This window comes from Typopeltis vanoorti, chromosome 1, assembly GCF_054136105.1.
Source record: "Typopeltis vanoorti isolate ZY-2024b chromosome 1, IOZ_Tvanoo_1.0, whole genome shotgun sequence".
Taxonomy (NCBI): domain Eukaryota; kingdom Metazoa; phylum Arthropoda; class Arachnida; order Uropygi; family Thelyphonidae; genus Typopeltis; species Typopeltis vanoorti.
Window position 1 is genome coordinate 64,823,975 of NC_143549.1, and position 957,467 is coordinate 65,781,441.

General features: G+C 35.7%; 2 protein-coding genes across 3 annotated transcripts; both read right to left on the reverse strand.

The window, feature by feature from the left end:
• Positions 1 to 23,108: 23,108 nt before the first annotated feature.
• LOC150110050 (ninjurin-2-like) lies at positions 23,109 to 94,725 on the reverse strand. Of its 2 annotated transcripts, XM_090390922.1 has the most exons (4): positions 94,495 to 94,725; positions 53,751 to 53,951; positions 31,304 to 31,381; positions 23,109 to 24,358 (listed from the first exon to the last, which is right to left on the reverse strand). In XM_090390922.1, exons 1-4 carry the CDS (start codon positions 94,624 to 94,626, stop codon positions 24,317 to 24,319), a joined length of 453 nt encoding a protein of 150 aa, XP_090247048.1. In that variant the 5' UTR covers positions 94,627 to 94,725; the 3' UTR covers positions 23,109 to 24,316. The 2 variants fall into 2 exon arrangements, with proteins under 2 accessions (XP_090247048.1, XP_090247040.1); XM_090390914.1 differs by lacking the exon at positions 23,109 to 24,358 and having other exon boundaries at positions 28,650 to 31,381.
• A 60,612-nt stretch (positions 94,726 to 155,337) lies between these two features.
• Positions 155,338 to 904,872, reverse strand: mon2 (Mon2 homolog, regulator of endosome-to-Golgi trafficking). The gene is made up of 36 exons (XM_090397718.1): positions 904,456 to 904,872; positions 892,649 to 892,776; positions 852,479 to 852,542; positions 817,694 to 817,821; positions 796,725 to 796,856; positions 784,610 to 784,742; positions 730,787 to 730,887; positions 697,557 to 697,682; positions 678,938 to 679,135; positions 650,771 to 650,895; positions 638,323 to 638,619; positions 601,165 to 601,476; positions 562,252 to 562,433; positions 511,684 to 511,880; positions 491,450 to 491,554; positions 472,879 to 473,033; positions 464,875 to 464,962; positions 458,739 to 458,840; positions 437,967 to 438,077; positions 434,977 to 435,152; positions 425,821 to 425,983; positions 419,345 to 419,629; positions 395,998 to 396,132; positions 361,992 to 362,126; positions 353,934 to 354,061; positions 332,349 to 332,561; positions 320,375 to 320,537; positions 315,881 to 316,024; positions 303,559 to 303,687; positions 269,866 to 269,983; positions 250,718 to 250,784; positions 232,733 to 232,793; positions 209,813 to 209,939; positions 189,968 to 190,202; positions 160,472 to 160,554; positions 155,338 to 156,401 (listed from the first exon to the last, which is right to left on the reverse strand). The coding sequence occupies exons 2-36, from the start codon at positions 892,757 to 892,759 to the stop codon at positions 156,235 to 156,237; spliced, it is 5,196 nt and encodes a 1,731-aa protein (XP_090253844.1). The 5' UTR covers positions 892,760 to 892,776; positions 904,456 to 904,872; the 3' UTR covers positions 155,338 to 156,234.
• Between the last annotated feature and the right edge of the window lie 52,595 nt (positions 904,873 to 957,467).

Genomic DNA, 957,467 nt, shown 5'->3' on the forward strand with positions numbered 1-957,467 from the left:
CCCTTGTTCTACTTCCCTCTCCCACTCTATGAAAAATTTCTTCCATGTCGACCCAATAACAACCCCCGACTAGCTTATATGTCTTAATCATATCCCTCCTATTCACGAGGCTCTGCAACTTACATTTCTCTCAATATGTCCTCATACTCCACATTCCAAAGACCACTGACTACCTTTGTGAATCTTCTCTGGACCCTTTCCAACATATCCTCATCACAATGAAAACCAGATGACCAAATCTGAGCACAATAATAAATATGAGGCCTGATCAAGATCTTATACAGTGGCATCATAACCTCTCTATTTCTGCATGTCAGGGTGCTTTGCATCATTGCCATTATCCGATGTGATGTCTTCACAACTTGTGCAATGTGGCCCCTGAATGTCATGTCCTTGTCCACCATCACTGCTGGATCTCTCATCTCCTCTACTTCCATTAAAGTTTCCCCACCAAGTGCATACTTTGTAACACGGAACTGACAGTTCCACTTTACCTGCCCACTTATCACACATGAAAATGTGCAAGCAAATTCTACTATGATTGACAGTACGAGGTATCAATCATAGTAGAATCTAACTTTAACCTTCCATAATAAATTATGTAGTCAAATAATAAAGAAAAGTGTGACTCACATTTCCAAAAGCAATTAAGAAGTGGATATATTACACAAGCTGAGAAACTAATATTACTAGCTACTTCTTAACTCATGTTGTTTAATTTTGATGGTATATATCAGAACACAGAATTGTAAGTAAATAATTATTTATTGACTTATTGCTGATATTTCGCTAGTGTTATAACCAGCATCTTCAGAACACAAAAAACACAGTTTGTCACAGTATGCAAGACTACAACAACATGGTGTAACAAAGGGACTAGTTTAACAAAATTGTAGCAACAACACAAAGACTAAAGTCCTAATTAGACACCTTCTATGTAAATAAAAAAAAAACAGAGAGAGAAAGCAGATACTAGTCATGTATTAAGATGACTGTTTCCCAAATCTTAGGCAAATTTATACAGCCATGTTTGTTGAGATTCGGAGTATGTTTCAAGGCTCCTGTTATTTCCAAGCATAATCTCTCCCGTACTTTTCTTTTCTTCCAGTTGATCCTGTGTGCAGGGGTATCCAAAGCATGATCTACTAGGACCGACTTGCCATAGTGATAGTGCCAGATGTATCTTTTATGGTCGCTGATGCGGATGTCCACAGTTCTTCCTGTTTGACCGTAATAAGCTTGATCACATGAGCAGGGTACTTCATAGACTCCTGGATGTGATAAAAGAGGGATGCTGTCCTTGGGTGAATGGATGAGAGACCCTAGTGAGAAATAATGGTCACAAGGAGACAGAAGTAGATAAAATAGTCGAGCTACTGAGTAACCACTTTGCAAGGATATATCATCCTGCTTTAATCTATGTGACAGCCACTAATCTGGAAACAGAGGTGGATGAATTGGAGGTTCTTGGGATATTGCAAAATCTCAATGTAAATGCAGTTGTTGGATTAGATACTAGGGTTTTGCAAGAATGTGCGAAGGAACTGGCGATACCTTTAACTAGGCTCTTTAATTTAAGTCTCAGCTGTAGTAGAGTTCCAAGGGAGTGGAAAGCGGGTAAAATCTCTCCTGCATAAGGGAGGTTCTAAGATTGCAGTAGCAAATTATAGACCAATCCGTATCTCAGGTGTGGTGGTAAAATTACTAAAAAAATTGGTAAAAAGAGAATCCAAGAATCGGTAGATAAAAATATGATACTGTATGAGAGTCAACATGGCTTTGTGAAGCATCAGTCAGGCCTTAGTAATTTTACCACCACACCTGAGATACGAACTGGTATATAATTTGCTACTGAAGTTGGATAAAGGAAATGGCTACATGATGATTTTGCAAAAATATCTGACAGAATACCACATGGAGCTCTGTTATGCAAATTAGAACTAATCGGGATGGATATGACACTGTTAAGCAGATAAGAGTGTGGCTGTGGGCAGATATCTTTTTTGATATCTGCATTTTAAATATCATTTGATATCTGCCTCGATTCTGCCCCTATATGGAGGGGAATCGAGACAGAAACAGGTGGCTAGTGGTGCCGCAAGGTTCAGTGTTGAGATCATTGCTGTTTAATTTGTACATAAATGATATAGGAAATAACCTGAAAGGAAATATTCAGTTGTTTGCTGATGATGCAAAAGTAGGTAGAGTAATAGTTAATCAAGGCAATGCGGAGAGCCTGCAGGATGATTTAAATATACAATCGGTATGGGCAGAAGCTAATTGGTGTCAGTTTAATGTCGAGAAATGTGGAGGTATGCATTTTGGAATATATAGATTACAAGGCATGTACCATATTGATTACTCCAGGAAACAGATGAAGCTAGAGATTTAGGAGTGGTGGAAGACAGAGAGTTAAAATTTAGAGAACATATCAGCCCATAAGATTACTTAGCTATTGAAGAACACATTAACAAGTAGAGTAAATTCACAGAGAATAATTAACCAATAGGATTTGAAAAGAAAGAGAACATATAGATCAATTTATAATAATATAAGGCACTTAATAATTATATAATGGAATGCTTTATACTATAATATATACTGAAAACAGTGAAATGCCCATATTTTTTTTTTTTTTTTTTTTTGTATAATGAAAATCACATGATAGTGGAGGTTGGTTTTTTTTTTATGTGATAACAGGCTTTAACACATTTATTTACTCTGCATCAGAATTTTAAAAAATAAAAAAATCTTTAACCACCATTCTTATTTGGTTACTAGAATTTGCCTTTTTATCATTGCAATCATTACACATATCACAGTTATGTTTACATTATTAATAAATATAAAAATAATATGTATGGCTGAAGTCTAAAACCAAAGCACAAACACTATTTCTGAAGATACAACTGCAAATTCAGACGAATCAACTTGTGGCAATTTGTAAAACTGACAATTTCAAGTGGAAAGCAGGTACGCACTCCAATTTTTTAAACATGTGCAAAGGGATCGTGTGGTAGCACTCAACAGGATAAAAGGGAAAAAAAAGCTGTGCTAAGTGAATTTTTTTGGAACGAAGCTCTTTTTGTGAAGAAATAAAGTTGCAAACTTGGATGTCATGTAATGTCTCAAAGACATCATCTACATGATTTCACACACGAAAGAATTATTGAAAAGCTTGAAGGCCACATAATTACTGATATTGCCAGGGAGTATGAAATCTCACATAGCATTGTATCCAGGCTCTGGGCAGCGTTTCGTGTAGAATATGTTCCAGAGACATTTGCTAAGTTCCATGGGTGGGCTTCCCCAACGAGCTCCGAAGATGACGCACAGTAGACACGCTCACACCCTGTTACTCCCACCCCGATCTCATCCCACCATATCTTTCCCCTTCCCCAGAAAATAGTTTCTATTCTCACCTTCTCCCCCCCCCCCTCCACTCTCAAAGTATTCTCTGTCAACCCTTAATAATATAATATATATATATATATATATAAAAAAAAAACGGGTTTTTCAAAAAGTTCACATACTCCTTGCTCACCAATAATTCTCCCGCATTGCGCTATCCCTACTTTTTCCAAACCGTCTTTCTTTAACAGCAGATGAATATATATCGCCACATGCCAGGATGTCGCTGAATAAGAAGACAGCCAGCAACATCCTACAAAGGTATGTCCGATATTTCCCTCTTATATTCCTCATATATCTTTCTATGTAAAACTTCAGTAATGCCCTAAAATTGAGTAAAAAGCCAATTATAAAATATGACATTATAAAAAAAAAGGGGGCACTCCTAAGCAAAACTAGGCTAAATAGCAATAAAATTAATATTTACTTATAGGAGTAACATGGGAATTTTCCCAGAAATAATACCTATAACTCCTGAATCACTTGGTGCTAAGCATAGCACGATGTTGTGAGAGCTGCATCACAATTCGAGGTTGACATATTCCATACTGCAATGTCTCTCCACATAGTTTTCTGTAAGTTTTGATCTCCTCTGGTTCAAGGCTTCCTTGCCCCATTTAGTAACATTCATCTGTTACATTCACTGGCCTCCAAACTCTCAAAAAGATCCTGACCTTGTCACCTTCCTCTTCATGAAGCAATCCAGCTATCCAAATAGCGAGGTCATCTTCCTAGGTAGCCTTAACATGCACATCTCAAATCGGCTCACCTTTTCCAAAATTACTGACCAACCTGGACAAGGTGCAGAAGTCTTTGTTATAAGCAATGACCCATTGCAAATCATACATCTGCCTACCCTGATAATCCTCTTCACTTTCCTAATACTCTTGATCACTTTTTAGCCAGTTCTCCTTCCAGATAAACCATTGAGATAAGATTACCTCTCCTCTTGATAACCGAGATCACAATGACAAATTTGCATATTCTCTCTCTACCACAGAATGCCCTTTCTCCAATCACTCTCAACATGTGTCCTTTGGCAATACTAAAGTACCAAGTGGGATGACCTCCAGAATTTGTACTCTTCCTTTATATGGTCTGACTATTGCTCCCACTCCTCTGGCACAAACACCTGCTCTAAACTAGTCACAGAAATTATTGTCACTGGCATGAAGACCTTTATTCTTCATTCTACCCAAAATTCTCTTCCACTTTCCAAACCTTGATTCAACAGAAAGTGTACTAAATTAAAAAACTCAGCTTATCGCAGATGGCTAGCATCGGGATAGTTTCATACTCAGCTTGGCCTATGCTAAAGCATGCAGTACTACTTATCTAAATGCATCAGCAAATCTAAATCTAACTCCATAAAGTCCAACAGCAGGAAAAATTGTCTCCTGGTCTCTAGATGACCATTGAACTATAAGAGACTACAATTTCTGTTCACCTGCACTTCAATCTCTCTCTCACACACACACACATCCTGATGGTGCCACAGCTATAATTAGTGATAGACATGGGCCAGCTATCTCTGATTGGCTACCGGTGGAGATTGAACTGCCCACTCAGTCTCCAAAAGCTAGATAGGATATATAAGGAATAAAAGGCGTTAGCTGATTTTTTTTTATATAGTAGAGCTATGGGAGAAAAATAACATCTTAAGCAGAAGAGTGGCTATTTTTTAAATGCTTGTCCCCCCCCCCCCTCAGTAACAGGCTCACTCTGCCACTGAGAAGAACTCTCAGAATCGATTGGCTCTACACTATGGCAGGCTCACCCCACCACTGAGCAGAGCCACTCATTTGCTCATATCTGAAGGGTAATAGCAACAGCTGTGCCTCAGTTAACTTCATGGGCTACAGCACTGCCATTCATTTCCCCTCCGACAGAGAAGCTGGGTAAGAGCAAAAAGCTGAGCCTCAGTTAAAACGTCATGGGCTACAGCATTGCCATTCATCACCCAAGCTTCCAACCAATTTCGATTTATTGAGGTCTCGTCAGTGACAGCCAGACCCAGTAAGTGATGATGCTAAGGCAGAAGCAATATAGAAGTCATATTTACCTATACGAGTTGGCAAAAGTTGTACCACCTTATTATTAAATTACTCTGGTTTAGAGAAAGATGTCGCAAGTTTTTTCCAACTTGGTTAGACTATAATAAGTTTAGTTTAATCCTTTATCCAAGTGTAAGCAAACAAGATTTGCACCTGAAGTATCTTCAGGACTGAGGCAAATCGTGGTAAAGGTGGACCAAGCACTCATCGCTCCTTGTCTCAGTATCTCCCATAATGCAAAACACATCTCCTTGTGGACATGTGTAATGCTATGCATTAAGGGAAGGGCCACTACCCAGTGCATAGCATTATACATGTCCCAAAGGAGATGTGCTTTGCATTATGGGAGATACTGAGACAAGGAGCAATGAGAGCTTGGTCCACCTTTACCATGAGTTGCCTCAGGATACTTTGCTTACACTTGGATAAAGGATTAAACCAAATTTATTATACTCCCTCTCTTCAGGCTTTGACACAATGTAGTAATGCCTAATGATTCTGTTCTACTACTTACCTCTTTCTTCTCTTTAGAAATTACCTACTCTCAATCATCACTATCCTATTCTCAGCTTTGTTGATGATAGTTTTCTCTTCATCTTAATCATTTGATAAACCACATAGTGTTCAGATATTCCTAAGCTTCACAATTATCTTCGAACAGTACCTTAAACATTAATCTCTATACCAGAGGTCAGGAATCTTTTTTAACCAAAGAGCCATTCCACCAAAAAAGTTAATTAAAACAAAATTTTGGGAGCCACAACTTCAATTCGATTTTTCCTGGTGACTCAAAGTTACAGTTAGTTCAAACTTAGGTAAATTTGTTTTTAATTCAGTACTTCTAGATATCAAATACCACTTTTATGTTTGCATATAAATTTTTTATATGTTCAATAAATCTTAATGTTCATATATGTTCAATAAATAAAACAACATTAATCACAAAACATGTTTAAGTATAATATTGCAAAAAAGTCTGAATTTATATTGCAAAAAGAATTATTCCGAACAAAAATACAACAGTATGTATTTCAATAGAAATTTGATTATTTTAATTTAAAATTCAGTAATGAAACTTTTGATTTTGCATCTTCTCAGCCAATTTACTTAAATCTGGATGGTATGTCGTGCACTTTAATAGTAATTCGGCTTTCAAGCTTTCATCAGTCAATTTGTTCCTATACTTATTTTTAATGTAATTCATTGAAGAGAAAAATTGTTTGCAATTGTACGTTGAAACGAAAAGAGTCAAACCCCAAAAACAAGTCGCCTGGCATTTGAATTTGGGAAAGAATTCCAACATTTAAATATAATTTCCTGTGGTGTTTCTTCCATAGTTTCTTGATTTTCTTCAATTTGTGCTACGATTTCCTAAAGTTTTTGTACCCAGATGCTTTTATTCTGAATTTCCAGAAGCTCCAATTTGTAGCTTCTGGAAATTCAGAATTTGTAGTTCTGCAATTGATATTCCGGGAAAAGCTTCAATATCTATTAATTTTAAATTGCAATTAACGGGTAATATAAATTAAATTAATATAAATATTAATGAAATATAAATTTCATCATCTCCTGATGTTTTTTAAAATCCTGAAATCTGCTTGTAAATGAATCTAAAATTACAGTAATCATTCCAGCGAATATTTTGCAATCAACTTTTTATTGATTTTAAATTCAATCTATAATTTTTTAGATTTTCAAAATATATAAATTTTTCTTCAGTAACATCTTCGTGAAAACACTCATAGTTTCTGTTCAAAGGTAAGGACTTCCTCTAGTAATTGTAAGGCTGTGTTTCAACTTCAAATTTAGCTTATTAAAATGTTCTGTCATATCAAAAAACAAATTTTGTATCCATTTGGAATTATTGAGAAGTTCAACATGATTTACGTTATAATTTTTAGTGGCTAAGAAAACTATTACTTCTTTTAAACACTGAAAAAAAAAAAAATGTTTCAAAAAGTCTGTGATTCAATGCCTGAAATCGGATGAAATTGATCATTGGCACAACAACATCCATCACTCTTTTTAGTTGTGGTAATTATCCCAAAGAATTTGTAACTAAAGCTTCTTGATGGAAAATGCAACGAAATGAAATAACTCAATGTGGAATACGAGTGGAGAATAATTTTAAAAAAACCAAAAAAAAAAACTTATTTTTTGCAATTGCAGAAGGCGTGCCATCGGTTGCAGTGCAAACTATATTATTAAAATTATATTTTTATTCTGTAAACTTGTTAGGTTTTCTGAAATATCTTGACCTGTAGTGTGTCCTTTAAGTGTTAGCAGATCAAGACGTTCTCGAATACTGGAAGAAGTGATATCTTTAACCATCACACAGCATTGTGCCATATCAGAAATATCATTTGATTCATCAACCACATTAGATATAAAATCGGCAGAATTAATATCCATAATTTGCATATTTGAAACTTCTGCAGAAATTGTTACAATCCGTTCCTTGACAGTTCTAGCCAAAAGAGGTAAATCTTTAATTTTTTTACATATCTCAACCTTATTTTTCATACCCTTAAATAGAATTTCAGAGACATTACTATTATTATTATTATGTGACACCTTCAGGGAGTTCAAAGACTCATCGAGGGAGAATGTGCCAACAGCATCGAACGATTGAACACCTTCCAACTACTAACCGCGCTCAAACTTGCTTAACCTTTGCAAGCCATTAGTAGCAGAGGCTCTACCAATCGACTAACCTTTGCTGGCTATATGCAATTTTTTTAGAGATTCACCATCGATAAAAGATTTTCCCGCTTTTGCTATTTCAAAGGATAACAAAAAACTTGCTTCAGTAGTATTCAACGAAGATTTCGTCCAAGTTGAATTCTTCAATAGTTTTTTTTTTTTCTATTATTATCACCCTCAGGATATTTTTTACTGGTCTTAATGTTTTCCTTGAAAATGTCGTTCGACATTACTTGTTATTTTGAAGTCGTAGATGGCAAATTAAACATTGTGGATTTCCATTTAATTCTATAAATGCAAATTTCTCTATCCACATTTTATTGAATCCTTTGTTTTCTTCGATTATTTTTTTTTCTTGAACTCATATTAGGAGGGTTATTATCACAAATTTACCTGCAAGTAAAAACACAAATTCAACATAATAACATAATAAAAATTAATTTGTGCATAACATTATCTGACACTAAATTAAACACCAGTTGAGTACCACAATAAATAAGTTAACTAACAGAATATTTATTTTGACAGTTAAAATCCCTACGTATCTAAAAACCGTGGTGTTTGACAGGACAGCTGATCAATTAGTTCAAATTTTTGCCATGGCACTAGTTACCTTAGACAGGGTTAACATTTAGCAGTATTTCAAATATAACGTAGTTGTCAGTTATTCATGTCATAAAATTTCATACGTCACACACATCACATGCATAGTATCTAGCGCCATGAACAGGCCGTATCAAAAAACAATATTTAGTTGTTCTTATTAATTATGTATCTTTTAATTCAATATGAAAGCGCTGCACTTTGTTCAGCCAAGAGCCCCGTGCGGCTCTGGAGTTGTCGGCTCCCGACCCCTGCTCTATACCATCCTTCAATGGAAAAAAAAAAGGACATGGCCACCTTCAATGCTACCAAAAGGTAGTGTTGCCTTTTCTCTTGCATAGGGATCTCTGTTCAACTATCCTTATCCTCAATAATACTCAAATCACTAGACAGGATCATATCTCTCTCTCTCGCTGCTTGGACTAACATTTACCTCTAGCTTCTCCTGACATAAACACATCAGTTGCATCCTTAGCATTAAAAAACTAGCCACTCTTCTGTTTAAGATGTTATTTTTCTCCCATAGCTCTACTATATAAAGAAAAAAAATTCAGCTAACGCCTTTTATTCCTTATAGGCGAGGCCTTTATACCCTATCTAGCTTTTGGAGACTGAGTGGGCAGTTCAATCTCCACCGGTAGCCAATCGGAGATAGCTGACCCATGTCTATCACTAATTATAGCAGCCACCGATGAAGAGACTGGCAAACAAGTGCTGCCATTTCTTGGCACCTAACCCTAACAAGATATGTTACTGTCTGAAATAATGTGGGTACTATGGTCGATTTTCTTGAGTTTACGGGATAAAAAACCTGAGTTTCCAGGAGGAAAAACCCGCTTGTCCGTGCCAGAGATCGACTAACTTGGGGAATCGATCAAAGAAAGGCTTAGAAAAGGTTCCTCCAGTCAGCGACTAGACTTGAACTTAAGTCTGACTTCGAGCAACCAAGCGGCTCTTCCACTGAGCTACACTGGCGCTCTACTATATATAAATCCCAAATCTACTCATCTTCAGAATACTGCTCAGACATTTAGGGTTGTGCAACTAAAGCCTATTCAAAAATTCTCATTGATGTCCTGTGGAACATTTCTCAGAGCTGAGAAATGCAAAAGGTTAAAAGAAAAGGAAAAATATTCGCTGCAGCAAAGAAATTTGCTGGCTAAATTTTTAACTGAGGGAACTGAAAAGGAAATCGAAATACATACAGAAAGATCAACAACTTGCACTATACATATTACTGATGAAGAACAAAATAACTGAAGAGGAATTGTAAAGAACCGAAGAGTGAATTGAAAAGGAAGAGAAGATCAAAAAACAATCTGAAGAATTAAAACCTTGTACTTTAGATGTTCCTAATGAAGAACAAAACAGCGAAAGCAATCTAAACAACAAAACAAATTTTGCAAAGTTTCAACAGACTGTAGTAAAAATGAAAACCATTGTGATTTTCCCAATGATATTGCATTGTGGCCAGTGAATTTATCTGATAAAATGATAGAATACTATTTAATCAATAAACCATGTAACACTAGAGATATTACAACTCTTAAAGTACAATATACAGATAGGAACTGATCTTACTATAGAAATATTTCCGAATCGAATTTTTATTGTGTGAAAGCAAATGGCACCAAAGAATTTCGTCAATGGTTATGATTTCCAGGAACAAGTAAATGTGTCTACTGTTATGTGTGCAGACTGTTTTCCAAATTACAAACAAAATTTTCAACAGAGTTCAACAACAAAAAAAAATATAGCCCGAAGCTTGAAAGAACACGAATCTTCCTCCATGTCATTTCAAATCCAGTGGCACACCTATGAAAGCAAATGGCACCAAAGAATTTCGTCAATGGTTATTATTTCCAGGAACAAGTAAATGTGTCTATTGTTATGTGTGCACCGTTTTCCAAATTACAAACAAAATTTTCAACAGGGTTCAACGACAAAAAAAAAATATAGCCTGAAGCTTGAAAGAACACGAATCTTCCCCCATGTCATTTCAAATCCAGTGGTGCACCCAGGGGGGGGGGGGACTTAACTAATTGTCCAGTGTTCATAGTCCAGTAACACAGAACGATCCTTTGTTATGGATAATGTACACTCAAATTCTGCATAAAGAACCAGTGATATTTTCAGGAAGAGGATGAGCAAATTTAACTTCGAGGCACACACTTCCTCTTCTTAAGAGACTGACATGGGAGCAATGGCATTTTGATCTGGCGATAAGTCAAATCCATAGAGAACGTTTCCCTTTACGTATTACTCATAAGAAATGTCATTACCACAGTCTGTTCCATTTGCCGAGCAATGTGAATAATGACATGTAAATCTCCTATAATGCCTTTCTTTGAAGTTCGAAGTCAAAGGTTGAGAGGGATACTGAATACCGTCAGCTGTCACCACAAGAAAATTCAGATTGAAATGTTGAAAATGAAATGGATTTCTGTTGAAAGTGCCATTAAATCCATCACTAGCGACCAGTCCAATAATTAATCTAGATGGTATTTCACCTAGATACAGGTTGTATCGTGTGGCAACTGACATACCCTTTGGAATCGAAAAATAAGACACTTGCACTCAGTTGATGGGATATACCATGTTTGAGTTGTCTAACACAGACAGGTGAGCCAGTTGAATCTTTGGGTTTATTTTGACTTTGCAAACAAAAACTGTAGCCTCTTCGATTTGCACTTTAGCCTTAGCATCTGCACTTGCTGTCAATAAACAAAATTCTGGAGAACTGCAAACCAAACGAACACGAACAGAAACGTTGTTGATCAAGTACCAGTATTGATGCATGATGTCAGTGTGTATTTGTCCAAGCATCTCAACACTTTTCGATTGGTTAATTCGAGCTTGTCGTCTACGCATCCCACATTCACTTTTGGTAAACATATCACTAACATTAGCCACATCATCTTTAACAAAAAGCTCATTTGTCAGTTCACTGCTTTTAGCATCTGTCATAATTTAGCAGGTTTTCAGTTCTTGCATCACAATATCTGATTGTAACAGATGTAAATCTTGTCCCCGATTGGTGAGAGTAATCATGCAGTCTTGACTTGGAGACTGAATAGCAGTGCAGAAGAAGCAAAGAAAATAGGACTAAGTGGAATTATAAGGAAAGGGGAGATATAAAAATCTCAGAAATCAGCTTGGTGCAGTTCCACAAATGGAAGAATTGCAAGGGAGAGATATCGGCAGGAAAATATTTATCAACAGCATTGGAAAATTGCATTCTTCAAATTAAAAAATGAAACATTCTTTTAAGGTTACACGGTGGTGCATTCATTGTGAAGAATTTATGGAGACAAAAACACAGAGTAATTAGTTTATTGTCATAATTACAAATACCGTGTTTGCCAGCATATAAGATGCACCCCCTTTTTTGTACACATTTTTTATGAAAAAAACTTTATCACTGAATATTATAATGAATTTACAATATTTCAAATATAAAGTAATAAGTTGGTCTATTTTCCATGTTCTTTAGCATACCCAATCGTAGCTTGTATGCAATGCCGACGTTTTTCAGCCATAATTTGCCAAGAAATTTAGAGAAAATTTAATGGCAGAAATTTATCACCATTCACAACAACCACGACAACAATTGGAAAGTTGAAACCAACAGGAACACAGCTGGGATCGTCAATGACAGCGCATGTGCTTCCACTGAACTCCAAGAAAGAAATCACGTAACTCAGAACAGATAAAATTTCCAGAAATGAAAGTAATAAAAAACTAAGTATCAGCGTATAAGACGCACCATGTTTTTCAGACCTATTTTCAAAGAAAAAAAGTGCGTCTTATACGCTGGCAAATACGGTAATTACTCCAACACGTGTTTTTGCCTCCATAAATTCTTCACAACAAAAAAGGAAACATGATTTGGTGTAAACTGAATGACTAATGGAATCAGACAGGAACTGCAAATGAGAGAGGTTATGGAAAAAATATAAAAAGAGCAGTTGCATGAGAATTATAATGCTCGAGTCAGGAAGTGACCAGCACAGTAAGGAAGAAAAAAATAGAATTCAAGAAGAGATCAGCACTACAGTCCAAGGAAAAATCATAAGGAGGAGAAACAATTATGGACAAATGACCCTGTTATATGGAAAAGGCAGTCAAGTGATCAATGCAGGCGACATAAGAGATATTCAATGATCACTTCAAGGCATTCCATTCCAGAAAAGTAGGTTTTATTAAGGCTGGGGAGGGTTCAAGATTTAGAAATGCATGAGGAGAACAGTTTTGAATACTATGCCACTTGGATGTCAATAAGGTAGTGGGACTGGGTGGGATTTCACGTGTTTTAAGAGAATGAGATAAGGGACTGACATTGACCTGATTGCTCAGAGTAAAATTCTGGCTACTGGAATGGCCTGGTGAGTGAAAGGAGGGTGTAAGATAGTGCCATCCCCCCATTGGAGGGGGGGATGCAGATGACAAATTATAGAACAGTTATTTCTTCTGTAACTAAGATTTTACAGAAATTAGTGAGAGATCATATACAAAATTGGAAAAATTAGGGTAATATTATCTGCAAAGGTTGACATGGATTTATTAAAGGGTACTTTTGTTTCAGTAATTTGGTTGCCTTTTATAATAAAGTGACAAGCATTTGATGAGGGATAGCTGTATACTGCCATTATTTTGGATTTTGCAAAAGGCATCTTATTAGATGCCTTTGCAAAAATGCCGCATAAGTTGATACAGTATTTAAGTTGCAACACATGGAGTTAGATATCAGAGTTGTGTATGGGGTTGGGGGAGTATCAAGGAAAAGGATGGTCACAAATGGAGTTCCATAGGGATCAATACTGGGAGCTGTATTGTTTAACCTGTGTATAAGTGACATTGTCAGTGGAGTGCAAGGAGATATTCAGTTATTTGCAGATGATGTGAAGCTTGAAAAGGTTATTAGTAATAGAGCTGATGTCGTAGCCCTTCTGGATTTAAATAAGCTGGACACAGGCAAAATGAATGGAGATGCCAGCTTGATGCAACTAAATGTTTTGAAGTTTAGTTGCAACGTCCTTTAGTATCAGTGAAGGAAGTGAAGGAGGCAAGGGATCCTGGGGTGATAAAAATTTGAAGTGTAGGGAACATATTGCAAAGATAGTGAGGATAACCCAGGGAATTACCTTCACCCAAGGAGATAAAAGAGTAATTCCATTGTATAGAGCCGTGGTCACAGATCTAGATTGTACTCAGATCTGATCACTAGATTTTGAAAAGGATAAATTAACCTTGGAGAGTGTACATACATGAAAAAAAAAAAATGATATCAGGACTCTACATTGGTGGAGAGTAAACAAAGGGGTGACATAAATGAGAGGTATTTTACAGTATTAACAGTTGTGAGATTTTTCATATAGTAAAACAAGGAGATGGAACAAAGACAAGAGACTATCCCTGGAAGTTACGAAAGGAGGCCATGAGTAGAAAGAGAAAAATTGGCTTTTTTTTCAATGGAGGGTGGTTGGGCCATGGAATTCATTGACTGATAGGGTGGTTAATGGGTTTAAGCATAGTATGATAGATTATGTTGTCTTAGATGGGTCTACTGCAATGAGTCTTGTGATTCACTCCATGGAACTTCAGAATAGTAATAATATCTACTAACTGTATTCTCCAACTAGTTTTTTTTTATCTTATTTTAGTCTTTTTTTTTTTTTTTTCAATTCTTTGCAATCCAAAACTCAAGTTTGCAGGAGGAAGCACCCTGCTATTTCTCTATGAAATCCATTTACTCATTTAGGTCCTCACAAACAGTTCTTTGCCTCCAATACATAATTTGAACCCAGATCCTTCCAAACCAAAGGGAATTGTCAATGCCAACTAAGCTACAAAGACTTACAAGAAAAGTAACTGGCATGTTATGTGAAGAAATATGTTATGGCATGCAATGGAATTACACATCTAAAAGCTTTAAAATAACTAATACAATAGGCATGATTAATGACTTGATCCTGGAAGTCAATTTTGTGTTACTGGACACATGCTGGCCAAATTGACATCATTTCATCACAAACAGTGCTGTTTATATGATGAAATGAATCAGTGGAAGTTTCTAAAATGCATCAAGTCAATAACTCTTTTATGAGCATTGGCTTCACTTATGAACTTCCATTCTGTGTTCATTTTGTGATAAGAGTTTATCTCCTATATAGACCAATATTTTAGTATCATTAGACTTCCCTCAGTCACTTTCTCACAGAAGCTGTTTCTACATCATATTTCTGTATTTCCATTGGCACAACTGCATTAAGCTGCCCTGTATTCCTCTGCTTCTATCTAGTATACATGAACATGGACAACTGCCACACACACACAAACATACACAGTTTAGCTCCAAACTTATCAAACTAACTTCTCATTCTCTTCCTTCATTTCTTCCTCTTCTTTAGAATGATCTTGCTCATACCATTTCTCCAATTAATCCAATCAACAGCTCTTCAAAAAACGCAGTAACAGATTCTTTTTTTTTATATATATATATTTTTTTAACCACCTGTCTATACATGGCACCATCACGTTATGGATCTTGAGACTGCTTATGTGTAGGTAGGGTGCAGTTTTTTTTTTTTTTTTTTTAAATGGCTAGTCTGCCTATACACCTGCTACTCAATCTTATAAGTTTAAGGTTAAAAGTATTCAATGGAAACTTCCATATACAAAAAAAGTAGCCAAATAAAGTCCGAAGTAGCAGTGATTTAAAATGTGATTTGCATGAAACAGAAATTCTTGATCCACATGCTATACACATTAGAAATTACTCTGCTAACCAAAGCCAAAGTTAGAACAAAATTCTTTATTTATAAGCAAAATGAAAAATTCAAATCACTTAAGGCACCTATTAAATGCATATATATATATATATATATATAAGTATGTGTTCCTGAGCTTCTACTCGGTTGTTATGGTACATTTTAAAAAAATAAATATTAAACCGAGATAAAATATTAACTTTTAATGAAAATGATACAACTAGTTTCAGCCTTTTACAGCCTTCATCAGGAATCCACTAAAGGTAGAACACAATAATAAAAATTGAAGTTACAAAAAACTGAGAATTATAGGCAAAAAATGCAACACATAATTGACACAGAAAACGTTATATTTTTCAAGTTGTTCTATCTAACACGCTATCGTTTGCTGCATGCATGCTTGCAAGTTCTTGTGAACATCAGTATTGAACAACTGCAGCATGGCTATCAGGGATGTTGTACCTCAAATTGCTGTTCAAATGTTCAGGATTAAGGAGGATTTCCCTGGACTCCATGATTGTCCTTGCAAACTCTGCAGCGAAAAATGTTTTTGGATTTATCCCAGCAAACTGAGTGACTCTGTAGATCATCATGAGGATTGTTTGAGAAAATAACATGACTGGATAGCGCAGATGCATGTGATCTTTTATAGGAGATGTCTCTCTCTCTCTCTTATGCTCCTCTATACGTAGTTCAATAGATTTGTTAGTCTATCCAAAATAAGAAATATTACAATCGCACCATAACTTGTATACACCTATTTCAGGTTGTGATGAATAGGCTTATAAGAGAACGGACTTTAGGGAGTGTAGTGATAAACGTCCTGATGTTGTATGTTTTAAGGACTTTAACCAATTTATTGGAGACTGAACTAATGTAAGGGATTGAGATGCTACCTTTAATATCAGTAGTTTCCATAGTACACTGCCTAGGAGGATCCAGAAGAAATTTCTTAATCGTTTTTTCAGAATATCCATTTTGTTTAAAGATAAGAGAAAGGTGATTAATTTCTTTTTTGGAGCTCATCTGGTTCATTTAAAAGAGAGTGTACTCTGTGTCCTAAGGAAGAAATAGTTCTGAGCTTTTGTGGTGGAAAGTGATGAGATTGACAGTGCAGATATTTGTTAGTATGAGTGGGTTTTCTGTATATAGAGATTTTAAATCTATCAGAGCATCATGTAAGAATTATATTCAGGAATGGAAGGCAGTTATTTCGTTCTAGTTCGGCAGTGAATTTTATATTAAAATGCTAGTTGTTAAGATGAAGAAAATCCATGAGAGATGTGTGTCTGTGACTCCATATAATGAAAATGCCATCAACATAACGTCTCCAAAGTTTCGGCTTAAGTGAGAAGGACAGTATGGCTTTCGTTTCAAAATCTTCCAGGAAAATGTTTGCTAGAACCAGGGATAAAGGGTTGCCCATTGCTAAGCCTTGGTTTTGTTTGTAAATGGAGTCCCTATATCTGAAGTAGCCAGATTGAATACAATGCTTTAATAAAGCAAATATCTTTTTAGACAATTTGTCCTTTAGTAATGTTAATACCTCCTCAGTAGGGATGTTAGTAAATAATGAGATAATGTCAAAACTTGCTATGATATAATTTTTGCTGATTGAAATATTTTTTGATATGAGAAACGAAGTCTGTGGTGTTTTTGATGAATGATGAAGATTTATTGGAGAAACACTTGAGGTTTCGAAACATCTTGCAGATGTTTCGAAAGCTTATAAGTAGGACCATCAATTCCTTCCACAATTGGGCGAAGAGGAGTGTTTTCCTTGTGGATCTTCGGAACTCCATAAATGCATGGTATAAGAGGGTGTAGAGAGCGTAAAGAAAGGCGAATATTGTGAGGAAGTTCAATTGTAGTCTTTAACAGATTGTTTGTGTGGTTTTGTAGTTCCCTTGTTGGATCATCCTGAAGAATTGAATATGGATCATCCTGAAGATTACCAATAAAATTGAAGCATTTTATTGGTAATCTTCAGAGTTGAGGAAGACTGTGGCATTGCCTTTATCTGCAGGTAAAATAATGATGTTTTTGTTCTTTTTAAGATTCTTTAAGGCTTGTCTTTTGGCAGGAGAAAGATTATCTCTTGCAGGTTTAGCATTATTGATAATGAAGATGGATTCAATACGGAGTAGTTAGTAGTTTTGCCAAATGATTAGGAATAAGTGAACTGGCTTTTTCTATTTTAGTAAGTAGAGATTCTTTTGGAATAAATTTAGGTGAGGGAATGAAATTTAGACCTTTGCTTAGAATATCTTTTTCTGCAACTGTTAAAACATGTGACGAAGTGTTTACTACAACTTTGTCAGAATTAATACAGGCTTTAGTAGGAACAGATGTGTTTTGTACTCTCTTAAGAATCTCAAACTTCTTGATAAGGTTAAGCTTATTATTATTTTATATCCATGTTGCATGCACTTCACTGTTAAAGATAAAATCATGAAAATTATCATTATCCATAACCGCTCCAAGTTTTTGAGTTAAAGACCTTTTTACGTTGAACAAAAATGCAAGACAGCGTTTTGTATCCGAGATTCTTTTGCTGAGAAGATCTAACTTTGCTTTACGATAAATTATTTTAGTGCGTTCTGTTGTTATTTTTTCCTGAAACGATATGAAATTAGGAAAAACTTGATTGAATTTACACCGTTTGAGGAAAACTAACCTGTTGATTCTCAGTCCTATTTTCTTCAATGTTTTTTTATAATTTCTTTTGATGTCAGTAAGAGATGCCTCATCATTTAGGTTATAGATGTATTCCTGAGCTTCTACTCGGTTGTTATGGTACATTTTAAAAAAATAAATATTTAATGACTTTAAACCGTGATAAAATCTATCGAGATATTAAGTTTTAATGAAAATGATACAACTAGTTTCAGCCTTTTCCAGCTTTGAAATAAGGATATAATATAACTACATATCTTACTAACCACATGGGGAGGGGGAGATTCTACATATATATTCTACACATCTATATATATATATATAAAGCTGTGGAATCCCCCCAAGTGGTTAGTAAGATATGTAGTTATATTATATCCTTATTTCCATTGAAATAAGGATATAATATAAAGCATGTCTGTCTTAAGTATTAAGAGAGATACGCTTAAACATTTGAACCTTTAATGAAGTCTCAAAGCATATGAGTCAACTGACCCATGAGTAAAATCACAAAAGGCTTATTCAACAATAATGTCAACTGCTTTCAAATAAAAGGCACTGTCATTAGTATAATTACCTTCACAAATTTTTGTTTGGGAATAATACAGATTAAAAATAATAAAAAAAGGCATATAACTCAACTGCGTATTTTTATTCTCCTGCTACACACACACAATATATTCTGGCTTCAAAAATAAGTAATGATGCAATATCCACTTAAAAACAGACCAAGCACAAACAAGTACAGCTATCTGAAATACTTCAAACCAGTTAAAGGAATCTAGTTATTGCAATATCTAGATTCCTTTAACTAATGCATATTAATTCCTTTAGCATAAAATAACTAATGCATTTTTAAAAATTCAAATAACATAAAAGATAAGCTTTAACAATAAATAGATACAATAATAATTAACATTGTATGATTATAATTGCAATACGGTGTGTCATAATATATGATAACATACTTTATTGCAGTTTTATACAATTTATACCAGTTTTTCTTCTTCCTTACACATATGCAGTATATACTATTTTCAAAAATAAAGCAATTATGTCATCTCCACCTAGTAAACTAAACTCAAATTACATCAACTTGGTAAACCAAAGTCTGGATGTTTTTTTTAATGCACAAATGGATTAATGCACAAGCAATTCTGAAATTATTAAACAGATATTTGTAATCTTATACAACAATGTGTAAAGGGACATATTTTATATATACTATTCTAAAAATCAAGATGTAAGAGGAAGAATTCACCATAACATTAATAAAGGGATCACTTAAGTTAATTTAAATGTCTTTATTTGTAAAATTTTCAGCCAAGTTTCATAGCCATTGTCAATAAAACTTTGCTGAAAATTTTACAAATAAAGACATTTAAATTAGCGTAAGTGATTCAGTTATTAATATGTTATGATGAATATATATATAGACACATATATACATAAATAAAAAAAAAATATATATATATACACACACACATATATAATTTTATTATTATTAAGAGAGAAAACCGCCAGGGAATCAGACTCCATTGAGGAACACCATGTACCAGCTGTCATAGTTGTTCATGAATACACTACTTGAACACACAACATCCAATAGCAATCTATTCCAATCATGCACCACTCTATGAGAGAAAAATCTAGATCTTGCCCCTTTCTTGATGACATTCATTCCCAGCTTCCAAGAATACCCTCTTGTCCTTTCCCAACCCCTCCTTAAAATGAAAAATTCCATCTAATGAAATCCTGTATGACCGTTCAGAAGTTTGAAGTCTCAATCATATCACCCCCTATTTCCCCAGTTTGCTAATGTATGCAATCTACAAATTCTCCATCTATCTCCATAATCAGTATTCCACAATCCTGATATCATTTATAACCCTCTCTCTCTCCACTGTATAAGAATCACCAAGAAAACATGGAGACCAGACCACATAATAGTCCAAGCAAGGTCTTATTGAGGCTGTAAAGAGACAAAATGACATGTGAAAAGTGGATGTCATTTGACACGTAAAAATGTCCTCATTTTTACACGTCAAAGTTCATTTCAGCATTGGAATTATCCTCTGAGTTGTATTTGCAATCTGTGCTAATGACACTGGATGCCTAATCTGAACAAAGTGCATTTACCAACATTGAAATGACAGCTATTTTCCCATGCCCACAATCTCAGCCTATTCAAATCGTTCTGTAAAGTCTAGCATATCAGCCACTTTCCTAATTACCTGCCTATCTTTGCATCATCATCAGTGAATAGCTCTATGTCACCTGACAAATTCTGACTAAGGATTGATCTCTGTGGCACACCATGGGTTACCTTAAATCTTGCAGACTCGCATCTCTTTATATGTCAGTCAGCCATCCTCTTATCCACACACTAATATTTTATAATCCAAACCCATTTTTTCCAATTTATGCAGCAGCAGTCTTCCATACTGTATTCTATTAAAAGCCTTAGTAAAATCCAAAAGTATCATGGTATATCCATTCCCCTCAATGGGAACATTACTATAGAATGTAAGCAAGTTGCTAAACATGATCTTCCCTTAGTAAATCCATGTATAGTTCATTGCATACATTCTTTCTGCTCCTGTGGAATCTTCCTTGTTCTGAGGCTCAAATTATATAGGTTGGTCAAAGGAATAGCCAGTTCAGTTGAACACTCTTTTAGCATCTGTGCTAATATCATATCAGTCTCTATTGCTGAATTCTTATTCAGTTTGTGCCACAGCTCTAATATGGCCTCCTCAATACACCAGAGTTTCTTCCTACAGTGAAGATGTAGTAGTGAGTACAATGTTGCATACACCAGGTTGATAGCTTTTAGCAAAATGGCACTCATTTGTTGAACACACTCTACTGCATCTGTCACCCTTGCACTATCTGCATTCAGTAGAGTTCTTCTTTCATGTTCATTCTTTCTTTTACTTTCAGCATGACAATAGAATTCTTTGATGTTGTCTTTAGCATGCAGAGCCAGTTTCTTTTCATACTCAGTATGAGAAGTTGTGCCTCTTCTGGCTGCTGCTTATAATTTTCATGACATACATCATCCTTATGAATGGTATTCCTTTCACATCATTCTTTTCTTACAAATCTCTTGCTTGATAAGATTACAAATCCATTTAAGTATTTTTTTAAACACTGCCCACACACTGTCAGCATCATTCCCATCCAACAACTGATACCATAGCACAGTATCCGGCATACTCCTCAGTTGGTCATAATTTCCTGCTTTGTAGTTCAGAATGGAATATAAACTTAGTCACTTCCCAAGTGAGTACTGCATGATCACTGTTACCAACAGTGATCATGAATCAGAATAGTTACGTCTTTAACTGAAATCCCCTCTTACACTGTCATCAAATCTAACACTCTTTCACCTCAATAAATTCAGTTTCATTCTTCTCATGAGATTTTATTGCTACCCAATCAATGTTTGGATAATTACAGTAAATACATTATGATTATTCTTTTCGCAACCATCATCTTTATTTGGTGATGCACGTTTTTTCAAATGAATCTACTAGGTCAGTAACAACACTCCACAATGTTTTTGATCCTGTTAACCTCCGCCTCACATTAGATGACTTCAAACCCGCTACCATATGAAAATCTGTTTCTAGTATTAGTCATAGGTCTTAACAATCTGTTTCTAGTATTAGTCATAGGTCTTAACAATCTGTTTCTAGTATTAGTCATAGGTCTTAACAATCTGTTTCTAGTATTAGTCATAGGTCTTAACAATCTGTTTCTAGTATTAGTCATAGGTCTTAACCTATGACTAATACTAGAAATCTAAGGATTCAAGTTATCCAATATCATTAACAGCACTTCCTACATTTTCTGCTTTATATTTTAGGAAGAGAAAATCTAAATTCTTAAGTTGGGTATGCATCATCTGATGTTACATATAATTCAGTATAAAAAAAAATTTGGAAACCCACTTCACTAAGAGCTTCTGCATGTCCATATGTTGGTGGATAATCACCCCACCTTGTTCCTTGGTTATCCCTCAGAGTCTTTGCAATGTTTTTGCTGGTATTCATCTATCATCAAGGACCATGGCATGCACTGCAATCAATGGTTCTAGGTGTGATCAATGTGATATGCTTAGGTCTTCTTGACCTAACAGTATCTGTTGTCTCAGAATGCCCATTTAAATTTGGCCACCCATCTGGCAACTGTTAGATATGCTGGGGCAGTCCCCCAAAATCTCACACAAGATTTGGTGAATCTCGGTTGTGGATTGCAGCACAAAAAACTTGATGATGGCCCACATATCTCTGTCTTCGAATTTCTTCAAAACCTGTGACATGTCTTTTTATATTTGAAAAGAAAAAGAACAAATTATTACAATCTGATGAAAAATGGAGTTAAAGAGTTTTAAAAAATGTTCTTTCTTGTAGTTATATCAGTTGCTTTAATGTCATTTTTGTTGTGGGAGTTCATGAGAACTATTCAGCCCCCCCCCCGACAGTTATTTCTAGATAATGCAAAACTGGCAAGAACTATAAGGAATCGAATGGATGTTGTAGTCTTGCAAGTGAACTTCTAAATAGTGAATGAATGGGGTCACCAGTTGAATGTAACAAAGAGTAAATATTAAAGTTTGGGAAGCACAGGTAAGATGCAGAGTATAAGATTGGTTTGGATATTTTCAAGGAGGTGTAGTAAATAAGGGATCTGGCAGCATTGATGGATAAAGACCTAAATTTTTGGAGACATTCTGCTAAAATTGGGAGGACACCACAATGCAAAGAACTTATGATGTTATGATTCTGTTGTATGAGGATTTGATCAGATGTACATAGTATTCCATATGCCATCCGATCAAATCCTCATACAACAGAATCATAACATCATAAGATCTTTGCATTGTGGTGTCCTCCCAATTTTAGCAGAATGTCTCCAAAATTTTAGGTCTTTATCCACCAATGCTGCCAAGTCCCTTATTCAGTATATAAAAACACCAGGTAACCAGGATTTCAAAAGAATGAAGAGATGTTGCTAAGGGTACAGAGACAACTCACTGTGATTTCTGGTCTCTGGAATGCAGATTATGAAGGTAGAGTGAAGAATGGGTGGAGTCATGTGTAGAACAAGAGGCCATCCCTGGAAGCTGTTATTAAGGAGTGTGAACAAAAGGGTGAGAAGTAGGATTTTTGCACAGAGAGTTGTTGATGGTTGGAATGCACTGCCTGGATGGAAGCAGTGAATGCATTCAACTTATGGTGTGATGAGCTGAGTTCTCTCTCTCTCTCTCTCTGTGTGAGAGAGAGAGAGAGAGAGATGGAGGACCTCCTGCAACGAGTCACTGAGTCCATAGAGATCTGATAATAAGTTACAGTGATGGTTGGTTGTTATGGTTTATTGGCACATGAACAGCAAGATCATACTGCACCATAGTCAAAGCTACAGTAATGAGGATATATGGAGATAACACTACTGAGAATGTGAAGATACTTTTTTTTGTTGTTGTTGTTTGTTTGTTTAAAAATAATGTCTCCATTCCTAAAATGTCATAAGCTTATAAAGCACAGTACCTCAATGTAGGCCAAGAGCTAAATAAACCAGGAGACCTACTGTAGAAACCAATTCAGACTTTCAATAAGCAAGGTTACCACCACCTGATATGTTAATCTCCTACAATTTACTACCTTACAATTTGTCAACATAATAATTCCAAGCTGAACAGGATGTACTGTACCTTTTAATCAGTAGAATTTTGTGGATTTACATATGCTAAATATTTTGTGATTCAATAAAATAAAACAATACTCATTACTGTGGATACTAATAACACAGTAATATACAACTCCAAGATGCATATTTTAGCTAATACAATAATTTTACTCTTAATAGGTTTCATTAAATACATTTTTATGAATTGTGTATAAATTTCTTTTAGAAATAAAAATGAACGAACAATTCATTTTTACATGACTCAATGTAACTAGAGCTCCAACTTATCCTGACAATAACTTGAATGCTTTGGCAATGATTTATCACAATATCTTATTATTCTGACAAATAACTTTGGCAACAATGTTAATGTCTGTCACTTCTCAGACACTGCATAATAGTTTCAGTTTATAAAGTAATGCTTCTCATAAAAGTCACAAAAATATTTACCTGAAAAGTATAAATATTTCTTAAAATATATTTATATCTAATCTCAAGCATATGTCCAAACTGCAATTTAATTTTTAAGAGAAAAAATACATTCATATTATTAGTCACTGAAGACATTATCTGCATATAAAGACTTCTAACAGCAGACTTAATGGCTTCAAAATAGATTCTCAAAGTACATTTTTTTTTTAAAACTACAATACATTATTTCATTTCATTTCCAGAAAAAGTGTTATTACAAAAACTTTATATTTTCTTCACAGGAAAAGCATTCCAATTGTATATTAACAGAATGCTAACATACTACAAAAAGGAAGATTTTTGCCTACTTGATAATACCATTACAGAGGTATTTCCCTACTGAGTGTTCCTGGCAAGATCTATGCAAGTATACAGGGTGTTTGGGATAAATTTGACATATTTATAATTAATTATATTTTTCCGTAAGTTACATGTATTAACACACACTTCTCTTCATTTAAAAGTTTGGACCCTTCTTCATTCATATACAAGATGTCAGAAAGGATGGATAGCTGGAACCCACCTGAATCATGGAAGAGAATAACTTGTATCATGATGATTCGTGCCCGCCATCAAAATAAGGATATTACGACTGCTGCCCAATGCTCCCTGAATACAGTAAAAACAATCAGGCATGAACTAGAGACTTGCAATGGTGACTACGAGGATGTAGCAAGAAGAAAGATCCCTAGCACACGATCTGATTGCGTTCGTACAGCAGAATTCCTCGCAAATCTGCAGGAACAGGTGTTGAAGAACCCTGGCATTGGAATTCGGGCTTTGTTCGTGGAGTTGCTAACTGTAGTCAAGCCCTGGATAACAAGGGTAGCCAATGGTAGGCCGTATGTATGGCAGCAGGATTCGGCCCCTTGCCACACCTCTGGGAAAAGTCAAAAATGGTTGTCTGAAAATTTCTACGACTTCACCAGTCCAAATGTTTGGCCTCCAAACTCCCCAGACCTTAACCCCATGGATTATTTTGTATGGGGCGCAGTTGAGAAAGACACCAATCGCACTTCCAGTAATACAAAAGCCCAGTTAATGGATAAAATTAAAACAGTTTTTGCGGCCCTTCCCAGGGAGACTGTAGCATCAGCTTGTTCGAGGTTCCGAAGCAGAATTGAAGCTGTGATCGATGCTAATGGTGGTTATTTTGAGTAAATCTTGTTGATAGTATTGTAATTAACTCTGCCTGTAATGTTTTTTTGTCAATTCATTAAATTTAATAGATACAAAGAAGATTTTCTTTTTCCTTACGAAACTGTCAAATTTATCCCGAACACCCTGTACTTGAGAAACGGTTGAGAAGAATTGTGGAAGAAAAGCTTGGTGAAGAACAAGCTGGATTCAGGCCAAATAGAGGCTGTCAGGATCAGATCTTCACTTTACAACAAATAGTTGAGAAAGCATGGGAATATAACAAATCTGTATTTGAGTTTTGTCGATCTGGAAAAGGCATATGACAAGGTGCCAAGAGAGAAGCTATTCAATACACTACAGTTATATGGTGTCAATGGGGCATTATATCAAGCAATACTTAGTCTTTATTTGAGTTGTAAGTCAGCAGTTAGAATTGAAGGAAGTACAGGAAGATGGTTTAATGTTAAATCTGGTGTGAGACAAGGATGTACATTATCCCCTCTGTTATTCATTATCTATATGGATCACATTATGAAGGAAAGTGGTATTAAACATAATATCAAAATTGGAGATGTTAATGTCACCTCTTTGCTTTATGCAGACAATGTTATACTTCTAAATAAATCTACTTCAAGTTTGCAAGATTCCCTGACTAAATTGAATAACTGTTGTAATAATGGTATGAAGGTCAGCAATAAAAAGACAAAGACAATGAAAATAGGTAGAATTGTTGAAAATGTCAACTGTGTTGTGAACAGGGAACCTGTGGAAGAAGTAAAACATTTCAGCTACTTAGGCACGATTTTTAGTGAAGATGGTAAATTCAATATAGAAATAGACAACAGAATCAGCAAAGCTGGTATGGTGGAAGTTAATTGAATAAATTCATATGGAGTAAGAGAGAAATTAGTCAGAACACTAAATTAGCACTGGTTTGAACACTTTCTTGTATAAATTAGCTGTATACAAGAAAGTGTTCAAACCAGTTTTAACTTATGGATCTGAGAGCTGGGTCAGAAGTAAAACACTTGACTAAAGACTAGAGACCACAGATATGAGACTCCTGAAAAAGATTAGAGGCGTGAACAGATGGCATCAATGGCAATATCATATTAAAAACAAAGATATTAGGAAAGAACTTGACATTGTCAGCATCCAGGAATGCGTTAGCAGAGCTAATCTCAGGTGGTATGGTCACTTAAATAGAATGGGAGAGGAAAGATTAGCAAAACAAGTGTTCTCTGACAGGTTGGCAGGAAAATGACCCAGAGGAAGACCAAGATATAGGTGGATTGATATGGTACAAAGTGTCTTAGACGATAGAAATATAAGATCTGATAATGTTGGTGTCTTGACAAGTAACAGACTGATTTGGAGGGAAATTGTAGTTAATAATGATGTAAAATTTTCATGTAGTACTATCATATCCTGTACATCCCTTGAGGGTACATGGCAGGAATTTGATGACGATGATGATGATAATATCATAAGCAGTGAGCACTTGGAATCTTATCTCAAGCAAATATATACACACACCGGCTACTCAATTAGAAACCTTTATGGAGATGTATGTAAACGTCACTTACGCAACACATATGCAAAATACTTGGTCACGGACAACTATTTAAGAATGCTGCTGGTCAGAAAATCATCAATAGTGTTGATGACAATGGAAAAACAAAGGATCTTTTGGAGTTTTATTGTATGTGCTCATCTGGCTGTAGCCACACTTTTGAAAACAGCAGAGCTAACTGGTTATTCAAAAGGCAAGATATCCCAGGCATTTAATCAGTGGAAAAATAATCCACATTGTGTCTAAGAGATGTCACTGGTCCTAAGACAGACGAGATCACTATCAGAGAAGGCATGTATGGACAAAGAGAACTTACTGTGTGCAGCCATTGACTGAAGCATTTAATGAAGGCTGTTCATGACCCATATCTCACAGAACTATGCACAAGGAATTGCAGAGAATCAGTATTGGGAGTTGCATGCCTATAGAGAAACCACTAATTTCTGCAAAGAACTGGAAAGTTCATCTACAGTGGTGTCAGGAACACCACAACTGGAAGACTGAAAAAAAAAAAATACATGTGGTGCAACAAGCCAAAGTATACCTTGTTCTGTACTGACAGTAGGCAGAGAGTTTGGTGGGAGCCCCATGAAGCAATGAACCCAGCTTGCCTTGTAAACACAACTCAAGGTTCTGGAGGTGGCATCATCATGGTGTGGGGTAGGTTCTGTTGGTACATAACAGGTGCTCTCATATATTGCTGACAACCTCCATCATCTTCCCTGGTCACCACAAAACCTGGATCTGAACTCCATTGAGAATGTATGGGGTTAGATAAACAGATCCAGTAGCAAAGTCCTCTTCCATCAAATCAGAGTCAGGTAAAGGACTGTCTGGTGAATGCCTGATATACTGTAGACATAGATACAATTCAACTCCTTGTGAAATCTATGTCAAACCCACATATGTGCTGTAATTTGGGCTAGAGAAGGTCCAACTTCTTAAGCTTTCATGAACCATTGAGGTTCTTAGCTGTGAGCTTCACAACCGCAACCATCTTAAGGATAAGGTGGTTGGCCCTATGCCTCCCGATGTGTCATATGTCTGTAGATGGGAGTCTTTACTGGAGGGATGAAAAACCTGAGTTTCTTGGTGAAAAAAAGACTCCCTACCTCCATATGACAGTAGCTAACTCACCTTTAGTCAAAAGAGACCAGGTAAATGTAAATATTTCTAAAAATATATTTATATCTAATCTCAAGCATAATATGAGGTTCCAGTTAAAGGTTCCTCATGTCTTGGATGGGAATCGAACCCAGATCTTTCCACCCAAAAGGCTTCATATACCAACTGAGCTACAGAGGCTCAAAGAGGGTCCAACAAATTATTAAATAAAAGTTTCTAATTCAGTGGTTAGTATATGTAGTTACTCACTAGCCCATTTCAGGATTAAAATAGTCACTAATTTTTAAGTAACTGTAATTAGTTAAATCAGTCAAAGAATGTTTTAGTTCAGGTTATACACAGATTTTTTTTTTTTTTTAATTTAAATCATATTAATATTAAAATATATTAATATATTTACATTCAGAAATTCTGATTCCAGTATATCTCAGTACTGGTATTAGATAATATAAACATTGAAATAAAAGCAGATAAAGAGATTATAGTTTATAAATCACATTTCACATTTTCATATAGATTTTTGGATAATTTGCATAATGAAGAGAATAGTACTTCATTCTTCTAGAGAATTAGATATATATACAAACATTCATGATGCAAAAATAAATTACTGATAATCCAGTATTCAAGAAATGTGATATAGATAAATGTGAAATCTAGAATTAGAAATAATATGATTTTGTATGTAACAAATGCTTTGCAATAAATAAAAAATACATAAAGCCTTAGCAAATAAAAAAAAAAAAAAAAGTGGTTATAGACAACATAAGCAATTTGCAAAGAAAGAATGTCTACAATTTGCCAAATCAAGTTTGAAGTGACTGAAGAGAGATGTAAAGAACTTCAAAAAATTTGCCTTATATATCATGAAATAACATATGAATAAAGAGAAATGGTGTTTAGTGAAATTTAGTATTTGAAAGTTTACAAAAATTTGTCAAGATATCTCAATTTAATTTCAATTTAGATCATTTACAGGGATGCAAATTGCAAAACATGCTGAAATTGCTTGTATATATATATACTGAAATAACACTTTTCTAGCTAGGCAGACTGCCATAAAATTTGATTACCATCACATTATTTTTAACATGCTGAATGGATTTGAATAAAAACCGGAATTTGTGAAATTACGAATCAATGAAATTTGTCAATTCATTTCGATTTTAATTAGACCATTTGTGTTTGAAAAAATTAGGCAAAACCAAAATTACATTTCCAGTACAGATTATAGACAGAAGGCATATTTTGTAATTGAATTATTGTATTGCGACTTATTTACTATCATAACAATTATACGAAGACATAATTTAATTTGTCTAATTTCAGCACTGCAAATGACACCAAAACTAAAACGACTTGATAAACAGATGACTGATAAGGACTTGAGTGACAACTTGATAAAGATTCTAAATATCAAATTTCATTAAATTCCTTTCAATGACAGAGAAATTATCATTTCGAATCATTCTACCAATCAAAATGGTGCAATTATGTGAGATGGGGAAAATCATTAATCAATCTTGAACCTCACACTAAAAATCACTGCATTGTTGTGTGTGTGTGGGGGGGGGGGTGCTTAAGAGTCAAAGCTGTGTAACTGAGAGACCTCCATATAGCCTTTAAAGGAATGAGAACCGACCAGGGCTTCTGACCTAATGTCCAATCCTCACATTCTTGTGGTGCACCCTGTTAGGTATCTGCCTGGATACTGAACAAATGAGGATGGGCTGGCAATTTGGGATTTAGCCGATCAAATTGTATTCTTATTGGCTTAAACCACAATATAAAATGACGGTACAACGTGACAGACTTTCATGCCGACTGGGGGTGTTGCTGGGTTAAAAAAGGCCCCAGTTGTTTTCGCTAGGGAACCAGGGCGAACAGTGAAAATTCAACTACTGGAACAAATCCTCACACACCCCAACTCGACATCAGAGTTTAACATTGGTACTATCAACATAAAAAGCCTGAATGGATCTATCTGAGAAATTGGATAAGTACCATATCAACATAAAAGGGTAGACTGCAACAAAAAAGACAAAAACTGGTGAGATCTTTCAGAGCAATAAATACAAAATGTTATATTCAGCAATGATAATCAAAGAAAAGAAAGAGTAGCCATAGTATTCAACACTAAATACGAGGCTAATCTTCTTGAATGGCAGGCAATTTCAAGTAGAGTGATGTGGGCAAATATGAATGGAGAATGTGGATCTAAATAGCAGAGTAGGATATGGTTTGTCAGACATACAAAAATATTTTAGGAAAATTTGGAGAAAAGAGCAAAGCTAAAAGCAATGGCAAATACCTGTTGGATTTCTGCTCAGGACATGGACTGGTTATTACTAACACAATGTTCCAACATAAAAATGTGCACAAATTCATATGGAGAGAAGAGGCAAAGAATAAGAAATGTTTCACTGACTATGTTATTGTTGATACTGATGTTTTCTCCCTGGTGCAGGACACTAGAGTGTACACAGGATTTGAAATTGGAAGTGCTCGCCATTTAGTCTAGAGCAGGATAAAATTGAATTTCATATTGAAAAAAAAAAAAAAAAAAAAATGTAAGAAAGTTTTAAAGCAAATAAAAGTTGAGCAGCTCTCAGATGTGAACTGTAGACCAAAATACACAAACATTATTGAAGAAAAAATGAAAGAGTGAGAACAGGAACCAAACTTTGGAGATTGAGTGTCAAGCCCTAGAGAAAACATTGATTCAGCCTTAGTAATGGACCTTAATAATGCACCTTAGTAATGGGTAATATAAATACATTCACTGGTAATATACACACATTCACTTTAGTAACTAATAATATATCAAAATGCTTCTGATTAAAACAAATTCGAAAAAAACAGATTTTTAAAATATAAATATTTAAATAAAAAGCATAAATAATATTTCTGTATTGCTAACAAAACAAAATTTAATTCTCCTTCTTTAACAATTACTGAGATGTAAGTTATGGCATCTTGCTTCTAGTAGAGTCTTGTTCTCCATGTGAATCAGGAAGGCCAAAAGCTGATACAAACACATTTGCTACAGTTATAAGAAAAATACCAATAATAATGAGGTTATTTACCAGCTCGGCACTTGACTGCTGCTTTATGACATTAATATTGTAACGAATATTCAGTATGAGCAAGATCCCAATAATTACCTGTAAAAATGGAAAATAAAAATCAATAATAATCTTATTATATTATGCTTAAAGAGAGAAATATAATCTACAAAAAAATAAATATAAATATATATATATATATATATATATATATATCCATCAAGAATGTACAACTATATAAAATTAACATTATGTACAAAGTAGAAGTAAGTTATATATTACAATTGACTATAACTTACTTTATTTTGTTATACATTACATATACCGTATTTGCCGGCATATAAGATGCACTTTTTTCTTTGAAAATTGGTCTGAAAAACAGGGTGCGTCTTATACGCCGATACTCAGTTTTTTATTACTGTACTTTCATTTCTGGAAATTTTCTCTGTTATGAGTTACGTGATTTCTTTCTTGCTTACTTGCGGTGTGTGAGAGCATTCCAGTTATGTAGAGTTCAGTGGATGTGCATGCGCTGTCATTAACGATCACAGCTGTTAAATCACAGATATGCCGTTAAATTTTCTCTAAATTTCTTGGCAAATTATGGCTGAAAAACGTCGGCATTGCTACAATATTGCATACAAGCTATGTTACATATGCTAAAGAACATGGAAACAGGGCTGCAGAGAGGCATTTCGGGCCACCCCCAACTGAGAAAATGATAAGAACTTGGCAGAATCAGGAAGAGGATCTAAAAAAAGCAACTCACAGTAAACATAACCTACAAAGTGGAACTGCAAAATGGCCAGAACTTGAGGCAGAACTGAATACTTGGATTTTAGACCACAGAAAAGCAGGACTTTCAGTGTCTACAAAAATGATTATTCATCAAGCGAAAGAAAGCTTGATGAATAATCAAGCTTTCTTTCACTAACAGAGGGATCGCCAACTTTACTGGATCAACATCATGGTGTTCAAGATTCGTGAAGAGAAACCAGCTACGTATGCAGACTAAAACAAAAATATCACAAAAGATGCCAGCTGAATATGAAGAAAAATTATTAAATTTCATTATGTAAATTCATTATAATATTCAGTGATAAAGTTTTTTTCCTAAAAAATGTGTACAAAAAAGGGAGTTCGTCTTATATGCCGACAAATACGGTATATCATCTATGATAATATATATTACATGTATATTATCAACTACAAGGTTCTTAAAGATCAAAGCTGAATAATTGGTAGGAGACTTCCACATAGCTTTTAAGGAATGCAAAGAACCAAATGGGGCTTCTAGCCTGATGTCCAACCCGCACCCTGATAGGTATCTTCCTGGATACCGAACAAACACGAATGTGCTGGCAATTTGGGATTTAGCCAACCTAAACTGTATTCTTTCATAGGGAAGAATTTATGGAGACACAACACATGTGTTAGAATAATTACTTTACTTAACATTAAGCAAGTAATAATTGACGTTTCAAACACAGAGCCCTAACAATTTGCTCCAATATACAAGCTCTGAACCAAGAATTTGAAATTATTAACCAAACATTTGTAAAAAATGGCTACAATAAAAAAACAGGTTCACACGATCCATCATAAAAATGCCACTAAAAGCAAAAAAGATTACAAAAATGCCACAGTCATACCTCATTAGGGGCATTTCAGAAAAAAATAGATAGAACACTACTTAAATACAACGTTAAGACAGCCTTCAAACCCCCGTCAAAATTAAGAAATTTACTTAGCTATTCTGAAGATCCTCTTCCATTCCAGAATTTTGGAAACCCACCTACGGTTTCCAAAATTCAATGTGCCTGTAACCTAACTTACATAGGGGAAACAGGATGCATCATTTAATCAGAAAAGATGAACACACATGCCACATTAAATATCTCCACTATGGTAAAACAGGCCTATCAGACCATGCACTCCAAACATGCCATAGAATTCACTGGAAAGGCACCAAGTCCTTGCACTGCACCAAAACCTGGTTTGAAAGAAAATTCAAAGAAGCTTGTGAAATTCTGAAACATCATCGAAATATGAACAAAAATGATGGATTAATTATTCCAAGAATGTGGAGGAACCATCTTCAACATATATAGCAACCAGAACAATCTCAGATAGAAGAAAATCTCAATATGAAAGGACTTCAGAAATTGTTTAATGCAGTCTCATTTTTTTTCCTTCACCAGAGGTCAGGCTAGGATAAATAATTAGCAAACATTTAGATTCATCTTACTTTTGTATAGTGCAGCGTCATGTAGCTTGTAATCTTGTACATATGTATGTTTTCCTGATGATGACCTCAATACAAAGGTTGAAACGTTGAATGTTACTTGCTTAATGTTAAGTAAAGTAATTATTATAATGTGTATTGTCTCCATAAATTCTTCACTATGAATGCTGACCACCATGTAACCTTAAAAGCAAAAACTGTATTCTTATTGGCTTAAACCACAATGTAAATGATGGTACAACATGACAGAATTTCATGATGACTAGGGAATCGCCAGGTTAAACAAAGTCACATTGTTTTCATCGGGGTAAGGGGGGGGGGGGGAGTCAGCTACCAGAACATGTCCCAAACATCATCCTTTCTTTTAGTCTTGCACAGTGATCAGCATTCATTTTAGAAATTACGGACTTTACGACCATGTTATAAATAACTCTTTTAATTTTCCGACGTTCCGATTCTTCATATTAAGATCATCATCTGGAGTATATACAAATATACAAGGACAAGCTGAGTTACATTACACACAGTAAGCTAGAGAAACAATGATTTGATCACCGGTTATTCTACTGACATGACCTCTAGTGAAAAAAAAAAAAAAAAAATTACAAATTAATTAATTATTTAGAAACTACATCAAAGCTAAATTCTATTTAAGATAACATGAGAAAAACATTCTTTCTTATAGATAATCTTCTTCAAGTAACAGTGATGTTCCATTTTTAACATTACAATTATTATTTTAGATTTAGGATTCTGGATTATCTACAGTCCTGTTTATAGTCAGATACATCAGAGTTCAAGATTAGTACCGACAATGCAAAAGGCATCAATGGAAAAGAAATGGAACTAGCACAACAAATGGATAAGTACCAGATTGAAATAATAGGTGTAACTGAAACCAATAAAGACAAAAATAGGCAAGATCCTTCTAAGCGACTAATACAAAATGTTATGATTATGGAAAAAAACTAATCAGGGAAAAAAGGTGTAGCTATAGTACACAATAATAAATATGATAATAATCTTCATGAATGGCAGGCAATAATAAGTAGAGTGACGTGGGCAAATGTCAGAATGGCAAACTCAATAATCAGACTTATTTGTGCTTATGGTTCCACAGAAGGTTCTACTAAAGAAGAAATGGATGAATTTTTCAAGGCATTATAGAAGACAGTTGACACAATGAAAAAGGAAAAGTTGGTCCCAGTTGAAGATCTAACCAGCAGAATAAGAAATGATTACAAGACATATAGAAATGTTTTGGGAAAGTCTGGAGAAAACAGCAGGGCTAAGAATAATGGTAAATACTTGCTGGATTTTCAGAACATGGATTAGTTATACTAACACTACTTTTCAACATAAAAATGTGCACACATTCACATGGAGAAAAGATGCAAAAATAAGAACAGGCTAACAGACTATATTACAGTGAATAGCAATATTTTTTCCCAGTGATTCAGGACATGAGTATAATATAGAGCATTTGAAATAAGAAGTGATCACTATTTAGTTTTGATCAGAATAAAATCGAATTTCATACTGAAAACGGGAGCATATAAGAAAGTTTTAAAATGAATCAAAGTTGAGCAGCTTTCAGAGGTGAACTGTAGAATCAAACAAACTTCATTCAAAAAAAAAAAAAAAAGAGAGAGAGAAAGAAAGAGTTGGAAAATAATAACTAAAACTTGGAGATTCAATGGCAAATCCAGAAGAAAATATTGATTCACCCAGAGAGGCATTTGGTAAGGTTACCTGTAAGCATAGAAAAATCAGAACTTCATCGCAGACTCAGGAAGTTAAAGATAGTCAAGGAAAAGAGCAAAGCATATTGAGAGTTCCTGGCAAGTAAGTCAGTTTGTGCTCTTAGAGAATAGAGACAATTGTAAGAAAGCTAAACACTGTGTAAAACTAGCTAAACAAAAGGCATGGGAAGACTTTGGTAAGAACATAGAAAATAAATATCAAAAAATAAAAAAATAAAAAAGAGTGCTGTAAAAGGATTAAAAGGTGACATGAAAACTGGAGAAAGATATATCCTTGAAGTATGGAGTAATTACTTTGAAAAATTGCTAAATGAAACGAGCAGTGATGACAGCACAGTGGTAAAAAACACTCAACAGACATGAGGTCAGGAATGCATATCCATACTTGACCAGACTTGATGGTACATATCAGGAATTTGATGATGACTCAACTACAGAAGCACCATTATAACAAATTCACTTACTATAACAAACTTCCTTTAGAATAACATTATCTCACAGCCACAATGCTATTCTAAAGAAAATTCACAACAGCAAACTATTCATTATAACAAACTATTCCTGCAAGTTTGCAAGAAGCTACTATCAGTATAGATGTTTCAAAACTTGTGCAGAAAAATATAAACTGCTTAATGAGGTTTACACAAGCATCTTTCCTTTATGCATAAAACTTTTACAACATATTATGAAAAAATAATACATAATAAACAAAACTGTAAGAGTAAAAGTCTAATACCATTTAAAATTAAGTCAAGATTACATTTTTTGTATGGAATAAAACAGGAAGTTACACAATGAATGTCATGTTTCAAAATATTAGACTGATTATCAAAATTAAAATGATAATAACAGAGCTACTGTAGCTCGCTCAGTGATGATGCTGTCATTTGGTTTGAATTCAATCTGGGATATGAAAATCCTTATAAGGATTTTTAATCATAGGTGAGTTAGGCCAGTCTCATATGTGGCCAAAGAATACATGTAGTTAGAATTCACCACCCAATCATAGCATTGATAGTATGAACTGAAAAGACAGTGGTGGTGTTGGGGAGGGGACATCGTTAAATGAGGAAAATTTTAAATTTTATTCACCAATATCCCCCTTTCTGACACTACTCCCCCCCCCTGCCACCAGACATCACTAATCTCTATGATTTTGGCACTCATACCGTTACTTCACCTGGAAGGATACCACATACTGAGGACCCATCTCCAAATCACAGGAGAGGAGACTTACTGCAACTTACCAGATCATTTGGCAAGCCCACTAGCCAAATGATCTGGGCTGGGTCAATCAGGACTGCCCATCTTGCTGAAGTAGAGTCCAAAATAATGCACGATTACCAGGATCTCCCTCCCTTTTTGGATGTCCATGGGTAATACTGAACAGCAAACTTGGTGGTAGGGAAACAAATCCCAGTGATGGTTGTCTAGAAGACAGAATAGTAAAAAAAAAACTCAGGAAGAAAAGTATAGAAAAAAGAAGAGGAATGAAAAGGGGCAGTACCATAACTGGGAGTTCCCACCACCATCACAAACAGACACCACATATGGAGGGGTCATTTTGTTAGTATATCTTACACAGAGGCTTTTTATTGTGTACATTTAATTGTGAATTATTAGTACACTAGTATAAATTAATATACTGTGTTCAACATAATATCACTAAGATTTCTGGACATCAATGCATAAAGTGCTTAATTTAATTGATAATAAATTAATATAATGTGACTAACAAATCACTCCTAAAGTGCAGAAAATAATAACATTATTGGCAGTGTTGCCAAAACAGCCTGAAAAATCCATGCCATGGATATGAACCCCAGATGTGATAATATTATTATTATAATTATTATTTGATACCTCCAGGGAGTCCAAGGACTCATCGAGGGATGACACCTGCTCTACAACTTTAATAATGGGCTATGAAAACATTGGTTAACCACCACAATTAAACATCAGGATCAATAAGTGGGGGTGGGGGAGTGAGAACTCATTGTGTAGGCTTCTGTGGAGAAAGGATGTATTAGAATCACTATTTTTCTGGTATTAAACTGCTCACAAAGAAGTCAGAAATATATGTTTTAATTCAACTTCATGAAAAAATCTTGTTTCGCTTCATTAGGAAATACACAAATAAATTAAAAACTACAAGCAAAGAAACAGTTAAATTTTCTAGCGAAGAATATTTGAAAATGATTTAAATAATGGAAAGTGTGCATTCGCGGTCACATTGGCTGCTGGTTCATGGGTTGCTGTATACTGCTAGTAGACACAAGTGTGTCATGATGGATTAAGGAAGACCAGATTTGGTGTACAATTATCTCTTGTTTTTTTTTGTTAAAATGTAAAGGATATTTCATCATTTCAGCTGATTCTTTGAATGCTCTTGAGTAAAAGCAGTAATCAATGTAGAGCATGTCAGCTTATTGCCATTCTACTAGATGTTTTGTATCTGTTATATGGGCTGCCACTCCTGATTTGTGCTTTCTTTCATTCTCAATGTCCTTGATGTGTTCAAATCAGTGTATCTCTCTCTGAAATGCTCCACACTGATTACCACCTTTACTCAAGAGCATTCAAAGAATCAGCTGAAATGATAAAGTATTCTCTACAGTGTAACAAAAAACAAGGGATGATTTCACATCAAATCTAGTCTTCCTTAATCTATCATGACACACTTGTATCCACCAGCAGTATACAGCAACCCACAAACCAGCAGCAAAAGTAACAGCGAATGCATGCTTTCCATTGTTTAAAAGTTTTCAAATATTCTTCACTACAAATGCTGTTATTACTTTGCTTGTAGTTTTTCATTTATTCATGCTATTTCCATCCTTTATATTATGTAGGTTAATTTCACCTACATAATATAAAGGATGGAAAAGTTACTGACAATGTGGCTGCATCACTAGAACACACAAAACGATCTGATTGACTTCTTTAGGTTAGTGTTAGCAAAAGCTGAAAGCCTCTATCAAAATTTAAAATAATACAGTGAAGTAAGAGAATTTACTAAGGGTTCTGGACAGTTTATCAAGTTCAGGGTTTGATATAGTAGTAGTAGTAGCGGCTGCTGTATACGTATTGCTCAGTATAATACAACCAATTATATTGTTAAATATAACTGGTCATATTTTCTTTCTTTCTGACTGTGTTGTTAAGTGTGTGCTGTCGTGACTGCAATTACACTATATTATTTCAAAAGCATTCTCATTATGGCACCAATGCATTCAAAAAACAATAGCAACCATGACATTGATGTTGAGTGATATTAATATGCGGGATTTAGTGCAATGTAACATGTGTTTCATGTATTCGTTACCGAGAGAGAGTGAATGTTTTGTGATACAAGGGCGAGAATGCATGAAAGGTGATCCTGTTAGGAACAGAAGAATGAAGTGGTAGATATTAAGGATATAAGTCAGGAATGTGGAAGTGTTATGGAGAATGTAGCAGAAGCAGCGAATGATAGTGCACAAAATACAAATGAGAGTTTGAAGGAAGTGGCTGGAAATAACAATGTGGAAGATGAAATGCCAGTGCAGAAAGAAATTGCATGCTTATGTGAACTCCTTCAACAGGACAAAACATGAACTCAAGAGACTGAAGAAATGATTGGTATGTGGTACAGTAGGAGGGAGAATGTAAGAAAGAGTGAATGGGAAAAGCATACTTTTCCTATGCACTAAAAAAGTGAATGGGAAATTGGGAGAAAAGAGATAGTATTGTATGGAGATTTGATGATACCATACTTAATGAAAAAGTGACAAAATCATGTTTCCCAGGTGCAAAGATAAAGAATATTAGCAAAGCTGTAAGTTTGCAGAAGAAAGAAGTGAGCAAGTCACTTGACTTGGCAGACACAAATGATTCGAAAGGTGAGAAAAATACCATGATTGAAGATAAAAAAGAGTTGTTAGAAGCAAACATGAAGAGTAAGAAAGTAAAGATTGTGAGTCTGTTGCCTTGGTATGATTGGAAGGAACTGAGAAGAAGGGTCATGATTGCTAATAAGTGTCAATGAAAAAATTGTGCAGGAATGGTATACAGTTTACAGATGTGTAGAGTGAATTTGATGGAGGTAACAACTTGTATATGCCTAATGGACTGCAATTGAATAGTTTGGGAGTGAGATACTTGGAAAAAGTATGAGGATTGGAAGGGCAAAAGTAGGGAAACTAGAGATATCAGGGAGGAAGCAATTAAGCATATGTCCAGCCACCCCTGGGACAAATGAACATGAGTACAGAAATACCCACCCAGGGAAGAGATAAGTATGTATGTATATAGGAATGATTGTGAAGATCTAGGTGCAATTTCCCAGGTTTTGAATGTAAATGGGCAGGTAATGAAATTATGTAAGGGTAATTGTGGGTCCAAGGGGATATGAAGAAGCATGTACATGAATGTCTGAAATATCAGAAATAAAGAAGAGGAGTTGTTGGTATTGGTCAACTCAACTTGGCCCAAAATGAATGGCATCAGCAAGAACTAGTTGTCAGAAAATGATGTAGTAACAGGGATAGAATGTAATGGATATTGTACTCTCATAGAAGACAGATGAAATAGGGTAGGAGGAGAGGTATTATTATAGCTGAATAACTTCAGCTATCAATAATAATACCTAATTACTGATAGAGGAGACAATGGGTTTGAGAGTGTTGGATCTGGTAATAGCATCAGAAGATCTATCTATAACTACAGCAGCAACCCTACCTCCAATCAGGGAAAGTGATTATGCAGCCTTGTCCTGGAGATGGCTCAACATGTGGAAATTTCAGTCAAAAAAGAGTATATATGGAACTACAAAGCTGGCAATTATAACAAACGTAGGAGGCAACTTGAAGCAGCACCATGATAAATTACATGGAATCAATATTATTAGTGCATGGTAAGCAATCAAGGATTGTTTGAGTGAGACAGTATCTGAGTTCATAACTAGGGTCAAGAGGATAAACTGAGCAGGGATTAAGTGGATCAGTGGCAATATAAAGCAGGAGCAGGAAAAAAAAAAAAAAAAAAGCACTGTGGAAGAAATATAAACAATCAGAATGCTCATGAACAACATAAAGCATGGGCAAGAAGAGTGACTAGTATATATAAAGAAGACTAAATCAGATTGAGAGAAAATTACTAAGCAGACCAAAGCAAAGCCAAAACAGTTTTTTCTCTATGTAGGAAGTAAGAAAAAGAATGATTATGGAAAGATTACTTTACTCAGTACTGATGGTAGGAAAGTGACAGAAGTAGAAGAAATAGTTCAGTGATCACTTTGCAAGGATATATCATCCAAGTGATCACTTTGCAGTTACTAATGTGCCAGAAACTGATGTGAAAATTGAGGTAGATGAACTGGAGGTTATCAGTATATTGAAAAATATCAATGTGAATACAGCAATGGGCTTGGACGGTATATCAGCTTGTGTACTACAGGAATGTGCAAAACAGCTCAGAGGATTACTTGGATGTTAAGCACATTGGTTAAACATTATGATTTGGCCACACACATTAACTACTGTGCACAGATTTAATCATATGCATTTCTTAGGGATTGGAAGGTGGTGGAGAGGATTCCGAGACAAGTGACCAAGCTGGTGATGTTCTGTGGAATGTTCTCTATGATAAATTGAAGACATGTTGGTTGCAGAGTTTAGCTGACAGGTGGAGGAGCGGGGTATATGATAGAAACTTATAAGTCACTAAAGAGATTCTATAAGATTGACACAAAAGAAATTTTTTAATACATGTGGAGTCAGAGGAAAACAAGGGATCACACTTGGAAATTGTCTAAGAGTGTGGTTAGTCTGCAGACTAGGTTCTTTATTTGGAGAGTGGTGAATGAGTGGAATGTGCCAGAGGTGGCTGAAGATGTAAGTGCCCTGAACAGTAAATAAGTTTAAGAATAAGGATGGGTCTCCATGAAGTCTTTTGACTCCATAGAGTACCTGTATAAATAATAATAATAATATGCCTTCAAGAACATTAAGTTTTCAAGAGAGGTTGCATCTGTAGACAGAGAAGCTGCAAATAAATATTCAGAACTAAAAGCAATCATCAAAGAAGGCAGCTAAATAATCTTCATTTGGATGTGACTGGTTTCTTCTGTAAATGAATCAGAAACTGCATTGCACCACACAAGAAGAAATGAGCACAACATGTTTCAAAGCCCCGTAAAAGATTGCCTCATTGCTTTTGGATGACATTGATGCCTCTGGATGCACCACAGAAAAAATCCACTAGTTAACAAGCTTCTTGTCCATCTATTGGTATGCCAATATGGAAGAGTAAATAAGTAATTCAAAAATTATTTAGTAATAAAGAGCTGCATGCAGAACTAAATTCCTACTGCATGTAGGAAAGAATTTCTTTCCAAATTCTCCTTCTTATGGACAATGCTCTAAGTAATCTGCAGTAGAAATAACAAAGCTGTTTACATCTCAAACAACTTCCCTCCTGTAGCCATTGGATCAAGAAGTAATTAAAACATTCAAGTCATATTATGTGCATTCTATAATGACTAAGATTGTTTGCCAGATAGAAATGGGTTGGGAGGTGGAGAACATTTGGGAAAGTATTCATGCAGTCTTGATTAATGAAATCAAGAATCACCCATCATCTGTGAACTTCCTTGATGGGTGATTTCTGGGAGAATCCCATCTAAAATTTTGTCTAGGGCTTTATGGTCTCCTCAAATGGAATTTGAGAAGAAATGGAAGTTCAAGAAATCTTTACTGCAAAGTATGTTTATGTATTATATTGTTTTTTTTACATTTAACATGAATAATGTAATATCAATTTAAAATGTTTATTATTATACAGTCCAAGCATCATTTGTAGATCTTTCTCTGGTGGTGAAATGCATTCACCACATTACCACCCTATTTTGCATAATTTTCATTACATGAGGTCTCAGAAAAGTATATACAGGCATATCCCAAGTCATATATGTTAGGTTCCAGACCACTGTCATATAGCAAATCGCCCCCTTTTTTTCGCTAATAAAATAATAGCCATGAACAGTTTATAATTCACAGCAAAACATCAAAACAGAGAGAACACACAATAACAACATAAACTGAATTCATGAATACTGCACATCAGTTGATTCACAGTGGTATCGTGTCACTAAAACCATCATATGAGTGAACACTGTGTCGTATAAATGGCCATTGGTAATAACTGAAAAGCATCATATGAGTGAATGCAGCATCGTAGAAATAGGCATTGGTCATAATTGAAAAGCATCATATGAGCAGATCATCATACAGCAAAGCATCATAAGGCAGGGTATTACTGTACTACGTGAACAGAGGAGACCTATTCTCTCTCTATCTGTGTGTGTGCGCGCGTGTTGTAAAAATGTTTAAGATCAAACTTAGAAACAGCTTCAAAAATTCTGAATTAAAAACTAAAGCTTCTAGGAAAAAAATCCCTGTCATTATACATATGAGACTAATTAACTCGCTTTACTGAAGTCCTCTTCAAGAATATCTGAATAAGCTAATCATGAAATAAGTGAAGATATTAGCCTAATGTTGCCAAGTGTAAAGTTATGCACTTTGGCCAAAGAAAATGGAAAGCAACGAACTATATCTGCATTACTGTACTTGAGAAAGGAATTAAGTTTAAGGGACATGTATCAGCAGCTGAAGGTCCATCAAAGAACTGCTGCCATTGAGATAAGATGGTGATCATACCTTTGTGTCAGGAAGCAATGGTTAAAATTACGAAGTACCCATTGAGAAAAGACATACTTCTGTATAACTACTATATTCCTACAGGGTTTTTAAATTATTATTGTTATGAAAATTATTGTGGCTTGCTAATGATTAATTTATGTGGATGTGTTATAAGAATAAACTTTTTTTCCTTATGAAAATAAAAATGCTAAAATTTTTAATCTTCCTCTCTTAAACTCATCCAGTCAACATCTATAAGAACAAAGGAAAGGTAGTATGCAAATACAAGCATATGTAACTCTACACAGATCTGGCATCCTACATTTCTAGGAGATAGGAAAATCAGACAGACAGACAGAGACAAGTTACTAGGAAAATATCAAGTGCAAAAAATGAGTATAAGAATAAGCTTAGGATGTGGTTTGCAGAATTTGGCAATCCTCTGCCATTTAATTTGTGCATCAATGATATAGGAAATGGTTTAAGGCAAAATACTTAGTTGTTTGATGATGATGCAAAGCCAGGAAAAGCAATATTTGAAGATGCTGCAGAGATACTGCAGTCACCCTTTCAAGGATGACTTAATAGATTGACTGTATGGACAAAGATAAATGACCACCCATTTAACAAGGACAAGTGTAAGATCATGAACTTCGAGATGAAGATATCACAAGTTATGCACTACATTGATGGAAATAAACTGCACAAAACTGATGGAGCTCAGAATATGGAGGTGATTGTGGACAGGGAGTTAAAGTTTAGAAGGCATTTTGCAAAGGTGGTCAAAACAATGCAATCAGCTACATGGTTGATGAACACACAGACAAGCAGGAATACAAAGGTTATTATTTCCCTTTGTAGGGCTTTAATAAGACCACATCTGGACTACTACATGCTAATCCGGTTGCCTAGATTTCATGGTGATGAAGGAAGTGGTGAAGAGGATCCAGAGGCAAGTGACTGAGTACTGTGTTGATGAAAGAGTTCAATGAAAAGAGTTCAACCATTGTGTGAATAATGGTTACAGAGGATCTCCTGCAATGATTCTCTGATTCCATGGAGATGCTTGATAAATAATAATGATTAGAATAGGTGATATGAATAAGGCAAATTGGTAAAAGAAGGTGCTATTACTAACAGAAGAAGCAGAAATACTGAATCGAATAGCAGGTGAAGTAGGTAATACAAGAGCACAGGATCCCCAAAAACTGTATAGGGGTGGTGATCTGAATCTCAGTAGCTCATTTGATATCAACAATGCTGAACAGTTGAAGAGACCTGGGTGCCAGTCCTGTCCAAGAAGCAAAGAATCTTTATAAGAGCTTTCAAGGTGAATCAGCCAGGATCATACAGAAATGGCAGGGTTTTCCTCCAGGAAAGGCTGAATTTTCATTGCTTAAGCTTTAATGGAATATTGACAGCACTTGGAAATTATTAAAATTTAATTTTAACGGTTCCAATAATACGTCTCAGTCATTGAGACATCTTCAGGGAGTACAAATAACACTTATAACACAGACAAAAACACAACACAATACTTAATGAAACACGTGGGTAACTCTACAGTCCTATCTAGGTGGTGCATCCTTTCTGGTCGATTAAGGATTAAACTGGGACCTTTGACAATTATTGTTTCACAAATTTTGGGAAGTTTTATGCATCCATATTTGTTTAAATGAGGTTGATTTTTGAGTGATTCTGCAGATTCCTAAAACAGTCTTTCCTTTTTTAATTTACTATGGTGGAGCATGGTGTTTTCTTTCAAAAGATCTTGTGAGATGTATACAATACATGGTCTGCAAGACCAGATTAATCATAGTCATGAATGCAGATATAAGATTTGTGCTTATCATCTTCTGGGTCTCTTTCTTGACATCTTGGTATCAAACAGTGTACCACTGTTTTGCTAACCTTTCTTCACCCATTCTATTTAAGTGGCCATACACCTTAGATTACCTCTGCTTACACATTCTTGAATGCTAATAGTGTCAAAGTTCCTTTCTAATATCTTCATTTTTAATATGATTCTGCCACTGATGCCTTCAGTTCACTCCCCTAATTTTTCTCAGAACCCTCATAATCTGTGTTCTCTAGTCTTTGATCAAAGTATGGAGGTATAAAAGTTTTGCAGTGGTTACACTGCATAATTCAGAGGGCCTGATTAGAAGGTCAAATTCCCAATGATTGGAGTAGAGCTCTCATAGTATCCATCTATTAAAAAAAGGGAACTAAACTAAATGTGAAAGAGGTTGAGAAAGATTGTGGAAGAGACTTGGAGAAGAACAAGCTGGGTTTAGGCCAAATACGGGTTGGCAAGATCAGATTTTCACTTGAAGACAACTAGTTGAGAAATCATGGGAATATGACAAGGATCCATACTTTCTAGTACAGTTCTGTCACTACTTGATTAGTTTAAGCAGTCTTTCAAAATAATTACTCCAGACATCTAGGATACGCTTATTTTCAGTTTTCATGTCACTTTTATCATCTCTGATTCCTTTTACAGTACTCTTTTCTCCTTTCTAAGCTTCTTCAATAGCCTCCAGATCAGATTTTCACTTGAAGACAACTAGTTGAGAAATCATGGGAATATGACAAGGATCCATACTTTCTAGTACAGTTATGTCACTACTTGATTAGTTTAAGCAGTCTTTCAAAATAATTACTCCAGACATCTAGGATATGCTTATTTTCTGTTTTCATGTCACTTTTATCATCTCTGATTCCTTTTACAGTACTCTTTTCTCCTTTCTAAGCTTCTTCAATAGCCTCCAGAACATTTTGCCACCTTCCTAATATTTATTTTCTGTATTCTTACCAGTCTTCCCATGATTTTTCTCTGTATTCTTTTAGGGCATCTGTCGACTTATTTGCTAGGAACTTTTGATATGCTTTCTTCTTTTCCAGGGCTGCTTCACTAACTTCTTGTGTCCACCATAGTGTTCTCATTTTTCTATCCTTGCAGGCAACTTCACCACATATGTCCCTAGCTGAATCAATCAATCTTCAGAGTGTGCCACCAAAGCTCAAAGGTTTAGTTCTTGTTTTCAAACTGCTTCAATAATGTTTGCATAGTTGAGTCTATAATTTACCTGTAAAAGCTTTTTAAAACTTTTTACATACTGTTCTTTTCAATGTGATATCCATTTTTATCCTACTTAATACTAGGTAATGGTCACTTCCAATTTCAAATACTCTGTACACTCTTGCATCCTGACCAGCATTATATCACTATCAACAATGATGTAGTCAATGAGGATTTTCTTATTTCTTGTGTCTCTCCTTGTGAATTTGTGCACATCTTTATGTTGAAACATGGTGTTTATAATGACTAGTCAATGTCATGAGCAGAAGTCCAGTAAATACTTATCATTATTATTAGATCTGACCTTTTCTCCAAATTTTCCCAAAATGTTTCTATATATTTATTTCCTACTCTGCTATTAGAGTTTCCAAAAAAAAAACACTTTTTTCTGTTTTCTCATGTCAGCTGCCTGTTTTAATGACTCAAAAAATTTCTCCACTTCTCGCTTAGAGGAACCTTCTGTGGGACCATAAGCACAAATAAGCTTTATTGTCCATTTCCCCATTTTGAAGTTTGCCAACATAGCTCTACTTGAAACTGTCTTTCAATCAAGAAGTTTATCTTCATGTTCAGTGTTGAATCCTATCACTAATCTGTCCTTTCCTCAATGATTGTTGGCATTCTACACTTATTTAGTAATATCTTACCTGTTTTGTTTTCTTTTTTCAGTAATGCCAATTATGTCCATGTGGTACTTTTCCAATTCATTCTTCTGCAAGTTCGATTTCCTTTCCATCAATACTCCTTATATTGATGGTTTCTATATTCAGTTCTTCCGATGTTGGGTTTATTCTTCTTCTTCTTCTAGATGATAAGCTGAAGCTTGTTCCAGTAGATGACTCTTCACTGTTCATCCTGGTTCCCTGATGAAAACAGCACTGAGCCTTGTTTAACCGGCAACATCCCAGGCCATCATGAAATTTCATCATGTTGTACCATGATATGCATTTGCGGTTTAAGCCAATAAAAGGAACAATTTGGTTGGCTAAGCCATAATTGCTAGCCCACCCTCATTCGTTCAGTATCTGGTAAACACTAATGGAGGGGGGTACCACATGAAGGTATGGATCGGACATTAGATCAGAAGCCCAAGTAGGTTCTCTGCATTCCTGAAAGGCAATGTGGAGGTCTCCTCCAAGTTATTTGGTTTTGATCTTTAAGTGACCCCAAGAAATCTAAGTTATCAGAATGAAAAGTATTTTTTAAGAGTGTTAAGGGAATATTGGTAAACAGTGAGGTGATGTCAAAGCTTACCAATATATCTATATTATTTAAAGTTAGATTTTCAATCAAGGTTTTAAAATAGGTAGAGTTTTTTATATATTATTATTATTATTATTATTATTGTTCCGGGAAACTCCAAGGAGTCGACAGACTCATCGAGGGAGGCCCTAACATCATGTCAAGAACAGCTATTCAACATTCACACAGTATCTATCATACCTTGCCTTGAACTCATTCACGGTCGTAGCACCCACAACAGACTCTGGAAGCTTATTCCACTCATTTACCACTCTCCAAGTAAAGAACCTAGCTCTAACACCCTTGTCAACCACGCTCTTGCCCAACTTCCATGCATGGCCCCTAGTCCTCCCACCACCAGTCATATTTTCAAAAATATCTTCTGGATCAATCTTATAAAAACCCTTCAGTAATTTGAATGTCTCAATCATATCACACGTCCTTCGCGTATCGTCCAATTTCTGCAACCCACAAATCTTCAACCTATTCTCATAAGGTTCATTCCACAGACCTGCTATCATCTTGGTCACTCGTCTCTGGACCCTCTCCACTTCCTCCCCATCACGAAGAAACCCTGGTGCCCATAGCTGGGCAAAGAAGTCCAGATGGGGTCTTATTAAGGCTCGATACAGAGGAACAACAACTTGTTCGTCTCTGCATGTTAAAGTATTTTTCAGAAGCCAAGTGATTTGGTGAGCTGTTTTAGTTACTTTTGCAATGTGCCCCCTAAACTTCAACTCCCTATCCACCAACACTCCCAAATCCCTGGCCTCATCAATCTCCTGGAGTATGATTCCACCAATGCGATATACTGCTGCTATTCTTTTCACCCCAAAGTGCATAACCTTACACTTTGCCACATTAAATTGACATCCATTTTTCCTAGCCCAGTCCTCCAAACTATCCAAATCATCCTGTAAAATTTTGACATCTTGTGCACTCACAATTGCTCTACCCAACTTTGCATCATCAGCAAACAAGTGAACACTTCCTCTCAGATCCTTTCCAATATCATTGATGAACAAATTGAAAAGCAGTGGTCCAAGAACTGAGCCCTGTGGAACTCCACTAGTCACAAGACGTCTTTTAGACTCCACTCCTGAATAAACCACTCTTTGATATCTCTCCTTCAACCACCCTCTTATCCATCTCACCAACCCTATATCTATACCCATCTGCTCCAGTTTACTGATTAGGGTTCCATGTGGTATCCTATCAAAGGCCTTGGCAAGGTCCAGTAGTATCACTGTAAACCCATTACCCCTATCCAGTTCAGCCGTCACTGTGTTATAAAACGTGAGCAAGTTACTGAGGCATGATCTACCCTTCACAAAACCATGTTGTCCCCCATACAATATCCCATTTTCATCTATCCAATCCTGTATTCTTTTCTTGACTAATTTCTCTAAGACCTTGACAATGATTCCTGATATGCTAATCGGTCGGTAATTTACAACAGCAGTCTTGGAACCACCTTTATGCAGTGGAACTATTTTCCCCTCTTTCCACCCACTCGGGACTAACCCAGACACGAGACTCAAATTAAACAAAATGGTCAAGGGTACTGACAATTCTTTAGCTGCTTCTCATACAACACGAGCTAGTATACCATCCAATCCCACAGATGTATTGACATTGAGGTTATGCAATAGACTACTCACCTCCACTTCATTAACCACAATTCCCGTATAATCTACTGGTTTATTCGTTTCTGCAATGTCACCACCTGGATGATCTACTTTTGCAAAGTGCTCACTCTGCATGGCCAATGTTCTTTCGTAATCCTTTTTTGCTTTTCTTACCACACTCATCACCCTTCTGGCCTGCGCTTTATACCGTTCATGTGCCTGCCGGTCACCCTTCTCCTTAAATTCCCTCCATAGTTGTTTCTTTTTTTGCAACTCAAGCTTAATGGTGTTATTCATCCATTTAACCCCTACTTGATTTATTATTCGGACTCTAGGTATACAGTTAGCCATTGCTTCATGCAAGCACTTCTTAACTACCTCCCATGCACTATCAACTTCTAGTCATTGCAGTTGTACATGCCATGGCACTGAACCAATCAAACTCCTAAGCATGTCATACTTTCCAGCCCGATAATTCTACATGTACCCTGTCTTAATTGAAAATTCTACACCTTTAGCCACCTCCCAAGTTAAGACCCTATGATCACTCTCACCGATTGGTGGCAATGTGGTCATATTTGTTACAGCCAAATCCTCAGATGTAATTACTAGGTCAAGCACTCTCTGACCCCTAGTATTTTCCATTACATGCTGTCGCAGATAGTTATCCCTTAATAACCGCATAAAATCCTGTTCCTTCCTCCCGTGTGTCCTCTCCTCACTCCAATCAATGCGACCATAGTTAAAATCTCCCATAATAATCACCCTCCTTCCACCCATTTCTTCTATTTGCTTGTGCATACTGTCACCACCATCTTTTCCATCACCTGGTCTATAGCAGCACCCAATTGTATATTTAGTTCTGCTAGCCACAATCTCACACCAAATGGCCTCAAATGTGCTCTTTTCTCTATCCTGCAATTCAACTTCTATTCTCCTTGGCTGGAGCTCATCAGCTATCATCAACAATACTCCTCCCCCCATTTTATTCTCTCTGTCATTCCTGAACACACTATACCCATCACATTCAATCCCACTAGTTATATCATCTACAGTCAGCCATGTTTCACTAATACCTATAACCTGTGGTCTGGAAGTGCCAACCAAGGCCAAAAACTCTTCCTTCTTGTTCCTAATACTCCTAGTATTAGTGTACATGAATTTATGACCCCCATTAGCCCCAACCCTACCTTGATGCCTTATATTAACTATCCCACTCAGATTTGTTGTCCTTATTTGCTCTGGCATATTATATTCATTCTTACATTCAACTGCCTCCATAAGGACTGTATCTCTACTCCCCCCCCCTAACAAATCTAGTTTCCCTGAATTTGCACATCCACTACATTCAGCAACACTTTCTCAAGTCTTCTTACACCGTAACCATTCAAATGCAAGCCATCCATCTTATATAGATCTTTTCGCTCATCAAACTCACTCCACACATCCACAAATTCCACACCACTCGTCATACATAACCCACGCATAAAGTCATTTGCAATTATGGCCCTCCTTTTAAACATTTCACTGTCATACCGTGGCAAAAGACTAATCATTCTAACTCTCTCACTCTTTTCTTTTGCTACCTCAAACAATTCATTCAGGTCTTCTATCATTTCCATTTTATCTCCTTTAAAATCATTCGTACCTGCCACAACAATCATTTCTTTCACCCTTTCCTTTTGCTCTCTAATAGACGCAGTTACGTCCTTTATGGTCGCACCAGGTTGGTACAATTTTGTCAAATCCTCTACTAACACACCTCGTACTAACGAGTCTCCATACAGCACTCTATCCTTCATTTTGTTCATGTTCACATTCATACGTCTATTTTTCCTGTCATACCTTTTATTATTGGTTGGTTCATTCAGTCTACTTTTGTTCATGCACTCTAGCTGCTGTTTTGCTCTTTCTATCGCACTATTCAACAACGCGATCTCACTCAATGCATCTATCTCATCTTTTTTGTTCTCTGAGAAACCATTTATACTATCATTCACACTTTCTACATTCACACTCTCACAATTTTCATGTACAACCTTGCTGTTTCTTGTCATATCCCTATTTCCTTCATTCTGAAGGTTGACAAAAATATCACACTCACGATCCGAAATACACTTCAATTCCTCATTCTCCCTACATTTTCTACACACATTCAATCCTTTATCATCATCTAACCACACTCCGACCGCACTCCGCAAAGCGTACATTTCACAGCTAGCACACTGACTCATTTCTTTTATGCTACCGTTCTTTGATAACGATGGCGAACCTTCATTACTGGCCGCCATTTTCCTTCGCACAGGTGCCATCCTTATTTGCGACGTGTTTTGTCAAATTATACGTTATAACACACCAAAAATAGACGCACTAAAATACGCAAGGCAAACAAAACAAAACTACACAATATTAAGTAATTTGTATCGATAACTGAAAATGATACTTATCTTATCTGGAGCTTGCATGAACACTACACATTACGAATTCATCTAGCGGCGACTTCCCGACATAGATTATGTTATAAAACACTTTAGTACACTAACCACGCTAATAAAGCTCCAATAATATACCAAAATTACACACTTAAGTCCATTAAATTGAATCCAAAACACCAATAAATCAACAAAAAACACCAATAAATCAACAAAAAACACAAATCTCTCAGGAGCTCTCCGATATAGGATGTAGTAAGTCCAGTGAAGGACAGGAAGAGAGTTTAGCAGCTGTTTTGACAATTTGTATCAAGGAGCATCAGTAGCATCTACCATAAGTCTTAGGAGAGGAATTGGGTTTGTGGATTTTAGGCAAATCATATATCAAGTTGTTCCAGTAGATGACTCTTCACTGTTCATCCTGGTTCCCTGATGAAAACAGCACTGAGCCTTGTTTAACCGGGCAACATCCCAGGCCATCATGAAATTTCATCATGTTGTACTATGATATGCATTTGCGGTTTAAGCCAATAAAAGGAACAATTTGGTTGGCTAAGCCATAAGGGGGGGGGGAGGGATGAGCACCAAACAGTTGGAGTTTTTTTGCAATATCTGGCTGCCAGCTAGACACTTTTTTTAAGTAGGCTTTTTAATTTTTTAACCAGTGGTTTAGTGGGATCGTGATTTAGCGGAATGTAGGTACTGTGATCTAGGAGAATAATATCCATTTTTTGATTATATTCCGTGGCATTACCCTTATCCACTCTGGTGATGATACTTTTTTAACTTTTTGTAACTTTCTGAGAACAGCAAGTCAATCAGAAGATTGATTACTTTTAGCAAGCAATGAATGAGAGAGGATACTGGCAACGTCAAGTCTGATGTTGTTGGCTATTTCTGGAGCTAGGTGACAGATTCCGGGTTTTACATTGTACAATAGATCTAGCAACGGTACTTTTTTTTCAGTGGCAAAATTATTGTGACCAAGACTTAGGGGCGCTGACGGCATCTTCACTGACACTTTTTGAAGACAGATTCACTATAGTATGAAAAGGTTGAATTTGCAGTTGTGATTTAGATTTCCACAGAATGTTATACTATTTGATATGCTTATACTTTATTTTCATGAATTCTTTTTGTGTGATGCTTCTGAGATGTCCTAGAGAATGGAAATGGCACATCAGAAAAAATCATGAGGGCTTAACAAAAAAAAAAAAATGCATACAACCTCTCCACAGCTTTTAAGCCCCACCAAAAACTTGATACCTTATCCATTCTATCAAAGATCAGCTCCCTCCTCTCTCAGTGCCTGGAGTATATAAAGAACTCTGTTCCTGCAAGTTGGCTTACTTCAGACAGGCAGGTAGATCATCCACTATCTGTTTAGATGAGCACAAATCTTGCATCTGCAATCACAACTATGGTCAATCTGGCCTTACAGACAATTGGATACAACTCACAGGATCTTCTGGAAGAAAACCACCATGCTTCACTATAGTAAATTTAAAAAAAGGAAAGATTTTTTGGAATCTGCAAAGACACTCAGAAATCAACCTAATTTAAACAAATAAGTGGCAGATTCCGTGTTCTACATTGTACATTAGGTCTGGCGACAGTACTTCTTTCGTGTGACGGCAAAATTGTGGGCAAGACTTAAGGTGCTGACAGCATCTTCATTCAGACATTTCAAAGACAGATTCACTATGGTATGGAGAGGTTGAATTTGCATCAAAATCTGGGAAACAATAATTGTCAGAGGTCCCAGTTTACATCCTAGGCCACCTACAAAGGCCCAGAGAGGGTGCATCACCTAGATAGGACTGTAGAATCACTGTGTTTCATTAAGTATTAAGTATATTAAGTTGTGTGTGCTACAAGTGTTACTTTGTACTCCCTGAAGATGTCTCAGTGACAGAGATGAAATATTGGAACCATTAAAATTAGTTTTTAATCCTTTCCTAGTGTTGTCAATACTACATTAAACCTCCAACATCATGTCCTCCCAGCACTTAAGCCTTAGCACAATGATTTTTCATCCTATAATCAGGCAAACTGGCGCTACACAATATACATACAAAAATATGTTCACAGGCATAAGACCAACCATCTTATCCTATTTAAATTATGATTACCAAAGCCAAGAGTATCTGGCAACTCGAGGATCTTAAGATCCTGTAATACCACTAATGAATGAATGAATAAATGTGAAAGCAGTGAATGTATGTGGAATGAGTTATTACCTGAGTTGGTAGCAGATGAGTGAATACTTCAAACTAAGTTACAGTGATGAGTGAAATGAAAGCAATGAAATCAGTGACACCATGAAGATCTGAAATAATATTAATACTACAGGATAATGATAGTAACTTTTCACCAGAATATTATAATTACCTGTAGTAAAAGTGAAGCTCCCATGCAAATAACATTTAATAAATAAAAAGGATTTTCTTCTTCTTTTAAAATATATTTTAACTGAGTGGCATTAGCTGTCAATAGTGCAATGTCCATCATTCCTTGGGCAATGCTTTTCTTGGTTGCATAAAAATTCACATCTAATCCTGGCCTTTGCCATTTTGTATCATATTCCACATCCTAAAGGAGTAATCACTACTTAATATCAGTTTCAACCACAGTAATTAAAATTTCTGTTAGCAGCATGTTGAAAAAAAAAAACAAAGTCATAACAGGCTATTCAAAATACAATTCTTACTTTTATGTTAGATATATCAATATAAAAACAAAATCCATTATCTTGAAATACTGTGCATGATAGCCTATGTATTATTCTTACAAAAATAACCTGCTTTAATTTTTAATATACACAATTATACATAGGGTGCTTAAGGGTCAAAGCTGTATAACTGAGAGGAGACCTCCACATAGCCTTTAAAGGAATGCGGAGAACCGACCAGGGCTTCTGACCTAATGTCCAATCCTCACCTTCTCGTGATGCACCCTGTTGGGTATATACTTGGATACTGAACGAACAAGAATGGGCTGGCAATTTGAGATTTAGCCGACCAAATTGAATTCTTATTGGTTAAACCAAAATAAAAAATGATTGAACAACATGACAAAATTTCATGCAGGCTGGGGCGTCGGTTAAACAAGGCCCCCTCCCCCGTTGTTTTTGCCAGGGAACCAGGGCGAGCAGCAAAAAGTCAGCTACTGGAACAAATCTGAAAACACACCCCAACTCAACATCACCAGAGTTAAAGATCGGTACTATCAACATAAGAAGCCTGAATGGCAAAGAAATGGAGCTTGCTGAGGAATTAGATAAGTACCAGATCGACATAATAGAGGTGACTGAAAAAAAAAAGGCAAAAACTGGTGAGATCTTTCTGAGCAATAAATACAAAATGTTATATTCAGGCAATGACAATCAAGGAAAAGAAGGAGTAGTCATAGTAATCAACATAAAATACGAGGCTAATCTTCTTGAATGGCAGGCAGTCTCGAGTAGAATAATGTGGGAAAATATGAGAAGGGGAACTGGACAATGAGACTTATTTGTGCCTATAGTCCCACAGAAGGTTCTACTAAGCTAGAAGTGGAGGAATTTTTTGATGCTTTAGAAAAAGCAACAGACACAATGAAAAAGGAAAAGTTGGTCCTCGTTGGGGATCTAAATAGCAGAGTAGGAAATGATTGTCAGACATACAAAAATATTTTGAGAAAATTTGGAGAAAAGAGCAAAGCTAATAATAATGGCAAATATATGTTGGATTTCTGCTCAGGACATGGACTGGTTATTACTAACACCATGTTCCAACATAAAAATGTGCACAAATTCACATGGAGAGAAGAGGCAAGGAATAAGAAAAGTCTCACTGACTATGTTATTGTTGATAGTGATGTTTTCTCCCTGGTGCAGGACACCAGGGTGTACAGAGGATTTGAAATTGGAAGTGATCACTATTTAGTCTTGAGCAGGATAAAATTGAATTTCATATTGAAAAAAATGATATGTAAGAAAGTTTTAAAGCGAATAAAAGTTGAGCAGCTCTCAGATGTGAACTGTAGACTAAAATAAACAAAGATTATTGAAGAAAAAATGAAAGAGTTTGAGAACAGGAATCAAACCTTGGAGATTCAGTGGCAAGCCTTGAAGAAAGCCCTAATTGATTCAGCTAGAGAGGCATGTGGTGAAGTTGTCTGCAAGGATAGAAAAATTAGAACTCCATGGTGGACACAGTAAGTTAAAGAGGCAGTGAAGGAAAAGAAGAAAGCATATCAAAAGTTCCTGGCAAAAAAGTCAGCCTGTGCTCTTAAAGAATACAGAAACAAATGCAAGAATGATAAACACTGTGTAAAACTAGCTAAACAAAAGTCATGGGAGGACTTTGACAAGAATATAGAAAATAAATATCAAGAGGTGGAAAAATATTCTGGAGGTTGTTGAAGAAGCTTACGAATGGAGGAAAGAATGCTGAGATGATAAAGGTGACATGAAAATGGAAGAAAAAGATATCCTTGAAGTATTGAGTAATTACTTTGAAAAACTGCTAAATGAAACAAGCAGTGATGACAGCACAGTGGTAAAAACCACTGACCAGGCATGCAGTTAGGAATACATATCCATACTTGAAGTAGAAAAAGCCATCAAAGGCTTAAAATGTGGAAAGGCAGCAGGAGTAGATGATATTTGACCAGAAATGCTAAAGTATGGTGGTATAAAAGTCTTACAGTGGCTGCACTGCATAGTTTAGAAAGCCTGGACAGAGGGACGAATTCCCAATGATTGGAGTAGAGCTCTCATAGTACTGATGAATAAAAAGGGAAATAAAACTGAATGTGAGAATTACAGAGATATTTCCCTACTAAGTGTCCCTGGCAAGATCGATGTAAGTATACTTTAGAAACGATTGAGAAGAATTGTGGAAGAAAAGCTGGGTGAAGAACAAGCTGGGTGAAGAACAAGCTGGGTGAAGCTGGATTCAGGCCAAATAGAGGCTATCAGGTTCAGATTTTCACTTTACGACAAATAGTCGCGAAAGCATGGGAATATAACAAAGATCTGTATTTAAGTTTTGTCGATTTGGAAAAGGCATATGACAAGGTGCCAAGAGAGAAGCTATTCAATATGATACAGTTATATGGTGTAGATGGGGCATTATATCAAGCAATACTTAGTCTTTATTTGAGTTGTAAGTCAGCAGTTAGAATTGAAGGAATTACAGGAAGATGGTTTAATGTTAAATCTGGTGTGAGACAAGAATGTACATTATCCCCTCTGTTATTCATTATCTATATGGATCACATTATGAAGGAATGTGGTATTAAACCTGATATCAAAATTGGAGATGTTAATGTCAGCTCTTTGCTTTATGTGGATGATGTTATACTTCTAAATAAATCCGCTACAAGTCTGCAAGATTCTCTGACTAAATTGAATAACTGTTGTAATAGATATGGTATGAAGGTCAGCAATAAAAAGACAAACACAATGAAAATAGGCAGAATCATTGAAAATGTCAACTGTGTTGTGAATGGAGAACCTGTGGAACAAGTAAAACATTTCAGCTACTTAGGTATGATTTTTAGTGAAGATGGTAAATTCAATATAGAAATAGACAACAGAATCAGCAAAGCTGGTATGGTGGAAAGTCAACTGAATAAATTCATATGGAATAAGAGAGAAATTAGTCGGAACACTAAATTAGCTGAATACAAGACAGTGTTCAAACCAGTTTTAACTTATGAATCTGAGAGCTGGGTCAGAAGTAAAACATTTGACCAAAGATTAGAGGCCGCAGATATGAGAGTCCTGAGAAAGATTATAGGTGTGAACAGACGGCATCAATGGCAATATCATATTAAAAATGAGGATATTAAGAAAGAACTTGACATTGTCAGCATCCAGGAATGCGTTAGCAGAGCTAATCTCAGGTGGTATTGTTAATAATTGGTGGATTTTTATATAGATAGATTATTCATAGATATTATATCTTAATATTTTTAATCCTACCATAGAGATGATCTCTGTTTCTAACAATTATTTTTTTATTCTGAGTGTACCTATATGTTATTATATGCACAAGGGTTCACTCCAATTGCTGCAATGATCTTAACTGTTTCTTTCAGAATCCAAATAATCACTGACTCAAGACCAAAATACAAAATAAACACATTTAATAAAACAAAAACAATATATATATATACACTTCAAACAACTTTACATAACTAACTACAAATTAATTGGATCCAAAGCCTTTTAAAAATAAACTTACACTTTAGACTAGACCAAACACTTTGTTTGCACAATCACAAAATGTTCATAGCCAGTTTCTTTCTCTGTCAAGGCCCTTTTCAATAGATATATGACTCTATTCTTCATTTTTACAGGATCCTTTCTCATCACTTATGTAACACACATTAATTCTTCCTGACTTAATTCTGTTTCTTTTCTTCAGTAGAAATAATAGTCAGATCTGGCGTCCTCAATACAGATGAAACTTCCTAATCAGAGTTTTCTCGAACATTCATTTAGAACGTAAATAGCAAATTCTTCTTTTATTCACTAAATGCTTATTGACAGTCTTAACTCTTCCAATAAAAAAACTTACAGTTCTACGATTCCCTTTTTGGAATCTACTATTAATCTTTCAATTAGTGTTTCCTCCAATATTCCGTTTAAAACAAATATAGCAATATTTTCCTTTTATTCATCAACGCTTATTCCACTTTGAAACTTAATAGTTCCACGATTCCTTTTTCGGAACATACTATTAATTTTCTTCCGACTGTCATTTAAAAAACTTAAGTTCCTCCGAACCTAAATATCAGCCGGCCTGTGTTCTAAATTCCTTCCGAACGCTCTCTTGTTTACAGCTGTAATCAGATACCGAACACTTTCTTGTCAGCTGTCAATCACTCATCAAACTTCTCGGAGAGCATGCACACTCCGTGGCCAGCAAGAAACCGTTAGCGACAAGAGAATGTCCTCATAAAACACACAACTTAATATTTCAAACCATAATAAATTTGTTTAAAGTAACACAACTATTCAAATCTGGTAAGTACATTAAAATTTTAACTGCCTTTACATATCACTTTTAACAAAACAATTTCCATAACGGGCACATCACAAGTGCCGACAATGCGTGTTATGAAAACAAAACTAATAAACATACTAACATAAACAATACGTAAAAATATTCAGAATTTTAATTATGATTATTTTTACATCAGTTTCATCTTTCTCTGAAAATTTTTTTAAAAAAAATTTTAAATAAATGTTTAACTTATATCTAAACAAAACTTTTAATGCTTATTCCTAGATCTTAAAAAATAACGTGATTCTTGTTCATCATTATTTACACAATCGGAATCACTAGTTTCAGAATCATCTGATGCTAGAGATGATTCAGAATTTACATCTTCTAATTTACTATACTTTCAAATTTCATTTCTGTACTTTTCAAATATCTCAATCTTAAGTTATTTGAATTATGCCCTAAATCTACAGAATCATCACTATCAGAATCAAATTCTACAAGTTTATGAGATTCTTTATCCTTACTAACTAAATTAGAGGTATTTTCACATTCCTCTGTCTTATTTAACCTCTATATTAACTAACCTATGATATTCTGCTATAATTTCATCAATGTTAGAGTCAATTTGATTATCATCACTCTTACATTGTACGTTATCTGAATTATGTACCCTGAGAGTTCTAAAATTTCCTGCATTAGATTTTGTTTTACCCAAATTAAATTTTCTCCTTTGCTGTGTATTTGAATTATGAGCTTTAAAACTATTCCCTTTCCCATTATTTGATTGTGAATGAGATGCACAATTAGTACTAGGAAAACAACGCTCATCTTTCAATATTTTATTCATATTGTCTCCTAATGTAACTAAATTTCTACTCCCTAAAAAGTACCCTTTTAACCTATCAGAGTGTATATTTAAAACTTTACTAGGATTTTTGACATCTTGAATCCTAAAATTCACAGGAGAAAATTTGTCTAATATTCTAGGAGGACCTAAAGCTTTCCTTCCTAATTCCCCAATCCTTTTTATACTAGATTTATCATCTAACAATACTAAATCACCTGGTACAAATGACTTATACTTTCTAAAACGATTTATATACTGCCTAGTTTTCTGATAACTTAATCTACTTATTTCACCTACTAATCTGTGAGTAGTGGAAAATTTATCTACAACTGTCTCTAGATACTCATTTATGTTATTATATCCTGTATTAGGAATGACTGAAACAAGTTCATTAGGAAAGATTGGATCAAAACCATATAAAGCAAAAGATGGTTTTTCTTTGATAGCAGAATGAAAGGCAGATCTGCATGCAAATAATGCTCGAGAAATATATGTGTCCCAATCATTCATTTTAGTGCTTGCCAGATTGGAAAGTATTTGCTTTATATTTTTATTCAGCCTTTCACACATACCATTACACTGTGGGTGGTAAGGTGTTGTAAAAATCTTCCTAACGTTGAGTAATTTACACAATTGTAATAACAGTTCAATTGTGAAATTTGCTCCCTGATCTGAAAGTAAGGTCTGAGGAGTTTCATATCTACAAATAATCATATTCAAAAACTTTCTTGCAATAGTCTTTGCAGTTTGATCCTTCATTGAGACTGCTTCAGGAAATCTAGTTAGCATGTCTATGACTACTAGAATATACCTATTGCCTTTTTTAGTAATTGGCAGTGGACCTACTACATCAATAGCAACAGCCTGAAAAGGTCTAGTTGGAATTGGAAATAGTTGTAATAGAGCTTTTCCTCTAAAAGGGGATCTTATTTGGCACTTATGGCATGATTTGACATATGTGAGTATATCACTCTTCATACCTTTCCAGATGTAACGATCCTTTATTCTTTCCCAAGTCCTAGAAAATCACTGGTGTCCTGCCAAGTCTGAATCATGGAAAGTGATTCAGACTTGGCAGGTCTGAATCACTTTCCATGGTATATAATCCAAGAAATCATTTCAGTTGGTGCCAATATTTTCACTTTCAACCTTCCATTTGTCTAGATAAGAGTAACCCATCTTTATCTAAATATAAGTTTTCCAGGTTTAAAATTGTATCTAGCTGAGTTTCAACCTTCAATACTGCTTCATAAATAGTTTTAAGTACAGGATCATCTTTCTGAGCTTGGACAATCTTATCCTTTTCCCAAATTTGTGAACTAGGTTCCTTATTCTTTAGAGTCTCAATACTGAACACTTGATCATTATCATTAGTATCTTGAAAAACTTCAGGAGACTGCTCTAATTTTCCTTTGTCACCTGATTTCCTGTCTAAACGGCATTCTAGTCCACACAATGACACTGTATTATCAACAAAATTACATGCAAAACCATGACAGTTCAGAAAATCAATTCCAAATATTACTTGTACATTTGGATTTGAGGATTCTGGAAGAACTATTAATGGATGACAAACTTTCAATAGAAAACAAGGAATTGAAATAAAAACATTTATTTGCTTATCAGCTGAAATTTCTGATTCAAATATTCCTTTTAATTTAATTGGATAACTTAAAACTGAAATGTCATTTGGAATTAGAGATTTAATTCTGTTAAACAAATTATAAGAAATGAGTGAAATATGTGCACCTGTGTCAAATAAGATTTCACAAGGCACATCTTCAATAAATCCTTGCAAAACTGTCAAAGGATTACCTCCATTAGCATAAGGAGCTAATGCTACATCAAACTCTCTTTTAGGGTTGGAGCTGTCTTTAGCTTTACCCATGTCCAATGAGTAGTTTCACATTTCTGTCCTTGCCAGTATGATATTGGAATAATAACTATTCCCAGATTTTTCTTTATTCTCTGATTTCTTATGTTGAAAACAAGATTTATCCCTAACATAACAGTTTTTAGCAAAATGACCAGGTTTATTGCATCTAAAGCATTTTGGAATATATCTCTTTTGAGATGTTTTATTCCTGTCGATACCATTAGATTTACAAGAGAAAGATTGATTATCTGTAAGATTCTCGGATATTGTCAAGTCAGATATCATTTTAAACAGAAGTTCCTGTCCTTGTACTATTGGTCTCTGTTGTCTTTCTATTTCTTCACTAAGAAATGTTTTCAGTTCCTCCAATTTTCCCAAATCATGTAATTGTACTTTGGAATCAGATTCTGGTACATTTTCTGTTAGATTTACAGAAATTTCCTTAGACTGTTTCTTTTTATTTGCACCTTTTAATTTATGAAACTTTTCTTCTCTCACTTTATCTGCAGCCACAATGCTAGGAGAATGAGTTTCATTATACTGAGAAAAGTTCACCTGATTATTGTTTGAGGAATGAAATATATCTCTAAATATCTCTTCTTTTTCTTTAACAAGTTCAAAACACTGTTCAAGATTTTTAACTCTTTTCTTGTATGCTGTTTCTTTTAAATTATCTCTAAGGCCATGCCTAAATTGATTAAACAGCAACCATTCCAAAGAGGATTTCTCTTCAGATAAAACATTAAATTCATGAGCAATGCTCCAAATTCTATGATAGTATTCTGAAATAGACTCCCTATTACCTTGAATGCACTGTTGAATTTTCCAAATGTTAGGCCCTAATTCTCTTACACTTGAAAATTCTGATATTAGCAAACTTTTAAAAGTTGCATAATTGTCAGTGTCCCTTAGTAAAGGAGATGTGTTTAAGAATGTTTTGGCTTTGCCCAATAATTTACTACGAAGTATAATTAATAAATGAAAATCTGACCATTTTCCTCAATCTCTAATTTTTTCTGCATATCTGAAAAATGTTTCTACACTTTCACTACTATCACCTGAGAAAGAAGGTATTACTAAAGTTGGATTAATTAACCTAAAAAATTCCTCATCTTTAACTAAAGAAACTAAAATTGCTATCTCCTGTAGCCATTTTTACTTGAGTCAAGTTTACTTTCTGGATTCTAAAAATAAGTTACGTCATAACCAATCCTGTCGGCTGCGCCATTGTTAATAATTGGAGGATTTTTATATAGATAGAGTATTCATAGATATTATATCTTAATATTTTTAATCCTACCATAGAGATGATCTCTGTTTCTAACAATTATTTTTTTATTCCGAGTGTACATATATGTTATTATGTGCACAAAGGTTCACTCCAATTGCTGCAATGATCTTAACTCTTCCTTTCAGAATCCAAATAATCACTGACTCAAGACCAAAATAACAAAATAAACACATTTAAAACAAAAACAATATATATACACTTCAAACAACTTTGCATAACTAACTACAAATTAATTGGATCCAAAGCCTTTTAAAAATAAACTTACACTTTAGACTAGACCAAACACTTTGTTTGCACAATCACAAAATGTTCATAGCCAGTTTCTTTCTCTGTCAAGGCCCTTTTCAATAGATATATGACTCTATTCTTCATTTTTACAGGATCCTTTCTCATCACTTATGTAACACACATTAATTCTTCCTGACTTAATTCTGTCTCTTTTCTTCAGTAGAAATAAGTCAGATCTGGCTTCCTTAATACAGATGAAACTTCCTAATCAGAGTTTTCTCGAACATTCCTTTAGAACGTAAATAGCAAATTCTTCTTTTATTCACTAAATGCTTATTGACAGTCTTAACTCTTCCAATAAAAAAAACTTGCAGTTCTACGATTCCCTTTTTGGAATCTACTATTAATCTTTCAATTAGTGTTTCCTCCAATATTCCGTTTAAAACACATATAGCAATATTTTCCTTTTATTCATCAATACTTATTCCACTTTGAAAGTTAATAGTTCCACGATTATTTTTTCGGAATATACTATTAATTTTCTTCCAACTGTCACTTAAAAAACTTAAGTTCCTTCGAACCTAAATATCAGCCAGCCTGTGTTCTAAATTCCTTCCGAACGCTCTCTTGTTTACAGCTGTTACTCAGATACCGAACACTTTCTTGTCAGCTGTCAATCACTCATCAAACTTCTCGGAGAGCACGCGCACTCCATGGCAAGCAAGAAACTAAGTACTCTATAATGGCTGACACCTTGTCTCTGTTAGCGACAAGAGAAGGTCCTCATAAAACATAAAACTTAATATTTAACTTAATATTTAATATTTAATAAACTTAATAATATCCGAACGCTCTCTTGTTTACAGCTGTTACTCAGATACCGAACACTTTCTTGTCAGCTGTCAATCACTCATCAAACTCCTCGGAGAGCACGCGCACTCCATGGCAAGCGAGAAACTAAGTACTCTATAATGGCTGACACCTTGTCTCTGTTAGCGACAAGAGGTCCTCATAAAACATAAAACTTAATATTTCAAACCATAATAAATTTGTTTAAAGTAACACAACTATTCAAATCCAGTAAGTACATTAAAATTTTAACTGCTTTACATATCACTTTTAACAAAACAATTTCCATAACGGGCACATCGCAAGTGCCGACAATGCGTGTTATGAAAACAAAACTAATAAACATACTAACATAAACAATACGTAAAAATATTCAGAATTTTAATTATGATTATTTTTACAGTATCGTCACTTAAATAGAATGGGAGAGGAAAGATTAGCAAAACAAGTGTTCTCTGCCAGGTTGGCAGGAAAATGACCCAAAGGAAGACCAAAATATAGGTGGATTGATATGGTACAAAGTGCCTTAGACGACAGAAATATAAGATTATAAGATCTGATAATGTTGGAGTCTTGACAAGTAACAGACTGATTTGGAGGAAAATTGTAGATAGAAAGTTAGTAATGATGTAATTTTTTCATGTAGTACTATCATATCCTGTACACCCCTTGAGGGTACATGGCAGGAATTTGATGATGATGACAATTATACACACAAGCTTCAACTATCTGCAATTATATGAGAAATGCAATTTACTCATGCATAAGATTACCATATGCTTGTTATCTGGCAAGAAAAATTGCCAAATAATAGACAAGTTTTTGTGGAACACTAGAATATCCTTAGGATTTTGAAAACCTTTATCAGAAGACCAAAATAAAATGTAGAAAAACTGTAAATAAGCTGTAGAAATCGCTATAGATCATTTTTCACTTGGATAAAAGTAAAGTATACTTGACAAGAAATTATATTCTTGTTTTAGTCCTTTACCCAAGGGCAAGCAAACAGTTTGAGCATGAAGTATCTTCCCAAATAAGCCACTTCTACATGAAGACAAATGACATCATATCAAAATGCCCTAGTATCCCATATGCATCATACACAACACACTTCCTTTTAGACATATGCTATGCATTGTGAGAAGGGTCACTATCCATATTTTGACCTTTAGTGAAGTCGAGGCAGAAGCTACAATAGTCGGGTAATGAGAACAAAATCAATACAGAAGTCATACAAAAAGATACTTCATGTATGACTTCAAGAGCAAATTTTATTTGTTTATACTTGAGTAAAGAATTAAAAAATATAATGTTGTGTCTAGTATAACTGATGTCGAGGCTATCAGATGAAAATATGTCAGAGAGCTCCAGAAAGATTTGTGATTTTTGTTGATTTAATAAGTGTTTTTTTTTTTAGATTTAATTGTGCATTTTTAGCATATTATTGTAGTTTTTTAGTACGACATTTTATTTATTTTAACATAATTTCAGAAATATTAGTTTTTACTACTCTTAAAAATCATGCCAAAAACTCGTCGTACAAGGCAGTGACTAAAGCAAAAGTTGTTGCTACTGAGGAGAGCATTTGTCCTGCTGAACAAAAGTACTGCTGCAGTGATGAGGATACGTTGACATTAGAAATAACTCAATTAAAAGAAATTATTAGAAAATCGACAAGTGAATTGGAAAATGTGGAAAAACTTTTGACTAAACTTAGACAGGATAAGAAAACGGATCAGAACTAGAACAGGCAGGAAAATACCAATTTTTTTTTTTCTTCACATTTGACATCCGTAGACACTGTATGGTGACTGCCGTACCTCACATGGTTTTGGCAATGATGTCTTCTGCTAGAATAAGTGGTAGGGTCGCAGATTCCCATTCCACACAAAGTTTGGAGGACAATCACAAACATCCATGCCCATAGCAAAATTCGAACCCACGGCCTTTTGGCTGGAGAGTGAACATGCTAACCCCTCGGCCAACCAGGCTGGATAAAGAAAACCACTGTGCCTACCAGGGCTCGAATCTACCACCTTCCGCGTGCTAGGCTGATGTGATAACCACTACACTATAGGAACTTACCCCGAACTTGGTAATCAAAATATTAATAACAACAAGGTAAGTCAGTTAATATCTATGAAAAATGAGGTAATATTGTGTGGTGACTCAATTTTAAAATTTGCGCATGCTGAGCAAATTTTTAGATTCTAGTTTCCCAGGAGCGAAAATTAATAATATATATTGAAATTATTATTATAATTATTATTGAATATAATATTATTTCTGTTGATTTAATAAGTGGTTAATTTAATTTAATAAGATTTAATAGAGTGGGTGATAATATGGCACCTCAAGGTGCCATATTATCACCCACTCTATTCAACATATACATTAACGATGTTCATAACATATCCATAAGAAGTCAAATATTTCAATACGCAGATGACACTGCACTACTAGCAATCCACACAGACATTAACACAGTTCTCTGCAAAGCACAAAAAGACCTAAACGAAATCATAACATACTTCCACTAAAAAGCAATTCTAATCAATGTCACCAAAACACAGATGTTGATAATACACAACCCAAGAATCATATGCCCTGCATCGATGTAAAAATCATCATAATTAAAATTCTGAATATTTTTACGTATTGTTTATATTAGTATGTTTATTAGTTTTGTTTTCATAACACGCATTGTCGGCACTTGCAATGTGCCCATTATGGAAATTGTTTTGTTAAAAGTGATATGTAAAGCAGTTGAAAATTTATGTACTTACCGGATTTGAATAGTTGTGTTACTTTAAACAAATTTATTATGGTTTGAAATATTAAGTTTTGTGTTTTATGAAGACATTCTCTCTTGTCGCTAACGGAGACAAAGTGTCAGCCATTATACAGTACTTAGTTTCTCGCTTGCCACGGAGTGCGCATGCTCGCCGAGAAGTTTGATGAGTGATTGACAGCTGACAAGAAAGCGTTCGGTATCTGAGTAACACCTGTAAACAAGAGAGAGTTCGGAAGGAATTTAGAACACAGGCAGGCAGATATTTAGGTTCGGAGGAACTTAAGTTTTTATGTGACAGTCGGAGGAAAATTAATAGTATATTCCGAAAAAGGAATCGTGTAACTATTATTAAGTTTTAATGTGGAATAAGTATGTGGATAAATAAAAGAAAATATTGCTATATGCATTTTAAACGGAATATTGGAGGAAACACTAATTGAAAGATTTATAGTAGATTCTGAAAAGGGAATTGTAGAACTGTAAGTTTTTTTTTTTATTGGAAGAGTTAAGACTGTCAATAAGCATTTAGTGAATAAAAGAAGAATTTGCTATTTACGTTCTAAAGGAATGTTCAAGAAAACTCTGATTAGGAAGTTTCATCTATATTAAGGACGCCAGATCTGACTATTATTTCTACTGAAGAAAAGAGAAAGAATTAAGTCAGGAAGAATTAATGTGTGTTACATAAGTGATGAGAAAGGATCCTGTAAAAATGAAGAATAGAATCATATATCTTCGGAAAAGGGCCTTGACAGAGAAAGAAACTGGCTATGAACATTTTGTAATTGTGCAAACAAAGTGCTCAGTCTAGTCTTAAGTGTAAGTTTATTTTTAAAAGGCCTTGGATCCAATTAATTTGTTGTTAGTTATGTAATATTTGTTTGAAGTGTATATATTGTTTTTGTTTTATTAAATGTGTTTATTTTGTATTTTGGTCTTGAGTCAGTGATTATTTGGATTCTGAAAGAAACAGTTAAGATCATTGCAGCAATTGGAGTGAACCCTTGTGCATATAATAACATATAGGTACACTCAGAATAAAAAAATAATTGTTAGAAACAGAGATCATCTCTATGGTAGGATAAATATTAAGATAATATATATTAATATCTCCTCTATATAAAAATCCACCAATTATTAACACTTCCACCAAAAAGCAATTCTAATCAATGTCACCAAAACACAGATGTTGATAATACACAACCCAAGAATCATACGCCCCGCATCACTATCGATACATTATCACACATACTGCTGCATTAACAACGAAAATACCTGCCAATGTTCTGAAATCAAACCTGTAATACACGCAAAATACCTCGGTCTCTATATAAATTCCCACCTTAAATGGATAAAACATATAGAATACCTACACACCAAACTCCGGATCATCGCAGCAAAACTCTTCCAAGTTAAAGACATTATTCCGCCCAACATAAAAAAACTCCTATATCACAGTATCTGCGAATCCCTACTCAGATATGGAATAACAGTCTATGCAAATACATCAAACAGCCACCTAACAAAATTAGAAACACTACACAGGAAAATCATGTCAACAGTGATCTGGGCACCTTACACGCAACAACCAATATCCGACAAGCACATGGCGATACACAGAATTCTGAGCATTAAAAACCTGAAACACTGCATGACATTAACAAGGAATTACTTCAACATCACCTATCGAAATAACAGAGACACATATCGTATAACACAACCTACAACAACTCTCTACATCCCTACACCCTTCAACAACTTATATGGTTCTTTTGTGAGATCACATCAGATACCCACACGATTCAACAACCTACCAAGAAAGTTAAAACACGTAGACAACTACAGAACATTAAAAAACGAACTCTGGAAAATATACCAGCAAAGTTAAGAACCCATTAACACTAATATACATATCACTAGCATCCAATGCCTACATCCCATACATAAGCAGTAGCAACAACACAAATAGTGAAGGCTAAATCCCACTCTCATCATAAAAGCTAACCCAAGCTTTGAAGTAGGTGGGATTAACTTGACTCACTCATCTACAAGTAATCCTTATAAGCAAATGCAGAAATTTATATGTATAATCACTCTTTCTCAAACTTTAAAAAAATAAATAAAAATAAAATAAAAAATAAAAAATTATACAAAAAATTCTGTATAATCCTCATTGTTAATATTAGAACATGTGTTGTAAATACATAAAGGCAAAAAAGTATTATTAAAAATTTTAACTGAAATCCAATGTTGCAATTGCAGCACTTAATGTTGAACTCTGTAAAATTATAAGGTGCAATGTCACACAAGATATGTATAAATATTTTAGCAATCAATAAAATAAAAAATAAAAATACATAATATATAATATAATACAAAATTATTATCAAATATAATATATACTGAAATTAATACTGAACTTGGTAATCAAACTATTAATAACAACAAGGTAAGTCAGTTAATATCTAAGAAAAATGAGGTAATATGGTATGGTGACTCAATTTTAAAATTTGTGCATGCCGAGCGAGTCACCACTTCTAGTTACCCGGGAGCGAAAATTAATAATATGACAAACGTACTTGAAAACCAAAAAAGAAAAGTAAAAGAAATGGCAGTTTCGGTAGGTGTTAATAATTTAAGTGGTGACAAATATAGTATGAGAGAAGATATGAAAGGTATGTTGGAAGGATCGAGAAAGAAATACGAGAGAGTAAAAATTGTAACATTACTACCCAGATATGATAGTACTCGGTTAAGGATGGCGATGATAGCAAATGATTTCATGCACAGGCTGTGTAGAAGATGTTTTTAGATGTGTAGGGTGTGTTTGATGGCAGAAAAGACTTGTATAAGAAGGATGGTCTGCACTTGAATTCATTTGGCATCAGGAGTCTGGAAGAATTACTTTTTGATATGAGACCTAATGCAGTCAGGGAAACTAGATTATCAAAGGAGGAATTGGAAAAATGTGTGTGAAAGTTCAGCTATGGTATGCAAACGTGATAAGGATAGGAATGGCTTTGAAGATGGTTATGGATGTGGCGAAGGAGTGGAAAAATATGCTTTGGGTTCAGACCTTTTAAGTACATCTGGGGAGGAAAAAGAGAAAATTCTAGAACAACACCAAATAGATTGCATATCTAATTATAAGAATAGGCTAGGTAGTAATTTATTATGTCTATACACAAATGCCAGGAGCATTAGAAACAAAGGGATTGAGTTCGTTGCTTTATTGAATACGATGTGGCCTAAGATTGTTGGCATTAGTGAAACCTGGCTATTATGATAAGTGGGATCAAGTGTAATAGGTATACTATTTTTAGGAATAACAGAAGAGATAGGAGAGGAAGAGGAGTGCTACTAACGATATCAGATGACTTAAGTCCAGTTAGGATAGAAACACAAGAAAACAATCATGGTAACAATGTCCCATGTAGCGGTGAGTTTGAGTCTATCTGGTGTGAAGTGGAGGTTAACAGAATGAAATATATGGTGAGGTGTTGCTACAGACCTGGCAGGGGATCTGTTGGATTTGCTCATAGTGTCAGAAGGGGTCTCTGTCAAGAATATAACTATTTTATTACCAATTGGTGACAGTGATCATGCTGTACTTTCTTGGGAAGTATCTAATTGTATTGAAGCTCTGATAAAAACAGGTTACATGCTGGACTACAAAGCTGGAAATTATGATCAACTTAGGAGAATACTATCTTTGGTCCCATGGTATCAGTTGCTGAATGGGAAAAATGTCAGCAATGCATGGGAATCTTTGAAAAAGTGCTTGAATGAGGCAGTATCCGATTGTAACCCTAGTGTTCAAAGAATAAATAGGTTGGGAGTGAAATGGATGTGCAACCTTATTAAGAAAGAGATCCACAAGAAGAAGATGATGTGGAAAGAATATTGTGAGAATAAGAGTGAGGGGAGTTATGAAATATATAAAGCTCAGGCCAGAAAAGTAACGAGTATTGTGAGAAAAGCTGGCCTGAGCTTTATATATTTCATAACTCCCCTCACTCTTATTCTCACAATATTCTAAAAGATAAGCTGAATATGAAAAGAAATTGTCATGAGCAGTGAGAGTGGAATAATTTTCCCTTAGGGGTAGTCAGTGCAGCATCTAGTGTGAATGAATTTAAGGGAAGGTATGATAGCTGGCTCGGGTGATTTATAGTCTCCCTTGATGAGTCCTTGACTCCCTGGAGGTCTCAGATAATAATAATTCACTTTGTAAATAAATTGTAAGACATTCATAGTGAAGAATTTATGGAGACATAACACATGTTTGAATAATTACTTTACTTAACATAAAGAAAGTAACATTCACCATTTCGACCTCTGTTTTGAGGTCATCATCAAGAAAACATACATATGTGCAGGATACAAGCTATATGACATGGCACTATACAAAAGTAAGATGCATCTAAATGTTTGTTAATTATTTATTATTATTATTACCCCAAGACCTCATGGAGTCAAAGACTCATCTGGGATTTACCCTAGCCTGAACTTTGGTAGAAAAAAAAAAGAAAGAAAGAAAGAAAAACAGAACTACATTAAACAATTTTTAAAGTTCTGTCATAGTCCTCTGATTTTCTTCTGTTTTGTGTTGTTCTGGTTGCTATATGGGTTGAAGATGAGTCCTCCACATTCTTGGAATAATTAATCCATTTTTGTTCAGATTTGGATGATGTTTCAGCATTTCACAAGCTTCTTTGAATTTTCTTTCAAACCAGGTTTTGGTGTGGTGTAGGGACTTGGTGCCTTTCCAATCAATTCTATGGTACAGTTGGAGTGCATAGTCTGATAGGTCTGTTTTACCATAGTGGAGGTATTTCATGTGCCATTTGTGTTTTTCTTTTCTGACTGGGATGGTGCATCCTGTTTAGGTTACAAGTAAAATGAATTTTGTAAAACCCTAGGTGGGCCAGGAATGGAAAAGGATCTTCGGAAGAGCTAAGTGATGGATGGTGGTATGAATTTTTATGTATGTATTGGCCTGTATGCACAGGTTTACAGTAGAACTGTGAAGGAGAGGCAGTCTGGGGGAAGACCTCTGCCAAGTGTGAGAGTTGTTTTCAATTTAGATGGTGAATTGGATAACGTTTGTGTTGTTTGTTCAGGTGGCTTATGAATGTATTTAATGTTTCGCACCCATTGGGTCAAATGGTGAAAATATCATCAACATATCTAAGCCAGATTTTGGGCTTTAAGCTGCCCGAATTTAGAGCTTTTTGCTAAAAGTCTTCCATTTAAAGGTTAGCTATCAGGGGGAAAGTGGTGAGCTCATGTCCATACTTTTTGTAGGTAAAAATTATTTTGCCACACAAAATACCCGGAGCAGAGTATGTGGGTAAAGAGGGCCTGTAATGTCAGGCAGAAACATGTTCTGTAAGACAAGAATAGTATCATTGATCGGAACATTATGGAAAGGGCAGTTATGTCAAAGCTGACTAATCAATCTTCGTCAGTGAGTGTGATGTTTTTAATTTTGTTTATGAAGTGTTGTATATTTTTTTATGTAGGAGGGGGAATGACCTACCAATTCCTTGAGTGTGGCTGCTAGTTTCATGGCTAAGTGATAATTAGGGCTGTTGATTACTTCAACTATCAGTCATAGTGGTATGTTTGTATTGTGTATTTTGGGCAGGCCATAAATTCTGAGAGCACAGACATAATGCAGTATTAGTTTTTTTTTGGTTGTCTCCTCTGCCCAGGTGATCCACCAGAGGTCAGGCTAGGGTAAAGGATTAACAAACGTTTAGATTCATCTTACTTTCATATAGTGTCGTGTAACTTGTATCCCGTACATATGCATGGTTTCCTGATGATGATCGCAATACAGAGGTCGAAACGTTGAATGTTACTTTTTCAATGTTAAGTAAAGTAATTATTCTAACACATGTGTTGTGTCTCCATAAATTCTTCACTATGAATGCTAACCACCACGTAACCTTAAAGGAAAGAAAAACCTTTCTTTTAAGGTTACATGGTTCGATTCTTAAATGTGATTTTTTTTTCATATTTAACGATTTGTTCTCATTTTATATTTTAAAAATCATATTTAAAAAATCTTGTTTTCAAAATCATTTTAAAAATTTATATAAAATAGATTACATGCATAAAATAAATACACGGCTATGTTGCTACTTACACAGATATTTATTTTACATAACCATATATAAGAATTACTGTGGTACAAATATTCCTGTTGTAATTTGTGGTGTATGAAGCAGAGCACAAAGAATATAACGTGAAAAGGCAAAAAAAGTGAGGTATTCAAAGCCAGTAAAGCTTGTTCCCCCCCCACCACCGCCATTTTTTTCTTCTTCTAGCATTTATGCTGTGTCATGTCAGTTGTTTTGATTAAACTGCAGTCAAACTGGATAAAAATTGGATTCTCTATCAGTTCTGTGTGTCCCATTACTGAGATTGAAAATATGGTTGCTGTTGACCATGACCCAAAACTCATAGTTATCATATTCAGGAAGTTAAAAGCACTAATAAGTCTATTTGAAATCTGTATTTTGTTTTTTAATAATAATTTAAACTTGTAACAAAACTAGTCTGCTTTTTTTTTTTTTTGAAATGATAACGATATCAATATTTACCTTGATATCTCAACTATACAGTTCTGTCATGCAAACTGTTAAACAATTTCTGGATAAAAAGTATCAATCAGTGTCTTTGCTGTGTTTCTTGTTGTACTGATCCATGGTCGGAGTTTATATTTACCTTATTTCATGGATCATTATAGAGTACTGCTCAGTTTTCTTCTACATCACAATTTACGTCATCTTTTTCTACATGAAAAAATAACGACTCAGCAGTTACTTACTTTCCAGTATCTTCAGTGGAAAAAAAAAAACATAAAAACATCATCATCATCAAATTCCTGCCATGTACCCACAAGGGGTGTACAGGATATGATAGTACTACATGAAAAAATTATATCATTACTAACTTCCTATCTACAATTTTCCTCCAAATCAGTCTGTTACTTGTCAAGACTCCAACATTATCAGATCTTATTTTTCTATCGTCTAAGGCACTTTGTACCGTATCAATTCACCTACATCTTGGTCTTCCTCTGGGTCGTTTTGCTGCCAACCTGGCAGAGAACACTTGTTTTGCTAATCTTTCCTAGCCCATTCTGTTTAGGTGACTATACCACCTGAGATTAGCTCTGCTAATGCATTCCTGGATGCAGACAATGTCAAGTTCTTTCCTAATATCCTCGTTTTTAATATGATATTGCCATTGATGCCATCTGTTCACGCCTATAATCTTTCTCAGGACTCTCATATCTGTGGTCTCTAGTCTTTGATCAAGTGTTTTACTTCTGACCCAGCTCTCAGATCCATAAGTTAAAACTGGCTTTGAACACTGTCTTATATACAGCTAATTTAGTGTTCCGACTAATTTCTCTCTTATTCCATATGAATTTATTCAATTGACTTCCCACCATACCGGCTTTGCTGATTCTGTTGTTTATTTCTATATTTAATTTACCATCTTCACTAAAAATCGTGCCTAAGTAGCTGAAATGTTTTACTTGTTCCACAGGTTCTCCATTCACAACACAGTTGACATTTTCAATGATTCTGCCTATTTTCATTGTCTTTGTCTTTTTATTGTTGACCATCATACCATATCTATTACAACAACTATTCAATTTAGTCAGAGAATCTTGCAGACTTGTAGCAGATTTATTTAGAAGTATAACATCATCCACATAAAGCAAAGAGCTGACATTAACATCTCCAATTTTGATATCATGTTTAATACCACTTTCCTTCATAATGTTATCCATATAGATAATGAATAACAGAGGGGATAATGTACATCCTTGTCTCACACCAGATTTAACATTAAACCATCTTCCTGTACTTCCTTCAATTCTAACTGCTGACTTACAACTCAAATAAAGACTAAGTATTGCTTGATATAATGCCCCATTGACACCATATAACTGCAGCGTATTGAATAGCTTCTCTCTTGGCACCTTATCATATGCCTTTTCCAAATCGACAAAACTTAAGCCTCTATTTGGCCTGAATCCAGCTTGTTCTTCACCAAGCTTATCTTCCACAATTCTTCTCAACCGTTTCTCAAGTATACTTGCATAGATTTTGCCAGGAACACTCAGTAGGGAAATACCTCTGCAATTCTCACATTCAGTTTTATTTCCCTTTTTATATATGGGTACTATGAGAGCTCTACTCCAATCATCGGGAATTCGTCCCTCTGTCCAGGCTGTCTGAACTATGAAGTGCAGCCACTGTAAGACTCTTATACCACCATACTTCAGCATTTCTGGTCGAATATCATCTACTCCAGCTGCCTTTCCACATTTCAAGCCTTTGATGGCTTTTTCTTCTTCAAGTATGGATATGTATTCCTGCTTGCATGCCTGGTCAGTGTTTTTTACCACTGTGCTGTCATCACTGCTTGTTTCATTTAGCAGTTTTTCAAAGTAATTACTCCATACTTCAAGGATATCTTTTTCTCCAGTTTTCATGTCACCTTTATCATCTCTAACTCCTTTTACAGCACTCTTTCCTCCATTCCTAAGCTTCTTCAACAACCTCCAGAATATTTTGCCACCTTCTTGATATTTATTTTCTATATTCTTGCCAAAGTCCTCCCATGACTTTTGTTTAGCTAATTTTACACAGTGTTTAGCATTCTTGCATTTGTCTCTATATTCTCTAAGAGCACAAACTGACTTATTTGCCAGGAACTTTTGATATGCTTTCTTCTTTTCCTTCACTGCCTCTTTAACTTCCTGTGTCCACCAGGGAGTTCTGATTTTTTTTATCCTTGCAGACAACCTCACCACATGCCTCTCTGGCAGAATCAATCAATGTATTCTTTAGAGTTTGCCACTGAATCTCCAAGGTTCGATTCCTGTTCTCAAACTCTTTCATTTTTTCTTCAATAATCTTTGTGTATTTTAGTCTACAGTTCACATCTGAGAGCTGCTCAACTTTTATTCGCTTTAAAACTTTCTTACATGTTATTCTTTTCGATATGAAATTCAATTTTATCCTGCTCAAGACTAAATAGTGATCACTTCCAATTTCAAATCCTCTGTACACTCTGGTGTCCTGCACCAGGGAGAAAACATCACTATCAACAATAACATAGTCAATGAGACTTTTCTTATTCCTAGCCTCTTCTCTCCATGTGAATTTGTGCACATTTTTATGTTGGAACATGGTGTTAGTAATAACTAGTCCATGTCCATAAAAACAGTGTTTACTAAATACAGGTTGGTTTTTCTTTCTTTCTTTTTCTTTTTTGTGCATTTTCCTTATAACCCTACCAGGAGGTAATTTATTCCTACATGCTCCATTGCATATGTTACATGTAGCTTACATGTAATATAAATACTGATTATCATTTATATTTTTCGATCAATATTCATATTTACATTTATATTTTTACATCTATATGTACATATTATGACGTCTACATCCATATTTATATTTTTATATATACAAATATTTACATTATATAATGTAAATATTTGTATGTGCCCAGCCTGGTTGGTCAAGTGGTTAGCATATCCGCTCTCCAGCCAGAAGGATGTGGGTTCGAATCGTGCCAAGGCATGGATGTTTGCGATTGTCTGTGAAAATACTAGTGGTTGCGGTCGGCAGTAGATGGTGTTGGTGTCGATGATGAAGGTATTTGTGGTTGGTGGAGTAGCTGAGCTGGAGAGTTGTAGAGTAGGTACCCTCCCTCGATGAGTCTTGGACTCCCTGGAGGTGTTATGTAATAATAATAATAATTCACACAACATCGGTAATTAATGTTACATTACAATGACTGGAAATAGATCTGATTGGCAAATTTAATTAATTCTGAGTAATATGTTTGGATAAGTCTCTGTTTTGACACTGGCCACTTGTCTCCAGAAGTGATGATGTGTTGTATTAAGGTTATCCGGATGGAGTCCGTTAGCTGACAGTCGTAAAGTATGTGATCAACAGTTTGTTGAAGGTGCAGAGAACAAATGCATGACAGGGATTCTAGAATATGGAATCTGTGTAGGCAGTGCCTTAGTTTTCCATGTCCTGTTAGTAGCGTGGTTAAACCTGGAGAAATGGGCATGATTTTTCAGCTGGAGTCTGCTACTGATACTTGGCAAGAATTCTTTTGATGTTTTCCATTCCTTTTCCTGTAAGTTTAGGCGTCTTCTTCTGCAAGTGTTTTTATGGAAGACTTCAAGTTCTTTTGATAACTTGTTTCTAGCCATTCGTTTTCAGTCAATTCTTTAGCCAGCTGATCTGCTCTCGCTCGTTTCCTGCTACCCCAGTATGCACGTTCACTCAAAAGAACTTGATTTCCCATCCCTCTAGAGTGAGATTCCAGCCAGATTTCTTGTCTGTTCTATTAATGCTATATGGTTGTTCTGGTTTTTTATGCCATCTATACTGTAAATTGTTGCTGTCTTTTGATAAGAGGTGTTGAGTTCTAATTCCCGGAGATATGTAAGTGAATGATCTATAGCAAACAATTCTGCATGGTTGTTGGAACAGAGAGGTTGCAGTCTGGAGCAGCGTTCTTGTATAATGGACTGTGTTATATGCAATGAAAGAACAACCAACGTTCCCTTCGGTTTTGCTTCTGTTAGTGAATATATGGAAATCGGCACTTTCAAAGCTTTCCTTCTACTTAATATGTTCTTTGCTGGGTGAGGCCACCTACTGTAGTGAAGTGGATATTCATAGCAATTTGGATCGATGTTGGAATTTTTGTTACATCTTCCGGAAGTGACTTCATATATAAGAGAGAATTCTTGCATTTTCAGGCAGATCGGTGTTAGACCAACAATAACGTAAGCTGTATCGAAAGATATTGTCCTGTATCCTTTAATTATACGTATGGTTATAAGGCGTTGAACTCTGTTTAGCTTTTGTCGGTTTTTCTTTGATTTTAATGCTTGTTTCCGGGCAAGTGCAGCATAAGATATCAGTGGTAGTATAGCTCCGGTGTTATGAATATTGGTACCTTACCTTGATTTATTATTTATTATGATGGCATTATTTAGGTAGGGGATATTACTCTCTGATTCCCCTTTATATGCCCTATCGATACTCAAACTACCTATTCAATTCTGCGGCCGTCACTTAGATTGCTCATGTGTGCAAATTCGATAAACAAAGAAACTGCCCCTGGATAGAGCCAATTCCTTTATTGAAAATCTGGAGCTGTCTCCTTGTTGGGTTCTGGAGAATTTGTTTGTTAATGCTGCGCCATCCAGAACCCTTAGATCAGAAAAAGCTTCTTAATCAAGGAGTGATCTCTCAGAGTGACACACGGTTATACAATTTATATAATAACAGTTTCCAAGATAGCTAAATCCCTTATTTTAAACTCTCATTGCAGTCGTGATCTTCCCCAATTAATTAGTTCCGCTCAGGTTCTATTTGATGAGTGGTACATTGGATTCATACATCAGGCAATTTGTTAGGTAAAAGATAAAAGGGTTTATTCATCAAACTATCACAATACAAATTTACAAGACTTGTCATATGACTAAAGTAAATCTTTCGTCCAGTTAACAGACTTAACTATACAATACTTCAGTATTCCTAGTTGAATTCTACCAAGAGACAATATTAATTATGAATCAATTCACTGATTTCTAACAATCAGATCTACAATTTTTCTCAATGTTTAACTTATCATTCTTCAAGCATTACTAAATTATAACATACTATATACAAATTATCACCACTATATCAGAATTCAATCTCAGAGATAAAACATTCTGGTATCAGGCTAAGCCCTAAAGTCCTGTTTCATATCTTAAATAGGTCCCACTAATATTTCTTGCACATTAATACACACAAAGTTCTTTTACACACACAAAGGAAACTAAAAGATTCGTACGTTACCGGGACCTTCGGACTTCGTCGGGTCTATCTCTGGATCCTTACAATTCTTTCCACAGCTCATTCCTTCTTCTTCCTCACAGTTGTCTTTCCGATGGGCCAGCCTGGAACTCACAATCATGAATTATCCTCTCCTATATAGACGAGAACAGCTCTGCTTAAGTTGGTCCAAGTGGTCTAACATGACAGTCAGCTTGCATTGATTCTTCCAGCTTTACTGACGAAATACCCACACTTGGCTCGAAACTCGGCTGCATCTAGACATTGTTCTGTTGACCGCTCTCAAGTATTCATCTCGGGGAATAACTTGAGCTGGGCCCTTAGAGTGACCTGTGCCAAAGTTCAGAGAGAAGCAACCAAAATGAAGAACGCTGAGAGTAAGAGTCTACGAGAGAGAGAGATAAGCTAGTAGTGTCAAGCTTTTTATATCGTACCTTGAACGGTGCTCCTGCAGCGCCATACCTTTCCGCTCAGCACTACTCCTTTGCATGCGGTTCCGGTCTTTCTCCTCACGTCTCCTGGGAAACTCCTACGTGCAACTTTCTGCCATGGGGCATGTTACTAATCCAAATGTCTCGTTTGCAACCTTTGAACTCACATTTACATACTAACATAATTCTCATCAATTTTTCTTCCATTGTTAAATTTACAAGAACAGGTAATGTTATCTTACATAGAACAGTCCAATATTAAAAGTGTTTATTTAAAATTTTTTCAAGCAATTAACATTACTTATATACAAGTGTTTCTCTCAGTATTTTGATGCTTGTAAAATCCTAAATGAGATATTTCACAACGAAATCACTTCATTCAAGATTTAACACCGGTATATATTGTTTTCAGCACTCGTTGGCCTAATCCCCACGTAATCCTTGCCAACTCAGCTAGAAGGTTTACTATTTGTAAGCTTTTTTTTTTGCAACATATGAGATGTGCTTGTTGAAGGTAAATTTTTCATCTATTGTTACTCCTAGGTATTTTAGCTCACTGGCTACCTTGAGAACTTCCCCATTTAGGAAGACCTTTAAAAGTTGTTTTGATTTTTTTACATGAGATGTGGAGCACTTTAGACTGGTGCTATTGAAGGCAACTTTCTTTTCATGTGTCCACTCTGCATTTTAAAGAGTTCTTCATTGGCCCTTACTTCTAACTATAAGCCATTGTGTTCCTGAATCATTATCACATCGCATCACCAGTGAAAGCTATGACTTTTGTTTCAGTACTGAAAATTAGTTTTAATAGTAAGTCGTACTTGATGTTCCAGAAATCTGGTCCACAGCAGGAACCTTGTGGACAGTCTTGTTTGATTTCTTTCATTAGAGCTGTGGTTTTTAATGTCTTGGTAGCTCTTCTGTCTGTAAAATAATTTTTTGTAAGGTAGAGTAGGTTTTTTTTGGACATTTAAAATCTCTTAATTGATTGATTATGGCTGGCCACCATGCGGCATCGAAGGCTCCTTGTACATCGAGTGAGATTAGTAGTACATCTTTTTTTTTTTGCTTTAGACTGTCCTGTGAACTCTTTATTCTCCATAATTGTGTCTACTGTGCTTGATTGAGGTCTAAATACATACTGATTGCTGCTTAGTAGAAAAATTACATTATTCGGTTTATCAGAAGCTTTTCTAGTACCTTACCAGCAACGTTTATGAGCCTGATTGGCCTGTATTTGCTAATTTCGTTGTATGTTTCGTTTTTCCTGGTTTGATTATGGGTATAAATTTAGAGCATTTCCATACTAAAGGAAATCGCCCTCTTTTTAGGCATTTGTTGTGAACTGTTGTTATGAATTCGGGGAATTTGACAAAGGAGTATATCGCTGGTTATTCCATTCGCTCCAGGAGTTTTTCTTGGATCCACTGATCTTAAAACTAACTCGATTTCATTAGTTGTAAATGTCATTGTTAGGAGTGTCTATGTCTGTTTTCGTTGTGCGTGTCATTTTTTTAAAAATGTGACTGGCTTCTGAGATCTCCAACAACTTTCCCTTAATACATTTAGAAAACAGTGATGTCAGAAGTCAACCTCTTCTCAAGATCATTTACAACTCATAAAAAGCATTGAAAATGATTTCAAAAAAAAAAAAAAATCCTCATATTTAAGATCAGTAAATGCAATATCATCCTAACAAACAATTCCAACCATTGAATAAATTATTTTTTTACAAATAATTCTTGACGGGAAAAGACATGCATAGCCAAGTTTCAAAACTAAATTGTTGCAAAACAATTAACACTGTTTTTCCCAATTAATGTTGGGAAAATAATTAATATTGTTAATTGTTTAACTGACAATTTTTTGAAAAATCATGATGCTCCTAAATTGTTTAAAATTGGATTGAAAAAAAAAAAAAAAGAAGAAGCAAGCAAGCTATTTTGGCAATAGAGCAGTCCCTTTTTGCAACAAATATGCTAAAAAAAATTAAATTAAATGAGGTTTTAATTAATGGATATTAATTACATACTGTATGAATATTTTTGAAGATAAGGATGATAAAAAAAATTGGCATAAGACTTGAACAGAACCAAAACAGCATACAACTAAAAGTGGTAAGCACAAGAGAAATTTGGTTTAACATTCAGATAAACCAAAAAATGAATTACACAAATTATGGATTTAAAAGAACCGAGAATAAAAGAAGGGAAGGGGATTTCAAACTTGATTTCTTAGAAATCAAGATTGACATTACTATATTTTCATAAAGAATAAATATTTACATTATTTCTTGTGAATCAACACATGTAATCAATGTTAATCCTAAGATATCTCATGTTTGTTCTCAGATTGTCTGCTGCACTATTTCAAACATTGGAATGGGAATTATTTATTATGATTACTAATCATGAAGACAGATTGAGAATTTGTAGAGTGATGACCCTAACAAACATGCAAAAGTGGGGTGATATGATTGACACCAATAAATTTCTGCAAGGTTCATCCAGGATTGCAGATGGAATTTTTCATTTTTTCATTTTATGGAGGGTGGGGAAGGGAGCGAGGGCATCGTTGGAAGCCGAGAATGAATGCTGTGAAAAAGGGAATGAGGACTAACTTTTTCTGTTGTAGAGCAGTGCATTAATATAATAGATTTTCATTGGATTTGATGTATGAAAGAATAACCATGATAGCTGTTCTCCGTTTGATGAAATGAGTCCCTAACCATCTTAATATTATTATTATTACTATTATAATATGTACTATAATAATATCCATATGAGCAGACAAGCATATCCTATACATTAATAAATGTATATATAATCACAGGATAATAGTACACACAAATATTGACAATATATTTAGAGAGAGAGAGAGTGTGTGTACTAACATGTACCTGTAGAATAAGACCAAATGCAGTTCAGTAATTACTTGAACATTTTGTATTAGTTAATTTCTCTTGGTATAATTTGTTAATTACTTTTTACACAATTATTCTAAATAAATTTTCACTATTCTTATAAAAATTTAAGTACTGTCTAATCAGATTTCTGTATGTGTTCATGTTGTTCTCCTTTTGTATTAGAAGTGGTAAGCCATTGAAGATTTTTGGAGTGAAATAGATATAGTGTTTGTGTATTATTTCTTTTTGCACTTCAGTGATAAAATATTTTAAGCCCACTTTGCTGCTGAAATAAGTATTTTCTAATACTTACGTTCTGGATAACAGTCTTTAGGAAAAATAGCATCCTCTAAATACAGTATATAGTTGTCAATGTGGAAAGATATTTAATACGGTATATTTAGCACTCGCTATAGTGTCTCTATATTTAACGTTGGTTAAAATGCATATTAATTTATTTGCAAATTATGTGGAGTCAGTGCAGTATGATATGTTTCTCCCCGGCTTAGCATACCATACTGTATAATAGTTTGTTTCCAGGTGAATTATACTGAATGTACGAGCCAAATAATAATCATTATTATTAAGTGCCTCCACAGTACAATTGGAAGAAAGACAGTACGTTGTGCCATTTGATTGGAAAAGGCCTAAGTTTGATTTTTGTCATAACAGGAGGAATCTTTATATGGACTTTTTCAATCGAAGGTGAGTTAGCCGATCTCATACAGAGGTAGCAGGGTTTTTTCTCCTGGAAACTCGGGTTTTTCATCCTACATACAGACAAATCGGCCCTTTAGAACACACGCAATTTACAGACAAAAAATACTAGCTATGGTGGTGGTGATGGGCAGTGGATGGCGCTGATGTAGATGATTGGTAGGGAAGGATCATTGTAGTAGTGGAGACGGAGAGTTGTACAATAGATGTTCTCCCACGATGAATCTTCAGACTCCTTGAAGGCATCACGAATAATAATAATAATTATTATTTGACTCGTACATTCAATATATTTCGCACCTAATCTTACTCTATTGCATACTTCTGTAATATGTGGTTTCTAGTTTAAGTTGCTGCCCATTTTTAATCCTAAGTAGGTTATCGTATCCACGTTTTCTATCTCCATACAGTTATAATTTTGGTTACTTTTACAATTCCAGTTATGTAGGAATACATGGATGAAAAAATTGGTTTTAGTATTAGGTGTATTTTTGAGTTTAAAAATTATATATTTTGTTTTTCGCTATTTGCAAATCTGTGTTGATCATATTTTGCATTTCATTTACAGAATTTGCAGTAAATATCAAGGTGTATCATCTTCAAAGGTGTTTACTTGATAACTGTAGGTCACAGTCATTGATGTAAATTATAAATAGTACTAGCCTAAGCACAACCTTAGGGACCATCATATTTTACCTGAAAGAAACTGCTATAAATTTTGGTTGATTTTTACTGCTCATGATCTAGACATTAAATAACTCTTAAGTTTTGTTGTTCATATAAATCTGATTATAATGCATATACAGTACACTATATTCTTGTATGCAGATAGAGCATAAAGAACATAAAGCATTTATGTTATTTAAAATTTATTATCTTTTTTTCTTTTTATTCTTTTCTTGTCTTAGTTTTTGTATACATTTTTCTTCTTTCACCAATCCCTAGTCAATTTTCAAATGATTTCTTTTAATAATGAAATTTAATATGTTGTTTTCTTTCTTCTTAAGGGCTCACTTTAGCGAGTATGGGCTTGGCAAACCTGAGGTACCTGATACTGGGCCATGCCTTACTTCATGTAATATACATCTGTTATATTATCTGTAGACTGGTCCCTCCCCTTTTTTCTTTCCTTCTTTCTTCCCCCCCCCCCAATGCTATTAGAGTATTCGAGGGCTAGGGGTGAATCTTTCCTATTTTGCCATTCCATCTCATGTGGAAAGGGCCTCTGCAACCCCACCACTTTCTTCTTGCAGTGACTTCTCCAAAATGTTAATATGGATGTGGCTTATAATGCATCTCATGCTGTATCGGTTGTCATGCAGAATAATCAGAGCCACATTCAGGGCTTAGGCAGAGGGTCCTATTTGAAAAGTATATTACAGACTCCAACAAAAGTCAGTGATATTGCGAATGAGCAGCACAGAAGGTACAGGATTAATCTTAGAAGGGAATTTTACAAAGACACATGGAATGTGCCTATGTAAAATTCCCTTCTAAGATTAATGATGATGATGATGAGAAAAAAAAAAGGAATACAAATCTGTTATATACAAGATAAGCCAGCAAAATACATTATCAGCACTGGCTGTTTGTTTAAAATGTCATCAGATGTAGATAAAAGAAAATTGTGAGTTACACTTTTTTTTTTGTGAAACTTGTATTAGGAGTTTGGTCGGTTAAAGAGTATTCAAGAGATAGCCAGTTCGAGAGTATAGGGAAGTGATTTATTTTATTTGATTGCTACGAGGGAGGCAGTAAATAGAATCTTTTTGTGCTTATAACATAATGGCAGGCTCTTATTGCTAGAAATTCAGAACAAAATAATTTAGTTTGATTTTCTTGGAAATTGATAATGGTAACCTTCTTGACTGCAGAACTACTAATAGTGAGGAAGACAGGTGTGTACATGAAAGCACGCTTGAGATTATTATTGTGACATCTGCAAGGAGTCACTGTTGGAGGGCATTCTACTCTGTTACACACATCTCACTATCTTCCCTACTACTTCATTCTCCAACTACAAACAATGACACTACACCTACCATCAATGTTTTCTCTTGTCCATCACCCGAGTTTTTGTGGGAAAAAACTCTGCCACCTCCATATGAGATCGGCTAACCCTCCCTCAACCAGAAAAGCCCATATAAAGATTCCTCTCATGATGACAAAAATAAAACACAGGGTTGGGGGGGAGGGGGGACAGGGTATTGCAATTCATATATACCAGTGTTTCTCGACCTGTGGTCTGCGATGATGGGACAGGTGGTCTGCAGGCAGACTTAAATTAATTAAATATTTTTTTAATAAGTAAAAATTATTGAAATCAAATGGAGCCTTAAAAAAACCAACAAATAGCGTCAGAATGTTCAAAGGTGGAAGCAATAAAATTATATTGTTTTTCACTTCACCCTTCTTTTATTATTCGTCATTCTGCCGCTAAATTTGTAGCTGCAGAATGATGAATAATAAGAGGGATAAAGTGAAAAACAATACAGTTTTATTGCTTCTACCTCCCCTTGCTGTTTTGTCAGATTTGAAGTGAACATGTGTTATTCGCATTTCAACCAACTGCTTGTTATGTATTGATTTTTATTATTGAAGGTTTCCTTCAACTAAGGCTCAGTATATCTTCAGAAGTGCTAAGTGATACTTAAACAAAGTGTGTCGTGAGTTAACCCCAGTATTTATATATTTTTCGGAAACGTCTTTTTAATAATGGAAAAGTGGCTTAGAACTAGGACTTTGAAAAGAGCAAATGAAACAGGCAGGTAATACTAACCCTAATTGTAATACACGTATTGTAATGGCCAGTAAATCTGATACTATTAAAGCAGAAGAAACAAGCAGTTCAAAGAAAAAATACAGCAGGAAATATAACAGTTCATATTTGGAATTCGGGTTTACTTGGTGTGGAGATGAAAGTGAACAGAAACCTCAATGTGTTTTGTGTTTTGAAGTGTTGTCAAACAAGTGCATGAAACCTGCGAAACTCCGACGACATTTAGAAACTAAACATTGTGATGTGAAAAATAAGCCAATTGAATTTTTTCAGTGATGCTTAGGGACATTAAATCATGGGAAAGATATAATTTCAGCCATGAGTTCCATTAATAGCACTGGAAGCATCCTATCTCTTAAGTTTGCGCATGGCGAAAACAAGGAAACCTCAATCTATCGGGGAAAATTTATTACTTCCAGCTATAAAAGATGTGGTAAAAACTATGTTTAGCAAAAAGTTACTAGAAGATGTTGATTTGATTCCTCTTTCAAATGACACTGTAGGTCGCAGAATTAATGATATGGCAGGTGACATAGAATCTCAGTTAATCGAAAGAGTTAAGAAGAGCCCTTATTATGCGTTACAAATAGAGGAGATTACTGGCTACAAATGATGCGCAGTTAATATGCTACATAAGATATGCGCATGATAACAACATTCATGATGATATTCTGTTTTGTAGAACTTTGTCATCCCGAACAACTGGAGAAGAAATATTTCACACTCTCAATAATTACATAATATACAAAGGGATCCAGTGGGAAAAATGTATGCGCTTCTGTTCGGATGGAGCTCTCGCCCTTACAGGCAAGCATAGTGGGGTTGTTTCTATAGTCAAGGAAGTAGCTCCGTATATGAATTGGGGGCATTGTTTCATACATAGGAAAGCGTTAGCCTCTAAAGGAATGGCACCAGAATTCAAAACTGTGCTATACAACACTGTAAAGCCAGTTAATTTTATTAAAGCTCAACCGTTAAATAACAGGTTATTTTCAGTATGCGATGAAATGGGCAGTGAATATATACAACTTTTGCTTCATTCTGAAATTCGCTGGCTTTCCAGGGTCAAAGTATTAACAGTGTTATTTCAATTAAGGCATGAAGATTTATTATTTGTAAATGAAAGTAATTCAGATTTTGCATCACTCCTTGTTGATGAAGCATGTTTATCAACACTATCCTATCATTCAGACATTTTTTCGAAATTAAATGAACTACAATAAATCTCTCCCTTCAGGGAAATTCTTTAACTGTTCTAGATGCCTACGACAAAATAAAGGCATTCGAGAAAAAACTGGTTTTATGGATTAATTATGTGAAAGACATACAGTTTGCACCTTTTCAAACATTGGAATCCTCTTTAGTGGAAAATAATATTTTTCTTGATTTTGAGTTTCTGGAATGGGTTTGTGACCACCTCAAAAATCTGAAACGGAATTTGGAAACATATTTTCCAAATAACTTTTATAAGAAATTTCTGTGGGTTCGCGATTCCATTTCAGGCTTGCAGTCACAAGAACGGTCTTTCGTTATCGAAAAAAGAACAGTTAATTGAGCTTAAAAGTGACAGTGGGCTTAAAATGCAATTCCATAATCTTGGTTTGGCTCAATTCTGGATCTCGCCTTCAGTGAGAAAATCATCATGCAGTTTTCTACAACCTATCTTTGTGAGAAAGGATTTTCATCGCTCCTGCAAATAAAACAAAAATACAGAAATCATCTTCGTGTGTGTGCTGATCTTCGACTGAAGTTGACTAATATTGAGCCAGATATCCAGCAACTCTGCAAGGGCAGAGAAGCTCAACCATCTCATTAAAAGTAAGTAGTAACATAATTATATCATCCTATTTATTTGTTTAATAAAAATTAAAACTTTGTTCAATGATGATACACTTATCGTTTACTTCCAATTTAATTATGTTGCCATATCTTTCAAAACATCCTTTTAGATTTATCATGTTATAAATGGCACAGTTTTTCCAAAATGTTGGTAATTTCTACATAGGTTTTTTAAAAAAATTACAAAAAAGTCAAAACGTCGTATAGGGAAATAAATGAAAAACACTGTTTCATTTGAGGTAAAACTTTAATTCCAACATTCTAAAATGTTATTTTTCTTGCTTTTCTGTTCGCAAAATCGTCGATTACATTGTCAAAGTCTATTTCATCACTCAGTTGCTGTTTTATAGACAGTAAGGCAAGATTTCATAAATGCCAAAAAAGGTGCCGATAGGAACGGATCTCCCCCCCCCCCCCCAGTTATGCCTCTGTAACTTAGTGGTCTGCAGAATTGTTTTAGGCATTTTACTGGTCCTTGGGCTTAGAAAGGTTTAGAAACGCTGATATATACTAATGTCAGAAGCATCAAATTTAAGGAACAGAGAAGTTTCTGGTATTGGATGCTTAACTAGGTCAAAAATTATAAACAAGACTTGGTTAATGAAGAAAATATAATATAATTACAGGGGAAAAGAATCAATTTCGGGGGGGGGGGGGACGAACAGAGAGAGAGAGAGTCGGAGAGATGGTGATAGTATAAGAATTTCAACCAATAACAGCAGAAGTTCAACAGAAAGATAGGTTCAGAGGAATATGAGGCTATCTGAATGAAACAGTTTCTTCTATAGCAGTGTTCCTCAAACTACAGATATCCATGTACCCCCCCCCTGAGGAATCAGATAAGTACCAGATCGACATAATAGGGGTGACTGAAACAAAAAAGACAAAAACTGGTGAGATCGTTCTGGGCAATAAATACAAAATGTTATATTCAGGCAATAACAATCAAGGAAAAGAAGAATAGTCATGGTATTCAACACTAAATACGAGGCTAGTCTTCTTAAATGGCAGGCAGTCTCAAGTAGAGTGATGTGGGCAAATATCAGAATGGAGAACTCGACAATGAGACTTATTTGTGCCTATAGTCCCACAGAAGGTTCTACTAAGCTAGAAGTGAAAGAATTCTTTGAGGCTTTAGAGAAAGCAATTGACACAATGAAAAGAAGGAAAAGTTGGTCCTTGCTGAGGATCTAAATAGCACAGTAGGAAATGATTGTCAGACATACAAAAATATTTTGGGAAAATTTGGAGAAAAGAGCAAAACTAATAATAATGGCAAATACCTGTTGGATTTCTGCTCAGGACATGAACTAGTTATTACTAACACCATGTTCCACATAAAAATGTGCACAGATCATATGGAGAGAAGAGGCAAGGAATAAGAAAAGGCTCATTAACTATGTTATTGTTGATAGTGATGTTTTCTCTCTGGTGCAGGACACTAGAGTGTAGAGAGCATTTGAAATTGGAAGTGATCACTATTTAGTCTTGAGCAGGATAAAACTGAATTTCATATTGAAAAGAATAACATGTAAGAAAGTTTTAAAGCGAATAAAAGTTGAGCAGCTCTCAGATGCGAACTGTAGACAAAAATACACAAACATTATAGAAGAAAAAAATGAAAGAATGAGAACAGGAACCAAACTTTGGAGATTGAGTTGCAAGCCCTGAAGAAAACATTTGATTCAGCCAGAGAGGCATGTGGTGAGATAGCCTGCAAGGATAGAAAAATTAGAACTCCATGATGGACACAGAAAGTTAAAGAGGCAGTGAAGGAAAAGAAGAAAGCATATCAAAAGTTCCTGGCAAATAAGTCAGCTTGTGCTCTCAGAGAATACAGAGACAAATGTAAGAAAGCTAAACTCTGTGTAAAACTAGCTAAACAAAATCATGGGAGGACTTTGGAAAGAACATAAAAAATAAATATCAAGAAGGTGGCAAAATATTCTGGAGGTTGTTGAAGAAGCTTAGAAATGGATGAAAGAGTGCTGTAAAAGAAGTTAGAGATGATATAGGTGACATGAAACTGGGAGAAAAAGATATCCTTGAAGTATGGAGTAATTACTTTGAAAAATTGCTAAAAAACACTCAACAGGCATACAGTCAGGAATACATATCCATACTTGAAGTAGAAAAAGCCATCAAAGGCTTGAAATGTGGAAAGGCGGCAGGAGTAAATGATATTCAACCAGAAATGCTGAAGTATGGTGGTAAAAGTCTTAAAGTGGGTGCACTGCATAGTTCGGAAGGCCTGGACAGAGGAACGAATTCCCGATGATTGGAGTAGAGCTCTCATAGTACTGATATATAAAAAAAGAGAAATAAAACTGAATGTAAGAATTACAGAGGTATTTCCTTACTAAGCATTCCTGGTAAGATTTATGCAAGTATACTTGAGAAATGGTTGAGAAGAATTGTGGAAGAAAAGCTTGGTGAAGAACAAGTTGGATTCAGGCCAAATAGAGGCTGTCAGGATCAGATCTTCACTTTACAACAAACAGTTGAGAAATCATGGGAATATAACAAAGATCTATATTTAAGTTTTGTCGATCTGGAAAAGGCATATGACAAGGTGCCAAGAGAGAAGCTATTCAATACGCTACAGTTATATGGTGTCAATGGGGCATTATATTAAGCAATACTTTATCTTTATTTGAGTTGTAAGTCAGCAGTTAGAATTGAAGGAAGTACAGGAAGATGGTTTAATGTTAAATCTGGTGTGAGACAAGGATGTACATTATCCCCTCTGTTATTCATTATCTATATGGATCACATTATGAAGGAAAGTGGTATTAAACATGATATCAAAATTGGAGATGTTAATGTCAGCTCTTTGCTTTATGTGAACAATGCTATACTTCTAAATAAATCTGCTAGAAGCTGCAAGATTCCCTGACTAAATTGAATAACTCTTGTAATAGATACGGTGTGAAGGTCAGCAATAAAAAGACGAAGACAATAAAAATAGGCAGAATCATTGAAAATGTCAACTGTGTTATGAATGGAGAACCTGTGGAACAAGTAAAACATTTCAGCTACTTAGGCACAATTTTTAATGACGATGAGAAATGAAATATGGAAATAGACAACAGAATCAACAAAGATGGTACGGTAGGAAGTCAATTGAATAAATTCATATGGAATAAGAGAGAAATTAGTCGGAACACTAAATTAACTGTATAGAAAACAGTGTTCAAACCAGTTTTAACTTACAGATCTGAGAACTGGGTCAGAAGTAAAACACTTGACCAAAGACTAGAGACTGCAGATATGAGAGTCCTGGGAAAGATTAGGGGAGTGAACAGATGGCATCAATGGCAATATCATATTAAAAATGAGGATATTAGGAAAGAACTTGACATTGTCAGCATGCAGGAATGCATTAGCAGAATTAATCTCAGGTGGTAAGGTCACTTAAACAGAATGGGCAAGGAAAGATTAACAAAACATTTTCTCTGCCATGTTGGCAGGAAAATGACCCAGAGGACGACCAAGATATAGGTGGATTGATACAGAAAAAAGTGTCTTAGAATATATAGAAATATAAGATCTCATAATGTTGGAGTCCTGAAAGGTAATAGACTGATTTGGAGGAAAATTGTAGATAGGAAGTTAGTAATGATGTAAATTTTTCATGTAGTTCTGTCATATCCTATACACCCCTTGAGGGTACATGGCAGGAATTTGATGATGATGATGTACCCCCTTCTTAAATTTTCCTTATTTCTGCCTATTTTCATTGTATTTTTCTTGTTATTGCTGACCTTCATACCATATCTATTACAATAGTTATTCAATTTAGTGGGAATCTTGCAGACTTAGCAGATTTATTTAGAAGTATAACATCGTCTGCATAAAACAAAGAGCTGAGATTAACATATCCAATTTTAATATCAGGTTTAATATCACTTTCCTTCATAATGTGATCCATATAGATAATGAATAACAGACGGGTATAATGTACATCCTTGTCTGACACCAGATTTAATATCAAACCATCTTCCTGCACTTCCTTCAACTGCTAAATTACAACTCAAGTAAAGACTAAGTATTGCTTGATATAATGCTCCATTGACACCATATGACTGTAGCATTTTGAATAGCTTTCCTCTTGGTACCTTGTCATATGCCTTTTGCAGTTTGCAAAACTTAAATACAGATCTTTGTTATATTACCATGATTTTTCAACTATTTGTCGTAAAGTGAAAATTTGATCATGACAACCTCTATTTGGTCTGAATCCTGCTTATTCTTCACCAAGCTTTTCTTCCACAATCCTTCTGAACTGTTTCGCCAAATATACATAACATCAATATATCTCAACCAAATAGAAGGTTCAAAAATGGAAGTATAAAGACCATGTTTTTTAATATTCTCCATATAGAAATTGGCCAGAGGAGGCAAGGATAGGAGTAATCCCATGGTTGTACCTTCCATCTGTTTGTTATTATTATTACATGACAAATCCAATGGCTCATTGTGGAAGGGCACGATGTCTCCCTTACTTTTAATCCTCCAGCTACCCAACCACCACCAGTTAGAGTCTATAAATTATGTGTGTTCTCATAGCCAATTTGCCTGTATGCAGGATGAAAAACCCTGCTACCTCCATATGACATTGGCTAACTAGCCTTTAACTGAAAAAGCCCATTCTACTTGTCACAAATTCCTTGTGTGACAAATTCCACAAAAAACTTAGTTCAAAATAAAATTTGAACTAAGTTCTTTTCCAATCGAAGGGCACAATGTACTATCATTTTTCCAATTGCATTTTGGCATTTAAGGTGTTCTCCCAAGATAAAAACTAACCAATATAAGGATGTTAAAATGAAAGAGATCAATAATCATGAGAGGGGGGAGGGGATGACATTTTGCAGTAAATTGAAAATGTCAGAAAGGGAAACACGGGTGCTTCAGAAAAGTGACGCATTTAAAATGCTATAATAAGGGGAAGGAGACCTCCACATAGCCTTTTAAGGAATCTGGAGAACTGACTAGGACTTCTGAACTAATGTCTAATCCTCACCTTCTACACCCTGTTAGATATCTACCCAAAGACTGAACGAATGAGGATGGGCTGGCAATTGAGGATTTAGCCAACCAAATTGTATTTTTATCGACTTAAACCACAATGTAAAATGATGGTACAACATGACAGATTTTTCACACTGGCAGAGGCATTGCCTAGTTAAACAAGTCCAACATTGTTTTTGTCAGGGAACACCAAAGGACGAACAGTGTAAAGTCAGCTACTGGAACACATCTCAACACAACTTCTAGTTTGATATCTCCATTCTACCACTACCTTTATGCAATGGTACTATCTTATCCTCCTTCCACTCTCTAGGAACCTGCCCCATTTCAAGAATCATTAAACATCTAAATTAATGGCACAGTCAGCTCCATAGCAAATTCTCTTAAAACATGTGGTGAAATTCCATCTAATCCCCTTTTTATTGACATTTAGTGTACTCAGTATTTGGAATACATCCTGTTTATTCACTTCTCTAACACTGCACCATCTAGGAATAAAGCCTGTAGTACCAGGATGGAACACTAATGTGATCATTAAATAGCTCAACTATGTCACCACCTGCTTTCATCACCCGATTCCCACCTTCACCCAGCAAGATAATCCGTCCACTATCATTCTTCCTCCTACTTGCCACATAGTGAAAAAACTCCTTGGGATTCTCCTCAGATTGCAGTGCTGGTCTCCTCTCATATTTTAATTTTGCTTTCCTTGCAACACTAGTCACTTTCCTTGCCTGAGCCTTTTATTCTTCATGCAACTTCTCTCTCTCATTCTATACACACCTTCCATAATCTCTTTATCTTCTGCAATTCTCCTTTTATTCCTTTTGTTATCCATCTAACTCCAAATTGCTTAATCTTCTTCACCAAAGGCATACAATCTGTCATTGCTCTCAACAATTTTTTCTTAAGTATCTCCCATACACTAATGACATCTCAGAAATACATATTACTATTCTTATTAATAATAACATTACTACTAATAATAAACAACATATAGAGTGGTGTAGTTAGACAATGGCTTGTATTCTGAATGTTTATATCATGCAAAAATGCAAGCCGCCACTATTGCCTGTGTTGATCCAGGAAAGGTAATAGATAGGGGTAGTTACCCTTCTGAAGAAATAAGAGCAAAATAATATTCCAGATTTTCAATTAATAATTAAAAAAATAATAATAAGAGTATATATTTGTTTAAGGGAAACTGTCGAAAATTATTGAATGATGTTTTAATCAAATTATGATTCACCAATCAATAGGCTATGGATCTGTGAGCATATATGTTTGTAAATGTCTTTAATTAAGAGCTAAATACCACTGTCTGCATAATGTAAGAATACTACCTTACTTACTGGTTAAATGTTTGTTCATGAGTATTATCTTCATGACTTTGTATAATGATTGCACTTGATTCTCTACAAATGCTATAGGTATCCCATAATATAACACACACACACATGAATATACTATTCTATACTATAGAGTCACAACCCAGACCAATAGTAACCATTACAGAAGTCTGATTATTAGGATGCAACAATCAGGTAAACACTGGAGCTAACTTGATAGGTCATATTTCTCACATGGAAGTATCAAAAATAACATACTATCATTGGGATCTTATTATGCAAGTAACTAGCAATAAAAATACTTCATGCATTAAATTCTTGTGCACTCCAAAGTAAAATGTGGTTAAAATTATAATAACTGCTTGCCAAGTATAATAATAACATTATTATTATACAGGCACCTCCAGGGAGTCCAAAGACTCATTGAGGGAGAGTGTGGAATATTCCTTTAGGGAATATTCCACAGTGATGAAGATGGTGAGTGGCATGTGGAATATTCCTTTAGGGAATATTCCACAGGCCACTCACCATCTTCATCACTCACCTCTGAATCCTCTCCACTGTTTCCTCATCCCCAAGAAACCCAGGGAACTGGACTTGAGCACAGTAATCTAAATGTGGGAGTATTCAAGCCCTATAAAGAGAAATAACTTATTTGTACATATTAATATGTTCTTCAATAGCCAAGTAATCTTATGCGCTACCTTAGCAATACGTCCTCTAAACTTAAACTCTGTCCACCACCACTTCTCTAGCTTCATCTATTTCCTAAAGCAGTCTGACCTAGTGGGGGGGAAACCATCTAACATCCAAAGATTAGTAAACGCGTAGCATTAACTATACTTACTTATGGAAAAACATGACTTCTGCTATTAGTGAGTATTTTCAGGAGTCCAGCTAATGAGACCTAAACGAAAAGTGAAAGAGGTCTTGGGAACTATTCTTTCTGGAAAAACTGGGCAGTATATACATAGGATGTTGTGGAATAACGGTAGTCGAGATTAAACTAAAGGTACAAACTTTTGATTAAAGTAGAGTCAAATATGGATGAAAACAAAAATTTAATTTGTTCTCGATTATCATATTAAATGTTATTCTGCTTTCTAGCGACATCAGCTCAATGAACGAAAGACACAACTCAGCAGAAGAAAAGCTTCTGTTCAAGCCTCGCACTTCGCTCTCTGAAAGACAGTCCAAAGACAGAACGAATCCTTCAGAACAAAAATGACGAAATGCATTCAACTAATGAAATGTGTGGAAAATACTAACTCAAATCTCAAACATCTTACCTCCTCTTCTCTTTCTCCATCCAAAATCGGTTTATCAGATTTTTCATCTTTCTTGGTTAGTGAACCAGTTGGATCTTCAGCGTTTTCTTCGATAATTGGCATAATAAAGCTTGCATGTAAACAGTCAGTCATTAACTAACCAACATTTAAATAAACACATAACAGCAATACCCTAACACAGTTAACACCGAACACGAACATCATGTAAAACAAAACAGACGACACCCATGCTCATGGGTATCATCAACTGAGTAAAAAAATAAATAATAATAATAATACATAAATAAAATCGACTCTTACAATCGAGTCAAATCTCAAACCTTCGACAACAGCTATAACATTCTGAAATAACTACAACAGCGCGAAAACTTTCGAAGAATCAGATAAAAAATGAAACAAATATAAATAAATGATTTTTAACATTAATAATTTTCTAATCATGATCCTTCAACAACTTCGGTTTTCCTCTCATACTTAGTTAAGTAAAAATAAAATTTCTCTCTATATATAAGAAATTATATATATATATATATATATATATATTAGGAGAATTCATTTTTACTCGGTTGGAATATTATAAAATAAGTTTAATGACTATTACCGAGAGAAAAAAGATGGCAAGATATATTTAACAAGATACTACTAGTTTACTAGTTTCGTTACAAGAATATCGTCAGGTATCATACTCAAAGAAGTATATAAAAAATTACAGAGACTTAAAATTGTACTAACAGAACAAGTGAAAAACAGTAGCATGTTTGAAAAAATGCAAGTATAAGTTCCATACAAACGAATACTACGCGCTGTCGCGAGTGCGCCAGTACTGAACAGAAGCAACGTGTGCGTCCGAGAGATTGTAACTCAGGCTGTTGTTGATATGAGAGGAATCTAGAGAAATTTCTCTTGATTCAACAATCTTTCTTTCGAGTTCATCGTAGCACACATGGATATTAGCAGTTTGAGTCCAGTTTACAATGTGCTGGCGGCCTTCGTCTGAGTTAGCAGAAAAGAGAACGTGGCTAGAGAGAGCGCTAGCTCTAGTCCTGTTATAGGAGATATCTCTACGGTGTTCATCCAAACGTAGAAGGATGGATTTGGCAGTCTGTCCATAATAAGGCTTTCCGCAATCACACAAAATCTTGTAGACTCCTGGAAACTGAGTAGGAAGATGTTTCTGTTTATGTTTGCAAAGTAATGAACGAAGTTTTGGAAGCGTAGTGTAGCACGTTTTGAAGTTAAATTTCTTGAGAATCTTTGCCAGTTTTGGTGAAAGAGAGCTGATGTAAGGCAAGGAGATGAAGGCTCTTGGGGGAGGGGGATCTTCAGCAGTAGTTGAGTGCCTGGGGGAAAGAAATTTGTCAATCTTCTTTGGAGAGAAGCCATTGTTAATAAACGTTTTTTTAAGAAAACTGAGTTCATTTATAATTTCTGTTTCTTCGGTAAGTAATGATTTGGCTCGGTGGGCTAAAGTGGAAATAATACCACATTTTTGTGGAGGATAATGATGGGAGGAAGCATGAAGGTATCTGTCAGTATGAGTAGGCTTTCTAAAAATTGAGATTTTAATGTTCTCAGCACATCTGGTAAGTTTGAGGTCTAAAAAGGGAAGACAGTCATCCAATTCCAGTTCGAGGGTGAAAGAGATTTTTTCGTGGCACTTGTTTAGGTGGTCTAAAAATAATTATAATGTACATATTATTTCCTGATTATTATAAATCAGGAAATTATGTGATATTCAGTAATAGGCGAAATTAATATTTAAAATCACTGTCATCCTTCAAATGCAATATTAGAATAAAGAAAGTGGAAAAGCAAACAAGAAATTTCTGCCTGTAAAATATTCAGATATTGCTTGAGACTCTTTAGTGTTCTACATGTTCTATTGTTCTGTTTCTCAGTGGGGGTTAGTAATCTCCGTTAGCTTAGAGCTGGACAGAAAGGAATTACTGTGCAGAAAGGAATAATCAGTAAGTATACCCAAGACACAATTCATTTACGAGATGGCAACAGCAGTAGCAGTGACACTCAGGGTAAGAAAAGAAAACTTCGTGGGATGCAGAAAAGTTGGAGCCTTCGCCTTTCGAGCAGCTCATGTTCTACCGATGAGGAGAGAAATCTTTTTCTAGCTCTGAAGATAGCGATTTTGCCTGTACTTTAGATATGTCTTCGTGCAGAAAATGGGGGATCGCCACTGAACGTACACCAGCTTGTCCACGGTTTCCCTTCATAGGTAAGCCAGGAATTTTCTGAAGACTTTGACTCCAGCAAACATTTTAAGCTCTTTCCATCTATTTTTAGACAATGATATTCTTTCCTTCATAGTGGAAAAGACTAACCTTTATGCTTGCCAACAACATCAGCAAGTTCAGTACAGTCTGCATACTTGCAGTAAACTTTGGAGTCCAATAGATATCAACATGTGCCTTGCATTTATAGCGCTCTTGATTGTGCAAGGTATCGTGAAAAAGCCCGCTCTCGAAATGTATTGGTCTACAGACTGGATTCTGAACATGCCAATGTTTCGTGATGTTATGACTGAAAAACAATTGAGTCTCATCATGAAGTATTTGCATTTTCAGAATAACGAGGAATGCGATCAGCCAACACATCCTTGCCCAGTCCTCAACAAAATTTATGATTTTCTGAAGAAAATTCTTCAGAAATGTAGATCACTCTACATTCCTGAGAGAGAGTTGAGTATCATGAAAGCCTTATGCCATTCGAAGGTATACTGAAATGTAAGCAGTATATTCCCAAAAAGAAAGCGAAGTATGGAGTAAATTTTTTTATGCTTTGCGAATCGGAAAGTGGGATCTTTGGAATTTCAAACCTTATACGGGAAAGCAAACTGTAATCGAGCATGATAAATATTCGGATCTCCCCTTGTCGATGCATGCAGTAATACAGTTACTACACCCTTTACTGGGGAAAGGTTACTGCATTACAATGGATAATTACTATATGTCTCCTGTATTCGCTGATTTGCTTTTACAGCATCGTACAGATAGTTATGGTACTGTAAATGCAAAAAGGCGAGATATGCCTCCAGATCTGGCTTCAGGAAAGCTATCGAATGGGGAAATCCGAGCTTATCAGCGAGGGAAAGTCTTTGCACTACGTTGGAAAGACAAAAAAGATGTTTTTCTGCTGTCTTCCCTGCACAATCCATCAATGGAATCCGTGGAGAAGCATGGTTTGAAGAAAAAAAAACCCATTGCTGTGTGTGTGCATACAACGACACTATGGATGGAGTCGACAGGTGCGCTATCATCAGCATATCATTACAGAGTAGAATGATCAGCAGCTATCATTCTACTCTGTAATGAGGAAACAGCATAAAAAATATTACAAAAAAGGTGTTTGGACATTTATTTGATTTTGTTATTTGGAACAGTTTCCTCCTGCACAAGAAAAAATATTTGTCTACCATAACATATCTACAATACAGAATAGAAATTGCGAAAGCATTGCTGCATGCACATGCGCCTTCTTCAGCAAACAGAAAAACAGGCAATCCTGCCAGACATCTGAGGTTAAACGCTGCTAACTCTAACCATTATCCCGAAAATCTACCAACAACGGCTAATAAAAAAAAAGCCTGCATGCAAATGTTATGTATGTAATAAAAAAATATCAGAAAGGAAACAAAAATCTGGTGCCCTGAGTGTAAAACTGCTTTGTATGTTTACCCTTGCTTTTGGGTGTTCCACACTGTTCAAGAATTTTAAATTCTGAACAGTATGAAATAAAAAATGTTTCTATTCAGGGCCATCAAAACAGTCCTTTTCAGGACTACAAATATTGATAGAGGGATACCTGAATGTACTATTTCCTTTTCATCTTGAAGGCTAATTTTAAAGTTCTTTTTATAACACAGAATGATATTTTCGAAGAAATAAAATATAAGAGGAACTGGAATACTCTTTCTAGTTCCTCTGGAGCAGGAATGAGTATTCCAGTAAAGTATTTCACCAGAACAATAAAAAATAATATAATAAAATCTACCCTATATATATATATATATATATATATATATATAGTGATAAGCCTTTTTATGTCACGTTTTTTGAAACATTTTGAAACTCAGGGGCTACCCTGAGTGTCGAGTCTTCAAAATTCAAGGAGAACCGGCCTACCAGTCCGGAACTCTGGGGGTTGGGCACCGGGGGGGGGGGGGGGAACCCCCTTCGAGTCTTCAAAGTTCGAGTCATCAGAATTCAAGAACTGGCCTACCAGTCCAGAACACAGGAATTGGGCATAGCCCCCCCCCTAGTTAATAAATGAAATATATAAATAATAACGTGAACATTTTCACCTTGCCAACACTCAACATTGATGTGATATGGGTTCCAAATTTCCTGTTTCGGAGATATATATATATATATATAGAAATTTTTTTTACCTTGCGTATAATATATGTAAAAGGTACCAAGTTATTTTAAATATAAACCTGGTTTTATTTACTCCATTTCCCAAGTAAGCAAACAGACAAGTCAGTCAAGTTTGCGCCTGCAAGTGTTGCAAGTCTAGCTGATCCTGTACGTAGTGCAAGACCAAAGCAACTCGTGGTAAAGGTAGAATAAGCTCTGATCACTATTCTTAATATTTATCCTTAATGCAAAGCATATCGCCTGAAGGAGATGTATGATGCTATGTATTAAAGGCAAGGGGCCACTACCCAGACCGGTTTCGACCTTTATTGAGGTCTCATCAGTGGGAGCCAGGGTAGAAATACTAAGTTTTAAGTAATACAGAGCTTATAAACACTTGCAGGCACAAACTTGACTGACTTGTCTGTTTGCTTACTTGGGAAATGGAGTAAATAAAACCAGGTTTATATTTAAAATAACTTGGTATCTTTTACACACACACACATATATATATATATATTACAAAGTTTTGTAATAATAATTTCTGCTTCAATGAAGTTTGGCAGAATCAACAATATTATTACTACCTTATTTCTGTTTCTCATGTGGGAGAAAAACGGTAAAATGTCCCTCTTATAATTATATCAGATGTTATAATGGCAAAAATGGTAAGAAAAAAGTCATTTGCACTTTCTCTTCAAAACACAAAGAAAGAACATTGTAAATTCAGCCAGTGGAAAAGAAAATACTACATATTTTTCTTCTGTTATCTGATTTTTTTTCTTATAGTACAAAGAAGAAATCGCTGCATATATCATGGTCTGCAGGACGGGAAAAAATCTGGAAATTGGTTACATTATAACTAATAGAGAAATCATGTCAGAAAAATTATTCACCTAAGATTCTAATATCAGCAGGCATTACATTTTCTTCTAGATTAGATATCTAAAGTAACTGAACCTTTGCTACTATTTTACACTAAAATGAATGGGTATGTAACACAAGTGATTTACGTTTGTAACAGTTGTCTTGCGAACGATTTATGAAATAAATTCTCGGAAATATCCGCAGATTGATTAGGTCTATACCCCCCCCCCCCGCGCCTAAAAAAAAAGAAGATTATGAAACATATAGCACCTTTTCTTTGAAAATAATTCAAATCCTCTTTTTCAAGATAATTGTATGAAATAATTTCTAATTTTTCGATAATAAAAGTGAAACTGATCATGATAAATTAAGAAATTATTTTGGCATAAATAATGTATAAGCATGTAAACGAAATGTCAGTATTTCTTTTAGGATATCGGTAATTAACAATCGAAAAGGAAACAAGACATTTTTGATGTATTCTGCACTACAGCCTGAGGCACTTTAGTGCGACTTGAGTGTTCTCCCCTTTCTTTCTCAATAGCACTGAAAGTAATAAGCCTCCAGCTTTTCTTCCAGCTAAGATGATATTACCAAGTATTTATAAGACGTAGATTATTTCAGAAATAGCTTCCAGCAGCAAAAGAAGTAATATTTAGATTTTTTTTAAAAAAAAACAAACAAATAATACTACCGAACTTTCTTTTGTGTGGTGTGCATATAAACAATTTTACATGGTGAAAATATAGCATATTATTTCTAAAATATCGCGTAATTTCTGCACACAGTTGAACTGGCTTTAGGTTGCAAATAAATAGTACAGAATTAGAAGCTTCACGGTACAATCTGATTGCCGTATATCTTTTGTCAAAATGATAAAATGAAGTAATAAGAAATTTAGAGTAGTTAAGCAATTGAGTTCCAGGAGAGGATAAGGAGGAGCGAGGGGGTATTAGAAAATCTTCAAAATGAGCAAAAATTTTGAATGATTCCGTATATGATATTTTTTAAATTATATTTTCAACATATCTACGAGGATATGCACTGGATATTATCGTAATATGCATAATACAAATAAATAAATAAATAAAAGACGAAGGCGAAGATTCTGTTAAAATATCATTGGATATAAATTTTTGATACCAAAAAGACTCACAATCGGAAACCGAGTAATGCAATTTAGCATTTTAACATTTTTTTTTTATTTTGTCTTTATGAATAACACAAAATCGTTTCTAAATCTGAAATGTGATAATCCATATAATGCTATTTGGCTAGAAACGAAAGCAAAAGGACATATTTATTTCAATAAATATTATTTAAAAATATAAATATTCAGCCTGTGTAGCTGAGTGGATGTGGCGTTTGCATACCACGGCGCTTGGCCGCACGAAGGAAGACTTGGTTTCGAGTCTAGTCAGCGACTAGAGGAAATTTTTCTAAGCCTTTTTTCGACCGGTTCCCGAGTTAGTCGATCTCTGGTACGGGCAAGCGGGTTTTTCGTCCTGTAAACTCAAGAAAATCGACAGTAGAACTCACATTATTTCAGACATTAAATATATTGTGTTGGGGTTAGGGACCACGAGATGGCGGCACATTTGAGCCGTCTCTCGTCACTGTACCGCTTAATTAGTGATAGCCTTGGGCCATCTATCTCTGATTGGTACCAGCGGAGATTGAACTGCCCACTCAGTCTCCAAAAGTTAGATAGGGCTAAATGGTCTCGCCTACTCCCCGTATACGGGAATAAAAAGGCGTTAGCTGATTTTTTTTTTTAAATATAAATATTTGACATAATATTTTCAAAGTAAACATTTGAAAATTCTGAAATTCAAAAAAAATTGTTTGCATATCATAAGTACAGTGAAAGAACAATCAGTGCAGGTCTTCCGGTGCATTGATTTGTAGAATACAATACATCAAATTTACTATCACTAAATAGATTCATTGCAAAGGCTGACCGGTGGTCATTTCAGGATTGATTTTTTTTTCGCATATGTGAAATTCGTTTCAATTTTTGGGAAGAGACACAATAAATCATTTTAGAGGCAAAAAGGTCAAATAACTTAGGACAGTAAATGAAATGCTAAGCAAAACAATAGAGAGTAAAGACAGGGGGACACAAAGATCACTCAGCAACAGTTAATCCACTAATGGCTTGATATGATAAGATAAAAATGAGAAGAGCCATGATTGCCAGTAAGAAGATTCTGCAGGAGGAATGGTGTACAGTTTACAGATGTGTGAGTGAATTTGATGGAGATGACCCATATCCTTAATGGACTGCACTTAAATTGATTTGAAATTATATGCTTGGAGAAAATACTGTTCACTGAAAGTTTGGAAGTGCAAAATCAGAAAAATTAGAGATATTAGTGCGGGGAGGAGACAATCAAGCATATGTCTATTCACCCCTGGTATAGATAAGTATAAGTGCAAGAATGATTATGAAGAGCTGGGTGCAGTTTCCCAGGTTTCGAATCTGAATGGACATGTAGGCCCAAGGGGGTGTTAAAATGTATGTTCCCGAATATCCGAAGTATGAGAAATAAAGGAAAGGAGTTTGGAGCATTTTCAGCTCGACTTGGTCAAAATTTATTCGCATCAGCCAGACCTAGTTGTCAGGCTGATGCGAATGGTTGATTGGTTAGTTGTTTAAAGTTATTGGCTCAAGAACAGCAAATGTTACAGCAATATACAAGGTTAAAGGTTAAAGTTTACAGCAATACATAAACAGTCAAAGAAAAATCGTAATATGCATACACTAAAAACTAGACAAGCAATGCAGTATATACATATAGATAAAATTTGACAATTTATGAACAGCAGTACTTAAATAGTCTAATAGAAATTAGTAAACAATATGAATGCGCAAAAATTAAGTTTCAGAATGCAGAATTTACATATCAATAAAATAACTGCAAAGATTACAGGAGTACATAAAGGGTCAGAGACAAACTAGTAAACAAAATGAATGTACAAAAACCAAGCAATGGAATGCAGTATCTACATATAATAAAATTGCAGCAAGGTTGCACCAACAGAAAAGCTACTGCAACGCATAAATAGTCAAAAATAAACTAGTAAATAATATGTATTTACAAACGTTAATTAAGCAATGCAGTATCTATATAGAAACAAAATTACATTTAAATGTGTTTGTACAAATTACTGCTTTTTAGAAAGTTAAAAACATTATACAATCGGACTCAGTCAGATAACACCTTCCTGAGTGTACATGGCTTGGCTAGATAGGTAAACGTTTCATTCTTTTCTCGTGTAAAGTGCTGCCACTCCACCAGAATATGACATCGGAGTGACCCACTCATGGTCACTCCGATGCTCGGTGATGTGCCACACCAGGCCTCGCATTTACACACATGGGAGGGTCATCAGCGCTCAGTACATAAGAACGTGTAAAATGACGCTGACCTATGCAGAGCTTAGCAAGAACAACTTCCTCTCTTCTCTCTCTACGTTGACTATAATCTCTCTCTCTCTATGTTCACGGGGTATCTACAGATGCCGTATGGTCACTCCGATGCTCGGTGATGTGCCACACCAGGCCTCGCCATGTAGTCCTGTTGTTTGCTTTTCTGGCGACCTCAACTCTCTGAAGATCAGTCACTCCACACACACACAATCCATCCATCTCACTGATGGTCTACCCCTTCCTCTTTTTCCAGGAACGTTAACTTCTATTACTGTTCTGAGAAGTCCCCCTTCCATCCTTTCTATGTGTCCAAAACTTTCTTCTGTCAATATTCTTAAGGAGCCTTAAAGTTCTACTGATCTTTTCTAACATTTGCACGCCTTCCAGTATATGATATCCTTAACAGCCTCATGTAACACCACATCTCAAAAGCAATCCGTTTCTAATTTGACTTCTTTAGGTTCCAAGTCTCACATCCATAAGTTGCTGTTGGAAAAACAACTACATTCAAAATCCTAAACTTTGTTCCCATGGAGATAGATCCATCCTTCCAGATTTTAGACAGGTCTCTGACTGTTGTTTTAGCCATTCCTAACCTTTTTCTGACATTTTTCTGAACAGCAGTTCTTCACATTAATAATGGATCCCAGATACTCAAACTTGCTGACTTCCTCAGTTCTTTCTCCATTAAGGTACACTTGTTTCTCAAGAGCATCTCTGTTTGTATTTCCTTTGAGAACCATAATCTTTGTCTTGCTAGGATTGAGTTGAAGACCTCTGTTATTACTGATTTTGTTAACTTTTTCAAGAATTTGTCCTAGTTCTTCCATGTCATTATAAAGGAGTACTGTATCATCAGCATACCTCAGATTACTGATCAATCTACCTCCTATTCTAATTGCTGTCCAGAGCTCATCCAATTCACTAGATCTCCAATGCTTAATTTCAGGCTTAATGTCATATAATTTGTTTGTCAATGCTTCCTGCCATGATGACTTGCATGGAGCAATTAGCTTTTTTCTTATAAAGTGTCTGTAGTCTGTATATGGTACTGTCAAACAGTACTTAAAGAAAGTACGAGCTGATTTAGCAACTGCATCTGCAGTCTCATTTCTCTTAATTCCGATGTAGCTGCGAATCCAGCACAATTGAACATCAAAATTAATGGTTTTCAATTTTTACAAGTGCAGCAACTCATGCAGCACTGAATGTGGATTGCACATAAGAGAGGCGATAGCCTGTAAAGAACTCAATGAGTCTGTAAAAATTATACACTTTTTGGCAGCGGTTTTCATTTCAATGCACAAGTGCAAGCTGAATGGCCATGCAACTCTGTTGTATAATTACTGCAATCAGGTGGGGTCCGGTTGGAGATTGTCATCTCAGGAAACACAGCAGCACAGCCAACACAGGTATCAGTTCTTGAGCCATTAGTAGAGATATACAAAACGTAAGAGTGGGATGCTCAGTGTGTATTAAAATTACAGGTGGACAGATTATGAGGTATGAAACATATGTAGCTGCCAAAGTGAGAGGCTGCAGGATAGAGTGCAAACCTGCCTTGGAGGGATGCTGTTATGTTTAGTACAGGCAATGTTGTCAACATTTATGCCAACAGCTTACATAGTCTCTGTAGCATGCACATCAAAAGACGAATGGCAATCTGATGCGTGTGTGTCATACGTTGAGCTTCCCAACGTAGAGAAATGAGACTAGTCCATATAAAATGATATGGAAGAGACTTTCTTTTTAGGGCATAATTGAGAGACAATTGTTTCCATCTAATTGATAGAGCTGGTTCATTTGCATCAACATAAAGACTTGAGTGAGTGGTGTGCGAAAGGCACAAGTATCTGTTCATACACCCTAATGATGGATCCAATCATTGCAAAACCATTGACTTCAGACCCATAATCTAGCTTTGATTACATAAGTGCATGATAAAGGCGAAGCAATGATCTCTCTCTCTCTCTCTCTCTCTCTCTCTCTCTCTCTCTCTCTCTCTCTCTCTCTCTCTCTCTCTCTCTCTCTCTCTCTCTCTCTCTCTTGCACTTTTCTTTTAGTTGACAAATGTGTGCAAGGAATGTAAGTTTTCTATCAAAGATGAGTCCAAGAACTTGACTTCTGTAGCTACTGGAAGAGGAGTTTGTCGCGTTTTTAATTCGGGATCTGGGAGAAGAGAGGATTTTCGATAAAAGTGTATACAGATTTTTTCTGTCGAAAACCTGAACCAGTTACTAATAGTCCACAGAGAAACACGATCAATTTCTGAAGTTGTCTCTCAATTGCCCTCATTTTATGACAGTGGCAGTAAATTGTGAAGTCATGAACAAATAGATCATTGTCTATAGTGGGAATAAGTTGTTCAATGATTGAATTGACTTTTATAGCAAAAAATGTCATACTTAAGACAGCCTTGGAAAACACCCTGTTCTTGATGATATGGTCGAGATAGCGTATTTCTCAATCTGACTTGGAAATTTCGCCGGAACAGAAAGTTTTTAATAAATCCAGGAACTTATCCTCTGAGAACCAGATTATAGAGGCCTATTAATATGCTATATCTCCAGGCTGTGTCATGACTTTTTTCCATATCAAAGAAAACTGACACCAGATGTCCTTGCTTCAGAATCGCATCTCTTATACAAGTTTCTAAACGGACCAAATAGTCTCAAGTTGAACGATGTCTATGGAAGTCGCATTGTGTATTAAAGATGGGTATTGCGTATCGGAGATCGTTGCTTCCTCTATAACAGAGAAGTCTGGCATTAAACTTTTCTATAATATAAAAGCAACTGGTCTGAGCAATATGTCGATAATTATTTGGTTGTGTTTGTTCTTCCCTGGTTTTAGGATGCAAGATATTTTACCATTTCAAAATGGATGTCATCAGGCTCTACTGCACTAAGGTGAGACAGTAAAAGTCCTGTTTTAAGTTCTTCCTTAACAAATGACTTTTTTATATGGCTGAAACCCATTACATTTGTTTCTCTTGCTGCTCTTTCAATATTAAAAATTCAGGAGAAAATAAAGCTGTTGTTGAGATACTGGCAGAGGTTTCTCCCAAAGTATCTTGAATAGTTTTTGGGATCAAGAATAGGACATTATGGTCTGTGGTGGACAAATGGTGTATTCTTTATCTACCTTTCATTTTCCGGATTTTACCCCATACAATTTTTGCACTGGTCATTTGATTAATGAATGAGGTAAATTGAATCCATGATTGTTTTTGACACTGACGTCTCACATAACGTGATTTAGCCCAAGCACGCTTAAAAGCTATAACTTGATGTGGTGGGGTATCTATGAAATATACCACATGCTCTGTGTTGATCTTTTTTGGCTCTCTGGCATTCTGGGTTCCACTAAGGCTTTGGATAGACTGGAAAACGAGGGAATGTTCTATGTTATCGAGACGGATCTGATGTTTAATTTCTGTTATTTCGTAACCCTGCTTCGTCTGTGTTCTTTACCTAAAACTTCGTGAACTGTCATGAATGATCGACTGCCACAACTATCGACTGCCGCCATTTGTTTATTTCTACGAGATCTTGTGTTCTCACGCTCTATAGTTTAACAAACTTATTTGTTTTACGACTGTGCTAGTTACACTATGTATTGAGTGCGAGAATATAAAATTTTTAACTAAAGACAAAGCAGATATTGTTAGCATTCCACGCTTATGTTATTTTTTACCTTTAATTATTTGTGTATTGATTATTGATCAGTTAAACTTTATCTTATGGAGGTTCGAAATTTTCGGGATGATGCACTAGTAGAATCAGTCCAATATGTTGTCCAGAAACCATTTAATTAAATCAAAAAGGAATATTTATACAGCATTTACACACACACACACACACACACACACACACACACACACACACACACACACACACACACACACACACACACACACACACACACACACACACACACACACACACACACACACACACACACACACAAAATTGCATCACAAGTCTTTGTCAATTTCAATTCTTCCTGATTCAGGCTTAGTTGTATGCTTCTTCCCTTAAAGTTAAATCTAGAATATCCTGCCTAACACAAACTGAAAATATTGCATGCCTAGAGTAAGCTTAAATCAATATTAATTTACATTATCTAGTACAGTACTTTTCTTACTCTTACAATAATTACCTATACACAATTGAGATTAAGACACAACTCGAGTGAGCTTATTTCGACACTACTTACACAATCTTATTTTACGTGTACACAGATACACTTAATGTACTTTATTGCTCGGAAATATCACATATATATATATATATATATATATATATATATATATATATATATATATATATATATATGTACTTAAAATTCTTGTTCAACACTGAATTTTACACGAATCTTTTGACCACACGAAAGTGCCCCTTTTGTTCTCTTTGTTTCTGCCCGCTCGCTCTTAATCCACTGCCAAGTTTCTTCTTTTTCCGAGTCGTCGATTATTCTATGCCGTTTAGGACCCTTAACATGGCGTCAATGTGCAGCTCCTTCCTAACGAGACGTCCCTACGATCGACACTATACATTTCATAGCGTCAGACCAGGTAAGTGAATACTGAGAATCCTAAGACTTGCGACGCTCCTCTTTCGATTACCGACAACGGACTTTACGTGCAGCAGACCCAGGTAGAAGATTCAGAACCCAATGACCTATGACGCTTCTCTTTCCATTAACTACAACAGACCTCACGTGGCAACAGACCCAGATAAGAGAAGATTGAAAAACCTAAGATAAAGTCCTTCTCAACGTTTCGCCTTATAAAGGCACCGACTTCCAATTCACGCGGGGTCTCTCGAAACTTCAATATATGGCAATGTATGGACATCCGAACATTATTATTATTATTATTATTATTATTATTATTATTATTATTATTATTATTATTATTATTATTATCACGTGCAACTCCAAGGAGTCCCTAGACTCATCGAGGGAGGCACTAACCATCATGTCAAGAACAACTATTCAACATCCACACAGTATCTATCATACTTTGCCTTGAACTCTTTCAGAGTCATGGCACCCACAACAGACTCTGGCAACTTATTTCACTCATTCAAACAAACCTTCAACCTGTTATCATAAGGTTCATTCCATAGACCTGCTATCATCTTGGTCACTCGCCTCTGGATCCTCTCCACATCCTCCCTATCAAGAAGAAACCCTGGCGCCCAGATCTGGGCACAGTAGTCAAGATGGGGTCTTATCAAGGCTCGATACATAGGAACAATAACTTACTTGTCTCTGCTCGTCAAAGTATTCTTCAGCAACCAAGTGATTTGATGAGCTGATTTAGCCACTTTTGCGATGTGCCCCTAAACTTCAACTCCCTATCCACCAACATTCCCAAATCCCTGAACTCGTCAATCTCCTGGAGTACAGTTCCACCAATGTGTTATACTGCTAATCTTTTCACCCCAAAATGCATAACCGTACACTTTTCCACATTAAATTGACATCCATTCTCCTTAGCCCAGTCCTCCCATCTATTCAAATCATCCTGCAAAATTTTGACATCATGTGCATTCACTATTGCTCTACCCAACTTTGCAACATCAGCAAACGTTTCTCTCAGATCCTTTCCTATATCGTTAATGTACAAATTAAATAGTTCTGGTCCAAGAACAGAACCCTGCGGCACACCACTAGTCACAGGTCGGGTTTTGGACTCTACCCCCTGAATAAGCTACTCTCTGATATCTCCTATCCATCTCACCAACCCTATATCCATCCCGACATGCTGCAGTTTACATTAGAATTGCATGTGGTATCCTGTCAAAGGCCTTAGCAAAGTCCAGCAGTATCACTGTATACCCATTACCCTTATCCAGTGCAGCCTTTACTGTGTTATAAAACGTGAGCAAGTTAGTGAGGCATGATCTACCCTTCACAAAACCCCATATATCGAAATTAATTAACAGTGTTACATAATGACGTTATGCGCTACATTATTTCAACAAAGACTCATCTTTAAGTTATTACACATACAATATTATTACAGACAATCTGACATTTCTTTAAGCGCAATCTCCATAGAAAAACATGTAAAAACGAACATGATAAGTTAGTAACATTGTTTCTGCCTGGACAGTGCACACTGTTATATACTTTACTGCTTCATTCACAGGTGTTTGACTGACACTATCAGCTGTAAAAAAAAGTGTTCCAATCCGCTTGGTCCATTTTTCATATAAGCATCCTTGTAGTGAACAAGGGTCCTGTGAAGACGTGCAAAGAACAGGAAAATTATCGCTTCCATATGTGTTCTATTTGACGTTCCACTTGAGCAGTGGAAGTATGGGAGGGGGAGAGATTGTAAGATCAATTGCAGAATATGAGCAGGTAGGTATACGGAAGAAAGTATTTAGTCTATTATTCAAAAGAGAGGTTATTATTGTCAAGTATTCTTTCAATAATTCGACCTAGTCCATTTGTGTTGACGCTACCCCCACAGAGTATTGTAACAGTTAAAGTTATCTATCAGGAGTATGGGTTCAGGTAGTTGTAGGGCAAGGATATCAAGATGGACTTCATTTAACTCAGCTCTTTGTAGTATAAAATTTGAAGATACTATAAAATGAAATCACATGGATAAGTTAATCATTACTGTTTCCAGAGCAGTATTAAGTTGGATATGATGGAAAGTAATTATGACTGCCCACTAGGATAGCTATTCCTTCATGAGCAGGACCATATCCAGTTTTGTCTTTGTGTAAAACAGTGGAATAACTTAAATTAGAGTCCTTAATGAACTTTAAGTGTTTCCTGCAGACAAAAACAGAAAAGTTTGTATTTCTTCAACAAATCTTGATGTCATCGGTATTCTGACGAAACCCACGACAGTTTTACTGTAAAAAATGTCCTATTGTTTTGGCTTTATAAACTCCGATATAGTTAGAAATATGCATTCCAACAACACATCTTTTGCCAGAATCTCAGTAACATCTTCATATCGTCCTGAATTTTAATATTGGAAGAGCAATAACAGACACAATGGATAAAATTTTCTACCAAAGGTCTTGAGCTGTACAATCGGCATTTGTTAAGCACGAACTAAAAAGAGCACTTTTATTGTCTAGTCACAGCAGAATATGTTCTGATTTCCTCTAGTATGAAATGATAAAACATCTTCCATCGTTTTATATGGATCTCACCTACATAAAAGAGCATAATTGCAGCAGAGATTTCAGCTTCAATCAGTTATCACTGCTATCCCAATACCAGGGAAGAATTCAACACAAGCAAACAATTATCAACCTATTGCTCTGACCAGATGTCTTTGTAAGATATTGGAGAAAATGGTTAATTTCCAAACTTCTCTGGAATTTCGAAATCAGCAAGCTTCTCTCTGATACACAATATGGCTTTCGTAGAGAACGTGCAACTTTGGATATTTTGGTATGTTTAGAAACTTGCATCAACAGTGCATTCCTGTTACAAAAACATTTGATTTCGGTGTTCTTTGACATGGAAAAGGCTTATTACACAGCCTGGAGATATGGCATATTAAAAGAGCTCTATAACCTACATCTCTGATGACACCTTCCGATATTTATTAAAAATCTTTCTATCTAGTCGAGTCTTCCAAGTCAGAGTGAGAATGCACTCGCTTTCATAACATAAAGAACAACGTGTTACCTCAACTCTCTATCTCAAGTGTGACACGTTTTACTATCAAAGTTAACTCAATCACTGAATAGCTTCCTTACACTGTTGGCAATGCTTTATTTGTTGTGATTTCACAATTTACTCTGACTCTCGTAACATAAGAGTAATTGAAAGAGTTTCAGAAAGCAACAGATTGTGTCTCCCCATAAGCTCTTATTAATGTCTTCCTTTTCAGCAGAAGTGTTTATGTACTATTATTTATGTACTGAGTTAAGAAAGGAACCAAACTGCCATTCCAGTAGTAACACAAGCCAAATTCTTGGGACTCATCTTTATCAGAAACTTACATTGCTTGCACATATTCGTTAACCAAGAGAAAGTGCAAAAGAGCATTGAATCTACCTCGCATTCTATCCTTGACTGAACTGGGAGCAGACTGATCTTTTGCTTTATCACTATTGTTACGTCCTTACTTTTCCTTTTATTTCTTGTCTATATCTTACGCTGCTAGTCTTTATCTTTAATTTCGTCTAATATATTACTTTATTGGTACTTATCTCTATTCGTCTAAGTCACTTGATATAACGTTCGTTCTCCCCTTTTTTCTACTATATACCCTTAATAAAATATTTACTTATTAATATTTTCACAGCTATCTTAATTCTCTCACACATGCAAATAAAACGTTTATTTCCTACAAAGTATTCTTTCCATTAGTTCTTTGCAGTCTCATTGGCCTCTTTATATCTTATGTTTTATCCAATCACACAACAATCTGATAGAGTTCACCCGATAAGTATTAACAAAATTTATTTTTTTCACTGCGCCAGCTAATACCTTGGATAGACGGGATTCTTACCAGGGCGACCCTCTCAGAGTGATACATGAAAATTAGGTCGAAATTAATCTTGTCCCTCCGTTTTCTTATTTCTTCCTCACAGTCGTGGCTCGCTTTAGGAGTTTATATACAAGGGTTTAACCCGCTTAGTTCGTTAGAATTTTATGAGCGGTTGTTTTGAATTCATAAAACAAAAGCAGATCAGGCAGGTACTTGAATAAAACATTTTAATAAGCTTGAGGAATTATGCAAATATACATTATAGACATATTATTAGGAATGCTCTCAAGGTAAATCAAAGGCTCAAATTTTAATACACTAGACACACATACAAACTTGCATTGACCACTATTACAAGCATCTTCAGCATAAATTCATAAATATCATACCATCCTAATACACACGTGGTCATAAATTAACACAATAACACACTCCATACATTAAGTTTAGCTCGTTCAGAGATATTCTCGGCCTCGTAGGGCAAACAAATCTTCACACAATCTTGGCCCGTACCAAGTCATAGGCTATTCTTACAGTTCCTTAATTTTAGTCCATCACAAAATACTCTCTTAGGGGATCACACTCTTCTATAGCTGGAAATAGGAATTCAAAAGTCTACCTTACTGTCTCTGATCTTAATTTCTTTGACCTTCTTCCTGCCTTGTCTGGTCATCAAGGCCTTCTGTTTTAGTTTCCTATGAGGATATCTCCAGTCGGACTGTACGAGTGGAATCTCAGCAGGAAAGATTGGAGGTGGCACGGCAACGTCGCCTTGACCGGACGGCTTCCATTTGGTTCCTCCATCGCATGACAACGCACAGCTATCCTAGTCCAAGGATATAGCTTGGCCCATTCCTAACGCTGCGACAGATGAACCAAATGCCTTCCGGTCAAGGCGACGTTACCGTGCCACTGTTAAAAAGAAGTACTGGAAAGAAAAACCAAAGCACCATTCCAGGCTTTTTTTCTTGGATTCCTGGTTCCAGGAACTTCTCCAACGGCGAACTCGACCACTCTCCGCAAGATCTGGAACCAGGAATCCAAGAAAAAAAGCCTGGAATGGTGCTTTGGTTTTTCTTTCCAGTACTTCTTTCCCTCCCTTCTTATGCATAATACAGGACAGCAAAGGTGACCCTTGAAACCTGACTCAGAGGCTTAGCTATTTTAGTACAAGAGACAGGGTTCTTAAGTGGATATGCCAGCTTACATTGATCTCTACATCTGGCCCTCACTTAATACAGATTATTTTTAACAGCTCTTTATACAATTTTATACTATTCCTAAATTTTAAATTGATTTGCATTTACAAACTGCTTACACTTATTCTGTTGCCAACGTTCCATATTCTCTGCCTAAGTTATTTTAAAGTTGTGACCTGAATATTTTATAATAAACATTTCTTAGCCTTTTCAGGACACAACACTATCGTTCTTCATCACCCCCTCATTTTCATTATCTTGAAACAAATGGTCCAGATCTATCACTTAGGTGGAAACCATTGTCTCTTACTTATGTCCTAAACACAGTCTCTTCTAGAGCATGCTACATGGACTAGTCTCTTTTTGTTAGGAAACCCAAAGTTATGCAGACGACATTTTGATATGCATGGTAAAGAGATTAGCATGTTTCTTAAGAGAGTAACATGCTGTTATTGTGGTGCAGGTAATCTTTTCAACATTAGCTGTACCAAACATAACAGCATTGCACGTAAGACATAAGACCTGTGTATAATCGAGATCCAGTTCTTTGTAAGGTTTTTACAATTGTTGTACAAAATGAAGACCTTTAATTTTGATTTTTCGTTGTGCTGGATTCGCGGTCACATTGGAATTATGGAAAATGAGACTGCAGATGCAGCTACTAGATCAGCTTATACTTTTTCGACCTGCTATTTGACAGTACTATATACAGACTATAGGCAGTTTATAAGATCAAATCTAATTGCCCAATGGCATTCTAGTCAATGTATAAACAGAAAAGAGGAAATTTTCTTGTGAGGCGCTATGATAGATCACATTCATCATGTATTTTGTGCATAGAATTATACAGATATCGCACACAATTATTTACAGAGGGCTAACAACCACTCCATTTTGAAAAAGAATGCAAAGTGCATCTCACGATTTGTCATATTCTGGTAGAGTGCCAGCACTTCATTCGAGAGAGGAATAAATTTTTTACTTATCTGGCCAAGCGATACACACTTAGGCAGACGTATCTAGATGTATGTCGCATGTCAAATCCTTCCTAATGAACAGGTTGAATAACAATGGACCAAGGACTGATCCTTGAGACACACCACTGGTTAACTTGAATCTTGCATGCATGCATCCACTCCCCCCCCCCACACACACACACATCCCGTCGTGGGCATGGATGTTTGTGATTGTCTGTGAAAATATTAGTGGTGGGGGTAGATGGCGTTGGTGTAGTTGCAGTTCGTTGTAGTTGGGGGGAGACAGAGAGTTGTAGAGTAGGTGACCTCCAGTTGCGGCCAGTGAAAATTTTAAGTGAGGGTGCTGCATATACAAAATAAAATAAAAAATATTTTTTCCTAATCAGTAACCAATGTATTAATAATTAAATTTACATATCAAAAAATCGCTTTATTAAAAATATTTCCCCACGAACAAACAGCAATAATAAAAGTTTCGTATCTCATGGAAATAACGCGCGCACGCATATACAATTTATCTGTAAGCGACACTGCCCAAACGACCAGTGTCGGAATCACTTGTAGCATGCAATGACAAGCGCAAACGAATATAGGCGAGTCTAGCTGCAATTGGCCGAAAGTGACAATTCTGCCACTTTTAATTCCGACCTTTTTTTTAAAAATCTAAAGCGTTAATCGAACAATTCCAATCATTAACTATTCAATCAACGTCAAAACATAAGCTGTAACCTTTAATATGTTGTATTGCATTTATATAATCTTGTAAGCATTGTTATTATTTATATAAACACAAACAAAATTTAATTTTTTTTTTCATTTTTTACTTGGGGGTGCTGCAGTGTTGCAGTGCTTATGTACGAGCAGCCACTGGTGGAGATTAAACTGTCCATTCAGTCTCAGTCACAGATAATGCTGGGTGAAAGTGGTTACTTTTTATTTTGTGAGAAATAAAACAGAACTGGATTTTAATAGAATTAAAATCGACGAGTTTATTTTAATAACATTGGAGGATGGTTTGGCAATCAGAATTGAGGGCAGTCGTGGTTGTTGTTCTGTAGGTTGAGGTAATTTTGGTACAGTAAGGTTTATCAAATGAAAGAGAGCAGTGCAGTGTGCTGTCATCTGAAAAATTGTGCATTGGGTTGAAGGTCAACTGAAGTTGGTCATTGATGTAGAGAAGGAAGAGAGCTGGTGAGAGAACAGAATATTGTACAACCGTGGCATTAGTTGAATGTTAGAGGATAAGTAACCACCCACCATCACACATAGTGTTCATCCAGAAAGAAAGCTGGTTATCCAACTGCATAAGTCCTGGGTCAGACGATATGACAGCAGTCTGTTTAGTATGCCTTTGTGCCATACCTGGTCCAAAACTTTGGAGATATTAAGTGCAAGCACTTGAGATTGACCAAACTTCTCCATGACATTTGCCCAGGATGGATGATATATCTCAGTTGGTCACCTGTTGATCGGCAGCAATGGAATCTATACTTGTGGTCGTTTATTAGCTGGGACCTTCGAGGTAGTGTAGGAGTTGGGAGCTGATTCTCTCTATAACTTTAAATAGGACAGTAGTTTGATGGCAGTGATTTGTCATTTTTCTTGGGAAACGATTGAACACACGCCAATTTCCAGGGTTTGGTATAAATATGTGTGGATTAAGAGAGTATTCAAGAGAAATATAATAGGAGTCAGTTCTGGCACACAAACCTTCAGGGCATTTGGAGGAACACTGTCAGTACCAGGAGACGTTTATCTGTCTAATTGGACAATATTTTTCTGATCTCTTTTTTGGTGAAGGGATATAAGGAGAATTGCACACTGCCCTGCCAAATGTATCCAGACACCACTGTGGCAGGCCATGCAAGATGGATGCAGTCAACATGTCGCTGCCTACAAGTTGCTGACACTGTTTTGATGGAATACGTTGCCATTTGACCTTCAAACGCTATAACATTTGATGATGGTTGGGGAGTACATGTCTTGCACAGGTGTATTCCAAGCTCCAGAATATCCCACGTCACTTCATTCAGGTTCACATCAGGACACTCTGGGTTGGCCAAGCAACAGTTTAATACCACCCTCTGTAAACTACCTTTTGTTTTATGCACATTGTCCTGCTGGAAGAAACAGTCCATTGCAATCCCATAAAAATCTGCCATCCCTCCAGGAAGATGGTTTGCCAATTTCTCCTGGTACCTCGAGGCCATTAAGTCTCATGCCCACACCTACAGAAAAGAACATTGCTAATATAATGACCCTACCTCTACAATCATTCACTTTGGACATGAGATAGTCTTGGACATAACTCATGAGGGTGCCTCCAGACCCAATCACGTCTATCCGATTGGAGGAGAGTAAAGCGACACTCATCACTCCATATCACTTTTGCCCACTGGTCATGCCACTGGCCCAGTGATGATGCTCTTGACACCAGTGCAAACGAAGCTGATCATATGCCTTCAAGATGAAAGTCTCCTTTTCAGAGCCTGCCAGAAAAACCCCACTCATCAAGTGCATGCTTCACTCTTCGCGTTGATGAGCCACAGCGGGAAGTGGAGGAGAACCCGCTGTTTTTACTGATACAGCAGCTGTGATGGCCTCAAGAGTGGTTCTACGAGTCTTTGTGACCTTGAGTAATGGCCCATTTGTTGCAGTCCAAAAGGATACGGTCGCACGAGTATCAATGTCTTTCTAATCGTGGTGCGCTTGTTGTAGCAACTTGCTTCTCATATTTCTGTATAATTTCATGTACAGTGGCTCATGGATGCCCAGTCTGAACACTGACATGTCTGACATGTGTTGGGCATGCTGGACAGCTGTGTTATGCTAAACCGTTGCCTTGGATATCTGTTTCCTTCATTTTATAGCAGATCCCATGAAGTGCTTTATGGGAGGTATATCAGTACATATCTTTGGATGCCTGGATACGTTTGGCAGGGCAGTGCATATTTGTTTTCTGGAATGTTTTTTTTTTGGGGGGGGGGAGAATTTATCATGGTCAATTATGCGTGCATTGGAGACAAAGTGTGAAGCCAGAAGATTGATTTTTTCTTCGGGTGTTGATGCACCCAAAGAAATGTTCGCCTGATAGCTGGGAATATTATCAGGCAAAAGTTACGACCAGTTACTTTGGCAAGTGACCAAAATAGTCGATTGCTGTTTAGACATACGCAAATTTCTTGCCTTTTTGCAATTTCAAACCCTAAAATTGTAAATCCTTCGAGAATTCCGGCGTTTGAAGGATAGGAGAAAAAGGTCCAATGACAATAATAAACCTAACAAAAATTACTTTACGATTTGAAAAATAGGGGATCTTTAGCAGTGAGGCCAGGAAGGGGGAGCAAACGAATTATTCCTCAATGATATGGTCCTGATATAGCAACCTTAAAAGACAGAATAACGCAGCATGTGAGACAAATTAATGCAGATCTGTTGTGTTCCACTGTAGAAAATATCATTCACATAATGCAGTTCTTAGAACATCTGAAAGGAGGCAATATTGAACGACATCTGTAAGTTATACGAACATGAAAATTGCTATGTTGTGTCTCTTGTAGCCATCACTGTTTAATTAATCCTAAAATACGCGCTTATAGTTCAGATGTCCCTAGTGGCAGAATTGTGTAGTACTTTTTATCTTATGTAAATAAAACCCAATGTCCCAGAGTGTACTTACACCTAGTTTAGTTGAACTGCATCGAATACATTTTTCTCTACAAGACTCTGAACACCTCCTCTTTAATTATGACCACCCTGTATGTTTCCATGCCAGTAAGTATTACTTAGGTGATACAGTCAGTGTATATGTTTAGGTTGGAAGGTCAAAAACTATAGTCTAACCATGGGGATGAGGTATAGAAATCACGGAGGGTGTCTTACTTGACACTGCTATAATGCCAAAACTACTATTATACGGGAGTGGCTGATTAATTGTCTTTGCATGGGGGATGAGATAAGCACTAGATTGTAGTCGGAATTACCTAGAGGGGGGGGGTACTACATCCACTGTGTATTTGGGTCACTGGTGCGGAAGAAATCTGGGGTGTTAGGTGAGTGGTTAGGGTTACCTGTTATTCTGTTTAGCACGTGAACCATTTCTGTGATGGCAAATGTTTCAATACCTTTGCCTTCTAGATCTGAACAACTGGAACAAGAAAGCCAATTGGTGTTGTGGACATTAAAAACTCATAGGATGATGATTTTGCTATTAGGAAGTGGCACTGGAGGAAAAAAATTTTTGAGAGGAAATTAAACAGTTCCGAGTCGTTGGTGGCATTAAAGAAGCAATAGAGGGGGAAAATGAATTTGACTGAGTGGAGAAAGCAGATTTTTAACCAAAAAAGGTGAAAGTTGGGCCACCATTAAGTCGAAAGGAGTTAAAGAGCGTCTGATTTGGAAAATTGCATTGAATAGTTCTTTGCGGAAGTGAAATTTCAGTTTCTGCCATGGGAGATGAGGTTTGGTAGATGGCAGTGGACACTATTAAGGTCGGAGTTGAGATGACGGATGTTAATGAAGTGGACCTGTGGGGCATATATTTGACTGCAAGGGAGGTGAGGAGAATCAAGTAATGCTACTAGTAACTACCATGGAGACCAGTATGCAGTACCTGCATACTGGTCTCCATGGTAGTTACTAGTAGTTACTAGTATGCAGTACCTGCATACTGGTCTCCATGGTAGTTACTAGTAGCATTATTTGATTTCTGCACTAATTAAGCGGTACACAGTGAAGAGAGACGGCTCAAATGTGCTGCCATCTCGTGGTCCCTAACCCTAACACAATATATATTTAATGTCTGAAATAATGTGGGTTCCACAGTCGATTTTCTTGAGTTTACAGTACGAAAAACCCGAGCTTCCGGGAGGAAAAACCCGCTTGCCCGTGCTAGAGATCGACTAACTCGGGAATCGGTCGAAAAAAGGCTTAGAACAATTTCCTCTAGTCGCCGACTGGACTCGAAACCAAGTCTTCCTTCGTTTGCACACTACATCCATTGAGCTACACAACTTATTAATCGCTGTTATTAATTTAGATGTGTTTTTCAGTGTGTCGGCAGTCAATTTAACGAGGCATGGAATGTTCATTCCGCCCTTACTTATTCTGTGGGTCTGAAACGATGGCACCTGATGATATTTCTGAAACAATTGTGGCTTTTCCTGCTAATTTGCTGATGTTATTTTTTAGTGATTTGCCATTTTCCGTCGTAAAGTTCAGCTTAACGGCATTGAATTTGTTTTCGGCATCAGTTGAGTCGAATACCAATGATACGATTAGATTGAAGAGTTCTTTGGCAAGGAAGCACTTATGTTGAGGTGCTGATTTCGAGTAGTTCAAGCTTATCTTTCAGTGTTTGGATTTTGGAGGAGAAAGCAGTGTTAAGGTGCAGTTCGGATTTTCAACTGATTTACCTAAGATCAGAGGCTGTTTTACATAAGGGAAACATAGTGATCCGAAGGACTGATTGAGGTGTGTGCCGCTTCCTCTATTTTTGTGCAGTAAGCATGTAGCCAGTGGCCACTGTCGGTGCCAGTCTATTTTGCACCCTAGGCAAAGTTTACAAGTGCGCCCCTTATTTCATAAACTAAAATGTTTCTAATTGACATTAAACAAAATAAAATTGTCTTTCAGGTTAAATTAATAGGTAAATTAATATAGCTTTTTTATTTTCTTTTTAATTAATTTGAAAATTCTCTGTTATAATTCATTTACAAAAAAAGTTATAAAATACCGAAATTTAATATTTTAAAATGTTAACGTTTTAAAATATTTATCTTAACTGAATTTTAAATAGCGGTAAGTTCAAATCATTTATTATTATTATTATTATTATTATTATTATTATTATTATTATTATTATTATTATTATTATTTTAACGGTGTCTCCATGGAGTCAAAAGACTCATCGCGGGAGACCCGACATTGACACACTAACCATTATTTACACAATACCTGTCATACCTCTCCTTAAATTCATTCACAGTTGAAGCATTCACAACCAGTTCTGGCAAAGCATTCCACCCATTCACAACCCTCCAAGTAAAAAATCTAGTCCTAACACCCTTGTTAACCACACTCTTACACAATCTCCAGGGATGACCTCTCGTTCTCTCACATCCTGCATTGGTCTTAAGAATATCATCAGTATCAATCCTGTAAAATCCCTTTAACAATTTAAATACCTCTATCATATCTCCTCTCCTACGTCTATCAGCTAGTTTTTGGAGCCCACAGATCATCAATCTATCCTCATAGGGAACATCCCACAGACCTGCAACAATCTTTGTAACCCTCCTCTGAATCCTTTCTACCACTTCCGCATCACCAAGAAATCCTGGCGACCAGATCTGTGCACAATAGTCCAAATGCGGCCTTATTAATGCCTTATAGAGTGGAATAATAACTTCCCTATCCCTGCTTGTTAGTGTGTTCCTCAACAACCATGTAATTTGATGTGATGTTTTGGCAATCTTAGCAATATGCCCTTTAAACTTAAGTTCTCTGTCCACAATAACTCCCAAGTCTCTTATCTCATCAACTTCCTGCAGTTCAGTTCCGTTAATATAGTAAACAGCATGCGATTTCATCCTCCCGAAGTGCATCACCTTACAATTAGCCACGTTGAACTGACAGCCATTTACCTCAGTCCATAGCGTCAGCCTATTTAAGTCATCCTGTAAAATATCCACATCATTTGAATTGATTATCGCTCTTCCCAATTTTGCATCATCAGCAAACAAGTGGATATTTCCATTCAAGGTATTTCCAATATCATTGATGTACAAATTAAACAATAGAGGACCAAGAACTGAGCCCTGAGGTACACCACTAGTCACTTGCCTTTTCCTGGACTCAGCTCCTCCGTAAACCACTCTTTGATATCTGTCCGCCAGCCATCCTTTAATCCAAATCACCATCTTCGGATCCAAACCCATTTGCTCTAATTTATGTAACAGAGTTCCATGTGGAATCCTGTCAAAAGCCTTTGCAAAGTCAAGCAGTATCACTGAGTAAGGATTTCCTTTATCCAACTCCACTGTTACTTTATTATAGAACGTAAGCAAATTACTTAGGCAAGACCTACCTTTCACAAAACCATGTTGCCCCTTATAAAGTATCATATTGCTGTCCACCCAGTCCTGAATTCTAATTTTAACTAATTTCTCCAAAATCTTAACCACCACTCCAGATATATTGATTGGTCTATAATTTGCAACATCAGTCTTAGAGCCTCCCTTGTGCAATGGAACTATTTTCCCCTCTTTCCACTCTATTGGCACTTTACCAGAACTGAGGCTTAAATTAAACATCCTGGTTAGAGGAGTTGCTAATTCTCTTGCACATTCTCGTAACACATGGGCCGATTCTAGGTAAGGAACAAAAAAGAACCAAGAGTTCAAAAAAAAAAAAAAAAATCAGCTAACGCCTTTTTATTCCCGTATACGGGAGTAGGCGGGGCCATTTAGCCCTATCTAACTTTTGGAGACTGAGTGGGCAGTTCAATCTCCACTGGTACCCAATCAGAGACAGATGGCCCAAGGCTATCACTAATTAAGCGGTACGCAGTGAAGAGAGACGGCTCAAATGTGCCGCCATCTCGTGGTCCCTAATCCTACCACAATATATTTAATGTCTGAAATAATGTGGGTTCTACGGTCGATTTTCTTGAGTTTACAGGACGAAAAACCCGAGTTTCCGGGAGGAAAAACCTGCTTGCCCGTGCCAGAGATCGACTAACTCGGGAACCGGTCGAAAAAAGGCTTAGAAAAATTTCCTCTAGTCGCCGACTAGACTCGAAACCAAGCCTTCCTTCGTGCGGCCAAGCGCGATGGTGTGCAAACGCCACATCCACATCTGAACCAAGAGTTAAATAGTAAAATAGTGTGATGTGTGAGGGATAAGGAAAAAGAATCGATACCTAAATCATATATCAATATTTAATTTTATATTTTAGTAAAGTATGAATAAAGCATAGCTTGAGGTTTTGCGCCCTAGGCGGCTGCCTAGTTTGCCGAAATGGTAGCGCTGGCCCTGCCAGTGGCAACAGAAATCGCACAATATACACAATATTTTAGTTAAGTATAAAGAGCCAATAAGCTTCATTTCGGCAATGAAAACATTACTTAAATTAAGGGGATATTAAATCCCATATAGTTTTAAAACCGAATAAGAAACTCAAAGATTACTATATTCGGCAAGAAACTCTCTGATTCCAATCTTTGAGTTTCTTATTCGGTTTTAAAACTATGTGGGATTTAATATCCCCTTAATTTAAGTAAAACAATATTTTAGAGCTGTGATTTGTTGCCACTATCTTTATTAGCATGGTAGGACAGTGGGCGCTTGCATGTGACGGAGTTTTTAATAGAAAAGATAACCGACTTGATGCACTATAAGTAAGCTGACCATATTTCCTTGAGCCAAAGCGGGACACTAGGATGACAAAAACGGGACGGGGGTTATGCAGTATTCTGTATTCATGAAAAAGTAAGACGACAAAAAAAGTTTTATTACATAAACATATTGACCATTATTTTTCAGTGACAAAACCGATACAAAAATTTAGGTAGAGGGGGAACTGTATTTCACCACTATCGTACCATGAATATTTCTCCGATGAAGTGATCTTACGCGGCAAATTTCGGTCTTTCAACATCTTATCATAAAACTGCTGACACTCCATGATACAATTTTGTCTTACAACTAACATAGCCCTCATTGTCTCATCGCTTAATCTAGATTTCTCCTTTGTTTCACACACTGTTCATAACAGAAAATATTCTCTCAACAGGTGCTGTACTTCCTGGAAGACAAAGAATAAACTCTACAATAAAACAAAAGTCTTGAAAGTCTAGGCGTTTTTTGCTCATTTCAGAAAAAATCTGTACTTTTGTTCCATCACTTGTACACAGCTGTGTCCAGTTAAATAAATTTGAATTCTTTCTGGAGATCGTCATTCATTAAAACTGCAGTTTCGCCTTTTTGACATTGATAAGACTTAAAACTTTAAAAGATATGAAATTTAAAACACAAGCATTGAATAACAACGCCACCAGTTAGCATACAGAAAAACAAAAACTAACGCTACAGCAGAACAGACGACGCGCAAGTGTTGCTAGCATGCATATTTTTTATTTTCTCTGAATAAATCACTGCAGATATCGATATTTAGTATCGAACAATGCGACTCCATGGTTATACAAATTACTGGTATCCATGATATTGATATACGATTATAGGTTACGGCCGGGAAATATGAAAAGAAAAAAGCGGTACTGTCCCGTTCAAAACGATACGTATGGTCAGCCTAACTATAAGTAACTGCAGGTTGTGCAGAAGTAATTGGCTCCTTAGTACCAGCTGTTGTGATTTCTGTTTATTGGTTAATTTGAGCATAAAGCACTTATAAGGATAAAGTGTGGGAGCAGAAGTTTAGAGTAACTTATTCACAGGCCAAAAGGAGAGATAGCAGGATGGCACCAGCGGATATTAGTAAAAGATACTAATAGTTTAGTATCATTTACTATGAAGTAAACACATAGCAAAGCCTGCCCACAGCAAAGTTACCTGCATGTTCTTTTGTATACTCTTGTCTCTGGTCTGCACAACACAGTTCGACAAATTGCAGATCACTGTTTTTATCTAGTTCCTTACTTATGCAGACATCTTTACACATGCATGATAGGTTTGAACCGCACCAACACATACGCATTCTCTTCATAATCATTCCCATTATTACCACAGTTACATAACATTGTCGCTCTTAGACATATTCTCACGATTCCTCTCATCAGAATTCAGTTTCCCTGGCGCTGTGATAGGTCTCATATCAATTAATCATTTTTCAAGACCCCTAATGCATTTAAGTGTACTTATACAAATCCAATCGTCCCTCAAACTCACTAAATCACATATCCAAAAACTTGCCTCCATTCCTTCTACGGAGTCTACGCATCGAATCATTTGCCACCATAAGCACTCCGTAATTCGTGTCCACTATACTAGGTAATATACCAACGATTTTTACTTTCTCACTCTTCACTGTCGCTTCTTCCAACAACCTTTTCATATCCTCTCATACTCAATTTATCGCAAGTTAAGTTATTGGTATCTACCAGAATTATGACGGGCCACTTTTTGCTTTTCTTGCATTATATTTTTAATTTTGGCTCCTGGAAAACTTGACATTATAGCCCATTCACAATGTCATGTTTTATGATAGAGTCACCATACCAAATAATATCGTTTTTACCATCAACATTACTTACCAGTTTTCGATATTACGCACTAACTTACCTGACTCCGTGCTTGATGTTTTCGATTTTGCTGTTGAAACATTTTTATTCTTCCTGTGTTCCTCTAAACACCACTCGACATTCTGTAATTCTCTCGTAGTCTGTCTAAAATCTACTTTAACCTAGCAATTTTGGAGGTTAAATTTTTTCAATATCCTCTTCCATATCTGCCAGCTGGTTGGACAAGTGGTTAGCATGAAATCTCTCCAGCCAAAAGGCTGCGGGTTCGAATCCTGCCGTCGGCATGGATGTTTGTGATTGTCTTTGAAAATACTAGTGGTTGTGGTGGACAGTACAGCGCATTGGTGCAGATGATAACGATAGTTGTGTTTCGCTGTAGTTGATGGATTGAGATAGAGTTGTAGAGTAAGTGCCCTCCCTTGATGAGTCTTTGGACTCCTTGGAGGTGTCACGTAATAATAATAAATTGGAGGCATATGATGCTCCCAAGTCAGTACAATTGTGTCCAGGTGTAATGGCTGCAAGAAGAGAGCTGATGGAATTTGAGAACTGTGATAGGATGCCATGTTGCAGGCTTATCTGTTTGGTAAATTGGGCCATCTGAGGTCAACCATAAGTGGTACCCAGAGCTGGCGCTAGGGTCTTTGCCGACCGCATGCAATTTCTATCTAAGCGCCACTGTAACGATCCGGGATTGTGTGGTTCTTTTACGATAATAAAAATTTTAATTATTTGAAATTTCTTAAATAAATATTGACAGAATAGCCACACGTTGGTTCGTTAAATGTAATGAACCGGGGGTGTTGACTAGGCAGGATAATCGTTAAAAACCCAAATATTCAAAAAATTCTCAAAACTTAAAACAAATTTTGATAAAGCCACTTCACTTTAATCGTTTAATATAATGATACAGGGATTACAGCCTTCTCACCGACCCGAATCGCTAACAAATTTAAAATGAATTTTAATTAAAGTTAAAATTTATTTGAACTAAAGTTTAAAAAATTCTTGCATTTTACAAGTTACTAAATTCTTAGTAACTTGTAAAAAGTTTTTAATAATTTTTATAAGTGGAACTATCTTTTAGGAAAATAAAAGAAACTCAAGATAGATGAGAAAATAAGAAAAGAATTCAGAAATAATTAGAACATTTAATATAAGTATTCAAAAAATTACATCTTTACAGAATAACAGAAAATAAATTAATTACATAAATATACTTGAAATTTTTTAAATTAAAATTTAAGGTTTTTGATTTTACTGTATATTCACAAAATTAGAAATAATGGTCTTAACGTCTAATTCCGCACATATATTATTTTCAATAGTATTAGCGCCAAACTAACAAGTTTTTTTGTGACATACTTGTTCTTAAGTAGGTTTTAATCAATTTTCAACTTGGAAAAGGAACGTTCACCGCTCGCTACACTAACAGTTAAGGTTAATAGCATTCTTAAAGCAACTGAAAAGTTATGGAAAGATAAGTTATTGGACACAATAAAATTAAGAATATCGAAAGGGTTTTTGAATATTTAAATTATCCTTCCGAAAAATATCCCGGAAAGCACACATAACTCGTCATACAGTTCTATTGCATTTACGTCTTTATTGTCGCCATCCTTCAAGAGAATCTCTAAATCGTCACAATTTTTTCGTAAACCTTCGTTATTAATTTGTAGTAATCTATACAAGAAATTGAAATTATCATAATATGTTTTTGGCTGTTCAAAACGTTCTATTAACGAACACATTGCAACGTCTAGAAGTGTATAAAACACATTCACTCTAAATTTATCTTCTGGCGATTGTGGCGTTTCGTAATGAAGCTCGTGGTTCAATTGTCATGTCTTCTTTCGTCGTCGAACTTCCGTACCAGTTTTAAATTCTTGTTCTCCATCGACCTCTTCACTCAGTTATTTTGCCGTTTTTAGAACTTCTTTAAAATTTGTATATCTGATCAATACTCTTGTAAGAACATTTTTAAGTTTTCGATAGATTCTAAAGCAAGTGTACTGTTCATATTTTTGTCTTGAAGTATTTTACTCACAGGGTTTATTCTGTTAAGTTATACGAGAGCAAATAAAATCAGGTTTATTCTGTTAAGTTATAAGGGAGCAAATAAATTTGTAGTCCCTTATTTTAGCACATAATGTTTGTGCTTCATGATGAGTTTCTTTATTAAAATTTTCATTATTTAAAATTTCAAAAAGCGCATCATAAATTTCTCCTAACTGATATCGTAGAGGACGGATTGCATTAATTTTACTTTCCCATCGCGTTTCTGATGGCTGTTTCAATGTTAAATTTTTTACGAACTTTAAAAGGATTGCTCAACGTTTGTAAGATAATGAAAATAAATTTTATATTTCTTGAATAATTGCAAAGAAACTAATTGTATCTGCATTCACTTTGACTTAATCATCGTTAATGATTAAATTTAGAGTATGAGCAGCACATGGCACATAAAAAGCTCGAGGATTTTTGTTCGAAAGCAAATTTTGAAGCCCATATGTTTCTTTTCCATTTCATACATGCTTTGAGTCTGGAAATCAATAGTAGTTTTTTTTTTTTTTTTCTTTTTCATATTTGCTCCATTGTCATACCCTTGACCTCACATGTCTTCAATGGGAATGTTCCATTTTTCCAGTTGTTCCATTATTGTTGCACATAAACCACGTCCTGTGGAATCTGATATATCTACCAAACCTAAAACGTTTTTCCTGATCTTGACAATTCCATTGTCACAGGAAACAAAGCGAATAATAATGGTCATTTGTTCTGTTTTACTTGCATCAGGTGTGCAGTCTAAAATTATGGAATAATATTTAGATTTGCGAATTGTATCCCTGATTGCATTACTTAAAGTTTCCAATATTTCATTTTGACTGTCTTTACTCAAATAGTGTACCCTATTGTTTCGTTGTAGGGCACTTTCAACATGATTTTCCATAACGGGATCAAACATAGCAAACAGTTCGACTAATTTTTAAAAATTGCCGTTATTCCTTTCATATAATTTATCAGATGATCCGCGAAAAGTTAATTTCGACTACCAAGGAATTTTATAATTTCAATCAAGCGTTCTAAAACGCTCGACCGTTGTTTCTTTTCCATTTCATACATGCTTTGAGTCTGGAAATCAATAGTAGTTTTTTTTTTTTTTTTTTTTTTAATTTTTATCAAGTTCCTTCCATTTTAAGAAATTCTACATGTGAGTTAAACTAGTCTCATGTCGATGTAAAGTTGTACTTACAGTTCTCCAATCGTTATAACCTTCTACAAGACTCAGTAGATGATTCAGTTGATACAGTAGGTGCGACAAGTTTGCAACAAAAGCAAAAAACAGAATTTAAAGTTTCGGAATAAATGAGCCATGTTCTTGGCAAGAGCTCCCGTTTGCCATTTTTCTATTATAATATGTGTCGCCAAATTTACGACCATATATATCTCTGGGATGTTATATTTTTATTTTGAACAGGCCCCATTTCAATTAAAACAACTCGCAATTTTTCATCAATATTTCTCCATTCACCTGGATCTTCTAAATTTACAGACACTAACAATGTGTTAGTTTCGTGGTCAACTACAACTAAATCTTGTTGTAGTTGACTAAATCCTAACTATTTTTCACTTCAATCATGTTCAATTATCTTATTCAATAGTTGCAATAGTACTTTCATGCAAACTGGATGATGTGCACGGTTCTTCGACTCTGATTTCTGATGTATCGAGTTGGTTACAATATACATCAGGATATTTTAATATTTTAACAAATTTATTAAGAGCCCTAGTTTGTTTCTTAATATCTGTTTCTTTCGCAACATGACGCTTACGATTTTGTGCACCGAATAACTTTTTTTTAAAATTTTTGATTCCATTTCTATTTTATACCCACAAGAAATTATTACACAACACACGACACAGAGACGAAATAATAGTCGGCACTGCGCTACTGTCAGTAGCCTACTGAGATGTGTACCATATGACTGGTTAAATAGTAACAAATGTTTTCGTTTCTGCGCATGAAAACCGTTCACCGTTTCACTTTAGACAGATTGCAGTAGACACAACGTTCTGCAGGCAAGCTTTTTTTTTTTTTTTCAATTTTTATTTGGTGTATCCGTCCTTATTTATTTTAATATTGATCATTCTAAGAATTTTTTGTTTTTATGATAAAAATTTTGTTTCTTAAAAATTAACTTATGAACCGTTCCCTGGCGGCGGCGCCCCCATCGTAGCGACACCCGCATGCCCGCTTCCGCCGGACCCACAGTGGATGATCTACTGTGGGTAGATCATCCACTGTAGGATGATCTATACATAAAAACTGCCATTTGTTCGGCTGACACATTGAATGCACTGTCACACGAATCTTCACAAAAACATTCAGAACCGAGGCTTACATGTGTTTGCATGGTACGGCTGCAAATATGCAAGCCAAAGATTACCCTGAATCAACAAGCAGTGTCATCAGTGATGTAAATAGCATGTACAGTGGAAGATGGAAGCGTGGAAAGTTGTGTTTATGGAGCAATCAATCATGCTATGCTCTCAATCAAGCAGACGGATTAGTGTTGGTGTGGTGGATACTCAGCGAATGTCTCTTACTAGAGTGCATAACTCTAACCATGAAATTCGGAGATGGTGGTGGTGCGATGTATGGTCCTATTTTTCCTGGTTTGAACTGCAGGAAATATTGAACTCTGAAAGATATCTGAACATTCTGCACAATGCAATGCTTCCCACTTTGTGCATTTCTCCAAAAATGACCACTGTCTCTTTCAGCAAAACACACCCTGTCATAAGGATGCTGCTGTAACTGCATGGTTTATTGACATGAATGTCACCTCATTTGAATAGCCTCCAGAGAGCCATGATATCAACCCTATCTGTGAAATGAACTGGAGTGTGTGGTGAGGTCAAAGGACATCAAGGATCTCATTACATGCCTACAGGAAGAATGGCCCAAAATTTCCACAGGTGGAAAGTATGCCCCATAGGGTAGCGGCGGTCATTGCGGTGAAAGGAGGTCCTACATATTATTAAGGTGGGCAGCATGGCTGTTTGTTTCTCACATTGTGGCGTCCATTGACTTCTTTCCAAGAAATGCATATGTAGAAACTTCCGAAGTTTCTACATATGTCTTTGAATTAGTGGTGGATCTTTAATATATTGAAGTACTGTATATTGAAAATATACAGTACTGTAGCAGTGCCCACATTATTATGTGGCAGTGAATATTGGGCAATAAACAAACAAGATAAACAAAGAATAAAAACAAGTGAAATGAGATTTATGAGAACTGCAAAATACACATTATTAGATCAAAAAAGGAATGAAGACATTTTAAAAGAACTAAAAACAAAATCAATAGAAGAAAAACTAAACAATTATAAACAAAAATGAATTGAACATGTAAACCGAATGGCTAACACCCGATATCCCAAACAAATACTAAAATATACAATTAGTGAGAAAAGACAGGGTAGACCTCAAAAAAGGATATTGGATGGATAATGAGAACGGAACAGATCAATATTGTCTATACCTAACTAGTGTTATGATGATGATATGTACTATTTCTATATAATTTACTCTAGAAAAATGAAGCCATATGGTTCATTCTTTGATAATTAATTGTATATCAACATATTTGATTATGTCAACATCATGCCTCAGTAACTTGCTCACGTTTTATAACACAGTGACGGCTGAACTGGATAAGGGTAATGGGTTTACAGTAATTCTACTGGACCTTGCTAAGGCTTTTGACAGGATATCACATGGAACTCTAATCAGTAAACTGCAGCATATGGGGATGGATAAAGGGTTGGTCAGATGGATAGGAGGGTGGCTGATGGAGAGATATCAGAGAGAAGTTTATTCACGAGTAGAGTCCAAAAGATGGCTTGTGACTAGTGGTGTGCCGCAGGGTTCTGTTCTTGGACTACTAGTTTTCAATTTGTTCATTAACGATATAGGAAACGATCTGAGAAGAAGTGTTCACTTGTTTGCTGATGGATGATGCAAAGTTGGGTAGAGCAATAGTGAGTGCACAAGATGTCAAAATTTTGCAATATGATTTGGATAGTTTGGAGGACTGGACTAAGGAAAATGGATGTCAATTTAATGTGGCAAAGTGTCAGGTTATGCATTTTGGGGTGAAAATATTAGCAGCAGTATATCACATTGGTGGAACCATATTCCAGGAGATTAATGAGGCCAGGGTTTTGGGAATGTTGGTGGATAGGGAGTTCAAGTTTAGGGGCCACATCGCAAAAGTGACTAAATCAGCTCATCAAATCACTTGGTTGCTGAAAAATACTTTAACAAGCAGAGACAAACAAGTTATTGTTCCTCTGTATCGTGCCTTGATAAGATCCCAATCTAGACTACTGTGCCCAGATATGGGTGCCAGGGTTTCTTCTTGATTGGGAGGAGGTGGAGACGATCCAGAGACGAGTGACCAAGATGATAGCAGGCCTATGGAATGAACCTTATGAGAACAGGTTGAAGATTTGTGGGTTGCAAAATTGGTTGATAGGCAGAAAAGGGGTGATATGATTGAGACATTCAAATTACTGAAGGGTTTCTATAAGATTAATCCAGAAGATATTTTTGAGAATAGGACTGGTGGTGGGAGGACCAGGGGCCATACATGGAAGCTGGGCAAGAATGTGGTTAGCAAGGGTGTTAGAGCTAGGTTTTTTTACTTGGAGAGTGGTGAATGAGTGGATAAACTACCAGCATCTGTTGTGGGTGCTATGATTGTGAATGAGTTCAAGGCGAGGTATGATAGATTACTGTGTGAATGTCGAATAGTTGTTCTTGACATGATGTTAGGGCCTCCGTCGATGAGTCTGTCGACTCCTTGGAGTTGCCTGGAATAATAATAATATTTTAACATTTCTTGTCAAATATCATTGTAAATTAAGATGGTAAAGTAAATATGATTATAGACAACAGCATAAGCATAGTTATGGAGAGCCAACTGAATACATTTAGATGGAATAAGGAAGAAATTTGTCAAAACACTAAACTAGCTGTATACAAGACAGTGTTTCAAACCAATTTTCACTTAGGAATCTGAGAGTTGGGTTATAAATAAAATGGTTGATCAAATACTAGAGACCACAGATAAAAGAGTAAAAAAAATTACGGAAGTGAACAAATGGTATTAATGGAAGACTTGAATTAAAAATGGTGATATCACAAAGAAACTTGATATTGTTAGAATTCAAGAATGTGTTTAAAGAGGTAATCTAAGGTTCTATACTCACTTAAACAAAATGGGAGAGTTAAGGTCAGCAAAACAGTTGTTTCATTTCATGATAGCAGGAAAAGTACCCAGGGGAAAATCAAGATCTACATGGAATGATGAGAAATGCCCCTAAAAGACAGAAATACAAGTTCTGATAGTATTGGAGTGCTGATAAATGACAGATTAATTTGGAAGAAAATTCCTGATAATAGATTGATAATAATGCACATTTTATCATGTAGTCAGATTATCCTGTACCCTCCCCTTCTGGGAATATATAAGGAATTTGATGATGATGATGATGATGATGAAGTAACTGTTTCTAAACCACTGTCTCCTATCTTCGCAATGCTTTGCTAAATTTTGTTTTTGAAATGAGAAATCGGAACTTTTTTTCATGTGAAACGCAGTCAAGCAGTAACCAAGAGGAAAGCAGATTGAAATTATTATTATTATTATTATATGACACCTCCAAGGAGTCCAAAGACTCATCGAGGGAGAGTGTGCCAACAGCATCGAACGATTAACCTCTTCCAACTACTGACCATGCTCAAACTTGCTTAACTTTTTACGTGAGCCATTAGTAGCATAGACTCTACCAATTGACTAACCTTTGCTGGCTAAATATGCATATATTGGCAGAGGCTGCCCCATTTTACTTACTTCTTCCTCTCTTATAACCTATTCCTCTATTTTAGTCTGAGTAAAAACTGATAGGGATATATAAGAAAGCACTATATCCAAATTTGTTCGAAAATGGTTGAATAGTAGAGTATTTCAAGAAGTGTGCTTGTGGTGAAAGCAGCTACCAACAGTTTCATTTAGTCCTATGAGAGCAAAATTCTCAAGGCATTACAAGGAGCAATGGCATTTCATATTTTGTTGAAATCAAACAGTGAAGTTGTAGGGAATCTATAAGTTAACCCTTTATTTTGAGGAGGCTGAAGCAGTGGAAACAACTATATTCTAAATTGGACATAAATGGTTGAATGTTCCAGTTGTAGAGGTGAGAAACCAATTAAATTCAAAACTCTCATTAATTTCAGTCCAATTTGACCAATATTTCAGATATCTGTAAGCAATATCAGAAACACCAAGACTGATATCATCAAATTTCTGATGAAGGTGACATTATTATTAATTTCCTGACATGTAATTTTGTAAAATTCTACATAAATATCAGTTTTCTAGCGATTTCTTACATTTTCAAAATATAAAAATAAAATAAAATAAAAAAATAAATAAATATATATGTTACGGTTAAAGTGATAAATCCGGTTATTATTAATAATTACTGGTTAAAGTGAATAATTCCTAGAGGAGTCTGGTAAATGTAATAAAAACATGTTTATAGGTTTTATATATAGGTTTTCATTCTCAATAGAAATTATAACAGCTTCGGGTAGGTTAGTTAATAATGAAAAAAAGTAAGGAAAGTACTTCTTTTGCACTCAATGAAATCAGAAATCATTATAAACTAACCTAACCTTTCAGTGGTGCACTCAGGATTTAATTTTAGAGGGGGCCGAGTGCTCATGATTTAATCTTGGGGGGGGGGACGAGCACTCATGATTTAATCTTAGAGGGGGGGGCCCGAGTTGAGTAGACGATTTAAGAATACACACTACGTAGTGCATACGACCTATGACTGAGCATCTGCAGTGATCACCAATACATGATATCCGTGATCTCTGGCCTGGCCTGGCTCGGGCAATTCTTCAAACGAAGCATCACCCGAGCATTACTTCGTGTACCTTGCATTCGCAATGGCCGTGATTCCCGAGTGCCAGAGGGTATTCCCATCTCATGCGACTGCTAATTCATAAGCAGTATAGAAATAGAAGACAAGACACAGCATAAATAAAAATAAAAAAAAGAATTTTAATTAGGAAAAGATTTTTGGAAAATTTTTTAGCCTTTTTTTCCTTTTTCTTTTTTTTTTTTTGGGGGGGGGGAGTCAGGGCCCCTTGGCCCCCTCCCTGGGTGCGCCAATGTAACCTTTATTGGTTAGGTTAGTTTATATTGAAAAAAGTAAGGAAAGTACTTCTTTTGCACTCAATGAACTCAGAAATCATTATAAACTAATCTAACCTAAACTAAACTAACCTGGATGTCGCATGTTTAACCAGAGTGTAGTCGTAGTTTGCAATGGGCAGATTAATGGGGATAAAAGATAAACGTTGTTGGGGGCCAAGGTTAATGATTGTGGACAGATAAATAGGGATAACAAATAACAGTTGCTGTGAGCAGATGAATGGGGATAATTGATAAATGTCGTTGCTGTACCTCTTTCCTCATCAATGGAGAAAAACACTGACCAGTTCCTCTCTGATTTATCTATTATCCCCACATTCATCTGCCACCAACAACTTTTATTTGTTATCCCCATTTATCTGTCTGCAATCATTTAAAGCTCAGCCCACAATAACATTTATCTTTCATTCCCATTAATCTGCCCACGACAAACTACGCCTACACTCTAGTTCGACATGCGACATTCAAGGTTAGTTTAAGTTAGGTTAGTTTATAATGATTTCTGATTTCATTGAGTGCAAAAGAAGTATTTTGCGCTTACTTTCTTCGTTATAAACTAACCTAACCTGTTATAATTGCTATTGAGAATGAAAACCTATAAACATGTTTTTATTACATTTACCAGACTCCTCTAGGAAGTTTAGTGTCAATGAGGTTTAGTAGCAAGTCCAGAATTTTCAGGTTTAAAGTATTCAATATAAGATTATTATTTATTATTATTGTTCCGGGCAACTCCAAGGAGTCGGCAGACTCATCGAGGGAGACCCTAACATCATGTCAAGAACAACTATTCGACATTGACACAGTATCTATCATACCTTGCTTTGAACTCGTTCACGGTCGTAGCACCCACAACAGACTCTGGAAGCTTATTCCACTCATTCACCACTCTCCAAGTAAAAAACCTAGCTCTAACACCACCGCTAACCACATTCTTGTCCAGCTTCCATGCTATGGCCCCTAGTCCTCCCACCACCAGTCCTATTCTTAAAAATATCTTCTGGATTAATCTTATAGAAACCCTTCAGTAATTTGAATGTCTCAATTATATCACCCCTCCTATCATCCAATTTCTGCAACCCACAAATCTTCAACCTATTTTCATAAGGTTCATTCCACAGACCTGCTATCATCATGGTCACTCGTCTCTGGATCCTCTCACTTCGACCCCATCACGAAGAAACCCTGGTGCCCATAACTGAGCACAGTAGTCAAGATGGGGTTTTATCAAGGCTCGATACAGAGGAACAACAACTTGTTTGTCTCTGCATGTTAAAGTATTTTTCAGAGGCCAAGTGATTTGATGAGCTGATTTAGTCACTTTTGCAACAATGTACCCCTAAACTTCAATTCCCTATCTACCAACACTCCCAAATCCCTGGCCTCATCAATCTCCTGGAGTACAGTTCCACCAATGCGATATACTGCTGCTATTCTTTTCATCCCAAAGTGCATAACCTTACACTTTGCCACATTAAACTGACATCCATTTTTCCTAGCCCAGTCCTCCAAACTATCCAAATCATCTTGTAAAATTTTGACATGCTGTGCATTGACAATTGCTCTACCCAACTTTGCATCATCAGCAAACAAGTGAACACTTCCTCTCAAATCCTTTCCTATATCATTGATGAACAAATTGAAAAGCAGTGGTCCAAGAACAGAGCCCTGTGGCACACCACTAATCACAAGCCGTCTTTTAGACTCCACTCCTGAATAAACCACTCTCTGGTATCTCTCCTTCAACCACCCTCCTATCCATCTCACCAACCCTGTATCTATCCCCATCTGCTGTAAACCCATTACCCCTAGTTCAGCCGTCACTGTATTATAAAACGTGAGCAAGTTACTGAGACATGATCTACCCTTCACAAAACCATGTTGTCCCCCATACAATATCCCATTTTCATCTATCCAATCCTGTATTCTTTTCTTGACTAATTTCTCTAAGACCTTGACAATGATTCCTGATATGTTAATCGGTCGGTAATTTACAACAGCAGTCTTGGAACCACCTTTATGCAGTGGAACTATTTTCCCCTCTTTCCACCCCCTCGGAACTAACCCAGACCCGAGACTCAAATTAAACAAAATGGTGAAGGGTACTGACAATTCTTTAGCTGCTTCTCATACAACATGAGCTGGTATACCATCCAATCCCACAGATGTATTGACATTGAGGTTATTCAATAGACTACTCACCTCCACTTCATTCACCACAATTCCCATATAATCTACTGGTTTATTCATTTCTGCAATGTCACCACCTAGATGATATATTCTTGCAAAGTGCTCACTCAGTAACTCAACTATATCAACTGATTCAGTTACCTCCCTAACATCGGCATTTTTTAAAATCATTCTGCCATGTACATTTGTCCTTTTACTTGCTACATATCTAAAAAACTGTTTAGGATTCTCTTTAGCCTGCATGGTCAATGTTCTTTCGTAATCTTTTTTGCTTTTCTTACCACACTCGTTACCCTTCTGGCCTGCGCTTTATACCGTTCATGTGCCTGCCGGTCACCTTTCTCCTTAAATTCCCTCCATAGTTGTTTCTTTTTTTGCAGCTCAAGCTTAACGGTGTTATTCATCCATTTAACCCCTACTTGATTTATTATTCGGACTCTAGGTATACAGTCAGTCATTGCTTCATGCAAACACTTCTTAACTGCCTCCCATGCACTATCAACTTCTAGTCCTTGCAGTTGTACATGCCATGACACTGAACCAATCAAACTCCTAAGCTTGTCATACTTTCCAGCCTGATAATTCCACATGTACCCTGTCTTAATTGAAAATTCCACACCTTTAGCCACCTCCCAAGTCAAGACCCTATGATCACTCTCACCAATTGGTGGCAATGTGGTCATATTTGTTACAGCCAAATCCTCAGATATATATATATATATATATATATATATATATCGAACGACAAATTACCCAAAGGCATATTGAAGAAACAATTAATCGAAAGCCAGTTCATTGAACAAGAGTTAATTGAAACCAATTCCTCGAGAAAGCAATTAATGGAATGTCAATTAACTGAAAATGCAATTTATCGAATGGCAATTCATCGAAAACCAACAATTCATCGAAGAATTACATTTCATCTAAACTACAAATCATCGAATGAACAGTTCGCCGAAAAATAAATTATAAGGCACGTGAAGTGAAGTATATTTATAAAAAAAAAAAAAAAAAAATTGCAGATTTTAACGGATTAACTTATGAATTGAAGCGTGGCATGTTACGTAGACGTAACATATACCGTAATATACCGACTGAACTATCGAGGCCCCAGTTATTATTAGTAGCAATAGTAGTATTAGTATTAGTATGTGACCACACACACACACACACACGCAATTGTTTTTTTTTTGTCGAATGAATTTTACTCCAATTAGGTAGTTGGACCTTTTACAAAAAATTTGTCGAACCGTTTCGGTTTTCCGTTCAACTATATTCAGAGCTGTCTGCGCGCTTCGCATTGAAAGCATGGGAAAGGAGTGTCCTAGGTTTGATTCCCGTCAGAGACGTGAGGAGCTCAAGGATCTTCCTCAGCCATAGGCCAAGTTAGCCGGTTTTGGAGTGCTTGACCTAGTAATTCATCTGAGAATTTACTATTATGAATATGACCATATTGCCACCAATTGGTGAGAGTGATCATAAGGCCTTCACCTGAGAAGTGGCTAAATGTGTGGAATTTTCAATTAAGACAGGGTACCTGTGGAATTACCGGGCTGGCAACTATGACAAGCTTAGGAGATAGCTTGGATCAGTGCTATGGCATGTTAAACTGCAAGGGCTGGATGTTGATAGTGCATGGGAAATGGTTAAGGAGCGTTTGAGGGAGGCAATGGCAGATTGCATACCTAGAGTCTGGAGAGTAAATCAAACTTGAGCTGCAAAAAAAAGAAACAATTGTGGATGAAATTTAAGGAGCAAGGTGACTTGTAGGCACACGAACAGTACAAAGCACAGGCCACAACGGTAACTAGTGTGGTAATAAAAGCAAAAGGATTATGAAAGGAAATTAGCAATGCAAGCTAAAGTGAATCCCAAACAGTTCTTTCAACATGCTGCAAGTAAAAGAAAAAATGTATACAGCAAAATGATTCTAAGGAATGCCGATGGCAGGGATCACTGACTGATCAGCATATCAGGAATCGTTGTCAAGGTTTTGGAGATATTAATCAAGAGCAAAATACAGGAATGGATAGATGAAAATGGGATACTGTATGGAGGACAGCATGGTTTTGTGGAGGGTAGATCATGCCTCAGTAACTTGTTCACGTTTTATAATACAGTGACGAATGAACTGGATAAGGGTAATGGATTTACAGTGATACTGCTGGACTTTGCTAAGGTCTTTGACAGGATATCACATGGAATTCTAATCAGTGAAATGCAGCAGATGGGGAAGCACATCTTCTTGCAGACATGTATAATGCTATGCATTATGGGAAGGCCACTACCCACACCACTTTCGACCTTTATTGAGGCCTCTTCATTGGGAGCCAGACCCAAAGGTGATACTAAGGTTGAAGCAATGCAGAAGTCATGTTTACTTATACGAGTTGCCAAAAGGTGTCATATCTTATTATTAAATTACTCTGGATTAGAGACCTCAATAAAGGTTGAAACTGGTCAGGAGAGTGACCCTTCCCATAATGCATAGTATTATACATGTCTGCAGGGAGATGTACTTTGCATTATGGAATACTAAGGCAAGTGATGTAAAGCTTTGTCCATCCCTTTGCTACGAGTTTCCCAAGTCCTGAAGATACTTCAGGTGCAAACTTTGTTTGCTTACACTTGGATAAAGGATTAAATAACATATAATTTATAGTCTAGCCAAGTGTAAAAAACTTCCAATAAACGTGTTTTGTTTGCTTAAAATTATCGCCTGATCTTTGACCAATGCACTGTCTCATAAAAACATTCAGACCTGTGTGCCTGAAATAGAGAAATTAGGAATTATTTTAGAAGGTGATCTATTCTATAAGTGTTATAACTAATCTTCTCGTGCTATAAAATTAAATGGTGCAGTCGACAAACAAAATAAATTTTTCCTGAGTTATATAGCGTGGGAGATAGTTAACTGTAACTGTGAATTGCCTATTTCAGAGGTCCTTTCACTAACAGCGCTAACACTTGTAAAAGAGACAAAAGAGTAGAAATAATAAGTAGGCGCAACCGACATTGAAGAAAATAATTAACAATAAATAACATAACAAACCAACAGTAACGACATTATTTTACAGGGGTTTAGTACAGTGGACCATATTCAAGTTGTACAGCAGATTATTGAATGGTGTAATGAATATCAATTACCACTATGTCTTGGTTTTATTGACTATGAGAAAGCCTTTGATTCACTTAAAACTTGCAATACTTAAAAAAGCATTACAAAACCAACATGTGGAGGAGCCATACATCAGGACCATCAAATCAGCATACACCAATGCCACAGCAGCAATTCATTTCAGTGGGAACATTTCTACTGTGGAAATACAGAGAGGTATAAGACAGGGTGACACAATATCTCCAAAATTATTCACAGCATGCCTGCCTAGAAGAAATATTCAAACTTCTTGATTGGGAAGGGAAAGGTCTGAAGATAAATGGAAGATATTTAAGCCATTTACACTTTGCAGATGACATAGTTATCTTTACTTCAACTGCGCATGAATTACAGACTCGTATCCATGAACTCCAAATTGCTAGCAAAACAGCTGGCCTAAAGATAAACCTAAAGAAGACCCAAGTTATGTTCAATAGCTATGTCCAACCAGAAATAATAAAAATCAGTAATGAGGAAATTAAACAAATAGATCACTACATATACTTAGGACGACAGATATCAATGGGGCAAAATATCATGGACAAAATTAAAAGGTGCATGAGGCTTGGGTGGAAAGCATTTGGAAAATTACATTCAATATTCAAAAGTCAACTACCATTATGCCTGAAGGGAAAAGTTTTTAACCAGTGTATTCTTCTTATATTAACATATGGCTGTGAAACATGGACACTAAATGCAAAGGAAATTCAAAATTAAGAACAACACAATTTAGTATGGAAAGAAGTATTCTTGGTATCACAAGACTGGATCACAAAAGGAATATGTGGATAAGAAACCAAACCAAAGCCTTTGCCATCATAGGAAGAGTGAAACATCTGAAGTGGCAATGGGCTGGGCATATTGCTCGAAGAAAAGATCAACGATGGACAAAAGAAGTACTGGATTGGATTCCACGAGAGGAAAAATGACACCACTACACCAACCTAAATCACAGTGGATTGATGATATCAACAGATTTGCAGGAGTGACATGGGAAAGGACATGGGACCTCCATCATCCAGCAGTGGATCGACAATGGCTGAGAATGATATATACACACACACACACACATATAGAAAGACGATCAATAAATATGAATAAACCAAAATTTTATGGAAATATAAAATGTCAAAAAACATAAAAAAAAAATTATTCTAAAGGGAACAAAATAATAATATAAATTAGAAACTTAAGAAACAAATTTTTTATTTAGTGTCCTTTTTATTAAAATAAGTGCATAGGAAACATAACTTATCGAATCCAAGATCCTCTAAATGTGACCTAAGTTTTGCACAAATTAGTCAAATCAGTGTGTCTACACGGTTAGCCGAGTGGTTATGTGCTTCGCAACCATATGCCTGGGAAAGGAGTGTCTTGCATTCGATCTCGTCACCGACATGAAGAGCTAAGGATCTTTCTCAGACATAGCCAAGTTAGCCAGTCTTGGGTGTGGACTGCAGGGTTTTTCCTCCTGCAAAGCAGGCAAACCGGTCTTAAGAACATAGCGCTTCACAGACAATTACACATGGTTAAGCATGGGGGTAACAACCCCACCTTGTAGTGATTTATGAACCCTCCCCCACAAAAAAAAAAAAATAAGGGAGGCCAAGGCACATGGGGCTGTAGTGCCAAAGAAGTAGTCAAATCAGTGAAAAAAGCTCTCTCTGATTCAACACTTGTGGGTCAACAGGTCAAAAGCCATTTTACAATATTTCCTCTTATTTTTCTTCATGAAAATGCATCAGTTCTTTTTTTATTGACTTGGGTTAGGTCTTAGTGCTTTTCTTTCTTATTTTTTAGTTCGATCTTCACAAGCTAACTCAGCTGATGTTGAAGGAAATTAATCTGAACTAGCTCCTCAGACATGAAATCAAGACTTCAATTGAATCTTTTGTATTTTTTTTATTATAAAGATACTATGTCCAGGATTATCTTTGTTATTGTGTATTGTATACAAATTTACTAAAGAGTAACCATCTCATCCAGTTATGCATAATACTACAGCAGAAAAGTGTTTCTGTTGTGCTTGGATTTATAGCCGAAGCAATTAAGGCTGTGAGGTCAGTTTATGTCTTTGAACTGCACAGGTTCTTCTGGCTGGTTTGCTTGTTTTGTGGGATGAAAAATCTTCCCACCTTTGTATGAGACTGGATAACTCACCTTCAATTATAAAGCCTTGGTAAAGGTTCTTTGCATCCGAGAAAAGATTTGAACTCAGGTCTTTCCAATCATAAGTCAAGAAAAAGAGTCCTCAATTGTTTTGTTAAAATATGATGTAATTTTTTTTATCAAGAATCCAAATCATTCTTAACATATTCAGTTGAAGGTGCTGGATAATCAGTTTTTTTTTTTTTATTCTTCCTCCTTTTAATTATTTAAGCTGCTAGTGCAAAATTATCTTAAGATGGTCATGCAAGCTCTTACTACTTCCGTCATCTCTTTTTGATTTTTTTGAGCACTGTTTATATATATACATACACACACACACACACCAGACTATTGTTAGAAAGAATATACCCCCCCCCCCCACCAAAAAAAGGAAAAAAAATAAAAATAATGGTATTTTTATGGTTGAGATAAGCTTTTGTTAGTTTTTGCTGTCCTCCAAACTTGCCACACATAGACATTGCCGTGGTCACTTGGTTAACACAAACACACACACACACACATGCATCTCCTGCTTCAATACGTTTGAAATAATACTATGGAGAATTTTTGAGCACGGCTCAAAGAAAAAAAATTCAATACTTTTCAATACTTCCTTTTATCAAATATCACATGAAATATTCAAATTCTAATCTTTCACTTTTCGCTCTTTTACACATGTGAACAAATGATACTGTTTGTTGCTTGTTCAATGATCAGTCAGCACACAGAATCATGGGATATATTTTTGTTGTTAATAAACAGTGTCAAAATACTTGGATACTTTAATTCATAAAAGGCAGGAATAAGTACTTCCATCAAAATCAATATTTAAGGGAAATTCTTTATATGGTTGGAATACTTAAACTAACCAATAATAAAAAAAGTGCCCGTATATACCAGTTGCTTAGTTATCATCATCAAATTCCCGACATGTACCTTCAAGGGAAGTACAGGATATTATGATAATATCACATGAAAAACTTACATCATTACTAATTTCCTACCAACGATTTTCCTCGAAATCAATCTGTTATCTGTTAAGATAACAGACTGATTTGGAGGAAACTCCAACATTATGTTGGAGATCTTATAATGTTGGAGTTTCCTCCAACATTATCAGATCTTATATTTCTGACTTCTAAGGCACTTTTTATGTATCAATTCACTTATATCTTGGTCTTCCTCTGGGTCTTTTTCCTGCCAACCTGGCAGAGAACACTTGTTTTGATAATCTTTCCTCTCGCACTCTGCTTAAGTGACCATACCACCTGAGATTAGCTCTGCTAACACATTCCTGGATGCTAATAATGTCAAGTTCTTTCCTAATATTCTCATTTTTAATATGATATTGCCATTGATACCATCTCTTCATACCCCCTAATCTTTCTCAGGACTCTATCTGTGGTCTAGTCTTTGGTCAAGTGTTTTATTTCTAACCCAGCTCTCAGATCCATATGTTAAAACTAGCTTGAACATTGTCTTGTATACAGCTAATTTAGTGTTTTAATTATGGGTGATTTCAATTATGGCAGTATAGAATGGAATGAAGAGATAGCATTTGGGAATAAGGAAAGTGAATTTCTTGAGTTCTTGAGAGATAACTATCTCAGGCAGCACGTAAAGAAAGGCACGCGAGGATCAAGAGTTCTAGATTTCATCATTTCATCAGAGGATGTAATTGTTAGAAGGGTTTTACATTTTCCTCCAGTTGGTGAAAGTGATCATGAAGTAATCACCTGTGTTGTGGATATATGTGGAATTATAAGGCTGGTGGTTATGACAAGCTTAAGAGACAACTTCGAGCTATAACATGGAACGAGGAGTTGAGTGGTAAGGAAATAAATACTGCATGGGAACTTACAAAGAAATACATAACAGCATCAACGAACGAATATATCCCAAAGGCCAAAAGGCTGAATAAGGTTGGTGTAAAATGGATGAATGTGGAGCTTAAGCATGAAATCTGGAAAAAGAAAGTCCTTTGGAGGAAGTACAAGATGAATAATGGATCAGTCACATGAAGAATATAAAGAACAAGCCAGGAGAGTGACTCAGTAAGGAAAACAAAAATAGAGTATGAGCAGAAATTGGCAAATCAGGCTAAGAAAAACCCTAGAGAGTTTTTTAGATATGTCGCAAGTTGAAGGAAAAATGATCATGGAAAGATGAAGGGATGAAAGTGGTAGAATGGTAACTGCTGCAGATGACATTATTGAGGTATTCAGTGATCAATTTATAAGTGTTTCATCCTGATCGGGGTGGAATCATGAGGAACTTAAGTGTAGAGGCAATAGGAGAGGATAGCTTAATTGTGAGTGAGCAGGAGGTATTTGAGAAAATAAATAACCTTGATGTTAATAAGGCGATAGGATTTGATGAAATATCACCACGTATCTTAAGATAATGTTCCAGGGAACTGGCAGTAGCATTGGCATGCCTGTTTAACAAGAGTTTTGCAACAGCACAGGTTCCAAGGGAATGGAAGGATGGTAAAATTGTTCCACTGCATAAAGGCGGTGATAAGGCTGTAGCTTCAAATTATAGACCGGTCTGTATATCTGGAGTTGTGGTGAAGGTCCTGGAGAGATTGGTGAGAAGTAGGATACAGAAATGGGTTGATAACAGCAGTATTCTCTGTTATCAGCATGAGTTTGTTAAGAGGAGATCATGTTTCACTAACTTACTTATGTACTATAACAAGGTGACAAATACCTTGGACAAGGGAGATGCATATACAGTGATGTACTTGGCTTTTGCAAAGGCCTTTGATAGACTGCCACATGACAAGCTCTTAAATAAATTGAAACAGATGGGATTGGATAATAGACTTCTGTGTTGAATCAGTAACTGGCTGTCAGATAGGTATCAGGAAGTTGTATATGGGAGTGCAGTATTTCGAAAAGAGAAAGGTCACCAGTGGTGTGCCACAGGGGTCAGTTTTGGGGGCCATTGTTGTTCAATTTGTATGTTAATGATATTGGGTTGGATTTATCTAGTGATATGCAGCTGTTTGCAGATGATGCAAAACTGGGGAGAGCAATGCACAGTCAGGCTGATATTAATGCCTTACAAGAGGACTTGAATAGAATGCATGAATGGGCAGGTAAGTGGAACTATCAGTTCAATGTTGCCAAGTGTAAGGTTTTGAGCTTTGGTAAGCAACAATGGGATCAAAGTATACACTTGGTGGGGAAACATTAACAGAAGTAGAGGAGATAAGAGATCTAGGAGTGATGGTGGACAAGGAGCTGAAATTCACAGGCCACATTGCACAAGTTGTGAAGACATCACATCGAATAATGGCAATGATGTGGAGAATCTTGACATGCAGAAATAGAGGTTATGATTCCATTGTATAAGCCCTTGATCAGACCTCATATGGATTATTGTGCTCAGATTTGGTCACCAGGTTTTCATGGTGGTGATGAGGATATGTTGGAAAGGGTACAGAGAAGATTCACAAAGGTAGTCAGTGGTCTTTTGGAATGTGGAGTACGAGGACAGATTGAGAGAATGTAAGTTGCAGAGCCTCGTGAATAGAAGGAAGGGGGGGATATGATTGCATGAATGTATATCTGTATATCTGGAGTTCTGATGAAGGTCAGGGGGGTTGTTATCAGGTAGACATGGAAGAAATTTTTCATAGAATGAGAGAGGGGAGTAGAACAAGAGGCCTTTGTTGGAAACTGTATAAGGAGGGTGTGAGCAAAGGAGTGAGAAGCAGGTTCTTACCATGGAGGGTGGTTGGTGAGTGGAATGCATTGCCTGTTGTGGATACATTGAATCAGTTTAAGACACGGTTGGATGAGCATTGTATGCAATAGTGGGTACCTCCCATGATGAGTCTCTGACTCCATGGAGGTCGGGTGATGATGATGATAATAATAATAATATTAACTAATTTTTCTCTTATTCCATATAAATTTATTCAGTTGACTTCCTACAATACTGGCATTGTTGATTCTGTTGTCTATTTCCATATTTAATTTATCTTCACTGAAAATTGAGCCTAAATAGCTGAAATGTTTTCCTTGTTCTATAGGTTAGTGTGATGTGCCTTTCTAGATCTACGAAACTTAAATACAAATTCTTTTATATTCCGAAGATTTCTAAAGTATTTGTCTTAAAGTGAAAATCTGATCCTGACAGCCTCTATTTGACCTGAATTCAATTTGTTCTTCACCAAGCTTCTCTTCCACAATCCTTCTCGACTGTATCTCAAGTATACATGCATAAATCTTACCAGAAACACTCAGTAGGGAAATACTGTTTATATTTATCATATACTTTATCTGAGTAAAGATTGTTTTTATACTCCGAGTGTTTATTAATTACGACTGGTGCAATGACTTAACTATTTCTTTTAGAATCCAGAAAATCACTGACTCAAGACCAAATACAAAAATATACACATTTAATAAAACTAAAACATTATATACATTTTAAATAAAATGAAATGAATGACTACAAAAATAACTGGATCCAAGGCCCTTAAAATAAGTCTACACTTTAGAGCCGTTTCTTATCCTATAAAATAAGTTTTGACAGTTTGTTCCAAGATTCAATGTTAATCCCTGTTGAGTTAGTTGAAACTCACTCAAATAACATAGAATCAGGACCAAGTAGAGATGGCCAAATATTAGTTCCTTCTTCTGTGCCACCTGCATTATCTACTTCTTGTCAAGTTGCACAAAGTATGATAAAAGATACGGAATCTGGTGTCTCACTCTTATTACCCGGACTGCAGTTACATTATTGGATACTTCCAATATTGATATTCAGGAGAAGAGTGAACATGACTCAAGTAAACAGCCACGTTACTTGCTGAAGATACCAACATGTCAATAAAGTCGTTCACAAGTGAAGGAAGGTCAGAACTGTCAGGAACTGATTATCTATTAAATGAGATTTCTGTTTCTCGTTCAAACATATATCGTAGTTCAACTCAGAACTTATTTCCATCTGTAGAGAGTTCAATGTTGGTAAAAGGATCACAACAAAGTGAAGATACAATAATAGAAATGGAGGAATCACAAGTGGTGACAACATCTTTTGACAGTTTGTTCCAAGATCCAATGTTAATCCCAGTAATGAATATGACACCTATTTTTAATACTGTTGAGTTAGTTGAAACTCATTCAAATAACGTAGAATCAGGGCCAAGTGGAAATGGCCAAATATTAGTTCCTTGTTCTGTGTCACCTGCATTCTACTTCTTGTCAAGTTGCACCAAGTATGATAAAAGATCTGGAACCTGGTGTCTCACTCTTATTACCTGGAGTTGCAATTTCGCCTTTTGCCAATTCTTCACATCAAGATAGTAGTTCCATGATGTCTTGGGATACATCCAGGCCTACTGCTTTTATGCCAAACATTCATAAAACACATGATCAGTAGCTTCCACTACAAGATCAGAATGTCACTTAGGAGGAAAAAAAAAGTGTCAATTAATTATCCTTGGATATCCTTGTCAGAACATAAGTGTGAGGTCTGCTGCAGATGCTGAACAACCAAAAATATCCAAAGACATAATATGAAACTACATGAAAATGTCCGACATGAATATATATTGGAACCGGATTTGAAATGAAATGAAAAGAATTACAGACATACATGGAAGAGTGAAAAAGAGTAGAAGGAAAGATGGCCATGCAAAAGATGTAACGAATGATTCGAGAGTGGCTCTCTATGGAGATTCCATTATTAGAGGTGTGGTGAATGAGAAGGTGCATAAGGTTTGTTTTCCAGGTGGTAGAATGGAGAGAGTGATTGAAGCATTGGATATGAGGAATACGAGAGCACAAGAGTCAGTGGTTGTAGTAGGGACAAATGATTTGGATGGGAACAAGGAAAATGCCAGATTGGATATAAGGAGATTATTAAGGAGAGTAAAAGATAACAGTGTGGCAGGTAAGGTAGTCAGTGTATGATAGTGATGAATTGAGGCGGCGAGCAAGGATTATGAATGATATGATATGTTATCGCAGTTATGTGAGGAGAATGGAGTGCATTTTGTGAATGTGTGGGAGGAATTTGAAGGATGGATGGAATTGCATAAAGAAGATGGGCTGCATTTAAATGATTTTGGTGTGAGTCGGCTGGAGAGATTGCTACTGGCAGGAGGAGTAATGACCATAATAAATAGATCTGAGGTGGTGCAAGGTGATATAAAAGAGCAAAAAAGCAGGGTAGGGAGAGGCATTTGCTCACTTGCAAATGGAGAGGTGAAAATTATGAGCGAAGTAAATGAGAGAGTGGAAGTACAACACAAACAAGGAAACAGGAGGGGGGGGGAGAGTCAGGGTGGACAGGGAGACACTTTATGAAACATGCGGATCTGGATTCAGAGGCGAATATGTAAGTGGGAAAACACATGAGATAACCTGGAATGGGTGAGAAGAGTTTGAGTGTGAGGAAAGTTGCAGAATTGATGGTAATATAGAGGAAGTGACTGGGGAAGGTATTGAAGAGTCACATCGGAGAAGTGATGTTTGTAGGACTGGTAGAAGCAGTAATGATTTCTTATGCTTATATACTAATGCTAGAAGTATTCGAAATAAGGGAAACAAAATTGTTGCTTTGCTTGAACATATTCGCCCCAAAATTGTTGGTATAAGCGAGACATGGTTAGATGACGATGACATCCTGACAGGAATAGAGATGAACAGATATGATATTTTTCGTGAAGATAGACAGGGAAGAAAGGGAGGAGGAGTACTGTTGATGGTAGCAGATGAGTTGTGCCCATGTAAGGTGGATTTGCGAGGTGCAAATAGTAGCCATGGTTTTGAGGCAGTACGATGTGAGGTAGAAGTAAACAGGATGAAATATTTAGTTGGGTGTTGCTATAGACCTGGTAATATGGAGAGTAATGAGAAGGAAATGTATAGGCAAATTGGCCTAGCTAGCAAGAAACAAGTGATCATTATGGGTGACTTTAATAATGGTAATATAGACTGGAATCAAGAGACTGCATCTGGGAGTAAAGAAAACGAATTTTTGGAGTTGTTGAAAGACAATTATCTTAGGCAGTACGTAACAGAGGGTACACAAGGATCAAGAGTATTGGATTTGATCAACTCATCAGATGATGTTATTATAAATAAAGTGTCAAATCTTCCACCAGTTGGTGAGAGTGACCACGAGGTGATCACTTGCAGGGTGACCAGTCATTCGAGGACATCTGTTAGAAAGGGATATATGTGGAATTATAAGACTGGTAATTATGAAAAGCTCAGGAAACAGCTTGCAATAATAAATTGGAAAGAGGACTGGACAGAAAGGATATCAATGCTGCTTGCGCCCTACTCAAGAACTATTTGGTGAAGGCAATATCACAATGTATTCCTAAGGTTAAGAGGATAAATAGAGCAGGTGTGAAATGGATGAATCAAGAGATAAGGTATGCAATCTGGAAAAAGGTGTTATGGAAGAAACACAAGATGAGTAGTTATAACAACCAACTGCATGAGAAGTACAAAGAGCAGGCAAGGAAGGTGACTTGTTTGATAAGAGTAACAAAAGTGTGGTATGAGCAGCAGTTAGCAAAAGCAGCCAAAAAAAATCCTAAGGAGTTTTTTCGATATGTGGCCAGTAGAAGAAAGAATGATTATGGTAGGATGGGAATGATTGGTGAAAACGGAGGAATGATAACTGCTGTGGAAAATATAGTTGAGAAATTTATAAAGGTATTTCATTCTTATATGACATCATGCAGAACTTGAAAGCAGTGGGAAAGAAGGAGGAGGAGGAACTGTTAGTAAGTGAACAGGAGGTATATGAGGAATTGAGTAGACTTGATGTAAATAAAGCTGTGGGACTTGATGCTATTTCACCACATGTTTTGAGGGAGTGTTCCAGAGAGTTAACAACAGCTTTTGCATATATTTTTAACACGAGTCTCTCACTGGGTCAAATTCCAAAAGAGTGGAAAGAAGGTAAAATTGTTCCAATTCATAAGGGATGTGATAAGGGTAGGGCTTTGAATTATAGACCAGTCTGTGTGTCTGGAGTGGTGTTTAAGGTATTAGAGAAGTTAGTTAGGACTAAGATTCAGAACTGGGTTAACAACAGAAAAATATTCTTTGGCAGCCCCAGCATGAATTTACTAAAGGAAGATTTAGCAGTCTGCTTACTTTTTATAATAAAGTGACAAATGCGTTGGATAAGGGTGTTGCTTATACAGTGGTATATTTAGATTTTGCAAAGGCATTTGATAAATTGTCACATGACAAGTTGGTAATTAAATTAGAACAAATGGGGCTGAACAGTAGATTAGTTCGCTGGATTGGAGATTGGCTGTCTGATAGATATCAGCAAGTTGTCTATGGAGGAGCAATATCCAAGAAGAGGAAAGTTACTAGTGGTGTACCCCAAAGGTCTGTTTTGGATCCATTGCTGTTTAATTTGTATATAAATGATATTTGGAGAGATCTGAATGGTGATATGCAGTTGTTTGCAGATGATGCAAAGTTGGGGAGAGCTATCAGGAGTAGAGCAGATGCTGTAGCTATTCAAGTCTTGCAAAGAGGATAACAAAAGTGTGGTATGAGCAGCAGCTAGCTAAAGCAGCCAAAAAAAAAAAAAAAAAAACTGGTTGAAAGGGTAAACGAGTGGGGATGTCAATTCAATGTTGCAAAGTGTAAAGTTTTTTAAAATTTGGGAAGCAGAAATGGGATGTAGAGTACACAATCGGTGGAAATATCTTGGAAGTGGTAGAGATGAGAGATTTGGGAGTGATTGTAGAAAAGGACCTAAACTTTCGGGGACATGTTATTAAAATTGTGATGACAACACAGTGGATAATGGGAATGATGCAGAGGGCTCTGACTTGTAGAAGTAAGGATGTTATGGTTCCCCTTATACAAGGCTTTGATCAGGCCACATATGGATTACTGTGCACAGATTTGGTCACCTGATTTTCAAAAAGATGAAGATGTGCTGGAAAAAGTTCAGAGATGATTGACTAAGGTGGTTTCTGGTCTCTGGAATGTTGAATATGAAGACAGACTGATAAGATGCAATTTGCAGAAATTGGTGGATAGGAGGAGGAGGAGAGTGGATATTATCGAGGCATATAAGCTGTTAAGAGGTTATTATTAGATTAATGTCGGGGAGGTTTTGCACAGGATGGGTGAAAATAGAAAGAGAACAAGAGGTCATCCCAGGAAGCTGTATAAGGAATGTGTGAGCAAGGAGTAGGTTTTTTGCATGGAGAGTGGTGAATGCAGAGACAATAAATATATTTAAGGTGCAGTATGATAAACTGTGTGTATAATAGTGGACTTCCCACGATGAGTCTTTGACTCCATGAAGGTTTTTTATAATAATAATAAAAATAAAATCATTCACTCGTTGATTCATTATGTTACTGGTTTGTTTAACATATACTTAATTATGTCTACCAAACTAAACAGTTTTGTTTTTCACAACAACAAAAATGTTCAGAGTCAGTTTCTTTGTTAGGCCCTTTCCAAAAATATAAAATTTTCTTTTCTCTTTTGTGGGATCCATTTTTATCTCCTTTATGTAGTATACAATATTATTCCAATTGTCTCACTGAAGTACAAATATTCTTACCTCTTACAATTCTTTTTGATGCAAAATTTACTAATTTTTGTACCAGAGAATGAAGTTTCTTCTACTACTTCATAAACAACATATCTAAGTTGAGTGCTTCATGTTAAGCCACTTTACAATTTCAAATTTCACCAATTTCTTTTTCCATAATAATCTGATGTCCTTAAGACATAAATGAAACTTTTCATTCAGCGATTCCTCGAACATTCAATTAGAACGTCGACTTCAATATCTAATTTTATTTACTAAATATTTGTTGACAGTCTCTACTCCTCCACTTTAAATACTCACAGTTCTATGATTCCTTTTCAGAATCTTCTATTAATATTCTCCGGATTGTCACTTAAAATGGAAACTTCATAAAAACAAAATTCTCAGGTTGTCATTCTCACAATTTCCATTAGCTCTCTACTTGTTTTCCTCATTTCTCTCGTTACCGAACACTCTCTCTCTCTCTCTGTCAGCTGTTAATCTCCCATCAATCTCCTCGGCGAGCATGCACACTCCATGTAAATAGCAAGCAAGAAGTTACGTATGATGGCTGATATGTGTCCATTAGCGTAACGAGAATGACAACACGTAATAATTTTTTACAATAAAAAAAATTGGAAGGTACATAAATTTTCAAATGCTTACATTTCACTTCGACATTAATGGGCTCGCAAATGCCGATGCACATGTTACGAAACCAAAATTAATAATATACTAACATAACAATTGCAAAAATATTCATAATTTTAAATTATGATTATTTTTACAATACCTCTGTAATTCTCATATTCAGTATTATTTCCCTTTTTATATATGGGTACTATGAGAGCACTACTCCAATAATCTGGAATTTGTCCCTCTGTCCAGGCCTTCTGAACTATGCAGTGCAGCCAGTGTAAGACTTTTACACCTCCATACTTGAGCATTTCTGGTTAATATCATCTACTCGCACAGCTTTTCCATATCTCAGGCTTTTGATGGCTTTTTCTATTTAATGAATGGATATGTATTCCGAATTGCATGCAATTCAGAATACATATCCATTCATTAAATATTCATTCGGAATACATGTTGAGTGTTTTTTACTACTGTGCTCTCACTGGCTGTTTCATTTAGCAATTTTTCGAAGTAATTACTCCATACATCAAGGATATCTTCTCCAGTTTTCATGTTACATTTATCATCTCTAATTCCTTTTACAAAACTCTTTCCTCCATTTCTGAGCTTTATCAACAGCCTTCAGAATATTTTGTCACATTTCTGATATTTAATTTTTATGTTCTTACCAAAGTCTTCCCATAAATTTTGTTTAGCTAATTTTACACAGTGTTTAGCTTTCTTACATTTGTCTCTTTATTCTCCAAGAGCACAAGCTGACTTGTGCTCTTGGAGAATAATTTATCATCTCTAATATAGAATAATTTATCATCTCTAATTCCTTTTACAAAACTCTTTCCTCCATTTCTGAGCTTTATCAACAGCCTTCAGAATATTTTGTCACATTTCTGATATTTAATTTTTATGTTCTTACCAAAGTCTTCCCATAAATTTTGTTTAGCTAATTTTACACAGTGTTTAGCTTTCTTACATTTGTCTCTTTATTCTCCAAGAGCACAAGCTGACTTGTGCTCTTGGAGAATAATTTATCATCTCTAATATAGAATAATTTATCATCTCTAATTCCTTTTACAAAACTCTTTCCTCCATTTCTGAGCTTTATCAACAGCCTTCAGAATATTTTGTCACATTTCTGATATTTAATTTTTATGTTCTTACCAAAGTCTTCCCATAAATTTTGTTTAGCTAATTTTACACAGTGTTTAGCTTTCTTACATTTGTCTCTTTATTCTCCAAGAGCACAAGCTGACTTGTTCACCAGGAGCTTTCGATCTTTGTTTTCTTCACTGCCTCTAACTTCCTGTGTCTGCCATGGAAATCTGATTTTTCTATCCTTGCAGACCTCATCACATGCCTCTCTGGCTGAATTAATTAATGTTTTCTTCAGGGCTTGACACTGTATCTTCTTGGTTCCTGTTTTCAAACTCTTTCATTTTTTATTGAATAATGTTTGTGTATTTTAGTCTACAGTTCACATCTGAGAACTACTCACTTTTGTTTTAAAACTTTCTTACATGTTCTTCTTTTCAGTATGAGTTTCTGCCTGACAAGCAACTCATGTGCAACACAGCCTTGTGTGATGTGTTAATTTTATGAGTTATTAATGTTACAAAGTTGAATTAATGACAAACTATTTGAGGTAATAATGCAAGTAGTTGACTTGATAATGTAAACACATGGCAATACAGCCATGAGACTCATTAAGGTCTGAGTGATTTATTCAAATAAGGAACTATATTTTACAAAATTAGTCAAGAATAAAATTATTACAACATGCATTAAAAATGTTTTTGATTTACCAAAATACTATTAGAAAAACAGCTTATTTTTAAAGGAATTTTGTTCCATTTAACTGTAAATTAGTTTACCAGTATTTTAATCCCTATTTGCCAGAACTCAAATATTGCCACATCTTATAGTCTTTAAGGGATTATTAACAGCATCAATCCATATAGATAGATCATAATTTTCCTCTGCATCGTTTTTCCACCATCACCTGTTTTTCTAATCTTTCCTTTCCTATACACTTTAACTGACTATACCATTTCAGATTAGCTATGTTCACATTCTTGAATACTAACATCAAACCACTTTCTAATATTTTCATTATTAATATGATTCTGCCATTTAATGCCATCTTTTCACTCACATATTTTATTTTCAGAATTCCAAAAAGAATTTCTTCACTATCTCTAAAAAGTTATGAAATTTATCAATTGCTTATACTATTACCCAAATGGTTAATCCATTACCCAATTGGGTTATGGATTAGCCATTCAAAACAAAACATCTTCACTAAATATTTTGCCTAGATAGTGATTTTACTTGTACTTCTTAATAATGCAGTTGACATTTTCCATATTCTGCTTATCTCCGTAATTTTTTTTTTTATTGCTGATCTTCATGTGAAATGTGTTAAAGCAGTTATTTAATTAAGAAATTTTGCAAATTAAGGCACTAATATTACGAGCTGAGTTTAATATCTCTGATTCTGACATCATGTTTAATGCTATTTTCCTTCATAATATGATCCATACAGATGAGCAGTGGAGATGGCATGCTTTGTCTCCTGATGTCAAATCAGAAGACAAAGCATGAAGATTTCCTTAAATCTTAAGTTATATGACATAGCAATGATTACACAAGATGACAGAAGTGTTCTGAATGAAAGCTAGTTCATAAAGATAGCAGAATTTCTAAGATGCAATTAGTTGAAAAGAGTAATTTGATGCATTTATTGGATAATTCTAGGTAATTCATAAATGTTCAAAGATTGAGCATGCTGATGAATATAAGCTTTTTTTTTTTTTTTTTTTTTTTTTTTTTTTGCAACCACACATTCTGTGATGCCCCACTTTACACCATTACATTACATTTATAGGGCCTTCAAATTTTTCTCATGTGTGTACACAACAAATAGGTTTATAAACTCATGTGATACTGATACTGCAGTCAGGCAGGGACCAAGTACATTTCATGAAATGTACCTATCCACCTTACACCATTATATTACCTTTACTGAGTTTTCAAATTGTTCACACACATGCACATAATGTCCATTGGTTAATGCTGATTCCTTCATAACCTAATCCCTAGTACAACACAACTAATCTGGCTTCATCAGACCAGAAGTTCTCCACCCATCCCGCTACACACACACACACACACACACACACACACACACACACACACCAATCTTCCACTGTAACAACACGATTATCTGCTATAAATTAAAGATACCAAGAAATTATATACTTGGTTTAATCCTTTATCCAAGTGTAAGCAAACAAAGTTTGCACCTCAAGTATTTTCAGGACTGGGGCAACTCGTATATAGAACCTTATGACTTCACATCACTTGCCTTAGTATCCCATAGTGCAAAGCACATATCCTTATGGGTATATATAATGCTATGCATTATGGGAAGGGACACTACCCAGACCGGTTTTGACATTTATCGAGGTCTCGTCAGTGGGAACCAGACCCAGAGGTGATACCAAGGATATGTGCTTTGCATTATGGAATACTAAGGCAAGTGATGTGAAGTCATAAGCTTCTATATACGAGCTACCCCAGTCCTGAAAATAGTTCAGGCACAAACTTGTTTGCTTACACTTGGATAAAGGATTAAACCAAGTATATAATTTCTTTGTATCTGTGATGCCCCAGAGTACAGTATAACCAAATGGAAAAACTTCCAACAACTATCTCTAATCCAGACTATTTGAATAATAACATGTGACACCTTTTGGCAACTCATATGAAAATATGACTTCTGTATTACTTCAACCTTGGTATCAACTCTGGGTCTGGTTCTCCCACTGATGAGACCTCAATAAAGGTCAAAACTGGTCTGGAGAAGTGACCCCTCTCATAATATATAGCAAGTGATTTGAAGTCATAAGCGTCTATATATGAGTTGCTCCAGTCCTGAAAATACTTCAGGCGCAAACTTATTTGCTTACACTTGGATAAAGGATTAAATCAAGTATGTAATATCCTGGTATCTTTAATTTATAGTATAACCAAGGGGAAAACTTCCAACAAGATTGTCTGTTACAGCCCCAAAAAGAGTACAGCACATAGAGCAGCAAGATATGTTGTTGAACACAGCTATATTGAGACTTTAACATTATTTTCTTAGTTTGGTCTGTGCAACTTACAAGCAAAACTTTTTGAATAAAAATCTTATATGTTATTACTAAAACTGCATCAAGTATAATTTAATTTTACATGAATAGTGCTCCAAAACTCTTGGGAAATGAAAACATACAACTAGCAAATTTCCAAAATATGTTATATTTATTTGAATAAGCTTTTTATATCTGATATTTTAAAGTCCAGATTCACTGTACAAGTGATATCAGCAAATGGTAAAAATGATTAGAGTACATTAGGTATGATGATCACTACCACATTATTCCCCTTTTTTTTGTCTTATCAAACAGGAACTGCATTTATAATAACTGCATTTTTTTAATGAACAAGTCAAAAAATAAAAGACTCAGTTTAATTTAAAAAATGGCAAATTTATCTTCTAGATATATCTACAAAGATTATCAATTAGTGAAAAGTTTTTTTCTCACTTTTCAGTGCACAGTTCACCCATCCAATCATAACAGTAATATACATGATTATCACAAAGTACACATGTAATGGCACCTTTTTTGGTACTTTATATATATATATATATATATATATATATATATGCTGAAGCTTTCTATGCTGCATCTCAAGCTATAGGAGGCAGACTTCTGTATACAATAACCAACTAGAAGAATATTTTAAATAATAACAACAGCACTAGAAATATACAACAAAACAAAAAAAAAAAAACACAAAAATAAGATCCTTAATTATTTTAATAACAAAGTATAAAATTAATAAATATCACATTCAAGCTGTAAAATGTGATTTAATAAAGCCATACTATAGGCCATGTGAAGGCACTGATTGGCAAAGATACCAATGCAGTAGAATATTCCAAACAGTGGAATAATAACAATTGTAACCAATGAAGGTACTAAAGATGCATTATACAAAAACATGCCTAATTAGCTATCAAATTTTAAATATAATTACTTCATCACAAAATTCAACATCAATTTGTGAAATGGGAATTTATTGCATATTTTACAAAGTGGAATGATGCCCTAAATAGACACATGTGATTAACTGCTAGCTAGGGCTTCCATTTAGGACATGAAGTACAGGAGGAGAAAGCAAGTCAGCATATTCATGGAGGGCTTCTCGTAGTGATCGGCAAACTTGAGCAGATGTGGATGTTGTGCAGTCTACTAAGTGGGGATACAATGATATCAACTGTTGCCACACGCTCCAATCAACTGAAAAGATAAATCATTGCATATCAGATAAACAGTTCAACTTTCACAAAAAACAAATCACATTTTCTGATTTAATGTGTCATAAACTTTTGGCAATTGCAAAGTGTGTGTGTATTTTGTTTCATTATGCTAGAAGTATAAAAAATTAATGATAACAATATATACCAAATACAAAACTTGACATTTCATTATAATATTACACACACACACAGAGAGAGAGAGAGACCTACAATATATTCAAATGTAGTGGAACTATAGATATAAAAATTCAAAACAATCTGGTATATGTGATCATTGTTAGTTTCTATGGGGATTATGTATCCATAATCCCATAGTAGAGGTGTTTAAAGGTCAAAGCATGTATAACTGAGAGGAGACCTCCACATAGCTTTCAAAGGAATGCGGAGAACCAACCAGGGCTTCTGACCTAATGTCTAATCTTGTGGTGTACCCTGTTATGTATCTATCTGGATACTGAACAAATGAGGATGGACTGACAATTTGAGATTTAGCTGACCAAGATGTATTCTTAGTGACTTAAACCACAATGTAAAATGATGGTAGAACATGAAAGAATTTCATGGCAGATGGAGTGTTGTCCGATTAAATAAGGCTCCAATTGTTTTCACCAGGGAACCAGGGCAAACAGTGAAAAGTCAGCTACTGGAACAAATCCTGAAACACGTCCCAATACAACATCACCAGACTTCAAGAATGGTACTATCAACATAAGAAGCCTGAATGGCAAAGAAATGGAACTAGCAGAAGAACTGGATAAGTACCAGATCAACATAATAGGAGTTACTGAAACAAACAAATACAAAAACTGATAAGATCTTTTTAAGCAATAAATACAAAATACACAATCAGGGAAAAGGAGTAGCTACAGTATTCAACACTAAATATGAGGATAATCTTCTTGAATGGCAGGCAATGTCAAGCAGAGTGATGTGGGCAAATATCCGAATGGGGGGGGGGAATGGACAATTAGACTTATTTATGCCTATGGTCCAATGGAGGGTTCCACCAACATAGAAATGGAGGAATTTTTTTGAGGCTTTAGAGAAAGCAACTGACACAATGGAAAAGAAAAAGTTGGTCCTTGTTGGGAATCTAAAACGCAGAGTAGGAAATGATTGTCAGACACAAATTATTTTGGGAAAATTTGGAGAAAAGAGCAAAAAAAAAAAAAAAGAGAGAAAAGTTAATAATAATGGCAAATACCTGTTGGATTTTGCTCAGGACATGGATTGGTTATTACTAACACAATGTTTCAACATAAGAATGTGCACAAATTCACATAGAGAGAAGATGCAAGGAATAAGAAAGTCTCATTGACTATGTTATTACTAATTATATGAAGAGCCAAAGGCTTCAATTTGGCGACGTGAAAGACTATGTTATTGTTCATAGTGATGTTTTCTCACTGATGGAGGACACTAGAGTGTACAGAGGATTTGAAATTGGAAGTGATCACCATTTAGACTTGAGTAGAATAAAATTGAATTTCATATTGAAAAGAAGAGCAGTTTTCAGATGTAAACTGTAGACTAAAATACACAAACATTATTTAAGAAAAAATGAAAGAGTTTGAGGACAGAACCAAACCTTGCAGATTTAGTGGCAAGCCCTGAATTAAACATTGATTCAGCCAGAGAGGGATGTGGTGAGGTAGCCTGCAAGGATAGAAAAATCAGAACTCCATGGTGGACACAGAAAGTTAAAGAGGCAGTGAAGGAAAAGAAGAAAGCATATTGAAAGTTCTTCATGAATAAGTCAGCTTGTGCTCTTAGAGAATACAGAGACAATTGTAAGAAAGTTAAACACTGTGTAAAACTAGCTAAACAACAGTCATGGGAAGACTTTGGTAAGAACATAGAAAATAAATATCAGGAAGGTGGCAAAATATTCTGGAGGCTGTTAAAAAAAGCTCAGAAATGGAGGAAAGAGTGCTGTAAAAGGAATCAGAGATGACCAGGGCCTTCTTATCCATTAGGCAAAATGGGCTATGGCCCAGGGGCGCCATTGATCCGAATATGATATATTAGAAAGGATAGATCATAGTGAAATTATAAATAGATTTGCAGAAAGTAAATGCCACAAAAAAAAAAATTAATTAGAATTTTTTGAAGTTTTTTTTTTCTATTGTGTGTATTTTTATAAATGCAAATAAACTACCTTTATTATATTATAAATATTACTGAATTAAATAAAAATGTGCAATATCAATATATTTTAAAATAAAATTTTTTGCAATGAAAGTTATTTAATTAATTATATGTATTATTTAATTATTGCTCAATCCAATGTGATTAAGGCACCAAATTTATTTAGCCTGGGGCGTTCAAACTTGTTAAGACGGCCCTGGAGATGATACTAGTGCAGCCACTGCACTGCACTGCATTGCAAGACTTTTATTGAAAATACCTCTGTGAGGAAATATCTCTGTAATTCTCACATTCAGTATTATCATCTCCAATTCGACCCTCTGATTTGGCCTTCTGAATTATGCAGTGTAGCTATTATAAAACTTTTATAATCAAAACATCCACATTTGAGCACTTCTGGTTGAATTTCATCCACTCCAGCTGACTTTCCACATTTCAGGTTTAAGATAACTTTTTTCTTCAAGTATGGATATGTATTCATGAGGAAAGTTTTCTACCACCATGTTAACAGTGCTTGTTTCATTTAGCAATCTTTCAAAGTAATAACTCCAGACATCTGATATATTTTTATCTTCAGTTTTCATGCCACCTTTATCACCTGATTCCTTTTACAGTATTCTTTTCTCCATTTTTAAGCATTTTCAATAGCTTCCAGAATATTTTGACACTTTCCTGATATTTAGTTTCTATGTTCTTACCAAAATTTTCTCATACTTTTGTTTAGCTTTACACACAGCAGTTCGGTTTTTCACATTTTGTCTCTATTCTCTAAGAGCACAAGCTGACTTATTCGCCAGGAACATTTAATATGCTTTCTTCTTTTCCTTCACTGCCTCACCCCTTCCTATGCCCACCATGGAGTTCTGAATTTTCGATCCTTACAGACAATCTCACCACATGCCTTGATGGCTGAATTAATCGATGTTTTCTTCAGGATTTGCCACGAAATCTCCAAGGTTTGGTTCTTGTTTCAAACTCTTTCACTTTTTCTTGAATTATGTTTGTGTAATCTGAGTCTACCATTCACCTATGAAAACTGCTCAATTTTGATTTGTTTTAAAACTTTTTCACATACCCTTTTTTTCAATATGAAATTCAATTTTATCCTGCTCAAAATTAAATAGTGATCACTTTCTATTTCAAATCTGCTGTATGCTCTTGTGTTCTGAACCAGTGGGAAAACATCGCTATCAACTATAACATAGTCAGTGACACTTTTCTTATTTCTTTCATCTTCTGTTCATGTGAATTTGTAGATATTTTTATATTGGAACATGCTTTTAGCAATAACTAATCCATGTCTTGAACAGAAATCCAGGAGGCACTTGCCATTATTATTAGTTTTCTCTTTTCTCCAAATTTTCCCCAAACATTTCTATATGTGTGATTATCATTCTTACTCTGCTGTCTTTAGATTTCCAACAAGGACCAACTTTTTCTTTTTTTTTATCGCCAGCTGCCTTCTCTAATGCCTCAAAAAATTCTTCCATTTCTACCATAGTAGAACCTTCTGTGGGATCTTCCACACAAATAAGTTTCATCGTCCAGTTCCCTATTCTGATATTTTCCCACATCACTCTACTAGATGTCATTCAAGAAGATTGTTCCCTATTCTGATATTTTCCCACATCACTCTACTAAATGTCATTCAAGTAGATTACACTCGTATTTAATGTTGAATACTATAGCTAATTTTCCCTAATTGTCATTGCCTAAATATAATATTTTGTATTTGTTGCTAAGAAAGCATGCATTATGAATATAATTATCACAAACACTCATGTGGCTTCTAATCTTTCATCAACTGTTTCATTTCTAATATAGCTCTTAGATTCAAAGTTCAAACTGGCTCAAATGGGGGAGGCAAAAAATACATTAAAATATTTCAAATAACATACTCACCATTCTGAGGCGGTGCTTTCTTTAATGATGCTATGAGAGTAGCTACAGCTTTTAAGACAAAAGAGATTTCAGCCATCCTATGTCTGTAATGTTGAACATCAATAAAAATACATGGATGTTCTGTTTCAAAATTTCATCCAGTTTAACATATTTCATTAAGATATGCAAAGTTTCTTTAAGATATAGAAAACATACAGGAAGTTCAATAAATTCTTAATGCAACAGCTATTAGCTTGGTGTATTTATAAAAATATAAGCAAACTAATTGTGAAGTCAGCATATTCAATACAGGAGGTCTCAATCAGTAGTAACATACCATAGCAGAACTTTTATTACATTCCTAGCATTCAGCACATTCTGGCAATACATTCCACTCACTCACCACTCTTCATGTAAAAAGTTTACTCCTCACCCCTTCTCCATCACACCTAAGGAAGTATCAAAGTCAATTGTCTTTTTCATGAAATCTAAAAGTTTGAATTTGTGAGAGATCTCCAAACCAATACTTGAACTTTATGATGGTTCACTGAATCGATTGAAAAATATTACATGTTATGCACTGACTTTACTGTCATTACTCTGTACTTATATTATGCTCCTTCTAACTAGCTGAAGTTAACTTTGCTATCTTGGTGCTGATTTGTATGAGATTTAAAAGTCTAGATCACCATTAGTTTCATGCATGGCATGTATGTCAAACTGGAAGGTGGAATTTAATAATAAAATAACAGAACACATAAATACTTTTAATTACCGTGGGTGTAAAATATCACATGAAGAAGAAAAGGATAGAAAATTAAAACCTACAATTTTTTTGCAGTAAATTAAAGATACCAAGAAATTACATAATTGGTTTAACCACCTATATCATCCATTGTGGATCAAATAATAAGCATGCTCATACGCTTCGTATCCATCATATATTTCAATGTGATATCAATGATATTACAATTTTAATATGCACTTCGCATCCATGATAATCTTGACGTCTATAGACATTTGGCCGGTAGTGTGGTTAATCCTTTATCCAAGCGTAAGCAAACAATTTTTGTGCCTGAACTATTTTCAGGACTGGGGAAAGCACATCTCCTTGCAGACATGTATAGTTCTATGAATTATGGGAAGGATCACTACCCAGACCCAGTGGGAGCCAGACTCAGAGGTGATACTAAGTTTGAAGTAATTCAGAAATCATATTTTCATACTAAGGCAAGTGATGTGAAGTCATTAGCCTCTTTATACAAGTTGCCCCAGTGCTGAAAATAGTTCAGGTGAAAATTTGTTTGCTTACACTTGGATAAAGGATTAAATTATATAATTTCTTGGTATCTTTAATTTAATGCATAGCCAAGTGGAAAAACGTGCAACAACTTTCCCTAATCCAGAGTATTTTAATAATAAGGTGTGACACCTTTTGGCTACTCGTATATGAAAATATGACTTCTGCATTACTTCAACCTTAGTATCACTACTGGGTCTGGTTCCTACTGATGAGACCTCTATAAAGGTCAAAACTGGTCTGGGTAGTGATCCTTCCCATAATGTATAGCATTAGACATGTCTGCAAGGAGATGTGCTTTGCATTATGGGATACTAAAGCAAGTGATGTGAAGTCATTAGCCTCTAGTCCTGAAAATAGTTCAGGCACAAACTTGTTTGCTTACACTTGGATAAAAGGATTAAACCAAGTATATAATTTCTTGGTATCTTTAATTTATAGCATAACCAAGTGGAAAAACTTGCAACAAATTTTTTGCAGGTTACAGGACTGATAAATAGAACTTTTAATCCTAATCTTGCACAAAAAAAAATATGCTTAAAAATATACAATACTTTAGCAGTATCTACAAGATAGCAGCAAAATTTGGACAATAAATAAACAAAGAATAAAAACAAGTGAAATGAGAAGAACTGCAAAATACATTATCATATCAAAAATAATGAAGCTATTTTAAAATAAAATCAACAGAAGAAAAACTAAACAAAAAATTGGATAGAACATGTAAACCAAATGGCCAACATTTGATATTATCCAAAATAATTAATAAAATATAAACCAATAGGAAGAAAAGGCCAAGGTAGACCTCAAAAGAGAACATCAGTACATCATAACATTTAATCCCTATCTGGATTAAGTGTTATGATGCTTGACTTAAGAAAATAAAAAACTAGGGTGTAAAAGTAGCTAAACATAATTCTTGAGAAGATTGGTACAAATACAGACAATAAATATCAGAAAGGTGGAAAAAAGTTCTGTTTGCTATTTGAAAAGTTTCGATATGGATAAAAGATATTTTGAAAGACTTAAATAAAACAAGAAGTGAAAAACAGCGGTAATAAATATTCAAGAGAAATGCAATCAGGAGTACATATCTGCAATTAAAATACAAAAACGTGAAATGTGAGAAGGCATTTGAGGTCATTTTGAACCAGAAATGCATGGAGAAAGGTATGGTCAGAAGGTTAAAATCTAGATCATTGGTATAGAGCTTTCATAGTACCCATCTGTTAAAATAAAAATAAAATAAAACTGAAATGTGAGAATAACAGGGGAATTTCCCTGCTGAGTGTCCCTGGTAATTATGAAAGCAAGCTTGAGAAAAGGCTAAGAAAAATTAAGACTAAGGAAAACTTGGAGAAGAACAAACTGGGTTTGAGCAAAATAGAGGTTTTCAGGATCAACTTTTCACTTTAAGACAGACAGCTGAAAAATCATGAGAATATAACAAGAATTTGTCCCTAAGTTTTGTACATCTGGAAAAGACATTAACAAGATGCCAAGAGAAAAGCAGTTTAAACTGCTACAATTATATGGTGTAAATCACATATTATGTTGAACAAGATATAGTCCATATTTGAGTTGTAAGTAAACAAATGGAATTGAAGGAGGTACAGGAAGATGGTTCGTTGTTAAATCAGATGTGAGACAAGGGTACACATTATCCGTAATTGTTATTCATCATCTATTGTATATGGATCATATTAAGAAGGAAATTGACATAGGCTGAGTGGATAGCGTGTCTGTTCTCTAACCCAGAGACTGCATATGGGTTCAAATCCCATCATATGCATGAATGTTTGTGATCGTCTTTAAATGGGAGACCACTATCCCATTTACTGGAGAACCTAAGTGGCTTGAAAAAGTTCCATATTTGGCCTCAGAGCAGGGTTCCCAGACTATGCAAAAAAGAAATAAAAATACAAATATATATAATTAATAAAAATGGTTTTATTGTTGTTGTTTTTTTAATTACAGATATGTATTCCTGATTTTTTTAAGGAGTAGGACATTTATACCATGGGTAAAAAAAAAATGACATCAAAATTGGAGATATTAGTCTCAGCTGTTTACTTTATGCACATGATATACTCCTAAATAAATCCAGTGCAACTCTGCAGGATTCTCTAACAAAATTGAATAACTTTTATAATAAATTTGGTATGAAAATCAACAATAAAACGATCAAAATTGTGACAATAGACAGCACACAGAAAACCGAGTATTAGCTTAATCTAGAGATACTCAATTCAATTACATTCTGAATGGAGAATCTCTAGAACAAGTAAAACATTTCAGCTATTTAAGCAGAAGATTATAAAATGGAAGCTGTCATTATTTGGACACATCTGTAGAATGAGTGAGGACCGGAAGATAAAGACATTTATGTTTGGTATTTTGGATGGTTTAAACAGAAGAGGTAGACCATATAGAGAATGGATAGACGATATAAAGGACTGGTGTGGAATGGGTGTACAGAAACTGCGACACTGTGCACTGGAAATAAAGGTGGAAGAAGATAGTGAAGGAGGCATCAGACACCAATGGGCAGTGAGCCCATGGTTCGCGATGATGATGATGATGAAGACCTAGGTTAGAAGTTAAACTGTTGATCAAAGATTGAAGAGTTCTGAAAAAAAAAAATAGAGAAGTTTACAGATAGCATCATTGATTGAGTCATTAAAAATGCAGATATTAGGAAAACTGACATTGTTAGCATTCAAAAATGTGTGAGACCAGAACTAATCTCAGGTGGTATGGTTACTTAAACAAAATGGGAGAAGAAAGATTAGTAAAGGTGTTTGATGACAAGATGGCAGAAAAAAGACACAGAGGAAGATCAAGGTGAATTGATGTGGTTACAAGTGTCTTAGAACAGCGCTTCCCAAACTGTGGGCCACCCCCACCCCCCTTGGGGGCTGTGAAATAATGAAAACAAATTTAGATATGTTTTAAGACTAAGTAGATTTTTTTTATCTTAAAAGAAATGTATTTAAGTTATATTATTTATTATTTCTTTTTTATTATTTTTTATATTCTAATGGAAAAAATCACACATTGGTGTGGATTCACAAATTTTGCTTCCTGCGTATTTCGGCGCTTAATGAATATATGCTTATTTATATAAGTTTCATCTCAAAACAGAATTCTAAGAATTGCAGTTTCAAATATTTCCCCTGATATTGACTTTTTGTGTAGCAGTATTGAAACACATCCATCACAATAAATTGTTATTAAACTTCTTTTATGTTTTTAATTCTTTCTTTATTACTAATCGCATGTGCTTGTACTACAAATGCATAATAACAATATATCTATCTATATAAAAATATGAGATAATGTGCCATGTCAAATGTGTTGACCTGGCACATTTCATACTGATAATTTTTTCGACGAAAATTATCAGTATGAAGTTGGTAATAATGTAAACTTCTCATGCAGTGCTATCATAGTATTCTGACCCTTTTGATGGTACATATCAGGACTTTGATTACGATGATGGTTTTACTACAGTGAGAGTTGCTTGTAGTTTAACTCAAACTTGTGAAGTATTTGTATCTTTGGACATTATTATTGACTTCATTTTTGGACATTATTGAGTCATTAAAAATGCAGATATTAGGAAAACTGACATTGTTAGCATTCAAAAATCTGTGAGAATAGAACTAATCTCAGGTGGTATGGTTACTTAAACAAAATGGGAGAAGAAAGATTAGCCAAGCAGGTATTTGATGAAAAGATGGCAGAAAAAAAGACATAGAGGAAGATCAAGGTGAACTGATGTGGTTACAAGTGTCTTAGAAGACCAAAATATAAATGCTGACAATAAAAACAATACTGGAGAATTGGCAATCAGACTACTTCGGACGAAAATTATCAGTATGAAGTTGGTAATAATGTAAACTTCTCATGCAGTGCTATCATAGTATTCTGACCCTTTTGATGGTACATATCAGGACTTTGATTACGATGACGATTTTACTATAGTGAGAGTTGACTGTAGTTCAACTTAAACTTGTGAAGTATTTATATCTTTGGACATTATTATTATTGACTTCAAAAATGGTGCATGTGCATTCACTGTGGTTTACAGTCACTGGTGAATGTTGCATATCAAAGATTCCAAATCATTCTCTTTGATGATTCAGACCTTCATGTTTTTAACTTTTCATTTCACAAAAAAATTATAACCACAGAACAAAATGGAAAAATGTTACCAAGTATTCAGATTATTGTGGATGGCAGTGTTGAAAAAACAAATGTGGAGATGAGATGTGGTGGATAGAGTAAAGGCCAAGACTGAGAGTCATAAAGTGATTCATATGTTTTTGATCCAGGAACAAAACAAATGTGTTGTTTGAAGTGCATTTCTTCCAGATTCAAAAAGAATCTTCATTAGATAGGTCCAGGATAAGATCAAAGTAATTTTTGTTTTTCCTGATTAAGAAGACATCAAAGTTTCTTTAAAACTTAAATAACAGTATGGCAGAAAATTGCCTGAAATGTCTAAGAATCACTCTCTGATGGAAAGGAACATAAAATGTTCACCATGAAGCTCATTACTCAGTCCTTGATTGCTCATCGACCGCCATCATGTTAAATAAATGTTATCAATAATAAATTTCTCCATTTGAAAATAATAATTCTTTTACCCTTTATTACTGCTTCTCGATAAGAAATATTTAATTAAAAGAAAATACTTAAAGAAATTTATAAAGAACATTAAAAATTTAAACCTCCTTTTGAACCCCTAGACATTTATTGACCCCTTGGATAGCCACATCGAACCCCCAGGGGTCGATAACCACTTTGCCGACCCCTGATCTAAATAAACACAAATTTAATTGTTTATCTAGCTAAACACAAATTTAATTGTTGGCAACACTCTCCATCTCAAAAGATTCCTTTATTGCAATCTTTTTCACAAAATGAAGTTTCACTCAACAGTTAACAATTATCAGTGAAAGAGATTAAGGTATTTGTATCAGATGCCATTTGAGAATTATAAAGTAGTCAAAAACTGTTTCCAGATTCTCTATCTGATGTTGAGTGATGAAAGAAATATTTTGGACGAATGAACATGTTACTATATATAAGTACTAATTCATATTATAAAAAAAACAAAACAGACCGTTAACTTTTTTTTTTTTATTTTGACAGGCTTTCTTAGAAATTTATTAAACTTTTAAAAATGACAACAAAATTATAAAACGTTATACTTGGAAAATTAAAGCTAATAAGTTTTACCTTGGATGTAAAATGAGGTTTCATCTTATATCATCATAATACAACATAATATGTTGTACATATCAGGAAATTGATATGTACAACATATTATGATAGTACTATATGCAAAGTTTACATTATTACTAACTTTCTATCAATAATTTTGCTCCAAATTAGTCTGTTATCTGTCTCCAATACTGTTAGATCTTATATTTTATAAGATGTTTTAAGACACTTCTCACTGTATCAGTCCACCTAGATCAACAAATACTTCTTTTGATCACCATTCCTTTCCCATTCTATTTAAATGACCCTTAAATTAGCTGTGTTCACATATTCTTGAATTCTAACAATACTAGGTTCCTTCCTAATAGCCTCATTTTTAATATAATTCTGCCACTGATGCCATCTTGTTCACTTTCCTAATTTTTCTCAGAACTTTCACATATGTGGCTTCTAGTCTTTCATGAACTGTTTTATTTCTAACATAGTTCTTAGATTCATAAGTTCAAACTAGCTTGAATACTGTCTTGTACACAGCAGGTTTAGCATTTTGACTAATTTCTCTCTTATTCCATATAAATTTATTCAATTGACTTCCTATCAAACCCAGTTGTGCTAATTCTGATGTGCATAGCTAAAAGGTTTTACTTGTTCTACTGGTTCCCCATTCAGGATACAGTTGATGGTTTCAATGTTCCTTCCTATTTTTATAATATTTGTGTTTTTTTTTTTTTTTTACTGATTTTCATAATAAATTTGTGACAGCAGTGATTCAAATTAGTTAGGAAATGCTGCAGATTTGTACTGGTTTGTTTAGGTGTATAACCTTATCTGCATAAACTAAAGAGCTTAAATTAACATCTTCAATTTTAATATCAGGTTTAATATCCTTCATAATGTGATCCATATTGATGATGAATAATAATGGAGAAAATGTGCACACTTGGGTTGCAAGTGATTTTATATCACACCATATTCCTGTACCTCTCTCAATCTCATTCCAATTGCTGACTCTCAACTCAAATATAGATATATCAAGACCTGACACAAAAAAAAAAATGAGACTAACCCTATAGCTTGGGAATGGAGAGTGGGAGGGGAGAGACAGAGAGATGGTTATAGAGCATGTTCTAACCTGTCACTGTGAACAAGGCTCAACTCCATCGCTTTACTCAGTACAAGTGGACATGTTCAAATACAGATGTTTTCTTACCCTCGGTCAGAAAATGTTCAAGTGCAAGAGTGAACAGCGAGCTAACATCAAGTTTCATGTGAAACTGAAAAAATCCACAATGGAAACTTTTCAATTATTGACTGAGGCTTACAGTGAAGAGTGCATGTCTTATGCATGGGTTTTTGAATGGCACAAACAATTTTCAGAAGGCAGAGAAAGCATGAAAGATGATGATCACCTAGGCTGCCCATGCACAGCAGTTACCGATGACAACATTAAAAAGTGCGAGATGTGATTCGAAAAGACAGAAAGTTGGGTGTTCGAGCTGTAGCTGAGAAAGTTCATTTGGACAGGGAAAGTGTTCGATGCATTTTAATGGAAGAATTGAACATGAAAAAGGTTTGTGCAAAAATGGTTCTAAAATGTCAGATGAACAAAAAGAATGTCACAAGGAACTGTGTTTGGACCTTTTGCAACGCATTAAGGATGAACCAAATTTATTAATTCGGTAATTATTTGTGATGAAACTTGGATATTTACATATGATCCAGAAACCAAGCGACAATCAATGCAGTGGAAGTCAGCAATATCTCAAAGGCTAAAAAAAAAAGCAAGCATGAGTCATTCGAAGTTCAAGGCCATGTTAATTGCTTTCTTAAATATCCGACAGAGTGGGTTCCCAGTGGCCAGATGGTAAATCAGCAGCATTACCTTGAAGTATTGACAAAATTGTGCGAAGCGAATGTGTGAGAAGGAAATGACCAGAATTGTGGAGAAATGGTTGGATTTTGCACTAAGACAATGCACCAGCCCAATAACACTTTGTCTGTGCAGCAGTTTTTAGCTAATCACAACATCACTGTGCTTGAGCACCCAACCTATTCACCAGACCTGGCTCCCTGCAACTTCTGCCTCTTCCCAATGATCAAGTCGGTGTGCTCAAAGAAACCCATTTTTGTCAGTAGAAGATGTGAAAGCAAAAACAATGGAGATTCTCAACAACATTTCAGAAAATGATCTGCAGAATTGCTTTGAACGTTGGCAGCATCATATGCAGCTGTGTGTCAACTCAGAAGGGAACTATTTTGAAGGAGATTGTAGTTGATTTTCTCAATTTGTTAAATAAAAAGAGATACAGACACAGTCTCATTTTTTCTGTGTCAGATCTAGTATATATAAAATCATTTCCATATGTTATATATTGCTGAATATAATATCCCACCATATAATCTAGTGTCTTGAATTTTATTTATTTATTTTTCTTGGAACCTTGTTATATGCTTTTCCAGATCTACAAAACTCAAATACAGCTCATCTAATGAGCCATTTCCCAACTACAATGTCCAACACTTAACTGCATCCCACAATTATAGTACTGATGTGCTCAGTTTTTCATAACTCTTATGTATAGGATATATATATATATATATAGCAATTTGTAGTATTAACTCGGTATTGGGATATGTTCATATTTATATATACTGACTGTAACCTAACCGAGACTAGAATAACAATTAAATTTATTCAAAACGCAACATGTTTCATCAGATTGTCCGACTTTTTCAGGCATGGGAACATAGAAAGCAAATAAACACTATAAGAAACATTGTATCACTATACAAACGACTATTATAAAATTCAATTAGTTTTGAACTGTAGCTACAGTCCATGTTGAAGTTCTATTGTTAAGCAGCTGCGTGCGTCTGATTTCACGAATGTGCCAATATCGGATAGCAGAGCTGAAAGAGTCCGGTAGATTATAGCTAAGGTTATTATTTATGTGATGAGGGTCCATAACAATTTCCTTAGACTTGACTATGCGGCGCTCCACCTTGTCCAGGCATATATGAAGGTTTGAGGTTGTTGTGCAGTTTATCTCGTGTTGACGGCCTTCATCATTTGTGTTTACTGAAAACAGTACATGGCTTGACAGGGCACTTGCTCTAGTTCTTTTGTAGGCAATGTCCCTCTGGTCTTCTTCCAAGATGTAGGAGGATGGATTTTTCTGTTTGGCCATAGTATTGCTTTCCGCAGTCACATGTGATTTTGTACACTCCTGGGAATTGTAGATGGTTGTGAGCTTGTTTGTATTTGCTTAAAATCGATCTTAGTTTAGGAAGAGTAGAGAAACAGGTTTTTATGTTTTACTGCGCCATCAAAACAATGCAGAAACACAAGGCAATCCCAAAGGTTATATTTCCTTACCATATATCAGCTTGCTCTCCACGAAACTAAGAAGAATTTTACGAAAGTTCAACATAAAAACCTGTTTCTCTACTCTTCCTAAACTAAGATCAATTTTAAGCAAATACAAACAAGCTCACAACCATCTACAATTCCCAGGAGTGTACAAAATCACATGTGACTGCGGGAAGTAATACTATGGCCAAACTGAAAAATCCATCCTCCTACGTCTGGAAGAAGACCAGAGGGACATTGCCTACAAAAGAACTAGAGCAAGTGCCCTATCAAGCCATGTACTGTTTTCAGTAAATACAAATGATGAAGGCTGGCAACATGAGATAAAGTGGACAACAATCTCAAACCTTCATATATGCCGTGATGAGGTGGAGCACCGCATAGTCGAGTCTAAGGAAATTGTTATGGACCCTCATCACATAAATAATAACCTTAGCTATAATCTACCGGACTCTTTCAGCTCTGCTATCCGATATCGGTACACTCGTGAAATCAGATGCACACAGCTGCTTAACAATAGAACTTCAACATGGACTGTAGCTATAGTTCAAAACTAATTGAATTTTGAACTGTAGCTACAGTCCGTGTTGAAGTCGTTTGTATAGTGATATGATGTTTCTTATAGTGTTTATTTGCTTTCTATGTTCCCATGCCTGAAAAAGTCGGACAATCCGATGAAACATGTTGCGTTTTGAATAAATTTAATTGTTATTCTAGTCTCGGTTATAGTCAGTATATATAAATATGAATATATATATATATATACACACACACTGTGACAGAAGCTAACTGATACTGGGTTTAATAGGTCATGATGATATAGATAGTTAAACCAACTAGTTTTGCCACATATGCAAGTGCCTTCTTCTGGATTAGGAAGAACAAAAAAAATACAATAACTAACATAACCGAACATGTAGGAACCGTTACACAAGAGTAAAAAAAAAAACAGAAACGTGCTGTAGGGAATCTGGGACAGGTCTGTCACTGTTCAGTAGGTATGCATGATAGCTGTCAGAAAAGCCTAATGTGTGGAAAGATCTAATAAGTGACTTCCAAATATTACATAAAATCATTCCCTGGTTTCTGCTGAATGTACACCAAAGAGTCTACTTTGGTGGATAACCATCAGAGACTCTTTGATGTTGCAGGCAGTGAAGATGTCTTCTATAAGGCATGGATCTCTTGTCCCATTCAATATTGTAGTGAGTGTGGGAGAAGCAGAAAGTTAGACTTGAGCTGGACATCTCTGTTGTTATTAACATCTCTAATATGCTCTCTAATTTCCAAACTTCTAGATGTTTGTCCTATGTTAGCAAGGTCACAAGAACATGGAATACTGTAAACTCCAGGATGTTTATTGAAAGTGTTGTGGTCCTTGTGGTCCTTAGAGCTCATACAGCACAATGGGCTTGAAAGCCACTCTTATGTCATGAGACAACTATACAACTGATTATACGTCCAAGATTTCTCTTTCACTCCATTAGATTATGACCCTAGTTGGAGACAAACCAAGAAGAAACCAATAATCTTTTATGCAACAGGACCACATAGCCTATAGATCTTATAAAAAAGTTGAAATCTATGCATCCCTGAACTCCACAATTATATGGACTGCCCAAGGTATACAAGACTAATATTCCTCTTCAGCCTATTGTAGATGGTATTAGCTTGCCTACTTATTTGTTATCAAAACACCTGGCTAATCTTCTAAAGCAGAGCTTCCCAAACTGTGGGCCGTGGCCCCCTTGGGGGGCCGTGAAATAATGAAAACAAATTTAAAATGTTTTAAGACTAAGTAGATTTTTTTATTTTAAAAGAAACGTATTTAACTTTTATTATTTATTATTTCTTTTTTGTTATTTTTTATATTTTAATGGAAAAATTCACACATTGGTGTTGGTTCACAAACTTTGCTTCCTGCATATTTTGGCGCTTAATGAATATTAGTAAATATTGCTTATTCATATGTTTCATTTCAAAGCAGTGGTTAATTGTATTTACTTCGGATGCCCTCCAGGGAAGTTCCAAATCTTCCTGTCCCTTTCATCACGCGTTCGTAATCAGGGACTGTTGATATTGACTTTATATACATATCAAAACTCGTTTTATATTATCACTATCATCCGAGCTAGTTTTCTGTTACCAATAAAAGTTTCGCATATACTTCACACATGAAAAAAAAGCTTAAACAAGTTCATGTGGGGAGATAGTAACTCGCTTGCAGTGGTAAACAACACCCCTCCTTAACAGCCACTATACTGCAGAGGCAATAAAAACAAGTACTTTTATTATGCCAGTGAATAAGGTATGAGGAGTCTGTGTAATATATTTCTCAACAAATAGTGCAATTAGAGACAACTGGGATAAAAACACACTAATTAATGAATCACATGTCCCCTCATACAGAAACTATGCTATATAGGCTGAAACAAAACCATATGTTGCATAAGCAAACACAGTATCTAACTAAAAACTATTGTTGTTAATTAAATGTGTGTGAGTTCGATTTCCCAAGGCAGCAATAAAATTCAACCGAACATGTTAAAATTCGTAAAAGTGTTAAAACTAAGTAATATATATATATAATGAATGTTATGGCAGTTTCACATATGGAATTTGGTTGAAGAGAGTTAGCATTTCAACTCAATTGTCAGCTATGCTTTTATCTTTCGGTTGCGCGATCTTTTGTTAATACCGCACCAATCATATGCATGTTTTAATAACCTGCCTTTGCTGTCTGTTTCGCGTTAGGCTAAATTACCGTAAAGGGAGTCACAAAAGAGAAAAATGTTCCTGGTCCGGGGCCCTTATTCAGGTAATATTCACTAATTTCATGTTATCAGTCTGTGGTGTGCCAGTATCGGTAAGTGGTGATATTATTTGATCTATTCTACGTTAAAAAATTTAACCCTGAGATGGATAAGTGGCTGATAAAAAATATAAAAAAAATCTCGCGAACAATCAGAAGAAGCAGAAACAGACTCAAAAAAAAAAAGGACAGTATTTCATATTTTACCAGAACAGCCCGCATCATCTTCGTCTTCAGAACCAAACGGTAAGAGGCAAAAAATGTAATATATGCATTTGATTTTTGCAATATTCGCTGTGTATGTTTTGTATTGAATATAAATACAATAAATATAATAATAATATATCTCTCTATTACGATTTTGTTTCGAGGGGGGCCGTGAAATATTTTAATTTTTGCAAAGGGGGCCCTGACATCCAGAAGTTTGGGAAGCACTGTTCTAAAGGACCACATTAGATATATAGAGACTCTTTCATCAAAACTTGCAACATTTTATAGAACTAGGAGAAATTTCTATCTTACCAACAGAAATTCCAGCTAGTCTAGATATTGTATCTTTGTTCACAAATGTTCCTGTAGATGAAGTTATGGTACTTGTAGATGGTCTGTCTGTTCCCTCCTGACATCTATCAACTCAAATTATTTGTGATGGAATTGGAAAATCTATAAACACCTATCTGGCCTTGCAATGGGAAGTCCTCTATCTTTTCCATGTGTTGACTTATTCCTGGAAAACTTTGATAAAGATTTCTTGCTATCTACAAATCCAAACCATCACTTTGGTGGAGATAAGTATATGACATATTTATAATCTGGAAACACAGTGAGTTACATGATTTTCTTTCATCTATTAACTCTTTCTATCATAAAATGAAATTCACTTTGGAGCTTAAAAATGAAGGAAAATTATCTTTCTTAGATTTTTTAATTTTGAAAAAATGCAGAAGGAGGCCTTCATAAGCCCATTCATACAGTTGTTACCTACATTTCTCTTCACTGCATTATATATCGAAAAAATTAGGTATCGTCTTCACCAACTACTTGCAAGCAATGGATATTCTTAAGAAAATGGTACAAAGAATACTATTCTCTACTCCTTCTCCACAGCAAATTCCTGACATTCACTATATGGCCTTGGTTTCCATCACTTATATTGGTAGACTTTCTCTCGAAATCACCAATCTCCTGAAATCTCATGATATAAGAGTGACTTTCAAGCTTTTGTGACTATATGAGCTCTATTTCATTCAGCTAAGGACCACAACCCTTTCAACAAACATCCTGGAGTTTACAATATTCCATGTTCTTGGGACAAACATGTAGAAGTTTGGAAATTAGACAAAAAGAGCATATTGGAGACATTAAGACATGACAACAGAGAAGACAGCTCAGGTCTAACTTTCCACTTCTCCCACACTCACCACAATACTAAATGGGACAAGAGCTCCATCCCTTACATAGAAGACAGCTTCAGTGCCTGCAACATCAAAGAGTCTATGATGATTATCCACTCACAAGGCCCACTCAAGAGAAACCAGAGAATGATTTTATGTGATATTTAGAAATCACTTATTAGATTTTTCCACACGCCAGACTAACTTTTCTACCGACCATTATGTATACCTGCTGAACAATGACCGACTTTGCCAGCCTCCACACAGTATGTTTCTGTCTCTTATTTTTATGTAATGGTTCCTACATGTTCAATTTTAGTTATGTAATTGTTCATGTTTACCCTTATCGTATTTTTTTGTTCTTCCTAACCCAGAAGAAGGCACTAGCATATGTGGCAAATGCAATTGGTTTAACTATCTATATTATCACGACCTATTAAACTCTATGTCAGTTGTCTTTTGTCACATTCATTTTTTTTTTGTAGAAAAATCTACATACTCATCACATATAATTCTTGAGCACAATCTCAAACTTTTTCAGACTGTGGCATACTGAGTAATAAATTTCTGTTGCAGCACACTTGTGTTTTTAATGCTGGAACTCTCATGTACCTAATTAACCATAAATTTATAGTATTTTACAGTTTATATTATAATGACTGTATTCAAATTCCATTACAATGTTTTTTTTTTTTTTTAGTAAGACATATATATATAAGCTTGCAGTACTCGATGGCATAATCATTGTCATATTACTTGTGGTCGGTTGGCATTAGTATATTTTCAAAATAAACTAATGTTACATAAATATTAAGCTGGTGAAAGTTTTTAATTGTATAAATATGCAAAAGTGTATTGTAATTTAAGCAAAAATATTTTTTACTATTAAAATATTTCGGCACACCTCTGAATCTCTCGTAACACACAGTTTGAGATACACTGCTCTAGCAGATAATAAATGCTCATGTCAATCTACAAAGTAATGTTACTTTCCTGAGTCCTGAAAGAGCTCAAAAGTTATCTAATCCTTATCCCTACTATTATGGTAATACATGTACTACAGTTGATCCTTGAAGAAAATGGGCTTGAACAGCAGGGATCAACTTATACGTGGTTTTTTATGAATAAATATATTGGAAAATTTTGTGAAGATTTGTGACAAGTTGAAAAAAGTACTCGCATTCAACCATGTAGCTTAGAAATATCAAAAAAATTAAGAAAAGTTAGGTATGTTATGAATGCATAAAATATATTAGTCTATTTTATAATTTACTACTATAAAGTATACACAAATCTAGTATAAAAACTTAAAATTTACCAAAACTTATGTACATAAACACTTACAGATTGTGCATGGGCATTTACAGTCAAGAGAAATGTAAACAAATGTAAAGATGCAGTGCTAAATCATAACTGTTATTAATTAGTTTAATTAATTAGCATAAAATAATTTTGATAACGATTCATTCATTAGTACATAGGCTCGGCTACTGTGAAGCAATCGTATCGATTGCACTAGTCTACCATAAAGCAATCATATTGATGCATGAATTGTTATAGCTGTAAATAAATATGAATTTTTTTTTGCATTGTCTTTTCATTTTTGATGTCTAGTATTAGTAATACATATAGCATCTACAGTGTTTTGTATCTATTAAGACAATACTGATGTAGGTACTGACAGACATACGATTCATCTTGTAAAGAGACGATGTAAACTTGCGGTATTGATAAATACAGTACATTAATGTAAATATATTTTCACTTCCTTATGATTTTCTTTAATAACATTTTCTTTTCTCTAGCTTACTTTATTGTAAGAATATAGTTCATATACATACATTCCATATAAAATATGTGTTAATCGATTGATAATGTTATCAGTAAGGCTTCTGGTCAACAGTAGGCTATTAGTAGTTAAGTTTTTGGGGAGTCAAAAGTTATACACAGATATTTAACAATACAGGAGGTCAGCATCCCTAACCCCCATGTTGCTCAAGGGTCAACTGTATATGCTTCCAATTTTTTGTGGGTGGAATTACACATTAAAAAAAGAGGGGAAAAGTAGAAGTCCCTGAAGCCATCCTACATGGTACCAGCAAGAAATTGTGTGAAAGTCATTCTATTGGAGAAGAAACTTGTACAAGATTATGGTTTGAGTTACCGAGGGAAGTGACTTCTAGAGTACTCTTTAGGTAAGAAATGGTTAAGAAAAGATCAAAGGTGTTGGGAAAAAAATGTGAGGAGAGTGCTAGTATTTTGGTTGGTGGTTTAATTTGCATATCATTTCATTTCTTACAGCAAATACTTCCACATCTCTTTCAACTTGAAAAGAATTGGAAAGGAGGAAACGACCTCACTGTCTGACTAGTTGTACTATAAACAGCTTCAGAGAAAAAGGCTAAAGCTTCAGAATTGGAAAATGAACAGCGAAGACAACAGATGAATGTAACTGAATGGAGCAAGGAAAATCTTAGTCTAAGATGTTTAAAAACAGGAAATTCTAAATTTGGTTTATTTTTTATTTTATTTTATTTTTTTTGCATGGAATATTAGACTGCACAAACACACAGTACTGTCCTTGTGATGGAAGGAATCATATATAGTGCAGTTTGGAAAGTCTAGATATATATAATGGTTTTGTAATTTACATTTGAGAATCAGTCAGAAACAGGAGGCTAAGTCTGAAATCTGTAAATGATAATGATATCAATTGTGTTTGTGAATGTTGGAAAAAGTAGATGAGGAAATTTTTATTCACAGTGACACTGTTTGATTTTCCATGTTCACTCGTATGAAGAACTGAATATACACTGCTTGGAAAGAAGTCAATAGACACCAATAGTGTGAGGAACAAACAGCCATGGCACGCACCTTAATAAGATGTAGAACTTCCTTTCACGGCGATGACTGCAGAATTCCTACAGGCATATGATAGCAATCAATGGGAATTTTTAACCATTCTTCCTGTACACATGTAATGAGGTCCTGGTAATACAGGTTGTGTGGGAGTGAACATCCCTTTACCTTATCCAACACTCCAGTTCATCCCATATATGTTCAATAGGATTGAGATCAGGTCTTTGTAGAGTCAAGTCAAATGTGATGACATTCATGTCCACGAACCATGAAGTTACAGTAGCAGCCTTATGACAAGGTGCTTAAGGTCTTGCTTAAAGAGATAATGGTCCGTTCCATAGAAATGCTACAAAGTAGGAAGCATTTCATTGTCCAGATGTTCAAATATCTCTTGGAGTTCAATATTCAAGGCACCAAAAACAGAGGTCTGAGGCCAAACCAGGTAAAACAGAACTACAGCATCATGCTGCCATCTCCGAATTTCATAACTGGGGTTATGCACTCTGGTAAAAGATGTTCACCAGGCATCTGCCACATTCATCCATCTGCTTGGTAGAGAATGGAGGTGATTGGTTGCTTCATAACTTAGCTTCCCAAGCTTCTGACTTCCATGTTCACTTGACTGAAGAATTGAATATACACTGCCTGGAGAGAGAGAGTCTACTTGAAGCATTGGCATTATCCAGAATGTTCAGATACCTCTTAGAGTTGAATGTTCATGGCACTACAAATAGAGGCCAAGGCCAAATCAAGAAAAACAGGATCACCATCATATAGCCACCTCTGAATTTAATAGTTGGAGTTACCCATTATGGTAAGAGACATTCACCCAGTCATCCACCACACCCATCCATCTGCTCAGTAGATGGTGTAACATGATTCAAAATTCCATAATGCAGCTTTGCAAGCTTCCATGTCCCACTGTAAATGGTATGTTGTACCAACAAATGTTGGTTTAGGTAATGTGGGGTTTGCATAGTGGTCCTACCATGGAAATCCTGATTGTGAGCCTTAGTTCTGAATATTTTTGTGCAGATTCATGTTTCAGTCGATGCCCAGAACTCCACATTGAATGTGCTGGCTGATGATAGCAGTTTTTACATATTATCCTTCACAGCACCCTATGGTCACTTTCAGTGAGTGTGGTGGGTAGCATTTGCAGATGACTCTCTCCCAGTATGGTATCATTGATTATTGACCCTGGATGAAAGAATTTGTCAACAATCTACTAAAAGATAGGCCTGCAACAACATGGCATCACATAATAATGTCTCTTTCAAACTCCATCAGTTCTCTTTTTGCATCCGTTTCACCTAGACACAGTTGCACTGACTTGGGAGCATCACATTCCACCACTTTATACTGACTATAAACACGTGACTCATTACATGGCACCTTGCCTATTGGGGTGTCCATTAATATCTTTACAAGCAGTGTAGACAGTACTGTCGACAGGGTGTAGCATAGAGGCAGCCTGCCTCATGGTGCGGCGTTCGTTCAGCTATATTGTGGTAGGCAGCGTGTTAGTGTAGCAAGTGCAGAAAGAAGTTTTTCCAAGCTTAAGCTGATTAAAAATTATTTGAGAACAGCAATGACCCAAGAAAGATTGGTTGGTCTAGCAACTATATTGATAGATATAGTTGCTAGACCAACTATAGCTTATAATTTAAGCAACTATAGACCAACATAGCTTATAATTTAAATTTAGAAGAGCTTATAAACAGTTTTATTGTGAGATATCCGTTACAGCAAACATTTAATTAATATTATTATGCAATCATTTTGCATTAAACAAAATAGAAATTTGAGATTTTATTATATTTTTTGTCTTATAATCCATCAGGGGCAATATTTAATTGTTTGCCTCAGGGCATGATCTAATCTGGCGATGGTCCTAAGTGGCATGGCTGTGTATGTGTCAGCAGAATCATGCACCAGCTAATCAGGAAAATTGTGTTGTGTACTATCTGCTGTAATGCAGTCTAATTAAAGATGGTACTGCTTTCAGAATAGAATCAGTGGAATAGAGGGAGTCTGCATGATGCACTACAGATGAGAACATTTAGGAATGGAAGGTTATTGTTATTGTCTGTTTTGTTTCATGAGTAAATTTAATTCTTAGAGGGAATCTAAGATTTTGGAATTGAAATTTTATGAAGAAAAATATGGAGATCAGATCAGACCCATCAGAGCTTGGAGAAGTCATCATCAAATTCCTGCCATGTACCCTCAAGGGGTGTACAGGATATGACAGTACTACATGAAAAAATTACATCATTACTAACTTCCTATCTACAATTTTCCTCCAAATCAGTCTGTTTCTTGTCAAGACTCCAACATTATCAGATCTTATATTTCTATCGTCTAAGGCACTTTGTACCGTATCAATCCACCTATATCTTGGTCTTCCTCTGGGTCGTTTTCCTGCCAACCTGGCAGAGAACACTTGTTTTGCTAATCTTTCCTCTCCCATTCTATTTAAGTGACCATACCACCTGAGATTAGCTCTGCTAATGCATTCCTGGATGCTGACAATGTCAAGTTCTTTCCTAATATCCTCATTTTTAATATGATATTGCCATTGATGCCATCTGTTCACGCCTCTAATCTTTCTCAGGACTCTCATATCTGCGGTCTCTAGTCTTTGGTCAAGTGTTTTACTTCTGACTCAGCTCTCAGATCCATAAGTTAAAACTGGTTTGAACACTGTCTTGTATACAGCTAATTTAATGTTCCAACTAATTTCTCTCTTATTCCATATGAATTTATTCAATTGACTTCCCACCATACCAGCTTTGCTGATTCTGTTGTCTATTTCTATATTTAATTTACCATCTTCAGTAAAAATCGTGCCCAAGTAGCTGAAATGTTTTAAGAGAACTTGTTCCACAGGTTCTCCATTCACAACACAGTTGACATTTTCAATGATTCTGCCTATTTTCATTGTCTTTTTATTGCTGACCTTCATACCATGTCTATTACAACAGCTATTCAATTTAGTCAGAGAATCTTGCAGACTTGTAGCAGATTTATTTAGAAGTATAACATCGTCTGCATAAAGCAAAGAGCTGACATTAACATCTCCAATTTTGATATCATGTTTAATACCACTTTCCTTCATAATGTGATCCATATAGATAATGAATAACAGAGGGGATAATGTACATCCTTGTCTCACACCAGATTTAACATTAAACCATCTTCCTGTACTTCCTTCAATTCTAACTGCTGACTTACAACTCAAATAAAGACTAAGTATTGCTTGATATAATGCTCCATTGACACCATATAACTGCAGTGTATTGAATAGCTTCTCTCTTGGCACTTTGTCATATGCCTTTTCCAAATCGACAAAACTTAAATACAGATCTTTGTTATATTCCCATGCTTTCTCGACTATTTGTCGTAAAGTGAAGATCTGATCCTGACAGCCTCTATTTGGCCTGAATCCAGCTTGTTCTTCACCAAGCTTTTCTTCCACAATTCTTCTCAACCATTTCTCAAGTATACTTGCATAGATCTTGCCAGTAGGGAAAATACCTCTGTAATTCTCACATTCAGTTTTATTTTCCTTTTTATATATGGGTACTATGAGAGCTCTACTCCAAACATCGGGAATTCGTCCCTCTGTCCAGGCTTTCTGAACTATGCAGTGCAGCCACTGTAAGACTTTTATACCACCATACTTCAGCATTTCTGATCGAATATCATCTACTCCTGCTGCCTTTCCACATTTCAAGCCTTTGATGGCGTTTTCTACTTCAAGTATGGATATGTATTCCTGACTGCATGCCTGATCAGTGTTTTTTTATCACTGTGCTGTCATCACTGCTTGTTTCATTTAGCAGTTTTTCAAAGTAATTATTCCATACTTCAAGGATATCTTTTTCTCCAGTTTTCATGTCACCTTTATCATCTCTAACTCCTTTTACAGCACTCTTTCCTCCATTCCTAAGCTTCTTCAACAACCTCCAGAATATTTTGCCACCTTCTTGATATTTATTTTCTATATTCTTGCCAAAGTCCTCCCGTGACTTTTGTTTAGCTAGTTTTACACACTGTTTAGCTTTCTTACATTTGTCTCTGTATTCTGTAAGAGTAAAAGCTGACTTATTTGCCAGGAACTTTTGATGCTTTCTTCTTTTCCTTCACTGCATCTTTAACTTCCTGTGTCCACCAGGGAGTTCTGATTTTTTTATCCTTGCACACAACCTCACCACATGCCTCTCTGGCAGAATCAATCAATGTTTTCTTCAGAGTTTGCCACTGAATCTCCAAGGTTTGATTCCTGTTCTCAAACTCTTTCATTTTCTTTTCATATATACTTTCTAAACATTACATATACAGGCATACCTCGATCACATGACATGTTAGGTTCCATACCACAGTTGCATGGCAAATTTATTGCATAGAGAATTACTACCTCCCCCCCCCCCCCACAATACACACTTGTAGATGTGTGTACAGGTTTAATAAAGTTCTTAAGTGATCGTATATTCAGTAAATGAAGCAAATAAAGCATTAATTTGTCAGTTACACAAATGAAAAATTTAGAATAATTTCACAAAGTGAAGAGTCATAAGGTGGTGTTACTGTAGTAGATGGCTTAAGTGGTAGAAATAGGCAACCCCACTGGAGTTTCTTCAGTTTGTTTGTATAATTTATTTCAGCAAGAAGGGTATCCTGCATGTATAGTGAAGTCTAACAATTTTACAATATCAGGCAAAAAAAAAAAAAATCATTATGTAGTAACTATAATGTATCAATAAAAGGATAACATCCCAGTTGAAGGAAACACCAACAGCCTGCTGATTACAAGTCTGAGGTGGCTATTGCCACATTTGGTTCCTAGAGAAAGGATTCCAGTTTTGCCCCCCCCCCCCTCCACTCAATCTTTCAACATGCAGTATAAGTGATAATCTTGAAGAGCATGCCAAACAAATATAGAGATCCAAATCTCCCCATTTATAACTTATTTTAACAATATTATGATACCAAACCAACTAAATTATAAAAAAAAAAAAAAAGATGTTTATTCACTGGCTTATATTTCTCTGGATTTCAAACCAGCATCATCAGAGCACATTACATGTTATAGTTAACAAGTGACCATGAGTTAAGTGAAATAATTTAAATTATAATAGACAAAAGATCTTAAGTCATAATGTGGTACCCTCTAATGTTGTAAAAAAGAAGTATTATAAGTATTATTTCTGGGAAAACTCCCATGTTGCTCCTCTTAAAAACTATTATTTTTATGGCTATTTTGCCTGCTTTTGTTTAGGAGTGCCCCTGTTTTAATGTCATTGGCTTTTTACTCAACAATTCTTAGGGCATTACAGATGTATTTTAGCATAATAGAAGAAAATTCGCACATACCTTTTCTTGGATGCTGTTGCCTGACTTCTTTCTGCGGTGTGCATACTTCTGCTGTTATGGTGTTGAAAGGGGAGTGGGGGGGTTAGCAATGTGGGAGAATTAATTTTGAAAAAACCTGGGTTTTTTTTCAAATTAATATATATATACATATATCATTTTTAAGAGTGGGCAGAGCGCTTTTTTTGTAGGGTGGGAAAAAGATGAAAAAGAGGACTGAAAATAGCAACTGTTTTTTAGAGGAAGGGTTTATGGGAAAAGGGGGGGGGCTGGGGAGAGGGTTGATGGGGTGCGTAGGTCGTTGTCTGAACTCATGAAGGAAGTGGATGCTATGTCATGTCGGCTTGGTGTTTCTGCCTTTGAAGTGTTTGTGTTATCGCCTATTGGTCAGAGTTGTGACCTAATTTTTATGTTGTGACGCTTCCAACACTCGGAGATTTATGTAGGGTCGGTGATCACTGAGTTCTCGTCACATTTTATGGCTATTATTTTTGGGAAATTAATGCAATCATACTTGTTCAAGTTAGGAAAATGCTTCATAGTCCTGGCTGACTCTAAAAATAATTTTTCTGACCTGTAATGACTTCTATGAAGCACATTCATTTCTTCCATCTAATCCTGTGTAAAGGAGTGTTCAAAGCATGGTCTGGCAAATCCAGACTTGCCATAATAATGGTAGTGAATGTATTTTAAGATAACAGTCTCCTAAATTTTTAGAAGACCATAGCTATGTAGTATTTCTCTTAATCTGAACACGTATGGCTATGTTAATCTGCTAAAAATTTGGGAGACTGTTATCTAAAGATCAACTCCTACATAGCTGTAATACTTTTTTTTTTTTTTTACAATAGAATGTGCCAAATTAGGACTTTAGATTTTTATCATTACAATTTGAATTATTACTTACTGTTAATACATGACACTTACTCATTATCATGTATTAACTGTAACATGCAATGTTCTCTGAGGATGTTGGCTTGAAATCCAGCAAAATAAAAGCCAGTTAATAATTTTTTTTTTTACATATAATTCAGTTGGTTTGGAGTTGTAATACCATTAAAATAAGTTATGAATAATATTCAACACCTAATTGTTTCTATTAGATTGAAATCTCCCCCCATTTTTGGGAGGGGGGGTGTAGAGCAGTAAAACCGTTCTGCAGGCTGGCTACCAGATAGTATGGGACCAAACCAGAAGGAATGCATTTAGAAAGTTTCCCAATCAGCTGGCACATAATATCTCTATGCTGCCAGGTCATACCTGGAATGAGGTTGTGTAATGGTATGTGATAGGAGCTGCTGAGACCATGTTACAGCATGAAGACTGGATCCTCTCTCTCTTTATGGGCAATATCTCTAACAGAGTATCTTACAGTATGTTCCCCCTGCTTTTTTTCCCCCTCTTCACATTTGTAATACTGGAATGAGAATAAAACTATATATGTGTCACTGTGATTAAATTAAATAATAAATCTCCCTCAACTATTCCCCCCCCCCCAAATCAAAAATTCAAAAACTCAAAAATCTCTTCTGCATTCACTTTATCAACATTCATGGTATACACACCAACCTAAATCATACTGCACCACCTGCAGACATCCAAACCCGATCTGTTTTTGACCGAATCCCAAATCTCTACCAAGAAATCATACAGAGTGTAGAAAACTTAACCAAACCTAACCTTCCAAACTACACCATGTATAATAGGGTGGTACTTGGTGGTATTGCCACAGGGTGGTACTTGCGTTTTTGTGCCTGTGCACCTGAGCTTTCATTGCCAGAGGTTGCCTAATCTTTAATCTCACCTTTCTGACTTGGTGTTGCATAAGATTTTCCCTGCCTCATTAGGGCTCATTCATCTGCTGTCTTTACCATTCCCCAAATTCTGAAAATCATTCTGACCTATGAGTTTGATTTCCTACAATCCAGATTCCCTAACAGTCAAGTCATCTTCCTTGGTGACTCCAATTCCAACCATTCTAACTGGTTTCTTTTTTCTAATTCCACTGACGAAATTGAAAGAGAACCACAAGTAGTGTGGCATTAGTATTATTTCCAAGACTCCATGAAGTCTAAAGATTCATTGCAAGAAGTCAAACACTCATAAATCACAATGACTATCATACCTTTTACTGAAGACATTCCCCACCTGCCATGCAAAAAAATCTCCTTTTCACTTCCTTACTCATATGACCTTCATACAATTTCCAGGGATGACCTCTCATTCTCCCATTATTCCGTGCAATGATTCCTCCCTCTATCTACATATACCAGCCACTGAATTAGAAACTTTTATTTAATGTAGGTATTATTTCCATGTTACTCCTCTAAATAAATATTCATTTTTTAATTAATTTTATGGCTATTTTTGTTTAGGAGTACTCCTTTTTATAATGTCATTGGCTTTTTATTCAATTTTTAGGGCATTACTAATGTTTTAAAGACAGAAACATGAAGAATAATTTTGGACATACCTTTGTAGAATGTTCCTGGTTGTCTTCTTATTCAGAGGCAGCTGGCATATGGCGATATACATTTGTACTACTACTGAAGTATGACTGAAAGGAAGGTGTGTGTGGGTGGGTAGGGGTTGGAAATGTGGAGATGGAGAAATGGGGAAAATTGCAGGTGAGGCAAGAGGTATGTGAATTTTACCTGGGTTTTAAAGGGTGGCTGAGAATTCTCTGGGAAGAAGGTGAAAAATAAAAAATGTTTTGGGAAAAGGAGGATAGAATATGATGGAACAAGATTAGGGGTGGGAGTAAGCTCTGAAGATGCCGCACTGTTGAAATGGCTCACACTCCATTACTCCCACCCCTAATCTTGTTCCAATATATTCTATCCTCCTTTCCCCAAAAAATTTTATATTTTTCACCTTCTTCCCAAAGAATTCTCAGCCACCCTTAAAACCTGGATTTTAAAATTTGCATACCTCTTGCCTCACCTGCAATTCTCTCCATCTCCCCCCCCGTGCACACACACATACACCTTCCTTTCAGTCATACTTCAGCAGTAGTACAAATGTATATTGCCACATGCCAGATGTTGCTGAATAAGAAGACAACCAGGAACATTCTACAAAGAAATGTCCAAAATTATTCTTCCCATATATTCTTCATGTATCTTCATTTTAGGACATTACTAAAACATTAGTAATGTCCTAAAAACTGAGTAAAAAGCCAATGACATTATAAAAAGGGGTACTCCTAAACAAAATAGGCAAAAATAGCCATAAAAATTAACTTTTATTTAATACTGCATTGGACCTTTTTTGGCTCAAATTACAGCACATATGCAATCTGGCACAGATTCCACAAGTCATCGATTGCATCTACAGCATACCAAGCATTCAACAGACAGTCCTTTAACTGGTTCAAATTTGATGGAAGAAGACTTTGCTCCCAGATTTTCTAACATGTCATATACATTCTCAATGGGGTTCAGATTTGAGCTTTGTGGTGGCCAGGGAAGATAATGGAAGTCACTGTCATGCTTGCTGAACCAGTGCTCCTGAACAAAGCCATTCCATGCCCCACACTACAACATCACCTCCAGAAACTTGAGTTGTGTTTACAAGACAAGCTGGGCTCATTGCTTCATGGTGCTCCCACCAAACTCTCTGCATACCATGACTCATCAGAACACGACTTTTTTCCAGTCTTGTAGGCTTTAGTTACAGTGTTCCTGAGAACACTGTAGATAAACTTTCCAGTTCTTTGCAGAAATCAGTAGTTTCTGTATAGGTATGCGACTGCCAATACTGATCATCTTCAATTCCCTGTGCATAGTTCAGTGAGATATGGGTTGGGTACAGTCTTCATTAAATGCTTTGGCCAATTGCTGCGCACCATTTATCCATACATGCCTTCTCAAATGATGATCTCATTCCTGACAGACTGTCTTAGGACCACAGTTAAGCCTCTTAGACAAGAAACGGGTTTTTTACCACTGATTAAACACCTGTGATATTTCACTTTTCAAGAAACCAGTCTGTGCTCTGCTGTTTTCAAAATCATGGAGACAGCCAAACAGGCACCACAATAAGCACTTTATCAAACTCCAAAAGATTCTTTAAACAATAAATTACACGATAACCACAGTAATTAACTTTAATGAAACGAAAGTACAGATATTTCGTACTGAAAAATAAGTACACCATCAGTGTGTAGAAACAAGCAAATCAAAGGAACAGGAATACAAGGTACATACAGCAGTCAGTGGTTTACCAATTAAAAACTGTTACCGTGTGCTAGAAATTAATATTAATAAATAATATTATTAAAATTATTATTAAAAACTATTTTTGATGGTTACATAATATAAGAGTCTCCCAAACTTTTGGAAGAGAGAGACAATCGTTCCAATTCAGATTTGGCTGATGTAAAAGGGCTTTGCAACTTACTTTGAAAAGGCATTCATATTTAAACCTGCTTCTTATGGAGAAGACAAGCTTTATCCCACTGGATACTGAGTTTAGTGTCAATACTATGTTGTGCCAGACCAGACTTTTGAGGTTTCATGTATTCGATATAATATTGATGTTCAATAATTCTTTTTTCCACAGAATGGTCTGTCTGCCCAAAGTATGTTAGATTACATTCTCAAGGTATCTGGTAAATGCCACCTAATGATAGAGGTGACAGTTTGCATTTTGTAGATAGCAACAGGTGAGAAATTTTGTTGATAGGAAAATATGTGGGAATGAGATGATGCTTCTTCAGAATTCTACCATATAGTTCAGAGATGCTAGAAATATAAGGGATTTGAACCCTGCAGTCTGTTGAAGAATCCTGAGGTGTTGGAACATAGGAGTCAATTATCTGTTGGATTTGATTAGGGTTGTAATCATTAGATTCCATTAACGTTTTGAGGGAGAGGAGCACACCTTATGTGCTCCATTAATTAAAGACTTGATAACACCAATTTTTTGAGAGGTGTGATTCGCAGACTTTTGATGAATGTATCTGCTAGTAAAGGTAGGTTTTTGATAAAGTTTTTGGTGTTATCAGTCTTTAATTAAAATGTGTGAAGAACATTTTTTTCCTGCAAGCATGGTATCATGTTTTCACATAGCAGTTGCAAATAATGCTGTGCATTTATTGAGTACATCTTCCAGCCCCTTGTTGCACATGGCTCTTCAAAGAAAAAATTCTCTAAGGAGCAGAAACATGGACAATATATAAGGAAAACAGTAGAAGGACTAATGTTTTCAAAATGTAGATGTACAGAAGAGTATCAAAGATTTCAGGGATCCAGAAGAAAGGAAATGAAGTTTTGAGATGGCGTGTACTAAAATGGAACCAATAAAGAATATACAGGTATCCCTTGCTTAACGCAGTTTTGCTTCACGCAGATTTGATTATCACGATGAAATTAATTGCGGCAATCCCTTGATATACGTGGCAAAAGTTTTGATTAACACGCCTTTAAATTTACCATGCATAATCATGCTCATGCCATGAGGCTGCTAGCCTCATGGTCATCCAAATTCTCTTAATGATCTGTGTGAGAATGTGAAAGTTTTATTTTTCCCACCAAATACAACATCATTGTACAACCCATGGACATGGGCGTAATTGCAACTTTCAAAGCTTATTTTCTTAAAAAGCCATTCTCAAAGGCAGTAGAAACAACAATAGAGGAAAATGTGATTACACTCCACGAATTTTGGAAAAAATTTAACATTAAACACGCAATTGAGAACATTCGTGACTTGTGGGAGCAAGTGTCTTCTAGTTTCATGAAAGCTGTATGGAAAAACCTTCTGCCAGAATGCACTAATGACTTAGGTTGTTTTCAAAATCCTGTGAACAACATGGTCAAAGAAATCGTTGCAATTGGTGAAGACCTCAGTTTTGATGGTGTTGATGCACAAGATGTTAAAAAATTATTGGATTCAAATTTAAAAGATTTCAGTGACAACGATCTTCTTGAAATTGAACAACACACATATGAAGACAACGAACAAATAGAATGTGAAGATGAAGTTCCAAAGGAAATAATAAAAGAACTGGATGGAATATTTTGCAGTTTAGAATCGCTTAAGCAGCAAGTAATGGATATGGATCCAAATGTTAATCAAAGAATGCTTGTTTGCCGAGGTCTGGAGAGTCATTTTGCTTGTTATCATAGAATTTATGCTGATAAGAAAAAAACTAAAACTGTTCAAATGACTCTTTATAACTTCTTTTGATTAAAAAAATTGCCATAACTAATGTAGGTATAAATATTTATTAAACATTTACTTTGCATTCATTTTTTATCGCTTTCCTAAAAGAGTACCATATAAAATGAACTATTAGTACAGTAATTGATCAGGGACGAATTGTACTTTTTACCATTCATTATTAGATTTGATTAACGCGATTTTGATATACGCGGTGACATCGAAGGATTAATTAACCACGTTAATCGAGGGATACCTGTACAAAGAAAATATCATATATGGGTTATAGTGTGAGGCATGAAAGTATTTAAAAAAAATTATCAGAGGGAAGAATTTAGAGAAAATAAAAGAAAGAAAAACAACAGCACACATGGTTCAAAAACATAAAGGACTGGTGGAGTCTGAACTATGTAGAAAGCAAGAGGGTAGACAGAAATACATGGAGATCAATAATAGCCAATCTCCTGGATGACAATGGAACAGAATTTTAATTTGTTTCTTTATAAAGCAGTTGTTCAAAGATTAGAAACAGCACATATGAAAGTTTTGAGAAAAACTGGTAGAGCAAACAGAATGCATCAATGGTAGCATCATATTAAAACTGAAAGTATTAGGAAGGAACTTGCTATTGTTAGCATTCAACTATGTGTGAGCAAAGCTAATCTAATATAGTCACTTTGGAGAATTTATAGCAGAATGGAAGAGGAAAGGTCAGCAAAGATGTTTGATGCTAGGATAGTAGAAAACTGACCCAGATGGAGGAAGAGCAAAATCCCTTAAGAGTACACACATCAGGAATTTGATATGTTGACTACTCAACATATCAAATTTAATGACAAACATATCAAGTTTTTTTTTTTATAATGCCTCTGAATCGGGAATAACTGGAATAAAATTTTGAATTAAATTTTAATATGTATTTCAAAGCAATAAAAGAGAAATTTAATTTAAATTCTACATGCATATTTTATATAAATTATCCTCTGTATACACACACACACACACACACCTCGGTAATGGACATTTTCCACTTAGCCTTTCATCTTCTGCATACTTCTTAATAACTTCCTGAAATCTATGAAGTAATGATGTAACAGCTAATTTGTTCACAATTCCACTATCTTGTTCATCTTGAAGTCCACTTTCTCCTAGAGTAACACCTTCTCCAAGAAATGAAAACTTCAGAAGGGTTTCAAAGCATGCCTTTGCAAATTCTTCTCTAAGTTTACGACTAGACTCTGTATCTACCAAAATACATATAAAGTGTGTATCATGAAACTTATACCTTCTATCATCTAATTTTATATTTAGTATCTGTTTTGCATTTTTAAGTCATAAAATCAAATTAAAATTCCTCAAAATTGATAGTTTATCAATTTAAATATGGCCTAAAATTCTTGTTCATCTTTATTTTTTCTTTTAAATGAGAGCAGAATCAGCTATATGCAATTAGTATGAATTATTAATTTATTTCTTAACACTTTCATACAGATGTTAATAAGATTAAAACTTAATACAAGATTAATCAAGGATATTCTATACCTTACACTTTAATCTGATTTCCTACATTTCTGTTAATGTCATATCAGTTTGAAAACACAATCAGTTCACTTCAAGACTTCACCAAGTGAAGACGTGTGATTAAGTGTTAATGGGAGTTCTAATGTTCTTAATCTTTGTGGCTGTTTCCTTGGCTTCCAAGCTAAAGTGTGTGAGGAAGCCCAAAGGCCAATCATAGCTTTTGCTGCTTACTCTGTGAAGGCTGACCAAGAGAGTAACCTAAGTGCCTCATTGTCTGATTTACTACACAGAATATAACAACCAGAATGGCTTGACTAATGTTAACCATATGTAGTGTAACTATAATAGTTGATCACATCCAAGCGAGGAATGGCACCTGTGAAATTAAAAATATGAACTTCATTCAAAAAATAAAATCATTTGATACTACCACACATTTCAAACAACTTGGTGACTTCACTTTGAGAAATAACACAAGAGAGAGAGATTAACTCAACAACTTTGCAACCATCAAAAACAACAATAGGGCATACACAGCAATAAAAAATAAACTGATTTTAGAATTAAATGAAGGAGTTAAAATAGAAGACATTCCTTATACCATCAGAGTTTAAAAGGTAAACAGCTGTGATTCATAGGGTGGCTACCATACTGCTGGCATTTCTGCAAATATTGTGTCAAGCTAAAATGCAAAAGTGCTACCACGGAAAATTGTATGTGAAGCATATATGACTCTATCTGGATGCAAAATGATGAAAGCCACTACATGAAAGAACAGAAATACAAGATACAGAAGTGAAGGAAAAATATGAAGGTGTGAAGAAAGAAGATATACCAGAAGTGGATGCAAAAGAGAACATTTGTGATATCATTGAATACTTTGAAGAGATTGTTTATATAAAAGGAGAAATCTCACAAGAAAAAGAAACTGGCTAGCTACAGGAATGCACTAAGACTTCCTCCAGTGTTAGAATGTAAAAGGGGAAAGCAGTGAGAAACAAAATGGTGAAGCACATACATCAGTAGAAACCAAACCTCAAACATATAAGTGAAATCAGTTATAATGAAAAAAGAAGAGGAAATGTAAATGTGTGTGCAATGTCAAATGGAACTTCTAAGGAAAAGTAGAGAAGAGAAAAAAACTATAATCATCCCAATATCACAAGGGCAAGAGGCAACTTAGATCATCGGTAAACAAAGGATAACAAAACAAAGAAAGCTGAGAACAGTATAAACTACATGCAATGAAACTGATGAGTTTCAACTGTAATTGGTTAAAACAAAGATACTAATAGAGCAAATTTTTAAATCATTCCCAAGCATTACTATGCTACAGGAAACAAAAAATCACATCCTACAGCCTACAGAGAAACTAGGGGAAAAAAAAGATTATTTGAATACTACTCCTAATACATGAAATGGCATTCAAGAACACCAGAAGAGAATTAATGACACCAACAAAATGAAGATCCTACACTTAGCTACTTTCCCACGGAGTTGCCTTCAAGCACAGAACACTTGAGCCGACTTTGTATGGGAAAATAAAGTATGCCTGTTTATTAACATTTATGGACTAACATTTACAGCAAAAAACTGTCACTGTTGCAGGAGACCAACATGATAAAGATTAGGAAAAAATTCATCCAAAGCACCACCAAAAGGACACACTATAGCCTTCTAGGACTATAGGCTTTGCATCTCAGGAAGAAGGAATTTACTAATTTCACTGAAGAAAATGAATCCAACTAACAGAATTTAACTTCTAAACTACAGAGACATCATTGTAAACAGCACAAAGCATGTACCTGCAAATGATATTCAGTAATCACTTTATGATAGTAATTGAACTACAATCCTCCCAGAAACACACACACACACCCACCAAGAAAGTTTCTAAATAGAAACTTTCTGCTCTGAAAATTCAATTGTCAACTAGCTGAAGATGAAGAAAATTAAAATTCATTGATAACTGAGGCATCTTTCAAAGAAAGTTTTAAAAATGCAACAATAAAAGCTAGTAGTAAAAAATGCAACAGAAAAAAGCAGACCTAAACAAACTACCTCGCTTATAATATGTTGAAAAACCAACACAGAGGCCCAACAGGAAACAGCCTAGATAAAAGACAAAATCAAACATTAGCAATATCAGGGAATGAAGGTGCAATGCTACAAGCACATTTAAGAGTAGAAAAACAATGAGAGCAAAACATTAATGGCTTGGCTCTGAAGAGTAGGAGTGAAAATACTCCTACTATACAAAAGTAAAACTCTGTGGAATAATCAAAACTGTTGCATGAGATCTGTGAAACACTGAAAAAATGAACATAACAGATTCTTTTCTCATTCTCATTCATACTTAAGATAATCCAGTGAAAGGCAGAAGAAAATCAACATCCTGATAACAACTGCAAAATGCAAGCAAATAATGAAACAACTACCAGAAAATAAATCTCCCAGAGAATATGGCTTAATGAATAAATTCTACAAGTTTTATTTTCAAACATTTTAAAAATTTATTTATGAAAATAATCAAAGTATGAAATCAAGTAAGGAAGAAGGCCTGAAAAATTTAATGATGAAAAGTAAATATTACCCTAATTCCAAAAATTTCAAACCCAGAAAAATTCAAGCACATAAAAAAAGGAGAGAGAGAGAAAGATACTGTTAAACATAGATTATAAAATTATTTCTAAAATTTGTACAAACAGAATAAAGAGGTACCTACAGAAATAGTATCCCTTACTCTGACCTGTGTTATTAAATGATGAAATATAGCTGTTACAATTACACACTAAGATGTATATATGATTATCATATATATTTACATCTCTGAAGCCTGGTGAATGCAGATAGTGTGAATGAATTCAAGAGAAATTATGATAGGTGGCCGCCTCCATATATATATATATATAATAATAATAATCAGCTGACCAAAACAAGCTATCCCTCCTATGGGCACAGACATGGAGAAAGCATTTGATACCAAGAGCCATTCATTCATCTAAGGAAACAGGATTTGGGCCAAACTTTAAGAACTTTCTGTACACTTTTTTTTTTTTTTTTAATGAAAATGCTGAAAGAGAAATTGGGCATTCAGGAATAAGAAGTCTACATCATTCCAAATGAAGTGCTCTTTCAGCAAGGAAACCTGCCTCTATTGCTTGTCCTAGCTCTAGAACAAGTAATCAGTGCCAATGGAGCAATTAAAGGAATGGATGCTTGTAGCAAAAACAAAGAAAGAATCCAGTTTATACTGATGACATCACCCCAGAGATGTAAAAGTCCTTAGAGGAAATACTACATATTAATGTAGCATTTTAGCACATGGTAATATCACCATGTGCTAATTGGAAACAGAAGAAGAAACCCAGAATACCAGAAGGAATACCAATAGAGAAGTACTTATCAGTACTGGGAATTATAATTAGAGGTCCAAAAATATAAGAACAACAGAAAGAGCTACACAAGGCTATCATTAGAAAGATAAACACCCTGTGCTCTCTAGACAATTTTCCACAAGATGCAGGGAGAAGCAAGCATCTGTAATATTTATCTATCCTCAGATACAAATATATTCTAACTGAGAGCAGAATAAACAACATCCAGTTACACAACAAAGGGTGAACAAAATCCACAGGATGTGCACAGACCAATACTCTACCATGAATTAAAAGCTGGAGGTTAGATCTAGATCCACCAGAAAGCTATTATAAACAGAGAGAAAAGGCACACACTAAGTCACATCACATATGCTATAGTTTCCCTTCAAAAATGCCTACCTTACAGAATCATCAGCTGGCTCCCAGGGATTCAGAAAAGACATGAAATGACCTTGCATTTAAATCTTAATGAGTTATACAGAAGAAAATATTTCCATGTACACATTGCATACATTTGTAAGGCTCTATATATATGTTATAGTTTTAATAAAATAGTACTGATTTGAAAGCACCAGTTAGTACTCAGGAGGGTGATCACCTAGGAATACTGGATGCTGCTGACAAAGCAATTTTTTTTTTTTCCCTATTCATATGACACTGATGTGCACTGGATCTTTGGGTCACCATCCAGTGACCCAAATGCTTCGAAACTTTGCAGGAATACATTATGCATCATGCGGAAGCAATATATGAGAAAAAAAAAAGTAGTTCCAATTCACCACCAGAGGCATTGTAAACACCAAATGCATGGAATTTGCATATTATGCAACTTGGCAGGTGAAAATCTGATCTTGACAACCTCTATTTGGCCTGAACCCAGCTTGTTTCTTCTCTAAGTTTCTCTTCAACAATCATTCTCAACCTCTTTTCAAGTATGCTTGCATAAATCTTAATTGGAACAGTGAATAGAGAAATTCATTTGTATTTCTCACAATCAGCTTTATTCCTTTTTTTTTAAATAATAATAATAAATAGGAACTATGAGAGCTCTTCCCCAACCATCTGGAAATTAACCTTCTGACCAAGCCCTTTGAATTATGCAGTGTAGCCACTGCAAAACTTTTATACCTCCATATTTAACCATTTATGGTTGAATATCATCTACTCCAGCCACTACCTTTCTGCATTTCAAGATTTTAATGGCATTTTCTATCCCAAGTTGATATATATACTCCTTTTTACATTCCTCTTGAAAATTTTCTAGTATGGTTCTCTCAGTGACTAATTCATTTAACAATCTTTCAAAGTAATTACTCCATACATTCAGGATATCCTCATCTTCAGTCACTCCTGCCACCTTTATCATCTTTGATTCCTTTTACAGTATCTTTCCTCCATTTCTAAGCTTCTTCATTAAAAAAATTAAAAGCAATAATTAATAATAAACAATTTCAATTAGTCTTTTTTAAAAACTGACATAAGCAGTGTCATGTTGATTTTTAAATCAATCCAGCCAACTGTTGTTACATAGAAAATCGTCACATCCACTTAAGTTGTCTAGCACATTTTTCCACTTGGGCCTACAAGATTGGACTGGCAATTGAGAATCCAGCACTTCTTTGTGTATTGAACCATTGAAGCAATGTGTCATTGACATTTATAAACTCATACGTTCTTAATTTTTTAATTTTTTTTATTTTGTTTCAGTTATGTTGTTTTCCAGTACCAGTATGTAACCATCTTTATTCTTCAACAATGTCAATACTGTTGAAGAGGACAAAGAAAACTTTTTTACACACTTCAACATTTTCACACCATGTTCTTAACTCATGAATAATTTTGACTTGTTCGCGAACTGAGACATTTTGTTTTAGTACGTGCTTCCAATGGAAGCGTTCGTTTTAACTGATTTTACAGTCATTAGTGTGTTTGGGTAAAGTGAGGATGGAGGGCTAGAAGTTAGATGCTGGAGAGGTAGGTAATGAGGAGTTGGTTCCTAAGGAAAAGATTAGGTTATAAACTGGCCCACAATTTGATGCAGGTGGTTGTAAAAGCTAAGTCACTCCTTTCATTTTTGTCTATTCCAAGAACTGCATAGTTACCAAAATTTGAATGTTATATCTACTTAAGTATGCTTGTTATAAAAGCGAGCAACTGTATGGGAATATGTGTAAATTAAAATCATTAAGGCTTGTTACTCATCACAGCCTTGATGATGATCTTGTTATTTCCATGCTCAATTTAACAAATTATTAAATCACTTAAGGAATTGAACAACATAGATACGAATATAAATTAAATTACACTTTAATAAATATTTCCGATATTTCGGCAATGTCACGTTGCCATCTTCAAAAGGAACTTACAAAAAAAGGGCACATGCACGTAGGCGATGGCAATGTGACATTGCCAAAATATCAGAAATATTTATTAAAGTGTAATTTAATTTATATTCGTATCTACGTTGTTCAATTCCTTAAGTGATTTAATAATGCATAACCAACGTATAAGCCTGTCTACGTCAATTTAACAAAGTTCAATTGTATTTTTATAGTAATATAGTAAGACATGACAAAATCCCAAACAGCCTGCAGCACTTCATGACATAATCATTGTCGTATTACTGGTGATCAGTTGCTAATGATTTAGTTTAGCATTTGCAGAAAAAAGACCCAGAGGAAGTGTAAGGTATAGGTGAATTGATACAGTATGGTGTTCCTTAGAACAGTGTTTCACAAATAGGCAAAAGTGTGCCATCATTTGGATGAAAATATTTTCTATCAAATTTTTGGTGGAACACCTCCGGATCTCTCAGGGAATGCAGTTTGCGAAACACTGTTCTAAGGAACAGTGTTTCAATAGACTGTATCGATCAACCTATACCTTGCACTTCCTCCGGGTCTTTTTCCTTCTATTCTGGCAAAAATCACTTCTTTTGCTAACATTTCCTTGACTATTCAATTTAATTACTTAAACAGAATAGTCAAGGAAATGAAATTAGTTCTGCTAACAGATTCTTAAATGCTAACAAAACATCAAGTTCCTTCTCAACGTCTAATTTTTAAAAGGAATACTGCAATCTGTTTACTCCTCCTAATCTTTCATATCATATCATAAAGCAATTATTCAATTTAGTCAGGGAATCCTGCAAACTTGTAGTGGATTTGTTTAGGTGTATAACATTATCTGCATAAAGTAAAGGCTGAGATTAACATCTTCTGTTTTAATATCAGGTTTAATACCACTTTCCTTCATAATGTGATCCAAACTGAAGATTAATAACAGTAGAGATAATGTGCATCCTTGACTCACACCTGATTTAAGATTTTTACACACTTTACTTAATATTAATTCTAACTGCTGACTTACAATTCAAATACAGACTATGTATTAGCTGATATAAAGTCCCATTTACACTACATAACTGTAGCATTTTGAAAAGCTTTTCTCCAGGTAACTTGTCATATGGCTTTTTCAGATCTACAAAGTTTAATATAATCTTGTTATATTAAACTTTCACAAATTTGTTAGAAACAAGTGTCCTTCAGTGGTATTATTGTTTAGAACTGTGTTGTATATATTGTGTTTTCACTGCCGTTTGTTTCACTATATCAACGTGTAAAGATGGCGTCCAACAAGAAACGTACGTCAGCGGCGCGCAGGACTTCTACTACTACAAGAAAGGCCGGCTCAGCGTTGGATTTTTCGCAATGGATGCGTTGCAGAAACTGCTATATGTATGCACCGAAAAATGTGAAGGATCTGTGGTCGGTCTGGCAAAATGAAAAGAACGAAAATGTCGACGTATGTGAGAAGTGTCGGGATAGGCTGGAGCGTTTAGGAATGGAAGCTGACATCGGGACCGTAGCGGAAGAACTTCGGCGGGAGTTTATGAAAATGAAAAATGACCTTCATCTTCTTCATGAGGAAGTGGAAGTGATCGGTAAGGAGATACTGGAAGTTAAAGCGGAGTTTAATGTGTTAAACAGAGAAATTAGGACTATAGAGATTACTTTAGCTGAAGTAACTAGAACAGGATTACATATGGGTGAGTCTTTGGTGAATGATTCAGTAATAAATAGTATGGGAGTGATTGTGAGTCAATATAATAAAACCACAAGTGGCCTAGAAGAAATGAGATGTAGTGAGAGTGGGGGGGTAAGTAATAGAGAGTTGAGTAATGAAGCTGGGAGAGTCATGCTGAATAGTGTAGAGAATGAGTCCATGAGTGTGGACTTGAATGAAGTTAAGAGTAGTAAAATATATGGTGATTCTATGATTAAGGGTATGGAGAGTGGTATGCATGAGGAGTGCTTGGCTGATGGGACAATAGAAAGAGTGGCTTTAGCAATAAAGAGAGGGCATGAAGCAGACAAGATGATAGTTATGGTGGGTACGAATGACCTGAGAGGTAGTATAAATCGGGTAGGAAAAGATTTAAGAACATTATTAGATATTGTGAAGAGGAAAAGTGTCAATGGGAGAATAGTGTGTGTGCTGCCTCGTTTTGACAATTACGAGTTAAGTAGACGAGCAATGATAATGAATGATATGATTGCAAGAATGTGCAGAAAAAGAGGTCTGGAGTTTGTTGATGTTTGGAGTGTGTTTGAAGGAAAAAGGCAGTTGTATGCTAGAAATGGACTGCATCTTAACATGGAAGGACATAAGCGATTGAAGAAGTTATTGTTTTCTGAACAGGTTGAAGTTATTGGGCAGGGAAACTAATATTGAAAAGGTTGAGTGTAAGAGAGAGAAACTTTAGCACTGATTGTGTATTTATTGATCCTTATAGGCTGAATAAATTGCAGAAGAGAGGGGATAAAAATCGGCATAGGACTACGGTAGTTAATGACTTATATATCAGTTCTAAAGCCGGTACAAGATCTAGAGGGAATCTGCAATTTTTGTATACCAATGCTAGAAGCATTCGAAATAAGAGAGAAGAATTTTTGGCATTAGTCAGTGAAATCTCACCAAAAGTTGTAGGCATTAGTGAAACTTGGCTGTCAGCAGAAGATGTGGTCACTGGAATTGAATGTGATGGGTACACTATTTTCAGGGAGGATAGAGAAGATAGAACAGGGGGAGGAGTACTGTTGATGATAGCTGATGTGTTGCAGCCAAAGAAAGTAGTATATCATGATGATAGACATGTGAATAAGAGTTCATTTGAGGCAGTCTGGTGCGAAATAGCGACCAACGCAACCAAATATACAGTTGGATGCTGCTATAGGCCAGGGAGTACGGGGGGAGATATTGAATTCATGCATCAGCAACTTAGTGCAATGAGTGAAGGCTTGGTGATTATTATGGGGGATTTTAATTACGGTGATATCAATTGGAAGGAGGAAATATCACGTAGCAAAAAGGAAATGGAATTCATACATCTTCTACGAGATAATTACTTGAAACAGCACGTAACTGAAGGGACACGTGGTGTGAGAGTGTTGGACCTGGTTATTGGTTCAGAGGTTATATGCATAAGTAAGGTGTCCTCGTTACCTCCAGTTGGTGAAAGCGATCATGTGGTATTGACTTGGGAGGTTGCAAAATCTGTGGATTTTTCTATTAAGAAGGGGTATGTACGGAACTACAGGTTAGGCAATTATAACAAGCTTCGGAGTGAGCTTGCAGCCATCCCATGGCAGAACATATTGCAAGGGAAAGATGTTAGCAGTGCTTGGGATAAAATCAGCGGGTATCTGAGGAAAGCAATATCAGATTGTGTCCCCATGGTTAGGAGGTCAAACAAGGCAGGCATTAGATGGATGAGCAGTAGTATCAAGCTTGAACTGCAAAAAAAGAAAATGTTATGGAGAATTTACAAGGAGAAAGGCGATCAGGACACCCATGAGCAGTACAAGGCTCAAGCTAGGAAAGTTACCAGCATAGTAAGAAAAGCTAAATCAGATTATGAGAAGACCTTAGCCAAAGAGATCAAGGGTAATCCCAAAGAGTTCTTCCGCTATGTGGCAAGTAAGAGGAAGAATGACTTCGGAAGGATAACCTTAGTGGGTGCTGATGGTATTGAGGTGACAAAATCAGATGTAATAGTCGAGTTACTGAGTGATCACTTTTCAAAAGTCTATCACCCAAGTGAGGATATCTCTATACCTACAGCAATACCTAATGTGAGAATTGAAGCTAAAGAATCAGAGGTATTAAATATATTGCAAAACTTAAATGCAAACACTGCGGTAGGCTTAGATGGAATATCAGCTCGGGTGTTGCGTAAATGTGCAAAGGAATTGTCAACCCCTCTCACCTGGATATTTAACTTAAGTTTGAACTCTGGTATGGTCCCTAGGGAGTGGAAGTTAGGCAAAGTGGTTCCTTTGCATAAGGGTGGCTCTAAAACTGCGGTATTGAATTACAGACCAATCACCATCTCAGGAGTAGTGGTAAAAGTATTGGAAAAGTTGGTTAAAGACAAAATTCAAGAATGGGTGGATCAGGATATGATACTCTATAGAGGCCAACATGGTTTTGTTAAAGGTAGATCCTGCCTTAGCAATCTATTAACTATTCATAATAGAATAACATCTGAGTTGGACAAAGGAACTGGCTACACAGTGGTACTTCTGGATTTTGCTAAGGCTTTTGACAGGATACCCCATAGAACACTGTTACGCAAATTGGAGCAGATGGGAATGGATATTAAATTGGTGATATGGATAGGAGAATGGCTCAGGGAGAGATACCATAAGGTGGTGTATGGAGGAGCCGAGTCCAGAATGAGGCAGGTGACCAGTGGTGTGCCTCAGGGCTCTGTGCTTGGGCCAATGTTGTTTAATTTGTATATAAATGATATAGGAAACGGCTTAAAGGGAGATATTCAGTTGTTTGCTGATGATGCAAAGTTGTGTAGTGCAATAAAAAATCAAGCTGATGTTGAAAGTTTGCAGGAGGATTTAAATAAGCTGGTAAAATGGGCAAAAGAAAATGGATGTCAGTTCAATGTGGAAAAGTGTAAAGTCATGCATTTTGGGATTAAAAGATTACCAGCTGTGTACTACATCGATGGAAAGGTACTCCAAGAGATTGATGAGGCTAGGGACTTAGGGGTATTGGTTGATAGGGAGATGAAGTTCAGAGGACACATTGCTAAGGTGTCCAAGATTGCACATAGGATTACTTGGTTGTTGAGGAACACACTGACATCCAGAGATAAAGAGGTTATTATTCCCCTTTATAAAGCATTGATACTTCCACATTTGGATTACTGTGCTCAGGTCTGGTCACCTGGATTCCTTGGAGATGAGGAGGCTGTGGAGAGGGTTCAGAGAAGAGTGACCAAGTTGGTGAGTGATATAAAAAATGCTCCCTACATTGATAGATTGAGAGCTTGTGGATTGCAGAGATTGGTTGATAGGCGAAGAAGAGGGGATATGATAGAAACATTCAAATTACTAAAAGGTTTTTATAGGATTGATGCAGGGGAAATGTTTCAGCTGTGTGAAAGTGATGGAAGAACAAGAGGTCATCTCTGGAAATTAAAGAAGAGTGTGGTTAACAAAGGTGTCAGAACAAGGTTTTTTGCCTGGAGGGTGGTGAATGAGTGGAATTCATTGCCTGACTTAGTTGTGAGCTCTTCGTCTGTAAATGAATTCAAGAAGAGATATGACAGATATTGTTTTGCTAGTTTGGGTCTCCCGCGATGAGTCTACTGACTCCATGGAGATACCCGTAATAATAATAATAATAATAATAATAATAATAATAATAACATATATTCTCATGATTTTGCGAATTTCTTAAAGTTAAAATGTGATCTTGACAACCTCTATTTGGACTAAACTCGGTTGTTCTCCAAGCTTCCCTTCCACAATTTTTCTTATTTTATCAAGTATACTTACATAAATCTTAACAGGAACACTCAGTAAAGAAATTCCTCTGCAATTCTCACACTGTTCTATTTCTCTTTTTATAGATGGACTTTATGAGAGCTCTATTCTAATCACCTGGAATTCAACCCTTTGACCAGGCTTCTGAATTATTCAGAAGCCTGGTCAAAGGTGTAAAACTTTTATACCTCCATATTTGATTAGACTTTTTCTAATACTCTGCCATCACAAAGTAATCACTTCTGATGTCTAGAATATCTTTACCTTCAGTTATTTTTTGTCACCTTTATTATCTCTGACTCCTTTTACAGTACTCTTTCCTTCACTTTTGAGCTTTTTTCAATAGCCTCAAGAATACTGTTACCACCTTCCTATTATTTATTTTCTGTGTTGTTAACAAAGTCTTTCCATGACTTTTGTTTATCTAGTTTTATACAATGCTATGCTTTCTTTAATTTTTCTCTCTATTTTTTCTTAGAGTACAAATTAACTTACTTGTTAGGAACTGACTTTACAATTTTTTCTTTTCCTTGACTGCCTCTTTAACTTACAAGTCAGTTCCCTTAGAAAGTAACAACAATGCCATTTTTGTTAAGAAGAGAGGAGAGGGAAAAAAACAAACAAACAGTAATTCGACAAATTTCTAGCATTAAGTTCTGAATTTTCTATCTATGTAGACAACCACAATCCTCTCTGGTGGAATCAACATTTTCTTCAGGGTTTGCCACTGAATCTTCAAGGTTTGGTTCTTGTTTTCAAACTTCTTCATATTTTCCTTAATGACATTTGTGTATTTAAAATGTTTTAAAACTTTCTTATACACTCTTCTTTTCAGTATGATATTCAATATTATCCTACTCAAAACTAAATGGTGAATCACTTCCTATTTCAAATCCTCTGTTATAGTCTTGTATCCTGAACAACTGAAAAGATAGCTATCAACAATAACATAGTCAGACATTGGTATTAGTAATAACTAGTCCATGTCCTGAACAGAAATCTAGCAGGTACTTACCATTATTATTAGCTTTGTTCTTTTCTCAAAATTTCCCTAGAATATTTCTGTACGACTGCTAATTATTTCCTACTCTGCTATTTGGATTTTCAGCAAGGACAAACTTTTCCTTTTTCACTATGCGTCAGTTGCCTTCTCTAATGCCTCAAAATCTCACCTTCATTAGCAAAACTTCTGTAAAATCATAAGCATAAACAAGTCTGATTGTCTAGCTCCCAATTCTGATAACTTTTTTTCCACTGATGCTTCTTATACTAATGGTGCCAATCTTGAACTCTGCTGATGATGATTTGGGATTTGATCCAGAAACTGACTTTTTTGCTGTTTTTCCTGGTGACATGAAAAAAAATGGGATCATCTTTAACCAGGCAATGATACAGCTGGCATGCTGTATCATCATATTGGATTTTGATGTTTAATTCAAGAAGAATAGAAGAAGTTGGTCAGCTAAATCCCAAAATGGCAGGTCATCCTCATTTATTCAGTATCTAGGTAGATATATACACTAACAGGATGCACATGAGAAGGTGAGAATTAGACATTAGGTCAGAATCCTTGGTTGGTTCATCAGATTTTCCTCAAAGGGCAACATGGAGGTTGTAGGCATAAGTTTCTGTGGTTTAGCAGTTCATAAGAAAGATTCCGGTAATTGGACCACATGTTTATTAAGATAAATATCAATAAAAATATAAATAAAAAACCCGACAAGTTTCGTAAATCATTTGACTTACATCTTCAGGGGTCAAAGGTAACTAAAAGTTTAAACACAAGAAATGAGAAATTACTCAAAATAGTTCATTCGATGCAGTTGTAGCCGTCTAACTGTTCATTAAATTAAATACCCAAATGCAGATTCAGTGCAGTACTAAGTTTGAACAATGCAGGATGCTGTCACATTCTGTTATTCACATTGTCCGAGGTCTGACTTGGGTATATTTCGTAAGTCAAACAACTTACGAAACTTGTCGGGTTTTTCATTTTTATTTTTATTGATATTTATCTTAATAAATATGTGGTCCAATTAACGGAATCTTTCTTATGAACATGGAGGTTGTCTTCTAGTTATCTAGCTTTGAAAAAAAAAAAATCACTGGGGTACTTAAGGGTCAAAGTAAATATGCAATTATCTGTTAAATGGTTATCACGGCATACTTTAGATCATGAGGTGAGAGTTACCATGGCACCAAACATTCATATGTTAGCAGCATGAAAACGTTCCATATCCAGGAATAATGATTTGTTTATGTAATGATATATTAAATACTCGAAACATAGAAATATTTCATCTTTTCATTGCTTGAAGGAAAAAACAAACCAAAATGCAAATACTTAAGTGTAAGTTTTGTGGCACTTGTGATTATGATATTTCATGCTCTTCTATTTCATTTTGCAACAGAGTGCTCATTAAAATCCATGATAACAATGACTAGTTCTTTAAGAGAACTCATTCTGTTTCTGCGATTCAATGGTAAAATGCTTAAAATGTTTTAACTTAGTGTTCAGTGTTCTTGATTCAAGAAACTGCAACTAACTGTATACCATACATGGGTGCTTTACAACACAAGGAAGGACCTTCTACAATATCTTATGTAATGTGGGAACATGGATACTTTATGTACCATATTTATGTGTGGAAAACATCTTCAAGAACCAGCAAACTGAAATATTCCTGAAGTTAAATTTCTGAAGAGAAAAAACAGTAAATATATTTGAAAAAAAAAAACGACCATTTAATGACCATTCAGAAATGTGTTAGAAAATGTGAAATCTGATCTGGCTTTTGAAACAGAAATATAAGACACAGTCTGTGATTTTTACTTATTATGCAGATAAGCATTATTTAATTAAATGTTATGGTCTGCATTATTCAAGAAAAATTGAGTATATCAAGAATCAAACCTAGGAGACTAAGTGGCAGACTGAAGAAAATACTGATTGATTCTGCCACAGATACATGTTGATATCTGCAAGGAAAGAAAAATCAGAATCCCATGATATACTCAAAGTTAAGAGGGAATCATAAAAAAAAGAAAGCATAGTTCCTAGTAGGTCAGTCACCATGTGCTCTGAAAGATTACAGAGAAAAATGTAAAACAAAGCAATGTGTAAAAGGAGCTAAATGGAAGTCATTGGATGATTTTGGTTGGAATGCACAGTAGATCAATATCATGAAGGTGACAAATGTTTTGGAAGGTATGGAAAAAGTTTACAATGGAGGAAGGAGCACTGTAAAAGAAATCAAGGATGCTAAAGATTACATGAAAATTAAAGCTGAAAATATTCCAGATTTATAGATTAATTATTTTGAAAGATTTTTAAATTAAATAAGAAGTGACAGAATGGTGGTAGAAAATCATGCAGCCAGAAGTACATATCAATACTTGAGGGTAGAAAAGCAATCAAAAAGCTTATATGTGGAAAAGGCAGCTGCAATGGATAACATATGACCAGAAATGCTCATATATGGAGGTATAAAAGGGGACAAGGAACCTTCTGAATGTGCTGTCTGAATTTATATGCAGAGGTTATGCTGTATGATTTGGATGGTGCCTTGTTAGCAAATTGAATTCCGAATTATTGGAATAGAACCATAATGGTATGAAGGTCAGCAATAAAAAGACAAAGACAATGAAAATAGGCAGAATCATTGAAAATGTCAACTGTGTTGTGAATGGAAAACCTGTGGAACAAGTAAAACATTTCAGCTATTTAGGCACGATTTTTACTGAAGATGGTAAATTAAATATAGAAATAGACAACAGAATCAGCAAAGCTGGTATGGTGGGAAGTCAATTGAATAAATTCATATGGAATAAGAGAGAAATTAGTCTGAACACTAAATTAGCTGTATACAAGACAGTGTTCAAACCAGTTTTAACTTATGGAGCTGAGAGCTGGGTCAGAAGTAAAACACTTGACCAAAGACTAGAGACCACAGATATGAGAGTCCTGAGAAAGATTATAGGTGTGAACAGATGGCATCAATGGCAATATCATATTAAAAACGAGGATATTAGGAAAGAACTTGACATTGTCAGCATCCAGGAATGCGTTAGCAGAGGTAATCTCAGGTGGTATGGTCACTTAAACAGAATGGGCGAAGAAAGATTAGCAAAACAAGTGTTCTCTGCCAGGTTGGCAGGAAAATGACCCAGAGGAACCAAGATATAGGTGGATTGATATGGTACAAAGTGCCTTAGATGATAGAAATATAAGATCTGATAATGTTGGAGTCTTGACAAGTAACAGACTGATTTGGAGGAAAATTGTAGATAGGAAATTAATAATGATGTAATTTTTTTTCATGTAGTACTATCATATCCTGTACACCCCTTGAGGGTACATGGCAGGAATTTGATGATGATGATAGTATCCATTTATAAAAAGGGAAATAAAACTGAATGCATGAATTACAGAGTAACTGTTGCAACAAATTTAGACTAAAAACCAGCCAAAAAAAAAAAAAAAAGTAAAGCCTGAAAACAGCTGCATCCTGAACAAGAAATTATAGAACATGTAAAACATTCAGTTATACAGGCAAAATTTTTATATGGAAAATTACATATGAGAAATAGACAACATGGCAAGCAAAACTGGTATGGAAGGGAGTCAAAGGAATAAATTTTTATGGAATAAAGCAGAAACAGTTAAAAACACTAAATCAACTGTATATAAAATGGTGTTCACACCAATTTTAACTTATGGTTCTGAGAGCTGGGTTTTAAATAAAGCACTTGATGAAAAGGATACAACAGATATGAAAGTGCTCTGAAAAATTAAAGGAATGAACAGATGGCATCAATGGCAGAATCATAGTAAAAAAAATTAACATGTTAGCAAGGAACTTGATATTAATAGGTATTCAGATGGTATGCTTACAGAAAAAGGGAGAGGAAAAGATTAGCAAAAATAGGTGTTTGATGCTAAGAAGGTAGAAAAGTGAGCCAGAGGAAGAACAAGATATAGGTGCAGTGAGAAGTGCCTCAGACTTCTAAGGAGGCTGGACAAAAAAAAAAAAAAAAAAAAAAAAAAAAAAGGAGATGCCATAAAATAATAATAAAATCTGAACAACAATGGAATACTAACAGATAAGATTAATCTGGAGGAAAACGTTTGTTAGGGAGTTCATAATGCTGTAAATTTTTTCATGTAGTACCATCCCAATAACTTATATGCTCCTTGACAATATATATTAAAACTATATATATCCTGAAGAGGGGATATCTTGAGACCAAAATTATATATATAATTTTCTTTTAAAATTCTCTTCTTACTAGCTTACCAGATACCCTGTTCTTGTCATCTTTGTTACTTTGGACACTGCCTTTAGAAATATGAGATTTGATAATGGTTGGAATCTTGACAGATAGCAGATTAATTTGGAGAAAAACTGTTGACTGGTAGTTAGTAATGGTGTAACTTTTTCATGTAGTGCTATCATAATATCCTGTAAACCCCCCCCCCCAAAGGGTACACATCAGGAATTTGATGATGATCTTCACAATTAATCTTGTATACAGATGCTGTTGACTTCACATTAATTGCCTAGGTATCCCATAGTGCAAAAGCATTATGAGAATGGTCAATATCCAAACTGATGATGATTTTTATGGAGCTCTCATCAGTGGGAGCCAGATCCAAAACCAACGTTGAATCAATGCAGAAATCATATTTTCTATATATACAAGTAGAAAAACAGTGTTTTACCATATTATTAAATACTGTGGGTAAGAGATAGTTGTAGAAAGTTTTTTTTCACTTGTTTACAAAGTTGATTTGACAAAAAAATTATGTTACTGTCTTCCACTAATAAAACCTCAATAAATGTCGAAACTGGCTGGATAGAGAACCTTCCCATAATGTTTTTGCTTTATAGTATACTAAGGCAATTGATGTGAAGTTAAAAGAGCCTCTTTTAACTTCACATCAGGACAAGATTCTAGGTTTGGCATTCTCTGATGCTGCTGCATAGCATTTCTCCAATTGTTCTGAAATTTTATACTACAAGGATTACTCAATTCTACACTGCCATTTCATTATCTCCTATTCTGCCAGTAGTAAGTAACTAAACTGCAGATTAAAATTAGTCCATATTTAACTGATTTCTAAGAAGGACAAAACATCTTAGAAATCATTGCTTCATCAAAATTGCCATCTAATTTCTTTTACTTCAGTACTTTCTCAAGTAATGGATAAAATATTAAAATTCAACTTCTGCACTAACCAGAAGCCTCTTGTCTAATAAATGATCACCAACATGGATTCTGCCACTGTCAATTAAGAGAGGATCTGCTCATTTATATCACCAACCACTGGACAAAAGATATGGAAGACTTTAGAAATTAAGAGCTCTAAGGTATTTGATTATGTTTTGACACAAAGGTCTATTAAATATGCTCTTATCATATGGTTTGCTTTCTGAACATGGATTGCCTGTTTTCTTTCTAGTTAATTACATGCGATGGTCGATCTTTCTTCTTAAACTGTGATAACCTTCTACAGGTGACTGCAATAATCAGATTCTGCTGAATGAAATATGCTACACTCATCTTTCTCATTTGAAGAATTAGCATGAAATTAACTTTGTTAATTTCAAATGCTAGTAAAATTCAATCCTGTCTTATTTCTTGCAAAAAAAATTTTTTTTTTTTTTTTTTTTTTTACAATCTTACTTTTGACAGTACTCAAATCTCTGGACCAGATGAGATTGCTCTTCTTGGGATAACGAATTTCAAATTTTTCTTAGCATAAACATATCACAATACAAATCATAAATCTGAATAACTATTGGATGGTGATCTATATTTGAGGAGGAATCTCTCCCTAAAACTACTTCATTTTGAACATAAGAGAATAATTAGTTAATTATGAATTTGTGAGATATGACCCATCTCAGAAATTCACTTATTCTCTTTCACACTGCCTGTATTTTCTACAAATATTTTCATGGTCACAGTTATCAGAACTGGTATCAGTAATTCCCAGAAGTATTAAATAGCTGCTGCATTCACGTGCAGCAGCTATTTAATACTTCTTTACAGTACTTTGGAATAACTATTTTTCCTCTCTTAATTTTTCATTCATTCCTTCTACTTCTCTTTTGGAATTATTTCCTGAAGAGTACAAATTTACAGGTTATTAAATTCAACAATAACAAGTCTCTTCTTCTTTCTTTACTTCCTGCTTATCTGTGAACACTAATATATTACAGGTTGAAGAACTTCTCGTGTATGTGGTTACTATATAAAATATTATTTTGGATTATTCTTTGTACAACTCAGAAGTTCCAATCAAATCTATTTAGCAAAATATTAGATATAATGAAAGTTACTATTATAGATTAATTGTCTTATCTTATTGTTTTTAACTCCAAAACTGTGAATTTCTTATGTAGAATTTTTGTCAGTAACTGATGGCATATCATATTGGTAAAGATACTAAACCAAGAAAAAAATGTTTTTTATTTTATTTTATTATTTTATTTTTTTTTGTAAAAAAAAATCGCATACCTTGAACTCTTTTCTACTATTGGAACTTTGGGGAAGAACCGAACCAAAACAAAACAAAACACACACATACACACAACTATTAACTGCATAATGAAGTAACATCATGTCATGTTAGGGGATAACCTTCGAAAAATCACCTTTTATTATTAGTAAAAACAGCTGATGTTGCCTCAAATAATGCAAAACATTTTATTTATTCAAAAAATTAAAGTATTTTAAGTCAATGAAGATATAATCATCAACAACTGAATATTCTCTTTAGGGTTTTGTCTTTGCATTACAATAGAAATTATAATAGAAATTAAGGTAGGTAAGGTTCCCAAATGATTATGCTGCTATTAAATTCTTAAAATTTCTTTAAAAAAAATTATTGGAATATTATTTAAAAATTAATTAATTATAACATAATAAATAAATTATTTGAAAAAAATATTGAAGTCTTCTGGTTTGCAGAGAAGTTTTTTTAATATTCAACTGTTACTGATTAATAGTTCAAAAAAGCATTCATTGAAAGCAAAAATTAAATCAAAATATATTTAATATAAATAAAAATTAAATGAATTTATACAATGCTTTAGTTACCAACAAGGGTACTACTGGTAGCAGAATGGATTGAACCTCTGTTAAGAAGAGATACAATGCGAATTACGAAAGCTTTGGGCAGCTGGCTAGAGTGAGGCAGGATATCTTCTCTGATAAGGTGCACAATCTTAAATGAAATGAATAATTAGGAGATTGTGATTATGAGATTACTGACCATTCACAAAAAAAATATTAGTAATTTTCTAAAATATAGGTAACAAAAGAATAATCAAATGTTTAGAGGCTATTCCATATTGCCCTTTTCACGTAGCCCCAAAAACCAGATGCTACTGGTGTAGCTAATATATAACTGATGGAAATATTTCTGAGCAAGTGTTTTTGTGACCTTCCTCCACAGTCTTATTTTGATCTAGATTTGCAGATATGAAAGACATCATGTTAGGAAAAAAACTTTTAAAAAACACCTTTTATTATTAGTAAAAACAGCTTATGTTGCTCGAATAATGCAAAGCATTTTATTTATTCAAAAAAATTGAAGTATTTTAAGTCAATGATTTTATATAATCAGCAACAACTGGATATTCTCTTTAGGATTGCTTTTGCTAGAACAAACAAGCATGCAACAGTATTATCGTGCAACATTATCATGGATGGATGGATCAATCATCTCCAGTGTGCTATTTGGAGAGAATATTTCTCTTCCTATTAAAGAACACCACATCATACTTCTTAGCACTGACTTATCACAAAGAGCTGACTAATCTACTCTAACCTACTTTAGGCATAGCAATGCTGGATTATTTCCTTGTGTAGACTAATGCTACTTTTATTTAAAACAACCAAGCACAAACTAAATTAGATTTAATCAGTTTCCTGATTTTCAAAATACTCATGATGATGGCTACCAGGATGTCATAAATGAATATAAATAGAATAGGAGAGGAATAATTTATTTATTTTTATTTTAAATGTGGTGTCCATCTGTGAAAAGTTATAAGTAAAACTATAGTACGTTTGTACTGTGAATGGGCTAAGGATTTTTTTTTTCTCCCATTCCTATCAATTTTATATATTTTTTGTAATTTTTATTTATTTTTACAGTCTGGAAACAATGCTCTAGAAACCAAACATGGAACTCTTTCAAGAAACTTCAGGCTTCCAATAAACAGGACAGTGATCTCACACTTCTTCTTCTTCTTCTGCAGCTTTTCCCACTTAAGTAGGGTCGCTGTTTGTAGTGAGTCTCCCCCACAACCTCCTGTCTTGGGCTGTAGCCACATCCAAGTTCTTCATCCTCAAGTCCTCCTCCACCATCTCCCTCCATCTCTTCTTTGACCACATGTGCTTCCTCCTCCCCTGCACATCTATCTGCATGACCTTTCTTCCCACATACCCCCCCCCATCACATGACCAAACCATCTCAACCTTGCTTCCTGTATCTTTGCTCCTAAAGTTCGTAACTTTCACTGTTCCCCTTACATAGTAATTTCTCAGATGATCCTTTCTGGTCACACCGCACATCCACCTAAGCATTCTCATCTCCACTACCTCCCTCCATTCCTCAGGTCTCACAGCAGGTCAATTCCCTCTTAACCCAATGCCTTCCATGCCTCCATTGGGATCCTGTCAGGGCCCACAATGAAATTCAACTCCCATCTCAAGACAATCACAAACATCCATGACCATGGTGGGATTTGAACCAGTGAATTGTTGGTTGGAGAGCAGGCATGCTAATCATTCAGCCAAGGGAACCGGCCTACCAGTCCGGAACATGGGGGAGGGGGCTGATAATTAATGATAACTTAATACAAAATCTGCATAAAAGTTAGCACAAAAGGTGTTCAAGCATCTCTCAAATACTTGAATGCTAATAATGTACCAGATTTTCCAGAATAAACAGCTTATTTCATGTAACATCCTTTTGCATGGAGTTTGTAATCTCACATAGCATTGTATCCAGGCTCTGGGTAGGTGTTTCAAACCAATGGAATGTGTTCCAGATGTTTGCTAAGAGACCCCTGCTCTACCATGGAGCATGAAAACAGATTTTTGGTTATAAGAGCAAAATGTATTAGATGCACCACAGTAGGTCAGCACCATTTCTGCACAGGTATGTGGATATCTCAGCAAACTGTGGCAAGACATCTGCATCTCTTTATCCACAGCTCATTGTAGATCGCATTTCCACTGGTGTTGTATCCATAAAACCTGGACAAGACAACGTTTAATGTACTCGTTACAGATGAGTCATTTGTAATGAGTACATTACTCTGATTTCTTTAAAGAGATATGAATGTTCTTGAAAGGGAAAGAGAATATTCTTGAAAGGGATAGATACAGTGGTGCTGGGGTCATGGTGTGAGGAGGCATTATGCTTAATAGATGCACCAAGCTACAAGTGCTGGAAGGGATCGTGCTGGAGGTTTAATGGAATATTTTTAGCACTGGGAAGGATTAAAACTAATTTTAGTGCTTCTTTTAATGCTTGGGAAGCATTAAAATTAGTTTTAATCCTTCCCAGCCCTGAAAATATTCCATTAAAATGCCAACATGATATCCTCACAACACTTAAGCCTCAACAAATGGGCTGGAGGGGGACTATGACTGGTGAATGATACTGCAACAAAGTTGTTCAATTGTTCCATGGTGCTGTAGGTGAAGGATTTATTTTTATGGATGACAATGCCACACCACATTATTCACAAGCAATGGAGATACTTTTTGGAGACAGAGGATATTAATTGAATTGAGTAGCTAGCACACTCCCAGATCTCAACCCCATAGAACACATTTGGGATGCAAGAGGGAGACATATGGTTGTGTAATAACATGAGGTTTTTGATTCTACCAGCTTATTGTTGTAAAACATTGCTTTCTTTATCCTTGGTTTCTATATTTTTATTCGTTATGGCTTTAACCCTATCTTTTTCCTTTCATGTACTCAGTTAATCTTAGTTCCCTTTCTCTACCTTTAGTATTCTTTCCTTATGCTGGAGATCTCTAGAAATTTATTTATTTATTACTAGCTGTGCCACTAAAGTTCTCCAAATGGCACAAGAAAATATTTATACTTCTAGTAAAGTTCCTCCTCTATAATTATATACAGTCGTGGCTAACTCTTAACTCAAAATTTGTACCAAATTCCAATCTCCCCCGCTCACAGGATCGTTTTTATCGTTTTTTTTTTTTTTTTGAGAACAGTGCAGTTGCAAAAAAGATCAGATGGCACTCCTTTTAAATATAACAAACATGTTTATTTTTACTAAAACAGTAATACAAGGTATGCACTAAAAGGATGCTACTTTCCTCTCCTCTCTAAGCTAAGCACCTTAGAAAAAAACATCATATAGGACAAATTCTTAGGCATGCAACAAAATACCAATGACATAAATTATTAAACAATTAAATTAGATAACTATTAACTATCAGCCCATTTACAGTATAGGAACTTCCATGCTTTGATTAATTATAATTTCCAATTCCAACCTTCACATAAAATATAACACTCTTTAAGCAAACTACTTCTCATAACATTATATTTCTTAATTCTATAATCTTGTCAGTTCTTCTGAACCAGTTCTTTACAATACAATGTAAATCAAAATTTTCATTAATGTTTTTTATAATTACTCTAAAAACAGCTTCTCTCTATGAGAAGACGTTTTCAATCTACTGTATATAGCAGTTCTATAAATTCAGTCTTTCTAAACAGTCCTTCACATCATAAATAATAAAAAAAAAAGATTTGCAACAAAATTCAACTCGCATGACTCCTCCATAGGTACAGTGAACTTAGTTGTATTTCCTTACCAGACTTATTTTGGATCCCCCTCTATGCTAGGTCTTGGTCTATCACTTTAGAGGTTTCATGGATACCATGTTCTCCTCTGGAATGGCTCGCGGGGCCGGAGTGCGATCTTCCAGCGTTGTAGGCACTGGGACGTAAGGTCTGACAGTCAAGGCTTTGTCATCCTGGTCCTGGGCTGCTATTCGCTCTGTAAGGTTTCACCTCCAGTTACCCTCAACGACTTCATCTGGATCCGACACAGTCCATGGATCGACTCTCTCCTTTTTTCCTGGTGTCAACTCTGCCGATAGTCGATTCTTTTATTTGGCTTCTCGTGGGACCCTGCGCAAAAATTTTGGACTCCAGATATTCCCACGCAAACTTTGAATTAAGGTCTGAGACCCCCATACCTTTCACATGCAAACTCTTATTTTCCTTCTAGAAAGCGCAGACTTCTAGATCTCCCTGAAGTGTACGTTTAATCCTTTTTACAGCATAGCGTAACAGCTGCAGATGTATACCGCCCTCTTTTGCGATTGACCTTGAAAGCGGTATCAGACTGCTTTGGTAACAATAGGTTTCTTTTTCACCCAATACTAAGTGATAACATCAAATACATTTCCGAATTCTAAAGTATTGCCCCTGAATTTCTATTTTAAGACATCTGTTTACTCTATTTTAGCATGTTTAATTCTTCTGGGTCTCTATACATGGGCTTTTGGTATTACTTACATAGATAAATTTTAACATATTTCTGATTTCTAGGGCATTTTCCCTTAAACTACACAGTCATATATCTTCTATTTACACAGTATCATGTGTAAATAATTTTTCTGGGCTAATTTATATGGGCTGTTAGTATTATTTACATATAAAATTTACAAGTTTACTTTTTGTGAATTTTAGATGTGACTCCTGTAAAAGTCGATGCAATAAAATTTTGGAAAAATTATGCCGTTGCATCGAATTTTACAGCTGTTTGAAATTCTCCTCCAGAAAAACAAACAAGGCCTTATCCTTCTTCTGAAGGAGGAGGAGTGGGCCAGTTTGCCTCAAGAACTCCTGAATCACTTGGTGCTAAGCATGGTACGATGACATGAGAGCTATATGGTAGTTTGGGGTGGACATATTCCATACTGAAATGTCTCTCCAGATAATTTTCTGTAAGCGCTGAACATTAATTCCTTAACTATATCCTCAGGAAATTTGTAACTGTTGCCAAAAACGTATTGCAATTTATTTTGTATGAATTTTTCAACAAAATGATACATTTTTTATATAATTTATTAGTATGCTGGTAATAAATTTATGTCTACATTAGGGTGTAGTCATGAAAAATTTTCATATACGTGTATATGAAAATTTTATATAAAAATGTAGTGTTTATACACTTTTATATAAAAGTGTATAAAAATGTAGTTCGTCTTTATGCTTTTTGGACACCAGTGTGATATGATTTTGAGAAGGTAATTTCAAGAAAGAACTCTTTTTTTTTTTTTTTTTTAACATCTGATCCACACATGAAAAGCCACAAGTCCCATAAGCACATTAGTGCAAGTGCGGGCAAGAGGAAAAAAGAAAGAATATGTTCATATTTTGTTTGAACAGCTGAAGGTTGTATTCTTTGTGGAAGGCAGAGTGGTAGGATAGAAGTAGATGGAATGAAAGAGGAGGTAGTGAATTCGGTTCAGTGTATTTCAAGATGGACCGTAAAAGGGTATTGGTTAGCAGTGGCTCCTGTTATAATGATTCTGGAGGAAAGTGGAAGAATGACAGCGGCCAATTAAGCAGAGCACTCTCCATGAAAGTATAAGAGGCACAAGGCAGAAACCGGATGTCTGTAAGAGAGGGATCATTAGCCAGACTACCCTCTTCTGGATAGAATAGAGGAATCTTAGAGAGGATTATAGTGCACCACCACAAATATGGGAGCAATATTCCATGGTTGGGCAGATTTGGAATTTTTATAGATTGGAATTTGTTAGCAGCTGTGAAGTAATGTGTAGTGTAAAATGAACACCAAGTTTTTTGGCAGCTGCAGAAGCTATAGTTGAGATGTGTTTGTGCCAGGAAAGATCAATGGGTCAGCCCAAGAAGGGAAATATGATCATGTTTCAATATTATAGTATGATTGAAGGTAAGGGAGAAGGATACGAGCTCTTTCTTGTGAGAGAGACCATGTTATTGTTCATGGTGATATTTTCTCACTGGTGCAGGACAATAGAGTATACAGACGGTTTGAAATTGGAAGTGATTACTATTTAGTCGTCAGCTGGATAAAACTGAATTTCATATTAAAAAGAAGAACACGTAAGAAAGTTTTAAAGTAAATAAAGGTTGAGTCGCTCTCAGATGTGAACTGAAGACTAAAATAAACAAATTTTATTCAAGAAAAAATGAAAGGGTTTGAGAACAGCGACCCAAACTTGGGATTCAGGGGAAAGTCCTGAAGAAAACACCGACTAATTCAGCCAGAGAGACACGTGGTGAGGTTGTCTGCAAGGATAGAAAAATCAGAACTCCATGGTGGACACAAGAAGTTAAAGCGGCAGTGAAGGAAAAGAAGAAAGCATATTAAATGTTCCTGGCAAATAAGTCAGCTTGTGCTCTTAGAGAATACAAAGACAAAATCTAAGAAAGCTAAACACTGTGCAAAACTAGCTAAACAAAAGTCATGGGAAGACTTTGATAAGAACATAGAAAATAAATATCAGGAAAGTGGCAAGATATTCTCAGGAATACATATCCATACTTGAAGTAGAAAAAGTCATCAAAAGCCTGAAATGTGGATAGGCAGCAGGAATAGATGATATTCGACCAGAAATGCTCAAGTATGGAGGTATAAAAGTCTTGCAGTTAGATGCACTGCATAATTCGGAAGGCCCAGAGAGAGAGTGACGAATTCTGGATGATTGGAGTAGAGCTCTCATAGTACCCATATATAAAAAGGGAAATAATACTGAATGTGAGAATTACAGAGGTATTTCTCTACTGAGTGTTCCTGGTGTTATGAACCTATCCTTTCTATCATTTGGATATCCTTTAACTATGTTACCTTTATATCTTTATCTAATCTTGTTAGTTATATGTACCCTACTCACTCATACAAATTTCCCTTTCTTTAAACAAGCTAAATTTTGGCCGCTCTTAAGTTTAGTCACATGTAATTTAATCTTTGATTAGGGCTTTGTCTAAGTATGGGACGCCGCCATTAAACATATCCTCTGAGACAGTTCAACTGGTAAATATTGACAAATTTATATTTTAACTGCGCCAGCCAATACTAAGGATAGACGAGACTCTTATCCAAGGTGGCTCTCTCAGAGTGATACACAGTAATAAACTTCCAACAATAAATAAACTAACTCCTGTTCTCTTTATCTTTGCCTGCAGTCGTGGCTCTAAATATAAAATTATACTCGTGGGTCCCCCCCCCCGCTAGGTTCGATGATATTTTTATGAGTGGCTATTTCAATTCATATAACAAGCTGGACACAGGCAAATGCAATGAAACATATTTATTAAATCAAGAAATTATACATGAGAGAATATAAATGCATGGTTAACTCTATTGTGTTGCTAGCAAGACCCCAATTTCAATATTAACAATAGAATACATGAACAAATTACTTGGACCACTTCTATGTATAATTTAACAAATTTCTAGCTTTTGTAGCTTCTCCTTTATCATTCACGGTCACTTGTTATATTTTACAACATATCGCAATCATCTCTTATAGAAATCCCTTCTAGGGAAACATTTCTCAAACAGGGGCAGGTCAATGCTAAAATTAGGGATAGTTCATAAAGTTCTTTACAATAAGTCCATTACACAAAATATCCTAAAGATTTCGCACATAAATCTTCAACTGGAAATCAGAATATGACAATCTACATGACCGTTCCTAGAATGACTTTCAGTTCTTACTTCAGCCTTGTCTGGACATCGAGGCTCCTTTAAGGTTTATAATTCTCCGGGTCACACACGATAGCTGCACGGCCAGATTCTCCGAATTGGAAAGGCTATGTGCTGCTCAGGACTTTCATTAGTATCGCAGGCACACATCTGGATTACCGTTGCATGATATAGCATAGCTTTCCTGGTCTGAGGAAATAGCTAACCCTAACTTGAATGCTACAGCAGACGACTCATAACTTCTACGGCCAGCCTAGAATCTACTCCGCTGGCAGAGACCAAGAGCCAACGTCCACGAGGTCAGGAAACAGGAACCAAAAAGCCTCATGTGTGTGTGGGGGGAGGGGGGGAGATTGCCGTTTATATTGCCCACTTCAATTTCGGAGATTCATGCACTTCGCCACTTTGTTTACCGCGCTCCGCACACCTCCACGTGAGTGTGGCATATTTTCTTAGAAAGCGTTCTAGCTTCCTTTTCGTATAACTTCACTTTCCCTCCGGCCATACGTAATTCTGGACGGCTAAATTGTGACCCTTGGACTCTAGCTTATACACTTTGCTTTCTTATGATACATGAACAAATTACTTTAAATAAATTAACACCCTAAATAAATTTCTCTATTAGACTTCCTGCAAAACAGGTTAAGTCTCACATATTTTTCATATTAACTATTTCTTCACTTCTATTTTAGTGTTATTTGCACAAATATACACAGCATTCATTGTCAAAACACCACATTCTCTACCTACAATCAAGGTCAGTTGTTCCTGAATAAATTAATGTTTTGTCCCACTTATATTTTGATTATTCAGGACACAACACTGGTAAGATTTCACAAATATATTTGAGAAATGGATGAGAAGGATTGTAGAAGAAAAGCTTGGTGAAGAACAAGCTGCATTCAGGTCAAATAGAGGCTGTCAGGATCTGATTGTCACTTTGCAACAAACAGTTGAAAAATCATGAGAATATAACAAAGATCTGTATTTAAGTTTTGTAGATCTGGAAAACTCATAAGACAAGGTGCCAAGAGAGAAGGTAATTAGAAGAAACACACGTATAAACCACAGTGAAAATTATTTAATTGTAAATATTTCATCCTAAGTATCTTAGGACATCATCAGTACAGTATTTAAACAAAATTAGGAATAACATACAGTTAGGGCGCATGATTACAATAGAATCTCATGAAAACGTGCATAACGTGCTAAAGTAGTACAAAAAAAAAAAAAAAAAAAACCGTTAATTATTTAACACAATTTTGTATGATAATTTCCCATACTTTAGGAATAGTAAGAACGTCGTTGCGGTTTAGGTTTGGTCTGTGTAGTAGGGCTTCAGAACTTTCTTTGTATAAATGTTCATGTTTAAATAAAGATCTATGTAAAAGTTTAGCCTTTTCCCAATGGATCCTATGGTTTGGATTTTCAATTCCGTGTTGAGAGAGGCCAGATTTCTGCGGTTTAAGAAGACGAATGTGGTCTTGATGGATTTGAGAGCTGGGTCAGAAGTAAAACACTTGACCAAAGACTAGAGACTGCAGATATGAGAGTCCTGAGAGCCGTGAACAGATGGCATCAATGGCAATATCATATTAAAAATGAGGATATTAGGAAAGAACTTGACATTGTCAGCATCCAGGCATGAGTTAGCAGAACTAATCTCAGGTGGTATGGTCATTTAAACAGAATGGGTGAGGAAAGATTAGAAAAACAAGTGTTCTCTGCCAGGTTGACAGGAAAACGACCCAGAAGAAGACCAAGATATAGGTGAATTGATACGGTACAAAGTGCCTTAGACGATAGAAATATAAGATCTGATAATGTTGGAGTCTTGACAAGTAACAGACTGATTTGGAGGAAAATTGTAGATAGGAAGTTAGTAATGATGTAATTTTTTTCATGTAGTACTATCATATCCTGTACACCCCTTGAGGGTACATGTCAGGAATTTGATGATGACGAAAATTAAATATGGAAACAGACAACAGAAGCAACAAAGCTGGTATGGTAGGAAGTCAATTGAATAAATTTATACGGAATAGGAGAGAAATCAGTCAAAACAGTAAATTAGCTGTATACAAGACAGTGTTCAATCTGACCCAGCTCTCAGATCCATAAGTCAAGTAAAACACTTGACCAAAGACTAGAGATTGCAGATATGAGAGTCCTGAGAAAGATTATGGGCATGCACAGATGGCATCGGGCAATATCACATTAAAAACGAGGATATTAGGAAAGAACTTGACATTGTCAGCATCCAGGAATGCGTTAGCATAGCTAATCTCAGGTGGTATGGTCACTTAAACAGAATGGGAGAGGAAAGATTACAAAAACATATGGTCTCTGCCAGGTTGGCAGGAAACAGACCTAGAGGGAGACCAAAATATAGGTGGATTGATATTATTATTATTACGGGCAACTCCAAGGAGTCCTTAGACTCATCGAGGAAGGCCCTAAGCATCATGTCAACAACTATTCAGCTTCCACACAGTATCTATCATACCTTGCCTTGAACCCACTTACAGTCATGGCACCCAACAGACTCTGACAACTTGTTCCACTCGTTCACCACTCTCCATCCAAAAAACCTAGTTCTAACACCTTTGCTAACCACATTCTTGCCCAGTTTCCATGGATGGCCCCTAGTCCTCCCATCACCAGACCTGTTCTGAAAAATATCCTCTGAATTAATCTTATAGAAGCTCTTCAGTAATTTTAATGTCTCAATCAATATCACCCCTCTTCTGCCTATCAGCCAATGTCTGCAACCCACAAATCTTCAACCTGTTCTCATAAGGTTCATTCCATAGATCTGCTATCATCTTAGTCACTCGCCTCTGGATCCTCTCTACCTCCTCCTCCTCCCCATCAAGAAGAAGCCCTGGCACCCAGATCTGGGCACAGTAGTCAAGATGCAGTCTTATCAAGGCTCGATACAGAGGAACAATAACTTACTTGTCTCTGCTTGTCAAAGTATTCTTCAGTAACCAAGTGATTTGATGAGTTGATTTAGCCACTTTTGCAATGTGTCCCCCAAACTTCAAGTCCCTCCCCTATCTTGATGCCCTATAGTAATTATCCTATTCTGATTTGTTGTATCCATCTTATATAAGTCCTTTCGTCCATCAAACATCAAGCAAAATATGGTAAAAAATGCCTTAGAAGATAGAAATATAAGATCTGATAATGTTGGAGTCTTGACAGGTAACAGACTGATTTGGAGGAAAATTGTAGATAAGAAATTAATAATGATACAAATTTTTCATGTTATATCCTGTCCATCCCTTGAGGGTACATGGCAGGAATTTATTGTTGATGATGGTAGTATCACCTTTGGGTCTGGCTCCCACTGATGAGACCTCAATAGAGGTCGAAACAGCTCAAATAAAGCATTTTCTGGTGGTGTAGAATTATTTCTGTATCACGGGATTATTTAATTCTCAGTCTTATGACTGGAAGGTCATAAGACCCCCCCCCCACCTCTTACAATCAAATGCAGACGTTATAGTCTTTTTCCCACCCTAGATAATGGTACCAATTCCTCCAAGGGTGCGAACTATAGGGAGTGAAATTTACAGATGTGAAGAAGCAAGACAGGTAACTAAGGTTTTAAAAAAGATAGTCAGTGCAAACAAGATTTATTATCCCCCCCCCCCCCTTATGGCCGAGGAAATATTTATTTGTAGTTAAAGATGTGGAAACAAGGGACAAACAATTACAGGGTTTTACTTTCGAAGGCAGCACAGATTTCTGATGGAATATATAGAGGACAGTAATGAAATTCTTATACAGACATTTTCCAAATTGGATAAGATTAGTAATATACGAAAGGGTTTATCAGGTGAAGATCCAAATTGGTTTTCTGGTGATGTCACCTTCACATTGGATATGAAGATGCCCATACCAAATTTTGTCAATATCGGTACAACTTGAGTTATGGTAAACTATCCCGGGGTACAACGGCAATGCCTGTGTTGTTGTTCATATGATCACTTAGGTGGTAACTGCCCAAAATCTAAATGTTTCAACTGCATGGATATCAGACATATTGTTAATCAGTCAGAAATGTGAAAGTTCTGAACACCACGTTAATACCTGTCCTTTTAGAACTTTCACTGAAAAAGTGAGAGCACCACCGGTAGAGCCAATTAGACAACATATACACTGCTCAAAACAATTAGGAGATATTTTAGTTTCTGTCGGATAATTATAAATTTCTGCAAATAATTATAACTATTGGGTACTTTATATATATGAATAAATATTTCTTACTTATGGATGGATAGGGTGTAATTGATGAGATATTGTTTAAATAATCGATATTTATTACAAATTGTGTTATTTGTAAATTATTTTTATAACTTTATAATTTTAAAGAAAACCAAAATATCCCCTAATTGTTTTGAGAAGTTTATATCAGAGAAGCATCATGAAGAGTTCCCGGATCTTCCAATTCAGTGTGGTGCTGATGATGCTTGTAAACAAACTACACTTGGTAAAATCACAAAAAGTGACCAAATCAGCTAGAAATTAGCCCCAAAATTCCAGATCTGCAGGAGCAACTTTTCCAGTAAAATACTGAAATTACATCAGTTGAAATTACCAATAATGAACCTAGTATAACAACTGAACAGGTACAAAATGAAACACAAAAACATGCAACTGTTCTACAAGGAAAAACTGGAGAAGAAACAGAAAAGCATGTAAGACAACTGAAAGAACTTAATATGCAGAAAGATCATCAAAAAGGAAAGATGAATTAATAAAAAAAATGAAGATAAACAAAAAAAAAAAACTAAAAAAAGGAACTACATCTAAAAGAAAAAGAAGTATTAAAAAATATAAAGATGAAGAAGGCTGTGGATCATTGAATGAAAACTCTTCAGGCTCAGAAGAGTTTATGGATTAACTATAAACTAGTTCTTTATTAGCAAGAACTAGTTTATGAAGAACTAGTTCTTGCTAATAAAGAGAAAGTAAGAGATACAATTAAAGAAAATATAATAAAGTTTACTGATTCAAAGTTTTCTCAGTATAATTATCATCTACATGAAAAGAAAATAACTAGCTTCCAAATCAGGAACAATTCTTATGAAATTGAAATAATGGAGATCAACTGTAAAAAACTGGAAAACAGTTCACAAAAAGCAGGCTACACAATCCTTCACAGATTGAAGACCTCATCGGGTTCATCCAAAATTTAGAAGTTAAAGACTTACCAGTGACATTTCATTAATCATAGCATCTCCTTTCTGCATTGCCTCATTAAATGTGCAAGGATTAAACAGACAAATTAAACAAGAAACTATATGAAAACTTTTGCTATGCCATAATATCAGGTTTTTGTTTCTCCAAAAATACTTCTGCAGATCTAAAGATATAAAAAGTTTAACAGATAGATATCCACTTCTTTCTTATTGGGGCTTTAGAAGATTTAACAGGGCTGGAGTAGGAGTTCTTATTCTTCTCCCCTCCTTGGGTCATTCTATAATATCCAAAGGGATGCAGAAGGGAGAATCTTGACAATAGACTGAAAATACTGTGGATGTGTAATAAGGTTTATAAATGTTTATGCTCCATCCAATGGAACAGATGAAAATTCTTCCAGGAATTTGAGCCATATTTATATGGTGTCCACTACATCATAGCAACTGGAGACTGGAATTGTATTGAAACCCCACATTACAAAAAATAGGAGTACACCCCAGGAGTGGAAAAGTGGGATATGCACAGTTAAAAACATGTCTCGACAATGCACAACTAGTAGACATATGGAGGATTTGCAATATGTACATGAATCAAAGTATTTGTACTTATATCGATCAAATTTATATCTCTTCTTCCCTTATAAATAGGATAATTCAGATAAAACATCTTGACATCAATATGTCAGATCATAATCCAGTTCCACTGCATGGAAAAAGTAGAAATCTGTTCTGGACCATGGAGACTTCCACCAAATTTTTCATTGATCTTTTCAACTAAATTCCAGACCCTCTGTTCAAATTGGCATAATGTTACCTGGAATTAGGATATGTGGTTAAAATTCAAACAAGGAGTAAAGCAGAATATGATAGAATGGGGAAAGGAACAGGCATTCCTCAAAAGGAAAACATTGAAAGACCTGTATAAAGAGAGAAGCTGGTTCGTAACAAACCAACATAATGGTATAGAAAGTAGCAACATTATTAGAAACATTTACATAGAGATTGAAGTGGAAAGGCAGAAAAAGTAGAAGAAAGAAATTTTAAGATAAGAATAGAGCAGCACTTAGCAGATAGCCCTTCAGTTGCATTCTTCAATAGACAATTCACAAAATTTCGCAAAGAAAGAACTATCACTCAAATCTGCATTGATGGAGATGACATCTCTACCACTCAAGACATCCATAACTCCTTTCAAAATTACTATAAAAATTTGAAGACAATAGTACTGTTGGAAATTATAACTCTTGGAACATTAATGGCTTTCCTGTTCATATCTAAGATGGGCTTGACAGACTTCAGATGCATTACAGCATCTGAAGTTACCACAGCCTATAAAGAATGCAAACAAGAAAATCCCTAGGACCTGATGGTCTAGGGATAGAACTTTATCGCGAGGCCTGGGATTTTATTCTTCCCATTCTAGTTACAATATTTAATTCTTTTCTCTCATCAGGACACATACCAAGTGAATTTTTAGCAAGCCATACTGTCCTCATTCCGAAACCTAATAGAGATCCCACCTTAATCAGCAGCTAGAGACCTATTTCTCTGTCTAATACTGACTACAAAATATTTTTCTGCATTATCAATAACAAGCTCAAAGTGGGAAGAGATAACAATTAAAAGCACACAGGTGTATGACGTACCAGATTGAACAGTAGAATGTAATCTATTTCTGCTACATGATCTAATCCGCTTAGTTAACATGAAAAAGCAGTCGATGACAGTGCTATCAGTAGACCTTACTCAAGCATTTGATAATGTCCGGCATCCCTTTCTATTCCATATCCTCCAGCAAATTGGTATAGGTAAAAAGCTGCTATCTGTTATCATAGGAGCCTATGCTAATTCAACTACCTGCCTCCTAGTTAATGGGTTTCTGTCAGACCCGGTAAAAATTCGAAAGGGAGTAAAGCATGGTTGCCCTCTTAGTCCACCGTTCTTTGCATTTGTTCTTGAACCTTTCTTACAGGAAGTCTGACAATACACATGCTGTGTGAGAAATAACAGTTCCTTTAACTATAAAGGAAAATAAGGTATTAGCATATGACGATGATGTAGTGAGAACTTGGAAGGATAATGATTCCATATATATATTTTTTGGTATTTTGGAAAAATTCAGCAAAAGCAGTGGATTAACTATTAATTCAGACAAGATAAAATTAAAAGTTTTTGGAAAGTGGGATCTTGGAGGCATTCCTTTTGGATTAACCCCTAAGAAAGAACCCCTCATCATACTTGGAATTCCCTTCTCCTCTTACAAGTCCAAGAACTTATACACAAGAACTCTGAAATGTTAGAAGACTGGAAAATAAGGGCACTCTCCTTTTCTTCTAAAGCCATAGTACTCAAAACCATAATCTTTCCTGCTCAGTCGTACATAGTAAATATTACAGACATCACAGAAACTGAAGAAAAGCAATTATATAGTAAACTTGTGCAATTTTTTTGATCCAGCCGATACCAAGAAGTTAAAAGGGAATTTCTTCAACTATCAAAGAAGATTTGGACTTCCAGGCTTAAAATTCTGCTATTTAAGCAATACAGCTTCAAAAATCCATAATATATTGCAGACTAATCACGCATGTACAAACCTTCTCCTGCACTACTTGGGTTTTTATCTTCCCCTGTTTACAGTTAATGATTATAAATGTCCAAAAGTTGAGATCCTGAATACAAAACACTCTGTGCTTAACTAAAGGGGTATAAAGAAATCTTTATTTTTAATTTTTTAATCTCTTTTGCCGCAAAGTTCCACAGTTAGGTACTGACAACAATACTTGCTGAAGTTCCAAGGATACCCTAACAGGAGGGATCTTGCTTGGAGAATTGCATATGGCTGCCTTCCAGTCAATACCATCAAATGAACTTGAACATTGGAGATCCAATCTCTGGCATCTGTTACTGATTGGAAACAGTAGAAAAATGCATTCTACAGATCCCCTCTTGCCTTGCATATTTGGAATAGATTATGTAATGTGTTGGGCATTTCATTGCTTACAATGGACAGGTTATTTTTTTTGCAATACCCACCACCTGTCAGTAATGGGAAGAGAATTTATAATCTTTATAATTAGTGAATTAAAATACCATTTATGGAGGGTTAAAAAGAAACATGGATTTGAAAACCAGCAATATGACATCCAAATGCTTTATAATATTGTATTGTGCATTTTATTGTTTCATGAAATTGAAATTTCATTGAAATTTTATTGTTCAGTCAGAAGATTTTTGTATTTAGAAAGAAGCATTCTAGGAGATATCAAATTTATGATTAGATGGTGTAGACCACCCACTTTAGGCAATATTCACCAGGGGGAGATAAAATTCTGTCTATTTTTGCTATGAGAGGTTTTTTAAATAGTTTGATCCTCTTAATTCAATGTGGTCTTATAGTCAATTACAGGGATGACTGGAGAGCAATTCCAGATGGGGCTAACCACTTGGGTATCAGTCATCTTTGCGCTTTAGTTTCCATTGGTCTTTTGACTGTTCATCTATATGAGATTGGTGAAAAACGAAAACTGATAGCCTTCGGCTACATGATGATATAAAAGAGCTGAGGGCTTTTCTCTATCTCTCATGCTATCTATCTGTCTTTTCTTTCTCCTACTACTATTAGGCTCTTTTGCACCCCTATACTAACTACTCTAGGTCAATGATGAGCAATCCTTTACCTTTTCACCTCAATAAAGGTCGAAACTGGTCTGGGTAGTGACCCTTCCCTTAATGCATAGCATTATACATACCTGCAAGAATATGTGCTTTGCATTATGGGATACTAAGGCAAGTGATGAGAAGTCATCATCTTCTGTATACAAGTTGCCCAGTCCTGAAAATACTTCAGGCGCACACTTTATTTGCTTACACTTGGATAAAGGATTAAACTAAGTATATAATTTCTTCAAGTGGAAAAACTTCCAACAACTATCTCTAATCCAGACTATTTTAATAACAAGGTGTGACACCTTTTGGGTACTCGTATAAGAAATTATGATTTCGTCATTACTTCAAATTAGTATAACCTCTGGATCTGGCTCCCACTGATGAGACGTCAATAATGGTCAAAAGTGGTCTGGGTAGTGACCATTCCCATAATGCATAGCATTATATATACCTGTAAGGATATGCACTTTGCATTATGGGATACTAAGGCCAATGATGTGAAGTCATCAGTTTCTATATTATTTCGTGCGAAAATCAGCAAAACTGCTACTGAAATGTTGGAGCTGTTGAAAGTGGCATATGGTGTAGATGCTCTGAAAAAGTCAAGTGTCTTTGAGTGGCATAAGAGATTCAAAGGTGGGCGAGAAGATGTGAACGATGACCCCAGAAGTGGGCAGCCAAAAACAAAAATGAGATGTAAATGTGAACAGAGTGCAATTTGGTATGGTCTGACAGACTATTAACTGTGCGATTAATGGCTGATGAATTGCAAATGAATCTAGAAACAGTCAGGTTAATTTTAACTGAAGAATTGGGTATGCAAAATATTTTGAAAGAAATCACGACAATGCACCAAGCCATAGTGCACTCATCATGAGAGAGTTTCTGGCCAAAAAATTAATTACTGAAATCATCCTGCTTATTCACCTGATTTAGCTCCCTCTGATTTCTAGCTGTTTCAAAAATTAAAGACTATGCTAAAAGGATGAAGATTTTCTGACATTGCTGATATCCAGCATAATGTGATAAAGGAATTCAAGAGTATTCCAGATAAAGAGTTCCAGGCCTGTTTCCAAAAATGGGAATACTGTCTAAACCAGTGTATAAATGCACAAGGGTACTACTTAAAGGGGGACAGTAGCCACTAATGTATAGTTCCAAATGTAGGTTTTTTTACAGGTGTATTCCGGGAATTAAATTGTCACACCTCGTAGACTTATCTTAAGCTCATATGGCATGTATCCTAAACCGAAATATGTCTCTATTTTGACCCATTCCAAGAAGGAAGGAAGAAAGGTAAATAAAAACTAACCATCAAGATCACTGCTCCACTTCCACACAGTCCACTTAGCCAACACCGTTCATCTTTTGGCAAAAGCTATGGAAATAATTGTATGAAATTCATACAGCTCTAGACAGTTCAGGGCATTTGATTGATAAGTAGGCCTTTCTGTCTAAACCAACTTATCATCCTATTGTTTACCCGAGTCTTTGCATCTGGATTGTCAATTTCCTCTCTGGTTGTTCACTACATTTTGTGATATGTGCCATGTCTCCTCTCTCTCCAATTTTTTCCATCAATGAATTAATACCTTAGTACTGTGCTTTCACCCATACTCCTTTCTGTTCATAAATGACCTCTCACTAACCTCAAATTCTATCATTCTATCCTTACTTCTGTGAATGATAAGTATAACTATGTACATTTTTTTTTGACCAACCATGCAGAGCTCAAATATCCCAAGTGCTATGGGTTGTTTCATAAAAAATACTTAAGCACTGATCTCCTCGCCATATTTCAGTGGGCAAGTACAACAAGATAACTTGGCATAAAATATCTCACATCTCCCCATCTGAGCTCTGATGGGGAGGTGTGATCATAATACATAAGATTTCCACCCAAGAAAAAATTTCTTTCTTCCTTATTGGCTGACATCTCTAGCCTTTCATGGTATAAGCATATCATATCCATAACTTCTGCTTAAAAAAAAAGTACTTTAAAACTTTAAAATACTGTTCTCACATTTAGTATGGTACGCAAATAATCTCCCACTATTTCCTACATCTTATACTTTTTATATAGGTATTTTTGCAAGCACTATTCTAGTGAACTCGCTGTCACCATTCCTCCATTTTTTCCCTTAAGCCTGAAAACAAATAAGCAGCACTAATGTTCCACATCTATTCACTAGCCAATTTTAAACAAATACTGAATTAACTTTTCATCCTCCTCTTCCAATGCATTAACCTCTGTTCTTTGGAAGTACTTCCTAATACCATTTTTCTCTAAGGCCTATAACCTTTGGTTGTTACAAAAAAACAGTTTTCATCTTTCTTTTTAACCACTGGACCACACAGAAATGATGTGCTACAGATTGAGATTTATAAGTATGTGTGAATGTGTGGTGTGTGTGTGTGTCCTACTTAGCAGAAAATTTGCTTCTGCTATATAATGAAGAATGAAAAAAAAAAAAAAAGTCATAACTGTTTTTGTCATACTTCATTGACAAGAATCAGTTTCCAATTTTACTGTTAGTAAAAGTCAGTAAAAGATATACTTACTTATTCTCTTCATGCCTTGTGGTGCATAAGGCAGAGAACTGTTTATTAAAGATACCTCTGTCTTGAGACATGAATTCAGTTTCTCACAAGCTCCCCCAGCTAGATATTCTTTTTCCCTTTTCTGTTATTCATTGCCAAGTTAATTTAGGCCTTCCCACTTCTTCTTTCTGGGATATGTATGTCGAAATTACTCTTGGAATCTCTCTGCTGACCATTCTCAGTATATGTCCAATCCATTTCCATCTGTGTTTTTTTATTTCATCAGTAGTAATATTTTTTTTTGCTCAGCCAGTTTATATAAGTCATTGTTCACCATACATTGGGGCCAAAATATTTTTAATATTTTCACAGACATTCTGTTTGAAAACTATTTAATTTAGCTTTTTGTTTTTTGGTCAGTTTCCATGTCTTTGATCCATAAAATAATATAGTGTTAACATTGCTATTGAAGCTCTTTATTTTGGTTTTAGTATGATATTTGGATGATTCATATTTGTCAATCATTGCATTATATTATTGTCAGTAATTACATTTGCTCATATGTAACTTAACTTCTACTACATATTGATTGTTTTTATTTTCCTGTGGCAATTGCTGTTCAATTTAAGAACTTTTGTTTAAGTCATATTTAATTTAAGGCCAACCATTTCAGCTGTTTTACACAAGTAAAAGATATACTATACCTTAATTTATTTTGCATGATGTAATAGAAATGTTATATCCCTACATCTCAGACTACTACTTTTATGAGGGTTGTTTGAAAAGCTTGGTAAACTTCCAATAATCGCAACACAATTCGTTCATTCATACCAGTGTCAGCACGCATAATCTTTTTCATGACCCCTGGCAAAATTTAGCCATGCGATGCATAGTTTTCGTTTGGCAAACATTTAAAATGAGCATGTTTGCATTTTTCACAAAAATGGAGAAAAACGACTTTTGTACAGTAATAAAACACTTTTATTTGAAGAAATGGATGGCCGCGCAGGTCAAAGCTGAGTTAGATGCAGTTCATGGGGACTCTGCACCAGCATTAAAGACTATTTATTTTTGGATAAATGAGTTTAAACATGGTTGTAAGTCCATCGAAGATGAAGCATTCTCTGGATGCCCAACTGAGGTCACTAAGAAGGAAATGATTGACAAAATTCATGGTATCGTTATGGAAGACTGCCAAGTGAAAGTGCACAAAACTGCTGAGATTGTAGGCATCTCAAATGAATGGGTGTATAATATCCTGCACAAAAAATTGAACATGAAAAAGCTGTGTGCACGATGGTTGACTGTCGATCAAAAATGCACGCGAAAAGACATTTCAACGCAGTGTTTGGTGATGTTTAATCACAATTTGCAGGATTTTTTGCATCGATTCATGACTACAGACGAAACTTGGATCCACCACTACACACCTCAGTCCAAGCAGCAGTCAAAACAGTGGACAATGCTCGGCGAAAGAACACTGAAAAAAGCGAAGACCGTTTTGTCAGCTGTGAAGGTGATGGCCACTGTTTTTTTGGGATTCCAAAGGAATTATCATGATAGACTATTTGGAAAAGGGTGAGATAATAACAGGAGTCTATTATACGTCATTGTTGGACTGTTTAAAAGAAGAACTGAAGAAAAAACAGCCAAGGTTGGGGCACAAAAAAATGCTCTTTCATCAAGATAATGCGACTATCGCAAATGCAAAATTGCATGAATTGAGGTTCGAATTGGTTTCACATCCACCGCATTCTCTGGACTTGGCCTTATGTGACTTCTTGTTCCCAAACTTAAAAATTTGGCTCGGTGGGAAAAAATTTTCTTCGAATGAGGATGTCATCAAGGCTGTCTGACTATTTTGCACAATTTGACAAATCCAACTTTTTAGATGGGATGAAAATAATGGAAACTCGCTGGACTGAATGTGTAAATGGAGGCTATGTTGAGAAATGAAGATGATTTTTTTCAAAAAAATGAGTTTAACTTATTTTTTTACCAAACTTTTCAAACAATCCTCATATATATGTAATGCACTTGTTAATACTTATTTATAAAAGCAGTAGTAAAGCTATTTTACTTCAGAGTAATCTGCCAGAACATAAGACTTACTTGGAGAGTTATATGAATAAATGTGTACTCACCAGTGGATTACCACTTCTAGTGGAGTAGAAGGAAACCAACAGCAATATACAGAAAGTTAAAGGAAAGGGAGTACACAATGGAGGTGAAATGGAAATTCTCAATAAAATAGACCATACTTTTTTCATCTATAAAAATGCTTCTTTCAGGATAAAAAGAAAGGGTTATGACAGTTGTAAGATTTTTCATCCAGAAGGAATGCAACTTGGAATTGAAATATAAAGTAATAATTAAATAAAAAAATACAAGGATGATTGCCAATATGCATAGTTACATACATAAACATGTACTCATATATTTTTAAACATAATTACAGTTGATACAACAAAATTACTGATAAATAACATATTTCCAGTGATGGTTTTATGGTTGAGATATTTAGTATATTTCTTTGCATTTTACTTTGAAAGTGACCCGCATGGAGAATATGTAGATGGATAGGTGTTTTCTTTTCCATATGGATGGATAATTCAGTTTTTTTTCTTGGTTTTGGAGATCCTTTTGTTTTTTATTCTACATATTTAGGTGGGAGGCAGTAATCTCTGAAGTGCTCAATGACTTGGAAAAGAAGCATCTTAGAGAGGTTATTCTATGTTGCCTGCTTGATTTGTCAAGTGGATAGCATCTCTACTCTCCAACCTACAGGCTACTAGTTCAAATCCACTGTGACATGGATGTTTGTGAATGTCTTTAGGTGTTAGATGAATTTCATTGCCTGCTGTAAGACCACTACCATCACCCTGCTTATTGGAAATTTGAAGTGGCTTGTAGAAGTATCATGTTTGGTCAGCAGGAGTCCCAGATAATCTAACCTTCAGCCATTTTCAAAGTATTAATGTGCTATAAGCTTACAACTTTTAGCAAATGAAAAATTGGACCAATATATATATAAATATATATATATAAGAGGAGGGGGGGGGTCTGGAAAACACCTAGAACAAAAATGAATTAATTTTATCTCTTCTTATATATCCTAAAATAAAAAGAACAAATTATAACAATTTGATGAAACATGTGGTTAAAGGGTTTTAAGATATGTTCTTTCTTGTAGTTATATCAGTTGCTTTAATATCCTTCTTGTTCTAGGTGTTTACAGAACTTTCTAGACACCTCTCATATTATTTATCTATCTATCTATATATATATATAGGATGATGTTGTAAAGTTGTTTAATGAATGGAAAGCAGATTGTTTTGTTCTGATAGTATGCTTAAATTTTTGGTTGTTCAACAACTGATAGTGTCTTGTATTAAGTGAGGGAATAATTATAAGTTAAAAATGGTTACACAAAGATACAATTTCTAATTGAATGGCTGTGGAATCTGAAATGTAGATATTGAAGAACTGGTTTCAAAGAATCAACTTTCCACCAAAAAATTGGTTTTTCATAATTTTTTGATTTCTGTTATGCCAGACTACTCTGAAATAAAATAGCCCACAATTGAAAAACAATAGTCCTGATTGGCTCCACTTGCATCAATTACTAATTATATACATAATTAGTCAGTGTACTTCAGTTATCAAACCCTCCAATTATCAGAATAGCAAATTGCCTTCTCAAATGGTAGTATACTATAAATGTTATGTTTTCAGAAATTTGGAAAATACATGACACATAAAATGTTGAATTATAGATTACAAAATATATGTTACGTTATTATTTGCATGGTACACTAGCAACTATGTAAAATTATTACCTTACAGTCCAGAGCTTCATCACACTGCTGGTCTTCCAAACTCTGTGTTGGTTGGGGAATACTATGAATATATTATATTGTTATAAAACAAAATATAAAAAGCACAAAACAATACAAGCTTCCAAAAGTATAAGCATTTAATATCAAAAAGTTAAAGGAATTCAGGGGAAAAAAAAAAACATCTGAATTTTAAAAATCAAAATCTGAATCATAGATTAGTTTGATTTCAAATGAGAATCTTCAATGCACAACTACTTGTTACAATACACAAGCCACAATGTTTATAAGAAACAGTTCGAATTAAAATGAATAAAAGACCTAAAGTCCACATTCATTTGATTCACATCCACTAATGTTGTAAAAATTTCACATCCACTAATGTTGTAAAAATAAACTTTTTTTACAGTTGTTGAAGTTGATCTTACAATAACTGTCTTCCATATTTTTGGTTCAATAACAGCCATACTTGTTGAGATCAAGCAAGTGTTTCATAACCATTGCCAAATCTAAAAATAATCACTCCAATTTGTAATGACATCTATGTAGCTGTATATAATGATTTCTTATAATGAGTGAAAAATAGCATAAATTGTAACAATTTTCAAGTATTGTGGGGATATCCAAAGCATGATCTGCCAGTCCTGATGCCATAATAATGGTAGCAAATGTATTTCTATGAACTTTTTTTTGCCTAGTCTTAGTAATCCACAAATTATCAATCCAGTTCATAGGGAATATTCCACAGACCCATCATAAATCTTCATCACCTGCCTTTGGATCCTCTCCATCACTTCATTTCAAGGAATCTAGATGTGTGCAGTAGTCCAGATGTGGCTTTGTTAATATAAAGGAAAATAATAACCTCCCTATCCCAGATTTTCAATGGGTTCTTTAACAACTAAGTAATCTAATGTGTTATTGTAGCCACCTTTGCAATTATTGTATTCCACAGCACAAAGGAATAAAATGATAATACTACATAATTACCAGCTTCCTATTAAAATTTTCATCAAAATAAATGTTATCATATTGTCAATGTTGTTAGATCTTAGATTCAGTCTTCTAAAGCACTTCTAACAGCATTTATTATTATTATTATTATTATATTCAAGACTCAAGAAACAAAGGATAATCTACAATTAGAAGGCCTCACCACAAAAGAATGGACCAGTCACTACATCCAGCTTCTAAACAATAATAATCAGATTGAAACAAAACAAGTAATAAGTCAATAAACAAGTGAAGAACCAATACAGTTAAATGATCTAAAGAAGATATTGGAAAAACTAAAAAATAGAAAAGCTACAGGAGAAGATGGAATAAATTCAGAACTATACAAATACAACTTTAAACCATTTCAATTACGATTAATTAAATTCCTAAACAGAATATGGGAAGAAGGAAACATCCCACAAGAATGGAAGACAGCAATAGTTATAAACATATTCAAAAAAGGAAACAGAATGGATTGCATCCCAAACTACAGAGGAATATCACTATTAAATAACAGATTATTATTATTCATATCATGACATATACAAGATATACATATTATACCAGGGGGGGGGGTGTTCAACCCGTCGATCGCAGAGCGATTTTTGGTTGTTCTCTTGTGCATTCCTCCTTACTTACAAATTTAATTAAAACTGAAAACATAATATTTTATTTATCATTATTTTGTATTATTTTTAATTCGCTTTAAATGTATTGCTATTGTTTATTCATTTTTCATTAAAATTGTCAAATCAGTAATTTTCTTATAAGTCCGGGTAAATGAATTAATTTGGATCAGTGGAAGTCAAACAGCGAGCCAAGTGAATATGATTATAAGCAAAGTGTAAAAACTCGATTGTAGCTTAAATATTAAATATTCCAAAGCACATTGCATCGATTTTTTACTTAGGTTAAGTCCCATGTGAATATTGTAAAAAAAAATAAACTTTGTTTGTCTCGGCACAGTTTGTATTAGATGTTTATGTAAATAACTCTTTTGAAGCTAACTGTATATACTGCTTTAATAAGAATATGTTAGAGTGTTAAAAACAAAGGCAATGTTTTTGTTGCCAAAGGCTCTAAGTGTAAACATCTCTGAAGTCAGTCAGAAAGAGTACAAACAACTTTCCAATGGCTGCCAACTTACAATCAAAAGAAAGCGGAGGAGAACAAAAGGCATGCCAAACTTGAAACTTAAGATGAAAGACTCATACCGATTCTTTGGGGGTTTCCAAACTTCATGCGGGGTCTCACAGGAGGCTAAATAAAAAAGGGACTGAAGAAAGCAGAAGGGGTCCCGGTTCCAGAATTGCTGTCAGAGGAGGCCACCCGGTCCAGAGTCGCCGTCAGAGAGAGACTGCCTGGATCCACGTTGCTTGAGAGAGGAGTTTCCCGCTTCCAGAAAAGAGCTTCTCGGTTCGAGACGTCGCTAGAGAGAGACTACTTCTAGGCCACAGACAAGGTTTCAAACTGCCGAAAGGAAGAGTTCCAATTGCCGGAGAAAAGTTTCCAGGCCAGGTTAATGTCAGCCATTCACCAGTGTGTTGTGTTTTCGTTACAATTTGATGAATCAAACGCTTCACTGATATTGCTCAGTTAATGGTATTTATTCGCATAGTATTTCAAGATTATTCAAGTAAAGAAGAACTTTTGAAAATTATACCATTATTGGGAAGGACTAGGGGAGAAGACATTTTTTCGGCATTTGATGAATTTGTGAAACAACACAAACTTCTGCTTTTTAAACTTGTGTCTATTACTACTGATGGTGCTCCTGCAATGATAGGTAATAAATCAGGCTTCATTTCATTATGTAAAAACGATGACAAATATCCAGATTTTTTAACGTACCACTGCATTATTCACCAAAAGTAAAAGATTAAACACAAAAGATGTTTTGGATATTACATTTAAAATTGTAAATTCTATTAGAGGAAAAGCCCTGCAACAGCAATTATTTAAATTACAGGCAGATGATGATAGGGAACTTCTGTTGTACAATAATGTTCGCTGGCTCAACAGAAGTCAATTTTTAGAAAGATTTCTTGTATTAATTAACGATATAAAAATTTTTCTTGATGAAAAAGGAGATATTTATCCACAATTGAGTGATAAAAGATGGTTGTTACACTTATCATTTTTAGTAGATTTCTGTACGAAATTAAGCAATTTAAATTTAGAGTTACAAGGTATAGATAAAAATTTAATTGACAAGTTAAGTTCAATAAAAACTCCAACAATACTTACTTTTATTAAAAAAAAATATAAATGACCATGAACATCTCCCATATTTATTAAAAAATTTTTGAACAAAATCAAGAAATGCTTCGCTATGATTTAAAAGAATTTATTCGTGAAATAGAATTAGTTGAGGAAGAAATAAATTCAAGATTTAAAGATTTTAGTAAAACTGAAATGATTGTATCTTTTATCAATAATCCATTTCAAGAAAACTTGAACGTTACAGAAATTTCAAATAAAATTAATGGGCTGTTTGATATAAACCAAGCTGAAGTAGAACTTGAGATAATAAATATTCAGAATAGTTTACATTTAAAATCAATAAACAATGAAGTCATTTGGAAGTATGCATATGAAAAATTCCCAATATTAACTGATATTGCGCAGAAAATTGTGTTGTGTTTCGGATCGACATACAGTATTATCTCGCTAATCTGAACCTCTTTAGTCCGAACCCTCCAGTAATCCGAACTGCGGTTTGAAAGAAAAAAAGTTTTTGCAGGCGTAGACTTATCTGGCTAATTGGTTCAAAAGATATATTTCGGTGATTACACCACATTTTTTTATTATTCAGTTATATAAAACACTGAAATAATAGTTCCTGACAGGTTTCGTAAATCGTAGGATTTACATCTTCAGGGGGTAAATAGTATAACTTAAAATTTAAACAAGAGAATTAATAAATACAAATCATAACCGTCTGGCTATTCATAAAACTCAAATAACAGAATGCAGATATATAACGTTATTGGCATTTAACAATACTGGACGATGTCACGTGTTCTTGTTCTCGTTCATACAGTCCGAGCACAGATTGAGGTAGATTTTTTATTAGAGCTGACCACACTTGATGGAGAATTAAATCTTGATTTTTATTGCATTGGGTTGGGTTTTTTTAGCATATTAGCAGCTTCTTTAAATTTTCTTATATAACTGTTGTTTTCTATGTATGACATCGTCGTTTTATGCCAGAGTCCATCGTGTCCAGTGGAAGTGGTATGGAAAGCAAGACCCGTTTTTTTTTTTGTTCTCTTTTGTATTGTATGTCTTTTTGGTGTTCAGCCATGCGTATTTCTCCAGATCTTCCTGTCTGTCCTACGTAGTAAATCCCACAAGAGCAGTGGATTTTGTAGACTCCTGGTTTTTTAAGAGGATGATGAGGTGGTTTTGGTGGATGTAGGAATCTTGAGATTTTTTCCATAGGAAGGAAGGCTACTTTTATGTTGTGTTTGTTCATTAATTTGGCTAGCTTATCTGTAGCATTTTTGATATAAGGAAGCGAGATCGCATTTTTGTAATCCTGTTTTATTGTGTTGTTAGCTGGAGGCATTTTAAGGATTCTCTTGATGGTTTTTGTTTCATATCCATTCTGTTGGAGGATCTGTGTTAAGTATTTTAGTTCTTCATTACATCTTTCTTGTGTGCTGGAGATATTGTATGCTCTGTCTCAAAGAGTTTTAATTAAGCTTAGTTTTTGTGAAGGATGGTGGTGTGAGGTTGCATTTAGAAATCTTCCAGTGTTTGTCGGCTTCCTATATACTGAGAAGGAGAGTTTACTTTCTTCATTAACTTCTAATAGAATATACAGAAAAGGAAGTTTTTTATTTTTTTCTTGTTCTAAAGTGAATTTTATGGTATTGTGCAAATTGTTGAGATAATCTTTGAAATTGATAAGTTCATCTGTTGTTCCACTGAATATGATGAAAATATCGTCCACATAGCGTAGCCATATTTTTGGTTTTTTATGGTAATTCTTAAGAGCATTGTTTTCAAATTTTTCCATAAATAGGTTTGTTAATATCGGTGATAATGATGAACCCATGGCCAAGAAAAAAGTTTTATTTATTATGTATTATTATTTTGTGTACTATTATTTTTATTTAATAATTATTATTTTAACTATTATTATTTATTTTATTATTATTACAGTACAGTATTTTTTTTTTAACTGTCGATTGTACAGTTATACTGGAGGACTATTTTGATTTATTGTGTATTCACTTTTGCTTTTTTATACTGTACAGTATGTACTGTATTGTCGGCATGAATCACAAATATACACAAAAAGAGGAAATTCAAAACGTGCATAATTTGTAACTGGTAATTAATTTACGGAATTGACAACGTATATAAAGTAAATAAATTAAAGATAACTTTAATGAATCACTTCTATATGTCTAACCAACGTATAAGTCTTACTACTAGTGCATAATTTGGTTAAAAATATAAATCCAGATGTCGAAATTTCACAAACAGATGTTACAGAATGGATTACAGGTAGAACTGAAAGTGAATTCAAAATCAAATCAGATGATGAAATATATAAATATGATGCTACAGAATGAATTAGAAGACGATGATGACGATGAAGAACTCAAAGAAAAAAAGTAAAACATGAAGAGGCAGCTGACAGTTTTAATATGTGCATAGAATGGGCTAAGCAGAATGATACGCCATTCTACAAAATTTTGTTGCTAATGCAGCTCCGAAAAGAAGCATTCGAAAAATTTTCTGGTTGATTAAAAAAATTTTCTTTTTTAGATTTCTGATTTTCTTTTTTAGCTTCAAAGAAGCAAAAGAAAATCAGTGACTTTTTTACAAAGAAATAAAAAAACTTTTTTATGTTATTTTGTGAAACTTTTTGTGTTGTGTACAAGAAAGTGATATTTTTTACGTAAATTAAGTTACGTACTGAACTATGCAATTTTATTAAATCAGAATCTAAACTTCAACTAACTAGTACTACTCCTCCTAAATCCATGGCTTCATCAATTTCCTGGAGTTCATTTCCCTCAATGTGGTACACAGCCTGTAGTCTTCGTATCCCAAAATGCATAACTTTACACTTTTCCACATTAAATTGATATCAGTTATATTTTGTACATGCTGTCAGCCTATTTAAATCATCCTGCAAGCTCTCTACATCATCTTGATTAACTATTAGCCAATCCAACTTTGCATCATCAGCAAACTGAATAGCCCCCTTCAAATTATTTCCTGCATCAAATATATATACAAAATAAACAGCAGTGGTCCAAGCACAGAGCCCTGCAGCACATCACTAGTCACCTGCCTTCTCCTCCTGGATTCTCTATTCTATATACCACTTTTTTGATATTTGTCTATCAGCCACCCTTTTATCCATATCACCAGTTTCATATCTATCTACATTGTTGCAGTTTGCGTAACAAAGTTAAATGTTGGATCATGTCAAATGCTTTTGCAAAATCCAGCAGTATTATTTAACTGTACTTGTTTTCCCTCAGGATCTTTTATCTGCCTCATAGCATTAAACACTTGTCTTGTTAAGAATTTCCTTTCCCACTCTATTTAAGCAATTACACCAGCTTACATTAGCTCTGCTCATACATTATTGAATGCTAGCATGTTAAATTCTTATATGATTTTGAATTTATGATATCTGATCATTTCTCTAATTTTTCTTAGAACTCTCATACCTCTAGTCTATGATCAACAGTTTAATTTCCAACCCTACTTTTAACTTAAACACTGCTTTGTATACTACAGTTTGGTGTCTTGGCAATTTCTTTCTCTCTTTCATTTATATACATTTAGTCAGGTAGTTCACTACCATAACAATTGTGTTTATTGTTTCTGTTTCCAAATTTAATTTGCTCTTTACAAAAACTGTGCATAAATAGCAGAAATGCATAAAAGCTTTACTATTTTCAATTTATTATCTAATATCAGGTGCTACACAAAGATTTCATAAAAATCTTAACTACTAGCCAAAATGCTTTGCTTGTTCTATAGGTCAAACAAGTGTATGGAAAGCAACTGTATTCTTATTCTCCATTAAGAATGAAGTTGATGCTTTCTGTGTAGCCTTTGATTTCACAAACAACTTTTTATGGTTCCATTTTCATAAAAAAAAATACTAAGCAGTGAGTTCTGAAGACTTGTAATAGATTTATCTTAAGTATAACGTTACTGGCATAAAATAAAGAACCAAGTTTAACCCTCCTACTGGCCAAGGTGGATGAAAACGTACAATGAAGAAAATGGAATTTTCTTCATTGTACTAGGATATTTGATCGTGTTTTTTTTTTCTGTACAATTTATTTATTGTGTCTCTTTCCAAAAATAGAAGTTTCACATCTGCCAAAATAAATAATCAATCCTGAAATGACCACAGATCAGCCTTTGCAATGAATATATTTTAGTAATAGTAAATTTCCTTCACTTTACTGATAATATAGATTTTTTTTCACGAATTTTCAAATGTTTGTTTACATGTACAATATTTTGTCAGATATTTATATTTTTAAATAACATTTAGTGAAATAAATATGACATTTTGCTTTCTTTCTTTGCAAAATACCTTGATATGGATTGTCACATTTCAATTTTAGGAACGAATTTTTTTTTTCTTTTTTTTTATGAACAACAAATGATTATAAACTGCATTGCTCGGTTTCAGATACTGTGTCTTTTTTTTTAGTATCAAAAATTTATACCTACTGGTATTTTATTGGACTCTTCGCCTTCTTCTTTTGCTTAAAATTGGAACAGATTTTTTTATAGGATGCACATTACTATAATATCCAGTGCTTAATCACTGTAGATATGTCAAAAATATAATAGGAAGGATATTCTATATGGAATGATTCAAAATTTATGCTCATTTATGCTCCCCCCCCCTCCTGTCCTGGAACTGAGTTGCATAACTACTTTAAATTTCTACTGCTTTGAAAGCTTTCAGAGAGTATTCAAAGTCTCTTATTTCAGTTTACCGTTTTGACAAAAGAAATAACGCAATAATATTGTTGTATATTCGAAGCTTCTAATTCTGTACTCTTTCTTTGCATCTGAAATCAGCTGTTCAGCAGTCTGCTGAAATTATTCTAAGATTTAGAAATACTATGCTATATTTTCAATATGTAAAACTGTATATCACACAAAGAAAGTTCAGTTGTATTATTTTTGTTAATTTTTTTTAAAAAAAAATCTAAATATTACTACTTCTATTGCTGCTGGTTTCTATTTCTGAAATACGTCTTAGAAATGCTGGACAATAATCCTTTTACTTGGAGGAAAAGCTAAAAGTGTTAGATTACTCTTATGAGAAACACAAGACAGAAAGTCTCCGAGAAGTCGCGCTAAATTGCCTCAAGCAAGAATGTCTTGTTTCGTTTTCAGTTGTTCAGATATCCTAACACAGAAAAACTGACATTTCTTTTATAGGCTGATGCAGTATTTATGCCAAAAATGATTTCTTTATTTATATTGAGTTTATTTTTCAAAAAAAATTTTTAAAAATTTTTGAAAAATGAAAGTTTATTTTTGAGCAAACAAAGTTTGCTCCCACTGACGAGACCTCAATAAAGGTCGAAACTGGTATGGGTAGTGGCCCTTGCCTTAATGCATAGCATTACACATATCCGCAAGGAGATACTGAGATAGGAGTGATGAGAACTTTCTCCACCTTTGCAACGAGTTGCCCGGTGTTGTACTACCTTACCCCAGTCCTGAAGATACTTTCAGGCACAAACTTTGTGTGCTCACACTTGGATAAAGGATTAAACTAAACTTATTCTTTATTTATAGTGATCAGTTTCACTTTTAATATCGAAAAATTCTAAATTATTTGATACAATTATCTTGAAAAAAATTACTGCTGCTGCTGCTCTTACTTGCCATCTCACAACCGAATCGTATATTGGATATACTTTCTAATATTCCTTTCTGCCCAGTAGCAAGTTGCAGACTAACGGAGATTACTAACACCCCCCCCCCGCACTGGGAACCAGATCAGAAGAACATGCCCAGCAGGCAGCACACTAAAGTGCCTACTGCAATAACTGAATATATTACAAACCGAAATTCCTTATTTTGTTTTGTTTTTCCATCTTTCTGATTGATTAGCAGACATTTGAAACGAATTATTCTGATATTGCATTTGTAGGATGACAGTGTTTTTAAATATTAATTTCCCCTATTACCCAATGTCACATAACTTCCTGATTTATAATAATGAGGAAATAATATGTATATTTCTTATTTATAATAATCAAAACTTAGTTTCTGGGTCGAAAAATTAAACATTATGTGGAACAATTATTATGGAAAAATCATGAATTAAATAAAAACTGTACCTATGTTTCATAAAAGTTTTCAGGTGTGTGGTAGTGTTGCAGTGGGAGGGGGGGGGGGAGTGTAAAACTATCAAAGTCGAAATAAAGTTCAATTCTATTGTGAAAATATGAAATTTCACATTTGATGCATGCATATATACATATTTCGTATCAGAGAATATACGCAAAAGTATCGCTTACTTTAAAATTGGAGAAAAATATACACTGTACATATCAATTTAAATAATAACCGTTTATTTCATTTTATAAAGTCCAATTATACAGGAAAAACCAAAAAGGTGAAAGTGCAAAGAACAGTTGATTACTATATTTTGAAAAAACTTAGTGATATGATATGACAAAATTAGCACAAAAATATTAAACATTGGTTCTCCAAGGTAAAGCAATATTTAAGTGAAGAAAGTATGCAAGATTTATATTTTGTCCTGGAATTATAAACTGCACAATTAAAAGAGAAAATAAAAATAATTTCTATATTTTTAGTCTTTCTAATATAACTAACAGTCGAGTTGCCCAGCAAAAAACAAGGAACTGCGTTTCTTGTTATAGAGAACTGAGACTCAGCTTCGTGAGATAATCTGTTTAAGTGTTCTCTACAGCGTGAAGGATTAACTCACCTTCTAAAGGAGAGAACAGCCAAATTGCACTTCTTATCCATGTTCTTTCAACAGGTGTATTGAATCGTATCCAGATTTAGCTGGACGTATATATATACGTCCTGGCCCGTTGCAGGGTTAATACCACCAATTTGAATTTCAGGTTTAATGCTCCTTCACACTGTAATCCACACAGATGATGAAAGGCAAGAATGCCTTTCATCATTCATTTCAAACCATCTTTCTATACACTTATCAATTCTAACTGTTAATTCAAGTATAGATTTAGATTACTCTATATAATGTCTCATTTACATTGTATTATTGTAATATTTTGAAGAAGTTTCCTTCTTGGCATCGTATCACATACCTTTTTTCTCAGATCTACAAAATGTAAAAACAGATCCTTGTTATATTCTTATGATTTCTTCACTATTTGTTTTAAAGTAAAATCAAGAGTGCCGACAATACAATCCTTATTTGTTTTAACCCAGCCTGCACTTGATCTAAGTTTCTCTTTCACATTTTTTAGAGTCTCAAGTAAGTTTGCATAAATTATTCTTATTACTATTATTATTAAGAGAGACCTCCAGGGAGGCGGATTCAGGAACTCATCGAGGGATGCCATACTATTTGTACCAGCTGTCATACTTGTTTTTGAATTCATTCATGATACTTGCATGCACAACATCCAGTGGCAATCCATTCCAATCATGCACTACTCTGTGAGAGAAAAATCTAGTCAAAACCCCCTAGCTGACAGCATTTATTCCCAACTTTCATGGATGCCGTCAAGTAGGGGGTTAGGACTTGTACAGAATTTTTCTATAAAATGAAAAATTCTGTATAAGCCTTTCAGAAGTTTGTAAGTCTCAATCATATCACCCCCCCCCTTTTTTTCTCCTGTTTACTATTGTCTGCAGCCTGCAAATTCTCAATCTATCTTCCACAATCCTGATATCATTTATCACTCTCCTTTGCCATCGTTCCACTGTATCAGAATCACCATGGAAACCAAACATGCAAGCAATATTCAAACTGAGGTCTTATCAAGGCCTTGTTCATTTCAGCATTGCCATTATTCTCTGAGTTGTATTTATAATTTTTGCTATATGACCATTGAACTTCAACTACCTATCTACTAAAACTCCAAGATCCCTAGTCTCATCACTTTCTTCAAGAATAATCCCACCAATATAATACAAAATAGGATATCTAATCACATCAAAATGCATGATTTTACATTTATCACCATTGAAATGACAACCATTCTCACATGCCCACAATTCTAGCCTATTCAAATCATTCTGCAAGTATTCATATCAGCAGCACTGCTGATTATCCTACTTATATTTGCATCATCAGCAAATACCTGTATGTCACATGTCAAATCCTTCCCAATGTCATTAATGTACTGATTGAGTAACAAAGAACCAAGGACTGATCCTTGAGGCACACCACTAGTTATCTTGAATCATGCAGATTCACATCCCCCATATATCACTTTTTGATATCTGTCAGTCAGCCATCCTCTTATCCATGCCAATAGTTTAAAATACAATCCTATATTCTCCAATTTATGCAACAGTATTCCATGCTGTATTCTCTTAAAAGCCTTAGCAAAAAGCAAAAGCAAAATGCAAAAGTGTATCTATTCCCCTTGTCTAGCTCAATGGTAACATTGTTATAGAATGTGAGCAAGTTGCTAAAACATGACCCTCACTTTGTAAACCCATGCTGTTCATTGCAAAGTAAAGATTTTCTGTCAACCCATTTCTGAATTCGAACCCTTATCAACTATTCAAAAATCTTCACCACCACTCCTGAGATACTGATTGGTTAATAGTTGGATACATCGGTCTTTGCATCACCCTTGTGCATTGGGATTACCATAAATTCTTTCCATTCCTGTGGAATCTTCCCTGTTCTGAGACTCAAATTATATAGCCTGGTCAAGGGAATAGCTAAGTCAGCTGAACACTCTTTTACCATCCATGCTGATATCCCATCAGTTCTTATTGTTGAATTCTTATTCAGTTGAATAAGAATTCATCCAGCAAAGATGTAGCAATGGGCTCAATGTCGCATACACCAGGTCGATAGATTTTAGCAAAATGGCTGCTCATTAGTTGAACAATCACTATTTAAGTTTAACTTCAGAGTAAATCTCAGAAGTAAACTGTCTACCTAAAACGTATCAAATTTCGAGCATTGAAATAGCAAAAGACCAAGTTAATACAGAAGAAAATTTAGGGCAGATTTGTCCAAGAACCATCGAAGTAAACTTTATTGAATTAATTAATAAATCTAGAAGTTTCTATAACAGATCGAGAAGGATTAGGCACAAAAAAAAAAAATTTTGTTCAAACAAGATACGACCTCAGACCAAGGAAGAAGTGAACCCCCCCCCCAGAGAATACACAGGAATGACAAAAAAAAATAATAATAAATATTAAAAAAAAAATTTTTTTTTGATGAGAGAGAGCCTTTGTTAAGTTCTGAATGAAACTAAAATTGGATTAATTTACGTTTCCTTCAGACTTAACATGGGATTACATTTTGAATCAATTATTGATATATCAGAATATACTAAACTCTCGTAAGTAACTCTTGTAAGTTACTAAAATATTACTAAACTGAGAATCTTTCATTTATTTTGTTATAATGTAAAGTATTATGAATTGCTAAATTGCTTAAATCTTACTGCTTAAGTGTAAGTACTTATAAATTGCTGGGAGAAAGAAATAATCCGATTAAATAAAAGGTGGCCAGAATTGAAAACCCGTGCAACAAAGAGTACAGGTGCACCCTTTTCGTAAGCAAGTAGTCCCCTCCCCCCTTCATGCATTCCGAGAATCATGCTAAGGATTCCGTGTGTGGCGCTCAGTACTGGGTGACGTGAAGTGACGCTGAAAAATGGGAGGAGAAATCGATGACATAGTGTTAACATGTGGCATGCAATTTAAAGTTGTGCAGCGCCAGAAAGCTTCTTACTTAGGCTTGTGCTCTCTTACGCTCCGGGTCTCGTACGGTCTTGCTGTGGTGTGTGGAGCCTCCTCGTGGCATCCCCTCATTCCCCGCGGATTCGAGATAATGACTGAGGAATTTTGCCGTGGATTTCCCGAAAATTTACCAATCGGCAAACAGCCAAGCAGAAAATATTCACCAATGCTTACAGAGATTTCGTTATGATGTTGAGCCAGTTCACCAAAGAATAACGTCTACTTATTTTTGGAGGCAGAAGTATGTGCAGATCGAACCCTTGAAGAATGCCTCAGAAAAAGCAGAAGGAACGTGGAGTCTAAAGTATTTGTCCTGACGAGATATGTGAGGTGGCCAAACAGTTTCCCCAGCAATTGGTAACGTACAGTCTCGTTTTTTTTTTTGTAAACGTGTACTAAAAGGATATCTGTAAATTTTGGGAAGGACTCTAGAGATTGTTTCTTTTAATGATTGAATAAGTTATGAGAATTTTGTGAGAGAAATTGCATGAGAGCACGTGGAGCTACATTAGTAATTCAGTTAACAAATGTCTTTAATATTGATGAATAAGTGTGATCTTTCAAATATAAGTCGTAAATCATAACTGAAGTTCTTTGTCATACATGCTAAGATAGATCTCATACGGTCTTGCTGTGGTGTGTGGAGCCTCCTCGTGGCATCCCCTCATTCCCCGCGGATTCGAGATGACTGAAGAATTTTGCCATGGATTTCCCGAAAATTTACCAATCGGCAACCAGCCCAGCAGAAGATATTCACTGATGCTAAGATAGATATAGAGAATCTATGAAATTAGTGCTCATTCATTAGCAATTGCAGATTACTTAATCAGAGTGTATTCATAATGTGTAATATGTATCAATTGAATTAAATGTTTTGTTCTTTTTGTTTAACTGATGACTTGCCTGATTTTCTTCTCTGTTGCACTTGCTCATAAAATACGGACTACAGTGGGAGATTAATTTATGGTGAGGCTACGACTGCAAACATAACCTATAGTAATATAAGATTGTAAGCTAAACTGTTTCTGGTTCCTTGATTCTACATTCTTTGTTAATCTGGGATTCGGGGTTGCGCAGTGAAAAATAAATTTTCCCTGAATCCGAAAAAGGAATTAGAACCAGACAAGGGAGTTGGCATTGACCATTAATATTCCCTTTGTCCCCCAAACCACTAGCATCATTCTTATATGTAAATATCGGCCAAGAGAAATATAGAAGTTAAGAGAATAAAATCTTACTAGAGAAGGATTTTACTAAGGGCACAGATACAAGTGCAATATAAGTGTAATTAAGATTTAAAGAGAACAATACGTAAGATAAATAAAGGAGAAATTAAATTTTACAATGGCGACATAGAAAAAGGACAAGACAATAGAAATAGATACAAAAGGATAATAAAATTTTACACCATGGTGTATTTAATCTTGTTATACTCAACCTAACACCAGATGGCTTCAAACTCACTGCCACATAAAAAATTGTTACTAGTATTGCAGTCCTAGGTCTCAACTCTAACTGGATTCAAGACATTCAATATCATTACCGGGCAACTCACAGCAAAGGTGTTGTACTACCTTACCCTAGTCTTGAAGATATTTTCAGGCGCAAACTTTGTTTGCTCACACTTGGATTAATGATTAAACTAAATTTATTATAGTCTAACCAAGTGAAAAATAAACTTTCAACATCTTTAATTTAATAAAAAGGTGGCACATTGTTTGGCAACTCGTATAGGTAAAGATGACATGCCACTGCTTCTGCCTGGTATCTCCACCTCTGGGCCTGGCTCCCACTGAAGAGACCTCAATAAAGGTCGAAACTAGTCTGGGTAGTGGCCCTTCCCTTAATGCATAACATTATACATATCCGTAAGGAGATGTGTTTTGCGTTATGGGAGATACTGAGATAGGAGTGATGTCAGCTTGCTCCACCTTTGCTGCGAGTTGCCCGGTGTTGTACTACCTTACCCCAGTCCTGAAGATATTTTCAGGTGCACACTTTGTTTGCTCACACTTGGATTAAGGATTAAACTAAATTTATTATAGTCTAACTAAGTGAAAAATAAACTTTCAACTATGATATCCTGTACACCCGTTGAAGATACATGGCAGGAATTTGATGATGATGTTCCAAATTGCTGGCAGATCTTTGTTTATTCTAGTACCTACAGTGCACTCCCATCAGTAGGTATCCACCTACAGTGGATACCTACTAATGGGGTGCGCCATGCAATAGTCAGAAGCTCCAGTCAGTTCTCTGCATTCCTTAAAGATCACATGAACTTTCCAGTTTTGGCTTTGAATCTTAAGTGACTTAAGTGAACATTTTCATTCCAGAAAGAATTATTTTAGTTGTTTGGTGTCAGAGCAGAATGTAATTATCACATGTAATACTGTGTAACATGAAAGGACAAAATTTCAGAGTGGAATGGATATGGATAACAATAGGAAAGAACATTTACAGAATAAGAATGTTTGGACAAAGTTATGGTCTGAGTTACCAAGAGGACAGCTGCCACCCAATGTATATTTCGAAGAACTAGCTAGGAAAAAGTCGAGAATGAGAGAAGAGTTAAAATTATCTGATATTCTGGTGGGTAGGTGGATGATCCATGTTGCATCACTGTAAAGAGCAAATACCTGGGTTTGTTTTTTTCAGCTAATGAAACTGGAAAAGGGAAGCCAATAAAGTATCTACAGAAGTAGATACTTACCATTTGGGTATTTGAAATTGAGAAATCAAGCTTTAAAGATAAACAGTGAAAGAGGTTTAATGATTATAAGAATGAATGGAGAATATATCATTCTACAGCATCAAATGAATGCTACAAAATGCAGTAAGGAAATGTTGAGTAGCAGCAGATCAAGGGATTCCAGGTTTGATATTCTGTGAAATGTTAGATCTCACAAATGTACATGTACCACCCTTGTTGAAGTAATCATGTAGCACATAATTCCGATAGTTGAAATGAAAGCGAGTGTTGAGGCTATTAGTTCAGGTTCTATTAGCAGATGAAGCTTAGATGCTGATAAGCAGTGGGGTACATCAATTGCATGCATGTATGTGTGTGTGTGCACGCATGCACATCACAAGTGCTGAAGTTGAGAACAAAATATTTTTTACATATTTCTGTTGTTTCTTATATTTTTATTATTTTGTGTATATATGTGTTAGTTGTGATTTGCATAGTAAATTTTTCTCTTTTTTTTTAAAATTAATTTGAAGAAAAAAATATGCTAACATTTTTGAAGTAGAAAAAGCTATCAAAGGCTTGAAATGTGGAAAGGCAGCAGGAGTAGATGATATTCGACCAGAAATGCTGAAGTATGGTGGTATAAAAGTCTTACAGTGGCTGCACTACATAGTTCAGAAGGCCTGGACAGAGGGACGAATTCCCGATGATTGGAATAGAGCTCTCATAGTATCCATATATAAAAAGGGAAATAAAACTGCATGTGAGAATTACAGAGGTATTTCCCTACTGAGTGTTCCTGGCAAGATCTATGCAAGTATACTTGAAAAACGGTTGAGAAGAATTGTGGAAGAAAAGCTTGATGAAGAACAAGCTGGATTCAGGCCAAATAGAGGCTGTCAGGATCAGATCTTCACTTTACGACAGATAGTCGAGAAAGCATGGGAATATAACAAAGATCTGTATTTAAGTTTTGTCGATTTGGAAAAGGCATATGACAAGGTGCCAAGAGAGAAGCTATTCAATACACTACAGTTATATGGTGTCAATGGGGCATTATATCAAGCAATACTTAGTCTTTATTTGAGTTGTAAGTCAGCAGTTAGAATTGAAGGAAGTACAGGAAGATGGTTTAATGTTAAGTCTGGTGTGAGACAAGGATGTACATTATCCCCTCTGTTATTCATTATCTATATGGATCACATTATGAAGGAAAGTGGTATTAAACATGATATCAAACTTGGAGATGTTAATGTCAGCTCTTTGCTTTATGCGGATGATGTTATACTTCTAAATAAATCTGCTACAAGTCTGCAAGATTCTCTGACTAAATTGAATAGCTGTTGTAATAGATATGGTATGAAGGTCAGCAATAAAAAGACAAAGACAATGAAAATAGGCAGAATCATTGAAAATGTCAACTGTGTTGTGAATGGAGAACCTGTGGAACAAGTAAAACATTTCAGCTATTTAGGCACGATTTTTACTGAAGATGGTAAATTAAATATAGAAATAGACAACAGAATCAGCAAAGCTGGTATGGTGGGAAGTCAAATGAATAAATTCATATGGAATAAGAGAGAAATTAGTCGGAACACTAAATTAGCTGTATACAAGACAGTGTTCAAACCAGTTTTAACTTATGGATCTGAGAGCTGGGTCAGAAGTAAAACCCTTGACCAAAGACTAGAGACCACAGATATCAGAGTCCTGAGAAAGATTATAGGCATCAATGCCAATATCATATTAAAAACGAGGATATTAGGAAAGAACTTGACATTGTCAGCATCCAGGAATGCGTTAGCAGAGCTAATCTCAGGTGGTATGGTCACTTAAACAGAATGGGCGAGGAAAGATTAGCAAAACAAGTGTTCTCTGCCAGGTTGGCAGCAAAACGACCCAGAGGAAGACCAAGATATAGGTGGATTGATACGGTACAAAGTGCCTTAGATGATAGAAATATAAGATCTGATAATGTTGGAGTCTTGACAAGTAACAGACTGATTTGGAGGAAAATTGTAGATAGGAAATTAATAATGATGTAATTTTTTTTCATGTAGTACTATCATATCCTGTACACCCCTTGAGGGTACATAGCAGGAATTTGATGATGATGATGATGATGATACACTAACATTTTTTTTAAAACTGATAATGATTCAGAATTGGTGATTTGCAGTTTTTTTTAACATTATTTTCTTTCATTACTTACACAAGGATGATAAATGATTACTAATCTTTGAAGGGGTGGACAGCTCTGATCACAGATTTCTATTGTGATTAGTAGTATTGAAATAGTATTCTATAAATTCTCATAAAAATTCCAATAAAAAAAAGTAACTTACCTTGAAGAAAAGAGGAAATCTTCAATTGCTGCAGCTAAATCTGTCCACATGGCTTGGAAATGTATTGCTAAAAATTAAAATATTAAGAATTTAAAAAAAAAAAAAGGCAAATGTGTATTGCAATTTCCATATGAGAAGCAGAGATTCTCAGAAATGTTTATTAGGAAATCATATGAATTATTATTATCATAAACAAAAATGACAAAACTCCATATCTTTAGGAAAAAATATTACAGTATAAATAAACAAAACAAACAAGAGCTTTCAAGTAAACATTAACTCTCTTCATTGAATTATTTGATAATAATCATATATTGGCACCCTTAGATTAGAATAAATGTGTTCATTCCTTTATTTTTCTCAGGATTTTCTGTGGTCTTCAGGTTCTGACAAAGCATTCTATATTTAACCAAATGTTATTTTTCTGTTTCATATTTTTAACAATGTTCTATACTACTAGAGACTGTTTTTCTTGGGAAGGAAGGACTAATTTAACTCTTGTTTCTTCACCATATGGCTTATTCTTATTTATTCTATACTATTTGACACAGTGATCATGCTTTACTATCCTGGTAAGTAGCTGACTATATGGACATTCCAGTTGCTGAACTACAAAACTGGAAATTATGACCAACTCAAGAGAATAGGAGATGTCCCAAAAGAAATGATGAATGCTATCTTTTCTGAGGACCAACTTTTCCTTTTTTTCATTGTCAGCTGCCTTCTTTGCACTGAAAAATTCCTCCACTTCTTCCTTAGTAGAACCTCCTGTGGGGCCCATAGCAGAAATCAATCTCATTGTCCAGTTCCCCATTCTAATATTTGCCAACATCACTATTTGATACTGCATGTCATTCAAGAAGTTTATCCTCATATTTAGTTCTGAATTCTATACTACTCCCAACTTTGCTGATGTTGAGTTGAGATTTGTTCTGGTGGGCTGACTTTCTTATGGTTTGTCAGGCTTCCTGACAAAAACAAAGGAGCCTTGTTTAACCAGAGAATACCTCGGCCAGCATGAAATTCTGTCATGCTGTACCATCATTATGCATTATGGTTTAAGCCATTAAGAATAAAATGTGGTCACCTAAATCCCAAATTGCTAGCCAATCCTTGTTCATTCAGTATCCAGGTGCCTAACAGGATGCACCATGAGAAGATGAGGACTGGTTAGATCAGAAGCCTTAGTCAGTTCTCTGCATTTCTTAAAATGCCATGTGGAGATCCCCTCTCAGTTATCCAGCATCAACTCTTATGTACTCCAAAAGCTGAGATTCAAGTTATATAAACTTGAAAGGGCCTAGCTAATTTCACTGAACATTCCTTTAGCATACATACTGTATCCCATCTGTCCCTACTGACCTAATTCTTATTCAGGTTATGCAACAGATCTTCAATCTCATTCTCTTCATCTAATATAGCAGTAGCACTGCCACTTTACCTACACTTAGTTGACAGATTTTATAAACTGAGCACTCATTATTTCAACAATCTCATCAGTTTTGGCACAAGGATGCCATCTACATTCAGAAAAATTATTCTTCCACATTCATTCTTTCTTTAACTTATGGTATAATGATCAAATTCTTTCACTCTTAATTCTCACGATATTCCTTTCACATCATCTTCTTCTTATGAATCTTTTGCTTGATAAGAGTGCACGTCTATTTTGCTCCTACCCAATTTGTTCTTTACACTCTAATGATACAGATACTGCCACATTTAAGCATCCCATGCACTGCTGATCCTTCCCATTCATTAAGTGATACCATTTGAGATTCAGCCAGAGGCATGGAGTTATATGCAAGGATAGAAAAATCACAATTCCATGGTGGATGCAGGAAGTTAAAAGAGGAAGTCAAGGAAAAGAAGAAAGCATGCCAAAAGTTATTGGTAAGTCAGCTTGTAATCTTAAAGAATACAGAGAAAAATGTGAGGAAACAAAGCAATGTGCAAAACTAGCTAAACAAAACCGATGAGACAACTTTGGAAAGAACACAGAAAATAAGTATAAGAAAGTGGAAAAATATTCTGGAGGCTATTAAAAAAAAAAAAGGCTTAGAAATGGAGAAAAGAGTACTGTAAAAGGAATCAAAGATGATAAAGGTAACATGAAAATTGAAGATAAAGACATTCTAGATGTCTGCAGTAATTACTGTGAAAGACTGCTAAAAGACACAAGCAATGATATGATAACATGATGGTAGAAAACACTCAAAAGGAATGCAAGCAGGAATACATATCAATATTTTGAGAAATGTAGAAGGGCAGCGAGTAGATGATATTTAACCAGAAATACCTAAATGTAAAGGTATAAAAGTTTTTACAGTGGCTACACTACATAATTTACAAAGCCTAGTCAGAGGGTTGAATTCCAGATGATAGAGCACTCGTGGTACATATTCTAAAAAAAAAAAAAAAAACTGAATGTGAGAATTATAGAGGAATTTCCCTTCTAAATGTTACTTAAGTTTATGCAAATATACTTGAGAAACAGCTATGAAAAATAGTGGAACAGAAGCCTAGAGAAGAACAAGATGGATTTAGGCCAAATAGAGGTTGTCAGGATCATGTTTTCATTTTAAGAGAAATAGTTTAAAATCATGGGAATATCATAAAAGATCTATACTCGAGTTTTGTAGATCTGGAAAAAGCATATGATAAGGTGCCTAGGAAAATGCTGTTCAAAATGCTTCGGTTATATGATATAAATGTGACATTACATCAAGCAATTCAATCTATATTTGAGATGTAAAATAAACAGTCAGAAATGAAAGAAGCACAGAAAGATGGTGTTATGTTAAATCAGTGTGAAACAAGGGTGTACGTTATTTCAACAGTTATTCATCCACTATTGTTATGGAAGACATGAAATAAAGTGGTATTAAATCTGATATCAAAAGTGAAGATGTTAATCTCAGTGCTTTCCTTATGCAGATGACATTATACTTCTAAATAAATCCAGTGCAAGTCTGCAGGATTCCTTGACTAAGCTGAATAACTGCTTTGAAAATCAGCACTTAAACAACAAAGACTACTATGAAAACAGTCAGAAATATTCTAAATAGAGAACTTCATTCTAAATAGAGAACAAATAAAATTTCAGCCATTTAGGCATAATTTTTAGTAAAGGTGGCAAATTAAATATATGAAAATAGACAGCAGAATTAGAAAATCTGGTAGGAGGTCAACTGAATAAATTAATATGGAATAAGAGGGGCCTAGTTGGCCAAGTGGTTAGCGTATCCGCTCTCCAGCCAAAAGGCTGCGAGTTCAAATCCCGTCATGGGCATGGATGTTTGTAATTGCCTGTGGAAATATTAGTGGTGATTGGCAGTAGATGGCATTGGTGTAGTTGTGGTTAGTTGTAGTTGGTGGATATGAGTGTGGAGACAGAGAGTTGTAGAGTAGATGCCCTCCCTCAATGAGTCTTTGGACTCCCTGGAGGTGTCATGTAATAATAATAATAATAAGAGAAAAATTAGTCAAAACACTAAACTAGCTGTCAATAGAGTATTCACACCAATTTTAACTTATGGATTTTAAAGCTGGGTTAGAATAAAACACTGGAGACCACAGATATGAAAGTTCTATAAAAGATTAATGGAGTGAATAGATGGCATCATCAATGGTAGTACTATATTCAAAATGAGGATATTAGGAAAGACTTACCACTGTTAGCATTCATTAGCAGAGGTAATCTCAAGTAGTATGGCTACTTAAACAGAATGGAAGAGGAAACAAACAAGTGTTCTTTGCCAGGATGGCAGAAAAAAAGACCCTGAAGAAGACCAGGATCTAGGTGGATTGATAAGAATGAGTAAAAAAGTGCTTTAGAAAAGAGAAATATAAGATCAGATAATATTGGAGCCTTGACAGTTAGCAGATTAAACAGATCAAACTTTGATAGGAAGTTGGTAATGATGTAACTTTTTTCCATGCAATACTATAATCATATCTTGTATACTCCCTAAGGATAGATATCAGGAATTTGAAGATAACGAGTTTCAGCTCAGGATAGATACCACAGGAATGGAAAAAATGTACGAGAGTTGCATTGTACAAGTAGTATGAAAATCAATATGTCTGACTATCGACCTATCAATATCTCTGAAATGGCAGTTAAAAATGTAGAGAAGCTATACTCTGCAAGGAACAGCATAGGTTTACTTAAGGAAGGTTATGTTTTAGCAATTTGCTCATATTTATAACAATCTTGCAGTTGAGTTGTATAAACTAGAGAATATGGGAATGAAATATAAACTCTTGACTATAATAAATTTAGTTTAATCCTTTATCCCAGTGAGAGCAAACAAAGTTTGCACCTGAAAATATCTTCAGGACTGAATATAGTGTTGTACTATCTTACCTGGGAAGTAGTACAACAGCAGGCAACTCGTAGCAAAGGTGGAGCAAGATACCAACACTCCTATCCCAGTATCTCCCAAAATGCAAAACACATCTCCTAACGGATATGTATACTGTTATGCATTAAGGGATTGGCCAATACCCAGACTAGTTTCGACCTTTATTGAGGTCTCTTCAGTGGGAGCCAGGCCCAGAGTTGCCTGGTGTTGTACTACTTACCCAGGTAAGATAGTACAACACTATATTCAATCCTCAAGATATTTTCAGGAGCAAACTTTGTTTGCTCTCACTGGGATAAAGGATTAAACTAAATTTATTATATTCTAACCTAGTGAAAAATAAACTTTCAAACTCTTGACTAATCCAATCGAAGGTGAGTTAGCTGATCTCATAAGGAGGTAGCAGGGGTTTTTCTCCCGGAAACTTGGGTTTTTCCTCCCGCATACAGACAAATCGGCCCTTCAGAACACACGCAATTTACAGACAAAAAAAATCCTAGCTGTGGTGGTGGCCGCTGGATGGCACTGATGTTGATGATTGGTAGTAGAGGTTTGGTGTAGTGGTGGAGACGGAGAGTTGTACAATAGGTGTCCTCCCACGATGAGTCTTCAGACTCCTTGGAGGTGTCACGAATAATAATAATAATAATAATAAAAGGATGGTTGATGGACAAGTATTATCAAAAAGTGGTATACAGTGGTTGTGATACTGCCAGATTTAATCATAACCTATTTTAATGGTATCACAACACCAAACAAACTAAATTATAAAAAGATGTTTATTAACTGGCTTATATACAATGAGTAAGTGAAACAATTCAAATTGTAAGGGACAAAAGATTTAGCTAAAGTCCTAATTTGGTACCCTCTAATGTTGTAGAAAAAGAAGTATTACAATTGTGTAGGAATTGGTGTTAGGATAACTTTCTCAAAAGTCTTTGGCAAATTAATTTCCTATGCAGCCATACCTGCTAAGGTTAAGGGAGTGCTCGAGAGCCATTGTGCATTCTAAAAATAATCTTTCTGACCTGTAATGACTTAAATAGCACATCAGTTTTCTTCCATATAATCCTGTGTGTGCGTGTGTGTGTGTGTGTACAAAGCATGGTCTGCCAGTTAGGACTGTGGTAAATGTATTTCTTATATTCTCCAAGGCAGATGTTAACATACCTTCCTGTCTGTCAATAACAGACTAAGTCACAGGAAACTTCATACACTCCTTAGGAGAGTAGATTAGACTTGATAATTTGACATGTGGTTTGAATGTGGTGTGATGCTTACATTTTATTAGTACTTTGGCTATCTTTTGTGATGTACCTCAAATTTGGTTTCAGGAGGCTGGAAATATGACTTATTGGATGAGACCTAATGCAGAGAGTCAGGGAAACTAGATCATCAAGAGAGAAAATGTCCATTGATGTTAACATAATATTTGAATACTATTGAAATAGCATGGATACAAAGCTTAATTTTATTTTTTTATATGTTTTATCTATATGGCTGTTTGGATGGTTCATGTGCTAGCTATATGAAGTAATATAGCTAGCGATGGAAAGGTACTCCAAGAGATGGAGTTCCTTTCCAAGATGGAAAGGTACTCCAAGAGATTGATGAGGCTAGGGACTTAGGGGTATTGGTAGATAGGGAGATGAAGTTCAGAGGACACATTGCTAAGGTGTCCAAGATTGCACATAGGATTACTTGGTTGTTGAGGAACACACTGACATCTAGAGATAAAGAGGTTATTATTCCCCTTTATAAAGCATTGATACTTCCACATTTGGAATACTGTGCTCAGGTCTGGTCACCTGGATTCCTTGGAGATGAGGAGGCTGTGGAGAGGGTTCAGAGAAGAGTGACCAAGTTGGTGAGTGATATAAAAAATGCTCCCTACATTGATAGATTGAGAGCTTGTGGATTGCAGAGATTGGTTGATAGGCGAAGAAGAGGGGATATGATAGAAACATTCAAATTACTAAAAGGTTTTTATAGGATTGATGTAGGGGAAATGTTTCAGCTGTGTGATAGTGATGGAAGAACAAGAGGTCATCTCTGGAAATTAAAGAAGAGTGTGGTTAACAAAGGTGTCAGAACAAGGTTTTTTGCCTGGAGGGTGGTGAATGAGTGGAATTCATTGCCTGACTTAGTTGTGAGCTCTTCGTCTGTAAATGAATTCAAGAAGAGATATGACAGATATTGTTTTGCTAGTTTGGGTCTCCCGCGATGAGTCTACTGACTCCATGGAGATACCCGAAATAATAATAATAATATATCAAGTATTACTGCTGATGAGAAAAGATCTTGTGCAGGTAGCAAAGTTGTACATTTCAACAAACTTAAAAAAAAAAAAACTTCAAATTCAAAATTTTAATTTTTTCAAAAAACAAACAAACATGGAAACTTTCATCAGGGAGATCCTGAACATAAAAGAATTTAATCTCTCAATAGTGGAAGTTACCGGCAAAAAAAATCATTACAAGAGTAATGGGCATAGCTGAGGAAGCATTAAGATGCCACAGAATTAGGAATATATCAAACAAACCTTTGTAAATGTTTGTCTCAGTGTATCAAATGAATAAACAAGCCAAACAACAATCCCATTCCCCTCTTGAACAACTTGGCTAACTAAATAAACATTTTCTGGAGACTAGCAAGTGAAATGTAATAACATTGTTGAGTTTAAGACTGATATGAGATGATACTTGCATAAGATAAGAATAAAGGAGACTAGCAAGTGAAATGTAATAACATTGTTGAGTTTAAGATTGATATGAGATGATACTTGCATAAGATAAGAATACATTTTTCTTTACAAACCTTAACGCACCTTTAGATGTAAGCCATGAAAATGTCTGGAGAAACTCATACAGTCATGCTTGATATTTCCCAGGCATTTGATTACATCTAGTATCAGGAACTCCATACCAAACCACCATCTTATGACCTCCCTTCTTCCATTTGTTACTAGACTGCCAGCTTCCTCTCTGGATTTCAAATAAAGAATAAGAAACTATGGACCAATGGAATCAATGGGTAATTCACCCATTCTGTGGAAAAGACTTCTGCAACTCTACTATTTTTTTCCGCAGTGACTTCACTATACACGCATAACTACTGTGTCTTATAATGCATGTCATACTGCAGATGTCATCTAGAATAATCTGAGCCACATTCAGAGTTTAGACAGAGGGTCCCGTTCAAGAAGTATATCATAGTCTCAGTACAAGTCAGTATTACTGTAAATGAAAGGTATAAAAGACACTGGATCAATCTCAGAGGTGAACTTTACATAGGCAGATGGAATGTTCAGAGGCTTTACATTATTTGCAAAGAGAGAGAGATGAAGAGGTACAGATTTGACACTAGGCTCATCCAGCCAACGTGTCAACTGTGGTGGTTTATGACCCCCCCCCCCCCCCCCCCCCGTGCAAATAAACTTGATGATGAGGAAAGATTTTCTTCGTTCTTGGAGACTTCAATGCAAAAGTGGGAAAGAGAAACAATTTAGTCTTAGTGTGGCAGGCCTGGTTTGAGAGAAAATAATGCCCATGGTGAAAGACTGTTGGAATTTGCCCATGCTAACAGATTAGTTATTACTAATACCAACTTTCAGAAGCATCCATGGACACACTTATACTTGGACATTAAACACAAATTGGTCAAGGAACCAAACTGATTACATCCTGGTATCGCAACAGTGGAAGATAAGCATCTTTGATGTGCATACTTGTCTAGGGACAGACTATGGCACAGACCATCAACTAGTAAGAGCCAAAGTGAGATAGACTACAAAACTTACCAAGTCAATCATATCCCACTAAGGACTGGATATAAGAGTAATTCCCAGATTTCATAGAAGAAACTTCAAGAAGGTTGGTGTTTGTTGGGAAAATGATGAGAATAACCCTGAAATACTCTGAGAGGGAGTTAAGTTGTAATACATCTAGGCCCAATTGAAAAACAAAGATCCACTGATTTTGATATCAACAGAAGGGGTTGAAGAAACAAAAAACACACAGGAACTGAAGAATAGAATACAAGAGATTAGATAGAGAAGTCAGGAAGTACCGATATATTGATTCTCGTAGACAGGCTTATATGTTGGTTATGCATTTCTAAATCACTTAAAGAATTGAACAACGTAGATCCGAATATAAATTAAATTATACTTTAATAAATATTTCCGATATTTCGGCAAATTCCCGTTGCCATTTTCAAAAGGAACTTACAAAAAAGCACGTGCATGCAGGCACTACAACACAGTAACTGAGAATGAAGAGATGAAGCTATTGTTCTCCTAGAAGTCCTGATGGTGCCCTCTAGCAGGCTAAGTAGGTGTTCTTGGCCGTTGGGCCGAAGGTCTGCTGATGTATGCCTCCCAAATTTGGGGCACTCGCATACAACCAAATTTGTTGAGGTTTGGAGAGTTTCTTAGGGCTGAGGCTGATTCCATAAATAGTCTTTTGAATTTGTATTTGCTACGGTGTATTATAGCTTTCTTCCACCATATTCTGTGGCGTGTATCCACAGGAATATAACATGACCATTTCTATTTCCTATATCAGAGGTACATAGGAAAAGATAGCCAAAGTATTGTTGAAAAATGGCCTTCGCACCACTTTCAAACCTCATGTCAAGCTAGCAACTCTGATCCGCTTGCCTAAGGATAAACTTCACCCTTTAGCACATCCAGGAGTGTATGAAGTTCCGTGTGACTGTGACTTGGCCTATTATGGGCAAACAGGAAGATCAGTGAACATCCGCCTGGAAGAACATGAAAGATACATTTGCTACTATTACTACGGCAAGTCGGGACTGGCAGACCATGCTTTGGACATTCCTTCACACAGGATTAGATGGAGGAAAACGAATGTGCTATTTAGGAGTCGTTATAGATCTGAAAGATTATTTTTTGAGTCAGCAATGGCTCTGAAGAATTCTCCCAACCTTAACAAATATGGTTGCATTAATTTGCCAAAAATTTGGGAGACGGTTATCCTAAGAAAAACTCCTGGATAACTGCTGTTTTTTTTTTTTTTCCCTCGTTAGAGGGCGCCAAAAAATAGGACTTTAGATCTTTTGTCTTTTGCAATTATTTGTCGTTTACATGTGTGTTGTGCTTTTTGATGCTGAGTTGAAAATCAGCAAAATATAAGCGTTAATAAAACATCTTTGTTTATAAAAGTGTTTGTGGTGTTGTTAATACCATGAAAAATAAGTCATGAGCAAATATCAGAATTTCTGAACACAAGGACTACATCCATTTTCACAAGTACAGCCATTCTGGTCTTGCAGACCATGCTCTGGATACATCCCACAGAATACGGTAGAAGAAAGCTACAGTAATACACCGTAGCAAATACAAATTCGAAAGACTATTTATGGAATCAGTCTCAGCCCTAAGAAACTCTCCAAACCTCAACAAATTTGGTTGTATGCGAGTGCCCCAAATTTGGGAGGCATACATCAGCAGACCTTCAGCCCAACGGCCAAGAACACCTACTTAGCCCACTAGAGGGCACCATCAGGACTTCTAGGAGAACAACAATAGCTTCATCTCTTCATTCTCAGTTACTGTGTTGTAGTGCCTGCGTGCACGTGCCTTTTTGTAAGTTCCTTTTGAAAATGGCAATGTGACATTGCCGAAATATCAGAAATATTTATTAAAGTGTAATTTAATTTATATTCGGATCTACGTTGTTCAATTCCTTAAGTGATTTAGAAATACCAATATATTATGAGAAAAAAATGTGAAGGAACAGAGTTCCAGACAAGGAGGCACAATTACAAAAAGATGTTTGGGTTAGCTCGTGACCATAAGAGTGCTTGTGAAGAACTGTACAGCAGAGAGGACAAGGAAAGTTTGAAGAAGACTCCTTTCCAAAAGGAATCTTGAGTTGGAACTGCCTCCATTTAGGTATGAGGTTGAAAGAGTTTAATAACAATAACGTCCCAGGGGATGCAGGGTAGGTGTATTTCATAGATTGATAATGAGGATATAGGAGTATGGGTTGGAAACTGAAAGAAGCTATTATTCATAAGAAGAAAAAATATGAAGGACTAAGAATATAGAGCTATTCCAATCTCTCATGAAAGCATGATTCTACTAAAGATTATTCTAAATAGAATTGAGGAAAAAGTTGAGGCTGCAATGCCTGAAGAATAGGAAGGCTTCAGGAAATGAAAGAGTACAAATATTAGATCCTTTGCCTTAGGCAGATCACTGAAACAGAGAGGGAGTTTATATATCCTTTGGTAATGCATCATAGACTACAAAGATTTTGAATGTGGAAAAACTTTTATTGGGATTATATTGATCAAGTGTATATAATAAACAACTAAGTTATACCAACTAGTTTCACCAACTAAGTCTGTTGGCATCTTCAGGGTACATAACTGATGTAAGGCACTAAAAAGTAAAAAAACTGTTACAAACTAAAATCAACTGATTCCAATTATATTAAACAAAGAACAGAGCGCGTACAATACCTTCATAGAGCGTGGATGATCTCACTTGTTGTTATTTAGGAATGTTCTATAGTTGACACTATAATTCAGTTCTGACGAGTTGAAGGATCTGATAAGGGTCTTCCAGATCACGGGCAAGATTAGTCCTTGGTTCCTGTTAAGGTTTTGTGTACAGGGGGCAGCTGTTGTGGCCTCCTTAATTTTAAGGGGGCCACAACAGTTGCCCGCTGTACACAAAACCTTAATTTTAGAAGACCCTTATCAGATCCTTCAACTCGCCAGAACTGAATTATAGTGCCAACTATAGAACGTTCCTAAATAACAACAAGTGAGATCATCCACGCTCTATGAAGGTATTGTATTCGCTCTGTTCTTTGTTTAATATAATTGGAATCAGTTGATTTTAGTTTGTAACAGTTTTTTACTTTTTAGTGCCTTACATCAGTTATGTACCCTGAAGATGCCAACAGACTTAGTTGGTGAAACTAGTTGGTATAACTTAGTTGTTTATTATATACACTTGATCAATATAATTCCCATAAAAGTTTTTCCAGAGATTTTTGGTCAAGAAAATTAAACGTTTTTTAAGATTTTGAATGTGTTCAGCATGGAAAATTGTGGGAGATAATGAAATTAATAGGTTTCCTAGACACATTATGAGGTTGATAGACCTTATACAGAGTGCAAGACACCATGGTAGTAACATGAGCTGGATTAATTGATGAGGTTCAGATAGGCAAGGCTGCTTACTTTCTCATTTGAACAGTATCTTCTTCTTCTTCTTCTTCTGCAGCTTCTCCCACTTAAGTGGGGTCATTGTTTGTTATGAGTCTCCTCCACACCTTCCTATCTTGGGCTGTCACCACATCCAAGTTCTTCATCTTCAAGTCCTCTTCTACCAGCTCCCTCCATCTCTTCTTTGGCCGCCCACACTTCCGCCTTCCTTGCACATCCATCTGAGTGACCCTTCTTCCCACATATTCGTCCTCCCTCCTCATCACATGACCAAACCATCTCAACCTTGCCTCCTGTATTTTCGCTCCTAAGTTCGTAACTTTCACTGTTCCCCTGACATAGTCATTTCTCAGATGATCCTTTCTGGTCACACCGCACATCCACCTAAGCATTCTCATCTCTGCTACTTCCATCCTGCTAATGTTATTTTTCCTCAGGGCCACAGTTTCTATAGCATATGTCATAACTGGCCTCACTACTGTCCTTTAAATTTTGCCTTTCAGATTGATCGGCACCCTCTTATCGCATAACACTCCAGCCATCTCCCTCCAGTTCCTCCAACCTGCTTGTATCCTGCATCCCACTTCCTTCTCAGCTCCTCCATCTTCTTCCACTGTTGAACCTAAGTATCTAAAGTCTCTCACCTTCCTGATGACATTTCCTTCCAGCTCCAGATCTGTCTCCTGGCCACTGCCCACTGCGCAACACATATACTCTGTCTTACTTCTGCTCAGTCTCATACCTCTCTCTTCCAGTACTTTTCTCCATCTTTCCAGTTTAGTTTCCGTTTCTTCTCTTGAATCTACACACAGCAAGATGTCATCTGCATACAACATTGTCCAAGGTGCATCTTCTCTCACCTCCTCTGTTACCACCTCCATCACAATATTAAACAGAAACGGACTTAATGCTGACCCTTGATGCAAGCCAACTGTTACTTGAAAACTTTCTGTCTGTCCCAAACAGGTCCGAACACTTGTCTTCACATTTCTGTACATTTCCTGCACCAACCTGACATATTTCTCCGGCACCTTCTTCTCCCTCAGACACTTCCAGACTTCTTGCCTTGGCACTTTATCGTATGCTTTCTCCAGATCCATAAATACCAGATGTAGCTCCCTTTGTTTCTCTCGATATTTTTCCATCATCTGTCGTAACCCAAAGATAGCATCTGTTGTTGATCTACCAGGCATGAAGCCAAATTGTTCCTTTGCAATCTCCACCTCCTCCCTCAATCTACCATCAAGAACCCTTTCTAGGATCTTCATTGTGTGGGACATCAACTTTATTCCTCTGTAATTTTTACAGTCTTGTGCATCCCCTTTACCCTTGTAGATGGGAACAAGAGTACTCTCCCTCCATTCCTCGGGTATATTTTCCTGTTGGCAAACTTTCATGAACAGGTCCCACAGCAGGTCAATTCCCTCTTCCCCCAGTGCCTTCCATGCCTCCACTGGAATTCTGTCGGGGCCCACCGCTTTTCCATTCCTCATCCTCTTCATGGCCTCCGTCACTTCCATTCTACTGATGTTCTGCACCATCCCCTCAGAAGGCTGCCCATCTCCTCTGTGAGTCCTTGCATTTTCCTCATTCAAAAGTCCCTCAAAGTATATTTTCCATCTGTTTCTTATGTCCACATCCCTCCATAATACTCTTCCTTCAGCATCTTTGATCTGCCTCACATGTAAGATGTCCTTAGCTGCTTTATTTCTACATTTCGCTAGTTGGTAAATTTTTCCTCTGTCCTTCCTTTGTTTCTAATTGATCATACAGATCTTGATATGCCATGGCCTTCGCCTGTGCCACAACTCTCTTGGCTTCTTGCTTTCTCTCTTTGTACACCTCTCTGTCCTCTTCCACTCTTGACTCATCCCACTTCTGCTTTGCCTTCCTCTTAGCTATCACTGCCACTTGTACATCATTATTACACCACAAAACCCTCCTTCTGCTCTCTAATCTTTCCAGATGTCTCACCAAGCACCTCGATTGCACAGCTCAGGATTACTTTTGAATTATGTTTCCACCAATCTTGTACACTTTCCAGTCCATCCGAAATCCTCTCTAACACTCTCTCCCTAAAACGATTCCTCACACTCTCTTCTTTTAAGCGAAACCACTTAATTGTCTTCATCCCATGGCAACCAGAAGTTCTTATCTTCAATCTTATTTTAAAGTCTGCACACAGCAGGCGGCGTTGTTGTGCTACTTGATCTGTTGGAATTACTTTACAATTTGTCACAACCTTAAGATGTTTTCTTCTAGTCAAAATGTAGTCAATTTGTGAGCTGTTGTTACCACTTCTAAATGTTATCAAATGTTCTTCCCTCTTGAAGAAAAACGAGTTCACAATTGCCAGATCAAACGCTACTGCAAAGTCCACAACCCTCTCTCCTTCCTGGTTCATCATTCCCACTCCGTGGCCACCATGCACCCTTTCACAGTCTCTATTCTGTCTTCCTATATGCCCGTTCAAGTCTCCTCCGACAATCACCATCGGATTTTCTTCCAATTCCCTCATTTCTTCATCTAACACGTTCTAGAACTCATCTTTTTCCTCTGCTGTACAACCAACTTGTGGGGCATATACACATAATACGACCACCCGCTCTTCTCCAAGACCCAATTTCATTCGCATGATCCTGTCGTTCCTTCTACCCACGTCCAGTACTTCACCCTTCATTCTGCCACACACCACAATTCCTACACCATTTCTTCCCTCGTTATTCGCTCCAGAGTAGAACAATTTATATCCATCTCCCAGTTCCTTTGCCTTTCCCCCTTTCCACCTTGTCTCCTGCACACATAAAATGTCCAACTTCCTCTTCCTCATCATGTCTGCCACCTTTCTTCCCCTTCCAGTGTTCCCACTCGCAACATCCTCTCCACCTGCTGGGCTCGCTTCTTTAACCGCACCCGCCCTTGATGCGGTAGCCCTCGTCCACTTCTCACAGCTGTAGGGCGATGTGGCTGTGCGTCACTTAAGGGGTATGCCCTAGCCCTTATATCATTTTCTCTTCGACTCATAATCATAGTTTGAGTTGGCACTGAAGTTTTCCGACCGGATGCCCTTCCTGACATCAACCCTCGCATTTATCCGGGCTTGGGACCGGCACCTATTGAAGCTAGCTTGCCTCCTTCGGTGGCTGCATAAGACGAAATGACTTAGCAAGATAGGAAAGACTCACCCCTAGCCCTCGAATACTCTAATAGCATCAGGGGGAAGGAACAAGGAGAGGAGAAAGAAGCAAAGAAAGAAGAGGAGGGACCAGTCTACAGAATAATATAACAGATATATATTACATGAAGTAAGGCATGGTCCAGCATCAGGTACCTCGGGTTTGATCAGTATCTGCACTTGAGGAAATTATGCATGTTACAGTGGATGAGCTGGAGATAAGAATAAACATATGTAGCAGATGGGTCAGCAATCAGAAATGCTATAATACAGTATTCTTCTATAATGATAATGACATGGAAGAACTAATGGGATTGGCAAGAAGAGACAAACTTAATTTAGCAAGATAAAAATTATGGTTTCTGAAAGAAATACAGGCATGGACTGTCCATGGAAAGGAATGTGAAGAGTGGTTATTAGTGTTTGGAGACTAGTAAATGTAACAAATGCAAGTTACTAAATGGGGAAAGGTCACAAAGGCACAGGTGCCACCTTGTGGTGAAAAGAATTATGTTGGAGGTTTAATGGATTTTTTACAACACTCAAAAAGAATTAAATTAGAATTTAATGCTTCCTATATTTCGTCCTAGTCACTAGGACATCTACGGGGATTACAAAAACAATTAATGTAACATGCACACAAAAACTTACAATACTAAGCCCAACCACGTGGGTGACACTAAAATCCTATCTAGGTGGAGCGTCCTCTAAGGGCGGTAGTAGGTGGCCCGGAATGTAAGGTGGGACCTCTGGTGATGAGTGTTTCCCAAATCTTCGGAAGCTTAATGCAACCGTATTTGTTAAGATTTGATTGGTTTCTGAGAGCTGCTGCTGCTTCTAAGAATATAGAAAGCATTAAATTCTAATTTAATTCTTTTTGAGTGTTGTAAAAAATCCATTAAACCTCCAACATAATGTCCTCACAGCACTTAAGCCTCTACACAAGAAGGGTGAAAAGAATTGTGAAGTGTGTAGTTTGGGCACTGGAGTTGAACTTTCTAGGTTTCTCTCAGAAATAAGATGTATTGTCTGGAAGACTGCAAGTGATGGTGGACACCATTTATGTTTATGTTAATGCCAATGTTAGTAAAGTCAATGTGAAAGTCACTTTTTAGTGAAGAGATTCTGGTATGGTTTGTATGTTGTGGTTGGTTGTAATGGGACTTTTTTGATGGGATTAGTTTATGAGGAAGATTCACTATTGTCAGTATCATGTGAGTCTTCATAGGTTTGATGATAAGAGTGATTAGATGTAAGGATATACGTAAGTGGTCTAAAAAGTTCTCAGCCTCGACCATAGATGGCAACGCTATTGGCACAATTTTTTTTCTTCTTTTTCTAAGTTGATACATCTGTCAGCATCCATGTGAAATTGCAAGTCACTCTATCAAGTAGTTTATTTTATACAGCTGTCTGAAGCAAAAGTGTTGTCTGTATCCCTCGAAATGGATAAAATTGAGTATCGTGTGGTTATAAAATTCTTTGTAAAAGAAGGTTTAATGGCAAGAAATTCATTCGAAGTTCATAAAAGTTATGAACACTCTTTTGGGCACTCTTCTCCTTCGTTTCTGACAATTAAGAAATGGGCTACCAAGTTTAAATGTGGATGTACAAGTCTTGAAATGATCCATGTGAAAGACGTCCAAAAGGTGTAACACCAGAAATCATTAATCAGTGCATGATATGGTACTGGATGACTGGTGAGTCAAAGTGAGTGAAATTGCTGACACTATAGGCATTTCAAAAGAACATGTAGGATATATTTTGCATGAAGAATTGCAAATGAAAAAGCTTTGTGCGAGATGGGTGCTGTGCTTGCTCAGAGCAGATCAAAAATGCACTTGCATGAAAATCTCTGAACAGTGCATGGAGAGTTTTAACAAGAATAAAACTGATTTTTCACATCAATTTATTACTATGGATGAGACTTGGATTCAGATCAGAATCCAAAAAGCAGTCAAAAGTGGACAGAAGCCGGTTGTTCAGTACCAAAGAAGACAAAGTTGGTTTCATCAGCAGGAAAGGTCATGGGATCAGTGTTTTGGGATGCTAAAGGCATTTTGTTTATTAATTATCTTGAAAAGGATAAAACAATAACCGGAGAATATTATTCCGATCTTTTAACCACACTATTCAAAAAAATTTGTGAGAAAAGACCCAGTTTGCAGAAGGAAAAAATCATTTTTCATCAGGACAATGCACCTGCCCACAAAGGTGTTTTGTCAATGGGAAAATTAAGGGATCTTCACTATGAATTGTTGGACCATCCACCGTATTCCCCAGATTTGGCTCCCTCTGACTTCTATCTCTTCCCAAAACTAAAACTCTTCCTTGCTGGTCAGTGTTCTTCTTCGAATCAAGAGGTGATTGCAGCTGTAGAGGGACATTTTGCAGATCTTACTGAGAACTACTAAAGGGATGGGATAATGGTGATGGAGCATCGCTGGAATAAATGTATTAGCTTTAAGGGAGATTATGTTGAAAATAAAAATAATTTTGAAATTATAAATTAGTTTTCTCATTTTTAGGCTGAGAACTTTTCAGATCACCATCGTAGTAGGGACATGCGGTGGGAGAAGACAGACTCTTGGACATGACTTCCATACAGAGAGAAACCAGTCTTCATACCATGATGTAGCCTCAACATTTTCCTCCCCCCCCATACATACTACTCAGACTCCCTCTCCAGGCATGACCTGGCAGAGGATGTGCCAGTGGGATTATGCACCAGTTGATTGATTGGGAAGCCTCCTAACTTGTTACTGACAGGTGTTCAGGTCCATAACCTGCAGCACCACAATTTTAACTACTGTATCCTTGAATGGAGGGATTTCTGGGTGTCTAAGTATGTTAGTTGTGACCATGTAGGTTATATACAAAGAAGAGGTAACTTATGTCTGTAAACAAATGCAAAGAGTATAATAAGGAACAAAGGGGTTGAATTTGTTGTCTTGGTGAATACACTGGGGCTGCAAATCACAGGTGAGATCTGGCTTTCAGAAGAGATGCTGAGTATAAAAAAGTGCAATGTTTTTAAGAAGGAAAGACAGGACAGAGGGGGAGAGGGAATGCTGCTAGTGATACTAGAGGCCTTGAATCCACTCAGGACAAAAAGCTATGATTAAATGTTAGCAAGAAGGTTCCATGAAAGAATGTATGACAATCCTGCAGTGACCCAAGGATGTGTAAAACATAAATCTAGCTATCAACTTGCCAGTAACTAAATGGCAGTGAGGATACTGGAAAAGTTGGTGAGAGCTCATATACAGAAATGGATTGACAGAGAATCTATACTTTCAAAACTGTTATGTCTAGTACAACCATAACATTATGTTAGAGTTGTGTTTGGTTGAATAGTTGTGATGACTGAGTCAGACAATGGAAATAGATATACTATGATGTTACTGAACTTTGATAAGTCCTTTGGCAGGAAAGGGGATGGGATTGGATTATAATAAGAAAATAAGAAAACTTTAATGGAATTCCATGGTAACAACCTTAATCAGATCCAGCGGATAATTGACTCCTATGTTCCAACATCTCAGGATTCTTCAACAGACTGCAGGATTCCAATCTCTTATATTTCTGGTATCTCTGAACCGTTTGGGAGAATTTTGTATAAATATCACCTTACTCCCACATATTTTCCTATCAACAAAATTTCTCATTTGTTGCCATCTACAAAAGACAAACTGTCACCTCTATCATATGCTAGCAAATACCAGATACCTTGTGAAGGTAATCTGACATACTTTGGGCAAACAAGCCATTCTGTGGAAAAAAGAATTACTGAACATCAATATTATATTGAATACATGAAACCTCGAGCCTGGTCTGGCACAACATAGTATTGACACTAAACACAGTATCTGGTGGGATGAAGCTCGTCTTCTCCATAGAAGGAGGTTTAAATATGAATGCCTTTTCAAAGTCCTTTTACATTGGCCAAATCTGAATTAGAACGATTGTCTCTCTCTCTCTCTCTCTCTCTCACACAAAAGTATGGGAGATTCTTCTTTATGTAACCATCAAAAATAGTTTTTAATAATATTATTTATTAATATTAATTTCTAGCAGTGGCAACAGTTTTTAATTGGTAAACCATGAATTGCTGTATGTACCTTGTATTCCCATTTCATTGATTTGCTAGTTTCTACACACTGATAATGCACTGTTATTTTCAGTATGAAGTATCTGTACTTTCATTCCATTAAAGGTAATTATTGTGGCTATCATGTAATTTGTTGTTAAGTTTGAAAATAATGACAATTTATAGTAGTAAGAGAAATTGATAGCTAATGGTGATTGAAAAGTTCAATTAATTTTAAGTTCATCCAATTTAACATATCATTTCTAACAATATGAATCTATAAAATCAAGTATATTTTTTCTGTTATACTCACGGTTCTGTCTAGCAATGGGCAATCCAATATGAAGTACATCCAAAAGTGAATTGACTGCGAGTTTCCAAGTCAGCTGAGATGGACATGAATACTTCATACTCAGTGGAATTTTGAGTGTCTAGTTAAAAAATAAACATCATGAAATAACATAAGTTGTAAAAAATAAATCTTCAGTACAACTGACTCCCTCAGTGTCATTTTCTCTAAACCACTATGCCTATTGCCAGATTGAAGGGGGTAGATGAGAAAGAGTGTGACTATATCTGACAGTGTGAGTAGGTTTTCAGTGTACTATTTAGAAGACTTGTCATTTGGAATGCTGTTAAGGTGTCTAGAAAAGTTAGACTGTTGCTACTCTTTTTCTTGATTTCCAAAAGGGAATGGATTACACACCCCTCCTGGAAATCAACCCCCTACCAGCAGTGCAGTATTATGAAAATTAACAAAGTCCTCACTCTCAGTTCCAATCAGGTTCACAGCTGATTGGAACAGGGAGTGAGGATACCAGCCTGGTTGGCCGAGTGGTTAGTGTAATTGTAAGTGGTTAGTGACAATCACAAGTATGGATGTTTGTGATTGTTTGTGAAAATACTAGTGGTAGTAGATGGCATTGGTGTAGATCAGGGGTTGCCAAACTTCTTGACTTTTTATCGAACCCCCTCTATTTTACTATTACATAATTATAATAGGACAAGCAAAAAAAGATGCTTATGTGAGTTTTCAGATTGTTTATTTTATAGTTACAGTGTTTATTGTATGTATAATATAGTATATATTATTATATTACTATTACTACTACTATCAATAGTAATATCACTGGTATTACTACCAGCCCTGCTCAACTCTTCAACATAGAGAAGTTTAGTTCGTGAAAGAATAATAATTGAATTATAATATGTATGTTGATGAATTTTAGAACATCAACACTCACTTGTATGTTGATGCGCAAAAATGAGACTGGGATAGAATATGTGTAAGTAAATAAGAACTGCGCACATGTTGCAATCTCGCTCCCGCCGCGCAGGAACCACCAACATCCGTTTATCAGTAAATACGTCATTTTGGCCTACTTGATTGGCCTCAGTAACTATTTTTATGACCTTACTCCATCTTACAGGTCCTATTCATATCACTGTTTCCACAATTCACTCTTAAGTGCGTTGTCATTCAGGATGGAGGTAATCCAAGTTAACCGAATTAAATATTACCCGTACAATGATGTCTTATATTTTTCTATCGACCCCTGAGCCAGAATCGGCCCCTAACAACAATGTTATATCGATCCCCAGGGGGGGGGGGTCGATATCAACCACTTTGGCAACCACTGGTGTAGATGAAAGTAGTTGTTGGCAGAGACAGAGAGTTATAGAGTTGGTGCCCTCCCTCGATGAGTCTTTGAACTCCCTGGAGGTGTTATAATAATAATAATAAAAATTAAGTAGCAAAAATTTGGAAAAATACACCACTGCCTTCAAGCTCCACTTGAAACTGGCTGCTTTATCCATTCCCTTAAGGACCAACCTTCCATAATGTTGTTTTTTTTTGCTGATTTTCATGCCAAATTTGTCAGAGCTGTAATTCAATTTAGTTAGAGAATCTTGGAGACTTGTACTGGATGTGTTTAGGAGTACAACATCATTGACATAAAAGAGAGCTAAGTTTGATATCTCCAATTCTAATATCAGGTCTGATGTCACTTTCATAATGCAATCCATATAGATGATGAATAAGAAATAATGTGCACTATCTTACACCGTATATTGGTTAAGTTCACCAGGTGGCGTCTGTGAGTAAGCTACTATAAACTAGTGCTCCAGCATTTTATCACTACTGTAAGAGATTCCCATTCAAATTAAACATCAAATGGAAATCTTAACAACGGGTACTAGGGAGCAGAAAACTCCAGCACAACCTGTAAGTACTTTTAGTGCATTAAACCAGTTATATTTCAATCTAAAAATCGGCCATGTGCAAGCACCCACTATGCCTACCATGCAAAGCAAAGATGGCAGCAACAAAAGCAAACAACGAACAACTATCCTGTGTCTCGCCACCATAGCGCTGTCGATTACTGACAAATCCACAAAGTGCCGCAGTTGCAAAATTGATATCAGCAATAAAAAAAAAGGGTATAATGTGAGAGTTCTGTTGCTACTGGATACACATGCTTCCTGTGCAAAAATGGATGAATCAGAGCACAAGATATATATCGACCTTAACCAGCCCTATTTCTGTTCGATGTGCTTTCTGTCTCTAAAACAGCTCCTGAACTTAGGCAAACAAATTGAAAACCTCGAACAACACATCAGTGCTATGAATGAAACTCTTTCCTCCAAAATACAAGCACTAGAATCCAAGCTCGAATCAACCGTCATCCTGGTTGGCCAAGTGGTCAGCATATCTGCTCTCCAGTCAAACGGCTGCGGGTTCGAATCCCGCTGTAGGCATGAATGTTCATGATTGTCTGTGAAAATACTAGTGGTGATGGGTAGTAGATGGTGTTCGTATAGATGATGGTAGTTGCAGTTCGTTGCAGCTGGTGGATTGAATGGTGGAGACAGAGAGTTGTAGAGTAGGTGCTCTCCCTCAATGAGTCTTTGGACTCCCTGAGGTGTCATGTAATAATAATAAAAACTGACGAGCAGAGCTGCAATGCAAGTTCACCCTTCCCCGCAAATGAACTCCATGAAATAATCACATCAATGGTGCACGGCCTGATTGAGGCCAAAAACAAAAAATTCAACACCGTCATTTTGAACTTTCCACAAGAAAACGGAAAAGCAATGAAAGAATACATCATCAAATTAGCAAAAGAATGTGACATCGATCCTAAAAATATGATCAGGTGCCATTATTTCGGACCAATAAACAAAAGAAAGGATGGAACAAACTTTCCATGCCTTGTAAAAGTGACTTGTGACTCGCCAACAAGCACATCAAAACTAATAACAGTGATCAACAACAAGTTCAAAGACACTTGCCCGCAATCGTGCACACGTGCTCGACCAGAATTATCATTTGCACAAAGGGAACAAGTCGCCAGCTTCTAAAACAACTTGCAGAAAAAAAGTCAAAATGGTGACTACAGCTGGACCATTGACTACAGACAAGCAAAATTGGTGCAAAAACCAAGTGATGCCACTAGAAGCCACCATTGTAACCAGTATACAGGCACTGAATAGGAAATGTGCAAGACCCCTGCGGTCAAATATATGACTCACATAACCCTACAAATCCAGTTCACCAACATTCGTAGCCTAAGCTCTGACCTTAATAGTGTCCACTACCACCTGCAGTCTACCAAACCCACCTACGTTTTCTGGCAGAAACTCAAATATCACTTCCCTCCAGCACTATTCACCTCAACCTTCCAAACTACACACTCTTTAACTCCTTTTGACCCAAGGGTGGTGTCTGTGCATACATCCGCTCTGACATACCTTGCTAGAGAGCACCCAACCTAGAATCACCCAACTTTGACCTTCTTTGGATGAAAATATCTCTATTTCTCCAGTCCCACTTTCCCAACAACAAAATCATTCTCCTAGGAGATTTTAATTTCAACAACACCAACTGACTTTGCTCCTCCAACTGTACAATATAAAGCTAGCTAAATATCATGATCAAACAGATGTTTATTTAAAACTACATCAGAAAATTTAAATGGGACCCAATAGAATAATTCTGGTGTTTTTTTTGTTAGATGTTATTTCATACCCAAGCAACTCAATTGAGCAGCTGTGATCTTGCAGACAGAGATGCTGAAACATTTGCCATCATTAATGACCTTACACAACTAGTTCCAATGCCAACCAGAATACCTGATAACCCAAACCACTTTCCAAATACCCTAGACCTCTTCCTGACCAATGACCCTTCCAAATACACAGTGAATGTAGAGGGCCCGGTAAGCAATTCTGACCACAACCTAATGCTCATCTCCTCCCCCCATGCAATAACATTAACACAAACATCCTATACAAGAGTAGTTTGGCATTATAACAGTGCAAAGTGGGCCAGCCTCTGCAACTTCTATGCCTCATTCCCATGGTTAGACTATTGCTTCCGATCTTCCAACCCAAATGCATGCACCAAACTCATAACCAAAGTAATCCTCACTGGCATGGAATCATACATTCCCCACAGTGCTCTGACCTCCATTCTCTAACTAAACCTTGGTTTTTCCAAAAGATGTGCCAAGGCTGTACAAATGAAAAACCAAACATACCATTACAGGCTCAAATCAAGAACCCCATCCTCCTTTAGAGCTTATATCCAAGCCTGAAATAAATGCAAAAAAAAAAAAAAAAAATCCATGCTTCCAAAACAGAGTTCAAAAGAGCAAAAAGCAGGAAATTAGCAGCTTGTCCAAATGGCAGCCGAGCTTTTTGGTCCCTTACCAAAGGTCGTAACTTCTGCCAACACTATTCCCACCTCTATCATACCCAGATGGCTCCATTGCATCATCACCTACAGAAAAGCCCAATATCCTGTCCTCACACTTTGTTTCCAATGCACGCATAATTGACAACGGCAAATGTCCCCAATCATTCCAGATGCCCAACATACAATGCCCACTATATTCTTTTGACAGAATATAGAAAGAGATCAATAAAATACTTTCCAAATTAGACACAAAAAAGTCTCCTGGCCCTGATGGCATTCCTCCAATTGTCCTGAAGGTTTGCACACCAGAACTGTCTCCTGTGCTATGTGGCTTATATGTACTGTCTTACTGCACTGGTATCTATCCCACGGTCTGGAAACTGGCATATATTCAACCCATTCCCAACAAGGGCAACATCACTGCCATCCAACTACCACCCCATCTTGCTCACCTCTGTCCTGTCTAAAGTAATGGAAAAAATCATCAATTCTCAACTTCTACACTACCTTGAAAGCTACCCGTCTAATAAATGACCCAGTATGGATTCAGTTGCTGCCAATCAACAGGAGATCTGCTCACATATGTCACCCATCTCTGGACAAATGCCATGGAGAAGTTTGGCGAATATCAAGTTGTTGGACTTGATATCTCCAAGGCATCTGACCAGGTCTGGCACAAGGGCTTACTAAGTAAGCTGCCATTGTTTGGTCTATCTCAGGACTCTGTAATTGAATTGCCAGCTTTCTGTCTGGATGCACAAGTAACACAATAATACTTCTAGCCTCTCATGATTTGAGAGGCTAGAAGTATTATATGAGGGAGGATGTAAAGGAGTTGTAAGAAGAGGCAAATCTGAAGAGCCAGAAGGTTAAGATTGTAAGTCTCCTACCATGCTATGATAGAGGTGAACTGAGGAGGAGGGTGTTGATAGCCAATGAGTATATATGTAGATTGTACAAAAGGAATAATGTAGAATTTGTGGTCACTGTTTGATAGAAAGAAGAATTTGTACAATGCTGATGGACTGCATCTAAATGGTTTTGGTGTTAGGTGTCTGGAGAGAGCTTTGTTCACTGAGCATGCTGAAGTGTAAATTCAGGGAAACTTAAGCAATTAGGGTGAAAGCAAGTTTGTGTGAAGGCCCCCCATGAAGCGAGTGTGAGAATGACCAAGTGAGGAATTGACTACTCTCAAGCAAAAATACTGAATAGAGTAGTCAATACAGAAAGTCAAGGTGGGTGGGGGGGACTACAGGGATACTGCAGTTTCTATATACAAATTCCAGAAGTATCAGTAACAAGAGGGAGAAGTTTTTGCCATGTCAGTGGAACCCTCGCCAAAGGTTATAGGCATTAGTGAGACTTGGCTAACAGCAGATGATGTAGTTATAGGGACTGAATGTGAAGGGTTTAGTATTTTCAGGGAAGATAGGATGGAGAGAAGGAGTACTGCTGATGATAGCAGATGAATTGCAGTCAAAATGAATAGGAGACTTGTGGGAGGGTGGCTGTTCATTTGAAGCAATCTGGTGTGAAATTAAGGCCAGTAAGACAAAATATACAGTTATTTGTTGCTAGAGGCCATGGAGTCCCACAGTTGATCTGGGATATGCATCGCCAAAATAGTACAATGAGTACAGGTCGAGTGATTATTATGGGGGACTTCAACTATGGAGATATAGACAAGAAGGAAGAAAGATCACACGGCAGGAAGGAAAGAAAATTTATACACCTGCTGAGACATAATTACTTAAGGCAGCATGGAATGGAGGACTAGGGGGGGGGTTGGAGAGTATTGGACCTGGTCATAAGATCAGAAGACCTATCTCCATAACTAAGGTGAAAACATTGCCTCTAATTGGTGAAAGTGACTATGTGTTCTTGACTTGGGAGATTGTAAAACATGAGGAATATTTTATCGATAAGGAGTATTTGTGGAACTACAGGGCAAGCGATTATGACATGCTTAGGAAGAAGCTTAATCTGTACCATGGCATAAAACACTGCAAGGTAAGGATGTTAGTAGTGCATGGGATATAGTTAAGGATCATCTAGAGCATAGGTTCCCAAAGTGGGCGGTACCCCCCCCCCCCCCCCAGTGGGCGCTGAAGCCTTCTAGGGGAGGCTATAGTGGGATCAGAAGCATTTGGGGGCATTCAGGTGGTCTAGGGGTCGGTGGCTCTTTATAGAAGAAATTAATAATATATATTTAAAAATTAATTCTTTTTGTGATTTTGCAATTAGATAATCATTTAAAATTTAAATATTGCATTTTAATTCATCTTATGCTCGTCTTACACGATCAATTTTTTTATCAATTTTCTATTTCAATTATTTAATCATTTGAAAATTTACCATGTCAGATAGAAATAGATGTCAATTTCTATGTCAATGAGAAAATAGAGCATGTATATATGTGTATATACTAGGTTATGTTTACAGTAGCAAATATATTCGTTATATTTCATTTCGAAATATATATAAAATATATAAAACCACTTTTCTAATTGATTTGTACAAAAACAAACCCAATTTGATATAATTTAATATTACGAGTAAAAATAATAATGGCAAGAAAGAAATAAAATCGTAAATTTTAGTTAGCCTAGTTAGTACTAACTTATATTGCTAACTAGGGGGGAAAAACAAAGCAAATATTATTTGAAACTTATTATACTGTTTTCTGTGGTTATGTTTTGTAGGTTTGTTGTTTATATCTTGTGTAATTATTTATAATTATTATTTATAATTATTCGGACAATGTCATGGTCGGACAAGCAAAAGGTGCTTGCATGCAAAATAAAAAATTAAATGTGTCATACAGGATATTTTAACTTCTATTTTTTATATACTTAAAAAATGTATTCATTTTTTGCTATTGTAAAAATAGATCATGCCATACAGGCTTTAGTCTATCCATGCAGCAGACGAGTTTTAACTAGTAGTATGTCGGTCAACTATTACGTAGGTAATTCACTCAATTCAGCATGTTTTGACAGGAATATGAGTGCTTGCAAAGCACGAGTACGATAGTATCGCAAACAAGTCAATGCATGCAAGTCGATTCAGGCAAGATTTCAAATCTATAAATACCAGTGGTTTAGGAATAAGTTTCATTATTTTTTGTGTGCTTTGCCAACAATCATCAGTTGAAAGTGTGATAGATAAATGGAGTCATACAAAGTGTAAATTAAATCTTTTATTTTGTGAATATTTTTGCAAATTTTATTACTTCATTATGTCTGAATATAAGAAGAAATGTCGACAGTACAGTATTGAGTATTTGAAATATGGTTTTATTCAGTCTCCTACGAACCAATTATTACCCATGTGCTTGATTTGTCAAAAAGTGTTTTCAAATGAAGCAATGAAGCCTTCTAGGCTACAAGAGCATTTGACTAAAATGCATGCTGACAAAAAGGATAAATATTTGTCCTATTTTCAAGTACTAGAAGAAATATATTTTAAACGTCTAACTATATCAAAACTTTTTACGTCGTCCACTAAACAAGATAATGACGGATTACAAGCTTCTTATAATATTTCATTATTAATCGCAAAAGCGGGAAAACCACACACAATTGGTGAGGAATTAATCTTGCCAGCAGTAAAAGAAGTAATAAACACTGTGCTTCATAAGCCAGTGTCAGATATCATCAGGAAAATTTCTTTGAGCAATAATTCAGTGCAAAGAAGAATCGATGAAATGGCTGAAGACGTTGAAAAATCATTGTGCGATTATTTGAAGACATGCCAATTTTCCATTCAACTCAATGAATCAACTCTCCCAAATAATGAACCACTACTCCATATGTACGATTCATAAAAGAAGAAAAAGTTTGTCAAGAATTATTATTTGCTAAAAACTTGGAAGCGGATACAAAGGGAGAATCTATGTTTAATATCATGAATAAGTTTTTTCAAGAGAAAGACATTCCTATTCGTAATATTTTGTCTGCTGCTACTGATGGTGTGCTCCAGCAATGACAGGGTACCACAAGGGTTAGCGCATTTGAAACAAGCAGTACCAAATGTACTCGCTATACATTGTGTTCTTCATCGTCAACATTTGGTTGCGAAAAATTTAAGTGAACGCCTGCACAAGTTGCTCCATTACGTTTGCTGCTTCACACAGAAGTTCGCTGGCTTTCAAAAGGTATTTGTCTGAATTGATTTTGCAATTTGTTTGATTCAGTACAAGAGTTCCTAGAAAACAGAGACAACAGATTGCAGGCCAGTCTGATTACATCCAAAAATGACATCGCTTATTTGACAGACCTCTATAAAATATTTAATGAAGTCAATCTACAACTACAAGGTGATGAATTGAATTTAATTAAAACAAAAAACGTTATTGCCACTTTTGTGAGGAAACTTCTTCTGTTCAAGTGGAATATGGGCCGAGGGGAATATAGCCACTTTTCAAATTTACCAGCAGTGTCTCTCAAAAAGGAAGATTTACTTACATACTGCCAACACTTGGAGGTTCTCCATGCTGATTTCAATGAGCGATTCAAGGATATTCTAAACATGAATATACCAAATTGGGTTCTAGATCCTTTCTCACATGTAAGCACAGCAGGATCATCAAATTTAGAAGTGGAACTCATAGAACTCACAACAAACGAAGAACTAAAAATAAAATTCAAAACTGGATACCAAGAGTTCTGGCTTCAAAAATCAATACGACACTGTACCCTGGATTATGGGAAATAGTGCAGAAATTTTTAATTGCATTTCTATCTTCTTATTTGGCTGAGCGTGGGTTTAGTGCTGTAGTGAATCTAAGAAATTCTATCGTGAATCTAAGTGAATCTATCTAAGAAAAGGAACCGATTGCATTTAACTGAGGTGGCAATTTACGACTGTTTTTAACGAAAGTTGAACCCGATATTAACAAACTTTTAAAAATGCACCAGGCTCATCCTTCACATTAATTTGTTATTTTTACTTTGTAAGTTCGAAATAAACCATCTAATACATTTGATGGTGTTTTAATTATTACAATAAGATTCTTACTAATGTAATGCAATCTCTTAATATGTATTCCAAATTTTCATATTTAAACCATTGTATGAAACTTCACATTAATTTGTTATTTTTGCTTCGTATTTTTACTTTATAAGTTAGAAATAAACAATTTTGTAATATATTTAATGGTGTTTTAATTATTACAATAAGATTCTTACTAATGCAATGCAATCTCTTAATTGTATTTTTCACATTTTCATATTTAAACCATTGTATGAAACTGTGCATAATGTTATTCAAGCATACATTTTACAATCTTTACATATGGGCTACGTTTCACCAAAATCGGTATAGCAATAACTGTGTTCAAGATGAAGCACATATTGGCCACTTCTTTTTAAAAATTTAACGGCATAAGCAGTAATGTATCATTAGTTGCTATTTACGTCAAAAATATCAAATGGCTTGAACACGGAAAACTGTTATAATGGGGGGGGGGGGGCATTACAAAATTTATGTCTTGTAAAGTGGGCGGTTGCCCGAAAAAATTTGGGAACCTATGATCTAGAGGAAGCAGTATTAACTTGTATACCAAGGGTAAGAAGGGGTAATCAATTAGGAGTTAGATGGATGAGTAATATCATTAAGAATTAGCTGCAGAAGAAGAAAATGCTGTGGAAGGTATACAATCAGAAAGGTGAAAAGCAAACTCATGAATAGTACAAGGCTCAGGCAAGAAAGGTGACCAGCATAGCAATGTAGGCAAAATCAGATTATGAGAAGAATCTAGCTGAGCAGGCCAAAGGAAATCACAAAGAGTTCTTTTTAGTAGAAAGTAAGAGGACGAATGACTACAGAAGATTAACCTTAATGACTTAATGATCAGTAGTCATTAAGGTTAATGTTTCATAGTCATTCTTCCTCTTACTTTCCACTAAAAAACTTAATGATGGGGTGTAACGTAGACTGCCTCCTCGTGGTGCATCCTGGATAACGCTAAATAGTCTATGGCTACAGATGGATCCATACTCTCCTAGCAGTACTCACGGACACAGGCTCTCAGATAACCGACACAAACCTACCGAGGATTTGAGAATCAAGAATATGGGCTCACTCTTAAAAATATGCCAATTAAACATAGAAGGCATAAGTAGGGCTAAATGCAAAGTTCTTACTAAGATCCTGAATTACCATCAAATAGATGTAGTTGTAGTACAGGAAACTTGCACTAAGGACGATCTAGATCTACTAACGAGAGGGAAAATATATGGATACAATATGATTAACTGCGTAAACCATCCCAAATATGGTGTGGCAACATATATAAAAAATGACATTTCTAATTATAAGATCTGTGAACCAAGTACCAGCAAGGACATATATAGTGTATCTATTATAATATTTGGTTATACTATAACCAACGTATATAAACTTCCCTTAGCTAAATGGCCTGATCAAGTACTGTCCCAGCAACAACATCTAAGCATAATCCTGGGAGATTTTAATAGTCATCACTCCCTTTGGGGCTATAGAAAGGATGACCTAAATGGTACCCTACTAGTGAACTAGATGGAAAATCAAAACCTCTATCTGAACTTTGATGCCGAAGATAAACCGAGCTTTCTCTCCTCTAGATGGGAAAGAGGATATAACCCTGATTTGTGCTTCTGTACTGCAGACAATTATAGCAGCTAAATTCTCATCTCTAGGAAAGTATTAGACAGTTTTCCAAATAGTCAACAGCGACCTATAATCTATAGAGTAGGCCTAAATATTCCAATCATAAGAACAATATTAAAACCTAGGTGGAACTTTCTCAAAACTGACTGGGATTCTTTTAAGAAACAGGTTGACACTGTAATAAGATTCATAAAGCCCACTGTAAACAATTACAATAGATTTGTTGGCATTGTTATTGGTGCTGCCAAATGAACTATTCCAAGAGGTTTTAGGAGAGAATATATCCCAGGCTGGAATAGTGACAGTGAAAAACTGTATAAAGAATTCTCTACTAATAATAACCCTACAGTAGCCACTGAGCTACTGAAGTCTCTTGACAATGCTAGAAAAGACAAATGAATTAAAACAATGAACAATTTTAATTTTACTCATTCCAGTGGAAAAGCTTGGTCTCTGATTAGGAAGCTTGACCCTTATACAAGTATTTCTGGTAAACTGCCTGCTATAGATCCGAAACACATTGCGAAGCATATAGTCTCAATGGCTAAATATCCCCAAGATAAAGTAGCTACAAGAGAGGTGAAACAAAAACTAAAAAATCTCAAAACAGATCTTCCACCATCATCACTATCTCAGGCTTTCACTTCCCAGGAATTTACCCAGGCAGTTAACTCATTGAGGACTGGGAAGGCGTCTGGACTCGATAACATCTACCCTGAATTCATTAAGAACTGTGGACCAAACACTATTCAATGGCTTACTGCTGTGTACAATAATATCCTGGACTCTGGCATACTTCCATCAATTTTTAAAAGATCTAAAATCATTGCTTAAAACCTGGCAAAGACCCAACAATTGCTTCCAACTACCATCCTATTGCCTTGTTAAGTATCTGCCTGAAACTTCTCAAAAGAATGCTATACAACAGAATTTCTTCAAGTATACATAACAGAACTCCACAGGAACAGGCTGGCTTCAAACCCAACAGAAGTTGTTGCTATCAAGTACTGGCCTTGACAACCTTTATAGAGAACGGTTATGAAAAACAATTGAAAACAATAGCGGTATTCGTGGACCTCTCTGCTGCCTATGACACAGTGTGGAGAGAGAGGGTCTTATCTTAAAATTCCTAGAAACTATCCCATCACCAAAACTAGCCAACCTAATTAATCAAATACTAGCAGACAGATGGATACAAGTATCTCTCAATGAATCCCAAAGTAAATTCTTTAAGATTAAAAATGGCCTACCTCAGGGGTCAGTTCTTGCCCCATTGCTCTTTAACTTATATATTAGTGATATCCCAGCGACAGCATCACGGCGATTCATGTATGCTGACGATATTGCCATTGCAACTCAACATTCAACATTCCAAAAAGCTGAAAACACCTTAACGGAAGATCTGGCTGTACTTGATAAATACTTTAGAATGGTGATTACAACCTAACCTGAACAAAACTGAAGTAGCATCCTTTCATTTAAGTAACATCCAGGCCAACTATATCCCAAAAGTTTACTTCAGAAATAAACAGGTGAAATTTAACAATCATCCAAAATACCTAGGAGTTACCCTAGACAGAAGTTTGACATTTAAATATCATCTAGAAAATATTGCTGGGAAATTAAAAACTTGTAATAATATAATGCATAAACTTGCTGGTACTTCTTGGGATGCTGATGCCAACACACTGCATACTACCGCACTGTCTTTGGTCTATTCCACAGCAGAGTATTGTGCTCCTGTGTGGCTGAACAGCACAACACACACACACTTCTTTAGTCAATGTCCAGCTGAATCAAACTATCTCTGGAGCTTTAAGATCTACTCCTGGCTACTGGTTCCCAACTCTCAGTAATATAGCCCCTCCCCTCACTCCGCAGGACCCAAGCCTTAAGCAAACTATGGACAAAAATAATTGGAAACAGTTCCTTGCCTATCCATCAAGACATTTCCTTCCATACTTCACAAAGACTGAAATCCAGGCACCCTGCCTGGAGGAGTGCAATACAAATAAACGACCAGAACTTTGACTTTTTAGCTCCATATTATGAACTTAATAAAAAATTGCAGCATGTGAAAAAAGCAAGGTCCTATTATTAACTTCTTGATAACTAAACCAGCCGAAGTATGCAATGAGAATTATACAAATGATATCAAAGAGATTTCAAGTGATGACGATGTCCAGTCTCGTAAATAAAGAACATCTACGAAATGTTATTATTGAAGATAGTGATGATGATTAAAATAGCACTTTATTTTATTTTGTCTAAAACATTTATGCATTATGTGCAATGACGTTTATGTAGAATTTGTAACTTTTATTATTTTATACTATGTATTTTTCATAATTTACATGTTTTCTTAATGTAATTCATGTAATTCTTACATGAATAACCTGAATTAAATAAAAATATATTTTTGTTGGATATGATATTGTTGTTTATATAATTTTAAAAAAAAAACAATTTCGGAACATAACCCTACTTTTTCTGTGTAATCTGAGTCTCGCATAACACGATTCATATAACACGTCATTTCTATGGAACCTAAACCCGCGTTATACAAGGGTTACCTGTATATATATCTTCCAGATGGCGACTCTGCAGTTACTGATGTGAGAATTGAGATGGCTGAACTGGAAGTACCTAGCATATTGAAAAATATCAACATGAATATAGCAGTGGGACTGGAATGTATGTCAGCATGTGTGCTACAAGAATGGACAAGAGAAATTGTCACAGCCAGTGCCTATGACAAAATTGTTTAAGAGTCAGCTAGTTCCCTTACATAAAGATGGCTCCAAGATGGAAGTAACAAATTACAGACCGATTAGTATCACTGGAGTGGTGGTTAAAATATTGAAGATATTGGTTAAAAGTGAAATTCAGATACTCTTTGGAAAGGGAGGCACAGAATGGCTTTGTAAAAGGTAAGTCCTTCATAGTAATTTATTCACATTTTATAACAGATGTGACAGCAGAAATGGATAATACTATGATACTAATGGACTTTGCAAATACATCTGACAGAATACTCCCTAGAAAACTATTATATAAGTTGAGGTAAATGGGAATGGATAGGGAGACTGGAGATGAACCACCAAGGTGAATGAGAGTGACTAATGAAGTACCCTAGGGTTCTGTGCTAGGACCTCTGCTTTTCACTTTGTATATTAATGATATAGCAGAAGATTTAATGGAAGAATATTCAATTGTTTGCTAACAATGCAAAACTGGAGAGAGGAATAGTTGATAAAGGTGATGTAGATCTCCTACAGGATTATTTAAATAAATTGGCAACGTGGGCAAGGCACAATGTTGTCAATTTAATATCACAAAATAAGGCAATGCACTTCTGGATAAAAAGATTACATGTTTTGTATCATATTAGTGACACTGGATTACAGGCAATTGATGTGACCTAGGGATCTGGGTGGGGGGATGAGTGCAATGAATAGAGATTTGAAGTTTAAAGGACATATTGCAGAAGTTGGCATAATAGCTCAAAGGTTTACTCGAGTTGAAGAACAAACTCACAAGTAAAGATAGGGATGATAATAATATCATCCCTATTATACCTAGCATAAAGAGGGATAATAATATGAGGAAATGATTCAGCCACATCTTGACAACTATGCATAGATTTTCACATAAGCTTCCTGGAAATCAGATGGGGGAGAGGATTTACAGACAAATGACCAAGCTAGTGACAGGTCTGTGGAATGCTCACAATGAGGAAAGATTGAAGTTGTATGAGTTGCGGTGTTTAGTTGACAGGCAGAGAAGAGAGGACATGAAAAAAATTTATAAATTACTAACAGGATTTTATACGAGGGTGGTCTGAAAAGTTTTCAGCCTAACAATGAAAAAACGAATTTATAATTTCAAAATGATTTTTATTTTTCAACATAATCTCCTTTACAACCAATACATTTATTCCAGTAATGCTCAAGCACCATTATCCCATCCCTGTAGATGTTTTGCAGATCTCACTCAGATCTGCAAAACACCCTTCTAGAGCTGCAATCACCTCTAGATTTGAAGAAAAGTGCTGACCAGCGAGGAAGAGTTTTAGTATTGGAAGAGATAGAAGTCAGACGGAGCTAAATCTGGGAAATAGGGTGGATGTTTCAACAATTCATAGTGCAGATCCCTTAATTTTCCCATTGCCAAAACAGTTTTGTGGGCTGGTGCATTGTCCTGATGAAAGATGATTTTTTCTTCTGCAAACCAAGTCTTTTCTCACGAATATTTTCGTCTAGTCTGGTTAAAAGATCGGAATAATAAATAATATTCAGTTATTATTTTACCCTTTTCAAGATAATTAATAAGCACAATGCCTTTAGCATCCCAAAACACCTTTCCTGTTGATGGAACCGACTTTGTCTTCTTTGGCAATGAACAACTGGTTTCTGTCCACTGTTTTAACTGCTGTTTGGATTCTGGTGTATAATGGTGAATCCAAGTCTCATCCATAGTAATACATCGACACACAAAATCAGTTTTATTTTTGTTAAAATGCTCCATGCACTGTTCAGAGATTTTCTTGAGAGTGTGTTTTTGATCTACCGTGAGCAATTGGGACACCAATCTTGTGCAAAGGTTTTTCATTTGCAATTCTTACTGCAAAATATATCCTATATGTTCTTTTGAAATACCTATAGATTCAGCAATTTCATGCACTTTGACTTGTCAGTCATCCAATACCATATTGTGCACTTGATCAAAGATTTCTGGTGTTGTTACACTTTTTTGGACGTCCTTCATGTGGATCATCTTCAAGACTGATAGGCACATTTAAATTCAGCAGCCCATTTCTTAATTGTCGAAAACGAAGGAGAAGAGTGCCCATAAACTTTTATGAACTTCAAATGAATTTCTTTTGCCAATAAACTTTCTTTTACAAAGAATTTTATAAGCACACGATAAGCGTTCGTGGTGAATACTAGTTTATAGTCTGTGTGTTTGAAAATGTATTTGTAGGCTTTGTATGTGTTTTGGATGTAGGGCAGTTTGATAACCTTTCGTGGTGGGAAGTCTGTTTTTGTTGTAGGGTTGTTTTCACAGATTTTTGCTGTTCTGTTTGCATAATTTATTAGTCGTGTGAAATTCGAATTGGTGTTCGAAATGTGATATTAGAAATTCAAATGAATTTCTTTTGCCAATAAACTTTCTTTTACAAAGAATTTTATAAGCACACGATAAGCGTTCGCGGTGAATACTAGTTTATAGTCTGTGTGTTTGAAAATGTATTTGTAGGCTTTGTATGTGTTTTGGATGTAGGGCAGTTTGATAACCTTTCGTGGTGGGAAGTCTGTTTTTGTTGTAGGGTTGTTTTCACAGATTTTTGCTGTTCTGTTTGCATAATTTATTAGTCGTGTGGGATAGTTGCGATTTTTAAAAATCTGTGTTAAATTTTTTAATTCTGTGTTGAGATAATTTGTTAGCTGAGAATTTGTAAGCATTTATAAATTGTGATAGGATAACTTTTAACTGAATATAGATGGTATGAACTGAAATGGATTTAGTTTTTGATATGCATGGGTTTGTGGTATATTTTCGTGGCTATTTTGTTGTTAGTTCTGATTAACGTCAAGTTTAACAGCAAAAATCCGTCAAAACAACCCTACAACCAAAACAGACTTCCCAACACGAAAGGTTATCAAACTGCCCTACATTCAAAACACATACAAAGCCTACAAATACATTTTCAAACACACGGACTATAAACTAGTATTCACCACGAACCAAAAATTAGCAACTCTCTTAAAACCAACTAAATCTCTCACACACACAAAGAAATATTAGAACACCACAATGTAGTCTACAAATTTCCTTGCCAAAAAGACTGTGATATCACCTACACAGGTTTTACCTTTACCATCAGGTCTTTATGGGCTAGACTACAAGAACGCTTCCGTGACTGTAACATCCTATTCCAGGACATTTAAACACAAAAAAAAACACAAGATCAAAAAGAAAAATAGAATACAGAGTACAGGAAAGACAGAAATAGCAGTTCACACCCTTGAACAGAAACATACCCCGCAAATTGACAAGGCCATAATAATAGACAAACAAGACAACGAAACAATGCTTGGAATATCGGAAACAATTGCCATAAAATGTGACGAAAACTCAATCAACATCCACTGACCCTACCTAATTTCTGAGTATTGGAAGCTCCACGACATAAAAATTAGATTGACTCCGACCAATAAGCGATAACACAAGCTCCCCAAAAGCAGATACACCAAGCCATCATGACATAGCCCTACACTTATCCCGAAATGTTCAGATGACGATAACATGATTGAAACGGCACGCACCCCGTTAACGCCCCCCCCCAGTTACCCATAAAAGCCTTCCCCTTCCCCAAAGAAGCGCCCTTCCTCTATTAGTCTGCACATATTTACCTATAAAATACACTTATAATACCCTAAGAATTCTTGAGTAAAAAGCCAATGTATTTAAAATAAATTTTTTTTTTTTGTTGGATATGCCATTGTTGTTTATATAATTTAAAAAAAAAGCAATTTCGGAACATAACCCTACTTTTTCTAAGTGATCTGAGTCTCGCATAACACGATTTATATAATGCACCATTTCTGTGGAACCTAACATCCGCGTTATATGAGGGTTACCTGTATTTTATTTTAAAAAGCATACATAATTTGTATAATACAGATGTCTCTCACTATGCTAAATTTATAAAAAGTTATTTTTATAAATTTTGTATAAAATCTAGTTTCATATACAAAAGTATAAATTACATACTCTTATTTATATAAGGAAATGCAATTACAGTAAAATTAACAAATTTTCAGGAAGATGCACCATCTTCCAACAAAGCTTTTGGTTTTTTGTTTTGTATTTGGTCACTTAAACATTAAAACTTGAGATTTTTCTTGGTTTTATTCGTTGACTAGATATTAATAAATGATATACACAAATTGTCAACAAGTTACGCAAGCTATTCTGTCTGGCTTCTTCAGGCAAGTATAACGGTACACACTAACATTTGCTAGTAAAAAAGAAGAATGGAGTAACACAGTCAAATAAATTAAAACTGACACATAACATCATAAGCATGGAGTCTAAGTAATTGTTTATTGAGCGCATTATATAGTTTTTAGCAAAATGAAATTCTGGTAAGCTGAGTGAATTTATTAGGCTTTTCCAGATGTTTTTCAGAATCGTTCCTTGATTTCTGTTTAGATTTTCTCCCAAACGGAATACAACCGCGGCTTCTTTGACATTTCTACATCGAAAATCTTCTTCTATATAAAGCATGGAGCTGTTATCCCAATTGATAGTGTGGTTAGAGATCGAGAAGTGATGGGTTAATCCTGAGGTATCTGTTCTGTTGTTGTTCACGTCCCCTATATGTTCTTTTTTTTTTTTTTTTGAATTTCCAGGCTTCTTGATGTTCGGCCTATGTAATTTAATCCGCAGAAACATGGGATGTTATATACACCTGCGTATTTGAAGAAGGCATTAATGTCCTTAGGAGATCTTAAAATGTGGCGTATAGTTTTGACAGGTTTGAGAGCAACTCTGACGTTGAAAGACTTCAGGAGTTTGGCTACTTTTGTTGAAACTGAGCCTGTGTAAAAATATTTATGTAGCTATAACAAGTCTAAATATTTTTACATAAGGTTTACCAAGGTCGAGCCCAGTAAGACCTGTAACTTGTAAATAGTTGTATGTTATATGTAAATAATCCCAATGGGAATTTGTATGTGCTCTATGCCAAATAAGGGAATATTCTAGAAGGTATAGTATTAAGGCAATACCTTGCCAATAGTAAAGCAGTATATTTTTAGATTTTTGTAAAGATGCCAAACTTTGTGTGTTCTACATGGAAAACTCAAGGTCAGTGCTAGGTGGACCAACAAAAGCTTCCAACGAATGTCCGCTGCCAGAACTAATAGGATTTAGGGAGTGTAGGAGAAAAACAAAGGAAGGGGCAGTCAAAGAAAAGAATCAAGGCATCTCGCCGAAATGTTCAGGGTTCACATATCTCCGCACAAGGATTCAGAAGTGACCAAATAAAAGGCGTAGGCGAAAAGATCGCATCATCGGTTCAGAAATTTTTGTCAGGATCCAGGGGTCAGGATCGAGAAGTCGCCAATGGTTGTCTGGCTGATGTAAGCCGTTGAGGACGCGAAATCGGTTCAGAAATTTTCATCAGGATCGAGAAGTCGCCAACGGTTGTCCGGCTGATGTAAGCCGTTGAGGACGCAAAATCGGTTCAAGAAATTTTTGTCAAGGATCCAGAGGTCAGGATTGAGAAGTCGCTAATGGCTGTCCAACTGATGTAAGCCATTGAGGACGCGACATCGGTTCGAGAAATTTTCGTCAGTGATCTGAAAGAAAGGTGACGAGGAGCCAATCTGCCAGGCAAAGCTGATAGTCGATGACGAATTGACGAGTCGTTGCAGGGAGCTGTTGTCAGAGGGAAGAAATTGCTCCGTTGATCCAACGCGAATGCAAGCATTCCACAAGCCGATAATTTTCGCCTGAAGTGCGACAGGACAGAGTATCCTAGGAACATCAGTAGACCTAACGCCGGTGTAAAGAGGGATTGAAAAACCTGACACGGAAGAAAGAGGGAAAAGAAGTCCAGCCAAGTACACAGTGGGTAGCAGTTTATAAAGTGAGTTGACCCGTTTGTTAAATTTCCTTGAGCTTTTAAGAGAACTCTTGTTAGTGGACTGTAAATAGAAGCTGATCTAAATAGGCATATTTAACAGTTAAAGATTATAAAGTAATTAAGTGTCAGAAATTTTTTAGTTTGAAATAAGTCTTAGTGTAACCATATGCTGAAACTTGCGTATAGAATATTCCTTACATAGAAAGGAAGGAGCAATTGTATGTAAAATATATTGTTTATGTGTTCAATGAGTAAGATTTAATAATTTAGTAACAAGTACCATTGCTCAGTATAAATGACTTATGTTGCATTAAGAAAATTAGTTATATGTGTGACATGATTTTGCATGAGAAAATGCAGGAACTTAATTAGTCTATTTATGCAGATTTAAATTGTGATGTTTCCTTTTATTATTGAAAATGCAGTGTAAAAATGTGTCTTATGTGAATTAAATTTTTGTTGTTTAAATATTAATAGAGTGTTGCCTGATAATTTAATTCTTTGATGCACTGTTCTAAAAAAACAACCGAACTTGTGAGTGGGGAGGATAGATAATTAATACGAGAATTAGATAAGGGGATAGCCACGACTGTATATAAGAGTAAGGATTGATATCTACCGAAAGTAGTAATATTTAATGCCATAAAAGGATTTCCAGAGGCGCAGTCACTAATTCAAATAAATATCTAGAGATCCTTGGTATAATAAAATAAGAATACTGGAGGTAAAGATAAGGAATAGGAGGATATAAGTTTAAAGTTAATAGAGGTGTATAAGGAAAGAGACATAAGATTAAAGAAAGAGAAATAACATATAAGAAGTGGGTATTGACGATAAGAAGATAAAGATATACGGTATAAGAGAGAGAGATAGAGAGATATATAAGATATAGAAAATAAATTTATAGAAATAAAATAAACGAGATAAGGATAAAATAAAGGATATCAAAATATAAAGTAAAAACTTCATTAGATATATGAAGAGCCAAAGGCTTCAATTCGGCGACATATGACTTGTTTAAGTTAAGGGATATTACATCCCATATCGTTTCTTAGCCGAATAAGAAACTCAAAGAGTTTCATGCCGAATATAGTAGAAACTATATAAAGTTTGGCGATTCCAAGCGTAAGCAAATACCTGGATACTGCAGCAACTGATCCTTAAGGTAGTGCAAGCTGAGGCAACTCATGAGTTGCCTCAGCTTGCACTACCTTAAGGATCAGTTGCTGCAGTATCCAGGTATTTGCTTACGCTTGGAATCGCCAAACTTTATATAGTTTCTACTATATTCGGCATGAAACTCTTTGAGTTTCTTATTCGGCTAAGAAACGATATGGGATGTAATATCCCTTAACTTAAACAAGTAAAAACTTCAGTTTACAATGTCGCAGGAACGATAGGATATATAAAGAGGGTATTAAAGAATATTAAAAAGAATATAATATATATAAAGAAATATAATAGAGATATAATAAATATAGTTAATAAAAACACACCTCAAGTTTACACCTGCATAAGGGTGACGATTGACGATGTATATTCTGCAACAGGAAGTTGTTCCTGTGGAGGATTTATATGAAGAATCTTCTTGATTATATTTTTTGGGTAACCGTTGTTAACTAGTGTTTGAGATATGAGAGTGAGTTCATCAAGGAGATCTTTTTCTTCTGAGATAATATTGGTCGCTTTATTTTTAAGCATATGTATTATGCTGAGTTTTAGCGCAATATGGTGAAACGATCTGAAGTGCAGGTAGCATTCAGTGTCTGTTGGTTTTCGATAGATTGTGAGTTGGATTTGTCCATTCTCTTGTTTCATTATTAGTGTATCTAGAAAAGGCAATTAATTAGTTATTCTTTTCAAGCTCTAACATGAACTTTATTTTTTGGTGGAAGGAACTTATTTTTGTAAGGATATCAAATAAGGTAGTTTCTGTGCCTTTCCAAATTATGAAAACATCATCTACGTGCTAAGGCATCAAGTTGTTCATAAATCGTGATATTCACTTTGAAATAATTCAATTTGAGGCAATGGCGAAAAACCTGAGCTGTGTCATGTGGATAGAGATTGTCTATGATCTTAATAACTTCTTCAACAGGTACGTTGGTGAATAACGAAACCACGTCTAAGCTTGCAAGGATGTGTGTTTTTAAGATGGAGATGCCTTTTAATTTTTCAGTGAAATGCTTAGAATTCTTTATGAAGGAATCTGATTTTTTTATATTATCTTTCAAAAGGCAGGCTAGATATTTAGCTAGTAGATATGTAGGAGAATTTCTTTCGTTGACGATCAGGCGGAGTGGAACTCCAATTTTGTGCACTTTTGGAGCACCATATAAGGTGGCATCAGTGGGTGTAGAGATTTCAGACTTTGTTGTAAGTGCGAAGACCACCTAGTCATGTTCCGTATTAGGATATTAGTCTCTTTTAGATTTTTTCAAGTTGGATCCACATCTAATATGTGATAGGCTTAGCCCATCACTTCTCAATCTCTAACCACACCATCAATTGGGATAACAGCTCCATGCCTTACATAGAAAAAGATTTTCGATGCAGAAACTTCAAAGAAGCCGTGGTTGTACTCCGTTCGGGAGAAAATCTAAACAGAAATCAAGGAATGATTCTGAAAGACATCTGGAAAAGCCTAATAAATTCACTTAGCTTACCAGAATTTCACTTTGCTAAAAACTATATAATGCACTCAATAAACAATGACTGAGACACCACGCTCACGATGTTACATGTCAGTTTTAATTTATTTGACTGTGTTACTCCATTCTTCTTTTTTACTAGCAAACGTTAGTGTGTTCCATTATACTTGTCCTGAAGAAGCCAGACAGAATAGCTGGTGAAACTTGTTGACAATTGATGTATATCATTTATTAATATCTGGTCAACGAATGAAACCAAGAAAAAGCTGAAGTTTTAATTTTAAGTGACCAAATGCAAAACAAAAATGAACAGACTCATGGCTATACAAAGCATAAGATACATTCCTTTGAAAAACTCAAATGCAAAAAAGTGAGAATGTTAAACCATCTAACCTTTTTAAAAAGATGTAGACAGTTCAACATCATTCCCTTTAATAGTTTTTAACTATTAAAGAGAAATCAATAAGAACGAAACGTATTTACTTTAAGGCATCTTTGTCTTTACTCCATGGAAGAATTCAACACGCTAGATATGTACTTAGTAAAATAGACCTCAAATGCTTAGAACTTTTGAAGACATCTCTAACATCATAGACAGCAATGTTTGGAATAGTCTTGATTGCATGGTTTAAAATAGTTTTGACAAGGTTTTTCTAACTAGTAAAAAATCGCAAATTATTAAAAAATTCGATAGACTTTAAGAAAGAAAATACAACGCAAGAGCGAGTCTCCTGGATAAAAAAAGTTATTTTTAATCTTTCAGACTACACATTATAAAAACCAGAAGCCGACATACTAAAGAAAGGTTTCAACTTCACTATCACTCCAGATCACATTCCAAGGATTGATTTTATTAGCAGCATAGAAAAGGCACTTTCTTCATTCTCAGAAACAGTAGCAAATGATATCCAATTAAAAAGCACTATTATCCTTTCAACTTCAAAACCACAAAAAATTAACATAACTCCTCTTGATAAGCAAGCCCTCTCAAACCTAAAGAAGAACAAAGATATAATCATCCTAAAGGCAAAAGGCAACTCGACGGCTATTTTGAACACCAAAGACTACATAACAAAGATCACTGAGTTAATTTCAGACACGTCAACCTATCGCATATTAGATGTCGATCCAACTTTAAAATATCAAAAAGAGACTAATATCCTAATACAGAACATGACTGGGTGGTCTTCGGACTTACAACGAAGTCTGAAATCTCTACACCCACTGGCACCACACTTATATGGTGCACCAAAAGTGCACAAAATTGGAGTTCCGTTCTGTACGATCATCAACGGAAGAAATTCTACATATATCTACTAGCTAAATATCTAGCCAGTCTTTTGAAAGATAATGTAAAAAAATCAGATTCCTTCATAAAGAATTCTAAGCATTTCACTGAAAAATTAAAAGGCATCTCCATCTTAAAAACCGACATCCTTGCAAGCTTAAACGTAGTTTCATTATTCACCAATGTACCTGTTGAAGAAGTTATCAAGATCATAGACAATCTCTATCCACATGACACAGCTCAGGTTTTTTGCCAATGCCTCAAATCGAATTATTTCAAAGTGAATAACACAATTTATGAACAACTTGATGGCTTAGTCATAGGCAGTCCCATATCACCTCCCTGCGCTGATCTGTTCATGGAAAAACAAGAAGCTGACATCCTTTTCAAAGTAAATCCAAAGCCGTTGGTTTGGTGGAGATACGTAGATGATGTGTTTTCATAATTTGGAAAGGCACAGAAACTACCTTATTTGATTTCCTTACAAAAATAAATTCCTTCCACCAAAAAATAAAGTTCATATTAGAGCTTGAAAGAATAACCAATTAACTGCCTTTCCAGATACACTAATAAAGAAACAAGAGAATGGACAAATCCAACTCACAATCTATCGAAAACCAACAGACTGAACGCTACCTGCACTTCAAATCATCTCACCATATTGAGCTAAAAATCAGCATAATACATATGCTTAAAAATAGAGTGACCAATATTATCTCAGAAGAAAAAGATCTCCTTGATGAACTCATTCTCATATCTCAAACACTAGTAAACAATGGTTACCCAAAAAATATAATCAAAAAAGATTCTTCTTAGAAATCGTCCACAGCAACAACCTCCTGTTAAGCAATATACATTGTCCATCGTCATCCCTTATGCAGGCTCAGTTTCAACAAAAATAGCCAAACTCCTAAAGTCTTTTGACGTCAGAGCTGCTCTCAAACCTGTCAAAACTATACACTACATTTTAAGATCTCCTAAGGACATTAATGCACTCTTCAAATATGCAGGTGTATTTGAAGAGGGCATTATACAACATCCCATGTTCCTGTGGATTAAATTACATAGGCCAAACATCAAGAAGCCTGGAAATTTGAAAAAAAGAACATATAGGGGGCGTGAACAACAACAGAACAGATCTCATATAGAAGAAGGTTTTCGGTGTAGAAATTTCAAAGAAGCCGCAGTTGTACTCCGTTCTGGAGAAAATATAAACAGAAATCAAGGAATGATTCTGAAAGACATCTGGAAAAGCATAATAAACTCACTCAACTCACCAGAATTTCATTTCACTAAAAACTATATAACGTGCTCAATAAACAATGACTGAGAACCACGCTCCATCTCAGACGCATACCATGCTTATGATGGTATGCGTCTGTTTTAATTTATTTGACTGTGTTACTCCATTCTTTTTTACTAGCAAATGTTAGCGTGTACCATTATACTTGTCCTAAAGAAGCCAGACAGAATAGCTGGTGACACTTGTTGACAATTTGTGTATATCATTTATTAATATCTGGTCAATGAATAAAACCAAGAAAAAGTTGAACACCTGTTCAACTTTTCAAGTTTTGAAGCTTTTGGTTAGTAAACAGCAAAAGATGGGCTACTAAAGGGGCTGTCGATGAGCAGCTTGTTTTCACAAAAGTGGCATATCTGTTGAGTATTACTTCTGTAAGGCATACTTTCCCTAGTTGGTAATTAGACATCTAGGTGGTAGAAGCCTTTCACTGCCAAGTGAAACACTATTATCTTGCTTATTGGAGGTTTGAAGTGGCTTAATTCCATGTCTGATCTTCAGAGCAAAAGGTTCCAGTTTCCTTCCCATCTGTCTCTTCTTACATGTAGCATTGGTGATACCTTCAAGGATATGCCAAATACCCCATATGTAACAAGACCCCCATCCCCACTTGCCCAACATACAATGAAAGGCAAATTTATACTACTTATACAAGTACTATCCACATCAACTACCGAAACTGCACTCTGCACAATTCCTTCTGTCATGTTCTTTTTGAAAAATATCCTGGGGTATAACAAGATCCGAGCCTACGTAGCTAAATCAGTATAGAAGAAGCATTTTGATGAGAAAGACCTGGTTCAATTCCCATCCACGATGTGTGAAACCTTTATCTGGTCTCTTTTGACTAAAGGTGAGTTAACCAGTCTCATACAGAGGTGGAGGGTTTTTCTCCCAGTAACTCAGGTTTTTCATCCCTCAAAACAAGCAAACTGATCCCATGAACATACAGCTACAGTCGTAAATATTAGCAAGGAAGGCAATGGGAAACCACCTTGTTTCATAATTATCTCCCCAGTAATTAGCTGCAATCCTCTCAAAGAGAGGAGGCTACAGGATTGGATTCAATTAGATAACAAGATCCATGTACCTGAGGCAAAGCTTACATTAGACATAACTGGAAGAAGTTCTGAGATCTAAGAAAAAGAACATTAGGACCAAATTAAGCATAAAAGGAAAGGTGAAAGTGACCTCACTACACATTTTTTCAGAACATGGAATCTTCCTCTGCCTCAATCCTTATCTGGAAGATAATCTGTTTTCAAAGATATTTAAGGAATACTCAGAGACAATAACATGATCACAGATACTGTACACAAGAACAGGGCCTCATTTTTCATGACATTTAAAAGTCTCTTATACATTTATGTAACCTATCAAACCTCCATTATGCAAATAACTATTATAGATCTTATTAAACAATGTTTAATAAGATCTATAAATCTTATGTCATGCATGACTAATCAATTTTATTATTACTGTTAGCAGTTTCAAAGCAACTGTTGTTAGAAGTGTGTTCACTTATTTATTTTTTTTTTTTTTGTATATTCTCTAGTATGTTTCCTGATGAAGCTGTTAGCTAGTAAACAGTGAAACATTAGTAGTTCATTACTATAACAAATCTATAAGTGAATCTTGCAAATGCAGTTTCTGTTAACTATAGTCTGCATAGTTTGAATATGTAGTACATGTTCAAAATTGATGTTACAGGTCTTCCCTATTATTAGGAAAATGGATAAGATTGAGTTTGATGTCGCTCAGAAGGTAAAAAAAAAAGGTGCAATATAAATTATATTTATATAGCACCTTTTCTGTGTGTGTTAGCTTTCTACAAATGAAAGTGAACCATTTTAAGGATGTGACCAATGCCAGAAAATGTAAGGCAGTTTATTTGATTATTTTTTACTATATCTTCTTCTTCTTCTTTGAGTACCATCTCCTATCGGAAGTTGGCAACCACCTTGGCAAAATTTGAGTGATCCTCAGCCACTCTGAACAGTCCCTCAGAGCTAATGCCAGTCCACTGTCTGATGTCTGCCAGCCAAGATTTTCTTTGTCTTCCTTGTCCTCTTCTTCCATTTATCTTCCCTTTTACAATCAATTGAAATATCTTATATTTTTAAATACGAAGTATGTGACCAAGATATGCAGTTTTTCTTCTTTTTATGGCATCTAAAAGTTCATGTGATTTCCCATTTGTTCCAGTACTTCTTAACTGGGCATTTTTGCTGTCTATCAGATTTTTAACATTCATCTGTATAACCACATCTCTCAAAGGCTTCCATTTTTTTTTAATTTTAAATCAATGTTGTTTTCAAGGTCCAAGTTTGTGCACCTTATAGCAGTACATACCATACATAGCATTTAACGTTTCATCATGAGAAAACATTTTTTCTTGCCATTTCAATTCTTTTATTTCCATTTCTGGATTGCATTCTTCATTTAACCAGCATCCGAGATATTTAAATTTTACCACTCTTTCTATTTGTTTCCCAGTTAAAGAAAGTGCTGAATTAAGAATTAGTTTCTTGCTTATGACCATGAATTTAGTTTTGGTGATATTTATTCTTAATCCCATTTTTTCACTCTCTTCATTCACTAGTTCTTGCGGAAAGGCTTAGACGTTGGTTATGCATTTTTTACTAAATAATTTAAGGAAATTACAACGTCGACTAGGATATACATTAAAATAAAATTTAGTATACTTCAATATTTCGGCAATGTCACATTGCCATTTTCAAGAAACTTAAGAACATGACACATGCATGCAGGCACAACAAACAGTAAGTGAGAAAGAAGCAGGAAGCTATTATTTCTCCTAAAGTCTTGATAGTGCCCCCTAGTGGGCAATGTTGGTATTCTTGGGCGATTGGGCTGAAGGTCTTCTGATGTAGGTTTCCCAAATTTGAGGCAGTCTCACGCAGCCAAATTTGTTGAGGTTTGGATTGTTTCTTAGGGCTGAAGCTGATTCCATGAAAAGCCTTTCATATTTGTATTTACTACGGTGTATTATCGTGGCTTTTTTCCACCGTATTCTATGGCAGGTATCCAGCGCATGGTCAGCAAGACCAGAGTGGCTGTATTGGTGAAACCGGATGTAGTCCTTGTGTTCTGAAATTCTGATATTTGCTGTCCTGCCTGTTTGGCCAAAGTAGGACAGCTTACAGCTGCAAGGGACCTGGTATAAACCAGGTTGGTCTTTAGTAGAGCGGATAAGGGATGCCAATTTTTTATATGGTCTGTAACAAGAAGATAAGTCATGTTTTTTTTAGGATTTTTGTAATTTTTTCTGAGGTGCCTCGGATATAGGGTATGGTGATGGATTTAGAGTAATCCTTGTTGTGAGGGGGGGGGGGGGGTTGTGGTTTACTGGTTTCAATATTTTTTGGATTTTTTTTTTTTGGGGGGGGATAGCCATTGGCTGAGAAAGTGTTGAGAATGTGGTTTAGTTCTGTGGTTAGGGCATTGTCATTTGAACATATAAGTTTAGCCCTGTTGTGTAGTGTCTTAATGACTCCATATTGTTGTGAGGAGGGGGTGGTGGAATTGTTGGTGAATGTATCTGCCTATATGGGTGGATTTTCTACGGACTGAAAAAACCAAGGTTCCATCAGGCTGGCGGGTGACTAGTGTGTCTAAGAAAGGAAGGCAGTTGTTTTTTTCTTCTTCCAGGGTGAATTTGATTCCGGAGTGTTGGTTGTTTAAGTGTGTTAGGAAGGAGAGGAATGCTTCGGAGCCATGTGGCCAAATAGCGAACACATCATCAACATAGTGAAGCCAAATGGTTGGTTTTTGTGGGGCATAGTTTAAGGCTTTCTCTTCAAAAGTCTCCATATAAAAGTTGGCCAAGGGTGGGGAGAGTGGAGAACCCATGGCTGTCCCCTCTATTTGTTTGAAGAATTTTCCTTGCCAAACAAAATAGCCTGAGTTCATTGTGAACTGAAATAGGGCTGTGATATCGGGAGGAAATTTAGCTTGGATTAGCTCTAAGGATTCTTTGAGTGGGACATTTGTGAATAAGGAGAAGACATCAAAACTGACCATTATGTCAGTGTGTTTGAGTGTAAGGTTTTTTATGCTGGCTTTGAAGTGGGCTGAGTTTTTTTATGTGTGAAGGTGTGTTGCCAGTATAGTGTGAGAGAGCTTTGGCTAAATGTTTAGCTAGTTTGTATGCGGGGAAATCAATGCCATCCACTATGGGACGTAATGGCATATTTTCCTTATGTATTTTTGGGAGTCCATAAATACGGGGGGGGGGGGGGGATGGAGTTAAATGGTTTTAATTTGTTAGTGATTTCCACAGGCCAAGAAGTGACCTTCTTAAGGAGCCTGTGGAGTTTTCTAATTTGTGAGCTGGTAAGATTGTACTCGATAGGGAGGTAAGTAGCCCGATCTAACAATAGAGCTTTCAGCTTACCTGCGTAATCCTTTTGGTTAAGCAATACTGTGACGTTCCCTTTATCAGCTTTGGTGATTATTATTTTCTTTTTTTTCTTTCTTTCTTTGTTATTCTCTAGGTAAGCTGTCCTACTTTTGCCAAACAGGCAGGACAGTAAATATCAGAATTTCAGAACACAAGGACTACATCCGGTTTCACCAATACAGCCACTCTGGTCTTGCTGACCATGCACTGGATACCAGATATAGAATAAGGTGGAAGAAAGCCACGATAATACACCGTAGTAAATACAAATATGAAAGGCTTTTCATGGAATCAGCTTCAGCCCTAAGAAACAATCCAAATCTCAACAAATTTGGCTGCATGAGACTGCCTCAAATTTGGGAAACCTACATCAAAAGACCTTCAGCCCAATCGCCCAAGAATACCAACATTGCCCGCTAGGGGGCACCATCAAGACTTTAGGAGAAATAATAGCTTCCTGCTTTTTCCTCACTTACTGTTTGTTGTGCCTGCGTGCACGTGTCATGTTCTTAAGTTTCTTGAAAATGGCAACGTGACGTTGCCGAAATATTGAAGTATACTAAAATTTATTTTAATGTATATCCTAGTTGACATTGTAATTTCCATAAATTACTTAGTAAAAAATTCATTCACTAATTCGAGAAGATTTTGAAGATCCTGAATGTTGTTGGTCAGGAGAGCTGTGTCATCAGCATATCAGATTTATTGATGATTTCACCATTTACATTAATCCCTTCCTCTCTTCCTTTTAAGATTTTTTTTGAATATGGCTTCTGAGTATATGTTAAAAAGGGCAAGAGACAGCACACATCCTTCCTTTTGGATGTTAGTTGTTTAAATGTCTTAAAAACATATCTAATGTTTCTGAGTCATGCAGCCACATACATCATAACATTAACATAGTGCAGCCAGATTATAGGCTTTCTGTGTTGAAAGCTTTGGGTCTTCAGAGTACAAAAAAAATTCCAGGGAGGCATCTAGTTGTTTATTTTTTCATTCCCTGTAAAAGTTTGGAGTAGGAGGAGGGGTGAAATAGCATTTAACAAGATCAAGTTTTTTTTAACAGTACAGCTTTGTTGTTTGCTGTTTGTTTAACAAACAGAAATGGCAAAGCTAATAATGAATACCTGAAATTTTCAGGATCAGCTTTTCTATTATTAAAAGAAAATGAATTTTTTATAGAGGAGGAGAGTGGTTTTGTCAACTATATGGTATATTTATAAGTATGGACTACTCACATCATTAACTACTGGATGAAGAAGGAAATATTTGTGAATTTGTGAATTTTTTGGGTAACATATATCCAGGGTAGTTTAGCATATAAGAGTGCATTTTTATGTTTTATCATTAACCACGCTACCGGCCTAGAGATCAAGGTTATCATGGATGCAAAGTGCATATTAAAATTGTAATACCATTGATATTATACTGAAACAAGGGGCCTCCACCCCCTGACGCCTGCGGTGCAGAGGGTTACAAGTGGGGTCCCACAGGGCTCAGTAATAGGACCTATATTGTTTAACCTTTATATCAATGACATTGCCAGTGGATTGCAAGGGGGATGTTCAGTTGTTTGCAGATGATGCGAAGCTGGGAAGGATTATTAGTAATAGTGCGGATGTGGTAGCTCTGCAAGAGGATTTGAATAAGCTAGATAGATGGGCAAATGAATGGGGATTTCAGTTTAATGCAACAAAATGTAAGGTTTTGAGGTTTGGGAAACATCGATGGGATGCTGCATACTCTATGGAAGGAGTTATACTGGAGGAAGTAGGGGAGACAAGAGATCTAGGGTTGATTGATAGAAACCTGAAATTTAGAGGGACATATTACAAAGGTGGTGAAGGTAACACAGAGGAGTGCTGCAATTATGAGAAGGACACTGACCTGCAGAGATAAAAGGGTTATCATTCCGTTGTATAAGTCAAATCTGATCAGACCACACTTAAACTATTGTTCTCAGATTTGGTCCCCAGGATTTGAAGGGGATAAATTAACTGTGGAAAGGGTACAAAGACAGATGACAAAGATGGTTTCAGGATTGTACAATTTTGGTTATGAGGATTGGCTGAGTGAATGTGGACTGCAGAGTATGGTGGATAGAAGAAGGAGAGGTGATATGATTGAGACTTTTAAACTGTTGAGAGGTGGTTACAGGGTTGACACTGGGGAGTTCTTTCGCTTGGTTGAACAGCGGGAAGAAGTGATGACAAGAGGCCATCCATGGAAGTTACGAAAGGAAACTGTGAGCAAGAGGGTGAGGAGTGGTTTCTTTGCATGGAGGGTGGTTGAACCGTGGGGATTAATGGAGTAGTGAGAGTGAGAACGGTCAATGAGTTTAAGGAGTGGTATGATAGACTTTGTGTTTCTTAGAGGGGACCTCCCCTTGATGAGTCTTGACAGACTATGTTCTTAGGAAGGACCTCCCACGATGAGTCTTTTGACTCCATGGAGGCCTGAATAATAATAATCATAATAATTACAACCAGGTCTAACACTCTTTAACCTTGAGTTCCTTCTGTCACTTACTGCTTGAGCAAGTTGTCTTGCAACAGATCAATAAATTCAGTTTCATTCTTCACATAAGATTTCACTGTTATCCAATCAATGTTTGGATAATTAAAATCCCCCATGTGGTTACTTGTTTTGTGCCTATCATCTTTATTTGTGGTAATGCATTTGTTCATCACTAGCAACCCATCCACTAGGTCTGTAAGAACACCCCACCATGTATTTGATCTTGTCAGACTCCACCTCACACTACATGGCTTTCAAACTCAGTGCTGCATAAAAAAAAATTTTACTAGTATTGCAGTCATTGGTCTCAACTAACTGGATTTAAGTCACCCATTATCATTAGCAGAAACCCCCCATTCTTTTTCAATCCTGTCTTCTTTTTTATCTTCTTAAAAATACTGCACTCTTTCCACTCACTATTAATCAGTATGTCTACCTGTGTTCACCAGGTCTCACTAATGCCTACAATCTGAGGTCCTAATGTATTCACCAAGGCAACAAACTGTATTCCCCCACCCCCGATACTCCTAGCACTCATTTACAGACATAAGTTACCTGCATGCTCTTTTGTATACTCTTGTCTGTGGTCTGTGTGACACAAATGGACAATTTGTAGATATGTTCTTTTTCTTCTGTCTTATTTATGCAGACATTTTTGCACATGCTTGATAAAATCGAACTGGATGCGCACAAAATCATTTTCTTCTCATAATCATTTCTGTGATAATGTCCATTCCCATCATTTATACAGTTACATAACATTGTTACTCTTACACACAGATTCTCACCATTCTTCCCATCATAATTCAGTTTCCCTGACTCTGTTAGGTCTAATACTAATTAATAATTTCTCAAGGCACCTCATACCCAAACTCATTCAAGTGTAGGCCACCCCTCTTATATAAATCCATTCTTTCCTCAAACTCACTCTACACATCCAAAAAATTTAATCCTTTCCTTCTACACAGCTGTAATAAACTGCACAATTTATTTTGTTCTTATACTGTGGCATGATTTAATACTATTAAATAGGTTTACATTATGAATAACTGCTGCCAACACCTAAGCCCAGCTACATAGCTGACTGTTCTACACAGAGAAGATATTAAAAAAAAAAATAAAAGAAAAAAAAGCAATGTTGTAAAAGCAAACTGAAACTAGGCTGTTAGCATAAAGAAGATCAGCCTTTCTTAAATGGTGTCAGGATAGTAGTAGTAGTAGTAGTAGCATACTATTAATGTGTTACCGATTCTCTTTGCTAGAGAATTAGTAATCAGTAAACTGGCAATCAGCATACTGCTTTACGACTACAATTCTGATGGATTTTTTCAGTGCATAATTTTTGGAACTATCTTATACCTTATTAATATAAAATTAATTTCAAGAAAACTAAAAATCTCCACCCTTTGGGGGGAGATTAGAACATATGAATCTCCAACTTTAGGAAAATTCTGTGTACTATGCACAAGAGCAAAGTTTTGTCATGGCTACCAGTACAGTTGCATTTGCATCCAACATTAAGTTTAACCTAAACAGATATCTTCTGAAATAACACACTAATAATATAATGTTGTTTTTTGTTTACCTAAGTTCAAAAAACAACATTATATTAACTAAGTTTAACCTAAACAGATATCTTCTGAAATAACACACTAATAATATAATGTTGTTTTTTGTTTACCTAAGTTCAAAAATCAAACTCCCCCTCATTTATTTAAAATATTTACTGCAACATTAAAATGTCAAATGTTAACAAACTGCTTATTCAGAAAAAAGCAAAAAATTATATGACACAAGCAAAAAAATTATGACACATACTCTGATAATGGAATGAAGGACTTGATTTTGTATCACATTTTGTTTTTTGGCAGTTTGCTGATATAGAATAACCACCATCTCCAGTGCTTTTTCTCCAAAAGGAACAAAATTCATTGTTACCCAATCGGTCTGAAATGTAAGCATAAATTAGATAAGGGGGGAACAAAAAATTATAACTAAAATATTAAAGGAATATATATATATATATATATATAGAGAGAGAGAGAGAGAGAGAGAGAGACAAATATATCTAACAGGTTGCTGTTTACTTAAATGCTCTTGTAATCACAAATGCTCACTTAATACAGAAATGATACAATAGTCTGACATCACTGGGAATGATTCCATTTAGTTTGGCTTGGTTCTTGGTTGGAACTATGGCTGAGACAACTAAGAACATGAGACCAGCATATTATGCATAATAACTGCATTAGAGATAGTTGTTGGATAGTAAGGCAAGTGATGTGAAGTCATAAGCTTCTATATATGAGTTGCCCCAGTCCTGAAAATAGTTCAGGTGCAAACTTGTTTGCTTATACTTGGATAAAGGATTAAACCAAGTATATAATTTCTTGATATCTTTAATTTATAGTATAACCAAGTGGAAAATCTTCCAACAACTATCTCTAATCCAGAGTATTTTAATAATAAGGTGTGACACCTTATCACCAAATCACTTTTGGATTTACTTTAGCCTGCATAGCTAATTTTCCCTCATAATCTGATTTAGCCTTCCTTATGATACTAGTCCCTTCTTGCCAATGCTTTGTATTGTTCATGAGCATGCTGATAACTTTTTTTTGTTTATATTCCTTACACAATGCTTTTTTTTTTTTTTTTTTTTTTTTAGCAACTCCTGCTTTATGTTATTATTCATTCATTTAATCCCTACTTGGTCTATCCTGCTGATCCTGGGTATGCAGTCTGATACTGCCTCTCTCGAACTTAGGAGACACCATATATACTGACCTGCATAACACCCTACTTACACTATAACTGGGCAACAGCTTTTTTTTTACTGTTAGTATCTTATTATATGCCTTATTTGAATCTATAAAACTTCTTGATCTTCTTACATTCCTTTGATCTTTCAAATTTCTTAAATATAGATCCTTGTTATATTTTCAAGATTTCTCAACTTGTATCATAAAGTAAAAAATCTGACCTTGAAATCTCTATTTGGCATGAATCCAAATTGTTCTTTCACAAGATTTTTGGAAGTATTATTGCAAAAATTTTGTCTAGTATGCTAAGTAGGGAAAATACCTCTGTAGCAGACATTAAATTTTATTTTTAGTAGATGGGTACTATTAAGACACTATCCATTTGGAACATGACCTTCTAACCGGGCTTCCTGAATTACACAGTCTGCCAAACTTTTTATATCTTAACATTTATGCATTTTGAGTCAAAATCATCCACTGAAATAAGAGAACAGAAGTAATTACATTAAAGATATTTTAATAAGATTATACTCAGAATATTCATCTTTTGGTCTGTGTATCACATACTATCCTCAATATACAAAAATAAGAAATGGAAATTCAAATACAACAAATTATAACTGCTGTAAACAAGTTAGTTATCTTCTTATGTGCAGCTGTGAGAGTGTCAGGTTGTAAACTTACACTACAAGAATCCTAAGGAAGAGGTGGCTCATACAGTTGACATTCGAGTTTTTGTGGCTTTCTTCTACCTTAAATATCGACATACACTCATGACCACATTCCTATTTTTTTTTATCAACACACAACAGGTCACGCCCATACTCATTTCAAGAGTATTAGCCTACACACACAGCATTTGCTGTGTGTAGGCTAATACTCTTGAAAACTTTCCATCCCTGTTCAGTCAGTACTAATCTCATTTAACAATCTTTCAAAGTAATTACTTCAAACATTAAAACTGAAGTTAGATATTCTGTCACCTTTATCATTTGGTTCTGTTTACAATATAGCACAGAACATTTTTGCCATTTTCTGAGTGTTTTCAACAGCTTTTGAAACATTTTATCACCTTTATGACATTCATCTTCCATGTTCTTATAATCATATAAGTATACACATAAATTAAAACAAGTATGGATGGTAGCCAATAAAAGCTGAAAAATTGCTTAGAGTTCTAAAGTCAGGGTTTGCTAGAAAACTTGAACTAAGTGAGCTGAATGTGTGAAATCCAAATTCTTGGGATTTTTATGCCACCATTATCATTAAGATTAGGTCTGTTAATCAAAATTTCACAGGCTTATTTAAATTTCCGTTCATACCGGGTTTTTGTTCTTTTGATGTAAAGAACAAGTACTTTTCCAATCAATTTGGTGTAGGGTGTTAAGAGCATGATCTGAGAGATCTACTTCACCAAAATTGTTAAATTTAATGTGTCGATTCTGTTCTATTTTACGAATAGGAATTGTATGACCAGTTTCCCCAATATAAGGTAAGTTACAATAGATACAATAAACTTCAGGGTGAGCCAATAGGGGAGAGGATCCTTTAAGGAGTTGAATATGTTTTTTAGTTTTATAGGTGGTTTAAAAGTGGAATTAAGATTATAATGATGCAAAATTCTATTATTTTTTTCTGATAATACTTTAATGTATGGAATAGCTATGGTTTCACTGTAATCTATATTATATTTTGATGAAATTTAATGAAGAAGTTTATTAATAGTATTTCTCCTATAGCCATTATTTATAAATGCATTGCTAATAATTTGTAATTCTTGTTTAACAGCTTGTTCATTAGAGCAAATTGTTATAGCTCTGTTTTTGAGGATGTTAATGACTTCAAGAGAAAGATGTTGAAAGTTTATTTTTCACTTGGTTAGAGTATAATAAAATTAGTTTAATCCTTTATCCAAGTGTGAGCAAACAAAGTTTGCGCCTGAAAGTATCTTCGGGACTGGGGTCAGGTGGTACAACACCAGGACAACTCGTTGCAAGGGTGGAGCAAGCTACCAACACTCCTATCTCAGTATCTCCTATAATGCAAAACACATCTCCTTGCGGATATGTCTAATGTTAGGCATTAAGAGAAGGGCCACTACCCAGACTAGCTTCGACCTTTATTGAGGTCTCTTCAGTGGGAGCCAGGCCCAAGTGGAGATACCAGGCAGAAGCATTAGCAGGTCATCTCTACCTATAGGAGTTGCCAAATGGTGTGCCACCCTTTTTTAATAAATTACTCTGGATTTAGAGAAAGATGTTGAAAGTGAAAAATAAACTTTATGCATGCCCTTAATGCATAACATTAGACATATCCGCAAGGAGATGTGTTTTGCATTATAGGAGATACTGAGATAGGAGTGTTAGTAGCTTGCTCCACCCTTGCAACGAGTTTCCCTGGTGTTGTACCACCTGACCCCAGTCCTGAAGATACTTTCAGGCTCAAACTTTGTTTGCTCACACTTGGAAAAAGGATTAAACTAATTTTATTATTAATGACTTCAAGTTTTTGCAAAGAGTAGTGATATGAGTTAGCATGTATATATTGTCCAGTAACTTGCAGTGGGAAGGGAAATTACCCAGACCAGTTTCAACCTTTACCCTTCAGTGGAAGCCAGACCCATAAGTAATAGCCAGTCCTTATAAGGACTGGCTTAAAGGGCGAAGCAAGAATGCTTTTCATCTTCCCCGTTATCTGTAGAGGACAGTGTAAGGATAAGGTGTTATTGAGCAAGTAAAGCTCTGATCGTGGCAGGAGGGTAACAGCAATAGCTGAGCCTCAGTTAGAACTTCATTGGCTACAGCATTGCCATCCATTACCCTCCAAGGGTATTGGATTGAATGAATCAATCACCGCATCTCACGGTCGATTGAAATTTCGTCCTCCCGAGTAATAGCCAGGTTGAAGTGATGCAGAAGTCATATTTTCATATATGAGTTGCCAAAAGGTGTCACACCTTATTATTAAAATACTTTAAATTAGAAATAGTTGCTGGAAGTTTTTCTACTTGGTTAAACTATAAATTGAAGATACCAAGAAATTATATACTTTGCACACACACACACACTAGTGGCCAAAATTGTGGAAACCTTTTGGAAAAAGTGTATTTCTGAGGTTTGATGGTCATAATGCCACTTTTTTTTTTGAGTAATACCATAAAATTATATATCAGTGGAAAGATAATTTAATCAAGAATGTAATGCAATACCTTTTATGAAGGATTTTTTATTAGAACAGCAGTTATAAAGAAGAAAAGTGAAACACATCTAACAAGTTTCTTTAGTCGGCTCCATAGATTTTCGATTGGGTTAAGGTCTGGGCTATTCCCAAGCCATTCCAGCAGTAGAATATGATTATCTTGAAAGCACTTTTTGCACACAGCAGCAACATGACATGGAGCTGAATCCTGTAGAAATATAAATGTTTCATTATCTTGGAAAAGATCATCTGCGGAAGGCTTCAGTTTGGGCTCAAGTATTTCATTTATGTATTTTGGGGCATTTATATTCCCATTAATCATGCAAATTCTGCCCACACCTTTTGATGTCATACAACCCCAGATCATAACACTAAGTGGGTGTTTTACAGTAGGTGTAATGCGATCAGGATGCAAATCTTCTTCAATTCTTCTCCATATGTATTTTATGCCATCACCACCAAACAGGAAGATTTTGGTCTCATAACTCCAAATAACACTGTCCCATTGTTCCGCTGAACAGTTAACATGGGTTTTAGCCTAGTTTAATCTTTTCAACCTTTGTTTGAGAGATAAAAATGGCTCTTTTCGTGGAATTCTAGCATTCAGACCAAATTCCTGCAGTCTGCACCGAACAGTCGTTGCACTCAACTTCACATTGCATTGTGCCATTTCATCTTGTATACACCCAGATGATTTTCTTCTGTCACATAGGCACAGTCTCTCAATTCTTCTATCATCACTTGCTGTTGTACATCTTTTCCTGCCTTTACCAGTCTGGTTTTGTAGTGACTGAGTCTCCTTATACCTCTTCAAAAATTTAGAAATGCCACCTTTGGTGAAGTTTGGACCAATTGTTCTTCTAATTTCTTCATAACTGTAGCCTTGTTCACTTAATAGTACTATTTTACATCGCTTTCTGGGTGACCAGTCAATTCTTTGTGCCATTTCTTTAATTTTATTATGTTTTACAAGCTCACTAAATGAAAGAATACAAAAAAACCAACCAACTTGATAGCAATCACATAACACACTGACAAATGTCCTCCTCTCAGCTCCAATACATGACATCAATGGCTGAATCCTACTGTGACCTTATTGGCTCATTGCCAAAAAAGACTTTTTTGACAATGATTACTTGACTTAATCCTTTATCCAAGTGTAAGCGAACAAAGTTTGCCTCTGAATTATTTTCAGGACTGGGGCAACTTGTATATAGAGGGTAATGACTTCACATCACCTGCCCTGTATCCCATATCCTTGCAGACATGTATAATGCTCTGCATTATGGGAAGGGTCACTACCTAGACTGGTGAAATATTTTATGGTTGTTGACTGTGACATTGTAATATTTCTCTGGTTTGTCTGTGCCTTCGTTATATCTTTAATTTTGATATTGTCTTGTATCTTAAATTCAACTGTGCTCCCAGCACCTGATGTCATAACTAACTCTATGCTGCTTTACCCATAATTTAACTTTAATCTGCTTAACATATATCTCACTGTTAATCCTACTTAATCTTATTCCCTGTTCCCAATGCTAGTAAACAGACCTTAAGTTATCAGCCTATCTACGATATACAGGTTGCCAATTCTCGCACTAATCAATCAGAAAAATTTATTTTGATTAATGACTGTGTAGTTTGCTCCATTCTAATTGAATTTTGTGTAGTTTGAGAATTAAGGTAAGAAACACAGGCAGGATCATAGTTAATACACATAATTTGCTATAGCAAGTCGTGACGATTCTCATTCTAAAGAGCACGCAGGTTTGCTAGATTTTTAGAGGCAGTGCATTGGCAATTGATCAGGCAAGGTAGTTAAACAAACAAAACATTTTATTTTAAGCTAGTAAGAAAGTACAATATACACATCTAAAGGGAGAGAAAGTCTCTCTCAGCCAATTCAAGTACACAGTAGCTACAACATATATTTTAATAGCTTTACACATAACAATTACATATTCTCATCACAATGCTAACCCATCTATAATAAGAATGTAGTTATTCCCTAGGTTACATCTTAACTTAATTCCTTCCATTATATGTACAAATTTACAATCAATTTACCCTTTTGTAACCATAACTCATTATTTAATATTTCACTAACAAATACCTGTAAGCACCTTCATTATACTTACTAATTCTAATTGTATTATTCAAAAACATTAACAAAATGTGCTTACTTACAGTAACCTTTCACATACACAGTTTAGACAACTGAACGAAACTTCAGATACATCCTCATCATGGGTTACGATTGCTGCTTGGACAATGTGGCGGTTCTTGCGCTGGAAATTGCTGGACAAGGTCAGAGTGATTCTTCCATCGGTACTGCTGCTGCGATTTCCCATCGATAACTGGAAAGGAACTGCTGAAGACTCTGTTATGAATGTGGGTAGTAGCACTCTCCTTGCATGTCCATGCATTCAAACAGGAGCTCCATTCGATAACAGTCTTGCCTCCACACATATGGAACTCCGCCAAAAGTTTCCAAAAGGAAACATGCAAAAGGTTCTAAAAATTGAGTGCCTTGCTAGCCCGTCTCAGTGCTCTTTTATATCTTCACTAATCCTTTGCTACTACGTTATAGTTTCCAGGATTACCTGCCAGCATGATGACATCACTTCAGCTCCCTCTGCTTGTGTGTCTCTATCATGGGTGCATATTTTTATGTTCACAAGACTTTGCGAATGTTTGTTTTTGCTTAGTCATCGTTCTAATCTCTGTTAATCCCCTCTTTTCCATTTTACATACAACTTAATGGAAATTATTTCATGCATTTTACAGAAAATTTATTACAGTTATTTAATTACCACAAAAATTCCATTTTATGTGTGTTTGGAAACCTCTGTAAAATCGAACTCAATGAGTTAATTAATTTAATGAATCGCGAGAAATTTTACACTGGTTTCAACTTTTATGGAAGTCTCATCAGTGGGAGCCAAACCCAGAGGTGATGTTAAGGTTGAAGTAATGCAGAAGTCATATAAAGGTCGAAACTGGTAGAGACCCTTCCCATAATGCATACAATTATACATATCTGCAAGAATATGTGTTTTGAAGTCAATTATAATAACTTCCCTCCTGATATTGTGTAGATTTTTGACTTTGTTATATAATGAGCATATTTCAGATGGAAAAGCAAGATCTATAGACGGTTGAAGGCACTACCATTGGTAGCACTCCGTCTCCACCTTGTTTTCATTCATTAATTCCCAACACCCTCTTTGGTTTCATTACGCTGATGATGTTTCTGCTGTTTGGCCCCATTCTGAAAATGAGCTTACAACTTTCTTACAATGGCTCAATATTCACATATGCATTCAATTCATCACAGAAAGAGAAAATGCTGATAGTTTGCCATTCCTGGACATCCTTCATACTCACACCTCCAGTACTTTGTCAACCAGCCTATCAAAAACCTACCTTTACTGGCAGATACATTCATCAAAATTCTGCTCATCACACCTCTCAAAAAATTGGTATTATCAAGTCTTTAATTGAATTATATATTCTAAATTATTATATTAAATTATATATAACTTAATTATATAACTGGTTGCAACCTTCATCAAATCCAGCAGATAATTGACTCCAATGTTCCAACGCGTAAGGATGCTTCAGCGGACCACAGGGTTTCAATCCCTGATATTTCTAGTATCCTGAATCTATTGACAGATTTGAAGAAGTATCATCTTATTAACACATTTTCTTATCAACAAAAGATTTCATCTCTTTTGGATAGACAGGCTGTTCTGTCTATCCAAAGAATGGACATCAATATTACATTGAATATGTGAAACCTCAAAAGTCTGTCATAGCACTGACACTAAACACAGCATCCAGTGTGTTTAGTGTCATCTCTCTCCTTCTCTGAAAAGTTGGGAGATTCTCGTTTTATGTAAACAAAAATAGTTTTAATATTATTTATTAATATATTAATTTTATTTATTAATATATTAATTTCTGGCTCAAGGCAACTGTTTTTAATTAGTAAACTGATTCTTGCATGTATCTTGTATTCCAGTTCTTTAACACCCACTGTCGGTGCCAGGTTATTTTGCGCCCTAGGCAAAGTTTACAAGTGTGCCCCTTATTTCATAAACTAAAATGTTTCTAATTGACATTAAACAAAATAAAATTGTCTTTCAGGTTAAATTAATACGCAAATTAATAGGGCTTTTTTTATTTTCTCTTTTAATTAATTTGAAAATTCTCTGTTATAATTCATTTACAAGAAAAAAAAAAAGTTATAAAATAACGAAATTTAATATTTTAAAATGTTAACGTTTTAAAATATTTATCTTAACTGAATTTTAAATAGCAGTAAGCGCAAATCATTTAGGTAAGGAACAAAAAAGAACCAAGAGTTAAATAGTAAAATAGTGTGATGTGTGACTGTGTGAGGGATAAGGAAAAAGAATCAATACCTAAATCATATATCACTATTTAATTTTGATATTTTAGTATAGTATGAATAAAGCATAACTTGAAGTTTTGTGCCCCTTCATGGCTTGAAGGCTAGGTTGGTTGCCTAGTTTGCCTAAATGGGAGCACTGGCCCTGTTAACACCCCAACCGGCCATGACGTCTATTAATGTATAGCAAAATCTGGATACGATTCTGTAACACCTATTTATTAACATGGATAAGAAGTGCAACTGGTCTCACTATTTCATCCTCCACAGCCAGTAGAGATGTTAATTTGCTTGTTTCTACACATTGATGATGTACTGTTATTTTCAGTATGAAATATCTGTACTTTCATTAAAGTTAATTACTGTAGTTATCATGTAATTTGTTGTTTATAGTTATGCCACAGGTTTCTTTAAAGAATGATGCTGTTGGACTTTGCTCAGGCATTTGATAGATACCACATGATAGGTTGTTGCATAAACTAGGATTGGAATATAAACTTGGATAAGCAGGTAGCTGATGTGTATCAGAAAGTAGTATATAGGAGAAGGAACAAATCTGCCAGATTTAAGGTGATCAGTGGTGTGGGATTAGTCCTTGGACCATTGTTGTTCAATCTATACATTAATGATGTTGGAAAAAATATGTCAGATGTTCTTCAACTACTCATGATGCAAAGATCAGCATTATAATCAGGAATGCTACTGATACAGAATGATTTGAATACACTGGAAAGGTCATGGATATCGTCTCCTGGGTTGAAGTGGGTGCAAAGAAGAGTTACAAAGATGATACTGGGATAATGGAATGTAGAGTATGAGGAGATACCGATGGTATGTCGATCTACAACCTTCTGGAATGGTGTTCTAGGATATGGGATGATGAAATTTTTTATTAAATGAAAGTTGGTGAGAGGACAAGGGGCATCTGTGGCAGTTAAGTTAATGAAAGTTGGCCTCTTGAAGTGAATGCATCTGGCATCCCTCAATAATGTTAACTTCTGAATAAAACTAAAAGTGGTTAACTTATATCTTCAGAGCTTAACATGCATTTTAAAACCTTGCACATACTGATATGTCAAGCAGGTAAAATGTAAAGGTGCCAGACAAATTAGTAATTTAGAATTCTATTATTTTTCCCTTAATATTATAATGTATTTTGTTGTGATTAAATCCACTGCCTAAGCTTTGCTAAAAATAGCATGAGTGTTTGTGCACTACTGAGTCTGAAGGTCTAACAGATCAAAGATCGATTGCTAGAGGCAATGCACGTTGACCATGAAGGGAAGGCACGTGACTACCCCCCCCCCCACCACCACCAAAGAGATTACTAGGGGAGAATGTGGTGCTAGTGAAGGGAGTTATACTTTGAAGTGAGCAAGGAAGGAAAAGGATATGATGTAGTACGGAAGTGTAGTTTAAAAATGCAACGCAGCGCCGGACCGGGGCCTTTTTCTCTCGTTTGTTGGATCCTCTGCCAGAGTCCCTTGACAGTCACTCGTCTGCTCTTGTGGGAGTCATACTCTCTGTGCCCCGATGTTCGTCCCGGTTTCTTAGATGAAGCATTGAGCTACAAGTAAGGAAAGAATGCCGAGCAGTTCCTTGAGAATCTGCTGATAGACAGTTCGTCCAGCGGAGCTGAGGTCTGGTATTCAGCATAGACAGCCGAGCTTTCTTAAACTTAAACCTGGCGACCAGTGAATGGTGAGCACGTGTCTTCAGTGTCCGAGATTCATCTAGCCTGAATTTGACGAGAAGGAAACAGCAGGTCGAACGGAACCAGGAACAAATCTGAAGGTGAAGCTGTATCGAGATGGGTATGATTTTCCAGCAGTTCCCAACTGGGTGGTAACGTAGAAACCTTTTCTTTGTTCAATGAAAGTGTGCAGAAAGAGTGATTGTAACTTTTAATAGAATGTTTAAGTCTAGAATATTGTGATTTCACGTAAGGACTCTAGAAACCTAGTTTAGGAAGACAGACTAAATTCCAAGACATGAATGTAGAAATTAGAGCATGTCCTAAACGTCTGTGAAGTGCATAACCTTAGTAGAATTGTGTCAGTATTACTTTTGTTTGAGTGTTATGTGGATTTGATACCTGTGCTTGTTAAGGTAGAATTAGAGAAATTGAGTGTGTATATTTTATCTGAAATTGACATTGAAGTTAGTGCATGACAGAGTTAACCTTATTAGAGTTGAGTCATTAGCCTTTGTTTCACCTTTGTTCGAGTGCCATGTGGAACTGATACCTAGGCTTGTTAAGATAGAATTAGAGAGATTGTGTGCTTATGATTTATCTGAAACTGATATTGAAGTAAACGTATGTCTGAGTCATCCGTGACTTGTAATTTGTTTAGTGCATAATTAAATGTTTTCTTTTGATTTAACAACTGCCTTGCCTGAGATCATTTTCTACTGCATTCCCCCCCCCCCCCCCCCAGAAAAATCGAACCACAGCGGAAGGCATTTTGGAAGGGAGGTCACGACTGTAGACTGAGATAGGGATAAATTTGAGACTTGAGTTATTTTATATAAGGTTCAGAAATTAAGGATACAGTTCAGAGCTCGGTACTGGTTCTTTGATTCTTCACTGTTTGAAAATCTAGAACTTAGGGTGGTGCAGCAAAATAGAAATTTTCCCCGAGTCTGAAGAAAGAACCAGCATTAGCTCAGAAACAAAGGAATTGCCATTGTCTGGTGGGAATCTCTTTGCTTTCAACCCAGGATCCATATCCTTATAGTAAAATATGGCCCCAAGTTAAGAGTAAAGATTAGAGCATATAAAAGAAGTGAGATAAGGGAAGGAAGAGACATAATTTGACCATAAAATAGACACAACAATAGAAAAAGGGGGATGTAACAATAAGTCCTTGACTCTTTGAGGTATCTACTAATAACAATTTTATCCTCCTCAAAACTAAATGGGTGATCACTTCCTATTTCAAATCGCCTGTGCATTCTTGTGCTCTGAACCAGCATAAAGATATGGCTATTCAACAATAAGATAGTTAGAGTTTTCTTATTTCTCATGTCTTCTCTCTACCCGCATGTTTGCATATTTTATGCTGAAACATGGCAACAATATCTATTTTTTGGGTGGGACAGTGATGAGTAGAATCATAATGTATGTGTTTGTTTATCAGTGCAGGGGAAGTTTCCAGAAAACAGAGCCAGCCAGCATTACAAGAGAGAAGGTAAATGTGTTGTCTAAGAAAGACAACTATCGATGAAGACCTTTTTGACAATGAAGCCTTATAGGAGTAAGTCATTATTTTGCTGTAAAAAACTGATAATTTCATTTTCTGGATGTACTCAAATAGTGAAATAATGAATGGAAGAAAAAAGAAAAAAATAGCAATTTTAGATAAGAGCAATATGATATTTATTATTTGCAAGTTCTCTCTCTCTTCATTTGAAAAAAAATATAATGATAAAAATATTATTTGTGTAAGCATATCATGTATGATATTTTTGCTGTTAGCATGCTCAATATTTGTGTTCAAAGCCATTCAGTTCTATATATTTAGGAGTTGAACACATAGCAGTTTTTGCACTTATTTTACTTGATCAATAAAAGTTATATTTAATTTTGAAAAGATATAAATATGTCAATTTCATCACTCTTGCGAAATGTCAAGTGTCCATCATGAACATGTTTATAAAATATTAGCATAATTGATAAAAAGAAAAAGAGTAACAAATTGTAACTTAAACAAACAAAAAAGAAAAAAAAAAAATATATATATATATCGATGATGGTACTTACTATGACTTGCTTTATGCTACCCATAGGTCTTATTCTCAACTTGCCATATGGTGGTGCATTACATGCATAACAAGTAAACACTAATAATTGACTAAAAATAGCAGGGATCATAGCCTGTAAATTTTCACTTCCATCCAATGCTTCCTAAAAATGAGTTTATTAATACTACTGTTAAAATCTGAGCGCATTCTATCTCAAAAAACATTAGAACTGGTAGGTTAAACAATTATCAGACATATTCATTTTGCACAGTATAAATTATTTAATGACAAAAAAAAAAAGTAAAGGTATTACTAGTTAGTTCAGTTTTGAATAATGTTTGATACAGTTTGAATTTTTGATTAATACAGAAGATTCCCACTAAAGGTACCTCCTTGTATGTGGATTCATCATACAATCAACTCACTAAAAATGTTGCTATAAGAAACTACTGAAAAGTCCTGACCAAAAGTTTGGACTAAACTATCACTATAACAAACTACACTGGCATCCAAAAACCTAAGGACAAACACTATTTCTGAAGATTACGACCACAAATTCAGATGAATCATCTTGTGGAAATTTGTAAAACTAATGATTTTGAGTAGAAAGCAGGTACACATTCAAAATTTCTTGCAATGTCTCAAAGACATCATCTAGATGATTCCATATGGGAAAGAATTATTGGAAAGCTTGAATAAGGCTGCAGAATTACCGATATTGCCAGAGAGTTTGGAATTTGACATAGCGTCGTATCCAGGCTCTGGGTAGCGTTTCAAACCAATGGAATGTGTTCCAGACATTTGCTAAGAGGTTGCCTTCGCTCTACAATGGAGCATGAAGACAGATTTTTGGATATAACAGCAAAACATAATCGATGCACCATGGCAGATCAACTAGCAAGTCAACTCCATTCAAGCACAGGTATGCAGATATCTTGAGAAACTGTGGCAAGATGTTTGTGACAAGTAGGCCTATATGCCAAAAGGCCTGTAATCTGCATCCCTTTTTTTTAATGAGCTAATGTGCTTTTTACAGATGAGAGTAGTTTTAGTCTTTCCTCCGATTCCAGATGACACTTCATCTGGTGTAAAAGCGGTATTGCTTACCATCACAAAAATGCTTTTGAAAGAGATATGGCTGTGTGTGTGGGGGATCATGGTGTGGGGAGGCATTATACTTAATGGATGCAGCGAGCTACATCCAATAAGTATAAGTATATGACTGGTGAACAATATTGCAATGAAGTTTTTCAATGTCATGTTCAATTGTTCCATGGTGCTGTAAGCAAAGAATTCATTTTTATGGATGACAATGCCACACCACCTCATACACGATCAGTGGAGATATTTCTGGAGACTGAGGATATTAATTGAATCGAGTGGCCAGCACACTCCCCAAATCTCAATCCCATAGAACATGTTTGGGACGCAGTAGGGATATGAATTGCTGCTTGAAATTCCCCTCCAGAAAAGAAACTAGGCCTTATCCTAGATCTGAAGTCAGAGTGGGACAGTTTCCCTCAAGAACTGAATCTCATGGTGCTAAGCATGGTATGACACTGAGAGAGCTGCACTGCAGTTTAGGAGTAGACATATTCCATACTGACATTTCTTTCTATAGTTTTTTGTAAGCATTATACATTAATTCCTTAACTACACCCTTAGGAAATTTGTAACTTGACAAAAAACATATTGCAATTTAATTTGTACAAAATTTATAACAAATTTTTTGTGTAATATAATTTTTTAGTATGCTGACAATAAATTTATGTCAACATTTGGCTGTAGTCATGAAAATTTTTTCGTGTAGTTCATCCTTAGCTTTTGGACACCAGTGTATTCCAATACTCCAACTACAGCAAGAATGAATGAATATGGTAAAATATATTCTTTTCATATTTAAAGCTCACTGGTGAACTAACATGGAAAATTTATTAGCTAAATAACTAATGATTAGATTCAGCATTGCTGTGAGTAGTATCATTATTCATACATAACGAATGCCATATTCCACATCTTAGAAATCACTTTCATTCTTAAGCTACCTGCAAATCAGCAATCAAGATTTGCATAATACTGATCCTCTTCTAAGGGATGTTTAAGGGTCAAAGCTATATAAATGAGAGCAAACCTCCAAACAGCCTTTAAAGGAATGAGGAGAACCGACCAGGGCTTCTGACACCTAATGTCCAATCCTCACCTTCTCGCGGTGCACCCTGTTAGGTATCTACCTGGATACTGAACGAATGATGATGAGCTGGCAATATGTATTTAGCCAACCAAATTCTATTCTTATTGGCTTAAACCACAAATAAAATGATGGCACAACATCAGAGAATTTCATGCTGGCTGTGGCATTCCTCGGTTAAGCAAGACCCCCCCCCCATTGTTTTTGCTAGGGAACCAGGGCAAACAGAGGAAAGTTAGCTACTGGAACAAATCCTGAAACATACCCCAACTCAACATCACCAGAGTTCAAGATCAATAATCTCAACATAAGAAGCCTGAATGGCAAAGAAATGGAGCTGACTGAGGAGATGTTTTGTTTCCGTAACAGGAGTTATGGAAACAGGAGTTACAGAGCTGAGCAATTAGCAACTCAACAAATAATACATTTATTTTGTTCATCTGGAGAGCCTCCATAGCTCAATTGGTATAGACAAAGCTGTTTGGTCAGAAAGACCTGCGTTTGATTCCCGTCAAAGACGTGAGGAACCTTTATCTGGTCTTTTCGACTAAAGGTGAGTTAGCCAGTCTCATATGGAGGTAGAGGGTGTTTTCATCTGGAAATTCAGGTTTTTCGTCCCTCAGAACAGGCAAACCGGCCCTTTGAACACATATATCTACAGACATAAATACATTTCCCCTTAACGTCAGACTCGGAGACAGGCCAGTTGGGGTTGCTTAAAGTCCCATCATGTAAATAGTGGCCCCTGCACCAAGTGAGGTGCAGGGTCCACAAGGAAGAAGAAGAAGATTTTGTTCATCTGGTGTTTTTAATACTGTTAAGCATGATTTAAACCTTTCATTACATTGTATACAATGGAGGCTCATAAATCATCAATCACTAATATAGATTTTACCACACTCTACAGCAGATTTCTTAGTCAACATTACCTACCACTGAGCACAAAATATGAAAGATGTGGAGAAACTCATGTGGTCACTAACAATTCAATGGCATTTGATCAGATATGTTATGCTATATTGAACTGCCATCTCATGGTCCACCTTCCATGCTTTGCGAAATATTTCGCTATTTTCCTCTCTAGTTGCTCACTATGTGTCAGTTTTCCTCTCTCTCTCTCTCTCTTCATTTTCCCACTATTTCCATAGTATTCAGAGTACACCAAGCCTCTAATTTCACTCTATACTCTCCCTCTTCCTCCCATACATATTCATCCTTGGGAAAAGCTATTACTGATTTCAGACCATGCTTAACTGAATAGAAACTTTACTCTAAAATATCCTAGTTAAAGTCTATTTTATTTTGTTGAGTTCAATAAAATAAAACACTGGAATGATCTCCTAACAAGAAAACAGAGACCGAGAATGACAGAGCTAAATATTACAATTTGCATTTCAAGAAAATTCAAATATAATTATAATATGCTGGTCATTTGTGTGTAGAAGACAATCAGGATATACAAATTACAATATTAATCATGAATTATCAAGCTAAAGTTTTGTTCTTGGTAGATTATTTTCATTGCCTAATGTGAGACCACCACCAAGTGACTTCAAAAAAGAGTACTATGTTTGGTCTCTAGAGCAAAGTTCTTAGATTATTTAGCACTTTAACACATATTCTGACAGAAATTCACATTAAAAAAAAAAATTCAGTTCTTTCTTAATGAAGAAAATAATCCTACATCCCAGTAATATGAAAAACAATCACCAATAGAAACATTTACTTATTCATGTACTCATGTATGATAGGGTTTTCATCACATCTTGAATGATATTCATATCACAAAAAATAAATAAATAAAATAATTTTTTTTTTTTCAGTTTTGGAATTGTTCCACTTTGATGTAAATAATGGTAGGTATTAACATACACAGTGTGCCCATTAAGTAAAGAGAACAATTATTATTTATTATATCAAAACAAAGAACTATACGAGAGAGAGAGAGAGAGAGAGAGAGAGAGAGAGAGAGAGAGAGAGAGAGGAGATTTCAGTTTTGGCATTTTCTCACTTGGAACACTAAATTGCATAAAATGCATAAGCACCATTCCTGCAATGACATCAAGAATCAAAGTTTAGTTTAGCACTGAAATGAACAGTAGTTGCTGGAGCTGTAACCTAGGATTTGCCAGATAGAGGGATGGACTTGGATATCTGAAAGTGGTAGCACACATCATTTATGTGCATTTTAATAAACATGTTCAGCTTGTTTAATGCCAGCAAATTGGGTATAATGGTTTTCAATATTGATACATACACAGAATTTTTTTTTTTTTTTTTTTTTTTTTTAATACACAGGAAATGACAGTTAAAGCATTAATTTACCTTATATAAAATTTCCATAGCTTTTAAAACTGCCTCTTGAAGAGGCGTTAATATCACTTCTGTTAATGAAGGAAGTATGAAAGGAGAAACTTCCCCGTGAACAGGAACTGCAACTGCATTCTGAAGAACTGTTGCTAATTTCTGAAGGTCTCCTGCAATAAATCTATATAAAATAGAATTGACTTATTTGTACTAAACAGTAATATACTCACTTTTCTAAATGGTAATCCATTATGCAAATAGTCAATGATCAAAAATACTATGGTGGGATTCTAAATAATTTAAATATCATTGTGCATTTAAAAATTTAATAACTTAAATCCTACAAGATGAAATCACAACAAAAATTATTAAAATACATTCCATTTTTGCCAGTTACCCTTAGACTGCTCTAGCAGACATGCTTTCTACACAAGGCATGGGCACTAGGAAAACATACAAGTGTATACATGTTTTCAGTCTAGCAATAAGAAAGCATTACAAATGGATTTATTCATGTTCTGCTTTAATATTATAAAAATCCATATCCAAAGAAGTGGATTCTAGCATTGCTTACAACGTAATAAAATGGCAGATTTTATTGCTACAATTGAAATTGAGCAGCTAACTCAAATAGCTTTCTCTACTCAGATAAATATCTACAAGCAATGAAAACTAATATTTACTACTAATTTACAGAGATTCATTTCATCATCATCAATTTCCTGATATGTAACCCATAGTAACCTGAATATCCCTTGGGGTATTCAGGTTACTATGACAGCACTACATGATTAAGTTTACATTATTATTAATCTATCAACAATTTTCCTTCAAATTAGTCTATTACTTGTAGGCACTCCAATACTGTCATATCTAACTTTTTTTTCTCCCCCCCCCAAGGCAGTCCTGACTGAATCAACCCACCTGGACCTTGGTCTTCCTCTGGGTCTCTTCTCTGCCCTCTTGGCATCAAACAACTGTTTTGCTAATCTTTCCTCACCCATTCTATTTAAGTGGCAATACCACCTTAGATTAGCTGTGCTTACACATTCTTGAATGCTAATAGTGTCAAGTTCCTTTCTAATATCTTCATTTTTGATATGATTCTGCAATTGATGCCATCTGTTCACTTTCCTAATTTTTCTCAGAACCCTCATATCTGTGGTCTCTGCCTTGTCTAGTCTATGATAAAGTGTTTTATAGGAATAAAGTGTTTTTAGGAATAAAGTGTTTTATTCCTAACCCAATTCTCAGATGCATAACTTAAAAATGGTTTGAACACTGTCTTGTATACTGTTAGTTTGATGTTTTTGCTAAATTCTCTCATTCCATATAAATTAATTCAGCTGGGCTACCCACTGTATCAGCTCTGCTTATTCTGTTGTCTATTTCCAGATTTAATCTGAAATCTTCACTAAAAACTGTGCTTAAATAGCTGAAATATTTTAGTTATTCTATAGGATCCCCATTCAGAATGAAGTTGAAGTTTTGTGAAATAGAGGAAGATGGTTTGATGTAAAACCAAGAGTAAGACAAGGATACACATCATCTCCACTATTCATCATTTATATAGATCACATTATGAAAGAAAGTGACATTATGCCTGAACTATGCTTCACAAAACTTCAGCTTCATTCTGAATGGAGTGAATGGAACATTAAACAGAGCAATACATTCTAATTGTCGACTGACTGCTTAAATACATACTCTGTCTAATGTTCCATTCACTCCATACACAATTGTAGTGTTTTGAAAAGCTTTTCTCTGGGCACTTTGATTCATTTTATCAAGTTATCAATTGTTGCATGATCACAGAGATATTCAAAATTTCTTCTTTTCAAATGAACAGCATAAAAATGGTTGTTCTGCAGACTAGCAGTGATATAATACTGGAGGGAAACTAATGCAATGTTTTAAGATTGCAGGTTAGCAAGTAAATAATTTTGCCATCACTGTTGTATAAGACCCTGATCAGACCACACTTGGACTATTGTTCTCAGATTTGGTCCCCAGGATTTGAAGGGGATAAATTAACTGTGGAAAGGGTACAGAGATGGATGACAAAGATGGTTTCAGGACTGTACAATTTTGATTATGAGGATTGGCTGAGTGAATGTGGACTGCAGAGTTTGGTGGATAGAAGAAGGAGAGGTGATATGATTGAGACTTTTAAACTGTTGAGAGGTGGTTACAGGGTTGACACTGGGGAGTTCTTTCGCTTGGTTGAACAGCGGGAAGGAGTGATGACAAGAGGCCATCCCTGGAAGTTACGAAAGGAAACCGTGAGAAAGAGGGTGAGGAGTGGTTTCTTTGCATGGAGGGTGGTTGAACCATGGAATGCATTGCCTGATGGAGTCGTGAGAGCAAGAACGGTCAATGAGTTCAAGGAATGGTATGATAGACTTTGTGTTTCTTGGGGGGAGGACCTCCCATCAATGAGTCTGTCTTGATAGACTTTGTGTTTCTTAGGAAGGCCCTCCTACGATGAGACTTTTGACTACATGGAGGCCTGAATAATAATAATATTCTGCCAGGTATACATGAAGAGATTCTGAATAGTGGCAATCAAGAAAGTACTACCTGAGGTTATAATCTGCAGTAGAGTTTGATTGAAATTCTCCATGTGTATGAACTCACAAAGAATTCAGTATGGTATATTCCATGTCTCTCTCATCGACTTCATTAGAATAAGCATGAAAAGTCAGATAAAGAGAATAGATAACAAGCAGAAAAATGCTAACCAACCCAAAATTTTTAGATTCACTTTGTAAATACATGGGGTTCTAGTTCCAATGTCAATAATGTTCATTTACAGTCAGCAAAATTAGCACTTACTTTTCCTAAAAGCAATAATTTCTGCATTTTTCTCAAAATTCTGTACTCTGCATCTAAGTGTTCTCAATTTCACATTCTTTGACTCTTCTTTTCAAAAGTAGCATCTATGCATATGATTGCCATGATATGCTATGTAAGTGAGTTTCCCACTTAGAATCTTTTATTTTTTGTTATTTTATGGCTAAAACCCTTTCTACCTCACTCTATTAAATTCATTTGCTGTTTCTATTGCTATCCTAATACCACCAATTATTCTGAACATATCTGATTGCTTTCCTTTAAATGTTGATTTTTCTGCTATCCAACTTTCCTAATAGTAGAATCATTTAAAAGAGATTGTAAAGCTCAATCATGGGATGCTTAAGGGTCAAAGCTCTATAACTGAGAGGAGACCTACACAGGGCATTTAAAGGAATGCAGAGAAATGACCAGAGCTTCTAATCTGTAAAATCCTCACCTTCTTGTGGTGCACCCAGTTAGGTATCTACCTGGATACTGAACATGTGAGGATGAGTTGGCAATTTGGGATTTAGCCTACCAAACTGCATTCTTATCGGCTTAAACCACAATATAAAATGACGATACAACATGACAGAATTTCATGCCAGCTGAGGTGTTGCTTGGTTAAACAAGGCCCCCGTTATTTTCGATAAGGAACCAGGGCAAACAGCAAAAAGTCAACTACTCGAACAAATCCTAACACACATCCCAATTCAACATCAGAATTCAACATTGGTACTATCAACATAAAAAGCCTGAATGGCAAAGAAATGGAGTAGCTGAGGAATGCGATAAGTACCAGATCGACATAATAGGGGAGACTGAAATAAAAAAGACAAAAACTGGCGAGATCTTTCTGAGCAATAAATACAAGATGTTATATTCAGACAATGGCAATCAAGGAAAATAAGGAGTAGCTATAGTATTCAACACTATGTACAAGGTTAATCTTCTTGAATAGCAGGCAATACCAGGTAGAGTGATGTGGGCAAATATCAGAATGGGGAACTGGACAATGAGACTTATGTGTACCTATAGTCCCACAGAAGATTCTACTAAGGTAGAAGGGGAGGAAATTTTTGAGGCTTTAGAGAAAGCAACTGACACAATGACTAAGAAAAAGTTGGTAATTGTTGAGAATCTAAATAGCAGAGTAGGAAATGACTGTCAGACATACAAAAATATTTTGGGAAAATTTGGAGAAAAGAGCAAAGCTAATAATAATGGCAAATACGTGTTGAATTTCTGCTCAGGACACGAAATAGTTATTATTAACACAACGTTCCAATATAAAAATGTGTACAAATTCATGTGAAGAGAAGAGGCAAGGAATAAGAAGTCTCACTGACTATGTTATTGTTCATGGTGATATTTTCTTACTGATGCAGGGCAATAGAGTATACAGACGATTTAAAATTGGAAGTGATTACCATTTAGTCTTCAGCTGGATAAAATTGAATTTCATATTAAAAAGAAGAACATGTAAGAAAGTTTTAAAGTAAATAAAGGTTAAGTCGCTCTCAGATGTGAACTGAAGACTAAACTAAACGAACATTATTCAAGAAAAAATGAAAGGGTTTGAGAACAGTGACCAAACCTTGGGGATTCAGTGGCAAGCCTTGAAAAAAACCAGATTGATTCAGCCAGAGAGGCATGTAGTGAGATTGTCTGCAAGGATAGAAAAATCAGAACTCCATGGTGGACACAAGAGGCAGTGAAGGAAAAGAAGAAAGCATATTAACTGTTCCTGATGAATAAGTCAGCTTGTACTCTTAGAGAATACAGAGACAAAAATCTAAGAAAGCTAAACACTGTGTAAAACTAGCTAAACAAAAGTCATGGGAAGACTTTGGTAAGAATGGAGAAAATAAATATCAGGAAAGTGGCAAAATATTCTGGAGGTTGTTGAAGAAGCTCAGAAATGGAGGAAAGAGTCTGTAAAAGAAATTAGAGATGATAAAGATGGCATGAAAACTGGAGAAAAAGATATCCTTGAAGTTTGGAGTAATTATTGCTAAATTATTGCTTCAAAAAATTGCTAAATGAAACAAGCAGTGATAGCACAGTGGTAAAAAACACTCAACAGGCATGCAGTCAGGAATACATAGCCATACTTGAAGTAGAAAAAGCCATCAAAGGCCTGAAATGTGGAAAGGCAGCAGGAGGAGATGATATTCAACCAGAAATGCTCAAGTATGGAGGTATAAAAGTCTTACAGTGGCTGCACTGCATAGTTCAAAAGGCCTGGGCAAAGGGACGAATTCCAGATGACTAGAGTAGAGTTCTCATAGTAACCATTTATACGAGGGTTACTCGATAAGTCCGTGCAAAAATGAAAACATATTCATCTCTGTGTTGTATTTGGTCACTTCTTAAATATTAAACTGGAACTTTTTTATTGGCTTTATTAGTTGACCAGAGGAACAGAAACAACCTTATTTGAATTCCTTACATAAATTCCTTTTATATATACACCAAAAAATACAGTTCACGTTAGAGCTTGAAAAGAATAGCCAATTGCCTTTTCTAGATACACTAATCAAGAAACAAGAGAATGGACAAATCCAGTTCACAATCTATCGAAAACCAACACACACACACACACACACACACACACACACACTGGACGTTACCTGCACTTCACATCGACTCACCAAATTGCATAGAAACTCAGCATATTACATATGCTTAAGAATAGAGCAACCAACATTATCTCAGAAGAAAAAGATGTCCTTGATGAACTCACTCTCATATCTCAGACCCTAGTAAACAACGGTCACCCAGAAATATAAATCAAAAAGATGCTTGATAGAAACCCTCCACAGAAGCAACCTCCTGTCACGCAATATACATCGTCCATCGTCATCCCTTATGCAGGCTCAGTGTCAACAAAAATTGCCAAACTCCTTAAGCCTTGTCTTTCAACATCAGAGTTGCTCTCAAACCTGGCAAGACAATACGCTTTAAATTCGATGTAGCTTGAAATTTTGCGAGCATTTTACATCAATTTTTACAGAGCTCACATCTAAAAAGTTTGTATAAAAAGAAATAAATGTGTATAAAAGAATATATATACTTCTATGATAAATTTTATCAGGTCGAAAATAGTAAACAAAGAATGGGTAAAATTTGCAAGAAACATAAGATGCTATGTCACTCCAACCCACATGTTATTGTTTAACTAAATGCTTTTGAAACCATTGTTTACAAGCTCTGTAAACAGTGCTTGTAAACAATGCCCACCGTCAAGGTCACTCTTAAAAGGGATGGCACAATTTACAAGTAGTTCCAGTGTCCTTCTAATTAGACTTGTGTAGTATACCAGGAGAAGAAAGAATGGGTTGGTTGAAAGAGAAGATCAAAGAGTCAAGCCGAATTCTTGGGGGGGGGGGGGTCTCAACCCTTCACGCAAGGCCCCGGAGACGGTGGAATAAAAAGGCATTGAAGATCTACAGAATAATTGGCAGTTAGAGGCAGAACTAATGGGAGTAGGATCCAGAGGACTGATGTTACGGCGAGTCCACGCCAGAGGAGAAGAATGGGAATGATGAGAACAGCCGAGGTAAATACCCGAGGCAGTTTTGGTTGGATGTCATTGCAGCGGGAGATCTACCTAAGCCAATAGTCGCAGAGCGAACTTCAAGTGCTGGAGAACTTGCCCATATGCTGATACCTCTTGCCTGAGCTATTCAAGTGCCAGAAATTGCAGTCCAAAGCCTGATACTATCACGACAACACGCCCCTGAAGCAAGACACTCCAGAAGGAAGCCTAAGGCCCAAGATGAAAGGAAAAGCATAGGGACTTTAGTGCAAGACCATGGATGAGGTGCGACATAGAGCCTCTGTAGGTTTGTTAAATCTTTTGTTATGCATTCCCTTATGTAATCTAGGAGATATGTTATAGATGGACTGATACGAATTAAGTTAATAGTAATAAGATGTGTCTATAAGAGAGTCAATTGGCATGTTAGTAATTGGTTGAAAATTTGTGAATTAACTTGCCATGGTTAACTAACCTCTTTGGGAGTGGATTAGAAATTAAATAAGTTGATTTTGTAAGCAGCGAGTAAATAAGTGATTGTGCTATAGAATTTTTATTTAGCATTGAAGTGGAAAAGTTTATTAAATAACATCCTATTACAACACCGTATTTTAAGATCACCAAAGGACATTAATGTCTTCTTCAAATACACCAGTGTATACAACATTCCATGTTCCTGTGGATTAAATTACATAGGGCAAACATCAAGAAGCCTGGAAATTCGAAAAAAAAAAAAAAAGGTAGGGGGAAGTGAACAACAACAGAACAGATACTTCAGCATTAGCCCATTACTTCTCGATCTCTAACTATGCCATCGATTGATAAAAGCTCCATGCCCCATATAGAAGAGGATTTTTGATGTAGAAACTTCAAAGAAGCCGCAGTTGTACTCCACTCTGGAGAAAATCTAAACAGAAATCAAGGAATGATTCTGAAAGACATCTGGAAAAGCCTAATAAGTTCACTCAGCTTACCAGAATTTCATTTTGCTAAAAACTATATAATGCACTCAATAAACAATGACTGATACACCATGTTCCATGCTTATGATGTTACGAGTCAGTTTAATTTATTTGACTGTGTTACTCCATTCTTCTTTTTTACTAGCAAATATTAGTTTCATGTACTGTTACACATGTCATGAAGAAGCCAGACAGAATAGCTGGTGAAACTTGTATACAATTCTTGTATATATTTTACAAAAATCTCTGGTCAACTAATAAAGCCAATAAAAAGTTCTAGTTTAATATGAAGAAAACATATTTTTTTTGGGACAAACATTTTTTTTTTTTCAACACAGTCCCCTTTGAGGTCTATACGCTTAGTCCAACGATGCTTGCAATTTTTGATCCCGTCCATATAGTGTGATTTGTCCAACTTTTCAAAATAGGCATTTGTTTTCGCAATCACCTCGTTGTTTGATGAAAATCTCTTTCCTGCCGGACTTTTTGCATGTTTGGAAACAGATAACCTTTCCTGCTGAAGAAATGGCTTTCACTTTCTTCGGTGCAAATTCCCCACTTGCAACCCATTGTTTTAACTGTTCCTTGGTCTCAGGCTGGTAGTGATGAATCCATGTTTCATCCACTGTTATGAAACAACACAAAAATTCCTCTGGATTCCATTGAAACAGCATCAAGCAATTCTTGATGCATCAAGAATAGCTTTGGTTTCCTGAGCCGTTTTGTCTTTCAAAAAGTAATGTTTAATCACTACACAAAATTCTTTCTCATCCATTTTTCACAAATCACGGTACTGTTTATCAAGCATGGCTTTGGTTTCCTGAGCCGTTTTGTCTTTCAAAAAGTAATGTTTAATCACTACACAAAATTCTTTCTCATCTGTCTACACAAAATTCCATCAACATGTTGACACTTTTGATCCAGTGTGAGCAAACGTGGCACCCGACTTGCAGATAGTTTTCTCAGATGTAAATGTTCATGTAAAATATTATGTACGTGGTCATTTGAGATACCCACAGCCTTAGCAATTTCACGCACCTTCACTCTACTATCATCCATCCCCATATCATGGATTTTTTTAAAAATTTCTGGAGTAGTGACCTCAACAGGGCATCCAGAGTGTTCAGCATCACTTGTGCTCATATAGCCACTTCGAACGTTACTAAACCACTTATAAACCATTATAATTGAAGGTGCAGAGTCACCATTATATTTATCAAGCATAGCTTTGGTTTCCTGAGCCGTTTTGTCTTTCAAAAAGTAATGTTTAATCACTACACAAAATTCTTTCTCATCCATTTTTCACAAATCACGGTACTTATTGATTCAAATGAACACCAACTACAGAGTAATAGATCTACCTGACTGAAACTTAGTGTGTGATCCTCGAACAGTTGCCAGCAACTGAAAATAACCTTGATACATACTGGTGGTGACATCTCTTTGCACAGACCTATCGAACAGCCCTTGTAAAAAGGGAAATAAAATTGAATGTGAGAATTAAAGAGGTATTTCCCTGTTGAGTGTTCCTGGTAAGATTTATGCAAGGATACTTGAGAAACGGTTGAGAATGAAGCTTGGGGAAGAAAAAATTATATTCAGGACAAATAGAGGCTGTGAGGGTCAGATTTTCACTTTACAACAAATAGTTGAGAAAGATTATAGGCGTGAACAGATGGCATCAATGGCAATATCATATTAAAAACGAGGATATTAGGAAAGAACTTGACATTGTCAGCATCCAGAAATGTGTTAGCAGAGCTAATCTCAGGTGGTATGGTCACTTAAACAGAATGGGCGAGGAAAGATTAGCAAAACAAGTGTTCTCTGCCAGGTTGGCAGCAAAACGACCCAGAGGAAGACCAAGATATAGGTAGATTGATACGGTACAAAGTGCTTTAGACGATAGAAATATAAGATCTGATAATGTTGGAGTCTTGACAAGTAACAGACTGATTTGGAAGAAAATTGTAGATAAGAAATTAATAATGATGTAATTTTTTTCATGTAGTACTATCATATCCTGTACACCCCTTGAGGGTACATGGCAGGAATTTGATGATGATGATGATGAACAAATAGTTGAGAAATCATGGGAATATAACAAAGATCTGTATTTAAGTTTTGCAAACCAAAAGGCATATGACAAGGTGCCAAGAGGAAAGCTATTCAAAATGCTACAGTCATATGGTGTCAATGGAGCATTATATCAAGCAATACTTAGTCTTTACTTGAGTTGTAATTTAGCAGTTAGAATTGAAGGAAGTGCAGGAAGATGGTTTGATATTAAATCTGGTGTTAGACAAGGATGTACATTATACCCTTCTGTTATTTATTATCTATATGTATCACATTATGAACAAATGCGGTATTAAACCTGATATCAAAATTGGATATGTTAATCTCAGCTCTTTACTTTATGCAGATGATGTTATACTTATAAATAAATCCGCTACAAGTCTGCAAGATTCCCTGAGTAAATTGAATAATGTTGTAATAGATTTGGCATGAAGAACAGCAATAACAAGGCAAAGACAATGAAAATAAGCAGAAACATTGAAAATATCAACTACATTGTGAATGGAGAACCTATAGACCAAGTAGAACATTTCAGGTACTTAGGCACAATTTTTAGTGAAGATGGTAAATTAAATATGGAAATAGACAACAGAATCAATAAAGTTGATATGGCAGGAAGTCAACTGAATAAATTTATATGAAATAAGAGAGAAATTAGTCAAAACAGTAAATTTGCTGTATACAAGACAGTGTTCAAACCAATTTTAATTTATGGATCTGAGAGCTGAGTTAGAAATAAAACACTTGACCAAAGACTAGAAACCACAGATATGAGAGTTCTGAGAAAGATTAGAGGCATGAACAGATGGCATCAGTGGTATTATCATATTAAAACATATGATATTTATATACACACACACACATATATATATACTGGTATCCCTCGATTAATGCGGTTAATTAATCCCTCGATGTCACCGCATATATCAAAATCGAATTAATCAAATCTAATAATCAATGGAAAAAAAGTACAATTTGTCCCTGATCTATTACTGTACTAATAGTTCGTTTTATATGGTACTCTTTTAGGAAAGATAAAAAATGAATGCAAAGTAATACTTGTACCTACATTAGTTACTGCAATTTTTATTCCATAAAGACACCATCACATTTAAGCACTTTTTCAAATAAAATGTGCACTACTTCAAAGTTAAAATTATGAAAATGGATTACAAATGAAAGCATATCTCATTTAACCAATAGAATGAGAATGAGTTACAGGTATGTAAGTGCACAGTGCATATCATGTTTTGCATGAAGCTCATGACTACTGGATAAGTTGAAATTAAGTACATTATGGGATCATATTAATGACTTCCATTTTCATTTAATATAAATAACTGGTTTTTGTTGAGTGAAAAACTGCAGTGGATTTATTAATAAAATGTGAGAGAAAGGTGTATTCCAGATAAGGCATGGTGTTGGTTTCACAATCAATGCTAGAATAACCATCAGAATTAGTATCAGTTCATCCTGAATGAATGACCCAAAAAAATACTATTCCAGTACAGTGTTGCTTACAATCCCATCCAGGGATTGTAAGCAATGAGAGTCATATACACCCTCTGGCCAAAAAGAAATCGAACTTTTCGAAAATAGAAGAAACTAGTTGTGCCACCTGTTGTAACTTTTTGTCGTTGAAAGCAGCAACCTTCATTAGTGTTGTGTCAACTGTTTATGACATTTGTTTCATTAGAAGTCGAGTTATAGTGTCAAGAATGACACTGTGTTTTGACAAACGGTCGGAAAATGAGTTTCAATGAGAAAAGCTGAGATTGACTTTTGTGTTCCTACCCCTGCAATTGCTTTCTAGCAGATGCATTTTCTCTGCATTATGTCTCTTCTATAGGTATTTCCATTGAACTGGATACCACCATTCTTTCACTTTTCTTAATTCATATACAAACATGAGCAGCTGGTCAGCATCCATATAACAACTCTTCATTCTCATTTTTATATTCCATATACTTCTGTCCTCTGGAACAGTCTTCCCTATACCATTTTCCTCAATAAGTATAACCTCCAACAATTTGAGAAACACATTAGCAGACTCCTGTTTTCTCTCTCTCTCTCTCTCTCTCTCTAATCACCTGGCCACACATGGTACTATCATGTTATAGGTCTTGAGATCTTGCATGTGTGGGGGTTGAGATACATATATAAATTGTTAACCATCCTGCAACTCCCATTCATCTTCATTCGACCTACTTCTGTTCTCTCCTGCAACAGCCTTCCCACCAAAAAAAAGTATTTCATAACAATTACAACCTCCAACTCTTTGAAAAGAATATCAACAGATTACTTTTCTCTTGACTCCTGCCCACACATGCAACTGGTATGCTATAGGTTCTGTTCTCTCTCATGTGTAACTGATAGCAAAAAAAAAAAAAAAAGTAACTGGCCATTAGGCTGAATACATGAAAGAAAAATGCTAAAAAAAATTAAACTGGAAAAGATATTTAATCTAGTTATTAAAATAATTATTAAGCTATTATTTTGCAAATATGTAAGTAGATTACAACATCGTTATTATCTAAAATCAGATTAACATTGTTATCAAGATTTAAGGACTCACCTATATTTTATATGCTGAAACAAAAAAGGAAAAATCTGTACTAGAGCTGTCAAGAAATGCTGAGAAGGAATGTAGAGCATAGAAAAATCATTTTTGGCATTCGATTCTTCAACAAGTTTATCGGGTGGAGGCTTAGTACTTTCAATTCCAATACAATACCATACCTTCCATGCTACTGCCCATAGTGTACCTGTGTTGGTATTTTCATTTTTGCTAAATAGAAAATGCAGCATTATATTAATATTTTTATATTTCTCAAATTATATGTACTGAAATGAGAACTTTTGTGTCAAGCATATTAGAATATTTTTTAGCTACACCCCCCCCCTTTGGAGTTTTCAAAATTCGAGTCATCAGAATTCAAGGAGAACTGGCCTACCAGTCCAGAACTCGGGGGTTGGGCACCGTAGGCATCGGGGGGGGGCAGTCCAAGTATAAGCAAACAAAGTTTGCGTGTGAAGTAACTTCACGATTTTTGCTTACACTTGGATAAAGGATTAAACCAAGAATATAATTTTTTTGGCAAATCTTTAATTTATAGCATAACCAAGTGGAAAAACCTTCAACATCTGTCTCTAATCCAGAGTAATTTAGTAATAAGGTGTGACACATTTTGGCTACTCGTATATGGAAATATCACTTCTGCATTACTTCAACTTTGGTATCACTTCTGGGTCTGGCATCCACTCAATAAAGGTCAAAACAAATCTGGGTGGTGATCCTTCTCATAATGCATAGCATTATACATGTCTGTAAGGATATGTGCTTTGCATTATGGGATAGTAAGGCAATTGATGTGAAGTCATTAGCCGATATATACGAGCTGCCCTTTTGTGAAGTTACTTCACATGCAAACTTTGTTTGCCTACACTCGGATAAAGGGTTAAACCAAGAATATAATTTCTTGGCATCTTTAATTTATGCTATTATATAAATAAGAATATAATTTCTTGTCATCTTTAATTTATGCTATTATATAATAAATATATAAGAAATGCTTCTCATACCATTATTCATGGCTGAAAACCAACCTTTGGTTCTCTATAATGTGTTCTATAATAGATACAAAACTAAAAAAAAATTTTAAATGGATGTAAATTTGTCCTTATTGAGAGCAATACAACTTTCTGACTAAAGGTGTATTCACATTTCATGAAAGATTTCTAGATCTAGAAAAAATTTAAAACTTCTTATGCAAAGAATATGATTTTATATTTTTCATTGAGTGACTATTAGGTCAAGAATTATTACTCATATATATATATATATATATATATATTTAAAAGGATATTTAATGACTAACAAACTGAGAATAAGTGAGAAAACATTAATGATACAACTAGATTCGGCTTATTATGGCCTTCATCAGGTATCTTTGTAGGTAGAAGAAACAATAATAAAAGACTGAAGATATTAAGAAAACTGAGAAGCACAGGTTAATTGTATTAGATAATTAAAAATAAAAAACATTGTACTAAAATTCCAGTTCTGTTTGCATGCCTTTGTTTATTGTATGTGTGGTAGTAGACTCTCGAGAACGCCAGTATTGAACAACAGCAGTATGGCTTTCAGGGATGTTTTAGCTCAAATTACTGTTCAAATGCTCAGGATTAAGGACGATCTCCCTGGATTCCACTACCTTTCTTTCAAATTCATCCTTGCAACGGCAAATGTTTTCAGATCTATCCCAGGAAACTGAGTGACCTTGAAAATTATCATGAGGACTAGAGAAGAGAACATGGCTGGATAAGACACTAGCATTTGATCTTTTATAGGAGATGTCTCTTTTATGCTTTTCCATGTGAAGTTCAACAGATTTATTAGTTTGACCGTAATAAGGAACATTACAGTTGCATCATAGTTTATATACGCCAGGATATTTTAGATTATGATGCTTAGGTTTAGGATGGCTTATAAGAGATCTGATTTTTGGAAGAGTGGTGAATAATGTCCTGATGTACTTTTGAAGGACTTTTGCCAATTTTTGGGAGACCGAACTGATGTATGGAATTGAGATGTTACCTTTAAAATTGGTAGTTTCTGTATTGTGGAGCCTAGGAGGATCTATAAGAAATTTCTTAATTGTTCTTTTATGATATCCATTTTGTTCAAAAATATGTGAGAGGTGATTAATTTCTTTTTAAAGCTCATCTGAATCATTTAAAATAGAGCAAGCTCTCTGTCACAAAGTGGAAATAGTTCCGAGTTTCTGTGGTGGAAAATGATGAGAAAGACTGTGAAGATATCTCTTTGTATGCGTTGGTTTTCTGTACATAGAGATTCTAAATTTTCCAGAACAGCGTGAGAGTTTTATATCCAGGAAAGGAAGGGAGTTATTTTCTAGTTCTGCCGTGAATTTTATATTGATGCTGGTTATTTAGATGATGAAGAAAATTCATGAGAGAGTTTTTACCATGACTCCGTATAATAAAAACATCATCTACATAACGTTTCCAAACTTTAGGTTTAAATGAAGAGGAAGATATAGCTCTTGTTTCAAAGTCTTCTAGGAAAATATTTGCCAGAATGGGGGGATAAAGGGTTCACCATTGCTAAACCCTGGTTCTGTTTATAGATTGTATCTTGATATCGGAAGTAGCCAGATTGAACGCAATGCTTTAATAAAGCAAACACTTTTTGGATAATTTATCCTTTAATAATATTAATACTTCAGTTGGTACATTTGTGAATAATGAAATAATATCTAAACTGGCTATAATATCATCCTCATTGATGGATAAATCTTTAATACTAGATACAAAATCTAAGGTGTTGTTGATGAACAATGAAGACTTATTAGAAAAAGACTTGAGATATTTTGCAAGATATTTTGATAGTTTATAGGTTGGAGAGTCAATACCCTCGACAATAGGGTGAAAGGAGTGTTTTCCTTATGTATTTTTGGAACTCCATAGATACGTGGTATAAGTGGATGAAGGGAGCATAGAGAGAGACATACATCACAAGGAAGTCCACTAGTATTATGTAGTAAGTTGTTCATACAGTTTTGTAGTTCCCATGTTGGATCATCCTGTAATATGGAATATGTGTCACTTTCAAGTAGTAGAAGCATCTTATTATGATATTCTTCAGTATCGAGGATAACTGTGGCATTACCTTTATGTGCCAGTAAAATTGTTATTTTTCTGTTCTTTTTTAGATTTCCAATAGCTTGACCTACTCAGTGAAAGAATTTCTAATACAAAAAGTAGTCTGGCCTTTTTGTTCAATGAAAAAAAGATCTTTAATTGAAAAACTTGAACAGTTTCTGGATAATAATAATAGTTTTAATGAGTTTATTTCTAATAGTGAAACAATAGCAACTCAGATACAGAATAATAATAAAATTACTCTTATCAGGAAATTTGAAAATCTCAAAATAGTACAAAATGCATTTGATTTTACAAAAGACCACATCAATCCAGACAAGATAGTAATAAACAAATCCTCCCATATTCTCACAGATGCCGAAAAAGATATTTTTAGCAAAGGTCTCAATTTCATTCCTTCACCAAGGTTTATTCCAAAAGAATCTCATCTTACTAAAATGGAAAAAGCTACTTCACTTCTGCCTACTCATCTGGCTAAACTTCTCCATATGGAAACTATTTTTATCAATTAACAATGCAAAACCTCCACAAGATAACATTTCTTCAGCTGAACGACAAGCTATTAGAAATCTAAAAAAGAAGAGAAATATAACAATTTTACTGGCAGATAAACGTAATGCCAGAGTTATCTTCAATACTGAAGAATATCATAATAAGATACTTCTACTACTTGAAAGGGACACGTATTCCATATTACAGGATGATCCAACATGGGAACTACAAAAAACCGCACTAACAACTTGCTGCAAAATACTAGTGAACTTCCTCGTGATATACGTCTCTCTCTATGCTCCCTTCATCCACTTATACCACGTATCTATGGAGTTCCAAAAATACATAAGGAAAACACTCCTCTTCACCCTATTGTCGAGGGTATTGATTCTCCAACCTACAAACTATCAAAATATCTTGCAAAATATCTCAAGTCTTTTTCTAACAAGTCTTCATAGTTCATCAACAACACCTCAGATTTTGTATCCAATATTAAAGATTTATCCATCAATGAGGATGATATTATAGCCAGTTTAGATATTATTTCGTTATTCACAAATGCACCAACTGAAGAAGTATTAATATTATTAAAAGATAAATTATCCAAAAAAATGTTTGCTTTATTAAAGCATTGTGCTCAATCTGGTTACTTCCGATATCAAGATACAATCTATAAACAGAACCAGGGCTTGGTGATGGGGAACCCTTTATCCCCCATTCTGGCAAATATTTTTCTAGAAGATTTTGAAACAGGAGCTATATTTTCCTCTTCATTTACTAAAGTTCGGAAACATAGATGATGTTTTTATTATATGGAGTCATGGTAAAAACTCTCTCACGAATTTTCTTCATCATCTAAATAACCAGCATCAATATAAAATTCATGGCAGAACTAGAACATGATAACTCCCTTCCTTTCCTGGATATAAAACTATCATGCTGTTCTGGAAAATTTAGAGTATCTATGTACAGTAAACCAACGCATACAAATAGATATTTTCAGAGTCTTTCTCATCATTTTCCTCACAGAAACTCAAAACTATTTCCACTTTGGGACACAGAGCTTGCTCTATTTTAAACGATCCAGATGAGCTTCAAAAAGAAATTAATCACCTCTCACATATTTTTGAACAAAATGGATATCATAAAAGAACAATTAAGAAATTTCTTATAGATCCTCCTAGGCTCCACAATACAGAAACTACCAATTTTAAAGGTCACATCTCAATTCCATACATCAGTTCGGTCTCCCAAAAATTGGCAAAAGTCCTTCAAAAGTACATCAGGACATTATTCACCACTCTTCCAAAAATCAGATCTCTTATAAGCCATCCTAAACCTAAGCATCATAATCTAAAATATCCTGGCGTATATAAACTATGATGCAACTGTAATGTTCCTTATTACGGTCAAACTAATAAATCTGTTGAACTTCACATGGAAAAGCATAAAAGAGACATCTCCTATAAAAGATCAAATGCTAGTGCCTTATCCAGCCATGTTCGCTTCTCTAATCCTCATGATAATTTTCAAGGTCACTCAGTTTCCTGGGATAGATCTGAAAACATTTGCCATTGCAAGGATGAATTTGAAAGAAAGATAGTGGAATCCAGGGAGATCGTCCTTAATCCTGAGCATTTGAACAGTAATTTGAGCTAAAACATTCCTGAGAGCCATGCTGCTGTTGTTCAATACTGGCGTTCTCGAGAGTCTACTACCACACATACAATAAACAAAGGCATGCAAACAGAACTGGAATTTTAGTACAACGTTTTTTATTTTTAATTATCTAATACAAGTGACCTCTGCTTCTCAGTTTTCTTAATATCTTTAGTCTTTTATTATTGTTTCTTCTACCTACAAAGATACCTGATGAAGGCCATAATAAGCCAAAACTAGTTGTATCATTAACGTTTTCTCACTTATTCTCAGTTTGTTAGTCATTAAATATCCTTTTAAATGTATCACAGTAACCGAGTCAATGCTCATGAATACATATATGTGTGTGTGTGTGTGTGTGTGTGTGTGTAAGAATAGGTATTTAGACATGGATACAGCTGTGTAACATACATGTCATTATGAACATAGCTACATTTTGAGAACTACAAAAGAACTTGGAGTCAATTAATAGCATTGAACAAAGAGGGTTACAGAAGTATAGAGGATATATATATATATATATATATATATATATATATACACACTTAAGAAAAAAATCTGCCCGACCATTGAATACTGCTCTCACATCTGGGTTGGCGCCCATAAAAGTTTTCTAAAAATGTTGTACTTTATTTTCTTTATAGAGTCATCAGTCTCTATAAAGGATCTTTATAGAGACTGATGACTTTCTTTATAGGATCATCAGTCAATTAGATTGATTGACTGATGATCCCTCTCTCACAACGTACTCCACTCACTTTCACAGAAAGTGATTCAGTTCCTGCAGCCTGCATCTTCTACAAATGCTTCTATGGCCAATGTTCATCAGAACTGGCATCAATACTTTTTCCCTCCTCTTGCAAATCCATCCAAACCTGTGAAGCAGCCAACTAACATCCTCTCACAGTTCAACTCTAAATGCACAGAACAAATTTATCTTCCTTTTCATTCCTTCCTTCCACTGCTGCTCTCCAGAATGAATGAATAATGCATGCACGCACACACACACTGTGTGTGTGTGTGTGTGTGTGTGTGTCATAATCTCTCAATTATCCAACTACAGTGGAAAAGCATTTTGCTGGGCAGATCATAAAAAGGTTGCATAACTGAAGATACAATTATATAAGACTGCACCAACCTATTCAAGGGTTGGTTAATTAAAGGTTCATTCATTTGAAAGTTGGATAATTGAAAAAAATCACTGTATATCAATCCTATATTAGAAGTTGAAAAACTAAAACATCAATGCCACATGAATACAAACTGTCAAGAAGAAAGAGGGTATCTTGATATGCTTTTCTGAACAAGTAGAAGTTGTAGTCTATTAGAGAAACTGTCTGAGGGGAAAACTGTTCCAAAGCACAGGGGTAGAAGGAATGAAAAGGTAGGTTGATTCAGTAGGTTTGGAGTAGGGTGAATAGATGGTGACAAGCAGCTCCTCGTGCATTTATGGACTCCAGAGAAAACAGAAAAATGGTGTCAACCAGTTTAGCAGAACAGCATCCATGAAAATGCTTGCAGAAGAGGCATAAGACAAAAAAGAGTATATCTATGGGATAGTGACTGGAGTGAGTTTGTGAGAGAAGGGTCACTAATTAATCAAATTATTCTTTTTTGGACAGCAGAGCATTTTTATAGAGGTTTTTGGTACATCATTCCAAATGCAAGAACAATATTCTAATGTAGAGCAGTTTCAGGATTCATACAATGCTAGAATGCAAAATAAATTCTAAATCTGTAAATTCGATAAAAAATGCATCGCTGTATTGTATTTATTCTAGCAAAATCTCTAATGAATTGAGTGTGGCAAGGTTATTCAAATTCATAAAGGAAGTCTAAAGATGAAATAGTTAATTCTTCTTCTTCTTACCTCTTGTCCTAGGATGTATTCAATTTCTAGTGGATAATGATTCTTAATTTTCTTGCCTTGTGCAAGATCTTGTACCATCTTATGGTTAAAAAGCTAGTAATGTCTGTAACCAGGTTATTACACTTTATTATTATAATAGGTTATTATTACAATTGACTCACAGTAGCAAACACTATTATAACCTATTTAAGTTAAGAGATATTACATCCCATATTGTTTCATAGCTGAATAAGAAACTCAAAGAGTTTCATGCAGAATATAGAAATATAAAGTTTGGCAAGTCCAAGCATAAGCAAATACCTGGATAGTCCATATGGTAGTGCAATATGGGGCAACTCATAGTAAGGGTGGAGCAAGCTTCGATCACTGTTCTTGAAGCCTTTGGCTCTTCATATAATTAGTAAACTATTATAACCAACTCACTCACTAAAATTACTGAAAAATTCAAACTAAAACCTCACAGGCTTGGTTGGAACTTTTCAGTGATATGCACAAGGAAATTCACTCTAGCAAACTATCCACTATAACAAACGATTCCTGTGGTCTCAATGAATTTGCTATGAAAGGTGACTGTATTATCAGCAATTACAGATCTGAAAGTTTAAAATTTGAAGTTGGATAAAGATGTTTCTTTATCCAACTTCAAAGTTGGATACAGAAGACAATTATTCTTCATTATCAAAGAAGAATAATTTAAATTATTTTAAATTCTTAAAATAATTTAAAGAGTATAAGAAAAAGTATACTTGAGTGATAACAATATTATAAAATAATTATAACACAGCTTTGTTAAGAATAAATCCTGTTTAACAAACCTGCTTGCTATGATAATGATATTGTATTAAGTAAATAATTTCAATGTAACACAGTTTCATGCAAATGGTGTGTCCAAGTTGGGACAATGTGATATCAAAAATAAGTAAGTTCACTGCAGTGGGACAAGGAATGTTCAAGGAAGAAATATAGTGATGAGATTTGAGATGGATGTAATTCTCCATATCTAAGGTAAAAGAAGAACAGTAAAGCTAAAGCGCTATCTGATTGTTTTTTAATTAAGGTGCCTGGGAAAAGAAATCTATGTCTGGACATCAACCATAAAAAAGTAGACTAATGCCATTCCAAATCACCACTGAATAAGAAATATATGATATCATGACATTTCCAGATGATAGTAATGAAAATATTTACTGAACGTCCTTTATCCTTTGCTGGTGAGAATATTAAAGAATTTATATTCTTTAATATATTAAAGAATATAAATCTCTAAACTTACCTAGTCATTATCATGATCACTTTTAACATACAGTTACACTCCTGAGTTATACAACACGTGACTTACATAAATTCACAGTTACGTAAAAAATCTACTCGCGCATATGAACATGTTTGCGGATTTGCACAGGTGTGACTTTGACAGCCTTATTGCAGTACAGTAGTAGATGCCTCGTGCAGTTAGCTCAGTCACTTGTTATCACTGCTAGTTTCGTTGTTTTTTTACATTTAAAATGGAATGCAAATATAAAACTGAATGAGCTGGTAATAAATCTAAAAAACAAAGGTCTGCAATTACTTTAGAAGAAAAATTGAAAATAACTCATATGTATGAAGGCAGAAAAATTCTATCAACAATAGCTCAGAAAATAAATCAACCTATTTCGATAGTGAATACAATAGTGAAGGATAAAGTTTGCATTGTTGAAAGCACGAAAGGTGTGGTAGCGTTGAAGGGCACAATTATTATCAAGAAGAGGCTGGGCCCGATATCAGAGATGGAGAAATTGTTGTCTCACTGGATCGATGATCTGACAGAGAAGCGGATACCGTTAAGTTTACTGATTATCCAGGAGAAGGCTATGTCCTTATATAAGGATTTAAAAGAGCAGGCCGGCATCACGGATGTGGAGAGTACATTTAAAGCTAGTGCTGAATGGTTCAAAACATTCAAGAAATGTACAAATCTGCACAGCATCAAAATCACGGGTGAGGCAGCAGGTGCAGATACAGATGTGGCAAGTCGATTTCCTGAACCTCTGGCAGAAATAATTGAGGATGGGGGGGGGGGGGGGCATATTTGCCTGAGCAAATATTTAATGTCAATGAAACGGCTCTGTTTTTGGAAGAGAATGCCAACATGGACATTTATTGCAAAAAAAGAGGAAAAATCTATGCCTGGATTCAAGGTCGCAAAAAGATCAGATCACTGTTATGATTGGCGGCAACATTTCAGGGGACTTAAATTGCTTACAGTGTACCATTCTCAGAGACCAAGTGCACCTTTAAGAACATTGACGCGAGTAAGCTGCTCGTAATCTGGAAATCCAACACCAAGGCTTGGATTACAGGTGCGCTGTTCGGAGACTGGTTCAATAATCACTTCGTTCACCAGGTGAAGGAATGTTGTGCTGAGAAAGGAATCCCGTTTACAGTGCTTCTCCTCCTGGACAATGTCCCCAGTCACCCAGAAGAGTTGGATGACTTTCATTCTGACTTAAAAGTTGTTTACCTTACTCCTAGAACTACCTCACTATTGCAACCACTGGATCAAGGCATTATTGCAACCTTTAAAGCCTACTAATCTGTGGTGTACATTTTCCCAAGCAATCAAGGCCACTGATAGTGGTAAGGGCATTATTCTACGTGATTTCTGGAAGAACTATAATATCCTTAACGCTGTCAAAAACATCGGGGTGGCTTGGGATGAAATCAAGCAGACAACAATGAATGCTGTGTAAAAGAAACTCTGCCCAGAAATGGTCCATAATTTAATATGGATTAATTTATAGTTATAGTTAGACTATAACTATAATTTATAGTCTAACCAAGTGAAAAAAACTTCCAACATCTTTCTCTAATCCAAAGTAATTTAATAATAAAGTGTGACACCCTTTGGCAACTGACATATGGAAATATGACTTCTGTATTGCTTCAACCCTGGTAGCACCTGTGGGTCTGGCTCTAACTGAAGAGACCTCAACAAAGGTCGAAACCAGTCTGGGTAATGACCCTTCCCATAATGCATAGCATTATACATGTCCACAAGCAGGTGTGTTTTGCATTATGGGATACTAAGGAAAGTGATGAGAACTCAGTCCACTTTTGCCACGAGTTGCCCCAGTCTTGAAGATACTTCAGGTGCAAACTTTGTTTGCTTACACTTGGATCAAGGATTAAACTAAATATATAATTTATAGTTTTGTGGAGAAGTACCCATGAAAATCCTTATAAGAAAAGGCATAATGCAGAAAGAGTATACAAGTAACTGATTATAGGGAACATGTAAGGATGAATCATCTACTAAGCAAAATGCCTTCTTCTGGATAGCATCAAGCATTCTTACAGAGATTTTTCGTGTAACACTCCAAATGTGAACAATATTCTAAGGCTGGGTGGATTTGTAGGATTTGTCTGTACAGTGCTGAGGATTATAGAAAAGTAGTGTCTTGAATGAAAGAAGACACCAAGTTTTCTGATTGCTATAAATTTCAAATTTATATGTTGGGAAAGGCTAGAGATGTGAGTCAGCTCAAAAAAAGAAATCTAATCCTAACTGGTGATCTAAAAATTGTGAACAGTAGAGAGGTGAGCTGAGATCTTTCTAATGAGAAATAACATTGAACTATTTTGGTAGCACTGAAGTTCACTAAATTATCCTAACATTTTTCAGTGTAATTTTCAGTAATGATATTGAAAAATGAAGAGAGGAAACTAGCAAAGGACTGAAAGCCATAAGATGTTTGCTCAAATGCCTTGGAAATGCAAGAGCAAATTTTCCATGGTATGTGTACAAAGGTCAGTAAGGATGGCTAGACCTGCTGTGGAATGAGAATGTAGAATCCATATTAGTGATTAGAAATTAATTGATGAGTTCCAGGTAGCCAAGAAATTGGCTGCTAATTACCTTTTCCAGTGTTTTTGAGAGGACTGAGATGAAGGCAATGGGACAATAGTTCGATGGCTTTAAGGCAGCTGGAAAGATAATAGATACGAGGGTTGTTCGATAAGTCTGTGCAAAAATGAAGAAAACGTAATTTTTTTGGGACAAACATTTTTTATTTTTCAACATAGTAGTCTCCTTTGAGATCTATACACTTAGTCCAACGCTGCTCGAGTTTTTTGATCCCATCCATATAATATGATTTGTCCAACTCTTCAAAATAGGCAGTTGTTTCAGGAATCACCTCATCGTTTGATGAAAATCTCTTTCCTGCCAGCCATTTTTTCATGTTTGGAAACAGATAGTAGTGTCTGAGGGAGCCAAATCTGGAGAGTAGGGGGGGGGGAATGCAAAAGGACTTCATAGCATAAATCGAACAATTTTGCAGTCACAATTGCAGAAGAGTGAGCGGGTGCGTTCTCGTGGTGAAAAAGAATCTTCTTTTTCGCCAAGCGTGGTCGTTTTTCCTTTATTTCATTATTTAAATGATCCAGCAAAGATGCATAATACACTCCGGTAATTGTTTTGCCCTTTTCCAAGAAGTCTATGAAGATTATGCCACGAGTGTCCCAGAAGACGGTGACCTTTCCTGCTGAAGGAACAGTTTTTGCTTTCTTTGGTGTAGATTGCCCACTTGCAACCCATTGTTTTGACTGTTCCTTGGTCTCAGGCTGGTAGTGATGAATCCATGTTTCGTCCACTGTTATGAAACAACACAAAAATTCCTCTGGATTCTGTTGAAACAGCATCAAGCTATTCTTGCAACAGTTCACACGTTGACACTTTGGATCTAGTGTGAGCAAACATGGCACCCAACTTGCAGATAGTTTTCTCAGATGTAAATGTTCATGTAAAATATTATGTACGTGGTCATTTGAGATATCCACAGCCTTAGCAATTTCGTGCACCTTCACTCTTCTATCATCCATCCCCATATCATGGATTTTTCAAAAATTTCTGGAGTAGTGACCTCAACAGGGCATCCAGAATGTTCAGCGTCACTTGTGCTCATATGGCCACTTCGAAAATTACTAAACCACTTATAAACTGTTCTAATTGAAGATGCAAGTCACCATAATGTTTATCAAGCTTAGCTTTGGTTTCCTGAGCCGTTTTGCCTTTCAAAAAGTAATGTTTAACCACTACACGAAATTCTTTCTCATCTATATTTCACAAATCACGGTACTTGATCAATTCAAATAAATGCTAAACACAGAGTAATAGATCTATCTGATTGAAACCTAGTGTGTGACCCTCCAACAGTTGCCAGCAACTAAAAATAACCTCGATATGTACTGGTGGCACCATCTTTTCGACTTTGCATGGACTTATCGAACAGCCCTCATATCATAACAGGTGATATAGGATGGATGACAATTCTATACATAAGTTTTGAGCATAACTGTGGGGGGGGGGGGATGTAATCCGGCAGAGTAGACTTACTGGTATGTAGACTAATTCAGGATTCTTATGATGCCTTTCCGGTGAAAGAGCAGGGAAGGTATTATTATTATTATTATTATTATATGGGTATTATCTGCATTATAGAGTCAGAAGACACGTTGAGGGACACCCATTATTCATACATTACCTACTATCATATCTTTTTAAGCTCATTCACTGCTGAAGCACACTCACAACCACTCATTCCACCCATTCACCATCCTCCAAGCAAAAAATCTAGTCCCAACACACACAATTTTCAGGAATGATCCCTCATTCTCCTCCTTCCTGTCATGTACTGAAAAAATCTTCATTAACACACCTATAACAGTCATTTAATATCTTAGATGCTTCTATCATGTCTCATCTTTTTTTGCTTATCAACTAGCTTTTGAAGTCCATATACTTTCAATTTATTCTGATAGGAGCATTCCACAGCCCACCACAATCTTTGTCACTTGCCTCTGGATCCTCTCCACTAAATTCTCCTGCACAGAATCCAGGTGACCAGATCTGTGTGCAGTAGTACAGATGTGGCCTTAAACCTTATAAAGAGAAACAATAATCTCCCTATACCAGCTTGTTAGAATGTTCAACACCCATGTAATCTTATGTCCTGTTTTGACCACCTTTGCAATATGCCCTCTAAACTTCAACTACCTGTTCATAATCAGCCCCTATTTTCCTGCAGTTTTCCATTTCCTCAATATAGTATGTAGCTTGTGATCTCATCCTCCCCAAGTGCATCACCTTACACTTGGCCAAATTAAACTGGTAGCCATTTACCTTTGTCCATATTACTAATCTAATTCAGTCATCTTGCAGGATGACTGAATTAGATTAGCAACATGAGCAATTAGATGACTGAATTACATTATTCTCATTTACAATTGCTCTTCCCAGTTTTGCATCATCACAAAGAACTGAATATTTCCTGTCAAATCATTTCCATTATATCATTGATGTAAAAGTTAAACAGAGACAAGGTGCTGATCCCTGTGGTACACCACTGGTTGCCTGCCTTATGAGAATAAACCACTCTTTGATATCTGTCCATCAGCCACCCTGTAATCCAAAATCACCACACTTATATCCATTCCCATTTGCTCCAATTTATGCAACAGAGTTCTATGTGGAATCCTGTAAAATGCCTTTGAAGAAGTCCAGTAGTATGACAGAGTAATCATTTCCCTTATTCAACTCCATTGTCACTTTATTATAAAAAAAGTAAGCAAATTACTAAGGCAAGACTTACCCTTTATAAAATCATGTTGTCCCTTATAATGTATCATATCCTATCCAGTCAGTCCTTCCTGAATTCTGTCTTTTACCAATTTCTCCAATATCTTAACCATTATGCCTCAGATAATTTGCTACTTCAGGTTTTGAAGTAATTTTATGTAGTGGGACTATTCTGTCCTCTTTCCACTCAATTGTCAATTTCCCAGAATTGAAGCTTAAATTAAACAGCATAACAGAAGAGGTACTAATTCACTTGTGCATTCTTGTTATATACTGGCTGATATGACATGTAATCCCATGGCTGTGCCTGCATTAAGGTTTTGCAATATCCTAAGCATGTCCAATTCTTCAACCTCTATTCTCCCATCAGCCAATGTCTGGCATTGCGATATCACTACCTACATAGTACACACTTGCAAAATGATCACTCAGCAACTCAACTATTTGGTTTAGTTTACTTTTGTTACCATCATCACTTTTTAAAGTCATTCCTTCTTTTTTTTTTAATACTCATACAGTAAAATGAGGATTTAATTTTGGCATCAGCTAGCTTTCTCTTATAACTGCTTTGGCTTTCCTGACCATACAGGTCACTTGCCTGTAGCTTCTACTGCTCATGATCATGCTGATCACCCTTTTCTTTATACTCCCTCCACAAAGTTTTATTTATCTGCAACTCTATCTTAATAATGCTATTCATCTATCTAACTCTTATCTGATTTATCCTCCAGACTTTGAATATACAGTCTGATACTGCTTCCTTCAAACACCCCTTGAACACTTTCCATGCACTGCCAACATCTCTCCCTCCAAATTCTTATGTCATTGCACTGCTGAAAGCTGATCCCCTCAACTTGTCATAATTAGCTGCTTTGTAATTCTATATCCCTTCTTAACAGAAAATTCTGCATGTCTGGCATCTTCTAAGTCAAAACTAAGTCAACATGATGATCAATTCCCTCAAGCAGAGGCATTGTGACTAGACTAGTTATATTAAGTACTCTGATGCTATACCCAGATCCAACACGCTCAAATCTTCTGTCCCATCTATTACATGCTTTCACATGTAATTATCTCTCAGGATCTCTGTTAATTCTATTTCCTTCCCTCTCTGTGACCATTCCTCCACCCAATTTATGTCTCCTTAGTTGAAATCCCCCATAATAATTATTTGACCCTCATCATTCTAATTTGCATGGCAATGACATGCATTGGCAAATCAGAAATGAAGAGCGGTCACTAATGGACCACATCAATAAGAGAAGAAAAAGCCTAATTCGACACCATCTGAGGCACGAGGGACTGATTACAGAAATAATGGAGAGGACTGTAAAAGGCCATGAGGCATACCAAGAATTTCATATATAAATAACATAATAATGCTAACCGGCACTAAGAGTTATGAAGAGATAAAAAGGAGGTCACAAGACAGGATGTTATAATGTGCTGCTATAACTTACCAATCTTCGGATTGATGCACCAAAGAAGCCATTGACATTCTCCCTTATACCCCTGGATTACAGCAGCAAACAATTATATATTTCATCCTATTGGCCTCTATCTCACAGTAGATATCCTCAAATGAGCCATCTTCATCCATATTATTACTGACGTACATCTACTCTATTTGGTTTCAGTTCTTCTGCTATCATTAGCAAAAGTTAATCCTACATTAGTATAAAATGTAATACCTCCTTCATCTCACAACCTCGCTTACATCCTCTAGATTGTCTGAACAATACTTTCTCAAGACATTTGATTTCAAATCCATTCAAGCTATCTACTTTACATAAATCCCTCTTTCCATCAAACTCCACAATATTCCTCCTGCACAATCTGTGCAGTGACTCATTTGCAACCATATCTCTTCACCTCAGCTTGCCTCTAGTATACTGTGGCAAAAGATACTTTTACTTTCTCACTTTCTTATTCATTTGTACGAGCAACTCTTTCATGTCTTCTCACATACCACACATTACCTGCCAGATCATTCGTACCAGACAAAATAAATATCTGTTTCATGCTATTACTAAGATCTGTAATCTTGGTTCCAGGGGAAACATAATTTCTTCACTCTTTCCTCAAGTATTCTTCTTATCATTAAATCACTATACAAAATTCAATCATTATTCTCACTCTTTCATACTCTATCTTCTCTCCCATCACTTCTACCATCTACTGCATTTCTTCTACCATCCCATCTCATATTTTGTTCTGTGGAGGACTCCATGTAAGTGTGCTATCTTTCCCATTACCATCTGGTCATTCTCTTCATAATATCTAGTCATTCACGATATCAACTCGCACATTCACAATTGCCTCTTTTCTTATTCCTTTGTTCAATTCACTGCTATTATTCTTTTTACTCTCACACTACTTGCTCTTGAAACACAACATATCACCTCACCAGTTGTGCACAAAGAAATTGCCTGCCTTTGTTTTGCATATCAGTGCCAAGATGTATAATACAGTACACAGTAAAACAAATATAAAAGCTTTTATGTAGTATTTATATGCAGTGAGCTGTTTGTGTGGTACAGTGAGAGGTAATTTTTCTTGGATGTCTTTAGAAGAATTGGAGGAAAAGACATTAAAATGTGGTCATATTTTTGATGATGTAAGCATGTTGACTGAGGATATAAGTGAGATGGAAGGGCAAAAACATGAAAGGGCAGAATGCTTCGGCAACAATTTAGTCTCAATCATCTCAAAAGCTTCAATGTGCAAGCAAAGCGTACACATTTTTGTCTTGTATGAATCTTTTTTTTCATCTCTCTCTCTCTCTCTCACACACACACATAAGTAGTGAATGCTTCCTATGGTGTTGTAATGAACTGAATATTTCATGCAACCCTGTTCAGAAGCATTTGTGAAATGTTATTGAACACAGCAATATTAGCCACAACAGCTAAACTCTCAAGGCTTTGGCATTTTAAAGATCAAATCAAACATGATCTTCTCATTAATATTTAATAATGCTGTCCTGATCAGTTCCAAGAGTGATCATGTAATAACTTTCATTTGATATACTTGGAAAAGTTAAAGATAATAACAAATATATATATATATATATATATATATTTGTATGTATGTATGTGTGTGTGTGTGTGTGCGTGCGTGCGTGTGTAAACACAGTCTACAGTCATCCCTCGAGTTATGTCCTCTCTAAGATACGTCCGTGATCCCATAAGGGAATAAATAACATTTTCGGCTATGCTTTCGAACAAGACGCAAGTGAGCATGAGGTAAAGCATGCACAGTGGCAACAGCGCTTTCAGTGGCAACCTCCCTTGGCAGTTGGCACGTATCTTCAACAGTTCCTCTGTTGATTTTGTGTTTGAGAAATGGTTTATTTGTGTATTTATCATTAAATATTTTGTGATGTTTTGTGCAACATGGTCCCTACACACAAAATCAAAAAAATCTAGTGAAGAATCACAGATAAAGAGGTGAGCAACTGATCTTGAAACGAAGTTACAAGTTATAAAGCAACATGAAGCTGGTAAGCCCATCACTCTGATTGCATATGACTTCGGATGGTCTCATTCTACAGTGATGACCATTTTGAAAAATAAGGATAAAATCGTAGAGGCTGTGAAAGGATCTGCTTTCATTAAATCGACGATAGTGATGAAGTAACAACAAGGTCCTATAGGTGATATGAAAAAGCTACTTGCATCATGGATAGAGGACCTGAACCAAAACTGCATACCCATTAGCACTGTGACCATAACCGCTAAGGCACTAAGGCTCTTCAACATGTTGAAGGAGAAAGCAGAATTCGATTATGACTACGAATTCAATGCTTCTTCTGGTTGGTTCATGAGATTCAAGTAGCGTTTTTCACTGCATAATGTGAAAACGTATGGGAATCTGCAAGTGCTGAGAAGGTTGCCAAGAAGTTTGTGAAAAACTTGGATAAAATTATTATGGAGGAAAACTATTTGCCACAGAAAATATTTAATATGGATGAGACGTCCTTGTTGCAGAAAAAAATGCCCGAGTGGACATCCATCCACGAAAAGCTAAAATCTATACCTAGTTTCAAAGCTCTTAATGCCCGTATTACGATTCTGTTACAGGTAATGTGGCCAGATATAAACTGAAACCATTTATGATAAGGCACAGTGAGAATCCATGAATCTTAAAAAAACATTAGGAAGCATACTCCCAGTACATTATCGGAGCAATATGAAGTTGTGGAGGACTCAAAAATTGTTTGAGGATGCCTTAATCAACTATTATGCGAGTGAAAATAAAAAGCTATTATGTGAAAGAAAATGTAGAATTTAAAATTTTATTAATTCTAGATAATGTTCCAGGTCATCCGTCTTATATGTCTTATAGCAGTGATCCTCACCAAGTTCAAGGTTATATTTCTCCCTCCAAACACTACTTCATTGATCCAACCGATGGATCAGGGAGTTCTTGTAGTGTTTAAGGCTTATTATCTACGGAGAACTTTTTCACAAGCCATTTCTGCTACTGAAGGAAATGACCAGACTCTCATGCAATTCTGGAAAACATTCAATATTTATCATGCTATTAAAAATATTGCTGTGGCTTAGGACGAAGTGACCTCTCAATTTTTGAGTGGCATATGGAAAAAGGCAAAAAGTTTGTGCATGATTTTGGAAGTTTGTAATAGTGGTCCTAGCAAACAATCTGAATCTCGAAGTGAATGATAATGACATAATTCAACTCATAGAAAGTTCCCCTGAAGAGTTGACCAATGAAGAAGTGATTGTACTGGAGGATCAACTGTTGCAGAAGAGGAAAAACGAGTAACAGGAAGAGGTAGTTAAACAATTTACAGTGAAGGGTCTTGCAGAAATGTTCTTTGCAGTTAGCGATGTTCTCAAAATGGCTGAAGACATGTACCCCCAATGTTGAACACTACTTAATAATAGAAACGAAAGTACATGATGCATTTGCTTGCTATGAACAAATTTATGATGGAAAGAAGAAGAAGAGGAATAAGTAAAGCACGTTAGACATTTTCGTCAAAAAAACAAAGGTTACACCAGAAGAGCCACAGCCTGATCGTTCACAAAGGGAAGGTAATGAAGATGTGATTGTGGAGAAAGATTTGGGTGATTATTCTCTGTTTTACAGTGGCAGTGACACACAGTACAGTTCTACAATAAGGTTTAAAAATGAAAATGACAGTATACTTATTACAGTTAAGTCCCTAACCCCCTATAACTCTGTTGATTTAATGCACATATGGGCAACCCCTGGCACGCAGGCCAGATCCGGCCCTAATCTATTTCAGTGAAGTTTGATTCGTGGTGGGAGAAAATATGGTATGTTCTACTAACTCACATTAAGCTGATGTCATATGACCTGTGCAAAACACACTATGTTTTCTCCAACCAAGGTCTCTTTCTCACTATGACTAGCGGCGTGTGTGAATGTGTTATAACGTGTCAGTTCAGTACTTGCGTTGGGGTTGTGCTTTGTTCAGTGCCTGCATTGATGTTATGTTCTGTTCAGTGCCTGCGTTGATGTTGTGTTCTGTTCAGTGCTTGTAGTGTAGAAGTTGTTTGACAGTTCTGAATATTGTTATAAATTTGGGACAATGTCAGGGGTTATTGCAAAAAAAAAGAAAAGTAGATGCAAAGAATCATCAATTTCAAGACAACTGGACGGAGGATTATTATTTTATTCTGAATAAAGGTTTGCCTGTATGTTTGCTGTGCAATGAATCCGTATTCATCAACAAAGAATACAACTTGAAGAGACAATTTACTTCGAGACATGCGGATCACCAAAAAGTTGTCCAAAAATTGATGGACAACTACAAAAATATGAAATACAGAAGTCGAAGAAGAACTTGGATACCCAGCAGCAAATGTTCAACAAGCAAAGGACGCAGCACCACAGCATTGCAAAGCTAGCTTTGTGGTAAGCGAAAAAATCGCTAAGCATTCTAAGTCATTTGGTGAAGGAGAATTTATCAAAGAATGTCTGCTGGATGGTGCAAGTATAATATGTCCTGAAAAGAAAAAAGACTTCGAGAATATTCGTTTGTCGAGATGTACTGTTGTCCGACAGATAGAAATTATGGCTGATGATATCAAAAAAAGTTTAAAAGAGAAGACTGCTAGATTGGAAGCATTTTCAATTGCTTTTGATGACAGCACCGATGCCTCCGATACAGCACAACTAACAATATTTATTAGAGGAGTTGATACGGATTTCAACATCACAGAAGAATTATTGGTGCTTCGGCCATTAAAAGGAACAACTACCGGTGAAGATATATTTGAAACAGTCAACACAGTCTTCGAGAGATTTGGGCTTAAATGGAGTTCACTATCTGAGCATATGCACTGATGGAGCCCCTGCAATGGTTGGTGCACAGAAGGGATTTATTGGAATAGTTCATGAAAGAGCAATAGAACTACAGATCCATCTGGAAAATTTAACAAATTTGCACTGCATTATCCACCAACAAAATCTGTGTGCAAATCAATTAAATTCACAAATGTTATGGAAGTTGTAGTAGCCAGTATTAACTTCATTAAGTCACGTATACTTAATCACTGTCAATTTAAGGAGTATTTGGCAGACCTATTTTCGGATTATGAAGATGTGTCTTATTATTGTAAAGTGAGGTGGTTGAGTAAAGGTAAAATGTTAAAAAAATTTTATGATCTGAGACAAGACATTGCAGATTTTATGGACATAAAAGGAAACACAATTAACCAAGTAAAAGATGATCAGTGGGTGTGTGATTTAGCATTCCTTGTAGATGTCACCGGATACCTAAACGAACTGAATCTTAAATTGCAAAAACAAGGACAATTGGTTCATGAACTGCATGGACATGTCAAAGCTTTTTGTAATAAACTAAGATTGTTGGAAAGTCAGATAAGAGCTAAAAATTGTTATCATTTTCCAACTGTAGCAACTCATAAAAATATCCCTTATAATTGTTATGGAAATGAACTGAAGGCACTAATAGAGCAATTTCATACAAGGTTTGCCGACTTCAAAAACAATGACTCCACATTCACTATATTTTCTCATCCGATGGATGCTGATGTAAATAATGTGCCAGAAAACTTACAGATGGAACTTATTGAGTTTCAGGAGGATTTAGTGCTAAAATCACAATTTAACAACATTGCTTTGATGGATTTTTATAAATTTTATTTGGTGGAAGAAAAATACACAAATTTATGCGCCTTTTCAAGAAAAATCATTTGTTTTTTCGGCAGTGGATATGTGTGAACAGTTTTTTTTCGAGGATGAAATACAATAAATCAAAAATTCGGACAAGAATAACGGACCAAAACCTCGAAAATTCTATGCGATTATCCTTAAGTAATATTAACATCAATATTGATAGTCTCCTAGTTAAAATACAAGGTCAATCTTCACATTAAATTGTTATGTCGTTCATTATATTATAAAATTTATGTAGAGCTTTATATTATAAATAAATGAAATATGAAGTAGCAACTTGTTTTAATTCATTTAATATTAATTTATTTTATTTAATAATTTGGTCCGGCCCTTGACTCGGAGACAGAATGATAATTTGGCCCCTGAAATAGCAAAGGTTGCCCATGCCTGATTTAACGTATCGACTTATGTCCTGCCGGATGGAACAGAACCTGGACGTAAGTCGAGGGATGACTGTATATATATATATATATATATATATATATATATATATATATATATCAGAGCTGAATGTAAAGCCACTATAGTATAAAAATACACCACTGATAACTTTTAAATGTTTTTGATTATTACTTGAAATGATATACAGAAAACCTGATACTTTAGAAATGAAAAACAGAGCACAAAACTCATGTACATACTTCTTTTTCAGTAGATCATGGTTTAACACATCAACAATGGTAATCTGTTCTGGATAATCTTTTCTTGTTTCTTGGTACTTGCTTATGTTGAGTATCTCTTGAAAACTTTTTAATGCAGAAAATGATACCTACAAAAATTGTAAAAGATTTAACTAATTTTTATTCAATAAATTTATACAGAAAAAAGTGGATTATTTCGATAGGAATGGATATAGATGATGACCACAATGGGTACAATAACACTATTTTTTATATAATTTGACATGAATGTACACCGCGAATTAGTATTTTTGCCATGTGTTTGCTGAAATATGCTCTTAGGTGTAATCCCTACATTTTATTAGCAATGCAAGTTTAAGTTTTCCTCAACGGTTACAGGTAGCTTTGGCAAAATTTACAGAGCAAATTTTGTTACAATTATTTCCAGATAAATATAGTTTTTATACTAAAAAAAACTTAAATTGTCAATCTCAAGACAACCAAAGAACAGCTGAGGTAATTTATCATCTTTGCATGTTGAAGATTATACTATTAACATCTCTTAAAGTCGATTAAGGACCAGTATCATCAGAAATAAGGTACAGCTGTAGAACAAGATTCTTCATGAATATTATTACATCTAAAGCTTTTTTTTTCTTTCAGATTTTCCCCTTGTATCCTTTGTCTTTTCCAATATCTCATTCTTGTTCTTCCTCCTCTAGTCCTTTCTTATGATTCATTTTCATGTTTTCTTTCTTGTTATTTTGATAACACTTGTTTGTGTGTGTGTGTTGTGGGTGGAGAAATAAGAGCTTTTGATTCTTTCTAGTCCAAAATATTTTTTCTTATATCCATATTCCAATTTTTCTTGTTTGCATGCATGCACACATGCATACACACACACACACAGAAAGAGAGAGAGAGAGAGAGAATATACAAAATAACTTAAATTCTTTAAAATTGTACACTTAAATGTAACTTGAGTAAATAATTAAAATCACTGAAGGTATTTTGAATATCTCTTTTTCTATACCTCCTCATTCCTGAAAGCACATTCCTCAGATATGCATTAAAAGTTTCAAGCCATCATTTCCAAGTTTACTACTGCTGATAAAATGTTTTTTTTCTGCTATTTACATTTACCATTATCCTTGCCTACTTTTATCTCAAATGCTTTATTAAAGGGGTATTAAATCTTAATGCTTTTTACAAGGCATCAATTATTAATGTCTTTTGAACATACAAGGAGAAGAAGAGATAAACTTTTTTTCTTTCTTTTCCCCTACACCTTCTTAAAGTTAACATTTTATATATAAGTGCATTCTACCCACAGGAAGTTGTCAATATATGGTACACTAGTACCAGGAGTGTGCCGAATGTTAGATAATCTAAAACCATACTCTAGTCATGAAATTCATCTATCACCTGAGGACATTCTCAAACACCCACGTTTGCATTTCTTATAGTAAAATGGAGACTAATATGATTTAATCTAAAATTAAATCTAATATATATTACATTTAACTACTTAGAGTCATGTTATTTTTAGGTGGGTGGAAAATATTTTTACTCAGGGTATTAAAAATCCAATTATCAAGCAGTGCTAGGTTTCAGTGCTGAGAGCAATTCTAGTGGTAATGGCCAACAGCCCTATTCTAGCAAACACACTGCTTGGAAAGAAGTCAATGGACACCAATGTGTGTGTGCGTGTGCGCGCGCGTGAGAGTGAGAGGACAAATAGCCATGGTACACACATACACACTTTAATAAGATGGAGGACCTCCTTTTGCTGGATGACTGCAGCAATCCTATGGGGAATACTTTCTACAAGTGTATAATTGCAATCAATATGAATTTTGGATCATTCTTCCTGTAGGCATGTCATGAGGCCCTGGACTGTTGTGGGTCAGACATCCGTTGACCTAACCACCTGATACTCCAGTTCATTTCACACATGTCCAATAGGGTTGAGATCAAGACTCTGTGGAGGTCAGTCAAGTTTGGGGATGTTCATGTCCACAAACCACACAGTGATGGCAGCAGCCTTATGACACATTGTCTCTTGCTGAAAGAGACAATAGTCAGGTCTGTAGAAATGCCACAAAGTAGGAAGCAATAGATAAATTATTTCATTTGGAGCCACAATAGACAGAAACAAATTTGCAAAGGTGGTTGTTGAACTCCATTAGGAAGTAGCACTTAAAGAAGAAAAATTCCATTTAGTACCTTGAGTTCTGAAACAGTGTCTTGAAGTCCTAATACTACTTATAATAAAAACTGTCATTTGCTATCTTTAAGCAGTTAATTTATCTTCATTGTTTTCTTGAGATCAATTCTGGATGCCATATATGAGCTGAATTTGGTACAGCATATGAATCAGGTTGGTTTCCTATCAACTCTGCAAAATATATTAAGCATATAATCAGAAACTCTTGATTTTCCATATTTGTTAAGCTCTCACATTAAGTATAATTAAGTCATTTTACACAAATTATGGACTCTACAACCATATCATAAATAATTGTTTTAATTTCCTGACGTATCGACCTTCATATTTAGGTCATCATCTGGAGTATACACGTATATATATACAGCAACAAGCTAAATTACATTTCACATAGTATGCTGAAGAAACAATGATTTCATCAACTGTTATTCTACTGGCCTGACCTCTAGTGAAAATAAAAAAAAACTTACAATAAATAAATGAAATAAAATAAATTAACTACATCACAGCTATATTCTATTTAAGACAGCATCAGAGAAACATTCTTTCATATAGATAGTTTTGTTAGAGTAAAATGATGTTCTAATTTAACATGACAATTGTTATATTAGATTTAGGATAAAACAATTGTTATATTAGATTTAGGATCCTGGATTATCTATGGTCCTATTTATAATCAACTCTTAGGAGAAAGGTTAAGTGGGTAGAACATGTGCTTTCCATATGCTTGGGATTTTTAGACCACCATTATTGTTAAGATTAGGGTGATTGATAAGAATCTCACAGGTCTCCTTAAATTTACGTTCATACCATGTTTTGGTGTGATGTAAACAACAGGTGTTCAGGGAATGATCAGAAAGACCAGCATGACCATACTTATTATATTTAATGTGTTGTTTACGTTCCTTTTTTCTGACAGGAACTGTGTGTCCTGTTTCCCCTATATAGGGCAAATTACAGGTACAATGAATATGGTATACTCCAGGGTGGGCCAGCAGAGGGGGGTGAATCCTTGGATGAGTTGAGTAAGTTTTTTAATTTTGCAGGAGGTTTAAAAGTGGCTTTAAGGTCATATTTTTGTAGTATTCTGTTTATTTTTTCTGATATTCCGTTTTTAAGTGAGATCTTGTACTTTAGTTGATAGTATTTTGGCTGTAACCATTCTTTAGGAAGGTACTGTTGATGTTGTTCATTGGAGCAAATCTTCAAAGCACTGTTTTTTAGTGTATTAATGACCCCTAGTTTTTGTGAGGGTGTTGGTAGGAATATTTAGGTGTATATTAGCCAGTATGTGTTGGTTTCCAGTAAACAGTGAAGGAAAGACTGCCAGAAGAAAAGATGTGTGACAAGTGTATCTAGAAAAGGAAGTATGTTCTGCTTTTCAATCTCAATAATTGTATGCATTTTTTTTTTGTGTTGTTTGTCTTGGTGGCCAAGGAAAGTGTCTAATGTCTGGCGGCCATGAAACCAGATAGCAAAAATATCGTCAAAGTATCCAAGCCAGACTTTGGGTTTTAAATGAGAGGAGTCTAGAGTACGTTGCTCAAAATGTTCCATGTGAAAGTTAGCAAGGGGGGGGGGGGGTAGCGGCAAGCCCATGGTTATGTGTTTTGCCACACAAAATAGCCAGAATGTAGTACATGTGCAAAGAGCTTGTTTACAAAGAGTTGTGTGTTTTTAATATAGGAGGGGGGGGATGATCCCCTCCTATATTAAAACCCTGGTTTTTTCATCATTCAATGAAAAAACCAGGGTTTATAATATTCACTGTTCCTGTGGCATCTGCTGTGTGTGCCAGACAGGGAGATCGGGAGAAATCCACATGAGCGAACATCAAAAGGACGTACAAAATAAGAGAGAACATAAATCGGGATTGGCATTTCACACAACCTCTACCGGTCATGATGTACTCTGGGATAGAACAAACATGTCCTATATAGATAAGAATTGTTTCACAAGAAAATTCAAAGTGGCAGCAAATATGATTAAAATTCCTATGCAATGCAACAAAAACCAAGGTTTGGTTTTAAATCAAGTTTGGTCATCGTTAATTAAAAATTTACCAATTTCAGACCTCGGACAGAGTGAGTATGAACCACAGAACGCGACAACAAATAGCATTTAAGTTAAGGGGATAATAAAGCCCTCATTATTTCAAAGCCGAATAAGAAACTCGAAGATCGAAATCTAAGAGTTTCATGCCGAAGAACTTTCAGCGAGTCTAAGTGTAAGTCAACACTTGATAGTACAACACTAGGGCAACTCGGAGCAAAGGTGAAGCAAGTTTCGATCACTGTCCTTAATATTTTCTCATAATGTAAAACGCAGCTGCTAGGAGATGTATTACTGTTTTACATTATGAGGAGAGGTCACTATCCAGACTGGTTTCGACCTTTATTGAGGTCTCATCAGTGAGTAGGTAGACCTGGATAATACCAAGGTTTAAGTGAACCGAACATACATATATATTACACATATACGAATTGCCAGAAAGTTTTGAAATAATTTGGCTTTGAAATAATGAGGGATTTATTATTCCCTTAACTTAATTTACGTCGCCGAAAAAAATAGTCTCTTGGCTCTTTATTGTAGTAATAATATATGGGTACACCTTTCTGGCAATTTGTATAGTATGTAAGTTCGGTTCACTTAAACCTTGGTATTATTCAGGTCTACCTACTCACTGATGAGACCTCAATAAAGGTCGAAACTGGTCTGGGTAGTGACCTTCCCTCATAATGTAAAACAGTAATACATCTCCCAGGAGTTGCGTTTTACCTTATGAGAAAATATTAAGGACAGTGATTGAAACTTGCTCCACCTTTGCTCCGAGTTTCCCTAGTGTTGTACTACCAGGTGTTGACTTATGCTTGGACTTGTCGAAAGTTTTTCGGCATGAAACTCTTAGATTGTGATCTTCGAGTTTCTTATTCGGCTTTGAAATAATGAGGATTTATTATCCCCTTAACTTAATTTACATCACCGAAAAAAAATAGCCTCTTGGCTCTTTATTGTAACAAATAGCATTGTCTCAGGCTAACACGCATTAACGGTTGTATAGATCTGTTATTCAGTTTTTTAACGAACTGTTTTGATGTTCACAATACCAACAAATGAACTAATTTTCGTCATTTCTAGTAGTTTGTGCATTAAACTTTTAGTTCTCTTTACCACTGAAGATGTTAATCTGACGACTAACGAAACTTGTCGGGTGTTGTTTTGAGTACTTGTTTAGTTTTAAAAACAGTTTTCTTTAATAAACATGTGGTCACAAAACTGTAATAATTATATTGAGTTTCTACCATTATTCTGTGACTTCTTATTTCATTTAACAACCTAAAAGCATTTTCAAAATTATTAAAAAAAAAAAAAAAAAAAATTATGTTGCTCTCACCTACAAAAGATTATCTGCCAATGTATAGTACATTTTGTACCATGTTTGAGCTAAGGTTTTTTTTCTATTTTTTATCAATTTTTATATTTTTTATTTATTTTCTACATAGTCTGGAAATCTTGCTCTAGAGACCAAAACATGGAATTTTTTCAAGCCACTTCAGGCCTCCAATAAGAGGGTGGTGGTCTCACATCATGCAATGAAATTCATCTTCCACCTAAAGACAATCACAAACATCAATACAAATGCAAGAGTCCAACCCACAGCCTGTTGGTTGGGGAGAGGGTACACCAACTCGCCAACCAGGTTGTTACAAAATCTATAGCACACAGCATAAAGTTTCGTATTCCCATTCACCCACTGCTGCATTTTACCTTTAATCAAATTTTTCCAATACTTTAATCACCTCTTCTCAGATATTAAATGGTCTGTAATATGCTACTTCTGTCTTGAAGCCACCTTTGTGTAACAGAACTATCATAGCCTCTTTCCACTCCTTTTGGAACCTTGCTAGAACTGAACTTAGATTGACCAATTTCATTAATGGTACTGTCAATTCTACTGCACATTCACATTTAACATACAGGCTGACATTCCATTCAGCACCACTGTCATATTCACAATGATATTTTTCAATATGTTGAGTACCTCCTGTTCATCTACCTCAATTCTGACACCAGACTCTGTAGTATCGTATCAGCAAATGTATAATATCCACCTGGATGATATACCTTTACACTACGATCACTCAGCAACTCAACTATTTCTTTTGCTTCTGTCACTTTTTCTACATCACCAGTGATTACAGTCATTCTTCCTCTTACTTGCAACATAACAAAAGAATTTTTTTGGATTTACTTCTGCCCGCTTAGCTAATTTTTTCTCACATTCATATTTGGCCTTTCTTATCATACTAGTTACCCTTCTTGCATGCAAGTCTGTCATAATTCCCAGCTTTATAGTTCAACATAAACCCTTTCTTGACAAAGAATTCCACATTGCCGACCTGGTTGGCCTAGTGGTTAGCGTATCTGCTCTCCAGCCAAAAGGCTGCGGGTTCGAATCCCGCCATGGGCATGGATGTTTGTGATTGTCTGTGAATATAATAGTGGTGATGGTGGATAATAGATGGCGTTGGTGTAGATGAGGTGGTTTGTGGATGAGGTTGAGTGGTGGAGATGGAGAGTTGTAGATGCCCTCCCTCGATGAGTCTTAGGACTCCCTGGAGGTGTCAAATAATAATAATAATAATAATAATAATGTTTAGAACCTCTTAGAACAACTCTGCATGATCTCTCTCCCCAAAAGGAGGAAGAGTGTCCTTGGTAACTACATAAGATGTAGTCCTGCACTCTTAGCACTTTGAGCCAGCATTCTCAAACCTCTGGTCCCCTCCATGACATGCTGTTTCAGGTAATTATACCTTAACTTTATGAATTTGACTTTCTTCTTGCTATGCCTTCTTTCCTCTCTCTAATCTATTTACTCAAAGTAATTCTTCCATAATAATTGTTCGGCCTGTTTTCATTGTGCTAATCTACTGATGCATAGCATCCACATCTTACTGCGGACCTTCTGGTCTATAGCAGTAACCAACAATACATTTTGTTGTACTGGCCTCTATCTTGCATCAGATATCATCAAATGAATCATCACCACTAGACCAGAAATCCTCTTTAACTTTTAATTTTGTTGGTAGAAGTTCTTCACGTATCATCAGCAATACCCCATCTCCTGTCCTATTCCCTCTATTCTCCCTAATATTTCTGTAACTATATAATTTTCTGTCAACAAATTCTTCAATTATGCCTATAGTTTTTGGCCATCTCCTTGGACCCAGAATTACCCTTGTGTAACTGAGTAATTATAAATAAATGTATGTCTGTAGAGTAATGGCGAGTTCACTATGGCAGTGAAAAACTGCTCAACTACTTTCAACTTTCTCAGAAAGCACTGCAATTTGTAAATAAACAAGTGAGATGTGAACTTTACTTGCTAGGATAGAAATAAATAACTTGTGAATTCCAGGCAATATTAAATTCCCAAACTGAATACTGCATGTTAGCAGAAGACTTGGTCCACTTAGATCGTGAACCCCCCCCCCCACTAATTTTTTTTTAATCAAAATATAATTTTGATTTTGAATCAAATTTTGATACCATATATACTCTACATTTTTCCTTGGTGGAGGCCATGAAATTTGGCAGTGGAAAATTCATACTGAACTAGCAAACAAATATTGGCGCACACACACACACACACACACACACTTGTCAAAACACAATGTTTTTAGAGTGAAAAATATCTATAGTTGTATATGGCATAACATATTAATATTCAGTGCTTTATTTAAGGATCTTATATTTTTATCCTGTAAGTGAAAGAGATAAAAACATTAAACAATATTGATAACTACAACCAGCAAGTGAAACAATTTCATGCTCACCCCCTTTCTTACCTCATTATTTTTACTTAATGCTGAACTTTCTATGAATTCCAGAAGTAGTGCCCAAGCCCGTGGAAAATCAGACAATGTTTGTAGAACTTCTCGTTTTGTATGGAACATGCGTGCTACCCCAGACAATGTAAGAACCTGAAATTTTAAAGCAAAATTTTACAAAGTTTAATTACTGTTCATAAGCAGGAAAACAAATCACACTAATCAAAGACTTAACAGTACTAAATGAAAGTCCAAATGATAATGGCTTGAAAACAGACATGAATTCTGTGGAAATATAATTTTGTGGGTTTAATTACAAATCTCAATACTTAATTCCATTATCTCTGAAACATGCACATGATAGTTTTTGTTTAAATCAGGGAAGACTGTATGTTTCTCAATTTTCTGCGAGCAACTTGAACTTAACTGGTGTGTTATTAACAAGGATTACTTAAGTTTAACTTACATAACCAGAGCTTTATGTAATCTGTATATTCCTTTCTTCTAATTGCTGATCTTTCCATCTCCAAAGTAAGATAAGTAATATTGCCTGTCCTTAATAAAATCAGAAGATTCTAATTTTAAACTAGTTTAAAGTGGTGAAGAAGTTAAATTTAAAAAAAAAAAAAATTATTCCTGATACAAAGTCAGACAGTTTTTAAATAAGAGAATGAAATTCACAGGAACTGTGAAATATTAATATGAATATTCATGCGAACAATCATGTGATATAGAGTGGATCAGCTGGGTATAGGCTATATATTAACCTATACGAGGGTGGTCTGAAAAGTTCTTGGCCTCGACCATAGATGGCAACATTATTAGCAAGATTTTTTTTTTTTTTTTATAAGTTGGTACATCTGTCATAAGCATCCATGTGAAATTACAAAACATTCTATTAAGTAATTTGTTTTATACAGCTGCCTGAAGCAAAAGTACTGTCTATATCCCTTGAAATGGATAAAATTGAGTATCATGCAGTTATACAATCTTTGTCACCAAGGATCATCCCTTGGTTTCTGTTTAGGCTACCTCTTGAACCGATCACTACTGCAGCTTCTTTTATCGAGTGGGAGTTGTGGTCATCTTCTATGAACAGCATAGTACTTTTATCCCATTTAATTGTGGTTTGTGTTGGAAAAATGGGAGGTTAAACCAGAATTGCCTTCTCTGTTGTTGTTAATGTCTCCGATATGTTCCTTTTTTCTTATTTCTAAAAGTTTGTCCTATGTAATTCAATCCACAAGAACAGAGGATGTTGTAAACTCCAAGTAGTTTAGCATATGCTAAGGCCTCAAGACATCCAAGTTGCTTTCAAACCAATAAAGACTGTTCACAGTTATACAATTCTTTGTAAAAGAAGGTTTAATGCCAAAAGAAATCATTCAAAGTTCATAAAAGTTTATGGGCACTCTTCCCTTTTGTTTTCGACAAGTAAAAAATGGGCTGCCAAGTACCAGCCTAGAAGATGATCCACATGAAGGACGTCCAAAAAGTGTAACAACACCAAAAATCAATGATCAAGTGCACGATATGGTATTGGATGACCAGCGACTCAAAGTGCATGAAATTGCTGAGACTATAGGCATTTCAAAAGAACGTGTAGGATATATTTTGCATGAAGAATTGTAAATGAAAAAGGTTTGCGCAAGATAGGTGCCACGCTTGCTCACAGCAGATCAAAAACGCACTCGCAGGAAAATCTCTGAACAGTACTTGGAGCATTTAACAAGAATAAAACTGATTTTGTGTGTCGATTTATTACTATGGATGAGACTTGGATTCACCATTGCACACCAGAATCCAAACAGCAGTCAAAACAGTGGACAGAAGCCGGTTGTTCAGAGCCAAAGTTGGTTCCATCAGCAGGAAAGGTCATGGCATCGGTGTTTTAGGATGCTAAAAGTATTTTGTTTATTAATTATCTTGAAAAGGGTAAATCAATAACCAGGGAATATTATTCTGATCTTTTAACAAGACTAGACAAAAAAATTCGTAAGAAAAGACCCAGTCTGAAGAAGGAAAAAATCATCTTTCATCAGGACAATGCACCTGCCCACAAAGGTGTTTTGGCAATGGGAAAATTAAACTAAAACTCTTCCTCGGTGATCAGCATTTTTCTTTGAATCAAGAGGTGATTGCAGCTGTAGAGGGGTATTTTGTAGATCTTACTGAGAACCACTATAGGGATGGGATAATGGCACTGAAGCATTGCTGGAATAAATGTATTAGTCTTAAAGGAGATTATGTTGAAAAATAAAAATAATTTTGAAATTATAAATTTGTTTTTTCACTTTAGGCTGAGAACTTTTCAGACCACTCTCGTATACCTTTTTTGATTACATACTTTATATCCTTTTCCAAATATCTTCTGTATGCTGTTAAAGTTATATTGAAGAAGGATATAATAGCATATTTTGCTTGTTATATCAACAAATAATTATATTCTTGTTTTTTCTTTACCCAGGAGGGAACAAACAAATTGCATGCGAAGTATCTTTACAACTAGGCTAAGTTACTAGTATATAGATTACAGTTGGTGTCTGTTACTGCGATTAACTGGAGATAAAAAAAAAAAAAACATTGCAGTAAGTGAATTTCATGATCAGCAAGCAATAGGGACCAGCTTTTTCATCTCCCTATAAAACTATCTAACTGTGCTAAATGACATAGAACACAGATGGTGTTCTAATAAAGAATATGTAAAAAAAAATGTTTTTTGACATTTCATTTTCAAGGAAAATATGTATCTTAAAATAAACATAATTGTAAATTATCTGATTTCAAGAAAAAAAAAATTTTTTTTCTTGAAACCTGCTCAAAAAACTAAATATATTAATAACACACACAAAAAACTACCCATTATCTTTTAATTAGTAAAAAAAAAAGTTTAAAATTATAACAAAAAAGTTTTAAATTATAACTTTAAATACAAATCCCATCCATAAATTTGGTCTGTTTAATTCAATGAGCAGTGCTAGTGCTGCCTTTGGTAATATAGGAAGGGTGCAAGGTTATTTCTTATAAAAGAAAGTCAGTTTTACTGGCTGAAGTTCTACCTCTTCTACCTTTTACGGTGTCAATGTTGTTTTTAGACTTTGTAGCTGCATCCATACTCAAGGATAAGGTGGTTAGCCCTATGCCTCCCTGGTATGTCCTATGTCTGTAGATGAATGTGCTCACGGGGCGAATTTGCCTGTTCTAGGAGATGAAAAATCTGAGTTTCCTGGTGAAAAAAAAACCCCTACCTCTGTATGAGACCAGCTAAAAACCCAGATCTTTCTAACCAAAGGGCTTTGTCTATATCAACTGAGCTAGAAGTAGATTTGCATGAATGATAAATACCAGGTTTTAACTTGTATATGTTCTTTTATTTATACTATATGCATTTTCTCTATGTTTCACTATCTATATGGCTAAGCATCATTTGGTGGTTGCTTAACATAAGTAAAAACTGACAAAACATTAAATTTCTATTCAGTGTCACTTTTGAGCGGATGACCTTGGAAGTCTCGAACAACATGTCGAAGTAATTCTCTTCTAAGTAGGGCATGAAGGATGCTTGCCAATTTGTCATGTGATGGTCTTTATATCTATACAGATGTATTTTCTCTACATGTTTCACTGTCTATATAGCTAACAGCATCATTAGGAGGCTGCTTAATGTAAAAACCAACAAAACATTAAATTTCTATTTAGTGTGCTTTTTGAGCGAATGACCTCAGAGGACTCATTGGACATGTCAAAGTAATTCTCTTCTCAGTAGGGCATGAAGGATTTGCCATTTTATCATGTGATGTTCTTTGAGGATGTGTACAACAAGTCCACTTTCCTCTTTCCTTTTGTTTTTGACATTGCCTATATGTTCTCTGTTGTGGATTTTGAGTTTTTAATTTTTAAGTGTAACAAGCATGGGAATTCAACAGTAATTTTAAATAGTATAGACTACGATATCACAATCACTTCCATGTTATTTGATCATCCACATATTTGGAAATGGACCATGATCCCACTTGGTCATCACACTTAAAAACTAATGATCTGATCTGCAGTACCTTTGAATTTACAGAAGACTGTGAACAACTGGAATCCAGACACCCAATCACTCCAAGATTATATGGCATGCCTGAAGTTCATAAGAGACATCACGCTATGTCCAATAGTTGATGCCAGAAACTCTCCAGCATATCTTTTCTCTAAATGCTTATCAAACCTCCTCAAGCCTCATATCAGGACATACATACATACATACGACGCATTTTGTAGATAAACACTTTCAAACATTCAAATTTCCCCATCAGATATATATGAAAATTTATTTCCGCTGGACATCACACATTTCTTCCAACATTGCGTAAAATCTGCATTCTACAATATAAAAAAAAAATGAAACAGAGCAAGTTATTAAGGATTAATGAAAACTAAAGGTATAAAGAAGAATCATATAATGCCAATCCACGTTTTTTTTTTTTTTTTTTTTTAAATCAAACTGGAAATTCACAGTTGCATTAATTTCAGTCCATTACCATATTCTATATTGTAAAAAAAAAAATATATATACCCATAAGAGTAAAAATTACTTAAACATGCATAAAAATTATTCCCAGAAAATGGCTATAGATGATATTGAAAATGTAAAAAACTGATTCTCAACCTGGGAGAGTATGCATGTAGAAGAGGGAAGGCATAACAGTTTCAGTTTATCTTATTCCCATCAGCATAACAAATCACATATGCATTACTCAGTAAATATCAATAGAATGGAGAGGAATCCATGTTGTTTTGTTTGGATAAGATTGTTTGTATGGTAAGTCTTGTTCAATTTATGACTGCCATTTGAGATAAAAATTTGAATAATAAAATTCTGCATTTTAATCTTTACATTAAGGTCATCTTTGTGAATATATACATCTGTAAACACATGACCATTACAGCAACTAGAATCATACTATAGCAAGCTATATTGCATCTAAAACTACTTAATTCATCTAGCCTGACCTCTTGTGGTAATAAACAAATAAAAAACAGACCTTTCTGACCATGCAGTGGGGACCTTCTATAGAACTGACTAGAAAGGCCACAAAGGTAAAGAAGCATGCGAAACATTCATAAAACCACCAACAAAAATTATGAGATAAAAACCTCCAAGTTTTAGACAATATATATACAGGGTGTTCGGGATAAATTTGACAGTTTCGTAAGGAAAAAGAAAATCTTCTTTGTATCTATTAAATTTAATGAATTGACAAAAAAACATTACAGGCAGAGTTAATTACAATACTATCAACAAGATTTACTCAAAATAACCACCATTAGCATCGATCACAGCTTCAATTCTGCTTCGGAACCTCGAACAAGCTGATGCTACAGTCTCCCTGGGAAGGGCCGCAAAAACTGTTTTAATTTTATCCATTAACTGGGCTTTTGTATTACTGGAAGTGTGATTGGTGTCTTTTTTAACTGCGCCCCATACAAAATAATCCATGGGGTTAAGGTCTGGGGAGTTTGGAGGCCAAACATTTGGACTGGTGAAGTCGTAGAAATTTTCAGACAACCATTTTTGACTTTTCCCAGAGGTGTGGCAAGGGGCCGAATCCTGCTGCCATACATACGGCCTACCATTGGCTACCCTTGTTATCCAGGGCTTGACTACAGTTAGCAACTCCACGAACAAAGCCCGAATTCCAATGCCAGGGTTCTTCAACACCTGTTCCTGCAGATTTGCGAGGAATTCTGCTGTACGAACGCAATCAGATCGTCTGCTAGGGATCTTTCTTCTTGCTACATCCTCGTAGTCACCATTGCAAGTCTCTAGTTCATGCCTGATTGTTTTTACTGTATTCAGGGAGCATTGGGCAGCAGTCGTAATATCCTTATTTTGATGGCGGGCACGAATCATCATGATACAAGTTATTCTCTTCCATGATTCAGGTGGGTTCCAGCTATCCATCCTTTCTGATATCTTGTATATGAATGAAGAAGGGTCCAAACTTTTAAATGAAGAGAAGTGTGTGTTAATACATGTAACTTACGGAAAAATATAATTAATTATAAATATGTCAAATTTATCCCGAACACCCTGTATATATATATTTATTCAGCTTCAAATACAACTACAACTTTTTCATGCTAATTATGTATAGAGATGTCTATGTTGTTCATAGTCTTTTAACCTTCAATATTTAGTGTTTTTTCTTTCTTTTATAATATCACCTGAAGAAGGCTGTTACAGGCCGAAACTAGCAGTGTTTCGGCCTGTAAACCTTTTTACTTAAATCTCAGTTCTAGTCATTCAATTCTTATTAAAACTATGTATGTTAACCGAGTTAATGATCATTCTGTCATATATATATATATATATAAATATAACCATAACAACAATACAAGTCCTAGGATTACCTAGAGTATCTCACTATAGCTAACATTGATCTCCATGACAACAAAAAAAAAAAAATAAATAAAAAAAATCAGGTGAATGGCAACTTTAAAAAAAAATAACTTCAAAAGTGAAATACCATAGGTCCAAGTCAAACCAATCAATGAAATAATATTAAGTATCAGATGTCATAAATAAGAAAATTCTGCTTGGTTGATTTAATTAATTAATAATCTTACTTGCACTTTTTTTGTAAAAATTTTAATTTAATTTATTTATTTAACCATCATACTGGCCTTGACATGTGTGTATATATATATATATCTTCTTCTCTTCTTCTTCTGCAGCTTCTCCCACTTAAGTGGGGTCACTGTTTATTATGAGTCTCCTCCACACCTTCCTGTCTTGGGCTGTCACCACATCCAAGTTCTTCATCTTCATGTCCTCTTCTACCAGCTCCCTCCATCTCTTCTTTGGCCGCCCACGCTTCCGCCTTCCTTGCACATCCATCTGCATGACCCTTCTTCCCACATATTCGTCCTCTCTCCTCATCACATGACCAAACCATCTCAACCTTGCCTCCTGTATTTTCGCTCCTAAGTTCGTAACTTTCACTGTTCCCCTGACATAGTCATTTCTCAGATGATCCTTTCTGGTCACACCGCACATCCACCTAAGCATTCTCATCTCTGCTACTTCCATCCTGCTAATGTTATTTTTCCTCAGGGCCACAGTTTCTATAGCATATGTCATAGCTGGCCTCACTACTGTCCTATAGATTTTGCCTTTCAGATTGATCGGCACCCTCTTATCACATAACACTCCAGCCATCTCCCTCCAGTTCCTCCAACCTGCTTGTATCCTGCATCCCACTTCCTTCTCACCTCCTCCATCTTCTTCCACTGTCGAACCTAAGTATCTAAAGTCTCTCACCTTCCTGATGACATTTCCTTCCAGCTCCAGGTCTGTCTCCTGGCCACCGCCCACTGCGCAACACATATACTCTGTCTTACTTCTGCTCAGTCTCATACCTCTCTCTTCCAGTACTTTTCTCCATCTTTCCAGTTTAGTTTCCGCTTCTTCTCTTGAATCTACACACAGCAAGATGTCATCTGCATACAGCATTGTCCAAGGTGCATCTTCTCTCACCTCCTCTGTTACCACCTCCATCACAATATTAAACAGAAACAGACTTAATGCTGACCCTTGATGCAAGCCAACTGTTACTTGAAAACTTTCTGTCTGTCCCAAACAGGTCCGAACACTTGTCTTCACATTTCTGTACATTTCGTGCACCAACCTGACATATTTCTCCGGCACCTTCTTCTCCCTCAGACACCTCCAGACTTCTTGCCTTGGCACTCTATCGTATGCTTTCTCCAGATCAATAAATACCAGATGTAGCTCCCTTTGTTTCTCTCGATATTTTTCCATCATCTGTCGTAACCCAAAGATAGCATCTGTTGTTGATCTACCAGGCATGAAGCCAAATTGTTCCTTTGCAATCTCCACCTCCTCCCTCAATCTACCATCAAGAACCCTTTCTAGGATCTTCATTGTGTGGGACATCAACTTTATTCCTCTGTAATTTTTACAGTCTTGTGCATCCCCTTTACCCTTGTAGATGGGAACAAGAGTACTCTCCCTCCATTCCTCGGGTATATTTTCCTGTTGGCAAACTTTCATGAACAGGTCCCACAGCAGGTCAATTCCCTCTTCCCCCAGTGCCTTCCATGCCTCCACTGGAATTCTGTCGGGGCCCACCGCTTTTCCATTCCTCATCCTCTTCATGGCCTCCGTCACTTCCATTCTACTGATGTTCTGCACCATCACCTCAGAAGGCTGCCCATCTCCTCTGTGAGTCCTTGCATTTTCCTCATTCAGAAGTCCCTCAAAGTATATTTTCCATCTGTTTCTTATGTCCACATCCCTCCATAATACTCTTCCTTCAGCATCTTTGATCTGCCTCACATGTAAGATGTCCTTAGCTGCTTTATTTCTACATTTCGCTAGTTGGTAAATTTTTCTCTGTCCTTCCTTTGTTTCTAATTGATCATACAGATCTTGATATGCCATGGCCTTCGCCTGTGCCACAACTCTCTTGGCTTCTTGCTATATATATATATATGTATATATATATATGTCCATAATTACATGCATATGAAGTGTCCATTGAAGTCAATAAAACCTTTGGATATTATAGACATAAAATGGAAATGAAGCATATATTTTTGATCGGTGTGGTTGGTTGGGTGGTTAATTTTATTCCTTTCATTTTTACCACAAGAGGTCAGGCTACACAGGTTAATTAAACATTCACATGTGTGTCACAGTAGAAAACAGTATTTATTTTATAAATATTTTACTTTATATATTATTTTTCCTAAATTTTTTCATGTTGCTCCTCGAAGTAGACATCAGTACTTATAGCACATTTGCTTATTTTCTAAAGGGGGCACCCCAGATATTAAACCATTGGCTTTTTACTGTGGTCAAAATTAACACATGAATGGTATACATTTAAACATATATTGAAAAAAAGATTATATTGAGGATCCTTGTGTCTATCTTAGAATTTTTTGACAAAACAACATTGGGAAATATAAAATTAGTAAAAATGTAAATGGAACTCTTAAAACAATAATGACTTATAAAAAGAGTTTATAGGTCATCAATTACATTAAAAATTCATGGAGCTTATTTTTGGAAGGGAACAGAGTAAAGATAAAAAATATAGAAATTAAAAATATGGAAATTAAAAACAGAATAACACATACAGTGGCGATATGGTGGAATCACATGAAAGATGAGTGACTGAAAATTAAAGATAAAAATCTGTGGTTATGATGTGTAAGCCATTTTGATTTTTGAGTTGTCTTCAGAACTCAAGGGAATAAAAGTGGGGTCTATTTCATATCAGCTTTTTTTTAGTTGCATCAAATTTTCTGGATTATTGCTTAGAGGCGGAAATCTCGGATAAGTAAAATTAATAATTTCAGCAAATTTCTTTAAATTCAACAATGATATCTATATCCAAATTTTTGGAATCCCGATGGGCTAAATATTCATGGACAATTAGCTGAAATATTTTTGTTACATCTAGAGTAACTTATTAAACCCTTCCATTCTCTCTGGAATCACATTTTATGGTTGATATATACACAATGTTTTATCATCATCAAATTCCTGATATGTACCCTCAAGGGATGTACAGGATATGATAATACTGCATGAAAAACTTACACCATTACTAACTTCCTATCTACAATCCTTTTGTTTAGGCTTGAACGGTGATCCGAGTACATTTTTGAAAATTATGGTTATATGTCGTCCTTGGCAGGTTAACATACATACTTCAGATGAATCAACTAGTAGCCGATAACAACACCTACAAGCTGGTAAACTATAATCCAAACTCTAGCCTCATTCGGGAATGCATACATCCCACACACATCACAATGGACAAACTCTCTCACATTACAGTTTTTGAACAAAGGCGTCGTATTTTTGGACACCATTATCTTACGTCGCATTGCCGCCATGTGCAAATCTATGAAACGTATCGTTAAAATACTAAATTAAATAAAACGGAATTCACACCAAAATCACACAGACACAACAAGCTACCAAAATTAGACAATATTACGTTATGATTTAAACCTATATTCTAATTTTTACTCAAAATTAAACTTAGCTTTTGGGAGCTCTCTGAAAACACTACAGACTCTGTAGCCCTCTAGCGGACTATTGGTCAAGTATTTCACTGATAACCCAGCTCTCAGATCCATAAATTAAAATTGGTTTGAAAACTGTATTGTATGCAGCTAATTTAGCGTTTTGACTAATTTCTCTCTTATTCCAAATAAATTTATTCAGTTGACTTCCAACCGTTACCGCGTGGTTAGCCTAGTGGCTTTGCGCTTCGCAATCATATGCCTGGGGAAGGAGTGTCCCAGGTTCTATTCCTGTTGTAGACGTGAGGAATTTGAGAATCTTCCTGAGGCATAGCCAAGTTAGCCGGTCTTGGGCGCGGTCAGTAGGGTTTTTTCCGCCAGTTTATCTGGCGTTTTTCATCCTGCAAACAAGCAAAACGGCCCCATGAACATATGCCTCTACAGTCAAAAATATATCCCCCCCAGCGGCAGACCAGGCAACGGGTCGGTTGGGAGTAGTACTAACCAGAAGTCGCATCTAAAGTAACACGCGGACCCTGCATGGGAAGCGGGAATAACGCGTAGCAGAAGAAGAAGTTGACTTCCAACCATACCAGCTTTATTGATTCTGTAGTCTATTTCCCTATTGAATTAACCATCTTGACTAAAAATCGTGTGAGATGGTGTGAGACAAGGATGTACATTATCCCCTCTGTTATTCATTATCTATATGGATCACATTATGAAGGAATGTGGTATTAAACCTGATATCAAAATTGGAGATGTTAATGTCAGCTCTTTGCTTTATGCAGATGATGTTATACTTCTAAATAAATCCGCTACAAGTCTGCAAGATTCTCTGACTAAATTGAATAGCTGTTGTAATAGATATGGTATGAAGGTCAGCAATAAAAAGACAAAGACAATGAAAATAGGCAGAATCATTGAAAATGTCAACTGTGTTGTGAATGGAGAACCTGTGGAACAAGTAAAACATTTCAGCTACTTAGGCACAATTTTTACTAAAGATGGTAAACTAAATATAGAAATAGACAACAGAATCAGCAAAGCTGGTATGGCGGGAAGTCAATTGAATAAATTCATATGGAATAAGAAAGAAATTAGTCGGAACACTAAATTAGCTGTATACAAGACAGTGTTCAAACCAATTTTAACTTATGGATCTGAGAGCTGGGTCAGAAGTAAAACACTTGACCAAAGACTAGAGACTGCAGATATGAGAGTCCTCAGAAAAATTAGAGGCGTGAACAGATGGCATCAATGGCAATATCATATTAAAAATGAGGATATTAGGAAAGAACTTGACATTGTCAGCATCCAGGAATGCGTTAGCAGAGCTAATCTCAGATGGTATGGTCACTTAAATAGAATGGGAGAGGAAAGATTAGCAAAACAAGTGTTCTCTGCCAGGTTGGCAGGAAAACGACCCAGAGGAAGACCAAGATATAGGTGGATTGATACGGTACAAAGTGCCTTAGACGATAGAAATATAAGATCTGATAATGTTGGAGTTTTGACAAGTAACAGACTGATTTGGAGGAAAATTGTAGATAGGAAGTTAGTAATGATGTAATTTTTCATGTAGTACTGTCATATCCTGTACACCCCTTGAGGGTACATGGCAGGAATTTGATGATGATGATGATGATGACTAAAAATCGTGCTTAAGTAACTGAAATGTTTTACTTGTTCGATAGGTTCTCCATACACAATGCAGTTGGTATTTTCAATGCTTCTGCCTATTTTCATTGTCTTTGTCTTGTTATTGCTGACCTTCATACCAAATCTATTACAAGAGTTATTCAATTTAGTCAGGGAAACTTGCAGACTTGTAGCAGATTTATTTAGAAGTATAACATCATCTGCATTGAGTAAAGAGCTGAGATTAACATCTCCAATTTTGATATCAGATTTAATACCATTTTCCTTCATAATGTGATCCATATAGATCAGTGTTTCCCAAACTTATGGATGTAAAGGTCCCCTTTGGAAAAATTAAAATATTTCACGGTCCCGATCGAAAAAAAAAAAATAATATAGACATATATTATTATAATATTTATTGTATTTATATTCAATACAAAACATACACAGAGAATATTGCAAAAATCAAATGCAAATATTACATTTTAAGCATCTTACATACACATTTGACTTCGTCGTAAAACATTTTAAATTTGTTTTCATTATTTCACGGCCCCCCCCTCAACAAAACTAACGGCCCTCAAGGGGGGCCGCTGCCCACAGTTTGGGAAGCTCTGATATAGATAATAACAGAGTGAATAATGTACATGCTTCTCTGACACCAGATTTAACATTAAACCATCTTCCTGTACCTCCATCAATTCTAACTGCTGACTCACAATTCAAATAAAGACTAAGTATTGCTTGATATAATGCCCCATTGACACCATATAACTGTAGCACATTGAAAAGCTTCTCTCTTGGCACCCTGTCATATGCCTTTTCCAGATCTACAAAACTTAAATACAGATCTTTGTTATATTCCCATGATTTCTCAACTATTTGTCATAATGTGAAAATTTGATCCTGACAGTCTCTATTTGGCCCGAATCCAGCTTGTTCTTCACCAATCTTCTCTTCCACAATCCTTCTCAACCGTTTCTCAAGTATACTTGAATAAATCTTACCAGGAACACTCAGTAGGGAAATACCTCTAATTCTCACATTCAGTTTTATTTCTCTTTTTATGAGTAATATGAGAGCTCTATTCCAATCATCTGGAATTCATCCCTCTGACTAGGTCTTAAGAACTATCCAGTGCAGCCACTGCAAGAGTTTTATACCTCCATACTTGAGCATTTCTGGTCGAATATCATCTACTCCCAGTGCCTTTCCACATTTCAAGCCTTTGATGGCTTTTTCTACTTCAAGTATGGATAGGTATTCCTGATTGCATGCCTGGTCAGTGTTTTTTATCACTGTGCTGTCATCACTGCTTGTTTTATTTAGCAATTTTTCCAAGTAATTACTCCATACATCAAGTATATCTTTTTCTCCAGTTTTCATGTCACCTTTATCATCTCTAATTCCTTTTACAGCATTCTTTGCTCCATTTCTGAGCTTTTTCAACAGCCTCCAGAATATTTTGCCACTTCTTGATATTTATTTTGTATGTTCTTACCAGGGGTACTTAAGGGTCAAAGCTGTATAACTGAGAGGAGACCCCCACATAGCCTTTAAAAGAATGCGGAGAACCAACCAGGGCTTCTGACGTAATGTCCAATCCTCACCTTCTCGTGGTGCACCCTGTTGGGTATCTACTTGGATACTGAACGAACGAGGATGGGTTGGCAATTTGGGATTTAGCCAACCAAATTGTATTCTTATTGGTTAAACCAAAATAAAAAAAAATGATGGTAAAACATGACAGAATTTCATGCCGGCTGGGGCGTCGCCCGGTTAAACAAGGCCCCCGTTGTTTTTGCTAGGGAACCAGGGCGAACAGCGAAAAGTCAGCTACTGGAACAAATCTGAAAACAAACCCCAACTCAACATCACCAGAGTTAAAGATCGGTACTATCAACATAAGAAGCCTGAATGGCAAAGAAATGGAGCTAGCTGAGGAATTAGATAAGTACCAGATCGACATAATAGGGTTGACTGAAACAAAAAAGACCAAAACTGGTGAGATCTTTCTGAACAACAAATACAAAATGTTATATTCAGGCAATGACAATCAAGGAAAAGGAGTACCAGCCATAGTATTCAACACAAAATATGAGGTTAATCTTCTTGAATGGCAGTCAGTCTCAAGTAGAGTAATATGGGCAAATATGAAAATGGGGAACTGGACAATGAGACTTATTTGTGCCTATGGTCCCACAGAAGGTTCTACTAAGGTAGAAGTGGAGGAGTTTTTTGAGGCTTTAGAAAAAGCAACTGACACAATGAAAAATGAAAAATTGGTCCTTGTTGGGGATCTAAATAGCAGAGTAGGAAATGATTGTGAGACATAAAAAAATATTTTGGGAAAATTTGGAGAAAAGAGCAAAGCTAATAATAATGGCAAATATCTGTTAGATTTCTGCTCAGGACATGGACTGGTTATTACTAACACCATGTGCCAACATAAAAATGTGCACAAATTCACATGGAGAGAAGAGGCTAGGAATAAGAAAAGTCTCATTGACTACGTTATTGTTGATAGTGATGTTTTCTCCCTGGTGCAGGACACCAGAGTGTATAGAGGATATGAAATTGGAAGTGATCACTATTTAGTCTTGAGCAGGATAAAATTGAATTTAATATTGAAAAGAATAACATGTAAGAAAGTCTTAAAGCGAATAAAAGTTGAGCAGCTCTCAGATGTGAACTGTAGACTAAAATACACAAAGATTATTAAATAAAAAATGAAAGAGTTTGAGAACAGGAATCAAACCTTGGAGATTCAGTGGCAAACTCTGAAGAAAACATTGATTGATTCTGCCAGAGAGGCATGTGGTGAGGTTGTCTGTAAGGATAAAAAAATCAGAACTCCCTGGTGGACACAGGAAGTTAAAGAGGCAGTGAAGGAAAAGAAGAAAGCATATCAAAAATTCCTGTCAAATAAGTCAGCTTGTGCTCTTAGAGAATATAGAGACAAATGCAAGAATGCTAAACACTGTGTAAAACTAGCTAAACAAAAGTCTTGGGAGGACTTTGGCAAGAATATAGAAAATAAATATCAAGAAGGTGGCAAAATATTCTGGAGGTTGTTGAAGAAGCTTAAGAATGGAGGAAAGAGTGCTATAAAAGGAATTAGAGATGATAAAGGTGACATGAAAATGGGAGAAAAAGATATCCTTGAAGTATGGAGTAATTACTTTGAAACACTGCTAAATGAAACAAGCAGTGATAGCACTGTGGTAAAAAACACTCAGGCATTTAGTCAGGAATACATATCCATACTTGAAATAGAAAAAGCCATCAAAGGTTTGAAATGTGGAAAGGCAGCAGGAGTAGATGATATTCGTCCAGAAATGCTGAAGTATGGTGGTATAAGAGACTTACAGTGGCTGCACTGCATAGTTCAGAAAGCCTGGACAGAGGGACGAATTCCCGATGTTTGGAGTAGAGCTCTCATAGTACCCATATATAAAAAGGGAAATAAAACTGCATGTGAGAATTACAGAGGTATTTCCCCTACTGAGTGACCCTGGCAAGATCTATGCAAGTATATTTGAGAAACGGTTGAGAAGAATTGTGGAAGAAAAGCTTGGTGAAGAACAATCTGGATTCAGGCCAAATAGAGGCTGTCAGGATCAGATCTTCACTTTACGACAAATAGTCGAGAAAGCATGGGAATATAACAAAGATCTGTATTTAAGTTTTGTCCATTTGGAAAAGGCATATGACAAAGTGCCAAGAGAGAAGCTATTCAATACGCTGCAGTTATATGGTGTCAATGGAGCATTATATCAAGCAATACTTAGTCTTTATTTGAGTTGTAAGTCAGCAGTTAGAATTGAAGTACAGGAAGATGGTTTAATGTTAAATCTGGTGTGAGACAAGGATGTACATTATCCCCTCTGTTATTCATTATCTATATGGATCACATTATGAAGGAAAGTGGTATTAAACATGATATCAAAATTGGAGATGTTAATGTCAGCTCTTTGCTTTATGCAGACGATGTTATACTTCTAAATAAATCTGCTACAAGTCTGCAAGATTCTCTGACTAAATTGAATAGCTGTTGTAATAGATATGGTATGAAGGTCAGCAATAAAAAGACAAAGACAATGAAAATAGGCAGAATCATTGAAAATGTCAACTGTGTTGTGAATGGAGAACCTGTGGAACAAGTAAAACATTTCAGCTATTTAGGCACGATTTTTACTGAAGATGGTAAATTAAATATAGAAATAGACAACAGAATCAGCAAAGCTGGTATGGTGGGAAGTCAATTGAATAAATTCATATGGAATAAGAGAGAAATTAGTCGGAACACTAAATTAGCTGTATACAAGATAGTGTTCAAACCAGTTTTAACTTATGGATCTGAGAGCTGGGTCAGAAGTAAAACACTTGATCAAAGACTAGAGACCAGAGATATGAGAGTCCTGAGAAAGATTATAGGCATGAACAGATGGCATCAATCTCAATATCATATTAAAAATGAGGATATTAGGAAAAAACTTGATTGTCAGCATCCAGGAATGTGTTTGCAGAGCTAATCTCAGGTGGTATGGTCACTTAAACAGAATGGGCGAGGAAAGATTAGCAAAACAAGTGTTCTCTGCCAGGTTGGCAGCAAAATGACCCAGAGGAAGACCAAGATATAGGTGGATTGATACAGTACAAAGTGCTTTAGACGATAGAAATATAAGATCTGATAATGTTGGAGTCTTGACAAGTAACAGACTGATTTAGAGGAAAATTGTAGATAGGAAATTAATAATGATGTAATTTTTTTCATGTAGTACTATCATATCCTGTACACCCCTTGAGGGTACATGGCAGGAATTTGATGATGATGATGATGTTCTTACCAAAGTCTTCCCATGACTTTTGTTTAGCTAGTTTTACATAGTGTTTAGCTTTCTTACGTTTGTCTCTGTATTCTCTAAGAGCACAAGCTGACTTATTTGCCAGAAACTTTTGATATGCTCTTTTCCTTCGCTGCTTCTTTAACTTCCTGTGCCTACAATGGGGTTCTGATTTTTGTATCCTTGTAGACAACCTCACCACATGCCTCTCTGGCTGAATCAATCAATGTTTTTTTTTTTTTTCAGGATTTGCCACTCACTCTCCAAAGTTTGGTTCCTGTTCTAAACTCTTTCATTTTTTTTTTTGAATAATGTTTGTTTATTTTAGTCTACAGTTTAAATCTGAGAGCTGCTCAACTTTTATTCGCTTTAGAACTTTATTACATGTTCTTCTTTTCAGTATATGAAATTCAATTTTATCCTGCTTAAGACTAAATGGTGATCACTTCCAATTTCAAATCCTCTATACACTCTAGTGTCCTGCACAAATGGCAAAACATCAGTATCAAAAATAACATAGTAAATGAGATTTTTCTTATTCCTTGCCTCTTGTCTCCATGTAAATTTGTGCATTTTTATGTTGAAACATTGTGTTAGTAATAACCAGTCCATGTCCTGAGCAGAAATCCAACAGGTATTTGCCATCATTATTAGCTTTGCTCTTTTCTCCAAATTTTTCCAAAATATTTTTATGTCGGACAACCATTTCCTAGTCTACTATTTAGATCCCCAACAAGCACCAACTTTTCCGTTTTCATTGTGTCAGTTGCTTTTTCTAAAGCCTCAAAATTCCTAAAAATTCCTCCACTTAATAGAACCTTCTGTGGGGCCATAGGCACAAATAAGTCTCATTGTCCAATTCCCCATTCTGATATTTGTTTTGTTTTATATATTGGTGAATCAATATGCATCACTTCCCTACATGCTTCATTCAACAACTTTAATAATAGACTAAAGTTCACCATAGAATTAGAACACAAAAAATCCATAAATTCCCTACATTTAACATTAATTAGGTCAAACAACAAAACAGTCACAAAAATATTCCATAAATCTACACATATAAATAACTACCTGCATTTTAACTCTCATCATCCTTATTCCATTAAAAAAACCCGTTATTCTTTCACAATTTAAAAACATGTATAAATTTTCAACTAGAGATTTTAAAAAAGCAGATTAAAACAAAACTTAACAGAGAGTTTCAAAAACCAAAATTACCCTATGTAATTAATAAAGTATGCTAACCAAACAGCCAAAATTCATTCAACCAGTCTTATAATCAAAGAAAATTTTAAATTTTCAACACATAAAATCATACAACTGCCATCCATCCATCCATATTACAACAAAGCATTTAAGTACATTTTAAACACACTGACTACAAATTAGCTTTCACTACCAATCACAAATTGGCCGCCCTCTTAAAACCCACCAAACTTCATTCACACAAGGAAATATTGGGATGCCACAAATGTGGCATGCAAATTTCCTTGCCATCATGATTGCGAAGTCACCTACACATGCTCAAAGATCAGATCACTACAGTCGAGATCACAAGAACACTTCTGTTAGTGTAACATACCCATTCCAGAATATCTAAGTAACAAGAAGAAGAAAAACCAAAACAAGAATAAAAATTCAAAAACTGGAAAAACTGAAATCACAATCTACACATTCAAACAGAATGACACTCCACAGATTGAAAAAGCTATCATAATTGATATACAAAACAATGAGACAATGTTAAGAATTTCAGAAACCATAGTCAAAGTATGACAGGAATTCCATAAATGTCCACTGCCCACATGTGATTTCAGAAATTTGTCAGCTCCACCATATGCAAATTAATCCAAGATTCTGTTAATAATTAATAACCCAGAAAATTCAATATGACATAGACCTCACTTTTATTCCCTTGAGTTCTGAAAAAAAAACTCGTGTCGAAATGGCTCACACACACCATAAAGGCACATTTTTATTTATATGTTTAATTTTCAGTCTTTCATCTTTCATGTGAATCCACCATATCACCACTGCATGTATTGCTCTGTTTTTAATTTCTATATTTTTATCTTTACTCTATTCTCTTCTGAAAAAAAAAAAACCTCCACACATTTTTAATCTAATTGATGGTCTTTAAACTAATTTTATAGTTCATTATTGTTTTAAGAGTCCCATTTATATTTTTACCAATTTTATATTTCCAAATTAATTAAAACAAATAATAGTTTGTATTATTTGTTTTGTCAAAAATTCTAAGGTAAATATGAGGATCCTCCAAAAGTATGTCAAAAATTACTTTTTTTGTATCATCTCTTTTTCAATATATGCTTGAATGTATGTTCATTATGTCTCAATTTAACTACATTAATATTAGGAGTGCTCCTTTAGAAAATAAGCAAATGTGCCATATGTACTGATATTTTACTTTATTTTATTAAATATTTTATTTTACAAAAAATAGACATTCTAGTCCAAGAATTTCCAGCAGACATAGTGGACCCATTCAAATTCACATTCACATCAGGATACTTTACATGGGCAGAACAGCTATACCAACAAGTGGTTTCACCACTATCAACCTAACAAATTTTTATCTGGAACATCTGAAAGAAAGAATCTTTGTCCTTGATCCAAAACTATCTATTTGGCTACAATACATGGATGACATATTTGCAGTATGGAATCACAAAGAGCCAGAACTTGTGTTAAATAGTTTGTATTATAATAATTAATTTAATTAATTATAATTTCAGCCCAATAGTTTTAACTTATTGTTGGAAGTTTTTCCACTTGTTTATACTATAAATTAAAGATGCCAAGAAATTATATTCTTCATTTTATCCTTTGTCTAAGTGTTAGCAAATAAAGTTTGCACCTGAAGTAATTTCAGAACTGGGCAACTCATATATGGAAGCTAATGACTTCACATCACTTGCCTTAGTATTCCATAATGCAAAGCACATATCCTTACAGACAGTATAATGCTATACATAACGGGAAGGATCACTACCCAGATTTGTTTGCTTACACTTGGACAAAGGATAAAACAAAGAATAGAATTTCTTGGCATCTTTAATTTATAGTATAACCAAATGGGAAAACTTCCAACATCTATCTCTAATCCAGAGTATTTTAATAATAAGGTGTGACACATTTTGGCTACTCATATATGGAAATATGACTTCTACATGACTTCAACCTAGGTATCAATTCTGGGTCTGGTTCCCACTGATGAGACCTCAATAAAGTTCAAACTGGTCTGGGTAGTGACCTTCCCATAATGCATAACATTATACATGTCTGTAATGATATGTGCTTTGCATTATGGGATACTAAGGCAAATGATGTGAAGTCATTAGCTGCTATATGTGAGTTGCCAAGTCCTAAAATTACCTAAGGCGCAAACTTTGTTTGTTTACACTTGGACAAAGGATAAAACCAAGAATATAATTTCTTGGCATCTTTAATTTATAGTTTTAACTAGTTTGGCACGTGCTGTACTGTTCTATTGTTCAAATTCCTTACTGTTGTTCGTCACTCTCACTGATGATGTCTTATGATATGTAAGATAAAAAATTTCCTACTGTGGCACACATGTGAATGTTTAATTATGGAAAATCTACAGGTCTCAGACTAAAAATAGACAGGTTAAGTAGCTTTAAATGTGATGTAGCTTACAATGGCATGTTGCTACTTGCTGTAATATAGTTGTGTGTTCATATATTCTCAAAGATAACCTTAATGTAAAGGCCGAGATGTAGAATTTTTTTATTCAAGTTTTTACCTGAAACAGTAGCTGACTCCATAAATCAAACATAATGAGTGTTCACCACTTAATTTCACTTTATGAATAGCAAGTCACATGTTTTCTATGTGCTTCAAAATTTTTATCTTTATACTTAATTATCATCTGATCAAATTGCAACTGATAGTAAGGGTTAAATAGTAAGGATATTTCAGTATCTCCTACCATCACAAGGTAGGAGATATTTCAATATTATATTGTTTACTGCATTTTTATTTTTGCAATTAAATTTTAAACTGCATTTAATTTGATGCCTTATCTATTTTACAATAAATCCATTTCATTTAATGCGTTTTTTCCAACTCTTCCTGATAGTAATTAATCAAGTGTGTGGGAAGTGGAGAGCATCATGGCAATCCATCTTTTCAGATGTGCATGTTATCTTTCTGCTTGAAAAACCAAAAGTGGAAGCACTCCAAGAAATACAAATGGCTGCTGGTAAATAAACAGTCTTGATGTTATCTCCCTATATGCAAACATACTTGGAACAGAGACAGTACAGTTGCTAGCAAAAATGTTCCCAATACGATGAAGGTTCCATAGAGGTAAACATTCAGGGTGGGCTAGGTGTGTTCTACATCTGGGAAATTCACGAAGAAATAATTTTGGAGCAGTTAATTATTTGAAATTAATTTATTAATTTATTACTTATATTAGTTATTTATTTGAAATAAAGTCATGAGCTGTTGCAAATATCAAGACATTTACAGTGTGTAAATCAGATAAGGATGGTATTGCCATCAAAGCACATAAATATACACACACTAGCCATAAAAGAGAGAGAAAGATTAATGTGGCTCCCTGAGCAGGGGCTGCAACGATGGACTGATGTGCATTTTTAATAGCCAAAGGCAAGCAGAGATTAAGCAGCACATATGTTGGTGCATACAAACTGATCAAAATTTGCACAAGAATTAAAGACATGTGGACTCTCAACAGCACAGGTAGTTTTATCTGTAGTAAGTAGATTAAATGTAGCAGAGAAGCGAAGTTTATTTTTATCATTCTGACATTTATTTTTATCCTTTTCAACAAAGGGAAACCATGTTGAAGATATTTTGTATACACCATTCTCCAACTGAGAATATAAGGTCAACTTAAAAATTGTTGACCTCATATTCTCACCTCATAATGTGAATGGCATGCATTTGCAAATTAGCACAATAAGAGTAGGTCATGTAATTATTATGGGAGAATTCAACTATATGGACATAAAAAATGAAGAGAGCTAATTAGATGATGAGTGAGAATAGTGCACTTACATAGAGTTTTTCAGAGAACAAAACTTGAGATAGAATGGTTGGAGAAATGCTTGGCAGGTGGTATGGAAGCAAAAGAGGGGGGAATGTAAGGGGAGCAAAAGCATAGTATAAAAGAGCAAAAATGGAAGAACAAGGGTCCTATTTTATGTGAGGATTTCATGGTAATAAGAAGAGTGAGAAAGTAAATATGGTATATCTATTGCAATGGTATGAAAGAAAAACATGGTTTGCCAAGAAAGTATTGTTCAGTGAGAGATCAAAAGGGCAGAGTCAGAAGTTTTTTTTTTAGATGCAGCTGAACATTGGGTACATGCAACCAAGATGCAAATAACTGGGAAAGTGATCATATGATACTGAATGTCACTCCTGAGGTTCTTAACATTAGTCAGATAGTCAACACAAGGTGTAAGAGAGAGGTTGAAAATGAAGGGAGTTTTGCAGTTTATGTATACTAATGCTAGAAGTGTTTGGATTTTATAAAGGAGGAAAGTTTTAGGCATTCATTAGTTCAACTTGCCCAAAAGCTATAGGCATTAGTTAGACTTAATTGACACAGACAGTCACAGGGATAGAATGCAAGGGGTATAGTATTTCCAGAGAAGACAGAGGGAACAAATAGGGAAGAGAAATTTGCTAATTATAGCAGAGGAAGTGAGGCCAAAAAGAGTAGATGCACATCAAGAGAACAGAGATGTAGATGGCAGTTTATTTGAGGTTATCTGGTGGGTGGGTGTGCGTGCCTTTTCCTCCCAATAGTAACCCTACCAGGAGGTAATTTATTCCTACATGCTCCATTGCATTAGAACTTATATTACATGTAGCTTACAAGTACTGAATAACATTTCTATTTATAGTTTTGTATCCATTTTCATATTTACATTTATATTTTTATATACATATATTAACACTATACAGTATAATTCACATAATATCAGTGTTTATGTTAGATCACAAGGACTGGAAATTGATTTTATTAGCAAATTTAGTTAATTCTATGTAATACCGTTCGATAAGTCTCTGTTTTGACACTGGCCACTTGTCTCCAGAAGTGATGACGTGTTGTATTAGGGGCATCTGGATGGAGTCCAATAGCTGACAGTCGTAGAGTATGTGGTCAACAGTCTGTTGATGGTGTGGACTGCAGATGCATGATGGTGATTCCAGGATATGGAATCTGTGTAGATAGTGTCTTAGTTTTCCGTGTCCCATTAGTAGTGTGGTTAAACATGGAGAAATGGCGTGTTTTTTCAACTGGAGTCTGCTTCTGATGCTAGGAAAAAATTCTTTTGTCACTGATCCGTTTTTTTATGTCTTCCATTCTTCTTTCCACGTGTCTAGGCTTTTCTCTTCTGCAAGTGTTTTTATAGCAGATTTCGGGAATTTCTGATAACTTGTTTCTAGCCATTCATTTCTAGCTGCTTCTTTAGCCAACTGATCCGCTCTCTCGTTTCCTGCTATTCCAGTACACGCTTTCACCCAGCAGAACTTGATTTCCCATCCCTCTAAAGTGAGATTTCGAACCAAATTTCTTGTCTGTTCTATTAATGCAATATGGTTGTTCTGGTTTTTTGTGCCGTCTATAGTGCTTTTACTATTACTGTAAATTGTTGCTGTCTTTTGATGAGAGGTCTTGAGTTCTAATTCCTGGAGATATGTAAGTGACCGAAGTATAGCAAATTGTTCTGCTTGGTTGCTGGAACAGAGAGGATGTAGTCTAAAGTAGAGTTCTTGTATTATGATTGTCTGTTGTATGCAGTGAAAGAACAACCGACGTTCCTTTCGGTTTTGCTTCTGTCAGTGTATATTTCGAATTTGTCACTTTCAGAGCTTTCCTTCTCCTTAATATTTGTTTTCTTTGGTGAGGCCACTTACTGTAGTGAAGCGGACATTCGTAGCTATTTGGATAGATGTTGTAACTTTCGATAGATCTTCCGGAAGTGACTTCATATATAAGAGATAATTCTTGTATTTTCAGGCAGATCGGTGTTAGAGCTGCAATAACGCAAGCTGCCTCGAAAGATATGGTCCTATATCCTTTGATTATGCATATGGCTATAAGGCGTTGAACTCTGTTTAGTTTTTGTTGGTCTATCCTTGATTTTAGTGTATGTTTCCAGGCAGGTGCAGCATAAGATATCAGTGGTAGGATAGCACCGGTATATATCTTTTTCACTCGTTGGCCTAATTTCCACTTAATCCTTGCTGACTTAGCAAGGAGGTTTACTATTTGTAAGCTTTTTTTGGCAACATATGAGATGTGCTTATTGAAGGTGAATTTTCGTCTATTGTTACTCCTAGGTATTTTAGCTCACTGGCTACCTCGAGAACTTCTCTGTTTAGGAAGACTGTTACAGGTTGTTTTGATTTTTTTCATGAGATGTGGAGCACTTTAGACTTGATGCTATTGAAGGTCACTTTCTTCTCGCATACCCACTCTGCAATTTTAAAGAGTTCTTCGTTGGTCGTTACTTCTAACTGCAAGCCGTCGCATCCCGAATCATAATCATTGCATCATCGGCAAAGGCTATGACTTTTGTTGCAGTAGTGACCAGGAAGTCTTAAAAGTGAGTCGTACTGGATGTTCCAGAAACCTAGCCCACAGCAAGAGAGTTGCGGACAGCCTCTTTGACTTTTTTCGTTACAGTTGTGGTTTTTAGTGTCATAGTTGCTCTTCTGTCTGAAAAATTATTTTTTGTAAGGTAGAGTAAGTTTTTAGGGCATTTTAAATCTATTAATTGATTGATTATGGCTGGCCACTACGCAGTGTCGAAGGCTCCTTGTACATCGAGTGAGATCAGTAGTATGTCTTTTTTTTGTTCAGACTGTGTTCTGCAAACTCTATCACCTCCATAATTACGTGTACTGTGCTGGACTGAGATCTGAATGCATATTAATTACTGCTTAATAAGTTTCTTGAGTAGACGTAGTGCATTATTCGGTTGATTAGAAGTTTTTCTAGTACCTTCCCAGCAACGTTTAAGTCTGATTGTCTGTATTTGTTAATTTCGTCGGATGTTTCTTTTCCTGGTTTGATTATGGGTATAATTTTTGAGTGTTTCCATATTGAAGGAAATCGTCCTCATTTCAGGCATTTGTTGTAAATGTTGTTATGAATTCGGGGAATTCGAGAAACACTGTTAAGAGTATGTCGCTGCTTATTCTGTCTTCTCCAGGAGTTTTTCTTGGATCCATTGATCTTAATATTGACTCGATTTCATTAGTTGCAAACGAGTCGTCATCAGGAAAGTCTGTATCTTTTTCCATTCTTTGTCAGTAAGTTTTGTGGATTTCTTCATCTGTTGATTCATCGTCATCGGGAATAAACTTCACTATCATAATAGCTGCAGTTTCTGCAAAGTTTTTAGTGTAGGTGCCGTCTGTTTTCTTGAAAGTTGATAGTATAGGTGTTGTCTTGTTCTTGCTTGCTGCTAATTTATATATGCAATTCCAAGGATTCGATACGGTTGAAACTGTACAAATTTTTTCCATGATTCTATTTTCGCATTTGTAATTTTGGACTGATAGCTGTATTTGGCTTTATAGTAGTTCTGTCTTCTGCTCTCTCTTAAACCTTGGTTATTGTATGTTCTTTGGTATGTTGAGTGCGTTGACACATTTTCTTAGGACTGTTAGTTCGTTGTTCCACCACAGTACTGATTTTCTTCCATCGATGTTTAGCTTCTTGGTTGTTCTGAGTGTTTGATCGCTGGATTTTTTCAGACCTGATGAAAGTGCAGAAGCAAGGAAATCTATATCGGTTTGTGCTGATGCCCAGATGGCTAGGTTTTTGTCTGAGCTGAGCTGTTTGCATCAAGGTGATGTTCTGAGATCAAGCGTGAAAATTCTCTTTTTAATGCTTTTATAAATTTCTCTAGGTTGATTTTATTGGTGAAGTATTTGATGTTAATGCGGTGGTTTTTGTTGTCTATTCCGTTTAAATTTTTGTTACTAATGATGAAACTTATTATGCGATGGTCAGAACAGCTTTCCTCTTCTTCGTATTTCCATTCAGAAACGGGGGGTAAAATAGTTCGTAAAATTGTTTGCCATTGTTAGGTCGATGAAGCTGCTTCCTCTGCTATTTTCAAATGATGAAGTGTTACAGTCATCGTTTAGTGAGAGAGAGAGAGAGAGAGTGTGTGTTTGTGTGTGAATTCAATAGGATGGGTGCTATTATATGCCAGGAAATGTAAGGTGTGAATGGCAAACATTTGCAAATTAGCACAATGAGAGTAGGTCATGTAATTATTATGGGAGAATTCAACTATATGGACATAAACTGGAAGGAGGAATGGTCACAGGGGGAGGGAAGGAAAAGTTACACAACTATTAAGAAATAACTAATTGCAACAAAATGCAATGAAGAGGACTCAAAATTTGAGAAAGCTGGATCTAATATTAGCATCAAAAAACTTAGAAGTAGCCAAAGTAGCCACACTGTCTCCACTTGAGGAAAGCGATCACATAGTCTACACCTGGAAGATTTCCAGACATGCAGAATTTTCTGTTAAGAAGGTGTGTATGTGAAATTACAAAACAGCTGATTATGACAAACTGAGGAGTCAACTTCAGAGAAGTGCAATGGCATAAGAATTTGGAGGGAAGAGATGTCAGCAGATGGAAGATAGGCAAAAGGTGTTTTTGAAGAAAGCAGTATCAGACTATTATTGATACCAGTAGTAGTCTGAACAGCATCAACAAGTAAGAAGTGAAGAAAAAGTTGTGGAGGACATATATATATTTCCTCCACAACTTTTTCTTTATATATATATATATATATATATAAATGTGATTAGCAAGCAATACAAAGCAAAAGAAAGACCAAAGCTAATCATGAGAAGCTAGCTGATGTAGCAAAAAGAAATTTGCCAGCCTGGCTGGCCGAGTGGTTAGCGTATCTGCTCTCCACCCAAAATGCTGCTGGTTTGAATCCTTCCGTAGGCATGGATGTTTGTGATTGTCTGTGGAAAAACTAGTGGTGGTGGTCAGCAGTAGATGGCGTTGGTGTAGTTGCGGTTAGTTGTAGTTGGTGGACTGAGTGGTGGAGAGAACTGTAGAGCAGGTGCCCTGGAGGTGTCAAATAATAATAATAATATTTCACTATCTTCTTTAGCGTGTTGAACCTCTAAGGTTCCTTGCTACATGTACCAACTTCTTCCATTCTTTTTTGTTTTGAGCTTTTTCATTCCAGTTCTAAATTCCCATCTCAGCTGTCTTTTTGAATATTATCCTCCTAGCACATCTGTGATCTACCTCTAGGTCACTTTCCATCATGCTTCATCTTGAATGCTTATTTAGCTGTTCTCTCCTCACCAATTCTTCCCACATGTCCAAGCCATCTCAATCTGAATGCTATTATTTCATCAACTAGAAGTGGGGGTTCTATAGAGTTCATATAATTCTTGATTATGTCTTCTCCATTCATCTGTTGTGTTATCACTTAGACTTTCCATAGACTTTTCTGAGAATTTTATTTTCAAAGATCTGCCACACTTTTGCATCATGGTCTGTTGTGCTCCAGGTATTGCTCCATACAGAACAATAGGTCTAATGATTGTCTTATATATATTTCTTTTAACTCTGCTTAACAGAATTTCAGACCATAGTAAATGATGTAGTGAATGATGAGATCCATTGGGGGGCATGTATTCTAGCTTTTATCTCTGTACTAATTTTATTATCTCAAGTAATCAATGTTCCAAGATATTTGAAGGAGGTGGCATTTTTTAAATTTCAGGTTATCAATGGTAAACTGGTCATTTTCAGCTGGATTGTGATTGCTGCAGACATTTAAATATTTAGTTTTATCCTGTTGATTTATAATCCTAGTTTTTTCAGCAGCAATTTTGAGTTTTCTAAATGTTGTTTTCAAACAACATAAAAAATATTTCTCCAACCAAGTATATATTATCTGCATTGTCCAATATTACTATTCTGTTTGTGTTATCTTTCAGTTTCTCAAATACATTTTTCTAATGATAAATTAAAAAGGATGGGTGAAAGGGCATCTCCTTGCTTCAGTCCTTTCTGAAGTGTATATCTTATGCAATTTCCAACCCATTCCACCCATTTGTACAGAGAGTGATGAATGGGTGGAATGGATTGGAGGTGGTTGCTGAGTGGACTCACAGAGAGGTATGATAGCTGTTATGTGAACAATGGTCAGAGTGGATCTCCTGTGATAAGTCTGACTCTATGAAGATTCTCAAGAAATAATAATAGTAATGATTCTGAATCCAACTTGAATCAGAGGAGATGAGAATGTAAAAATTGGATTTACATTATTGATTTCTATGTCTCAAAAATGCAGAAAAGAATAGATGCCAATGGTAGGAGACCAAATTCATTCTACCGTTGAGTGTTACAAGAACTAAAATATTTTTTTTTTTCTGCTGTGAGTAGGTTAATATTTATTATTTTTTATTCATATTTCATCTTAAAACAAGGTCCTAACAACAAGAAATATGAGCATAATTCATTCCTTCACAATAAATTATATTACTATAATGCAGATGTCTCCTTTTCAATAAACATCCAGTTTCCAGGACTCATTAAATAAATGCTGTAAAAAATTTAAAATGAAAATCAGTAATATGAAAAGAGACTGTGAACACACAAAGTAACACAGTTTAGTTACTTATGGCAACTCACAATTTTTAGTGAAGAATTAACATTAAACATAAAAAGAAATAATGATTAACATGGAGAGAGTCAGTTTGTTACTATTTGGATAGAAATCAGCCAAAACAAAATTAGTAATACACAAGTCAGTGATCAAACTAATTTTAAAATGTGGATCGGAGACCTGAATTAGAAAGAAAACAACCAGTAAAAAAAAATGAAACTTTTGAAATAAGAGTTTAAGAAAACTGGGGATCTTTAGTAGTGGCTATACTAGAATCACATTAAAAATCACACCATTAGAAAAGAACTTAATCCTCTAATGCCTTTTCATTCTTAAAGAGAGCAAAATGACTCTTTTAATTCTAGCCTTCGGAAATTTGTATGCAGATGGCATCCATTCAAGCCATTACTAATTGTTGAGTTTATGCCAACCAATGGTTCTGAAGGCTTCAAAATGAATGGTGAAAGGTACTTGGCACCATTAATATAAAAAAAAATATATAAATTTCACTAAGGATAGCCAAGTTGGGAACTTACTAGATAAGGGAGCAATATGGAAGAAAATGTTAAAAAAACTTGTGACATAAGACTGAATGATAAATGCACATAAACACAAGAAAGATATTTAAATTAAGGGGATATTAAATCCCACATTGTTTTAAAACCGAATAAGAAACTCAAAGATTGGAATCAGAGTTTCATGCTGAATATAGTATAATAAACTATAAAATAATCGGTGACTACTAGCGTGAGCAAATGCACATAGTCCTATTACATAGTACAAACTCGGGCAGCTCGTAGCAAAGGTGGCAAAGTTCTGATCGCTATTCTTGGTATTTTCCATAATGTAAAAACACATTTCCAAGGAAATGTATGCTGTTATTACATTATGGTGGGAGGTCACTACCAAGACCAGTTTCAGCCTTTATTGAGTCTTCATCATTGAGTAGCTAGACCAATTTAATACCAAAGGGTATAGCGAAAAGAACTTATATACTCTGCTATACGAGTTGTCAAAAAGGTGCACCCATTAAGTTACTTAAATATAAAGAGCCGTTCGGCTTCATATACATTATTTAAATTAAGGGGATATTAAATACCACATTGTTTTCAAACCAAATAAGAAACTCAAAGATTGGAATCAGAGAGTTTCATGCCGATATAGTATAATAAACTATAAAAGTATCGGCGACTACTAGCGTGACCAAATGTACGTAGTACAAACTCGGGCAGCTCGTAGCAAAGTGGGTGCACCTTTTTGACAACTCGTATAGCAGAGTATAAAGTATATAAGTTCTTTTCGCTATACCCTTTGGTATTAATTTGGTCTAGCTACTTACTGATGAAGCTTCAATAAAGGCTGAAACCGGTCTGGGTAGTGACCTCCCACCATAATGTAATAACAGCATACATTTCCTAGGAAATGTGTTTTTACATTATGGAAAATACCAAGAATAGCGATCAGAACTTTGCCACCTTTGCTACGAGCTGCCCGAGTTTGTACTACGTACTAGGACTACGTGCATTTGCTCACGCTAGTAGTTGCCGATACTTTTATAGTTTATTATACTATATTCGGCATGAAACTCTCTGATTCCAATCTTTGATTTTCTTATTCGGTTTTAAGACAACGTGGGATTTAATATCCCCTTAATTTAAATAATATTTATATCGCCGAAATGAAGCCGATTGGTTCTTTATATTTAAGTAACAAGAAAGATATTTAATTAACCAGATATTTCGGTCTGGAAATTTACAAGAATATTAACAATAGATCATTTCAAATAGAATAAGCTGCGTGATGTTATATCACTAAGTATGAAACGGAATATTTTGAAGTAGAGACATGCTTAAAAAAATAAAAAATTAATGAGTAATCTTGATTAGACTTTCCCAGATTTTTGATATAGATATACAGTTGCTAAGATAATAAGCTGAAAGGCTATTTTACCAGTGAACTTGTTAATTGAAAGGGGGATGGTAAATCCCATTCTATTTTATAGACGGGTCCGAAACTCGGATCGAAATCCATCGATATCCATAGAGTTTCATGCCGAAAAAACTATCAACAGGCCCAAGTGTAAATGATCACTTGGGTAGTACAACACCAGGGCAACTCCATGCAAAGGTGGACCGTCACTAACTTTAATATTCTCTCATAATGTAAAACCCAGCTCCTAAGAGATGCATATATATTGTTTTACATTATGAGAAGAGGTCACTACCCAGATCGGTTTCAACCTTTTTTGAGGTCCCATCATTGAGTAGGTAGACAAGGAATATGAAAGTTTTTAAGTGAACACGAACTTGCATATCTCTACTAACGAATTGCCAAAGTGGTGCACTCCTATATTGTTAATTGCTAAGATGATAATAAGCCGAAAGGCTATTTTACCAGTGAACTTGTTAATTGAAAGGAGGATGATAAATCCCGTTCTATTTTATAGCCGTGTCCGAAAAGCGGATCAAAATCCATCGATATCCATAGAGTTTCATGCCGAAAAAAATATCGGCAGGCCCAAGTGTAAATGATCACTTGGGTAATACAACACCAGGGCAACTCCATGCAAAGGTGGAGCAAGCTCCGTCAGTAACTTTAATATTGTCTCTTAATGTAAAACCCAGCTCCTAAGAGATGTATATATATTGTTTTACATTATGAGAAGAGGACACTACCCAGACCGGTTTCAACCTTTTTTGAGGTCTCATCATTGAGTAGGTAGACACGGAATATGAAGGTTTTTAAGTGAACACGAACTTACATACCTCTACCATCGAATTGGTAAAGTGGTGCACTCCTATACTGTTATATAGGAGTGCACCACAATCTTAGGAGCTGGGTTTTACATTATGAGAGAATATTAAAGTTAGTGACAGAGCTTGCTCCACCTTTGCATGGAGTTGCCCTGCTGTTGTACTACCCAAGTGATCATTTACACTTGGGCCTGCCGATAGTTTTTTCGGCATGAAACTCTATGGATATCGATGGATTTCGATCCGAGTTTCGGACCCGTCTATAAAATAGAACGGGATTTACCATCCCCCTTTCGATTAACAAGTTTGCCGGTAAAATAGCCTTTCGGCTCATTATCTTAGTAATTAACAATATAGGAGTGCACCACTTTGGCAATTCGATAGTAGAGGTATGTAAGTTCGTGTTCACTTAAAAACCTTGATATTCCAGATCTACCTACTCACTGATGAGACCTCAAAAAAAAAAAAAAAAAAAAAAAAAAAAGGTCGAAACCGGTCTGGGTAGTGACCTCTTCTCATAATGTAAAACAATATATATACATCTCTTAGGAGTTGGGTTTTACATTATGAGAGAATATTAAAGTTAGTGATGGAGCTTGCTCCACCTTTGCATGGAGTTGCCCTGGTGTTGTACTACCCCAAGTGATCATTTACACTTGGGCCTGCCGATAGTTTTTTTGGCATGAAACTCTATGGATATCGATGGATTTCGATCCGAGTTTCGGACCTGGCTATAAAATAGAATGTGATTTACCCTCCCCCTCCTTTCAAATAGATATACAGTCATTACGATTCGGGTTCTGCCGATGAAGCAAGGCCTCCACGCTTTCCTTGAACAAATGTTCAAACCTCTAACGGGATCTATGTAAGAGGCGAGTCCTGGACCAAAGGATTTTGTAGTCAGTTTCAATCCCGTGCTGAGCCAATCCAGACTTTTCAGGTTTGTTGTGAAGAATGGAGGATTGATGTTCTTGGATTCTTTTTTCAAGAGAACATCCAGTCTGTCCAAAATAGGATAGATCACAGTTGCACGGAATTTGATAAACTCCAGGAAGAGATAAAGTGGAACATTTGTCTTTAGGAGAAGGAAAATAAGAAGACAATTCGTTAATAGGTGAATAAGTAGCTGTTAAATCATATTTCTTTAAAATTCTTGCGATAGGTTCTGAAATACCGGAGATATAAGGAATTGGCACTCAACGTATTGAAACTTTGTTTTTGTGGAGGATTATTAGAATTGAGAAGATGTTGAGTATTTTTTTCAGAAAAGCCATTGAGTTTCATGTGTTGTTGGATAGTAAAAAGTTCTTTCTGTAGATAATCAAAGGTAGAACAATTAGTTTTTGCTCTTCTGATGAGGCATTTTATAATTCCTGTTTTTTGACATAGATGATGGGCTGATTCTTTAAGAATATAACAATCTTATGGTTAGCTTTGATATAGAATCTTTATATACCAATGTACCTCTCAGGGAAACTTTAAAATTACTTACTGACATCTTTCCAGAAGACATTATAAAACTGCTCGATTTCATAATACATTCTGGATATTTCGTATGTCAAAATAAATTTTACAGCCAAGTAGAAGGAATGGCCATGGAAAGTTCTCTTTCTCCTGCTTTAGCCAACTTTTATTTAGAACATTTAGAAAAAGTTCTCTTCTCATCTATTTTCCCTCAACCATCCTTTTGGGTAAGATATATAGATGACATCTTTACTATTTGGCCACATAGCAAAAACTCTTTACCTTCTTTTTTAAACAGCATCAATTCCTTGCATCATCGTATAAAGCTTACTATGGAAATAGAAGAAAACAACCAGTTATCTTTTTTAGATGTTCTTCTCATCCGGTCACCTTCAAATATTCTTACATCTACATTATACAGGAAACCAACGTTCACAGGTCATTATATTCTTAAAGAATCAGCCCATCATCCATGTCAAAAAACAGGATTTATAAAATGCCTCATCAGAAGAGCAAAAACTAATTTGTTCTACCTTTGATTATTTAGAAAGAACTTTTTACTATCCAACAACACATGAAACTCAATGGTTTTTCTGAAAAAAGTACTCAACATCTTCTCAATTCTTATAATCCTCCACAAAAACAAAATTTCAATACGTCGAGTGCCAATTCCTTTTATCGCAAGAATTTTAAAGAAATATGATTTAACAGCTACTTATTCACCTATTAAAGAATTGTCTTCTCATTTTCCTTCTCCTAAAGACAAACACTCAACTTTATCTCTTCCTGGAGTTTATCAAATTCCATGCAACTGTGATCTATCTTATTTTGGACAGACTGGACGTTCTCTTGAAAAAAGAATCCAAGAACATCAATCCTCCATTCTTCACAACAAACCTGAAAAGTCTGGATTGGATCAGCACGGGATTGAAACTGACCACAACATCCTTTGGTCCAGGACTCGCCTCTTACATAGATCCCGTTACAGGTTTGAACGTTTGTTCAAGGAAAGCATGGAGGCCTTGCTCCATTGTCCCAACCTGAATCATAATGACTGTATATCTATATCAAAAATCTGGGAAAGTCTAATCAAGATTACTCATTAATTTTTTTTTTTTTTTAATCATGTCTCTACTTCAAAATATTCCATTTCATACTTAGTGCTATAACATCACGTGGCTTGTTCTATTTTAAACGATCCATTGTTAATATTCTAGCTTGTATTTTTTAGAACTGTTCTTGTAATACCACTGAGGATGGTCTGCTATTTCCAGACTGAAATATCTGGTTAATTAAATATCTTTCTTGTGTTTACATGTATTTATCATTCAAATGTTAAAAAAATTCTATGACAATGTCTCATTAACCTTTATAACCCATGAATGAATATTTCAGGAAATAACAATGATGGATGGATTGAGTAACACTCTGCATTGATGCTCTTACAATATTTTTTCCTACATTTTTTTTAGAATTTTATTCTATAAAATGCACAATTACAAAAACCTTTCCAATCATGTGAAATGATTTGTGTTAAGAGTTCCATATATACACATGTATTCCTTTACCTGTGTTTCAGCCCACTGCTTCTGGGCAGTATTACGAGAATGGTGAATAAGGATATTGCCTCCCATATCATTTATTTTGTCTGTAGATGCTGAACTAGACAGGGACCGAACTCTATCCAGAAGAGGAAACAGCACCTAAAAAAATAATTCAAGAACTTAAATGGTAATTTCAAGTATTTTTATAAAGATAAAAATATAACCAACTAAGTGAATAAAAGATACAACATGCTTCAGGTTTGATAAACTGCAATTTTAAGTCCTGTTTCGGTTTCACCTGCAGAAACAGATAAAACAACACTTAAAATTACAAAAGCTTCATGTAGACATAAGAATATATATCAAGCTTTTAGTTTTATGGATCACCATACTAAACCTACTCTTTTCTACAATTTACGAATAATTAAGGTATATGATGTAGTTTTAAAATAAATTGACCAGATAAAAGTATCTTGGCAAAATAAAATAGTATGGGAGACCTGCCTTCCAAGTTCCAAAATCTGAATATAGTAAAACATAGTTTAAAACTGTCAGTCTGAAACGTTTAAACATAGTTTAGAACCATTTGAGACTGACATCTGAAATATAAACCAAAGCATAAACGATGAAATGAGATATAAATCCAAGCATAAACAATGAAATGAATACTTTAAATTTATAAAATATCAGACATTAGGAAAAATATCTTGAATGAAGATGAGGTGATCATGCGATTGACAAATAAAGAAGAAATACTTGAAACTTCTTTTCTAAAACCTAAATCAAGAACTAAATTGGATAACTGATATTGTTTAAACAGCCATAATGTGAATGTTAACAGTTGTGAATGAACATTTGTATTATGGCTACTAGACAATATTAATCATCCAACTTTTTTTTTTTTTTTTTTTACAATCAAGATAAGCACTATAAACTCAAAGAGCTATCAAGACTGCCTTGAGCAGGCTTTTGCAAACATCCATGCCTAAGGTGGGATTCAAACTCATAACTTGTTGGTTGGAGAGGGGATATGCTATCCACTCATCACAACCAGGCTGGCACTCAGTTCATGATTTATATTTTAGAAGAAAGAATGCCATTTTCTTCCTTCTTTATGCAAACATACTTGAGAAGATTCTAAGAAAAATTGGAAGGACAAAATGGAGAAGAATTAGCTGGGTTTAAGCAAAACTCTCAGATTCTCACTAAGATACAAATACTTGAGAAATTACAGGAATACAAAATGATGTGTATTTTAAGTTTTATAGATCTGAATAAGATACATAATATTCAGAAATACATATTCAAGTGCAAAACAGTCTAAGAGAAGGATGCACACTTTTCACTAGTATTTATCATCTGTATACAGGGTGATTACAATTAAAGTTCACATTTTGAAAGGCTGCAAGATTTAATATTTAACATAATGATGTGTGTGTGTGTGTGGGGCAATGGAATTTTATTTTGCACAAAAACCAACATTAGTTCTAAAAGTTGCCACTAGAGGGATACATGGCACTGCAATACCATAGTGGGTAATTCAAAACATCACAAAATAGGGTACACACAGAGCATCGTGTGGTTACACACAACATGTTCCATATGCTGTCCTCCACTGTCGGCAACATGATGAAATTGCAAAAATTGCATACTCAACCACAGAACGTAGAGTTTCACTCGAAATGTTGTGAATATTGCATGTAATGCAAGTCTTGAGGTCTACTAAGTTGGCTATGTGTCCACAATACACAATACTCAGGCCAAAAGTCACAGGAGTTCAGATTCAGTGAGCAAGCTGGCCACATACAAAAATGGTGGCTGATGAGTCTGTTATGAGCATATATGAAAAGGGGGCACCATCTTGCATAAAAACTGTTGAATCCAGGCACTGATACTCTTGAAGTGTTGGAATCACCTGATTGGCTAAGACAGACGCATATTACTGGTCATTAACAGTGCAGATAACGAGACCAGCAGGACTGAGCTCCTCAAAAAAGAAAAGTCTGATAATGATTTCCACTGTAAAACCACACCAAACAGTAACCTTTGATGAATGATGCATAATTGATCTGTTGCATTGCCTGTGGATTTCTGGTTGCCCAAAAATTCTACAGTTGTGCATAGTCACAGCACCATCCAGATGGAAATGAGCTTCATCAGTCCAGAAAATGTTCAATTGCCAGTCAGTGTCCAGTTCAGTCTAAGCAAGAAACTTCAGGGCAAATGTTTCTCATGCATCCCAGTCAGGATTAAGCAACTGCTGAACGTGGGAAATCTTGTAAAAATAACAGTGCAGAATTTGCCTTACGACTTTGTCTAAAGACTGTGCAATATGCTGGTGCTGCTGCTTCCAACAACATTTGCCATCCTTTCTTCCTCTAAAGCTGTGTTTTCTTCCTCCACTGTGTGCTGTTCAATGGGCTTTTGTCATCTGCCAGGTCTCACATCTAAACCAGGTCGCACATCTAAAGAACCTGTCTCTTCAAATTTCTGGATCATTTTATGTAAATGATTTGCAGTCATAGGATCCGTTTTCAATCCCTTTAGTGTTCTGAACTTTCACAATGCTATCAAGGCTGTTATTTTGGTAAAATAATTTCACGAGAAGTATGCGATACTTCGGAAATGGCATTGCGCTGTAACATTGTTGTCTGCTCGCAGTCAATGAACTGAAGCATTCTACAGCCACCTGCTTTTATAGAATCCTCTTTTGAAGCATTGGAATAAATATCATTCGACTAAGAGAGTAAAAAGCACGCTTCGAGGTCGATGGCCACGTGCCACCACATACAGACAGTACAGAAAACTGGCTGAACTTGGAAAGACCATGTGACGTTCAACATTCAAACAATTTAATGATGCATAATCAAACTACAGAATGAAGGTAAGTAACTGCACAGTACAAAATCAGCTGAATGGTTAAGGATTTCACTTTTGCAAAGTAAAAACGGAACCTTTTTTGACAAAGCAACACAAAAAGCAGTTTTCAATGGTGTAAAAATCATGGAAACTGGGAATTTGATGACTGGGATAAAAGTCAATTTTAGTGACGAATCTCAAATTTGCCTTGGAACCAGTAATAATAACGGTACCTTTGTATGGAGAAGAGTTGGTGAAAAGTTCTTTGATGAGTGCATTAATACCAAGGCTAAATTTTCACCCTCATTTACCGTTTGGGGTTGCATGGATTTCTGGTTGCCCAAAAATTCTACAGTTGTGCAACAGTCAACTCCAAACTCTATGAAGAAATTTTAGAGCATTATTTGGTTCCTAGTATCAAAAAATGGTTCCAGGATTCCAATGACTTCATTTTTCAAGATGATAATGCATCTTATCACCACTGCAGACAAATCAAGAACTACCTGTGAAACAATGGAAACACTCCAATTAAAACTATGACTTGGCCTTCGAATAGCCCAGACCTTAATCCAATTGAAAACGTGTGGAATATTTTAAAGCAAAAAATCAACGTCAAAAGGCCCACAAATGTCATCGAATTATGTCAAGCAATCACAAAAAAGCAGGAGTGATATTCTGCCAAATGACTTTTCAAAGCTTATTGAGTCCATGCCATGAAGGATGAAAGCCATCATTTGTGCTAAAGGAAGAATAACAAAATACTGAGTTCGGTGATCTGACATATATTTCCCAATCAAAGAATGATTGCATACTTTTTTCTTCAGTGTTTGATTTCCATTCATCTAATTTCTCGTTATAAAATATTTTTTGTAATAAATTTTTTCTTTGTGAATCATATTTATGTTCATAACTGTTCAATTTGAACAAAATTTATGTGTTGAGAAAAAATAAATTCTAATACATATACAATGTTAGTGTTACAGTCGTTGATCGGATACTTTTTTGCCAGGGTTGTAATAGTTCTTTTTGAACTACTTTGTTTTGCTGTACTGCTCTTGTACTTATAAATATAATGGCCGTAATTAGTAATCAAAACAACAAATAAGCACTCAAAAAAATTAAAGCAAAATGGAAGCATAAGGCAATTATTAGCAAACATAATTAAGAGATTAATTAACATAAAAAAGGTATTTATATACGAATCATTCAAATAAGACTAACTTTCTGTTTGGATAATTGTATTTTTTTTAAGGAAATTACAACATAGTCTAATTATTTAAATTAAGGGGATATTTAATCCCACATTATTTCAAAGCCGAATAAGAAACTCTAAGATAGAAATCAGAGAGTTTCATGCCGAATATAGCAAGCTATAAAAGTTTGGCAAGTCCAAGCGTAAGCAAATACCTGGGCAGTACAATACCAGGCAACTCGTAGTAAAGGTGGATAAAGCTAGGATCACTCTTCTTAGTATTAACCCTAATGTAAAACTCATCCCCTAGGACAGTGGTTCTTAACCTGGGGTGAGTGCACCCCAGGTTAAGAACCACTGTCCTAGGGGATGAGTGTGCGAGAAAGCATTTCCAGGAGTGCGGGAGAAGTTTCTAAATTTTGACCTAGATTCGATGGATGACAGCTATTTAATAAAAGATGATCTTATTGAAATACGAGCCAATGCATGTATTCCAATGGAATTTGAAAAACTGGACTTAGAACAATTCTGGTGTACACAGTTAGAACCTTATCCACAGCTGGCAAAAGCAGCATTGCAGACACTTTTACCATTTGCCACCACCTACCTGTGTGAAATGGGATTTTCATCACTTTTGCATATAAAAACAAAAGCCAGAAATTGCTTAAATGCAAGTGATGACTTACGCATGGCTCTTTCAAAAAAGGAGTTTCGCTTCAAAAGTATTATTATGAATAAACAACAACAACAAAGTCATTAAAAATTGAGATATTGTTTTGCATGTATATGTAAATGCATGTATTTATTTTTCAATAAATAAATTATCTTGCAATAGGTGTAATTTCCTAAATAAAGAAATAGAAATACATTTTTCAAGGGGGGTGCGAGAACTTATTTTTAGATTCAAGGGGGTGAGCCAATCACTAAAAAGGTTAAGACCCACTGCCCTAGGAGATGTATGTTGTTTTACATTAAGGGAGATAGGTCACTACCCAGACCGGTTTCAGCCTTTATTGAGGTCTCATCAGTGAGTAGGTAGACCAATAAATACCAAGATTGTAGTGATAAAACTTTACCGTATGAGTTGTTAAAGAGGTGCACAAATAAATTAATGAAATAAAGAGCCAAAAGTGTTAAAGTATTAAAGCTATTATCACTACAATCTTGGTATTTATTGGTCTACCTACTCACTGATAAGACCTCAATAAAGGTTGAAACCGGTCTGGGTAGTGACCTATCTCCCTTAATGTAAAACAACATACATCACCTAGGGATGAGTTTTACATTAGGGTTAATGTAAAACTAATTTGCTTACGCTTAGACTTGCTGAACTTTTATAGCTTGCTATATTCGGCATGAAACTCTTTGATTTCTATCTTAGAGTTTCTTATTTGGCTTTGAAATAATGTGGGATTAAATATCCCCTTAATTTAAATAATTTTTATGGCACTTTATTTCATTAACATAGTCTAATATTAACTAAAATACATTTAATTAATATTTCACTATTATGACAAAGTCAAATTGCTATCATGTGCATACAGGCACTACACTGAGTAAGAGGCTGAATCAGCATGACATGTGAAAGTAAACCTGATATCCTAAATAGTACCTAACACCTGCTTAGTGGGACTAAAATGGATGTCCTTGACTTGGGCTGAAGTACAGAAGATAAGAGCTTCCCAAATTTAGGATGGTTTCATGCACAGAAATTCTACAAACAAATAGAGGGGACAGCAATGGGATCCACTTTTCCACTCACCTGCACAGCTACTTACATGGAAACCTTTAGGAGAAAGATTTAAATTCTGCCCACACAGACACAGTGTTTCACTATACTTTGTTGGTGAAGTGTTCTCCATTTGGCTATATGTTTAGATGGGTTAAAGAATCACCATTCCAGGATCGAGGTCACCTTAGAAAAGGAAAATAACAGACTCTGCTTCCTAGACACTTTAATTACATGCCAGCCTGATGGATCCCTGGCATTCTCTATTTACAGAAAACCCACCCACAGACACGCATACACTGGTAGAGAGTTTCAAAGAGTAACTCTCCCTCCCTCCCCCTCCAATACAGTATGGGATTATTAAAACTCTATACATCAACATTATCAACTTCATCATATGTACCCTCAAGGAGTATTGAGGCTGCTATGACAGCACTACATGAGTTGCCAAAAGGTTTATCACCTTTTTTAAAAATTACTCTGGATTTAGAGAAAGATGTTGAAAAAAAGGTGATAAACCTTTTGGCAACTCCCATAGGCACAGATGACTTGCTACTGCTTCTGCCTGGTATCTCCAGCTCTGGGCCTGGCTCCCACTGAAGAGACCTCAATAAAGGTCGAAACTAGTCTGGGTAGATGGCCAATCCCTTTAATGCATAACAGTATACATATCCACATAGGAAATGTGTTTTGCATTATGGGAGATACTGGGTTAGAAGTGCCTGGTAGCTTGCTCCACCTTTGCCACGAGTTGCCTTGGTGTTGCACTACTTACTGGATAAGATAGTACAACACTATATTTAGTCCTGAAGATATTTTCAGGCGCAAACTTTGTTTGCTCTCACTGGGATAAAGGATTAAACTAAATCTATTATAGTCTAACCTAGTGATAAATAAATTTTCAACATCAGTCAAGGAAGAGAATGATTTAAAACTGGTACTTGAACTGTATGTATGTATCAGAAATTTACTGCACAACATTTAAATCATTCATAACTCTGACCTCATTATAATTTTATACATGCTATATATTAAAATAAATTTATATTTTTTTATAACTTGTCCTATAAAGAATTTATTAGATTACATAGATTTGATAATTGTGTACTAGTTATGATCCAAATCTGTTAATTAAGTAAATAGTTCATTGCTCAAATAAGACTATTTAGTCTTGAGCATCATATTATGAAGAAAGTGACATAATATTGGAGATGTCAAACTTACCTCTTTGCTTTATGCAGATTATGTTGTACTCCTAAAAACATCTAATGCAAGTTTCCAGGATTCTCTAACTAAATTGAATAACTGCTAGCTGTTATTCTAGCTATAGTTCTAGTTATAGTGTTATAGCTAGCTGTAACTAATTTGGCATAAAAATCAACAATAAAAAGACCAAAACCATGAAAATCCTGATCACTATTTAGTCTTGAGCAGGATAAAATTGAATTTCATATTGAAAAGAATAACATGTAAGAAAGTTTTAAAGTGAATAAAACTTGAGCAGCTCTCAGATGTGCAGAGTAGACTAAAATACACAAAATTATTGAAGAAAAAATGAAAGAGTTTGAGAACAGGAATCAAACCTTGGAGATTCAGTGGCAAACTCTGAAGAAAACACTGATTGATTCTGCCAGAGAGGTGAGGTTGTCTGCAAGGATAAAAAAATCAGAACTCCCTGGTGGACACAGGAAGTTAAAGAAGCAGTGAAGGAAAAGAAGAAAGCATATCAAAAGTTCCTGTCAAATACGTCAGCTTGTGCTCTTAGAGAATATAGAGACAAATGCAAGAATCCTAAACACTGTGTAAAACTAGCTAAACAAAAGTCGTGGGAGGACTTTGGCAAGAATATAGAAAATAAATATCAAGAAGGTGGCAAAATATTCTAAAGGTTGTTGAAGAAGCTTAAGAATAGAGGAAAGAGTGCTATAAAAGGAATTAGAGATGATAAAGGTGACATGAAAACAGGAGAAAAAGATATTCAAGAAGTATGGAGTAATTACTTTGAAAAACTGCTAAATGAAACAAGCAGTGATGACAGCACAGTGGTAAAAAAACTGACCAGGCATGCAGTCAGGAATACATATCCATACTTGAAGTAGAAAAAGCCATCAAAGGCTTGAAATGTGGAAAGGCAGCAGGAGTAGATGATATTCGACCAGAAATGCTGAAGTATGGTGGTATAAGAGTCTTACAGTGGCTGCACTGCATAGTTCAGAAAGCCTGGACAGAGGGACGAATTCCTGATGATTGGAGTAGAGCTCTCATAGTACCCATATATAAAAAGGGAAATAAAACTGAATGTGAGAATTACAGAGGTATTTCCCTACTGAGTGTTCCTGGCAAGATCTATGCAAGTATACTTGAGAAACGGTTGAGAAGAATTGTGGAAGAAAAGCTAGGTGAAGAACAAGCTGGATTCAGGCCAAATAGAGGCTGTCAGGATCAGATCTTCACTTTACGACAAATAGTCGAGAAAGCATGGGAATATAACAAAGATCTGTATTTAAGTTTTGTCGATTTGGAAAAGGCATATGACAAGGTGCCAAGAGAGAAGCTATTCGATACGCTGCAGTTATATGGTGTCAATGGGGCATTATATCAAGCAATACTTAGTCTTTATTTGAGTTGTAAGTCAGCAGTTAGAATTGAAGGAAGTACAGGAAGATGGTTTAATGTTAAATCTGGTGTGAGACAAGGATGTACATTATCCCCTCTGTTATTCATTATCTATATGGATCACATTATGAAGGAAAGTGGTATTAAACATGATATCAAAATTGGAGATGTTAATGTCAGCTGTTTGCTTTATGCAGATGATGTTATACTTCTAAATAAATCCGCTACAAGTCTGCAAGATTCTCTGACTAAATTGAATAGCTGTTGTAATAGATATGGTATGAAGGTCAGCAATAAAAAGACAAAGACAATGAAAATAGGCAGAATCATTGAAAATGTCAACTGTGTTGTGAATGGAGAACCTGTGGAACAAGTAAAACATTTCAGCTACTTGGGCACGATTTTTACTGAAGATGGTAAATTAAATATAGAAATAGACAACAGAATCAGCAAAGCTGGTATGGTGGGAAGTCAATTGAATAAATTCATATGGAATAAGAGAGAAATTAGTCAGAACACTAAATTAGCTGTATACAAGACAGTTTTCGAACCAGTTTTAACTTATGGATCTGAGAGCTGGGTCAGAAGTAAAACACTTGACCAAAGACTAGAGACCGCAGATATGAGAGTCCTGAGAAAAATTATAGGCATGAACAGATGGCATCAATGGCAATATCATATTAAAAACGAGGATATTAGGAAAAAACTTGACATTGTCAGCATCCAGGAATGCGTTAGCAGAGCTAATCTCAGGTGGTATGGTCACTTAAATAGAATGGGCGAGGAAAGATTAGCAAAACAAGTGTTCTCTGCCAGGTTGGCAGCAAAACGACCCAGAGGAAGACCAAGATATAAGTGGATTAATATGGTACAAAGTGCCTTATATGATAGAAATATAAGATCTGTTAATGTTGGAGTCTTGACAAGTAACAGACTGATTTGGAGGAAAATTGTAGATAGGAAGTTAGTAATGATGTAGTTTTTTTCATGTAGTACTATCTTATCCTGTACACCCCTTGAGGGTACATGGCAGGAATTTGATGATGATGATGATGATGAATAAGACGAATAGGATGAATAGAGAGATGACAAGTCATTACCAATTTCTGTACCTGCCAAACTCTGATTGCAATTTGCAATCAGAGTTTGGCAGGTACAGAAATTGGTCTAAAAGAATAATTCAAGGCATGAAATATAAAATTTTTTTACATTGCCTCTTTTGGTGAATGGATATGCACTGATTAAAACAACTGTATTTAGTTACATATTCTAACATATAATCCAATATCACTTCAGCAAACTAATAATGAATGAAGGAAGTCGGGGTCTGCTGGAGTGAATATTGTGAGAATAGCGCTCAGCTCTGATAATACTATGGGACTTGGTTATGACTCTCCCCACCCTTTTTGTGAAGGAGAGAGGGAAGTTTATTATAGTTAACACATTTGTTCTAAATGTTTGTATATAGTGGGTGAATGTAATGCATATTCAAGTTCATGGATCTAACATCCTAAGATAAAAGCAAAAAAACGTAAAAAAACTCATCTTAAGATATGCAGTCAATGAAATGAATATGCAGAAAATCAGCTTTCACTAAAACTAAATGTAAACTTGCTCTATGAATTCAGATAACTTAGTTGATGTTATTAGAAGGCATAATTATGGTTCTGTTTTCCTACCAGAGTACCTTAGCACTCTATACCTTTATCACCATTCTTCTTCCTTCATTTCACAGTGAAAAATCTAGTTCCATAAACAAGAAGTGTACAATACTTATTACAATACTTACAATACGCCATACACAGAGCTAAACGACAACTGGAGCGTATGGAAAAATGTGTGTTGAACGTACCGACAAATAACCGGCGGAAGTCTGCGACGGCAAATAATAGAATGTTTGCAAACGTCAATAAAATGAAGGAGCGAGTGCTGTATGGGGATTCGCTATTAAGAGGCGTAATAATTGAGAATTTAACGAAGTCGTGCCAGCCGGGTGCGATCATAAAGGACGTCAGCGAATCTATTCGACTGCAAAAACAGAGGGTGAAAGAGATGATAATCGTGGCAGGAACGAATGATTTGAAACAGGACAAAATGGAAATGATAGAGGATGTGAGGGAGTTGTTTGAGGTAGCAAAAGAGAAGAGTGAGAGAGTTAGGATGGTGAGTATCTTACCGCGGTATGACAGTGAAGTGTTTAGAAGGAGGGCCATAATTGCCAATGACTTTATGCGTGGGTTATGCATGGAGAGTGGTGTGGAATTTGTGGATGTGTGGAATGAGTTCGATGGGCGAAAGGACTTATATAAGATGGATGGATTGCATTTGAATGGAGTTGGTGTACGGAGACTTGAAAGAGTGTTGATGAATGAAGTGGAAGTGGATGTACAGACTCAGGGAAACTAGATTTATTAAGAGGGGGGGGAGTAGATATGCTGACTTTAGGGGGGCAGTTAAGTGTATGAATGAGCATATTATGCCCGAGCGAGTACGACGGACAACAAATCAGAATGGGATAGTTAGTATAAGGCATCAAAGTAAGGATGGGACAAATGGGCTTCTGCGATTCATGTACACTAATGCCAGGAGTATTGGGAACAAGAAGGAAGAGTTTTTGGGCATGGTTGGCACTTCCAGGCCAGAGGTTGTCGGTATTAGTGAAACATGGCTGACAGAAGATGATAAAGCTAGTGGGATTGAATGCGACGGGTATAGCGTGTTCAGGAGTGACAGGGTGAATAAAAAGGGGGGAGGAGTGTTATTGATGATTGCTGATGATCTTCAGCCAAGGAGTATAGAAGTTGAACTGCATGATGGGGAAAAAAGCGCATTTGAGGCTGTTTGGTGTGAGATACAATCCAGCAGAACAAAATATACAATTGGGTGCTGCTATAGACCGGGTGATGGAGTGGATGGTGGGGATAGTATGCATAAGCAAATAGAAGAAATGAGTGGAAGAAGGGTAATTATTATGGGTGATTTCAATTATGGTAACATTGACTGGAAAGAGGAGAGGGCACATGGGAGGAAGGAATTGGATTTTATGCAGTTATTAAGGGACAACTATCTACGGCAACATGTATTGGAAAATACCAGGGGGCAGAGAGTGCTGGACCTAGTAATTGCAACCGAGAATGTGGCTGTAATGAACATGACCATGTTGCTACCAATTGGTGAGAGTGACCATAAAGTCATGACTTGGGAGGTGGCTAAAAGAGTCGAATTTACAATTAAGACAGGGTACATGTGGAATTACCGGGCTGGTAAGTATGACAAGCTTAGGTGTGTGCTTGGCTCAATGCCATGGCATGTAAAACTGCAAGGGCTGGATGTTGATAGTGCATGGGAGGTGGTTAAGAACTGTTTGCAGGAGGCAATGGTTGACTGTATACCAAGAGTCCGAATAATAAATCAATTAGGGGTTAAATGGATGAATAACACTATTAAGCTTGAGCTGCAAAAAAAGAAACAATTGTGGAGGAATTTTAAGGAGAAGGGTGACCATCAGGCGCAGGAACAGTATAAAGCTCAGGCCAGGATGGTAACAAGGGTGGTAAGAAAAGCAAAAGCAGATTACGAAAGGAAATTGGCCACGCAGGCTAAAGAGAATTCCAAACAGTTTTTTCAATATGTTGCAAGTAAAAGGAAAAATGCTCATGGTAGAATGATCTTAAAAAATGCTGAGGGTAGGGAGGTAACTGAATCAGTTGATATTGTGGAATTACTGAGCGAGCACTTTGCAAGAGTATATCACCCAGGTGGTGACTTTGCAGGAATGGAAGAACCAACAGCTTATACTGGAATTGTGATGAATGAAGTAGAGGTAACTAGTCTATTACAGAACCTCAATGTCAATACATCTGTGGGATTGGATGGTATACCAGCTATTGTCGTACGTGAAGCGGCCAAAGAATTGTCAGTGCCCTTGACCATTTTGTTTAATTTGAGCCTGAGGACTGGGTCAGTCCCAAGGGGGTGGAAAGAGGGGAAAATAGTTCCACTGCACAAAGGTGGTTCCAAGGCTGCTGTTGAAAATTACCGGCCAATCAGCATAACAGGAATCATTATCAAGGTCTTAGAGAAAATAGTCAAGAGGAAAATACAAGATTGGATAGAAGAAAATGGGATACTGTATCGGGGACAGCATGGTTTTGTGAAGGGTAGGTCATGCCTCAGTAACTTGCTCACATATTATAACACAGTGACGGCTGAACTGGATAAGGGTATTGGGTTTACGGTGATTCTACTGGACCTTGCCAAGGCCTTTGACAGGATACCACATGGAATTCTAATCAGTAAATTGGGGCATATGGGGATGGACATAGGGTTGGTGAGATGGATAGGAGGGTGGTTGACAGAGAGATATCAGAGAGTGGTTTACTCAGGAGTAGAGTCCACAAGACGGCCTGTGACTAGTGGTGTGCCACAAGGATCTGTTCTTGGACCACTGCTGTTTAATTTGTTCATAAATGATATAGGAAAGAATCTGAGAGGAACAGTTCATTTGTTTGCGGATGATGCGAAGTTGGGTAGGGCAATAGTGAATGCAGATGACGTCAAATTTTTGCAGGATGATTTGGATAGATTGGAGGTCTGGGCTAAGGAGAATGGATGTCAGTTTAATGTGGCAAAATGTAAGGTTATGCATTTTGGGGTGAAAAGATTGGCGGCAGTTTACTGCATTGGTGGAACCGTCCTCCAGGAAATTGATGAGGCACGAGATTTAGGAGTGTTGGTAGATAAGGAATTGAAATTTAGGGGACACATTGCAAAAGTGGCCAAATCAGCTCATCAAATCACTTGGTTGCTGAAGAATTCGTTGACAAGCAGAAACAAGCAGGTTATTGTTACTCTGTATCGAGCCTTGATAAGACCCCATCTAGACTACTGTGCTCAGATTTGGTCACCTAGGTTTCTTCTTGATGGGGAGGAGGTGGAGAGGATCCAGAGGCGAGTGACCAAGATGATAGCAGGTCTGTGGAATGAACCGTATGAGAACAGGTTGAGGATTTGTGGGTTGCAAAAATTGGTTGATAGGCAGAGGAGGGGAGATATGATTGAGACATTCAAATTACTGAAGGGTTTCTATAAAATTAATTCAGAAGATATTTTTGAGAACAGGGCTGGTTGTGGGAGGACTAGGGGACATCCATGGAAACTGGGCAAAAGTGTGGTTAGTAAAGGTGTTAGAGCTGGGTTCTTTACTTTTAGAGTAGTGAATGAGTGGAATGCGCTCCCTGAGTCTGTGGTGGATGCTGTGACAGTGAATGAGTTTAAGGCGAGGTATGATAGGTACTGTATGAATGTCAAATAGTTGTGATGAATATGATTTGGGGCCTCCCTCGATGAGTCTAATGACTCCCTGGAATTGCCCGTAATAATAGTAATAGTAATAATAGTAATAATATTTATAACCTAGCAGAATTATCAGGTGTAAGCAAGTAATCAAAGAGAAAGGAGCCCTCCTTTTATCTCTTTAACTACATTCTCTATGATGTGTTTCTAGAAGAACTGGTAGTTGTAATCCTTGATGGAAAAACAGAATAAAAGAGAAAAAGAAGTTCGTTCAGTAAGCTTAAGATGAACTATGTCTGTATGTTAACTCATAAATGTCCACATTTTTACAGGCTGAGAGGAAAGTGGATGAATGAGGGAACAGTTCAGCGGGATACTACTCATGAAAATACCTAAATTAAAAGTAACAAAAAAAACAAATGTCTGTGAGAAAGTGGTCAGGATGAGTCAAAGAGAGAAACATATAAGTGGAGTGCTTACTTCTTAAAACATTTTAGAGAGGATTTTTAAAAAGGTTCTCATATGAAAAGCTCTCAGTGAAGTGAGATGTTTCTTACAAGACAGAAGCCAGGACTGTTTTGGTACCATTCAAGTTTACTAAGTTGTCCTCAACCCATCCACTGATGGCATGGAGATAATGGGAAATCTTGAAGCTTAAAAGGTTTCAACTTCAGAAGGGCCGTCAAATAAATGGCAGAAAGGGGTGGCAAAACCACAGAAATTAACTGAGGTTTGTGACAGAAGGTCATTTATTTATAGGAAGAAGAGCATAGGGAAGAAGTAAGTTCTGAGGTACCTTTGGCAAAATGTAAAGAGTGGAAACTGACAACCCAAATGCAAAATGTGGAAAGCAGACCATTAGATAGAAGCTTGTTAAGTAAGCCATATAATAGTTCCTGGAAATGTCTGTACTGACCACACTTTTCACCAAACCTTACTACAGTTTGCATTCAAAGGCAAGGAATGTTGGCTGAGATATACTATGGAATGAGAGTGGCACAATTTTTATTGATCATTTAACTGGTGGGATTTAGGGATGAAAAGTTAGCGATAATTGTCTCCATTATTTTGAAGTGAAGATAACAAGAATGATAGTATAATGGCTATTTTATCTCCCTTCTTTGCAATGGGCAGAGAAGAGGCATGTTCTCTCAAAAAAATATCAGATGACTTTGCAAGATTTTCTAGTAATTCTGGAGTACAAGTTTTGAGCACTTTATTCTTTTTTGAGGGGGGGGGGGAATACAATCAGGAGCTATAATAAATTTAGTTTAATCCTTTATCCAAGTGTGAGCAAACAAAGTTTGCACCTGGAAATATCTTCAGGACTGGGGTAAGGTACAACACCGGGCAACTCGTAGCAAAGGTGGACCAAACTAACATCACTCCTATCTCATTCTAGTAGTAAGACTTATACGTTGGTTAGACATAACTGGTAATTAATTTACGGAATTAACAACGCATATGAAGTATTTTAATTAAAGATAACTTTAATGAATCACTTCTATATTTCGGCAATATCACATTGCCATCTTCAGGAACATCAAGATATGGTATGCGCACTAAGGAACTAACAAAGCAAATGAGGAAGAAAGTAAGAAACTACTTTTGTTTCTAAAGTCCTAATGGTGCCCTCTTGCGGGCTAATTTGGTAGTCTTGGCAGTTGGGCTGAAGTTCTCATAATGAAAGTCTCCCAAATTTGGGGCAGTTTCATGCACCCAAATTTGTTGAGGTTAGGAACGTTTTTTAGAGCTGCTGAAGATTCTTTGAATAATCTTTCGTATTTAAACTTGCTGCGATGGATTATTTTTGTTTTCTTCCAACGAATTTTATGATGGGTATCTAAGGCATGGTCTGCCAACCCAGAGCGGCTGTACTGGTGAAAACGGATGTAGTCTTGGTGTTCTGAAATCCTGATATTGGTTGTTCTGCCTGTTTGGCCAAAGTAGGACAATTTGCAGCTGCAAGGGACCTGGTATACACCAGGTAGGTCTAGGGGAAGTGGTTGGTCTTTGGTAGAGCGGATAAGGGATGCCAACTTTTTATATGGTCTGTAACAGGAAGTAAGGTCATATTTTTTGAGGATATTAGTTATTTTTTCAGAGGTGCCCTGGATGTAGGGGATAGTGATAGACTTGGTGTAGTCTTTATTGTGGAGGGGGGGGAGGGGGGTTGTGGTTTATAGGTTTTAGTATTTTTTGGATTTTTTTGGGGTTATAGCCATTGGCTAAGAAAGTGTTGAGGATGTGGTTTAGTTCCATAGTCAGGGCCTTGTCATCTGAGCAGATTAATTTTGCCCTGTTATATAGTGTTTTTATCACCCCATATTGTTGTGAGGGGGGGTGGTGGGATTGCTGGTGAATGTATCTGCCAGTGTGGGTGGGTTTTCTGTAAACAGAGAAAACCAAAGATCCATCAAGCTGGCGGGTGATTAAAGTGTCTAGGAAGGGGAGGGTGTTGTTTTCCTCTTTTTCTAAGGTGAACTGGATTCTGGGATGTTGGTTGTTTAAGTGTGTTAGGAAGGAGTGGAGTGTGTCTGAGCCATGTGGCCAAATAGCAAACACATCATCCACATAACGAAGCCAAATAGTGGGTTTTTGTGGGGCGGAGTTTAAGGCTTTCTCTTCAAATGTCTCCATAAAGAAATTGGCCAAGGGTGGGGAAAGTGGTGAACCCATGGCTGTCCCCTCTATCTGTTTGTAGAACTTTCCTTACCAAACGAAATAGCCTGAGTTCATTGTGAACTGAAATAGGGCTGAGATATCGGGAGGAAACTTGGCTTGGATGAGCTCAAGGGTTTCTTTGAGTGGGACATTAGTGAATAGGGAGGAGACGTCAAAACTGACCATTATGTCAGTGTGTTGGAGTGTGAGGTTTTCTATACTGGCTTTAAAGTGGGCTGAGTTTTTTATGTGTGATGGTGTGTTGCCAGTGTAGTGTGTGAGCGTTTTGGCTAAATGTTTGGCTAATTTATATGTGGGGGAATCAATGCCATCCACTATGGGACGCAATGGCACATTTTGTTTATGTATTTTTGGGAGTCCATATAATCGGGGGGGGGTCTAGAGTTATAGGGTTTAAGTTTGTTGGTGACTTCCACAGGCCAAGAAGTGACCTTCTTAAGGAGTCTGTGGATAGTTCTAATCTGAGAGTTGGTCGGATTATATTCAATGGGGAGGTAAGTAGTACGGTCTCGTATTAAAGAATTTAGCTTACCTTTGTAGTCTTTTTGATTGAGTACCACAGTGGCGCTTCCCTTATCAGCTTTGGTGATTACTATTTTTTTGTTGTTTTTTAATTCTTGTAGGGCTGTATATTCGTTTTTGGATAAGTTGGATTTCGGAGGTTTGGCTTTAGTGAGAACACCGACTACATCCAGTCTCACGTTGTTGGCGATGTGGTTAGGCAGGTTGCGAATTCCACGCTCTATTTGGATCATGATTTCTTCAGCAGGTATCCTTTTTGGAGCTAGGGCGAAATTGTGACCACGTGAAAGTGCGGTGAGTGCTTCAGGCTTTAAAACTGCCGACAAGAGGTTGACTACTGTGTTAAGTGGTGGCTGGGGTACAGAAGTAGAAGTCTTTGTCAGGTTTTCGTATTTTTTCACGTGCCGACTACGTATTTTTTCGAATTCCTTTCTTGCCGATGTGCATGAGAAGTCATGAAGTATAGACCAAAGAATAAGACCATATAAAAAGTTGGCATCCTTTATCCGCTCTACCAAAGACCAACCACTTCCCCTAGACCTACCTGGTGTATACCAGGTCCCTTGCAGCTGCAAATTGTCCTACTTTGGCCAAACAGGCAGAACAACCAATATCAGGATTTCAGAACACCAAGACTACATCCGTTTTCACCAGTACAGCCGCTCTGGGTTGGCAGACCATGCCTTAGATACCCATCATAAAATTCGTTGGAAGAAAACAAAAATAATCCATCGCAGCAAGTTTAAATACGAAAGATTATTCAAAGAATCTTCAGCAGCTCTAAAAAACGTTCCTAACCTCAACAAATTTGGGTGCATGAAACTGCCCCAAATTTGGGAGCCTTTCATTATGAGAACTTCAGCCCAACTGCCAAGACTACTAAATTAGCCCGCAAGAGGGCACCATTAGGACTTTAGGAACAAAAGTAGTTTCTTACTTTCTTCCTCATTTGCTTTGTTAGTTCCTTAGTTCACATACCATATCTTGATGTTCCTGAAGATGGCAATGTGACATTGCCGAAATATAGAAGTGATTCATTAAAGTTATCTTTAATTAAAATACTTCATATGCGTTGTTAATTCCGTAAATTAATTACCAGTTACTCCTATCTCAGTAAATCTCATAATGCAAAACGCATCTCCTTGCGAATATGTATAATGTTATACATTAAGGGAAGGGCCACTACCCAGACTAGTTTCAACCTTTATTGAGGTCTCTTCAGTGGGAGCCAGGCACAGAAATGGAGATACCAGACAGAAGCAATGCGGAGGTCATTTTTACCTATAGGAGTTGCCGAAAGGTGTGCCACCTTTTTATTAAATTACTCTAAATTTACAGAAAGACGTTGAAAGTTTATTTTTCACTTGGTTAGACTATAATAAATCTAGTTTAATCCTTTATCCAAGTGTGAGCAAACAAAGTTTGCACCTGAAAATATCTTCAGGACTGGGGTAAGGTAGTACAACACCGGGCAACTCGTGCATATCCACAAGGAGATGTGTTTTGCATTATGGGATTTACTGAGATAGGAGTGATGTTAGCTTGGTCCACCTTTGCTACGAGTTGCCTGGTACTGTACTATCTTACCCCAGTCCTGAAGATATTTTCAGGGCAAACTTTGTATGCTCACACTTGGATAAAGGGTTAAACTAAATTTATTATAGTCTAACCAAGTGAAAAATAAACTTTCAACGTCTTTCTCTAAATCCAGAGTAATTTAATAAAAAGGTAGCACACCTTTTGGCAACTCCTGTAGGTAAAGATTACCTCGCCATTGCTTCTGCCTGGTATCTCCACTTCTGGGCCTGGCTCCCACTGATGAGACCTCAATAAAAGTCGAAACTAGTCTGGGCAGTGGCCCTTCCCTTAATGCATAACATTATACATATCCGCAAGGAGATGTGCTTTGCGTTATGGGATTTACTGAGATAGGAGTGATGTTAGCTTGGTCCACCTTTGCTACGAGTTGCCTGGTGTTGTACTACCTTACCCCAGTCCTGAAGATATTTTCAGGCACAAACTTTGTTTGCTCACACTTGGATAAAGGATTAAACTAAATTTATTATACTCTAACCAAGTGAAAAATAAACTTTCAACACAATCAGGAGCACAAGGGTTGTTACGTTAGTATTCATACTATTAAAGATCTTTCCTTAATTTCTGGCATAATTCCTGGCAAAAAACAGAAAAAAATTGTGACCACGTGAAAGTGCGTGTGAGTGCTTCAGGCTTTAAAACTGCCGACAAGAGGTTGACTACTGTGTTAAGTGGTGGCTGGGGTACAGAAGTAGAAGTCTTTGTCAGGTTTTCGTATTTTTTCACGTGCCGACTACGTATTTTTTCGAATTCCTTTCTTGCCGATGTGCATGAGAAGTCATGAAGTATAGACCAAAGAATAAGACCATATAAAAAGTTGGCATCCTTTATCCGCTCTACCAAAGACCAACCACTTCCCCTAGACCTACCTGGTGTATACCAGGTCCCTTGCAGCTGCAAATTGTCCTACTTTGGCCAAACAGGCAGAACAACCAATATCAGGATTTCAGAACACCAAGACTACATCCGTTTTCACCAGTACAGCCGCTCTGGGTTGGCAGACCATGCCTTAGATACCCATCATAAAATTCGTTGGAAGAAAACAAAAATAATCCATCGCAGCAAGTTTAAATACGAAAGATTATTCAAAGAATCTTCAGCAGCTCTAAAAAACGTTCCTAACCTCAACAAATTTGGGTGCATGAAACTGCCCCAAATTTGGGAGCCTTTCATTATGAGAACTTCAGCCCAACTGCCAAGACTACTAAATTAGCCCGCAAGAGGGCACCATTAGGACTTTAGGAACAAAAGTAGTTTCTTACTTTCTTCCTCATTTGCTTTGTTAGTTCCTTAGTTCACATACCATATCTTGATGTTCCTGAAGATGGCAATGTGACATTGCCGAAATATAGAAGTGATTCATTAAAGTTATCTTTAATTAAAATACTTCATATGCGTTGTTAATTCCGTAAATTAATTACCAGTTACTCCTATCTCAGTAAATCTCATAATGCAAAACGCATCTCCTTGCGAATATGTATAATGTTATACATTAAGGGAAGGGCCACTACCCAGACTAGTTTCAACCTTTATTGAGGTCTCTTCAGTGGGAGCCAGGCACAGAAATGGAGATACCAGACAGAAGCAATGCGGAGGTCATTTTTACCTATAGGAGTTGCCGAAAGGTGTGCCACCTTTTTATTAAATTACTCTAAATTTACAGAAAGACGTTGAAAGTTTATTTTTCACTTGGTTAGACTATAATAAATCTAGTTTAATCCTTTATCCAAGTGTGAGCAAACAAAGTTTGCACCTGAAAATATCTTCAGGACTGGGGTAAGGTAGTACAACACCGGGCAACTCGTGCATATCCACAAGGAGATGTGTTTTGCATTATGGGATTTACTGAGATAGGAGTGATGTTAGCTTGGTCCACCTTTGCTACGAGTTGCCTGGTACTGTACTATCTTACCCCAGTCCTGAAGATATTTTCAGGGCAAACTTTGTATGCTCACACTTGGATAAAGGGTTAAACTAAATTTATTATAGTCTAACCAAGTGAAAAATAAACTTTCAACGTCTTTCTCTAAATCCAGAGTAATTTAATAAAAAGGTAGCACACCTTTTGGCAACTCCTGTAGGTAAAGATTACCTCGCCATTGCTTCTGCCTGGTATCTCCACTTCTGGGCCTGGCTCCCACTGATGAGACCTCAATAAAAGTCGAAACTAGTCTGGGCAGTGGCCCTTCCCTTAATGCATAACATTATACATATCCGCAAGGAGATGTGCTTTGCGTTATGGGATTTACTGAGATAGGAGTGATGTTAGCTTGGTCCACCTTTGCTACGAGTTGCCTGGTGTTGTACTACCTTACCCCAGTCCTGAAGATATTTTCAGGCACAAACTTTGTTTGCTCACACTTGGATAAAGGATTAAACTAAATTTATTATACTCTAACCAAGTGAAAAATAAACTTTCAACACAATCAGGAGCACAAGGGTTGTTACGTTAGTATTCATACTATTAAAGATCTTTCCTTAATTTCTGGCATAATTCCTGGCAAAAAACAGAAAAGGCATGCAGTATGCTACTGGATCATTTTGCATTTTTTTGTAGTACTAACACATTGCTTTCATTGGGCAAGCTATGCTCACCCCCCATTCTGCATAGCTCTTGCTAAAGGAAATTTGTAGAGAATGCTAAAACAGTTGTTATAGCATATAGTTTGTTATAGTGAATTTCATTTAGAATAGCATTGTACCTATGGAATGTTTGGTTGGGAGGTTTTTAGCGTGCATGCTTTCCATAGCGATCCTTTCCATAGCATTATGGAAAAGATCGCTACCCAGACTATTTTTAGTCTGGTTGTGAAGATACTTCACACAAAAACATCATTTGTTACACTTGGATAAAGGATTAAACATGAATATAATTTTTTGTCAAAGTATAATTTATTTTGTAAGTAAGTGAAAAAAACTTTTTACAACGCTCTGATACAGAGTATTTTAATAATAAGGTGATATACCTTTTTATTGCATGTATATGTAAATATAATATATGGCTTCTGCATTAATTCACTCTTTATATCTTCCTGGGTCTGGCTCCTACTCACGAAACCTCAATCAATGTTGAAATCAGTCTGGATGGTGACCCTTCCCATAATGCAAAACAATATCTACATCCAAACTCATAATACGATTTAAATCTCTTCTAAACGCTACAGTTATAAGATATAAATTGGACATTATATACTTTGTCTATGTTTATGTTGTAAGTCAGCTGTTAGAATTGAAGGAAGATGGTTTGATGTTAAATCAGAGGTGTGATAAGGGATTTCCACTGTTATTCATTATCTATATGGATCACATTATGAAGGAAAGTGGTATTACATCTGGTATCAAAATAGGTGATGTTAATCCTAGCTTTATGCAGATGATGATGCAGCTGAATAAAGCCAGTAGAAGTCTGCAAGATTCCCAGACTAAACTGAATAACTGTTATACAATAAATTTGGTATGAAAATCAGTATTGAAAAGACAAAGACAATGAAAACAGGCATGAAAATATAAACATTAAAAACATCACTGTATCCAGATTGAATGCGAATCTATAGAATAAGTAAATTATTTCTGCTATTTAGGCACAATTCACAATTTTTAGTGAAAATTGCAAATTAAATATGGGAATAAACAACAGAATTAGTAAAGCTGGTATGGCAAGAAGTCAGCTGAATAAATTTATATGGAATAAGAGAGAAATTAGTTAAAACACTAAATTAGCTATATACAAGACAGTGTTCAAACTAATTTTAACTTATGTATCTGAGAGCTGGGTTAGAAATAAAACACTTGATCAAAGATTGGAGACCACAGATTTTAGAGCTCTGAGAAAGATTAGTGGAGTGAGCAGATGGCATTGATGGCAGTCATATTAAAATACTGTTAGCATTCAAGAATGTGTTAGCAGAGCTAATCTTAGATGGTATAGTAACTTAAACAGAATGGGAGAGGAAAGATTAGCAAAACAAGTAGTATTCTTTAACACTTTAGTAGGAAAATGTCCACGAGGAAGAGGAAGATGTAAGTGGATTGATAAGTAAAAAAATGCCTTAGAAGACAGAAATATAAGATCTGATAATGTCTTGACTAATAACAGATTAACTTACAGGAAAATTGTTATTGGAAATTAGTAATGGTGTAACTTTTTCATGTAATACTAACATATCCTGCATACATATCCCTTAGGGTACAGGATATGTATATATCAGGATGCATCAGCAAATTGATGATGATGATAATTAATTTTAAATTTAAATAATTAAGTTTATTCACTAATGGTGAATAAATTTCTAGTATTACAATCTTTAAAAAAAATACAGCTAATAAATTTATTTCACATAAGTTTAAGTTTCCTTTTTTTTTTAATTTTTTTAAATAAATGACTCCTAGTGTATGTAATTAATTATCTCAATTCTAAAAGGGATGATCACCGATTCCCATTCTCTTAATATATCATGACTTTCTGGATTTCCTGGAAATCCAAGAAGCCATACATATTTCATGATGTAATCCTTATGCACCTGCATACCCTAGAGAATGTCAGCCTCGTAATCACTACTCAGCTGCTGACTAACTTCAGCCAAGAAATGATGTTTCTTAAGTAAACTGGGTGTTATGGATGATATGTTGTAGACTGTAATTTATCATTTTATATATAAATGTAACCAAAACTAATACAAAACAGCTACTTCACAAGGAATAACAGTTTACTTACAAATTATAATTTTTAGATCTAAAGAAAGTCTTAAAACTTACTTGATATTTTGCAAATGATAAAATGGAAAGAGTGCAATGAAATTGTAGCAAATCATGGTTATGTCATATTTTAAGATTATTATTTAATATTAATTTAAGTTAATTTCTTTGTTACAAATTACCTGCCACAAAACTATTTCCCAAGTTGTTTGTTGAAGAAGAGAACCATGAGCTCCAAGTGTAGAAAAAAGAGTCTGACCTGCACTTTTGCGTACGGCAGGCCGAGAATCAACACATAAATCTCCTAGTCGGCAAAAGAGGCACATCCACAAATTATCAAATGCAGGTACGCTATGTTTATGACTGGACTGATTGTTTATAATTGGAAAGGAATTTGGAGATTTATCTTTATCTAATGCTTGCTGGATCTTTTCGTGATTTTGAAAGAGATAATCTGCTATATTCCACTGAAATGAATAAAATATGTTACCATACATGCAAACATACATATTAATTTTTGAAGTAATAAGTAAATATAAAATTTTGCAGTAAAAAATAAATAAAAATAAAATAAAAACCAAGTTTCTTTTTACTTGTATCTGGTTAAAACCTAGATACAAGGATTTACTTACCTGCTTTTCTCAGTAGGAGGGAAAGAACCAAATGTTAAAAGTTACAAACCAATCCAAAAATCAGTCTAAAATCCCTAAAAGAAGCCTCCATAGCTCACTCAGTACAGACAAAGCCCTTTGGTCAAAAAGAACTGGTTTCAATTACCATCTACATGATGTGAGGAACCTTTATCTGGTCTCTCTCTTTCAACTAAAGGTGAGTTAGCTGGTCTCATACGTTGGTAGAGAGTTTTTTTCACCTGAAAACTCTGGTTTTTCATCCCTCAGAACAGGCAAACCATCCCCGTGAACACACATGGATCTACAGTCATGAATACAACAATGGATATATCATGGTAGCCAACCTCCCGGATGGAGACGACACATGATGATGAAAATCCCTAAAAAATAATAAAATCTTTAAAAAAAAAAACTACCTAAGACAACACCGGCCAAAGTTAAAATCAGCAGAGATTTTGCACTGCAGCTTAAAAAAAAAGAGCAATGAAGCTTATAAAATCCAGTGTTAATGTATACCATCACATCAACAAACACTCACTGGAATGATCTATGGCTATAATGCCCTGTTTAGAAGAAAATTACTTGATATATCATTTCAAAAAATCAAGTGGGGTTATCCATTCATATGAAACTTTAAGAAACCTTAAATAGGAATTAAGGCTTAGCATGATGTATGGAAATCTGCAATATTCATAATTCTCATTCTAATAACACCAATTAACAACACAAGAAATAGTAACAGTTGTCAAGAAATAGTAACAAGTAGTAACAAGAAATAGTAACATTCTTCTACTATTCTGTATTGTATTACTGTATATTAATTTTTCATTGCATTTGTTTCCAATATCGAAACAAATTTCCAATTTCTAATTAAACTAATATATTTCCATTACATTATCGATTAACACATTCACTGCCATGCTCCTTGGGCATAGTTTGTTACCGCACGACAAGCAATTTCACTTCTTCAAGGTCAGTACGAGTAATCTCGTTGCCGGCAGCAAGCGTCATACATGTATATTCATAGTTGGCTTGTGAGGCTCATATACCAACTACGTGTATGCACACTTTTGCTGCTCACTCCGCACGCCAAGCACTTTCACTTCTTCAAGGTCAGTACGAGTAATCTCGTTGCTGGCGGTAAGCGTCACACGAGTATATTCGTAGTTGGCTTGTGAGGCTCATATACCAACTATGAGTATACTCGTAGTTGACAGTGAACGTGTTAAAATATTGGAAATATAATATACAAGATGATAAATAGAAAAGATGAGTGCAAAAAAAGAAATCATGATTACCTTGACGTACCTGTGATTTCAGTCAGGATTTCTCCATGACTGCAGATTGTAAAGAGTCCAGCTATTCCTGTCTTGGGGCTTTCTTCTCCATTTTCTTCCATCATTGGGTGTTCCCACCTTAAGGCCAGTCTTCCAGGTTTCCTTTTGGTATCTCTCAGATACCAATTTGTTACTCTGACTGTCAATCTGTTATCTCTCATTCTGGCAAGATGTCCTGCCCATCTACTTTTGCTGTTTTAGATTGCTTTTATTACTTCTTCAAGGTCAGTACGAGTAATCTCGTACTGACCTTGAAGAAGTGAAAGTGCTTGGCGTGCAGAGTGAGCAGCAAAAGTGTGTATACTCGTAGTTGGTATATGAGCCTCACAAGCCAACTATGAATATACATGTATGACGCTTGCCGCCAGCAACGAGATTACTCATACTTTGAGCCCAGACTTCTTCCTGATTTCTGTGTGTCTTACATGGTCTATTTTATTTATATTGCACATTCTTCTTTCTATTGCACATCGAGTTGTCATTAAGCTTTGTTCTACTTTTAAAGTTGTGTTCCATGTTTCACTGCCATAAGTTAATGCTGGTAGGATGTGACTATTGAAAAGGTGGGTTCTTATTTCTATATCTGTTTTGGTTGGTAATTGTTGATTTTATTTTGCTGAAGGCTATCCAAGCAGCTCTTTTTCTCATTGCTATTTCATTTGATATGTCGTTATTCATTTTTATGAACTGCCGAGGTAGATGTAATCTTCAACTTTTTCGATGGTGTGGGATTCTAGAGTGATTGTATAATCTTTACAATATACATTTTTCATCCATCTTGTTTTGTCCAGATGTATTTCCAATCCAATTTTTTGGAAGTTTTAGCTTATGTCATTCAGCATTGATTCTTAGAGTTTGGGGGGAGTGAGATATCAATACCACATTGTCGGCAAATATAGGATATTTAACATTTCACCATCAATGTTTATTCCACCTTTCATGTCAGTTTTTTGAATGATGCTGTCCAGAGTAGATGTGAAGAGATTAGGTGATAAGACATTAGCCTAATGTATTCCTCTACTTAAGTTAATTTTAATCAGGTGATTGAAAAGAGTGAGATTTGTTGTACCTTCTTTGTAGATATTTTTTGAGCTAGACATATGCTATTTCTACTCCTTGTTCTATTAAAGCTTGGAATACTGTGTTATGTTCAACAGTGTCAAATGCCTTTTTTAAAATCTATAAAAAGAAGACAAAGTAGAATCTGGTGTTCTCTGCATCTTTCTGTTAGTTGAGTAATAGTTTGAATGTGATCTATTGTCGAAAAGACTTTTTTGAAATCGGTCTGTTCTTTGCAGCTATTTTGTCGATGGAGGTTTGTATTCTGTTTAGGATGACTCTGGCGAATATCTTATATGTATGTGTTGTAATGAACAGATGGATCTGTAATTACTTAGGTGCTTGCCTTAATTGTATATATCGAGTAAATCTTTCTGCTAGAGCTTTAAAGAGTACTTATCCACCCACTTTTAATTCATCGGATTTTATACTGTCACTTCCAGATGATCAGTCATTTTTCATATGGTGGATAGCCATTTTCACTTCTTCAGGTAGGACAGATGGTATTTCCAAATTTTCATCTGGTACTGTGACTACTTGTTTAGATGAGTAAAAGGCTATTCCTTCTCATAATAGACAGTAATCACAATAGGAGACTTTAAGTATCCAAATATTGACTCGGTAGCAGTAGAATCTCATGAGAAGAATGAAAATGCATTTATTAAGTTCTTGCAAGACAACTTCACAACTTCCTCAAGCAGCATGTGACAGAAGGAACTCAAGGTCAAAGAGTGTTAGATTTGATTATAGCAAAGGGTATTTCAGTTAAAGATGTAACTATTCTGCCTCCAGTTGGTGGCAGTGATCATGCAGTACTCACTTGGGAAGTGACTAACTTTATAAATGTTCCATTCAGAAAAGGTTACATGCTAAACTACAAAGCAGGAAATTATGACCAAATGAGGAGTATACCAAGTTCGGTGGAATGGGATCGGCTGATGGATGGGAAAAATATTGACAGTGCATGGGAAGTACTTAAACAATACTTAAATGATGTGATATCAGAGTGTGTCCCGAGAATTTGAAGAATAAATAGGATATGAGTCAAATAGACATGTAATCTTATTAAGCCAGAGATTCGTAACAAAAGGATGATGTGGAAGGGATATCATGTGCATAAGGATGATGTCCATTATTACTATTATTATTACTACTATTACTATTATTACGGGCAACTCCAGGGAGTCATTAGACTCATCGAGGGAGGCCCCAAATCATATTCATCACAACTATTTGACATTCATACAGTATCTATCATACCTCGCCTTAAACTCATTCACTGTCACAGCATCCACCACAGACTCAGGGAGCGCATTCCACTCATTCACTACTCTAAAAGTAAAGTACCCAGCTCTAACACCTTTACTAACCACACTTTTGCCCAGTTTCCATGGATGTCCCCTAGTCCTCCCACAACCAGCCCTGTTCTCAAATAAATAAAATATTAATAAAATATTATGAAAAGTATAAGCAACAGGCTAGAATAGTCACAACTGTTGTACATAAAGCAAAGTCTGAGTATGAAAAGAAACTGTTCTCGTAAAGACAATCCACAAGAATTCTATCAATATGTTGCAAGTAAAAGAAAGAATGAATATGACAGAATAACTCTACTGAATGCAGATGGTGTGAGGGTGACAGATGCAGAAGAGGTGGTTCCGCTAATGAGTGCCACTTTTGCTAAAAGCTATCAATCTTAGTGTATAGAACATTGGGCTCACTGCTACCTCTTCACTAGATGAAGAAACTAAGATATATGAGGATGCGTATTAGAGCTGTTGCACAAACTGAATAACAAGTCGGCAATAGAGACTGGTGGGATATCAGCATGGGTGCTAAAAGAGTGTTCAGCTGAATTGGCTACATAATTTTGTAGCCATTATGTAGCCTTTGACAGACTACATAATTGCACCACCACCATTGCATAAGGGTGGTGCAAACACCAACGTATCCAACTATCCACTAATTAGTATCTCAGTACTAGTGGTGAAGATTTTGGAAAAACTGGTTAGGGCTCACATTCAGAAATGGGTTGACAGTGAATCTCTACTTTGCAATGAGCAACATGGGTTTACTAAGGGAAGGTCATGTTTTAGCAACTTGCTCACATTATATAACAATGTTACCACTGAACAAGACAAGGGGGATGGATACACCATGATACTTTTGGATGTTGCTAAGACTTTTGACAGAATACAGCATGGAAGACTATTGCATAAATTGGAGAATATGGGTTAGGATTATAAAATATTAGCATGGATAAGAGGATGGTTGACTGACATATCAATAAGTGGTATATGGGGGGATGTGAGTCTGCAAGATTTAAGGTAACTAGTGGTGTACCACAAAGATCAGTGCTTGATTCACTATTATTCAATCTATACATTAATGATACTGGGAAGGATTTGACAAGTAACATACAGCTATTTGCTGATGATGCAAAGATAGGTAGGGTAATCAGGAATGCTGCTGATATGCAGCATGTACTTGCAGAATGATTTGAAAAGGCTGGAATTGTGGGTATGGGAAAATGGATGTCAGTTCATGAATAGATATCCAATGTTGTATTATATTGGTTAGATTATGCTTGAAGGATCAGGCTAGAGATCTTGAAGTGTTATCAGATAGGAAGTTGAAGTTCAGGGGCCATGTAGAAAAGATTGCAAATACAACTCAAAAAATAACTGCATTGTTGAAATGAACATTCACATGTAAAGATAAGGATGTTGTTTGCCTTTTTACAAGCCTTGATAAGACCTCACGTGGACTATTGTGCACAGGTCTAGTCTCCTGGTTTCCTTTGTAATTCTGATATATTGGAGAGAGTGCAAATGAGAGTGTTAAGAGTGATATCGGGATTATGGAATACTGATTATGAAGACAGATTGAGACAGATGTAGACTGCAGACACTAGCAAACAGGAGAAAGAGGGGGGGGGGAGGTGATATGACTGAGACTTACAAAGTTCTGAAAGGGTCATACAGGATTTCAGTTAATGGAATTTTTCAATTTATGGAGGGTGGGAAAAGGACAAGAGGGCATCCTTGGAAACTGAAAATGAATGTGGCTAAGAAGGGGCGAAGGCTAGATTTTTCTCTCATAGGGTTCTGCGTAATGGGAATGGATTGCCATTGGATGTTGTGAGTGCACGCAGTGTGAATGAATTCAAGAATAAGTATTAGCTGTTGCATGTAATATGTGGCCTCGCTCAATGAGTCCCAGACTCCCTGGATATCTCTCTTAATAATAATAATGTAAATTGGAAATTAAATTTGCATTATATTCCATGATGATAAATTCATTTACCTTAGTATAAAAAGAAACTTACATTTTGTTACACTTGTTCTTCATTGCTTTTGCTTCCATTATTTATTTTAGTCATTTATTTTTTTATGTTGTGATAAGATGTAAAGCTATCACCACATCCCACCCAGCTAAAGATTGCAAATCTATCCTACATTTGATGCCAATGGTGGCTATAAGTTAGAAAATCTAAACCATTCAGTCATTAACAATTTTCCATTTTTTTTTGTTCATTACATTCTATTATAAGTTTTAGAATTCTTTAGTTATAAGTGACAGACTTTACATATTAGTGACTTATATAAGTGATAAAAAAATAAAACTTACCAGCAAACCAACAGCTGCAAGTGATACATTCAACTCTTGAATCTGTGACCCAAATTTTGCAGCAGTATCAACACAAAACTGGAAACATGAACAAGGCATAATAGGTAAAAAATCAGCAATGACAAGCTGAAGGCACTGAAATGCTGAACGAATCAATGATTCTCTAAAAATACAAAAAATAAAAATATTTTAAATTTAACTATTTCAAAATATTGCTGAATAACATTATGAATTCTTATATTAATGAAAAGGAAATTGACAATATTTTTAATCAATTTTGCTTCTTAATACACTGCTTGGAAAGAAATCAACAGACACCACAGCATGGGAAACAAACAGCCATTGCACCCACTTTAATAAGATGTAAGATTTCTTTTTGCTGCAATGACTGCAGCAATCCTACAGGGCATACTTTCCACAAGCATATGATTACAATCAATAGTAATTTGGACCATTCTTCCTACAAACATGTAACGAGATCCTGAACTGTTGTGGGGTGGATGTCCATTGACCTCATCCAATGCACCAGTTCATCCCACAGATGTTCAATAGTTGAGATGAGGGCTTCATGTCCACAAATCATGCAGTTCCAGCAGGAGTCCAATGACACAATGCATTGTCTTGTGTAGAAACGTCAAAGTAGAAAGCATTGCATTGTCCAGAATATTTAGATACTTCTCAGAGTTCAATGGTCATGGCACCACAAGTAGAGGTCCAAGGCCAAATGGAACAACAAGATCATACCCATCACACGCCACCTCTGCATTTATTTCATAGTTGGGATTACACACCTTGGTAAAAGGTGCTCACTGGGCATCTGCCACACCCATTCATCTGCTTTGTAGAGGGGGCATAGCATGATTTGTCATTCCATAAAACAGCTTTCCAAGCTTCCAGGTCCCACTGTGCACGTTCCTTGCACCACTGAAGATGGCTCTTCATGTTGGTTCAGGAAATGTGGGGCTTCCATAATGCAGTTCTACCATAGAAATCCATGTTGGTAGCCTCAATTCTGAATGTTTTTGTGAAGATCTGTGTTCCAATCGATGCCCGGAACTCATTTTATAACATGTCAGCCAACAAATGGCGGTTTTTACATATTATCCTTTGTAGGACCTAAGGTCACATCCAGTGAGTGTGATGTGTTGTCCACTGCAGGTAGCATTCCAGTTGACTCCCAGCACTTACATCTCCATATGGTATTACTGATTGTGGACCTGGGATGGCCCAATTTGTCAACAATTTGCCAAACAAATAGGCCTGCAAACACAGCATCCTATCACAATGCCTCTTTCAAACTTTGTCAGTTCCCTTCTCACAGCCATTTCACCCAGACACAGTTACATTGACTCAGTGGCACACCCAGGATTTAATCTTGAGAGCGGGGACCCCGAGTTGAATGGATAAAAATATTTTTAATACAATGAATTTGCATTAAAAATATTTTTATCTGTTCAACTAAAATTCGTTAAATTTCATTCATTCAATAAAATTCATTAAATAAAATTCATCAGGTGATTATAAAAATTTACCTAAAGAATAAAATCCAGTTTTCTTTTCTTTTTACAAAGCTCTTGAATTATTTCAGTTGTGGTTACCTTAATCTCTCTCTCTCTCTCTGTGTATATATATAGCAAAGCCAGTCCGTTCAATCGTGATTGTGTCATGGTAGATCTTAAATAGGTTTTAAAAAGGCGTAAGTTAGAAAATGACCTTTCACTGATGCATGTTGTTACCAGAAGCGTTGTAAATATTTTTAATAGTTATAGATGTTAGGATATATCATTTTGTCACATTTTGAAACTGCATCAACGGCATTTTTGCATGGAGCTATTGCAAACGGTTTTTCAAATTTCTTATACCACAACTTGAATTCGGCATTCAAAATTGCTGCATTTGTATAAGGCAAATCACCGGCATAAAATTCACACAGTTGATGAAAATCTTCCATTGCACTTGCTGTTGGAGCTTCTTTTCCATTTGGTAGAAGAGAAAAAAATATATTTCAAAATGTTGCGATGGCGAGTGAAACGTTCATGAAGTTGAGTCAATAAATGGAATGAAAATAGTTCTTCTGAAATACTCTTCTACAGAATCGGCTGGAACATTGAACTTAATGTTTGTTTTTGATGAAGTCCTTGGCTTTTTAATGTCAATATTAAAATTATTGGCTTTTATACATGCTTCATCGTGAATATCTTTAAATGAAGAATCTGGTGTTTCACGAACGGTATTTAATTGAGCCACAACATCATCAACAAAATTTAGGGCAATTAAGAGGTCACCGTCAGATTTTTGCATTATTTTAGACAATGGTAAGGTGCACGCAAATATTTTTTGCAAGCTAAATAAAGATATTATAAATCTTAAAAGATATTAATATTATAATATTATAAACAACAAGGACGTCCTGTCTTTTAGTGGTACTGAAGAAATTGTGTACCTTTTCAATTATGTCAATGCAATTTCTTATTTGTCACAGATATAGTATTTCCAAGTGCCAAATTCAAACTATGTGATGCACAATGAACATATAAAGCTTGTCGATATTATTATTACATAATACCGCAGGTAGTCCAAAGACATATCGAGGAAGGGCACCTACTCTACAACTCTCCGTCTTCACCAACCACAACTACAATCATCATCTACACCAATGCTGTCTACCGCCGACCACTACCACTAGTATTTTCACAGACAATCACAAACATCCATGCACATGGCGGGATTCAAACTCCCAGCCTTTTGGCTGGAGAGTCGGCCAACCAGGCGGGATATATAGATAAAAAATTAAATTTTGTGCATCAAGTTTTAATTTTTATTAAACAAATAAATAAAATGATATAATTATGTTACTATTTACTTTTAATGAGATGGATGAGCTTCTCGACCTTGCAGAGTTGTTGGATATCTGGCTCAATATTGGTCAACTTCAGTCAAAGATCGGCGCACGCACACACACACACACACACACACACTAAGACGAATTCTGTATTTTGTTTTTATTTGAAGGAGCGATGAAAATCGTTTCTCGCAAAGACAGGTTGTAGAAAACTGCATGACGATTTTCAACTTCAAATAATTCGGGAAATTCACTTCTCACTGAAGGCGAGATCCAGAATCGAGCCAAACCATGATCGCGGAATTGCATTTTAACCCCACTGTCACTTGAAAGCTCAATTAGCTGCTCTCTTTTCGATAACGAAAGGTCGTTCTCGTGACTGCAAGCCTGAAACGGATTGTGAAATCACAGAAATTTCTTATAAAAAGTTATTCGGAAAATGTTTCCAAATTCTGTTTCAGAGTTTTGAGGTGGACACAAACCCTTTCCCAGTGGTTAAATTCTAAACTAATACGTTTCAGGGCCCTATATACAAAATAACCAATTGTATTTACCTTTTGAATACTATCCGGGGGAAGCTCTAAACGTCCCCGTCCCTTTCATCACACGTTCGTAATTAGGCTACTGTTGATATTGACTTTATATACACATTTAAAACTGTAAACAATTGTTGAATAATAACACAATAATGTAGGCATAATTACCATAAAGGGAGAAAAGTCACAAAACAGAAAAATGTTCCTACAAATTAAACAATTGTATTTACCTTTGAATGTGATTCACTGGTCGAGTTCGTAATCAGGCTACTGTTGATATTGACTTTATATACACATTTAAAACTGTAAACAATTGTTGAATAATAACACAATAATGTAGGCATAATTACCGTAAAGGGAGAAAAGTCACAAAACAGAAAAATGTTCCTACAAATTAAACAACTGTATTTACCTTTGAATGTGATTCACTGGTCGAGTGTCCAGCAAGTCAGCAAATTTTTCCTATCGTTAAGTGTATTAATATTATCGCATTGCAACTGAAGGGAATTATGTTTTTCTGTGGATTCGTTACAGACCTCTTTCTCATCAGAAACTACACACAAACTGTCATTACAAACTCGTTTTGTATTATCACTGTCATCCGAGATATTTTTCCATTTAAAGAAGGTACCAATGTACTTATCCATAGTTGAAATACCGTACTTACTCGCATGTAACTCTCACCCCTGATTTTACTTTTCGAAAAAAGAAATTAAAAAGTTTCGCATATACCTCGCAAATGAAAAAAAGCTGAAACATTCAAAGCAGGGCGTAGTAACTTGCTCCCATGGTAAACAACACGCCCTCCCCCAATAGCCACTATATTGCAGAGGCAAGAAAAACAAGTACTTTTATTATGTCACTGAATAAGGTATAAGCAATCTGTAATATATTTCTCAACAAATCTAATTAATAAATCACATGTCCCCTCATACAGAAACTATGCTGTATATACCGACTCAAGAAAAACCACATGTTGCACCGGCAAACACAGTATCTAACTAAAAACTATGTTATTGATTAAATTGTGCGAGTTCGCTCAGCAGCAATAAAATTCAACCGAAAGTGTTAAAATTCGTAAACGTGTTAAAACTAAGAGATATATATATATACACACATATAGTGAATGCTTTTATGGCAGTTTCACATATTATTGGAATTCGGTTGAAGAGAGTTAGCATTTCAACTCAACTGTCAGTTTGCTTTTCACGTGATTTCTGAAAAATATATAAATACTGGAGTTAACTCACAACACATTTTGTCTAACTGGTAATTAGTTTACGGAATTAACAACGCATATAAAGTATATTAATTAAAGGTAACTTTAATGAATAACTTCTATATTTCGGCAACGTCACATTGCCATCTTCAGGAACATAAAGATATGGTATGTGCACGCAGGCACTAACACAAAGCAAATGAGGAAGAAAGCAAGAAACTAATATTGTTCCTAAAGTCCTAATGGTGCCCTCTTGTGGGCTAATTTGGTAGTCTTGGCAGTTGGGCTGAAGTTCTCATAACCTAAGTCTCCCAAATTTGGGGTAGTTTCATGCACCCAAATTTGTTGAGGTTAGGAACGTTTTTTAGAGCTGCTGAAGATTCTTTGAATATTATTCAAAGAATCTTCTTTAAATCTTTCGTATTTAAACTTGCTGCGATGAATTATTTTTGTTTTCTTCCAACGAATTTTATGGTGGGTATCTAAGGCATGGTCTGCCAGCCCAGAGCGGCTGTACTGGTGAAACCGGATGTAGTCTTAGTGTTCTGAAATCCTGATATTTGTTCTTCTGCCTGTTTGGCCGAAGTAGGACAATTTGCAGCTGCAAGGGACCTGGTATACACCAGGTAGGTCTAGGGGAAGTGGTTGGTCTTTGGTAGAGCGGATAAGGGATGCCAACATTTTATATGGTCTGTAACAGGAAGTAAGGTCATATTTTTTGAGGATATTGGTTATTTTCTCAGAGGTGCCCTGGATGTAGGGGATGGTGATAGACTTGATATAATCATTATTGTGGAGGGGGGTTGTGGTTTACTGGTTTTAGTATTTTTTGGATTTTTTTGGGGTTATAGCCATTGGCTAAGAAAGTGTTGAGGATGTGGTTTAGTTCAGTAGTTAGGGCCTTGTCATCTGAGCAGATTAATTTTGCCCTGTTATATAGTGTTTTTATAACCCCATATTGTTGTGAGGGGGGGGGATTGCTGGTGAATGAATCTGCCAGTATGGGTGGGTTTTCTGTGAACAGAGAAAACCAAAGATCCATCAAGCTGGCGGGTGATTAAAGTGTCTAGGAAGGGGAGGGTGTTGTTCTCCTCTTTTTCTAAGGTGAACTGGACTCTGGGGTGTTGGTTGTTTAAGTGGGTTAGGAAGCAATGAAGTGTGTCTGAGTCATGTGGCCAAATAGCAAATCATCCACATAACGAAGCCAAATAGTGGGTTTTTGTGGGGCAGAGTTTAAGGCTTTCTCTTCAAATGTCTCCATAAAGAAATTGGCCAAGGGTGGGGAAAGCGGTGAACCCATGACTGTCCCCTCTATCTGTTTGTAGAACTTTCCTTACCAAACGAAATAGCCTGAGTTCATTGTGAACTGAAATAGGGCTGAGATATTGGGAGGAAACTTGGCTTGGATGAGCTCTAGGGTTTCTTTGAGTGGGACATTAGTGAATAGGGAGGAGACGTCAAAACTGACCATTATGTCAGTGTGTTGGAGTGTGAGGTTTTCTATACTGGCTTTAAAGTGGGCTGAGTTTTTTTTATGTGTGATGGTGTGTTGCCAGTGTAGTGTGTGAGCGTTTTGGCTAAATGTTTGGCTAATTTATATGTGGGGGAATCAATGCCATCCACTATGGGACACAATGGCACATTTTGTTTATGTATTTTTCGGAGTCCATATAATCGGGGGGGGGGTCTAGAGTTATAAGGTTTTAGTTTGTTGGTGACTTCCACAGGCTAAGAAGTGACCTTCTTAAGGAGTCTGTGGAGAGTTCTAATCTGAGAGCTGGTCGGATTATATTCAATGGGGAGGTAAGTCGTACAGTCTAGTACTAAAGCAGTTAGCTTACCTTAGTAGTCTTTTTGATTGAGCACCACAGTGGCGTTTCCCTTATCTGCCTTGGTGATTACTATTTTTTTTGTTGTTTTTCAATTCTTGTAGGGCTGCATATTCGTTTTTGGATAAGTTGGTTTTTGGAGATTTGGCTTTAGTGAGAACACCGACTACATCCAGTCTAACGTTGTTGGCGATATGGTTAGGCAGGTTGCGAATCCCACGTTCTATCTGGATCATGATTTCTTCGGCAGGTATTCTTTTTGGAGCTAGGGCGAAATTGTGACCACGTGAAAGTGCGGTGAGTGCTTCAGGCTTTAAAACTGCCGACGAGAGGTTGACTACAGTGTTGAGTGGTGGCTGTGGTAAGGAAGTAGAATTCTTTGTCAGGTTTTCGTATTTTTTCAAGTGCCGACTTCGTATTTTTTCGAATTCTTTTTTTGCCGATGCGCATGAGACGTCATAAAGTATCGATCATTTGTCTAAGTATTACTTAGCACTTCTGAAGATATACTGAGCCTTGGTTGAAGGAGGAAAACCTTCAACAATAAAAATCAATAAACAACGAGCAATTGGTTGAAATGTGGTCATGTGGATAACACATGTTCACTTCAAATCTGACAAAACAGCAAGGGAAGGTGGAAGCAATAAAACCATATTGTTTTTCACTTCACCCCTCTTTTATTACTCGTCATTCTGCCGCTACAAATTAGAATAGTGGCAGAATGTTCATGGAATGAACATTCTGCCACTATTTTTTTTTAAGTATTCATTTTATTTTAATAATTTTTACTTACTTATTCAATTTTAATTTGTTTTGTTTGGATAATTAAAATATATAGATTATTTGGTTAATTTAAGCCTGTGGACCCTGTCCCATCGTCACGGACCATAGGTTGAGAAACACTACTATAGGGTTCTCTCACCTTATGTGACCCCTAATTCATAAGCATTTTTGAAAATTTTCTAGTGTTTTTTTAACTTTTTCTTTCTTTTTTTTTTGGGGGGGCCTTGGCCCCCCTCCCTGGGTGCGCCACTGCACTGACTTGGGAGTATCCTATTCCTTCAATTTATACTGGCTACAAACATGTGATGTTACATGGCATGATGCACCTTGCAATGGGGTGTCCATTGACTTCTTTCCAAGCAGTATATATTACAGAAATTTTTTACTCCTCTGTCCCTCAAATAGCCAAATCCTTCTGATTGTTGAATGGGTAATGATAACACATTTAACAAACTGACACCTAAGAATATATACATTCAACTTAACTGCACCAGGCCAGCAAACCAAAATGAATGGATGATTGAGACATTACTGCAGTTAATTGAGTAACATTCAAATAACAAAGAAATATTAAGATCATTAAAATATCAAGAAAGAAATGTCCAGTGATCTATCTGCATTACACCCACCAAAATAAACTGATTGTATTAGACTGAAAACCGCAATCTGTTATTTGTGTGTTAAGGTTTAAGTGCTGGAAGGCATCATTCTGGGAGTTTAATGGAGTATTAGAAGCACCAAGAAATTATTAAAAACTAGTTTACTTCTTCCAATATTTGTCTCCATCACTGAGACATCTTTAGGGAGTACAAACTAACACACACACACACAAACAAAGGCAACACAATACTAAATGAAACACATGGGTATGACACTAAAGTCCTATCTAGGTGGGGCACCCTCCATTAGTGTTTGTAAGAGACCCAGGTTATAAATTGGGATCTCTGACGATAAATGTTTCTCAATTTCCCATATTTATTTAAATTCGGATGATTTCTGAGAGCAGATGCAGATCCCCAAAACAGTCTTTCTTTTTTAAAAAAATTTTCTGTGATGCAGCATGGTGCTTTTTACCAGCAGATCCTATGCACAATGTATAGTCTGCAAGATTGGGGGAAAGGGGGGGGGTGAATTTTTAAATTTTATTTATTTATTTATTTTTACTTCTGTAGGAACTGTAGGTTCTGTTGAAAGGGAGGTTCCACTGGAAGAACAAGACTATAGGCTCTATCGGTTACAATTTTAATGATGCCATATTGTTTGAGATGCGGTGGCAGCAAGAATTTGCAGCCTCTCAGAAATTAACTGAATTTAAATTAATATGGATGCAAGAAACTTCCCAAAATTTGGGAAACATTAATCAGAGATCTCAATTTACAACCTAACACACACACACACACACACACACACACACACACACACACACACACACACACACACACACACACACACACAATACTAAATGAAACATGGATATAACACTAAACTCTCCTACAAATGCCAATAGAAAGTGCCCCATCTAGATAGGATTGTAGTGTTATATCCACATGCTCCATTTAGCATTGTGTGTGTGTGTGTATTACAATTATTAGTTGGTACTAAAGATGTAACTGAGATTAAATACTAAAAGAATTAAAATAGTTTTTAGTAATTTCTTAGTGCTGTTAATACTTCATTAAACCTCTAACATGAAGCAATCTAACAATTCTTTTAGCAAGCAAGTCTTTTAACACAGTAAAAGAGATCAAGATTAATCTCTTTTACTTATTTAATATTTATGAGTATCACTGAAGACATTTTTTACTTAAAAAAAAGGATGTAATTCTGAAAAAAAAAAGAATACGTTAATAATAATAATAATAACATTCACCAATAAACAATACTAAACAAATTGTCTTCAGGAAATGCATTTTCTGATAAATATATGTAGAATTCAGATGTATCTACCCATGTGCTTCTGAAACTGCTCCAATAACATCCAAAATTTGTGGCCAACCTGCTGAAATTGCTTCTCCACTACTGTGCAGGATTTGAAGAGCACAATCAAGCTGCTTTTGTCTTATATCAGGGTGAGGAATAGAAGACAGTTCTTGAAGAGGTGACAGAAGCATCATTTGTAATTTCTGTAAGTAATATGGAAGCGATTAACTAAAACCAAAATATTTTACATACAATGTAGTATATTACAGCATTTTAAACTATTTGGTATATTGCTGCATGCATAAATTTTACATACAGATGGGTGAAATCCCCATGTCTCATTACTCTGAGGCACAAGAAAAAAAAAAGTTATATATTTAGTTTCTGACAGAATAAAACAAACATGTTCCACATAATGAAATAATAGTTAATGTAACAACAATATATGACAAGTGCTGTGTCCTCTTGCAGTAATAAAATCATTAGTGCAGAACATTTATAATTTATCAGTTGCAAAACATTTATCATCAAGGCTTACTATATTCATAATAACATGCTCAACTCTGCTATTCACTACATACAGATTCTTTAGAATCACTAATCTGGTATGGATACTGAGATGTTGATTATCACTCATATTGAAATTTCATGGAGAAAATACATGTCTAGGGATAATAATTACTAACTTTTTTTTTTTTTTAAATCAAGAGAGGCCTTAGTTATAAGGCTCAAAGAGCTGTCATGCTCATCTAGAGCAGGCTTTTACAAACATCCATTGCTCAAGGTGAGATTCGAACCCACAACCTGTTGGCTAGATAGCAGGTATGCTATCCACTTGGCCAACCAGACCAGCTTTTTATTTAGCTATTAAATTATTGTGCCAACATTTTGCCTTAGTAATAACTAAGGTATTTTCATGGGCACAAAGAATAAAACTAAATATGTGGAATGTTGGTACACTAGCAGGAAGGCAAACACAGACAGAGTACGAAAGGCAGAATTCTACAGTCTTAACTGGCACCATCTATGGGTGATGATGGAAACTCAGTGAGACCTTTGTTACCTATTAAGTTTACATCACTTAATATGTAATGATTAGTATTGTCTTTAGATTGCATAGTAGTCGCCTGTTACAGCCACTTGTGGCTTTCACCCATCAGATCGGACAAACATTTTCATAGAATTATTTGCATTCTAGTCATCATATAACCCAGGCTCACTTTCAGAAGCATTATAATCCAGTGTGACCTCAATTCCTGTTTACTACTGTAAACACATACTCAATTCTTGTTTTTGTAAATATTTACCCAAACAAATAATGGCCATTTTCATCCTCCAACTAAATCAAGAATATCGACATTACGTCAATTTTTACTATAGAAACTGCATTTCTAATGTAAATTACAAATGCAGTTAACGTAACAACTTTAAAGTTGTCACAATTTCAATAACTGCAAGCTTTTTGCCTTTGGCTTGGAAATATAGAAAATAATTTTCATCAACCAAACCATTTTGTGATGCACAGGTGCATAAAATTAACAAACTGAATTATTATTATTATTGCACCCTCCATTGAGTCAGCAGACTAATAGTGGATTAGACTAAAGATTTTGACAAAATCATAATCTTTTTCTTAATAACATTAAACCCTAACCTTTCATCACATAAATATAAACACAACTCTTTTATATGGACATTTTAGTAAAGAATTGGTATTCAATTAGTCTGTTTATACTTTGTTTTGAAGTCTCTCTTCAGAAAACAAACTTTGCAACAGGTATTACACATTTCAGAAAACATCTAACTCCTTCATAGATACAATAACAATCTCATCAAAAAAAATGGTTTTACATAACCACAATGAATATCTTAATATGAATTTTAAAAAATACAAAATTCCATATCTTACTTGAATGTTGATGGCTAGTAAAGCCTGGTAAAGTAAATTAGAAACAATTTACTCTATGAACATTATTCTGTAGCACAGTTGATAGCAACAAAATATACAAATCCTGTTATATGAAATTTTCAATAGAAGGTGAGTTAATCAGTCACTTAAGTTAAGCTAGAGACTGGCACAAGACATCTACATAGCACTTCTCTGCATATAAATAAAGCAGAGAAGTGAATATGGCTTCTGATAAAATGTCCAATTTTCACCTCTCTACAGCATGCTCGTTAGTAGGCATCCACTTGGAGGTTGATATAATTTAGACATATAAGATAGATATAGGAGAATTACTGCACAGGGTAATATGTAGTGGGAAAATGAGGAGTTGACCCTAGAAATAGTGATGTGAAAAGGATATTTTTTGCATGGCAAGTGTCAAATAGACTTCACAGGCAAGAGAAGGTGAATGATCTAAAATTTTCATAGCAAGGTAACAGATTTCGTTGTCTCTCAGTTTGGTCTTCCACAATCAGTTTTCTGATGCTATGGAAGTCTGGAAGATAACACTAATAGTATGCCATACTCATGCAATGAATATGAGTTAGATGTAATTTGACTGCAAATCATCCAACATAAAGACTATAAATTAAAGATACCAAGAAATTATATACTTGGTTTAATCCTTTATCCAAGTGTGAGCAAACAAAGTTTGTGCCTAAAATATAATCAGGACTGGGGAAACTTGTATATGGAAGCTACTAAGGCAAGTGATGTGAAGTCATTAGCTTCCATATACAAGTTGCCCCAGTTCTGATTATATTTCAGGCGAAAACTTTGTTTGCTTACACTTGAATAAAGGATTAAACCAAGTATATAATTTCTTGGTATCTTTAATTTATAGTATAACCAAGTGGAAAACTTACAACAACATAAAGACGATTGTCTTCACTGATGAGTCAGCCAATACAAAACTCCAAAACATCAGTTTATAAATTTGCAAAACTTATTGCATACACTAAGCAATTACTTAGTGTAAAGTAACATGACTAAAACTTGATTTAAATATTTCATAATCTATTTGTCATCTATAATGAATTACATTTAAAGTTAAAATTTAAATTACTACCTTGTTTTCATTAAGACAAGGGTCATATTTATGGCTCAAAGCTGCTTTTATCAAATATGTCACTGCCTCAGCACCCCATTCTCTCATCCTAATATGAGGATGTTGACAAACCTGAAAAGAGAGCAACAATATCCCAACAGCTTCAACATACTTACTTTAAAGCAAAATTTTACTCTTTCAAAATATAAAAAGTATAAGCATTCACACTTATGTTAAAAATTCAGACAAAACAGCATAAACACAGATTTAAATATACCAATCCCAATTAAGTTTATATTTTGACATTTTTAAATGAAGAGGTGATTGCAACGATCACTATTTTGTTATTTTCATACCAGAAAGCAGATGGTTTATTAGTACAGTTTGTGAAGTGCAATGATTCTTTTTTAATTTCAAATAGCATTTCTTTGTCAATAAGATTTCTAAAAGCACAGCCTCCAATGACAAAGAAATGCTCTTTGAAGTTAAAGAATGAAGATATCCATCAAGACAAACAAAATAAACTGCATGATCATTCCTAACATAAAGGATCATGAAGAGAAGATAGGATGTTTTTGCAGGCACTTTAGCTATTCCACCAGATACAAACATCGTGAATGAAAAAAAAAGTATAATGAAACAACAGGACTTTAAAAATGCATAAATATGAATTTATTTCCAGAATAATCTTTAGTACAAGTGATTTCAGGAGAAAGATATCAATGATATCTTTCAACTGAAAGATAACATTGATATCTTTCTCAAGACTATGCTCAGTATAGTCTGATGACATTTTTGTCATCTTTGCTGCATGCCAAAGATAGTGACTTAAGATGAATTTTTAACGTTATACCCCCCCCCCCCCCAAAAAAAAAGCACTCCAATCACTTCGGGCTACTAAAGCCTACTTCTATTCTTTAATGACATGTGACAAGTTCTCATTTTTGAATGGACCAGAAACCTAAAAAAAAAAAAAAAAAAAAATTGGACCAACTATTTATACAACTGAAACTAAATGGTAGAGAATGAATATGGTAAGTGTAGTCTTTATACACACAAATTCTGCTGTTAAAATATCAATATTTGTCATAAAAACTTAGCTACTACTACATGACACGGAAAATTTTATTTTCTCTAAAGCAAAGCAGCTATATAAGAAAATATCAGAATATAACACAAATTGTTGGATCATAGTTCATTACTTATTTTAAAAAAGTATATTGATATTATGGGACTCATGCAACAAGTATCTAGGTTGGATAAACAGAGAGTATCTCTCTCTCTCTCTCTCTCTCTCTCTCAAATAGACCAAGTTCAAATCCCACTGTGGCATGGAACTTGGTGCAAGTCTTTAAGTAGTAGTAAATTTCTGTCACCCACTGTGAAATCAGCTCTACTTATTATAGAGTGGAGCATTGAAAATACTATGTTTAATCTTTAGCATAAGGGAACTAGAGTAACTAACCCTTAGCCAAGATCAATTATTAAATATTAATAGAAAAGGATTCCACCAACCTCCTGTACCCTTATTCTCAAATCACTAATGGTATATCCTATATATTACTTTCTGTCCTCTGACATCAGAAAATTCTTAACTTAATTCATCTAGGCTGTCACTAGTATAACATCACTGGACGTGATCTACAACTTGATGTTCTCATGCAGATAATAGTGCTCCATGCCTGATCCAACCTACTATACTCTAATGAGTGATTAATCTCAGAAAAAACTCTGTTTAAATGTTTCTTGCATATATTTTTGTACAATTTTTTCACTTGCTTCTTATATTTTTCTAATCCTTCCAGAACTAAGCCAAGATTTACATACTGCATTCTCAATAATGGTTTCACTGCTTCCCCTGTCATCCACTCTGCCTTACTAGATTCAAATTTCTTTCAGAACTAAGTGCTTCCTTATCTGCTGCACTACATCTTTCATATGATTATCTAACACAGTTAATCTTGAAAAGACTAACAATATATCATGATTAGTCTTCAAGATGACACATTATCAGACCTCCATGGAGGTCTTCCATCTCACACACATACAGCTCATAATGCCATGACTTGAATGCGTTCACTGTCTCCACACTGCTACACTTCCAAGCAATGCAATGCATTCCACTCCTCACAACTCTCCACACAAAAAAAACCTACTCCTCATTCCTTTGCTCACACCCTCCTTATATAGCTTCCAAGGACGGCTTCTTGCAATCCCCACTCCCACATTGTCTCCACCTATTCTATGAAAAATCTGATCCACATTAATCCAGTAATAACCCCTTAGTAATTTTTATGTCTTGATCATGTCACCACCCATCATCCTTTTATCTGCTAGACTCTACAATTTGCATTCCCTCAATTTGTCTTCATACTCAACATTCCAGAGGCCAGAAACCAAATTAGTCAATTGTCTCTGAACCCTTTCCTACATCTTTTCATAATTTTGAAAACCCAGTGACCAAATCTGTGTGTACAATAATCCACATGTGGTCTGATGAAAGCCATATACCATGGAATCATAACATCCTTATTCCTACATGTCAGTGTTCTCTGCATCATTTCCATAATGCAATGTGCTGTCCTCAGAATGTCCCTGAAACTTAAGGTCCGTATCCACCAACACCCTCAGATTCATCTCCACCACTTCCTCTAAGATATCCTACCATTCTTATACTCTGCATCCCATCTATGCCTTCTAAACTTTAAAACTTTACACTTTGCTACATTGAATTGGCAGTCCCATTTATTTGCCCATTCAGAAAGTCTATTCAAGTTCACTTTCAAGGCCGCAACATCCATTCTACCCATCATAGTTCTTCCCAACTTTGCATAATCTACAAACTGTATATAACCATTCAAGCGATTCTCAATATTATTTACATACAAATTAAACAGCAATGGCCTCAAAACAGATCTTTGGGGCACACCAGTAGTGACTCTTCTCATCTGGGATATAGACACCCCCCCCCCATACACAACTTGCTGATATCCATCAGACAGCCAATCTCCAATCCAGTGCACTAATCTACTATCTAATCCTCTAATCCCATCTGTTCCAGTTCAATTACTAGCATGTCATATGGAAATCTATCAAAGGCTTTAGCAAAATTAAAATATATCACCGTGTATGCATCCCCCTTTGTCCAATGAATCAATCACCTTGATATAGTAAGTAGATTGCTACAATCTTCCTTTAGCAAACTCACACTTGCCCATCAAAGAGAATGTTTTTGTCATCAACCAAATTCTAAATACTGATCCTCACTCGCCTCTCTAACACATTTACCACAACTCCAGACAAACAGATTTGCCTGTAATTTGAAGTATTAGTCTTATCACCCCCACTTTATGATGTAATAACAATTCTGCCCTCTATCCACTTCTTTGGAACTTTGGTAGATTTAAGACTCATGTTAGAGAGATAAGTTAAAGCTGTCTTTAACTCCCTGGAACATTTCCTCAAGACCAATATCACAGTTCATTCCTTGGTATCACCATCCTGCTCATTTATCATTTTAGCCCATGTTGTAAGCTTAATGGAATAAAAGAGCACTGCAAAAGGATTAAAAACACTAATTCTTCAAATATTCTATCTCTGTCATAGTGACATCTTCAGGAAATTCAATATGAAACTTGAAACACACACACACAAAAAAAAAAAAAATAGGCAATACAAATCTAACATGTGAAATGTGGATGATAGACTAGAGGATGTGTGGATTCAGATTAGGTTGATTTATGAGGGTAGCTGCACTTAGAATTAGCCAGAATTCTAAAGAAGTGCAACCTCTGCACAGCTTTCAAGTCCCACTTGAAACTAGATACTCTCCCTTATCCATTCTACAAAGGACCAACTCCCTTCTTTCTCAGTTCCCGTCAAAATGACAGCCATGCATTCGTCTCTAGCTAAAGCCATTGGTCACAACTTCTGTCCATCACTGCTCCCATCACTACTGTGTCCTGATTGTTCATCATGCATCATCAATCCACACAAAAAAAGCCAATCTCCTGGCATCCTAAATTCTCTACAATTCTTGCACTTCTGATTTTGATAAACGTCCCGCAACCATCCCAAATACTCAACACTTATTGCCCAGCATGTCCTTTTGCCAGAAAGAGATAGGGAAAATTTTGCTCAAACTGGATAGCAAAAAGTATCTTAGCCCTGATGGCATTCATCTGATTGTCCTAAATAGATTTGTGCTTCAGAGTTGATTCCCATTCCATGTTGTATTTTTACACTCTCTTATTCCACAGGAATCTGGTCTGTAAATTAGCCAACATTCAATCTATTCATAAAAAGGACAACAAATCTATATCTTCAAACTACTATATAATTTCTCTTACTCCAGTTCTTTCCATGAGGAATTTATATGCGGAATTTGATTACCTTTTTTGATTACGACAATCCCTTTATATACGCGGCAAGTGTTTTAATTAACGTGCTTTTAAATTTACCACGAAAAAAAAACATGCAAGTAATGAGGAGTGTTTCCTGACAAAGGAAAGAAAGTCATGAGCATGATGTCATTCCTACCATTAAGCATTAAGAGTGAGTGTACTACAAGCTCCAATTCTTCTGCTGTATTTACAAATTACGTTCTTCGTAAATTTTACAACCAATTAATCATGTTGAAGAATAAAAAAGCAATCCCACAACCGGGTCATTAAGTGGAAAAAAAAAAAAAAGTGGAAAGTAATTACCTTAGATACAAAACTTAATTAAGAGATTTACAAGTGGTGAAAGTAAAAGTAAGATTGCAAATGAATTTGGTTTTAACGAGTCTACAATACAGACTATTTTATCCAAATGATGAGTATTGCGAGCAAAGCTAAATTTGCATCTACATCTGCAAGTATGCAATGCACACATAACCGAAGTGCTATAAGGTTGAAATAGAAGATCTGTTGATTATTTAGCTGGAAAACTGCAATCAAAAGAGAATTCCAATTAGTGCCTATAATATCACAGTCAAAGTACTAAGCCTCTTTTCAAGACTTAAAGAGACTAAATATAAAGAAGACAATTAAAAATTAGCAGCTAGCAAAGGTTGACTTGAAAATTTTAAATCTAGGGCTGGACTAAAGAATATGAAAATAGCAGGTGAAGCTACAAGTGCTGCTGAAGATGCCAAACTTTCAATGTAGATGAAACTGGCCTCTATTGAAAAAAAATGCCATCTAGAACTTTTATATCAAAAGAAGAAGCAGTGCAGCCTGGCTATAAAGTATCAAAAGATCGCTTAACTGTTATGCTTGGAGGGGAATGCTAATGGAGATTTTAAATTGAAGTGCTGCTTGTCTATCGAACTCAGAACCCAAGGGCTTTAAAAGGATGTAACAAGAAATCTTTACCTGTAATTTGTTGGAAGAATCAGAAGACTTGGGTTACCCAAAGCCTATTCAAACATTGGTTTAAGTCTTATTTTCGTCAGGCAGTTGAAGTTTTCAAGAAATAATTTAGCTTTCAAAGCTCTTTTGCTTTTAGATAATGCACCTGGCCATCAAATTCTCTTAATGATCTGTGTGAGAATGTGAAAGTTTTATTTTTTACACCAAATATAACATCATTGCTACAACCCATTGACATGGGCGTCATTGCAACTTTCAAAGCCTATTTTCTTAAAAAAAGACATTCTCAAAGGCAGTAGAACAAAGGGAGAAAATGCGATTATGCTCTAAGAATTTTGGAAAAATTTTAACATTAAACACACAATTGAAAACATTCATGACTCGTGGGAGCAAATGTCTTCTAGCTGCATGAGAGCTGTTTGGAAAAACTTTTTGCCAGAATGAGCTAACAACTTAGGTGGTTTTCAAAATAATGTGAACAATGTGGTTGAAGAAATCGTCGCAATTAGTGAAGACCTTGGTTTTGATGGTGTTGATGCAAAAGATGCTAAAGAATTATTGGATTCAAATTCAAAAGATTTCAGTGACAACGATAAATTGAACAACAACGTGCATATGAAGACAACAAACAACTAAAATGTGAAGACGAGGTTCGAAAGGAGATAACAATCAAAGAACTGGATGGAATATTTCACAGTTTAGAATCGCTTAAGCAGAAAGTAATGGATATGAATCCAGATGTTATTCAAAGAATGATTGTTTGCTGAGGTCTATAGAGTCATTTTGTTTGTTATCATAGAATTTATGCTGATAAGAAAAAAACTAAAAAACTGTTCAAACAACTCTTGATAACTTTTTTTGTTAAAAAACTGCAGTAACTAATGGAGGCACAAGCATTTATTAAACATTTACTTTGCATTAATTTTTTATCTTTCCTAAAAGAGTACCATATGAAACTAATTATTAATACAGTAATCAATCATTCACGAATTTTTTTTTTTTTTTAATTATTATTATCCCATGGTATTATTACACCAGATCATAGAGGTCAAATTAATGTATTTTATACAGCATCTTTTCTGGGTTGTTATAAAGTTCACATTTGGAAATATTCATACAATCTAGTAAATGCATCATCAATGCTTACTCAGTGTTACAGATTTTGCAGATGGGGAAGACTTTTATGCCATTGCTAAACTTGATTGGTCTTGTGCAGCTGGTCTTGAGGCGAGAGATCATGGTAGTGGCAAGCGATTAAACTTGGAGTTGATGGTAGCTCCTGGTTTTCTGCTGAATACAAGTGGCAAGTCATGTCCTGGAGAATTGTTCTTTTTATGTTTTCTTTTTGAGTGGTTTTAAAAAGATCGAAATCTGTGGTATCACTTGATGTTGCAGCCATTTCTGCTACTTCATCTGCAGTTTCATTTCCCTTTAATCCAACATGGGATCGGATCCACTGGAAAATAATTCTGGAATCCTTATATAGTTTGTTTATGTTTTTTGCTATGTCTCAAACTATTTCTTGATGGCTAGTATATCAGTTCTTAATAGCTTGAAGGGCTGTTAAGGAATCTGTGAAAAATATAAATTCCTTTGGGTTATGTTTATCAGAATGTTGCAGTGCTGTATTAATGGCTATTAACACAGCACTGCAATTTTAATTTTTTTGAGAATTGTAATTTTTACCATTGATTATTATATTTGATTAACGTGATTTTTAAATATACATGGTAACATTGAGGGATTAATTAATCATGTTAATCAAGGGATGTGTGTGTGTGTGTGTGTGTGTGTGTGTGTGTGTGTGTGTGTGTGTGTGTGTGTGTGTGTGTGTGTGTGTGTGTGTGTGTGTAAATAAGTTTTTTTACCTTGGGAATAATGTATATTAGGGTTACCAAGTAATTTTATAAACTTGGTTATTTTACTCCTAGTCCCAAGTAAACAAACAGTTAAGTTTGCGCCTGAACGTAGTTCAAGTCTAAAGGTGGTGCAACACCAGGGCAACTCATTGTAAAGGTGGGTAAAGCTCTGATCACTATTCTTAGTATTTTCCATAATGTAAAGCATATCTCACTAAGAGATGTATACTGCAATACATTACCCAGACCGGTTTCAACCTTTTTTGAGGTCTCCTCAGTGAGTAGCTAGACCAGGGGTTCCTAACCTTTTTGTTTCCTAGAGCACATTCTAAAATACCGGTAGGGCGATGGGCACCATCTATTTTTTCAAGCCAATTTTTTGAATTCTTTTGTTAAATGAATAAATACAAAGTTTACATTATAATCAAATGTTTAATTACTTAAAAGTTTACATTAGATAAAAATTTAAATATATATGTGTAAGTTAGTGTGATCTTTGGCATTGCATTTCATTGGCAAGTGCTTCATAATTAGGAGAATATGATGATATTCCAGTTCTTAAACTGAAATGAACAACTTCGAATGTGCGTCTACTTTACATTGTATGCACTTAATACTAGTCATGTGTCATTAACGCATGTGTCATATAGCATGCCATGAATTGTTGCGTGATTATTTCAAACTACACGGCGGGCACACACAAATTGGTCGACGGGCACCATGGTGCCCACGGGCATAGGGTTGGGAACCCCTGAGCTAGACCCTAAATAACAAGGTCTTAGTAATACAGAGCCTTATCAACTTTACCTATACAAGTTGCTACAAGGTGTTTTTATTTTGAATAAGAATCTCTGGAGGAGATAAAGATGTAAATAAGTTTTTTTACCTTGGGAATAATGTATATTAGGGTTACCAAGTAATTTTATAAACTTGGTTATTTTACTCCTAATCCCAAGTAAGCAAACAGTTAAGTTTGCGCCTGAACGTAGTTCAAGTCTAAAGGTGGTGCAACACCAGGGCAACTCATTGTAAAGGTGGGTAAAGCTCTGATCACTATTCTTAGTATTTTCCATAATGTAAAGCACATCTCACTAAGAGATGTATACTGCAATACATTATGGGTGGGGTCACTACCCAGACTGGTTTCAACCTTTTTAGGGTCTAGCTACTCACTGAGGAGACATCAAAAAAGGTTGAAACTGGTCATGTAAATCTCAAGAGCCTTAACCACCACAACTACCTTAAATACAGATCTCCAAAACATTCATCAGTGAGATTTGAATAATCGTGTCAATTTCAATGCAAGCAAAATACAGCTCTACCTTATTTCTCCCCAAAACAGAGCCCTTTTCTTCCAACTTTACTTTTGACAATATCTCAATCTCTATGCAAGATGATATCCATCTTCTTGAATAGCATTAACCTCAAATATTTCTTGTCACAAACATATTACAAATATTGACTCCTCTGCCTCCAAATAATTAGGTTTTCTTTCACTTGAGGCATCACTTTAACTCTAAACAACTATAAGTGCATACAAATCTGTCTGACCACTGAATATTGCTCTCACATCTGGAGTGGTTCCTCTAAGAGCTGCACAGAAAAGGGCAGTGAGACTGATTAATGACCCCCCCCCTCTCTCTCTCTCTCTCTCTCATTAATACTTCACTCACTTTCCACTGCCTTGCATCTTCTACAAATATTTCTATGGCCAATGTTCATCAGAATTATCGTCAATAATGCCTCCATTCTGTGTCAAATCTGTTCAAGTGCATGCAGCAAGTAATCAACACTCCCTCCCAGTGCATCTGCAAACTCACAGAGCAAATTTCTTCTCTTTGTTCATTCCTTTCACTGCTCCCCTCTGGAACAGTCTGTCATCTTAAGTTTCCCAGTGAATACAATCCACAGTTCTTCAAGATAAATATAAACAAGTTCCTTCTTGCCTATTCACAATATAAGTTGACTAACCACTCGTGGATGGGTTCCCCATAATAAAAATAAATAATAATAATAAAAAAGTGCAACTGCCCTCTGAAATGAACAAAATCTGAATAAATATGAATGCATAAAACTTCCCAAAATATAGGAAATGCTAATCATTCAAGATCCCAGTTTACATCTGAGGCCTCCAACAAGTTCTCACAGAGGCACCCCCACCAAAATAGGACTCTATTTTTGCATCCACATGTTTCGCTTAGTTCTGTGTTGCTTTGTGTGTATTACACGTTCCATATTGTACTCCCTAAATATGTCACTGGGACAGATGAAATACCGGAAGAATTAAATAATGTTTTTAATCCATTCCCAGTGCTGTTTTATTCTCTTAAGCATGCAACCTGAGTTCCACCCAGCATTCAAGCCATAACATGGATCGTTTTTTAACCCTTCCAGGAAAAACTATCTTGCATGCAACAAGTTTAACCAATGAGCATTCTTGAACACAAAAAGTAAACACAAACTGAAAGTGAAAATTAACAATTATTAATGTTAATTTTCATTTCAATTTATTTCATTGTCAATATGTTAACACTAACCTTTATAGATAAATCTCCAACATTAGAGAGCAATAAAGTTCCATGTGCCTAAACTTAGTGTATTTTGAATAGATTGACAGATATATTAGCTCATAACTTACTGTAACAGTATCATAATATCAAACAAACTAAATTACAAAAAGAAGTTTATTAACTTATATTTTTGCTGGATTTCAAATCCGCATCTTCAGGAGCTAACATGTTATTGCTTACATGGAACAAGGAGATTGATTCAAATTATAATAGACAAAAGATCTAAAGTACTAATGTGGTGTCCTCTAATGTAAAAAAGAAGTATTACAGTTGTGTATGAGTTGATCTTAGGATAACAGTCTCCCAAATTTTTGGCAAATTAATACAACCATACTTGTTAAGGTTAGGAGAATACTTCATAGACATTGCTAACTCTAAAAATAATCTTTCTGACCTATAGTGACTTCTATATAGCACACTGGTTATCTTCTATCTAATCCTGTGTGAAGGCACATCCAAAGCATGGTCTGCCAGTCCAAGTCCAGACTTGCCATTATTATGGCACCATCACAGCAATGTATGAATGTATTTCTTATGTTCTCCAAGACAGATGTTAATAGATCTTCATGTCTGTCCATAGTGGCTATGACTGCAACTTAGCCACTATGGACAGACAGGAAGATCTATTAACATTTGCCTCGGAGAACATAAGAAATACATTCACTATTATTATTATGATAGTGAATGTATTTATATTGCAGACCATGTTTTGGACATGCCTTCACACAGGATTAGATAGAAGAAAACCAGTGTGCTGTATAGAAGTTGCTACAGGTCAGAAAGAGAGCAAATCAAAGTTGCTAATTTGATAAGTGTTTGAAATGTGGTGTGAAGGTTATATTTTATTAGTATGTTGGCTATCTTTTCAGATGTACCTTGGATATAGAGAATAGGAATAGCAGTGTTTTGTTCTGTGTGTTTGTAGGGGGGGGGGAAGTAGGAGGATCATATAGTATTTTATCTATTTTGTAGGAGCTGTGACCATACTTTTTAGAATTCTATACTGTTGGGTTGGATGATGAGGATGCAATTGTTTGTGTAGGTATCTTCCTGTGTATGTTAGTTTTCTATAAATAATAAAAAAAAAGATAGTAAACTATCTGAAAGGTGAGTGACTAATGTGTCAAGAAAAGGCAAACGGTCACTTGATTCCTTTTCTACTGTGAAGTGAATTTTGGGGGTTGTTACCTTGCTATCTTAGCTATTAAGGTAGGTTGTAAAAGAATCCCAAGTGTTTTGCTTATGGGACCAAATGGCAAACACATCATCACCAAAGCATAACTACACTAAGGGTTTGTAAGTAGCTGTGGCAAGTATTTTGTTCTCAAAGAGTTTCATGTATAAGTTATCTTGGGGGAGGGGTTGCAGTACCATTAATCTGTTTATAGATTATTATCTGTATTATCAGACAAAAAGTAATACTCTTAGTAACACTCGTGATTTAATAAAGTCTATATTTTTCTTTAGAAATCAAAATTGCTGTCACCAATAACACTATTGAGACTTTCCTTGTTTCCTGTGTGTTCTTGCCATGTGAATATATGGACATCTTTGTTGGTATATGATGTTTATAATGAGCAGTCCGTGTCCTGAACAAAAACTCAGAGGTAACTCACCATTATTATTATTAACTTTGTTCTTCTATCCAAACTTTATCAGAACATTTCCATATGTCTGGTATTCACTACCTCATTACAGAATTATATTTCTATCTATTAAACTGGAAATCTTATAGTTCTGACTGTACCCAGAAAATGTCATGCCTTCTTTTAAACCAAGATAAAAATAAAATAAAAAAAATTCACATCTTCAAAGAAATATCCTGGCAGCTGGCATGTTCACCTAATTTTTAATGCCTTTTTTCACATTATGCACACACAAGCTTAATGTGTGCTAAAGATACTGTCATAGTTTGTTGGACGCAGACTAAATTTCTTCTATAAGTCGTTTAAAAATTATGTGTGTTCAGTATTTCCCAATTAAAGAAGATGTACCAGAAAATGAAATAAATTCAATTTACTGAGAATATTCTAACCTGTAGTACTAGCATGAACTGATGTTTGATTAAGTATCCATACAATGATAAGCAAAATATAATTAGGCATTACAGAGCATTAGCTAACATAGTGAATATATGCTAACTTCTACAATTTTCTAAACTCAGCACTAAAATCTATTTATAATATCAGTTTCCCTTCACTAGTATAGTTGACCAATATAATAACAATCACCTGAAAGATTTAACTAAGGAAATGGTACTCAATCTAAAGCAGTATTTATCCATGCTGACTAATCCATTTCCTTAGTTAAACATGACAACTGGTGTGAGTTCTAGTTTTAAGAGAAACTTGTGCCATAGTTCTATACAATATACTTGTACACAAAAACACAAGGTAAAAGTATTATTTATTAAATATACTACATATATTTCAGTCTGAAATTAACAGACCATCATATAGTGGCATAAAAACAGTTGTTATTTCAAAAAAAAAAAAAAAAAACGAGCCACGTGATTTATTTGCCAATAGCATTATGCATAATATATATATAATTTATAATATCATACTATACACACAGATCGTCAGATAGATGTAGTATCTAGTTGGTTACTTAAGATCTTGTGTCTTTATAAAATATCATTATTTGTCTTAAAAAAAAAATAAAATAAAATAAAAAAAACTTTACTGATGTGTTATTTGAATCAAAATTTCCCATATTTTTGATAAAGATAAGCAGTCATTCCAATTCAACAATTCAAGTTAGGGTGGTGAAGCAAGACCCCAGCACTCTCCTTAAATAGGCATTCAAATTTATATCGACATCTATGTAGAAGGCATGTTTCAGACCAAAGAATGTTGCAGTCTGCCTCTATTCTGTGTTGAGCTAATCGAGACATCAGATTTTCGTGGAAAATATATGATTGATGTATTCTTTTTTCTATTGAGTGTCCAGTTTGTCTAAGTAGGAAAGATGGCAGTTACACGGAACTTGATATTAATAAGGAATTATATTAATAGGAATTATTAGGAATTAATAACAGGAAAAAAATTAATAGGAATTATTAGGAATTAATAACAGGAAAAAAATTAATAGGAATTATATTATATTATATTATATTAATAGGAATAAAAGTCACTACTAAATCATATTTCTTCAGAATTCTTAAAATCAGTTCTGAAATGCCAGAGAAGTATGGGATTGGAAGTTGACATATTGATTCCTTGTTGTTTGGGTTAGGTTGGTAGGAGTCAAACAGATGTTGTGTAGTTCTTCCGGAGAAGCTATTTAATTTCATATATTGTTTGATAGTTGAGAGTTTTTCCTGTAAATGATGGGGGAGTTAAAAAATTAGTCTTAGCTCATCGAATTAAACACTTATGATTCCTGTTTTTTGAGAAGGATGATGTGCCAATTATTGAAGAATGTAACAATCGCAGTGAAAGTCGGTTTTCTATAAACTGATGTTAAATCACTTGATGGTGAGCAGAGAGAAGAATGTCTAAAAACGATAATTTGTTGTCTCTTTCAATTTCCATGGTGAATTTGAGATGAGGATGTAAAGTATATTTATAATAGCTAAAAACGTTGGTATTGTGAGGTCACACTGCAAAAATATCATCTATATATCTAACCCAAAATTAAGGTTTAGGATGTATAGATAGAAAAAAAAAATATGTCTTCTAAAAGTTAGCTAAAGCAGGAGAGAGTGGACTTTCCATGGCAGTTCTTTCTACTTGGTACATTTGTAAACAGGGATTCTACGTTGAAGCAAATCATAAGATCAGTAGGTTGTATGGAAACATTTTTTAATTTGTCTAAGAAATCTGAAGAGTTTTTTTAATAAAGAGCAAGACTTGCCTGTATGTGATTTCAGTAAGTTTGCTAAATATTTGTACACAGATACGTAGGCAAATCAATGCAGTCTACAATCAGATGGAGAGTGTTGTCTTTCTTATGGATCTTTGGGTAGACCATAAAATCTTGGTATTTTATGGTCTACATTGCAAAATATGTTTTTAACTTTTCTATTGTGTCTGTACCAAAACTTATAACTTCATCAAGAAGGGAGTTTAATTTCTTAAGTAGCCTGTTAGTGGGATTATGATCCAGTTCCTGGTTGAATAATCTTGTAGTAAAAGAGAATTTTTTCTTTTATAATTTGCAGAATCCATAACTACTGTAACTTTTCCCTTGTCTGCTTTGGTGATTGTTGTGTCTTAAGGAATGTAAACCTTTCTTTTCAGACTGAGATATGTTAGATGGTGGAAGCTTGGATTTAAGTAGGATTGATGCAATTTCTAAGCGGAGATTATTAGCCTCTTCACTGGAAAGGTTAAATAAGTTTCGTTCGATGATAAAAAGGAAAAGGCATCCAGAAATGTTGATAACTCAAATATCTGGAACACAGAGAGGCTTGATTTGCCTAGCAACAAGTACATTTTATGATTTAGATGTTGACTTTGTTTATTAAATGAACGTTGTAGAGAGCATTAAGCCACATTAAGAACTATGTAGGAAAGTTGTGGGTCTAAGTTTGAGGAGATAAAAGACTGGAGATCAGCAACAAGATGAATATTAATGGCAAGATCACATTTAGCTGCTCGGAGTTGATTGCAAATGAGAGATAAGCTGGTGTTCCTATAGATAGTATGAACACCAGGTGACTTTATAGTTTCCTTTATCTTAGCAAAGTTTGGAATAATTTTTAGGTTGCAGCATTTTTTTTAAAATGTAATCTGTAAAATCTAATCTTACAAGGTAAGCTGCAAGTTAGGATTACATTTAAAAAAAAAACCAAGATGCAAAATTTAAGTTCATTTAGATGAAGATATCTATTTGAAAAATCATGGAGATAAAGATACCTGGAGTATCTTTCTTATGTTATATTTATTAGAGGGTTTCAAAAGTTCTGGTGGGTATTAGTATTACAGTAGTGCAATGGGAAGGCTAAAGATCTGATAATCTGGAACTCTGTTGTAGAGACCAAATATGAAACTTTTTCAAGTCACTTCAGGCCTCTAATGAGCACTGTAAGGAAAAGACATTCACAAAATATCAATACCCATAGTGAACAATGTTGTATTTCGGCTGGAAAGACATAGGTTTGAGCCCCATCTGAGACGTGAACTTTTAAAGGCTTTTCACAACTGAAGGTGAGTTAGCCAGTTTCATATAATGATGGTAGCATTTTTTCCTCTTGCAAATCAATATTTATTCTGAAAAACAGACAAACTGACCACTCACAGCTTAGAAACATAATATACTCGCATCACAGACTTTAGTTGCTTCAGCCAAAATTCCAAATAGCCCACAGTGATATTTAAACATTTACAGCCTTTTGGTTGGAGAGTGGATAACATGCTAACTAGTTGTGTTGTAATAGATTTAACAGTATTGATATGAATACAGATGAATAAGAAAATAACTATTTATTAACTTAAAAGCTAATATTTCACTGGTATTATATCCAGCATCTTCAGAGCACACAACACAAAATTTGTTACAAATGCAAGACAACCACAATCCGGTGTAACAGTGGGGCTAGTATAAGTAATTGCAGAAAAAAAAAAAAAAAAGTAGTTCAAAGGTTTTGAAATAGTAGTCCAAATAATAGTCTTGGAAAGTTTGAAAAAAATAAAAATAAATAAAATAAAAGTAATAAATATTAATTTGGTCTTAGGATGACTGTCTCCCAAATCTTTGGTAGATTTATACAGCCATACTTGTTAAGGTTTGGAGTATGTTTTAAGGCTTCTGTTAATTCCAGGAACAACCTCTCTGACGTGTAGAAGCTTCTGTGCATTACTTTTGTTTTTTTCCAATTGATCCTGTGTGCTGGGGTATCCAAAGCATGGTCTGCCAGATCCAACTTGCCATAGTGAAGGTGTCGAATATATTTTTTGTGTTCACTGAGGCGGATGTCCACAGTTCTTCCTGTCTGTCCATAGTAGGCTTGATGGCAAGAACAGGGCACTTTAGACTCTGGATGTGATAGAGGAGTGCATTTGTCCTTAGGTGAATGAATGTGAGTTGCTAATTTCACATAAGGTTTAAATATGGTGCGCAGTTGGTGTTTGTTAAGTACCCTAGATATCTTTTCAGATGTGCCTTTAATTATGGGATGGTGATAGTTTTGTTGTAGTCTTCTGTGGGGTAGATAGAGGGGATTTCTGGGTAGCATTTAGTATGTTATCTATCTTATGGGGATTATAACCATTGGTTAAGAAGGCGTGATGTAGGTGAGAAAGTTCAGCAGTGAGAACAATGTCATTGCAACAGATTGCTCTAGCTCTGTGGGTTAGTGTTTTTAAGATACCATATTGTTGAGAAGTGTGATGGTGTGATTGTTTGTATAAGTATCTCCCTGTATGTGTGGGTTTTCTATAAACCGAAAATGATAAGGAACCTTCTGGAAGACGTGTGATCAGTGTGGCCAGGAAGCGCAGGCAGTTATTGGGTTCTAGTTCCATTGTAAAGTGGATTTTAGGGTGCTGGCTATTTAGATGCACTAAAAATGTATTCAATGCGTCTGGGCCATGTGGCCAAATAGCAAACACATCATCAACATAGCGTAGCTAGAGATTAGGTTTGAGAGTGGCTGTATTGATAGCTGGTTTTTCCAGATGTTCTATGTGGAAGTTGGCTATGCTATGTTGATGATGTGCTTGCTATTTGGCCACATGGCCCAGACACATTGAATACATTTTTAGGGCATCTAAATAGCCAGCACCCTAAAATCCACTTTACAATGGAACTAGAAGCCAATGACTGCCTGCGCTTCCTGATTACACACTGATTACATGTCTTCCAGAAGGTTCCTTATTATTTTTGGTTTATAGAAAACCCCACACATACAGAGAGATACTTACACAAACAATCACACCATCACCCTTCTCAACAATATGGTATCTTAAAAACACTAACCCATAAAGCTAGAGCAATCTGTTCCAATGACATTGCTCTCACTGCTGAACTTTCTCACCTACGTCACACCTTCTTAACCAATGGTTATAATCCCCATAAGATAGATAACATACTAAATGCTACCCAGAAATCCCCTCTATCTACCACAGAAGACTACAACAAAATTAACACCATCCCATACATCTGTAAAGATATCTAGGGTGGGTGCTTAACAAACACCAACTGTGCACCGTATTTAAACCTTATGTGAAATTAGCAACTCTCATCCATTCACCTAAGGACAAATGCACTCCTCCATCACATCCAGGAGTCTATGAAGTGCCCTGTTCTTGCCATCAAGCCTACTATGGACAGACAGGAAGAACTGTGGATATCCGCCTCAGTGAACACAAAAAATATATTCGACACTTTCGCTATGGCAAGTTGGGTCTGGCAGACCATGCTTTGGATACCCCTGCACACAGGCTCAATTGGAAAAAAATACAAGTAATGCACAGAAGCTTCTACAAGTCAGAGAGGTTGTTCCTGGAATCAACCGAAGCCTTAAAACATACTCCAAACCTTAACAAGTATGCTGTATAAATCTACCAAAGATTTGGGAGACAGTCATCCTAAGACCAAATTAATATTTATTACTTTTATGTTATTTTATTTTATTTTTTTCAAACTTTCTAAGACTATTATTTGGACTACTATTTCAAAACTTTGAACTACTTTTTTTTTTTTTTTACCTAGATGGCACCCTATTAGGACTTTAGTTTTGTGTTGCACACTGCAATTACTTAAACTAGCCCCACTGTTACACCGGATTGTGGTTGTCTTGCATTTGTAACAAACTTTGTGTTGTGTGCTCTGAAGATGCTGGATATAATACCACTGAAATATTAGCTTTTAAGTTAATAGTTATTTTCTTATCCATCTGTGTTCATATCAATACCGGTAAATCTATTACAACATGTCTGACAAACACATAAGCCTATTCACGCATTTAAATATGCTAACCAGTTGGCCAAACAGGCAAGATTTGTTCACACATCCCTATGAAAAATAATGGAAATTATGTATCTCACATAAAGTGAACTTACTGGAAGAAGATGAAAGATATGTCCATTATGGATTTCTTTCTTATTTTTATCTATCAGGCAAAATGCTTTTTGCATGGCAGATTAAAGAATCTACAGCAGAGATTCACAGGGTTTCCTGAACAGAAAGTAAGGGTTAATCCTAAATGATGTCTGGAAATCACTAATTAGATCTTATGACACATGAGAATTTAACTTCTCCAACAATTACCAACAGACTATACAGAGAGAGAGAGAGAGAGATGTAGTGTCATGCATTACTGTTGCCACATTTAATTTGTATTGGACTATTCCTATTTATTAATGCTTTAACATCAGCTGCTTTCTTAATTTCCTCCCATTAAAAAGTCACAAAGAAGCCATCATATGTAGGTGCTTGCAAAATTCATTTAATTATTTTTCTTGTGTACTACTAATAATATTAAAAAAAATTCCCTACTACTAATAAAAAAGTAACAATTTCTCCTGAGTATTGTTACAGTACTACTGATTTATCCTTACTTTGAAACTTTGCATTTTTTTCTCTTAAAAATACTAAGTGGAACTTTCAGTTGCTGGCTAGTTGTATCATCAAATAGATTATACCAATGCTATATTCTTACTACGTTAATGGTTCAATGGCTTATCATGAAACAACAAGTAAAAGAAGAAAATACTTCATTACCCATCTCTCTCCTTTATCATAGAGATAAAGAGACCTGGAGTACCTTTCTCAGGTGATATGTTGAAACTACCCAAGATATAACCTTGGGTAGTTTCAAGTTAGAGCAACCACAATAATCACATCTGCATTGTTTGCTGTTGAACACCTGAAATATTCATGTTAGCATATTAATTATCCTGAGTGCATCCTCTAGGAAAAGGCAACATTTTTTTTAAAAATGAAAATACGTGTCCCAAATCATTGGCAGTATATTGTAGTCAAAATTATTTAAATCAGGACTGAACAGAGCATGTGCTGATTTTGAGAACAGGCTTTCACTAAAAGACTGTCATTTCAAGGTGTCATCCCAAATCCACCCAGGCTGGTGATGCTGGGATATTGTTTCTTGCAGGCTACTCTCTCTCACGTTCTGACCACAGATAGGTCAATCAGGCCAACCCCCCCTGGTCCCTTCTGTCATGTGCCCTTTCAGGTAATTATCTCTTAGTAACTATATAAATTCCATTTCGATTTTGCCATGTGCCCTTTCTGCCTTCCGATCTATATCACCATAGTTGAAGTCTCCCATAATAATTGCTTGGCCTACACTCATTGCACTAATCTGCTGAGACCCCCCCCAGGTCTATAGTAGCAACCAACAATATATTTTGCCCTGCTGGCCTCTATCTCACACCAGACAACTTCAAATGGACCATTTCCATCAAATCTGCAATCTTCTTAACTTCTATTTTTCTTTTCATTAATATCATTAATAATACCTGCTCTATTTTCTCTATATTCTCTGAAATTACAAAAATACAATATCCATTGCATTCTATATCCCAGTAACTACATCATTCTCTGACAACCAGGTCTCACTGATGGCAATAATTTTTGGCCATGTTGAGCTGAACAATACCAAAAATTCCTCTCCTTTATTTGGGCATACTTCAGGCATTCGTGTACATGCATTTCAGTATCCCCTAGGGCCCACAGTTATCCCTACATAATGGCATTACCTGCCCATTCAGATCCAAAACCTGATAAACTGCACCCAACTCTTCACAATAATTCCTGTACTCATACTTATCTACCCCAGGGATAATTATTTTCACACAGTCATTCTTACACCCACATTCATTTGTCCCAGGGCTAGCTAGACACTTGCTTGATTGCTTCCCCCAACAATTATGTCTAGTTTCCCTGGTTTTGCACTTCCAAACTAACTGAACAACACTTTCTCCAAGCACCTAACTCCAAAACCATTTAAGTGCAGTCCATCAGGCATTTATAAGTCCTTATTTCCATCAAATTCACTCCATATTTATAAACTGCACACCATTCCTCCTACACAATCTTCTCATTGACAATCATGGCCTTTCTCAATTCTGTCCTATCACAAGGCAGAAGACTCACAATCTTTACTTTTTTACTCATCATTTATGCTTCTTCTAATAACTCTTTAATATCTTCTTTGCATATTTCTCACCTTTCAAATTCATTTGTGCCTGCCAAAACAATTAACTCATTTGCTCTTTCTTCTGCAAACTTAAAGCTTCACTAACATCCTTTATCTTCACATCTGAAAAACATATTTTCATCACTTTTTCATTAAGTATACCTCTTATCATTGAATCCCCCATACAACACCATCTCTTTTCTCCTGGTTTCTCACACTTCCATGCTTTTCCCATTCACTCTTTCTTTCATTCTCTGTTCTTCTGTACCTTATGGCAATCATTTCTCCAGTCGCTCATGCTTAGGTTTTGTCCTGTGAAGGAGACTGCGTAAGCATGCAATTTCTTTCTGCGCTGACATCTCATCATCCACATTATAACTCTGAAGTACTTCCTTCATTCAAACTCTCATATTTCATGTGCCATCATTCATTACTTCTGCTACATTCCACATTTTCATCCAGTCCACAAGATTGCAATGCTCACAAGAAAGTCTACTGTCTAATATGTTTTTACTCTTAGAACAGTTCCCAAAATACCTTATGTGAAAAAAGAAGATTCCTACACTCTCACAAAAGAAGTTTCACAGTTAGATAACCCTCTTTACAGAAAAATTTGCAATCAGATAGACTTTCTTTCTTTCTTAATCCTCCTCTTCTACCTTTTACAGTGTCCAGGATAAGGTGGTTGGCCCTATGCCACCAGGCGTGTCCTTTGTCTGTAGACACAAAGAAATATAATATAATGATGAAAAAGACATATATACATAGGGTACATATACACACTTAATAAATGAAAAACAAATGTATATGTAAGATGTCTGAATATTGTAGTTGTTTTCCTGTAATCAAAAAAATATAAATATTATCAATATTTTTAAATGAACACTTCATTTGAACAACACCTCAAGAAGATGATTTGTCACAGGTCTCCAGAGTACTTCTACACGAAAAAGATTTACTCTTCCAGTTTCCAATAACTTTGCTACAGCAAAGAGAGATGGTTCCTGCAAATGCACAAATCTTTCAACAAGATTTTTAAAAAAATGCAAACATCATAGAGTATCTAAAGTATGAATGATTTATAATGATTGTTATGTTATTTACATAGTTAAATACCAAAATTTATGAAATGAAAACATTTAGACCAGCATATTAATTATTATTAGCAGTGGACTATGTATTTGGTACTTGTTCTACAGTTTATCTTTCTTCTATTTAACATTAATACATTTCATATGGAGCCCATTTACCTATTGTAATATAGAGTTATCTTCACTTGATAGGTACTGTGGGATATATGTACACACACACACACTACTGTATCTAGTCTAGCCATAAATGCTGTTACAACTTGAACAGTGTATAAATTAATCTATTAGTAAATTATTTACAGCTTTCAGCATATACAAAACACATGTACAGTGTGCATATAGCAGCATTAAATGTTCAAAAAAGTACCCCTTTTGTCTTTACACATGCCCAAAGTCTGTAAGGTCATATATCAATGGCAGCACGCACGCATGCACACACACACACACACACACACACACACACACACACACACACACACACAAAATATCCAATGAAAATGCTGCTGCTACTTGCTCCAAATCCATTACCAGAGGCTGGTGATGCTGGGATGTCGTTTCTTGCAGGCTACTCAAGCTCTGACCACTTGAAGTCCAACATATTCAGATCAGGACTTCCAGATGGGCCAATCAGATGGTGATATATAGTCAAGCACATTCACTTTCAAACACTGTTGTGTGATCGTCACCTGTGCAGAGGATGAGTCCTGTTGGAAAGTCTACTACCTGCCTACCGTAAAACAAGGCGTTGTTCAGGGGCCGTACCACAGGTTCCAGCATGGTGTCTTAATACACTCTGGCAGAGGCTTTGATCCCTTTCTTGAAGAAATGCAACAGATACCCTTGATATGTCATCACCCCAACTACCAAATCATAACTGACACAGGGTGATGACCTCTCTGAATCCTGGGTTCTATGTAATGCACTGTGTGACCACCCAGGACATATACCTGTCATTTTGGCAGTTAAACAACTCTTAAATGAAGAAAACCTTCTCATCTATGAAGAGGATATCTCTGGTCTGTTATTTGCATACCACCAGAGAAGTTCCTTTGATTTTATTACTTTCTGCTGCATAAGTTGTGGTGTTAGAAGTTTCTAGTAGAACGACAATAGGTTCTCACCCCCAGGTTATCAGTTAGTACATGTGACATCATTCTCTGTGAAACATTCATCTCTCAAGACATCACTTTCTGCATTCTCACAGGATTACAGTGGAGATATGCCTTCACAAGCTGTTGCATCCTAATGCAGCATGCTTGAACTATTCTTTGGCAGTCATATGCACTTTCTGTATTGTTATAACAGTTAATAGTCTGATACACAAGCATCCTACTGATCCCTAGTGTTAACATGTTGACAATAACAGGTGGCTGCATTCCACCCTTGTGAAGTGCTATTACAGCTAAAAGCTTCTCATAATCTCCCCACTTCATGTTAACCCACACAGCTAGACAACTCTCTTTTTCTCTCACAATTCTCTAGGCAGCACGGGGGGGCGGGGGGGGGGGAGTTGTAAGAATATTTAAGGCAAGGCTGTGTATATATATCTGTATGTTACATGCTGTGTGCATTTTCTTGATGCATCCTGTCAGCTGCATAATTGTAAATGTTCTCATCTTGTTCAGTATATTACGGTATATTAGACATAATCCAACTTGCATGTTTTTAATTCCAATCAGTTTAAATTTTAAAATAAAAAGATTTAAAAATAAACTAAGTTGGCTTTCTCTACTCACAAGTTATGCACAAATTATACACAGATTATATTTACAAATCCTAGAATATAACTTAATAACATAATCTGACTAACCTACATACCCATTTGAACCTTCAGACATCGGTATAAACAATATCCTTAATTTACAAAAAAACAAAATTATATTCAACATAAAATTATTAAAACACAACTACCCAAGTGACAATATATATATTTAAGACTAGGGCCTAGTCATGAACATAATTCGGTCTATTAATAATTGATAACAAAAGCAATGTAAAACTGATCAGTTTAGCATTTAAACTGATCAATTTAAGAAAAACTTAAATTCACAAGAACAGCAAAACAAAATCACTTTCTCCATGTCACTTTCATCTATAAAATCTAACATTTTCTATCCTTTATGGACAAATTTCTGTTTCTTGTTTCGAGCAGCAATTTCACTCTTTTAAATTTACATAACACAAAAACTGCTGCTTATATAACAGCAACATGGATTAAATAAATGAAACTCACTTGCATCATTACTTCAGTATGAATTTCTACATGAAAATCTCAGAAAATTTCAATGAAGAAACAAAGTTATATGCAAGTCATAGTTTAAAAAAAAGGGCCGGGTCCTTCTATTTGAATTCAAAAACAGTTTCTTTCAGTTTATTTCACTTGAATAAGTCCTATATAGATGAACAACTATAATAAACCAAAACTTTATTTTTCAACTGATTTCCTTTCTCAGTCTTTCATTACTTTGTATTAAAGAAGTATTTTTCCAACTTGTTTACTCTCTAACCATCAACAATAATGAAATAAAAATAAATGAAAACATGTCTGAAAAACAATCTATAAACCAAGGAGTAAGACAGGGATGCCCTCTGTCTCCAATACATTTTAATACTTATATTAATAAAATATTAATACAGTGGAACACCTTGACTAATACAGGTATAGAAATTTCCCTGAATAACAAATAAATACACTATTATTTGCAGATTTTCAGGTAATAATATCAGATAAGGAAGAGACAATTTATAAAGAGCAATATATAATTTAAACATTATAGTAGAACAGTTTGGAATGAAAATATCAATAGATAAAACTAAACAAAGGCATTTTTGTGGGCAAACTCCAGTTAAAAGTAAAATAGTTATTAATAATAAAATAATACAACAGATAAATAATTTCAGTTATCTTGGATATGAAATATCACATGAAGGAGAAAAAGACAAAATCAAAAACTTGGAATTTTTTACAGATTATAGGCCTGATAAACAGAACAATCAATTCAAATATTGTACAAAAAGAAACACACTTGAAAATATATAATAATTTAGCAGTGCTAACATTATTATATGGCAGTGAAACAAGATAAACAAAGAACAAAAACAAGTGAAATGAGATTAATAACAACTGAAAAATACACATTATTAGACAAAAAAAAGGAACAAAGCTATTTTAAAAGAACTAAAAATAAAATCAATAGAAGAAAACTAAACAATTACAAACAAAATTGGATAGAACATGTAAACCGAATGGCCAACACCCAATATTCTTAACAATGAATAAAACATAAATCAACTGGAAAGAAAAGAACAAGTAGACCTCAAAAGAGGATATTATTATTATATCACACCTCCAGGGAGTCCAAAGACTCATCGAGGGAGGGCATCAACTCTTCGTCTCACTACTCCACCAACCTTCATCATCTAACACCAACGCCATCTACCACCAACTACCACCACTAGTGCTTTCACAGACAATCACAAACATCCATGCCCATGGCGGGATTCGAACCCGAAGCCGTTTGACTGGAGAGCAGATACGCTAACCACTCCGCCAACCAGGCCGGCTTTTTAGATCTAATAGCTGGCCAACCAGGCCGGCTATTAGATGGATTATGAAACTGGAACAGACCAATATGGTCTATATCCCATACCATACTGCCTCAAAACTACTACCACTATTTCCCTTGCATGGACATAACTCTTTTTCTGTTATCAATAGCACCATGCCTCCCTTTTTACCCTTTCCCTCTCTATTCCTGTCAGGATGTCATCCTCATCCAACCATGTCTCACTTTATTCCAACAATTTATGGGTGAAGGAACTCAATCAATGCAACCCATTTCCCTTATTTCTGGCTTCTAGCATTCATATATAAACATAACAGCCCGTTCCTGAATCTATATCAAGTTTCACTGATTAGCTGCAACTTCTCCATTCTACCTAAAGCCGGTTCTTTTTCCCCTTACTTATCCCAGAACCTTCTTCAAATTCAACTGTTTTCTCTACATCCCAAGTCAACCCATTCCCTTTTTGTCTACACATGTATTCACATCCTCTTGTAGCATCAACCTTTCTCACGCTGTATTCCCCTCTCCTGAGTCTCCCAGTTTCCTTGTTTCTCTTGTATACTCATTCTATTGTCTACACTCAAGCTACCCACCTCTTCATTCATAAGACCACATCAATCTCTACTTCCTTACTCTCCTGCTCCTTCACATCGCTTCTTACTTGCTCAGATTCATTCTGAAGACACATTACTCTCCCTTCCAGTAGAATTCACTCCAAATGACTTACACCCAAACCACTGAAATGCAGTTCATCACTTTCATACAGTTAAATTCTTCATTCAAATTCATTCCACACATTAACAAACTGCACTCCTGCACTATTCACTCATTTCTGCTAAAATATCATTCATAATTCTTGCTCTCCACCTCCTCACATTTAAACTATTTATACTCATATTTAAGCAAGTTTCATGGTCCATGAGAATATCGTATTTCCTACACTACATACCCACACTTTTCTTTTCTCTTATTCAGTCTCTCTACATAAATATCTCTGACATCTTCCCACACATTCACAGCACCATCCCATTTTTGAAAAATCCATGCTGTTTATTTTATTTGTTTTCTGAGCTGACCTCACAATGATTTGCCTTTCACTGCCATCAGTGTGCTAACAAAAACAATGAATTTATGATAATATTGCCTAAGAAATTTATCCAAATACTGTGTTCCACACTCAGATATCTCACAGTAACACTCAATCTACAATTTAGACAATACTGGCACACATTTAAATATAAAATTTAAATATCTTGCTGCAGCCCACAACTGATGCCACCTAGTGTGAAAAAAGTGTGCATATCTTTTAAGCAATATCTAGAACAACTTCAATGCCAAAGGCTGAACTCTCTCTTATAAACTCTCTGATCATTTGTAAAACTTCACAGTTTCAATATACCTTTGACATAAGGTTTCCAGCTGGCCTATGAGGAGAGTCAAACAGTTCAAAACAGCTATTCAGGTCAGTGAAACCTTAATTAAATGCATTAATAAAAGATGAATGTATGGCCTTCTGGATAAAATCTGTTATCATTTAAGTAATACAATCCCTAGACAACTCTAATTCCAAAGGCTGAACTCTCGTAAGCTCTCTGGTAGTTTTAGAAACTTTTTAATTTTAATATATTTGGTTGAATAAAAAAAAAGGATATTTTTCTTTCATTAATTGGGATAAAATTAATAATATTACTTCACTGATACTACAGTTCTTAAGTAACCACTCGCATATCAATATTTTATTATTATACAACACATCCAAGGCAACCAAGGACCCATTCATGGGAAGACACACTATATAATCTACCTGACTAACATACCACATAATCAACCTTACACTACATCATCTATTACCCACTAATAGTATTTTTTTATTTTTTTTCTGTTAAATGCACATGTGCTCTCTAGCTGATTTACCTATATGTGAGATGAAAAACCTGAGTTTCCTGGAGGGAAAAAATTCATCCTGATAAGAATCAAACTCAAGTATTTCCAAATCTAATCAAATGATGCATTGTCCCATCACTCTTCCCACTGTATCACAAAATTGCCTAATATATGCATGAAATAGAAAACTGCAAAAAAAGGAGAATAGGTGATCGGTTTCAGAAATGAGTTCTTAGTGTATCTGCTTTTATCTTTCTCCTAAGCATAAATTTCTAAAATGTCTCACATAAAAAATGCTTTATAATATTATTCAATACATGAACATAATTCATTAAATTATGAATTCATTTAAATTCTTTTCATTTCTTTTTTTTTTTTAAATTTGAAAAATTCAAAATCAATAATACAATTCAAACATAGAACTTTTATTTAGAATCAAGCTCCTTTAAAATTTTAATGCTTACTTCCAAATATTAAGATATCACATATAAACTTACTCTATTTGTGTAAGCTAAATCCATTGACTCTGATGACAGTTTACAGAGTGCATCTATTAAATGATGTAGTGCAACATCATCCAGATATCTGCCAAAAATTAAGAAAAAGAATGTACATAAAAACAGATTTGTTAAAGGAAATCAAGCCAATATGAAAAAAATAAAAATAAATATAATAATAATAAATAACATATAAAACTGTGAATTCAGGAATACCTATCTATATTTTGAGAACAAAATTCTAAAGTGAAATCTTGTTTAAGAATGAAGAGAATGTAAATTTAGAATTTAGCAAATTATGCTTGTCATACACACACACTCCTGTAACACACTTTTCCTTTTTGAGAATTCAAAATCAATGAAAATATTCTCTTTGGACTTTTTTTGTGGCCTGATCACTGTCCAGCCAATCCAGTATCTAGAGTTCTGCCTATTATCTCAGAATGAGCAGCACATCCTATTTGTGGTCCACCTCACAACTCTTAATACTAACTACTCTTTATTCATTCCCATTGTCCTGTTTCCAGTTGTAAATTTGAATTTGTGTAAAGAAATCATAATTACCTCCTGTCTGTCCAGCTGTTAACTTAGCAATACTGTGATAAAAGCATCCATCGATTAAAATTTTAAAATAACCTTTATTTGGAGTATATCCTCGAGGGCATACATATATAAAAAATATAAAACAAAATTTCATAACCAGCAATAAGCAATCTTTAAGAGTATTCAAACTGCATAAACTTTTTTCTGCCATTTTGGTTGTTGGAAAAAGCTTAAGCATTCTTAATTTATTTATGTTTTTTTTTAATTTTTTAATGCCCACTCCACCCATGAAAGGCTAGTAATCTATAGCATGCTTTTAGTATTGCAGGCAAGCTTACTCTCTCTCTCCAACCAAATTCCACTGTGGGTAAGGATGTTTTTGATTGTCTTTAATAGGAGATGGATTTCACTGCCTGGTGTCAGGCTATCTCTCTGCTTACTTTAGGCTAGAAACAGCTTGAAAATGGTCTCTACAGAGGAGTTTCCAGATTATGTAAAAAATATATAAAAATGTGAAAAATTAATACAAACAGAAACAGAAAAAAACCTTGTCCAACCCAGTGTATGTACTAATGTATTTTAGGTTTACAACTTTTCATGGATGGGAGGTCAAAATAAGCTAAAGTTTACTGAATTCAAAAACCCTAGAGAGTGAACACTGGCTTTTTGAGCCACTTCAGGCCTCTGAAAAATAGAGTAGATGGAAATAATTTACCACTTAAACACTTCCAGAAACATCAATGCTACAGCACCATTCAAACCCACAGCTTGAGAGAAGAGATACATTCCATTTGGCAAGTCAGGCTGGTGTGTAGAAGTGCACACATCCAAAAAGCCTGTGTTAGCTGCCAGGGTCGGCTGGAGTTGTTTACACACATAAATCTACCTTTAGACTGCAGATTAGAAATGCAACTGAAAAGACCTCAGACAAAATGCATGCGATGCAATTTAAAGAAAACCAGAAGTTTTGCAGGATGGCAGCTATTCTAATCAATCAATAAGTTCTCCATAAGAATTGTAAGAGATTTATTGGTTGAAATAAGAATTTTCTTTCCTATATCTTTTTAATAAAACTACAATTCTTTATTCATGATGAAGTTTTCTGGAAGGGGTGGGGGATGGAGGAATTACATGGAAATAGGACTGCAATGCTTAATTTATGTTTTTTTTTTTTTTTTTGTGAATCCCACCTACAAAAGGTTGTAAACCTACAGTACACCAACACCATTAGTGGGTGAAGGGTTAATGAGTAAAACTAAATGTTATTATTATACATGAGCATTCTCCATGGAATCGAAAGGATAATTACAGAAGGCCCAGACTAATCATTGTTGACTTGATGTCTATCACATCTCTACTTAAAGTCATTCACTGACAAAGCACTCATGACTACCTGTGGTTTTTTTTTTTTTTTAAATTTAATATATATTAATTTCACACATGGGAGGTCGAAGGATCTATAAATACCCCAGTGTCATGTCTGGAGTGCAAGTGAAGACTCAGGTAGAAGCTTATTAACTTTTTTTTTTTTTTTTTTTTTTTTGAAGAGGTTGTAGTATGGTGAAAAAAAAAAAAAAAAAACTGAATAATTATAATGATATATAACTTCTTTTCTTCTTCTTTTACTTCTTAATACTTTTTAATACTTCTTTTCCCCCACACCATACTATACTTCTTGCCAATACATGGACTGAAGTACCTATAGAACAAACAGTGCTGAAACAGCATCTGTAAGAGAGGGATCATCTATGAGCCTAATTGCTTGTCTCAGAAAAGCATCAAACATTTTCAGAGAAGTTTTAGGTGCAACACCCCAAACATGTGATCAGTATTCTAAGAATGGGTGGATTTGGGATTTGTATATATTTAAGAGTTGGTTGGGTGTAAAACAGAATACTGAACAAAAGAGGATGGCTAGTTTTTGAATGCTGAAGAAGCTACTGATTGTAATAGGTTTATGCTAAGAGATACCGGAAGTAAATGTTAGTCCAAACAGAAAGATCTGATCCTGTCTGATGATTTGTGTATTACTTAGGGTAAGGGTATGTGAGCTGAGATCTCTTTTGCAATAAAAAGAGAAGGCTGTTTAAGTGGCACTGAATGTGACGATATTGTCCTTGCTCCCACTCAAAGATAGTACATGATCCATGTTTTAGACACTGGTTATAAAGGAGAGAAAGAGATCTTGACATTTGGGATACCTGCACATTGCATGGTTTGTCAAATGAGCAGAATGAATGCAGAGTACTCTTGCTGCAAAGCTGTGAAGAGGATTAGTGGTAAGTGAGAGTAGGTCATTTGTGTACAGGAGAAAGAGAGTAAGAAGTTGGCAATCCAATTACAGAGGATGGCAGGTAAACCAAAAGATGGCAATTTGATAGCAGTCATCAATGCTAGACATGATCAAATGCTCTGGAAATGTCAACAGCGATAGCACAAGTTTCTCCAAATCTTTCCATAGCACATGTCCAGTGGTGGATGATGTAAGCTAAGAAATCTGCTACAGATTCTGAATGATGAAATCTGTACTGGTGGGCATCTAGGTAGTAAAGAAGTTGGGTATTGATAAATTTTCTCCATTATTTTGGAGAGGATTAAGGTGATGGTGATTTGACAGTAGACTTTTAGCTCCCTTTTTTGGAACATGCTGGATATGTGATTGCTTCCAGGTAGTGGGATTAGTACCAGCTATGTATAATAGATTGTAGAGATGATATAGAGCAGATGTTAGCTCTGGAGCAAAATGTTCAGGAACAATTGAAGAGATGCCATCAGGACCAAGAAGCTTTTTAGCATCCAAGTCATTTTGTCATTTTCTGATAACTTTTTGTCGAAACACTACAGGAGGCATGCTGTGCTCAGATTTTTGTATGGCAAAAGGTGATTTCCTTAGGTCATCTATGCAGGAGTTTGGGAAAAGATAAGCTAGAAATTTATCTTTATTTTGGAGGGCTAAGTAACAATCAAGCCATCTGGATGAGAAAGAGGTGGAAATGCAAGCAAGCAGAAGTTGCATCACTTGCCTTAACAAGTGATCGGAAGGCATGGCTTCCATTTGGACAGGAAACAAGTTTTCTGCTGATGGGGTTTAAGAAATTAGATTTAAATCAGCTGATGACTATTTTGCATTTGTTGCATGCTTTCACATAGGCAGAGTATGAAGCTAGAGTTCTTGATGCGAGCCACGTGCAATAAGTTGAAATCCTGACTGACTGTGTTATTGCTAATAGAGTTAAATCCAACCATACACAAAGGATATGAATAGGAAATGATCACCGTTTAGTTTTGAGCATAATAAAAATCATATTGAAAAGAAAAACTATATACAAAAAGCATTAAGAAGAATCAGAAAAGAATCATCAAAAAGCTTGGAAACAAACTTTTTCACTCAACAAACAAACAAACAAACTGAGTCTCCCAGGTTTGAGAACCAAACATGGGAGACTCAGTGACATACTCTAAAAAAATAGATTGATTTAGCCATTGAAGTAATGTGGTAAAGTTGTTTGTAAAGATAGAAAAATACAAACTTTACAGTAGACTCAAGAAATTAAAAAGGTAGTGCAGGATAAGAAAATAATCATATTGAAAGTTGCTGACAAGCAAGTCCATATGTATCTGAGAGAAAATGTAAGAAAACTATTTGTAAAAGGAGCTGAACAAAAGTCATGAGAAAACTTTGGTAAGATACAAAATAAAATATCACAAAAGTAGCAAGTGTTTGGTTTTCCATGAGAAAAAACTTGCTCCCATGGAAAACCCCCTTTCTTAACTGTACACAAACTTAACTTCCATGGATGCCCCTCGTCCTCATCCCACCTTCTTTATAATGAAAAATTCCATCAAATGGTATCCCATAACATCCTTCAGAAGCTTATAGGCCTCTTTCATATCATCCCTCTTTCTCCTCTCCTATTCATCAAGGAAAAGTGGGGTGACATGCACCACGCCCTTCTACATTCCATTATCCATATATCATCTTTATAACTTTTCTTTGCACCCAATCCACAGTTTCTTCATTTCCTCAGAACTCAGGAGACCAAATATGCACACACACACACACTAATCTTCACCACTGCTCCTGAGATACTAATTGGTGGATAGTTGGATACATCGGTCTTTGCACCACCCTTGTGCAATGGAATTACCATACATTCTTTCCATTCCTCTGGAATCTTCCCTGTTCTGAGACTCTAGCATGGTCAAAGGAATGGGCAGTTCAGCTGAACACTCTTTTAGCACACATGCTGATATCCCATCAGTCCCAACTGCTGAATTCTTATTCATCTTGCACAACAGATCTAATACCTCGTCCTCATACACCTGAATTTCTTCATCCGGTGAAAAGGTAGTGGTAAGCTCAATGTAGCATACACAAGGTTGATAGCTTTTAACAAAATGGGCACTCATTAGTTGAACAACCTCTTCTGCATCTGTTACCTCTCATGCCACCTGCATTTAGAAGAGTTATTCTTTTGTAGTCATTCTTTCTTTAACTTGCAGTATAATCAATAGAATTCTTTTTGGTTGTCTCTAGCATGCACAGTCAGTTTCATTTCATACTCAGACTTTGCTTTCCGTACAACAGTTGCGACTATTCTAGCCAGCTGCTTATAACTTTCATACAGGATATCATCCGTATGCACATGGTATTCTTTCTACATCATCCTTTCTTACAAATCTCTTGCTGAATAAGATTACACATCCATTTGACCCTATGTATTTTTTGAAATCTTGGGCCACATTCTGATATAGCATCATTAAATATTGTTTAAATGCTTCTCATGCACTGTTGATATTCTTCCCATTCAGCAACCAATCCCAATCCACTGAAATCAATACACTCCTCAGTTGGTCATAATTTCCTGCTTTGTAGTTCGCCTGTAACCTTTTATGAATGGAACATTCATAAACTTAGTCACTTCCCAAGTGACTAAGTTTAGGAATGTTCACCGCATGATGACTGTCAGCAACCGGAAGCAGAATAGTTACATCTTTAACTGAAATGCCCTTCGATACTATAATCAAAGTAACACCCTTTTACCTCAAGTTCCTTCTGACACATTCTGCTTGAAGAGGTTGTCCCGCAACAGCTCAATAAATTCATTTTCATTCTTCTAGTGCGATTCTACTGCTACCCAATCAATATTCGGTTAATTAAAGTTTCCTATTATGATTACTCTTTTCACACTCATCTTTTCTATTTGGTGAGGCATTTCTTCATCACTAGCAACCAATCCAGCAGGTCTTTAACAATAAACCACTATGTAATTGAGCTTGTTAGATTCCACCTCACACCAGATGGCTTCAAACTCACTGCCACATGAAATACTGTTAGTAGTACTACAATCATAGGTCTCAACTCTAACTGGATTAAAATTATTTGATATCATCAGCAACACAGCTCCTCCTCTCCTATCCTCTCTATCCTTCCTAAAAATACTGTACCCTTTACACTCGATACCAGTTAGTATGTGTGATTCTGATAGCCAGGTCTCACTAATGCCTGCAATGTGAGGTCCCAAAATGTTGACCAAGGCAACAAACTCTACCCCTCGCATTCGTGTACAGACATAAGAATCTACCTGCATGTTCTTTTGTACATGCAGGTAGTTGTCCATCTGTGTCATGCAGATATGCTTGTCTGCATGACACAGATTGACAACTTGCAGATCTATATTTTTCTCTAGTGCCTTATACATGCAGACATTTTTGCACATGTTTGATGGATCCGAACCAGACAAACACAAAGTTGATTGTTCTCTCCTCATCAATACTTCCATGATAAAGTCCATTCCCATCATTAACACATTTATATAACATTGTCGCTCTTACACTCACATTCTCACCATTCCTCCCTTTATAATCTAGTTTCCCTGATTCTCTGTGTAGGTCTCATACCATTTTAAATTTAAATTTAATTTAATACATTTTAATATATTAAAACTATGTCTGAAAAATAATCCCACACATCAAATTTACAGTAGTATTAAAATTCTGGATTTTTCTTTGTGGAATCAATTACGATAAATAACAAATTGTATCGAATAACTAAGTTAAATTATAACTTAGTTATTCGTTTCCTTTATTTTGCTGCCTATTACCAGTAAAGATTTCACATTTTATGCATATACTCTTCTCTTAAAGTATGTAATATCTTGATAATATCCTTCAAATAATAATGAAAAAATGGCAATATTTTAATTGGAATTCTGGTTCATTTATATAATATGCATTTATGTGTGAAATTACATAATCTGAATATGATTTTTGTATTTGTAAAGTGACACAACATTCAGGCAAACTGAGAAAGTATCGTTTCAGAACTGCCTGGTCATCACAGAATATGCTGATCTGAATCCCATAACATGCTTCTGAAGCAACCTGAACCCAATGAGGTGAATACACCCAATGGACAAAACATTAGAGTTAAGAATGATGGGCAGTTGGAATTGGAATTCCCCTACGCCAAGGGAAATGTACCCAAACCAAATGCAGATGGTAAACAGGCAGACATCAGGGCTTCCCAACAGTTTATTGCAATTGAATAAACACGGGGAAAAATGGGAGTCTTAGCCACTTTGATCATGGATGTATAATCAACACAAGACAGATGGGCAATTCTATCGCCCCAAGTGGTAAGAACTCTAAGGTTCTCGAGGGTGACCATATCGAGGATCTACTGTCAGTATACTATCAACAGACATACCAGTGTCCACAGAGCAAGTGGCAGCCAACCACATGCCACTGATGACCGGGGTCAACGTAGATTGTCCAGACTCATACAGACCAATCGCAGGGCAGCATGGCACCATCCAGTTTCAATGTCGCAGGTCCAAGCAGCATCAGCAAGTAAACTGAACAGCATACTATGTATACCACGTGTGCCACTGTTGACAGCTCATCATTGGGCATTGCACCTTGCCTGGTATCAGGACCATCAAAACTGGGCCCCCTACAGAGTGGACCAGAGCTATGTGGTCTGATTAAACCCATTATGTTGTACCAAGCTGACAGGAAGTTGCAGGTGTGGCATTGATAGCATGAGGCCATGGTCCCATCATGACAGGTCAGCTCTGTGATGGTTTGGAGAGCCTTCTCATGTGACATATTAGGTCCCTTAGTGTGTCTGGAGAGGTCCGTTATCATTATACCTTTTTTATCCTTTTTCAATAGCATTTTCTTTTTTTCTTCTTTAATTCTTTCAACATTTATACATCTGAATATTCTGAGAACATAATATATATTAAAAAGTATTACAGTAATTTATCATTTTTATCTGACTCTTCAATTATCAGAAAGGCGAGTTCAAATAATTGAAATACTATTACATGATACTCGACAAAGACGTTGTTGACATACAAGGGTTGTTTAATTGAATTGTCATTGTTTGAAGGTCAAACAAACAGTAGATTATTGTATATGGAATATTACATCATCAAATTTAACACTATCACTTACTGGGAGCTTTCAAAAAGTCGAGATAGCATAGCGGAAAGTACAGGTAAATCTGCCATTACTGCTGTTGTAATAACAGCATTTGGAGTGTCTGAACTTCTGCTTGCCTTTAAGCTACCGCCAGTAGAAGGTTTCAATCCAAGAATCCAAACCAAATGCTAAATGATCAATAAAATTTAATTAATAAATGCAATATAAAAAATTAAACTAGTTTTTATAGTATTTTTTACATTAACCTATTTTTAGATTGATAAAAATAAAAACATAAAACAGAAATTCTCTGTTTTCCTGCAATGAATATCTCTAGAGAACAAAATAAAGATATTAAAAAAAAAAATTAGATAATAAAAATGATGGGAAACCTTTCCATAGAAGGATATCAACTGTGTGTGTGTGTGTGAGAGAGAGAGAGAACTGTAGGAAATTCTGTTAACTGGAATTCTTTGACAGCTGCATAATTCCCACTCCAACAATAATTCTCCACTACAATCACTCTTTCTTGATATGTATACAATTTTGTCCGATCACATCAAAAACAATATTGGCTAAACAACCTAGAACAAAAAAAATCTAGAGATGTAAGATGACCCAGGAAGTAGTCAATTTAAAAAAAAAAAAAAAAAAGAAAGAAAAGAAGCCAGTTGTCCTCGTTCCAATGAATGAGGACAACTCTTGGAAAAAGAAGTGATGGACCCTCAGTGAGATGAATGAATGGTATGTCTGAAGTGGCTAGTCTTCCAAGAGTTGAAGCCTCCAGAAAAGGTTAGGTTGTATTCAGCCAAGTTCATAATTGGGTTAATATTTAGATGTTTAGGATCTAATGCCATTTCCAAAGACTCCCACATTTTTCTCTCCATTGTATCATAACAACAGCATAATAGTTTCAATTAATTGATTTATCCCATAACAACCGATGTCTCATTTGCAAAACATCTTGTGGGTTAGCTGAAGAAAGCATGTGTGATGACAAAGCTGAGGGGGGGGGGGCTTCACTTCTATAGTAATCAATAACTCAAAAGTGTTGTTCAATATGTTACTCAATAGATTCTTCTGTCTGTCCATAGTACGATGACCAGCAATTGCACCACAGCCAAGATAAACACCTGGACACCGAAGTGGGCTAGGTCAAGATTTTGTGGATCAGAGTAGTGAAGAATGAAGGAGGACTTTTCAAAGCAGTAATAGTTCTTGGAAAAGGAAGTGATGGACCCTCAATGAGATGGATGAAGGTATGTCTGAAGTAACTAGTCTTCCGAGAGTTGAAGCCTCCAGAAAAGCATACAACAGGACCACATGACAAGGAATGGTGAGGCACAGCAAGGAATGTAGTGCCTATACAGTATTTGAGGATGCCAAATGAATTAATGGATAACAAACTTATACTACACTTTGAATATGAGAAAACCTATATATGAGAAAAAATTTCATGACTACAGTCAAACGTGGACATAACTTTATTGTCAGCACACTAATAAACTATATTACACAAAAAAAATAATAATAATATTACAAAAAAATGTGGTATAAATTTGGTACAAATTAAATTGCAATACATTTTTGGCAAAAGTTACAAATTTCTAAGAATGTAGTTAAGGAATTAACCTACAGTGCTTACAGAAAACTATGCAGAGAGATATTTCAGTATGGAATGTGCCCACCCTGAACTGCAATGCAGCTCTCAGAATGTTGTACCATGCTTAGCAGCAAGTGATTCAGGAGTTCTTGAGGCAAACTGGCCTACTTCTCCTTCAGAGAAAGGATAGGGCCTTGATTGTTTTCTGGAAGGGAATTTCAAGCAGCAATGCATCTCTCTATTGCATCTCAAATGTATTGTATGAGGTTGAGATGGGGAGCATGCTGGCCACTTGATTTGATTAATACCCTTGGTCTCCACTGCTCATGTATGATGTGGTGGGACATTATCATCCATAAAAATGAATTCTTTGCCTAGACCACGAGGGAATCAAACATGACATTAAAGAACTTTGTTGCAATATCGTTCACCAGTCATAGTCCCTTTTTCCAACACTTGTAGCACGGTGCGTCAGTTCGCAACACTAGTTCACATCGTCAGTTCATAAATTATATTAGCCGAACATCCATTAAGCATAACACCTCTCCACACAATGACTCCAGCACCACCATATCTATTTCTTTCGAAAACATTCTCATAATAGTAAGCAGTACCACTTTCACACAGTTCAAGTGTCATCTAGAATCCGAGCAAAGACTAAAACGACTCTAAACTGTAAAGAGTACATTAGCCCATTGGTGTCTTGTGTATAGGATTTCTTCCTATACACAAGACAGTATATAGGATGTGTATAGGGCCTTCAGGTGTATAGGATTACTTCTTACTTGTAATCCTAGATCTTACTGAGAACCACTACAGGGATGGGATAATGACGATGGAGCATTGCTGGAATTAAATGCATGTCTTAAGGGGGATTATTATGTTGAAAAATAAAGATAATTTTAAAATTATAAATTTGTTTTTTTCATAGGCCGAGAACTTTTCAGGCCACTCTCGTAAACCAAAGACAGATTGAAATAGTGACTTCATGCAAATATTTAAGATAAATATTTGCATGACAAACAACCATACATTAGGAAATTTCAGCTAGAATAACAACAGGATGGAAAGTTTGTAATCATTATTGAGAGATATTTAAAAGCAATTTACCCAACTTCCTAAAAAGAAAGATCTACACCCAGTACTCTCAACAATGACCAATGGTAGTGAAACCTGGATTGTGACTAAAAAACAGACCTAGAGAAACTGAAAACAACAAATTAAACATGGAAAGAACCATTCATTTTATTTAACTGAGAATAATCCAGTTAAATAAAAAGAATAATACTTGGATAAAGAAGCAAACAAAGGTAAGGGACATTGCAGTAGTAATAAAAGGCAATAAATGGCATTGGGTAGGATGTGATTAGAATGTCTGACAACAGAAAACAGAATGGATACCAAGAACTGGTTATTGAAGATCATCAAGACCAGTGGTAAGATGGGACAATGGGATAACAAGATGTTATGGACACATACGATGGAGAGATGCACAAGATTGGCCAGAATGGTAGAAGAATTTGTCCAGCAGTGGACTGAAGAAAGCTGATGATGATAATGCGGTTTATACCAGTCTTTGGTTTCATATATTATAATTCTTGTCATCATGTCAGTAATGTTTCATTAGGATTTAAAAGGAAAAACTACATGCTTATCCTGAGGAATGCAATAAATGCAAATATACAAAATATATTAATATACTGATATTATATTCGCATACTAATTAACATAATATGAAAGCAAAATGTCAACCGATTACCTTAAAAACAGTTTACAATACGTTTCGTGAGCATATTTTAATAAAATACTCTTCACTTAAGATTTCAATGCATTGATCCCAAGGCTTAATAATACAATTAACTAAATAAGGATTTGAGGATTTGGCTGTAACAAATATGACCACATTGCCACCAATCGGTGAGAGTGATCATAGGGTCTTAACTTGGGAGGTGGCTAAAGGTGTAGAATTTTCAATTAAGACAGGGTACATGTGGAATTATCGGGCTGGAAAGTATGACAAGCTTAGGAGTTTGATTGGTTCAGTGCCATGGCATGTACAACTGCAAGGACTAGAAGTTGATAGTGCATGGGAGGTAGTTAAGAAGTGTTTGCATGAAGCAATGGCTGACTGTATACCTAGAGTCCGAATAATAAATCAAGTAGGGGTTAAATGGATGAATAACACCATTAAGCTTGAGTTGCAAAAAAAGAAACAACTATGGAGGGAATTTAAGGAGAAGGGTGACCGGCAGGCACATGAACGGTATAAAGCACAGGCCAGAAGGGTGACGAGTGTGGTAAGAAAAGCAAAAAAGGATTACGAAAGAACATTGACCATGCAGGCTAAAGAGAATCCTAAACAGTTTTTTAGATATGTAGCAAGTAAAAGGAAAAATGTACATGGCAGATTGATTTTAAAGAATGCCGATGGTAGGGAGGTAACTGAATCAGTTGAGATAGTTGAGTTACTGAGTGAGCACTTTGCAAAAGTATATCATCCAGGTGGTGACATTGCAGAAACGAATAAACCAGTAGATTATACGGGAATTGTGGTTAATGAAGTGGAGGTGAGTAGTCTATTGCATAACCTCAATGTCAATACATCTGTGGGATTGGATGGTATACCAGCTCGTGTTGTACGAGAAGCAGCTAAAGAATTGTCAGTACCCTTGACCATTTTGTTTAATTTGAGTCTCGGGTCTGGGTTAGTCCCGAGCGGGTGGAAAGAGGGGAAAATAGTTCCACTGCATAAAGGTGGTTCCAAGACTGCTGTAGTAAATTACCGACCGATTAGCATATCAGGAATCATTGTCAAGGTCTTAGAGAAAATAGTCAAGAGAAAAATACAAGATTGGATAGAAGAAAATGGGATACTGTATCAGGGACAGCATGGTTTTGTGAAGGGTAGGTCATGCCTCAGTAACTTGCTCACGTATTATAACACAGTGACGGCTGAACTGGATAAGGGTAATGGGTTTACGGTGATTCTACTGGACCTTGCCAAGGCCTTTGACAGGATTCCACATGGAATTCTAATCAGTAAATTGCAGCATATGGGAATGGAGATAGGGTTGGTGAGATGGGTAGGAGGGTGGTTGACGGAGAAATATCAGAGAGTGGTTTACTCGGGAGTAGAGTCCACAAGACGGCCTGTGACTAGTGGTGTGCCACAAGGATCTGTTCTTGGACCACTGCTGTTTAATTTGTTCATAAATGATATAGGAAATGATCTGAGAGGAACAGTTCATTTGTTTGCGGATGATGCGAAGTTGGGTAGGGCAATAGTGAATGCAGATGACGTCAAAATTTTGCAGGATGATTTGGATAGATTGGAGGTCTGGGCTAAGGAGAATGGATGTCAGTTTAATGTGGCAAAATGTAAGGTTATGCATTTTGGGGTGAAAAGATTGGCGGCAGTTTACTGCATTGGTGGAACCGTGCTCCAGGAAATTGATGAGGCACGAGATTTAGGAGTGTTGGTAGATAAGGAATTGAAATTTAGGGGACACATTGCAAAAGTGACCAAAACAGCTCATCAAATCACTTGGTTGCTGAAGAATACGATGACAAGCAGAGACAAGCAGGTTATTGTTCCTCTGTATCGAGCCTTGATAAGACCCCATCTAGACTACTGTGCTCAGATTTGGTCACCTAGGTTTCTTCTTGATGGGGAGGAGGTGGAGAGGATCCAGAGGCGAGTGACCAAGATGATAGCAGGTCTGTGGAATGAACCGTATGAGAACAGGTTGAGGATTTGTGGGTTGCAAAAATTGGTTGATAGGCGGAGGAGGGGAGATATGATTGAGACATTCAAATTACTGAAGGGTTTCTATAAAATTGATTCAGAAGATATTTTTGAGAATAGGGCTGGTTGTGGGAGGACTAGGGGACATCCATGGAAACTGGGCAAAAGTGTGGTTAGTAAAGGTGTTAGAGCTGGGTTCTTTACTTTTAGAGTAGTGAATGAGTGGAATGCGCTCCCTGAGTCTGTGGTGGATGCTGTGACAGTGAATGAGTTTAAGGCGAGGTATGATAGATACTGTATGAATGTCAAATAGTTGTGATGAATATGATTTGGGGCCTCCCTCGATGAGTCCAATGACTCCCTGGAGTTGCCCGTAATAATAATAATAATAATAATAATAATAATAATAAATTTAGTGAGTTAATTATCATCTTCAGATGTGTTTTCTCTACCAAATATTAACATGAACTGAATAAATTCTCCTTCATTCTTATCATGAATTTTCTTTGTTATCCAGTTAATGGTTAGATAATTTGCTGGACAGATAGGCCTGCAATGGAGCCTCTTGTCATAATGCCTCTTTCAAACTTCATCAGTTCTCCATATTTCTCCAATTTATACTATCTAAAAACAGGTTAGTCATTACATGGCATGATGTACGTTGCCCATGCTGGTCTGGTTGGCAGAGTCGTTAGCATATCCACTCTCCAGCCAGGAGGCTGTGGGTTCAAATCCCCCCCCCCAAGGGGCATAGATGTTTGTGATTGTCCTACTAACCATTTACCATATGTACTGCTGTAACATATGTCCTGGTGCAGTATGACTGTTGATGTCTTTGCGCCATAAAAATCAAAAATAACTAACCAATCTTGCCCACGGAGGTGTTGATTGCTTGCCAAGCAGTGCGAGCGTGTGCGTGCGCACACACATACATTTGCATAATTTAGCAAAAAACAATAAATGCACTTTCACACTTCCACAGCTACAAATGATCTCCAGAATTCATAAATATAAAATTCTAAATTTCAAAAAAGGACTTCTTAGTAAGCCTTTCAAAAGGTTACAAATCCTCAAAAAATGTGTGTTATGTTCCATTGAGTTGTTTTTGCCTCCTGGTGATCCCATGAACATACATTCTCTATTCAAATCTGTCTCTCTGACCATGTCTTTCAGAATTTCCAAGTGCATTCCAGTGCTTCTTTAACTCCATCCACCCATCTAATTCTTGGTCTTCCTCTTCTCCTGCTTCCATCAACTTTAGCAAGCATCATCATCTTCTCCAGACTGTCATTTGCTCGCATAATATGTCCGAAGTATGAAAATTTTTGCTTGATGAGCATAGCTTTGAGGGAGCAATCTGGCTTTATTCCGTCTATCACTGATTTATTGGTTTTGCGTTGCAGTCCGTGGCATTCTTAGTAAGCGTCTCCAAACCCATAATTCAAATGCATTTATCTTCCTTCTTTCACTCTTTCTCAGGGTCCAACTTTCACATCCATACAGTACCACAGGGAATACCACTGCTTTCACGATTCTGAATTTTGTTGTGAGGCTAATATCTTTATCTTTAAAGATCTTGCTTAAATTCGTCATTGCTTTCTTTCCGAGTAATAATCTTCTTCTACCTTCTTGAGTACAATAACCATCTTTATCAATTTGGGATCCAAGGAGCACAAAATTGTTAACTGCTTCCATTTTCTCCCCATCTACTTAAATATCATTAAGTTCACATGTTGCCATAACTTTTGTCTTTTTGAGGTTAAGACCATATTTAGCACTTTCTTCTTTAACTTCCATAATAAGTTCCTCCAAATCTTCTTTGCATTCTGCTAGCAAGGTGCTATCATCTGCATACCTCAAATTATTAATATTTTTTCCACCAATTTTAATTCCAACTGAAGACTCCTCCAGCCCTGCCATTCTTAAAATGTATTCGCTGTACAAGTTAAACAGGTACAGAAATAAAATACATCCTTGTCGCACTCCTTTACCTATTGTGAAATACTCAGTTTCTCCAAGATCTGTTTGGACAGTAGCTTCTTGTTCATAATAAAGATTCCTCACAAGGATAATGAAATGCTCTGGGACTCCCATTATTCTTATCACATTCCACAGTTTCACATAATCTACAGAGTCAAAAGCCTTGGTATAGTCAAGGAAACAAAGGTAGACATTCTTTTGATATTCCTGTGCTCTTTCTATTATCCATCTCACATTGGCAATTTGATCTCTTGTTCCTCTGCCTTTTCGAAAAACAAAAAACATACACTCTATTAATTTTAAATAAGAATTATCTCTAACTCAGGCTGCAAAAATTAAAGTATTAATTTAAAAATAACTTAGGGTATTGACCAACTCAAATTATTTTTCAACAATAGTTTCCTTAAGTCCTTACATAAATTTCAGCAGTTTCTGGTGGTTTCTTTCTTTATCAGTTATTTTCAGAATCAAAAATGAACTTGGCTACATCATACTTCAGAGTGAATGTACCAAAAATTATTCCACTAAGCAGGGGGGAAAAATTCCCCAAAGAAAAGAACAATATGCAAAGCTTCTGGACAATCTGTATGGATTTTATTTCTTCAAAAATATTGTTCTTTTTCTTATCTTCAAGTCTGTCTTCAAATTATTGGACAGAAGATGCAATGTAAATCCGATTTAAATGCAAAAATCACATTAAGGAATTATAATTTTTTTTTCTCCTGAATAAACACAGAATAATGTTTCTCTCCCAACTGCTAAATGAAACATCTCTCACTAAACTTTATTACATTTATAATTGGGGGGGATTTTGATTTCTTATATTCTGATTTTGATTTATATCTTCTTATAACGAATTTTTCACAGTTAAAAGAAACTAATAGATAGATTTACTAGTTGTTATTTTCCATTTCTAAGTACTGTATGCGAGACCCTTCGGCACTTCTGTGCATTAATTAGATATATTTCGGTGATTACACCACATTTTTTTTATTATTCAGTTATATAAAACACTGAAATAATAGTTCCCCACAAGTTTCGTAAATCGTAGGATTTACATCTTCAGGGGGTAAATAGTATAACTTAAAGTTTAAACAAGAGAATTAATAAATGCAATTCATAACCATCTGGCTATTCATAAAACTCAAATAACAGAATGCAGATATATAACGTTATTGACGTTGAACAATACTGGACGATGTCACGTGTTCTTGTTCTTGTTCATAAAACTCAAATAACAAAATGCAGATATATAACGTTATGAACACGTGACATCGTCCAGTATTGTTCAACGTCAATAACGTTATATATCTGCATTCTGTTATTTGAGTTTTATGAATAGCCAGATGGTTATGATTTGTATTTATTAATTCTCTTGTTTAAATTTTAAGTTATACTATTTACCCCCTGAAGATATAAATCCTACAATTTACGAAACTTGTCGGGAACTATTATTTCAGTGTTTTATATAACTGAATAATAAAAAAAATGTGGTGTAATCACTGAAATATATCTTTTAAACCAATTAGCCACAGAAGTCTATGCCTGCAACTTCTGTGCATGTCAAAAGAAGGAGAATCTGTTCCAATAATAGGGTAATCAATCCATATTGTGGGATGAGTTGTTTATTATTATGTCAGAAAATTAACTTCTCTATTATCATAATTGTAGTTTTTAAAGTGCTAACTATTTTGCTTGCATAACAGGCACAAAACGTTATGTATAAAGCGTGATTTCAAGTGTTGGCGACCAATTTGTAAATCGCCTTATTTCTTTCTCCCCCTCAACATGAATTGACTCTTCTTGGCAGTCTGCCAACGACAGTTCTCACTTCTGTGGTCGGACAGCAGCTATAGTATTGAACACTAAATATGAGGATAATCTTCTCGAATGGCAGGCAATATCAAGTAGAGTGATGTGGAAAAATATCAGAATGGGGAACTGGAAAATGACTTATTTGTGCTTATGGTCCTACAGAAGATTCTAATAAGGTAAAATTGAAGGAATTTTTTTGAGGATTTAGAGAAAGCAACTGACACAATGAAAAATGAAAAGTTGGTCCTTGTTGGGGATCTAAATAGCAGAGTAGGAAATGACTGTCAGACACACAAAAATATTTTGGGAAAATTTGGAGAAAAGACCAAAGCTAATAATAATGGCAAATACCTGTTTAATTTCTGCTCAGGCATAGACTGGGTATAACTAACACAATGTTCCAACATAAAAATGTGCACAAATTCACATGGAGAGAAGAGGCAAGGAATAAGAAAAGTCTCATTGACGATGTTATTGTTGATAGTTATGTTTTCTCACTGGTGCAGGACACTAGAGTCTACACAGGAATTGAAATTGGAAGTGATCACCATTTAGTCGTGAGCAGGATAAAATTGAATTTTATTGAAAAGAAGAACTTGTAAGAAAGTTATAAAGCAAATAAAAGTTGAGCATCTCTCAGATATAAACTGTAGACTAAAATATGCAAATATTATTGAAGAAAAAAATGAAAGAGTTTGGGAACAGGAACCAAACCTTGGAGATTCAGTGGCAAATCCTGAAGAAATCATCAATTGATTCAGCTAAAGAAGCATGTGGTGAGGTTGTCTGGAGGGATAGCAAAATCAGAACTCTATGGTGGACACAGGAAATTAAAGAGGCAGTGAAGGAAAAAAAGAAAGCATATCGAAAGTTCTTGGCGAATAAGTCAGCTTGTACAGAAACAATGTAAGAAATACAGAAACAATGTAAGAAAGCTAAAGAATGTGTAAAACTAACTCATTAAAAGTCAAGGGAAGACTGGTAAGAACATAGAAAATAAATATGAGCTGGCAAAATATTCTTGAGGCTGTTGACAATGCTCAGAAATCAAAGAAAGAGTGCTATAAAAAGAGTTAGAGATGATAAAGGTGACATGAAAACTGGAGAAAAAGATATCCTTGAAGTATGGAGTAATTACCTTGAAAATTACTAAATGAAACAATCAGCGACATCCCAGTGTTAAAAACACTCAACAGACATGCAATTTTGGGAAAATTTGGAGAAAAGACCAAAGCTAATAATAATGGCAAATACCTGTTTAATTTCTGCTCAGGCATGGACTGATTATAACTAACACAATGTTCCAACATAAAAATGTGCACAAATTCACATGGAGAGAAGAGGTAAGGAATAAGAAAAGTATCATTGACTATGTTATTGGTCATTCCCCCCCCCCTTCCTACATAAAAAATACACAACAATTCATAAACAAAATTAAAAATATTACACTCAACGACCAAGATCTATTAGTCAGCTTTGACATAACTTCCCTTTTCACCAATGTCCCAATCAATGATACTATCCTACTCTTACAGAACATATTTCCACACGACATCACGGCCCTCTTTGCTCACGTACTCTCCGGATATTTCGTGTGGCAAAACAATTTTTACCTTCAAAAAGAGGGTACAGCCATGGGCTCACCACTCTCCCCCCCAACAGAGAAATTTTATATGGAAGATTTTGAGCAACGAGCTCTAGAATCGGCGTACCTAATGCCCAAAATTTGGCTCAGATACCTCGACGATATTTTTGCCATTTGGCCCCACGGCCGCCAAGCACTAGATACATTCCTTAGCCACCTGAACAAACAACACAAACGCATCCAATTCACCATTGAAATTGAAAAAAACAATTCTCTTCCGTTCTTAGACACACTTGTCACACGTCTTCCTTCAGGCTGTCTCTCCTTCTCAGTTTACTGCAAACCTACACACACAGGCCAGTACATACGCAAAACTTCTTATCACCACCCAACACAAAAACTAGGGGTCATAAGCACCCTTAAACACAGAGCTCAAACCATTTGTTCAAATGAACAAGCTCTTAACCATGAATATGAGACCATCAAACATACCTTTATAAAAAATGGATACAATATAAAAACCGTTCACAAGATCCTTCACAAAGATACCACTAATAACAAAAAAGATTTCAAAAATGCTATTGCTATACCATATGTTAAAGGCATTTCAGAAAAAATAGAACACTACACAAATACAACATCAAAACCACCTTTAAACCCCCGACAAAATTAAGACACCTATGGAAGATTTAACTCAGTTCTTCCAAGGATCCCCTGCCATACTTAGCCCACCCAGGGGTTTTACAAAACAGATTGCACATGTAACATACCATACATAGGGGAAACAGGGCGAACCATCCCAATCAGAAAGGATGAACACAAACGTCACATAAAATACCTCCATTTTGGAAAAACCGGCCTTTCTTACCACGCACTCCAAACATACCACAGAATTGATTGGAAAGGTACCAAGTCCCCACACTGCACCAAAACTTGGTTCGAGCTGAAATTCAAGGAAGCAAGGGAAATGCTCAAACATGATCTTAATCTGAATAAAAATGATGGTCTAACAATTCCAAGAATGTGGAGGACCCATCTACAACCTTCATAGCAACCACGAAGAAAAAATCTCAATACAAGAAGACTTGGTGAAGTTTTTTTTTTTTCTCCTGAACATTCAATAGCAACCTATAGTCTACAAATCCATAAGATAATCATAATATAACAATATAAACTGTATAATTCCAGAAGAATCCTAGTACGTGAGGACTTTAGCAGAGTTTATTGTAGTTTTTATTTTATTTTTTGTTTATTTTATTTTATTTATTTATTTTTTTTTATCACTAGAGGGCAGGCTAAGAAAAAAGATTAGTTAACAACAGTAGATGTAATTTACTTGTATAGAGTGCAACAGCATGTAGCTTGTTCTTATACACGTGTATTCTTCTGAAGATGACCTCAATACAGGGGTCGAAACATAAAGTTATTATTTTATTATTAATCAGTAAAATAATCTTTTCAACAAGTGTGTTTTGTGTCTCTAAATTCATAAATATGAATAGGAAGACATGCAATTAGAATACAAATCCATACATCAAAAGCCTGAAATGTGGAAAGGCAGCAGAAGTAGATGATATTCGACCAGAAATGCTCAACTGTGAAGGTATAAAAGTCTTGCCTGCACTGCATAGTACAGAAAGTCTGGACAGAGGGACAAATTCCAGATAATTAAAGTTGAGCTCTCATAATAACAATATACAAAAAGGGAAATAAAACTGAATGTGAGGATTACAGAAATATTTTCCTACTGAGTGTTCCTGGTAAGATTAATGCAAGTATACTTGAGAAAAGGTTGAGAAGGATTGTGGAAGGGAAGCTTGTTCTTCACCAAGCTTCCCTTTCACAGTTGAGAAATCATGGGAATATAACAAAGATCTGTATTTAAGTTTTGTAGATCTGCAAAAGGTGATGACAAGGTGCCAAGAGAAATGTTATTCAAAATGCTACAGTTATATGGTGTCAATGGGGCATTATGTCAAGCAATACTTAGTCTATATTTGAGTTGTAAGTCGGCAGTTAGAATTGAAGAATGTACAGGAAGATGGTTTAATATTAAATCTGCTGTGAGACAAGGATGTACATTATCCCCCTCTGTTATTCATTATCTATATGGATCACATTATGAAGGAAAGCAGTATTAATCCTGATATCAAAATTGAAGATGTTAATGTCAGCTCTTTACTTTCTGCAGATGATGTTATACTTTTAAATAAATCCAGTACAAGTCTGCAAGATTCCCTGATTAAACTGAATAATTGTTGTAATAAATTTGATATGAAAATCAGCAACAACAAGACGAAGACAATGAAAATAGGCAGAATCATGAAAATATTGACAGCATAGTGAATGTAAACCTATAGAACAAATTAAACATTTCAGCTACTTAGGCAATTTTTAGTGAAGAAGGTAAATTAAATATCGAAATAGAGAACAGAATCAACAAAGATGGTATGGTAGGAAGTCAACTGAATAAATTTATATGAAATAAGAGAGAAATTAGTCAAAAAAACTAAATCAGTTGTATACAAGATAGTGTTCAAACAAAACAAAAAACAGTGTTCAAAAAAACTAAATCAGATGTATACAAGACAGTGTTCAAATCAATTTTAACTTATGGATCTGAGAGCTGGGATAGAAATAAAACACTTAACCAAAGACTAGAGACTATATATATAAGAGTCCTGAGAAAGATTAGGGGCATGAACAGATGACACCAATGGCAATATCATATTAAATATGAGGATATTAGGAAAGAACTTGATATCGTTAGCATCCAGGAATGTGTTAACACATTCCTGGATGCTAATCTTAGTTGATTCTTAATTTTACTGCCAGGTTGGCAGGAAAAAAAAGATGGAGAGGAAGACCAAGATATAAGTAGAATGATACAGTAAAAAGGTGACTTAGAAGAAAGAAATATAAGATCTGATAATGTTGGAGTCTTGATAGATAACAGATTGATTTGGAGGAAAATTGGTGATAGGAAGTTAGTAATGATGTAAGTTCTTCATGTAGTACTATCATAATATCCTGTACACCCCTTGAGGATACATGTCACGAATTTGATGATGATCTCAAAAAAATTACTTTAAATAAATACACTGGTGTTCAAAACCTAAGGATGAACACTATTTCTAAAGATTACAATTGCAAATTCAGGGTATTACAAGCTAATACCCAAAGAAAAGACCTCTTAGCAAATGTCTGGAACATGTTCCAGACATTTGCAAAAAGGTCACCCTCACTCCACAACAGAGCATGAAGAGAGATTTTTTTTTTTTTATATGTTGAGTCCATACACAAGAGGTTGGCTGATTGACCTATAGTACATTAGTATTGTGTATGGGTTGGGAAAGAAGGTACTTGTTCACATTGGATTTGAATGACTATATATTGTATTCCTTAGGGAATACATCAAGAGGAAGATTGTTCCATAGCATAGCAGTTGCAGGGATGAAGGAGGAGAAGAAACTTGTTCTGTGGGTTTCAAAGTGCACTGTATAAGGAATGTTGAGCAGCAGCTGCATGTGTTCCAACGAGCTTAGTACTAAGTGGGGGAATTATTGATGCTATTTTGGATGAACATTTTCCATGGAAATGTTGTACAAAACACACAGTGTAGAGATTGATCATCTGTGCGAAAGTTGAGGGAGTGAGTTGGTAAAAGATGAGTCATTAATAAGTCTGATTGCTCTCCTCTGTATTGAGTCAAGCATTTTGAGGGAGCTTTTGAGGGCCCCATATGTGGGAGCAGTATTTGATGGTTGGGTGGATTTGTGATTTGTATAAGGTTAACAGCTGTTCAGGAGTGAGGTAACGTCTTGAGCGAAAGAGAAATCCTAGTTTTTTAGTTGCTGAGGATGCAATGGTTGCTATGTGTTTATGCCAGGAGAGACTTGATGTCAAAATTCAAGAAGAGAAATCTCAAATTGTCTGGAAATTTGGGTGTTGTCAAAAATAATACCGGGAGAAAAGGGTTCTTTTTTATGAGAAATGAGACAGTACTGGGTTTTATTTGCATTGAAATTGACCCCATTGGAGGATGGCTTGGAGGACTGAATTGAGGGCAGAGGTGGTTGCTGTTCTGTAGGTTGAAGTGAATTGTGTGGAGTAAGGTTTATCAAAAGAAAGGGAAGAGTGCAATGTGCTATCTTCTGCAAAACTGTGTATTGGGTTGGAGGTAAGCTGAAGTAGGTCATTGATATATAGTAGGAAGAGGGTTGGTGAGAGAACAGAACCTTGAGGAACCCCCTGGCATTAGTTGAATGATAAGGATAAGGAGCCATCCACCACCACACACATAGTGTGCGTCCAGACAGAAAGCTAGCAATCCAACTACGGAGGTCTTGAAATATACCAAACGATGGCAGCTTGCTTAGTAAACTTTTGTGCCAGACATGGTCAAATGCCTTGGAGATATCAAGTCCAACCGCTTGAGATTCACCAAATTACTCCATGACATTTGTCCATGCAAGCAGATCTCCTGTTGATCGGCAGCGACGGAATCCATACTGGCTGTCATTTATTAAACAGGTAGCTTCAAGGTAGTGCAGGAGTTGGGAATTGATGATTTTTTCCATGACTTTAGACAGGACTCAGGTGAGTGAGATGGGGCGGTAGTGACTTGTTGCCTTTCTTGGGAATGGATTGAATATACTCCAATTTCCAGGCTATGGGATAGATACCAGTGGAGTAAGATGGTATATATAAGTGACATAGGACAGGAGATAGTTCTAGTGCACAAACCTTCAGGACAATTGGAGGAATACCATCAGGGCTGGGATACTTTTTTGTGTCTAATTTGGACAGTATTTTGCTGATCTCTTTCTGGAAAAAGGATATAGTGGGCATTGTGGGCATCTGGAATGGTTGGGGGACATTTGCAATTGTCAATTATGAGTGCATTGGAAGCAAAGTGTGAGGCCTTTTCTGTAGGTGATGATGCAATGGAGACATCTGGGTAGGATAGAGGTGGGAATAGTGTTGGTCAGAAGTTAAGATCGACTGCTTTGGCTGCCATTTGGACAGGCTGCTAATTTCCTGCTTTTTGCTCTTTCAAACTCTGGTTTGGAAGCATTGTTTTTTTTTTTGCAGGCTTGAGTATAAGCTCTAGGAAGGATGGGGTTCTTGATTTGAGCCAGTAATGGCATGCTTGGTTTTTCATTTGTACAGCCCTGGAGCATCTTTTGGAAAACCAAAGTTTAGTTAGGGAATGGCAGGTTAGAGTACTGTGGGGAATGTATGATTCCATGCCAGTGAGGATTACTTTGGTCATGTGTTTGGGTTGGAAGGTCAGAAGCAATAGCCTAACCATGGGAATGAGGCATAGAAGTTGCACAGGATATCCCACCTGGCACTGTTATAATGCCAAACTACTCTTATATTATAACACTTGTGTTAAAACTTGTGTTATAACAGCAAAAAAATAATCGATTGCACCATGGCAGGTGTCAGCTTGCAAGTCGGCTCCATTCAAGCACAGTAAATGGATCTCTCAACAAACTGTTGAGACGTCTTGCTACAAACTGTAGCAAGACGTCTGCAACAAGTAGGCCTATATGCCTTTATGCCTATATTCTATGTCCTTTTATCCACAGCTTAGGTTGAGTACATTTTCAGTAGTGTTCTTTCCATAAAAATTGGACAAGACATCAATGGAGTGATGTAATCTTTTCAGATGAGGCATTTTAGTCTTTCATCTAATTCTAGATGATCTGGCGTGAAAGTGGTACTGCTTACCATCAAGAATGTTCTTGAAAGGGATAGATATGGCGGTGCTTGAGTAACTGTGTAGTGAGGCATTATGCTTAATGGATGCATTGAGCTAAAGTGATGGAAAAAAGGGACTATGACTGGTGAATGATATTGCAACAAAGTTCTTCAATGTCATGTTTGATTCTTCTGTTAAAGCTATAGGCAAAGAATTCATTTTCATGGATGACAATGCCACACATCATACACGAGCATTGGAAATACTTCTGGAGACCAAGGATATTAATCGAATCAAGTGGCCAGCATGCTCCCTAGATCTCAACCCTATAGAATATGCTTGAGATGCAATTGGGAGATGCACTGCTGCTCGAAATTCCCCCTCCAGAAAACAAACAAGGCCTTATCCTTGCTCTGTAGGAGTGGGAGTGGACTAATTTGCCTCAAGAACTCCTGAATCACTTGGTGATAAGCATGGAACAACATTGTGAGTACTGCACTGCAGTTCAGAGTGGGTATATTTCACACTGAAATGTCTCTCCACATAATTTTCTGTAAGCACCATAGATTAATTCCTTAACTACATCCTTAGGATATTTGTAACTCTTGCCAAAAATTTATTGCAATTTAATTTGTAACAAATTTATACCACATTTTTGTGTAATATAATTTATTATATTACACAAATTTTTTTTGTGTAATACAATTTATTTATTTTTAATATAATTTATTAGTATGTTGGAAATAAATTTACGTCCACATTTGGCTATAGTCATGAAATTTATCTCATATACAAGTAAAAATGTAATTCGTCCTTAGTATTTGGACACCAGTGTAGATACACTATTTTGGGTGGCCAAAGAAGAGATGGAGGGAGCTGGTAGAAGAGGACTTGAAGATGAAGAACTTGGATGTGGTGACAGCCCAAGACAGGAAGGTGTGGAGGAGACTCATAACAAACAGTGACCCCACTTAAGTGGGAGAAGCTGCAGAAGAAGAAGAAGATTACTTTACATATATTAGGGAACAAATCAATACATTTATTTATAACTTAAAAGTTCTTTTCCAATTTATCTAATTTAAAATAATTTAATTTTGAAAGTAAGATAATTATTAAAACATAATGTGGCATATCTGACTGAAATTTATCAGATATGCTACACCCCAGAAAAAAGAACAAAAGTTCATTACAGTTTAAATATATAAATATTACAGTATATATATATATATATATATATATATATATATATATTTGGTACATTGTTTTAAGATAAATATTGTTACAAAATAACTTCTTTCTCCACTATACAGTGGAGCAGTGGAATGAAGGTTGAAGTTTACTGCACTGTCATGGCACTCTTCATTGCTTCTAATGTGCCACAGCATCACTTATGCACCCTTCAATCTACATTTTCATAATACACAAATAACATCGATTTTTTGTAAGCTTTCTTTTTTATCCTTTTTTTTTTTTTTATGTTTCTGCATTTGTATACATTTTTCACAGGTTAAAAATAGCATGTTTGCAAATTTCCCAGCCCCCAATAAATACATATAATTAGTAACCAACTAGTACCAAGTCAGAGATATACAACAGTAAGCAGCAATATTAGATAAATATATAAAATTAATAAAAAAATGTAAAAAAAATTGTTAATCCACCCATGGCATAAATGTACTAAAGGTTTCCACAAAAATCTTTTATTGTGTGCCAGCCACATAAAAAATAAAATAATTTTCTTATTCTATTATTTTGAAGCAATAAATCATCCTGTGCATCATATTAACAAATCATGTGAGCTGATTGTTTCAAGTAACCTAAGCCAAATATACGACTCTAAAGTTGATTGCTTTAGAGCCTATTCATGCATATAACCTAGATGTGTAAGAACTGGTTCTAAAGCAATCAACTCACTTGGTGTATACATAGGATGTACAAAATGCTTCACTGTTTCAAAATGATGGTAGAAGAACTTCAATTTTCACAGCTATAAGTTGAGGACACTAACAGTAAAAAAAAAAAAAAAAATTGGTGAAACATGTTAGTCTTTACATTTAGAAATGCTATGCAAGTTCTAACACGTCTCTTTTAAGTTATGCCACATTGAAAAAAAAAAAAAAAAAAAAAAATTGAGAATTTAAACAATTCTTCAAATAATTTCTTTACCTGCAATGTTGTGAGAACAAGATGCCAAGCGCTCCCTAACACAGCTCCATGACAATGGGCTAGGCTCAAGACTGCCCGCATACACTGAAGGTTTTTTGCTGTCAGCTTTGAGGGGGGAAAAATGTCACTTTCAGTTAATTAAGATTCAATCAATCAATATTACCTTATGATTAACTAATGCCTAGTTAATATTTTTCAAGTTTAAAATCCTGACACCGAGTAAGTATGGAAAAGACTTTTAATGGGATTATATTGATCAAGTGCATATAATAAAATATGATCCCATTAAAAGTCTTTTCCAGAGCTTTTTGGTCAAGAAAATTAAACGTTTATTAACATAAATGTTTTTTAACACTGAGTAAGTATTTCATATAATCTTTTCTGCCCTTCAAGAAGGTGCATATACAGCTGAGGTAAAAAATAAGAACAAATTAAATTTAGTGTATAATTATGTATTCCTGTTTACATCAACAGATTATATTACATTTTGTATTGTATTATAATTAATATAATACAAAATATAAATATACTCTACAAAGATAAAAAAAATTATTAAACATAAAGCCTAATGTCCTTGGAAGGGTGCTAATAGGAAGCCTTAGCTTTATGGGAATTTTTAGAATTACAGTTTCCAATATCAGAAAGACTCTGAACATCCATATTTATTTATGATCAGACTGGTTTTACAGATCAGCTGCATATTCCAATAATAATGGGGGGGGGGGAAATCTCATGTTTGTACTAGGTTTTTTTTTTTTTTTTTTTTTTTTTTGGATAGTATCCACACAGTCTACTACAGCTCACCATTCATAGCTGTAGTAGCAGATGTATTTTCATATGTACTTTAGGTAATATTGGCAGATCTTCCAGTTTGCCAATAATAAGCCTAATTGAAGGTGCAAGATACTTTGTATACAACTGGAAACAAGAGGAGAAAGTAGATTGTATATCAGACACAAAACATAAAAGGGAGTTTTGCTCACTTGCAGCAAGTGAGCAAAAGAATAAGATAAATGTAATTTTTTATGCTTCTCGAACAGTTAAAGGTTGTAGTCTTTGGGAAGTGGCAGTGGGGGAACTATTCCAAAGACCAGAGATAGGTAAAATAAAAGAAGAGGGAAGAGAAATTAGTTCAATAAGTTTGATGCTGGGCAGTAAATGGATAACAACCAACAACTGCTTGTGTTCTTACGGTTTTGGAAGAAAATGAGGGAATGATGGTGATTGGCTCAGCAAAACATTGTCCTTGGAAATACAAAGAGAGACAAATAAGAGACAATGCAGAAACAAAACATCTATAAGAGAGAGAGAGAGAGATTGGAGCAAATCTGTGCAAGTAGTCATTAATTCAAAGATTTCTCCTGGACATCAAACATTCTTTGAGATGTTTTAGGGGCATCATCTAAAATGTATGAGCAGTATTCCAAGTTTGGTTGGGATTTAGGGTTTATACAGTGTCAGCAGTTATATACAGAGTGGCCATAAAATAACTTTCGCTCTTTGGAGGCATCTGTAGCTAAATCCAATAAACAGAATGAGACCAAATTTTATATTGAGACTTTTGAAGGCATGGGGAGATGATTTCCGCGAAAAAAAGATTTAGTACCAAAAGTTGCCAATAGTGGAAATTTTGGCGCTGGTGGAGCCAAAAATAAGTGGATAATTACATCATCATCATTATCAAATTCCTGCCATGTACCCTCAAGGGGTGTACAGGATATGATAGTACTACGTGAAAAAAAATTACATCATTATTAATTTCCTGTCTACAATTTTCCTCCAAATCAGTCTGTTACTTGTCAAGACTCCAACATTATCAGATCTTATATTTCTATCGTCTAAAGCACTTTGTACCATATCAATCCACCTATATCTTGGTCTTCCTCTGGGTCGTTTTGCTGCCAACCTGGAAGAGAACACTTGTTTTGCTAATCTTTCTTCGCCCATTCTGTTTAAAATAATTAATAAAAAATATAAGATAATTACATTAAAGGAAGATAAAATGGAATAATAACAATTTTATGGTGTAAATGACAGCCGCGTCACTCATTCCAGCTGGATATGTGGCACGTTACAATGATAATAATAATAATTAAACTAAAACAGCAACTTGAGAGAGAGACAGAAATTAATGTAGTGATTGAACTCACAGGAAATAATAAATAATTATAATGTTTTATTCATCAGAATCAGGGTCCCCTGGACCACATACACGATTTTCAATGTGCTGACCTTTCTTGTGTACAACAAATTACATCAGGTGTACGACATGCTCTACAGCTGAGTGTAAGGAGTAGGATTGGATGTTCATAATAGCCAATTTTATGTTCTCTTTCAAGGAATGCCACAACACACACACAAAAAAAAAAATACCCCCACGGCTGAAAGCAAGTATAAATAAATGAACAAAACATTATTTCCTGTGAGTTCAATCACTACATTAATTTCTGTGTCTCTCGCAAGTTGTTGTTTTAGTTTAATTATCATTGTAACGCACCATATATCCACCTGGAATGAGTGACGTGGCTGTCGCTTACACCGTCGAAATATTATTCCATTTTATCTGCCTTTAACGTAATTATCCGCTTGTTTGCGGCTCCACCAGTGCCAAAATTTTGACCTATCGGCGACTTATGGTACTAAATCTTTTTTTCGTGGAAATCATCTCCCCATGCCTTCGAAAGTCTCAATATAAAATTTGGTCTCATTCCATTTATTGGTTTTAGCTACAGATGTCTCCAAAGAGGGAAAGCTATTTTATGGCCACCCTGTATATATAAGAGAAGTGGTGCCTTGAGAAGAAGAGTACACCAAGGTTTTTTATGTGTGTGTGTGTGTGTGTGTGTGGTTAAAGAAGTTATGGCTGAGATGTGCTTGCATGAGGAGAGGATAGGTTGTAAGTCAGCCCAAGAAGAGAAAGCTGATCCTGTCTGGAGATCTGGGTATTATCAAGAATAAAAGGCAATGAAGTGAAACCTTTCTTGTGAAATAAGAATGTTATGGTACCACTGAAGTTCCCAAGATTATCCTTGCCCAATAAAAAGAACAGCAAGGATATCAAAATTTAAGGCATTGAAGCTTCTAAATATTGTGCTCTATAAAGTATGTTAAATGATGAAGAATGGAGTGTACTATCACCAACATAGCTATGGCTAGGATATGAGATCAACAACAGAGGTTGATTTATGTACAGGAGAATGTCAGTGGCTGAAAATACAAGTACCCAAGGCACGTACTGCAATGGCAAGTACCCAAGGTACTCTGGCCATTACTAGAGTACCTTGGGTACTCTAGCAATGGCTAGGAAATCTGAGGAGAGGGTCATTAACCACAGTGTAGTGAACAACAACCAGAAAGGAAGCTAGTGACATCAACTGCAATGGGTAGAAGTCATGCATATCATAAGATCACAGTTTGTTGAGTAGGCCTCTGTACCAGACATAAGCAAATGACCTAGAAATGTCAAGAGCAATTATGTGAGCTTCTCCACACATTTCCTGGCTTGTGTCCAAAGGTAATGCCTAGGAGTCAGTGGATTCAGAATAGTAAAATCTGAACTGCTGCCCACTAATCAACTGATGACCTTATGACTGATATTTGTGAGAAATAAAGTAAAAGCAACCAGACAAATAGTTTGCTGACTGACAATCCCTTTGGGTAGGAAAGTTTGAAAAGTCAGTATAGAATAAGTTTTAATTCTGGAATAAAGGTTTTAGCACAACAGAAGGAATACTATCAGGACCAGATGAACTAGCTCATGCTTAATACATTCAGGATTCTTATTTCTTTCCAATGAAGGGCTAGAAGAGTCATGGAGCAAGCATTTCTTGAAATGTACTTTGCCTTAGTCATTCTGTACCAGGGAGTGTGTAAGGGGTAAAAGCTGTATAACTGAGCTTTGTATAACTCCACATAGCCTTTAAAGAAATGCAGAGAACCAACCAACCAGGGCTTCTGACCTGATGTCCAATTCCCACCTTCTCCAAACCTCACCAGTGTTTATCTTTTTAATTTCAGGCTACCCCTATTATGTTAATATGGTACTAATCCAATTCATCAGCTAGCTGCATTTCTTTGCCATTCAGGATTATTATGTTGATAGTACTGATGTTGATAATATCCCATAATGCAAAGCACATCTCCTTGCAGACATGTATAATGCTATATGGGGGCGCTAGTGGGTCAAGCGCTACGAACGTCTTTTGAAGAGCTCCTGATTCAGATAAGTTTTACTAGGAATAATTAAGTATATATGCGTAATTGTTTAAGTAAGAGCGGCTGTAAACGTTGTACGCTACCGATATTATTAGTGTGGGTTTTTTTTTCTTGCTTAAACTAAATACGAAAACGTTAATATTAGACCTAGTAACCTGCAGAGAAAAAAAAAAAAAAAAAAATGGCGGCGGCATTGTCATTCCATGATTTTAATTTGGATTTCAGTCGGTTCGTTAAGTGTGAGGTCTGTTATATGTATTCCTTCGACTACATAAATGATTTGTGGATGTTTAGTGCGGATGGAAGAAGGGTGTGTGCGAAATGTGACCTGAACGAGGAATTGATGAATGCGAATATGAAGTTGATGACAGAAAGTGCTAGTACCGATAGTGTCGCGAGTGCACGTTTGAAAGAGACGGATGGCGGGAAAGACAGGCGAAAAAATGTTAAAAAATCAGGAAAAAAGAAAAAGAGCGATTTGACAACTGTAACGGATGTTAAAAGGGACGAAAGTAAGGCGGAAAGAAATGAAATTGAGAGAACGAATGAAAGTAGAAATGGCGTGGTGCAGAAATCGCAAGTAAAAAAAATCGAAAGAATGAATGATAGCGAAAAAAGAATGACTGATGGCGAAAGTTGGACGCAAGTTGGAACGAAAGTACTGAACCAAAGAAAGATGAATGACAGTAAAAGTGAGAAGAATGATAGCGAAAGTTGGACGCATGTTAGTCCGAAAGTACGGAAACAAAGAAAGATATGTGAGAGTGAGAAGAATGATAGTGAAAGTTGGACGTATGTTAGACCGAAAGTACGGAAACAAAGAAGGATGAATGAGAGGGAAAGTGAGAAGAGGGGGTCGAGAGTTAGAAAGTTAGAAAGATTTAATGATAGAGTGAATGTGTCGCGAGGTTCAGAAGGTGAATTGGATTGGATGAAGCAAGAAATGAAATGGATGCGGAATGAAATTGAGAGAATTCAGGTCAAAACTATTAAAATAAATCATGATGGCATGAAAGAGATAACAAAAGATGAGCGAGTGGCGTTGTATGGCGACTCCATTATTAAAGGTGTGCTAGAGGATAAAATGCACAAGGTATGTTTTCCAGGCGGTAAAATGAGTAGAGTGATTGAGGCATTGAATATGAGGCAGGAACGAGCAAAAGAGTTAATTGTATTAATTGGTACGAATGATTTGAGAGAGAACAAAGAGCATGTCAAAATGAATGTCAGGAGACTGCTTAGAAAGATAAAGGAGAATAGTGTGACAGGAAGGGTGGTCAGTGTGTTGCCTAGGTATGATTGTGGTGAAATGAGGTGGAGAGCAAGGATTATGAATGATATTCTGGCTGAAATGTGTGAGGAGATGGGAGTAGAGTTTGTTAATGTGTGGAATGAGTTTGAGGGACGAAGTGAGCTGTATGGGAGCGATGGACTGCATTTGAGTGGTTATGGTGTGAGTCATTTGGAGAGACTGCTGCTGGAAGGTAGAGAAGTGAATAGAGAGAATGAATCAGATCGAGAGGGGAGTGATGTGGAAGAGCAGGAGAGTAAGACAGGAGAGATTGAAGGAGTGGAAATGAATGTGGAAGTGAGTGGTATGAGTATAGAAAATGAGAGAATGGGTGTGCAAGAGGAGCAGGGAAACGGCGAGGCTCAGGGTGGACAGGGATATACAGCGTGAGAAAGGTGGATGCTCCAAGAGGAGGTGAGAGAATGTGTAGGCAGGAAAGTAATGGGATGATCAGGGATCAAAAGGAAACAGATGGAATTGCAAAGGGTTCTAAAATGAAGAAGCAGAAAGGGAAATGGCCCCAGTCCAGCATGGAGAGATCACATCGAGTGAGTGGTATCAGTGGAACTAGCTGTAGATCCAGAAATGAGTTGTTGTGTTTGTATACCAATGCTAGAAGTATAAGAAACAAGGCGGATGAAATGGTTGCACTAATTGCGTCTGTGCACCCAGAGATTGTCGGAATAAGTGAGACATGGTTAGATGAGGATGACATCCTGACAGGAATAGAGATGGAAAGGTATGATGTGTTTCGTGAGGATAGAAGGGGTAAAAAGGGAGGGGGAGTGCTATTGATGATAGAGAAAGAGTTATGTCCATACAAGGTAGAGATGCAAGAGGGAAATGGGGCCAGTGGTTTTGAGGCAGTATGGTGTGAGATAGAGGTGAATAGAATCAAATACTTGGTGGGATGTTGTTATAGACCTGGTAATGTGGATGGTGGTGATAGTGAAATGTATAGTCAAATAAGCCAAGCAAATAAGAAAAGGGTGATCATTATGGGTGATTTTAATTATGGCAATATAGACTGGAATGAAGAGATAGCAACTGGAAGTAAAGAAAATGAGTTTCTTGAGTTTTTGAGGGATAACTACCTCAGACAGTATGTAACAGAGGGCACAAGAGGATTAAGGGTCTTGGATTTGGTCATCTCATCGGAGGATGTAATTATCAATGAGGTATCAAATCATCCACCAATTGGTGAAAGTGACCATGAGGTGATTACTTGGGTGGTTGCCAGCAGTGCAAGGACCCCTGTGAAAAAAGGGTATATGTGGAACTACAAGGGGGGTGATTATGAAGAGCTCAGGAGACAGCTTGCAGGTGTAGCATGGAATGAGAAGTTAGCTGGAAAAGAGATCAATGCAGCTTGGAGGATTTTCAAAAAATATTTAGTGGATGCAATGTCTAAATGTATACCACGGGTGAGAAGGTTAAATAAGTTAGGTGTGAGATGGATGAATAAAGAGATTAAGCATGCAATACAGAGAAAAAGGGCATTGTGAAGGCAGCATAAGAGAAGTGGAAGTAACCAATTTCATGAGTTCTACAAAGACCAGGCAAGGAGAGTGACTTGGTTGGTGAGAGTAGCTAAAGAGAGGTATGAACAGCAGTTAGCTAATGAAGCTAAAAAGAATCCTAGGGAGTTCTTTCGATATGTAGCCAGCAAAAGAAAGAATGATTATGGAAGGATGACATTGATTGGAGGAAATGGCATAAAGACAGCTGTTGCAGAATGTGTGGTGGAGATACTTAATGAACAGTTCATAAAGTTCTTTCAATCTTGTGAATGTGACTTCATGGAGAGATTAAGAGCAGTTGATGATGGGGAGGAGAGACTGACTGTAAGTGAGGAAGAGGTGTTTGGGGAGTTGAGTAAACTAGATGTAAATAAGGCTGTGGGACTTGATAATATATCACCGCGTATTCTGAAGGAATGTGCCAGAGAGTTGACACCTGCCTTGACATATTTTTTTAATACGAGTCTTGCACTTGGTCAAATCCCTAAAGAGTGGAAGGAGGGCAAGATTGTGCCACTTCATAAAGGAGGTGATCGAACTCAAGCATCAAACTATAGGCCTATCTGTGTGTCAGGTGTTGTGGTTAAGTTGTTGGAGAAGCTTGTGAGAACTAGGATCCAGAGTTGGGTTGACAACAATGGTATAATCTTTGATGGACAGCATGGATTTGCTAAAGGGATGTCGTGTTTTAGTAATCTACTTACTTATTACAATAAAGTGACTGCTTCCTTGGACAGAGGAGAAGGATACACAGTAATATATTTGGATTTTGCAAAAGCTTTTGATAGAGTACCTCATGATAAGTTGACAGTCAAACTAGAGCAGATGGGGTTGGATATTAGATTAGTGCATTGGATTGGAGACTGGCTATCTGATAGGTATCAACAAGTTGTGTATGGGGGTGCAATATCCAGGAAAAGGAAAGTCACTAGTGGAGTGCCTCAGGGATCTGTTTTAGGGCCATTACTATTTAACTTGTATATTAATGATATTGGCAAAGATTTGGATGGAGATATTCAGTTGTTTGCAGATGATGCAAAGTTGGGACGAACCATAAAGAGTAGTGAAGATGTTGTGGTCTTGCAAGAAGACTCGAATAAATTGAGTGATTGGGCAAGCAAATGGGGATGTGAGTTCAATGTTGCAAAATGTAAGGTTTTAAAATTTGGAAAACAAAGATGGGATGCAGAATTTATGCTTGGTAAGAATATATTGTTGGAAGTAGAGGAAATAAGAGATCTGGGAGTGATAGTGGATAAGGATCTAAAATTTAGGGGACACATCGCCAAAATTGTGAAGACAACACAAAGACTTCTGGGAATGATGAGGAGGACACTGACGTGTAGAAGTAGGGAGATTCTTGTTCTATTGTATAAGGCTTTGATTAGGCCACACATGGACTATTGTGCCCAGATTTGGTCACCTGGTTTTCAGAAGGATGAAGAGATGTTGGAAAGGGTCCAAAGGCGACTGACTAAGGTAGTTTCTGACCTCTGGAATGTCGAGTATGAGGAAAGATTGAAAAGATGTAATTTGCAGAGTCTAGTGGAGAGAAGGAAGAGGGGAGATATGATAGAGACCTACAAGTTGGTAAGGGGTTGTTATAGGATCAATGGTGGAGAAGTTCTACAGAGAATAGTGGGAGATCAGGGGAGAACCAGAGGTCATGCCTGGAAACTGTATAAAGAGGGTGTGAGTAGGGGAGTGAGAGGCAGGTTTTTTTCGTGCAGAGTTGTGAATGATTGGAATGCCTTGCCTGAGAGTGTGGTGTCTGCAAGGAGTTTGAATGTGTTTAAGACCCGGTATGATGAGATGTGTGTGAGATAAAAGGACCTCCTAGATGAGTCTTTGACTCCATGAGGTCTTGTTTAATAATAATAATAATAATAATGCTATGCATTAAGGAAAGGGTCACTACCCAGTTTTGACCTTTATTGAGGTCTCATCAGTGGGAGCAGACCCAGAGGTGGTGATACTAAGGTGGAAGTAATGGACAAGTCATATTTCCATATACCAGTTGCCAAAAGGTGTCACATCTTATTATTAAAATTCTCTGGATTAGAGATAAGATGATCGAAGTTTCTTCACTTGGCTATGCTAAGGCAAGTGATGTGAACTTATACCACCTTTGTCACGAGTTGCTGTCCTGAAAATACTTCAGGCACAAACTTTTTTTTGCTTACACTTGGATAAAAGATTAAACCAAATATTTAATTGGTAGCGTAGCTATGTGAAAAAACTTTCATAAAATTATAGATCATGATCCCACTAACTCCCAAAAGAATAAAGTTCGCAAAGTATTGAAAAAAATCACCTCCCGGCCAAAAGAAACAGTTACAAACTCAAACCTTTTCATGTTAAAACACCCAGAATATATAGAGCACCTAAAATTCACAAACAAGGTACATCTCTATGCCTTATTGTGGATAGTATAAACAATCCCACATACAAACTTGCTAAATATTTAGCTAAATTACTTGCCACCCTCCTTTGTTAAAAATTCTGTTCACCTAAAAAGTATTTTAAAAAAACACATCTTAAAAAGTTCAGGCATAATGATTAGTTTTGATATCACTTTTTACAAATGTACTGTTAATTGAAACCCTTGATTTACTAAAGTTGCATTTTCCCCTGGATATATTTGAACTATTTAAGTTTACAGTACATGCAAGTTATTTTACATGGAAAGGGAAGATATACAAACAACTAGGTGGGATAGCAATGGGCTCTCACCCTTCTCCCTTTTAGCCAATTTCTACATGGAAAAGCTAGCCATGAATGCAGCCACTCTCATACCAGTGGTTTGGCTATGCTATTTGATGATGAGTTTGGTTGCTATTTGGTCACATGGTGCAGACACACTGGATACATTTTTAGCACATTTAAATAGCCAACACCCTGAAATACACTTCAGTGGAATAGGAAGCTAATGACTATCTGCACTTCCTGGATACGCTAATCACACGGCTTCCAGATAGTTCTTTATCTTTTTTGATTTATAGAAAACCCACACATACAGGGAGATATTTGCACAGTCACACCATCATCCAGCTCAACAGTATGATATCCTAAAAACACTAACTCACAAAGCAACAGCTATTTGTTCCAATGACAATGCTCTTACTGCTGAACTCACTCACTAGCATCGCACCTTCTTAGCCAATGACCATAATCCCCATAGGATAGAAAAAATATGAAATGCTCCCCAGAAATCCCTTCCATTGCCTACCACACAAGACTACAGCATAACTGTTACCATTGCATACATGCAAGGCATATATGAAAAGATATCTAGAGTGCTTAATAAATATCAACTACACATTGTATTTACACCTTATGTCAAACTGGCAACTCTCATCCATTCAACTAAAGACAAACTCTCTTTTGAAGAGCACTGTTCTTGTGACCGGACTTAGTATGGACAAACAGGAAGAACTGTTGACATCTGCCTTAGAGAATATAAAAAAATAAAATAAAAAAAAAATACATCCAGCACTATTATGGCAAGTCGGGTCTAGCAGACCATGACTTAGATACTCCTTCACACAGGATTTGGAATTGGAAGAAAACAAAAGTGCTACACAAGTCATTATACGTCAGAAAGAACTGTTTTTTTTTTGGAGTCAACAGAAGCTTTAAAACATACTCCAAACCTCAACAAGTATGGCTGCATAAATTCACCAAAAATCTGGAAGACAGTCAATTTTAAGATCTAATTAATACTTGTTTTCTCTCTTTTTCTAACATATGGTGCCTAATTAGGATCTCAGTTCCTTGTGTTGTCTGTTACAATTTTTTAAACTAGTCCCACTGTTATACTATGTTGTTGTTTTGGTTACTGTGACAAAATGTTTTTGTGTTCTGAAGATGCTGGATAATACCAGCAAAATATCAGCAAATAAGTTAATAAATATTAGTTATTTTCTTATATTCTGTGTTGTCATCAATACTGTGAAAATAAATTAACACCACTGTAACCTTAAATCTTGCAGACTTATCCCACATATACCGCTTTCTGATATCTGTCAGTCAACCTTTCTCTTATCCATGTGAATATTTTGTACTCTAATCCCATATTCTCTAATTTATGCAACAGTCTAATTTAGGTACCATGATGTATTCCATCAAAAACCTTAGCAAAATCCAAAAGTACCATGGTGTATCCATTCCCCTAACTCAATGGTAACATTATTAGAGAATGTGAGTAAGTTGCTAATACTGTATGCCCACAGATGCGAGACCCTTCAACACTTCTGCACATGTCAAAAGAAGGAGAATCCATTCCGATATTAGGATAATCAATGCATTTCGTGGAATGAGTGTTTATTATTATACGTTGGAAAATTAGCTTTCCTTTTATGAAAATTCTAGTTCTTAAAGTGGTAACTATTTTGCTTGTACAACAGTTGAAAAATTTAAGTATAAAGCATGTGATTTCGAGTGTTGGTGACCAATTCGTACATCCCTTATTTCTTTCTCTCCCTTCAGCACGAACTGACTATTCTTGGCAGATTGCCAGACTAGGTTCTCTGAAGTGTGGGCATAAAATACATGACCTTTAGTAAATCCATGCTGTTCATTGCAAAGTAGAGATTATCTATCGATCTATTTCTGTATATTAGCTCTTACTTCTTCTTACTAACTTTTCCAAAATCTTCACTATGACTCCAGAGATACTGATAGGTTGATAGCTGGACAATATACCAGTCTCTGTACCATTTTTATGCAATGGGATTATCATACATTCTTTCCTGTTCTGGAGAGCGCAAATATATGTAGCCTAGTCAAAGGAACCACCAGTTCAGTTCAGCACTCTTTTAGCATCCATGTCGATATTCCATCAGCTGCCTATTGTTGAATTCTTATTTGGTTTGTGCAACAGCATTAGTACCTCCTCCTCATACACCTAAGCTTCTTCAATAAGTGTTAGAGGTAGCAGTGAGCTCAATGTTACATATACCAGGTTGGTAGTTGTAAGTAGTGTTTCCAAATTCCCAACATTTTGGAACCTTTGGGAAATGAGAACGGGAAATCGTATTTCCCGAGAATTCTCAAGAATTACCGAAATAATCTTTTTATTTAATTTTCGTTGATTATCTGTAATAATGGCTATAACAGTAAATGTTAATAAACAGAAAAAGCCGAAGAGAAGGTGGGGCAACTGGGGGTTCGTGGCCCCGCCGCAGTCTTTCGGAGGTTTTGAGACACTCCTATATGTAAAAGGTCGAAGCAAAAAATGAGTAAATGAAATTTCCTAAATGGAGGTCGACCAGAATTTCATGACTACTGCATCTCTTGCCCTGAGCACTAAACAGGGGTCACTACGGTATCATTTTGGCTAGTTTCTGTTATATTTCAGGTTTTCACAAAATATAAACAATGTAATTAATACAAACTTTATTAAACAATGTAATTAATACAAACTTTATTTAACCAAACCTTATAGTATACAGTAAGTTTTTACATATATCACACAATGTATTAACATTCCCAATTTCATTTAAATATTTTATTTATTAAATTAAACATTAATAGAAAAAAATGCAAATATTATTCGTTTGAAAATTAAAAAATACTTCAAATAGTTTTTATTTGCTCATTTTTAAAATGAAACTTTAAGAAACACAGAGCATTAATTGCCCGATCAGACAATCGTGATCTTCACTTTGTAACAAATATACTTGATGTGGAAAAATTTCTTTCATTTTCTGTAGACTTTGGTCAAATTGTTAAGAGTGTGTCTTCAAGCATCTTCAAGTTGGGAGTGAGAGAATGTGTTGCTTCATATAAGCTCATTTCCTTCCTTAGAGAAGCAAATATTTTGTCTGCATGCATAGGGCTAGACTTTGATGTCGAAACTGATACTGCTTTAGTCAATTCACTCTTCAGATCAGAATCTGATTTAATGTCAGAATTCTCTGTAAGGACATCCTTTATTTCTTTTATTGGAACTTCTTCTGTTGTAAATGTTCCTTTAAAAATTCTTTCTATTAATGACTTCGCTAATCGTGCAATTTCATTCATACTTGACAAGGCAAAAAATTCATCCTCTTCTATCTCACATAAACAACTAACGTTGCTCAAGTACTTTGTGAGAGACACAAGATCTCTACTTCTACGTTTAACCAATTTCAAATTTTATTTCCTTTAAAAGCATTTGACTCATTGAAGAATTCTGTTTTTCTAAATTACTGAACAGGAACTTAAAAATTCCTTCACTTGTGAGAATATTAGTTTCTCTATTGCTTAAGGCTTCAACTGCTAATCTTACAGGTTGTAAGCAATTCAACATACCTCTAAATGTTGAAAGTTTATTTTTCACTTGGTTAGACTATAATAAATTTAGTTTAATCCTTTATCCAAGTGTGAGCAAACAAAGTTTGCACCTGAAAATATAGGCCTGAAGATATTTTCAGGTGCAAACTTTGTTTGCTCACACTTGGATAAAGGATTAAATTAAATTTATTATACCTCTCAATATTTCATAATACTCTTCTTTCCATAAGCGATCGAGTTTCAGCTCTCGTAAAACAGTCTTAATCGGATTTACGATCTTTAAAAATCTCTCTATCATTCTCTCCAGTGTGTTCCAGCGTGTTTTACAGTCCAAACTGACTTCTAGTTCCCTCTTTTCACTCTTGGTTATTTCTTGCTGCAAAAGAGAATTTTTTACTGGAGAATATTTAAATATTTTCATAATTCTTCGTATGCTGCTAATTGCTGAAGATAGATCATCTCGCAAATCATACTGATCAGCTCGGGCCACACCATCTAACTCAGAATCACTGTTATCATCTTTATCGTATTCAGAATCTGTATTGAATTCACTATCACTGCTACAAGTCACTGATGCTTCACCTTTCAACTTTTTAACATAAAATACTTTTGTTACAGCTAGATATAGAGCATGGTTGTAGCAGTACTGTTGAATAGCCGGTGATAATTTTCCGAATTTTTCCATAACAGCTGCACCGTCACTTGTAATTGCAACTGCATCACTTTCAAGTTTTAACTGAAGTTTTCTAATCTTTCCTGAAGCAAGGATAACACTTTTTCCGTAGGACAGTTCCCGTGTATTCTTATTAAACCAAGGTTCATAGAGGTCTCATTGCAGTATACGTGAACATTCAGGTATCTGCAATTCTTGCAACTGGTCCACTCGTCTATTGGAATACTCATTTTTTATTATCACATTTGAATACTTCCAATTTCTGGATGTACAGTTGTTTCACTTTACTATAACAATTATGTATTAGTGTCATAATTAACTGAAGATGGACTTCTTGGCAACTGCATTCCTTTGCTTGTGAAACTTTCCATAATAAACTCACTTTTTCTGATGGTGTTGACCAATATTCAATCCAAGGCTGCTAATTTGCTTATGGTTTCTTCTAAATCCAGTCCCTTGACATAATGTAAAATTGTCGTTTGTCTCTTAGAAGATGAAGGCATTGGCTCATCATTATTCAATTCAGACTGTTTTTTCCTTTTCATTCCATGAATGTATACTAGGTGCCTATGTACACCGCTGGTTGATGATGCTTTGCAAAGTTTTAAAGCATATCTGGCAACGAGCTGATTCGTTATGTTTATCTTTTCTAAAATATTCCCAACATTCTTTATACTCTTTACTCATTATGACGGCAATCTATAAAAAAATATTAAAATATGATTTATGATTTAATAAAAAATAATTTATTAAAAATTTTCCCGATTTCCGGACCAAATTTTCTCGGGATTTGGAACAGGAAAACGAAAAAAATTTTGCGAGAATGGGCGGGAATTCCTTTGTCCAGAAACCTTAGTTGTAAGCAAAATGGGTACTCATTAGTTAGTAATCTCTTCTGTGTCTGTCTGTCTGCATCTCTTCTGCAAACTGAAATACTTGATAATGCTCTATAGTCTCCCAACAAGTATCTGATTTTTTTTTTTTTTTTTCTCCTTCCAGGCACAATTGTTGAGGTCATCTCTCCTATCAGTAATTCACATCATAACTTCATATTAGTTTCATCTTGAGTGGAATGCCTTTCCCTCAGCAATCCACAAACTCTTATTATGAATAAAATAATGGCAGCACATGTAATTCATAAAAACATCTACAACTCATTCCCTTAATGCATATAGTTACAATCCTCCTTTCCACAGTCAGATTACTGTTTCTGCTCTCAGATCCAGATATTTGTTACGACTGCTATAGAAATTATACACTTTGGATAACTAACTGCTTTTCTGACTTCCCGTGTTACCAGAGTTCTAATTTTTCTATTTTTGCAGACAACTTTACATACTCAGCACACTCAAAAGACATTAAAATATTCAAGTCCCCCCCCCCCCCCACACACACACACCAGATTTTTTGCTCATTATTGAAGATTTGGTTCTTGTTTTCAAATCTAAATTTTTTTTTTTCTAGGAATATTTAAGTATAAGGTTCACACTGAGAGGTGTTCATTTTGCACTTTTTTTTTCCTTTTTCTTTTTTGTTTTTTAATTTTCATATGAAATTTATTCAGATTTTTACATTGAATCAATGTTCATAATGACTAGTCCATATCCTGAGCAGAAATCTAGCAGGCTGCCATTTCATTCGGCATCTCCTTTTCTTCAAATTATCTTAAATCATTTTGATATGCTGGAATCAGTTTTCCATTCTGCTGTTTTGGGTATTTAATAAGACCTATCTTTTCTTTTATATCAGCTGCCTTTTCTAAATGTCATTACCAAATAAAAATTAAATCTGAATCTGTCAAATGGCAAGGAAGGGAATGATTGTGAGAATGTATGCATGTGCACACAAAGGAGATGAACAGATATTTACAAAGGTGATTTTAAAAAAATGAATATATATATATATATATATATATAAAAAAATAAATTTAACTGACTAGAACCCAAGAAAGTATAACAAAAACCTTTAATACATCACGACTAATTTCATCGGTGCTCCGACTTCTTCAGGTGAGAAATAAAAAACATAAGATATAAAAATAACAAGGTACAAAACGTGGACTTTCCAGCTTAATAAAAAGCAGAATAGTAACAGTCATATTTGAATAGGTGACCGCGTGCTACCGTTGGCATGAGCTGAATGTGTGCAACAGCTAATTTTAGAGTGCCAGTCTGGATTACTGCACTATGGGAATCAGGCAAATTGTAGCTTAGATTGTTGTTCAAATGTGAAGGGTCCAGAACTATTTCTTTTGATTCGATAATTCTTCTTTCGAATTCATCCTTGCATATATATAAATTAGTAGTGCATTCCCAGTCAATTTGATGTGGCTGTTCTTCAAGGTTAGAGTTTGCAGAGAAGAGGACATGACTGGAAAGGGCGCTCGCTCGTGTTCTACTGTAAGAGATGTCGCATCTGTGTTCCTCAAGACGAAGTGAAACAGATTTATCTGTCTGGCCAAAATAAGGTCGACCACAGTCGCACAAAACTTTATAAACACCAGGAAAATGCAGTTGGTTGTGTTTTGGTTTTGGTCGACTCAGAAAAGAACGAAGTTTTAGCATAGTAGTATAGTCGGTCTTTATGTTGAATTTCTTCAAAATCTTAACTAGTTTTGGGGTAAGAGAGCTGATAAATGGTAACTGTATATGAGTGATAGGGTTGGAATCATCTTCTTGTCGAGGATGTTGGCATGGTCTCAAACATTTAGTGATGTTACGAGACGAATATCCATTATTTAAGAAGGTGTTTTTCAGGAAGTTAAGCTCTGTTTGAAGGTCTTCTTCTGTGGAAGTGAGACATCTTGCTCGATGGGCGAGGGTGGAGATGATGCCCAGTTTCTGAGGTGGGAAGTGATGAGAAGAACCATGTAAATATCTATCAGTGTGGGTGGTTTTTCGAAAAATTGAAAATTTAAGAAGTCAGGTAATCTGTTGATCTTTAGATCCAAGAAGGGGAGAATGCCATTAATCTCTAGTTCTGATGTGAATTTAATGTTCTGATGTTGGTTATTTAAATGGTTTAGAAAGTTTTGCAGTTCCTCTAAACTATGTCTCCAGATAAGGAAGATGTCATCAATGTAGCGTAACCACAGTTTAGGTTTCAAAGTAGCTGAGGAAATAGCTTTCTCTTCAAAATCTTCTAGAAAAATGTTAGCTAAGACTTGGGGATAGAGGGCTGCCCATAGCTAAACCGCTAGTTTGTGTGTATATTTTATCTTCCTAGCAGAAATAGCCGGAATTGATGCAGTGAGTTAGAAGAGCAAACATTTTTTTAGAAATCTTTTCCTTAAGAAGAGTCAGAACTTCATCTGTAGGTACATTTGTAAACAGAGATACGATGTCAAAACTCGCCATTCTGTCAGAGTCTAAAAGATTCAAATTTTTTATTTTTGAGATGAAATCTTCAGAGTTTTTGATGAAGGAGGAGGAATTGGCAACTAAATGTTTTAAAGAAGCTGCAAGATATTTAGACAGATTGTACATAAGTGAGTCAATCCCTTCCACAATAGGTCTTAAAGGAGTGTCAGCCTTATGGATCTTAGGCAAGCCATACAACCGAGGAATGAGGGGATGGAGGGAGCGGAGAGATAGTCTTGTGTGTCTAGGAAGTTCAGAAGTTGATTTCAGAAGATTGTTTGCACGATTATGAAGTTCTCTTGTGGGATCACTTTCTAGCATAGAATACGTATTACAACTTAATAAGTTGTTAATCTTTGAATGGTAGTCAGCTTTGTCTAAGATTACAGTTCCATACCCTTTATCAGCAGGTAAGATAATAATGTCATTGTTGTTACGAAGTTGGTGTATTGCTTTCCTTTCTGTCGGCGATAGATTATCTGTAGGACGATGACTGTTGTTTATGGTAAAGATGGCATCGATCCTAAGTAGATTCGCAGTTTGTTTTGGTAATTGTGCAGCTGCCTTTTCAACTTTCGCAAGAAAGTGTTCTTTAGGAATGAAGGTCGGAGAAGGAACGAAGTTAAGGCTCTTTGAGAGCACACATTATTATCTTACCTGCTGATAAAGGGAATGCAACTGTAATCTTAGACAAAAGCCAAAGCTGACTACCATTCAAAGATTAACAACTTATTAAGTTCTAATACGTATTCTATGCTAAAAAGTGAACCCACAAGAGAACTTCATAACCGTACAAACAATCTTCTGAAATCAACTTCTGAACTTCCTAGACACACAAGACTATCTCTCCGCTCCCTCCATCCCCTCATTCCTCGGTTGTATGGCTTGCCTAAGATCCATAAGGCTGACACTCCTTTAAGACCTATTGTGGAAGGGATTGACTCACTTATGTACAATCTGTCTAAATATCTTGCAGCTTCTTTAAAACATTTAGTTGCCAATTCCTCCTCCTTCATCAAAAACTCTGAAGATTTCATCTCAAAAATAAAAAATTTGAATCTTTTAGACTCTGACAGAATGGCGAGTTTTGACATCGTATCTCTGTTTACGAATGTACCTACAGATGAAGTTCTGACTCTTCTTAAGGAAAAGATTTCTAAAAAAATGTTTGCTCTTCTAACTCACTGCATCAATTCCGGCTATTTCTGCTAGGAAGATAAAATATACACACAAACTAGCGGTTTAGCTATGGGCAGCCCTCTATCCCCAAGTCTTAGCTAACATTTTTCTAGAAGATTTTGAAGAGAAAGCTATTTCCTCAGCTACTTTGAAACCTAAACTGTGGTTACGCTACATTGATGACATCTTCCTTATCTGGGGACATAGTTTAGAGGAACTGCAAAACTTTCTAAACCATTTAAATAACCAACATCAGAACATTAAATTCACATCAGAACTAGAGATTAATGGCATTCTCCCCTTCTTGGATCTAAAGATCAACAGATTACCTGACTTCTTAAATTTTCAATTTTTCGAAAAACCACCCACACTGATAGATATTTACATGGTTCTTCTCATCACTTCCCACCTCAGAAACTGGGCATCATCTCCACCCTCGCCCATCGAGCAAGATGTCTCACTTCCACAGAAGAAGACCTTCAAACAGAGCTTAACTTCCTGAAAAACACCTTCTTAAATAATGGATATTCGTCTCGTAACATCACTAAACGTTTGAGACCATGCCAACATCCTCGACAAGAAGATGATTCCAACCCTATCACTCATATACAGTTACCATTTATCAGCTCTCTTACCCCAAAACTAGTTAAGATTTTGAAGAAATTCAACATAAAGACCGACTATACTACTATGCCAAAACTTCGTTCTTTTCTGAGTCGACCAAAACCAAAACACAACCAACTGCATTTTCCTGGTGTTTATAAAGTTTTGTGCGACTGTGGGCGACCTTATTTTGGCCAGACAGATAAATCTGTTTCACTTCGTCTTGAGGAACATAGATGTGACATCTCTTACAGTAGAACACGAGCGAGCGCCCTTTCCAGTCATGTCCTCTTCTCGGCAAACTCTAACCTTGAAGAACAGCCACATCAAGTTCACTGGGAACGCACTACTAATTTATATATATGCAAGGATGAGTTCGAAAGAAGAATTATCGAATCAAAAGAAATAGTTCTGGACCCTTCACATTTGAACAACAATCTAAGCTACAATTTGCCTGATTCCCATAGTGCAGTAATCCAGTACTGGCGCTCTAAAATTAGCTGTTGCACACATTCAACTCATGCCAACGGTAGCACGCGGTCACCTATTCAAATATGACTGTTACTATTCTGCTTTTTATTAAGCTAGGAAGTCCTTGTTTTTTACCTTGTTATTTTTATATCTTATGTTTTTTATTTCTCACCTGAAGAAGTCGGAGCACCGATGAAACTAGTCATGATGTATTAAAGGTTTTTGTTATACTTTCTCGGGTTCTAGTCAGTTAAATTTATTTTTATAAATGTACACATCCCGAGTAAATCCTAATTTCAATAATTTATATATATATATATAAACTGGAAAATGAATTTCAAGGTTTAGACATAAGAATTTTAACCATCAGTCATCCTGCATTTTTTCCACTGTGCCAATTCATTACTGGTGAACACTGCTGGTACACAAATAATTAAAAATCTACTGCTTTGATGATGCAATTAAAGTAATTTCTATAAAAAGTATAGAAGTTATTCTGAAGAGCAAAAAATTATATTTATAGAATTTTTAATGACCAGTTTTTAACCTATCATTTCTATTCACAGACTTTTAATATAGTATTTTGAATTATATGAAATACTTTCAATAATATATATACTGTCAGGAAAAATAATAAAAATACTTGCCATTACAGGTCCTTGCTGTGCTCCAAGTGGTAATGAGGCTGTAGGTAGAGGAGTTCCTACTGCAACTACCTGCTGTCTCATATCATGCAACTCATTACTTCCTATGAAGAGACCCAATGGCTGCTGACCAACACAACTGCCTCCAGATATAGTCTGACTATGGGATAAATCTTGACTGTTCACTCTTCCATGCCCAACTGTAGGAGATATGTAGATAATTACAAAGTCAAATTAAAATAAAATTTTGCTTTTAAATTAAATATTAATATTTTTACAAAATTAAAGGATGGCAAATCATCTTATGGGGAGGAAAAACTTTTGCATTTATTTTAAATATGATCAAATGGATTAAATAAAAATGCCTAATGTGTAAACACAACAAAGACATGTTTTTACACAGAAGTAGGCAAAAGAAATGTAGTTACAAACATTTCAACCATCTGCTTAACTGAATAATTATTTTCTTATGGAATTCTTTCAACAAGTATTAGGTGTCAAAAAAGGGCAAATTTTCATTTGAATTAATACAAAATAATACTTTGTATTGCTATAACAGACTTATATTTGCTTACTCAAAAGTCTTGATCAAAATTGCATGGGTGTAATTATATATTTAGTTTAATCCTTTATCCAAGTGTAAGCAAACAAAGTTTGTGCCTGATGTATATTCAGGACTGGGGAAACTCGTGGCAAAGGTGGTATAAGTTCTCATCACTTGCCTCAGTATCCCATAATGCAAAGCACATATCCTTGTGAGCATGTATAATGCTATGCATTAAGAGAAAGGTCCTAGACTGGTTTCGACCTTTATTGAGGTCTCATCAGTGGGAGCCAGACCCAGTGGTGATATTAAGGTGGAAGTAATGAGTGCATAGGTTATTACCACTTTCTCTTTGTATTCACTCAAATAATGAGTGAATACAAAGAGAAATTCAGTATAATAAAATTATCCACTATAACAAACATTTCTGGTCTCTACAAGTTTACTATAGCAAGAGTCAATGGTATTAAAACATCTACTTCAGCACTGAATGGATTTGAAAGTATATAAAAGGATATTAGTGGAGCTTATATAACTTCAATCAATTCTTAATACATACCTTAATTCATACCTCCAGCATGATAATACCACATATTTAAACTTACATTTTTACTAGCTTCATATTAATAATTTATTTTTTCCAAATTTCCAAATTAGTCTTATGTGTCAGGATTCGATATTTTGCCCTTCTAAGACACTTCTAACTGTATCAATTCACTAGATATTGACCTTCACTGTGTCTTTTCTGCCATCCTAGCACAAATACTTGTTAACAGAACCTGCTAACCTTACCTCTCCCATTCTGTTTAAGCTGCTAGATTGGTTGGGGAGTGGTAAGTGCATCTGTTGTCTAACCAACAAGGGACCAATCGGCTTAGAATCACACTGTGGGCATGGATGCTTTATGATTTTTTTTTTTTTTTAATGCTGCTTCCACCCACAAAAGGTTATTTGTAAACTATTGTACATTTTGTACCATGGGCAAATTAGGGATATTTTTTCCCTAATTTTATCAATATATATATATATATATACAGGTATCCCTCGATTAACGCGGTTAATTAACCCCTCGATGTTACCGCATATATCAAAATCGCATTAATCAAATCTAATAATCAATAGTAAAAAGTACAATTTGTCCCTGATTGATTACTGTACTAATAGTTAGAGTTTGTGTTATATGGTACTCTTTTAGAAAAGATAAAAAATGAATGCAAAATAAATGTTTAATAAATACTTGTAACTACATTAGTTACTACAATTTTTTTTAATGAAAAGAAGTTATAAAGAGTCGTTTGAACAGTTCTAGTTTTTTCTTATCGGCATAAATTCTACGATAACAAGCGAAATGACTCTCCAGACCTCAGCAAACAAGCATTCTTCGATTAACATCTGGATATTTTTTCCCTAATTTTATCAATATATATATATATATATATATATATATATATACACACACACAGGTATCCCTCGATTAAGGCAGTTAATTAATCCCTAGATGTTACCGCGTATATCAAAATCACGTTAATCAAATCTACTACTCAATGATAAAAAGTACAATTCATCCCTGATCGATTACTGTACTAATAGTTTTTTATATGGTACTCTTTTAGGAAAGATAAAAAATGAACGCAAAGTAAATGTTCAATAAATGCTTGTGCCTCCATTAGTTACTGCAGTTTTTTAACAAAAAAAGTTATCAAGAGTTGTTTGAACAGATTTTTAGTTTTTTTCTTATTAGCATAAATTCTACGATAACAAACAAAATGACTCTATAGACCTCAGCAAACAATCATTCTTCGAATAACATCTGGATTCATATCCATTACTTTCTGCTTAAGCGATTCTAAACTGCAAAATATTCCATCCAGTTCTTTGACTGTTATTTCCTTTGGAACCTCATCTTCACATTCCATTTGTTCGTTGTCTTCATATGTACATTGTTCAATTTCAAGAAGATCGTTGTCACTGAAATCTTTTGAATTTGAATCCAATAATTCTTTAACATCTTCTGCATTAACACCATCAAAACTGAGGTCTTCACCAATTGTAACGATTTCTTTGACCACGTTGTTCACAGGATTTTGAAAACAACCTAAGTCATTTGCACATTCTGGCAGAAGGTTTTTCCAAATATCTTTCATGCAACTAGAAGACACTTGCTCCCACGAGTCACGAATGTTCTCAATTGCATGTTTAATGCTAAATTTTTTCCAAAATTCATGAAGCATAATCGCATTTTCTCCCATTGTTGTTTCTACTGCCTTTGAGAATGTCTTTTTAAGAAAATAGGCTTTGAAAGTTGCAATGATGCCCATGTCCATGGGTTGTAGCAATGATGTCGTATTTGGTGGGAAAAATAAAACTTTCACATTCTTACACAGATCATTAAGAGAATCTGGATGATTGAAAGCTAAGTTATTTCTCTTACAATAAGTTTCAATTGCCGGGCAAAAATAAGACTTAAACCAAACTTCAAATAGACTTTGGTTAACCAAGCCTTCTGATTTGCCTGCCATATTACAGGTAAAGAGTTCTTGTTACATCCTTTTAAAGCCCTTGGGTTCTGAGTTCGATAGACAAGCTGCGGCTTCAATTTAAAATCTCCATTAGCATTCCTTCCAAGCATAACAGTTAAGAAATCTTTTGATACTTATAGCCAGGCTGAGCTGTTTCTTTTTTTGATATAAAGTTATAGATGGCATTTTTTTCCAATAGAGTCCAGTTTCATCTACATTGAAAATTTGGCGGTAATTGTAATCATTTTCTTCGATAATTTTCTGCAGCTCAGCAGGAAATGTGGATGCAGCATCTTCATCGGCACTTGCAGCTTCACCTGTTATTTTCACATTCTTTAATATAGCTCTAGATTTAAAATTTTCAAGCCAGCCTTTGCTAGCTGCAAATTTTGAATTGTCTTCTTTATATTTAGTCTCTTCAAGTCTTGAAAACAGGCTTAGAGCTTTGGCCGTGATATTATAGGCACTAATTGGAATTCTCTTTTGATTGCAGTCTTCCGGCCAAATAATCAACAGATCTTCCATTTCAACGATTATAGCACTCCGGTTATGTGTGCATTGCATACTTGCAGATGTAGATGCCACTTTACCTTGCTCGCAATGCTCATCAGCTTTGGATAAAATAGTCCGTATTGTAGACTCGTTAAAACCAAATTTGCATCCGTTCTTACTTTTACTTTCACTACGTTTAAAGCTTTTAATTATATCAAGGTTTGTATCTAAGGTAATTACCTTTCTCTTCTTTTTTTCACTTAATGATCCGGTTGTGGGATTGCTCTTATTCTTCAACATGGTCAATGAGCTGTAAAATTTACGAAGAACGTAATTTGTAAATGCGCACAACAGAAAAACTGGAGCTTGTAATGCACCCATTCTTAATGCCAGCGAAGTAACTGGTTGGCACTCAGCCTCGTGATGTGATTTTCTAGAGATTTTCCCAGCTTCGTGGCGTGATTTTCATGGTTTTCACCAGTTGTTGTTGTTTCAACTGCCTTTAAGAATGTCTCTTTAAGAAAATAAGCTTTTGAAAGTTGCAATGACTCCCATGTCCATAGGTTGTAACAATGATCTTGTATTTGGTGGGAAAAATAAAACTTTCACATTCTCACACAGATCATTAAGAGAATTTGGATGACCACGAGGATAGCAGCCTCGTGACGCAAGCATGATTTTAGTTGGTAAATTTAAAGGTGCATTGTCTAAAATAAAAATTTAAATTTAAAATAAAAACTAAAATTTAAAGTGCATATATCAAGGGATTGCCACAATTAATTTTGCTGCGATAATCAAATTTGCATTAAGCAAGGGATACCTGTGTATATGTGTGTGTGTATATATATATATATATATATATATATATATATATATATATATATATCATCATCAAATTACTGTCATGTATCCTCAAGGGATGTATAGAATATGATAGTACTACATGAAAAAAATTACATCATTACTAACTTCCTATCTACAATTTTCCTCCAAATCAGTCTGTTACTTGTCAAGACTCCAAAATTATCAGGTCTTATATTTCTATCATCTAAGACACTTTTTTACCATATCAATCCACCTATATATCTTGGTCTTCCTCCGGGTCTTTTTCCTGTCAACCTAGCAGAGAACACTTGTTTTGCTAATCTTTCCACGCCCATTCTGTTTAAGTGACCATACCACTTGAGATTAGCTCTGCTAACACATTCCTGGATGCTGAAAATGTCAAGTTCTTTCCTAATATATCCTCATTTTTAATATGATATTGCCACTGATGCCATCTGTTCGTGCCCCTAATCTTTCTCAGGACTCTCGTATCTGCAGTCTCTAGTCTTCGGTCAAGTGTTTTACTTCTGACCCAGCTTTCAGATCCATAAGTTAAAACTGGTTTGAACACTATCTTGTATACAGCTAATTTAGTGTTCAGACTAATTTCTCTCTTATTCCATATGAATTTATTCAGTTGACTTCCTACCATACCAGCTCTGTTGATTCTGTTATCAATTTCCATATTTTATTTACTATCTTCACTAAAAACCGTGCCTAAGTGGCTGATATGTTTTACTTGATCCACAGGTTCTCCGTTCACAACACAGTTGACATTTTCAATGATTCTGCCTATTTTCATTGTCTTTATCTTTTTGCTGACCTCTATTGCTGACCTTCATACTATATCTATTAACAACAGTTATTCAATTTCTCAAACTCTCATTTTTTTTTCAATAATTTTTGTGTATTTTAGTCTACAGTTCATATCTGAGAGCTGCTCAACTTTTATTTGCTTTAAAACTTTCTTACATGTTATTCTTTTCAATATGAAATTCAATTTTATCCTGCTCAAGACTAAATAGTAATCACTTTCAATTTCAAATCCTCTGTACACTCTGGTGTCCTGCACCAGGGAGAAAACATCACTATCAACAATAACATAGTCAATGAGACTTTTCTTATTCCTTGCCTCTTCTCTCCATGTGAATTTGTGCACATTTTTATGTTGGAACATGGTGTTAGTAATAACCTGTCCATGTCCTGACCAGAAATCCAACAGGTATTTGCCATTATTATTATTAGCTTTGCTCTTTTATCCAAATTTCCCCAAACTTTTTTTGTATGACTGATCATTTCCTACTCTGCTATTTAGATCCCCCACCATGGACCAACTTTTCCTTTTTCATTGTGTCAGTTGCTTTCTCTAACGCCTCAAAAAATTCCTCCACTTCTACCTTAGGAGAACCTTCTGTGGGACCATAATCACAAATAAGTCTCATTGTCCAGTTCCCCATTCTGATATTTGCCCACATCACTCTACTTGAGACTGCCTGCCATTCAAGAAGATTAGCCTCATATTTAGTGTTGAATACTACGGCTACTCCTTCTTTTCCTTGATTGTCATTGCCTGAATATAATATTTTGTATTTATTGCTCAGAAAGATCTCACCAGTTTTTATCTTTTTTTGTTTGAGTCATCCCTATTATGTCGATCTGGTACTTATCTAATTCCTCAGCTAGCTCCATTTCTTTGCCATTCAGGCTTCTTATGTTGATAGTACTGATCTTTAACTCTTGGGATGTTGAGTTGAGGTGTGTTTTAGGATTTGTTCCAGTAGCTGACTTTTCGCTGTTTGCCCTGGTTCCCTGGCGAAAACAAGAGGGGGGGGGGGCTTGTTTAACAGGGCAACGCCCCAGCAGGCATGAAATTCTGTCATGTCATACCGTCATTTTGTATTTTGGTGTAAGCCAATAAGAATACAATTTGGTCGGCTAAATCCCAAACTGCCAGTCCATCCTCGTTCGTTCAGTATCCAGGTAGATACCCAACAGGGTGCACCACGAGAAGGTGAGAATTGGACATTAGGTCAGAAGCTCTAATCGATTCTCTGCATTCCTTTAAAGGCTGTGTGGAGGTCTCCTCTCAGTTATACAGCTTTGACCATTAAGTGCCTCCAATTATATATATAATATATATATATATATATATATATATATATATATATATATTAGTACTATTAACTCAGGGTTTGGATATGTTCATTTTTCTAAATTAACTGACTTAAAACCCGAGAATTATAACACAATGACATTTATTTGAAAAAACGCAACATGTTTCGTCAAGAATGACTTCATCAGGCGATAAGAACATAGAAAGATATTAAAAGACACTTAAATTAACATTGACACACTCTAAAGCTATACAATTATAAAGCCATAATATTCGACTGTAAATTACAGTTATTATCAGCTTGAACTACAGTCCGAGTTAAAGTTCTATTGTTGTACACCTGTGCGTGTGTGGAATCACGCGATCTCCAGTATCTAATAGTAGAGTTGAAAGAGTCAGGCAAATTATAGCTAAGATTATTATTCAAATGAAAAGGGTCCAAGGTGATTTCTTTTGACTCGACAATGCGGCGCTCTATCTCATCATGGCAGATGTGTAGGTTTGAGGTTGATGTCCAATTTATTTCATGTTGGTGGCTTTCGTTGTTCGTGTTTATTGAAAGCAGGACATGGCCCAACAGAGCAGATGCTCTGGTTCTCTTATAAGCAATATCAAAACTTAAACAAACAAAAGCTAATCAGAAAATTCAACTTTCTCAAGTCAAAACAAGAAAGATCTACCTTAAATAATTGCCATAGCAGACTTAAAAATTTGGTGATTAACAAATCGTCATACGTGCTAAGTCTCGATGAAGTGAAAATTCTCGAAAAAAGGCCTAAACTTTGTGTTAGCACCAAAATGCATCCCTAAAGAACTACTTTTAACTAAGATGGAGAAGGCAGCTTCGCTACTTCCTACCGCAGACGCAAGTTTACTTCGCATCGAAGCAATTCTTGCAATCAACGACGCAAAACCTCCTTCTGATAATATATCCCCTAGTGAGAGACTTGCAATTAAAATTCTACGGATTAACAAGGACATTGTCATCTTAAAGGCTGATAAGGGGAATGCAACTGTAGTTCTAGATAAAATAGACTACCGAGAAAAATCTTAGCACTGTTAAATTCAGATAGTTATTTGGAAATTGAGAGAGACCCAACAAGAGAAATACACAATAGAACCAATAATCTCCTACAAAAGACCACAGAAATTCCACGGAATACACGGCTCTCCATCCGCTCTTTACACCCCCTCATTCCAAGGTTATATGGCCTCCCGAAGGTACACAAAGAAAACTATCCACTGAGACCTATAGTAGACAGCATTGACTCACCCACATACAGGTTATCCAAATATTTGGCGTCATCGTTAAAAGCTTATGCGGGAAAATCTTCTTCTTATATTAAAAACTCAACAGATTTTGTCTCTAAAATAAAGGACCTAAAACTAAAATCTTCTGATATCATGGTGAGCTTTGACGTGATAGCACTCTTTACCAACGTTCCGACACAGGACTTTCTCCATATTTTAAAAAACAAGATTTCAAATAAAATGTTCTCTCTTGTATCTCACTGTGTAAACTCTGGCTATTTTGAATTCGAAGGTAAACTATACAAACAGGTCAAAGGATTAGCTATGGGAAGCACCCTCTCTCCTGTGTTAGCCAACATTTTTTTTCGAGGACATTGAAGAAAAGGCGATCTCCTCTTTTACTTTAAAACCAAAAATTTGGCTTAGATATGTGGATGATATATTCCTCATATGGGAGCATGGTACTGAGAATCTTCACAAGTTTCTCGACCACTTAAACAACCACCATCAAGATATAAAATTGACTATGGAGATTGAAGAAAATAGTTCCATCTGCTTCCTAGATGTTACACTCACCAAGACGCCTGAATCAATTAAAGTCTCTATTTTTAGAAAGCCAACACACACACAGACAGATATTTGCATGCGTCCTCCCATCATCATCCAGCGCAAAAGTTGGGTATTATATCAACTCTAGCGAATCGTGCAAGATCTGTACTGTCAGATGAAGAAGAACTGAAAAACGAAATACAACATCTTAAATGGACCTTTAAAAACAATGGCTACTCTCTAAAAAGTATTAACAACCAATTATCCTGCCGTCAACGTAGCAACGTAGAGACACAGGACGACTCCAAAGGTCATATCGTCTTGCCATATATCAGCACACTATCCAAAAAGCTGAGTAGAATTCTAAAGAGGTTTAACATAAAAACGTGCTTCTCGACTCTGCCAAAAATAAGATCACGCTTCAACAACTATAAACAACCTCACAACCTTCTACAATTCCCAGGTGTATACAAGGTCACTTGTGAATGTGGAAAGCCTTACTATGGGCAGACAGAGAAATCTATCTTACTACGTCTCAAAGAGCACCAGAGAGACATTGCTTATAAGAGAACCAGAGCAACTGCTCTGTCGGGCCATGTCCTGCTTTCAATAAACACGAACAACGAAAGCCACCAACATGAAATAAATTGGACATCAACCTCAAACCTACACATCTGCCATGATGAGATAGAGCGCCGCATTGTCGAGTCAAAAGAAATCACCTTGGACCCTTTTCATTTGAATAATAATCTTAGCTATAATTTGCCTGACTCTTTCAACTCTACTATTAGATACTGGAGATCGCGTGATTCCACACATGCACAGGTGTACAACAATAGAACTTTAACTCGGACTGTAGTTCAAGCTGATAATAACTGTAATTTACAGTCGAATATTATGGCTTTATAATTGTATAGCTTTAGAGTGTGTCAATGTTAATTTAAGTGTCTTTTAATATCTTTCTATGTTCTTATCGCCTGATGAAGTCATTCTTGACGAAACATGTTGTTATAACACAATGACATTTATTTTTTCAAATAAATGTCATTGTGTTATAATTCTCGGGTTTTAAGTCAGTTATTTAGAAAAATAAATAAATATATATATATATATATATATATAGTGTATTTTTTGTTTATTTTTACATAGTCTAGAAACCCTGCTCTAGAGACCAAACATGGAACGTTTTCAAACCACTTCAGGCTTCCATTAAGCAGGCAGTGGTCTCACACAAGCACAGATAACTCATAGTAGAACTTTACAGTGTATACAGTAGAGGAAAAAAATAAACGTATTTTGCTGAATATTTCCAGCCAGTATTTTCACAGCAAAAACATATGTTACAGAATACAGCGCCTTCAACTATTCAGTTTTAGAAACAATTCAAACTGTAACTAAAGATGAATAAAATCATATCATGCCCTCAACAGTGAATGCAGTTCTGTATCAAACTATCAATTTTCCTAAGGATGCTAGCTGGATGAGTAGTTTAAGAGTGGAATGGAGAATCTATTTATGTAGAATTTCAGCTGTCTTTCCAGATGTATCAATGATATAAGGGATCGCAATTGTTTTGCTATGATCATGTGCATCAGGTGAAGAAAGGATAGCGAGGGAATGTTCTATTTTGTTTATTTTATGGAATTAGCAGTGACCAGCTTAAAAAGACGTGAAGAAACTGGGCTCAGTAGTAAGAGCTATGTTTAGAACAAATAGCTCTGTCTTTATGTTTTTTGAATATGATATACTGTTAAGATAAATGAAGGGGGGGGGTCTGTTTATGCAATTATCTTCTAGTGTGTATAAAACAGAAAATAAAAAGATAATAAATCATTTGTAAAACTAACAACTGTCATCCTTCTAATTCAGAGTGCCCCAGACATGGGGCTAAATGGAAAATACACAACCACATCAGTCACACCACTCATATGAATATAGCAGTCTTGAGTGTCTTGTTTTCTAGGCATCATAAAAACCTGGGTTAGAGGAAAGACCCACTATAGTTCCATCTAGTTGTCTGTATATTGCTTCCATGTAAAATAACCTGAATGTATAGTATATTGTATAGTATAGTAAATTAGATTCATTCAAATATGTTAACACAGGAGAATGTGACTTAATTCAGTCACACTGTGTTCAGTGGAACTGATAAAAAAGGAAGGGACATCAAAGATCATCATGCAAAATTTTTTAGGAAAAAATTAAGGTCTTGAAGTGAGCAGAATTTCCAGTGAAGGAAAGAAAGTTAACCTAAGATGACAAAATAGATTTAGTTAGGTGTTTGAAGGCTTTCAACACAAAATATGAGAAACTTTTTGAATGGTACGTAGTATCAAGTAAAGTGATGTGAACAAATATCAGAATGGAGAACCGAGACAATGAGACATTTGTGCTAATGATCCCACAGATGGTTCTACTAAGGAAGAGGTAAAGAAATTTTGTCAGACATTAGAGAAGGCAGCTGACACAAAGAAAAACAGAAATGTTTGGGAAGAATTTGGAGAAAAGATCAAAGCAAATAAAAATGGAAAGTAACTGATGAATTTTTGTTCACGACATGGACCAGTCATTACTAATACGTGTTGTTGTCGAGTCCATTGAAGAGCTTCTAGATATGACAGTGGATCTGTAGAACTGCTTTGGCATCTATGGAACTTTGATGGAGTAGAGCTTTTCTCTAGGGTTATTGTCAATTTTCTGTACAGCAGCAGCAATTGCTGGACAAGAATAGATATGGGCAGGTTTTAGTTCAACTCCTGGACAATTCTTGCATGTTTCATAGCTCCTACTACCATCTGGCTGTATTTTCATGCCTTTAAAATGTCCATCCTTAGTCTGGTGATGATTGTGGTTATTATCTATTTTCATTAATTTCACTGATTTCATTCTGCTTCTTGATAGTTTGTTTTACCAATCTTATTTTGGAAAACAGAGTTAGCATCAAATTAGAAATTAAGGGGATAAAAATCCTATGTTGTTATATAGCGAAACTAGCCGTTTGGCTTTTCATTTTAATTACAAAATATAAGCACACCTTTATGGCATTCGTATAGTGAAGGTATGTAAGTTCTTTTCACTAAGCTTTGATATCTTCCAGGTCTACCTACTCACTGATGAGACCTCAAAAAAGGTTGAAACCGGTCTGGGTAGTGACCTCCCCTCATAATGTAATGACAGTATTACATCTCCTAGGAGCTGTGTTTTACATTATGAGAGAATATCAAGAATAGTGAGGGAGCTTGCTCCACCTTTGCTTCAAATTGCCTTCGCCAATAGTTTTTCGGCATTGAAACTCATATAGATCGTAGTTCTCGATCTTGAGTTTCACTTACTGGCTATATAACAACATAGGATTTTTATCCGCTTAATTTTTATTAAGTTGCCAGAAAACTAGTCGTTTGGCTTTTCATTTTAATTACAGAGTTAGCATCAGTTAGTGATAGTGGGTGTAATTTTTGAGGTAAGTATCTTGCTTCTTTGGCTAGTCTGTCTGCTCTCTCATTGCCTTCAATATTTACATGGACTGGTATCCAATGCAGTGTACAGTTCTTATTTTTCAAATTTTAAGCTGTTAGTAGTTCATGTGAAGAAACTCTGAGTGAAACGCAGTTTGGCCTTCGGAATGGTTTTGGTACTAGAGAGGCCCTTTTCTGTGCCCAAATATTGATATTGATACAAAAATGCATAGAAAAACAGAAATCTGTCTTTATGTGTTTCACAGATTTCAAAAAAGTGTTCAACAAAGTCAGATACACTAACTTGATAGAAGTCCTTCAACAAATAGGGCTAGATGAAAAGACATAAGACTAATAAGAAATCTGTATTGGAATCAATCAGCTACTATTCAATTAGACAACATTACCACCAGTGATATTAACATCAAAAGAGGAGTGAGACAAGGATGCATGCTCTCACCACTCTTGTTCAACATATACTCAGAGGTAATCTTTAAAAAGGCATTAGAAGAATATTGAGGGAATCACAATAAATGGAAAGATTGTTAGTAACTTGCGATAAGCAGATGACATGCGAATTACAGATAACATCGTCAATCTCCAAAAACTCATTGACAGAGTATAAAGCCAAAGAATGGGAATAAATATAAACATCAACAAGATGAAATACATGATCATCAGCAAACATTCAACCTCATCAATGAAACTAACACTCAATGGAAAAAATATCAATCAAGTGTCAAGGTGTAAATATCTTGGTTGCTGGCTTAATGACAGATGGGATCCTGAAATAGATATAAAGACAAGGACTGAAGTTGCATGGCAGTCCTTCATGAAAATGAGAACATTATTTTGCAATAAAGATTTAAACATAGAAGTCAGATGCCGAATGCTGAAATGCTAAAGCTTGTCAATTCTGATCTATGGAGTTAAAACATGGACACTAAAAGCGACAACCATCAAGAAAATTGAAGCCTTTGAGATGTAGCTATATAGAAGAATGCTAAAGATGTCATGGACAGAAAAAATTATCAATGAAGATCTCATACAAACAATCAAGAAACGAAAAACATTCATATCTTGGCCAATCATGAGAAATGGCAAATACCAACTTCTACAAACTATTTTGGTAGGAGGAAATGATAGCAAAGGAGCTAGAGAAAGAAAAAAGAATATCTCTTCCTGTCCACGTCTTGACAACATCAAGATGTGGACAGGAAAGAGCAGTGTACAATTGCTCAGATTAACGCAAGAAAGCGGTTTGTTTGCCAAGATGGTCACTGACCTTCGACAGAAGATAGCACCATAAGAAGTAGTTCGTGAATTTCCTGTGAGAGTTTTGTTTTTTCATTTTTTAATGCCTCAGGTGCAGATTTTGAGTCGCTGTAGATGGTTATTCCTTCTGTAATGTTTATTACTGGAATTGAGAATAGAACTTTAGAGATGTTTGTATGCCTGTTAATTCACAAGTGAAGTTTGAAGCTATTTTGCCAGCTGTGGTTTGGATTTGCATTTCCTTGCCTCCAGGTAGAGTTAGAAAAACCCCTGAGCCTCCTTGGTTAATTGCTTCATCAGATGATCCATCAGTGTAGGCAATGACATGGTTTAGATTATTTAAGTGCTGAATGGTGTCAAGTCCTTTTTTTTTATTTTCTTGCTGGGAATCGTTTTTTGAACAAGGCTCTAGGAGTGGAGATAGTTTTTGGTATTGAGACCACATGTTTATTAAACAATAAAAATTAAAGAGTAAAAAAACCTGCCAAGTTTCGTTCATCGTAAGACTTACATCATCAGGGGTAATGGTGTATAAAAGTTTAACACAACAACCAAAGATTAATTGATAATTAATAGTCCATTAGATGTTTTTTTGACTTCACAAATATTCGTTAATTGAGAACCCAAATACAAAATGATAATTCGTTACTTTATGCTTGTTGGAACAATGCTAGTTGTTGCCATGTTCTGTGGCTCATGTGTGTTATATCCAAGATAGTTAAATTTTTGATGAAGGCAGACCATACTTGATGTAAAATCAAGCCTTGATTTTTATTGCATTGTATAGGAATTCTAAGCATTTTTGCAGCGTCTTTAAATTTTCTTGTGAAACAGTTCTTATCAACATATGACATGTTTGCCTGTTGCCAGAGTACTTGATAGCCAGTAGTAGTTGTGTGGAATGCTAAGCCTGATTTGTGTTCCCTTCTTTTTTTTGACGTCTTTTATATGTTCAGTCATGTGGATTTCTCCTGACCTTCCCGTCTGGCCTACGTAACAGATGCCACAAGAACAGAGAGTCTGATAGACACCTGGTTTTTTCATGGGATGATGCGGAGGTTTTGATGGATGTAGGAATCTTGATATTTTTTGTAAAGGAAGAAAAGCCATTTTTATGTTGTACTTGTGAATCAACGTAGCCAATTTGTTCATGACATTCTTGATGTATGGCACCATGATGTTCTTGAAATCTTGTTTTGATAAGGGAGTTGCAGGAGCTGTGTTAAGGAATTTTTGATTGTCTTGAGTTCAAAACCATTAAGTGTGAGGTTCCGTGTCAGATAGTGTAATTCTTCATTTCACTTCATCTGTGTGCTAGACATATTGTATGCTATGTCTCTCAAGGTTTTAATTATGCCTATTTTTTGCAATGGATGGTGGTGTGAGGCAGCATTAAGAAATCTTCTTGTTGTGGTCGGTTTTCTGTATGCAAAAAAGATAACCTTTTTCACTTTTTATTTTTTATTGTTTAATAGACGTGTGGTCTCAATACTGAAAACTATCTCCAGAACTACTTACCCACAGAAATCTTTGCTTACATAAAGCTCTAGGAGATTTAAGTTTATCATTGTGTTTTTTGGTAGAATAGTGAAAAAGAATGGCTCTTTGCTTATTTCAATGGACAAGTGCTCTAAAGTTTTTTAATTTCATGATCGTATTGTAAAGTAGATGATCTCTTTAGTCTAGATTTTCTTGTCCAGGCATCGAAAGTCCTGAGTGAGATGTGATCCTGTTGTTGGCTCCTGATTCTGTTAGTGAATTTAACTGTGGAGAGTTTTCTTCTGTCTTCTAGTATGTGAAGCCTGCACTCTTGTTCAGTTTTTAAATTATTCATGGATGAGACTGCACCTATAATAATTTTTGGTGCTCTTGATTGTACTGTGTCAAGTTTTTCTTTTGGGCTAGTAGAAGCTGAATTGACGAGGCATATTCCATAATGGATCGTATGAGTGCAGTATATGTAGTTTTGAGTGTCCCACTTTGTTCCACAAAGTCTTTTGATGACATTAAGCTTTTTTAAGAGCTTTATTAAATATATTTGTAATATGAGTTGTAAATCTCAGTTCAGTATCTAGGGTTAGGCCTAGATATTTTGGAGACTCTGTTTTTCCTATTTTGGTATTATATATTTTGATTTGGGGATTGTGTCTATTTTTTCTACCATGGAGAAGATGCTCAGTTTTGTTTTTTCTGAGTTTATCTGTAATTTAAGTTCCTTTGCCCATCTTTCTAAGCCTTTTATTGAATTATTTAGAACTTTTTCAGATTGTTGAGGATTACTGCTTATGCCAGATTGCTATATCATCTTCATAGCATGCTATTTTTATGTCAATTATTATGTGAGGATGGATATTGTTCATATAAATGAGAAATAGAAGTTGGATTAAAACAGAACCTTGTGAGACTCCAGCCCAAGTTCGATGCATTTTGGAATAAATTCCATTAACTTTTACTTTCAGTTTTCTTCCTTTCATGAATTCTGAAATCCAAATTAATGTGTTCTCCCCTTATTCCAGTGTAAAATCTTGCATAGAAGGATTTTGTACAACAATTCCTTATATGCCGATTTTACTGGAAAACGAAAATCCATACAAAATACTTGTGGTTAATTAGATAATTTTTTTTAATGTAGTATGGAAATAATTTAGAGTAAGCTGTTAAATATTGTGACTGCCAAATTTCTGTAAAGAACAAAGAAAGTTAAGTGTAAACTTGATTGTAACAAAGGAAAGTTCCAGACAAAGAAATATTCCAGACAGATTAACTTTTGACCTAAGGCAATGACTATCATGAAGGTCAAGTATGTACGGGGTTTCCCACCTTAATGCAATGGTGAAAAAAGGTGGCGGGTGCAGACCCATGAAACACCCAAGGGAAAAATCATAGCAGGACCCAAGGTTGATGGAGAGAGAGAGAGAGAGATAAAAGGGGAAGGATCAATAGATCGAGGCTCCCTTTCCCACAGGTAGTTGAGAAGGCTCTTTCTAGTTGGTGGCTTGTGGCATGCACTTTTTGGTTTGTGTCATCGCCTCTACCCAGACGCTGTTCCGGTTCTCGGTTCCAGTCCTAGGTGCAAGGAATTCCAGTGTGTCTTGCCGATTCAAGGTCGCAGATACACATCCTGCCAACAGACGTCCGGAAGTAATAGAAGGCTCGATTATACAGAACAACGATCAGTTCTGGACTTCCAACCGCCAAGTTTCCTAAAGGTCTCCGTTGCTGAAATGTCTTCGATATCGTAAAAGGTGCCTGGTAGTGAGCTATATCAGAAGGTAAAAAATGAAGATAATGATCTAAAGGATCTACTAATGTGGACTAGATAACTAAAAAGTAAGGCCTTTGTACAGGAATTTCCTAGAAGTGAAATTTTTTGGCAGAATTTACTATTGTACTGAAATTTTGTTAGAGTTAAGAACAGTAATAAGGACTCTAGGTCCCGAGTTAAATTTTTGTGAAATATCCTGCTGAGTTGTGTGTGTGTTAACATAGAGTTAATATATTTGATGGTTTAGAGTGCGTGATATAATTTAATGTCTGAGTTAAAATATGATGTAGTACGCATAAGTCTGTTTTAGTGTATGAATAATTTGTAAGAATAATTAGTGCATTAGACCAACTGTTTAAAGGAAAATTGTAAAGCTAGGTTGATTAAACTGAATCCAAGCTAATATTGCTGAAAGGTGTCTGCGCGGTTAGCCTAGTGGCTATCCCCTTCGCAACCATATGCCTGGGGAAGGAGTGTCCTAGGTTCGATTCCCGTTGACGACGCGAGGAGCTTAAGGATCTTCCTCAGCCATAGCCAAGTTAGCCAGTCTTGGGCGTGGACAGTAGGGTTTTTTCCACCAGTTTATCTGGGGTTTTTCATCCTGCAAGCAGGCAAACCGGTCCAGTGAACACACACGGATTACAGTCAGGAATACTGACCCAGTCATAGGTCTGATTCATCAGCTATGCCGGTTCCGTAGCTCAGATAAAATTTGAGGGGGACTGAGATGGTGCCGTACCTACCCGTAAAGGGGACTCGCAGCCATGTATCATCATACAATTATTATTATTATTGCTGAAAGGTATAGAGCCTGAGAAATTTTGAATGTTTAGTGTTAACTTTTAATGTACATTCAATTAGCATGAATAAATTGTTTGTTTGTCAAATAATTTGCCTGATTCCTGCATACCAATGCACTGCCCATAAAATTCGAATCTGTATGACCTTGAGAGTTAAGTAGCCATAGCTGATAGATAGAAATTTTGCATTGCTAGATTTAGTAATAAGTTGAAGAGAAAATTCTGTGCCTTGCTGAGTGTTTTTCTTTGGAAGGATATTCAATTCCTATCTATGAATCATGATGGCGCAGTCGATACAAACAAATAAATTTTCAGAATTCTAAATAGAAAAACGCCAGCAGTTCAGACAAAGAAATAGGCTCCAGACAGAGGCAATTTCTTAGTTCTAAAGTTTTGTGCACGTGAAGAATCATAATTACGGCCTTGAGACAATGGGGGGGGGGGGTTTAAAGTTGAATGAGAAGATTAAAAATAACAGACTAATTCGAGCAACGTATTTAGAGCTCGGAGTTACGAGACTGTATATCAAGTAGAGTACTTAAGTTTTAAGTAAAGTAAAATACTGAGTATAGAACTTTTTGAACAATTACAAAAACAATAACAGTAATTTTTCAAAGGCACAAACGACACTGCTTTTTTACACCAGTATTGTATGCAATTTTTATTAGCTTTTGTCTTCAAACGCAATCAAAGGCAGCTGTGAGATCCAAGAATACTGCTGTCTTCTTTGGTGGTTTTTCTTGAAAGCCACCCATGATTGAATGACAAAGATAAAATAATTGATCTTCTGTACTGTGTTGAGACCTGTACACAGTTTGATGGAAGTTGATCTTGTTATTTTCTAAGAGCCAATTCATAAGTCTGGTATGTATTATTCTTTCGTTTAGTTTACAGAGACTGCTAGTGAAAGCTATTGGTCTGTAGCTTTTACAGTCTCTAGGGTTTTTGTTAGTTTACATAAGGATATAATGACTGATGTTTTCCAGATTTTTGGTAGTTTACCTGTATTCCAGGAAGTGTTAAATATCTTCAGAAGGCAGTTTTTTGGCTATTTTCCCTATGTTTATAATCATATATCAAAGATAAGATCAATTCCGGGTGATTTGTCAGGGTCAATTTGACTAATTACTGTTATTGTGAGGTCCTGAGTAAAGATGTCTTCAGAAGGATAGGTTCTGGATTGTATTAGCAGATGTTTTGCAATTTCCCTGCAATTTTTTTTGTCTTCTTTGTTGTATTGCAGTTTGCTTACTTTAGAGCAGGGGTCGCCAAAGTCATTTGCCCGTCGACCCCTTCAAGCATTTCTTGACTTTTTATCAACCCCCCTATATTTTACTATTACGTAATAATAATAGGACAAGCAAAAAAAGATACTTATGTGAGTTTTTAGATTGTTCATTTTATAGTTAGTGTTTCTTCTTCTTCTTTCACTCTGCCTTATCCCATGTTAAACGGGGTCGGCGCACCAATCTTTAACCTTCCTCTTCCAAGTTCTCCGGTCTAGGGCATCCTTCGGACTCCATCCTTTCTCCCTAAGATCCTCTGTCATCTTATCCCTCCACCTGAGCTTGGGCCTGCCTCTTTTCCTCCTTCCCTCCAACTCCATATACTCCACTCGTTTACCAACATACTCCTCACCCTTCCTCTCAACATGTCCAAACCACCTCAGCCTACTTTCTTGTATCTTCTTGCCAATTGGTCCCACCTTAACCGTCCCTCTGATGTAGTCATTCCTTATCCTGTCCTCCTTTGTCACACCACTCATCCATCTCAACATCCGCATCTCCGCTACCTCCATCTTCCTCTCCTATGCCTTGGTTATAGGCCACGTCTCTGCAGCATGGAGCATCGTCGGCCTCACCACCATCTTATAGAGCTTTCCTTTCCTCTTACAGCTCACTCTCTTGTCACACAGGACCCCGCTCATCTTCCTCCAATTCATCCAACCGCATGTTATTTGGTGCTGTATTTCCTCATCCAGGTCACCATTCCTCTCGACAACCGACCCAAGGTACTTGAATTTCTTCCCTGAAATTAGCCTTTCACCCTGGAGTTGTATGACGATATTCTCGTCACTCCCCGTTGACATATATTCAGTCTTCACCCGGTTAATTCTCATGCCGCTCTCCTCCAATGCCTTTCTCCACTCTTCCAGGGTATTTTCAAGCTTCTCTCGGGATGATTCGCATAGAACAATGTCATCGGCAAACAGCATGCTCCATGGTGCCTCCTTCTTGACATCCTCCACTAGTACATCCATGACCAGGTCAAAGAAGTAGGGGCTCAGAGCTGACCCTTTGCGTAGCCCTACGACAATAGGGAACCCTTCTGTCATGCCGACACTAGACCTGACCTGAGTTTCTGTTCCCTTCACCAACCTCACGTACCTCTCCGACACCTCCTCACACACCTCCATACCTCCTGCCTGGCCACTCTGTCGTATGCCTTTTCCAGATCTATAAACACCATGTGCAGATCCACTTGCATCTCTCTATATTTCTCCATCAATCGCCTTAGCGCATATATTGCATCCGTTGTCCCTCTTCCTGGCATAAATCCAAACTGCTCCTCACCAATTTTCGTTTCCTGCCGTAACCTTGCTTCAATTACTCTTTCCCATATTTTTAATGTGTGTGACATCACCTTGATTCCTCTATAGTTGCTACAGTCTTGAATATCTCCTCTTCCTTTGTAGATTGGGATGAGAATACTTTTCCTCCATTCCTCTGGTATCTTTTCCTGTTGGACTATTTTACACATCAGATCCCATAACATATCTACGCCCTCACTGCCCAAACTTTTCCATACTTCCCCAGGTATCTGGTCTGCTCCCACAGCCTTTCCATTCTTCATTTTACCCAAACCACTTCCTCTCTACTTATGTCTTGCACCGGTCTCTCATTTACCTCTCCATCCTCACACCTCTCTCTTGGATTCTCCTGATTTAGTAGTTTTTGGAAATATTCTTTCCATCTTCCTCTGATTTTGTCCTCGTCTTGTAATACTACTCCTGAGGCATCCTTTATCTACTTGACTGATGTTATGTCTTTCGAGGCCTTATCTCTGGCTTTCGCTATTCTCAACAACTGAGCTTCGCCACCATTTCTCTCCAGTTCTTCATAAACCTCATCAACTGCCCTAGTTAGTGTTTATTGTATGTATAATATAGTATATATTATTATATTACTATTACTACTACTACTATCACTAGTAATATCACTGGTATTACTAGTGATATTAATAAACTACTGGTATTAATATCACTGGTATTACTACCAGTGCTGCTCAACTCTTCAACATAGAGAAGTTTAGTTCATGAATGAATAACAATTGAATTATAATATGTAGGTTGATGAATTTTAGAACGTTAACGCTCACTTGTATGTCGATGCGCAAAAATGAGACTGGGATCGAATACTTGTAAGTATCAGTAAATAAGAACCACACACATGTTGCAATCTCGCTCTCACTGCGCCGGCTGGCAGGAACCACCAACATCCGTTTATTGGTAAATACGTCATTTTGGCCTACTTGATTGGCCTCAGTAACTATTTTCATGACCTTACTCCATCTTACAGGTCCTATTCATGGACCTGTAAGATGGAGGTACTGATCCCACGATTCACTCTTAATTGCGTTGTCATTACCTCCATGTCTTTTGTCATGGGGGTAATCCAAGTTAACCGAATTAAATATTACCCATACAATGATGTCTTATATTTTTCTATCGACCCCCAATCGACCCCCCTGAGCCTGAATCGAACCCTAACAATGTCATATCGACCCCAGGGGGTCAATATCAACCCCTTTCGCGACCACTGCTTTAGAGTAATGTTTGACTAGTATGTTTGCCTTCTGTTTGTTTGTTGCTGTATTAATTCCTGAGGATACTGTGTTCAAAGAGTGATCAGTATTTGGAAGTGTTATGTTATTTAATAATCTGATGATATTCCAGTGTTGTGAGTCTTTTCTTGGATCTAGTCCATAGATGGCGAACCTATGGCATGCGTGCCAGAGGTGGCAAGTCCAAGAATTTTGCTGGCACGTCACTGATTTACAGGTGATATCCTTTTATACCTTTATAAATTATTCACTTTTTTTTTTTTAAGGTAAATTTTCGGCACAGACACATAAAAGGTTCGCCACCACTGATCTAGTCTATTGCAGAATTCTTCCCACGTTTTTTGTTTGCAGTTATCAATTTCATCTTCTATGTTTTGAGTTAATTCTATTAATTTATTTCTGTTGTCTTCTGTATTGTTTTAACTGTTCATTGATAATATCGCTTTCAGTCATCATAGCATTGATATTATGATCTTTCCAAAATGGAAGACAATTGTTTTTCCCGAGTCCTCTGGGAATTGAATTTTTTGCAGCTCTCTGTATGTTGTTAGTTAATTCTAGTAGAATCTGATCAAGTTCTTTACTAGTGGGTGTGCCAGTGCAATATATTTCTAATAGTTGTGTGTATTTAAGCCAATTTGCTTTTCTGAAGTTCCAAGATCTCTTTGTCTGTGGTTTTTGGTCTAACTGCAAATTAATGGTTGTGATAATAGGTCTGTGATGCCATTCTTTAGTATTTTCCACTGGGTAAGACTTGCAGTTTCATAGTCTACTGCTGTGATGTCTAATGCTGATTTTGTGCCTGTTGTTTTTGACAGATAAGTATTTAGCTTGTTGTTTATGATCTCATGGTTTAGATCATCAATTATGTTTTCTATTTATGCTCCTTTCTGATCTAGTTGTGGGGAGCCAAGTTGGGCTTTTGACATTTAGATCTCCTAAAAGGATCTTTGTATCTGACATTGTTTGACTTAGTTGCTTGAGTAGTTGTGTATTTATATCTGTGTTATAATAAATTTAGTTTAATCCTTTATCCAAGTGTGAGCAAACAAAGTTTGCGCCTGAAAGTATCTCCAGTCCTGAAGATACTTTCAGGCGCAAACTTTATTTGCTCACACTTGGATATAGGATTAAACTAAATTTATTATAGTCTAACCAAGTGAAAAATAAACTTTCTATCTGTGTTATCTGGGTAATATGCATTGACTATTGTAATAATGCATTTTGGTAGAAATATCTTGACTGCTTGAGCCTCTGTGTTACTATTTATATTGCTAGTTGTAGTTGATATGATTTCTTTATATTTAATGTGTTTTGTCCATGAGAGTATAGCTAGACCTCTGCCAGAATGATCGGGTCTGTCTTTCCTTAATATTGAATAGCCTTTGATTTGAAGCTTCAGATTGTGATTTAGTTTCGTCTCTTGTAAGCATGCAATGTGAATGTTATTTTTGTATAAAAATGTTCTTAAGCTCTTCCATCTTTTTTTGAGTGCCATTGATGTTTAGCTGAAGTATGTTGAGAGTGCTCATAGCATATTTCTCATCGAGATTCCAGACTGCAACTCTCAAGGCGTTGGTTGCCCTGGACGGGGTAGTATGTTTCTGATCAGAACAGATGCTCTTCATGGAATTGGGTGTGCCAGAGCCCCGTTAGCCAGCAATTTTCAGGGTTCTCTTCAGGGTTTGATGTAACAATCCAAGTGGGGGGGGACTTTGATAAGATACCAGAAAGTTTTCTGGGTATGATGTAACCATGTTCTAACACTGAACTAACACCATGTTCCAACATAAAAATGTGCACATTACATGGAGAGAAGACAAGAAAAAAGAAAAGTCTCATTGACTATGTTATTGTTGATAGTGGTGTCTTCATGCTGGTTCAGGACACCACAGCATGCAGAGGATTTGAATCAGCAAGTGATCACTATTTTTTCAGCAGGATATAAATGAATATCATACTGAAAAGAGAAGTTTGTATGAAAGTTTAAAAAAAAATCAAAGTTGTGCAGCTTTCAGAGGAGAACTGTAGACTCAAATACACAAATATTATTCAAGAAAATATGAAAGAGTCTGAAAATAAGAACAAACCCTTCTAGATTTAGTGGCAGACTCCAAATAAAATATCGATTGATTCAGACAGAGAGGCATGCAGTTAGGTTGTCAGCAGGCCATCTGCAAGAATAGAAAAATGAATATTCCATGATGGACTCAGGAAGTTAAAGAGGCAGTCGAAGAAAACATATTGAAAGTATCTGGCAAGCAAGTCAGCTTGCTCTTAAAGAATACTGAGAAAAATGTAAAAAGCAAAGCATGGTGCAAAACTAACTAAATAAAAGTCATGAGAAGACTTCAGTAAGAACACAGAAAATACATATCAGAAAGGTGGTAAAATATTCCGGAGGCTATTGAAAAAGCTTAAAAATACAGAAAAGAGGACTGCAAAAAAGGAATCAAAGATGATCAAAGTGATGTGAAAACTAAAGATATTCTTGATGACCGGGGTAATTACTTTGAAAGACTGATAAATGAAGCAAGCAGTGACAGTACAGTGATAAGAAACACTCAAGAAGAATAGAATCAGGAATACATGTCAATACTTGAGTACTGCCTCCAGTATAAAAGCTACTATATTATGCACTGTAGCCACTACAAAAATTTTATAGTGGCTACAGTGCATAATTCAAGAGGCATGGTCATGGAATCAAATTCCAGATGACCAGAGTAGAGTTCTCACAGTATTCATCAATAAAAAAAAGAAAGGTAAATAAAACTAAATGTGAGATTACAGAGGGATTTACCTGCTTAGTGTTCTGAGAAAGAGTCATGCATGTACATTAGATGAATGGCTAACAAAACGTGTAAAAAGGAAACAGACATGAAAGCTAGTTTTGGGGCAAAAACTTGCTTTCAGAATCAGATTTTCACTTTAAAACAAACAGTTGCGAAATCATGGAAATGTAACAAGGATCTTTAGATCTGGAAGAAACATATGACAAGGTGCCAAGAAGAAAACTGCTTGAAATACAGTAAACTTAGTTGTAATGAGTATGGAGATAATGAAATCACAGCTGTAATGAGCAAAAATGTCATAATTTTAATTTACAGATATTTCCATACAATTATTAACTTGTATAATGAGTGTACTACACAGATACACTGTGAAAATTTTGAGTAACTATGTAATCCTTCTTAATTGTCCTTCAGAACCATCCCCACTCTACCTACCAATGTCTTCAGTGTCTAGCCTCTGGCCCTCCTCCCTCACTTTACCCAAACACTGCCACAACTGTAAAATCAGTTAAGCATGAACCCTTCCATTGGAAACATGTCTACTAAAACAAAGTGCCTTTCAGTTTACAAAAAAGTTGAAATTATTTGCAAGTTAGAAAGTGGAAATTATTTGCAAGTTAGAAAGTTAAAATATATTGAAATGCATAAAAAGTTTTCTTTGTCCTCAACAATAATATCGACATTGTGGAAAAATAAAGATGTTTACATAAAGGCACTAGAAAATAACATAGCCAAACATAAAATTTAGAAGGTGAAAGCTTACAAATGTCGACAAAGCACTGCGTCAATGCACCACTAGAAAGAAGTGCTGGATTCTCAAATAGACAAGTCCAATCTTGAAGGATCTGTCACAAACTTTGCTAAATTTGGATGCAATGATTACATATGTAATAATGACTGGCTGGATCAACATAATATTGTTTATACAAAAATTAGTGGGAAATCTCAATCCATAGATCTGATTATGGCAAATGAATGTATTGACCGTGTTTGGAAAGAAATCAGGAAAGAGTAGGCAAACAAAATTTGCGCCTGAAGTAGTTCACAACTGAGGCAACTCGTAGTAAAGGTGGGGGTAAAGGATTAAACTAAATTTATTATTATAGTCTAACCAAGTGGAAAATAAACTTCCAAAATCAGGAAAGATTTCCGTGACAAAGACATTTACAATACAGACAAAGCAGACTTTTGCAATTTGACACCTGACAAATTTAAATTCAAAGGGGGGAATGTATCCCCCCCCCCTTGAATTTAACTTCTTTAACTCCTATGCTCAAATATGACAGGAATTGATTTAAAAAAAAAAAAAACTGTTATCAGAAAATTGTTAAAAACTTTGTTTTTTTGTGATTTACACTGTAAATAACTGTAAACTAATGCAACATCAATTTCACAACCATCAAGAGTTTGAAAGAATTTTATATATTTTGAAAGGATTTTAAAGATTTGTAGTTCTACATTTAATCTGTCAAATAAAACAGAAACTTAATAAGTCTATATCGATATTGGATGCTGTATACATTTATTGAACAATGTATGGAACAATGTCACTCTGACAACCATATCCAACTAGTTCAAGAGATCAAAATTAAATTCAAATAGAATTTCAATCATAGATGAAGATGACGGGAAAAAAAAAAAAACGAAAAAAAAGCAACTTACAATTACTCAGAAAGAGTAAACCTTAGAAGGAGTAAAGGGCTTTCAATATCTTGGATTACATACAATACAGAAAATGATATTAGAAAAATGCAAACAGCTTCTTAAACAGGTTCTAGTCTTCCATAACAAATTCTACCCCATCTGGAAATTATCATTAATATCATTAAAGACAAAATTAAGACTATACCATGCAACCAGTAGATCAATCTTCTTGTATGGTTCTCAAACCTGGACAATAAGCACAAAAAACCTACAGAACTAATTAACTTCTTTGGAACTACCTGTCTCAGACTGACCCTTGGATACACTTGGATGGACCATGTCACTAACTCTGCTGTGCTCAATCTGGCTAAGCAAGAACCACTTGTCAATATAGTCAAAAAACTACAACTTGGATAGCTTGGACATCAACTTAGACATCCTGAAGTCTCACCGTTTTTGGAATCCCTCATCCTGTACAAACCAGAAGATGGCGATCACCATAGAGGAAGACCATGCAAACAATTTTGGCAATACATCTGTGAAACCATCAATAGGCTGAACTGTAAAACTCCATCTGACATCTACCAGTTAGCTCAAGATAGAAAGACTTGGAAGACCATAATTTGCAATCTTTAATTTTTAATGTAAATCTCTTTTTCCTTTTCACAGTATCATATTGTGAATAAACTATGATGATGATCATTATTTAAATGGTCATAGGCCTGGTTGGCCGAGTGGTTAGCATATCTGCTCTCCAGCGAAAAGGCTGCAAGTTTGAATCCCACAATGGGCATGGATGGTCGTGATTGTCTGTGAAAATACTAGTGGTGGTTATTGGCAGTAGACAGTGTTGGTGTAGTTGTGGTTCATTGTAGTTGGTGGTTGAGAGGTGTAGAATAGGGGCCCTCCCTCGATGAGTTCTTGGAGGTGTCACATAATGATAATAATAATAATAATGAGATCAATGAATTTGCATGAATTGATAACTTGTTAACTAGTGTTTTCCTATTGAGAGTAACATCACAGAAGCTGTACTCAACAAAGGTGATAAAGATGATGATGATAACCATGATGAAAAATGAATCAAAATTAGTGTGGACAATCTCCCAAGCTCAAGGTGCAATGGATACATTAGTCAATTTTTTTTGAAGGAACTGAGGCAATAATGAGACTTTTAGTGTTGAGTGTTTCGAGAAGAAATTTGAGAAATATCAGTGCAGATATTTCTCGAATTTCTCAAAGCAGAAACCTAGAGAGCAGAAACTCTCAGTACTAAGGAACTCGAAACATTGGAGAGGTGTATTTTCCATAAGCGAACTCTCGGTTGGTGCATAAAGTATTTACTAAAATAAAGAGCCAAAAGGTTTCTCTTCGGTGATGCAAAATTATCTAAATTATGTGGATATTAAACCGAACTTTAATAGTTTCTGTATTCGGCTTTGATATGATGTTGGATTTAATATCCACTTAATTTAGATAATTTTGCATTGCCGAAGTGAAGCCTTCTGGCTCTTTATTTTAGTAAATACTTTACGCACAGACCGAGAGTTCGCTTACAGAAAATACACCTCTCCAAAGCTTCGAGTTCCTTAGTACTGAGAGTTTTTGCTCTCCAAGTTTCTGCCTAGTCTCTGACGAAAACCAATGAGTTTGAAACAGCTGTCAGGCTAGTGAAACCTTATAATGAACCAATAAGAGATGAATATACAGATGCTCACAGCGTTCATCGTCACCTATACGGTTCAGCTAGGGCAACTCGTAGTATGGCGGCGGTGTATTCCCGCTAGCACTCTGGTCATTTTTCACACGAAACTTTTATAGTTTCTGTATTCGACTTTGAAATGATGTTGGATTTAATATCCACTTAATTTAGATAATTTTGCATCGCTGAAATAAAGCCTTTTGATTCTTTATTTTAGTAAATGTACTTTTATAACTGTATGTAGATTGCCATAAGATAAATAAAATAAATAAATCTGCATGTCTAGCAATCTTTCTCAAGTCAAGATTAATTCTCTTTCTCCAAGCAGAGGTAGTGTGGCTAGAGTGGTTGCTGTTTAGTTCTCTGATGATATGACTAAATCCAACACACTCATACCTTGTGTCCTCTGTCCTCTGCAATACATGCTGTCTCTGGTAATTATCTCTTAGCAGCTGTAAAAGTTCCATTTCCTTCCCTCTCTGTGACTATTCCTCCTCCCAATCTATGTCCCATAGTTGAAACCTCTCATAATTACTTGACCTGCACTCATAATGCTAATTTGCCAATGCATGCCATCTCCATTCTCCCTTATATCCCCTGGATTACATCAGCAAATAATTATATATATATATATATATATATATATATATATATATATTTCATTCTGTTGACCTCTATATCACACCAGATAGCCTCAAATAAACTGTCCTCTGCATCTTTATTCTCCTGATGTATGTCTACTCTTTTTGTTTTCAACTATTCTGCTACCATCAATTAGCATCCCCCCCCCCCCATTTTGTCTCCTCTGTTTTCTCTGAAAATACCATATTCCCTTCATTCCAGCCCTTACATTATCCTCAGCCAACCGCATCTCACTAATGTCTATAACCTCTTGTCAAGTTGAGCTAACCAATGTCAAAAACTCCGCACCCTTATTCTGAATACTTCTGGTATTAGTATACATAAACTGCACTACCCCTTAATCCCATCACCTCCCTTACACCCAGTGTTGATTAACCCACTAATGTTAAGAATTTAGGGAGTCACATTCAGCATCATGTGATCTGTACCACTTACTAATTTCCAGGTTGCCTAAACTCATACTCACCTGTCCCCAAACATTCTATTTCCCTGATTCTACACTTATGAACTCTCACTGAACAATACTTTCTTGTAGACATCTGACTTCAAATCCATAAAAATGCAAACCACCTGTCCTATGTAAATCTTTCCTGCCATCAAACTCATTCTATTCATCCACAAACTCCACACCATACATATATACATGTATGGAAAGAGATAAAAATATATAAACAGTTATCAATCAAGTATGGCTATGTTAATGAGCTTCTATTTAACTTCATGGCCAAAACATATTAGATACTTTTTAATGCATTTAAACAGCCACCAAACACTTCACAACAGAAAAAGAAACTAACAACTGTCACCCCCCCCCACTTTGTGGAAGGGAAGACATCTCTTAGTTTTCCAAATGGTTTATTACCTTTCGTTTATAGGAAACTACATAAACATACCCTATATAAACAGTCGCACCATCATCCATTACAATTATGACATACTCAAAACAAAGATAAAGTCAGAGCTATTTGTTTTAATTACGAACTTGCCATTGAACTCAGATATTTTGATTTCAGATAACATATGCAAACCACCATAAAGATATTTTAATAAGATTATTATTATTAAGAAAACCACCAGGCAGGGACTAATCGAGAGAGGTTGTATATCATCTGCACCAGCTGTCAATGTCATACCTTTCCTTGAATTCATTAACATTACCCAGTGCCGGTGCTAGAGTCTTTGTCGTCCGCATGTAATTTCTATTTAAGCGCCCCTGTAACAATCTGGGCATGTGTGGTTCTTTTACGATAATAAAAATTTAACTTATTTGAAATTTCTTAAATAAATTTTGACAGAACAGCCACACATTGGTTGGTTCGCTAAATGTAACGAACCGGGGTTGTTGACTAGGCATGATAATCGTTAAAAACCCAAATATTCAAAAAATTCTCAAAAGTGAAAGCAAATTTTGATAAGCCACTTCACTTTAATCGTTGAATATAATGATACAGGGATGATAGCCTTCTCACCGACCTGAATCGCTAACAAAATTAAAATGAATTTTAATTAAAGTTAAAATTTATTTGAACTAAAGTTTAAAAAATTCTTGCATTTAATTTTTATAAGTGGAACTATCTTTTAGGAAAATAAAAGAAATTCAAGATAGATGAGAAAACAAGAAAAGAATTCAGAAATAATTAGAGCATTTAATATAAGTATTCAAAAAAAACATCTTTACAGAAAATAAATTAGATTACATAAATATACTTGAAATTTTTTTAATTAATCGCCATCCTTCAAGAGAATCTCTAAATCGTCACAATTTTTTTGTAAATCTTCATTATTAATTTGTAGTAATCTATACAAGAAATTGAAATTATCATAATATGTTTTTAGTTGTTCAAAACGTTCTATTAACGAACACATTACAACGTCTAGAAGTGTATAAAACACATTCACCCTAAATTTATCTTCTGGCGATTGTGGCGTTTTGTCATGATGCTCGTAGTCAAATTGTCGTGTCTTCTTTCGTCGTCGAACTTCCGTACCACTTTTAAATTCTTGTTCCCCACCATCCACCTCTTCACACAGTTCTTTTGCCGTTTTTAGAACTTTTTTAAAATTTGTATCTGATCGATACTCTTGCAAGAATATTTTAAAGTTTTCGATAGATTCTAAAGCAAGTGTAATGTTCATATTTTTGTCTTGAAGCATTTTACTCACAGGGTTTATTCTGTTAAGTAAATCATGCCATGTTATAAGAAAGCAAATAAATTTGTAGTCCTTTATTTTAGCACATAATGTTTGTGCTTCATGCTGAGTTTCTTTATTAAAATTTTCATTATTTAAAATTTCAAAAAGTGCATCGTAAATTTCTCCTAACTGATATCATAGAGGGGCGGATTGCATTAATTTTACTTTCCCAACATGTTTCTGATGGCTGTTTCAATGTTAAATTTTTTACGAACTTTAAAAGGATTATATACAATTTTTTAAAATTTTTATTCAGTGTATCCGGCCTTGTTTATTTAAATATTGATCATTCTAAGAATTTTTTGTTTTTATGATAAAAATTTTGTTTCTTAAAAATGAACTTATGAACCGTGCACCGGCAGCGGCGCCCCCTTCGTAGTAGCGCCCGCATGCTCTGAATGCCCGCTTCTGCCGACCCTGACATTACCTACACTCTCCACATCCAAAGGCAATCTATTCCGGTCACTCTATGAGAAAAAGATCTAGCTCTCTCCCACTTCTAGACTGCATTCATTATCAACATACATGGATTTCCATTTCTTTCCAATCTCCGTAAAATGAAAAATTCTATTTGCTGGTGTGCTATTCTCCCTTCCAGAAGTTCGTAAGTCTCAATTACATTACCACTATTTAAATAAATTATAATACTAGAATGAAACTCGTGTAATATATTTTTTTTTATTAATGTAGAATTTTTGCCTAAGTATCAAAGCATCTTCTGTACAAGAATGCTTAATGGTAACTGAACATTAATAAATAATTCCAAAAGGAGCCACCTAAGTAGCTAATGTAAGATAACTGAAAAAAATCATTAAATTTTGTAACTTATAATATATATATATATATATATATATATATACACACACAATTAGATAAAATAAAGTTAAGAAAGATTAGCTAATTTAAAAAGTACTATCTCCCACAAAGGGGGAATAGACGTAGACCATCGGTTGTGTTTAAATGAGGAGAGTTTTTGTGAAGGACTTTTGTCTTTCTCCAATGAACTCTATGTCTAGTGCTGATAGCATGTTCTGCAAGTCCAGACTGTTCAGGCTCAAGGTACTGAATATAAGACTTGTGTTTTTCTAGCCAAATAAAAGCAGATCTTCCTGTTTGTCTGAAATAAGATAACCAACAAGAGCAAGGAATCTGGTAGTTGATAATTGAGATGTGGAGATTTTTCTGATGAGGCAAAAGGTAACAAAATTATTCAGTTTTAAAGCTTTTGCTATGCATTCACTAATGCTTTGCAAATAAGGAATACAAATTATTTCTTCTTCTACCTCTTCTATTTGAAGAGGTAGAGATACCAAAACTGTTCAAAGGTCTTTTGATGAAAGAATCCATATAACCATTAGTGGGAAAAAACTTCCAACATCCTTCTCTAATCCAGAGTAATTTAATAATAAGGTGAGACACCTTTTGGCAACTCGTATAGGTAAATATGACTTCTCCATTACTTCCACCTTAGTATCACCACCTCTGGGTCTGGCTCCCACTGACGAGACCTCAATAAAGGTCGAAACGAGTCTGGGTAGTCGCCCTTAATGCATAGCATTATACATGTCTGCAAGGAGATGTGCTTTGCATTATGGGAGATACTAAGACAGTGATGAAAGCTTAGTCCACCTTTACCACGAGTTGCCTCAGTCCTGAAGATACTCCAGGCACAAACTTTGTTTGCTTACACTTGGATAAAGGATTAAACTAAACTTGTAAGTGGAGGGTTCTGTGGTTTAGAAGTTCATAAGGTATATTCTGGTAATTGGACCACATTTTTTTTTTTATTAAGCTAAAAGCACAATAAAGAAATAAAACTTGACAAGTTTCGTAAGTGGTTTAACTTACATCTTCAGGGGTAAAAGGTAACTGAAAGTTAAAACAACAAAAAAGAGAAATTAATAGTTCATACTATACAGTTGTAGCTGTCTGACTGTTTATAAAATTAAAAAATCAGAATCCAGATTCAAAGCAGTGCTAAGTTTAAACAATGCTGGATGATGCCACGTTCTGTTATTCATGATCATAATGTCCGAGGTCTGACTGAGGTATATTTTTTTATCAAAGCTGACCAAACTTGGTGTAGAATTAAGCCTTGGTTTTTATTGCATTCTGTTGGAATTCTAAGCATGTTTGCAGCTTCTTTAAATTTCCTTATGTAACAGTTTTTTTCTATATAAGACACGTTTGTTTTCTGCCAGAGTACTGTGGCCGGTGGAAGTGGTATGGAAAGCTAGACCTGCTTTGTGTTCTCTTCAGTTTTGTACATCCTTTTGGTGTTCGTTCATGCGTATTTCCCCAGATCTTCTTGTCTGTCCTACGTAGCAGATGCCGCAAGAACAATAAATTTTATAAACACCTAGTTTTTTTAAAGGATGATGTGAAGGTTTCGGGGGATATAGAAACCTTGAAATTTTTTCCAGCGGCAGAAAAGCTACTTTGATGTTATGTTTGTTTAGTAATTTAGCCATCTTGTCTGTAACATTCTTGATATATGGAAGCATGATGGCATTTTTGAAATCTTGTTTCTGTGGGATGCTTGTAAAAGATGTGTGGAGGATTTTTTTGATAGTCTTGGGTTCATAACCATTTTTTTTGAGGATCTGTGTTAAATATTCCAATTCTTCATTTCTCTGTTTTTCTGTGCTGGAAATATTATAAGCTCTGTCCCTCAAGGTTTTTATTAGACCTATTTTTTGCAAATGGTAGTGGTGTGAGGCCACATTAAGAAAACTTCCTGTGTTGGTGAGTTTTCTATATATTGAGAAAGAAAGTTTATTATCTTTTTCATTGACTTCTAAAAGGATGTCAAGAAAAGGAAGTTTTCTAAGTTCTTCTTGTTCTAAAGTAAATTTTATATTCTTATGTAAATTATTCAGGTAATAATTTTTGAAAGCAATGAGTTCATCTGCTGTTCCTGGCCAAATGATGAAAATGTTGTCTACATAGTGTAGCTAAATTTTTGTTTTTTTATGATAATTGATTAAAGCATTATTTTCAAAATGTTCCATAAATAGGTTAGCAAAAGCCGGAGAGAGGGAAGAGCCCATAGCCAATCCTTTTTTTTTGTTCCCAAATTTTGTCTTGATATATGAAAAAAGTATTATTTATACAATATTTATAAAGCTCTACGATGTCCAGAGGAAAGAGGTCTTCAAGGAGATTCAGTTTCCTTTCTTGGAACATTTGTAAATAGGCTGATAACGTCCAAACTTAGGGTGCATAAGGGTCAAAGCTGTATAACTGAGAGGAGACCTCCACATAGACTTTAAAGGAATGTGGAGAACCGACCAGGGCTTCTGACCAAATGTCCAATCCTCACCTTCTCGTGGTGTACCCTGTTGGGTATCTACTTGGATACTGAACGGACGAGGATGGGCTGGCAATTTGGGATTTAGCCGACCAAATTGTATTCTTATTGGTTAAACCAAAATAAAAAATGATGGTACAACATGCCAAAATTTCATTCCGGCTGGGGCGTCACCCGGTTAAACAAGGCCCCCGTTGTTTTCGCCAGGGAACCAGGGTGAACAGTGAAAAGTCAGCTACTGGAACAAATCTGAAAACAAACCCCAACTCAACATCACCAGAGTTAAAGATCGGTACTATCAACGTAAGAAGCCTGAATGGCAAAGAAATGGAGCTAGCTGAGGAATTAGATAAGTACCAGATCTACATAACAGGGGTGACTGAAACAAAAAAGACCAAAACTGGTGAGATCTTTCTGAGCAATAAATACAAAATGTTATATTCACGCAATGACAATCAAGGAAAAGAAGGAGTAGCCATAGTATTCAACACAAAATACGACGCTAATCTTCTTGAATGGCAGTCAGTCTCAAGTAGAGTAAAGTGGGCAAATATGAGAATGGGGAACTGGACAATGAGACTTATTTGTGCCTATGGTCCCACAGAAGGTTCTACTAAGGTAGAAGTGGAGGAATTTTTTGAGGCTTTAGAAAAAGCAACTGACACAATGAAAAATGAAAAGTTGGTCCTTGTTGGGGATCTAAATAGCAGAGTAGGAAATGATTGTGAGACATACAAAAATATTTTGGGAAAATTTGGAGAAAAGAGCAAAGCTAATAATAATGGCAAATATCTGTTGGATTTCTGCTCAGGACATGGACTGGTTATTACTAACACCATGTTCCAACGTAAAAATGTGCACGAATTCACATGGAGAGAAGAGGCTAGGAATAAGAAAAGTCTCCTTGACTATGTTATTGTTGATAGTGATGTTTTCTCCCTGGTGCAGGACACCAGAGTATACAGAGGATTTGAAATTGGAAGTGATCACTATTTAGTCTTGAGCAGGATAAAATTGAATTTCATATTGAAAAGAATAACATGTAAGAAAGTTTTAAAGCGAATAAAATTTGAGCAGCTCTCAGATGTGAACTGTAGACTAAAATACACAAAGATTATTGAAGACAAAATGAAAGAGTTTGAGAACACGAATCAAACCTTGGAGATTCAGTGGCAAACTCTGAAGAAAACATTGATTGATTCTGCCAGAGAGGCATGTGGTGAGGTTGTCTGTAAGGATAAAAAAATCAGAACTCCCTGGTGGACACAGGAAGTTAAAGAGGCAGTGAAGGAAAAGAAGAAAGCATATCAAAAGTTCCTGGTAAATAAGTCAACTTGTGCTCTTACAGAATATAGAGACAAATGCAAGAATGCTAAACACTGTGTAAAACCAGCTAAACAAAAGTCATGGGAGGACTTTGGCAAGAATATAGAAAATAAATATCAAGAATGTGGCAAAATATTCTGGAGGTTGTTGAAGAAGCTTAAGAATGGAGGCAAGAGTGCCTGTAAAAGGAGTTAGAGATGATAAAGGTGACATGAAAACAGGAGAAAAAGATATCCTTGAAGTATGGAGTAATTACTTTGAAAAACTGCTAAATGAAACAAACAGTGATGACAGCAAAGTGGTAAAAAACACTGACCAGGCATGCAGTCAGGAATATATATCCAAACTTGAAGTAGAAAAAGCTATCAAAGGCTTGAAATGTAGAAAGGCATGTAGACATGTAAAAAGTAGATGATATTCGACCAGAAATGCTGAAATATGGTGGTATAAGAGTCTTACAGTGGCTGGACTGCATAGTTCAGAAAGCCTGGACAGAGGGACGAATTCCCGATGATTGGAGTAGAGCTCTCATAGCACCCATATCTAAAAAGGGAAATAAAACTGAATGTGAGAATTACAGAGGTATTTCCCTACTGAGTGTTCCTGGCAAGATCTATGCAAGTATACTTGAGAAACGGTTGAGAAGAATTGTGGAAGAAAAGCTTGGTGAAGAACAAGCCGGATTCAGGCCAAATAGAGGCTGTCAGGATCAGATCTTCACTTTATGACAAATAGTCGAGAAAGCATGGGAATATAACAAAGATCTGTATTTCAGTTTTGTCGATTTGGGAAAGGCATATGACAAGGTGCAAAGAGAGAAGCTATTCAATACGCTGCAGTTATATGGTGTCAATGGGGCATTATATCAAGCAATACTTAGTCTTTATTTGAGTTGTAAGTCAGCAGTTAGATTTGAAGGAAGTACAGGAAGATGGTTTAATGTTAAATCTGGTGTGAGACAAGGATGTACATTATCCCCTCTGTTATTCATTATCTATATGGATCACATTATGAAGGAAAGTGGTATTAAACATGATATCCAAATTGGAGATGTTAATATCAGTTCTTTGCTTTATGCGGATGATGTTATACTTTTAAATAAATCCGCTACAAGTCTGCAAGATTCTCTGACTAAATTGAATAGCTGTTGTAATAGATATGGTATGAAGGTCAGCAATAAAAAGACAAAGACAATGAAAATAGGCAGAATCATTGAAAATGTCAACTGTGTTGTGAATCGAGAACCTGTGGAACAAGTAAATCATTTCAGCTATTTAGGCACGATTTTTACTGAAGATGGTAAATTAAATATAGAAATAGACAACAGAATCAGCAAAGCTGGTATGGTGGGAAGTCAATTGAATAAATTCATATGAAATAAGAGAGAAATTAGTCGGAACACTAAATTAGCTGTATACAAGACAGTGTTCAAACCAGTTTTAACTTATGGATCTGAGAGCTGGGTCAGAAGTAAAACACTTGACCAAAGACTAGAGACCACAGATATGAGAGTCCTGAGAAAGATTATAGGTGTGAACAGATGGCATCAATGGCAATATCATATTAAAAACGAGGATATTACGAAAGAACTTGACATTGTCAGCATCCAGGAATGTGTTAGCAGAGCTAATCTCAGGTGGTATGGTCACTTAAACAGAATGGGCGAGGAAAGATTAGCAAAACAAGTGTTCTCTGCCAGGTTGGCCGCAAAACGACCCAGAGGAAGACCAAGATATAGGTGGATTGATACGGTACAAAGTGCTTTAGACGATAGAAATATAAGATCTGATAATGTTGGAGTCTTGACAAGTAACAGACTGATTTGGAGGAAAATTGTAGATAGGAAGTTAGTAATGATGTAATTTTTTCATGTAGTACTGTCATATCCTGTACACCCCTTGAGGGTACATGGCAGGAATTTGATGATGACGTCCAAACTTGCTAAGATGTCTAAACTAAACCTTATTATATAGGAACATTAGTAAATAAGGAAACAACATTTAAATGAATCATAATATCTGAAGCATCGAAATGAAGATCCAAAAATTTTATTTTTATATATAACATATTTTTTATATAAGTAGCAGTTCTTTAAGTTGAAGAAGTAAATTAGATACGAATTTTGAAATTTTATATGTGGGACATCCCATACAGTCTATCACTGGTCTTAATGGAATACCAAGTTTATGAACTTTGGGAAGACCATACAATGTAGGTGAATGACCAATGAACATTAAGTTTTTTCTTTTGATTTTCATTGCAAGTAGATACATTATCATTAAGAGAATTAAGTCTGTTTAATTGACAACAGGTAGAATCAGATGTGAGGGATCTGTAAGTTGAATAGTCTCAGAGTAATAGAGACATTTTAATCTATCTTGAACAACAACAGCTTTTGTAATAATTAAATTATTATTACTCTTCAATGATTTCAGTGCTTTAAATTCAGACAAAAAGATATTACGATGCAGAGGCCTGACATTATAAAGAATTTTTGCACATTCAAACAAGTCCTGTTAGCTGTTTTTTGAGATAAGGATCGAATACCTCTGTCTATGCTATGAAAAAAAAATCAATAAGGGGTATCTTATTGGGAGTGATGGTGAAATCATATCCATTTGATAAAAAAAAAAAGTTCATTCTCTGTTAGTGGATGGCCGGAAATATTATCACGAGAAGCATTAAAAACATTTGGGTATGAAGTTGAGGATACACAAAATAGTGTTAAAAATTTCAGCCACTAATACATTATATCAAGAAGGCGTTCTTGATATAAGCAATTTCTCTATATAAGAGGACCTAGAGATTTTTTAGCTTCGTACAGCTGATAATTTTCTTATCTCTACCTCTTCAAATACAGAAGAAATAACTTGTATTCCTATCCCTTATGCACAAGGCATTAGTGAATGCACAGCAAAAGTTTTAAAACCACTGAATATTTTTGTTGCCTTTCACCACATCAGAAAAATCTCCACCTTTCTCACTTCTCCCCAAAACAAGCTTCTACATCTCAATTATACAGGCATCTACCAGATTCCTTGCTCTAGTGGGTTATCTGATTTCAGACAAACAGAAAGATCTGCTTTTATTCAGCTAAAACAGCACAAGTCTTATATTCAATACGATGAGCCTGAATAATCTGGCTTGCAGAGCATACTGTAAAAATAATCATAATTTACAATTATGAATCTCTTTTTTTTACAATAATATATTATTAGTTTTGGTTTCGTGACATGTACATCAGCACTTGCGATGTGCCCATTATTGATATTGTCATTGTAAAAATGAAATGTAAACTATTTGAAATTGATATATTTACTAGATTCTGAAAATTTTTCTCATAATTCTATTACTTTCAATGCTTTTTATTGTAATTTAAAATTATTAAGTGCTGTGTTTTGTAAAGACATTCTCATTACATTAGTGGAGACAATGTGTCAGCAATTATACTTAGCTTCTCGCTTGCCGTTTACATGGAATGCACATGCTCACCAAGGAGTTTGATGGGTGATGATAGCTGAGAGAGAGAGAGAGAGAGAGTTAGGTATCAGAGATAAACAAGAGAAAGAGCTAATGGAAGTTTAACAATGCAGATCGAAGAAATTGTGTTCTTAGGAAATTTTTAAGTTTTACGTGACAGTCAGGAGAATATTAATAGAAGATTCTAAAAAGGAATCATAGAACTGCGAGCCTTTAAACTGGAGGAATTGAGACTGTTAACAAGTATTTAGTAAATAAAAGAAAATATTGAAATCGACGTTCTAATTGAATGTTCGAGGAAACGCTGAATGGAAAGTTTCATTTGGTGTCTTAAAGACACCAGATCATCATCATCATCATGCGTATCAAGGATTTATTCCTAGCATGGCCTGTTTCGGCCTTAGAAGTCATCGTTGAATCGTTTAAGAGGACATCCTGCTTTTCTTTTTCCTAATGGCTTGTACTTTAAGGCTTGTTTTGGTAATCTTTCTGTTTTCATTCTTTGAATGTGTTCCATCCATTTATGTTTATATTTTTTAATTTCTATTATTGGTTCTTGGTTTAATTCTTTCATAATTTCTTCATTTCTTTTGTGATCAAATAGGGTATACTTTGTAGTTTTTCTCATAAACTTCATTTCTGCTGTTGTTAATCTTTGTTTGTCTTTTTGTTTTATTGTCCAGATTTCGCTTCCATACATTAAGACTGGTAGGGCTAATGTATTGTATACTTTTAGTCTGGTTTGTTTTTGAACTAGGTTTGTTTAAATATAGAGTTAATTACACCTGTTATTTTTAAATATTTTGCAATTTTTACGTTTATACCTTTTTCATTTTCATATGTGATCATGCATCCTAGGTAATTAAATGAATTCACCTGTTCTAAGATCTTATTATCTATTACTATTTTTGTTCTTGCTGGATCTTGTCCTTTAAAGGCCATAGTTTTTGATTTTTCTGTTGATATTATCATACCATAATCTTTGGATATCTCATTTAGATCTAAAATAGCTTTCTGTAGTTTATCTTCAGAATTTGAAATTATTATTTGATCGTCGGCAAAGAGGAGAGTGTTTAAGTTTACTGTAGAAGAAAGTTCAATTCCTTGGTGTAAATTTTTATTCCATTTTATTATTATTTCATTTAAGTAGATATTAAAAAGAGTTGCTGAGAGGGGACATCCCTGTCTGACCCCTTGGTTTATCTCTCTCATATATGATAGCTCATGATTTAATCTTATTTGTATTTGATTATTTTCATATCTACTTGTGATAGCTTTTAGGATATTATTTGGTATTTGTCTTTCTTTTAATATGTTAAATAATATGTTTCTTTTAACTTTGTCAAATGCTTTTTCAAAGTTAATAAACAATATGTATTTCTAAATTGTATTCTCTTCTTTTCTCTATTATTAATTTTAGGCAAAAGGCTGGGTCTATACATGATCGTCCTTCTCTAAATCCATTCTAATAATCATTTATTTCTAAAGACACCAGATTACAATGGAAAGAGCAATTGGTGAAATTTAAAACTGCAAAGTGGCTTAAGATGAAGAGCTCAACTTAGATATGCTGTTTATGAAGTAGTAGAAGAAAATTCTTTCTCTGGTACAAAAATTAGAAAATTGTGTGAAAAATAGAACTACAAGAGGTAAGAATATTTATACTTCAGTGAGACAGGAGGAATAATATTGTCTGCTAAATAAGGGAGATAAAAAAAAAAAGATCCCGTGGAAAAGAAGAAGACAAATTTTATATTTTTGGAAAGGGCCTAACAAAGAAATTGACTCTAATGAACATTTTTGTTGTTGTGAAAATAAGGTGTTTAGTCTGGTAGATGTGATTAAGTATATGTCAAAACAATCCAATAATTGACAGAGTCAGAGAATGAATGATTTTAATAATTTTGGATAAGAAAATCTAATGTGTAGATTTATTTTAGAAGGCCATGGATTCAGTTTTTTTTTTTTATGTAATTTTATTTAAAGTGTATATATTGTTTTAGTTTCATTAAATGTATATATATTTTTTATTTTGGTCATGAATCAGTGATTTTCTGGATTCTGAAAGAAATAGTCATGTTGTACCATTGTTATACCCTGATAAGTTGGAACATGAGATATTTCATCTTATCATTGTATAAAAGAGCGAACACACAATAAGAAACATTATAACATGCTTGTCTCTAGGTATCAAAATACTGCTTTGTAGATATATCAAATATTTCAAACTAAAAGAAAACAAATAGTTATTCATATAATATTTCAACGAGGGACTACTCACTAGTTAGTATAAATAATAGTGGAAGTGTAAACATTTAACATTTTGTTAAAGCAATAAGTACTAGAAGTTATAGAATGATTTGTACAAACTGTAAAGGGGATGTAAGTCCAAAGGTCAGGCAGCAGTAACGTGAGGGAAGCGGTTTGCCCCAGGCATTCACATGCCGACAGTGCACGAAAAAACGTAGTGGAGAAAGCTGGCTGCTGTGACGTCGACCTACATGAAAGCGCTAGGTGACATCACGGAGTGCGAGAATTGCCGGGAACTAAGGCGAAATATAAGGGTCAAGCACCCCCCACACGAGGCTTTTTTGTTCCTGATCTCCTGGTGTTGGTCTCGCAGTGTCATGAGCGGGTGAAGGGTGGCAGCACCTCCACTCCAGAGGGTTTTGATAGGGGCATCGCCGGAACTAGAAGGTCGTATCTCCACAGAAAGTAAGTCTGGCCGCCCACAGAAAGCCAGATAGGAACCCATGGATGTTTCGATTAAGGAGAGAGAGATTCCTGAGGACCTCTTAATGTGATGCAGTTCAAGATAGATAAGTAGACTTTATAGTAATTATTAACTATGAATGAAAGGATTTGTACCGCGCTGTGAATCTAAGGAAGGAACATTAATAATATTATATAGAACTTAACTGTAGTGATCCTGAGAAAATTTCCATATATTTACTGTCTCCTACTGTGATCGAATTACGTTATATGTTTAAAGAGGTTATGATAAAGTTCAGAGTAAGGGATTGTTATTAATGACAAGATTGTAAAAGATATAGATGCTATTATATGTTTAAGGAGGTTATGATAAAGTTCAGCGTAAAGAATTGCTATTAATGACAAGATTGTAAAAGATATAGATGCTATTTTGAGTGGTTTGATTGAAACTGGATTAGAAAGGAATTATTGAGATTATTATGCATAATTTAGGTGTCTCAATGTTGACAAGATTTATACTGTAAATATTAACAATAGTCAGGCTGAATATCCTTGTAAAATTGGAATGTTTTAATGCTAACCTGTATGTCAGGAACTTTTTTAGATTGAGATTTGAGTTTACATGTACTGCATGTATATAATTATAGTATCTAATAAACCTTGCTTTTGAATACAATTAAGTCTATCTGTGATTTTGGAATCCGATGCACCGCTTATAAAAATTAACATGAACCTAGACAGGAAATTAGAAGGAAGAGATTTTGGTCACGTCTGTAAAGGTCAAGGTATCACTTAAATACTATCTAGAGATCACCTCTTGATTGATATTATTATTTAATCTAAAAGCGCTAAGTGGTGCAGCGAAAAAATTAATTTCTTAGTGTTTTATGAGAGGTTGATCTCAGATACTCTGGTATTGGCTCAGCCCTGGGGCAATTCCATTGTTATACAGGGGTACCACATGATACCTGAGAAAGTGTTGAACGAGAATTTGAATAAAAGACTAAAAGAGTAATTATATTAGCGATAGGGACATTACACCATCATTTTTACATTATTAGCATCCAGGAATGTGTTAGCAGAACTAATCTCATTCCTGGTCACTTAAACAGAATGGAAGAGGAAAGATAGCAAAACAAGTGTTCTCTTCCAGGCTGGCAGGAAAAAGACCTAGAAGAAGACCAAGATATAGATGGATTGATACAGTAAAAATTGCCTTAGAAGGCAGAAATATAAGATCTGATAATGTTGGAGTCTTGACAGGTAACAGATTGATTTGGAGAAAAATTGTAGATAGGAAGTTAGTAATGATGCAAATTTTTCACGTAGTAATATCATATACTGTACATTCCTTGAGGTTACATGTCAGGAATTTGATGATGATAGAAGAAATAGCTAAAAGTCATTGCACCAATCAGAATTTAACTCTTGTGTAAGTAATTAACACTCAGAGTTAAAAAATCTCTTTCTAGAGATGAAATAAAATCAACAATCTCTAAACATAATAAATTTAGTTTAATCCTTTATCCAAGTGTGAGCAAACAAAGTTTGCGCCTGAAAGTATCTTCAGGACTGGGTTAAGGTGGTACACACCAGGGCAACTCGTTGCAAAGGTGGAGCAAGCTACCAACACTCCTATCTCAGTATCTCCTATAATGCAAAACACATCTCCTTGCGGATATGTCTAATGTTATGCATTAAGGGAAGGGCCACTACCCAGACTAGTTTCGACCTTTATTGAGGTCTCTTCAGTGGGAGCCAGGCCCAAGTGGAGATATCAGGCAGAAGCATTAGCAGGTCATCTCTACCTATAGGAATTGCCAGGATTAAAGGATTAAACTAAATTTATTATACTCTAACCAAGTGAAAAATAAACTTTCAAAATCTCTAAACAATACTATCAATGCTAGCCAGAGTTCATTGGAAAAAACAAGTCCTTCACGAAAGTTGGTTCCTCATGGAATGGCTTTATAAAGAAACATGAAACTCTATTTCACTCTCCTAACTTAAACAAATCTGATGGTATACGTCCATCCTCTTTGTGGGAGATAGTACTATTTTTAAATCAGATAATTTTAATCAGCTGAAATGAACTTTAATATGTAAAGATAAGGATGTTATTTTGCTTCTTTACAAACCCTTAATAAGACCTCACTTGGACTTTGATGGAATTTTTCGTATTATGGAGAGTGGGGAAAGGACAAGAGGGCATTCGTGGAAGCTGAGAATGAATGCTGCTGAGAAGAGGTGAGGGCTAGATTTTTCTCTTGTAGAGGGTGATGAACAATTGCAATGGATTGCTATTGGATGTAGTATGTGCAAGCAGTGTGAATGAATTCAAGAATAAGTATGATAGTTGGTGTGTGTAATACATGGCCTCCCTCAATGAGTCCCTGACTCCCTGAAAGTCTCTCTTAATAAAGTAATAGTAATAATAGTAACAATACCTAACGCTATTTTATAAAAATAAAATATAAGCTAATGCCTTTTATTTCCTTATAGGAAGTAGGAGAGGCCTTTTAACCCTATCTACCTTTTGGAGACTGAGTGGACAGTTCAATCTCCACCGATAGCCACTCAGAGATAGCTGACCGAAGACTATCAGTTATTACAAGTGGCAACCAATGAAAAAACTGGCAAACAAGTGCTGCCATCTCTTGGTACCTAACCCTGACAGGATATGTTACTGTCTGAAATAATGTGGGTTCTATGGTCGATTTTCTTGAGTTTATGTGACAAAAAACCTGAATTTCAGGGGAAAAAAATCTGCTTTCCCGTGCCAGAGATCGACTGACTCTGGATCCAGTCAAAGATAGGCTTAAAAAAAATTTCTCCAGTCTGCAACTAGACTTGAACTGAAGTCTATTTTGGGTGGCCTATTGGGTGCTTGCAGAGGATGCAAGCACCACTTCCACTGAGCAAAGCAAGCCTTAATCTAATTGTATAATTTTTTTTTTTTTTTTAAGTTAATAAATTTAATGACTTTTCTTAGTTATCTTACATTAGCTACTTAGGTGGTGCCTTTTGGAATTGTCTGTTAATGTTCAATTACCATTAAGCATTCTTGTACTGAATATGCCTTTGATACTTTATGTGACAAAATTTCTGAGGCAAAATTTCTACTTCGATAAAATAATATATTACGTGAGTTTCATTCTGGTATTATAATTGATTTAAATATACCTACTCAGTATTTTCTTCTATTTGCTAGTTTCCACAAATTCTTCACCTGCCTTTCATCTGTATTCCCCAATCTTGATATCTTTGACACTCTCCTTTCCACTGTCTTCGTTGTAATAGCATCACCACTGAAATCAGGAGACCACACCTGCATGCAGTAATCCAAGTGAAGTCATTAAAAGGCTGTAAAGATGCAAAATGAGTGCTATATGAATCTATAACTTCAAATTCTTATCTCCTAAAACTCCAACATTCCTAGCCTGATCAGGTTCTTCTAGCATAATCCAGACAACATAAAGTACCAGTGGATATGGCATTACATCAAGCTGCATAACTCTACATTTATTAACATTGAACTGACAGCCATTTTCACATGCCCAGTTGAGTAGAGGAGATATTTAGTTTTGTCTATCACAAATCATCTTCAGTGTAAAAGAATAAATAATGGGAAAATTGAAAAACAAATTAAAACTGGTAAAAACAATGGTTTGTCACAAGGCTGTAAATCATTACACTATTAGGATTCCAAATAAATATACAGTTACTGACAGTTTCCCAAATTTTTTGGCATAGATATTTCATCATTAAGGTTAAGGAAGGGCTGACGTAGAAGTTCTGCATTCTCTTCAAAGAGGAATTCATATCTGAAGATACTTCTAACCTTAAGTTCAGTTTCCTGCATAATTATCTTGTTCACTAGAAACCATCTGCACAGCTTCTCAATCTACAATTACATAAGTCTCCTCTAATCAACTGGATGAGCCCTGCACTTCCAAAGCCAGTCCATTCTGGCATAATCTTTGGGGATTTCAACTTTCACAACAAATTATGGAAATACAATAATCATGGCAGCCCAGGTCTACAACAGTTAAACTGGATGATAACAAACAATCTTCACCTTCTCTACGATAGCAAGCAACCTGAAACTTCAAATCCGGAAGAAAAGACCTGACATCTGTTTTACCACCACTGTCAACCTCAATTATTGAATTTTCATTCAATAACTTATGAACATTGTCAGTATGACTGATTTAAGGGATAGAACAACAGCATAAGCATAAATAGCAGAAATATTTATATATATACACACACACACACATATATATATATATCCTTCTATCATGTATATATTTAAATATAACTGTCACAGCAAGGTTTAGTTTTTACTAAAAGGTAAATAAATAATAATAAAATTTTAAAAAATAGTAAAACTTTCTTGTAGTGCCATCATAGTATTCTGAACATATCTTGAAGATGTATATCAGGAATTTGATGATGGTTTATTCCCATCAAGAGAAAGTAATGTTACTTAACGCTTCTCATAAATGTTTTTATTATTTTTTAAAATTTTATTATTATTTATTTACCTTTTAGTAAAAACTAAACCTTGCTGTGACAGTTATATTTAAATATATAGATGATAAAAGGATATATATATATATATATCCTTGCCATACATCAGCACTCTCCAAGAAACTGAGTAGAATTTTAAGAAAGTTTAACATAAAAACGTGCTTCTCTACTCTTCCCAAACTAAGATCAAGTTTAAACAATCACAAACAAGCTCACAACCATCTACAACCAGGTGTGTACAAAATCACATGTGACTGCGGAAAACCACACTATGGCCAAACGGAAAAGTCCATCCTCCTACGTCTTGAGGAACACCAAAGAGACATCATTTACAAAAGAACTAGAGCTAGTGCCCTCTTGAGCCATGTCCTGTTTTTGGTTAACACAAATAATGAAGGTCACCAACATGAGATAAACTGGACAACAACTTCAAACCTGCACATATGCCATGACGAAGTAGAATGCCACATAATCAAGATTGTCATGGACCCTCTTCATATAAACAATAACCTCAGCTATAATTTGCCTGACTCTTTCAGCTCTGCTGTCAGATATTGGCGCACTCGTGAAATCACATGCACACAGGTTTCTAGCAATAGAACTTTAACACGGACTGTAGCTCAAGTTCAAAATAACTGTAGTTTATAGTCGATTTTATATTTTTATAATTTATGGTTTTATAGTGACTCAATATTTCTTTACAGTGTTTTTTATTGGCTTTCTATGTTCTATCACACCTGAAGAAGTCGGCCACCTCGATGAAACATGCTGCGTATTTTAATAAATTTCATTATTTATTTTAATTCTCGGATCTCAGTCAGTATATAAAAAAGCATGAACATATTCCAATTCCAAGTCAACACTACACTAGTCATATATATATATATATATATATATATATATATATATATCTTTCTGTTATTTATGCTTATGCTTAAATAAGCATAAGCATAAATAACACTGTCAGCCTCAATTATTGAATGAAAATTCAATAATTGAGGTTGATAGTGGTGATAAAGCAGATGTCAGAGATTGTCTCTTCTTCCAGATTTGAAGGTTCCAGGTTGCTTGCTATCTTAGAGAAGGTAGAGGTTGTTTGTTATAGATCTGGGCTGCCATGATTATTAGTAGCATTCTGTTTAAGTGACCATACTACCTGCAATAAGATATTCACACATATTTCTGGATGCTAACAATGTCAAGTTCCTTCCTAATATCTTTATTTTCAATATGATTATCTTTGATCAAATATTTTATTTCTAACTCAATCCCCAGATCCATGGGTTAAAATTGAAGAAAAACTTAATCCATTTAGTCTGTTCAAAATGGGACAATTCTGCTCAGATTTGTTCTATTTTTGTCTTATACAGGCTCTAATCTTTTACTAGCAAATCCTTTCCTCATAACCATCAGAAATCACAATAATTATTAGTCTCAGTAGGATTTTTTTTTTTATTATTACAAGTTCACTGTCAAAAAATAGTCATCACTCAGTTGACTTTTCATTGACAGTGCAGTTATCACATTTACTTTCATTAATTATCAACTTGTTGTTCCACAAAAATAATTTTTTGGGGGTCCATTCAGTCCTTATTTTCTTATTTTTGGGCTGATAAACCCAAAAACAAGAAATCATTGCTCACTGCTCCTTCATTGCTGCAGAACAGTGAGGTATTATTACCTGAATTGCCAATAATCACATAGTTATTGGCAACTATTCTCATCAGCAACACTTTATCAATTACTTTAGCAGCACTATTGTCAACTTTTTTTAGCATTATCAAATACACACATTCATGCAAAGCCACTATCTTGCACCCTGTTACTTTTCTGAAGTCATAATCTGACTCGAATCTAGTCGAAACACAATCACACTATCAAACACATAACTGCATTTAAAATTATTATCTGAACCTTGTTTACTTCCCTCAGCAGTAATAGCTGTGTGCTTTCAGTGGGCAGCCATCTTGAATTGGATTATTGCCAAGTGCTAACCTTCTTATGCTGTAAGGATGCATGACAAAAAATTGGAAAGAATGCTAAGAGATGCAGCACCACCACTTTGCAAAATAGTTTTTGGAAAAGAAGCATGGTGACACACACAAACACAGCCTTACTGCTCAAAGGGTTATGGTATTGATTGGAGAATTTGGTAAAAGCCAGAATTCAGGTATGAGCAGACAGGAATATATTCTATGGAGAGTGGGAGTATGGTTTTGTGAAAGAAAGATGGGTCTTGAAACTCAGTAATTTGCACACTTTTAATAATAAAGTGATAACTGAGTTGGATAAAGGAAACAGCTTTGGTATTTCCTTCATCCAATGATGCTGCTGGACTTTGCAAAGGCATTTGACATGGTACCACATGGAACTCTGTTACATAAATTTGAGCAAATGAGGAGATGGAAACAAAATGGATAAGATGATAACTAATGAACAGACACAGTATATGGAGGAACAACATCCAGGAGAAGGTAGACAATTAGTATACAGCAAATCTGTACTTTGGCTACTGCTAGTTAATTTGTACAATAAATGATATAGGAAATGATTTAAGGAGCAATATCAATGACAAAAAACTGAGAAACGTAGCGACAACAAAGACTGCATGAAATCCTGCAAAAACTTAAATAGATTGGCAGTACAGGCAAAGAATTGTTTGTTTGTTTGGGATTTATGTCTGAAGAAATTAAGACTATGAAGCCAGTCTATAAATCACATGTGACCTTCTGGCCAGTTTGCCTGGTTTGTGGAAGGAAAAACCTGAGTTTCTGGGAGTAAAATGCTGCTACCTCCATACGATGTTGGATCCTACTTCTAAATCTTTACCTTCGATCCGACACGCTAATCACTATGATGTTCTTAAACAATTGATAAGTTGCTAGTTGATTTCTAATTCAAATATAAAGAAAATTTATATTTAAAGACTGTGCCACTTTATATCTGAAATAGTTCAAGAATTGAAGATAAACCAACTCACAACTATCTCTCCTTTTAGGTGTTAATATTATATATACTGGCCGAGTATATTTAACTTACTTATTTTACCCGCTTTGGTTCGAATATTTAATGAATGGTGCAGTAAAAGAGATTCAGGCAAAATACAACTTTTGATAAACAAAAACAAACATTTAATTTTAAAATCACAAATTTTACACTTAACTTCAAATCACTAACTAAGTTATTAGAAACACTTCAGCCTTCCTGACAACACAGTCGTACAAACTCAGACAATGGTAATTCTGCTATCTCTATTACAGTTTTCTCACAGTTCCTTAAGTTTCAAATACAATAAAATTTTGCAGTAACACCTCTTCACAAACAAAACTTTTAATTTTTACACTTCAGCTAATTTCTGAAATAGTTACTGTTAATATAAAGAAATTCTAGGATGAAACTCACGCACTTCTCTGTATAGGAATATTAAAGGTTGGAATAATCTTACCGATAATCTTCCATCTTCATCAACTTATACACAAACACTTTTTATAACCGTAAACACTCTTAACAATAATCGGCACTCATTAAAATAAATCTTCAAAGCATTAACTGAATTAATTCACGGTCACTATACACATAAACAAACGTTCTCGCATGAAGTACTACCGATCACTCATGAATTAAGGCAATACACAATAATTCTTTATCTTGAAGTTTTATATGCACAGTTATTCACTCTTCTGGCATTCAATTAATTCTTTAGACACTACAATTCTAAACACAGCTAACGGTAAACTTCAATTTAACAGCCTCTACTACTCTAGTAACTCCATGCTTTATTTCAAGATTCTGTGTGTCCTTGACAAGTTGGCCCTGAAATTAAACATGAACTCAAGTATTGCTAGTCTATTTAGTAATCACTCAGCTGTCTTCCGTAGCTATAATTGTTATTCTACAACTTATTAGCTAACCGCCTCTCAACTAGTAGACTTTATTTAGCTGCTTGAGTGACTTGCCGACTCGCTATTATTGCACTGTGATTTCCGAATGCTCCGATTCCAACTTAATGCTAATCCTCTCTCTCTCTCTGTTTCCTATTTCATAATTTCAGCGTTCATTGCTTTTTATAACCATTCTTCCCGCCTAAATTCTTCTCGTGATTTCTTTCTAAAACTCTTTTCAATAAACCTCACGTGGTGTTCCAAAACATGCTTGCTCACTTACATACGTTTCCATGACAACAAAACAAAATATAATAAAATTGAGCTATTACATAACGTTAAACTTTACAAACAGGAATAAATAGAGAATATTTACATTTCAAATAATGCGCAGTTAAATTATCAAATAGAAGTTCTTATAATATTAACATAGTAATAATTAAAATAGCTTAATAATATTCAATACAGTCTTATCACTATTAATACATATATCTTTGATTAAATAATTCGATATTAGACAAAATTAAAGTAGTTATATGAATATTAAATTGTAAAATAAGTTGTTTACATTAAATAATATTTACAAGTCTAGCCTTTGTGATGGAAGATCATGTTGGATTCTGAACCAAATAATAATTACTCTAATCTCTACATAATCAGAATCCAACAACGAGACTGACTAATAAGCAAAGGATAAAAAACCTGTCAATTTAATGTAGCCAAGGTCATGATACGGGATGAAGAGATCACAAGATATATACTACACTAATGGAAATGGACTGGAAAGGAGTATAGTTAGGAATCTGAAGAGTTTGGGGGGGGGGGGGGCTTATTGCAAAAGTAACCGAAACTCTGCTCATTAGATTACCTGGATGTTGAAGAATAATGACAAACAGACAGGAAGGTTATTATAGTCTTCTTTATTAGTCTTTAATAAGACCTCTTTATAACCATTTGGATTACTGTGCACAGATATGCTCACCTGGTTTCCTTGTGGATGAGAAAGTGGTGGGAGGATCCAGAGTATAGTGATAGTGATTGTCAAAGGAATGTTTCTTATGAGGACAGTGGTCGGTGAGTTGCAAAAGCTAATATATAGACAGAAAAGAGGGAACATAATACAAGCATATGTTATTAAAAAGCTTTATAGGATTGACACATTCAACTATTCAAATAAGGGCACACTGACACATTCAAATAAAGGCAAACACATTCAACAATTTTTATATTTTACTAATAAGCATACATTTCCTATGTATGTTTATTGCACTCCTTTTTTCAAACACCCTCCATAACAATTTTAAGTGACTCAATTTTTAAAATTTTTGCAGGTGAAAATTTAAATCATGTTTATTCATGTATTTTTTTTTTATTATTATTTTTAAATTACAAGCTAAATGTCACATCACCTGTTTAAAAACTCACCTTTTAAATCACCTTTAGGTATTCCAGTATTCAACACTGTTAAAGTATAATGAGGAGGCAAGGATGCTTTACACATAGCAGTGATAAAAGCATCACGGGGTGTATTCATAGCAAGCATTCCACACATACTGCTATAGGTTTGAATAGTTTTCAAAATATTCTCAGTCGCTGATTCATCCATGCTATATTTATATAAAAAAGAAAGATGAAATCAAATTTCATTATTAAATGAAAATAAAAAATAAATATCATTTGAATTTTATTCTGAATTGTAAGAAACTTTGTAACCAAAATTACATCTTTATAATTTAAGTAGAGTTTTTATTATATCTCTGAACCTTCTGACACACAGCACAACTTTTCTCTGCAATAATTTTTACACAGGAATATATTAATGTAACTGCTGGCAGCCTATGATTACTTTTATCAAATAGAGTTTTTTTTTTTTTGTTGTTGTTGTTGTTGCTGTTTAGTCTGGTTATGAGAAATCTTACTAGCAACTAATTTCTAAATTCCTTCATATACATTAGTTCTACACTAGTCAGGGATAAAAAAATAATATATAAAAAAGTTATCTTTTTAATATTAAACATATGCAACTTTAGTAAGTAAAATATTACTGGAAATTTAAGATTTGGGTGTTCCTATTAATAATCAACTATTATCACTAATTGATATCAATTAATGAATGTTATTTTGTCTCACACATTGTTAGGACTTCAGTAGATTAGCCTATGCTACTTTATTTAAACTCATGATTTCATATTAGAGCTACTGAATTTTCATTTTGATGAAATGAAATGAATGAAGACTATGCATGAAGACTATCCTGATGAGGATAGTCTTCATGCATAGGCCAAACTTTTATATAAATATTTCCTTCTTTCACTTAAGATATTGATTTTTTTTTCATTCTGTTTAAAAAAAAAGTTGTAAACTATGCACACATTAGAACCTGGGATGACTATAGGTTAGATGATCTGGAAATCCTGTTCTAGAAACCAAATATGGAACAGATTTTTGGTTTCTAGAGCAGGGTTCCAATAAGCAGGGTAGTGGTCTCATATTGGATATACTGGGCAGTGAATATATCTTCAACCTATTCATCCTTAGAGAGGGATCCCACATGATGCACACATAATAAAACCAATAACTTGATCAAAAAGTTACCTGATTGACCAGAAGAATTAAAAAAATCTTTATCATCAAAACATCCATTGGTCCCAAGAATTTATGGTGCACCAAAAATTCGCAAAAAAAAAAAGATATTCTGTTACGGCCAATTTTAGATGGGAGAGAGATTCTCCGACCTCAAACTTAGTGAAACATCTGTCAAACATGATATCATAACACATAGGAAAAACAGAACCATTTGTAAAGAATAGTTTGCATTTCATTGAAAAGGTAAAATATATGAATATAGACCCTTCAGGCATCTTAGCAAGTTTCGATATAGTCAGTCTTCTCTTCACCAATGTCTCCAGAAATGAGACAGTGGATCTACTTAGAAATCTTTTTCTGTTGGACACTGTAGGATGATGGTGTGTGACACTGCATGGAAAATGCCTTTTTCATTTTTCCAGACAAATATTGAGAACAAAAAGAAGGACTTGCCATGGGCTCTCCTTGCCCCTTCTCTCCAGCCCTAGCCAACCTGTTTATGAAAAATTTCAAAACTAATGAATTAAAAACCTATCAGAAAAAACCAAAAGTTTGACTATGTTACATTGATGATATTTTCTTCATTTGGTTGGGAACCGTGGAAGAGCATCTGAACAACTTGCACCCCAATATAAAATTTACTATTGAACTAGAACAACACAAAAAATTACCTTTCCTTGATATCCTTGTCAAAGTAAATGAAGAGGAAAAAAGGTTATCCTTCTCCATATATATATATATATATATATATATATATATATATATATACAGAAAACTTATTACAACGGGAAGATTTTTAAATGCTGCTTCACACCACCATCCATTGCAAAAGATAGGCATAATTAAAACTTTTCAAGACAAGGCATACTGTTGTATCGTTGTCTATGGTTATATCGATGATTCTATAAGATTTAATATAGTTGTTTACTTAATCTATCCTTCTTAACTAAAACCTTACTCAATCAAGTCCTGTCATTTGTGCCAACTGTTATCGTTTGATCTTCTTCTTTATATATTTCTATTGTTATTATTGCCTTTACCACTGTTCTCTACACTCTCCCATACAGTTATTTCCTTTCCGGCTTCTATAATAGTTTTCCAATAAGTTAAATAAATCAGCTATCACTCTCCTTTTCTTAAACAAACAATGATTCAGGCCGTTCCCAAATTTTGTCACATGTAATCCTTTCATTCATTAGGGCTTTGTCTATGTATGGGACAAGGCCCTAAGATTTTGTCCTCTGAGACAGTCCGCCTGTTAAATATTGACGAATTTATTTTTTTGCTGCACCAGCCAATACAGAGGATAGATAAGATTCTTATCCAAGGTGGCTATCTCAAAATAATACACAGTAATAAAATCTCAAACACTAATCTAACTATTCTCACATCTCTTAGTTTTACATGCAGTCGTGGCTCGAAAGATCAAACTATATTCACATGTCCCTCCCGCTAGGTTTGGTAGTAATTTTATGAGTGGCTATTTGAATTCATAAAATCGGCTGGATTCAGGCAAATGATATAAAACATATTTATTAAAGATTATGAGATATACATGAAGAATATAAGGTACATGATTAACTTAATCACCTTCCTAGCAATTTCTGATATCAATACTAACACTATAATACATTAATCATTCTAGGGTCACTAATCATATCTCACAACACATCTAAGTTATTTCACATACAGATCCCTTCTAGGGAGACCTTCTACAAACAGAGACAGGTTAATGCCAAATGGGATAATCACTAAAGTTCTCTACAACTTGTCCATTCACAAATTAACCTATAAAGTCTCTCATATCTTTAAGTGGAAATCAGATACTTTAACATTCTACGTTACCATCCCATGGAATGACTTTCTGTTCTGTCTTCAGCCTTGTCTGGACATCAAGGCACCGTTGTGGGTTACCTTTCTTCGGGTCACATACGATAGCAGCACGATCAGGTTCTCTAGGACGATAAGGCGGTGTGCCGCTCTGGTCTCTCTCTGGAACCGCAGGAATACAGCTTAGCTAATCTGTTATGAAGAGATAGCTAGCCTTGCCTCGCGAACCTCGATAAGCCTTTCATGACTTCTACGGCCGACCCGGAATCATCCCGTTGGTGGAGACGGAGAGCCAATGTACAAGAGCGCAGAACCAGGAACCAAAAGAAAGCCCTGTGTGGGGAAAGCTTGACCCTGATATTTTCTCTCTCTTTCTCGAAGATTCTCGCGCTTAGCTACGTTATTAAAATGAAAAGCCAAACGGCTAGTTTTCTGGCAATTTAATAGATATTAAAGGGATAAAAATCCTATGTTGTTATATAGCCAGTAAGTGAAACTCAAGATCGAGAACTACGATCTATGAGTTTCAATGCCGAAAAACTATCGCCAAAGGCAATTCGAAGCAAAGGTGAAGCAAGCTACCTCACTATTCTTGATATTCTCTCATAATGTAAAACACAGCTCCTAGGAGATGTAATACTGTCATTACATTATGAGGAGAGGTCACTACCCAGACCGGTTTCAACCTTTTTTGAGGTCTCATCAGTGAGTAGGTAGACCTGGAAGATATCAAAGCTTAGTGAAAAGAACTTACATACCTTCACTATACGAATGCCATAAAGGTGCGTTTATATTTAGTAATTAAAATGAAAAGCCAAACGGCTAGTTTTCTGGCAATTTAATAGATATTAAAGGGATAAAAATCCTATGTTGTTATACAGCCAGTAAGTGAAACTCATAGATCGTAGTTCTCGATCTTGAGTTTCACTTACTGGCTATATAACAACATAGGATTTTTATCCCTTTAATATCTATTAAATTGCCAGAAAACTCGCCGTTTGGCTTTTCATTTTAATTACTATTATTACTATTACTATTATTACGGGCAACTCCAGGGAGTCATTAGACTCATCGAGGGAGGCCCCAAATCATATTCATCACAACTATTCGACATTCATACAGTATCTATCATACCTCGCCTTAAACTCATTCACTGTCACAGCATCCACCACAGACTCAGGGAGCGCATTCCACTCATTCACTACTCTAAAAGTAAAGAACCCAGCACTAACACCTTTACTAACCACACTTTTGCCCAGTTTCCATGGATGTCCCCTAGTCCTCCCACAACCAGCCCTGTTCTCAAAAATATCTTCTGAATTAATTTTATAGAAACCCTTCAGTAATTTGAATGTCTCAATCATATCTCCCCTCCTCCGCCTATCAACCAATTTTTGCAACCCACAAATCCTCAACCTGTTCTCATAAGGTTCATTCCACAGACCTGCTATCATCTTGGTCACTCCCCTCTGGATCCTCTCCACCTCCTCCCCATCAAGAAGAAACCTAGGTGACCAAATCTGAGCACAGTAGTCGAGATGGGGTCTTATCAAGGCTCGATACAGAGGAACAATAACCTGCTTGTCTCTGCTTGTCAATGTATTCTTCAGCAACCAAGTGATTTGATGAGCTGATATGGCCACTTTTGCAATGTGTCCCCTAAATTTCAATTCCTTATCCACCAACACTCCTAAATCTCGTGCCTCATCAATTTCATGGAGCACGGTTCCACCAATGCAGTAAACTGACGCCAATCTTTTCAGCCCAAAATGCATAACCTTACATTTTGCCACATTAAATTGACATCCATTCTCCTTAGCCCAGACTTCCAATCTATCCAAATCATCCTGCAAAATTTTGACGTCATCTGCATTCACTATTGCCCTACCCAATTTCGCATCATCCGCAAACAAATGAGCTGTTCCTTTCAGATCCTTTCCTATATCATTTATGAACAAATTAAACAGCAGTGGTCCAAGAACAGATCCTTGTGGCACACCACTAGTCACAGGCCGTCTTGTGGACTCTACTCCTGAGTAAACCACTCTCTGATATCTCTCCGTCAACCACCCTCCTATCCATCTCACCAACCCTATGTCCAGTCCCATATGCTGCAATTTACTGATTAGAATTCCATGTGGTATCCTGTCAAAGGCCTTAGCAAGGTCCAGTAGAATCACTGTAAACCCATTACCCTTATCCAGTTCAGCCGTCACTGTGTTATAATACGTGAGCAAGTTACTGAGGCATGACCTACCCTTCACAAAACCATACTGTCCCCGATACAGTATCCCATTTTCTTCTATCCAATCTTGTATTTTCCTCTTCACTATTTTCTCTAAGACCTTGATAATGATTCCTGTTATGCTGATTGGCCGGTAATTTTCAACAGCAGCTTTGGGAACACCTTTGTGCAGTGGAACTATTTTCCCCTCTTTCCACCCCCTTGGGACTGACCCAGTCCTGAGGCTCAAATTAAACAAAATGGTCAAGGGCACTGACAATTCTATGGCCGCTTCACGTACGACACGAGGCTAGCTGGTGAACGGACGTGCTATCGGAGAGCTCTTGAGAGATTTGCGTTTTTTGTTGATTTATTGATGTTTTGGATTCAATTTAATGGACTTAAGTGTGTAATTTTGGTATATTATTGGAGTTTTATTAGCGTGGTTAGTGTTACTAAAGTGTTTTATAACATAATCTATGTCGGGAAGTTGCCGCTAGATGAATTCGTAATGTGTAGTGTTCGTTTCGTGCAAGCTCCAGATAAGATAAGTATCATTTTCAGTTATTGATACAAATTACTTAATATTGTGTAGTTTTGTTTTGTTTGCCTTGCGTATTTTAGTGCATCTGTTTTTGGTGTGTCATAACGTATAATTTGACAAAACACGTTGCAAATAAGTATGGCACCTGTGCGAAGGAAAATGGCGGCCAGTAATGATGGTTCGCCATCGTTATCAAAGAACAGTAGCATAAAAGAAATGAGTCAGTGTACTAGCTGTGAAATGTACGCTTTGCGGAGTGCGGTCGGAGTGTGGTTAGATGATAACAAAGGATTGAATGAGTGTAGAAAATGTAGGGAGAATGAGGAATTGAAGTGTATTTCGGATCGTGAGTGTAATATTTTTGTTAACCTTCAGAATGAAGGAAATAGGGATATGACAAGAAACGGCAAGGTTGTACATGAAAATTGTGAGAGTGTGAATGTAGAAAGTGTGAATGATAGTATAAATGGTTTCTCAGAGAATAAAAAAGATGAGATAGATGCATTGAGTGAGATTGCGTTGTTGAATAGTGCGATAGAAAGAGCAAAACAGCAGCTAGAGTGCATGAACAAAAGTAGACTGAATGAACCAACCAATAATAAAAGGTATGACAGGAAAAATAGACGTATGAATGTGATCATGAACAAAATGAAAGATAGAGTGCTGTATGGAGACTCGTTAGTACGAGGTGTGTTAGTAGAGGATTTGACAAAATCGTACCAACCTGGTGCGACCATAAAGGACGTAACTGAGTCTATTAGAGAGCAAAAGGAAAGGGTCGCACCAGGTTGGTACGATTCTGTCATAATCGTGAGAGAGTTAGAATGATTAGTCTTTTGCCACGGTATGACAGTGAAATGTTTAAAAGGAGGGCCATAATTGCGAATGACTTTATGCGTGGGTTATGTATGACGAGTGGTATGGAATTTGTGGATGTGTGGAGTGAGTTTGATGGGCGAAAGGATCTATATAAGATGGATGGCTTGCATTTGAATGGTTACGGTGTAAGAAGACTTGAGAAAGTGTTGCTGAATGTAGTGGATGTGCAAATTCAGGGAAACTAGATTTGTTAAGGGGGGGGAGTAGATATACAGTCCTTATGGAGGCAGTTGAATGTAAGAATGAATATAATATGCCAGAGCAAATAAGGACAACAAATCTGAGTGGGATAGTTAATATAAGGCATCAAGGTAGGGTTGGGGCTAATGGGGGTCTTAAATTCATGTACACTAATACTAGGAGTATTAGGAACAAGAAGGAAGAGTTTTTGGCCATGGTTGGCACTTCCAGACCACAGGTTATTGGTATTAGTGAAACATGGCTGACTGTAGAGGATATAGCTAGTGGGATTGAATGTGATGGGTATAGTGTGTTCAGGAATGACAGAGAGAATAAAATGGGGGGAGGAGTATTGTTGATGATAGCTGATGAGCTCCAGCCAAGGAGAATAGAAGTTGAATTGCAGGATAGAGAAAAGACCACATTTGAGGCCATTTGGTGTGAGATGAGATTGTGGCTAGCAGAACTAAATATACAATTGGGTGCTGCTATAGACCAGGTGATGGAAAAGATGGTGGTGACAGTATGCACAAGCAAATAGAAGAAATGGGTGGAAGGAGGGTGATTATTATGGGAGATTTCAACTATGGTCGCATTGATTGGAGTGAGGAGAGGACACACGGGAGGAAGGAACTGGATTTTATGCAGTTATTAAGGGATAACTATTTGCGACAGCATGTAATGGAAAATACTAGGGGTCAGAGTTGCTTGACCTAGTAATTACATTTGAGGATTTGGCTGTAACAAATATGACCACATTGCCACCAATCGGTGAGAGTGATCATAGGGTTTTAACTTGGGAGGTGGCTAAAGGTGTAGAATTTTCAATTAAGACAGGGTACATGTGGAATTATCGGGCTGGAAAGTATGACAAGCTTAGGAGTTTGATTGGTTCAGTGCCATGGCATGTACAACTGCAAGGACTAGAAGTTAATAGTGCATGGGAGGTAGTTAAGAAGTGCTTGCATGAAGCAATGGCTGACTGTATACCTAGAGTCCGAATAATAAATCAAGTAGGGGTTAAATGGATGAATAACACCATTAAGATTGAGCTGCAAAAAAAGAAACAACTATGGAGGGAATTTAAGGAGAAGGGTGACCGGCAGGCACATGAACGGTATAAAGCGCAGGCCAGAAGGGTGACGAGTGTGGTAAGAAAAGCAAAAAAGGATTACGAAAGAACATTGGCCATGCAGGCTAAAGAGAATCCTAAACAGTTTTTTAGATATGTAGCAAGTAAAAGGAAAAATGTACATGGCAGATTGATTTTAAAGATAGCCGATGGTAGGGAGGTAACTGAATCAGTTGAGATAGTTGAGTTACTGAGTGAGCATTTTGCAAAAGTATATCATCCAGGTGGTGACATTGCATAAATGAATAAACCAGTAGATTATACGGGAATTGTGGTTAATGAAGTGGAGGTGAGTAGTCTATTGCATAACCTCAATGTCAATACATCTGTGGGATTGGATGGTATAACAGCTCGTGTTGTACGAGAAGCAGCTAAAGAATTGTCAGTACCCTTGACCATTTTGTTTAATTTGAGTCTCGGGTCTGGGTTAGTCCCGAGCGGGTGGAAAGAGGGGAAAATAGTTCCGCTGCATAAAGGTGGTTCCAAGACTGCTGTTGTAAATTACCGACCGATTAGCATATCAGGAATCATTGTCAAGGTCTTAGAGAAATTAGTCAAGAAAAGAATACAGGATTGGATAGATGAAAATGGGATATTGTATGGGGGACAACATGGTTTTGTGAAGGGTAGATCATGCCTCAGTAACTTGCTCACGTTTTATAACACAGTGACGGCTGAACTGGATACGGGTAATGGGTTTACAGTAATACTACTGGACCTTGCCAAGGCCTTTGATAGGATACCACATGGAACCCTAATCAGTAAACTGGAGCAGATGGGTATAGATATAGAGTTGGTGAGATGGATAGGAGGGTGGTTGAAGGAGAGATATCAAAGAGTGGTTTATTCAGGAGTGGAGTCTAAAAGACGTCTTTTGACTAGTGGAGTGCCATAGGGCTCTCTTCTTGGACCACTGCTTTTCAATTTGTTCATCAATGATATTGGAAAGGATCTGAGAGGAAGTGTTCACTTGTTTGCTGATGATGCAAAGTTGGGTAGAGCAATTGTGAGTGCACAGGATGTCAAAATTTTACAGGATGATTTGGATAGTTTGGAGGACTGGGCTAGGAAAAATGGATGTCAATTTAATGTGGCAAAGTGTAAGGTTATGCACTTTGGGGTGAAAAGAATAGCAGCAGTATATCGCATTGGTGGAACCATACTCCAGGAGATTGATGAGGCCAGGGATTTGGGAGTGTTGGTGGATAGGGAGTTGAAGTTTAGGGGGCACATTGCAAAAGTAACTAAAACAGCTCACCAAATCACTTGGCTTCTGAAAAATACTTTAACATGCAGAGACGAACAAGTTGTTGTTCCTCTGTATGGAGCCTTGATAAGACCCCATCTGGACTTCTGTGCCCAGCTATGGGCACCAGGGTTTCTTCGTGATGGGGAGGAAGTGGAGAGGGTCCAGAGACGAGTGACCAAGATGATAGCAGGTCTGTGGAATGAACCTTATGAGAATAGGTTGAAGATTTGTGGGTTGCAGAAATTGGATGATAGGCGAAGGAGGGGTGATATGATTGAGACATTCAAATTACTGAAGGGTTTTTATAAGATTGATCCAGAAGATATTTTTGAAAATATGACTGGTGGTGGGAGGACTAGGGGCCATGCATGGAAGCTGGGCAAGAGCGTGGTCGACAAGGGTGTTAGAGCTAGGTTCTTTACTTGGAGAGTGGTAAATGAGTGGAATAAGCTTCCAGAGTCTGTTGTGGGTGCTACGACCGTGAATGAGTTCAAGGCAAGGTATGATAGATACTGTGTGAATGTTGAATAGTTGTTCTTGACATGATGTTAGGGCCTCCCTCGATGAGTCTGTCGACTCCTTGGAGTTTCCCGGAACAATAATAATAATAATCCCACAGATGTATTGACATTGAGGTTCTGTAATAGACTAGTTACCTCTACTTCATTCATCACAATTCCAGTATAAGCTGTTTGTTCTTCCATTCCTGCAAAGTCACCACTTGGATGATATACTCTTGCAAAGTGCTCGCTCAATAATTCCACAATATCGGCTGATTCGGTTACCTCCCTACCCTCAGCATTTTTTAAGATCATTCTACCATGAGCATTTTTCCTTTTACTTGCAACATATTGAAAAAACTGTTTGGGATTCTCTTTAGCCTGCTTGGCCAATTTCCTTTCATAATCTGCTTTTGCTTTTCTTACCACCCTTGTTACCATCCTGGCCTGAGCTTTATACTGTTCCTGCGCCTGATGGTCACCCTTCTCCTTAAATTCCCTCCACAATTGTTTCTTTTTTTGCAGCTCAAGCTTAATAGTGTTATTCATCCATTTAACCCCTACTTGATTTATTATTCGGACTCTTGGTATACAGTCAACCATTGCCTCCTGCAAACAGTTCTTAACCACCTCCCATGCACTATCAACATCCAGCCCTTGCAGTTTTACATGCCATGGCATTGAGCCAAGCACACACCTAAGCTTGTCATACTTACCAGCTCGGTAATTCCACAAGTACCCTGTCTTAATTGTAAATTCGACTCCTTTAGCCACCTCCCAAGTCATGACCTTATGGTCACTCTCACCAATTGGTGGCAACATGGTCATGTTCGTTACAGCCACATTCTCAGTTGCAATTACTAGGTCCAGCACTCTCTGCCCCCTGGTATTTTCCAATACATGTTGCCATAGATAGTTGTCCCTTAATAACCGCATAAAATCCAATTCCTTCCTCCCATGTGCCCTCTCCTCTTTCCAGTCAATGTTACCATAATTGAAATCACCCATAATAATTACCCTCCTTCCACTCATTTCTTCTATTTGCTTATGCATACTATCCCCACCATCCACTCCATCACCCGGTCTATAACAGCACCCAATTGTATATTTTGTTCTGCTAGATTCTATCTCACACCAAACAGCCTCAAATGTGCTTTTTTCCCCATCCTGCAGTTCAACTTCTATACTCCTTGGCTGAAGCTCATCAGCTATCATCAATAACACTCCTCCCCCCTTTTTATTCACCCTGTCACTCCTGAACACGCTATACCCGTCGCATTCAATCCCACTAGCTTTATCATCTTCTGTCAGCCATGTTTCACTAACACCGACAACCTGTGGCCTGGAAGTGCCAACCATGGCCAAAAACTCTTCCTTCTTGTTCCTAATACTCCTGGCATTAGTGTACATGAATCGCAGATGCCCATTTGTCCCATCCCTACTTTGATGCCTTATACTAACTATCCCATTCTGATTTGTTGTTCGTCGTACTCACGCGGGCATAATATACTCATTCATATACTTAACTGCCCCCCTAAAGTCTGCATATCTACTCCCCCCCTTTTAATAAATCTAGTTTCCCTGAGTCTGTACATCCACTTCCACATCATTCATCAACAGTTTCTCAAGTCTTCTTTCACCAACTCCATTCAAATGTAACTCATCCATCTTATATAAGTCCTTTCGCCCATCGAACTCATTCCACACATCCACAAATTCCACACTACTCTCCATGCATAACCCACGCATAAAGTCATTGGCAATTATGGCCCTCCTTCTAAACACTTTGCTGTCATACTGCGGTAAGATACTCACCATCCTAACTCTCTCACTCTTCTCTTTTGCTACCTCAAACAACTCCCTCACATCCTCTATCATTTCCATTTTGTCCTCTTTCAAATCATTCGTTCCTGCCACGATTATCATCTCTTTCACCCTCTGTTTTTGCAGTCGAATAGATTCGCTGATGTCCTTTATGTTCGCACCAGGCTGGTATGACTTCGTTAAACTCTCAATTATTACGCCTCTTAATAGCGAATCCCCATACAGCACTCGCTCCTTCATTTTATTGACGTTTACGAACATTCTATTATTTGCCGTCACAGACTTCTGCCGGTTATTTGTCAGTACGTTCAACACATATTTTTCCATACGCTCCAGTTGTCTTTTAGCTCTGTGTATCGCACCATTCAAATGAGCAATTTCGCTATTCGCATTTATCTCACCATTTTCATTATCGATCAAATCATCCATTCTTTCTGTGTTTCTACCTTCATTTACACTTTCAGCGACGCTCTCACACCTATCTGGCACTACCACGCAATTCTCTAGCACACCGCCATTTTCTACATTCTGACTATCGTTAACGATATCACTCTCGACACACGAAACACGCTTGAAGTCCTAATTCTCTTTACACTTTCTACACATATTAACTCCACTATCACTTTCTAACCAGACTCCCACCGCTCTTCGCAAGGCATACATCTCACAGACAGCACATTGCATAAATTCATTTACATCAAAACTCTTAAACAAACATGGCGACCTTAAACAAACACACCAAGAAACAAAAAGCAAACAATACTACTTAAAATTCTAGTAAAATATCTAATGTTAACACAAAATACTACTAATCTTTTCAGGAGCTCTCGACAAGCCGACGATCTAATCAGTGCGACACCAAGTGATTCCATTATAATTACTAAATATAAGCACATCTTTATGGCATTCGTATAGTGAAGGTATGTAAGTTCTTTTCACTAAGCTTTGATATCTTCCAGGTCTACCTACTCACTGATGAGATCTCAAAAAAGGTTGAAACCGGTCTGGGTAGTGACCTCTCCTCATAATGTAATGACAGTATTACATCTCCTAGGAGATGTGTTTTACATTATGAGAGAACATCAAGAATAGTGAGGGGAGCTTGCTCCACCTTTGCTTCGAATTGCCTTCGCCGATAGTTTTTCGGCATTGAAACTCAGAGATCGTAGTTCTCAATCTTGAGTTTCACTTACTGGCTATATAACAACATAGGATTTTTATCCCTTTAATAGCTTAGCTACGTTGTTTACCATGTGGCATTCATTCACTTGCGCATGGCGTTCTTCTGAGAAAGCATTCTTTCCTTCACTTTCCTAATAAATTCTCCTTTCCTTAGGCCATACGTTGTACTGGACGACTAAAGTTTGACCTTTGGATCATTTGTATTCTGGTCTACAGCTTACACTCAACTTGCTTCCACACAATACATAGAATGGGATACTCTAATTAAATAATAACCTTAAATAAATTCCTTTATTTGACTCTGTACCAAACTGGTTAAGTCTCACATTTCTTAAACTAAACACTTCTTCAGTTTTGCTATAAATTATAATGTACATTTCAATTTCTATGCCAAAACACAACATTTTTCTGCCTACAATTAAAGGTAGTTGTTCCTGAATAAATTAAATTTTAATTTTCAATTTCTGACTAATCAGGACACAACAATACAATATATCAAACACATCAATTAAAAGGAATGAAGAACTGCACTACCTGAAACAAAACCTCGCACTTAATGATTTTGAACCCAATACGGTCAGAAAAATTCTTAATACATCTCCTGCAACTTCCTTACTTAAACAATATTTCAAGAATACAATCATGCTGCCATACATCAAAAATGTCATAGACTAAGTGGCTTACCGACCTTCCTGTCTTGCCTACATAACAAATGCCACAAGAGCAATGAATCTCATAAATGCCTGGTTTTTTTCATGGGGTGATGTGGAGGTTTTTGGTGGATGTAGGAATGTTGATATTCATTGCTCTTGTGGCATTTGTTATGTAGGCTAGACAGGAAGGTCGGTAGAGATCCGCATGTCTGGACACGTAAAAGATGTTGAAAAAAAGAAGAGAGAGCATAAATCACATCTGGCATTCCACACAACCACTACTGGCCATCAAAGTACTCTGGCAACAGAGAAAAATGTCATATATTGATAATAACTGTTTCACAAGAAAATTTAAATAATTTTCACAAATGCTTAGGATCCCAACACAATGCAATAAAAATCAAGGCTTAATTTTACATCAAGCTTGGTCTGCTTTCATCAAAAATTTAACTGCCACAGACCTAAGATATAGCGAGTGATACTGCAAAATGTGATAGCAACAACTAGCAATGTTCTAACACGCATACAGTAATGAATATATCCTTTGTATTCTGGTTTAACAATTTAACAGTTGTGAAGTTATAAAAATCATCTAATGTGTAATTAATCGTTAACAGGTTTTTGTTGTGTAAAACTTTTATGTACCATTACTCCTGATGATGCAAGTCTTACGACGCACAAAGTTGTGTTTTAATTTGTTTATTTTTAATAAACTCTTTATATTACAATGTGGTCTCAATACCGAAAACTACCTACAGAACTGCCTAACCACAGAAACTTACATGTAGAGACATAAATGTAATCCATCTGATCTATTAATACTGCAGGTTATTGTAGCAAGACCTCTTTTATAAAATAACCCCCTTTCCATGAAGATAAAAATCTTTCCATGAAGAATCTGCTTTTGTGCTAGCCTTGTCTTTTTTCATAGAGAACCCTGCTAGGACAAAATACAATAAGATGTTCGGGAAGTTCAGAATATACTAGATGAATAGCTGCTGATCTTCTGGATTGGCCAAAACATGATAAACCACAAGTGAAAGGAATGAAATGCTTTATTTCTAATGCAACTCTAACATCCATAAGTTAACACTGATTTAAACACTATTATGCACATTGCTTGTGTTTTGGCTAATTTCTCTCTAATTCAGCACCATATACAAGCTTTGTTTATTCTGTTGTCTACTTCCATATTAATTTGTTATCCTCATTAAAAAACTAACACTCTTACTAAATAGCCGAGTCATTTTACTTGTTAGAACAGGTAAAATGATTCAGCTAGTTAGTAGTCAGTAGAGTAGGGTCTCGACTGAGAATGCAGTTGATGTTTTCTATGTTCTGGCCTATTTTTAGAGTTTTGGTTTTTTTTTTTCACTACTAATCTTCACACTAAATTTCTTACAGTTAGAATTACATTTAGTTATAGAATCTAGGAGACTTGCACTGGATTCACTTAGGAGTACAATATCATTGACATATAGCAAAGTGTTAATACTGATACTTCCAATATTAATATCAGGTTTAATGCCACTTTCTTTCATAATGTGATCTATAGAGATGATGAATAAGGGTGGAAATAGTGTGCACCCTTGTCTTTATATATTTCTCTCACACACGAAAGGCAGAAGAACTTATAGCAAATAGATGCTGTGTGAGGGCAGGGTCAAGAATACAGTAATCTGATGATATTATTCTTGAACTGTTGAAGATGGTAGTCCTTTGGAAATGCTTCATGAGGGAGACTGTTTTGCAGAATTGAGGTGGAAGGAATGAAAGATGACTTAGAGTAGCACGTTCTGCGAGCATGCAGTTCGACTCCAAAAGGATGCTAAGCAGTTGTGGCATGAGATCCTGTAGATCTGGCAAAAATGGGAGGCATAATGGATGCTAGTTCTGCTGAACAATGACCATGGAATAGCTGTAGAAGAGACAATGAAGAAATTGATCTTCTATGGGAAAGTGGTTGAAGAGAGTCTGTAAGAGAAGTGAAGAGAAGTGTCACTTATCTGTAAACAAAAGTCTATAAACTGAAGTGTCACTTATCAACTGGACTGCTCTTTTCTGAATAAAGACAAGAATTTTTAGGAAGGTCTTAGGTGCACCGCCCCACACACATAACAGCAGTATTCCAGTGATAGTTAAATATGGGATTTATACAGAATAAGTAAGTGTTTGGCAGAGAGGTACTGTCTTGACTGGAAACGGATGCCAAGATTTTTGGAAGATAATGATACTATAGAAGTGATATGATTGTGCCAGCAAAGGTTTGGTGAGAGTCAGTCCAAGAAAAGAGATTTGGTCTTGCCTGTTGAGTTGAGCATTATCAAATATAAGTGGAAAAGATGAGGTCTCTTATGGGAAAACAAACAAAACTGCAATTTGGAAGCACTGAAGTTGACATGGTTGCTTTTACCTCAATCAAGGATACTGTGGAGATCAGTGTTCAGGACACTTACAAGGGTTGTTTGAAAAGTTTGGTAAATTTCCAATAGACGGCGACACAATTCAGTGTCGGCACTATATCATCTTTTTCATGACCCCTAGCAAAATTTTAGCCAGGTGCAACACATAGTTCTCATTTAGCAAACATTTTAAATGACTGTGTTCGCATTTTTCATAAAAATGGAAAAAAATGAGTTTCATGCAGTGATAAAACACTTTAATTTGAAGAAGTGGATGGCTGCGCAGATCAAAGCCGAGTTAGATGCAGTTCATGGGGACTCTGCACAAGCATTAAAGACTATTTATTTTTGGATAAATGAGTTCAAACGTGGTCATAAATTCATCGAAGATGAAGCACGCTCCAGATGCCCGACTGAAGTCACTATGAAGGAAATGAGTGACAAAATCCATGGTATCGTTATGGAAGACCGCTGAGTAAAAGTGCATGAGATTGCTGAGATTGTAGGCATCTCAACTGAATGGGTCTATAGTATCTGCAAAAATTGCACATGAAACAGCTGTGTACGAAAAATTGCACATAAAAAAGCTGCGTGCACAATGAGTGCTGCAACTGTTGACTGTCGATCAAAAATGCATAAAAAAAGACATTTCGATACAGTGTTTGGTGATATCTAATCGCAATTCGCAGGATTTTTTGCATTGGTTTGTGACTGTAGATGAAACTTGGATCCACAACTACACACCTGAATCTAAGCAGCAGTCAAAACAGTGGACAATGCCCAGTGAAAGAGCACCAAAAAAAGTGAAGACCAATTTGTTAGCTGGAAAGGTAATGGCCACTGTTTTTTGGGATTCCCAAGGAATTATCATGATAGACTATTTGGAAAAGGATAAGACAATAACAGGAGTCTATTATGCATCATTGTTGGACTGTTTAAAAGAAGAACTGAAGAAAAAAAAAGGCCAAGATTGGCACAGAAAAAAAGTGCTCTTTCATCAAGACAATGCACCATCCCACACATCGGCTGTAGCAATGGCAAAATTACAAGAATTGAGGCTCTAATTGGTTCCACATCCACCGTATTCTCCGGACTTGGCCCTGTGTGACTTCTTGTTCCCAAACTTAAAAATTTGACTCAGTGGGAAAGAATTTTCTTCGAACAAGGATGTCATCAAGGCTGTCAATGACTATTTTGCACAATTTGACAAATCCTACTTTTTAGATGGGATGAAAAAATTGGAAACTCACTGGACAAATGTGTAGACCTTGATGGAAACTATGTTGAGAAATAAAGGCAATTTTTTTCAAAAAAAAAAAAGTGTTTAACTTATATTTTTACCAAACTTTTCAAAGAGCCCTTGTATTATTGATCTTTGATGAGATGTTTGAGCACCTCAAGGCTTTTCATATGAGTAGGATGAGTGGAGTGTGCTATCATTAGCGAACACCTGATATTACATCAAACCATCCTCCAGTATTTCCTTCAATTCTAACTGAAACAGGTATATGTATTGATCTGTATAATGCTCAATTTACTCCATATAACTGTAGCATTTTGAAAAGCTTTTCTCTTGGCACCTTGTTGCATGTTTTTACCAGATCTATAAAACTCAAGTGCACAGATTCTTGTAATATTTCATCAATTTCTTAACTATTTGTCATATGGTGAAAAACTGATCCTGACAACTCCTTTTTGATATAAATCCAGCTTTTCTTCTCCAATTCAGTGTGTAGAATTTATGGATACAAAAACACATGTGATAGAGAAATTAAAAAAATACAATTAAATACAATAAAATAAAAATAAATGAATACAATAAAATAACACTCAACATTCCGACTTCTATATCAAGGTCATCATCAGGAAAACACATATATGAACAAAAAACAAACTATATGACACCATACATAGGTAGGCTAAAGTATAACTGCTTGTTAACTGTTTATACTAGCCTGATTGCTAGTAAGAAAAAAATCAATAAATAAAATAAAATAAATAATTAAATAAAATAAACATTACAGTGGAAATACATTAAATGCACTGCTGCTGTCCTGTGCTGGCATTCTGCCATCGTGTTATGGAAGCTATATAGGTTGCAGGCAGGTCTTCCAAATTCTTGGGATTACTAATCTATCATTCTTGTTGAGATCAGGATGATGAATCAGCATCTCACAAGCTTCCATGAATTTTCATACAAACCAGATTTTGGTGTGGTGCAGGAACTTTATGTCTTTCCAGTTAATTCTGTGACAGGTTTGAAGTGCATGGACTATTTTATTATAGTTAAGGAATATAACATGTTCATCTTTTCTTACTGGAATTGTGTATCCTGTTTCCCATATGTAAGGTACTGCAGGTGCACCAGATTTTGTAAACCCCGAGGTCAGCGAGGTAAGGAAGGGGAGCTTTGAATGAGCTAAGTACACTTTTTAATTTTGAAGGAGGTTTGAAAGTAGCCATAATGTTGTATTTATGTAGTGTTCTATCTTTTTTTTTTCTAATATTTCCCTAAAGCATGGTATGGCTATGTCATTTTCATAATATATTTTATCTGTTATTGTATTACTGTGTAGAATCTTGTGAACTGTTTTTTTTATTTATTTTTTTTTGTTGTTGTTATTATTGTGGTCATTCCTTATAAAGGTTTAGCTAATAATTTCATATTCCTTCTTCAGTGCTTGCTCATTAGAGCAAGTTGTAAGGCACTATATTTGAGGGTGCTGATGACCCTAGCTTTTGTCTTGAATGGTGGTATGAATCTGTGTGTGTATTGGCCTGTGTGTACAAGTTTACAGTAAACCATGAAGGAAAGAAAAAAACTTTTTTTTTTAATTATATGTTTATTTTATTTCATTTTTTGATTTTTTTTTCTCACCAGAGGTCAGGCTAGCATAAACAGTTATCAAGTAGTTATACTTTAGCATACTTATATGTACTGTCATGTTACTTATGTCTTGTTCATATATATATATACTGTATGTTTTCTTGATGAAGACATTGATATAGAGGTCAAAACACAGTATTATTTTCTTAATTGCTCTAACATATGTTTCTGTCTCTATAAATTCTACACAATAAATGCTGACCACCATATAACCTTGAAAAAAAAAAAAGAATTGGCATAATTTGACTTACCATAAATTTTTTTTTTTTTTTTTTTTTATCAAACCGGGACATTTTTGAGAGTTTGCTCAAAACAAAAAGTAACGCCTTCTACACTAAGTACTTATGATTCAAAAGGCTAAATAACGGAGTGGTTAACAAAAAACAACATTTCGTAGTAATAATTTTTAATTACTCTTAACTGACCATAACTTATTATTGAAGAACCTTTTTATACTCTACATCTACAAATTCACAGAATGCTTTTAGTTGAGTGACTTGAACCGTATAAATATTTATAAATTTTGACTACTAAAGCTTCTATTTCAATAGGTAGAACATCAACTGCAGTTTGAAGATTGTAAATGATGTGAGCACTGCAACCAATGCCCACAATATTTCTTCCTAGTACCTTCTTCAATCGACTGTAAATATTGTTTTCTCCTCTCCGTTTTACACCCCCAAAATTGGTATTGCAGTTATCTCCACAAAATCCAATAATTTTTTTTGTTATGAGTTTTCATAACTGACATTAAATGATTCGTCAGTATTTCTGCAGTTTCACCAGGAACTGATTGAAAGTCTAAAAGTTTAACTTTTACTCCACAATCTGGTGCAAAATACCACACAACACATGGCACAGTTTTAATTTCTTCCTGTTGGAAGAATCAATTGATATCGTCACAAAATTTGTTTTGTTTAAATCTTCACAAAGTTGCTGAAACAACAGTGGCTCAATCACATTAACAATGACAGCTTCACATTTTGTTCTACCCAGTCTAAACTTTGTTTCAAAAAGCTTTGATATCAATTTAGATGAACAATCGGCAGACTTAAAGCTGCAAAAGTTGCTTCTTTAGCAGCTATTAAAAATTCTTTGTCACTTGGATCAGCACCTTTAAAATATGACAATATCTTTGAGGAAGTTCCTGCCGCTGCTAGACTAGCCTTATGTTTCACACATGTCAAGTGATTTTTTATGTCCGAACGCCCACCATGCACCACAGAAAATTCTGAAGAGCCCTGTTCTCATTTCACTTTGTCAATATGACCATAAACTTTTTTAAAAAATGAATAATGCTTTTTTAATTCTCCATAAACACACAGTTTCTTTTTGGCATTTTGGGGTTAAATTAATTTAATGAAGTAAAAAAAATCACAAACAACGCGCCACAGAAAATTCTGAAGAGCACTGTTCTCATTTCACTTTGTCAATATGACCATAAACTTTTTTTAAAAAATGAATAATGCTTTTTTAATTCATCCATAAACACACAGTTTCTTTTTGGCATTTTTGGGTTAAATTAATTTAATGAAGTAAAAAAAATCACAAACAACATGCCGAAAAGAAACACTGACTCGCAATCTAAACTCAACTAAGATTGCACATGCTCAACAATGACTTGCAATGCAGCGTACAGGCCAGAGTCAAAGTGGGGTATTCGTGTTGCCTAATCAGCATTTTCCGAGGCTGCACTTTTAAATTTTTACCAAATAACCGAGACAAAATGACAAACTGGTTGGGATGCCGGGACCATACCTTCAAACCGGGACATATGGTAAGCCTAGGCATAATCCATGGACATTATTGGCAATAACATAGTCAATAAGACTATGTAACTTTGGCATACTATGTAGATTGTAGTGTAGCTTGTTTCTTTGTATATATGTAAACTCCAGATGACCTTAATGTGAAGGTCGAAACATCAAGTGATTATTTTGGTTTATATTAATATTAAACTGAAGTTTTTACTTTAACACAGAAGTTGTTTCCATAATTTGTACAATGGCCGACCTGTTTGGCCAAGTGGTTAGCATATCCGCTCTCCAGCCAAAAGGCTGCGGGTTCAAATCCTGCCATGGGCATGGATGTTTGTGATTGTCTGTAAAAATACTAGTGGTGGTGGGCAGTAGATGGCATTGGTGTAGACGATGATGATGGTGGCTGTGGTTCGTTGTAGTTGGTGGATTGAGTGGTGGAGACATGGAGTTGTAGAATAGGTGCCCTCCCTCGATGACTCTTTTGGGCTCCTTGGAGGTGTCACATAATTATAATAATGAAGGAAAGGATAGTCAATAAGATTTTTTTGTTTGTTTCTTGTGCCTTATCCATATGTGAATTGTGGATATCTTTATGCTGAAATATGTCAGTGATGATGATTAGTCCATGTCCTGAACAGAAATCCAATAGGAATTTGCCATTAGCTCTGCTCTTCCTCCAAATTTTCCCAAAAATTCACATCTCTTACAAAGACAAGGTTTTCCATTTTCTTTATGTCAGCCACTTTCTGAAATGATTCTTTCACTTCTTGCTGGATAGAACTCTATGGACCTATTTCATTTATGATATATAAATATATTTATATAGTAAAATTTACAAATCAATTAATCTATATTTTATTTATGATGGCAGAGATGGGAAATTATTTTCCCTGATAATAATATAATAAGAAACAATTTTATGAATTATCTTTAATCTGAAAATCCTGCAACAAAAGCTCTCAATTCACTAGTTTGTAAAATCATTATAAAGTAAACATTCTATATGCCATTAATCTTCTGTTTGATATCTCAAAAAATATAAAACATACAAAATTCATCCTCATCATTTAATTATATATACTCAAAAATATACTTCTACCATTACTTAAATTAAGGGGATATTAAATCCCACATAGTTTTAAAACCGAATAAGAAACTCAAAGATAGGAATCAGAGAGTTTCTTGCCGAATATAGTAAACTATAAAGTATCGGCGAACACTAGCGTTAGCCAATGCAAGTGATCCTAGTACATAGTACAATACTGGGCAGCTCGTTGCAAAGGTGGAGGAAGAAGTTCAGATCGCTATTCTTAGGTATTTTCCATAATGTAAAAACACATTTCCTAGGAAATGTATGCTGTTATTACATTATGGAGGGAGGTCACTACCCCAGACCGGTTTCAGCCTTTTTTGAGGCTTCATCAGTGAGTAGCTAGACCTAATACCAAAGTGTATAGCGAAAAGAACTTATGTACTTTGCGAACGAGTTTCCCAAACAGGTGCAACATTAAGTTACTTAAGTATAAAGAGCTAATAAGCTTCATTTCGGCAATGAAATGCATTGGCTAACGCTAATGTTCGCCGATACTTTATAGTTTACTATATTCGGCAAGAAACTCTCTGATTCCTATCTTTGAGTTTCTTATTCGGTTTTAAAACTATGTGGGATTTAATATCCCCTTAATTTAAGTAATGTTTTCATTGCCGAAATGAAGCTTATTAGCACTTTATACTTAAGTAACTTAATGTTGCACCTGTTTGGGAAACTCGTTCGCAAAGTACATAAGTTCTTTTCGCTATACACTTTGGTATTATTAGGTCTAGCTACTCACTGATGAAGCCTCAAAAAAGGCTGAAACCGGTCTGGGTAGTGACCTCCCTCCATAATGTAATAACAGCATACATTTCCTAGGAAATGTGTTTTTACATTATGGAAAATACCTAAGAATAGCGATCTGAACTTCTTCCTCCACCTTTGCAACGAGCTGCCCAGTATTGTACTATGTACTAGGATCACTTGCATTGGCTAACGCTAGTGTTCGCCGATACTTTATAGTTTACTATATTCGGCAAGAAACTCTCTGATTCCTATCTTTGAGTTTTTTATTCGGTTTTAAAACTATGTGGGATTTAATATCCCCTTAATTTAAGTAATGTTTTCATTGCCGAAATGAAGCTTATTAGCTCTTTATACTTAAGATACTTCTACCATTTTTTTTTTTCATTGACCATATTTTCAAAAAGTAATTTCAAAATTACTTTTTGAATTAAATTACTCTCGGAGGACCCTGTAACCCGTAGAGAGCGCGTCCCTAGAGTGGATAGGGGAGCCCACCATGCGTGTGTGTGTGCGCAGACGTGTATATGGTGGGATGGTCCGAATATACTGAATAAGGGCTCGTCGACCAACAGGGCCATAAGGAACAATCATCTTGATTGTAAGGGAAGCGGCACTCCCATGGACCCCTAGCTGGATCTATCCTCTCCTCCTACTACTTTGAGGAAGATCCACTTAATTTAATGTTTCCTATAAGGCCTTATCAGCCAACTCTTCTTATTTTATGACCCCAATGCTATTAGAGTACTTGAGAGCCATGGGGTCTTTTCATTCTGGCCTTACAACTATGCCCTCTCTATAAATTTTACTATAATTACTCTATAATCTACTCTTTCCCCCTTCAATATACCCTATTCTTCCTATGGGTTTAAATTCAGAAGAAGGCTAGTTCAGAAGCCTTAAGGTAGCAGCCCTACCACTGAACTATTCCATCGTCAGGCTAGTCCCCTGACATGGAGAACATAATTCTACTTTTAAGCTGACAGAAAAAGATAATCGGATTGAATCTATAGGAAACGACCCTGGAATGGAAAAGGTAAAACAAAAATGGAAACGACAAAATATAATATGCATAGCAAACTGGAATGTAATAGGAATAGCATAGAATTAGACCAATTATTAAATGAAAGAAATTTTAAAATAGCAGTAATCACTGAAACAAAAAAGAAATTAAAAGGAACCATGAGAACTGAAAATTTTAATGTGATATACAGTGGAGTTGACAGAGACCAAAGAGCACAAGCAGGAATCATGATTTGGATTCATAACTCCCTTTCAAAACAGTTAAAACATTATAAATTATGGAATGAAAGAATAATAGAAGCCAGAATAAAAATAGATAGAGGCTATTTAACAATAATTGGTTTATATGCCCCAGAAGAAGGAAGAGAACAGGATAATATTGAATTTTATAATCAGCTACAAAATATATATAATAAAATAAATAAAAATGATTATGTAATTTTAGCAGGAGACTTAAATGCAAGAATTGGAAACACGAAAATTAATAATAATATAGGAATACATGGAGAACATACTCTAAACAGGAATGGTAAAAAATTGATTGACTTTGTAGTTTATAATAACCTAAAAATAATGAATTCCCTCTATAAACATAAAGACATACATAAATATATTTGGGCAGCAAGAGGATGGAAATCAATATTAGATTACTTTCTTTTAGGCTTACACGGTGATCCGAATGCATTTTTGAAAATTATGGAGACAACTACCGTGTTTGAATAAAAACTTTAGTTTATAACTAAAATCTACATTCAACGTTTCGACCTTTATGTCAAGGTCATCTTCTGGAGCATACAACTATACACAGGAAACAAGCTATACTACAATCAAACTGGTTTGTTAAAGACACTGACCAACCGCTACAACAATGGTTGGCCTGACCTCTGGTGAGAAAATAAAAATAAAAAAAAAATAAAAAAAATAAAAATAAATAATAATAAAATTAAATTAAATTAAAAAAAAAAAAATTATACATCAATGCTAGAGTCCTATTATTAGTGTTGTCTACTATATACATATATTAACATCATTCCAGCCAGTTGGTATGGCATGGTTTCTAATACTTGCTAAGGATTGGCTAGAGTTCTGACTTATGCTGGATCATTCATATTAGTCGTCGGTCATGGTCTACCGAAAACCGACACACACTGGCTAATACATACATGCTAATTCATACCACCACCCATCACAAAAATATGGAGTCATTAACACCCTTAAAAACAAAGCCACAACTATTTGCTCTAACCAGCAAGCCCTGAAACAAGAACTAAAAATCATTAGTGACACATTCATAAATAATGGCTATAACAAAAATACCGTTCATAAAATACTCCATAAAACTACAACAAAAACGAATCTAGATTACAGTTAAACCATAGCCATCCCATACATTAAAGGGTTATCAGAAAAAATCAACAGAATCCTACAACATTATAACCTCAATGCCACCTTTAAACCACCCACTAAACTTAAAACCATATTCAACTCCTCTAAGGATCCCCTCCTCCCATTAGCACATCCTATTTCATCCGCTGCACCTGTAACTTACCATACACTGGTGAAACAGGACGGACAATCCCTATATGCAAGAAAGAACACATTAGACACATTAAATATAACCATTATGGTGAAGCAGGCCTCTCAGACCACGCCCTCAACACCTTACACCAAATCAACTGGAAAAGCACCTGCTCCTTACACCGCACAAAAACCTGGTACGAAAGGAAATTTAAGGAATCTTGTGAAATCCTGATAAATCACCCAAATATCAACAACAAAGATGGCATGAAAATTCCAAGGATATGGATGGCACACATTCAGCCTACATAATATGAATGATCCAGCATAAGTCAGGACTCTAGCCAATCCTTAGCCAGTATTAGAAACTATGCCATACCAACTGGCTGGAATGATATTAATACAGGGTGTTCGGGATAAATTTGACATATTTATAATTAATTATATTTTTCCGTAAGTTACATGTATTAACACACACTTCTCTTCATTTAAAAGTTTGGACCCTTCTTCATTCATATACAAGATGTCAGAAAGGATGGATAGCTGGAACCCACCTGAATCATGGAAGAGAATAACTTGTATCATGATGATTCGTGCCCGCCATCAAAATAAGGATATTACGACTGCTGCCCAATGCTCCCTGAATACAGTAAAAACAATCAGGCATGAACTAGAGACTTGCAATGGTGACTACGAGGATGTAGCAAGAAGAAAGATCCCTAGCAGACGATCTGATTGCGTTCGTACAGCAGAATTCCTCGCAAATCTGCAGGAACAGGTGTTGAAGAACCCTGGCATTGGAATTCGGGCTTTGTTCGTGGAGTTGCTAACTGTAGTCAAGCCCTGGATAACAAGGGTAGCCAATGGTAGGCCGTATGTATGGCAGCAGGATTCGGCCCCTTGCCACACCTCTGGGAAAAGTCAAAAATGGTTGTCTGAAAATTTCTACGACTTCACCAGTCCAAATGTTTGGCCTCCAAACTCCCCAGACCTTAACCCCATGGATTATTTTGTATGGGGCGCAGTTGAAAAAGACACCAATCGCACTTCCAGTAATACAAAAGCCCAGTTAATGGATAAAATTAAAACAGTTTTTGCGGCCCTTCCCAGGGAGACTGTAGCATCAGCTTGTTCGAGGTTCCGAAGCAGAATTGAAGCTGTGATCGATGCTAATGGTGGTTATTTTGAGTAAATCTTGTTGATAGTATTGTAATTAACTCTGCCTGTAATGTTTTTTTGTCAATTCATTAAATTTAATAGATACAAAGAAGATTTTCTTTTTCCTTACGAAACTGTCAAATTTATCCCGAACACCCTGTATATCTATATAGTAGACAATACTAATAATATGACTCTAGCGTTGATGTATAATTTTTTATTTTATTTTATTTTATTATTATTTTTTTTTATTATTTTTATTTTATTATTTTTATTTTATTTTATTTTTTATTTTTATTTTTTTTTCTCACCAGAGGTCAGGCCAACAGTTGTTGTAGTGGTTGGTCAGTGTCTTTAACAAACCAGTTTGATTGTAGTATAGCTTGTTTCCTGTGTATAGTTGTATGCTCCAGAAGATGACCTTGACATAAAGGTCGAAACGTCGAATATAGATTTTAGTTATATTAAACTAAAGTTTTTATTCAAACACGGTAGTTGTCTCCATAATTTTCAAAAATGCAATATTAGATTACTTTATACTAAATGAAAAGACATCAAAATTTTCACTGAATGTTACAGTTCACAGAGGATATGAAATAAGCAGTGACCACTTCCTTGTTAAAATAAAATTAAGATTGCCACCTAAATGGCTACAAGTAACAAGAACAGAAAGAAAAATTGAAACATGTTTATAAAACTAGACTATTGAATGACACAAATGTACAAATGGTATATGAACAAAGAATTAACCAATATCTAGACAAAATAAAACAAAATGAAGAAATAGAAATAGAATAGCTTAATATAAAAACGATACTAAATGCAGCAGCAAATGAAAGCTTAGGAAAGACCAAAAAATTCAATAAAAGGAAAAAACTGAAGATATACAGGGTGTTCGGGATAAATTTGACAGTTTCGTAAGGAAAAAGAAAATCTTCTTTGTATCTATTAAATTTAATGAATTGACAAAAAAACATTACAGGCAGAGTTAATTACAATACTATCAACAAGATTTACTCAAAATAACCACCATTAGCATCGATCACAGCTTCAATTCTGCTTCGGAACCTCGAACAAGCTGATGCTACAGTCTCCCTGGGAAGGGCCGCAAAAACTGTTTTAATTTTATCCATTAACTGGGCTTTTGTATTACTGGAAGTGCGATTGGTGTCTTTTTCAACTGCGCCCCATACAAAATAATCCATGGGGTTAAGGTCTGGGGAGTTTGGAGGCCAAACATTTGGACTGGTGAAGTCGTAGAAATTTTCAGACAACCATTTTTGACTTTTCCCAGAGGTGTGGCAAGGGGCCGAATCCTGCTGCCATACATACGGCCTACCATTGGCTATCCTTGTTATCCAGGGCTTGACTACAGTTAGCAACTCCACGAACAAAGCCCGAATTCCAATGCCAGGGTTCTTCAACACCTGTTCCTGCAGATTTGCGAGGAATTCTGCTGTACGAACGCAATCAGATCGTCTGCTAGGGATCTTTCTTCTTGCTACATCCTCGTAGTCACCATTGCAAGTCTCTAGTTCATGCCTGATTGTTTTTACTGTATTCAGGGAGCATTGGGCAGCAGTCGAAATATCCTTATTTTGATGGCGGGCACGAATCATCATGATACAAGTTATTCTCTTCCATGATTCAGGTGGGGTCCAGCTATCCATCCTTTCTGACATCTTGTATATGAATGAAGAAGGGTCCAAACTTTTAAATGAAGAGAAGTGTGTGTTAATACATGTAACTTACGGAAAAATATAATTAATTATAAATATGTCAAATTTATCCCGAACACCCTGTATTTGATGATACAATGAAAGAAATGATCAAAAAGAAAAAAAAAGCCTATCACAAATGATTAAGTAGTAAAAGATTAGAAGATGAAATAAAATATAAAAGAATAAGAGCTATAGTTAAAAGAGAAGTCAGAAAAAGACAGAGAATCATGGAACAAATCTATTTCTAATTTAGAACATGATTTATATAAAATAAGACCCAATGTATATAAAATTTTGAAACACTTAAATGCAGATACCAAAAAAAACATAAAATTAAATGCTGAATTGAAATTAGAAGAATTTCTAAATTACTACACAGAATTGTGGACAGACAAATATTTTAAAAAAGACAATTGGCAAACAATTAACGAAAATGAAAAGGAAATAACTAAAGAAGAATTAGAAATCAGCTTGAAAGAAACAAGAAACGGAAAATCACCTGGAGAAGATAAACTAGGTTCAGAACTATATAAATATGCAGGAACTAGATTCAAAGAAAGACTTATTATTTTTAAATAAAATTTATTCAACTGGTATCCCCCCAATAGAATGGAAAAAAGCAATTGTGATTCCTATCTTTAAAAAAGGTAATAGAAATGACCCTTAAAAAAACTATAGAGGTATCAGTATACTAAATTCCTGTTACGAAACATATAGCAGAATCTTAAATAGCAAACTAATGAAATATTCCGAAAACTTTATTTTAGAAGTACAGAATGGATTTAGAAAAGGACGATCATGTATAGACCCGGCCTTTTGCCTAAAATTAATAATAGAGAAAAGAAGAGAATACAATTTAGAAACACATATTGCATTTATTGACTTTGAAAAGCATTTGACAAAGTTAAAAGAAACATATTATTTAACATATTAAAAGAAAGACAAATACCAAATAATATCCTAAAAGTTATCACAAGTATATATGAAAATAATCAAATATAAATAAGATTAAATCATGAGCTATCATATACGAGAGATATAAACCAAGGGGTCCAACAGGGATGTCCCCTCTCAGCAACTCTTTTTAATATCTGCTTAAATGAAATAATAATAAAATGGAATAAAAATTTACATCAAGGAATTAAACTTTCTTCTACAGTAAACTTAAACACTCTCCTCTTTGCCAACAACCAAATAATAATTAAAAATTCTGAAGATAAACTACAGAAAGCTATTTTAGATCTAAATGAGATATCCAAAGATTATGGTATGATAATATCAACAGAAAAATCAAAAACTATGGCCATTAAAGGACAAGATCCAGCAAGAACTAAAATAGTAATAGATAACAAGATCTTAGAACAGGTGAATTCATTTAATTACCTAGGATGTATGATCACATATGAAAATGAAAAAGATATAAACGTAAAAATTGCAAAATATTTAAAAATAACAGGTTTAATTAACTCTATATTTAAACAAACCTAGTTCAAAAACAAACCAGACTAAAAGTATACAATACATTAGCCCTACCAGTCTTATTGTATGGAAGCGAAATCTGGACAATAAAACAAAAAGACAAACAAAGATTAACAACAGCAGAAATGAAGTTTATGAGAAAAACTGCAAAGTATACCCTATTTGATCACAAAAGAAACGAAGAAATTATGAAAGAATTAAACCAAGAACCAATAATAGAAAAAATTAAAAAATATAAACATAAATGGATGGAACACATTCAAAGAATAAAAACAGAAAGATTACCAAAACAAGCCTTAAAGTACAAGCCATTAGGAAAAAGAAAACCAGGACATCCTCTTAAACGATGACTTCTAAGGCCGGAACAGGCCATGCTAGGCCTAAATCCTTGATGTGCATGATGATGATGATGATGATAAATTTCAAAATATTTTCAAGAAAAGAAAAAAAAAAGGTTAAGCAAACTAATGATTTAGGCATCTCTAATCTTCTGCAGATATACTTGAGTCATAACAAAAAAGTGTATGACAGTATGGGATGCTGGTCATTAATGTTTGTCCAACTCCCCTCTCCTGAACAGACTGAGATATCACTTGGAATGCATAGATTCACTGCTGTTTGACCAGAATAATGTGAATGCAGAAGTAACATTATCAGAAATTATGTGTAAAGTATTTCTTTTTCAGTTTTAGTGGAAATTCTTGAATCATTCTTTACACCATATATTTTCATTAAGACAATCATGAATATTTAATTGGTAGCAGTAAAATCTCATGAGAAGAATGAAACTGAATTTATTGAACTGTTGTGAGACAACTTCCTCAAGCAGCATATGACAGAAAAAACTTGAGGTCAAAGAGTATTAGATTTGATTATATTTTCAGAGAGCATTTCAGTTAAAGACGTAACTATTCTCCCTCTAGTTGGTGACAGTTGTTACGTCATTGGTTTTCTATAAATTCACTACTATTATTTTTCTTGTGCCAACTAAGAATATATCTCTAAACTATCTCTCTGGGACCCCATTTCCCTTTTCAAGCTCTGAAGATATTTGTTTGTTTTAGCTGCACCAGTCAGAGCTTTAGGACAGAAAATTCTTGTCCAAAGAAACCTTCCCGGAGGTCAAGTGTTACCTAACTTTGTTAAAATAATTAAGTAGTTTAAAGTAATCTTAGCATACAGTCATGGCCTAAATGCTCTTTATATTACCCTTATGCATAGGTCCGTGGGTTCATGAGTGGTAAAATCAGTCTCATGCTCAGATAAAACTCAGGCTTACATAGAAAAACATGTTTATTAAATGGTCATAGAGATTACAATTAAGTTTAACATGTCAAAGGCTAATCACATTTTTATCATTACTAAATCACTAGTTAAGCAAGTAAGAAGTGTTCAAACTGACAAGTATGCTATTCACATTCCATGGGTAAATCAAATTCACACATAGCACAAAACATAAGTCAACTTCTAAACTAAATTTTCTGTCATTTTTACTCTTTCACATTTGATTAGGAACCACACAATCTTAAGTTCTCAGACTACCAGTCCAATACAGTCAATAAATCATTGCACCTGGTCACTGTAAAGTTCTCCTTCCTCCTAGCCAAAATTCTTGTTCCTTCTTTCACCCATAACTAATTATTACATAGGTAAAAGAAAAGGTTTCAGTACTTTAGCACCCTGACGTGATGATATCGTGATTCTTTCGTCCGTCCTTTGTGTGGGATATCTTTCTGCTATGGTAGGTCGCCTACATCCAGAAGTCACATGCTAGTCAAAATTTGGGCATTTTTCTTTGCTGGACACACGCTTATCTCATGGTCTGTTGTCATTAGCTCGACTGCCATTGAAGGGAATCCTTTGCTATCTCACATTGGTAAAACCTTTACCGATGGTGCGAATTGGAGAACTGCTGTCATCTCACATATAGCCTTGTCCGATTCGCATCAGTCAGCAACGGGGAAAGGTTGCACCTTGTCGTTGTCAAGCTTCCTTCCGATCATCAGCATCGTTGGTCCGCACGAGAAAACACGAACAGGCAACAACAACAACACCACCACCAGGAAAGAGAGAGCTTCAAACATGCCTGAACTCGCTTTTATCCTCCTTCATAGCACCCTCTTTCCACCTTCGAATCTTATTCATGGTGCCTCCCTATTCGCTCTTATGAAGTGGCATCACATCTCTGCTCCTCGATGAGCGCTCTTTTCGTGGAAAGCGAATTCCATTCACTTTCCACAAACGCCTCTGCCTCGGGGTTTACATCATTGGTGGAAATGTTGCCAAACTGGGAGCAGTCCACCCATAGTTTGGGATTTAAAATATCACACAGTTCCTCACATAGAGGGCTGATATCTATGTTTATATTTGAAAGCTCTACATGAGTAGCACTAATTTGTTCACATATTAGTACTAGGTTAGTCCATTTATATATACGTTGCGCCTGGGCCAATTGAAACATAGTTTTACCTGTGACCCATCAGATGAATCAACCACGTGCATCCAGATTTATAACACTATAGTTAATGGCTGTTGCATAACAGTGCAAATCCTCACAGAGTAATCAACATGTAATGTTTCTGACTCACCAGAAGGTTGCAATATTCAATCATAGATTGAAACAGAGATTGAAAAGTTGCCTGCTTACAACATTTAGAAATAGACTTTTATGAAAGAGGTGATATCCGTAAGCCTATGTTAACAAAAACAAAAGCACATCATTAGTTGCCACAAGATATAATGCACAGATTCTGGGCCCATGAGTAATATGGTGTACTGTATACTTTTCAGTACAATGAATACGTTTGGGCATGGAAGATGATGTCAAGAGAAATTTTTATTTGAGTGTGTTGTCTCAACAGTAAAACATGTAGAGAATAATATAACAATGTTCGGGCCATTTATTGTAGTATAGATCAACCCACTGGTCATAATTCATTGAACTGTGACTGATAGGTCCTGAAATAATGAGCAAAATGTGCATTCTATATTGTGACAATTTTATAGTGTCAGTCCTTACACTTTTTGGGTTACCAAGACGAGGTAAGAGTCAGATGCATCTGCAGTAGAAGAGAAGATAAGTTTTTGTTATTTAGAATAGTTAAATATAGTTTATACTTGTAGTATCACGTAAATAAATCAGCTCACAGTAGAGCTAATATAACATAGTATAATATATACTCTATATAGTATAATATAATATAGTATTTAGCATTTAGTTGTAGTGGTGTTTAGTTGTAGTGTTTAGTATTTAGTGTTTAGTTGTAGTAGTTACTCAAAACTAACTGAAGGATAGCAGCGGCTCCAATTACCAATGGCGAGTCACCAGGTCCTTCCCCCCATTTATGGACTCTATTTTGTGTAACATAATACAGGATTTTGTGGCATGCGGTACATGTGGTATGTGTGTGTCCCAGCAGTTGGACATGTGGCAGGTGAGAGAAGGGGGGGGGGGTTATTAACTTAGTGAGTTAGATATTATGATAACCGACCTCGTTGCATCAGGGGCGGGAGAATCTCGAGAGACGAGTAGTGTGATAGGTGAGAATGATGGGCAAAATATGAATGAAAAAAAATAACAGTTGGGAGTGAGAAAGGCTTGAATGATTGTGAAGTTTTCAGAAATGGTCTCGATTGGGAGGATGAATGGCGAATAAAAGTGACTAACTTGCAGAGAGAGAGAGAGAGATGAGCTGAAAGAGGAGATAGAATGTCTCAGGAATGAGATGAGAAGTATGAAAGATGAGATTAGGCGAATGATAGGCAAATCAGAGAAGGAGTGAGAGAGTGTTATGGGAATGATAGAAGAGTAGAGAATAGGAGCAGTAGAAGAAAGGGAATGAGAGAGAGAGAGGTATGTGTGGGAATGATAGAAGAGGAAAGAATAGGAGCAGTAGAAGAGAGAGAGAGAGAATGAGAGATGGTGTGGAATGATAGAAGAGGAGAGAATAGAAACAGTAGAAGAGAGGGAATGAGAGAAAGAGAGAGTTATGGTGATAGAAGAGAAGAGAATGGAAACAGTCAGAGAGAGAGAGAGGGAATGAGTAGAATGCAAGGGAGTGCAGGAATAGAGTGATGACAAGACAGCTGATAAGTAGGGGAACACAGAGTGAAAGAGTTAGAAGAGAGAGAGAGAGGGATGCAGGTGAACAATCAAGGAACAGAGTGGTAAGAACTGTGATGTATGGAGACTCCATGATCCGTGGTGTGCAAGATAGAATGCCAGAGGAGGGTTTGCCTGGAGGAATGACAAAAGTGTGGCTATAGCAATTAAGCCGGGTGAAAAGGTGGATGAGATGACTGTGATGGTGGGCGTGAATGACTTGAGAGGCAATGTAAATTGAGTGGCGAGAGATCTGAGATTCTTGCTTGAGGTTGTACAAAAGAAAATGCAGAGAGGAAAGATTGTGTGTGTGTGTGTGTGTGTGTGTGTGTGTGTGTGTGTGTGTGTGTGTGTGTGTGTGTGTGTGTGTGTGTGTGTGTGTGTGTTGCCCAGGTATGATAGTGACGAGCTGAGCAGAAGAGCAGTAATAATGAATAGCATAATAGCCAGAATGTGTCAGAAGAGAGGATTGAAATATGTGGAATGCTTGGAGGGCATTTGAAGACAGAAAGGAATTGTATGCGAGAGAGACCGCTTGATTTTGAATGAGGAAGTACGTAGGCATCTGGAGAGACTGCTGTTTTCTGAACGAGTCAGTGTGTCAATGCAGGAAAACTAGAATTCCCAGGATGAATAGTAGCAGGGGTGGCCTCTTGTGGGAAGTGCTTGGGAGAAGGGAGACAACATCATGTAACGCTGAGTCCAGTGGGGTCTGGAGGAGATAATGATAGGTATAGAAGCAGTGACATTTTTATGCTTTATACTAATGCCAGGAGTATCCAGAATAAAGGATATGAATTGGTGGCACTGATAGCATCAGCCTGGCCAAAGATTATTGGGATCTCTGAGATGTGGTTGATGGAAGATGACATAATAACAGGAATAGAAGTAGCAGGGTACAGCATATTTCAGCAGGAGGAAGGAAAAACGTGGTGGTGGAGTACTGCTTATGATAAGTGATGACTTATGTCCTCTAAGAGTGGAGGCTTTGGAAGGCAGTAACACTAATGGTTTTGAAAGCAAAGCATATGGGTGAGGTAGAGGTGGGCAAGACAGGATATTCAGTGGGTGTTGCTACAAGCCAAGGAGCACAGAGGATGTGGAGCAGGAGATGTTTAGGCAGTTGAGCTTGGCAAGTGCAAGAAGAATGATTGTTATGGGAGATTTTAACTACAGCAGTATAAGCTGGGAAGAGGAAAATGCATGTAGTAATAAGGGAATGGAATTTCTAGAATTTTTGAGGGACAAATGTCTTAGGCAACAAGTAGTAGAGGGAACAAGAAGTTCAAAAGTTTTGGATTTGGTCATAGCATCAGAAGAGCTGATAATAACTGAGATGACATCTCTCCCATCAGTTGGAGAGAGTGACCACTGGTTTTGACTTGGAAGATGAATAGACATGCAGGCGTATCAAAGAAAAGGGAACATATGTGGAATTATAAGGGGTGTAATTATAATAGTCTTAGATATCAACTTGGGGCAGTTCCATGGAGGGCAGAATTATCATTAGTGCTTGTGAAATTATGAAAGAATATTTGTTAGCAACAATAGTAAGCTGTATTCCACGAGTGAAGAAGTGGACACAATTTTGGTGTAAAGTAAATGACACACAATATCAAACAGGAACTGCAGGTGAAAAAGAGATTATGGAAGAGATATAAGGAGAGCAGTGGAGAGCAGATGCATGAAGAATATAAGACTCAGGCCAGGAGATTGACTAATATGGTAAAGAAGGCAAAAACTGGAATATGAGAAGAGATTGGCACTAAGATCCACAGAAAATCCTAGGGAATTTTTTAGCTATGTGGCCAGTAGGAGAAATGATTGTGGAAGAATGACAATTCTTCCACAATAAAAATGGATAAAAATGGGAATAGAGTAGCTGATGCAGAGGACATTACTGTAGTTGTTCAATGAACACTTTATTGGAGCATTTCATCCTGGAGAAGTAGGTTTTAATACTAGAGGGATGGGCAGGTTCAGGTTTAGAGGTGCAAGAGGAGAGTGTGTTCCAAATACTGAGTACTCTGGATGTCGGTAAAGCTGTGGGACTGGATGGTATTTCACCACAGGTTTTGAGAGAATGTGTCTAAGAACTGACAGCTCTGTTGACCTGGCTTTTCAACAGTCTTGGAGAAATTAGTGAGGGACTATATGCAGCATTGGGCAGATGAGAGTAATGTTATCTGTGAGAATCAACATGTATTTGTTAAGGGGCGCTCTTGCTTTAGTACAGTAATCCCTCGATTAATACACTCCTGATTAGTGAGTTTTCGATTAGTGCGCGTCATTTTTTTCAATACCCAAATTCGATTAGTGCGCCTCTAAAATTTGATTAGTGTGCCTATATACATGTTAAAAATAAATGTTACAGATTTTAAAAATTTTCGATCTATACATTTTTTATGACTAACTATTTTAAAATCAGTCACCAGGATGAAATAATTTAGTTACTGATTTGAAACATTTTACAGAGTTATTTTTTTATGGTATACTACACTACTTCCATGTACGCTATGTTCCAAATTTACCGCCAAAATTTATGTCGCCTGCTTTACATAGCATTTTGCAGATCACATCTGGAGCAATTGTTTTCCATACTTTTTTATTTTAAATTATTTTCCTAACCTTCAATCATGAGTAAAAGAATTAGTGAGCAAAAAACAGAATTGTGAAAATGATTCGAAAAGTAATCTGATTGGAAGAAAAACTTGAAATAATAAAGAAAAATGAACAAGGCGAGTCCAGAGCAAAGATAGGACAAGAACACAAAAATGGGTGAATCAACTGCTGAATACAAAGAGAAAGGTAGCACTGCTTGAAGTTCATCATGCATGCACCAAAAATCAAAGTATCATAATGACTGAATTAGAGAGACTTCTTTTTACATGGATCGAAGATTGTAACCAAAAACGGATCCCGCTAAACACTGGTCTTATTAAATCAAAAGCATTGTCTCTTTGTAACCTGGAAAGTAAGGGCTATCAATGATGGAAAATAAGAAGAATTCCACGTTAGTGCTGGGTGATTTGAGGGTTTCAAAAAGAGAAATAGCCTATAATGTTCTAATCACAGGCAAAGCTGCAAGTGCAGATAAGGAGATATCCAGAGATTTTGAAGAAAATTGTGTAAGAAGGGAACTACTGTGATCAACAAATATTTAATGTCGATGAAACTGGGCTTTTTTTTGGAAGCGAATGCCTTCCAAGACTTTTCTAACCAAATCAGAGAAATCTCAGCCTGGTTATAAAGTTGCAAAGTCGAATGAAATTACTGCTAGCAATATACAAGCCATTTCGAAGCACATTCTTCCACATTGTGCAAATGATTTTAGAGGCTTTTCAAATGAATCTAAGTTAATTAAATCTCATTCTGAGAAATTGAGTGATTCCAACCTGCTAAATTTAGATGCACAGCAGGAAGATCCTGAAGAATATGAAGAAAATTTAATCACTGACAAGCCCAAAGAAGTTTCACAGAAACAATTTGAAAATAGGTTCGTACAATCAAAGTTTTTAAGCAGCAATACTTAAAGACTGACCTTGGTGAAGAGAGAACCAGTAAAATTTGCAGAAGAGGCAATAGGACCATACCATCAGTTGTATGAAAAAAAGAAACAGAATGCCTGCCAAACTACGTTAGCTCAATTCTTTGTTAAGAAGTAGAATAATAAATTTATATTCTGAATATGTTTTATTGTCTTTCAGCTTCATGGTTTTCCTTCAACTAGGCCCTGAGACATACCCTAATTCTTTTATAAAAAAATTAAGGGTCAAAAAAGAAGTCTGAGGAACGAATTATACATTTTCCCATAGGTTATTATATTCGATTAGTGCGTTTTCGATTAATGCACCTTTGTTTTTAAATTAATGCGCCTAATTTAAAGAATGCATTAGGTGCATTAATCGAGGGATTACTGTAATATGATTGCCTTTTATAATAAAGTGACAAGAGCAGTTGATGAGGGAAAGGCATATTACTGCCATTTTTGGATTTTGCAAAAGCATTTGACAGGGTGCCACTATCTGATAGGTATCAGAGAGTTGTGTATGGTAGGGCAATATCAAGAAAGCAGAAGGTTATAAGTGGGGTCCCACAGGGACCTGTATTATTTAATCTTTATAACAATGACATTGTCAATGGATTTCAAGGGGATATTCAGTTGTTTGCAGATGATATGAAGCTAGGAAGGGTGGTGGTAGCCCAGCAAGAGGATTTGAATAAACTAGACAAATGGGTAAATGAATGGGGTATCGGATGCAGCAAAATGTAAAGTCTTGAAGTTTGGGATACATCGATGGGAGGCTGCATACTTGATTGTAGGAGCTGTACTGGAGGAAGTAGGGGAGACAAGAGATCTGGGGGTGATGATTGATAGGAAACTGAAATTCAGAGAGCATATTGCAAAGGTGATGAAGGTAACCCAGAGGACTGCTGCAATACTGAGAAGGACGCTGACCTGCAGAGATAAAAAAAGTTATCATTCTGTTGTATAAGACCCTGATCAGACCACATTTAGACTATTGTTCTCAAATTTGGTCCCCAGGATTTGAAGGGGATAAATTAACTGTGGAAAGGGTACAGAGGCAGATAACAAAGATGGCTTCAGGACTGTACAACGTTAGTTATGAGAGTCAGTATGCGAGAATTATGAGAGTGGTATGGTCGAGACTTTTAAACTGTTGAGAGGTAGTTACATGGTGGACACTGGAGAGTTCTTTCGCTTGGTGGAACAGTGGGAAGGAGTGATGACGAAGGGCCATCCCTGGAAGTTATGAAAGGAAGCTGCAAGCAAGAAGGCGAGGAGTGGTTTCTTTGCGTGGAGGGTGGTTGAACTGTGGAATGCATTGCCTGATAGAGTGGTGAGAGCAAGAATGGTCAGTGAGTTCAAGGAGTGGTATGACAGATTTTGTGTTTCCTAGGAAGGACCTCCCACGATGGGTCTCTTGACTCCATGGAGGCCTGAATAATAATAATAATAATAATAATAATAATAATAATGCAGTACATTGGAAAGCAATGATTGTAAAATATCTGATTTTGAGAAAATGATGTTGAAACATTGCACCAACTAGTACAGAGCTGCAACAATAAACTGAACTACGGAGAAAACAATTATGGAATGAACAGGAACAGAGAATTAGAATCATTTCATGCTGACCCTTTACAGTAGAAGAGTTTACCAATACTTCAAAAGAGGTTCGTTCATGGACATTAGCACTAACTGCCTACCAGAAATTAGTAAAAAATCATTATGCACTAAAGCAGTTTTTCACTGTAAATTGAACTTAATTGCTATTCAATAAAGATGTTTTGTTTATATTTGCACTTATTCAATGATTTTTACCAAGCTAGTTTATATAAATGAAACAATAAAGTTATAAAAACATTTTTTTTTAAATACTGAAATTAAAAAAAAATATAAATAAATAAATAAGTGAAATGAAGTATAAACATAGCCATTTTGAGACTGTAAAAGAGAGAGAGAGAGAGAGAGAGAGAGAGAGATGGGGGAGGGGGGATTAAGTGGTTACGATCATTTCTAAAATTAAGTAAATTTCTTTTACATTATCACCAAAAAATTCTGTTTTTAGATGTCTGCATGTGCATACACTTAATACATAGAATGTGTATAATTAGGCAATGAAGTTCTAATTTTGACACTTACCTAGCTTCTAAAAGAAGCGACAGGGCTGCCAGAAGACCACACCATGAGGAGTTAATCAGCTGTTCATGAAGAACTGTATTATCAGAATTTATGTTTTCTGAAGAATTATCAATTTTTGCATTTTCTATGTTGGGCATTTTGTGATCACAATCATTAGAAATATGCTCATGATTATCTGTTTGCTTCAGAGGTTTACCCTGCTCAGTTATTTTTGCTATGCTACGAACAACATCTAGTAAACATGCATAAGCAACTGATATTCCATATCCATCAGATATACTAGGAGCCTCCAACTTATCCAATAGCTCAATACTGTAAAAGAATATAACATAATAAATATGACATGTATGAAGATAAATTTACAGAATCACATTTACTTATAATTTGAAAAACATTTAGCATAATCAGAAAAATGTTACTACATTAAAAGATTTAAAAAATTTAATTTCAAATTTTTAACGAGCCAGCCATATAAGTAGACTGCCAGATAAAAGGTGGACAAAATTAAGCACCAAGTGGATACCAAGAGAAGGAAAGGTCATCAAAGAGCAAGATGGATGGATGATCTACAAAGATTTGATATGAGATGTGTACATCGGCTAAAAACAGACAAAACTGGAAAGTTAAGGGGCGGGCCTATATCCAGAAGTTAATGGAAAAAAATATATAAATTAATTTAAATGTCACATTTACACTATATAAATAACTATAGCTTTTTGATCAGTTTTTCTCTTTGAATCTTGTCATTTGCCTTTTCCAGATCTATAAAGTTCAAATACTGATAATTTTATATTCCCATAATTTCTGAATTATTTGGTTAAAGTGCAAATCTGATCCTGACAACTCCATGGCCTAAACCCAGCTACGAGGGTGGTCTGAAAAGTTCTCGGCCTAACAATGAAAAAACAAATTTATAATTTCAAAATTATTTTTATTTATCAACATAATCTCCCTTAATACTAATACATTTATTCCAGCGATGCTGCAGCACCATTATCCCGTCCATTTAATGGTTCTCAGTACAATCTGCAAAATACCCCTCTACAGCTGCAATCACCTCTTGATTCGAAGAAAAATGCTGACCAGCGAGGAAGAATTTTAGTTTTGGGAAGAGATAGAAGTCAGAGGGAACCAAATCTGGGGAATAGGGTGGAATGTTCCAATAATTCATAGTGCAGATCCCTTAATTTTCCCACTGCCAAAACACCTTTGTGGGCAGGCATTATCCTGATGAAAGATGATTTTTTTCTTCTGCAAACCGGGTCTTTTCTCACAAATTTTTTCGTCTAGTCTGGTTAAAAAATCGGAATAATATTATTGTTTTACCCTTTTCAAGATAATTAATAAACAAAATGCCTTTAGCATCCCAAAACACCAATGCCATGACCTTTCCTGCTGATGGAACCGACTTTGTCTTCTTTGGCGCTGAACAACTGGCTTCTGTCCACTGTCTTGACTGCTGTTTGGATTCTGGTGTGTAATAATGAATCCAAGTCTCATCATTAGTAATAAATTGAAGCACAAAATCAGTTTTATTCTTGTTAAAATGCTCCAAGCACTATTCAGAGATTTTCATGCAAGTACGTTTTTGATCTGCTGTGAGCAAGCATGGCACCCATCTTGTGCAAAGCTCTGGGCTAATGACATCAACTCCATATGCTTTTCAACATTTCAGGATTCTGATGACTCTTTCCACTTCACGTATTATTATTCTTGTATAAGCACCTTCTTGGAGTCTGAAGACTCGTTAAACCATCCATGCAACTTCTCTTTGAAGTCAATAACAAACAAAGCACTCTTAACTAACACTGGTAACCCATTCTATTCATTCACAACTCTCCAAGCGAAAAATCTAGTCCCTGCACTCTTACTAACTTAATAGGCGACTTCAAATTTTACATGACATCACCATTCCAGAATCTAACAATTAAATTTAATTTTAAATTAATGTGTCTAGCATGAATGTAAGTCAGCAAAAAGGGGCAGATATGAGAGAAATCATTAGTGAAATATTACAAATGAAAGAATGCGTATTATTCAGCAACATAGGGCAAAGATCGCCCTAATACTATAAGAGCAGTGTAAGCACCCATGGGCATCACATCTGAGAAGACATCATGACGCATACGTTCCCGGAAACAAGAAGTCCCGTATGTTGATCGGTGAAGTCACCCAGCCTGAGACCAATGGGTGAGACGATAAGAGAAATTCAAACTCGGAAAGGTGGCGCTCTAGGGGAGCATATAAAACCCGCGACACGGAAGTAAATCACCCCGTTTTTTCTTGTTCCTGCATTTCTCTTCGTGTGCTACAAGAGTTCATCGCAGTTCAGCTCTCATTTTTGAAGGCTGACTTACGAAAAGTTCCGGCATGACACTGCAGCAGATTTCGGCAAGATCAACCGTAGGCCGTCAATGAGAAGGTCATCGACGTAAAACCTTAGCAGAGAGATAGCGTCCAGCTCAGGTGAGCAAGTGTAACCCACGTGGCGATAAGATCGAGACAACCAGAGTCGTAACAAAGAAGGAAGGACGGAAGAAAAGCGATAAAGAATAGATAAGTACTCTCACTTGTTCTAGCCCCTTTTGAGAATTGACTAACAGTGTTAAGAGAATGCATCTTAAAATTTGTAATGGAAGAAAGAGTGAAGAACTAAGATATATGTAAATGACTATGCTTTTGAAATGAACTTTAAGAACTTTCAGTTAGATAGAGATTCTGTCGTAATTAATCCAAGAGAAAGATTATATATGTGCTAAAATGCCTAAATGTCCAATTGAGCTGTAATTAAGAATGTATTATATGTTGAGTTATTGAATTTGCTAACAATTTGAAGTCAATGCATAATGGTTTTAAGAGTGAGAGAGTGAAAGAATGGTAGAAGCTAAAATTAGATTTGATAACTACTTTAACTTGTATGGCATTATATAATGAGTTTAATAAATATTTTGATTCCTTACTTATATGTGTTTCTGATCATGATGACTGACCCTGACCCTTCATAAAACATCGAACCTGTGATCATGTGTGTGTGTGCGGGGATACCCCAATTGAAAATAGTAAGGCACGACTGCAATAAAATAAGCCAGAGAACCCAAGGCTTCTAAGAATTCAATTAACATTATTAGTGGTACCTGATATTCTATGATTATCCTAAAGGCTGAGTTTATCTCTAACCTTAAGGCCCAGGCTGGTGCAGATAAAAAATAAACTTTGCCTGAGTGACTAGGATAACTCACAGAATTCACGGAACAGGTAATTTCTGGTGGCCCTTAAAAGGTTAAATTACGTAAGAAAAGGTATAAGAGAAGCGAGACATAACGTTAATATTAATATTAATGAAGATCACTTAACAATGGCGCAACTAACTTAACAAAGAGGTACATGCGATAGAATTTGATATAGTGGCTGAAGTAGGAAAGGATAAAGTTAAATATATTGCCTCGATATATCAATATCAAAGATATACGATGCAACACTATCCTTATAGGGACCACTCCACAGATCACTCACCATTTTAGTCACTTGCCTCCGAATCCTCTTCATCACATCCTCATCCCCAAGAAACTGAAGAGATCAGATCTGAACACAGTAACTCAGATGTGGATAATCAAAGCTGTTATTTCACTTTATAGGGGAATAACAGCTTCCTCATCTCTAATTATTAGTGTCTTCAATAGCCAAGTAATCTTATGAGCTACCTTGCCTCTAAATTCAACTCTCTGTCTACTACTACCACCCTCCAATTCCTAGCTGCATTTATTTCCTGGAGTACAGTTCCATTGATGTGGTACACAGTTTGAAATCGATTCATTTCAAAATACATAACTTCACATTTAAACTGACACCCATTATCTTCTGCCCATATTGATAGCCTATTTAAGTCATCCTGCAAGCTCCTTGATTAACTACTAGTCTATCTAATTGTACATCATCATCATCAGCAAATAACTGCATATTTCCTTTCAGATTATTTCCTGTATCATTTATGTGCAAATTAAACAGCAGTGGTCCTAGCACAGGACCTTGGCAGACTACTAATCACCTGCTTTTTCCTGGATTCTGCTCCTCCATATACCACTTTTTGATATTTGTCCATCAGCCACTCTTACCAACATTACGAGTGTCATTATCCATTCCCATTTCTTCTAATTTGCATAACAGAGCTTCACGTGATATCTGTCAAATGCCTTTGCAAAATCCAGCAAAATCATCCTGTAACCATTTCCTTTATCCAACTCAGCTGTTGCTCTATTATAAAAAAGTTAGTATTGATATATACATATATACACTCAATGGACAAAACATTAGAGATGCCTACCGAATAATGTATCGATTCCCTACTCTAGCATGAATAACAGCCCGTACTCTATAATGCATTGACTCTGCTAGATGCCAGAGTTAAATCCAGCTATGCCTGTTATAGCATTGTCCACTATTACATCAGTCCTTGATACGTGGATCTGATGTCTTGCTCTACGGCAACCCAGAGAGATTCAATTAGATTTAAATCCAGGGACCATGGGGACCACTGGATGATCCCAAACTAAGATGAGTGTTCTTCAAGCCATGCCTGAGGTTGGGGGGGTACAGTGAGGCAGTGCATTGTCCTGCCGAAACAGACCATCGGCTGCAGGATGCATGAAGGCCATAAAAGTGCATAGATGATCAGTCAACACATTCTGGTAGCTTGCAGTGTTGAAGGATCTTGCAGACACGCACTAAGGGACCTAATGTGTCACATGAGAAGGCTTCCCAAACTATCACAGAGCCACCACCTCCTTGAATAGAACAGACTTGGCATGACAGGGCCATGGCCTCATGCTGTCGATGCCACATCCACACCCTCCTGTCATCTTGGTACAACTGATAATGGGATTCATCAGACCATACAACTCAGGTCCACTCTGCAGAGGTCCAGTTTTGATGGTCCCAACACCAGGCGAGGTGCAATGTCCAATGACAAGCTATCAACAGTGGTACACAATTAGGGCATCGGCTCCCGTAGACCATGGTATGCAGGGTTGCTTGCTCCTTGGACCTTCAACATTGAAACTGGATGTGATACCACTGCCCTGCAGTCTGTATGAGCCTGGACAGTCTACGTCAATCCCAGCCATCAATGGCATGTGGCTGGTCACCACTTGCTCGCTAGGCACTGATATGTCCACTGATAGTATACTCGCGACTGACGCTTGATACGGTTGTCCTGAAGTACACTAGAGTTCTTACCACCTGGGCAATAGAATGACCAATCTGTCTTGCACTGATGATATGTCCATAATTAAAAGTCACTAAGACTGCCACTTTTACCTTTGCTCGTCGATTGCAATACAGTGTTGGGAAGCTCCAATGTCTGCCATTTACTGTTTGCATTTGATTTGGGTACCTTTCACTCTGCACAGGGGGATGCCAGTGTCCCACACACACACATACCAAACTGTATTCCTGTTGAATATTTTCTACCAATACTTGTTTCATTTAACAAACTTTCAAAGTAATTACTCCAGATATCTAGTACATCTTCAGTTTTAAGGTGATCTTTATGATCTCTGATTCCTTCTATAGTCCTCTTACCTCCTAATATTTTACCACTTACCATCTAATTTTTTACAATGGTCTGCAGGATATTTTGCCACCTTCCTGATATTTATTTTCTGTATTCTGGCCAAAATCTTCCCGTTTTGTTTAGCTAATATTACACACTGATTTGTTTTCTCACAATTTTCTCTGTACTGTCTTAGAGTTTATGTTGACATACTTGCCAGAATTTTTCAATATGCTTTGTTCAATTCTATGACTGCCTCTTTAACTTCCTTAAGTCCACCACAGAATTCTGATTTTACTATCTTTGCAGACAATGTCACCACATACCTCTCTGGCTGAATCAATGTTTCCTATTGGTCTGCCAATGAGTTTCCAAGGTTTGGTTTTTGTTTTCAAATAATTTTCATTTTTTTCTTGAATAATTATTATTGTTGTTGTTCTGGGCAACTCCAAGGAGTCGACAGACTCATCGAGGGAGGCCCTAACATCATGTCATGAACAACTATTCGACATTGACACAGCATCTATCATACCTTGCCTTGAACTCATTCACGGTCGTAGCACCCACAACAGACTCTGGAAGCTTATTCCACTCATTCACTACTCTCCAAGTAAAAAACCTAGCTCTAACACCCTTGTCAACCATGCTCTTGCAAAGCTTCCATTCATGGCCCCTAGACCTCCCACCACCAGTCATATTTTCAAAAATATCTTCTGGATCAATCTTATAGAAACCCTTCAGTAATTTGAATGTATCAATCATATCAGCCCTCCTTCGCCTATCGACCAATTTCTGCAACCCACAAATCTTCAATCTATTCTCATAAGGTTCATTCCACAGACCTTCTACCATCTTGGTCACTCGTCTCTGAATCCTCTCCACTTCCTCCCCATCACGAAGAAACCCTGGTGCCCATAACTGGGCACAGTAGTCCAGATGGGGTCTTATCAAGGCTCGATACAGAGGAACAACAACTTGTTTGTCTCTGCATGTTAAAGTATTTTTCAGAAGCCAAGTGATCTGATGAGCTGTTTTAGTCACTTTTGCAATGTGCCCCCTAAACTTCAATTCCCTATCCACCAACACTCCCAAATCCCTGGCCTCATCAATCTCCTGGTGTACGGTTCCAACAATGTGATATACTGCTGCTATTCTTTTCACCACAAAGTGCATAACCTTACACTTTGGCACATTAAACTGACATCCATTTTTCCTAGCCCAGTCCTCAAAACTATCCAAATCATCCTGTAAAATTTTGACATCCTGTGCACTCATAATTGCTCTACCCAACTTTGCTTCATCAGCAAACAAGTGAACACTTCCTCTCAAATCCTTTCCTATATCATTGATGAACATATTGAAAAGCAGTGGTCCAAGAACAGAGCCCTGTGGCACTCCACTAGTCACAAGCCGTCTTTTAGACTCCACTCCTGAATAAACCACTCTCCGGTATCTCTCCTTCAACCACCCTCCTCTCCATCTCACCAACCCTATATCTATCCCCATCTGCTCCAGTTTACTGATTAGAGTTCTATGTGGTATCCTATCAAAAGCCTTGGCAAGGTCCAGTAGTATTACTGTAAACCCATTACCCCTATCCAGTTCAACCGTCACTGTGTTATAAAACGTGAGCAAGTTACTGAGGCATGATTTACCCTTCACAAAACCATGTTGCCCCCATACAATATCCCATTTTCATCTATCCAATCATGCATTCTTTTCTTGACTAATTTCTCTAAGACCTTGACAATGATTCCTGATATGCTAATCGGTCAGTAATATACAACAGCAGTCTTGGAACCACCTTTATGCAGTGGAACTATTTTCCCCTCTTTCCACCCCCTCGGGACTAACCCAGACCCGAGACTCAAATTAAACAAAATGGTCAAGGGTACTGACAATTCTTTAGCTGCTTCTCGTACAACACGAGCTGGTATACCATCCCATCCCATAGATGTATTGACATTGAGGTTATGCAATAGACTACTCACCTCCACTTCATTCACCACAATTCCGGTATAATCTACTGGTACATTCATTTCTGCAATGTCACCACCTGGATAATATATTCTTGCAAAGTGCTCACTCAGTAACTCAACTATATCAACTGATTCAGTCACCTTCCTACCATCGGCATTCTTTAAAATCATTCTGCCATGTACATTTTTCCTTTTACTTGCTACATATGTAAAAAACTGTTTAGGATTCTCCTTAGCCTGCATGGCCAATGTTCTTTCGTAATCCTTTTTGCCTTTTCTTATCACACTCGTTACCCTTTTGTCCTGCACTTTATACCGTTAATGTGCCTGCTGGTCACCTTTCTCCTTAAATTCCCTCCATAGTTGTTTCTTTTTTTGCAGCTCAAGCTTAATGGTGTTATTCATCCATTTAACCCCTACTTGATTTATTATTCGGACTCTAGGTATACAGTCAGCCATTGCTTCATGCAAACACTTCTTAACTACCTCCCATGCACTATCGACTTCTAGTCCTCGCAGTTGTACATGCCATGGCACTGAACCAATCAAACTCCTAAGCTTGTCATACTTTCCAGCCCGATAATGCCATATGTACCCTGTCTTAATTGAAAATTCTACACCTTTAGCCACCTCCCAAGTCAAGACCCTATGATCACTCTCACCGATTGGTGGCAATGTGGTCACATTTGTTACAGACAAATCCTCAGATGTAATTACTAGGTCAAGCACTCTCCGACCCCCTAGTATTTTCCATTACATGCTGTCGCAGATAGTTATCCCTTAATAACCGCATAAAATCCAATTCCTTCCTCCCGTGTGTTCTCTCCTCACTCTAATCAATGCGACCATAGTTGAAATCTCCCATAATAATCACCCTCCTTCCACTCATTTCTTCTATTTGCTTGTGCATACTGTCACCATCATCTTTTCCATCACCTGGTCTACAGCAGCACCCAAATGTATATTTAGTTCTGCTAGCCACAATCTCACACCAAATGGCCTCAAATGTGCTCTTTTCTTTATCCTGCAATTCAACTTCTATTCTCCTTGGCTGCAGCTCATCAGCTATCATCAACAATACTCCTCCCCCATTTTATTCTATCTGTCATTCCTGAACACACTATACCCATCACAATCAATCCCACTAGCTATATCATCTACAGTCAGCCATGTTTCACTAATACCAATAACCTGTGGTCTGGAAGTGCCAACCATGGCCAAAAACTCTTCCTTCTTGTTCCTAATACTCCTAGCATTAGTGTACATGAATTTAAGACCCCCCATTAGCCCCAACCCTACCTTGATGCCTTATATTAACAATCCAACTCTGATTTGTTGTCCTTATTTGCTCGGGCATATTATATTCATTCTTACATTCAACTGCCTCCCTAAGGACTGTATATCTACTCCCCTCCCTTAATAAATCTAGTTTCCCTGAATTTGCACATTCACCACATTTAGCAACACTTTCTCAAGTCTTCTTACACTGTAACCATTCAAATGCAAGCCATCCATCTTATATAGATCCTTTCGCCCATCGAACTCACTCCACACGTCCACAAATTGCACACACCACTCGTCATACATAACCCACTCATAAAGTCATTCGCAATTATGGCCCTCCTTTTAAACATTTCACTGTCATACCGTGGCAAAAGACTAATCATTCTAACTCTCTCACTTTTCTTTTGTTACCTCAAACAATTCATTCAGGTCTTCTATCATTTCCATTTTGTCTCCTTTCAAATCATTCGTACCTGCCACAACAATCATTTCTTTCACCCTTTCCTTTTGCTCTCTAATAGACTCAGTTACATCCTTTATGGTCGCACCAGGTTGGTATGATTTTGTCAAATCCTCTACTATCACACCTCGTACTAATGAGTTTCCATACAGCACTCTATCCTTCATTTTGTTTATGTTCACACTCATACGTCTATTTTTCCTGTCATACTTTTTATTGGCTGGTTCATTCAGTCGACTTTTGCTCATACGCTCTAGCTGCTCTTTGACCCTTTGTATCGCACCATTCAACAACGCGATCTCACTCATTGCGTCTATCTCATCTTTTTTATTCTCAGTAAAACCATTAATACTATCATTCACACTCTCACAATTCTCTGGTACAACCTCACCGTTTCTTGTCATATCCCTATTTTCTTCATTCTGAAGTTTGACAAAAATATCACACTTACGATCCGAAATTCAATTTCTCATTCTCCCTACATTTTCTACACATTCACTCCTTTATTATCATCTAGCCACACTCCGACTGCACTCCGCAAAGCATACATTTCGCAGCTAGTACACTGAATCATCTCTTTTATACTACCCTTCTTTGATAAAGATGGCAAACCATCATTACTAGCTGCCATTTTCCTTCGTACTGGAGCCATACTTACTTGCAACATATTTTATCAAATTATCAATTATAACATACCAAAAACACACAAAAAGATGCACTAAGAGACGCAAGGCAAACAAAACTACGCAATATTAAATAAATTTATCAACGATAACTGAAAATAATACTTATCTTATCTGGAGCTTTCACGAACAATACAAATCCCTCTAGCGGCGACAGTCCCAATAACATATGTTATAAAGACACACAAAATACTCTAAAAACACGAAAATCGTTCTAATATACTATAAAACCAATTTTCTAAGGAAAAACACACAAAAAACAAACATAATATTTGTGTATTTGAATCAATAGTTAAAAGCTGCTTGACTGATTCTTTTTTAATACTTTATTAGACACGCTTTTCTTTTTAACATGATATTTCAATCATCCTGCTCAAAACTAAAGTGTAATCCCTTCCAATTTCAAATCCTTTGCATACTCTTGTATTCCTGAAGAAGTATGAATATATCGCTATCAACAATAATATAGTCAATGAGATTATATTGACCACAACCCTTTTATTTATTTATTTTATTTCTTATAACTTCTCTTCATGTGAATTTGTTCACAACTTCATAGTGTAACTTAACATCTTCTTAGACAATGGCTACAACCCCCTAAAATATATTAAAACCAGCTAACCACAACCCTCCCTTCATAACGGAGATTACTCTAAATCTATTACCATTCCATATATATCCATGGTATACATCCAAAAAACAAGATTGTCAAGATCACCTAGATCTTGACAATCAAGATCTAGGTGAACTGATATAGTAAGTAGTATCTTATAAGAGCGAAATATAATATCTGGCAATACTGGAGTTGTGACAGATAACTGATTAATTTGGAGAAAAATTGTTGATAGGAAGTTAATAATGATGTTGTAATTTTTTCATATAGTCATCATCATCACACTTTTCAAGGATTTTACGAAATTCTTTCGTAATTTCTTCATTTCTTTTGTGATTGAATAGATACTATCATAATATCCTGTACACCCCTGAAGGCAGATGTCAGGAATCTGATGATGACAATCATCTACTCCCAAAAAGCATTCAAATGAAAAGAATCAATATACAGCCATCTCTCAACTTACGTCCATTTGAAGATATGTCCTTGATCCCATAAGGGAATAAATAACATTTTCAACTATCCTTTTGAATGAGACGCAAGCAAGCATAAAGTAAAAAGATTTCTACTTAACAACAATGCATCACGAGCAGTAACAACTGCGCATTCAGCGGCAACCTCCCTCAGCAGTCGTCACGTACCTTCAACAGTTAAGCTGTTGATTTTGTGTTTGAGAAATAGGTTATTATTATCATTATTATTTCGGGCAACTCCAGGGAGCCCTTAGACTCATCGAGGGAGGCCCTAAACATCATGTCCACACAACTATACGACATTCTCACAGTATCTATCATACCTTGCCTTGAACTCACTCACCATCATAGCACTCACAACAGACTCTGGCAGCTTATTCCACTCATTCACTACTCTAAAAGTAAAGAACCCAGCTCTAACACCCCTGCTAACCACACTCTTGCCCAGCTTCCATAGGTGTCCCCTAGTTCTCCCACCACCAGTCCTGATCTCAAAAATATCCTCTGAATTAATCCTATAGAATCCCTTTAGCAATTTGAATGTCTCAATCATATCTCCCCTTTTCCGCCTATCAACTAGTTTCTGCAACTCACAAATCTTCAACCTGTTCTCATATGGTTCATTCCATAGACCTGCTATCATCTTAGTCACTCGCCTCTGGATCCTCTCCACCTCCTCCCCATCAAGAAGGAGCCGAGGTGACCAAATCTGGGCACAGTAGTCCAGATGAGGTCTTATCAAGGCTCGGTACAGAGGTACAATAACTTGCTTGTCTCTGCTTGTCAAGGTATTTTTCAACAACCAAGTGAGTTGATGAGCTGATTTAGCTACTTTTGCAATGTGCCGCCTAAACTTCATCTTCCTATCCACCAACACTCCCAAGTCCCTGGCCTTATCAATCTTCTGGAGTACAGTTCCACCAATGTGGTATACTACTGCTAATCTTTTCACCCCAAAATGCATAGCCTTACACTTTGGCACATTAAATTGACATCCATTCTCCTTAGCCCAGAACTCCAATCTATCCAAGTCATCCTGCAAGATTTTGATATCTTCTGCATTCACTATCGCCCTACCGAACTTTGCATCATCGGCGAACAAATGAACTGTTCCACTTAGATACTTCCCTATATCGTTAATGAACAGATTAAACAGCAGTGGTCCAAGAACAGAACCCTGCGGCACACCACTAGTCACAGGCCGTCTTTTGGACTCTACTCCTGAATAAACTACTCTTTGATATCTCTCCATCAACCACCCACCTATCCATCTCACCAACCCTATATCCATTCCCATATGTTGTAGTTTACAGATTAGAGTTCCATGTGGTATCCTGTCAAACGCCTTTGCCAGGTCCAGCAGTATCAATGTAAACCCATTACCCTGATCCAGTTCAGCCGTCACCTTGTTATAAAACTTGAGCAAGTTACTGAGGCATGATCTACCCTTCACAAAGCCATGCTGTCCCCTGTACAGTATCTCATTTTCATCAATCCATTCCTGTATTTTTCCCTTGACTACTTTCTCCAATACCTTGACAACAACTTCTGATATGCTAATCGGTCGGTAATTTGCAACAGTAGTCTTGGATCCTCCTTTATGCAGTGAAACTATTTTCCCCTCTTTCCGCATCTTTGGGACTAAACCAGACCCGAGACTCAGATTACACAACATGGTCAAGGGCACTGATAATTCCTTAGCCGTTTCACGCAAGACCCGTGCCGGTATACCAATCCCACAGTGTATTCACAGATGTATTCACATTCAATCCCACAGATGTATTCACATTAAGGTTCTGTAATAGACTATTCACCTCCACTTCATTCATCACAATTCCTGTATAAACTAATGGGTCCTTCATTTCTTCATACTTGCCAGCGTGACAAGCTTAGGAGATTGCTTGATAGGGGTAATTCCACATATACCCTGTCTTAATCAAAAATTCCACACCTTTAGCCACCTCCCAGGTCAAGACCTTATGATTACTCTCACCAATAGGTGGCAACATGGTCATATTCATTACAGTCAAATTCTGAGATGCTATTACCAGGTCAAGCACTCTCACACCCCTAATATTTTCAATGACATGCTGTCTCATATAGTTATCCCTTAATAATTGAACAAAATCCATTTCCTTCCTCACATATGTCCTCTCCTCCTTCCAATCAATGTTACCATAGTTGAAATCCCCCATAATAATTACCCTCCTTCCACTCATTTCATCAATTTGTTTATGCATACTATCTTCACGATCTATTCCATCACCTGGTCTATAGCAGCACCCAACTGTATATTTTATTCTGCCAGTCTCAATCTCACACCAAATAGCCTCAAATGAGCTCCTTTCACTATCCTGCGATACAACTTCAATTCTCCTTGGCTGCAGTTCATCAGCTATCATCAATAACAACCCTCCCCCATTTTATTCTCTCTGTCCCTTCTAAACACACTATAACCTACACATTCTATCCCAATAACTATATCATCTTCCGTCAGCCATGTTTCACTAATGCCAATAACCTGTGGCCAGGAAGAGCCAATCAAGGCCAAAAATTCTTCCTTCTTGTTCCTAATACTCCTGGCATTAGTATACATGAAATGCAGTGATCCCTTTGTCCCACCCCTATCTTGATGCGTTATTCAAAATGTCCCATTCCCATTTTTTGTCCTTAGTGCTGGCTCGAGTACATTATATACATTCTTACACTGAACTGTCTCACTGATGCCTGCATATCCACCCCCCCCCCTCCTTGGTAGTTCTAGTTTCTCTGGTTCTGCACATCCATTTTCACTTCATTCAGCAACACTTTTTCCAGTCTCTGCACACCAAGTCCATTCAAATGCAGGCCATCCATCTTGTATAAGTCCTTTCACCCATTAAACTCATTCCACACGTCCACGAATTCCACACACACCATCTGCATAACCTGCGCAAAATGTCATTTGCGATTATGGCCCTCCTCCTAAACTCCTCTCTGTCATACCACGGTAACAGACTCACCATTCTAACTCTGTCACTCTTTTCTTTCACTACCTTTAACAATACTTTCAAGTCCTCTCTCATAAAAAATTTATCACCTTTCAATTCATTCGTACCCGCCACAACTATTAATTCTTTCACCCTCTGTTTATGAACTCTAATACTCTCACTTACATCCTTAAATTTCACACCCAGTAAGTACGATTTAGTTACACTCCCATCTATCACTCCTCTTAATAACGAGTCACCATACAACACTCTTTCCTTCATTTCAGAAACTCTCCCACTCTTACGCTGTTTATTTACGTTAGCCGAATCACTCTGGAAAGAGTTTTGCAGGTGCTCTAATTGCTGCTGCGCATTTTGTATCACTGCGTGCAACCTAGCAAATCTCACTTCCTATAAATATTTCCTCATTTTTTTTATCATTCAAACCATTTTCTCTCTCTGTATAGTTGCTTTCACTCTTTCTTTGATCACCACTCTCATTGCCATCTTGTACATCACAATTCCCTCTCAAGCCACTATTTTCACTCACATTCTGGCTTTCTTCAACTCCTCACTTTGCTTACACTTTCTGCACATTCTCCCACCACTATCACTTTCAATTCAAACTCCAGCCTCATTCGGGAATGCATACATCCCACACACACATCACATTGGACAAACTCTCTCATATTATAGTTTTCAAACAATGCCGTCATATTTTTGGATGGCATTATCTTACGTCGCATTGGTGCCATATTCAATCTATGAAACATATCGTTAAATACTAAATTAAATAACGGAATTCACATCAAAATCACACAGACACAACTACCAAAATTAGACAATATTACGTTATGATTTTAACCTATATTCTAATTTTCACTCAAAATTATACTTAGCTTTCGGGAACACTCTGAAAACACAACTGACTGTATATGGCCTCTACGTGCCCAATTAAAAAACCTAGTGAAGAATCACAGAAAAAGTGACAAGCCCGTCAATGTGATTCACACATGACTTCAGATGGTTTCATTCTACACTGACGATCGTTTTGAAAAATAAGGATAAAATTATAAAGGCTATCTGCTTCCATTAAATCAACGATAGCGACAAAGCAATGACAAGGTCCTATTGGCGATATGGAAAAACTTGCATCATGGATAGAGGACCTGAATGAAAACAGCATACCCCTTAGCACTATAACCATAACTGCTAAGGCACTAATTCTCTTCAACATGTTGAAGGAGGAAGCAGGGCTCGATTACAACTACGAATTCAACGCTTCTTCTGGTTGGTTCACGAGATTCACGCAGAGTTCTGCGATGCATAATGTGAAAACATATGGTGAATCTGCAAGTGGCAATGAGAAGGCTGCCAAGGAGTTTGTGGAAAAATTGGATAAAATTATTATGGAGGAAAACTATTTGCCACAGCAAATATATAATATGGATGAGACCTTGTTTCGGAAAAAAAAAAGTGCAAACGGACATTTATCCACAAAAAAGCTAAAATCTATGCCTGGTTTCAAAGCTCTTAAAGACCGTATTATTCTATTAGAGGGTAATGTGGCTTGATATCAACTGAAACCATTTGTGATATGGCACAGTGAGAATCCACAAGCCTTCAAAAACATTAGGATGCATACTCTTCCAGTTCATTATTCAAAGCAATAAGAAGTCCTGGATGACTCAAAAATTGTTTGCAGATTCTTAATCAACTGTTATGCAAATGAAATGGAAAGCTATTGTGTGAAAAAAAATGTAGAATTTAAAATTTTATTAATTCTAGATTATGCTCCAGGTTATCTACCTAACATCGGTGATCTTCACCCCAAGTTCAAGGTCATGTTTCTCCTTCCAAACACCACTTCATTGATTCAACCGATGGATCAGGGAGGTCTTGCAGTGTTTGACACTTATTATCTACAGAGAACTTTTGCACAAGCCATTTCTGCCACTGAAGGAAATGACCAGACTCCCATGCAATTCTAGAAAGCATTCAATATTTATCATTCTATTAAAAATACTGCTGTGGCTGGGACGAAGTGACCTCTCAATGTATGAGTGGCATATGGAAAGAATACATTAAAATGCATGATTTTGGAAGTTTTGGAAAAACTGAAGACCTTTGTAAATTCAGTGAAGAAATATGGGGCCTACCAAACAATCTGAATCTCAAAGTGAACGATGACAACATAATTCAACTCATAGAAAGTGCCCCCGAATAGCTGACCAATGAAGAATTGGTCAAACTGGAGGGACAACGTGTTGCAGAAGAGGAAAAACGAGAAAAGGAAGAGGGAAAAGAGAAACAAGAAGTAGTAGTTAACCAATTTACAGTGAAGGGTCTTGCAGAAATGTTCTCTGCAGTTAGTGATGTTCTCAAAATGGCTGAAGACATGGTCCCCAATGTTGAACGCTACTTATTAGTGGAATCCTTTCTTTTAGTGTTACAGAATCATCAGCATTCATTGAAATTATGGACTTTATAGCCATGTTATAACTCTTTTAATATCCTACCATTTCGATCTTCATATTAAGATCGTCATCTGGAGCATATACAAATATACAGGACAAGCTAGGTTACATTACATACAGTAAGCTAAAGAAACAAGGAATTGATCACAAGTTATTCTACTGGCATGAACTCTAGTAAAAAAAAAAAAAAAATTAATTATTTATAAACTACATCAAGCTAAATTCTATCTATGATAACATGAGTGAACATTCTTTCTTACAGATAGTTTTCTTTTAGTAACAATGATGTCCTATGCTAGCATTACAATTGTTATTTTTGATTTAGGATCCTGGATTTTCTACAGTCCTGTTTATAGTTGCTCACAGAGAGGGGGTTCTGTGGGTCGAATATATGCCTTCCATATGTTTGGGATTTTTAGACCATCATTATTGTTCAGATTGGGGTGGGTGGTAATAATCTCACAGGCTTCTTTAAATTTGCGTGCATACCATGTTTTGGTGTGATGTAGACAACTAGTGCTTTTCCAGTCAATTCTGTGTAAGGTGTTCAGGGCATGATCAGAAAGGCCAGCTTCACCATAATTATTATATTTAATGTGTCGTTTATGTTCTTTTTGATTGATAGGAATTGTTATATGAATATGAAGATCGGGATATTAAAGAGTTATTTATAACACGGTTGTAAAGTCCATAATTTCTAAAATGAAGACTTATGAGCAGAAAGGTAAGTACATGATGCATTTGCTTGCTATAAACAAATTTATGATGAAAAGAAGAAGAAGAATAAGCAAAGCATATTGGACATTTTCATAAAAAAAAAAAAAAAGGTTACACCAGAAGAGCCACAGCCTGGTCCTTCACATAAGGAAGGTAATGGAGATGTGATTGTGGAGGAAGATTTGGATGATTATTCTCCTTTTCTATAGTGGCAGTAATGCAAAGTACAGTTTTATATTATAAAGTTTAAAAATTAAAATGCAGTATACTTATCACGGTTAAGTTCCTAATTGATATAACTCTGTTGACTTAATGACTCAACTAATTCCTGCCAGATGGAATGGAACCCAGACGTAAGTCGAGGGATGACTGTATTAACATTTTTTAAAGTGATAAAATAATTACCCCCCCCCCCAGGGACTTACTTGCAATTGCAAGTACGGGCTTGGCATACCCAGGGTACCTGAGCTAAGTATGACCTCCTTCGCTCTTAGTCATACTTCTTTCCTATATTGTTCTTCATCTTGATTCCTCTATTAACATCTATAGAAGAGGACACAATACTATAATCTTTACTATCCTAACTTCTAACTCTGGAGGGGGGCCCCTCCACTCTCTCCTGAAGTTATTAGAGTAATCGAGGGCTAAGGGGAATTTCATTTTCCTTTAATAATCACTAACCAAGGCAAGCTTGAGGACCTTAAGGTGGCATCCCCACCATCAAGCTAGACTGCAGGTGGCCAGTACCCCCTCAGTTGAATTGAAACTCAATAAAGACTCATGACAATTCAAAAAGGACGGACCCTACTGGAAATGACCCAGCTCAGAGAATGGATACATTTGAGACGCGGACACAAAAACGGAAAAAGAAAATACCTAATATTTGGAAACTAGCAACATGGAATGTTAGAAGTATACACCATAAAATGCAAGAATTAGACCAAAACTTGGAAAAACAAAAAATAAAGATAGCTACCATTACAGAATCAAAGAAAAAACAAAAAGGAACAGATGAAACTGAGAATTATATCTATCTTTATAGTGGAGTAAAGATGGAAGAAAAGGCAAAGTCAGGCGTAATGATGTTCATACATAAAACTTTAAGAAGAAATATTATACATTACAACTACTGGAATGATAGAATCATAGAGACAAGACTATAGATACACAGAGGATATTTAACAATAATAGGCATTTATGCCCCAGAAGAGGGAAAAGAAGAAGAATCAGAGATTTTTTTATCAAGAACTACAAAAGATTATAGAACAAATAAACCCTTCTGATTATATTATAATAATGGGTGACTTAAATACAAGGAATTGGTAATACCTCACATAAACCCAATATAGGACCAATAGGAGAACCAATATATAATAATAATGGGAAGAGATTAAGAGCATTCACCCTATACAACAATTATAGAATAACGAATACCTACTTTAAACATAAAAATATTCACAGATTTACCTGGCAGGCAAGAAATACGAAAAGCATCATAGACTACATAATAGTTAACACATTCGCTGCCAACTACGAGTATACTCGTAGTTGGTATATGAGCCTTACAAGCCAGCTACGAATATACTCGTATGACGCTTCCCGCCGCCAATGATATTACTCGTACTACCCTGAAAAAGCGAAAATGCTTGGCTTGTGGAGCTAGCAGCAAAAGTGTGTATACTCGTATATGGTATATAAGCCACACAAGCCAACCACAAACATACTCGTATGTCGATTACTGCCGGCAACGAGATTACCCGTACTGACCTTTAAGAAGTGAAACTGCTTGGCATAAGGGAACAAACTATGCCCGAGTAGCGTGGCAGCGAATGTGTTAATATGAAATTATCAAATATGATCATAGACACCAGAGTATACAGAGGAGCAGAAATAGAGTCAGACCACTACTTACTGGTAGGGAAAATTAAATATAAACCAAGATGGGAGGGAAGGAAAAAACCAAAAGAAAATAGAAACACAGAACTATATAAGATTAAACTCTTAGATGATGAGAATATCAGAGGCTTGTATCAGAATAGAATTAGGGATTGGTTGAGTAAAATCGAAGTAAGTAGGACAGTGGAAGAAGTATGAACAAACATCAAATATATATTAGGAAATGCTGCATGAGAGAGTTTGGGAACAAAAAGAAAATGGATAAGACACAGAGGTGTAAGACAATGGGACAAAGAGATCAAACAGATAATTGAAAAAAAAAAGGTAGCATATAAACAATGGCTAAATTTAAAGACAGATGATCCATTCATTGAATATAAAAGGAAAAGAGCAATAGCAAAGAAAGCATGTAGAAAAAAAAATAGAGAAATATGTGAAAATTTTATAGCAAAATTAGAAAACAGACTGTACATTAAAAAGACCTAAAACATATAGAATCCTCAAACAAATGAATAACGATTTAAAAGAAAGAACAAAAATCGATATAATCGAACCAGAAACCTCGCAAGAGTATTTCCAGAAGTTATGGCATGATAACTCCTTGATACAAGAATTCCCCTTGAAATACAACATCAATAATATAGATGAATTTACATATGAAGAACTAGAAAATACCCTCAAACAAAGCAGAACAGGCAAGTCACCAGGAGAAGATAATATAAACACAGAACTTATTAAATTTGCAGGTAAAGAATTTAATACCAGATCTCTAAAACTTATAAACCAAATATACAATGGGGAAAATCCCCAAAAAGCTGGGGTAGAGCTCTAGTGATCCTAATTTACAAAAAAAAAGGACAAAACACAGATTGAAATAACTATCGTGGCATCAACCATTACATATGAAGAACTAGAAAATACCCTCAAACAAAGCAGAACAGGCAAGTCACCAGGAGAAGATAATATAAACACAGAACTTATTAAATTTGCAGGTAAAGAATTTAATACCAGATCTCTAAAACTTATAAACCAAATATACAAAGGAGAAAATCCCCAAAAAGCTGGGGGTAGAGCTCTAGTGATCCCAATTTACAAAAAAAAAAGGACAAAACACAGATTGAAATAACTATCGTGGCATCAACCTCCTCAATACAAGTTATAAAATCTATGCAAAGATGTTAACAAACAAATTAATATCCTATATAGAATCACAGCTGGGAGAAGAACAGAACGGATTCCACAGGGGAAGATCATGTATAGACTTGGCTTTTATTTTAAAAATAATTATAGAAAAATATAGAGAATACAATATTATATAAAAGCATTTGACATAATTTTGAGAAATAAACTATGGGAAACTCTAAAGCAATATCACATTCCAAACCACCTATACAATGCTCTATTGAACATATACCACAATAATGAAATAGCAATAAAGCAAAATGATACCATATCTACTCGGAAATCAATAAACAGAGGAGTCTGTCAAGTAATAAATAAATATGTGTTAAATATATGTGTTAAATAATATCACCCATATTATTTAACATATATATGGACAATATTATCAAAAAATGAAGAGAGGTAAATAAATGTGGATTCCAAATTAATCGACATACAAAAATAGACATGCTACTCTTTTCTGATGATCAGACCATCTTAGAAAAAACTGAAGATGAACTGCAGAAATCAATCTATAATTTAAATAATATTATACACAATACGGTCTGGAAATATCAACGTGGCTTTTCATGGAGATAACCCTATCAGAAGTAAAATAGTAATAAATAATGAAATAATTGAGCAAGTGTTAATAATTTCAAATATACCTAGACTGTAAATTATATTATATAAATGAAATAGATATTGATTTTAAGATGACAAACTTTATAAAAATCACTGGAGTAATTAACAGAACCTTTAAACTTAATTACATACAGAAACACACAAGATTTAGAGCCTACAAAACTACCCAAAATTTCAGGCAGCAAAATTCCAATTCCTTAGAAAAACAGAAAAACTACTCTATGAAATAAAAAAAGAAATAGTGAAATAATTAAAAATCTTAAACTTAATTCCATAACAGACTCAGTGATTAAATATAGGGAAAACTGGCTAGACCATATAGTAAGAATGCAAAGAGAAAGATTACCAAAAAAAGATCTTAACATATAAGCCTAGAGTAACAAGAAATAAAGGATGACCATTTTTTTTTTTTTTTTTACGCCTTCTCTTACTTGAGTCCCTGTCATGCCAAGTTCACTGTCAGAAGTTGAAAGACGAGCATTGCGAGTTCTGAGTCTTCTAGTTGGGTCCGTCGCCACGTGAGAAATAACTGTGTTGATCGTCTTGAAAGGAAGGAACTGTACATTGCCATCATGTTAGGGGTCCTATTGGACAAGGCATAGTCAACAACTTGGACAAGGATGAAATTTAGCAGGAAAACAGGAACAAGTCAGCAAGCAGATGGAAAGACAAGAGGAAGACTTACGTGTGAACAAAAGATTAATGTGAAAGACTATATACTGAACAAGAATGTATGTCAAATGTCTATGTTTATGAGATATTGTATATTAACACGTTCGCTGCCAACTACGAGTATACTCGTAGTTGGTATATGAGCATCACAAGCCAACTATGAATACACTCGTATGTCGATTACCGACCTCCTATGCCAAGAACAAGTTAAACCATAGTATAAGAATGTTAATTTGGACCCTTGGCTTGTGAATAAAGCAGAGAGCACGTCTGGGGGCTTGGTAAAAGGAAAATAATTTCAGCAAAAGTATAGTATATTATAAGAGATATTGTTGTGTAAACTGTGTATTTATTAATTCAAATAAAACAATTTTTTGAAGTTTTTTCAACATATACATATATTTATATACAATATATCATCATCTGCGTCATCACTAGAGTCGTCTGTAGGATTATAATCATCTTCGGAATCGGAACCAAATAATTCATTCCATTCATCATCGCTCACATTAGCGTAAGCTTCCTTTTACTGGCCATGGTGTAATTGAAGGTTTTTATTTAGATCATTTTAAATAATTGTAAGACTAGATGCAATAAACCTTACTGCACTGAATGCTGAACGTCACTGACTCCGAACTCAGATTACACAGTCGTCAGCGTATGTAAGACATGGGGGGGGGAGGAGAGTGATACAAGATTACTCGTAGTTGGTGTATGAAACAAAATTCTGTTTGATAAGCCAGCTACGAGATAACTCGTACTGACCTTGTAGAAGTGAAAGTGCTTGGTGTGCGGTAATAAACAATGCCCGAGGAGAGTGGCAGCAAATGTGTTAAGGCTGAATTAGGCTTAACTAAGATATGCCTTATATTCAGTAAATGCTATGCTGGATTGTGAATTAGAGTTGACACTAGCAAGCATATTATCATAAATTATTTACACACAACCACAAGAAGTAATATTTATTAAATATACTGCAAATATTTCAGTTTGAAACTAACTATCATCAGTGTCCTGAAGAACATATTTTACAAGGTAGAATGCAAACAATCATCATCATCATCATCAAATTCCTGCCATGTACCCTCAAGGGGTGTACAGGATATGAAAGTACTGCATTAAAAAATTACATCATTACTAACTTCCTATCTACAATTTTCCTCCAAATCAGTCTGTCACTTGTCAAGACTAAAACATTATCAGATCTTATATTTCTATCGTCTAAGGCACATTGTACCGTATCAATCCACCTATATCTTGGTCTTTCTCTGGGTCGTTTTTCTGCCAACCTGGCAGAGAACACTTGTTTTGCTAATCTTTCCTTGCCTATTCTATTTAAGTGACCATACCACCTGAGATTAGCTCTGCTAACGCATTCCTGGATGCTGACAATGTCAAGTTCTTTCTTAATAACCTCGTTTTTAATATGATATTGCCATTGATGCCATCTGTTCATGCCTATAATCTTTCTCAGGACTCTCATATCTGCGGTCTCTAGTCTTTGGTCAAGTGTTTTACTTCTGACCCAGCTCTCAGATCCATAGGTTAAAACTGGTTTGAACACTGTCTTGTATACAGCTAACTTAGTGTTCTGACTAATTTCTCTCCCATTAAATATGAATTTATTCAATTGACTTCCCACCATACCAGCTTTGCTGATTCTGTTGTCTATTTCTATATTTAATCTACCATCTTCACTAAAATTTGTGCCTAAGTAGCTGAAATGTTTTACTTGTTCCACAGGTTCTCCATTCACAAAACAGCTGACATTTTAAATGATTCTGCCTATTTTCATTGTCTTTGTCTTTATATTGTGCCTTCATACCATACCTATTACAACAGTTATTCAATTTAGTCAGAGAATCTTGCAGACTCGTAGCGGATTTATTTAGAAGTATAACGTCATCCGCATAAAGCAAAGAGCTGACATTAACATCTCCAATTCTGATATCATGTTTAATACCACTTTCCTTCATAATGTGATCCATATAGATAATGAATAACAGAGGGGATAATGTACATCCTTGTCTCACAGCAGATTTAACATTAAACCATCTTCCTGTACTTCCTTCTATTCTAACTGCTGACTTACAACTCAAATAAAGACGAAGTATTGCTTGATATAATGCCCCATTGACAACATATAACTGCAGCGTATTGAATAGCTTCTCTCTTGGCACCTTCTCATATGCCTTTTCCAAATCGACAAAACTTAAATACAGATCTTTGTTATATTCCCATGCTTTCTCGACTATTTGTCGTAAAGTGAAGATCTGATCCTGACAGCCTCTATTTGGCCTGAATCCGGCTTGTTCTTCACCAAGCTTTTCTTCCACAATTCTTCTCAACCGTTTCTCAAGTATACTTGCATAGATCTTGCCAGGAACACTCAGTAGGGAAATACCTCTGTAATTCTCACATTCAGTTTTATTTCCCTTTTTATATATGGGTACTATGAGAGCTCTACTCCAATCATCGGGAATTCGTTCCTCTGTCCAGACTTTCTGAACTATGCAGTGCAGCCACTGTAAGACACTTATACCACCATACTTCAACATTTCTGGTTGAATATCATCTACTCCTGCTGCCTTTGCACATTACAAGCCTTTGATGCCTTTTTCTACTTCAAGTATGGATATGTATTCCTGACTGCATGCCTGGTCAGTGTTTTTTACTACTGTGCTGTCATCATTGCTTGTTTCATAAAAAAGGATATCTTTTTCTCCTGTTTTCATGTCACCTTTATCATCTCTAACTCCTTTTACAGCACTCTTTCCTCCATTCCTAAGCTTCTTCAACAACCTCCAGAATATTTTGCCACCTTTTGATATTTATTTTCTATATTCTTGCCAAACTCCTCCCATGACTTTTGTTTAGCTAGTTTTACACAGTGTTTAGCATTCTTGCATTTGTCACTATATTCTCTAAGAGCACAAGCTGACTTATTTGACAGGAACTTTTGATGTGCTTTCTTCTTTTCCTTCACTGCCTCTTTAACTTCCTGTGTCCACCAGGGAGTTCTGATTTTTTTATCCTTACAGACAACCTCACCACATGCCTCTCTGGCAGAATCAATCAATGTTTTCTTCAGAGTTTGCCACTGAATATCCAAGGTTTGATTCCTGTTCTCAAACTGTTTCATTTTTTTTTTCAATAATCTTTCTGTATTTTAGTCTACAGTTCACATCTGAGAGCTGCTCAACTTTTATTCGCTTTAAAACTTTCTTACATGTTATTCTTTTGAATATGAAATTCAATTTTATCCTGCTCAATACCAAATAGTGATCACTTCCAATTTCAAATCCTCTGTACACTCTGGTGTCCTGCACCAGGGAGAAAACATCACTATCAACAATAACATAGTCAAGGAGACTTTTCTTATTCCTAGCCTCTTCTCTCCATGTGAATTTGTGCACATTTTTATGTTGGAACATGGTGTTAGTAATAACCAGTCCATGTTCTGAGCAGAAATCCAACAGATATTTGCCATTATTATTAGCTTTGCTCTTTTCTCCAAATTTTTCCAAAATATTTTTGTATGTCTCACAATCATTTCCTACTCTGCTATTTAGATCCCCAACAAGGATCAACTTTTCATTTTTCATTGTGTCAGTTGCTTTTTCTAAAGCCTCAAAAAATTCCTCCACTTCTACCTTAGTAGAACCTTCTGTGGGACCATAGGCACAAATAAGTCTCATTGTCCAGTTCCCCATTCTCATATTTGCCCACATTACTCTACTTGAGACTGAGTGCCATTCAAGAAGATTAGCCTCATACTATGGCTACTCCTTCTTTTCCTTGATTGTCATTGCGTGAATATAACGTTTTGTATTTATTGCTCAGAAAGATCTCACCAGTTTTGGTCTTTTTTGTTTCAGTCACCCCTATTATGTCGATCTGGTACTTATCTAATTCCTTAGCTAGCTCCATTTCTTTGCCATTCAGGCTTCTTATGTTGATAGTACAGATCTTTAACTATGGTGATGTTGAGTTGGGGTTTGTTTTCAGATTTGTTCCAGTAGCTGACTTTTCGCTGTTCGCCTTTTTCTCTGGTGAAAACAATGAGGTCCTTGTTTAACTGGGCGACGCCCCAGCCGGCATGAAATTTTGTCATGTTGTACCATCATTTTTTATTTTGGTTTAACCAATAAGAATACAATTTGGTCGGCTAAATCCCAAATTGCCAGCCCATCCTCGTTCGTTCACTATCCAAGTAGATATCCAACAGGGTGCACTACGAGAAGGTGAGGATTGGACATTAGGTCAGAAGCTCTGGTCAGTTCTCCGCATTCCTTTAAAGGCTATGTGGAGGTCTCCTCTCAGTTATACAGCTTTAACCCTTAAGCACCCCTGCAAACAATCAAATTATTCAAAATAGTAAGAGACACGTGATGTTAAATCGCTAATAGCATTATGCTTCATTGAAGAAAAGGTAAATCATAAAAGTGATTATAAAATAATTATATAATTTATATTATCATCCCAAAAAATTGTGTGTGCGCGCGCACATGCACGAATCATTCTGTAATTCGTTTCGACTTAATTAAATGGTTTGTAAACAACACATTGGACTGATTCTGTCAATGCACTATCCTAAAAACTGAACCTGCATAAGATAGATAGAAGTTATATGATTTATATTTAAGCCACAACTAATTTAAAGTAAGAATAATATGAGTTGGGAATATGAACGATATCTGCTTTGTCTTTGGTTTAAAGAGATCTTATAATCACACACTCAATATATAGTCTAACTGGTGCAGTCGTTAAACAAATAAATTTGTTAGACTATATAGTGTGAGAAATAAGATATAGTAGAAATAAATAAATGACAGCAGTCAAGGGTTAAGGCAGCCAATCATTCACGATAATTAAGTAAAGAGATAACAAAGATAAAGCAGGTTAGTAGAAGTATGAAAAATAGAATACAGAATGTACTATAACAAAATGATGCAGTCCACTAAGTTATTACAATGCAATTTACTTTAACAAAATTTGATATTTTAATATTTATATCTTTTTTTTTTATCTTCATATAAATTAAAATTGCCATGAAATTATATTCTTGGTTTCATCCTTTATCCAAGTGTAAGCAAATAAACTTTGCATGTGAAGTCATTTCACGACGGCTACTTGTATACAGAGGCTAATGCCATCACATCAATTGCCTTAGTATCCCACAATGCAAAGCACATATCCCTAGGGACATGTATAATGCTAAGCATTATGAGAAGAGCCACAACCCAGACTGGTTTCAACCTTTATTGAGGTCTTATCAGTGAGAGCCAGACCCAGAAGTGATACCAAGGTTGAAGTAATACATTTTACAAGTAGTCAAAAGGTGTCACACCAGTCGTGAAGTGACTACATGCATAAACTTTGTTTGCTTACACTTGGATCAAGGATGAAACCAAAAATACAATTTCTTGGCATCTTTAATTTATAGTATTACCAAGTGAAAAAACTTTCAACATTCCACCATCTTCGTTATATCATATGAAGATGATGAAATGTTGAAAGTCACATCTCAAGTATTTAAAAAGTAAAGCACAAAACACAGTCCTGCCTTTTTTCTTGCAAAAAGGGATCTAAATTCATTTTCCGTTACCTTTAAATACAGATCTCTCTTCTAGCTTTTTCCCTGAAGAAACATTATATCAATAGTCTTTAAAATCCTTGGCAGTCTTTTCCACTCAAAGCCACATTTTGTGCTCAATCCAGTTACTAACACTAAACATCCCACATCTGTCCCAATCTTAGGATGGGACAGATGTGGGATTTTTGCTTAGGATACATCATAAATCACCCTAAAAATTCTTGATAGTGTCTGGAGAAGGTTGGTTTGGCTAATTAATCCCATTTCTCAGTGAAATGCTTCAACTGCTATTTCACAAATGGCCTGTTTCAGCTTTATATCTTTTTTTTTTTTCTGCAGGGTCTTCCAGGAATACTTCTCTGAACTGGCATTCATCATTCCCCTGCTTTCAAAAAAGAACAAGTAGCAACTACTTTTTTGTGAGGACAATAAAAATTACAACTTCCAGCTTTTCAAGAAAAATGTTAACAGGTCCTTCTCCTCTGACCCGATTCCTATTACCTGGCATTAAAATGCAACAGATTCTGCATCCTCTTGTGCATGAGGGGAAAGTATTTCCCTTTTCTTTATAGCAATTACTCCTTCTTATAACTAAAAATTGGTATGTGACAAATGATAACTTACACTGGGTTTAATAGGTCATGATAACATAGATGATTAAACCGACTAGTTTCACCACATATGTGGATTCTTCTGGATTAGGAAGAACATATACAATAAGCATTAAACATGAACCATTACATAACGAAAATGAACATGTAGGAACTGTTACACGAAAAGTAAAAAAAAAAAAAAAAAAACACATGGAGCATGGGAGCTGGCACAGGTCAGTTATTGTTCAACAGGTATGCATGATAGTTGCCAGAAAAGTTAAAGTCTAGCATGTGGAAAGATCTAATAAGTGACTTCCAATTATTATGCATATCTATCGAACAATGAGCCACTAGCATATGTGGCGAAACTAAATACTCGTTATAAAAATTGGTATACCAATGGTATGATCATAGGTAAAAGTAAGCTTTGCTGTCTAATTTCAAAAGTGACCACTCAACTATCTATATTATCAAAAGTTTATTTTTCACTTGGTCAGACTATAATAAATTTAGTGTAATCCTTCATCCAAGTGTGTGCAAACAAAGTTTGTGCTTGAAAGTATCTTCAGGACTGGGGTAAAGTGGTACAACACCGAGCAACTTCTTGCAAAGGTGGAGCAAGCTACCAACACTCCTATCTCAGTATCTCCCATAATGCAAAACACATCTCTTTGCAGATATGTATAATGTTATGCATTAAGGGAAGAGCCACTACCCAGACTAGTTTCGCCTTTACTGAGGTCTCTGCAGTGGGAGCCAGGCCCAAGTGGAGATACCAGGCAGAAGCATTAGCAAGGTCATCTCCTCCTATAGGAGCTGCCAAACGGTGTGCCACCTTTTTATTAAATTACTCTGGATTTAGAGAAAGATGTTGAAAGTTTATTTTTCGCTTGGTCAGACTATAATAAATTTAGTTTAATCCTTTATTCAAGTGTGTGCAAACAAAGTTTGCGCCTGAAAGTATCTTCAGGACTGGGGTAAAGTGGTACAACACCGGGCAACTCCTTGCAAAGGTGGAGCAAGCTACTAACACTCCTATCTCAGTATCTCCCATAATGCAAAACACGTCTCCTTGTGGATATGTATAGTGTTATGCATTAAGGGAAGGGCCAATACCCAGACTAGTTTCGACCTTTATTGAGGTCTCTTCAGTGGGAGCTTACTCCACCTTTGCAAGTTGTCTGGTGTTGTACCACTTTACCCCAGTCCTGAAGATACTTTCAGGCGCAAACCTTGTTTGCACACACTTGTATAAAGGATTAATCTAAATTTATTATTATTATTATCTATATTATCACGACCTATTAAACCCAGTGTCAGTTATCACATGTGTTTTAGTTGAAAAATCTACATACTCATCATAAAAATTGGTATACCAATGGTATGATCATAAGCAAAAATAAGCTTTGCTGTTCAATTTCAAAAGTGACCACCCAACTAAGAAGTTAATCATCTTTACTCTGAAATGACATAGTTATCACTTCTAATTGTAGAATTGCTTGCAATTCTACAATTCCCACTTCTTTTATGACAACAGTACCTGTCTTCAACTACAAAGTAATTCCAGTAACTGACTTACTGCTGTTCATCCTTGTTCCTTAATAACAGAAACATCAAGAGTATTGTTTAACAGGCAATAGCTTATCAAGAATGACATTTGGTTATGTTATCAGCCCAACTAGATAGTATCTCTACTCTCCAACCTTACAAGCTATGGATTGGAACCCTACTAATGTTTTCATATGAGTCTTGAGGTGGTAGGTGGTTTCACTGCCCATGTAACACCATTACTGCCATCCTCTGAAGACCTGAAAAAACGTTAAAGAGTTTCATGTTTGATCTCTAGAGTAGTGTTTCTGGATTACTGTCGCTATTATAGAACTAGTGCAATACATGTTTACAATACTTTGCAAGTTGAATTGGAATTCTGATAGAAAATAAAAAAGGAAAAGAAAAGGATTTCAGGCAAAGATGATCATAAAACATCAGTCAATGAAAAATCAAATTTGTTGAAATTTCATCTTTTCATGTTTAAATACTGAAAATACAATCTTCATTTGTTAGGTATCCAAGCAGATATCTACAAATAAAGTATCATGGGAAAGTGAGGATTGGGCATTGGGTGTGAAGTCCTGGTAAATTATTTGAATTACAAGCTGTATGGTCATCTGGCTTTGGTCCTTAAAAATTCCTATTAATACACAGTAATTCTCACACCTACTTACTGACTACTGTAAGCCAGCATCTGGCATCTACATTCATAACCTGCTAGAAAGAAACTCTGTGTGTTGGAAGTACATTTTATTTCTTGGATTCAAAATGGACAATATTGACAATGATAACATATAACAATATTGTCCATATTATCTTTCATAATGCTCAGAAGATATTATATCATTTTTTTCTGTGTTCATTAAAATCGAAGGATTTTAATAATTGATACTAAGTAAAAAACACCAAAAAGTTTTCCCAACTTAGCTGTCTGGCTTCGTCAGGGTGTATAAAAGAGATACAAAACAACTTAAACTGTTTGTGAAAGAATGAACCGAATACAATTTTATTTTTTTTACAAATACAGAAGAACACATACATCAAATGCATGGAGCGTGCATGATATCAACTGTTGTTATGCAGGAATGTTCAGTAATTAGCAGCGAAATTTAACTCTGGCATGCTTAATGATCTTATGAGGGTCTTACAAATATCAGCTAGAATTAATCCTTGATTTCTATTGAGGTCGCATTTAGAACGGATGACTGCTATCGATTCTTTTATGTTTCAGGAGCAGAAATCATCTTCTAAATAGGGCATGAGACTTTTGCCCCATTCGATGGTATGGTTTGTCCTCGAGAAATGAACGGCTAACCCAAAGTTGTCTTCTCTGTTGTTGTTGTTGTTGTTTACATCTCCAACATGTTCTCTTTTCCTTATTTCCAAACTTCTTGAGGTCTGACCAATGTAATTTAATCCACATGAATAAGGGATGTTATAGACACCACGTATTTGAAGAAGGCACAACTGTCAGAGATCTTAAAAAGTGGCGGAGAGTCTTTAAAGATTTTAGTCACTCGTATTTCATGTGGCTTGAGGAGTGTAGCAATCTTTTTAGAAACTGTCCCAGCATAAAGAATGGCAATGGTGAATTTGTAACGTGTTTCCTCAGATTGCTGTTGGTGTGTGGGTGGGGGGGGGTTGCAAAAAAGTATCTTATGGATCAGTTTTTTTTGAATAACCATTGTCTATCAGGGTTTTTGATATATGGGATAATTCAACTTTGAGATCTTTTTCTTCTGATGTGATACAAGTGGCCCTATTTTTGAGCATGTGTATGATGCTCAGTTTTTCAGAAATGTGGTACAAAGATGTGAAGTGCAAATATCGAGCTGTGTTGGTTGGTTTGTGATAGACTGCATGGCTGATATGTCCATCCATTTGTTTTTTTAATTAAGGTATCCAGGAATGACAATTATTTGTCCTTCTCAAGTTCCAAGGTGAACTTTATTTTGTGATTGAAGTAGTTAATCTTGGTTAGAAAAGCAAAAATATCTTTTTCTGTGTTTTCCCATACAATAAAGATGTCATCTACGTACCTCCACCACACTGTGAGTTTAGGGTCTAATTAAGACAGAATGTCATTTTAAAGTTCCTCCATAAAGAGATCTGCATGGGGGGGGGGGGAGGACTGCCCATTGCGAGGCCTGTTAATTGTTCATAAATCGTTCCATTCCATCAGAAAAAATTAGAAATTAGATGATGAAAAAGAAAAGCAATATCTTGAGGGATAGGGTTGCTCAAAATGCTGATTACTTCTTCTGCTGGAACATTAGTAAATAAGGATATTACATCCAGGCTTGCAAGAATGTCTGTTTCGGAGATCGAGATGTTCTTCAATTTATCAAAGAAATGTTGTGAATTTTTATCTGGGTATCTGAATTACGGATGTGTGCCTTTAGGAGACTGGCGAGGTGTTTCGATAATAAGTATGTGGGAGAATTAATTCCATCCACTATAGAGCGTAGAGGTATTCTATTTTTGTGCTTTGGGAGAGCCATATAGTCATAGCGTTAGTGGATGTAGCGACTTTAATCTTTGTTTTAGGTCTGTTGGCCAGCTGTCCATATTACTTAACAAGTTGTTTGTTTCATTGTGATTTTTTTCCGGTGGGGTCTGAATCTAATGCACGATAGGTAGATGTGTCAGAGAGCAAGTCCATGATCTTTTTCATGTAATCTCTGGTGTTTAAAACAATTGTAGGGTTACCTCTACCTTTCTCTCAGGGGCTCACATTGGTGAGTAAGGGCATGGCAAACCCGAGATACCCAAGCTAGACCTGATCTTACTTCATACAATATACACTTGGTATATCATACCTGGAGACTGGTCTTCTACTCTTCTTTCCCTTTATTCTCTCTCTTGCTTCTTACTCCCCCCCCCCCCTCCAGTGCTATTAGAGCAACCCGAGGGCGGGGGGGGGGTGATTCTTTTCTCTCAAAGTGTAGTTTCCACTATCAATTAAAAAAGCAGCTGAATTCAGGTCAAGGAGTGGTGGTTGACACTTGACGAAAACTTAACCATTGAAATCGAATGAACTCTAACCAACCTAAAGATACATGCTGGCTCGACCGTTACCCAGTCAAACAAGGATCGCACCGTCTATTAGGCGATGTTTTGTTCCAATAGCATATTTTTTGCCTTTACTATCTTGGTTCCCTAATTAGTAAAGTATTAGTAAACCTAAGAATAAAGTTGAAATCTGGAAGCACTTTTAGACTCAAAAGGAGACTGAATGTAAAAAAATTACAAGACAACAATATTCTAAGAAAATATCAACTAGAACTAGATAAAAAACCTGAAGGAACTACCAAAACAGAATATAAACATCAAAGAACATAGAAAAAGAAAGTAAAAAGGATTGGATCTCGAATGAAGTAAAAAGGTTAAGCAATCAAAGGAAAAGCATGAAACTAAAACAGAATTGTAAGAGAAATGAATATAATAGATTAACGAGAGAAATTAGAAAACTAGTTAAAAGAGACAAGAATAACTGGTTAGAAGAAAAAAATGCAAAATGGCAAAAAAAGCTATCAAAAGAAAATGACCTTCATGGATTATATAAACAAATAGACCAAATTTGTAAGGCACGAACAACAAAAATAATAATGATCAAAAACAAAGAGGGACAACTAATTGAAAGTAAAACAAAAAGAATGGCCTGATGGGAAGAATACTTCAAAGATTTATATAATAAAAACAGCTCCCAGGATATTACGATTCCAGCCACTGAAATGGAAGAGGAAACAAATATCTTTACCAAAGAAATAATAGCACACAGCATAGAAAAACTCAAAATTAGGAAAGCACCTGGCATTGATCATATACATGCAGAATTCTTAAAAGCAGGAAAGGAACAACTTTTGGAACCATTAAAAACATTATTTGAAAGGATCTACAAAAACGAAGCAGTGCCTACTGATTGGCCCAAATCAGTCATAACTCCTATATACAAAAAAAGGAGACAAAACAGAATGCAATAATTACAGAGGCATTAGCCTCCTCAGTATTCCAAGTAAGGTTTTTACGAAAGTACTCCAAAAACAAATTAAGTCATATATAGAACTGGCACTAAGAGAAGAAGAACAAGCAGGTTTCAGACCAGGGCGAAGCACAATTGATCCACTATTCACCTTAAGACAGCTAATAGAAAAGACACTAGAGTACAACCAAAGTTGCTATGTAAATTTCATAGACTTTCATCAGGCATTTGATTCAATCCGTAGAAGAGAACTATTGAAAAGTATGGAAGAATTTGGAATTCCCAACAAAACCATAAGAATAATAAAGAATCTGTACGAGAAATCTGAAAGAGCAGTACAAATGGAGGACACCTTAACCAACTGGTTCCACACACAGAGAGCGGAGTAAAACAGGGATGCAATCTGTCACCAGACCTGTTCGATCTTACACTGGAAGAAGCAACCAATAAGGCCTTAAACAATGAAGACTCCGGTATCAAAATATATGGGGAAAATGTGAATTTAAAATTTGCAGATGACATTGCATTACTTGCAAGCACAGAAGAAAATCTACAGCGAATTTCTGATAAAATAAAGGAGGAGTGTATAAAATCTGGATTAAACATAAATATAGACAAAACAAAAATTATGCAAATAGGAAAAAGAAGCACCAATCTGAAAATTGAAATTGATAGTAAGAATCTAGAGCAGGTAGAAAACTTCACCAACCTTGGAGGAGTTATTGAGTACAATGGTGAAATTATAAAAGATATAAACAGACGAATCAGTCAAGCATCCCAATCTTTTGGATGACTTAATAAAATATGGAAGTCAAGAGACATCAAACAAGTAACAAAAGTAAGAATCTATGAAACAATGGTCCTCCCAATACTCCTCTATGGAAGTGAATGCTGGAATCTCAAAAAGGCTGAAGAGAAAAAATTATTAGTTACTGAAATGGGTTGGCTAAGAAGATTACTTGGAGTATCTCTGCTGGATCAACTAAGAAACGAAGACATAAGGAAACGACTAAAACAAGAAATAACAATAACAGACAAAATCCAGGAAAGAAGACTGCGATGGTTTGGCCATGTGACCAGAATGGGAACAGAAAGACTACCATCTAAAGCCCTGAATACAACGATGGAAGGTAAAAGATCCAAAGGATGGCCCAGAATTAGATGGATAGACAAAATAAAAGAGGAACTGAAAACCTAACCACAACAAGCGATACCAAACTGGACAGAATTGTTCGGACTCTCTGGGGACAGACAGAAGTGGAAAGAGTTCATCTGGCCTAATCATCATCATCCACATAGATGATGGAAGAGAGAAGAAGAAGAGTTACCTTTATCTGCTTTTCCCTATTTTTCTTCAAACTAAACATAGCTCTTTTTTCTAAAGGAGTGATATTTTGGTTTGGAGCTCTTGAAGATGAGAGAATGATGGCGCTTTTCAGTTGGAGATCATTTGCTATGGTGTCCGTAAATGATGAAACTGCCTTTTCTATATTACATATGATGTCTACTTTAGGAATGTGTTCTGGGGCAATAGCAAAATTGAACCCTTTCTTTAGTATACTAACTTCTAGTTTGGATAAAACATGGTCAGAGAAGTTAAAGATTACTTTGTTATCTGGCAGATTAGGTCTTGACTTATAACTGTTTTCATAAAGAGCTTTGAATTTTTCAATTTGACTTTTTTCGCTGATAAAAAAGGTCTGACCAATATAATTTAATCCACATGAACAGGGAATGTTATAAACACTACCGTATTTGAAGAAGTTATAACTGTTTATCGAAGATCTTAAATTACATTGGTCAGACCTCAAGAAGTTTGGAAATAAGGAAAAGAGAACACATCAGAGATGTAAACAACAACAGAGAAGACAACTCTGGGTTAGCCCTTCATTTCTCGAAGACAAGCCATACCATCGAATGGGACAAAAGTTCCATGTCCTATTTAGAAGATGATTTCTGCTCCCGAAACATAAAAGAAGCTATAGCAGTCATTCATTCTAAACACAGTGTCAAGAGAAATCAAGGATTAATTCTAGCTGATATTTGGAAAATCCTCATAAGATCATTAAGCACACCAAGTTAAATTTCACTGCTAATTACAGAATGTTCCTGCATAACAACAATTGATATCATACAAGCTCCATGGGTTTGATGTACGCGTTCTTCTGTATTTGTAAAAAAATACAATTGCATTTGGTTCATTCTTTCACAAACAGTTTAAGTTGTTTTGTATCTCTTTTATACACCCTGACGAAGCCAGACAGCTAAGTTGGCGAAACTTGTTGGTGTTTTTTACTTAGTATCAATTATTAAAATCCTTTGGCCAATATACAACCCATTTTATGTTAATTTCTTGCATTCATTAGATGGTCGAAAATAATATAGAATCGTTATGAATAGTCTTCATGGCGAAATGAGGCATCAGGTAAGCAGATTTGAACAACTTAAATGTAAAAAACTAGACTTATTAACCACCTTACTCTCTTAAAAAGATGCAGGAACTACAACATCATTCCTAAGTTTTTAATTATGAAAGAACAGTTCCACTCAAGAAGGGCTAAACAAATATATTTCAAAACATCCTGGGTACTTTTACGTAAGAGAATACATGTTAGATTTGAATTAAGCAAAGTAGATATGATATGCTATCAAATATACGAAGACATTTCCAACTATATAGAACAAAACTATGGTCACTTTTAGACAAAATGATAAATAATAGTTTTAACAAGGCCTTTTCTATTAGCAAAAAAAGTCAAATTGAAAAATTCAATGCTCTTTATGAAAACAGTTATAAGTCAAGACCTAATCTGCCAGATAACAAAGTAATCTTTAACTTCTCTGACCATGTTTTATCCAAACTAGAAGTTAGTATACTAAAGAAAGGGTTCAATTTTGCTATTGCCCCAGAACACATTCCTAAAGTAGACATCATATGTAATATAGAAAAGGCAGTTTCATCATTTACGGACACCATAGCAAATGATCTCCAACTGAAAAGCGCCATCATTCTCTCATCTTCAAGAGCTCCAAACCAAAATATCACTCCTTTAGAAAAAAGAGCTATGTTTAGTTTGAAGAAAAATAGGGAAAAGCAGATAAAGGTAACTCTACAGTTGTCTTAAACACCAGAGATTACATGAAAAAGATCACGGACTTACTCTCTGACACATCTACCCATCATGCATTAGATTCAGATCCCACCAGAAAAAATCCCAAATGAAACAAGCAACTTGTTACGTAATATGGACAGCTGGCCAACAGACCTTAAACAAAGATTAAAGTCGCTACATCCACTAACGCCACGACTATATGGCTCTCTCAAAGCACAAAAATAGAATACCTCTATGCTCTATAGTGGATGGAATTAATTCTCCCACATACTTATTATCGAAACACTTCGCCAGTCTCCTAAAGGCACACATCCGTAATTCAGATACCTAGATAAAAATTCACAACATTTCTTTGATAAATTGAAGAACATCTCGATCTCCGAAACAGACATTCTTGCAAGCCTGGATGTAATATCCTTATTTACTAATGTTCCAGCAGAAGAAGTAATCAGCATTTTGAGCAACCTTATCCCTCAAGATATTGCTTTTCTTTTTCATCATTGCCTAAAATCTAATTTTTTCTTATGGAATGGAACGATTTACAAACAATTAACAGGCTTCGCAATGGGCAGCCCTGCTTTCTTGCAGTGCATGCACTGCAAGAAAGCAGCACTCTTTAGCTTAATGCTTACTCAGCTAAATGATTAGAAAATCCATTTCTTAACATGTGGGAATAATACTGATATAAAAGCCTGATGATTAAAATGCATTATACTGTTTTCTGCTGTAAAAACAATGCTACTTACAAAGTAGGCTTACAGCTTCCACTAGGAATGGCAGTGATAGGTAGCCAAACTCCTCGATATAAAAAAGCAGGTTGTGGAGTAACTCCAGGTCCTACAGGCATTCCAGCTAAAAGTGTTGGAGGTTGGCATTGTGCCACCCCTGTAGAAGTAACCGTTCCTGAAAGGCTAGAAGAAATCACCTGAGCAGCAGTAACTGGACTCACAAATACTGTTTGTACATATGCTCCTAATGCATTAACAATATCTTGAAATATTTTTGTGCTGTGAAGTTTCATATCATAACACTGACAAAATGATCTGAAAAGAAAAACAGTATACTACACTTATTTTCTTTACTTTTAATATAAACCAAAATTCAATTCTTCTGGTTTATTAAAAAATAACAACTGATTACTTTTATTATATAACAGTAAAGTACAATAAACCTATAAACAATAATCTGTACAATGAAACAGTAAAAAATACAGTGGGTTATACTTCCTTACCTGAGTTAAGTAAAATTTAGAGAACAAATTAAAAATAAACATAAGAAGACCCGAAGAATCATAGTAATCAATATGAATATTATCTAAAAATTGTGGATTCTTCGATAACTTGAATATAACTTAAAATATAAATTAAATTTATTAAAGATAACTTAAATAACTTAGATATCTAAAAAAGCCACAATCTAAGAAGTTGAAAGAAAAGTTTTGTTTTTGTTGTTTTTTAATAAGCTGCAAAATTAAAACATACAAAAAATTCTGATGTGCAAATAAGCATAAAATAAATATCACTTCACTCATGACTTCATACAGATTAAAGCAGTACTTCCATTAAAAACAGAAAATTAATCCAATAAGCAGACCAGAAAGCTGCAACCATTACATAAGAACGAAGGGAAAAAAGCTACATGAGTCTATCAATCAGTTTAAAAAAGAAACAAATAAATTGCAGTTAGATGAATAACATGTCAGCATTCCATAAAAACACATCCTTTAAGACAGAAACTTCAAATATAACATCTTATGACTGCAAGAAAATTAACATTTATTGATTTATGTAGTCATGAATAAAGAAAGCTCTGACTCAGTATTACTGACCAGACATTTTAGCATCTTAAAATGTTATGTATACCAACCCATTTCAGTCTAATTTTCAAAAGAAAATTCAAAATATTTTAACTCACATAATAACTTAACAGATTATTTTCAGCAGTTATTCTGTTTTTAAATAACCTACCTAATTCCCTCTTGTGCGAGCATGTTGTTGCCTTTTATATATCATTAAATGTAACAAAAAAAAAAAAAATTTATCACTGAATAACTATAAATTAAGTAGACTAATCTATATAACTCAAGACAGCCTTTTTTTTTTTTTTTTTTAAATAGTGACTGCATCCATGAATAGTTGTAAACTTAGGGCACATTACACTACTACTGTGAGTAGGTTAAGGGTTAAATAATCCAGAAAATATGGTTATTTTTCATGCTACTTTGGGTTACTAATAAGCAGAAGAGTAACTATTTATTACATAGAGATTTTAACAAAATGCTATACTAAGATATCTGGTATGTAACAGCCATTAAAATGGATTAAACATTAGAAGACCTGAAGAATCATAGTAATCAATATGAATATTGATTACTATGATGTAATATTGACCATTACATACGAACCTATGATAAGACAAGAAATTGATGAAGAAAGTTTATTTTTCACTTGGTTAGACTATAATAAATTTCGTCTAACCCTTCTCTTAATGCATAACATTATACATATCCACAAGGAGATGTGTTTTGCATTATGGGAGATACTGAGATTGGAGTGATGTTAGCACTGGTCCACCTTTGCTACGAGTTGCCCGGTGTTGTACTACCCTACCCCAGTCCTGAAGATATTTTCATCAGGCGCAAACTTTGTTTGCTCACACTTGGATAAAGGATTAAACTAAATTTATTATAAAGACAAGAAAATTTATGAGAGAATTTATGCAAAAATGTAATAACAATAATAAACGGCATTTCTACATATTCCTAGCTTAGTAAATGACAGACAGGAGGGGGGGGGGAATATATCTAACTACAGTGTGTGTATAACATGAATAATCTGGACATGAACCATACATGCAATGATTTGGGGGGAGCTTAATGCTCGAAAATGCATACATAAGGAAAGTTATTCCAAAAAACAGATGAATGAAAGAGAATGGCAAGTTGATTCAATATGTCTGAAAGTCGGATTATTTATGTATTTACAGACTTAAGAGAAAGCAGAGAAATGAAGATGGTTCAACAAAGCAGTACCTTAGAAGAAGAAAATACCTATAAAAGAAATATATATATATATATATTTCTTGAGACCACATTAAGATGTAAAAAATAGTTTACATTTGTCTGAAGGTTCCATATTTAAATCTGAAGAGACAGTCTCTTCACCAATGTATCTATGTATTCTTCACCTGTGTCAGAAATGACACAGCAGATCTACTTGTAATTTTTTCCCATTGGACATTGTAGGACTATTCAAAACATTTATTTCATATTTCAAGACAAATATTGGTAACAAAAAGGACTTGCCATGGGGTCCCCCCCCCTTCTCCAGCCTTGGCCAAACTGTATATGGAAAATTTCGAAACTAGTGCGTTAAAAAACTATCAGAAGTAACCAAAAATTTGGTTATGTTACATCGATGATATTTTTGTCAGTCAGGAATGGTAGATGAGCTGATTGCTTTCAAAGATTATCTGAACCACCTGCATCCCAATATAAAAGTTATCCTTCAACTAGAACAACACAAAAAATTACTTGTTAAAGATACCAAGAAATTGTATAATTGTTTTAATTATACAATTTCATGGTTTTAATCCTTTAACACAAGGAAGCAAAACAATGTTTTGCATGTGAAATTTCACTTGTTTTGCTTCCATGGATAAAGGATTAAAACCAAGTATATAAATTTTTTGGTATCTTTAACATATAATAGAACCAAGGCAAAAAACTTTCAACACAAAAAATTACCATTCCTTGATATCCTTGTTGAAGTAAACAAAGAGAAAAAAAGGTTACCCTTTTCCATATACAGGAAACCTACCATAACGGGAAGATTATTAAATGCCGCTTCACACCACCAACCACTGCAAAAGATAAGCATAATTAAAACTTTATGAGACAGGGCATACAATATATCAAGCACATTAAAAGGAATGAAGAACTGCACTACCTGAAACGAAACCTCGCACTTAATGGTTTTGAGCCCAAGACAGTCAGAAAAATTCTTAATACATCTCCTGCAACTTCCTTACTTAAACAAGATTTCAATAATGCAATTACGCTGCTTTACATCAAGAATGTCACAGACAAAGTGGTAGCATTGCTCCATGAGTACAATGTAAAAGTGGCTTTTTTACCTTTACAAAAAATGTCACCATACCTACATCTACCAAAATCTCCAAATCACCCCATGAAAAAACCAGCATCTATAAGATTTATTGCTCTTGTGGCATTTGTTATGTAGGCCAGACAGGAAGGTCAGGAGAAATCTGCATGTCTGAACACATAAAAGATGTCGAAAAAAGAAAAAACCTGGCAATCCACACAACCACTATGGGCTATCAAGTACTTGGGCGCATACTGGTTGGTATATATTGATTGTAACTGTTTTACAAGAAAATTTAAAGAAACCTCGCAAATGCTTAGATTCTCTACACAATGCAATAAAAACCATACTTGATGTAAAATTAATTTTACATCAAGTATGGTCTGCTTCAATCAAAAATTTAGCTGCCATGGACTTCGAATATGACATGTGTGATACCACAGAACGTGATAGCAACACCTAGCAATGTTCCAACACACAGTAACAAACTTGCCAAGTTCGTTACTGTGTGTATGTGTGTGCATGCGTGGAATGACCGAATAAGCTTTTTTTCCATGCTGGTATGGATGGTAGGATAGATACCAGTGCATCAGTGCAGGAGTTGGGGGAGAAGAATGATGCCAGAAAGTCAACCTTTATGTGGTGGTGGTGGGGGGGGGAAACATGGATAGGCAAATTCATCTTCTATGGTAATATGGATCTTCCCAGTGACCTTGACAAGGTACCAGAGGTTTGTATTCTGGTTTATCAATTATATGTAACTGTTGTGATGTTATCAAAAACATCTAATGTGTGTAATTAATTGTTAACAGGCTTTTGTTGTGCAAAACTTTTATGTTCCAGTACCCTGATGATGTAAGTCTTATGAGTTACAAAACTTGTCAGGTTTTAATTGCTTATTTTTCAATACCAAAAATTCCCACAGAACTGCTCAACCACAGAAACTTACGTTTCCATAAGATAACATTTATTTTAATTGACAATACATTTCATTATAATTGCACAAGATTTGATCATCATCATCAAATTCCTGCCATGTACCCTCAAGGGGCGTACAGGATATGATAGTACTACAAACACACATACAGGTTTCTTCAAACTTTGTGTATAAAGTGAGACTGACAAGGATCAAAAATAACTAAATCCATATCGGTGGTCAACTCATGGGGAAAAGTTGACTTTTGATGAGTTTCTCCACTATTTGTCTAAGTTATGCAATGGGACAATAGCTTGATGGCTAGTTGTTAATCTGTGTGTGTGTGTGTGTGTGTGTGTGTGTGTGTGTGTGTGTGTGTGTGTGTGTGTGTGTGTGTGTGTGTGTGTGTGTGTGTGTGTGTGTGTGCATGCGCACTTGCATGATGACCGAATAAGCTTTTTTCCATGCTGGTATGGATGGTAGGATATATTCCAGATGAGTATGAAAAACTGTAAATAGGATACTTGATAATTCTGAAGAACAAATGTTTATCAGGACCAGAGAAGCCATGCATTGTGTTGCTCACTGCATGATTTTCTCTCTCTCTCTCTCTCTCCTTATGCCTTCTCTCTGAAGTGAGAGAGAGAGAGCGAATTTGATATTGGAGGGGATGGGGAGGTGCCTTCATCATCAGTGCAAGAGTTAGAAGAGAAAAATGATGCCAGAAAGTCATCCTTTATGGTGGGAAATGGATGGAAACATGGATAGGCAAATTCATCTTCTGTGGTAATATTGATCTTCCCAGTGACTTGACAAGGTACCAGAGGTTTGGCTGCCATCCAGGCAAGTTTTCTTCAATTTATTTTTTTATTTTTATTTTTTTTTTTTTTCTTCAGCTGAACTATAGGCCACAGTGCAGAGTGAGCACAACGTTGGAATTTTAATTTTGAGCAACTTGTGATAGGTTGAATTTTTTACTTGGACTGTTTTGGCAAACCTGCTGGAAAATCAGGGTTTTATGCTGATCTAGCAGTCGTAAGTGGAATTGGAGATGATGGTATTCATTTCAATGAAAATTCATTCCAGTATTATTTCAGTCAGATATTGGAAAATGCTTCTATTTTCTAATATCACAGCCATTATACAGCAGACACACACACACACACACTGTATAAACACTACTATAATGAAATAATGAACTATACAGAAAAAAACAGAACAAAGGAGACAAGAAACCTTACACTGAGGATAGAATACTAAAGGATTGGCAGTACCGTAGATCATCAACAGTCCACTGTTTTCTCCAGTCCACTGCTGGACAAATGCTTCTTCCATTTTGGCCAATCTTGTGTGCATCTCTTCACCATACGTATCTGTGGCATCTTGTTATCTCATTGTCTCATCTTACCACTGGTTTATCTGGTCTCCAATAACCAGTTCTTGGTGTCCATTCTGTTTTTTTTTTTTTTTGGTCCATCTGGTGTCAGACATTTTCTGCCCAACCATTTGTTTCCTTTTATTACTAATGCAATATCCGTTACCTTTGTTTGCTTCCTTATCTAAGTATTATTCTTTTTATCTAACTAGGTTATTTCCAAAATGGCTCTTTCTGTGTTTCTTTGCGTTGTTTTCAATTTTTCTACATATTTTTAAGACACACTCCAGGTTTCATTACCACTGGTCATTGTTGGGAGTACACACTAGGTATAGATCTTTTTTTTTAGGCAGTTTGGTAAATTGCTTTTAAATATCTCCCTAAAATGGTTAAAAATGTTCCATCCTGCTGTTAATCTAGCTGAAATTTCCTTTGTCCTAAATATTTGTATGAAGTCACTAATTCAATCAACCTTTAATTTATTTCGATTTGTTTTCCCATTGGAGTATTTTCACTATATATTATTTCAGACTTATCCATTTTTATTTGTAGACCATCTAAAAACTAACTTCATTTAATTCAATAATCATGTGTTCTAGTTCTTTTGGTAATGTTGCTATTAGAATGATATCATCAGCAAATTGTACATTACTTAAGTATTCTACATCAATATTCTGTTCCTCTTTTCTCACAGCTTAATTTCAACCTATTCAAGTGCTTTAGCAAATAATTTTGGTGAGTTAGTCTCCCTGTCTGGCTCCTCTTTTTATTTCTATTTTGCTTTCTTTTTCATTTAAATTTATTACTGCTGAACCTCTCTCATATATATGAGTTAATATGTTAATATAAATATTGTCTATTCCTAAGTTTCAATGCTTCAAACATTTTACATATGTCTGTTGAGTCAAAGGTTTTTTTTATAATCTGCAAAAGCCAAAGAAATTGTTATAATATTATTTTTTTTCATTACTTATTTAAGGCTTGTAAAATAATCTAAAGTTGAGAAGGATGTTCTGAAACCTGGCTGTTCTTTTAGCTGATGAATACATCGACCTAAAGAAAATAAGCAGTACCATACAATAAATACAAACAATAACAGGAGTTATAAGAAAAAAACTAGAAGAGGTAAATTATAAAAAAAAAATAATTTAAATTTCAAAAGATTGCATTATCTTAAATTAATGTCATTTACCTGATAACCTTATAATGAACTACTAGAAATATTTGCTGACTATAAAAATTTAGGTTTTCAGAGTTAAAATCAAAGGTTTAGGTCAATTTAGAATTTACTTGTAGGATAAACATTTTAGAATTCTTAACCTTATAAAGTCTTTCAAACAAAAAATGAACTGCCAAAAATTTCATAAACTTTGTTGAACGTCATCATCATCATTAAATTCCTGACATGTAACCTCAAGGGGTTTACAGGATATGATAGTAATACATGAAAAATTTACATCATTACTAACTTCCATCTACAATTTTCCTCCAAATCAGTCTGTCACTTCTCAAGACTCCAACATTATCAGATCTTATATTTCTATCGTCTAAGGCACTTTGTACCATATCAATCCACCTATATCTTGGTCTTCCTCTGGGTCGTTTTCCTGCCAACCTGGCAGAGAACACTTGTTTTGCTAATCGTCCATCGCACATTCTGTTTAAGTGCCCATACCACCTGAGATTAGCTCTGCTAGCGCATTCCTGGATGCTGACAATGTCAAGTTCTTTCCTAATATCCTCGTTTTTATTATGATATTCCCATCGATGGCATCTGTTCACGCCTCTAATCTTTCTCAGGACTCTCATATCTGTGGTCTCTAGTCTTTGTTCAAGTGTTTTACTTCTGACCCTGCTCTCAGATCCATAAGTTAAAACTGGTTTGAACACTGTCTTGTATACAGCTAACTTAGTGTTCTGACTAATTTCTCTCTCATTCCATATGAATTCATTCAATTGACTTCCTACCATACCAGCTTTGTTGATTCTGTTATCTATTTCCATATTTAATTTACCATCTTCCCTAAAAAGTAGCTGAAATGTTTAACTTGTTCCACCAGTTCTCCATTCAAAACACAGTTGACATTTTCAACGATTCTACCTATTATCATTGTCTTTGTCTTTTTATTGCTGACCTTCATACCATACCTATTACAATAGTTATTCAATTTAGTCAGAGAATCTTGCAAATTTGTAGCGGAGTTATTTGGAAGTATTAGATCGTCCGCATAAAGCAAAGAGCTGACATTAACATCTCCAATTCTGATATCATTATTTATTTAATACCACTTTCCTTCATAATGTGATCCATATAGATAATGAATAACAGACAGGATAATGTACATCCTTGTCTCACACTAGATTTAACATTAAACCATCTTCCTGTAGTTCCTTCAATTCTAACTGCTGACTTACAACTCAAATAAAGACTAAGTATTGCTTGATATAATGCCCCACTGACATCATATAACTGTAGCATATTGAATAGTTTCTCTCTTGGCACCTTGTCATATGCCTTTTCCAGATCTACAAAACTTAAATACACATCTTTCTTATATTCCCATGCTTTCTCAACTATTTGTCGTAAAGTGAAGATCTAATCCTGACAGCCCCTATTTGGCCTGAATCCAGCTTGTTCTTCACCAAGCTTTTCTTCCACAATTCTTCTCAACCGTTTCTCAAGTATACTGGCATAAATCTTGCCCAGAATACTCAATAGGGAAATACCTCTGTAATTCTCACATTCAGTTTTATTTTCCTTTTTATATATGGGTACTATGAGAGCTCTACTCCAATCATCAGGAATTCGTCCCTCTATCCAGGCCTTCTGAACTATGCAGTGCAGCCACTGTAAGACTTTTATACCACCATACTTCAGCATTTCTGGTCGAATATCATCTACTACTGCTGCCTTTCCACATTTCAAGCATTTGATGGCTTTTTCTACTTCAAGTATGGATATATATTCCTGACTGTATGCCTGTTGAGTGTTTTTTACCATGGTGCTGTCACTGCTTATTTCATTTAGCAATTTTTTGAAGTAATTACTCCATACTTCAAGGATATCTTTATCTCCAGTTTTCATATTACTTTCATCATCTCTTATTCCTTTTACAGCACTCTTTTCTCCATTCCTTAGCTTCTTTGACAACCTCCAGAACATCTTACCACCTTCTTGATTTTTATTTTCTATGTTCTTACCAAAGTCCTCCCATGACTTTTGTTTAGCTAGTTCTACAGTGTTTAGCTTTCTTACATTTGTCTCTGTATTCTCTAAGAGCACAAGCTGACTTATTTGCCAGGAACTTCTGATATGCTTTATTCTTTTCCTTCACTGCCTCCTTAACTTCCTGTGTCCACCATGGAGTTCTGATTTTTCTATCCTTGCAGAAAAATCTAACCACATGCCTCTCTGGCTGAATCAATCAGGGTTTTCTTCAAGGTTTGCCACTGAATCTCCAAGGTTTGGTTCTTGTTGAACTTCAAATTAAACAAATACTACATATTGTGCAAAATTTCTTTAATTTATAGTTCTAAGAAAATAGTGTTTATGCCAGCTGTACATCACTGGGTCTCTCTCTATCCAATCAGAATGCTAACATTTACACCAAATTCATATCAATTTTCGTCTTCCCCTCAGGCTGACTAATGTAGACTGATGTTCTTCACTTCTGTTCTCTTCCTCATTGCAATTAAAACCAAGCTGACTAACTACTGAAGTTTTCAGGTAGTCAGTGCTGTGTCCTTTATCTCCAGTTTAAGGATATTTCAAAATGCTACATTAAGATAATGTAGCATTTTGAAATATAAACATTAATTCTAGATGTTAATTTATACAAATTAAGTGGATATTGAATCCAACATTATTTCACAGCTGAATAGAGAAATTACAAGTGTTTTGTGCCGAATATAAAAACTATAAAAGTTTTGGCTGATCCAAGCGTAAGCAACCTTTCAGGACAGGGGCAACTCATACTAAAGGTGGAGTAAGTTCAGATCACTTTCCTTAGTATTTTCCATAATGTAAAGCACATCTCCTTGCATACATGTATGATGTTAAGCATTATGGAAGGGAGTCACTACCCAGCCCGGTTTCGACCTTTGTTGAGGTCTGGTCAGTGCGAGACCTCAGGACAGGGACAACTCGTGGTAAAGGTGGAGTAAGTTCTGATCACTTCACTTAGTATTTTCCATAATGTAAAGCACATCTCCTTGCATACATGTATGATGTTAAGCATTATGGAAGGGAGTCACTACCCAGCCCGGTTTCGACCTTTGTTGAGGTCTGGTCAGTGCGAGACCTCAGGACAGGGACAACTCGTGGTAAAGGTGGAGTAAGTTCTGATCACTTCACTTAGTATTTTCCATAATGTAAAGCACATCTCCTTGCAGAGATGTATGTGATCAGAGCTTACCCCACCACCTTTACCACGAGCTGCCCCTGTCATGAAAGTTTGCTTACGCTTGGATCTGCCAAAACTTTTATAGTTTCTATATTAGCCATGAAACTCTTGTAGTTTCTCTATTCGGCTGTGAAATAATGCTGGATTCCACATCCATTTAATTTGTATAATTTTGCATCGCCGAAGGGAAGCCTTTGGTTCTATATTTCGGTAATTCTTTGTACCTTTTAAGATGCGATACCCTTTTGGCAACTCGTATGGGAAAGAATGACTTCTGCATCACTTCAACCTGGGTATTTTACATCTGGGTCTGGCTCCCACTGACAAGACCTCAACAAAGGTCAAAACCGGTCTGGGTAGCGACCCCCCCCCTTCCATAATGCATAGCATCAAACATGTCCGCAAGGAGATGTGCTTTACATTATGGAAAATACTAAGGAAAGTGATCAGAACTTACTCCACCTTTACCATGAGTTTCCCCTGTCCTGAAAGGTTGCTTATGCTTGGATCTGTCGAAACTTTTATAGTTTCTATATTCAGCACGAAACTCTTGTAGTTTCTATATTCAGCTGTGAAATAATGTTGGGTTCCATATCCACTTAATTTGTATAATTTTGCATCGCCGAAGGGAAGCATTTGGCTCTATATTTCAGTAATTCTAGATGTTAATTTTTTTTTAATTTCATACTCTTTCTCTCTTTTGTCTCCAATTATCATTTGCATTTGTACCTTTTCATGTTATCATTTTATGTGCTTTATGTAAGTTCCTACCAATCGTTTATATTCTGTCATCAAGGTACAATTTCCTGCCATATCCTTTGTTCTATTTCTGGTCATTTATTTCATGCAATTTTTTTTTTTTGTTCTATTTCTAGCTATATCCTTTTTCACATGTTTTGCAATTTCTTTTGCATTACTCTAATTTCTTTTATTTCTCATGATTTATTTTGTTCTGGCAACTTCTTTTATGTTTTACGCAATTTGTTCTATGTTGTTTTTCATGATTTCTTTTATTTCTTGCAATTTCATTTAATCCATTTCTAGAAATTTTCTTTGTTATATTTTTCATGATTTCATATGATTAGCTTTGTTTCATTTCCTTGAAATTTTTTTTTGTTACATTTTTCATAATTTCTTTTATCCTCATGGTTTCCTTTGTTCCATTTCCTACAATTTTCTTTTTTTCTTTTTATTTCTCATAATTTCTTTTGTTTTATTTCTCATAATTTTTTTTTGTTTTATTTCTCATAGTTTCTTTGGTTTCATGGGAATGGAGTGCAAGAGTTAATGTTTTTACTCTAAATTCACTATAGTGACAACAGATGAGATACAACTTGTGGGTGTATCTGATCCTACAGAGATCATTCAGTAGGCCAAATATTTTTCTAAGGAATTTCAAAAAAGGAAATCAAATCATCACTTCTGCAGATAACCAGGTTTCTTATCTGTACTTAACAAGTGGATGATGAATTATTGATTTGTATATTTGTACTTTAGTCTTCAAATGAGTATCTTTTGAGACGAATACACATGAAAGAAAACAAAAGGCCTGACTACTTCTCTTCATTTGATCCTGCACATCTACCATCTCATTTGATTGGCTTGTAATCATTACTCCTAAATATTCCAATTGTTCAACTTTCTATATTTCTAGATTCCCAATTTTCATGCTTGTGTCAGTTAAAAATGGTTCTACCTAGTACGGATCATTATTTTATTTCATTTTGTTTTTATTAATTAACTTTCAGCCAAAAATACTGATCTTCAATTAACCTATCTTTGAATGCATTTTAGTGTGTCAAGTGACTTCTAGTACATAAGCATGTAACTGCACCTTCAGTTAACCAAATCTTCAATTATCTGCCCATCAAACTGATTTCTTGTCATAGATATTGAGGTGGTATGAATTCCCCACCCACCCCTGCTTAGGACTGAAATTCCATCAACTTCAGTACCTTGAAGTTCCTTGAATTTCTTCCATAAACTTTCTGTGTGCCCTTATAAAGCATAAATAGGTCTCTCGTTTCAGTTTTTGGAAGAGAAGACTTACAGTTTCCCATTTTGATGATTGCCCATATGACTGCTTGAAACCATTCAAGAAGATTAATTTTGTTTTGAATGTTCAATACTATAATTACTCCTTTCTTTCCATGATCACTATTGCCTGAATATAACATCTATTATGATATATAACATTTATTATTTAGAAGAATCTCAACTGCTTTTGTCTTCCCTGTTCTGACAGGACCAATTATTCCAATGTAATACTTCTTTAATTCTTCTGCTCATTTAAATTCTTTTCTGTTGATCCTTCGTAAACTGATGGTATGTATTTATTTAATATTTTTAAATGCTTAAGAACTGCTAATCAAATATAAATTTTTGATATTAACTTACTTTATTAGTTCAGACTGAATGCACATTTTATGCAATACTTCTAATGCTACAGCTCTCTGCCAACTAGGTTTATCTCCATCTAAAAATTTCACCATCAGAGACAGGAAGATTTCACATTCAGTTACCTGTAAAAAATATACACAAAAAATACTATAAAACCTTTACCATTTCTCATTTGCTTCTTTTATTATTCTTTTATTCTTATTATTTTATTATCCAATCTTTGATTGTAAATTAAAGGACAAAAGTCAAGAATTAAAGGCTATGAAAGGAGACTTCCACATAGACTTTAAAGGAATTCAGAAAACCGACCAGGGCTTCTGATCTAATGTCCAATCCTCATCTTCTTGTGGTGCACCCTGTTGGGTATCTACCTGGATACTGAAGGAATGAGGATGGACTGGCAATTTGGGATTTAGCCGACCAAATTGTATTCTTATTGGCTTAAACCAATATACAAAATGATGGTACCACATGACAAAATTTCATGCCAGCTGGGGCGTTGCCTGGTTACACAAGGGTCCCCCGTTGTTTTTGCCAGGGAACCAGGGCAAACAGCGAAAAGTCAGCTACTGGAACAAATCCTAAAACACATCCCAACTCAACATCCCAAGAGGTAAAGAACTGTACTATCAATATAAGAAGCCTGAATGGCTTCTTATACTGATAGTACCGATCAATACCGAGCAAAGAAATGGGGCTAGCTGAAGAATTAGATAAGTATCAGATCGACATAGCAGGGGTGACTGATACAAAAAAGACAAAAACGGGCGAGATCTTTCTGAGCAATAAATACAAAATGTTATATTCAGGAAATAACAATCAAGGAAAAGAAGGAGTGGCTATGATATTCAACACAAAATACGAGGCTCATCTTATTAAATGGTAGGCAGTCTCAAATAGAGTAAAGTGGGCAAATATGAGAATGGGGAACTGGACAATGAGACTTATTTGTGCCTATGGTCCCACAGAAGGTTCTACTAAGGCAGAAGTGGAAGAAAAATTTTTGATGCTTTATAAAAAGCAACTGACACAATGAAAAAGGAAAAGTTGGTCCTTGTTGGGGATCTAAATAGCAGAGTAGGAAATGATTGTCAGACATACAAAAATGTTTTGGGAAAATTTGGAGAAAAGAGCAAAGCTAATAATAATGGCAAATACCTGTTGGATTTATGCTCAGGAGATGCACTGCTTATTACTAACACAATGTTCAAACATAAAAATGTGCACAAATTCATATGGAGAGAAGATGCAAGGCATAAGAAGAGCCTCATTGACTATGTGTATTGTTGTCAGTGATGTTACACCCTGGTGAAGGACACCAGAGTGTACAGAGGATTAGAAATTGGAAGTGATCGTTATTTAGTCTTGAGCAGTATAAAACTGAATTTCATATTGAAAAGAAGAACATGTAAGAAAGTTTTAAAGTGAATAAAAGTTGAGCAGCTCTCAGATGTGAACTGTAGACTAAAATACACAAAGCTTATTGAAGAAAAAATGAAAGAGTTTGAGAACAGGAACCAAACCCTGGACATTCAGTGGCAAACTTTGAAGAAAACCTTGATTGATTCAGCCAGAGAGGCATGTGGTGAGGTTTTCTGCAAGGATAGAAATATTAGAACTACATGGTGGACACAGGAAGTTAAAGAGGCAGCGAAGGAAAAGAAGAAAGCATATCAAAAGTTCTTGGCAAATAAGTCAGCTTGTGCTCTTAGAGAATACAGAGACAAATGTAAGAAAGCGAAACACTGTGTAAAACTAGCTAAACAAAAGTCATGGGAGGACTTTGGCAAGAACATAGAAAATAAATATCAAGAAGGGTGGCAAAATATTCTGGAGGTTGTTGAAGAAGCTTAGAAATGAATTAAAATAAATATCAAGAAGGGTGGCAAAATATTCTGGAGGTTGTTGAAGAAGCTTAGAAATGGAGGAAACAGTGTTGTAAAAGGAGTTAGAGATGATAAAGGTGACTTGAAAACTGGAGAAAAAGACATCCTTGAAGTATGGAGTAATTACTTCGAAAAATTACTAAAAGAAACAATTCAGTGATAGCAGAGTGGTAAAAAACACTCAACAGGCATGCAGTCAGAAATACATATCCATACTTGAAGTAGAAAAAGTCATCAAAAGCTTGAAATGTGGAAAGGCAGCAGGAGTAGATGATATTCGACCAGAAATGCTCAAGTATGGTGGTATAAAAGTCTTACAGTGGCTGCACTGCATAGCTCAAAAGGCCTGGACAGAGAAACAAATTCCTGATGATTGGAGTAGAGCTCTCATAGTACCCATATATAAAAAGGTAAATAAAACTGAATGTGAGAATTACAGTGGTATTTCCATACTGAGTGTTCCTGGTAAGACTAATGCTAGTATACTTGAGAAACGGTTGAGAAGAATTGTGGAAGAAAAGCTTGGTGAAGAACAAGCTGGATTCAGGCCAAATAGAGGCTGTCAGGATCAGATCTTCACTTTACGACAAATAGTTGAGAAAGCATGGGAATATAACAAAGATCTGTATTTAAGTTTTGTAGATCTGGAAAAGGCATATGACAAAGTGCCAAGAGAGAAGCTATTCAATACTCTACAGTTATATGGTGTCAATGGGGCATTATATCAAGCAACACTTAGTCTGTATTTGAGTTGTAAGTCAGCGTTAGAATTGAAGGATGTACAGGAAGATGGTTTAATGTTAAATCTGGTGTGAGACAAGGATGTACATTATCCCCTCTGTTATTCATTATCTATGTGGATCACATTATGAAGGAATGTGGTATTAAACCTGATATCAAAATTGGAGATGTTAATGTCAGCTCTTTGCTTTATGTGGATGATGTTATACTTCTAAATAAATCCGCTACAAGTTTGCAAGATTCCCTGACAAAATTGAATAACTGTTGTAATAGATATGGTATGAAGGTCAGCAATAAAAAGACAAAGACAATGAAAATAGGTAGAATCGTTGAAAATGTCAACTGCGTTGTGAACGCGCAGAACCTGTGGAGCAAGTAAAATATTTCAGCTACTTAGGCACGATTTTTAGTGAAGATGATAAATTAAATATGGAAATAGACAACAGAATCAACGAAGCTGGTATGGTATTAAGTCAATTGAATAAATTCACATGGAATAAGAGAGAAATTAGTCGGAACACTAAATTAGTATACAAGACGGTGTTCAAACCAGATTTAACTTATGGATCTGAGAGCTGGATCAGAAGTAAAACACTTGACCAAAGACTAGATATGAGAACCCTGAGAAAGACTAGGGGCATGAACAGATGCATCAATGGCAATATCATATTAAAAAACGAGGATATTAGGAAAGAACTTGACATTGTCAGCATCCAAGAATGCATTAGCAGAGCTAACCTCAGGTGGTATGGTCACTTAAACAGAATGGGCGAGGAAAGATTAGCAAAAAAAATGTTCTCTGCCAGGTTGGCAGAAAAACGACCCAGAGGAAGACCAAGAAATAGGTGGATTGTTACGGTACAAAGTGCCTTAGATGGTAGAAATATAAGATCTGATAATGTTGGAGTCTTGACAAGTAACAGACTGATTTGGAGGAAAATTGTAGATAAGAAGTTAGTAATGATGTAAATTTTTCATGTAGTACTATCATATCCTGTACACCCCTTGAGGGTACATGTTAGGAAATTGATGAAGTCAAGAATCACTTTTATTCACAAATACAGTGTTCTAGATTTACACATGACTGTAGCATTGAAAATGGAATGGTAAATAATTAAAAAATAAAATGAAAATGAAAATCATACAAAAGGGCAAAAGGATCATAAATCAATTCAGATATTAATTATAAAAGGTAAATGACAATGGCTTTTATTGCTTATAGTTCTCAATGAGCATGTCAGATTTTTTTTTCTTAGGAAGACTTTCACACAGCTTGTAAAAAGCAAAAATACCAATTAGGGCTTTTGATCCTTTCTCATAGTGCACCCCAGTAATCCACAGGTATCCACAATGATGTTGAAGAAAAGACTGGCTGGCAATTTGCAACTTACATCACCAAATTATACTTATTTAAATCACAAACAAATGTGATGGTATAATATAATCAAATGTAATGCTAGATGGAGCATTACTCACTCAAACAAGGTCATCATCATTTTTCATCTGGATACCAGAGCAAATAATGAAGTCACTTAATGGATGAACCTCAAATCAACAGAATTGAAAATAAGCACCAATCAACATTAGCATGTTAATGGAAAAGTTGTGGAACTAGCAGAGGAATTATAAAAATACAAGTCAACAGGTGAGATACTTCTAAACAATAACTATAATGTTATAATCACACAACAGTAATCAGAACTTCTACTGTGGAAGAGTTACTGAGTGCACTACACTATATTGCTGACTAAAGCAGCTATGTCTATTTAAGTTACCTTTCCAAAGACCACTTTACAGATCCCATAATGAGTGTACATAAACTGCTATTTCACCTACACAGAATTCAGAATGTATATATCAAAGTCAGCCTATATTCAATGTTTCATAATGTTTTTTTAATTATTATTATTATGTGACACCTGCAAGGAGTCCAAAGACTCATCGAGGGAGGGCACCGACTCTACAACTCTCCATCTCCACAACTCAATCCACCAACTACAACAAATCACATCATATACACCAATACCATCTACTGCTCACCACCACCACAAATATCCATGCCCACGATGGGATTCGAACCTGCGGCCTTTTGGCTGGAAAGCGGATACACTAACCACTCAGCAAACAAGGCCGCCATTTTAATTTTATTTTTTAATTGTGCACCATTCCATTTTCAATGCTACAGTCATATGTAAATCTAGAAAACTGTATGTGTGAATAAAAGTGATTTTTGTCAGGCTGCTACCACCACATTATTCTAATCACAGTACTCGATGTTAATTATGACATTCATACATTCTGAGCTTTATTTTTTTTCTGCAAAACATTAATGTGAATTCAATTATGAGTGAATAATGCATGGATTAAAATATTATTATTATTATTAAGAGAGAGACCTCCAGGGAGTCAGAAACTCATTGAGGAAGGCCACATACTACACAAACCAGCTACCAAAATTACTCTTGTATTCATTCACACTGCTTGCACTCACAACATCCAATGGCAATCCAATCAAGCATGCACCCTATGAGAGAAAAATCTAGTCCTCACCCCTTCTTAGCGGCCTTCATTCTCAGCTTCCAAGGATACCCTCTTGTCCTTTCCCCATCCTCCAAAAATTGAAAAATTTCATCAATTGAAATCCTGTATAACCCTTTCAGAAGAATATATCACAAAGGAAACCAGAATACCTTTCAGAATCACAATGGAAACCAGGATACCAGACCTGCGCACAATAGTCCAAGTGAGGTCTTATCAAGGCCTTGTAAAGAGATAAAACACAACATCCTTATCTTTACATGTGAACGTTAGTTTCAGCATTGCAATTATCTTTTAAGTTGTATTTGCAATCTTTTGCCACATGACCCCTGAGCTTCAACTTCCTATCTATTAACAACCCAAGATCCCTAGCCTCATCAGTTTCTTCTAGCCTAATCCCACCAATATAATAACATTGGATGTCTAATAATGCCGAAGTGAATGACTTTACATTTACTGACATTGACCTGACACCCATGCCCACATTTTCTGGCCTATTCAAATCACTCTGCAAGTACTGCATATCAGCAGCATTCCTGATTATCCTACCTATCTTTGCATCATCAGCAAATAGCTGTAGGTTGCATATCAAATCCTTCCCAATATCATTAATCTATAGATTGAATAACAGTGGACCAAGCACTGATCCTTATGGTACACCACTGGTTACCTTAAATCTTGCAGACTCACATCTCCATATACCACGTTTTGATATCTGTTAGTCAGTCATCCTCTTATCCATGCTAATATTCTATAATCCAAACCCATATTGTTCAATTTATGCAATGGTCTGTCATGCTGTGTTCTATCAAAAGTCTTAGCAAAATCCATTCCCCCCCTTGTCTAATTCAATGGTAACATTGTTATGGAACGTGAGCAAGTTGCTAAAACATGACCTTCCCTTAGTAAACTCATGTTGCTCATTGTAAAGTAGAGATTCACTGTCAATCCATTTCTGAATGTGAACCCTAACCAATTTTTTCCAAAATCTTCACCACCACTTTTGAGATATTAATTTTCAATAGTAGGATACATCAGTCTTTGCACCTCCCTTGTGCAATGGAATTACCATACATTCCTTCCGTTCCTGTGGAATCTTCCCTGTTCTGAGACTCATATTAAACCTGGTCAAAGGAATGGCTAGTTCAGCTGAACACTCTTTTCGCCCACGTGCTGATATCCCATCAGTCCCTATTGCTGAATTCTTATTCAATTTGTTTTTTTTTTTATATATATAATTTTTTTTTATATATATAATAAAATATCAGAAAAATGCAACATACACTAATGAGCCAAAACACTGCGATCACCTACCTAGCAGTGCACTGGGACTCCTTTGGTCAAGATAACCACCACTTACACCAAGTTTGGCATTGAATCTACTAGACTACAAAAGGTGTCCCAAAGTATTTTAGACCAACTAGACAGAATAATGGACAGAGCAGCTGACCCAGAGAGAGAGAGAGAGAGAGGCAGTGACACATTCAGGGGGGGCAGGGTCTCCTCCTCCCTCCCCCCCCCAAAAAGGAAAACACTAGAAAATTTTCCAAAAATCTTTTTCTAATTAAAATTCATTTTTTATGTATGTTATGTCATGTCTTCTATTTCTATACTACTTATGAATTAGAGGTCACATAAAGTGGGAATACCCTATAGCTCCCGGGAATGACAGCTGCTATGAATGCAAGGCGAACGAAGTAGTGCTTGAGCGGACCGAGCGCTACATCATTTGCCAGAGGAGATCACAGGTATACGTATTGCCGATCAATGAAGATGCTCAGTTATAGGTCATATGCAATGTGTAGTGTGTATTCTCAAATCGTCTACTCAGCTTGCCCCACAAGATTAAATCCTGAGTGCACCACTGCAGAGGAGGCACTAGCATCGATTAAAGGATGCTGCGTTCCACATGATCCCAGAAATGTTTGATAGGATTGGGAGAGTCAAGATCCATCGGGCCACAATATCACCATGCAAAACAATCTGCAGGTAGAATTGTCCTGTGGGTCCTCTCATTCCCATTTTCCAAAATAATCAGGATGAGAGAATCCAGTGATGTCCATGTGAACAGACCTCATACCAAGATACCATCACCGCTGTCCTGTTAATAGGCTGGGTGGGCAAAATGTTTTGTCTCCTGAGTGTATTACAAGGAGTAATAGATTTTAAAATGTTTTATTTATTATTTTTTTAATTAAAATAAAGCACAAGTGTGATAAATCCTTGGAATTACAGGGCAATGACACAATATACAACGCAGTCAAGTCAACCTTGTCTTATCAAGATAAGGGCATTTCCACAAAAGGAGCTGTGGTAATGTCATTAAACATTCCTACTCTAAAAAAATACTTCCTAGTTGGAGGAAATGCCAACTAAGTGGTAGATGACTTCAATCACCACCACCACTACCTGAGGCAGCTAATATCAATATCTGGTCTCCCAAAGCAGGAGTTCCAGTTTTTTTTTTTTTTTTCACCCAAGCTTCTAACATATATGCAGTATGAGTGACACCATTTAAGAGTATGCCAAACATTAAAATAAAGAACCAAAAGGCTTACTCGGGCAATGCAAAATTATTCAAATTAAGTGGATATTGAATCCAACATTATTTCAAAGCTGAATAGAGAAATTACAAGTGTTTTGTGCCGAATATAAAAACTATAAAAGTTTCGGCTGATCCAAGCATAAGCAAACCTTTCATGACGGGGGCAACTCGTGGTAAAGGTGGAGTAAGTTCTGATCACTTTCCTTAGTATTTTCTATAATGTAAAGCACATCTCCTTGCAGACATGTATGTGATCAGAGCTTACTCCACTTTACCAGGAGTTGCCCCCTGTCATAAAAAGTTTGCTTATGCTTGGATCTGCTGAAACTATTATAGTTTCTATATATTCAGCACAAAACTCTTGTAGTTTCTCTATTCGGCTTTGAAATAATGTTGAATTCAATATCAACTTAATTTGAATAACTATGCCAAACATACTGTGGAGATACAGAATGAATGTCCTCTATCTTTGAGGATATAGCGGTAAAGCATTTCCACAGGCTGGTTCAACAGGTAGTGTATGGGACTGAACCAGATGATTAGGAATTCCAGCAAGTTTACCAATCAGTTGGCACATAATCTTGCTGTTTTCTATGCTGCAAGATAATGCCTAAAGGGAGACCATGAAAAGGCATGAACGAGACACAACAGAAGTAGCAATATGACATGAAGAATAGATGCTCCCTGTATAGGCAACATTTCTGTAATAAGAAAGAGAGAGAGAGAGAGAATGTTCTCCTTAAGTTTTCCAGCTCTTTTTCAAGTGGGTGGTTATACCAATATGAGAATACTAAAATGAATACTAACATAAAAATAAACCTAAATAAATATAGTGTCACTGCAATTAAAACAAAAAAACAAACCTTCCTCAAATAAAAAAAAAATGCAAAAAAAAAAAAATTTCTTTTATGGTCATTTCATCAACATTCCTGGTATAAACACCAACCTGAATAATATACTCAATCAACTGCAGACATCCAAATCTGAGAGCCTACTGTTTTTGAATATCCATAATCCATCATAAGTGTTCATATTACACCCTGTATGATTCCTTTTGCAACAAGAATGGTGCCTAATCTGCTCTTCTTAATTCAATGACAATGTCATCCAAGTTCCATCTCTAGTGGAATGCCCTCAATCAGCCAACTGCAATATTGTGTGTCCTTTTGCACTATAACAATGCCAAGTAAGATCTCCAAGACCTCATGCCTCTCTTCCATGGTGACACTTCAATTTTCATTCTTCATATTTAGATACTTATTGTAATTCCATTAAAACGAAAATAAAATATAAAATAAATTATCCGGGGGGGGGGGGTGCTTAAGGGTCAAATCTATATAAATGAGAACAGACCTCCACATAACCTTTAAGGAATGCAGAGAACGACCAGTGCTTCTGACCTAATGTCCAATCCTCACCTCCTCTTGGTGCACACTGTTAAGTATCTACCTGGATACTGAATGAATGAGGATGGGCTGGCAATTTGTGATTTAGCTGACCAAATTGTATTCTTATTTGCTTAAACCAAAATATAAAATGAGGGTACAATATTGACAGAATTTCATGCTGGCTGAGGCATTGCCCGATTAAACAAGGCCCCGTTGTTTTTGCCAGGGAATCAGGACAAACAGCAAAAAGTCAGCTAGTGGAACAAATCTGAAAGCACACTCAACATCACCAGAGTTAAAGATCAGTACTATCAACATAAGAAGCTGAATGGCAAAGAAATGGAGCTAGCTGAGGAATTAGATAAGTACCAGATCGACATAATAGGAGTGACTGAAACAAAAAAAAAACAAAAAAAAAATTGGTGAGCTCTTTCTGAGCAATAAATACAAAATGTTATTTTCAGGCAATAACAATCAAGGAAAAAAAGAGTAGTCATATTATTCAACGCTAAATACAAGGCTGATATTCTTGAATGGCAGGCATTCTGAAGTAGAGTGATTTGGGCAAATATCAGAATGGGGAACTAGTCAATGAGACTTATTTGTGCCTATGGTCCCACACAAGGTTCTACTAAGGTAGAAGTGGGGGAATTTATTGAGGCTTTAGAGAAAACAACTGACACAATGAAAAATGAAAAGTTGGTCCTCATTGGGAATCTAAATAGCAGGGTAGAAAATGATCGTCAGATATACAAAAATGTTTTGGGAAAATTTGGAGAAAAGAGCAAAACTAATTATAATGACAAATACCTGTTGGATTTCTGCTCAAGAGATGCACTGCTTATTACTAACACAATGTTCAAACATAAAAATGTGCACAAATTCATATGGAGAGAAGATGCAAGGCATAAGAATAGTCTCATTGACTATGTGTATTGTTGTCAGTGATGTTACACCCTGGTGAAGGACACCAAAGTGTACAGAGGATTTGAAATTGATCACCATTTGGTCTTGAGCAGGATAAAACTGAATTTCATATTGAAAAGAAGAACAAGTAAGAAAGTTTTACAGCAAATAAAAGTTGAGCAGTTCTCAGATGTGAACTGTAGACTAAAATACATAAACATTATTGAAGAAAAAATGAAAGAGTTTGAGAACAGGAATCAAACCTTAGAGATTCATTGGCAAGCTATGAAGAAAACATTGATTGATTCAGCCAGAGAGACATGTGGTGGAGAGGTTGTCTGCATGGAATGGATAGAAAAATCAGAACTCCTTGGTGGACACAGGAAGTTAAATAGGCAGTGAAGGAAAAGAAGAAAGCATATCAAAAGTTACTGGCAAATAAGTCAGCTTGTGCTCTTAGAGAATACAGAGACAAATGTAAGAAAGCTAAACACTGTGTAAAACTAGCTAAACAAAAGTCATGGAAGACTTTGGTAAGAACATATAAATAAATATCAAGAAGGTGATATTTGGGTGCCCGCTAGAGGGATTCGTAGTCATTTGTGTTTGTTGAGAGCTCCTGATAAGATAAGTGTTATTTTAAGTTATCATTGATAAACTTACTTGAATATTACGTAGTTTTGTTTGCCTTGCGTATCTTAGTGTGCCTGTTTGTGTGTTTTTGGTGCTTCATTTTATAATTTGATTAAATACGTTAGAAGTAAGCATGGCTCCCATAAGAAGAAAAATGATGGCCAGTAATGATGGTTTGCCATCTTTATTTAATAACGGTAATATAAAGGAGATGATTCAGTGTACTATCTGCAAAATGCACGGTTTGCGAAGTGCGGTCGGAGTATGGGTAGATGATAATAAAGGAGTGAATGTGTATAGAAAATGTAAGGATAATGAGGAATTAAAGTGTATTTCAGGTCGTGAGTGTGATATTTTCGTCAAACTTCAGAATGAAGAAAATAGTGATATGACAAGAAATGGCAAGGTTGTACCAGAGAACTGTTAGGGCGTGAATGTAGAAAGTGTGAATGATGGTATTAATTCAGAGCAAATTAATGGTTTTTGCAGGGAATAAAAAAGATGAGATAGATGCAATGAGTGAGATCGCGTTGTTGAGTGAAGCGATACAAAGGGCAAAGCGGCAGCTAGAGCATATGAACTAAAGTCGACTGAGTCTGCCAGCCAATAATAAAAAGTATGATAGGGAAAAAAGCGAATGAGTGTGAACGTAAAAAGGAGAGGGTGAAAGAATTGATTGTTGTGGCAGGTACGAATGATTTGAAAGGAGATAAAATGGAAATGATAGAGGACCTAAATGAATTGTTTGAGGTAGCAAAAGAAAAGAGTGAGAGAGTTAGGATGATTAGTCTTTAGCCACGGTATGACAGTGAAGTGTTTAAAAGGAGGGCTATAATTGCAAATAACTTTATGCGTGGGTTATGTATAACGAATGGTATGGAATTTGTGGGCATGTGGAGTGAGTTCGATGGGCGAAAGGATGTATATAAGATGGATGGCTTGCATTTGAATGGATTCGGTGTAAGGAGACTTGGAAAAGTGTTGCTGAATGTAGTAGACGTCCAAAATCAGGGAAACTAGATTTATTAGGAGGGGGGGGGGGGGTAGTAGATATACAGACCTTAGGGAGGCAGTTGAATGTATGAATGATTATAATATGCCCGAATGAATAAGGATAACAAATCAGAATGGGATAGTTAACATAAGGCATCAAGGTAGGGATGGGGCTAATGGAGGTCTTAAATTCATGTACACTAATGCTAGGAGTATTAGGAACAAGAAGGAAGAGTTTTTGGCCATGGTTGGCACTTCCAGACCACAGGTTATTGGAATTAGTGAATCATGGCTGACTGTAGATGATATAGCTGGTGGGCTTGAATGTGATGGGTACAGTGTGTTTAGGAATGACAGGGAGAATAAAATGGGGGGGGGAGGTGTGTTAATGATGATAGCGGATGAGCTACAGCCAAGGAGAATAGAAGTGAAACTGCAAGATAGAGAAAAGAGCACATTAAGCCATTTGGTGTGAGATTGTGGCTAGCAGAACAAAATATACAATTGGGTGCTCCTATAAACCAGGTGATGGAAAAGATGGTGGAGACAGTATGCACAAGCAAATAGAAGAAATGAGTGGAAGGAGGGTAATTGTTATGGGAGATTTCAACTATGGTCGCATTGATTGGAGTGAGGAGAGGACACACGGGAGGAAGGAATTGGATTTTATGCGGTTATTAAAGGATAACTATCTGCGACAGCATGTAATGGAAAATACTAGGGGTCAGAGAGTGCTTGACCCCCTAGTAATTACATCTGAGGATTTGGCTGTAACAAATATGACCACATTGCCCATAGGGTCTTGACTTGGGAGGTGGCTAAAGGTGTGGAATTTACAATTAAGACAGGGTACATGTGGAATTATCGGGCTGGAAAGTATGACAAGCTTAGGAGTTTGATTAGTTCAGTGCTATGGCATGTACAACTGCAAGGACTAGAAGTTGATAGTGCATGGGAGCAGTTAAGAAGTGTTTGCATGTTGGCTGACTGTATACCTAGAGTCCGAATAATAAATCAAGTAGGGATTAAATGGATGAATAACACCATTAAGCTTGAGCTGCAAAAAAAGAAACAACTATGGAGAGAATTTAAGAAGAAAGGTGACCGGCAGGTACATGGACGGTATAAAGCGCAGGCCAGAAGGGTAACAAGTGTGGTAAGAAAAGCAAAAAAGGATTACGAAAGAACATTGGCCATGCAGGCAAAAGAGAATCCTAAACAGTTTTTTCGATATGTTGCAAGTAAAAGGAAAAATGTATATGGCAGAATAATTTTAAAGAATGCCGATGGTAGGAAGGTAACTGAATCAGTTGATATAGTTGGGTTACTGAGTGAGCACTTTGCAAGAATATATCATCCAGCCAGGTGGTGACATTGCAGAAATGAATGAACCAGTAGATTATACGGGAATCGTGGTGAATGAAGTGGAGGTGAGTAGTCTATTGCATAACCTCAATGTCAATACATCTGTGAGATTGTATGGTATACCAGCTTGTGTCGTACGAGAAGCGGCTAAAGAATTGTCAGTACCATTGACCATTTTGTTTAATTTGAGTCTCGGGTCTGGGTTAGTCCCGAGGGGGTGGAAAGAGGGAGAAAATAGTTCCACTGCATAAAGGTGGTTCCAAGACTGCTGTTGTAAATTACCGACCGATTAGCATATCAGGAATCGTTGTCAAGGTCTTAGAAATATTAGTCAAGAAAAGAATACAGGATTGGATAGATGAAAATGGGATATTGTATGGGGGACAACATGGTTTTGTGAAGGGTAGATCATGCCTCAGTAACTTGCTCATGTTTTATAACACAGTGACGGCTGAACTGGATAAGGGCAATGGGTTTACAGTGATTCTACTGGACCTTGCCAAGGCCTTTGACAGGATACCACATGGAACCCTAATCAGTAAACTGGAGCAGATGGGGATAGATATAGGATTGGTGAGATGGAGAGGAGGGTGGTTGATGGAGAGATACAAGATAGTGGTTTATTCAGGAGTTGAGTCCAAAAGACGGCTTGTGACTAGTGGTGTGCCGCAGGGCTCTGTTCTTGGACCACTACTTTTCAATTTTTTTCATCAATGATATAGGAAAGGATCTGAGAGGAAGTTTCACTTGTTTGCTGATGATGCAAAGTTGGGTAGAGCAATTGTGAGTGCACAGGATGTCAAAATTTTACAGGATGATTTAGATAGTTTGGAGGACTGGGCTAGGAAAAATGGATGTCAATTTAATGTGGCAAAGTGTAAGGTTATGCATTTTGGGGTGAAAAGAATAGCAGCAGTATATCACATTGGTGGAACCGTACTCCCAGGAGATTGATGAGGCCAGGGATTTGGGAGTGTTGGTGGATAGGGAATTGAAGTTTAGGGGGAACATTGCAAAAGTGGCTAAATCAGCTCACCAAATCACTTGGCTTCTGAAAAATACTTTAACATGCAGAGACAAACAAGTTATTGTTCCTCTGTATCGAGCCTTGATAAGATCCCATCTGGACTACTGAGCCCAGTTTTCTTGTTTTAATGTTTTCTTGCTTCTTTCCTTGAAAATGACAATTTCATCTTACAAAAATAAAATGTTTTCTGTTCAATGTAAACTTTACTGGCCTGATTGGCCAAGTGAACAGCACATAACCAACAGGCTGTGGTCTCAAATCCCATCACAGTATACATGTTTTCTTTGTAAATATCTTTAAGTGAAGATAATTTTGAATGTCAAGTACGTGGCCACAATCCTGCTTACTGAAGACCTGAAGTGGCTTAAAAAAAGTAATAACTTTGGTTTCTAGAATCACAGATTATGCCCGTAGCCTATCTATATTGAATGTATGATATGTTTATAACCTTTGTTTGAATGGAATTTACATAAAAAAAACACAAAATGTGAAAAAAATAACTTTTTTTCTCTTAGCACTAGCATAGGAAGAACTCAAAATACAAAACTGGTTAGAGGACACATTGTGGTTGGTCAGTGAATTTAGTGCTTGTGTAAAATTGGTGATTTTTTTGTCTCTTTTATTGTGTTTTTTCCTTACAAAATTAGGGTTTTATAGTATGCTAGTGTAGATTTTAGTGTTTTTAGTGTATTTAGTATTTTATAACATATTTTTATTATGATATTTTATTAAGATATTTAGATACAATACAATAAGAATAAGTTTAAAATGGTGGCAAAAATGCACAAGAAAAGTAATGCTAAAAGAGCACCGCAGGCAAGAATAAGATGGCTAGTCCCGCTAATGAGGTTATTGGAGTTGTGGAGGAGGTTAATGAAAATGAATTAACCTCCAAAATAGCAAAATTAAAGCAGATCATCAGAGAAATGATGGGAATTACAAAAAGTCAAGAGGCGTTTAAATGAACATAGGAAGAAAATGAAAATTACTTATTATTATTATTATGTGACACCTCCAGGGAGTCCAACGACTCATCAAGGGAGGCACCTACTCCACAACTCTATGTCTCCATCACTCAAATCCGCCGACTACAACAAACCACAACTACGTCAATGCCATCTACTGCCCACCACCACCACCAGTAGTATTTTCACAGACAATCACAAACAATCATGCCCACAGCAGGATTCGAACCCACAGCCTTCTGACTGGAGAGTAGATATGCTAACCACTTGACCAATCAGGCCAGCATGATATGTATAAAGCTGTGGCTGATGGACAGACATTAAATAGTAATATTATCAGAGTAGAACCCATGAGAAGGCAGGTGACCGGCACTGCCACAAACCAGTATGTTTGGTCCATTGCTATTTAATTGATGATGCAGGGAATAATTTAAGAGGGTGATGATGCAAAAACTGAGAAAGGCAACAATTAATAAAAGTGATGTTGTGGTTTAGCAGAATAATTTAAATTGGGGATAATATGGATTAAAAATATAATAATGCAAAACTGGGGAAGGCAATAATTAATAAAAGTGATGCAGAGATTCAGTAGACTAAAATAGAATGAGAATGAAAAAATATAATGACAAATTTCATGGGGTAAAGAGTAAGGTTATGCACTCTGAAATCACAACAATGGAATGGGATTCCAAGATATTGACAACAGGGCAGAAACTGGGGAACCTTTCTCCGAATGACAACTTAATGGAGAGCAAAAATAAAACAAGAATCAAAATTATATGCCAAATGTGAACAAAACCAGAAATAAAAATATGTAAAATGACAATGATTGCTGCATCAAATTTGAAGGTGTTGCGTTCTTTTTCCAAATATAACTTTAATATTTGAATTCTATCAGGAATCTGGCTTAACTTTTTTTGAAGTTTAATTCTTTTTGTTATAAGATAAAATGAGCATGACATTTTGAAAATTTCTAGAACAGAAGTATATGTGGGAGTGGCCATGGAAGTTTATTATTATTATTATATGGGCACCTCCATGGAGTCCAAAGACTCATCACGGGAGACCCAATCTATCTACACAATCTATCATACCTCTCCTTGAACCCTCTTAACAGAAAAAGCACTCACAACTGACTCTGGCAACCCATTCCACTCATTCACCATTCTCCAAGCAAAAAATCTAGTCCTCACACCTTACTGACCACAACTTTATACAACTTCCAGGGGATGACCCCCCCCCTGTTCTGGTCCCCTCCAGCCAAATGCTGAAACATTTCCCCTGCATCTATCCTATAAAATCCTTTAAGCAACCTAAATGTTTCTATCATATCTCCTCTTTTTCTCCTACTGGAGAAAAAGAGGAGATATGATACTGGAGACGTTTTACTGGAGCAAAAATCTAAGAATATAAAGGAAGCAATTCAAAAACAGAAAAGAAAAGTAAACAAAATTGTGATAGGTACTAACAACTTAACTAGCGATAAGTTCAGTATGAGAGAGGATATGAAAGGGTTGTTGGAAGAGGAAAGAGTGAAGACTGAAAAAGTGAAAATCATCAGTATTTTACCTCGATATGATAAAAATTAATTAAGAAGAAGGGCTATGATTCAATGAGTAGGCTATGCAGAAGGAATGGATGTAAGCTTTTGGATGTGTGGAGTGAGTTTGAGGGAAGATTAGATTTGTATAAGAGGGACGGCCTGTTTGGTATCAATCTAGAAAAACTAATAATTGGTATGAGACCTAACACAGAGAGAGAGAGAGAGTCAGGAAACTAAATTATAAATTGAAAAATGGTGAGAATGTGAGTGTAAGAGCAACAATGTTATATAACTGTGTTAATGATGAGAATGGGCTTTGTCATGGAAATGCTGACAAGGAGAGAACGATTTTGATTTTGTGTTAGTCCGGTTTGCATCAAACCCATCAAACGTGTTCAAAGATGTTTACATGTATAAAGCACTAGAGAAGAATAGAGATCTGCAAGTTGTCCAGCTGTGTCATGCAGACTGCAGACAATAGTATACAAAAGAACATGCAGTAGATTATTATGTCTGTACATGAATGCTAGGAGTATCAGAAACAAAGGGGTAGAGTTTGTTATCTTAGTCAATATGTTGAGACCTCAGATTGTGAATATTGTAAACATTAGCGAAACGTGGTTATCAGAGTCAGACATACTAACTGGTATCAAGTGGAAAGGGTACACTATTTTTAGGAAGGATAGAGAGGATAGGAGAAGAGGGGCGTGCTGCTAATGATATCGGATGACTTGAATCCAGTTAGAGTTGAGACCTATGATTACTAAACTACTAACAGTATTTCATGTGGCAGTGAGTTTGAAGCCATCTGGTGTGAGGTGGAATGTAGCAAGATCAATTACATAGTCAGATGTTGTTACAGACCTGGTGGATCGGTTGCTAGTAATGAAGAAATGCATCACCAAATAGAGAAGATGAGCACAAAAAGAGTAATCATAATGGGGGACTTTAATTAACCAAACATTGATTGAGTAGCAGCAGAATTTCATGAGAAGAATGAAAAATAAATTTATTGAGCTCTTGTGGGACAACTTCATCAAACAGCATCTGGCAGAAGGAAATTGGGGTCAAAGAGTGTTAGATTTGATTATAGTGTCAGAGAGCATTTCAGTTGAAGATGTAACTATTCTGCCTCTGGTTGGTAACAGCGATCATGCAGTACTCACTTGGGAAGTGAGTAAGTTTATAAATGTTCCATTCAGAAAAGGTTACATGCTAAACTACAAAGCAGGAAATTATGACCTGCTGAGCAGTATACTGACTTCAGCACAATGATATCAGTTGCTGGATGGTAAGAATATCGACAGTGCATGGGAAGTTTAAAAAATACTTAAATAATGCGATATCAAAGTATGTCCGAGAGTTCGAAGAATAAATAGGGTAGGAATCAAATGAATGTGTAATCTTATTAAGCAAGAAATTCATAAAAAAAGGATGATGTACAAGGAATACTGTGTGCATAAAGATGATGTGCATTATGAAAATTATAAGCAGCCGGCTAGAATAGTCACAAATGTTGTATGGAAAGCAAAGCCTGAGTATGAAAAGCAACTGCCTCTATGTACTAAAGATAACCCACAAGAATTCTATCGATATGCTGCAAGTAAAAGAAAGAATGAATATGAAAGAATAACTCTTCTAAATGCAGATGGAGTGAGGGTTACAGAGGCAGAAGAGATTGTTCAACTAATGAGTGCCCATTTTGTTAAAAGCTATCAACCTGGTGCACACAACATTGAGCTCACTGTTGCCTCTTCACTGGATGAAGAAACTCAGGTGTATGAGGTATTAGAGCTGTTGCACAAACTGAATAAGAATTCAGCAATAGGGACTGATGGGATATCAGCACGTATGCTAAAAGAGTGTTCAGCTGAACTGGCCATTCCTTTGACCAGATTTAATATGAGTCTCAGAACAGGGAAGATTCTGCAGGAATGGAAAGAATGTATGGTAATTCCATTGTGCATGGGTGGTGCAAGCAATGACTGATCCAACTATCGACCAATTGGTATCTCAAAAGTGGAGGTGAAGATTTTGGAAAAATTGGTTAGGGTTCACATTCAGAAATGGGTTGACAGTGAATCTGTACTTTACAATGAGCAACATGGGTTTACTATTGGAAGGTAATGTTTTAGCAACTTGCTTACATTCCATAACAATGTTACCATTGAATTAGACAAGGGGAATGGATACACCATGATACTTTTGGATTGTGCTAAGACTTTTGATAGAACACAGCATGACAGACCATTGCATAAATTGAAGAATATGGGTTTGGATTATAGAATATTAGCATGGATAAGAGGATGGCTGACATATAGATATCAAAATGTGGTATATGGGGATGTGAGTCTGCAAGATTTAAGGTAACCAGTGGTGTACCACAAGGATCAGTGCTTGGTCCACTGTTATTCAATCTGTGCATTAATGATATTGGGAAGGATTTGAGAAGCAATATACAGCAATAAACAATAAACAATATTTGCTGACAATGCAAAGATAGGTAGGGTAATCAGGAATGCTGCTGATATGCAGTACTTGCAGAATGATTTGAATAGGCTGAAATTGTGGGAATGGGAAAATGGATGTCAGTTCAATGTCAGTAAATGTAAAGTTATTCACTTCGGCATGATTAGATAACCAATGTTGTATTATATTGGTGGGATTATGCTTGAAGAAACTGATCAGGCTATGGATCTTGAAGTGTTAGTAGATAGGAAGTTGAAGTTTAGGGCCATATAGCAAAGATTGCAAATATAACTCAAAAGATAATTGCAACTAAAATGAACGTTCACATGTAAAGATAAGAATGTCATTTTGCCTCTTTACAATTCCTTGATAAAACCTCATGTGGAGTATATTGTGTGTAGGTCCGGTCTCCTGGTTTCTGTTGTGATTCTGATATATTGGAGAGAGTGCAAATGAGAATGTTAAGAGTGATATCAGGATTATGGAATACTGATTATGAAGACAGATTGAGAATTTGTAGACTGCAGACACTAGCAAACAGGAGAAAGAAGGGGGGGGGGTGATATGATTGAGACTTACAAACTTCCGAAAGGGTTAATGCAGGATTTCGTTTAATTGATTTCAATTTATAAAGGATTGGGAAAGGACAAGAGGGCATCCTTGGAAGCTAAGAATGAATGCCACCAAGAAGGGGGTGAGGGCTAGATATTTCTCTTATAGGGTAGTGTGTGATTGAAATGGATTGTCATTGGATGTTGTGAGTGCAAGCAGTGTGAATGAATTCAAGAATACGTATGATAGCTGGTGTAAGTAGTATGTGGCTTCCCTCGATAAGTCCATGCCTCCTTGGAGGTCTGTCTCTTAATAATAATAATAATAAAAAAAAACTTGTGCATTATAGATAAGATATTTCTATGTTTTTCAACAAATCGAAGAAGTAAAACAGTCTATTTCATAACAGGAAATAAAAACATAAGCAAATGAAAATAAATAATACCTGTAAACAAATAACACAGTGATTCAACTGATTAATTATTAAAACAATAGATGATTTTGATTACTTAAGGATCAAAGCCAGATAACCAGGAGGAAACCTAGTAAACTTAAAGAAATGCAGAAAACCAACTGGAGCTTCTGACCTAATATCCAATCCTTATCTTTATATGGAGATATTTACTGGATACTTAATGAACAAAGGTGGTCTGACAATTTGGGACTTATTCAACCAAATTGTATTCTCTATTGGCTTAAATCAAAAATAAAATGGATAAATCATGAGATTTCATGCCAATTGGGACATTGTCTGGTTAAATAAATCCTCCACTGTTTTTCATCAGGAAACCAGGACAAATAGCGAAAAAGTCAGCTACTGGACCAAACAAAATGTCAGACAAAGTGAAGATAGTAATAGCAACCATCAATGGAAAGGAAGTTGAACTTAAAATATATAAGTGGTGTCACTGAGGCAAAAAAGACTAAAATAGGTTAGATCATATTAAATAATAAATACAGGATATAATATTTGAGCAACAGTGATTGAGGAAAGGAAGGAGTAGTGATGGCATTCATCACAACAAACATGAAGATAAATTTCTGGATTAGAAGAGAACTTCAAGTAGACTTATGTGGAAAAAACTTCATAATGGGAAAATGGACAATGAAACTTATTTGTGCCTACAGTTCCACAAAGGGCTCTTTTAACAAAGAGGTGGAGGAATGTTTTGTGTCATTAGAGAGGAAGCAGCTGACATAATGAAAACAGAAACACCAGTACTTGGATATCTAAAAAAGCAGGGCTTGAACATCATGATAGACATAAAAAAAAAAATAAATAAATAAATAAAAAGTCCTGGTAAAGAAAAAAAAATAGATCAAAAGTTCTTGCAAATATTTAAGTCAGCAGATGCCCTAAAAGAATACAGAGAAAAATATAAGAGCTAAGTTACAAGTAAAAGTAGCTAAACAAAAGCAACAGGAAAACTTTGGTAAGAATCAGTGGTGGCCCGTACATAAGCACTACAACACTGCAGCACCCCCAAGGAAAAAATGAAAAAATTAAATTTTGTTTGTGTTTATAAATAATAATAATGCTTACAACATTATATAAATGCAATACAACCTGTTAAAGGTTACAGCTTATGTTTCGACAATGATTGAATAGTTAATAATTGGAATTGTTCGATTAACGCTTTAGATTACGAAACAGATACACTATGATCTAACGCAGTGTCAGAATTATCATGTTATATCACATTCAACCGATCGCAGAGAGACTTGCCGATATTCGTTTGTGCTAAAGCGTTAATCATTGCACATAACTAGTGAATCAGACACTGCTCTTTGGGCAGTGTATGCTTGTGCATGTTATTCTTTATTGGTGTGTTCGTGGTGAGGGTGAACTATTTTTTGCAAATCTTATTTTATTCTGTTAAAATAACATATAATTATTTATTTATTATAGATACAGGGCTGAATTATGACGAGTCACTGTTAAAAATATGAAAAGAATTATTTTTTTTAATTATCGTTACACGAAACAAATGCACTGCGATCTAACACAGTGTGAGAATGATCACACCAATTGCAGCTAGACTCGCCGATATTCGTTTACGCTTGACACTGCTCATTTGGGCAGTGTATCGATGCTTGCGTTCGTGTATCGATGCACGTTATTTCTGTGAGATATGAAACTTTTATTATTGGTATTTGTAAGTGGTGAGGGTGAAATATTTTTAATAAAGCAAATTTTTAACGTGTAAATTTATTTATTAATAAATTGGTTACTGATTAGGAAAAAAATAATTTTTTAAAATTTTATTTTGTATATGCAGCACCCCTACTTAAAATTTTCACCGGCCGCCACTGGTAAGAATATTATTATCTAAGATCCTTGGAGTCAGGGACTCATTCAGGAAGGCTATACAACTCAAACCAGCTGTCATCCATACTCTTAATCTCATTCACACTAGATGCATTCACCACTTCAAGAGGCAAACTGTTCCACTCACTCATTGTTCTGTGAAAGAAAAATCTAGTTCTTACCCCTTTCTTAAACATCAACTAACTTAATTTCCATGGATGTCCCCATGTTCTCTCTCTCTCTCTCTCAAAACCTTCCATATAACAAAAAATTTCAGACTATATCCTACAATACCCATTCAGAAGTTTATAGATAGATATCTATTACATCATTCCTCTTTCTCCTATTAACCAGCATTTGTGGTCCACACTATCCTCAATCTAATTTCCATAATCTGGTCAAATGTACACAGAAACTAAAAATTTAGTTTGCGTGCAGATTTATATTTATCTCTTATATCTATAAAAGATAAATATCAGGAAGGTAGAAAAATGGTCTGGAGGCTATTGAAAAAATTAGATATGGAGGAAAGAGTATTGTAAAAAAAATTAGAGAAGATAAAGGTGACATGAAAACTAAAGATAAGGATATTCTTGATAGAGTAATTACTTTGAAAAACAATAAACAAGCAGTGAGAGAACAGTAATAGAAAATATTCAAGAGAGATGCAAACTACTTCTTCAACAGGAAATTGTTCCGCTCACTCACTCACTGCTCTATGAGAGAAAAATCTAGCTGCTCTCACACCTTTCTTAACCACACAAAGCTAACTCCCACAGATGTCCTCTTGTTCTCTCCCCCACTTCCACAAAACTAAAATTTCATTAATTGATACTCTCAATCTGTCCTTCCAAAATCCTAATACCAACTTTGTTACTCTTCTTTGCACTCCTTCCACAGCTTCTCTATCCCCTCTGAACAAAAATCTGCACACAGTAAGTCCAGGTGCAGTCATATCAATGTCATGTAAAGAGACAAAATGACTTCCTTTTCTTTACATGTCAAAGTTTGTTTCAATATTACAATTATCTTTGAGCTGTATTTGTAATTTTTGCAATGTGACTTTGAACTTCAGTTTCTTATCCACCATAATTCAAAATCCACAGTCTCATCAAATTCTTGCAGCATTATTCCACAAATAAAACACACCATTGGAAATCTCATCAATGATGTGATTTGAATTGAAGGCTTTTATGGAGATATCAAGTTTTGCAGTGGCTACATTGCATAATTCAGAGGGTATGGTAGATAGTCAAATTCCAGATTATTGGTGAAGAGCTCTCATAGTTTCCATCTTAGGGGAATAAAGCAGAATGTGAGAATTATAGATGAATTTTTCTACTAAGTATTCCTTTTTTCAGGAATATGCATACTTGAGAAGAGAGTAAGAAAAATTGTGTAAAAAAAACTTGGAGAACAAGCCAGTTTCAGGCAACTATTTGTCAAGATGAGATTTTCACTTTATGACAAATAGTTGAAAAATCATGGGAACATGACAAGGATCTCCACTTAAGTTTTGTAAATCTGAAAAAATATAGCTTTTCAAAATGCTACAATTATATGATGTAAACTAAACATTACATAGATCAATCCCTAGTCAATATTTAAGTTTTAAGTCAGCAGTTAGAATTGAAGGAAATAACAGGAAAATGGTATGATGTAAAATCAGGTGTAAACAAAGGATGCACATTATCTCCACTTATTCAACATCTATATGAATCACATTATGAAAGAAAATGGCATCAAACCTGATATTAAATTTGAAGATATCAAACTTAGTGCTTTGGTTTATGCAGATAATGATGTACTCCTAAACAATCTAATGCAAGTTTCTAAGATAATCTAACTAACCTGAATAACACATGTAACAAATTTGGCCTAAATCAACAATAAAATGAACAAAACTATGATAAGGGAAACGAACATAGTAACTGTAAATGAATTCTCAATGGAAAACTTACAGAATATTTCAGCTATTTAGGCACAGTTTTTAGTGAAGATAGCAATTTAAAATATGGAAATAGCCAACAGAATAAAAAAGCCACAATAGTGGGAAGCCAGCTGAATTATATAAAGTAAGAGAAAAATTAGCTAATACACTAAACTAACGGTATAGAAGTGCTCAAACCAGTTTTAAGTTATGGATCTCAGAGCTGGGTAGAAATAAAGCATTTCTTCAAAAATTTGAGAAAAATAACGGAAGGGTGAACAGATGCATAATATTAAAAAAATGAAGAAATTAGGAAGGAATTTGACATTGCTAGCATTCAAAAATGTGTGAACTGAGTTATTTTAAAGTGATATGGACAGTTAATCAAAATGGGAGAGGGCTATCAATTTTTTCTTTTTCTCGGAATGGCAAGAAGACAAGGATCTCATCATCATCATCATCAATTTCCTGCCATGTACCCTCAAGGGGTGTACAGGATATGACAGTACTACATGAAAAAATTACATCATTACTAACTTCCTATCTACAATTTTCCTCCAAAACAGTCTGTTACTTGTCAAGACTCCAACATTATCAGATCTTATATTTCTATCGTCTAAAGCACTTTGTACCGTATCAATCCACCTATATCTTGGTCTTCCTCTGGGTCGTTTTCCTGCCAACCTGGCAGAGAACACTTGTTTTGCTAATCTTTCCTCGCCCATTCTATTTAAGTGACCATACCACCTGAGATCAGCTCTGCTAACACATTCTTGGATGCTGACAATGTCAAGTTATTTCCTAATATCCTCATTTTTAATATGATATTGCCATTGATGCCATCTGTTCATGCCTCTAATCTTTCTCAGGACTCTCATATCTGTGGTCTCTAGTCTTTGGTCAAGTGTTTTACTTCTGACCCAGCTCTCAGATCCATAAGTTAAAACTGGTTTGAACACTATCTTGTATACAGCTAATTTAGTGTTCTGACTAATTTCTTTCTTATTCCATATGAATTTATTCAATTGACTTCCCACCATACCAGCTTTGCTGATTCTGTTGTCTATTTCTATATTTAATTTACCATCTTCAGTAAAAATCGTGCCTAAGTAACTGAAATGTTTTACTTTTTCCACAGGTTCTCCATTCACAACACAGTTGACATTTTCAATGATTCTGCCTATTTTCATTGTCTTTGTCTTTTTATTGCTGACCTTCATACCATATCTATTACAACAGCTATTCAATTTAGTCAGAGAATCTTGTAGACTTGTAGCGGATTTATTTAGAAGTATAACATCATCCGCATAAAGCAAAGAGCTGACATTAACATCTCCAATTTTGATATCAGGTTTAATACCACATTCCTTCATAATGTGATCCATATAGATAATGAATAACAGAGGGGATAATGTACATCCTTTTCTCACATCAGATTTAACATTAAACCATCTTCCTGTACTTCCTTCAATTCTAACTGCTGACTTACAACTCAAATAAAGACTAAGTATTGCTTGATATAATGCCCCATTGACACCACATAACTGCAGCGTATTGAATAGCTTCTCTCTTGGCACCTTGTCATATGCCTTTTCCAAATCGATAAAACATAAATACAGATCTTTGTTATATTCCCATGCTTTCTCGACTATTTGCCGTAAAGTGAAGATCTGATCCTGACAGCCTCTATTTGGCCTGAATCCAGCTTGTTCTTCACCAAGCTTTTCTTCCACAATTCTTCTCAACCGTTTCTCAAGTATACTGGCATAAATCTTGCCCAGAATACTCAATAGGGAAATACCTCTGTAATTCTCACATTCAGTTTTATTTCCCTTTTTATATATGGGTACTATGAGAGCTCTACTCCAATCATCGGGAATTCGTCCCTCTATCCAGGCTTTCTGAACTATGCAGTGCAGCCACTGTAAGACTCTTATACCACCATACTTCAGCATTTCTGGTCGAATATCATCTACTCCTGCTGCCTTTCCACATTTCAAGCCTTTGATGGCTTTTTCTTCTTCAAGTATGGATATGTATTCCTGACTGCATGCCTAGTCAGTGTTTTTTATCACTGTGCTGTCATCACTGCTTGTTTCATTTAGCAGTTTTTCAAAGTAATTACTCTATACTTCAAGGATATCTTTTTCTCCTGTTTTCATGTCACCTTTATCATCTCTAACTCCTTTTACAGCACTCTTTCCTCCATTCCTAAGCTTCTTCAACAACCTCCAGAATATTTTTCCACCTTCTTGATATTTATTTTCTATATTCTTGCCAAAGTCCTCCCATGACTTTTGTTTAGCTAGTTTTACACACTCTTTAGCTTTCTTACATTTGTCTCTGTATTCTGTAAGAGTAAAAGCTGACTTAGTTGCCAGGAACTTTTGATATGCTTTCTTCTTTTCCTTCTTTTGTTTAGCTAGTTTTACACACTGTTTAGCTTTCTTACATTTGTCTCTGTATTCTGTAAGAGTAAAAGCTGACTTAGTTGCCAGGAACTTTTGATATGCTTTCTTCTTTCCCTTCACTGCCTCTTTAACTTCCTGTGTCCACCAGGGAGTTCTGATTTTTTTATCCTTGCACACAACCTCACCACATGCCTCTCTGGCAGAATCAATCAATCAATGTTTTCTTCAGAGTTTGCCACTGAATCTCCAAGGTTTGATATTCCTGTTCTCAAACTCTTTCATTTTCTTTTCAATAATCTTTCTGTATTTTAGTCTACAGTTCACATTTGAGAGCTGCTCAACTTTTATTCGCTTTAAAACTTTCTTACATGTTATTCTTTTCAATATGAAATTCAATTTTATCCTGCTCAAGACTAAATAGTGATCACTTCCAATTTCAAATCCTCTGTACACTCTGGTGTCCTGCACCAGGGAGAAAACATCACTATCAACAATAACATAGTCAATGAGACTTTTCTTATTCCTTGCCTCTTCTCTCCATGTGAATTTGTGCACATTTTTATGTTGGAACATGGTGTTAGTAATAACCAGTCCATGTCCTGAGCAGAAATCCAACAAGTATTTGCCATTATTATTAGCTTTGCTCTTTTCTCCAAATTTTCCCAAAATATTTTTGTATGTCTCACAATCATTTCCTACTCTGCTATTTAGATCCCCAACAAGGACCAACTTTTCCTTTTTCATTGTGTCAGTTTCTTTTTCTAAAGCCTCAAAAAATTCCTCCACTTCTACCTTAGTAGAACCTTCTGTGGGACCATAGGCACAAATAAGTCTCATTGTCCAGTTCTCCATTCTCATATTTGCCCACATTACTCTACTTGAGACTGACTGCCATTCAAGAAGATTAGCCTCGTATTTTGTGTTGAATACTATGGCTACTCCTTCTTTTCCTTGATTGTCATTGCCTGAATATAACGTTTTGTATTTATTGCTCAGAAAGATCTCACCAGTTTTGGTCTTTTTTGTTTCAGTCACCCCTATTATGTCGATCTGGTACTTATCTAATTCCTCAGCTAGCTCCATTTCTTTGCCATTCAGGCTTCTTACGTTGATAGTACCGATCTTTAACTCTGGTGATGTTGAGTTGGGGTTTGTTTTCAGATTTGTTCCAGTAGCTGACTTTTCGCTGTTCGCCCTGGTTCCCTGGCGAAAACAACAGGGGCCTTGTTTAACTGGGCGACGCCCCAGCCGGCATGAAATTTTGTCATGTTGGACCAAGATCTAGACGGATTAATTCAGTCAGAAATGCCTTAGAAGACTGGAAATAATAAATATGACAATATTGGAGAGCTAATAAATAAAATATTAATTTTGAGGAAAACTGTTAAGATATTAGTATTAATGTAATAATGTACACTTAATAATGTAGTAGTGTCATAATATCCTATACACAGCTTGAGAGTGTCAGGAAATGGAGGACCACTACATGATTTTCTGTAACAAATCACTAATCTTTCTCCCTCGCTCCCAAAACAAAACTAAAATAAAATAGGCAGGTCATTAGCAAGAAATATGAAATGCTAAGAATCTAAGAGTATAGAAACTTAAAACTTAGATTCAGAACTTTGGGATTGGGGGGGGGGGTAATTAGGAACAACTTAAAAGGCTGCTGTGACAATTTAACACCATTTTTACAACAATATCAAATTACAGCAGTAAAATGTACATGACTGTTATTATCTTATATATGTATAATAATGGATAATATTAATTTATTATTTTCATATTAAATTACTATGAAGAATAAGAAGGCTAATTATATTTTAGAGAATTAAATGTTTATTATTACACCAAAAAGGAATCTACACTATCAAACATAATAGTCATCTGAGGAAAGAAAACTGCAATTAATGGTAACACAGGAAACAAATTTTAAATACAGATAAGGACACAACAGAACTTACCAACATGCTGTAATATTTCTGAATTAATACAGACACAATGCGAAGTAACCTGATGGAAATAGGAAAATATGGTTTATCAGCTGGAGCTATTGGTTGGCCAATTCCTTGCATACCTTGTCGATATTTAATATTTGGTGAAAAAAGTTTAATAACCAGAGGGCACATACGCTCCTTCAGAAGAAAACTAAATTCTGGATGCTGAAAAACAAAAGATATTAATAAACACAGTTTTATTTATGATGTATCATGTTCAATTTTATGGATAAAAAAAAGAAAAAAGAAAGAAAAAAGTAACATCATATATGTTTTGTAAATACTCTTAAATATTATGATCTATGTATAGAATGCCACACCTCTAAAGAGAAATATCCAAAGTCATAAAACTTAATCTTCAGTATTCATAGGAATAAAAAATATATAGTTAAAAAAATAAAAAAAATTATTATAAGCAAAAAATAAACATTTTTTTATTTTTTATATTTTATTTTTTTATATATATATTTTTTCTTTTATTTTTTACAACAGAAAGAAAATTTGAAACATTTATTTATAAAACTAGATTATTAAATGACACAAATATGCAATGGCTATATGAACAAAGAATTAACCAATAGTTAGATAAAATAAAACAAAATGAAGAAATAGAATGCCTTAATATAAAAATAATACTAAACGCAGCAGCAGCAAATGAAAGCTTAGGAAAGACCAAAAAATTCAATAAAAGGAAAACACTGAAGATATGGGATGATACAATCAAAGAAATAATCAAAATGAAAAAAGAAGCTTATCATAAATGGTTAAGCAGTAAAAGATTAGAAGATGAAATAGAATATAAAAGAATAAGAGCCATAGCTAAAAGAGAAGTGTCAGAAAAAGACAGAGAATCATGGAACAAATTTGTTTCTAATTTAGAACATGATTTATATAAAATAAGGCCCAATGTATATAAGATTTTGAAACACTTAAATACAGATATTAAAGAAAACATAAATTAATACCAAATTTCTATACAGAATTGTGGGCAGATAAATATTTTAAAAAAGATAAATGGCAAACATTTAATGAAAATGAAAAAGAAATAACTAAAGAAGAATTAGAAATCAGCCTGAAAGAAACAAGAAATGGAAAATCACCTGAAGAAGATAAGCTAAGTTCAGAACTATATAAATATGCAGGAACAAGGTACAAAGAAAGACTCCTATTATTTTTAAATAAAATCTATTCAACTGGTAACCCCCCCCAAAATAATGGAGAAAAGCAATTGTGATTCCTATCTTTAAAAAAGGTAATAGAGATGACCCTAAAAACTACAGAGTTATATAAGCATACTAAATTCCTATTACAAAATATATAGCAGAATTTTAAATAACAAACTAATAAAATATTCTGAAAACTTTATTTTAGAAGTACAGAATGGATTTAGAAAAGGACGATCATGTGTAGACCCAGCCTTTTACCTAAAATTAATAATAGAGAAAAGAAGAGAATACAATTTAGAAACACATATTACATTTATTGACTTGACAAAGTTAAAAGAATCATTTTATTTAACATATTAAAAGAAAGATAAATACCAAATAATATCCTAAAAGCTATCATAAGTATATATGAAAATAATTAAATACAAATAAGATTAAATCATGAGCTATTATATACGAGAGAGATAAACCAAGGAGTTTGACAGGGATGACCCCTCTCAGCAACTCTTTTTAATATTTACCTAAATGAAATAATAATAAAATGGAATAATAAAATAATGAAATAATAATAAAAGTTCTACCCTACATCAGTTCAGGTAAGGTAGAAATACATGGGGTGGAAATGTACATTTTGGATACATTTGGGTACAGACCATTTCAGTGAGTCTGGAAATGGAAAAGAGAAAGTCCTACAACAAGGCCAAACAGACAGTATATCTAATTACAGGTGGTAATGTGTTGTCTTTATACAAACAGTTGAATTCATTATTTTATTGAATACATTGTGGCCTAAGATTGTTGCAATAGTGCAATCTGGCTAACAGAATCAGATATTGTAACTGGGATTGAGTATAAAAGGTATAGTATTTTTAGGAATGACCTGGTAGTTCAGTTGCAGAGGACAATGAAATGCATTGCCAATTTACCCTGATGGGCACTAAACAAGTGATCATAAGTGACTTTAATTATGTAAACATTGGTTGGATAGAAGAGAAATCTCAAAAATGAAGCAGAATTTATTAAATTGTTGTAAGACAACTTTTTCAAGCTGCATGTGAAAGAAGGAACTCAAGGTCAAAGAGTGTTAGATTTGTTCATAGCATCAGAAAGGATCTCTGAAAAGAATATAATTATTTTACTGTCAGTTGGTGATAATGATCATGTTGTGTTTTTTTGGAAAGTATCTAATTATATTCATATTCCATTTAAAACAGGTTACATGCTAAACTGTAAAGATAGAAATTATGATCGACTTAGGAGAATGCTATCTTTGGTCCTGTGATATCAGTTACTGAATGGGAAAGATATCAACAATGCATAGGAATCTTTGAAAAAGTTCTTAAGTGAAGTTGTATCTAAATGTATCCCTAGAGTTTGAAGGTGGGAGTGAAATGGATATGCAACCTTACCCAGCAAGAGTTCGATAAGATCATGTAGAAGGAATATTGTGAGAATAAGAATAAGAGACATTATGAAATATATAACGTGTAGGCCAGAAAAGTAATGAGTATTGCACAGAATGCTAAAAGAGTATGAAAAGAAATTGGCTACCCAAGTTAAAGGCAATCCAAAATAATTTTATCATTATGCCACAAGTAAAAGAAAGGGCTCTTCTTCTTCTACTTTGAGGAAGATTCACTCACTTTAATCTTTCTTATAAGGCCTATTCAGCCAACTCTTCTTATTTTATGACCCTTATGCTATTAGAGTACTCGAGGGCCATGGGGTCTTTCCATTTCTGGCCTTACTATAATTCTACTCTATTCTACTATAATCTACTCTTTCCCCTTCAATATACCCTATTCCTCCTATGGGTTTAAATTTGGAAGAAGGCTAGTTCGGAAGCCTTAAGGTAGCAGCCCTACCACTGAACTATTCCATCGTCAGGCTAGTCACCTGACATGGAGAACATAATTCTGCTTTTAAGCTGACAGAAAAAGATAATCAGAATGAATCTAATCTATGGAAAACGACCCTGGAATGGAAAAGGCAAAACAAAAATGGAAATGACAAAATATAATACATATAGCAAACTGGAATGTAAGAGGAATAGCATATAAAGAAATATAGTTAGACCAAATATTAAATGAAAGAAATTTTAAAATAGTAGTAATCACTGAAACAAAAAAGAAATTAAAAGGAACCATGAGAACCAAAAATTTTAATGTGATATACAGTGGAGTTGACAGAGACCAAAGAGCACAAGCAGGAATCATGATTTGGATTCATAACTCCCTTTCAAAACAGTTAAAACATTATAAATTATGGAATGAAAGAATAATAGAAGCTAGAATAAAAATAGATAAAAGTTATTTAACAATAATTGGTTTATATGCCCCAGAAAAGGAAGAGAACAGAATAATATTGAATTTTATAATCAGCTACAAAATATATATAATAAAATAAATAAAAATGATTATGTAATTTTAGCAGGAGACTTAAATGCAAGAACTGGAAACACACGAAAATTAATAATAATATAGGATTATATGGAGAACATACTTTAAACAGGAATGGTAAAAAAATTGATTGACTATGTAGTTTATAATAACCTAAAAATAATGAATTATTTTTATAAACATACTTGGGCAGACATATATACAGCAAGAGGATGGAAATCAATATTAGATTATTTTATCTTAAATGAAAAGACATCAAAGTTTTTGTTAGATGTTAGAGTTCACAGAGGATATGAAATAAGCAGTGACCACTTCCTCGTTAAAATAAAATTAAGATTACCACCTAAATACAAGAACACAAGTAACACAAAAAGAAAATTTAAAACATTTGTTTATAAAACTAGACTATTAAATGACACAAATATACAATGGCTACATGAACAAAGAATTAACCAACATCTAGATAAAATAAAACAAAATGAAGAAATAGAATGCCTTAATATAAAAATAATACTAAATGCAGCAGCAAATGAAAGCTCAGGAAAGACCAAAAAAATCAATAAAAGGAAAAAATTGAAGATATGGGATGATACAATCAAAGAAATAATCAAAATGAAAAAAGAAGCCTAACATAAATGGTTAAGCAGTAAAAGATTAGAAGATGAAATAGAATATAAAAGAATAAGAGCCATAGCTAAAAGAGAAGTCAGAAAAAGACAGAGAATCATGGAACAAATTTGTTTTTAATTTAGAACATGATTTATATAAAATAAGACCCAATGTATATAAGATTTTGAAACACTTAAATGTAGATACTAGAGAAAACATAAAATTAAACACCGAATTGAAATTAGAGGAATTTCTAAATTTCTACACAGAATTCTGGACAGATAAATATTTTAAAAAAAGACAACTGGCAAACATTTAATGAAAATGAAAAGGAAATAAGAAATAATTGAAGAAGAATTAGAAAACAGCCTGAAAGAAACAAGAAACAGAAAATCACCTGGAGAAGATAAGCTAGGTTCAGAACTATATAAATATGCAGGAACAAGAAAGACTCCTATTATTTTTAAATAAAATTTATTCAACTGGTAACCCTCCAATAGAATGGAAAAAGGCAATTGTGGTGCCTATCTTTAAAAAAGGTAGTAGAAATGATCCTAAAAACTATAGAGGAATAAGTATATTAAATTCCTGTTACAAAATATATAGCAGAATTTTAAATAGCAAACTAATGAAATATTCCAAAATCTTTATGTTAGAAGTACAGAATGGATTTAGAAAAGGACGATCATGTATAGACTGTGTGCAGATTTGGTTTCCTGAGTTCTAAGGAGATAAAGAAGCTGTGGAAAAGGGGGAAAGAATACTTACAAAGATTATATTGGGATTACGGAATTTGGATCATGAGGGCAGTTTGCAACTATGTGGACTGTAGATTGTGGTTAACAGGAAAAAGAGGGATGATATGATAGAGGTCTACAAACCTCTGAATGGGCGTTATAGGATATTGTCTGATGAAATTTTTTGTCATACAGAAAGTTGGAAGAGAACATGGTGACATCCACAGAAGTTAAGTTTGTTTGTGATTAAGAAAAGATCTAACTTTTTCTCTCACAGAGCAGCGAGTAAATGGATGTGTGAATGAGTTTAAGGGAAAGTACAACAGCTGGTTTAAGTGATGGAGCAAACCTCGATGATTCCTTGACTCCTGTGGGTCTCAGATAATATAACATCATCTACATAAAGTAAAGAGCTAAGATTAACATTAACCTATCTACTAACACTCTAATTTTGAAACAAGTAGAAAGGCTAATGTTTTGGCAGAACATGTTAGTTTATTTAATGGTATTGATACACAACACGGAAAGATAAAGTAATGAATATTAATTAACTAATTAGCTGATGTTTCGCTAGTATTATATCCAGCATCTTCAGAGCACAAGAACAGTTTGTTACAGTACATGAAACAACAACAATTTTGTATAACAGTGGGACTAGTTTAAAAAAATTGTAACAAACACAAGGAACTAAAATCCTAATTGGCACTATCTATTGTTGGATAAAGAGAGAGAGAGAGAGAGAATAGATGGCAATGGCACCAATTAGGACTTTAGTTCCTTGTGTTGTTTGTTACAATTTTTTTAAACTACCCACTGTTATACCGAATTGTGGTTTTGTGTACTTTGACAACGTGTTGTGCGTGCTCTGAAGATATAATACCAGCAAAATATCAGCTAATAAGTTAATAAATATTAATTATTTTCATATCATTTGTGTTGTGAATCAATACCATTAAATAAACTAACATCTCCAATTCTGGTAACAAGTTTAATGCACTCTACTTCATAATGTGGTATATTATAAAGTAAAGATGAATAATGATGATGAATAATAGTGGAGATAACATGCACACTTGTTTCATACCTGATCTAATCAGCCAGCCATTTTCCTGTACTTCCTTCAGTTTTATCTGCTAACTTACAACTCAATATGTATTTCTTGATATAATGTCCATTTACACCACATAACTATAGTGTTTTGAACAGATTCTCTGTTGGCACCTTGTCATATGCTTTTTTCATAGTGAAGAATTTATGGAGACACAACACAAGTTTTAAAATAATTACTTCACTTAACATTATTATTACGGGCAACTCCAAGAAGTCCTCACACTCATCGAGGGAGACCCTAAACATTATGTCAAGAACTATTCAGCATTTGCACAGTATCAATCATACTTTGATTTGAACTCATTCACAGTCATGGTACCCACAACAGATTCTGGCAACCTATTGCACTCATTCACCACTCTACAAGTAAAAAACCTAGTTCTGACACCCTTACTAACTACCAACAACCACACCTCTTCTGAAAAATTTCCTCTGAATTAATTTTGTAAAAACCCTTCAGTAATTTGTATGTCTCAATCATATGACCCATTTTCCACCTATGAGGGTGGTTCTGAAAAGTTCTCGGCCTAACAATGAAAAAATGAATTTATAATTTCAAAATTATTTTTATTTTTCAACATAATCTCGCTTAAGACTAATATATTTATTCCAGCGATGCTCTGGCGCCATTATCACGTCCCTGTAGTGGTTCTCATTAAGATCTGCAAAATACCCCTCTACAGCTGCAATCACTTCTTGATTCAAAAAAAAATGCTGACCAGCGAGGAAGAGTTTTAGTATTGGGAAGAGATAGAAGTCAGAGGGAGCCAAATCTGGGGAATAGGGTGGATGTTCCAACAATTCATAGTGCAGATCCCTTAATTTTCCCATTGTCAAAACACCTTTGTGGGCTGGTGCATTGTCCTGAATGAAAGATGATTTTTTCCTTCTGCAAACTTGGTCTTTTCTTACGAATTTTTTCATCTAGTCTGGCTAAAAGATCAGAATAATATTCCCCGGTTATTGTTTTACCCTTTTCAAGATAATTAATAAACAAAATGCCTTTAGCATCCCAAAACACCGATGCCATGACCATTCCTGCTGATGGAACCAACTCGTCTTTGGCTGAACAACCGGCTTCTGTCCACTGTTTTGACTGCTGTTTGGATTCTGGTATGTAATGGTGAATCCACATCTCATCAATAGTAATAAATCAATGCACAAAATAAGTTTTATTCTTGTTAAAACGCTCCAAGAACTGTTCAGAGATTTCATGCGCGTGTGTTTTTGATCTGCTGTGAGCAAGTGCAGCACCCATCTTGCACAAAGCTTTTTCATTTGCAATTCTTCATGCAAAATATATCCTACACATTCTTTCGAAATGCCTATAGTCTCAGCAATTTCATGCACTTTGACTTGCCAGTCATCCAATACCAAATCGTGCACTTGATCAATGATTTCTGATGTTGTTACACTTTTTGGACGTCCTTCACATGGATCCTCTTCTAGGCTGGTACGGCCATGTTTAAACTCGGCAGCCCGTTTCTTAATTGACGAAAATGAAGCAGAAGAGTGTCCATAAACTTTTATGAACTTCGAATGAATTTCTTCTGGTATTAAACCTTCTTTTACAAAGAATTTTATAACCACACGATACTCAATTTTATCCATTTCAAGGGATACAGACAACACTTTTGCTTCAGACAGCTATATAAAAAACTACTTGATAGAATGACTTGCAATTTCGCATGAATGCTTATTATAGCTGAACCAACTAAGAAAAAAAAATCTTGCCGATAGTGTTGCCATCTATGGTCAAGGCCAAGAACTCAGACCACCATCGTATCAGCCAGTTTCTGTAATGCACAAAACTTCAACCTGTTCTCATAAGGTTCATTTCATAGACCTGCAATTACAATTACCATCTTGGTCTCTCTCTGGATCCTCTACCAACCTCCCTCATCACCAAGAAACCCTGGCACCCAGATCTGTGTGCAATAGTTAAGATTGAGTCTTATCAAGGCTCAATAAAGAGGAACAATAACCTGCTTGTCTCTGCTCATCAGAGTATTCTTCAGGCAACCTAACGAAGTGATCTCATGAGCTGCTTTAGCCACTTTTGCTATGTGCCCCCCTCCCAAACTTTAACTCCCTATCCACTAATACTTGCGAGTCTCTGGCTTCATCAGTTTCCTGGAGTACGGTTCCACCAATACTGCTGATAATCTTTTCACCCCAAAATGCATAACCTTACACTTTGCCACATTAAACTGACATACATTCTTCTTAGCCCAGTCTGTCAATCTATCCAAATCATCCTGCAAATATTTTGACATCATGTGTATTAACTATTGCTCTACCCAACTTTGCATCATCAGCACATAACTGAACAGTTCCTCTCAGATCCTTTCCTATATCATTAATGAGCAAATTAAATAGCAGTGGTACAAGAACAGAACCCTGTGGTACACTGCATCACAGGCTTTCTTTTGGACTCTACTGCTAAATAAACTACTCTCTGATATCTCTCCATCAACCACCCTCCTATCCATCTCACCAACACTATATCCATCCTCATGTGCTTTCTTTCTTTCTTTCTTTTGGACTCTACTGCTGAATAAACTACTCTCTGATATCTCTCCATCAACCACCCTCCTATCCATCTCACCAACACTATATCCATCCTCATGTGTTGCAGTTGACTGATTAGAATTCCATGTGGTATCCTGTCAAAGGCCTTTGCAAAGTCCAGCAGTATCACTGTAAACCTATTACCCTTATCCAATTCAGCTGTCACTGCATTATAAAACGTGAGCAAGTATCTGAGGCATAATTTACCCTTCACAAAACCATGCTCCCCCCCCATACGTATCCCTTACCCTCTATCCAATTCCTGTATTTTGCTCTTGACCAACTTCTCCAATACTTTGACAATGACTCCTGATATGCTGATCAGTCGGTAATTTGCTACAACAGACTTGGAGCCTCCTTTATGAAATGGAATTATTTTCCTCTCTTTCCACCCCCCTTGGGACTAACCCAGAGCTGAGACTTAGATTAAACAATATGGTCAAGGGCACTGACAATTCTCTCACCATTTCACGTAAAACTCAAGCTGCTATACCATCCAATCCCACAGCTGTATTCAAGGTTCTGTAATATGCTAAGCATCTCCAGTTCATTTACCTCAGTTCCAATATAAGCCTTGGGCTCTCTCACATTCCTGCAATATCACCACCTGGATGATATACTCTTGCAAAGTGTTCGCTGAGTAATTCTACTATTTCAATTGATTCAAATACCTTCCTACCATCAGCATTCCTTAAAATCATTCTGCGGTATACATTTTTTCTTTTACTTGCAGCATATCATATTGAAAAACCTGTTTGGGATTCTCTTTATTCTGCATTGCTAACTTCCTTTCATAATCTGCTTTTGCCTTTCTTACCGCACTAATTACCCTTCTGGCCTGTGTCTTGTACTGTTCATTTGCTTGCAGGTCACCTTTCTCTTTAAATTCCCTCCATAATTGTTTCTTTTTTTACAGCTCCAGCTTGATGGTGTTATTCATCCATTTAATTCCCACTTGATTTACTCTCCTGACTCTAGGTATGCAGTCAGCCACTGCCTCCCTCAAACACTCCTTTACCACTTCCTATGCACTATCAACATCTAGTCCTTGCAGTTTTACATGCCATGGCACCAATCCAAGTAGTCTCCTAAGCTTGTCATACTTACCAGTTTGGTAATTCAACATATATCCTGTCTTAACTGAAAATTCCGCACATTTAGCAACCTCCCAGGTCAAGACCATATGATCACTCACCAATTAGTGGTAACGTGGTCATATTCATTATAGACAAACTCTCAGATGCAATTACTAGATCAAGCACTCTCGAACCCCTAGCATACTCCATTACATGCTATCTCAGATAATTATCTCTTAGCAACTGCATAAAATCCATTTCCACGCTCCCATGTGTCCTCTCCTCCTTCCAATCAATGTTACCATAGTTGAAATCCCCCATAATAATTACCTGTCCTCTATTCATTGAATCTATTTGCCAATGCATACTATCTCCATCATGTTTTCCATCCCCTGTCTATAGCAGCATCCAGTTGTATGTTTTGTTTTGCAGGCCTCAATTGCAACCAGGTAGCCTCAAATGTGCTATTATTACTATCCTGCAGTTGAACTTCTACTCTCCTTGGTTGCAGTTCATTAGCTATCATAAATAACACTCCTCTCCCCAACTACTACATATATGAAATATTTATGAAATATTTACTACATATATGAAAATATTGCTATCAACAATAATATAGTCAGTGAGACTTGAGTCATTTCTTCAGTAGAATATGAAATTCTATCATAATCTATGTGTTAAGCTTATGTGCTTGGAGAAACTAATGTTAGAGGCTTAATGGAGTGAAACAGCACTGAGAAACGATTAAAATTATATTTAATTTTTCCGATACTTCTCTGTCACTGAGACATTATCAGGAGTACAATATGAGACTTGTAACACACACACATACACAAACAAACAACTCAAAAACAAAAGACTAAAGTCCTAACTAGGTGGGGCACCCTCTTTTGACGGTCTATGATGTAAACTGGGATCTTGAAGTATTAGTGTTTCCTATATTTCGGGAAGTTTAATACAACCATGTTTATTCAAATTCAACTGATTTCTGAGAGCAGCTGCAATTTCTGAAAACATTCTTTCTCTTCTAAATTTACTGTAATGGAGTATAGTAGTCTTTTTCCAGCTGATTCTATGAGCTGTATCAAAAGCATGATCTGCAAGATGTGTTTTTTTTGTGTTCTTTGCAGATGTTGGCTTATCTTCCTGTCTACTCATAGTAGGCCAACATGCAGGAACAGGGAACTCTATATACTCAGGAACAGAGAGAGCATAAATTTGATCTTTAGTTGAGTGTACAAAGGTTTGAGCGTTCAGGTGGGGCTTAAAAGCCATGTGGATGTTGTATTTATTTAATATTTTGACTTCTTTTTTTTTTTTTTTTTTTTTATTATTATTCCAGTCATTGGTTCTCCACATTCCATAAAAGGTTACATGGAGGTCTCTTTCCAGTTATCTAGTTTAGACATTTAAACCAAGTGGATTGGAAAACTGGACTAAAAATAAAATAGAAGTAAAAACTGGAAATTACAGATATGAGAGTTTTAAGGAAAACTTGGGGGGGAGGGGATTGACATGTAGCACTAGTAGATACTTATATTAAAAGCAAAGCAATCAGAAATAATTATAATATTAATATTCCAAAAATATGTAATTGGAGCTATCTAAGATGCATAGTCACTTAAATAGAATTAGAAATATAAAGATTAGCAAAAAAAAATCAGACAAGATATCAAGTAGGAGTGATGTAATTAGGAATCCTAAGAAATCTAAAATCTGATCATATAACAAACCTGACAAAGCAAGTTGCTGTTCAGAAACTAGTCATAAAATCTTATTGGACTATTATATCTGGTATATCCACTGAGGATACACCAAAATACATTGATGATGATGATTCCCTCAAATCATTTCTATAATTATTTTAGGGAGGAAAATGGCTGATGTTGTTGCTTAGGATCATATCAAAGCTAAGTCTATGAGGCAAACAGAATTTTCTGGTAATTGCATGCGTTTTAGAGTCAGGCTGGCTGTTTGTTAAATGTCACTTTTGTATGAGACCAGTTAGCTAATCTTTATTTGAAAAGGCAGCATGAGAAATGTTCCATACATCCCAGAAGAGACTTAACCACTTCTTTCCAAAGACATCAATGTGCTTCTGAATTGGCATGTAGGCATGGAGGAAAAGAATATATATGATTTGCTCCTAGATGGTTACACTACAGAAAAGTGAAGAACATCTAAAAAAAGGGTATATCTAATAGAGAGAGAGAGAAAGAGATGAGTTGTTCTACTCAGGATATATCACAACAATATAATGAATCCTGGGTGGAAAGAGTAGGTTGCAAATTATTTTTGAAGCCTGCTTGGCTGAGGAGAGGAGAGGAGCATATCTACTCTTCAACCAACAAGCTGCAAGTTGCAGTTGGAATCCAAATGCAGTGAATACTCATTAATATCATTAGGTAGAAGATGATTTCCATCAGTGGAGAACCCTCCCCCCCATCCTACAGGGAGGCATGCATGTAATTGCAGTAAGTGAAGTGGCTTAAAAAGTTTTGTGTGGTCTACTGAGGGCAAGATTGCCAGACATACTTTATTTCAAAGGACAATCCTTTATTTTAGTCAAACTATTTTTGTCCTTTACTCAAACATGAAAGGATGCAATTTGTCCTTTATTTTCATTTTTTTTTTTTTTAAATGTCTGAGCCTCGTAATGGCAATGGTGGATTTACATACAGGAGTATGGAAAATCCTTCAAATTAATGAAACTTCAACAGAGGTCCCTATAATTAAAGAATTATTTTATTTTCTAAATGCAAGCAATCAAAATAATTTGCAAAGCAATAAAAGAGCTTGAAAAGAATGAAACAGGTGCCAGTGATATGTTTTATATAAGGAATCTAAAAAAAAGTCACTGAAGTGTCTTGATCCAGATTTTTTTGGATATCAAGTTCATCACCATTTTCAAAAATTAGACCTTGCAGTTAAAAGCAGAGTAATACATGATTTCAAAGCATTTTATAATGCTGCATTGAAATATTTAGGAAAGAAATTTAATTTTAATAAAAATACCAATTTTTTGAAACTCAGCAAATTAAGCTTTAAAAATGGTTGCTTTAATTATAACTCATTAATTGAAGTAGCAGAATATTTTAAAAACACAAAAGTTGGATATGAATGATTTATTTGATGAGGTTTCAGTACTAAAAACAAATTATGAAACTGTGTTAATCACTGAAAAATTTTAAATTTAAAACTTGTTTGGGTACTTCAAGTAATTGGCATTTAATTTTCAAAAGTGTTGATTTTAAGCTTTCAAATATTTTCAAGGTCATTTAGTATGTATTTTCAGTGATGGAGACTGGCAAATTCAGAAAGGATTTTTAGTGTAATGAACTTAAAGTGGAGAGATGAGCGAAATAGACGTTCAGTTTCACTCATAAAAAGTGAACTAATGACCTACATCAATTTTAAAGATAACTGTAGATTTTTCTGAGAAAATTCAAAGTGATGCCAAAGTTTTAAGGCTGCTTGATGTAGTACAAAATATGTTCAGCGTAAATGATTTCTAGCTATTTAACCAGTAAATTTTTTTTTCCCCACCCACCTAAAATTACTTTACCTTGATGTCAATTAATGATGTACTAAACCCCTCGTTTATATAATGAATAATCTAAACTTTGATCATTAAAATATTTAGATCAATTCATGCTTTTTATATCATCCATATTGTCCATTATCCTTACACATCAATCCATATCCTTCTCCATAGAAAGCCAGAGTTCTGTAAATAAACGGGAGGCTATATTTCTATATTGTATATCTTATTTTATATCTTAACGTATTGTTTAATGTAGCTCTTTCGTTCCTTTCAGTATATCATATATATCTTATGTTTTTACCTTTTCTTTCATCTATTCTTCCTTATATTTTCTGCTGTCTCTATCAATTATCTTAATCCCTTTCTAAATTATCCCTGCCTTGACATTCTCTATTCTTTATTTACTTTACCATTATTTTACCTTTCTATACCATTATTTCTATATACTCTAATTCTTACTTTAAGCTCTCTACACCTTTATCTAAGTTACCACACGTTGCATTTTAGCTACTACAGGACATCTAAAGTCTAATACCTTGGGAACCTTGGAAAATTTATTTATATTTAAAGACTGCACCACCTAGGTCCCCTTTTCTGGCCTTAAATAAAATTAAGATCACCTGCAGCATCTCTCTAATTCTATCTCTCAAGCTTTACTGTCAGTCATGGCTACTCTAATTTAACTTTGCACACAGGTTCGCATATTTCCTTTTTTGGAAAAACAGTGCATTGGAATCAGGATCAGTGAATACACATTCTTTATTATACTAAACACATTTTTATTTAATCTAGGACACATTAACACATTAATACAGTTTCTTGATTGAATTGATACTACAAAAATTTTAAAGCTAAGAATTATAATCTCATGCAATAAATTTTACACATTAAGATTCACAGCAATACTATCAAATGCCAATCTGTAACCTCGTTCATTCTGCTGCTAAATATATTCTCATCAGATATACACATATTAAAATGCACAGCAATACTAACACTTATCAATCCATAATCCTAATCATTATGCCTTTTAAGAATTTAAATCTCATACATAGTACATACATAATGAACATGCAGCAATGCTATCTTTCATGCAATATATTTACACATAAAAATACACAGCAATATTATCAATTGTCAGTCTGTAACCTCGTTCATTCTGCTGCTAAGTATTAAAATCTCATCCAATATACACTCATTAAAATGCACAGTAATACTATCATTTGCCAATCTATAATCTTATTCATTCTGCTGTTAAGGATCAAAATCTCATACATAGTACATACATAAATGAACATGCAGCAAATCTATCTTATTCCAATCTATGGTTTCATTCATCCTGCTGCAAAGAATTAATATCTCATATCTAATTTATATCATCTGCTCTTTAGCCTCCTAGTCCAGGACAAACCATTACAATTTAACCTTTTTATAAATGTCCCGCCGAATATACGTACTTCAATCAACAAATATACTATATCTAATACATTACCAGCATTTTCTTAACCTCATAGTCCGGAACATACAAACATAATATAACTTTATAAACATCTGGCTGATATATAAATACTTCAAGGAAGTACTCACTGTTGAACTGGCTCTACCATCTCTTATCTGGTTCTGCAGGCTTCTTATCTTTCTGGGCCTCATCATTCGTGCTGGTTTCCTTCAGTCTGGTTCCGTCGCGTTGTAGAAGATTTTCAGGGGATCGGATCATGTCGTACTGCTTTTCCGTCCTGGGCCATGTACACTCGTGCAGACTTCTTTCTTTTAGCGCCGTCACACTTCCAAGAATTCCCGGAGCTTGAAGCATATTACGGTGGACTTCTCTATAGACGATTCCTTACTTTTCTTCAGATGTCGAACAGACCCGCGATGCTGGATTCCGAGACACTACAAGAGGAGACTGCATTTTTGCGTACCTGCTTCCTTCTTCCTATGCGTACCGGCATATAGCCGCTGCACCGCTGCATACTGCCTTTACCTGCTACATCTTTGATCTCTTGCCTCTGGATACCTGGATAAAAAAGCCCCTCGGATACTTCTGAGTCCTGTCTTATACTCCCTCTCTTCCCGTCCCTGGAATAAGGTTTGAGAACCCCTAGCATTCCCGCGCACTTTTGTTACCCCCAGAACATGCAAAAACAATACGCGGGAGAGCCTTTAGTTGTTTGCCGCCTGTGGTTGCACTGTCCTTGGGACATGCATTAAATTAAGCTTTGAACAATTGAAGACACTTTACAATTTCCAAATGAGGCTTCTAAATTTTCTTTCAACTCAGAACCACTAAATTTACAGGCCGCTTTCGAAGGCATTGGCCTTGAAATACACAGCTTAACATTCCATTTTATTACATACTTGTATGGTATTTTGATTCACTCACAAAAATTTATAACTACTGTTAATATAAACCTTATATATAAAACAAAAATTCCACAATCAGCGTAAAAATCAATTTCTTTCTATATACAATGTTTGTGACCTCTTGTAAAATTCGATCTAAAGTTAAGAAAATTATTCTTACTGCATCGAAGTTTTACAGTTCATCATCATCATCAATTTCTTGATATGTATCTCCCAAGGAGTGTTTAGATTACTATGACAGCACTAGATGATTAAGTTCACATTATCATTAATCTCCTATCCACAATTTTCCTCCAAATTAGTCTATTACTTGTGAGCACTCCAATATTGTCATATCTAACATTTCGTGCTTCTAATCAATTCACCTAGACCTTGGTCTTCCTCTGGGCCTGTTTCCTGCCATCTTAGCATAACCTTATCTATTTAACGCCATCTATTTAAGTGGCCATATCACCTTAGATTAGCTCTGCTTACATATTCTTGAATGCTAATAGTGTCCTTCCTTGCTAATATCTTCATTTTTAATATGATTCTACGTTCTACCATTGATACTCCGGTTCACTCCTTAATTTTTCTCAGAACCCTCATATATGTGGTCTTTGTCTTTGATCAGGTGCTTTATTTCTAAACCAAATCTCAAATCCATAACTTCAAACTGGTTTCAACACTGTCTTATATTCTGCAAGTTTAATGTTTTGACTAATTTCTCCCATATTCCATATAAATTTATTTAAATTGGATCCCTACAATACCAGTTTTACTTATTCTGCTGTCTCTTTCTAAATAGCTGAAATATTTCAATTGTTCTATAGACTCTCAATTCAGAATGCAGCTGAATTTCTCCGTGTTCCAGCCTATTTTTATGGTTTCAGTTTTTTTATTGCTGATTATTATTATTATTTGACACCTCCAGGGAGTCCAAAGACTCATCGAGGAAGGGCACCTGCTTTACAACTCTGTCTCCACCACTCAATCCACCAACTGACTGCAACTACACCAACGCCATCTTCTGCTGACCACCACCACTAGTGTTTCCACAGACAATCACAAACATCCATGCTCACGGCAGGATTCGAACCTACAGCCTTTTGGCTGGAGAGTGGATATGTTAACCACTCAGCCAACAGCTGTTATTCAATTTAGTTAGTTAATCCTGGAGATTTGCACTGGATGCATTTAGGAGTACAACATCACCTGCATAAAGCAAAGAGCTGAGTTTGATATCTCCAATTCTAATATCAGGTTTAATGCCACTTTCCAAGTATGTTTGCATAAATCTTACCTGGAACACTTAGCAGAAAACTTCCTCTGCAATTCTCACATTCAGCTTTATTCCCTTTTTTTTTTTTTTTATACATGGCACTATGAGAACTCCACTCCAATCATTCGTAATTTGAACTTCTGTCCAGGCACTCTGAATTATGCAGTGTAGCCACTGTAAAACTTTTATACCTCCATATTTAAGCATTTCTGGTTGAATATCATTTACTTCAGCTGCCTTTCCAAATTTCAGTTTTTGATGGCTCTTTGAATACTTTTTGAAAATTTTCTAGTATGGTTCTGTCACTGCTTGGTTTGTTTAATAGTCAATCAAAATAATTATTCCAGATAGTTAGGACATCCTTATCTTCAGTTTTCATGCCACCTTTATCATCTTTGATTCCTTGTCATATTCCCATAGCCATAGGAATCCTTAGAAATCTAAAATCATATGGTTTTTTTTTAAATAAATATTTTATTTTAAATTCTTAAATTTAAATTTAATTAAGTGTTAGTGCTATTTCAAAGTAATAAGGATGGCAGCATAAATATTCCTGAAATGAAGAATACCACCATGATAACCTCACACAGAATAACTGCTTCTCCATACAATGATGAAGCATTATTCAGGGATCGAGCGTAAACTCAGTTTCAATAATTTCTATTCAAGGCAAATAGGAAACAGTTATCTATTCAGTTCATTCCAGACAGTTCTGGAAATTAATTCTCTGAAAGAATGGGAAACAATAATGTAGTATAATAATCATGTTTTTCACAATCAACTTTCATTATAGTGAACTCTCAGAGACCACAGAAATAGTTTATAGTAGTGGAAGAATTTCTGCAGTGAATTCCTTTAAAATAGCATTTTAAAGGAAATCACATTTTAAAGAAAACTTTAAACTGTGATTTCAAAGGGACCTTCAGCAGTTTCTTACTGTAAGCAAGTTTACAACACTATTTGTTATACTGAGCTAGTTACTATATTGAATACAACTCAGATTATTACAGTCTAATAAGAAACATATCTATCATACCTTAAATTCATTCACATTTCCAGCATTCCCAACACATTCTAGCAATGCATTTATTCAACACTCTCTCTCTCTGTGAAATAAAAAAAAAAAAAAAAAAAAAAAAAAGCTACCTTTCACTCCTCTCTTCGTAATACTTTTACACAACTTACAGGAATGACTTTTCCTTGTTCCCCCTCTCACTCGAAAATCTTTTTTTTTATAACTCCCTCACTAACTTAATTATATAACTCTTAAATGTTAGTACATCATCAATTTTATAAGCTGCTGGTTTAATGCCAAACATACCAAACTTTTGTTAAGCTTTGATACTAAAATATCAATTATAGTATACCTATAATTGATATATAGCATATTAATAGTTTACTGTATACTACTAAACTCTAGCTGTCTTATCTTAAGATATCTGAAAGGACTGTTTTTTTTTTGTTGTTGTTGTTTTGTTTTTTTCCTTATATATTTCATACATAAATACATAAATATTCATAAATTCATATAAGAATATTTCAAAAATACATATAAAATTCAAAAATACATAAATTCATACATACATAAATACATATTTCATAGCCACTGCTATGAAATATATATTTTATATATATCACAATGCATGTTTTTCATCTAAAAACAAAACAATTATTTTACCAAGACATAAATAATAAACTTGGCTCAAATTCAGAACTCATGTAAAGTAATCAAGACATATATGAACAAACCTGAAAGAAGACATTATGAAATGTTGTAAGTACTGACTCCAGAAGCTCCAAGCCAAATGTTCTGGTCATCTCAGTGAGTCCAGTAAGCCAAAATGGTTGATCAGCATTAACTAATTGAACCAAATCCTAATTCAAAAAAATAAAAATAGCTATACAGAATATTTTTGCCTCAGTTTTAATTTTTTTAAACTCTAAATCATAAGAGATTTCTGATTACTGATGAGTAAGAGATAATAACAGTGACAAAGAGTAACCATTTTTGTTTGTGCTTCTCCAAATGTGACTATCAAAGCTGTATTAATCTCAAGTATCTGCAGAGTGTAATCAAAACTCAAAGTGTAATCAATATACTTGTTTGGATATATTTCTATATTAGATATGTTCTTTAACACATTTTGTGTCAGTATGAATGACTTCAGAGTTCATCACATGCTACGATATCATGAATGTATTTGAGGTAGTTAAGATTTCTTAGAAAATGTAAAATATAAATCTGAATATTGCCAACAGCACACAAAAAGATGAAATCTTGGAGATCATAATTCAAATCCTTGTGCATCTGAAACATTAACTTCAAGATTTTAATAACATTCATCTCATTTAAATACTTTTTCTCTGATTGGCAGACAATTAGTGGAGATGTATACCTGTGTACAATTTATTGCCTGTTCTCTTGGAGTACATCCCCAATCTCCTAATTTTGGATTTGGATGCAACTGCAGTTATCGATTTACATTAATTCTCAACACTACAGAATATTTATGTTATTTACCTCAGTTATAGTAACTACATATACTATTTGTACTTGCCATATGGACAACTGAAAAAAATGGATGTTCAAAAGATGAAAACACGTATATAAAGTTAAATCTTGAAATTTATAAGAATTTCAATAATTTTTCCTTTCCTTTAGTGTTATACAGTGATCAGCATTCGTTTTAGACAAATCATGGACTCTACAACTGTGTTATAAATAATAATTTTCCCGAAGTTTCAACCTTCATATTAAGATCATCATTTAGAGTATACATATATTTACAGAGACAAGCTAAATTACATTTCACACAGTATGCTAAAGAGAACGATTTGATCAATTCAGAAAACCAATGGACATATTTGAATTTCTCTGCAGCGAACAAAAACAGCAAACCACAAGCCAGTGATAACAACAACCAACCAGAAGCAAGGTACAACAGGAGCCACCAAATGCCTTCAGCAAACAGTCATGTCATCAACCTATCTAACCAAGCCCTGAACAATGATGAACTCTCGCTACTCAGCAAAGGTTTAAACTTTGTCATAGCACCCAGAATGATTAACAAACTGGATTGTTTGACTACCAGATATTTGGAATATCCTTGAGAGGATTACAGACAACTTGGCTAACCATATCCTTGAAACAAAGAAAGCAAAACTCAAAACTCATACGTAACTGTTCGCTGAAGACTATTGGTGGCTCCTGTTGTCCCTTGCTTCTGGTTGGTTGTTGTTATCACTGGCTTGTGGTTGACTGTTTTCATTCACTGTAGAGAAATTCAAATATGTCCGTTGGAAGTGCCAAATATTGTCGATCTTTAAGTTGAAGAAATTTGGATATGAGTTTTGCTTTCTTTGTTTCAAGGATATGGTTAGTTGTCCATAATCCTCTAACCACACCTTGAACAATGATGAACTCTCGCTACTCAGCAAAGGTTTAAACTTTGCCGTGGCACCCAGAACGATTAACAAAGTTGATTTTATTTACCATACTGAAAGAAGCTTAAGATTTATCCCAACTACCATAGCAGATAAAATATGTTTCAAAACCTCTAACATTTTAAATTTAAATTATACAAAAACAATAACTAGCAACCTAACGAAATCTGAATCGACAGCAGTGAAATCACTAAAATTAAATCCTGACATTGAAATTACTAGAGCCAATAAAGGCAGAGCCACAGTTATTCTAAATCGAACTACATATTTGGAAAAAATGAATTTAATAGTCTCGGACAACAACACCTATCAACTTGTTAACTATGATCCTACTCATCAAATAAAAAAGAAAATGGAGAAACTACTTAAATCAGTCACTACATAGCCCGAAGATAAAGTTAAAAAATTACTTCCACACTACACTCATTCTCCGAGAATTTATGGTCTATCAAAGATTCACAAACAAAACACACCACTCTGACCAATAGCCAAGGGTATAGACAACCCCAGTTATCACCTAGCCAAAAAACTAGCGTCAACACTCTTGGAGTTGGTAGGTCATTCCCCCCCGTATATTAAAAACACACAACACTTTGTAAACAAAATCAAAGACATCACACTGGAAAAAGATGATTTATCAGTCAGTTTTGAGGTCTCTTCACAAATGTCCCAATCAATGACATAATCCTTCTATTACAGGACAAATTCCCTCTTGATACCACAGTGCTCTTTTGCGAATGTACTACGTTCTGGCTATTTTGTGTGGCAAAACACTTTTTGCTATATGGACATATTGCTAACTTTTACATGGAATATTTTGAGCAATGTGCTCTAGATTCCTCTCCTTCAAAACCCAAAGTCTGACTTAGATACGTTGACAATGTTTTTCCTATCTAGCTCTATGACTGCCAGACATTAGACACTTTCCTCAGCCACCTAAACAAACAACACAATGCATACAATTCACAATTGAGATTGAAAAGCAGAACAAACTTCCATTTCTAGATACACTTGTCACACTTCTTCCTTCTGGTAGTATTTCCTTCACTGTTTACTGGAAACCGACACATACTGGCCAATATATACAAATAAACTCCTACCACCACCACCACCCAACACATAAACTAGGTGTCATTAATACACTAAAATACAGGGCTTTGAAGATTTGCTCCAATAAACGAGCATTTAAAGATGAATTAAAAGTTATCAGCAATACCTTCCTAAAAATGGTTACAGCAAAAATACTATCAACAAAATTCTGTACAAGACCTCACTTAAAAACAAAAAATAAACGCGACTACTATAAAACTGTAACCATTAAAGGGATATCAGGTAAAATAAACAGAATACTACAGAAATACAACCTTAAAGCAACCTTTAAACCTCCTGAAAAATTAAAGAACTTACTCAACTCATTCAAGGATCCACTCCTTCCGCTGGCCCACCCTGGAGTATACCGTATTCATTGCACCTGTAATTTGCCCTATATAGGGGGAACAAAGTGCACAATTCTTATCAGAAGAAGGGAACATAAACGACACATTAAATATAATAACTATGGGCAAGCTGGTCTTTCTTATAATGCCCTAAACACTTTACGTAGAATCGACTGGAAAAGCATCTGCAGCTTATATCATATGCAGTATATGCACCAAAACATGGTATGAACATAAATTTAAGGAGGCCTGTAAGATTCTTATCAATCACCCTAATCTTAACAATAATGATGGTCTAAAAATCCCAAACATATGGAAGGCATATATTTTACCCAATTAACCTTTCTCCCTAAGAGTTAATTATAAATAGGACCATAGGTAATCCAGGATCCTAAATCTAATATATCAATTGTCATATGTTAAATTAGAACATCATTTTACTGTAACATAACTATCTATATGAAAGAATATTTCTCTGATGTCGTCTTAAATAGAATATAACTTTGATGTAGTTAATTTATTTTATTTCATTTATTTATTGTAATTTTTTTTAATATTTTCGCTAGAGGTCAGGCCAGTAGAATAACAGTTGATCAAATCATTTGTCTCTTTAGCATAATGTGTGAAATGTAATTTAGCTTGTCTCTGTATATATATATATATGTGTATAATCCAAATGATGATCTTCATATGAAGGTCAAAACGTCAGGGAATTAAAAATTATTATTTATAACACAGGTTGTAGAGTCCATAATTTATCAAAAATGAATTCAATAATTTTGGTTTATTTAATTTTCTGAATTAGTTACTAGTATACAGTAATAGCTCTTTGTCATAAAGTAATTCTTCTTACTTCATTAACAACAGTCTGGTAACTATTATTAATGCTACTTAACTTACACATGGTTAAGAACTGCAAACACTCTTCTGGCTGGTTTGCTTTTTTGCAGCACAAAAATCCAGAGTTTCTGGACGGAAAAATCGAACTGGTTGCATATGTGGTGGGCTACATCTCGCAGCCGCGATAATTCGAATTTGGAGCGCAATAATTGGAATTTTGGTATCAAATTATAAACCGGGATAAATCAAGAATCGCGATAATCGAAACCGCAATAATTGAGGTATTCCTGTACTTCAGCCTCGCAAATGAGAAAAAAAAGTTAAGGAAAAAATAAAACTTAGAATCGGGTTGAATTTGAAGACCTGCATATTATATTCTCAAAAATATAAAAGAAGAAAGAACAGAATGTAACAAAGAACAGCAATAGAGGGGAATAAACAAAGCGAGAGAGAGAGAGAGAGACAGGGACAAAAATATTTTAAGAGTTTACAGTTGAGAAGAGACACGGCCTTTTAAGGAGTGCAGAAAACCAACTAAGGATTCAGGGAAAAATCAGGAAAAAGGAATGAGTAACTATAGTATTCAACACTAAACACAAAAATCTCTTCATACATGGCAGACAGTTTCAACTACAGTGAAAACATGGAAAGACATGGAAAACATGTGAAGACATGGAAAAGCATAAAAATGGAGAAATGACCAATGAAACTTAATTGTGTGTATGCCCCAGAGTAGGTTTCTTCTACTAAAGAAGAAGAAATCTGAGTCATTTAGAGAAGACAACTGACATGGCACATGAAGAAAAGTTGGTCTCCATTAAAAATCAACATAATTCAGAGTAGAAAATGAATATCATTGTCAATTTCCTGATATGCAGAATTCAGAGGTAGGGCAGGGGAGTACACAATACCAATGACTGTACATGATTAAGTTTACATTATTAGTAATCTCTATCTAAAAACAATTTTCCTACCAATTATTTAACACTTGTCAGCACCCAAATACTATGATATCTTATATTTCTGTCTTCTAGGGTCTTCTACTGTATCTTTTCCCTACAATCTTGGTATCAAAAACTTGCTTTGCTAACCATTCCTCTTGCATTCTGTTTAAGAGACCATACCACCTGAGATTAGCTCTTCTCACATATTCCTAAATGCTGCCTTCCTAATATTTTTATTTTTAAAGTGATTCTACCACTGATGCCATCTGTTCACCCCCATAATTTTTTCCCAATACTTTCACATATATGGACTTTGATCAAATGTTTTATTTCTAATCACTCTCAGACCCATAAGCTAAAATTGGCTTGAATGTTATCTTATACACCGATAGTGTTTTGGCTGATTTTTTCAAAAATTTATTCAAATACTCTCCACCATGCCAGCTTTGCTTATTCTGTTGTCTTTTTCCATATTTAATTTGCCATATTTACCTGAATAACCAAAATATTTTACTTGATCTATAAGTTCACCATCAAGATTGAGGTAGATGAACTGGAGGTACTCAATACACCGAAAAATATCAATGTGAAATCAACAGTGGGCCTGGATGGTATATCAGCTCGTGTGCTATGAGAATGTGCAAGTGGAATGGCAGTACCTCTAATGAAGATGTTTAAGTCTAAGCTCTGACAAGATTCTAAGTGAGTGGAAAGAAAGCAAGATAGTTCCATAAAGGCAGCTCCAAGACAGAAGTAGCAAATTACAGACTGATTAGTATCTCTCAACTGGCAGTACTGGAAAAGTTGATTAAAGGTAAAATTCAGGAATGGTGGAGAGGAATAATATGTTCTATAAGGGGCGGCACAGCTTTGTAAATAGTAGATCCTGCCTTAGTGATTTATTCGCATTTTGTAATAAGGTGACAGCAGAACTGAATAGAGGAAACAGCTACACTATGATACTGCTGGACTTTGCAAAGACATTTGACAAAATACCACATGGAAAATGATTACATAAGTTGAAGCAAATGGGAATGAATATGAGGTTGGTAGCATGGATAGGGGGGATGGCTGATAAACAGACATCAGAGGGTGGTATGTGGTGGAGTGGAATCAAGGTTAATTAGGGTACTAATGAAGTGTCCCAGGGCTCTGTACTAGGACAACTACTCTTTAATTTGTACATTAATGATATAGCAGAAGGGGGATATAGTGGAAACAGTTGTTTGCTGATGATGATGCAAAATTGGGGAGGGCAATAGCTGATAAAGATGACTTAAATAAATTGGCAGTGTAAGAACAATGGCTGTCGATTTAATGTAAAATGCAAGGCAAAATGCACTTTGAGATGAAAAGGTTACATACTTCATATCATATCGATGGTACTAGATTACAGGAAATTGGCTAGGGATCTGGATTTGTTTGGGACTAGGAGGTGGTGGAGAGGATGTAGAGACGAGTGATCAAGCTTGCGACAGGTCTGTGGAATATTTCCTATGAGAATAGCTTGAAGTTGTGTGGGTTGCAGAGTTTAGCTGAGAGGAGAAGAGGGGATATGAGAAAACTTATAAGTTACTAAAGGGATTGTATAAGATTAACACAAAAGAAATTTTTCAATACATGAAGAGAAATGGGAAAACAAGGAGTCACACTTGGAAATTGTCTAAGAGTGTGGTTAATAAGGGTGTGCAGACTAGGTTCTTTACTTGGAGAGTGGTAAATGATTGGAATGGATTGCCAGAGGTGGTTGTAAATACCCAAACAGTGAATAAATTTAAGGAGATGTATGATAGGTATTGTGTTAATGGATAGCGTGGGTCTCCTGTGAATAAATAATAATATCACTGTTCTACCACTTCATGTTTCTTTTAGCAATCTTCCAAAGTAAGTACTCCAGACATTAAAAATATTTTCAGTTTTCTTATCATCTATCTGATCTGATTCCTTTCACAGTGCTCTGTCCTCAATCTTAAAACTTCAACAGACTGCGAAATGTTTTACACCTCCATGATATTTGTATGGAGTGCATAAGGGTCAAAGCTGTAGAACTAAGAGGAGACCTCCACATAGCCTTTAAAGGAATGCGGAGAACCAACCAAGGCTTCTCACCTATTGTCCAATCCTCACATTCTCGTGGTGCACCCTGTTGGTTATCTACCTAGATACTGAATGAATGAGGATGGGCCGGAAATTTGGGATTTACCGACCAAATTGTATTCTTAGTGGCTTAAACCAAAATACAAAATGATGATACAACATGACAAAATTTCATACCGGCTGCGGCGTCGCCGGTTAAACAAGGCCCCCGTAGTTTTCGCCAGGGAACCAGGGCGAACAGCGAAAAGTCAGCTACTGGAACAAATCTGAAAACACACCCCAACTCAACATCACCAGAGTTAAAGATTGGTACTATCAACAAAAGAAGCCTGAATGGCAAAGAAATGCAGTTAGCTGAGGAAATAGATAAGTACCAGATCGACATAATAGGGGTGACTGAAACAAAAAAGAAAAAAACTGGTGAGATCTTTCTGAGCAATAAATACAAAATCTTATATTCAGGCAATGACAATCAAGGAAAAGATGGAATAGCCATAGTATTCAACACTAAATAAGAGGCTAATCTTCTTGAATGGCAGGCAATTTCAAGTAGGGTGATGTGGGCAAATATCAGAATGGGGAATTAGACAATGAGACTTATTTGTGCCTATGGTCCCACAGAAGGTTCTGCTAAGGGAGAAGTGGAGGAATGTTTTGAGACTTTAGGGAAAGCAACTGATGCAATGAAAAATGAAAAGTTGGTCCTTGTTGGGGATCTAAATAGCAGAGTAGGAAATGATTGGCAGACATACAAAAATGTTTTGGGAAAATTTTGAGAAAAGAGCAAAGCTAATAATAATGGCAAATACTTGTTGGATTTCTGCTCAGGACGTGGAATGGTTATTACTAACACCATGTTGTTCCAACATAAAAATGTGCACAAATTCACATGGTGAGAAGAGGCAAGGAATAAGAAAAGTCTCATTCACTATGTTATTGTTGTTTTCTCCCTGGTGCAGGACACCAGAGTGTACAGAGGATTACAAATTGGAAGTGATCACTATTTAGTCTTGACCAGGATAAAAGTGAATTTCATATTGAAAAGAATAACATGTAAGAAAGTTTTAAAGCAAATAAAAGTTGAGCAGCTCTCAGATGTAAACTGTAGACTAAAATACACAAACATTATTGAAGAAAAAATGAGAGTTTGAGAACAGGAACCAAACCTTGGAGATTCAGTGGAAAGCCTTGAAGAAAACCCTGATTGATTCAGACAGAGAGGCATGTGGTAAGGTTGTCTGCAAAAATAGAAATATCAGAACTCCATGGTGGACACAGGAAGCTAAACAGGCAGTGAAGGAAAAGAAGAAAGCATATCAAATGTTCCTGGCAAATAAGTCAGCTTCTACTCTTAGAGAATACAGAGACAAATGTAAGAAAGTGAAACACTACGTAAAACTAGCTAAACAAAAGTCTTGGGAGGACTTTGGCAAGAACATAGAAAATAAATATCAAGAAGGTGATAAGATACTCTGGAAGTTGTTGAAGAAGCTTAGAAATGGAGGAAAGAGTGCTGTAAAGAGTGCTATAAGAGGCTAATCTTCTTGAATGGCAAGCAATTTCAAGTAGGGTGATGTGGGCAAATATCAGAATGGGGAACTGGACAATGAGACTTATTTGTGCCTATGGTCCCACAGAAGGTTCTGCTAAGGGAGAAGTGGAGGAATGTTTTGAGACTTTAGGAAAAGCAACTGATACAATGAAAAATGAAAAGTTGGTCCTTGTTGGGGATCTAAATAGCAGAGTAGGAAATGATTGGCAGACATACAAAAATGTTTTGGGAAAATTTGGAGAAAAGAGCAAAGTCAATAATAATGGCAAATACTTGTTGGATTTCTGCTCAGGACGTGGACTGGTTATTACTAACACCATGTTCCAACTTAAAAATGTGCACAAATTCACATGGTGAGAAGAGGCAAGGAATAAGAAAAGTCTCATTCACTATGTTATTGTTGTTTTCTCCCTGGTGCAGGACACCAGAGTGTACAGAGGATTAGAAATTGGAAGTGATCACTATTTAGTCTTGACCAGGATAAAATTTAATTTCATATTGAAAAGAATAACATGTAAGAAAGTTTTAAAGCAAATAAAAGTTGAGCAGCTCTCAGATGTAAACTGTAGACTAAAATACACAAACATTATTGAAGAAAAAATGAGAGTTTGAGAACAGGAACCAAACCTTGGAGATTCAGTGGAAAGCCTTGAAGAAAACCCTGATTGATTCAGCAAGTGAGGCATGTGGTAAGGTTGTCTGCAAAAATAGAAATATCAGAACTCCATGGTGGACACAGGAATCTAAAGAGGCAGTGAAGGAAAAGAAGAAAGCATATCAAATGTTCCTGGCAAATAAGTCAGCTTCTGCTCTTAGAGAATACAGAGACAAATGTAAGAAAGTGAAAAACTACGTAAAACTAGCTAAACAAAAAAGGACTTTGGCAAGAATATAGAAAATAAATATCAAGAAGGTGATAAGATATTCTGGAAGTTGTTGAAGAAGCTTAGAAATGGAGGAAAGAGTGCTGTAAAAGGAATTAAAGATGATAAAGGTGACATGAAAATGGGAGAAAAAAATATATTCTTGAAGTATGGCGTAATTACTTCGAAAAATTGCTAAATGAAACAAGCAGTGAGAGCAGTGGTAAAAAACACTCAACAGGCATACAGTCAGGAATACATATCCATACTTGAAATAGAAAAAGTCATCAAAGGCTTAAAATGTTGAAAGGCAGCAGGAGTAGATGATATTCGACCAGAAATACTGAAGTATGGTGGTATAAAAGTCTTACAGTGGCTGTACTGTGTAGTTCAGAAGGCCTGGACAGAGGAATGAATTCCCAATGATTGGAGTAGAGATCTCATAGTAATTATTGAGTTACTGAGTGTTCCTGGTAAGATGTATGCAAGTATACTTGAGAAACGGTTGAGAAGAATTGTGGAAGAAAAGCTTGGTGAAGAACAAGCTGGATTCAGGCCAAATAGAGGCTGTCAGAATGAGATCTTCACTTTACGACAAATAGTTGAGAAATCATGAGAATATAACAAAGATCTGTATTTAAGTTCTGTCGATCTGGAAAAGGGCATATGACAAGGTGCCAAGAGAGAGAAGCTATTCAATACACTACAGTTATACGGTGCCAATGGGGTATTATATCAAGCAAATACTTTGTCTTTATTTGAGTTGTAAGTCAGCAGTTAGAATTGAAGGAAGTGCAGGAAGATGGTTTAATGTTAAATCTGGTGTGAGACAAGGATGTGCATTATTCCCTCTGTTATTCATTATCTATATGATGAATAACAAATTCATCATATAGATAATATGATGAATTTGTTATTCATCATATTATCTATCAAAATGATATCAAAATTGGAGATATTAATGTCGGCTCTTTGCTTTATGCGGACAATGTTATACTTCTAAATAAAACTTCTAAATAGACAATGAAAATAGGCAGAATCATTGAAAATGTGAACTGCATTGTGAATGGAAAACCTGTGGATCAAGTAAAACATTTCAGCTACTTAGGCATGATTTTTAGTAAAGATGACAGAATAGATAACAAACAACAAAGTTGGTATGGTAGGAAGTCAATTGAATAAATATCATATGGAATAATGAGAGAAATTAGTCGGAACACTAAATTAGCTGTATACAAGACAGTGTTCAAACCAGTTTTAACTTATGGATCTGAGAGCTGGGTCAGAAGTAAAACACTTGACCAAAGACTAGAGACCGCAGATATGAGAGTCCCGAGAAAGATTAGAGGTGTGCAGATGACATCAAGCGCAATATCATATTAAAAATGAGGATATTAGGAAAGAACTAGACATTGTCAGCATCCAGGAATGCATTAACAGAGCTAATCAGGTGGTATGGTCACTTAAACAGAATAGGCGAGGAAAGATTAGCAAAACAAGCGTTCTCTGCCAGGTTGGCAGAAAAAAGACCCAGAGGAAGACCAAGATATAGGTGGTTTGATACGTTCAAAGTGCCTTAGACGATAGAAATATAAGATCTGATAATGTTGGAGTCTTGACTAGTAACAGACTGATATGGAGGAAAATTGTAGATAGGAAGTTAGTAATGATGTAAATTTTTCATGTAGTACTATCATAACCTGTACACCCCTTGAGGGTACATGGCAGGAATTTGATGATGATATTTGTATTTCATATTATTCCAAAGTCCTCATAAATAATTTGTTTAGTTACTTTTACAAAGAACTTAACACCGTTACACTTTTCTCTGTATCTTCTCTTGTGGCATCTGCAAACTTAATTGCTAGGAAGTTTTGATATGCTTTACCTTCTTGCATCTAGTATGGCATTCTGATGATTTTTCTATTCTTGTAAACAATGCCTTCCTAGAATCAGCCAATGTTGTTTTCACAGTCTGCCCCACTGACACTCCGAGCTCTGGTCCTAGTTTTAACTCTCTCATTTTCTTTTGAATGATATTTGAATAGTTGAGTCTACAGTTAACTTCTAAAATCTGCTCAACATTAATTTTAAAAAAAATAAATAAATTTCTTGCATTTTTTTTTCTTGCATAATATTTATTTTTACTGCTTAAAACTAATGACAACTTCAAATTTCAAATTCCCTATGTATTCTATCCTGAACCAGCATGAAAATATCTTTATCAGCAATAAATATAGCATAGTCAATAAAACTATTATTTTTTCTTCTCTCCATGTAAAATCGTGTCTATCTTTATGTTGAAACATAAAGATGGCAGCCACAGTACACATGCTGCTCAGCTGTCATTTTTTTTTTTAGTAGATATTAGCAAAATTGTTATATGTATTTTGTGGTATTTTGTATATTTTTGATTGTGTAGTTAAGTCAGGTTGTTTAGTCAACTATTATTAACAGTATACTTTTCAGAATAATTTTTCGGTTTGCACCAATACGTACAAGAAAATGGTAACCAAGACATTGATATTGACTGATATCAACGAGCAGGATTTAGTGCAATGTTTAATGTATTCATTGCCGAGAGTGAATAGTTTCTGATATGAGAGTAATAATGGTGAAAATATTTGTCGGAAATGTTTCATAAGTGAGTATAAGAAATGCAAATCAGGAAAGAATGAAGTGACTGATAATAAGGATATAAGGCAGGATTGTCAAAGTGTTATGGAGAATGTAGCAGAAGTAGTGAATGATAGTGTACAAAATATGAATAAGAGTTTGAAGGAAGTGGTTGAAAGTAATAATGTGAATGATGAGATGCTAGTGCAGAAAGAAATTGCATGCTTACGTGGACTCCTTCACAGGACAAAACATGGGCTTGAACAACTGGAGAAATGATTGGCATGTGGTACAGAAAGATAGAGAAGGAAATAAAGACAAAATATTCTGGAGGCTATTGAAAAAGCTTAGAAGTGAAGGAAAAAGTACTGGGAAAGGAATCAGAGATGATAAAAATGACATGAAAATTGAAGATAAAGATATTCTAGATGTCTAGAGTAATTACTTTGAAAGAATGCTAAATGAAACAAGCAGTGTCAGTATGATAGTAGAAAATTCCCATCAGAAATGCAATCAGAAATACATATCCGTACTTGAAGTACAAAAAGTCATCAAAAATCTGAAAAGACAACTGGAATAGATGAAATTTGGCCAGAAATGTTCAAATGTGGAGGTATAAAAATTTTACAGTCGCTGCATTGCATAATTCAGAAGGCATGGTCAGAGGATCAAATTCCAGATGATTGCAGCAGAGTTCTCATAGTACCCATCTATAGAAAGGGAAATAAACCTGAATGTGAGAATTACAGAAGTATTTCCCTACTGAATATTCCTGGTAAGATTTATGCAAGTATACTTGAGAAATGGCTAAGAAAAAATTGTGGAAAGGAAGCTTGGTGAAGAACAAGCAGGATTCAAGCCAAATAGAGGTTGTCAGAATCAGACAAACTGAAGGAGGTACAGGAAGATGGTTTGAGGTAAAATCAGGTGTGTGTGTGACAAGGGAGAACAACTATTATTCATTATCTATATCGATCATATTATGAAGGAAAGTGGTATTAAATATGATATCAAATTTGATGTTAATCTTAGCTCTTTACTTTATGCAGTACTCTTTACTTTATACACCTGTATAAAGTAATGAGTACTGTATCCTGAATGGTGAACCTATTGACCAAGTAAAACATTTCAACTATTTAGGTATAATAATTAGCAAAGATGATAAATCAAATATGGAAATAAATAAAAGATGCCAAGAAATTATATTCTTGGTTTCATCCTTTATCCAAGTGCAAGCAAAGTTTGCATGTGAAGTCACTTCACAACTGACCCACTTGTACACTAGTGGCCAAAATTGTGGAAACCTTTTGGAAAAAGTGTATTCTTGAGGTTTGATGGCTCATAACATGACTTTTTTTTTGGTGTAATACCATAAAATTATATATCAATTGAAAGATAATTTAATCAAGAATGTAATGCAACAAAGTTTGTTCAATTATCTGTATTCCATGAAAAGTTATAGCCAAATAACCAGAAAAAAAAAGCACAACTTGCTTAGGTTGATATGAAGTAGCTTTCCTTCATTTGAATGTAGCCAATGAGTATGAATGTTTAGAGAGCCAATCAGGTGTCATCTTGTTCTGGCAATGAGCCATAAGGTCACAGTAGGATTCAGCTATTGATGTCATGTATTGGAGCTAAGAGGAGGACATTTGTCAGTGTGTTATGTGATTGCTATCAAGTTGGTTGGTTTTTTTGTGTTCTTTCATTTAGTGAGCTTGTAAAACGCAATAAAATTAAAGAAATGGCGCAAAGAGTTAACTGGTCACCCAGAAAGCAATGTAAAATAGTACTATTAAGTGAACAAGGCTACAGTTATGAAGAAATTAGACAAAAAATTGCTGGAAACAAAACCAAAGGAGGCATTTCTAAATTTTTGAAGAGATATAAGGAGACTCAGTCACTACAAAACCAGACTGGTAAAGGCAGGAAAAGGTGCACAACAGCAAGTGATGATAGAAGAGTTGAGAGACTGTGCCTACGTGATAGAAGAAAATCATCTGGGTATATACAAGATGAAATGGTGCAATACAATGCAAAGTTGAGTGCAAGGACTGTTTGGTGCTGACTGCAGGAATTTAGTCTAAATGCTAGAATTCCACGAAAAAAGCCATTTTTATCTCTCAAACAAAGGTTGAAAAGATTAAACTGGGCTAAAACCCATGTTAACTGGACAGCGGAACAATGGGACAGTGTTATTTGGACTGATGAGACCAAAATCTCCCTGTTTGGTAGTGATGGCATAAAATACGTAAGGAGAAGAATCAGAAAAGATTTGCATCCTGATTGCATTACACCTACCATGAAACACCCCACTTAGTGTTATGATTTGGGGTTGTATGACATCAAAAGGTGTGGGTAGAATTTGTGTGATTAATGAGAATATAAATGCCCAAAAATACATAAATAAAATACTTGAGCCCAAACTGAAGCCTTCCACGTGTGATCTTTTCCAAGATAATGCAGCAATTATATTTCAACAGGATCCAGCTCCATGTCATGTTGCTGCTGTGTGCAAAAAAGTGGTTTTAAGATAATCATATTCCATTGCTGGAATGGCCTTGGAATAGCCCAGACCTTAACCCAATCGAAAACCTATGGAGCCGACTAAAGAAACTTGTTAGTCAGAAGCAACCCAGCAATAAAATCCAATTAATAGAAACAATAAGCCTCCACATAGCCTTTAAAGGAATGTGGAGACCCGACCAGGGCTTCTGGCCTAATGTCCAATCCTGACCTTCTCGTGGTACATCCTGTCAGGTATGTACACTGAACGAACAGGATGGGCTACCTGGACACTGAACGAACGAGGATGGGCTAGCAATTTGAGATTTAGCCGACCAAATCGTATTCTTATTGGCTTAAACCACAATATTAAATGATGGTACAACATGATAGAATTTCATGCCGGCTGGGGCATCGCCTGGTTAAACAAGGCCCCTGTTGTTTTCGCCAGGGAACCAGGGCGAACAGCGAAAAGTCAACTACTGGAACAAATCCTAAAACACACCCCAACTCAATATCACCAAAATTGAAGATCAGTACTATCAACATAAGAAGCCTGAATGGCAAAGAAATGGAGCTAGCTGAGGAATTAGATAAGTACTAGATCGACATAATAGGAGTGACTGAAACAAAAAAAAAACAAAACTGGTGAGCTCTTTCTGAGCAATAAATACAAAATGTTATTTTCAGGCAATAACAATCAAGGAAAAAAAGGAGTAGCCATAGCATTCAACACTAAATACGAGGCTAATCTTCTGGAATGGCAGGCAATTTTAAGTACAGTGATGTGGGCAAATATCAGAATGGGGAACTGGACAATGAGACTTATTTGTTCCTATGGTCCCACAGAAGGTTCTCCTAAGATAGAAGTGGAGGAATTTTTTGAGGCTTTAGGGAAAGCAACTGACACAATGAAAAATTGGTCCTTGTTGGGGATCTAAATAGCAGAATAGGAAATGATTGTCGGACATATAAAAATATTTTGGGAAAATTTGGAGAAAAGAGCAAAGCTAATAATAATGGCAAATACTTGTTGGATTTCTGCTCAGGACATGGACTGGTTATTACTAACACCATGTTCCAACATAAAAATATGTACAAATTCACATGGAGAGAAGAGGCAAGGAATAAGAAAAGTCTCATTGACTATATTATTGTTGATAGTGATGTTTTCTCCCTGGTGCAGGACACCAGAGTGTACAGAGGATTTGAAATTGAAAGTGATCACCATTTAGTCTTAAGCAGGATAAAATTGAATTTCATATTGAAAAGAATAACAAGTAAGAAAGTTTTACAGTGAATAAAAGTTGAGCAGCTCTCAGATGTGAACTGTAGACTAAAATACATAAAAATTATTGAAGAAAAAAATGAAAGAGTTTGAGAACAGGAATCAAACCTTGGAGATTCATTGGCAAGCTATGAAGAAAAGATTGATTGATTCAGCCAGAGAGGCATATGGTGGTGAGGTTGTCTGCATGGAATGGATAGAAAAATCAGAACTCCTTGGTGGATACAGGAAGTTAAAGAGGCGGTGAAGGAAAAGAAGAAAGCATATCAAAAGTTACTGGCAAATAAGTCAGCTTGTGCTCTTAGAGAATACAGAGACAAATGTAAGAAAGCTAAACACTGTGTAAAACTAGCTAAACAAAAGTCATGGGAAGACTGTGGTAAGAATTTAGAAAATAAATATCAAGAAGGTAGGAAGATATTCTGGAGGTTGCTGAAGAAGCTCAGAAACGGAGGAGAGAGTGCTGTAAAAGGAATTAGAGATGATAAAGGTGATATGAAAACTGGAGAAAAAGATATCCTTGAAGTATGGAGTAATTACTTCGAAAAATTGCTAAATGAAACTAGCAGTGATGACAGCACAGTGATAAAAACTACTGACCAGGCATGCAATCTGGAATACATATCCATTCTTGAAGTAGAAAAAGCCATCAAAAGTCTGAAATGTGGAAAGGCAGCTGGAGTAAATGATATTAGACCAGAAATGTTCAAGTATGTGGGTATAAAAGTTTTACTGAGGCTAAACTGCATACTTCAGAGGGCCTAGACAGAAGGTCGAATTCCAGATGATTGGAGTAGAGCTCTCATAGTACCCATATATAAAAAGGGAAATAAAACTGAATGTGAGAATTACAGAGGTATTTCTCTACTAAGTGTTCCTGGTAAAATTTATGCCAGTATACTTGAGAAACAGTTGAGAAGGATTGTAAAAGAGAAGCTTGGTGAGGATCAAGTTGGATTCAGGCCAAATAAAGGCTGTCAGGATCTGATGTTCACTTTACGACAAATAGTTGAAAAGTCATGGGAATATAACAAAGATCTGTATTTAAGTTTTGTAGATCTGGAAAAAGCATATGGCAAGGTGCCAAGAGAGAAGCTATTCAAAACGCTACAGTTATATGGTATCAATGAATCATTATATCAAGCAATACTTAGTCCTTATTTGAGTTGTAAGTCAGCAGTTAGAATTTAAGGAAGTACAGGGAGATGGCTTAATGTTAAATCTGGTGTCAGACAAGGATGTACATTATCAACGTGGATTACATTATGAAGGAAAGTGGCATTAAACCTGATATCAAAATTGGAGATGTTAATGTCAGCTCCTTGCTTTATGCAGATGATGTTATACTTCTAAATAAATCCGCTACAAGTCTGCAAGATTACCTGACTAAATTGAATAACTGTTGTGATAGATATGGTATGAAGGTCAGCAATAACAAGACAACGATAATGAAAATAGGCAGAAGCATTGAAAATATCAGCTGCATTGTAAATGGAGAACCTACAGAAAAATTAAATATGGAAATAGACAACAGAATCAACAAAGCTGGTATGGTAGGAAGTCAACTGAATAAATTTATATGGAATAAGAGAGAAATTAGTCAAAACACTAAATTAGCTGTATACAAGACAGTGTTCAAACCAATTTTAACTTATCGATCTGAGAGCTGGGTCAGAAGTAAAACACTTGACCAAAGACTAGTGACCGTAGATATGAGAGTCCTGAGAAAGATTAAGGGTGTGAACAAATGGCATCAAGTGCAATATCATATTAAAAATGAGGATATTAGGAAAGAACTTGACATTGTCAGCATCCAGAAATGCGTCAGCAGAGCTAATCTCAGGTGGTATGGTCACTTAAACAGAATGGGTGAGAAAAGATTAGCCAAACAAGTGTTCTTTGCCAGGTTGGCAGGAAAAAGACACAGAGGAAGACCAAGATATAGGTGGATTGATATGGTACAATGTGCCTTAGAAGATAGATATATAAATATAATATCTGACAATGTTATAGCTTTGACAGGTAACAGATTGATTTGGCAGAAAATTGTAGGTAGTTAGTAATGTAAATTTTTCATGTAGTACTATCATATCCTGTACACCCCTTAAGGGTAAATGTCAGGAATTTGATGATGATAATGGTTTCACATTATAACAGCTGCAGAACTAAAAAAATTGGTTCACTCCATGGGAAGGTGTTGTAAGGCCATAATTAATGCTAAAGGTTACCCAACTATAAGTAATTAAATCACATTGTGAGAATTTTTGTATATCTCATTTTTTCTGTGTTTCACTTTTCTTCTTTATAACTGCTGTTCTAATAAAAAATCCTTCATAAAAATTATTGCATTACATTCTTGATTAAATTTTTCCATTGATATATAATTTTATGGTATTACTCCAAAAAAAAGTGGTGTTATGAGCCATCAAACCTCAGAAATACACTTTTTCCAAAATATTTCCACAATTTTGGCCACTAGTGTATATTGCCTTAGTATCCTATAATGCAAAGCAGAAATCCTTATGGGTATGTATAATGCTATGCACTATGGGAAGGGTCACTACCTTTATTGAGATTTCATCAGTGGGAGCCAGACCCAGTAGTGATACCAAGGATGAAGTAATGCAGAAGTCATATTTCTATATACAAGTAGCCAAAAGGTTTCACACCTAATTACTAAAATACTCTGGATTAGAGAGATGTTGAGTGCTTTTTTTTTCCCCACTGGGTTTTACTAGAAATTAAAGATGCCAAGAAATTATATTCTTGGTTTCATCCTTTATCTAAGAGCAACTTAGGATAAAAAAATAATAAAAATAAGATAAAAAAATTTTTAAAAAAAACATTTTGGTGGAACTAAATCAAATACATCTCTACAGTCCTGTTATCTTAATGTTTTCTTGTGTTAGGGTTACATAGGTTGCAGATTGGTCTTCCAGACTTAAAATGTAGGGATTTAGTAACTTTCCAGGTAATTCTGCGACAGGTTTGGTCTGACAGGCCTGTTTTACCATAGTGAAGAAATTTAATGTGTCATTTGTGTTATCTTTACTAATTTGAATTGGGCATCCTGTTTCCACTATGCAGAGGTAAGTTGCAGGTGCACTGGATTTTGTAAACCCCAGGAGGTTTGAAAGTTGCCTTATGACTATTTCATTTTTGTAATCTTTTTTTTGTACCTTTCATGGCAATATTGCAGATCTTGTAAAAGATCTGCAATATTGCCATATTCCTTCCTATGCATTATTGCCATATTCACATTCCTTCTTCAGCACCTGCTCATTGGAGTAAATTGTTAGGACTCTGTTTGAGGGTGCTGATGATTTAAAGTTTCTGTGTTTGATGGTTGTAGTCAAGACTTCTTAATGACTACTTAAGTCATTAAGTAGTCAAGACAGTGGGGGTGTGTGGAGTGGACTCTCCTTATCACTATGAGTTGGAGTCACGAAATCTGTTAATTTTTTTCCGGTGTGGTTGGCCAAGTGGTTAGCATATCCGCTTTCCAGCCAAAAGGCTGCGGGTTCGAATCCCGCCATGGGCATGGATGTTTGTGATTGTCTCTGGAAGTACTAGTAGTGGTGGTCGGCGGTAGATGGCGTTCATGTAGTTGAGGTCAGTTGGTGGATTGGATGGTGGAGACAGAGTTGTAGAGCAGGTGCCCTCCCTAGATGAGTCTTTGGCTCCCTGGAGGTGTCAAATAATAAAAATATAAAAAAATAAAAATGTATTGGCTTGTGTGTGTAAGTTTACAGTAGACTGAAGGAAGGACAGCCTGAGGGAAGATGAGTGACAAGTGTCTAGAAAAGGAAGAGAGTTATTGTTTTCAATCTGGATGGTAGACTGAATATGTTTGTGGTGTTTGTTCAGGTGTTCAGGTGTTTTGGCTTAGGAATGTATTTAATGTGAGGCCAAATGACAAATATATTGTCAACACATCAAAGCCAAACTATGGGCTTTAGACTTGCTGAACCTAGAGCTCGTTGCTTTGGGGAAATAGTGAGCCCATGAACGTGCTTTTTTTTTTTTTTTTTGCAAGTAGAAATTCATAAACAAAATTAAAAACATCACACTCAACAACAAAAACTTAGTCAGCTTTGACATAAATGCTCTTTTCACGAACATCCTAATAACATGATTCTTCTCATACAGAATGAACTTCTGTTTGATATTCTGTCCCCCTTTGCCCATGTAACTTCACTCTGGGTATTGTGTGTGACAAAATAATTCTTCTTCTTCTTCAACCTTCTTCTGCTTCTGTCCACTGCTGGATGAAGGTCTCCCCCTCCCCCATGATTTTCCAGATCACTCGGTTTTCTGCCTCTCCCATCCATCTCACTCCTGCAATTTGTTCCAGTTCATCTCTCCACCTTCTTCTCGGTCTTCCTCTTTGTCTTGCTCCATCCATTGGTCTCCACTCTGTTGTTTTTCTAATCCATCTTCTGTCACTGCATCTGGCAATATGGCCAGCCCATCTCCACTTAGCCTGTTTGATGTATTTTACAATATTCATGACACCTGTTTGAGATCTTATCCAGATATTTGTCTTCCTATCTCTTGATGTTATTTTTAGCATATTTCTTTCCATGCGATGTTGTGTTGTTCTCAGCTTTTTGTTTTGGGCTTCTGTTAAAGTCCATGTTTCTCCTCCATATGTTAGGACAGGAAGTATGCACTGGTCGAAAGCTTTCTTTTTAGACTGATAGGGATGTCACTTCTGAATGTCTCTCATTTTCCCATAAGCCATCCATCCAAGGTGAATTCTTCGTTCGATCTCTTTTCTTTGGCACTCCTCAAAGGATAACAATTGGCCCAAATATACATATGAAGTAACTTGTTCTATTTCATGGTTTTCAACTTTGATAGCTCTATGGTTTATGTATTTATTCATCATTATTTTTGTTTTTTCTCTATTTATTTTTAATCCAATTTCTCTGGAGGCTTCATTTAGCTGATTTAGCCTTTCTTCCAGATCTTCAAGATTATCTGCTATTAGGACAATATCATCTGCAAATTTCAGATGATGCAGCCTTTCTCCATTTATGTTTATTCCTTTTGTTTCCCAATCAAGGCTTCTAAAGACTTCTCTAGTGCAGCTGTAAATAATATGGGAGATATGGTGTCGCCTTGCCGGATGCCTTTTTGTATTGGGAACTTTTCACTGTTTTTATATAATTTAATTACAGAAGTTGCATTATTGTAAATATGTTTTAGTGTTTCAATATATGGTTTCTCAGTTCCCTAGGTTTCAAGTGCTTTTAGTGTTGCAGATGTTTTAACTGAATCAAATACTTTTTCATAGTCTATATAGGCCAGACATAAGGGTTTACTGTATTCAATTGATTTTTCAATGAGCTGTCTTAATGTGTGAATTGGTCCAAAGTATTGTAATTCTTCCTAAATCCAGCTTGCTCACAGGATTGCATTCCCTCTAGTTTAGATTTTATTCTATAATTTATAATTTTTGTGAAAACTTTATATATGGTGGTTGGGAGTAGGCTTATAGGTCTGTAGTTTTTAATTTCTTCCTTATTGCCCTTTTTAAAAATTAATATTAGAAGTGAATTGTTCCAATTTTTCGGAATTTTTCTCTGTTTTAAGCATTTATTGAAGAGTTTACTCAACTGTTTGATAACAGGGCTTCCTCCCAGTTTTAAGAAGTCTACCATAATTCCATCTTCTCCTGGGGGGCCTTTCCATTCTTCATTTCCTACAGTGCCATTTCCGCTTCACCTTGTAAGATCTCAGGGGCATCATATTCTTCCTCACTCAAGTTATCCATAGAGGATTCTTGGATGTCCTGGTCTTTGTTTTCATAGAGTTCAGTATAAAATTCCTGAATTCTTTTGATTATTGCATCTCTATTTTTTATCAGTTCACCATTTTTTCCTCTTACAGCAGCTATTTCCTTTGTACCAACTGATAATGTTCGTCTTAGGACCTTCATATTACTATTGTTTTCTATTGTTTTTTAATTTTCCTAGTATTATCCGAGTAAGTTCATGTTTCATCCTTTTACGTATAGTTTTACATATTTCTGTATATTCTATTTTATTGGTGTCATTCAAATCTCTTTTCTTTTGCCTCAAGGGCTCACTTTAGTGAGTACGGGCATGGCAAACCCGAGGTACCTGATGCTGGACCATCCCTTACATCATGTAATATACATCTGTTATATTATCTGTAGACTGGTCCCTCTTCCTTCCTTACTTCTTTCTTCTCTTCTTGCTCCTTACCTCCAATGCTATTAGAATATTCAAGGGCTAGGGATGAATCTTTCCTATTTTGCTGTGTCATTTCATCTTATGCACTATTGTGAGGCACCAACCCGTCTGGCCAGCGTGGTGCTATAAGGCCAAATATCTCCCCATGAATAAATGAATAAAATAGGAAAATTACAAACTGGCTCATCCGTCGCAAAGCATAAAAAGGGACGCGTCCTGGACTTAGGCAGAGGGTCTAGGTCGAAAAATATGCTACAGTCTCTACTAGCTACAATGAGCCCACCTACAGTGCACAATGATAGAAGGATATTAGTAGGAACATATAACTGCAGATCTCTACAGGATGATGATAGATTGGAAGAACTGATGAAGGAATTGGAACATATAAAATGGGACGTTGTGGGCCTTTCAGAGATAAGAAGGAAAGAAGAAACTCTCATGCGATTAAAAGATGGACATCTACTCTACCACTGTGAATGTGACAGAAACTCAACTGGTGGTGTAGGATTCCTAATAAATAAAACAATCAAGGACAATGTCCTGTTTGTAAATAAAATAACATCAAGAATAGCTGAACTAAGTCTCTTCATAAATAAAAGATACCAACTGAAAATTATACAAGTATATGCCCCAACTATGGACCATCCAGATGAAGAGATAGAAGATTTCTATGAAACATTAGAATCCACATTCAATAATTCTAAAGAATTCCACATAATTATAATGGGTGATTTTAATGCCAAAATTGGAAGCAGAGATGATCATCTGAACTCCATTGGTAAATTTGGATTTGGACAGAGGAATGAAAGAGGAGAAAGACTTATTGAATTTGCAGAAGAAAATAACCTCTTTATTATGGACAGCTTTTTCAAGAAGAAAATCAATCGAAAATGGACTTGGAGAAGAAGCCCAAATGGACAAACTTACAATGAAATAGACTTCATCCTCTCCAACAGAAGATATATAATAAATAATACCGAAGTGCTTAATAGATTTAACACAGGAAGTGACCACAGACTAGTAAGGGCAAAAGTATGGATCAACAAAAAATGGGAACGGAATAAGCTCATAAGAAAAAAGTCCAATTTAATGAATCCACAAAACCTCTACCACAATAAAAGCTGTTATAGAGAATTACTCAAAAATGAACTAAAAAATTTAAACACAGCTGATACCATCAATGATGCTAATGAAATATTAACAAAATCTATCTTGAATTGTGCACTAGAAATAGGAGGTGTAAAAAGGCACCAAAGAGAGGAAAAACTAAGACAGGAAACCCTAGATCTGATGAAGAAAAGAAGAGATATGAAAAGAGATTTGAAAAGACAAAATAATCTCTATCTGTAAAAAGAAGGCATGGCCATGGGCTCACAACTTGTCTTGCTTCAGCTAACTTTTACATGACTTCGAGCAACAAGCTCTAGATTCAGCAAGCTCAAAGTTTAGCTCAGATATGTTGACGATATATACAAGTAGTCGTCGACTTACTTCTTAGGTTCTGACTGACCATTCATAAAGCGATCTGGACGTAAGTCGGACCAGTTTAGGTAAATCAGACACTGTGTACAACATAATTGGTTTACTATTTACGAAAATAAAAAATATTATGAAAAAGATATCAAATACTGTATAAAACCAAAAAAAATATTTTTCTTAAAGAACTAAACAAAACATATGTAGAAAATAGATGAGAAATATTTTACTGATCACTCGTGCTTGGCTGTGGGCCACCACTTGATGTAGTGGGAGTTGTTTTTCTCATAAACATGTTGATTTTTATCTGAATTGTTTGTTTCCTTTTCTGCTCGTAAATTTCACGGTATGGCCGAAAAGCATCTTGTACCATTCATTCAATCCCTGCAAATCATTCAAGGTTTGGGTCCATTTCCTCAAAATGTGTAAGAAATTTATTTAGTAGAGAAAAACCTTCAGATAACCCTCTATAATTTCTCCAGATTCTGGCTCTAGCAGCTCTTCAACGTCTTCCACTTCAATGTCTAAAGAAAGTCCATTTGCCAGTGTTACAATATTTTCTAACCATTTCAAGTTCATGTTCACTATCAAATTCATCATTAACAAAACACTGGACACAGTTTTTCCAGATTCCATTCATGCATTTCTTTGTCACAGCCTCCCACTCGGCCGCAATATTTTTGATGCATTTATAAATATTGTACTGTTTCCAAAACTCTCACAAAGATAGTTCTGGGTCGCCATCTGTTGCAGCTATAGCTTGAGCGAAAGTGGTTCGAAGATAGTGCACCTTAAATGTGACAATCGCCCCTTGGTCCATAAGCTGAATGAGTAAAGTTGTATTTGGCGGCAAATAAAAAACTTTTACATCTGGATGGAGGTGGTCTAGGTGAGGTGGATGGCCAGGTGCATTATCTAAGATTAATACAATTTGGAAAGGAATTTCTTTCTCGAAGCAATATTTACGAACTTGAGGTACAAAACAATTTAGAAACCAGCCTTCAAACAATATTTGAGTCATCCAGCCTTTTCGGTTCGAATGGAAGTATACAGGCAGAGCTGTTTACATTCTTGAATGCATGGGGATTTTCAGAATGATAAATTAAAAAAAGCTTCAGTTTAATACCTGCAATGTTCCTGCCAAGGAGCAAAGTCAGCCAATCCTTAAAACCGAGCATGCTTTTGGCTTCTTGGTGAATGTAAGTGCATTCTGGCATCCTTTTCCACAACAATCCAGTCTCATCCACGGTGAAAATCTGCTCTGGTTGATACCCTCCTTCCGTAAATATATCCAGACTTTTAACAAACTCTTGAGCTCCTTCCACATCCACACTTGCTAATTCTCCAGTGACTCGAACCCTATGAAGGTTAAATCTTCTTTTGAATCATCCTGTACTTGCTATAAATGTCTGAGTGTAATCTTTTCCGGCACATTCCTTCAGCATCTGAAAGAGACTTCTAGCCTTCAACTGCACTGTAAGAAGGCTTAAGGATGTTTGCTTCTGTATCTGATCTTCCATCCAAAGAAACAATTTTTCCATTTCATGGATGGGTCCGCACGTTGTTTCGTTATCACTGTTGCTCGCATGGATGCCGAACCTTTAACAACTTCACAAATCCTTTCTTTGTCTTTCAAAATCATCGACACTGTAGAATGAGATAACTTAAAATCATGTGCGATCACGTTCACCTTCTTTCCTTCTTCATGCTGCTTGATCACTTTCAATTTTGTATCTAAATCAATGGCCTTTCTTGCTTTCTTGACAGATCTAGGAGTAGACAAAGGCACTTTCCTCTAGGGTGACATATTTAGGGGTTTTAAAAAAATGCTAATTGTAACACAAATTATAACTGAACCAAAAATAGTGAACGTAATATGTATGCAAACAGAGATCGAGACACATAAATCGCACCAAACACACATTGCTGGGCAGTGGGATGACACTATATGCACAACCGTTCTCATTAGGCTTCAGGGCTACAGGGAGTACACGGATAGGGCATGTGAGGGTAGTAGAAAAATCTGTTACAGTAGTTCATACTGAAACGGGTTGCGAGATGCAGTAGCAGTCGTAAGTCGATCAGTCATAAAGCACATAATTCGTAAGTCAATGACTACCTGTACATCATTTGGTCCCCAGAGCCAGCAAACATTAAACATTCTTAAGCCACCTGAACAAACGACAACTTTCTTCCTTTGCTAGACATATCTGTCACATCTTCCCTCAGGCTGTCTTTCCTTCACAGTCTGCTGTAAACCTACACACACAGGTCAATACATAAAGATTCATACTACCTTCCAAATAGAAATTACAGGTCATCAGCACCCTCAAACATAGAGTCCTAACAATTTCCTCCAATGAGCAAGTGCTGAAGAAGGAATGTGAAATTATTAGCCAAACTTTCATAAAGAATGGCTACAACAAAAAAACAGATCATGAGTCAATTTCCAAAATAAAACACTTACTGCAAAACAAACTGAATATAAATTATTTTATTGCAAAGTAATTATGATTCTAAGGCAGAATCATATTAAAAATGAAAATATTAGGAAGAACTTGACATTGTTAGCATTCAAGAATGTATGATCAGAGCTATCTCAGATGGAATAGTCTTAAACAGGATGGAAGAGGAAAGATTAGCAAAGCAAGTATTTGATGCTAAGAAGGCAAGAAAAAAGATCCACAGGAAGACAGAGATGTAAATGTATTGATGCAGTTAGAAGTCCCTTAGAAGTCCAAAATATAACAGCTGACAATATTGTAGCCTCGACAGTTTGAAGGAAATTTGCCAATAGGAAGTGAGTAATAACAAAATTTTCATATGGTTGTTTTCTTCATCATCAAGCCACTTGCTATCCACTGCTGGACAAAGGTCTCCTCACCAAAGTCCTCTGTTCTAATTTATCTTGAGCTTTTCTATGCCACTGAGTTCCAGCCATCTCTTTAATCACATTCTCCCACTGTCTTTTTTGCTCTTCTTGTAGCTTTCATTCCATCAATGGCATACCAATTTAGATATCAACTTTGTCCATTTTTAAGTGTTACTTCTTGCCCACTACCATTTGAATGTTTAATGGCTGTTACAAGTATTGCACGTTCTATCTTGAATGGTAATAACAAGCAATGATCTTTCCATTTCATCTGGATAGTTCTCAACCTGTTTGACAATTTTTAAGAGCCCATGTTTCACTTCCATACGTCAAGACCGTAAGTATACAAATGTTGAATGTCTTTTTTTTAAGGCAGATTAGGATGATAGATCCTTGGCTCACAGTGTTTTCCAAAAGCTACTCAATCAGTTGAATTCCTCGTATAATTTCATATAGTCTGCAGTGTCATCAGGTGGAGAAATTTGACTGCATATTATACTGATTTTTCAAGTAAGAGAAGAGATAGAGGATAGGCGACTCTTTCCCCCTCCTGTGATTTCTAGCCTCCTGTACACCCTTGAGGGTACATATCAGGAGTTAGGTTTGTTTATGAATTTTATAACGTTCTCTTTGAAAATTCTAATATATATATATACACGAGGTGTGACAGTTTAATTATCGGAATGGTCACATAGTGTCGCTGTGTAGTGATCTGGTTGGAGTCACGTGAGTAATCATATTTGTACATCTTTTCACTAATGCGTGTGTAAACCTCAAGCCAACAGAGCTATTTGCTAGTTGCCTATTGCAAATAAAACAATAGAGATCTGCATGTAAACTTCATCATCATCATCAAATTCCTGCTATGTACCCTCAAGGGGTGTACAGGATATGATAGTATTACATGAAAAAAATTACATCATTATTAATTTCCTATCTACAATTTTCCTCCAAATCAGTCTGTTACTTGTCAAGACTCCAACATTATCAGATCTTATATTTCTATCGTCTAAGGCACTTTGAACCGTATCAATCCACCTATATCTTGGTCTTCCTCTGGGTCGTTTTCCTGCCAACCTGGCAGAGAACATTTTTTTTGCTAATCTTTCCTCGCCTATTCTGTTTAAGTGACCATACCACCTGAGATTAGCTCTGCTAACGCATTCCTGGATGCTGACAATGTCAAGTTCTTTCCTAATATCCTCGTTTTTAATATGATATTGCCATTGATGCCATCTGTTCACGCCTATAATCTTTCTCAGGACTCTCATATCTGTGGTCTCTAGTCTTTGGTCAAGTGTTTTACTTCTGACCCAGCTCTCAGATCCATAAGTTAAAACGGGTTTGAACACTATCTTGTATACAGCTAATTTAGTGTTCCGACTAATTTCTCTCTTATTCCATTAGAATTTATTCAATTGACTTCCCACCATACCAGCTTTGCTGATTCTGTTGTTTATTTCTATATTTAGTTTACCATCTTCAGTAAACATTGTGGCTAAATAGCTGAAATGTTTTACTTGTTCCACAGGTTCTCCATTCACAACACATTTGACATTTTCAATGATTCTGCCTATTTTCATTGTCTTTGTCTTTTTATTGCTGACCTTCATACCATATCTATTACAACGGCTATTCAATTTAGTCAGAGACTCTTGCAGACTTTGCAGACTTGTAGCAGATTTATTTAGAAGTATAACATCATCCGCATAAAGCAAACAGCTGACATTAACATCTCCAATTTTGATATCATGTTTAATACCACTTTCCTTCATAATGTGATCCATATAGATAATGAATAACAGAGGGGATAATGTACATCCTTGTCTCACACCAGATTTAACATTAAACCATGTTCCTGTACTTCCTTCAATTCTAACTGCTGACTTACAACTCAAATAAAGACTAAGTATTGCTTGATATAATGCGCCATTGACACCATATAACTGCAGCGTATTGAATAGCTTCTCTCTTGGCACCTTGTCATATCCATTTTCCAAATCGACAAAACTTAAATACAGATCTCTGTTATATTTCCATGCTTTCTCGACTATTTGTCGTAAAGTGAAGATCTGATCCTGACAGCCTCTATTTGGCCTGAATCCAGCTTGTTCTTCACCAAGCTTTTCTTCCACAATTCTTCTCAACCATTTCTCAAGTATACTTGCATAGATCTTGCCAGGAACATTCAGTAGGGAAATACCTCTGTAATTCTCACATTCAGTTTTATTTCCCTTTTTATATATGGGTACTATGAGAGCTCTACTCCAATCATCGGGAATTCGTCCCTCTGTCCAGGCTTTCTGAACTGCAGTGCAGCCACTGTAAGACTCCTATACCACCATACTTCAGCATTTCTGGTCGAATATCATCTACTCCTGCTGCCTTTCCACATTTCAAGCCTTTGATGGCTTTTTCTACTTCATGTATAGATATGTATTCCTGACTGCATGCCTGGTCAGTGTTTTTTACCACTGTGCTGTCATCACTGCTTGTTTCATTTAGCAGTTTTTCAAAGTAATTACTCCATACTTCAAGGATATCTTTTTCTCCAGTTTTCATGTCACCTTTATCATCTCTAACTCCTTTTACAGCACTCTTTCCTCCATTCCTAAGCTTCTTCAACAACCTGCAGCATATTTTGTCCCTTCTTGATATTTATTTTCTATATTCTTGCCAAAGTCCTCCCATGACTTTTGTTTAGCTAATTTTACACAGTATTTAGCATTCTTGCATTTGTCTCTATATTCTCTAAGAGCACAAGCTGACATATTTGACAGGAACTTTTGATATGCTTTCTTCTTTTCCTTCACTGCCTCTTTAACTTCTTGTGTCCACCAGGGAGTTCTGATTTTTTTTTATCCTTGCAGACAACCTCACCACATGCCTCTCTGGCAGAATCAATCAATGTTTTCTTCAGAGTTTGCCACTGAATCTCCAAGGTTTGATTCCTGTTCTCAAACTCTTCCATTTTTTCTTCAATAATCTTTGTGTATTTCAGTCTACAGTTCACATCTGAGAGCTGCTCAACTTTTATTGGCTTTAAAACTTTCTTACATGTTATTCTTTTCAATATGAAATTCAATTTTATCTTGCTCAAGACTAGATAGTGATCACTTCCAATTTCAAATCCTCTATACAATCTGGTGTCCTGCACCAGATCTTTTCAATATGAAATTCAATTTTATCTTGCTCAAGACTAGATAGTGATCACTTCCAATTTCAAATCCTCTATACACTCTGGTGTCCTGCACCAGGGAAAAAACATCACTATCAACAATAACATAGTCAATGAGACTTTTCTTATTCCTAGCCTCTTCTCTCCATGTGAATTTGTGCACATTTTTATGTTGGAACATGGTGTTAGTAATAACAAGTCCATGTCCTGAGCAGAAATCCAACAGATATTTGCCATTATTATTAGCTTTGCTCTTTTCTCCAAATTTTCCCAAAATATTTTTGTATGTCTCACAATCATTTCCTGCTCTGCTATTTAGATCCCCAACAAGGACCAACTTTTTTTTTTTCATTGTGTCAGTTGCTTTTTCTAACGCTTCAAAAAATTCCTCCACTTCTACCTTAGTAGAACCTTCTGTGGGACCATAGGCACAAATAAGTCTCATTGTCCAGTTCCCCATTCTCATATTTGCATACATTACTCTACTTGAGACTGACTGCCATTCAAGAAGATTGGCCTCGTATTTTGTGTTGAATACTATGGCTACTCCTTCTTTTCCTAGATTGTCATTGCCTGAATATAACATTTTGTATTTATTGCTCAGAAAGATCTCACCAGTTTTGGTCTTTTTTGTTTCAATCACCCCTATTATGTCGATCTGGTACTTATCTAATTCCTCAGCTAGCTCCATTTCTTTGCCATTCAGGCTTCTTACGTTGATAGTACCGATCTTTAACTCTGGTGATGTTGAGTTGGGGTTTGTTTTCAGATTTGTTCCAGTAGCTGACTTTTCGCTGTTCGCCCTGGTTCCCTGGCGAAAACAATGGGGGGCCTTGTTTAACCGGGTGATGCCCCAGTCGGCATGAAATTTTGTCATGTTGTACCATCATTTTTTATTTTGGTTTAACCAATAAGAATACAATTTGGTCGGCTAAATCCCAAATTGCCAGCCCATCCTCGTTCATTGAGTATCCAAGTAGATACCCAACAGGATGCACCATGAGAAGGTGAGGATTGGACATTAGGTCAGAAGCCCTGGTCAGTTCTCTGCATTCCTTTAAAGGCTATGTGGAGGTCTCCTCTCAGTTATACAGTTTTGACCCTTAAGCACCCCAATCAATTCAACTTATTGTAATTAATAATTAGTCTACATTGTAATTTCCTTAAAAAATATTATTTCTTAATGAAATAATATTTCTTAGTGAAAATGGCAAAATAAGCATGGATATAGAAAACAGGATAAGAAAAGTCAGTATACAATGGAATCAATTGAATAAATTTACCTGAAGTAAGAGTAATTAACTAAAACACTAAAATAGTACTACTGAACAAGACAGTGTTCAAAATAATTTTAATTCACAGATAAGACAGGTTTGAGTTAGAAATCAAACAGCTAACAAAGATAAACCATCACAAATGTGACAATTCCAAGGAGATTTAGTGGAGTGAGTCTAGCCATAAATACTGTTACAAATTGAACAGCACATAAAGCTTTAATCTATCAGTAAATCATTTCAGCACAACATAGACACCACATGAATGGTGTGCATATAGCAGCACTTAATTTTCAAAATGTCCCCCTTTTGCCTTCACACAAGCCTGAAGGCTGTGAGGCCACATACTGATAGCAGCATGCAACATCCAATGGAAATGCTACCACTGCTCACTCCAATTCCACCTTCAGGCTGGTGATGCTTTGGTGTAATTTCTTGAAGAATCTCTCAAGCTCTGACCACAATTTGAAGCCCAATGATGGACATTCACCCTCAACCACTGTTGTGTGGTCCTCTCCTTGTGTGCAAGGGCTGAGTCCTGTTCGAAGTTCCACTGCCTACTGTGAAACAAGTTGTTCATGGGCCATACCACAGGTTCCAGCACTGTGTCTTGATACACTTTGGCGATACACATTTCTTGCAGAAATGCAACTTGAATACCCCAATACATCACCCTCCCTCCACCAAACCATCACTGACATGGAAGTGGTGACCTCTGAATCCTGGGTGCTATGGCACATGCTGTACGACCATCTGAGGCATATACTCAATCATTGTGGTGTTAGGAAGCATCCAGTAAAATGATGATAGGCTCTCACCCCCACCCCCAGGTCGTCACTTAGTATGCATAACATCATTTCTCTACAAAACATTCATCTTTCACAATATCACTTTCTGCATTCTCACAGGATTATGGCAAAGGCATGCCTTCACAGCCCTCGCAAGCTACTGCATCCTAACACAGCATGTTCGACCTGTTATTTGGAGGTCAGATACATCTCCTGTATCGTTATAACGGTTAACAGTCCAATACACAAACATCCTACTAATCCCAAGTGTTTGTAGTGTGTTGAAAATAACAGGCGGATGCATTCCAACCATATGAAGTGCTATTACAGCTACACGATTCTCATAATCTCTCCACTACATGTTAACCTGTCCAGCTAGACCTCTCTCTCTCTCTCTCTCTCTCTCTCTACTGATAAAACATGCAAATGTTGGCTGCACACAGCACTGCTAACAGAACCTGTAACAGTATTTATTGCAAGACTGTGTATCAATGACAGAACCATTAAAAATGAAGATATCAGAAAAAAAACTTGACGCTGTTATTCAAAACTGTAAGCAAAGCTAATCTAAGACCATACAGTTACCTAAACAAATGAGCAATGGAAGATTAGCAAAATAAACATTGGGATCAAAAATAACTATCGACCCAAGAAAACATGGGTGAGTTGATACAATGAGGAGAGCTGTTAGAAGTTCAAAATGTATGAGCCGATCAAATAAGACTTGATATAGAGAAGACCAGTTTGGAAGATCGTTCTTGATAAACTAGTCATGAAATAATGTCGTTTATCATATCTGACATAATAACCCTTCCATATATACATCAGAAAATGATGACTTTGGCATAAAAATGTGTGATCGAAATTTGGAGCAGCATGTTAACATCAAATTTTGTGTGAAAATTGGCAAAACTGCAACTGAAACATTGGAGCTATTTAAAGTGGCATATGGTGTGGATGCTCTAAAAAAAGTCGTGTCTTTGAGTGGCATAAGAGTGAGCGAGAAGACGTGAATGACAACCCCAATAGTGGGCAGCCAAATACAAAAATTACGGATGCAAATGTGAACAGAGTGTGAGATTTGGTAAGGTCTGGCAGATGATTAAATGTGTGATTAATGGCTAATGATTACAAATGAATCGAGAAACAGTCAGGTAATTTTAACTGAAGAATTGGGTACGCAAAAGATTTTGAAAGAAATCACAACAATGCACCAAGCCATAGTGTGCTCATCATGAGAGAGTGTCTGGCCAAAAAATCAATTACCGAATTAAGTCATCCTGCTTATTCACCTGACTTAGCTTCCTGTGATTTCTAGCCGTTTCCAAAATTAAAGACTGCGCTAAAAAGATGAAGATTTTCTGACATTGCTGATAAACAGCATAATGTGATAAAGGAGCTCAAGAGTATTCCAGAAAAAGAGTTCCAGGCCTGTTTCCAAAAATGAATACACCATCTAAACCAGTGTATAAATGCACAAGGAGACTACTTCAAAGGCGACAGGTGCAGTCCAGAAATTAAATTGTCACATCTCATATATACAGAGCAAAACAACATGCTATAATATTTCTAGAATAAAACTTACCTGAAATAACAAAAAAGCATCAGCAGCACATGGATGCAGTGATTTTGGTGGTATTTTACTACCTGCTTTAAGTTCCTCTATGTTTATGTCATCTTTTATGCCTTTACAAATGACAAAAAAGAAATGTACTTAGGAAACACTTGAACATATTTAAGTCATTGATAAATATAACATATGACCAAAATAAAGCAAAATTAAACCATAACTGATAGTGATGTGTTACTACAAAATCAAATCAGCAAATTTAAAAGTGACTAATCATTATTCCAATGCTACTGTTTGAAATAATGGTTTTTATGAACACTTCAAAAATATATCTCATATTTAGTTATGTCCTCTTTCTAATAAAGAATGGGATTACAACAGACATATAGTAATTTACCATTTATATGACCTCCACATTGCTCAAGAACTATTACAGCTTTGTGAACAGTCAAAGATTACAACCAATTTGACACATTGAGAACAACAACAATGAATATAATTATCTGAACAGACAGATTAAAAAGGAAGTAAAGTTGCAAAAATATAAATGGTTATCTGAAGAACTCAAAGAAACTGAGGATAATTTTCATAAGAATAACCATGCAACAGACCAAATAATTAAGAAATTAACAAATCATTTTGTTTGTAACAGCTAGATAATTGAGGATGGAACAAATATTACGATAATGAAAAAATATTGAAACGATAGTATGATTATTCAAGTAAACTATTCAAGATATCTTAGACCAACAAAATTTAGAGGGAATTATTGCAATGATAACAGAGAACAATGATTATTCTATACTTAGAGAAGTAGAAAGAGCCATCTTAAGATCAAAACAAGAAAAACAGCAAGAAATGACAATATTCCAGTAGAACTACTTAAAGAAGGGGAAAACCTGTTAATGCATTCCACAAAATTTGCCAGCAGGTGTGGAACTGACATCTGGCCAAAAGACTAACATATAGTTATCCTTATTCCCATTCCAAAAAAAAAAAGAAATAGCAAAATGTGCAATAATTTTAGGACAATTAGCCTCATCAGCCACCCAAGTAAAATATTTTTGGCCATTTTACTTTCACGTATTGAAGTAAAAGTGGAATTCGATTTTTCAGACTTTCAGGTCAGATTTAGAAAGGAGTACAATTGACCATATATACACACTCCATATCATTGGGAGAAAAATATAAAACATAATCAAGTAATGAGCCATAATTTTATTGACCTACAGAAAACCTTTGATTCTAGTTGGCATCATGACCTTTGGAAAATTCTGCAACATAATGGAACAGACAGCAAAAAAATATGACTGACTTAATACCAATACTAATCTTCTGAAATGATGGTTGAAATCAAGATGGAATTATAGCACTCCCTTTTCCAATGGAATGTGGAGTGAGACAGGGTTGAAAATTATCACCAATGTTATCTAACTGCTTCCTCGAATATGTTGTAAATGAAGCCCTAGAGAACTGTGATAGTGGAATAACAGTAGGAGGAAGAAGAATAAACCATCTAAAATTTACTGATGATATTGATCTTCCATTTTTTTTTTTTTTTTTTTGGTTTAACCAATAAGAATACAATTTGGTCAGCTAAATCCCAAATTGGCAGCCCATCCTCGTTTGTTCAGTATCCAGGTAGATACCCAACAGGGTGCACCACGAAAAGGTGAGGATTGGACATTAGGTCAGAAGCACTGGTCGGTTCTCTGCATTCCTTTAAAGGCTATGTGGAGGTCTCCTCTCAGTTATACAGCTTTGACCCTTAAGCACCCCCTAGAAATAGAAATAGAAAATAAATAGAAAATAAATATCAAGAAGGTGGCAAAATATTCTGGAGGTTGTTGAAGAAGCTTAGGAATGGAGGAAAGAGTGCTGTAAAAGGAGTTAGAGATGATAAAGGTGACATGAAAACGGGAGAAAAAGATATCCTTGAAGTATGGAGTAATTACTTTGAAAAACTGCTAAATGAAACAAGCAATGATGAGAGCACAGTGCTAAAAAACACTGACCAGACATGCAGTCAGGAATACATATCCATACATGAAGTAGAAAAAGCCATCAAAGGCTTGAAATGTGGAAAGGCAGCAGGAGTAGATGATATTCGACCAGAAATGCTGAAGTATGGTTGTATAAGAGTTTTACAGTGGCTGCACTGCATAGTTCAGAAAGCCTGGACAGAGGGACGAATTCCCGATGATTGGAGTAGAGCTCATAGTACCCATATATAAAAAGGGAAATAAAACTGAATGTGAGAATTACAGAGGTATTTCCCTACTGAGTGTTCCTGGCAAGATCTATGCAAGTATACTTGAGAAACGGTTGAGAAGAATTGTGGAAGAAAAGCTTGGTGAAGAACAAGCTGGATTCAGGCCAAATAGAGGTTGTCAGGATCATATCTTCACTTTACGACAAATAGTCGAGAAAGCATGGGAATATAACAGAGATCTGTATTTCAGTTTTGTCGATTTGGAAAAGGCATATGACAAAGTACCAAGAGAGAAGCTATTCAATATGCTACAGTTATATGGTGTCAATGGGGCATTATATCAAGCAATACTTAGTCTTTATTTGAGTTGTAAGTCAACAGTTAGAATTGAAGGAAGTACAGGAAGGTGGTTTAATGTTAAATCTGGTGTGAAACAAGGATGTACATTATCCCCTCTGTTATTCATTATCTATATGGATCACGTTATGAAGGAAAGTGGTATTAAACATGATATCAAAATTGGAGATGTTAATGTCAGCTCTTTGCTTTATGCGGATGATGTTATACTTCTAAATAAATCCGCTACAAGTCTGCAAGATTCTCTGACTAAATTGAATAGCTGCTGTAATAGATATGGTATGAAGGTCAGCAATAAAAAGACAAAGACAATGAAAATAGGTAGAATCATCGAAAATGTCAACTGTATTGTGAATGGAGAACCTGTGGAACAAGTGAAACATTTCAGCTACTTGGGCACGATTTTTACTGAAGATGGTAAATTAAATATAGAAATAGACAACAGAATCAGCAAAGCTGGTATGGTAGGAAGTCAATTGAATAAATTCATATGGAATAAGAGAGAAATTAGTCGGAACACTAAATTAGCTGTGTACAAGACAGTGTTCAAACCAGTTTTAACTTACGGATCTGAGAGCTGGGTCAGAAGTAAAACACTTGACCAAAGACTAGAGACTGCAGATATGAGTCCTGAGAAAGATTATAGGCGTGAGCAGATGGCATCAAGTGCAATATCATATTAAAAACGAGGATATTAGGAAAGAACTTGACATTGTCAACATCCAGGAATGCGTTAGCAGAGCTAATCTCAGGTGGTATGGTCACAAACAGAATGGGCAAAGAAAGATTAGCAAAACAAGTGTTCTCTGCCAGGTTGGCAGGAAAACGACCCAGAGGAAGACCAAGATATAGTGGATTGATATGGTACAAATTGTCTTAGACAATAGAAATATAAGATCTGATAATGTTGGAATCTTGACAAGTAACAGACTGATTTGGAGGAAAATTGTAGATAGGAAGTTAGTAACGATGTAATTTTTTTCATGTAGTACTATCAAATCCTGTACACCCCTTGAGGGTACATGGTAGGAATTTGATGATGATGATGATGATGATTGATCTTCCATCAGATAATAAATCAGATCTCCAGGATCTGGTTTGTTTTCTGCTAGAAGATGACATTGAAAAGATGGTAAAATAATGACAATGAAATAAAATGACAATGAAGTAAAAACAATGACAAATATCTGTGCTTCTGATCAAGAAGGAAGTAATGTAGCAGAAGCTGAAAAATTCCTGCTTAACAATACACCCAAAGAAGTTGATCAGTTTAAATACCTAACATGTTCTAATATGATATTAGAAAAAAAATTGCAAAAGCAAACAACAGCAGCACTCTAAAAATTAAACCGCTATGAACAGATAACAAGCTTACAATTACAAGCAGATTACTACTTATTGATACACGAGAAGTGAAAACTTGAACCTTCTTATATAGAACTTATAAAAGTGAAAACTTGGACCTTCCTAATAAAAGAAAATGAAAAAAAGGTTGCTGGCATTTGGAATGAGGTGCTATAGATGGCTCCTAAAGATACCATACACTGATCACACCACAAATTTTGAAGTAAGACAAAGAATCAGTTCTTTCCAGTCCACGAGATAAAATCGTAACTAAGATTTGAAAGAAGCAACTTATATGGCTTGGTCATATCAGCAAATCAAATTGTCTACCAATGCTGGTTCTTGAAAGCCTTATTCCAGGAACTTGAAAAAGAGGCAGACCTAGAATTATAAAAAAAATTGGACAAGTTCTTCACTTACAGAGCTGAAAGCAAAGTGTCAATCAAGGACTGAGTAGAAGTTTTCTGTGAAGAATATTTCCTAGCATCTACCCCACAGTCCTTTGTGGAGTATGGAATGAAGAAAAAAAAAAGATAATGTCACTGGTATCCTGACATGAACACTAACCAGAGTATCCTATCTCTGCATATTGACATATCTTAGCCTTGATGAGAAAATGTTTCTATTATAACGCTTAAAGTTTATCATGATATTATGTGCTATAGTTTAACACAACAAAATAATTTAGGAAGGATACACATGGATTTGTTTGCCAATTAATTTTCACTCACAATTACTTGTCTTAACAAGTATACATGTGCACATAATGACATTATTACTGTTAAACTAGGACTTCATTTGAAAAAAAATCATCAGCAAGAACAAGAAATTTGAAGTGACCTGGTGCCCTTCTAAAACTGGAATACTCAACAAAAAAAAAAAAAAAAGTTCTATAACACTTTTTTTGAAAGTTAGTCAAGTGAGTTTCAATTTATCTTCCTACATGTTTCACCGAATTTTGCTATCGGCATCTTCAGGGAATACAATTGATAAGTTATATGAAGGTCACAGACTAGGTTTTTAACTGACAGTTCTAATTCATACAAAATTAGTATTGTGCGAGACAATGCACGTGTCTCGGGAACATGATTTATTTGTTGCGAGACATAATGTAATTGGATTGAAAGTTCATTTCTTTGATGTTTAGTGATCTGATTAAAGCTTTCCAAATTTCCAGTAGGATTAGACCTTGATTCTTATTTAGGTTTCCTGTTGAACGGGCGACCATGGCAGCCTCCTTGAAGGTTCTGGAATGGTAATTCTCTTCTATATAAGGCATATGACTCTTATCCCATTCGATGAGATGGTTGGTAGAGGCAAAGTGGCAAGAAAGGCCTGAAATATCTTGTCTGTTGTTTCTGACATATCCTATGTGTTCCTTCTGTCTCGTTTCGAAGCTTCTAGACGTCTGATCAACATAACTAACACCACAGGAGCAAGGTATATTACATACTCCAGAGTACTTGTAGAATGGATGAGGGTCTTTCAGTGATCTTAAAAATTTTCGAATAGTATTGACCAGCTTGAATGCTACTCTAATATTGTGTGGTTTTAGAAGGATACCCAATTTTTTGGAAATACTGCTGACAAATGGAATAGTTATAGTAGTGATGTATTGGGTTTCATCATGTTGTCTTTTTGGTATATCCGAAAAGAGAATCTTGTTGCAGAGTCTTTTTGGATAACCATTTAAGGATAGCTCTCTGGATATTGTAGTTAATTCTTTTTGTAAGTCATTCTGTTGTGTAATGTATAGCTCTTTTCTTAAACATATGGATAATGCTAAGTTTCTCGGATATATGATGTGACGAGTTGAAATGGAGGTAATCCAGTATTCGTAGGTTTTCTATACACAGACAAGTTGATACTGTTATTGGTTTGTTTCTTTATTAGGATGTCTAGGAATGGAAGTTTTTCATCTTTTTCAATTTCTAATGTGAATTTGATGGTATGGTGGAAACTATTGATTTGGTTGAGATAATCCATTAGTTCTTCTTTTGTGCGATTCCAAATGATAAAGATGTCATCAACATATCTGTACCAATTAAAGGGATACAAATCCCTTGTTGTTCAACTGCCAGTAAGCAAAACTCTAAGATCGAGAACTACGAATCTGAGTTTCATATATACCGAAAAACTATCGGCGAATCCAAGTGTAAATGACCACTTGGTAGTACAACACCAAGGCAGCTCGAAGCAAAGGTGGAGCAAGCTCCCTCACTATCCTTGATATTTTCTCATAATGTAAAAACACAGCCCCCTAGGGGATGTAATACTGTAATTACATTATGAGGAGAGGTCACTACCCAGACTGGTTTCAACCTTCAAATACTATTATTTTTCGTACGAAATATCTATTTATTAATTAAAGTTATTACTGTGGACTTACGTGTTGTTTTTTAATAATAAAGAGCTTCTCTGTTTGTATTTCCTTTGAGAACCATAATCTTTGTCTTGCTAGGATTGAGTTGAAGTCCTCTGTTATTACTAATCTTGTTAACTTTGTCAAGAATTAGTCCTAGTTCTTCCATGTCATTACAAAGGAGTATTGTATCATCAGCATACCTCAGATTACTGATCAATCTACTTCCTATCCTAATTCCTGTCCTGAGCTCATCCAATGCTTCACGCATGATGTCCTCTGCATATATACTAAACAAGTGAAGAGAAAGTAAACATCCCTGCCTAACTCCTTTTCCGACTTGAAGCCAGTCAGTCAATCCAACACCTGTTACCATGGCTGATAGCTAACTTATACAAGTTGGCTATCAGCCTGTAGTGTGTTGAGGAAAACCCCATTCTTTTCATTACTTCCCACAGTTTCACATGCTCAACACAGTCAAAAGCTTTAGAGTGGTCTAAGAAACACATTACCAAAGGGAGTCTGATTTCTTTATATTTTTCAATGATCTGTCTTAGGCAAAGAATCTGATCTCTGGTGCCCTTACCTTTCCTAAAACCTGCTTGTTCCTCTGGCATGTCTGCCTCAACTTTGGCCTCAATCCTATTTAGCATGATCTTCAATAAAATTTTGCTTGCATGAGATATTAAACTAATAGTTCTATAATTCTTGCAGGCCTTCATATCACCTTTCTTATGTAGTGGTATGAAAACTGACTTCTTCCAGTCTCTAGGCCATGATTCTGTCTCCTATATCCTTGTAATCAATCTATGAAACACTCTTATCCCTCCGCCCTCCCCTGTGGCCTTAATTAACTCTGCTGGGATTTCATCTGTACCTGGGGCCTTATTGCTGTTAAGCTGCTTAACTGCTGTTTTAACTTCATGCCTAAGTGGAGGAGGTTCCAAATCAAAATTTTCCTGGTGAGAGGGCTCCACATTTTCTTTATCCCCTCTTCTGTACAGTTCCTCATGGTATTCTTTCCATCTGTTTTTGATTTCCAACTCTTCCGTTAGTAATGTTTCATTCCTGTCTTTGATGACATTCAATTTAGGCTTAAACTTGTGCTTTAAGTCACGAACTAAATAAAACATCCTTTTTTAAGAGAATTACTTCCATTTATCAAAAGCCAACTTTCACTGGGTGCTACGTTAATCATCAGTTGGTTCACCATCCCTCAAGGAAGACTAGAATTATAAAAACTTTATTATGACGTGCTCATAATTTGTTCGGTATCTTAACTATTACATCAGGAATGCTTAAACCTAAGACATTATATGATACTCAATGGCTTCTCTGAAAGAACCATACAACAGCTTTTTAATTCCAATAATCTTGACTTAAATAACAAGTAAACAGTACATTGAGTTCTAATCCCTTACATTCATGGCATCTCAAAACCCATAAGAAATACAATTTAGCAGCTAGTTTTCTTCCTATCAACAATTAATCATTTAACATGTATAAAACCAACAGTAATAACTTTAATGAATTAAAGGTACAAATATTTCCTACTGAAAGTAACAGTACATCATCAGTGTAGAACAAACAGTTAAAGGAATGGAATACAAAGTACAGAACAGTCGGTGGATCACCGATTAAATTGTTTCCTTGTGCCAGAAGATTAATTAAATAATATTAAATAATTATTTAAAGATAATTATTCATTGATGGTTGCATACGATAAGAATTTCCCAAACTTTTGGGGGAGAGAGAGAGACAGTCATTTCGATTGAAATTCGGCTGATGCAAAAGGGCTTCGCAACTTTCTTTAAAAAGGCGTTCATATTTAAACTTGCATCTGTGGAGCAGAGAAGCTTTATCCCACTGAATATTATGATTAGTGTCGATGCTATGTTGTGCTAGACCAGACTTATGAGGTTTCATGTATTCGATATAATATTGATGTTCCTTCATTCTTTTTTCCACAGAACGGCCTGTTTGTCCAAAGTATGATAAGTTACATTCACATAGTATCTGGTAAACACCAGCCAATGATAGAGGTGCCAGAAAAATGAGAAATTTTGTTGATGGGAAAATATGTGGGAATAAGATACTTCTTCAAAATTCTGCCAATAGGTTCTGAGATGCTTGAAATGTAAGGGATTGGAACTCTGCGGTCTGTGGAAGAATCCTGAGGTGTTTGGACATAGGAGTCAATTATCTGTTGGATTTGATTAGGGTTGTAACCATTAGATTCTATTAACTTTTTTATAGTGAAAAGTTCTTCTTGTAAGCTTAAAGGAGAGGAGTATACTTTATGTGCTCTATTAATTAAAGATTTGATAATGCCGATTTTTTGAGAGGTATGATGAGCAGACTTTTGATGAATGTATCTGCCAGTAAAGGTAGGTTTTCGATAGACACTTGTAGACAAAGTACCAGAGGATGTGTCTGTGTAAGGAGGATGTCCAAGAATGGTAAACTATCAGAATTTTCTTTTTCCATGGTGAACTGAATGCGTGGGTGAAGGCTATTTATCTGTTGTAGAAATGTGGTAAGTTCCTCTTCAGCATGTGGCCAAGTAGCAAAGACATCATCGACATAACGAAACCAAAGAGAGGGTTGGGGATGAATGGATGAAAACAAGGTGTCTTCCAGATGTTTCAAAAAATAGTTTGCCAAAAGTGGAGACAGAAGGCTACCCATGGCAGTACCTTCAACTTGTTTGTAGATCTTGTTTCTCCAGTTGAAATATCCTGAATGTATGACAAATTCGAATATCCTGAATGCATGACAATTTATTATGCCACAGGTACCTCTAAAGATTTCCTATCAACAAATTATCAGTATGGTTTCCATATTCCAAAGATAAATGGTATCCTCTAGCTCCCTTGGTGTCTACAGAGTTTCTTGTGATGGTCATTGTTCTCACTTTGGACAAACAAACTAGATATTCAGTAGAAAAGAGAATACAAGAACACCAGTCTTATATTAGCAATAGTAAATCTGAGAAACCTGGATTGGCACAGCAGAATAGATACAGACTACAGTATCCTATGATCTGAAACATGCTTACTTCATTGATGTTAGTATAAATTTGAATGTTTGTTTATAGAAAGTGATGAGGCCTTACTTTGCTGTTTGAACTTAAATTGGATCAACTACCTCTCTCAATCTAAGATATGGGAAAGTCTTATTCTAATCACTTATAATTTTTTTTAAAAAAAATTTAAATAGCTAATGAATAATTAATATTGCAATATTCCCTCAGTTATACCATTGTATTGTTTTATATATAACATCATGTGGCTTCTAGTGATAAAGATATTTCACATGCAATTACACCTGGGTATAGGATTAAACAAGAATATAATTTCTTGGTAAGTATAATTTACTTAGAAGAATATATATATGCTATGCATTATGTGATATATAGGGCAACTTAATGTGAAGTCGAGTGTTCTCTGTATATAAGTGGCTTATTCATAAAGCTGTTTCACAAGAAACTTTTGTTTGCTTGCACTTTTAAAATGTGGATGAAAACAGTAATATTTCTTGTCTGCATAATATGCTTTGCTGCATTTGCTACTATATTGTATACTGTATCTCAGTGGTGTGGTCAGACATTATTTTATTGGAAAGTGTTATGGAATTACTATTAATTGCAAATTAAGAATAATGCAAAACAGTGTGTGGTCACTATTTGTTTGGAATTGCATGTACTACATTCCAGCCATTTTAGGAACTTAGCATTCAGTAGTTATTTCATCATTGCTTAGAATGAATGGGTGACTAAGAAATTAGTCTCCAAGTTTCCGTTCTAATTTTGATACAGTGGAAAGAGAGTGCAAAAGAGAGCAATAAAAATGATATCAGCATTGTGAAATACTGATTATGAAGACAGCAGACACTAGCAAACAGGGGAAAGAGGGCTGATATGATATGATCATTTCAGTTGATGGAATTTTTCATTTTATGGAGGATGAGGAAAGGACAAGAGGCATCCTTGGAAGCTGAGAATGAATGTTGCTAAGAATGGGGTGAGGGCTAGATTTTTCTCTCACAGGGTGGTGTGTGATTTAGAATGAACTGCATGTAGTATGTAGCCACCCTCTATGAGTCCCTGACTTCCTGGTGGTCTTTCTTAACAATAATAAATGGTCTCATCTAGCTCTCCCTGGTGTCTACCAACACCCTTATGACTGTCATCATTCTTACTTTGGACAAACTGGATGGTCTGTAGAAAATGGAATACAAGAGAACCAGTTTTACATTTACAACAGTAAATCTGAAAAATCTGGCTTGACACAGCATGGAATAGTTATTGACCATAACATTTTATGGTCTGAACTTTCTTCATCAATGTTGGTATAAATTTGAATGCTTTTTTTTTTTTTATTTTTTTTTTTTAAAGCAATAAGGCTTACTTCACTGTCTCTAAACTTCAATCAGAACAACTGCCTCTCTCCACCTGAAAGTCTTTTTCTTATCACACATAATTTTTTTAAAAAACAGGTAATGAATAATCAATATTGCAATATCCCCTCAGTTATACTGTTGTGTTGTTTAATGTATGACATCACATGCCTCTTACTTTTTCAAATCAATCCATTGTTTGCATTCTACCTTGTATTAACTATCATCGCCACTGATGATGGCTTTTAATATTCAAGCTGAATCATAGGAACTTAAATAAATACTTATTACTAATTCTTTATTACTTACTTATTAATAAATACTTATACATGGAAAAAGCATTACTTATTCCTTTGTGTTTCTTGTGTCAATTAAAAGAAACTGCTGAGTAAGAAATAAATAATAGAATGTTTTGGGAAAAGTTTGGAAAGAATAAAGATACTGCTAATAATAATGGGAAATACTTATTGATTCAAGATATGAACTAGTGATCACTAATACCATGTTCCAACAAAAATGTGCATAAATTCACGTAGTGAGAAGACACCGAAAATAACTCTCATTACTACTTGATAAGGCTTGTTAACAGATATTTTCACTTCGGTTCAGGACAAAAGAGTGTACATGGATTTGAATTAGGAAGCACTTAACATTTAGTTTTGACAGGATAAAACTGAATATTATTATTGAAATGAAGAATAAGTACCAAAGTTTTAAAAAGAATCAAAGTCAAGCAGCATTCAGAAGTAAATTGTACCCTCAAATATAAAAATATTATTCAAGAAAAGATGAGAGAGTTCAGTGTGAAAACAAGATCCAAATCTTTGAGACTCAGTAGCAAAAGCTGAAGAAACGTTGGATGATTGAGTCAGGGAGGTATAATGAAATTGCTTGCAATAGCCATGGAAAGACTTTGGTAAAAATATCACTAAGGTGGAAAAAATGTTCTACAGGTAACTGAAAGATTAGACAGAAGAAAGAGTACTATAAAAGGAATCAAAGACAAAAAAGTGACATAAAAACTGAGGAGAGCAATGCTCTATAGGTCTGGATTAATTACTTTGAAAGATTGTTAAAAGAAACAAGTGATAAAATAGTGAAAGAAAAGAAAATGAGAAAATGCAGTGCAATCAGTGTAACATTTTACGTCTCCAAATATCAGCATTTCTGGTTGAAGAGCTGTTCTGTATGTCTAGATTAATTACTTTAGACTGTTAAATGGGGGTGCTTAAGGGTCAAAGCTGTATAACTGAGAGGAGACCTACACATAGCCTTTAAAGGAATGCGGAGAACCGACCAGGGCTTCTGACCTAATATCCAATCCTCACCTTCTCGTGGTACACCCTGTTGGGTATCTATCTGGATACTGAATGAACGAGGATGGGCTAGCAATTTGGGATTTAGCTGACCAAATTGTATTCTTATTGGCTAAACCAAAAATAAAAAATGATCGTACAACATGACAAAATTTCACCCCGGTGAGGGCGTCACCCGGTTAAACAAGGCCCCTGTTGTTTTCACCAGGGAACCAGGGCGAACAGAAAGTCAGCTACTGGAACAAATCTGAGAACACACCCCAACTCAACATCACCATAGTTAAAGATCAGTACTATCAACATAAGAAGCCTAAATGGAAAAGAAATGGAGCTAGCTGAGGAATTAGATAAGTACCAGATCGACATAATAGGGATGACTGAAACAAAAAAGACAAAAACTGGTGTGATCTTTCTGAGCAATAAATACAAAATGTTATATTCAGGCAATGACAATCAAAGAAAAGAAGGAGTAGCCATAGTATTCAACACAAAATACGAGGCTAATCTTCTTGGGCAGGCGGTCTCAAGTAGAGTGATGTGGGCAAATATCAAAATGGGGAATTGGACAATGAGACTTATTTGTGCCTATGGTCCCACAGAAGGTTCTACTAAGATAGAAGTGGAGGAATTTTTTGATGCTTTAGAAAAGCAACTGACACAATGAAAAAGGAAAAGTTGGTCCTAGTTGGGGATCTGAACAGCAGAGTAGGAAATGATTGTCAGACATACAAAAATATTTTGGGAAAATTTGGAGAAAAGAGCAAAGCTAATAATAATGGCAAATACCTGTTGGATTTCTGCTCAGGACATGGACTGGTTATTACTAACACCACGTTCCAACATAAAAATGTGCACAAATTCACATGGAGAGAAGAGGCAAGGAATAAGAAAAGTCTCATTGACTATGTTATTGTTGATAGTGGTGTTTTCTCCCTGGTGCAGGACACCAGAGTGTACAGAGGATTTGAAATTGGAAGTGATCACTATTTAGTCTTGAGCAGGATAAAATTGAATTTCATATTGAAAAGAATAACATGTAAGAAAGTTTTACAGTGAATAAAAGTTGAGCAGCTCTCAGATGTGAACTGTAGACTAACATACACAAAGATTATTGAAGAAAAAATTAAAGAGTTTGAGAACAGGAACCAAACCTTGGACATTCAGTGGCAAACTTTGAAGAAAACCTTGATTGATTCAGCCAGAGAGGCATGTGGTGAGGTTTTCTGCAAGGATAGAAAAATCAGGACTCCATGGTGGACACAGGAAGTTAAAGAGGCAGTGAAGGAAAAGAAGAAATCATATCAAAAGTACCTGGCAAATAAGTCAGCTTTTGCTCTTAGAGAATACAGAGATATAAGAGAGTGAAACACTATGTAAAACTAGCTAAACAAAAGTCATGGGAGGACTTTGGCAAGAATGTAGAAAATAAATATCAAGAAGGTGATAAGATATTCTGGAGGTTGTTGAAGAAGCTTAGAAATGAAGGAAAGAGTGCTGTAAAAGGAGTCAGAGATGATAAAGGTGACATGAAAATGGAAGAAATGATGGAATTAAGTATGGAGTAATTACTTCAAAAAATTGCTAAATGAAACAAGCAGTGATGACAGCACAGTGGTAAAAAAACACTCAACAGGCATACAGTCATGAATACATATCCATACTTCAAGTAGAAAAAGCCATCAAAGGCTTGAAATGTGAAAAGGCAGCAGGAGTAGATGATATTCGACCAGAAATGCTGAAGTATGGTGGTGGTATAAAAGTCTTACAGCGGCTGCACTGCACAGTTCAGAAAGCCTGGACAGAGGGACGAATTCCCGATGCTTGTAGTAGAGCTCTAATAGTGCCCATATATAAAAAGGGAAATAAAACTGAATGTGAGAATTACAGAGGTATTTCCTACTGAGTGTTCCTGGCAACATCTATGCAAGTATACTTGAGAAACAGCTGAGAAGAATTGTGGAAGAACAAGCTGGATTCAGGCCAAACAGAGACCGTCAGGATCAGATCTTCACTTTACGACAAATAGTTGAGAAAGCATGGGAATATAACAAAGATGTGTATTTAAGTTTTGTCGATCTGGAAAAGGCATATGACAAGGTGCCAAGAGAGAAGCTATTCAATACGCTGCAGTTATATGGTGTCAATGGGGCATTATATCAAGCAACACTTAGTCTGTATTTGAGTTGTAAGTCGGCAGTTAGAATTGAAGGATGTACAGAAGATGGTTTAATGTTAAATCTGGTGTGAGACAAGGAAGTACATTATCCCCCTCTGTTATTCATTATCTATATGGATCACATTATGAAGGAAAGTGGTATTAAACATGATATCAAAATTGGAGATGTTAATGTCAGCTCTTTGCTTTATGCGGACGATGTTATATTTCTAAATAAATCCGCTACAAGTTTGCAAGATTCCCTGACTAAATTGAATAACTGTTGTAATAGATATGGTATGAAGGTCAGCATTAAAAAGACAAAGACAATTAAAAATAGGCAGAATTGTTGAAAATGTCAACTGTGTTGTGAACTGGGAACCTGTGGAACAAGTAAAACATTTCAGCTACTTAGGCAAGATTTTTAGTGAAGTGGTAAATTAAATATGGAAATAGACAACAGAATTAACAAAGCTGGTGTGGTAGGAAGTCAACTGAATAAATTTATATGGAATATGAGAGAAATTAGTCAAAACACTAAATTAGCTGTATACAAGACAGCATTCAAACCAATTTTAACTTATAGATCTGTGAGCTGGGTCAGAAGTAAAACACTTGACCAAAGACTAGCGATCGTAGATATGAGAGTCCTGAAAAAGATTAGGGACGTGAACAGAAAGCATCAAGGGCAATATCATATTAAAAACGAGGATATTAGGAAAGAACTTGACATTGTCAGCATCCAGAAATGCGTTAGCAGAGCTAATCTCAGGTGGTATGGTCACTTAAATAGAAAGGGCGAGGAAAGATTAGCCAAACAAGTGTTCTCTGCCAGGTTGGCAGGAAAAAGACCCAGAGGAAGACCAAGATATAGGTGGATTGATATGGTACAATGTGCCTTAGAAGATAGATATATAAATATAATATCTGACAATGTTGTAGCTTTGACAGGTAACAAACTGATTTGGCAGAAAATTGTAGGTAGGAAGTTAGTAATGATGTAAATTTTTCATGTAGTACTATCATATCCTGGACACCCCTTGAAGGTACATGTCAGGAATTTGATGATGATGATGACTATTAAATGAAACAAGAAGTAATAGAATGGTGAAAAGAAATATTCAAGAGGAATATAAACAGCAGTATGTATAAATACTTAAAATAAAAAAACATTACAAATCTGAAATGTAGAAAAGCAGATAAGATTCAACCAGAAATGGTGATATATGGAGGTATAAAAGTTTTACAGTGCCTGCCCTGCATAATTCAGAAGGGTGAATTTCAGATGACTAGGATAAAGCTCTCATAGTACCCACTATAAAAAGGGAAATAAAACTGAATTTGAGAATTGGAGACATTTCCCTGATGAATATTTCAGGTAAGATTTATACAGGAGAAGGGGCTAAGAGAAATTTGGAAGATATACTTGAACAAGCTGATTCAGGCCAAACAGAGATCGTCAGGATCGAATTGTTACTTGAAGACAAATAGTTAAGAAATCACGGAGTGTAAGAAGGATCTGTATTTGAGTTTTATAGATTCGAAAAATGTTATAATTATATGGGGTAAATGAGATATCAGGCAGAGCAATCCTCAGTCCATATTTAAATTGTAATTCACAGTTAAAATTGAAAGAGAACAGGAAGAGGTTGGATGTAAAGTAATGCTGGATGTTAGATAATTCATCATTTAAATGGTTCACATTATGAAGGAATACAGCATGTAATCTGATATCAAAATTGGACATGTTAATCTTATCTCCTTATTTGATGAAGATTATGTTATACTTAATAACTCCAGCACAAAACAAAATCTGTGAAATGATTAGAAATATAGAAAATATCAAGTGTATTCTGAATATAGCAATGATAAAACAAGGAATTGTTTAAGGTATGATTTTTAGCAAAGATGGCAAAATGGAAATATTAATCCTGACATCAAAGGAAATGTTAATCTCAGCTCTTTACTTTAAGCACTTTACTGGATTTATTTAATAGTATGTTCTTAAATAAATCCAGTAGAAGTCTCCAGCATTCCTCAATTAAATTGACTCTGTCTTAACAAATATGACATGAAACTCAGCAACGAAAGGACATAAACTACGAAAATAGGCAGTCAGTAATATGGAAAATACCAATGGAATCCTGAATGGAAAAACTACAGAAGATGTAAAATATTCAGCAATATTTAGGGATAATTTTTAATGAAGATGGCAAATTAAAGATAGAAACTGATACCAGAATAAGGAAACATGCCATTGTTTCCTTATTCTGGTATCTGTGAGTCAAGTGAATAAATTTGTATGGAATAAGTGAGAAACCACTTATTCCATATAATTATACTAGTATATACAACATATTTGGAAGTTTATTTTTCACTTCGTTAGACTATAATAAATTTAGTTTAATCCTTTATCCAAGTGTAAGCAAAGTTTGCACCTGAAAATATCTTCAGGACTGGGGTAAGGTAGTGCAACACCAGGCACTCCAAGCAAAGGTGGACTAAACTCTCATCACTCCTTGTCTCAGTATCTCCCACATCTCCTTGCAGACATGTATACTGCTATGCATTAAGGGAAGGGCCATTACCCAGACCGGTTTCAACCTTTATTGAGGTCTAGTCAGTGGGAGGCAGACCCAAATGTGAAGATACTAAGGCAGAAGCAATAGGAGAGGTGATATTTACCTATAGGAGTTGCCAACAGGTGTACCACCTTATTATTGAATTACTCTGGATTTAGAGAAAGATGTTAGAAGTTTATTTTTCACTTGGTTAGACTATAATAAATTTAGTTTAATCCTTTATCCAAGTGTAAGCAAACAAAGTTTGCACCTGAAAATATCTTCAGGACTGGGGTAAGGTGGACTTGGTCCACCAGGCAACTCCGAGCAAAGGTGGACCAAGCTCTCATCACTCCTTGTCTTAATATCTCCCATAATGCAAAGCACATCTCCTTGCAGACATGTATACTGCTATGCATTAAGGGAAAGGCCATTACCCAGACCGGTTTCAATCTTTATTGAGGTGTATTTAAGTAAAGACCTCTCTAAAAATTAGACGATCCCGAAAGATCACCCAACTCAGCTTTGTTCCACTCAGTGACAGGCTCACCCTGTCACCAAGAAGAACTTCTCAGCATTGGCTCTACCCAGTGGCAGGCTCACCCCACCACCACCAGAGAGAGCCATAATCTCAGCGGTGGCTCTACTCAGAGACAGGCAAAAACCTACCCCAAGCAGAGCCTCTCATATATATCTATTAAGCATGGGAGGCAGACCCAAACGTGGAGATACTAAGGCAGAAGCAATAGGATAGGTCATATTTACCTATAGGAGTTGCCAGTACCACCTAATTATTGAATTACTCTGGATTTAGAGAAAGATGCTGGAAGTTTATTTTTCGCTTGATTAGACTATAATAAATTCAGTTTAATCCTTTATCCAAGTGTAAGCAAACACTTTATGAGACTTTATGAGACTGTAAGCAAACACTTTAAGTTTGGGTCTGCCTCCCACTGACGAGACCTCAATAAAGGTTGAAACCGGTCTGGGTAATGGCATTTCCCTTAATGCATAGCAGTATACATGTCCGCAAGGAGATGTGCTTTGCATTATAGGAGATACTGAGACAAGCAGTAATGAGAACTTGGTCCACCTTTGCTCGTAGTTGCCTGGTGTTGCACTACCTTACCCCAGTCCTGAAGATATTTTCAGGTGCAAACTTTGTTTGCTTACACTTGGATAAAGGATTAAACTAAATTTATTATACAACATAGTGTTCACACCAATTTAAACTTGTAGATCTGAAAGTTGGGGTAGAAATGAAACAGCTGATCAAAGAAACAGATATGGGTTTATTGAAAAATTATAGGAGTGAACAGATGACATTAATGACAGAGTTATATTATCCTGTGCTTGTTTGTTTTGTAATATTAAAATCTTTATTAGAATTTTTGTTGTACAATATTCTCATAAATAACTTATACACAATAAGGCATAAAAATTCTCTACTGTTGGCTTTCAATTTATCTTTTATTTCATAAACATTCCTTCATTGCAATTTCCCTAAAGGATTTGATTTCACTAAAGAGTCCTACATGTTTGGACAAAATGCTATTTACTACTATTAATTATCATGTTTTTTGTTACTCCATCTAAACAAAGGGCATTTTTTTTTCACTATGGGTGTTTCTGAGATGCTAGTCATTAATTATTATATAGTAAGATTTATTATCAGAGTTCAATCCCGTTTTTTTTTTTTTTGTTTATTTATTTATTTGTTTATTGATGGGATAAGACCATTTTTTTTTTGTTTTGTCTTTCCTTCATTTGTGTAATTATATGCCTTGGTTATAACTACTGTTCTTTTTGAAGCTGTTTTATTACTATCTTTCGCATTTTTCCTGTACTTATTATAAAGATATTTAAATACCTTTACATGATCTTTTGTTTACAAAAGATATCATTATTGGTTTAGTTAACTAAGAGTGGAAACTGGTGAAAACATACATATGGAGCATAGCATTACATGGCTGTAAGACTTAGACTTTAACAAAACAAGGCACCAAAACGTTGGAGGCATTTGAACTTTGCTGTAGGAGAAGGATGATGAGAATTAGTTGTATAGTAAGAAAGACTAATTGAGAAGTGCTAAACATAGTTAAAGAAAAGCAGTTACTACTGAACCACATCAATGAGAGAAAAAAAAAAAGCCTAATTAGACACCAGCTGGCATGGAGGACTGCTTACAGAAATAACGGATGGGATGGTAGAGGCCAAGAGGCAGATCAAGAATTTCCTATACAAACAACTTAACAATAATAACTGTAGCTAAAAGATATGAAGAAATAAAAAGGAGAGCACAGGATAGGACATTATGGTGTACTGCCAGCAACCAATAATCTTGGGATTGATGCACCCAATAAGAAGAGACGAAATAGTCACCAAGTGAAAAAGAACTCAATAAATCTAGTCTGCTGTTACTGAAAACTTTTCTCTGTTAGCTGTGATATTCAGCTGTTATGACATTATTTACATCATCATTTAATCATGTTACGGGCCGCATTGTGATTTTGTACGGCCCGGGGCAGGATAAAAACTATATTAAATTATATGTATTATCAATTGGACTATTGGTTTCGACCGTAGATTTTCTGATTGATATACTAGTTATATTCATTATTTCTGATGACGGAATCAATTTATATTCTCAACACAGAATCAAAATTGCTTTAAAAAGTTTACTCATTTTATAAAATCTACTGCTTCACTGTGTGAGTTGTAGTAGTGGGAGTGGTAGATATCTATGCACTCCAGAGTAATGCATCATTGAAAGTCACTTGGTTACAGTGACCAGTTTCAGAGACTCAGTTTCAAGTAGTATATATTGTTCTCCCAGTAGTAAAATGATTCAACAAATATAGTAATTCAATACATATAACTATTGCCTTGAAAAAATGCAGAGTTTATTTTTATTTAAGTTCTGTCTAAAAGTGTCCGGCCCATGACGGTACCACTTATCATATATTGGCCCTCATATAGAATGAAGTTGGTCACACCTGATTTACATGATTGCAAATCAGAGAATACAGTGTTATGCACTGTTATGATATGACACAAACAGCTGATGAACACAGGAAAGAGGGGGGAAAAATATATATATACACACACAGTCATCTCTCGACTTACGTCTGTTCACGTTAAGTCCTCTCAAAGATATGTCCGTATCTCTTAAGGGAATAAATAACATTTTTGGCTATACTTTTGAACAAGATGCAAGCAAGCATAAGGTAAAGCATGCACAGTGGCAACAGCACTTTCAGCAGCAATCTCCCTCAGCAGTCGACATGTGTCTTCAACAGTTCCTCTGTTGATTTTGTGTTTTAGAAATGGGTTATTTGCATATTTATCATTAAATATTTTGCAATCTTTTGTGCGATATGGCCCCTACACACACAATCAAAAAATCTAGTGAATAATCACAGAAAAAGAAGTGAGCAATTGATCTTGAAACGAAGTTGCAAGTGATAAAGCAACATGAAGCTGGTAAGCCCATCAATGTGATCGCACATGACTTCAGATGGTCTCATTCTACAGTGACAACCATTTTGAAAAATAAGGATAAAATTATAGAGGTTGTGAAAGGATCTGCTTCCATTAAATCGATGATAGTGATGAAGCAAACAAGGTCTTATCGGTGATATGGAAAAGCTACTTGCATCATGATAGAAGACCTGAACCAAAAGCACATACTCCTTAGCACTGTGACCATAACCACTTAGGCACTAAGTCTCTTCAACGTGTTGAAGGAGAAAGCAGAACCCAATTATGACTACGACGCTTCTTCAGGTTGGTTCATGAGATTCAAGCAGCGTTTTGCACTGCATAATGTGAAAATGTATGGGAATCTGCAAGTGCTGAAAAGGCTGACAAGGAATTTGTGGAAAAATTGGATAAAATTAATACGGAGGAAAATTATTTGCCACAGCAAACATTCAATATGGATGAGACATCCTTGTTTCGAAAAAAAATGTCTGAGTGGACATTCATCCACAAAAAGCTGAAATCTATACCTAGTTTCAAAGTTCTTAATGCATGTATTATGATTCTGTTACGGGTAATGTGGCTAGATATAAACTGAAACCATTTGATATGGCACAGTGAGAATCCACGAATCTTCAAAAACGTTACGAAGCATACTCTCAGTTCATTATCAGGGCAATAAGAAGTCATGGATGACTCAAAAATTGTTTGAGGATCCCTTAATCAACTGTTATGCAAGTGAAATAAAAAGCTATTGTGAGAAAGAAAATGTAGAATTTAAAATTTTATTAAATCTAGATAATGCTCCAGGTCATCCGTCTTATAATGGTGATCTTCACCAAGTTCAAGGTCATGTTTCTCCCTACAAACGTTACTTCATTGATCCAACTGATGGATCACGGAGTTCTTGCAATGTTTAAGGCTTATTATCTATGGAGAACTTTTTCACAAGCCATTTCTGCTACTGAAGAAAATGACCAGACTCTCATGCAATTCTGGAAAACATTCAATATTTATCATGCTATTAAAAATATTAAGTTTTAAAAGAGGTAAACCGTGAGTAGACATATCGGTACACAATAAATAACGGAAAAAACTCACATAGAAAGATTATTTATTAGTATAATTTTCGCCTATGTGTCACAGGCATCTTCAGTACATTAAGCTCAAAATTAAACACTAACTGACAATTCCCAAAAGCGCCACCTAAGTAGCTGGTGTAAGATAACTAAAAAGGTCAATAACTTTCCTAAAAAAAAAATTAAAAAAAAAAAAAAATTAATACAATAAAAAGTTAGGAAAGATTAGCTGATTTGTAAAGTACTATCTCCCATAAAGGGGATAGACGTAAGCCGTCAGATCTGTTTAAGTTAGGAGAATGAAGTAGAGTTTCACATGTTTCTTTATAAAGGTGTTCCATAAGAAAATGACTTTTGTGAAGAACTCTTGTCTTTCTCCAATGAACTCTGTGTCTAGTGAAGATGGCATGTTCAGAAAGTCCAGACTTTTCAGGTTTAAAGTATTCAATATAAGATTGGTGTTCTTCTAGCCGAATAGAGGCAGATCTTCCCGTCTGTCCGAAATAAGATAATCCACAAGAGCACGGAATCTGGTAGACACCTGGATGATCGTAACAGCGAAATCATATCCTTTTGATAAAACAAAACGTTCACAGTCTGTTAGTGGACGTCCGGAAACATTTATGACTACTTTATCTATATCAATAGTATTATTACCGGATCTAGGTAAGCTGACTAGTGATTCAAATTTGTGTTTTAGCTTGTCACGAGAATCATTAAAGACCTTTAAGTAAGAACTCGAAGATATGCGCATTACAGTAGTAAAAGTTTCAACAGTTAAAACAGATTCCAGAGCATTTTTTATATCCATAATTTCTTTATTTAAGATGGCAAGAGATTTTTTAGCTTCGTGTAGCTGAATATTTAAAAGAGACTTACTAGCTTTGAAGTAGATCCGATGAGCTTTTGGGGACCTAAAAACTTCTTTTATTTTACAACAGGTTGGAATAACCTGGGCCATCTTACATCGTTTGAGGAATATTAATCTGTTAATGCATTTGGCCTTCTTTACCTTCTTTTGTTTTATCAAAAGGATATGATTTCGCTGTTACGCCGAATAAGGTGCCAATTATGGATTTTTTTCATAACATAGACAGGGGTATTCGATCCTTATCCCAAAAAACAGCCAACAGATTACGTTTTGAATGTGCACAAATTCTTTTTCATGCCAAGCCTCCTCGTCCTAATCTTTCTTACTCTGAGTTTAAAGCATTGAAATCACTGAAGAATAACAATAATTTAATAATTACGAAAGCTGATAAAGGGAAGGCTATAGTGATTCAAGATAGGAAGGAATATGAGAGAAAAATGTCTCTTTTACTTCGCGACTATTCAACTTATAGGCCTCTTACATCGGATCCTACCCGGAGTCAATTGAAGAGACTTAATTCTCTTATAGATAATGTATCTACATGGAATGAAGATCAAAAGAAAAAACTTAAAACCTTCTTCGGTCGTCCACCTAGATTGTATGGTCTTCCGAAAGTTCATAAACCAGGCATTCCGTTGAGACCAGTCGTAGATTGTATAGGTTGCCCCACTTACAAAATCTCAAAATTTTTATCTAATATACTCTCCTCTTCAACTAGAAGAACTGATACTTATATAAAAAATACTTTGGATTTCAAAAATAAAATTTCAGATCTTCATTTGGACGTTTCTGATATCATGATCAGTTTAGATGTTGTTTCTTTATTTACAAATGTGCCTCTTTTGGAAAGTATTGAATTACTACAACAGGAATTTCCTTCGGACATTGTAAACGTATTTGATTTTGTAATAAATTCTGGTTATTTTTCCTTTAAAAATAAGTTGTATCAACAAATTGAAGGAACAGCAATGGGTAATCCTCTTTCTCCTGCTATCTCCAATTTCTTTATGGAACATTTTGAACAACGTATCTTTGACAATATTTCTCCCAGACCTACGCATTGGTTCAGATATGTCGATGACATTTTTGCTGTATGGAATGGCTCTTCTGATGAACTTCAACAATTTCTCACTAAGTTAAATGCATATCATCATAGGATCAAGTTTACCCTAGAAGTAGAATCAAATAAGCAGTTAGCCTTTTTAGATCTTCTAATTCTTCGCCAACCAGATGGTTACCTACATTTCTCAGTTTATAGAAAGAAGACTCATACAGGCCATTATATCCATGCAGAATCTCATCACCATCCCAGTCAAAAGGCAGAAACTATTAAAACACTGGTTCATCGGGCCCACTCCTTTTGTTCTACAGACGATCTTTTACAGAAAGAACTACAATACATAACTTCTTCCTTTCTATCTAATGGTTATAAGAATTGCTTCATTAAAAGAACTTTGAGTAGTTTTAATATGTCTTCCTCTTCAAACACAGAGGAAATAACGCGCATTACTATCCCTTATGTACAAGGCATCAGTGAACGTATAGCAAAAGTTTTAAAACCACTGAATATTTTTGTTGCCTTTCGACCGTTTAGAAAAATCTCCACCTTTCTCACTTCTCCTAAGGACAAGCTTCCACATCTTAATCATCCAGGTGTCTACCAGATTCCGTGCTCTTGTGGATTATCTTATTTCGGACAGACGGGAAGATCTGCCTCTATTCGGCTAGAAGAACACCAATCTTATATTGAATACTTTAAACCTGAAAAGTCTGGACTTTCTGAACATGCCATCTTCACTAGACACAGAGTTCATTGGAGAAAGACAAGAGTTCTTCACAAAAGTCAGTTTCTCATGGAACGCCTTTATAAAGAAACATGTGAAACTCTACTTCATTCTCCTAACTTAAACAGATCCGACGGCTTACGTCTATCCCCTTTATGGGAGATAGTACTTTACAAATCAGCTAATCTTTCCTAACTTTTTATTGTATTAATTTTTTTTTTAGGAAAGTTTTTGACCTTTTTAGTTATCTTACACCAGCTACTTAGGTGGCGCTTTTGGGAATTGTCAGTTAGTGTTTAATTTTGAGCTTAATGTACTGAAGATGCCTGTGACACACAGGCGAAAATTATACTAATAAATAATCTTTCTACGTGAGTTTTTTCCGTTATTTATTGTGTACCGATATTAAAAATATTGCTGTGGCTTGGGACGAAATGACCTCTCAATATATGAGTGGCACATGAAAAAAGACATTAAAAAATTTCTGCATGATTTTGGAAGTTTGTAATAGTGGGCCTAGCAATCAATCTGAATCTCGAAGTGAATAATGACGACATAATTCAACTCATAGAAAGTTCCCCCGAAGAGCTGATTAAGGAAGAATTGGTCGAACTGGAGGAACAACTGTTGCAGAAGAGAAAAAATGAGAAAAGGAAGAGGAAAAAGAGAAACAGGAGGTGGTAGTTAAACAATTTACACTGAAAGGTCTTGCAGAAATGTTCTTTGTAGTTAGCAATATTCTCAAAATGGCTGAAGACATGGACTCCAATGTTGAATGCTACTTAATAATAGAAACCAAAGTAAATGATGCGTTTGCTTGCTATGAACAAATTTATGATGAAAAGAAAGAGAGAAAAAAGTACAGCACATTGGACATGTTCATCAAAAACACAAAGGTTACACCAGAAAAGCCAGAGCCTAATCGTTCACACATTGAAGGTAATGAAGATGACTGTGGAGGAAGATTTCAGTGATTATTCTCCTGTTTTATAGTGGCAGTAACACACAGTACAGTTTTATAAAATAAGGTTTAAAAATTAAAATGACAGTATACTTATTACAGTTAAGTCCCTAATCCCTATAACTCTATTGATTTAATGTATCGACTTACGTCCTACCGGATAGAACGGAACCCAGACGTAAGTCGAGGGATGACTGTGTGTGTGTATATATATATTATTAAAATGCAGGTTTACTCGATTTGTTATCATATTTGTAAATATTTAATGACTGAACGCCAAGGATTTTAAAATCAAAACTTTAATAGATCACGACTAGTTTCGTCGATCAGCCGACTTCGTCAGGTGGAACAGCATATAAATATATAAAAAAGGAAAGACCATAAAAGCATTGCATTTCTAAAACAACGGACCATGACAATTAACTGTAATTAAAGTTTAAATGAGACTGAGTTAAATAGGATACTGGGCACATGCAATTTCACACACACACGCATGAGTGTGACGCTTCAACTAGAACTCAGTCTCCCATTTAAACTTTAATTACAGTTAATTGTCATGTTACGTTGTTTCAGAAATGCAATGCTTTTATGGTCTTTCCTTTTTTTATATATATATTTTTCTGCTTTTACACCTAATGAAGTCGGCTTTCAGACAAAACTAGTCATGTGATCTATTAAAGTTTTAATTTTAAAATATTCGCCATTCAGTCATTAAATATTTAACAATATATATCTATCTATACATATATATCTATCTATACATATATATCTATCTATATATATATATATATATATATATATATATATATATATATATAGAGAGAGAGAGAGAGAGAGAGAGAGAGAGAGAGAGAGAGGGAGGGAGAGAGATGTAAAAAAAAAATGGAACATGCAGAAGAAAGTAAAGAGAGTTATGATTCCCTTAAGAAATAAAGTAAATAAATATATAAAAATAAAAATAAAAAATAGTGGTTTTCAATGGATTCCTTGTTTAAGTTCCTGTTGCAAAATGAATGTATCTCCACTGATGTGACTTTTGTTTGATTAAAGACTAAATAGAAAGCTATTCTCTGTGTTTATGGAACTTATAATTGTCAGGTAAAAATGCAGGAACAATCCAAAATAATTGTTTTCTGTTTAAGTACTGGATAGTTGAAGCATATGAAATAAGCAATTTGTGTTTTTAATGCCTGCTTTAAAGAGAAAATCCAATTTGATTACAGTGAAGTAGCTAAATGACACAGGAATGAGTTGTCAATTTCTTGTGTGAATGTGTGGAAAGAAATCTGTTGCTGATGCTTCCCTTTAAAGAACTTCCATTACCTCAAAACAATCACCGTATAAGATGTGTTTTGACATTCCAGAATAAGATTAGTAAGGTTTTTAAGGGTCAAAGCTGTATAACTAAGAGGAGACTTCCACACAGCCTTTAAAGGAATGCGGAGAACTGACCAGGGCTTCTGACCTAATGTCCAATCCTCACCTTCTCATGGTGCACCCTGTTGGTATCTATTTGGATACTGAACGAACGAGGATGGGCTGGCAATTTGGGATTTAGCCGACCAAATTGTATTCTTATTGGTTAAACCAAAATAAAAAAAGTAGGTACAACATGACAAAATTTCATGCCAGCTGGGGCGTCGCCCGGTTAAACAAGGCCCCGTTGTTTTCGCCAGGGAACCAGAGCGAACAGTGAAAAGTCAGCTACTGGAACAAATCTGAAAACAAACCCCAACTCAACATCACCAGAGTTAACGATCGGTACTATCAACATAAGAAGCCTGAATGGCAAACAAATGGAGCTAGCTGAGGAGTTAGATAAGTACCAGATCGACATAATAGGGGAGACTGAAACAAAAAAGACAAAAACTGGTGAGATCTTTCTGAGCAATAAATACAAAATGTTATATTCAGGCAATGACAATCAAGGAAAAGAAGGAGTAGCCATAGTATTCAACACAAAATACGAGGCTAATCTTCTTGAATGGTAGCGAGTCTCAAGTAGAGTAATATGGGCAAATATGAGAATGGGGAACTGGACAATGAGACTTATTTGTGCCTATGGTCCCACAGAAGGTTCTACTAAGGTAGAAGTGGAGAAATTTTTTGAGGCTTTAGAAAAAGCAACTGACACAATGAAAAAGTAAAAGTTGATCCTTGTTGGGGATCTAAATAGCAGAGTAGGAAATGATTGTGAAACATACAAAAATATTTTGGGAAAATTTTGAGAAAAGAGCAAAGCTAATAATAATGGCAAATATCTGTTGGATTTCTGCTCAGGACATGGACTGGTTATTACTAACACCATGTTCCAACATAAAAATGTGCACAAATTCACACAGAGAGAAGAGGCAAGGAATAAGAAAAGTCTCATTGACTATGTTATTGATAGTGATGTTTTCTCCCTGGTGCAGGACACCAGAGTGTACAGAGGATCTGAAATTGGAAGTGATCACTATTTAGTCTTGAGGAGGATAAAATTGAATTTCATATTGAAAAGAATAACATGTAAGAAAGTTTTGAAGCGAATAAAAGTAGAGCAGCTCTCAGATGTGAACTGTAGACTAAAATACACAAAGATTATTGAAGAAAAAATGAAAGAATTTGAGAACAGGAATCAAACCTTGGAGATTCAGGGGCAAACTCTGAAGAAAACATTGATTGATTCTGTGAGAGAGGCATGTGGTGAGGTTATCTGCAAGGATAAAAAAATCTGAACTCCCTGGTGGATGTCCACAGGAAGTTAAAGAGGCAGTGAAGGAAAAGAAGAAAGCATATCAAAAGTTCCTGTCAAATAAGTCAGCTTGTGCTCTTAGAGAATATAGAGACAAATGCAAGAATGCTAAACACTGTGTAAAACTAGCTAAACAAAAGTCATGGGAGGAGTTTGGCAAAAATATAGAAAATAAATATCAAGAAGGTGGTAAAATATTCTGGAGGTTGTTGAAGAAGCTTAGGAATGGAGGAAAGAGTGCTGTAAAAGGAGTTAAAGATGATAAAGGTGGCATGAAAACGGGAGAAAAAGATATCCTTGAAGTATGGAGTGATTACTTTGAAAAACTGCTAAATGAAACAAGTAGTGATGACAGCACAGTGGTAAAAAACACTGACTAGGCATGCAGTCAGGAATACATATCATACTTGAAGTAGAAAAAGCCATCAAAGGCTTGAAATGTGGAAAAGCAGCAGGGGTAGATGATATTCGACCAGAAATGCTGAAGTATGGTGGTATAAGAGTCTTACAGCTGCTGCACTGCATAGTTCAGAAAGCCTGGACAGAGGGACGAATTCCCGATGATTGGAGTAGAGCTCTCATAGTACCCATATATAAAAAGGGAAATAAAACTGAATGTGAGAATTACGGAGGTATTTCCCTACTGAGTGTTCCTGGGAAGATCTATGCAAGTATACTTGAGAAACGGTTGAGAAGAATTGTGGAAGAAAAGCTTGGTGAAGAACAAGCTGGATTCAGGCCAAATAGAGGCTGTCAGGATCAGATCTTCACTTTACGACAAATAGTCGAGAAAGCATGGGAATATAACAGAGATCTGTATTTAAGTTTTGTCGATTTGGAAAAGGCATATGACAAGGTGCCAAGAGAGAAGCTATTCAATACGCTACAGTTATATGGTGTCAATGGGGCATTATATCAAGCAATACTTAGTCTTTATCTGAGTTGTAAGTCAGCAGTTAGAACTGAAGGAAGTACAGGAAGATGGTTTCATGTTAAATCTGGTGTGAGACAAGGATGTACATTATCCCCACTTTTATTCATTATCTATATGGATCACATTATGAAGGAAAGTGGTATTAAACATGATATCAAAATTGGAGATGTTAATGTCAGCTCTTTGCTTTATGCAGATGATGTTATACTTCTAAATAAATCTGCTACAAGTCTGCAAGATTCTCTGACTAAATTGAATAGCTGTTGTTGTAATAGATATGGTATGAAGATCAGCAATAAAAAGACAAAGACAATGAAAATAGGCAGAATCATTGAAAATGTCAACTGTGTTGTGAATGGAGAACCTGTGGAACAAGTGAAACATTTCAGCTACTTAGGCACAATTTTTACTGACGATGGTAAATTAAATATAGAAATAGACAACAGAATCAGCAAAGCTGGTATGGTAGGAAATCAATTGAATAAATTCATATGGAATAAGAGAGAAATTAGTCGGAACACTAAATTAGCTGTATACAAGACAGTGTTCAAACCAGTTTTAACTTATGGATCTGAGAGCTGGGTCAGAAGTAAAACACTTGACCAAAGACTAGAGACCGCATATATGAGAGTCCTCAGAAAGATTATAGGCGTGAACAGATGGCATCAATGGCAATATCATATTAAAAACGAGGATATTAGAAAAGAACTTGACATTGTTAACATCCAGGAATGCGTTAGCAGAACTAATCTCAAGTGGTACAGTCACTTAAACAGAATGGGCGAAGAAAGATTAGCAAAACAAGTTCTCTGCCAGGTTGGCAGCAAAACGACCCAGAGGAAGACCAAGATATAGGTGGATTGATACGGTACAAAGTGCCTTAGACGATAGAAATATAAGATCTGATAATGTTGGAGTCTTGACAAGTAACAGACTGATTTGGAGGAAAATTGTAGATAGGAAGTTAGTAATGATGTAATTTTTTTCATGTAGTACCGTCATATCCTGTACATCCCTTGAGGGTACATGGCAGGAATTTGATGATGATGATGATGAGGTTTTCTATTATGCCTGTTTGAGTCTGACTGAAATATGTTAACTTCTACCTTTGCAGATATTTTAGATTTAACTGCAAAAAAGATTAGACCCAATATTTTAACATTATACATGTGTGCATGAGCAATTATTATTATTATTATTATTAAGAGAGACCTCCTGGGGATCAAGGACTCATCGAAGGAAGCCAAATACCACACACACTAGCTATCATACTTGTCCTTGAATTCATTCACACACAACATCCAATGAGAATTCCTTCCAATCATGCACCATTTCTATGAGAGAAAAAAAAACCTAGATTTCACCCACTTCCTAGTGACATTCATTCTCAGCTTCCAAAGGATGCCCTCTCATCCTTTCCCCACCCTCCATAAAATAAAAAATTCCATCAACTGAAATCCTGTATGATCTTTCAGAAGTGTTCTGCAGTCTACAAATTATTAATTTGATTTCATAATCAGTATTCCACAATCCTGATATCATTTTTAACACTTTCTTGTGCACTCTCTCTCTCTCTCTCTCCAATGTATCAGAATCACAATAGAAACCAGGAGACAGACCTATGCACAATGGTCCAAGTGACATCTCATCAAGGCCTTGTAAAAAGGCAAAATGACATCCTTATCTTTACATGTCAAAGTTCATTTCAGCATTGCAATATCTTTTGAATTGTATTTGCAATCTTTGCTACATAGTTGATAGGAAGTTGAAGTTCAGGAGCTAACACTCAAGGATCACTAGCCTCATCAGTTTCTTCTAGCATAATTAATCCCACCAATATAATAAATTATTCAGTATTCCAATATAACATTGGATATTTAATCACGCCAAAGTGCATGATTTTACATTTACTGACATTGAACTGACGTCTATTTTTGCATGCCCACAATTCCAGAATATTCATATCATTCTGCAAGTAGTGCATATCAGCCACATTCCTGATTACCCTATCTTTGCATCATCATCAGCAAATAGATGTATGTCACTTTTCAAATGAATTACAGTGAACCAAGGATTAATCCTTCTGGTACACCACTGGTTACCTCAAATCTTGCAGACTCACATCCCCATATACCACGTTTTGATATCTGTCAGTCAGCCATCCTCTTATCCATGCTAATATTTTATAATCCAAACCAATGTTCTCCAATTTATGCAACAGTCTTCCATGCTGCATTCTGTCAAAAGCCTTAGCAAAATCCAAAAGTATCATAGTGTATCCACTACCCAATGTTACGATAAGTATCATGGTGTATCCATGATTACGATAACCCAATGTTATGATAACATTATTATAGAATGTGAGCAAGTTACTAAAACATGACCTACCCTCAGTAAACACAGGCTGTCCATTGCAAAGTAGAGATTCTCTATCAACCCATTTCTGAATGCGAGCCCCCAAACAACTTTTCCAAAATCTTCACGACCACTCCTGAGATACTGAATGGTAGATAGTTGGATACATCAGTCCTGCACCACCCTCGTGCAATGGGATTACTATATATTCTTTCCACTTCTAGGGGGATCTTCCTTGTTCTAAGGCTCAAATTATATAGCCTGGTCAAAGGAATACCAGTTCAGCTGAACATTCTTTAAGCATCCATGCTGATATCCCATCAGTCCCAATTGCTGAATTCTTATTCAGTTTGCACAACAGCTCAAATACCTCCTCCTCATACAACTGAGTTTCTTCATCCAGTGAAGAGGTAGCAGTGAACTCAATGCTGCATACACCAGGTTGATAGCTTTTAGTACAATGGACACTCATTAGATGAACAACCTATGAGTGTTCTGCATCTGTCACCCTCACATCATCTGCATTCAGTAGAGTTATTCTTTCATATTCATTCTTTCTTTTACTTCCAGCATAATGATAGAATCCTTTGTGGTTGTCTTTAGCTTGGAGAGTCAGTTTCTTTTCATACTCAGACTTTGCTTTCCATACAACAGTTGCGACTCTTCTCACCTGCTAATTATAATTTTCATAATGGTTATCATCCTTATGCACATAGTATTTCTTCCACATCATCATTTTCTTACATTAGATAAGATTACACATCCATTTGACACATTCTGATATTGCATCATTTAAGTATTTTTAAATGCTTCTGTACTGTCAGTCAATATTCTTCCCATCCAGCAACCGATACCATTGTGCTGAACTCAATATACTCCTCAACTGGTCATAATTTCCTCTTTGTAGTTCAGCACGTGCCCTTTTCTGAATGGAACATTCATAAACTTAGCCACTTCCCAAGTGAGTGCCGCATGATCACTGTCACCAACCAGAGGCAGAATAGTTACCTCTTTAACTGAAACACCCTCTGACACTATAATCAAATATAACACTCATTGACTTCAAGTTCCTTCTGTCACATGCTACTTGAGGAAGTAGTCTCACAACTTCTCAATAAATTCAGTTTCATTTTTTACGAGATTTTACTGCTGCCCAGTCAATGGATAACTTGTGATTCCTCATTTTGCACCCATCATCTTTATTTGGCAATGCATTTCTTCATCACTAGCAGCTGATCCACCAGGTCTGTAACAACACCCTACTATGTATTTGATCTTGTTAGATTCCACCTCACACCAGATGGCTTTCACTCTCGCTGCCACATGAAACACTGCTATTAATCTTACAATTATAGGTCTCAACACTAACTGGATTAAAGTCATCTGATATCACTAGCAGCCCCAACTCCTCGTCTCCTATACTGCCTATTCTTCCTAAAAATACTTAACCCTTTACACTTTAGTACATCTGATTCTGATAGCCAGGTCTCACTAATGCCTACATCTGAAGTTCCAACATATTGACTAAGGCAACAAACTCTCTTTGTTTCTTATAGTCCGCGAATTCTTATACAGACATAATAAGTTACTTGCATGTTCTTTTGTACTCTTGTCTGTAGTCTATGTGACACACACATGACAACTTGCAAATCTTTGTTCTTGTCTAATACTTAATATATGCAGACATCTTTGCACACGTGTGATGGTACAAACCAGATGGACTGAAAGTCAAATCATTATCTCCTCATAGCCATGATAATGCCCATTCCCATCATTAACACCATTACATAACATTGTCATTTTTACATACATATTATTACCATTCCTCCCTTCATAATTTAGTTTCCCTGACTCTCTATGTTAGGTTTTTCACCAATTGTTAGTTTTTCAAGACTCCTGATACAAAACACATTTAAGTATAGGCTGTCCCTCTTATACAAATTCAATTTTCCTTCAAACTTGCTCCACACATCCAAAAACCTACATCCATTCCTTCTACACAGCCTAGACATTGAATCTTTTGCCATCACAGCCCTTCTTCTTAATTCCTTTTTACTATATCGAGATATAATGAAACCCCTTATCTGTGGTTTCACTTTCCACAGTTTCAGTTACCTGCAGTCAATCCCATCCTGAAAATATTAAATGGAAAATTCCAAAAATAAACAATTCATATGTTTTAAATTGCATGCAGTTCTGTGTAGTGTGATGAAATCTCGCACCACCCTGCCCATGATCATCCCTTTGTCCAGTGTATCCACCCTTTATATGATACCCACCCATCAGTAGGTGTCTTGGTTATCAGATCGACTCTTGTGGCACTGCAGTGCTTGTTTTCAATTAACCCTTACAGTATTTTACCACTTAATGACTCCAAAGCATAAGTGCTGGCAATTTGGATATGCTCAACATGTACAGTAAAGTGCTTCCTTTATTTGAAAAAGTGAAAGTTCTCAACTTAATAAGAAAAGAAAAAAATTACATGCTGAATTTACTAAGATCAACGTAAAGAATGAATCTTCTATCTGTGAAATTGTGAAGGGAAAAAGAAATTTGTGATAGTTTTGCTGCTGCACCTCAAACTGCAAAAGTTACTGTCGCAGTGCATGATAAGAAGTGTGAAGGAATTGCTTGAGGTAGCAAAAGAAAAGAGTGAGAGAGTTAGGATGGTGAGTCTGTTTCTGCAGTATGACAGTGAAGAGTATAGAAGGAGGGCTATAATTGCTAATGACTTTATGCATGAATTATGTGTGATGAGTGGTGTGGAATTTGTGGATGTGTGGAATGAGTTCGATGGGCGAAAGGATTTATATAAAATGGATGGTTTACATTTGAATGGATTTGGAGTGCTGAGACTTGAAAAGGTGTTGTCGAATGTAGCGGAAGTGAATGTACAGAACCAGGGGAACTAGAGTTATTAAGGGGGGGGGGGAGTAGATATGCAGATTTTAGGGAGACAGTTGAGTGTGTGAATGTGTGTAATATGCCCAAGAGAGTAAGAAAGACCACGATTCAGAATGGGATAGTTAGTATATAAGGCATCAACATAGGGATAGGACAAATCAGCTTCTGCAATTCATGTATACAAATGCCAGAAGCATTAGGAACAAGTAGGAAGAATTTTTGGCCTTGGTTGGCACTTCCAGACCACAGGTTATTGGCATTAGTCAAACATGGCTAACAGAAGATCACACAGCTAGTGGGATTGAATGTGAGGGGTATGGTGTGATTAGGAGAGACAGGGAGAATAAAATGGGAGGGGAGGTGTGTTATTGATGATAGCGGATGAGCTACAGCCAAGGAGAATAGAAGTGGAACTGCATGATAGAGAAAAGAGCACGTTTGAGGTTATTTGGTGTGAGATTGAATCTAGCAGAACAAAATATACAGCTGGGTGCTGCTATAGACCAGGTGATGGAATAGATCGTGGAGATAGTATGCATAAGCAAACAGAAGAAATGAGTGGAAGGAGGGTAATTATTATGGGAGATTTCAACTATGGTAACACTGATTGGATGGAGGAGAGGACACATGGGAGGAAGGAATTGGATTTTATGCGGTTATTAAAGGATAACTATCTGCGACAGCATGTAATGGAAAATACCAGGGGTCAGAGAGTGCTTGACCTAGTAATTGCATCTGAGAATTTGGCTGTAACGAATATGACCACGTTGCCACCAATTGGTGAGAGTGATCATATGGTCTTGACTTGGGAGGTGGCTAAAGGTGTGGAATTTACAATTAAGACAGGGTACATGTGGAATTATCGGGCTGGTAAGTATGACAAGCTTAGGAGATTGATTGGTACAGTGCCATGGCATGTACAAGTGCAAGGACTAGAAGTCGATAGTGCATGGGAGGTACTTAAGAAGTGTTTGCATGAAGCAATGGCTGACTGTATACCTAGAGTCCGAATAATAAATCAAATAGGGGTTAAATGGATGAATAACACCATTAAGCTTGAGCTGCAAAAAAAGAAACAACTATGGAGGGAATTTAAGGAGAAAGGTGACCTGCAGGCACATGAACGGTATAAAGCACAGGCCAGAAGGGTAACGAGTGTGGTAAGAATATCAAAAAAGGATTACGAAAGAACATTGGCCATGCAGGCTAAAGACAATCCTAAACAGTTTTTTTGATATGTTGCAAGTAAAAGGAAAAATGTATATGGCAGAATGATTTTAAAAAAATGCCGATGGTAGGGAAGTTACCGAATCAGTTGATGCAGTTGAATTACTGAGTGAGCACTTTGCAAGAGTATATCATCCAAGTGGTGACATTGCAGAAATGAATGAACCAAAAGTTTATACGGGAATTGTGGTGAATGAGGTGGAGGTGAGTAGCCTATTGCAAAACCTCAATGTCAATACATCTGTGGGATTGGATGGTATACCAGATCATGTCGTACGTGATGCGGCTAAAGAACTGTCAGTATCTTTGACCATTTTGTTTAATCTGAGTCTCGGGTCTGGGTTAGTCCTGAGGGGGGTGGAAAGAGAGCAAAATAGTTCCACTGCATAAAGGAGGTTCCAAGAATGCTGTAAATTACCAACCGATTAGCATATCAGGAATCGTTGTCAAGGTCTTGGAGAAACTAGTCAAGAGAAGAATACAGGATTGGATAGATGAAAATGGGATACTGTATGGGGGACAACATGGTTTTGTGAAGGGTAGATCATGCCTCAGTAATTTGCTCATGTTTTATAACACAGTGACGACTGAACTGGATAAGGGTAATGGGTTTTCAGTGAGTCTACTGGACCTTGCCAAGGCCTTTAACAGGATACCACATGGAACCCTAATCAGTAAACTGGAGCAGATGGGGATGGATATAGGGTTGGTGAGATGGATAGGAGGGTGGTTGATGGAGAGATACCAGAGAGTGGTTTATTCAGGAGTGGAGTCCAAAAGACGCTTGTGACTAGTGGTGCGCCGCAGGGTTCTGTTCTTGGATCACTACTTTTCAATTTGTTCATTAATGATATAGGAAAGGATCTGAGAGGAAGTGTTCACTTGTTTGCTGATGATGCAAAGTTGGGTAGAGCAATTGTGAGTGCACAGGATGTCAAAATTTTGCAGGATGATTTGGATAGTTTGGAGGACTGGGCTAAGGAAAATGGATGTCAATTTAATGTAGCAAAGTGTAAGGTTATGCATTTTGGAGTGAAAAGATTAGTATATCACATTGGTATAGCAGTATATCACATTGGTCGAACCGTACTCCAGGAAATTGATGAGGCCAGGGATTTGGGAGTGTTAGTGGATAGGGAGTTGAAGTTTAGGGGGCACATTGCAAAAGTGGCTAAATCAGCTCATCAAATCACTTGGTTACTGAAAAATACTTTAACAAGCAGAGACAAACAAGTAATTGTTCTGCTATATCGAGCCCTGATAAGACCCCATCTGGACTACTGTGTGAGATATGGGTGCCAGGGTTTCTTCTTGATGGAGAAAAGGTGGAGAGGATCCAGAGACGAGTGACCAAGATGGTGGAAGGTCTGTGGAATGAACCTTATGAGAACAGATTGAAGATTTGTGGGTTGCAAAAATTGGTGGATAGGCGGAAAAGGGGTGTTAAGATTGAGACATTCAAATTACTGAAGGGTTTCTATAAGATTAATCCAGAAGATATTTTTGAGAATAGAACTGGTGGTGGGAGGACTAGAGGCCATACATGGAAGCTGGGCAAGAATGTGGTTAACAGGGGTGTTAGACCTAGGGTTTTTACTTGGAGAGTGGTAAATGAGTGGAATAAGCTGCCAGAGTCTGTTGTGGGTGCTATGACCGTGAATGAGTTCAAGGCGAGGTATGATAGATACTGTGTGAATGTCGAATAGTTGTGTCTGACATGATGTTAGGGCCTCCCTCGATGAGTCTGTCGACTCCTTGGAGTTGCCCGAAATAATAATAATAATAAGTACTTAGTTAAAATAGAAAAGGCATTACATTAAATTAAACGTGTTCCGATTGACGGCAACTTGTTGTGCCAGAAAGCATTGAGCATATAAAGACTTCAGCAAGGGAACCCATGAAACAAGTGATAATAAGCCATTTACTACAAGTAAGAGATGGTTACACAGATTCCAGAATAGGTTTGTATTGAAAAATATAAAAATTACTGGAGAGTCTGCATCTGCTGATGAAGAAGTTTCTACCACATTTGCAGCAGAGTTGAAGAAGTTGATTAAAGAAAAAGGATAACATCCAAAACAAGTCTTCAGTTGCAATGAAACCAGGCTCTTCTGGAAGAAGATGCCCAATAGAACTTACATTCATAAAAGTGAAAAAGAAGGCACCATGGCATAAAACATGGAAGGACAGATTAACTCTGGCACTATGTGGCAACGCTACAGGGCATATAATAAAGCCAGATGTAGTGTACAGAGCTAAAAACTCATGTGCTCTCAAAAAACAAAAATTATCTGTCCATTTTCTGAACATAATCAGAAAGCATGAATGACAGCCATCTTGTTTATGGAATTGTTCCACCAATGCTTCATCCCAGAAGTGAAAAAAATACTTGGAAGAAGAAGAAGGGTCAGAATTTAAAGTCCAATTAATAATAGACAATGCACCTGGCCATCCTGAATCTGTTTCCTATGAAATTGAAAATGTCAAGGTTGCATTTTTATCTCCAAATTCAACCTCATTGCTTCAGTCCCTTGATCAGAGCATCATTTGGTTTGTCAAGGCTACATACACCTGAAATTACTCACTATTGCTGATGCAATAACATTCATCAAAGCTGCAATGGATGAACCAAAACAGAAACTATAAATGCCTGCAGGAAGATCTTATGGAGTTAATTCCTGAATGATTTTAAAGGCTTCCTGGAATTTGATGGAAAAGTTAGGAAAATCATTCACGCAACAAGACAAATTGGTGGAGAAGGATTTGCTGACATGCTTGATGAAGAAGTGGGAGAACACATTGAAGGCCATCAAGAAGTGTTAACAAATGAGGAATTGGAAGAACTTGTCAAGTTATCTACAGAGGAAAAGGAAGATGAACAAGAAACTGAAGCAGAACTAGCAATGTGGACATTACCAAAATTTGCCGAAGTGCTTTGAATTGCACAGACATTCATGGACAAAATTATGGAATATGATGCTCACATGGCACACAGCATTAAAGTTATCTGTGTTCACCAAAGGATTATAACCCCTGCAACAACATTTTGATGAGTTAAAAAGAAAGAAAGCCAAAAGTTAAAAAAAAAAAAAAAAGAAAGCCAAAAGCCGCAGAGCGATCTTTAAGCCTGTATGCTGAAACCTCTTTCCTTAGTTTTTAGAGTACCGAAAAATTGCAGTTCAAAGCCCACCAATATCCCGACAAAATGCCCCCTGAAGCAAGAGCCTCCAGACGGAAGCCTAAGGCCAGAGATTAAAGGAAAAGCATAGGGACTTTAGTGCAGGACCTTTGGATGAGTGTGCGACAGAGCCTCTGTAAGTTTGTTCCATCTTTTGTTGTACATTCCTTTTGTAATCTACGAGATACATTATAGATGGACTGATAAGAATTAACTTAATAGTAATAAGAAGTGTCTATAAGAGAGTCCTCTGATTTGTTATTAATTGGAATATAATTTGTGAGATAATTTGGCATAGCTAGCTAACCTCTTTATGAGTAAATTACAGTTTCAATAATTTGATTTAACCAGAGGAGAAGTAACTGAGTAATTGTATAGTTATTTAGTATTGAAAAGGGAAAGCTTGTTTCTTTATACTAAAAATCTAACGGATTAGGTAGAGAGAGAGAGAGAGAGAAACCTCCCTATTGTTTAATTAATGTACTTTGTTATTAATGTAAATAAATGTGTTCTAATTATATGTCAATAGAGTGCTGCTTGATCTTTCATTTTACAATGCACTGTTCCTAAATAAATCGGATCTGTGAGCGGGAAACAACTAAGGCATTAAAAGTGTAGTTTCAGTACTTCAGAACCACGACTGTTTATGTAAACTTTATTGAAGGAATTTTTGCTAGTGAGAGAGAGAGGTCTACCGGATGTATTACTGAGTCTTATGCCGATATAGAAATACTGGTGGCGCAGTCTTAACAAATAAATTTTCCAATGTTCATAGGCATACGACCAGTAAATACGAAAAGTGGATAAACATAGTACGCAATAGAATAAGTAAGAAAGGTTACGAAAGCAAAAGTGCACTGCTATAAAGAATAAAGAAGATATTACAATATAGGCAAACAGCCATTGTCACAATAATGCATTAGACCTCATTCATTACAATGGCATAGCCGACATCATTCGTTACAGAAGTATATTGTTATAATTGTTCTATTTTATTATTGTGATCCTTTCTTTTAGAGTTACATGGTGATCAGCATTCATTTTAAAAATTTATGGACTTTACAACTGTGTTAAAAAACTTTTTTATTATCGCGCCGTTTCGATCTTCACATCAAGATCATCATCTGGAGCATACATCAATATACAAGACAAGCTGAGTTACATTATTAACTGTAAGCTAAAGAAAAATGATTTGATCACATGTTATTCTACTGGCATGACCTGTAGTAAAAAAAAAAAAAAAAAAATACATCAAGCTCAATTCTATTTACGATGACAGGAATAGTAGCAAAAACATCTGAAACATCTCTTACTAGCAAAAACATCTGAAAGAATGTTTATTACTGTCATCGTAAATAGAATTGAGCTTGATGTAATTTTTTTTTTTTTCACTAGAGGTCATGCCAGTAGAATAATATGTCATCAAATCATTGTTTCTTTAGCTTACAGTTAATAATGTAACTTAGCTTGTCTTGTATATTGATGTATGTTCCAGATGATGATCTTGATGTGAAGATCGAAACGTTGGGATAATAAAAGTTTTTTTAACATGGTTGTAAAGTCAATAAATTTTTAAAATGAATTTTATTATTGTAGTTATTGTTGTTAATCACTCACTGTGTTTAATTTAAACCATATTATAGGTAAAAATACACTATGTTTTTTTCACGAATAGCACCGAACTCTCTCTCTCTCTCTCTCTATATATATATATAGTATATATAGAGAGAGTTCGGTGCTATTTGCAGTTTCAGGTATCCATGGGGGGGGGGTCTTGGAGCCTATCCCATGCAGGTAAGGGGGGGGGGGGGACTACTGTAATATATTTAGAATTTTCACTCTTGCTTCTTTCAACAATCCTTTCTTATCCACTATCATACTGAACTTATCGCTACTTAAGTCGTTAGTACGTACAACAATTACAATCTCATTTACTTTTCTTTTCTGTTTTTTAATTGCATGTGCTATGTTTTTAATTTTTGCTCCAGGAAAACTAAGTTATAACCTACTCATCAACAGCATGTTTTGCGACAGAGTCACCATACCAAATAATATTTTTCTTTTTACAATCAACGTTACATATCTGATTTTCATTACTTACTAACTTACCTGATTCTGTGCATTGTTGTTTCTTATTCTATTACTTAATTTTCTTTTCCCTTCTATATTCATTCAAATGCTGCTCAACTTTCTGTAATTCCAGCATTGTCTCTCTCTCTCTCTCTCTCTCTGTCTCTCTTATAACCTGCTTTAACTTCACTATTTTGGAGATTAATTCATTTTCAGTAACCTCCCCAATATCTTCAATATCCTCCTTAATGGGACAAGTCTTCTTATTCTTGACTTTGGTGCTCTTCTTACTGTTATGTTTCATGTGTTTAATTTATGTGTGTTTTTGGCACCATTTTAAATAATGACAATGTAGTCTCAAACTCAACTGATAATACTACATGAAAAAGTTACATCATTACTAACTTTTTATCAACAATTTTCTTCCAAATAATCCATCTGTTCCAGATTCCAATATTTTCAAATCTTATATTTCCATCTTCTAAGACAGGGATTCTCATCCTATGGTACACGTACCACTGGTGGTACGTGAGCCAGTGTCGGGTGGTACGAAAACAGAGTATAAAATAAAAGGGTAAATTGACATATTTTTTTAACTCGCAATATGAGTTGAGAATTAAAAATTTATGCACAAATATTTAACAGTTCTACTTAAAATATTTCATGCAACTAAATGAAAACAATTAGATTTTACATTATCATTAAAAACTTTTGTATAATAATACAAAAATAATATGGAAGTTCAATTTGAATTTAATAAGTATTAATCAAATGACAATGACAGAAAGTAACTCAAATATATTTGATCAGACAACAATGGGAAACAGTTTGTCCATTGTCGTTTAGCTGCAAGCCACAGTTAGAATTAAGAAAGTAGTAGTGCTAGATTATTGTCTTTGAATGTGATATTTTATTTGTGAAATTGTCATATTTATATGTAGTTTGTGCCAGAGGATAGAAACCGGAACCTGAATGAGTGGTTAACGAGCGGATCCTCAAAAAGATCGAAGGGAGAAATGAGCGTAAGCAGGGAAAACAATTCTTCTCTGCCAGAAGCCACTACTTCGAATCCTAACCAACCGACAGAGGACATCATTGTACAAGAATGCAACAAAAAGCCCCGTGCAGCACAACGTAAATATAATCTTAGTTATTTATCATATGGTTTCACATATACTGGAGAAGAAACTGCACCTGTTCCCGAGTGTGTGATTTGTTATGAAATGCTATCAAAACATTCGATGAAGCCTTCCCTTCTTAAACATCATTTTGAAACCAAGCATGGTGATATAAAACACAAACCTTTGAAATATTTCCAGAGAAAACTATTTGATTTGTCAGCAAGAAAAAGACAAATATCCTCATTTTCAGGATTTAACACGAAGGCTGAATGATATAAAACACAAACCTTTGAAATATTTCCAGAGAAAACTATTTGATTTGTCAGCAAGAAAAAAACAAATATCCTCTTTTTCAAGATTTAACACGAAGGCTCTGGTGGCATCTTATGAAGTCAGTTTAAGAATAGCTAAGGCAGGAAAACCTCACACGATCGGAGAGTCATTAATATTACCAGCAGCTACAGATATGGTTAGAATAATTTTAGGGGAAAAGGCAGCAAAACAACTTGAAATGATTCTATTATCCAATGACACCATATCATGAAGAATTTCAGATTTGTCTTCAAATCTGAAAGCATGGCCCATCTTCTTACGTATATAAGATTTATAGATGGGAAAACAGTGAAGGAAGAGTTCTTGTTTTGTGAACCACTGCCTGCTTAAACAACCTCAAATGAAATATTTGCAAAATTAGATCAATTTATGAAAATGAATGATATAGAATAGAAATGTGTTGGTGTTTGTTCTGATGCAGCATGTGCAATGGTTGGGAAACACAGTGGCGTTGTTGCAAGAAGTAGCTCCACAAGCAAAATTTATACATTGTAGCATTCATCACGAGGCTTTAGCCACAAGAAATATGCCTGTTGCTCTGAAAACAGTTTTCAATGAAAGTGTAAGAATTGTTAACTTCATTAAGTCCACAGCTATAAATTCATGACTATTTTCCATTTTGTGCAATGAAATGATTCCCTTTTACTTCACACCGAAGTTAGGTGGCTGTCGAGGAAAAATGTACTGAGCCACCTGTCTGAACTTCATTCAGAAGTGCAGAATTTTCTCTCTAACAAATCTTCAGACTTGAATTATTTCACTGATGAACTGTGGCTTGCCCGGTTGGCTTACCTGGCAGGTTTATTTTGCCACCTCAATCAGCTGAACACGAGCTTGCAGGGTGCATGTACTTCCTTATTCTTGGTACAGGATAAAACTGCTGCTCTTAGGAAAAAAATTGGCTTCATCATTAAAGAAATCAATACTGGAAACACATGTTCCTTTCCATTGTTGGATGCTTTATAAACTGAGAATGAAATTCTTCTTCATAGCGAACTGGCAGTGAATATAAAGAAGCATCTTGGGAGTCTAATCACAGATTTCAAGGAATACTTCCGTGAAAACATGGCTTCAGAATTTTGGATAAGAGAGCCATTTACCATTGATGACACCTTACCAGAAACATTAACTCCTTCCGAGAAAGATGAACTGATCGAGCTCTCCTGGCGACGGAAGTCTCAGGCAAATGATCAAGGGGATGGATTTAACAGACTTCTGGTTGGTAAGAAGAAATGAATATCCAATGATCTCAGAAAAAGCTGAAAAATTTCTGTTGGTGTTTGCAACTATTTACCTTTGTGAATGTGGGTTTTCTTCTCTCATTTATATCAAAAACAAGTACAGGAATAAGTTGAATGTTGAACCCGATTTAAGACTCTGGAACAAATCTGAAAACAAACCCCAATTCAACATCAACAGAGTTAAAGATCGGTACTATCAATGTAAGAAGCCTGAATGGCAAAGAAATGGAGCTAGCTGAGGAATTAGATAAGTACCAGATTGACATAACAGGGGTGACTGAAACAAAAAAGACCAAACTGGTGAGATCTTTCTGAGCAATAAATACAAAATGTTATATTCAGGAAATGACAATCAAGGAAAAGAAGGAGTAGCCATAGTATTCAACACAAAATACGAGGCTAATCTTCTTGAATGGCAGTCAGTCTCAAGTAGAGTAATGTGGGCAAATATGAGAATGGGGAACTGGACAATGAGACTTATTTGTGCCTATGGTCCCACAGAAGGTTCTACTAAGGTAGAAGTGGAGGAATTTTTTGAAGCTTTAGAAAAGCAACTGACACAATGAAAAAGGAAAAGTTGGTCCTTGTTGGGGATCGAAATAGCAGAGTAGGAAATGATTGTGAGACATACAAAAATAATTGGGAAAATTTGGAGAAAAGAGCAAAGCTAATAATAATGGCAAATATCTGTTGGATTTCTGCTCAGGACATGGACTGGTTATTACTAACACCATGTTCCAACATAAAAATGTGCACAAATTCACATGGAGAGAAGAGGCTAGGAATAAGAAAAGTCTCATTGACTATGTTATTGTTGATAGTGATGTTTTCTCCCTGGTGCAGGACACCAGAGTGTACAGAGGATTTGAAATTGGAAGTGATCACTATTTAGTCTTGAGCAGGATAAAATTGAATTTCATATTGAAAAGAATAACATGTAAGAAAGTTTTAAAGCGAATAAAAGTTGAGCAGCTCTCAGATGTGAACTGTAGACTAAAATACACAAAGATTATTGAAAATAAAATGAAAGAGTTTGAGAACAGGAATCAAACCTTGGAGATTCAGTGGCAAACTCTGAAGAAATCATTGATTGATTCTGCCAGAGAGGCATGTGGTGAGGTTGTGTGCAAGGAGAAAAAAATCAGAACTCTCTGGTGGACACAGGAAGTTAAAGAGGCAGTGAAGGAAAAGAAGAAAGCATATCAAATGTTCCTTGCAAATAAGTCAGCTTCTGCTCTTAGAGAATACAGAGACAAATGTAAGAAAGTGAAACACTACGTAAAACTAGCTAAACAAAAGTCATGGGAGGACTTTGGCAAGAATATAGAAAATAAATATCAAGAAGGTGGCAAAATATTCTGGAGGTTGTTGAAGAAGCTTAGGAATGGAGGAAAGAGTGCTGTAAAAGGAGTTAGAGATGATAAAGGTGACATGAAAACAGGAGAAAAAGATATCCTTGAAGTATGGAGTAATTACTTTGAAAAACTGCTAAATGAAACAAGCAGTGATGACAGCACAGTGATAAAAAACACTGACCAGGCATGCAGTCAGGAATACATATCCATACTTGAAGTAGAAAAAGCCATCAAAGGCTTGAAATGTGGAAAGGCAGCAGAAGTAGATGATATTCGACCAGAAATGCTGAAGTATAGTGTTATAAAAGTCTTACAGTGGCTGCACTGCATAGTTCAGAAAGCCTGGATAGAGGGACAAATTCCCGATGATTGGAGTAGAGCTCTCATAGTACCCATATATAAAAAGGGAAATAAAACTGAATGTGAGAATTACAGAAGTATTTCCCTACTGAGTGTTCCTGGGAAGATCTATGCAAGTATACTTGAGAAACGGTTGAGAAGAATTGTGGAAGAAAAGCTTGGTGAAGAACAAGCTGGATTCAGGCCAAATAGAGGCTGTCAGGATCAGATCTTCACTTTACGACAAATAGTCGAGAAAGCATGGGAATATAACAAAGATCTGTATTTAAGTTTTGTCGATTTGGAAAAGGCATATGACAAGGTGCTAAGAGAGAAGCAATTCAATACGCTGCAGTTATATGGTGTCAACGGGGCATTATATCAAGCAATACTTAGTCTTTATTTGAGTTGTAAGTCAGAAGTTAGAATTGAAGGAAGTACAGGAAGGTGGTTTAATGTTAAATCTGGTGTGAAACAAGGATGTACATTATCCCCTCTGTTATTCATTATCTATATGGATCCCGTTATGAAGGAAAGTGGTATTAAACCTGATATCAAAATTGGAGATGTTAATGTCAGTTCTTTGCTTTATGCGGATGATGTTATACTTCTAAATAAATCCGCTACAAGTCTGCAAGATTCTCTGACTAAATTGAATAGCTGTTGTAATAGATATGGTATGAAGGTCAGCAATAAAAAGACAAAGACAATGAAAATAGGCAGAATCATTGAAAATGTCAACTGTGTTGTGAATGGAGAACCTGTGGAACAAGTAAAACATTTCAGCTACTTAGGCACGATTTTTAGTGAAGATGGTAAATTAAATATAGAAATAGACAACAGAATCAGCAAAGCTGGTATGGTGGGAAGTCAATTGAATAAATTCATATGGAATAAGAGAGAAATTAGTCGGAACACTAAATTAGCTGTATAAAAGACAGTGTTCAAGCCGGTTTTAACTTATGGATCTGAGAGCTAGGTCAGAAGTAAAACACTTGACCAAAGACTAGAGACCGCAGATATGAGAGTCCTGAGAAAGATTACAGGCGTGAACAGATGGCATCAATGGCAATATCATTAAAAATGAGGATATTAGGAAAGAACTTGACATTGTCAGCATCCAGGAATGTGTTAGCAGAGATAATCTCAGGTGGTATGGTCACTTAAATAGAATGGGAGAGGAAAGATTAGCAAAACAAGTGTTCTCTGCCAGGTTGGCAGGAAAACGACCCAGAGGAAGACCAAGATATAGGTGGATTGATACGGTACAATGTGCCTTAGACCAGCGCTTCCCAAACTGTGGGCCGCAGTCCCCTTGGGGGCCGTGAAATAACGAAAACAAATTTAAAATGTTTTAAGACTAAGTAGATTTTTTTTAATTTTAAGAGAAACGTATTTAACTTTTATTATTTATTTATTTTTTTGTTATTTTTTATATTTTAATGGAAAAATTCACACATTGGTGTTGGTTCACAAACTTTGCTTCCTGCGTACTTCGGCGCTTAATGAATATTAGTAAATATTGCTTATTCATATGTTTCATTTCAAAGCAGTGGTTAATTGTATTTACTTCAAATGCTTCCAGGGAAGCTCCAAATCTTCCTGTCCCTTTCATCATGCGATTGTAATCAGGGACTGTTGATATTGACTTTATATACATATCAAAACTCGTTTTATATTATCACTGTCATACGAGCTAGTTTTCTGTTACCAATAAAAGTTTCGCATATACTTTACACATGAAAAAAAACTTAAACAAGTTCATGTGGGGAGATAGTAACTCGTTTGCAGTGATAAACAACACGCCCTCCCTAACAGCCACTATAATGCAAGGGCAACAAAAACAAGTACTGTTATTATGCCAGTGAATAAGGTATGAGAAGTCTGTGTAATATATTTCTCAACAAATAGTGCAATTAGAGACAACTGGGATAAAAACACACTAATTAATGAATCACATGTCTCCTCATACAGAAACTATGCTGTATAGACTGAAACAAAATCATATGTTGCATGGGCAAACACAGTATCTAACTAAAAACTATTGTTATTAATTAGATGTGTATGAGTTTGATTTCCCAAGGCAGCAATAAAATTCAACCGAACATGTTAAAATTTGTAAAAGTGTTAAAACTAAGTAATATATATATATATATATATATATATAATGAATGTTATGGCAGTTTCACATATGGAATTCGGTTGAAGAGAGTTAGCATTTCAACTCAATTGTCAACTATGCTTGTATCTTTCGGTTGCGCGATCTTTTGTTAATACCACACCAATCATATGCATGTTCTTCTAACCTGCCTTTGCTGTCTGTTTCGCGTTAGGCTTAATTACCTTAAAGGGAGAAAAGTCACAAAAGAGAAAAATGTTCCTGGTAATATTCACTAATTTCATGTTATCAGTTTGTGGTGTGCCAGTATCGGTAAGCGGTGATATTATTTGATCTATTCTACGTTAAAAAATTTAACCATGAGATGGAATTGTCTGATTGTTACCACGAACAATCAGAAGAAGCAGAAACAGACACAAAAAAGGACAGTATTTCATATTTTACCAAACAGTCCGCATCGTCTTCAGAACCAAACGGTAAGAGGCAAAAAATGTAATATATGCATTTTATTTTTGCAATATTCGCTGTGTATGTTTTTTATTGAATATAAATAAAATACATATTATAATAATATATCTCTCTATTAGGATTTTTTTCGAGGGGGGGGGCCGTGAAATATTTTAATTTTTGCAAAGGGGGCCCTGACATCCAGAAGTTTGGGAAGCACTGCCTTAGACGATAGAAATATAAGATCTGATAATGTTGGAGTCTTGACAAGTAACAGACTGATTTGGAGGAAAATTGTAGATAGGAAGTTAGTACTGATGTAATTTTTTCATGTAGTACTGTCATATCCTGTACACCCCTTGAGGGTACATGGCAGGAATTTGATGATGATGATTAAATGAATTGAAGACAGACATTAAGAAGCTGTGTTTAGCTAAACAAGCACAACCTCCACACTGAAACAAGAATGTGAGTTCTATAATTAAAAATATGTTACATTTATAGCTTGTACTGATTATAAGTTTATTTGAGAAGTGGAGTACCATTATCAGGAATATGTGTTTGTCGAAATTTGTTTATGTATTCACTCATTATTATTTTAATTTTTAAAAATTGTACATTTTACAGAACAATCCATTGAATAGATTCAAAGAGTATCTGTTTCTCCAATAAATATCTGAATAAAATAATAAATAACTAAATAAATCACTAGTATTGTAGAGAAATGGTTATTTTGCCCCTGGGACCAACAAATCACGCTTTTCCAGAATAAATTTGCTTACTGGTACATTTAATATCCTGAATTAAATATATAGTGGTACACCACTGGAAAAGGTTAAGAACCCCTGTTCTAAGGCATTTTTTACTGTATCAGTCCATCTACATCTTGGTCTTTGTCTCAATCTCTTTTTCCTACCATCTTGGCAAAGAACAATTGTTTAGCTAATCTTTCTTTTCCCATTCTGTTTAAGTGACCATACCACCTGAGATTAGTAATGTTTTTAATGTGATACTGCCATTGATGCCATCTGTTCACTGCACTAATCTTTCACAGAACTCTTATATCAGAGATCTCTAGTCTTTGATCAAGTGTTTTATTTCAAACTCAGCTGTCGGATCCAAAAATTTAAAATGGTTTAAACACTATCTTGTATACAGCTAATTCAGTGTTTTGACTAATTTCTTTCTTATTACATATAAATTTATTCAGATCACTTCCTACCATACCAGCTGTACTAATTTTGTTGTCCATTTCCATATTTACATCTTCACTAAAAATCGTGCCTAAGTAGCTGAAATGTTTTACTGTTCTATAGGTTCACCATTCAGGATACAGTTGATGTTTTCAATGTTTCTGCCTATTTTCATTGTCTTTGTCTTTTTATTGCTGATTTTCATACCAAATTTATTACAATAGTTATTGAATTTACTCAGAAAATCTTGCAGACTTGTACTGAATTTATACAGAAGTGTAACATCATCTGCATAAAGTAAAATATATATATATATATATATATATATATATACTTTGTTAATAAAATGTATAAAAAAGAAAACTTAGTTTTCGTGCATGTAACATCATAGCAAAACATCAAATATACACTTGCTGTATAACTTATAAAGTGAGGAGAAAAGACTAGACAAATTAATTGATAACTGGACAAATGTAAAATGTTAACAATGGCACAGCCATAATAGAATTCTGAATATATAGCTTCTACACTATGATCACTGATTTTATATTTTACAGAAGATGTTTAAAAAGCATCATCTTTTCTGGCACACCTTTCAGCCTTGCAATCTGTACAATACTTTCTGCTGAATTAGAAACTTTTATTTAATACCATATTTGATCTCCTTTATCCCAAATTATAGCACATATGCAGTATGGCATAGATTACACCAGTTGGATTGCATCTATGTCTACAACATACCAGGTATTCACCTTTAACTAGCTCAGATTTGACAGAAAAGGACTGATTGTGGACCTGTTTTTATAACATTCCTATACATTCTCAATAGGGATCCAATCTGATCTGGGCTTTGTGGTGGCCAGGGAAGATGGAAGCAATCATTGTCATGCTCACTGAACCACTGCATGACAGTGGTTCAGTCATGCAGTGGTTCAGTGAGCAACAAAAGTCATTGTCAGCCATGAAACAACCATCACCTGCTGGATAAAAGGTCAACATCGGGATGAACTTGATCAGCAACAATGTCCAGATATTCCATGGAGCACACCCAACCTTCCAGCAATATCAGAGAACCTGTTCTGTATCAATAGAACATGTCCCATACCATGACACCACCTCCAGAACCTTGAGTTGTGTTTAAAAAGCAAGCTGGATTCATTCCTTCATGGAGCTCCCACCAAACTTTCTGCCTACCATCAGTACAGAAAAAGGTCTACAATGACTCGTCAGACCACATGCTTTTTTTCTAGTCTTCCAGAGTTCATTCCCAGTGTTCCTGTCAACACTGTAAATGAACTTTCCAGTTCTTCACAGAAATTAGTGGTTTCTGTATATGCACATAATTTGGTGAGATGGGTAAGAATAGCCTTCATTCAATTGTTGAACAGAGAAAGTTTTGTTTGTGTATACAAGCCTTCTCAGACGACAGCAATGTTGTTCCTGGCAGACTGTCTTTGGACCACAGATCTAAGCGACGTGGGTTATTTTTACACTGATTAAATACTCAGGATATCTCACCTTTTGAGAAACCAATCAACTCTGCCATTTTCAAAATCAGACACCCACAATAAGCCCTTTATTAAATTCCAAAAGATCCTTTGTTTTTCCCATTGCGATCAACACTACTGATAATTGCAGATCAGTAACATTCTTAAATATTGCCTAGAACATGCGGTGATGCATGAGATCAAGTATTCTGCATATATCCTGCAAGAAACATTTATGTACATCTGCATAAAGGTTTCTAATTCAGTGGTCCGGTACGTGTATCTAATATACATTCGTCTTGTTTTTGATGGCTGGTGTACATTTTCCCTTTTTTTCCCTAAAATATTCTGTGTTTTGTTTGAGAGTCATTAGTCAGATATGAAAGGAAAAAATGCAGAAAAAATCCAGAGGAAAGCCAAAGCATTTCAAGTCTTTTAAAAGCACTCCGAACCAAAGATGCGATTAGGATCCTTTTAGATGCATCCTCTTACATAGATATTCTTATGTAAGAGCTGAACAAATCAGACAGTAGACAAAAAATAGGCAATTATTTAGAAGAGTTTTGTAGATCTGGAAAAGACTGAAGATAAGATGTCAAGAAAAATGCTGTTCAAAACAGTTACAGTTTTCATCATGTAACTGCTACAGTTACATTAATGGGACATTATAAAGTAAACATAATCTATATGTTACTTATAATCAGTTCTTAGAATCGAAGGGGATGCACAGGAGTGCAAGATAAAATCAGGTATAAGACAAGCATGCACGTTATCTTCACTATTATACAGTTATACATGTATATTATCTATATGGATCACATTATGAGGAAAATATATGGTATTAAATCTGATATCCATCCATATGTTCACTGGGCATCCACAGATGCCATATGGTCACTCCGATGCTCAGTGATGTGCCACACCAGGCCTCGCCATGTAGTCCTGTCGTATGCTTTTCTGGAGGCTTCAACTCTCTGAAGATCAGTCACTCCACACACACACACACACACACACCATCCATCACATCAACAGTCTACCCCCCCCCTCCTCTTTTTCCAGGAACTTTACCTTTTATTACTGTTCTAAGAAGTCCTCCTTTCATCCTATTTCGTTTTCTCATCTGACTTCTTTAGGTTTCAAGTCTCACATCCATAAGTCACTGTTGGAAAAACAATTGCATCCAAAATCCTCAACTTTGTTCCCATGGAAACAGATCCATCCTTCCAGATTTTAGAGAAGTCTCTGAGTCTCACTAATAAGTCTCATTATTCATATTAATAATGGATCCCAGGTACTCAAACTTGCTGACTTCCTCAATTCTTTCTCCCTTAAGGTGGTACATATTAAGGTAATCTGATATCAAGTATGAAATATTATTATAGTTCTTTGTATGCAGATGATATGTTCTTAATGAATTTTCCTATAAGTCTTCGTGACACTCTAATAAAACTGAATAACTGCTATAATCAAGTGTATGAAAAATCTGCAATAAAAATGTAACTATGATAAGATGCAAAAAAAATCTACTGCATTTTTAGTAATGAATCTATAAAATAGGTTATACATTTCAGTTATTTAAATATAACCAAGATCAAGTTCAAGAACAAAAAAAAAAACAGTGATGAAATCTTATTAAGCAATATATATAAAATGTTATATTCAGGCAATAGCAATCAGGGAAAAGGAGTAGCTATACTATTCAGCACTAAATATGAGGATAATCATCTTGAATGGCAGGCAATATCAAGTAGAATGATGTGGGCAAATATCAGAATGCAGAACTAGACAATGAGACTTATTTGTGTCTGTGGTCACATAGAAGGTGCTACTAGAAGTGGAGGAATTTTCTGAGACTTTATAGAAAGCAACTGACACAATAAAAAATGAAAAGAATCAGTAACGACCTAAAAAACAGTTAAACAAATTGAAGAACACGCACGACATTAAGAGCATGTTTTTTAGGTCGTTACTGCATTCTTTTGTTTTAGCATTTAATGTTAATATAACTTTCTCGTCTTGAAGAAGCCAGACAGACTCTAGTTGGCAAAACTTGTCAACGATTATGTATATATGTTTATCAAAATCATGGTCCAATAAAAAATCCAATATAATGTATCATATTTAGAGCACTCATATTACCCATATAAAAAAAGGGAAATAAAAATGAATGTGAAAATTAGATTTATGCAAGTATACTTGAGAAACTGTTAAGAAGGATTGTGGAAGGGTAGCTTGGTGAAGAACAAGCTGGATTCAGGCCAAATAGAGACAGTCAGGATCAGATTTTCACCTTACGACAAGTAGTTGAGAAATCGTGGGAATATAACAAAGATCTGTATTTAAGTTTTGTAGACCTGCAAAATGCATATGACAACATGCCAAGAGAAAAGCTATTCAAAATGCTACAGTTATATGGTGTCAATGGGGCAATGTATCAAGTAATACTTTTATTTGAATTGTAAGTCAGCAGTTAGAATTGAAGGAAGTACAGGAAGGTAGTTTAATGTTAAATCTGATGTCAGACAAGGATGTACATTATCCCCTCTGTTATGCATTATCTATATGATCATATTATGAAGGAAAGCAGTATTAAACCTGATATCAAAATTGGAGATGTTAATGTCAGCTCTTTACTGATGTTATACTTCTAAATAAATCTGGTACAAGTCTACAAGATTCCCTGACTAAATTGAATAACTGTTGTAATAGATTCGGTATGAAGGTCAGCAATAACAAAACAAAGACAATGAAAATAGGCAGAAGTATTAAAAATATGAACTGCATCATGAATGGAGAACCTGTAGAACAAGTAAAACATTTCAGCTTCTTAGTCACAATTTTTAGTGCAGAGGATATATCAAATATGGAAATAGATAAAAGAATCAACAAAGCCAATTCAATTGAATAAATTTATAAGGAATAAGCGAGAAATTAGTCAAAACACTAAATTAGCTATCTACAAGACACTGTTCAAACCAATTTTAACTTATGGATCTGAGAGATGGATTAGAAATTTGAAAAAAGACTAAAGATTAATGGCGTGAGCAGATGGCATCAATGGCAATATCATATTAAAAATGAGGATATTAGGAACGAACTTGACATTGTTAGCATAGCCAATCTCAGGTGGTATGGTCACTTAAACAGAATGGGAGAGGAAAGATTAGATAAACAAGGGTTCTTTGCCAGGTTGGCAGGGAAATGATCCAGCGGAAGACCTACATATAAGTGGATGGATACAGTAAAAAGTGCCTTAGAAGACAGAAATATAAGAATTAATAATGTGAGGTCTTGACAGTTAACAGATTGATTTGGAGGAAAATTGTTGATATGAAATTAGTAATGGTGTAAGTTTTTCATGTAGTACTATCATAATATCCTGTACACCCCTTGAGAGTACACGTCAGGAATTTGATGATGATGATGAATTTTTAGTAAAGGCAAATAAAACATAAAAATGTAAGAGCTGATCAAATCACAAAGGTGGGTGGTAGATGCCATTGGTGTAGATGATGAGTGTAGTTGCGGTTCGTTGTAGTTGGTGAACCGAGTGGTGGAGACAAAGCTGTAGAGTAGGTGCCCTCCCTTGATGAGTCTTTGGACATCCTGGAGGTGTCATGTAGTAATAATAATAATAAAACTGACAAATAACAGACTCTGGAAGAATGTATTGATCAGAAACTAGTCACAAAATCATAACTGCATGCACCAGAAAATTATAACAATATCGGTTCAGTATTTTTTTAACTATATTTATTTATGTATTTTGTATTTTGTATATTATTTATTTATGTATATTATGTAAAGCAACATCCAACAGGTTTAATAATACCTGCTGGATATGACTTTAAAGATAATGACATTTTGTTTAAATTATTTTAACAAAAATCTCATTCTCAATGACAAAAACATATGTCTAACCTTTAACTTGTGTAGAATCTTCTGCTTGAACTCTTTCAAACACTACTGCTACTAACTGCCTCACTGTAGCTGATGCAGTATTATTTGTTGTGCTATTTTTAGTAAAATGTAACCGGAAGCACAAAACAAGTGCCTAGAAAACAATGCAATCAATTATTTTCAGACATATTACTTTTAAGATCAATTTACAGACATGCTAGCCTTAGATGTTTCAGCTGCAATTCTAAAACAATAATAATCTTCTGAAACATGTTAAAAGCCTGTCACTACAGAACTGCATAACTGCAAGTATAACAGCTATCTAAGGTGCGGTATTACAAGGAATGACTATGGCATGACAATGAAATGCCATAACATGGCAATTTTGTGATTCTAGTCTAAACTCAACAAAAATTCAATGATTTTTCAAGATGCTATCAACGACTTCATTTGAGGCAACTTTGCTATCACACCAAGACAAGTAACTAAATTAGAAATAATAATGTATACTGAATACCAAATATAAATGCCTCCTAAAAAAAAAAAAAAAAAAACATTAAAAAATATATATACAAAATGAAAATTATCATATCAAAACTAAAAAGCATTATGCTACTGTCATAATGAATTAAATTAAATATACAATAACAACAACAACAAAAAAAAAAAACTAAATACATGTATAATCATTTACGAGCTCATATTACTTACTACAGATTATAATCGCACTGACACACAAACAAACAAAAAAAAAAAAAACTTGGAAATAACTAAAAAAGCTGCTTGTAAACTAAAGAAATCATTAACAACTGAAACTTTATGAAATACAAAATAACGTGTTATACGAAATTTATATGAAATAATCAAGACCTTAAAAATTCACAAATCTAAAAATTCTTCTTCCTTGTAATACAGCACCTTCTTCTTACATACAGTCCTGCTTAAAAACCTGCTAAACCATTAGTAGTCACTCTCTCCTCCCTCATTGGAAACACTTCATCCTTTACAAAAAAGTTCAATTCTAAAAAAAGTCAGGTTTGAAATTTTGACATAATGACTAGAAAAGAAAGTTGGGGAAGAACAAACTAGGTTCAAGACCTAGTTTGTTCTTCCCCAATTCTGTATAAAATTTTTACTTGAAGATAAATACTAGAGAAATCATGGATATGTATTTCAGTTTTGTAGAACTGGAAAAGACATATAATAAGATGACAAGAGAAAAGCAATTCAAAATGATACAAATATATGGTGATCATCATGTATATAATACAGGGTGATCAAAATTAAAGTATCCCTGTTTAAGGCCATGTGAAGTACCACCCAGTGATCCAAATGTTGCAAAAATTTGCAGGAATACATTGTACATCATGCGAAAGCGATATCTGAGAAGAAAAAAAAAGAAAAAAGTAGTTCTAAATATCACCGCCAGGAGTCACTGTATGATGTACCGAATGTATATGTAGTCATTTTTCTCTCTGTGTAAGGAGGAAAAAAGGTAACACAAGCATAAGTAATGCAATTTTATTCACTATGATTGTGCATTCATGGGCTGTACTGTTCAATGTGCTGCCCTTCCTGGTATGCCACAAACTGCATCCTTGGTGTTCAACAGCAGAATGCAGCTGGTTAGGATTCATGTTGAGCAGATGCTGCATTAAGTGTCTTTCACTGATGGCAAGTTATCAAGATGATTCCAATAAATCATGGCTTTGAGAAATCTCCAGAGCCAGAAGTCATAAGGGTCAAGATCAGGTGAATGAGGTAACCACAGTGGGAAACCCACTGTGGTTACTGATCACTCTGGCTTCTGTGAAATGTTCTTGAAGAACCTCCTGTATGGATCGACCGATGTGTGAAAGGGGGGGGGGGGTCCCATCCTGCATGAAAATGACTGAATCCATGCACAGGTGCTGCTGTAGCTATGGCACAACAAAATTGTTTATCATATTGTGGCACCTCTTGAGAGTAACTGAGCAGGTCACAGGATACGACTGGCAAATGCCCTCAAAGAAGAATGGTCCAATGATAAACAAAGCTGTAAACCCATGCCAAATAGTAACTTTGGATGAATGCAAAGGGATTTTTTGGATTGCATGCAGGTTTTGCATAGCCCATACACTGGCAATTGTGAGTATTCACAGCTCTTTTCAGGCAAAAATTGAACTTCATCTCCCCACAAAATCATCCACGGCCACACAACGTACAATTCCACTCAACAAGGAACATTAAAGCAAATATCAGTCGACTTTTAAAGTCCTGCAGGCACAAATCCTGTTTCAGGGTTATCTTGAATGGGTAGAAATGCAGAATCGTCTATGAATTTTCCAGGTAGTTAATATAGATCTTGAAGAATATTAAAAAAATGCATATGCTACAACTGTTATTACAAGTCACAACTAGTAGATTATGCACTATACTCCCCCCCCACCACCACCACCCACCTCCACTAGAGTAAAGGAGGTGATAACAGAAGATTTTACAAGTGTCTTGATACAGTACATGCACTGTAGGAACCAAAGCTGTTATTCATGACCCACTCCACAATAGCAGTAGCAACTTTATGAGCTTGTTGTGAACTGATTGGTTTGTGACCTCTGCCAGGTCTAACTCCCAACAATCCTGTTTCTTCAAAACAGTCATTCATTCATTGCAGATTACATGTAGACAGTGGACCTTGTTGACTTTTTTCAGGCGATGAAATTCGTGGAGTGCAGCAACAGCACTGCAATTGATTAGGTAGTACAGCTTCATGTGCAAAGATGTTAGGGCAAGGTTAGTGCCATCACTGTGGACAGTATTAACAACTAGAATGAAGGCAACCTGTGTCCATCTTTTTTTAAACCCTCCTGGTGCCTGTGAAGTTGTATGATATGCAAATTCCATGCATTTGGTGTTTGCAATACCCTGGTGCTGAATTTTGGAGCTACTTTTTTTTTTCTCAGATATTGCTTCTGCATGAGAATGTATTCCAACAAAGTTTTGCAGCATTTGGATCACTAGATTGCTAATATCCAACAATTATAACATCAATGAAATAAACATAAATAGCAATTCTATTAGCACAACAATACAGTAATCTTAAAATAATAACACAAAGGATTAAGCTTTTTTTAATGAGGCAGATATTGCTCCAGAACTCAATTATCAATCTCACTTTTTTTAGTCCATAGCTACAACTCAGTAACAAATGCAAGACTACACAATCTCCCTATCTTCCTCTCCCTTCTCAAAAAAAATCACAGCAAAACTATTCCCATTATCTTGAATATATATGTAAAGCTAATTATAGTATCAAAAAAATATAAGCTTCATACCACACATTAAACTAGCAACCCTTATTTGTTCTACTAAGGAAAAACTCCAATCTTTAGCATATCCAGGGGCTTTTATATCTTGCCTGCAACTTGCACTACTACAGACAGACAGAGAGAACTGTTAATATAAATCTTAAAGAATATTAAAAAATGCATATGCTACAACTGTTATTGCAAGTCACAACTGGCAGGTTATGCACTATACCCCCCCCCCCCACTCCACTAGAGTAAAGGGGTGATAACAGAAGTTTTTACAAGTCTGTAAGCCAATTTTAGCAAGCATAAAAAATGAAGCATTTATCAAACATTTTGGGAAATTGTCACTTTAATATGAACTTCAGTCCAGCAGCCACAGACCACCTTCCTGCCTATAGATCTTCTGTCCATTATAATTCAGAATTGTTTCTGCAATTATTTTGATTGTTAGTGCCTGGTGTTCTGCAACAAGTGCTCGTGTTCTGACAAAGCTAGTTTAAAATCCAGCAATTTAATATATTATTAAATTTTATTCTTGTCTTGCTATGAGTGAATATTAAATGACTAAAATTAATATTAAAGAATTAATCCCATCCATGAGATTGCCTGATCAATTCTGAGTGCAAATGTGTTTGGCAACAGCAAGCTTCTTTTTGAAGATCTTGATCTCTGTGTTAATGGAAAAGAAATGGAACTAGCAGAAGAATTATGTAAGTACCAGATAGACAATAATAGATGTTACAAAAACAGACGAGATCTTTCTAAGCGACAAAATGTAATATTCATGTGACAACAATCGAAGGGGGGGTAGCTATAGTATTAAACAGTAAATATCAGAATAACCTTGAATGGTGAGCAATATCAAGTAGAGTGATGCGAGCAATTTTTTTTTTTCTCCAATTCCTGCCTGGACACTCAAAGCAAATTACCTCCCATACTTCCACAAACTGCCCAATGCATGCCTCCTCTGAACTTTCACCAAATGGACATCAGAAAAACCCTCATTAATCTTGATACTAACAAGGCTCCCTGGTCCAAATGGTATTCCTCTGGTTGTGCTCAAGACATGTTACAAAATTAACACCAGTCTTGTATCATCTATCTAACTTTTTCATATTATACTGGCATCCACTCAACAGCATGAAAGTGTTGAATTTTGAATGAAAATAATTTTACTAAGAAATATCTCATTCAAAATTTAACAAGAAAAAAAAAAACTAAAAGGGGAAATGCTTGTAAATAAGTGAAGATACCAATTTTGTTTAAAGAATTATACTAATACAAATTTTGTAATATTAATTAAAGGTGAAAGATGTCATTTATTTGTAAAAGATTATAATGTAAGAAGTTTCTCTATAAGATATATGTTAGAGCATAATAACGAAGGATCAAAGTCCATTAACGACAACTTCGGATAAATTGTGTAGCCGATGGCAATTTGCTTACATGCGAACGGCACGCGCACAGTGTTTTTCTGGGAAGATGCGACAATCGTACAGAGAATTCCAGGAAGATAGGAATGAAATAGGAGATGGGGGCAAAAAAAGAAAGTGTCTGGCAGAAATGTTTTGGGTGAAAGAGGGTGCTAGAGATACAAGGTATAAAACAGGTTTGTCCCCCCGTTCAGGGCTTTTTAGGTTTTTTCATCTGGAGTTGCTGGAGAATTTCTGATGGAGTCGGGAAGAGTTCCAGTTCGTGATCTAGTTGATAGCAGGCAGCTATTCTCTGCTGTCGTTTCGCGATGTCAGGCGGAAGGAATAGACGAAGAAATGTTAGGTACCTTTCCGAGTAAGCCTGAAGAAACTGGCCGCCAAATACGTCCACGTGGATCGATTCAATCCATGCTGTTTCCAGTCAAGAATGCGATGAAAGGACAGAACAATGAAGGCCAAACCTAGCCTGTGAGTTAATCACCAAGGACGAGATCGAACATTCAGAGGGAAATTATAAAGAAAGGATAGAAGAAATAAGTAACAGGAATGTGGTAATGTAAAACCCTTTATAATTCCTTTGTTAAGAAAGAACGGAATAATGTGTTATGGAAGAAACGAGATGTTAGGTTACATAACTCTAAACTTGTAGAAAGGACTATAGTGAAATTTTAGATACTAGTGTTTAGAATCTAATGGCTCAGTATTTGTATGAATGAGTAGTAATTAATTTGCTATAAGTAATGATCTATAGAATTATCGATGTGAATGTTTTAAGAATATGTGTAAGATAGTAGAGATATTTAAAGGATGCTAGCTAGAATTTTGTGCAGTGAAATGAGCCTATTCTAAGATGTGATATGTGAATTACAGTGTCTAACCTTATAATTTGGGATAACTCTATTCCTATTGAGTGTTTTTTATTGTAAATGTGTAATCTTTAGAATCTAATAAATGTATCTTGATTATCTTAACCTGCTTTGTGGCTTGATTTGAATCCAATGCACCGCTTGCTAATATTTGAATCTGAGCAGGAGAGAAATATATGACAGAGACCACGACTGCAATCTAAAGTGTTTTAAGAGAGATAGATAAAAAATTGATATGAGAAGTAATTAATAGATTGATTTACTTAGTATGTTTTCTGAGGGTTACTTCTTGGTTGAAAGGAATTTCTAACATAGGGATCTGGCTGGCGCAGCCTGATCAAATAAATATTGCCAGAACCTGAATAGGAAGTAACTCCAGACCATTATTGCTGAGGATTGGACTCTATTCAGAAGTCAATCCTTTGTCAATTTATTTAATATATGTAATCATTCTAAGAATCGGCCAAATTGTGTAGATATATTTAACTGTGAATAAGATAAGCGATAGAAGGAGAACACAATAAAATAAAATAATAAATTAAAGATAAAGTAAAAGAAATGTCACCACAACATAACAGAAGCAAGTCCACATCCAGCTTGTACCCAAAAAGGGAGACAAAAGTCATCCATCTAACTGTCATCCAATTCTTTCACCTCAGTACCTTCAAAAGTGATGGAAAAGGTTATCAAAAACCAGCTTTTTCATTACCTGGAGACTCATCAGTCAATTAGCGATCACCAATATGGATTTTGCCATTCTCATTCTACAACGAATGCCTAGCTAATCTCATTAACCTTTGGATTCAGGAAAGATTTGGAGAAACTCGTTATCGCTGTCGATATTTCTAAGGTATCTGATTGTGTCTGGCACCAAGTTCTCCTGAACAACTACCAGCTTCCTGACTCATTCATTGTGTGTCATGGTGGATGGCTTCTTCTCATCAGATTTCCCCATCAATGCTGGAGAGCCTCAGGATTCTGTGCTTGCACTCTTTCACATCAGTGACTTTCTTTCTCTGACTTCAAATCCTATTCATGCTTTCTCGCTGACAGTACTCTTCATTCCTCTTTCGATAAACCCTGCAGTACCCTAATGTTAGAAGCATCAAAATCTTCCATAACCAGTGACTTGAACACTGACCTCCTCAACATCCTTAAATGGGATGAAGAAAACTTAGTAAATTTCAATGTTAAAAAAACTTAAGCCTGCCTTATTACCCACAAGAACAATCCTACCGAATCCCCTCTCATTTTTGATAATGTTCCAGTTTCCTTTCAAGATCAACTTTCTCTTCTTGAGTTGACTGTCATATCCAGTTTATCCTGGTACAAACATATTACTTACATAGCCTCCTTAGCCTCTAAAAAGTTTAGTGTTCTTTTCTGTTCTAAACATCACTTCTGTTCCTCTCAACTCCTAACACCTTATAAGTTTCAGATCAATCCAACTTTGGAGTAATGTTCTCACATTTGAGGTGGAGCACTTAAATCCAAGATCAGTGCTGTGACTGCTCTGAATTGCCTGCTACCATTTCTCCACTTTCTTCTAACCATAGAAGAACTAGAGCAGCCACTGGCTAACTCCCATGCACTGTTCCAGCTAGAACACACCAAACTAGCTTCTCATCAGCTGCCTTCATTCCATCCACCTCTATTCTTTGGAACAATCTTCCCCACACTGTTTTTCCTCACTGAGTACAACCTCCTATTCTTTAGGAAACATATCAACAGGTTACATAATTTTCCCTCCTTAATCACTGTCCGTACATGGAACTGTAGATAGGTCTTGTGACCTTTCATGTGTGGAGGCAATATAAAAAATAACTTAATTAAATAAAACACACACACACACACACATATATATATATCAAAATGGGGAAATTGACAATGAGAATTATCTGTGCCTATTATCTGCACAGAAGGTTCTAATAAAGAAATGGAGGATGTTTTCAAGGCGTTAAAGAAGGCAGTTGTCACAACAAAAAAACGAAAAGTTGGTCCTTGTTGGAGATCAAACCAGCAGAGAGTAGGAAATGAATTCCACCAGTCATACAGAAATGTTTTAGTTTAGGAATATTTGGAGAAGAGAGCAAAGCTAATAATAATGGTAAGTATCTGTGGGATTTCTTTTCAGGACATGGACAGTTATTACTAACAGCATTTTAAACAAAGATGTGAACAAATTCACATGGAGAGAAGATGCAAAATATAGAAGTCTGACTATATTATTGTTAATAGTGATGTTTTCCCATTGTTTCACATAAGTGTAAACAAAGGATCTGAAATTGGAAGTGATTATTTAGTGTTAAGCAAGATAAAATTGAATCTCATATTGAAAAGAAAGGTGCACAAGAAACTTTTAAAATGAATCAAAGTTGAACACTTTTCACAAGGTGAGCTACAGACTCAAATATACAAACTTTATTCAAGAAAATTAGTTTAAAAACAAGAACCAAATCTTGGAGATTTGGTGCCAAACATTGATTCATTCAGCTAGAGAGGCATATGATGAGGTAGTCTGCAAGGATAGAAAAATTAGTATTGCATGTTTGAGTCAGAAAGTTAAAAAGACAGGCAAGGAAAGAAGAAAGCATATCAAAAGTTCCTGGCAAGTAAGTCCACTCGTGCTCTTAGAGAATACAGAGAAAAATGAAAGGGCACTCTGTAAAACTAGATAAACGAAAGTCATGGGAAGACTTGGGTAAGAACATAAAAAATAAATATCGGGAAATAGGTAAAATATTCTGGAGGCTATTGAAAAAGAAATGAAGTTCTATAAAAGTAATTAGAGATGATGAAGGTAACATGAAAACAGAAGATAAAAGTATTCCCGATGTCTGGAATAATTACTCTGAAAGACTGTTAAATGAAACAAGCAGTGACAGCATGCTAGTAGAAACATTCAACAGGAAGGCAATCTGGAATACATATCAATTACACATCGATCAAATACATATCAATTATGTGGAAAGGCAGTTGGAGTAAACGATATTCAACCAGAAATGTTCAAGTATGGTGGTATAAAAGTTTTACAGTGGCTACACTGCATAATTCAGAATGTCAGAAGGTTGAATTCCAGATGGTTGGAGTAGATCTCTCATAGTACCCATCTATAAAAAATTAAAATAAAACTGAATGTAATTACACAGGAATTTCTCTGCTGACTGTTCTTGGTAATATGTTTTTGACTGTTCTTGGAAATATACTTGAGAAACTGCTAAGAAAAACTGTGGAAGAGAAGCTTGGAGAAGAACAAACTGGGTTAAGGTCAAATAGAAACTGTCAGTATCTGATTTTCACTTTAAGACAAAGAGCTGAAAAATCTTAGGAATATATCAATGAACTCTAGTTAAGTTTTGTAGTTTTAGAAAAGGCATATGATGAGGTGCCAAGAGAAAAGCTGTTCAAAACTCTTCAATTATATGATGTAAATGGGACATTATATAAAACAATATTTAGTCTACATTTCAATTGTAAGTCATCAGTTATTAGTGAAGGCAGTACAAGAAGTTTGTTTTATGTTAATTCAGGTATGAAGCAAGAATGTACATTACCTTCACTGTTAATCTATATGTATCACATTATGAAGAAAGTGGTATTATACCTGATATCAAAATTGGAGAGTTAAACTTGTATAAAATTTATTTAGTAGTATAACATCTTACTTTATGCAAGATGTTATACTACTAAATAAATCAAATACAATTCTACAGGATTCCCTGACTAAACTGAATGGCTGGTGTAATAAATTTGGTATTAAAATCATCAATAAAAAACAAAGACATTGAAAACATCAGCTGCAACCTGAATGGAGAACACTATAGAACAGCTAAAATTCAGCAATTTAGGAATGATTTTTAGTGAAGATTAAATTTGGAAATAGCAGAACTAGCAAAGCTGGTATGATAGGAAGTCAACTGAATAAATTTTTATGGAATAATAGAGAAATTAGTCAAAACACTAAACTTGTTGTATACAAGATGATGTTCAAATGAATTTTAACTTACAGATCTGAGAGGTGGGTTAAAAATAAAATTCTTCAACTGGAGACGAGATATATGAGAGTTCTGAGAAAGATTAGAAAAGTCAACAGATGACATCAATAGCAGTATCATATTAAAAATGAGGATATTAGGAAAGAACTTGATATTATTAGTATTCAGTAATATGTTAGCAGAACTAATCTCATGTGGTATGGCCACTTAAACAGAATGGAAGATGAAAGGATAGTAAAACACGTGTTCATTGCTATGGTAAGAAAAAAGACCCAAAGGAAGACCAAGATCTCAGTAGACTGAAGCAGTAACAAATGGCTTAGAAGAAAAATATCTGATAATAATAATTGATAATATTGGGGTCTTGACAGATTACAGATTAATTTGGAGGAAAACTGTTTATAGGAAGTTAGTAATGATGTAACTTTTTCATGTAGTACTATCATATCTTGTACACCCCTCTGAAAGTATATGTCAGGAATTTGATGATGATTAGCATTATCCAGATAGTTGTTTTATCTGTCCAAACAAATAAAAATTAAAGGGAGTCAAGTCTGGAACATACATAAATGCTTCAAAATATTCTATTGATTGCACTGAAAACCACTAAAGAGTCAAGAGTGTTCTACTGTGTTGGAGTGCTCACTTTAATTTCTCTATGTTTGGCAGCAACATACAACACTCAACTTCAATGAATGTGGATCTACAATCAAAAGCATGGTGTGACAATTACAAAACACTACATGAATTTACTTGTGATTTTAAATGTTTTGGTTACAAGGAATCCAGTATGCTTCCAAGTTATTAGATACTCCTCTCCCCTCCCACAAGGTGTGAGGATGATAAAACCATATCTTATCTTCTACCATGATCATGTTCAGACATGTGTCACAATAATCAACCCATAACTGAAGATCTTTCGGAAGGATCCAGAGAAAACTAAAGTATAGATTTCGGTTTCCAAAATGTTAAGATAAAGACACAGTGAGAGAATGTCATATGCAGGGCATTGTTGACAGGACAAGGAGCAATGAATGTAACTGGGATGGTGAAATTTGAATGAGATTAATGCAGAAGATTTTTCATACAAGGAGGGGAGGACAGAAGGAGAGGCAATCCTTGTCAGCTTCATAAGGAGGGAGCAAGAGAATTTGAATGCAGAGTGGTGGATGAGTGGAAGGTTTTGCCTAAGAATGTGTTGACTACAGAAAAATAAAGACACGTATAGGTATTATTTCTGGGGAAATTCCCATGTTACTCCTCTAAAATAAATTATTATTTTAATGGCTAATATAACCTACTTTCGTTTAGGAGTGCCCCTTTTTTACAATGTCATTGGCTCTTTACCCAAAATCTTAGGGCATTACTGAAGTGTTATAAAACTAATATATGAAGAATAAAATAGGAGGAATATTTGGACATACCTTTTGTGGATGTTGTTTTCTGTCTCCTTATCCCAGCAATGTGCCTTCATCTACTGTTAAAGGAAGGGTGTGGGGGAAAAGTAATGTGGGGGAAATTATTTGAAAAAACCCGGATTTTTTTATATGTATAATAATATTATTATTATTAAGGGTGGGTAGAGAGCGTTTTGGAGGGGGTGGGTGAGAGAAGGATCTGAAGATAGAAGTTATTTTTGGGGGGAATAGGAGGGATTTAAGGAAAAAAGTCAGGGGTGGGAGTTATGGGTGGTGAGCCGTTTCGACAGGCATCGTCTTCGGAACTCGCAGAGGAAGTGGATGCTATGTCATGTCAGTTAGGTGTTTCTGTCTTTGGTGTACTTGTGTTGTCTCCTATTGTTGGAGTCATAACCTAATTTTTACATAATCTTTACATAATTTTTACATAACCCTACATAATCTCTGAGAGTTGGAAGCTCCATAACATAAAAATTAGGTCACAACTCCAACCAATAGGAGACAACGCAAGTACACCAAAGACAGAAACACCTAACTGACATGACATAGCATCCACTTCCCCCGATGAGTTCCGAAGATGATGCCTGTTGAAACAGCTCACACCCCGTAACTCCTACCCCTGACTTTTTTCCCTTAAATCCCTCCTCTTCCCCCCCCCCAAAAAAAACTTCTATCTTCGGATCCTTCTCCGCCCCCCCCTTCCAAATGCTCTCTATCCACCCTTAATAATAATATTATACATATAAAAAACCTGGGTTTTTTTTCAAATAATTTTCCCCATATCACTTTACCCCCACTTTCCCAACCCCCCCCCCTCCTTCCTTTAACAGCAGATGAAGGCACATCGCCGGGATAAGGAGACAGAAAACAACATCCACAAAAAGTATGTCCAAATATTCCTCCTATTTTATTCTTCATATATATTAGTTTTATAACACTTCAGTAATGCCCTAAGATTTTGGGTAAAGAGCCAATGACACTGTTAAAAAAGGAGCACTCCTAAACGAATGTAGGCTATATTAGCCATTAAAATATTTAATATTACCCTGTATTTAATAGTAATAATCTCCTGCAATGATTCTTTTGGCATGTGAGGAGTAATAATGTCATAATAATATAAATGCAAGCATATACCTTTGCAAGAGTCTCTCCTTGAACAACACTGTTGGTGGTGAGTAACAGAGTAACAGTCTGAAGTAACTTTAATTCTTCAGTTCCACTTTCCATTAGGTTCCATAAGCACGATATGATATTGACTGCTGCTGTCTAGGGGGGGGGGGATGCAAATATATTATTATTCAAAATAAATAAGACTGCATTATTTTATCCATCAAAACTGTTCAGGACAGCTGTAAAGCAAAATTGTAGCAATGAACTAATCTCATTAGCTTAATGTTTCTATAACATAAGTGCTAATATTAAAAAAATATGAATACTATTTCATTCACTTATAAAATTTTATTTCAATTCCTAATGTTAGGAATAATAGTACATAACATGTCTAAAATGAATTTAAAATCTGTAAGTTACACAATCATTTAACACAAATTATGTGTTAAATAATAATAAAAATACAAAGCATCACACCACTTTTAAATTATATATCAAACTAACAACCCTTATCTCTTCTAAGGAACTCCATCCTTTCATCTCATCCAACAGTGTAGAGTGCCTTGTGCCTGCAACACAGCCTACTAGAGGAAAAAACTGTTAATATCTTCCTAAGAAATCCATATGATATCATTATTAGGACTAACGGACTAAGTGATGGACATATACTCCTTCATGAAAGATTAAATGGAAGAAAACTACAGTGCTGCATAAAACCCATCCCAAGTTTTTATGTAGTAAGGTTATTTTTTTAAGAATGGGGGTACTAATTTAACAAAAATTTTGGAGACTGTCATTTTCATCTTCAGTTCAAATGGTCACAGTCCTAAAATGCACCGTAGCAGAACATTAGCTCTCTGAAATGTTCCAACAAATCACTCGAATGTAGTGTTTTGTGTTTTATGAGAACTGTTTTTACTCCAAAGATGCTGAAAAGCATCAGCAACATTGCCCTTGATGAACATGACATTTTAGCAAGCTCTGATATAGTAAATCTGTTTACCAACATTCCAACTGAGGATTATCTCTGGGTATTTCAAGTGCAATAATTCAACATAACATACAAACAGAACTCTGGTCTAGCCATGGGCATCCCTCTTTTGCCAGCTTTAGCAAAATCTTTATATAGAATTATTTGAAAGAAAAGTCCTAGAAGAATACCACCATAAATCAAAATTATGGTAGAGATATGTTGATGATATAATCTTAGTTTAGAGCCATGGACTACCTTCACTTTTGAATTTATGCGAGTACCTGAATCACCAACAACCTAACCTAAAATTACCTATGATTTAGAATTTAATGTTCATTCCCATTTCTGGATCTTCGACTAACTAAGGAATCTCGTAAATTAAGTCTCTATATTTTGAAAATATTTTGAAAAATAACTCTGCATTGGATCCTTAAGGGTCTCATGCCAGTCCCAAGCCTGGATAAAGAAGGAGAGTCAGTCAGATGAGTGTCGATGCTCTGACCATAAAGAAAAAACATGATTGTTATCTGATGCCTATACGATCAACAGCTAAAACATGTCGGCTCGGGCGTCGCCCAGATGAACAAAGTCCACGATACCAATCGAGCGATCATGGTTGGATCGAAAAGTGGGATACCAAAAGGAAACAGAAACTAAAACTAACAGAACTATTATCAGTAGGAACATGGAATGTATGGACACTTTGGATATCACGAAAACTAGAATTACTTCACAAGGAAATGAAGAGATATCGGTGTGTGTGTGATATACTAGGACTGGTGGAGATGCAATGGACATCATCAGGAGAGATAAATGGATGTGAAGTTATATGGTCAGGGCATGACGCCAAGCACGAAGCAGGGGGTTGGTTTCCTTCATAACAAAAAAGCTAGAAAGGCACTATTAGGCTACTGTTGGATTCTGATTATGTAGAGATTAGAATAAATGTTATTTGATTCAGAATCCAACATGATTTTCCGTCACAAGAGCTACATTTGTAAATATTATTTAATGTAAATAACATAAATTATAATTTGATATCATATAACTACCTTAATTATATCAAATATTTAATTATTTAATCAAAGGAATGTGTTAATGATAATAAGATTCTGTATTAAATATTATTAAGCTATTTTATTTATTGTTATGTCAATATTATAAGAACTTATATTTGCAATTTAACTACGCATTTATTGAAAAGCAAATATTCTAATTATTCCTATTTTGTGAAAGCTTAACGTTATGTAATAACTCAATGTAGTAGTATAGCCTAATGTAACATTGGCGAGAATGTTTACGTTTATCTGTTGTCATGGAGACGCGTGAAATAAACGAGCGCGAGTGGAACACAGCGTGGGCGAAATAAAGAAGAGAAAATAGATAGGAGGTAAGAGAGTTGGGACAGAAACTTGGAAGTGAAAGGAAGCAAGGGGATAAACTACAGAAGTAGAAGTAAATAAAAGGTTCTTAAGGGTAGGAGTTAAGTGGATAATTTTTATAAGTGAGCAAGGACGAAACGAATTTTCTAGTTAGCTGAAAGTGAAATCAGCAGTAATAATAGAAGGGAAATTAATGCTACAATCGGATAAAATAAAAAGCTGGTCGTTTAAGGAAGAATTCTGAATAAACCCAGCTGGTCTAGAATTGCGGCTTATTTCCGATTTGCCCTAAAAGGAACCTCACAGTGTTTTAATTAGTTTATGAGTGGTAACAAGGATAGTTGAAGTACCCTGTAATTGATGTCTGGAATTCTGAAGTGCGATTGATAGTGCTTTAAGTATAACTGTGGATAAGTCTTGTAGATGTGTTTTTTTTTTTAAGTAAGATAAATAAATTCCAAAAGTTTGCTCACAACATAATTGATGTACTAGGAACTATTTCCGGTAAGGTCTATCATAGTGTATTATTTCATTGCTTGAAGAATTGTGTGTTAATTACGCTATGCTTAACCTAACTTTAACTGTGGAAACTCTTCGTGATTGAGAGTTGGAGATAAGAATTGTTTGTAAGATATTTTCAGCTATTAGTGCCAGTGATATTTTGAACTTATAGCATGACTGAGAAATGTGTGAAAACTGATTAGATTGGATGTGCTATTATATTTATTTAAGTGTAGAAACTTTGTAACCCAGAAGCTGAGAAAGTGCATGTGAAGACTTGGAAGATTGTGTTAATGTGATTAACTTGACTTAATGTTTGACTTGTTTCTACTATTTAAAAATTAGAAGTAAAATTTATGTATGTGTTATATGACCTATATTAAATGCTTCATTTATTAATCTAACTATTGTATTTGCCTGAATTTCTTTTTACTGCACCGTTCACAAAAATTCGAATCTAGCGGGAATCCCAGAAAGAAAATAAATACTTCGGCCTGAATGAATGAAAAGACTGCTAACTTTGAATTGATCCTACTATTTCATATAGACTTATCTAAGGATAGAGTGGCGCAGTATAATAGAAATTTCTCTACCCTTGGATTAGTGATCAATTTACAATTAGTTGTGTTTTATTTTATGAAAGTGACTTGTAACAAGATGGCGGATTCGAACACAACATGAAGAAAACAACGTCACGACACTACAAACCAGTCAATGGACAAATCATGGTAGCAAGATTTTAAGCAAAACCAGTTAACATATCAACAGTCCAGATATATGCACCCAAATCTGGAAGCACAGATGATACCGATTTATTTTACAAACATCTAACAGAGACATTAGAAACAATACCAAAGCAAGATGTACTAATTATTGAAGGAGATTAGAATGCCAAAGTCAGAATAGATAATGATGGTTGGAAAAGCATCATGGGAAAATATGGTTTTGGAGAAAGAAATGAACAAGGTGAAAAAAATGTTAGAATTTGCTGTGGACCATGAGATGATATGTAACACAAGATTCCAGCAAAAGGAATGTAGAAAATGGACGTGGTGATCAAATGATGGGAAAACCAAGAACATGATCAATACGATTATGATTAAAAGAAGATGGATAACATCAGTACAGCAGTGTCGAACTTTTCAAGGAGCGGATATAGATTCGGATCATAATTTAGTGATTGCAAATATCAAGTTGAAATTAAAAAGAAAATATAAACTCCATCATCAAAAACGAAGAGATACAGCAAGATTAAGTGAAGCAGAAATAGGAAGAAGGTACAGAACAGTGTTAGAAGAGAAACTTAAATGTGTGGACAAAGAAAAAAATTTGAATCTAAGAGTGAAAGAAATAATGAAGGCAATAGAAGACTTAGTTGAAGAAACAGTACCAGAAGAAGAGAAGATCAAGTAGAAGTGGATTAAGCAGGAAATACTGAAGTTAGTACAGGAGAAGAGAATGTTAAAGATAACAAGAGATACATCAGAACAAATAGAGGAACAATATAGAAGAAAGTGTAATGAGGTGAAAAAAAAGCAGTCAGAATGGATAAGATGAAATTGTTAGAAGCCCAATGCAATAACACAGAGCAGCACTATGGAAAGCATACAACTAGGGAGGTGTACAAAATTATTCGAACCATTAACAGAAGGTGGCAACCAAAACAGACCACAATTAAAGATGAAAAAAGCAAAGTACTGATGAATAAAGATAAATTTTGTACAGCGGTGGACAAGATACTTTAGTGAGTTATATGAAGAAAAACTAGATTTAGATAGTATTGGGAAACTGATTGAAGAATTGAAGCAGATATCACCACCAGGTAATGATGAGTATGATATGAACATTGTAAGAGGAGAGGTAGAAAAAGCAATAGGACAGCTAAAACCAACAATAGTCCTGGTAATGATAACATCACTGGAGAAAGAATTAAATATGGTGGTGAAAGTATGGTTACAGAAATGCACCACATATAATATGGGAAAGAAAGGAAAATGCCAGAGAAGTGGATGAAATCAATATTAGTGACATTATACAAGAAAGGAAATAAGCTAGAATGTAAAAATTATAGAACAATTGCTTTGACACGTCACCTTGATAAGGTGATGATGATATTGATAGAAAGATTGAGAACACAATTGAAAGCATATCTTGCAGACGAGCAAGCAAGATTTAGGAAAGACAGAACTACAATATAACAGATTTTGACAATGCTGTTAATAGCAGAGAAAGCTAGTCAAAAAAAACAAAAAAATATATACCATATTTTTCTGTGTATAAGACGACACAAAAAGTATCGTCTTTCTAAAATTTTTAGACCAAAAAATTGGGGATCATCTTAATACATGGGGAGGGGGGTAACCGATTGAGAGATCTGCGGTTGCCGTGGCGAAACTGACGGCACCTTGTCTCCGCAAACAGGCTCCCGCCAATCACCAGCCTTTGTTAACTCTGTCGATTGACGTCATTAATGGCTGATTCTAAATAAACCACTCAGAACTCTGAAAGAATTCATATGTCTGCAACTCGTTGGCGGCGTAAATTAATGCATTAACAATATTTTGAGCACTAGCCAATAATGTCAAAAATAAAAAACAAGTGTCATATTCTTCAAAATTCAAGTTAAAAGTCATCAAAAGTCATAAAAGTCAAAATATTACCTAATTACTAAATATACTTTGAATCTTTAAAAAAATATCAAATGTGTTCTGTTTTATGTTTAAAATATTGATTTCTTAATTTTGGGTTTGAAAAAGTAGAGTTCGTCTTATACATGGGGGCATCTTATACACAGAAAAATAGTACTTGCTTTGTTGATTTTCAGAAGGCATTTGACAGTATCGACCAGAAAGTGATATTAGCAGTGCTAGAAACTTTTGGAATTGATAGAAAACTAATAGCTATGTTAAAAGATGCTAATAAGAATGCAGTTGCAGCAGTTAGAATAGGTGATGATTTGGGGAAATGGTTTAGAACAAGCAGAGGTACTGGGGGGGGGGGGTATTGGTGGTATTGGGGACCCAATACCACCAAGCATTTTCATCACACATTTAGAAAGAGCAATGGATAAAATGAAGGAATATGCAAAAGGAATATCAGAACATGGGATGAGAATTAACAATCTGAGATTTGCAGATGACATTGTTATTACTGAAGAAGACAAAAGAGAACTACAAAAAATTGAAACTGTTAAATGAGGAAGGGAAGAGATTTTGACTTGTTATGAACTTGAAAAAAACAAAGACAGTGGTATTTGGTGAGAAGAGAACATGAAACAAAAGATACAAGTGGATAGAATATATAGAAAATGTAGAACAATTCACATATTTGGGAAATAAAATGACATATGACTTGGACTGCAAAAAATAAATATCATAAAGATCAGGATTGTAAAGGGAAGAACAAATCTGAAGGGCATGGATAACATCTGGAAAAGTAAAGCAATCAGCCTGCAAACGAAAGAGTACTGGAAACATGCATCTGTAATAATGTGTTTTGTTATTTTGCTATATAATGTGATATCTTTACTCTATCGTTATTCTAATTAGCAGTGCGCACTTTTTCTCTCATAACCTTCCTTACTTATTTTATTACGCACTACGTTTATCCACCTTCCGTATTTACTAGTCATATGCCTATGAACTGGAAAATTTATTTGTAAGACTGCGCCACCAGTATTATTTATATCAGCAGAAGACTTAGTAATACGCCGGTAGATCTCTCTCTCTCTCTCCCTCCCTCTCTTACTAGCATCAGTTCCTTCAACAAAGTTTATATAAACAGTCGTGGTTCTTAAGTAGTACTTAAACTGTGCTTTTATTACCTTAGTTGAGTCCTGCTCACAAATCCGATTTTTTTAAAAACAGTGCAGTTGTAAAATAAAAAAATCAGGCAGCACTCTATTTGCATATAAATAAAATCCATTTAATTACAATAATAACAAAGTACATTAAATAAGTGATAGTGAGGTTACTCTCTCTCTCTACCTATCCTTTAGACTTTTAGTATAACGAACCAAACTTTCCTTTTTCGAAACTAGATAACTATACAATATAATTACTCAATTATGTTCTTCGTCTATCGTCTAATCAATGATTAGACGATAGAAATATTAGATCTGATAATGTTGGAGTCTTGACAAGTAACAGACTGATTTGGAGGAAAATTGTAGATAGGAAGTTAGTAATGATGTAATTTTTTCATGTAGTACTGTCATATCCTATACACCCCTTGAGGGTACATGGCAGGAATTTGATGATGATGATGATATAATTACTCAATTACTCCTCTGTATATTTAACTCAATTACTGATTAATTTACTCTCAAAGAGATTGGCTAACTATGCCAAGTTATCTCACAAGTTATATTTCAATCAATAACAGATCAGAGGACTTTCTTAGATATTCCTTATTACTAATTCTTATCAGTCCATCTATAACATATCTACTAGATTACAAAAGTAATTTACAATTAAAGATGGAACTTACAGAGGCTCTTTGTCACACGTTCTTCGAAAGGTTCTGCATAAAAGTTTCTATGCCCTTTTTCTTTCCTCAGGTCTTGGCTTTCATCTGAAGAGTCTTGCTTCAAGGGGGTTCATCAGATTACTGGCAGGTCTTAAACTGCAATTTTTCCAGTATTCAAAAAGTTCAGGCAAGAAGTTTCAGCATACAGGCTTGAAGATTGTTCTGTGGCCTTTGACTCCGGTTGACTTCCCACGGCAAAAAGGACATCTGACACTCTTGGCTCGGGTTCGCCGTAACTTCTTGTTCTCTGTCGACTGCCTCTGGTTCGGACTCCGCTTATGGTCTGCAGCTCACCTCCACTCTGGTTCTGACTGTCCTCTGTTGCGGTTCCAACTGCCTCTCTCTCTTTAGTAACTGGGACCTTCCTCTCCTCTTTTGCCGACATATGATGACTCTTTTCCGATGACTGCCTCCCGATGTTCAGCTCAGTCCATTTTTATTTTAACGTTCTCTGGTCCTTGCACTAAGGGTTGTAAACTCCAAAGAAAATCGGCAGTTCTCCTGGATCCTTTTGTTAAAGTCGGCCAGTTCTTTTTTTCTCCTCCGTGCACTCTTTTTTCCTTGTCTTGTCGGGCAGCGGAAACCTCTCTAAAACTAGTGGACCTCTTTGATATTTTCCTTGTCTTGTCAGGCAGCGGAAATTTCTCTAAAACTAGCGGACCACTTTGATACTAGCTTTGAAGATGTTCATGCACAGATCTTACAAACAACTTTCTCACACACTTCATCGTAAACAACTTTCTTATGCTCTTATATAGAGCTATTATACAAAACTTCCAATGGCAAAGAATTGCCTTTGTTTTTGACAATCTATTATATATTCATTGATATGATATTATATTATATAATCATTGATTATTTTTGTAGCAGTTCTCATGACACTTGACCTCTAAAAATTGATGTAAAGTGCTTTGATATTTTTAAGCTACAATCGAGTTTTACACATCTTCAGCAGTTACTGTATGGATATGAAATGTGGGTAATAAATAAGGAATCAAGAAAACGAATTTTTGAATTTGAAAGAACTTGTTACAGGAAGATATAGAAAATCACAAATAAAGAGCTCTATTGGAAGATACAACCAAAGGAGAATCTAATGCAGAAGATTATACAACGGAAGCTGCAAGTATTTGGATACATCTGCAGAATGAGCGAGGATTGGAAGATAAAGACATTCATGTTTGGTATTATGGATGGTGTAAACAGAAAAGGTAGACCATAGAGAGAATGGACAGATGACATAAAGGACTGGTGTGGAATGGTTTTACAGAAACTGTGACACTGTGCACTGGACAAAGAAAGGTGGAAGAAGATACTGAAGGAGGCATCGGACAGCAACGGGCAGTGTGCCCATCGTGATGATGAATATTTACTGAAATTCCATATCTGGGATTGCTATTATACTTTGTCAAGTTAGTTCATTTTAATTCTTGATATTTTTCTTAAAACCCTCATATCTATTATATCTAGTCGGTGATCATTGTTTTATTTATCACCTAACTCCTCATTTTCGCTTGTAATAAGCTCAATGGCCTATCATGTCATCTTTGAAAACCTATTTAGCGCTCTTTCACCTCCATATGATACCAACTAACTCACTTTCAGCTGAAAAGTTGTGATAAAGATTCTTCACATTTTAGAAGGGATTTGAATCCATGTCTTTTCAACCAAAGGGCATCATCAAAACTGACTGAGTTACAGAGGCTCTAAAGACTGGTTAGAACGTGTCTTTATATGGAATTTCTCTTATTCCATATAAATTTATTCATATAGATCTCTACTATACCAGCTATGCTTATCATATTATCTATTTTCAAATTAAAATTAGAGAACATTTATTGAAGTTCCATGTCAATATATTCTGTATTTTGTGATTTTACAGAAGGTTTATTAAGGAAGAAGCAGAGAAGGTAGTTGACAAATTAAAAAGAAAAAAACTCTTTTAAGTCTCATTATTGAAGATTTAAATTTTGAACAATGGAGGAAATAAATACCGCATACAATATAAAATGTTTTGTGAAAATATGGAGTAAAATAAAGCTAATAATAATGCATAACTAATTGCTGGATTTCTCCTTGGGACATCATTATCATTATTGCACAGGCACCTCCATGGAGTCCTAAAACTCCCCATGGAAGATTCAAACTATTAACACAATATCTATCATACCTCTCCTTGAAACCATTAACAGACAAAGCATTCAACAACTGACTCTGGCAACCCATTCCATTCATTCACCACTCTCTAAGCAAAAAATGTAGACATCACACCCTTGCCAAGCACACTCTTACCCAACTTCCAAGGATGACCTCTTGTCCTGTCCCCTCTAGGTGCTGAAATATTAACTTTGTAATAATCCTATAAAATCCTTTAAGTAGTTTAAATGTTTCTATCATATCTCCCTTTTTTTACCCACCACCAACTTTTGCAATCCTAAAACCCTCAATATATTTTCATAGGAAGCATTCCACAATCTACTCACCATCTTGGTCATCTGCCTCTGGATCGTCCTCACCACTTTCTCATTCCCAAGAAATCCAGATGACCAGACCTGAGCACGACAATCCAAATGTAGTCGTATCAAAGCTTTATAAAGACAAATTATAACTCTTTATTTCTGCTTGTTAGTGTGTTCTTCAATAATCAAGTAATTCTGTGAGCAACTCTGGCTACTTTAGCAATTTGTCGTGTCAACTTCAACTCTCTATCTACTAATCACTAACTTCAATTTCCTGGAGTACAGTTCCTTCAAATGTGGTACACTTTTCCACATTAAACTGACATCCATTATGTTTTGTACATACTGTCAGCCTATTTAAATCATCCTGCAAGCTCTTTACATCACCTTGATTAACTATTACCTTAGCCAACTTTGGGTAAGGTAATAGTTAACAACTATTACCTTACCCTAACAGTTAATCAGCAAACAACTGAATATCTCCTTTTAAATTATTTCCTATATCATTTATGTACAAATTAAACAGGCAGTGATCCAAGCACAGAACCCTATAGTAGACCACTAGTCACCTACCTTCTCCTGAAGTCTTCTCTTCCATATACTACTTTTTAGGTATTTAATCCATTAGCCACCCTTGTATCCATATCACCAGTTTCACATCTATCTCCATTTGTTCCAGTTTGCATAACAGAGTTCCACTTGGTATCCTTAAAACTTTCTGCAAAGTCCAGCAGTATCATGATGTAGCCATTCCCTTTATCCTACTCACTGTATAATAAAAAGTTAGTAAATTACTAAGGCATGACCGACCCTTCACAAAGCCATACTGCCTCTCAGAGCATTACATTCTTATCCACCCATTTCTGAATTCTCTTTTTGAACAACTTTTCTAGTACTTTTACCACAGTCTTGAGATATTCATTGGTCTATAATTTGCTGCCATTGGCTTAGAACTTCTTTACTACAAAGTAATTATTTTGCTCTCCCTACCACTCTCTTGGGACATTGCCAGAGCTAAGACTTAAATTAAACGGTACAGTCAAAGGCATCACCAGTTCCTACACATTCTTGCAAAATGGCAATTTGTTAAGCAGGCCACGATGCCACACACGGTTGAAAGTTTTGGAAATGTCAAGGGTGATGGCACAAGCTTCTATGAACCTTTCCATGGCATGTGTCCAGAGGTGGGTGATGTAAGCTACAAGGTTAACTGTGGATCTTGAATGCAGAATCCAAACTGGTGGTCACTGATTAATTGGTGGACCTCTAAGTAGTGGAACAGCTGGCTACTGATGACTATCTCCATTATTTTGGATTAGACTGAGGTGACAGCAATTGGTTGGTAGTTTGATGATTGACTTCTATCACCCTTTTTAGGAATAGAACAGATATGACAGTGCATCCATGCATTGGGATAAGTACCAGACATGTATAATAGATTGTAGAGATGATGCAGGATGGGTGTTAACTCTGGAGCACAATGTTTGAGAACAATTGGAGAGATGCATCAGGACCAGAAGAGTTATTAGGGTGACAGAAGTGATGCCAGGAGGTCATCTTTATCTTTGGGTGAAGAAGCAGTGGTGCCATCAGAATGAATGAAAGAGAGAGGGGGGGGTGGAATTGCAGTAGAGCAGAAGTTGCATCCAACAGCCTTTGCCATTAGATACAACTTCTAAGCAGTAAAAGAATAGTAGTAGAAAATCATGTGGAAAGGCTTATGTGTTCGTCGCACATATTGATTGGATGTTAACGGTATAGATGCAAACACAGATTGATAAAAAATAACCATTTATTAACTTAAATGCTAATATTTTGCTGGTATGATATCCAGCATCTTCAGAGCATACAAACAAAGTTTATTACAGTAGTGAGACAACCGCAATCCAGTGTAACAGTGGGACTAGTATGAGTAATTGTAAAATGCAACACAAAGACTAAAGTCCTAATTAGGCCAATGGCTATAATCACCATAAGATAGATACAATACTAAATGCTCCCCCAAAAATCCCTCCCCCACTATCTACCACAGAAGACTACAACAAAACTATCACCATCCTATACATTAAAGGCACATTTGAAATGATATCTAGGGGTACTTAATAAACACCAACTATGCACTGTATTTAAACCTTATGTGAAATTGGCAACTCATCCTTTCACCTAAGGCAGATTCTCTCCTTTATCACATCCAGGAGTCTATGAAGTGCCCTGTTCATGTCATCGAGCCTACTGTGAACAGACAGGAAGAACTGTGGACATCTGCCTCAGTGAACACAAAAAATATATCCGGCACTTTTGCTATGGCAAGTCGGGTCTGGCAGACCATGCTTTGGATACCTCTGCACACAGGATCAATTGCACAGAAGCTTTTACTAGTCAGAGAGGTTGTTCCTGGAATCAACAGAAGCCTTGAAACATACTCCAAACCTCAACAAGTATGGCTTGTTGAGGCTTGGAGTATGTTTATAAATACTACCAAAGATTTGGGAGACAGTCACCCCAAAACCAAATTAATATTTATTTTTTTATTTTTTATTTTTTATTTTTAAACTTAGATGGCGCCTAATTAGGACTTTAGTCTTTGTGTTGCATGCTACAATTACCCATACTAGTCCCACTGTTACACCAGATTGCGGTTGTCTTGCTACTGTAACAAAGTTCACTGTTACACCGGATTGCGGTTGTCTTGCTACTGTAACAAAGTTCACTGTTACACCGGATTGCGGTTGTCTTGCTACTGTAACAAAGTTCACTGTTACACCAGATTGCGGTTGTCTTGCTACTGTAACAAAGTTCAATGTTACACCGGATTGCGGTTGTCTCGTTACAAACTTTGTTACAGTAGCAAGACACATGCTGGATATAATACCAAGATATAATAAGAAAGATGCCGGATATAATACCAGCAAAATATTAGCATTTAAGTTAATAAAGTTAATTAAGTTATTTTCTTATCAATCTATGTTTGCATCTATACCATTAAAATCCAGTGTAACAGTGGGACTAGTATGAGTAATTGTAAAATGCAACACAAAGACTAAAGTCCTAATTAGGCCAATGGCTATAATCACCATAAGATAGATACAATACTAAATGCTCCCCCAAAAATCCCTCCCCCACTATCTACCACAGAAGACTACAACAAAACTATCACCATCCTATACATTAAAGGCACATTTGAAATGATATCTAGGGGTACTTAATAAACACCAACTATGCACTGTATTTAAACCTTATGTGAAATTGGCAACTCATCCTTTCACCTAAGGCAGATTCTCTCCTTTATCACATCCAGGAGTCTATGAAGTGCCCTGTTCATGTCATCGAGCCTACTGTGAACAGACAGGAAGAACTGTGGACATCTGCCTCAGTGAACACAAAAAATATATCCGGCACTTTTGCTATGGCAAGTCGGGTCTGGCAGACCATGCTTTGGATACCTCTGCACACAGGATCAATTGCACAGAAGCTTTTACTAGTCAGAGAGGTTGTTCCTGGAATCAACAGAAGCCTTGAAACATACTCCAAACCTCAACAAGTATGGCTTGTTGAGGCTTGGAGTATGTTTATAAATACTACCAAAGATTTGGGAGACAGTCACCCCAAAACCAAATTAATATTTATTTTTTTATTTTTTATTTTTTATTTTTAAACTTAGATGGCGCCTAATTAGGACTTTAGTCTTTGTGTTGCATGCTACAATTACCCATACTAGTCCCACTGTTACACCAGATTGCGGTTGTCTTGCTACTGTAACAAAGTTCACTGTTACACCGGATTGCGGTTGTCTTGCTACTGTAACAAAGTTCACTGTTACACCGGATTGCGGTTGTCTTGCTACTGTAACAAAGTTCACTGTTACACCAGATTGCGGTTGTCTTGCTACTGTAACAAAGTTCAATGTTACACCGGATTGCGGTTGTCTCGTTACAAACTTTGTTACAGTAGCAAGACACATGCTGGATATAATACCAAGATATAATAAGAAAGATGCCAGATATAATACCAGCAAAATATTAGCATTTAAGTTAATAAAGTTAATTAAGTTATTTTCTTATCAATCTATGTTTGCATCTATACCATTAAAATCCAATCAACAAGTAGTACAAAATATTCAAAAATATAATTTGTGATCCATATGATTGCTTGCAGGAGAAAAGCTAATAGAAACCTGAAATGTGGAACATTAGCTGGAATAGATAACATACAATCAGAAGTCTGAAATATTGAGGTATAATACTTATACTAAATCTACTCTACACTGCACAATTCAGAAGGATGAATATCAGATGATTGCAGTAGTGTTCATAGTATCCTCTATTTAAAAAAAAAAAAAAAAAGGGAAATAAAACAATGCAAGAATTACAGAAGAATTTTCATTCTAAATCTTGTGATACTTAGTAGGAAAATTAGTTCCATGTAAGTATTTATGTAAGCATACTTAAAAAGAAGCCAAGAAAAATTGTAGAAGAGAAACTCAAGGACATGCTGATTGGATCAAATAAGAATTATCAGGATCAGATTTTCACATTAAGACAAATAGTTGAGAAATTGTGTTATCAAAAAAATCTAATTATTGTTAAGGAAATTGTAGTACTTTTTTTGTCATGCATTTTGCCAATCTAGTCCCACCTTCCTTTACATAATAGGTCATATTAGATCTAAAAGTCCAGTAACATGGCATATCTTCTTCTTCATGTAGCTTCCTCAGTGAGAGGGTGCAGAACCATGTTCTTCCAGTTCTCTCTGTTGGTGGCTTTCCTCTTTGTTTCTGCATAGCCATGTGATCCTGTCCATGATCTTATATCTTCAAGCCATGTCTTCGTTTTTTGCTTCTTCATCCTTTTCCCATAATTTTTTCTTCTAAAACTGTTAGTATCCTCTGACCTGCTGAACCTCTCAGTACATATCCCACTAATCTCATCTTTCTCTGGATCATTTCCTGTAATAAAGATCTCTGTGTTCTCATTCTCTGTAGGACATCTGCATTTGTCACATGTTCTGTCCATGGGATTTTCAGAGCTCTCCTATAGCACCACATTTCAAAGGCCATTATCTGTTGCCTTACTCTCTTCTTGAATATCCAGGTCTCACTTCCATATGTGAAAATTGACCACACTAATGTTCTTATCATTCTTTTCTTTGTCTTGATACTCGCAGAACTTCTGAGCAGATCTTTATTTTTCCAGAATGCATCTTTAGTTATGGCTGTTCTTATTTTTATTTCTTTATCTTGCTTTCCATCTGCAGTAAAGTAGGTGCCTAATATTTGTATTCTGTTGTATGTTCATTTTCATATTGTTTATGAATATTTCTGGCTCGGATCTGTTTTCTTTTGAGATTTTCATAAATTTAGTCTTTTTTGCATTTATATCTAATCCAAACTCTTTACCTTCTTCAATTAGTAGCTGCAGTAATTTGATTAATTTGTTTTTGTTTTCTGCTATTAGAATGATATCATCACCCTAAGATTGTTGTATTTTATAACATTGATACTAATTCCTATTTTTTGTTTTTCAATCTTTTTCATCACTGTCTGCTATTAGAATGATATCATCACCCTAAGATTGTTGTATTTTATACCATTGATACTAATTCCTATTTTTTGTTTTTCAATCTTTTTCATCATTGTCTCACTATAGATATTAAACAGACTTGGTGAAAGAATACAACCTTGTCTAACTCCTCTTTTTATTTTCACTACAGAAACCTCAGAGTTAAACAGCTGCAATTTCTGTTTGGTGTAAATCATTTTTATAATCTTAAGTACATGCTCATCCATGTCTAATTTATCTAATATATTGAACATTTTATTATGTTTTATCTGGTCAAAGGCCTTCTGAAAGTCTATGAAGCATATGTAAATGTTCCTATTTCTTGCAAGTGATCTTTCTATTGGTATTTTTAGTTCCAGGTTACCATTAAATGGTTCCCATTCCTCTTCTGAAGCCTTTCTGTTGTTCACTCAATTCCCAGATTAAGGCCCTTTCAATTTCTTTGTTAACAATGGTGAAAATAATTTTAGATGCATGGGATATTGTGCTCACAGCTCTGTAATCCTCGCAATTTTGTGCATTATTTTTCTTTGGAATTGGTATGCAGATAGATGTTGTAAAAACTTCAGGTAACTATTGTTTTATAGATGTCCTGAATGAATTCCACTAAATAGTTGTTATTATCACCAGTCAAAGCTTTTAGCAACTCAGCTGGGATATTATCACCACCAGAGGATTTATTATTAGGAAGATTCTTAATTACGTATTCTATCTCCTTTCTTGTCAATAGAGCGGCATCTGTTGCTACGTTTAACTTATGGTGTCATGAATCAGCTATCATGTTACCATTATCATCATCATTGAGATCTGATAAGTACTCCACCCAGCTTTCATTTATCTTTTCCTTATCAATGATTATGTTCCCATCTTTGTCCTTGATGTTATTAGACTGTGTATGTTTTGCTTTCCCATTAAGTTCTTTCACTTTCAGGATTGCTTCTCTTGTTTTGTTCCTATTTTGTAATTCTTCTATCTCGGTGCCCTGCCTATTTATTCAGTTTTCTTTCAGTCTCCTGCATAACTATTTGATTTTTTTATCCAATGTTTTATATCTCAATCTTTCTTCTTCATTTGCTCCTCTTTTCCATGTTCTTCTTTCATCGACAAGATGGATCCATGTTTTTTCTTTCTTTCTTCTTGTTTAGTGATGTGGTTTTTAGCAGATGTTATGATAGCTGCTTGTAGTCTATTCCACTGAGAGGGTTCATTTTCGTTTTGTGACTATGCAAACAGCAATTCTGATACATTTTCATTAAATTTTGATTTTACTATTGGATTTTGTACCATTTGTAGATCCCATTTTAGGGATTAACTTCTTTTAATTTTTGTTTTCAGGCAAATATTCATCTTCATTAAGACCAGTCTATGACCAAATCCACAGTCAGCACTTAGCAGCACCTTTGAGTTCCGTATTCCATTGAAGTAATGTTTACTGATCACAATATAGTCTAATTGATTTTTGTATCTTCCATCCAGACTTTCCCATGTGTATCTTGCTGTTGGTTTTTGCTCAAAATAAATGTTAGTTATGATGAGACTGTGCTTGTTACAGAAATCAATCAGTTTTTGTCCTCTCTCGTTCTGAATTCCAAGTCCAAATGGACCCAGGTGTATAGATGTTCTCTCTGATAAAACTTTTGCATTTCCACCCATAGCACAAATAAATCAATCTTTCTTGCCTCCAACTTCCTTTATGCACAATTCTATTTTATCATACATGTTATCTATTTCTGCTTCCTCATTCTGTTCTGTAGGAGCATATGTTTGAATGATCAGTATATCTGTAGGTTGCGACTTCATTAGAATTGCCTTTACTCTATCTGATTTTTTGATATATAACTTGGAATATATAAACCATCATCATCATCAAATTCCTGCCATATACCCTCAACGGGTGTACAGGATATGATAGTACTACATGAAAAATTTACATCATTACTAACTTACTATATACAATTTTCCTCCAAATCAATCTGTTAGCTGTCAAGACACTCCAACATTATCAGATCTTATATTTCTGTCGTCAAAGGCACTTTGTACCGTATCAATCCACCTATGTCTTGGTCTTCCTCTGGGTCGTTTTGCTGCAAACCTGGCAGAGAACACTTGTTTTGCCAATCTTTCCTCACCCATTCTGTTTAAATGATCATACCACCTGAGATTAGCTCTGCAAACGCATTCCTGGATGCTGACAATGTCAAGTTCTTTCCTAATATCCTCATTTTTAATATGATATTGCATTGATGCCATCTGTTCACGCCTATAATCTTTCTCAGGATTCTCATATCTGTGGTCTCTAGTCTTTGATTAAGTATTTTACTTTTGACCCAGCTCTCAGATCCATAAGTTAAAACTGGTTTGAACACTGTCTTGTATACAGCTAATTTAGTGTTCCGACTAATTTCTCTCTTATTCCATATAAATGTATTCAATTGACTTCCTACTATACCAGCTTTATTCATTCTGTTGTCTATTTCCATATTTAATTTACCATCTGTACTAAAAATCGTGCCTAAGTAAGTGAAATGTCTTACTTGTTCCACAGGTTCTCCATTCACAACACAGTTGACATTTTCAACAATTCTCCCTATTTTCATTGTCTTTGTCTTTTTATTGCTGACCTTCATACCATATCTATTACAACAGTTATTCAATTTAGTCAGGGAATCTTGCAAACTTGTAGCAGATTTATTTAGAAGTATAACATCGTCCGCATAAAGCAAAGAGCTGACATTAACATCTCCAATTCTGTTATCATGTTTAATACCACTTTCCTTCATAATGTGATCCATATAGATAATGAATAACAGAGGGGATAATGTACATCCTTGTCTCACACCAGATTTAACATTAAACCATCTCCCTGCACTTCCTTCAATTCTAACTACTGACTTACAACTCAAATAAAGACTAAATATTGCTTGATATAATGCCCCATATAACTGTAGCATATGGGAATATAACAAAGATCTCAAATAGAGATCTTTGTTATGTTCCCATGATTTCTCCACTATTTGATGTAAAGTGAAGATCTGATCCTGACAGCCTCTATTTGGCCAGAATCCAGCTAGTTCTTCACCAAGCTTTTCTTCTACAATTCTTCTCAACCGTTCCATAGGTATACTTGCATATATCTTACCAGGAACACTCACTAGGAAATACCTCTTTAATTCTCACATTCAGTTTTATTTTCCTTTTCATATATGGGTACTATGAGAGCTCTACTCCAATCATTGGGAATTCGTCCCTTTTCCAGGCCTTCTGAACTATGCAGTGCAGCCACTGTAAGACTTTTATAACACTATACTTCAGCATTTCTGGTTGAATATCATCTACTCCTGCTGCCTTTCCACATTTCAAGACTTTGATGGCTTTTTCTACATCAAGTATGGATATGTATTCCTGACTGTATGCCTGGTCAGTGCTTTTTACCACTGTGCTGTCATCACTGCCTGTTTCATTTAGCAGTTTTTCAAAGTAATTACTCCATACTTCAAGGATATCTTTTTCTCCTGTTTTCATGTCACCTTTATCATCTCTAATGCCTTTTACAAACTCTTTCCTCCATTCCTAAGCTTCTTCAACAACCTCCAGAATATTTTGCCACCCTCTTGATATTTATTTTCTATATTCTTGCCAAAGTCCTCCCATGACTTTTGTTTAGCTAATTTTACACAGTGTTTAGCATTCTTGCATTTGTCTCTATATTCTCTAAGAGCACTAGCTGACTTATTTGACAGGAACTTTTGATATGCTTTCTTCTTTTCCTTCACTGCCTCTTTAACTTCTTGTGTCCACCAGGGAGTTCTGATTTTTTTATCCTCGCAGACAACCTCACCACATGCCTCTCTGGCAGAATCAATGTCTTCTTCAGAGTTTGCCACTGAATCTCCAGGGTTTGATTCCTGTTCTCAAACTCTTTCATTTTTTCTTCAATAATCTTTGTGTATTTTAGTCTACAGTTCACATCTGAGAGCTGCTCAACTTTTATTCGCTTTAAAACTTTCTTACATGTTATTCTTTTCAATATGAAATTCAATTTTATCCTGCTCAAGACTAGATAGTGATCACTTCCAATTTCAAATCCTCTATACACTCTGGCATCCTGCACCAGGGAGAAAACATCACTATCAACAATAACATAGTCAATGAGACTTTTCTTATTCCTAGCCTCTTCTCTCCATGTGAATTTGTGCACATTTTTATGTTGGAACATGGTGTTAGTAATAACATGTCCATGTCCTGAGCAGAAATCCAACAGATATTTGCCATTATTATTAGCTTTGCTCTTTTCTCCAAATTTTCCCAAAATATTTTTGTATGTCTGACAATCATTTGCTACTCTGCTATTTAGATCCCCAACAAGGACCAACTTTTCCTTTTTCATTGTGTCAGTTGTTTTCTCTAAAGCATCAAAAAATTCCTCCACTTCCACCTTAGTAGAACCTTCTGTGGGACCATAGGCACAAATAAGTCTCGTTGTCCAGTTCCCATTCTGATATTTGCCCACATTACTCTACTTGAGACCGACTGCCATTCAAGAAGATTAGCCTCGTATTTTGTGTTGAATACTATGGCTACTCCTTCTTTTCCTTGATTGTCATTGCCTGAATTAACATTTTGTATTTATTGCTCAGAAAGATCTCACTAGTTTTGGTCTTTTTTGTTTCAGTCACCCCTATTATGTCGATCTGGTACTTATCTAATTCCTCAGCTAGCTCCATTTCTTTGCCATTCAGGCTTCTTACGTTGATAGTACCGATCTTTAACTCTGGTGATGTTGAGTTGGGGTTTGTTTTCAGATTTGTTCCACTAGCTGACTTTTTGCTGTTCACCCTGGTTCCCTGGCAAAAACAAAACAACAGGGGGGAGGGCCTTGTTTAACTGGGCGACGCCCCAGCTAGAATGAAATTTTGTCATGTTGTACCATTATTTTGTATTTTGGTTTAAGCCAATAAGAATACAATTTGATTGGCTAAATCCCAAATTGCCAGCCCATCCTCGTTCATTCAGTATCCAGGTAGATAGTCAACAGGGTACACCATGAGAAGGTGAGGATTGGACATTAGGTCAGAAGCCCTGGTCAGTTCTCCTCATTTCTTTAAAGGCTATGTGGAGGTCTCCTCTCAGTTATACAGCTTTGACCCTTAAGCACCTCATATATAAATCTAATTTGTATAAATGATAATAAGTGGTTAATTTATCTCTATAATTTTCCAATGCAGGTATTCTGTCTTGGTTGTCCATTTTCATGATGTAGGTGTGTTTTCAATAGGAAAAAACGAGCCATTTCCATATATGAGATATACCAATATACTCCATACTCCATAGCATATACTTCATATAGTTAACTTCAGATGAATTATTTGAACATTGCAGCATATGTACAGAAAGTGTTTGTTATAGTTGCTCATGAAAATAACTGACAAATGATAAATGAATGTGCCAAATATCATTCTGGAAAAAAAAAAAAAAAAGTATATACTTATAAGAACATGTAGATTTTGATTTCAAATGATGCAGTACAGAAGAAAAGTAGTGACTTTTTTATCAAATGGTTTCAAATAAAATATAAGAAAACATAAACACTTACAGAAGAAACAGCTTCTTGAGTGATTAGTCTCTGTATTGATGTCAAACATATTTGTACTATTTTAATATTTTTAGTATCACAACCCATAAAAAATGGTTCCATTATTTCAGGACTTTCAGATATTAAAGCTAAATAAAACAAAGTGTGTATAAATGATTTTATAAATATTAACAAAACATCTTAGTAAAAAGGTATGTATCATTCATATAAAATATACAACATCTTGAACCAACAAACAATGACTTCAAGTTTAACATTAAAAAATACTCTTTACAATCCTGAAAGTTATAAGTCAATAGTCATAATTCAGAAGACTGTTCATCAAACTGTTCCTTTCTTATACTACATATATGTATATACAGGGCTTCAGAATCAATCTACTTTATGTAAATATTGTTGTAGGTGTTTAAAAAAACTAAACATTACATCGACAAAACAAAGTAACACATTCTTTAATTCTCAACTGCATTATACATAACTATAAATAGAGAAACATGCTTTCCTTTAATGTGGGGGTTTAAAATGTATGCCACAACACAGATCATTACAACTCAGTTTGTGTTTTCTTTCATTTATTGTTCATAATGAAAGATGAATATAAATTATCCATAAACAATAATTTAATAGGAAAGACAAATAATAAAATTCACAAAAACGAGACAGTAGATACCATATGATCCAGTCTTTGACCTGTCTTTGCATGATAATTGAATTCTTTAAATAACAATATTAAAAAGCATTTTCATTATGTAAAATTTTCAAGAACTTAATTACATTAAGCTAAATTAAATCATGTTATGAATTGTGAAAATAAGCTTAGGACAATACTATATTACAAATGTGCACCTAATTAAGGGGGTAAAGGTGTGAGGAGTAAATAAGATTTTATATATTTTGTTATATAGTTTATTTTGTTAATGAAATTATGTTATGAGAAAAGTACAATTTTTTTTTAATAATAATTACCTATTACAATATATTGTGCTTACTGTATATATGTGTAATGTTAATAATATTATTATTATTATACATGACCACCAAGGAGTCCAAGTACTCATTTTAGGAGGGCACTCTTCTCCGCTCTGCTATACACGTCTTGCCATCTCCCTTACTACTTAATTCTTCCACTACATAACAACTACCACCCATCACCAACAATATGCCTGTATGTGAGATGAAAAATTCAAGTTTCCGGGAGAAAAAACTCTGCTACCAGCATATGAGATCAGTTATCTCACCTTTAATTGAAAAACTCCATATACAGATTTCTCTCAGCAAGATGAAAAGGAGCTCATTTGAGGCTATTTGGTGTGAGATTGAGACTGGCAGAATAAAATATACAGTTGGGTGCTGATATAGACCAGGTGATGGAATAGATGGTGGAGATAGTATGCATAGGGAAATTGATGAAATGATTGGAAGGAGGGTAATTATTATGGGGGATTTCAACTATGGTAACATTGATTGGAAGGAGGAGAGGACACATGTGAGGAAGGAAAAGGATTTTATTCAATTATTAACGGATAACTATCTGAGACAGCATGTAATTGAAAATACTAGGGGTGTGAGAGTGCTTGACCTGGTAATAGCATCTGAGAATTTGACTGTAATGAATATGACAATGTTGCCACCTATTGGTGAGAGTGATCATAAGGTCTTGACCTGGGAAGTGGCTAAAGGTGTGGAATTTTCGATTAAGACAGGGTATATGTGGAATTACCGTGCTGGCAAGTATGACAAGCTTAGGAGATTGCTTGGATCAGTGCCATGGCATGTACAACTGCAAAGGCTGGATGTCGATAGAGCACGGGAAGTGGTCAAGGAGCATTTACAGGAGGTAATGGCTGATTGTATACCTAGGATCCGAATAGTAAAACAAGTAGGGGTTAAATGGATGAATAACACCATTAAGCTTGAGCTGCAAAAAAAGACACAACTGTGGAGGGAATTTAAAGAAAGGGGTGACCTGCAGGCACACGAACGGTATAAAGTGCAGGCCAGAAAGGTAACGAGTGTGGTAAAAAAAGCAAAAGCGAATTATGAAAGGAAACTAGCTTTGCAAGCAAAAGAGAATCCCAAACAGTTCTTTCAATATGCTGCAAGCAAGAAAAAAACTGTACACGGCAAAATGATTTTAAGGAATGACGATGGTAAGGAGGTCACTGAGTCAGTCGATATAGTGGAGTTACTGAGCGCGCACTTTGCAAAAGCATATCATCCAGGTGGTGACATTGAAAAAATGAAGGAACCATTAGTTTATACGGGAATAGTGATGAATGAAGTGGAGGTGACTAGTCTATTACAGAACCTTAATGTGAACACATCTGTGGGATTGGATGGTATACCGGCACGGGTCTTGCGTGAAGCGACTAAAGAATTATCAGTGCCCTTGACCATGTTGTTTAATCTGAGTCTCAGGTCTGGTTTAGTCCCGAAGGTGTGGAAAGAGGGGAAAATAGTTTCACTGCATAAAGGAGGATCCAAGACTACGGTTGCAAATTACCGACCGATCAGCATATCAGGAGTCGTTGTCAAGGTCTTAGAGAAAGTAGTCAAGGGAAAAATACAGGAATGGATTGATGAAATTGAGATACTGTACAGGGGACAGCATGGCTTTGTGAAGGGTAGATCATGCTTCAGTAACCTGCTCAAGTTTTATAACAAGGTGACGGCTGAACTGGATAAGGGAAATGGGTTTACAGTAATACTGCTGGACCTGGCAAAGGCGTTTGACAGGATACCACATGGAATACTAATCCGTAAACTACAACATATGGGAATGGATATAGGATTGGTGAGATGGATAGGTGGTTGGTTGATGGAGAGATATCAAAGAGTAGTTTATTCAGGAGTAGAGTCCAAAAGACGGCCTGTGACTAGTGGTGTGCCGCAGGGTTCTGTTCTTGGACCACTGCTGTTTAATCTGTTCATTAACGATATAGGGAAGGATCTAAGTAGAACAATTCATTTGTTCGCTGATGATGCAAAGTTGGGTAGGGCAATAGTGAATGCAGAAGATGTCAAAGTCTTGCAGCATGACTTAGATAGATTGGAGTTCTGGGCTAAGGAGAATGGATGTCAATTTAATGTGACAAAATGTAAGGTTATGCATTTTGGGGTGAAAAGATTAGCAGCAGTATACCACATTGGTGGAACTGTACTCCAAGAGATTGATGAGGCCAGGGACTTGGGAGTGTTGGTGGATAGGGAGATGAAGTTTAGGGGGCACATTGCAAAAGTAGCTAAATCAGCTCATCAACTCACTTGGTTGTTGAAAAATACCTTGACGAGCAGAGACAAGCATGTTATTGTACCTCTGTACCGAGCCTTGATAAGACCTCATCTCGACTACTGAGACCAGATTTGGTCACCTCGGTTCCTTCTTGATGGGGAGGAGGTGGAGAGGATCCAGAGGCGAGTGACTAAGATGATAACAGGTCTATGGAATGAACCATATGAGAACAGGTTGAAGATTTGTGGGTTGCAGAAACTAGTTGATAGGCAGAGGAGGGGAGATATGATTGAGACATTCAAATTGCTAAAGGGATTCTATAGGATTAATTCAGAGGATATTTTTGAGATCAGGACTGGTGGTGGGAGAACTAGGGGACACCTATGGAAGCTGGGCAAGAGTGTGGTTAGCAGGGGGGGTGTTAGAGCTGGGTTCTTTACTTTTAGAGTGGTAAATGAGTGGAATAAGCTGCCAGTCTGTTGTGGGTGCTATGACGGTGAATGAGTTCAAGACAAGGTATGATAGATACTGTGAGAATGTAATTGCATAGTTGTGTGGACATGATGTTTAGGGCCTCTCTCGATGAGTCTAAGGACTCCTGGAGTCGCCCGAAATAATAATAATAAGAAGAAGAAGAATCGAACTCAGGTCTTTTCCAACTGAAGGGCACAATGATCCATTGTTCTTCCAATTGCACTATGGAGGCAATTCAATACTGAACTAAATTAATGCACTGATCATTTTTGATTTAAAACTTTTTATTGGAAATAACTGTAATTTAATTTAATTGTATCCAAGATATGAAAAACGTACGTTTCTCACACACTTCAAGTGTGCAGGATTTACTGTTTTCAAGTAAAGCACTATAATTATAACAAGTAATGATGGCTTATCTTTTTGCGCTTCATGAATGAAATGAAAACTGGAAGCGTGATGAACAGTGGAGCATGGAGTAAAAAGAACACTATTAAAATGCTGTGAGAGGAATGAGGGAATTTTTGAAACTCAACAGTGAATATTTATGAAGTCTCATATAAAAAGAAAAATGTTTAAAAGTGATTAATTGTTATATTATAACAATGACAGAACAACTGTTGGAGAGGGGAGAAAGAATACAACAGGTTGAGTTTTTAATTACTACAAAAAAAAACAGTCTTTCATATAGAAAGAAAAATAAAGTTCTGAACCTTAAAGGAGACAAAAAGGACAGAAGAAAGCAAAAATGACTGGTTTACATTATTACTTTTAGAGAAAACCAGCAACTAAAGTTGTAAGTGTTTTTGCAATTCTTTCAAAAGGAAGGACGTAGTGTTTGAATTAAGGATTTCAAATCCAGAAGTTTTATTTCCAACTCTCTCTCTCTCTCTAGAAATAAAACTTCTTTAATAATTTTGCTGGTAGCCACCAGTAATCAAATAACTTGACAATTAATGGCATGTTTAAAATGGGGGGGAAAAAAGTGTCAATTATGGAAAAATATATATATACAGGGTGTTCGGGATAAATTTGACATATTTATAATTAATTATATTTTTCCGTAAGTTACATGTATTAACACACACTTCTCTTCATTTAAAAGGTTGGACCCTTCTTCATTCATATACAAGATGTCAGAAAGGATGGATAGCTGGAACCCACCTGAATCATGGAAGAGAATAACTTGTATCATGATGATTCGTGCCGGCCATCAAAATAAGGATATTTCGACTGCTGCCCAATGCTCCCTGAATACAGTAAAAACAATCAGGCATGAACTAGAGACTTGCAATGGTGACTACGAGGATGTAGCAAGAAGAAAGATCCCTAGCAGACGATCTGATTGCGTTCGTACAGCAGAATTCCTCGCAAATCTGCAGGAACAGGTGTTGAAGATCCCTGGCATTGGAATTCGGGCTTTGTCACGTGAAATGAATGTTGCAGCCTCTACTATGAAGCTTGCACTCAATGAAGACCTCCGCTACTACTCATACAAGCGTCGCAAAGGTCAGCTGCTTACAGAAAAGGCCCGTGAAAAACGTTTGATAAACGCGAAGAAACTTCTAAGCAAAGTGAAACATCCTGCGGAACCACAAACAATCTGGTTCTTTTCCGATGAGAAAAACTTTTGCCAGGATCAAAAACACAACACGCAGAATAACAGATGGCTTGCATACAGTACAAAGGACATTCCTCGTGTAATGCAGACTAAATTTCCCCAAACTGTGATGGTTTTCAGATGTGTATCCTCTGAAGGCAATGTGATGCCTCCGCATTTTTTCCAAGAGGGCCTCAGGTTGACTTCAGATGGCTACATGGAGTTGCTAAACACTGTAGTCAAGCCCTGGATAACAAGGGTAGCCAATGGTAGGCCGTATGTATGGCAGCAGGATTCGGCCCCTTGCCACACCTCTGGGAAAAGTCAAAAATGGTTGTCTGAAAATTTCTACGACTTCACCAGTCCAAATGTTTGGCCTCCAAACTCCCCAGACCTTAACCCCATGGATTATTTTGTATGGGGCGCAGTTGAAAAAGACACCAATCGCACTTCCAGTAATACAAAAGCCCAGTTAATGGATAAAATTAAAACAGTTTTTGCGGCCCTTCCCAGGGAGACTGTAGCATCAGCTTGTTCGAGGTTCCGAAGCAGGATTGAAGCTGTGATCGATGCTAATGGTGGTTATTTTGAGTAAATCTTGTTGATAGTATTGTAATTAACTCTGCCTGTAATGTTTTTTGTCAATTCATTAAATTTAATAGATACAAAGAAGATTTTCTTTTTCCTTACGAAACTGTCAAATTTATCCCGAACACCCTGTATATATATATTTTGAATACATTTAGAATGACGCTGAAATTCACTTGTCACTTGTGTTAAGTGAAATTCTACACATAAATGAAATTATCTTCAGTCATATTCATGTGATAACAGGGGAAAATGGGTCTAAATGGAAGTCATGGCTCTTCTCCCCTTCCAAATGAAAGAAATAGATGCAACCATAAAGGTAAATTGTGATTTGTTAAGAAGTCATTTCAATCTTGTATGTGAAATGAAGAATGAATGAAAAGAGTTAAGAATTTCAGACAGTATTATTTGACCAAAATGTCAGTTTTATGCTAGTGCAAAGCTATTAAGACAATATAGAGAAATGGAAGTTAGCAAGTGACTAAGCTAAAGGTGCAATGAGGTAGGACTAAAATAGTAAATGACAGGGGTTGGTGCTCCTTGAGAAGCCTGGTTACCATCTACACACTAAACCATTAACTGTATTTGAAGTGATATGAATATCACCCCTTTCATGGGTGATATTCAAGTTATATGAATATCACCCATGAAAGGCAGTTATGGGTAAGCATTAGGATTTTAATTAATATGTGGATGGGTTGCATAATAAAAATTTATCTCTCACCTAGACATTCACAAAACATCTATGCCCACAATATAATTTGAACTCACAGCTTGTTTACTGGAGAGTGGACACCATATCATGAATACCATGGTATGGTGTAAAATTGATGATTTTTATCTATTTTATTGTTTTTTCATTAGAAAGTGTATTATACTGTATTAGTGTAGATTTTCATGTTTTTAGAGTACTTAGTATCTTTATAACATTTTTATTGTGATGATATTTATTGGGATATGATCAGCATGGAACCAATGCAACAAACAATGGAGACAAAGACCATGTTGTCCAGCAATTTGAATTTGGAGGATTTTATACAGAGAGAGAGAGAGAGAAATGTATTCGTTGAGAAAATTGAAGAATATGTGGAAGGATATTAAAACTGGAGAGAGAGAGAGTATGTATTAAGTGTTTCAAAAGTGAGTGTCTGTTAGGTTACAGGAATGCAGCAAATACTGGTAAGATGGAAAATGATGATATTAATGTCACAAGTGCAGCAGTCAGGGAAAAAGTGGAGAACAAAATGGACATTAATAAAGAAATAGTCACTTAAATGTTATCCTTAATAGGACAAAGCATAAAATTGAAAAAGTAGCAAGAGATTAGCAGAGCTGAAAAGAGGAAGAAGCAGGTGGTCCAATGGAATAATAAAGACCAAACAAGCAAAATAAGGAAAAACAAGTTAAGGAGAAAATTATGTACAGAGACTCAATGATCAGGGGAGTACTGTGACAAAATCCTGTTTCTCAGGTACAAAAATTTATATCAGCCACGCTACCTCGATGCAAACAAGTAAGTAAAAGAAAATGATTGTTTTGGTTGGTATAAATGATTTGAGAGGTGAGAAGTATTCTATGAGGGAGGATGTAAAGGAGTTTTTAGAAGAGGCAAAACTGAAGAGCGAGAAGGTGATGACTAAGTCTGCTACCACACTATGATAGAGGTGAACTGAGGAGGAGGAGGATGTTAGTAGCCAATGAATCTCCATGTAGATTGTGCAGAAAGAATCATGTAGGATTTGTTGATCTGTGTTTGACAGAAAGAAGGATTAGTACAATGCTGATAGACTGCATCTAAATGGTTATGGTATTAAGTGTCTGGCAAGAGCTTTGTTCACCAAGCATGATAAAGCGCAAATTCAGGAAAACTTAAGCAATTAAGAGTAAAACCAAGTGAGTTTGTGTTAAGTTATCTATGAGGCAAGTGAGTGTGAAAATGACCAAGTGTGTAATCTAGTCTCTCAAGTAAAAAGACTGAACCTTTACTTCCTGTCAATTCAGGAAGTAAAGGTAGGGGACTAAAGGGATGCTGCAGTTTCTATATACTAATGCCAGAAGTATCAGGAACAAGAGGGTGGGGTTTTTGGAATTGGTTAGTGCAACCTAGCCAAAAGTTATAGGCATTAGTGAGACTTGGCTAATGATGTAGTTACAGGGATTGGATGTGATGGGTTTCATATTTTCAAGGAAGACAGAGAATATAGGATGGGGGAGAGGAGTACTGTTGATGATAACAGATGAATTGCATTCAAAAAGAATAGGAGACAGGCAGGAGAGTGACTGTTCATATGAAACAATCTGGTGTGAGATTAAGGCAAGTAAGACTAAATATACAGTTGATTGTTGCTATAGGCCAGGGAGTTCTTCCAGATCATCAGATGATCTGGAAGACATGCATTGTCAAATTAGTAAATTGAGACTAGAAGGAAGAAAGACACATGGCAGAAAGGAAAGAGAATTTATACACCTGCCAAGAGATAATTACTTAAGGCAGCATATGATGGAGGGGACTAGGGATGGGAGAGTATTGAAACAGGTTATAGGATTAGAAGAGTTATCCATAACAAATGTGATCACTTTCACCAAAAAGGAGGTATATGTGGAACTACAAAGCAGATGATTATGATTGGCTTAGGAGGAAGCTTAAATCACTGCCATGGCATAAAACACTGCAGGGTAAGGATGTTACTAACATCCTTACCCTGCAGTGTAGTACACTGATATAACTATATCCAATGAAGTAGTACATTGGATATAGTTAAGGTTCATCTAGAGGAAGCAGTATTAAACTGTATACCTACGGTAAGTGGTGTTAGATCTGAAACAGGCTACCTCACTCTAAATGAGGTTACCCTTCCAGAGTCTAACAGTAAACATAAATTAAATAAGCATACTTATCATTTAGCACAGTGTGACCATGTTTTTATAGAAAATAACATCTTGCAAATTAAATTTTGAACTGTTTAAAATGAAGTTAACGTATTTATATATCAAATGTAAATGTAAGTCAATAAAAGGGGCAATTGTAAGTGTAATTTTCAGTAATATTCTACATGAAAAAGAATGCCAATAATTCGGCAGGATGGGGCAAAGGTCGCCAAAATGCTACAGGAGCAGTGTAAGCGCCCGTGGGTGTTACATCTGAGAAAATTTCATGATGCATACATTCCCAGAATTAGAAAGCCCCATATGAGGATCGGTAAGGTCACCCAGTCGGGGACCAATCGGCAGGACGATATGTGAAATCAAACTCGGAAAGGTAGCGTTCTTGGGGAGCGTATAAAACCAGCAACACGGAGAGAACCCCCCCCCCCAGTTTGTTTGTTCCTATATTCTCACCGTGTGTTACAAGTGTTCATCATGGTTCAGTTCTTAATTTTAAGAGCTGATCTTTGAGAAGTTCCAGCATGGCACCGCCACAGAGCAAGGCAAGATCGAACGCAGGCCATCAATGAAAAGAAGCCTTGACATAAATCCATAGCAAAGAAATAGCGCCCGATTCAGGAAGAGCACGTGAATCCCACGTGGCGGTAGAATCAAGATAGCCAGAATCTTCACAAAGAAGGAAGGACGGAGAGAAACCGAAACAGTGTAGATAAGTACTTTCATATGTTCTAGCCCCTTTTAGAGAAATTGACTAACAGCACGGAAAAGAGTGTGTTTCAAATATGTGATAAAAGGAAATATGAAGAATTGAAATTTATGCAAATAACTCTATACCTTTGGACTGAACTTGAAGAACTATTAGTTTATTAGATATTTTGTCGTGATCCACTTGAGGGAAAATATTAATGTGCTAAATGCCTAGCTGGCCTAATGAGTTGTAAACTAAAATGTCAAAAAAGTTGAGAAAATTGAATTGTAAAGATTTAGAAATCAATGTTTATTTTAAGAATGAGAGAGTGAGAGGAAGATAAGAGTTTAACTTAGTATTAATAATTGTTTTGTTCCTGTATTATATTAAATAATGAATTCATTAAAATTGTTTGATACCTTTCATGCCTGAATCCCTCTCTCTTTGTGGGAGAACCTTCTGAACCGGTGAGTGAAACCATGAAGGTTGAAGTAGGCAGTCTAAGTAAATCATGATGAATGGAAGGAAAGGCTCACACACAATCCCATGGAACTGCATCACTCTAAACTGGTCAAGGAAGAAATTAGAGAATTCTTCCACACCAGCTACAAAAGTTTCCCCAGAGTGTTCACAGAAGGAATCACTTCCCTCTGCTGCACAAATATGGTGGAGCATTCCGTACAGGTCACTTCGGAAACTCCAATATATATAAGGCAGCACAAGATTCCTCTGAAACACTAGGACAAACTGGATAATCTCTTAGCAGAATATGAAAGGGCAGGAATTATTGAGAAATCGAACTCTCGTTGGAAGAGCCCGTTTATCCTTGTCGAAAAATCTAATGGTTATCTAAGGTTTGTGCTAGACCTTAGGGAGATTAATAAGGTTACCATACTATTGATTTCCCTATGTGTACGATAGAGGAGTTGCTGGTCGGCCTGGAAGGAGCAAAGGTGTTCTCTAAGCTCGATTTAAACTCTGGCTACTACCAAATTCCCCTTAGGAAGCGGGACAGACAGTATTTTGCCTTCACCACTAAATGGCAAAAATACCAACTGTGCCATCTTCCCCAAGAAGCAAGGAACTCAGCCATGAGTTTTCAGAGCCTCATGAACACCCTGATAGCTGAGGTATTGGGCAAGGGAGTTCTGTGCTTCCAGGACAACCTGCCGATCTACTCGTCCACACTAGCCAAACACAAGGAGATTCTACTGAGAGTTCTACATAGACTGAGCGAAGCCCGCTTGTCACTCAAGTGCTCCAAATGTAAATTCTTTTTAAAGGAAGTCGAGTACCTTGGACACATAGTGAGTGGCACGGGAATAAAACCTTCAAAGGAGAATGTGAGTGCTGTCTTGGAGGCAAAACCTCCCTCCACAGTTAGACAAGTCAGGAGATATCTGGGAATGGTGAATTTCTATAGGAAATTTATTCCTCAGTGCTCTGAGTTAATGGACCCCATAGTGAAGCTTACGAATAAAATCTTCAAAGGAGAATGTGAGTGCTGTCTTGGAGGCAAAACCTCCCTCCACAGTTAGACAAGTCAGGAGATATCTGGGAATGGTGATTTTCTATAGGAAATTTATTCCTCAGTGCTCTGAGTTAATGGACCCCATAGTGAAGCTTATGAAAAAGGGGTAAAATTCACATGGGAGGAGGAGCAGCAGAGAGCTCACAGAGCTTTGAATAACGCTCTGGTTTCAGCGCTGGTTCTCACTCATCCCAAGATGGGACAGACATTCTTTCTTGCTGCCGATGCTTCAAGAAACACCATTGCCGCTGTTTTAGAACAGACTGAGGGAGAAAGTTTTAGGCCGATTGCCTTTATGAGTAGGAGATTGTCATCTTCTGAACAGAACTACTCCATTATAGAGAGAGAGAGGCCCTGGCAATCGTGTGCAGCCTTAGGAAGTTCAGATACTTATTGCTGGGACAACACATTATCCTCAGGTCGGATCACAAGTCCTTATCCTTCATCTCCTCAATGAAGGATAAAAATTAGAGGATCGTGCAACATGGAGGTTAGTTATATTCCTGGCAAAGAAAACGTAATAGCTGACTATTTGTCCAGGTCGCTAGACCCCAACCCTGACGGGAACAGCTGTATAGATACAGAGGAGTGAGCCCTGTAGTGGTAATAAAAGAAAAGAAAAAAGGGGGATCTCTACCCCCCCCCCAGCTACAAGTCCGGGGAAAGCAGTACTCAAAGGACAGATCCGATTTTTTTTGGGGGGGGGGGGGTGCACAGAAGGCTATCAGAAGGACAGGATCTATCGCACAGTCGAAGGTTCTATGACTCCATATTCATCGACAAGGATGGCCTTCTGTTGTCTAAACAAGGCATCACCGGAAAGTGGAGGGAAAATATTCTTGTTCTGAGTGTCATGATCCCTTGGGTATTGTACACCTTTCATGACACAGACCTAGCTGGCCATCAAGGCATACTTAGAACCTGGAAGAGGGTGATGGACGAGGGGGATGAGGGGTGATGTTGAGGCATACGTATCATCATGTCATCAATGTCAACAAAAATCACCCATCACTGGTAGAGTGCCTCTCCAACCTTTCCCACTCCCCTCACGCCCCTTTCACGCTGTGGCTATGGACATAGTGGGACCACTCCCCACTACCTCAAAGGGGAACATATACACACTTGTCATAAATGATATGTTCTCCAGATTCCCTGAAGCCAAAGCCATGAAGGATCAGACAGCAAAGACTGTGGCGAATAAGCTGTTCGAATTGATAATTTCGAGATATGGAACACCAGAGACGCTCCTGTCGGATCAAGTCACAAATTTCACCGCCGAAGTGATGTTACAACTCTGTAAATTGCTGGGGATAAAGAAGCTATTTACCACCCCATATCATCCCCAGGGGAATGGGATGTGCGAGAGGATGAACCGCACTCTGAAACTTACCCTACCTAAGCTGACAGACGGACAAGTTTCAGAGTGGGACTCTCACCTCGTGCACACCCTTTTTGCCTGTAGGACAGCCCTCCATGCTGCCACCAGGGAGACCCCTGCGGTTGTGCTATATGGTTTTGAGCCACTTTTCCCCAGCGATTTCAGAAGCTTCACAGCAAATACAGGATTTTCAGACATCGACCAATATCTGAACAATCTTATTCAAGAGAACAGGTTAGCACATGAACTAGTAGCTCAATTCAGCAACATATGCTCTCAACGTGCCAGGACATATGCAAACAGATTGAGAAAATACAAGGATCTAAATCTGGGAAATCTGGTTCTATTGGAACAGAATTCAGCAAGGAAGAGAGGAGGTAAGTTTGGAAAGGGTGCTGGTGGACCCTATGAGATAATAGAGAAATTGTCACCGGATACCTACAAGATTAGGGAAACAAGAAATAAAGGAAAGACTTTGATTGTCCACTCAGATAGGTTGAAGTTGTATAAAAGTAGATCGGATAGGATAGCCTGTTTGGGCAATTCTCTGGAAAACATCCGGGGTAGACGAAGAAGGCAAGAAGGGTGAAAAGAACTCCGAAAAAACAAGAGTGCAACCAGGTCCAGAAATCACTCACTTGTGGGAAAGGATAACAACAAAGAGGAAGGACAGAATATATCTGAGGAATACCTTCCCAGACATGCCAGAGATAGAGAAGGCTTAGACAAAAATCTCAGGGGGGGGGACACCCACCATGAAAATCAGAAAAAAAAAAGGGGGGGAAATTACGGAGAGAGGATCCAATACCTTCCCCTCACATACTCACTGAGACCTAGACATAATGAATGGGTCATAACAAAGGGGGGAGGGGGGAGAGACTGAGAAGGAAAATTTTCTTGGGGACAAAATTTTTTTTAGAAGGAGGGAGGGGGTCTTTGTTAGATCTGAAACGGGCTACCTCACTCTAAATGAGGTTACCCTTCCAGAGTCTAACAGTAAACATAAATTAAATAAGCATAATTATCATTTAGCACAGTGTGACCATGTTCTTATAGGAAATAACATCTCGCAATTAAATTTTGAATTGTTTAAAATGAAGTTAACGTATTTATATATCAAATGTAAATGTAAGTCAATAAAAGGGGCAATTGTAAGTGTAATTTTCAGTAATATTCTACACGAAAAAGAATGCCAATAATTCAGCAGGATGGGGCAAAGGTCGCCAAAATGCTACAAGAGCAGCGTAAGCGCCCGTGGGTTACATCTGAGAAAATTTCATGATACATACATTCCCAGAATTAGAAAGCCCCGTATGAGAATCGGTGAGGTCACCCAGTCGGGGACCAATCGGCAGGACGATATGTGAAATCAAACTCGGAAAAGTGGTGTTCTTGGGGGGCGTATAAAACCTGCAACACGGAAAGAACCCCTCCCCCCAGTTTGAGAAGTTCCAGCATAGCACCACCACAGAGCAAGGCAAGATCGAACGTAGGCTGTCAATGAGAAGCGTTGACATAAATCCATAGCAAAGAAACAGTGCCCAATTCAGGAAGAGCACGTGAATCCCACGTGGCGGTAGAATCAAGATAGCCAGAATCTTCACAAAGGAAGGAAGGACAGAGAGAAACCGAAACAGTGTAGATAAGTACTTTCATATGTTCTAGCCCCTTTTAGAGAAATTGACTAACAGTATGGAAAAGAGTGTGTTTCAAATATGTGATAAAAGGAAATATGAAGAATTGAAATTTATGTGAATAACTCCATACCTTTGGACTGAACTTGAAGAACTATTAGTTTATTAGATATTTTGTCGTGATCCACTTGAGGGAAAATATTAATGTGCTAAATGCCTAGCTGGCCTAATGAGTTGTAAACTAAAATGTCAAAAAAGTTGAGAAAATTGAATTGTAAAGAATTAGAAATCAATGTTTATTTTAAGAATGAGAGAGTGAGAGGAATATAAGAGTTTAACTTAGTATTAATAATTGTTTTGTTCCTGTATTATATTAAATAATGAATGCATTAAAATTGTTTGATACCTTTCATGCCTGTATTTCTAACCATGCTGACTGACCCTGACCCTTCATAAAAATTTCGAACCTGTGATCATATATGTGCGCGGGGATACCCCAATTAAGAGAGAAAAGGGGCACGACTGCAAATAAACTAGAAAAATTAAGGCTTCTGAATTTTAGTAAATGATGTTAGTAGCACCTGATACCCTATAACTATCCTTAGGCTGAGTTTAACTCTACCCTTAAGGCTCAGGCTGGCGCAGTAAATAAATTTGCCTGAGTGAATAAGGATAGCTTATAGTGATCAGGGAACAGGTATTTCTGGGGGCCCAAAAAAATTGAGAAATTTGAGATAAGTGATAAGATCACATATTCAAGTAAGATAGACGACTTAGGGATACATGAGGTTAAAGATAACAGATAGAAGCCAAAGTATATATTAGAAAGTAAATCACGCAAAGAATAATAAAAAGGGATAAAGATAAAAGATAAAACAATGAGCAAGGGTAGAAATGTAATAATGGCGCAGACCAGACACGACGAAGACAAAAAAAATAACAGTAGGGTTAATCAGGTAGGAGTTAGATGGATGAGTAGTATCATTAAGCATGAGCTGCAGAAGAAGAAAATGCTTGGAAGATATATAAAGAGAAAGGTGACTAGCATGGCAAATAAAGTAAAATCAGATTACAAGAGTAATCTAGCCAAGCAGGCCGAAGTAAATCCCAAAAATAGTTCTTTCGTTATGTGGCAAGGAAGAGGAAGAATGACTATGGAAGATTAATTAATGAGCGATGAAGGTCATGAGGAGACAGAAGCAGATAAATGAGTGGAGTTACTGAGTGACCACATTGCAAGGGTATATCATCCTAGTGAGATTACTGCTTTAACCAATGTGACAGACACTAATGTGCGAACAGAGGTGGATGATTTGCAGTTTCTTAGGATGCTGCAGAATCCTACATAAATACAGTTGTGGGATTAGATGGGATATCAGCTAGGGTATTGTGAGAAGGAGCAAGGGAACTGGCAATGCCTTTTGAATAGGTTTTGCCAGAGCTCTTTTTTGTGAAAACAAGTTACACTACAGAAAGTGGGGTTGACTTTGACAGGCTGTATATTGTGCATCCCTGCACATTAGTGGCTTATCATAGAAATCATATTATAGATTTCTATGATAGGGTGCTTCAGGGTCAAAGCTGTATAACTGAGAGGAGACCTCCACATAGCCTTTAAAGGAATGCAGAAAACCGACCAGGGCTTCTGACCTAATGTCCAATCCTCACCTTCTCGTGGTGCACCCTCTTGGATATCTACTTGGATACTGAACGAACAAGGATGGGCTGGCAATTTCGGATTTAGCCGACCAAATTGTATTCTTATTGGTTAAACCAAAATAAAAAATGATGGTACAACATGACAAAATTTCATACCGGCTGCGGCGTCGCCCAGTTAAACAAGGCCCCCGTTGTTTTTGCCAGGGAATGAGGATGAACAGCGAAAATCAACTACTGGAACAAATCTGAAAACAAACCCCAACTCAACATCACCAGAGTTAAAGATCGGTACTATCAACGTAAGAAGCCTGAATGGCAAAGAAATGAAGCTAGCTGAGTAATTAGATAAGTACCAGATCGACATAATAGGGGTGACTGAAACAAAAAAGACCAAAACTGGTGAGATCTTTCTGAGCAATAAATACAAAATGTTATATTCAGGCAATGACAATCAAGGAAAAGAAGGAGTAGCCATAGTATTCAACACAAAATACGAGGCTAATCTTCTTGAATGGCAGTCGGTCTCAAGTAGAGTAATGTGGGCAAATATGAGAATGGGGAACTGGACAACGAAACTTATTTGTGCCTATGGTCCCACAAAAGGTTCTACTAAGGTAGAAGTGGAGGAATTTTTTGAAGCTTTAGAAAAAGCAACTGACACATTGAAAAAGGAAAAGTTGGTCCTTGTTGGGGATCTAAATAGCAGAGTAGGAAATGATTGTGAGACATACAAAAATATTTTGGGAAAATTTGGAGAAAAGAGCAAAGCTAATAATAATGGCAAATATCTGTTGGATTTCTGCTCAGGACATGGACTTGTTATTACTAACACCATGTTCCAACATAAAAATGTGCACAAATTCACATGGAGAGAAGAGGCTAGGAATAAGAAAAGTCTCATTGACTATGTTATTGTTCATAGTGATGTTTTCTCCCTGGTGCAGGACACCAGAGTGTATAGAGGATTTGAAATTGGAAGTGATCACTATCTAGTCTTGAGCAGGATAAAATTGAATTTCATATTGAAAAGAATAACATGTAAGAAAGTTTTAAAGCGAATAAAAGTTGAGCAGCTCTCAGATGTGAACTGTAGACTAAAATACACAAAGATTATTGAAGAAAAAATGAAAGAGTTTGAGAACAGGAATCAAACCTTGGAGATTCAGTGGCAAACTCTGAAGAAGACATTGATTCTGCCAGAGAGGCATGTGGTGAGGTTGTCTGCGAGGATAAAAAAAATCAGAATTCCCTGGTGGACACAAGAAGTTAAAGAGGCAATGAAGGAAAAGAAGAAAGCATATCAAAAGTTCCTGTCAAATAAGTCAGCTTGTGCTCTTAGAGAATATAGAGACAAATGCAAGAATGCTAAACACTGTGTAAAATTAGCTAAACAAAAGTCATGGGAGGACTTTGGCAAGAATATAGAAAATAAATATCAAGAAGGTGGCAAAATATTCTGGAGGTTGTTGAAGAAGCTTAGGAATGGAGGAAAGAGTGCTGTAAAAAGAGTTAGAGATGATAAAGGTGATATGAAAACAGGAGAAAAAGATATCCTTGAAGTATGGAGTAATTACTTTGAAAAACTGCTAAATGAAACAAGCAGTGATGACAGCACAGTGGTAAAAAACACTGACCAGGCATGCAGTCAGGAATACATATCCATACTTGAAGTAGAAAAAGCCATCAAAGGCTTGAAATGTGGAAAGGCAGCAGGAGTAGATGATATTCGACCAGAAATGCTGAAGTATGGTGGTATAAGAGTCTTACAGAGGCTGCACTGCAGTTCAGAAAGCCTGGACAGAGGGAATAATTCCTGATGATTGGAGTAGAGCTCTCATAGTACCCATATATGAAAAGGAAAATAAAACTGAATGTGAGAATTAAAGAGGTATTTCCTAGTGAGTGTTCCTGGTAAGATATATGCAAGTATACTTATGAAACGGTTGAGAAGAATTGTAGAAGAAAAGCTTGGTGAAGAACAAGCTAGATTCTGGCCAAATAGAGGCTGTCAGGATCAGATCTTCACTTTACATCAAATAGTGGAGAAATCATGGGAATATAACAAAGATCTCTATTGGAGATCTTTGTTATATTCCCATACGCAACAGTTATATGGGGCATTATATCAAGCAATATTTAGTCTTTATTTGAGTTGTAAGTCAGTAGTTAGAATTGAAGAAAGTACAGGGAGGTGGTTTAATGTTAAATCTGGTGTGAGACAAGGATGTACATTATCCCCTGTGTTATTCATTATCTATATGGATCACATTACGAAGGAAAGTGGTATTAAACATGATATCAGAATTGGAGATGTTAATGTCAGCTCTTTGCTTTATGCGGATGATGTTATATTCTAAATAAATCCGCTACAAGTCTGCAAGATTCTCTGACTAAATTCAATTGCTGTTGTAATAGGTATGGTATGAAGGTCAGCAATAAAAAGACAAAGACAATGAAAATAGGTAAAATCATTGAAAATGTCAACTGTGTTGTGAATGGAGAACCTGTGGAACAAGTAAAACATTTCAGCTACTTAGGCACGATTTTTTAGTGAAGATAGTAAATTAAATATAGAAATAGACAACAGAATCAGCAAAGCTGGTATGGTGGGAAGTCAATTGAATAAATTCATATGGAATAAGAGAGAAATTAGTCAGAACACTAAATTAGCTGTATACAAGACAGTGTTCAAACCAGTTTTAACTTATGGATCTGAGAGCTGGGTCAGAAGTAAAACACTTGACCAAAGACTAGAGACCGTAGATATGAGAGTTCTTAGAAAGATTATAGGCGTGAACAGATGGCATCAAAGGCAATATCATATTAAAAACGAGAATATTAGGAAAGAACTTGACATTGTCAGCATCCAGGAATGCGTTAGCAGAGCTAATCTCAGGTGGTATGGTCACCTAAACAGAATGGGCGAGGAAAGATTAGCAAAACAAATGTTCTCTGCCAGGTTGGCAGCAAAACGACCCAGAAGAAGACCAAGATATAGGTGGATTGATACGGTACAAAGTGCCTTAGACGATAGAAATATAAGATCTGATAATGTTGGAGTCTTGACAAGTAACAGACTGATTTGGAGGAAAATTGTAGATAGGAAGTTAGTAATGATATAATTTTTTCATGTAATACTATCATATCCTGTACACCCCTTGTGGGTACATAGCAGGAATTTGATGAAGATGAACTATTTTGCTTGTATAACAGTTGGAAAATTTACGTATAAAGCACATGATTTTGCATGTTGGTAACAAATTCGTACATCGCCTTATTCCTTTCTCCCCTTCAACATGAATTGACTCGTCCTGGCACATTGTCAGCCGAGGGTCTTGCATTTGTGGTCAGACAATAGCATCCCCGATAGCCCTACCTATATTCATATGATTGGCAAACAATTGCACATCTCCTGTTAGACCCTTCCTAATGTCATTAATGTATAGATTGAACAACAACGGCCCAAGAAGTGAACCCTGAGGTATACCACTGGTCACCTTAAATCTGGCAGATTCATACCCACTGTATACCACTATTTGATATCTGTCTGTCAACCATCCACTGATCCAAGTCAAGAGTTTATATTCCAATTCCACTATTCTTTAGTTTATGCAACAGCCTTTCATGTGGTATCCTATCAAACACCTTAACAAAATCCAACATTATCATAGTGTATCCATTCCCTTTATCCAACTAGGCTGTAACATTATAAAATATGAGCAAATTGCTAAAACTTTACCTTCCTTTAATAAACCCATGCTGCTCCATACAGAGTATAGCTTGTTTGTCTACACATTTCTGTATACAAGTTCTTACCAACTTCTAAAATCTTCACTAGCACACCAGAGATACTGATAGGACGGCAGTTAGACACATCAGTTTTTGCACCACCCTTGTATAATGAAATTATCATACATTCCTTCCATTCCTGTGGTGTCATTCCTGAGCTGAGATCAAGTTATACAAACATGTGAAAGCCTAACCAATTCGGCTTAACATTCCTTTAGCAAACAAATGTGCTGATATTCCATCTTTCCCTGTTGGTAAATTCTTATTCAGGTTATGAAACAGCTCTTCAACTTTATTTTCATGCACCTCTAACTCTTCATCCAATGTAGCAGTAGCACTAAATACCATGTTACATACACCTGGTTGATATATCTTAGCAAAGTTAACACTCATGAACAATCTCAATAGCTTCTGATACTACAGTACCATCTTCATTCAATAAAGTTATTCTCCCACATTCATTCTTTCTTTTGCTTGCGGCATAACAATAAAATTCTTTTGGACTGCCTTTAGCTTTCAGAGCCAATTTCTTTTCATACTCCAATTTAGCTTTCCGCACAATACTACTTACTTTTCTAACCTCAGCTTTATAAATTTCATAACGCCTCTCACTCTTATTCCATATTATCTTCCATATTACTTTCCATATTATCTTCCATATTACTTTCCATATTATCTTCTTCTTGCGAATTTCTTGCCTAATAAAGTTGCAAATCCATTTCACTCCCAAAGTATTTATTCTTTGAACACTAGGGATATATTCAGATAAAGTATCCGAAGTAAAGCAACGAACTCAACCACTTTTTTCTGATGCACCTGGCATTTGTGTACAGACATAATAAATTACCACCTAGCTTATTCTTATAATTAGATATGCAATCTATTTGACACTGTTGTAGAACTTTCTCTTTCCCTCCCCATACATACTTAAAAGGTCCGAACACAAAACATATTTTTCCACCCCTTTGTCACATACATAACCATGTTCAAAGACATTCATATCTTTATCACATTTGCATACCATAGCTGAACTATCACATACATTTTTCCCATTCCTCCCTTGATCATCTAGTTTCCCCTGACTCTCTGCATTAGATCTCGTCCCAATAAGTAATTTCTCCATATGCCAAATAAATTCAAGTGCAACTGTCTTCTCTTATATGTCTTTTCTGCCACCAAACACATTGCACACATCTAAAATCTCATATACATTTCTTCTACACAGCCTGCACATGAAATCATTTGCTAACACTGCCCTCCTTAACTCGATACTGTCATATCTAGGTAGCAAACCTACAATTTTTTAATCTCTCACATTTCTTTTTTGCTTCTTCCAACAGACCTTTCATATCTTCTCTCATACTTTATTTGTCGCTACTTAAATTATTAGTACCAACCAGAACTACCATCTTTTTTACTCTGTTTTTCGATTACCTTTGTCATATCTTTAATTTTCACTCCCAGAAAACTAGAAGTAGTGACTCCCTTGGCAAGCACAAATTTTAAGATTGAATGACCATACCATATTACCTCTTTTTTCTTAGATTTTAATTGATTTACCTTATTGTTATTAATACAGTAAATCTTGTCCAAGGCGAAGCGTGAATAAAGCGGAAACGTGCTCAGTGTGAACAAATTATATAGTCCCGGCCAGATGAATAGGCATTACAATGTTATTTATTTTGTACAATGCAGAAACAGAAAGCAATATTTGAAGAATTTATTAAAAATTACTTGTATAAAGCAGAAAGTGTTTTAAAAATACACCTATATTTATTAGATTTTGCACTTGTGTTGCTTTTACTGTTTTTGTTTGAGAATTAATGTTGGTCAGTTTCCGGTAAGTCCAAACATTTCAGTAACCCAAATTTCAACAAACTGATCAGTTCGTTTTTTGCATCATGGCTAAATCGTATGTGCCGTTGTTGCTAAACAAAAAAGTCAAAGTCATTGAAGCTAAAGAAAAGAATAAACTCTTGGTACAGGAAATAATGATGTGGTTTAAGTGTGGCAAAACGCAAGTATACAACACACTTAAACAAAAGGATAAAATAATGAATGACTAGCTGCAAGGAAACGGTCGAATGAAGAGGAAGGCAAAGGTAACTGGCAACAAGGCAGTGTGGGAGTGGTTCAGGAATGCAAGATCAAAAAACATTCACATATCTGGTCCAATGGTCCAAAGTGAAGCTCTCGCAGTAGCCAAATGTCTTGGGAATGATCAGTTTAAGGCATCTATAGGATGGTTGGCTAGTTTTAAGAAGAGGCACAATATTGTGTGGAACGAAATCTGTGGGGAATCTAAAGATGTGGATGAAAGGGTAGTGAGTGAGTGGAAATCAAAACTGCTAGAATTGATTTCACTATATGAACCTAAAAACATTTACAATGTGAACGAAACAGGATTTTTTTTTCAGCCATTAACAACGAAATCACTCGCAGTTAAGGGAGAAAAGTGTACCGGGGGAAAAATGTCCAAAGAAAGACTTACAGTGTTATTGTGTGGGAATATGGTGGGAGAAATGGAAAAGCCTCTCATGATTGGAAAAGCAGTAAAACCAAGATATTTCAAGAACCTTAAAATTAATAATTTACCAGTGATTTGGAGAAACAATAAAAAAGCTTGGATGACTGCAGCTACAATGGAATAGTGGTTAAGCATGTTTAATGCAAAAATGAAGAAGAAAAATAGAAATGTCATCCTTTTTCTTGACAATGCTACCTGCCACCCAAAGGTAACACTTTCAAATGTGAAAATCACCTGGTTTCCAGAAAATGCAACAAGTGTATTATAGCCCATGGATATCGGTGTTATTTACACATTCAAATCGCACCACAGACGATTTCTGATGTAATCTTTGATTTCAAATGTAGAAGCCAATAGCTCTTACAAATTAGCAAGATCTGTATAGGTTCTGGATGCTGTGAATTGGATTGGGTTGGAAGTGAAGAAAATTAAAGCAGAAACAGTAAAAAAGTGTTTTGCTAAAGCTGGGTTTGGGGAAAGTGATGTGGCAGATAATTCGGAGGAGGCGAGCAAAAACATTGCTGCAATATCCAATCTCTGCCGAGGAAAAGCACTTTCCTGTGATACAGAGAACTTTGTTCAGAATGATGACCATCTAGCCACACATTACAGCTTTGAATCCGCTACAGCTCTACTAGCAGTAAGAAATACACAAAACGAAGATGTGGAGGATGAGAATGAGAAATTGGAAGGCCAGAGAACAGGATATTTCAACGAAAATTCATACACATGAACAGGCTCTTCATTGCATTAGTGAAGTAATGCAGTTTGCAATTGATTCAAACTCTTCCAGCTTTCTTGAACTATTGTATACAGTTAAGGACTGATTCAAAAAGATCAGAAAAAAGTTGAAACAAGTTTCTTTGTTGGATCTGTGGAAGAAATCTCAATGAGTTGTATATTGGAAACGTGTAACGTGCAATGTAATAGAGCATTAATACAGTACTTTAATAATGTGCTATTATTATTATTACTATTATTTTAATAACATAGGTCTACAGGTATCACCTACTTACAAGAGCCAGCACTGTCGATTTCACTCATAAACATGAGTGAAATGATTTTAATGGATTTCAAATTTTTTTGCAATTTTGTATAATGTGGAAATTTGGCCAATGTGGAAAATATATTCGGCCCTTGCGATTCCACTTTGAACAAGTTTTACTGTATTATGATTAAGAAGTTCAGTGCTTTCCTGCCTCTTCTTGTTCAGATTCTTTTTCTTATCCTGTCTAAGTTTTGTTAAATGTTTTTCCACTTTTTCTAATTCTCTGATCAATTTTCTAATAATTTCTTTTGATCAGGATATTTCCAATGTCAGATTATCCTCAAATAAATTATCATCATCACCGCAACAAAGCTTCTGCTCATCAGGACAAACATTCTCTTCAGAAGTAACAACTTTAAATTGAGCTTTAGACAGCCAGTTTTAACGAGTTTTCGGCACCATTCTTAAGAGCAGTAAGAACTAATAATGTTCTACAATTATGTTATTAAATGTTGAAGTACAATAAATACACTAAAAAACTACAATAATATACTAAAAATATACTATTAAATCTAAGAAAACACTCAATAAATCAACAAAAATCACCAATCTTACAGGCACTTCTAACAACACATTTTTTCATCAAATAGCCTCGAACCCAACTCACATATGAAAAATACATAAAAAATCGTAAAAAATAATAAAAATATATCAAAAAACACCCCAAAATGTCTTCTAATAAGCACTTCTACATCCATTTCATCCAACATTCAAGGTATCGATATAAATAATGACATATACACCACCACCACCACCACCACCACATCACTTACAGACATCAAAACCTGATCGATTTCTAACAGAACCCCAGTTGGCATCCTCCATGACTACAGTCCACCTCAACTATCCTAACTACATCTTGCAAGACCACAAAAAAAGAGTGAAATGAGTGCTTTTGTCATATCTGATATTTCATGCCAAAGGTCATCCAATATGGAATCCCTTCCGCTAACTCAAGATTTCCTTCACTTTGCAGCCTGTATATACTGCCTGTTACTGCCCTAATTTTGACAACCATGTTGCCCTTTTTTTGTGTATAGGCATACTCCAACTTACACTATGCTTCACACTTAATTGACATTTTTGAATTGCCATTTACCCTGAACTTGCTTCAGGGTAAGTGACTTAATGGCTCTTTATTTAGTGGCATGATGCTACCAAGCAAAAGGTGGTGCTGTCTTGCTACTGTCAGTGTGCCATCATGGACAGTAGCAAGACACATCTTTGTTTTGTGTTCTGTGATTGCATGAATATTAAACTGTTTTTAACTTTTATTCTACTACTTGTAATGTGCTTAAACTTAATATAATGGTGAATAAAAGTGTAAAGAAAATTCGTAAGTCTGTTATATTAGATTCAAACATTAAAATTATTAAGTTTTTAATTATTTTAAAAAAATTAAAAAGACAAACACAATTAATATCTACTGAAAATCTATCGCTACCATCAACATCAACCCAATCTCATTAAATGTAGAAGATAAATGCAGATATGATACAATGCTATACCCAATCAACAATAGGTGACGTTGCAGCACACAAACTCATTCAATAAATCAGTTTCAATAACATTAGGTTTTTTATTTTAGTCACGACCACCATCTTCAAACTTCAACACAGAGCTCAACTTACAGACATTTCTGAGTCACAACACCCCACCAAGGTATGTCTGAATTCATCACCTAAAAGCAAATTTCATACAATCTCATTACCCAAACTATGACACTGGCTTCTTAGAAACAATTTTCATGATACAAACCTTTCCCGACTTCACAGATCAAATGAGAAGGGAAACTGAATCATTGACATCAGTCATGATCTATCAAAAATAGTTAACCAACCAACCATAATACCAAACAATTCTCACCATTCTTCCAACACTTTGAACATTTTCTTACTAGCTTTCCTTCCAAATACACTGTGAATGTTCGTTCTTCTCTTAGCAGCTCTGACTCTGACCACAATCTTATCCAAGTTTCCTTTTCTAGAGATCTTTCTCCTCCCAGTTTTGTATCTTATGGCACTTACAACTGCACCAACTGAGATGGCCTCCAGAATTTTAATGCCTCTTTCCATGATTAGATTACTGTTTTTGCCATCCTGATGCAAACATCTGCACTGAACTAATAACAAAAATAATCCTAACTGGAACAAGGTCCTTCATTCCCAACTACACTGTAAACATCTGACTGTTATCCATGCATCATCATCAAATTCTTGACATGTACCCTCAAGGGGTGTAATGGATATGATAGTACTACATGAAAAACTTACATCATTACTAACTTCCTATCTACAATTTTCCACCAAATCAATCTGTTACCTGTCATCGTCACAATCCAACATCATCGTCAGATTTTATACTTCTATCTTCTAAGGCACTTTTTACTGTATCAATCCACCTATATCTTGGTTTCCTCTGGGTCTTTTTCCTGCCAAACTAGCAGAGAACACTTCATTTGCTAATCTTTGCTCTCCCATTCTGTTTAAGGGACCATACCACCTGAGATTAGCTCAATATCATTATAGATAATGATATTGCCATTGATGCCATCTGTTCATGCCCCTAATCTTTCTCAGGACTCTCATAACTGTGGTCTCTATTATTTGGAAGAGTGTTTTATTTCTAACCCAGCTCTCAAATCCATAAGTTAAAATTGGTTTGAATACTGTCTTGAATACAGCTAACTTAGTGTTTTCACTAATTTCTTTCATTCCATATAAATTTATTCAGTTGACTTCCTACCATACCAGATTAGTTGATTCTGTTGTCTATTTCCTTATTTAATTTGCTATCTCCACTAAAAATTGTATGAATAGATAGCTGAAATGTTTTACTTGTTCTACAGGTTTTCCATTCATGATACAGTTCATATTTTCAATGTTTCTGCCAATGGCATCAGTTTCATTATCTTTTGTCTTGTTATTGCTGATTTTGATACCAAATTTATTACAAGAGTTATTCAATTTAGTCAGGGAATCTTGCAGACTTGTACTGGATTTACTTAAAAGTATATACAAACAGTGACAGCACAGTGACCACTGTGATGTCACTGCTTATTTCATTTAGTAATTTTTCAAAGTAATTACTCCAAACATCAGGATATCTTTTTCTCCAAAGTTGCTTCTTCTGCTTTCCTTCATTATGTGATCCATATAGATAATGAATAACAAAGGGGATAATGAACATCCTTGTCTGACACCAGATTTAATATTAAACGATCTTCCTGTACTTTGTTCAATTCTAACCTGACTTAACTCAAATAAAGACTAAGTATTGCTTGATATAATGGCTCACTGACACCATACAACTGTAGTGATTTGAATAGCTTTTCTCTTGGCACCTTGTCATATGCCTTTTGCAGGTCTTCAAAACTTAAATACAGATCTTTGTTATATTCACATGATTTCTCAACTATTTGTCGTAAAGTGAAAATCTGATCCTGACAGCCTCTATTTGGCAAGAATCCAGCTTGTTCTTCACCAAGCTTCTCTTCCACAATCCTTCTCAACCATTTTTCATGTATACTTGCATAAATCTTAATAAAAACTTAACACTCAACAGAGAAATGCCTCTGTAATTCTCACATTCTGTTTTATTTTCCTTTTTTTTTTTTTGTATATGAGTACTATGAGAGCTCTACTCCAATCAACTGGAATTCATCCCTCTGTCCAGGCCTTCTGAACTATGCAGTGCAGCCACTACAAGACTTTTATACTTCCATACTTGAGCACTACGAATATCATCTACTCTTGGTGCCTTTCCACATTTCAGGCTTTTGACAGCTTTTTCTACTTCAAATATGAATAAGTATTCTTGATTGCATGCCTGCTGACTGCTTTTTTAGCACTGTACTGTCACTGCTTGTTTCATTTAGCAATTTTTCAAAGTAATTACTCCATACATCAAGGATATCTTTTTCTCCAGTTTTCATGTCACCTTTATCACCTGTAATTCTTACAGCACTCTTTCATCCATTTCTGAGTTTTTTTCCACCCACCTGCAGAATATCTTGCCACCTTCCTGATATTTATTTGCTATGTTCTTACCAAAGTCTGACCATGACTTTTGTTTAGCTAGTTTAACACAGTGTTTCACTTTCTTTCATTTGTCTCTGTATTCTCTAAAAGCACAAGCTGACTTATTTACCAGGCACTTTCAATATCCTTTCTTCGTTTCCCTCACTGCTTCTATAACTTCCTATGCTGACAACCTCACCAAATGCCTCTCTAGTTGAATCAATCAATGTTTTCTTCAGGGCTTCCCACTGAATCTCTAAGGTTTGGTTCCTGTTCTCACACTCATAATGTTTGTGTATTTTAGTCTACAGTTCACATCTGAGAGCTGCTCAACTTTTATTTACTTTAAAAATTTCTTGCACGTTCTTCTTTTCAATATGAAATTCAATTTTATCCTGCTCAAGACTAAATGGTGATCACTTCCAATTTCAAATCCTCTGTACACTCTAGTGTTCTGCACCAATTAGAAAACATCATTATCAACAATAACTTAGCAATGAGACTTTTCTTATTCCTTGCATCTTCTCTCCATGTGAATTTGTGCATATCTTTATGGTGTAACATTGTGTTAGTAATAACCAATTCATTTCCTGAGCAGAAATCTAATTGGTATTTGTCATTATTATTAGCTTTCATTGTTTGTCATGATAGATGGCAAACCTCCTCTCATCAGATTTCTTTATTAATAGTGCAGCATTTTAGAGTTCTGTACTCTTACTCATGCTCTTCTTCCTTTAGATCAATGACCTTCTCTCTCTCCTCTCTCTTATACTTCATATCCCATTTATAGTTCTGTTGGTGACAGTACTCTCCATTCCTCTTCTTCATTTAAGAAACTCTGTAGCACTCAAATGACTGAAACTCAAGATCTTCCATAATCAATGACTTAAATACTGATCTCACCATTCTCAAATAAGGTGAAGACAACTTAATGAAATGCTGTTAAATTACAGGTCTGTCTTATTACCTGCATTCCCACTTTTGATCATTTTCCAACAAGCTTTTAAGATCAGTTTTCTCTTCTTGTGCTGACTCTCACATGCTCATTTTGATACAAACATATTATAACAATAACCTCTTTCGCCTCTAAAAAACTTGTTAAATTCTTTTTTCTTCAAAATATTACTTCTCTTTTGCTCAACTTCTAACACTTTATAAGTCTCAGGTATGGGCAACATTGGAATAGTGTTCTAATATTTGTGGTTGTGCACCCAAACATCCGTATATATGTATATCATCCGCTTCTGTATATCTTGATGATATACAGAAGTGGTCAATCTGCTTAACAGGTTCACCTCCTTAGTTCCTTATTGAAAGAGGTAAGCAGGCAATCCGCTTACCTCCTTCAATCACTTTCCCATAGATGATGTTTCTGCATTATACTTTTTCTATAGGTACTTACATGAGCACTGCTCCACTGAACTAGCTACTAGCACTCCTCACCTTTTTCTAATCATGTAAGAACTAAACAAGTTGCTGGTCAACACCCATACACTGTCCAACTCCAAACATACCAAATGAACTTATCCTTTTCCTTCATTCTTTGGGACTAGCTTCCCCATACTGTTTTTCCCACTGAGTACAATCCCGAGTTCTTTAAGAAACACATTAATAGATTACTTCTTTTCCCCTAATCACTTACTTGCACATGTTGTGTTATTAGGTTTTGTGACCTTTCATGTGTAGAGTCATTATAAAAAAAAAACTGACATATCAATTCATCATCATCATCATCAAATTCCTGCTATGTACCCTCAAGGAGTGTACAGGATATGATAGTATTACATGAAAAAAATTACATCATTATTAATTTCCTATCTACAATTTTCCTCCAAATCAGTCTGTTACTTGTCAAGACTCCAACATTATCAGATCTTATATTTCTATCGTCTAAGCACTTTGTACCGTATCAATCCACCTATATCTTAGTCTTCCTCTGGGTCGTTTTCCTGCCAACCTGGCAGAGAACACTTGTTTTGCTAATCTTTCCTTGCCTATTCTGTTTAAGTGACCATACCACCTGAGATTAGCTCTGCTAACGCATTCCTGGATGCTGACAATGTCAAGTTCTTTCCTAATATCCTCGTTTTTAATATGATATTGCCATTGATGCCATCTGTTCACGCCTATAATCTTTCTCAGGACTCTCATATTTGTGGTCTCTAGTCTTTGGTCAAGTGTTTTACTTCTGACTCAGCTCTCAGATCCATAAGTTAAAACTGGTTTGAACACTATCTTGTATACAGCTAATTTAGTGTTCCGACTAATTTCTCTCTTATTCCATATGAATTTATTCAATTGACTTCCCACCATACCAGCTTTGCTGATTCTGTTGTTTATTTCTATATTTAATTTACCATCTTCAGTAAACATTGTGCCTAAATAGCTGAAATGTTTTACTTGTTCCACAGGTTCTCCATTCACAACACAGTTGACATTTTCAATGATTCTGCCTATTTTCATTGTCTCTGTCTTTTTATTGCTGACCTTCATACCATATCTATTACAATGGCTACTCAATATTAGTCAGAGAATCTTGCAGACTTGTAGCAGATTTATTTAGAAGTATAACATCATCTGGATAAAGCAAAGAGCTGACATTAACATCTCCAATTTTGATATCATGTTTAATACCACTTTCCTTCATAATGTGATCCATATAGATAATGAATAACAGAGGGGATAATGTACATCCTTGTCTCACACCAGATTTAACATTAAACCATCTTCCTGTACTTCCTTCAATTCTAACTGCTGACTTACAACTCAAATAAAGACTAAGTATTGCTTGATATAATACCCCATTGACACCATATAACTGCAGAGTATTGAATAGCTTCTCTCTTGGCACCTTGTCATATGCCTTTTCCAAATCGACAAAACTTAAATACAGATCTTTGTTATATTCCCATGCTTTCTCGACTATTTGTCGTAAAGTGAAGATCTGATCCTGACAGCCTCTAAGTGGCCTGAATCCAGCTTGTTCTTCACCAAGCTTTTCTTCCACAATTCTTCTCAACCATTTCTCAAGTATACTTGCATAGATCTTGCCAGGAACACTCAGTAGGGAAATACCTCTGTAATTCTCATATTCAGTTTTACTTCCCTTTTTATATATGGGTACTATGAGAGCTCTACTCCAATCATCGGGAATTCGTCCCTCTGTCCAGGTTTTCTGAACTGCAGTGCAGCCACTGTAAGACTCTTATACCATCATACTTCAGCATTTCTGGTCGAATATCATCTACTCCTGCTGCCTTTCCACATTTCAAGCCTTTGATGGCTTTTTCTACTTCAAGTATGGATATGTATTCCTGACTGCATGCCTGGTCAGTGTTTTTTACCACTGTGCTGTCATCACTGCTTGTTTCATTTAGCAGTTTTTCAAAGTAATTACTCCATACTTCAAGGATATCTTTTTCTCCAGTTTTCATGTCACCTTTATCATCTCTAACTCCTTTTACAGCATTCTTTCCTCCATTCCTAAGCTTCTTCAACAACCTCCAGAATATTTTGCCCCTTCTTGATATTTATTTTCTATATTCTTGCCAAAGTCCTCACATGACTTTTGTTTAGCTAGTTTTACACAGTATTTAGCATTCTTGCATTTGTCTCTATATTCTCTAAGAGCACAAGCTGACTTATTTGACAGGAACTTTTGATATGCTTTCTTCTTTTCCTTCACTGCCTCTTTAACTTCTTGTGTCCACCAGGGAGTTCTGATTTTTTTTATCCTTGCAGACAACCTCACCACATGCCTCTCTGACTGAATCAATCAGTGTTTTCTTCAGAGTTTGCCACTGAATCTCCAAAGTTTGATTCCTGTTCTCAAACTCTTCCATTTTTTCTTCAATAATCTTTGTGTATTTCAGTCTACAGTTCACATCTGAGAGCTGCTCAACTTTTATTCGCTTTAAAACTTTCTTACATGTTATTCTTTTCAATATGAAATTCAATTTTATCCTGCTCAAGACTAAATAGTGATCACTTCCAATTTCAAATCCTCTATACACTCTGGTGTCCTGCACCAGGGAGAAAACATCACTATTAACAATAACATAGTCAATGAGACTTTTCTTATTCCTAGCCTCTTCTCTAAATGTGAATTTGTGCACATTTTTATGTTGGAACATGGTTTTAGTAATAACAAGTTCATGTCCTGAGCAGAAATCCAACAGATATTTGCCATTATTATTAGCTTTGCTCTTTTCTCCAAATTTTCCCAAAATATTTTTGTATGTCTCACAATCATTTCCTACTCTGCTATTTAGATCCCCAACAAGGACCAACTTTTTTTTTTTCATTGTGTCAGTTGCTTTTTCTAAAGCTTCAAAAAATTCCTCCACTTCTACCTTAGTAGAACCTTCTGTGGGACCATAGGCACAAATAAGTCTCATTGTCCAGTTCCCCATTCTCATATTTGCATACATTACTCTACTTAAGACTGACTGCCATTCAAGAAGATTGGCCTCGTATTTTGTGTTGAATACTATGGCTACTTCCTTGTTTTCCTAGATTGTCATTGCCTGAATATAACATTTTGTATTTATTGCTCAGAAAGATCTCACCAGTTTTGGTCTTTTTTGTTTCAATCACCCCTATTTTGTCGATTTGGTACTTATCTAATTCCTCAGCTAGCTCCATTTCTTTGCCATTCAGGCTTCTTACGTTGATAGTACCGATCTTTAACTCTGGTGATGTTGAGTTGGGGTTTGTTTTCAGATTTGTTCCAGTAGCTGACTTTTCGCTGTTCGCCCTGGTTCCCTGGCGAAAACAACGGGGGCCTTGTTTAACCGGGCGATGCCCCAGTCGGCATGAAATTTTGTCATGTTGTACCATCACTTTTTATTTTAGTTTAACCAATAAGAATACAATTTGGTCGGCTAAATCCCAAATTGCCAGCCCATCCTCGTTCATTGAGTAACCAAGTAGATACCCAACAGGATGCACCACGAGAAGGTGAGGATTGGACATTAGGTCAGAAGCCCTGGTCGGTTCTCTGCATTCCTTTAAAGCCTATGTGGAGGTCTCCTCTCAGTTATACAGTTTTGACCCTTAAGCACCCCAATCAATTCAACTTATTGTAATTAATAATTAGTATACATTGTAATTTCCTTAAAAAATATTATTTCTTAATGAAATAATATTTCTTAGTGAAAATGGCAAAATAAGCATGGATATAGAAAACAGGATAAGAAAAGTCAGTATACAATGGAATCAATTGAATAAATTTACCTGAAGTAAGAGTAATTAACTAAAACACTAAAATAGTACTACTGAACAAGACAGTGTTCAAAATAATTTTAATTCACAGATAAGACAGGTTTGAGTTAGAAATCAAACAGCTAACAAAGATAAACCATCACAAATGTGACAATTCCAAGGAGATTTAGTGGAGTGAGTCTAGCCATAAATACTGTTACAACTTGAACAGCACATAAAGCTTTAATCTATCAGTAAATCATTTCAGCACAACATAGACACCACATGAATGGTGTGCATATAGCAGCACTTAATTTTCAAAATGTCCCCCTTTTGCCTTCACACAAGCCTGAAGGCTGTGAGGCCACATACTGATAGCAGCATGCAACATCGAATGGAAATGCAGCCACTGCTCACTCCAAATCCACCTTCAGGCTGGTGATGCTGAGGTGTAATTTCTTGCAGAATCTCTCAAGCTCTGACCACAATTTGAAGCCCAATGACGGACATTCACCCTCAACCACTGTTGTGTGGTCCTCTCCTTGTGTGCAAGGGCTGAGTCCTGTTCGAAGTTCCACTGCCTACTGTGAAACAAGTTGTTCATGGGCCATACCACAGGTTCCAGCACTGTGTCTTGATACACTTTGGCGATACACATTTCTTGCAGAAATGCAACTTGAATACCCCAATACATCACCCTCCCTCCACCAAACCATCACTGACATGGGAGTGGTGACCTCTGAATCCTGGGTGCTATGGCACATGCTGTACGACCATCTGAGGCATATACTCAATCATTGTGGTGGTAGGAAGCATCCAGTAAAATGATGATAGGCTCTCACCCCCACCCCCAGGTCATCACTTAGTATGCATAACATCATTTCTCTACAAAACATTCATCTTTCACAACATCACTTTCTGCATTCTCACAGAATTATGGCAAAGGCATGCCTTCACAGCCCTCGCAAGCTACTGCATCCTAACACAGCATGTTCGACCTGTTATTTGGAGGTCAGATACATCTCCTGTATCGTTATAACGGTTAACAGTCCAATACACAAACATCCTACTAATCCCAAGTGTTTGAGTGTGTTGAAAATAACAGGCGGATGCATTCCAACCATATGAAGTGCTATTACAGCTACACGATTCTCATAATCTCTCCACTACATGTTAACCTGTCCAGCTAGACCTCTCTCTCTCTCTCTCTACTGATAAAACATGCAAATGTTGGCTGCACACAGCACTGCTAACAGAACCTGTAACAGTATTTATTGCAAGACTGCGTATCAATGACAGAACCATTAAAAATGAAGATATCAGAAAAAAAACTTGACGCTGTTATTCAAAACTGTAAGCAAAGCTAATCTAAGACCATACAGTTACCTAAACAAATGAGCAATGGAAGATTAGCAAAATAAACATTGGGATCAAAAATAACTATCGACCCAAGAAAACATGGGTGAGTTGATACAATGAGGAGAGCTGTTAGAAGTTCAAAATGTATGAGCCGATCAAATAAGACTTGATATAGAGAAGACTAGTTTGGAAGATCGTTCTTGATAAACTAGTCATGAAATAATGTCGTTTATCATATCTGACATAATAACCCTTCCAAATATACATCAGAAAATGATGAATTATGAATAAAAGTATGAGAATGAGTTAGTAAATGTTTCACCCGTGTTTCATCTTCATTTATTGTTTATGACATACAGTAAACAAAGTAAACACCCTACCTTTCTCTTCTCAAGTATACCAATGCAGTTATAAGATTAAAGCACAAAAGCTCTAAATGGTAGGCCATTTACTTAAAAGACCATTTTTCAATCTATGTTGGCTGTCATATTCTCCATTACCTAAGTTACTTTAGAGAAATGAAAGGTCAAAGGAAAAATCTGATAAATACAGAATGTAAAGTATGTAAAATGAATGTGTAAAATATACCAGCTTCATAGATTTACAATTGCAAGACCTCATCCTTATCTCTTCCACATTCTGAAAAGTGGAATTATTTTCGACATTTAACACCAAATCAAACTACAAAAAATGGCATCTTGAATTCACAAAAAATGAACACTGAATTCACTTTCTGTATGGAAAATACAAAACATTAGAACTAAAAAACACTGATGCAAAACTATTTATGATATCAATGTTTTTTATGTCATTCCCCCTGCATTCCTAGAGAATTCTTGAAGCAATTAACAACACTTGGAATGCTTTATATAAATAAAAGTAGCAGAAGTTATACATTCATAACTCTTAAGTGATATATTCAGAACTGCAATTCATCAAGCTGAACTCTGAAACCTGAAATCAGATAAAACATAGTGCACAAAAAAAAAAAAAAAAAAAGCTGAAAACTTGAAACATGGTAATATTAAGGTGATATTTAGTGTTAGCAATGTTAAGTAAGCTTTGGTAGTTTTCTATGTTGTATTGCAACTTAAGTTTTTACAAAATGAGTCAGAAAATTCATGCAATAAAATAAGAGTAAAGATTCAAATTAATTTTTTTTTATTCTTACCAAGTCGAAGATCCTCATGTTTAGCAGCTGCATTGCGTACCTTGATGATGCCAGACTCGGCAGCCTATTATATATAATAAAATTAGTACTTAATATTAAAAAGAAGATAAGATTATTTCAAGTATGTAAACATACAAGGGTAGTCTGAAAAGTTCTCGGCCTAACAATGAAAAAACAAATTTATAATTTCAAAATTATTTTTATTTTTCAACATAATCTCCCTTAAGACTAATACGTTTATTCCAGCGATGCTCCAGCACCATTATCCCATACCTGTAGTGGTTCTCAGTAAGATCTGCAAAATACTCCTCTACAGCTACAATCACCTTTTGATTAGAAGAAAAATGCTGACCAGCGAGGAAGGGTTTTAGTTTTGGGAAGAGATAGAAGTCAGAGGAAGCCATATCTGGGGAATAGGGTAGATGTTCCAACAATTCATAGTGCAGATCCCTCAATTTTCCCATTGCCAAAAAACCTTTGTGGACAGGTGCATTGTCCTGATGAAAGATGATTTTTTCTTCTGCAAACCAGGTCTTTTCTCACGAATTTTTTTTGCTAGTCTGGGTAAAAGATTGGAATAATATTCCCCAGTTATTGTTTTACCCTTTTCAAGATAATTAATAAACAAAATGCTTTTAGCATCCCAAAACAACGATGCCATGACCTTTCCTGATGATAGACCCAACTTTGTCTTCTTTGGAACTGAACAACCAGCTTCTGTCCACTGTTTTGACTGCTGTTTGGATTCTGGTGTGTAATGGTGAATCCAAGTCTCATCATTAGTAATAAATCAATGCACAGTTTTATTCTTGTTAAAACACTCCAAGCATTGTTCAGAGATTATCATGCCAGTGTGTTTTTGATCTGCTGTGAGCAAGCCGGCTTCCATCTTGCACAAAGCTTTTTCATTTGCAATTCTTCATGCAAAATATATCCTAAATGTTCTTTCGAAATGCCTATAGTCTCAGCAATTTCATGCACATTGACTTGCCAGTCGTCCAATACCAAATCGTGCATTTGATTAATGATTTCTGATGTTGTTACACTTTTTGGACGTCCTTCGCGTGGATCATCTTCAACTGGTATGGCAACGTTTACACTCGGCAGCACATTTCTTAATTGTCGAAAACAAAGGAGAAGAGTGCCCATAAACTTTTATGAACTTCAAATGAATTTCTTTTGCCGTTAAACCTTCTTTTACAAAGAATTTTATAACCGCACGATACTCAATTTTACCATTTCAGGAGATACAGACAACGCTTTTGCTTCAGACAGGTGTATAAAACAAACTACTTGATAGAATGACTTGCAATTTCACATGGATGCTTATGACAGATGTACCAACTTAGGGAAAAAAAAAAAATCTTGAAGATAGTGTTGCCATCTATGGTCGAGGCCGAGAACTTTTCAGACCACTCTCGTAATTAAAGATAGTCCAGGAGGATATTGAAGGGAGAAAAAAAAAGATAAAAGTTTAGTAATTAGTCTGAATTGAATGAAAATTGAATTTATACAAAGCTAATCTATTTTGGGCTATGGAGCAGGTCCGTTTGTACAACTAGGTAAAAAATGTTATAACTGAGTGAGGTTTCAATCAAAGCATTAATTTACATACCTGCATAAAAATCTTTTTCGAGGTAAACATGGCAAAAACTTGTCAAGACTTGATCAGAACCAAACTGGTATGCAGTTAAAAGTGGTGAACACAAGATATCAATAACTGAGTGTAGAAATAACATTCACATAAATAAAAACCCTAAAAAAATCATCATAGAAAATTACAAAAAAAGATGAATTATGTAAAGGGTGGATTTTGAAAGAACTGAGAATAAAGAAAAGGAAAAACAACTTATTATTATATATATGGTAAGCCAGCAAAATATATAATGGATGCTGGCTATTCATTAAAAATTTTAATGTCTTTTAATATATCTTTTAACATACTTTATTACTACATATTCATCTTCAGTTGCAGCTTTAAACAAAGAAATTACTTGTCTGAAAGAGATCTTCAGCTCTCAACAGTATCCCAAACAACTCATCCTAAAATGAATCCATCTTCAAATATTCAAATTACGGAATGGTCTTCACTACTGAAAACTACAAAATTCACTCAAACATAGACCAACACACCCCAACTCAACATTACCAGAGTTCAAGATTGGTACTATATCAACATAAGAAGCCTGAATGACAAAGAAATGAAGCTAGCTGAAGAAATGGGACAAAATAGGTATGACTGAAACAAAAAAAGACAAAAACTGGTGAGTTTTTTCTGAGCAATAAATACAAAATGTTATATTTTGGCAATGACAATCAAGGAAAGGTAGAAGTAGTGATAGCATTCAACACGAAATGCGAAGCTAATCTTCTTGAATGGCAGGCAATTTTAAGTAAAGCGATGAAGGCAAATATCAGAATGGGGAAACAGGACAATGAGACTTATTTGTGCCTATGGTCCCTCAGAAGCTTCTCCTAAGGTAGAAGTGGAGGAATTATTACTATTATTATTCCTGGCAACTGCAAGGAGTCGACAGACTCATTGAGGGACACCGTAACATCATGTCAAACACAACTATTTGACATTCACACAGTATCTATCATACCTCGCCTTGAACTCATTCACGGTCATAGCACCCACAACAGACTCTGGCAGCTTATTAAACTCATTTACCACTCTCCAAATAAAAAACCTAGCTCTAACACCCCTGTTAACCATATTCTTGCCCAGCTTCCGTGTATGGCCCATAGTCCTCCCACCACCAGTCCTATTCTCAAAAATATCTTCTGGATTAATCTTATAGAAACCCTTCAGTAATTTGAATGTCTCAATCATATTTTGAGGCTTTAGAGAAAGCAACTGACACAATGAAAAAGGAAAAGTTGGTCCTTGTTAGGGAACTAAATAGCAAAGTACGAAATGATTGTCAGACATATAAAAATATTTTGGGAAAATTTGGAGAAAAGAGCAAAGCTAATAATAATGGCAAATACCTGTTGGATTTCTGCTCAAGACATGGACTGGTTATTACTAGCACAATGTTCCAACGCAAAAATATGCACAAATTCACATGGAGAGAAGAGGCAAGGAATAAGAAAAGTCTCATTAACTATGTTATTGTGGATAGTGATGTTTTCTCACTGGTGGAGGAACACTAGAGTATATAGAGGATTTGAAATTGGAAGTGATCACCATGCAGTCTTGAGCAGGATAAAATTGATTTTCATATTGAAAAGAAGAATATGTAAAACTTTTATTCACTTTAAAACTTTCTTACATGTTCTTAAGTTTTAAAGCGAATAAAAGTTGAGCTACTCTCAGATGTGAACTGTAGACTAAAATACACAAACATTATTCAAGAAAAAATGAAAGTTTGAGAACAGAAACCAAACCTTGGAGATTAGTGGCAAATCCTGAAGAAAACATTGATTGATTCATGTTGTCAGGTTGTCTGCAAGGATAGAAAAATCAGAACTCCATGGTGAACACATGAAGTTAAAGAGACAGTGAAGGAAAAGAAGAAAGCACACCAAAAGTTCCTGGCAAATAAGTCAGCTTGTGCTCTTAGAGAATATAGAGAGAAATGTAAGAAGGCTAAACACTGTGTAAAACTAGCTAAACAAAAGTCATGAGAAGACTTTGGTAAGAATATAGAAAATAAATATCATGAAAGTGGCAAGATATTCTGGAGGTTGTTGAAAAGGCTCAGAAATTGAGATAAGAGTACTGTAAAAGGAATTACAGATGATAAAGGTGACTGAAAACTGGTGAAAAAGACATCCTTGGTGTATGTAGTAATTACTTTGAAAAATTACTGAATGAAACAATCAGTGACAGCACAGTAGTAAAAAACACTGAACAATCATGCAATCAGAAATACATATCCATACTTTTAGTAGATTATATTCAACCAGAAATGCTCAAGTATGGAGGTGTAAAGGTTTTACAGTGGATGCACTGCATAGTTCAGAAAGCCTGGACAGAGGGACGAATTCCAGATGATTGGAGTAGAGCTCTCATAGTACCCATATATAAAAATGGAAATAAAACTGAATGTACGAATTACAGAGGTATTTCCCTACTAAGTGTTCCTGGTAAGATTTATGCAAGTATACTTGAGAAATGGTTGAGAAGGATTGTGGAAGGGAATCTTGGTTAAGAACAAGCTGGATTCAGGCCAAATACTGGCTGTCAGGATCAGATTTTCACTTTACGACAAACAGTTGCAAAATCATGGAATATAACAAAAATGTGCATTTAAGATTTGTAGACCTGCTAAAGGCATATATGACAAGGTGCCAAGAGAAAAGCAATTCAATTCACTACAGTTGCATGGTGTCAATGGAGCATTATATCAAGTATCAAGCAATATTTAGTCTTTATTTGAGTTGTAAATCAGCAGTTAGAACTGAATGAAGTATGGGAAGATGGTTTAATGTTAAATCTGGTGTGAGACAAGGATGAACATTATCCCCTCTATTATTCATTATCTATATGGATCACATTATGAAGGAAAGTGGTATTAAACATGATAGCAGAATTGGAGATGTTAACGTCAGCTCTTTACTTTATGCTGATGATGTTATACTTCTAAATAAATCCATTACAAGTCTGCAAGATTCTCTGACTAAATTGAATAAATGTTGTAATAGATTTGGTATGAAGATCAGCAATAACAAGGCAAAGACAATGAAAATAGGCAGAAGCATTGAAAATATCAACTGCATTATGAATGACGAACCTATAGAACAAGTAAAACATTTCAGCTACTTAGGCACGATTTTTAGTGAAAATGGCAAATTATATATGGAAATAGACAACACAATCAATAATGCTCTATGGTAGGAAGTCAACTGAATAAATTTAAATGGAATAAGAAAGAAATTAGTCACAATACTAAATTAGCTGTATACAGGACAGTGTTCAAATCAATTTTAACTTGTGGATCAGAGAGCTGGGTCAGAAATAAAACACTTGACCAAAGACTAGAGACCACAGATATGAGAGTCCTGAGAAAGATTAGACATGCGAACAGAGGCCATCAGTCGCAATATCATATTAAAAACAAGGATATTAGAAAAGAACTCAACTTTGTTAACATCCAGGAATATGTTAACAGAGCTAATCTCAACTGGTATGGTCACTTGAACAAAACGGGAAAGGAAGGATTAGCAAAACGAGTGTTCTCTGCCAGTTTTAAAGGAAAAAGACTCAGAGGAAGACCAAGTTATAGGTGGATTGATAAAGTAAAAAGTGCCTTAGAAGATAGAAATATAAGATCTGATAATGTTGGAGTCTTGACAGGTAACAGATTGATTTCAAGGAAAATTGTAGATAGGAAGTTAGTAATGATGTAAGTTTTTCATGTATTAGTATCATATCCTGTACACCCCATTGAGGGTACATATCAGGAATTTGATGAGGATGATGATGATGATAGAACCAGCATAACTCAAGCCAACATGCTACTATTCCATAATGTTGTTTATAAGTTTAAGTGCCAGTCAGGATGCAATACCAGTTATATTAGTTCTATCATTTGTTCTATTAAATCCCACTTAACTGAGCATTAACAAGATTGTAATATTCCCATACCAGATTTAAGATTAACATACTTTCACCACAAAGAAAAAACATAAACAAAAATATACCAGCAACAACAAAAATCCCACTACCAAGATATCCCTGCAAAGAATACATTTTCCAAGAAATTGAATCCAAATTACATTATTCTGAATCATTAGCAATAAGAATTACCCAATATGCCAAAAACACAAAATCACCATATTTACTGTCACCCTCACAGCAATTAAACAAAATAAATTACTTCCCTGCAATAGGGAAGGGATCTTCCCAGCTTCCCTAAATGCTCAAAATATTCTCATAAACACAGGTCTGTTATAAACAGAATCTTTTTTATGACATACTTATTTTAAAAAGGTTGGAAAATCGATAGCACAACAGGGTGATGGGTGGACTAACAAATAATCAAGCCATCTTATAAAGAACAAAAAGTGGAAATATTTCAAGCAGAAATATTCAAGAAATATTTCAAGCCACTTCAAGCCATGAGTAGATAATTTACATCATCATAATCATCATCAAATTCCTGACATTTACCCTAAAGGGGTGTATAGGATATGATAGTACTAAATGAAAAATTTACATCATTACTAACTTCCTATCTACAATTTTCCTCCAAATCAGTCTGTTACTTGTCAAGACTGCAACATTATCAGATCTTATATTTCTGTCGTCTAAGGCACTTTGTACTGCATCAATCCACCTATATCTTGGTCTTCCTCTGGGTCGTTTTCCTGCCAACCTGGCAGAGAACACTTGTTTTGCTAATCTTTCCTCGCCCAGTCTGTTTAAGTGACCATACCACCTGAGATTAGCTCGGCTAACGCATTCCTGGATACCAACAATGTCAAGTGCTTTCCTAATATCCTCGTTTTTAATATGATATATGATATTGCCATTGATGCCATCTGTTCATGCCTATAATCTTTCTCAGGACTCTCGTATCTGCGGTCTCTAGTCTTTGGTCAAGTATTTTACTTCTGATCCAGCTCTCAGATCCATAAGTTAAAACTGGTTTGAACACTGTCTTGTATACAGCTAATTTCGGAATAATTTCTCTCTTATTCCATATAAATTTATTCAGTTGACTTCCTATCATACCAGCGCTTTGTTGATTCTGTCATTTCCATATTTAATTTACCATCTTTACTAAAAATCGTGCTTAAGTGGCTGAGATGTTTTGCTTGTTCCACAGGTTCTCCGTTCACAACACAGTTGACATTTTCAACGATTCTACCTATTTTCATTGTCTTTGTCTTTTTATTGCTGACCTTCATAACATATCTATTACAACAGCTAGCTATTCAATTTAGTCTAGGAATCTTGAAGACTCACAGCGGATTTATTGATAAGTATAACATCATCCGCATAAAGCAAAGAGCTGACATCAACATCTCCAATTCTGATATCATGTTTAATACCACTTTTCTTCATAATGTGATCCATATAGATAATGAATAACAGAGGAGATAATGTACATCCTTGTCTCACACCAGATTTAACATTAAACCATCTTCCTGTACTTCCTTCAATTCTAACTGCTGACTTACAACTCCAATAAAGACTAAGTATTGCTTGATATATTGCCCCATTGACACCATATAACTGTAGCGTATTGAATAGCTTCTCTCTTGGCACCTTGTCATATGCCTTTTCCAGATCAACAAAACTTAAATACAGATCTTTGTTATATTCCCATGCTTTCTCAACTATTTGTCGTAAAGTGAAGATCTGATCCTGACACCCTCTATTTGGCCTGAATCCAGCTTGTTCTTCACCAAGCTTTTCTTCTATATTTCTTCTCAACCGTTTCTCAAGTATACTTGCATAAATCTTGCCAGGAACACTCAGTAAGGAAATACCTCTGTAATCCTCATATTCAGTTTTATTTCTCTTTATATATATTGGTACTATGAGAGCTCTACTCAAATCATCGGGAATTCGTCCCTCTGTCCAGGCAGCCACTGTAAGACTTTTATACCACCATACTTCAGCATTTCTGGTCGAATATCATCTACTCCTGCTGCCTTTCCACATTTCAAGCCTTTGATGGCTTTTTCTACTTCAAGTATGGATATGTATTCCTGATTGTATGCCTGTTGAGTGTTTTTTACCACTGTGCTATCACTGCTTGTTTGATTTAGCAATTTTTCGAAGTAATTACTCCATACTTCAAGGATATCTTTTTCTCCCGTTTTCCTGTCACCTTTGTCAATTTCTAACTCCCTTTACAGCACTCTTTCCTCCATTTAGATGTTCGCTGATTTACATTATATATTAATATAATGTGATGTAAATCATCTCTCTTAGAAATGGAGATGATTTACATCACATTATATTAATATATATAATGTAAATCAGCGAAAATCTAAAATATTCACAAATATCCAAGATCCAGTGGGTTTTGAACCCACAGCCTATGGGTTGGAGAACAGTCTTTCCCCAATCCATTTTCATGCTTCTATATGTATTGTGCTTTTAGGGTAGTTTATTAACTCAGTGATGTATGACCCTACTAATATGATGGATTGCTAAAGTTTGTCCTGCAATACCCAGAGAATGTAGAGGGCCATAAATGTAATGTTAGTTATAATTTATTTTGGTGCATGTAATTCTGTCAGTTGCACCATCTGTAACTTACTTCTTTGATTCCAAGCGCTCTTCAATTTGAATTTTTTTCTTTTTTTCTAAAGCAATAATCTTTCAGTTTTAACTGAATAAATCTTTATGGGCTAATGATTATGTAAATTTCACTACTATGTTTTTTGTTTTTTTTAACAGATTTCCTCTGTCTTCCATTTCTAACTTTTCTTCTAATTTCTGTTTAATCTTCATATATGGAACATATAAAAACCATGAAAAATCCTACCAAGTTTCTTCTCCTTCTCCCCTCTCTCAAAGAACTAATACTTCAATGTTCTCTTGTGTGGAAGTAATAAAGAATGAGACATGCTCAGAAATACAGTTGAGCAGCTTCCACTCCAGTACACATTTATGCTGCTAGATGTTTAAGCATTGAGCAGGAAAGTTATTCATTTATAATTTCATAAGGAAAACAGCAGAAATTATAACTTTTTTATTTTATAAGTTTCAAACTCTGAAGTAATTTCATTTAATTACTTCCAAAACATATGTTACCTTTGGCATCTTTCATAAGAATCAGCATACAACACTAATCTCAATATAACAAATAGTATGATCACATTTATTTGCTAGACTTTTTATCTAAATATTTTTTATACCTAAGCAAGACTTAAATATAAAAAAATAATAGCCAGCCTGGGTGACCAAGTGGTTAGCGTATCCGCTCTCCAGCCAAAAGGCTGTGGGTTCGAATCGTGCATTGGGCATGGATGTTTGTGATTGTCTGTGAAAATACTAGTGATAGTGTTGGGGAGTAGATGGTGTTGGTGTCGATGCAGTTCATGGACTGAGTGGAGGAGATGGACAGCTGTAGAGTGGGTGCCCTCCCTCGATGAGTCTTTGAACTCCTTGGAGGTGTCACATAATAATAATAATAATATTTAGATAAAAGGAAAGAAAAAAATTACATCCCAAAAAGTCTTGCTGATGACATACAAAAATGGAAAAATATATTTAAGTAACAATTTTAAGTTACAAAATTGGTAAAAACTTCATAAAATAAGTAGCATTTTATAATAAACTTCTTAACTTCCAATAATGAATTGGAAGTTAAGAAGTGTTTGAAGTTAAGAAGTGAGTGAAGGGGTATGAAGACGTTTCAAGAACGAAGGGATTGATAACATGGAATTACAAGATAAAAAAACTGTGAATGAAGGAATTTGAAAGGAAAAAAAGACTGATACATACTGTATGGAAGCCAGAAGTGTTTTATTGTTATTACTTAGGATATCTGACTTGTAACATGGAAATACTAATGTAACATGTTTAAGCAAAGTAGATTAGCTATTGAAAAACAAGAAATTATCATAGGAAATTTTAAGTATGACAACAGATTGGAAAGAGGAATCATCATCTCTTAAAAAAGCTGACTTTTTCCTGGAATGCTATCTGAAACAAGTGCCTCAGACAGCATGTAGCAGAAGGAACAAGAAGAGCAAGAGTTTGGGATGGATTTTGTGAAAAAGAAAGAGATCACACTGTTTTGACCTGGTGAGTGAAGGGGTATGAAGAAGTTTCAAGAACGAAGGGATTGATAACATGGAATTACAAGATAAAAAAACTGTGAATGAAGGAATTTGAAAGGAAAAAAAGACTGATACATACTGCATGGAAGCCAGTTCAGGAATATTTAAATAGCACTGAAAGACAAACTTATTATCCTCCTCCTCCTCAGTCACAGATGGATGACTAGGAAAATCAAACAGAACTGCACAAGAATAACTAGGAAGGTAATATATACATTGCAAGAAAGGGGAAAATGACTTCACTAGATGGAAACAATCAAATGACATCAGAGCTGTTTATTCCTACAGATTGAAGACTGCAAGTGAACAAAGTATACGGATTTAGAATATTACATACTCTGCATGTCAATAAGTCTGTATGAGATTTCTCCAAAGCCAATGTTTAATGAAAGTCTAATAGTTGAGACCCTAGGAATGTAAAAGATGATAGGACAGTTGTGGTCACATAAGGATAGTGCCAAAATGGAGGCATCAAATTATATATCTTCTTCAGTGGTGCAAATTAACTTTCTGGAAAAATTGGTCAAGACTTATATAAAACATGCATGGATAAGAACAAGATTCTATATAGAAGCTACTATGGATTTGTTATAGAGTGGTCCTGTTTAAGAAACAGGTCACATTTGATTTTATTTATTTATTTATTCATATGGAGTTTTTTTTCCTCCCCTTTCTGTCCCGTCTCTATTGGAGCGAGTTAAGCCCCCCCTCATGGGGGTTCAGTATTTATGGCTGTAGATCCATGTGTTCACGGGGCCGGTTTGCCTGCTTGCGAGATGAAAAACCCCCAGATAAACTGGGGGAAAAAATCCTGCTGTCCATGCCCAAGACCGGCTAACTTGGCTATGGCTGAGGAAGATCCTTAAGCTCCTCATGTCGGTGATGGGAATCGAACCCAGGACACTCCTTCCCCAGGCATATGGTTGCGAAGCGCAAAGCCACTAGGCTAACATGTGGACGTCACATTTGATAATAAGGTATCGAGAGTAATCAACGAGTGAAATGCATATACTGTGATATTTCAGGATTTTGCAAAGGGATTTGACATGTTTTCCACATGTCTAATTGATATTTAAGTTGCAATAGGTAGCTTTTGATAATGAGATTGTGGATTGGTTTAGCAATCTAAAAGGTATCAAAGAATCATGTACGGAAGAGAAATATCAGTAAAAAGGAAAGTAACAAGTGAGGTTCCTTAGTACTACTGGGAGACCTTAACATAAAGACAAAACAGCATGTTTAGAGATTGTCTCTATAAAGATACTGTTATATTCCAAGTGTTCAGTATTTACACAAAGGTTCAATTCCATTTGGTGCAATAACTTAACTGTTTCTTTTAGAATCCGGAAAATCACTGACTCAAGACCAAATACAAGAAATATACACATTTAATAAAACTAAAACAATATATATACTTTAAATAAAATTACATAACTACAAAAAATAACTGGAGCCAAGGCCTTCTAAAATAAATCTACACGTTAGAGATTTCCTTATCCAAAATTATTAAAATCACCCATTGTCTGAATCATTCTATTACTGGATTGTTTAACATACACCCTCTGTCCAAAGAAACCGAACTTTTCGCAAATAAAAGAACCTAGTGGCGCCACCTGTTTCATCTTTTTGTTATCGAAAGCAGCAACCTTCGTTAGTGTTGTGCCAACTGTTTGTGACATTTGTTTCATTAAAAGCCGATTTATAGTGACAATGTGTTTTGACGAATGGTCAGAAAATGAGTTTCAAACAGAGAGCTGCGATTGACTTTTGTGCTAAACTTGGTAAAGGTTTTACTGAAACACATCAAATGCTTCAAAAAGCATACGGTGATGAATGCTTATCCCATACTCAAGTTTATGAGTGGTTTAAGCGATTTCAAAGTGGTTGTGAGACGCTTGAGGACGACAAAAAGCCGGGCCATCCAAAAACTGGACTGAACGAAATTAACATCCAAAAAGTGCATGATTTCATCAAAGAAAACCCGAAATCATCCGTGAGATTTGATTGAAGATGAATTTGGGATTCCAAAATCAACTGTGCACAACATTTTGACTAAGAGTTTGGGCCTTCGTAAATTGAATTCGCGATTTGTTCCCCCACAAGTTGAGCGACGACCAAAAAATGAATTGAATTGAACACTGCAAGGACCTCATTAAAACCACTAGTAAAGACTCAAACTTCCTTGAAATGATCGTTACTGGTGACAAAACGAGTATGAGCCCAAAACAAGTGCCAGAGTGCTGAGTGGAGACCACCAGAAGAGGGGCATCTGAAAAAAAGTCGCTTGGAAAAGTCAAAAGTAAAGACAATGCTGATTTGTTTCTATGATTCCAAGGGCATTATCCACAAAGAATTCATTCTGCCTGGCCAAACGGTTAATGGTGAGTTTTATCTTGAAGTTTTGAAGCGACTGATAGCGAGAATTCGTCGTGTATGGCACGAATATCATGATGCAGGCAGCTGGTCACTTTTGCACAGTAATGCATCACATCATCGTTCGAACATTGTGAGACAGTTTTCGAGCAAAAACCAAGAGAAAGAAGTCACCCTGTGACTTCTTTCTCTCCCCCCGACTTCATTTGCCAATGAAAGGAAAGCGAAACGACACCACTGAAAACGTTTAAGAGGCAGTAACACGACCTTCAACAGTATCCCAAAAACCGATATAAAAAACTCATTTAACAAATTAATTGGCCTGTGTTTTATTTTCTATCAAAAGTTCGGTTTCTTTTTGGACAGAGGGTGTATATTTAATCATGTCTACCAGACTAAACACCTTGTTTTCACAACAAAAATGTTCATCAGAGTCAGTTTCCTTGTTGGGGCCTTTTTCCGAAAATATAAAATTTTCTTCTTTTCCATAGGATTCTTTTTTTTTTCCCTCTTCTATAGCAAATAATATGAGGGCTGTTCAATAAGTCCATGCAAAGTCTAAGAGATGGTGCCACCAGTTCATATCGAAGTTATTTTTAGTTGCTGTCAACTGTTGGAGGATCACACACTAAGTTTTAGTCAGATCTATTACTCTGTGTTTGGAGTTCATTTGAATTGATCAAGTACCGTGATTTGTGAAAAATGAATGAGAAAGAATTTCGTGTAGTGATTAAAAATTACTTTTTGAAAGGCAAAACAGCTCAGGAAACCAAAGCTAAGCTTGATAAACATTATGATGAGTCTGCACCTTCAATCAGAACGGTTTATAAGTCGTTTAGTAACTTTCAAAGTGGCCATATGAGCACAAGTGATGCTGAACGTTCTGGACGCCTTGTTGAGGTCACTACTCCAGAAATTATTGAAAAAATCCATGATATGGTGATGGTTGATAGAAGAGCGAAGGTGCATGAAATTGCTAAGGCTGTGGGCATCTCAAATGACTGCATACATAATATTTTACATGAACATTTACATGTGAGAAAACTATTCGCAAGATGGGTGCTGCGTTTGCTCACACTTGATCAAACACATCAATGTGTGAACTGTTGCAAGGACAGCTTGAAGATGTTTCAATGGAATCCAGAGGAATTTTTACATTGTTTCATAACAGTGGACGAAACATGGATACCAGCCTGAGACCAAGGAACAGTCAAAACAATGGGTTTCAAGCAGAAAATCTGCATCAAAGAAAGCAAAAACCGTTCCTTCAGTAGGAAAGGTTGTGACCACCGTCTTCTGGGATGTTCGTGACATAATCTTCATAGACTTCTTGGAAAAGGGCAAAACAATTACCAGAGTGTATTATGCATCTTTGCTGAATCATTTAAATAATGAAATAAAGAAAAAAGACCACACTTGGCGAAAAAGAAGATTCTTTTTCACCACAACAACGCGCCCGCTCACTCTTCTGCAATTGTGACCGCAAAATTGTTAGATTTATGCTACGAAGTCCTTTTGCATCCCCCTACTCTCCAGATTTGGCTCCCTGGACTACTATCTGTTTTCAAACATGAAAAAATGGCTGGCAGGAAAGAGATTTTCATCAATGAGGTGATTGCCGAAACAACTCCCTATTTTGAAGAGTTGGACAAATCATACTATATGGACGGGATCAAAAAACTCGAGCATCGTTGGACTAAGTGTATATAGACCTCAAAGGAGACTATGTTGAAAAATAAAAAATGTTTGTCCCAAAAAAATTATGTTTTCTTCATTTTTGCACGGACTTATCGAACAACCCTCGTATTATTCCTCCTGTCTCACTGAAGTATAACTATTTCTTACCTCTTGCAGTTCTACCTATTTGATGCACAATCTAATTTTTGTACCAGAGACAAAAGTTGCTTCCACTGCTTCATGAACAATATATCTAAGTTGAGCTAATTCTGTCACCTTGCCCAGTAGTAATAACAAACAGATCTGGTGTCCTTAAGACAGATAAAACTTTCCAATCAGCGTTTCCTCGAACATTCAATTAAAACGCTGACTGCAATATCTTCTTTTAATTACTAAATACTTGTTGACAGTCTTAACTCCTCCAGTTTAAAGACTAGCAGTTCTACGATTTCTTTTCGGAATCTTCTATTAATATTCTCCTAACTATCACGTAAAACTTCGTAAGAACAAAATTCTCTGATCTGCATTCTTAAACTTCCATTAGCTGTCTTGTTTTTCTCGTTACTTCGATACCAAATGCTGTCTCTGTCAGCTGTCAATCAGCGGGCATGCGCACTCCATGTAAATGGCAAGTGAGAAGCTAAGTATAATTGCTGAACACACTGTCTCTGTTAGCATAATGAGAATGTCTTTTCAAAACACAACACTTAATAATTTTAAATTACAATAAAAAAAGGATTGAAAGCAACATAATTATCAGAAATTTAGTAAGTACATCAAAATTTCAAATGCTTTACATTTCATTTTGACAATAATAATATTAATAACGGGCACATTGCAAGTGTCGATATACATGTTACAAAACCAAAACTAATAATATATTAACATAAACAATTTATAAAAATATTCATAATTTTAAATTATGATTATTTTTACAAGCGTATACTGTTTGATCTTTTAAGTAATGGAATCAGGGCAATATGGAGTTGTTTGCAGATAATGTGAATCAGCTGAAAATGTGGGCAAATGAGTGGGAATCTAGTTTAACTTTTAATGTAACTAAGTGTAAGTTTTAAAATGCAATTCAAATACAGAAGGCTCTGCTGGTCAAACAATACTGTGGAGGGGGAGAAGGCAAGAGATATTTGACATGGTGTTTGAATAAGAATTAAAGATCAGAGGATGCAGCATTTTGAATCTGGTGGTTCTACTATACAGATCTTCAGATATTGTCTGATACTTGATCAGACTACATCTGAATTACTGTGTGCAGATCTGGATATTAAGGGGATAAGGAACTTAAAGAAACAAAGGTAAATGCCACCCTAGTTGGCCAAGGAGTTAATATACCAGCTCTCCAACCAAACCTGCTCTCCTGTCATCAGCATGGATGCTTGTGACTGTCTTTAGGTGGGAGATGAATATCATCATCCAGTGTAAGAACACTGTCCTGATTACTTTGATTCTTGAAAAGAGTTGAATAAGCTCCATGTTTGGTCTTTGGAGCAGAGTTCCAGATTATTAAAAACAAAAGTATAATTTTTTTTTTTTTTAATTTTTAGTCTATTCATGGTACTAATATTCTACAGATCCACTGAGAGTACTGCCACTGGCTGCTTTTTCACATTAACTAGGCAGAGTAGATCGCATAGCAGAAACAGATTAAATTCTACTGCTCAGCATGGAATTCCAGATACTGTATCCTTTTAAATATGTATCTCATTCCTCCTTCATGCTTATTACTGATAATGCAAAATAAAAATCTTGTAATCAGTATTAGATAAAAAAATAAGCCTCCAGCTGTTGATTAAGGTACAATCCCTATTAAGTTTTGGAATGAGGATGGTATGGCTTGTTACAAACTCACTTGGTATGTGACCTGTAGAGAGAGAAAAATAATTAAACAGTACAACTAGAATGGGAAGAACAAAATTCCAGGCCTTGTGGTAAAGTGTTATCCCTAGACCATTAAAGTCCATCAAAAATTTCTTGTCTGGCATTCTTTATAGGCACTGGTAACTGGTAACTTTAGCTGCTGTAAAGGGTCTGTCAGGCCAGTCTTGGACATGAACAGGAAATGCATTAATGTTCCAAAAGTTATAGGTTCCCACAGTACTGATGTCTTCAAACAGATTTTTATAATGTTTTTGAAAGGAGTCAAGGATGTCATGTGGCAGACATGTCTTTACCATCCATGCTGAGGTGGGTAGTAGTCTTTTTTTTTTTTTGCAGAATTTGGTGAACTGTCTGTTGAAGATTGCTGCTAAGGGCTGTCTGCTAAGTACTGCTGTATTATTATTTTAAAATTTCTTTCTTCCACTTAATTCTGTCTTTCCATTTCTATCTCTATGTTAATGTTTCTAATGATGTTATTGCATTCTATACCATTGTATTTTCCCTATGAACCAGCTTCTTTCTATTTATACATATCTTTCTGCTTTTTTTTTCTTTTGAGAAAAGCCTATTCCTTTGCCCATTCAATCATTCTGTTTTATTGCTTGTTTGAATTTTGATCATGCATCTCAGTTCCAGGTAACATTATTCCAGTTTGAACAGAAGGTCTGGAGCTTGATTGAAAAAATCAAAAAAAAGTTGCAATAGCATAAAATTATCTCTACTAGTTACATGCAGTGGAATTTAAGTAGAACAGGATTATGATCTGACATTGATATCAAGATGTTTTATCTGAACCCTGTTTATAAGGGAAGAGGAGACATAAATTTGATCGATTTGATCATATTTTTAACTATGCATATCCTACTCTTCTGGGGTGCCCTCCTATTTTATCTAATGTGAGGTTTTCAATACAATTCCAATCTCAAGCTACTATGATGTAGTCGGCACCATACAAATATCGCTGCAATTCCTGGAAGAATTTTCATCTGTGCCCACTGAACGGAACAAACATTTATAAACCTTATTACACATCTATGGTATTTCCAGTCTATTGTCAAGATTTGTCCTTCTGCAACCCTTTGGATATTACAGAATAACCTAAGGAGAGAGAAGGGGGGGGGGGGGTCAAGAATAAGAACCCTACTCCAGCCCTGTTAAACCTTCCAAAGCTCCAATAAGAAAGAAGTAGGTATCTTCACTACTCATATCATCTCCCTTTTTAAAGTCTTTATATATTTATATCTTCCGTAAGTATGTTTGTTGGAGAAACAAAAACCTGATATTATGGCATACCATAAGTTCCATACAGCTTCTTGTTTCACTGACCTCTGGAATCTTCATATGAATATTCCGCAGGTTAAAGATATTTAATGAAGCAATGAAAAAAAGGGAGATGATATGAGTAGGTGTAACTAGTGAGGTGTAACTAGTGAGTCTTTAACGTCTAGATTTTGGATGAACCTGATGAGGTTTTCAATCTGAAAGACCAATTATGTAGCCTGCTCTTCTTGCAAATTCTTTTCCTGTTTCTTACACTTGCTTGCCACTTTCATGGCTACTATTCTTGATTTGGGAGCTAGTTATTTTCTTTTCCCATAGATGGTAATCATACTGAGAATATTTTGCATTAGTGAAGTTTATTATTTTTTTCTTTCGTTATATCTTTCTCTTTCACTTTATCAAAATGAGATGGTTCCTCATAGTCCATAAACTCTTCTGAGCTCGAGGAGTCTTCATTTGACAATCCACAACTTTCTCCATCCTTACATTTTTTATCATTTCTTCTCCTTTTAGATTTTGTTCCTTTTTTTTTTTATTTGTCTTTTAATTTTTATTTTGTTTATCCTCATTTTTCACATTAATTCACTTTTTCTTTTTGGTGATCTTGTCTAGATATTAAGTTCTTTCAGATGTCTTACTTGCTTTTCTGTGTCTCCTTCTCTCTGATTTCACCTTGTATAATAGTCATATATTTGCATTCAGTCTTGTATCTGTTCAGTTGTTAAACTACTAGGTTCATTAATACCAATTTTAACTAATGTTGTTCCATCCATATTTGACAGGAAAAGTGGCTCCTGCTGTTCTGTAATTTTTGGCCTAATTTCTGGCTAATATTGTTGTGAATTTTTTTTGTAATTTTATCAAGTACAGTTTGTTTAAAAGCACTCTCTACACTAGATTGAACTGAAAGATTCAGGAATGCTTCTTTATTCTTCTGTGATGTATATGCTGTTCTAAGAAGCTCTATCAGTGCTTCTATTCTTGCAGAAGTTCTAAAAGTACAAGATGTAATGCAACATTCAGAACTCTCACATTTCTGACAAAATATTTAGTTTTGGGATAGTTACTGGCCAAGTGATCATATGAATTACAATGCACACTGTTTCTGCACCCCCTCACAGGGCGCAGAGAGCAGAAGGTGATACATGCTGATTTTTTTACCGAAAAATAAGTTCATTTTAAAAGTAATTAGCAATAATTAACTTATTCTTTCTATATTATTATATTTATGAGTTTGTTTAATTGTAAGGATTTTGTGGGGGAGGGGGGGGTACTTTTTTTTATTTTTATTGCATGCTTTATATTATGCAGTACCGTCGACAGGGTGTAACACAGAGCCAACCTGCCTCACGGCACGACTTAATCAGGGCACTCGTTCGGCCATACTGCGTTAGGCGCCGTCGCTAGTCGCTATGCTAACAATTCCAATTAGCGTAGTAAGTGCGGAAAGAAGTTTTCCCAAGCTTAAACTGATAAAAAATTATCTGCGAACAGCAATGACCCAAGAAAGATTGGTTGGTCTAGGAACTATATCGATAGAGACAGACATAGCTTATAATTTAAATTTAGAAGAGTTTATAAACAGTTTTATTGTGCGATATCCTCGCAGATCAAACATTTAATTAATATTATTATGTAATCGTTTTGCTTAATGTTTCTCTTATAATAAAAAGAAAATAGCAACTGGAGATTTTCTTATATTTTTGTCTTATAATCCATCAGGAGTGATATTTAATTGTTTGCCTCAGGGCGCGATCTAATCTGGTAATGGCCCTGATATTATGTCATGACACTGATGTGTAAAACAATGGCATGGCAAGCGATTTGGATGTACATAATTTTCTTCACTGCAACACATGCACAATACACTTAAAAGAATGAGAGATTTATGGAATGAAAACAAAAGTGGAGGGCAAGTTTGTCATAAGTTTCAAAAAGGGAATGCCAGAAATGTGAAGAAAGAAAGAATGACAGCAGTGTGTTGAAAGACAAAATGCATGAAAATATGACTAACAAGGTTCATGTTGACAAGCAATATGAGTGATTGCAAGAATGAAATGGTGGAAAATGAAGAGAATGTCCAGATGGTAATGGAAAAGATAGTGCATTTAAGTGGAATTCTCTAGAACAAAACATCAGATTGAGTAGCTGGAGGAATGCCTGGTGGATGGCATGACGCGGAAGCAAAAGATCAGAAAGAAAGCAGAGTATGAAAGAGTGAAAATGTGAGAATAATGATCAAATGTTGTATGGTGATTCAATAATAAGAAGAGAGATTAAGGATAGCATTACAAAATCGTTTTCCTGTAGCCAAAATTAAGGATGTTCATGATGCTATAAAGATGAGCAGGAAATGTTTACCAGACATATAGAAATGTTTTGAGAAAATTTGGAGAAATGCACAAAGCTAATAATAATAGTAAATTAATGCTGGATTTCTGTTCAGGACATGGATTAGTTATTACTAACACAATGTTCCAACATAAAAATTAATGCAAATTCACATGGAGAGAAGATACAAGAAAGAAGAAAAGTCTCCTTGCCTATGTTATAGTTGATAGTGATGTTTTTCCGCTGGTTCAGGACACAAGAGTATACAGATGATTAGAAACTGGAAGTGATCACTACTTAGTTTTGAGCAGGATAAAACTGAATTTCAAATTGAAGAAAGTGAAGTGAAGAGAGTGTGTAAAAAGGGTTTTAAAACAAATCAAAATCAAACAGTAGCTTTCAGAAGTGAATTGTACACTCAAATACACAAACATCGAAGAAAAAAAAATGAAAGAGTTTGAAAATAAGAACCAACCCTTGGAGATTCAATGGCAAATTCTGAAGAAAACATTGATTGATTCAGTCTGAGAGGTACATGGTGAGGTTGTCTGGTGAGGTAGGGATAGAAAAATCAGACTACTTAGTGGACTCAGGATGTAAAAGAGGCAGTCAAGGAAAAGAAAAAAGCATATTGAAAGTAAGATAAGATGATAAGACAGCTTGTTCTCTTAAAGAATACAGAGAAAAATGTAAGAAAGCAAAGCACTGTGTAAAATTAGCTAAACAAAAGTCATGGGAAGACTTTGGTAAGAACACAGAAAATAAGATCAGGAAGGTGGCAAAACATTCTGGAGGCTATTGAAAAAGCTTTCGATAGCCTCCAGAATATGTGGAATGGAGGAAAAAGTATGGCAAAAGGAATCAGAGATGATAAGGGTGACATGAAAAACTGAAGATATATATTCTAGATTCTAGATGTCTGGAGCAATTACTTTGAAAAAGTGCTAAATGAAACAAGCAGTGTGAGCACGGTTGAAGAAAACTCCTCACAGGAATGCAGTCAGGAATACATATCCATACTTGACGTAGAAAAAGTAATCAAAAATCTGAAATGTGGAAAGGCAGCTGGAGATGATTAAATTATTATTATTATTATATGAGACGTCCAGGGAGTCAATATGGAATGTGGAGTCTCTACTTCACATTCTATATAATGAAAATTTTCATAGGACAATATCCTATAACACCCATTCAGAAATTTATAGACCTCTATCATATCATCCCTCTTTATCCTGTTAACCAGAGTCTGTAATCTATCTGTAAAATATAATTTTTGTAAGTCTTCTTTGAACTCTTTCCACACCTTCTTTATCCCCATGGAATCCAGGAGACCAAATCAAGGCTTTATAAAGATTCATAACTTTCTTATCCTTACATGTCAGGGTGTGTTTCAACATCGCAATAATCCTATGAGTTGTATCAGCAAACATTTGCTATGTGATCTTTGAACTTCAAATTCCTATCCACCATTACACCAAAGATCCCTAGCTTCATCAGTTTCTTATAGCATAATCTGGCTAAAAATCTCAGCATGCTAAAGTGCATAACTTTACACTTACTAACATTAAATTGACAGCCATTTTCGTTTGTCCAAATTTCCAGTCTATTCAAATCATTTTGTAATTGCCGAATATCAATTGCATCCCTGATTGCCCTACCTATCTTCACATCATTAGCAAAAAATTGCATATCTCCTGTTAGACCTTTCCTAATGTCATTAATGTATATATTCAACAATAATGGCTCAAGGACTGAACCCCGAGGTACACTGCTGATCACCTTAAATCTGACAGATTCACACTCACTGTATACAACTTTTTGATATCTGTCTGTCAACCATCAACTGATCCATGTCATGTGTTTATATTCCAATCCCATATTCTCCAGTGTATGCAACATCCTTTCGTGTGGTATCCTATCAAATGTCTTAGCAAAATCAAACATTATCATAGCGTATCCATTTCTTTTATCCAACTCAGCCATATCATTGTTATAAAATATGAGCAAATTGCTAAAACATGACCTTCCTTTAGTAAATCCATGCTGCACCTTGCAGATTACAGCTTGTTCATCTACCCATTTCTGTATATGAGTTCTTACCAACTTCTCTACAATCTTCACTACCACACCAGATATATCGATAGGTCAGTAGTCAGACATCAGTTATTGGACCACCCTTGTACAATTGAACTGTCATACATTCCTTCCATTCCTGTGGTATCATTCTTGCACTGAGACTCAAGTGATACAAATAGGTGAAAGGCCTATCCAATTCCTTTCTTTCATGCTTACACGGTGATCAGAATACATTATCAAAAATTATGGAGATAACTACCATGTTAGAGCAATACTTTAGTTTAATAAACCAAATTGAACACTATATAAAAAAAACTATGTGATTATACATATAAATTTCAACCAATTGGGCATGGAATAGTTTCCATACAATAAAAGCTGAAAATTTCTTAAAGTCTTAAAGTATTATTTAAATATAAAGAGCCAATAGGCTTCACTTCGGCAATGTAACATTATTTAAATTAAGGGGATAATAAATCCCACACTGTTTCAAAACTGAATAAGAAACTCAAAAATCAGAATCAAAGAGTTTCATGCCGAATATAGTAAACTATAAAAGTATCGGCGAATACAAGCGTAAGCCAAAGCACGCAGTAGTCCAACACTAGGGCAACTCGTTGCAAAAGGTTGGGAAAGTTCTGATCACTATTCTTAGTATTTCGCATAATGTAAAACCCATCTCCTAGGAGATGTATGTTATACATTATGGTGGAAAGTCACTACAAAGACCGATTTCGACCTTTATTGAGGTCTCATCAGTGAGTAGGTAGACCAAATTAATACTAAGGGTATAACAAAAAGAGCTTATATACTCAGCTATATGAGTTGTCAAAAAGTTGTAAATAATGTTACATTGCCGAAGTGAAGCCTACTGGCTCTTTATATTTAAGTAATTTAATGGGTGCACCTTTTTGACAACTCATATAGCAGAGTATATAAGTTCTTTTCACTATACCCTTAGTATTAATTTGGTCAACCTACTCACTGATGAGACCTCAATAAAGGTCGAAACTGGTCTGGGTAGTGACTTTCCACCATAATGTATAACATCATACATCTCCTAGGAGATGAGTTTTACATTATGGGAAATACTAAGAATAGTGATCAGAACTTTCCCCACCTTTGCAACAAGTTGCCCTAGTGTTGGACTACTACGTGCTTTGGCTTACGCTAGTATTCGCCGATACTTTTATAGTTTACTATATTCAGCATGAAACTTTTTGATTCCGATTTTTGAGTTTCTTATTCGGTTTTGAAACAATGTGGGTCTTAAAGTATGCTGAATATGTGCCATCCAAATTCTAGGAATTTTTATGCCACCATTATTATTGAGATTGGGGTAGTTAATCAGAATCCCTGATCTCAACAATAATGGTGGCATAAAAATTCCAAGAATTTGGATGGCACATATTCAGCCTACTTAGTTTCCAGCATACTTTAGGACTTTAAGAAATTTTAAGCTTTGATTGTATGGAAACTATTCCATACCAATTGGTTGAAATTTATATGTATAATCACACAGTTATATATATATATATATAAACATGTTGCTCTCCAGCCCAATTTAATTTGTAACCTAATAGATAATAATAAGAGGACTCTAGCTTTGATGTAGTAAAGTTTTTTTGTTTTTTTTTTTCCCCTTCACTAGAGGGTAGGCCAATAATTGTTGTAGCAGTTGGTCAATAACTTTAGCAAACCTCGTAGATTGTAGTGCAGCTTGTTTCTTTGTATATATGCCTATCCAATCCGGCTGAATATGCCTTAAGCAAACATGCTGATATTCCATCTATCCCTACTGACAAATTCTTATCCAGATTATGATCCAAATTTGACCAGAAATGTTCAATTATGCGGGTATAAAAGTTTTATAGTAGCTGCATAATTCAGAAAGCCTGGTCAGAGGGTCAAATTCCAGATGACTGAAGCAGGCTCTCATAGTACCATATACAAAAAAGGGAAATAAAACTGAATGTGAGAATTACAGAAGTATTTCCCTACTGAGTGTTCCTGGAAAGATTTATATAAGAATACTGAAGAAATGGCTAAAAAAAATTGCAGAGCTTGGTGCAGAGAATAAACTGGATTCAGGCCAAATAGAGGTTGTCGAGATCAGATTTTCATTTTAAGACAAATAGTTGAGAAATTTGGGAATATAACAAGTATTGTATTTAAGTTTTGTTGATCTGAAACAGTCTTATGACAAGGTGCCAAGAAGAAAGATCTTCAAAATGCTACAGTTATATGGTGTAAATGGGACAATATATCAAGCAACATATAGTCTCTAATTAAGTGTAAGTCAGCAGTTAGAATTCATGGATGTACAGAAAGATAGTTTGAGGTAAAATCAAGTGCGTGACAAGGGCACATATTATCTCCACTGTTATTCATTACACAGTCCAACATAATTTTTGCTGACTTTTATATGAGACTTGTTTTTTACTAATTTGGGTGCGCTGATTTCAAATATCAAACCCATTTTTCTCTATCACGTCAGGTTTTTCCTCTATGGCATTTTCTTTTTGCTAATTTGTAAGTTTTTGATAGTTTTAAGGAGGCAGTACTATTTAGAGGATCAAAAAAATCGATTTTATAATATTATTTTCTGAAAGTATGTACTTTTAAAAATCTGTTTTCCTAACTTTTTATCAAGAAATTCGAAAAACTCCCGAAGATATAGCCTATTATTCAAAGCGGTGCGCAGATCAGAATCGGAGCGCTCACCGCTCTCGCTTGTTAGTAAATGAATAAATGCATAAGAACCTGCAACGGCACGTACTGACACTTTGAATACGAGAGAGGTTGATAATTAGATACATAACTACTTAACAATATTCATTAAAAATTACAAGAATATTTATAAAAAAATAACAATTTTACTTACACATGAGTTTCAGGGAATAAATTTTTGTTTGTAGCAATTTCCGTTGTGTGTTCTGTTTTGGCAATCCTTTGAATATTCCAACAGTAGTCGGCCATCATGTGAGAATCTCATCTTCCTTGGTACCGATCTTCCATAGTTTTTAGGTCTTGATGAAATCTTTCGCCTTGTTCATCGCTTACAGCACCTAAATTCTCGGGAAATCTATCAAGATGACTGTATAGGAAATGAAGCTTTATGCTCATGTTGCAACCTAGGCGCTGGAAATTTTCAAGCATTGTTTCCACTAGATCTTTGTAATTGCACGCTTTTTTGTTTCCAAGAAAATTATTTGCAACCATCGTAAATGAAGTCCAGGCCTCTTTCTCAATTTCGTTCATAGAGTTGATGAAATTTGGGTCTCTCATTAAAGTTCTAATTTGCGGTCCATCAAATACACCGGCTTTAATTTTTTCATAACTAAGTCGTGGAAATTTTTCACATATGTATTGGAAACAGTCACCTTGTAAATCTAAAGCTTTAATATACTGCTTCATAAGACCTAGTTTGATGTGTAGAGGTGGAAAAATGATTTTTTCTCTGTCGATTAAAGGTTGATTTATAACATTCTGTTCTCCAACATTTAAGGATATTCTAAGAGGCCAATGTTTCTGACTCCAGTGTTGGTTTCTAGCTCGACTATCCCAGAAGCATAGAAAACACGGAAACTTTATATATCCTCTTTGAAAGCCAAGTAAAAAGTTCACCATTTTAAGATCCACACCGATGATCCAGTTATGGTCTGTATATTAATAACTTCAGAACCTTTTTAATGTCCTCATATGTTTCTTTTAAGTGGACTGAATAGCCAATAGGAATTGAGCCATATACATTCCCATTGTGTATTGAGACTTCTTCTGCTTGAACTGTCGATAAATAAATGCCACTCATTTGGATGATATTGTACAACACTCATTTCAGTTATAAACCTGACACATTGTTACAATAAACAAACCCACACTCGTGTTTAAAATATTGTACAAGATTCCCTGCTATGATAAAAAGTTATCTTCGTATCTTTCTCCAGTAAGCTTTTTTCATTTAATCTTGAAGCTAACAATTCCGATGATTCCTTTGATAGGCCCAAATCTCTTACTAAGTCATTCAATTCCGCTTGAGTAAAACGTTGCGGTCCAGAACTAGAAATTAAATTTTCATTGTCTAAATCAACACCTGGGTCTTGCTCCTCAAGAACATCTGGCATATCCCGATCATGCTCGTTCTCAAGCAAAGGAAGTCCTTTATAAATTGGCACAGCTATTTCATTGGAATGAGCAACTGGCCAAATTGCTGAGTCGAGATTTGGATACACAATTTTTTTCTTATTCTTCTTATTATAACCGGAAGTCTGAACTAAACAAAAATAGCAATCATCTACGTGATTTTTTGGTTCACGGCAAATCATTGGATTGCCAAAAGCTAATTTTTGGCATTTTCCCTTGCTCCACTGTTGTAAATTTTCTACACATGACTTACACACTTTATTTGGAGCCCATGAATTGTCCTGATCTGCAAGTTTTACATCAAAGTATGCAAAGTACACTTTCTTAACGAAATCAGTGATATTTGTCCTTTGACTGGGAACAGTAAAGCTGCCACAAATGTAGCAGAGGGAATCTACACTATGACACATTTTCGAGTAATAGACATGATGTATTTTCTTCACTGCCGACTAACATGCAATTAACAAGACAAAAAAAACCAGAGACTTTATTGAAACGTTATAAGCACTCATCATACTTTCACTATCGATTAACGATTGACTGATTTCGATTGTTCTTTGTCTGCTATGATGCATATAGCATTCATTTGTTTTAGGCAGTTGTCATCGCCTACTTTTCATCACCTAAATGTATTAGGTCGGTTATCAGCCTCTCTCGCATTCAAAGCGCCAGTACGTGCCGTTGCAGGTTCTTACGCATTTATTTGTTTACTAACAAGCGAGAGCGGTGAGCGCTCCGATTCTGATCTGCGCACCGCTTTGAATAATAGGCTATATTTTCAGGAAATTTTCGAATTTCTTGATAAAAAGTTAGGAACAGATTTTTAAAAGTACATACTTTCAGAAAATAATATTAAAAAATCGATTTTTTTGATCCTCTAAATAGTACTGCCTCCTTAAAACTATCAAAAACTTACAAATTAGCAAAAAGAAAATGCCATAGAGGAAAAACCTGACGTGATAGAGAAAAATGGGTTTGATATTTGAAATCAGCGCACCCAAATTAGTAAAAAATAAGTGTCAGATCATAATCAGCAGAAAAAAATTTTTTTTCTTGGCCAGTGTTATCTATATCGATCACATTATGAAGGAAAGAGGTATTAAATCTGATATAAAAATTGGTGAGGTTTATCTTAGCTTTTTACATTATGCAGAAGATGTTATACCTCAGAATAAATCCAGTACAAGTCTGCAAGATTCGCTGACTAAATTGAATAACTGTTGCAATAAATGTGTTATGAAAATCAGCAATAAAAAATCAATAAAAATAGGCAGAATCACTGAAAACATCGACTATATCCTGAATAGCAAAACTATAGAACAAGTAAAACATTTCAGTTATTTAGGCACAATTTTAGTGAAGATGGTAAATTAAACATGGAAATAGACAACAAAATTAGTAAACTGGTAGGAAGTCAGCTGAATAAATTTATATGGAATAAGAAAGAAATTAGTCAAATCACTAAATTAGCTGTATACTAGACAGCATTCAAACCAATTTTAACTTATGGATTTGAAAGCTGGGTTAGAAATGAAACACTTGATTAAAGACTAGAGACCTCTGATTATGACAGTTCTGAGAAAGATTAGTGGAGTAAACAGATGGCAGTATCACACTAAAAATGAGGATATTAGGAAAAAACTTGCCATTGTTAGCATTCAGGAATGTGTTAGTAGATAGGTGGTATCATCACTTAAACAGCATGTTAGAAGAAAGATTAGCAAAACAAGTGTTCTTTGCCAGGTTGGTAGGAATAAGACCAATAGATGACGAAGATGTAGATGGATTGATACAGTAAAAAGTGCCTTAAAAGACAAAAATATAAGATCTGATACTGTTGGAGTCTTCACAAATAACAGATTAATTTAGAGAAAAACTTGCTGATCAGAAGTTGATCATTGGTGTAACGTTTTCATTCTACACAAATTACGGACTCTACAACTATGTCATAAATAATTATTTTAATTTCCCGACATTTCGACCTTCATATTAAGGTCATCAACTGGACACACATATACATATAGAGACAAGCTCAATTACATTTCAGCTAGTATGCTGAAGAGACAATGATTTGATCAACGGTTAATCTACTGGGCTGACCTCTAATGAAAATATCTTCTTCTTATTGTGCTATCTTCTATCGAAGGTCAGTGACCATCTCGGCGAACAAACTGCGGTCTTGTGCTAATCTGAGCAGTTGTGTACTGCTCTTTCCTGTCCACGTCTTGATGTTGTCAAACCATGATATTCTTTTTCTTCCTCTAGTTCCTTTGCCATCAATTCTTCCTACCAAAATAGTTTGTAGAAGTTGGTATTTGCTGTTTCTCATGATGTGGCCAAGATATGATGTTTTTCGTTTCTTGATTATTTGTACAAGATGTTTAGCTTTGCCAATGGATTTTAAGACCTCTTCATTGGTAATTTTTTCTGTCCATGATATCTTTAGCATTCTTCTGTATAGCCACATCTCAAAGGCTTCGATTTTCTTGATGGTTGTCGCCTTCAATGTCCATGTTTCAACTCCATAGAGGAGAATAGACCACACGTAACATTTCAGCATTCGGCATCTGACTTCCATGTTTAGGTCTTTATTGCAGAATAGTGTTCTCATTTTCATGAAGGACTGCCGTGCAACTTCAATCCTTGTCTTTATATCTATTTCTGGATCCCACCGTTCATTAAGCCAACAACCAAGATATTTATATCTTGACACTTGATCAATATTTTTCCCATTGAGTGTCAGTTTCATTGATGAGGCTGGATGTTTGCTGATGATCATGTATTTTGTCTTGTTGATGTTTATATTTATTCCCATTCTTTGGCTTTCTATGTATACTCTGTCAATGAGTTTTTGGAGATCCATAATGTTATCTGCAATTAGCACGGTGTCATCTGCATATCGTAGGTTGTTAACAATCTTCCATTTATTGCGATTCCCTCTGGACATTCTTCCAATGCTTTTTTAAAGATTACCTCTGCGTATATGTTGAACAGGCGTGGTGAGAGTACACATCCTTGAGTCACTCCTCTTTTGATGTTAATATCACTGGTGGTAATGTTGTCTAATTGAACGGTAGCTGACTGATTCCAATACAGATTTGTTATTAGTCTTATGACTTGTTCGTCTAGCCTTATTTGTTGAAGGACTTCTATTAAGTCAGTGTGTCTGACTTTGTCGAATGCTTTTTCAAAATCTATGAAACACATAAAGACAGATTTCTGTTTTTCTATGCATTTTTGTATCAATATTTGGGTACAGAAAAGGGCCTCTCTAGTACCAAAACCTTCCAAAAGCCGAATTGTGTTTCACTTAGAGTTTCTTCACTTTTTCTATAAATGCGATTCTGAATTACTTTCAAAAATATTTTTAATGTTTGGCTCATTAGACTAATAAGTCGGAAGTCACCACAGGAATTCGCTTTGGGATAGTGATAAATGTAAATTTGAGCCAATCTGATGGAAATTCATCACTTTCATATATTTCATTAAATAGTTTTTCAAGAAGTTTGATGTTATCTGGTTCTATTAATTTTAAAAATTCTGTTTGCACACCATGAAAATATAAAAAATAAAATAAAATAAATTACAATAAATAAATGAAATAAAATAAATTAACTATATCAAAGTTATATTCTATTTAAGACATCCTAGAAACATTCTTTCATATAATAGTTTTGTTACAGTAAAATGATGTTCTAATTTAACATGACAATTGTTATATTAGATTTAGGATCCTGGATTACCATCATCATCATCAAATTCCTGACATGTACCCTCAAGGGGTGTACAGGATATGATAGTACTACATGAAAAATTTACATCATTACTAACTTCCTATCTACAATTTTGCTCCAAATCAGTCTGTTACTTGTCAAGACTCCAACATTATCAGATCTTATATTTCTATCATCTAAGGCACTTTGTACCATATCAATCCACCTATATCTTGGTCTTCCTCTGGGTCGTTTCCTACTCTGCTATTTAGATCCCCAACAAGGACCAACTTTTCATTTTTCATTGCATCAGTTGCTTTCCCTAAAGTCTCAAAACATTCCTCCACTTCTACCTTAGCAGAACCTTCTGTGGGACCATAGGCACAAATAAGTCTCATTGTCCAGTTCCCCATTCTCATATTTGCCCACATTACTCTACTTGAGACTGACTGCCATTCAAGAAGATTAGCCTCGTATTTTGTGTTGAATACTATGGCTACTCCTTTTCCTTGATTGTCATTGCCTGAATATAACATTTTGTATTTATTGCTCAGAGAGAGAGAGATCTCACCAGTTTTGGTCTTTTTTGTTTCAGTCACCCCTATTATATCGGTCTGGTACTTATCTAATTCCTCAGCTAGCTCCATTTCTTTGTCATTCAGGCTTCTTATGTTGATAGTACCGATCTTTAACTCTGGTGATGTTGAGTTGGGGTGTGCTTTCAGATTTGTTCCAATAGCTGACTTTTCATTGGTCACCCTGGTTCCCTGGCAAAAACAACAGGGGCCTTGTTTAACTCGGCGACGCCCCAGCCGGCATGAAATTCTATCATGTTGTACCATCATTTAATATTGTGGTTTAACCCAATAAGAATACAATTTGGTCGGCTAAATTCCAAATTGCAGCTGACTTTTCACTGGTCGCCCTGGTTCCCTGGCGAAAACAACAGGGGCCTTGTTTAACTCGGCGACGCCCCAGCCGGCATGAAATTCTATCATGTTGTACCATCATTTAATATTGTGGTTTAACCCAATAAGAATACAATTTGGTCGGCTAAATTCCAAATTGCCAGCCATCCTCGTTCGTTCAGTATCCAGGTAGATACCCAACAGGGTGCACCACGAGAAGGTGAGGATTGGACATTAGGTCAGAGGCCCTTGTCGGTTCTCCGCATTCCTTTAAAGGCTATGTGGAGGTCTCCTCTCAGTTATACAGCTTTGACCCTTAAGCACCCCTCCTGGATTACCTATGGTCCTATTTATAATTAACTCTTAGGGAGAAAGATTAAGTGGGTAGAATATGTGCCTTCCATATGTTTGGGATTTTTAGACCATCATTATTGTTAAGATTAGGATGATTGATAGGAATCTCACAGGCCTCCTAAAATTTATGTTCATACCATGTTTTGGTGTGTGATGTAAACAACAGGTGTTTTTCCAGTCAATTCTATAAGTGTTTAGGGCAAGAAAGACCAGCGTGACCATAGTTATTATATTTAATGTGTCATTTATGTTCCTTTTTTCTGATAGGAATTGTGCATCCTGTTTCCCCTATATAAGGCAAATTACAGGTACAATGAATATGGTATACTCCATGGTGGGCCAGCAGAGGGAGTGGATCCTTGGATGAGTTGAATAAGTTCTTTAATTTTGCAGGAGGTTTAAAGGCAGCTTTAAGGCTATATTTTTACAGTATTCTGTTTATTTTGTCTGATATCCCTTATATGTATGGAATGGTTACAGTTTTCTTGTATCTTGTTTATTTCTGTTTTTAAGTTAGATCTTGTTCAGAATTTTGTTGATAGTATTTTGGCTGTAACCATTTTTAGGAAGGTATTGCTAATAGCTTCTAATTCATCTTTAAGTGCTTGCTCATTGGAGCAAATCTTCAAAGCCCTGTTTTTTTAGTGTATTAATGACCCTTAGTTTTTGTGTTGGAGTGGTAGTTGGGGTGGTAAGAGTTTTTGTGTATATATTAGTCAGTATGTGTCAGTGTCTGGTAAACAGTGAAGGAAAGACTGCCAGAAAGAAGACATGTGACAAGTGTATCTGAAAACTGAAGTGTGTTCTGCTTTTCAATCGTTGTGAATTGTATGCATTTGTGTTGTTTGTTTAAGTGGTTGAGGAAAATGTCTAATGTCTGGTGGCCAAGGGGCCAGATAGCAAATACATCATCAACGTATCTAAACCAGACTTTGGGTTTTAAAGGAGAGGAATCTAGAGCATACTGCTCAAAATGTTCCATGTAAAAGTTAGCAATGGGGGGGGGGAGAGAGAGAATAGTGGTGGGCCCATGGCTGTACCTTCTTTTTTGTAGGTAGAAAGTGTTTTGCCACACAAAATAGCCAGAATGTAGTACATGCGCAAAGAGCACTGTGATATCAGGAGGGAATTTGTCCTGTATTGGGTTGTGTCATTGACTGGGACATTTGTGTCAAGATTTGTGTCATTGATTGAGACCTCAAAACTGACTGATAAATCATCTTTTTCCGGTGTGATGTCTTTGATTTTGTCTACAAAGTGTTGTGTGTTTTTAATATAAGGGGGGAATGACCTACCAACTCCTTGAGTGTTGACACTAATTTTTTGGCTAAGTGATAATTCCGGCTGATAGTCGAAGGCTATAAACCTTCGACTATCAGCCGGAGTGGTGTGTTTTGTTTGTGAATCTTTGGTAGACTGTAAATTCTCTGGGACCAAGCATAGTGCAGAAATGTCAGGAAATTAAAATAATTATTTATAACATGGTTGTAGAGTCCAAAATTTGTGTAAAATGAATGCTGATCACCAAATAACACTAAAGGAAAGGTGTAACCTTTTCATGTAGCACTATCATAATTATGCTTTGCACACCCTAAGGGTACATATCAGGAGAATTTGATGATAAGCCTTGAGTAAGAGCTTTTCTTGAAAGTTCAGAAGTACATATTCAGAAAAACAAGAATGTTAAGGAGGAAAGGAGATGAAGGTGGGTACAGGAAACGTAGAAATTATTAAGCAGGAAAGTGATTATATGATGCTGAGTGTAGCATCATGTAATCACAGGTTCTTATCTTCGGTGGACTAAGCGGCAGAAGGCATAAGGGAGGTTGTGGGTTGAAAGGGGGTATTACAATTTATGTATACTAATGGTAGAAGTATTTGGAATAATGCTGAGGAGTTTTTGGCATTGGTTAGTTCATCTTAGCCCAAAGTTATAGGTATTAGTGAGACTGGTTGATCAAGTATGGCATAGCCATAGGAATAGAATGCAAAGGATACAATATCTTCAGAAAGGACAGAAGGAACAGGATGGGAGGAATGGTTTTACTAATGATCAGAATTGAAGCCAAAGAGAGTAAAAATATATCGGAAAGACAGGGAAGCAAACGGCAGTTCATTTCAGGCTATCTAGTGTGAGATACAGATCAAGAGAATGAAATATAGAATTGGTTATTGCTTTAATCCAGAGGATATATGGGTGAATGTAAATAATATACATTGGCAAATTAACACTTTGAATGCAGGTTGAGTAATTATTGTGGGAATTTCAACTATGGGACATAGATTGGAAGAAGGAATGACCACAAGGAGGGAAGGAAATGGCTAGCCATTTATACAGCATCTGAGAGATAACTACCTGAGACAACATACAATAAAGGGGGGACAAGAGGTTCTAGGGTGCCGAATCTGATCATAGCATCAGCTATGACCAAATTCAACACTCTAGCTTGCCTGTGAGATTGCCGGATATGCAGAATTTTCTATTTAGAAGAGATTATCATCATCATCAAATTCCTGCCATGTACCCTCAAGGGGTGTACAGGATATGATAGTACTACATGAAAAAAATTACATCATTATTATTTTCCCATCTACAATTCTCCAAATCAGTCTTTCACTTGTCAAGACTCCAACATTATCAGATCTTATATTTCTATCGTCTAAAGCACTTTGTACCGTACCAATCCACCTATATCTTGGTCTTCCTCTGGGTCGTTTTGCTGCCAACCTGGCAGAGAACATTTGTTTCGCTAATCTTTCCTCGCCTATTCTGTTTAAGTGACCATACCACCTGAGATTAGCTCTGCTAACGCATTCCTAGATGCTGACAATGTCAAGTTCTTTCCTAATATCCTCATTTTTAATATGATATTGCCATTGATGCCATCTGTTCACGCCTATAATCTTTATCAGGACTCTCATATCTGTGGTCTCTAGTCTTTGGTCAAGTGTTTTACTTCTGACCCAGCTCTCAGATCCATAAGTTAAAACTGGTTTGAACACTGTCTTATATACAGCTAATTTAGTGTTCCGACTAATTTCTCTCTTATTCCATATGAATTTATTCAATTGACTTCCCACCATACCAGCTTTGCTGATTCTGTTATCTATTTCTATATTTAATTTATCATCTTCAGTAAAAATCGTGCCTAAATAGCTGAAATGTTTTACTTGTTCCACAGTTCTCCATTCACAACACAGTTGACATTTTCAATGATTCTGCCTATTTTCATTGACTTTGTCTTTTTATTGATGAATTCATACCATATCTATTACAGCAGCTATTCAATTTAGTCAGAGAATCTTGCAGACTTGTAGCGGATTTATTTAGAAGTATAACATCATCTGCATAAAGCAAAGAGCTGATATTAACCTCTCCAATTTTGATATCATGTTTAATACCACTTTCCTTCATAATGTGATCCATATAGATAATGAATAACAGAGGGGATAATGTACATCCTTGTCTCACACCAGATTTAACATTAAACCATCTTCCTGTACTTCCTTCAATTCTAACTGCTGACTTACAACTCAAATAAAGACTAAGTATTGCTTGATATAATACCCCATTGACACCATATAACTGCAGAGTATTGAATAGCTTCTCTCTTGGCACCTTGTCATATGCCTTTTCCAAATCGACAAAACTTAAATACAGATCTTTGTTATATTCCCATGCTTTCTGGACTATTTTTCGTAAAGTGAAGATCTGATCCTGACAGCCTCTATTTGGCCTGAATCCAGCTTGTTCTTAACCAAACTTTTCTTCCACAATTCTTCTCAATCGTTTCTCAAGTATACTTGCATAGATCTTGCCAGGAACACTCAGTAGGGAAATATCTCTGTAATTCTCACATTCAGTTTTATTTCCCTTTTTATATATGGGTACTATGAGAGCTCTACTCCAATCATCGGGAATTATTCCCTCTGTCCAGGCTTTCTGAACTATGCAGTGCAGCCACTGTAAGACTTTTATACCACCATACTTCAGCATTTCTGGTCGAATATCATCTACTCCTGCTGCCTTTCCACATTTCAAGCTTAAATCGACAAAACTTAAATACAGATCTTTGTTATATTCCCATGCTTTCTCGACTATTTTTCGTAAAGTGAAGATCTTTATGAAAAATATGGCTTTTTCTACTTCAAGTATGGATATGTATTCCTGACTGCATGCCTGGTCAGTGTTTTTTACCACTGTGCTGTCATCACTGCTTGTTTCATTTAGCAGTTTTTCAAAGTAATTACTCCATACTTCAAGGATATCTTTTTCTCCCATTTTCATGTCACCTTTATCATCTCTAATTCCTTTTACAGCATGCTTTCCTCCATTCTTAAGCTTCTTCAACAACCTCCAGAATATTTTGCCACCTTCTTGACATTTATTTTCTATATTCTTGCCAAAGTCCTCCCATGACTTTTGTTTAGCTAGTTTTACATAGTGTTTAGCATTCTTGCATTTGTCTCTATATTCTCTAAGAGCACAAGCTGACTTATTTGACAGGAACTTTTGATATGCTTTCTTCTTTTCCTTCACTGCCTCTTTAACTTCTTGTGTCCACCAGGGAGTTCTGGTTTTTTTATCCTTGCACACAACCTCACCACATGCTTCTCTAGCAGAATCAATGTTTTCTTCAGAGTTTGCCACTGAATCTCCAAGGTTTGATTCCTGTTCTCAAACTCTTTCATTTTTTCTTCAATAATCTTTGTGTATTTTAGTCTACAGTTCACATCTAAGAGCTGCTCAACTTTTATTCGATTTAAAACTTTCTTACATGTTATTCTTTTCAATATGAAATTCAATTTTATCCTGCTCAAGACTAAATAGTGATCACTTCCAATTTCAAATCCTCTGTACACTCTGGTGTCCTGCACCAGGGAGAAAACATCACTATCAACAATAACATAGTCAATGAGACTTTTCTTATTCCTAGCCTCTTCTCTCCATGTGAATTTGTGCACATTTTTATGTTGGAACATGGTGTTAGTAATAATCAGTCCATGTCCTGAGCAGAAATCCAACAGATATTTGCAATTATTATTAGCTTTGCTCTTTTCTCCAAATTTTCCCAAAATATTTTTGTATGTCTGACAATCATTTTCTACTCTGCTATTTAGATCCCCAACAAGGACCAACTTTTCATTTTTCATTGTGTCAGTTGCTTTTTCTAAAGCATCAAAAAATTCCTCCACTTCTACCTTAGTAGAACCTTCTGTGGGACCATAGGCACAAATAAGTCTCATTGTCCAGTTCCCCATTCTCATATTTGTCCACATTACTCTACTTGAGACTGACTGCCATTCAAGAAGATTAGCCTCGTATTTTGTGTTGAATACTATGGCTACTCCTTCTTTTCCTTGATTGTCATTGCCTGAATATAATATTTTGTATTTATTGCTCAGAAAGATCTCACTAGTTTTGGTCTTTTTTGTTTCAGTCACCCCTATTATATCGATCTGGTACTTATCTAATTCCTCAGCTAGCTCCATTTCTTTGCCATTCAGGCTTCTTACGTTGATAGTACCGATCTTTAACTCTGGTGATGTTGAGTTGGGGTTTGTTTTCAGATTTGTTCCAGTAGCTGACTTTTCGCTGTTCTCCCTGGTTCCCTGGCAAAAACAACGGGGGCCTTGTTTAACCGGGCGGCGCCCCAGCCGGCATGAAATTTTATCATGTTGTACCATCATTTTTTTATTTTGGTTTAACCAATAAGAATACAATTTGGTCGGCTAAATTCCAAATTGCCAGCCCATCCTAGTCCGTTCAGTATCCAAGTAGATACCCAACAGGGTGCACCACGAGAAGGTGAGGATTGGACATTAGGTCAGAAGCCCTGGTCGGTTCTCCGCATTCCTTTAATGTGGAGGTCTCCTCTCAGTTATACAGCTTTGACCCTTAAGCACCCCTTTAGAAGAGATATATGTGGAATTACAAAGCAGGTTATTCTACTGAAGAATCAGCTTTCAGCAGTGTTGTGGAATAAGAATTTGGAAGGGAAAGATGTTGGTGGTGGTGTATGGAAAGTGGTCAAGGGGTCAAGAGTTAGATGGATAAATAGCATTATTAAGCAGGAGTTGCAAAGAAAGAAAAAGTTGTGAAGGGAATATAAAGATGAGGTGATCAGCATGCCCATCAGCGGTACAGGCAAGAAGGGTGACCTGTATGGTAAGGAAGGCAAAAGTAAATTGTGAGAGAAAGCAAGCTGATGAGGACAAAAGAAATCCTAAAGAATTATTTTGCTATGTGGCAAGTAAAAGGAGAAATGACTATGGAAGGATAACTTTAAAAAGTACTGATGGATGGGAGTTAACAAAAGCAAACCAAATAGTTGGATTATTGAGTAATCATTTTTCAAGGAATATTGCAGAACTTCAATGTGAACATAGCTATGAGATAAAATGACATATCAGGCTGCAAATTACAAGAATGTGAAAGGGAATTATCAGTTCCTCTCTCACAAAACTATCTAGTTTAAGCCTCAGTACAGGGAAGTGCCAAATGGTGTGGAAAGAAAACAAAACAGTCCCACTGCATCCAAGAATAGAAGTAGCAAATTATAGGCCAATCAGCATCTCAAGAGCAGTGAGTAAGGTATTAGAAAAATTGGAAAAATACAAAATTCAGGACTAGGTGGACAGGAATATGATTTTTTATAAAGGGAATCATGGATTAGTAAAGGATAGGTCTTGTCTTAGTAATCTGCTTACTTTTTATAATAATGTGACAACGGAGTTGGATAAGGGAAATGGCTAGTCAGTGATACTGCTGGACTTTGCAAAGGCATCTGACAGGATTACACATTGAACTCTGTTGCATAAATCGGAGCTAATGGATATGAATCTGATGATTTGGATTAGAGGGCAGCTGATGGACAGATATCAAAGAGTGATTTATGGATGAGCTGAGTGCAGGAGAAGGCAGGTGACTAGTAGTATACCACAAAGCTCAATACTTGGTCGTATGTTTAATTTTTAAATCAATGATATAGGAAATGATTTATAGGAAATATTCAGTTGTTTGTGAAGATGCAAAACTGGGAAGAACGATAGTAAATTAAGGTGATGTGGAGATTCTGCAGGATGACTTAAATAGACTAGCAGTATTGACAAAGATAAAAGCAGTGCTAGTGTAATGTGGCCAAGTGTAATGTGATTCTCCTCAGGAAGAGATCACAAGCTGTATACTATAGTGATTGAACCAAACTGTAGAAAACTGATGAGGCCAGAGACTCAGGGGTGATTGTGGACAGGGAGTTGAAGTTAAGAGGGCATACTGCAAAGATAACAAGCAGGAATAGAGAAGTTATTGTTCGTCTAAATAAGGCTTTAATAAGGTCACATCTGGACTAGTGGGTGCAGATCTGGTCACATGGATTCCATGGGGGACGAAGAAGTGGTGGAGAGGATCTAGAAGCAAGTGACAAAGATAGTGGCAGGTCTATGGTATGATATGAGAATAGATTGAGGTCTGCAAAAACTAGCTTATAGGCAAAAAATGGGAGGAGACAAGACAGAAGCATATAAATTATTCAAGGGGTTTTATAGGATTGACACTGAAGACTTTTTTAGTGCATGACAGGAAAGGAGAGAATGAGGGTCACCCAAGGAAACTGTAACAGTGTGGTTAGCAAGGGTATTTTAGGATTATATTTTTTGCTTAGAGGATGATGAATAGATTGCCAGAGGCGGTTGCAAGTGCTTTGTCATTGAATGTGTTTAAGGAGTAGTATGACAGGTGCTGTGTGAATAATGGATCTCCTGTGATGAGTCTTCTGACTCCCTAGAGATATCTATATAACAATAATAACTAGAGTTGTATCGATGTTGACAAAATTTGGTATATAGGCATCTTCACATCCATTATGAAGGTGACTTCACCAGAAAGAAAGTTGGGATCTTCGCTTGTGATATGCTTTCATTTACAGATTTTACCCCATTTTGAGAATGTATGGATAAGGATTTTATTAATGTTTTCTATATATTCCATTGGAAATTTCTCAATTTTTACTGTTAGAACCTAGCTTCTTACATTTCAGAAGCTATTGCACTATCTTAGAATGTAAAGCTCTGTGATAGTTTATCTTGGGTTTCCACATCTTTAACTAAACATTTCTCTCTGCTGTGCAGCATGAAAGAATAAAAGTTTGTAGCCCTATTATCTTTTTTAAAACTTTAGTCACTTGTATTGCCTATTCCCATCCTGGAATTTTTATTCCTAGAGTTCGTACCCTTACAGGAACTGGTACTCTTATCTTGGCGGGTGGGAAGGGCTATAAACTCTGCATTTAATTATAAGATTAGCCTTTCAGTCACAAGGCTGAAAATTAAAAATTTCTGTGATACAGAAACAATTCTATATCACATGCTGTTTCTACAGCAAATGCTGTAACTGAGCTACTATAAAATCATGGCAGACCATGATATGATCAAAATATTAACAGAACTACTAGCAATTTTTTTAAAATATTTAATTAAATAATCCTGTACAATGGGGAAGGGGGGGGGAGAACCACCACTAGTATCAGCAAAATAAAATATTATAGGAAAAAAACCTAAGCATTTATCTTGCCAAAATGTTAAAGTGTCATCAGTGGAAGCCAGACTCAAGAAAATACCAAGGTTGAATTAATGCAGAATTTATATATTATTCTTATACAAGTAATCAAAAGGTGTTATCACCTTATTATTAAAATACTCTAGATCATAGATAGCTACAAAAATTTTTCACTTGATCTCAAAGTAAATTATACTTGACAAGAAATTATATTCATGTTTATCCAAGTTTGCACATGAAATATCTTCATGACTACTAGTATATACAAGCCACTGACATCAATTGCCTTAGTATCCCATAATGGAAAGGTGTGTTTTGCTCTTATCCACTTATCTCACATTTTGGTGGGATAAGATGATTGTGCCTTTGTATAAGATTAAGTTTAGGATTAACACTGAAGCAATTAAAGTCATGAGGCCAATAAAATAATTAATTATATTTTGCAGTCGGTTTGTTTATTTTGCGGGATGAAACACTTGAGTTTCTCAAACAAAAACCTTGCCAATCCATATGAAACTGGCTAATTTAACTTACCTTTACTTTGCAGAAGACTTTGTTCAGGTTGTATCTACACCTGTGTGCAGATATTGTCTCCTACATTCTAGGAGACAAGTTCAAGATTAATTTTAGAATGAATACAAAGGAAAGTAATTAAGCTTTTGCTGGGTATGAATTAAGTAATTGCTGGATATGAAGACAGGCTGAGGGAGTGTGTGTGTGCTTCAGCACACACACTTGGAGAAGAAACATTAAAGAAAGCAGATGCAAGAAGAATTGATATGATTTAGATGGAAATGAGCTAAAAGATACTGTAAATAGCCCTCACAGGACAAGACATCATATTGTATGGTCCTGTGTTGTTTTGCTGGTGGAAGTTGTATAAGGATGTTGCAAGCAAGGGAATGAGAAACAGGTAAGATTTAACAGATACTGTGAAATGTAAAATGGAGGATCCTCCTGCAATAAGTCTTGTGACTCCATGAAGGCCTGGTAATAATATTAATTATTTAAACAATTATTGAAAAATCTCTCAAAAGTTACTACATATAAATCAGAGCTTAAATTAGTTAAGCATGATTAAAATTAAAACTATTCATACTGCACTCACCTCTTTTAAAGGTAGATGCTTTTTCTTTGCTTCACCTGACAGTGTCTTTAAATCATTTTGTAAATTTTCAAGTAATTTTTTATCAGAAGCACTTCTTTCATGAGTCATCATGATTCCAGTTTCTTTTCCTAAAAGAAAAGAAAATGTTTCTCTGCTTAAGAATTTAAATAGCATCAGTAACATAAGTGTGAAACACAAAGAAAAGAAGACAAAAGAAATGAAAGTTGGAAGTTTAAGATATGATTAATGAAACATGCAACTATATCATTACACAAAATGTGTAACAAAAAATAAATATATAAAATAAACTGAATCAATTATTACACATACACCACTAATGAAAAACATTGACAGAATTAATAATAATAATAACCATACAAAATATCCTATCCTTTTCATCCATCCTAGGACAGGTTGAGTCCCCTCCTGATGAGGGGGTTATTGGCGCATTAATGCAGCCAGTTTGCCACTCCTCTGCTGCACCCCTAAAGGCGATGTTCTCTGTAATCCATGTGTGTGTTCATGGGGCCAGTTTGCCTACTTGCAGGATAAAAAACCCCAGATAATCTTAGGGGGGAAACCCTGCTGTCCACACCCAAGACTGACTAACTTGGCTATAGCTGAGGAAAACCCTTGAGCTCCTCACGTTGTCAACAGGAATTGAACCTAGGACACTCCTTTCCAAGGCATATGGTTGCAAAGCAGATAGCCACTAGACTAACCGTGTGGACTATAGAAATATGGTTACTTCTAAATCAGAAATACTGAGCTGAGCATCATATAATATACATACATTTAATGCAAATTATAATTTTTTTCATAAAAATTAGGAGAAAGTTAGTTGCATATAGACTATCTTTTGAGGTAGGGACTTACACTATTAAAACAATATACAGCAGACCTATTTTTTACAAAATGATTTTATGCCAAATAAAGAATTTAATCATTTTTTATTTTTTTAAAAGATTTTAAATATTTAAATTTTTTTAAAAATCAACTTTTGTCCATTTATCCACTTCAGGACAAAATTCAGTGAAGTCTGTTGACATGCTTAGTACCAAACTTAAATATTCTGGTTTCATGAAAATACACAAAATAGATGTAGTGCATCAAATACAACAAAATACAACTAGCAGAACAATTGGACAACATGCTCTTCAAATTGAAAAAAAGAACTGACTGATTCTCATCACGAAAGGAGGAATCCTTATATGGGCTTTATCAAATGAAGATGACTTTAAAAAAACATTTTAAAATTATATTTAAGAATTTTTTTTTTAATTCTTAAATATGTTAAATCAACTTTTGTCCATTTATTCATTTCAAGACAAAATTCAAGGAACCAAGCTTAAATATTTTGATTTCATGAAAACACACAAATCAGATATAGTGTCTCCATTGCAGCTGGAAGAATGATGAAACAATGTGCTCTTCAACTGGAGGAAAAAACTGACTTTGATTATTATCATCAGAAGAAGAATCCTTATATGGACTTTTTCAATTGAAGGTAAGGTAGACAATCACATATAGAGGTAGCAGCGTTTTTTTCCCCTCTCAAAATCTTGGATTTTTATCTCCACACAGGTAAATCTGCCAGAGAACACATGCAATTAACAGACAAAAATATTATAAAGAGTCAAGAGGCTATTTTTTCCCTGGCAGCGTAAATTAAGTTAAGGGGATAATAAATCCTTCATTATTTTAAAGCAGGATACGAAACTTGGAGATCGAAATCTAAGAGTTTCATGCCGAAGAACTATCGGCGAGTCCAAGCGTAAGTCAACACCTGGGTAGTACAACACTAGGGCAACTCAGAGCAAAGGTGGAGCAAGCTCCATCACTATGCTTAATATTTTCTCATAATGTAAAACGCAGCTCCTAGGAGATGTATTACTGTTTTACATTATGAGGAGAAATCACTACCCAGACCGGTTTCGACCTTTTTTGAGGTCTCATCAATGAGTAGGTAGACCTGCATAATACCAAGGTTTAAGTGAAACAAACACATACCCCTACTATACAAATTGCCAGAACGGTGTATCCATATATAATTACTATGATACAGAGCCAAGAGGCATTTTTTTTCCGGCGGCGTAAATTAAGTTAAGGGGATAATAAATCCCTCATTATTTTAAAGCCGGATACAAACCAATATATGGGTACACCGTTCTGGCAATTCGTATAGTAGGGGTATGTAAGTTCGTTTCACTTAAACCTTGATATTACGTAGGTCTACCTACTCACTGATGAGACCTCAAAAAAGGTCGAAACCGGTCTGGATAGTGACCTCTCCTCATAATGTAAAACAGTAATACATCTCCTAGGAGCTGCATTTTACATTATGAGAAAATATTAAGCATAGTGATGGAGCTTGCTCCACCTTTGCTCCGAGTTGCCCTAGTGTTGTACTACCCAGGTGTTGACTTATGCTTGGACTTGCCGATAGTTCTTCGGCTTGAAACTCTTAGATTTCGATCTCAGAGTTTCGTATCCTGCTTTAAAATAATGAGGGATTTGATTATCCCCTTAACTTAAGACAAAAATATTATTACTAGAGAGCATAGTGCAGTATGTGAATGGTGGATTATACAGTGTATTAATAGATAACATAGTGTGGATGGTGGATTAAGGCAGTGTAAACAGTGGCTTGTGTGGTACAGAGTGCCATCCTGCAATGAGTCCTTGAAGGTGTTACATAATGACTGCAAATGAAATGTGAATGAATGTAAGAGGATACAAATACTGTGTTTGAGTGATTTCATATTATAGAAATTGTTTAACTTTGTAGAAATATTGCATAAAAGATTAGCTTGTTTAGATTATCAGTAGTACACTAAAAATAGTATTGTATTTATATTAAGACTAGAGAATAGGCTTTTTTTGTTTAAATTAAAATCCAAAATATAACCCTAGCCCTTTCCATATTGTTGTTTGAATGCATGCATGCATGCAAGAATTGTCATGTGAAAGGTTATATTGATCATGATGTGTTATTTAATGAGAGGATAAAGGAAATAATTAGGTTTATTTGTAAACCTAATATTGCCTAATAATAAAAACCTAATATTTTCTAATAATATTAGAAACAGCTGAATTAACTGCAGAATAGATAAGTAATAAATAAGTCAGAATTATCATCTAAAGTCTGGCTAAAAGAAGGGAAATTACTTAAAGTAAGACATACAGTGGCCAAATTATCTAACAAGATGTTAGATTCAGCATGAGGTGATTTAGGAGTGGATACTGTTCCAAGTGTGAAGCGGCATTTAAAAATGCCCCTTCACACCATTATTCATTACAAAAGATAGGCATGATTAAAATATGACAAGATAGAGCAAACAATATATCCAGCATGTCAATTAAAAAGAATGAAGACTACATTACCTCAGACAGAACAATGCACTCAATGGTTATGAATCTAAGACGATTAATGAAATTCTTAATACACCTCCTGCAGTTCCTCTACTTAAACAAAATTTTAAAAAGGCAATCATGCTACCTTACATCAAGAATGTTACAGACAAAGTGGCTATGTTTTTCCATGGGCACAACATCAAGGTAGCTTTTTTAATTTTGCATAAAATCCTCAGATTCTCACATCAAGAATGTTACAGACTACGTTGCTCTGTGAGTACAACATCAAAGTGGCTTTTTTATCTTTGCATAAAATCTCCAGATTCTTACATCCATCAAAACCTCCACATGAAAAAACTAGGCATTTATGAGATTGATTGCTCTTGTGGCATTTGCTATGTAGGGCCAGACAGGAAGATCATGAGAGATCCACATCTCTGAACATATAAAAGACATTGAAAAAAGAAGATAGCAAAAATCAGACTTGGCATCCCACACAACTACCACAGGCCATCAAATAGTTTGGCAACAAACAAAAATGTCATATACTAATCATAATTATTTTAAAAGAAAGCTCAAGGAATCCTTGCAAATGCTAAGGATCCCCACACAATGTAATAAAAATCAAGGCTCAATCTTACACCAAGTTTGAAGTGAGATTAAAAATCTAACTGCCATGGATCTAGGATATGACACGCACAATGCCACAAAACATGACAGCAACAATCAGCAGTGTTCCGACATGCATACAGTGATGATTTTTAAGTTTTTATTCTGGTTACTTATTTGTATGTATCAATTATGAAGTTCTGATAGCATCTAATATGTGCAATTAATTGTTTCTGGTCTTTCATAGTGTATATTGTTTTGTTAGCCCCCCCCTCACAATAATGAATGTCAGACAACTTGTAGGGTTATAATTGCTTATTTTTATTAAACTCACTATTTACCTTAAAATGTCTCGATAACGGGAGCTTCCCACTTCTGTTTGTTTTTTAAATGTCAGACACATATATGCAAAAGGTTGAAAGATCTACAGCACATCAGTACCCTGTGTGGTCAATCAGAAGCATCTGTTACCATAGATGCAATGATAAGAAAGGTAGAGAATGTTTTATGGATGTTAATATCATAAGAATGTAATTCATGTATAAGCAAAGACATGCAGCAGAATATACTTATGGACTATTTATTTTCAATAAAATTTTCAGTCAAGTGATGATAGCACAGTGGTAAAAAACACTGACCAGGCATGCAGTCAGGAATACATATCCATACTTGAAGTAGAAAAAGCCATCAAAGGCTTGAAATGTGGAAAGGCAGCAGCAGTATATGATATTCGACCAGAAATGCTGAAGTATGGTGGTATAAGAGTGTTACAGTGGCTGTACTGCATAGTTCAGAAAGCCTGGACAGAGGAACGAATTCCTGATGATTGGAGTAGAGCTCTCATAGTACCCATATATAAAAAGGGAAATAAAACTGAATGTGAGAATTACAGAGGTATTTCCCTACTGAGTCTGGCAAGATCTATGCAAGTATACTTGAGAAACGGTTGAGAAGAATTGTGGAAGGAAAGCTTGGTGAAGAACAAGCTGGATTCAGGCCAAATAGAGGCTGTCAGGATCAGATCTTCACTTTACGACAAATAGTTGAGAAATCATGGGAATATAACAAAGATCTGTATTTAAGTTTTGTCGATTTGGAAAAGGCATATGACAAGGTGCCAAGAAAGAAGCTATTCAATACTCTGCAGTTATATGGTGTCAATGGGGTATTATATCAAGCAATACTTAGTCTTTATTTGAGTTGTAAGTCAGCAGTTAGAGTTGAAGGAAGTACAGGAAGATGGTTTAATGTTAAATCTGGTGTGAGACAAGAATGTACATTATCCCCCTCTGTTATTCATTATCTATATGGATTATATTATGAAGGAAAGTGGTATTAAACCTGATATCAAAATTGGAGATGTTAATGTCAGCTCTTTGCTTTATTCAGACGATGTTATACTTCTAAATAAATCTGCTACAAGTCTGCAAGATTCCCTGACTAAATTGAATAACTGTTGTAATAGATATGGTATGAAGGTCAGCAATAAAAGGACAAAGACAATGAAAATAGGCAGAATCGTTGATAACTGCGTTGTGAATGAAGAACCTGTGGAACAAGTGAAACATTTCAGCTACTTAGGCACGATTTTTTCAGAAGATGGTAAATTAAATATAGAAATAGACAACAGAATCAGCAAAGCTGGTGTGGTAGGAAGTCAACTGAATAAATTCATATGGAATAAAAAAGAAATTAGTCGGAACACTAAATTAGCTGTATACAAGACAGTGTTCAAACCAGTTTTAACTTATGGATCTGAGAGCTGGGTCAGAAGTAAAACACTTGACCAAAGACTAGAGACCGCAGATATGTGTCCTGAGAAAGATTATAGGCGTGAACAGATGGCATCAATGGCAATATCATATTAAAAATGAGGATAATAGGAAAGAACCTGACATTGTCAACATCCAGGAATGCGTTAGCAGAGCTAATCTCAGGTGGTATGGTCACTTAAACAGAATGGGCGAAGAAAGATTAGCAAAACAAGTGTTCTCTGCCAGGTTGGCAGGAAAACGACCCAGAGGAAGACCAAGATATAGGTGGATTGATACGGTACAAAGTGCTTAGATGATAGAAATATAAGATCTGATAATGTTGGAGTCTTGACAAGTAACAGACTGATTTGGAGGAAAATTGTAGATAGGAAGTTAGTAATGATGTAATTTTTTTCATGTAGTACCATCATATCCTGTACACCCCTTGAGGGTACATGGCAGGAATTTGATGAAAAAAAGATTTTATAATATACGTAATGTGAGACAAGCTCAATTCAATGTAAACACAAATATCTAAAAAATAAAATATTGCATAACTGTATTCTATTGTATATCTTTAATTAGTGTGTAAAATATTTCATTAATTCATTTTAATAGCTTCTGCCTGAACATGTCTACCTGGAGCTACAGTTTTATATATATATACCCTCTGTCCATAAAGAAACCGAACTTTTGATAGAAAACACACAGGCCAATTATAATTATTCAAATCATTTATTTCAATCAATATACTTTTCTTCAGCTTCCATACAGTGTTTGGCACGGTTAATTAATTCGTTAAATGAGTTTTTTTATATCAGTTTTTGGGATACTGTTGAGGGTCGTGGTTACTGCCGCTTGAATGTTTTCAATGGGGTCGTATCGCTTTCCTTTCATAGGCAGATGAAGTCGGGAGAAGAGAAAGAAGTCATAGGGTGCTAAATCAGGTGAATACAGCGAGTGATCTAACACACAAACTTGGTTTTTACTCAAAAACTGTCTCACAATGTTCGAACGATGAGATGGTGCATTATCATGCAAAAGTGACCAGCTGCCTGCATCACAATATTCATGCCATACACGACGAATTCTCGCTATCAATCGATTCAAAACTTCGAGATAAAACTCACCATTGACTGTTTGGCCAGGTGGAACGAATTCTTTGTGAATAATGCCCTTGGAATCATAGAAACAAATTAGCATTGACTTTTTTTTAACTTTTCCAAGTGACTTTTTTTTTCGGATGCCCCTCTTCTGCTGGTCTCCACTCAGCACTCTGGTGCTTTGTTTCGGGCTCATACTCAAAACACCACGTTTCGTCATCAGTAACGATCGTTTCAAGGAAGTTTGAGTCTTTACTTCATAAATTGAATTGCGAATTCAATTTATGAAGGCCCAAAATCTCAGTCAAAATGTTGTGCACAGTTAATTTTGGAATCTCAAATTCATCTTCAATCAAATCTCATGGATGATTTCGGGTTTTCTTTGATCAAATCATGCACTTTTTGGATGTTAATTTCGCTCAGTCCAGTTTTTTGACAGCCCGGCTTTTCGTTGTCCTCAAGCGTCTCACAACCACTTTGAAATCGCTTAAACCACTCATAAACTTGAGTGCGGGATAAGCATTCATCACCGTATGCTTTTTGAAGCATTTGATGTGTTTCAGTAAAACTTTTACCAAGTTTAACACAAAAGTCAATCGCAGCTCTGTGTTTGAAACTCATTGTCCGACAGTTCGTCAAAAACATAGTGTCACTCTTAGCACTATAACTCGGCTTCTAATGAAACAAATGTCATAAACAGTTGACACAACACTAATGAAGGTTGCCACTTTCGACAACAAAAAGATACAACAGTGGCGCCACTAGTTTCTTCTATTTTCGAAAAGTTCGGTTTCTTTTTGGACAGTGGGTGTATATTGGTATAACACACAAGAGGTCACAATACCTATAACACCACAGTGTCAATGTGTGAGAAAGTGGTTAAGGAAAAGATAGAATCTATTAACAAGTTTCTTGAAATGTTGGATGTTGTATTTATTGGGAAAAGCAGAAGTAGATGGAACAAAGGAAGATGAGAAGTTCATTCAATATGTCTAGAGTTGAACTGAGAATGGATGTTGACCAGTGGCTATTCATGACCTTACATAATTAGAGAAAATCAAAAGGAATGGTAGTGATAAGTTCAAGAATGTAAAAAAGGGCTAACAGTTGATGAAGAAAGTTTATTTTTCACTTGGTTAGAGTATAATAAATTTAGTTTAATCCTTTATCCAAGTGTGAGCAAACAAAGTTTGCGCCTGAAAGTATCTTCAGGACTGGGTTAAGGTGGTACACACCAGGGCAACTCGTTGCAAAGGTGGAGCAAGCTACCAACACTCCTATCCTAGTATCTCCTATAATGCAAAACACATCTCCTTGCGGATATGTCTAATGTTATGCATTAAGGGAAGGGCCACTACCCAGACCGGTTTCGACCTGTATTGAGGTCTCTTCAGTGGGAGCCAGGCCCAAGTCGAGATATCAAGCAGAAGCATTAGCAGGTCATCTCCACCTATAGGAATTGCCAATTGGTGTGCCACCCTGGGTAGTGGCCCTTCCCTTAATGCATAACATTAGACATATCCGCAAGGAGATGTGTTTTGCATTATAGGAGATACTAGGATAGGAGTGTTGGTAGCTTGCACCACCTTTGCAACGAGTTGCCCTGGTGTGTACCACCTTAACCCAGTCCTGAAGATACTTTCAGGCGCAAACTTTGTTTGCTCACACTTGGATAAAGGATTAAACTAAATTTATTATAAAAAGGGCTAACAGTGCCCTTGACTTGGATGTTCAACAGGTCTGACAACAGGAATAATCCCAAAAGAATAGAAAGAAGAAAAAATAATGGCACAACACAAGGAAGAATATAAATCAGTGGTGTCTAATTGTGTGTATGTGTGTGTATATTGTAACTGCGTGTATGTGTAGCAAGAGAATGCAAACCTGGATTGATAAGAATGGAAATCTTTCAAGAGAGAGAGAGAGAGAGAGCAGCTGGATTTGTTAAGGAAAGGTCTTGATTTGGTAACTTGAATACATTTTATAATAGTGTGAACAGTATATTGAATAAGGGACATTCTTATATGGTCATTTTTCTGTATTTTTCTAAACCATTTGACAGAATACCACATGACACTGTTACTGTTAACTACTGTTAAAAGTGAGAAGGATATGAATGATTAAGCAGTTGACAGCTTAGTTACAAGGATGGTTGGCTGATAGGAGCCAGCAAGTTGTGTATGGGAGTGTAATGTTCCAAAAATGAAAGGTGACAAGTGGAGTATCACAGAGTTATGTTCTAGGACCACTATTTCTGAATTTATATATCAATCATGAGAGGCAGGGCCGCTGCCAGATTAGATCGCACCCTGAGGCAAACAATTAAATATCGCCCCTGATCAATTATAAGACAAAAATAAAAGAAAATCTCCAATTGCTATTTTGTTTTTATTACAAGAGAATCATTAATGCAAAACAATTACATAATAATATTAATTAAATGTTTGATCTATGGGGATATCACACAATAAAACTGTTTATAAAAGCTCTTCTAAATTTTAATTATAATCTATGTTCTGCCTCTATCAATATAGTTGCTAGACCAACCAATCTTTCTTGGGTCATTGCTGTTCACAAATAATTTTTAATCAGTTTAAGCTTGGAAAAACTGCTTTCCACACTCACTATGCCAACAGAAATTATTAGCATAGTGACAGCACCTACTACAATATGGCTAAACGAGCACCCTTATTAAGCCGCGCCGTTTGGCAGGCTACCTCTATGCTACACCCTGTCGATGGCACTGATGAGAGGCTTTTAGAAACAAGCTGGATAAAGGCTCGCTTCCATGTTGTTTAGATGCCAGATGAATATGGCAGCTGATATAGGTGATACATGATGAGTGTTAATTCAAAAAGCAAAAAGTTTTAAGCACGATATCATATGGACTAGGAGACTTATTAGCATCAAGACTGACAAGGATTGATATGATATCCTCCTGGCAAAATATCAGAGAAAGCATGATGTGAGCAGCATACAAGAGTTGGGGGGAAAAAAATCTAAAATATTCCAGGTTTGATGATCTTTGGTAGAGAATATCTGATTTAATAAAAGCACATGTCCCTCCCATTTTACAGAAAGCATTATGCAAGATGTAGCTGGGACAGCTGAAATGGAATGTACTAGTAGTGAAGGATGATAATTAGTGTTCAGTTAGGAATAATAGTTGAGTTCTGATGTCTGTTAGTGGTGGTGGTGTATATTATTATTTGTATTGATACCTCAAATGCTAATGAAATGGATGTGGAAGTGTTTTTTATTGGATAAATTTTGGCACTATGTGGGCTTTTATGGGATGTATTCTTGTTATTTTTTTATATATATTTTTGTCACTTTTTGTTTAGATTTTTTTATATCTGCAGTGATACTGTTACTTATTTGGTTATCTTTCATGCTGCAACTATTAACTAGAAAAGAAGATTTTTGAATCACAGCTTAACAAAGGTGTTGTTAACATTAAAATATAGATAGGAATTATTACTAGAAGAAACTGAACAGGAAAAAAGATGAGAAAAGGGAAAGCTGTTTTCTTCCAGTCTTGCTCTTAATGACAGCCAAATCTCTAGACAAGATGAGATCTCTCCCCCCCCCCTCTTGGGATTAATCTATCGTTCAGACCTCTCTTGGCATATGCACATTAAGGCTATTGCTTCCTCAGCATCCAAATTAGGATTTTCACTTTCATTCAAGGCATTTACCTCACCTCTGTACAGCTATTAATCCTATACAATTCTATATATATTAATCCTATATATTAATCAGATACGCCAGTTTATGCTACTGGCATCTTCTTAATGAATATTTCCATGGCCAATGTTCAATCAAACTAGCATCAATAATTCTTCCACCCTCTGTTTCATCCACTGAAACACATGTAGCAGCTTCTCAACATCCCCTCCCCCAATTTACATGTCAAGCTTCAACCTCCCACAGAACAAACTTCTCTTCCTCATTTTCCCTTCTGCTGCTAAAAGAAATGCAGTCTCCCATCCTATGCGTTTCCCAGGGAATATAATCCACAATTCTTCAAACTAAATCTGAATAAGTTCCTTTTTGCCAATCCACGATACCAACATACTATAAGCTGCCCAAACTCTTATGCATGGAATTATTATAAAACAATAATAATAATAAATAAATAAAAATAATGACTGGGAACATGAAACAACTACTGATACAAGTAATAAACTGCCAAAGTAACTTTGGATTGTTTATCTGAAGCAACATATATTGAAATAGTAACAGGCAACAGGATCTGGGAATTCATAGCAATATCAGAGGAATTAATGATGAATCGTTAATTACCTATAGGGACTACATAAGTGAGCACTTGACTTCGGCAAAAGAAATAAAACTAATGGAGATTTGATAATTTGAAAGCATCAGGAGAAAATTCGAAGAAAGTAATTTGAGGTTATGATAAAAAAACAGGGAAGCCTTTAATGGTAGTACCACTAATGCAAAATGGGTAATACTGAGGGTCATAATGAATAACGTAATGTTTATTCTAAGATATAAATTTCGTAATAAATACGAAATCTGGTGAATGAATAGGTTGAATGTTTGTGGGTTACAATGTTTAGTTGACAGGCGGAAAACAGGGAACATGATAGAAACTTTTCATATTAAAGAAGTTTTATAAAACTGAAGCAGGTAAAATTTTTCAGTATACGACAAATAATCAGAGAACTAGGGACCACCCGTGGAAGTTGCATAAAAGTGTGGTGAGTAGGGGTATTTTTTTGCGTGAAGAGTGGTGAGTGAGTGGAATGGATTGCCAGAATTGGTTGCGAGTTCCCTGACGGTGAATGGATTCAATAAGAGGTGCAGCGATAGGATTTGTGTGTATGATGGTTGATTTGGGTCTCCCGCGATGAGTCTCCGGACTCCATGGAGATGCCGTAAATAATAATAATAAAGTCCTCAAAGAATTATAGGGAAAAAAATGTACCAAAAAAAAAAAAAAAAAAGGAAGGAGGAAACATACCCTCTTATAAAACAGCAACAACACCGGTTGTTCGTAAGAACTCTACCACATTTCAGGGTAAATATTCCCTATATTTACATGTTTTGTCAACGTAAACGGAGATTCTTTAACAGGCATAAGGAGAAGATAATATTTACATATCTTCAGATATATACACATTTGTTTAAACTGAGGTGTCTGTTTTTTTTTTTTTTAAATAATAACTTATATGAAAAACAATACAGAAAACAACATTAGACTGGTATGACACCAAGTAAGCGTAATCGTTTGATTAGCGATGCATAAATAATTGTTTGATTCCTCAATAGCCATGACGACATTACATACAATCTTCACTCAACAGAACCACCATAAACATCACTGACTAATTTTTATAACGTACACTTTCCGATTTCGATTAAATAGTCACAAACAACAAACCAGGCCACCTTGGCAAACACATGCTTCCCCTAGTGGTAGCTTTTTGCACTGTTTCAATTTTTGTTCTATTTATTTTTAGAAAACTAGAATCGTAAAAGACCAATTCACTATCACCAGAGATTTAAAATAGCAGTTTCATAACTTTAAATATCTGCAAACTTTATTATTACAAAAAATATAATTAATATAGAAATACCAGCTAGAACACATACACAAGCAAAATTTGATAAGTCATTCTTATCCCTTTTATTGTCATTTTTGGTTCTAGGACACGTATTTGTCAATCTTTCTCTATTAACGGTTTTCCTATGCCATCATCCTTTCATCTTCTCGCTCGTAGGCCATGTAATTGTCTTCCTTCATATAAGTGCCACAGGAAGAGGAGATATATTTTAATTTTACAAACTCTTCCCTATAACCAACTCCTTTGTTTCATGTCATATATCTTCAATCGTCATTTTGTCTTTTAATCTGATGTTTAGCTCTCTCCATTCTATGTGCAGTTTATTATTTATTTATTTTTTTATTTTGTTTAGAATTTGTTGGGTTTCAGGCCCTCGCTAATTTGTATGTCATGACATAGGCTGTAAAGCGTGGCTCTGTTGTAGGGTTTTATTTTATTTATTTTTTTACTACAGCAGTAGTAATTTTTTTCCTAATGAAAATGTTCTTCCAAGAAGCGCGCGCGTGCGTGCGTGCGTGCGTCTGTGCGTGCTCGCGCGCGTTCTTGTACTTGCTATATTTTGTTACAGTCTATTAATATGGTGTTATCTAGTTTTCGTCATAATTTGTCATCACTTTATTTTTTCCATAGGTTCTATATAATCCTAATTTTTTTTATGTTGTATTAAGTTCATTAATTCATTTTCTAGCTGTATACGAGAGACAGGCAAACCCCCGGTCATAAGACACGTTGCCAGCATGGTTGGCCGAGTGGATAGTGTATCCGCTCCAGTAGTGCAGCTAGAGCTTTTGCCGCCCGGGGAGGCCCCTGAATTTGTCGCCTTCTCAATGCATATCAAAAATACTACAAAAAATCAAAACGAGGTATAGGGAAATAAATTAAAACACTATGTTTATTTTTGAAATAAAACTTTAATTCCAACATTCTAAAATGTTATTTTTCTTTCTTTTCTGTTAGCAAAATCGTCGATGACATTGGCGAAGTCTATTTCATAGTAATGTAGGTAATTCTTAATCAATTTTATTTAGAAAAACTTCTCTCACAACTAGCAACACCTACAGCAATTGTGAGGAAAATTCGTAGTAGTATTACAATATTTGGAAATGATTTCTCGAGACTGTATTTTAGAATTAACTACAAAAGTTCGAAAATATTCAAAGTGCCGCCCGGAGTGGACCTCCCCCTCCCCCCTAGCTGGGCCTCTGATCCGCTCTCTCCAGCCAAAAGGCTGCAGGTTCGAATCCCGCCTTGGGCATGGATGTTTGCAATTGTTTATGGAAATACCAGTGGTGGTCGGCGGTAGATGGCATTGGTTTAGTTGCGGTCAGTTGGTGATTGAATGGTGGAGACGGAGCAGTAGAGCAGATGCCTTCCCTCGATGAGTCATTGGACTCCCTGGAGGTGTCAAATAATAATAATAAGAAGAAGAAGAAGAAGAAGATACGTTAAGTTCCGGACCATTGTCGTATGGCGAAATTCGTCGAACAGCGAATTACAGTGTTTTTTTTTTTTCATCTACCTTGTAGATTCATGTAATGGCTTAATAACGTTTATGGGCAGTCATATATGTGCGTAAATGACGAGAATAAAGCATTTATTTACTTCACATATTCAAATAAAAAAATTTAGAATAATTTTTGCAACTCGAACGAAAAAGTTAATAGCTTGAATAAGGGAACCCACCAATCAGTTTGATCATCAGTCTACACCAGTGATTTTCAACCTTTTTCATAAGATGCCACACCTAAACTAATTATTTAAATTCTGCGGCACACTAAAAATATATTCTTTTAATTTTTTTGACGATCTGGAAAAAAATAGGCATAATTTTGATTGATGTATACACACCAAGATATTAATGATAGTAATGATCCTTTTTACTGGAAATAATTTAAACTATATTTTTGACATTTTGAGTAAGAAAAGCAATACCCAAATTTTTTTTAAATTTTTATTGATTTTTTCAAATGAATATTAAATGTATTAAATAATATACATACCTGCAGTTAATTTTAATGAGCTATCTGAGCTTATTAAGGCTTGATGTTGTTTCAGAATGTCTTTTGTGCTAGGTCGACTTTTAGATAGGCATACTCTTAAATCCCCATGGTCTTGGGAGTACGTGGTTAGCGGCCACGGGGTCCTGAGCTGAGCCTGACATTGCTTCCACTTACTTTTGTCAGGTTTCTTCTATACTCTTTCCTCTATGGCCTCACTTGGCTGACTCTTGCTTACTTCGACCCCGAGGGTATTAGAGTACTCGAGGCCCGAGGGTGCTTCTCCTTTTCCCAACTTCTACTCTAGATGGTAGAGGCCAGCAGCTTTACTCTACTAGTACTTGATGGAGCACTGCAGTGGAGAAAATTCTAGTGGCAATGAGTTGAACTTGTAAGCGGGCAGCTACCAGCCCGGCAAACCAAGGTGGTGTCTCTTGGCACAGAGAGGAAAAGAAGGTGCACATTGGAATAGATACAATATCGGGAAATAAGGACGCTTCAAGAGTTGATGTTCTTCTTTCCGATCAAACATCTAAAAGTGACTTAAAACAAGCTATAAACAAACTGAAAATGAAAGATCGTCAGAGAATCAAAATTGCAAGATGGAATGTGAGATCAACGAACAGATGTGGAAAATTAGAAAATCTCAAACAAGAAATGGACGAAGGAAAAATTGATATCATAGGGCTCTGTGAAGTCAAATGGGAAGGAATAGGTGATTTTTATAGTGACGAAGTAAGAGTAATTTACTCAGGTGGAGATAAAAAGGAAAAAAAGTCGCACTAGTTTTTAATAAAAGAACAGCAAAGAGCATCATTAGCATAAACTGTCTGAATGACAGGAATATAGTGATAAAATTGAAGGCTAAACCAGTGGACATAACAATAATGCAGCTATATATGGCAACAAGTGACCATTCAGATGAGGAAATAGAGTAAATAAGTTGCAAAAACTAATTAAAGAAGAAAAAAGAATAGACTATATGATTATAATGGGAGATTGGAATGGAATTATAGGAGAAGAAGATGATGGGAGTGTAGTAGGAAGATATGGACTAGGTAATAGAAATGAGAGAGGGGAAAGGTTAGTGAAATTCTGTAAAGAAAATAGCTAATTATTACAAATACTTGGTTTAAAAATGTAAGAGGAGACTTTACACGTGGCAAAAACCAGGAAATACGGAAAGGTATCAAATTGATTACATTATAGTAAAGCAAAGATACAAGAATAGTGCAAAAAATGCATGCACATATCCTGGAGCTGATATTTACCACAAGCTACTATTCATATAAATAAATGTGAAACTAAAGAAAATAAAAGAAGCTATGAAAAGAAAAAAATGGAACTTAGAGAAATTAAAAAATACCGAGGAATTTGGAAATAGATTGGAGAAAGGATTAGAGGAAACGCCTTTTGTTAAAACTGAAGGTCCAGAAAAGAAATGGGAACAAGTTAAAGAGAAAATAAAGAAGATTGCAGAAGACGAAATTGGATATGTAAGAGCTAAAATAATTTAAAAAAACCTTCGATAACCAATGAGATGATTTCTCTAATGGAAGAAAGAAGAAAATGGGAAAATAAAGACATCCCAGAAGGGAAAATACAATATAGAACTTTGAATAACAGAAGAAGTAGAGAAGTTAAACAAAAAGAAATAGAGAAGATTGGTTTAAAAAACAATGTGAAGAAATGAAATATTATGAGAGAGTGGGAAGGTATGATCTTTTATATGAAAAAGCAAGAAGCATGAATCACAAGAGAAATAAAATGCGAGCTAGAGGCATAAAAAATAAGAATGGAGAAATCATAAATGAAGAAGATAAAATCCTAATGAGATGGAAGAAATACATTGAAGATCTATATGATAAGGAAAATAGACCAAATGAGTTCCCATTAGAAGATATAAAGAAGGTAAATAAAGATAATCTAGACCCAGAGATTTTGAAGACAGAAGTAGAAATGGCCATTAAGGAACTAAAATCTGGAAAGGCAGAAGGAATGGATGAAATACCTGCAGAATTCCTGAAACAACTTCAGACGAAAGGAACTGAAGAAATAACCAAAATAATAAATTTAATTTATAACAAAGAAGAGCTACCAAAAGATTATATGCCCTTAATATTTATACCAATACCAAAGAAAAGTAATGCAGTGAACTGCAAGGATTTTAGAACAATGTTTCATTTCCCATACATCAAAAATACTTATGAGAATCTTAACACGAAGAATTGCATCTAAAGTGGAAGAATTTCTTGGAGAATATCGGTTTGGTTTCAGGAAAGGCAGGGGTACAAGATATGCCATTGGACTGTTAAGAATAGTAAGTGAAAGAAGTCTAGAAGTTAAAAAAGAAGTTAACATCTTTTATATAGATTTTGAGAAAGCTTTTGACTATGTAAAATGGGATAAGATGGTGGAAGTAATGGAAAAGATTGGTATAGATCGAAAAGATAGAAGGCTAATTATCTTACTATATATGGGAAAAACTGCCATGGTGAGAGACATATATAGCACAACAGAACCAGATATCATTGGACGAGGAGTAAGACAAGGCTGTTCTCTGTCACCAATTTCGTTCAACATGCATTTCGAAGCAATGTTGAAAGAAGCACTGAAGAATTCGGAAGAAGGAATAAAGATTGTAGGTAGACAGATATTTGCAATAAGAAACGCAGATGAGAGGGCATTACTATCAAACACTGAAACAAGACTACAACATCTGCTGAACAGATTATTGGAATCCTGTTTCAACTATGGAATGAAAATTTATATAAAAATACGAAGGCGATGAAAATAGCAAGGAAAGAGGCAAATATGAATATCAGAATAAATGGGACAAAATTGAATCGAGTAAAGACATTTAAATATTTAGGAAGTGTTATTAGCAATGATGGAAGATGTAAAAGTGACATAAAAGCAAGAACAGCGATGGGAAATGCCTTTAATAGAAAATGGAATTTATTCAGAAGTAAAATGGACAGAAACCTAAAGAAAAGACTAATAAAATTGATGTGTAGACTGTTGCCCTCTATGCATCTGAAACTTGGACATGGAAGAAAGAAGAAATTAAGATTCTGGAAAACTTTGAGATGTGGATTTGGAGAAGGATGATAAAAATCAAATGTACAGTAAAATAACTAATGAAGAGGTCTTAAAAAGAGTAGAAGAAGAAAGAAGTCTGTTAATGAGGATAAAAAGAAGGAAGGGAAACGGGATCGGACATATTCCGAGAGGGAATGGAATCATCAGAGATGCCATCGAAGGAAAAATAGACGGAAAAAGACCCAGAGGAAGAGTAAGGAAAACAATGCTAGATGACATGCACAATGGAAACAGGTACACAACCTTGAAAGAGAAGGCTCAGAACAGAAGAGAGTTTAAGAGAAGGCTCAGAACAGAAGAGAGTGGAAGGAAAGTTTCTGCTACTAAAAGAAGAATCTGCTCAATTGCAGAATACTGAAGAAGAAGAAGACTCTTAAATCATCTTCCAAGGCTTCCAGCCGCGATCTATTTTTGTTCTTAATAATATTCATTGCAGAAAAGTTTGATTATGATGTAGAGAATGGAAAAAATACTTCTAATCCTTTTTTGGTAATATTGAGGAATTCACATCTTAGAGATAACTGAAATAGTATCAATTGATGAATGTTTTAGTTTTAAACCTCTGTCATTTCTTATATTTGATAATTCGCCCTCTTCTATAAAGTTTTAAGTTTCTCAATTTACACGCACTTAAGACAAACGGATCTCTTATCCAATCGAAAGATGATATGTCAAGTGAGGGAAAATATTTTTCAATATTTGTATTTAGTAATCTTAAGGTTTGTAAAATTAGATCTAATAGATTTTCATTCAGTGTGCACTTTTTCGTTAGTTCAAACACATGTACTGCATTTTCTTTTCTTTTATGATTCTTTCTACCCAAACATTAGTTTTTCCTTGAAATGCATTAATTTTGTTAGTGGAAGTAAGAATGTTTTCACAGTTTCCCTGCATTCTTTTATCAAGTGTATTTAAAGATTGAAATAAATCAGCAAGATATGCAACCTTGCTGCACCAAAGCTCGTCGCTAACAAAATTTGATAACTCAGATTGCTGATTTCTCAAAAAAATTTGACTTTCCTCTTTTAGTTCATAAAATCTGATAAAACTCGTCGACGAGATAATTAACTAATTTCTGTGTGCATTAACAACTGCGTGTAAGAAGCTTCCATTGAGACATAGTGCTGTAAACAATCTCGATTGTAACGGCCTGGCTTTTCTCAAAAAAAAAAAAAAAAGCAGCTAACGCCTTTTTTTCGATATAAGGAGTAGGCGAGGCCGTTTAGCCCTATCTAACTTTTGGAGACTGAGTGGGAAGTTCAATCTCACTGGTACCCAATCAGAGATAGCTGGCCCAAGGCTATCACTTATTAAGCGACACGCAGTGAAGAGAGACGGCTCGACAAATGCCGCCATCTCGTGGTCCCTAATCCTAACCAATATATTTAATGTCTGAAATAATGTGGGTTCTACGGTCGATTTTCTTGAGTTTATGGGACGAAAATCCCGAGTTTCCGGGAGAAAAAATCCGCTAGCCCATGCCAGAGATGGACTAACTCTGGAACGGGTCGAGAAAAGGCTTAGAAAAAGTTCCTCTAGTCGGCGAATAGATTCGAACGCCTTTCGTCGTGCGGCCAAGCGATTTAAGGTGCAAACGCCACTTCTACTGAGCTGCACAAGCTCTTTGTTTAGATTATAAATGTCTTTTTAATTTACTTGGAACCATAGCGTTGTTTGCTAATTTTTCGCCACAAACTAGGCATGTAGGACGTGGTGGCCCTTCTTGACTGGAAATAAAGCCAGTTGACAAACAATTTTTGTCATAATGGCGAACGTTAGTTTTTAATTTAGTTTTAGAAGAATCAGTGCGAGATGGGGTTTCAGCTACTGATATGCTGGGCAAAACTGGCTTCACTTTTTTCTTTCTTTTTTTTTTCTTTCGACGTACTAGTTTCACTTTCTTCATTGTCTTCACATTTTCGTTTTTTATTACAAATTTATCCATGTTAAAGGAATCCTATTGAATAAAATTAATTGAATGAAAAAATAAATAAATAAGCAAATAAATAAAAGAACTCCCACTAATTACCTTAAAAATAAGAGAATTAAATGAAGTTATTTGTGAATACACTTATCAAAAGATTAAAGCTAATTAACACACAATTTTAAACCGAATCACCAACCGCAAGTTTCGTAAAATATAAATAAGGGAGCTACAGGTGCGGATGAAAGACCAGACACTAATAAATAAATGCACAAATTACGATAATATTTCTTTCAACAAATTTGTTTTCGCCTGTGTAGCTCAGTGGATGTGGCGTGAACTCTGACCAGAGCAGACGTGTTTTTGTGTGCTCCTTAGTGTTCGAGCGTAAGAGGATTAGTGCTGCTAAGCCTTACCAGTGCGGGCACGCTGCCCTTAACGTACCGTCTGCTTTCATACAGCATGTCTTCGATCGCGGAAAAATCTTCACTTGCTAATACAAGCTCACCTATTAAGGCTACTAGCTTTCAACAACTACCGGAAGGAAATGTTTCATCTGGCAATACCTCTTCAAGTACCAAGGCTACTGGATCTCTGAAGGATACATCCCCAGTCTCTACAGTAACAAATCTACATAACACAATGGAACAGGCATCAGCGACCGTCTTTCAGTCACCTGCTGCCAGTACAACGAAGGATTTCAATTCAGATGTTCTCTCATCGTTGAATCTCCCAGATGAACTAGATTGGAGCAAGGCCTGCATCCTAAAGTGTGATCCTTCTGGCGCCCCATATACAGAACTGGATATCATCGAAAGTTTGAAAGGCAAGGTAAGAGGTTCCGATGTATGGCACCTTGGCTCCTTAAAGTTCAGTTATGTTTTCATAATTTCATTTAAACATGTTTCTTTGAAAGAAAAATTTGCTAAATTAAAATCGCTTAATGTTAATAACCATACATGTGAAATTATCCCCATTGTGAGATCTAGAAAATTAGATATTTTAATTCATTGGTTGCCCCCCCAAATATCTAATAGATTAGTTGGCATGCACTTTGAATCATTTGGTAAAATAGAATGTATTGAAAATGTATCCAATATAAAAGATAAAGAATGGGCGCATGTATTATCCAACAAAAAAGATTGACTATTACATTGAATGACGATGCCAGAATAGAAAATATCCCGTACATTATAAAAGTTTCTAAAATGCCAGGCTTGTAATCATTCCAGGAAGACCTCCTGTATGCTTCAGCTGCAGGCAGGTAGGTCATCTAAGAAGAGAATGCACAGCATCTAAATGTGAGCGATGCAAGAGAATCGGACACGATATTAAACAATGTCCAGGGCAGAGATATGCCTCCATGTTGGCCGCGCGCCCTTCGGGCAATCAACCAAACACATGCGATGAGCTTGAAAAAGCAGAAGACTTCCAGGAAATAACCTCAAGTATTGCATTTGATGCAGATAATCGGGTCAATGAGAGCAGTACCCCAGGGCTTAACACCCACGGCCACGCGGAATGTAATGAGAATAACTCTCCGCTAAAGGCAAAGGAAGGGATTATCCGGGCGGGCGAGGAGACTAACAGCCAAAGATCAGTTTCAAATTCAGAAAAAGTAACAAAACCTGAAACTACAGAGAAAAAAAAATCACTCCGAATAACACAAATGAAGAATTAAATAATAATTGCCCGGTTGAAGATGAAGAACTTCCAAACAGTGAAATAATTCAAACCATCTCGGTAACACAAACTACAGAAAAAAGTAAAACGGATTTAGAAAACGAAGTAGAGAAATCAGAATGAAATACTAAACAGACCCCAGCAAAGAGAGCAAAAATGAATTTTACGCCAAACATCACCAAAAGCCGGAAGTCAAAACCCAAAGAAAAAAAAAATAGCTAAGTGTCCGGAAAGAAAAGGCTCTAGAAAACTTTCAACTTTCTAATTATGACTCACAATCTAAAAATCATCACACTAAATGTAAACGGGCTAAATAATAAAACATCGATTCAACTAACAGTTAATTTAATCTTTCAACACAGACCCGATATACTTATGATACAAGACACTATACTACACAACAACACTGACCCATCAAACAGCTTCAAATACAAGTTACAAACAATGTACCATATCGTTGCCGAAGAGGCTCAGACCAATGGAATAGGTGGAGTTACTACACTAATAAAAAAATCGGGTAACCTCCAAATATTATCCCATAATGTCGTAATCAGGCATAGAGTTCTGGAAGTCGAGCTCCTTTGGCAGAAAAAAATACACAACATAATTAACATATATGGATCAGCCACACATAATCATAAGACCACCTTCTGGGAGGAAGTGCGACACTATATTCAACAAAAAAATAACCCAATAATAGCAGGAGATATGAACTTTACAGAACAACCACAAAAGGATCAAGAACACCCAAACTTAATTCCGCAGAAAAATTTCACAAGAGTTTTCACCCACTGTGGCCTATCAGATGCCTTCAGAATCTTGCATCCCCAAAAGAAAGAATTCACATATTTTGCACCCGGAAACGCCTCTAGAATAGACCGCATATACATCCAAACATTCAGAAATATAAAGGTCAAAACTGTACAACACACACCTGTCATATTCAGCGATCACCATATGGTGATGGCTGAACTACAATATCAACAAACAGATACAGCTGATAAGTTTACAAACAGAAATTTTCCCCTATGGAAATTTAATAAACACCTTAAAGATGACGACGAATTCAACAATAACATAGAGAAAATAGTTGAGGAAATAGAATCCATAGAAAATGCTGTAACAGCCTGGGAGAAATTTAAACACATGACAAAACAAACAGCAATCAAAATTAGTAGAATAAAAAAGCAGCAACAAAGGAACAAACAGAACGCTGACACGAAGAAATTATCAAAATTGTATCACCACCATGACAGAAATAATGAAAACATCAGAACAGAAATAGAAGAAATTAAAAACCGCATAACAGCGAAACAGTTTCAGGAAATAGAAGGAGCGTGGCTACGCGCTGGTCTCAAAATAATTGAAAATGATGAAGGGAAGACCTCGACAGCATGGCTGTTTGAGAAACAACGGAACGCAAAACAGAGAATAAAAACCATAACATACGAAGGCCAAACCCTAAATAAAGACTCCGAAATAATTCGTGGTGTTCAAAAATACTTTTCTTCACTATTTCAAGAAAAACCCAGCAGTCAGGAAGAAAGAGAAAGATTCCTTTCACTCCTCCCCAAAATCACCCAGCAGGAGGCTGAGGAGATCGACGCACCAATCACCGTAGCAGAATGCCGTCTTATAGTGAAACAGCTCCCGGATAACAAATCACAGGTGAAGACGGACTAACAGGCGAATTCTATAAAGAATACTTCCCAAAATTTGAACATATTTTTATTAAAATGATCAACACGATGATTACAACACAGACAACGCCAGCAAAATTCAACACAAGACACATTGTACCAAAGGTCGGGGATCAACAGAAGTTACAAGACATAAAAAACTGGAGAGGCATAACCCTATTGAATACTGATTACAAAATAATATCTAAAATACTTACAAACCGAATACAAAAGCACCTCCATAAACTTATCTCACCAGCACAATCATGTGTGCAGTGAAAGGAAGAAATATTCTTGACACAATAATGCACCTCCAATGCATTTGCGATTATTACAGCCTCACAGAAAATCCATGTATTGTAATGGGTCTAGATATTCAAAAGGCATTTGACACAGTTAGCCACCAATACCTGTTTGAAACACTAGACCGAATAGGAGTTGGAGTAAACTGGAAAGAAACAATTAAGCTTTTGTACAGAAACGCGGAAAGTAGGCTGATCATCAATAAAAATCTCTCAGCCTCTTTCCCAATAAAATGTTCCATCCGGCAAGGAGACCCACTATCCATGGCTCTATTTGTTCTAGCCCTAGAACCACTCATTATAGCCATTAACACAAACAACAATATCAAAGGAACACATATACACGGAGAAAGTGACGCCAAAATTTTGGCATATGCTGATGACGTCACTTTAACACTAGGAACACAAAAATCTTTGGACACAACACTCAAAATAATAAAAGACTTCAGCAAAGCCTCAGCACTGAATGTGAATCTGGCAAAATCCCACCTGCAAAATAATTGGAAAGTGGGAAAACCAACCAAGGATTCCTTCAGGAATACAGGTGAATAATTACATACCAGTTCTGGGCATCAACATCGGAAGCTCAGAATCACACGAAGAACAGTGGAAAGAACTCCATGGCGGCATAAAGAAGAAAATTAATGCAATGCGCCCTAGACAGCTGTCCGTCAGAGGAAGGGCCCGGGTTTGCAACATCTACCTAACATCTCGCCTGTGGTACAAGATACACAACACCCCGTATCACGGAAGGTGGGCCGAAAAAATACACAGTCTATGGGCTACATACATCTGGGGCTCTCAGTATGAACCCATGCGCAGATCAACACTCTTCCATGAAGTTGAAGCTGGAGGTTTAGCATTGCTAAACATCCATCTGAAAACTCTCATCGGCAGGGCAATAACAGCAGCCCGAGCACACACAAAAACCTATCATGCCTATGCGGCAACATTCTTACAAAAGTGTTTGCCGCATAGGTTTATAAGCTCACTTCCAGATATAAAAAAACCAAGCCCGAGAATGTTCAAAGAAATAGCCGAAGGGTACACATATATAATGAAACACTCAGATACCGAAACCTTACTGACAATTAAACCAAGAAAACTATATAAAACATTAAGTCAAGTGACATTCCCACCTCCCCAACACAGGGAAATAAGAAAAGGAGAAATTAGGCTAAGTCCAGTGCTTAGCAAAGTTTTCCGACTTCCAATATCACCAAAATGCAAAACATTCTTCTATAAAGTACACTATGCCTGTCTCCCCACAAAAATGTGGCGTGTAGCAAAAAAAATCCCACTACAAGGCCCAGCGAAGTGTCATTTCTGTCCCGACCCAGAAACAATATATCATATTATGATGTTCTGTAGCAAAACGTCCACAGTATGGAACACCATACAGAAATTCCTACATAAGACACAACCATTCTCTGAAAACACATTATTTTGGTTGGAAGACCAAAAAATGAAAAAAACAGAACTAATAATCATAATAATAACAATGTATGCAATATGGTCCCACAGATGTGACAAAATACACGGAAGAGACACCAGACCAGACATACTAGCAAAAATTAACAATTATTTAAAGGAAATTATCATAAACACTACACAAACCAAAAGCATAACAACACAGCAATGGAGGAAACTCGGCCTAATTGAAGAAGGAGAAGAAGAAGGAAAAATAAAACTTATACCAATAATGGAATCCCCATAGTTAGTGGTAGACAATAATGATAACCCACTATCTGAACAAAAAGCATAATCCCAGACAAAGGTGCTGTTAACGTAGGCTCATTCGCCACAACGAGAGGAATAATGACAACAAGATATCAAATCTAATAAAAATAAATAAAATAAAAATAAAAAAATTAAAAAAAAAAGTATATATGTATATAAAATAATAAAAATATTAATAATAATATATAGGTACGCCTATATATAAGGGATAAGAATGTTATATATATATATATATATATATATATATATATATATAATTGTGTAAAAAAAAAAAAAAAAAAAAAAAAAAAAAAGAAAAGTAAATAGCAAATTACTCCTTAAGATAAGTCAGTACTACTCTAGTAATAAATATGTAGATTAAGATATACTACCAGACATATGTATATGTTCTTGTATATACAGACACAAGGACGGTAGAAATGTCAATTGTAAGAAATGCAGATAACATAAGTTCATAACATGATAATAACCCAAAATGTTAATAGGATATATTATCCATTTATAGACCTGTAACTAATTCTGCAATTCAGAAAACTTTGCATATAAGAAACTACAGATTTACCTCTTAAGTTAAGCAAACAATATAATGTTAAAGCAAGATGGAATTCTTTTTGTAAAAATAAGAGTGCCTACAAAAAAATAAAATCTGCATGAGATATAGCGATACTACCAAAATATATGCATATATAAATGTAAATAAAAACATAAGCAATGTATGTATTTTAAGAATAAGATGTGCATTTAAATTAAGTTAATAAAATAGTCTTCCAAAATATGTGAACAAAGATATAAAATGAAGATATATGTAAAACGAATTGTACATATGGAAAATGTCAATGCTAACATATACATGTATGTATATGTATATGTGTGTGTGTGGGTGTATATGTATGTATATATGTATATGTATGTATGTGTGTATGTATGTATATATATATATAAACGAGAATAGACTGATCTGATAATGGAACTTATAGACTGAAATTACTATGTAACATATACCAACAAAAATAACAGCTCAAGCAATTCAATAGGACAATAAGGAAAATAGAAATTGAGCATGTGATGTTGTATCTTATTTAAGCAGTGATTGTAAAACAGGTGTCATAAGTATATTGTAACGAGTAAATGAAAATGCCTAATAGAATTAGCAGCCTATGTACAAATTGTAAATAGCTGTATATATATTTATTTTTAAATGTACACAGCTGCTGTTGTTGATACAAATAACCTCAGTAGAAGTAGCCTCAAGAAATGTAAATCAAAATGTCAATTAGAATAAGCATTCTATGTACAAATGTATATATTGTAAATAGTTGTATATTTATTTATTTTGATTGTACATAGATGCTTTAGTGTTAATAAAAAAATATACTCAGTGGATGTGGCGTTTGCATACCACGGCGCTTGGCCGCACGAAGGAAGACTTGGTTTTGAATCTAGTCGGCGACTAGAGGAAATTTTTCTAACCCTTTTTTCGACCGGTTCCCGAGTTAGTCGATCTCTGGCAGGGGAAAGCGGGTTTTCCCTCCCGGAAACTCGGGTTTTTCGTCCTGTAAACTCAAGAAAATCGACCGTAGAACCCACATTATTTCAGACATTAAATATGTTGTGTTAGGGTTAGGGACCACGAGATGGCGCCACACTTGAGCCGTCTCTCTTCACTGTGTACCGCTTAATTAGTGATAGCCTTGGGCCATCTATCTCTGATTGGTACCAGGGGAGATTGAACTGCCCACTCAGTCTCCGGAAGTTAGATAGGGCTAAATGGCCTCGCCTACTCCCCATATACGGGAATAAAAAGGCGTTAGCTGATTTTTTTTAAAATTTGTTTTCACAAATCTCGTTGCACACCAGTTGAAACACGCTGGTCTACACACACAAAAAATTTCCATTTCGACAATGACTGTCACATTTAGAAATAACTGTAGTACTATTAACTAGTAGAATTTATATCTTCAAGCCATGTCCTTCGTTTTTTGCCTCTTCATCCTTTTCCCATAATTTTTCCTTCTAAAACTTAGTATCCTTTGTCCTGATGAACCTCACAGTACATGTCCCACCAATCTCATCTTTCTCTGGATCATTTCCTGTAATAAAGATCTCTGTGTTCTCATTCTCTGTAGGACATCTGTATTTGTCACATGTTCTGTCCATGAGATATTCAGAGTTCCCCTATAGCACCACATTTCAAAGGCCATTATCTGTTGTCTTAGTCTTTTCTTGAATATTCAGGTCTCACTTCCATATGTGAAAACTGGCCACATTAATGGTCTTATCATTATTTTCTTTGTCTCGATACCCATAGAGCTTCTGAACATATCTTCATTTTTCCAGAAGGCATCTTTAGCTATGGCTGTTCTTATTTTTATTTCTTTATCTTGCTTCTATCTGCAGTAAAGTAGGTGCCTAATTCTGGCTCAGATATGTTTTCTTTTGAGATTTTCATAAATTTGGTCTTTTGGCATTTATACCAAATGCAAACTCTTTAGTTTACATTTGGTATAAATGCAAACAGGTTTCAATCAGTAGCTGCAGTAATTTGATTAATTTGTTCCTGTTTTCTGCTATTAGAATGATATCATCACCATATCTAAGATTGTTGATATGGTGATGATCATTTTATACCATTGATACTAATTCCTATTTTTTGTTTTTCAATCTTTTTCATCACTGTCTAACTACAAATAGATTTGGTGAAAGGATGCAACCTTCTCTAACTCCGCTTTTTATTTTCACTACAGAAACCTCCGAGTTAAACAGCTGCATTTTCTAAATTAAGTTAAGGGGATAATAAATCCCTCATTATTTTAAAGCCAGATACGAAACTCAGAGACGAAATCTAAGAGTTTCATACCGAAGAACTATCGGCGAGTCCAAGCGTAAGTCAACACCTGGGTAGTACAACACTAGGGTATCTCGGAGCAAAGATGGGGAAAAGGTGGAGCAATTTCTGTTTGGTGTAAATCATTTTTATAATCTTAAGCACATGATCTTCTATGTCTAATTGCCTCCGTAGCGCAATTGGAAGAACGACGGTAATTTGCGCCCTTCGACTGGAATAGGTCTAAGTTCGATTCTCGTCGCGACGGGAGGAATCTTTATCTGGACGATTTCAATCGAAGGTGAGTTAGCCGATCTCAGACGGTGGTAGTAGGGTTTTTTCTCCCGGAAACTCGGGTTTTTCATCCCGCATACAGGCAAATCGGGCCTTCAGAACACACGTAATTTACAGACATAATATACCAGTTGTGGTGGAGGTGGGTGGTAGATGGCGTTGATTCGTAGTAGAGGTTCGGTGTAGTGGTTGAGACAGTTATAGGTGTCCTCCCGCGATGAGTCTTTGGACTCCGTGGAGGTGTCAGGGATAATAATAATAATAATTTGTCTAATATATTGAACATTTTATTATGTTTTACCCGGTCAAAAACCTTCTGAAAGTCTATGAAACTTTTGAAAATATTCCTATTTCTTTCAAGTGATCTTACTAGTAGTATTTTTAGTTCCAGAATAGCATTAATGGTTCTAATTAATCTTCTGAACGTTTTCTATTGTTCACTCAATTCACTGATTAAGGCTCTTTCAATTTCTTTGTTAACAATCGTTAAAATTATTTTAGCTGCATGGGATATTAGGCTCACAGTTCTGTAATCCTTGCAATTTTGTGCATTAATTTTCTTTGGAACTGGTATGCAGATAGATGTTGTAAAAACTTCAGGTAATTCTATTGTTTTATAGAAGTTCTGAATGGTTCCACTAATATATGAGTAGGTTTTCTTTAACTTTTCTTTCTTTGTATATGGAAAACCTACTCATATAGGCAGATATATTCACGAACTCTCCCACCATCACCACCACCACCATCCCTCTTAGCAATATGGCATTAATAAAACTCTTACCAACAGAGCCCACAATCTTTGTTCCAATGAAACTGACCTTTCAACCGAACTCAAACACATACACAACACTTTCCTTTCCAATGGCTACAGTGACTTCGGAATAAAAAAAAATAATCAAGTCCTTCTCCATTCCTCAACCATCTCTTCAGAACGACTTCAGAAATGCCATCACCATAACTTACATCCGTGGTACATCAGAAAAAATAACCAGATCTTTAAAAAAGTACAACCGCCATACTGCTTTTAAGCCCCCACCGTAAACTTGCTACCCTTATCTGTTCCACCAAAGACCAGCTTCCTCCTCTATCAGTGCCTGGAGTATATGGAGTACCTTGTGCATGTAAACTGACTTACTTCGGACAGACAGGCAGATCAGCAACAATCCGGTTAGAACACAAGTCCTACATCTGCAATGACGATTATAGTCAATCTGGCCTTGCAGACCAAGTTTCGGATTCAACCCACAGGATCTCCTGGAAAAAACCACCATGCTCTACCATAGTTAATTAAAAAAGAAAGACCTTTCTTTGAATCTGCATCTGCACTCAGGAATCAACCGAATTTAAGCAAATACGGTTGCATCAAACTTCCAAAAATTTGGGAAACGTTAGTTAGCAAAGATCCCTCTTTACATCGTAGGCCACCTGCAAATGCCAATAGAGGGCGCACCACCTAGATAGGACTTTAGTTTCACTCACTATTGTATTATATTTGTGTGTGTTGTTACAAAAGGTTTTTTTGTAATCCCTGAAGAGGTCTCTGTGACGGAGCGAAATATTGGAAGTATTAAAATTGTTTTTAATCCTTTTTCAGTGCTGATAATATTCCATTAAACCTCCAACATGAATGTCACCTTCACACCTTTTTCTGGATGATAGTATCTAATGACCAGAGGCTAGGGTTACCACCTGTCTCATATAAGGCGGGACATTCCGAATTTTAAGAAAATTTTCAGAGTCCCGAATTACACCTAGTGGGATAACTTATATATTTAAAATACAAATATTATTAAATCACTAATACCGGCCAATGTATTCAATCTTTTAATTTTTTATAAGGTTGGAATTACATATTGAACTTTGGCTTTTTCATTTTATACATTTAGAGCAGAGGAAGGCTTTCATATTCGATAAGTGTGTCATTCTTTGGACTTAACAAAAGGTGGCAACCCTACCAGAGGCACTAATTTCATGTGAAAGTGGCTTGATGAATCGATTAGTACTGATATAAAACGAACTTCTTTTAGCCCTTCCTCAATCTGCTTTGTCGCTAATGGCGCAATAACACTGGTTATTATTGCCTTTCACTTTGTTTGCGAACACCTGAATTTATCGTTTAAATTTTTTTTTCACGATGGTTGTTGTGCAGTCTGTGGAGTTAAAGCTGTGGTTATGCACCGCTATGTGATACTCGAAGGTTGATTCCTGGGCTGTCAATGATAACTCGTTTTTCCTTTCACTCTTGGTTTTCACAATTAAAAAATTACTTATACTGCAGTTGGAAACCTTACTTCGGACAGAAGTTTTATGTTTTTTTTTTCGTTTTCAAGTGGTTGACTACGTTTGACCAACCACCATGCGAAATGCAAAATTTACAGTTACATAAAGTACATTCCACATTTTCATCTACACCTTTAATGAAAGGAAATTCTGTTCTAATATTATCATTAATACTGCACTTACGTTTCGGAATTATAGTGGTAGAAAACGATCAAAATTATAACATGCAAAGTATTATTATTATTATTATTATTATTATTATTATGTGACTTCTCCAGGGAGTCCAAAGACTCATCGAGGGAGAGTGTGCCAACAGTATCGAACGATTAAACCCTTCCAACTAATAACCACGCTCAAACTCGTTTAACATTTTGTGAGTCATTAGTAGCAGGGGCTCTACCAATCGACCAACCTTTTCTGGCACTGATCAAGTAATTTCCCATGCTTCTGTTTTAACAGAAGCATTGGAAAAAGAATATTGCCATTAGTTACTATTACTTATTTTTAGTTAGTTATATTATTTATAATACTAATGATTATTATTATAAATAATAAATAAATAAAATTTATTATTATCAACATTCTAATATAAATTGATACTAAAAACGAGATAAAATCCGTTTATCCATTTTTCCTGAAGGATACTTAAAAAAGCGGGACTTTGGGAATTAACTCAAGACATTTTATAAAAAACGGGACTGTCCGGGAAAAAACGGGACGAATGGGAACCACCCTATCTGGGGACGTCCACTAAGTAAGTTCCAGTGGGCTGCCAGAGAAACAAAAATATACTTACAAAGAAAAACTTTATTGGAAATTAAAATAGACATCTTTTCACTACTCTTCTACATGATTTCCGCCATTGTTCAGGCACTTATCATAACAGGGCACCAGGAGTTGTATACCTTCGTCATACGAGGTTGCCGCTTGTGACACAAACCACGTATTGCCTGCGTCTTTGACCTCGTCTTCGTCTTGAAACCACCGATCACCAAGGAAAGATTTCAGATGTTTGAACAGGTGAATGTAGCTTGGCGCGAGGCCGGGACTATATGGAAAAAATAATCTGACTTTCATGTGCCAAAGTTCAAGTAACTCGGGAATCAGTCTAAGAAATGCTAGAAAATGTTCTGTTAGTCAGCCATTAGAATCAAACTTAAAACAGTTTTTTCCTTCTGGGGACTTAGCACCATGGATGCAAATACCATTTCCATAGGCCTGCACAAACCTTTAGCTCTAAAAATCTAATCTCATCTCTCAGATCTAGTAAACTAAATCTAATAACTTATTAGATTACTTAATTTCTTCATTTTTAATACCCAAAAATTGGATAACGACCTACTGCATTATATGATGCAGTGTATTAGAATGCTATATTGATTTGGAGAACATATTATCTCATTGGTGCACTCCTCTATTTTAAATGATGTACCAGCTGCTATTTCATATGCATTATTTGTCAGTTTATAATTCTAACTCCATGTTTCTTCATCACTACAAGGACTGATTGTTATTCATAATAATCCACTAACTCCCCCATTATTTCCCAAATGGAGTAGGTGAAGCTATTGCTTTCCTAACTTTCTAGAGACTGAAAGGAATTGAATCTGTACCAGTCAATAACCAGAGAAAGTTGGATGAAATAGTGATATTAAATTGGATCAAATGAAGACAATATGACATACACCTGCTATCTTGTGTTTCTTAACACTATATATATTATTGTCTGAAATAGTGTGGGTTCTATGGTTGATTGAATTTACTGAAAGAAATCTGTTTCTGAGTGAAACATCCTCCTGTCTGTGAAAGAGACGGTGTAGCTAGAGGTCTGACTGAAGAAATATTTAGAGAGCGAGTTCGTGTAGCCATAAACCAGAATCGAACTTAGAATGGTCGTTTTGTCGGGCGTCTTAGTGGTATTCATGCAGACGTTATTTTCACATATTTACATATAACGTTGCAGATGTCAGATTACATCTATTATTTCTCTGATTGTGCAAGATTTTTTTATTTAGATTGGCTTTTATTTATTATCATTGTATATTATATTTTAATTTGTAATTTCTTGATACATGTTTTTGTTGTTATTGTGGAAGTGGCGTGTACGTTCACAGCGCCAGGTCTCCAAAGACTGTTAACCTGAATTCAAATGTAGTTGCCAATAAGAGAAACTTTTCCTAAGATTTCTTTTTTCAACTGGTAGTTTAGTGGAAGTAGCATTTGCACTCCACGCAACTAATCGCCTGAATCAAGATCTAGGTTCAAATCTAGTAACCAACTAGAGGAATATTTTCTAAGCCTTTCTTCGTCCGGATCCAGAGAGAGCCGATCTCTGGCACTGGGAAGTAGATTTATTCCTCCCGGATACTCGGGTTTTTCGTCTCGTGACTCTAGAAAATGCATCAACGACCATAGAACCCACACACTGTCTCAGAATAAATATATAGTGTTGTGATAGGGACCCAGAGATAGAACCACTTACCAGCTGCTATCTTCATTGGATATCAGATAGTCTTAATGATAGTCTTGGGCCGGCTATCTCTAATTAGCCTCTGGTAGAGATTGAACTTCCCCATAATTTCCAAAAGTTAGATAAGGCTAAAAGGCCTCTTTCCTGTAAGGGAATCAAACCTGTTAGCGTTTATTTATTTATTTTATTTATATTTTGGTTCTCAAGTTAGATGATCTCTGGCATGGGCAGATGGGTTTTTTCTGCAGGAAACTCGGGTTTTTCGCTCCATAAACTCAAGAAAATCGAAGCAAGGACTCACACTATCAGATAATAAATATAATTTTAGGATTGAGAACTACGAGATAGTAGCACTTCTCAACTACCTCTCTTCACCGTATGCTGTGTATAATTAGCAATTGTGTTAGACCAGCTATCTCCAATTCGCTTTCGGTGGAGATTGGGTAACCTCAGTCTCCAAAAGTTAGACAGGGATAATAATATCATGGTCTATTCCCTGTAGGAGAAATAAAAGGTGTTAGCAGACAAAATTTTGTTGACTGTTAAAGTATTATCATTTATCTTTACGTGTTTTGCTTTATTTGGTTTCATCCTGTTGATTCAATCCTCTATTGATATTTTCCCTCTATTTTATAATCACTTCCTATTCCTGTTAAAAGTAAAATGATTAAAACAACTTTAAATTTTCTTACATCAAATGATAAATATAATTTATTGTAATTATTATATATTTTTTATTTGTCCATTTTTATTTATCTGTGTTCATTTTTCAGTTTGGTCTCTTCACGTAGTATATGTTCATAGTATTCAATTAGTTGCACATGATAAAACTACATATTAAACTATAGTGGTCCAAGCAAACCGACTTGCAGCACACCACTAGTGGTCTCCTGGATTGTGCTATTTGGATAGTAATATTCATTTACTTCTCTCTTTAGTATCGCTCCTTGCTTCAACGATCCTTGTATTCAGAACCAGCGCTAGGGTCTTTGCCGCCCGCATGCAATTTCTATCTAAGCGCCCATGTAATGATCCGGCGTGTGTGGTTCTTTTACGATAATAAAAATTAATTTTTTGAAATTTCTTAAATAAATTTTGACGGAACAGCCACACGTTGGTTCGCTAAATGTAACGAACCGAGGGTGTTGACTAGGCAGGATAATCGTTAAAAACCCGAATATTCAAAAAATTCTCAAAATTTAAAGCAAATTTTGATAAAGTCACTTCACTTTAATCGTTGAATATAATGATACAGGGATTATAGCCTTCAAACCGACCCGAATCGCTAACAAACTTTTAACTTTAATTAAAATGAATTTTAATTAAAGTTAAAATTTATTTGAACTAAAGTTTAAAAAATTCTTGCATTTTACAAGTTACTAAATTCTTAGTAACTTGTAAAAAATTTTTAATAATTTTTATGTGGAACTATCTTTCAGGAAAATAAAAGAAAAAGAAACTCGAGATAGATGAGAAAATAAGAAAAGAATTCAGAAATAATTAGAACATTTAATATAAGTATTCAAAATATAACATCTTTACAGAATAACAGAAAATAAAATTAAATTATATAAATATACTTGAAATTTTTTTTATTTAAATGTTAGGGTTTTTGATTTCATATTTACAAAATTAGAAATTTTTGATTTCATATTTACAAAATTAGAAATAATGGTCTTAACGTCTAATTCCGCACATATATCATTTTCAATACAAACTAACAAGCTTTTTTTTTGGCATACTTGTTCTTAAGTAGGTTTTAATCAATTTCAACTTGGAAAAGGAACGTTCACCGCTTGCTACACTAACAGGTAAGGTTAATAGTATTCTTAAAGCAATTGAAAAGTTAGGGAAAGATAAATTATTGGACACAATAAAATTAAGAATATCGAAAGGGACTTGAATATTTAAATTATCCTTTCGAAAAATATCCCAGAAAGCACATAACTCGTCATGCAGTTCTATTGCATTTACGTCTTTATTGTCACCGTCCTTCAAGAGAATCTTTAAATCGTCACAATTTTTTCGTAAATCTCCGTTATTAATTTGTAGTAATCTATATACCAGAAATTGAAATTATCATATGTTTTTAGTTGTTCAAAACTTTCTATTAACGAACACATTGCAACGTCTAGAAGTGTATAAAACTCATTCACTATAAATTTATCTTCTGGCGATTGCGGCGTTTCGTTATGATGCTCTTAGTAAAATTGTCGTGTCTTCTTTCGTCATCGCACTTTCGTACCAGATTTAAATTCTTGTTCTCCATCCACCTCTTCACTCAGTTCTTTTGCCGTTTTTAGAAGTACTTTAAAATTTGTATCTGATCGATATTCTTGTAAGAATATTTCAAAATTATATCGATAGATTGTAAAGCAAGTGTAATGTTCATACTTTTGTCTTGAAGCATTTTACTCACAGGATTTATTCTGTTAAGTAAATCATGCCAAGTTATAAGAGAGCAAATAAATTTGTAGTCCTTTATTTTAGCACATAATGTTTTGCTTCATGCTGAGTTTCTTTATTAAAATTTTCATTCTTTAAAATTTCAAAAGGTGCATCGTAAATTTCTCCTAATTGATATCGTATTGCATTAATTTTACTTTCCTATCGCGTTTCTGATGGTTATTTCAATGTTAATTTTTTTACGAACTTGAAAAGGATTGCCCAACGTTTGTAAGAGAATGAAAAGAAATTGTATGTTTCTTGAATAATTGCAATGAAACTAATTGTATCTGCATTCACTTTGGCTGCATCGTTAATGATTAAATTTAGATTAAAGAAAGCAGCACATGGCACGTAAAAAGCTCGAGGAGTTTTGTTCAAAAGCAAATTTTGGAGCCCATATTTTTTTCCTTTCATATTTTCCCCATTATCATACCCTTGACCTCGCATGTCTTCAATGGGAATGTTCCATTTTTCCATTATTGTTGCACATAAACCACGTCCTGTAGCATCTGATACATCTGCAAAACCTAAAACGTTTTCCCTGATCTTGACAATTCCATTGTCACAGGAAACAAAGCAAATAATAATGGTCATTTGTTCTGTTTTACTTGCATACGGTGTGCAGTCTAAAATTATGGAATAATACTTAGATTTTCGAATTGATAATAAAATTGTATCCCTGATTGCGTTACTTAAAGTTTCCAATATTTCATTTTGACTGTCTTTACTCAAATAGTGTACTCTACTGTTTTTGTAGGGTTCTTTCAACATGATTTTCCACAACAGGATCAAACTTCGCAAACAATTCGACTAATTTTAAAAAATGGCCGTTGTTCCTTTCATATAATTTATCAGATAATTTGCGAAAAGCTAAATTTTGGCTACTAAGGAATTTTATAATTTCAATCAAGCGTTCTAAAACACTCGTCCAATGTTTCTTTTCCATTTCATACATGCTTTGAGTATGGCAATCAATGGTCGTTTTGTTTTTTAAATTTTTATCAAGTTCCTTCCAGTTTAAGAAATTTTTCATGCGAGTTAAACTAGTCTCATGTCTATGTAAAGTTGTACTTACATTTCTCCAATCGTTATAACCTTCTACAAGACTATTTGATTCAGTAGGTGCAAAAAGTTTGCAACAAAAGCAAAAAAAAAACAGCAAAAGGGATATATTATATTTTTCTTTTGAACAGGCCCCATTTCAGTATTTCCCCATTCACTGGATCTTCTAAATTTACAGAGACTAACAATGTGTTAGTTTCGTGGTCAACTACAATTAAATCTTCTAACTGTTTTTCACTTAAATCATGGTCTTGTTATCTTGTTCAATAGTTGCAATAGTAGTTTCATGCAAACTGGATGATGTACACGGTTCTTCAACTCTGATTTCTGATGTATCGAGTTGGTTACAATCTGCATCAGAATATTTTAATATTTTAACAAATTTATTAAGATCCCCAGTTTGTTTCTTAATAGCTACTTCTTTCGCAGCCTGACGCTTACGATTTTGTGCATCGGATAACTTTTTTCTTAATTTTTGATTCCATTTCTATTTTATACCCACAAGAAATTATTACACACGACACAGAGACGAAATAATAGTCCGCACTGCGCTACTGTCAGTAGCCTACTGCGATGAGTACTATATTACACAACACGACACAGAGAGGAAGTAATGGTCCGTACTGCGCTACTGTTAGTAGCCTACTGAGATGTGTACCCTATGACTGGTTAACTAGCAACAAATGTTTTGTACGAAAATTCGTTTCTGCGCATAAAAACCGTTCCCCGTTGCACTTTAGATAGACTGCAGTAGACACAACATTCTGCAAGCAAGCATTTAGCCTGCTCTCGCTGCAAAATTATAAACATAAATAGCCGGCTGATCAAAGAGGCGGCAATATACATTTTTTTTTTATTCGGTGTATCCGGCCTTATTTATTTTAATATTGATCATTCTAAGAATTTTTTGTTTTTATGATAAAAATTTTGTTTCTTAAAAATGAACTTATGAACCGTGTCCCGGCGGCGGCATCCGCATGCTCGGTTCCGCCGGCCCTGTTTGTATTCCTCATTTGTTTCAATTTATCAAACATATTTCCTTGTAGCATCCTGTCAAACACCTTTACAAAATCCAGCAGCATATTCGTGCATCCATTTGCTTTATCGAACTCAGCCGTCAGTGTATTATAAAAAAGTAAGTAAATTACTAAGGCATGAATGGCTCCTCACAAAGCCATGCTGTCCAAATAGAGTATCATAATCTTATGAATCCATTCCAGAATTGTCTCTTTCACCAACTTTTCTAATACTTTTACAAATGTCCTCAAATTACTGATTTGCTACCGCAGTCTTTTATCCTCCTTTAAATCCAGCCTACAAGAAAGAATAAAAATATGATATACAAGAGAATCAAACCTTCAGAAAAACTGCATAAATACTATCAAGAGAATTTTTGGAATCGAGCAGCATGTAGAAAAACACGACAGTGAATGTTACACCGTTGGAATAATAGGAGGACTTTTAACTTGATTATTTTTGGCTATATACAGTATAGTTTACTTTTATTATATACGTGTAACAGATATGGAGGAAATGTTACACAAAAATTACAGGCAAATGTTCGGCAAAAACAACACCAGACAGAATGATTATCTTTTGGATATGATGCGAGTTTTCCGGTTAAGCGATTACAAAATTAATTTTGGAATGTTGATAATTTGCTTGCAGCTATTTCAGCCTTTAGTATGAGTAGAAAATTAAAATTAAAATTAAATATAGTCTACTATCTTTTGTTCTCCAAAGGAAATGGATGGAGTTCCTTCAGCCAGAAATGAATATCGAATCAGGATGAGACGTCAGCCTTTTGATACCGCCCATTACCAAGATGATTGTAAAGATATTGATGAGATGTTGCAGTTTCCTTTAATTCGATGTAGCCTTGATATTATTTACAATAGGTGTTGTTTAACAGTCATCTTGAAACCACGGAATATACCTTTAGCAGTTGGAAGTGACTAAGATCCTCATATCAAGTATGAGAAAGAGCTGGCCTAACTAAAAACTAAATCAGTGGAAGATTAACTAAACAATTATAAGCAAAATTGGATAAGCCAAGGATCAGTGGCGCACCCAGGGGGGAGGGGAACCCCCCCCAAAAGAAAAGGAAAAAACACTAGAAAAATTTCCAAAAATCTTTTCCTAATTAAAATTCATTTTTTTTTATTTATGTTGTGTGCTACTTATGAATTAGCGATCACTGCAGATGCTCAGTTATAGGTCGTATGCGATGTGTAGTGTGTATTCGCAAAACGTCTACTCAACTCGGCCCCCCCAAAGGTTAAATCCTGAGCGCTCGGCCCCCTCCAAGATTAAATCCTGAGTGCGCCACTGCCAAGGATATTAGATAAATATTGAGACCGGAACAAACCAATAGGTCTATATCCGTAATAAGTGTTATGATGATGATTATTGTTAATAGTTAGATTATCATGCTCGTTCAGGATACAATAGTGTACATTGGATTTGAAATTAGAAGCGACCATTACTTAGTACTAAGGAGGAAGAACGGTATGTATGAAAGTTTTAAAAAGAATTAAAGTTCAGCAGCTTTTACAAGTAAATTGTAGACAGACATGATTATGCAAACATTACTGAAAGAAGAATGAAAGAAATAGAAAACAAAAACCAAATTTTGAAGTCTAAGTTTCTGAAGAAAACATTGATAGATTCAACTAGGGAGGTATGTGGTTAAGTTGTCTGCATGGATAGAAAAATAGGAATACCATGGTGGAAACAAGAATTTAAATAAGCTGTCCTGGAAAAGAGGAAATCATGACAAATGTTTCTAGCAAATAAATCGCACATATCCTAAAAGATTATCATAAAAGTAGTAGAAAAGTCATTTAAAGTTTTGGTTTTAAAAAAATTAAGATGCAAAACGTTCTGAAGGCTATTAAAGATTAGAAATGAAGAAGCAACCACTGTAAAAAATCAAGGTTGATGAAAGTGATATGAAAATTGAAGATAAGGATATCCTAGATGTTTGAAGTAATTACTTTGAAAGATTGCTAAACGAACCAAGCAGTGACTGCGCTGTAGTAGTAGAAAATTTTCAAGAGGAATGCATAGCGGAGTACATAACAATACTTGAGTTGGAAAAAGATGTAAAAAACTTGAAATGTAGAAACGCATCTAGGGTAGATGATATTCAACCAGAAATGTTTAAGTCTGGACGTATAAAAGTTTTACAGTGGCTACACTGCATAATTCAGAATGTCAGAGGGTTGAATTCCAGGTGGTTAGATATCTCTCATAGTACCTATCTATAAAAAAAAAGGGGGAAATAAAACTGAATGTAAGAATTACACAGGAATTTCTCTGCTGATTGTTCTTTGTAATATTTACACAAATACACTTGAGAAAATGCTAAGAAAACTTTGCAAGGTAAGCTTAGAGAAGAGCAAACTGGATTTAGGCCATGTTGGAGTAAATATAGTTCCTGGGTTAAACGATGGAGAAATAAATATGAAAGAGATTCTGAATCAAGTAATTGAAAGTAGCTATAAGAAAGTGAATGCCAAAGTTAAACTAACGATGGACTGTAAGAAAACGAGAATGATAAGTAGCGAGAATTAAAGCGTGATGGACCTGATAGATATAAGGAAGAGCAGAAAGAAAATAATTCATAACAAGAAAGTGGAGTGGTGAAGATGTGACAAGAGATGAGGTAATTGCAGAGTGAAATGGAGAGATTAACAGGCATGTGTGGAGGAAGAGAAGGGCTGAAATAAAAGTGCAAAAGAGGTGTTCAGTGATTCCAGAGTGACCAAGTATGGGGTCGATTATTAACTCTATACCCCCCCCCCGTATTTACGGACTCCCAAAAATAAATAAAGAAAATGTGCCATTACGTACCATAGTGGATGGCATTGATTCCCCCACATACAAATTAGCTAAACATTTCGCCAAAGAGCTCACACACTATACTGGCAACACACCATCACACAAAAAACTCAGCCCACTTCAAAGCCAGCATAGAAAACCTTACGCTCCAACATACTGACATAACGGTCAGCTTTGATGTCTCCTCCTTATTCACAAATGTCCCACTCAAGGAAACTTCAGAGCTAATCCAAGCTAAATTTGCTCCTGATATCTCAGCCCTATTTCAGTTCACAATGAACTCAGGCTATTTCGGCAGGGAAAATTCTACAAACAAATAGAGGGGACAGCCATGGGTTCACCACTCTCCCCACCCTTGGCCAATTTCTGTATGGAGACCTTTGAAGAAAATGCCTTAGCCTCCGCCCCACAAAAACCAACCATATGGCTTTGCTACGTTGATGATGTGTTCGCTATTTAGCCACATGGCTCTGAAACACTACTCTCCTTCTTAACACACTAAAACAACCAACACTTCAGAATCAAGTTCATCCTGGAAAAAGAGGAAAACAACAGCCTCCCTTTCCTAAACACACTAGTCACCCGCCAGCCTGATGGAACCTTGGTTTTCTCAGTTTACAGAAAACCCACCCATACAGGCAGATACATTCACCAACAATCTCACCCCCCCCCCCCCCCTCACAACGATATGGAGTGGTAAAAACACTATACAACAGGGCTAAATTAATCTGTTCTAACGACATGGCCCTAAACACTGAATTAAATCACATCCTCAACACTTTCTCAGCCAATGGCTACCCCCCCCCCCAAAAAAAAATCCAAAAAATATTAAAACTTACAAACCACAGACCCCCCCCTCCACAACAAAGATCACTCTAAATCCATCACCATTCCCTACATCTGAGGCACCTCGGAAAAAATTACCAAAATCTTATAAAAACATGACGACCTCCTGTTACAGACCATACAGAAAATTGACATCCCTTATCCGCTCCACCAAAGACCAACCACTTCCCCTAGACCTACCTGGTGTATACCAGGTCCCTTGCAGTTGTAAACTGTCGTACTTTGGCCAAACAGGCAGGACAGCGAATATCAGAATTTCTGAATATAAGGACTACATCCGGGTTCACAAGTATAGCCATTCTGGTCTTGCAGACCATGCTCTGGATACACGCCACAGAATACGGTGAAAGACAGCTACAGTAATACACCGTAGCAAATATAAATTCGAAAGACTATTTATGGAATCAGTCTCAGCCCTAAGAAACTCTCGTAACCTCAACAAATTTGGTTGTATGCGACTGCTCCAAATTTGGGAGGCATACATCAGCAGACTTTCAGCCCAACGGCCAAGAACACCTACTTAGCCCGCTGGAGGGCACCATCAGGACTTCTAGGAGAATGATGGCTTCATATCTTCATTCTTAGTTACTGTGTTGTAGTGCCTGCGTGCACGTACCTTTTTGTAAGTTCCTTTTGAAAATGGCAACGTGACGTTGCTGAAATATCGGAAATATTTATTAAAGTTTAATTTAATTTATATTCTAATCTACGTTGTTCAATTCCCTAAGTGATTTAGAAATAAATAACTTTTTATTATGTAAATATTTCGTCTTTTGCATCATAAGAAATGATCAGTACAACTAATGAACAATGTGAATTGAAATCAAAAAAACAGTACTGCATATGCTTAAATTGAAATTCCTCTATGTATACAGCTGCATGTTCATGAATTAAAAACTACTGTGCTGAAATTAAAATTACTTAAATTAAATTAAAATATAACAGATAAATTATTGAACACAATTGAAGATAACAATTTCCTAAATTTGGAGAAGTGAGTCATTTCGATTAAGATTAGGTTTATGAAGTAAGGCCTCAGCATTTTATATAAACGTTCCATGTTTATATATGGATCATTTTGCCATTGGATCCTGTGGTTAGCATTTTTGATTCCATGTTGTCCAAGGCCAGATTTATGACGTTTCATAAGACATATCTCTGAACATCAAGACCACATCTGCCTTTTCCATGGTAAGACAAGTACCATGAATATGGTACATGCCAGGTAGCATCATTGGCGAGAGTGTCTTTTGGAAAATTTAGCAAGTTGTGAATTTAGTTGATGGTTCGTAAGTAGTAATGAGTTGATATTTTCTCATAATTTTATCTTCACATTCAGAGATGCCTTTAATATATGGTATAGGAGCCCTGTAGACTTCTTGTTAATTTATAGGAGAGTGATTAATTATTTTTAAGTTGTTATTGGATTATATACATTTAGTAAAGCTTTTCTTTGATCAATTCCAATTCTTGATTTAGGGATTCTGCAGAAGAACAAATCTTGTGTGTTCTGTATACTAAAGATTTTATGATGCCATACTTTTGAGATGGATAGTGAGCTGATGTATTATGGATATAACGACCTGAAAAAGTTGGTTTTTGGTAGACAGAAGTGAAAATGGATCCATCTTGTTTGCACTAGATGTGTACATAAAGAAAGGAAACACCTTTTGATGATTCCTTTTTTAGTGTGAACTTGATACAAGGATGCAGGGTGTTGATTGTTTTGTAGAAATGAGTAAAGTTCAGGTTCTGTGTGACTCCAAACTGCAGAGACGTCATCAACATAGCATACTCACATTGTTGGCTTTGGATCAAGAGCAAAAATTCTATCTTCTAAGTGTTCAAGAAAAAAGTTTGCTAAGTTAGGTGATAAGGTGAGCCCATTGCTGTTCCTTCCTGTTGTTTATATATTTTATCTTTTCATGTGAAATAACCTGTTGTGATTGCAAATTTGAATAATTTCACTATGTTTGGTGGAAAATTTTGGGTTAACAATGCTATTGTTTCTTTGTGAGGGATATTAGTGCCAAAACTTACTAATATGTCTGTATCTGCCAGTTTAATGTCTTTTATACTTGTATGAAATTCTATGGGATTTTTATCAAAGAGGTTGAGATGCCAGTGAGATGATGAAGAAGGTTAGACAAGAAACTTGATATTTTATACGTGAGACTGCCTACAGAATTCATAATAGGTCAGAGTGCAGAGTTACTTTTATGTAATTTTGATGAACCATATACTCTGGGAGGTCTTGCATGGCATGTTTTAAGTCTTTTGGTGGTTTCTTGATGTATGGATCAAGAAACCATCAGATAACAGATATTTCCATATCTGTTATAGCTTTTCTACATTAACATTTTATTGTGGCCTTCAATAGAGTATGATTCACCCAATTACAATAAACTTTCTCATAATTTATTTTGCTGACCTAGTTGCACGAGTGAATCTGCAAACTTGCTCTACAACCAACAAGCACGTGGTTCAGATCTTTAGGTAGTGGACAATTCATCAACTGGTGAGAAAATTGTTTGAAAAAATTCCATGTTCAGTCTCGTTTTCAGTCTGTTAAATAATTGGGTTCCCAGATATCTAACAATAGCTTACCCCACCATAGGTTTACATTTATTTGTAGGTGAAAGTCACGTATAAAAAAACAGTATGCATCCTGAATTAACATTAACTAACAAATTTAAGTTGTTTCTTCTTTGTAACTTATTATATAAATTAAAAAAAAAAAAAGAATAAATATTCTAACAGATTTTATTCCCCCCCCCCTCCAAAAAAATAATAGCTGAGGCCATGTCAGCCCTAACCAATGTTTGCTGATTGAGGGGGGGGGGCAGTGCTTATTAGAATTCCACAAATTACAACTAATCCATTCCTTAAACATTACAGACAATCATCCACACATTTAGCGAATCTTGTAATTTTTTCACTGCTCATATTAAACAATAAAAATATGGGTGAGCAAAGTCGTAACAACCTAATTATGTGAACTGGTCGTAAATATCTCATTTGCCTACTCAGAAACTTAAACAGCATCATTACTTCCAACTATAAGTGAAACTCCTTTTCATTAAAAGAAAATTCGCTCGCTTTACTAGTTGTCATACCAATATTCATTTCAGCAAATTGTGAAGACTACAATCGTGTTAGGAATAATTACTGTAATTTCTCAACGTTTTGACCTTCATATAAAGGTCATCTGGAGTATACACATATATACACAATGAATAGCTATATTACATTCATATTAAATTAATATTCAGAGTGGCGTAAAATTAGTGATTTTTATCTGTTTTATTGTTTTTCCTCAGAAAATTACAGTACTATAGTGTATTAGCGTAGCTTTTCGTGTTTTTAGGGTATTTAGTATCTTTATAACATTATTATTGCGATATTCACTGTGATAATGTTGGCATGGCACCAACGCGACAAACAATGGCGGCCAAGACAACTATGTCCGGCGATTTGAATATGCAGGATTTTTTTCTGTCCAGTGTGTGTGTGTGAAACTCAAACTCGAGAGAGAATGTATTAAGTATTTTAAAAGTGAGTGTCCGTTAGGTGACGAGAAGAACACAAAAAATACCGACAGTAAAATGGAAAATGATGTTATTAGTGTCGAAAATGGGGCCGTGGAAATACAGGATAACGAAATGGGTTTTAATAAAGAACAAGTGCGCTTAAATGTCATCCTTCATAGAAAAAAGGGTGAAATTGAAAAATTGCAGAAGCAGAAAGAGATAAGCACGGTTGAAAAAAGAAAGAAAGAAGCAAGTTATTCGAAGGAATCTTAAAGACCGATTGAATAAACAAGAAAAACAAGTTAAGAAGAAAATTATGTATGGAGTCTCAATGATAAGGAGGGGGATACTTAACGAAAGTATGACAAAATCGTTAACCCCGCCATCAGAGGCAAAAAAGGTATGTCGAAGGAAGTGATTGTCTGGGTTGGTACCAATGATTTCAAAAGAGAGAAGTATTCAATGACAGAGGATGTAAAGGAGTTGTTAAAAGAGGCAAAACTGAAGAGCAAGAAGGTGAAGATTGTAAGTCTCCTACCACATTATGATAGAGGCGAAATGAGGAGGAGGAGGACGTTGATAGCCAATTAGTCTAAACATAAAAAAAATAATAAATAAGCTAATGCCTTCTTACTCCCTTACAGGGAGTAGGCGAGACCTTCAAACTTTATCTAGCTTTCGGAGACTGAGTGAGTAGTTCAATCTCCACCAGTAGCCAATCAGAGATAGCTGGCCCGTGTCTATCACTAATTATAGGCACACCGATGAAGGGACGAGCAAACAAGTGCTGCCATCTCTTGGTACCTAACCCTAACAGAATATGTTACTGTCTGAAATAATGTGGGTTCTATTTTCTTGAGTTTACGGGATGAAAAAAACACTGGTTTCTGGAAGAGAAAAACCGGTTGCCCATGGCAGAGTTCAATTAACTCAGGAACTGGTCGAAGAAAGGCTTAGCGCCCTCCTAATCCTCAGTTTGTCTCTATCATAGTGTGGTAGGAGACTTACAATCATCACCTTCTTGCTCTTCAGTTTTGCCTCTTTTAACAACTCCTTTACATCCTCCATCATTGAATACTTCTCTCTTTTGAAATCATTGGTACCAACCAAGACAATCACTTCCTTCGACATACCTTTTTTGCCTTCGAAGTCTTTCTAACTGGTCGAAGAAGTTCCTCGAGTCAGCGATTAGACTCGAACTTGGCCGCACGAAGATACATCTATCTTCGTGCGGCCAAGCACAGAGGATGTAAGCACCACTTCCACTGAGCAACACAGGCCTCGAGTCTATACGCAGATTGTGCAAATGAATGATGTAGAATTTGTAAATCTATGATGTCTGTTTGATGGAAAGAAGGATTTCTACAATGCTAATGGACTGTATCTAAATGGTTTTGGTATTAGGTGTCTGCAGAGAGCTATGTTCAGCAAGCATGTCGACTTTCAAATTCAGGGAAACTTAAGCCATTGGGGTGGAAGCAAGTGAGTTTGTTTGAAGGAACTCATGAACTGAGAGAGTGTGAGAATGACCAAGTGAGGAATTTAGTCTCTCAAGCAAAATATTGAATAGGGGTTAGTCAATTCAGAAAGTAAAGGAATGAGACAAAATACAGTTGCTATAGGCCAAGGAGTTCCATGGATGATCTGGAAGACATGCATAGTCAAATTCAGTTATGGAATATAGAGTGGAAGAAAGACAGATCATGTGGCAGGAAGGAAATAGAATTTATTCTCCTACTGAGAGATAATTATTACTTAAGGCAGCATGTAATAATGGAGGGAACTATTGGTGGGATAGTATTGAATCTAGTCATAGGATCAGAAAAGCTATCCATAACCAAGTTGACAACATTGCCTCCAATTAGTGAAAGTGACCATGCGGTCTTGACTTGGAAAATTATAAAACATGAGGAATATTCTATCAAGAATGGATATTTGTGGAACTGCAAGACAAGTGATGATGATGACATGCTCAGGAAAAATCTTAAATCTGTTATATGGAATAAAACACTGCAAGGTAAGGATGTTAGTAGTGCATGGGATATAGTTAAGGATTATTTAGAGGAAGCAGTATTAAATTGCATACCTAGGTTAAGGAGGGTTAATCGGGTTGAAATTAGATGGATGTGTAATATCATTAAGCACCAGTTGCAGAAGAAAATGATGTGGGAGGTATATAAAAAGGTGACCAGCAAACTCATGAACAGTGCAATCCTCAGGCAACAGAGGTGACCAGCATCGCAAAATCAGATTATGAGAAGAATCTAGTAGAGCTGGCCAAAGGAAACCCCAAATAGTTCTTTTGTTATGTGGCAAGTAAGAGGAAGAATAACTATGAAAGATTAACCTTAATGAGTGATGATGGTCACAAGGAGACATAAGTGGATAAAATAGTTGAGTTACTGAGTGACCACTTTGCAAGCACATATCTTCCTAGTGAGGTTACTGCCTTAACCTATGTGACAGACACTAATGTGGGAAAAGATGTGGATGAATTGGAGGTTCTTAGGATATTGCAGAATCGCAACGTAAATACAGCTGTGGGATTAGATGGGATATCAGCTGGGGTTTTGCGAGAGTTTTCCACTCCTTATGACGGAGTGGAAAACAGCACAAAATTATTCCTTTGCATAAGGGAGGTTTCTAAGGATTCAGTAGCAAATTATTGACCAATCAGTATCTCAGGCATGATGGTAAAAATACTAGAAAAATTACTAAAAAAGAGAATTCAAGAGTGGATAGATAAATATATGATACTGTAAGGGAGTCAGCATGGCTTTGTGAAGGGTTAGTCATGCCTTGTTAATTTACTAACTTTTTATAATAGAGTAACAGCTGAGTTGGTCCTTGATTTTTTTGTTGTTGGTCCTAATTACAGTTCACAATAAATAACGGAAAAAACTCACGTAGAAAGATTATTTATTAGTATAATTTTCGCCTGTGTGTCACAGGCATCTTCAGTACATTAAGCTCAAAATTAAACACTAACTGACAATTCCAAAAAGCACCATCTAAGTAGCTGGTGTAAGATAACTAAAAAAGTCAATAACTTTCCTAAAAAAAAAAAAAATAATAAATAAATAAATAAATAAAAAATAAATAAATAAAAATAAAATAAAAAAAAAAATTAAAAAAAATTAATACAATAAAAAGTTAGGAAAGATTAGCTGATTTGTAAAGTACTATCTCCCATAAAGGGGATAGACGTAAGCCGTCGGATCTGTTTAAGTTAGGAGAATGAAGTAGAGTTTCACATGCTTCTTTATAAAGGCGTTCCATGAGAAACTGACTTTTGTGAAGAATTCTTGTCTTTCTCCAATGAACTCTGTGTCTAGTGAAGATGGCATGTTCAGAAAGTCCAGACTTTTCAGGTTTAAAGTATTCAATATAAGATTGGTGTTCTTCTAGCCGAATACAGGCAGATCTTCCCGTTTGTCCGAAATAAGATAATCCACAAGAGCACAGAATCTGGTAGACACCTGGATGATTAAGATGTGGAAGCTTGTCCTCAGGAGAAGTGAGAAAGGTGGAGATTTTACTAAACAGTCGAAAGGCAACAAAAATATTCAGTGGTTTTAAAACTTTTGCTATACGTTCACTGATGCCTTGTACATAGGGGGTAGTAATGCGCATTGTTTCCTCTGTGTTTGAAGAGGAAGACATATTAAACACAAGGAAACAACGCACATTACTATCCCTTATGTACAAGGCATCAGTGAACGTATAGCAAAAGTTTTAAAACCACTGAATATTTTTGTTGCCTTTCGACCGTTTAGAAAAATCTCCACCTTTCTCACTTCTCTTAAGGACAAGCTTCCACATCTTAATCATCCAGGTGTCTACCAGATTCCGTGCTCTTGTGGATTATCTTATTTCGGGCAAACGGGAAGATCTGCTTCTATTCGGCTAGAAGAACACCAATCTTATATTGAATACTTTAAACCTGAAAAGTCTGGACTTTCTGAACATGCCATCTTCACTAGACACAGAGTTCATTGGAGAAAGACAAGGGTTCTTCACAAAAGTCAGTTTCTCATGGAACGCCTTTATAAAGAAGCATGTGAAACTCTACTTCATTCTCCTAACTTAAACAGATCCGACGGCTTACGTCTATCCCCTTTATGGGAGATAGTACTTTACAAATCAGCTAATCTTTCCTAACTTTTTATTGTATTAATTTTTTTTTATTTTTTTTATTTTTTATTTTTATTTATTTTAGGAAAGTTGACCTTTTTAGTTATCTTACACCAGCTACTTAGGTGGCGCTTTTTGGAATTGTCAGTTAGTGTTTAATTTTGAGCTTAATGTACTGAAGATGCCTGTGACACAGGCAAAATTATACTAATAAATAATCTTTCTACGTGAGTTTTTTCATTATTTATTGTGTACCGATATGTCTCCTCACGGTTTACCTCTTTTAAAACTAATTACAGTTGTAATTAGAATTAACTCTTAGACCAAAAGGTTGTGTAGGTAAAATATGTGCCACCCTTATTCTTGTGGTTTTTATACTACTACTGGTTGATACAAATTTCATAGGCCTTCTTAAATTTATGTTCATACTTCAGTTTTGGTGTGATGTAAACAATAGGTGCCTTCCTATTCAATTCTATGTGGAGTATTTGGATTGACCAGAATGGTCAGATTTAACATAGTTAAAATATTTAATGTGCTGTTTATGTTCTCTTTTTCCGGTAGGAATTATGCGTCCTATTTCACCTATATTTAGTTGAGAAACGGTCTACAACAGAAGCTCAGAGGAATTTCCGCACACAGTACAGCAAAGAACCTCCTAGTAGGTGCACAATTCACACCTGGCACAAGAATTTTGTGGAAACGGGCTGTTCTGTGCGTGATCCAAGATCAACAGGAAGGCATCATTCTGCCGATGCTGTTGTAGAACAAGCTCGGGAAACTTTCCAGAGGCCCTGGAAAGTCAATCAGATGGGTATTTCATCAAATTGGAATTCTACCTGTGATTGAGTGGCGTGGTTTATGACCTCTTCTACATTTAAGGCCCTACAACTTTACCCTCGTACAACATTTGAAGAAAGACAATAAGAAGACATGCCAGGATTTCTGTAGTAAAATGTTCAGCAGGATAGAACAAAATAAGGACATTTGGGGCACGATGGTCTCTTCAGTGAGGAGTGCAATTTTCACGTAAGTGGGCAAGTAAACACTGACAAGTGCAGAATTTATGGAAGTGAAAATCCGCACACCACCGTAAAACATTTCGGCATTACCCCAAAGGTAGGCTGACCATATTTCCTTGAGAAAAAAACGGGCCAGAGGTTATGTAATATTCTTTATTCATGAAAAAGTAAGACGATAAAAAAAGTTTCATTACATAAACATATTTAACTTACGATTATTCTTCAATGACAGAACCCATACAAAAATTTAGTTAGACGTAGAGGGGGGGGGATGTATTTCACCACGATCGTACCATTAATATTTCTCTGCTGAAGCGATCTTAAGCAGTAAATTTTGGTCTTTCAACACCTTATCATAAAACTTTTTACACTCCATGGCAGAGGCATAGTGAGGCTATGGCCAATGTGGCCCCAGGCATAGGTGCTAATTTTACATGGTACAAAAAATTGAGATTTTTATAGTTTTTTTTTTAAACAGTGACTCGATTTTCTTTGCTGGCCATAGGCACCAAAATTCCTCACGACGTCTCTGCTCTATGACACAATTTTGTCTCACAACTAACATAACTCTAATTGTCTCAACACTTAATCTAGATTTCTTGTTATTTAGTATTTAATATTTAGCATTTCTTGTTCGATATTCAGCATCGAACAATACGACTCCATGGTTATACAAATTACTGGTATCCATGATATTGATATATGATTATAAGTTATGAATAATAATTTATGATTGAACCAATATTAGAGTATATTTACAGTTTTTATTAAAAACGGGACAAAGTTTACATTTTTATTAAAATGACAGGACAGCGCCCGGAAATATGAAAAAAAAAAAGATACGTATAGTTAGCCTAGTTACACAGTTTGGACTATATTAAATATAAGAGCAAAGAACAAGGAAAAGTAGCTACTGCTTCTTTGAGCATGCAGATCACCCGAAATAAAAGCAATTTAATTATCGAGATGGACAAAAGAGACCAAATTTCAAGAGGAATGTGAAAGCTTTACTGCAAGTTTAGGATGGTTTGACCTTTTAAAAAATCGAACTGGACTGCATAGTGCATAATGTAACAATAACTGGAGAATCTGCTAGTGCTTCGTTCCATATCAGGATCAGCATCAAATAATGCTGAAATCTTGATAAAGCAATCGGCAACTAGTGAAATTATATTATAAAATGAAAAAGTCAAGCACAATTCAAACATAAAAATAAACAGAAATCAGCTAACGCTTTTTATTCCCTCATAGAGAGTAAGTAAGGCCTATATACCCTATCTAGGTTTTGGAGACTGAGTGGGCAGTTCAATCTCCACGAGTAGCCAATCAGACATAGCTGGCCCATGTCTGTCACTAATTATAGGCGGCTACTGATGAAGAGACCAGCATACAAGTGCTGTCATCTCTTGGTGCCTAATCTTAACAGGATATGTTACTATCTGAAATAATGTCAGTTCTACGGTCCATTTTCTTGAGTTTACGGGACGAAAAACCTGAGTTTCCGGGTGTAAAAATCTGCTTGCCCGAGATCGACTAACTCGGGCAAAATATTTTTTTGTTTTTTTTTTAGTAAAAAAGTAGCTGAATCAAATGTTTAGACATTAAATAAAAATTTTAAATAAAATATTTAATCAGTTGATTTTTATTAACTTTGATTTCAATCTCTAATATAGCTTATACTGAAATTTTTTTTCCAGATTTACGCTAACTGATGGATGAATTATAATTATTCCTATTGTTTATTGTATTTGCTTAACACGCATTAATTGGATTAATTAATTGCGTTAAACGACGTTTTTCTGTATATGGACCACATGTGTTTCATGTTATGTACACACTATATATATATATATATATATATATATATATATATTTAGGGTGTTAAAAATATCTATTTTCTATGCCTGAGAACAGTTTGGAGCTTAAGAATATCAATGCTGGTGGCAACAGTATTTTTATCAGGTAAATGCAACTAGAAAAAAAAGTTTCACTTTAATATTAAGAAACAGCAAAGTAGACAATCTTTGATGTTACGTAATACCAATCTTTGCCTAATGATGCTAGCAACATTTTGTTCAACTTAATTTTCATGGCATTCGGTAACATAAACTAACCAGCATATTCTAGTTCTATTATAATACTGTAGATCATACATATATATATATATATAGTACTGCCTGATCTATTAGATTAGGCAATACTATACAATTCTGTGGCAGTAGATTAAAAACAGTGAAATTTTCAGCATTATTATTATCTAAGACCTCCAGGGAGTCGACTCATCGAGGGAGGCTGTAAACTACCCAACCCAGCTATCATACTTACCGATGAATTCATTCACACTAGATGTTACTCACTACCCGTAAGGGCAAATTATTCCACTCACTCACTGCTCCCTGGGAGAAAAACCTAGCTCTTACCCCTTTCTTGACTGCAAATAAATTTAACTTCCATGGATGTCCCCGTGTTCTCTCCCCACCTTCCATATAACGGAAAATTTCATCAGTTGAGATGCTATAACACCCATTCAAAAGTTTATAGACCTCTATCATATCCTCTCTCTTTTTCTCCTGTTAACCAGTCTGTAATCCACATACAATCTATCCTCATAATCTAAACCCCATAATCTGGATATAATCTTTGCAACTCTTCTTTGCACCCTTTCCACAGCTTCTTTATCCCCTTGGAACCTGGGAGACCAAATCTGCACACAGTAATCCGAGTATGGTCTTATCAAAGCCTTATAAAGAGGCAAAATTACTTCCTTCCTTATCCTTACATGTTAGTTCGCTTCAACATGGCAATTATACTCTGAGTTGTATTTGCAACTTTTGCTATGTGACCTTTGAACTTTAAATTCTTATCCACCAATACACCAAGATCCCTTGCCTCTTCAGTTTCTTGTAGCATAACCCCGCTAATAAAACTGCATAACTTTACACTTACTAACATTAAACTGACAGCCATTTTCGTTTGTCCAGATTTCATGTCTATTCAAATCATTTTGTAATTGCTGAATATCAGTAGCATCCCCGATTGCCCTGCCTATCTTCGCATCATCAGCAAACAATTGCAAATCTGATGATAGACTCTGCTTGATGTCATTAATGTATAGATTGAACAATAATGGCCCAAAGAGTGAACCCTGAGGTACACCACTGGTTACCTTAAATCTGACAGATTCACACCCACTGTATACCACTTTTTGATATGGCTGTCAACCATCCCCTGATCCAAGTCAATAGATTATGTTCCAATCCCATATTCTCCAGTTTACACAACAGCCTATCGTGTGATATCCTATCAAATGCCTTAGAAAAATCCAATATTATCATAGTGTATCCATTCCCTTTATCCAACTCGGCCGTAACATTGTTATAAAATATGAGGAAATTTGTTTAAGTTAAGGGATATTACATCCCATCTAGTTTCTTAGCCGAATAAGAAACTCAAAGAGTTTCATGCCGAATATAGTAGAAACTATATAAAGTTCGGCAATTCCAAGCGTAAGCAAATACCTGGATACTGCAGCAACTGACCCTAAAGGTAGTGCAAGCTGAGGCAACTCATGTCAAAGGTGGAGCAAGCTCCGATCACTATTCTTGATATTTACTCATAATGTGAACTGAGCTCCTAGGAGCTGTATTATTGTTCGACATTATGAGAGAAGGTCACTACCCAGACCGGTTTCAACCTTTATTGAGGTCTCGTCAGTGAGTTGGCAGACCTAGTTAATATCAAGTTTGTAGCGAACAGAACTTACAACCCTTCTACGAGTTTTGCCATGAGGTGTCCTAATAAATTATTAGATATATGAAGAGCCAAAGGCTTCAATTCGGCGAGATATGTAATATCCCTTAACCTAAACAAGTTATATATGTCGCCGAATTGAAGCCTTTGGCTCTTCATATATCTAATAATTTATTAGGACACCTCATGGCAAAACTCGTAGAAGGATTGCAAGTTCTGTTCGCAACAAACTTGATATTAACTAGATCTGCCTACTCACTGACGAGACCTCAATAAAGGTTGAAACCGGTCTGGGTAGTGACCTTCTCTCATAATGTCAAACAATAATACAGCTCCTAGGAGCTCAGTTCACATTATGAGTAAATATCAAGAATAGTGATCGGAGCTTGCTCCACCTTTGACACGAGTTGCCTCAGCTTGCACTACCTTTAGGGTCAGTTGCTGCAGTATCCAGGTATTTGCTTACGCTTGGAATCGCCGAACTTTATATAGTTTCTACTATATTCAGCATGAAACTCTTTGAGTTTCTTATTCGGCTAAGAAACTATATGGGATGTAATATCCCTTAACTTAAACAAGTTATATATGTCGCCGAATTGAAGCCTTTGGCTCTTCATATATCTAATAATGAGGAAATTGCTAAAACATGACCTTCCTTTAGTAAACCCATGCTGTTCCATGCAGAGTATAGAATGCTTGTCTACCCATTTCTGTATGCGAGTTCTTACCAACTTCTCTAAAATCTTCACTAACACACCAGAGATACTAATAGGTCGGTAGTTAGACACATCGGTTTTTGCACCACCCTTGTGAAATGAAACTATCATACATTCCTGAGCTGAGACTCAAGTTATACAAATGTGTGAAAGGCTAGCCAATTCAGCTGAACATTCCTTTAACAAGAGCAAGAGCTTTTCATCTTCCTATTCCTCAGTAAAATGTTGCAGTAAGCTATAATAATGTGTAATTGTGAAATATTCCTTTACATTTTTATAGTAAAGTATAAATGGATTCATCAAGTGATCCCTTCGCAATCATTTTCTCAACTGAACAGCAGGAAGTTTCATGCAAATTTTCACCCTCCTCTTCAAATTTTTCTTTTGCACAGTAACTTTTCTGTTGTTATATCTGTTGTAAAATAACATCATGAGAAGAATGAAACTGAGTTTACTGAGCTGCTGCAAGATGACTTTCTCAAGCAGCATGTGACAAAAGAAACTCAAAGTGAAAGAGAGTTAGATTTATGTCAGAAGGAGGGCGGGGTTTCAGTTAAAGACTTAACTATTCTGCCTATGGTTGCTGACAGCGATCATGCACTATTCACTATTATGACCACACGAGGAGTATGGTGAGTTCAGGGCATGATTGCAGTTGCTGGATGAAAAGAATATCGAGAGAGCATGGGAATCACTTGAATCTTTCGTTATGCTGCAAGTAAAAGAAAGAATATTCTTCATTAAGTGCTATTTGCTAACGGAATTCAGCAACTACATTTGCAAATTTACTTGTCTTATAACTTTGATTAAGAGCTCTGTATTCAGTTTAGTCATTTTCATATTGTCTAGCCATGTTATTTTTCTACTTCTTCCAGGTTTTCTCTATCCATTGATTTTGCCTTTTAGTATTACATGGAGAATGTTATATTTATGGATTCTCATTAATATCCTAAGTAGGCAGTTTTTCTTCTTTTCACAGTATTAATTTTCAATTTTTATTCTTCTCAGTACTTTTCATTCTTTACCTTTTCTGTTCATAGGATCTTGAGCATTCTTCTGAACATTCACATTTCAAAGGTTTCCAGTGTTTTAAATTTTATTCGCCTTTAACACCCATGTTTCAACTCCATATAGTAATCGTGACCAGCACTTCCATCATTCGCACTGGAATTTCAATGTTTAAGTCGTTGTTACATGAAATGGGTTTCATGTTGATAAAGGACATTATTGGAATTCTCATTCTTGATCTTATCTCAATTTCACAGTCCGAACTTTCATTATGCCAGGACCCCTGGTATTTGAATTTGTTCACTTGTTCTATTTTATTTCCATTTAAAATAGTCAACTATCAATGAAGGTCTAACATATCAAAAAGTGGTATATGGGGAATGCGAGTCTGCAAGATTTAAGGTAGCCAGTAGTGTACCACAAAGATCAGTCCTTAGTCCACTGTTATTCAATCTGTATATCTGTATATTAACAAGATTGGGAAGGATTTGTCAGGTGACATACAGCTATTTGCTGATGATGATGCAAAAGATAGGTAGGGTAATCAGGAATGGTACTGATATGCAGTACTTGCAGAATGATTTGAATAGCTTGAATTGTGGACATGGGAAAATGGATGTCAATTCATTGCCAGTAAATGTAAAGTCATGAACTTCAGTATTACTATTACTATTATTACGGGCAACTCCAGGGAGTCATTAGACTCATCGAGGAAGGCCCCAAATCATATTCATCACAACTATTCGACATACAGTATCTATCATACCTCGCCTTAAACTCATTCACTGTCACAGCATCCACCCCAGACTCAGGGAGCGCATTCCACTCATTCACCACTCTAAAAGTAAAGAACCCAGCTCTAACACCTTTACTAACCACACTTTTGCCCAGTTTCAATGGATGTCCCCTAGTCCTCCCACAACCAGCCCTGTTTTATCAAAAATATCTTCTGAATTAATTTTATAGAAACCCTTCAGTAATTTGAATGTCTCAATCATATCTCCCCTCCTCTGCCTATCAACCAATTTTTGCAACCCACAAATCCTCAACCAGTTCTCATAAGGTTCATTCCACAGACCTGCTATCATCTTGGTCACTCGCCTCTGGATCCTCTCCGCCTCCTCACCATCAAGAAGAAACCTAGGTGACCAAATCTGGGCACAGTAGTCGAGATGGGGTCTTATCAAGGCTCGATACAGAGGAACAATAACCTGCTTGTCTCTGCTTGTCAACGTATTCTTCAACAACCAAGTGATTTGATGAGCTGATTTGGCCACTTTTGCAATGTGTCCCCTAAATTTCAATTCTTTATCCACCAACACTCCTAAATCTCATGCCTCATCAATTTCCTGGAGCACAGTTCCACCAATGCAGTAAACTGCCGCCAATCTTTTCACCCCAAAATGCATAACCTTACATTTTGCCACATTAAATTGACATCCATTCTCCTTAGCCCAGACCTCCAATCTATCCAAATCATCCTGCAAAATTTTGACGTCATCTGCATTCACTATTGCCCTACCCAACTTCGCATCATCTGCAAACAAATGAACTGTTCCTCTCAGATCCTTTCCTATATCATTAATGAACAAATTAAACAGCAGTGGTCCAAGAACAGATCCTTGTGGCACACCACTAGTCACAAGGCCGTCTTGTGGACTCTACTCCTGAGTAAACCACTCTCGGATATCTCTCCGTCAACCACCCTCCTATCCATCTCACCAACCCTATGTCCATCCCCATATGCTGCAATTCACTGATTAAAATTCCATGTGGAATCCTGTCAAAGGCCTTAGCAAGGTCCAGTAGAATCTCTGTAAACCCATTACCCTTATCCAGTTCAGCCGTCACTGTGTTATAATACGTGAGCAAGTTACTGAGGCATGACCTACCCTTCACAAAACCATGCTGTCCCTGATACAGTATCCCATTTTCTTCTATCCAATCTTGTATTTTCCTCTTGACTATTTTCTCTAAGACCTTGATAATGATTCCTGTTATGCTGATTGGCTGGTAATTTTCAACAGCAGCCTTGGAACCACCTTTATGCAGCGGAACTATTTTCCCCTCTTTCCACCCCCCTTGGGACTGACCCAGACCCGAGGCTCAAATTAAACAAAATGGTCAAGGGCACTGACAATTCTTTAGCCGCTTCACGTAAGACACGAGCTGGTATACCATCCCACAGATGTATTGACATTGAGGTTCTGTAATAGACTAGTTACCTCTACTTCATTCATCACAATTCCAGTATAAGCTGTTGGTTCTTCCATTCCTGTAATGTCACCACCTGGATGACATACTGTTGCAAAGTGCTCGCTCAGTAATTCCACAATATCGACTGATTCGGTTACCTCCCTACCCTCAGCATTTTTTAAGATCATTCTACCATGAGCATTTTTCCTTTTACTTGCAACATATTGAAAAAACTGTTTGGGATTCTCTTTAGCCTGCATAGCCAATTTTCTTTCGTAATCTGCTTTTGCTCTTCTTACCACCCTTGTTACCATCCTGGCCTGAGCTTTATACTGTTCCTGCGCCTGATGATCACTTTTCTCCTTAAATTCCCTCCACAATTGTTTCTTTTTTTGCAGCTCAAGCTTAATAGTGTTATTCATCCATTTAACCCCCTACTTGATTTATTATTCAGACTCTTGGTATACAGTCAACCATTGCCTCCTGCAAACAGTTCTTAACCACCTCCCATGCACTATCAACATCCAGCCCTTGCAGTTTTTTCAACACTTTTTCAAGTCTCCATACACCAACTCCATTCAAATGTAACCCATCCATCTTATATAAGTCCTTTCGCTAATTGAACTCATTCCACAATTTCCACACCACTCTCCATGCATAACCCACACATAAAGTCATTGGCAATTATGGCCCTCCTTCTAAACACTTCGCTGTCATACCGCGGTAAGATACTCACCATCCTAACTCTCTCACTCTTCTCTTTTGCTACCTCAAATAATTCCCTCACATCCTCTATCATTTCCATTTTGTCCTCTTTCAAATCATTAGTTCCTGCCACGATTATCATCTCTTTCACCCTCTGTTTTTGCAGTCGAATAGATTCGCTGACGTCCTTTATGTTCGCACCCGGCTGGTACGACTTCGTTAAACTCTCAACTATTACACCTCTTAATAGCGAATCCCCATACAGCACTTGCTCCTTCATTTTATTGACGTTTACGAACATTCTATTATTTGCCGTCACAGACTTTCGCCGGTTATTTGTCGGTACGTTCAGCACACGTTTTTCCATATGCTCCAGTTGCCTTTTAGCTCTGTGTATCGCACCGTTCAAACGGGCAATTTCACTACTCGCATTTATCTCACCATTTTCATTATCAATCAAATCATCCATTCGTTCTGTATTTCTACCTTCATTTACACTTTCAACGATGCTCTCACACCTATCTGGTACTACCACGTAATTCTCTAGCACACCGCCATTTTCTACATTCTGACTATCGTTAACGATATCACTCTCTCTACACGAGACACGCTTGAAATCCTCATTCTCTTTACACTTTCTGCACATATTAACTCCACTATCACTTTCTAAACAGACTCCCACTGCTCTTCGCAAGGCATACATCTCACAGACAGCACGTTGAATAAATTCGTTTACATCAAAACTCTTAAACAAACATGGCGACCTGGCTGCCATTTTTTTCTTTATCGGTGCCATATGTACGCTATCTTATCTTAAAATTAATAATTAAAATAACAGAAAACACGCAAAAATTGCACAGACACACCAAGAAACAAAAAGTAAACAATACTACTTAGAATTCTAGTAAAATTTCTAATGTTAACACAAAATACTACTAATCTTTTCAGGAGCTCTCGACAAGCCGACGATCTAATCAGCGCGACACCAAGCGACCTCAATGGGATTACATATCCAGTAAATATTTCCCTGTATGTGTGGATTTTCTATAAACCGAGAATGATAAGGAAACTTCTGGAAGACGTGTGATAAGCGTGTCCAGGAAGGGTAGACAGTCATTGGCTTTTAGTTCAATTGTAAAGTGGATTTTAAGGGTGTTGGCTATTTAGATGCACTAAAAAAATGTATTCAATGTGTCTGGGCCATGTGGCCAAATAGCAAACATATCATCAACATAGCATAGCCAGAGACCTGAGTTGATAGCTAGCTTTTCCAGATGTTCTATGTAGAAGTTGACTAAGGGGGGATCCAATAGCTGTCCCATCTAATTGTTTGTATATTTTCCCTTTCCATGTAAAATAACCTGCCTGTACAGTGAATTTAAATAGCTGAAATATATCAGGAGGAAATTGTGAATTTAGTAAGTTAAGAGTTTCAGTTAATGGTGCATTTGTGAATATCAAAACTTACCATTAAGTCTGAACTTTTTAAGGTGTGGTTTTCTAAAATACTTTTTTGGTGGGTAGAATTTTTAACAAAAGAGGGAGAATTGTTTGTGCAAGTGGCTAGTAGTTTGGCTAAATGTTTAGAAATTTTATGTAGGACTGTTTATACTATCAAGAATAGGGCATAAAGGTGTACAACCTTGTTTGTGAATTTTTGGAGCACCATATATCCTGGGTATTTTAACATAGTGAGGTTGAGTTTGTTGACTTTCTTTTGTCGAGGAAGTGACTTTGTTCAATAACTTGCACACCTTATTCTTTTGTGCATTGGTGGGATCTTGATCTATAATTTGATATGTTGACTGGTTTTAGAGAAGTGCATGCATTTTGCTTTCATATTCAGATCCATCACTACAGTTGCGTTTCCTTTGTCTGATTTGGTTATGGTAACGTGGTTATTATTGCGTAGCTCTTTTAGAGCCATGATTTCTTTATGTGGGATATTATTTATGCGAGGCTTAGAATGGATTAGGATGTTGGCCATATCTAATCGAATATTATTGGCTATTGCTGGAGGCATGTCGTATATCCCATGTTCAACAGAAGAAATTATTTTGGAAGTTGGCTAAGGGTGGGGGGGGGGAACAATTAAGAACAATTTTCACTCAGCCAAAGCCCAACACATTTATAAAGAGCAAGTTTAGCATTAAGGGAACAGTTATACGCTACTTGCCGAGAGCTATCAAAAATAAATTCTTCCATCAGTGCACTACATGATATACTATCTAACATTCTGAACCCAGAAATATGGGATATCCTGGATAGCATCTCCAACTCTACAGTCAACGAAAAATTTCCCAAAGTTAAAAATCGGCACCAGAAAAAATTTGATATCCTCCAACAATGCAGTGCTATGCAGCGGCCGCAATTACATCAAGATGACGTCGTTGTGAACTTATCATCCGTAACCTTAACCAAAGAAGCCACGAGTGCATTAAGTCGAGGACACGATTTTGCCGTTACTCCTAAAGAAGTTCCAAAAGCCAAAATAATAGCTTCCGCTGAACGTGGGATATACGACCTACTCCAGCAATAACCAATAATATTCGATTAGACATGGCCAACATCCTAATCCATTCTAAGCCTCCCAAAAATAATATCCCACATAAAACCATGGCTCTAAAAGAGCTACGCAATAATAACTACGTTACCATAACCAAATCAGACAAAGGAAACACAACTGTAGTGATGGATACAACAGAACAGGAAAGCAAAATGCACACACTTCTTCAAGACCAGTGAACATATCAAATTATAGATCGAGATCCACCAACAAAAGAATAAGGTGTGCAAATTATTGAACAAAGTCACTTCCTGGCAAAGAGAAACAGTCAACAAACTCAAACATCTCCACATTAAAACACCCAGGATATATGGTGCTCCAAAAATTCACAAACAAAGTATACCTTTATGCCCTTTTATAGATAGTATAAAGTCCCACATATCAACTTGCTAAACATTTAGTCAAACTACTAGCCACTTGCACAAACAATTCTCCCTCTTTTGTTAAAAATTCTACCCACCAAAAAGTATTTTAGAAAACCACACCTTAAAAAGTTCAGACTTAATGGCGAGTTTTGATATCACCTCATTATTCAGTACACGAATGTACTATTAACTGAAACTCTTAACTTACTAAATTCACAATTTCCCCCTGATATATTTCAGCTATTCAAATTCACTGTACAGGCAGGTTATTTTACATGGAAAGGGAAAATATACAAACAATTAGATGGGACAGCTATGGGATCCCCCCCCCCACCCTTAGTCAACTTCTACATAGAACATCTGGAAAAGCTAGCTATTAACTCAGGTCTCTGGCTACATTATGTTGATGATGTGTTTACTATTTGGCCACATGGCCCCAGACACATTGAATACATTTTTAGTGCATTTAAATAGCCAACACCCTAAAATCCACTTTACAATGGAACTAAAAGCCAATGACTGTCTACCCATCCTGGACACACTTATCACACGTCTTCAAGAAGGTTCCTTATCATTCTCGGTTTATAGAAAACCCACACACATACAGGGAGATATTTACACAATCACACCATCACCCTTCTCAACCATATGGTATCTTAAAAACACTAATCCATAGAGCTAGAGCAATTTGTTCCAATAACACTGCTCTCACTGCTGAACTTTCTCACCTGTGTCACACCTTCCTAACCAATGGCTATAATCCCCATAAGATAGACAAAATAATAAATGCTCCTCAAAAATACCCCCGCCCCTATCTACCAGAAGACTACAACAAAACTATTACCATCCCATACATTAAAGGCACATCTGAAAAGATATCTAGGGTGCTTAACAAACACCAACTATGCACTGTATTTAAACCTTAGGTGAACGAATGAGAGTTGCCAATTTCACATAAGGACAGATTCTCTCCTTTATCGCATTCAGGGTCTATGAAGTGCCCTGTTCATGTCATCAAGCCCACTATGGACAGACAGGAAGAACTGTGGACATCTGCCTCGGTGAACACAAAAAATATATCTGGCACTTTGGGTCTGGCAGACCATGCTTTGGATACCCCTGCACACAGGATCAATTGAAAAAAAACAAAAGTACTGCACAGAAGCCCTGAAACATACTCCAAACCTCAACAAGTATGGCTGTATAAATCTACATCTATGAAAGATTTGTCTTAGGAGACAGTCATCCTAAGACCAAATTATTATTATTATTATTATTATTATTTTATTTTTTATTTTTTTTAAACTTAGATGGAGTCTAATTAGGACTCTAGTTTTTGTGTTGCATGCTACAATTACTCATACTAGTCCCACTGTTACACCAGATTGCGATTGTCTCACTACTGTAACAAACTTTGTTTGTATGCTCTGAAGATGCTGGATATAATACCAGCGAAATATTAGCATTTAAGTTAATAAATAGTTATTTTCTTATCAATCTGTGTTCGCCTCTATACCATCAAAATCCAATCAACATGTGTGATGAACACATAAGCCTTTCCACACTTAGAGAATAATTGCAATGCTGAAATGAACCTTCACATATAAAGAAGTCATATTGCCTCTTCACAAGGCTTTCATAAGACCTCACTTGGACTATTGTGAACAGTTTGGTCTCCTGGTAATTCCGAGAGAGTGGAAAGGAGATTGATAAAAATGATAACAGGATTGTGGAACACTGATTATGAACACAGATTGAGAATTTGCAGATTGCAAATTCTCAATCTGTGTTCATAATCAATCTGTGTTCTGACACTAGTAAACAGGAGAAAAAAAAAAGGGGGGGGTGATATGATTGAGACTTGCAAACTTTTGAAAGGTTCATACAGGATTTCAGTAGATGGAATTTTTTATTTTATGGAGATGGGGGAGGATGAATAAGGGCATTTTTGGAAGTTGAGAATGAATGCCATTAAGCAAAGGATGAGAGGAAGATTTTTCTCTCAGAGTGGTGTGTGATTGAAAAAGATTGCCATTGGATATGTGCAGAAGGAGTATTAACTGAATTAAAGGAAAATTATAACAGCTGGTGCAAGTAGTATGTAGCCTCCCTTGAGTCCTTGACTCTTGGGAGGTCTCTCTTAATAATAACTTTAATGATCAAATTATTTGTGACTACAATAAAGATACTAAAAAGATTGCATTCGGTTCCAACTAAATTGTACAAATCAATTAGAAGATATGTTTGACAGCTAACAGTTATGCCGCTGAAAGAATTCAAGCAGCATAACATGTTGGAAGTTTTTTCACTTGGTTATACCATAAACTAAAGATGCCAAGAAATTATATTCTTGGTTTAATCCTTCATCCAAGTGTAAGCAAATAAAGTTTGTACCTGACATAATTTCAGGACTGAGCAACTCATATATAGAAGCTAATGACTTCACATCACTTGCCTTAGTATTCCATAATGCAAAGCACATAACCTTACAGACATGTATAATGCTATGCATTATGAGAAGGGTCACTACCCAGACTGGTTTCGACCTTTATTGAGCTCTCATCAATGGAATCCAGACCCAGAGGTGATACCAAGGTTGAAGTAATGCAAAAGTCTCGGATAAAGGATTAAATCAAGAATATGATTTATTGACATCTTTCATTTATAGTATAACCAAGTGAAAAAAAACTTACAACAGCTATCTCTAATCCAGATTATTTTAATAATAAGGTGTGACACCTTTTTTGGCCACTCATATATGAAAATTTGACTTCTGCATTACTTCAACCTTGGTATCAATTCTGGGTCAGGCTCCCATTGATGAGGCCTCAAGAAAAGTCTAAACCGGTCTGGGTAGTGAACCATCCCCATAACAATGCATGGCATTATACATGTTCAGAAGAATGTGCTTTCCATTATGGGATACTAAGGCAAGTGATATGAAGTCATTAGCTTCTATGTACAAGTTGCTCAGTCCTGAAATTAATTCAGGCACAAACTTTGTTTGCTTACGCTTGGATAAAGGATTAAACCAATAATATAATTTCTTTGCATCTTTAATTTACAGCAGCATAACAGTTAGCAATTTTTCATTTGCTGCAGCACCTGAAATGACTTATAAAGTATTAAAATTTTGAATTTTGTTTTACATGATTTCAAAAATGTTAAAATTACTGTGCAAAAGAGAAAATTTAGCTTGTTTTCTCATTCACATGAATGAGAAAATATGCTAATTTAATACATGCCTTTTTATTATAAAACTAAAAAGTAAAAATACCATTCAAAAAATAGATGGGATTTAGACATATCACCATATATATGAATGAAGAATGAGCCAGGTTCCCTCATTCCCATTACAGTTGCTTCTCAATATTATGACAAACTCACTTGCTACAAAAGCTAAAAAATCCGCAACCAAAACAACAAAGGTACAATGTTATTCAAAAGGAAATTCACTATACATGAACTATGTAATATGATAAACTAATCCTGTGGTCCCTAGGGGTTTGTTGCAGTGAGTGTTGTATTTCTGTTTACCAAAATTTGAGATATCATATCAGGTTTAGCTTTTACCCGACTTTTCAATTTTCTAAACTGTCAAGATGTAACATGTTAGATAATTTTTTTATATTCTCTTATTAAGAGTAATCTAGTAACACACACATATATATGAAAGGAAGAACAGAAGCTCCTTTATATGACGTGAACTGATATTCAATTTAATATAAAACTTACAGTGCAAAGAAGACACTTTTCAATGATAAAAACAAAACATCCTTTTAATGAATGAAGACACCATAAGAAAATCCTTTGTTTTCCTGAGTGATTTACCTTACTGTTCAGATCTTGAATAAAAAAAGTAAAAGAAAAATGATGAAAAGAAAACTTAAATGCTTCATAAAAATATATATCAAATTTTTTT

Bases quoted from the DNA above. Each gene is read 5' to 3' on its own strand.
- LOC150110050 (XM_090390914.1), bottom strand. From the start codon at position 94,626: ATGACTGACTGTTTACATGCAAGCTTTATTATGCCAATTATCGAAGAA. The intron at 53,952-94,494 runs GTAAGATGTTTG...TTACTCCTTTAG, and splicing joins ATGGAGAAAGAGAAGAGGAG to GATGTGGAATATGATACAAA. The intron at 31,382-53,750 runs GTAATTATAATA...CCATTTTTACAG, and splicing joins GAGCTTCACTTTTACTACAG to GTAATTATTGGGATCTTGCT.
- mon2 (XM_090397718.1), bottom strand. From the start codon at position 892,759: ATGATGACTCATGAAAGAAGTGCTTCTGATAAAAAATTACTTGAAAAT. The intron at 491,555-511,683 runs GCAAGTATTTTT...CCCCCCTCAAAG, and splicing joins CACAGCAAGGACCTGTAATG to CTGACAGCAAAAAACCTTCA. The intron at 438,078-458,738 runs GTGTTGTTCAAA...CTCTCTTTTCAG, and splicing joins TGACAAATCATCTTCTTGAG to GTTTGTCAACATCCTCATAT.